Source organism: Penicillium cinerascens (assembly GCF_028974065.1).
Source record: "Penicillium cinerascens strain IBT 15544 chromosome Unknown contig_16_segment0_segment0, whole genome shotgun sequence".
In the NCBI taxonomy this organism is placed as follows: Eukaryota; Fungi; Ascomycota; class Eurotiomycetes; order Eurotiales; family Aspergillaceae; genus Penicillium; species Penicillium cinerascens.
This window is the reverse complement of record NW_026695286.1, coordinates 1801409-2848859: the sequence shown is the minus strand read 5'-3', so window position 1 is coordinate 2848859 and position 1047451 is coordinate 1801409. Positions and strand designations below refer to the sequence as shown.

Below are 1047451 nucleotides of genomic sequence, written 5' to 3'. Positions count from 1 at the left end.
TGCTCTTCTACTCCTTCTGCCTCCTCTGCCACTGATGCTTCCACTCTCTGTCTTTTCTGCTCTGCTCTCTGCACTGCCGCCCATCTTTGCCGCCACTTCCGCTCTTCACTGGCCAATGTGCCCTTGACCTTGCTGCGCGCTATAAAGTACGTCTCTGCGAACCTCATTTGCTCTCTCTCTCGATTTCCCATGGCTCTTCTTGTAGTGCAATAAGGTGTAGCTTTGTCTTAGGCCGTATGACTGGCCTGCGAATCGAGAGTGGCAACTTCAGTCTTTTGTAAGTGTCTTGCATATATATTTCGGGTAAGCTGCTCACTGCTTTTGAGCATTCACTCCGTCGACTAGAGCAGTATCGGCTCTTCTTGCGCCTATAGTTAGCGATTGAAAGCCATCTATAAGGTTCTAATATATGACATTCCAGATCAATACTGGGCCATCAGTCCAGGCCGAACGTCTAAACCAGGACACTCCTCGGAGTAAATATCCGTGATTTCATTATAGGGATAGGGCATAGTCCAAATGAGGTCGAACCTGAGCCAGTTAGCACATAAACACAACAAGCAAGTTAATAAGCACCGGTACTGGCATGGTCCTCAATACAATGGCGCAGTGTAACAAGTACGCTGATCGCGAACCCGACAGCTCCGACGCAAGTGAACCCAATAGAAAAAAAAAACAATCCCACCTACCGATTTATAGGGTAATCGACCGGATTTTCAGATCCCAGTAACTCCTGGATCTCGTCCATATTCGAGTGTCGCCAGGAAATCAAAATATTACCAGTCCCATCGTATGACCTGATAGCGTCGGCCACGCACTCGGGATCCTTTCGGGTGCAGTGGTCGTCGATTTGGAGGCCGAGGTCGTGTGCCAGAGGAAGAACGGTCATGTAGGGTCGTCGGTGCTCGCCATCTATCGTATTCATATGATCAGTACATGCTCTTGAATTGTTTCGGCCGAAGTTCTCTTGTTTTGCTCGAGGATGCATCAACTCACTCTGCATCACGGGAGGTGCTATAATATGTTGAATGTTATATTCCGAGTCGGCTCCGAACACATCGCGCAGGCATTCAGCTCGTCGCCATCCGTCCGGGGTGAGCCCTTGATCGTTCTTGTCCGCGGGTTTCTCGCCATGTCGGATCATGTAAACAGTCGTGGGACCTCTGGCCGACGCGACGGCGAGCGTGCAAAGGAATAGTAACGCCGAGCACAGTGACATCGTGATCTGAAGCCCCTACGAGGTGGTAGAAAGTAATGAAAATATTCAATGAATTCAATGACAGACGCTGGGTGGGAACTGGAACCTCCAGGCACATTCTTGGCCGATCGGCGCAGTTCCTTCCCTTTATACACGGGCAATCCATTTCTGCACGATTTGGAGGGCTGAGGAAACCAAAGACGCTGCAGAGTGGATTACTCGCCTCGACTCCGGCAATCAATGACCATGGGATGGGACTCTGGGCTGAAAAAGAGAAATATATCGGGCGCCTGCATGAACCAGTGACGAAAGATCGTCCGATAGTCCGTGAAGAGGCCGTGTGATTGGGCCAACGGGGCTTCAGCTGGTCCTGCGATCCACCTGGCCAACCCACCTTGCGTTCGATCACATACCTAAGGTGGGCTGCGTTTCACACTGCAGGTGTGGAACAGTGCTGAAATTTGAGGTTGCGCAGGGGTCTGGGGCGACAGGATTGTTCTACCGGTAAATTTGAAATGTTTATTGCCTACTAGATACTGATCAAGAAGCGAACATATACCCTAAGGTATCTGATGAAACTAACATAGCGTGTAATCACCGCAGTAATGCTGGATCGCCCGGATAAGGTACACAGGTGGGCCAAACGTATAATCTACAGCGAAAGGCGGCACACTATCTATACCGTTGCGGTTGTGAGCTCTAGCAATATCTTTATTCGCCTTGTTTTGTGCTGGAGGGTTTGCCGGGTAAGCTTGCACTTTTTGAGCCAGTCGAACAATCAAAACGGAGAGCTTGTTCTGCTCTGGTAAATGCCCCAATGCAGGATCATAGGAAGTGCTCGAAATGTCAAATACAAGGAACACATGAGTTACCCATCTTTGCTTTGCTAGCAGCCTTGGTTGTAGATGGTGGCTGCCGGTGTACTTCAGTAAATCATTTTCTTTGAGGATCTCGAGAGCTACCGGGAGTAACTCCGAAGCAAACCAAGCCTGCTCCCAATACGCGCTAGAGGTTGAAATAGTAACGAGAACTCGAAGAGGCGTTTGTTCCGTCATTTTAGTGTCTGTGTTCTTCAGCCCAGTCTTCTACGAAGTTTCAGACATCTCACCCTCCATTTCTCGAAATCAATTTTCTCTAGTGTTTCGATTCAATGAAGCCGTGTTGCTGGGGTGGAAGATAGCTCCGGGTAAGATTCGGCTCCGCATTATCCATAGTCGGTGTATTGGAGCGCCGAACCGAGAATGGTAGAACTAATCCAAAGAAGGGGGAAGCCACACGCGCTCGTTTTACTGGTGAAAAAGATCTGAGGGACGAATGTATTGGGCCACAGCCATGGACGGAACCTCGGAACCCGTAGTTAAGCATCTTATGAGCGACCGGGGAGGTCAAGCGCAGCCATCACCGGACCAGTCAGAGTGAAACGAGCAGGGTGTGACAGCCGCGGGCGGCTGACCCTAATATGGTCGCGTGCAAAGTATGGTTCATATGCGCCCGTTGTTCTCACCGGTTTGATTCTGTTGCGAACCACAAGCTGGTGGCTTATTTGATATCGGTTGTTTTGTATGGAATACATAGTCGTATGATCGAATATTATGGTCAAAACTCCCCAAACAGAGAGGATACTCCATGTTGGAAAGACGTTATTAGAAAAGTGACAGTCCTTTATGTGTGGCCACATGACAACCTAGTTGGATCGGCAGACCAGACACATTGGACGTGATGAAGTGCAACTTCCCCGGCTCATTACCAAAGTACATAGCCACGGCATGAAACAAGTCGGAAGTGGGACTAGGCAACCAGAATCTTCGCGTGCCGAGAATGACGAGGTGAATTGGCGGTAGCGGAAATGACAGTCTTGGCGCCTACGTATCGCATCGGTTACCCCTTTCTCCGTAGAACATTCGAAAAATCATGGAAGCCGAAGATCCGTGTTCTATTTTCGGGAGATCGGGGGCGCCGGCGATGGTACGCTAATGTAAGGATGTGCGAGTTACTCAGCCTTGTATGCATAGCCACACGTAGGCCGCCGGGCATAGTGCATACCGGAATAGTCGAAAAGGCAGGCCTGTGGCGGTGCTGTATTACTTCCCCATAATGTACTGTAAGATGAACCAAGCTGACGTTCAGTTCCCTGCGCCTCTCGGCGTTTCGTAAATTCGCGGTGGCCATGTGGGGTGGTTCTGTCAGCCCTGTGGCTCGGAGATCTCACTTATAAAAGGTTCCCCTCTTTCCCCCCTCTATCTCACCATCACTCACCTCACTTTCATCCTTCATCCTTCATCCATCACTCTTCACAACATGTCCGGCTACGACCAATACAACCAGGGCTACGGCCAGCAAGGCTATGGTCAGCAGGGCCAACAGGGCTACGGCCAACAAGGCTATGGTCAGCAGGGCCAGCAGGGCTACGGCCAGCAGGGTTACGGCCAGCCCCAATACGGCGAGCAGCAAGGTTACGGCCAGCAGCAGCATCAGCATCAGCATCAGCAGGGGCAGAGCTCCGGTGACTACTACGGTGGCCAGCAACAGCACGGCCAGGGCCAGTACGGTGGTGGCTACGACCAGCAGCAGCAGCAGCAGTACGGCCAGGACCAGTACCGCCAAGGGTATGTGACTTCCTCACATGCATCTCATCACGTACTGACAATTCATAGTGGCTACGAGCAGCAGCAGGGTGCCCCCGGTGAGGCCCAAGAGGGCGAGCGTGGTCTTGCCGGCGCTCTCGCAGGCGGCGCGGCTGGTGGTTTCGCCGGCCACAAGGCCAACCACGGCTTCCTCGGAACCATCGGTGGAGCCATCATCGGTAGCATCGCCGAGGACGCGCTCAAGAAGCACAAGAACCACGACCAGAGTCCCGGCGGCCCCTCGCCCGGTCCCTACGGCGGCTCTCCCGGTCCTTACGGCCGCCCTCCCTCCAACCAGGGTAGTGGCATGATGGACCAGCTTGGCGGCTTCTTCAAGAAGTAGATGCTTTCCCTCGCTTCTTCGTCTTTTGCTAGCTTCAACGTGATGACCTCGCTATTCTCATGAATTTCCTTTGCTTGTTTTCTTTTCCAGGGAACGGGTTGGCATGCGTGCTTTCGCCGGATTCGCTTTGTGTTGTTTGCTCCTTTGTCATATCTCCAGTGGGGAACATGTGTATCATGACAGTCTTGCATTGATATCAGTGGTCAGCTTATGATTACATCTTTAATCAGAATTGCATCATCAGCCAAAATCTCGGAATGCCTTGCATGTAAAAAAAAAGTAGATTACCGTAGCAAAACAAACATTTCGCCACTCGCGGGGGAAGATCGATGTATGAGTATCCAAAAGGGGAATAGCGCCTTGGCCTCGAATACCATATGGCTCAGGCACCAAGGTGTCGAGGTGTCGAGCGCCAAGCCCGACAAAAGTTCGCGCGGACCATCCTGAATACGCCTTCTGTCCAGGTTTGCGATTCCACGGCCAGTATGATTGTACGGAAATTCGGGTTGCGGCAGAGTGAGTTCTTGCCAATTGGTCATATTTAGTCCCTGAATATGCCCTGCTAACTCCCATTTCTTCCAGGCCGCCAACTCCTCGCCCTGACTCGCCAGACTCCGATCTCCAGACGTTTCCTATCCACTGAATTCGAGACACCGGTAGCAAACCCTGCAACCGAAGTGCAGACTCCCCCTAAAGAGACGATCGTTCCATCAGAGAACCCCCTCCATGAAGTGGTGCAGGCATCAAGGACACAAAAAACCGCAGAGGCGGAAGCCTGGGGACGCTGGGTAGGGCAACGTGAGCAGACCTCCTCTCCCTCCGAAACAAACCAGTCTAACAGAACTCCCCCCTCGTAGGACGCAAGTTCAACCGAATCGGCAGCGAAGTCGAAGAAGCCTATGACCCCGAAATGGTAATCAGGAGCCCGCCCCGTCCATCCGACATCACACTCGAGCTCCTCCTCGCCTCAGGCACACATCTGGGCCACTCGACATCGCGCTGGAACCCACAGAACTCCCGATATATCTTCGGTATCCGCGAGGGCGTGCACATCATCTCCCTGGACGCCACAGCCGCCTACCTGCGCCGCGCAGCCAAGGTCGTTGAGGAAGTCGCCGCACGGGGCGGCATCATCCTGTTCGCGGGAACCCGCAAGGGCCAGAAGCGGGCTGTCGTGCGGGCCGCCGAGCTGGCCAAGGGCTACCATATCTTCGAGCGGTGGATTCCCGGTGCGCTTACGAACGGACAGCAGATTCTGGGACACTGTGAGACGATGGTGGTCAATGCGGTTGATGAGAAGCTGGAGGAGTTCAAGCGAGACCTTGCGGATAGACCGTCCGTGAAGCCTGATCTGGTGGTTTGTTTGAACCCGCTGGAGAATGTGGTCATGTTGCACGAGTGTGGATTGAACAACGTGCCTACTATTGGTATTATTGATACCGACGCAGATCCCACTCGTGTGACTTATCCCATCCCGGCTAATGACGACAGCCTGCGTGCTACGGATCTGATCGTTGGGATTCTGGGCCGTGCTGGTCAGGCTGGTCAGAAGAGACGCCTTGAGGCTGCTCAGGAGGGTAAGACTACCTACAAGCCTATCACGGCCGAGCAGTTGCGTCTGGATCCATTCACCGGTGTGCTGCCTGGTAGTGAGCAGAAGAAGCAGTTTTAAGTGGGCTCTTGGTAGCTTTTGGTCCTTTTGGCTCTCTGGTATCCGTGCGGCTTGCATTCGAAGCGTCGGACTCTGTATTGTATAGATGATTCCAGGTCTTGTGGGTGTTATCACATCATGTACTAACAAGTTGTCTTTGGTATACTCTCAAAATATTTGCATCTACTTTTTCAAGGTTATTTCCGCTCGGTCCTAGGTAGCCCATCCGCAAAGGCATGGCTTCTTGCCCCAGTTGCCAGGTTTCCCGCAGATGCGAGATACCGGAACAAGTTCTTCATGTAGAATATGGTTCCGAGGTTGTTTATAGCAATCAATCACAGTCTATTCATTCATCTATTCAAATTATCCAACTCTATGTTCATAAATGTCCCCGAGCCCAAGGTAACGGCCAGACATCTTCTACAAAGGAAATTCATCACAACCTCTTAGAAACCCAATTCAAGCCTTGACAGTGTACACCATACGGCCGCGGGAGTCAGCCTCCTTGACAGCAACCTCTTGGCCGGAGTTGCTAACCACGCGGCGCTCATCACCGTGGTGCAGAATGATATCAAGCTCCTTCCAAGCGGGCTTGAATCCACTCTGCTCATTACGAGTGAAGTCAACAAGGACCTTCTCGTCGGTGGAGCTGTAGCTAAGAGTGTAGCTGGAGGTGGCAGGCTTCTGGGAGATACCATCGTCCTCATACCATGTAGTCGAGAAGACGTTGCCGTGCGAGGTACCCTGGGGCGGGAAGACCTCGACACCACGGTAGTCATCGAGCTCCTCGACGCCCTGCGAGGCAGCGGTGTCGTCGCCAGGCACACGGGTGTGAACGCTCTTGCCAACGGGGATGACACCACCGATCTTGGCGATGAGAGGAATGCTCTCGCGCCACTCTGAGGAGATCTCAGCCCACTGGCCGGAGGCGAGATAGTTGTAAGGAGCGTTCATGTTCACATAGCCGTAGTCGAACTGATCGCCAGACTTGCGGGGCAAGTAGACGTTGGCCACGGTCACACCGGCCTTGTAAACGCCGCCAACCAGGACGGTGTTACCGAACCAGAACTGCTCATCGCCGGCCTTGAGGGCCTTGGTCCACACCTCGGGATCGGACTCGTAGCTCCAACCGATCCATCGCTGGGGAGGAGTAGCGCTCATGTGGCTCTCCAGGCCCATAGAGTAGATGTAAGGCAACATCTCGTAGCGGCGCTTGATGGCGTCACGGACACGAGGGGTGATCTCGGGATACATGAAGGGCTCGATGACCTCGCCGACCTCATTGTTGTCGGGGGAGGTCTTAAAGCAGTTGATGGCGAAGCGCGAGGAGAGGCAGCCCAGCTGGATCCAGCGAAGGAGTAGCTCGGGTGAAGGCTGGGGTCCTTCGAAACCACCGATATCGTGGCCCTCACACTGCAGAAGAGACATACCAGCATTCAGGGAAAGGGCATTGGAACCCTTCATGCTCTCCCAGCTTGTGACGTTGTCTCCACTCCACGTGCTGGCAGAGTAGCGCATGGTTCCAGCAGTGGCACTGCGAGTGAGAACGAAGGGGCGATACTTGGGCTCCATATCCAGCAGAGCATCGTGGGAAGACTTGCCCATCAGCTCGGTGTGCATGGCACGACCCCAAGATCCGACGGAGTTATCCACGGTCTTCTTCGCATCCACGGAGACCATGGAATCATCCAGAGCCAACTTCCAGTCATCGTTGGGAAGAGTATACTCGTTGTTGTCATTCCACATGCCATCAATACCAACGGCCTTCAAGCTCTGGCAGCCTTTGTACCACCAGTCGAAGGCTTCCTTGGAAGTGAAGTCGATGTGGCAGCCATCACCACCTGTGGCACCGCCTGAACTCCACAGACGCATGTATCCAGGCTCGTTATTCTCCGGATTCTTAAAGAAACCGTTGCAATCAATGAGCTTCTGGAAGTCGGGATGAGAAGCCAACAAAAATGGCTTGATGTTGGTAATCAAGCGAATACCATGCTTGTGCATCTTCTTAATCCATTCCTCCGGATCAGGGAAGCGGTTTCTGTTCCAGGTGAAGACGTTGCGGACCTTGGGTTCAGTTGCGGCTATGGAGTAGCCCGAGCTCATTTGGTGTGCAGAGCAGGGAATGCCGTGTTCTTTCAGCTTCTCGGCAAACTCCAGCAGGGCCAGATGCGCATCATCCAGCATGGTGTACTTGTATCCACCGGAGATATAACCGTAAGCCCATCGAGGCACGCGCAACGGGAAGCCAACAAGCTCAGCGTACTGGTGAACGACTTCCTGGATGTTTTTGCCCACGATCATATACTGCTCGAGACCACCATAGTCCTGGCGGTAGACCTTGAAGTGTCCCCAGAGACCATCAATCTCAGCACCAACAGACCAAGAGCCCCGGCCGTGTGTAGTCGAAAAGAGGGCAACGCATCCTTCCGGGGTGGCCTTGATCAACAGGGGGATATGCTTGTAGAGGGGGTCGGAGTTGTACACGTCGTACCCGAAGCAATCGGTTGCAGAGAGTTGGAAGCTACGACCGCTGAGATCCATCGGGGCACTCTTTTCACCCAGACCAACATGAAGAGCGCTTCGATCATGGGCGGAGTAGCTCGCAACGCCGGTAGAGTCGGCAACATACGAGCGCAGAGGCAGGTCACGGTGCAGGAGCTTCTCGGAGCTAGTCCATGAGAGGGAGACCACGGGAGTGTGTTCCCACTCCACCTTTGCGGTGACACCAGCGATATCGATTGTCTTGGAGGAAGCATCGGTCTTCGCGGAAACATTGGCGTTCTTGAGGTTGGTCTCGGGCTTCTGCACGCTGGGGTAGGGAGGCAGAGGATGTTCGGGGGAGGCAAAAGTCACCCGGAACAGGTTCTGGCGCACAACTTCAAAAGAGAACTCGAAGGGAGTCTTGCTGCTTGCGCTACTCCTCAGATGTACAGAGGCATCTTGTTGCGCAGTTGCGGAGACCTGCTGGTAGCCGCGTGGACAGACTTCTTTTTGGGGCATGATGAATTGTGGCTTTGTTTCGGCCTCACAAAGGAAGATAGGACCAGGAAGCCCGCCCACAAGCTGTATTTGTACCAAACCTTGCCATTGTCGAACCCCGCGGTTGACGCAACATTGCTGGGAATTGTCGCATAGCGTGGGGCATAGGATCGGAGATCGGGGATTATCCCCGATGGCCGAGAAGTCAAGTCTGGGGATGCGTGGGGCCGCGCATACTAACACTATATCGGTAGCGGTCAAAATTAGGTTCCCCCTCTTCGTCTGGTATGAGTCCGGTTTTGACTGCCGAGCGCCGGCCTTGATTCCTCTCCAGCACTCTCAGGCCGCGCTGTACCTCACTCGCCCCCTTGTGGACAGTGATTGATTGGTCCCCTGCATCGGAAGTTGTCCGTTCAAGAAAGGGCAATTGCTGTGCTGGTCCAGGTCGGATGACCATGTGGGTGTGTGGCACGTAAATGGCCTGGCGATTGCGCGGAAGAACAAGCTTGGAAGACCGCGCTGTACTAGTTTGGGCGTTGACTGCGCTCGTCCGGGGAGAAAGATAAACCTGCCTTCCCCACGGGGTGCTAGTCCTATTCTTATCCTCCCGAGTACATGAAATAAGGTACTCCCTCTCCTCTTTGACAAGGTCTCTCTACATCATATTTTATTTCTCTCCACCATCTCGATTATATCTTTCTGCTCGCAAGATTAGCGATGTCGCAGGCTAAGACTTCCCAGCCAAATGATCAGCTGGAACATGTGGAGTCCATCGAGGCCGAGCAGCCTGCAAAGGTGGCCGCTGCCTTGGGCGACACCGGTCCAAAAGAAGACCAGGCTCTTCAGCTGATCGAAGATGCTGGAGGCTCGACAATCTTGACCCCGGAGAACAATGCTCGGGTGCTTCGAAGGATTGACCTGCGCCTGCTCCCCATTCTCCTCTCTATTTACTTCCTTCAACAACTCGACAAATCCACTCTATCTTATGCCTCCGTCTTTGGCCTCGTTGACAAGGCTCATCTGCATGGGTCGATGTACTCCTGGCTGGGCTCGGGGGTTTACGTAGCCCAGCTGGTCTTCCAGCCCCTGGTCTCTTACCTTTTGGTGAAAGTTCCCCTGGGGAAGTTTATGGCAGCATCCGCTCTTCTCTGGGGAATTTCTCTATCCTGCATGACAGCAGCGAACACTTTTCCGGGATTGATGGTGTGCCGTTTGTTACTTGGTATCTTCGAAGCTGGGATTGGTGAGTCGTCTCCTGGGTTGTATGGGAAGACAGCATCTAACGTATAACCAAGCCCCATCATTCATCGCGGTCACCCAGCTTTGGTATCGTCGACGCGAACAGCCCATCAGACTAGGCTCGTGGTATGCAATGAACGGAGTGGTCAACATGGTAAGACTTTGCTCTCGGAAGAACATGCTTGTCAGCAAGTGGCAGTGGCTAATGAGTGCGTTCACGATAGTTTGGAAGTTTGTTCACTTTCGGATTAGGTCACATCCATTCGTCCATCTTCGAACCTTATCAGATCATCTTTCTCTTCTTTGGTTTGGTCACCGTCGGAACATCTGTCGCCGTCTTGTAAGATACCGTCCCGTGGTCTTCCCGTCATTCCATACATACTAAAACACCTTGAACAGCCTGTTCATGCCCGACTCGCCGGTGACTGCCAAGTTCCTTGATGAAGAGGATAAACTCGTGGCCATCGAAAGGTACCTTACCAATTCTCTCGTTTCGATAAGCACCCCGATTCACAATAGACCCGCAGACTGCGCATGAACCAGCAGGGTATCGAAAACCACGAATGGAAATGGGACCACGTGAAGGAAGCGTGTCTGGACCTGAAGTCCTGGCTGTGGTTTGCATTGCTAGTTTCCATCTCGTAAGTATCGTCAATTTCATCAGGCTGCCTAATACTAACAATGGCATAGTATCCCAAGCGGTGGTATTACTACGTTTGGTCCTTTGATCGTCAAATCCTTTGGGTTCAGTGACTTGAATACCATTCTCCTCAACGTCCCCTTTGGCGCCGTCCAGCTCATTGCCACAATGGGCGGTGCCTGGTTGGCCACAGCCTGGAAGATGAAGGGTCCTGTGCTGGCGCTGCTGTGCCTTCCACCGATTGCAGGCTGTATTATGCTGCTGAAGATCCCTCACGATGCTTCCCACAAGGCACCTCTGCTCATTGGATATTATATTGTAAGCGGCATCTCAGCTCTGACCTTTGCAATCGGTGGCTAATTTTCGCTCCAGATCTCTGTCTACCCTGGCATTAGTGTGTACTCATCTCATACTCAGGCTCCGCTTAATACTGACTATTTCTAGCTCCATTGATTTACTCATGGTCTGCCGGTAATACTGCGGGAGAAACAAAGAAGAAGGTGACAACTGGTATCCTGATTGTTGGACAGTGTGTCGGTAATGTATGCAGCCAACCCTTCATCAAAATTGCAGTAGTTGATACTGACGCCTTTGAATAGATTATTGGACCGACTCTCTACACCACGGAGGAGGCGCCTCTGTATCGCCGTGGCCTTACCTCAAAGTGAGCACATAATCCGGTCGCCCTCTATGCCAACGACTGACCACTTACTAGCCTTGCACTATTTTGCGTCTTGGTGGTTCTCATTCTGTAAGATTTCTGATCTAACAAGGTAATACATTATTCTAACCGTTCCTCGCAGGTTGAACATGGCATATCTCTCGTTCCTCAACAAGCAGCACTCGAAGCAACGTGTTGCCCTAGGAAAAAACACGGAGGTGGTTGACCACTCGATGCATGCCGTGGGAGCCATCATCGAAGACAAAGAAGGCGTCCCCGTGCAGCAGCTTGTCAGCGATAACGCCTTTAAGGATCTGACGGACATGAAAAACGAAGATTTTGTATACGTATACTAGGCACAACTGGACTCAGGAAATCAAGATCTGGGAGAACTGTCCGCTTTGCTATTGTCAATTCCAATGAAACTGTCCGTATAAATTAAGTAAAATATTCGCCTTTCCAAGGACCTTAAAAATGAGCAGTCACAGCGTGGGCTCATTCGGTCTCCCTTCACGCGCGTTGACACTGCCCGGGTTTCTGGGGTCCGATGGGCTATTGGCAGCCGGCTCGGGGGAATTGCCGAACCCCGAGCCCCGAACCCCGCGTTTTCCTCCTTGCACGAATCTGGGGTCTGGATATTTTTCGACGCGCATTGCAGAGGCTGATCAGTGCCGTTTCGGAGAAAGAAGATGGAGGCCGACGAGTCCTTGCATGTTATTCCCGCGCCACTCGGAAAAAAGCGCATCCCGGTACGTGTGAGCGGCACTCGGGCCTCTGGCTAGTATGTGATGGATGACTGCTAATATCGGCGCTTTTACTGTTTTAGAAAGCTTGCAGCGCATGTCGGCTATCTAAAGTAAGTGCTTGAACCGTTGTCTCGGGATCGGGTCTCGAGCTGACTTGATTGAAGGTTAGATGTGATGAGGAGAGGCCGTGTGGAAGGTAAGACATACATGAGAGTGTAACCCCATAGTACTGATACAGAATGTTATGAATAGATGCCAGAAACTTGAGAAACAATGTGTCTTCTTTGAGGTTCCCAAAGATCCAGTCTCCGAGTAGGGAAAGGCATCATATTCATGAGCAGCTTATGAAACTAACAAACTTCCAGGAGATTCGAGGGTGTCGAGTCCGAGGTCCGGCATATCAGAACACAACTCCACGAGATTCGTCAGTTGCTAGAACAGAGCCGGTCACACTCAGCAATCCACTCCCAGTCAACCAATTCCCCGCAAGAGCACCGGGATCAGCATCAGGAAGTTCGCCATGGGAGTGCCTGCATTTCATCACGTTCTCAGCATGGTCAAACACAAGAGAACATCAGCGCTCTAACTGTTCCGGATTCTTCGGGTTATGTCAATGGCCAGCAATACCAAAGGTCCTTGCCGGAGCTGTCTCCGAATGGTATTTCGGTGCAGTCGGCCTGTGAGGCGTCTCATGGAGAAACCCACCGGTCTCTCAAACGAAAGCGTTCTTGCTTTGAGATTCAGGGTGAGGCTGTTGCGGATTTCATTGATAAGGGACTAATCACGCCGGAATGCGCATATTCCTGCTTCAATACGTACGTCTCTTCTGCACTACTTGGCTGGGACAGTACCATTTGGCTAATTTGAGATGGATTTAGGTTCTTTCAAGGATGTGTAAGGTTCTTCTTCTTGCTATTTAATCCCGAACTATACTGAAAAACATTGCAACGAACAGGATAGATATATCCCGATATTCGACCCCGAACATGACACATTCGACTCGGTACGATCTCGAAGCAGTATCCTGTTGAACGCGATCTGCACTATAGGCTGTATGGTCGAGACAAGTAAACACAGACAGCACGGCTTATATACACTGCCATACTTACCACTTCTACCAGGAACCGGCGGACCTATGTCCGACATGCTACATGCAGAACTGAAGAAATGGATCAATGTCATAATCCAAAACAAAGGACTAAACTGCCTTGAATCCGTTCAAGCAATGCTCATAATCGCCTGCTACTCAGCCGATCGTCTACTCATTTTATCATTTGCTACTCGAATGGCTCTTGACCTCGGCTTGCACGAGGCTTTTGAGGAACTCACCGAGCGGCTAGCGATGAAGAATGATGAAGAAATATACGGTGCTCCTGAACATGTCTCTGAAAGGGAGCGTGTTTTGATGAGGAAGTCGAGGACTTGGTTTGGGCTTTTGGTTTTGGAGCATATGTAATGTCTCCGGAGGCTGAGGCGATAGTCTGAACTAATGTGGCTTTGCAGATTCCGTGTCGATGGAGGAAAACCACCAGGAATTCGATTGATAGGTAATTCTCGGAGGTGTCGGATCTTGTTAAGTCATCCCGCGTCGACGATTCTGGATCTGCGCCTGTTTTCTCAAGTTGAGGTATATTTTCTTCAGGAGCCCGGCTTTATGATCCTGCACAAAATGCTGACTATCCCCTCAATAGCTTAATATCCTAAGAGGTAGGATGAAATGCTTCGTGGAGTTGAAAACATCAATTTAATACCCTCGCAGCAACAATCAACGATACGTTATTCGTAGGAACAACCTTGGACAGACCTGGGATATCTGACTTTGTTCACGAAATGAAGATTGATCTTGATCTTTGGTTTGAGTACGTATTCCGTTTGACTTATAACACGGTCGACTGACATCATACCAGTGATTGGGTGCGCATCGTTGGTATATCTAAGTCACCGACATTATTGATTGACTTGCTAACATCTCACAGAGGGATCTATTGCTGCACAACAAGAGAAGCCGTTCTTGCTCATTGCTTTACGGGTTCAAAAATGCTGGGCAGAAATGATGCTCAACTGTAAAGCCCTTCGAGCCATGGGCGTCGAGAACGTTGCGTATGCACTCTACCTGGAAGGCCGTCAAGTCTTGATCTAACAGCCGTACTCTTTCAGTACCATGTCCTCCACTGAGCGAAACATTCTCCTTGCCGCTAAATCTAGTGCCCGCAGACACCTACGGCTCATCATCGTCGAGCCAGACTTCTATCTGGCCAAACTCAAATATGCAATGGACTTTGTGTGGGCCAAATGCGCGTTTTCATTCCTGCTGCTTCTCAAGCTCTCAAGACTCCTACCCGAACGAGATGAAGAGTACCAGGAGCTTTTGGAACACGGAAATCGACTAGTCGACGAGCTGAGTAAGGCTGGATCGAATACGAACCAGTCCGGAGCGGGTAATATCTATCTTCAAATCTTGAAGGTCAGCATCGAGAAGTACGGTCGTGCGTTGCGGGAATTACAGCAGCCCAGCCCCAGTGGGTCGACAGCCACATCGCCGTTTTGGGAACTATTCGATGCGCAGGCGGACCTACAATGGTTTGTGCCAGAGCAGTTTGTTTCAGAATGGGATTTCCCGGGTCTGAACTTGTTCTACTTCCCCACTGCATGGCAGGGCTTCTTTGGGGACTTCTCGCTGGCTATGTGAAATGTATAGTAGTCATTAATGTTGAATATCATGAATTGGGGTACATCTATCTCGCTTATACACAGATGCCATAGGTACAGACCCGTTTAACTTCTATATCCTGTTTCAACTTTTGTTCACCCTCAGCCCATCTCCCTGGGCCGGGTGCTGGATATCATAAAGTCCCAAATAAGAAAGCACGTTATATATACCGCAGAAAATAACTCTATCCCATGGCCTTCATGGCAAGCTCGACACTGCGAGGAAGTCAGCAATCAGTCTCAAAAAAAGAAGCCGTGCAGTTGACACTTACACAACGAAAGTACCGGCCGAGACAGGCATAGCTCTCAGCAAGGTAGGACCGATACCCTTCCAGAAGCCACCGAGGCCCTCCACAGCATATGTCTTCTTGAAGCAGTCGCGCATGCTGTTGTATTTCATGTTGGCACCGAATCCATCAGTCTGCATTTTACTCTTGACAACGTCAAACGGGTAGCTGGAGATCCAAAGCGCCTCACCGGCCAGACCACCGTAGGTAGCGACCTTGACAGCGGAGATATCCTCACGCTTGACGTTGTTGCGCTTGGCATCCTGGTTCATCATGTACTCAAAGGCCATGAACCACGATCCGTAGGCGGTGGCCTCACGCAGAACAGTAACGGACTGACCACGGAAGACACCCTTCATGAAGCCCTGGTTTGCGGACAGCTTGCGGATGCAGTCAATGGGGCCCGAGTACAGACGGCCGGCGCCGTGCGGCTGCGCCTGCAGACGGATACGCACGTGCTCGATCGGGTTCGACAGGACCGAGTTGGTAACACCGGCGAACGAACCGGCCATGAAGTACTGTCCGTAGGAGAGAGCTGAATCGGCATACTTTTTCTTGTTCAGGTCCTCGAGGCGACGGCGCGCCTCGTGGAATGCGCCGAACTGGACACTCACCTGCGACTGGGGTTAGAGGGGCATTGGCGCAGAATTGGTCGCATTGGTACTTACACAGGCACCGATACCGATCAACGGGGTCAGAGTTCCCTTGTAGAAGGCGAGGGGACCCTCCTTCTTGAAGATCTGGGTAGCGCCATCCAGGGCACTCTTGTACTGACTGGTGGTCTGCAGGCGGACCTTGACGATGTCTGCGGGGTTTAGTTAGAGGGGCATCATGATAAGCACGTGTGCGCCGATTTCACATACCAAAGGGTTGACCTAGACGAGAATCAGCAAATTGTCATATAGATTGGAACATGTAAAGTAGGGAAAGAAGGATGTGCAATCCTCCGCACAGCGCACATACCCAGCAGAACCTGAGCGATACCGCCAGCGGCGCCCGCAGCCAAATCCTTGACGGTACGCAAGGCGTCAGTGGGATTCTCTAGATCTTCCCAGGTTTGAGGCTCCATAATTGCAGTTGGTCTAGACCAGGATAGTTGACAAGAAGAGGCTTCTCCAGACTCCGGACTTTATACCAGGGACAGCAATCTTATCGCAGATGGCGCCATTCGAGCTCTGATTCGCACGCAGCGCCGACGGGAAACGCGCCTTACCCTCGGGAAACTTACGTAAGCGCCCAGACGGCTATCGCGAAAAGTCGCTGACAATCAACAGTGGAGCTTCAGGCCAATTGCAGGATGCATCGGCGGGCTGTTTTAAGGGTACGGGTGCTTTACTGTGTCGTGTACGTCGGAAAACGCGCTAACCTTCATGTCTAGCTGTCGCGCCGCGTTGATTTATCAACAACTACGCCATCCTCTCCGATCTTAACATGTCCCCGGACCTTTCAATCGTCCGCGATCCGGCTTAATGAATCCAGGAACGACAATGGCGATGGGGCAGCTCCGAAGCCCATGACCCCGAAGTTCGGGGGCTTCGGGAACCGATGGGGCAGCAAACAGGTGCAGAAGCCTACGGGCCTAAGTCCCGCGGAGCAAGCACTGCGTGAATCGATAGTCGAAAGGAACAAGCCGTCTCCTGTACTAGAGCCAGAGCCTCCAAAACAAACGGGATCAAGACAGAGAGTCCCGGGCACAAACCAATACATCGGCGCACGTCGTAATGACCGCGGTGCCACCTACAACCGACCAAAGTCGGGCACGGCAGCGGAGAAATCGGCCCAGGACAAACCTCCGGGCAAAACCAATTGGAAATGTCCCTTGTGCGCCTCGCGTGTTTTTAAGAAGTTCGATCAGTGTCCATCTTGCAAAACCCCTCGACCGGCATATACGGCTCCGCTAAAGACTCCACCTGCAAAGGCTCAAAACCCGAAGGACGGGCGGTACAAGTGGGATTGGAACTGCCCTGGGTGCAAGAAGGTTGTTTTTGGATGGAAGAATAAATGCCCCACCTGTGGTCACGAATCGCCCAAAACGCAAGCGACGCGCGTGCAGTCGATGAACGGGAAACCGGCGGAAGCGGCCAAATACCGAGAATTAGGTCGATCAGTTCTGGCCGACCACGAGGAAACGACTCGCGATGAGCCATCGCAGGATACACGGGGAGATGCCGAGGTGAACCCCCAGGAGAAAACAGAAACGGCAGAAAGGACAGAAAAGGCAGAGAAAGAAAAGAAATCAGAGAAGGATCAGAAGGATCAATGGACCTGGGATATGTCTGCCTTGGAGAAGATGGAAGCGGTGGAAGCCCAAGCCCAAGCAGATCTTCAAAAGAAGCCGAAGCGTCGCGACGACCGCAAGGGACGTCAATCCGGGTCCAAGGACGCTGACTTTGATGCCGATGACCGTAACCGCCGTCGTGACGAGCGCAAGCGCAAGAAGAATGACAGGGCATCCAGGAAGGTGGAAGAGTCAGCTCCAGCACCGCTCTATCTACCCGAATTCATCAGCGTCAGCAATCTGGCAGACGTCATTGGCGTACGACCCGCTCTGTTTGTCGCTCGCATGGAAGACATGGGCTTCGAGAATGTCACCTATGACCATGTGCTGGATGCAGAGACCGCGGGCTTGGTGGCAGCCGAATTCAATTATGAGGCTATCTTCGACCAGGGATCCGAGGATATGAAGGCGGCACCCCTGCCTGAGGATACATCTAACTTGCCATCCCGGCCACCAGTGGTGACTATCATGGGTCACGTTGATCATGGAAAAACCACCATTCTGGATTGGCTGCGCAAGTCATCCGTAGCGGCCGGCGAGCACGGTGGTATCACTCAGCATATTGGTGCCTTCTCCGTGGCGATGCCCTCTGGGAAGATGATTACTTTCCTGGATACTCCTGGTCATTCGGCTTTCCTGGAAATGCGCCGTCGCGGTGCCGATGTTACTGATATTGTGGTGCTTGTGGTGGCCGCTGATGATAGTGTCAAGCCCCAGACTATTGAAGCTATCAAGCACGCCACACAAGCTAATGTTCCGATTATTGTCGCCATCAGCAAGATCGACAAGGAGGGTCGCAACCCGGATAAAGTCAAGCAGGATCTCTCTGTTCACGGCGTTCACGTGGAAGAATATGGCGGTGATGTACAGGCCATTGGCGTGAGTGGCAAGACCGGAGTGGGCATGATTGAACTCGAGGAGGCCATCGGAGCTCTCTCCGAGATGCTTGATCACCGCGCTGACACCGAGTGCAATGCCGAGGGATGGGTCATCGAGGCAACAACCAAGAGCTACGGCCGAGTAGCATCTGCTCTTATCCGTCGCGGTACCTTGCGGCCGGGCGATATCATTGTGGCTGGAACTACCTGGGCTCGTGTGCGTACCCTGCGCAACGAGGCTGGTGTGGCTATCAGCGAAGCTACTCCAGGCATGCCAGTCGAAATCGATGGCTGGAGAGAGCAACCGGCTGCGGGCACTGAGATTCTGCAAGCGCCCACTGAGCAGAAGGCCAAGGACGTTGTGGACTACCGCTTGGAGCGGTCGGAGACCGCAAAGATGGGCGAGGACATGGCTGCCATCAACGAATCACGCCTTGAGAAGCGCAGACTCGAGAACGCGGACGAAGCTGCCGACAAGGTCTCAGAACCTACCGGCCCTAAACCCGTCAACTTTATCATCAAGGCCGATGTTGACGGCTCTGCAGAAGCTGTGCTGAACTCCATCGCCGCCATCGGTACCAATGAGGTGTATGCCAATGTTCTCCGTTCCGGCGTGGGCCCCGTGGGTGAGTTCGATATCGAGCATGCGGCTAGTGCCGACGGTCTCGTCATCTCGTTCAATATGCCCATTGATCCCAATATGTCGCGTATGGCCGAGTCCCAGGGAGTGGAGATTATGGACCACAACATCATCTACAAGCTTATCGACGACGTCAAAGCCGTTCTCAGTGAGCAGCTCCCGCCGACAGTCACTCAGCGTGTGACCGGTGAAGCGGAAGTGCAGCAGGTGTTTGAGATTACCGTCAAGGGACGTGATAAGACCGCCATCGCAGGATGCCGTGTTCGCAACGGTATGATCAACAAGGCTCGGAAGGTCAGAGTGATCCGGGGCAACGAGACGATCTACGATGGTAAGAATACCCGCTCACCCGATACAATGCACATTCAGCTTATACTAATACCCTGTCTAGGCATAATGACCTCTCTTAAGAACGTCAAGAAGGACGTGACTGAAATGCGCAAAGACACCGAGTGCGGCATCGGCTTCGAGGACTGGACCGATTTTGCAGTCGGCGACCACATTCAGTGCTACGAAGAGACCTACGAGAAGCGCTTCCTGTGAGCCGGGTAAGGCTTACGCTGTGGCATTGTCATGCTCTTGTATTTTTAGATTTGATTTTGGCGCTCTCGATCCCCTTTCTTTCCTGGTTTGTATCATATAACTTCCTTCTCATTCTTCTCATTCGACATGGTTTTGCATCATGGGTCGTGGCGTTGATTCATACAAAAATGGGGTTGATATGAGCATACACCGGATGTAATTAGTTGCATTGTCAATGTACAATAGAATTCATTGCTAGCCACTCGTTTTATGTATACTTTGTCTACTTCGCCTTCCACCTCACCCTCCCAACCCACTTTGCCCAATCCTGAACATCCTCCCTCTCACAAATCCGCTCAACAGTAAACCACTCCCTAGCCAGCTCCTCATTACTCGCCATGCGATGCACAAAACTATGACAAGCCCGACAAAGCCACGCAACACTATTCAGCATCCACTCATCATGCCAACCCTTCTTGATTACCTTCGCATGCACACCGCGCGGTATAAGATGGTGATACGAAAGCGGGATCCAGTCACGCTCGCAGATCTCGCACGCATCAGTGCGCGTATTCGACCATGCTGGCGGTCCGCTCGTCACGCTGGTTATGTACTCGGTAAACACGGGCGATAAGAATTCTGGGAAGTCGTCTGCTGCGGGTAGGATTCCGTAGACGGTGAGTGAGTCTGTTACATCGAGTGGGATTACGGTGCAGAGGGTGTCGAGGGTATTGCGGGGGAGTGGAGTGTCCGTGTCAGGTGGGACGTAGAGGGTTGCAAGGTGAGCGTCATGTTGGATTGCGGCATAGGAGAGGGTTTGGAGGTCTCGAGGGAATGAGGCGAAAGTTTCGGATGCGATGAACTGGGTTTGTAGCGAAGTCGAGCGTGTTAGTTATTGTGGCATTATTGACGTCTTTGAATGGGCAGAGGGATGTACATCAATGAACTCGGCCAAGTCCTCTGGGTCAGCTCGCGTGTACACGGTGGCTATTTCCAAGCTCTTCGTCGCATCTTTGCGCCCGTTGCGCTTGGGCTTCTGTCGCCTTTTGGCCGTATTGGGCTTGTCTTCGGAGCGAGCGACAATGGCACTCGAGAGACACTCTCGGAAGACCGCGTAGTTGTCATCGGAGGTCATTGAGGATGCCTAGATTTCATGGTTTTAAAAAACAGCGCTGTACATCATGATGCGCCGGTGGGTCGTGTCTGGCGAGAGTTGGAGAAGTATTGGAGATTCCCCTCGGGTCAACGGCAGATTGACATCATCGGCATTCCACATTCGACCAAAGCTTCTGAGTTTCAGCTTCATTCTAACTCATCCAACAACCATGGCGGACAAAATCGTTGTTGCTTTTGACCTGTACGGCACGTTGCTGTCTACGGAATCCATTGCAAAGAAGCTGGAAACCTTCGTCGGCCCCAAGGCAGAGGCTATCTCCGCGCTCTGGAGACGATACCAGCTTGAGTACACATGGAGACTGAACAGCATGGGTAAGCTATACTGAATAATAACCCAATAGAACATATCTGACAGCGTGCTAGGATGCTGGGAGAACTTTACAAACGTCACGCAGAACTCCCTACGCCATGCCCTCGCGGAACATGGCGAGCAACTCAGTGCGGGGGACGAGGCGAGCCTGATGGAAGCCTACAACAACCTGTCTACATTCCCCGACGTCCAGGTAGCTCTGAACCGAGTGGCAGCCAACTCCGCCATCTTCCCAGTGATCTTCTCAAACGGGGACAATAAAGCGATAGGCATCTCGGTGAGGGACTCGGAAGGCCTGGCTGAACACTCCAGCATCTTTCACCGCGTGATCTCCGCAGAGGACATCAAACGATACAAGCCATCCCCCGAGACCTACAAGCACCTTGCCGATACGGTTGGCAAACAGCCGTCGCAAATGAACCAGATGTGGCTCATCAGCGGCAACCCATTCGACATTATAGGAGCGCGCAATAGTGGCATGAACGCCATCTGGGTCGATCGAGCCAACAAGGGATGGCAAGATAGAGCTGTACCAGATCTACAGCCCACGGCGATCGTGCACAGCCTGGAGCAGATCGTAGAGGAGATCAACCGGGCGTGAAAAACCGTCAAGGAAAAGGGGAAATGTACCGCTGAAAATATTTCCCAACGCTCCACGTATCAAGAAGAGTTAGGGGTAAGCCAGCAAGAAATCAGTCTATCCTTCTCTTTCCCCTCGGAGAACCCATTGTAATGTGGATTCGCGAGTGAATAAAGAAGGAGTTCAGTTTATGTATGAAGAAGAAAGGAAAAGTGTCAGGGCGAAAATTTTGGTAGAAAAGGTAGCCGGAGCTGACTAATTGACACGTGATTCTTATCGATAATTGAGGTTGCCCTTGTACATTACTGGGCTTCGTCCGAGATTCTTTTGCAGCTTCAATCACTTCTTCAGCATGTCGCAGCGTTGGGAGCCCACTCATGCAGCCTGGCTGTACCCTTTTATGGTATTTTTTTATGAACTCGCTGCGTTTCTTCTCACATCGTACTGACCAGGTTTAGGGAATTCACTATTTCGCGACCCATCGGTTCCTCTGGCCCTTGTTCAAGGCTCGCTTACTTCCCATCGTCCTCCTTTCCAGCTTCGTATACTTCCTTCTCTTTTTCTTCACCTACCTACCGCAGGTGGCCTTCCTGTCCATCTTCCAAGGTGCCGGAGCATGGGTCAACGGCGCATTCTTAGTTCTCGGTGAGGGCGCCGCTATAGTTGCTGCCTTGTTCGAGGCCTTCTTCGTGGACGAGACACTGGTGGATATTTTCGATTCGGTTTTGGTAAATGAAGGCCAAGAAGAGCTTGTGACCGCCTCTCGAGTTATCTACCCCGAGGCTGGCGACCCTGCCAGCCGCCTCGGCACTCCGACAACCAGTGCCGTTTATGCGCCGTTTTCGTTTCGGCAAATCGTCGAGTTCATCGTCCTGCTCCCGCTCAACTTCATCCCTGTGGCTGGTACCCCGATGTTCTTGGTTCTGACCGGTTATCGTGCGGGTCCATTCCATCACTGGCGGTATTTCCAGTTGCTGGACTTTACCAAGCAGGAGAGAAAAGCCAGTGTGAGTCGACGACGGCTGCAATATACCACGTAATTATCCACCATATATATACTTTTCGCAAGGCCATCGCACTGACTATAGCAGGTTCGGCACGATTGCCATGATCCTTCAACTCATTCCGCCCTTCTCCATGGTCTTCCTCATGACCACTGCCTCGGGTGCCGCGCTATGGGCAGCAGATCTCGAGCGCAAGCGGCAACTTGCAGATCAGCGACCCAACAGACTGGGTAATGGTTATCAGGACGAATTGACGGTATGATCTATTTCCATGGTTACGAATGTATATGAAACAGCCTCATAATATTGAATCCCTGGACCCCTGATCGGCTCTTCCCCGATACATAGACGGGGTGAACCCACCCCGAGCGTAGAGAAAACCCAATCAAACGGCGCCGCGGCGCAATTAACTTCGTGGTTGAACCTCTCCTGGAATGGGTTGCACGTGACACGTGGCTCGAGGAACTGCAACTTCGCTCCGTACCGTACCGCACTTGAATTGTTCGTGAAGTTTAGAATCAGGGCACTCGAGTGCTTAAGCTGCTTTATCTGGGTATTTAACGTCTAGCGATATTCCAGTGCGACTGCCACTCAGCCCCGCGGCGCGATATCCGTCCTCGGTCCAGACATCCAGCCAGCACACCTCAATCGGTTATCCCGGCAATCCGCGATCTAAGAGACGACCAAAGAACCCTTTGTTCACTCGATCTGCACTTCAACAGCTGCTGCGGGTTACATGAAAAGCTATACGTAGCTGCAAATCGAATCCCACACAACCCTGGACTGAGTGGGTCAGTCAAGGATCCCCGCAGGATGCACTAGACCTTTGCGCCGAAGCAGCCTATACACCTTTCCCGATGACCATGGTTTGACATTTGGAAGCCTGGTCATGTCGACTATTTCAAATTCGTACGAATGGATTCAAAAACGAGACTGCGCAAGGCCTGCGACGCCTGCAGTATTCGGAAGGTGAAGGTTAGTATCCTCGGCTTCCAAGCCTCCTGTGCATGTGCTTATACCAATTGCAAGTGCGATATCAGTGGCCCACCATGCCGATCTTGCGCTACCCTGGATATTCCATGCACGTATGCGAGACCCAGCAGACGCCGGGGGCCTCCCAACCGCCACGCAGAAGCCATAAAGAAGCAAAAGCTGGAAGCTCAACCCGATGCCTCGCTGGCCAGCCCGTCTGAGTATCCACCGGCGAGCACTCCGCAACCATCCGCATTTTTTACCCACTCTCCAACAACGTCTTTTCCGGCTTCGGCGGAAGCCATTTGTTCACTGCACACGGTCCAGTTACTTCTGGACGATTTCTTCACTTATATTCATCCCCTAGTCCCCATTCCCCATGAACCTACTTTCCGCGCTGCTTTTGAACGCCGCGAAGATGCAACTAGCGGCACCTTTCTGGCCCTCTTGGCTTCCATGATTGGATTTCTGGTTGCCTCCTTTCCTCGGAGACCCAAACTACGGCTCAATACTGAGGCTGAACGCTCTGCATTTCCAAACTCCTTAGCATTGGTAAGGCGGTGCCATGATGTTGCCATACAAGCCCGAGGTACTGGGTATCTTGACCGCAACGCGACAGTCTACGATGCGGCCACTAGCTACTTTCTGGGAGTATGCGCCGGCTACATTTATAGTATGCGTCGATGCCGTGTCTACCTGGCGGAATGTCGTACTATGCTGCAGGTGTATGACCTTTGTCGCTCTCCTACCAACATACCTTCTGTACCTGAACTGAATGCCACGAGCCCCATGTCGACCACCTCGGGGATGTCGCTGGATCAGCCGGCCCAGAACCTCACAGAAAACAGTACGGTGGATCTGATAACCCAGGAATTGGGTCGCCGGCTTTTCTATGTCACCTTGGTAGGATATCAGACTCTGCATCAGATAGGTTCTTCAGACATCAAAGTTCATATACCCCCGGAGACTCCAAGTGATCGGTATCCACCGCTCCCGCTCGAAATCGATGACGAGTTCCTCTTCTCAACCCATGTCAGCCCTCAGCCTGCAGAGCGGGTATCGCGGCTTGTCGGATTTAACGCAAACGTGCGAGTCTACAGCTCGAACAGTGCCTTGTTGGCCTGGGAAATTGCATTTGGCAGCGGCCAGATCTTCGATTGGGAGCATCAGCGCTCCTGTCTGGCAGAATGCCTGCAGAAGGCGAAATCTGCTCTTGTGAACGTCCCTGCTGAGCTGTCTCTCTTCCATCCCAAGAAAATATCCTCTGCTGGGTTATCCGGGCTGAACGAGGACGGCTCGATATTTGACTATCCACATGATCACATCCATCAGGAACGGCGCGCAATTCAGTATGAGATCCAGAAGGCCAATATCTATGCCAGTCAGCTCTGTACGAGATCCTACCTTGTTGAGAAATACTGGAGTCTGTTTGAGACGTTCACGAAATATGGCAATTCAGCGAAAATATCTGTCCCGAAGATTCCTACCTCGCACATCAAGACCGAATCCTCATCAGAAGCACCTACTGAGCCCGCCACAGTGGCGTCCGCAGATACAACTTCACAGGCTCTGGCCCATGCACAGACAGACTCCATTGGCCGCGTGATGGCCGAAGAGCGAAAGTTGGTCATTAAGGAATTCTTCATCCTCTTACGCACCGTCAACGAAGTAAACATGGAGCCCAACGGTGCCAGCATTGTATGTCCTGGATCCTCCTCCTCGTGTTATATGGTTAACTAACCCCAAGGCAGACAAACAAAATTCGCCAGGTAGCATCCACCCTCCTCAATCAAACATCAACCACCATTCCAACTGAAGATTTATCCTCAATTACCGCGGCCGGAGAACACGTCCTCACGGCCGCCGAAGCGGAATCCTACCTCTTCGCGTTCATCGACACCCTCATCCGCCTCGAAGGTCACTCTTCCGCGCCCGTAGACCCTGGCAATGGGCCTGGGGGCGTGAGTCCACGCGCCAACGGTCGCGCCATGAGTTATCTAAGTGACTACGAGCGTGACCAGGAGGAGCTGAGCCAGTGGGCTAGCTTGAAGGAGTACCAGCAGAAGTTTGCGGAAGCAGGGGGTGTCTTGTCGGAGTTATAGTCTCTCGTGCTCTAGCATATTCATTCAACTTCATACAAACCATGTGTTAAACTACTAAACTACGTTGAGACAGTGTTTTGGTTTATCAACCATCGGAATGGGATGGTACTACGGTAGTTCCAAGTAGGCATTTAATAAGCCATCTGTGACTAGCTCAGTTACGCAGACCAGAACCAAACCGTACGTAAGTCATATTGTAGTAGCAGAGCTGACAGTACAAACACGGGGAAAGGAAAGAGAAGAGGGAGACCTGAGGAATATATGCCTGGAAGCTGATACTTGAGGCCATGGATGTCTTCAGTGGATATTACCGGTGATTGGTAACACCGTCCTACTAACCACTTTGAGACTGAACATTTACACCTTCCAATTCCTTCAACTCATCTGCAGTTTCTGCAGTGAGCCTATATAATTCGTGTCAAATAAATTCCTCAATAGACGGAGGACGCACATACTGTGGACACATAATAATCAGGGGATTATCTTTGGTCACAATGTGATCTTTCACTCCAGCTGCATCTAATATTCTTAGGGAATGTCAGTTCCTTTTTTAAGATGCAGACACTGCAGGGCTGCTAGAAACATCGAACCTGGGTACTCATATTGTTGATTGTGTACTTTTTGACAGAGATTCAGTGAACGAAGAGAAGTCGGCCAGAGTTGCGATTTAAATACTTTGCGCAGGCCCCGCGCAGGATTTTATGCGCGATTTGACAATTCGCCTAGTCAGAACATTGTGTCGCGGGGTTTGGAACACATTGACGTAGAGATCTACGTAGAGGCGAGAGGATGGCCCCACTCTCCTGGTGGCTGGCTGAAGATTCGCAAGCCGCTTCTTCTTGTGGTGCGATAGGTTGGTTCGATGGTATGCAATGGACTACACTACTGTAGTGTGGGCATACATCCTGTGATTGGGTTGTCATATAGCAGCGGTCAGTGTATCCGACCTTCAGCTGCCACATAACTTTGCACTTGCTTTAGCGTTGTTACGCAAGACACGTCATTATAATTTAAGCTTCCTTATTGCCAGTCAAGTCGATGTAGATAGGTAGAAGGATAAACGTCATTTACCCTGACCCCTCACCGAAGCGATAAGGTATCTTGCATCCTTCCCACGTCATGATACGGGTTACCGCTCATATCCACAAATGATCAAACCCCTAGAGGTCCATCAGCGTAAATGGGCCGTACTGGCTATGGCTAAATGCCCATTAACTAATACGAAGGCTAGGGAGGAAAAGGAAAAAAGAAAGTGGGCGTGGACGACGCAGCCAGATCGCCCTCACCACTTTGAAATACCTATGTATAACATCCCATGGAGGTATACGGTCATTTATGATGGCTAGTGCATTAGGCACGAAAGGATGATATGTTCTAAATCACGATACAGCTAAGGAGGGGTTGATTTTGGAATAACCAACAATGATTAGCATGGGTTCCGGTACGGGCCGAGAACCAAAAGCATGATTAGCTGAGGGGTAAAGTGTTTTTGAAATCCAGTGTCAAATTACAGAACATAGATGACATGCATTAAGTACAAAATTTCAGGAAACATCCACCAGCAAGAAATTAAAGGAGATGCGTGAGCAAGTTAGTGTAGAATTGAAACCGATCCATGGATGCATGTATCTCATCCGGAACAACAAATCGAGCCTCACAGGCCTAAGATGTCGTTACCGTCACAGTCGCAGTCGTCGTCACAGTCTCCATTTCAATGATAGTGATGAAATTTGTCGGCGTAACCGGGATCACAGACAATGCACCCGCCTGAGAGGTTGACGTAGATGTAGACGTCGGCGTCGGTGTGACTGTGATCGTCAGACCAGGAATGGTCACTGTAACGCTCGCTATCGCTGTATTGTGTATGGTGATTGTCACCTCTGTCTCCGTCTCAGCGGGTGTAGGTATGTAGGAGCTACTACTTGTGCTTGTGCGTGCCAGGGTTGGGGTTACAGTCACTGTTGGGCCGGAGATTGTCACCGTCACGCTTTCGGTCGATGTGTCTTGTACGGTCAAGGTTTCAGGTTCGTTGGTTGTAGTTGGGGTTGCAGAGGACGAGGTAGTTAGAGTTGTCTTTTCAATTGTAGTTGGAGTTGAAGCCGAGGTTGAGGTTGAGGTTGTTGATAGGGAAGTGGAAGCGGTAAGCTTCTCAGGGAATGTAGATGTAGGTGTAGAAGTAGGATAGATTGTCTGCGTGGTGTATCCGGATTCACCGCCGCTTGGCACCCAGACAATGATGGACCCTGTGACTGTATTCGACTCTTCTGCTTCTCCCACAGATACCGTTGAAGATGCCGTTGTAGTGGATGCCATGGTTGTGGATGGTGCTGGAGCTGATGAGATAATTTCACTGGCAGTACTGCTCGAGCCCGAGAGGAGGCCAATGATGCCAACGGAGAGGCTTGCTGTCTTTGCAGCTACCGAGCTGGTGGTGATTGAATACACCGGTGATGTAAATGAAGTACCGCGAGACGTTGAAGTGGATTCCTGGAACAGGGAGGAAGTCGTGCTTGCAACATTTGAATGGGCTGCAACCGGGGTTTTGCTATTCGATGCCGAAAAGCCACTTGTGTCTGATGCCGTTGTACTTTGCGGTTGGAGAGGCCCGACTATACCATCAGGGGATGATTTAGCAGAGCTATTAGCCGCGACTTCATAAGTGGAAGTTGTAGATCTTGGCGTGGCTGAGGACGAGACCGTTGGCTTGGAAGATGAACTGCTCGTCTTAGTTATGCTAGACCGAGTGACTAAAGACACAGATGAGGATACAGCACCCCCAGGAGTTTCGGAGAAGGCAGTAATTGATGTTGTCGGTTCAGAACTTGGGGCTGGAGATGGGATAAAGGAGTCGCTGTCGTGGTGAAACGTTGATGGCATAGCCTTGCTGATTGAAGTTGAAGAAAATGGTGCATCCGATGGACTAGGATGTTCAGTCGCAGGCGTAAAGGACGGAGTGATGGCCTGAGGTACAGGTGCTGCGGATGACGGGTACACAACTATTGGCATCGTCCTGTCATCCTTCTGTGTAGAAGACGGTCCATCCTCGGTAACCTGGGTCAAAGATGCAGTGGACGTCAACGTAGAAGATATCTCCACGGGCACCGAAGAAGAAAGCAGCCAAGATGGGGTGACAGGAATGACAGTCAATATCCCACCATCTGGCTCACCAGGCGATGAAGTGATTCCGGCGGGCGCAGCATCGGAGGAGACAGCGACCGAAGTAGAAGCAAAAGAGCGTGCGATCGGACCAGCCGAGCAGATCCATGCAAATGTGAGGACGATAGTAGAGCGATGGAAGAGCATATCTGCTTTCGGCCTTTACCTTGAACTCAGCAACGAACGAGAGGACGATCGCCAGGACAAGACGACTGGGCAAAACGGAAAGGAAAACAGTGGGTCAAACGGGGATTTATGCAGCGCACTCAGTGATTCACAGAGGAAACATTCGAAAGAAGCGCATGGAAGTCGAGAACTCGTGGTGGGATCAATCAACGATAGTATGGTATGGCATATGGCTGGCAGGGTATAAGCAGGGTCAAGGAACGAGCGACAGAAAAGAGTGGCCTGATTCCACAATACAAGTCAAAATGAATGAGGCAACCTGAGACACCGAAATAGAACTAAGGAGAAATAATAAGGAAAGATGCATCTCAAGGGCGCAGTATTGGGCCGGCATCTTATGAAGAATCCGGGTTAATTCGGGCTAGGCCCAGCCCGTTGTTCTGGTAAAAGAAAGAGCAGCCGCCATTGTTAGGGGCGCTTTGTGGGACGGTTTCACTGTAAATATAGAATCTAGCAAATCGTAAGGTGCCTGAATACAGAAAGAAATCGGACTTGTGTTGCAGCAGACGCCAGGCACCGGTTAGCGCCCGTGATTGGTTCATAGTGTCCATTCGGCCTCAGCGCGTAGAATTGTGGAGGCAGATTCGGACTATGAATGTTTCTGAAGAGTTATTAAGTTATTATTACTTGCCATTGTCTTCGTTTCACTCATGCGCCACTTGGGCTCCATTGACTCATTACATGATCTCTGCTCCCCACTGCTCTGCTTTGCTCCAGAGATCTGTCGCAACAACAATACTAGGTCGCCACCGTAAAGCTCCCTCCAATGCCCTCAAACGCTGAGATCTGCCCGAACACACTCTTTGAATTCCCATAGTAGTGCAAGCGATATGTGCCGCTCTGCACGGGGTTTGGGTCATCCACACTATAATAGTCATCCTCGATATTCCACTGGACTGTGACCGTGCTATATCCGAGGATCAGATTGGTTCGTTCCCAGTTGAAAACCAGGTTCCAATCGCGGTCATTGCGCACAACTTCCCATTCCCCGGTGTCGGGATTCTTCATTTCCACCGCTGCGTAGGTCGATTCCAGGCGGAGGTCGTTGCGAGGGTTAGCGCCGACGAACGTTGTGTTGACGGTGTCGCCCGGCTTGTACGGCCCGGTTCCAGGGTTGGCGGTCACGTCTCCGAAGGACTTGCCGAAGGGCGCTTCGTCGTAGACCACCCCTGTGATGAAACTGAGCGAGTTGTTGGTGTTGACGGGCGGGCTGGGGCCAGCGGGGAGATCGGGCAGTTTCGAAATGTCCGAAGCGCTTCCCAGATACGGAAGATAGGTGAGAGTCAGGTTGATGTACGCTGCGAGCTCGTTCGGTCCGTAAAGAGTAGACGCGCCCTCATAGCGCTGGACGCTGTATTCCTCCTCAGTCGCGACGTAGTGGGCATAGCTATTAGACGGTGCTCCCAGCACTACCTGGGGATCTGAGATCCCGAGAGTATTCGTTGCGCCCTTTGCAATTGCCTCCTTCCAGCGCCGTCCGGACATTGTCGTGGCTTCGCTGGTAGAGATGATGATAAACAGTTGTCCAACTCGGAGAACCTGAATATCGACGATGTCGGGGGCCCAGGCATAGGGCTCAGTGAGAGTTCCCACGTCCAAGAGGATGTCTTTGGCTCCTTGGCACTGCTGCTGCTCCTCGCTTGGCTCGTGGATGAATGCCCGCGCTACTTTCCACAGAGGATTATCGGTGGCTGGCGAGGAGATATTCTGGGTGAAGTCAAAAGCACCCGGTCCATCAGTGGTCCCAGCAGCGAATGAGTAGCCCAATGCCGCAGGGCACGTTTTCACTATCGATCCATTGAATGGTGACGGGAAGGTATAGCCATTCATATCATGATAGACATGGAAGGACCTGACATCTGAGCCGCCTGTGATAACGGTCGGGCTGGAATTCATCTGCTCGTAGAGCGTCTTGGCCGCACTGTACTGGCGTTTGCCGATCTCGAAACAACTCTTCGCTCCATTGTCCTTCACACGGAAGAAGGGGCCTCTGCCGTGGCATGCCTCGTTCGTGCCCCCGCAGGTACTGTCGGTATAAGAACACATCTTATTGGATCCATCCTCACACCATGCACCCAGAATGTTTGGGCTCGTGTCTCCGACGTTGGCCTGCGAGAAGCCAATGACCACGTCATCAGCAAACCTCGCATCGCCATCGATACTGCGCTCAAAGAGGTAAGCGGCAACTCCCTTGTTGTCACCGGTAACTAAGGTGTTGTTGTTGTACATGGACGTGCCATGCACGGGGAACCATGTCAACACGGCCGCAGTCTTGTTATCTGAATCACGATCAAATCGCAAAAGGCTCAGCGTCTTGTCAACCTTGGCCGAGTATTGAGCTTTTTCTTCTTCGGGGTTTTGATCGTAAGCATAAGGACTTCGGTTGATGTTCGCATCCTCAAGCTCGATAGTTCCAAAGGACAATCGGCCAGGTGTCAAGCTTTCATGTGCACGCTGGATAGACAAGATGGTGCCATCCACAATAGCTTGGTAGCTCTGCTTGTCAAAGCCTTTGGTGGGGATCTGGGGCAGAAGATAATTCATCCATGCCCCAGGTCCTGAATGGGAGTGGGTTCCCGTCATAGCAACGTTGTGCTCGCCATATCGTGCATAGTCGCCGCCTAGTGCGGCGAGGCCTTGCAAAACTCCATGCCTAACTGCAGTGTCACCCGCAAGGGTGTCGACAACCAGATAGATAAAAGTATCGTCAGGCTTGTTGGGGTCTGCAAAGATGAAGGAGCGAGCGTAGATTCTCTGTCGCAAACCCGTTCCCAGCTGATCAAGGGTGGCATAGCCGTTGAAGTCAACTTCGACCACTGGCCTGATGATATGGTTAACCACGACCGGCTATTTTGTTTACTGCCAACGGAGAACGTACCCAGTTACATCTGCCTTACCGGCACCCACCAGGAACAAGTCATTTTTTGCCGCCGCATTTGCTCGGCTTCTCCACTGGTTGAAGTTTCTACTGAAGGAAGACGGCGGCGTCTCGTCACTGTTGTGCAAGGCGGCGAGCAGTTGCATAAACACGAGCAAGGTCAGGGTGAGTACGCCAAAGGCGACGCCCAGTCGAAGATTAGCCATGTTTATTATGGGAGAGACAAACTATGACATTAGGGTAGCACCCTTTTTAGAAATCCCGAGGCACTAGGCCCTGAAGGCAGGAGACGAGTACTTAACCCTCAGGACAGAGCGCTCATGATCGAGAAGTCAGTAGACAGGGAAGATCATTATCCAACTTGGTAAAAGAAGTAAGCCTCAACCTAGACAAACTCCATCGGGAGGTCGTATCTCTCTAAGCGATGTGTGATGGGAGAGGCAAAGTGCAGCATGCATCCCTGCAGGGTCAGGGATCGTCATGTACCAGCATTCTACAAGCTTGTTTGGGCTTAGACTCGGCTCTGTTTCCCCGCACGGAACTGCAAATGCGCCCGATTACCTTTCCATAGCTCTTTAATGTTGGGTCACAGGTCACACTACGTGAGTTGCCTAGGTTTCTGGTTTTGGCGTCGGAGCCCGCGGCCGTGTCCCTGCTCCCGCCTTTAGGTCACCCGGGATTCGGTCAGGGACTGGTCCCAGGTTGGCAGTGATTATCGTAGTTGCACCTGCATCTTTTAGGGAATAGCTATCGGCTATCATTCGTGCGATATCTCGCGAACTTATGCATGGTCGGCAGATTAGCTGCAGTGGAGCCAACCAGTAGATTTGTACACAAAACGGACCCGCTCTTCCAAATCACATGATAAATGTCTTCACCGCCTTTGCGCGCAGCCTCGTTCGAATATCTTCAGCGTTGGCTATTGACATACTTACTCTATCCTCCAATTCAAAATGTCTCTCATTAACGAATCACACGAATCTTTACCCTGTATGTTTCCGCTTCTTCGATGGATCACTAGCCCCCAACTAACAACTCCACAGACCTTGACGCTGCGCCCTCAGCCTCTGCGCGACAGCACGCCCAGCAGCTCATTAACTCGGAGCTCGTCCCTGAACATGCCACAACTCTGCATCCCTCAATCCCCGCAGCCCCCGAGGCCCGATTCTCTCCTTTGTTCCAACAAGAGCTCTCGCGCAAGGAAGCCGGCGCCCCTCTCACCGGCGGCATCGATCTAACCCGCTACGAAGCACCAGAACCCCCAACCCGCGCCTCCGTCAATGACGCTCCCAACCTGGACGAATGGCGCCGGACTCTGCAAAAAGCTTACGTCTCATCCTCACATCTCACTAAACGCCACGAGAACCTCTCCCTCCTCGAAGAAGGTGGCAGAAATGCTTGGCTGATCGGCAACTCCCAGCTGGAAGATATCCTGCGCGGCATTGAGAAGGAGCTGGCTGAAACGAAGGATTCCGCCGAGGAGGTCAACAAGCAGCGCAAAATTGCCCAAGAAGCTATTCAGGGCGAGGTTGTTAGTCTTGAAGAGACGTGGAAGCGCGGTGTCGGGGCGGTTCTGGACGTCCAGTTGGCGTCGGAGGGACTGCGTCAGCAGATTCTAGAGTTCAGACGCCAGGCTGCACAGCAGCCCCGGTAAAGGTTTTGCTGGTCTGTGTGACCCCTTCGATTTCAGGGGAAAGTCTATTTTTGCTCCAGGATGCATGATTCTGTCAAAGTCTGGCACTGTTGCACCGGGCTATTTTATGGAACTGTGCTCGATCATCTGTTGCATGTGATGAGCTCTGTTCTGCTCTGTTGTGTCCTTTTCCAAAGAAGCCCGAAGCGCTTGCCCGGTCAGGCGCAATCACTCTGCTGTGGTATGTGAAGCAAGGTCCTTACCATTGCCCCATGTTTGGGCTTCAAGGATATTGCTGTCACAACGCTTTGACCGGCGGCCACTTGGCCTGATCCATTAAGTCAGGCAGGCGACAGAATGAGGGCCAGTCCAAATGAGGATGCCTTTCAGATGGCTCTCCCGGTATGCCGTCCTGTTGCCGTCTTTTCGGGCTGTGCTACAATTTATGCCATCCGGGCCTCTTCACGGTCCCCGGCCTACATAGTCTCCAATTCATGATACCCTTTTCAACCCTCACAGCTTCGTTCATATTCATACCCAGCTGCAAGGCTATCTCGTAGTATGATGGATTGTATCCCAAAATCAAATTCATTTTCATGCGCTAGGCGATGCAAGTAATGTCCAAATACAGTTCAGGTCCAACTTATTAGTGAATTTCAAATGACGAGACACCGATCAAGCGAGTCACCCCCCTCAAATCTTCGTCTCTGGCGAAACGAGCTTAACATCGACCCCATCCCCAGTAATCTCTACCGTACTCTTCCCAGCAACATCAACCAGCTTCGCCTCAGCCTTGGCATTCCAATCCAGCAGCTGTTTGCACATGCCCTCGAGTGTAGTAATAGGCGGCTCATAACCCAAACCGCCGTGCTCGGGTGCCTTGCGCGCACGCGAGTCATCCGCAAAGCAGAACACATCGGAGATGGCAAATAGTGACGGTTGCATCTGCGCCAAGTCACCTGTTAATCTGGGAAGCCAGGGGAGATATGTGTGCTGGATGACACAGTAGAGCTCGACAAGGTACGAAACGACCAACAACGGGGCGGGTTGCACAGTTGGGAATGAAACAGGCGTCTTGGACAATGTACTGAGCAAAGTGTAGACGTCGTTGAAAGAGACAGCTGGGTTCGGGTCTGTCACGACAAAGGCCTGGCCTCCGATGTTGGGTAGTGTCGAGCCCGGCTTGCTTTGTTCCAACAGTCGCTGCTCGTACAGGAGGTGTGCGATTGAGACATTCTCTGCGTTCACGAAGCTTTGGATCACCGGCCGAACCCAGGTCGGGCTACCGCCCTTGCGTAGGTACACGCCTGTGATGGTCATTGAGGCGTCGCTGCCGATACCGTAGATGCCATTCGCGGGACGGATACAGCCGGTGCGGAAATTAGAGGTCTGAGAGTCTGCGGAGCGTACGATGGTCTCGGATTCAAGCTTGGTTACAGCGTAGTTGCCAAAGAATTGGTCGTGGTACTGGGGTATTTTTGCGTCGTCGCTGATGACCTGCACGGCGCGGGATGGTAGCTTGCTCCATGGGGCGACCCAGAAGTTCGGCTTGTGCAGAGATATGGAGCCAGATGATGTTGAGACGAAGCAGCTGGCACCGGCTTTTCTGGCTGCGCTCAGGACGTTCTTGGTGCCGTCGATATTGACCTTGCTACAGTACGGCAAGAACATTTTGAGCCGGTCTTGAGGACGGATCGTGGCGGCAGTGTGGAAGACGGTTAAGGGGAGCCTTGCGACAGATTCAGGCCAGGGCTGCTCAAAGGAGGTAGAAACGACCAGCTCATCGGTGATGTTCGTTTTGACGTAGGTCACGCCACGGTCGAGGATGTCTTGAGTAGGCGAGAGAAGATCTAGAATTCGCAGTGAGGCCGGGTCTTCACCTCGCGCAAGCAGATGTGATACAATCCAGCCGCCCACAAGGCCTGTTATTGATCATGTCAGTTGCAGTGGCCTTTTTACCTTCTTCCAGGATTGCTGCAGGGGACAAGACGTACCAGATCCACCGACAACCACATATCGTCGAGACTGCTTCGGCGGAAGATTCTTAGTTGTATCGACCGGGCTTTCCAGACTCTTTTTGTAGGCAGATTCAATTTCATCGACCGTCCAACGACGAGGCGATGCCTTGTGCGCCTCTTCGGGCACACGCTTCATGGCAGAGTTGACATGGTAGAGGTACAGAGCTGCCAGGCCTAGCACGGAGGTGAGGATGATCCACGCCATGGTTGATGTTCGCAAGGATCAACAATGCAGGAAGTGGGGAGAGCTCGCTTCTTGTACAAGGGACAAAAGGTTAGACGGTCACTGCGTTTCAATGTAATAACCCGTGCGCCATGTGAAGTCCAAGCACAAGCCGCAGACTCTGAGGGAGACGTGTCTGAGAGAGAAACAAAGTTCATATTTATTTCGATCAGCTACAGTATTTGTAAATCTTGAAACCAACGCTATATTTGTCACCGATGGAGCTGCAAGCGAGAAACGTGTAGCATCGCTTAGAGAAGAGGCGGGCTCGGTTAGTGTTAAACGAAGCCATTCTGCGCTCTGGTTGGTCAACTTAGTTCAACAGCCCATTTATTCCCGGACATGAGCGTCGAATTGGGAATGAGACAGCGAGCCTGTTCTAGATGTCGAAAGGCTTTCCGCGCTAGACTTTAAAGTCAAGGCCCATAAGAACAGGAGCTCCACCCATGATTTAGTCCCGTCCTTAGCTCTGCGGCGTTCAATGTTTATCTTGTGGGCAGGTGTTCGTTCCCCCCTCGGCGGAAATACTTCCGCACCGAAGAAATAAAATTTTTCTAAGAGCATCGGCCCTACTCCCCTCGGGCTTTCAGAGACGGCCCACAGCACCGTGACAATAATCGGGATGTTTGCTTTCCCGAATCCATGCCCGATCGTGCTTGTATCCGGCTTTTCTCAACGGTAGGTGTTCGCCGTACAACCACACCTCCAGGGCCTATACAGGCATATAACTTCCCAGAGAATTCCGACCCCACGTATTGATGCATACATTGGTCCTGCCAACGAGCAGTGTCGTTGGCTCATGGTCCAGGAAGACCCCCGAGCCCGGGCCTATCGAATCCACTCCAGAGCAACTAGGGGAATCGCCCACTCTCCTCAAGAGAAATAGAGTCATGTACCCACGGGGTCTTCATGTGGAGGACATGGAGATGACACCTTAGCACAAACCGTGAATGGCACTTGGCAATCAACATTAAAAGTTGACTAGGGTGATATAAAGGAAGCATTGCAGATATAAACCAAAGTCATTAGAAGCCTCGGCTTCCTCTCCGAGATACGCATCACCCTTCTCGGCACGCCGTCTTCCTTCACCGTCACAGAGACTTATCGCCTGCCCCACCTGGTCTTCGTTTAAAATTTCATATATGTATGACAGTCTGGGACCGAACTGGTCTGGCACGCTGTTGGGCTTACTGGAGGTGGCTATTGTACCCATTCCGTTTGTGTTTTACAGGTACGGGTACAAGATCCGCATGAAATGTAATCTGATTCAGCGCATGCAGGAGGATAAGAAGAAGCTGGAGGGGAAGAGGGCGCGCAAAGGGCCCAGGCAGGGTGCTACTCCTCCCAATGATGAGCAGAAGCAGAATGAAGCCGAGTGAGAGAGAAGTATTTTTCCCACTGGATTTGTTATGTTTTATTTTTTGTTTGTTCGATTCATCTCTATACCCCATCATCTATGCATTGGTGTTTGAAGATCGGATAAGTTGATCTGGCCGCTGAAAAGTCCTTGCATGAAGCGCTGCATAATGTCTAGTACGCGATTATTACGAATAAACGATATTCAGTTCGAAACGTTCACGATAGACACGAGGATACTGAGTTCAGAAATGCCGATTCAGCAAAATTCCATCATTGCCTTCAGCCCTGATTGTGGATTCGGCGCTCCACGTCTTGCGCATTGCGCAGAATCCGCTCGTACTCTCCCAGAGCAATAGCACCCGCGGAGAAAACCATCACTGCCTCGACGTACACCGGCCGTGGTGAAACCTTGACAGGCAGTGCCTCATTTGACTGCTGTGAACCCTGTTGACTCGAGAAAGACGCATCTGGCGGTGTAGTATCTCGAACATATCCCAATACGTTCAACCATGAGCCTACCCGCAGCTCCTCGGATGTCAGATCTTCGAGGACAGCATTTACATCCACGAAAACCATGCTGGGCTCTTCTTTGCTGCGCGGATAATGGTGTTCCAAGACGAGATGACCAATATTAACGTTGTATTGCCTCACACTGTTGTTGATACATTAGTAAACGGGGCCGTTTGTAGAGTATATGTCTCAGCTGGAATTCCCCAACGCACCAGCCCAAAAAGCGGATCTTAGAATCAGCGGGTAAGCATGGCAGCTCGTGGAGAAATGCGCGACTAGAGGGGCGCGGCCCGCTCATCGCGAGAATGAAGAAAAGCGAATCCAAAGAAGCAGCGAAAGTCGGGATGACGCGGCACGTGACCCCGATAGGCCCGAGTATGTCATAGGCTCAGCGAGGGGAAAGTCTCTCCCCTCCATTTGGCTTCATCCGGTGACTTCAACACACGCTGCGAATTTGCTCTCGCCGCGTCCAAGACACTTTCTGGCTTCTTTCACTGTCTCGCCGATCGCCACGCCCCTCCTTTGGCGATAATCACGTATTTGGGTTTGCCTGGAGCCTATCCACCTCCGTCTGACTCGCCGCTCTATCTACACTGCGACGCCCCCTACCTTTTCATTGACCGTGCTGCCTGATCGCCTCGCCTTCGAATAAGAGTCCCACATACCACAAATCCCGGACATCTTTCTTTCACACGGCCGCCGAAATGTGGTCCTGGTTTGGCGGCGCTGCCGCTCAGAAACGGAAGGATGCCCCTAAGAACGCCATCCTGCTGCTTAGAGAGCAGCTGGATATGTTGCAGAAGCGAGAGAAGCATTTGGAGAACCAGGTTGCGGAGCAGGATGCCGCGGCGCGCAAGCAGGTAAACACAAATAAGAACGGTACGATCACCCCCGCTTCTTACAACTAGGCTGTGTTTGGGCGTCTTATCAACGGAATGGGAATTGAAGTCTAACCCGTTTGTATTCTGTACAGCTGCCAAAGCCGCCCTCCGACGGAAAAAGGTTCACGAAAAGAACCTCGAGCAGACAGCGGCGCAGATCGTTCAGCTCGAGCAACAAATCTACTCCATCGAAGCGGCCAATATCAACCACGAGACCCTGCAGGCGATGAAGCAGGCTGGTGCAGCGATGTCGCAGATCCATGGTGGAATGAGCATCGACAAGGTCGACGAGACTATGTATGTGGCAACAGCCCACGTGTTTCACTATTGGGCTTATGGAGTGCTAACAACTTGCGCAGGGACATACTCCGAGAACAACACCAGCTCAGCGAGGAAATTGGCGCGGCGATTACCAGCGTCCCGCTGGGCGAGCAGCCCGACGAAGACGAGCTGGAACAGGAGTTGGAGGGACTGGAACAGGAGGCTATGGACGAGCGCATGCTCAATACTGGCCCGGTGCCGGTCAATTCGCAGCTGGATCGGTTACCAGAGGCAGGAAAGTCGGAGCGTAAGTCGAACCCCTTCATTCGACCTCGACATACTCAGGACCGTGCTAACAGGCCTCCAGTGGCTGGAAAGACACCCGCAAAGCCTATGGCAGAGGAAGACGACGAGGAAGCCGAGCTGGCCAAGTTGCGCGCCGAAATGGCCATGTAGCACCCACACCCTTGCCCTACTATCTTCGCATATGCAGCTTTTCTTTCCTCGGTTGGCTTCCTGCCTCGCCTACCTTTTGCATTGGACGTTTTTCGCAAGCCCTCTTGTTTTTTTTTTGCCCTATACTCTGGCGCTCCCTCTTCCCCTCCCATTCTCTCTCCCTTCCCATACAACTTCACCCTCGGTGTTTTGACGGCGTGGTTTGACCCGCTCTGTTTGTCTGGGTCATCATAACTTATCTTTCCAAGTATTTTTTTCCACTATTAGTTCAGAATTTCCCTTTGCTTCTTTTGATATTGGATCCGTTCTAGAATACTTTCTTTTGCCGAGGCCGTTTCTGCGTGGTTGTGGAAGCTGTGATCTTAACGATGGTCCTCGAATGAACCAGATTATAATTTTCGCGTGTTCGTCTGTACGGTGGGCAGACAAGTGGTAGAAGAACAGCTTCACAGCCTACGCACGGAGAGTACGGCCAGCCGACTGATCCAAGCATTCCATCTATCTTCAATGTCTTATCAGATGTTCGAGATCATCTCAATTCAAAGGTATCTAGCGTATGCACAAAAGCATTCGACCCTCAGCTTTTCAAAGCCATGTCACAACAACCCCGAGGCAAGGGTTGCAAAACAAAAGAATAAACCATAAATCAGAGCATGAATGAAAAACTCCCATGGCTTTTTGAAACCCACCATGAAACCAACGTCCCAATCCATGCTAACCTGGAAATTTTGTCCGAGTCCCAAAACAGAACCACCCTCATGGATTTAACTCCTATATGGATATTAAAGTGAATAAAAGAACATCTCCATTTATAACCCCCTGTAACCAGTTGGGCAGTGGGAAATCACGGAGCCCACGCATAGCTCTTGAGCGGCCGCGAGCGCGCGCCGTCCTTAGTTTCGGTTGACCACTTGGATTTCCACTCCACCTCGCGCGCGGCTGACTCGATGAGAGCCTCCTTGGCGTCGTCTGGAAGTAGAGCGATGATCTCCGGGGACATGAACTCCGGGTGGGTCGGGTTGGCGATGCTGGCCAGACCATTGGGGTGCAGGTTGCGCAGATCGCCGTCTGGGCCTGGGAGTCCCATGTTTGAGTAGGGTGGCGGGTCGTAGACGATATCTTGGATCACGTAGCGATCGGCGATGTGGGAGGGCACGGGTGGGAAGATGTTTGAGGATCGTTCGTAGACCTGGTCGCCCGGTGTTGCTGGTTCGGTGGTGTTGACATTCGTGCTGGACTCTTTGTTTGAGAGGCTCAGAGAGGACATGTCTGTCATCAGGTCGGCGGGCGGGACACGCTCCCAGCGACAATGGGTCGGTTGCATGATTTGAGGGTAATGCATCGCGTTGGTGTGCACGTCGTAGGTGCCTCCCATGGTGGAACGGCGCAGTTGGGCAAGCTTGGAATTGAAAGAGCTAGAGAGGATGCGTTAGCTTCATACATGATTCGAAACGAAACGGAATCAGAAGCTTACCTAGCCGCACGAGCGTGTTCGAGCATCCAGTTATCATCCGTTACCGGCACGCGCCGTTTTTTAGGGTCCACTGGCTTGCCGCCAGGCATTGGCACCGACGGCGCATTCGTGTGGTAGACACTACTCGCGCCGTGCCATGCCACATACTGGTTACGGTTGTATTCTTCTCCCGGGCCTGGTAGTTTGTCCTCTGGCACAGCAAGTTCACCCTCGACGTCACCGCGCTCGCGAGCAGCCGCCTCGTCGTAGTCATCGACAATCTTCCTGCCTCCAACGATAATCTTTGCTCCAAACTCACGGAACACAGAGCGCGCAGTGACCACACCGATGGCTCGGCCCTTGTAGGAGTGCGGGATCAGATCTCGCTCGATCAGATCACGCTTCGCATCGTCATCGATGATGATCTTGTAGAGCATCTTGTGTTTTTGGAAGAAGAGATACGAGTCACGGAAACCAATGCATCGCGCCGGCTCCGTTGACAGCATGTACAAGCGGTCATCGCGGTTGAGAATCGTGAAGGTGCGGACTCGGTACTCGCGGCCCCCCTTCAGACGACCGTTTTCATCAACCTTGGCGTCACCCTGAGGATTCGGAGGAAGTTGAACTTCATCGCCGATCACATCCATCATGTTTCCTTCCTTGTCCACTGGCACCTGTGTAAGGTGGGATGGGCCACGATTGCGCGCCCAGCGTCCGCCACTTGCAGCAGGTCGACCTCGTCGCCGCTTTACTGGGGTAGTTACTCGAATCGGGGTTTGCGAACCATCCGGCGCATCCCAGTCTGGTGGGCGATTCTTTGGAGGACGACCGATGCGACGTTTGCGCGGGAGAAGGGATGGACGGCCGGGGTTAACGTTGGGCGTATCTCCTTCAAGTACAGTGCTTTCATCTGCTGCGGGTGTCGCGGCGCTCGCTTCGTCTTCGGGTTTGGGTTCGCCTGGAGTCTCTGCTTGCCCCTCCTCAGGCGCGTTCTCGGCTTCGACTTCGGCCTCGGGATCGGCCTCTGGTTCGACGTCTGGGTCATCATCGGGCGAGTCGTGGTCTTCCACCGCAGGGGAGGAAGGTTCAGACGGTGGCACATCAATCATCTCCTCGTCGGAGACGTCCGGAAGTGTAGGGACATTTTCTGGGGATTGTTAATGGCAAGTTCGTTCACAGGGGGATGACTTATGGTCTTTGAACATGGGTTGGAGGTTGGGGAGGTGCATTAAAACATACTCATTGATTTTGCCGCTGCTTGGGCAGCTGCCCTGAGCTTTCGAGGCATAGCGACAATGATAGCGGGGACAAACAATACGTCTTGCAGTCGCGCCGCCAAAGTGAGCTGTTTTGCTCACATCCCAATGGGCGGGAAAACATTTCCCCGATGAATATCACGTGAATGCATGTGACTTTAGGTCACATGATAAGGCATCGACCCTCAGCCTCAGGAACTGATCAAGCCCTGAACCCTATTGTGACGTCATCCTTCATCACACAGGGTGATACCAACTTGGGCAAAACCAACTGAGGTGTTGAGCTCTTGATTCGCAGGCACTGCCCGGGAAATCTAGACCCTCTACCGCCTACTCGGTCGCGCCGGTTGAAATCATGGAAGGGCCATCCGTCTCCATCGGGAGATTGCTACGGGCATTGTGTGTAGTGCGGAGATCCGGACCCGTGGATGGCCGCACGATGAGCTCATTTCGCGTTCCAGAGAATGTTCAAGGCCCAGAGAGGCAGCCCAAAGCACTCACCGGTCCGTTAGCTCACCGTTCTCTCCCGACGTTGGAGTCCTCGCAGTTTAGTTTCGGGATTGAGCTGTGTGACTGGCTCCGTGCGCCCGGATCCATTTCACCGACCTGTACCCGCCCTTATACAACCTTATGGGGTATGTACCATAGCAAGTTTTACCAAGGGCTGTAAGTATACACTTGAATGCCATGTACGTTCCATGGGTATCACATGCGAGGAAGTGCCATCGTCCCGATGGTTTGGCCATCTCACCGGATGTGAGAGGTGTGAGCTTCGGAAGAAACCTGCTTTGATGCAGAAGACCTTGACCGCTTGGACCCTTGTATGTACAGGAAACTGAGGGGTGGCTACAGTATTCCCCCAGAAGGAGTGGCTGTCAAGGATTGACAGCCGATCTTGGGTAACGCGGTTCGCGATTCCAGAAATGTCCGGCTCTTCTTCTCTTGCATCAACGCGCAGTAAAGACCGCGGGAGTGAGTCGGTTCCATGTTGTGCAGGTCGTGGATCAAATTCACAGACCGCAGATGACCTACAAATCAGATATCCGTAGTCCGGTCGCTTTGCCCGATAAGCTGCCACATGCACACTGCACTGGATCATGCAGGCGTCTCTAATGACACCGTCAGCGGGCGGTATCAGGATTGAGGAGAACGGGGCACTCTTCCGATGTAACTTCTACGATCCCGGGCTATATGGGACAGCCTTACGCACAATAGATCCCAGTCATTCACGAACGCCTCTGGATCTCTTTTCCAACGCCATGTCCATCCGTCCTGAAAAAGAGGTGAGGGGCAGTTGCAGATCACCCCCCGCCTCGGGATGGCGTATTCGGGAAGCTCCAGCAGCGTTGCTTTTCTTCTACATTGCCAATCACGTCTACGTCGTAGCAAGCTCGCAGTTATGGCACGTAAATCCATCATGCACGACCACGGCTGTGGATTCCATCAAACCAAAAAGCACCCACGTTGGGCTTGGGGCTCCATGGCTGGCGCCCTATGACGCAAATGGTGGAGATCATTCATAGTTCAGCATACCGCCAGAGCCGAAGCGGCAACAGCGATGGAGTGGGAGCTCCGTGGTATGCAGATGCAAGGGGAGCGGAGAAGCTGGGCCGGGGCATTTCACAAGCTGAAAGCTGCACGATCGCGATCGACTCGTGTAGATCGAACTCGATCTACGTCGTACAGCAGCAAGTTGGGAATAATTCAAGGGGGGCGTCCGGTGCAATGTAATCCGATAAAGATGGAAAAGATAGAGGAGAGAGAGGACAAAACCCCGCCCCTTAAGGAGTGGAGCGGGCGGAGATTCGTGCATTGTACAGTAAGGGTGGACTGATAAGGCGAAAAAAAGCGCAATCCTTCATTTTTCAGTATCAGGAGGCAAATTACCCAAAGGCCGAACTCGAGAGGGCCACATGTCACCCCCTGATCTCAGGAGATGGGAAGGTCGGAAAGGAAAATATGGGAACTAATTAAATTATCGAATATTCTAATTCTAATTAAATAGCGAAAGGAAGTCTATCGGCCAAGAATCCTCGGCCATTCACCGGGGCCCTTCACAACCCGCCGATTTGCCTCGTTTCTTTCCTTCCGTTTCGGATGAATTTGCCTCCCCGTACTTCAAACCCTCCCAAATAACAGGAGGGTCGAGGATAAGAAACAATCTGTAACGACGAGGCGACCCCGTCTCATTCTAAATTTAATCTCACATGCCTCTCAGCTTATGGTCAGCCATTACTTCTTCAGCCCACCCTCTCCGGCACAGCCCCGGGAATGGGATGAATAAACCCTCATTTGGTCCAGGGGAGTTCCTTTTTTTCATCGAGAATTCTCGAATCTCACGCTTTCTATCCTCGCTCGAGTCCTGCCGCGAGTGCTATCATCTGTAACATCACTGGTTGAAGGGCCCGAATCCGATCGGGGTCAACCACAGACGACATCCCGCAAACACCCTTAGCTCATCATCGGGCGGCGTCAAAGTTTCTTTTTTCCTCTTCCTACGTTTCCCCTCCTCGACCTTCAATTTACACACCCCGCTTCCCCTTCTCCTTTTCTCGACTTCCCAGCCTTTTTGGAGTCGCTTTTTTTTACCGGCGGCATCTTGAGTGTTAAATGGAAGCGCAATGGCTGCTGCGCAGAGCGGATCCGAGTTGCACGGCTATCCCGACATGAAGCCGGTCAAGTGAGTCCTTCGTTTCTATTTTTTTTTCGGGGGGTGTGGATAGTCATGAGGGGAAAACTTCATGACGAGGCTCGTCCTCTTACACCGCATTGCATGGAACATTCTTCCCTGCAGGCGCTGTCTCATTATACAAAGCCTTGGTCTACCCACCACCCCGCCACCACCTTGATCTTGCCCGGAACAATCCTCCAACGTTCGAGTAGAGATGGAGCGGGTCTGCTCGCACTCTCACGTCGTTTATAAAAACATCTCTACCGATGCACCGATGCAGTCCCATGGCTAACCCAATATCCATCACATAGCTCCGTCCCTGAAGACGACCAGATCGGGTCGAACGGGTCCACTCCCACGGGCATCGCAACACCTCAACCCGACCCCGCGGACAAGCGTCTGCCTTCCATCATGCACAACTACTTTCAGGTTGGTTCTTTCTCTGGTGATAAAGCGAGTCTGCCGCGGTTCTGGTCATGCCTGTCGAAATCCTCTGTGGACCCTCCATCGGCCGCACCCACCACCCCGGGCTCTTCCTCCGAGTCCTTCGTCATGTTGGAGCGCGAGGAAGAGCCTGAGAAGATGGAAGCACCGCACCCCAACTTGCCCACTCCTCCCCACTCCCTCCTCCAGACCGAATCGGACGAGATGGAACTCGGGACGAGTCTTGATAAGGAGGACGGGGGTTCGATCTTCAACACTTTGAAGAATTATCTCATTCCCCATAACGTCCCCGTCGACTCCCCTTCTCGCCGTCAAACTTCCCTGCCAGTCTCCAGCGTCTCTGACGACCCGGTCCTTGCCACCCATTTCTCCAATCCCACTCTCCCTCCTGCCCCGGATGCGTTACCATCCACCGAGGCTCCCTTATTCGACCACGAAAGGCCGCGTGCTTCAATCTCTTCCGAGAACCTTTCCAAGCTGACTGGAAAGGCACCCAACGCGGTGCCTCTAAAGAATACCCCGCCACTGACTCCCCGGGCTATGTCCAACGAGGAACCTGCCAAGAAAAAGTCCGCCTCCGTCACTTCGGCGCCCCGCGAGCCCGAGGCTGAGCCCGAGGTCGAAGCATCTCAACCAACCCAGGATAGCATGGACAGTTCCACCGACGAAATTACCATGAAGCTCGACGAGGCCTTCCCGCGTGAATCCTCGTCTTCCCCGCAGAACGGACCGCCTGTAGGACCACTTAAGGGAAAACTCTTTGTGAAGATCTCCGAGGCTCGCGGTTTACGTCCCAGTATCGATCCGTATGTCGTGTGCGTTTTTGAGTGGAACGAGTACATCTCCAAGGGTGCCAAGGATGGCGAAGAGGAACAAATACGGCGCCAGATGGATGCCGAGGCCGAGGCCGGTCGGCCGATGGCTATCCCGATGCGGAGTCGCCAAAGCAGTCACAACACCGCCCTGGATGGTGAACTCAAGGGGAGCATGCCCGTGACTGATCCCCACTGGGACCACGAGGCTGTCTTGTAAGTACTCTCGGTGTTGACCACCTGCCCTCGGCGTTTGTTTTTGCTAACACTGTGTCTTCAGTGATGTTCTGGGCGATCAGTCGGAAGTTGATGTCACTGTCTACGATCGCCACAACCAAGAGACTTTCCTGGGTCACGTTCGCCTCGGTATAAACCTGAAGGAGGACCATAGCCGACTGGAAGGATGGTTCCCTCTGGTTGGCCGTGCAGCGGGAGACAGCCAGGTTTCGGGTGAAATTCACCTTCAGATGCGATTTGAAATGACCGATCGCAGACAGGTCGGCCCGAACGACTTTGCGATCCTGAAGCTTATCGGCAAAGGAACCTTCGGTCAGGTCTATCAGGTTATGAAGAAGGACACCGAGCGCATCTACGCCATGAAGGTCTTGTCAAAGAAGGTGATTATCCAAAAGAAGGAGGTGGCACATACTTTGGGCGAGCGCAATATCCTAGTGCGGACCGCTATGACGGCCTCACCGTTCATCGTCGGCCTCAAGTTCTCCTTCCAGACCCCGACCGACCTTATTTTTGTCACGGATTACATGTCCGGTGGTGAATTGTTCTGGCATCTCCAGCGTGAAGGTCGCTTCCAGGAGGCCCGGGCCAAGTTCTACATCGCGGAACTGATCCTGGCACTGCAGCATCTTCATGATCATGACATTGTGTATCGGGATCTCAAGCCGGAGAACATCCTGTTGGATGCCAACGGTCATATTGCGCTCTGTGATTTCGGCCTCTCCAAGGCGAACCTGACACAAAACGACACCACCAACACCTTCTGCGGCACCACCGAGTATCTCGCCCCGGAGGTCCTGCTTGACGAGCAAGGTTACACGAAGATGGTCGATTTCTGGTCTTTGGGTGTTTTGGTCTTCGAGATGTGCTGTGGTTGGAGCCCGTTCTACGCCGAAGATACCCAGCAGATGTACAAAAACATCGCTTTCGGCAAGGTCCGATTCCCCCGTGATGCTCTCAGCACCGAGGGCCGCAACTTCGTGAAGGGTCTGCTCAACCGGAATCCCAAGCACCGGCTGGGAGCCAACGGTGATGCCAAGGAGCTGATGGCGCACCCGTTCTTCCACGACGTCGACTGGGATGCTCTGTGCCGCAAGGAGGTTATTCCCCCCTTCAAGCCGAAACTGCAGTCGGATACAGACACTTCTAATTTCGACCCTGAGTTCACCAATGCACTGGAGAACAACAACTCACTGAACGACCGCGCAGCGGCTCTGGCCAACGGCCTGATGCCTGCTGGTGCCACCCCTCTGTCCCCCGGTATGCAGGCCAACTTTAAGGGGTTCACCTTCGTAAACGAGAGTTCCATCGACCACCACGTGAAGGATCCCGGTGATGAAATGGACGAAGACCCGATCCACGATGAAACCTGGCAGCGCTCCCACCGTTCGCAGAACTCGACCGATCAGCGCATGGGCGGATTCCAGAAGGGAGAGGGTGCGGATTCCGGGATTTTCAACGTTGACGATAATTTTGACATGTGAAACGGTTTCTTTATTTGTCTCATTGATTTGCATGATCATGGAGTCTTGATCTGGCATTGAATCTTGTCCTGTACATGGCCTCGGATGCATCCCTTGGCGGCCCGCAGATATGGGTTTGCTTTTTGTTTTCTGTTCTTCATTTTGTCTGCCCGGGTGGTTCTTATTTGCTTTGTCTGTTTCTGCTCTGCAGAGGATGAACGCCGGCCATCACCACGGTCTTTGTGATTGTGTTTTCACCCCCGCGTTCTGTTCCACAGTTCAGCTACATACCCCGTCTTTCTTCATGTTGGAAGGCCTGCATTTGTGATGGACTCGGCGTGCACACGTTCTGTCCCCTGGCCTTGATCGCCTGATCGCTTTGGCTCGGAGCCGGATCATACACGCTTTTTTTTTGTCCAGCGAGTTAAATTTGTGCCTTTGGTTCTGGTTGGGATTGGATTACATCCGGGTACTCATGTCAGCGTTTTCTGGTCCTATCTATTTCTTTCTAGTCAAGCTCTGTTTTCCCACATTCATAAGACTCCGGCGCAACCGCGTCGCAGCTTTCATCTCCGGTATCATTTCTTAATTCTGTGGGTGGACCCTCTGGGGGTCTCCATGGAAGTCTTCCTAGTCCCTCCGGGTGATGCCATTCGGGAAAGAAGACCCGTGACCAAGTTGCTAGACCTTCGTGGCCAGGTCATCTGGCGAGAAAATCAATTAATGCCTTGGAGCTTTATACTCCTATTTTTTACGGCGTTCAGACGGGCATTCGGGTGAATAGGTGGCGTACGGTGGCGGGGCAAAGAGGGGGTTGATTCTTAGTATAGGTCTTGATTTGAGATTTGATACACAATCTTTTCTCACATTCACGGGCCTTATCTGAACCTATCCAGCAGATTCAACACATGTTTTAAGCCAAGTTCCCCTTCGGGGCTCTCTGGATATATACTTCTCTCCCGAGAGCCAAAATCAGATACTTTCTTAGATCATATCACAGCGGGCCGAATTGTCCTGGAATTTTTCACGAATATTCTATGTATCGTCATGTTAATTCCTATCCACATTTACGTCCTTGATTCGCTCTTTTAGAAACCTTCGAAGAGTCTAGATCGACTAGTTCCAAGGTTGCCGTGGGCATCGGGAACCCATTTCTTGTTCTGGAAAACCCGTCCTCCGACAAGCAAACCAATCGTGGGGCTTCCCCTCCCAACGATCAGAAACGCCATCTCCGGCATATTTTAGAAATAACCTAGCAGCCCCCAACTAAAAATCCTTTAAAATAATAACTAGCTGTCAGATCAAGTGGAAAATCAACCCGCTATGGCAACCCCTACGAGGAAAGAAACCACCAACGCGACATCCTCAAAAGAAACCAAACCTATCATCATTTCTCCATCATATACAACGAACACACCCTCCGAATCCTTCCCGAACATTTCTTACGGCGTCGTGTCATGGCACACGCTCTTCTCACAGCCCCAAACTCCAAACTCAGACCTAAGTGCCGGTATAGCAGTATGCCCCCCGAAAAACGGACATCTATGCGCCCACCGCCATGAACAGGCTGAAATCTACTATATCATTGAAGGAGAAGGAGAAGTCACGATTGATGGAGTAAAGAGCCAGGTCACGCAGGGGAGTTCGGTGTTTATTCCCTCTCATGCAGAGCATGGGATTGCGAACACGGGGTCTGGAGACCTGAGATGGTTTTATGTATTTCCGACGGCTGCGTTTGGGGATGTGGTTTATCGGTTTACGAAGGACGAGCCCGTTGGGGTGCAGCTTGGAATTTGGGATTGATGGCCAACGTGCTGCATGCATAATGATCAAGACAGTGAATATTTTGGATTGTTGATCTCAATTGACTAATTTAATGTACAGGTCCCTGCTCTTTGTCAGGCAGGCCTGCTCTAGGGACTTTATATTTTTGAATATTGCATCGTCGAGGTTTCTGCAAGATGCCATGTGCTGCTTGAGGGTACAGGGTGGCCGAAACTGTACCTGCCTTTTACCCTTTTCCGCCACGAAGTTCTATTTAGTCAGAATTTCACAGTGATACTTGAGGAGAAGCGAGACGAAGAGGAAGATCTTGATAGATAGGCTGACTGCTGTGGATATGGACAACTGCCCCATGAAGTACAGCACTTGCAGACAAGATCGACAGCTCGTGGAAGCGGACCTGAACTAGCCTCATGCAGAACCCTTGGAACCGCAGCGGGCTCATCGCGGCATCAGCACGCGGAAGTGGGGCCTGACGAATCCCTAATCTCAGATGGTGACGCCGGCAGAATGGCAACGTCACAGTGCAGGAGCCATGAGCACCAGGTAAAGGACGACGGTGGTTGCCAAGCGGAGAACCTGCCTTGTAGAGTGGTTTGACCGGACCAATCTACGGGCGCAGATCTTGATTGATCTCGGGGTGAGTTTGCCAGAGGGCCATCATGTTTTTGAGACCCGGTGGCAAAGCTATCCTGGAGTCGGAAATACTCCAAACCATTTGGAATTGATCGTAGAACGGGTTGTGGCAGTTCCCGGTGGTTCCTGGTAGGCGGTCGAATCGGAGCTGATCACCGTGGGCCCTGGATTTTTTGATTCCATCCGTTGTCAGGCTGTAGATCGTGTCTCACCGGGTGGCTGGGTGAAACCGAGCACGTTGCATCCTCAAAATGTACACCCTGCCAAGGCCGGTGATATACTCCGTACTACTGTATATTCCCAGAGGACTAATTGACGATCGTAAGAAAAGGAAGACGAACAGTGAAAAGGGGCAGACCCGCCATGGCCCACTTGGTTCAGGTACACTATGCCCGGCCCGGTCTAGCGCTGCAGCTCACGAACCGCTTTCTCACCACGCAGGGCCGTTCGCGTGACTGGAGGCGAAGCGTTCCCTTGCAGTTCCTGGTGTCCGGGCGGTCCAATAGTAAATGCCATCCGCAGTGAACTCGGGCTATTATAGGCGAAACCAGGTACCACGGCCATGGCGTGCCGCGACGACCATGACTCGACAAAACCCAGACGGGGAATAGCTCGGCGGATCCCGGCTGCATCGGGCATAGAACAATGGGGAACAGGTAGCGCAACCCCTGAACCGCCCCTGTCAAAGTTCTCCGTAGAACACATGCCTTATGTGGGGGTCGATCGCCATCTCTTTCCGGACCCTCATGAGAGTACAAGCGGCACGGCCTTTCTCTGGATGCTATTCTCTTCATGAACTTCCTCTGCGACTATTTACATTCTCATCATCTCCAGCTCTCCATCAGCAAGTGACATCCACTGGAATTTCCGTTTGCCGATCCTCAGGTGCATTACAACACGACCTCGTTTTTCTTTGGGCTGTGTACCCCCCCCCCCTACATTCCTGCCCCTCCGCCTTCTGTCCACCTTATTTTCCCCCTATACATCGCGCGACATCTCCGATGCTAGGCGAGCAACTTCACGATGAGTGTTGTTGCCAGTAGACCGGAGAGCCCTGCTGCGCCCTACGCCATACCCGGATCCAATTGCAGAGAATTTGCCGTGACCGTTCAGCCCGCATCGCGCACCTCCTCCATTTCCTCGTACCGAACGAACTACAGCGCGTCCACCGCCCCGACTGCATACTCGCCTTCCTCGCCGGCCTCCTCCTATCGCCAATTCGATTCGTTCGGCTCCATTGAAAAGCCTGTTGAACCCGTGCAGCGCCGACTACCCCAGGAGGTCTACGATGTTATCCTGAACCACCTAGAAACTTTGCACAAAGCACCGCACCAGACGGGTTGCACGACCTGTTTTCAACGCGACCTCCATGCCTTGTCCCTAACATGTCGGTCTTGGGAGAAGGCTGTTCGAGGACGACTGTAAGTCCCGAGCGTATCATCTGCCACGGCATCATTTACTCATGCAATATCTTTTAGTTACACCAAGATACACATCGTCGGGATTGATTCTCCGGCTCAACTAAAGAAATACCGTCTGAAGAGAGGCAGCCGCTTGAAGCTGCTACGACGCAGTCTGCGCGAACGGAAATTGCTAGCCAACCTCGTCCGCGAACTCAGGGTTCCCCAGTTGGACTTGCTCTTCACAACGACAAAGCAAAGCGCGCAATGGGAGGAATATCGCGACTTGGTCGCGTCCGTGGTCATGGTTTGCCCGAACCTGGAGCGCCTGTTGGGCCTGTCCATCCCTTATCATCACGAGTTTGACCGCCTTACACACGCGCTGTCAACTCGCAAGCGCTTGAAGGAACATACTTGGGTTCTGGGTGAGGCCGCAGAAGTTTCGGAGGTATCGCCTCGTAGCACCTCCTGTCCCGGAAGCCTGGGACCCTCCCAGATGTTTGAGTTCTTGAATTATCATGTGTCGTGGACGAACCTGGAGACCCTGATGCTTTATGGCTTGAATGGGAACGGAGCTCTGGAACCGAGTGTTTGCCTGCGCATGTTTGGTCTCTTGCCCTCCTTGCGACACTTGTGCATCTCTTCCTTCAACGAGGACGCGTTTGCGGACAGCACCTTGTTATGTCTGCCACAGCTGGAGTCTTTGAGATTGGAAAATCTGCCCGGTGTCACCGAGACTGGTCTCACACAATACACCTCGCGCCCCGAGTCTCGGTCACTCAAGTCACTCGCCCTGGTGGAGCAGAACATTGGGTCTTTGCTGGTCATTTCCAAGGTTCTCTCCTCACTTAGACAGCTTGAGCGTTTCAAGTTCGTGCAGGCAGAGAAATGTCCGATCATGCCAGATCAGGACATGATCCTTCAACCGATCTTGGCATCATCGAGCCTCAAGTTCCTCCATTGGGATGTGGCCTGTCCCGATCCCGGCACGGCGCTCACCCAGCTCAACAGTCTTCCTTTCCAGAAATCCCCGAAACTCACCGATACTCCCAACTCTCACCTCGCCCAAAGCATCCTGTCTGCTGGATTCCCTTGCCTCGAAACACTCCGCGCCCCTAACGACGTGGAACCTCCGGGTGCCCTGCAGGCAATTTGTCGACCTATCCTCAACGGCCAGGCTTTACTCAAGCCAGATCGGTACAGCCTGCCTCGCAGCTCACACGGCTCCGTCAGCACTCGGCCGCTTGCCCTGCCCGCAGGAAACAACCTGACTTCCTCTCGAATTCGTGCACAGACTTTTATCGATATGGCTATCAAAGACACGGAGAACGGCATGCCCGTGTTAATCCAGGATTACTCTGACAGTTATGTGCCTGACCATGCCCCGGCCGTTGAAGAAGAGCCCGAGCCCGAGGTTGATGACTACGGCATTTGGGCTGCATCTGAGCGATATAAGAACGAGCCACCCGAGCACGACGGTCCCAAGACTGTATACAAATTCCGGATGCCTGCTTTCATGGGCCGTTCCGGCCTCAGAGACCCTGCCACTGGAGCATCAATTCCCCGATTCCTCCTCCGTCCAGACATCTCCGGGCAAGAATCAGACGGTGGCTTGGTTGGGTGGAAGCATCTCCTTGCATCTAATCAGTCACTTTCGTATGCTGCCGGAATGGGCGTACATTGCTTCGACAGCAAAGCCAAAGCCATGCCCGATGCACCACCACCGCCACCCATTGAGGAAGTGGCTTCGCCGTCGTCTACTACGTCGCGATTCGGCTGGGGCAGCTTGAGCGGTCGGTCCAACACGGGCTGTCCGCCCACCCCCATAACACCAATCACACCCCTGAGCAACGTCTCAAACCATGCATTGCCCTGGGAGAAAGATACTTGCACCGGATCCTGGAACCACAAGATGGGCCGGGACTGGTGGTTCCACATGGAACGGGATCGCCCGGGAAACACAGAGCTTATCGACGTGAAGCAGCTCTTCTAACACGTCCAATCTTTCTACTCTCCTCTTGTCTCTATTACCACGCCATATACCCCGCACTTGTTCGACTCTTACGGTGCTCTGATTTTTGCTCTCTCCTTCTACGATACCATGCGCCTGGTCGCAACAGCCGGCGTTTGGTTCTAATTAGCACGACAGGCTCTATCCGGATTCACGCACTATCTCGGTCCTTTCCTTTCATTGTGTTCTTGTATATGATACCCGTGTTGGCGGGATTTTTGGTCTTTGCGTCGCTTATGTTTTCATGACTTGTTTGGCGCACAGGTATTCGGGTGGCTTGTGTTTGTTTCGTGTATCTGTGTCCGTTGACCTCCGATTTGTACAAACCTTGTACCACCACTGTACAGCACTTTTGTATTTAGTACCGATAATTCATGTTATATATTCGATCAAGCTTGCAATCTTCATCGTTAGTGCAGTAATTGACCCGTCCGTGTCTCTAGTCTTCTCTTCTTTCATTTCTCAGAGCCTTTTCTTGGCTCTGGAATGTGACATTCCACTTTGCAAAGGCGGAACATGTCTTTCGAAGTAAAGAATGGCGTATCATATAAAGCACAGCGAATAACAAATGACATGTATACCTCAGTTATGGGCTCTTTGTTAATATGACTCATCCGGGGTTTTCATCGGCCCGATAAGCGAATTGGGAACTGATAAGGATCGCTGCCCCTCGAAAATATCTCTCCACCCCCACCATTGCGCGTTGCGAGCTTGAGATTGAACAATCATGGATCCGGCAAAGCCCACTGAGCTGCCCGAGCGGCCTAAGGAGGCCGCCCCCGCAGATGCTGCCGCCGCCGAAGCAGGTCCGTCCAAGAAGGCTCTGAAGAAACTCCAGAAGGAGAAAGAGAAGGCCGAGAAGAGGGCCCGAGAAGGGCCTAAGGTCAAGGCCCCCAAGGAGAAGGCCCCTAAAGCTTCCAATGAGCCCCCTGCGCCCCGTGACCCCGACGCCATGTTCAAGGTCGGCTTCCTGAACGACGTTTACCAGGAGAGACCCATCTCCGAGGCCCATCCCAAGATCCGCACCCGTTTCCCGCCCGAGCCCAACGGTTTTCTTCACATCGGACACAGCAAGGCCATTGCTGTTAACTTTGGCTTCGCACGCTACCACGGAGGCGAGTGTATCCTCCGTTTCGACGACACGAACCCCGCCGGCGAGGAGGAGCGATACTATAACGCCATTCGCGACATTGTGGCCTGGCTCGGCTTCAAGCCCGTGCGGGAGACAAATGCCAGTGACAACTTTGAGCGTCTCTATGAACTCGCCGAGGAGCTTATCAAGCGCGATGGTGCTTATGTCTGTCACTGCACCAAGGCCGAGGTCAAGGCTCAGCGTGGTGAGGGGGAGGGTGGCCAGCGTGGCGGTCAGCGCTTTGCTTGCAGCCACCGCACGCGACCCATTGAGGAGTCTCTCACGGAGTTCCGCGCTATGCGTGATGGCAAGTACAAAGCCGGAGAGGCTGCTCTGCGCATGAAACAGGACCTGGAGGACCCCAACCCCCAGATGTGGGATTTGTTCGCATGGCGCATCCCGGAGAGCGACAAGGAGCATCACCATGCCAAGGGCCTAAAATGCTTCCCAACTTACGATTTCGCGCATTGCTTGTGTGATAGCATCGAGGGGATCACTCACTCGCTTTGCACAACTGAGTTTGAGCTCTCGCGTGTCTCTTACGAATGGCTTAACGACAAGCTTGACGTCTACCGTCCTATGCAGCGTGAATACGGCCGTCTCAACATCACCGGAACCGTTCTCTCCAAGCGCAAGATCATCCAATTGGTTAAGGAGGGCCATGTCCGTGACTGGGACGATCCTCGCCTGTATACCCTCATCGCCCTGCGTCGCCGTGGTGTTCCCCCAGGTGCCATCCTCTCCTTCGTCAATGAGCTCGGAGTCACCAAGGCCGTGACAAACGTGCAGATGCACAGATTCGATCAGAGCGTCCGCCAGTACTTGGAAACCACCGTTCCTCGCCTGATGGTCGTCCTCGAGCCTCTCAAGGTAGTCATCGACGACCTGGCCGATGACCACTTGGAAATGTGCGACGTGCCCTTCTCCAAGGACCCAGCCTTCGGAACCCACAACGTACCCTTCACCAAGACCGTCTACATCGAGCGATCCGACTTCCGCGAAGTCGACTCCGCCGACTACTTCCGCCTCGCCCCCGGCAAAACCGTCGGCCTCCTGAAGGCCCCCTACCCCATCACCGCCACAACCTTCGAAAAAGACTCCAACGGCGTCGTCACCGTCGTGCACGCCAAATACGAAAAGCCCGCTGAAGGCCAAGCCGCTGTCCGGCCCAAGACCTTCATCCACTGGGTCGCCGAGTCCCCTGCGCACAACAGCCCCATCCGTGCCGAGGTCCGCGCCTTTAGCCCGCTCTTCAAGTCCGAGGATCCCTCCGCGCACCCGGACGGGTTCCTCGCTGACATCGATCCCGAGTCCGAGCAAATCTACCACGGTGCTATGATTGAGACTGGCTTTAAAGATATTAGCAAGTCCGCGCCGTGGCCGAAGGCTGCTGCCGAGGGCGATGTGAAGAACAACAAGCACTCCATTCGCTTCCAGGGTATGCGGTCTGCGTACTTTGCGGTCGATAGGGAGTCGTCGGATGATCTTTCAAAGGTCATCCTTAACCGCATTGTTACTCTTAAGGATACTCAGGGTAAGAACTAAACGCGATTTGTAGGGGCTGAGGGTTTGCAGAGATTAGGTTCTTGGGGTGTGGATTTAGGGGGTGTTTTATATGGATTCATGACCATTGCATTTTGTTCGTTTCAGCTTTTTAGGTTTCGGAAAATGGAGAGATATACACACATCAGATATATAGCCGATAATTTCTAGCCAAGGTCTCGTGTGGACGTCTTGTTCTTTCTACATTTCGGTTTATGAGAAGAGGTTCTAGGGTATGTGGGTTTGATAAACCATTTCCGGGATTTGGGCATGGATTACTGCATTCGCTACCTATTAGGGCATACCTACCTATACTCCAAAAAGGGACTCTCGCAAGTCATCGCCTAGGTTGTACATAAAGGTGATCTACATTCCAAGCATAAAGGGAATTCTTTGACATCGCCAGTCTAAGATCATCATGTTATTTAGTTTACCTAAGTAGAGGCCCCCGCCCGCATGCATAGCGAATTACCGGCCCATTCAAGCCGCAGAAGCGTACATACATGACCGAGACACGGATAGAGGAACATAATAAGAAGCGAGAAAGGAGAAAGGAGAACAGGCAAGGCGCAATGCCCCAAGGACACACCCTAGACATAGATACCCATGTTGGTATCCTTCTTCTTGGCCTGGACTTCGGCGATAGCATCGACGTAGTTCTCATGGCCAACCTTAGTCATTCCCTTCCGCAGGGCAATCATACCCGCCTCAACACAGACAGCCTTGAGCTGCGCACCACCGAACTCATCCGTCGACCGGGCCAACTCCGCCCAGTTGACGCTGTCCTCAACCGACATCTTACGCGAGTGGATTTGCAAGATGTTGGCACGAGCTTCCTCGTTGGGCAGAGGGAACTCGATCTTGCGGTCCAGACGACCGGAACGCAACAGAGCCGGGTCCAGCACGTCGACACGATTAGTCGCGGCCAGGACCTTGATACGGTCGTCAGAGGCGAACCCGTCCAGCTGGTTCAGAAGCTCCAGCATCGTTCGCTGCACTTCACGGTCACCGGACTTCTCGGAGTCGAATCGCTTTGTGCCGACGGCATCCAGCTCGTCGATGAAGATGATTGAGGGGGCCTTCTCCTTTGCCAAGGCGAAGCAGTCGCGCACCAGCTTGGCGCCGTCACCGATGAACATCTGCACCAGTTGGGGACCGGCGAGCTTGAGGAAAGTTGCGTTTGTCTCGGCGGCGCAGGCTCGCGCCAGGAGTGTTTTACCGGTTCCGGGGGGTCCGTACATCAGAGCACCTGCAAGTTGGAAGTAGATTTTGTTAGTTCGCAAGATAAAACCCAAAGTTAAAAGTGGTTAGGGAGAGGCTGAACGCACCCTTCGGCGCCTTGATGCCAATTTTCTTGAACCGGTCGGCCTCCTTCATGGGCCATACGATAGCCTCGACAATTTCCTCGATCTGCTTGTCCAGACCACCAATATCCGTGTACTTCTCCGTTGGCTTCTCGTCGACCTCCATCGCCTTCACGCGGTTGTCATACTCCGCCGGTAGTGTGTCCAGGATGAGATATGAGTCCTTATTGACACCGATCAGGTCACCGGGCTTCAGCTTCTCGTGGTCGACGAGACCGATCAGCGGAAGGAAGATGGTTTGCCGGGTCGAGGTCTTGATGACGGCCGATTTGCCCACACGGGTGGCATCCAGGTCAATATTGGCCCCTTCCTCTGCAGCTTCGGCCTCCACGTCGAGGTCCAGGAGCTCGACCACATTTCCAACGAGGTATGGTAGTTGTCTATTAAAAGGCGGATCAATGTTAGTATGGATGGACTGCGGAGTTTGTTTGGCTGGAGGTCTTTGAAGCTCCGCGGAGCCCGGTATGGAGCTTGGGTTGGAAGACCCGCCCGGGCATCATTGGAATCGTACCTGTTGTTCTCGATCTTTTCTTGATTATCTTTGACCTTTTCTCTCATCGTGCTTTGCTCGTGTGTCAACCGTTGGAACTCGCTCTTCATGATCCGCATCTCGTTCTCCAGCATCCGCCGTCGCTTGACGATGTCTGCTGTGCTTGAGTGCAAAATTTCCTCATCCAAGAGCTCTTCCTCATCTTCCTTCTTCTCGGCGTCTTTCATCTCGGCGTCATCGTCGCCGGGCTTCTTGCCGTCGTCATCGCCCTGGTCTTGCTTCTTGTCTCTGGTCTCACGCTCCAGGTCGTCGAGGTCCTCGAGGGTCGACATGATGGGCGGGAATTCGAGTCGGAAGTGACGATCGGATAAAATTAGATAGAACCTAGTGAGAAACGGATGGCCGGTTCGGAGAGGGTGGGTGGAGGTGAAGGGATCGCAGAAGGTTGGAGAAGAGCTGTCGGTGGCCGAGCTCCATCAACGTCAGCCGTCACGTGATGCTATCAATAGTGTATTCTACGTCTAAACTCCATTTTAGATACAGTTCTAGGTACATCACCCTGCTGTTGAGAAAGGCATCTTGGAACAACCAATTTCCATCCTTGACCTAGTAGATGGAGTTTGGGTTGCTACTCGAGTGCGCATCATACATGTTTCCAAGGTTGTTCAACACCTTCTCCCGCCCATATTTAAGGAGACGGAATCGCGAAACAAAATCGTCATTGTTGACTTTTCGACGTTGTCAGTAAGTCTATAACAAGCCATTGCATCAAAAGAAAACTGTGGATGCCAGAGTCGATACGTACCGTAACCACCACACATCCTTCTCTTTCCAGTGAACTCAGAGCGGCCATGCAGCATTCGCCAGTTATCAAAGACTAGAAGTTCGGTAGGTTAGCTTTATGAGGAACCTATAGTTGATACTAACTCACTCAAGGCCGTTCCAGGTTCGAGTTGGGTCCATATTTGGCGACTGTGGTCATTCAAAATCTCATTGTAGCGTGCAGCCGCCTCGTACCACAATTTCTGGTGAGGCAATTCCCAGTCACTCTTTGGTGCCCGGTCATAATTGTTCCAGCGGATTTGGTAAACCGTGTTCATGTCCGGATGAACTGAAAGCACAGGGGCCTGGGCAGAAGGCTGGATGCAGACATCTTCGTTCCCGCTTGCGTGCCAAGGGTGCCTGTAATGAGTCAAAGCCTGATAAAGATCCGGCTCGGTTTGGCGTAGTGTGCGAGCAGCTGAGTACCCATCAACCAGTAGACTGGCTCCCCCGTGCCCATCTGTATGGGACAGAAGGTGGAAGAGCTGAAGTCGTGCAGGGTCCGTGAAATAGGTGTTGTCAGTATGGCCGCCCAAGAACTCGTTGGTATATGCCGTATCCTTGAAGGTGAGATCTGCAGTAAAATCCCAGAAGCCGCCTGTAAAGGAGCTATTAGCAATGTCAAAACAGAGATGATGTAGTCAATTCAAAATACCATAGTGCGTGTGGCGGATAAACGCAATTCTCTCGATCAAGGTCTTGGTTGACTCGGGGTCGACGGGAACGCCCTTGATAAAACAGAATCCCCATTTCCACTGGCAACCGTCAGTTAGTATACCTTGTTGCTTCACGGCGTAAAATGACTAGTTCTTGGGAACTTACGATCTCCTCCAGCCACTGGAGCACAGATTCATCTTTTGACATCACATCTTCGTATAAAACCGTGGGATAACCTTCCCCCTTTTGGGGGATATAGGCACTATGATCTCTACAAGTACAAATCAGAAAAATTCAAGCCACATCCATGGCATTATGGCCTTACCTGGGTTTTGGTGGGGAGTCAGTCTTTTTCAAATCTCGCGCGCCTAAAGTCACGTTTTGCTGGTGTGAGAGGAGCCAGTCCCACGGATAGATGCTTTCATGGCCATCAGACCCTATATCTGCGTCAGTCTCAACATTTCTCGGGGGTGGGATCGGCTCGGATGATCACATTTGATTTTCACATCTTTTTCGGCGGTTTCGACTTCACGAGCAGTGACGTCTGCAGGAACCTAGAACCATGAGCCCGTGAAGCTAGAATGATCTGGCAAACAATATACCTTGAAAGTATCAACGATTCTCTGCTTCGTGTCTGGATGAATGCATGTGGAGCATTGACAGTTTTCTCTGGTTGTTTGCGCTTCGTCAGTTGGAGTCCCTGCTAAAAGTCCTGCTTCTAGATACATACCTTAGGAAGAACGGCCCACTGTACATTCAAGTCAGCCAAAGTTAAACTCCAAAAAGAATTTTGCTTGTTCTGGATGACTGACAACTGCAAAAAGGGCGCATTGTCACGCCCTAAGCCGCCTTTGATGACCACGTATCCATGCGACCGAGACAATTCGGCCTTCTGCTCGTCATTTTCGTTGGCAAAGGTGTTGACAGAAGAATTTTCTATTGGATCTTCTGGCTTCAGCGGCAAATAAAATTTCCGTGTGTTGGATATCGCGCGCATGCCAGCAGTAGACCGCCAGCCCAACGCTCCGCCTTTAGGGAAAGAAGCTGCATATCGAGAAGCAATTGTCTGCTACAGCACCATGCCGGGGTATAAATAGTAAGCCGTCGAGCCCTAGCTAAAATATAGATCACTCGCATGCATGACCTACCAATTGGCTGCAGTTGGATGCATACGACCGTGCAAGGTGGGATCTGGTTGGTATATTAGCCTCGGTGTCGCGATTACGGGTCAGTAATGTATCATACCTGACATTGCTCCGCAGAGAAGTCACCCTAAACATTGCAAAGTTACTCACACTCATTTGAAAAGGTTCAGCCTACGCTTCCTGGTGTTTGAAGGTGGATTGACAGACATGTGATGTGAATCCGGGGAGCGGCCGCAGCCGAGATAGTCACGTGCTCTTTCTGGGGTGTATAATTTCAAAGGGCATAATTAACTCAAGTCCAAAGTTTGTAAATAAACAGCCGTGCAAAAGGATTGATCGCGATGAAAGTTGTCCATTCGCTACAAATGTCGGGTATTCATTCTCGGCCATTTTTGGAGTAACCGAACTAAATACTACATGTATATACAACCAACGATTCCTCCCAATATTCAAAATCAGCTAAATATTTAGAGCTTGCTCTTTGCTCCGGCCACCTTGAGCAGAGCCCGACCGTTGCTCAAAACAACTTTGCCAGTCTGGTTCTTAGTGACAAAGCGGACCTCCTCGAAACCATCCGCCTGAGCATTGCCCATCCGCCAAATCTCGGTGGTGAGCTGGTCACCCGGCCGCACGGGCGAAGCAAAGCGGGCTTGGAATTCCTTCATGTTAGCGGGGTCGCTGCCACCAAGCTCCCGCAGGATACCATGGGCAGTACAGTTCCAGCTGAACAGGCCGTGGATGATGGTTCCGCCGAAGCCCATCTTCTTGCCGGGCTCGGGGGTGGCGTGCAAAGGGTTGTAGTCGCCGTTCAGGCTAAATTTCAAACAGTCAGCATGCTTCACGAATCGAGGAAAGAGTGCCCGGTCATACCGGTACAAGTGGGCAGTCTCCATGTTGGTCTGAACAACGTGAATAGCATCGGGGCTCTTGCCCTCGGGAGGAGGGAAGTTAACAGTAGAAGGACCTATACCGGCGGTTTAGTTAATTTGCAATACCTTAACGACATTTGAGACTCACCTTTAGGGCCACCCCAGTTACCCTGGCCGACCAAGAAGCCGCTGCTCAGAACCTTGGAATACACCTCACCGCTCTCCTTATCAACGATTGACTGTTCAGTCTCAATGACAGTGCCGGGCTTGCCCTTGTCGTAGACACCGATGACCTTGTTGCGCAACTCGAACTTGCGGCCCGCGCTGGTCGGAGGGAGCGGCTTCAGGACGGTAATCTTGCGCTGGCCATCAACGCTGTGGCGGTAATCCAATTCGGGAACACCGGGAATGTGAACCGCCTTCTGGCGCGCATAGAAATCAATCACTTCCTGATCGGTGAGTTTGAAGGCTAGTCAATCGAGTCCATGTCAGTGCTCGGCTACAAATGGATATTTCCGTGCCATGCTACATACGGAGGATCACGGGGTAGGTGGGGAAGACTGAGAAGTTCGGGTGCAGCTCCTGAGTAGAATTGTTAGGCTTGCCGACTAGGGCTTCATCGGGCCTTGGAGCTTACGTAGAGGAAGTGCAACTCGTCGACCTTGACGCCGATGCTGTTCGCGAACAGCAGGACGTCTCGCTTCTGCCAGGACACCTGTTGGGCAGGGAATTCGTGGCCAGCTCCGGGGGCAGACATTTTGAAGGATTATATGCAATTATACCAGAGAAATTCAGAGGGAAATGCAGAAACAAAAGAGGGAGGAGAAATGCGCGGAGAAGAAGCTAAAGTAGAACCGAACAATTGCGGGGCGGCTCTGGGCCGAGGATCTGATAATGATTTCTTACCGTCTTAGCCGACGACAACGCCATGGCCTTGCCTTGAATCTGTTATTTTCTGCTCTGCGATCTACACATTAATTTACGATTTGATTTGACAGTTGAACCAAGTTGTAGACATAAGAAGCGTCGGAGTTGCTAGACTAAGCATCGACTCGGGGTATATCTACTTGGAAATCGAGGAGCTTCATAATCATCTCTCCGTATCGCGCCATGTAGTAATGCCTTTTCCCTGCCACCCAATAAACAACAATATTAACGCCGAAAGAAATCGAGGCCGGAGAGATCTTCAATCGCCCTGTGCAAATCCATACGGGCCCATGCTATGCTGCATTGCATTTGGAGATGAGCCACTTTCTCGAACAAAAGACGCGGAATATCGAATAAGTCATATTACGAAGAATGAGTCGTAAATCCCATGATTAGCAAGATCAGCACATGCGGTAGGAGCAACCACCCTCGGCGAAGCGAGTGGGGTCGTTGGTCTCGAACTTGTACGAAAGGTTGATGTCCAGGTCGCGCTTGTTCTTGTCGTTGGGACGGTTCTCGAGCCAGCCGGAGACCTTCTCCCCCTCCTCGATAGTAAGAACATCACGCAGGTAGAAGACAGTCTGTTTCCAGTGGGTGTACTTGGCGTGAGGACCGGTGGAGAAGTGGATGGGCTTGTGGCAGGCGCTGAACTCGATGTCGAACCAGGAAATCAGGGCGTGGATGAAGTCGCTGCGACGCGCGGTGAGCTCGTAGGGAACCTTGAAGGCAAGGTCGGCCGCGGTGACGGTGTTGAGATCGAAGGTGATGATGGGGCAAGGATCGGTGACGAGAGCCTTCATCTCGACAGTGTCGACGAGAGGCTCGGTGAGCGCGATCTCCTTCATGGGGCTGTAGTCGAAACCGTAGACGTTGTCCCAGACTTTAAAATAATTAGCGCCAAGCAGGGAGGCCGCAAATTCGAGTTCTTTGCTTACATCCGATCTTGTCATCCTTGTACTCGCCGTCTTCAATGGCAGCCACGTACATAGTGGCCTTGTCGGGGAAGATCAGACCGCCGGGGTTGAGGTAGGTGTCACGGGCGTAGAGGACGGTGTCAAGCATGGACTCATAGAGAAGGAAGTAGCCCATCCACTCGGAGATGATGATATCGACCTTGGGGAAGGGAAGGTGAACCTCCTCCATCTTGCCCTGAAGGAGAGTGATCTTGTCGGTCAGGCCGTTGGCGGCGACAATTTCCTTGGCCTTTTCGATGATGGAGGACATATCGACACCAATAACATGCTTGGCACCAGCGCGAGCAGCGAACCTGATCAATTTTATCAATGGCCGATCATCAGTATATTTTTGCTTGTAGGCACATACATGCTCAGAATACCGGTACCGCAGCCAACGTCAAGGACAACCTTGTCCTTGAAGATGTGGCGGTTTTGGTAGATGGAATCGCGGTAGGAACGGGTACGGACATCATCTTTCTGTAAAGAAAGAAATAATCAGTCAGGATATCGTTCCGCGCATCGAGTCTCGTAAGAGCGGACTTACCAGCATCTCCTCGTGGATCCCTGCGTGGCAAAGAAAACTCGTTAGTCAAAGAAAACCTCAGCCTGAACGGCGTAATCGATATTATTTACCGTGGTGATCGTAGCTATTAATCAATTAGCGATCGGCCGGCGACAACGTTATAATAGGAGCAACTCATCAGGAATTCTTACCTCGTGAAGTAGCGCACCTCGGAATGCTCCATGCCAACCATGCGATCAGCGCTGCTGGAGATAACGCCAGTAGGCTCGGGGGTTCCGGATCCTTCCATCTTGTCGAGACAAATAATATGGAATGAAGAATATGAAAATGGAAAGGGGAGGACTAGAGGGAAAAAAGGATCAGACGAAAGACCTAAGGAGTTTGCCCGCAACTTTTTTTTCGAGTCCTCAAGCGCCAAGCTTCAACTCCAATTCCCTGCCCGCACTAAGCCCATTTGGGTAATAACGTGATACAGCAAGCCCTGATTCCCGTAGGGCTAACCTATAGTCTGTATACATAGCTGCGGTTAAGCAAGTTACCTTACGATACCGTCAATCGAATAATGAAATGAATCTTATAAGCTAAAAGATATTATCTTTGTGAGTTTAGAGAGCTGGAGTTTAACGAGACTTTGGTCTCGCGAGTGCAGCTTGTTAAGGATTGTAGAAAGAACCATTGAAAGTAAGAGGTATGCGGTGGTCATGTACAGAGAGAGACATAGCCAAAGAATCCAATTCAACGGGTATTTGTTCAGGAACTAGTGTAGAATAATGACTGCATTAAACAACAACAAGCATGAGATCTACAGTCCATGGTTCATCACTCGGGAGATGAGCTGTCAACAACTGCTGCCAAGACCCGCGAGAGCCTCGCAATGCGGCCCGGAGCTCCGCCAACTTTCCTCCTGCTTCCCACCCCCGAAGTTGATCACCATGAACCTGGGCGCCTATAGAGTGAGCTCCACCACTCTCCTAGCCCTCATTTTTCTGGCCCTCTTTATTGGCCACACCGCTGCCTCCTTGGGAGACCACCTCCCGGACTTCAAAGAATGTGTCCAGGTAAGCTTTCCCCAGGTTCAGGAGACCCTGTGGCACGTGTCTAACAACAACAGGTCTGTAAAACCGAGAACTGCCAGGGCGGCAATTCGGTGCTACGTACGTCTCCCCATCATTGCCCTTCAATATTCCCTTCTGACCTCGTCCAGCTCTGCACCACCGTCTGTTGCTATGGACCTGCCCAGCCGAGTGCGACTATACCTGCCAACATGTCATTACCGACCGCCGAGTCTCGCGTGACCCTCCGATGCTGAACCCAGTCGTTCAGTTCCACGGCAAATGGCCCTTCCGAAGAATCCTGGGGATGCAAGAGCCCTTTTCAGTTCTCTTTTCCTTCTTCAACTTCGCGGCCCATTGGCATGGCATGTCCCGAATCCAGGAGTCGATCCCTGCCTGGCACTCCCTCCGGAAATACTACATGACCTTCGGATATATCGGATTGGCCAGCTGGACATTCAGCATGATCTTCCACACCAGGGATTTCGGTATAACCGAGAAGCTGGATTATTGGGCGGCTGGGGCCAGCGTCCTGTACGGCCTGTACCTGTCCGTGGTCCGCATTCTGCGCCTGGACTTGGAAAACCCCCAGTACCGCCCCACCTTGCGTCGTCTGTGGACGGGTATCTGTATTACGCTCTACGCGCTGCATGTTAGCTATCTCACTTTCTGGTCGTGGGATTACACGTACAACATGGCCGCCAACGTCGCAGTGGGCATCATCCAAAACCTGATGTGGACGGTATTCAGTATTTTCCGGTACCAGAAATATCTCAAATCGTGGACGGCTTGGCCCGGAATGATCGTTGCGTGGATCATCCTGGCCATGAGTCTGGAGTTGCTCGACTTCCCGCCGTGGCATGGCTTGATTGATGCGCACAGCCTGTGGCATCTGGGCACTGTCGTCCCCACCGCTTGGTGGTACTCGTGAGTCTTCTCGCCGTGCGCTGTCCGTTCCCCGTTCTCATTACTAATGGATTGGTAGGTTCCTCATCAAGGATGCGCAGGATGATATCGCAGGCAACCGGCTCAAGGCCTAGGAAATGGGGTGGGAACCATATATAGCCAAATATGCCGAGGGCATCATGTGCGATCATATCAGAACATGTACTATGTACAGCAGTAGAGGGTCCCGGTGACCCTGTTGCTAATAATAAAATAATATCTGAACATCTCCCCACCTTTGTTTATCCGCCACAATTTCCACGACCGGCAATGCGGGTGGAGCCGTAATGCCACGTCTCGCTACCGCTTCCCAGCAGCTGTTTCCTTGCTTTTCCCCGCCGCGCAGCTCACCGCTAGGGTCGTCGCAATAAACTCGTCTCACCCGACCAAGCCCCTCGTCCCTTTTTCTGTTTCAAGTACTCCTCTCTCCCTCCCCAACTCACTCACGGAGATTCTTCTTCGAGCGCCTGTCCGGTCTCGACATTCCTCTGCTATTCTCATTTGATCGCAGCAAATTCGCGCCACAATGGCGTCTCCCGCGGTTAAGAAAGCAATCTCCGAGGCTGCGCTGCAGTACCAAAAGCCCGAGGGCAAGGTGTTCGAGTATGGCACCGCAGGGGTAAGTCGCGCTACCGTGAGGAATCCACTTCCGAGCTCTGGCTAACTAAACTCTTTGCGCTTGTAGTTCCGCATGAAGGCGTAAGTTTCCTTAACCAGGATCAGCCCCGCATCCCCGCGATCGTCCCTTTGTTGACGTGGGCTTTCTCTAACGTTGGGTGAGCAGTGATCTTCTCAACACTGTCGTTTTCGCTGTCGGTCTGCTTGCCGGTCTGCGCTCGAAGAAGCTCAGCGGACAATGGATTGGTGTTATGGTGACTGCCAGCCATAACCCTGCCGAGGACAATGGAGTTAAGCTGGTTGACCCGATGGTGAGTAAATAATTGAGCCCTCCACGCCACGACTCATAGGTCACTTTTCTGACATGGAATCATTAGGGCGAGATGCTTGAAGTAAGACTAATCCACGAATACCCGATCGAATTGAATCCCCAATCTTACATTCCGATCTAGGCTGAGTGGGAGGCGTACGCAACCAAGCTAGCCAATGCCCCTCTGGAGTCCATTGCCGATGTTTACGATGAGTTGGCCAAGGAGATCGATGTCAAGATGACCAATCCCGCTCGCGTCGTCTTTGCTCGTGACACCCGTGCCTCTGGCTCCCGTCTGGTGGGCGTGCTCAACGCCGCGCTTACGGCCACCGAGGTTGAGTTCATCGACTTCAAGTACATGACTACTCCTCAACTTCACTACGTTGTGCGCTGCAAGAACACTCTCGGAACACAATATGAGTATGGTGAGCCCAGTGAGAAGGGATACTACGAGAAACTTGCACAGTCCTTCCAGAAGGTCATGCGAGGAGTCAAGGTTCAGGGTAACTTGACTGTTGACTGCGCCAATGGCGTCGGAGGTCCCAAATTGAGGGAGCTCATGAAGTTCCTTTCTGGAATCGATATCAAGGTTGTCAATGACGATGTCATCAACCCCGACAGCCTGAACTTCGACGTGAGTTATCCTCTGCGCTCGTCTGTCGCTACCGCATATGATTGACTTTTCTCCAGTGTGGTGCCGACTACGTCAAGACCAAGCAGCGCGCTCCGCCCTCTTCCAAGGCTGGCGCTCTTGATCGCTGCGCCTCCCTGGACGGTGATGCCGACCGTCTGGTTTATTACTTCCAGGACGAGAGCAACGTGTTCCGTCTTCTGGACGGTGACCGCATTGCCACTCTCGCCGCCTCTTTCATTGGAGACCTTGCTCGCAACGCTGGCATTGCCCAGAAGCTCAAGATTGGCGTTGTCCAGACCGCCTACGCCAATGGCGCAAGTACTGACTACATTGAAAAGGTGCTCAAGCTCCCCATCATCTGCACCAACACCGGTGTGAAGCACCTCCACCACGCCGCTCTCCGCTTCGACGTCGGCGTCTACTTTGAAGCTAACGGCCACGGCACCGTAACCTTCTCGGAGAATGCTATGAAGACTATCAAGAACACCGAGCCCCAGTCGCCGGCTCAGCAGCATGCCCTGGAGTGCCTCCAGGCCCTGACCGATCTGATCAACCAGGCTGTCGGCGATGCTCTCTCCGACATGCTTCTCGTCGAGGCCATCCTTGCCCACAAGGGCTGGTCTCCTAAGGAGTGGCTGGGCACCTACACCGATCTACCCTCCCGCCTTGTGCGCGTCGAGGTCAAGGACCGCTCTATCTTCAAGGCCTACGATGCTGAGCGCAAGCTGGAGTCTCCTGCCGGCCTCCAAGCCCAGATTGAGTCCCTGATGTCTCGATACAACAAGGGCCGCAGCTTCGCTCGTGCCAGTGGTACCGAAGATGCCGTCCGTGTCTATGCTGAGGCCGCTAGCCGGTCCGAAGCGGACGACCTGGCTACCCGTGTTGCCAACGCTGTTAGCGAGGCGGGTGTCGATGCCCAGTAGGCCTGGACGGCCCTGGGATGACGTCCATTGGTCTCGGTGCACCACATCGACCCAATGGAATGCCACCAAAAATATCACGACAGATAAAATTCGATATTATTTGATGCAGTAATGAAATTATTATCACTATCTTACTCTCGTCGAGCTTGAGCTCGGAATACATTACACATTTTTTTTCCAAGTAGACAACTTTTTATGCTTCTATCCCAAAACAAAGGACATTAATTCATATACAGTGAAGAGCCAAGCAGCTCCGATGGGCCAGCCCGTTAGCCCTCCTCCTGATCCATCTGGTCGCGGCCACGCTTGCCTTTGCCGAACTTGTTGCCTCTCGTTCCCTTCTTTTCGTCGTAGGCCTTCATCTCCATAATTGACTGGCGCTGTGCCTCGCCAACCCGCTCAGCAAGCACCATGACCTCGTCCTTGGTGGCATCGAACTCCGGAAGCTGCTTGCCCAACGCGGTCTCGATACGTTGCCAGATCTCCACATCGTACTGCGTCACAAAGCTGACTGCAACACCACTCTTGCCTGCACGTGCCGTACGACCGACACGGTGAATGTAGGTCTTGCTGTCAGTGGGAAGGTCGAAATTAAGAACGACATCGACGGACGGAATATCCAGACCACGAGCAGCGACATCTGTAGCGACGAGAATGTCTCTGCTGCGAGAGCGGAACTTGCCCAAAGCTCCCAGGCGCGAAGACTGAGAAAGTTGGCCGTGGAGCGGGATAGCGCCAAATCCGAGAGTGCGCAGGAGGAAAGCAACACGCTGAGTCTCGTGCACGGTGCGCGTGAAGACAATAGCAGATTGGCCGACAAACTCGTTGAGCAGATAGACAAGGTAGATATCCTTGTGCTTGTGAGGACGGAGGAGGAAGTATTGTTGCAGAGTCGAGACGGTCTGGTACTTCGACGAAACAGACACGCGCATCGGGTTCGACAAGGAAGCACGCTGCAGCGACTCAACCTTGGAGCTGAGTGTAGCGGAGAACAAGAAAGTACGACGCTCACGGGGAAGCACCTTGAGGATTTTGTCGAGGATCGGACCGAAGTCCATGTCCAACAGTCTGTCTGCCTCGTCCATGACCAGATACTTCATACCACGGAGGGAAAAGCCCTTGGTGTTCTCGAGGTGGTCGAGCAATCGACCCGGGGTGGCGACGATGATGTGCGGTTTCTTGCCCAGGGCGATAGATTGCGGCACCATATCCATTCCTCCCACGATGACAGCGGTGCGAACTCCGATAGTTGAACCGAGAGTTTCGAATGAGAGCGAGATCTGGTAGGCCAGTTCACGGGTTGGGGCGAGGATCAGGCCGAAGAGGGGCTGAGGCTTATCCATAAGAGCTGGATGACCAATGGGTTAGACCAATTTTTATACTCGTGGGATAATTGGGGAGAATCTTACCCTGCAAGATGGGCAGAGCAAAAGCTGCTGTCTTTCCACTACCCGTCTCGGCAAGACCGATCAGATCGCGGCCCTGCAAAGCCAACGGGATGGATTCAGCCTGAATGGGCGTGGGTGCCTTGTAACCCATGGTTTCACAGGCCTCGCAGAGAGAATCGATAATTCCGAGTTCTTTGAACGACTTGGGAGCGGCAGTAGCTGTAGACTCGGCGCTGGGGTCGGCTTCATCAGGATTGGGCGAGTCGCCCCCGGCCTGGGAATGTGTAGAACTGGCATCGCTATCTTCTGCAGGCGCCTGCGCCTCGTCGGCAACCTTGCGCTTCTTGACTGGAGGCATTTTTGGTGGATTTATCAAACTCGAAAAAAGTTGCGGTGCTCGCGATCTCGAAATAATTTAAGGTGGGTCCGCATCATCGTTGATCCGCACGGTCTCCGCCTGGATTTTTTGGAGACAAAAAAACTTCGGTTTCAACTCATCGAGCTTGATTAAATCCACCCTTTTTTTATACAGTCTTTTACTTTGCATATCTCGCAATGGCAAAGGCACGTGTCAAGAAGCGCACCCATCTGCGCGCGCAGAATGCTTCTGCTGCGTCCAAGGGCAGCGGTGCTATCCAGAGCAAGGCGCCCAAGTCCATGGTCATTCGTGTTGGTGCTTCTCAGGTCGGTACCAGCGTCAGCCAGCTCGTCAAAGATGTTCGTCATATGATGGAGCCCGATACGGCTGTGCGATTGAAGGTATGCCACCAATTTCATCCTGTTTAACGAGCTCTATCTAATTCTATGCCCAGGAACGCCAATCCAACCGACTGCGGGACTATACCGTGATGGCCGGACCGCTCGGTGTCACGCATCTGATGCTTTTCTCCAAGTCAAACACGGGAAACACCAATATGCGACTCGCTGTCACGCCTCGCGGCCCGACCCTCTACTTCAAGGTTGAGCAATATTCTCTTTGCAAAGACGTTGAGCGCTCTCAAAAGCGCCCGCGGAGCGGTGGACAGGACCACAAGACACCGCCGCTGCTGGTTATGAACAACTTCAACTCGCCCGATGCCACCGAGGATTCCAAAGTGCCGAAGCGACTCGAGACTCTTACCACCACTATCTTCCAATCCCTCTTCCCTCCGATCAACCCCCAAGCTACACCGCTCTCCTCCATTCGTCGTGTCATGCTCCTGAACCGAGAACCGGCCAAGTCTGAAAACGACGACTCGTACGTTATTAGCCTCCGACACTACGCTATTGTCACAAAGAAGACCGGGTTGTCAAAACGGATCCGTCGCTTGGACCCCAAGGAGATCCGCAACAGGGATAAGAAGGCTGCCGTCCCAAACCTTGGCAAGCTTGAAGATGCTGCCGACTACCTCCTTGACCCGTCTGCCGCTGGTTACACATCTGCCAGTGAGACCGAATTGGACACCGATGCCGAGGTGGAGGTTGCAGAGAGCACGACCCGAAAAGTCCTGAACAAGCGTGAAGCCCAGCGCCAAAAGGCCGGCGATAACGCTGAGAAGAAGCCTTCTACTCCCGGTGTTGAGAAGCGAGCTGTCAAGTTGGTTGAACTCGGACCCCGCCTGAAGCTTCGTCTAATGAAGGTCGAGGACGGCGTCTGTGATGGCAGAGTTATGTGGCATGACTTCATCACAAAGAGTGAGAAGGAGATTAGGGCGCTAGACCAGAACTGGGCTGTGAAGAGAAAGGAGAAGGCGGCGCGCAAGAAGCAGCAGAGGGAGAACATCGAAAAGAAGAAGAAGGATAAGGCGAAGGCCAAGGCCAATGGCGAGAATGTGGAGGATGATGACGAGGATGTTGATATGGACGAGGACGAGTGGTTCAGTGACGAAGATGCCGAGGGCGCTGAGGACTCGGATGAGATGGAGGAGTAAGGAGGTATCTCGAATTTCTACTTTATACCCTCGGTGGTTTCAACTGTACATTTTCATGGAGTATGTGAAGAAAAGTTTCGGAATAGGAAAACCTGCATGGCGCTTTCGTCTTGATTTTAGATCCTCATTAATGGCATGACTTGATATCGTTTTTTTTTTTTTGTTTATTTCTTGAGCTTCTCCTCGACCAGACGACCGACCATCTTCTCGAGAATAGCGAAATCACCTCCCGATGTACCGGCGAAGTAACCCTGCACGCTCTTCTCCACGTACTTGCCCACAATGTCAATTTCCACGTTGACATACTCGCCAGCCTTCTTGGCAGCCGTAACGACCTTCTCCTGTGTATAGGCAATGAGCATCACCTCCCAGAACCCATCCTCGCCGTCCACAACCTTGGTAACAGTCAGACTGGCACCGTCCAGCGTCACGTAGCCCTTTTCGACAACATAACGCAGCACGTCTTTGTCGCGCGGCTGCAGGCGGAAGACTAGCGAGTTCCCGTCCGGCGTGACAGACAGAATCTTCGCGACGGTATCGACATGGCCCTGCACGAAATGTCCGCCCATCCGGGTATCCGCAGAGACTGCGCGTTCGAGGTTCACGAAAGAACCGGTCTGCAAATCGCCGAGATTCGTGCGGCGCAGCGTTTCCGGCGCGACGCCGACCTTGAACCAGGTTTTGTCGAATGCCGTGACCGTGAGGCAGGTTCCTTTATTCCGATTGAGCTTGAGAGAACATTTCGGGGGTGTTTAGCTGGGATGTATACCATTGACAGCGATGCTATCGCCCAGGTGCGCATCGGAGAGGATCTCCTCGCAGTCTGAGATGGTGAGTGATGTACCCCCACCCCCGCTCGACGAGGTATCGAGGGGCTCCAGGGCCGTGACGGCTGGTGGAAAGGAACTGTTAGTCTCGATATATGATGATCGTCGTGAAACACTCACTCCCAATGGTCTCGACAAGTCCAGTAAACATAGCTGCGGGTGTGACTGATCTACAGAGAGGCAAAGTTGGGGTCGGTCAACCTCGGTCTCGGCGCCCGCTCCGAGCGGTGTCGGCGTTTTGGCGGAGTTTCGATCTATTCCAGCGCCTTCTTAACCTTCCCCGGACTCGCGCTTTTCTGTTTGTCTGTTTTCAACGGTGCCGGCCACTCGAGAATTCAATATGACGGTTGCGCTCAGATTCCAGGCTATTGCTCGGCGGACGCGTCCTATCTGGCCTCGCAATGCCTTGCACATGTCGCCCTGGCGGAGCTTCTCCAGCTCTACGTTGAGGTTGAATGACACGCTGCCGTTGTTTGGGATTCGTGTTTTGGATATGACAAGAGTTCTTGCTGGGGTGAGCTAAAGCGCATGTTGCTTTCCTTCCAAATTTATACTAATTGATCTGATTCACAGCCATATTGCACTCAGATCTTGGGTGATTTGGGGTATGTGGAGCAATTGGAGCCCATATTGGGCCCTTTCCCTATTCAATTGGAAATTTCCAGCGTATATTAACATGATTATAATAGAGCCGATGTTATCAAGGTTGAACACCCCGTGCGCGGTGATGATACTCGTGCCTGGGGCCCGCCATATGCGAAGTACGAGGATGATTCGTCCAAGAAGGGCCCCGGCGAGAGTGCATATTACCTCGCAGTAAGAAAATTTGAAGGATAAAAGATCTGCTGCAGATACTGACTGATTGAAAAGGTCAATCGCAACAAAAAATCTCTTGGGTTATCCTTCCAGCACAAGTCAGGCGTTGAGATCCTGCACAAACTTGCCAAGGAATGCGATGTCCTGGTCGAGAACTACCTCCCCGGTGGCCTTAAGAAGTATGGAATGGACTACGAGACTCTGAAAGAGATCAATCCCAAGTTGATCTACGCCAGTATCACTGGCTACGGTCAAACAGGCCCGTACAGCAACCGAGCTGGCTACGATGTCATGGTGGAAGCAGAAATGGGATTAATGCATATCACCGGCGCGCGAGATGGAGCGCCAGTGAAAGTGGGCGTTGCAGTCACCGATCTAACCACCGGCCTCTACACCTCGAATGCGATTATGGCCGCTTTGCTTGCCCGAGCGCGGACTGGCAAGGGCCAGCATATCGATGCCTGTCTCAGTGACTGCCAGGTTGCTACCCTGTCGAACCTGGCCTCCTCTGCGCTCATCAGTGGCCAAAAGGATTCCGGTCGTTGGGGCACTGCTCACCGTAAGTGACCAAGCTTTCGAATCTCTGGCAAAGTTTAACATTATCTAGCTTCAATTGTACCATACCGGAGCTACAAGACTTTCGACGGCGACATTCTTTTCGGCGGCGGTAACGATCGTCTGTTCGGTGTGCTGAGCGATCGACTCGGATTCCCCGAGTGGAAGACCGATCCTCGCTTCATCACCAACAGTGATCGTGTGAAGCACCGCGCGGATATTGATGGATTGATTGAGAATATCACACAGCAAAAGACCACGCAGGAGTGGCTGGAGATCTTTGAAGGGAGTGGAATGCCTTATGCGGCTGTCAATGACATCCAGGGAACGTTGAACCACGAGCACGGTAGGTCTTCTTGCAAGTTCTTTGTTCGACTTGTACTGATTCCCATCAATAGTCAAAGCACGAGGAATGATCACCGAGGTCGAGCACCCTGACTGCGGCCCGATCAAGCTGGTTAACACGCCCATCAAGTACTCTGAAGCAACACCTGGGGTGCGCATGCCTCCTCCCACGCTCGGCCAGCACACCGACGAAATCCTGGGAAGCATGCTGGATTATGGAGAGGCGGATATTGCCAAGCTCAAGGAACAAGGTGTGGTATCATAGAGAGCGGACATACCTTTCAGACGAGTCTATACCTCCAAGCCATCTACACAGTTGTACATAATGCATGATCAATTGCAATTTTTGAATTCCCCCGTGAAGCACCTCGATAGAGTCGATAATTTCTTTAATAATGCATTGAAGCCTGGTATATGTACGGTAGGTATTATTCACAGTTTCATTTTCACCGCATCATAGCTTAGCCTCCGGCGAATTGAGTAGCTTCTGCAGTCCGCTCCGCACGTTACTTGCCATGCCGTCCTTTCCGACGCGCATAGTTTCCCGCAAAACGAAGACGTGCGTGTATGTTCCAACCATCTTAACATTCTCCTCGCCCTTTCGGAACACGCCGATCTCCCATGTGACACTCGACGAACCCAGCTTGGCCACGCGCAAGCCCACCTCCAGGATATCCGGGAACGCAACGGAGGCAAAGAAGTCACAATGCGTGGAGACAATGAGCCCGATCTGGTCCGTACCGGCTGACAAGTTGGAGGGTTGGCCTTCGGAGCTCTTGGGGGTAGGGTTGTTGACGCTGAAGGGGTTCATGCCGCAATGCTCGATGAGATAGGAATTGGCGATCGTGTCAAAGAGGGCCGTGTAGACGGTGTTGTTCAGATGGGCGTACATGTCATTGTCGAACCTACGTAGTAGAGTTAGTTTCATTCCGGCGTTGTACTTTGGGTCACTGCGTTGTACCATCTTGTCTGATGCAGCTGGTGGTAGCCGTAGTTGCTACGCTTGCGAAGCTTCTTGGATTCGTATTCTTGAGGCGCCATGGTCAAACGAGTCACGAGTGCTAAAAGGTGTCAAGTAGAAATCCTCGGACGAGGACCAGAAGAACCGTTGCCCGCATCGCGTCTCCACACCCGATGAACCGAGGTCTATGGGTGATTAGGTAAGCTGGCGATGCACATTCACCTGAAAGGTGAATCGAAATAGATCGAGGACAATCTCAATCCGAGACCGAAATATGATCGAAAAGAAGACCAGGCCACCTGGGGGAACGTGGGGGAGGATCCACCGCGGCGAACGGTGCCTGAGCTTATCGCCAATCGCCAATTCTCCAATTTTTTTTCCCGCCCAAACTTTTGCCCGCCACATTCGTTTTCAACGATTCTTTAAACCTTCCCCCTGGCTCCCTCACCTCGAATAACGGCATATCTTCTACGGCGCGGCAAACTGCCCCTGCCACCGCCGCCCCCAATGTCCGTCGTCACCTACAAGCCTCCCCCTCCCGATCCCGTTAAACCACCTCCCGATGTTGTCGTGACTCCCTGTGACCCTTGGCCTGCGCCTTACTACATGGAGGGTGGCCTTCGCCGCGTCAAGCCGTATCACTATACCTATAACACCAACTGCAAGGAGAGATGGCGGGGCAGGAATTTGGAGGAAATTTTCCTTTCGGAATTCCGTGACCGAAAACCGGACTACTACAAATGGGCCCTCGATCAGGGCCTCGTTGCCGTCAACGGGAAGCCTGCTGGTCGGGACACCGTGATCAAGAACGGACAGGTGGTTTCGCATACTCTTCATCGCCACGAGCCCCCGGTGACCGGCATGCCTATTGGTATCATCCACGAAAGCGATGATTTGATCGTCATCGACAAGCCGGCCGGCGTTCCTGTCCATTCCGCCGGCCGCTACCACTACAACTCGGTTGTGGAGATTCTGCGCGCCGAACGTGGCCATGGCTTTGTGCCGAGACCGTGCAACCGGTTGGACCGTTTGACTTCCGGCATCATGTTCATTGGAAAGGACCCCAAGGGCGCCGAGAGAATGGCAGAGCAACTGAAGGCCCGAACTGTCCAGAAAGAATACCTGGCCCGCGTCAAGGGCAAATTTCCCGATGGCATCGTCGTTTGCGACCAGCCGATCATGCAGGTCAGCCCTAAACTGGGTCTGAATCGTGTGCGGGCTACCGGCAAGACAGCCACCACCAAGTTCCGCCGTCTGGCTTACTATCCTCCTGAAGCATCGGTGGCCTCGGCGAAAGAGCATGAGTCTGGTCGTGCTGCCACTCCACCTCCGGCCGTCTCCAATGAGGACGAGGGGTACAGCATTGTGCACTGCTTCCCCCTCACAGGCCGGACGCACCAGATCCGAGTACACCTTCAGTTCCTGGGTCATCCGATTAGCAACGACCCCATCTATTCCAACCGCCGTGTTTTCGGGCCGGAGCTGGCGCGAAATGAAGACCACGGAGAGCGCGATGATGAAATCATGGAGCGCCTCCACCGGATGGGCAAGACTGAGATTGCAGACACGCACACGTACCGCAATCACTTCACCGCCGCTCCGAACGTCCCGGTGGACACTGATCCGTCCATTGTAGCGAGTATCATGTCTCGCGAACAGCAAGCTGCCGCGGAGGACTATGAGAAGCGCAAGGGCGAGCGTCTGTCTGGCGAGTTATGCGATGTCTGTGGCACAGAGCTGTACTCAGACCCAGGTGTCCATGAACTGGGTATCTTCTTGCATGCCGTCGCCTATGCTGACCGTGATGGCGATTGGGGATACCGTAGCCCCATGCCTCATTGGGCCAAGCCTCCACCTGGCATGGACGGACCTCGCGAAGTCCCTGACTGGGTTCCTGGCGAGGAAACTATTATCGGCCATGGAACAGTCCCTGAGCTTGGTGATGATGACATGGCTACCGGTGACAAGAGACCCGGCATGAACGGTACTGTCCTCGTAGAGGGCGTTGGCCTAGTCAACCTCGATGACCCGAGACATGGCCTGAATGGAGCCTCAGCTGGTGAATTGCCCCAATCTGAATCATCTGCTGCGCCTTAGAGTTGGGGCCGCTTTGCCTCTTCTCATATCGTTGTTGGTTGCTGCCTTTTTGGATTTTACGATATCATATCGTTGGCTTGCATCAAGAAGATAGATACCCTCCATAAAGTGAACATCAAAAATCGGATTCGAGCATAGCATTTCATATACATAAAATTTCGTTTATCATACTCTTATTATTTGTTCATAGAGTCTGGGTGCCTTTACGTTGACGCTAAAATCATAACCCACAGAGGGAATTCAAATTCATCGGGCGCTAAAGGTCGATATTTTCCGGGACCTTAGTTCACATAATCGCATGGCGTAGAGAAGGGCATCATTTGCTAATCTTCGCACCTAGAATCTAGATATAGCAAGTGACGAAGGAGATTAATCACCTCGTCGGTCTTTTTCAAGGACGCAAAGGTTTTGTTTTCCTGGGCAATGTGTGGCCATCCTTCAGGTGGGGGATAGAGGATATCGGCTTACTCTATGTAAGAGAGAGTAGCGAGGAATTGGTAGACCTGTCACGGCGGTAATAACCTCTTCGCGCTTATAAGTTGACGGGTTTTCAAGCTGAGGGTTCGGGGGCAACTGCATGGCTGTAGAGATCGTCGGGTCGAAGATGAACTTATTTCAAGCAAGTTGCTAACGTCCTCTGCTTGGTGTCTTCCATAATCTCACCGATCTGAAGGACAATGCCCATGCCTGAAATCATGTGCCATAATGTGTGACAATGGAAGAGCCATAGCCCATCATTTGCCAACGGAAAGCGCAGCACAACGTACCCATTTCTTGGGATATACACGGTGTCTTTCCGGAGGGGATTGACTGTGTTTATTGATCCACCAAGGGGGGCACTCGCCGGATCAAAAGGATTGTATGTTCCAGGGAAACCTAGTTGAGTCTGTTGGAATTGTGAGACCACGTAAAAGTCATATCCATGCTGGTTCGGGCGATTCCCGGTTTAGTTAGCAAATGCCTGTAAGCGTGCGTTTAACAGAGGCCTAGCCAGTACGTACCAAGTGGAATACATGCCCCTGATGATCGGGATTATTCACCACAAGCTCCATCCATTTACCCTCCCCAGACTGGTAGTGCGGAACGTCTAGAGCCCAGACTGGACCGGGCTGCTTCGTTACACGATTCCATTCACTCTGGTCCAGAGCAAGAAGTGGCGGTGCTCTGGGATCAGCCACGACCCAGGTGGTACGATTCACAGAACCGACTGGTCGAAGGCCACTAGCCGACCGGATTGACATCGATGTGTACAGAACCGACGTCTCTGAAGGTTTCTTGGCAACATAATCCGCGACCACACTGCCTGAGAGTTGTGCCAAGTTGAATTTTGGGACAGGTTGATTGTTATCGCTCCGCGGTTCATCTTTTCGGAGTTCGTCGCCTTTATCTCGCCATATAACAGGGAACGATTGCTGAGGCGTAAGGGCAAAATTCGTCAAGTGAAAGTTTCTGGCCTAGAGATGAGTTTGTCTGCTTTTCTGACGATATAGGGCTCCTGGAATGTGCGGACGTACTCCAAATCCAGACCGATTGTCAGGCTCAGTTCAGCTTTTGATTGCTGTATCATTTCAGACTTGCGCCCACCAGGTGCTGTTGCTGATCCTGTAGGGCGTTCGACAAGGATGTCTACTCGCTCTCCAGCATACAAAAGGCCGATCGACGTCGTGCTTGGGGTGTTTGATGCTACCGTACTTCCCCCATCGACCGCAATGACCGTCATGGGCGCCTGTCCAAGCGAGAATGAGAATCCGGCAGAAGCTCTAGGCGTAAGAAGTACGCAAAGTTAGTGTGAGCCTTTCTTTGTAAATCATGCTGCCAGTGGGACATAGGATAACCAGAAGCAAAGATGAGAGATTAGATGACTAACCCCGTATTTACAACGCGTAATATGACGCTATTGCTCTCTGCAAAAGTCACGGCCGGCTTCTCACTCGGGCTGCATTCCACTGGATGCGCCCTAACAGCCATTGAGCAATTGTAAGAGCCTTTGCCGTTAATGAGAAGTGAATCAGGTGCAGGCTACCCATGGTATTAGTATGCAGTACTAATGGAGGAAAGGAAAAGATTCCTCTTCGTATCCCATACCTCGTAACCGAAGTGGCCCGGCTCCTGATACCACCCAAAAACAGCACCTGCTGGCTGATGATACCAGTCTCCTATAAGAAGCAGATGTTCTGGATGTTGCCCGTATACTGAGAGTTCTTGACTGGTCCTGCTAACGGGCTCATGTACCACAAGCCCGCCGTACAGCCCATCAGCACGCTGTCCACCGGAGTGGGCATGATACCTGCGCATCTATTAGCTGCTGGTCTTTCAGTCTGGCCAAGCCATGGGAGCCGCGTGAGAAAGAATAGGCTACATGCCAGAATGTGCCGAATTGGCTGTCATCGATGCGAAACCGATACGTGTAACTCTCAGATGGGCCAATTGCACATTGACTCACGCCAACCACCCCATCCATCTCGTTGGCATCTTCTCGCAATGAAGTTGCCCAGTCAGCTTTGATAGTGTACTCAAGGACCGCATACTGGAATATAGACTTGCTTACCTTTCATGTATAATCCGTGCCAATGGATGGAAATGCCTTCTTCCTCGGCAACACCATTGTAGACATCAATTATAAGTTCATCACCTGACCGTGTCTCAATTGTAGGGCCAGGGAATTGTCCTAGACTTCTGGTAAGTGTTCTGACGGTGAAAGCAGTGTATGGCAAACTGTGGGCCTATAGAACGTTTCATGTTCAGTTATATTTTGCAACCACTTACCATTGATAAGATAAACCGGTTTCATAACCCCATCTGGTGCTCGCGGTTCCAATGTGACGTTCCATTTCAGGTGAATGGAGGTCCGATCGCGGAATTTATGTCGCTCCGGTCGGAGTAATGTAGACGCAATATCCACGTCAGAAGCATTAGGATCCCCAGTGTTATGGTCACCTGTAGGACCGATCCTCGTGTCCTCGTTGACGCCAGAATCAGGGTGAAGATGATCTAGCGACACACCTCCGGCTGCGAATATAGGAGTATGATAATTGAAATAGTGATAAACGAGGTTGACGTAAATACCGCCGACGGCAGCGAGCAGCACAGCGCTGCAAATAAGAATGGGCCACCGCCCATGTCTGTCCGATTTCATTGCCGGCTTCAAGAGTGTCGGAAGCACTTCTGGGTTAAGATTCATTCTCATGCTTTTTGTCAATCTGCCACTCATGTACGAGTGCTGACTAAACCGGGGATTTCGCTGTGTTCCTGTCCGTCTCATGCTTTTCCCGCCGGTCCGAGCGCGCCGGTTCCAGAGTTCCCAGCCCACGTGGAGGAGATAGACCCCTCGGTAACAGGTTCGAGAGAGTGGACTAATGCAGGAAGTAATTAAATGCTCCACAATTATCACTGACTAACGTGCGCGCAAGTGTCACGATGCGCCAGTCGCATCACACCAGCGCAACCCGGGGACGAATTGGGTTTCGTGTATGGATTGGCTGGACCTCCTGCAGAATGATCAAGCTTTTAAATTTATGCTACGCTAAGTTCGGAAAATGCAACATACAATACTTGTGCACGTACGCGAACCTCATTTCGGGGAAGATCCGTTTCGAGATCATAGCGGTGGCGTCCGGTGAATGTATATATATTTAAGTAGACGGCGAAATGCACATTGTGGGATCGTTGTTTTAAGTATTTCCCAAGCTTTCAGGATGCGTACCGCCAACTCCTGCCTGGTAGTTGTGGCTGCGGCCACCGCCGTGTCGGCCGCATCTCTTAAGGATGTCAAGCACCTTGTCTTCTTCATGCAGGAAAACAGAGCGTTTGACCATGTAAGTGAGCTCCTTTTGATTTTGCCCGCTGTACGGTCCGCCATTAATACGAGCGCCTCTACGGTTATAGTATTTCGGCACAATGGCCGGTGTACGCGGTTTCGCCGATCCCAATGTGCCAATCACAGAAAATGGCTACACGACCTTCCAGCAGTAAGTATCCCCTGACGATGTATACACTGGGATGTAACAACTAACGTTGAATTTTGCCACGATTCCCAGGCCCGTCAATCCGCCCGTGAACGGCAGCTCCATCCTACAGCCTTGGTATATAAACTATGCTGGTGGCATATACCCCGATGCAACGATGTGCATGGATGCCGGTAGCAATGGCTGGGTTGCCATGCACGAGGCCTGGTCTAATGGCGCTTACAACAACTGGGCCAATGCCGATTCCCTATATAGCATGGCTTACTTTACTCGCAAGGAAATACCCACCCATTTCGACATCATGGACAGCTTTACTATCCTGGACATGAGCCACCAGAGCATCCTGGGACCGACTGACCCGAACCGTTGTATGTGGCTGACCGGCTCAGTCAACTCGCCTGGGTCGCCGTCGAACCCGAACAGCGACGGTGGAGCCATGCTGGACAACACTGCCACGCCAGGTGAGTCAACCCTGCAAAAATCAGAACGGAAAGATGGAAAGTCTTGGAAATTATGAACTCCCGGGGGACTAAGTCTGTTGCTCTTGTTTGCTAGGCTGTGATATTACATCCCCAGTCAAGGCCAACTGCTTCCCCTTCACGTGGAAGACATTCCCCGAGTATCTCCAGGACGCCGGTGTCTCGTGGCAATTGTACCAAGACGAGGACAACTTCGAGGACAATCCACTTGCATACTTTGAGCAGTACCAGAAGGCAGCAAATGGCTCTGCACTTCGGGAGAAAGGAGACTCATACCTCGGTCTGCAGGCGTTCTACAAGGCGGCTGCTGAGGGCACTCTGCCGTCGATCAGCTACATTGTTGGTCCTCAAGAGTTGTCCGAGCACCCTCCTAACCGTCCCGTGGATGGTGGCTGGCTCCAGCAGCAGGTTGTAAATGCCGTGGTAGACAGCCCTCTCTACAACGAGACCGTTTTAGTCATCAGCTACGATGGTAAGACAATCTCATACTATCCCACAGACCCCCCAACTTGTCAGGTGAGGTGCTGATACTATCTTATAGAGCAGGGAGGCTGGTTCGACCATGTGCCGCCTGTCGTTGCCCCGAAAGGAACTCCTGGTGAATGGCTTATTGACCCGTACTCGTCCTCTGACCACGATAACTACACTGCTCTCGGTCCCGGTAAGTCAACTATACGATGTGCTGCCTTTTCTTCATCACCTCTTTCCTGTTACCAGCCGTTTTTCAGAGACAGGCAGTTCAGCCCGAAAAATACATCAAGTCTTCGCAATGCCAGTTCGGGCTAGGTAGCTAATGACCACTTAGGTCCCCGTGTTCCGCGTGTCATCGTGTCGCCGTATACCGCTGGTGGTAACGTCTTCACTGAGTTAACCGACCACACCTCCGAGATTATGTTTGCCGAGGCGTGGGCAGCTGCTCATGGCTACAAGGGTGTTTACAGCCAGGAGATCACACCGTGGCGTCGCGCCACCATGTCCAACCTGGTGAACGCCTTTGATTTCGAGAACGTAAGTACAATGTTTACTCATAGATAATGTTTCTTATTCGGCCACAAGGCAGTTGCTAGGCGCTTTTTATGGTGTTGTTGTCCATGCTGATGATGCAACAGCCCAACTTCGCCAATCCCTCTATTAATCAGGCCACCAAGCCACCCATGCTCCCCAACGAGCCCTCTGACTATAGTGGAGATATTGCTGAGCTTGGATCTCTAACTGGACCTTGGGCCCAGCCATCGCTGTGCTTGTCTGAGTACCCCGACAATCAGCCAGCCGTTCCTTTCGGGTCGGCAAACGCCAACCAGAACATGAGCCTCCTTGTCGAGGAGGGCTTCAAGCAGGTTCGCGGTCAGCTGTCTGAGGGTCGCTACTTGGTTTTCGAGATCTCCGGGTTTGCCCTGACAAATGTCCGTGGCAAGATCGTCGACCTGTCGCCCGCCACTGCCGCTCACGAGGACATCCGCCAGCGCTGGGTCATCCACGCTGCTGATGACGCTCCTATTCCCACCAGTTTCTACATCCAGTCTGCGCTGGACAAGACCTACCTCGGTGCCGACCCACTGGGCTCGCTTGTCAAGAATGTCAAGGACGCACAGGCCTTCACCTTCGAGTACCAGCCCAATGGTGCCACCTATACCGTACAGCTTAGTGGCCAAAGCAACAGATGGGTCAGTTTCCTCGAGGTCAATTCGTCCCTCGCCTGGAAGGATGCCGGTGCTGGCAATTTCAAAATTTTCAGTGTTGCCTATCACTAAGGTAGTCGCAATGTCGCGGCAAGAAATGATCACTTTTGTTAGCAAGTGATGCATTACCTTGGATATGATAGCAAACCGAGGTGGCGGGCTAAGCCCATAGGTGGAGATGTGCAGTTTGGAACGATCTAGTGTGTCTCGGCGATCCGCTGAATGCCAGTACATTGACGATGATACACGAGTATTAGAGGGACGCCTTCGAGGCCTTTATTGTAGGATGTTTCCTTACGCCCTGGTGTTGATTTTCTCCATCAAAATCGAGGTAGTAATTTATCACCTTTTGTATTGTGCTTCGGAGTGGCCTATGCCTCCATGGCCCACTCACTAGTGACCTGCGTTTAAGAGTTCGATCCAATTCTAAGTTTGTAGACATGCCACGAGTGAGCCGAGCCTGAACACCTTCACAAAAGAGGCGGCAGCTAGAAGAGGAAACCCCGGCTGGCAGGAAAAATCCGGTACGTATAGGTGCGCATAAGCACCTCATTGACGCAATAAATAACTAAATGCCAGTGGGGAATTCATCCCTAAACGATATCACCAGCAGTCAAACCTGTAGAACTGAGATTTGGAGTCGCACCTGGTGTATTGTCGGTGCTTAGGATCGGACTAGGTAGGAGTATTCGATGGCTAGTTATGATTTCCTTTAAGTTATTAGCACTGGATCGCGTACTGGTTGTTCTACACTAACACCACCAAGGCCAATAAGCGCAATCCTCGACCTAGGACCAGGCTTTTATCGCGAATCTGATTGAGCAGTGTGTCGCGACTGACAAAGTCTGGATCGCGCGGGAATGGGACAGTCGTCAAAGGACTGGGCGGGGTTCCGGCCGCTCTAGGGTAGGAAGCCGTGGTTAGTTAATCGATTCTGACCTTGTTCGGTTCCGTTCTAAACTAGCTAATGCTCTGAAACAATAAAAAAAGGAAAGGCAGGTACAAGAAGTTAACGGGATGGGGTCGGATTTTTTGGGTCTACCCACGGGTAGGAGCGAGGTCTATTAAGACCTCCTTTTTGGTGCGTTTACTACCTCGGGTAGTAAGGCCATAGCCATGATCTCGCGCGAAGGCATTCACTGCAGAGATTCCGAGCTCTGGGGTGTCGTAATATGTGCTCTCAGGCGCGGGCTCGACCGCTAGAAACTAACCTGATTTAGTGCTATCACCTCCCAAGATTGGTGCCGAGTTCCACTACTGTACGCCACATCATTTCCAATATAGGAACGCTAAGGCTTTTCAGCAGCCACTGAACTCGTACTAGCCTGTTAGGCACTAGCCTGTTAGGCACTAGCCTGTTAGGCACTAGACGCGAAGCTTTTGGAATTGATAACGCCTTACGAGCGCTTTCCTCTCTTTCTCCTGCTTTGGAATCCTGCTTTATCTTCTCCGCCTGTAACGCGAGACTCAATTGCTTGTTTCTTTTCTTTCGAAAAACAGAGAAATGAGAAACGCTTTGGCCATTTTGGCAACCTTGGTGATCCCTACTCTGGGCAATCTGAATCTTCATCAGAGAGACAGACCTGCAGTGGTCAGTCTTGATATCAAGCGAAATGACGTGGCAGTATCCAGCTCTGTGGCTCAGGATCGCGCGAGGAGAAAGCGAGACAAGACAACCAGCGTTGCCCTAGATACTGACGGTAGTCTCTACTACTGCAATATCACACTGGGAACCCCTGGGCAGCCCCTACGCCTGGCCATCGATACCTCGAGCGCAGATACGTGGGTGAGTGCACCCAGCGGCTGTGTAAATTCTCGTTGCAGATCCTACGGCACTTACAAAGCAAATGAATCTTCAACATACTCCTTTATGTCAAGGGGTTTTTTGACTATTGGGTATCTTCAAGCGGGTGATGCCGAGGGCGACTACGCTGCAGACACCCTGTCTATCGGAGGAGCAAGTCTGGAAAACTTTCAATTCGGTATTAACGAAGATGGACTTGTCTACAGTATGTCAGTTCAACGTACCAGCCCTGACTTTTACTCACTAACCACAATAATTCGTGTAGATACCGCCGGTAGACTTGGACTTTCATATACATACACAGAGGGCCAAACTTCAGAGCCAAACGGGATAATCTATCCTAATTTACCTCTGGTAATGGTTAACAGTGGCCTGATCCAGTCTGCTGCTTTTAGCATTTGGCTAAACGACCTTGATACAAATGAAGGCTCAATCCTATTTGGCGGTGTCGACACGGATAAATACCATGGCACGCTGCAGACAATACCAAATTTGCAGATCAACAATGATGGAGTAACTGTGAGGGGGGACTTGTCGAGTGGCAATTTTACATCGAACTCACTGGCCTAACTATTACCAACTCCTTGGAAACCAAATCAATCTCATCTGAGCTCCCTATTGGAGTTGTGCTCGACACTGCCAGCTCTATGACCTATCTCCCAAATGAGATGATCTTCGACATCTACAACGAGCTAGGAGTCGCGTGGAACCACACACAGGAAATTGGGTTCCTGCCATGTACCATGGCTGAGAAACACATGAATATCTCCTTCACTTTCACTTCCCCAACTATCAACGTGGGGATCAAGGAATTCGTGCTTGACAAGGGAGATTACAACAGTAGCAAGTATGGGTGTATCTTCGGGATTCTGCCATCAAACATCACTGCCGAGAACATTCTAGGAGATACATTCCTGCGTAGCGCTTACGTGGTTTATGACATTGCGAATGGCGAAGTTTCTCTTGCGAACACCAATTTCAATTCGACGACGAGCAATATCCTCGAGATCGGCATAGGCAGGAATGCTGTGCCAGGGGCTACAGCTGTCTCCGATACGGTTACTGTGTGGCCTACTACCACATCTACTAGCCGCACCCATACTGCTAACGTGGCTACGACGACTAGCAACCCAGCTATTGCTAGAGCGACCAGTATATCTCAGCATATGGCCTTGGGCTTAGCGGGCGCAGCCTTGCTAGCGCTGTGATGTGATTATAATTTATGATCAAATAAGAGATAAGTGACAGATCCAAATATACTACCTATTTTGTGTACATGTTACATCTAAAGAGAAAAAGATACACAGATATTTGTGCTATCGGATGGCTAAGCGTTTCTAATAATTAAGGCACATACATGAACGGTAAACCGTGGTAAGAAAACTTTGAAAAGAGGTGCTAGATATGAGAATGAAGGACACGGGAAAATAGTGGGAATTCAAAGAATATCAAACACCAACATCTCAAACCACTTGGTTATGTCGAGTCCAGAAGGAGTAATTTTTGCCTGAACCCGGATTCTTTCAATGAGTCCGTCCACGCCATATCCTCCTGCTCCAGCAGAGCTTTGGTGGAGAGCGCGGCAGCGAGGGACTTCCTCATGCGATTGTGGACTTGAGGATTGCGCTCACTCCCTACGCACAGCGAGTTGAATCCCGAGCCGTAGATATCGTAGAACTCGCTTTTGACTAGAGGCGCCTTCTTTGGTTGGTATATTGCCTTCCAAGACTCGACTGATGCAAAGGATAGTTCATTGGGAGAGATTCGGACGACGTCGCCTATTTCTTAGTTAAGAAATTGAATGGATTACTGGTGCGTGGTCTTACCGTGGTGTTTGTGCTGGTTGTCCACCGCACGGTGAAATGGACCGTTTGTTGTGTACCATATTCGCCACAACTTGAACGAGATATTGTCAATATATGAAAATGAACATGGTTTTATCAAGAGGGCCATTCTCACAAAGGATGCTCTCGCCCACCCAGCAAGGGCGCGGAAATGGAGCCAGAGGATGAAAGAAGACATTGTAGGTAATCAGGCCTATCCAATAAATTCCTATCTTTTCCCATTGATCAGTATTCATACCGCTATCAAAAGGGCCTCGGGGTATTACTGCAATTCCCAAGCTAAACAAAATCACCCCGGCTTTCTGGCAGATTCTGCAGTACCGAATCCAGAACGTTGGTCTGCATGATGCGCAATTTTAGAAACTATGTTATGTTCAGATCTTTACTAAGAGACTCAAATTTGTTATATGTCATGGAGGGTTTACTTCATAGGGCACAGTGCGGGGGTGCTAGAATGGGTAAGCCAGGATAATCGCCGGCTTCCAGATTGGGGATGTACCGAGCGATATAATTCCGGGGCCAATAATTGCATCCTATGTAACAGGTAGCGCATGCAATGGCGAAAGCCCAGGAGTTGGTAACCCTAGAAATGGACACCACTTGACGTGCAAATCTTCTTTTAAAATCCCATATCCCAGTTATCACCAAGGTCGGCCACGAAGGAAGGCTGCATTATTAAATCAGGATGAAGCATCCAAATCTCCGCAGCAGGCTCAAAGTCAAGGCTTGTCTCTGTCAAAGTGACTGATAACCCGGATCCCATTTGTGCAGAGTTATGTTCCATCAAATTCGCCTTTGACGATGATGGTCCATTTGTCTCAAGTCCACCATTGCCCGGCGCCGGTGGTAGGCCATGATCAGAAATATCTTGCTGTGCAGAACTGGCTCGAGTCCTAGGGTCAAGGATAATAGTGCCAAAGTAAGGAATATCAACCTTGATATGGCTGGGTTGTTCTTCTCCATTAGATTGACCTTCGGGAGAGACAGGCTGTATTGGACTCTTCCCCATCGCGACTCGTCTCAGTGTCTGTAAAACACTGAGACCGCGAGTTGCAACTTTATCAGGAGTGCTTCCTTTTGTCAATCCTTCCAGAATCTGCATGACTCGTCCAATAGCCTCAAGGTCGTCTGGGGACTGATTTGTTCGACCATTTGGTCCCAGTACATTTATCATAAGCGTTACTGCAGCAGTGAACGCCTGGAAATCGAGGGATTTGCAGCAGAAGCTGTCTGCAGTGAGGCGTCGGATTGCGGTGTAGCTAGTGATCATGTGTCTGGAGGCTTGAAGACAGCTCTGTCGACTATAGTCATAACGGCCGTGGCTGCCTGTCTCCAAGAGAAAAGGGAGGTGTAGCCACGCCATAAGCTGGTAGTACCATAGCTGGGTCATGAGTATGGCATAGGATTGGGCTCTTTCCGCAGATTTGCCAGGTGTGGAAAGTGTATATTCTTCTACCATTGGAGGATCGATCGTCCCCAGCTCTGAATCAATGGTTTGGGTCATTCGCACCATAATTGGGGTGACGGTTGGAAAGTTCTGATTTCGCTCGATTATTGACCCGGCCACTCGGCAAAGAAGGTCCATGGAAGACGAATTCGGCACATCACTTAGGTTAGCTTCTTGCCGCTCCAATACCGCATCGCCAATGCCATGGTACATTCCGAGCATGAGCGAAAGATATCGGTCTGCATAGATGATGTGCTTCCAGATACTCTTGGCGCGATGCAGAGATTTGCTATTCGCTGAACCGGCTGGCAACGGACGATGGAGCCCGATGATCTGAGCGACATCTAGAGCACGACGATAGGATAGCCATGCACTCCTTAGCTTCCCATCATTATTGTAAAAGATCCCTTGAAGAACCAAACACTCAAGCCCGTTGATGTTACTAACCATGGCTTCGTCGGAGCAGACAGATGTGACAACTAGGCTGATGTACTGCTCGATGAGCTTGGTTGGATGGCAGGGAAGTTCCCAAAAACTCGTGTCATAGTTAGGTGGAAGTTGTTGCAGACTAATCGCGGTCCACATGAGAGCGGTAGCTATCACAGCCGGGTGGCTATTTGAAAGGTCCGCCACTGGGATAGAAAGCAATGACGTATCGTAGTCTTGGAAGCACTGCGCGCGGAGTAGCCACCAGCAACTGTTGGCCTCTGCTAGCTTTTCCAATATGTCTTGGGAAGGCAATGCTACGAAAAGGGTGCGGCTCAGTCTTTTCCAGTCCCGATTTGCCGCCCAATCCAAGGACATGTTAGGCACTGTGGTTTCATCTTGTCGTCGAAAACCTAGCTATACGATATTCAGCTCAGTGAAATGTATAGAGAGTACATAGATCGTACCACCTCATTGTCAAAAAGAGATAAGACTGGGGCATTTTCGTGAGCAGGAGTTGCAGCCGTCGGACTTGAAACAGGGCTATCATTGTCACCCGCGGCTCGGGGAAACGACTGATCTGTATCGCCATAGTAACGCTGCAGAAACCTCTCCAAGAGCGATTCCACTCGAGCCAATCGGTCATTCAAAGATGCACGATCTGATTCGCGGGGATTTTCAGGTTTCGGCAAATCCTGGGTGCGACAGAGCAAACCCCGAACCAGACACTCTCTGCAGCTACGGTCACCATCAGAAGCAAAATGACAGCGCACCTTGCGGTGTTTACCTGGATTGAGGTAAGCTGAGTGTCTGATTAAATGGCTAATTTTCACATACATTCCCAGCAACTGCGGGTCCCCTTGCGGATCTTCTTTCGGGGAGGCTGCTGATCTTCGGATAAAGGCATGATGATGATAGTGTGGCTGCAGCTACATGGATTCATACCACAATAAGACAGGTACTGAAGAGGCTCAAGCTCTCGTGTCCATGGATGGTCGTTCCGGCTATTCGGCGGAAGAGATGTGCTAGGGTTGAGATTGTAGCCCCCAAATCGTTTGTAAGCGAACCTCAGGGGTTGTTGCTCCGTCCGCCGGCTCGGCGGAAGAAGAAAGCGATCTGCATCAGCAACCAAAAGAAAAAAGACATAAAGAAAGAAAGAAACCCAGTTCTCCTTTCTAGATTTTTGAAGATGGATAGACTATTCCATGAATTTCCAATCTCTAGGTCCTGAGAGCAGCAAGTCTAATAACATTGGGGCACATGGCGCCGTCAGCTGCAATATCCACAACCTCCACCATTCTAGACGAGTCTGATCAACAAAAAGTTCCAGAGGTAGCCAAGGGGCAAATTGAGATGTCCGAGAAAAATGAGGACCCGGCGTCGCCTGCAGACACAGGCTCGAACGGAGTCACACTACTCATGACGGTCGTGGCTTTGGCGCTAAGCATGTTCCTCGTAAAGATACCCCGAACTCTTCATTGCTTTCGGCTGCTAACTGATCGTTGTACTCAACAGGTTTCACTTGACATGGTAATTTTTCGATCCTGCTATGCAACCATGTTTTACTAAATCAATTGCAATCCTGAACAATTGATTCCTCACTTAGACCATCGTCGCAACGGCTATCCCGAGTATTACAAGCGATTTCGGTGGCATCGAGCTTGTGGGCTGGTACGGATCGGCATTTTTTATCACTCTGGGAGGATTCCAAGCTACCTGGGGCAAGACATATAAATACTTTCCGCTCAAGTTTTCATTTCTCTTCTCGATCATTCTCTTCGAGCTCGGGAGCTTGGTTTGTGGTGAGTGCATTCTATACAAAAAAGACGCGAATCCCTAATGGGTTGTATAGGAATCGCACCCAGTAGTCTGGCATTAATTGTCGGACGAGCGATCACAGGCATTGGAGGCGCCGGGATTTCCTCTGGTGCATTCACCATCATTGCTTTATCTGCACCTCCAAAACAACGACCAGTGTACATTGGAATTCTGGGAGCCTCCTATGGAGTCGCGGCTGCTATCGGCCCTCTAATCGGTGGCGCTTTTACTAGCAACGTTACATGGCGATGGTGCTTCTACATCAACCTTCCCATCGGTGGGGTTGCCGGATTGATCATTCTCTTCTTCTACCGACCCCCTTCCCCATCGCATTTCCTTCAGGAGCCTTTGCGAGAGAAGCTTCTACAATTGGACCTTCCTGGCACTGCACTTCTCATCGGTGCCATGATTTGTTATGTTTTTGCTCTTCAGTGGGGAGGAATCACACGTCCCTGGAGTGACTCCGCTGTGGTAGGGACTTTGATAGGGTTTGGGGTCCTATTAATCACCTACGCTGTCGTGCAGTGGGTGCAAAAGGAACGTGCAGCAATGATCGGTCGCCTTTTCAAATGGAACGTGGTGATCTCAATGATCTATATTGATTTACTAGCGGGGACGTTCTTTTTGCTGGTCTACTATTTGCCTGTTTATTTCCAGGTTGTGTCCGGTGTCTCCGCAGCTGAAAGCGGAATCCGGAACCTTCCGTTGATTCTGGCGCAGAGTGTGGCCACTGTTTCGTCAGGGATTGCCCTGAGTAAGGTGGCATATCCTCAACCTTTCCTTCTAGCTGGTGCAGCGCTCACGGCCATTGGATCCGGTTTGTTATACACACTGAACATCAATTCCGGTGCCAGCAAATGGATTGGGTATCAAATATTAGCCGGCCTCGGTATTGGATGGTGTTTCCAGGTACCGGTTGTGACTGCGCAGTCTGCAGTACCCCCAGAAGACTTGCCTTCTACAACAGCCATGGTTTTAAGTAAGTGCAATTCCATCGTTTTTTTTCCAAACGCATGATTATTGACTCCTTGAAGCTGTTCAAACTATCGGAGGCTCGGTTTTCGTATCTGCTGGCCAGTCTGTCCTCGATAACGTACTTCTAAAAATGCTACGCAAATCCCCCGGCATTGACGCCACAAAAGTGGTCATGACTGGTGCGACTGACTTGCGCAAAACCTTTGATTTGACACAGATACCGGCAATCCTAGGAGCATACATGAAGGGCATTCAGGCAGCCTTTCTAATTGCAATTGTCGCATCTAGTCTGGCCACCGTGGTTAGTCTGGGGAGTCGATGGAGAAAACTTGCTAGTGCTAGTGCAACAGCGGCTGCATAATTGACTCAACCAATAACTATGAAGATGTCCATTCATCAGACCAGCCCATACGACATGGACCATCGATGCCAAAAACGCCTAGGGAAAACAAGCAATGTGATTCCATCTTTTATCATTAAATATGTAGTGAGAGAGAAAGAGAGAGTTGCATTGAATATAGCTCCCGTCTGCGGGGCTCTTCCCGGGTCGCCAACGGCCGTGAGGCCGGAAAATGACTAGCTTTACATTGTTCTTAAGCCCGTAGTTTCCGCCAGTTGCCCGCCTATGTTATGCCACATTTAGGTCCGTTTATGCTTAGCCTTCCGTTCATTCTAAATTCTGTTCATCCTAGTAGCCCTGTTGCCAAACTTAATCAGTCGTCCGTCTCCGCCTCTATAGGCGCTTCGTGCGGCCCGTTTGCTACTTATATCCCTCCCCGTAACTCGCATTAGCATTTTAGTGTCCGTGAAAGTTGATGGATAGTGGTTCGTGGAGAGGCCGCGAGTTTGGGCAAGGTCTACTACCGCTGGGCGGTTGGTTACCACCTTAGCAACAAAGGATGGTGTTTATAGATGTTACTGGCTTAATAGTAGTGGATAGTACGAACTCATTGCCCTTGCTTTCCTCGCACAGGCTACTATAATTTAGCCGACACAAACGTACAGTCACAGAGGTTGAAAACGAAATAGTAAAATCTGAACTAATGAGCAAAATATCAAAATCTGTGACGTCCCTCAACATTGAACGTTAAGATTGCCATTCATCTCGCGGATACACTCATCGCAACCCTAAGTGCTAGTCCTGACACTAGTAGTCTGTTTTATTGCGCAAATGTCTGGTTTAACCATGATGCCATTGCTTGGAATTGCGCCCCGGGTGGAAATTTCCAGAGAAAGTCCGTGATCGGCTCGACGTGGAACTCTCTAGGAACGAGGCTAATGCTCACCTCGGAATGTTCAGCCTATTATTATAGCAAAAGGTTAGACAACACAGGGAAGATAACAGAGGGTGACTATACCTTGAGCTTCTTTGCAAAAGCTACGATTGAATCCAAAAGCACTTCGTCCCCTCCCACTCCAACAAAGATCCTCGCAACAGGAAGGTCCTTCCACCAGCCCGTTGGCGCCTGCGTAGGGTGACTATACTCATCTGATGTAAAATCGCCCATGACTGCTTGCGCCCAGCGGCCAAGGGATTTTGCCGATATGACATCTCGAGCTGCATTCTCTTTGTAGCTCTCGAAATGAGTCCGGAAATCAATCCAGGGAGACAGCAGCATCGCGCCACCGAGCTTTTCACTGAGCGACAAGGCGGCCACGCTACCTTCAAGTTTAGGATGAGCGAGATGCGACAAAACCGCTAGAGCAAGATGGGCGCCCGAAGAATCGCCTTGGAGTAAGATGTCGGATGGTCGTTTCCCCAACGTCTCGATGGCATATCGTAAAAGGGAAACAGCCTGCTCTAATTGGCGGGGCCATTGAGCACCAGGGGCCAGATCATAGATAAGGAAGAGCACGCCTATATCTTTGCCGTGGTTCTTGAGGTCGGTGGAGAGGGCCTCGACATGGCTGAAGTGGTTTGGTAGTGCGGGGATGCAGTAGCCACCGCCGGGAACATAGATGATGAGTTTATCAGCCTCTGGGTTGCCAAGCCAGAATGCTTGGGTGCCATCTAGAAGCTTCAGAATGTTGGGTATGCCCTTGTGTTGTTGCATGTGGTCTTCGTAAGATTTTAGGACAGAGTCGGCTGGAAGGACATATCTGTAGGTAGACTGGTCATTGTTTGCATCTTAAACTGAGATGAATTTGCCTAAAAGCAGAATAAAACTCACTGGATCTGCTCTACAGAAAGATTGTCGATGAGTGTGCGCACTGAAGAGATTGCTACATGTTTGAAAGCTGTGGCACCTCCCTCCTGGCCTCTCAAAGGCGCGGTGACAGTAGACCAGACCCCAGAGCCAACTAGATGGAAAAGAAGTCTTCATGAGGAAATATGTTCGTTCGCGTGTTGAATTGGGGAATGATTGACGACCTACGGGACCTGGCCACTGCATACCCTAGTCCCAACCACATGCCCGCCATGGGAGCGATTGCTTGTCGGCTAGCGTCAAAGAAAAGTCAGAGCAATATTTATCTACTTGGAATAATCAGGGGGGAAAAAATGAAAACGAAGAAGATTGTGCAAAAACTTGAGTGTAATAAGGGGGAAGGCCCTGGTTGACGTCGTAGAATATCCGAACGTTCGGCGGAAGCGGTAGGTTGGGTCTAATTTAAATGCCCTGCCCATCCCTACCTTAGCCTCTAACTTAGTTCGAGCGTCTGAGCGCATGGAGGCCAGTACATAGACAAGGAACTTAGTCTTGGCCATATCTCCTCTGGGAATGGTAGGCATTTAGCGGCCCGGAGCTCCGCCGAATCGGAGGACTTTCGATCGCGGTGCAAATCGATTATTTAGACAAGGCCTGCACCCAAAAAGCATTTAGTACGCCTGCGGTTCATTGTTGGTGATTATTACTGATTGGCATGATGACACCAAAGTGGTCTCCTAGTTGTTCTTGCGTTGGCCCTCCTTTCCTCGCCTCGCAGCTACTGTTCTCCAGCACATGTGATTAGTGCTTTGACCCAGACATACAGGCTTTGGACGGCCTGGACTTAAACCTGTTGTACTAGACTCGGTTGAAACCTTCAGCTATTGATATATGCACATCTCAAACTATGGCAGTAGCTGATGCTACACGGATCCATACTATAAATCAGCGATTTCCAGGACCAGAAGCATGCCTGTTGGATGCGGGTCAAGTGTCAACCAAATCGAACATGGCAAAACGGGACCTCACTTTTCAAACCATGAACACATATTGACATTGATTAATAAGATAAATGCAGTAAATGCAAGTGGGGAGACTAGCAGGAGGGGCTACAGAGGCTAGGCGCACCAAGCATGCAGCGTGAGATAACAAAGAAAGCTCAAATTCAAAGTGCATTTTGGCGAGTATGAGGGACATTTCGACCATAGCAAAGCTGGATAACTGTCATTAGCACCCTGGTACTGGAAACCCCTGTCATTGGAGAAGAATAAGCTTACTTACGTCCTAGGCATCCCCTAGGCCCTAAAGAGAAAGGCTGACTAACTTCTCTATTATTGGTGCATTCAAAATCCAACCAGCGCTCTGGCTTGAACTCGAAGGGATCATGAAAATAGCGTGGGTCGTGCGTGACTGACCACGCAGATGTATATTCTTCGACCTATGGGAGCAAATTAAATGAGCCACATTCGATGTTGGAGATAGAAAGCAAGGTATACATCTCCTGGAACGTAGGTCCCACTAACCACGATGCCTTCTTGAGGCGGAGTATTGCGAGGGAACCCTTGAGAACCCGGAGGGTAGATTCGTAAACTTTTAGATATCACTGCCTGTGGAACAGGGCGGTCTTTGTCCCGCGGGGGAATTTTTGGTCTAGTGGATTTTTCAGACATAATAGCATTGCTTGAGTGATATGTGAGTTGATGTTTGAAGGATGATGGAATGAGAAATTTGAGACTTACGTCTGGTCTGAGTAGATTTGAGGGTGTTTAGTGGCGGTAAATAACCTCGCTGAATGTGAGGGAAGTAACAAGAAGGAGATATTGGTTCGACGTCACTCCTCGCATACGTTAATAAAAGCTGGAGAGGTGTTGAGAAGATTAAGTTGGATTGGTCGGGAAGTGAGAGTAGATAAAATATAGGTTGTCAGCGAGTTTTGTTCACACTCTCACTTTTTGTATGCGAACAGCAGCAAAAAGTGAGAGAAAATGCCCTCGAAGTGAATACAAACTAAGCGGTTCGAAGGAAATGCAAAGAGACTTTAGTGGAGTTTCGGAATGTTTTCAGGAGCTATAGTTGGTTCGCGGGGATATCCTTTCTTTGTGTTCATCCCATACGCGGTTCATCAGCCTCTACAGTATATAAATTATCCAATCAGAAATCTTTTATGCCACCTTAACCCGGGTGGACTGTTGTTCTGGGGGCGGTGAGAGCGGGCTCGTTAGAAAAAAAAGTTGCTTGTAAACCGCCTCAATATCTGCGTGCGCCGATTCGAGGTAGCAAGCAACTTTGTTCCGAGATAAGAGAGAGAAATGGGCTGCAGTGATCTGGTCTGAAAAGCGACTGATTACTCCTACGTCAATAGTCATGGTAATTGCAAAGCGTTGGTAGCGTTAATCTCGGATACATCGGTGTATCTCGCGCGGATCTCATCCAGGAGTTTTCGTATACCTTCGGGGTAGATAGAAGATGGTACATGGTTGCGGCCAGGAAGGTAGCTACCGTCTCGCCCCCAGCATTTCTAATGATATGTCAGTGATTTTTCTTGTTGTCTCACTTAAGATCGGTTATATAAACATGCACTAGAGTCGATGCATGAGCCGTAAGCTCCTCCAATTCCATTTCCTGGCTCAGCACCTTGGAAATAAGCCGCGACATGAAATCTGCACGAGGTGATTTGCTCTCTAACCGGCGCGTCACTTTCTCGCTACTATAATTAGTATGCCTGTTGCGGATGCGGACTGTTTAAGTGTGGTAAAAGCGTCCTCCCAATGGCTGCAATAAGCGGATACCGTCGCAAGTTATCCAGAATTGTAATGAAATAGAGATGCTCCTCAATCATATCGGACCAAAAGTGGGTCTTTCCTATCAAATCAATCAACACTCCCCAGTCTGATGTATTTAGTCTTACAAAATGTTGTTCCCCTAAAATATATTACATAGACACTTTGTTGAGATCGTATGTAGTCGGGAAGGCAAACAAGACTAGTCATAAGGCGGGACTTGCCCCCGCGTTGGGCCCGACTACCGTATCTAGAAAACGTTATACCCTGCATGAGACGTTCCTTGGAATTTGCATCGTAATTATCCGAGAGGCGGAGCGACTTGGCAAGCAAATGGCAGTCTGACCGCGGTATCGAAGACATTGCGCCCAGTCTCGGCAGTGGCGAAAGACGGCGGAATTTGGGGTCGACTGCAAACTCGCATAAGCGATTGGTAGAACTTCTATGAGACAGGTACGATATCGTGGGGGCCATAATTATCACGAGGCATAAGATGAGGTCATGGTGGATTAATTCCCGAACCCTATATTGTCTTTTACATTCTACCTGACGTTAGCGAGACCTTGAATTATGTATTTCACACGAAAGTGCTACAGTATACACACTACACTGCTACCTGTATGCCCCTCTTTGGCTGCTGTCCACCTGAGGTCCCAAGCCAGAGGGCTTCTTTTCCCGTGACTCGTAAACGTTATCCAAGATTGAGTATGCAACATGACTCTAAGGCACCCCCTCTCAAAGCTGCATTTCATCCATGATATGACCGAGAGCCAGTCTCTCAGGCCGCAGAAGGATCTAACACCACTGATGTTGGAAGCACTCTGCAACATCTGCTCAAAAAGCCCGGTCTCGACTAGGGAGAAGGCTAGCCCCTTTCAAACTTTCTAGCAATCAGTTGCAGCCGGCTCATATACATCATAAAGTGTCTTCTCGAACTCGCGAATAAATCCCGGTGTCACACCTTGTTCGTGGACAACCATTATCTGAGAGCCGTAAAATCCACAAATCCCAGCCTTCCGGTCAATCCACTATCTCAATTGTCAGTAGATATCAGTTGAGAAGGCAACACAATAGGAAGTACCCAATAACAGCGCGTGGCGCCTTGCCAAGTTATGCTGCCAGCCTTTCTACCGCCTAACAGATCTCTTTGGTTCACAATCCCGGCAAGACAATGGTCAACTTCCATACCGATGGGAGCCAAATCACCGAAGTTATCTTTGAGATGTTCGGGATTAGTCCGGAAATATCGAAATTCCTCTGTTTTAGGCAGGCTGTAATTGAACATGAGGTCGGTTGTCTCAGGACGAAGTAATTTTCCGTCGTTACGGAGCAAAGATGAGAGAAGCTTCAGGAAGTCTGCACCAGAAGTATATAGGTTGGAACCGCCCTTGTCGACTTTGGGATCGATTGGATATACGCTCTCGGCCGGCTGGACAGTGCCTTCGGGGCCTCGAGATGTCATCTGAATAAGGTTGGCAGCAACATGTGGATTGTCTAAGAGACGGTACGTCGTGTGAGTCATTCCGAGCCGCTTGAATATGTTCTCTTGACAGTATTGCTCGAGAGTCATGTTTGTGACTCGCTCAACCTAACAGCGGTTAGGTGGTGATCTAGCAAACAGTCGGCGGTAAAGAAACTCACAATTTGGCCAGCCCAATCGGTACTCTGTCCGTACTTCCAACTTGTCCCTGGTTCAAAGAAAAGGGGTTCAACTGACTGCCATTTCAATTATTATTTAGAGGAAAGAGTAGGGAACACAGGTGAAAATCAATGACATACCAGACTGCCCATGACCTGCCGAACCTCCTCTAATGCCTTTGCTTTGATTTCAGGGTCATTATTCATGAAATATCGTAAAAGCACGGTTCCTCTGCTATCGCCAAGTACAGTGTAGTATTTCATTAACTTTTCGTCGTCCAAGCTGGCGATCCCGGAAGTGTGGGATAATAGCTGCCTAAAGATCGGTTAGAAACCCACGACTCCTTCGTCAGTATAGTGCAGGCAACGAAGGTGAGGTATTACCTCAACGTGATTCGATTCTGCGCTGGAACCAAGACAGGCTTCTCTCTGTGTTCTTCGCCTCCAAATCCCACGAGGATTTGCGGATGTTTCCATTCGGGTAAAAATTTGGTAATGTCATCATCTAGATCTACCAAGCCACGCTCAACCACTTGCATCGCCGCCACAGACGTGACCAACTTCGTGGCAGAGGCGAGACAGAACGTTGTGTCAGACGAGACTGGGGGGAGTCTTCTTCTAAACGACTTTTGCCGAACGTTTTGAAGTACTCCAAGGAACCTTTGATTCGACTAGTCAGCTATTTAACTATTGCTAGTAGTGGGCGGTGGTGGAGGTGGAGGTGGTGATGAGAGAGAGTGAGAATATACTCACCATCGCGACTGGCCGCAGCAAGGACGGTTCCTGGCAGCTTTCCAGTCGTAGTGGCTCGTTCGAACTTTTCCTCGAGAGCCTGCATTTTGTGAAGGAATAGAAATTGGTTTACAAGAGGATTATAAGAAGAGGTTACTATTTAGATTAGGTGAGTGATGGTGACAGGATTCGAGATTAGCGTGGGGCCATCACTAGAAATAAAAAGTCGTCGAGAAGCTTGGGGGTGGGGAGCAAGATCTCCAGGACTGAGAACCCTTGTTTGGCCTGTTTGTATAAACAGAGAATTCTACGTGATTCTATGAGCCTTTACCGTATTATAACAATGTCTCATCTTGCACAATCTGCCGATACGGCCGGTTCGTGAGTTGACATGTGGCATCGCCATTGAAATTACCGCTAGGCCTAATAGTTGACATGTGGCGTCGCCATTGAAATCCGGTCGTGGGTGCAGTGGGACCCGCAGTGGGACCTGCGGGGGATCCTGGAAACTAGCCAACGCTTCCGCGGATCGTTGGGGGACGTATAAAATGGACATTCGATCCGATCAGGCACTATCCACATATTCCTCATGCCTACTCAATTTCAAGTCACCCGGGAGTCGCCAGACCACAATTATTACGTGGTCACTGACGACGACCAAGGCGGCCAGCATCAATTCTACATAGAAAACGCCCCGTATGCTACGCAAAAGTCGGACCTCACATTCTATGATGGTGCCGACAGTGATGGCCCTGTTATCGGCCTCTCCAAGTTCCTTCGCGGCTCAGCGGATTGCGATGTCACATTAGTCGACGAGCAACTAAAGGAGGACTGGGTATGCGTGATGAAGAAAGGATTCATGTCTATGAAATACACCTTTCAGATACCAGTCCGAGGGGAATTAGGCAGTTTTGCATGGAAGAAAACACGTTCAATAGGTAGCGGCTCCACTTCACACGGAAACATGAAGCTAGTCGACGAGCAGAGTCAAGATGTTGTTGCGGTCTTCTCATCAGATCGTTTTTCCTTGGTTACTGGTCGTCTCGATATGCGTGAAGATTACGGTGATTCATTTGATCGATGGGCACTTGTTACTGGAATTGCTGTGCGAGAAAGCCAACGGCGCCAGAATGTTAGATCTATGAGAGCTAAGGAAAACGTGTACTCTATGGGAGGGTCTGGTGGCGGCGTAGGCTTGGCTGGGGGCGGCAAAGGGATGGCTGGTGGGGGCGCCTAGTCGGAATAACCTTGCCCTCTTCTATACGTTGTGAGATACCATGACACTTTAACTGGAATGAATTTGAAAATATTGTACTGTCTTACTCAAACCCGGCTGTGTGTTGAAGGAAATAAATAACAAAAAAGAAATAGTCATCCGTCATCAGCATTACGATCCTCGTCCTCAGTTGTTCGAGGAGTTGCGAGATGTGCAGTAATTGAGTATAATGTGGCAGCTGTTCGGCAGATAAGTAGAACCACACTTCCTCACACCCGTCTCATGACTGACTTGAGAGAGAAACTAATTTCATACTATATTCCTGAAGGAGACATTTTCATCCCGATTTCCCTACCAGCTCGACGATCATCTGAGCCGCCGACTCAAAATCAGCATCTACAGTCACATTATCCAAACCCGATGTTTCGATCCACGATAGAAGTTAGCCCCTATAATATTGAATAGAACACGCCCCAATTTACACTTACCAATTTCAGCGCCTGTGGACAATTCGTACCCTGGAGACGAACTACAACTGGGACCTTGAAGCCGCCCATTGCAGCAGCGGCGGCAACAATAGACTCGGCGATCATATCACAGCGCACGATTCCTCGCACTCGATTAGCGGAGGTTCTGTAAAGTCAGATAAAATGGATACTCACCCCCATAAATATTCACAAGGATCCCCTTAATCCGCAAATCGTCGTTAAGGATCTCGAAAGCCTTACTCAATGTCTCCTTGGTCGCTCCTCCACCGACATCGAGAAAGTTAGCGCATTTCCCACCGTACAAACTAATCAGATCATTGGTCGCCATAGCGAGACCGGCCCCATTGACCACATTTCCGATATTGCCGTCCAGTCTAACATAAGACAGGCCAAGCTTGGAAGCTTGATACTCGACCTCTTCCTCGGGAGACCGTTCTTCAAGACTGAAAAGTTCCTCCTGTCGGAATCGAGCGGCATTGTCAAAACTGAATTTAGCGTCGAGACAAATGAATTTCCCATCGTAAGTGCGAACGAGGGGGTTAAGTTCAAGAAGCGTGGCGTCTTTCTCTCGGAAGAGCTTGATCATCTGGTGGAGGATGTCGTTGACGACGACCATCTCTTTATCGGAGAAACCGAGCTGTGCTTGAATATAGGATATTATCTCGGTGGTGAGTCCAGTTGGTAGATGGAACCAAAACTTTTGCAATTTGTCGATGTTGGACTCGATGTTGGTGCCTCCGACATCTGATATCAGGAGAACTGGCATGTCCCGATCGCGATCAAAGGTTAGAGCAAGATAAAATTCATCGACGACATCAACCGCCTTGTATATGTATAACTTCTTCACAAGTAGGCCACCCGGTGGGGTTTGGTTTGTCGTTAGATGGTAACCGAGCATTTTGGAGGCATTGTCGTATGCCTCGCTGGGCCTACGACAGTCGCTAAGCATTGGACACTTTCTCCTTGGGCTTGGGCTCACCAAGTAACAATTCGAACTCCTCCTTTTCCATCGCTGTCGTACTTTCCCTTGCCCCGTCCACCAGCGAGGACTTGAGCCTTCAGAACTGACGGCGCACCTGCTTGATGTAAGCAAACACGACCAGATGGACAACGCAAGTATATAATTAAGAGGCTAAACTCACTTATATCGGCCACCACATCCCGAGCATCCTCCGGGGTCGTGACAACGACGCCATTGGGCACGGGTATATGAAACTGGCGAAAGTAAGCCAAGGAATCGAGTAGCAGAGTGAAGCTTAACCCACATCTCTGAGAAGTTTGTGCGACTGGTACTCCAGAAGATTCAAGTGTCGCACTTGCGTTTTGAAAGGGCCATGAGGCTATACGCCAATCAGTCTTGCGTGTCCCTATAATTGGTGGGGGATATCTAGTACCGCCTGGAAGAGACGCGAAAGTGCACGTCGGCCGATCATCTGGATGCTCACGACTGGAATTTGGTACTTCTCTCAGACGAATCTTTCTTCGAAGTCCATGTCAGGATGCGTAGTGAGGTTACTACGATGACATCAACATAAATGGTCATTTGGCTCATTTTGAGTTTGGGGTGAAGCGGAGACCCAAACTCGGAGGGGAATTTGGCTCAACCACGATCTTCGAAATGTCAGTCGCCACATAGGCAGAATGATGGAAATCTGTTTCCCGAGGGTTCCTCAACCCAGACTCTGGGTCGCTTTATGTGGTTTCTGCCCCTTCCAACTCGAGGAGGGTCCACATTGATGCCACAAAACTCAACAACTAAAATGTAATTCGCTATCGAGCGATGTGGGTAGTGTCATGAAATCCAACCCCCAGGAAGCTGAAGCTGGCTCATCATACTCTTCCAAGTTTGGGCTTTCAATGTGCCTTTTGAAGTAGTCCTGAAAGATTCTTGCGACCGAAAAATGGTGTGCTGGAAGTGACGGCGTCAATGTTCACAACAGAACGTGGAGCGATGGAATAACAGATATCAGCCCTCTTCGGGAAAATGCGGAATATATATGAGTATCGAAGGATCAAAAGCAGCTGCACTTTCATGCACCATGATCTCAAACAATGTGATATGCATTCCAGGCTCGGTGGAAAACCTGCCGCTGCAAGCCCCTGTATGACCCGCAAAATAACGGCCAGGTATACATGTCAGTTCAACCCCCTATTGTTCAAAACGTAATCCATTCAAAAATTGAGCGCAAACTCTGTCATGGTCCAGTGAATTCAGGAACCCACGCGTTCACGACCCGCTCCAGCGTTAAGGTTCACGCCCTGTCCCAGCCATCCTCGGTTAATAGTCACGCACGAATAAAAACAGGAACGTGCTAACTGCTGCAAAAGAAGTTCAGCTACTGCATGGTTGAGGGGTAGATCGTCCAATCTAGCCCACACGATCTGAAATTCGCACCCTCGGCTCCACTTGCTAGCGATTCTGCAGCTGAATACAATACTTTAGCTCGGGGGATCGTGGAGTAGCGCGATCGTACTTTGGTCACTTTTCGACATGAGATCCAATCGCGTTTGGCTATTTTCAAGTGGCGGTGTGGCAGACACCCCTTTGGGATAGGTGGACGTTTATAGTTTTACTTTTGACTAATGCCGAGCGGAAGGGAGATGGAATTGCCGCGGATAAGGGAACCGGATTCTTGCCATGTCCCTCGATTCACAGTCGCGTCTGCCTCCATTGCCTTATAAGTACTGCGGGACCGTTGGATGACTTTGATCCCGATTGCTAAATCCCCCCCGCCGTTCGTTGGGAGTCTTCATTTGTCCCTTTATGATGCGATTCTTCTCTGGCTCGGGGACTACAGTTCCTGCTCCCTTGGCTCCGCACAAGGAAGACACATTGCGGTCGTGGAACAAGCTCAATTCGGTTATCCAAAAGGGCTGCGTTGATTTGGATGGAGAAGCCCTCGATATCGCGAGTGTGGCGGCAGTTGCTCGGTATTGTCAACGTTCACTCAAACCACAGAATCATAGCTGACGATTCCGATCCAAGTGATGGCTGCGGCGCCCAAATATCCAACGAACCCTGGGTAGCCCAAAAAGTGCTCGCGGGCGTTCAGACCCTGAATGAATACCTAGCCAAAGGATATTCTATCTATGGTAAGGTACAGAGGGAAACCTGATTGAGCCAAGCAAACCAACACGTTCTCTAGGGGTCAACACCGGCTTTGGAGGTAGTGCAGACACCCGGACAACGCACACTGTACGGCTACAAGAGGCACTTCTCCAGCTTACCCAAGCAGGCATCTTGACGAGCAGTGACTGTGCCCCCCGAGTGGGAGATTATAATCTGGGTTCCCACGCCATGCCAGTGGCATGGGTACGAGCCACCATGCTCGTGCGATGTAACCACCTCCTGAGAGGCCACTCGGGCGTGCGACTGGAGATCATTGAGGCGATGTTGAAATTGCTGCGAGAGGGCTTCACACCGCTTGTGCCACTGCGAGGCTCCATCTCGGCTTCGGGTGACTTGATGCCCCTTTCATACTTGGTTGCGGTCTTGGAAGGGAACCCGGACGTCAAGGTTCACTGGGATTCGAAGCCGGAGACCAAGGTTGTATCGACGACCACTGCTCTGGAGATGACTGGCATTAAGCCTTTCGTTCTGGGTCCGAAGGAGGGACTGGGTCTTGTGAATGGAGCAGCTGCCTCTGCGGCTGTTGCATCTTTGGCGGCGCATGAAGCGAGTCAGCTGGTTATCCTGGCTCAATCACTCACTGCAATGACGTGCGAGGCCATGATGGGGAATGCAGAGAACTATCACGAGTTCCCTGCCCGAATCCGCCCTCACCCTGGCCAGATTGAAGTCGCTGGCAACATCCGCAAGGGCCTAGAGGGTTCGAAACTTGTTGAAACCTCCGATAAAAAGGATCGCTTCCGTCCGGGACTCATTCAGGATCGGTATGCTCTCCGTGGTGCATCACAGTGGCTTGGGCCGGTAGTGGAAGACCTCGGATTGGCCGTGCAGCAGCTCACCACCGAACTCAATTCCACGCAGGACAACCCGGTCATCGATTCCGATACCCAAGAGGTATACTCCTGCTCCAATTTCCAGGCAGCTTCTGTCTCGGTGGCCATGGGAAAGGTACGCGAGGGCCTGCAGATGGTTGGCAAGCTCTTGTTCAGCTACTCGTCGGAGCTTATCAACCCCGATCTAAGCAAGGGTCTCCCGCCCAACCTGGCGGCTGATGATCCTAGCTTGTCATTCACGATGAAGGGTGTTGATATCTCCATGGCTTCGTATATGTCGGAGCTTGGGTTCTTGGCCAATTCGGTGACGTCGCATGTCCAGTCTGCTGAGATGCATAACCAGCCGATCAATTCGCTTGCTCTTATCTCTGCTCGCTATACTTTGCAGGCCGTGGAGCTTGTTTCAATGATGAGTGCAGCTCTTCTGTACGTGGTCTGTCAAGCTCTGGATCTGCGGCTGCTGCATGAGACTTTCCTGAATAAACTGGACGGCGTGGTACAGTCGACGTTGCCAGAATTATTGGATTCGTCAGACAAGGAGACTATGATAAAGCTTCAAACCGGTATCAGCAAAGCAATCCGAGGATCATGGAAAGGATCCTCACGAGAAGACCTGTCCCTCCGGATCCAAGGATTGTCAACAGCCATGGCCCCGGTCCTATTGACACAAGCCAAGAGTCTGAACGTCGAAGATCCTATTGCAAAGATCGAATCAGTGCAGCAGCGTATCTGCCAGGAAGCACAGTCGCTCTATGAGGAGACACGTAGTCGGACGTTGTCGGGGGAGCTGAATGCTGAATCATCGCTCGGTTCTTCTTCCAAGTCTCTCTATCGCTTTGTGCGACGTGATCTGAATGTGCCGTTTCACTGTGGTCTTTTGGAGCATCCTACCATCGACAGTAAGATCGCGGGTGTGCCACAGCGCCCGCGGAAGACAATCGGGTCGTGGATTTCAATCATCTATGAGGCCATTCGTGACGGCAGGATTCGAAGCCCTCTGAGTTGAGGGCTGACAGTGACCTTTTTGGATTCACGCGACAAGCATGCACGTGGACTAGATAGATCTCATAGATCGTTAATGGCTTTCCTTTTTGATCGGGTATTCAAAGTCTCCCAAGGTTGATGTATAGACGAAATCAAGATCGATTGCAGATTTCTGTATATACCTGCAAGTTTCAAATTACCTATAGATGCACCGAATATAATACTTAAAGCAAACCAACCCAATCCTGTAAAACTCCCCAACATAGTACCATGCGCCCCATCCCAATGAATATGTGTAGCCCAAAAAAACATATAAAAAAGAAATGTATACACGAGAGCCAACCTCGTTACTTGGTTATGAACTTCGGCTTGCCACAACTACCTCTCCGTTTTATAGCGTCGTCGACTCGCCACAGCATCGTTCCTGATGCGACACCCGGCTTGGGCAGACCGCGGAGGGCCCATCCGGATGTTGAGCAGCGACCTTGCTTGTCAATGCGGTATTGCAAGCAATTTGAAGACCGGGCGCAGTGCTCGGCACATTCGTACATGGAAGCAGGCGTGGACGGGCCCCGGTAGTCGGCATTATTGTCGCCGTCGGGGGCATTGTTGTCCCAGTTATCGAGGCGGTTTGTGAGCATCGGGCGGATAAAGTATTGGAAAATGTCGCCGTACGTGAGAACGGTTCGGTTTTCCTAGAAATTTCGAGAAATGTAAGCAACCAGCACACCGACAAAAGATAAAGTCCAAGACAAAGAAATTGCGGGTTCTCACATTTGAGAACCACTCCTGATCAAACTTCCACATCTGGTCGACGTCGGCGGGCGTCATGTGGTGGAATGTAAAAGGAGGATAGCACCATTGCGGCCTGCCGAACCCCTCGCCGAGAGCATCCTGCTCCCAGACAGACTGGGTGGTAACATGTGGCCAGGACCAGGTCAATCCAATGCCTGCTTCGGCTAGAGCCATCCCCAGCACGCAGTCGCCCGCCCATTGGTTGTTGGTAATCTCGTTCCACTCATCCGCATGCTCGGCATAGAAATCCGCGAAGGCATGCATGGCCGCATTGGAGATTACGAAGCCGGACCCGCCGTGTGCAAAGGTATGATCCCCGATCATCATCTGATTACCGAGATACAGTTTGTCGTTGGAGTCGAAGTTCTCCAGCCAGGCAAGTAGATTCGGCCAGATCGGGTAAGTGTCGGCTTCGAGGAAGACATACCACTTGACATCGGGCCGATGGGCCCGGGCCTCGTGGATCATCGGCAGGAACTTCCACTTGTCTAGCTTCCAACCCGGGTTGTCCATCATGCCGGCCGCGCTATTGGCGACCTTTGTATGATCCTCGCTCGTCAGAGCTTGACGCCCACCTTGTCGGGCGCGGTTGTACAGAGCAAAGTCGTCGTTCGAATACAAAGTTTGAGAGACATTGCGGAAGACGTCCAGCGTGCGCAGGCCGTCAATGTCTTCCTCAAAGTCGGAGACGATGAGCTTGTTCGGGATGCATCGTAGCGTTGTGCGGATATGCACGGGGACCTTGTGTTGAGATTCCGTGATTCCGGTCTTAACTACGACCAGAACATCTTCAATGCCTGGTAGCTGGCGACATGACGGTGACGATTTCGGGTCGGGCGGAACTTCGGCTTCGTTTTCGTTCGGAAAAGAGGCGGGCTGGAGTACAACCCGTGTATCGCCAAAGCGGGCATTTAAATGCAAGAACAGGATTAGAAGAGCCAGTGGTATGAGGACGGGCACCCAACGCCCATAGCGAGCGGGGAGGGTGGCCATCGTGCGGGGAGAGGACGGGAGGGGGAAAACGGGAGACTCAAAGCCCCATCACGGTGGCGGTCGATATTTCTGAATCAAAGGAATTGACAAAGCCGGGATCCGAAGGACCCTTTTAAGTCTGGCAGTCCGCGCATTCGGGGTACTGGTTTTGCGGAGCTGATCTTTGGCGCGACTGCCTACGCTACGCTCGGTTCAGTAATGATAGCTGGGGTCAATGAATCCGGTTTCTCTCTGCTCCGGTAGCTTCGGGTGAACAGAGAATCCACGGTAGCTGTTTGGCATTGTGCAGATTGGGTAATTGCCATTGCAACCGTCTCGTGTGTATGTTCGGAGAGCAGTCTGGCTCCTTCAATTCTCTTCCGCGTTACATAGGCCGCGCCACGAGGGCCCCCTGCATGTGGGTCTGGCGATCAGTAATCGTCATTGCTGAGTAGCATTCAGGGTCAGATTGACTGGTTGGCTGGTTGGTTGGGACCAATTCCGGCACTTACAGTTAAAGAGGCGGATGTGATTACGATAAGAGGGAGCCGTTTCGGGACTACACTGGTCACGCGCGCCGGCGACCGTCTTCGACCAGGTACAACGGTTACGGCTTAGAATTTATTGAGATGTCCAAAACATCCAGAAAGGGATTTTTGAATTTTTGTTGTCATTTCAGAGAAATTTCTCTTGCTCCGCCCGGTGAATTGACCAGACGTAAGCCGTACATGGCATGCCATGCACTATCCTTGAAATTCGTTATCGCCAGAGTGATAGTATCACGACCGTACAAAAACCCCGACCCTCTCGTGCTCCTGCGAGTACCACACCGAAAAAATGAAACAGAACTTTTGGGTTCATTCCATTTAGGCCTCGGTGGTGACACGGCCCTTGGGGTTGGTGACCTTGACACCGAGAGCCTTGGCCTTGGCGAGGATGTCGACACGCTTGCGGGAGGAGACAGCGTGGCCAATCCTATATCGCGGTTAGTTTTTATTCCATGGATAATATCGTAGGCGAAACGTACTCAGCAGCGTAGGTACGGTTGTGCATCAGGAGGAGCTCAACGTCCTTGGGGTTGTGGACGAGGAAAGCCTTGTGGCCGGAGGGCATCATGTGACGGGTCTTCTTGTTGCTACCGTAACCGATCTATTCCCGGCAGGTTAGCGACGGTCGAGCATTATCTTCATTTGGGGGGGGAGAGGCGTACGGAGGGCATGGCAATCTGGCCCTTGAAGCGGCGGCGGACACAGTTGTCAATACCCTTGGGCTTGCGCCACGAAGGGTCAACGCGCATGAACCGGTCAGACTGGTGACGGTTGAAGCGGTTGGTGCCTATTGCAGTTAATGTCAGTCCTTCAATTCTGTGTCCTGTGTGTCGTCGTGGTTTTTTCAAGGTCCGTGGATAAAATCGCCCGTCAACTGCAAAGAATGTGTCGCCTGTCCAAACCCTTCCAAATCATTGTCGACTTCCTCCTCTTCCTCCTCCGGGCTTTTCATCCAATTCGCGGGTCGAAGGGCGATGCTATCCAGGCTGGAAATGGGGACGGTCGGGGATCGGGAACATACGCTTCTTCACGATGGGGATGTGCTTCTTTGCGGCGACCATCTGGAAGGAAAACTGTCAGTATGCCGTTTGAGGAGAGCGGAGGGACGATAACGGGACTTACTTTGGCGGTGTTGTAGGGTCTCGCCGGGCGTTCGAGAGTTGTCGAGTCGGACTGAAATCAATCTCGAAAACTTCACACTGACGCGGACGAGTGGGCGGTCCACACTAGTGCGCTTCGAGCGTTCTAAGCGAACGGGAGTGTGCTTATGTCATCGTAGGGCTCTAGTGGATTATGCCCTGCCAAGCCTTCCTATTCGGGATGCCATTCAAGTATATCCTGAAAGCATGGGTGTCATTCGACTTTTTATCTGCTAAACATAACAATTTACACCTGCAGTTGGAGGTTCACTCTTTCACCTTGTCGCTCGCCACTCTTCAGCATCTGCTCCAACATTTCCAAATCCGCCAGTGCAGCCTCAGGCGACTGCCTCTTCTCAACCGGGGATCCATTAACAATGGCTGTCGCGAAATCAGCGACTTCGGGGCCAACTCCATTGCCATCAAACTCAACGTGGTAAGCTTTGCCATCAACTGTCACATCGTCACCTTTCAAAGTCACCACGCCCTTGTCGCAGGCAAACTCGAAAGTGCTGTCTTTGAACGGCGATCCCCACGACAAGGAAATGATACCTGTAGCACCAGATCCGGTTTGAACGACGGCGTCCACCGTGTCAACCGGTGGTAGGTATGCTTGCTGCAGTTGAGACTGGGCTGACAATGCAGTTATATGCTCTGAGCCCAGGATCAGGCGCAGGCCAGCAGTCATATGCACTCCACCGTCCAGGAGGAAGCCTCCTTGATACCCAGGCGTTTTACGCCAAGCAGTTTCTTTGGGTAAGATGTAAGCATATACGCAACAAAAGGTTAGTGTAGAGGACTTACGGTAGTATTTATTATCCTCCTTCACCAAGTTCTGGACATTTACCCGAAAGTGCTTGACCTTGCCCATCTTTCGCACCTGCTCAGCCGTAAACAGGAACTTGGTCATGTATCGGTAGTTCTCGCCCACGGCCCAGAATGTCTTCCTGGGGTCAATATTGGCCCCGTACCACTGCAGGAGTTCCTGGGCTGTGGCAACGTCCTTGGCGATGGGCTTCTCGGACAGGACATGCTTGCCAGCCAGAAGGGCTCTCTTGATGAATTCGGGTTGAACCAGAATGGGGAGACTACTGGCTGTTAGCTTGTCTAGTTTCGATCTCTTCAGAAATGTCAACATGGATGACGTACGCGATGATGACGGCGTCAATTTCTGAACGGGCCAGTAGATCATCAAAAGACTTGCCAGCTCCCGCGTCTTCGGAGTAGAGATCAACCCCGGACCTGCCTTCCGCAAGCGACTGTGCCGACTTGAGGGAACGCGAGTAGATGGCCTTGAGCTGGAAGTTTGCAGCAGCTTGAACAGCAGGCTATACAGAGTGTCAGCTATGTCGGGAATTACGGGCATATTCCGCATACCAGATGCTGCTCTTTGGCAAAAAGGCCTGACGACCGTTAGTTGAGGTTGTCCACGACGATGTACAGAAGATGCTCACCACTTCCGATAATTGCTACGCCGATAGGCATAGTTCAACTGGTTCTGGGAGCTGATAATGGAATAGAAGAGATTCGAATTGACGAGAGATCCAAGATTGTTCTATGAGATGTCATGCAGGGACTGCCCTAGAGAGGTGGGGTACTTAAAGAGCCCACCGGGAACCCGTGTGTCCACCTCGAGGGACCTGGGAAGGTCCAACCTGCTCCCGACCATCGCGAGTCCCGGCCGTTGTGAGCTCACCCATAGAAGGATTTGTTTTTCGAAAGTGAATGAACTCATCCATTTCGCTACTTGAGTCCATTGTTCAGAAGGTGGAGATCTGGGGCTCTTCATTGCCCCAAGTCATATCGGTTCCAATGTTACTTCCAAGTCTGAAGTCTAGACCATCAGAACTACGATCCTGAGTGAGCCGGTCTCGGTTTCCTAGTTTTCTATACTCAGATGTTGATCTGATTCCTGGTGGGAGTCACATCTCCTTCATGCCTCGGGCTACCGATTCACAGGCGTGGTGATCATGCATGACGCAAGACCTACAGCGAGCTCGTGATCTGTAAGCAATATATATCTCCAGGCTTGGATGGCCTTTCTACCAACAGGGCCGTCTTCCCAACCCCACAATTCTATGAATGCATCAAGATCTACCAGCGAAAGCAATGAACAATACCGCAGGAATCTTCTCGTGTTCTTGGAAATGGAAAGCTTCCCGGCTCCAGAACCAGGCCAGAGCCTCGAACGATTAACTGCCAATAACAAAACAAGCACACGAAACACCGTCCACCGTCAGTGGACAATCCCACAACCCACATGAAGCGCCAACCAAAAACCAGAATGCAAGCCGGGAATCGTAAAATGAAGCCCTGCCAAATCCAAGACGCCCAATCCCATACCGATCGTGAAGAGTCCAATCATAGCAGTCATAAAGCAGCAAAGCAAGCACAGGGAAAAAGCCAAAATCACTTATTGACCAAAGCCCGCAGCCTGTCAACCCGAGCCATCGCCTTCTCCAACCGCTCAAGTCGGCTCCGCTTCTCAATATCCCTCCGCTCCAGAACGGCAACCCGTTCTTCCAACTTAGCGCGGGCTTTACGCTCCTGCGCCACCATTTCATTCGCCTGGCTGAACAGCTGCACCGTCAACTCTTCCAACTCCGTGTTCGACTGTGTAAGCTGCGCCTCGGCCGCCTTGCGCAGACCCTGCTCGCGGTTCAGCGCATCTTGCAGCTCGGAGGTGTTGTCACTGCTAGCCGGGGATGACACTTGCGGGAGGGGGATGGTCGGTGCGGTCGGGGTGGTCGGGACCGGTGCGCTGGTTGGTGTGGCGCTGCCGCGGCGGTAGGGAAGCAAGGAGGTGAGGGTTGCGAGACGGCTCTGCGGCGCTTGCGGAAATATATGCGCCGTCGTCTCTGGGCATACAGGGATCGGGGCTTGGGTGGGTGACAGTGCCCTGTCGCCGTGAGACGATGACGGTGGTTGGGAGGAGCTGCTTCGGGGTGGTGAGGCGTAGGCGGCGTGCGCTGAGCGTAGTCGGTGGATTTCTTCTTCGTAATCGGCGAGTTTGCCGGCTACATGGAGAGACAGAGACCGTTAGCGGAGGAGTTCCAGATGCAAGTAGAGACGTGGACTGGATAGAGTCCCGGTAGTTGTCTCGAGCACGAGAGATGCGCTCGAACAGCATCAAGACGGCGTGATGCACACTTACTAGTAAGCGCCGCGCGCTCGTTCAACTCCTGGACATGCCCCTCCAGCTCCAGGATCCGTTGCTGCACCTCGGAGGGATCATTACAGGCACCGCTGCCTCCACAGGCCGGACACTGCTTTCCGGAGGTCGAGGCATTCGTCATAGCAGAGGGCGATCCGACAAGCATGGTGGTCGTGAGCGTGGTGGTCGTAGCCGACATGACAACATGGGGAGATTACCCCGACTTTCAGCAAAGTAGATAAACCGAGGTAGCGACCAGGGAGAGAACACAAACACACAAACACCTCGTTGGACAAGACGCAAGCAGCCAGAAGACAAGCGGTCAGGACCAGACGATCGTGAAACACGACTCATTTCCAGTGCCGGGCGAGTCTTTGAAGGGGGTTCATCAACTCCATACCTGCGCCACCTGTTTATTTTGTCCAATGGGCTGGACCGGCTATACGTGTCTCAGGCACAATCCAATTTTTCTTCTTCTCTTACTTTCTGGACTAAATCTATTCTCTCGTCTTTGCTCGTAGACTTCAATCAAAATTCCAAGTATCGAGTTCTGGTATACTGGTGAATCCGGTGAATCCGGTGAATACCCCCCAGTGGAACACCCCGTGGCTTCGGACATTCACCTGTCACAAGATGCACCTCATTTTGGTGCTCGTGGACGTTGAGACTATTCCGAATTTGAACATCGCTGGGTCGCTAGTGCCATCCTATTTATAACGCCCTTGCTGGGCGAGCCACTTATCGACCAATTGTCTCTTTACGGGGTCGTGTATCCCTTGGAGAACGGTATCAATTATTGATGCGCGGAGAACGCAAAGTTCAATAGTTTCCTCATGCCCCCCTGTCTTCTTTCCTGCCAAAAACGAAAAAGAGATTGACCCGCACGAGGACAGTGGGGCTAGCATGTGGTCCAGTGCTTGACTCCACAGCGGAAAAGAGGTAGGGCAAGGACCCCGTCCGGGGTGCATACTAGTACTATATTGTCTCTACGGTCTCCGCTTGTGAAAGGCAACTGTGTCAATGAAGACTGCATTTCAATCTAAAATAGAAGGGCATGACAGTGGCTCCAGCGTTCCTCATGGCAGAATGAAGTGGCCGTAATTAGAGGCACAAGGCTATGGCAGGTAGAGAGATGGAGAAGAGAACTTGAAGGGAACATAGAGATTCATTGTCATCACAGATGCGTGATCATGGAAAATGCTCATGGTGGACTACCTCGTCTCTCATAGACTCGTTCGTATTCGCATCGCTGGTCTTAGGGACTGGAAAGGCGAGGCTTGCGGATGAGGGACATGAGTCCACACTCCAACGCCCAATCTGGCCCCAAGGACGGCAGACAAGGGACAAAAACAAGATCACCCAGGGACGATCAGAAGGACGGATGAAAGTAAAGGAAAGGAGAAACGGGTAATCTTCATTTCGCATCGGCTGTAATGATCATGGACAAATCACTGTAATCACGCATGGGAATAGAAGCTAGGTAGCAACAACAAGCAAGACATAAGGTAAACCGCGGAAGGAAACTTTTCAGACTGCCAAATCATCAGGAGCGAGGACTAGATGTGTATCGAAAATCTAGCCCGGAGAGAAAGGGGAAAGATCATGAGAACAGAGACAAAAGAGGAGTGAAGATGATGGAAAGGTCGGATAGAACAACTACCACAAGCCGCACTCGGCGTGCAGTGCAGATGCAAGATTATGACCCCAGGCCGACACCGAGAGGGAGGTAGAGCGAGGTCTTTTCCAGAAAGAGTGTGTCGGGATCAATGTGCGACATTGCATGCATTGTCGGACTCATCTGCGCATCAGAGGCCGCAGGTCGGGCGAGAGCGGTGGTTGTTTTGAGGGTATCGAGGGATCTATGCACGACCGGCCTGGCCACGACGGTTGTTGCGCTGCTTCGTACCAACGGTGCTCCATCCGTCGTTATCTTCGGTGGGAGCGGGAGCCTCCGCGGTTCTCCAGTTGCCGTTAGCGGACTCCTTCTTCTGGGCCTCCTCGGCAGCCGGGGTAGCGGCGGCGGTCTCCTCGACGGTCTCCTCGTCAGCAGGCATGCCGCTCTCATCACCACCAGCCCGTCGCAGAATCTCAAAGTTCTTGGCTCCCTGGGGAGTATCGACGCCGTCCTTGTTCGAATCGGTACCGGGGGTCTTTTGCTTAGCCTTCTCGGCCTTCTCGGCCTTGACCTTCTCATCACTCTCCTTCTTTTGACGGATGGCAAGCTGACGCTTCTGCTCCACCTCACGCTCACGAGTAGCAGTGTCGATCGGGCGAGCCGCACCAAAGGGGCTAGCCTTCGAATCACCACCCGAGGCGGGGCCGGTAGGCGCATCCGCAACGGTGCGTTTGGCCAGGTTCAGCTTCGGGCGAGTAGCAGGGGCGGCGGGAGAGGGAGGGTTGCTGGGCTCGGCAGCCTGGTCGGGGCGCATTCTAGCGCGCCACTGGTTGTCCATATCAGCAGCGGTAGGAGCGGGAGGAGCGCGCTCCGGGCGCGGGGGACGAGATCCATCATCCTGCGAACGACCCTCACCCCAAGCGGGCGAGCTTCGGCGGAAGCCAGATCCAGGGCCATCGTTGTCACGAGGACGGCCACCCTCACGCACAGGGCCAGCGGAAGGAGAAAGAGGGCCCTTGCGTTCCCAGTTGCTGAAGTCACGGAACTTGCCGTCACCCTCGAAGTTGCTGCGACGGCCACCGCGGTCGCTTCCGGCATCAGAAGCGGCATCCATGTTACGGCCAAAGCTGGACCGCTCGGGCATACGGCGCTCAGGCGGGCCAGGAAGGGGTCCACGGCGGGTCCAGTCGACATCACGGGCTTCAAAGCGCGATTCCTTGGCTATTATTCCATTAGTTCTGAAACCGTTTGGGAAACGAATCCACGGGGGACTCACGAGGCTCTGCGACACTGGTGCGGATGGTGCGTCCCTGGAGGGAAGTGCCAGACAGATCCAGGGCCTTCTGCAGGCCTTCGACGGTCTCGAACTCAACGTAACCGAAACCCTTAGGGGCCTTGGTCATCTTGTCCTCCACAATTCGGACATTGGTCACACCGCATCCAGAGAACAGGTCGGAGATGTCGTCGGCGGTCGCATCGAAGGACAGGTTGCCGACGTGGCAAGTGAACGGAGGCTCGGTGGGGAGGTCGAGGGGCTCGCGAATGGAATATCCACCACGCTCAATACGGTCTAAGTCGCATATGTCAGATTTCAATTGTCCCTTCCACACAATAACCATATCTCCATTTAGGGTTTGAGGATCACCATACCGGAGAAACCACCGCTGCCGCCGAAGCCCATGCCACCAGAGGGGCGGCCGGCACCAAAGCTGGAAGTCGCGGGGGCTGTTCAGCACATCAGTAAGTCGTTCGAGACACGAATCGGGGAGCATGTAATCCGGTGGGCAAGACATACCGGCTATACAGATTGTCAGCATACGGTCAACAAGGTCATGGCGGGGAATCCTGCAACTTACACGGGAGGGGCATGTCCTCCATCTCATCGGCCCAAGAGCCAAGGCCTTCCCTCAGTCAGCATTAAGAATATTCTAGGGCCTGTAAATTTCCGTTATACTCACTCTCATCAGCCAAGAAGTTCCCGAGGGACATCTTCTGGGCCTTGGATTTAGCGGGCGCTGGTGGGGGAAAATCGTCAGCTGTGCTCAACCACCACAAATGCGCCGATCGGCGAGGATTTGCTGCTCGCAACAGCACTCGGCCATTCGACCAAAGAAGGGAAGGAGGGCTTCACGAACCCATGATTGCGGTAAAAAGAGGTCAAGAAACGCGCCAGCGAACTTGTGCGCGCTTCTCACACAGAAGGGTTTGGAGAAAGAAGAGAAGAGGAAAAAAATTCGGAGACGCCCGGGGAGAAGTCCAGGAGCCGTGCAAGGTGGAAGAAAATAATCAGAGGGTCGTTCCAGTCAAGTGTCAGGATAACAGTCCACCGTGGAAAAGTTGGTCAGAGGGGAAGTCGGCAATCGGGGACTGCACCAAGCGGCCTTAGTTAATCCGTGATAATTTTTAGTTGGGCGCGCTAGTCCAATCAGAGCGCCTGCCCTGCATACGGGAGAACGTCCCCTGTACAGACCCGTGAGAAATGTGTTCCTGTAATGACTTTCTTCTTTTCGATTCCTTCTCTGCCATTCTGTTCCCTCTTGGGGGGAATTGATAGGGAGTTCTTTGTTCGCGATGCGGTCTGGGCGCTGAGCCCACCTGGTACTCTCGAGGTTGAATCTGAGCTGAGCTACTTTCCTGCCTTTTGCATCCGTCGGCTCTGTTAGCCTGTTAGACTTCATAATGAAATTTCTTTCAAGCCTGGTGGCCATCTCCCCCTATAGATGATACTTGGAACATTGAAATCTTTCCGATGTTTTCATTCTGATCAATATTTTGGTCGACTTTTGCTTTGCGACTGTGCCGAGCCCTCCGGATATATATTCAGGGAGGGCTTTCTTAGTCAATTTCTCTGCACACCAACCACCAAAATCCAGCAATTACCACGAGTAAAATGACATAAATACTACAAGTGAGCACTTTGGATCACCACTAGGCCAAAATAACCAATAAACAGGAAATGACTAGAGGAAAATAACAATCCCTCGTGACCGAGTCCCATTACATAACCACAGGACACGTGACTGGTATCTGCCATCAATTTATCGATCGCCTCGCTCTTCATTCTTCGATGGATCAGGGAATGCTCATGCTTCTCTCAGATCGTTCGCAACATGAGCGGCCAAAATAATCCCGATGCTGGCTTCCAAAAGGAGTCATTACTGGCTGCTGCCAAAGTGGGAGGCCTGAGTGGTTAGTCCGTCTTTCCCAGCCTGGGGACACTTTCAGGAACACGACGATCTCTAATTAACTCACAGGAACTGCGGGCTTGATTTATGGAGGAGCTGCTGGTGTGATCAGGTCCCCCAATCCAGTGGTACACTCACTGTCGTGCGGTATTCACTGGTTTGCATGCGGTTCAGCCTTTTGGTGTATGTCTTGGACATCTCTCTGTTATTGGCCCAACAGACTAACTGTGCATTGCATCTAGGGCTGCGAAGCAACATCATCAAGCTTCATTTTCAAGATAAGACCTCTCCTCAAGAGCGGGCATATGTCAGTGCCCTCTGCGGTGGCATATCTGGTGGGGTGGTAACGAGGCTTATGGGTACCGTTCCTCCCTAAATCATTCTCGATGCAGAGCAGCTAATCTTGTCCCAAGGAGGCCGCCTGGTGCCTGGTTTCGTCATTTTCTCACTACTCGGCTACTGTGGTCAAAGTGCCTTCAACAGGGTTGATACATGGCAGATGGAAAAGGCCCAGAACCCGGGCAAGCCTTTTTTACAGCGGATGGCTGAATCTAAATGGATCCCACTCCGACACCTGTCAGACGAAGAATACCGGGGCATCCTCAGCGAGAAGCTGCTGAGCATTGAGGCTGAAATTGCTCTCCTTGATGAAAAGATCGAGGAGCTAGAGAAGACCCGGCCCGTGCCTCACACCCCTAACACCCCTGTCAAATAACGGGTGGTTTAATGCCCTACCCACCACGGCCCCAGTGCAACTCTGCCCCCCGACGGGTTGGGTAATAGACGGAAGCCTGGGTGGCAGCGCACGGACAACGTCGTGCATTGCCAGAGCCTTTTTGACCCAGATGTGTCAGCCTGCGACCCTCCGTAAAAAAGAGAACTTATCGCGCACACGTGCACGTGTCAACGGTGGAATTTCTGTACAAATCCGTGATACCAACCCATGTATTTCTACCAAATCTGAACAATGTTTATACCGTAAATCTGTCAATCCACTCCACCGAACTATCGGTGCATAAATAGGGGGCCGAATCAGCAAGCGCCGATCGCAGGTAAGGAAAAAAAAAGCCCCACGGTGGTTCTGTACCGTGAAATCATCAGGAGTCGCAACACGAGACCTATGCGTGAAATAGGAAGGACAAGACAATTAAGCGAGTATAAATGCAGCCAGTGACAGGGATGAACATCCTAGAAAGTAGAAAAAGAACATGAAATGTGAAGACAGTAGATAAGAAAGTGACGAATGGAGAAAAAAGCCGGTTTGGAAGATTAGCGTTCCGCTCGCAGGTGGGTGTGTTCTTCCGGCGCGTCCGAACCATGAATCTGTCTTTCTCCAGACTCAACGTCGTGAACTTGACAGCTCCGACATGCTTCACCTGCACCCTTGTCCCTTTCACTGTGGTGTGTGCGGTCCGTCTTGCTGTTGACATTGCTAGCGAATCTGGGGTTTCGTGGAATTTCTTCCACGTCAACCGTTCGCTTCCCCCCAAAAGGCAGTCAAAAGATAGGATCGACAACGGGAAGCTCACCCAGCAGCAAGCCGACACAATTGAACCAGACCGTGCGACACTCGATGTCTTGTGAGGTGCTGCTTCTTTTAGCTCGATAGATCAGCCCCTGCTGATCGCGATTCGCGATGACCCTCTTCAACCCGACCTCCATCCTCGTGGGATTCCTCCTGCTCTACCTCTCGTCCTTCTTCGTCTTCGCCATCGTTCGCATTGCAACCGGAATCTCGATTCAGCGCATCGGATACTTCTCCCTCCGCCGAATCGCTTACTCCCCGAAGGAAGGTCTACATATCGAAATCCGCGGTCTCGGTTTCTCGATACATCCGCCATCCTTTGCGCAGCCGACATGGATCAGTGTTCGGTTGACGGACTTGAAGGTGACGCTAGACACGGCCGTCCTGTCCAAAGGGAAGCCCGAGCCATCTCGAGATTTGTTAGGATCACCCGTGCCAGGCAGCCCTTCCCCCGAGGACAAAGCAGCCCCCGATTGGTCCACTCCGCGGAGCAAAACATGGAGGACATTGACGCGCATAAAGGAGCGCCTCAAGAGCCTCCATAGACAGATTAATTGGCTTGCTCTGGTTGACCTCAACGCAGTCAACACCACCATCGTCTTCCCCGATGCCGGCCAGATCCAGGTTGGATCGCTCTCGTTAACCGTGGACACCCGGAGTAAAATGGTGGAACGTGGCAAGCTCTTTCGTCGCAAGAAAGATATGTCCCGTGAACAGCGTCCGGCTGAATGGATTATGAACGTACAAAATGTCCTACTTGCCGTCGACGGTCGCGACCCAATTGAGATTCTGGATCACGTTGGTGTGAACCTCCACGGATTGCTCTACAAAGATTTGGAAGGCCTCCGGGATGCTTCGGTGGCGCTCAAAATCGGACGTCTCCATGTTCCATACGATGATATCCGCTTGCTGTTGCGACGAATCAAATCGTTCCAGAAGCCGACAGAAAAAGAACCTGCGATCCCCGAGACGGACGACGAGATGTCATTTGCGGACTTCGTGGAGGAACTTGACAAGCCTGGCAGCCGAGATGATACGATTGTCCAAACAGTGGCAGATTCGAAGGAGTTCGCCAGCTCTCTCCTTCGCGGTATACAAGAGATCCAAGTCGCCTTGAGTTTCTTTCGCCTCTCCCGTGGTCTCGAATCCCTTTCTGCTGGTCAGAATCCCGTTTATCTGAATGTCGTATCACATGAGATCGGTGTCGATCTTCACCGAATGGACCAGAAGAGCCCGGAGCATCGCATGTACTTCCAGCGGAACGACATTGCGCACCAAGCACTGCTCGCTGCAATTTCCCTTTCGGTCAGCTTGGGTGATGACTCGGGCGAGACTGACAATATTCTCTACATCCCCATGGCTACGACAACAATCAAAACCACACTACCCTCGAAAACTGTGAGCGCGTTTGAAGATGAGAACCCGGAAGAGCGCAACTCCAATGTTCTCTTTGCCAACCTAGTTATCACGTCACCTTCTCTGGACATGCAACCCCAGCATGTCTCTCGATTCTTGAAATTGGCACAGGCGCGAGCGTCTTATCCTAGGTCAAAGAAGCGGGACAACCACCAACTGATTTCTCGTTTGCTACCAAAGGCAAGCATCAAGCTATCCGTCCATGAACCTGTGGTTCGATTTGTCTTGCCCATCGAAAAAGAGTCTGGCAAACCCGACGATTACAATCTCCTGATTTCGTCCATCTCTTCCATTTCGCTTGACATCGAATCTTCGCATTCCATCGAGGGAGGTGCACACTATTCTCTGTCGTCTGTCTATCGGGTGACATCACACAAATTCTACTACCAGACACCTGCTGGTAACAAGCATAATCTGCTGACCACTGAAAGCATGGAGCTCAAGGCCCATCTTAATGCAAGTCCGGAACTGTGTGTCATTGCCTCAGGAAGCTTGAACGAGTGCTCCATACACATGATCAATAGTGAAGTCAATCGGGGGATCCGCCAAGTCTTTGAACAATTCCGGACACACCTGCAACCACAGAAACGGGCTGCAATGCCCTTTGAACGCAAGACAAGCCCATTGCGGCGAATTCCACCGTGGCTACTTCAGTTTTCATTCGAGGCCACAGGCTTTAGCTTGGAAGTCGCTGGTGTCGATAATACCGTGTCCGAAATTTCCCGTGGTGTCTCCTTGCAACTGCAATCTTGGACAGCCGAATACAAAGCCCAGAAAACCGAGCACGCTGCTGGCAGCATCGTCCGGCGACGTACCTCCAGTCATTCCACGATCGGCGACGAATCTCCATTTAGGTTCACCCCAACGTCACCTCCGAAAAACATCAAGCGTGGCGCCACAGATGGCCGACGTCTGGCACTCCATGCACGTGGATTTGATGGATTCGTTATCGAATCGGATGATTATCTTGAGCCCGAGCCATTCTTCTCGCTTCCTCGGTTTGAAATCGCATTGAGCACACAGAGCGATCGGATGGGACCGGTCCTTCATGTCAACTCTGTTTTTAAAGGCATATATCTTCAATACTCGCTCTATCGCTTCTATTGTTTGGGCGTTGCGACTTCGGTGATTCAAGATGTCATCACGCCTCTGCCTCGGAACACCCCGCAACCTACAGGAAAACAGAAAGGTGCCCCGAGCATATCGTTGCCGCCACCGCCGCCATCATCCCACTCCTCCCAGAAGGGTGAGCTAGTCACTTTCGATGCCAAGGCGACAGTCGTTCAACTCAAGGCGTACCTTCCAAATGACCCTCCAATGATGTTACAGATCTATGGGTTAGCTGGTGGCTCCCAACGTCTTTCCACGCCGCATGTCAAGGCTAACCTTGTTCGTCTACACGCCGAGGCGCCCAAGCTCAAGGGAGTATGGGCAAGAATTGGAAGCATGAACAACGTACGGCTCGATTTCCGCAAGATGAGAATGAAGCAGTCCGGCCAGTTCACCGAAGAGAGATCCATTGACTTGGCCGCCGACTTCATTCGGCTGGGTGTTCCTCACCATATGGTGATGCACCGAATCTTTGATAATCTGATTAATACTTCCAAGTCATTCAAACAGCTGCATCACCGCTTCAAGAACCGGTGCAGAGATTTCGTGTCTGTTCGCGCACCTGAGGGGCCGAAGAAGGTGCCCAGAATCTCCATTCGCAGCAAGGCTCTCCTCTTCGAAATGGAGGATGATGCCTTCGAATGGAAGCTGGGTTGCATCTACCGGACCGGCTTGGTTGAGCAGACCCAGCGCCTTGCTCGTGAAGAAGCCTTCTTGTTGAAGGCGCACAAGGTTAGGGAAACGGATCAAAAGCGTGCTTCATCAAGGCTGCGGGCCAAGTCAAGCAATCGAACGCTGCGCAGTGAGCGAACCAGTCAAGACACTCGGAGGAGTAGGAGTGCGGATTCGCGACCAAGACAAGAAGAACAGCAGCAGCAGCAGCAGCCGAAGCAGCATGGCCGGGGTCGAAAGTTCCGCTATGATACCGAAGGTGCGACCTGTCTGTCTTCAGAATACAAGATCTCCACAGACGCGGCATGGAACCGTCTGCAGCAGTATAATGCGCAGGTTTGGAAGGAGAAGATTGATGCTGCACTCAGGTTTCAGGGAACTTCTATCAAGGAGGTGCGCAACTTGTTTTCTGGTGCTGATGAGCCGCCGGACGACGCGAAAGAGACCGAGACCATTCTTGCTATTCCGAATAGGCCGGGTTTGATGTCAGTACTCATTAGCGACGTGAACCTTATTATCGACAAGCCCTCGTTTCCCATGGACGAACTTCCCACATTCCTTAATCGCATCGGGAAGGGAATGCCCATGGATATGCAGTATGGCTTGCTTATTCCAATGAGCTTCAATCTTGAAATGGGTGAAGCTCGTGTCAACCTGCGGGATTATCCTCTGGACCTGCTGCATATTCCAGCTCTGCGCCCTGGCCAGTCTCCAAGGCTTCCCAGCTGGTCATTACGGACAAACTTTGTCATCGCAGAAGAATTCAGAGACCATGAATCTGCAAGAGAAGTGGACGTGGAACTTGTTCCTTCAACCGAATTACCCGACAAGTCTCACACTGATCCTTTCCATATCAAGGTCTGGCGATCTGTGACGCCGGTGAAGACGTATTCGGATCCTACCTTTGAGATCAACACAAGCTTGCCAACAAGTATTTCATGGGGCGTCTCGTATCAGCCCGTGATTCAGGACATGATGAAAATCATCGAAGGTTTCACCAAACCCGAAATTGATCCTTCCGAACGGGTTGGCTTCTGGGATAAGATTCGTCTGAGCTTCCACTCCCGGATCAGGGTTCTCTGGAAGGAGGACGGTGACGTTCATCTGCGTCTCAAAGGTTCTCGCGATCCGTATGTGGTGACAGGATTCGGAAGCGGCTTTGTCATGTGTTGGAGAAGAGATGTCAAGTGGGAAATTCACACCAGCGATGATCCAATGGAGTTCATGAGTGTGACGAGTGGCGAATATGTGCTCGCAATCCCTGATTACAGCGCAGAGGCTCGATGGGCCAATGAGTCGACAACAGAAGACTTGGACAATAGCTCAGCATCCAGCGAGCAAAAGAATGCGGCCCACTTCAAGAAGGTTGTCATGAAGCTTTCAGGTGACGTGAAGTGGGCAACTGGGTTGGTGTTTGAGCGTGACGTTGACGACGATTCACGCACCTTCTCATTCAGACCGCACTACGATGTGGTTCTCAAGAACCCCAAGTTTGTCGACCCAGCCAAGCGCACCAATTACGATGCATTCCGTGGATTCCGCAGTGACCATATTCACCTGTCTGTTTCAGTCATTGCGCCTCAATGTAGAAATTGGGCCGTTGATGACATCCAACCATCTTCAAGCTACAATACAGTCCATCTTACTCCTCGCTTCTTTACCCACTTCTTCAACTGGTGGTCGCTCTTCTCTGGCATCATGTCTCTCCCTGTTCGCCAGGGTCCGCTGTTTCCGGGTATCACTAAGACGAGCAAGAAATTTAATCGGCATTTGGCAACTGTTAAATACAAGCTTCTTCTTGCGCCCTTGTTTGTCGCCCATATCTACAAGCACAAGGACCGTGAAGACTACTCTGAGAACGCTGTGACAGCGACCGGTCTCAAGGTCCGCCTGGATTCTTTGAAGCTCGACATTCATCAGCGACGTGAACTAGTCAGGACTCACAACCGTGGCCGTACCAAGCAGACCCAGACAACCGCGATGCGCATGAATCAGGCTTTGATTGATTTGCAATCGGCCGACTTCCGGGCTGTTTCCGCTACCATTGAAGGTACCACAGCCGAGGATATTGAGAATAATAGAAATGATATCATCTCGACTTTCCAGAGCCCACTGCCATCTGTTGATCTCTCTCGATTCACCATTCCCGACCAAAATTTGGACTGGATCGACATGGATGATTTCGTGGAACCCGACTGGATTCTTCCCCAAGAGTCAAACCCGAAAACTCAAATTCTCCCGCTTGCCTTCACTCCTCGGTTCACCTACTTTCGCCAAACAGACCATGGTGATATCGGACCGGAACAGACTGGCTATAGTACCTTTGGGGACGAGCCTACTCACGAATGTGTCATGTCCGAGACCCACGATCCTCGCCGCGTACAGATCGAATTGACCAAGGATCGCCTCGCAACTGTTGAAGGTCAAATTCGCAACTTTGAACGTACTATTGGTGAACAGCAACTTAGACTGATGAAGGACGTGGATCATGACCCGGCTCTGAAAGAACAACATGAGGTGTACCTTCGTCAATCGGAATCTCTCACGAGACGGCGGAAGTTCTTGATCTCCACTCTTAACCGACTTGAGAGGCATTTGGCACGCGATGAACGAACGCCGCATCCCAACAACCTTGGCGGCGACCGTCCGGCTCCTAGCAATGCTTCCTCTCGAACGGGTTTAGATGGGGAGGATGGCCGAACTTCTGGAATTGACGACCTTTATTCCTCGGCCGCTGATGATTTCTCCAGCGAATTCAACAATCGTTTCATGATCCACAATGTGCAATTGAAGTGGAACAACTCCCTCCGAAACATCATTCTGCGGTACAGTCATCAGGTTAGCCAGCGACGTGGTTTCGTTTACTACATGTCTCGACGAGCAGTGAAATTCATTCTGGACATCGTGGAAGAACAAAATAAGAACAAGCGGAAGCAACCCAAGATGTCCAAGACACAGACTCGCAGTGACAATGATGACGAGGATGTGGAAGATCGCATTGAGCAGCTGCTCAATGACGCCAAGCGCTATGTGAATGCCGAGGAGAACGAACCGTCGGACTCGAACACTCAATCACCCGAAAACTCGGACGTTTCCAGTGAAAATATCGCCCCCGAGTTCACGCCGCAGAACAGCTACTACTTGCGACTCATTGCTCCTCAGATCCAACTTATGAGCGAGAAGAACCGCAGATCCGTGTTACTGGTGGCTGCCAAAGGCATGGAACTTAAGGTTGTCTCCATCATGGACAAAGAGCGTGTCTCGGACGATGTTAGCGGCTTGGTGCAGCGCCGGTTCTCTCTCGAAATGGACGGTGCTCAGTTCTTTGTTGCCACGCAGAAAAACCTCATGGCCAATCTGCAATTGTACGCAGGCAACAAGTACGGCAATGCGCCTGGATCCGCTTGGCCTCCTTGGTTGACCCTTGAAGCGATGTTTGACTTTGAGCTGAATCCGTTCGGATTCTCTCGCATCGTGCAAAAGACCTCCGCCAGCCTTCGCTACGACAAGTATAACAACCTTCGCTTGAAGTACAATGAGGAGGTTGCTAAGGGTCACCAGGGACCACACCCTGGAGGCGACGAAACCCGCATGGATCAGATTAGTGTTGATTTCCCTCACTTCCGCGCGATTTGTGACTCGGCAGAGTACTATTCCCTGTACATTATTGTCTTGGATCTTATGCTCTATAGCGAACCACTCGAAAAGGTCCGCAATGAGCGCCTGGAAAAGATCATGCTCACCTCCGACTTTAGCGACCTACGTGGTGCCCCAGAAGCTGTGTTTAAGCTACAAGCGCGCATCCGTCAACTCGAAGAGATCAAAGAATACTTCCAGATCAATGCCAAGTACCTGGATAAGCAGGGCTGGGACGACCGATTGGCTCTCGAGCGCGATCTGTCTCAGTGCGAGGACGAGTTGTTCTTCATGATGAAGGCGATTACCACCTCCCAACGCCGCGCTGACCCTAGTGCTTCTACGAATGGCGTCTTGCGCTGGAGCATCTCTGCGAGCGAGGTTGTCTGGCATCTAATGATAGAAGCGTCGGCGCCACTGGTTGAGTTTCAACTTAAGAATGCTCAGTTTGAACGCACAGACAATACTGACGGTTCCAACCACAACCTGGTGGCCATTGAACGTATTAATGGCTTGAATCTTCTTCCCGAGGCTATCTATCCCCAGATCATCTCGCCGTATGAAGACCAGCCGCGGCCCTTGGATGACTTCATGTTGCGAGTAAAGTGGCACATGCTTGAAGCTGTTGCTGGCATCCCTGTCGTTGACAACTTTGAAGTGTCGCTGTTCCCACTCAAAATCCAGCTGGAACGTGAACTGGGCCAAAGGCTCTTCGAATACATCTTCCCAAACATGGGCTCTGGCGCATTTGAAAGTGGCGGTTTCTCGCCCTTCATGATCAAGAACATGAAGCCGCTTGAGGCTTCAGACGCAGAGGACGGTGATGATGATGACTCGAACAATCCGTCGCGGGCTCGGTCCATGACTACTACCGACGATGACAGTGTGCTGATGGATGACATGCAAGCTTCCCAGGGCCCTGGTTCCATTGAGTTGAGATTGCAGCCGACTTTATCGCTCTCTGAAGAGGGCAGGACCAGTCGACGCTCGAGTCAAGTCAAGGGACTTGCAATGACGCCCATTCAAAGAAGCCACACCTCTCGGCTGGGAGTCTCGGACAGCGCTCGACAACAGCCCCGTCCAGCAACTACCGGTGGCCTGTCAAAGAAGAAATCCGCCGACAGTATCCGCATGCTGGCAAAACAGCCTACGGAGAGATCCTTGTCAGCTCACAGCACGAGCGCCGGCGAAGAGAAGAAAAAGTTTGCTCTGAGCAAGGGCTCCAGGCGTGGTAAATCCAAGGAGCCTACAGACGACCTGTCGCAGATGATGTCCCGAGCCTCGAACTACATGACCCTGGCACGAGTCAAGGTTCATGACGTGGTCCTCTGTATGAGCTACAAAGGCAAAGGTGAACACAATCTGGAAGACCTGCACGACTTCGTCTTCCGCCTGCCAGTCCTCGAATATAGCAACAAGACATGGTCGAATCTAGACCTTGCCCTGCGTCTCAAAAAGGATGTGATCAAGGCGCTCATCTCGCACGCGCCTGCTATTCTCGGAAACAAGTTCTCGCACCATCGCCCTACCAAGCAACAACAGAGAAAGTTCCGCGAGCTTGCGTCGTCGTCGCAACTCCTTCCCAACTCCAGCAATCTTCAGAATCCCAAACAGAGCAAAGCCTTGAGTCTGACGAGCTACGACTCGAATAGCGAATACTCGCCGGCACCGTCGCGAAAGTCCCTGCAGTCGAATGCTTCGCCGTTGGCGAGGTCAACGTCTCTGAACTCGGATTCTCGTGACCCGGAAGATCCAGATCCTCGGGGTGATTCTCGGTCTGCCGGTGAAGTGGATGTAGATTCTCGCTGGGAGGTTAGTTCCCTACTGTTACTTTATTGCTACCATGCTAAATCATTATACAGGAGTCACGCCGCTTTGTCAATACCAATGCTCCCATCCGACCCATGACTTCCGGCCAGACAATGACTACGGTCCAAGCCAACGGGACTGAGCAAGACGACAGGTAAATATCATCTACGTTCCAACCATCCGCCCATATGCTAACATTCCTCCCCCAGCAATAAAAGGACAATCCGCAGCTTCGGCCGCAGACTGATATCTCGGAAGTGATCACCTTCCACACAATTCACCGCACCCAAATCCTCATTTACCCCATTTCAGTCCTTCCATCCTCGATTTGTAACAACCCCTGTGACCTTCATCCTCGGGTCACACTCTCTGTAAAGCACCCCCTTTGTGATTTGTCTCTAGGCCCCGTGACTTCTCCGAGATACCCTCCATGTGCCAGCGGGTCCGTATATAGGCGTTGAAATCTGTGATATTTTTTAATACTCGGATCTTGTGAGGATGGGAAGAGAGATACCCGTGTCTCGGTTCGATCTCCATATATAGAGGGAGTGGCGACATCTTTTTTCTCTGATTTAACACTTTAAAATATTTTTTTTTCTCTGTCTTGACGAAGTGGCTTCTCTTTGATTTATTTTATCTTCTTTGTACACTTACGTGGCTGTTTTCAATGTCTGTTAGATACAAAAGCACTCGGGGTTCAAGGTTAAGATGCCCCAGGTGAGTGGACCAGTGTTTACCGAGCTAGTAAATGTCGGAGACATCGGCGCCGTCCTCGCCGACTGTACAGAGAAACCTTGAGGATCCAACATCCGCTGAGTCAGCTGTGATGCGATGGCATTTCCCATGCGGAGTTCCTTTCCAATTTGATCTGGTTTACAGTCGAACTAGACATTAGATAGCTTGACCATGAGAACCATTCAGCGCTCATTCACGCTACATATCTAATGCCAAGGGCTATCTCATAGCTGACGACAGTTATGCGCACAAACCCAAAACCGAGCGAACCGGCGATCGGCATTTGAACTTGTGGCTGGGATCGGCGCCCGGGAGTTCTACGTCCCAATCCCGATTTCCTGTTTTCTGATGTTTTACCCGGGGCATTGGCATTATTGGAGAAAGGACAAAGCGTTTCGTCTATCTGTCACAAAATATGTACAGTCTGAGTGCAGTCTGGCATGAGTTCTTTTATGCACACCTTGTATTTATCCAAACTCACCAACACCCGTATGGAATGCCAATGTTTGATGCGGCCGGATATAGTAGGCAGTGCACGTCAGCCAGATCACGTCACCGCGTCTTCAAGACAGACCAGAGAGCGTGGGAATGGCTGAGCAATGCCGAGAAATAGATTACCTTGGCAATATCGAGGAGGAATAGAAGCGAGTAATAGTGAAACAAATAACTACAACAGAGCAAGTTGAGGTGATGACATCATGGGGAATACCTTACGTCAGGTACTTGCGACCACGCCCAATTTGTCTGGTCATGGAAGTACCCGTACACTCCGTCGTTTCCGGCCGACCCAAAAAAAACTAGATTTAGACTCCCTTATCGCCTCTTCTCCTCCTATTCTTTTACTCCAAGTCTGGTTGGCAGACCCCTAGTTCCCTGTCAAACCCAACATGTCCTGATCCCCCGACCGCGCGCGTGTCTGTGATCCTTGAAATAAACAGACCTATTCCACCCCTATTCCCACTCGAACCGACCCGTCGCCACGCTGATGGAAGAAGGAACCGGCCCTCTGCCATCCGAGCCCCCTCCGCTCCCTTATTCGCTGCACACGCGAAAGAAGGCCATCGCGATCTTCTGGACCATTTTTGTCGTCGATACTCTGGGCCAGCCCCTGATCCTGTACTGGGTGCTATGGTATTGCACCGATCTATCGCATAACTTGGGTACGTTGAGCCTCTGGGATTCTAGGTTCAATTACTGATCTAGTCAAGTCTTTTCGATCGTGACGGCGTGCTTGGGGGGTGTCTCAGTCTTTGAATACTTCTTCCGTCTACACAACCTCTTCCGCAAAAATTCTCGCGCCCGGCCATTGAATGCAAGGAAATCATGGGTAAGACGCGATTCCTCAAGCAATACATGATCGCCTTGCTGACTGGTGCTAGCTGGACTTTTTCCACATCAACTTTACTATCGTCTGGCTCATTCTGGCCGTCGAGCTCATTGTGTAAGCTCGGGTGCAATCCTTTCCAGCTGTGGAATTACGCTAACTAGAGTACAGTGGAACGGTTCCTGCAGAGCCCTATGTACGCCTCGTCGCTATGGTCCTCCCGACCGTCATGTTCTACTTCGGCATCGTCCATCTCTCCCTCGACATTCTGCGCATGGCCAGCTTCAAAGCGCCCTTCCGAATATCCTCAACACCCAAAGGCTCCGTCATGCCGACCGCGCTGTATGCGCTCATCGAAGATGTAGTCGCAGTCGACGGTGGAGGCGGTCAGATCTACCGGTACGCGCTGCGCACACGATACCTGTCCAGCCCCTACTTCCGGCGGATGCTCTTCGAGATGAACTGCTTCTGGAGTGGAGGATCGATCATTTTCGCCGCTGCCATTACGGTCGTGATTTTTACCGTCTCGGAGCCGGTGGCCTTTACGGTGAGTAACGTTGCCTGTTCATACCAGGACCTGAATCAGACTGACGTCATACCCATAGCTCGGCTGGACTCTCCCTTTCGCCTGGGCCGGTGTCTGGACGTTGATCACCATCCCTTGGGTCCAGAGTGATCTTCGCCGTGAGAAGGAGGCCTGGGCTGAGAACCGCGGCCAGGGCGGTATTCTCTGGGTTGACGATATTTCTGCGCCCACTGCTCGCACCCGTTTTGCGTCCGTACAAGAACGCTTTATGCCATGGGGGGGTCGCGACAAACAGAGCGCAGCGTCCTCTCCCTCCGTCAATGGCTCGGATGGCCCCTCGCACTGCCCTGATGCGGCCAACGGCGTTACCAACAATGTTTCTCAGAACGTCGAGAACATGCCCGATGGTGTTGACGGCGACCACAAAGAAAAGACAGAGGAGACCGGCGACTTGGAAGCCAAGTAGAAGTAATCTGTAACAGTTATGACTTGATGATATTTTGTCGACTTTGCCGAACGGATTTGCAGATTTCATTTGGGTTGCATTTAGATTTCGGTTTGGCATTGGCGGACTTATGCTTTTGGTTCTCAGCTGTGTTAAAGTATATAGATACCCTCTGATCTAGCAAGCGTGATTCTATACCTTTCCCAAGGTTCACATCCCAAGTAATCCAAAACAATCCATTCCACGCACCGTGCAAATGACTTGGATTCTTTAGAAGTTTTCTACATCGCTGGCTCTTTAATAACAGCAATTACTGAGAATCGTACCGACCCTGGTCTGTTTGGTAACAGTGGCGTCAACGCAAGCCTATTTGCCATTGCTTTTCGACGAGCTGAACTACCAGTTCTAGTAACTATTTTATTTGCTTATAGGTTTTCCTATTACAGGCAACCAGAGAAGCATTTTGTTTGCTTAGGGGCGTGCAGAAAAGACATTGACGCCCGATTTCCAAGGCATGGAAGCGGACAATCACACGTGACTCACGCGCCGAAAACCGAATTCAAGTGACGCGAGTTCGAAGCACACTTTTCACTTTTTAAATTCCATCCCTCTCTGACATCTTCATGCTCTAAACATCCCCCTTTACCTTTTCCTCCAATTTCATACCATTATGGGCTAGCCATGGCGCCCAGTCTACAGGAACTGATAGATTTCCTGCTCAACGAGGTCGCGCTTTGCGGCAACCAAGGTGCGTGCTCTATACCTGCACTCTAGAGCCTCTCAGACCCACTTTACTCAGCACGATGTATACCCGCCGTGCATGTATGTGCCTGGCCATTTTTTGTGTGCAAAAACGGGTAGATGCTCGGGATTTGGCGATGCTTTTGTCTTAATCTCCTGAATAATCACTGATCATTTAGCAGGCACGACCTTGCCGGAGGTCCTCAAGTCTATTGACACTTTCTACCAGACTCACTCCAAGAGTGCCTCTCAGCTGCAACAGACTGTTGATCGTCTCTTCAAAGTAAAGGTCTGGTCATGGCTGACGCGCAATCCTGAGGTGTCTGTGGGAAAGAACGGTGAATGGAATCGACTCAGCCTCGATGAAGCGGAAGAGCTTGACAGCCAGTTTAACCAAAATTCCCAGGCGAGCACCGAAGCGGAAAAATCTGATCAGCCCCAAGATGAAGCCCCTCCTGGATCGGCTTCGCAGCTCCGGATCTTTGTGTCCACCGAGAGAATGTGGGTTGCGATTGCCGGCCATGAGCCTGATGACAACAAGGTCCCACCTTCAGAGTTCGTCTTGCTCTCTATCATTGCTTCGTACGGCCATGCTGGCGTCGCGCAAACAGAGTTGGTGAAACTCAGTGGCCAAGACAAACGATCTGTTCCCAAACGAACCGATGCATTGGTACGTAAGGGATACATCGAGAAGCGCGCAATCCAAATCAAAGCAGCACGAACCAGTCTCTGCACTCTTCGTCGATTTTCGCAGTCTGCAATCGGCGAAGCGAGCGATTCAAAGTCCCAGGGGACCCATGATCGACCCATGATCGACTTTGCCGCGTTCATCAGCAGCCTGTTTGAGATTCTCAAGAAATATGGCATCATCACACGCAATGACCTCAAGAAACAGCTCGGTTTCAATGATAATTGGCGATGGAGAATTCTTTCTCGTGCCCTTCGGAAGTTTGAGCGCATTGGGGTTATCAAGCGCGTGAGGGCACAGTCCCAGTACGATCGGCTACACCCATGTGTCATGCTGGTCCGTGAACCTACGGAGAGGGACATGGAGAAGTTCCATGAGTATACCCGGAACGACCTGATCAAAGACGACGGTGATGGAGCGGAGGTGGACGACGAAATGGAAATGGATGATACCGGGCAGAGAAGATCCTCAGGCGCAGATGAAGACGATGTGGTTGTGAAACAAGAGGACAATGTGCTGGAGGCTGGACGAACAGTACCGTCCTGGACGCCGGATCGTATTACGGGCAACCAGCTCTTTGACATCATTGACAGAGCTGGAACGACCGGAATAGCCAATGTGGTATGTTTGAAGCTACCTTCTCGGAGCCGTCATGATAACTGACCGTACCAAGAATATCAACCGGATCTTATTCGGGTCATTCTACCGCAGACCCTCCGAAAGTATTTTGCATCGTTTGACCGACTGCTGGCAACTCTCTCAGCCACTTCATATTCGGCATTTGGCAATTGTGCGAGATACAGCCATCGACAAAACTGTGTTCTACTACATCCACTATTCTGCCAGGAATTTTGCGAAAATAGTCGAGGCCGGTGATTCCTCGTGGGAAGCTGTTGAGTTTGCGGGCAAGACTGGCAAAGCAAACAAGGCCCAACTTCCACCTCCTGACGCTAAGCCACAACTCGACCAATACGGACTCCCTTCAGGCCCACCTTCCCAGCCCTTGGTGAAGAATGGCACGGCCAGTTTGTTCGAATGTGTCGCTGCGTGCAGACCATCAAATTACCTGCTTTCGAGCGCCGATCCCAAGGCAGTCCAGATGACAGACGGCACTTTTGGTATGATCTCTTGTCCGCTTTTCAATCCACAATTGAAACTTGTTTAAAACTATATCACTAACCGAACAAAACAGCTGTCCAAAAAGGCCCGGGACAAATTCTATTTGGAACCCCGATGCAATCACCCGTCCCAACTAAAAGTACTGGTCGCCCTAAAGGGTCTTTGAACCGAGCAACCGTGATGAAAATGGCTAGAAATACCCCTCAAACTTCGAATTCGCGAGTCATTGAGGAACCCCCCGAGGCCCTGGAATTCACACCCTCCAGGACGGTTAAAAGCAAACAGAGGCAAATGGATGGCCTATCTAGGAAAGAGAGATTCGAAGCCAGGGGCATGGATGAAACGTGGACTGAGTACAATGTTTTGCTCATCGACCGTCCCACTGCAGGTGTTTATATTACGCCTCAGGGCAAGAGGAGGCCGGCAGGAAAGAGACAAGGTCGTCCGAAACAAAGCCGGATTGCAGTTTTCAAATCTGACAAATTGGCCTCTTTTCCATGGTTTGTCCAGGATGCCAACGACTCGGATGCCGAGGGGACCGGTCTGAGTGTTCCAGGGTCCGTTGCCCATGAAATTACTCCTTTGACACCCACCCCTTCAACCACAAGGCGGTCTAAGCGACCCAAGGGTGTTTTGGATCAGATCGATTCCCCTACTCCAACCGAGGCGAGCGATTCAACATTTTATCGGGGAAGGAACATCAAACGACCCCGTATTGATACTGATAAAGCTGACCAGACCAAATCTGGTGACGCTGAAGACTCGCCACAGATCGTGCAGTCAACAGCACAAGCAAAAACAGTTTCGACAAATAGTCGAGCCAAGAGTGCTGCTGTACACCCGCTGAGTATTGAAGTGGATCAAGGAAAAACGCCGAAAAGACGCCGACTTGAATCTCCAGATCACGTTAACAACAAGGATTCATCGTCGGTACAACCCAATGGTTCCGTCAGCCAGTCAATCAAGGCTTCACAGCCAACGATTTCATCCAAGGAGATGTCCCCGTCTGTTGCGTCAGACTCGCCAAAGAATGCAAAAAGGCATGCGGCGGCCGACAGAGGCGGTTCTATTTCCATCATTCGGCGGAAGATCATCATGGAGATCGTGGAAAAGGCCGGTGGCGCCTACCCATCTGGAAACGAGATTTGGTATCCGTTTGTGACTTTCTGGATGAAATACAACCGCAAAGAGAGGCCGGACATGCGGACTATCAAAACATCGATCAAGAACATCGTTGATTCCGGCAAGCTTCGCCAATTGACTTTCAGTGGCAGAGATCTTAAAGGGGTGATGGTTACAAGAACCATCTTGGCGAAGCCTGATATTTCTCCAAACGATCCGTTGGTCAAGGGCATGCAGCAGCAAGTACTGGCCACAGACCCCCGCGAGCCGAGGATCTCCTATTCTCCTCACGTGGATGTGGACCCCATCTTGATCAGGCAAAACGTGCCTATCACCCAGAGGTTCAAACTGCCTGTTGTGGCCAATACGACTGTTCATTTGCACCATAAACCTGCATTCGCTGTCAATGAAGAGAAGAGGCAAGAGCGCCAGGTCAACAGAGCGCTTATGAGACAATTGGAGGGCGAGATCGATACCAGAAATTCTAAGACCAAGCGCCTCTTGACAACTCAACGTCGGCCAGCGGAAGGAGATTCTTCGGGCACTATTCATACATCGATTGCTCGACCTGCTCCACGGCCGAGAGGAAGACCCAGGATCGAACGACCGGTGAAGATCGTATCTGCCATTGGATCTACCAACTTGTTGATGAACCCGGGTCAGATGTTCTATCCGCAAAGTGGCACTTTTACCACAGGAGCTCGACTTGCCAGAGGTCGACAGACGAAGGACAAGCTGCCTATGCTACCACTTGAAGTTGAGAACTCTGTCCAGCACCTGACACAACTGGCGCGCCAGACAGAAGACCCATCGAGCACATCGGACAAGATCCTTAAGTGGGAGCTTAATCATGGGGAGTTCTTCGATGCCATTCTTGAACACCACCCATATGTCGACCAGGCCCTTGATCAAAATACGTTCCACGCAGCCCCAATCGAGGGGAATATTCGCTTCGACATCGACCAGCCGGTCAGGGTACCTTCAGGACTTCGTCCGCCCAATCAAACCCGAAAGGCCCGCCGATCATCACAGTTTGTACCGAGACAACGTCGCCTGGATGCAGTGGACACCTCGCTGGAGGCGCGCAAAGAAACCCAGCGAGATGGCTTGAAGCCGCCGCTTCGGCGCCAGCGACTCACTACCACAATCTCTGACACGATGTATCGGAAGATCATGGCAGCCATTGTCGTTGTCCGGGTGCTGGCCGGTGGATGGGAGGCCAGAGTGATTGATTGGGAACTTGTGTCGGCAGCATTTCCTTCTGAAGACCCAAATTTCATACACGATCGAGCGAAGTCAATTCTCAGCAGGAATCGACTGCAGATCCTCAAGATGCAGCGTGATTTCCAAGAACGATTCCTCGAGGCATACAAGAAGGGACGGGTCCCGAAAATCGACTATTCGAACCTCGAAAAGTACAACTGGCCGGCAGTCGTCGAGTGGGCGAATATCGAACTCGACGTCACCACATCTGAGAGGGCTCCCTCTCTCCCGGCGACCCGCGAACAGTTCGATAGCATCTTCGAACTTCGCGAAGATCCCGTTACCAACGGTGATGAGCTGTTTGGAACCACGTCGATGATCACCACGACCCACAAGCGCACTCTCACAACCCGTGTGCCGTTCGCCGTTCCCATGGACACCGGAAAAGCCGCACCAGCAGGACCACGAAAGGCCGAGATCGCTCGCCTGGAAGTCGCCAAGTCATGGGTTCGTGCGAACATCGTCACACCGGAACTAGCATATCGACCAGAAGAAGCGAGAAAGACCCTGAGTCGCTTCGGTGCGCCCCTGGTCGAGTCCGCTACTCAGTGTCTGTTGACAGACCGAATCATCGGCATGGGCAACCGGGGCCGTATCGTACCAGGTCGCAACTACGATATCACCGATCACCTCCTGCAGCAGATCAACCGCAAGCGCACGATCGAATGCACTATTCTACGTCGCGCAGTTCATTACAAAACAACCGTTCTAGACCCGCAGTTCCAAAGTGGAGGCAGCCTCGAGGTCAATTACGCTGCGGACGATGGTGACATCCTCACGCTGATTAACCTCGCCGCTGCTGGCCGTCTCACTCTCAAGCCACGCGACGCCCCGAAGGCCAAGTTCGGGCTGACCACTGGCGGGTATCTTACAAGACAAATTGACAGGTCTAAACTCCGCTTCTCCATTGATATCTACCCGACCACTTCATACGTCTACGGGAACCCGCTCCAGGAACGGATTGAATCCATAGGTCCTCCGCCACCGCCAGCATTCCAAGAAGACGGCACTGCGCCGAAGGTCCCCTTCTGGTTCGACATTCACGGGGGCCTCATCCGGCCCATCTGGGAAATGGCCATTGCCTCCGTCATTGGCTGCGTTGCCATTCGTGAGGGTGTAAGTGCGCAGACCATCAGCGGAATGATCAAACCTGCTCTAGGCGCCTGGGAGATCGAGTTACTGCTGGGTTGGCTGGCCGACGTGGGCGTGGTAACTCGAGAGGAAACCGGGGGCTACACGGGCTGGAAGGTACGCGAGTTCTGGTGGATGATTCTGACTTGAGCAGTTCCGTGCTCTTCAAGGTAGCATTAACTTGCTTTTCATGTATGAATAAAGATTCTATATCACGTATATTCAAGTTTTACTCCATGTACTCTGTGAGGTATCTAGGGTCAGAGCATAACTCGTATATCAGTTCCCATTAACGCCGCGCTGTAACCTATGAATCCGGATGATGCTAATGAAAGTGTTTATAGTTCGTCGGCGTCGGTCACTCGCCGCAGAACCAGGATGACGAGGGCGATAACCACGCCCACGATAGCGCGGTCCAGCCACGGGCTACTGGCCGGCTCAGTAGTTGGAGCAGGAATGGTTGGTGTTGGTCGAGGACGCGTGGCCACTGGAGCTGGAGCTGGAGCTGTGGCCGGCGCGGAAGGCTGCGAATGTGATTGTGGCGACTGAACAGGCGCAGGCGCAGGAACAGGGGCCGGTGCAGAGGCCGGCTCTGCAGGTGGTGACGGGGCCGGGGCATTCGAAAACTGTATAGCCTCACCCCGGTTCTCTTTGTCCCCATTCTCCTCACCCTTCGCGCCCTCGACATCAACCTCAACACCCTTCATCGCACACATCTCCCAAAGCTCCCTCATAGCCCCCTCATTCTCAACCCCACACTCACGACACATCCACCCTCTGGACAAACGCGCATACTCCCTCCTCAGCGTCTCACTCCCCTCCATCCCGCCAACCTGCCCCTTACTCTCCGACCCGAAAATCTCACTCCGGATGGCCAGTAGCGCAGTGCGTACCCCCCAAGCCGGCTGCCACGTTTCCTCGTGATGGCCCGAGATGCTAAGACATATCTCGCGATTGACTTCGAAGCGGGCGGAGGGCGTGAGGAAGCGGAAGGACGGTGGACGTAATGGATATGTCGGTGGGAAGGTGATGCGGCCGTGGTATAAGCCGCCGGCGTAGGGGCTTGGGCTGGGTGGCCCGGCGAGGGTGAAGTGCCAGTCGTGGAGGTTGGATTCGTCGACTGGGCCGGCGGTGAAGTACGGGCTTGGGTTTTTGTGGAGGTCTGTTGATTCTTTGAGTAGACGGCGCGTTGATGGGGAGGTCATTTTGATTGTGGTGGGAAGTTGGTGAGGTGGTGGATTGGAGGTTCAGATTAGATCGACTGCGGGAGGAGTGGAGTACTGGATCCTTGGAACACGCGGGATCCTCGTTTAGTTCCATCTTGTACTCCGCAGCACCATAATCATTATCATGGCTTCAATATACATTTAATTGAGCATGCTAGTCGTACAAGTATGTGCCAACCTGGCCCCTCGGCGAATCGCCTTCAAACGCCGATCTATGTATGCAAGGAAAATACGGGTTTCAATCCCAATCACGCCATTCATCCGTCTCTTTGCGTCTCTGGCGCCGTCCACTCTCGGGATCCAGCAAGCCACTGGTCTCGGGTTCGTCTTCGAAATCACTGTCCCCAGGACGCGGCCGTGGTGACGCGGGCGCCAACGTCTGCATAGATACACTGGTCGGCGGGCGCTCGGGGGTGTGGGCATCCTGCCGTCTATTCGGCGTCCAGGTGGGTTGCGCGCTCACGGTGCCTGCACCGCCGATCCAGTGGCGCGAGTTATCCTGGTTGCGCTGGTACAGGTCCCGGTAGTACTGTTGCTCGTTGTTCGCATCTTGCTCGCGGCGCTGACGCATTCGATCGCGAGTTTCGAGAAACTTTGTGCTGGGCTCCCAGCGCCAGCCATCGCCGGTGGTATTACAGACAGGGAGAGCCCAGAGAAGTGGGCGGTCGCCGAAGAGGTGGGTGAGGTTGCGCCGCCAGCCGAGATCGAATGCGTTGGGCATCTTCTCGCTGTCTTCCTCGTTGAGGTATTCTTGGTATCGTTCGCGTTCGCGTTGTCGTTCCATCTCGGCGTAGGATCGAGAGAGTGCCTGCTGCGCGGGCGTAAGGTTCTGATTATCACCGAGTGTTGGTCCGTGGCTGGGCGGGTAAGGTGCCGGAGAGAGGCGGTCCTCGCCCTCCTCGACGCGAGTAACACCGGGGATAGCATTCGCATGTGCATCTATAATTTGGTTTCCATATTCGTGTAGTCGGTGGCTCAGACTCTCCTGATTCAGGTCCCCGGAGTGGCCATTGAGCGGTTGTTGCTCGAATCGTCGATCGAGGGCTTTACGTAGCGGCGAAACATACCGCGTCTTCTCCAGGCATTCAATGGTCGTCGTGCCGCGCACGGCGAGACTGATATGCCACGCCGTAAAGCCTGTCAATACCAGTCCGATGATACCGTCCAGGATGGCCAGAAGGACCACGTTCACGGGCAGGTATGTGTCCATATATCGTGTGTCGTTGAGGACCTCTGTCCACGTCCACGTAGCTGCGACCGCAAAATCCACCCAGCAAAAAAGACATGTATAGATCAAGAACAGCAGAAACGCCTTGTAGTTATGTAGTCCGACACATGTCGCGAGCCAGGGGCAGTGGTGGTCCATTTTCAGCACGCACCGTTTGCATGTCGAGCAGTGGTGCGCGCGGTCCGGCTTCGGTAACTGACATTTCTTGCAGTACCGCGATGAGCCCGTCGAGCTGACCGTGTACGATGTGAACTCGGGTAATTCGGATTCGGTGACTGGCAGTGCGCTGTAGTTGTGCCGCTGATTGCCGCGGCCCGAGGACAATGGGGAACCGGGGTCCGTGAAGACGGCGATGGTATAAGAAACGTTGAGAAGACCGTAAAGGACGACTCCCAGGATCGTGCTGGGGATACCTGCGCGTTACGCATTCGGCATTAGTGATCCGATCTCCACGGGGTATCTACACCCTCCCTACCTATCCAGTCATTTCTCGAGTCCTTCAGTCCGATACTAGCTTCGACGTAGACAGCCCACGTCGTTAAACCGTAGACAAATACCAGAGGGAAGCAGCTCGCCGCAGCACAGCAGTACCGCTCACAGCGGAGCGCCCAGGCGCGTGGGCTTCGTTTCGGCCAGGAAGGCGATGTGGGGGTTGAGGAGGCCAGGGTGGCCATGATAGATGCTCGATGGCACAGGGTGGGTGAGGGGCATCGAGATAATTTTTGGTTTTCACAGAAAGCGCCGCATCGCCGAGGAGATGGAATTCCGGTGTCGTCTGTAGACTGCGTAAGCGGAGGTCCTGACTCAGCCACACCGTCTCAGCCACTTTATTTTTAGAGCCTCGTTGGGTCGCAACTAGCATGCATTCTATGTAGCGATGCATTATGTTGCACAATTTCGTGTTTACCATGAACGGTGATTTTTGTTGTGGCTGGATCTTTGGTGAACATTTTCATACCTGAAAAGGCAAAGGAATACTCCAAAGGAAAGGAAGTATCAAATAGCTCAGTAGTTCTGGATCACGTATCCAAGCCGCAACGGGTACCTTTGACCGAATTCAGTCCGGTGATATCCAAATTAACACTTATCAACAGAGACATTGAAGAACATGGAATGTTATTTGCTTCAGAACACAGAAAAATATCAATTTCATTTGAGTTAATGGCCAGATAAAGAGAGGTATTAGGATTGAGAGCCATATCTGGGAACGACCGACCATGATTCCCCCCTGAATACCAGGTCACCGTTCAATCTTAGTTGCTCGGGATCCATGTATATACTCATGCCAATCGTTTCACTTCGTACACGAAACACGCGTAGAACCATGTAGACCTCGGAATGGTTTTCATTGTTGTGCACTGCCCGCATCTACATTGAATTAGCGCAAACAGGCCGGTGGCTTTCTGATATACTTACTCGCCTGTATTGATACTTGCTCATGCAGAATGGAGTCTCAAGCGGCCCTGTAGTCGTCTTGACTTCAATAAAATACTTCGGTCGCGCATTGTGCCATCTACTGGGATCAAGATACCCATTTTCCACAAGCAAGGCCGTCAGGTCGCCCTCGGTATCATTGTAAACGAGATCTGCCGTTTCCCTTCCATTCCAGGGATCCATGTTCTCATAGTAGGGGTGGACATTGACATATTTTCGAATTGTGCTTTGCCAGTTATGACGCCCCCAGCCTCTTAAACCCGGGCGAAGAGCTGAAAGAAGTTCGAAGGCCTATTTGGCGCTGGTTAGTTGCCTCAGACACAGGCGAAGGGGAAATAGGAACTCACGTATAGCTCGCCTGCGGCACCAATCTTCTCATCCCGTATACGCTGACTATCCGACCGAAACGCATTTTGAACATCAGGCCCATCGAACCCAGCGAACCGCATGCCACTATCTTCTCTAAGTAGGGCCTCACTGAGACCACTCATATCATAAGTTCCAATCGAGGGGAAAGAACCCTCTCTCGCCGCTCCTATTACTTGGCTGAGAAGTGTGCAATAACCCATATCCCCTTCTGAAAGACCTCCAGATAGTGGAGTCCTGGGATGTGAGGGGGTGTTTGTAGGAGAGGTTGGGAAATAGGACGATTCAGGATCGATGTCGTTACTCGACCTAGATGGAGTATACAGAGGTTCTGCAGAGATTTCACTGGTCGATATGTGAGGCGTGACGGGCCGCTACACTGACTCGTCGTCGTCGTCGTCGTCGTCGTCGTCGTCGTCGTCGTCGTCGTCGTCGTCGTCGTCGTCATCGTCTTCTATGGGATCTTCATTTGGTAGCTCAATTTCAATGATACCGTGGTGATCAAGAACTAGATCCATGACTGAGGGATCACTACTCAAAAGTGCAGTGACTGCAGCCAGCAAAGTGCTGTCAACTTTGTCTTGGATATGCGTGATAGCATCTCGCATTAGCCAGTCTGTGAACTGCTTAGGCAAAAGGGAACTGAAGCAGAGTTCTTGTTTCTTTTTGTTCACAGGAACGTAGATTGTAATCCTCGTCTGCTGTTCTCTAATATGCAAGCCACCGGTTGGTTCTGTTACCTCTGTTACATTTCCATCTTGGGAAATGCTCAAGACCGACGTGATCCCGTCGGTCATTTCGATGTTGGCTGTACGAAGCATTTCGTAAAGCCTAGTCGGATCGGTTTGGTACCGAGGGCTGTTGAAAGTCGCTGCAACACTACAGAATTAGCTGTCATCAGCACGCATCTTATAGAAATAATTGACTGAAAGCACTTACCGGAGAAGACCATACGCTACCCGTTTCAAGTCTCGATCACGCCTGGGGATGAGTGGCCGTGTCTCCCCAGAGACGGATGTGAATTCTCTGATCGCAACAGACAAGTAGTGATGGCCAAGTCTAGCCCACTCAAAAAAATTTCTCAGATGTCTAATATATTTGAGGCTGTAATCGAGCAACTTGATGCGGTGCTGAAACTTTTTGGTCCAATAGTCTCGATCTCCGATGGCAAAATCTGCACTTGCAGTAACCAGAGATTTTGTACCATCGGGGTTGATGACAGGAAGCACACAGGCTTGCTTCAAAGCATCTGGATCGATATCGCTAGGTTCTGTTTGGAGAAGCGCGTTGAGGGACCAAATCTTAGCTTTGACATCATTTATCGAGGCCTGTGGACCTGCCTCGAGTAGTTCATCATAGACCATTTGCAACGTTAGCGTTTTCACGCCAAGGGTCTCTATGAAAAACTTCTCTAGGTCTTCGTAATTTTCATTGAGCGTCACCTTTCCTCGGATCTCTGTCGTGCTGGACCACAAACAATCCGAGCTCTTATACCAACCAGCCTTCCCGTCGGTAACCACAAAGATAAGCTCCTTCTGTTGAAATGCATTTCTGACGTGAAGAGGTCAGTGATTGCAAGTTAAGCCCGGAATCATGACCCCAAACTTACCTCACATCCTCCCCAAAAACAATCAGATTGCTTATCCATTCGTATACTGCCATGTGACGATCCAAATCTTCACAACCATCATCCCTCATTGCCTCGAGCTCAATTACCAAGTCCTTCCATGAGACGCTTTTTATTGACAATGTTTGTCGAATGAAACGCGAAAGGTGTTCCAGTTGATCCTCGTCAGCCAGTCGTGAGTAGCTATACTTCAGGCAACACGTTGACCGCATGCCTGGCGGACCATCCCATCGGCAGGATTCTAGATCAAACCATTCAGGAGCGTAGTTTTCAGGCTCCCCAAGGTGCGGAATGAAAACTAGACTGTTCTCTTGGATGAATTCCCTGTGGATTGTCAGCAGATGGTTTCTAGCTGTTCAAGCCTGGATCTCGAACCTGACGCGTCTTCTTTCGGCCCGCTGATCCTCGGCACCGAGACACTTTGAGTCAAGTGAGACGTAGAGGTCCAAGATACGCCTTGGGTTGCTGAGTGGAAATGTATCAGAATCATTGGAGTCAGACTGGTGAATCCGCCGCAATATCTCAAGAAGAAAATTCAGGTCATCATCTTTTCCAACAGAAAAGGCAGTGTGGAGAAAAATCCATTGCGAGCCAAGTTCTTCCAAGGCGGCTACTTCATCAATCTTCAAGAAGGCAAATGGTTCATATTCTTCCATGAAGCGTGCGCATACTTGCTGGAGACTCGGTAAAGGAAGAAAGGTTTGGTCAAGGTCAGTTGCCGTAATATCTGCCATACAAAATTTGCTGGCCTCTGTATCTTTGATGGTTTTCACGAGGTCATCATTCTCGCTGATCCTTTTGCCTTCGTATTCCCAGAGATACTTTAGAAGACCAAGAAACTTCTCTGGACGGTGCTCCGAGACATACTTACAAGCCTCTGACATCGTCTTCCCATCACGGGAAAAGAGGCTGAGTCTTTCCTTCACAAGAACGAATTTCCGAAGCCACTCTCTCCATGATGAATGCCGTAGGCTGGGAGCGATAGGGGCATTTTCGAGATACGTTGGGTGAAGCAGGAGTGTTTGAAAGCCAGGAGCGCTGTCCGTTGGAAGAAGAAGTTCTTCTGGCCCATAAGAATGACCGGCGCGTAGGTAGAAGTCTTCTCGATGCGGGTACCCTATATGACCGCCCTCGCTGTAGATATATATGCCCTTGAAACTTGTCTCAGTACCATCCGGCGGTTGAGTTAGATATAAATAGTGCAAATGAGCTTTTGAATCTCCCCTGCTAACTCGACAATGCCCCGAACTGTAGCTTCTGAATATCGAAGCGCGCACATCTGCGATTGATGGCTCAGTGATTTCAAGATGTTCGAAAAGTAATTTTCTGTCTTTGTTGGCAACTGCTGATGGCTTCAGGACTTTAATATCCACTTCCGGCGGGACAGAAATTCCTCTTGTGGTAGGCAAATATACGGACATGCTGCTAGCAGACACCCATTCGCCACTTCTGAGAGGTAGGAGACCGAGGCTTCTGATCCTTTCTTTTGGAGGGAGTAGCAACATCCTCGCGAGTTTGGAGTGCCATTCTGCACTGGGATAATCAGACCTCATTCTCGAGCCCGGACTCTCGAGATCGTCTCGAAGCATATTGACCACCAGATTTATATGCATTCTTCCAAGCCCGAAGTCTTTCAATAAGTTTGTACAGACAGGGGAGTATCTGCTTGAAAGGAATGGATTCAACGTATAATCATTGAGAAGAGGATTATCCTCGTCATCCATAAACCCCTTGACGAGAATAACAACATCATTGATCTTCCGCAAGTTGCCTCCATGTCGGGCTTTCAGGATAGGAGTTTCGCGAATTAGTGATTTGATCTCTTCACACATGACGGACCAAAATTTATTTGTGTCATCCTTTACTGGAGGAAGGAACTCTGGCCAAGAATAACATAGGTCTGGATCCTCACAAAACTCCGAGACTGCTTTCAGAAATGCTTTAGCAACCCAGCCTCGGAGCTCTCTGTTTCGTCTCGAGTTCGTAATATCCTGTCTGTTCGCACTAGTGTCAAAGTCCGAGTGTATCAAGAACTGTGGTGAAGATTAGTAAACCCACATGTAACTCCTCGAAGGGTCATGCGAACCTTGAAACTGGACTCTCTGATTGGAAGAAATGCGAAAATATCTTGCTGCTCTAACAATGGCCTGTTTAGCTTCGTGAGAGGGAAGGCGAGGACAATCTCTGCCTTTGAAAACGCCTGTGTTGTTTCCTCTGTGTCGGGATGATCGCGATTGTTGCTTTTTGGAAGATCTGTTGCCATCTGTCTGGTGACATGGTAATGCTTCCATTCAACAGTGGTCTGGCCATTCTCGTCCGTCATTTCAGTTTCGAGGGAGTAGCGGGAGTTACGAGCACCTCCAGCTCGAAATTCTCTAGAGCTTTGTAAAACTCCGTGGTTGTCGTAGAATGCCACTCGAATCTCTTTCAATTTTTGCAGAAAAAGCAGGCATGTCTGCTGAAGATCATTCAGCTGCTTGAACACCATATCACGAAGGAATTTGATTTCCTGTGGATCTCCTTCCTCGTGCAAGTAAAGTGTCATTCGGGTCAAGGCATTGGGTAGCACATCACTAGTGTCTTCCCACACTGGCAGAACCATCCCGAGACCTAGGTCGCCCCTCTTGTGCTGGAAAAAGAACGAGAAATGGCCGGACTGGATGTGGACCTTCCATGCAGCGATGAAAACAGATTTAAATCCGATTCCCTTAGCCCCAATATATCCGTGTGAGGCTGACTTGGTGCTCTCCCCGACTGTGCAAATGGCGGAAAGGTCTCTTGCTGTAAATCCATCCTCGTTGCATTCGACAACGATACGATCCGGATAAACCTCAAAGGAGATAAAGGGAGATTCGCCTTGCGTGTTGGCGTGCGTGAAGCGATTATCGTCCGCATTTTGAAGAAGCTCAAAAATGAACCGGGCGTCGCTAGCATATATATGTTTGGCAAGACTAGAGAAGACAAATTAGGACGATTTTGGTACTTGAAAGTATTCTTCGAGACAAAGTTCTGACGTCTTAATTGCATGGGCAGCTTTTTTGTCCTTGGCACGCATGCTCTCTTCCACGGCGACCCGGACGTCGGGTTCCATTCGATCCATGATATCTTTTTCAATATATCCATATTCCTTGGCGATACCCATAACGGCATTTTTGGCATCTTCCTTGTTCTTCATTTTGCTTGGGGGAGGGTGGACGGGGCGGGAGAGTGTGCACGTTTGGGCAATTTGAAGTGATTCGAGGAAGGGTAAGCCGAGCTCGAAGGCCAACGATAGTGAGGGGAAATTCTTCGCGATGCTACTAGGCCAGGGACGAAGGCCAAGCTGAACCCCTCAAATTGTACTTTGTGCTCTGTTGTCATATGCGCGTTAGCTGGCGAGTTATACCACTGCATTCCTGATATCGCCCCCACTCCCCATGCAATTCCTTTTTTTGGCACGCAGGGGTGCAAATTGGGAGTTGAATTTGGATTGAAAGAACGAACTCGTAATGTTCAAGCGCGAATGTTAGCCGTTCGTTGACACCGCAAGGTAGGCAGTTAGTGGACCCATCCTATGATCGTGGTATGAATCACATGGCCAAAGCGAGATTCCTTTGAACTTCGCAACCGTAACGCTCTAGTCCTGATATTAAACTCCCTGGAGTGGATTGAACGGAAGATAGTTGATGGCAGAGCTCTGTCAAGACAGGATTTTGGCTCTCAGTACATTTGATAGCTTCAAGAAGGGCCAGAGCTTGCCGTTGCGCATATTTAGCAGCAATGGAAGCGGGGATAGGTTCAGATGTCTGCATCCGATAAACTATTAGTATTTCTAGACAGAGAACCAGCTCAGACCGTACTTACCCTCGCTGTCCAAAGAAGCTTTCTACGGGCAATAACGTTAGAATTAAAAGTATCGTCAGTCTAACAAAATTTACTCGGATTTTATATCATGCCCAGTGAACACGAACGCAAGGCAGCAACTTAGGGGGCATTGATTGTATCAAGCTCCCAGGATCTTGAGCTGCTTCTTTATTTTTCTGCTAATTTTATCGGCCCGGAATGAACTGTAGTCTTCTTAGTATACAACGGGGCTAGTAGTTGAAACACTCCTAGGAGCACAGAGCCGGAATTAGAAATTGATTGGCCGAATGCACAGATCCTATTGAGCGATTACTGCCTTGGCAGAAGCCAGATGACCACGATTGATGGTCACATTGATGATGTCCGTCCTTTGTTGTTGGAGCAACTGTGCAAGCTAGCGTGGAAAATCTGCACGTGAACGGGGCTAGCGTGTTGCATTTTATTGAGGTAGGTATCACTCAAGCTCTCAGGCTAGGTTCAGTGATTGAATCAGGACGCTCAGGTCAGGCTCAATTCTACTCAGCGACCAAAAGTGGCAAGGGGTGAGCACTAAAATGGAAAGGGAAAGCCAAGAGTTGCCAGACATTATCCGGTACGTATGTATTGAGATAGATAGCAGCAAAGCTGGATGTACATGTCCGATTAAAGCGTTCTATTTACAGATGCCCCATACCTAGGCTGTCGCTTCGAATGACCCAAGACGCCAAATGAACAAAGACAAAAGCGAGGCAGCTTAGTCGCTGCTGCCACCGCTTTTGATGGTATCCTGATTGCACCAGCCATTGACAGGCTAAAATAACAGTTAGCAATTATTCAAAAAAGCCCCGGGGATAGAAACTTACCAGACAACTTAAGCGGTAGCACCAGGAGCATCTTGGCGAGGGGTATTTGTAGAAATCGACAATCAACATAATAAATGCAACGAGCACGGCGACCAGGGCGCCCGTGCGAACCAGCCACCAGGCCCACCACAGAGGCTTGCGGCCCTTGAGAAAGCGGAGCGGGCTCTTGGAATCGGCATTATCATCGGATGACGAAACAATGCCCTTCCTCCCTTTGAAGAAGTCCGTGAAGTTGGTCGTCTTCCGGTTCTCGGCGGCGGGGGCAGCCTGGCCGGCACCGCCAGACATGGCGACGTATGGCTGGCGTGCCAGCCCGATTCGTTCCCGCAGAGCGTTCGGGGAGCGCATGATAGAAAGTCCAATAGCCAGACCCATGATGAACCCGCCAATGTGGGCGAAGTTATCCAGACCTGGAAGCAGGCCGAGAACAAAGGAGACGACCACACCCAGAATCATGATGAGCAACTCTACCCACGGAGATTCACGCTGTGGCCAGTCATAAAACAGGTCCAGCAGGTAAAGAGCCAGAATACCGTACAGGGCGCCCGAGCAGCCGTCACTAGGCTGGAGTTGTGTGGCGAAGTTTCCACCAAAGACGAACCCGAAGATGCCACTGGCCATATAAGTCAGGGTATACCGCCAAATTCCAATCATTCGCTCCATATCTGCACCCATAGTCATCTGCACCAGCAGGTTAAATCCGATGTGGATGAAACCAGCGTGCAAGAATATAGGGGTAATGAACCGCCACCACTGGTTCGGCGAAGGACTGTCATCCAGCGAGCCACCCACTTTGGGGTTGGGCACTCCGCCCATCCCGCAGGACTCCGACAATGTGCATTCGGATGCAGAGGTAGTAGTGTTAGGGCATGGCAAGTAGACGGGCACGGTGTTGTTCTGAAGGTTCGGAATACTCTTCATACATGGGTCATATCGTGCACCCATGTAAATCTGCACGTATGGCGAAGGGCCGATCATGGGATTAAACATGGGCTTAGTCTCAATAAGTGAACCTGTCAATTGAGCTGGAAAGAAAAAAAAAAAGTGTCAGTTTAGCCTCCCAACATTGTGTGAAGCCTGCAACACTCACCACTCTTCACTAGTTCCACGATAAAGACGATAACCTGAATCGCCGTCAGGGTGTAAGTCACCCAGGCCGGCTTCTTCTGAAAGAAGCCGGGCTTTTTTCTGTTTGGACGTGGCCGACGGTCCTCCACGGCCCCTGGTGAGGGCGGGTACTCAGTCTGCTGGTGCATCCATTCAGGATTGTTCCCATACTGGGTCTGTGCCTTCAACGGAATGTTCTCTGAATAATTGTCGCCGTCTGTAACACGCCCAACTGCCGGATAGGCACCATTTTCTGATTGCAAAGATTGTTGACTCTCACGGCTGTGATAGGGGGCGGAGGGGTCGGTGTGGTTGTAATTGCTCGTGGCGTAGCCGTAGCCTGGGGCGACATGGAGACGGTCCCCCGAATGACCTGCGACCTGATCATAGCTCGGAGGGTTAGGGATGTTCGAGTGGTAATACTCGTTGGCGGCCATGGTGGGCAGCAGGCAGCCGAGGTTGCGGGAAGCCTGATCGGGGGTCGTAAATTCGTGAAGAAACGCGCTTTAGTGAAAGACAAACAAAGCGAGAGATGGGAAACCCTATAAGCGATTGTAAAAGGGAAAACAGATGAAGAGAGAGTGTGTGGTGTAAACGAGAAGATGAAGTTGAAAGAAAGGCAGTCTAATTACCGGGGAAGTTATTTTTGGGCGGCGATCAACACAGCCGCGCGGCGACCTTGCGTGTGCGTGGTTCGTTCGATCTCATCTTGGCAAGTTCCACTCTCCAGTCTTGACTCCTCGCCATCCCCAAGCCACTTCTAGGCCACCTCGAGGCCTGCTACGCCCAAATCCCACCTCGTAGGCTCGTTTCTCAGCCCTCGTGCCATGTTCACGCCACGTCCACGCCATGGCAGTGTATGGGAGCGCGGACTTGGCTCAGCCATCGTCCTATAGCGATGACTATGGGTACTTTCAGCTACTTCTAGATAATCCGAGATACTTTCAAGTAGTCGTCAAGTGGGATTCAAGTAACATAGAGATTGACATTAATAATTAATATGAATCGCAATAAGATCACGATGCTGTCCGGTCCCCGCAGCCTGAGAGCACGAATCTCCCTTCTCGCTGGTGCCCAAGGGCTCGTGGTGCCCAAGGGCTCGTGGTGCCCAAGGGCTCGTGGTGCTCGAGTTGGTCTCGTCGACCGCCAGACAATGTTGGCGGTGCGCGTCATTATAGTCTATAGCGCGACGTATCGCGAAACGAACGTGGTATATGGTTCTCTCCAAACGCCCGACGCGTACACTCACCTCGGAGTGAAGAATGAAAGCCAAGCATAAAACAGGAAAACATGGAAACATGGAAATCCACGAAACAATGCAGTGCGCAATGCGACCGGTCGGTCCGCTAAGCAAGGGTCCAGAGCAGAGATTCTCGAAGAGCTATACTCTTAGATGTAGTATGGATACTACGAGCCAGTACTCCCGGTGCGTTGTCGTCACGACAGGGCACTCTCAGCCGTAGGTGAGCTGTAATTGCCGTACTGGTCAGGGATACCCAGCGCGGTTCCCACTGCCTGGCCGTTGTGGCCCGTCAGCAGCCATACGAAGCTGCCAGCCTTGTTATAGAGCAAAGACGGAAAGTAGAGAAGTGCCCAGAGGAATAGACCCACGACGATCAAGACGAAGGTATTCGCAACGAGCTTCTCGCCGGGCGTCAGCACATACAGCCCGAAGGTAACCTCGTAGCGGTAGTACTTGAGCCGTACGCGATCGAAGACGTGCCGGAACGGGTTGCGAGGTTCATTACGCTCATTACGCCGGGGCGCGCTCAAGTTCATGCTCGAGGAGTATTTACTGATGAGCTCGTCCACGGCTGCCGGTGCGCGCGACATGTGAGAGGTAGCTGGGGTATAAAAGGATTGCATTTCGGTCGCCATTGTGATTGGGGCGTCGCGAAGATCTCGTCTATCGTACGCCGGGGGGGGGGGGGGGGGGGGGGTTATATCGACGGCTTTTTTTGTTTTTCGAGTTTCAATAAAGAGCGTCGCGTATGGATGTGATCCCCATGTGAAGAAGCTGAGCCGATTTGGAAGATCGACGGCGCTTTAGTTCTGGAAGCAGGCGGAAAGGCACAGGCCGCGCGAATCGGGGTCCGAAGGGGTCAGGCAGGAGTCAGGAACCCAAGAAGATAGATATAACGGAGGTAGAGGAGTAAATGACTTTAGAGGCAGAAGGCTACGACCGAGAGGTTTTTAAGAGGAAAAGACCGGAAGGGGGGAAACAAGGAAATAAACGGCTGAAGGTTTGGATCGGATTGTCCGGCTCGCTCAGTGCTCTCATCTTTACGTAGTCGGGCAACCACCTTTGGCTACCTGCCCATGCAGGACATCCTTACGACACTAGCTACTCCTAGTTGAATCGTGCTGTATCCATAGCCGTATCGCGGTACAAGGACGACGATTGGCAGCCCAAAGGGGGCATAACAACATGCGATACTGGCTCGGGGTATACTTCCTTTAAGGCTGAAGGGCGATCGGCGGCCACCCAAGAAATTGCCAGGAACAACCGTGGTCTACGCACTGCTCTACCCGAGCCCAGTCCAACGAGCCTAGACCTGCTAGTGTGGTACTGCTCCGTACTATTTGTTGCTGGTCATCGTGTCATACGTGTAGAATATCCCGCGGTCAATATAAATACTCGTTTCATGTGTAATTGATTTAAGAAATTCCCTTGGCGCCACACGAACGGCGGCTGACAGGTGATGTCACCTTCACTTCAACTTCCCCGCGCCGACCTCAACCCTCGATACCCTCCACACCCGCCAACCATGAATCCCGAAGATCCGCTAGTGCAGGCATTACCGCCGGCCACTGACTATCTCACCTATCTTACCCTCCTCGAGTACCAGTTGACTCCCCAACGCCTCCCACTGCTCCACCAGCTGTTGCAAGATGAGCGCCTCACTACCAACATCGGCTGGGACCTCATCAAGCTGCTTCTGCCCATGCTCCCCGCATCCACTGAATGTCTGCAGGATGTGGCCCGGCTCGGCAACCCGCGTGAGGTCATCCTGCGGGTGTCCGAAGCCTTGATGCAGCTCCAGCCCGAGGAAGACGACGACGACGACGACGAAGCCACGGATGGCTCGTTACCCAAACATATACTGCAGTTCAACTGTCTCTTGGCCATGCTGTCCTTGCTTCATGGCCGAATTCAAACCAAAGCTCCAAGCCGCTTCATTGCGACTTCGCTCCATGCCGCACTCGAGGCATATACAGCCATGCCCTGTGACGAGACTACTCTGGCCCTGCTCGAGTTCCTCCGCGATGTTTCTCCCAGCAAGCGACCGGCCCCACCCCCGCGAGCCTCAAGTGAGTCGAGCGTATTGCGAACTGTGGAAATTTCTGCTCCAGATCCCGAAGCGGAAGTACCGTCGCCGTCACTGTCGGCAAACAACGAGAGCCTTTTGGTCAGGAAATTCATCCAATTCGGTTTGTTGGAGTTACTCAAGTCCTATCTCTTGAATTTCTCGGGCCCAATGGATCCCGGCATGTCCTGGACCGTTCGCATGCAAGAGCATCTGCATCCATCTCTGCGGTTGCCGGAACAGTCGCAGACACAGGCATACTCAACCACCAAGGAACTGAGAGAACGGGACATGCTCATGGGCAATATTGTGGTATGTCACCAGTTGCGTTCATGCCTTCCGTGGTATTTGCTGATCCCTGTTATTATTTAGGCATTATCACGAGATGTTGGGATGGATAGTACTGAACTCTTGTCAATCGTTTCCCGCTCCCCCCAGGAGCACCCGCCTCCGCTGGACTTCGAAGAGCCTCCAAAATTCCCGGACGAAATTCCACTGGAGCGCCACGGCTCACTGTTACTTCTTGCAGCCCGTGCCGCGGGCTTTACCCTCTTTACATCTGGCCTTCAGATGCCACCGCTCTCCGTCTTCCCAGATATATCAGCGATCTTCGCGAACTTCCTCGGTCACTCCGAAAATGTGGATGAAGTAGCTTATGGCCAGCCGCATGCGCTGCTCGACTCCTTGCTGGCTCTCACTGTGCACGCCATGCAAAATCCCATTGTCACACCATCCAGCGAGACAGAGTTCAAAGACTTCGCCATTGCCTTGACTGCATGCACAGCGCGCCAGACACATGGTATTGTCCGCCAGATCCCAGCGACCGTCGTTCACAGTCATCCGTCTTCCGCCACACGATTTAAACTTATCCACTCCATCTTGGAAGAAATGAGTTTGATGTCTATCCGGGACAGCGCTATTGCGTGGTTGAGAGAGGAAATCATCGGTCACGAATCAGCAGATACCGTCTTCCACGACCCGCTTCATTTTTGGGTTCTATTCCAGCCCCTCTTCGGCCCGGTCAAAACAGCTACCTCTGCGAATCTACTGGACAGTTGGATGCGTCTCACTCAAACCGAGGGCCCGGCTTTGCACTCCGCATTGAACCTCTACTATCTACTCCTTTCGTCTTCTTCTCTAAGGGATACCCTGCAACTGGAAAAGACCGTGGCCACCTTCCGTAGCCAAGTCCTCTCCCCCCCTCCGGGAGTTGTTTCGTGCCATTGAATCCGATCTTACTGCCAAAGGTGGCGATGGACTCATCGAATCTGCTGTTGGCAAGGAGATGTGTCAGGTGGGCAATGCTCGGTCTGTAGGATTGATTGGTCTCACGCTGGATCAAATTGAAGAGGCGGTTCACGATGCCTATGGGACCGATGACTCGGATTTGAAGGCGTTTACGCAAGAAGAAGAGACACGAGTGTCTGAGATTCGGAAAGGGATGGAGGGATGGAACTAGGCCCTACAAGCCAGTTTCAGCAGGTGATACCAGCTTTTGTAGATCTAGTATATAGTTGGGGTGCTGACTCGTCGAATCGTACATATCACATTTACTTTTACTGGAAATCTCCAAAAGAAGTAGTTCCCTTTCCTTTGCAAAGTTAATTTCTCATCAAGTCTACACGTCGCAAATTCTACAAGAGCAAAAAGGGATTCGGAGGCATTCTGGGTTCTATTCAGCTGCCACGACCAACAAATAAACAGTCCCGAATCAAAAGACATCCCGCACAAGACAACAAACCAGAACCGTCACCACAAAAGGTCAAGCATGCACCGACAACCCGTACCACACGGGTACATTTTTTTGAATTTTTAGCAACCATTTCTCGAACAGCAGAAAGAAAAAAACAGAACCGCCTCCCTTCTTCTAGATATCTCGCTCCCTCGTCCACAACAAGATCAGCAAACGCCGCATCGTACACCGCCGATATCATATCACCCACTCGCCTAAGGCAAGATGGGAAGATGAACACTCGACGAAGAAACAATGTAGCAACCGAGCCGAAAAGAAAGAAGGAACTGGACGAATCCGCCAAAGCAAAAGTGTGTCGCTGGTCGTGTTTCGAAAAATGGTCATTTTGTAAGGTTGTTGGTGCTTCTCAGCCTCGTGTAGTGAAAAGTCGAATCATTGAAGTTTGATTGTCAACCACGCTGGCTGGCGAACAAAGTCAGATCATGGTGGTGTGGGATGGTTCGATTCGGGGGCGTGTATGTAAGAATTTACATAACAACGCAACCACCACCGGGGGCAGCTGGTGCTGTGTTAGTAGAAGGTTCAATGCGGTTGGAGAAGAAGAAGCTTACCCTTGACAACAGCGGTGTTCTGGAACTCCATTAGGAAGATTGGGTGGTTTGCTTGAAAAGCGAAAGTTGGTTTGAGATGAGTAGATTGGTTATGAGTTTGTGAGCGGATGAGGAGGAGAGAGTTGTATCTGGACCGAGTGGGATGGGTCTTTATATGAATCGTTGTCTGGGATGGAGTTGAGGTTTCCAGGTAGTTATACCGGTGGCGTTACTGAGATTGATTGAAATGCATTGAGATTCCAGGTTTGATTGTTGTTAACGGAGATGGAGTTATTGGGATGATGATATTGTTGTGATGTATTGTGGCGTTCCTTGATATTGTCCCGCGGGAGAGAGATTGAAGCATGGCGGCCTTGATAACAAGTTGGCATAGTCTATCAGTCAGCAAGGGCAGTTCAAGGACATTGGCAAGGGCCGTTGGAAAGCTGTTTGCTAACCGGCTGGAGTGACAGGACGCGGCGTGTGATGAGAGCCCCGAATCTTCCTCGTGGACATGTTGATATTGTCGTTTGCAGGGACAATATTAACGGAGATCTGAGGCCTAATCAAAGATCTCTTTCAGGCGAGGAAGCCACGAGACAGGAGTGGGGGGCCCGAGGTGCCTTCGGTGCAAGTGTCTAGTACACGCGTGTAGGCTCGGACGAAGCGCTGCCAGGAGCTGTCGGCAGTCAATCGAGTAAACAATACCAAGTGGACCCCCGGAAAAGTCCAAACAAACTTAGGAGCTGACAGGGGAAGTTGATTCCGGAAGTTGATCTTTGTCGCAAAACAAAGAGCCGCCCTTTGACACATTCTTAGTATTGTTCGAGGAACAATACCAACGGCAAAATGGGGGTTCAACATTCCGAGTCTCGTAAAATAACACGAATCTGCATTTTATTCGTGTTTTCCTCGCCTTCAGATATTGGCAAACTTTGATTTGATCTAGTGAATCATTACAACTAGTATCTGAGGACCTGTGAAATCGACGCCGAAAATGACCGCTTTCGACGCTAGAACGTCCGCCTTTCCACCCGTAACTTTGGATGGGGGCTGTACCATAACGTATTGGATTCCTAGAAGGTCGGAACTCGTTAAGCAAACGGCCACTATAAGCGTTGTTTTCGGTATATTAAATCAACTAGCCGCTTCACTGATAGTAGGTGCTTGGTCGTTTCCAAGGGACTGCGTAGCAAGTAGGATTTTGTCTTCCTGCTCAACCGGCTTTTGATTCGGTGGCATGGTGGGCGGTGGAAAATAGTATGTCATTTATTCATTCCGCGGACTTTTCACGACCGTGAGTCGTATGCAGCCCATATCTGGTGAGGATGGGGTAACTTGATGTGGAAGACGTGGGCCCTCGGCAATAAGCTCTAGACCTGGGGCGCAGTCTTGCGGGAATAAAAAGGAATTTGCGGATTTAAGACCTTTTGTTTCACGCTCGATCTTGAAGAGACATGCCAAGAGGAAAAAGGAGGAAGTAAGGTGAAGAGAGTTTGTACAAGTCCGTTCGTGCTCGTTCTCGTAATGGTTCGTACCTCCACGTATAGAAATGGTTACGATTGGCGTCTGAAAGTGGGCCTTTGGATCGGCTCCACACGAGCTTGTAACATGGAGTCTCCGGAACCCTTTTAGCCGGAAGAACCACATCGATCGCGCCAGTCACAAACTTGCGATCTGCCAAGCATTGACTCCATATATGTACTCAGGGCACGAATGGGGTATAATGTCTAATAAAACCTGATTTAAGTCTTGTTTGGACTGTCCCGAAATTGCCATTGTGTAGGCGCTGACTGACCCTTGCGCATAATATTCAAGGAAGATCGACAGGAACATGGCTCGCGCATATCCCAAATTGGAGATAACATTCTAAATGTGGAGAAGAAAAGGGGAACATAGAGTTTTTTCTGGCAGATGCAGGTACCCTCCTCGGAATTGCGAGCTACAGAGCACTGCCGTTCTGCACCTTTTGCTGAGCTTGGCCCAGAGTATAAAGTAGCTGGTGTTTCCTTGTCCTCAAAATGTTTATCTTCATCAATATTCTCACTTTAGTCATTCTTTAAAATGAAGTTCTCCTCTGTGGCTATTGCTGGCGCGGCTATGGGCCTTGCCCACGCTACTCCTCTCGTTGAGCGTGCGCAAATCACCGATGCCGATATCCTCAACTATGCCTTAACCCTGGAGCACCTTGAAGCCGCTTTCTACCAGGAGGGCCTCAAGAACTATACCCACGCCGACTTTCAGAAGGCCGGCCTGCAGGACCCTTTCTACGCCAACCTCAAGGAGACCGCCAGTGACGAGCAGGACCACGTCCAGTTCTTGACCAAGGCTCTGACGGCCGCCGGCGCAAAGCCCGTCGAGGCCTGCACCTATGTCTTCCCTTCCACCGACGTCAAATCGTTCCTTGCACTCGGTAGTATCCTGGAAGGAGTAGGAGTCAGCGCCTACCTTGGTGCAGCTGCCAGCATCATGGACAAGACTTACCTCACTGCCGCTGGTAGCATCTTGACCGTTGAAGCCCGCCACAGCGCCTATCTGCGTACCGCGCTTGGCGAGGCCCCGGCCCCTCAGCCCTTCGACGACCCCCTCGACTTCGATGAGGTTTATACCCTCGCCTCGGCCTTTATTGCCTCGTGCCCCGAGAGCAACGGCAAGCTGCCGGTCAAGGCCTTCCCCGCCTTGACTATGCCCTCTATGGCTCCCGTCATGACCGGCTCCAAGGTCGACCTAGTGGTTGCCAGTGGCATGACCAAAGACACTTCGGATATCTACGCCGCTTTCATCACTGTCACTGGACCCGTCTGGGCTCCCCTTGAGTCCACTGGTGATGGCAAGTTCAGTGTCACTGTTCCGGAGGGTGTTGCTGGCCAGAGCTATGTAGTCCTGACCAAGGGCAACAAGCAGGCTACGGATGACAACATCGTCGCCGGTCCCGCCATCGTCGAGGTAAGTTAGAGAACATCTGAAACGTATCAGAATACTCAACTCTAACCTTTTCCAGGTTGGCGAGCCCAATGGACCCATGGGAATGGGTTCGAAGTGCAGCGGATCTTCTGGCCCGAAGGCCTCCATGTCCGGCTGGTCCTCGATGTCCATGCCTATGCCCACCGGCTCTAAGACCGGTATGGCTTCTTCGTCCGCCTCTGCTTCGTCCACCCCTGTCTTCAACGGTGCGAGTGGAAAGAGCGTGAGCGTTTTCGCCAGTGCCCTTGGGGCTGTGGCTGCCGTCGCTGCTTTTTTGCAGTAAATTGACATTATCTTCTATCGAGCCATCGGCACGACAGATCCAGCAATGGATCTAATCTTGTATCGTATATATTATTATTTCAATACAATTCATTTTTGAAATAGAGCTCAGCTAGAAGACTATCATCTAGGGATCGAGAGATTTTTTCAGTTAAAGGCAGTGACAATAATTCCGACTCATACTATGCCCAGGGTTAGGAGATATTTTAATGGCCCCGTTCTTTCCAGAGGACGCGGCCCTGATAAGAATAGCCGAGGTCATAATTTGTAAGTGGAAATGGTGAAGAAATGCAAATCAGAACGTATAAGTAGATTTGAGAGGGTGCGCATTCAAATGTCCGGCAGTTATCAGGGGCCGCACTTCATAAGTTAATACAAAATAGCGTCGTTTCAATTATCTCAACCATTCGCCTCGACTCATGTTCGATTTCAAAACCCAAGGCCAAAGTGCGAATGCTGAGTGGGTTCTCGAGTCAACGTATTGACCAGATCAACGGGTTGCAGATGCGTGGAAATTTTCATTGGTGGAGCTAGATACTAGATTGCCCTCTGATGGGAATGAGGAAATCACGATGATTATGCATCCCCCCTGGGATATCCACAGAGGACATGACTTGCCATGAAAACGCTGAACGGCTCAAATTTGCACTAATGAAGGACGCTTTACTTCGAGACGAATTGGCTACGCAAGAAGTAGTTCTGTGTTTTGAAATGGAAGCAGCTGGACTGATAAATCAATTCCCTTGCATTGTCATTCGAGGTATCTGTGACTACGCCGACACACTTAAGAATGATACTTGGCAAGGGCACGCCGCAATTTTGGAAACGATCTCTAAAAAGACGTTCGAAAGGTACTTGTGGGAATTATTTACCGGGATTTCTGATAACACGAAAATTGCTTGGTTTCAACTTGGATACAACATGCAATCACGCAAAATACAGATAACTGTCATATCATCATCATATGCACGATGCCCTTCCCGCTCAGGTGTAAATGGGCTCGGTCAGGTCATTCAGTGTCAATCCCTCTTTCGCAATATCCTCCTCAATCAGGAACATCAGAGGCATCTCAACCAGAGTACCCTTAACTTGGCTAAGTAGATCCTTGACCTGCTTCGCGCCTTCAGCACCAGGTGCAAAGTCATCGCGCACTACATGCCCCCACTGGAAACGAGCAGGTTGGCCATACCCATCCTTGCACTCGGCCTCCTTGTCCGCATTGCGGAAGTAGTACTCGTAGAACTCCTTGTAGGTAGCCCAGTTGCGCACGCAATCATCAGGGACGGCATGGAACACCTTGCGGAAGACCTCGGTGTTAGTGTGGGCTCGGGAGTTCCACAGGCTTTGCATGGTGTCTGAGAGGGGATCGGCGACGATCTTGCTCTCTGGACAGTCGAAATCGAACTGGTTTGGGACGCCGACGGGCTCGGAATTCGCGTCGGGGTGCTGGTAGTCCTGCGGAGGCAGAAGACCCAGGTGCTTCCGGAACAGTTCACGACGCAGAGAGCTGGCGAAGCGGCTGGCGGTCCAGGGCTGGCCGTTCATACTAGACTGCACCGGGGTAAAGTCTTCGATGACGACTGCGATTTCGGAGTCGTGGTAACCTAGCTGCGAGCGATCGTTCAGGTTTGCGGAGCCGCAAATGACGATGCGGTCGTCGGCGATCATCACCTACGATCGTTAGAACAAAGAAGAATCATGGGGGTTACTTGTTAACACATACCTTGGAGTGCACATAGAGCTCCTCGCTCACAAAAGCGTCAATTTCAGCATCGGGGTGTCCATCCCACGGCACATTGCGAATATCCTCTCCGCCCAACATATAGCACGAGCTGACACTATCCCATCGACCAGAAGATTTACCACCCTGAACATGTTGAGCAGCCTGCTGGTACTGCTGGAATGGAGCAGAAGTATCGAAAGCGCTTCGAGTACTACTCGGGGGACAACCACCAGAGCCAACAGTGTTGTAGTCATACTGTTTGCGAGCATCCTCATAGTTGACACCACTCTGCTGTTCAACGGCAGCCATCAGACCAGCATTGTTGATCCGGTCATAGTTGCGAAGGTTGTAGAAACGGATATAGTCCATGGGGTTGAAGCCCTCCTTGGCAATCAGCTCCATGATACTGTTTCCCCCGCGGTTGATCGAGTTGTACTGGAACTCCATGATAGCCCGGGTCCCCAGAGACTCGTCGTCTCTCAGATCTCCGGCGAAGCAGGGCACAGAAGGAATCACCACGATGATTTTGTACTTTTGGCCGGCCCGAGCAGCCCGCAGGATGCGCTCCACAATGGCGGCACCGATCTTGTTTCTCACCGGATGCTGAGATTCACCAGTGGAGGTGATAAAGAACTGGTTCTCGATGTACACAAAGTGCTGACTGTTCTTGATCACAGCGGCGTAAGCATCGGCAATGGAGTGTTCCAGAGGGCTTCCGTTGCTCCATTTAGCGCAACTGCGCACGATTTGACAGGACATGTTACCACGACCCTGAGAGGTAGGTCGTCCGTACGTTGTCAATTTATCCTGATATTGATGGATTTGGCCAGCCAGCTGACCACGAAGCTGATTTCCGTACTGCGAGAACTCCTCGCGGAAGCGACGTGGTGCGAATCCACGTTCGCCTTCATATTCATTATCACCCATTCCACGGGTACTAGAGTGAGATGTTTCCTGGCCCGGCGGGGGCGGGTAGTATGGTGCTTGACCCTGAGACTGACCCTGATGCGCAGAGCTGGCGGAAGACTGGGTTGGGGGCGCGTAGTAGGGGGTTTGTCCCTGTTGCTGGGGCTGGTAGTATGCATTTGAGGGTGACTGGCTTGGAGGAGGTCCTGCAGGAGGCGGCGGGAAGGAATTGCCAGTGTAGGTGTACTGCTGCTGCGGGTTCTGACCAGCCGAAGATTGGCTCGCAGGGGGTGCGTAGGTTTGACTACCGCCTGCTTGGGAGGACTGGTAAGATGAAGCAGGCTGCTGTTGATGTTGTTGATACTGTTGCGCCTGCGGGCTACCAGAGTTCTGACTGGGAGGTGGTGGGTAGGTTTGCGCGCCACCAGGTTGATAGGCCTGGTAAGATGGAGTGGGTGTTTGTTGCTGTTGTTGTTGCTGGTGCTGCTGCGGCGGGGTCGTAGACGCCTGCCCTGGAGGCGGTGGGTAGGTGGAAGCTCCTCCTTGTTGCTGCGATTGATATTGCAGGGTCGGGTTCTGCTGTTGTTGCGGACTAGCATTACCCGAAGGATACGGAGTGGACTGATGCTGGTTGCCATGCTGGCCGCCAAAGGAGGTCGGCCTTCCGTAAAGTGCAAGTCTGGCATACCTCGACTCATTTCGAACCTTGTACTTGGAATCATAGATGAAGTTCCATCGCTCAACAAAGTGACGACGCAGGTCCTCCAGAACAGCACCGTGCAGACTAATAGAGATATCAGACCAACCCATTCTGGACATACTCTTTCGGTCCAGCTGGTTCTGTTCCCAGTGAGAAACATCATGGAAATCGAGAACTCGCGAGTTATTGTAGTCTTGGCCTGGGAAGACGATCTCATTGATATTCTCGGGATGCACATCGGCAATCGCGTGCTGATGGGTATCCCAGCGACCGAAGCACAGGTCCAATCCACCCATGAAAGCAATCTGTCCATCAATCAAGCATAGCTTTTCGTGGTGGGCCCAGTACAGAATGACATCGTCGTCAATTCCATACAAGCCTTTCAGGGCATCCTTGGACATCTTTGTTAGACTAGCCGAGTCGAGCGACATGTGGCGGAGAGACGTCGTGATATCCGACTCGAGCTCCTGGCGATCAGGCAAATGATCGGGGTGTCGGAAAACGGCAATATTGGGATGAAGGTTCTCGAGGGCATGCTTGGTGTGGGAGGAAGACAGAGTCAAGGCCTGAGTAACCTCCTTGTAGACGATAATATTGACACGCACGCCACGCTGGGCCGCTGCCTGCAGCATTCGATCCAGACGATACTGTTCATTTTTGGCTGGAGGCCTTCTCAAGTACAGCTCGGGAGAGATCCACCCTACGGAAAATAAAGATCAGATAAACATTCCACGGATCGATCCGAGGGAGCCGAAACTTACAGTCCAAAATCCAGATGGATTCGCGCGCATTCTCCAGAGCTTTGGACACGGCCCAGAAATAACTGCAGCCATCCACATACCATTTCACATCATTGTGTTCGCGCGAAGGAGCAAAGCTGCCGAAGCGGTGCTCGGTGGTGGGCTTGCTGGCGCCATACTGGGCGTAGGCCTGTGGATCAATGGCGGTACCAACCTTCTGAGCGAACTCGTTACCAATCTCGGTGACGGTACCTTGGATCTTGTCCAGGAACCCGCCCAGCTTGTCTTTTTTCGGTGGGTTTTCTTGGTATTGGGGTTGCTGCTGATATTGCTGCTGGTACTGCTGCGTGGCCCCGCCGGAGCTCTGGCTGCTGTATCCATAGGGGTTCTGGTTTGGGTTCTGGTGCCGTCAGTTTAAATGTTTAGACGAGAGGCAGGAGTGATAAATATACCCCCTGTCCCTGATAGGCGGCCTGGTTGGGAGCTTGACCGGACGGCTGTGAGGAGCTGTGGGTCTTGTAGGTGTCACGGAGCTTCTTGAAGGTGTCGCCGAATCCTCGGCTTCCGTCACCCGAGCCTCGTTCGGACTCATAGTAGCGGCCATAGGCCAAATCATCTTCTTGTCGAGACATCTTGCGAGGGTAAGATGAAGAGGAAAGAGAAATAAGGTCACCCGACGGATGCCTAGGTGAGAGTGGGGGGTTGATTTAACAGCTCCGGTCCCCCCGCTACCCAGCCACGTCTCCATCGTGGCTGTGTTTCTAACACGGTGGACTCTGAGCTGAATCTCGTATTATGAAACATACTTTACTTTGTATTTCTATCTGATGCAACTGGTATGTCCGGTCGATACAAACAAAGGTTCATAGTATCGTTTGCAAAGGCCGTGGATATCCGTGGATCGGCACTCCACGCCAGCCCGTGCATCCACTAACAGGCGACAGCTCACCTTATCGATCCGCCATTGCTTGTGAGACTTCGGTATCGAGGGCAATAGACATGCTTTAAAACAAACAGCCGTGATAAGGGGAATATACTTGGCCTGGTTCACCTTAACGTTGGGTCTGGGTCACTGTTTATCAAGACTGGGCGAAAGTTGACTGTGACTGAGTTCGCGGACATTTGGTGAAATAATCTTCATCTTATTTCAACGATCATGTGGTCATTGGGTTGGGAGAGCGTTGGTTCATGTATTTAGCCCAAGGGTAAATAAACATTTTGAAACTCAGATGACTTCCACGAGACACCGCTTTCCCGCGATCACCACTCTGCCCTGGAATGTACAACGGTCGCATGAAGCCCGAAACAATAGGCTTGAGAGTCATTAGAAATACAGGCTTTCCGCTTGTCTATTTATTCATGTTGTCTTGGTTGAGTTTCCAACCATTACGACGAGCCCTAGAGGGTTGTGTTGTGGCCAAGCGTTCGTGGTGATAAGATAACATTTCTTCGAGAAATCGCGTTGATGGATTCCGGAGTGAGCTGTTTGATCAGAAGAAAATTAAATAGTTTATAGAAGGACTAAAACAACAACAGTACGTTCCAGAGCTACCTAAGCGTACGAGAGAGCCTTGGAAGAGCGCTGCAGGATCCCCCGCACCTCCTTAGGTAAGTGTGAGATCAGCCCGCAAGTATAAAACGGACCCGACATCACCTTATCACTCACCCCACTATCTGATCTCTGCCTCCACCGTCACCATGTCTATCGCCACTCTCGATGTATCTCTTCCAATTGCCCTCGCCTGATCCAGCGCTGACCTCCACCAGACCTCCCAGCACCCCAACCTCCCCGCAGCATCGCAGGCCCTGTTCCACGCCAAGGCCCGCCAGCGACTGAGCTTCGAGCAGATCGCCACACACATCGGCCGCAATGAGGTCGCCACCGCAGCCATATTCTACGGCCAGGCCATGGCTTCCGCAGAGGACATCCACAAGCTGTCCGACCTGCTCATGATTAACCACTCGCAGCTGGAGATGCAGCTCAGTGGTTTCCCCGATCGCGGCAAGTCGGTTGAGATGCCGCCCAAGGAGCCTTTGATCTACCGTCTCTATGAGATTGTGCAGAACTATGGATATGCTTACAAGGCTATCCTCAATGAGAAGTTCGGGGATGGTATCATGAGTGCTATTTCCTTCTCGACCAGTGTCGAGAAAGAGGTAGATGCCGATGGGAACAACTGGGCTGTTATCACGCTGCGCGGCAAGTGGTGAGTCTGCGCAGAGGTTCAAACTGGAAGCTACGTACTGACATTAGCAGGCTGCCCTTCTCTCGGTTCTGAGATGGAATGTAATCCACGGCCCTCGTTACTTTACCACAACTACTTGGGTATTTTGAGTTACTTTCAATGCTACTTTGTTCTACATAAGCTGTGGCTCTACTTAAACCAGCCTGGTAGAATGGGTATTATAAGCCGATGGCTAGCTAGATAACAAGGAGAACTGAGCATCCAAAACTGCAATACTGGAGAAACTCGTATAACTATGTCCCTCCAACAAGAATCTCGCAGGATCCAAGTTGTAACTGTTTCAGAGGAGTGGGTCTTGGGTTTGACTACGCTATGACCTTCGGGAATGGCTGCAAGGAATGATGATGGGTGGAGTCAGGAATTGAATTAGTGTATGCAAAGATAGAAGTATTCGAGGACGTACAAACGGCTCGTTATCTCGCCTGTACGGGCGCTCACTTCATACTCGGTCGTTATTTCTACGAAGGTACTTCATCCCAGGAGAAAAGGATAATATTTGCTCAGCTAAAAAAAGGGTATTGATCCTACGGGCCCCGACTCCGTGAATGAGGGGGAAGACGCCCGCAAGGAAACAGCCAAGAAAGGCATAATCAAAACATGGGGCATCTCGAATGGAAACGTAACGGAAGAAAAAAGCACGAAAAGAACGACTAGGTCCCCCTCCCCACATGACAAAGCATCCGAGCGAGTTCCACCGGTCTAGGTATGTATTAAGGAAACTGGCAGTGCGAAGGTATCATCACCACCAGCGGCGAATTTCGTGCACGAGGGGATGTTCAAGGACGAGCCGCTTAGCAGCAGTCCTCACAGCACTCGAAGCACATAAGGCCGGCACAGCTACGTTGATGTCAATATGGGTTTGAATCAGGCGATTTGATGTCGAAATTTACTTACAGGCCGCAGCAGACGTCACCGGCACCACCACCGCGCAGCTTCATCATGTTCTCCTGGGAGTTCTGGAGTAAAGAGTCAGTACAAAGAGATCGGACCCAAGAACCGGGGACGTACGGGCTGCTCAGTGACGACGCGCTCGGTGGAGGGAGCATCGGGGCTGGTGGGCTGCTGGTTCTGGACCGAGGCAGTGGCGCCGTCCCAGGCGGGAGCAGACTCCTGCTTGGAGGAGAACCAGGAAGAGATGTTGCCGAACATTTTGAGTTGTTTAAAGATCCTTTGGAGAGGATGGAAGATTTGATAGGCAGGAGGGGCAGGTGATGTGGATGGAAAGAGGGAAGGAGGGGTGCGGTTCCTTTAATACTCCCGGGACTCTCTCACTACGAAGAACCCTGGTCCCTGGGTGATACAAGTGCTAAATCCACACTCGGTTAGATCGGGGGCCTAGCGTCGTCACGTCGTCACGGAAGACCGTAATCGGGCCCATGGGCCTCCACTAGTCGCCCTAAGCCCTGCCACGTTGGAACTGGGCCAGTCATGTCGGGCCCAACGCGGGCGACATGGCTGCCTGAGAGTTCGTATGATTTCGATTTAATAACGCAGATACTTCCCAGCTTGTGGGAAATTACGGGATCTAGCTCGACGGGCCACAGTTGAAATGGGGCCCCTGAAAATCGCGGGTGCCTAGACACGCAAATTCGCGGGTGAGTTGAAACCCACCGATTGACCCCAGTCTTGAAGCGCTAAGCTTCGACAAGCTTCGTCATTCGTGTACATCCCTTCCTATTTTTAGTCTCTCGTGCCGTGGCTCAGCTTTCTCAACTACCGTGGCGGCGTGGCGCAGGCTTCCTCGGTGGCAATGGACGGCGATGCCGGTGCATGTGTTCCCAGCCTTGTTCATTATTTTCAAAGTTGGACCAAAGATCTAGTTTCATGTGTTTCTGAAACGTGGATGGTCACATGACTTGCACCATTGGCGGCTCCTGCCGCCCGTAAAATGTCCCTCCGTTTGGAATCCCGCGCATCAAGACGATCGATAGCGGCAATCACCAGCAGCCATGGCCACCCCCTCGGAAACCCAGGCCCAGCGCGAACGCGACTACGAGCGCTTCAAGAACTACACCACCATCGGCTTCCTCGTCGCATCACCTATCATCATCGCCCTCCCCCCGCGCAGACTCGACCTGAACACCGTTGCGCTTGCCAGTGCCTTCGCCATCTCCGCCAACCACATTACGCGCGAACGGACAGGGCGCAGTATCGTCGACCGCATCGAGTCGCGAATCTCAACACGCCCGGCTCTCCTGCGCGACCTACCTTCCGATCGCGCCGAGGAAATTCAAACTCGGCTGAGAGCTGCCCGGGAGGCGCAAATACGCGACGCTGCGGGTGAGGAATTGGAGAAACTCAAGGCGCGCCAGAGTCAGGAGAAGGGTGTTGTCGACCGTGTATGGATGGGTGGGGAATCGGCGGGTTGGAAGGAGCGCAGGCTTCGGGAGGAGCAGAAGGCTATCGAGGAGGGGAAAGGGTATGGTGATTTGATCATGGACCATATCTGGGATGTCTGGAACTGGGGGCGCAAAACTGAGGAGGACGATGATGAGTGAGGGCCTGCATTTTCCAGTTGCCTCTTTGCCAGCACCGAGTTCGTCTTCAGAGTTGCTGGGTTTCCGCCCTGATATTCGCTCTCGACTACTTTCGCCATCTGCTTCGCTGCACATAATTGTCATATCTACAGCTCCACATATGTATCACCACCTCAGATTAGCATTGGGATCAGGCGTTTGCATATAATTATTTCTATCAATATATCCTCTGCTCTTGGAGCATCTGGGTGTTGAAATTCCCTTTTGAGTCAATCAACTCTACCACCGTTAGTTTTCATCGTCTAAGGTTGAGCCACATGTCCTTCGATGTAGATACTTCGGGAAAATGGTTGGTGTGTTTTGTTGAAAAAAAGTAAAAATACAAAAGAAGTCGCGGGGGTATTCGAACGCGTGCCGTCATGAACACGTAATAAAGCAGACATGGGGCTTGCACCTCAACGAAGCTTGAGGAAAGAAAAAAAAACTGGTAGCTTCTCTTTGATTGAGCGTGTCATCCTTAGTGCAGGGGCCATGCTAATCTTCTCTGTATATTTTCATTTGACCAAATGTCCCGAAGGACATCAGGATAGGCCTTGATTTGAGTTATAACCGAAGAGGGTGGCAGTATTCCACCGCTTTCCAGGATGAGTTCACTTGCCCCTCCAAATGAGCGGTGAGCGGTGAGAGGTGTTGCATACGCACGCTTTTTGCGAAGAAATCTGCTACTCAGAGGAGAACCTGTAGATCAGGCAAGGAAAAATTGGTCCAGACTGAGGAGGTGAGAGAGAAAGATCGAATTGAAACAGGAACTGATTTGGCTGAAATGAGGGGTCGGTTCGCTTAGCGCATGTGTGGGAGTGCCCCTGCTGCCCCACGCAGAACCTTGGAAAGAACTGGGGCTGTCCATCCGTTTACTTGGGTATATGTTATGTGCCACTCCAGTGCACTCGAGTCAAAGCAGAAGATAACAAGAAAATTTGCCGGGTTGAGAGACGGAATATTAGACTACTAGTGTGGGTAGTGAGGCTAGGGAAGGTAATACCTAACTATATACATCTCTACGAGTCTACAGACCTTGAATACCAGATCGGATTGAAGAAAATACCCGGTTTCAAATCATGCAGTTCGTGGTAATACATGAAAGGAAATGCTCAAGGTACACACTATGTTCCTTGCAGACAGATATTAAAACAAATTTGCCCAATCATCCTGATGTTTGTCAGGTCGCAGCCCGGGGCTACGATATCAAGCAGTCACCTCAGGGGTCATGGCTCCCCCATCAATGCCGCCGGAACAATGATCGAGATGAAAGTTTTCAATCCGTTTCAAAACACAATGTAAATGCACGATAAGAAATGATCTCAATCACGCCGAAGAAGTACATTTTGCAGAACAATTCAGAACGTGGGCGCCAGTGTAGATCATAATTTCCATCCCCTCATTTGAGCCGTGGGTCTGCGACGAATGCCACGGGGCCAGGGGAAACATCCTCGCGGCTCTTGGGCTTTGGCGCGCGAGGTAAAAAACCTGGTCAGGACAGGTACTGAATACATTCTTCCCCGTACAATTCAAGGTCAACAATGAAGATGTAACCGCGCGAACGGCTGAGGTGTTGACGTGTCGCTGCTGATGGGTATTAAATGAGAGCAGTACACAAAGTAGTGGTGACTGAGGCTTTTGAGTGATGACCGTCAGGCGTCGAAGATGGTTCAGCCCCAGGTGGTGATGGATTCGAGTAGGCTTTGCGTGATTTTGGCCATCTCGACAGTGCCTTCGGTCACTATTTGGACGATGTCGGTTTCAGGTGCGTCTTCAATGATGACGTCCCCGTCACAGTCGTAGTACATGCCATCAGGGCCCAGGATCGGAACAAAAGGCTCAATGGGTTCCTCGAATAGTTCAAGATCGTCAGTAAAGCTGTAATCTGATGTCTCTGGGATCGGCAGCGGTGGTAGAAGTGGTAGTTGCATTGGCGTTGGGTGGATTTGATTGTTACAACGATTGCGGCCACCACGACGTCGGCGATTGGGGCCTTGCTTGAGGCCATCAAATTGCTGGTCGTTTTGATGGCTGGAGGCTTTATAGCCGTATTGACGAGGACCTTGTTGGCTTTGAGCGTGTTGGTTTGGACGGTACTCGCGGGGTCCATAGTGTTGACCAGGGGGGTGGTTTTGGTTGTAGCCCTGGTCCTGGCCGTGGTATGAACGAGGTCCCGAGGGGGGTACTCGTCTGTGGAAGTTATTACCAGGCCGGTAACTCTATTAAACTGTTAGCTTCATTCATATTTTTAGAAGGCGTCATTTACTTCATCGGCATTGCCGGATCGAGGGAATCGAGGCAGTCCAGCTGCCTGGTTCCCGTTGGAGTGGAAATTCCGCCCACCCTGGTAATGGTAACCAGGGTTGCGATTGTTGGAATTGGCGTTGCCATTGTTTTTGTGGTTTTTGTGGTTGTGATGGCTGCCGTGGTTGTTTTTGTTTGGATTTTGGTTGGTACAGTTGCGGGAGTTGTACCGCATGCCGGGCTCGCCTCCAGGTCCGTTGGTGGAATAATTTGGTCGATATCCGACTTGTTGATTGAAAGGACCGTCCGCACGGGGTTTATATTGTTCCCGGCGCCCGCCGAAAGATGGACCAACCATCTTGTCTTGGTAACGGGTGAAGTGCGTGGAGGTTGAAAGTAGAGCTGGGCGGAAGTAACAGTAGAAGATGACCACTCAGGTTATGTGGGAGAGGTGGAAGAAGAAAGAGAAAAAGAGGGCGGAGGTGGAAAGCAGGGGCTTTTAGTAGACACCCTTTTGCACCCTGCGGCCTCCGCGTTCGAATTGGGATGCGACGTCCCAGGGAGTATAAGTCGCTTTCGCGCCGGCAAAGTGGACGTGGATGATCTGTGCAGGAACCACGGATACGTAACGGGACCCGGAACTGCATCAAGGCCGGAGATGGCTTAGTTCAGGGGAGAGAAAAGCATATCAGCTCCGAAGCCCTACTTGGACGGCCGCAATCAAGCTTGTACAGTACTCGCCCGTTCTGCGGATCTCGGAGGTGTTCAAAGGCCCGTGAAACGTCGTCGGGCTCGCTCCCGCAACTTGAACAGGCAGCGGATGGCAGAAATGACGGTGCTTTGATGTTAGTAGAAAGAGGCTCTGCTGATTAGCACTGGATGACGGAAGGTCAGTACGCTGTCTATCGAGACTGGGTTATGAATACATTGCGGAGGAGAAGACAATGTCATAGCTCGCAAGTTAATGCTATTTTGTATCTAGACAGTAGGACTGCAGTGCAGCATGACCGATTTTAAGGCGATCGCAATCAAAGAAGTGCCAGCCCTTTGACACCTCTTGAGCACACCCTGAAACCCCTCTTTCGAACTCGATTGGTCCAGCATCGGTAAAGCTGTCTTCAACGAGGACCCATAGAGATAAATATAGCCGCGCTTTGATCTGAGAACAGACCCGCCAACAAACAGGGATAAAGGCGGAGAAAAAAATAGGGGTCTTATGATTGTGCCGTCATATGTGAGATGGGCCAATGAACAAAGCCAAGGCAAAGGCATAGAGGATGATGGCAGTGTGTTGTGAGCCTTTGTCGATCAGGGGCGAGGTTTTCTTTGTTTCCTTATTTTCAAACCCGCATTCGCCTGCGTCGTTATCTCGCTATCTCGCTTCGAGTCATGTCCCGTCCTGGCGCGCTTCTTGCGGTGCGTAAAGTTGCCCGGAGACGAGCTCTCATTGGATAGCAAGCTTTCTCGTTTGCGCTTCTCGGGCTTGGCGTCGTCTTTTCTTCGGCGTCGTTCTTCTTTGATTCGAAGTCGGCGCTGGACTTCCTCCGAGATATCTTCTGTGTCGAGAGAGTCGGAGGCATGGGGGGAGTCCTCAGCCGCCGGGTGCGAAGCGAGGTCGCGCTTTCGTTTCGAAGCGCGGTCTTCCAAAGTATCTGATTTTGTGTTTATTTCTGACTCCGTAGATGTGATATCTCTCTCCTTCTCAATTCTTGATCGCTTCCTCCGGCTGGTAGGGTCTGCATCTGTAGACTGTGAGGTGGGTGTCTGGCGAGCATTCATCTTGGACGCCGATGAAGAGGCGAAGTGAAACGGATTCGCGGGGGATTTCCCTGTATCAGGCGTTAAAATCATTTGACCGTACAAGCCGTGGAAGAGCCGGCGTGAGAGATCTCTAGGAGAATTCCGATAAACGTACTGGCCAACTAGTGAGTATTGTTAGTCGCAATAGCTCAAACCAAGCGAGCCTCTAGGGGAGTGACAAACCATTTGCTTCCGGACCACCTTGAACTGGTTCATTGTCTGGAGCGTCTTATTCACCATCGAGGAGACCACGCGAAAGGCCTCTCCGTCCTGTGCAACATGCCCTTTCACCGAGTCCAGCATTTCGAGATGGGTCGAGAGAACGCTTTCGTGGCGCGAGAATATCTAAGCAGCAAGACAAGACGTCAGTAAAGCTTGTTTCCAGCAATGAGAGGTAAGTAGTGACCCTCGCTGGCATTGTTTGCGGCGCCATTTTCCCACGCGACGGAAATTTGGGAATGACGACATACCTCTTCCCAAGGAATTGGGACAGCGTTGGCCTGCAAGTCACTGACGGTTGGATATGGCTGACCATGGCCAGTCGTATTGGTGTACATGTTTGCGCTCATGTCGTGAGGCCTCGAGAGCTGCGTCAAAGGATGTCGAGGAGCTCGCCGCAGAGATCGGCGGAGACGGAGCTTCTCCGCGCCAAGAGTCCGGCGATCGATTTAGAGTGCGACTTGCTAGTTGAACTACAGTTGGTTTCGATAGATGATAAATGGAACTTATTGTCCCAAAGAAGATGCTTCTGAATTATTGTGTACAGCCGAGCCCTTAACTCCATCCATAAACACCGATAACCCTTGCTATGGCGCAGTAAAAATTCTCGGCCACCCTGGGGCAGCATCACACAATGAAATACATTAATCACCACGCACCGGCATCGAAGTCAAACCGGCCAAGTTCCTTCTGTGAGTCCTCGACATCCTTCTTCGCTTTCATCCGCATATAGAAGATAGGGCAGTCGCGTGACGAGCAAATGACTTCACAGTGAAGACTGCCTTGGCAGCGCTGACACTGAGTCCAGAGTCGCCCGAATCGAACTTCGAGATCAGAAGTCTTGGTCAAAGCCTTTGTATAGAGCTCACCGAGACGAGGGCGGCAGTTTTGACAAACGGCACCATCCTGCTCCTCCTTGCCTGAGAGAGGCTTCTTGCAGCCCATGCAGGTCTGGGTCTTCTTGGTGAATTTCATCAACCCGCCCAGACTTGGTGCTGCAACGGAGATGGACCGAGTGTGTTCACCGGTCAACAGTTGGTTGGCCTTCTTCTCACCCAGAATGGGCTCGAAGATACGACCAAGCGGGTTCGCAAGCTGGTTGTCCAGGTAGTACTTGGTATCGACGGGAATGTTGTTTTCCAAGACGTAGATGGGATCCTCGGCCCTCTCGTAGCCCTTTGAGTTGGCTGCGCCCTTGATCATGACATAGGCCACACGGTCACCTAGAGCAGGCGCAGAACCCGCGTCACGTTTGGTCATGCGCTTCGCCAGCTCGACGTGTGCTTGCTTGGCAGCGTACTCCTTCTGAGAGAGGGCCTTGGTGATGACCAGCTTCGACATATCGACTTTGTTCTGGAGAAGATCGGAAATGGTCGACTTGACATAGCTGTGTTGAAATTTTAGCAGTTGCATCAAAGAATCAAAGAGTCATTTGCTTACTCCTGAGCACCATCGAGATCTCTCTCGATGAGAATCTTGTTCAACACAGTTTCGATAACATTTTGGACAAGCAAACAGTTATCACGACGCACGGTCTCAATACCCTTGGTGTCCATCTTGTCGTGCTTTTTAGTGTTGGTCCAGTAAAGACCGGCATACCGCTTCTTGTTGATTAGCAGATAAGGGAAGTACACCTTTTCGAACTCCAGCTTGATGGGTTTGATGAACTTGGACGAGACGAATTCTGCAGCCTCCTCACCGAGTTTCATCGCGTCTGCCAATTCAGACACTCCAAATTTGACCATGACCGAATCGGTATCACCGTAAATGACCTCGGCATCGTGAGAGTAGCCGTTGGCGATGGTATAGCGAGATTCCACCTCCTGTTTGGTTTTCTCGATCATCTGACGACCATAACTGGTTGTACTACTGGCAATGGGAAGACAAGGCAGCTTTCCGACAGTAGCACCCGTCAGACCGTATACACTGTTTGCGCTGATCTTCAAGGCAAGTTGACGACCGTTCAGTACAGCCTTTTTGAAGGGATCCGTCTCAGTGCCCAGTTCCTTCTTCGCGCGCTTTCGTGCACTCAAAAGCTCCTCAAGAATCTGAGACAAGAGACCCTTACGGACTTTGGCGGTGCAGAACATGTCTCCATTTGGCGTCACGATGTAATCCTCATCCTTCTTGAGACCGAGTTTCTCAACACTGCTCTTATTGAGGAGGGTGGTGTAGCAGAGGTTGTGTGCTTGGATAATGGAGGGATAGAGCGATGCAAAATCGAGTGTCGCTATTGGCACACCATAGTATCCTCGCTTCGGTTCAATTACGGTCGCGCCTTCATAGTCCTGCTCGTCTTGCGACTTGGAGTTGGGAATGACAAGTTGTTCTTCCCGCGCTTTTCGGAACAGCTGACTGACGAACTTCACTTGTTGGCCGCGAGAGAGCAGGAACATGAATGGAACACCCGTAACTCTTGCCATCTCAGTGTAGTTGACCAGACACATCAGTTTGTCCATCAATCGTTGTGGCAGATAGGCGTCCTTTAAGCAGTATACCGCCAATCGACGACGAGAGTCCGGTGTACCGTTGAACAGTTCAGTGATCATTGTGTGGTGAACGTCTTCCTTCTGCTCGCCCAAAAACTCGTAGGAGACGGAGTTTAAAGTGTAACTTCGAAGTTGATAATCCCGCTGCACCAATTGGAGAAGATCAAGCTGGATTCGGCCATTGGTGTTTGTCGCCTTCGTCTCTCGGTTACCCATCTGTTTGCTAGAGAAATTGGCCTCCTTGGCCTCCGTTTTGGTCGCCCGCAATCGTGTCCAGTAGGGAAAGCTGGTACATTTTAAATGTTTTGCCCGGTCCAAAAGGTACGGAAAGTCGAAGTTCGCAATGTTGTACCCGATGATCACATCCGGATCGACCTTCTGCACAAACTCTTTCCAGGCCATGAGCATCCTCTCCTCCTTGTCGAATTCCAAAATCTGTGTGTTGACAATAAGACTGGTGGTATCAAGGCAGAACACATTTCGAACGAAGGGCTTGCTGTCTCCGTATCGAGTCACGACATTGGCGATCTGAATTACGGGGTCAATGTTAGGTTCGGGGAAAATACCCTGTCGTCCAGCGCACTCGATATCGAAAGACAGGACACGAAGAGGCGCCATCTTGGCCCATTCACCGTTGGGCGCGTGGGCGATCATGTCACGGTAGTCCACGATAGCCTCCAATTGACAAGTTGAATGTTTTTCGTCTTCTGGGATGAGCTGATATTTCCCTGCCTTGGCTTCGACCCATGACATGCCGTGGAGACCAGTGTCGATCATAAATCTCAGCAGATATTGGATATTGTCGAACGTGAGGATTCCACTGTCCGAGTTGCCCCATAGACCTTTGTAGTTCATAGTAGCACTACCAGTTTCCAGAGCGCTACGCAGTCTGGCAATGAACTTTGGGTCGGTGACAGTTATCTTGAGGTACCAGCTCTTCTTATTACCCTGGAATCCGTAGATATTCTCCCGCAATGTGACTTCCACGCGTTGGATGACCGGGGCATTCTGTGCCAGTTTGGTCTCGAGGAAAGCTTTGTATGGCTGGCAATCTTCCTTGGTGAAGCCGACGGGGGCAGCGATGTAAAGGTAATGTTGGAATCCGGTGACGTGAAGCAGGACCGATTGACCGGCCTGTTACAACTGTTAGATCTAATGGAACTTGGGGCAAATTCGGCATCAATATGAAATACCTCCGTGACACCGAAGAGTCGGACAGCCATCCTGTCTCCCGCCATCCGACCTTCCTCCGCGTCAATCTGCTGGAAACAAATGTTCTCCGCCACTGGGTCAAATGGTCCAAGAGGAGGACGTTCCCATTGCTGGTCCTTCTCGGCGTTGCTTCGTTTGAGATCATTGATATCCTGGGTCATCTTCTCGAGAACCTCTTCCTCGAATGTGCTCTTTTGCGGCTGACTTGAGCCGAAACCTTTGCGTTGGACATTTTGTGTAGGTGGCTTGAGCTGTCCACTGGTCTCATTGTCAAGCTTGCGCTTCTTCATCGCGTTGGGAGACGCGAAAGAGTTGCGTGCGTTACTGGTGGTGTCGCCCAATACTCGCTTCTGCGGCATGATAGCTTCAGGCATGATGGCAACTCAGGGTGTACGAGTACACCGTCGAGAAGCCGTGGGGAATAATGCTGAAGTAAGTGGGAGGAGAATGTGTTGAGCGGGCAACAACTCGAGTCGTGTCGCAAGTCGCGCCTTCGACGTGACGCTCTTAACGCGTGGTCGGTCACATGGCGATAAGGGATAAGCCCATCAGTATGAATTGGCAGTACTTTGGATTGGCACCTGAGAACTATCCGGTATGAAGTAGGTCATAATCCAATCCGTTTCTAAATACTCCGATCCAATACAATTCTATCGATCTCGTACTCTCATGCTCATTCAAGTCCATCAATATCTCGGTGTAGATGCCCCGGCGGCAGCGGCCGGGAAGACTTAGTCGTTCTGCCGGCAGAAAATGATGACTCGTCGCTTTTGCCCCTTCGCCTTGGCATCGCCCTTCTGTGATTTCAGTTGTTGTCAGATTTCCGAGTGTTGTCTATTTTATCCTTTGATCTTCATTATACGTCAGGTTTGTGTTTGATATCGTTGTTTGTTTTACAGTGGGTTCAAACGAACAGCCCGCCTCACACGCCCTGTCGGAGACAGTTGGAATCTGATGGAATCTTTCAGTCAATCATCACCTGTCTTGGCTCAGGACATGTTTACAGCTGGCTTCATTCGACGTTAATCTACTGTGTCAACTTCAAACTTCAAGACACTTCCCATTGAAGGTCGCGTGTTGCTTATTCATCGGTGCCGACCTAGCCATTTGTCTTCACGCCCTCCAAATCTATATACCCTATCAAGCTCGCACAGAAACATTTTTGATCTGCCCAACTTCCTGGGCAAAGCCTTCTAAAGGTCTCATTGTTTCGTTACTCCCATGGTTCTCGTTTCCATGGCGCAGGCGTGATTTTGACTCAGGTCTCCTTCTCTCGCTGGCCCACCGAAACCAATGACTATCAGCATGTCAATGTTCAGATCAGCCGCCGATATCTCCTCTTCTGATCAGGAGTCAGGATCCGATCCAGATGATTATCGTGACGCCCCGTCACCAATTCCCAGAAGTGAGACAAGCCCCGGGTCTCGACGCGCTAGCAGGGACCGATCCTCCCAGAAATTTGAATCTTCTAGCAGTGTCGATGCCTCAATTTCGCTCGACGATCTGTCCTTGTCACAGGATGCTCTAGATGTAAAAGTCGAGCGACATGGAAATATGATGACCGCCGCCCTGTTGGAGTTTTATTGCCAAACCAGAGCAGCAGAGATTCTCAATGCCCAGCAAGGGTCTAACAGGAGATTTACCCGGCAATCCCCCGAGGCCCAGTACTTAGGCAAGAAATTGTACAAGTACAAATCCCAATTCCTCTCCTCCCATGGCGTTCTGACGGATGGCATCGACAAAGAAGAGCTTGGCGCCACGAGACAGACCTATCGCGATAACCTTGACTTCCTCGGCCGCTCCGCACTCGAAGAAATAAAATTCCATGAGCATCAAGCGCGTTCTCCAATTGAAGGCACCGAGGAGATGGCGTTGGTGCCGAGACACCAGCACGGAATCAATCTCTTAGAGAAAGGCGTTCAGTTCTGGAGCGGCGACAGAGATCAACTTCCTTCAATTGGCAAGGTTGATGTACTGGATGGAATCCCCACTGGAGCGAGAAGCTTGCCTCAGCCCTCCAGGCCCCTCTTCGGCAGCTCTCCGGTGAGCATGCCGCTTTTCAATCAGCCTGCCGCCTCGTCTTTGAACCTGATGTCGCGTTATGCGGTCGAGTTCAGTGAGCTCAAAGTTATCGGGCGAGGATCGTTTGGTGAGGTGTACCATGTCACGAATCATATTGATGGGCAGGACTATGCCGTCAAGAAAATCCCTCTTAGCCAACGACGCCTTGATCAGTTGCAATACGGTGGACAGAATCAGCTGGAGACCATTATGAAGGAAATTCGTACCCTTGCCCGCCTCGAGCATACCAATATTGTGCGATATTACGGTGCATGGGTGGAGCAGGCACAAGTCGACCTCTCCAAGTACCACATGGAAGACATTAATAAGGGACTCAACAATGACAAGCGAGTACCATTCGAACAGCCGACTCAGAGTTACGAGCATTCACATAGTGATGTGTTTGGACAAGGCTCTAACGAGCCTAGCATGGGCATCGTGTTTGAACACTCCGAGAACTCAGTCATGGAATCACATTCAAGCTCTGTGCCCGGCTCTGTCCCTGATGAATTCGGTTTCCACAACAGGATACACCGTCTAGACAGCCATGCGACCTCGTCCTCTCGCCGTTCAAAAAAGAGCTCCGGCTCGGTTCTAGAGGATGACGATGATATCGAGTCCATTCCCCGCAACTTTCACAACCCTTCGCATGGCCAAACATCCACCTTTGGGGAAACAGACGACATTTTCTCCGACGGTTTCAGCCAGGACCAGTCGAGGCTGCAGGTGCAATGCCGCTTCAAACCCAATAATCAGCCACCGCCAGCTGTCATTCTTCACATTCAAATGTCGCTCCACCCGATCTCTCTCAACTCCTATCTCCATCCTCAAGCTGCATCCAGTCCCGTCGGTGATATTCCCGCGAGACGCCATTGCTTCCACATGATGCCTTCTCTAAAACTGATGCTGGATATTGTTTCCGGTGTCGAGTATCTCCACGGAAAAGGAATTGTCCACCGAGATTTGAAGCCAGCAAATATCTTCTTGTCTTTGCCTGAGAATAGCGACCGGAATACCTGCGGTGCATGTGGCTCCGGATCAAGTTCCACAACACAATTTTGTCGCCCCCGGATCGGAGACTTTGGTCTCGTTGCTGATATCTCACATCTTGACGGGGCCGCGGCCGATAGCGCCGTGACCCCGTTTCGCGATGGCCCTAAGATTCAACGCGTCGTGGGAACCGAGTTTTATCGGCCACCAGCCGTTAGTGATCCATCAAGTCCAGCCTCGGACTATTTTGAGGAGTATAAAATTGACGAGAAGTTGGACGTCTACGCGCTGGGTGTTATCCTGTTTGAACTTGTCTACCGACTGAACACGAAGATGGAGCGCCAAATGGTTCTGAACGAACTGACTCGCGGAACCATCTGCTTTCCTGATGATTTTGCAGCAAAGATAGACTGCGGCGAGACGCAGTTGGATACGGGTGACACGGTAGCCGCCGTCTTGATGAGCTGCATCCGAGGCATGTTGACGCCTCAGTCGCAAAGGCGGTGGAGCTGCCAGGAAGTCAAAGACCACCTGCGCAAGACTCAGAAGGCCTTGAAACGGCTGCAGCCGCGGAATTAAGTGGAAAGTGTAATGTTTCATAATTAGAGCGCGTATATACCCAACATAAAAAATGCATACTCTTCTCTCACGGCAAGTGATCGACATCTTCACATCTTCGGGCCTCGGTCTGGTGGGTCTTCACGCGCAGCCGAGTCTCTCTTCCCCGCATTCAAATACCATAACTCTCCGATTGACAATGTAAAACAATTTGGAATTTCTTTGCTGCTTGAATTCCAGAAAACAACTCATTCCAAAATGGCGCATTCTCTCCGTGCCCCGACGGCGCCATACAGTGAGCCTCTCCTGCCGCAGCTCGACGTGCGCAATCCCTATTACACCGACCTGCATCACAACCTGCGCGCCTGGGTCCGCGACTATGTAGAAACATCCATTGCGCCGTATGCTCAGGAATGGGAGGCCGCAGGGCAAGTCCCCGAATCCGTGCGACGACGTCATTGCGAGCTCGGCTTCGGCATCGTCCATCCCCTCACCACCGACGAGAATGCGGCCGGTCTAGCGCTACCCGGTAATGTGCCTCGTGAGAAATGGGACACTTGGTGCTCGCTTATTGTGGGCGACGAGCTCACGCGCGTCGGGTACGTCGGTGTGGTTTGGGGCCTGGGCGGTGGCAATGGAATCGGATGTCCGCCCATCGCCAAGTTCGGCACGCCGGAGCAGCAGAAGCGCTGGTTACCAGGTGTTGCGAAGGGTGATATTAGATTTTGTTTGGGGATCACGGAGCCAGATGGTAAGATAACTGCTATCCATTTTTGGGTGAGACGAGCTAATATTCTTGTGGCCTACTATAGCTGGTTCTGATGTTGCCAATATTAAGACCACTGCCAAGCGCGAGGGCGATCATTACATTGTCAATGGTGCGAAGAAATGGATTACCAATGGTCTCTGGGCGGACTATTGTACCGCTGCAGTGCGAACGGGTGGCCCAGGGAGAACGGGCATCAGCTTGCTGGTTATTCCCTTGGCGGCCAAGGGTGTTACTCGCCGGCGGATGTTCAACTCGGGAGTGAATGCCAGTGGTATGTATACAGCGAGAACTGTAAGATTCTTCAAGCTAACACGGCGACAGGATCAACCTTCATTGAACTGGACGAGGTCCGCGTCCCCGTCGAGAACCGGATCGGAGAAGAGAACAAGGGATTCCCACTGATCATGTCTAGTAAGTTCAGTCGGGTAAATTACTAGGGAAGATTCTGACTGTGTGATCAAGACTTCAACCCGGAGCGTCTGGCCCTAGCATGTGCCTCCCTGCGGTTGGCCCGTGTCTGCGCTGAAGATGCCTTCAACTACGCGATCCAACGGGAGACCTTTGGCTCGCCCCTGATCCAAAAGCAGGCAATTCAATCCAAGATATTCAAGTTTGGCTTGATGATTGAACCCGCCTACGCATTCATGGAACAACTTGTCAACATTCTCGAGCTCACTAAAGACCGACCCATGGACGATGTCAAGATCGGCGGTATGACCGCGCTGCTCAAGGTGATGTCTACCCGAGCCTTGGAAAAGAGTGTTCGAGAGGCACAGCAAATTCTCGGAGGTGCGGGATACAACAAGGCCGGGAAGGGGGCACGCATTGAGCAGATCAGTCGTGATGCTCGGGTGCACGTCGTTGGAGGTGGGAGTGAGGAGATTATGATGGGCCTTGCGCTCCAAGAAGAGACCAAGGCACTTAAGACGCGGCGACAGGTGCTCGAGAAGAGACAGTCAAAGGTGTGAAATTGCATGGTTGAACTTCTTCTCATGAACTTGAGAACATTTCTATTGTACATATGTCTTACCCTCGGGTACAGAAAATGAAATAATTCTATGGATAGACATGCTACTGTATGGGCACGGAGAAGTAGGACCAAGGATGCTACTATGCAATAGCTGTCAATAGAGGCTGTGGAGCAGGTGAAACTATTGCGGAGATGCCGTTTGAAGTCATCGCGAGTTCTCGCGGGTCCCGGTTCATGTGTACATACATGCCTCCCGAGGTTCGGGAGGACGTCCCAAAACCGTCGATGACGGAAAATAAAACATTGGCAGAGGCGGGTTCAACTCCAGGATGACATTTTTTTCTCTTTCTTTCTCTTTTTCGGTTTCCATTCTCGTTCTTTCCTCTTTTCGTCCACGGGTCGGAAGAGGAGGCGTGATGGAAGAGCATCAGAAGGAGACATGCTTTGAGGAGTGTTCAAGACCAGGAGATTCTCAACAGGGCGGTCTACAAGGAATATAGGCGATAATTGAAGATTCGATTGAAACGTCTCTGAACTCCTGGCGAAGCTTGTTACCGCTGCCAAGAGATAACATCGCGCGTGCGGGGAATCGAAGTGGCCCGCCTCGACGATCAGACTAATACCGGCTAGGCATACTTATTCGAGCATATCACTATGATGATCCTCAAGGAAACCATTCAATACCCCTGGCAAAACTTCGGTCTCCGAAGTTTATCCGGGCTACGCGACGTCGCAATTTTCGATGCGGGGAATGTAGCGCCTTAGGTTCCCGACGAAGAAGTTGATCTCGTGCGCTACAAGGCATAAATAAGAGGGCGAAGTCCGGTTGTTCCAGGCTTTTTGAGCCTCCGAGATCGCTTATTTACTTGCAGAGCCCATCTTTCCTCGGCTACTTGAAACATGGGTCCCGGAAAGATCGCGACACTTCTCGGCACGGCTGCTGTTGCCGCGGCCTCATACAGCAATCGACCTGGCTATACTGGGAGATTCACTTTTGCTGCCCCATATGACCAGTCATTCCTGGAAGGCTACTCAATCTTGAAGCACATTGGTGGCCTTGGACCTTATAGCAATCGCATGTCATATGGCATTGGACGGGATCCTCCCGAGTCCTGCGCTGTAGACCAGGTCATCATGATCAAACGTCATGGCGAGCGGTACCCGCAAGGAAGCGACAGTAAGTATATTGAAGCTGTCCTGGAAAAGCTTTATGGCTTTGATGTGGAGAACTGGAAAGGAGATCTTACCTTCCTGAACTGGTGGCAGTACTATGTGGACGATGAGGGTCTCTATGGGCTTGAGACCGATAGCGGCCCCTACAACGGGCTTCTGACCTCGTATAAACATGGTGCCGAGTATCGTGTGCGTTATGGTCACCTGTGGGATCAGGGCTCCGGCAAGACCGTTCCGATGTGGACGAGTGAATTCGAGCGTGTCGTGCAGACTGCTCGCAAATTCGGTGAAGGTTTCTTTGGATGGAATTATACCGACTCCGTCGCCCTGAACGTTATTTCGGAGAGCAAAAAGATGGGCGCCAATAGCCTCACACCTGAGTGTCCTGGAGATAACGACAGAAAGACATGCGACAACCTTAGCCAGGACCTCCCAGCATTTCGCGTCGCTGCTGAGAGGTTCAACAAGCAGAACCCGGGCCTCGATTTGAACTCAACCGACGTGTTCCAGCTAATGTGTACGTTCAGTGAAGTGTATCGTCGCATATTCAGCACTAACAGTGTTTAGTTATCTCTGCTTTTGAGCTCAACGTTCGTGGGAACTCTGACTGGACTAATGCTTTCACACTCGACGAGTGGAAATGGTTCGGATACACCCAAGACCTGCAGTACTACTACTGCGCTGGGTAGGAAACCCACGATCTAGTTGTTTATGGTACATTTTCTAATATATAGTCAGACCTGGAGACCCCTACTATAAGGCCGTTGGGTCAGTTTACGCGAATGCCTCCCTGACCTTGCTGAACCAGGGACCGGAAGAAGCTGGCTCAATGTATTTCAACTTGTGAGTAGCACCTACCACCGATATCGCTCAAATCGCGGTCATGACACCGCACTAACTTCAAATGTCAGTGCTCACGACACAAATATTACCCCCATTCTGGCCGCCTTGGGCATCGCCTCACCAAATGAGGATTTGCCTCTTGACAAGATCCCGTTCCCGTCTTCATACGAGAGCGGCAACATAATCCCTATGGGCGGCCACTTGACCCTTGAAAGGATGAGCTGCAATGCGACAGCTGCCACGGAGAAGGGTACTTATGTACGCGTTGTGCTCAATGAGGCTGTCGTCCCTTTCACGTCGTGCCAGGAGGGTCCCGGTTTCTCCTGCTCGCTTGCCAACTACACCAACATGGTCAGCAAAATGCTCCCTGATTTCGCGTCTGAGTGCAAGATCAAGAGTTCTGTGCCGCAGCACCTCTCCTTCTGGTGGGATTACAACACCACTTCGACCTACAACCACCAGACTGCGAGGTATATTCCTTTCCAAGGTGATAGCTTTGTGTAGGTAGAGCACCTGGGCATTGCACGGTACAACCTTGGGTAGCTCTAACAACCAAATGCTACCCTATTTTCAATCGCAATGAGCAGCTCTAGTATGCGAATCTTGTTGAGTAGGAGTAGCATTTTTCCTTCGAGAGCGATAAACTTGCGATATATTCACTCCAATCTCCAAGTGATGATCGATCGTATAAAAGCATAGGCATTAAAATTCCTAAATGAGCTCCTTAATAAGACCAAGAATTTTACAAGGCTTAATCGCGTATCAAACTATTGAATCACTGAGAAACCGCGATACAGGAGGCGGGTGTATAAAAAAATATGATTCCTCAGGCAGAAACAAAGGAGTCCCGGCGACGTCACGGATGTGGGGAAAGCTCTCATCACACGCTCCTCCAGCAACAACGCATGCCCGGGGCCTCAGTGCCCTCCATGGAGAGCTTTGACGACGTCACCCTGATTGGCACGGTCTCCGATCCTTCCCCTTTCGATGAACCTCCCCGTTCCAGCAATGACGCGAAGACAAGGAAACCTTCCGCTGGGCAGTCTGCGGAATCGAACACTCAAGCTTCGAACCCTTTGGACGCAGGCCGTGCCTCTCAAGGCAGCACTGAGATAGCTCACGATACCGCACTGGCTTCGGTGTTCTCACCGGAAGAAGACGATGAAGAGCCTCACGTCGCGACGTCCTTTGAGCGAGAGTCGTCACCCGTCTTCGCGCAGAAACACCGCTCCGGGGTAGATACAGAGGATGAGGGAATTAATCGGATACACAAGTTCACTCTTTACGAAACTGCAACTCGATTCTACATGGTCGGCATCAATCTCGCAGAGACACGGTTCCGGATCCTCAAGATCGATCGCACCTCGGAGTCGGGCGAGCTGAGCATAACGGAGGATGACATGATCTATACCAAGAGAGAGATGGTGCATCTCCTCGACGCCATCGATGATGGAAATAAGAGTTCTGGTGGGTTGAGATTGAAATGCAGTGCGTGGGCGTTGCTGGGCTTTATCCGATTCACGGGCGCCTACTATATGCTCTTGGCCACAAAGAGGAGCCAGGTGGCGATGCTCGGCGGCCACAATATCTATCAAATCGACGGAACGGAGCTGGTCCCCTTGACCACGGCGGAATCCGTGCGACTGAAGTCGGAAAAGCAATCAGAAGAAGAGAGGTACAAGGCGATCTTGAACAACCTTGACTTGACCCGGTCCTTCTACTTCAGCTATTCCTACGATATTACTCGGACGCTACAACATAACATCTGTCGGGAACGAAAGGCACATCAGGATGAAGGGCGTCGGAGTCAGCAGTCCGCGGATTACAATACGATGTTTATTTGGAACAATCATTTGCTTGCTCCAGCCCTCGGTGCTCTCAAGAATCCCTTTGAATGGTGTCTTCCCGTCATCCATGGGTATGTTGACCAGTCGAAGATGAGTGTTTTTGGACGCTTGGTCTACATTTGCGTTATTGCTAGACGGTCTAGGTTCTTCGCAGGAGCTCGCTTTCTCAAGCGGGGTGCGAATGATATGGGGTATGTGGCAAACGACGTCGAGTCGGAGCAAATCGTTTGTGAGCAGACCACAACGTCTTTCCATTCTGCTGGGCCGAAATTGTACGCGAACCCGAATTACACTTCATATGTGCAACATCGGGGCAGCATTCCCCTGTACTGGACTCAGGAAAGTACTGGGGTGTCACCCAAGCCGGGTATTGAGCTCAATCTTGTCGATCCGTTCTACTCGGCGGCCGCACTGCATTTTGATAATCTTTTCGAGAGATATGGGACGCCAATCTACATTTTGAACCTCGTCAAGTCACGCGAGCGGACGCCACGGGAGTCGAAGCTCCTGAAAGAGTTCACCAACGCCGTCGACTACTTGAATCAGTTCCTCCCCCCAGACAAGAAGCTCATATACAAAGCCTGGGACATGAGTCGGGCTTCGAAAGGACGGGATCAAGATGATGTTATTGTAACGTTGGAGGGGATCGCCGGCGATATAATACCGAAGACTGGATTCTTCAAGAATGGCCAGGATATCGAGTCCGGATTGCAGCTTCAGAACGGCGTCGCGCGAACGAATTGTATTGACTGTCTTGACCGTACAAATGCGGCGCAATTTGTCATCGGCAAAAAAGCACTCGGCCACCAGCTTCATGCCCTTGGTGTTATCGAAGGCACGACTGTTGAATACGATACCGATGCTGTCAACCTGTTCAACGACATGTGGCAAGACCATGGTGACACCATTGCCATCCAGTATGGAGGCTCCCATCTAGTCAATACTATGGCCACATACCGCAAGATCAATCAATGGAGTAGTCACTCGCGTGACATGGTCGAGAGTTTCAAGCGATACTACAACAATTCTTTCCTTGATGCTCAACGTCAGGAGGCGTACAACCTCTTCCTTGGCAACTACATATTCTCACAGGGTGCTCCCATGCTTTGGGATCTTTCTACCGACTACTACCTGCACCATACTAATCCCAAGTCCCACCTGCAGAAGAAAAAGCCACACTACATCCATTGGTATACGCCAGAGAACTTGAAAGAACGAGAAGCGCCGCCTCTTCCAGTCAGTCCCAAGGAGTCACTCTCACATTTCGATGACTACTGGTTGGAGTACTATCGTCCACTTGCCCTCTCCACACTCTCTAAAGTCTTCTCCTACAAGATGAAGTCTACCATCCCCTACTTTCCATTTCGCCCTGGGCAAACGCCTCCCGATTTTAGTCCATTCGTTCGTCGCATCTCGCCAGACCAAATGCAGCGTCATCAACCCCCCCAGCGGAGTGTGAAGATCCAGGAACCTTCTGAGAGCCGCGTCCGCTACGCCCCCTCTACCCCAACTATTCCAGAAATTCCTAGCAACTGGTCCCATCAGCCACCATCCTCCTCCAAGCAAGCCCCTTCATCCGGTATCATCAAAGAGCCAGCTTTTGAATTGTACCAAGGTTCCCACATCCCTCCGATCAATCCACCAACCTCTTCATCTACCCCGAGCAAAGCACAAATCGCTCAGTGGACACTCGGTCAGTTGGTGACCGACTCACTGAACCCCTCTGTCACCGCCAATGAGGCGGAGGAGTATGAGATGTACATCAACCACCCTCTCAAAGTTCCCCTCGTCGTCACATCCGAAGATGAAATTTCAGCTGCCTCGCTCCGAGAGCACGGGCCGAGCGAGGACATGGTTATATATGCCAATAACTGTAACGTGGAAGAATCAGTTCTCGAAGCTAGAGCTGAGGGAAACATTGTTGATTACGCCGAGTTCCTGAATGTGTCGGAGGAGGGACTAACCGTCGTGAACGAGGACTACGAGAAGAAGAGATACAAACGATACCGCCAATGGCTACGGGGAAAGAGCCTGTTCAAGCAACGGGTTGACGTGTAATGACCCTACCATATCGAATTTTTTGATCTAGCATATCCTGTTTGAGACTAATACCCAAATGCATTCTGATCTTTGGATACAAATTATGTTTGAACCTTCTATTCTTCTATTTCAGCAGCAAATCGCACATCACTAAGCTGTGCAAGTGCCAACTATTTCTAATAGACGCAGATTTTGTCGCCCTCAAGGTGTAAGATCAGCGAACAAAAGACCCTTCAATTCCGCATCGGCAGCAACAAGCTCGTTCAACTCTTTGTCCATGTCATCTTTCGCAGCCAACTGATCTGCGTCCGGGACACCTTCAATCACAGCCGGATGTTGGAGAACATGTTTCAACAATTGCACTGCGGCCTGCAGCTGGCGCTTCAATTCCGCAAGTTCGGTGGCAGTTGACTTATTTGTCTTCTCCTTACTTTCAGCAGCAATATGCAGCCAGCATGCCGTCAGTCCTGCGAACATCTCACCGCGCCATCTCCAGATCCGGGGATGGGCGTTCAAGATCACCGCTTTGGCTGTTGAGACCGAGGAAAGCAGAAGCGGGAGATGAGCAGTACCGAAAGGGTTTGAGAGCGTGGTGTAAAGAACGGGGACAATTTCTTGGAGGTACTTGGTAGTATGGATACCGAGTTCCTTCACGAAGATACAGATCCAGTCCAGAAGAAATGCAGACAGCCGTGGGTGTGGGAATGAAGCGGAGGTAGCCCCGGAAGCGGGTGTAGAAGAGCTGATATGGTGGAAAGAAGAGATGAGGTTTGACCGGAGAATCTTCGTGAGGCTGGTGGTGTATTCTCCCTCTTCCTTGTTCCGGGATGGTTGATTCTTGGAAGTTTGGTAGGCTGTCTTGAAGAGCGCAAGGAGTGCTGGATAAGCTGCTCCTAGTATTTTGAGAGAGCTCTCCTCGGGAGTGATGCTTGGTAGGGAGAGGAGACACGGGGTAATTGCGTCTCGGAAGACGGAGGCGAGGTTTGTCCGCACAAGGATGTCAGAGCCACTCTCTTGAATCACTTTTAGAATCTGAATGAGTAAATTCAAGCCTTTAGTTTTGAAGTGGAGGCTGCTGTCGTCTATCATGGCTAAGATGGCGGGCACCAGGAGGGGGAAGTGAGCCTCGAGCTCGGCCTTGTCAGTGGGCTATGTGGCTGTTAGCATTCCATCAGATCTAGTATTCTCCACACATACATTGTATTTCGAGATGATCCAGGATAGGACAGTCGCAGCATAGATATCGGTGTTTTTCCAAGGTCTGGTGCTATCATCCAAACTGCTCCCATCAAAACGAGTCGGCGGCACGGGATGGAAATTCTTGCGGCCTTCGCTCGTGATAGCAGGATTCTTCGTCTTAGAAAACAGAGGCCTGATCTTCTCTCTGAGGACACGCTCAATGATGGGCCACGGCTTGTATTGGCAAGTCACGTTGAGATGCATCTCCGCCTCCATAAGGGAGTCCTCCGTGGTCCACGGATCTTGCTTGGAGGTAAAGCTAGCCACAGCCAAAATGACATCTGGCGAGCTAGCTACGGAACGGTCTCGAAGTCCTGGCAACGGTTTTCCGAGCTCTAGAATGAGCCGTATCGCCAGTTCTGATCTGAGGCGGGACTCCTCTTGGGCCCTTTTGATTTCTGCCGAGAAATCAGCCGAGTTCGCGTGTTCGATGTCAATTCATACATACCATCGGTGATGTCTGCATTGTCATCATAGTCTACTGCGAATGCAGAGGATGGTAGCGCGAGGCTACTTGCCCATCCGAACAAGTTGGAAACGGCCTCGACCTCGTTTCCTTCCAGCTGCTTGGGACCTCCATCATTTGGGAGCAGGGGGTCCCAGGATGTCAGGAACTCAATTGCCGTAAAGAGGCTCTCACAAATCTAGCTTGTTAGTTCGTGCCCTGGCAACCGGCAATCTAGTACACAGGTAGACTCACGTTCAGATTGGTACTATTATCGTGGGCCGAGACGTTCTGCCACAGCTGGTGGAGATCATTCTTTGCAGCGGCAGCAAAACCTGCGGGCAGATAAGTTGGAAGGTTCCCAGGATCGCGTTGAAGGGCCTCGCGGGCCTCTTTTCGCAGTTTATCCATGGTGGGTTCTACAGTATGGAGGAAAGTGTGGCTGGAGCGAAGTTTAATTGATTTTCCAAGTTGCTGATTCAGTTTCCCGCGTCACTTGATCTTCACAACCCCAACTCTGCGCGACGCGACGAAAGCATCTCCAACGCCATCTCTTGGGTCGTGTCGGGGTGCAGCAACTGCCATTCAATGACCATCGTAGTCGCCCTGCTCATCCAGGGCCCCTTATTTGCGCCCAGGCTCTTCATGACGTCGCTCCCGTTTACAATGGGCTTCAGCTCATATACATCTTCTAGGCCCATTTCTACAATATACGCAAGGAACCGGTCGTACTCTTGGACCACTGTAAATAGTAAGTAGTGATCAATTTTGTTCAATGGAGTATTCTCACCTTCAGCGAAGTCGCGCCCTTGCATGACTTCTTGGAGCATGGCCAAGACTGAACACAGCTTCCAATCCTTGCCCCAAGTCCGAATTTGCAATCCGACTTTCTTTCGGATCTCTGCGGGTGTGCCGGTGAGCCTTTCCGGGCTTTTTGCGAATAGGTCGGACTTGCAATCGATGATGTCTCTGTAGTATGCGGCGCCGTCGCGGAGAAGGTTGAGGGTTTTGTTATCGGAACGGAGGCTTTCTCTGGCAACCTCGACTGCTCGTTCAGGAAAAGACTTATTTTTGCTGTCCCTTCCTGCTCGCTTTGGTACGGAGCACCAGGGAGCGAATGTCGCGATAATCCAAGCATAGTAGGCGCTGGTGGCATCACGCACAAGAATCTGGCGGAGGCGCTCTGTCGCGGCATGGATCTCTGTCCCAACCTCAGAAGGCGGGTGTAAGAACCGCGCCAGCGCGTTGTAGGCAATGGACCAGGTTGAAGTATCGACAGTGACTTCATCTCGGTGATTGGCGAAGATGGTAGGGTAGAGGCCGAGTCGATCGATAAAATGCAGGGCACCGCGGGGATCAGGGCCTGTGCCAAAAGCTTGTTAGGAATATATAGTTTAAAGAGTCTCGGTGTACTCACCACGCAGCATCTTTTCCAATTCGGCCCAAACACGCTCTTTGCTGATCTTGAGCTTCAATGCTACGCCGATATCCTCATTTTGCATTGCACTTTCCGTTTCCGACTCAATTTGGTATCCGAGCCTGCTTGCGAACCGAATCAAGCGAAGCACGCGAAGGGGATCATCCTTGAAGGTTTGGTATGGTTCCAATGGGGTGCGAATGATCTTCTTTTTCATATCGTCCAAACCGCGCTGCGTGAGATCCTCCAACCGGGACTCGTTCAGATTGTAAAAAAGTGCATTGATTGTAGCATCTCGCCGCACCGCGTCCTCGACCGCTGTTCCGAATTCCATTTGTGGGTTCCGGCTGTCTTCTGAATACGTCTCCTTGCGCAAGTTGACCAGATCGATATCCATGCCGAAAATCTTCGTTGTCACCGTTTCCAGGTGCTTGGACTTCTCCGGGTTTGCCTCAATCTTGTGTAGGCTTACAATCGAGTCTTTCTCTCCATTTGGTAAAGCTTGTTTGTACTTTTCGAGGTTGTTTGGTTTATCGAGATACTCTTTAAGCTGATTGCCAAACTGGTATCCAGTCATATTGCTGATCCCCACGTCGATGTCGTGACTGTCAACACCGAGGAGCTTGTCACGAACCCACCCACCGGTGAATCGCAAAACGGTCTCGGGGCGATTCGATCCATTGCTATTTTGGTCCTTTTCGTGTATGTATTGTGCGACGTCTAGAAGGAGTGTTCGAAGGGTACTCTCAATCGGCGTGAGCTGGATCTTGGGGTGAGCGTGTTCCATTGCTTCTTGAGACCTACCCCATGGAGGGGAGGTACAAATACGTCGCCTTTTGGTCGCTCGTTCTGAGAAGTCCGAATCGGATTCAGAGCCACGCATGGAAGGGCGCCAGGTAGCTTGGAAGGGACGGAGGGGAGGGTTGGAGAGGGGTGTTTGAAGGGTCGGTCTCGATTGAAGGCGGGCAAGTGGGAAGGTGGAGTAAGGGCGACAGACCTCAAGTATAAACTCAAGAGTGCGCAGTTTGGGCATTGAATGCAGCCATGAAGGAAATTGGTTGAGTCATAAGGAAGCAAAGTCAAGTCAAGTACAATGGAGAAAAGTGAGTAATCGCCGATAAGCCTCACGTGGTTGCATCATCGCGTTCTCAAATGCGCCCGAGGTACGGAGTACGTGTAATCTACAATTCCAGTCTACGTTGACAGCTTTGCCCAATTCTGCACGAACGGCGCCCACTCGCATATACTTGTGACTTACTCTCTGGCGCGTTGTGCCTTCGTCTCTGTTTATCGGCCCGAATCGAACTTGGCTTCCATTACCCAACAAACCTTCGAACCACGCCCAACCCTATCAGCACGGCCTTCGAATCCTTCCTGCCCTGCGCCTCCCAGTCGATGGGGCCTGGCAATTCGTTTCACTAGCTATAGGTTTGCAGAAAGCAGTCGGTTTCCATGACATCGCCCGGAGATGGCACTCCGGTGAAACCTCCGCCGTCCTTCTCCCCCGGCCCAGCGCGAGCCACATCCAAGTCCCGATACCCGGATGGACAAGAGGTCACGCACTCGATAGACGCCGAGCTGGCGGAGGCTCGGTCACCGTCGTCTCCGACACCTCTGTCGGCCACGACCGCTGAGCTGCCAATCCGGTCAGCGTCGCCGCATGCCCGCTCTGTCAGATCGTCCACCCCGCAATTAGCTCGCTCGTCGCTTGGGTCGCCCTTTGATGGACGTTTTGATGGCTCGGAGGATATCAGATCGTTAATAATACGCGCCTTCTCACCTACTGTCACCGTTCACGCTTCCGAGGACACCGATGAATTGGTTAGGAATAAGGGGTTCAGAGGGGGCTTTTGCGAGTTGATTCGACCTTTTGGGGAAACTGTGCCAGGCAAGGTCATCATTCGCGATAGTGTTGGCTCAAGTCGTGCCTGGGAGGATTACGGGGTGCGCTTCGTGGATCTCAAAGGGTTTGGGCGGAGTCCTCCTGGTCGAGATTCCGCACGAGACTCACCCTTGGCGCAGATTGAGGAGGTACTGGAGAAACAATTGAATTCTGCAGAAGGACCAATCGGCAGCTCTGTGCCATCCAAAGACGTGTTGGGATTCCCTGCCACGACACCATTGTGCAAGCTGTTCCTGCGGCAGCTTCTGTCCTCTACCTCTGCTGCGCCTCACGAGACATTCGGCCACCCTGTGGCTAGCGTGATTACTATCAGCTCGCGCAACCCAGCGCCCTTGGAGACACTCAGACAGCTCTACGCTGAGAGTAATACAGGTGACAAACGCTTGCCTGAGTGGGTTAACCAGGAATACCTTCGATATTACGTCTTGATACACGACGAAGAGCGCGATGATATCACGGAGTCCACCAAACTGTATGATCAGATGAAGCGGCATTTCGGCTTACATTGTCATCTCTTGAGACTCCGAAGTAGCCAATGTGTCGTGACGGATGATGACAGTGTCCAAGTGCCACAATGCGAATGGTTGTCCCCCCAAAGAACGGTTATCCGGGGTAGGTGAAGCAGGTATGTCCAGCCCACTCAAAGTAACCATAACCAAGCTCTAATTCCCAACCAGAGACATTAGTGGACCTTGGTACAGATGATACTCCCTACCTCTTCGATTCTGATGCGACCGCGATCAGGTCCTTCATTCGTGAACTCATTGTACAGTCCGTGATTCCTTTCATGGAGAACCGAGTAGCCGTCTGGAACGACCAAGTAGCATCTCGAAGGCGAGGCATAAGTGGCCGCTTCATGTCCATGTCCCGACGATGGGCCGGTTTTGGCTCAGGTTCGCGATCGGGTATTGGGGGATCATCGGGTAGTGGAAGTGGGAACTACGATTCGGACCAACATTTCTATAGCCCGGATTCCCCAGAGGCTATCCTGCGAAAGATGGCTGATTTTGCGGTCATGCTCCGTGATTGGAAGCTGTCTGCTTCGACTTATGAAATGATCCGATCCGACTTTGGCAATGACAAAGCGTGGAAGTATCACGCTGCGGCCCACGAAATGTGTGCAGTGAGCACACTGCTGAACCCCATGGCAATGTCAGCCAAAATCAAGCTCGAGAGTGTTGACCAGATGTTTGAGACTGCCTGTTACTCCTATCTCACACGATGCTCTGACCCGACTCACGCGCTACGGTGTCTCGCCCTGGCCGTCGAGCTTCTCAAGTCTCGGGGTGGATCTGCCACCGAGAGTGCCGCCAGGTGGGCTATGCGGGTCATGGACTTCGGCCTGGTCGGCTCGGTCGGTCAAATCCTCTTCATGGAGCGGGTGGCAGCTTGCTACGCATCCAAAACTCCTGCCGGCGGAGCCAAATGGGGAGCGCGTCGCCGCAAAGCCGGCATGTGGAGTCTGTTTGCTGCCGACCAATGGCTCAAACTCGGGAAGCCCAACCTGGCATCAGCCTGCGTCGAGGAAGCCGAGCGTCTATATGGCGAGGTGCTTGAGACCGACGGTATCTTCCCGATGCCCGAGATGCAAACCTTCGTCGACAACTTGCGGCATGCAGTGAAGGTCGAGTATCTCGAGGCAAGAGGCTTCGATGCACGCGATGAGCCGGCCACAGAAGACCCGCTTGACACCGAGGAGACCAGCGAGAAGCTCGAAAAAATCGATAAGCGTAACCATCGTCGCTCTCTTATCGGACTTCCTGGGCAACTGGATGCAGGAAACCTCAAAATGACCGCAACGGTGAGGGACTCTGAGAACTCGCCTAACGATGACTTTGAACGAGCCTAGGCCATGACATTAATATCTCATCCCATCATAGCATATAAGAATAGAGATTCGATTCTTTTGTGCTTTGCAATTGACCACGTAGATAGATCTCTCCGAGAAAATCCTTCTTCCTTAAGTTTTACGTGCACCCAGACTATACACCTATTTTAAAAATCCTTGTAAATATCCTCGTCCACGGCCGAGTATATAACCAAATTGTGGTTCTTATCGGTCACCTGTTCTTATCGATAAAGCTTCCATGTGGTGTTGACTCCGGTGCATCCACCTCCCTCTTTCTTCTTAAACCTCGCCAGCCATGAGCGAACTCCTCACTTACATCCTCAACAACGAGGATACCTTCCGAAGGTACGTTGTCCTCGATACGCAAAGATTATACCGTCAGCTACCTTGAATCTAGCTAAGCTGACTTGTCTGAACCCCGACAGAAACCGCCTCCCCTCCCTCTACTCCGATTTCGCCCTCCAGAAGAAGACAAACCCGGATGGATACGCCGTCAATGTCGCTGCTTGGGAGCAGGCCCTGAACCACGCCGCTAAGCGCGGGTATACCTCGTCACGCGGCGTGCGCGTGCGTTCGGGGTCCTCGGCGTCGCAAAGGAACGCGGCTCCCAGTCGAAAGAAGACAGACCACCTTATTCTTCGTACTGATGAGTCCTTACTACGAGATTTGGAGCTTCCTGAGTGGGGAAGGCCGGTGGCGCTTGGTGCTGTTTTTGTATGTTCATGCAAGGTGCGGATCTTTCGAGGGTGGATCCATGGCTAATGCGGGCTGCAGATGGAAGCAATGAACAAACGAACTATGATTCCACTGCCGGTATACAAGACTGACCCTGGGTGTCTACGAAGGAGCCAGTGGAAACTTATTGACACCAGCGTGTTGAGCCCGTGGAATGTCATGAGCTGGGGCGCGCGGCAGCTGAAAGGCATTGTGGTGGGGACCGACGACTCTGCGCCGAAGATCCAAGTTCAGGAATTGGTGCTGGTCGAGAATCTGCAGGTGGGTTGTAATTCTTTCATTAATGGGCTTTTTCTAATTATTGGCTTCGATCCATAGGAAGCGGCAGATTTGGCTGTTAAAAAGGCCACTGGTGGCACTTCATCCAAGTTGGATCTGATATACTCGAAAGAAAGCTTCGTCGAGGCATTCGCCACCATACTCCACGATGCTACGGAACTTTCAGATTCGGATTTTGATGTTCTTTTGGTCTATCTATCCCGCGACCGCGGCGCCATTGCGTATGATGGCAAGGTAAATGTGGAATCTACATACCAGGTCTCTATCGATACTGATCAGAGATCACCAGACAATCAAATTCAAATCTGCGGATGAGCCTCCGCAGATCACCCAACAGGACGCGACTATCGCGTCTATAAAAACTCTTGTATCGACAATCTCGAAGCAGGTCTCGAACCTGGAAGCGAAGATTGAGGGGTTGAATGCAGCTGCAAAGGCAGCACTCGCTAACAAGAACCGTATTTCGGCGCTAGCTGCAATCAAATCTAAAAAGATGGTCGAGCATAACCTCCAGCAGCGACTGAATACCTTGACACAGCTCGAGGAGGTCTACTCAAGGATCGAACAGGCCGCCGGTCAGGTAGAAATCGTGAAAGTCATGGAAGCCAGTACCGGCGTTCTTCGCGGACTGCATGCGCAGACAGGCGGTGCGGAGCGGGTTGAAGATGTTGTGGAAGAGCTGCGCGAAGAGATGTCTAAGGTTGACGAGATTGGCGGTATCATGAATGAAGCTGCGCCAGTCATTGATGAGGGTGAGATCGATGACGAGCTCCAGGCTCTGGAGAGGAGTGACCAGAAGACGAAAGAGGATGCGGAAGCAGAGGAAACAAGGAAGAAGCTTGCGGAGCTCGACAGTATCAAGCAGGCCTCAAACGAGGCAGCTCGTCAGGCACAGGCGGGAAAGGATGTCGACGCCGAACTGGCAGAGAGCATCGGCAGGCTCTCCAACATGTCGGTTGAGGGTCAGCTGCCAGCAGAATAGTATTCATCAACAAGACTTTTCTTCGAGAGCCTATACTCGGGTTGCTGTCAATTTGCAACGAGCCATGGATGTCAGTCACGCAGGCGCAGGGTTCATGCCATGTGGCTCAAGGCCCATCCGAATCGATCACAACAGGATCACCATTCCCCATTGGGATCTCGATAGGTCCAGCCGGTGCCGGCACATTGTCCTCTGAAGCTGCTAAAGCTCCAGGGATGGTGGACCTTATTTGAGCATCACTCTTCTTACGCGCATTTGCGATTAGACGCTTGAAATCATCATCGTGACTTGAAGACCACTTCTCTCTGTCAAAATCCTTGCGTGTAATCTCATCCGCAGCCGATGCGAATGGTGTTTGCGCCCCTCCTTGTGTCTTCTCCCAGATCTTAAGCTCATTCAGAAGCTCCCTTTTTGGTTTGGGGTTCCGTGAGTCGCAGTTGGCGTTCCAAAGATTCATCCACTCAGTATGACGTCGCTGCAAGAGCGCCCTCGATCCCCAGTCCGGGATGCCTAGCTCTCGAAACTTTTTTTTCAATTGGCCATCTTTCAACAAAGAGTAATTTATGGCAGGGAGTCTTTCGGGTGGGTCAATGAAATTCTGGGTGGCGTGTCGTTGGGGTTGTAAAGATCTATGACAGCATTGAATCAGACTTGATACCATTAGATTCCCATGCGCTTGTTTCACGTACCCAAAGGTTGCCGGTTTAGCTGGACTTGGAGCTTTTTGTCCGGTACAGACATCAAGGTGGGTGAACATCACCGCTTCTTTCATCCTACGACCACATCCGAGAGGACAACTGAAAAGTCCATCCTCTGCGATCACATTAGATATGCCATGGCAGACAAGAACGAAACTAACCTGGAACAAAATCCTCGTCATCATCCTGGCTATCCTCAATAACCTCCGGCTCCTCCTCTTGCATCGCCACTTCCACTTTCACGCCGCGTGATCTAGTGCGCATTCGCTGCGAACCTGGATCCGCTGCTTCGGCCTCCTCGTCTTGGTCCAAAAAGCCAACCCTTCGCTTCTTGGGCGCGGGCTGTTGAATATCGTCTCCTCCATTCGTAAGGCGTGCCGCTTCCTTCCGTGCAAGCGAGAGCATGGGTTCACGCGCGTTCTGGAACTGCTCCACCAATTCCTGCACGATCCAGTTCCGCCGTAGCTTCAGTTCTTGGTCCTGGAGGCGGCATGTAGGACACCTGCCCTCGTTACTGAGGCATCGACGAATGCATAGTGAGCAAAATGTATGTGAGCAAGAAGTGAGAACAGGATTATCGAAGAAGTCCTTGCAGATTTGGCATCGTAGAGAGTTCTCCAGCGGCGCAAGTAGTAAAAGTGGCGTATTTAGCCAATCCGTGGAGTCGGGGATATCAAATGGCTCCGCCATAGGGGTAGCCGAAGAAACCTGCGGGCGCAGGCACAGGCGAATTCGGTGCGATAGTGACAGAAGATCAGTCGCGTGAAGCTGAAGAAGAAGATAGGTGGAGTTGGCGCAGTGCCAAGACCCGCTGACTGATACGCGTTAAGTGGTTTGGCACGCGTCGTCCAACTTACAGCTCTAGACATCATGGACTCCAAGATGTATCTTGCTGAGCAGGTGCTCAATGAGCAGCGTACGGTATGAAAAATGCTGAGTAGTTCTTTGCGACAGCCACTGATCTATTCCAGATCACCTACCGGGCCTTGGGCCGCGCGCTGAAGGTCCATGCCAACCGCGCCAAACAGTGTGTCATCCAGTGCTTCTGGATAAGGGACCAGCTAATGAACTTTGACTGCAGGTTGCTATTTGAATTCCACAGCAAGGAAAACGCGAAAAAGCCCCAGAGTGTTCACGCTACCTACGTCATCTCGGGAATCCAGAAACCTCCAGAGCCGCCTGCGACGAACGGTCATGCGAAGGACGACGAAGATGAGGTCATGCAGAGCAGTCCCTACTTGCCCAGCTCGATGCCAAATCAGGACGCCCCCTCCGACTCGTTGCGTATTGCCTCGATCATACTAGCCCGGGAAGAGGATCTGGAGGGTAGGCATTGTCTATCCGTTTGTGCGCCGATCGTTCCGCTGATACTTTGGGCCATTGAATAGATGCAAAAGCTACATTCCAGTCAATTTCAACGATCCACGTCTATAGCGTTCAACCGACAGCTCTCCAGGACCTCAATGTTTTGACGGATGTGTGTCGGGAAGTCGCTACTGCATACGCGCAGGACGACCCGTTAGAGGGCGGAAAGGACTGGGGCATGATCCAAAATCGCAACGTCAAGGTAGGATTTTCTTTAAATTCCGTTATACTATCAAAGTCTCACAACGGCGATAGCGGAGAACGGGAGCTCGTCCGCCGCCACCGCCAACTGCTTCGGCGCCTAAGACCAAGACCGAATCCACAGTCCCTGCCAAACGTCCCTTCGAGAAATCTGCGCCTGCAGGCAAAACTGAAAACAAGCCCGAGGAAACGAAATCTCAGTCATCCTCGGCCGCGAACTCTCAAACGTCCTCAAAGCCTGCTGCAAAGCCAGCTCCCAAGCGCGAGAAGAGCAATCTGTTCAGCTCATTCGCCAAGGCTAAGCCAAAGCAGAAGACATCAACTCCTGCCGAGTCGGTAAGTCTATCATGGTCAGTTCTACATGGAGGTCAAACCATTAATCCCGGAATAAAGGCGACGCCAAGCGGTGCGGAAGATGGTAAGTTATCTCAATACGAAACTCAACTCGTTAGCTCACGGCCCGCAGTTGTACTGGATGACGCCTCGGAAGAGGAGGCCGAAGAGCTCTTCCCAAATAGCGCCGACACAGCCGCGGCAGCAGCCACCCGCGAAAGCAAAAAAGAGCGAGAAGAGAAGCTCAAGGCCATGATGGAAGATGACGACGCAGACGGTAGGACCCCGGGACCTAAAATACACGGCCGAAGACCCATCGCTCACGGCATTACAGATGAGGAAATGCCCGATGCCGACGAAGAGCCGGTGCGTGAGCCGACTCCCATCGAGCAACCACCGCCTTCCAAGCCGGCAGAGCTCAAAGAGGAGGTGACTGTGCAAGGCGGCCGCCGACGAGGCAAGCGTCAAGTCATGAAGAAGAGGACGGTCAAGGATGAGGAGGGATACTTGGGTAAGAAGCAGTTGACCTCGAATCACTCAATTATACTAACTACGCACAGTCACTCGAGAGGAAGCAACGTGGGAGTCCTTCTCCGAGGATGAGCCGGCGCCCAAGAAGAAGCCGGCCGTCAATGTGGCCAAGGGCAAGGGAGCTAAACCCGGACAGGGGAATATCATGTCGTTCTTCGGCAAGAAGTAGTAGCATTACCTCTCGGGGCAATTAATATGAAGTCGCATTGAATTAGCCCGAATGCAGATAAACTACTGTAGTCGTACCTGGATGTAATGTAAACACCGCCGATCACCTCTCCGCAGTCTCCGCAGTTGCGGAGTCGAGTGCAACCAAAGCGAACACAGATGTTGGCCGATGTCACCTTGCGCCCCCTATCTCGCCGGTCATCAATCAAGATTACTCCCGGTATATCGTGGAGTGTATCTTGTGCTCCACGTTCCGAGATTGAGGAATGTGCGCCCCTGTTGGGTTGCGGGCTGGCGATCGACACTAGCTATGCTCCCCTCTTATTTACCCCGACTTTCCCTTCGTGCTTTTGCCCATCATTTCGCCCATCATGCCTCTCTCCACACTGTTCGTGGGTTCCCTGTTGGCCCTTCAGGCCGGTGCTATGCCTGGACGCGACAATGCTGCCGTCCTGCGCCGAGCCTGCCCTGACTACACTTCCTACTCCCAGACACCACAGTAAGTGGTCCCGGCACTAGAATCGCGAATAGCTTTACTCACTTCTTTCAGCGGCCCTTATAGTGGCGGTCCCCTGAACCTTCCCTTCCAGCGTCCTGCGCCAGCATGCCGGACATTCTCGTCCTCCTCCGTCGAGAAGGTCATTGACGATATGACTTCGCGTCTTGTTGACAAGGACCTTGCTCAGCTTTTCCGTAATGCCTTCCCCAACACTCTGGACACCACAATCCGCTGGCATCAGAATGGCACCAGCTCAGCGTCCAAGAGACAAAGCAAGCGGGATACCGCCGTGTGGACTGGCGCGCAGACATTCATCGTGACTGGCGACATCGATGCGGAGTGGCTGCGTGACTCGACCAACCAGCTTACCAACTACCAGAAGCTGGCCACCGATGACAAGAGCCTGTATACGCTCATTCTCGGCACCATTGCGACTCAGTCCGAGTACGTCATCCAGTCGCCTTACTGCAATGCCTACCAGCCACCGTCCGTCAGTGGCATCCAGCCCGAGAAAAACACCGAGGTTGATACCGTTCACCCCGGGTATGAGAAATCCTTTGTGTACGAGTGCAAGTACGAACTCGACTCGCTCGCCCATTTCCTGAAGCTGGGTATCGAGTTCCACGAGAACACCGGCTCGACCGAGTTCCTGACCGACCGTTGGTTCAAGGCCCTTCAGACGCTCCTTGACACCATTGACGCGCAGTCGCAGCCGACTTTTAACTCCGAGAACCAGTTTGTCCCCAACCAGTATACCTTCCAGCGTGAAACCACTATTGGCACCGAGACTCTGAACCTGGGCGGTATCGGCAACCCGCTCAACAGTGGCACCGGTCTCATTCGTAGCGCTTTCCGCCCTAGCGACGACGCCACGATTCTGGGATATTTCATCCCGGCTAATGCCATGATGTCGGTTGAGCTTCAAAAGATCGCCAAGGTTCTCAAGAAGGCTGGTGGCCACGACGACCTGGCCGACGAGCTGGAGCAGCGTGGTAAGAAGCTTGCCGCGGCAGTGCGCGAGCACGGTATCTTCAACCATGCCAAATACGGCGATGTCTACGCCTACGAGGTTGACGGCTATGGCTCGCGCATCTTCATGGACGATGCCAACATCCCCTCGCTCCTGTCTCTGCCCTACCTGGGCTTCCTCGATGCGAGCGACAAGACCTACCAAAACACTCGTAAGATGATCACCGACAAGTCCGGTAACCCTTACTATCTCGAGGGACCCGACTTCCACGGCATCGGCGGTCCTCACAGTAAGTGATCCGTGTCAACTGTACAGTGGCAATTTACTAACGAAAACAGTCGGTCTCGAGAACGCCTGGCCCATGTCCCTTCTTGTGCAAGCTCAAACTTCCGACAACGACACCGAGATCATGGAGTGCATCAACCTGGTCCGCGACTCGAGTCTGCTCGGCCTCGTGCACGAGTCTATCAACGTCACCAACATCAAGCAGTATACTCGCCCTTGGTTCGCCTGGGCCAACTCCGTGTTTTCCGAGACTCTTCTCAAAGTTGCGGAGGAGCGCCCGCACTTGATCTTTGGCGAGGATGCGAAGCCGTATAGTATTTAAAAGAGCCGTTGACCCCCCCCCCCCCCTTGGGAATGTATTATTATCGAGAAGAATATATATTTATCTTTGTAAAGTGAGAATTGTTTGGAGCCGCAAGAGGATGGAGGTGGGTCGTATCGGTGATTGGACCACTCTAAAATAGGGTGCGGGCGCCCGTTTTCCCGTTCGGGTCAGCCCTTCCCTTCCCCACCGTCCAAGCTTCCGTGCCGCCAACTCCGATCGGATGGAGATCTGTTGTTCGAACATCCCAAACAGGTCCGTCTCTCGTGATTGTCCACTTCCGGATACCCTCGCATGCTGCACCACATCTGAGTGGTCACATCTTGCAGCCCTATACCGGGGACGTGGTGTGCCTGCAGGGTCTTACCTTCTTCAGCTGGGTCTAGAACCATCCCGGTTTCACTATCTTTGGTTCCAGGAGCACTTAACAAGGGAGAGTGCATACTGAAACAACGTCATTCTAGCCAAACATGTTGTCCCTTGGGGGGATTTTTTATGGTTACAGTTGAAACCCAAGCACGTGGTAACCAGCTCGGGCCAAGGCTCAAGTGGGAGAACAAGAATCCTTGGAAAGTTGAATAGGGCCAATGGAGTATTTTTGGGCACAAACCGCGTGGCCTCAAGAGATAGGAGATCGCCAATGCTCATCCCTAGCCCCGGATTCCCCACCCGAAAGGTTATCATCATGCATGTGAAGTAGCTGTTGCCTGCAGGAAATCCGGAATAGTCACGATCTTTACCAAAGTACCATCTCTACCATAGGAACGTTAATCCAGGGGGATTCCATGACGTTTGGGCGGCTGGGCAACGCTGAGGCTCCCAGCACAGGCCACATTCTTTTGGTTTGACTCAAGGCTGGTTCTCCGGATCGGGATCTCTATGCTGCAAGGTAGAGCTGCTACTTAACGACGACCCTGATCGACCCTATTTATTCGATATTCCTCTTTCTTTCCTATCCATGGATCCTACCTACAGCTTAACCACAGCCTCAAACTTATTGGGGGAACTTGGAACTTACTAGCATATCAATCCGTTCAATAATCCACCATGGCCACTTCTCTACATACTATCAACCCTGATGAAGCAAACACTGAATCCGATCTGGCAGGCTGGGACACTGATCATCCGTTGTGTCCTTGGGTACCCACTCATCATCCACCTGCCGCTTCGTTTGCGAGCCAGAGTAGTTCTTCTCCTTATTTGCAGTACTCCGCCATACAACTCTCCCCAGAGCTTGGACCAGGCACCTTGATGACCCCTCCCTCCACACAGCTCGATACTACGAGTATCTCTTGGTTTGACGGCTCAGGTTCGAGTCAGTGCTCCACCAGCAATACCAGCGGCACAGGAGACTTCCCTTGGATGAACCTGATGGGCAGTCCTGAGCTCGACGCTTCCGGTTCCGCTTCGACTTCTGTACAGCCTCGTGGTACGGATATCAGGTGTTGCAAGCACCACTTTCGTACACAAGAGAAGTCTTCCCACAACGAGCCGCAGCCTCCCAGCACAGAGTATGTTCCTCGCCTATAGATCTTTGGCACCGTGCACGTCTCATTATGACTTTCACTCCAGATTGAAGCACTACGGTCGATTCAAATGCCACTGGGAAGGCTGCTCATACCCGGGTAGTTTCTCGCGTGAAACCTGCCTGTGGCGACATATCAAGTCCACACATGTATCTCCAGACGAGTTTAAATGTCCTGATTCCCAGTGCAATAAAACATTTGGTCGCAAGGATCGATTTCAGAGCCACATGCGATTAGCTCATACGAGCCATGGAAAGGGGGGTTTTTGCTCTTCCTGTCGGTCTTGATACACTTGGCAGCATCATCTTTCCTTGGCCCTGTCATGCTTTCATCCGATCATGGTTATTTTCCGTTGGAGTTTGTCAAGACATGATATCTCTTTTTCTGCCAAGTCAAGTTCCATTTCCACTCTGGTCTAGAACATTAACTGATATAAATTTGATTTTCTTCTCTCACTATAGCCGCTTTTACCTTGCCTCGAGGGGATTGCGTAAGGCAAACTATTATCCGCAGGTGCCATCGGCGCCATCCTTGGTTGGTTTAGGAATTGATCGGGTCTTTCGATTGACCCGGGCAAGTGCTTTCAATACGAACCTGATGAAGAGAGTGCATAAAAAGCATAATACATTGACTGGCAGCTGGCATAATTACACAAGTTACTTGGCTCGTGGCGAAGGAGTGTCACGATAGGCTGGAGGCAAAACTCCCGCCAGTGCAGCCTTGATCTGAAGCGCCAGAGTGCGCGAGTGCCATCGGTGTTGTTGAGTATAGCCGCCCATCACCCAGAAATTATCAAGGCGCAAATGACGCTTCCACATACCGCGAATCTCACCTTCGTCGTCAATTCCCCAAGTCGCGTCGACACGCTCGGCGAGTTCGTGGGGGCCGAGCAGGTGCTTGCTTTCACACATGGTCTTCACACCATTTGCAGTTCCATTCAACTCAGAGGGGCTACCACCGAGAATCTCCGCTGCGGTGCTGCACAGATTACCGTCAGAGAATCCAGTGCACCACACGATAGCATCTGCGTCGACAGTGCTCCCGTCCGAGAATCGAAGACCGGTCGCAGTATACGCGACAGGCTCGACTCCCGCCTTCATACCAGCCTTGCCTTCCACAAGCAGCTTGGTACCACCCACGTCGACGTAGTGCCCACCGGCCTTCTCGAGCAAGTTATGCATCAAGGCCGAGGTGGGGTGACTACTATCAAGAACGGGGAATCCGGCTGCCTCCAGAGCCTCATACCGCTTCGGCTCCTTGGATGCGAACATCGCGAATAGCCCGCGGGCGAGCTGGCCATCTACACTTGCCGGTAATGTCAAGAAAAGATTGTCAGCTGCCTCGACGCCAAAGTCGTATGCTCCCAGACTCATCTTGTCGCAGACATAGTCGACGGGGATGATGTATGTGGGAGAGCGGACATTCATTGTCGGTTGAAGACCGGCAGCGTGGCAGTCCTCGAGCACGTCGAAGGCTGTGTTGGCGGATCCTATCACGAGGACAGACTAAGTCATGATAAGCACTCCAGGCATCTCCAATTCCATCGTGTGCTTGCCTACCTTGGCACCCTTCTCCACCAGTTGTTTTGCATTCAGATATTGTGCCGAGTGGACACTGATTCCCTGGTATAGATCTCTGTCTGCGATCTGTGGCATATTGGGCTTCTGCGATCCAATACCAGTTGCCAAGACGAGATGCTTCGAGACTGCAGTACGCTGACCAGCGGGCGTTTGGAGTTTGATCCGCCATCTTTCCGTGGACGGGTCATAGCGCGTTGACTGGATCTTCGCCGAGTTGATAATGTTGAGGTTGAAGGTCTCGATATATCGTACAACCTGTGACGCAAGCTCACGTCGGGAAAGAAGGTGAGGTGTTTGGAGTTCCTTGTCATAGCCTGGTTAAATAGGAGTCAATACATCTTATCACCAGGTATATAGGTTGCAACCACTTACACATGAATGGCAGTTCACAGAAGGATGTCGGGATATGGAAGCGCATGCAATCGTACCGAAGCGCCCAGTTGTCACCCGGCTTGGGATTTCGCTCGGCCATAACACTATCAACACCGAGGGCCTTCAGCCTAGCTGACAGGGCAGCGGCACTACAGATTCCAGCGTGTTAGCAAGCCGCTTCTTTGGGCAGTTTGGATGTGCAATTTACGCGTTACCGCCTCCGATGATGAAGACATCGGTCTCGAAATCGAGATCATCGAATCGTCTTGCTGCAGCCTGAAGCAGACTTTCATCCTCAGCCTGGAGATCCAGACCCTCCAGTCTAGTACTCAGAATCCAGATCTTCCACTCAATTGTCTCCATGCCCTGGAGCTCGGTCTTAACAGGCAAGAAGAGGATCTTGCCTCGGCAAGTGGCGCCAGGCGATTCAGTTCGAAACACGATCGGGCAGTCAATGAATTGCTATGCGAAATACATTGTAAGTCTGTGTTCTATTGCGTGTCCATGCGGCATTCTCTTACAAGAACCGGGGTAGCTGGGAGAAACAGAGCTGCACCGTCAACAGCAATTCCTTTCGAGATACTTCTCAGCTTTTCCGTCTCTAGGAGGCTTGCTGCAATTACTCCTGGAGTCTTGAAAGTGCGCAAATGGTACGTCAGTGCGAGCTGGTCTTTCCAGAATGCTTGATCAGCATAGAAGCAGGCCTCGAGAGAGGCAGCATCATTATTAGCCAACGCAGCATTGAAGCGGTCCAATACAATATTCGCTTGCTTAGTCGCCGCATCGCCGGCCAAAGACTCCGAGTCAACCAACCCCGGGACCAGTGTGGGGAGCGGGTGTTCGTCCATCATCCTCCGCAAGTCCGCTCGCCGGGGGTACTCTTGCGAGTGCGCGTCGCCGTCTGGTACTTTGTGTCAGTCTTCACCATGCTGCATACTCTCTTTACAACATGCTGGTTAACTTACTAATAGCCATGATTCGCTATGTGAAAGGGTGGCAGATCCAGCGGAGTGGGATTTGAAGAGAAAGGAGCCATGAGCCCGTTCGCATTTCCCCCCCCCCCCCCTCAGATCAGGATGGTCAAAACTTCGTCCTTAGACTACGGCCACATAGAGACTAGCACGTCTCGCGGAAGTGTTTACGAAGCTCTATACCCGTTCGGCCTAGTACGACAACAGCACGTGTTTTGGAACCCTCTAGTGGGATTTTTGCCAAAGATCGGCGGGGCCTCGACTGGCCTCTATTTCCTTCGCGGCCTCTAATGAACTCAGAAAAAAAAAAGTAACAAAGTACGGAGTATTAGTGCCTCGTAATAGCGCCCCCCACCTGGCGGTGAGGGTGCGCTGCCCCGGTAGGCCCAAATTTTCCATTATCCATCGTTTTTCGTCATAACCAGCCCGAAATTCCAGAATCTTGTGTAATCGAGGCCAGCGAAGCCGCCTATGCCCAAAAAAAGCCGAATTTGTCGAAGATCGTCAAGGAATATGGAGTACTCCGTATTACGTGCTGCGGGGACGCGTCCGACGGGGTAAATTGGCTCGCACTGCCTAGAAACCGGTTAATAAGGCTCTTCAAGACTATCAGGAGGAAGCTTTGACTCACTGGATATATAATATATATAATCGCTATCTTCTAGTGACGCCTGCGCTAGTAGAGGAGATAGCGAATCTCTCGCTAAAGCGTATAGGTGTTAAACGCGAGCTAGGCAGTATGTAGGTGTATCGCTTTATTAAACGACTTCCTTAAGGCCTTAATCTTACCTCGGTAAAGTAGAGAACGAAGGAGTATAAGCGGATCTAGGTAGAGAATAGCGGAATACTAGAACTCTAGTATTCTTAATAGGGGAACGTCGTTAAAGATATAGCGCTACAGTTAGTATATAATATCGATGAATATAGCTGTCGGGATTGGTAGTATAGAAAATAAGAGAGATAAATAAATGCCTGAGGGTTCCTATGGGGCAGGGCAGTCCTTAGGACAAATATTTGTCGAGAGAAATACTACCTCCCATAGAGGTCGGCTACTACTGCGGCGTAGTAGCTTACCCCAGGAAGATGGATAAAGATAAAGATGAAGGGTCTCTTTGGTCTGCCTTTATGAGAGAAAGGTAGTAAGAGAATAATTTAGATGAAAGCTCTTGTTTTATTCAGTCTGGTTTTTAGGCCATATTTATAGATAAAATATTCAGTTCATCTGGAATGAGTGTGCTGATTACCCAAGGTAAGTATGCTGTTTGCCCGAGGTAATTATGCCGTAAACGTGCTGTTTGCTCGAGGTAAACGTGCTATATCCAAGGCTATAGATAGGATAGGCCTAATAACCTCGGTTAGGTAGGCAAATGGAAAGAGAAAGATAGTAAAGGCCGAAGCGAGAGCAAAGTGAGAGATAAATGAGAGATAATTGGAAGGTCAGATAAAGGCAGTGAGAAATGGCAGAACGGGAACTTCAGCGGGAACTTCCATGTTGAATTGGAAGCTCTGGAAATCTGCATTTATAAATGCAGACACCTAAAATCCTGACAGGAACGGACACTATCACCGCTACCTATATCCTTAAGCGTTAAGAATATACCCCTAAAGAGCATCTAGGCTCTTGAAAAGAACTATAGGAAGCTATCGAAGATAGAAAACCTCACCCTAAAGCAACGGCGAGGCCTAATACGTATCTTCCAACATAATAAGGTCATCGCGGAATAAGTAGCTCTCTCGAACGACATAATTAGCTAAATAATAGCCGCTCGCGCCCCTCTACGACGGAATTATACTAAGCGATATATTAAACTACTTAGATATACTAGTATCCTCAGCGTTCGCGATGCTAACCGGTTAATTATAGATAGGAAGGCAAAAGAGGCTATCTAGGAGAAGAAGCGGCTGGATAAACTATATACGAAGGTCTATAGTAAACCGCCACTAAAATAGCCTACCTAGAAGCGTGAGGCATCTATAGAAGCAGCGAGGGCAAGAGAAGAAGCAGGCGACCTTTTTTACCTAGATCCGAATCCAGCGCGATGATAATTAGCTGAATAGCATGGAATTGGGCCTACCGCTGAAAATGGGCCTACCGGTGCAGCGCACCCTCACCAGGAGGTGGGGGGGCGCTTACGTAGGCACTGATACCTTTTTAAGGTTTCTATGTACACCCCAAATTCCCGCATTTAATCAAATTGACTTTTAGCCTCTCAAGGCGTAGTTTTATCCGAGCCAATGAAACAGCCACGAAGTCATTGTGGAAACTCCGAAATTAGCAACGGTATTTGTGACATCTGACAGGTCACAAGAAATGGGACGGGATGTTTCGACACCTGTATTGTTGAGACGCATTCGAAGCTGTCCGCTGTCAAACGCGGGTATCGCACGGTGCCCTCACGAGCCATGGTTTCGGCTGTCGGAGGTTAAGTTGTAGAAACACGCAATCTCTCAACTTTATAATAGCGACAGCGTCGATAATTCAAGCCCCTCTCGTCATTTTGGCCCTCACAGCTGCCAAACCAGCTTAACTTCCCGCTCCCCGTCCCCGTGCGGAGGGCGTAGGTGCGGGACGCGCCATCCGGTGTCCCCTAGCCACATTAGTGGACAATGGCGTGGTTGACAGATCCACTCGTGCACGACCGAGACCTATCTAGTTCCTGGGATCGTCTTATCACTCAAACAAGCAATCGGTACTCTGCAGAAAGGACTAGTCCAATCCCACAACCCAATCCCTTGGGTATCACGAGCGCGTGGTCATGAAGTACCTTGATCGTCGTCAGGGGCTTTTTCGAGATGTCGAAATATGATGATTTCCTGTTGTCATCGTACATATAAGTTGACAGCTCTTTCTCGCTCGTGGCCACCGGTTTCGTTTTATAACGTGCTGATTCCCAGCCCTTTGCTCCTCTACGGGCTTTGGATATCAACATGTCGCCGGAAGCCCTAGCTGAGCTGCTGGCTGCGCCAGCTCTTCAAGCGCCGGAGGGAGTCACACCAAATTTCGACAATCCTCCCAATAAAAATGGTTTGGCCTGGTTTGTGACAACACTCTGCATGGTTGTGGCGACCATGTGTCTCTTTCTTCGCATAACTGTGCGTCTCTGGCTGGAGAAGAAGCTTCGTGTTGAAGAATGTAAGTTGACATCCATCCCACTTCATCTTCGTGCCGTTGATATATAGCTAACTCTAATTCTTCCCAGTCATGGTCATTCTTGCATACGTATGTTGTGTTGTCTCTTTTATTCCCTTTTTGCCCAATGTGGACTTCTCCTCACACTTTTCAGGGCGCCTACTGGGGCACGGCCTATGCAGGCTACGGTTTGATCTATACCCCGGGCTACTTCGTGCACACTTGGAATCTTCATAACGAGGATCTGATACGACCCCTCTACGTGAGTCCCACCCGTTCGCTCGGGTTCGATCACACCAGAAATATCCAGTGGCTAATCACCCTACCAGCTGATCCTCATCTACGGTTGCTGTTACTCAGCCACTCTGCCGTTGATCAAAACAGCCATCCTGATGGACTGGTGTAGAATATTTGTCCCCATCGAGAGATCTAGAAGTCTGTTCTGGGCCGGTTGTATGATTGTCATATCTGTTCAGTGGCTTTGGGGGCTCCTTTGCATTATCCTTCTGAATACGCAGTGCCGCCCACACGAGGCCATCTGGAAATTCTACCTTCCGAGCAAATGCTACTCACTGCCAAAGGTCATGCTCACGTCGGCAAGCGTTCAGGTCGTCTCGGACATTGCAATGCTCCTGCTGCCTCAGCGAACCATTTGGGGCTTACAAATGAACTGGCAAAAAAAGATCGGTGTCTCCGTAATCTTCGGCGTTGGTTTTCTGTTAGTTCTCTCTCCACGCATTGTCTTTCATTCTACGCTAACATCGGCACAGTGCCTCGGTGGCAGCATGCTTCCGACTAGCCCATACGGTCGCCTTCGCCCAGGATTCTGACAGCATGTACCTCATCGGCCCACTTCTATTCTGGGCCTGCGCCGAAATGACCTGCGGATTCTTCATCTTCAGCGTACCCTGCCTCTCCAAACTCATCATGGAATCCGGCCTTTCACGCAAGGTGAAGAACTCTCTCGGCTTCGGCACGAGGTCCAGCGAGCCTTCCAATGAGAACTTGGGCTCTGGTCCCCGACGCGGATCGCGTGCGATTTCTAAGCCCTCGATCTCCAAGGCTTGGATGACTACTGACTCAACCTGGTCTAAGATTGAGGAGCGCAGTATTGCCCTGCAAGACGCTGGATCGGAGTCGCAGACGCATCTGCATACCGCTGTTTAATCCAATTATTGGAAGGCCGCTTTGCAGATGATGCGCACGATGGATTTCTCCGTCACTAACGACTCTCACTCTGGCAGTGATTGTTAGGATCTTCTTACTCGTGATACCCAGACAATCTTCAAAATGTGATCTTAGTCAATTTACATTTCCTTAAACGGCTTCCCAGTTATCTTGTTTAATCCTTTGTCACGACATCCTTCTCGGGTCTCTTTATATTCGTTGAACGAACAATCTATCTACTATTTTGAATGTAGCCTATGTTGGTATTCCCTAGTGGCCGTCAGGCACCGTCAAAGGTTAGGGTTAAGCTTCCGGAATGGATCACTTTCTGGGGTTGGATATCTATGTATATAGGTACAGTGTGTATATGCATGATCAAATCAAAACTCGTCGCAAGCCCTCAGTTCCTCCGAGGACTCTCCTGCCAGTAACAGGGCATCTTCCTTTTCCACTCTCCCATTTCCCACCTCGCTTGCGAGAGCTTTTCTCTTCGTTATCACCCGAGGACTTCTTCGCTGCCTCATCATCATCACCAGTAATCTCCTCTTCCCAGGGTGCACCCGCACCCTCGCCGTTCATGAAATCCAGCTGGCGTTGGTGTTCACCGTTAAGCCAGTGGAAAATGCACACGTAGCAGAAGACGTATCCTGTCTGGCAGGCCGTCGGATTGGCGAGTGTGTTTAAGCAGACAGGGCAAATGTTGGCACTGGAGGTGTCGCCGGGTGGTAATGGAACGGTGAAGATAGGGAGATATGAGGTAGCGGAGATAGGCGGTTGGTGTCGGCGAGGTGGCTTGAGGGCGGATTTGAGATCGCCAGTCTTCTTTTCCTGTTCTGCTTGCTTCTTTTCCTTTTCTTCTTGGCCGGACTTCTTTCGCTCAGCCGGGTTGGTAAGCCCCGAGACTACCGGGGCAGGCAAATCAAGGACTTCGGTTGCTTTGCGGGCCAATTGCCGCGAGAAGTCACTTGCATGCCACCACTCCAGGAACTTCAGCGCGAAGATTGAGGCAGGGAGGAAGTAACGCAGAGAAGTCAGAAGCTGGGTGTGGAGATTCTGGGGGCTCAGAAGGCCAAGCAAGCCAGATCCAGGGCGCTGAGACCGGCCACCGCCAGGTGCGGGTTTGGGGTCCAGCACTTCGGCAATGGCACGGTGATCTGCGCCTCCCAGGCGACGGATGCGCGTGCCAATGAGCCAGAGGAATGGTGAGGAGTATTTGGTATTATCGAAAAGGTAGGCGAGGTTGAACGCCAAGATAGAGAAATAGTACGCCGCATTTACAGACGGGTATATATTTCGCAAGAACCACTTGTAGTAGTGGAAGATGCGCTGACGTACTGTTGGGTTGTGCGGTAGGTCTTCACTGGGGTTATATCGCGGCCCGCCACCCAAGGCTAGTGCCGCCTGCGGCGCAGCGTGAATGTCGTATCCCTCATCGAGCTTGCGTTTCAAGTACGGTATGCCAACCATGACGAGCAGATTCTTCCACACGTCGGCCGAGTGCAGCTTGAGGGCTTCGCGCACGGGGGCTTCGGCGCCGACCTGGGCGCGAGGGATCTCTCCATTCTTGGTGCGGAGAACGCGCTCGCGCTTGAGAGAATAGAAGTTCTCTGTGAATGATCCACCGAAAGTGCGCAGGTAGTACCGCTCGACAACTAGGGAGAGGAGCGCGTAGACCTCGTCGTAGGAGTTGAGAACCCGGAGAAGGTACCGCGGGTGGCGATGTGTCGCGACCGCGAGGAGATAGCGGAGAGACGGTGGAAGGAGATCGGATAGTTGCTGTTCAGCGAGGAGTTCTGTCCGGCGAGGTCTTTGTTAGCGACTCCGCATGTGTGCAAGTTCCCCGTGTCCGGGGTGACGTTCCCCGCGAGGGTGGCACTTACCGAAGAGTGATGGCTTGAACTCATCAAACTCCTGTTGAAGACTAGGAAGGTACTCCATTGTGAGGAGTACCGGTCATCCTCGACAGCCCTTGACAATGGTGGATGGTTGATGGTTGGGAGTCGGGAAGTCGAAGAGGCGGAGAGTGTGGAGCTGTCGCCGGATCCAGGGATCGTCAGCCGAGGCCCAAAATCCAACGCCGAGCGCTTTGCCTTACGCAGACATTTGACAGTATGATCTTTTATACAGAATTGACGTTCGTTCTTTTGGTACACGCTATGTGCTAAAGTATTATACACCGTTTGTTTCCATTTACCAGGCGTCATCATGTGCCGCCTCCTGCGCCAGCGCGCTCTGGCATCGAGTCCAAACCTCCGCAAAATAGCTTGGAGAGGCGTCCTCTGCGCGGTTGTGAATGTCAGGGTCTGCCACCAGGAGGCAGTGCATCAACGAGTTCACAAGGGGCCCTTGAAGTACAATCGGGCTTTGTTCCCGGGCCATCATGGGCACCCACGCCGAGAGGCAGTCTCGCGCCTGTCGCTCCTCGCCCAAATCCGCGTGCAGCTGGAATAGCTGGACATAGTCCTCTCGTGTCCGTTGAGCCCCTTTCAGAGGTAATTGTCGCCACAGGCGCCAGAATCCGTCGTAATCCTCGCATCGAAACTGGGTCACCATGAGCTTACGAGCTTCAGGTGCATCAAAGGGAACGTCCGCGGCCGCAACAATCTTCGATAGCCGGTCCAGCTTCTGTCGCTGAGATTGAGACCACCGTTTAACATTCGCCGATCGTGGAACGGACTCATCGGGGGATGGTTCTGAAGACGGCAGAGTAGGGATGTCAACGACTTGGTAAAGCATGTTGAACAATTTGTAATTGAGAATCGGGACGCCGCGAAGACTCAGACGATCCAGAACCTGCAAAGCCAGCTCCATGTCCGATTCTGGGAGGTACGGCGCAGGTCGCTGAACGTTCTCTACTCTTGGAGTCAGAAGAGCGGCAAGAATCTCAAAGGCGAGTTCGTCTGGAAGGTCATGGCCATCGTTCAAAAGGTCGGAGAACGAGCTGAAAAGTGCTTCCTTGCTATACGCGGGATGTTGCCGAGAAACCGCGATTGAAAACAGATTCAAACGCAGATGGGAAATCGCCGGTTCAGCCATGCTCGGTGGCAGACTGGCATACAGGAGCTGCAGAAAAAGTGTGGAGTTTTGATCCTCGGGGCCAGTTCCCAGTTCACTCCGTGCGCTCTCATGAGAGAGCCCGACCAGCAATTTAACTAGAGTTTCTGTACTCAGACCCTTGCCACGTGCCTTCTGAGTAGCGGATGTAGCAGCCAAGGCATCTGATAAGCTCAGTCCGCTGGAATTGGTGCTGTGCTTCGCATCATGTCGAGCAGAATGAAGGCGCCGCTTCTGACCTCCCGGACCAAAAGGAGAATCGCTGGTTGCCGGAGATCGAGAAGCAGCAACGGAATTATTCTGTTCATCTTGAAGTCTTTTCTTTTCGGCCCGCTCCATAGTCTTCTGCCAGAGACCCTCGAGATCGACATCGGCCCGCTTCTCTTCCGTGAAGATCTGGACCACGACGCTGGTGCCGGCGTCGACTTGACCAAATCCTTCGAAACCCAGTTCGCTGAGCTCGGCCTTCGGAGTATCCTTGTCTACCACACCCGTATTCACGCAAATCCAGCCGGTGGTAATCCCATCGTCTTTCTCGTCGATGAACGCGCCGGCAGCGCTGGCAGCACGCGCGCGCTTGGCTTTGCGACGAAGCTTGATCTTCAGCTCGTTGCGTCCCAATAAACCGTCCGCGTAGGGAGTGAGCTTGTATTTGCTTCGTAACCACCGGCAAAGGCGATCAGCGGAAACATTCAAATGTTTCACACTGCGCGCTGTGCCAATGATCATGATGACATTGGCTCCCAGAGCGGCAGGAATGTCGAGACCACGTAAGTCGTAAAGCTTCAGACTATCCAGGCCAAGATCCTTGTATGTATAGTCGAGGAGGGTGGTGAGCATTTCCGGTGAGTTTTCCGGTATCTCCGGGATGTGATCTCCAGAGACCGAGCGAGTTTCGGTAGCGAGTGGTTCTTCCTGAAGATACCAGGGCACGTGAGATGATGCTGTCGTATTTTTCTCCATCTCAGCAGACCTTTCCTCCGCAGGCGACTCATTGACCTCAGGGTGTTGCGAGATAGGGGGACGATCAGACCGCAACGGGCCTATCGCAGAGAAAGTTCGCGAGTTGAAAGCAGGTCGAAGGGCAGAGGTATATCGCGGCATAGGCACGCCGGATACAGCGAGAAATGACCTGAGTACTTCATGGCGACATGATTGGCACGCAGCCCCTCTTAATAAAGCCCTCATGGCGGTGCGAAGATAGATAGATGCTGAGCTCAAAAACCGGCGAAGCGCGCGATATGATATCGGCGGTGCAAACACTGCAAAGGGATGAGTCAGCTGCAAAAAAGATTCACGGCGGGGCAAAAGTTACAAATCGAACTTCTTCTCTCACAGGCTCGTGAAGTCTTCTTGCTTTTTTCGACGTCTAGTCATTTGGATCCTCGTTCAGGATGTCGATGGATCTGGATGCCCCCGTCTATATGACGGGCATGCAGCAGGACGAGCCCATCATTGCGACGTAAGTTCTTATCGCGGGACTTTTATTACTTGAGATTTTGACTCGATACTAACATGAGAGCAGTATTTTGTGCTGTAATTGTGGTGCTCCCATCGATGGAACCACCTCCGCTGGAGCACTTTGCCACGACTGCGTGAGGCTCACCATCGACGTTTCTCAAGGCATTCAGCGCGAAGCCACCCTCCACATGTGCAGAGACTGCGAGCGATGGCTGCAGCCCCCCAACAGCTGGGTCGTTGCCAACCTCGAATCGAAGGAGCTCCTCGCTATTTGTCTGCGCAAGCTCACCGGCCTCAACAAAGTCCGCATTATCGACGCCAGTTTTATCTGGACCGAACCCCACTCTCGCCGTGTCAAGGTCAAGATCACAATCCAACAGGAAGCCTTTGAGGGTACCATCGTCCAGCAAACATTTGAAGTGGTCTTTGTCGTGGCCAATCAGCAATGCACGGACTGCCAGACCAGCTTCACGCACCACGCGTTTAGAGCTACTATTCAGCTCCGGCAGAAAGTACCGCACAAGAGGACATTCCTGTACCTCGAGCAACTCATCCTGAAAAATGGCGCGCACAAGGATACACTCAACATCAAAGAAGTCAAGGATGGTCTCGACTTTTACTATGCCCACCGGAACCAGGCCGAGAAGATGCTGGACTTCTTGTGCAGTGTTGCTCCCTGTCGATACACCAAGAGTAGCACGTTGATCTCGCAAGATACACACTCAGGGTATGTTCTATCCTTTAAATAAGTTGCTTGTCCGCGCTAACAAACTTCTCTAGGACAAAGTCGTACAAGTTCAGCTTTTCCGTCGAGTTGGTCCCTATTGTAAAAGATGATCTCGTGGCGTACGTTTTTCCTCCGTCTTTACGAAACTTTCATTCTCTCCCGTTCACCACACTGACCAAATCATAGCCTTCCCATCAAGCTAGCCCGCCAGATAGGCAATATCTCGCCCCTGGCCATTTGCCACCGTGTCGGCACAGCTGTCAACGTTATGGACCCTCAGACCCTCCAAACGGCCGAGGTCCCCACCGGTACATACTGGCGCTCGCCGTTTAGGTCTCTGGCGGACGTGACCGAGCTAAAGGAGTTCATCGTCATGGACATTGAGCCCGTTGGCAAGTCCAACGGCCGGTACCATCTGGCTGAAGCTACTGTTGCTCGTGCCTCTGACCTTGGCTCTAACGACAAGACATACTTCACACGCACCCACCTCGGCGCTATCCTGCACGTCGGTGACTCCGTTCTCGGCTACCACCTGACAGACACCAACTTCAACGACCCCAACTTTGATGCCATTGAATCCAGCAATCAGTACAGAGACGCGATTCCAGACGTGGTCTTGATTAAGAAACACTATGCGCGCAAGAAGAAGCCGAAGAACCGTGCCTGGCGCCTTCGCCGTATGGCCCGCGAGCACGAGGAAGAGGCTCTGGCTGCCGGCTCCGGTGCTGCTCAAAGCCGGAAGCAGGAGCAGGAGCAGGAGCGCCTCGAAGCCGACTTTGAGATGTTCTTGCGCGATGTCGAGGAGGATCAGGAACTGCGGAGCACGCTGGATCTGTACAAGAACCGGAATAAGGTGCAGCAGCCCGTTGGTGATGAGATGATGGACGAGGATAGCGACAGTGACGATGAGGTGCCGAAAATCAACATGGACGAGCTGCTTGATGACTTTGATGAGTTGAACATGAACGACCAATGAGCTTTCTGCGACTGCGACTGCGACTGATGTTGATACCGATATCTTTGATGATCATGGCTGGCGTTTATCTACACACTCTTGTTTTTACATGGGATCTACAATAAAAAGTTCTGAAATAGATACATGTGTATAGCATGAATCGGATGCAAATATTTTCATCGTTATGGATATCAAAAGTAACAGTATGTTTCGAATAGGTAATTCATACAAGCTGAGAAGTCCCCAGGGAACAGGAAATCAAAAGATCTTCCCTAGCACCCTCTTCGCATCATCTCCAAGCCCACTCTGATCCTTCTGCTTAACAACGTCGTTCTGCACAAAGCGTCTCCGCACCGGCGCAGGCTTCTCAATCCTCTTCGCCTTTGCAGCATCCTCAGCTCCAGCACGATCTGCTTCAGCCAACCTCCTCCTCTTTTCCTCATTCTTCCTAGCCATACCATCTGCAACTCTTCCGGCTTCAACACCGGCCATGAAGACCTTCTCCTCTTTCTTAGCACGCGCATCCTCGATCCGCTGCTTGGCCTCCCTCTCCGAGCGTTCTCTCTGCACCTGCTCCATAAGGTCCGCCCATTTAAAGCCACGTAAATACTTCATATTCCAAACATCGTCATGGTACCATCCACCCTTCCGGCCGCCGACGATGTGCGCATTCAACGTCTCGGCGCAGATCTTGGCGGTTTTTTTCTGAGTCGCGGTGTCAGTTTGGCGCATAGAGGAGGTCCGGGGCAGCACATACCTTCTCGAACTCTATCCAACCGTCAGTGAAGATCTTGCGCTTATTAGACTTGGCTCTCTTGGGACCGGAGTTGCTAGGCACTAGTGGCGAGAGGAAGATTTTGGTAATAGGGCCGAAACCTCGCGCCTCAATCATACCCTTTAATGCGAAGGGTTTAAGATAGGGCGGAAGAGAGGAGAGATAGACGACACCAGTCTTGTTCTTCTTGGATTCCTTGAGCGGTTTGGTAGAGAGTAGTTTGGCGGGCTTCGTAGGTTTCGTCGTGTCGAGGAGTGCGCCTCCCTCTTCGTCTTCGTCTTCGTCGTTTTGGTCCTCGTCGTCAGACGCGGGCTGATTGTCCTTCGATTGTTTGCCCCTCTTTCCCTTGACTTCTGTGCGATCCTCCTCGTCCGCTGACTCGTCCTCGTCAGACTCGAGACCGAAAAAGTCCTGCGTGTCCGCGGTCCGTCTCCGCTTCACGGCTCTGCCTTTGCTCTTGGCGACATTCTCTTCGGAATCATAGCCGCGGTCGCTGGCCGATTCTTCGTCACTCGGTGCAGTATCGAGGAATTCGTTGTGCTTGCGAGTCGTCATATTGTAGTGGTGGGACTGAAGTAAAGCGCTGGTGAAGAAGTCGGAAGTCTCCAACTTTTTTTTGCGGCGAACTGAGTGGTCCGTGCGGCGCTCCGGGCCCCGACCATCAACGGCTGCACGCAATCAAGGGCCGAGAAATTGTCAGTAGGCGTGAATAAACGTCTTCCTAGGCAATTTTTAAGGTCTTTCTAGACATTTTTTTCTAATTGGTTTTTAAGAAGGTCAAAGTAGGTAGGTGGACAGACTACTTACAATATCTCCTTAGTCCACTGGTACGTACGACATAGACAGTAGAGAATAGGTAGGCCTCGATGAGTTTGAAAAAAATGAAATATATGTTCGTCTTCGGTGTATATCAACTAGGCCGTAATGGCCCTTCTATCGCTGAAAAAAAAAAGAGCCCAGATAGTGATCCACGCAACGCCAAGGGGAATCAAAAGATGCCGAGACGCATCGGCCAACCAAAATGGTCTATCGCCAATCATATGCAGCTACTAGAGACGGGACGTAAGAAAATAGAAACGAAGAAGCCATATCAGCAGGTCTAAATGCCCAAAGACCACTTCAACCGCTCATAAACAAAGAAACTGGTAGCCACCATGGGCACCACCTTCATGTACCCAATGGTCAAGCCAACCCAGAAACCGCGGAATCCTCTCTCGAGCCAAATTTTACGGCCCGTTTCTAATAATCCGAGACGGCGGCCGTCACCAACTGCGCCGCCGACTTGCATTCGGCGTCGGATCACTTCAAGTGGGTATGAGGATGTTTGGGAGACCAGGCCGGCGAGTGCACCGGAAGACAGCTCTGCGGCCGCAGTGAGCTGGGGGTGTCGAGAACCCTTCTTCGGTTTGGACTCCGAGTCTGGGATTGTAGTGTACTGTGCGACAGAGGGGTGGCGCAGCCAGTCGCCTACTGTGTCGTGGGTGAGGAAAGACATGCCGGCATAGGGAAGCATGCCGAGGATGGTGGGGCCGAATCCGCGGTAAAAGTTGGCGAAGCCCGAGCGAGGCACGGCCTGGTTCACAGTTGAAGAAATGGTTCCGGCGGCGGCAACGCTGGTCGAGGCGGAATGGGACGCTGCTGCGGCTGTTGAGGGAGGGGTGATTCGTTCATTGTAGATCTGGCGGCAAATGTCCTTCAAAGAGGATCGCGATGTTCTTTTGGTCTCGAAGGCCAATCGCACTCGTACAAGCTCGAGCGGATATGTGAAAAATACAGATGTGATGCCGGCCATGCTGCCGGATACTAAGCGGCGGACGGAGGTCTCTTGGTCAGGGGACGAGATCATGACGGCGCGGATCTGCTCGTAGGCGAGGAATTTGATGGCGGCGTAGGGGAAGATACGGAGGAGAGTGGCCGAGTGGCCTTTGAACAGGCCTGAAGCACCTTCATAGCGCTTGATGTCGCGGATGGCGGCCGCGAGGCCTGCCCAGCTACCGGTGTACTTGGCAAATTGGGGATTGGATGCCTGGAAGAGGATTTTGACGCGATCGAGGGGTGCAACAACTGTTTTTGCCTGCGTTCACATTCCATCAGTACAAATTTCATAGTCTGTCAATGACTTCGCACTTACCGCACAACCTGCCAATCCACCCGCTAAACCGCTCCGCAACACATAGTCTAGGCTGCGAGTCTTGACTGCTTTGTTCGTCCCGCTACCCTTTTGCTCTTCTGTGCTGCCACCGGTACTCATTTGTCCGCCCGCGCCACTCGCAATGGGCCCCGATGATCGTGGATGAGCGAGGCCACTCATCTGAGGGATAGATTGCCGACTGAAGTCGGATGTGTTTTGGTTGAGAGGTTGCGTAACAGGTCTCTGCTCATGTTCTGGAAATCCAGTCGACATGGGAAGCGGCGAAGACGCTGTGTGCGGCCGAGGCGCACCGGGAGGGTCTGGGGAAGAACGGTATCCTCCCTCGTGATCACTCGGCGATAATCTGGAAGAAAAGTTTCGGGCTACCGGAGGCTCGTCGGCACCTTAGGCAGGCTGCGCAGGGGTGTCTCCGGTAATGTATAGCGATTCCTCAAGGGATCAGTGAGTATTTCTATAAAGATCGGCTTGTGTCGAGAGGCAAAAGAGTGTGTTGTGTGTTTTAATCGCAACTTTGATCTGACGTCGATTTGCCCGACACTCGGCGTAAGAGCTGACATGCCGATACCAGCCGCACCCCGCGTGTAGCCGCGGGATTACGGTACGGATACCAGGATGCGGGCCGGGGTGGCGGGTAATTTCGAAGTTACTGGAACGAGTCCCGAGAAGCCGAATTGTCAGCCTTTATACATACTTCCGTAGAAGGCCGTAATGTTCTATGTGCCATTTCTATTCCCGTAAAATGAAAGCAGTAAACCACCCCGACTCCTCCCGTGCAAAACGAACTGTATACAGAAAATAATTCGCGTAGAAATAGTACAATCAGATTCGTGGTCGCGTGATGGCCTTTTGGTTCATCCCCGTCCGCGCCGTGATCCGCGGCGAGTCAATGGCTTACCGCGGGTCGCCTTGTTCTCGCGCACATCAGGGACGGAGGAAGCCCGCTTGCGTTTGAGAGGTCGGTCAGGGTCCACGTGAAGGTGTCCAAGCTCGGTGAGGGCAGTCGTGTTCTTCCAGCGCAGACAGCGGAGACGGTGCTCGTTGGTGTCCACGTAGGTCTTGGTGCGGGTGGTGACACGCTTGGTCGGCATCTCCTCGGACTCGGCCCTCTCGCGAGTCTCGTTCAGGTATTCTTGGCGATTCTGCATGTATTTGGTGATGACCTCTCGCTGGCTCATGAGCTCCTTGAGCAGCTTGCATTCGCGGTTACCGCGCGGGTCGAGCCACTCGATGAGCTGCTCGATCATTTCGGGATCCTCATAGTAGGCCCATTCCCGGGCATTGGTGACGTGTGTAGGGCCTTCTTCGAGGCTTCTGCGCTCCGCGGGTGTAGTCTGGAAATGCCTGTGGTACTGCTTGCGCTGTTCGTCGGTCAGATCAATGAAGCCAGAGACCTCCATTTCGTCCGGACCCTGGACCCAGAGGCGGCCGTTGGCGTACTTCGCCTCAGCTGTGGAGCTGGTAGGCATTCCCTCATAGGGCATCGCATTACGCTCAAACCACCAATACCGGTTGCAGAAACGGTCTAAGCCGAGACATTTCGTCCGAGGGCAGTCGGCCTCCCGCAGGTCGTTTTCACATATTTCGATCTTCGCTTCGAACTCCTTGATCAGGCTCTTTTGTTCCTCGATCTTCTTCAGGACCTTTTGGTACGCCTTGGAGCCCTTGGGCTGCTTGGCCAGCTGCTCCTTGCGTTCCCGCTCCACCTCTTGCTTCCGCTTCCGCTCCAGAGCACGATCAACTCCACCACGTAGTGCTCGCGGCCGAGGAGTATCCTCGTCCTCGGTGTCGATGGGGATCTCGGAGTCACCTTCGATGCCGGTCACCTTGGAGTCATCCAAGCCCTCCTCAAGCTCGGGTATGGGCGTCGGCGACTTTGCAGCGCCCTTTTCAGGCTCTGGGGCAAGCGCCTTACGGTCTTGATGCAGCAGGCGGAGTTCACCAAGTCTGGTTATAGATGTTAGCACGGGTACATTGAAAGAAAGAAACAAATCGACTTACGCTGCCTTGCGCGCCTTCTGGTGTTCAATCTTCTCCTTGCGGAACTCGGTCATCTGATTGCTGCATTCCTCCAGGTAGTTCCGAATAGCTTTGGTCTCCAAGCTCAACATGCAGATCATCTGAAGAGCCTTGACTCGCAAGTTGATATCGAGGGTGCGGTACTGCTCGCGTGCAGTCTTCTGAGTTGGGGGCATGTCAAGAGGGGCGAGATGCTGCAGGATGTCGTTGCAAGTCTTTTCTGACCGAGGACGGAAAGACAGCTGATGCAAGAGACCGATCATGACCAACTCCCAGCCACCATTGCGGAAGTCTCGCCGGCGAAGACGCTCAATCCAGCCGACTTTCTCGAACATCTCCTCGGCGCGATGGATCCGCTCGTCCTCGGGTTCTTCTTCTTGGATGTTTGATTTGATCTCATCCGCCTCTTTTTTGGCCAAGCTGCCTCGGGTGGTCATTCTTGTTGCCTTGGGTGCCGGCTCTTCATCGCCCTCTTCCTCCTGCTCTTCCTTTTCCTCTTCCTCTTCCTCTTCAGACTCATCAGATTCTTCGACGGGAAAATCGGGGAGAGAGACTTGAATGGCACCGCCGTCTTTGCCTTCAGCATTCACAAGCTTCTTCAGAACGGCACAATGGATTTCCACGAATAGCTCGCAGTCAACCTCCTCTGATGAATAGCGCATTGCCTGGAGGAAATCATCAAAGGTAAATGAGTCAAGCTTGAAAACCTCGCAGTACACATTGAGAGTATCCCAGGTTTCCAGAAGCAATCCGACGGAATCCGGTTCCAAGTTATCTGGCAGAAGGTCTTCGGTGTCGTCGTCGTCCGATTCGCCCAGCTTCACAAACTTCAAGGTGGGACGAGGCTTCCGTTCATGGATAGGAGCGAGCTCCAGATCCTCCATAGGGTACCGAATAGGAGGAGGCGAAGGCGGTCGTGATTCGTTCTTGACAACGACTGATGGCGGATGCATTTTCTTGTCACCGACCAGCGGTGGCTTGGACGGACGGAGAGGGTTGTTAGGCGGAAGGAATGAAGGGTTGCCGTTAAGAGATCGCTGGTACTCCTGGTACTGCGCTTCACGGGTCTTTGCCATTTCCTGCGCAGACATTTTGGACTTTTGGCCCTTCACTGCGGGCTTCAGCTCAGGCAACTGTTGTGAAGAGAAAATGCCAAAGAAACCTTCTTCGCCCGCCTTCTTCATGGCTCTCTTCTCAGCAATCTTGGCGCCGTACTGCAGGTGCTTCGGGACCTCTGTGGAGATTTTGTACTCCTCGGCGATTGATGCCTTCACCAACCAGGGTGCGCCAGTCCACGCCTCTCGAGTAACGTTATTCTTGATGAAGCCGCGAAGCATCAATTTGGTGAAAGCCTTTCGGTCGCGCGTGATGTGGTTTTGGTCCAAAAGGGCTTCCTCATTTGGTCGGTCTGAAACCTTGACTAGGTACCGAGCAAATGCCGGAGTCTTGATGGTACCATCAGCGTAGAGTTGTTCGGCAAAATTAGCCTTGTCTCTGATGGTCCCGTGAAGTCTGCTGTTATCTTCTAGCAAAATAAGAACAGCTTCGCCCGGGTAGAAGTCGGACTTGAATTCCTGGTTATTGTCAGCATCAATTAAACGCGTGTCAGTGCCGATGCAGGCTTCTCACTTCGTATATTTCATCCACTGTGAAAAAAAGCATTGTCAGCCGAGTCCCGCCGATAATCTGGAGAGGAGAGAACATACCCAAGTTATCGACCCGCGAAACCGTCGAGAACTGGATTCGGCGTAAGATCGGTTCCTTCAAAGCTTCGGGGAAACTGTTGTTGACCTCGCGTGATTCCTCCGTCTAATTCATTCATGAGCTTATGTCCAATCCTCGATCCCGCAGTGGCGACATACCTCACTCCGGAGTGCCTCGAAAAAGTTCATGCCCGAATGGCCGGTGATCTCGCAGATGAATCGGCGTTGCTTGTAAAAGTCCATTCGCTGGAGGTACGGGTCATAGCTCGTGAAGACCTCGCTGGTCTCCGGGATAACCCAGACCTAGGATGGGTATTAACCAAAGGTTCGCTTCTCAGCGCGGATTGTAGACGACATACCTCGGAGCTATCATCTTCAATGACGGGTTGTGGAAGGTATATAACGGGTTTTCTTTTGAACAGGACCTGGTTGAGAGAATTGTTGGCCATAGTTCCCCTGCCACGAGCATGATTCCACCTTCGGTGGCCTCCACGGCCAAATCTCCGGCGGGAATGAGTGTCGCATACCATTATTCTCTATGGATGCTGGGGGCACGCGCCAGTCCACCAGAGACTACCGCGGGCGATATCGAACATGAAACGACTAGAGCACACACGATTTGAATTAGCCAAAGTAGTTCATGTGTAAAATTATCGGGCCATGGGCATGTCGGGTCACAAATGAGCGGAGAGAAGGGGAATACACGTAGGAGATGCTCAATAATCGACCGAACGGGGTTTTGGAATGGTCAACCGAAGAGGTCGTGATCAAAGCGACCGGAACCGGACACGACATGGAGGAAGCAGGAGTGGTGGAATCGGAGTCGCGGGCTTACCGGGTAAACGCGTCCAAAATAGACGGGGATCGCAAACAATTCCGAAGATTCCAAGGAGGGAGATAGATGGTGGATGGTGGATGGTGGACGCGCAAGTCGCGTTGGGGTGCAGAAGAAGGTGACAGGGGAGAGAAACAGAGAAGGTAAAGTCAGAAAGCAGAAGCGGTAGATCAACCGCGAGCCGGAGCGGGACGCTGATTGGCGGAGAGGAGGAGCAGCGGGAGTCGCTGCCCCAGTCGAACTTGGTCGCTTTCTCCCTCGCGACCCTCCTCGCCCTGCCCGGTGCTGCTCTCGCCCTGCCTTCCCCACTGCCGCCACCAACACCCGATGTGTTTGCACTCGTTCGATTCCTTGCGATGTGGAGAATTCACGGGTTTTATTTTCTAGCTCTTTGATTTCCAACCCCGACCGTTCTGCCCAACTATCAAGTCCTCTCCCCGGGTGGAGTGCACTCACCCGATGTCAATTTGCAACAATCACCCCCAAGAGAATCGGAAATTTAGCTATTGATCCACCACCATTTTTGTAACTGGTAACACTATCTCACAGCACCTCCATTCATGCCCTCTTTTCATTCTATGACGTTATTGGCACCTTTCACGAAGGATATCCCGTTCAGGAAAGGATTCATTTTCTCAAGCCAAGCATTGCTATTTACCCACCGCTATAATATCTTCAATCAAGATGTATCTTTTCTGAAAACATTGAGAAGCTTGCTGTCATTGGTATTTTACTTGATGAACCGGAATGGTGCATCACCGGCACCGGCCGTCCGGGAATGAAAAGCATCCCGGATATGCATCACAGCTAGGGGTCTGTTTACGGAGACAACTAAACTCAGTCGGAGTCATCGCTCCATAGGGTCTTTCCGCCGAATTGAAGCAGTCATGCTTTAACCAATCCAACTCCCCATTTTCAGCTCTTTCTGAATCCGGCCGCCCGGAACTGAGGCCATCAGTCAAGCTCCATCTATAACACGAATTGACACGCACCTCCCCTGCTTGTCTACTTATGCATTTTGTTTATCAATGGTCTAGGTCTTACCGGGTAAACCAAGTTATCACTAGTAAGGAATCGGATCAGACTGATCAGTTTCATCGCGATCTAGTAATCGAAATGGAGGCCAATTAGCCCCCCGTACAGAGATAAAAGGCACTTTCGTACCCATGTAACAAAGGCTCCAAGTTCATTCGCACGGTTTAATGTATTCAAGCTTTAGCTATTCTGGTGCAATCTTAGTCTGGGCATATGACTACATTTCTTTCGCGTTGAGCTCACCAACGGCTACCAGAATCGTTTGATATAGGGTCCCTGCCCAAGAATTACGGTCAATTCAATCCCTGTTTGTATTCCATAGCCTTACGTCGTAGCCTGTGTGTCATTACAAGTATCGCTGGGTCCCTTCTTAGCTTCGTTAGGAAATGCCACTGTGCATGGGAAAATCTAGCGCTAGAGTGGGAGACGAGAGACCTGTGCACGAGAGCTTGTATGTTGGAAAGCATGATGGTGATTACAACTTAATCGTGATGCCAATTATTAGCCTTGTAGCCTTGGAGTGATTCGAAAGTTTCAACCATTAACACGTTCTGATCGAATCGTGTCTCCTTCTCGTCAGCCGCAAATATATAATCTACGGTCGGATCTAGGTTCCACCACGATAGATGATCCTCAAAATGAGCAAAAGAATAATTCAAATATCAGTCAAGCCTAGTAATTTGCAAAACTTCAGAATACCCACCCAAATCAGTGTTACGCACGATTCGTAACGAGTCCGCATCTCGCAGACGGCATGCTGCATGGATTCACGGGTGGCGCTAACTGCCTTTGGACGCAGGCCGCAATAGACTTCTGTGGTCTGGTGGGTCTGGCCCACGTGGAATGCAAACCCGTGCAAACAGATTACATCACCGCATTACAGTTGAAGAATGGGGAGTATTGGAGGGATTAATTGAATCACACTTGACTTTTAACTATTAGCTAATTTATAATATTGAGCAAACATTCTATGCGGTGAAGTATACCACCATGAAGCCAATCCAGCTGCCGACTACCCCTAATGCTGAGTAACTGCTCATGAACATCAAGGGCAAGAACTGAAGCCGTTCCCATCCGAAGATGAGATAGTGTCCCAGTGAGCAGTACACAATCAAGGGGATGGAAATGGTCAGGTATAGCAGGGACAGCCGGTCAAACACAAAGATCCGCGGCCGTTCTGGCACTGGTGCGACACGGTCGAATACAAAGAGGAACAGAACCAGCCAGAAGATCGTATACACGGTCTTGAGAGGGAACTCGGCCGCTGTGAATAGGAGTGGAAACAGCGAGACATGGCCTGCCACTGCGAGCGGTCGGAATGCGCTGAAGTAGCGGCGGTCCTTGAGTGCTATCAGACTGAATGGAATGATGATCAAGAGCACTGCCTTTTCGTGCACGTGCCAGCCGAAGAGGAAGGATGCGTAGCCGCAGAGTGTAACTGCACCAACGAAGGTGTCCCAGTCGGGGCGGAGCCACAGCTTTACCAAGGGAACCTGGATGGATGTTAGAGAGGCCCATTGAAGATTGTGAGATGTATACATACCAGCTGGAAGACCAAGGTCAGCAAGAACGTGTGTTCCTTGGTAACTTCGGGGAGAATTGCAAATGAAGTGTCTCCCACCAGGCCGCGAGTGACGCTGGTGAGCGCATCTTGGTTCACGGGCAGTCCCAGGCGAGGAGCAACTATAAAGCAAATCAGCAACCCCACAAGTCCGCTCCAGCAATTGATTACTTACGTGGAATCAGAGCTCGATCGGTAAATGAGTACATAGCCCAAATGTTAGGCGCCCAGTACGCGTGGCATAGGCCCCGCGAGAAAGGGAAGAGCCGGTCCTTCAGCTGAAGCAGCTGGCCCCAATGTACGAAAGGTCCAAATGCAATCGCAAAAATGCCAACCACACACACTCCAAGCTTGAAGATATTTCCAAAGCGCGGCCGGAGGACGTTCTTGGGGTCGAGACAGTAGGCGCGCAACAGGTAGACGAACCAGGCGAGAGAGAGATAGAGGTAGATGTGCTTGAAGCAAAGTAGCGCGGCAAATGCAATTCCACTGTAGAGGAGGGTCGACTGCTCGCGAGCGAGAACAATGGATAGAATCAGGATTCCGTACATGAACCCATTGTATTGGAAGTGGATGTGGTCGATGATGAAGAGACCGGGCGAGAGGAGGATAGAGAGACTGGCGACATGGGCGGCCTGCTTATTTGGAAGGGGAACATACTTGACAAATCTGAGCCCATCAACAGTCAGCCTCGCTCATTGTACCACGGGGGAAGGTGTCTTACCGGCTCAGCGCGAAGACAAGGACTAGCTCGGTCAGGATGACTGTGGCTCTCTGGAAGTAGACAGTTTGCCATGAATCATAACCCAAGTTCTTCACAACCAGCATCGCAGGGTCAATATATGCAGCCGCTTGCGACATTAGCCATTCGAAGGCCGCGAAGAACGGGGGGTAGTCGAGGGTCCATTCCGAGGTTTTCTAGACGACTTTTAGAACCCAAGATGTGATCCTAGGATGTCCAGCGAACTAACCTCATAATACCACTCCTGAACTGGTAGCGAATTAGTTATGGCAAGCCAGTTGCGATGCACCTCGAAGTCGGTCGATTTGCTGTAAACGGCGAGACATGATCAGCACCCACCAACTGTGTGGGAGGACGGAAACTCACTATGCAGGGAACAGTAGCACCTTAAGAGCTCCCGCAGCGATAGCGCACTGCGCCAATGACGGGTAAAGCTCAGCCATTGGAGCAGCAGGGCATTCCCGAGGAAGTCGAGATCGAAGAAGGGTGGAGCTCCTCCGCAAAATACGGGTCACGTGCGTGGGGAGACTTGTCGGAGCGAATACAGCAGTGGAGGGAGACCGGACATATGGATTATCCGATGAATGATCATGTAATCAAACATGTACAAATTGCCTGATCCAGCCCCGCATGTTTAAAGAGATCTTTAGAAAGATACCTTGAAAAATGGAATCAAGAGACGCTTAGAAAGACCCTGAGAAATCCTAGTCTAGGCATATTTGAAGAGGTTCCTTGCAAGATATCTTGATGACGAAGACCGGAGAAAATAGCTGGTTTGAGAAACTTCCGGAGGATCAGGTTCCCGTACTCCCGTGACCCGGCGTCAGGCTGCAAGGCACACAGGAGAAGGCCAGGTATCAACAGCACTACCTTCCGCATGGACTTCTCGGACGTCGGCGTCCGACACACAATTCTCAACAGTGTTCAGTTGCACCACTTCATTGACGTTTCTCCTTCTGCCGCTGCCATCGCCAAGGAGGCTCGCCTGTGTGTCATTGCCATTGTCGTCGGGTGGATCACGACTCGCGTTGTTGCTAGTCTTTGCGAAACCTCTTGGAGATCGTGCGACTGCAAATCCCGTCCTTTCGAAAGAGACTCGAAAAACGATTGATTCATACCAGTTGTGTTGATTAGACTTACGAATTGTCCACGTTGCATTGAAGGGGCTTCTTTGACGCCTTTGTTATTGCCCGCTATACTCTCTAGGAGATTTTACTTTATCTGCCACAATGAGAACGTTCTCTTCCATTGCCCTGCTCGCCATTGGCGCTGCTGCCCAGGTGATTGAGAGCCAGAGCTTCGGCTACGGTAAAACGTACGCATTGAGCCCTGTCGCATGCCCTCCTTCCCATGCCGTCTTTAACTAACATGATCTGATGGTCAGGATATCTCCGAGCCGAGACTCGATTCCGGGATGGAAAATTGGCGGAGAGGGCCATGAGCCTACTCTTGTGAGTTCCCTACCTCTTTGATTATGGCATGTCTAACACAGAAGCTAGCTCTCCGACAAGCTCATCTTAACACCCCCTTACCCCGGAAACACACGAGGATCCGCCTGGACACAAAGCCCGTACGTCGCCCTTTTGATTCTCGTCAGTGACAACTGCTGAAGAACATACAGTGCCTCCCAACAAGAATGGTCCGCAGAATTTCAATTCCGAGCTAGTGGCCCGGAGAGAGCTGGTGGTATTCTCCAGTTATGGTATGCCAAGGACGGCCAGGCCCGAGTTGGAACCTCGAGCATCTACACCGTGGGCCAATTCGACGGCCTTGCCCTGGTTATTGATACGCATGGTGGACGCGGTGGAAGTGTTCGCGGATTCTTGAACGACGGAACAACCGACTACAAGAGTCACCGTAGCGTCGACAGCCTCGCCTTCGGTCATTGCGACTATGCCTACCGCAACCTAGGCCGGCCCTCTGTGTTGAAGCTGAAGCACACCAACTCGCTCCTCGAGGTGACCGTGGACGACAAGGTCTGCTTCTCAACCAACAAGGTACGCCGTAACCTCCAAATAGCGCCATTGACAGCCACTAACTCCGATCAGGTCGCTCTGCCCGCTGGCAACACATTCGGTATCACAGCCGCCACCCCTGAAAACCCCGATTCCTTCGAGATCTTCAAGTTCGCCTTAGAATCTGCCTCTGGCCAAGGTGCTCCCTCGTATCAGAACAGCGCTCCCCAGCAGCAGCAGCAGCAGCAGCAGCAGCAGCAGCAGCCAGTCCAGAACCAGCCACCCCAGGCCAACTCTCCTCCAGTTGCCTCCTCTGGCAACACCGTTCTCGATGCCGGCATCGCCGCGCAGTTCGTTGATCTGGGCGGTCGCCTCCAGCTTACCAACAAGGCCACCAACACCATCCTCCAGGACATGAGAAACCAGGCCGCCAAGAGCGAGTCTCGGCATGCGGAACTGCAGCAGAACCTGGCGACGAAGAGCGATGTTGCCGCTGTCGAAGCTCGCCTCCAGCGCATTGAAACCCTGCTCCAAAGCGTCCAGCGTGATGTGCAGGGACGTGATTACAGCGGCAGTTTCAGCCAGCTCCACGATACCCTGCGGTCATCGCATCTCAGCTTGACTGAGAGCCTGCAGGGCCACCTGCTGAGCGGTATGTCTTCCTTTACTCCAAAAGTATGAAAGATTTGAAATATACTGATATTCTTTATAGCCATCACTGCCTCCACTCCTCGCATGGGCTTCTTCATCTTCCTGGTCATCGCCTTCCAGGTTCTCCTCGCAGGCTCCTACATCATCTACAAGCGCCGCCGTGCCAACATGCCCAAGAAATTCCTCTAAACCATATGCCTGCGGGTATACCGGAGCGTGATAATCCTGTTCTTGCGTGTTTTATTACCTTGATATGTCCAGCCTTCATGTAGAGTACGAAATGAATTGTTGTTCTTACGGTCTCAACCCTCCTACAAGAGTACCTACCCTACAGTAGATGAGAATGATAGAAATGGAAAGTATCCATTGACGGCTATGCTAATCGTACAAATTGATTCTTCGAGTTCTGAATGCGCCGTTCCATGCTCGCGTGTTAATTCGCAGTCCCCAGAGACGGAAAATGCAGATCAGAAAAAAAAGGGATAAAACAACCTGGACCCTGAAAACATATTCCTAGTCAGACAACTCGAAGAATCCAAAAAGGAAAAGTTAGATCGTCGACCGCGGTTTGCGGTCGCAGAACGAATAGCCTGTGAGCCAGACTCGAAAATCATCCCTCAGATTGAAAAAAAAAAAACGCCACTGTCCACTGCGGAAACGCAATTCTTTGTACTGTGCTGATGCAGATGGTATGCTGAAAATGACGAGAAAGGTGGTGGGAATTATGCTTGCGTATTGTGTGTGCGGGGTGCCATTTGCGCCCCTTCGAATGTGTCCGAGTTTGCCGACTACATGTCACGAATTGATTCAGCTCCGTTTCACAAATAGATTAATCTGAGTCGGTGTGCTGGCGCTTCTGCACCGGCTCCTGGTGTTTATTGGCAGGTTCTTCGGACTCATCGCGAGATCGCTTTTTGAAGGTAAGGGACGTCTGCTTGAGGGTAGACGCCCGAGATCGGGGAAGAAGTTCCCCATCGGAAAGGCCGGACTTGGAATTTTGGCGCGACCGGGTAGCTGCCTTGGGAGTTGCAGAGGTACGGCGGGACCGGGGAAGAGATTTAGGACGAGGGGCCAAAGCAGGAATTTCATCCGGACGAGATTCAGTCTCGGCGGCAGCAATGGTAGCGGCGGCGGTTGCATCACCAGACGGAAAGTCGGTAGTCACAGTTTGAGTAGCGGTCTGAGATACCTCTTGAGCAATGGGCTCATCGGATTTGGTGGCAGTTGCAGAATCCTGAGGCGAAATGGTGGCGGAGGTCTCGCCGACCGGGGGAATAGAAATGGGACCTCCAAGAGCGAGGCCAAGAAGGGAGGTGGCAGCGTCGAACTGCTCCTCCGGAACGTGGCCTGTGCGCATGCTTTCAATAGCCTCGGTGATTTGATGCTGGAGCTGAACAGGGAATCTAGTCTCGTTGCTCGGGACGCCCACGGCGGACAGATGCTCCATCGTCAGCTGCTTGGCGACTGTGATGGCTGTGTTGGCAACGTTGGTAAAATACTCTCGCTCGCGGCGATAGCTGTTGTCGCGCACAGCAGAAACAAAGTCCATGACGAGATCGCCAGCAGGAAGACGGGCTCGCTTCTCGCGCCAGTCCTCGTCGAAAGTGGTCTCCCGGAAGTCATCAGTGGTAAGGACGTCAACATCAACGGTAACGCAAGTCTTGGGACGGCGCACACGGCGCTCTTGCAGACGGCCATCAACCATTTTTGAGACGATCATCTCATCAGATCGAACATGGTTGGGGCACATCCAGCCTTTGAAAGGGTCAGGGGGGTTGGCACGGGGAGGGTCCAGACAATCTAGATGGAAGCGGCTAGGGCAGTAGTCACATTTGATAATGGGACGCACATTCTCGCTGGAAAGACCACACTTGGAGCAGAGAATGACATGGCCATTTTCCATTAGCCGCAGCAGATTGGGATCGTTGTACGCCGGGACACCCGTCGAACGCTTCGGTGCTTTAGTCAGCCGCGGCAGGTGGGGGACACTCTCGTAGAAGCGCTCATTCCTGAGGCTGTGCGGTTGGCTCGCGTCCCCTTGGATCTTTTCACCGACGCCGGCAAAGTATTCTTTGATTTCCTTGGGCGCGTTATACTCGGTTTTCTTCTTGTACTTGCCCTTCTGGATCATCTCCGTGGCGCAGAAGTGGACTACGCAGCTCACGCAGTGCCACTCGCCCTTAGGCGGATTTTTGGGATCCATGGCGGGCTTGACACATCGGAAATGAAAGGCATTGGAACAAGTATCGCAGCAAAGCAAGTTACCGCCTCGGTCACACTTGGAACAGTTATCGCTGTTCTCGGGTGGCTCACTGTAGAGCGTTAGCATCAAAACATCAGTAGCAAAATCAGGACGATCACATACACTTCCTCAGGCATCAGTCGGCGTGCGTAACCGGCAGTCCAGTTGTTAACTCGGACGGAGTAGCATGAGTTGGAGGCGTCGGAGTCAAGGGCGTGATCCACAGAGAGCGACCGAGCTCGGCCGTCCCATCCTACACGTCTATCTTTGTCCTCCTGGAGCTGCTTGCCTTTCTCCTTCTGCCTTTGTCGTTCTTTGATGGTTCGCTGAGTGCGAGGTGCCGAGGTAGGAGGGGCCATGGTGGGCACTTCAATTTCATCGGTAGCAATGCCTGCGGCGGGAAGAGAGTGACGTCGTCGCTCGCGGGCTGGGCGACCCGTCGTGTAAGGCTGTTCGATGTTGTTGGGTTCGCCTCGCTTGGGACGGACAGAGCTGCTCTTAGGGGCGACTTCGTCGGCTTCAGCCGGGGCGTCCTTTGAAAGACGAGTTCGCTTATTCTGTAGATTTTCTTCAAGAGAAGGATCTGCTTCCCACTCGCGACGACGCTTGAACGAGTTTTCGTTGACGCGGCACGGCTTCTTGGGCCTTTTGAGAGGAGCAGTGTTGGTCTTGCCGTTGACAAAAGCCTCTTCGAGCTTCGGCCCAGTGGTGTCACGGTATATGTCCGCAACCTTGAAAGGGGTCTGGCCAAGAGGCTCAGCCTCGAGTGACTTGGCGGATGAAAGATCCGAGTCACTGTTCTGGCGTGTTAGAGTTCTGGCGCGAGCTGCAGAGTACGACTCGTACCACTCGTTTGCATCATCGACAGAGTGGCGCAGCATCGTCTTCAGCGCGAGTACAAGATTGTGGTCAGTGTTGCTGCAGCCGATGTTGTGAATCAGCGACAGTTTGAAGTCGTCGCCAGAGACATCCGACCAGTAGTAGACAAGACTCAAAGCAACCTCGTCGTCGCTGCGATTGGAAGCCTGGGAAACGGCAAGTTCCACAACGTGTTTGAGTGACTGGACATCATACTTGCCGGACGTTGGAGTAGGAAGGGAGTTGAGCACAGCGACAAAGTCACGATCCATGGTCTTCCCGTTTTTGGGAGCCATGCCGTCTGCAACGGCGGTGGCAGGAGGAGACTGGGTTTGGTGCAAGGGGGTGTCGGTGTCGGTGTCTGGTGCGGTAAGATGAGTTTCAGGAGCAGTCAGGACCGGGTCAGTCAAGAGTTCATCCACCGGGGTATCAAGAGGTGTGTGTTCAGGAGAATAAGAAGGATGGAGAGATTGGGGATGGGAGTCGAGAGCTTCAGAAATTGGGGTCGCAAGATTGGTAGTGAGAGCGTCCTCGTCAATGTCCCCATTGAGTAGTGTGTCCTCAATAGAACCCCCGATTGTCTCCTCGCCAATGCATTCAATAGACTCATTTAAGGCAACCGGTCTCTCAATCCCGCTCATAACTTCGTCGGCGTCATGTGCTTCCATTGTTCCCTCCTCTGCCACCGGCGTGATAGGAATCCCCGTAATGGGACCATCACCTTCGCGCATCGCCAACTTGGCGCGTTTGAGAACATGTTTTGGAGGAGGCGTCAGACCAACGCTTTTGTACTCCGCAGGCGACGGATACTGCCCGATCGGCTTCATTGTCCGGAGATATCTGTTCTCTTTCGAGCTAATGGAATCGGCATCTGCCCAGGTTGGGCGCGCGCGTTCCGCGGTAGATTCTTCCCATTCACAGATGTCGGATAGCAGCGAGGTAGACTTAGTCGTGGGCGCATTGCCCGGTTCGGACGAATTTGCGCGTGTTTGACGCGGGTTGTTTTCTTGGAGCTTTCGAGGCGCGGGTTCGTCTGCGGGTTGAGAAATAGCCCGGCGGCCCTGGGATCGGAGCCAACGCTTGCTGACCGCCCTGGACTGTAGGGTTAGCGCCATGCGGATCGCTGCCCTAACGCGATCTATACAAAACTTGCTGGGTTGCACGAGTTTTCACATGAATAACTGGCTTTTCATGGACTATGGAGGTGTCCCTGTGCTTTTTGATAGTTATTAGATGATAGATATAGGAAGAAATGATGGGAAATGGTGTGCTTAGATTGTTCTGGGTCTGGGCACCAAGGAAACTATAGTCACTCCCGCAGACCCGAGGAACATAGGGTAGGCTGTACATACCTTTGTTGAATGTGAAAAAAAAATTCATTAGATCAGATGAGTCGGCACACGATTGATGTAAGTATGTCAGCTGCATGGTAGGCAGAAGAGAAGGTAGAGAAGTGAGAGTAAAGCAAGCAGGTAGCCAGGAACAACGGCTACTCAGTCTGGTGAAAAGCTATTCACGCTATTAATTAACTGTCTCACCTTGAATTTATTGTTAAATGAGTATTGAGTGTATGTCTAATTTGCTTGATGCTATTGTTGACCCGTTCTGCCTAACCAAAGTCCCTTTACCAAGCGGCCAAGGTCAAAGCATTCTGAAGACAAAACCGCATCTAGTCAGACGTCAATCACTCGGGCAGCGCAGATACGCATAACTACCTAGGTACCTTACTAGCAATAAATTCTTTGAGACCAATACGCATTACTCTCAGGTGCTGTGGCTCTACAGTTTCAAGGTGTCACTGAAATTTGGGGCTGACAATGTCTCCATTTGGCTCATAACTTTCAGCTGCGCTGCTAATTACATGAATAGCATACCAGAAAGCCCTCAAGTGCCCTGGCTTGCACTTCAACATTGACTCGGTCAATATATACCGAAATCTTCACTGAGCGCCATCGCCAGCCATTGTTCATACGCACCACTCATTCAACACCTATTTCCTGTTTCATTGCTGAGAAAGGCGTAGGCCCGATGGGGAACTTGGTCATTGGATATCTTTTTTTTTGTTGATTTGCAAATCGAATGAGGTTTCCAACACTAGATCGGAGTGTATTGCACAGGAAAGACAACGCTAGTGTCAATGCATTTACTCTTCACCGGCAGCCTTCTTCTTCTTGTTGTTCTTGCTCTTCTTGTTACCGGTCGAGCGGGCCAAGGGCTGCTCGAGGATCTTAAGGATCTCCTCATCCTCAATCTTCTTGTCAGACTTGAACTGGGTGAGATCGATGGCGGCGGGGGCAGCAAGCTTGGTGATACCATTTTTGGTGATGGCTATCGGAAATTAGATATGTGTCTGGTCTTTTTATGGAATCTCAACTTACCGATGGTGGTCAGCAGACGGGAGACCGGGGAGTTGCTGGCATCACCGGCGGGCTCGTATGCGCGCAGGACACCGTTGCGAACGCACTCAACAACACCGACCTTGGCGGCCTTCTCGTCCTCAAGCTGGCGCAAGCTGAAGGGGAAAGTACCGAACTTCTTGACAACCTCGGAGAGAGTCTGGCGGGAGCTGGGGCGCTTGAGGATGTAAGTGGTAGTGGTGCGGCGGTGCAGGGTAGTACGGTGGTCAAGAGACTTGACCTTGCCGTTGCCCAAGCTGAGGCCAACCTCAACACCCCAAACCTCACCAACCTCGGGAACACCTTCACCACGGGTACCGTCGCCGGGGTTCAGGATGATCTTCTTGTTACCCTCGATATCGTTGCGGGCAAACAACCAGCTGGTGGTGTTCTCGACGACGTTGCAGTCATATGCCTTGGCGATCTTCTCCAGGTAGGAGGACATCTGGGCTTGGGAAGGAGCCTTCTGGGCGGAGGCCTTCTTCTTCTCCTCCTCGGTGCCCTGGGCCAAAAGACCCGGCGGAACCATGAGGCGCAACATGACCTCGTTGGCGTAGTGGGTTGCAAGGATCAGATCGGCCTCGCGGCCGGTGACAACTTCCTTGGCGGAGTCCTTCTTGGCAATGACAACCATGTCACAGACGATGGTTCCGAATCCATCGATCTGAGCACCCAGCTGGATCTTGGCGACCTCGCCGGCCTTCAGGGTAGTCTCGGCCTCGGCGGCATCGGACACAAGAGGAGTGTAGGGAGTCACATAGGAGCTAGGAGAGACAGTGGTGGGGTGGGCAATACCTTTACATCGACGAATTAGTTCTGCATCGTTTGATCTTCGATGATGGAAGTAGACCAACCCTTGGCAATCTTCTTGCCCTTGTAGACCTTGGCAATTTCCTCGTCGAGGAGCTTGTCACCCTTTTCACAGATCTCGACGATCTTCTCGCCCTCCAGGCACAGAGCTATAGAGAGATATTAGAACATTAGAACGCATGGCACGAAGAGCAGAGGGGTGCGCAACGCACCAGAGACGGCCTCGAGCACTTTGTGCGAAATCTGGGCAGCGGTCTTGTACTTGGTCAAGGTGTCAGGGTTGTTGAGGGTGTAGTCTAAGCAGAGCCAAGGTAGTTAGTTCCGAGATGAACTTAGGTGGTTTGTTTGTAAGGACCTCCCAGCGAAGCTCACGCCATTGACCGACAACGCCCACAAACGTCAGAGCTTTCGCGGGAGCACCACAGCAGGTCTACATACCAACCTCGGGCACTTGGGTCTCCGCCATTGTGGAATGAATTGACCTCGCGATGGAGCGAGGAAAAGATAATGCAGGTGGTTTTCGGCAATAGATCCTAGGGAACCTGTGAAGAATGGATCGAGAGCAGGTCGTGTGCAGCGAACGAGAGAGCGTTTAGCGGTGGTGGGGGGGGCACCCGCCATGGCCTTAATTGTCAGGCGACGGACGGCTAGGGTTACGAGCGGCAAAGACGTCATTCGTTGACCTTGTCGACTCCGTCCAGGAGCATGGATGTGACTAAGGTTTTCGTTGTAACCCCGCATACGATGCTCATCCACTCCGTTTATTCGTGACCTTCGTGCTGACGATTCTGTTCAAGGCCTCGTGAACTCCAGGGCTTGCAGGGATCTTCTTGGCTTCTCAAACCGCTACCCCTCCCCAGCTTCTCCTTCGGGTTGGATTTCCTTTTTTCATTTTGCCTTACATTCGTTTCTCAAAGTGTTGATCTCTCATTTTAGTTTTATTTTCACGTACTTGGGGTACAAAATGAGATCCACACCAGAGCTCCCGATCCGCGTATTAACCCATAACATCCGATATGCAACGACTTCTCCCTTCAAAGGAGAACGGCCGTGGGCTGAGCGCAGGCAATTGTTACTGAATGAACTCGGATATCATGCTCGCCATTGTAAAGAGACATTCATTTGTCTGCAGGAAGTTCTTCACCAACAGCTCGAAGATATCCGAGCAGGATTGAATCCCACAACGGGCTCTTCAACTCAAGAATATGCATATATTGGTGTCGGTCGAGACGACGGCCACCAGGCCGGTGAATACTCCCCGATCTTCTATCGCCCTTCGGTCTGGGATTTGCTGCATTGGGAGACAGTCTGGTTGTCCGAGACGCCTTCCAAGCCTTCGAAGAGCTGGGATGCGGCCTCTACCCGCATCGTCACGATCGGTGTATTCACTCACCGAACTACCGGTGACACGGTTCTTGCCATGAACACGCATTTGGATGACCAGGGATCTCGCTCCCGGCTCGAAGCTGCTCGCATTATTCGCGCCAAAATTCAGGAGTACCAGCACGGACAATACGGCGGCTTCATTTCGGGCACCTTCTTGACAGGTGATCTGAACAGTCAGGAAGACCAGGAGGCTTATTCTGATCTCATTGGATCTGGAGACTTGCGTGACACCTTCAAACTGCTCGACGCCTCGCGGCGGTATGGCAACATCATAACCGCGACTGGGTTTGGGTATGAAGAAGAATCGCCATCACGCATTGACTACGTTCTACTGGCTACTAAGGGAAATCAGACGTGGCGAGTGGACGGCTATTCTGTGATGCCAAACCGGTTTGACGATGCAGTGTTTAACTCAGACCATCGCGCTGTTGTTGCAGACCTCACTCTGGTGGGCTAGCATGGAGTCGAGACCCCTAATGTTCACTTTTAGCACATGAATAAAATACCACTGCATACGTACCTAGATACCTGACAATCAACGTTGGAGGTAGCATTTGCTCCCTTCGCTAATAACGGCTACACATGTATTGTCGCCCTGTTGGATCTATATTTCTCTCGTGGACTTTCAAGGTCCTCGAGGCCTGTTGCTCGAGAATGATAAGCTGACACTAAATCACCGATTTCATTGACAATTCGTTGAAGACGACTTGAAAGATGTCTTAGGTTTACTGGAAGAGGCTTCCATATTGACCACCAATGAGCTCAATCGCCAGACTAAGTGTCAAGATGCAACTTCCAACGCGTTGAGTGACACCGGGAGCTGCCTGAGTCTGCCTGAGTCTGCCTGAGTAACAAGGCAGCAATAACAACCTCCTGGAGATCACATGACTCACAGCATGCCGTCGAATCAGCCCTGGCGCCAGTGTCTTCGCCGACAGAAAGTAAGAAAGTAGCAATGACAACTTCATGATTCCTCCTCACATAGCTCCCTCTCTTAATTAGTAGTCCCTAAAAATCGTGGGCGTAGAAGGGGCGCCGAGGCTGTCCTTGCTTTTGCCCGGGAGCGGACATCTCGTAATCCTCCCAATCTCCTTTGAACTTCTCACACACCCGCGCGCCCTGAGGAACCGCGACCAGCCTCAGCTTTCGCGCAAACACAACCCCCGGGAACACCCCGACTTTGTCTCTCGTTCTCTGCGCTCTTTAAGCAGGTGGCCAACTAACCCCCAATACTCGTCGGGATCTGGTGCTGGTCTGCCTATCCGACAGCGCGATCCGCCTCCTCCCCCTTTGACTCCGGTATGTCATTACTTCCCCAGGATTGCACCGTGGTCGCTGCTTTCCAATTCCACCATCCTCCGATTTGAGCTTCCCGTACAGCTTCTCTTTGCCATTTTGACGTGTCTGGGACATGCGCCCGTCACGGACGTTCAACGACTCGCCCGCACCGGACGTCTTATGCTGCGCGGTCGCGGCGGGATGGAGGATCAATGCTTGAATTCTAAGTATCCTTTACTGACATTAATGGAATCGGGCGCAGGTTATACTCAACGATGCTTTTCTAAATACCATAACTCTACCCCGATCGCGTTGAGTACCGCTACCTATCGATTATCAAGCCAACGACACCGAATCAAACACCCGCTCGACCATGCCATCCCCTGAATTGGTACATGACTTGCTACCATCAGAGCAGTCTCCAGAAGACTCCCAGTCAGGCGGACAGAACGGCTCGACCGCGTCAGATACGGCAGGTGTAGACTCCTTTGAAACCGCTTCGACGGCCGATACTATTTCAGAAGGAAAGCAGAACGCAAAGGCTAAGCTGGCAGCCTCAGGGATGTCGGAATCCAACGACCCCAATGGCACGCCCCATTCCAATGGCACGAATGGCTCTGCGCAAAGCAGGAAGCGATCCCGCGACGGGTCAGTGATTCTGGCCTCCGATGTATCGGGAACAATGGCTGTCCGCACGCGCGAGACACCAGTTGATAAAATCCTGCTGGAGCAATATGTGAACCGCGAATTCGACTATGCGGCCGCGGCCGCTTGGCACAATCCAAGCCAGGAAATTCAGCAACAGAAGCAGTCAGAACGCGACTTTTATCTGCGATTACGGCGCGAGTACTCAGCCAATCCAGCTGTGCTGTATGGGATGGGCTACGAAGGGTTTGGAAACCCACGGACGGATAGGGGAAATCAAATCCCTCAGCTGTTGTACCCATCCAACCGACGTCGGCCTGGAAACCGAAAGACACGAGAATTACGAGTGTCCCGTCGGGATTTAAAAGTGCAGAGTGAGCAGATCGAAGACCTTGTGCCTATTCGGCTCGACATCGACTACGAGAAGATCAAGATCCGTGATACTTTCACCTGGAACCTTCATGATCGCGTCGTGTCTCCGGATCTATTTGCTGAGAAGCTCGTCGAAGATCTTGGTCTCCCATTGGAGACATCTGGTCACCTCATTCGTGAGATCTCCAAGAACATTCAAGACCAGATCGTGGATTATTACCCTCAGATCTACATGCACGAGGAGCCACTCGACCCTCATCTGCCGTATTCCGCTTATCGGAACGAGGAGATGCGCATTCTGATCAAGTTGAACATCACAATCGGACAGCACACCCTCATCGATCAGTTCGAATGGGACATCAACGACCCACAGAACTCGCCCGAGGAGTTCGCTCTGCGCATGACGAATGACCTCTCCCTCTCGGGTGAATTCACCACCGCTATCGCCCACTCCATCCGTGAACAGTCCCAGATGTTCACCAAGTCTCTTTACATTGTCGCTCATCCCTTCGACGGTCGCCCCATCGAAGATCCCGACCTCAGCGCTTCTTTCCTCCCTACTCCCGTATCATCCGCCTTCCGACCTTACCAGTCGGCCAAGGAGCACACGCCATATCTTTACGAACTGAACGAAGCAGACCTCGAGCGAACTGAGATATCAATTTCTCGAGATCTACGTCGCCAGAAGCGATCTATCAACCGGCGCGGTGGTCCCGCTCTACCGGACCTCAAGGACCGTCAACGTACCATCCGGACCTTGGCCCTATCATCTGTCATTCCCAACTCGGCCGCTACCATGGAGGAGAGCAACGTGATCAAACGTTCCGGTTCCAGTCGCCGCCGTGGAATGGCAACACGTGGCGACGAAGAATCAGATGAATTTGATAGTGACGATTCATCTGTTGGGTCTCCAGCCATCGGGCCGCATCTCGCCCAGGGAACCGCCCGCACAAGAGGCATGCGAGGCGCTGCAACGGCTGCTCATGCAGCCCTACGTGCTAGTCTGGGACACTCCGCCACTCCAGAGCCGGTCATTCATGAGCCCCGAATGTCTTCTCGGCGGCAAACGTACCGAGAAGAAAGCGTGGAGGAGCCCGAAAAGCTGATCGTGCGGTTAAAGCTTTCTCGAGACAAACTTGTCGCTCTTAGAAATGGACAGCGCATCGTCGGCGCCCACCAATCCTCCGTCCATGCAGCCGCGAACGCCATGGCACCACCGTCTGCCCAGTCTCGGCAAGCACACCACCCTCGACTTCAACAAACCGGAGCCGTGGACGCACCGAACCCGCCCCAGGCTGGGGTCCCAGGTGTGAGTAGATATTGAAAAAGAGAATCCTCGGATTTTTTGGTCCCTGGCTGACCGTGTGCGCATTCCAGCCCCCACCACCGACCTGGCTCCAGGCCGGCCTCAATAAATTGAAAGAATCCCATCCCAATGATTCATTCGAAGGAGTGATGCGCTATTCCGCCGTGGATATCGATACCCTCGCACCCGTGGCCAACACCAACACCCTGTCATCCGGCCAGAAGATCAAATACCAATACCTCCCTCGCATCCGCTGTCATGACTGCCCCGGCAAACTCTACACCCCCGGACCGGGCATGACCGTCGACAATTTCGAAGTCCATCTCCGCAACCGACAGCACAAGGAGCGCGTTGAGGAACGCATCGTGAAGACGGGTGGTATCCCCATTCCCTCCAGCGGCCACAGTGCTAGCGCTAGCCCAGCACCTGGCGCAGTGACTTCGGCGAGCGCGAGTCCTGCGATCCGCACAACCCCTTCCCCTGCCACAGGGCCGCAAACATAGTCAAAAATTTCCTTGATGAAGTGATGGCAAAGGCGTCTCGTGTGTGCGACCTTCTGACTCGCCCTCTTTTCAATCGCCTGTATTCTTCATTGTTGTCTTACACATTTGATCAATTCCCTCGATTTCTAGTTCTAAGAACGCATTTTCAGCCCCTTTTCTATGTTGTTGGTGTATAGGATCTGTTCTCAAGTCTGCAGCGGCAGAGCGAATTGATTAGTGATTTCTTGTCTTTCAACAGCGCTGATATCTCTGCATCATGGTATTTCTTATATTTTTGCTTGGTGTGTAGTCTCATGAGTCAAGTCGCCCCGCTGCCCCGAGCGACCCGAAGCTATAGTTCCCGTCAAAAATATTCGTTCGGCCGAATTTGATTTTGTTGGGCGCATACATCTCTCCAATAGCTAAGGAATCATGACAACATAACCATATAAATGTTCAATTCAACTTGAGTACATACAATCAATTCAATATGAAAGCTTGTCTTTTGGGAGCGGCCTTTGCGTCCCCAGAAGACAGATCTAGTCGGTATCCTTGCAATGCCAACAGTAGTCCAACTTGACTGTGCAACCATTTGAAAGTTCAGAGGAACCACACCTCTCGATCCTGTCATTGTCGAAGATTCCCGCAAACCTAGAAGACTTGTTAGTATGCAGTCAATGGGTTTGGTACGTAATCATTTACAAGATTTGAAGTTCCTTTCCGCTTAATTCAGGCACGTAATTGTCCTTCTTGGACTATGTGTATTTGGCTGTGCAGCCCATGTCCCTCGAGATCTCGTCATACCTCGCTGTTTCCCCCGTGTAGACCATCCCATTGTCGTATCTTTCCCAAGCGCTTTTGCAGGCATCTTTCCACTGTTCACCTTCACAAATACCAGTGCTGCATATCGAGGAACCCTTAGGCTCCAGCAAGTCTGGCTTGGCATAGCAGCTGTGCTCGTGTCAGTGGTAGGGTCACCGGCTGGATATGTCTGTGTCAGCTCTGTCCCAGGGACATCGTAGTATTTGATGGTCTGGATGGGCCAAATCACGAATTCATCATTCGTATAAGAGGAGGTGACAGGTCCAAGCGTTTCTGCTGGGGAATTGTCCTTGGTCGTTGTCTTAATGTCGGTGGTGCTCGAAGTCGTTTTGAGCAGTTTAATGTATCCACACCAGTCGGATTTTGCAACGCCTGTTAGAGTCGGGTTGTAAGTCTCAGTGGTTCCAGACGTGCAAATGCACGAAGTGGGACCCGCAGGACTTTCACTGGAAGCACTGTGTCAGACAAAGCATGTCCCGTTTCTTGAAGACAGGGCTCTTCTTACCTCCGACGGCATAGAGAGCTCTCTGATGTCTCGGTGGCGGTGGAGAACGTGCTCGACTGAGTTGTGGTTGGGTGTAGTGGTCTTTGGCTCGGTGGTAGTAGTTGTCTGTGGTGTCTGTGCCAGACTGGTAAACCGTCAAACACAAGCGCAAATTCTCGGTGGACGTAGAAGTTGCAGTTGTTGATGAGGATGTCTTAGTGATAGATGTTGTCTTCTCGGTTGAAGTTGTTTTCTCACTTGAGCCTGAACCAGTTGATTTTTCTGACGAGTCATTTGTCTTGTCAGGATCGCCATCTTCAGGCTCTTCCGGCGTTTCACTTGAAGTTTAGAGCCCGATATGTACTGTGCCGGTATTTCGCTGGAAGAATTTGTCGGAATGATGTGAATTGGGGCTGCGCTTTTACAGTCCCACTTTCAAATGTGAGAAATTAGTGAATATAGCCGCATTAGACCTTAAAATGATAGTTCTCTTCAATTGGTTTATATTTCACCCGTGGATCAGTTGGAGTGGTTGTTAGCTTCTGGAAGGTTGCCAACACCCGATCTCAATTTCGATCCGTACGCCAACTATGTCTCGTGTCAATTATCGAAGAGTTGATTATATCATCAGGTCGCGTGGTCTAATGGTTATGATTTCTCGCTCACATCTCATGTGAACTGAGTTCGGTACTTCCGAGAAGGTTCCCGGTTCGATCCCGGGCGCGACCATTTTTTTGCATCTAGTCTGTATCGTTCATGGTCAAAGGCTCTTCTATGTAAGCAATAGCAATCCAATTGGGAGGAATACCCTGTTTTGGATTAGGTCTTTTGGTTATGTCTTTTATGTACCTATAGGTAGGACTAGAAGGGCTTTGAAGAAGAGTCACCAAGTTCTTTCTCAATTGAAACATGTATTTCTATCAATAGCTACTGTCAAGTAAAGGTCCACCTAGAAACTCAGTCAAAGCATACGATCAGAGGGTCATGGTCAATAGCATTAAGTATCCAGTAAACAATCTGTGGAATATCTGGTACGCAGGAGGTCGTCAATCTCAACTGCCCTCGGCACATAATGTAGAGTGACTCAAAAAGAAACAAAACGCCAACTAGGTCCCGCATGGGACAAATATCCTATGTACGTAGGTGAAGAGGAGACCATCAAGTTTACGAGATGAAGGTCGACTCGGAGAACATGAAGCCCTCCTCGACGGTCTCCGTGCCACCAATGTTCAACTTCAGCTTGAGCTTCTCCTGAGGAGAGTACTGTAGAAAGATATCAATATCTGAAAAATAAGTTATAAAGCAAGGGACGACTTACCTGGAAGATGTACGGTCTGGTACCAGCAACACTGCCAGCAATGGTCTTGATGAAGCCGGGGACCTCACCCATCACGTCGACGCGGTCCAGACGCTTGCCGAGGGGACCGTCAACCTCGGCGGAAACTGCCTGTCCGTCGGACGTCTTGCCGTTCCAGGTCCACTTGATGGAGGTGGGCTCGGGCCACTGGCTCTCAGGGTCCTGCTCCGAAGCAGTGTGGGTGACAGTGTTGTCGGCACCGGCGTAGATGATCTCACCGTCCTTGACGATACCACCGACGTTAACCTTAGTGGAGCCGTAGGAGGGGGGAGTGGTGAACTCCATCATGATAGCGGAGAAAGTAGGGCCCTGGAAGTTGATGAAGTTCCAACGGGCAGCTATGTCCTCATTAGCAAGTGCTTTCAGCTATTATGAGGATGTTGGGAGGTAATTCTTACCAGCATGGTGGGGCTTCATGCCCTGCAAAGCGGAGATAAAGACTCCGCGGCCGGTTAGGTTATAGGTCTTCTCCTTGGTGGTGATGGAGCCCTCGACGGCGCAGCGGGGCCAGAAACCGTGGAACATGGAGCCCCAGGGGTTCTTGGGGTCGGTGCCGAAGTAGGAGGTACCGTCCTTGCCAACGACGAAACCGGGAGCCTGACGGGTGAGCTTGAGGTCCACGATGCTGTCGGGGTTGACGGTGGACTTGATGTGGTATGCGTCGCCCTCCTCGTTGAGAGTGATGGTCAAGTTATCGGCGCCGAAGGAGTGCATGCCCTCGTCAAACATGAAGTTGGACAAGGGGTTGGTGTTCCAGACGTGAGGGCCATCGCCCTTGAGGTTGAAGATCTTCGTGTTGAAGTGGGCGGTGGTATGGATACCACTATCGTTCAAAAGAGTTATGTCAGCGCAGTCCGTGAAAATACCCCGCTATTGGGTCACAGATATATAGTGCCGTCGAAGGAATGCTCACGCAATGTTGCTGTAAATGACCTGGACCATGACCAAATCGCCGCTGTCGGCTATGATGTAGAAGGTAGCAGTCTCCACATTGGTATACTGGTAGGCCTTCCATCGCAAATTCTCTTTGGTCAGAACGGTGTAGGGAGTCTCGGCGGCCTGCTGGGCGACGGACTGGATGGCCTCGGGGCCATAGATGGGTTCTTGCGTGCCCACGGCCGCGGACAGGCTGTGGATCTGGTATTAGCTACCACCGCATACATAACGGAGGAGTGGAGCGTACGTCGACTTAAGCCAGTTCATGATGATTTGCAAGGATGGGCTGGAGTAGAAAAATAGAAAAGGGAGGTGAAGAAACAGGGAGATCGACACGCGGGGCCCGAGTTAGTTCGGATGCGAATGGGAACCCGCCGGGTGATCTGATCAACGAAAAAGAGCAGCGTCGAATCACGACAGAAACGACAAGAATCCGTAGAAACCCTTGATAGAATGTCTATTGCTGAACTCGGCCAAGTAGACGAAGTTGAAAGATACGATGACGTTGGGTGACTCTCCAACAGCTCGCTTGGGCCTCCAGCCAATCAGGGGCCGATCCGCGATCCCGAAAAAGTTCCGTCTTCAGTTTGTTTCTTCCCGTTGCGTCCACCTCAACTCCATCTCACCACCATGGCTAAGAACGTGTTGGCCAAGGACCAGTTCGTCAAGCTGATTGTCGGCGCCGGCCAGGCATCGCCCAGTCCGCCCGTGGGTCCGGCCCTGGGTAGTAAGGGTGTCAAGAGCATGGACTTTTGCAAGGTGAGCGCTTTCAGCCTTTCAGCTTCGAGTCGGTCGCATCTAATAGCCCATTGAAGGAATTCAACGCCCGCACGGCTCATATCAACCCCGGCGTCCCCATTCCGGCACGCGTCACCGTCCGCCCCGATCGGTCCTTCACCTTCGATCTCCGCACCCCGACCACCACCTACCTCCTCCTCAATGCCGCCAACGTGGAGCCTCGGAAGAACCGTTTGCGCGGTGCCATGAACCCCGGCCACGAGATCTGCGGTAAGATCTCGCTCAAGCACGTCTATGAAATCGCCCAGATCAAGCACACCGAGACCCGGTTATCGGGATTGAGCCTGCAGGGGTTGTGCAAGAGTATCATGTCGCAGGCCAAGTCCATTGGCATCCAGGTTGTCCCGTGATTGTCCATAACGGGTCGCGACTTTGCGTTTCACTCATTCGGTCCTCTCGAGGACGGACGTGTGAGGGGATGTGTTTTGATATTGGCTTGTTTTACTGGCGTTTTTCTATGTGGAGAAAAAACGGGAATCTCTCCCTACTGTACAATATATACCCGATCATCTCATGCATGCTGTTAGAGCGATGTGTGCATAGCAATCCAAAGGGCCTTTTTTTTATGGTTGTGATTACAATGAGCACGGTGATGACTATCTCCATATCTGATCGGAGACCAGCATGGAAGGGCCTGCTGATCGAAGGCCCCTTGGAGAACGAAGAATGTCCTACACTCTCTCGCCGTGCGGGCAAACCAAATCTTCGAGAGGGGAAGTCCTCGTATCTAAGTGTACCTGAATGGCGGGGAAAGTACCGTTACGAGTCCCGGGTAGGAAGGTATAGCGCCGGGGAGCTGTCCTACCCAGTTGCATACGGTATGTAATGCAACAAACGGCCTGTCAAAATCTCGCCGGCTTGGTGGTATGAAAATCCAAGAAATGACGACACACAAGTTCATGGATGATCCCTTGGCAGGTATGGGCATGTGGGTGTCTTGGGAGGAATAGATGGTGATCAGAGAGATCAGGGAGATCTCCGTGGAGAAGGGGTCCATCCGTTAACCGGTGAGAGGGAAAAGAGGGGGGATTCGGGATTTATGCAAGCATGACCTTGGGAATCATGCATGAAGCACTCCGCCAGGCTTGAAGAGGCAAAATTCCAGAGTGTCAGGGAAGATGAGGCAGCGTGTTAGAAAGTCCCTGGCTGTTCGCGGAGGACCGGGACGTCGGCACGAGCTGATATGCGGCATCCTCGATATCGACATCATAGGCCCATCCCGCCGACATGACCCCTCCGTCCGCGCTCTTCCGACGGTCACGGCGAGAGCTGGAAACCAGTCATGAGGGCATCCGCCCAGTACTGTAGTTGTCAATAATGGCTCAAATAGAAAAGTAGCTAGAGCCGCAAGAACCGCACGTAACAAGAAGCACGAGCAAGACCGGGAGACAGACAAGCACAGGCAGTCCCCCGCCACCCGCAACTGGTTTTGTCTTCAGGCCCAGACCCCGAACTCTCCCCTCTCCTCTACCGTGATCTGGGTTTTACTACTCTACTTTACTTTACTTTTATCTCCAACCCCTCCTCACCTCTCCCCTCCTCCCCAGATTCTATTCTGGTTCTTCTTGACGTTCCCGCCTCGCCCGTTGCGGACGTTCGGCTTATCGCACGGATTCGGCGCCGAAAAGTTAAGGGAAAAGATTTGCCTCACCCACGTAATCGACATCTTCTCGCCCTCAATCACCGGACTCTCCTTCCTTGACAACTACAAGGCTTGCGCGTGCGCGAGAGAAGAGAGGGCTACGACCCCAGTAATTCTTCGCACATCCGGACCGTGAAAGGCATGCGGCCCGCTCGGTCTTGAGTTGGCGTCGAATGAGTATGACGTCTGAAACGGCCGATTCGACCCCAACCGCCAACTCCGTGGATTCAGGTATGTCTTGGCTTGTCTGTCACTTCCCTTTGGGTGCTGAATCCCTTGCCTGACTATGCATGCTCCACGTAATAGGTTCCCAGTTAATGCAAAATCCCGCCAAGATGTCCGCCCAGGCCTCGGGCGCCGATGACTCCAATGCCAAGTCAAGATCTCAGCCCGGTCAAGTCCGCTTCTCGTCCGTCACGCATGAGATCGAACCTTCTTTGCAGTCGCCCGAGCCGGAAAAAGCCCAGGCCGACACGCCCAAGAAGACGACCGACGAGGAGTTGCGTTCGCTCGCTAGGAGCCTGCAGAGTTCCCAGCTTCAGGAGTCTCGACTGCGCAACTTCTCCTTCGACCCAATGTCTCTTCCCACATCACGAGTAAGTCTACGTTCTTCTCAAATCTCTATTTCAGCTTTGCCGGGGAGCTTGAGCGGATCACCTGGAGTTTGTGGTGGTCGCCCAATGGCGACCGGGCTTCCTGCACGCCCGTTAGTGGAGAAAACGGCCATGCTGACTGGAACTCATCACCGCACAGGTTGGATCACGAGAGTCGAGTGATCGGAGTCAACGAGATGGCAACAGCTCATATGTGACCTCTCCCCACGCATCTCCCCCCGTCTCCGCAGTACAGTCACCTCCTCTGACCCCCGCCGTCACCCATTCCCGCGAAGGTCGATCCAGCGAGAGCACGGCTTCACTGAATGCCGTGGGCCGAGCCAATGCTCAGGCATCGGCTATTACTCCTGAAACATCGCCTCCCGTCATATCCAGTGAAAATAATGGCACCCAACGAAGTGCCCCAACTTCGCGCCCCTCCTCCACCGAACAATTGTCCGCAAAGCAAAGCGGTTCATCCGAACCTCCTGCGCAAGTCTCCAATGTGCCACGACACCGAGCTCAATTCTTCATTGGGACCGACGCCACCAGCTCTCAAGAAGAGAGCCCTCCTGCAACCCCGAGGGAATCGTACACGCCACCGGGTACCATCACACCAATCGGCGAACCCAACGACCCATACGCCCGCAGCAGGCGGCAGCCACAATCGAAGAACTTGGGGCAACTGGACGCACGGTTTATCTTTGGAAGCCGTGATTCAAAGCGGTCGTTTCGGCCTGGAACACCTCGGTCGGCCAGCGCAAGTGATGTCTCCAAATCGGGCGACAAGAAAGGCATATTTGGAAACAGCAAGAAGGAACACCACGAGCAGAAGAGTGGACATGGCCACCACCATCACGGCTCCATGTCCGAGCTGAAGCGGTTCTTCAAGATGGGCCACCGGGGCAAGCGACCGGAGTCGCCGACTTCCGCGGGCAAACGATCGAGCCGAGGATCGGGCAAGAGTACTTCATACCAGATGGCCACCGAAAACGTGCCTTTCGCTGATGACCACGGGTTGAACTCCAAATATGGCAAGCTGGGGCGGGTCCTCGGATCTGGAGCAGGTGGCTCGGTTCGACTTTTGAAGCGAAACAGCGACGGGGTTACCTTTGCAGTGAAGCAATTCCGTGATCGCCATAGCTGGGAAAGCTTGAAGGAATATTCCAAGAAGGTGACGGCTGAGTTCTGCATTGGCTCCACCTTGCACCATGGCAACATCATTGAGACCCTAGATATCATCCAGGAAGGAAGCCGCTGGTACGAGGTGATGGAATATGCGCCATTTGACCTCTTCGCAATTGTCATGACCGGCAAGATGAGCAAGGAGGAGATTGCCTGTTCCTTTAAGCAGATCCTCAGTGGCGTGGCATATCTCCACGGTATGGGATTGGCCCATCGAGACTTGAAGTTGGACAATGTCGTGGTAAACGACCACGGCATCATGAAGCTAATCGACTTTGGAAGTGCGGTCGTGTTCCGCTATCCCTTTGAGGACGACATTGTTCCTGCTTCAGGTATGTACCATGCACTCTGCAGGCGCATTTGAAAACCTTCTGACCATATAAACAGGCATTGTCGGCTCCGATCCATACCTTGCGCCTGAGGTGTACGACGAGAAGAAATACGACCCTCGCCCCACTGATGTTTGGTCGCTGGCGATCATCTTCTGCTGTATGACTCTGCGCCGCTTCCCGTGGAAGCAGCCCCGCACCACGGACAACTCGTACCGGCTGTTCGTTGCTACCCCGACTCCTGGCACTCCGGTCCCGGATGCCAATCCTCGGAGGGATCAAAGCCGGCCCAAGTTAAGCACCGATATTCCACCCACCGTCCATGAACAGAAGCAGCTGCCCCCTACTTCCGCGCCAGCCCCCGAAGCTGCTAAGTCGCCCGCAAAACTTGAGCCGCCTGCGCCGGAGCAGAACGGCTCAAAGGATGGCGATTCTCCAACCACACCGACCTCTCCAACCGAAGCTGCGAAGAAGTCCAACACTCAGACCAGCACCAACCACGAAAAGCCCACCCGCACGACCAGCAAAGAGGCCCCTCCTCTCCCGCCAGGCTCTCAACCGCAACCAAAACAGGAGGTCATCAAAGGCCCTTGGCGACTTCTCCGCATCTTGCCGCGGGAAAGTCGCTTTATCATTGGTCGTATGCTGAAGGTCAACCCGAAAGAGCGAGCAACCCTCGACGAGGTTATGTCGGATGAATGGGTGCGCAACATCGTTGCGTGTGAGCAGCTGGGCACCGGCGAAATCATTAACGCCGAGGGCCACACACATGTCCTCGAGCCTCCGTCGCACAGTCCTCCCGTGGCCAGCAAAGGCAACAAGGCGAAATGATTCATCTTCCGTGTATCAATTTTTATTTCTTGTGTTCATAATTCCCTCCGCGGCCTGACCAATGGTTCCGCAACTCGTCTTTTATCTCTTTTCCCTCCTTGCCCATTTTCTTTCCATCCGCGCTTTTCGACCCGTCTAGATGATTTGTGTGTTCTCTGGGAATTGTTCCGTGTGATGTTTTCCGGCGTTATGAAGAGCCTCGAGTCGAGAAGGAAATCAAGGCCCTTCCGTTCAGTGTTAGATGTTTCTGCTAGAAGTGGAATTGGTTTAGCAGGGGTGGTTCTCGAGCGGAGCGTTCGTTATTGCCCTCGGGGCATCATAGTAGATACTTCTAAATACATATAAGCTTTTCCCCGGACTCGCACTTTATTGTAGGTCTTCTATCTTCAGCGTTCATCGAGGATCGACCTGACGTAAGGCCCGAATCGGCGATATCGGAATGGCCTGACCGCGGAGCAAAACTTCGGAACTTGGATCTGCGGCGGAGCTCGGTTTATCGCGGCGCTTTCGCTCCTCCGGTCTTCCAACCAGTGTTCCAGAACTGCAGCAATTGCTTCGCCAGGTCCATTGAATACACAGCATGCTCTTGCGGTAGAACGCCCTACATCTCCCGACTCATTCCATCATGAGCCAGCAACCCGACGGAGAGCCATTGGTCTCCTCCCTCTGGACGAGGTCTCTCCTGGTACGAAAACCGCAACTACAATCACCTTCTTCAGCTTTATACTAACCAAGATACCAATTCCAGTCCGGCGCTGTCGCAGGCCTAACCGTCGACTGCTCTCTCTACCCCCTCGACACCATCAAAACCCGCCTCCAAAAGGCACGCGACCCCACCGCACCCCAAGCAACCCGGGTCTCTCTGCGCCAAACAGTCCGTGGAATCTACGCCGGTCTCCCCTCCGTCCTCTTCGGCTCCGCTCCCTCCGCCGCATCCTTCTTCATCGTCTACGACGGCGTCAAGCGCCAGCTCCTTCCCCCGACCACAGGCTCGGCACCCTCCGAAGCACCCTCCCGCGCCCATGTCTTCTTCACACACTCCGTTGCCTCCTCACTGGGTGAGATCGCCGCTTGCGCTGTGCGCGTGCCGACCGAGGTCGTCAAGCAGCGTGCTCAGGCTGGCCTATTCGGTGGCTCGACTCTGCTTGCCTTGAAAGATATCTTATCTTTACGACATGCCGCGCCTCCTCCTTCTCCAACTGCGGGGACAAATGCAACCGGAGCTGCTACCGCCGCGGCCCCTGTGAATCGGGGCTATGGCCAGGTATTCCGCGAACTGTACCGCGGTGCCGGTATCACGATCGCGCGCGAGATCCCCTTTACCGTGCTCCAGTTCACCATGTGGGAGTCTATGAAGGAAGGATATGCCCAACGCTACCTCCGGAAAACAGATGTTGGGTCTGGAGCGGTCATTCAGGAGCAGATCCCCGCTTCGACGAGTGCCATGTTTGGTAGCGTTGCGGGTTCTATTGCAGCCGGCCTGACTACCCCCTTGGATGTTATCAAGACCCGCGTTATGTTGGCCCGTCGTAGCGATGGTGCCGGGTCTCCGGTTCGTGTTAAGGAGATCGTGCGGGGAATTGCGCAGGAGGGATTGGGTGCCTTCTGGCGTGGAATTGGGCCGCGTGTGGCATGGATTGGTATTGGTGGTGCTGTCTTCTTGGGCAGTTATCAGTGGGCGTGGAATACGTTGGAGAATAACCAGCGAGCGGAGGACGAGTGAACTCATCTTATGGGATATACTATTGTACATTATCATTGGCTCTATAGAGGTCCTGAATATGACGGGAGAATACATCTATTTCGATCTTTCGTCATTATGTTTCGATATTGAGCATCCAGCTCAATCTTTGCGTTTGTTCCGCGGTAAGAAGCTTGCACGGGGCACGTATCGCATGCCATTTACCCGTGCACTGTCTAAAAGATACTCGGGCTTTTGATTGGGGAAAAACGCCGTGGAAGAATTCTGCTTATCGATGTCCATCGAATCTTCGCATCGAATCCTAATGAAGCGCGTAGAAGAGTCAATATGCAACGATGACCGGTATAACATACGAAGAGAATAAAGAGTGATGAATATTACCTTGACTAGGAAGACATTGGAAAATAATGCCCGGACCAAGGCCGAATGTTGCGGCATGGCGTCGCCAAAACCATCCATCCGATGGGGACGGTGCCCCTGGCGGATCCCCAGCTTCCCCTCATTTAGCCACTTTCCCCTCTCTCTTACTTCATTGCGCCATTCCTCAGTTCAAGCTGGCAACGTGCATGGAGTGTTTTGTTGTTGGTGACGTCGTCCTCCCCCACCGAAAACGTGTGATCGGCCCTCGATTGAGGCAGATAAGCTCCGCATCTCCTCCGCAATTCCCTCTCCCACACCCCCCAACCTGCATGTATGGCACGGAAACTGAGTCACCAGAGGGTCGCCTATGGTTTGTTCCTCATTCCGATGCTGGCCATGGTTTCCCATGCTAACCATTTCCTCCAGTACTTCCTCTGCCTGATGCCCCAGGCGGGCATCGGCTGGGGGTCAATGGCCTGACCGTTGACCGTCAGAACTCCATCCTGTAAGTCTGCTGACGACAATGCGAAGTAATACGCTTCCAGGGAGACATATGACCTCCATAATGCGATTGTTGTTTCTCTCGATGCCGTTCTCTCTTCGCGTTGTTCTCACAGCCTCTAATGTGACGTCTATTCCCCAGGTACTCTGCCGGCCGCGACGGTGTCATCTGTTCGTGGGATCTCGACTGCCCTCTGGCCTCGCTCCAATCCGAAAACCCATTTTCTGCTTCCAATCGAAAACCGGGCCCGACACAATTCAAAACCCAGGTCCAGGCTCACAGCCACTGGATTAACGACATCGTCCTAACTCAGGGTAATTCCGCTCTCGTATCCGCATCATCCGACACGACTGTGCGTCTCTGGCGCCCGCACTCGGAGTCTACCGAGGTCCCCGAGCGCATCGGCAAGCATACCGACTATGTCAAGGCGCTAGCTAGTCCAGATGCCCAAGCTAGCTGGGTTGCGTCCGGTGGCCTTGATCATAAGCTCTACCTGTGGGATCTGAATGGCGGTGGTGAAATATTGAATATCGATGCCAGCGGTGATGATACGGCCGAGAAAGGCTCCGTCTACGCGCTGGGTGCAGTCTCGTCGGTGCTCGCCAGCGGGGGGCCGGAGAATGTCGTGCGCGTATGGGACCCCAGGTCAGGGAAACTAGTCACCAAGTTCGTCGGTCACACCGATAATGTTCGCGATATCCTGATCAACCAGTCTGGGGATACCATCATGACGGCCTCTTCAGACCAGACTATCAAAATTTGGTCACTGACGGCAGGCCGTTGCATGAACACTCTGACCATGCACAATGACAGCGTGTGGTCTCTCTATTCCGACCACCCAGATCTTTCGGTCTTCTACTCTAGTGATCGATCTGGCATGGTGGCTAAAACTGACACACGAGGCTCGCCCGACATCGAACAGGGCACTTGTGTTGCAGCGCTGCAAGAACATGAAGGTGTTGTAAAGGTGGTTGCTACTGATGACTTTATCTGGACAGCTACGCCTAAGTCGAGCATTAATCGATGGAGAAATGTTGACACTACGCTGGGTTTCGAGTCGCTGCCTGAACCTGGACGAACTATCGACTCCACTGCTGCGCCAGAGAAGTCTTCCGACCAAGAGCCCAAGAAAATTCCTCCCAATGCCGCATTACAACTGTCTACTGCATCCACATTGCTCGGCAAACCGTCGCCTTCGGGTGGGCAATCGCCCGAGCCAGATATGGAGAATGATCTTGGTCTCACAATTCCTGTCCATTCGCTGCCGGAGGAGTCTATTGAGGGCCAGCATGGCCTCATCAAATGTTTAATGTTGAATGATCGAAAGCGAACTCTCACTCAAGATTCGGCTGGAGAGGTTGTCTTGTGGGACCTGCTTAAAGTAAGTCGAAACACCGCCATGAAATCGTAACAAGCAAGAAATAACATGAAATACAGTGTGTTCCCGTACAAAACTTTGGCAAACGTCATATCGATGATGTCGCTGATGAACTCAACACCGTCGAGAGCATTTCTCACTGGTGCACAATTGACGTCCGAACAGGAAGACTTTCCGTCATATTGGAGCCCAATCGTTGCTTTGACGCCGAGGTCTATGCGGACGAGGCTGGGCTATCAGAAACTGATCTCTCGCAATTCCGAGAAGACCAACGAAGTATGTTTTCTTTTTCTTTCCATAAGCAAGTTCCCGTTGTTCAGGCCACTTACACCTCATAGTCAATCTCGGCAAATGGATTCTGCGCTGGCTTTTCGCCCCAATTGTGGACGAGGAGATCCGACGAGACAACGAGTACCGTGAGTCTGCTGTTGCCAAAGCGGAAGAGCTTGCTAGGCTCAATCCTACCATGGGTACATCTGCTCCTACCGATGATATTCCTCGTAGTATGGGCATTCCCATATCGCGTGGTATGCATAGTATGGACTTCCCTGGGAGCCCGAATATGTCTGGATTCGGTATCAACGTTGGTACGCCCTATTCGGCCAACTATTTCAGCACTTCCATGCAGAGCACTTCCCCTTTTCCAGCCCTTGATGTTGATACCCCCGGATCCATGAATCGGACTATGGATGCCGTGCCGGGTTCATTCTCGGATAAAAGCGACTACTTCTCGTCAATGCCAATGCCCCCACCTCAGGGGCCGTCTCTGATTTCTCAGCTTGATACCGACAAGACTCCCATGTCACCTGAGGTGAACATGAACTCCGTGGTACCGCAATCACCAGCAGAGCCTGACAAAGAGGAACGCAAGAAGGGCAGTTCTTTGTTTGGGAAAAAATTCCGTATGGATTTCCCCAAGAAGCTAACACGCACTTCCACGGACACCAAGCCTCAGATCCTAGAAGAAAAGATCGAAGAGTCGGAGATTTCCTCCATCAAGGAAGAGAAGACGTACGAGGCGAACATCAGCGGTGTGATCGATCGAATCCGCAATGACTACGAGGAGTTCCTGTCTTCAAATCCTAGTCAGGACTTGGTAACATCCATCACCCCGAGTGAAGAGAATGAAACTCCTCGGCTTAATATCCCTCCGCGAACAGCGGTTTTCATCCAAGAAGAAACGGGTGACACTGCCGTGGCTTCTGATCTCTACCGCGGTAGCGTAGGACGCATTGGTCAAGAAATTGAGCGGCTCGAGAAGGCAATTCCCCATTGGCTGGGTGAACTGCTCCTAAAGGTCAATTGTTCTTCTAACGAACTTTGAAGTTCCAAGCTGACTCTCTTTTCAGAATCAAATTCCATTTAAGGAGCATGTCAAGATCGCTTTTATCCTAAAGCCCTACGATGATTCCCTGCCACCAGTTGTGAAGCCTGAACTGTAAGTGCTCCATTACTTGTCGAGTGGCCTGGTACTGTGTTGAGACTAATTCGCCACAGACCGACTGCCAATGGTGGACCCCCAAGCAACGTGAATGGCAACAACAACAGCTCTCGACTTAACGCCAACCGTATGCTTCGGGTCAAAAAGGTCCTAGCTTACGTGGCTGAGCGCATCGATCCTGCTAACCCTGACGAGCCTGAAGCGGAAGCTATGCAGCCGGAGGAGTACCTTGACCTATATTGCCAGAAACAGGTAAAGTCATTCCAATTCATAGTTGCGCTTTGCTCCTGCTAACTTGATTATTTCAGCTTTGCCCGCCGAACATGACTCTGGCCACGATCCGGACGTGCCTCTGGCGCACCTCTGGTGATATGATTCTCTACTACCGAGCGAATGGGAAGAAGGAAATCCGGCCTCCTCCGTCGCTAACTGGTAATGACGAGAATCATCTGACCGCTGGCGAACCTGGCTCTCTTAACGGTGCCCTTAACGGCGCCCTTAACGGCGCCCTTAACGGCGAAAACATGGCACCCCCAGGTAGTATCCATTCAATGACCAACTCTGGGTCCGTAGCCGGCTCAGTCACTACCTAGAGAGTTACTCCATTTGTTTCTTCCTGTGATATTACTTGAGTTTGACATTTTTGATGCGTGTGGCTTTTTGATTGCTAGTGATGATCTATATGGCCATTTTCTTCTGGGAGTCATGGGCCTGGGTACATACGGAGACGCTCTATGATTCCCCCTTGGCTGATATCTATGCTCCATATATTTCTTCGTTTCCTTGGTGCCAGCGCATGCACTGCATTGGCGGGCGCTTCTAGCCCCGTGGTCAGAGCGTACATTTGTATGTAGAACCGAGATACCTGTTGCATATTTGTTCCCCGCAGTATCGCACCACTCCTACGTAGCTTGAGGCATCTACAATACCAACCATATTTAGAAGCTCAAACACCGAGGCTGCGGTGGAACTTAACTTGGCACCAACGCTCGACAAACACTGAATATAGACTGATAGGATACATTCTACAGTACTCGCCTTGACAAAATTACCATGCGGTACAGGGTTTCGTCTCCGTCAAAATGAGGTACAACCAATAAGGGACGAGTATGCAGACTGTTCGTATCCTCGATTCAATACATTCGAAACCGGGGCCGAAAGTTTCCATGGTTGTATCTACCTCGGGAACCTGATACGACCAGTCAGCTGTAAAACCCAGCCCCAAACCCCAAATGCAAGTCTCACTCACCGTATAAAGATCAGGCATCCGCTCTTACACGACCCCTCATTTATCGACCTTCATTCTCTACCCCGACATGACAGTCACCAACCACATCGTCAAACGGACAGATTATGTCTACAATCTCGGCAACTTTGGCCGGCCCATAACAACCATCAGCACCCAGGCCCAGATTTGGTTCAATCGCGGTTTAACTTGGGCCTACACCTTCAACCACAAAGAGGCAGCAGCCTGCTTTGAACAGGCAATTGCCCACGATGATTCCTGTGCCATGGCATATTGGGGCTTGGCCTATGCCCTTGGCCCCAACTACAACCACCCGTGGGAGTTCTTCGGCCGTAATTTGGAAGATGTCGCCCGACGCACTTACAACGCCGTCCAGAAGGCCAAGGCCCTCGCTGCAACCGCTACACCAGTGGAGCAAGCTCTCATCACTGCCATTCAAGCTCGCTTCCAAGGCGACAAGCCCGCCACGATGGAACAGTACAGAGCCCATAACCGGGCGTATGCTGACGCGATGGAGGTTGCTTATCGCGAATTTGACGATGACCTGGATATAATGACTCTCTACGCAGACTCGATGATGAGTCTCTCAGCCTGGAAATTATGGGACCTTGTCACTGGAAAGCCCAAAGAAGGAACACGCACTTTGGAAGCCAAGGAGGTGCTGGAGAAAGCTCTCCGCAATAAAGATGCCTATCAGCACCCTGGCCTGCTGCACATGTACATCCATCTTATCGAAATGTCACCCACGCCAGAATTAGGTTTGGTTCCGGCAGACAGTCTGCGTTATTTGGTTCCAGATTCCGGACATTCATGCCACATGGCCTCGCATCTGGATGTTCAGGTGGGGGATTATCGTGCCGCCGTCCTCGCCAATCAACTCGCGACCATCGCAGATGAGAAGTTTTTGAAGCTCGAAGGTCCCTTCAATTTTTATACAAACTACCGCATGCACAATTACCACACCCTTATCTACGCAGCCATGTTCGCCGGCCAGAAGGCCGTCGCCCTCGATGCCGTCAACCGCATGGAAGCTACCTTGCCGAAAGAGTTCATCGCCCAGATACCAGATTTCCTCGAGGTATACATGTCCGTTCGTTCCCACGTCATGGTTCGCTTTGGAATGTGGGAAGAAATCATCACATGCCCGCTTCCCGACGATCCCGTACTGTATTGTGTCACAACCGCAATGGCGCACTACTCCAAAGGTGTTGCTTATGCAGCAACTGGGAACATCGCCGGGGCCGAGCACCAGCGGGAACTTTACCTAGAGGCTGCAAAGCACGTCCCGGAATCACGGCTCGATTTCCCGAATAAGTGTGTCGATATCCTGGGCGTGGGATCTGCCATGTTAGACGGCGAGATCCAGTACCGTCGCGGAAACTACGATAAGGCATTCGAGCACCTCCGCCGAGCCATCGAATTGGACGATGGCTTAGGATACGGTGAGCCGTGGAGCTGGATGCAGCCTTCTCGCCATGCGTACGCTGCGCTTTTACTCGAGCAAGGCCATGTCGAGGAGGCGGCGGCTGTTTATCGCGCGGATCTGGGCCTTGATGACTCTGTTATTCGTGCACGCCATCATCCGAATAACGTGTGGGCTTTGCAGGGTTATCATGAATGTTTGGTGCGATTGGGTCGCACGGATGAGGCCAGGGTTATTGAGCCGCAGTTGAAGGTTGCTGTTGCGGTGGCAGATGTGCCGGTCACGTCGTCTTGTTTCTGTCGGACTGATACTTCGCAGGTACCGGATATGGAGAATGTTTGCTCTAAGAGAACATGTTTGTAAACCCAGGCGGTTTTCGTTCCAAGATGATTACGAGCACTCAATATTCTGGCAAAACGTCCTTGGTACGTTTAGGAACTGCTGTCCAGAAGAACAGCCTAGTTTTAGATAAGAACAGATCTATCATAAACCCGCGCGCTACCTTGAGTAGCTTCCCGGTGTAGTGAATGTGCACAATAACCACCCTATGCAAGTCCGACAGTACACCATGACGAGTACTCTTTTTCAGTGCCCTAGGGACTCCTTTGGTTTATGTCGGGCCCGATGCTATATCTCCACCGCAGTGTTAGATAGATACCAGACGGAGTGTAAAGAGGCCTCTAGCGAACCGTAATCGAAAACCTTGGAATTCAAGGTGTCCATGTTGCTATGAAGTTTTTTCAATTGCTTCCCTCGGAGAAAGTTGCACGTTTGATAGATCATTCCATGGGGCTGGATCCCAGAAACGCCATGCTGAGCTCGATATACTTTTTTTAATTTTATATTTGCGGTGATACCTCTCTTGTTTGAAAATATCTTATCCATTTGATCATTGCGCAGGATCAAAGGCCGAGTGGGTAGTTAAACGGGTGGCGATTGGTCCGATCAAACGCCGAATTTAACTAAATGTGGCTTCTTGCGGGGACGTCATGATCTTTAACCCCCGTCCTTCTGCAACTACAAGCATCTTACTCTCATTATAATAAGTTTTGGTTCATTATTGGTTCAATCTAATCTCAATCTAGTCTTCGCCCGAAACCAAATCTCTCAGTGGGTTTCGACTCTTCAAGTAGGTGGTCACACTTTATTCGAGAAACTTAGCCTCCACACCAAAAGGAGCAAGGAATGCCACGAATATCGAAGCCCCCTGTCAAGGCCGCCTGTCTTTCATGGTGAACAAATTCTCGTTGCCGATTGTCTAACAGACACTAATTGTGCTTTTTCAGTCGATCTACAAAGACTCGTTGTGACGGACAGCAGCCCTGCAGGCCTGTAAGTGGACGATTATCCACAACTACGAATAGTCAGGCTAATTATATACCTGGTCCTAGTGTTCCAACAAGGATAGGGGTTGTACGTATCAGCCCAGTCGCCGAGGCGGCCCCCGAAGAGGAATTCGCTATGCCGAAGCACAGCGACACCGCGCTGATCATGGCGATCCACGGCCTCAATGCAGCCCGTCAGATTTCACTGACAACCTCGGTGAGGCTTACTGCAAAACAATATCAAATATTGTATCTAACTATGGAAAGATTCCTTTTTGGATGATATGATCGGCCTAGTATCTCCATTTGCAGGTGTCCACAACCTCGATCTTGCTCCAGATTCTCTTCCCGATGAAAGTGAATCTCGTCAGCCTTGGGGCCAGCTCACGCCCAGCACAGATGGCCCCTTTGCATCTGTCTCCATTCCTGACTCGGAGCCTTCGGCTGTTCGGGCTTATCTATGCGAAGAGGACATGTAAGGAGCCAAACCATGGAATTTGAGCCCCAAACATATGCTAATGGCCGAAAAAGTACCAATGCCTACTATATCTACATCCACCCATATCTTCCATTACTGCCACCTTCGCCTACATCACAGTATCAAGACCAGCCCAGTCTAACTCGACTACCAAATGAGACCGCAGAACCAACGAGGGCCGATTTGCCCTATTGGCCAAAGTCTTCCCTGGGTCTCGCGCTGTCAGCATTACTCGTGCTGATACCGTCTTCGCAAGACGCATCCCCAATGTCAGACATGAGCATTTTTGCTCGGCGATCATATGCACAACTATTTGCCCAGGCCGCACTGGCGAGTGTGGAAAGAGATACCGATGACCTAGGACCTGGATTGAATTTTGCTACCCCTAGGGCTGGAATGTCTGAACATAAGTCTCCACTGCATCCCCAGGTACCCTCTAAGCTGGATCCAATCTTAGCTATAGTGGTACTTGCCATATACGAGTACTGTCAGCGAGGAAATGTGTCCCGAATGCGTTCCCGGATCAACCAGGCCGTCACCGCCGCGATGGATATTTCTCTTCACGCTTTAGGACCCACAGAGTCAGCGCACTCGGAGGCGCAAAGACGGACGTGGTGGATTACGGTGAGTCAACTGCGTGACTATGTATTCGTGATCATTGTTGCTAACCTATTCGCCAGATGTTCATAGCTTACCTATCATCAAATCTTCATCTTACAGTATGCTTGTCATTCCTACTTCAATTGTCGTCTTCCACTGACGGTTTAAATATAGCCGCCTGTCATCACTTTGGATGATCCACGAATCACAACTCCTTATCCACAATTTGATGTGGACTTAGAGGTATCCCACGAGTCTCTAAATCCATAATGCTCAAGATGTGCTAATGTGTCTCAAGCCTTGGGAATTCCTGATGCAATCACAGAAGAATCTCTTCGCATCAAATCGAATGATCAACAACATCGAGCGTATGGATGAGGCGGCACAACCAGATCGTAGCGACCAAATCAAGAAACTAGATTTCCAGATTTCCATTTTGATGACTGAATCAGATCGCAGTCTCCGAGTAACATTTGGTCAAGAAGGCGAAGCACCAATTGCCGAAAATATATGGAGACTGGGTCGGATTATCACCTATACGTGAGCTCCCTTCGAAAAGAAACCTACGTAACATACTAATGGCCTCGCAGTGCTCGATGTCGACTTCACCGTTTCAGGGCATTCATGAACATTCCGCTTTTTCTGGATAAATACTGTCATCTTCCCTCCATAAACAACGACGTCTCCAACTCCACGCCTTCACCAACATGGGTGGCGGATCGTGAATCCTCATTCCCATTCACCGAACAAGAATCCTCCAACATCTGCCTCAAGGCATCTCTGGTGGTTGCAACGGCTTTTCGCAATTTGACATACCCAGATCCCCAGAGACAGTCTTACGAGGGAGGTCCTCTGACAGGACGGTCGATGCCAATATCTGGGGGATCTCCACGCAGATATCCCCACACCATCCCGTTCTTCGCTTGCTGTGCGATGCAGAACTGCTATGCTCTTTTGATGCTCTTTCACAAAGTGCGCGCGTGTCTAGCGACGGATCGTCTGGCAACCTGCTATCATCTTCTTAATAAACCCGAGCCTGCAACCGAGGCCTCGGATGCGGAGCGTTTGACTGAAGAACTTCGGCATGGGGTGGAATTTCTTGGGGTTTCGATGAAATCAGACATTATTTTCGAGGGCGTTGGAGGTATGGGACGCGAGATTGAACATGCGTATCTGGCTGCATTTCCGGATGCTGCCGAGTTCTGAAGCGAATGTTGCTTCTGGTTGTCCATGGCCATGTCACGATGGATGTTCCATTTCAATCACGACCTCATAAAGTATATTCTGAATTGTGTCAGGTCTACTTTATTTGAATAAATGCTTGTTTACGGGGATCAACGAGTCCTGGCCCGTCAGTATTCGCTGAACATTCTTCATCGAGATTCTCTCGAATCCAATCCGAGTCTCGGCAGCGCTTCCAGCCGTGTGGGCAGTCAACCTAGAAGACAAATACGATTAGCATCCCATCATAAAACATCGGGAAGACCCATACGTAACGTTTCTCATCTTTACCAGCCCCTTGTTCACATGAGGCTCATTTTCATGAACATCCAAACTAACAACAGACAAGTGTCCCGAGTTTAAAGCATCCACCAACGCAGCTTCATTGAGACGCTCCCAGCCTGGAAACGAGAGACATTCGGTGCTTTGCAATACGTGCTGGTCTGCACGGGAGCTTCCATCAGCCACTGGATAAGGCGGCTGGAAGAGATCGATGCCATCTTCTATAAGACCAGTCCGATTGTTGCAGGTACCGAGTGGGCAAAGAAGGGCAAGTTTGAAACTGACCACCTGGATCAGATGGTAGACAACATTGAGAGTGCAGTGCAAAGGCTGAGACAAATTACGTTGAGGACCTTTCTACGGCGTAGCTAGACTGTGTTTGATAAAGGCTGCCACTTGAGCTCCGAACAAATGGATTTGATATTTCTGTCCATGACCTTATCAACTTGTAAATTCACCCTTTGAAATCCAATTCTTCTCGAAAACTGAAATCTTTTCCCGTGCAGATCTTATTGATTGCTAGAATCAATTAGCATTCTAGCCTTTGGACCCACCAAGAAAGCACTTACAAGGGAATAACCTCGACGGATTGAAAGTCCTGTCCCTGAGTATAGCAGCCATTGCCACCACTCTGATGGAAAACGTCGCAAGCGTAGCCGCTCGAGCCTATGAAGTGAAGGTCATCGGCCATGTTCTCGACAAGGATGGAGCCCACGGGCTCGGGCAGCGAGATGCAGCCAATGGTGGTAGTCAGAGAGATATCCCAGCCTGTAGAGTGAGTACACTTGTCATCGCTGAAAGTAGTGATGTTCCAGGCAGCCGCCATGGAGACGGAGCCGGCGACGAGAAAGGCGAGGGAGAATTTCATTGTGAAAAATGATGGGATGATGTGGTTCAAATAGTCCGATTCCAAGGTTTTTTGATTATTCTGGGCGGGGTAGATGTCCCTTCTTATACCTTTCCGTTATCTCCAATGGGAATACAGCGGACCTATGTTTGCCAGATGAGCTGAGCTCACCTCTCAGGCGTCCATATGTCCAAGATTGACTTCCTATCCCCATCTCGAAAAAAAAAGAACAGACCTGTCAAGATACAAGTAATCCCCGAAGTTGCAAAGGCTACTACGTAGATCGAGGCGAAGTACCGTGTCTAAGACATTGGTATTATTTTTAGGCCCGGGCAGCCTGAAACGCAAGGGCTTATGTCGGTCAGAACCAGCACAGGCCAATGGGTGGCAGGGTGCTTTGAATCACTCAAGACACTGACGTATACAGCGTTCACCTTGGGCTGCAGTGATGCTCATATCGAGCTAAGCCATAATTGGTTTACACTGTTTTCAATTTGGGATTTTATGTCGCGGGGGTGAATGTGGTGATTTTAAAATGCGAATAGCTGGCTTCGAACCGCGGACGTGAAATGGCGGACGGAAGGTCAATGCACCCGCGAATGGAGAGAAGTCAATGTGAAGGGGCCAACCTTCTCCCGCAGGTATCACAACCTCCATGGCTCCGCGGATTGGCATTTCGGTGTCCCAATTCGCCGAGCAGCTCTACCGGGCATGGATGACTCCGCGAGGGGTCACCTATGCAGCGGACCGGAGAGTATTGAACCATGACCTAGTGACGCTGCCATGGAAAATCGGTATGATTGCCCTCCATCTAGATCGATCAAAGCTAATTGGGTCAGGTCTCGCCATCAGCGGCGGTGCCGATTCCATGGCCCTCGCGTACCTGTGCAAGCAGTTAGAACAAACGGCTGACCCCGGAGTGGTCTCCTTTACAGCTTTCGTGGTGGATCATCGAGCTCGCCCGGAGAGCAGCCAAGAGGCCAACACGGTGGCCGGCTGGCTACGAGATATGGGTATGTCCTTCATTGAATTTTCAATGCTATCTCTTCCTCGACTAACACTACTTAGGTATCAAAACAAAGATTCTTGAGCTGGACTGGTCTTCCACTTCTGCACGCTCACACTCAAAGGGGGCAAACGCCGATCCTGTGAAGATGCCATTTGCGTTTGAAACCAGTGCTCGTAAGCTGCGGTATCAGGCCCTCGGTAAAGCTTGCCTACAGGATGACATCAAGACCCTCTTGCTTGGTCACCATAGGGATGATAATGTTGAAACAGTCATCTGGAGACTCTGTACTGGAGCTCGTGGGACTGGTCTTGGGGGAATCTCCGAGGTATCGCGAATTCCCGAATGCTACGGCCTTTGGGGGATTGCCGAGGGTTGTTCCCATGCAGAACTCCTTGGAACACGAAGCAGCGACGCTCTTCCGGTACGGGTTAGTATTGAAGAGAAGAACAGAGGTAAAATCGAATTCCACTCTCCATCAAAACCACCGGACGCTCGGAATCCGCTTCCTGGGCGCCATACTAAAAATCATCCACCATGGATCTCTTTACAACCGCCATTGACCTCTTCACCACTTTTGACGGCAACTGGGGGCATTTTTCTTTGTCGACCACTTCTTTCTTTCCCCAAGACTCGGCTAGTCGACACCTGCATAGAGAACAAGGTTCCCTTCGTGTCCGATCCGACTAATTTCGACCCTACCCTCACAACCCGCAACACTATCCGACACCTGCTCTCTAAGAATGCCTTGCCCCGCGCATTTCAATCCGCATCTATCCTTTCTCTCATCGAGGCGGGCCAACATACTCTCAAAAGAACAGAAGATCTTTCTAACGAAGTGCTCGCATCACGATGTCGTCTCCTCAACCTCAATCTCAAAACGGGAAGTATGGCCATTGAATTCAAGGACGCACCTGGATCAACAGATACCGCGCGGGATGAAGATTCCAACCCCGTTGGATCCCGGATACTTTCAACTGCCATGCGCCGTGTGACGGACTTGATCGCCCCTTGCTCTGCAAACCATTATCCCTTGAGCCATTATGAGCCATTTGTGTCCAAAATTTATCCTGATGTCAGGGGCGCCGAGTCTCGAGCCAAGTACCTCAAAGACAGAAAGCCCTTCGTGGCGGGAGGTGTGTTGTTTTGCCCCCTCAAACCGCAATCCAAGTTGGACCCTACGGACCCAACCACGCCCGCAGCCTTGGTTTCCATACCTGGCAAAAATACCTGGCAACTCTCCCGCGCACCATATATGCGGAAACGGTTACCCAAAACTCAATTTGAGCCGGATACTTGGACACTATGGGATGATCGTCATTGGTTGCGGTTCACCATGGTACCCGACTCTGAACTCAATGGCCCTGAGTACCGCAGCTTAAAACCGCCTTCTCTCGTTGTTCGTCCTTTCGAACGCTCTGATCTCGAGAGGATCCGCTACGAAGACGGAACGCTAGCGGGAAAGTACGGCAGAGTAGCTCCTAAAGCCAGCTATGTCTGGAAATGGGTTCAGGAAATACTTGCGTTGGAGGCTTCTGGTCCAGTCCGGGAAACCGTTCCCGTGCTGACATTGAAGGAATCGAGTCCATCTGGAAATGTGGAGACTCCTGAGCAGCTATTATTGCTACCAACTATCGGCATGTGTCTATCCGGCATGAAACGTGGGCCGGCCTTTAATGAGATGAACATCTATTGGAATGGGTTTTGGTGGAAAATGACATGGGATTGGAATTACAAAATGATTGACACCGATGCAGTGCGCCTGATGGGCGGACCAGATGTGAGTGATAAGCCTACTGGGTATGGTACAGAAGTCTAGACAACATAAGAAGCGCTGCAAAGTCGATCTCCGGAGCTATGCATGACCCAAAACCATTTGTCCGTGGGGTCTGGAATGTGACAAGGAAATGGACTCAATGAATACAGTGTAGAAAAGACCCCTTGTACATGCAAATAGAGGATAGACAAAGGAAAGAAAGTTTGTGGTATCACGGAAGAAGAATGAAAAGACAGGTGATGGTGGTACGTGACGGGCGAAAAAAGGGAATGTGGCGGCTGCGTTTAGTGTCGATCATAGCTCGCTCGCCTTCAAAAGAGCAACAGCAGCCTGCTGGGCTCGGAGGCCTCCGGCCTCTCTCTTCAGTCGAAAGTTTTCTTTCTTGAGGCGACCAATTTCTTCCAGCGCATTGGACAGCTGAGACTTCAGGGCGTCTTCAGCGCTCCCAGATCGAACATCCCGGGAGATCTTGCTGAGCTCGGAGTTGAATCGATCATAGAGAGCTTCATTTTCGGCACTGGCTTCTCGGTATAGCTCATCCAGCTTCTTGACCCGCTTCTCACTCAGGACCAAAGAGGACTCTAAGTCTCTCTCCAATGCTGATGTTCGTCCATTGCATTCTCCGGAGAGTTGGTCGAAACGCGCTTCAAGAGTCCGCATGCGAGCTTCAAGGGAAGCACTTGCGCCCGAAGAGATATCAGCGCCTGGAGAACCCATGGCCGGCTCCACGCCGGATTGCTTGCTTGGCGTGAGTCTCAGAGCATGTAATTCGTCACCGATAGCCCTAAGCTCGTCTCGTATACCAAGCTGAGCGGTAGCTTGAGACCTCTTCTCGTTATAAACACGCTCACGAAGCTATTCAAGACAATTTAGCTTTCATTCCAACCCACCTTCATTGAGGAAGACTAACCTTTTGTGGACTTTGCATCCGCAGTTTCTGCGGCTTTTGAGGCGAAGAGGACTGGGGCCGTTTGCTATCCGTGCTGTTGACTGTTGATCGCTCTCGGAGGCCCACGGTCCGCTGAGGAATGCTGGTAGCGCGAGATCGCCTTTTATTTTCCTGGTTTGGTGATTCCGGAATGTGTGGCTTGTTCTTGGCTGCACGATCCGCCTGTGGTACCTTGGGATCAATATTTTCCTTTCTACTCGGAGTGGAAGGCCGTGGAGGTGACATCCTTCGAATAGGAGACCCCAGGCGAATGGAAGAGTACGCTTTCGCGGGCGATGTGCTCCTGCTAGGTGAAGCAGTTTGATAACTGCTTTGCGGCCTTGGTTGGCTGGTTGGCGTTGTTACTTCCGCGCGTGGGATATTAGATGGAGTCACCGGTCGCAACGGATGGGTTGGGGAGACTTCAGATGCATCAGACAGGGCTGTTGGAGGGCGTAAGTCTGACAGCGAGCTTCTGCGCTTTCTGCGGAACTTGACTACCCCATCCTGTGAGATTTCAGGGACAGACGACAGGGACTGCGGCTGACCATAGCCAGTTCCCGGCCGTGAGATCTGTTCCTCGGATGAAAATCCGTAGGGGCGATCGCGTGAGGCAGGTCGAAAAAAGCCTAGGCGAGAGTCCACATCGGTGGACTTGGAACGTGTCAAATGTCCCCTGGGGGTGGTAGGCTCTGAATCCGTAGGACTCTGTCGCTTGCTAAGAGTTCGCAGGATTGATGCGACCTTGCTCTCTCCTTCGCTCCTCTGACTCTCCTTATGGAGGCCAAACCCGAAGCGCTTTCGGAATGATGAACTATTTGAGCCCATTGACCCAGTGTTTGCTTGTGAGGTCTTGCCCTGATCACAACCCAGAGTTCCCTCGACTGAGGCGCCACCGGGGATAAATTCTTCGAAGAGATTGTCAAAGTCATCGACTAGTCGGTCCAAGAGCGAAACGTGTTGGACGGGATCTCCTTCCTCCGTGAGAACCTCGGCGAAAGCCATGGTCAAGGCTCCCCTATCCCCGTCATTACCAGAGGCGTCAAGCAACTCGGCAAGCAATCGAATGATGGCGGCCAGAGCACGGCGATTCTGCGGGCTGATGTCCACCAAGAACTTCTTAAATTGCTCATCAAAGTCCCGAGGGAACATGGTGTCAAACTGACTCTGTAGTAACTTCAACGACGACACTGCCAAGACGGGACCCATGCTCATCTTCCAGGCATTTTTCATGAAGGTCTCGAAGGCGACAAACAAAGTGTCAACAGGCACCTCCGCGGCAGACTGAAGCTTGCTTGGGTCTTCCAGCAGGACATTGTAAAGCTCATTAACTGGGACACGATCCGCGTAGTCTCGAGCCCGGAGCATACGACCAAGAATGTTCCCGCTTCGAGATTGTAAGGAAAGCACGTAGGCTGCAAACGTTTGTTCCAGGGATCCAAGCTGGCTATCGGGTCCCTTGAGGGCGGTCACTCCAGCTCCTGGTGCTTTGCTCGGGCTTTCTTCTTTTTCTTTTTCTTTGCTGGGAAATGTAGATGGCAAAGTATTGGATCTGGCATGCTGGGGTCTAGGAGGTGGCATCTTCGGGAATTCACCCAGCAGAGATGCTGAATTCGGTGTCTTCAAGGTCGGGACATTGTCGCGACTACCTCCCAGAAGGTTGGATATCAACTTGGTAGGCGAAGGCGGACGGAAGCCGCGTGAAGACTTGACTTGCAAAATTAAATTAGTCGTAATGGAACGAAGGATTTCGAAATTTGAATGAACCAGAGGTCTCATCACTTTTGGATTTCGAGGGCTGTGCAGAGACGAGAGTAGGCTTTGCAGACGTCGTGACATGGTCGGGATGAAGTTATCCACAGTGACAAAGTCCGTGTATGGGCCACCAACGACAGAATCAATATCCATTCTGTACTGGTCACCGTTAGGCGGAGAGATCGAAATAATCATTTCCAAATCGGTGCTTTGGAGCATCTGGGTGCACTTTGCCTTGGGAGTGTCGAAGAGTAATCGAATTGGGGACGCCTGGGCTTCATTGATTGCAGCGCCTTGGCCATCCTCACACACGCAGGCTAAAATATTTGCATTGCCTGTTGGTGCAGGAGGGCTACGGAGGGTCCATTTGCCTCCCTCTCGCTCTTGCTCTGGAAACCTGCCCTCGATCTTCGCTTTGGTGACTTCTTCAATGAGACGGCTGGCTCTTCCTTCGTACATCGCAGTCAGCTCTAAAGCAAGGAGATCATGCTCGCCATCCATAGAACTAGATTTGGGCTTGTATGAGGCGGGTACAATGAACAACAACCGGCCAGAGGCTGACTGCATGCAACGAATAGCGTGAAGCTCCAGGACCTGTACAACCTTGAGTTCCGATGCCGGTAGGGACATGGACGTATCGTTGGTTGAGGAAGCTGCATTATCGATATCGGCCAACACTGCGCGCGCAGTGGCTCGGCTTTCGAGAGGCTTTGCGAGCAGTACCAGACAGTTCTTGTAAAGAAGCATAATTCCCGCGGCCGAGCCTGGGGCCTGTATATCTACTTGATAAGGTGGTGCAATCTCGTTGACATCGACGGCTGTGATCAAACGACCATCAGGGAACTTATTCGCCGGCCATCCATCCACGAGCTCTCTCAATCGTTTGAGACTTTGTGCATGTGCGGATGGAGAAGAATTGTCTAGAGCACAGATGTCCTTAACAATGTCCCGAGCTTTCAGAAGCGGTCGCACAGCTGGGTGTACCAGGGGCAAGCTTCCAGTCATGGTATCAATCAACAAACTGTAACGAGGAAGTCGCTGAACAGGTTCCATCAGCAAAGATCTTAACCTCTGCTCTCCGGTCTCATACACCCGCTTTGAGAAGCTGGAGCCTTTGTCTTTCATGAACGAATTGAGCGTCTGCGTAAATCCAGTGTGGGCACGCATATAGTTCGCATAGGGCTGCGAGAATTGTGGAAGCCAGTCGAGCAACGCCCTCGCAAACGTCACAGCACCAAGTGAATCCCGATTCTCTCTCCGATGATGGCCGGACCCTGGGAGTTCAGTGTCTTGACTGATATCTTCGATGGCATCCTTTTCGGTCTCGTCAAGCACTTGTCGAATGACATCTAGAAAACCAAGATTGACTTCCAGGATTTCGTTCAAGCACGGTGGAAAGAGGGCAGCCAACGATGCTTCATCAGGGCTGGTACTGGAGGCGCCCTTGACTTGAGCTTTTTGCCGGAATTCATCTGCCACTTCGTGTACAAGAGAATACAGTTTAGCAACGTATCTCTCTTCTGTGTCAACAAGCTCACACATGGTGAGACGAAGAGCTTCTTTCTGACTTCGCGTGAAGACTCTCGATTTGCTGACATTGGTCGGTTGTGAAGGCGCACGTTTGAGTCGTGAGGTTGGCAAAAACATCGGGTCGCCAAAAGCAGATATGAGGGGTGTGTAGGGGCCATATTCGAGGGATTGAGTTTCCTCGATGTCGGATCCCGCACTGCTGCGCCGCTCGGGCTTTTGAATAGTGCCTGCAGGCAAGACGACGTCGATATCGGTCCAGGAAACTCTGCGATCCTGGTAAGCACTGCGAATGTCGCGCACAATCTCTGTTGAATCTTCCACCCTTATCATGCGATTGGCCAAATCAGCGGCATGGACGGCATCAAACGGTTTCAGAATCTTGCCACCTTGTCTGGCAGCACGGGTCGTCTCTGTCAGACAGTGTTTGAGCGGGTCCGACAACTCGGTGAAGTATTTTAGCATGCTGACAGCAAGCCCACGGGCCACTTCGTCGCCTTGTTTATCGCGGGGTAGATGATTGACTGCGGCATACACCGAAGCAGCTGGGGATATCGTGAAGCGCGGGTAGCTCTGAAAGCCAGCGGGTGTGAATATATGCGCCTGAATGCGCGAGCTGCTTATGGTGGCATTTACAGTCGCAACGGGGCCGTAGAAGACGAGAATTGAGGAGAGATACTGATCGACGGTATGGTAGAGACTGAGATATTCCAAAGGAAGGTCCGACAACGAGGTGCCCGCAGGCGCTGTTGCGTTGACTGCCATGGCGCAAACGCACTTGCGGCAAGTGTGCGCTTCGTGGGAAGGCGTGATCGCGTGGATTGGGTTCGCCGAAGTTGAGAGACGGCAGGATCGACACGGCGACAACGAAGCGCACAGTTTCAAGGAAAGGTTCTAGTCGCGGTGAGAGGATGTCAACAACCCATGTGAGGGGAAGTTGCGGTGGACTGATAGAGGTCGCAACGCTCGTGGGCCCCCTCCATGGAACTGTGTCGGCGGCAGCGCTCAATCGACGAGCGGACACATGGAGCGGGGAATACGAGGCAAACAGAGGGATCTTGGAGGCGTGAGGAGAGAATGTTTTGGCGCGCGGGGGATAAATGATACCGCAGCGATAGCGCGATAACTGGGGCCTGGTCTTAGCGCCAGCGGCTCATCGGAGGATCTTTGTTTACGTTTGTCGGGCCAACGCGGGTCACCTCGTCTACCCTGCAAGGCTCAGATCTGACAAGTCACATTCGCTCGCTTCGAAATGTACTCTATCGTGTGAACAGGTACCTACCCTCTAGCTCTCTCCATAGAGTTTACCGTCTTCGTGGTAGGGAGCCGATCATTTATTCATCCCACGAGATCGACAATCAGTACAGGACAGGGTTCACCAGATCTCCGAATTTTTAAGCATAATGTCAGATCTCGAGAATGGGTCAAACAAAGGCATAGTTTGAAGTCGCAGACATGGGAACAATGCAATTATCTACCTAACGAGGTCGGTGGTTGGCCTGTCTTGGTTGACGACTCCGAAAGCAGATGTATATAAACAAAAGGTCTCGGATATAGCAACGCAATACTACATCGTCCTATAGCTAGCTAGGCACACTTGAGTCTACAAGTGATTCAATATTCCATCTAATGATGGATTTATTTTCAGCTTTATCGAGTATTATATACCTACTACTGCATACACAGCTCAATAATGTACTTATCTAGCGCCTGGGCGAGTCAGGATCAACGCTGCACATAATTTAGTGTTGTAACCATATTTCGAGTATTAAATCATATTAGGTGTGACAATACCGTATATTACGTATATTACGTATTGACCCCCTGACGAAGGCGGTGACCAAGCGGGGAACACGCTAAGCCGCAAGAGGCAAGTAGCAGCCATCGAGAGACCAGCTGTTTGTTCACGAGTTCACGGTGACACCACAGAGCGCATCTCCCGCTCGAGATGCTCGATTCCACCATGTCCGATCCTCTCCCCATAGCCATCGACCCCGTGGCTCTCGTGACCACAGAATGCATTACGGTCACCTCGTCCATGCGAAAGCATGCCCGTTGGGCGCACTCCTCCGTCTCCGCCATCCTGGGCGGCAATGGAGGGTCTCGTGTCTATGAGCGGGATACATCTGCGCCGCCTAGCCCGCGCAAGAGCAGTCAATCGTCCCGTGTCGATGACGACCATGCCCTGGCAAACCGATGGGGCCTGCGAGGGAAGAAGGGCAAGAGCATGCAGGACAACCCGTTGATATCGGCCTTCACCCGTCTGCGGAGTGACCTCAATGGCTGCAAAGACATCCGTTCCTTCGATACGCCGGCCCTACTCCATCCATTCCTGCAGGTCATCCGTTCCTCCTCGACCTCCGCCGTCATTACCTCTCTCGCCTTGGTCGCCATCACTAAGTTCTTTTCATACAACATCATCAATCGAAACTCGCCGCGGCTCCCAATGGCTATGCAGCTGCTCTCTGCAGCAATTACGCATTGTCGGTTCGAGGCGAGCGACTCTTCAGCGGACGAGATCGTGCTTCTGAGGATTCTGAAGTTGATGGAGGGCATGCTCTCTCGGCCGGAAGGAGAGCTGCTGGGTGATGAGAGCGTCTGTGAGATGATGGAAACGGGATTGAGCATGTGCTGTCAAGGCCGCCTGTCGGAGGTGTTGCGCAGATCCGCAGAGATGGCTATGGTCAACATGTGCCAAGTCATTTTCATGCGCCTGTCGCACCTCGATCAAGAGGTCTCACTAGGACCGGCTTCGTTTGCGGACGAAAATGTCAAGTCCGAAGCAACGAAATTGAAGATGGATCCTTCTGTCAATGGCGATACTGTGACATCGCAACACCAGTCCGCCATGAGCTCCGATACAGCAGCCGCCGAACGGGCCAGCACCAGTCGAGAAGGGTCTCCCGAGCAGCCGGGGAGCGCAACCGCTGCGGCTGCACCTCCAAACCCGGATGATGACACTGAGACCGAGATTAAACCGTATTCTTTGCCGTCTATCAGAGAACTGTTCCGTGTATTGATCGATCTTCTGGATCCTCACAATCGACAACATACAGATACCATGCGAGTGATGGCTCTCCGAATCATTGATGTCGCCTTGGAAGTGGCTGGTCCCTCTATCGCTCGACACCCTAGCTTGGCTGTTTTGGCCAGAGATGATCTCTGCCGATATCTCTTCCAGTTGGTCCGATCGGAGCAATTGCCCATTCTCACCGGATCTCTGAGAGTTGCGGGTACTTTGCTCTCGACGTGTCGTTCTGTGTTGAAGCTTCAGCAAGAACTCTATCTTTCATATTTAGTGGCATGCCTCCACCCCCGCGTGGAAATTCCCCGTGAGGCTGGCATCGATCCATCACTGTACGAGGGGGTCCCCCAAGCACCCAAGCTTGTGAAGCAACCATTATCTCAGACGAACAGTGGCAGATCCACCCCAGTTCCGGTGAAAGACCGACAAAAGCTAGGTCTTGAGGGCGGCTCACGAAAGCCCGAGGCACGGGAAGCAATGGTTGAGAGCATAGGTGTCTTGTCGCGCATCCCTAGCTTCATGACGGAGCTCTTTGTCAACTACGACTGTGAAGTTGACCGGGGAGATCTGTGTGAGGATATGATCGGGTTACTCTCCCGAAACGCTTTCCCGGATTCTGCCACATGGAGCACTACAAACGTGCCCCCACTGTGCTTGGATGCTCTGCTGGGCTATGTGCAATTTATTTATGATCGTTTGGACGATGAGCCTGTTCAAGGAGATTATCCCCCACAAGAACTTCTTCGCAGTCAACGGAAAACAAAGAAGATCATCATCAAAGGAGCACAGCTGTTCAATGAGAACCCGAAGAAGGGCATTGCCTATCTTGCAGAGCATGGTATTATTGAAGACCCCAAAAACCCAGTGCTAGTCGCCCGATTCTTGAAAGGGTCGGCGCGTCTGTCAAAGAAAGTGCTTGGTGAATTCATCTCCAAACGTGACAATGAGGAGTTGCTGGGTGCATTTATCGACCTCCTTGATTTCTCGGGGACGAATGTGGTCGAAGCTCTACGAGAGCTGCTGAGTTCATTCCGACTGCCCGGCGAATCGCCGCTTATTGAACGAATCGTGACAACCTTCTCCGAGCATTACACGGAAAAGGCAAAGCCAGAACTCATCGCTGATAAAGACTCGCTATATGTATTGACATACGCCATCATCATGCTCGTAAGATTTCCCCATCTTGGGCAATGGGATCAGGGAAGCTAACACCCATCTAGAACACAGATCTATTTAATCCCAGCGTCAAGCCACAAAGCCGCATGTCATTCCCTGCTTTTGCAAGGAATTTGCGGGGTGTCAATGGCGGTGGTGATTTCACGGAAGAGTTTCTCCAGGAGATTTACGATTCTATTTCAGCGGTAAGGATTGTCTGTGTGGTTGGATATTGGGATTAACAGCTGACTCGTACCCAGAATGAGATCATATTGCCGGAAGAACATGACAACAAGCATGGCTTCGACTACGCCTGGAAAGAAATGCTTCTCAAGTCATCCGGAGCTGGCGAGATGGTTGTGGGCGAAACCAACGTTTATGATGCGGAGATGTTCAAAGCTACTTGGAAACCTGTGGTCGCAACTCTGTCTTATGTTTTCATGTCTGCCTCAGATGACGCAGTCTATTCCCGCGTGGTCAATGGCTTCGACCAGTGTGCCCAGATTGCTGCTCGTTACGGCTTGACGGAGGCATTCGACCGCATCGTCTCTTCCCTTGCATCCATCAGCACCTTGGCGACAACCAAGCCTCCAAGTACAGCACTCAACACGGAGGTCCAGGTGGGCAAAAAGAGCGTTATGGTGAGTGAACTTGCTGTGAAGTTTGGAAGGGATTTCCGAGCACAGCTTGCTACCGTGGTGCTCTTCCGAGTCCTGGCGGGCAATGAATCCACGCCCAAGCAAAGCTGGGAGCATATCGTTCGCATTCTCAGTAATTTATTCATCAATTCTCTGATTCCGCCGCTGGATTCAAAGATCACGGCCGAGCTTGACATCTCCCCAATCCCGCTGCAGCCTCCGTCGCAGGTTGTGGATCGGGATAGAATTGGCAACGAAAGTGGACTGTTGTCTGCATTCACGTCTTACCTGTCGAGCTATGCTGCTGATGACCCCCCTGAGCCTTCCGACGAAGAGCTGGACAACACGCTGTGCACAGTGGACTGCGTGACCGCGTGCTCGATCCCCGAAATTTTGAATAACATTAAGTAAGTTCTCAATACTTTTCGACGTTTCCGATTCAATTATTGACCAGTCTGAAGATCGCTCCCTCTTTCGTCTCTCGAAATGCTTGTTGGAGCTCTGTTGTCTCAGCTCCCCGAAGAGAATGTTCCGGCAGTCATTGTTGTGAAGCCAGAGCGGCCAAGCCCTGTTTCGAGAAGCCCCAATCCTCGTATTGACCCCAACCAGCCCAAATATGATCCGTCGATGATCTTTGCTTTGGAGTTGGCAACTGTCCTCACTCTTCGCGATGAGAAGACCCTGAGTGCTCTTGGCGAGATGCTGGCGACTACTCTTCAAACCATGGTGCGCGATGCAAAGAATCTTCATCCGCTGAGCGTATCTCGCATCGTCTCGTATCTACTCAATCTTCTGCGACTCAGCCACGTAAGTTCTCTCGAAAGCAGAACGTCTCCAATCCATTACAGCTAACAAAATTTACAGGACCAGGATTTCATGCGAGTACCAGTCGTGCTGCACGCTATCTCTGGATACGACCAAGATATCCTGGAGATGGTTGCTGCGCCTATAGTGAAGGGCCTTGCCCGTTGTGTTGCACACACGGGTCGCCTAAGGAACGAGATCACCATCTCCCCAGACTTCTGGTCAATCTTGCAGAGGCTGCACCAGCATGAAGAGGCCGCACCGATGGTGTTCGAGCTGCTTCAAAGCATCGCTGAATCTATGCCTGACATTGTGACACCCGATAACTACGAATCTGCTGTGACCCTCGCGAATGACTTCGTCAGTGCTGCACACGTGGGGTCTATTAACGAACGCCAAAGAGATATACAGGCTCGGCGGACCAAGGGCGTCAAGCCCCCCAAACCTACCGAGAACCCAGTCGTCACTCGTGGCATCAAGGCTATTGGACTGATCTATCATCTGACTGGACGGGTCCCCATGTTGATCAAGCAGTCTCATCTCGAGGAACGTGAAGCTTGGGCTGCCTATTGGTCTCCCATTTTCCAATCCTTAACCAGCCAATGTGTCAATCCCTGCCGGGACATTCGACACCACGCAATCTCCACCCTGCAACGATCTCTCCTGTCCGCTGATCTTGTGTCCAGCGATGACAAGGAATGGTCCACCATCTTCGATGAAGTGCTGTTCCCTCTCGTCCTGCGTCTTCTCAAGCCGGAGGTCTACCACTCTGACCCTAATGGCATGGGCGAAACCCGTGTTCAGGCCGCGACATTGGTCTGCAAGATCTTCCTGCGGTTCTTGGACCAGCTTCCCAATCGCGAGGGTATGCTCCCTCTCTGGCTCAAGATTCTGGATATCCTAGACCGCATGATGAACTGTGGCCAGACCGACAGCCTGGAGGAAGCGATCCCCGAGAGTTTGAAGAACATTCTTCTAGTCATGGCTGACGGCGGCTACCTCGTGCCACCATCCCAGGATCCCAGCAAAGAAGAAATGTGGAATGAAACTCGCAAACGTCTTGGCCGCTTCCTGCCAGACCTCTTTGTCGAGATTTTCCCCGAGGCAGGCCAGGAAACAGAGAAGTCGCAGCCAGCCTCTGCTATCAACTCTCCTGCCCAGCCGGCCAGCGATGCGGGCAAGAAGAGCGAGGAGACAGAGGCCCCGCCTAATGGCATCGCGGAAGACGGAGACACCAGCCTTGCCGAGAGCCAAGCAGCTTCTCAGGAAGAGGCTTCTTCGTAGGAGCCAAGTCAACTACCGGTGTGCTTCGGTCTACTTTCCTCCGCCCTTTTGCATTTACATACAGAATAGCGTGGGGTGCAGGCTTGGTTTTATTCCCCCATCATTGTCTCTTGTCCAATGTTCATGTAGATAATGATCTTTCCATTGATGCTATGTCATAATAAAAGATATTTCCAATTTGGTGTTTGAGCATTGAAATAATCGAACCGAAAGCTTCATTCGTGTAGAGCAATTACCACGGATCCAACTTTAATGATTCCCATCAAAGTTACTCTGGAATATCTACACCAGAGACTTCCTTGCAAATCCTTAACAATTCCTCCTGCTTGCTTACATTATCAGCCCCAGGATGCGGCGACTCCTCGCCGCTTGTCGTGAAGAAAGCTCCACTCTTCAGGCTAGCCAACTTCCCTTGGCCAACAGCCCATTCAGAAAGCGCCTTAGTCGGCTTATCCAACCCCCCAGGAGCCATCGAACCTCCCATCTTCGTCCTGACCCAGCCAGGATGCATGCTGACCACCTGAATCTCCTCACCCCACCGTCGAGCAAACGCCTTGGCTAGCATAGTATCATGCAACTTGCTATCACTGTAAGAATGCGACTGCGTAATATTCCGCAGGTTCTCATCACCGCCGTAGTGACTATCCGAGCTCATATAAAGAAGGCGCGATGTAGGCCTCTTCATTAGACAGGTAAGGATGTATGGTGCAAGAGTGTTGACGGCGAATACAGCCGAGATCGTATCCGCTGTGATTTCCCGGCTGGATGTGCCACCGTAGCCAATTCCTGCGTTGTGAATAACTGTATCAAAGGCGCCGGGGCCCAGGGAATTGGCTTCTTCGGCGAGTTTCTTGGTTTCGGAGATCGAGCGCAGGTCTCCGACTAGTACGGCTTCGGCCTTCGGGACGGCTTTGTGGGCTGAGGCTGCGCGGTCTGCGTTTCGTGCGTGCAGGACCACGGAGTGGCCCTGTTCAGCAAGGACTTTGGCTGCAGCTTGGCCGATGCCGTCGCTGGAACCAGTGATGAAGATACGAGCCATGGTCGAGATAGATGTTTGGTGAAGTTCTTCTGATTTGGTGATGGTCTATTCTCTTAATTGAGAGGGCGTACGAGATTTAATATCATCGGCCTACTTCCGATGATATCATAACGAACTTGATTGCATGCAGGGGTGAATATCTGGCCTGGTGCTGTATGACGTCAAGGAAACATCAAACTAGAACACATCCAGGTGGAATCATCCAAGCAAAACCGGTCATTCTCTATCGTAGTAGTAGTACCTAGGCACATAGATTCCAGCATTCAATGGGCAATTTGCCACAGTCCAGCGTCGGCGGTTTTCTCAAGCAACAGATCTACTATCGACAACAACTCCATAAATAGCAACAAGAAGACTCGACATATTCCAATACGAAGTGATTTAAGTATACAACAAAAGAATGCCTTAACAACGGCAGGTATCGCAGACAATGGAACAATGGAATGATAGATTTCATTCTCGAGCGAGGTTGGCTCGAAGCAAAGAAGAGAGCAGTCGAAATCAGACAGGAAGATGCAGCAGATGCAGCAGACAACACCAGAAAAAAGGAGACGGTGACATCTATCGCAATGGTACTGTAACTAGAGGAGAAAAGAAAAGATAACAGGCAGGCAGATTCGAATAAGGAGATCCAAAAGGAGCGGTCAGTCGAGCACGGCCATTCAGTGTTTGTTCCTTTCGTGTTCATCATGGGAAACCAACGCGTCTTACTCGGCATCCATGTCGGCGTCGAGGTCGATAGCATCCGGGTTGGCAGGGGCTGCTGGAGCTTCGCCCGTAGGCTTGGGCCGATTGCCACCCTCTGGGCCGCTGCTGGCAGCGACGAAGCCCACAGGCGCACGGGCTTGGCGTTCGAGAGCGGCCATCGCATCGGCGCGGTCTGCATCTTCCTCGCCGTCCTGGCCCTCGCCGTCCTGGGGACGCTGTTGGCTGCGAGCAATGGCCTGTGATGCAATGAAGTTGACATCGGTGCTGTGAGATAGTTAGCAAATTGTTTGTAAGGTGGCGAAGAAAGGTAATCATACTTGTATTGGGCCTGGACACTTCTCTTGATGCGCAGCATCTCCTTGAATGTGTCCTCGTTTCCGTGCTGAACCTCGAAAGACTCCCACTTCGACCAGAAAGGAGCGTTGGTCCGAGGGTCGCAGAACTGGGAAGCGTGGCCATAGATGGCACGGGCACGGTCGATCTCGCCGAGGCGGCGCTCCATCTCGGCGAATTTGAGACACATTTCCTTGGCCTCCTGGTCCGGCAGAGCGGCGATGGCCCGCTCGTAGATCGGTCTGGTGGAGGTGAGACCGAAGTTCGAGGCGGACTTGGTGATGTAGAATTCAAACATCTCAAACCGGTCCTCGTCAGAAACGGACCGAGTTGCACGCTCGTAAATGCGCATTGCATGTCGTGCCAGACCTCGTTCCTCTTCCAAATTGCCATACATCAAGTATAGAGGCTTGGCAAACTTCGGCGGGCAGCCGTCCAAGGCTTGTTCAAAGAGATCACGCAGTCTCTCAATGCCGATCTTACGATCAACCGCCTTGGTCAAATAGAGGTTCCAAAGCTCAAAAGCAACGGGATAGCTGAACAGATCCAAGCCGCGCTCGTATACCTTGAAGGAGTCTTCAAAGTAGTTGTTCTCTTCCAAAAGGTTTGCGAAGTTGACGACAGTCTGGGGCGTCGCGATGCGCAGCTCGAAAATCCGTTCATAGACCTTTCGTGTCTCCTCCAGGGAGGCAACACTCTCTACGAGATCCACATAGAAACTCCATAGCTTCCAGCTCTTGTGCACACGCTGCTGGGGTGACAGGTCCTCGTCGAAATAATCCACGGTGGACTTCTTGGGTGCTTGAGTCGCCTTGGCCATAATACCAACGGCCTGGTCAAAATTCTCAGCACGAAGCTCCATCTCCGCCCATTCGCACCAGGTCTCGGCAAGCTCAGCAACTGACTTGAAAGGAACCTTCACGGCCTTATCGAAAATGACTCTTGCGGTTTCCAAGTCTCCACCGTTCTCGTAGAGCTTGGCGTAGTTAACCCACAGCTCAGAGAACTTACCGTGGGCTTTCTTAGGGCTGATCGCCGCAATGGCAGCCGTGTAGGTATTGACAGCCTCCTGCTTGTTGTCTCCCCACAGGGCCACTCTCTTCTCCCATTCAATCACGTTATGAGGGTTCTGTCGCAACAAAACGTCATTAACTAGGAACGGTCGTCGGTCCATCAACTGCTCGAAGCGCAGCATGCGCAGATCGAGGTCAAAATCGGCATCTTCGTCAAGTTTGCCTTTCTCTGATCGGACAGCCGCGGCCTCCATCAGACTGCCAATGATCGACTCTTCAAACTCGACATAGGAGTCGAAGATAAGAGTGAAATCACGGACCGTCATGACAGTCATGATTCCCTCCTCAAAGACATCTCTCGCCTTCTCGAAGTTACCCTTTGTGATCCAGTAGGTCGCCAAGCCGGTCCAGAGTTTTCCACGCTGGTCTGCGAATCGATCGATACCGCTTCGCAGAATGGCATCGACATCAATTCCCACCTGAGGACCGGTCTCAATCTTCTTAGCTTTTGAAACTAAGAGATCGACCATCTCAGTCCACAGCTGGAAATTGCTCTTTCCATTCTTAGACTGGAACCGCGAGTTGTCAAGGATGTCCATGTACACCTTGACAGCCTCCGTATACTGTCCCATCTCCACCAGGAGTTCAATATACTCCTCCGCATTCTCCGGGTGAATCTGCATATACCGGGCCCAGATCTTGACGGCAGTTTGTCCCGATGCAGATCGCGCAAAGCTCTTGTAGAGTCTCCAGATTCGGTTGTGCTGGGTCACTGGCAGGGCCCGCAGGGCGCGATCGAAAGTTCGTCGAGTCTGAGTCACTAGCGGTTGCTGGAGCAGGAAAGACAGGTACATCTCCCAGATGCGAGGCATCTTGTTCAGAAGAATCAGAGCTCGTTCGAAGAGGGCATTGACCTTCAGGTATTCAGCGCGGTAGACCGTGGGGTTGCGCCCTTTCAGGTGCTTTGTTCGGAACTCCAGGTACTATCGTAGGTGTCAGTCAGTTAGCCACTCATGCACAACAATCTCCAGAGGGAGGATCTCACCATCTTCCACAATTTGTACGACCGTGGTAATTGTCGGCATGCGCGCTCCATGATCTGCAGAAATTGAACGTCAGTGACTGGTCTTGCGCTCGAGAGGTCATAGAGGTTTGTAGGCATACAAAGGCTTGTTCATAGAGGGTGCCATGCTGCTGCTTCCATTCGATGTAGGCAAGCCATGGCTTGACACTACCCGCATCGCGGAGCAAATCTTGTTCGTACACGGTATCCTGATCAGTCTGTTGGAGGAACGTCAGCGCATGTGGAAGCGGAAGGTCTCAATGGGCGCTTACGATCAGGTAGAAGTCCGGCCGGGACGCAGACGTTCGGTCCATCTGTGCGTGCTGCCGGTTTGATCTCGGGGGCAGGAGCGTCCCTGGCATTGCGCCACTCGGTTCGAGCGGGATCGAATCGCACGGATCAACAGAACAGCATAGGATGTTGGCGCGGGCAAATGACACAGGCGCGCGAAGAATGAATCTGGCGACGAAGTCGTATGTCCATCACGTGACCATGTCCGTGGCCATATCGAGTGGGCGGTGGAGCTTTACTTATCGGCGTCATATCAATGTGGCATCTGAGCTGCTCGTCTACGCCTGGAACTTTGAGCTGCCGTCATGTCGGGTGCTGTGGTGAGTATATCCTATCGGTTACACCGACAGATCCTAATCATGTCTCTCTATAGGGCCGAGAGCCAGTCTTCCCGACTCGTCAGTCGCTGGGATTGATGAAGAGCAAGCTGAAGGGGGCTGAAATCGGGCACAGCTTGTTGAAGCGAAAGAGTGAAGCCTTGACAAAGTAAGTCGTCTGCATCTTCTTTCCTTTTGTGAGCTTTTTTGACCATTTACTTTCGCAAATAGACGTTTCCGAGGTATGATTCTACAACGACTCGAGATCGGATCCCCGCACTCTCCACGGAAGCTAACCACGGCGGACAGAAATCACACGGCGCATCGATGAGGCCAAGCAGAAGATGGGACGGGTTATGCAGATTGCAGCCTTCTCACTTGCCGAAGTGAGCTACGCTGTCGGCGGGGACATTGGATACCAGATTCAGGAGTCTGCCAAACAGGCGCGTTTCCGTGTGCGAGCCAAGCAGGAGAATGTTTCGGGTGTCTTCCTTCCTCAATTCGAGAGCTACACAGAAGAAGGTGTCAACGACTTCGGCTTGACCGGTCTTGGAAAGGGAGGACAGCAAATCCAACGCTGCCGAGAGACATACGCGCGGGCCGTGGAGACCTTGGTGGAGCTGGCTAGTCTGCAGGTATGAATGCCGGAGTAATATGCGTTGGGAGTCTCACTAATCTCCTTCAGACTGCATTTTTGATTCTGGATGAGGTGATCAAGGTTGTCAACCGAAGAGGTAAGCACGGTCTTTCTAGATTTGCTATCGTGTATACTTGCTAACATGTATCATCCAGTGAACGCCATGTAAGCTATACATCTGTTAACAGTGACAAAGCTTTATTCTAACATTTCCTTCAGCGAGCACGTTATCATCCCTCGAACTGAAAATACCATCAAATGTATCTACCACTCTCTGATTTCCATCAACATCGCACATGCTAATAAAAATGCAGACATCAACTCCGAACTCGACGAGCTCGACCGTGAGGAGTTTTACCGCCTCAAGAAGGTCTCTGGCAAGAAACAGAGAGACGTCGCCCAGGCAGATGCCGAGATTCTTGCAGCCCGACAAAAGGCAGCGGAGAAGGAAGCGGAGAACGACGCTCCAGCTACTGCGGCTCCATCTACGGAAGAGACCGAGGCACCTGATGTTTTGGGAGAGCAGGAAGACACCGATGTCATCTTCTAGGGAATCTTTTTCACCATTGTGTTTATTTGGGACAAGCGTCCTCTGCATATGTTTAACATCTGTATCATTTTCCATCAAGTGTTCTTCGTACCCCGACCTCATGCACATGTGGCTTAGATGGGAGTATATACAACCGTACTAGACAATGTCCTAATTCTATCTAGATAGATCAAGGTGTATCGACGAGAGTATCTTCACGAGGTCATATTGCAAATACGTAAGTGAGCTAGAACCCTTCCAAACGCCAAAAGAACAAGACAGGGATATTTTGGAGCCGCGAGAACCACAGCGGTCTTTATTGACGCTGGAACGTAACACGAATCGGCTTGCCCTGCTCTCCCATGGGCATTCCTGCTGTAGCTTCCTTCGCACTGATAGCGCCTGACTCGTTCTCGTACTCGACGAATGCAATGCCCTTTCGGCCAGGCACCAATCTGACTTCTTGGAACCCGTCGAAACGCCCGAAGACCGCAGTGAGACCCTCCTGGCTGGCGTCCTCGGGCAGCTCCCGCAAGAACAAAATCTTGTTGGGCGGTAGATACTCGTCCGGAACGACAGCAGTTGTAGCACCGGAAGTGGGCTTGAGGCCGGCACCCTTGGTGGTCTTTGCTGGGCGTGCGGTGTCGGGAGCAGCGGCGGGGCGCTTGAGTTTCTTCTGGGCTTCGAGGGCGTCGTGGGCTTGTTGTCGCTCTGCGAAAAGAATTGAGTAGTCAGTAAGATACACTCCTGACATAGGTTGTGCGACAGGGGAGAATGAGTTCGCTGTAGCCCACCTTTCTCAGCTAACCGCTTCCGCTTGTGAGCCTCCAGCTCCTCCGAGCCACCTTCGCGGAGAACAGTAGCATCACTCCTGGTCTTCGCATAGTCCAGAACCATAGGCTTGTCAAAGAGCTCGAAGCCATTCACCTCGTCAATAGCGCGGGTTGCGGCCTCAACGCTGTCAAAGACGATGAACGCCTGGCCCTTAGCCTTCAAGTTGGTCTTTGCGACGATCTCGAGCACATTGCCGAACTCGGAGAAGATCTCTTCCAGCGCGACCTTGAGCTGCTCAACCTTGATTCTCTCCTCTAAATTCTTGACCTGTGGGTTTGAAAAAGCATCACCGTTAGTCGGCCGTCGCGAGCATTATTGCGGGCAAGAGGGGAGGGACAGGATGCGTACGTAGACACTGCGAGGTCAAATTAGCGGATTAGCTGAGAAAAGATCGGGAAGTTAAACACGTACGTGGAATTCGGAGGAACACCAGCCGATACACCTGCGGCTGCCATGGTTGCGACTGTTGCAGCTCCGGGAGCCAGCTGGAGACGAGGTTGAGCTCTGGTTTTGATCAAAGCCCTGAGATCTGTTGAAGAAGCATACTTACCATTAATCAGGCATGAACTAGCATCATTGGTCTAGTGGTAGAATTCGTCGTTGCCATCGACGAGGCCCGTGTTCGATTCACGGATGATGCAAAGTAAATTTTTTTTTGTTTTTTTTTTTTTATTTCCATTCCGTGAACCTTTTTTCTTACCTGAATACTTTTTCGTTGGACGTTATTGAAAGGGAGCTTTGCATTCTTTTGAAACAAAAGCTCCCGCATTTATCATTGTCAATCTGTTCAGAAGTTATATTGTATTTTCTTCTCTACAATCCAAACTTCACTGCCGCACTTGACCATCTACTTAACAGCCAGCGCACTTCTCACACTTTCCATCTTTTCCTTTAACTGTATGGGCTGTGCGGACCAATCATCATACTTAACTAAGTCTGACTCTGTCACGGCAAACAGGTGCTCTGCAGCACTGGCTCGAACCTGGCAAATCAATTAGCGAACCTTCATTGCAAAGAATATTTGACACAAACATACTTTCGGGAAAGGATGTATCAAAAACCCAGTCATCTTCTTCAAAACACCATTGCGTAAAGGCTCAAGTCTCGCTACAGACGCATAAACCTTGATGGCTGCTTCCAAGCGGGCAATATTCGACGACCGGAAATGTGCTAGCTGGACCACGACAAAAGCATTGCGGAAAGCCGGGTCTAAATCATCTCCAATAACGGCATAGCTGTCTATCAGGAATGCAAGGAACTCAATGGTGGGAATGGCGTAACGGTCGTCTTGCATGTTGTCATTCAGAATTCTCGACAATACTCGTAGCATATCAACCAAGAGGACCTGGCGTTGGAAAGCTTCACGAGAGTTGATGAACTGGATCAAAGCAGAACGAGATGCTCGAACGAGACCCTCGGTGCCTGCAACTGCAGAGGTTGCCAGTCCCTGTAACAATGGCAGACGCAACCATTGGACGTCGTAGAGGGTCAGCAATTGGTCAAAGTATTCTTTCGACGAAACATGGCTGAAATGATCGTATCTCCTGCTCTTATTAGTACTGGCTGGACAGATATGAGCACGGATCAAATACCTTTCCAATGCAACTGAGAGCCCTGCCGATTCCCAGAAGCTTTGTAGATAGAGCCATGCTTGTAGCCTGACTTTGTCCAGCTTTTCAGACGCGAGGCGACAAAGACAGCCGACTAAATCTTGGACCATTGTTGAACGCGATTGGGGCCTGGACTCCTGCTTCAAAATGATACCTGCAGCCACAATTGCTTCCACTCGGATGAGAGATCCGATGTCGCCTCGTCTGTCTGTGGTGTAGTCGTTGAGGAAATCAATTATACTATTAGCCAATGTGGCTGTGGCAACTGAGGGGTGTTTAGTCCTGGTCGATCCATAATTAAAAGATAGAAGAGGACATACTTGTGTATGGTAAAATTTTGGTAGCCAAGCATTTTACTGCGGCTACTCGTTTTTCAATCAACTCCTCTTTTCCTGCACACCGAAGCACTTCCGTAATGATACTGTCTTGTAGATAATCGCACCCTTGGAATTGATTGAAGACCGCACCGAGAGCCAAAATCTGACCACGGCCACTTGGCAGCCTCGACGAAGTGTGGAGATGAGAGAACCATGCATCCACTATCCCCTGCTGCTTGAGCGGCGTCAGGAGCGGAAAAAGCGTGGATAAAGCGTCCGACGATGTTTCGATCGAAATATCATCACTCCGAGAAACACACAGCGAAAGAACACGTAAGACTCGATCGAGCACTGCATCCGAGGGCCGGTCAAGGTCGACTGAGACCGTTGATCTAGAAAGCGATGCAATCAGACAGGAGGATGCCTCTGCTGTCAATTCAGGGCGGGAATTCCGGAAAGTCAAGTCATTGTCGGTAGGGCCAGATGGAGACTCAAAGATGCCCCATATTTTGGCCACCTGGGAAGAGACTTCCTTCCCTTCAGGTGTATCTCTCTTCTCCGGCGATAGTTCCAGCTCTCGGATATAAGCATCCACTGTAGCTGCAATAGACAGGAGACAACCGTGTCGCGACTCCACGTCACTTCGAGGGATACATGGAAGCCTATGCAAAAGCCGTTGCAACACTACGGTCATCGTCTTGAGACCTTCTTGTGCGCTCAATGATCCCATTGATTTTGCTGCTTGTCTTCTAGATTCGGCGTCGGGAGAACCGATTCCTCGCCAGTTCATCAGAGCATCCACAAGTGGACTCCAGTACATTGAATTCAGAGAAGCTGTTGCTTTCGCCACGTCAATCATAGCGCGTGAGCGTCGTGCAACAGCATGGTAGTCCACGACCTGCACCAGAGGAATACCTTCGGTGATGGTGTTGGGGTGACGGCCAATCAATTCTTGTAAGGCGGCAGAAGCCCCTCGTCGAATGTTTCCAGAGGGATCTACACAAGCCGAACAGACGAGCTCAACGGCCAACTTCTGTAGAACATCCACCTCACTCATCCCAGAAAGTGAAGGTATGATCTGCGCGGGCAATGCCTGCAGTTCTGAAGTTGCATACTTCCGAGATAAGGCCCAGATGCCGAAGCATGCAGCGTCTCGCACACCAGTTCCCACAGAACTGCCAGTGAATGACCTTTGCTCAAAACAGAGGCCCAGCACAAGAGAATGAAGAATATCAGGAAGTTGCTGGAGTGGAGGCGCGCGGCGGAAAAGGAGATGCGACAGTGTAAGAATCAGACCATGCCATCGTTGTGCATCAACGGCACTGAGGTTGCGCTTGAAAGATTTGATGCCTGTTTTCAGTGCCTCGAATGGTGTCACCAAAGAGCCGTCTTCTTTTTCATAGAGTATGTTTTCTCCGAGCGAGCCAATGACAGCCTCGATAACCTCAGCTCCCATGTCCAGATCCAACTTCAATGTGATCACACTGAGAGCTTTGCTCGCAGCAAGTCGCACAGGTGTATCCTTGTCCGCCAATGAGACGAGGAAATGATCAATTGCATCTTCTAGAATGCTCGTTAACTGATCATCGGTCATGACGCTATCTTCCCGCTCGCTAAGTGATAAGGCCATGACTGTGATATTGCGAAGGATCTTGACCACGGTCTTTCTAGCCAAGGCAGAGGCCTGGATAATGGAGGACACTTCCGATTGTCCCTGGGAAACCTTGAGGGTTTGAACGAAGACGCTTCCAAGCAAAGGAGCGAAATCCTCAATCTGGCCCGACCCAGCTAGACGGGCAATAAAAGAAAGGATGCCGATACACGAGTAGACAGACGGCACTTCCGTGTTAGCAGCGGGTTGGATTGTAGCGAAGGCCCATTCCGTCAAGCCCGTGAGAAGTCCGAGCTTTTGCATGTCTCCCCGCAAGACGAGTCGTGCCAAAAGAGCAGTTGCTGCTTCACGCTCCTTGCCAGAGGCATTTATGTAATGCAACGCCAGGGAAAGAAGCGACCTCGCAACCATTGGAGTCTGTGAAGAAAGCTCACCAAGTTGTTTCAGGTTTTTGTAGGGAACTGGAATGTCATCAGATGATAGCGAAGACAGGTCAAAGGGCGCGAAAAGGAGATGCGACAGCCAAACTAGCATCACATAACGCTCTTCCCACTGCAGCGTCTGGGGCTCAACTTCCGCCAGATCCTCTGCTGTGTCGGACGTGCTAACTGAGTCCCATTCAATGAAAGCACGTAGCATCGAATCAAGGTACTTGGGTTCGTTGTTCAAGAACCGACTGATCACCTTGACACCTCGGACTTTGCAGAAAGTATAGAGTAATCTGCAGATGGCTCTTGGGAGGGGATAAAGAGCAGCGCCTTGTGGGTTCCTCGCTGCCTTCGAAGTATACTGGCCACGGTGCTTCAGCAAGTAAGCCAGAAACGCATCCACTAAAGGAGGCAGAAGCTGGTGCAGATGCGGGTCTAGCAGCTGGGGCCATTCTTGAAAAGGTTCGAGCTGTGATATTCCATTAGTTCTGAATGGCAAATTGTATATGGCAGGCTCGGTGAGAAATTGGTGATCTTACAAGGCTGACAAGCTTCTCTGTCTTGCCTACTGGCGCCCATTTGCGTGGGGTACAGAGAGGGGTTCCATGTTGGGCTCTCCACAGCAGCGACGGCAGCTTTGCTGAGAACTCCGTAACTAGATCACTGGATGCTCGCTGGAGTTTTAAATCCCGGTCTTCGGCTGCATCCATCGCGGAGACTTGGAGTGTGGCAGCTGTTGACACTCGAAAGATCGTGAAAAGCGTCAATGGCGGGTCGGGTCATGTGACACCAATAGAGAACGAAACTGATTCAAAAACAGCAGACATATGGGTGTCGAATTCTCTTTCTCTGAAGTTTGTATATACAGTAATAGAATGATCAATGTTTTTCACAGGTTTTAATAAGTGAAACCTTGCGGTGACATTTTGCAGGTAAACCCCCGGCACCTACCTATCAGTTGAAACTCGAGAGATATACGTCGAGCCCCGGAGAAATAGATAAAGAAAGCGTAAGGATGAGTAGTTTCTGAAATTATCATCTTTATTGCAAATATCGATGAGATGAATATTCGAGATCCGAGGTTCGCAATCTCATCTTCTAAGATATCGTGGATTGAAAAATAGATAGAAAAATAGATATCGAATTTATTCGCGATATTATAAATCTTCATCATCAGTGCCATCATCGGGATGACGAAAGCGAGGAAGATGAGGACCCGAGTACTCATCAGCAAGTCGTGCCAGACTTTTTCTCATACTGATCACCGCAATTGCAATGGCGAGAGAGTTCCACACGTCCTGATCAGTCTCCGACATGTCAAACTGACCGAGGTACTTCACTCGACTGTTGGCTTTTTCGCTCCAAACGACAGAGTTGGGATCTGTGTTAAGGGAGACGATGGTCATGATAGGTCCACATAAAAGGAAGCCAACTAATGTAGGCCAGTATCTGATGTGTTCGCTGTCTGTTGGCTGTTCAGTGTGGGTCAAGTTCCTTACTTTATTTTAAAGGCTTACCAAAGTAAAAGTCGCTGTGTAATTTCTGATGGCGTTCGGCCAAGCGCTCCATCTTATTTGAGAGGCCGGTGACGGCAGAAAGGGCAGTCTGACCGGATCTCTGGGTGTAGATTACATGGACAGAAAGTGCCTTGGGAGCGATTTTCAAGCCCGCGTCGTTGATAGCCCAGCGTATGTACTTCTTGATGAATCTTTGGATCACCACCTGAGGCTTCAAGGTGAGCAATCTGCAGTCTCGGACGAAACCACCGACTTCGAGAAGCTCTCGGAAGGCTTTGATTGCCGCAAAATCGGTACCTTTCTGTGTTTTGAAAGCCAATCTGGCTTCTTGATAGTCGCTGTTGTCTGGAACGGCGAACAATGATTCCGGTAGCGTGCTGAAATCCCTTGACCAGGTAAAAGACATCACTGGTTTTATTCCGCGGAGGGCGAGCCCAAGATACAAGTTCTTTTCCTCTTCGGACATGTTGCTATCCACTGGAACTTTCACTGCTGTAGCCAATCGTCCGGCTTTCTCTCTGGTGAGAAATTCCTCAATATCCTCACGGTCAAGGGTTGTGATTTCATTCTCTTCCCCTGAACTAGAGCCGCCGTGGATAGAGGGATTCTCGACGTAGCAATCCTCTTCCGAGGGATCCTCTCTGTTTCTCTTATTGGCTCGACCTTTCGCTTTCGGAATGGGAGTCTGCGATTTGGGGGTCCCTGACTTAGTGCTCTTATCAATATGGTTGTTCTTTGTGGAAATGAGCGATTTGCGATTGCTCTTTGATCGACCAAAGTGGGGGTTGATGTTTTCCTCCTCATCTTCGATCAGGTGGTCGACTGCGGGTCTTTGACTCTTCTTGGGATCGGGTGAAGTGCGAATTGTTGCTGTTGAATTGGCAGTAAACTCGTGGACTTGTCCTTGTTCAGGTGGAGGTGATGATGTAGGAATCATAGCTTGCTTTTTCTTTTCTTCACTTTTAATGCTGTTCTGCTTCTCAACCTTCACACGCTTTGGTGCAGCCTGAGTATCGAAGTCATCGTCAACTGGAGAATCTCGCTTTTGGCGTGGCATTGGCTCGACAATCACAGGGAAAGTTTCTGCGAAGGTAGTGATTCAATGCGGGGTGTGCAAATGGACAAGATTTGACGGCCGAAATTGTCAAACTCGATACCTTCGAAGCAGCAGCTGTTGGGGAGTCGGACGTTGAAGCTGGCAGTATGAAGCTGGCAGTATGGCGTTGGCAAGAGGCCTTGAAAAGATAAACACAGTCTGGTTCGCAGGAGAATTCAGTGAAGGTAGAGAGGATGGGGAATCTCTGGGAGAGACATCAAGAGACGAGAGCAGCCATGCGATTGCGAGTGGAGGAGGCTGGAGGGAAACAAGGACAAAGGAGTGATCGCAGTCACTTTACAAAGAACTCGGGGAAGAGACCACTCGACATGGAGGTAAAGGAGAGGACTTCGAGGGAGTCAAGTCCTCGCTTGGACTCGATGTGAAAAGGTTCGAATGTGTGATGGTAGGTTCAATGAAAGAAACCTGTAGACAAAGAGAAAGTTTAAAATAGACGTGAAAGAACAGAAAGTTTGGATGACAACAACCGAGGGGAATATACGAGAGGAAACGTTCAAGAGAGGCATCCGATGGTGTTTCCATGTTCTACGTGTAAATAAGTGACGATGTCGTGGACTTCCGGTTAGGATGGTCACTAGGGGCAGTATACCATAAACTCAGTGCCACATATTACAAGGGATCGTAGCGCAGGATGTTAATAGTTCGTATTTGCATCTCCTGATCACAGTCATTGAATCTCATCCTCTTACTCCAGCAACACGGCTGCAAAACGCAGCCCAAAGGCGTACCGCCGAGCCCCCTCAAGAATGCACGTCTCTCATAAACCCTCGAAACCATCATCCCTCATTCAATACTTTTTCTTGTAAACACCTCATCCCCGTTCATGCGATCGTAATCCATCCTGCCCACAGTTGCCCGAGAACCCATCTTCGAGCATCCATGACCCGGCATGGCGTGGAACAGTCAAGAGAAAACCCGCGAGCAATGGAAAAATCAAACAATTTAGATACGCAAAAAGAATACAAAAGCAGAAAGCAACGATGTTGCTCCATTCCTCACGTCACTCGGCGAACGAAGCATGCTTAGCGAAGCGATTTGTAGCTGGCATCCACGCCAGCTTGCAACCAAACAAAACTGCGATGGGTATGTAAAGCAATTTGAAAGAGAAAGCGGGAAACACCTGGAGCTTACGCGAGTTCGACCGTGGGGAAATCAGACCCCGGTGTGAGTCGATAGCGAGTCGTTTCACAGCCGGGCAGCGGCAGGTGCAGGTGCTCAAGCAAGAAAAATCGTTTTATACATCCCAAAATCAAGCGAAGTCGGCAGTGTACGAGAAGCCGCGGAATTCTTCCTGCATGGCCTGTGAGAGCACTAGAGGGAAACAAAGTTAGTAAAGTATATTGAAACCGGGTGCTCAATGAATTCATACCGGATTGAACGGGCGTCAAGACAGGAGTGACGCTGGTGAACTCCTGGTCGAAATTGCTGGTATCGGTCGGGCTGCTAATAGTGGGGATAAATGGCGGAGGAACGCGCTTGTGGTAAATGTCGTCCCAGTTGATGTTGCGGAAGAAAGCGTGCGACATCACCTCTTGGGCATCGGTAGGGCCGGAACCAAGACGCAGCTCAGGCTCGCGAGTCAGCAGCTTCTGCAGGATGGAAACTGAGTCGCGAGGCATGTGGATGGGGTAGAGAGGCTCATCGGCAAGGATAGCATCGTAAATTTCATCCTCATCTTCACCACGGAAAGGAGACTGCTGCAGAAGCATCTGGTAGATAAGGACACCGAAGGCCCACCAGTCAACTGCGCGGCCATACTTCTTATCAAGCAGAATCTGAATAAGGAGTGAGTACGTTGCATTTAAAGTAGTTGAAGTTTCAACAGGGAAGCTTTACCTCAGGTGCCATAAATTCGGGAGTACCACAGAATGTGCTGGTGGTGCAGCCGTACCACATGTTCTCTTTGCAGAGACCGTAATCGGCGATCTTGATGTGCCCGTCGAGGGTCAAGAGGATGTTGTCAAGCTTCAGATCACGGTAGATGACACCGTTCTCATGGAAATACTTGAGAGCCAAGCAGACCTCCGCAGCATAGAACCTGATAATTCAATTCAATATCCAGCCCCCAAAATAATGAAGAAAACCTGTCAGACTTACTGTGCCCTCTTCAAACCGAACTGGCCGCGCTGAATGTGCAGCATCAGATCACCACCACTGATATACTCCATGACAAAGTAAACACGAGTCTCCGTCTGGAAACACGCGTGCAAATTGAGCAAGAATGGGTGACGCTCCTTGTTGGCGATCAGGAAAACACGCTTCTCGGACTTGGTGCTCTCCACTTCGTCATTTTCGATGATGAATTCCTTCTTCAGCACCTTGATGGCATAGAGCTTGCGAGTGCTCTTGGTCTCAGCCAGCATGACTTTTCCGAAATTACCCTTACCGAGAACAGCGAGGAAGTTGAAGTGATCTAATCCAATGCGCGTCTTGGCAGGCGCCTCCTCCTTAACGGGCACTGCGACCTGTTGCGGCATGGTCTGCATCTGCTGCTGCTGGGGCGGAGGCATCCCGTAATGTGCGGGTGGTCCAACCGGCTGCTGCTGCATTGCCTGAGGCGGAGGAGGTTTCTGGAAATTAGCGTAGACGGATGGGTCATAGTGGGCATGAGAAGGAGGAGGCTGTTGATGCTGCACAGGAGGACGGGTCATTTCCGCTAGAAGACGAATGTTAGCACCAGGAAGAGCTGGATGACAAAAAATACATACCTGGCGTCTGCTGTGTAGGGCTACGCAAGCCGGTCGCCGCTGCAGCGGCCGCAGCCGCGGGCCCTGGAGGCGATTTCGGTGACAATGGATGGCGTTGAGCAGCCTGTGAAGCAGCCGTTGGTGACTGTGGAGTCATGAAGGAGTTAGTCGCAGCGCTTACCGCTTCTGCGGAGGGTTGTCTGGGAAGTGCCCCGTAGGGGCCCTCGGTGGGTTTCTGGGGGTAGGAGAGGGCGGCATTGTCTTGAGGGGGTTGCGGCGGACCGCCTGGTCGAAGGGTACGGCCGCTAAGACCGGAACTAACAGATGTTGACTTGTTATGATTCTTTGCGCGAATCAAGGTCTCCAGGATCTGGTTCGCCGCTTCCATCGACATGCCACAGAAATCAGGCACAAGGTGCGTGCAATGAGCGTGACACGTAAGGGCACATTCTGAATAAAAAAGAAGGATCAGTATGGTTAAGATAGCAAAATGAAATCCTGTCGAAATGCTTACCGGTACATCGCTTGGCATTTTTGCGTCCAAAGGGAAGCAGGTAACCGCAGTGGCAGCACCAGTTGGCGGAGATATTGGAGAAGCCCTCGAAACGGTGAGGGATGCGGTGGTTGATCTTCTCCTCGTCGGGGTCGGTCTCGTAGTTCGCCTTGCTGATGCACTTCGTGACGACCTTCTGGTAGCACTTGCGGTGACAGGTATACTTGCAGTCCGCACACTGCATGCCCGCAGCGTACTTGAGGAACTCTCCGCACAGCGCGCAGCGCATGATGTTGTAGAACTGCTGGGTAACGAATTTGTGGCCCTGCTTTTCGTGAACCTCTTCCTTCTTCTGGCGCACGGCACCCTGGCGGTTGAGACCGATATCGAAAGGCCGACGGTCTTTGAGTTGCTTGGCTTTAATGGGATGTTAGCATGTTTCATGATACATTTGTGGAAATCATTCGCAATTTACCAAAGCTCATTGACAGATGAATACGGCCAAATGGCTCCAGGGCAAACCATGAATCGATCATCACAGTTGGGGGGATATTCGCATTATCGCCTCCCTGCTGTCCTGTAGCAGGACCCATTCCTCCATAGCTGGCGCCGTGGGAGGAGCCCTGGGGTGATCCAGGGTGGTCGGATCGATTACCGCCGGAGTTCTCCATTTTGTCGGCAGACACCCAACCAGAGGCATTCAACTCCGTCTCAATCTTCTTGCGACGCATCTCTTCTGCAATATCGGAGATGCGCACCCACAGCATACCAATGGGGGTCGGACGGTCTCCAGACTTATCGTAGACCGTAAGCTCGATCTCGTTCGCTTTATCGATGTCGATGGAGAATGCCTCGTCCAGCCATTTGTCGACCCGAGTCGCTTTCGTCCTCGCCTTGATTGTATCTTCCACCTTGACAATGACATATGTTTCTGGGCCGCGGGAGAATCGGGAGCTGGCGGCATGATCCACATCCTTCACCGCATGAATTCGCATTGTAAGAAGACCGGTCAACGGCTTGCGCATGTTGGGACTGCTTAGACTCTCATCTGTATTACGATCAGTTTCCGCGGAATTAAACCCGACCGTCATAAAAGGCGTTCCGACGTACCATCTGGAGCATCGGAAGATTCAATATCAACATGGAGATCCTCGTATCGCTTCAGAGCCTGCTTCAGCAGCTGAATCTTCTGGTTACTCTCGATGCGACGGCCCTCTGCATCGGCGCGGCTCTTCCGATCACCCTCATCCTGGTACAAGCGGACCATCTTCTCGATACCTGCCTTGTATTGTTTCTCCACACTCAACTTGAACTCCAGCTGGGACAGCATGAGCTGGATTTTCGGGCCGAGATACTGAGTGTCATATTTGATAAGATCTGAGACATTTTTGTCAGTCAGCATTCCAAAGACTCAAATTCTCCGTTATCCAAAGCGATACAGTCACAATTGGGAAGATGTGATCAACCGAACGTACCGAGCTTGGTGTAGTTTGGCCGCGCCTTGGGAATCGGGGCGTACGGGCGGGGGTCGGGGAATGGAGCGCCCGAAGGCATCGAGCCGGTGCCTCCCTGAGCATATCCGTGGGCGTCGCCGTCGCCATCGCCAAAGTACCCGGCATAGTCCTTGGGCGGGGGAGGGGGTCCAGAGCCTGGCGCGTGACGCTGGCTTTGGGGTGAGCCACCGTCGTCGGGCATGTAACGGATCTGGAGCTCTCGCATTTTCTCCTCGAGGTAAGCGATATTTTTGCGGCCATCGCGGATGTTGGCGTCGACACGTTGTTGCACGAGAGGATTGTCGGTAGACTGCCGCATATTACTAGCGGCGGCGATGAGGGCCTTCTCCCGCTCGATTTTGCGGTAGACCGAGGCGATAACCTCGTCGCCTTCCATGATGGGCAGGCAGGTCGGGGTTGGGGGGGGAGGGGGTGGTGGACAAGATAAGACGGGGTGGTGGAGGAGGAGGAAAGGGTTTCGCGGGGCTCTTGTTGACAGGGGGGGCAACGGTAAGGATAATGCCACTTCGGAAAATGCGAGGCGATCAGGCCCGACACAAAGCCCAGAGAGAGATAAGCACGGGAATTAGGACAGTGTCTGTGGCAAAATAGTGCACACAATGACATCCACACGTAAGGCTAGCCCACTAACCCAAGCCCAAGAGTCTGCTCCGAGACATTGGCATTTAATGATCTCATTCTCTACGTCCAGCGGGGGCCTAATTAGCGTGTCTTGGTGATACATGGGACGATACAAGCTGGGCAAGTCACCGCTCTAGTGCGACCACACTCTCCTTACGTGGAGGGGCTGAGTTGCTAAACGCCTCCGTTACATCGCACACATTCTTCCCATAGCGTGACTTGTCCACCGGTCTTTGTAGCCACGGCTTCAAAGCTTGTCGTGTGGGCACGTGTCTAGAAACCTTTGGAAAATAGAGGGCCGGTTAATGCCCCGATTAAGGTTAAAAGGCCTTAAGTGAGGGGAAATTTGGGCAAATGGCAGATATTTCCCCGTAACGGGGAGAGTACCACCCCGACAAGTTTGATATGTACGCAATGCACTGCAAATCCAACCTTTTGATCCAGATAGCCGAAGTGAGCAGCCCAAGTACACAGGCCCAATCTCACAGTCAGCCCACAAACACTGCCCTTTTCCAATCCCTGCTCGGGTGTGCCGTATCGGGAAATACATCAATTTTACTCCGATCTCTTCGAGATCTTCGGCAGCAACAGCCAACTAGTCGCCATCACTCCGTACAAACCGATACAGATCGGGTGCAGCACCATCGTCCCCACGCTCTGGGCAAGAATACCGGTGAAAAATGGGCTCACGGCACCGCCGCTGCTGCCCAGGGCACTAATAAAGCTCAGACTGGAAATATGCATGCTGCGTGGCAGCAATTTTGTGAAGACAGCCGTGGCGGACGGGAACACAGGACCCAGCAGAAGACCCAAGATTCCTACCGACACTGCTTCTCCGATGACATTTGGCACGAGCCATGTCAGTAACTGGAAGGCTACGGCACCCGCCACCATTGCAATCACGGCGATCTTATGACCTATCTTGGCTGCAGGGTACACCAGCAGGAATCGACCGGCGGTGATGCCAGCCCAGAAACCTGCACTCACGTATCCGACTCGAGAAGGGTCTCCATGCCGGTAGCTGATCAGGAAGGAGACAACCCAGCCAGATATGGAGACCTCTGCACCCTGGTAGGCGAAGATGAACAGGGCACCGAGGAGTGTGGTACGGTTCCGGATGGCCTTCTTGACAAGCTGAGCCCGGGTCGGAGTTTCGCCCCCGGGACGCGAAGCAGTAGGCTGCAGCGCTCTCTGCGGCTCCGCCGACGTATCCTTCTCATAATTGGAAAATGCCCACGTGGAGTAACCCAAGTTGACGAGAGAGAAAGCCAGAGTGATTGAATAGAAAAAGGACCAACGGATCCCATTGGAAGCCATCGCAGTTGCAAATAACGGGGCCACTGTACCGCCTATACCGTAACCGCCAGAGAAACAGCCCAGGGCCGTGGTGGAATTGGCCAAGTTGGCACAGTACACATTGCTGAGGGCTAGGCTAAGCGCAATGCCAAAGCCGAGCGGGAAGAAGCAGACAACAACGACAGCAAACGGGGGCTGGCAGATGATAACGATGTAGCTGATGGCCAGAAGAGACATGGCAAATGTATAGCTCTTGGACCGGCCCAATTTATTTTCGATGGCATGCGTGACTGGTGCTGCAGAGATAAATCCCAAGGCATTGGTCACGAAGATGAGTGAGACGACGGAATAACCGATGCCGTAATGCTTCTCGATATACGGGATCAAGGCACCGGGGGCACTATCATTCATGCCGTTCCCGAAGTTGATCAGACAGCAGCTCAGCAGCCGCCATTTGGTCTTCGAGGACGTCGAGGTGCGGTCTGCGGCCCATTCTGCGGCTTCGTCTTCATTGGCATCTGGTGAGTGATTCTCCAGTACGCTGGGTGTGGGCGATGGTGAACCGGTAGGCGGTTGTGCTGCCGGTTCAGGAGGCAGGTGAGATGACCTTTGTAGCGAAATTTCATCCAATTCGTAATCCGACGGACGCCGTGCAATGCCTTGATTGTTCTTTTGTACTGCAGGTGGCGGGCTGGAGACATGAGGCGAGCTTTCGATTTCTACGAAAGCCCCCAAACTCGAGGGCGCCATTGTGAAGGTTTCAAGCAAATCAAAATAATACAGAAAGTGGCTACATGAAGGAAAAGTGTAGGTCCAGTGAACCCCCCTCCACTCGGATTGATAATCAGACCATGCCCAGTATCGGATGATTGCCGTATTTGGAGGGTTACCGCCTACCAACCGGCTACTCAATGAACCCCGGGTACTCTGGCAATTACAGTGAAAGGGGTCGTAGCGTAAGTATTGGGGGAGGCAACTGGAGGCTTTTGTCATCAACTGCGGTGGACGCGGAAATCAATGCGGAGAGAGCCCCCGCCAGATAAGCTGGAAATTTTCCCCCCGCTACACAAACTACCTTGCGAGCCATTGCTTCTCTACCAATTCTCTTTTTTCCTTTTTTTCTGTTACAGACATTCAATCAATTATTGAATTGAAGATGGCCCCTCCTCGCCGCAAGGTCCTGGCTACGGCCGAAGAAACCATGTTCCCGCCGGACGAGCTCGCCGACACCCACCAGATCGCACGCGCAATCAAGGCCACCGGCAATAACATTTACCTCATTGAGCTGCCCGACAAGAAGCAGATGCTGGTCGAACTGCCTGCCCGCTTCCGGTCGACTTTCTGGATCAAGCGCGGTTCCTTCGTCCTGGTCGACACGTCGACTCAGGAGGAGCGGGATAACAAGATTGGCGGGGAGATTATCAACATCGTGCGGGACGAGAAGGCCTGGAGGAAGGCTTCTTTCTGGTATGACACCGCGAAGAACGCTTTTGCGAATCCAATTGATCGGTGTGCTAATTTATGTTTACTCACAGGCCCAAGGAATTCCCCAAGCAGTCAGTGGCCGTCGCCGACTCCGACAGTGACGAGGAAGAATCTCGGGTGGGCAGAATGCCCTCCTCAGATGAATCTGACGCCTGAATGAATCATTTTCAATCAAACTCGAGCTAAACCACGTCACCCTTTATTGTGGGCGTGCTGTCCTGCCCCCAGCGGCCCTTCCACGCCCGGTGTCGACTTTATTGAGCCCGAACCAGATACCAGCGACCTGCAGGATGAGAGCAGAGATTACAGCCTTTGAACTGGGGCCGGTGCTGGGGAAAGCATTCCAAGCCCACTCCTGCATCGCCCAAGCGCTCAAGATGAGAAATGGGTGGACGCGACCAAGCCAGAGGAGAACCGGGGTGACCAACGCCAGATAGGCGTAGAACTGGTAGTGCAACGATCTTGCGCACATTAAGCCAACGACCAGCGAGCTCAGTATCGAGGCCAAGATGTAGCTTTTCGAAAGGGTCACTGTGTCCTGGCGACCTCGGATGACGTTTTGGAGGAATCGGAACATGTTGGTTCCTGACGGTTTCACCCAGACGGCAGCGAAGATAGCAAGTAGAGAGACGTGCAATACTAGTAGAGACAAGGAGAATTCTCTGGAGAGGAACGTTTTTTCCCCTATAAATCGCCAATTCACCGTCCATTTAAACAAAAACTGTCGAGACAGCTCAAAGGACTTAGAAACGTAGCCAATCGGGTTGGTTTGGAGGAAAGGCAGGGCAAGCAAGACCTGGAGTTTCATATCGTTAGTGCTCAGACGAAAACATGGCAGGCAGCCCAGTCAAAGCTAGAAGCAGGGTCTTACTTGGATGAGTATGGCCATAAGACCAAGCCCGACACTTTGCGCCAATCCCACACTCAGTAGCAGGATGATGGCAATAGCCGGCGCGAGCAATACCAGGGTCATTTTGATACCGACGCCAAAGGACCACGCCGCGACACCCGCAGTCCATTTGCGCTTCATGAATAGATAAATCGCGACCCACATAACAAAAGTCGCAACGCCATCATTGAACATGCGCAGCATATAGATGCTATGAAGACGCTTGGACAAGACCAGAAGCGGGAAGAGGTACGGAGGAGCTCCAACCTGCCTATAACAAGCCATAGCGACAATCAGGGTGGCCAGGTAGAGGGCGGCAAAGAGTATTTGGCCGAGGAGGATATCGCGTCCTTCATCGGTGATGTGGTAGAGAAAGGTGTAGACGTAGACGTGCGCGGCGGGGTAGACGAGGGGACCGGTCGAACCCTTGATGGAAGGATAGTCGCGTTCGCCGGAGATATACAGTGAGACCTGCTGCATGTAGGTCGACCAGTCAATCTCGGTGTCTGCGTGAGATGCGATTAGCTCGGGCTTGTCCAGACGTGGCGGGACGCGGGCTCACAGGAGATCTTCCAGATTACCAGGGCGCAGAGGACTGCGTCGCCCAGGATGAGGAGGGGAGCGATCCATTGCGTGTGCCGTGGATCGGTCAGCACGTTGCGTATGAAGGCTAACCATGCCATTGCGGCGCGGAGTGTTGACGGGGAAGATCAAGGTGGCCTGAGGAGCCGCTTTAGTGTTTTAAGTACGACGCGCAGGGACGCCGGCCTACTCGACAATTCTGAAGTAATTGTATGTTTTGTTGACGATTGGTCTTGGTTATTGTAATAATTTCCTTTATATACATTTATACACGATAAGAACCTGGGGTTCGCGGTGACACGTCTAGCACGCCAATCCAAGCGTCCCAACAACCACTGTATCCGACTCAACCCACCCACATTGCCAATTCCATGGTATCATTAAACAAGAGAAGAAAGAAGACATGCAATAACAGATGAGAACACAGAAGAAACGGATCCTGTCATCTAGACATTATCGGCCTCCATCGGACGGTCCCACCGTCTGGGGTTGCTCGCTCCCACGCGCATTGCGGAATCCCAGCAACTCGCCGATCACGCCCTTTGGTTTTGGTACAGGGCACTCGTGGCCAACATGTGCAAGCTTCTCAGCTTCCTCCTCCATTTGGAAGAAGGTAGACACTTCCTCGTCCATGGCCCCGGAAGGCGTCGGGTGGCCGGGTCGAGGCGCATCTGCGCCCAGCTCGAGGTCTTTCCTCCTGCGGCGTCGGATTCGTGGTACTTGTTGTCCGTCGGCTGTGATCATCATCTCTGAGTCGGCGAGGGTACGTCGCGGGGCCGGACAGGGGAAGACATGCGGCATGCCGACCACCAGCAGCGAAGCTAGCAGGGTGCCGGCGAACAGGCCGGTTGTTGACCGCGACCGGGGATGAAGGTGCGGCGGCATTGTGACGATATGTAGGATTCGTAGAGAGTCGAGGAGGTCGAGTAGTCGATACGAATTGAAGGGTGGGCGTGGCCGGCTTCGTTCCTTTTTTTACCTGGCCATCGGAAGGCTCAGTACGGGCGGACCGGGAGGCAGAGAAGGTGGATCAGGAGGTCGATTGAGTCAATCCCAATGCCCCTCTTCAATCGAAAAGATCCGAGTAGCAGGGGAGAATCCGGGGAAGAAGGAAAGTCGCGGGAGGTGGAAGGTCGAAGGTTGAAGGTTGAAGGTTCTGGTGCCATCCGATCTTCTAATCTTATCTGTCTCCCGCATGATTGGATGTTGGCTCGCTCAGAGCCATCGGCGCCTTCACTCCGCCTTTTTTCCGTCTCGCGTGCTCTTCGTGTCTTTGCTTGTTCGCAACGATGAGTTTATATTTCTCGCAAACTGTCTTGACCATCTGATTCTTGTCCCCGTCTCCCTGGGGGGACTCTCTCTCCCACCACCTCCCCCTTCTCCCTCCAACCCACCATTCAACTCCTCATCCAGCATCATGAGCGACCTCGACCGGTACTGCGCTTGTCCTCTGAACTGCTATTGCACGTTCCGTCACTAACATGCTATCTCCTACAGGGCGATCGAGCAGCTGCGGGCCTGCCGCCTGATCCCCGAATCCCAAGTGCGCGAACTGTGCTACAAGGCGCGTGAGCTCTTGATCGAAGAGGGCAATGTCGTGTCTGTCGACGCGCCGGTCACCATCTGCGGCGATATCCATGGCCAATTTCATGACCTGATGGAATTATTCCGCGTCGGTGGCGATGTTCCCGACACCAATTACCTGTTCATGGGCGATTTCGTTGACCGCGGGTTCTATTCGCTTGAATCCTTCCTCCTCCTTCTTTGTCTCAAAGTGCGCTATCCCGATCGCATCACCCTCATTCGCGGCAACCACGAGTCGCGACAGATCACGACCGTCTACGGATTCTACGATGAGTGCATTCGCAAGTATGGCAGCGCCAATGTCTGGCGGTACTGCTGCGAAGTGTTCGATTACCTGGCGTTGGGGGCGATCGTACTCGGCGCCAGCTCGGGTCTCGAACCGACCACGTCCTACACTAATGATACAACGCAATCAACCATGCCGATTGATGATGGCGAGCTGGAAACCGAAGTTCTGAATTCGCAAGGCGAGGTCACCTTCAGCACATACCGCCCGCGACAGCGCTCCTCCTCCGATACATCCACAGACTCGCGGGCTATATCGCCACCACGAGACATATCTGCCCCACCCGGGCAGGCCACTCCATCTCGTACGGGTGCACCCGGCACAGGCGCTAGTGGGGATGGCAACGGCAGCGCCCAAACCAGTCGCACGGGCGCCGTGCTCTGTGTGCACGGTGGATTGTCACCACTCATAGATTCAGTGGACAAAATTCGACTGATTGATCGCAAGCAAGAAGTCCCCCATGAAGGCGCCATGTGCGACCTTCTCTGGTCTGACCCCGACGAGATTGAAGGATGGGGTCTAAGCCCTCGAGGCGCTGGCTTCCTCTTCGGTAGCGACATTGTCAAACAGTTCAACCACCTCAACGGACTGTCTCTGGTTGCGCGTGCGCATCAGCTCGTCATGGAAGGTTATAAAGAAATGTTCGACGGCGGCATCGTCACGGTGTGGTCTGCCCCGAACTATTGCTACCGATGTGGCAACGTTGCTGCGATCCTGGAGTTGGGTGAAGATGCCAGCAATGGCGGCACTGTGGCACGCAGTAATGGAGAGTATGGTCGGAGCAACGGCGTTGTGGACGCCAATACAGTCGTCAGTCCTGGGAGAAGATACCGTGTCTTTGAGGCCGCGGCCCAGGATACAAGGGGCATGCCTGCAAAGAAGCCCGTCGCTGATTATTTCCTGGTAAGTGACATACCGCGGTGTACTACTTTTGACAGGATATCAACTAACTGTATTTCAGTGATACCACCCACTGCATGCCTTTCTGTCTCGTCTATACGGTTCTTGAAGCCTTTGATTGGCCCAGCATTTCGTGTCTTGGTGTTTTTGTATTTGCTGCGAATTTAATGATCATTGATGATGGATATTTTACTTGATATTTCTCACTTCCAAACTTTCTCTGTAATAATGTTGATAGTAACACTAGCTCCAGCTTCTGGCGTCTATCCATACTTTGCAAGCCACAAGTGTAATCTCGGCCATGCAACCCAAATTCTCAATATGCTCTCACGGCAAACTCTTAATGGGGAATTTGAAATCTTGGGCTGCGTCTTCATGTCAGTAGTGTTCAAAGCGTCCAAAGACAGAAAGAAGATCCTTACGCTTCGCCAACTTCAGGTTTGATATCTCCGGAGGGCCGGCTTCTCCCTCCTCGACAGTCCGCCACTTCCAAAGCGAGATAAACCTATCAGGAACTCGCTCCAGTTGGTTTTTGATTTGTTGTAGTGGCCCAATTCGACGGAAGTTCCGTCCTAGACGGTAAATTTCGTTTTCTTTTTTCCTGTTCAACCCTAGGTAGCACAAGGATCTACTTTAACCCCGTTAGCCATGGCAATAGATGTCTTTCCTTCAACACCGAATCATGGCAGATTGATGCTACAAAGGTTTCTGTAAGATAAAGCTTCGGGTCCTTTCCGACACTTTCAAAGCCCGGGACCATCCCGTGGAATAACATTCAAGAACAAACAATGACGTGGCGATGGACCTATGCCGGCTGGGGTATATATAGAAGTGGGGATTGCCCATGTGCCGTATATCCGGGGTTTGACGATGCTGATACTTTTTTTTAACTGTTGTGGTACTCTTGGCTTTCTGGCATTTCCGAAAAGATACCATCTCCAATATGGCCGATGAGGCGGCCGACTGGCTGCAGGATAAGGTGATGGGATGGATACCCGCGCCTCCAACCAACAAAATTGATACACACCATCACTATGTGCCCTCTTTCTACCGCAATGGTTTGGCTTCTCCGATCAAGCGAACGTTTTCTATACACTCTCGCTAATTTGGTCTGTAGCTGTTGAAGAAGCAGGAGGTGAGAAACCTGCGCCAATATCAATTAAACAGGCTAACATGATCCAGGTGATGCCAGTGGCTGGCCTACTCCATCCTGGACTCCTATGTGGTCTAGGTTACTTATGAGACGACTCGGCGTGAAAACTGCGATACTCTCTGTGACGGCTCCGGGCGCTTTTATCCTTGAAGGATCGGCCTCGTTCGACTTAGCGCGACGATTAAATGAATATGGAGCCCAACTGCGCAATGAGGAGCCCCAACGCTTCGGTTTTTTCGCCTCGCTCCCAAGTCTTCTCGACACTGAAGCTGCGCTAGCTGAGATTACCTACGCGCTCGATACGTTGCATGCGGATGGAGTCACGCTCTTCACCCGCTATGGGTCGGGTAATACATATCTCGGACATCCCCCCTGGAGCCAATTTGGGCAGAGCTTAATCGCCGTAAATGCGTTGTTTTCATACATCCCACGCACCCAGTCGATACAACGCCCGGGAACCCTCTACTCCCGCAGCCTGCTATCGACTATCCACATGAGACGACGCGCACTGCCATGGATATGATTTTACAAGGTACGCGTCGCAAATTTCCGGACACCAAGGTTATTTTGTCCCATGCAGGCGGCGCCTTGCCATATCTGATAACACGAGTGGCTACACTTATGCGCAAAGCGCCAGACTTTGTAGCCGCACACCGCATGGGAACAACGCATGCGCAGGTGATGGAGGATTTCCGCAGCTTTCATTTCGATTTGGCATTATCTTCCACGCCTGGCGTGCTTGATCTAGCGCTTAAGATGATTCCGCATGACCATATCCTATATGGGGTGGGTTTTCAATAAGATATTATTTCTTAAAGAACAAGTAACTGACAGTCTTGACATAGAGTGACTTCCCATACGCCCCAATCACGGCTTATCCTGCATTTTTGGAAGATTTGGAGCGGTATGAGATGAGTCAAAAGCTGCGGGATCGCATCAATTACGTGAATGCACTGCAATTGATTCCACGGTTACGAGATAAATCCAAATGCTAAATCTTTGCGTACTTTACAGCTTCCGTACACTAATGCGAAGAAGCGCCGGTCCACCGTTGGGCGCAGATGGCTGTCCAAATCCTAGATACTCACAGCATAAATCTGAAGTTATATATCACTCTGAGGATGTAGAATACACCCCGGCGTATGTGAAACTGTGAGCTAGCTATACTTGGAATGATCAAGTTTTAATACGTAGTGTATCATCTTGGTGTGCTTCGACTAGTCGGGACTCAGGTAGTATTACATCGGGCACTGTCACTTCAATGCTGACCCATTCAGTGAGTCCGCCAAGGACGAGATTTTTATTAAATACGGTGACCATATTCAGGTCTCTTATTTCAAATATCCATCTGACAACTGGTCCTCGCTCGATCAAGAAAACCGTTTTTGTTAAGTTGTTAAAAAGTAAACAAGAGGCTGTCTGGCAGCACTAAGACACTGACCAACAAAGTTAGATACATATCATTGGGTACAATTAAGCGCCGAGTTACTTTGGCCCCAATTTAGAGGGCTGGGGCCGTGAGGTTGATTTGGCCCCCAATCGATAGGTCGCTCAGGGGTAGAATTTTTATTTCTATTTGCATAGTGTCTCTCCACTCAAGATTTATTATCATTTTAATCAATACCAAGACAACTGAAGAAATGGTTCGTGTAGCCATCGTTCAACCTGCACTCCGACTCCTTATCCTACAGTCAGCTTTGCTTGCTGTGGCCCAGGCGCGAACATGTTATCTCACGAACGGGAAGGAAGTTGACTCGAGCTTTCAACCATGCTTTCCCGACCAGGATGAAAGCTTCTGCTGCTCCATCGCAAAAGAAAATGATGTAGCCAACGATATATGTCTCACCGGAGGAGTTTGCTATGTCCAGGATCCTTATTACAGGGGCCTTTTGAGACAGGGAGCCTGTACCGACTCGACGTGGAAAAGTGGTCAGTGTCCTAGTCTCAGCCATGCAGGTGAGTCTAGACCTAAAATAGTCAATTGCAATGCATCTCATCAACTCGCTACCGACATTCAATCTCGTTAACCCTAACTCAATATACAGCCTCCAATGCTACACTATACGTTATACCCTGTCCTCTCCAGGGCCGCGGGTTCTGGTGCGCCAGCAACGGAACTGACTGCTGCCACAATGCTGCCAGACTAGACATGGGACAGATGGTGAATGTGACCGTCACATCATTATCGGGATCAATCTCCTCCTACTCTTCCCCATCTGCCACCTCATCAACTTCTTCACCAAGCGATACTGCAGCTTCTTCGCCAAGCGATACTACAGCTTCTTCACCAAGCGATACTACAGCTTCTTCGCAATCAGCCGCTTGCACCTCAGAAATCAACTGCCCCAACCCTAAGAAAAACACAGCTGTCGCAGCCGGTGTGGGCGCAGGATTGGGCGTATGTCTTCTGATTGCATTGATTACACTTCTCATGCAACGACGAATTTACACGAAGAACATGCGAAATAAAGAGGCGATGATCAATGCATTAAATTCAGCAGGTGCACAGCCACATAAGGATGGCCCAGTCGATACTGAGATGAGAAAGAGGACTGTCCCAGTGGAGTTGGGGCCCCCGGACGCGTGGATCCATGAGGTTCATGGGAATCATTCGTAGGCATGGACGAGAATGGACAGCGCGTTCCGGGTAGATTCAAGGGCCCAGTTTATCGACGATTGGTAGGTATCTTTCATCTAAGATTTGTGTTGCCGGAGCTTTTAGCTGGAAATATGGTGATATAACGTAATGAAATGCAATTGTATGATAGATTTATCTCACTACAACTCCATTTCCACCCCCTCAACTCAGACCCAGGAACCATAGAAACCGACAAGATCTAAATTTAAAGGGTCCACTTAGTAAATTTAGCCAATGTGACAAGACGCACCTACTCCTGGATATCAGTCAAACCCTCGACTGCTGGTATCATGAAAAGCAAATATGAAAAAGCAAAAAAATAATAGGTCCTGTGCTAGCCTGAATGACACATGTCCAAGAAAAAGAAATAGCCTATCACCTAAAGACAGGCTGGATGTATATGTGAATCAAGTATGTGCAGCATCATTGCCACTGACCATCGAAGCCGGGAGTCCCATGGCTTTCCGCCGGTGAGCTCATATTCGGAATCTCGATACCCACCCGCGGCTGATACTCGGAAACAGATCCAGGACTCGGATGCTGACCCATCGGCATGAAATGGCCGCGGTTATTCTCATACTGGAGATTTGGGTTGGAGATATCCGGACTCCACGGCCCGCCCCAAGTCTCCATGCCCAAGCCCAACGCCGCGGCATTCCGGCTCCACCAGTCTTGGCTCTGCTCGACTAGGTTCTCCGCGCCGAATCCGCTGACGGGTGACGCCGGTGATCTTGTGGGTGTGCTGTGGGGCGCGACTGGGACACCGGATGTATTATACCAGGCATTTGGACTCGGATGGGCCGATGGGCCTGAGGATGCAAGTGATGGCATCTGGTATTGACCTTGCGACATTGGTCGGAGATATGTAGGCTCCGGTGGTGCAAGGTCAGGGCTTGGTACTGTTTGATGCGGGGTGGCATGCATCGGTGCCATGGACGTAGTCATTGTAGCTATAGGGGGGTATTGAGGGCCCATCGATACGCCCATCGTGGGGAAGGCGTTGGCGGGTATGGGTTCTGCGCGCTGACTGGGAGGAGTTGGATTTGCAGAAGGGGAAAACCGGCTTGGACTCGTGACGGTGGATTGCAAGGCTGAGTGTGTAACTGGAGAGTCGGTAGAAGCGGAGGGAGATGTCGCTTGATCCCAAGAACCCCATGAGCCCCATTTTGTATGGGTGCGCTCGAAGAGAGACCTGGCTTCAGGAGGCAGTTCGACCTGCCACTTGTTGGCAGAGATGTCGAGTATGCGCAATGTTCGACGAGCACAAAGCCAGCCTTCAGCCATTTCTTCGAGGTTCCTGAGGCCGTGGATCACATCTCGTTGCGCGTTTTTCTCCGGCAGGTTCAAAAGGTGGATAGTGCAGGCAGTGTGAGCGATATAGACGACGATATTACAGATCTGTTTGAGACCGTAGGTGCGTTTGTACATCCGCATCAGTTTTGATATCGCCGATGCAGCCTGGGTGCATATCTTGCGAGGTGAAACGTGTGGAGGGAGTGGAGTGTTGGTTTTGGTGTACTTTAAGAACGGCCGGTATAGGTGGACGAGAAGGAGTTGGTTAAACATGCTGTGACAAATATCAGTTTCTATTGGCAAAGATATTCTTTCGGGGCCACTTACTGCATGACAAGGACCTGGGGAAGCTGTCCTTCCTTGGGTTCGAGCTCACTGGGAAGTTCTTTTTTCCATGCTTCAAGGCGTGTGTGGACGTCGCTAAGCTTCTTCAGCTCTGACTGCTTCTGCTGCGATTTTTCCAATTCCGCCGGATGATAGAAGAACACGAGAAGATCACTGCTTATCTCGCACAATTTTGAAACCTGCAGTGCAACAGCTCTGGTTCGCGAAGGCTGCACATAATCGTGGTCTACACCCTTATCACTGTATGGCGACCAGGCTTCTATTTCTTCCTTCGGTAAAACATCGAATTTAGGCACGTTTGTATTAGATGAAGACAATTGAGGCTGGCGGCCGAGGTAATTTGACCAGCACCTGTTTCGTCAGCAAAATATTTATCAGCGCAAATCACAGGCGCACATACTTGTCAATCAGGTAGCATCCCCAGAATGTGATGCGGCGGGCATCTATTTCCTCATCGCCGAGGTTGTGCGCACCGAGATTTGCAGCATCAACGTTCAACCCAAGATCAAAGGCCATGCGGAAGCTAAGGCCGCTATAAACCCAGCCCTTGCCCTCGCGACCGCAGCCTGCTTCACGCACAGACATGAGTGCAAAGGCCTGGACTGTGCAAAGCTTCGCATTCTCATGTTCGTCGTTTTCCAAGACTAGCCGCTTGGCCTCTTTGAAGAAATGATCACCGGCCGTCGCGGGATTTTGGGGGTCTGCAAAGACTCCCTGCAGCGAGCTGAAGTGACAACCGAGGGCGAGCATCGAGTTAACCAGCAAGGGTGAGCAATACACGCTTGATATACCTCGGGTGTAGTCTCGATAGAACAACTCTTTGGCCAGGATGGTGAAGAATGGATAATGCCAGGTGAAGTACATTGTTATGAGATGGCTGATCAGTGAAGCATCTGCTGTGACTTGTGTCCATCGCGTCACGGGATGCGCATCACCGCCAGGACTCAACGGGAGACCATCGGCCATTGAAGCAGACTCGTGTAGTTCTGAGCCCGGTGGGAGGAAAATAAGATTTGACGTGCCCCCAATAAATTTGCGAGAGCCGTCCAGCATGAGCTCGCTCATCTTGCCTGAGAGTTCGGTCTCGAACTGATCCACCGATTCAGCGCTCTCATCGCTCGCTTGCTCCCCGGTCCGCGAGGCTGCATATAAGAGGCCTTCTTGACGGGCAACGACTGACTTTGCGACATCTTCAAGGTCGTCGCATGAGCGGATTTGGCGTACCAGGTCAATGGCATCGTCTTCGTCATAATTTAATATTGCTTGGATCAAAGTCTGCAGGGTGATATGCTTGGTTCTCAAGGTATCACTATCTTTCTTATACACACCCTTACGGCGATGGTCTGAATTTGGGTCATATATGCCTATAGTCCGAGTCAGTAGATGAAATCAAAGTTTCGAAGCAAATGTACGAACATGGCGTATGGTAAACCGAGGAACAGGCAGCACAGCTAGGTAGATTCCCATCGCACTACCGGAAATATCCAATTATCAGAGGCGCCACTCTCAATCACGGGGTAGCATGTTTACCTTGGATTTCCTTCTGCGACAGGCGATGCAGGCCGTGCTGACGCAGCGTCTTTTGGGTCCCGAAGGAGCACCACGTTCCGCCATGGTGGACAACTTCTATAGGTGGGACTCAGGATTCGAATTTGCGGAACGTCATCCCGTGCTCCAGCGTGGCTGTTGGTCAATGGTCCCGTTCAGATTAAGATCGGTGCATAACATATCCATCGTCCAAAGCGCTAGTGAAGAAACATCCGGTTCTTTCCCGTCGCGGAGTCACACTCGCACTTACGAGTTTAGATCCAAATCCACGTAGACGGCGGACAGGTCTGGGTGCAAGCAGACCTTACGCAGATGAACCACTCAATATGCAGTCGGATCTATACACGGCACCGCAAACAGTGTACGCGGATGAATCCTCGACCCCGCGGGATGACCCACCGTGCGAGCGGGGAGGGTCTAGGGCGGTGCAGAACTCCCACACCACAGCAATCCGGCAGCGATTGAGGATACTTCCAAGATGATTGGACACAGGAGTGAAGATAGATGAGGTTTATCACCAGCTCCTGGATGGCTATCCTCCTCGTCCGGGGGCTGTGCGCGCGACGGCGATAAGATGCTGACTCATCGCCGACGAACCATCAGACCACGTGCTCTCACCGGCCCCGGGACACAGTGAGGCGCCGAGGCATCTACTCCATCATCTAGGTGCGACTAATTTCTAAACAGAGTGCGAGTGCTGATGCGTACGACTCAAAGAGTACAAACAAGTGGTGAGGTAGTTGATGCCCTAGACATAGTTTCACCTCAGCCGCAGTAAGCGAGTGGTCTTCCTCGTGACCGCCAGAACCCGTGTTGTGCGAGCAAAAAAAACCCCAAAAAAAAAGAAAACAACGCCCAACGGGGCGTATTGAAACAAACACCAAAACAAAGGAAAAGGGAGTGGGCTATATACACCGCCAGTCAGTTGGGCAGCTCCACCCGCCACGTCGTCTTTTCGTCTTTACCTTTTCAGTCTTCTGCAGCCACCCGTCTCCCGACTGGTCCGTCTCGATCGGCCCCCGGTGGATTCCGATTCTGGATCTATCATTACTCCGTGGCGTGCTTTGACGGTGAAGGAAAAAAAGTAGTGGAATTTTTTTCAGACAAGCTTAGGGTTTTCGCTATCTCCCGTTTAACTGGAGTCTATTTGCTTTATTTTTTCTGGAGTAGATTGGCTACAACGGCGTTGTGTCTATCTGCAGGGACCGCACTTATCCCAACCTTAAACAGCGCACCCGTCGTGGCTTGCCAACGCACCATTACAAACCATTTGGGTCAAGATAGGGCACCGTTCGTAAATGAAAACTATACCTTGTGTGTGCTCGAGACCAAAAATCAAAAATAAAATTCAAGGGTCACCGATAAAAGGGGGGAGCGGGATGTGCAGGGATCCTCTCCCCAGGCTTCCGAATCCCAGGACCCGCGGACTCCACCGGCAGAACATTCCATGTCACATTCGATTGTTCTTTTTCGGTCTTTTGTTCGTCACGAACAATAAAATACCGGACACCGGCATGTCTTTGTTCCCCGCTTCTCGTCTGCGCCAATCGCCTGCGCCATCTCAAGTGATTACCGTCACACGCGTACCTGCCCAATACGCTTATCACACGCTGAGATCACCACTTTCTTATCTCGCTGTGGTTCGCCCTACTCCATCCCTTCCTGTTTCAACTCTTTACTCTTTCACCCTTCTCTTCCCTCCCAGCCTTTCGACTTCTGCGACCCTCGACTACTGGAAGTGCCGTGCATCTACCCGAGCACTTTTCAGCTTCGCTCGTCGCTCCCCTTGCATCCCTCGCTGGTCCCTCGCTGGCCACTCGTCCAATCGGATCCCCCAGTCATCCGATTCACCCATCTCCCGTTGCAGAGGAACGGGAGGCTCCCATTACAATTCTCCCCATCCATGTATCTCGCCCAGACTCTCGACCAGAGTGCCTCATCCGGCCTAGGCCTCACTTGGATCCTTCTTGGCATGATCCTATAAAATGATGGTTCCGAGAGCCTTTATGTTCAGCTCGGCACCGCCCCAGAAGACAATGGCGCTTTACGGGATGAGCGAGCAGAACTTGGAGAGCCGGCTTGCCCTCTCTCCTTCCAACAATGCTGCCAACCTGGAGTTGAAACATGCCGCCCCGGTAGTTATTCCACCAAAACGTGGCTCACGTACCCCGATGCGTCGAGAAACACGCTCGCGCACTCCCTTCAAGATCTCTGAATCCTCTCGCCGTTCATCTTCCTCCTCGTCCAATGATCGCCCCCAGCGTCCATCAGTGGCCTCAATACTGGACGCTACTGAAATTCGCGTTCCACGACGAAGTTGGTCCACTAGGAGGCCTCGAAAGCTCCCCCGGGGAAACCATGTTGAGGAATTCAGCCGGATGATGCAGGAAGGGCTCAAGTCCAAAGAAGATGATCTGCTGGGCGGTGCTGGCAACTCGCCTTTGGATATTCTTCTCAGTCCACCTGATGAAGATGACAAATATCCTGCGGGGAACGAATCCGAACTGGATACTTCCTTCTCGGCCCGGTCGATTTCGAGTGACTCGGTGCCATCTCTTGATCATGATTTAAATTCCCCTCCCAGTCTCCAGCTACCGCCGACCCCCGGCAGCCAAAGAAGCTCTTCTGAGCGACGGCTCCGATACTCCCCTTCCGAAGACTGCGCCTACGATCATCCTCTTTTAGAGACGGCGATCGAGGAAGGCGAGCTTGTCGATCTAGAAAGCTATGAGGAACCGATAATGCGTGACGCCGCGTCTACGAAGCAGTCTGCATCAACTCGGTCCTTTCCTCGGCTTCGATCTTCCTTCAAATCCAACCTCACTGCATCCCTACGGGCCATTAAATCCGCTGCTCAGTCTGTCTCGACCTTTGCGACACCTTCGGTCCAGCCGGAAGATTTCCTGACGCGGTCTTTGTTCACAATTGCCCCGGAGTTGACGGATGATCGTCGCCCCCCGCCTATGCAAACCCCACCATCCCCAGCCTTGCGACGTTATCTCAACCCTACTCCGATGTCTCCGGCGGACATGTGTGTGTACCATGATCACCCGCACGAAACTGCCGAGTCGGTGCGTGCCTGTCCTGTGTCCATCCAGATGCAGACCTATCGCCGGTCCCGCGGCCGTGGCCACCGGCGCAATCATTTCCACGTTGTCGCCCCGAAGAATCGCGACCATTACTACACGTATGATCCGGAGCTTCCGCCAATGTCACGCCAACGGGAACCTCGCGAGAACAGCGACTTTCTCCGTATGGTCGTTCTGGAGATGAACATGCGACGCAGTGGCAAACTTCGCGAAGATATTCCCACACGGGCTCGCATCATGCTTGCTCCGCGCAAGAGTAATCCTTATCGCCTGTCGGGTGACTACGAAGACGGCGACGATGATGACACGGTGCCTTCCCGTTGGGTGGGCATCTCGGCTTAAACAGCCGCTCCTCATTGGGTATGTCGGCTTTGAAAGCCGGACCCCGGGATGTGGCTGACCAGCGCAGAGCGCAGTCAGCCCCTCAGTACATATTTATCATTTTTTAAGACCCTTTTATCATACTAGCGCGGCGTTGGACTAGGATTCAAGTGTCCTGGCCGACACCCCTTTCTTTTGTGAACGAACCTTCAATTCTCGACAACCTACTTTGCTTCCCTTGTTGAAACTTCAAGATATCCATCCAATCAAACAACCTTTATTATACTTCAATACTTGATACTGTCGCACTAGTAATACTGTACTGTTTTGCAATATCGAAGCAAATTAAATTCCCCGCTGCGGCGTGATATCATCCCGCAGCCATGAGATCATCCCGAATGATTTGCCTTCAGCGGCTGTATTCGATGAGGCAGGTACTGTCTTCCCATCATCACGAGATCCAGTGTCAACTTTATTATCTCTTAGCCTAGATGACTCTCGGAGAAATGAGAATTGTCTGCGAATGCGGGGGACGAGGTGCTAGATCTCTGAATCTCCAGTCTCACAAGTCTCTGTAGGCGCCCGCATTCTTGTAATCACCCACCTATTTCAAATATCGTAGGCACCGCAGCGGCACCTTCTTTGCTGGCAACTGGCCTAGAGCTCTTGAATACTTCTTTTTGGGGGTCGGTCTTTTCTACCTCTAAATTTTGTCAACATACCCACGCCCGTGGTGCTGCAACATCATATTAAAACCTATCGAATCGATCAAGTCCTATAATATTTTGTAAAGTAGCCCCTTGGCTTAATTGAACTGTCTATGAAATCAATCTTAGAAGAACATTAAAATATAGAAAGATGTAAAGAAAAAACACAAAAAAAGAGCGACACGGGGATCGAACCCGTAATTTTCAGAGCCGAAATCTGACGCCTTACCATTAGGCCAGCCGCCCACTGATTATTAAAGATAAGAACAAAAAATTGACATATCACCAGCTATAACTCATCCTAATTAACATCTACATGTCTATCCATCAATTCATTTATTCTAACATACGAGGGCAGAAAAATAGAAACCTATTACTCTCTTGAACCGAAATAAAGCGCCTTGCCATTATGTGAGCTGCCCCACTGACTATGACTAAGCACCCTTTAAGGTACCTGATCCGTGGGAACTTTGTAGAAGAAGCGCGAGAGGATATTAAATCAAAAAGAGGTAGGCTAGACGTGTTAGATTTATATCGCTATTAATGGACTACCCGAATTGCCTTAAATTAAAGCGCTGGTGAATTGGTTAGTGTCCGGGGAATTTAGATTGAGGGCCCTGCTCGAGATATATAGCGGTCGCGGGCAGGTCAACCATCAAGGAGGAAAAATAGTGCCCTCTACAATTTTTTGGATCATTGTGTTCACCAGAAGATTTTTTCTTCTTTTTCGAATTACCATACTGAAGTGCATAATGGGGGCAACAAGCATGGCGGAAGAGCAGGTGTCTTGAGCTTCCCACTCACATTGTGATGGGAGGACGGGAGAGCCGTAAAGCATACGTCCAACCACTACACATCGAGCCGCCATAGGCGTTCATCGAGAAGTGAGAAGGAGCAGCCAAACGGCTCAATCAATTCATTAATTAAATTGTCAATATAAAGGACGGCAGACGTCTGATTATCTACACCGATAGAAGCGACCAAAAGAAACTGATCGGAGCCGGGGCATGGTTGTATGAACCGGATAAGGAGCTTCTGTTTAAGATAGGCACCGCACAGACAGCACTATCGTAGTATACGCAGCCCCGATATCACGAGGAGCTGGAGCACGAGGTCCTGGAAACCAACGGGATGTTGAAGACCAGAGCAAAAAGCGAAGAAAGAGGAGGCATAGATGGATGAAGGAAGGAATGAAGAACAGGGATGGCTTGGTGGAGGAAGAGGTTGTGGTGTCTCAAAGACCCAACCGAGAAAGAGCTATTGGCAACCAGTCAAGCCCTACATTGGAGCGAACCATAGTCCTAAGGCCCTAAGAAAGCTGACAACCACCTATCGGAAGACCCGCATCCTCGTATTGCGGCTTTGACGAAAACTTTTAGATATAGGGACACGTAAAGCGTGTTCACGCGAGGAAATGCAAACTTCATTGAAAAAGCGAGGTGTAGAGGCTTAAAAATTGAGGTCCTCCTGATTGTATTCAATTGCCAAGATGAGGAACTGCTGTATGCCGACCAAGGCTGCGCCAAGCTACTGCGCCATATGGGATGGAGATGGAAACTGATTTATATATAGTTATGGATGCAGTTACTGCGACTACAAAGAGCTGCTTTTTTTTGTCCTAGATAAAATATGATGATCACACTTGTATCTCAGTCCAGAGTTTCAAGTGCCGAGGTGATACGCAGGCTACAGCTACGACAACTACATATATCCATGTCCGTGTAGGTAGGGTGTATCACTTTTTGAAAACGAACCTGGCGCCTCATCTAGACCTTTTTTCCGCCTCGTTACCCTTCGTGATGTTAAGTTGCGCTTGTAGCGCGCATTTTCGGAACTGTTATGATGCTTTGGCGAAGCCTAGCATAGCCGCCACAGTTCTAGTCTGCACGACGCTATCAAGTTTGCGTTTTCTACCTTCTTTCGAGCCCCCAAGACTTGGCGCACCGCTAAGGCGTATTTTGCTCCGCGGGTATTTTAATCTCAGACAGTCTACCAGAACGCAAGTAATATTTTCCTGGATGCCACACATGCAATGGTAGCTGTCTTCGGCTCGGTGGTTTTGGTGTGCATGAATAACCAGTCGTGACGTGTGGAGTCGCGGGGAAATAGGCACGCTCGGTTCGTAGGCAAAACGCCGCCCAAATTTCCTGTGTAGGTATTTGGTAATTGGATGCTGATATTTGGAGGTAACCGCCCTTTGTAGACGATGGAGATTACGAAAAATCATTTGAAAACAATAACTCGATTAGAACTCTCTGTAGTATTTCAAGTCTCACGTGGCCTCCACTATAGCTGAGAATCATTCAAGAAACAATCTGCTTCAAGGTACCAGAGTCCGTGTCATAAACCCACCCAGTCACTCGAATTTTAGGCATCATCAGTGGATGGTTTCGAAAGAATTCCACATCCTCCGCGGCAGATTTGTCCAAATCAGTGATAGGGAACACCTCAAATGCGTCGACATCTTTTGACTCCGTAATCCCGAGATTTTGCTTGATAGCGTGACGGGCGACATTCGCGTCAACACCCAGAAGACCGCACTTGGTGTGCTTGATAATGTAAATATCCTCGGCACCGAGGATATGGGTTGTCAAAAGCGCTGAGCGAGCCGCCTCTCCAGCATAGGCGCCAGCATTTCGAATAATCGTAGCTTCGCCGAGTTTAAAGCCACAAAAGGAAATAGGATCAATTCGACAATCCATGCAAGTCACTGTTTAATGATTAGAAAAACACTAAACCCAAATTTTCCACCATTCCGAAGACAGGATCAATGCTCACCAATCACGACCTTGGAGGCTGGATGTATATCAAGACCATCACCTCTAAATTTATCAACATACTGTTGATTGTTGAGAAGCACACGTTTGTCTATGGTTGAAGCCATGGATGATGGAGCAATCTGCGATCGAGCCACTGATTCAAAAAGGAAAATTGAAAAGCAGACCGATAGTCAAATGGAAAGAGGCCTTTGAACTAGTCAAAATGTTTAATGTAAGTTAGATAAGGATGATGCTAACAGCATCCTGACGTAGGAAAACTTCACTATTTATGTCTCTCGAAATTCTGCCTACCCTGTTGAAGTGCTATCCAAAAGCCTATGAAAACATCTTACGTCACCTCTGACAAATCAATCCATACGAATAGGGATCCTAAATCAAACAACATATGCTAGCGGTAGGTCTCGTCATTGAATAAACTTGAGGATAGCCGCTCCAGAGCGCCTGTAGTCAGTTCCCCATATGCAGTTTGCGGACTAGCGTGCGGATTAGTGTGCGGACTAATACGGGGTATGCAGATTGGTGCGGACTAGCGTGCGGACTAGCGTGCAGTTAATGTGCGGATTAGTGTGCGGACTACGGTATGCGGGAGCTTGGTGGTAACGTCTTCGGCCAGCACCTGAGGCCAGGTATCATCAGGAGCATTTGTCAGAAGCTAGCAATTTCTAATGCTTCCATGCGTCATTTAATTCAGGTCTGAGGATGGCTTCGGTGAGATTCTTGGCCCTTCCAAGTTTCTAGGCTACCCAAGCTATATAAACTTGGCGGACAACCCCAAATCAATTACAATCAAAACGTCTTCCGCCATTGCTTCAAAGCCAATTGTCTGGAGAACCTGCTTAGTTGAAGACAAAAAGGAACCGTTTGCTTTCCGTTGCTCTCTCGATACTTTTCCCTCATGATGGCTCTGATCCAACCTCCTCAGCTCAAGAGAGCCCATCTACCCAAAAGTGGCGTTCGCATGTTCTACCGTGAACTGGGCAGAGAAATCGGTCGCAAAACGATTCTTCTACTTCACGGCTTTCCATCGTCGTCCCATCACTATAGGAATCTACTTCCCATCCTCGCCAAAGAGTATCATGTCATTGCTCCGGACTTCCCAGGCTTCGGCTTCACGGAAGTGCCCGAAGGTTTCAAATATTCGTTCCAGTCACTCACCGACACGCTCGCCGAGTTTTTGGATAAGATATCTTTGACGAAATTCTCTATGTACCTCTTTGACTACGGTGCTCCCATAGGCCTTCGCCTGGCCTTGCAACGTCCAAGTGCCGTCGAAGCCATCATTTCGCAAAATGGCAACGCCTACGCTGAAGGGTTCGGTGATGTCTGGGGCCCCATTCAGGACTTCTGGAAAAGCGAAAACTCCGTGGAAGACCGCACAAAAATATCGAACGCTATGTTGACGTTCGACATGGTCAAGTTTCAGTACATCGATGGAACACCCACCGCTAGCGACATTGCACCAGAGTCATATGCTTTGGACTACGCTCTCCTAGAGCGTCCTGGGAACAAAGATATCCAAATTGATCTTTTTATGGATTATCAAAATAATGTTGCCTTGTATGAAAAGTTCCAGGAGTACTTCCGCTCTTCCCAAGTGCCACTCCTGGCTGTCTGGGGCAAAAACGATGTTTTCTTCGTCCCGGCGGGCGCTGAGGCTTTCAAGAAAGATCTGCCTGGTGCGCAGATAAGTCTCATTGATGCCGGTCACTTTGCCTCTGAGAGTCATCCTCAAGAAATTGCGGACCAGATATTATCTTTCTTGAGGTGAAAATGAATGTCAAAGCGGACTACATATCGACTGAACGTTCGTTTGTGTAGATTAATTTTCAAGTATATTCAATGAAATTCAGGCGCTTCATGAGAGACTCCAATGCACGCACTATTAGTAAATAGTGACCGTCAAGGTGCTACACAAAAGTGATTCTTGTTAATGTAACGCATGTTTTTAGACATGATCTCGAAACCGTGGTGAAGCCTCTGCATTGACTTTTGAGAAAATAACGATATTACCTCTTACCGTTCCTCCAACACCCTCGGCAGAGCTGGCGCGCCCCAAAATGTGTACGGGATATATTTGCATCGAATACCTGGGTCAGGGTTTTTTGGGGCTACTTGACTGACTTTTGCCACGCTAAATTCCATACAAATCATAATTCGCTTCACTTAAGTAGCGACCGTGACAGAATATTCACCAGGAGCGATGATTGGATCTTTGAGTATTGAGGCGCTCGTTGCATTGATGGGATTAATTTTGAATCATACTGAGTACTTCACGTTATATATGTATGAAAGGTACCCCAGCCTAGAAATGAGGGGCTTGGCAGACAGGAATTTGGAAGTTCAATGTAAAGAAATAAACACCGGGTCCTGCAATCTGTCCTTACTTCTCGTGGTAAACAAATTTTTGCATGGGTTCATATTAGGGTCCCTATAATGGGATAGAGTTCTTCTTTCGGACCGCTGTGACCGAGTAACATTTGTGCTGTTTCACCCTACCACTTTCTCTCCAACCTCTTTAACCGGTGATCGTGTCTGGTAACAATGAAAGTCGTTGATACACAATGAACAGTGGATGTTGAGACATCATAGAGACAATGGCTTATAGAACACGGTTGAGAGAGCATTGAGCGTTAAGGTTCAGGTTAACCAAGCCAGACTTTCAGAGCTCTTGTTAGTCCAATTTCCATAAACTTCAAGCAGCAGAACATGTATCATACCTGTTGAATATCCCCTTCTTCGCAACAGTAAACGTCTCCAGCTGAGCAGCTTTCGCCGAGTGCCCCTTCCAAGACGTTTCCCAAAGTGACAAGACCAGCATTGCCTTCTCCTTGACAGACCACAGTTTGTTTACTACCACAGACATTCCCAGTTTCCTGGTGGCCACCACATGTAGCACAAGGTTTGCTAGGAAGGGCCAAAACAACCGCAGCAAAAGAGAGAAGAATCGCAAAAGCCTTCATGATGGAGGATAAATAGCACAAGTCAGATTGAAGACCACAGGAAGTTTGAAGAGATAGGAGTCAGGAACGTTTTGACTGAGATTGGGTTAGAGCAATGATGTGGGTGATCATAAGAACTTATGGCCAGGAGGCGGATAGGAAAGTGCAACAAGCCGGAATTTGCGGCGTTAGGAATGCCACTTACTACGTCAACAGCAATGTGGTTGCTAATAGAGTAACCGGCCCCCTCGATAAGTGCGGATCGGCATTTTGTAGTCACTAAAGCACACTTTGCAACCCTATACCAAAGTAAGCCATTACGCGGCGGATGCCAGGTAAGGAGGCAGGAGAAGAATAGGAGGAGTAAGTCCATCAAGCTCTGGAGAATGCACAATTTACAGGTTGAATTCGTTTGAGTAATTTAAGAGTCTATCCTATTCTCCAATATCAATAATATTCATCATATTCCATAATTGCCAAAGATCGGCTGGCCGCTCGAAACTCCACCATTTTATTTAATCCGTCCTCATATTAAAGCGACACAGCTTATATGACTTTCCAGGGAATACAGGGGATAACCTTCACGATGAAAATGAGCATTGACACTACCTATGATTCCAATACTGATGATGGCATAGAGTCTCATCGAAGCATTCTTCAGCAACATTGTTAATAGGACGGTCACCAAGCTCGGTATGCCTGTGCAACGTTGGAATGGTACATATAATTCAAGATGCTCTTTTCAAGCGACAGGAATGTCAGTCCTATCTTTTGTTCATCAGGTCTCATTCAACCAATCATTACCTTTACTTCATTGGGAAAGATTTAATTCAAATCCTCTAAGGTTGGTCATACGTATTGCTTTACTGTCTCGCACTTCTGACATCGAAAGGAAGAATCAAAGTGTGTCATGGAGACTGGATGAATCTCGCCCACAGATGAGATTATCAAGCAAGTGTCCTTGGTCATGTAGCCGAACCCCCTACAAATAGCTTTTGCTTAGGATCTCATTGATCACCCTAATGCTCTACCGCCGGCCACTCCGACACATACATAGTAACACCGACTGCCGGCGCTGTGGTATGTCGCTGAGATACGGTTAGTGCGTGGATAAAATAGGTGAGTGGTGTAGAGAGGGCGGCGTGTGAATGGAAGTACTGTGTTCCGAAACTTTTGGAACGCCACTACAGAACTGTTTTGAAAATGAGGCGGTTCACGTGACCAACCCGCATGAGCTTTTTTAAATCCCCGCCAGCGACCGCGGTTATCCACTACATCCACTACAAGACTGTTCTCTTCTCAAGCCTCAGAGAGCTAGATATTCTGATAGCAAAACCGAAGGCTTTTATGGTTGCCCGTTTAGATTAAATGGACCGAAGTTTGCAGGAAACTTGTCCTCCGCGCAACGCATGCAAAGCATGTACTCGTGGGAAGAGAAAGTGTAATAGAGCTTTGCCGAGCTGCATCTCTTGTGCACGGTAAGTCTGGTCAATAAGATCTACAGCCGCCTTATATGTCTCGATAGGTTTACTCAAAAAATACTAGTCTTCGCCGGATTTGCACTTATGACGAGAATCCATTAAGCGGCTCAGTGCAGCCTGTTCGTGATTCTTTGAGTCTTCCTCCACAGGTATTTATGTGGTTTAAGGCATTTCATGGTATCCTTCTAATTTGTCTGCCATCAGGTACCCTACTCACCTGGTACTGACAGCCGGTTTCCCACGCAAGCATTGCGCATCCTCGGCTCTCTCGAACAAACCAAAAGCATGGCTCGTAAATACTTCGACTCGACCCATCATAAACTGCCGATAATGTCCGAAACAAATTTCTTCGAGCGCTTGCCAGTCTCTTACTCTGGAGACGCAAGCTTCATTTCACTATGCTTCTCGATGCATCTGATACAGTCTCTGCCCTCATCATCCCTGAGCAGCATGGTATCCTCTCTCTATGCAATTGCAAAGCTCGGTATCAGCTCATTGGAGACAGCAGGATGTTATAACTTGGTTACTGTTCAGAGTATGCTTCTTATAACTCTTTATGAAGCAAGTCATGGAATATATCCGGCAGCAGCTATCTCGATGGCATCTTGTGCGCGGGCAGCCCGCAATCTCGGTTTCCAGCGAGTCAGTATTGAACAACCTAATACATACAAATGGTCCACCATGGAGCAAAGAGTGACACTGTGGGCGATTCACAACCTGGATAGGTAAGTCTTGAACACGCAATTTGTGGGTTGGCCTTTGGCCTTGTCTATTTGGGCTCACTAACCGATAGGTATCTAAATCTCTGTAATGGTGATGCCATTTTCAACACCGAAGATGTTGGCAGAGATGATCCATTGCCGAATGATGAGATGCATTACACTTTGGATGTAAGCCCTTGACCACTTTCCCAGATAATGCCAACTTTGTGAGAAGGGTGAATGTACTCTTTGCTGACTAGCTGAAAGTTGTTGACGGATAGTATCAATCCGAACATTTCCAGCCCTCTCCCCCCTTTCAGAGTGAGCCACTTTGTTAGGGAATGCCAAGTGTCACATCTGGTTGGGAGGGTTGTTCAACACATTTTTAGTCCTATCTCCGACAGCAGCTTTCATGGAGAAGAGGCAGCGCAACTCGAACGCACGTTGTTGCCATTGCTGCAAATCTTGGCAGAAGAAGAAGTTCAGTTCACAAACTACTGTGGAGCTCTAGCGATGTGTTTCAGGTGAATATTTACAGGCCCATATTTGCTCAGCCCAATCTAACAGATTACTTCTTATACTAGCTCCCTTGTTACACTTTACGCACGCCCATCAAACTATCCAGAGATCCGATCTCTCAATACAAATGGCACATCATTCGCGTTGGAACAACTATCTACGAAAATGGTGGAGCTGTCAGATCATATGCTTAGCATCGCCCAAGACGAAAGTCAGCGACTTTCCTTGTCCCCTTTTGTCCCATACGCTTTATATCAGGCTGCGGTTATTCAATTGCGATTATGGGAACAGAATGGCAAACCAAAGCATAACGAAAATTTACAACTAATGGTGAGGCTCCTCAATTGCTTTAGTAAAAGGTGGTCTATAGCAGGTGAGTAAGCCTTTCGGCACATCCCAGCCAGAGGGATTTTAAAGCCAAGACAGTGTATCACTAATATTGGAACTTGAACACTTAGGAAAGCATCTAGCGGCGCTGTCTTCTCCCGAACCACCCTTGACCCTTCCGCCGCAGGGTTATTTCATCAGTGAAACTCGAACCTCCAATGCAACGTAGAAGATAGAAGGGTGACTCGGTTCAAACTTCACTCCGGCCACGTCGTATCGCATGATCCAGACTGTGGTGCATCACTTTTGTCAAGGAGCAGCACCCAGGTGGAGCCCTCGGAGACCTGATTTTCGTGCATGCCGAGGTATTGCACAACCGCAAGAGATTATGGCACGTACTCCCGTGATTACTTTTCAATATAATCTACACCTCTCTACCACCTAACTGAATCAATTGATTCAGTCAGAGATACAGTACCTTAGTGGCCCTTGAGCTATTACAACATCGGTTCATTTGTTACTGTCAGCCGAACAGGGATAGAGATAATTTTTCTTTGCAATAGGTAACTACATTGCATCAGTGTGTACTTTATCTGATTTCGAATGTCGAATCACGTTGTAAAAAAATGAGAGCTGTAGAGAAATATCCGGAGCTGGGATCATAACGTGCGCAAATTGATCGGCGACTAGTCAGTGGCTCATCGACTGATCTATAACAGATGGATAATCTAGGCTATGCAACCTGTTCAACTAGGAACAATAACTACTTCCAGTGGTAGATCCCCGTAGACCGAACCATCATCGAGACACTGAGAACCCTGTAACAGTCATGTTAGACAACTTGACGTAGACCACAACAAAGAATCGTACACAAAGGGAGACGGTGAAACTTACTTTCCTCATCCAAGAGCGTCCCATTCTTCCAGCTTTCTTGAACCCAGTCCAACGAGACGAGATGTGGAATTTTCTTCCCCGCCCTAGTAGCCAGCGATTTTCGCAGGGAAATGATATCCTCTCGCGACATTGTTGCCGGGTTGACTATGACATGAGTAACGTCCGGACTTTTGAGCGAAGTCGCGATGTTGGCGGATGCAAATCGGGCGGTGTTACGTGCCACGCATATAGGAGTATGATCCATCTCGGGTTTAGAGGATGCACCGTCTCCGTTTGCAGAAGGAGTTTGTGTAGAGAAGTAAAACCTTAGGCCGCGGAAGAGCCAGCCACAGGGCGCAGTGTATCCCGAGTCGATCTTTGCTTGGATGTGAGACTCGACTTTGTGGAGGGTGTGCGGGTCGAGAGAATGGTTGCTTTGCTTTTTGTTGATTTCCATTTGCTTTAGGATCTATTGCCTGGTCAGTATCTTCCTTATTGGTAATGAATTTGCATACACGTACTTCTTTGAGCTCATCGACGTTTGTGTCGCGAGCGTAGCTGTCGTTGAAGGGATCAACATTGATGTTGATTTCTTCATCTCGATCCTCCATGATGAAGAACATGTGCCTACACGAGAGGATCCACTTGTCAGTCCAACTCTTGTAAATCGTGTGATGAGAAATTACCTGGGCTCGAAGGGGAGAAGCAGATCGGGCAATCCTACATCCTTCTCGTTCTGCTTGACGCAGTCCATCAACCAGGATGGTTTCACAATGTTGAAGTTCGCGCTTTTCAGCAGTGAAGCCACCTTGACGGTCCCTATTACACCGTTAGCTTAGCCTTTATCCGGTGACATGGAGTACGTACTTCGCTCGGCGATACAAATAGTGTCTGGGACAGCGGTGTTTGTTTGGTAGATTCTGCCCCCATTGGCTTTCACCAGCTGCTCGAGCTCTCCCTTTGATTTCTTCTCGGGGTAGCTTGCATCAGTCATAATAACTGAAACTCTGTTAGCAATGTCATAGTGGGAAATGGGCATGACAGCATGTACAGAAATTGAGCTGGTCAAAAATATGGCCGGAGGGTCCAAGGTACTGGGCATTTTCCTTCTCGTCATACCCGGCAATCGTCAACGCCTTCTTCACAGCCCTTTTGACACGCTTCCTCCTGGAGTTATCCACGTTAAACTCCTTTTCCCGATGCTCTTGCTCCACATTGGACTTGAGATCCAGGAACTCTTGAATCGACAACGCGCTCTTCCAGTTCTTATCTTTACGAAGCTTCTTGAACCGCGGAAACCGCAGCGTCTGGCCCATGCGGAACATGTCGCTCACTCCCACGGAGGCTGCCTTCACGCAGATAACAACGGAGTCAGATGGTTTGATCCACATGTCAGGCTTTTCGTGCTGAGCGTCTCCGCCGGAAAGCTCGATAAACTCAGTGGGCGGCTTCTTTGAATCCCATTTCATCCACTTGCCATCTGTGTGGTGGCGAATTTCTTGATAGTCGGCCGCGGTAAAGCCACCACCGACCTTGCAAAATGACCAGCATTTCTCCGGTTGGGAGGAGTTGGGATTATCAACGCGCAATCCACATAGGAAGCTCCCCAAGTTACCTCCTCGATGGCCCTGTCCATAATATCCACCCACAATGACTAGATCAAGCGACTCGCCAAACTCGGTCATGTACTCAGGCTTGACTTTCATCCAGTCGTCGTGGCGTTCATTCAGTCGGTATTGGGATCGCGGGTTCTTCAGCACAAGACCCTCCGAGGCTTCGGCAACAACATTGCGCAAGCACGTCTCGACTTCTGTAGTCGTGGTCGCCTCTTGATACGGGTGAATCTCGAAGCGTCGGTGGACTGGGCGGAGAATCCTTTGCAATGCTTTGCGGCGATCGCGAAGAGTATACTTCGTGATATCTTTCCCATTCAGGTAGAGAATATCAAAGACGCGGAACATCGGCCTGGGGCCATTTGTAAAAGGATTTCGCTGCTCGGCCAATGCCGCGGTTTTGAGCGTACCAAAGGCGACGGGGGCGTCCTGCTCAGGATCCCAGGTGACCATCTCGCCATCCAGTATGACACTCTGCACCTCGTTCACGAATGCATCTTTCAAATGTCTGGTCAAAGCCCCATTCTCATCATAGATCCCATTTCCATAGAGATAAGTGTACTCCTTTGCTTTGCGGGACCAAGAGGCAAACCTCCGACCCCCTGCAACAGAATCGTCGGGGGCCATGTGGAGCTGCATGCGCTCGCCGTCCAGTTTCTCTTCGATCCAAAACACCGGGTCCTCTTCCGTAGGCTGCATTCGCGAAACCATTCTGTCGAAAGAGTGCATCTGAAACTGAGCCAGCTGAGGCTGGAAGCACTGCATTAGTGCTATACCACGGTCCTCTGCCTCGAGTCGGATATTGGGATCATGGAGCTCCCAGCACACGCGCCGGAGACTGCTGGAAATGCTGTATAGATTCTCGGCATCTGGATGCCAGACATGAAACATCGTGCGCTCCGTAGCCCCAACCTTCATCTGGCGCAGGATAATGCGGATGAGCCACATAAATTCCTCCGGGTTCATGCGCCGGTAGAACTCGGCCATAATAGGGATCTGCTCGTCTTCCTTCGAGGTAGCGGCGAGCTTGTCCAACTTCTCGTTAACCTCCTCGATGGACATATCGCCCGGCTCTGTCCGCATCGGTCTTTTAGACAGGATGTCATAGCACCTTCCCGCAAAGTCTCCTGCCATGCGCGTCGATGACTGGCCCGGAAGCTTCCAGTTCAAGAGATTGTAGCCATCCTCTGATTCCTTATTGATCTTCATGATTTTCACCAGCATCTTTCCAATGACCTTTTCCTTCATGCCGTACATAGGTCGGTCCCTGTCCTTGTCTGGAAGGATGAGCCGAAAAGCTGGGTAAATGTCGTTGCCGACCTCTTTGCGCCATCGCGAGATGAAACGTGCGATAACATCGCGACGGAGCTCGTACGGGCTTTGGTGTGTCGCGCTTTTGTTACTGGATCCGACCTTGCGCTTTGCAGGTGCAGTAGTCGCAGGTTTCTTCTTGATCTGGCTGAGAGGGTGGAACAAATTCAGGTACAGCTCGTGGAATGGAAGCGTGGGGGCGGTGTTATGGGGGCGGTTCGGATATCTTTATTTCGTGGGGATCAGCATACTCAGAGCTGAAGAGAGACCAGAATCATTACTTCTCATCCAGATCCTCCTCCACATTTCGTGGTTCGGGCACGATCTCGTCGGAATCCATGGCGAGTCGAGCTCCAAGAGAGTGGAAGGTTCCCCGGATGATTTTAGGCAACGATAAGATAGCGCACATGTGACATCACGCCGAAGTATACACCAGGAAATAATGATGCATTTGAAGACTAATGTACAATTCAGGGGTATTTTGAAAAAAAAAAAAAAAAGAGAATAAAACAGTGAGATCAAGATCCACCCATGCTGGCATTATGATTGTGCTCAGTGCTTGGTTGTCGCGCCATCACATCAGCCAGACGCGTCAATATCACAATGAATCTCTTCGAGACGCCCCACGCCGTCAGACTAGTCAGAATTTCACAGCCGACACGAAGCATCCTCTCTGGTCCTTCAGGTGCGCAGATGTTGCCAACTCCAGTGACATTGCCTCGCATAGAATGACCTTTCCGGACAAAAAGCTGCACCAGCTCATCATCGCATGGCCGATCCAAATGGACAAAACTCGGCTCTTCCGAAAGCTCTATTCCGGACACTTGCAGATGCGGAATAGAGTCCTGGGTTGCATGAGCATGACATGAGCCATATGCCCATAGTGTCAGCACAGCAAGAAAAACGGCGACTGGTTCGTGGAATGCACTCATGGAGTATCGCCGAACGTGCCAGAGAGTGGCACCGGCATGAATGATTGAAAGGCGAGCCTTATATTGGTCATGCTTAACCCAACGCCAGATGTACTGCCACTCAATTGCCTGGTGTCGCTTGCTCCACCGCAACTGGTCTGTTGCCAAAGATGTTGCAAGCGAGCGGATTTCACGAAACGGCGCGAGTAGAACGAGTCGTGCTGCATGAAGATGAAGAACAGTAGGGTGCTCCATTCCGGCGGCCTTGGCCACAGTGCTATTCGCGGTCCAGTGCAAAATATCCAGACAATCACACGTGCTGTTGCGCCATTTGGAATAGGATGGGATCCCCGGAAGCCATACCGGGCCGGGGGGAACGGCGGTCTCTCGTGATTGCCTTTTGGCAGTTGGGTTCCAGAAAGACAAGGGTCGGCGGAAGTAATCACCGACTTCCCACATGCGGTGATAAAGGGCGTGAAGGAGAAGGATATGACTGAATTCTCCGATCCCGGAAACAAGCTTCTTCTCTATGTACAATATGTGCACGGTATCGTATAATGAGTCGTTAACTAAGAGGGTCAGCATTTCTTCCTGGGTAGGCAATCGACATGAATGGTACCGGTTGTATTATCCCACCGGTGCCTCCAAGCCTCGGCAGAACCAATCTGCCATAGCTTCTCATGGGCAGGCAGTGAAGCTTGCCCATCATCAAGGGATAAAAGCGGCCGGTCTTCGAAATAGTATGCAAGTGTGCAGTCCAGGAGCTTCAAGTAAGACATAGTCAGTTGAAGTCGCACATTTTCCAAGGGAGGAGTGTATACCCAAATACAGTAGCCCGTTCGCCGCCGAGTTTCATCTTGCGCCCATTTTACCCACATGACTTCAGATGAAGTACTGGATATATCCGTATGCGATGAGGAGAGGAGCTTTTCGTGGCTTGCAAATGTCACAAGATCTTTGAACATTTTTAAAGCCGATAGCTTATCTTGCTCGCTACCACTGTGAAGGAGCCCAATGCAATTGAGTAGCATTGCTTGCATCAAGTGAAGTGACACACGTTCCATGTCAGATTTCTCTTTCTATCGAAGAGCATTTGTTAGTATGTAGAGCCAAGTGAGTAGGGGAAAACGTTTACCTCGACGTATAGAGCTCGTCGTATCATCTCATGAAAGGCATTCCCACATTGGTCTGCTTCGTATATACTTGAAGTACGGCAGCCGATTGCCATTATTGCCAATACCAACAGCCAATGGCACCGGTTCAGGTCGAAGGTAGGTTGGTGGATTATGGGATAAACATCGTGAAATGAATCAAAGTAGGATGCAAGATAACCTGTACAGTTCTCTGCAGTCGGAAAATAATCCGATTCAAACACCTCGAAAAATGAATTTTCGGTGCGGCAAAGCAGCAAGAAGTTGCGGTAAAGCTCTTGATGGGTGTTTGTGTCAATGGGTCGCACGGACTTGGCCACTTCTGCATTGTTGACACTTATCTCGTGAGTACTTGGAAATCCATGGCGACGCACATTGTCTTCAGCGATTGATTGCCCGGATAGAGCCATTGCCTTGACTGCATTTGGCCATGGGACATGTTTCTTTCTGTAGCTCGGAAGACGGGCTCCGCCGCCATCAACGTAATAGTCGGATGACCTCTTTGAAGAATCCATCGATTCGGAATATGGAGATGCTTCGCTGCCAACTTTTGAATACCTCCTGGGGCTTCCCATGTCGGTTCCCAGCGAAATATTTCCGGAAGGGGTATGGGAGAAGTTTTCGGCCATTGAAGGGCTAATTTGTTCAGTGTTGGTGACAGGTGGATACCATGCCATGCGGGTTGGATAGGAATCTGAAACGGCAGACTGAGGTTGTTGCGAAGGAACTCCAGACAGCTGGGTCGGTCCATTAGATGCACTGGCGAAGAGCTCGTTGGGGAGCCAGTTTATGGTAGAAAGCATAGATTGATCGAACAATGAGGAATCAAATTCCAGTGTCATCTGCGCATTCCCGCTTATGTCCATTTCTATATCAGCAACCGAGTTTGTCAGGTCCGGTTGAAGATCCCTCCCGTTGGGGCTGAGGCCAGAGGTCGGATCAACCGAGAACATCTCCGGCACATCAGGAGTCGCCATTTCATTAGGTGGATGTTGACTGGTATCGTTTGGATACACAGCTGATGACAGTCGCGTCGAAGGGAGTTGATTCGACGATGGCAAGTATAACGGGGGGTTAGAAGCCCCCGCAATAGGTGCTCTTCCATCGGACGAAATACTTTCTCTGTGGGTATCCATTCGACTTGAGAAGGTATTTACCGAAGCGTTCGGCGAAGTTACGCCATGAATGTTATTCACGGAAAACTCGGCCATTTGGCTAGATGATCCGTGTTCAATTTCCATCGACTCAGCTTCATCACCGTTGAGTCGGTTAGAAGATGGTAAAGGGGTCTGTGGCTCATGCTCCAGCATATCCAATCCAGACACTCCTTTGGAAGCGCCATTTCGGACTTTTCCCCTCGACCGTCTTTCCGTAGGATACTGGCATTCGAGCAAACGGTTATCGCAACGTCCGCATGGAGTACCACCGCTGCATCGCACTCTCGCCGTGGCGCAGCTAAAGCATGCGCGAAATGTCTTGACGGTGATGCGGTGGGCACGATCCTTGCCGCCTTCGCCTCCGGTGGTATGGTGACTTAGTTCGTGCCGGTGGAGGGTATCACTGTGCAATGTCGCTACATGTTAGCCACGGTCAACTCGTCCCAGATGGCGCACCAGCATACGTTCGTGAAAAATGTCGGCCACACTGAGCGCATTCGAAGGGTTTCTCCTTCGTGTGACTGCGCAGATGGCGCTTCAGGTGCTCCGGTCGCCGAAAAATGCTGCTACAGACAGAGCATCGAACATGGCCCGAGGGCGAGTCTCGGTTGTCCCCAGGCTGATGAGCGCCTTGTCCCCGATCTGCGCGCGAATCCATATCGTGCATTGCAGTCTCAGGACGCGCATTGTCGTTCTCCGAGAGCATGCCGACGGGAGTATATCGAGGCTATGTGCATCTCCAGGCTCGATAAGCGTCAGTAGTTTCATAGAAACTGGGGGATCGGGGGGTCGGGGGATCGCATGGTATAAATTGGCTGAAATAGTTAGATCGGCCCGCCACATGCGGGGAGAAAGGGACACGCACGGCGATTGGTCTTCGATTTAAACGGGCTCGGTTAATTTTGAATCTGGGTTGAGCTCGGGTACGATGGTTAAGATACATTCCCTATTTATACGGGCTCTGCCAGTTTCTCATCGGCCTCATGCCAGCGAGCAGAGGGTACTTCCGTTGCCAGGCCCGTAGGTACGCTGTTACTTCTGGTGCCGAAGTACCTCGAGCTCCGGCCGGTACGTGGACGTTGAGTGCACGGGCGCCCGGTGGGCCTGTCGTGCTTTTTTATCCTCAGCTCAGCCCCAAGATTGTTGCAGTTCATCTGCAACCTTCTTCAACTTAACTGGCGCAATCCAACGCTGGTGATCGATTTCATGAATGGCGAGATCGCCGCGACCCAGCGGTTGGCTTCCGCGTCCCGAGATAACTCCGCCTTACAAGGTGCAACCATCGCCTTCAACCAACATCCGCGAAGCGCGCCACATGTGAACCCCCAGCTCTCTGCTGCAGCCGCCGCCGCAGTGGCCAGCTCGATGAACCGCAATGCAGGAGCTAGACGCCCGACCGTGGGATCTGAGTCGGAACACGAAGTCCCCTCCGTGAAGGAGATGGTAGGGAGGCTGAACGCCAACCAGCTCTCCGCACCCAACATATCGAATCGTGGACGATCACCGGTCCCGACCCTATCACCACCTCCAGAACAGATCGCCGCACGTCTTGCCGCCTCCAGATCACCTTCTAGAAAACCAGAACCGGCAATCGATGCTGCCAGACTCGGTGCCATGCGAAGCGTCAGCAGGATGCAGTCCCAAGCTTCGACCGAGCGACGCGAGCTGCGCTCTCCCACCCCCATCCGCCCCTTGCCCGTCAGAGATAGCCCGGTGGATAAAATGCTTCTGGATGACGACCCGCGCTTTGAGCCAGAGCCCACGGGTGTGCGCATCTCAACCCGGCCATCCAGAGCCGGGAGTCTTCGTGACCAGGCCCCGAGTCCCCATCCCTCCATAAGCTCTCGAATATCCTCAATACCACCCGATGAGCTGAAGCCGAAGCTTCCCCCACGGTCTACAGGCCCCTCACAGGGTACTTCAAGAAAAGCGCTTCCCCCCGCGACCCCGTTACGCACATCAACACCCAGCATGGCATCAATATCGGGTCGATCTCATACCAGCAGCTCAAGCACCATGGACGAAACCGAAGCCCTCTCTAATGCAATTGTGGCCTCCTCCCTCGCATCCGCACGGGCATCCCCCGTGACAAAAGTACCCCCACCACCTCCACGACGACGACGGGCCCGCTCCCGTTCGATCCTGCATTTAGCACATTCACCAAAAAGTGATCTATCACGTACGCCAAGCCCGCCCAAGGGAATGCCGATGACGCTTCGAGGCATGCCAAAGGCCGACGATACGGATGCAGGCCACCGGCACCGGCTGCTCAAGAAGCATCCGCACAAACATCATGAAGGAGATCGTAAACGATGGAGGCAGGAAGTCACGGAGAAGGAGCGCAAGCGTTACGAAGGCGTGTGGGCATCTAACAAGGGGCTACTCATCCCTCCCGGACGAGGCGATCCGAATGGGGCCGGGAGATGGCCGCCGCCATCAGAGATGGTGCTTAACCTAGTGGTCCGTGAAATTTGGTCCCGCAGCCGGCTACCAACCGCAGTGCTGGAGCAAGTGTGGGATCTTGTGGATCAGCAGCAGATCGGACTTCTGACGAAAGAGGAATTCGTGGTTGGAATGTGGCTGATCGACCAGAAGTTAAAGGGCCACAAACTTCCAGTCAAAGTCCCCGACAGCGTCTGGGACAGCGTGCGGTATGTCTCGGGCATCAAGCTTTCGACGGTGGGCAGGATGCAGTAAGCATGTGTACAGGTCATGATGCATGAATAGATGGTGTGTAGTTGATGTTCAGCGTAGGGCCTCCGTGTGTTCGCTTCCGTGGGGCTCTATGTAAATCGAAGCCGGAAAAGTATATACTGGAAGTGTATTTTATTAGAAACTACAGTATGCATGAACATTTTCAAATCGAAAGCTCTCATATTTTCTCATACTTTGAACCCGATGCGCTCATATCTCGGCATTTACATCCCTCTCCTTCGGGGCCCACTTCCGCTAGAACAACGGCCACACCCGGGGACTTCGGGAAACCCCCGGCCTGATCTGCAAGGTTCGATGCTCTGATCATCTCTAGCACTTCCGAGGTTGCTTACTGGCGCTATATCCGCAGCTAAACACCAACCCAAAATCCACAGGTGAGGCGAATTGCCCCACGTGACCCCGAACGAGTACTTCGCAACCTGCGCAGTCCTCTTTCACGAGAGCACAGATATTCCGGGGTACTCTAGGGTTGAGCTAGCGCAATAGGTTACATCCCTAGCAGAGAAGGTTCCCCATCTCCGTCATACCCTTTCCATTCCTTGCGGTGAGCACGAGGCGGGACCCCCGATGGTGACAAATTGCGGACGTCTATGAAACTGCGAGCAAACCCCGAAACTCCACGCTCGGGATTTGCGCCTGAGAACGATCAATCGGCATTCTTTCTATATCACGGCTCCTCACCTCCACAATTCAACCACTAAGCATCGACTTAAATTTCGTAACCGGAGTGAAAAGAAGTATCGAACGAAAAAAAAAGGTTTTCCGGGAAGTCTCCATGCCTTTTTAAGATCCCGGCGTGATTCGCCATGGCCGAACCTTTTCAGGACTTTGCGGCCGAGCGGCCGATGCGCAAGAAATTTGCCAAACCCCCGGTCAAAGTAGCTTGTTTGCCCTGGTGCGCCTTCCTCGATCTTTTCGTGGCGTCCCCCGCTAATCTCCTGCTAGTCGCGCTTCGAGAACTCGATGTGGCGGGCAAGAGCCCTGTTCCAACGTACGTGCCCTTGTGGTTGATTCGGTCCGCATTCGATGCGTACATACTAATTTGTCTAGTGTATCTCCAAAGGCCGAAAGTGCTCGTACTTGCCCAGCAAACGAGGTGGGCCTCGTAAGAAGAAGCAGAAGGCATCGCCGTCGCCCGAGGACTCGCCGGAGGACGCCCAGTATGCCGTTGTGCCCGAGTTTGAAGAGCGTATGTACTGGCCTGTTGAGATTCCCTGATGCTCATGTCCCTAATGTCTCCTTAGCGGCTGGCATGTTCAGCCAGATCGATGTGCTCTCTGCACCAGGTGCCGGTTTACGCCATCTGGATTTCACAATGCCTTCCATGTTCCAGTCCTACTTGGGTGACGAGAACCCGTCTTCGGTTCAGATGGAACCCGGGCCTTCATCCTTGAATACACAGCAGTGCTTCGTGAGAACTTATGGAAGCGAGGCGGAGATGTCAGTACCGTATTCCCAAAGGCCTTGCATTGCCATCTAACGCAACATCCAGTCTCAATGCCTACTACGACTTTATTCATTCATACTTTCCCCTTTTACCGCCACGAACATCACCTCCGTGTCGAGATCGCCCACTGCACTGCCCGATCTCATGTTCCAACCCGTCCGCGGAACCCTTGATGATGTACCGACCTCGTTCGCCTTTGAGTCTCGCGGTGGCCGCTGTGCTAGCGCTGATTCCGCATCCCGCTGACACCGAGCCGACATCCCCAATGTCCATCTTACAGCGAAGGACGTACGCGCATGCGTTTGCGCAGCTGGCTAATTCCATCATCGAGGCGGAATGCGATCTTGAGCTGTCAACGACCGATCCCGGTCAGGCATTATCAAACCCGCGACCTCCGATCAGCCGGGACAGACTTCATGCTCGGGTTCCAGAGGATCTGGAGACTCTTCTTGCTTTACTAATTCTTTCGGTATACGAGTATGCTCAGCGAGGCAACCTGCTCAAGATGAGATATCGTGCCGGCCAAGCCTTGGCTCTAGCTCTGGACAAATCGCTTCATGCGCACGTGGAGGAGAATGAATTCTCCGAAGCCCGACGAAGAGCATGGTGGATGACGGTTTGTTGCCCTTCCCCTCTGACTTGGATTGCTTCTTACCCTGGCTCTAGTACTATTGCGTTTTACAAGGCTCAATCGTGAGCACAACTGTAAGCGCTCTTGGAGTGAGACCTTGGATCAAAGGTGTGCTAACATGACATTAGCCGCCCACGATTGTTATTAATGACCCTCAATTCACAACACCATACCCACACTTTTCTTCAGATTCGGAGGTCAGTATCCCGAAACGGTGCCCGGTATTGCCGTCAGTCAGTCTAATCAAGGAACTGACATCTATTCCAGGGCTGGTCTGTTTTAATACAAGCTCAGCAAGTTTTGGTATCAGCAACGCAGTTCATCGATGATCTGAACAAGTCCCTCTCGTCGCAATCGGGTATGCAATACATGTACGGACGAATGCAACAGCTCGACTCCTGGACCAACGCCGTGCTCGCGCAGGCAGAAGTTCTCCCCATCGCCTCGCTTGACACCGACTTTGGCGACCAACACGAAACCATCACCGCCCTTTGTATACGTTCAATTTCCCGCATCAAATTGTCCAGGTAGGCATAGACCAACCACATCGACTTCAGCCTCCATCTAATAATGTTCCAGTGCACAAATCAAAATACACCGCTTTAGAGCATTTAGCGACATCCCCCTTTTCATTAAAAGACACTGCGACCTAACAGCCGCAAACCCAAACCACCCCCCAATCGACCTCAACAAACTCTCCATCTCAGGATCAGGAATCCACAATGTCTCCTGTCCATGCAGTAACCTCAACCCATTTCAACGCTCCGCCTCCACCGAATACATGACCCCATCCGACTCCTCCACCACCTCGGACACCCACCCCTACATCCCACAGTACCCCTTCGCATCCGGATTCCCATACAGCTCGCAGCACTCTGCGAAAATCTGTTTCAACGCTGCAATCGTCATTTCCCGCGTGTTCGAAACTCTGCCATACCCGCACCCGCTTTATAGCAATCAGGAGCAGCACCAAAGTCGTCCGCTACCTCGGACTATGCCTTCATTTGCATGCTGTCTAATGCAGAGTAGTTACGCGATGTTCATGATTTTTTACAAAGCCCGCGTGGCGAAGCAATTCTCACTCGACTGGGAGAACGATCTTACGGGCGACTCAATAGACCGGCTCTTTGGGGAGATACGTCAGGGACTGCAGCGGATTATCGGGGTGCTGTCGAACTACTCGCTTGCTTTTGAGGCGTTGGATGGGATGAGAGGTAATATCCCCTTTTCAATATCCTAGTTATTGGCGATTACTGACAATCCCAGATGAAATCCAAGGTGCATTTCACGCGGCGTTCCCCGCATCTGTTTAATTGAAGCCCTATTTTCCCAGCGCATCTTGCATTTTCTGCGACACACTCGCCCCCCCCCCTTCTCCTCTACTACCGACATCATAAATTATTCATCACATTCCAAGGGGTTTGGTTTTATGGTTATGATGCATGTAATTAAGGTATATCGGAAAGTTCTATTTAATACCCAAATGAAAGGGACCTTTTCTCATCTTTAAGAAGACAAAAGATGTTATTATCAAAAAATGTGCAAGGAATTGTATGTTTCCTCTAATGGAGTCGCTAAAGGGACGCTAAAACGAGGGTAATGCAGAAATGTGAGGAACTATAGCTTTGACCGGATTCCCTCAAGTCGGAACTTGACATCCTTCAAGACCTTGCTTGACGGCTTCCAGTCATCGAACTGGCGCAGGAGCTCCATCATTTCTTCTTGTAGCTCGCGCCGCACATGTTCTTCTTCCAAAAGGCCACGCATGGCGAACGGCAGGATATATGGGTTGGGGATGGCCGGGCCGGACCTTTTGATGTGTAGGCTGGCGTCTGGGACAGTGGAGGTTTCCTGGGCAAATTGGATGGCCATGCTAGTAGAAGAAAAAAAAGTTAGGACAATAGCTATCAGAAGTGACGGATCACACATACTAGTACACGGCTTCGTCATCGTACAGACGGGAATGTCCCTCCCCGGTGTAGAGACTGCCAGCCAATGGACTGCTGAGTTCGCGAATAAGCCCATGATCTTGGACCCCAAGGTTTCGAAGCTTGAGAGCGAATCCAACAAGATGCGAGAGGCTAAGAGATAGAATCAGCATGGAGCCGCCCTTGGCTTTCCGCGGTGAATGGACTCACAAGCTCGGAGCGTGAACTCTGCCGTCTACGAAAACGGACCGGTAGATATATGGGTGGGATATTGGAGAGAATAGGGCAGACTGTCAAATTTGTTTAGCGAAATTGGTTCATCATGGTGAATGGCAGGCGAACAAACCTCAAGTGAGACCAATTGATCATCGATACTTCCAACATATGATATGCGAACACCAAAGTTAAGACAACATTTCAATGCAGCCTCGTAGTCTTTGGAGACTTTGCTGAAAGGTAGCTCAAATTCAAAGAGCTCACCAGCTGATCCGCTGATCCATCTAGATCGATATGCGGAGAAGGGGCCCATATTCACACCTGCCATGGCACAGATGCCCACACGCGAGGCGTTGATGCAGCCAAAGGATATCAACTTTGCAACCAGCATGATTGAGACTGGCACGCCTTGACTGTGACAAGCAAGCATGATAAAATCAGCCTTTCGAATCTCTTCCATCCAGTTGAGAAGTAGCTTCCATAGCAGGTCCACTCGTTCGGAGATGCGACCTTCTCCTTCCAATGCAATCTTTTCAATGTCACAAGAGTAGCCATGATCAGCCGTATATTTTCGAATAGACTCCGCGGCCATATTTGAAAATCGAATGGATGTACCCGTAGGCTGACCCAACACGCTCCGGATCAGAGGCGCGGGGAAATAGCCATGAACGCCAATGGCCAAGGCTCGCTTGATACGAGGAGGTTCTTTGACTCGCAACACATGCTTGTGTTCCGGGCCTTTGGTGTAATGAAGGAATCGACCAAGAGATTGCAAAATGGTTGGCGATTCTTCTAAATTATACGTGTCTTCGAAGCGTGGAAGCACTTGGTTGGGGAGGATTTTCTGTAGTTGCTTTGAAGCAGTGACGTCGGCTGGTCGAGGCTCGGCAAGTGGTGCGGATGCAGAGGTTGCTTCCATAGCAGAGACAGACCCATCTTTAGCACTCTTGTCCTTGAGCGGCTTGACATTGACACTGCTTTTCTTGGTAATGTTGACATTGGTTTCCGGGTCCGGCTCAAGCGATGTCTCCCGTGGCGGGGAGTTTTGATCGATTGTCGCTTCGACTCCTTCAACATGCTGTGGTTTCTGAACAGACGGGTCTTTCGAATCTTTAGACCAGAATGACCACCCAAAGGATCTTGTGTTTTCAGCAGGAGGCTTTGGCGGATCAGCTGCCTCTTCATGTTCTTCTTCCGGATCTTTAGGTGACATATTCACGTCTTCATTCACCGATATTTGGGGCTCTGCCGGAGAGGCTTTGCTCGGTTCCACCGTAGCCTGCTCTCCCTGCTTACTCGATGAGGCCGATCCGTACCACATCTGCAGCCAAGAACGCTTCTGGGCGGTGGAAGCAGTCTCGGTTATAGTATTGGCCTGTAGTGAAACCTGATCTGGCTGTTGTACCTGTTGGTCCTCCGGCGCGGGCGAGTCTTGAGTGGTTGGCTGTGTGTCGGTCTGCTTCGTAGTCTGGTCCTGGTCAGACTGTGTTTCTGCCGTCTCTGCAGACTCCGGGCCAGCGCTCTTTTCGGTATTGCCTGCCCTGTGTAGCCAAGAAAACCACCCGCCAGATGCCTCAGTATGATCTGCTTGTGACGTGTTGGGATCGGTGCCAGCGTTATTAGAGACGGGCTCTTGTGCTTCTGCTGGTTTCTCTACGGGCTTTAAGGGTTCTTCTTCAGTAGTCTCTTTGTCGGGCGTTGACGTTCCTGTAGCTGCCGGAGCTTCAAGCTTATCCAAAGCCGTTGTGGAGGCCGATGCGTCCGACACAATGTTGACCCTGGTCGTAGTCGCATCGGCGGGCAGTGATCGAGTTGACGCCCCTGCCTTTCGGGTCAGTTGAATAGACGGATGTATCTGTTTGGAGGTATCGAGGAGAGAGGCGGAGGTGCCCGCGACGCTGGAGGCTACGTTTTGAGCGACGGATATGCTCTCACGGGCAACCTCGGTAACTGGAGCCGCCTTGGACACCCGCGAGATGGCCGACCAATTTCCAGGGTACCAGGTCTATAGAAGGGACCACCAGTGGTTAGTGACAGATCAAGAATGAGCTTTTCGAGCATCTAGACTTACGGCGGGCCCTTGAGACTTGGAGCCCGAGCGATCTCGGGCAGCATTGTTCGGAGACGCGGGGGACGGTGAGTCCTCGCCAGGGCTGGGCTTCACTCTCTTGCGAGATCTCTTTGGTGTCATGGACGCGAGGATAGTCTCATTAAGTCCCATCAACCAAAACACAACCACCGATATGAAATGATCTAGAAAGTTAACAAGCGCCACGAGCCAGGATGGCTGATATCATGTCACATGGTCTTGGGTGCCTGGTGATTGCGACTGTCGCCTGAGGCCACAACACGGCAACACTCCAGGGCGGTGAGCGATAAGTCGACTTTTTTTTTCTGCGGTGCCGCTGGGATCGAAGGGTATACAACCTCTATCACTCATTTTTTCCCCTCTTGCATTCAGGGCAATAAGGTCTTTGAAAAGACCGCCCGTGATTCAAAATGGCGATCCAGAAAAAGGTATGTCTGTTCGCGCATGTTCCACGTCGGCCTTTGTATTGACTCTCCCAAGCACGGAAAAGGTCGTTTGGATAAATGGTATCGGCTTGCGAAGGAGAAGGGCTACCGAGCCCGTGCTGCTTTCAAGTTGATTCAGCTGAATAAGAAGTATGGGTTCTTGGAGAAGAGCAAAGTTCTTCTTGACCTATGTGCGGCACCTGGTGTAAGTTTTCCTTACAAATCTTCTCTTCCGCAGAAATCGTTTCTAACAACCGCCTAGTCATGGTGTCAAGTCGCTGCGGAATGCATGCCCGCGCAGAGTCTCATTATCGGTGTCGATCTCGCCCCGATTAAACCCATCCCTCGAGCAATTACTTTCCAGAGCGACATCACTACCGAGAAGTGTCGTGCTACAATTCGAGGCCACCTCAAACACTGGAAGGCTGACACCGTTCTTCACGATGGTGCGCCCAATGTCGGTACAGCCTGGGTTCAGGATGCCTTCTCGCAAGCAGAACTGGTCCTTCAGTCTCTGAAGCTGGCAACGGAGTTCTTGGCGGAGGGTGGAAATTTCGTCACAAAGGTCTTCCGGTCTAAGGATTACAACCCTCTTCTGTGGGTGTTCAAGCAGCTGTTCACATCCGTGGAGGCGACCAAGCCCCCTTCGTCGCGCAATGTGTCTGCCGAAATTTTCGTCGTCTGCCGTGGATTTAAGGCCCCCAAGCGCCTCGACCCGAAATTCCTCGACCCCAAGCATGTCTTTGCTGAACTTTCAGCACCCACTCCCAACAATGAAGCGAAGGTTTTCAACCCAGAGAAGAAGAAGCGCAAGCGTGAAGGTTACGAGGAGGGAGACTATACCCAATTCAAGGAAATCCCGGTGTCCGAATTCATCAATACTACAGACCCCATCGCCATTCTGGGTCAATACAATAAACTCAGTTTCGTGGAACCACCCAGTGGAGACCTCGCTTTGTCCACAGTGAACCGACTTGAGGAAACTACGGACGAGATCAAAACCTGCTGCGAGGATCTGAAGATTCTTGGTAAGAAGGAATTCCGCAACTTGCTGCGATGGCGCCTGAGGGTTCGCGAGAAGTTCGGCCTCGTCGTGAAGAAAAAGCAGGACCAGGACCAGGAAGAGTCCGAGGAAGTGGCCGAGATTGCCCCGATGGATGAGGAATTGGCGATTCAGGAACAGCTGCTGAAGATGCGCGAGAAGGAAAGCACCCGTGACAAGAAAGAGCGCCGCAAGGAGAACGAGAAGAAGCGAAAGGAGATTGTCCGCATGCAGATGCATATGACCACCCCCATGGATATCGGCATGGAGCAGCATGGACCCGGAGGCGACGATACCACATTCTCTCTTAAACGGGTGGATCGGGCAAATGCTAGAGATGCGGTTGTAAACGCCCGTGATCTGCCAGCTGAGAGCGACAACGAGTCTGAGTCTGAGTCCGAGTCAGAAGATGACGACGAGGATGGCGATCGCCTGGAGCGGGAACTCGACTCCATGTACGAGCATTACCAAGAGCGCATGGAGGACAGGGACTCAAAACTGCGCGCAAAGAAGGCTCGTAAGGAATACGAGTCCGAGGCATGGGAGGGTTTCTCCGACGAGAACAAGAGCGATGATGAGGACGAAGAGGATGAGGATTCCAAGACTGCCGCTTCTGCAGTCCGGGCACCTCAGTCTGGTAGCCTCTCCAACAACGCTGCTATGTTCTTCGACCAAGATATCTTCCAAGGGGTAGACGAAGACGAGGAGGAGGATGAGGACGATGATGAGGAAGAGGAAGAAGACGAGGATGAGGACGAGGAGGAAGACAGCGACATCGAGATGGATGAAGAAGAGGTTCCCGCTCCTACGCCGAAGCAAAAGAACAAGAAGGAGAACAAGAAAGAAGCAAAGAAGCAGGAGTCGGAATGGGTTGACTCTGACGAAGAGCCCGAGGAGCAAGACCCTCGAAAGCCCAACGGCCAGCTTGGTAAGTCTCACTCTACTGTGAATGATTAAGAGGGTTATTCTAACATCAACGCAGACATCGATATCATCACCGCGGAGGCCATGGCTTTGGCTCAGCAGATGGCTAGTGGCGAGAAGAAAACCTCAGACGTTGTTGACGATGGCTGGAACCGCTATTCGTTCCGTGACGTGGATGGCATGCCGGATTGGTTCATGGATGACGAGAACCAGCACAGCAAGATCCAGCGCCCGATCACCAAGGCCGCCGCGGCTGCCATCAAGGAGAAGATGCGTGCTATCAATGCCCGTCCGATCAAGAAGGTGATGGAGGCCAAGGGCCGCAAGAAGTTCAAGGCGGCACAGAAGCTGGAGAAGCTGCGCAAGAAGTCTGCTCTGCTGGCCGATGACGAGGCACTCAGTGAGCGGGACAAGTCCCAGGCCATCACCAAGCTGATGAGTAAGGCTACGAAGAAGAAGCCCAAGCAGCAAGTCAAGCTGGTGGTTGCCCGGGGTGCCAACCGTGGTATCTCCGGTCGTCCCAAGGGTGTCAAGGGCAAGTACAAGATTGTGGATTCGCGTATGAAGAAGGATATCCGGGCCCAGAAGAGACTGGCGAAGAAGAAAAAGGCGTAAATGTACCATTGTGGATAGAGAGCATTACATAGTCAATCGAGGGAGATACCCACGCTACTAAAAGCCAACCTGCACCTGTAGACCTCCAGTGCTCCTAACGTGCACGACGTTTTTACGTAGAGTTCGCCAAGAACCACGCGGGACCACCGCCGCGGGCGCGGGTTCCTAAAGTTCCCCGAGTGGCGGCTTATTGATAGTTCCTCTTTTCTTCTTCCTTCCTCTCCAACTCTCCGAGCCCTGGGGGTTTGTTTATATACTTGGCTCTGTTTCATGTTCTTTCGGTGCATGTTTTAATTCTTCATTTTCTTGTCTATATCACTATCCTACCTCTTCCCCACTACTCCCTCATGGGCTTTTTCGACCACCTCCAAAAAGGAGGGGCCTTCTCTCTGCAGCCACAGAAGACTCAGATCCGCAAAGTCGTTCAAAAAGCCCCGGCTGCCCCGACACGGTCGACAACACAAATTCCGAACTCGCGGACCCCTCGAGTCCAGTCGTCGTCGGAACGGAGCCGCAAGACGCACGCGCTCAAAGCCCGATCAGTCTCGAGTGACGCGGATGCTCGCCCCTCCAAGCGACTCACCCCTCCTAATCGCATACGGAAGCGACTGACCCCGGAGACTCGGCTTTCAAGCGACGACGATGCCAGCGACAGCGATACCTCGTTCGAAGTGCGCAAGCGTGCACGCACGAGCGCCAGCGCGGAACCCGATCCCGATAGACGGATTCGCTCGGTGAAGGCATTTTCTGATGAAGGGACTCGGCCGTTTAAGATGGTGCATGCTGTGGATATCACGTCACGTCAGAAAGCAGGGAAATTTAAGCCGGCCTTTGGCGTCGAGGGCAAGCCTACGGAGATCCTCTTGCAGTATCCTAGTGCTTCGCAAAAAGAGCGGTATGCGCCTCTGGTGGTTAATATGACTTGGAAGGAGTTTTGCTGATTCCTGCGACTAGATTCGACTCCATGATACCAAAAGACAACGAGGACTTCCGGCCCATCGACGACATCGTTCAGGTTATCGAGACCGTCTCCGACAATTACATACCGGCTGAAGAGGCGGATGAGTTCAATAACGAGACCAGTGGGATCAGACGGCGACTGCGTCGTGCTTTGGCTGTGACATCGGAGAGCCAGTTCCGCGAGGCCGTCGAGGATTACAACAAGGCGATTCAGCGGTTGAGAGAGAGCGGTAGCCTTGCGAAGCATCTAGACACAACACAGCTCATCAGTTTACCTTGGGTCGAACGAATTCTGACCCAAATCTATGCGCGAACGGTGTCACCCCGAGTTGAATCTCTCCGACAGTACGAGAACGGCACGGACAACGTGTACGGTGAACTTCTCCCCAGATTCATCAGCAATATCTTCAAGGAGACCAAGTTGAAGTCAGGTCAGGTCTTCGTTGATCTCGGCTCGGGCGTGGGCAACGTTGTTCTTCAAGCAGCGCTTGAAGTTGGCTGCGAGAGTTGGGGTTGCGAGATGATGAACAATGCGTGCGATCTCGCCGAGCTGCAGCAATCCGAGTTCAAAGCCCGCTGCCGTCTCTGGGGAATCGCACCGGGCAAGACGCATCTAGTGCGCGGCGACTTCCTGGAACAGGAGAGTATCGTCAACGTGTTGAAGCGAGCAGACGTGGTGCTTATCAACAACCAAGCTTTTACACCCCAGCTTAACAACGAGCTGATCAATCACTTCCTCGACATGAAAGAAGGTTGCAAGATAGTTTCTCTCAAGTCGTTTGTCCCGGCCGGCCACAAGATCCAGTCGCGCAATCTCAACTCCCCGATCAACCTCCTCAAGGTCCAGCAGAAGAACTACTGGTCAAACAGTGTCAGCTGGACCGATGTCGGCGGCACCTACTTCATTGCCACCAAGGACAGCTCTCGACTGAAGAGATTCATGGAGAACTCGCTCTAGACATCGACAGATCATTTTAGGATTGAAAGTTGGGTAAATTCGCCTTTTTTTGGTTTGTGTACATTTTCATGTTTCCTGTTGGATATATCCCCGGTTTATATGTATGATACCAATTCGACTTGTACAAAGACAGTCTGATCTATGAGCTAAATCTTCCTGTTTATCTGGTCAATATGCATATAGAGTGTGGCATCTAGAATTTGTCAAGCATCGGTTGAGAAGAGCCATAAATTTCAAGAGAACTTCGAGGCATCGTTCATGGCATCAGCTTCCTGGCCCATCCGTGCCATCCAGCGGTCAACTAGCTCCTTATTCTCACGTTGAAGTTTGCTTGACTTCTCATCGGCCATATTGAGCTGCAGATTGAGTGTCGCTATCTCGTCTTGGAAATCCTGTTGTAAAATGGTCAGATCATGTCAATCACGGTTCCCATCCGAGCCAATAGAACACCCCTTCGGTGGAATCTGTGACATGTAAAAACTGCCTACCTCCAATAACTTGGCTTTCTGTCGGAGCTCTTCATCTCTATCTTTCAGGCGCAACTGTAAATTTGTTCTTTCGTGGTCCAGAGCGTTGAGTCGCCGGCTATCTTGGGCATTTTTTTTGCGCAGTTTTTCGTACTCCGTGTTCACTCTGTCCAAACGGCCTTGTAGTTCTGAGCGAGATCGCTGTGCCTCTGACAAGTCTGCTCGGGTAGTGATTAAAAGGTCGGTCGCAGAAGATCCCTCGGTCGGCTGTTTCTTGGATGTCGCTACCGGAGGCGAAGCAGTACGAGCTTCATGGCCAGAGGGCCTCAGTTGACCTGGGCCGGCGCTGGAATCCAAGGGGGTGGTGAGCTGCGCAGTGCGATCTGCGAGCCGAGAATCTATGGAGTAGTCAGTAACAAGTAGACTGACGGGGTGGAAGGACGATTCAGAGAACGAACAGGCATCGTAGAGTGCAGAGTTGGCCTTTTCCCTTTGGTCCCGCACTGCAAGGGCAGCCAGATACTCCTCTCTCCATTGGGCCATCAGCCGAGAAGGATAGATCGGGAAACGGGGAATGTGTCGAATGCGATGATGTCGACGCTATCTGTTATCAGCCTCCACCGCCCCCCTCGACCGCCCGGCCATGCATCATCACCCGCTGCAACCCAACTCCAACTCTCTTGCGATCTTCACTCTCCTCAGCCCCTTCAGGCTTTCCGAATAGCTCTAATTTGCCTCTGAGCCTATATCTGTTGGTTTTATTTCACTCTTTTCAAGGGTTCCCAGTCACACCGTTGCCATGGCGTCACGGAAGAAGGTCCTCCTCAAGGTACGATCTCCGCAGCAGCTCCGGCACGCGATAGTCTGCTACGACTCTTTGCTAACATGTCGTCTTTCTGCTCTAGGTGATCATTCTCGGTGACAGCGGTGTCGGAAAGACCAGTTTGATGAACCAATATGTGCGTCCTTTTCCCTCTCGACCCATTTAGCTAGCGCCCGTCCACAGTTTCCCATTTTCACAGCGCTAACGTATCGCTCTTTCGGTTCATTAGGTCAACAAGAAGTTCAGTGGAAGCTACAAGGCCACTATTGGAGCTGATTTCCTGACCAAAGAAGTCCTCGTCGATGACCGACTAGTGACCATGCAGGTAACGGCCGCTCCGCTATCCGACGAAGATTGATCTTTCAACTAACTTTCCACAAATAGATTTGGGACACTGCCGGCCAAGAGCGGTTTCAATCATTGGGCGTTGCCTTCTACCGGGGAGCCGACTGCTGTGTCCTGGTCTACGACGTCAACAACTCCAAGAGTTTCGAGGCACTCGACAGCTGGCGGGACGAGTTCCTGATCCAGGCTAGCCCTCGTGATCCCGAAAATTTCCCATTTGTAAGCCCCCGGATCTTAGCAACACCGATTGACGGCTTTCGTGGCCTACAAAACCCCGATACTGATGGACATGCAGGTGGTGATCGGCAATAAGATCGACGTGGAGGAGAACAAGCGCATGATTTCCGGGAAACGGGCCATGACATTCTGTCAGTCCAAGGGCAACATTCCCTACTTTGAGACCAGTGCCAAGGAGGCCGTCAACGTTGAGCAGGCTTTCGAAGGTGAGGCCACCGCAACATTACCATGAATCATGTTCATTATGCTAACCCACACTAGTCATTGCCCGGAGTGCCCTCGCACAGGAAGAGGCCGAGGAGTTCAGTGGCGAATTCAGTGACCCGATCAACATCCATCTGGACAATGAGCGCGATGGCTGTGCCTGTTGATACCCTTGCCCGATACTCATGACGTTTCAGCGATATCCTCTTTTCTCTGTTTCCTTTTTATGTCATACCGTTGCTGGTGCTTCTCGGTTTCCGAAGGTTTCCGCTTGTAGAGAAGGTCATTGGTATGTTTGGACGTGTTTTTGTCCTGTAGATGCTCTCGGCTTGCAGTTATGAAGAAACTGGGTTGGACTCGAGCGCGATGGATTGCTCGGCCCTGCCTTGTTAATGGGCATGTGATCTCTAGGTCTACTGCAATACGATCGTTTCCAGTATTAAGTCCACTCGGGTGCTATTTTCTACTTTTTTCTACATGTATTTTTTGAATTTCATCTGTAGTCTTGAAAATGTCTCGTACACTTCAATATACAACGTTGCGCTATGAGGAATCATGTGTGAATTTCTCCGGCGGAAGAACCGCCGATAGAACCCTCACATCCTTATCGTCCATCCCAATCCGGGCTTGGCGTGTCCCCCCCACGCTCTTCCTGCTGGACAGGGAGTTTTCTCAAGTCCTCAGACTCACCTGACTCTCTTTCCGGGGTGCTGACCGATGTTCGTGACCTGCACCTCTTGTGCTACCTTGCCGACCCGGCATGCCCCCATCTGAGCCGCCCCTCTCAATCACTCGTGTGTCAGACACACTTCAAGCCTGCGACCATGGCAACTGCCGCCAACGCTCCTAGCCCGAAAGTCCTGGGCGTAGCCCGACGGACTCTGGGTATCGGTCTGCTCCTGGTCGTGGTGTTCCTGTGGACGGCCTCAAATTTCCTAGGAAGCGTACGTTCAACCTTCTCCAGGGCCACTTGGACTTGCGATGCACCGGATACTAACAGCGAGACACTATACAGACCATCTTCGCGGATAAAACTTATCCCAAGCCCTTCTTTGTGACCTACATCAACACCTCGTTCTTTACCATGCCCCTGGTTACCATTCTTATCAGCCGCACCTGGGGACTCTGGCGCACCAATAGAATTTCCCGAGTGAACTCATTCCGGAGTCTACTGCACCATTTGGATTCGGATAATCCCAAACATGGGGAGGAACATGACTACCTGCGCGCTGGGTCTCTCGACTATGAACCTGGTGGTGACGATACCGCGCGGGATTTGCGGCCGAAATCGGATGACGGCAAGCTCGGATTGAAAGCGACGGCCAAACTGAGCTTCCAGTTTTGTTTACTTTGGGTATGTACTCTTGGGTTTATAGAGAAAAAGGATATGCTAACTAGTCACAGTTTATTGTATGTCTTATTTGCCAATATCGCCTGCACTGAGCTCTGGTCGAATCTAACGTGATGTTGAACAGGCGAACTACTTTGCCCTGGCATGTCTGCAATTCACGACCGTGGGAAGCACGACCATTTTGACTTCCACCAGCGGTAAGAGCCCTCCGATAATGTAGAGCAATGGTGCCTGATAGCTGATAATTACGCAGGTGTCTGGACCTTAGTCTTCGGAGCCTTTATCGGAGTCGAGAAATTCACCGTCCGCAAATTCCTCGGCGTCGTAGCATCTCTAATTGGAATCATCCTGATCTCGCGCGTGGACCTCTCAAAATCAGACGATACCGCAACCCCAGATGGTAGCGAGAGCTCATTCCCGCACAAGACGACCGCGGAGATTGCACTCGGCGACGCCATGGCAGCGTTCAGCGCCATCATGTACGGCGTCTACACGATTGTGATGAAGAAGCAGGTGGGCGACGAGTCGAAGGTGAACATGCAACTGTTCTTCGGTCTTGTCGGCTTTTTCAATCTCGTGATGCTGTGGCCCGGTTTCTTTATTCTGCACTGGACGGGCGTCGAAAGTTTCTCGCTGCCTGAAACAAAGCGGATCTGGACTATTATCTTGGTATGAGATTCCTCGTGATTGTTTTGCCTTGGGTAAATCTGGCATCAAAACTGACTCTTTCTAGGTCAACTCTGTCTCCTCGTTCCTCTCTGATATAGCCTGGGCCTACGCCATGCTCCTGACAACCCCACTCGTCGTGACCGTCGGTCTCAGCTTGACCATCCCATTGTCCTTGGTCGGCCAGATAGTACTACAATCACAGTACGCCAGTCCACTATACTGGGTCGGTGCTGCGATCGTGTTCCTTTCTTTCCTGGTTGTCAACCACGAAAGCAAGACTCAAGAAGATGACGCTTCAGCTGATATAGCCCGGGCATCATCTGGCGAGTATGAAAGCATTCCTCGCGATGAAGTGAGGTAGATGTGTATTTTATTTCCTCTAGATACTGTCTTCTGCAGCGCATCTGTACATTTGTTATTCCTATTTCTCCGGAATCGTTTCGCACTGTTCTGGTGCCACCGTAGATTGATTTCGAGTTAGCGTGTTCAGAGACAACTGCGTCTGTACATGGCATTTTATGCAGCGAATGTTCAGAGTTATTATGAAGCTCTTAAATTGACTTCGACTTCTTTTGTATTTCAAGGAGCCACTGATTTATAATTAGGTGGGTACCCAAATATCAACGAGAGATAAGGACATCGCTATAAATCCAACAGATTATGAGAGCATCAAAACCACTTGCCTCGGATCTTCAATCAATTAATAGACCAATGAAAATTAGTAGGTGTCAAGTAGATAAGGACAACATAAGGGAAGTGAGGAAAGAATGCAGAAAAAAGAGCCACCCCTATGAACAGTGCAAAAGATTCAACGCCTGTCAGCTCCCTCGACGCTATGAATCAGACCTGGGTATATTCAGTTGAACGATGTAAATGAAATGTTAGAAAGACAGGACTAGGCCAGCGGCCGGATATCAGGTAAAGCGGCAGGAGAAAGACAGGGTAAGTGGAACCACGGTCGGTAGAGATGGTGAAATGCAAAGGGAAAAGAACGAGTATACCCAAGCAGATATGCAATGCCTACGTCGCGACAGCCGGGGTGGCACCGAGTTTCTTGCGGAAGACAATGACGCTCTTCAACGCGCCCAGCCAGCGCGCCAGGGACTCTTCATCTGGAGCACAGAGCCGATACGTTTTCTCTTCGGCGATGATCTGCAGACAAAAGGTCTTGGACCGCGACATGGGGTCGACCTCGGCGGCATCAATCACCTGTGACATGGATATGATCTTGAGCGCCAAGTACTCCTGCTCGTCCTTGTAGAAGGCCAGACTCTTGGGCCGTAGCACCACCCAGAGCCGCTTCCATTGCCGCACGGTTCCTTTGATCCGCAGCCCCTGCAGGTATCCCTGGCACACTACGCGTTCCGGATCGCGCAGGATACCGAGTTCGGAGTATTTGCTCGTGTCCCGTGGTAAGGTTGGTAAGGACGTGGGTTTGTCTTCCGGGGCGGAAAGGGATAAGGTGTGGATAGATGGCATGGAGCGCAGGTAGCTGCTCCGGGTGGGCGGCGATCCGTCTGAAAGCTCCGAGTAAGAAGTGATTTCGTTTCCCGAGTAATCCTGAATGTAGGAGGGTTTGCGGGCAGACGGGCCTGGGGACAGTGCTCGGCCGAGTTCGGGCGAGCTGGCACGGCCGGCGACATCAAAATCAGAGTGGTCGGTCGTGTCTTCGATAAGCTGTTTATGGATTGCGGGGCACTCGCGTCTCCTGGACAGGGCCATGAAGGCCACCTCGTCCTCGTTGCCGGGAACTTCGGCGCGAATGCGATCGATCCAGTCATCGGCGTCGCGTTCGGACAGAACCTCGAAACGATAGTTCTTGGATGGCGTGAAGACACCGAAGACGTGCTGGCGATTGGAACGGGGAGACTTGACCGGCGCGACGGCCGTCACTTCGGAGAGGCTGATGGAGATGCGGATACGGGTAGCCTCCTCGTCCTTGTAGACGGAGAGAAGGTTGGGGCGCAGGACGAGGTAGGCGGGTTTCCAAGAGGCGCGGAAGACATGCTTGTGCTTGACGCGACGGCAAACCTTTCCGGACTTCAAGACGCGGTCGAATTCGAAGCTACCGTTCTCGTTGACGGGTGAGAAAGTACCCAGGTTGACATGGCCGTTGCGGGAGGGCGGCGCGCGGAAATGGACGGCGTGGTTGGGCACTTGAATGGCGGGGGATCTGCTGCTCTGTCCCTCCGACGACGAGGGACGAGCCAGTACCTGATTCATGGTGGCCGTGCAGACATGTACAAAGGAGAGAAGAGAAGAGGTCTAGATCAAGGTTTCCAGGAAAAGGGGGTAACCCCCGCGACGTTCTGCAGTTCGACGATCGTTGCCCATCGACGAAGTCGGAGAGGCCCGAGAGAAATAGCCTTTAGGGGATGACCCGGTCAGAGGCGAGGGTCACATTATAATATATTGGGCTGATGTCAAACTGAGGGCGGGAACGAGTCATTCTAGGATCCGTTTCAAGGTTGACCACGGATGAAGTCAGCGGTCCAGTGATTGTACTTATACTCCAGAGCTAGACTAGGTACCTATTTGGCTGCCTAAGTACTCAGCCTCGACCTTTGCTATACACAGTACGGAGTATATCGACATCAAAATACCAAGACATACCGGGTCCTTCGAGTAAGCAGGCACACGAACAGAGTCCGGGTCCGGGTCCAGACCCGCCTCCCTTCCGTCTTTAGGCCACATCGCCCGTAGTGAGTGGAGCCGCAGATTGGCTGGACCTTGGTACTGTACTTATTTTTCCGTGCTGGCGAATATGCACGGAGAGGTACTGGTACTTTGCTCATTTCAATTTTATTTGATTTCGAGCTGCTTCTGTTGCTGTACTGTCCGCGTATATCGCCGCCATTGGCTCCGGTCGCACTCGGCATAATGGCCGAGACGTCGCCGACGCCCTGGACCCTCGATCGACAGACGCTAGTTCCAGGTGCGCGACGCACACGAGCCGCCTTGCAGCGAGGTACTCTGTGGTACACATGTACGGAGTACCTGAGATCTATCGACGAGCCCCTATAAGTACCTCTAAGTACCTGGATACATAGGAACCAGGTACTGAGTAATATTTGCCATCTTCGTTGCCACGAGAAGAACCTGTGGACCAAGATCGCCTGGATCGTCACCTAGATACCATCTACACGACCCGTTTATAGACTAAGCTTCGAGAAAAAAAAAAGCCAAGTCTGTCGTAGGTCGGATGTACCTACATCTACCGCGCACCGCGTGGGTATCACAGCGCTATGCAGGGGAAGTCCACGACGGTTGACACCAACACCGACTACCTTGAGAAGAACATGAAACTAGACCGAACGGGACCAAGTCAACTGTACGGCCAAAATCGAAAAAAAGAAAACCACCCCAGAAAATCTCCTATCCAAGTAAAATACACGCGGATAACAAGGCTAATACGCTCACTCATCGTTTCAACCCTGAACCGAGGGGCGAGGTCTGAAATTAACGGTTTCGGTGTGACGGGCCACAAACGCTTGCGCCTCCCTGGTCTTGGCAGACCCTTCTCCCATCCCCATCTCCCTTTCCCTTCTCTTTCCACTCTTATTTGGCCCCCTCGACCTTCCCATATTCATGTCCTCTAACCCCTTATTTTCCTCATCGTTTACCTCCTTTGCGTTGCTCCCGACGTCCTCCTCTCCATCTTGGGTCTGAGAAGGTTAGTTGGGGGAAGGAGAAAGGAGGCATTCCTCCGGCCACTCGTTTTGTCTTGTGAGATCTGATCGTCACTTCCGAAAAAAAGGTACCCGTTCACTCCGGTACTCTTCCTCGTCCCCTCGTCGTCGCTCGACCCGTCGACAAGTCACGCCCCTCCCCCCCCCTGATCACCGTTTGGGGTCGATAACGCCTGGTTCCGGCTCTGCTGCTTGGGTCCCGTTGACTTGGCCACCGTGGGTCTTCGACGCGTGCCCCCATCGCAGCCATGAGCTTCATTCAGCGCATCACCAAACGGCTGCCCAGTGCGCCTAGCCTCCCCTTAGAAGATGTCTCCCGCGAAAAGGGCCACGGCTCGCCGCGGTTCGCCTTCTTCCGTCGGCGCATTCGGTTGAAGGGCAATTCTTCCATTTCTATACCCCTGGGATTTGTTTTACTATTTCCATGCCTTGTAATTGTCTTCATTCTACTTCTTTTCGTCCGACATCCTTCGTCTCCCGGGGGCATCCTAATTCCAGCGGGCACTCCGCCCTCCATTCGGTTCGTGTCACCTCCCGGTTCCCCCCCCAACGTTGCAATAGCTAACCCCTGCCGCCTCCGATATAGCAAAATCAGCGAAAAGCATGACAAAGTCTTTGCCACCGGCTGTATGCCTATCGATCACGCAGAAATCGCAAAGGCCCCTCGCGCCAACGCCGCTTTCGTCGTTCTCGCGAGAAACAAGGAGCTGGACGGTGTCATTCAGTCCCTCAAGTCGATCGAGCGACACTTCAACCGCTGGTATCACTACCCCTACGTCTTCCTTAACGATGGAGACTTCGACGAGGACTTCCGGGCCACCGTGAAGAACTACACCAGCGCTCCTGTGGAGTTCGGCAAGATCGATAACTCCATGTGGGGTTTCCCCGACTGGGTTGACCACGAGGTTGCCAAGGAAGGTATTCGGAAACAAGGTGATGCTGCTATCATGTATGGTGGTATGGAGAGCTATCACCACATGTGCCGCTTTTACTCGGGGTAAGTGGCCCCGCTTAACCGTCGCGGTACATTCAATACTGACGCAGATAACCAGACACTTCTACAAGCACCCTCTCCTGATGAAATATGAATGGTACTGGCGCCTGGAGCCCGAGATCAAGTACTTCTGTGATATCACATAGTAAGCCCATCCTATCTGTCCTGCGACCCGTCCAGTCACTTACACGAAGCAGTGATCCCTTCATCAAGATGATTGAGGCGAACAAGACATACGGTTTCACCATTGCTGTCAAGGAACTTCGCGAGACAGTTCCCAACATTTTCCGCTATGCCTCAGCCTATAAGCGCAAGAACAACCTGCCTTCCAAGGGTCTGTGGGAGATGTTCCTTGAGCGCCCAGAGGAGACCACCCCGCCAGAGGGAGAGAAGAAGCAGGAGAAACTCCCCGAGGAGATTCTACAGTCTGAAATTGGCGACAACGGTCTCGATGATATTGACCCGGAAGCCATGGAGGGCGAAAGTTACAACATGTGTCACTTCTGGAGTAACTTCGAGATTGCGCGCCTAGATTGGTTCCGCAGTAAGGAGTACGAAGATTTCTTCCAAATGATGGATCGCAGTGGTGGGTTCTGGAATGAACGTTGGGGTGACGCACCTATTCATTCCCTCGCGGCCGGTGCTCTTCTCGGTGTCAAGGACATCCACTACTTCCGTGATTTCGGTTACCGACACACCACGATCCAACATTGCCCAGCCAACGCTCCCGCACGGCAATTACCGCGTGAGCCCTACCTTGAAAAGACCACCGACGACGAGAAGAAGCGGATTGAAGAAGACGAGTATTGGGCTACGTCGGACCCGGTCAAGGAGAACGGAGTTGGATGCCGATGCCGCTGTGACACCGACATTGTCGATGTCGAAGGCAAGCAGGGCAGCTGCTTGCCCGAATGGGTTGAGGTCGCTGGTGGTTGGGCCTCGCCGTAAAGCCATCATAAACGCCTCGGCCATTTCTATGCATCGTTTCATTACCTGCTTCCACATGCTTTCCATTCGGCTTCGAGCATCACCTGGGCTTGTCCCTTGGGAGTTTTCTGCTGAAGCCTGCGTGTTATGTTGGCCGGGGTTTCTTTTTAGGCGGCGTTCAACGGATCTGTCGGTTTTTCTACTTGGAAGATGGCGTGACCATGTCTATCATCCATGTTGACATATTCATCTAGCGTGTTGTCCACGTCACTGGGATTGGCAGTGTACTGTTTTTGGTTGTTCGACGGAGGGAGGCCGTCGTCTGGTCCTTCGTGGCCGTCGATACCACGCGATCATAACGCCCGTTCGCCAATGGTTATATATCCTGCCCTCTCGCGCTGGCAGCCCGTCCTCTTTTTTCCAAGCCTTTCTCCAACGCACTCCTCTCCGGAGGGTTGCCAGAGGAATCAGTTTTTCTCCGTTACATGGACATACAGTCTGTGCTTCAGTGATGCGGAAGGTGGGGGGTATGGGGTTGGATGTTCCCGGAAAGCATGATGGCAACAATCCTGTCGTCCTGCGATTTTGTGTTTTGTTTCAGGTTACTTTCCTATTTGTCACCACTACCATTTGTTTCTTCGTCTCTTCCCAGCCTCCGCCGACCCTTCCACCCGTGGTCCCGTCTTCGAGCATGCATCCATGAAATGTACATATCTCGTCTCCCTCCCCCAAACGTCCTTGTCCCCGTGGCATATCCCACGAGTCTCCCCTTTCGCATTGTTTCCAAATCTCGCAAATACCAGATTTGATCATGGCTGTCTATAGAGTATGGAATAATTACCCGGTGGTTTACGCAGCGAATGAGATCAGTATAATGCACTCATCCGAGGTTTTCTTTTCATTTGATATAGGTGTAGATTGCTCGCCCTTGTGCAGATTATCACAACTGGACTGGGGTCATCCATCGGCAATTGAATACGCGTATTTTGATCCACTTGAGAGCCAAGGCGGTTAAAGTGCTTAGCATGCGAGCACAGACTTTCCCCTCTCTCCACAACGAACTAGAGAGTGGGCCCTGGATACCGTTTGCCGTGAGATAAGACCTGTCGCCTTGTTGAGCCTGTCGATCTGGATTATCAATTGACATGGAAGACGCGTCACGAAGGCAAGAGGAAACTCGGCTAGCGGGTGGCCAATTCAAAACCAATTGTGATTCGCTAGTAGTAATTCATGTTGCTTCTGATAGACACCGATGCGACATTTGCTATCAGGCCTACGCAGCGTTGGAGGGGAAGGTGACATTCAGGAGGGGAAGTTGTGGGGTGAGGGGGTAAATATAACGGGCAATATGCCGGTAAACAACCCCCCTTTCTACAGTTAGAACACTGCCCCCACGTTTCCTGAAGATGTGGCTGTTCTTGTTCCTGGGTCTAGCTGCGGCCTTTAACAATCCTCCTGGCGTGGACATTTGGTGCGGCAAGGCCTACCAATCGACGTATGTGATTCTAATTCATTCGGGGACCGAGTTAACCGTCTCTAGCAATGCCTCGTTCGAGCCCGGAGGCTGGTTGGATAGTCCAGCTCGATCTGCTGTGCCTCTTCTAGATCTGAAAGTCCGCCCGCGCATGAATCTGTATGCTCCCGGCGATGACAAGGGGTCTTTTATTGTTGATGCGGAGATCTCATACATCCACGGTGAACCCTTGGAGACCGAAGGCCATGGGTGCCAGGGTCTCCATATTGAAATCTCCGTAGAGGGAGCTCAATTGCACCTGAAGCACTCGGTAACTGTCAATACATCATCAAATGAGCTGGAGTTTCCCCTACAGGGACTTGCTCCACGATTTGAGCCCTACCGTGTAAACCTCAAAGCCAATCGCCAAGATGGTAGTCGCGTCTACACTGCAACCACGGAACTCTACCGTTTACCAGAGCGGACAGACGGCGGTAGCATAACGAAGCTGGACAGTCTCTACGGCGGGCTTCTGGTCCAGGATTCCACCAAGGATTCGTCATGGAGTTCTTTACTACCATACTCCTACTACGTCAGCTGGGACGGCTGGCTCGAGAAGTCCCTGAGCAACGTACAAAGGTTCAAAGACCAAGGCTACAATATCATCCACGTTGTACCCAACGCAGGACTCGCCAATGAAGCCTTCAACTTCACCGAATTCGATACATTCCTGGACAAGTGCGACGAAATCGGACTGTGGGTGATGTACGACATGCGTTGGACCTACCAGAACCTCAGCTCAGTCCGGTACCAAGTCGATCTACTTAAAACACACAAAAGCATGCTCCTCTGGTACACAGGTGACGAACCTGATGGTCACGGCGACCCACTGAATGCGACCAAGATTACCTACGACCTGATCAAATCGCTGGACCCATGGCATCCCGTTTCTCTGTGCCTGAACTGCTACAACTTCTACTATGAAGAGTATTCCTCTGGAGCCGATATTGTCCTGTCAGATGTATACCCCATCGCCGTCAACACGAGTTGGTCCACGGTCTATGACACGGTCTGCAACACCACGTATGGCTGCTGTGGCTGCGATGACTGCCATGGGGACATGGAGGATATCTCGACTAGGCTGGATATCTGGACTGAATATCAATCCTGGCTTGGGAGAGGACCGAAGACCTTTTGGGGCGTGCCAATGGCATTTGGGAATCAGTCCTACTGGACCAGGTTTCCCACTGCGGCGGAGGAGGTGACCATGACCATGCTGAATTTGAATCACAATGCCAAGGGGATCGTGATGTGGGATTACCCGACTAGCAGTGAGCTTTCTAACATCACGAGTAAGCTGAGTCGGGTGCTTGCAAGTGACGAGGTTGCTCGGTTCTTGCTGGGTGCTTCTACAGTTCCTCTGTCGGTGACGGGGCATTCCAAAATGGATGTTTCTGGTTGGAAAGTTGGGAACAGGATGTTGATCAGTATTCTGTCACTACAGACACCTTCGTGGTCATCGTCTGTATCGATTGAGTTACCTGCTGGTGCTTGTGCTGTTAAGGAAGTGCTCTGGGGGTCTGGAGAGTGGGAATTGGACGCAGGTGGACTTGTCAAAAAGGGGGGACATGCACTAGAGACGGATATTATCGTTGTCGAGTTTGATAGGTAGGTGATTTAGAGCATAAAAAAGAAGGATGGCGGAAATTGCACACATCGTTATGATGCACAGAGCAATCCCATTAGACCACTTCGAGACCACCGAGTAGCAAGAAGCCCACATCGTATCATTTGATCTATATTGAAAATACATAGAAACAAATCTGGCGTAAGGAATCGTCATAGAAGTCCTGTAAGCAGAAATTGACCAGGCCTCTCTGATATATGGAACCTTGATCACTTGGTCCCAAAAGTCCCGCTGATTGAACCATTATTCACACCAACCTGAGAGCCATAATTTTGATTTCCGAATGTGATATGATTATGCTGATCTCCATCCTTCACCATCTCCGCTATCGTCGCTACCTTCTCCACCTGCTGGGGCACAATCCGATGTAAAAGATCTTTGGCATAAGCTGCTGCAACCAGTGCCGCGTACCCCTGCCAGTTTTTGTTCTTATGCGAGTCGGCATAGTCGCAGATGCCGCGGATCACAAGACAAGGAAAGTGGTTCATCAGTCCAGCCGCTTCCATTTCAAAACACAGAACATCTGCTTGCGCAGCCAATCTGTCTCGAAGCAAAGCATCCTTCATAAGCTGGTTGGCTGAGGCAATCAGGCCGTAATGAATCGCAGGATTGTCATCATCTTCGGCGCGTGGAGATCGCGAAATAATGCAAGATGGATCGTCACCGCAATTCAAAGCGCAAGATAACTCACTGTCTGTGGGATGGACAATCTGGCTTCGGTATAGTCGATCACTATTTAGATCTGGGCGCTGATACTTTTTCCGCAGCCGTGGCTTGTTCCTAAGGATCTGGTTGACCGCTTCGTCGAGTTGATGGCCTTCGCCCTCATACTGCGCTTTGAGGCCATTTACTGCTGCGCGTAGAATGGTAGGTGGCTGGTCTAGAAAGCCCGTGGTCTGGAACCTTTGGCCCTGTATCGTCTTGCCAAAGTCATACTGAAGGACACCGCTCTGGCCATTGCCAGGAATGCTGACCACAATATCTCCAAGACGGATATCGTGTTTTTGGCTGGGCACTCCTCCGCCGATACCGACCATGAGGCCGATGCGAATATTCGGAAAACTATGCATCATGTTTTCTGCCACCCGAGCTGCCGAGGACGTGCCATATTCTCCCATAGGCAAGACGGAGATGACCACGTTATGTTTCCAAATTCTACCCAAAGTGTAGTCGTTCTTGTTGTGCGGTGACACATATGCAGGACCGTCATGCTTTTCGTCGAGGAAGGCTTGGGCGGCAACATATTCGGCGGTAATGGCGCAGATCCAACCGATAGTGTAGTCCTCCGGGTTGGACATGACGAGAACACAACAGGGAATAATAGACACGCCGAAGTCGGCACACAGTTAATCGGGTATATGGCGGGGGTGAGATTCCAAGTGTAATAAGGGAAGGAGGGGAAAAGCCATCGGCATTCAGCCTCATTCGCTTTCGGCTAGTTACGTTTCAACCCCTGTCTGCTAACGGGTTCTAGGAATCTAGTAAAACCTGTGACTCTAATAAGAAATCCTAAGACTTTCTAGATATATAATGATTAAGATTCTTATTTGAAGGTACTGAAGTAATTCACAAATACTAAAAATTCCTATACAGCATTAGGATATGTGGAGATTCTTATTGATTCAAGATAAAACTAAACAAGCGCAAAAAGCTAGCGAAATAGTGGGTTTTCGTAATCGGTTCTCTGACAGAAAACCGGGAAAGGCCAGGTGGACCTACTCCTCACTAGGCTGCCGGGGGAGGCTCTGGTTCTCGGTCTCCTTGTCCGTAGCCTGCTGCACAATCTTTACTTCCTCCTCCTCGGAGCTGAGACCCGAACGCCGAAATACATTTGGGCAGAACGTTGCAAGGCTATTGAATATGAGATCTGTCGTGTATAGAATGACTCTGGAAATACTCCAAGAGTATAACCGATGTCAACATGCCAAGCCCCACGATCGGGCGGAGATCGGTGGGGCAAAGTGGAGTGGGCCTCTTATCGGCGACGTAATTATTGTCGGAGCATCACTGATGACCGTTGACCGTGAGCCGTGGAAATAAGAACACGAACGGCTTAGAACAAAGGTACGTGCCTACAGACGGTCAGTTGTACCTTCGTATGGGAAGGACCGTGTAAGTTGTACCGAACCCCGCCATCCTTCTCTCATATGCTTATCAACTCCAACGGTCAAAGTGCATCCACGGCTTCCAAGGGTTCCCCTCTTTCCCAAAGGTGCCCCGTCTCTGCCCAACTTGACTACCTGAACTTGCACCCTCATCAAACCCGCACTTGCCCTGAGTCAGACACCACCTGACGAGCGACTCCATCGGACCCACCGGGGCACATGCCTGCATCCCGGTCATCTCCAACGTATGCTACACCTTCCTTTTCTGCCCCTCTCTTCCTTTGAGATAACCCTCACCTTATGTTCTTCTCGGAAATATGGCTGATGCTTTTGAGTCGCCCAGGCGACCAAAGAGCGCCTACACGGCTTCCCATCTTCAGTATCCGACCCTGCCGCCGCTCACGGCCTCTGTAGAGGAGTGGTTATCCCACTCTCGGCCCGCCAACAACATGACCTCCGATCGACCCTCCGACTCTCATGCCAAGTCCTTGAGTGACAGCTGGGCTACCCTCAGCGTATCCGATATACATTCAGAGGATGGAACTCGCTCCGAACAAACTGATACCGGGTCGCTGATCGACCAAACCACCCCCGATGATGTCGCCAGTCTCGACGAACGATACAGCGGCAGCGAGGCCGATGGGCCTGATGAAGAAGATCGCCATGACCAGGAAGATGAGGAGGCATCCCGGGGTGAGACGCAGAGCACTGCGGGGTCTCAACTGTTCCCCAAGCTCTATACTCATGTTGCGGGGGCGATCGATGATAGCGGACTCACTACCAGACCTCGTCAGTCATCCGAGTCGATCGAGTTCCCTGAGCCTGAGAAGTGGCCCGAGTCAGAGCGAGTCGAGTTCAAGCATACGACCCGCATCTTCGACGACAAAATGGCCTCGGAATTGAAGAGCCGACTGTCGACCATGTTGCTGCCGTCGAACACGGCCGACTCCATTCTAATGGCCACGGTCCAACAAACCATGACCAAATACAGCCTGGATCTCGACAAACCTTTCCGCGTGTTGTATATTGGCCAGCCTGAGTACCGGAATATCATTCTTGACAAGATCGGTGACGTTCTGGTATCAAGCTCATCTACCGGATCGCAGGCCAGCTCTGCTGAGTCTTCTCGGTATCATGTTGTGCCGACATCTTTTGGAGCTGGTGCCGTGCCCAACTTTGCCGAGTTGCTCCCGATCCATGTTCAACTTGTGGTGGACGAGTGCACGGAAGCTACCGTGGATGCCCAGAAGGATCAGCCGAGTACGTTGCATTTGACGTTCAAAAATCGGCCATCCTGTCGCTCATGGTGGAACGGAGATAAATATTGTGTTTCATCGGCATCGGAATGGACTCTTCCAGACATGGCGATCATATTTGTGTCCGGTCATGATGATGCTGCCGTCGTGCAAACCCAACGGCTCGCTCATACCTTTTTGGAGCGACATGGAATACCCGCAATGGTGATTTCTGAGGAGCCAATGTGGGAGCTGGCAGGTGATCCCATCCCGTTGAACCACAGCAGCCTTCACATGTGTCTGGAGTCTCGAAACTCCCAGACCGGGGAAACGGTACTCCTACGACGTTACCCAATCGACTTGGAGACTTTCGAGAGCATTACTCCTAGCCAACTCAATAGAAACTTGGCTTCACTTATGGAGCTCTATCCCAGCAAAGTGCACAAGACCACCCCCGATATTCCAGACCTGGCTCAACGTTGCTCGCTTACCGACCCTGAAAAGTATCCGTTGAACTGGATTCCTCCGTCATATGCCACCAGGGCCTGGGATCTTGCCCCAATGCTGCGTCTTATCACGTTGACCCTCATTTCGGCCATCGCCCTTTCAATCGGTTATGCAGCTGTCAAAACGGTGGTTCTTGTCCTTACCCAGTACATCGCCGGATCCGCTCTGTCTCAGATGTCCTCCCCTTCAGTTGCGCCCATTCCGACGACTGCAATGACTTTGGAAGGCGTGAGACAGACCGCACTGTCTGTTCGGCCATACGGCCAAGTGGGACTGGTACAAAGTCAGATTTCTGATTGTTCTATTGTGGACCGGGTGACCGGACCTACCATTGAAAGCTCTTCTAAATCGGATATCTTTGAAATTCAAGTCGTTGGGGACTGCCATGTGGTGATTAAGCCTCCTCGAAACCTTGCATCTCCCAAGAAGCAGGCACGATTCAATGTCAGCGTTCATCGATATGATCAAGCTCTTCCCTATGAGTTGTCTCGGCTGTTTGATGACGTCTACTCGCTGAGATTGGATCGAGAGGAAGCGTATGGTCTGGTCAACGTTACAGTCGTTGGCAAGTCCAAGGCCCCCATCAACCAGACCACAGTGGTTGACTTCGGGACTCCGTGGTTGAAGATTGCCAACTGGAGACGCGCAGCCCGGGTGGTCTCTTCACAAGTGACGAAAGACTTGCAAGTTGCTCGAACCGGCCTGGCTGATGTCTACGGCCGACTTTCCACCGACCTGACTGACATCTACGGTCAACTTTCCACCGACCTTCAGGTCATTGCTGGAGACGTAGTAAAGAGATCTCACGATTTGCGGCATAACGCCGAGCGTCTCCGCCTCGACGGCCTCCATGCTCGAGACAGCGTTCTGTCACGTTCGAAACAGCTTTCGGCCCTTGCCAGCAATGCCATCCAACGATTCCGCAGCATCTCTTCTGTCCTGCACAGTCGCTCAACTCGTGTCAACGAGGAGGCCAAGGGGTTTATCAGTGGCGCCTGGAGGCTTCTGGAGAAGTCCGCTGCGAAGATCAATGTTCGGTCCATGATGGATCGAGCTCAAGCACGCGCACGCCAGGTTGCGGGATTCCAGTTTAGAAACCCTGACTGCTCAGGTGATAGCTCAAAGTGCTGAACGGGCGTTTTTTTCTTTCTAAGTTGCTTATTGACGATTTGATCTTGGCTAATGATGGTGGGGCTGTTTTTGTTTACGGCGATTAGGCTGGGGGAACGGGTCTGGTACTAGGCTATGGGGTTCACACGAATACCTCACCTCGGCGCAATGCAATTCAATTGAGATTAATGGGAATTTATCCCCAGATACGTAGTTTACAGGTCATATCGAACACCGCGAAGTAAATAGAAAGAAAAAGGGGAATTCGCCCCTCGCGTTCAAAGTCCGCCCAAGGCGGTGACGGTTCTGCCCACGCGCACCCAAACCATTAATTTTTCCCCCTCATTGTCCTCCCTGATCAACAAACCCAATTCTTCCCCTGATTTCTACCTTGATCTCGGTGTCTACCATTCCTCCCGACCCTTCTTTCCATTTTTGTCTTTGATAAAAAGCTCCATCTACGACCCGCCATGTCTGACGCCACGGAGACCAAGGCCGACCCCACCACTCAGGCTCCTGAGGAGCAGAAGCCTGAGACCGCCACCACCGGCGAGAGCGAGAAGACCGTGACCGAGGTTGCTGCCGAGAAGGCCAAGGAGGCTGCTGACACCGCCAAGGACGCAGCTTCTAAGACCTCCGACACCGTTTTCTCTATGTTCGGAGGCGGCCCCAAGAAGGAGAAGAAGGAGGAGACCGAGGAGGGTGCGGACGAGCCCTCCGGCTCTTCTAAGGCCCAGAAGGAGAGCGAGGTGAGTTTTAACCCATATCCGCCATGATGGTGGTGCGGGGCTACAGCTCAGACGTGTCTGGTGTGATCAACATATCGCGGGGGCGGGGTTTGTTTTTCTGGTCCCTGCATATATCGTGTGGTCACTCAATAGCCAACCTATAGCCCACCCACACCGTTCGCCGTGGCATTTTGAGATGATCTTGTGCAGATTACTTACATTCGCATGTTTTTAGAACCCCGAGGATGAGGCCCCCGAGTCCCCCGACGTTCACTTCGAGCCCGTCATCCGCCTGACCGAGAAGGTGGAGACCAAGACCAACGAGGAGCTCGAGGAGCAGGTGTTCAAGATGCGCGCCAAGCTGTTCAAGTTTGACCGTGAGAGCAAGGAGTGGAAGGAGCGCGGTACCGGTGACGTCCGCCTCTTGAAGCACAAGGAGAACGAGAAGACCCGCCTGGTCATGCGCCGGGATAAGACCCTCAAGGTCTGCGCCAACCACTACAGTAAGTTAAGCCCATGAACTTTTTTTCTCTCTCTTTGGAGGGTATGTTGCTAATTGAATTTCCAGTCGTCCCCGACATGAAGTTGAGCCCCAACGTCGGCAGTGACCGCTCCTGGGTCTGGAACGCCGCCGCCGATGTCAGCGAGGGTGAGCCCGAGGCTCAGACCCTGGCTATCCGTTTTGCCAACAGCGAGAGTGAGTGTATCTGTATAACCCTTGTATTGCATGAAACTTTTTACTGACTAGCTCCAGACGCCAACCTCTTCAAGGATGCCTTCGAGAAGGCCCAGCAGGAGAACGAGAAGCTTTTCGGTGCCGGTGAGCAGTAAATCTGCCACTCATCTGAAATAAGCCTCGCCCCAATTCTCCGCACCAAGACTTGAGGACTCACAACCGTGATGCACTTGTCGCCAGCCGTCTTCCGAGGACCAGGAGCTCGCTCTGAACCCCCTTGCCATCTACCCCTTCGACAACACAACAACTACTACTATGTCTTTCACACCATATCCCCATTTTACCCATCCCCCTTCCCCCGATGACGCGATGAGTGAGGCAGCAGTGATGATGATGCTGTTTTGCACAGCCATCGTGATGTGATTATGAAATGGAGGGCAGTTCCAAGTCCCACAATCGGCAGTAGATAGAAACTTTCCCTTCGAATATACACCCTGCACATCACACATGATCTCCGAGGAGTGTCTTTGGATGTACGTAGGCCATTGTAGCCATTGTAAAAGGTATACCGAGGTAACTCGCCAACGAGGAAGCTCATCTTTTCCACAGAAAATAGGTTCAAGATTGTACCAAAATCGTAGTAGAGGCCAAATACTTAATGAAGGCCCAATTAGACACGGCGAGGGCTAAGTGAGAGATACTGGGGTTGTTGGTGGTCAATGGGCGGCTTGTTCTGCTTTGGCTCCCCGACCTCATTCCTCCCCACTCCCACCTGCGTCCCTTTCTTCCTTCCCTTCAATGCTTGGCAGCTTCTCCAACATAGACACTGAAATCCGAATTTGGCCATTCTGGGATCGATGCTCCAAGTGATCATCAACTGAAAAACGAAGCTTGCATTCCGAGTCCTCACCGCGAACTTCGCGCGAATTGCTTGGGAACCATCCTATCCTCCGCGCATACCCCTCTGCCCCGACACCCTCTCGATAGAGCTTTAACAGAAGGACTCTATTCGCTCTTTCGAAATGCCTGACGTGAGTATTCGTCCGAATTCTGATTGCCCACTTGGCGCGTGCCACGGCCTGTTGTGGAAGCTTGTGCGGAATTGCTGGCGCCCGGCGCTCTTCGCACTCTCTTCGCACCGGGCTGTCGATCGCGACTCTTCGCTGTCGTTTCTCTTCAACGCTCTATCACGGCTTGAGCTAATGTTTCCTTCGCGGTCCAGGTCAAGCGCAATGTCCGTCTTGTGACGCAGCAGCACATTATGTACGTGATCGACCTTTCCCTCCTTCCGCGCCCTGAAAACGATGAATCATCCATGCTTTCGAACACCGCCTTGGATACTGGGGAAAGAGTAAAGTGAAACGCGCTCGATAGGCGATGGTGGAGCGCGCTTCATTCGTCCTTCGCCTTGGATCTCAAATCACAACATGCACACACGCGAGAGAGGCTTGGTGCCCAGGCTGACGGAGGAATTGTTATAACAGTGACAAGCCCTCTGAGGTTGAGGGCTTCCCTCAACGAGAGTGGTCTATTGAGGTTTATGTCGCCAACGAGAAGGGTGATCTGGTGCCTGCCAACCTCTTCGACAAGGTCACCTACCACCTCCATCCCAGCTTCGGCTCCCGCGCTGTCCAGAGTAAGTCTGATGTGATTCTCAACTCAATGCTGCGCCCTGCAGCACCCGGTTTGAAGAAGATTAGCTGATGAGTGGATCTGAATCGTAGCCTTCACGAAGCCGCCCTTCCGCATCTCAGAAGAAGGATGGGGTGAGTTTGACATGCAGATCGAGTTCACTGCGGATAAAGCCCACTTCATTCAGCATGACTTGAATTTTGCCCAGGAGCGCTATGAGTCTAAGCACGTCCTTGTAAGACCGCACCTTCCATATCTTGTGGCTTGAGTTGTATCTGACCGGTGATGCGCACTGTGACAGACTTTCAAGAACCCCAAGCCTGCTTTCCTTGAGAGATTGCGTGAGACAGGTCCCGTTCCCGGCGATGAGAACGGCATGAAGGTCAAGCGTGGCGCGACTGGTGAAGAGAGCGCCAAGAAGAAGAAGCGCACTGACAAGAACGTATGTGTCGTTTTACCTTGGTTCGAGAATTGAAACTGACCGACTTCTCAGGTTGATATGGACAAGTTGGCCGAAGGCCTGCAAAAACTCAACGAGGACGACCTGTTGATGGTCGTGCAGATGGTGCATGATAACAAGTCATCGGATTCTTACACCAAGAACGACGTCGAGCGTGAGTACTCTCCATCTCTGACACCACACACTCTTTCGTGTCGAGACTTACTAACACACACCGACAGAGGGCGAGTTCCACGTCGACCTCTACACTCTCCCAGACACCCTGATCAAGATGCTTTGGGACTTCACAGCAGAGCGCGGCTTCCTCTAAGCAACTTGGGAAGCATCTGGTTCTAGTTTCCTTCTCCCTCATCTGCAGAAATGCGGCTACAGACCCCTGGCCTGTCTATGCTTTTTTTTTTTCCTGATGTTTTGATGTTTTGATCCTGGGGAGTTAGCGGCCCTCAGAGGAACTTGGCTGGGACTTTTCTTTCTGCCTCTCTCTCCTTCCTCGTAGATCTGATACCGAATTTCAATCAGCTTTTGCACCGGAGATGGCATTTTGTGTTTATGAAAAGCAACGCACATTTCTCAACTTTCCACGTCTTAAGGACCGATAGAGGATGATCCCTCGAGCGTTGTCACCAGCACCTATTTCAATAGATGGGGAACAACTCCCTCTTGCCCCTCGCAGGGTACCGTAGTGTACGGCAGTCTCTTGGATGCTCCGTGCGTATGTATTTACATGTGCCCGCGGTCTAAAATGGCATTTCGAACACCCATGGACTATTGAATGGGCCTGGTCTACCGTTACGAAGAGAATCAAAGTAATTGAGAGAGAAAAAAAACAACAACATGGGATATCTCAACTAAAAACCAAGATAAAGACTAAGAGTAATAAAAAGTCCGACCAGCCAGACACGGCCGTGCATCAGCAGACCGAAGAAAGGAAGCGCAATAACCAACAGACAAGGAAAAGCAGGCCAGGCACGACCAAGTATAGAGAGAGAGACCCCCAACCCATGAAAAAAACAGAGCCCAACCCATGATCCAGAAGCCCCCCCCCTTCCACGGTCTATGTAAATCCAACGCCAGCAATCCGTCTTTTTTCGTTTGGCCATTATAATAAGGAAATTATTCAAGGAAATGATCAGTGGGGGACGTATCAGGGAATGTAGAGGTAAGAAGACATGTCAGAAAGGAAATGAAAGGTGGGTGAATGGATGGAGCCAAACACGTGTATGCGAGGGATTTTCTCGCATGTCCGATGCATTATTATGTTTAGAGCACGCGGTTTCTGAGTTGAGGTTAATATAGAGTCACTCGTGATGGGGGGGGGGTTGGTAGGCATACAGCTTCAACAGATCCTCCAAGCTATCGGCGCTGCAGCTGCGGCCTTTGGGGATGTTGCGGATGACGTCCACAATGGTAGTGAAGACGTCGCCGTTGCGATAAGCCAGCAGGGCGGGCGCCTTGATGTGGTCCATCTCGGCAATGTCCTGGTGCAGCTTAACGAAGCGGGTACCGGGTTGGCGACGGGCAATAGTGACGAGACATTCCTCGACGATGGCACTGTCATTGGACTAGAAAGAAGTCAGATTGGGATGAAAGCACTTTCCGATCATGACGGTACTTACCTGCGGGTCGTAAACGCAGACCACCACCACGGTATCGGGCGTCACCTTCTCAATGGCATCGAGGTACCCCGCGGCATCGACGGTCTCCACCGCACCCCAGCGTCTGCCACGAGGCGAGGGGCGCCGCATGCCGCGGTGCTGAAGCTCCTGCATGCGCGAGGTGCGCCACTTGTGCAAGAATCGCTCCTCGTCATCTTCACTGCCGGACGAGCTGTCTGCCGGCTTGGGAGGTGTCTCGTCGCGCGTGGACCTGCCAAACGAACCATTACCGTCGAAGCCGGCGGCGCTGAGCAGAGTCCTTCGGAAGGACTTCTTGCGGGCACGCTCAAAGGCCTGGGCGTCGGCGATGACACCCTTGGGACCGGTATTGGCGTCGAAGACGGTGTTGGGGATGTGGTAGTTGTTCGAGCGGGAGGAGAGCATGTTGCCGTCGGCGTCCTCGTCGTCGGAGTCGAGGACGCGGCGCTGGCGCAGATTGCGGGGCGGGGAGGAGTCGTTGTCGTCGGAGAAGTGCGGGCTGGAATCGCGGTCTTCGGGGTGCGAGGTGGCTTTGTCACGATTGTTGTTCACCAGCTGATTGAATTCTTCCTGGGCGGACATCGTGAAAAGAGAAAAGCGGGCGTCGGGCTGGGGTGGAGATGGGATTTAAAGTGGAGGGAATGCTGGGGTCGCGTGAGGCCACAAGAGTGAGGTGAGAGTACGGGATCGAACAGTTTCAGTGAACCCCCTGAAGCCAAGAGGACGCCGGAGATGGGGCTGAGCAAGGAAGAGATCGACGTGAAACTGGCAAAGCCCCTTTTCAGCGGTTTCAGGTTTCAGGCTTCAGGCTTCGAGAATCTCGGTTGGACCCACCGAAGCGCTGAGGAAGGTTCGTCCGGAAGGATTCCGTGCTCGACTTCTACGCTCCTGTGGAATTCGGCGTATTCCAGTTTTCCAGTCTAGATCTAGATGCTCGGGTGCCTCGCTCTTGTGGTATCCAGGCATTCTACACTGCCCGCTTCACGTCGGAGGGCAAACTCAACATTGTACATTTAAAGTATAGATCACCACGTGGACGGGGATCGAGCGCCCAATACGAGAATGAACATGTCGAATCCGCTACAATTAGACTCGCGGCCTGAGTCCAGGCCTGTTTCAGCACCCACTACCCAACCAGGCACCGGGCCCCCCTGTAATGAGTGGCTTGAATCTGCGACCCAAAGACCGGGGTGACGAAAATCATCCTCACGAATCACCCTCCGACACCCCGGCTCCCCCGTCCATTGGCTATCACCAGATGCGTGTTTGACCTACCGGGGACCGGGCTCAGCCTCTCGAGCTGGCCCTTGGACTATTTTCGGCTCCGAAGGAACAGGAACCGCGTTAATACGGCAAATACGATGGCTCAAAAGTTGGCCTTCGCATCTTGGCGGGTTCTTATCTTTGCCGTCTCTGCCGTCTCTGCCATGCTCACCGTTCGTGCTCAAGGTAGAGCGCGTTTCGGGATTCTTATTTGTGACGGTCGTTCCCCCGGCCCTGTACCGTGATCAGTTGCCTGGTTGCGCCCTTCGTGGGCCCAATCCTACCGGGTCTTGCCTTCTATCTCGATCCACAGGCTGGATCGGGGATGCCTACGGATAGTCTCCGATGCCAGTTCCGCTGACCAGGGAAGCGTGACGTGGATCAGCTACATCGGTCACCTTCTAGTGGCTGCCGCGGTCCAGACGCAAGGCTTATGGTGTCGTGGCAGATGTACTGACAACCTCGGAAGACAGGCACCCGGGCTGGCATCGCGTCGAGTACAGTCAATGGGCTGGAATCAGGGCATCTACATCCACGTCTGAGCCTACGTCTACATTTACATCTTCAGGCAGCTGAACCGGAGACCTTGTAAGAATGCCCTATGTCTGACGCAACACGCCATGCTCGCAGACGCCCTCGTCGCGACCCAAGTCCATACAGAAGGAACACAGAGTGAAATCACAAATGGAAATTGGAACTCAAAACAGGATCGGATCCGGAACCCACGAGAGATTCTGCCACAAAAAAAGACACAATAGGTACAGGCACACTCTTTCTTTCGGGGCAGGGAAATAATAACGGTAAAGAGAAAAAAGGATGACGCAAAGACGCAGAAGATAAAAAAAAGAAGTCAAGCGATAGATCGTGGCCAATCCAAACTAACCGGTCCTTTCCTTTCCGCCAGAAAATACATGCTGAGACCGATGCAGGAGAGGCAATTCAGAACGAAGAGGGGGTAATAGAAAAAGGGAAAAGGGGAAGAAAAAAAAAGGTCAGGGAGGAAGAAAGATAAAGGCATCATCCAGTAGGGGGAACGGGACCGAGAGTCTGGAAGCAGTGATGCAACCATAAACCTCGCTCTCTCGTATCCGAACATTTGTGTCGTCGCTTTCGTTTCTGCCCGGCATCGCGCTCACCTCCACCACACTTTCACTTGCGACGAACCGATGTCTGCGCCGTTATTATCGCGAGAACCTGGGAGTTCCCCGGTAACTGATTATTATGGTACAATGGCGGAGATTCGACCCATCGAACCAAAGAACATTTCGAATAAGAGCATTGCAAATGATCGACACGGGGTATCTTGCGTTTGTTTTCTGTTTTTAGGATTACCAGGCCCAGACCTTGAGCTGTTGAGGGAAGCGCAATTAGTAGGTGATCAGGAACCGGCTCATCACAGACACTTACCAAAGAGTCCCAAGATCCAGTGCACAGACTGATACCGTCGTTGCTCACACCCAGGCAGCTCACACGGTTGTCGTGGCCGCTCAGCGAACCAATCTTGTCGCCGCGCAGAACATCCCAAACCTATCTCCCGGTCAATTCACATCTCGGTCGTCAGGGGGCGGACATGTACATACCTTGCACTCGAAATCGTCGTAACCAGCAAACAGTAACCGGCCGGAGACGGAAAAGGCGACGGAAGTGATGCCGCACAGAACTTGGTCGCTCTGCAAACCGATTAGCTTTGTTCAGGCGCACACGTGGTTAACAAGACGAACCTGGTAGATGTTGAGCTCGCGGTCGGCACGGATATCGAACAGACGGCAGGAAGTGTCGTCGGAACCGGTACCGAAGGCGTTTCCGTCGGGGAAGAACTGGATGGCGTTGATGTCGGATTCGTGGCCGGCGAAAGTCTGCACGGCCTTGCCGGTACGAACATCCCACAGCTTGGCGAAGGCATCGCAAGCACCGGAAACGAAGATGTTTTGGTTGGTCGGGTTGATGCTGATCGACATCACATCGCCCAGGTGGTCGGCAAACTCGGTAACCTTGGATCCCGACTCGATATCCCACAGCATACAGGTCATGTCGCCGGAGGAGGTAATGATGCGGCGGTCATTGAGGAAGCGGCAGCAGGAGAGGTAGCCTGAGTGGCCGGAGAGCTCGCGCGCGACACGGGTGGGACCTTCGCGTGACGACAGGTTGTAGATGGAACAAATGTTGTCCAGACCACCGCAGGCAACGTAGTTTCCGCTCGGCGCATAGGCACAGGTCATGACCCAGGAGGATCGCAGAGGGATGGCGTGAACTTTGTTGGTGGTGTAGGCATCCCAGATGATGAGCTTTCCGTCCTGCGAAGCCGAAACGAGATGGCGGCGGTCGGTCGACCAGTGCATGGCGTAGATCTTCGCAAGATGGCCCTTCAGCGTCCGGCGCGGTTTCATGCCAATTCGGGGGAGGGCGTCTGTCTGGTTCTGCGCAACCTGGCGAACTGTAGACAAGAGGTCAGCAATGTTTCCCGGGTAGTCTCTTCAATGGGGGCCGAATGGCCAATCCGGAAGACCGTTCCGGCATCAGAAGGAGCTAAGAGAATCGTACGGGAGGTATCGGCCAGTTCATCCTTGCGACGCTTGATCTTGTCCTTCAAACCCTCAGCTTCGCGCCTGGCCGCGGTAATCTTGGCCTGCATCTGTTCGCCGGTCATGTCGGCCATTTTGCCGGACAAGGGCCCCTGAAAGCAACTGTATTAAAATGGGAGGGGTTGGAAGATGTCAACCTAAGGGTGGTTGACAAGTCGAGAAGGGGACTGAGGTAGGAGGGGGAAGGTTGAGGCGAGGGGGTTGAAAGTGGAGCGAAAGAGGACAGAGAGGCGGAAGCGACCGAGTGAGGTCTTCACGCTGTGATCATAATACAGTGTAAAATAATCTTAGCAAGGGGGGGAGAGGATTCTGTACGAGTCCACGGCGCGAATTGGGGGAAAAAGGAAGAGGGATTCGATCGAAGGTTCTGAACAGGGGGTGAGCGAGTCGAGCGTGTATTACCGGCTGCTAGTGGTAACTTGATGACATTGCCCTGTTTTTTCGACCTGCGCACACGTTCATCTTTCGGTCTACGTGAACTATGAGGAGAAGACTCTCGCTACCTAATGAATTATCAGACTTGGCCATGATCATTATTTCGTTTCGTCCCCTAGATCGATCGGCTGACCGTCGTCGGTCGAGAATACGGCGTCAATACACGTCCAGGGGGGAAAGAGGGGCCATTCCTCCCGGGTACCTGAGCATCGTTTCTTATTGTGCAATGTGCAAGGTATCATTGGACTAATTCGCACCGTAGTGACTTGCATTCGATTCCTTCTCCAGGGCTTGATGACTCTGTAGGTATCGTTACTCGTACAGATGGGAGAATACCCTCCTGAACCGAATATTTCACCGTGGCGCTGGGGATCGGCCTAGCGCGACCCGTCGACGACTTCAAACTGAAAAACGAGCCCCGGGCAAAATAAAGGGGATGAAAAATACCAACACTAATAGAGGCTTCATAGATGTAACGTACCATAGGTATTGCGGAGTAATAAAAATGGACGGAACGATGGGGCAGGCACTCTCCTATTACTGAGTGTAGACCAAGGCAAACCCCCTGTCCTCTTCACGTCACGTAGTGCTTTATACTCACAGTAGTTTAGCCGCCTCTGTCATCTTATCCATCCCTCTCTGATTGGGGCCTCCCTGGCATCATGGTCCGCAACGGAGATCATAACCCGACAAAGGGGGAAACGGTGTCGGGGTCATCCAAACCGGTAGACGCCAACGCAGAGATTGGCCTTCTCTCGGCTTCGTCCCTATTTCAACTATCCATCTCCGTACTAGGTATACACCTAGGGATACCTAGGTAGCCGGGTACATAGGTACGGTCCTCAGTGCGAACTCGGTACACACCGTACGCTCAGCTCCTGCTGTACTCCGTACCACCCCGCCGTACGGGCCCAAGCTCTGGTTCACCAAAACCACCGAGCCCAGGTGCTAACTAGAGACCCCACCGCGCTGACTAATCCGCGTCTCCCCGAGCCACTCTAGAGGTATCGTATGTATCTTCACGTCAGGAGAGCCTCCCTGAGAGTTCCGAAGTCAAGTAATCTGCGGCACTCTGGCTCCGGCGCCCGTACTGGCGGGTCCCGCCCGTTGGATCGTGCGTTACTTCATTTCCAGAAATTGGCTGAATGGGCTCGTTTCCGCGAATATGAAGACCGGTCCCCTGTTCTCCACTGCGCGTAAGACAATCTCTGATCGCCCCCTTTTTCCTTGCCGGGCTCAACCCGACAATGATGGTTCTCGGCGCGTCGGTCACGGTTGATCATGATTTGCTGTTGCGGACTACGTCGGGTTCCGTGGGGGACTCCGGTGTTGTGGTTTTTCCCTTCTGGATGCTGCATATGCGCTTCTGGAATACCATCCTGGGGCGCCTTCCCTGTCAGCAGAGCACGACCGGGTTCACGCGCGGCGTCGGATTTCATGCATCTCCTTTTCGACGGCCCACTGGATTTTCAACGTGCCGAGCTCTCTCTCTCCACCGTGATCCACCCCGGAGGATCTACAGTGAGGCCCTGAAAATACATACTGCTGAAATCGGATGAGAACATCCGATCGTTATTTCGCGTATGACGGTGTACGTCTGCGCGCGTCCACATAATGCCAGGCCCGATGAGGCTGCCTCGTTCGGCTGAGGCTGAGTCAAGTGCCGAAGTGAATGCCCGGTGCGACCTGGACCAGGCCATTCAAATTTGCTGAGAGTCTCATATTCAACGTCAGCCGAACGCATTGCAGCCCCGATTTCAATGAACTCGTCGGGCCGATTATCTTGAATACTTTCAAGCGTGAAGCCCTGCCGTACCTACGGAAGCCCTGGGCATGTATTTGACTCGGGCTGTCTGCACTCGAGACGAGGGGGTCAGGATGACTCTTTCATTATTAATGTCTTCCTTGTGTACTTCGTTGCTGCACAGGGATATGGTTCTAGACCCCCCTATTCTAAACCCGGGTAGCGGGAGCAGCAGGAGTATCCTCGGCTCTAATTCACTGTGTGTCCGTGTACTCGTAGTTCGACCCAGACCATATGCACTTGACAATGGCTCCGTGACTATGTCTATCAAACTATTTCGTGCAGTTTGCCCACAGGGTATCCCACAACCCGTCTTCAGGGCAGACGTGGATCTCGGGAACGGGTCCCGTTCTAGCCCTGGAGGAGGCCACTATTGATTTAGTCTCTACCTTGGAGGTCCCCTGAGGCATCGCTTCGATAAAGACAATGCTCAGGGTGGTGCCAACATCTCATCGACATTCGGCATTGTATCGAATTACCGTAGCCTAGGTAAGGTAGTGTGAAATGGATATCAAAACATTGCCATAGATCCATAGGCAGTATCAAAGTGGATAGTAAGTTTCAAAGGGAAAAGAGGCAGATAAAAAGATCGGACAAAGTCGAGGTGGGATGGAAGATGGGATGATACGTGATTCAACCTCAAATGTGATAGAAGACAAGGCTAGTTGATTCTTCACATCTGCGCGCTCGGCCCTTTTGCGCCAGTCCCTCAGTCGGGAACTCCGCTACCGATGCCGCCACGAGGGTTCTCGGAAGAGCCATGCAGAGTGGCAGCGCCGGACACATCAACGATCGGGGATTCTAGACACTCGACAATAAGAACAGCGTCAACCGTGATCAGTATTGAATCTCTACACATTTCTCATCTTCACCGCAGCGTGCCACATCGACTTAAAATAGAGCGAGGTCTGTTCAGGGTGGCGGGAGCCAATCCTCGGGCGGGTACCGTAATATTAAGGAGGCACCTGACGCCTCTCCGCTTTCGCCCTCAAAGGCTTTTCATCCTCTCCTCCTCGCCATCCCCATCGTGCCTCGCCCTCGTTGCACTCACCTTCATCTCTGTTTTCTCTCGTTCTTCCTCCCCGGGGTGTTTATATTCCACCTACCACCGGCTCCCTCTTATAACGCACGCCCCAAGTCCAGCCTCCCTTTCGCCTCTCCCGATTCCCCCGTGGAGTCAGTCATCACCACAACCAGCCACTCATCCATCGGGCGTCCCTTATTCCCCGATCCGGGTGTCCCTGATGTCTCTGGCTTGAACTCGACTGAGTTTGTGACGTTTCTTTAATCTCGTCACCGTGGGCGCTATCCCCGCCGGTAGGGGGCTGAAATCCCACCGTATAGGCATCGTCAAGGTCCTCATCATCTGGTCCTTTGTTTCTTCTCGACCTGGATGCCATTCCGTCCTTTACGCTTTTATCGTTTTTAGTATCTTGACTGCGTGATCGCTATATCTCATTCACCATGCGGGAAGTCAATTTCAGCATCCCTAATGTGAACAAGGCCTCGGTCAACATCACAACCACCCTCTATGACAGACGAGCCCTTGACTGCACATCAACCTTGCCCCTGATAAACTCGCTCAATCACCTTGCATACCTCACGACCTCGTCCGCCCGGATTCGGGACATCCTCACCGTCGATGGCGGCATCGAAAGGCTCGTGTGCATCCTGAAGGAGGGCAGGAGCAAGGATTTGATGGAAATGTGGAAATGGAGTCTCGCCTTCCAGTGTGTCGTCAACATCGGTGTTCGTGGCTCGGAAAGTGTGCGGACTAGAGTGGTGGAAGCCGACATGGTCCCTGTGATCGCCACCATCCTCGACAACTACATCAAGGTAGTGGACAAGGTCCGCGCCCGTGGTGAGGCTGAGCCTCACAAGCACTCGTCCAGCCGCCAGGCGGGTAAATCGAGTGCATCGACTCGCGAGGTCGCTGGACGCACCCCCGTTCCCGAGTCCACCGCCCACGCCGAATCACGCTCCTCCCGCCGACAGGCCCCTCCTCCGAGTATCGAAATCCCGCAACCCACCTACTACCAGGAAACTCAACCGACCGACTCCGATGCGATGGATATCACCTCTCCTCCTCGTGCCCCCATGACCTCGCCGCCCGAACGAAGGACCTTCCGACCGGAGGCTCACTCTCATCGGTCTCATGAGGGCCGGTACTCCCGTACAAGCCATCGATTGCGCACGATGCAACCCCTCGCCACCGCTGTCGTTCCCATAGATGGCACCGAAGGGTTCGGTCTGCGACCTGTCCGCGATGCGGAACGCCTTCCTAGCATGCTTCCCGGACTACAGACTGGCATCATCTCTCAACCCGACTCCCCAACCACCCCAAGTGGCCCTCTTCAGCCTCAATCTCGAAGCGTCCCCCCACCTCCTCCGCCTGTCAGACATCGCCCTGCCATTCGGCAGCAGCTTTCTGCCTCCGGCGAGTCGGATGACGCCAATGGTGAAGACTCAACCATGGGAGATGATACCGTCCTGGGTCAGACCGACGAGCCCATCGTTGGTCTCCCAAACCGGATGGAGATTGACGGCGTCGATGAGCAACAGACCGCAATGATTGACGATGTCTCCACTACACACGGTCTGACAGTGACCGATCCTTCTGAGGAGGGCCAGGAAGCCGAGACATTCAATATTGCGCACCGCTCTGCCGTTGACGGCAGCATCATCAACAACAATACCACGCAGACCGCCGGTGGCTTGGGTCTTTCCCCAACTCAAGCCCCAAACAATCCTAACTCTCCTACTCTCGCACCCAGCCCCTACGCCATGTACCTCCGCGACCGAAACATGCCCGTCTCTCAAAACGTCTTGACGACCATGCCTCGCGACGAAGATGTGTTGATGTCGTTGCAACTTTTGGCCTATGTGTCTAAGTACTGCAATCTTCGATCATACTTCCAACGCTCGCACCTGGTCCCCAAGCTCAAGATCGATCGCGAGCTGCACCTCTTAGATGAGAACGCCGATCCGTCTTCTCCAGTCGAGATGCCTGAGGATGAAGACGAGTATCTGCTTCCCGACGATGTCAACATCTTCCCCCTGGTGGAGAAGTTCACCGTTCGACACCACTCGAAGGATATGCAGTACTGGGCATGCGTGGTCATGCGAAATCTCTGCCGCAAGGATGAGTCACGAGGTGGCATCCGTCAATGTGCCTACTACAAGTGTGGCAAGTGGGAGGAGTTCCAGCGACAGTTTGCCAAGTGTCGGCGCTGCCGCCGCACCAAATACTGCAGCAAAGACTGCCAGAAGGCCGCCTGGGTGTACCATCGCCACTGGTGTCACACGACCCCTTGATACGACCCGACGACTTCCAAGGTGTTTCCATTTCTGATTTCCATGCATACTGGCTCGCATAGCGTCATATTCCGTCACCCTTCTACCCTACATTTTGTTCCAAAGTCTTACGTCTCACTCGCGCATGGCATTGCAAAATCTGGCGGCGTTTCCAATTCGGCCTCCCGAAAGATACCTTTTTACATGCTGTCTGGCTTCTTCCTCTTCTCGCGCGCATATCTTTTTTTATCGCCCCCTTCAGTTTCCTCGTTGGTCCATTCTTCATATCGGGCCTATTGGCTGTGGGCCGTCTTACTCTAAACTCACATAGTGTCTTCAGCCGTCATGAGTGTACATCTCCTTTTCCTCATCTTCATGTGTTGGATTCCCTTTACGTCTTTGATCTTCTATTCCCCTCGGAACCGCAATGCTCTTCTCATACCTAATCGCGCTTTGTCACGAGTTTCCTATGTCCTTAGATGGACAACATCACATTCCGACCGTCCACCGGTCTCTGCCAGCATTCTCCTTTCTTCGATCCCATCTACGATGCTGATTTACGTCCCGGAGGATTCGTCTCTTTATTGTCTGCACTTTGCCGCCACGGCACCGGCGTTTTTCTTCCACTCATTAGCACCGTCGTTTCATCATGAATGAACCCATTTGCATCTGAACGTTGATACTAAGTAATTACTCCTTCGTAAATCCGTACGTCGCCGCCAGCCGCGACTCCAAATGCTCCTGCGCAGTCAACGGTCTCTTCCCCGGCTCCAAAGAGCCCGCACCGCCACCAAACCCAACCACGCCAACTCCACCGCTCCGCTCCCGATGCTCCGTCACAACCTTACTAGGAACGGGCACCAGCTCCGTCGAATCCACCGGGTGGCAGAAGTACACAAGCGTATACCGATCCTGAGGATTCGGGCTCCGCTGCTCCGCCAACGGAAACACAACCCGATGCACAGTCGACTTGAGCAGTCCATCAGTCCAATAACTCAACAGGTCACCGATATTTACCAGGATAGGTGGGAACGGGAACGCATCGGGCTGTGGACCTGGTACGATAGGAACCGGCGCCCAGGATCCTTCCGGAGTCAAGATCTCCAGTCCCGGCTGTCCGGGTCGCTGGAAGAGCAACGTGATGCTGCCGTAGTCGGAGTGTGCGCCGGCTCGCACGTCCTTGTCGTGCTTGTAGGATGCTGTTGCTGGTGAAAAGATCGATGGATAGTACAAGTATCGCAAGATGCTGCCTGTTGGGCCCTTGCTGGGGTCGTGGCGGGTGGTGAAGAAGTCGGAGGGCATCTCCAGGCCAAGAGCGAGTAGGTTCAGGACCCGAGTGCAGGTCTTGTTGCACAGCTTTGCGAAGTCATGGATCTCGGACTCGTGCGGGACTAGTGATGCCGGTAGTGGTTGTTGGGCTTTGCCATCTTTGAAGTCGCCGAAGTTCATGGCTCTGCGAGAGGTCAGTTAGGGTTGGTTCAGGTGATGCTACTGGGTATGTACTCTTTAAAGTCTCCGGTCTGGGATACTATGTTAGTTCAGGAGTATAGATGAGGGTATAGCTCTTGACGTACCCGCTGGTGCTCAGGATCGAGTGTCTCCGTATGCATCCCGGACCACCCCCGGTTCTATAAACGTGAGTCAATATGAGCTGGAGCCGTGGAAAATGCACCGGGCCGCGGCCACTAACATTGGGCGTGATGCGACATGGCTCCTTCTCCGCAGCGGGAGATGCGAAGAACTTCTTCGACTATAGCGACAGTCAGAAACTGTGTCTTGACGAAATGCAGCGTACATACCAAGCCGAACCCACGATCCACATCCTCAACGGTAAAGTCGGAGCCCTTGCTATTCACATAGAGGAAACCATACTTTGCAGCAGCATCCAGCATCGCCTTGCCTACGGCAGGGTCATGTGGATCGGAAATGTCAATAACAGGGAGTTCAATCGGGGCCGTAACGTCGGACATTTTGAGAGCGGGTGAATCCAAGAACAGATGTGGAGGCGGAAGAGACATATATACTTGGGACGCTAGGAACATGGCTCGGGCCTATCGCGTATCTGGCATATCTAACTAATCCACGAATGTCATTATCAGACCCGCGTTCCATGGACCCCGCTCACAGGCGACTTCCGACCAGCAGAATTGTTCCCCGCGATGCTGCGTTCATGGCTCTCCGGGCGACTTTGATCCCCCGAGCATCCGATAAGTCATAACCTTGGAACAACCGAAATAATTGGCCATGTATTTGGCATTAAAAGCATAGAGTTTATTATACAATGGGACCGAGCACATTTGAATTTGGAACGAGGCTCTTAGTAGCTCTATCAATATACCTGGGTGTTCTAGACCCTTCAGGCAACTCCTGCGATCCGCACGAGTCGACCAGTTAATCTCAGCTCTGCGTTTTGGAACATAGGCTAGAACTAAGTTAGTGACAAAATACAAAACGGAGTTTGCAAAATAAGGTAGACTAGAATTGACCAAAGATAGGTGCATCCGTTAAGCGCTGTGCTGCATTGAAGGGGTTCGCTGCCCAGAAAAAACAAAGGCCAGCTGCAACTCCGCTTTCCTCCCCTCGTCATTTCGCAACATCGCGAACCTGCCCTCAAGACATTCCTCTCATCCCACCCACTCCCCCCCCTCCTTTTTTTGGGCCTCAATGCTCGGCAGATAGCCGCGCTCTTTGCCCAGCTTCACCATGCCCAGTAAGAATTCCCGTCCCTGCTGTGCGCTTACCCTAATGCCCTCCTCTCTAGTCCGTCCGTTTGACGATTGGGTCAATGGCCGTCGCCAGTCCCTCCCCCTCTCCGCCTTGAAGGGCGCGGTCGTCGGTATCGATGCATCGCACTATATTTCCCAGCACCTGACCAACCAGTCCACCCGCGAGGCCCTGTTGGGCGCTCTCGGTGGCTTCCCATTCGCCCTGAAGAACAACATCGAGAAGGAGCTCCAGACCTTCAAGAACCTGGGGGTTGGCTGTGTCTTCGTCTTTAATGGCCTTGACTTCGGTAAGAAGGAACACCGCACGAACACTTCGCCCGCGTCGGTGCGCTCCTTCGAGCAGGCCTGGGAGCTCTATGATCAGCAGCAAGCCGACCAGGTTGTCGATGCCTTCAGCAATGCCGGTATGCCCACTTTCTATACTCTTCAGTTCTCGCATCTCTGGGCGACCTGCATCCCCAGTGTCAGATCCTATCAGGTGCTTTCGCCAATCTCACCACTAATCGCTGACCAAGCCCTCACCTCAGGGACCCCACCCCCGGAAACCCTCTACAAGTTCCTGCAGCGGATCCTGAACGAGAACCGTGTCTCCTTTATGGTGGCGCCGTATAGCGCAGCTGCTCAGGTAAACATCCAACAAGAATTATGTCGTTTGGGAGACACTGATAACTAACAACCCGTGCTCGAACAGCTTGCCTATCTTCACCGTGGCACCAACCCCGTGATCGATGCCGTTTATGGACCTTCCGAGATCCTTATGTTTGACCTGGATAAGCTGGTGACCAAGATTGAGACCGAGCCCGCCCAGTTTTTCTGGATCAACAAGCAGACCTGCCAAGAAGAGCTGGGACGTCTGTCCAATGACCAATTCTTAGACTTCTGCTTGCTTCTGGGCTCTCCGTTCCTGCGCCCCTGCCCACTTTTTGAAAACCCCGGATTCCCCGGCAAACTTCCTGCCATTCGCGATGCTCTCCCTATGTTCAACGCAGCCGGACGGAACGCCTTGACCTTGTGTGCTCAGTTCGAAGACGACCGTCGCATGCAGGAGTTCCAGTACACAGACCGCTACAAGCGCGCATGGATGATTGTGAAGCACCATGTCTACGTGGATATCGACGGCCGGGTTGCCCCCATGGATCCCGAATCCACTTCTTCAGATATGCATGAGCTCATCGGCCAGCGGCTGCCGGAAGAACTCTACTTCTATCTGTCCAAGGGAATCCTGGGCCCGGAAGTACCAAACACCTTGACGTCGGGTGAAGTGCGCATTGATCTGCCGCTGGGCACAGAAGACACTGAAGTTTACCGTCAGCTTGTGGGGGATGACCTTACTCCAATCCGCACACAGTCAATCTGCCTGCTGGCAAACTGTCTCCACCGATTCTACCAGACCAAAGTGATTAAAATTCAACCATGGTTTGATGACAACTCCGAGCGGACGATCAACCTCAAGAATCTCCCTTCGGTCAAGGATACCATTTCATCCTGGAAAGTTTCCGGAGACCAATTCCCCGAGAGTGTCAAGAAACTGCAGGCTCCTCGCGGGTCATTCAAGTTTGCCATTCAGAGCTTAAGCAATTCGGACTTTGCGTCGAAGACATTTGCTACTAAAGAGATGCCTGTATGTTGAACTGATCTTTTCCACTTGCACAGCTAACAGTTCCATAGATCTTGTCAGCACAAGAAGACATTCTGTCCAACGTAATGTGGCGATTCTTGCAACTGCGCGGATATGTCGATGATAAGCACAAGCTCACTGCCTGGGGCAAGTGTCTGGAATCAGCACTCTCGGTTGTGGACCCTGCGGGTAATCTTGAAGAAGCTGTTTTTATTGCTGTCGAGATGCTTCGCATGGACCTTCTCAACACCACGCACTGGTTCGCACACGTATCGGGAGGACCGATGAGGGGATCGGGTAGGTCCTTTCCGGATGATCTCTGCATATAGTGGACAGGCTAACACCAAATATTTAGAGGAGGACAAGACTTTCAACATGCTGGTCTCCCGGGTTGCTTGCATTGCCAAGCTGCAGCATAAGGCAATTGGATATTCTGGCCCCCTGAGCCGGCAGCTGCTGTGCTACCGCTCTCTGGTTTCCGAAGTACGATCCGCGCTGAGGAATCTGGTTGAAGTGGTGCTGGCCAGCCTGCTGCTTAGCGGCGATGCCGAACGGGACCGTAAGGACTGGCCGGAGCTGGGAATTAAGTACGTTCTTCCTTGTACTGCTCAAAGAGTGTCTCCTCTTCTAACCCCATACTTCAGGCTACCATTTGTTGATGATAATGATTGCGGTCTTGGCATCGCTGTACGCACTTACTTGGATGACCTCCCCCTGCAAGCAAACCCCACCTCACCCGAGGCTCGGGCAGAGGTCAAGTCAAAGGGCAAAGAATGGTTCCAACACAGCGAGAGCTTTACTGGAAACCTGGATCTGGCATTCAAGCTCTGGGATGCGGTATGTACCTGTCCTCTGCGGCAGACGGAGCTTAGAGCTTGGCTAATAACTTTGCACAGGTCTACAAGGGAACACAGCATGCCGGCAAGGAGATTAAGGATGCGAAGCTGTGGGACGATGCGAACAAGTGGTTGTCGGAGCGACGGTAAAAGAAGCAAAGCTCTATATCGACGAGAGGATTTCCGGCTTATAATGTACGCGGGTCGCATCTGAGCTTCATGCCTCCCAACGATCGATTTGCATGAATTATCCTGGAATTTGATGGCGGACCACTACTGTATTACTATCTAGTAAGAAAGAAAAAAGGATAAAAGGCCTCACCGTGGAACCGGGGACACGTAAAGAGATGTAGTACTTGAACACATGGGGCCGCGGATGATCTGCGGAGCTGATGGAGCGGAGGCACCAAGTGGCCTCTTGGGTTGTTTTGTCATCATCCCCGAGACGCCAATTGCAGCCCCAATTCCCTCCTGGAAGTTGATCCAACCTTCACATCTTCCCCTATACCAACACTCACAATGGTTCGTCTAAGCTACCTGCTGGCGAGCACCCTCACCGTGCTCAGCGGCTTTGCCGACGCTAGCTCCGCTGTCAAAGACCTCATCCCTAAGAACTTCGACAACGTTGTCCTGAATTCCGGCAAGCCCGCTCTTGTTGAATTCTTCGCCCCCTGGTGTGGCCACTGCAAGACCCTCGCCCCCATCTACGAGGAGCTCGCCTCTGCCTTTGCTTTCGCCGAGGATAAGGTTACCATCGGCAAGGTCGACGCTGACGCGAACCGCGACCTGGGCAAGCGCTTCGCCATTCAGGGCTTCCCTACCGTTAAGTGGTTCGATGGAAAGAGCGACACGCCTGAGGAATATAAGGGTGGTCGTGATCTGGAGAGCTTGTCTGCCTTCATCACCGAGAAGACTGGCATCAAGCCTCGCGGTGCGCAGAAGGAGCCCAGCAGGGTTGAGTTCCTGAATGACGCCACTTTCAAGACTACCGTTGGTGGTGACAAGGATGTCCTGGTTGCGTTCACTGCACCGTGGTGCGGTCGTAAGTTGTCATGTCTTGATTCGTCTCATTCGCGTTCGTTCTAACCGTATCCCTCTTATCACAGACTGCAAGACCCTCGCCCCCATCTGGGAAACCCTCGCCAATGACTTTGCCCTCGAGAACAACATCGTGATCGCCAAGGTTGACGCCGAGGCTGAGAACGCCCGCGCCCTGGCCAAAGAGCAGGGCGTCACCGGTTACCCGACTATCAAGTTCTTCGCCAAGGGCTCGACCGAGGCCGAGGCGTACGCTGGTGCCCGCTCCGAGGAGGCATTCGTCGAGTTCCTGAACAGCAAGACCGGATCCAGCCGCTCCGTTGGCGGCGGTCTGAACAGCAAAGCTGGCACCGTTGAGGCGCTGGACAAGCTGGTTGCCGAGTACGCGCCCGCGCAGAAGTTCGAAAAGCTCGCTGCCGAGATCAAGAAGGTTGCCAAGGGCCTGCAGGACAAGTACGCTCAGTACTATATCAAGGTTGCTACCAAGCTGAGCGAGAACGGCGAGTACGCTTCCAAGGAGCTGGCTCGTCTCGTCAAGATTCTGAAGAAGGGCGGTTCCGCCCCCGAGAAGATTGACGACTTTGTCTCGCGGAGCAACATCCTGCGTGGCTTTGTTGGTGAGGACCAGCAGGCTGGTAAGGATGAGCTCTAAGCTCGTTTTTATCTTTTGCTTAATCAAGCGGATTGGGTCTTGGGGGGAAAGCTGCATGGAAGGCCAACCTCCATACCCACCTGATGAATATTCGATTTGGATGGCTAGAAGAACATTGGCTTGATGCTGTATTGTATGAATTGAGAAATCCAGAACAACAATCTGGGTCTCACTACTTTTTTCTGCTGAGGCCCGTGTCTGTATATGAAAAATGGTTATAAATTCGAAAATTGTTCTGCAAAGGCTGTCTTGTATAAACGTAGGGTATCTTCATTAAAGCATAAACAAAAAAGCTGCAGGCCAAGCTCAAACGGTTGAGTGATAGGAGATGTAGAGTCGGAATCGGCCACGGAACCATGAGATCCAAACATAGCGCTCAATTATCGCTCTGCACCAAGTAACGCCATATGCAACACGTCTTCTCGGATCACAAACAGGGCGGCTCCTATTTAGTTGGTGTCACAGAGGCCGAGTCACCTCCGGAGGAAACTAAAGAAGCCTCCAGTTCGTCCAGTCGGCGGGTCATGTCGTCCACTGCGAAAGAGTCAGTCTTGAGTCGTGCATAAACGAGAGCAGCTGGGGCGCCAGTTGAATGGGAGTGAACGCACATTTCCCAAACACCTCTTTCGAGACATTGTCGAACTTGCTTTGGAGTTGGTCGAGGAGCTCGTCGACGGCCGCGGTGAGTTGGCCTTGGGCATCGGAGTTCTGCGGTGGATTAGCGGGGGAACCGACGTTGTGCTTGCAAAGTAGGCAATTACCGGCTGTGACAAGAAGGACTCCCCAGCAGGGGCCTTTTCGGCAGCAGATTCCTCAGCCATGGTGGTACTGGTGATGTTTACTGGACTCGTGGAGGCGGAGGAGCAGAGTAGGGCAGCCCGATAAGCCCGGATCATCTGTATTTCCAGGCCCGACGCGCGCTAACCACTTGTAGCGCCTTATCGCTGACGCTAACCGTATCGGGCCTGGTCCGAGTTCAAAAAAATCCCGTAGCATTGCCAGCTGCTTTTTCACCGTCATTCTCCAACCTCAATTCCCCGCAGATCAGACACGATGGTCAAACGAAGCAAACTCCTTCAGGCTCTCGATGCCCACAAGGGCCGGGACTACGATGCTGAGAAGCAGAAGAAGCAGGTCAAGGCCGCTGAGAAGCGCAAAGGCGTGAAGAAGGGCCCGGCCGGCGCAGAGGCCGCCAAGCAGGTTGAGGAGGAGGACGAGGAGGTTGCTAGCTCCGAAGCTGAGGAGAATGAGGAGCAGGTACAGGAGGACGACGAAGCCGAGGATGTTGTTGACGACGAGGAAGACGAGGACGAGGAGGAAGAGGAAGAAGATATCCCGCTTTCAGACCTCGAAGACGACGAGCGTGAGGATATCGTCCCGCACCAGCGTCTCACCATCAACAACTCTGCCGCCATTACCTCCTCCCTCAAGCGCATCTCCTTCATCACCTCCCAGACCCCATTCTCCGAGCACAACTCCTTAGTCTCGCAAGAGCCTATCGAGGTTGAAGACCCCAACGATGACTTGAACCGCGAATTGGCCTTCTACAAGGTCTGCCAGGCTGCCGCTATCTCGGCCCGCGGCCTGTTGAAGAAGGAGGGTATCTCCTTCACCCGCCCCGGGGACTACTTCGCGGAGATGGTCAAGAACGACGAGCACATGGACAAGATCAAGAAGAAGCTGTATGACGAGGCTGCTGGCAAGAAGGCCGCCGCTGAGGCACGCCGCCAGCGTGATCTGAAGAAGTTCGGCAAGCAGGTGCAGGTCGCCAAGCTGCAGCAGAGAGCCAAGGAGAAGCGCGAGACTCTTGATAAGATCACTGCCTTGAAGAAGAGTATGTTGACGTCCTTTGTTGATGATTCTTGGACAAACTTGCTAACGATATGTTCCACAGAGCGCAAGGCTGACACTTCTGCCCCCACCGATGACGCCAATGACCTCTTCGATGTTGCCATCGAGGATACTGACAAGCCCGATCGCAAGCGCGGCCGTGGTGCCGGTGATGGCCCCAACAACAAGCGCCAGAAGAGAGATCAGAAGTTCGGCTTCGGTGGCAAGAAGCGCTTCTCGAAAAGCGGCGACGCTGCCTCCAGTGGTGACATGCGCAGCTTTTCTCAGAAGAAGATGAAGGCCGGCGGAGCCAAGCGGCCCGGCAAGAGCAAGCGCGCCGCCAAGGGCCGACTGTAAAGCCGTGAGAAGGATCCGGGTCGGTGGTGAAGGCGCATGAGGTGCAAAAAAAATTTCGAAGGGTGGTACATTCACCGTTGCTTTCTGTAATAACTAGAATCTTTACCCTGCATTTGCACATGGTCAATCGAGTTTCCTTTTTATGACAACAGATTCCGTATCTGCTATGCTATAGCGATGTCCGCTCGACACTTAAGTGGTGGTATATACAGAGGGCTAAAACCTTACGTCTTGAAAACATTTGAATCAGCGGAAAATATTCAGATAATCATGAACCAAATATTTTCCAATTCGTATCTTCAAATTGTTAAGTACTTGGAATAGAAACTTTTATACAATTATAACCGTTTCGCTCGGATACATCTATTGTTGAGCTTCCGCGGCTTGAGCCTCTGCCTTGGTAGCCCTCTTGTTCTCCCACTCCTCAAGGAACTTCTGCACCTTTGGGCCCCAAACCTCTTCGCCCGCTTCCAGATCTTTATACTCCAGGATCTTGTCGGGTTGGAGTACAAAGTCAGCTTGGCGACTCCGCACAAGCTCACTCATCAGGCCACAGCTGCCAACGGCTTTGCCTAAATCGTGCGCCAGCGAGCGGACGTAGAAACCGGAAGTGACAGTCATACTAATCTTCACGGCTGCCGGCTGGGGTCGCGGCTGCTCGACATGTGTGGTGGGAGCCTCTTCTGTGGCCGGCTCCGGGGCGATAGGTTCAGGTGCCACTGCTTGCGCCGCACCGTCCTCGGAAACTTTTTGCTTTTTGCCCGCTTCTTGATCTTCCTCTTGGGTGGGATTTGCAGGAGGGGGCGACTTGCGCTTGTTGGATGACTCATGGCCGGCAGATTCACCTTCTGAAGCCGCAGGCAATGATTCCTTGTCCAGAAGCTGCTCGCAAACAATCTTCTCATCACCAGTCATCTCTTCCTCGGGCCACTTGAATTCGTGAGTTCCAGGCTCGTACCATTCCACAACATCCATGCTCACGACCTCCACCGGTCTCTCCTTGATCTCGACCGGCGGCATTTTGCCTTCACGCGCGTATTCATAGAAATGCTTTCCCTGCACTCGCAGTGCCGAAAAGATAGGAGGTCGCTGCATAATCTTTCCACGGAATTGCTCCAGTGCCTTCTCGACAGCCTCGCGCGTAACATGCTCGTACGGGGCCCGGCGCACGATCTTCCCCAGTCGATCGTAGGTATCTGTCTCGGCACCGAAGAGGACAATTGTTTCGTAGGACTTGGTACATGTCAGGAAGTCCTGCAGTGACTTTGTGCCTTTGCCCACACCGGCGACGAGCACTCCCGTCGCAAGCGGATCCAATGTTCCGCCATGTCCCAGCTTAACTTCGCATCGCTTGGGATGACGGCGGCGCTTTTTCTGGAACTTGCTCTCACGATCCCGGCGGGCTTTCTCCTCATCAAGCCATGGCTTGAAGGTCTTGGAGGGGTTGAAATGCTTCTGCAAGGTGCGAATCACATCGGCGGAGGTGACGCCTTGCGGCTTGTGAACGGCTGTGAAGTCAGTGATGCGTCTCAGTGGAAACCAAGAGTAGACATACCGAAGACGCCCTCGACGATCTTTTCGCCCGACATAGAAGTGCGAAAAAGTCGAAAGCCTCGCGGAAATGGCATCTGTTGCACGGTTGGAGAAGAGAAAAAGCCCGAGGACGTAATTTATGGGGATCGCGGGTACCGATAAGGTACCGGTAACTTTACCGGACATCGATGGGACCCTTCAATGTTGTTGCGAGATTCCAACTCACTGCTCTTGTCTCTTTCCTTCCATGCCACCTCGACTTCGACTTCGTTCATTCGCGGTTGCACCTCTCCTTCCCTTTAACCCACCATGCCGCGCGCGCAACCATGACAGCCCGCGAAGAAACCGTCCTGCCTCCCATCGATCCCTCCATCACCGATGAGAATGATTGGTGGGAGTTCGATTTGACCGACGTGAAGGTCTTGCGACCCGGCAAGATGCTCTACGCGAATGTCCTCGACGCCTCCGAAGATAATCCGGTGCAAGTGATTGGATGTCTGGAGCTCAAGAAACACCAGGAACATCTCGGTGCGTCCTCGATTACCCGTGACGCTTATCGTACGCGTCTATCAAGCTTGCTGTTGCTCACTTATCGCATTCTCTCTAGCTCTCGATCCGGACTCCCCTTCGAAGCGCATTATCATCGACGATGTCACACACTATGCTTATGGTCAGACGGAGGATCGCAGTGTCGAGATCTGGGTTGCTGGCAAGGCCGGCTGGTACCTCATCTCGCCTGCTAAAGGCTATCTGCCGACGTTCAATCGCATGGTCCAGGCAGTTGACATGCTGTATTTCCTGATTGACAGGCACAAGCAAGGGAAAAAGCAGATCAATCCCACATTCAAGAACCTTTGTCGACAGGTGAGCTCTGAGCTTCTCCACCCGCAACCTTCAAGCTAAACTCCGAACAGTACGTCTTCCACACACACGGTGATTGCGAAATCTGGGAACAGTCGGCCGAAGTGTTTGCAGAACATGCGCCTTTCTTACTCCGATGCATGATTGAAGATGAAGATGAAGATGTGGACTGGAAACAAACCAATGTGTTTGTTCACTTACGTCGCCAATTCCCCGTGAGTCGCCCATTATGCTCTGTTGACACTAATATCTTCTGTTGATACTGACTCATATCTATGTAGGACGAGTACCGGAAGCTTGTGGATCAGCAATCACCCAATCCCGATGACCATGAAGACGAAGAGATGCCCTTGGTGTCCACTCCTCGACACGACCCGGGTGCAATTTCTAAATCACAGGCTGATGCCGTCTACCAGCTAATCCACGAGTTAAAAGACGAGGGACATCTGGCAAAGCGCCGGCTGAACTTTGATCTTGTGATAGAACGCCTGTCCACTCGGTATTCACTCATCAAGGACGATGCCCGCCAGATCATCGACGCCAGATCGAGTGCCGTGCTGGAGAAGCTGGATGAAGAAGACCAGGAAGGAGAGACAAGGTTCAAGTGGTCTCGCTATGTCATCCACCGAGAACTCTCAGAAGCTGCCTCGAAACACACGTCTCTACCACCCTCCCTCCTAACACCCCTACCTCTACTGGATGATTCCAGCGATGAAGAGCTGGGTCGGACTCAAAAGTCCGTTCTTCGGCCCAAAAATGCCTCTGTCTCAAATAAGGTCATGGGCAAACGACATCGTAGCACAACTGCGAATCAGCAGAACGTTGAGTCCGACGACGATGACGAAGATGATGACGATACCCGAATGGAGGACATCGATACACCCAGCAAGAGCCGCGGGCATGAGCTCATTCGCACACCTCTTGCATCTGAAAAAGCCCGACCCAAACCCGACTTCAAAAATACCAATACCCGGTCTGCTGCTGCCTCTCTGTTGAAGAGCGTACTCTCAGCCGAACCAGCACACACACACGCAACCACAGCCCCCAGCACAGGCCAGTGGACCTCAGAGGTCAGCATAGTAAATGCGCCTGATGAGTCTGAGACTTGGGCATGCCGAATGCCCGGATGCGCCACAGTCCTCACTAGCAAGGGACTCGAGCGCAGGAAGCAGATTGAGGACCACGCCGGGGAGCATGATTGGGAGGTGCAGATGCGAGTCGAGCTCGTTGAAACCGAGCGACGCATGCACTCAACCATGCCCGTGAGCAACCTCATGAAATACTTAGTCGGTCAGCATCTGCAGCAGAAGCGGACCGCCTTCCCCGAGCTGTATCCCGTCAAGAACGAGAATGGAAACGCGGTCGAACCGGAAGATGTGATGGCAATGCTCACCCCAAAAAAGCCACGTTCTGCGGAAACGCAGGACCAGGTGAATGGACACACTACGTGAGATGAACGAGCCCTTTCACGATCACGATGCGTGGAATCGGACGACGACATACGATCATGGCGCTCGAGAGCTGGCTTCGACCCCTTGAATAGGTACGCCGTTGAAGACCCAGATATGGACGGCTTAGATATAATGCTGGCTTCAGAGACACCAATCTGTACATTTGCTAGAATGCAGATCTTGCTTCTCTCGAAACTTTAGCCCTTTCTTCCTTGCTGGTCAGCCCAGCAGACCGCATCAAAACAGTACACTCTGTAGACAGATCCAAATAAGAATGAAGCATTCGAGAGATTGAATAGCACAGGAAATCTATATCAATATACACCACAGTCTCACGGAGAGCCTCCCAGTAACCAACGTACAAATCCAATCCAATGGCCACCGTCATCCACATAACGGCCATCAATCGTGGGAACTTTACACATTAATACTCAACGTCCCATTCCAAACACACCGCTCCTTAACCCCCTGCACCGGATTCTGCAAACAGATCCAGTCTGGATTTCTCCTGTACGCCGTAACAACGGACGAGCCCTGCGCAGACCCATTAACCTGTTGCACCACCAGAGTAAAATTCTCGATATTGCCGATGCCATAGCGGAAGCCGAATTCAAATTGTCCGCGTAGACACTTTCGTGGTGCGAGGCCTGGCTGGTTAATACTGCTGGTGTTCCTGTATGGGGTTAGAAGGTACACACTTGTATATGTTTAAACAGAGTGCTCCAGGGCGAGAATATGCTTACCAGGAAACGTTGCAGTCATCGGTTACGTCGGTGCTAGGGTCGTGGACCGTGAAATGGAGCGTGCTGAGGGTTATGTTGGAGTATTGGTTTGCTGAGAGGCCTTGGATTTCGAGGGGCTGTGCTCTTCTGTGGGATGAGGCGAGAGCGCTTGCGATTGATAAGAACTGAATAATACCAAGGAACTTCATTGTGAAGTGAAGATGAAGATTGAGGAAGTGGAACTAGAAAGGTTGGAAGGAGATTTGAAAATGCAGTCAATAACGACCCGTTGGTTTCTATTCAACTCTGGAAGAAAGAGATATCACGCCATCTTTATACTCGGCCAGATGCATAAACTCTTTGCCTTGCCTGTGTTCCCTCGCATCCTACTTCCCTTGTTTTGTACTTGTACGTATTGGTGACGCAGCCCGGCAGCCTTCCACCCGGGCAGCCCTTTCCGAGCCGATACCGATAATTCGGGGAAGCCTATCCCGGACTTACGTGTGTGACATTGGGTGTTAACGTTCCATGTTACGGTGGACGGAATGCTGCCTCCGCTGAAAGAAACAGAGTCTAAACTTGGAACGTGGCATGGTTTGTGGGACAGATAAATGCGCATCCGCCCGCGCTCATGGGTTGGAGTCGGATTGCTTGTCCTCTTAGTCTTTGTGTGACTTTTTCTGCTTGCTTTTGCTACTTAGGTTTGTTGCTGCGATGTGTTGTTTTACCCTTGTGCTTGTTTGCGGGTGGTGTGGTATACTCTCAAGTTTGTAGGTTGATGAGTGTCACTCCGTGCGCAATAGAACGTCTCTAGAGCCATGAATGACAGGGTCATTGCAGGACTCGGGAGTTTACCTGATAGACTTACGAGAGTTGTATCGGTAATTACTAGTACTGGGTCTCATTTTAGAATAGTGCATAGCCTTATGTACAACACCAAGCCGCATGATGTTCCTGTTGCAACAGAACTACCCGAGACATCCATCGGTGATCCCGTTCAAATGCATTCAGAAATTGAGGCCGAAGAAAGAAAGAAGTTGATAAGACAAACTCCTGGGCCTCAAAAGAGGCGGATGCAAGATAGATATCGGTCTATCTTCGTTCACCTGTACATGGGAGAAGTTCGAAGGAAAGAGCTTTTTGACTTGAAGGAGGGGTATAACCACGGAACATGCCACATATATCACGCATTTAGACACGAATTGAGGGAAAGAGATAAGGTCAAAGGACGAGAGTAAGAAGAGAGATAGGAAAGGAACCGATAAGGTGGGAAATGGAAGGAAAGGAAGACGCAAGGTCTAGCTGGTAATGATCAAGGGGTTATGAGATGATGGACACAGACGCGGATGAGCTGCGCTGATAGATGTGGCTCAAAATGTAAAGTTGGAAAAAAGAAGAATGAAGCAAAAGATAGCCAGTGGAGGAAGGAGTCCTGTTCAGGCGTTGATGAAAGGTCTATTGCTGATGCGCGCCGTGAGCATCGATAAGGGCTGTATCATTGGATTAGCATGGATCCCATAGAGCAAAGATTCGAGCAAGACTTACTCTGAAGGGCAGACAACTGTCCCTGCCGTGACTCACAAGCGCACTGAAGGGTGCTGCCGTCTAAAAAGTCCAGCAAGATACTGTTAGGCAGCTCCTGCATGTCCTCGTCGGGGAGGCAGGGGGTCCGGAACTCGGAGAGATGGTAGCGCTTGGTCATGTTACGAGCACTTGCATCAGTGGTACCGGGCGTGAGAACCACGTACCCATTCTCATCGATCCGCATGAATCGGCGCTTCCAAAGGAGTGTATCGGGGAATTGTACATTGACTTCGCCGATGTCAATAGGCTCCGAGACACGAGAGCGTGACAATGATCGCGAGATGGTTGGAGTATCCATCGGATTGGCGTCCTCCTCTTTCACCGGTGGGCTGAGAGCGCCAATGATGCTGCGACGCGAATTGGTTGTCATAGATGACATGCGGCGCATGAGACGGGAGGCACGGGAAGCCTTCTTCTCCTCGGGAGAGGGCGAGCTCGCCTGGGCGTTCTCATCGGCCTTGGAACGCGAAGACAACGAGAGGCGGCTTCCAGGGCGAGACGCCGATGCAGTCGGTAGGCTTGATCCAGCGGATGATATAGACATGCTGCGGGTCCCCGAACGACTGGTGGATTCGACCGATTCGCTGGTAGGCAGGGGTTCCTCGCTCGAGCCGTGCTGCACGGTCAATGGGCTAGGCTGAAGATTAAGAATGTCGGACTCGGTAGGTTCGAGGCCATTAGACCCCGGAGAAACACCCGTATCGCGAATAATACGGGCCGTTACCGAGATGGAGCTGGTGCGGCGAGCATTGGGACTGGAACGCGACTCAGGACGGCTCAAGCTTGGTGCGCGGCAGAAGCTCTCAGGACTTCCATAAGAAACAGATGCACGCTTGCGAAGACTATCAAAGGAAGATGAGGCAGAGGGCCCCCCCACAGGATGGGTGCCGCTTTGAGGAGTGCCTTCTCGACTCTGGAACTTTTCCAAAGCCTTAATACGGCTCGAGATACCGGAAGAAACATTGACCTTCTTGGCCACAAGCAATGGGGTCGGAGGCCCGTTGTCAGGGTACGAGCTTGACACAGATCTACCCACTGCAAATGCCTGCATGGGAGATGAAGATGCCAGCGAATGCGAGCTTGAGACAGCGCGTGAGCCTCCCCAGGGCTGATCACCGGGGGACTTGACCGAGACTGGTCTGGCCTCCTGGACAGTAGCCGATCTCAGCTCTTCCATGAATGAATCGTCGGAAAGGAGATTGTCGTCGTCTGAGTACTCCGGAGTGGGAACTTGAATCGGTTCCAAGTGGATCTTCCGTCGTTGGTCCAAGGGAACAAGGTTAGCTATCTCGACAGGCGGTTCCTCGGGAACCCCTTCATCCGCCGGAACTGGGTCAATCGAAACGGAGAAGGGTGCGACCGACGGCTCAATCTCGGGGCTAGGGGGAGCGTTCGCAGGCGGCGTGTTCGGATGAGTAAACTCAGGGGCCTTTGCCGGACCAGCGTCTACAGATCGGGCCTCCAATGGCTCGCTCTTGAGCGATGGAATATCAGATTGATGTAAAGAAGAAGCATCCTGGGGCTCTGGGGCAGTGGCTGAGGTTTCTGTCAACTCCCTGTCGAGTGGAACCTCGAGAACGGCGCTAGGTGGGACTAGGTCATCCTTAGTTTCATTTGGGACAGGAATTGCGGAGTCGGCATCCTCGGCGCGTGTTTCATCTTCAGAGACAGTCTGCGGCGTCTTAGGCTGAATCGTTTCCAGGATCGTTTCTTCGTGACCGGTGGAGAATTTAGTACCCGCACTAAGATCGGGGGTATTTGAGGACGATCTGCCCTCGAAACCAGACACGTCCACTTCCGCAGGGGGCTCTATCTTAAACACCGTGGCAGGAAGAGTTTCTTCCTCCTGGGCCTCGGTTTGAGGCTCTGGTGCAGCAGGAGTATCGTCATTGAGTGACGCGGGAGCTGGCACTGCCGGCTTAGCGGGTTTCTCATCTTGATCATCTTGTGTCTTTTGCGGCTCCGGCTTTTCCTGCTCGGGCAGCAAGTTGATATTTTCTTTGTTCTCCTCCTGGTGCTTTGCAATATCGTCCTCTGCTTTCGGCTCTTCTTCAATACTCTGCTTCTTCTTGGTCTCCTCCGCCCGTTTCGCCATTTGTTTCTTCCTCTGCTGCAGCGCTTTCATCAACCGCTCTTTCTCGGGAGTCAACCCTGACGAGGTAGACAACGCACCCAATGACTTGGCACCGGGAGATAACGGCGGTCTAGAAATGGGAATGTTCGGGGGAGGAACGAGAAGCGGTGGGATCGGGGGTGCTCGGCTGATCGGTTTGGACGCAAAAGAGCTTCCTTGTGATCGGGGACGAGGGACTTCGACGTTGGACCTTCGTAGCGAAGACGAGCGCATTCCCGAAGGCAGAGAAGCAACAGGACGTTGATCGGAGTTTCGTGAAGACCCCGAGGTACGAGGCCGTCCACTCGAGTCGACGGACGGACGAGGTCCCAATTTGACCTTGGGCTGAATACCGGCAGCTCGTTCCAGATCTCGCAAAGAAGGCCGCGCAGACTGGGTCGACATTCGGGCTTCTTCTGATGGTCGAGGGAACTCATCCAAGATGTTGCGGTACTTGAAACGTCCCGAGCTGGAGTCGGGGGATTTGGGAGACATTGTGCTGGTCTGGGATTCGCTGGGACTAATGGACGGCGGACTACCAATGGATGGTGCTCGGGAACTGGCTCGAGAGGGCGGGGGTCGGAGGTCAGGCGAGGAGTTTTCTTCAGGTGAAACGGTGGGAGGCACAATGGTAGCCTCTGACTTGAGGCTACCCGATCTTTGTTTCGTCTGGGTACTCGGCGGGTGAGGGTGTTCCTGTTCCTTTGTTTCTTCCTTTGTACCATTTTCCTCGGCGTCCTCGGTAATTTCCATCAGTCGACGGCGGCGCAGAGAGCTCGACGAGGACGTGATCGATCCGGATGCCGTGTGTAGGAGACATGCGGACGATAGAGCGCTTTCGTTGAGCTCGGATGCCAGGGATAGGGCGAGCACGGTGTCATTCGGGGTGAACTTGTCGAGGACGGACTGAAATTGAACGTTGCTTCGAGCTTCGACAATTGAAGACCCCCTGTCAGCGGTCGAGTCCCGATCATGTGGAACACTCGCAGTACATACCTTGGATCAGCCGCGACAGCCCCTCGGGCATGTATCTCAGGATGACCTTCCTCCGTCGATACTGCAGAAAGCCGTAGAGCGGCGACGTCTCCTCGTAATTTTCGATGGCATTGCGCACCTCGGGCACCCCGCCGGTGCCTCGATCGAGCAGAGCTACCTCATCCCTTGCGGTGTAGTGCAGAAGAATCCTGGGAGCATGTCAGCGAGACGGTCTCGCGGGGTACACTCGCGGTCGCCCTAAAGGGGGACGAGACTCACCATCCGCCCGCGTCAGCAAGTGCACTCTGGTAGGCTTCGACCACGGCGGGATTATCTAGCCCATTGAGAGACATGGCGCGCACGGCATGGAGAAGGGCCGGGGAGAGGGACCTAGGTGAATTGCAGGTAAGGAAGCAGGGAGGGGGTAAGGTGATCTGGACACCGGGTCGGTAGAACGACCGAGCGTAGAGATGGAGCCCGGTAGGGACCAAGATCTCGAGATCGCGATTTGTTTTGACAAAAGGATGGATAGAGTCTAATAGGTCGCAGGGACGAACCTCTGGCTCAGGGGCACCCGCTTCCATTCGTTGGAGGACTCCACTCGCGGCTATCCCAATTTAAGCCGAGCATCTGAAACGCTGGCTCGGAGTCAGTGCTCTTTATAGCATAGGACCACCGACTGAGAAAGCCACAAGTACGAGGTCACACCCTTCTCCAACTCACATACTTCGACGCGGCTATCTTATCTAGGTATATGGTACCTGAGGAATGTAGTGATATCACCGGCCTCGGCTCGAGCCATTGACGTGCGTGTACGCGGAGAGGTCTGCAGGTGACCAATGTAGAATACTACCGGCTATCCAAGAATGGCCGAGTACGTCCTGTTCCAAGTTTGCAGACGAGATCGGAATCCCAAAGCCGTGTACCGAATATCTTCAATTCCGACAACTGTGCCGCCGGTCCCCGGCCGAGACGCTGGACACTCGGCGACCCCCGAAGGCGGGGACCCCAGCACTGGACATTTATACCGTAGTCATTCCCTGGAATCTGCGACTTGGAACCTGACTCAAAAGCACCATGTCCGATCTTCCAAGCCTCTCGTCACTGCCCCACCAGCCCCAGGAAACCCAGCTGCGGGTGCTGGACACCCTGTTCGAGCCATCGCCCGAGCTGCATCAGTTGATGGTTCCCGTCCTCGCCGGCCAGAGCTTCTCCTCCTACGCCTCGCTCATCGACGCCGTCGGCGGTCGCATGTCCGCCCTCTCCGCAGTCAATTCGCCCACCGACCGGAATGTGCTGTTCGGCATCCTGGGGTCGCATCCCCGGCTCGGTCGGGCCCCCGCCAACCCCGAACATCTCAGCGAGTTGAGCAAGAAGGAGCAGGCGCAATTGAACGAGGGTGCAGAGGAACAGGCCGAAAAGCTGCGCGAGTTGAATGCCGAGTACGAGGCCAAGTTCCCCGGACTGCGATTTGTGTAAGACCCTAAATGAGGATCCCCCACGTCTATCCTTTCTCTTTTCTGACTCTTATCGGGACGATAGCTCGTTCGTCAACGGCCGCAGCCGAGATGTCATCATGGCCGAAATGCGCCAGCGCATTGATCGGGCAGACGGCGAGCGCGAAATCGCCGAGACTATTCAGGTGCGTACGACGATTCGAATGCGATCTCTTCCTGACTGACTTGACTCAATTCCAAGGCGATGTGTGACATTGCCAAGGACCGCGCACGCAAACTGCAGGCGAACCTTTAACGAACACAAGGACCCATGTATATACCCAGACCCTGTAGAAAGTTTCGACCGCGATAATGGGATTTCTTAGCGACGCTTGATGGCGATAAACGGTCCTATAGTAAAGAGGCCAGAGAAGGGTCTGCTCCACTCGTAAAGTCCGGGCCCCGATTTGATGTCATCTACTCCGGCCGTTGCCGCTCCATTCCTTTCGGTCCTTTTTTCTTCCCTTTTCTTTCTGATATGGCGCAACTATTCTGATACTCGTTTCTCATTATCACATCTGTTTTTCCGTAAATAACTTCATGCGACTTGGGCGCGCGCGACATGGAAGTCAGAGAATTGCCACGGGCGTCGACTTCCCCCGCGATTACCCACGAAACTAAACTTGCGCCGCCCAGATCCTCCACGCTTCCAGCTGGTATGTGGAAACATTGCGATTCGGCCTGGTTGTTCTGGCGATCACGAGCGCACGGCTCCGCGGCCCCAGCGCATAAAAAACAATTCTGATAAATGATAGGTTCGGCCATATCAGATGCTGCATCAGGCTCCAGCAACAGCCAGCAGGATGACCAACGGAATACTCACCGGCTCTCACCCATTGGCGGGCCTCTCGTCAGAAACTCTACGCACGAAACCCGTGCCGAGGCCAGCGCCATCGATCCACTCTCACAGGTAAGCTTGCACTTGATGTCTGGATTGGTTAATGCGGGGTACGAGGGCGTGTTTGCGGCGGAGATCACGGTATCATGATTCCATGGATGGAGACTGACCTGTATGTGTAGCACATTATCCAACGCACGAATACCCAAAAGTCGATTCCCCTCAAGTTACTGGGTCGAGCATCGTACGAGGCCGAAGCGGGCAGCTCGGAGGGTCCATGGGACCAGAGTACGGCTCGGGGCGATGCATCACCAAACTCAAAAGGTCCTAGAGAAAAGAAGTATGTGCTTTGTCCTGTCCCTCACGTTGGTCCATTATAAAATCCTCGGACTCCGTCATCTATGAACGCCCGGCTGACTCTTTCTTCCTTCCTGCAGAAAGGCTGTTTCTTTCCTCAGTCGCATTATTGGAACCAAGAAAAAGGACGCCCTCTCTGATGTAGAAGATGAACTTTCAGATGCAGAGTCTAGCCGCATGTCTGTCGATACCTCACATCCGATAGGTTTCATTCCTCGACATCCTGCGCCATCCCGGTACTTGCGGATCCGGGCGCATCACAAGAAAGAGAAGAAGTTTCACCGCGTATTCCTGGCCCAGACATTGGAGGGTACAGCCCCATCGACAAAGGCTGAGCGACGGGCGTCGACCTCAACCAATATCAAGAATGGAGAGACAACGGGGAGAGCTGTTTGGACCGTCGAGTTCTCCAAGGACGGCAGATATTTAGCAGCCGCTGGCCAGGATAGGAAGGTTAGAGTTTGGAAAACCATCACGACACCCGAAGAACGAGAGGCGGCGATGCGGAACGAAGCAGCCGCGCCGAAAGAGGATCAAGAGACTCCGAGCCTAAAGGCTCCCGTGTTCGGACCGAAGCCCGTCCAGGTCTTTGAAGGTCACACGGGTAGTATTTTGGACTTGAGCTGGAGTAAAGTATACATTCCAAGGGTATACTTCAACCGAACATTTGCTAACCGCTGGAGCAGAACAACTTCATTCTTTCCTCTTCCATGGACAAAACGGTTCGACTATGGCACGCAAGTCGACCGGAATGTTTATGCTGCTTTCAGCACGGTGATTTTGTAACTTCGATTCAATTCCACCCCAAGGATGATCGATTCTTCCTCGCCGGGTCACTCGATACGAAGCTGCGCTTGTGGAGCATCCCGGACAAAAGCGTTGCGTACGTGACGACCCTACCCGACATGATCACTGCCGTTGGCTTCACGCCGGATGGCCGATATTCGATGGCTGGGTGTTTGAACGGTCTGCTTAATATTTACGATACCGAGGGTCTCAAAACTTCTGGGCAGATCCATGTTCGATCGGCCCGTGGACGCAATTCCAAAGGCAACAAGATCACCGGGATCGACACAATGATGGTCGCGCAGGATGACCCCAACGGCGATATCAAACTGCTGGTCACCACCAACGATTCTCGTATTCGACTCTACGACTTCAAGGAACGCACCTTGGAAGCCAAGTTCCGCGGAAATGAGAACACCTGTAGCCAGATTAGGGCGACTTTTACCGACGACGGCAAGCATGTCATCTGTGGCAGTGAGGATCGCAAAGCATACGTATGGCCAATCGGCCCCGTTGAAAGAGACGCAGAGAAACGAGCGGTGGAGGTTTTTGAAACGCAGGGAGCCATTGTGACGGTGGCTATCACGGCGCCGACGGCGACCAAGCAGGCGTTGGGACTGTCAGATGATCCAATCTATGATATCTGCAACCCGCCGCCCGTCGCTCTCGTGAGTCCAGATCAGTCCAGAAAGAAAGCAGACTCTGCGCGGGATACGGTCAGCCTTCACAAGCGATCCGCATCGGCACCGCGCATGTCTATCGTCAGCAGAATGGCACAAGAATCCCCGACATATCTGTCTCGCTCGACGCATCCCGATGGAAACATCATCGTCATCGCCGACTACTCCGGAAATATCAAGATTTTTCGACAGGATTGTGCATATCAAAAACGGAAGTATGAGAATTGGACTGAAAGCTCGAACTTCACGCGGCGGATTCTTCGACGCTCCAACTCCGGGCGCCGTAGCATCGCCTCCTCAACCGGGAAGGACTCAGGGTTAAAGACACCGTCCGAACGAATTATCTCGTGGCGCAACTCAGTCATCCGCCATGGACGCAGTAGTACCGAAGGCTCCCGCGCTGGACTCAAAAGTCGCAGTCCATCTCCTCAACACAGACCGACCCCAACAGTCCGAGTCTCCTCGTCCCGACCATCAAGTCTGGGTCCCAATGAATCTTTATCCGCCGTTACAACTTCTCCACCATCGGCTTCACATCGGACTCCGGTGGACAACCGCTACTCCGGCGAGAAATCCAGACAGCAGAATGACCCTGACCTACCGGTCGATCACTCAGACCCACGGACGCTGCCTGCATCGTCAGCTGATCTTGTAGCCGCCGGAAAGGACAAAGAAAACCCTCTGTGGTTGCAGGGAGATCATAGCTATGTGTACTGGAACAAGATTACGCACGATGCTATGGCGATGAAATCGCGCAAGTCGAATGATCTCCTCAGCCCCAATCGCATCCCGTCCCATGATCGCAGACTGAGTACGACTGGTAGTGTGCTCAGCAGTGACTATGGCTCGTCAACTGGTGGGTCGGGTGATGACGCTATCCTCAAGTGCAATAATTGCAGTGGAACAAATTTCCGTGGTGTTAAGGGGCGAGACGGTAAGCAGAAATTGATCTGTGCCCAGTGTAATCAAACGGTTGAGTAGATGTTTCTTTTTTTCTGATGTACAATGATTTATGGTCTCATGATTTTGGGTGGTTTTTTGCACATTTTTTGGAGCTTTGGTTTTGGTGGTGTCAAACTGTGGCATACTTGGTTCTTGGGCTTCTGCATCTGGAAATGGTGTTGGCCATGGCAGAAGGATGTATTTTCAACATCGAACAGGACTTTCTGCTCGACTATGTACTATATTTGGATACAAAGATATGGAATGAAAATGCAGACGTGCAAATACTTGTTGAATTGAACAATTGAAAACGCTACGTAAGTTGTGTTGTCTAGATCTACAAAACCCGGATGCGAGTGGCCGGTGCCAAGACATGGAAAAAGTCCGGCGTTGATAACTGCGATCTTCGCACCCCGGACTTCCTTAACCGCCACCTACCTCGCCAATTTCTCAGCAAGTCCAACGAGACCGACATAAATCTTTGGTCTCTTCTTCATCATCGACACCCGCCCGAACAGACCACCACTACGCAGAATTCCATCCACACCACCCCGCGCTCGGACTCAACACCTATCACAAAAGCGAGACTGGCTCTCGCCCACCACGATGCCCTACCTCACCACCTCCCAGGAATACCTGGAGCAATCCGCCCTCCTCCTCGAAGCGTACCCTGACTCGGTAAGCCCAAGCCCAATGCCCGCCTCCAATCCCAACAGCACAATCCAAACCCACCGCCACACCCCTCCCCGCTACATAACCCCGATCAGGACGCAGACTAACAAGCCAACCAGCGCATCACAACAAAATACAGCTTCCCAAGCGAACGCCCCTCAGAAAAGGCGCACCGCGCCAAGTCCGCCGCCCGCAAAGGCGACGCAACCACAGAGACCAGCACAGCGCCCGTCGCAGCGCTAGAGCTAAAGACATTCAATGCCGAAGCAGGCATCTGCCTGAAGTACCGCACGAACAAGGCTGCCGAGGTCAGCCGGCTGATGACCGGGCTGGGGAAGCTTGCTAGTGGGGCGGACGTGGCTAGTTTGGGGGTGTCGGGGACTGCGGATGTGGAGATGGTTGATGCGCCTGCTGTCGAGGAGGTGAGTAAGGGGCAACCGCAGGGGCAGCAAGCACAAGGAGGGAAGGGGAAGAAGAAGGGTGGGAAGGGGAAGCGATGAGGAGTGCTTAATGGTTGGGTTTCTGGGCTAAGAATCTCGGTAAAGACTTTATTCATAGATGGCTGTGCCATGGACAGTGGAAATGCATTTGGCTGTGGGTTGAAGTGCCAAAGTTAGAAGAAAGACATGATTACCTTACAGCTGCATAAAATAGGAACTATGTTACGAAGACACGGTGAAGCCAAAGGGAGCATTATACACTAAGCAAGTGATTTTAACATCTAAATACACATATCCGCCATCCATCCCATATCAGACACCATGGCATGAGTCTAGGACAGACCAAGAAGGGAAGAAAAGAACGCCAAGCCCATGCGTAGCCTTGAAAAGATCCGTCAATCAATAAAAGCACAAAAAGAAAAAGAACAGCGTGATATCATGTGGAAAACGGCGTGAGGCGAGCCCCACAGCTCAGGGTATAAAACAAATGGGGGAGAGGGGAGGGAAGAGACGGTAACAGCTTAGAAGTCCTCGTCGAAGTTGAGGCCGTCGTTGCCAGAGCTCTGCTCGCCATCGGTGCTGGTCTCCTTCTTGGTGGAGGCCATGACACCGGCCTTCTGGTAGTCACCGACACGCTTCTCGAAGAAGTTGGTCTTGCCAGCCAGGGAGATGGACTCCATGAAGTCGAAGGGGTTGGTAGCGTTGTAGTATTTCTTGTTGCCGAGAGCGACCAGGAGGCGGTCGGCGACGAACTCAATGTACTGGCACATCAGCTTGGCGTTCATTCCGAGGAGAGCGCAGGGCAGAGCGTCAGACAAGAACTCCTGCTCAATGCCGACGGCCTCGATGATGATGTCCTCGACCATCTGGGGGCTGGGGCGGTTGTTAAGGTGAGAGAATAGCAAGCAGGCGAAGTCAGTGTGCATGCCCTCGTCACGCGAGATCAGCTCGTTGGAGAAGGTCAGGCCAGGCATCAAGCCACGCTTCTTGAGCCAGAAGATAGAGGCAAAGGAACCAGAGAAGAAGATACCCTCAACGCAAGCGAAGGCAACCAGACGCTGAGCGAAGGTAGAGTCGCGGTCATTAATCCACCTGATGGCCCACTCGGCCTTTTTGGCAATGCAGGGAACTAGGGAAGCTATGTCAGTCCGTGTGTCAATGAGACCAAGTGTGGGGAAACATACTGGTGTCAATAGCGTCGAAGAGATAGGCGCGCTGCTTGGGCTCCTTGATGTAGGTGTCAATGAGCAGAGAGTAGGTCTCGGAGTGGATGTTCTCCATCATGATCTGGAAGCCGTAGAAGCAGCGGGCCTCGGGGACCTGGACCTCTCCACTGAAACGCTCAACCAGGTTCTCGTTGACAATGCCATCGGAGGCAGCGAAGAAGGCAAGGACGTGGGAGATGAAGTAGCGCTCGTCATCATTCAGGCGGTTGTGCCAGTCGTGCAGATCCTTGGACAGATCAATCTCTTCGGCGGTCCAGAAGGACGCCTCGGCCTTCTTGTACATTTGCCAGATCTGTCAATGCAGAGAAGCCATTGTTAGCCATGTGCTCTCCAGATGGATGAATGCGTGGGTGCTTAGCGTCCACGCCACTTTACGCGTGCACACGGACGCGTCGGCGACGTGACTAACCTCGTGGTACTTGATGGGGAACAAGACGAAACGGTGGGGGTTCTCCTGGAGGAGGGGCTCGTTGGCCTCGGCCTCCTTGATACCAGGAGCGACCTTGGGGACCTCAACGATCTTGTCGCCCATCTTGTCGACAGTCGCGTCGGTGGGCTTGAAAGACGCGACGTTTTCCTTGCCGGCGGACTCGAAATCGAGCTTCTTAACGGGTGAGTCGCTCATCTTGAGGTTCTCGAGGGAGGAAGCAGCCTATAGATGGGTACGAGTCAGTGATATGTTTCTTCACGACGCGTCTGGCGCGTGAGGCGACAGTCGTGACATCACGTACCTGCTTCGAGGGGGTGACTTGGGCGGCCATTAAGAAGTGTGTTTGAGGACTGATGGCAGAGGACAATTGCAAGACAGTCACAGAGAAAAACAAAATGTCAAGAGGCTTGAAGGGGAAGAAGGAATGTGGGAGCTGGGAGGGAAGAAGAATCGATTAAGTAGTTGGCGGGCGTGAATCTTTTAGCGCGGTCACTGGCCACGTGACCGCGCGACGGGTTTTAGTCAGGACGCAAGGCGCGTCGTCTCAAAGGGGAAGTCGCGGGCTTGGAATTCTCATGCCACTGGATTTCCAGCAACGTCCGACGCTAGGGCAGTCGATCCATGGCCGTGCCTGCGGTAGGCCCCTCGACGGGCATTCGACAGGGCCTGGTCCCCTAGGCCTCCAGTATGCAGGTCCTTAACTATCGATTATGGGGCGATTTCCCCATCTTAGATTCTACTACCTTACTTACGAGCATTTGGCCAGCTACCTAGGGTATATGTCTTGTATGGCGAGCTCGAAGATTCAAAATGAAAGCAATGAAACAGATCAACAACACGCGCTTTGACAGACGCGTCCGAGCCCCGAGTTTTCAGCCCGACGTAATGGGGATCCACTGCCGAGCTGAATCACGATCAGATAAGCCCGCAGACGATCATGCACTACGCGCCTGTGGACGCGTTAAGGGCCACAACCCGGACTTACGGATCCAATTGGCAATCTAGACCGGTTCGAGCACCAGTCAGACTGGGTTGCCAGGATTGAGCTCCAGTCGTGTTTTTGCTCCAAACCGACTCGCTTGCCCTGACGTGATTTTCGCCCCCAGCCCCCTTCACCGCGCGCAATCTTCAATTAAGCGTAGGAGCTGCAGCATTATAGAGATAGGCCGACTCCAGAGCGGTCGGCATGCATAATATAGGCGACTAGTGATCGGAGATTCAGGGACAGATGTCAAGGCTCTAGAAGGAATGAAGGAGCTCGACGCCCCGTTCGGAAGGTTCAGGGAGTGGATCCCAACAGCCTCGCGTCGGAGAATGTGCCGATCCTCTCAACCCGCGTGCTGGATCTTGCTTTAGGCAGACGTCTCGATGGAGACCGGGTTTCAGAGAGTCTGGGCGTGTTTTATCCCTGAGTTCCCAGCACGCGTCTCCACCCGCCAGCTTGAGTGCTCGGGCAACCCTGCATATTCGCGTCTCGGATTTTGGATCCTCGCCGAGATCGCAATCACGCTACATTCTGGCACATTTATCCCATTGGCGTGGCAAATGACAGAAATTACTTCTTATCAAGGAGAATTTTGAACAGTGTGAGGGTGACCCGGCAGTCATTCCCCGGGATAATATGAAACTATCGCGCACACCTTCAAGTTCGCTCCAGCTCTACATTACTAGCTCCGTTATACTTTGGTCTTTCGAACAAGGGCAGACGGGCCTTACGTATCTCTCTCCATGCGCTTCGAATGGAGTAGGAGAATCCGGCCCAGTTTTATTCCCCACACGCGCGTCAGGAGCGTATAGTATGCACATGGGTTAATTTGGTGTTTCATTCACACAACTTGGGGTCTAGTCAGATAAATTTCGACGCAAGTATGGCTCACGTTTCGCAATAACATGGCAACGATTCTTTTTTGGAATTATGAATTGCCATTTTTATCTCAGTCGGGCGATAGAGAATAGAGCAGTCAGAAGAGAAAGAACACAAGGGCCGAAAGAAATGAGTACAGATGCCCTAGATCGCTACAGTTCTAGGGCAATACAAACGATCAAGACGAAGCACCCAACAGCAAAAATATCGCTGATGAGAATTGACACACAGGCACAGACCTACGTTCACGAACGAGGATGACGAAGGGAGCTTCTGAGGTAGGCTAAGAAATTCTCATAGGTGAACGTAGATGATGAAAGGCTCAGATAACCAGCGAGCTCTCGCACGGTGGCCAGTGGAATGGGCTTGATCGAGAGGCACGGAACCTGCATAGCGCAAAGGAAGTGGGCAAGGATATTCGCGAAACGGGTGTCTCCGAGCTTGCCAACTTTCTGCTGGGCATCATTCAAAGTTTCCATAAACTGAAGGATTCGCATACCACCCCGTCCGTCAAGGGATCTCTGCTTAGAATAGAGCATCGTGGAACCTCCTGATGAATCAGGAAAAAAGACGGCAAGCTCGCGACGATGAACGATAGCCTTTCCGACGGCCTGAAACGCAGACTGCTCAGGTCCGGGTTTCACCCGGCACATAATTTCAGCAAACAACACAAGCCAGTCGTCATAGGGGCGGTAATGACGAATCCTGTTCAAGTCGTAGCGGGTGGTTATCAACTGGACCGGGAGCGGATTGAACGGTCTCTGGAGGCGAGGGTCAAAGGACCAAGTATCAAGTCTTGGGTGTGATGACCAGGAATCGGCTTGCCATGGCAAATTCAGCAGCGCAGCGTGGTTCGGGATACGAGAAACGGGGGCATGGCTACAGTCAATATCCACGATGGGGTTGACAGCGGTGACACGAAAACCGGGAATGGTCCGCATGACTTGGACTCGCGGAGTGTAAGCGTCAGTGAGCTCGAGAACTTTCTCATCCCAGCCGCGTGTAAAGTCGGTATGGGCATTGAGCTCAGTGACCTGTTGATTCCATTGGATGTTGGCAGAGCGGCCGTAGTCCAATCGCAGAAACTCCACATACTGGCGTCCCTGATAGTCCGAGGGAAGGAGGATGATGCCTGCATAGAAGGCGGGCTCAAGTTCCGAGGAAGGCGTCGGTTTGATTATCCAGCCATGGCGTGTCCCCAAGTCTTCACCGCACAAGATGATTGACCGCCTCCAGACAGCAATCCAAAGCAAGCCATATGCCTGCACGATGACAGGTTCTCCGCATGGCTTCCGACTCACTCGAATGTTTCCACACCAGTCAAAGTCAACGGGATAGCGGCTGGAACGCTCTGACACAGACAGGGTCTTCAGTGCCAGGTAGACGCCGAGGTCGGGCAGACGTGCTTGTGCTGGAAAAGGCCATCTCATAAACTCTTCTGTTTGCGTATGACTGAAGGTACGGATTCTGCCAAAATCAGCGATAGGATACTGTTCCACCAGGCGAGCCAGGGTGCTGGCACTAATTGTTGGATCTGGAATGAAGCTGGATGAATCGCCATCCCATGCTGAGAGACGCCCACAGGGCCAGAGGTCCATGTTGACTGAAATACGTCCTGGCAATACTGTGAGCTTGTTGTTTGGTCCAGATGCGCCGAGAGGGAAGAGCACTTAGAGAAACCAGGACGGAACTGGCCAGTTCTCCAAAGTGAGAAAATATGAGCGTACCTGAATTTGTTGATGATATGTGAAGGCGAAAAGGATGACCATGCGTGGAAACGAGTGTACAAAGAAGCCTAGGAGGAGAAGGTCAAAGTATTGTCCACGGGTATAAAGAGCTTAGGCGCATGAAAGATGAAGGACAAAAAGTAAACACCGAGTGTCAAGAGTGAGAAAGCTTTGGAACGTCTCCAGTGTTTACGCGCAGGATTGAAAGTTGGACTCAAACTTGACTCTCTCTTAGATATCATGTGCTTATAGTAGAGGAGGCAGAATTTATATTACCTAGAACGAGGAAGAAGTCTTCAAAGACAGTGCTTGAAGAACTTCATGACTATCATGGCAGCACATGCGTTGCTGCAGCACTGTGAAGCGGAGGTGCAAGTAGAACCGGCTGAATTGACATTTTAAATCAGCCATGAATTATGAGAAAGCCATTTCAAGGTGGAGAGCAATCAAAGTTTAGCGAGAATAACAGATTTCCACAGCAGCGCTTTTCCATAAGGTGGCTGTTATCAACGACATCGGAGGTCAACTAGCAGCGTAACTGCGTTGGCGAAAGCCACGAGGCCAGCAGTAGGGACCAGATTGAAGACCTTCATGGCAAATGTTGATCAAACTGTGAGTTTACTGAATTTGAGTTTGAATAAAGATAATGACAATGAGAACAAAGAGAAGTGGGCCTGTCTATATATTTGGTCTCGTCGCAGCTCTCACCTGGGCCTTGCAAGATTCCAAGCTTTATTTGGCCGATACACCACCGCATGCATCCGAGATCGGCCAAATACCATGATTCAACATAGATTACGAGTTTTTCCGATTGTATGTAAAAGTAGAAGTCAGCACTAAAGAACGGGACATGACCCAAGTCCATGGACCAGGAAAATCGAGGGTATATTATTATTTTGAACTTTTCGTGGATAACCCAGAGCGGAAATCAATCTACACTGCAAGGTGTGTGTGTGCGTGTGAGAAAATAGATAAACACAAAGAGGGAAACAGAGACTTCTGGGTGGTGATGGCCTTGATTGGGGAAATCTAGAAGATGGTGAGGAACCTGACGAAACGAGGTACACCAAAACTAAGAAAGATACAACCGAAGAATGCAGAAATACCTTCGACAAGTCTATGGTTACCACAGTATCTTAGAAAATCACACCGTGGACCTGTTGGATCTTCTTGAGGTTGATATCCTTGATCACGAAAGTCCAGATGATTCCCAGACCCATGACGCCCAATCCAGCAGAAAGCATTCTCACCTGGGCGTAGGAGTAAGCATTCTGGATAGCGAGTCTTGCAGCACTTCCGACGGGGTAACTGAGCTGCTCTGTGATTTCCTCGTAGATGTTATCGATGTTGGGCATGGCAGACTCCGGGAGATTTCGTTGCAGAGCCGGGTAGAATGTGTTTGTCCAGATCGCCGTGGAGATGGTGATACCGGCCGAGTCACCGATGGTGCCAACAACATTCAGCAAAGCAAGTGCAGCAGCGACATGTTGATGGTCCACAGCGGCCAAGATGGAGATCTGCTCGACAATGATGAAGACCGAGCCACCCATGGAGATGAAAATTTGACACATGACTTGATAGCCAATGTTCTGATCGGGACGGCGGAAGTAGATCATCAAGCCCTGGGCAAAGATATACAGGGGCACGGAGATGTACAGGAGCCACCTGAAACGGCCAGTCTTACGAATCGCCCAACCGACAATCAGGAGAAGAACACCAGAGACCACGTCGAAGGTGTTGACAACGTATCCGGAAGTGGCAATGGTCAAATTATTGACCACCTGCAGGAAGTTCTGGAAGTAGAGACTCCAACAGTAGTTGGAGAGCTGGTAGGTCGCATCCAGAAGACAGGCACCAATGACGGTCCGGTTTGTGAGGAAGGCAATGCTGAGCAAAGGCTTAGGGGCGATGAATTGCTCGTAGAGGGCAAAGATGAAGAGCATCGAGAATCCGACCACAATCATAGCGATGATATAACCCGTACCCCAGCCGTTCGGAGCTTGACTTGCGATGTCAAATGGCAGCTCGAACAAGAGGAGCCCAGCAGTAAATAAGAAGACACCGATGACTATTGGATACGAAGGTCAGCATTTCCTCTTTCGCGCGGGATTATATAGTTCAAGCCATCGGAAGACTTACAATCGAACTCGAGAGTCCAATGCACAATGCTTTGGATGAGAGTCCGCCCGCTTGGCTCCCTGACAATAAGGCCGTTCTTCTTGGCCTGGTCAAGGTTATATTTCAGGACGAAGAACAACGGAGCAGCAACGAAGGGGAAGATGATTGCCCAGCAACCGTAACCCCATCGCCAGCTGATGTCGTAGTAGAACTCGTTTGCGACCTTGGGGCCGGCAAATGCGGTGATAATATACGGTGAGGATGTGAAGGCGTAGGCCAATCCTCGGTTCTTCAGTTGGGACAGATCGGCGGTGATAACATCGACACAATATTCCATGCCGGTGAAGCCCATATTGTAGAAGACGTTGCCAGCGCAGTAGATGGCAAAGCTGTCGCAAGATGCCATGAGAATCAAACCGACAGTGGCGCAGACCACCATCAGGGCAAATCCTTGGGCACGGCCCCAAGTGTCCATGACCTTGGCCATCGGAATGAAACAGGCAGCCGAGAAAGCATCGGATAGTTGAGTGGGAAGATTGGACAGTGAGTGTAGCTTGAAAGAACTCGCGACGTAGCTAGACAAGCTGCCGTTGACCGACGAGACGAAAGCATAGACGAAGTAGAGGAACCAGATGCTAACAAGGCATTGTGTTAGCTAACTTGATGGAACAGCCCGGCACCCAGAAATTGACATACTTGATGAAAACTGCGATCAAGGCTCCCTTTGACCAATTCGTCGCAAGGGCTTCCATATCCTTTACACCGGTTTGAAGCTCATCATATGGCACACCGGGCAGTTCAGCACCATTGTTCGCAACGGGCGCTTCGGGGTCCATGGGAGCTGTCTGATTTTCTCTATCGTGGATCTTTTCCGGCTCAACGGTAGTTCTGGCGACATCGTTGTCGACCGAGCTGCTGATAGACTCGTCCTGGTCGACCTTGACACGACGGAAGACCGCTCGGCCTCTTCGAATCAAAGGGCGAATCCCCATGATGATTGACTATGAGGTTGAAGGATTGAAAGTTGAACTCAAACAAGCAAAGATAGCCAGGGAAACCTGTGCCCTTATAGAACGGAAGGACCGAAGTCGGGTGTCTTGGGCCAAAAATCGAAAAAAAGCATACGCCGCACAGACATGCGGACCAAAACGGGGAGTTTGGCTTGGACTCGTCTTTGATTTGCTTGTTTCACCAAAAGGAAAATCTTTTCTCTTGTAAGATGCGCTGGCCAAGGTGGGCAAATCCACCGGAGCTCCACTGGGGGTGGAGGATGACTAGGAGAAAACCGGCTAGGCCGATGGCTCGATCTAATCAGATGTTCTATGTGATCTTATCTAGCGAGAATCGAGTGTGTTCTATGCCTAATACAGGATGGTGTGTCGGTACTTCATCCACATCAAGCTTCGTATTCGTCCCTTTCAAGCTTCTCTTGGCGGCCGGGAAATAACCTGTGGAGCTTGTCCGCCACAAGAAATGGAATTTTCTCGGCTCTCGCGCAAAAAACGCAGGGATATCGCGCCGAGAGAAAAAATAACAAAATAAAAACTGGGAATTATCGGATCTTGTTCAGCCTCCAGGACCACTTTCGGGTCAAAGCAGCCGGCTTTGATCAGCCCAGATCAGCTCCGAGAGATCCGTTCGGAATCACCCGTTGTGGTTACCTAACTCATTACGACACATAACGTTTTCTAAAAACCTCTAGGGCTAGAGTTACGTACTTCCCTGATGTACCCTCGAGATGCCCGGACTTTTTAGGGCTCGCTCTGATGGTCCGTGATTGCTGAGGTAAACTCGGAAACATACCACACCGTATTCAATACGATACATACGGCTCGTACTTTACCACCCACCGTTATACACACGTGGCTTGAAATGTCGTCGTGCCGGTGGAGGTCCTATATTATCTGATCCGAGATCCATCATCAACCTTGGAACGCCGGATATCAGATAAGCTTTCATCCCACTGAACTCTAATGGGGCTGTTGGTGGTCGGAGAGCTGGCAATGGAACAAGGGATACCGCAAAAAGAACTCAGGACAAATCAGTGTAGGGGTGCAGTCACCAAAGACTGAGCATGTGCGGAGAGATCTTGGGGCATTTCAGTTTCTCGGACTGGCAACCAGAAAGGGCAGGTACCCAATCCACCGCAGCGACACACCGAAACATCTGATAATGAAACCGCCCCACACAACCTCATCCACGGGGACGCCACAAAAACTCTACTTAGGTACGTGCTCGGGTACGCCTGGACAAGGGGATCTGATTAAATTTGATGAAAATTTTCTTTTATGGAAACCCGTGCATAGTCATCCGCTCACAGCTTGGAATTGATCCAATTTGGTGCTCGTTTCTCCACAAACGCTTGGATACCTTCGGCGAAATTGCGACCAGCGACCAATCGAGGATACCATGCATCCGCTAGCGTCGATACGGCATCTTCCACGCTGCCTGATTCCCAGCTAAGTCGAATCCCTTCCCGGCCGACAATGAGAGCGTCGGGGCTGTTTTGGCACATTGCTTGAGCAACCTGTAGAGCGGCCTGCGCAACATCATCCGGCGAATCCACCACTCGAGAGACGAGTCCCCATTCATACAGAGTCTGGGCGCTCACGTTCCTTCCCGTTAGTACAAGATCCGTGGTACGATGTAGCCCAATCGTTTGAGTTAGCCGTGGAAGGCATCCTGCCACCGGCACGATCCCGCGCTTGATTTCGGGAAGAGAGAAGATTGCGGACGAGGATGCTATTACGAGATCGCAATTCGCCACCATCTCAAATCCGCCGCCCATGCAAATGCCATTGACGGCTGCGATAATCGGCTTCTTACCCCTCCGGCGGGGTAGTCCGGCAAGGCCCGGTGCTGACATGTCGTTGACGATGCCGGATTTGTTCATCTCATTCCACTCTGTTCGTATAGACACTCGTCAGTTATAGTACTCAAAAACCGGAACTATAACTAGACATGGAGCTTGAGGTGAGGCATACCGTGAAGATCAGCACCAGTACAGAAAGCTCTTCCGGAGCCAGTAATGATCCCAACCCATAGGCTTTCATCCTGATCGAAGAGTTCCCAGATCTCTTGGATCTCTCGGCTGGTAGCTTTGGTGATGGAATTGAGTTTTTCTGTCCGTGTCAAAGTCACCTGGACAACTCGCTCGTGGGGAAAGGAGACATTAAAGTGCTGGAAGTTCTGGGGTCTAGATCGTAGAGACATGGTGGGTTCGGCAGGCAGCCACGCGAGGAAGGTGCAATATGGACTAGGGATTGGGCAGATAATTGCAGTGTCTTATATCCTGTAGGGCAATTGAGGATTCATTTTTCGGAAATACGTATCGTATTCACGGGTTTCTCCAACCTCGCCCTGTAATGTCGGTATGACTGGGGTATTTCTTCATCCTCGGCTCAGAGGCCCCGCTTATAAAATAGGACCTTGACCCACCCTAGCCTTTTTGGTTCCTTCGCTTGTCGAAAAATCTTACGACGCCAGTTCTTGGACGGAATGATCGTAAACGGATCGGAGGTACCGTTGATGGCACACTGTTGGTCCATCTAGGCAGCAGATACCGAGACTGGTCCTTTACTCGTCGCCACATAATCTGAGACAAGAAGCTATAATAGATTAGGGTCCATTCCCTTGCACCTTGTCACCACTTCTTCAGTAACCTTCTTTCCCCGGCCGTCTGTGGCTCCCTGTATTAACTACTTTTTGAAGCTGCAGAAGCTGCTTTTTACCTATTTCCTCAAACAACGCACGTTGCTACACTTCACAATGCCTTCTACACCTGCACAGAAATATCCTCCGGTCAAGCTACCGCACCCATTTCTGACTGCGTACCGAGTGCAGGCCGCTGCCGAGACTACTCCATCCAAGCTGGTCTTGACATTGGAGAGCCAGCCGTCAGAAGGATCGCCGTTGCCCCAATCCCTTCACTCCGATTTGCTATCGTGGTTCGACTTATCTTTGCCGGCCAAAGATACTTGCCCACCGGAATCTGATAACACTCCTTGGGCACGAGCGTGCCGAAGCCCGTCGACTGTATTCCAGTGGGGTAACAACACTACTCCTTCCCTGGGCCAGATCTGGAATGTGGTCCATGCGATCTACCTCGCTCATCCGACATATGAGTATTTCAGACTTACCCTGAGCGGCGCGGACAAGGATGTCATCAGGCAGGAGCTCCTCGTTACTGGCCTAGGCATTGAGCACCCGAGGCCCTGGGATTCGAAGCTGAAGGCGACTTGGGAAACCGAGGAAATTTTGATTCTTCGCAATGCCTTCTGGCAGGGTGCGGCCTCCCCAACAGGCCCGCGCCCAATCTGGGTTGTTGGAGATGGTACAGATGGCTCTCTGCGGCAATCTTTGGCACAGTACCCGATCATGCCGGAGAATTATCAGATCACAAATAACTTCCCCGAGGAGCGCGTATATACGCGGCATCCGACTCGCCGGCCCAAGCCACATGCTGGATCGATCGCCTACAGTCGTTACATCCCCGAGATCAACGAGCACTTTTCCCTCGAGGTGGTAAACTGGCAGAATGAGGAGCACCTGAAGCTTTTCAACACATGGCAAAACGATCCTCGTGTTGCCAAGGGATGGAACGAAACCGGCACTCTAGACCAGCACCAGGAGTACCTCCGCAAACTGCACTTTAACCCCCACGTCCTTTGCTTATTCGGACGCTTCGATAACAACCGCTTCTCTTATTACGAGCTATACTGGGCAAAGGTAAATTCCAGCTGAGGTTTTCCGCCATCTCGTATTGATTCGTGCTGACACCGCAGGTTTAGGAGGATCACTATGGGGCCCATTATGATGCTCACGACTACGACCGCGGCCGTCACTCGCTCGTTGGGGACGCGTCATTCCGGGGAGCGCACCGGGTCAACGCATGGTACTCCAGCTGCATACACTATTGTTTCCTGGATGATCCACGAACAATCAATGTGGTGGGCGAGCCCAAAGCCACCGGCGCCACCATCCTTTCCTACGAAAACTCCCAGGGTCTCACAATTGGCAAATACGTCGATCTGGGCCACAAGCGCTCGGTTCACTCAGTCTGCAGCCGAGAGAAATGGTTCCAGCTGTGCCCACTCTTCTGGGACGGACGAGAGCGGCCCTTGGAGTCCGCGGACCGCGCAGCTTGGAACGCTAAGCTCTGAAGCTCATGAAGGGCTTCATCCTTTGTACTACGATACGGCTAAAACATATACCTGGGTAGCCGCGGGAATGCAAAATAGATCGTGAATATAAGGTATCACACCTTCTTCCTCGTTAATTCAACAAAATGGAGCCTTCGGATATAACGGGAGCAGAGTGAGCAGAACTCGTCATTCAAGGCCAAGACCATTCCACTTGGACCATGGGAGGGGGTTGAACATCATTACCCTGTTTCGTTATACGGTTCTGCGCTCGGTTCCGAATGGACTCGGATGGGAGTGGGACCTCGGAGAATTTCCTGGTCGACAACTAGCTACCAGAAGAATTAATTGCTGCGCATGGGCCTCCTGCGGAGTCTAATGATTTCGAGTGAATGGGAAGCGGGGCCACTTAGACATCATTGTAACCCCGGTACCCCTGTTCAAAGTTATCTGATCCGTTTCCCATCCGCCAAGAAGAATTTGTCTCGTGTCTATCCATAGTAAAGCCGCGTAACGCCGTTCTTACTGGAGGGGAAAACTTTTATCTGAACTCCGAGGCTCCATATTAACATATTAATTGGCTGGGAATGCATAGGACGCTGGCATCGTAACAACTGACGGCGGAAAATACCGCCGACGGGGTTGCAGCGCGTCCTTTTGTGGATACGCCTTTTTTACTTTCCTTGGCCTCGCATTACCCAAGAATCCTTGTTGCGATGCGTCGAGGAAATTGCCCGATTTGCTTTAGCCGTGTTTACGGTTCTGTGTACTGTGGATTTACGTATGTTTCGTACTTCCGTACAATACGCCACACGTTCGTAATAGGGTAATTTAGGGTTCCGCAGTGGGAAATCAGATAAGTTCGGTCTCCTGAATGATTCACTTTTTCTTCAAGCGAGTGGGGGCTTTTTATCTGATTCGGAATTCCAAGACTTCAGATCAAAGCGATGTCGGCAGATTCCTAGACCGTTCTTGGCTATTTCCAGGGGCATCTTGAATTTTTCTTCCTGCAGACTGCACATATTAACTTTGTCAGTTTCAACCTTTCGGCCCCCATAGCCGTTGACCAGACTTCCCGAAGCTCTGGCAATATAGGGACGCATTTTCTGAGGCAAGACAGCCTCTGTCCCCTAGCGCAGCGCTATCGAGAAGCTAGTCCGTGACCGGCAAACCGGCCCCGGGGTTTTCGCAACTCTAGGCTGTGACATCCACAAGGTTCCGACATCCTCAGTCACCATGGCCATCTTCAAGAAGCTTGCGGGCTATCCCCGCTTGCTCTTGGCTGCCAATCCGTCAAAAAGCGACATTTGCATGCTAGTATGTGGTATCGCGTGCTCAATCGCATCTGGAGTCCCATTTCCTCTTATTGGAATTATTTTCGGTCAACTTCTGAACGATTTCAACTCCGTGACATGCAATGACGACAGATCCTCGAGCTCCGACGCTGGCTATCAGTCAAGCATCGACCATGAGATCCTCCTTATCTTCTATCTTGCCATTGCTCAATTCGTTTTGATCTACGCCCACTTAACATGCTGGACCATGTACGGCGCTCGACTCTCACAGAGACTGCGCGAGAAGTATTTGTCAAACTTGCTCCGACAGGAACCATCACACTTTGACGAGCTACCTCCTGGTGAGGTCGCCTCCCGACTTAGCAGCGATATCCAGACAATTCGATCCGGTACATCTGAGAAAGCGGGTATCGTTCTGTCCAGCTTTTCTTTCTTCGTCACTGCATATATCGTGGCTTTCATCAAGGATTGGGAGCTTGCGACCATTCTGATTTCCCTGATCCCGGCCTATTTTATCATGTCATTTGTCGGAAGCCACTATATTGAGAAATATTCTGGACTCATGTCAGACTATGCCGCTTCGGCTGCATCGATCGCTTCCGAGGGTCTTAACAACATTGTCGTCGTGCAAGCCTTTGGGGCAAATGCTCGCTTGGAGGATAAGTTTTCTGGTGCCCTCAAGTTGTCGGAACATGAAGGCTTGAAGAAGGCCACCGCGGTTGGCATCCAATCTGGTATCCTATACTTCATCGCTTATGGAGCAAACGGTCTGGCATTCTGGCAGGGAAGTCAGAAGGTAGCCGATGCCGTGCAAAATGGTACAGCTGGTGTCACTGTTGGTGCTGTGTTCACTGTCATCTTCGTTTTGATTGAAGGTATGTCTGGCTGAGCTCTTTAAATCCCATACTTCCACTAACACAACGACAGCCACTTTGACATTGAGTCAAGTCGCACCGTTTATCCATTTATTTATGCAAGCTACTGCCTCCTACGATAAATTGCGCGAAGATCTCGATCGGGAGTCCCTGATTGATGGTACCACTACATCTGGTCTTCGCCTCACAGAAGCAGAGGGTGGCTTTGAGTTCCATAATGTTTCGTTCGCTTATGCCTCGAGACCGGAAATTACCGTTCTGGATAAGATCAATTTGAGCCTGCCCGCCAAGAAGCATACTGCTCTTGTTGGTCTTTCTGGAAGTGGCAAGTCAACAGTTGCTAGTCTGGTCACGAGACTGTACGATCCGACAGATGGTCAGATTACTTTTGATGGGCGTGAGCTCCGTGATATCAACGTCCGTGACTTGAGAGGCTTCCTCAGTCTTGTGCAGCAAGAGCCTTCTTTGCTTGACCGTTCACTGCTGGAGAACATTGCCCATGGTTTGATCAACTCGAGCAAGGCTAGTCACGCACATCTGAAGGAGACCCTCCTGGGTACTGAACTCGAGGAATTGGCGAGAGAACTGACAGAAGGCAAGGATCTTATGGCTGCGGCGGAAGCCCGTGGTCCGATTATGCTCGAAATTGTCAATCTGGTTCAACATGCTGCCAGACTCGCAGATGCCGACGGATTCATCGTTAAGCTGCAGCATGGATATGGTACGAGCGTTGGCTCGAGTGGACGTTTGATCAGCGGTGGCCAGAAGCAGCGTGTGTCGCTTGCTCGTGCTCTTGTGAAAGATCCCGCGGTTCTCATTCTGGATGAGGCCACTGCTTCTCTGGATTCTCGAAGTGAACAGCGTATTCAAAAGGCTATCAACAACATCACAAGTGGACGTACTGTCGTCACCATTGCTCATCGTCTATCGACCATCACGAACGCGGATAACATCGTTGTCATGCACAAGGGCAACATCCTGGAGCAGGGAGATCATTCTACATTGATGGCCAAAGACGGCTCATACGCCGACCTGGTCAAGTTGCAAACTCTTGGATCTGCGCCTGGAAAGAATGATACCGCGTCCAGCAAAGACAGCATCACCAAGTCTGACCAGGCCTCTCTGACTGATACCGACATGGAGAAGGCCAGCTTTTCTAACGACAACAACCTTGGAAAGGCCGAAGAAACCCAAATCTCCACAACCGAACACCCTGCTTCCGAGGAAACCCCCGAAGAGGAAGATGAACCCGAAACCCCCAAGAAGTCTCTGTGGGCACTTGCAAAGGGATATGCACCAGCTCTGCGCCCACACCTGGTCATGGTTTTCCTCGCGCTACTCGGTGCAGCTATCGTCGGAGGTGCATTCTCTGGAGAAGCCGTGATTTTCGGAAACACTGTTGGAAGTTTGAATCCCTGCAAGGGCGCCGCTAGCATTCGCAGCCGTGGTGACTTTTTTGGTTTGATGTTCTTTGTTCTCGCAATCATCGAATTCTTTGCCAATATCGCCAGCTGGGCTGGATTTGGCTGGGTCTCTGAGAAGGTCGTGTACTCGGCTCGAGTTCTGTCCTTCCGTGCGCTGTTTGAGCAGGATCTTCAGTGGCATCAGTCGAAGAACCGGACTCCGGCTCTACTTCTTTCTTACATCACCCGTGATGGTAATGCTCTTGCTGGGCTGAGTGGATCTATCATTGGCTCGCTGTTCTCTATTAGCGTCAACCTCATCGCCGCGATTATCTTGACACATATTATTGCTTGGAAGATTGCCTTGGTTTGCTTGTCTCTAGTCCCGCTGCTCCTTGGAGCTGGTTTGATGGAGCTCATGGTTCTCGGAAAGTTTGAGGAAAAGCACGAAACAGCATACACCAAGTCCGTGGACATTGGCACTGAAGCGATCAAGTCTATCAAAACGATTGCATCGCTGTCGTTGGAAGAGGAGACCCTCATCACCTACCGGCGATCCTTGAAGGGCCCTCGCCAGGAGACGCTGAAAGTCACTGTGCAAGCAAGTCTCTGGCAGGCTATCACCTATTTCCTGGGTAACTGTGTGAACGCACTGGCGTACTGGTGGGGAGCCAAGCAGATCATAAACGGCAGCTATACTCAGACTCAATTCCTGATTGTGGTGTTCTCCCTTCTTGTCAGTGCGCTTCTGTGGAGTCAAATGTTTGCCCTGGCGCCTGAGCTCTCCAGTGCCAGAAACGCAATGGCCAGAATCTTGGGTTTGATCGAAATTGGATCCGATGGAATGCACGGCCATGTCACTAGTCGCTCATTCAAGGGGTCCTCGGCAGAGAAAGATGTCGAGGCCACCAGCGAGCCCAAGCCCGCTTTGTCCGGCAACACTGCGTCTAGCGTCCAGTTCCGTGATGTCCAATTCTCATACCCTGCTCGCCCTGATATTAAGGTGTTGACCGGATTGACCCTTGATATCAAGCCAGGAAAGTTCTGCGCCCTTGTTGGCCCCAGTGGCGCTGGTAAATCGACAATCATCTCCCTCGTCGAGCGCCTATACAAACCAGAGAGCGGCTCGATCATCATCGATGGTGTCGATGTCACGAAGCACCGCGACGTGGCCTTCCGTGACTCGATCGCCTTGGTGCCCCAAGAGAGTGTTCTCTTTGAGGGAAGCGTGAGGTTCAACATCGGCCTCGGGGCTAAGCCAGGCCACGAAGCGAGCCAGGAGGAGATCGAAGAGGCCTGCAAGCTTGCCAACATCCACGATGTCATTGCCGGATTGCCTGATGGCTACGACACTATGTGCGGTCCTAATGGAAGCCAGTTCTCTGGAGGTCAGAAGCAACGTTTGTCGATTGCTCGGGCACTTGTTCGGCAGCCCAAGCTCTTGATTCTCGACGAGTCAACTAGTGCTCTGGACGCCGAGTCAGAGAAGTTGTTGCAGGATGGTCTTGAGAAGGCTGCTCGTGGCATTACGGTCGTCGCTATTGCTCATCGCTTGCATACCATCAGAAAGGCGGACACCATCTTCTTGATCGAAGCTGGCAAGTGTGTCGATTCAGGTTCCCACGAAGAGTTGTTAGACAGGTCCGATAGCTATCGCGCAAATGTCATGCACCAGACGGTGGCGACCTGATAAAAATTGTTTATAGATTTTTATTTTTGGCTTTATATCCATATTTAATTCAAAATTAGATTCCCATTTTGACACTGTTCAAACCTATACACATAGTAGTGCGTTTTTGAAACTTGGGTCCGATTTTAATCTTTGAATGCAGATGTCGCGAAGCCCATGTTTTCCACACATCAAAACATAGCTGCTGGGGCTATCTCAGCAGGAAAAGGTATCTAAGTAGATAAAAAAAATCTGAAACGTGACTGAAGAGCAAATAGGTATCAATATGAATAGTAATATCAAAATAATCTATAACTGAAAACATGTCGCACTAGCTAAGTAGGATGGCAAGGAAGCCCCTTTCCTCCCCAACTTCTCGTTGAGGTATGTAGAAGCTAACTCGCTCATTTCACCATTTAAAAGAACTGGCCGCTCAACAAAGTACCTCCATGGTACGTCGAAAGCTCCTCAACAATGGCAGCTAGCTCATCAAGAACGGAGCCCGCGAAAGCCGAGTCTCTTTCACTTCCAACAACACCAACATGCATCTTCTCATCCTTGACGAAAGAAACAACCTTGAAGGGATACGGAGAGTCACCATGCGGGCTCGAAATATCCACCTTGCAGGATCCACCAGCAAAACACATGGTATCGAAATCATCCCAGTCCTGGTGGTGAACAAGAGAGTCGAAGTAGGCCGCCTCTGACGGCCACTGTGTGCACTGGCTGGAAATCTTCTTGAAACCGAGGAAGTCATAAGAAGCAGATTGGGCGCTCTGTTTCTGGACAAATTTCAAGAGATCAATGCCTCTCCACTGGCTCTGGAAGGGAACTCGGATCGGAGTCAGCTGGTAGCATGGACCCATGATATTCTCCGCATTTGGAAGATTGGACATGCGGCCTGAAGTGACGCTGCCGAATGTCACATCCGGCTTCTGGAGACGGCGAGCCAGGAGGAGTGCCCATGCCGCGGAGAGAATATTTGCGATGGTGATTTCTTCCAGGGGCCGGAAGTTGTCGACAACCTTTGTCTGGAATGTTCCCTTGTCCCCAGGTTGAGTTGTTGTTCCCGGGAGAACTGACAGAGATGAGCCATCCAGGAGATTGCGCCAGTAAGTGACTGCTTTGGTCTGGACGCTTTCGTCGGCAGCCCAAGCCACGTATGAGGAGAAAGGTTCGAAGTCGGCAACCTTTCCTCCAGTGTACAGGGTCTCTAGGTCCTGCAACAACCTGGGAAGAGACATTCCGTCGTACTGAGCGTGAGATAGACCCAAAACAAGACATTCCCGGTCATTCTCGTCCTCGATATGGTGCATTTTGAGGAAAGGTGATCCGAGACGGAAGTCTGATTCTGTCTCCTTTGCGCAGAGCTCGGTGACGAACTGTTCGAGATCCTTGTCCGCGGTATGCATGGCCACGGGAACATCTAAATCACTCAAGACAACTTGAAAGAAGGTCGAGTCGTCCTCGATAAATACGGTGCGCAGAATATCGTGAGTTTTGACGAGATCGCTACATGCACGGAGCAGCTGCTTGCGATAGATGCCCTTGTTGAAGTACAATATCGTGTATTGCACGGCCGAACGGGGTGCCTGGATGGTTCCTTTGACATCGACGGCCTGAGAATCTGTCGCCAGACACACATCTTGAATAGACCAGGACGGATTTCCAAGCTTTGGCACAACAATCTCGGACAAAAATTGCTCTTTGTTGAGTGAGCCCAGAGTGGATAATGGCTTGTAAGTTTCGGTCTTTGCCGCAGCCGTTTGACCGACCTTCAAAACCCGTGCTGCATCACCCAGGCGCATGTGCTGGAAAATATCGGCGACTGACAAGGTGTGTCCCTGTGATCGGAGAGTGGAGGCGAGCTTCATTGCGAGAACAGAGTCACCACCCAGTCGGAAAAAGTTGTCATCGACATCAATTTGATCAAGGCCGAGTCCAAGGATCTTGGCCCAAGCAGCTTGGAGAATGCTTTCCGAAGCAGATAAGCTAGCCTGTGTAGAGATCTTCTTCCATGCATCTTTGAAGCCCTCCCTAAGCTCCCCGAGAAGCCTCTGGGGAACTTTGGAGGCAATCTGACTCAACTGGTTGTGGTCAATCTGTCCCTTTGAAGTTGGCATCTCCGCAACCACAACGTATGCAGAAGGGACCATGTGAGAAGGAAGATCGTCGTGAATAAACTTGTCGAGCTTCTTGATAGCCGTTGCAAGACTAATAGGAATGGCTGAGCAGATAGTTGCTTCGAAGCTTTGGTGGGAGTCTGACTCGTCAGAAATATCTTGATCGGCCGACATGACATGAACACTCTCTTCCTTGGAATATTGTTTCTCAATGAAGATAATCAGTTCTGGGTCGGACGAGAACTTGGAAATGGTAGCAGCAGCACGAGTAGATGCCGGGAGGTGTCGTGCAAACTGTTTTTCAAATTCTGTCATATCCACTGCATGTCCTTGAACGGGGACAATGTTCTCCTTACGGCCGAGGAATATCAGACTGCCGTCTTCTTGCAACTGAACAATATCGCCTGTCGATTGGACTTTTCCAAAGCGGCCAGCAACTTCGGAGCTTCCGGATGCAAGCCAAATGGGAGACTCAATAGTCTCACCCAAATGCCTTTGAGCACTTTCAAGCCAAAGCTCACCGGCACAACCGATGGGTAACAGCAATCCGGGATTCCGTGGATCACACACCCAAGGCACCATTGCCTTAGGATATATTGAACCCTGCTTGGTGGTCGCGTTAGCACGAAGCTTTCCGGATACTTCATCTAGAGACAAAGGCGGGAGCTCGTTCAATCGCCAAATCTGATTCAGCTCCACCTCCGGTAGACAGGATATCTGGTCAATTCCTCTAGCCATGTCCTTGTTTAACTGCAGGAGAGCCATCTCCAACTGAACAAGGATGCGCTTCATCTGAGGCTCTTTGATCAAGCCAGTGTCAAAGCTTGCACAGACTCTGAAACCTCCCTTCCGGATCCCGCATGCCAGCATGAGAGGGTATGGATTGAAATGGAGAGCCTCGCGCGCAGGATCTCCCTGCTGGAAACCAAGCTCGCTGACCTCATACTCTGGTTCAGGTTGGATAACCAAGCCCGTACCTGCCTCACATGCGTGCTGAGCATCTCGGCTGACCTTTCGAATGAACTGCATTCCCATGTGTTGGTAAGGCGTGCGAGCCAAGATGGTCTGTTGCACGCTCTGGAGGTAGGACTTAACGGAGCTCTTTCGATTGACATGGATACGAATAGGGATGGTTGCATTCAGCGGGCCGAGGACATTCTCAACACCAGGCAGCTGGACGTCACGACCTGTAAGTGTTTCGCCAAAGACAACATCGTCGCTTCCGATGTATTGAGATGCCACAAGGGCCCATGCACCTCTGATCAATGTGGCCAGAGTAAAGGGAGATACAGCAGCCATCTCGAATGGAATATGATGCTCAGCAAATCCACTTGGGGTTGGCAAGTAGTCTCGGTACGGCAGGCGAGGGAACTGAGGTCCAACGGCACCCTTCAACTCTCGACGCCAGAACTCTTGCATGGCGACTTCGTCCGTGTCACGGAAAAACTTGACAAAGTCTCTCATCTGTGTCTGCGTCTCGATGGTCTGACCATTCAATGAGTTTTGGACCTTTTCAAGGATCAATGGCTCCGACCATCCGTCATAAACAACGTGGTGAATGGTCCAGACCATGTATTGCTTGCCGTCAGTTAAATCATTGACAATTGCGTAACGAGCGAGGCTCTCGCCAAGATGCATCTTTTCATTGCGGTCGTTTTCTAAGTACTGGGCCAAATCAGAGGAATGTCTCCAAGAGATAGACTCCTTCAAGACCACTTGCTGGAGACCTGGTTCTTGAAGCTGAGCCACGCGAGTGCGCAATATAGGGCTTGCCGCAACGACATCCGCCCATGCCTTTTTCCAGGCGTCGATGTTGATATGCGATGGAATAAGGGAAATCCGCTGGGCAACGTAGCCTTGAACGGACTTGAGCGAAAAGGTAAACAGAGACTCCTGCGTAGGCGTGCAAGGATATATATCTTCGACGGCTGACGGGTCCGCTCCACAAATTTGCGAAGCTTCGAGACAGGCGCTCTTAACGGACTGAGAAATCATGGAGAATGCTGCTGTCTCGGTCGGTGCCTCTGAATCAATAGTGCGAACAACTTCAGCCATCGCCGAGAGTGTGGGATTTCCAAAGGTGCCGGTGACGGAGAGATCAAGCCCTTGAGCTCTGCAGACAGACACCAGTTTCATTGCTCCCAAGGAGTCACCGCCGAGGGCGAAGAAGTTGCCTTCGGGGCGAATTGACTCGGGGTCAATTTTCAATATCTCACTCCAGGCCTGTCGCAGTCGCAGCTCAAGTTCGTTCAGTGGCCGGGAAGTATCGTTTGTCGTCCCTTGATCCAACTGTCGCAGATCAACGGTAGTTCCGAGTTGCCGAAGGCGCTTGCGATCGGTCTTGCCTGAAATGAGAGTCGGCATATAATTCACTGGAATATACGCGGCGGGAACCATGTATCGCGGCAAAACTTTGGCAATTTCTGCGTCGGCCTCGGATAGTGTGTCACGGAGCTCATCCATTGGGACAGAAACAAGTTCCGTATTTACATCTTCCTTCATAGACTGAGATGCAACAAACGCCACCAATGTAGCCTGCCCTCCACACCCCTGAGGCGAAATTACCTCTGCGATCACGGTGATACCAGATGGCAGTCGGCCCTGAAGCTGGCTCTCGATTTCGCCCAGCTCAACGCGTTGTCCACGAAGCTTGACTTGGGTATCTTTTCTGCCAGCAAACACAATGCCTGCTGAACCATCAGGATCATATTTTCCAAGGTCACCGGTTTTGTAGAGACGGCCCCGGCGACCAGGGTAGCCCTTGTGGCCTGCAACAAGCCATGATGGGTCTTCGATGAAGGCCGCAGCGGTCTTCTCAGGGTCGTTCAGGTACCCCTGTCCGACAATGGGGCCCTCAACAAGCAATTCGCCAACAGCACCAACTGGCATAAGTCGTTCGTGGTCATTGGGATCGACAATCCAGATGGAGGCACCGTTGCCTTCACCAATAGAGACATAGTTTCTTCCAGTAGCAGCGCTACTGTTGACATTGCATCCGATAGTGCACTCGCAAGGACCATAGCCAATGATAATTCTAGTGTCCTGGCCCCAGATCGTAACGTCTCTTGCCGAGGCCGCTTCACCTCCAAGACCAAGGCCTTCGAGGGATGAAATAACATCCGGCTCCAGGATACGGGCTACCGAAGGGGTGATGCCAGCATAGTTGATCTTCATTTTGCGAATCACTTCATTGATGTCGTTGAGTCGGTCTTCGTCGGAAGGAATACACAGACAGCCACCGTTAGCCAAAGTCAAAAGCATGCTGTCAATGCTAACGTCGAAAGCGTAGGACGCAAAATCGAGGACGCGGGAGTTCTCATTATATCCAACTGCCTTTGCTCGAGGGAAGGCACTGCTCGTATAAGTTCCGTGGGAGATCTTGACTCCCTTGGGATTACCCGTGCTGCCAGATGTGAAGATAAGGTACATCAACGTAGTTGACGGGACAGTTGGGAGTTCAGGCAGAGCTTCCGAGGTTGAGAGGTGCGCGTATGCGTCTTCCTCTACAACGAAATGCTTTCCTTTTGGCAAAATCTCCATCGAAAGATCATATTGCATGCGAGATGATAGCATTGTCTTCGAGCCGACTTGCTTTGCCATATTCTGGAGACGCGCCAGCGGGAGCGTCGGGTCCATCATGACGAGGGTTCCTCCTGCTTTCATCACCGCAAGCACGGCAACAATCGTCCATCGTGATTTCTCGAAGCACACCGGGATAAAGTCACGCAGTGCGACACCCGAATCTTGAAGTGATTTTGCTAAGAATGAAGAGTAGCGGTTGATTTGGCCGTAGGTCAAGCTGCCATCCCACGATGAAATGGCCTCTTTCTCGGGAAATTTTTGTGCCACTCCTGAAAACACTTCGTGCATACAAAAGTCATGGTATGGAGGTAATTCGTAATTCAGGCCCCAGAGATGGTCCAAATCATGTTCGCTCGGGCGAATACTGTCTTCGACGGGGGCATCGGAGTTCGAAATATAGGCCTTGACAGTATCGACCAGTGTTTCGATGTGGCGCCTTACTGTATAAGGCAAAATATTGTTGCTCTGCCATACTGGTCGAATTTTGAGACGGTCTTGATTGAAGCAAATTTCGAGATGCAGAACGCCCTTTCATCTACTGTCAGGTATTTGTAGGGTCGAATGGGTGGGCAGAGGGACAATATACTCACTTCGTCCTTGGGCTCAGATGTCTGCGACAGAGAGCTGGTGCTCAAGATGAGCGAGGAAGGAGAACGCGGTCTCGATGTGACCTTTTCAATCTGGCGGGAAATTGCGGTCGCAACGTCTCTGATATTACTTTGTAGATTTGGCATTACTTGATCTGAGAACAGACTGTTCACTGGCTCCAGCTTAACTCCATCTTCTTGACCTTTATAAGTCCAGTCGAAGGAAACGCGCCCGTCTTCCTGGATGCGCAAAAGAACGAGGAGCCAGGATGCCAGCACAATCACCTCTCTCATGCCCGTCGATGTGGGCGTCTCAGAAGCGAAACCTGCGACTTCGAAAGACCGAAATCCGTCGCGATCCGCCTTGGTAGGATTGACCAGAGAGACATTGCTCTCGGTAATGCCATTCACGCTCTCAGCAGATATGAATCCCATCCTGACCACGGCCCGGCTGGGGATCTGGCGCGCTTCGATATCGAGAGGGAAGGTTGGATTACCGTGGGATTCAATGTGGCGTTGCACGAGCTAGAGCTACCTAGCTTACGAGGTAGGGTTTACGTTATATAGCCAAAATTAAATCCCCACAGGTGGGCTTACCGCGAGGCGACAGGAATTACATGGCCAGTGGTATAGTTTAAGCCGAGATCGGCAGTTGGGGTTCCTGTTTGGGCTATTACATGTACGGTAATTACCACAGTACTCTGACGGTGAAATTCACGTTTCGTGTTTCTTTGGAAGGCCCGCCCAATGTTTCGGATTTGACCCAGGCGTTGGCGACATTGCGCTAGATCTCCGGAGAGTGACCAGGTCTGTCAGCCGAGACCTCCACAACCAAAACTAGAAATGGATCAGCATCTCCAATAGGCAGTAAGTGCCGACCTTACGAGTGGCTTAGTCCAATCAATAACCCACTGCAGGACCTTGCGGTGATGGGAGATTGCGTGTGATGAAATGCGAGTCTAAGCGAGATCGTACAATATGGCCGGCCCCGCTTGTGGCCGGCCCCGCTTGTGGCTGCCAAGGTTTACAGGGCCGGATGAGGTCGGAACAGCAAGCAGGTTGATTTTGTTTTGGTTGTCCACCGATACGTAGTGACGTGCATAGGGATAGATCGACAGCAAATAATGAGAGCTGCAAGGCTGATTAGAACCCTGAGAGATCGACGTATTCCATAGCCGCTTCCATGTGGTCACTATTTCTGACATATGCTGTAGTGTTGTGGGTGTTACGCGAAGAAGTATTTTCCTGAGACGTTCGCGGGTAATCTAATCAGATTTTTCACACGGACGGCTCATCTAATCAGATTCCCGCCTCGGAACATGTACAGCCACCAAACATCTAATCAGATCCGCCTATCGCAACGCCTGCTGCCCACCCAACCGTAACGTAACACTGCCGAGAATTTTTTCGGGCTGGATCATATTCAGCTCCACCGGTACGTCTTGGGCAAAACGGCATGATGTTTTTGAACATTGGCCTCGTTTCCAGTTCCACGGTTTGCCCGATGGGTCGTGCCAGTTCGGTTTCATCACACCCGGACCACATTATCGTAGCCCACGTCAAAACGTAACCCCGTCCCGACGGACGGACTCGCACTGCCGTGCAGAAAAGCAATGAAAGGCCTATGGGCCCGATTACGGACTTTCCATTGGTTGTTTAGCTTGGCCCTTAGCCACTTTGTACATAAGCCAATGCCTGACAGGAATGCCCCCTCGCTTCCTTGACTATTCCCTAAAGAATCTCCCGTCATCACTCCAACTATCCCAACATGTACTCCAAGTTCTGGCCTAAGGGAGGACTCCCCGGTATCCTGCATCATTACGTACGTTTTTGTCTTCCGTGGAGGACTTAATTGGTGCGGGGAAACTAACAATCGACGCGACTAGACCGAAACCCTTGTCACATTCGAATACACCTCCAGCACTGTTAGTCAACCTCACAGCCTTGTTTTCGTCGGCGGCTTAGGCGATGGCCTCGCGACGACGTCCTACATGGCAGACCTTGCCCGCGCCCTGCAGTCAACAGAATGGTCGCTTTTCACCCTGAACCTCACATCCTCCTACCAATCATGGGGTCTGGGTCACCTCGACCGGGACACCGATGAGATCGCACAATGTATTCGATATATCAAAGATTACAAGGGAGACAAGTTCGGAAATGGAAAAGTCGTCCTCATGGGCCATTCGACCGGAAGTCAATGCGTGGTGCACTACCTCTCTCGTCCGAACCCCCACACAGCCACGGCATCCTTTGATTCTGCGCTTCAACATGTTGAGCGACCGGCACTTGATGGCGCCATCATGCAGGCGCCAGTCTCTGACAGGGAGGCGATTCAGTGGGTCTTGAAGTGGGGTTGGGCTGGTAAGTCGCCAGAAGAGATCCGGCCAATTTATGACCAGGCGCTCGCGTTGGCCAAGGAAGCTGCTCAGAAGGAATCAAAATACGATACCTTGCTGCCTTTGTGGATGACATCGACTATTTGCTATCCGTCCAATACTCCGATTAGTGCGCGGAGATTCTTGAGCCTTGTCAGCCCCGAGAGTCCCCAATCACCCGGGGAGGATGACCTGTTCAGCCACGACCTGGGTGATGAGCAGCTGAGCAAGACCTTTGGGTTGATTAAGCAAGGGGGTCTGCTGAGACACAAGTTGATGGTCCTGTTCTCTGGTGCTGACCAGGCAGTTCCTGATTGGGTTGATAAGGAGGGCTTGTTGGCAAAGTGGAAAATGGCCACGAACCAGGAAGGGTCCCAAATCTGGGATGATGATCACAGTGCTGTTATCCCAAATGCTTCTCACGCCCTGAGTAACGATGATCAGGCTGAGCCGCGGAAGTTCTTGGTTGGCAAAGTTCTTGGATACCTGCAGGCTGCAGAGAGGGTCTAAATATCACTAGAAGAAACTAATAGAATACAAATAGTGTATAGATACGATATGGATCTGCTGAGTAGCTTCCACTTTTTGAGTATCGCATAAAAACACTTAAAGTTGATATCGAAAATGTTCTACAGCCTTGAACGCCTCCTTGTTCCCGCGAGATTACGACTCTCGTAACATATTTTTTTAACATGATCTGTAGCTTCGTCTATTGCCGAGTACCCTCCCGCAGCTGTAACCTTGGAAAGGCACCGACCGACAGCGAGGATCCAGGACGTATGTACACAAACGCATCTAAAATAACGGGGCCAACAATCCCCGAGAACGCCAAATCTATATCCAAAACCGGTATCACAAGAAGTCTGATGCCAGGGCTCGCAGCTCGGCACATGTAAGTAAGAAACCGCAGAATGAAAAATGGTAGCCTTGAGATGCAATGAGATGGCAGACATCAGCGGAAATGCAGGTGCATACAGCTCAGGTGTTTTAACCCCGCTATCTAAAGCTTTTCGCGGAATGAGTCAGGCAGGACCCGGTCTTCGACGCGGCGCATCAGCTTGTTCGTCTGTTCGGCCAAGCTGAGAGTCAAGATCTAAGAGGGTATTAGCACATTTTCAGTATCGTAGTATATATAGATCAAACTCACGGTGTGGGGCAAGATTCTGGCCAGGTGGGCAAAGAAACCCTTATAGATAGCCAGGAATCCTTCGGTGCGGACGGTCTTAAGTAGGCAGTCAAATACGCCCTGGTACAGGTTACCAGTCTGGTTGTACATGCGAGCCATGATAGTGTCTAGATAGTAGGTTAGCAACTCAAACATCATCCCTTGGTCTGGGGCTTAGTATCATACCAGGAGGGTGCATGAAGCAGCATACGACGAAACCAGAGCATGCACTACTGGCAAGGTGCAGGGCAGGTCCTTCTTGCATGCCAAGGTGCTTGGTCAGGCGGCGCTTAGCAAAGAAGTATGTAGGAAGCTGGACAGCACTGCCGAAACTCGTGCGAATCATAGCTGCGCCGACACCTCGGTACACGCCTTTGACACCTTCACTGTTGTAGATCTTGCTCAGGCCGTCAAACGAATTCTTGTAATGGTGCTGAGTACCGACAGGGAGGAAAGGCGAGTAAGATTGCAGGCGTGTCTTCACTAGGAAGAAGGGCGAGCCTGCCGCGGCACCGATAACTCCGGAGGCGGCACCGGCAAATACGTTGGCGCCAAGGGACTGGATCTTTGGGTCGCTGTAAATGGCATTGGTGACGGTAGAGCGGATCGGCTCGTAGAATCCAAGACGGCAACCATTGAGCAGAACCTGGTAGATGTACTAAAAATCACGCGTATTAGTTTGGGTCTAGATAGCAGTCCTCGCAGTAGGAATTAGAAACGTACGGCAGAACCAATGCCTCGAAATAGGCCTTTGGGGCCTTCATTCTGCAGAATAACCTTGACGCCGTGTAAGACGCCTCGGTATTTCTTCGTCACGTCACCCTTCGCTTGCAATTCACCCTGCAATTGTAACCTTAGGGTATGTCAGCATAACATTCCCGGCTAAGCGACACGGATTCCGATCTCACCGAATCTTGACTGTCTCGAAACTGTGGGTGACGGTGACAGCACCGCATGCTGCGATGCCTCCGGCGATGAACGCACTATTGCAGAAGAGACACGGTTAGCGCAAGGACGTTCATATATGCGCAGAGCCTAGGGAAGTCCTACCCAGTTGTTGTAGACATGGCGACTGGTCTGAAGGCTGGGTTTGCAGGAGGATGGAAGAGCCGAGGAAATTCCTCGGGGATCGGAGAGCAATCGGAGTGGCGGCAAAGGGTAATGGGAAAGCGCAGGTCGCTACAAAATAGCAGGTGAGAATCGCTGGGCTCTGCTAGCCAACAACAGGCTTCCGAGGGCACAGGGCACGTAAGGTAGAAGGTCGGATCCCCAAGTTCGGCGTCCGGGGTGAGATGGTCAAGGCTGAGATGCTCATCAAAAGCTTACCTGCGGTTAGCCATGGCCGAAACGCGGAGACCGCGATTGGCCAATGGCGCCTGATGAACTCCGAGTACCGGGGGCGGTGAAGCGGATTCACTTTTTGCCGACGCGAAAAAAGAAGGCGCGTGGGGAGCTCCGAATTGGGAAGGCACGCAAGCTCACCTTTAAACACGGGCGTCGTCGGCCTTCTTTCGTCTATCCTTTCTCCCTCCACCGTCTACTCGCGTGCAATTGGACCTCGATAATGGCAGAGGGCCAGCAGTCAACACCGGTCCCTCAGCCGTCGGGCCAAGCTACTCAACTGCCCCAGAAGCTGCCGGACATTATTCGCAGTTATCGCCCCTGCAAGGTACAGAACGCGCAAAACACTTTTAATGGCCACATGCTTACTTTCTGATGGTAGTCCTTCCGCGCCTCGAAGGCAGACAATTCCAATTACGTGACCTCCCTAGACTTCGACGACCAGGGCGACTATCTAGTCGCCGCCGGCGACGACGAGACGATCCAGGTCTTCGATATCAAGGAGGGCAAGCTCACCAAATCTGTACCCAGCAAGAAGTATGGCGTGCATCTGGCCAGATTCACTCATCACTCTCGCCAGGTCCTGCACGCCAGTACCAAAGTAGACCGTACGTCCCATTAACCCGGATCGATTCAAGACGCGAGACTGATCAGCACAGATTCCTTGCGATTACTTGACCTCCATAATGAAGGATACGTACGGTATTTTACGGGACATACAGACAAAGTCACTTGCCTGGCAGTCTCTCCAGGGAGCGACTCCTTCATCTCATGCTCCAAGGACGACACCATCACGCTCTGGGACCTCGGCTCCCGCAATCCCCAGGGCAAATTGAAACTTGCGACTCCGTACCTCGTGGCGTATGATCCTTCGGCTTCAGTCATTGCCATTGCTTCACAGTCTACTTCCTCCATCCTCCTCTACGATGTCCGCAACTACGACAAGCCCCCGTTCTCGACCTTTGACCTTGCTCCTTTTGAAGAACTGTACACACCATCCAGTCGAGGACGCGCCTGGACTAAACTCGAGTTCTCCAACGATGGAAAGTATTTGATGGTTGGCACAGACTACCACGGACACTATATCCTGGATGCCTTTGAGGGTACTGTGAAGGCCTTCTTGACTGGGAAGGGTGGATCCCCCGGCCGGGCTGCCCCAGTGTCCTCGACGGGCAAGCCTTTGGGACAGGGTGACGCATCTTTCACGCCAGATGGACGCTATGTCATTGGTGGTAATGGAGACGAACCCGATGTTTTGGTGTGGGACCTGCAACAGGAGCGGGAAGCAAATAACATGTTGCCCCCCATGTGCAGGTTACCATACCGAGGACGGACTGCCATCATCGATTACAACCCCCGATACAATATGATCGCTAGTGCCGACAAGGAAACAGTCTTCTGGCAACCCGAAGAGCCACCTCGACCGTCTGATAAATAGACAGTGAGCCGCGTCGGTCTTCAACTCTTTATGATTTCTATGACTAGCAATTCACACGAGCACATCTAGCTACATGCATTGGCAAATCTCGCATTTTCATTATTGGCGATCTTTGTCTTTCCCCACTAAGCTTCGGGCTGTGTCGCAAATCCAGACAAAGGGACCTTCACTGTTATCATCGCCTTGGCGACTATTCTCAATCGTCATCTCGATCTGTTTATCGATCGTTCGATTGCTTGATATAGTGGTCATCCCAGTTGCCCATCCATACATGAAAACGCTGTGGTTGATATCCGACAAGCCTTCCGCAACCTTTTCCGCCACAGAAGGAAGTTTCCCTTGTGCTTTCGCAGCGTCGATCACCGATTGTGCCTCAACTATCTTGAGTGGGATCTTCCAGTCTTTTGGAACAGGGTAATCGGACATTTCTGCGAATTTTTGGATGAGAGACTCGCGGTCTAACTGGTCATATGGAGCATGGCCCATCATGATCTTCATTCGAGTCTGCTCCGTCTTCGTTCCAATGGTGTCGACGATCTCACGCATGCGCGTGGCAGCCTCTTCGGTGCTCAGCAGCTCGCGGTCTCCCATGGCAGCCCAGAGCTCAGTTGGAAGCAGCGGTTTTTCCTTTTCGACCTCTATCTGGCGAATGATAGCTCTATGGAAACTCGGCGATGGGGGCATATCCTTGACGTGGGATAGATCAGACACCATGGCGAGAAGCAGGGTGCAATCGACATTGAGGGTGGGAGTAAAGTTTTTGAAAGGCTGGGGCAGCAGGTGTGCCAGGTTTGTGGCGCTCACATTGGACAGGCCGCCCTGGCACTCGACCTTGATACCATAGCTGCGCATTTCCTTGAGGATATCATCAATTTCAGGAACATCTCCTTCCATGATCTTGGGTAGAATGATTCGTAGCCGAGGATGTCTATACCGGACCCGCGTACCATCAGCGGCCTTCCTCAAGTCCCGAGCCAACTTGATAAGCTCTGGCTCATCGTCATCATCATTTTCGTCATCCTCGCCGTCGAAGTTCCGCAAAATAGTCCGTTTTACCGGCTCTTCAACTTCATCGGATAGACAATCATCATCACTATCTCGCTCCCATCCTTTCTTCGCCATATCAAACAACAACCTGCTCTCCGAAATTGTGGACACCTTCACCCACTCCTCCCCATCACCGGCAACAATATCCACAAACACACTCTTGCGCTTGTCCTTGTTCGGCTGTTTCTCCCATCCCCCACTACCATTTTTCCTCTTGCCAGCATCGCGTGTCGTCTCACACGACTTGACCTCACCCTCCCAATAAAACCGTTTCCCCAACGCCACCAAGCCCGAGCACGACGTCTTAGCAATGTTCCACACTGCTTGGTAGAACGGCAAATTGGACGACCGCATCGCATGCAACAGTCGTTTCTCAAGCTCGGGATCAGTCTGATCTGCCGACGCAGGTATATTGTTCTGCATGCGCTGCTCCAGCTTCTGCAGCATCTTCAATTCCGAGTTCACATTCGACCGGAATTGGCGCACCTCCACCAGCTGCGGATTTCGTAGCGAGCCTTTCAGCAGGGTTTGTAACTCGTCAATCTCGGAGAGGAGTGAACTGCATTGCTGGAGCAGGGTTGCTGAGACTTGTGTGCTTGGGACTAGGGGCGTGGCGGTGGCTGCATCGTGGTGGGAGGCAGTTGCGGGGTGATTGGGGTCGTGTGCCATTGTAGTCTCCGGTCGAGTGAGGGAGGGGGCGCATTCATACGCGGTTTTCCGTTAATTTGGATGGAGACTGCATGTCCATGTGAGTTGGGGCGCTCAATTTGCCAGGTTGGTGCTTTTTTTGTGTTTGTGCCGGTTCCTGGATCCTGTGGTGCCTGCCCGGTAAAGTATATTCTGCCAGTTTTATCAGGTTGGGAACACTCCTGAGGTTGAATCGGTATGCAGAATCAATATTTTTCAAAATTAATTTGAAGATCTGTCGCGAGAGAGTAATGGAATAAATATGGCGGAGACGAGGCTCTGTATGAGTCAAAGTCCGCGGGCCTCGATCAGCTTCTGCGGGGCCTGGCCGAACCCGACTTAAGAGGTAGCACACCTGAGCACTCTTCGAATTGCTGGTTCTACTAAGGGTGGTTTGCAGTCCGAGTATTTTTAAATCAAATTTCATTGTGATTTGCAAATGTAGCTAGGACAACTCGCAGTCGTTGCGCGGCACGCGATTTAGAAGATACTTTAGGGTCAAGGTACAAGCCAAAATACCATCACATAGATAAGAAAAGAAAACCAACGCCATGACATGCTTGTGATCCTCGAGTTGAGCTTCGAACAGATACGAGGCCGTCATTCAACTCAAATAAATCAGTCGATTCTTCACTAATGAGATGAATCGCCTGCCGGGACCATTTGAACGGGCCCATTTTATGCCGAACGTGTGCTTCGATAAATCCCTTACTGGGTAAGCCTTTGTCTCTCGCTGGAGTTGCGAGGAGACTCGTCGTCGTCGGACCACTTGTCCCCATCCTCGCCCACGGCGAAAATGGTCTCCTCATCCAGAGAAGGGCGCTCACGCTGGCCCGAGTTCACCGGCTTGGGAGGAACGGGCGACAGGTCGCGGCGGTTCGAGCTACCGGGGTACTCTGGAGGTGCCTCCAAGGGGTCTTCCTCATCCAGACCGCTGCCAAAGGAGCGGATCTCGAAGCCGTCGTCATCTTGAGCAAGCTGTGAGTATTGTCAGCATCTAAAGCTAGGATATTCCAATGAGGAAATGCGTCTCCTACCTCATCACTCATGGCGAAGCGTCGGTTGTTGGCTGTTGGTCGCCAAAGGTAAGCCACAAAGATAATGTCAAACATGTAAACTAGATTGAGCCATCCATCAAGGACAAACCACCGAGCCTTCCAGTGCTCTGGCACGAAGCTGGCGTCGCTGTGGCCAGCGAAGGCGAACGAGTTGATAAAGAAGAAGCCGAAAATCACAATGATGCTGCCGAGGATGCACCACCAGAGCTTCTTATACATGAGCGCCTTGGTCTTCTGCTTCCGATCAATCAGATCCTTCATGGTAGCATTGAGCGAGTTCAGCGTCCACACGTAGAAGGCCGTCAGGGTTCCGGCGAGAGGAAGAACAATTAGGAGCACCAGGGGACCGGCACTGTCCGGAGTGATTGAAAGACTGGCGATAGAGTAGACGACCGCAAAGATGAAGTGCGCAATGGCCAGGATGCGGACGTAGACCATTGTCCGACCAAGGGAGGGCTTGACAACACCATAGCCCATGCACACTATGAGCAGGAGGAAGAAAGAGAAAGCATTGCGGCCTGCATTGAGAATCGCAACGATGACCATTAATGCCTTGCCCATGCCATTCAGTCCATGACGGTTTTGGTAATCTGTAAAGGGTTTGGTCAGATATGATAGGGGGAAGGGAGTTTGCGTGGGCGCACCATAGAATCCCCATGTCATCAGCTGCTCAACAACCAAGAAGACGACAATGGCAGTGATGTAGTTTTGGACAGGCACTGCTGATTGTTAGCGTCCTGTAGGATAGCAAAAAGTTGCTGCCTTACAGATATCGAAGCGGTTTTGGAAGTAGAGGAATGCCCAGAAGCTGTGTCAATGTCAGCGCTTGTTTCAACAAAGCAACAAGGGGTTTGCGTTCGAACGGTACGTACCATCCAATGACAGCATAAACAATGGTCAGGCCTCCGTAGAACGGAAGTTTGGCAATTTGGGCAGCGGGAAGCTCGCCGTACGAGTTACGGAAAGTCACCACAGCCCCGTAATCCTCTCCGGAGTATGGGTAGGTGCTGACACAGTAAAAACCGGTCTTCCGGACGGAGTATTTGATGGCGTCCGGGTTGTTGAGGTGGACAGCGGTAGAGAGGATGGCGTTCTGGGAAACATCGGTCGCGTTCTTGGTCAGGAGGAAGGCGCCAATCTGGTCTTCTGTGCAAAGCTTCGCATCGACGTTGGCTGCATCGCAGATGGTTTCCTTGATCTGATGTTCCTGTCAGTCGCGACATCTCTAAGGCTGCGGCTTGTTGGACGAAAGGGAAATACCTCATCGCCATTGTTCCGGTACTCGCCAATCAAGTCCTCGTCGTTCCATTCAAATATAATCAAGCTGGCGAGAGGGTCGCCCGCTGGTACGTTGGACTTGGTAAACTTCACCAAGATAAAGGGGTCGACGCTCCCTCCCCAAGCTTTGCGGCTGTACATCCCTGAGCATCGTTGATTGTGCGCTCCATCGGATTTCTAGGGGACATACGTCAGGATTTTGCAACGGAGATACACACATGGGATGCGATTCATAAAGAGAACGAAAACTTACTATTTCCACCTCATTGGCAAGGACATGGCCTGCTAGCAGGGCCGTAAGGCCTAGCGTCCGGAGCCAGCTCTTCATCACGTTGACGCAGAAGCAGGAGAGGCTCCAGGGTTCTCAAAGGCAATGCGATTAAAAGGTACACCGCATGAAAGGGCGATAGAAAGGCGAAAAGGAAGCGAGCTGCCGAAGCTCCGGAACCGTCGAAGCTCTCAATGCGTGGCCCTGAGAACCGGGGAAGCCGCGTGGGCCATTATCTAAGCCGTTCGGGGCCGCCACTTTTTTTCTCTTGTACTTGATCGCCAACCAACGATATTTCAAATATTCACCCAAAATGCCGGCGAAGGAGTTGACTCGTCCTTGTATGGACTGCAAAGATGCCGAAGCAGTTCTAACAACCCGAAAGAGGTCGCTGTGCAGGTATGCACTCTCAAATCCACTCCCACTTGCCTTTGCTAATGCCCCTCCAGTCATTGTTTCAAATTATTTATTGCACACAAGACCTTTCGGCGCATGGATCACCATAAAGCGCCACCGAAGAAGCAAAAGGATTACGTTCCATCGAAGCTGCTTCTACCCTTGTCTCTCGGCGTCTCGTCCTCGGTCCTCTTGCATATCCTAGACGGGCAACTCCAGCGTCAAATTGCCAATATACATGGCCGAGTAGCCTATCAGCTCCATGTCCTTGTCATCGAGCCCTCGACTATCTCGCCAGGCAACTTGTCATATGACTCAAACTTTGAAGAACTCCAAAGAAAGTTTCCGACGCACGCCTTTACTCGACTGCCGTTCCACAGTGTCTTCGAATACGTCCCCGAAATGAAGGACCTCATAAATGAATACGCGGGGACTCAGTTTGCCGATGATAGCTCTCGGTCGGATAAGGATCGCCTAGCTGCTTTCCGCGCCTGTGTTGCCACTGCGACGTCCAAAGATGACCTGGACAATGTCCTACTGACCAGGCTGGTTGTCGCGTTCGCGAAGCAAGCTGGCTGCGAGACTATTCTATGGGGTGACTCGGACACCCGCCTTGCAGCGAAAACACTCGCGGGTGCTGCGAAGGGCCGCGGTGCGTCGCTGACCTGGCAGGTGTCCGATGGTATGTCTCCATGGGGTGTGCAATTCGAGTTCCCCCTCCGTGATATCAACAAGCCTGAACTGCATCAATTTGCGAGTGTCTGCTCGGAGCTTGCAAATATTGTCGTCCCTGATCAGCCAATTTCGGAGAATACGCTCACGAAGAACTTGTCCATTGATGAGCTGATGATGCGCTACGTCGAGACTCAGGGCGCGAAATACCCCGGTGTCATTGCGAATGTGTCAAGAACTGCAAACAAGCTCCAGCCCGCCGGGTCTGATGATTGCGCTGAATGCGCACTGTGTGGGAGCCTTGTGAGCAATGTCAAAGGCAACACTGGAATTACTGTCTCCAGTCAATTTGGTGAAAGCCAAGGCTCTCGGTTCTGCTACGGATGCTCGAGGTCTCGTCCTGAAGTTCGTTCCTAATTAAACAGCTATGGAAATATGTGAGATAAATTTGGTCCTAAAGAATTGGGGCATTTGCAAAGCACAACACATAACCGTTATCAACAAACCGGAAGGGGTATCTGAAATCATACTCTCGACTTCTCCATATCTCATCTGCCTCGTTCCAAGTCCTCCTCTGGATGTCTAGCCCCTCCGAACCATCTGGAAAAGCCACGGTTGGGCCGAGGCTGTTGCTGGATCCCAGTGGGATCTCCTTGTCGGCCGCCTGATGCTGCGTGTTCCGGATATTCCGGAGGCGAACTGCTGACAACACCGCTTTCCTGCTTATCCCACTCGTCTGGAAGACTGTGATCGACAGTGTCCTCCTGGATCTCCTGGACGCGACCTTGTGTTGATGGTTGTTTGGGCTGTCTCTTGACGAGCTTTGCACCCTTCTCGCGAAGATGCTTCTCAAGAATGACCGCGTTTCTGGTGTTGCATTTGTACACTGCATCCGCAAGGTCGCCGATGAAGGGAACAAGACCAATCACAAAGTCGATGAGGACATTGATCATCATCATCATGCGCAGGTGCGATGGGAGTCCACCTTCGATCTCTTGACAATTTCTCACGACCATCATGGCAAGTGCAGCGTCGCCGGCATCACCAATGCTATGATCAGACCTATTAGCTTGGGAATCAGCAAATTGAAGGAGAAGCAGTACTCACAATGGGACGAGACCAATCACACTGCCCCAACCAAAGCGGATACCGCACAAGTTGAAAAGGGCGTAATCGAGTTGGTAAGCTCTGCGCTTAACTCGAGTGAGGATTTTCGCATCGTGTTCTGACACCCCCGGTGGAACGGCCTTGCGACGCTTGGTTGTTTTCTTGCCGAAGGCACGGCCGAGGCGTGAAGCTGGTACTTGTTCGAAGTACGGGTCCTAGATAGCAATCTTTTGGTTAGCTATTAGAGCTCAATGCCCAATACTTTTCTAGACCGCTTACCTCAGTTCCAAAGTGGTTCCTGGCAGATTCGGCCAGCATGCGCTTGCCGACCAGAGATACCAGAGCTTGCGACATTTTGAGTGTAGCGAGCTGTAGCGACCGGAGCAAATGTCACGATAGTTGGAGAAAGAGTGGGAGGAGTCCCCTAGGACGGTCTGAGAAAGATATACCTTGGACAGTGGTGCAAGGGATGAAAATAGAACAGTAGCAGGGCAGCCCTGGTTAGGTGGCGTTAAGTGTTTCACGAAACGCCCACTTGACAAGAGCAAAGAAAGAATATAGGTTCAGGGGAGGAGATGCGAAACAAGTGAACGAAGGGTCGGTTCCACGTCATATGGAGCGGGCTTTGTTTGCGCGCTAAATCCTGAAAATGGCTGTCGATCGTGGCGGTGCACCGCCACACCGCCACACCCGCACCATGCGCCACGACTGACTAAGCCGATCGTGGAGTGACTCGGTCCAACTTGTCTTCATCTTGGAGCTCTCCCCGATTGGCACCTTCTCTCCCTCTCCACCCTCCCACGTTCCTACTGGTCCTTCGTTGTGCCTACCACCTTGGCACCTTCTCGCCTTATTCCTTACCACCTACGCCAGTGCACCTTTAAACCTTCCACCTGTTCCCGCTCCCCCTCAGTGGAGTCCTGTCGCATCCGCGGCCCAACAAGCACCTGATTTCGGCAGCCTGTGCTGAGATGCTAAGCTTAGTTGATCAACATGACCGAATCAAAGATGCAGCTAGAAGACTGTTCGTGTTCTTGGTGACAGTTGATATTTCATGACTGACTTGAGGCCGTTGGGCCGCAACAGGGCTGGATGATCTATGTGTCCGCTTCATCATTAACCTACCTCGCGAAGAGCTCGAATCCGTAGAGCGCATTTGCTTCCAAGTAGAAGAAGCACAATGGTTCTACGAAGACTTCATTCGCCCGCTCGACCCCGCCCTGCCTTCCTTGACGCTTAAGGCTTTCGCCTTGCGCATCTTCCAGCATTGCCCTCTCATGTCGCAATGGTCCCATTACCACCACATGACTGCGTTCTCTGAGTTCCTGGCTTACAAAACCCGAGTCCCCGTTCGTGGTGCCATCATGCTGAACCAAGAGATGGACGAGGTGGTTCTGGTCAAGGGCTGGAAGAAAGGTGCCAACTGGAGCTTTCCCCGTGGCAAGATCAACAAAGGTGAACCCGATTTGGATTGTGCGATTCGTGAAGTTTATGAGGAAACCGGCTTCGATGTTCGTGAGGCAGGCTTGGTCAAGAACGACGACAATGTCAAGTATATCGAGATTACGATGAGAGAGCAGCACATGCGACTCTACGTCTTCCCAGGTGTGCCCAAGGATACTTGTTTTGAACCTCGCACCCGCAAGGAAATCAGCAAAATCGAGTGGTATAAGCTCTCGGAACTTCCTACGTTGAAGAAGAGTAAGCAGCACGACGAGGGACTAGCGGTTGCCAATGCCAACAAATTCTACATGGTTGCTCCGTTCTTGAACCCTCTGAAGAAGTGGATTTCGCAACAGAAGAAGATGGCCCTTAAGAACCAGGTTGGCATAAACCCAATTGAGGGTTACGCTTCGATGGATGAGAATGGACAGCAAGCCGGCGGCACCCCGACCATGCACGTGGCTATTCCAAGTGATCTTCCAGAAGTGACATCGACCCCCGATGCTTCTTCTCACCTCAAGCAGCTTCTGAATATTGGAGCTATGCCGGTCGCCATGCAAACCCAGCAGCCTGTGCAGCCACCCGCAGTCGACAAGACCAAGTCCGACGCACTACTTGGCTTGTTGAGGAGTGGCTCGCAAGATGTAGTTCCTCAGCTTCAGAACCAGGCCCTGCCTTTCTCAAATTCTACACATCCCGGCCCACCATCTGTTGCGCAACCAGCTCACTTGGCACCGAATTTCTTCCCTGGATTCCCTCAGCAACAGCAGCATATGACCTCGTCCAATTTCATGCAGCAAACATCTACAGTTTTGCCTCAAGGACAACCGCAGTCGAATGGAGGACCTGCCATTAACCCTGCCCAGCATGTTTCTAGTCAGAGGCTACCCCCTATGGTTCAACACGAGCTTTCTGGATCTGCTATACCTCGATTTTCTCAAACACTCGGGCCCCACTTCTACAACAATCCACTTCAGTCGTCGCCTTCACATTTTGCGCCGCCGAGGCAGGTTGCTCCATTCCAGGCGACCGGAGATCCTCAGTTTTCTCAATCAACTCAGCCATCTCAAGTTTCAGGGGCTAGAGTACCACCGGCGAGCAAGTTGCCACCGCCAAAGCTTACTAGCCAGTCTCAGGCGCTTCTTGATGTCTTCAAAGGCAATGCATTGAACACCGCAAAGAGCCCTCATGCTACCCCATTGAGCATCCCCGGGCAAGGGCAACATCAGGTTCGCAAGACATCCCAGCACCAAGAAGGTCTTTTGGATTTATTCAAAGGTCCGCGTGCTATGCCGGTAGAGCTGGGAGGACACCCGGTATCATCTGCCCTGCCGGCCGAGAAGCAAATTCTTCAACGGCCATCACCACGCCCTGATCCTAATTTGCAGCGCGGAAACAACGCCTTGAGGACTGCAGTTGGACCGACTCAGACATCGGCCACTGTTTCTGGCCCTATGGGTATGCCACAGCTCGATCCAGTGTCCAAACAGTCACCCAAGAAGGGGACGAATGGGTCAAACAGAAGGAATAATTCAGCTCGGCGGGAACCCTCTCAGCCACAGCAGCTGTCGTCCCCTATTACCATTTTGCCGAGGCCACAGGCGGACAAGCGAGATACATCTACTTCGGTGCCCCGAGCACCTGTTCACCAGGTACCGTCTCAGCCTCACCCTCAAGCTCGAGCTCCCCGAACCGAGGCCCCTGAACCCGTGAAGCCATTCCAACCCCAAATCCTCCGCCGCTCCGAGAAAGTCGAATATGAGGATTTCCTGATGAATTCATCGAAGATGGAAATCACGGGCAACAAACCAAGTTTGGGTGGCTTGCAGACAAACATGTCGGAGTTGGCGCCTGAAACTAGATTTGATCGTCGCCCCAGTCAGAATTTGGCGCAAAAAGATGCACTTCTCGCGCTATTTGGCAAGGCCGCATCTCCGTCTCCCACATCGGCCATTCAGCTCGATTCTCGGTCTGCAAATCAGCACCCTTCTACTGTTTCCGGCCTGGTCAGCCCACTCTCATCCTTCCACTTGCCTAGCAGTGGAGGCTCCCTTTCCCGCCATGGCACCCCTGCTGTCTTTGAAGGGGACATGAATCCCCCCACATCGAATCACATTGCATCACCTAGCAACAAGGAGTTTTTGCTTGGGTACTTGCAAGGAGTTGCCAAAGGCAATAAATAATTGATATTTTGCCATCATTCCTTTCGGGCAGACATCAATTCTGTCAGCTGAAAGGCGAGCGTGTTTATTCTAGAACATAATCGAAACCAAGCATGTATTCGCTGTATATCCACCTTGCCAAAGTAGTCCCGTTCGAACTAGAGCTCGTAGTTCATATTCTGCCACTACACACCGCCTAACGTCATCGTCGGCGAAGAGAAATACACCGACTCACATTGGTTGTTTCTTCGCCCGCCCTCAACCATGATGCGCCCTCGCCTTTCAGTTTGTAGTCGCTGCCTAGCGCGCAGCAGACTATTTTCTACAACAGCGCCCCAGGCAGAGCAGCGCCAAAATTCGTTCGCCCCGCCACAGACCGGATACGCCCGCCTCACGAACCGCGGCCTCATCTCCATCACTGGCATAGACAGCGCAACCTTCCTCCAAGGCCTCATTACCCAGAATATGCTGGTCACAAATGACCCAAGCAAAAGTATCCGACACACGGGCTCGTACACAGCCTTCCTCAATTCGCAGGGCCGAGTGTTGAACGACGCCTTCATCTACCCTCTCCCGAACTCCGATGGAAATGACCTCGAACGGGAATGGCTGGTTGAAGTGGACAAGAACGAGGTGCCAAGCTTGCTGAAGCATCTCAAGAAGCACAAGCTGCGCGCGAAGCTGAAGCTCCGCGCTCTCGAGGACGGCGAGCGGACCATATGGTCCTCTTGGAAGAATCACGCTGAGCCCCGCTGGGCTGCATACAATTTGGAAACCGATACAGCGTCACCATTCTCCACGTCCTCGAGTATTGTGGGGTGCATTGATTCCCGCGCCCCGGGCTTCGGATCTCGAATTATAACTCCCGGCCAGGAAGACCTGCGCAGCCATTTGCCCGACGAATCACAAGTGGCTGGATCGGAGGTGGAATTGGGTTCATACACTGTGCGCCGATTCCTCCACGGTGTGGCAGAGGGCCAGACTGAAATCACCCGGGAGTCGGCGCTGCCAATGGAATGCAACATGGACATGGCGCGGGGCATCGATTTCCGCAAGGGCTGCTACGTGGGCCAGGAGCTGACAATCCGCACGCACCATACCGGCGTGGTCCGCAAGCGCATCTTGCCTGTGCAACTTTACACTGAGGATCCACCTTCGGAAAGCGGCCCTACATACGATCCCTCAGCTGAGCTGCCTTTGCCGCCCAGCGGATCAAATATCAACAAGGCTGGCGGCCGTCGTGGCCGCAGTGCCGGCAAGTTCCTTAATGGTATTGGAAACATCGGTCTGGCACAGTGTCGCTTGGAAATTATGACAGACATTGCTCTTACGAGCGAAGGAACCCAGTATACACCGGGGACCGAGTTCAAGGTCTCGTGGACGACGGAGACTGAGCAGCCCGCGGAAGTCAAATTGAAGGCCTTCGTTCCGTCTTGGACGAGAGACTTTATATCCACTGGCGGAGCACGCAAGCCCGCACCGCAGGCCACAGACGGTGTACGCGCACGCGGGTTCGTTGAGCAGTTGGAAGAGGAAGAGGCGCAGCGACGGACCGAGTAGACTATCAGTTTACTATGCCCTCATACCGAGGTGTACCATATATAACGGCTTTAAAGTAAATAGCATATGTATCTTTATTCACTCACCATTCTAAAACCACCATTTTCCGACTAGGTCAAATGCATAGAAGATGATGGTACATGTACATGTGAAACAACTCCTTCTATTCATGCTAAACAGTGCCCAAAGGGCTGGGGTATCTCTAATATAGGAAATGTAAAAAGACGCTCAAGTCATACTTCAGGAGCCGTTGGCCTTGGCCTCTGCAGCATCGGCAGCCTCGTCCTCCCTCGCAAGCTGTTCTTCAAGGGCTTTGCGCTCTTCCTTTTCACGCTGCACAGCTCTCAAACGCATAAGCGTCTCTTCCTCGAAGCTAGGCGTACTGCCAGCTGCTGGTTTGAACGACGATGCCTTGGGAGCATTCATGGAAGCCGCAGCAGAAGCAAACGAGCCGAACGTCGGGGCCTTGCCATCTTTCGGGACCGGATTCGATCCGGGAAAGGTGAATGATGGAGTTGTGGACGGCGCCGACTTGTTTGTGGATGATGGCTGTTCGGATGCCGTCGTTTTGTCGTTGCTGGTGGCGAACTTCAGATCGGGCCCGTTGCCAAATGCCCATGAGACAGACTCAACAAGAGCCCAGTCGCCCTCGGCCCGGCCGATCTTCTGCTTGCTGTCCAGTACAGCTGCGTGGGCATGGACGATTGAGGCAAAAACAACGAGACCAGTGCCGAGGGTGACTTTGCCCTTCTTCCCCTCGATACGCACTCGTTTATCCTTGAGCATGACGGTGTTCTCGACCTTTCCAAATGGCGCAAGCAGGGATTTCAGCCAGTCTGCGTCCACATCAAGCCCACGGCCTTCACGAACCCAGCGCACCTTGATCGACCGATCTTCCTCCGAGACACTGCCCTCTTGAGATCGGCCAACTCGCTGAGCAGGCTGATCCACTGGCTGTGCTTCCTCTTCCACCTTCTGCGCCTGTTTATTCTCCTCGTCCATCTCACGCTGCCTCTTCTCCTGCATCGCGACGCGTCGGCGGCGCACATCTTCCTGGATCTGCTCGATTTTTCGCTGCAGCTCTGCCTCCGCCGCATCGTCCGCAGTGCTCGACCACGGTCGTTTGATGCCCTGCGGCCCCCTCTCTCGAAGCTGCAGCAGCACGCTCGCCAGCTTCTAAATCTTCGCGCATCTTCCGCTCCGCAGCATCCATCATGTCCCGCTCGCGCTGCTTGCGCAAGCGCGCCTCGCGCGCATTGTCGTAGAGCTGCCGCACCGACGGGTCGGAGAGCACATCGTTGGCGATCTGGAGGAGGTGGAACTTTTCGAAATCTGCCTGTGTAGGGTTGGAGATTTTGTCGGGGTGGTACTTCAATGCCGTTCGTCGGTAGGCGCGACGGATTTCGGACTCGCTGGCGGCTGAGGAGAGGTCTAGCAGCGCGTAGAAGTCTTGGCTGGAGGCGGCATGCGCCTTGAGGTCTTCAGACATCTTGAACGGAGCGCAGATGCAGCACCTGGCCGAGACGATGAGACTTCCGTAGAGGTTGGAAGATGTTCGAGGCTCGGGGAAATTCTGAATCGGGGAAAGTTGGAGCGCCACCGCCCGAGCTTTGGTGGCCTACTCCATTCACTCGGCCCCGTCGCAAGGTTTGATAAGGTCTTTTTAGTTAAGATTTTATTTGTCTTATTTTCTACTCGTCTACGTTTTCGGATGTATGATGTGTTTAACGTACAAAAAAGATGAGAAAAAGTGTCTTTCCAGGATTATATTGGAATATTGCCGCGATTGTTCTAATCCCAATAAGGATTCTTGTTGATTTACCATGAGTTGAAGTGTTAGTTAGGAGAATCCCCAAACTTTTACGTAACCCATATTCATTGCTCTTCACAGAGTGCAATCGTGGAGTTAAATGTGTTAATTCAAGAGGTGCAACTACAATGGCAAGGCTGACCTCGATCACAGGCACGTGTGCATCGAGACATCTTCCCCAACCTTTTACTCAACTGCTCTACAACACCCAATGGCGTCAACGATGAGAAGTGCGGACGTTGTTGAGCCAGGAAGGTCACAGTTGGCCCTTGCCTTGGCAATCGTCAAGCAGAAGCCTCCGACAGAAGGTGTCAAGGGTAAGAATCGATTCTCGAGCTCATGTTTCACCCCGGCAAATAGACATTCTAACAGTCAACTCAGAGCATCTTTTGAAGATCCGGAATTTCATTAAAAGACGAAAAGAGTCGGACATCATCGCAGACGGAAAATTCTTTGACAGCGTCTGCTTTTGGCAAAAGGCGTACGAGGAATCACAAGAAGAGCAAACAAAGCTCCTCAACACCATCTACGAGTTGGAGCAACGTAACCAGACTCTTCTTTCCAAAGTGAACAAAGAATTTCCAGGACACGAGAGCAAGAATCGAACTTCGACAAAGCGAAAGGTTAGCGGTACCGGCCTCACTCTAGATGGCTCAGAAGCAGGGAAGAAAACATCGCGAACCCGACCTACAAAGCATAAATCAGAGGTGATGGACGACGAAATTGAACGTGAGTGAGGCTATTGATATACTTGAAAACGTTCCTGTTGTTAATCAAGTGCCAGCGCCGTCACTTATGAGACCATTGTACGCGCTCCAGCGCGCCCTGCAAAGAAGACGCAGTCCCAATTCTCTGGCAGTTGATGCTGTTGTATTGTGCAAGGCAGCCGAATGGGAGCTGTTGAGTGCTATTCAGCGGGATAATGAAGGGCCACCTCGAACCGGACACGCATCAAACCAGAAAGTGAGAGAGCCTGGCTTGCTCGTCGTCATTCGAGGCGTGGAAGTATCCTTTGATCTAGTGCACAGATCCCTCAAAACCATATCGAGTGCAAAGAACGGAAGTCAATGCATGGGCCAGATTACCTACTATCTGGTGTGCTTGTTCGAGTCTACCCTGACTGCCCTCACTCAGCATTGTACCGCCGTGCATGAACAGACAACACCCGACCAGAGCCAAAGAATGAGTCTCAAAACAGAGGCATATGGGAATCTTACTGATCTACTATCCACAATGATGCTTTCTCTTGACCCAAGTCGACAAGAGGATCAAGAGGTCATGGAGGGCTTCTTTTTCGTTACCCTTGACAGAGTTGGAAAGATGCTTGCCCTTTTCGTGTTCAGCAATCTGCATTTGCCAACCGACGTCTGCCCAAAGCTTAGGCCCCCAGATGGACTAGCAGCAATGATCCGGGAGGGCGTGTCGCCCCAAGAAATCCAACTCGAAGCGAAATACCTCATGATATTTCTAGACAACGTCCTGGGCCCCGATTCTCCTCTGAATTCTTCTCACTCGTCGATACAGTCTCAATTTGTTCGGAAAATGAAGAATCGTCTACAAAAGACTTTGCTGCAGACAGTGTTCGGCGCCGATGACCCATTATTCCTGGACGGATTGGTACGCCCCGTGACACCGCCTCCTCAGAACCGTGACGCTTGTCATGTGGACCAGCCGGAGTTTCCAGAGTGGTTTACACAGGAGCTATGGAGACTGGTTGGTTGGGACATGTTGAGTTCGACTCTTCGTTCCCGTTGAAGGAGCCTATTTTTCTTCCTTTCCTATCTATATACACGGAAGGTTCATTTTCTGAAGTTCGAAAACCTGGAGTTTTGATTTTGAGTTATGTTTATGTATGCTATGACTGTATGTGATATAATATCTCTGAGTACCTAGAGAATGGGATCAGGCAGAAGTTCGGCGGCCCTTCTTAGTTTAGGTTCAAAATACGAGCGGCATTCCCACCTAGGACTGCAGCCACGGATTCTTTGTCTTCACCGAATGAATCTTGAATGGCCTTGTAGTTCGTCGTGACGCTGGCCCATTGTTTATCCTCCGCATTCAGCGGAGGGAAGAAGGGATGATCGGTACCTATCAATGACTTAGTTCAATCTAGAGCATTATCAAGGACTCAAGCGGCAATTTTCGTCTTACCAAACATTAGTCGATCCGTACTCCCCCCAGCAGCCGCGACAGCCGCCTTCAGGCCGGCAGTGCCATATACCACCGCGTCAAGGTAGATATTGGTTTGCAAAACATCCCAGACACTTCGCTGCGGACCAGGCGTAGAGCCACCATTCGCGACGAAATGCCGCTCATGCATGATGCAGCTCTCAATGCGCCCGGCCAAAAATGGGAGGGTACCACCCGAGTGAGCCAGCAGGATGCTCAGCTTGGGAAAGCGGTCGAAGACACCGGAGAGCAGCATCCGAGTTACGGAAATGGTTGTCTCAAGTGGGAAACCCAGCGCTAGGGGAAGGACATGTCCGTAACGATTTGTTGTCTCGGTGCCACCGAAGGCCTCGTCAGGCAGGCCGTAGTGCGGGTGTAGAAACATCATCTGCTGCGTTTCCTCGAGCGCGGCCCAAATTGGATCTAAAGTAGGGTCATCCAGACCATTACCTAGCCCAGAAGTGCCCATAATCACGCCGCGGATATGGGAAAGGGTCTTGATTCTGTTGATCTCGTCGGTGATCACCTCTGGAGTAGGGGCGCTTAATGGCAATGTACCAAAAGCGAAGATCTTCTTTTGCGAGGAAGACGTGTCTTTGTTTACCTGTGCACAAGTAGACTCCAGATCATCGTTGATTCGCTTCGCCCATTCTTGAGCCTCGTTTGGGGCGAGGAAGTCCAGCCATGGATTCGCAAGGGAGATCACGCTGCAGTCGATGCCATGCTGCTGCATAAATGCAAGCTTGACATTGATATCGTAGTAGGATGAATCCACTGGACGGCCTCGCTCATTGATCGGAATGGAGGGGTCGTCGTCGGACGACAAGATGATTAGACGGGGCGTTGCACTGCCGGCGGGATCATGGACGTAAGGTACGGTCTTACGCGCACGAAGCATCGCCATGTACGCTGGAGGGTATACATGGGTGTGGATATCAACTACGAGAGGAGGCGACATGATGAAGGGGTTGAGCAAGGGTGAAAGGGGAAGAAAGGTACGAAAGTCGTGAGGGAGATAAGACCTGCAGATGCGGGGATCTCCAGGTACCTGACTCGGGGGCAAATGGCCCCTTATCAACGCCAAGTTGCTAGTGCTCCTGGAACTGGAGCTACTTAGATTTATAATGGATTTCAGTCATTGAGATTCATGAGACCATAATCTTGTGTTATCACGCTCCTCCATTCTGCAGTATGTATGATAACAGAACTAATCACAGGAATCAGTACCCCGCATTTCAAATCAACACACCCAATAGGTGTTTGTACATACATATTGACATGCTTGGATCCAAATTTAGAGACCAACGCCAGCCAATGTAATGGGCTGCTTGTTGGTGAAGTTGGGGATATCGCCAAAGACTTTGGCGGTGTCCGCATCCTTCAGGGCATTCTGCATAGACTCCTCGCTCTCCCACACCAGCTGGGCCGCGATCAGGTATTTGGACGGAGAGCCATCGATGGCCTTGGTGTATTCAATGACGTTCCAGCTGGTCAATCCGTGCTTCTTCCAGGTGCTCTCAACGAGGGGCATGTGGGATTTCATGTAGTAGTCGCGGTCGAAGTGGATATCGTCCTCGTTGGGGTACATAACAGCAGCGTGGTAAGGCATGGCGATGGTAGCAACGAGTCTTTGGAAGTGTGCAAATATATTTTGGAAGAGGGGAAACCGTTGGGACTGGGAATTGTCTGGCGAGATCAACAGCTTATTAATTCATGCCGCCGAGGTCCGCGGTGGGGCGTTTATCGAGTCTCGGGCTCCCGTCATATTGTATGTCGTGTTTGGCTTTCCGAATTCCAAGATGTTTTGCAAGGAGGTGATTTTGGCAACCGACTTTTCCAATGGTGCTTTTCTCTGTAACATAGCTAACGGTATCAATGCCGCCTTGAAAGCGATCGGCTCCCGTGATGTACTCTCCTAGGAACGGGATTCAATGGGGACAAGTGCGAACCCGAAATATTTTTATTGTCGAATAAGTGAGATTAATTCTGCGAAGCGAAGAGAAACGTAAATCGGGCATAGTATGTGAACAAATCCAGCGAATACAAAAATAATCGGCACCGTCACAAAAAAAAGGCGAGCATCTCAAGAGTTCATTTGCGCATTAGAATCCTCCTACTCCCCGAACCCGCTTTACGGCACCAACGACGCCCTTTGCCCAACTGAACCGTCCCGGGTCTGTACCTACGGACCCCGGAGGAATTTCACCGGTTTCCGAATCATGCCAACAGCCATCCTTACTACTCGCAGCACCATACTTTGCGGTATTCTGATTTCGTTCGATCGCACTCAGCCATTCCCTACAGATCAGTGGTGAATCAAGTAGGACATTGATCTCTTGACTGTGGAAGAAGGATTGGGTATCAAGATTGCCGTTGCCTATGAAGAGAGCCTTTAGTGAGGGGGGACATTCAGAAGCACGTCTAGACTTACCCTGAATCGCTATCTGCTCGTCAGCAATCATCAGCTTAATATGACAGCTGCGCTTCTTGAATGAATTGTGGATGGGTCGAGTTTGGTCTTTGCCGACATAGTAGTGAATCTGGAGCCGAGCCTTTTCTTCCTCAGACTCGAGTGAGCTGTAGAGTCTATTCGCAATCATCTCGTTCGTTCCGTTCTGGAATGGCAGCAACTCGCCAGCGTCGTTGTAACCAAGACATAGATAGGCGGTAATGGTCACACCACGGCGAATAGCCTCAAGCATAGGCTCCAGGAGTGGCTCTGCATTCATGTTGGGCGTCTGAATGAAAATGGTTCGTTTTGCATTCTTGATAGCTGCGAGCCATGCGGCATTCTGAGGGGTGTGAACGCTGCTGTGATTTGGAGCTGCACATTCAAAAAGTCAGCTAGCCGTTCATTGCGATCGCACCTCGTTCAATTGCAGAGCAAGCCACTCACCGCCATAGGGCTCCCGATTGACTACTGCCATGGGTACAAGATCGTGACGAGGCAGCACAATGTATGGAGTCATCCTGGGGTCTTGATCAGAGTCTGGCGCATCACCAACTGTATCAGGTTGAATAGTCGTGTCTGTTGACAACGTTAGTGGATTGAACAGACAAGCAGCATATTCAGAAACATACTCAAATGACGGGTGACAGCATGAGTTGAAGTCTCTTCCCCGCGAGGAATAATGCCGCTGTTGACTCGCTGTGCTTCATTTTCGTAGGTGGTGTCGTAATGCTCGTCCTTTGTGGTATGTTCAGGCAGGACTGACAGACCCTGAGACGCATCCTCAGAAACTGAAGTCGTCTCCTTTGACTCGTAAAAAGGTATTTGAAGAGTCTCGGCGGGAGTGTTCAACAAAGGCAATGGGGGATCGAGAGACTTGCCCCATGAAAGCAATGCGCTGTCATAGAAGCCATCGACGATAGGACCTTCAATATGAGATAGCATCTCAAGGTTGTCGTTGTCCTGGATATTGCTGCTTTGCAACAGAGCTATCTTCCGATCAATCACAGTGAATTTGGAATGGAATGTCCCAAAGACAGGTCGGTGAAAGTTGATCACTTGAAGATCAACGTTTGGAATTTCGCTAGGATGTGGAAGTTTGACTTTTTCGCCGGTGTATTGATCCTCATGGACAGTCAACCGATTCTCCAAGACCTGGGAGCAGCCATCAGTCTCGCGGATACTGAAACCAAGGATTAACCAAGCAACAAACCTGACGGGGGTCCCCACGATCATACACCATCTTCATGATCACCTTCCTGCCTTGTTCTCTAGCTCTCTTGGACAACTCGCGAATCGCATTTGTGACCAACGTCGCTGCATCCGAGTGGACCCAGAAATTAGTTCCCAGGAAAATCTCGTGTTCAGCTCGCACAATGCAGTTGGCTAGATGGCGGCAAAGGTCCGGTAATGGTGCAACAATGGTCAGAGGAACGACACCTCTGCTGCCGATTACAGGGGGCGAGACAACTCCTGCAATGGGGTTCTTTTCTAAGGAACAGAGCACGTCGTGATAAATCTGGTTCCGGTGTGAGTTGGTCCAGACTGCCCAATTTGAAGTAGATGTCTGACCTGGAGGAATAGCTCGCTTGGTTCTGACGATCCCCAATTCCCGCAAGCATGCGCTCTCTGCAGTTCATTCTTCTCTTGGAATTCTTCCTTTGAGAGTCCTTTTGAATTACCCTTTGCGTGGTGCGATACAGGACTCTGCTTTTCGTAAAGCTTCTTGAAGACCGCTCCCGGAGTTTGAGACGGGTCCTGTGCCAATTCGGAAGTCACCGTCTGCGACTGTTGGCACAGTGCGTATACATCCCACGGGACCATGATGCAGCGGCTGCGATTAGAGCTTAGCGGTTGATGATTTGAATAAAATGCTACCAGCAGTGAGTGAAGCCAGATAGATTCACTCGAGAAGTTGGAAGAAGTGAGTGTATATTCAGCTTAGCAGAAGGGCGGTATGGTCCAATAAGGGGCCACTTAAGTGCACCATGGTTAAGGGCTACCGATGACGTCGGAAAGCCGGTTCCACATCCTCGCAAATAGAAAGTTGGGGAAATGCCTTAGAACAACCTTCGTAAGACGAGCAGATCAATCAACTGGGTCCGTTTAATTGTGGCTGCCTAAGCGTCATAAGGCGGTTCCTTGTTCAATTTTAAGTGGGCCGACGTCATCAGCATGGGGACTGTCCACCCCTAACCTTACACCAACTTCTACAATATGTACATACAGGCGGTCGGTCCCTATGGACCATTCACCAAACATCCTAGCTGTACCAGGGGTGCAGAGAAAACCTATAGAGGAAATTCCTTGCGGTTTGATGAGCAAGAGCGGTGATGCCTTGGTGGGGTAAACCCCCACGTACGTCAATCAACGCCCTAGCTTCGTTTTCGCCTTAAAATAGCAGGGTATGACGTTGAAGCACTAGCCGACGAAGCTTAGCAAGGCTTGGTTGATTCAGTGTCCCTAAGCAAGAGGGGCCAAGCAATACTTGACAGAGAAAAATACCAGCGGGGTGGGCCATGAAATGGTTATTTTTAGCGATGGCTGAAACGGCATGGCCGATAGCCGCCACTCCAGGGAGAAGGCATTTATTCGCGACTGCATTTATGCACAATGGAAGCAAAAATGAGCATGGCAAAGAAAGGGAGCTATTTTCGCAGAATTGATAAGGCTCTAAGTTCGTTTTTGTGCAGTCGTACACCCATGTACACACACGAATATATATAGCTGTGGTAGCCTCCATATCGCTCAGCGATGGGCTCGCGGTAAACGATTTCAAACACACGCACACTGTACATGGATCTCTTGTGGTTACAAGCAAGGGCACCCCTGTACGAGATGTTGAGGATAAGTCTAAGACAATCCACGGCACCTACATGTAGGCTTTTTGCCGTAGAGGGATTTCCAACACGAGACACGCTCTTCCTACAGATTGCCAGATTCAGGGATGTACTGTAGTAGTAGTGAGAAGTTGTATTCACCGCTGATTGGTCGTCACGTATCGTACTCCCACAACTTCTGTCGGCCTGATATCGGCCTGGCCGATCAGGTATTCTGCTTAATCGGCCTCCTATGATAGATACATGCTTGCTCGCTTCTCGAGATCTTCTTTCTATGAAACTTTCGCTCGCTCCTTGCCTCAATTGGCCCAGTTCAGGTCCTCATAGTGCTGCATATAGGCTATAGTTGCATTCAAGGTTGTTGTATCATCGTACTACAAAGTAAGAACCTCAAGAATGAACAGACTTATGTAGGTAGTCCGGTTTGAACGTCGATATCATAGTAAAATGTAGGTTGTGTTCATTCTGTCGTGGCTAAATTACGCTAAAGAAAGCTAAGTTCTAAACAATTATCAAGCACAACGCTTAAAAACAATGCAGGGGCAAGTCTATATCACAAACGGACTTTATACCCTTTCCGTCCACCAGCTCTCTAGACAGCAATCGTCGGAGCAAAGTTGCTGGTCAGGCCGTCCGTCAAATCGTCCTTCTCTGTGCTGTAGGCGTCCATGCCTGTGCGGAAAGCGACGGTGTCTTGGCTAGCGGTGTTGTTCCTGGGAATACGTTCCTGAGCGGGCCAGATCTCGTGGCCGACGGCCTCTTCCTTCTTGTGGTGCTCCATAACGACCTCGCGCACGGTCTTCTGGAAGTGGAGAGGACCCTTCTCCATCTCGGGGTGAAGCTGGCCGTTGACGAAGACACCGGCGTTGAGATTCTTCTGGGAGTGAATGCAGAGGTACTTGTCCTCGGACATGATTCGCTTGTACATATCACTGATGAGATTGAAGGCCTCGTCGCTAGCGTCTTTGTGGCGGTAGACCTCGTAGCGCATCACACACTTCTTGGGACCGAGAGGAGTGAATCGCTGCATGAAGAAGAAGTTGGGACTGAGAGAGGGTTAGCTATTTTCCAAGCCTAGTAAGGATTGGTGTACTCACGAGATGTTGAAAGAGGCGTTGGGCCAGAAGTAGGTGGTGGCAATTCGGAAGCCCTTGTCGATCTGATCTTGTCGCGGGGCACCGTAGTGCTGAATGTGGCCGTCCTTGGTCTGGACGTAGTAGGAGTTCAGGTCGGCAATTGTGGGGATATCGGGGTGGGCAACTTGGCAGTGATAGCATTCGTTGTAGTTGTCGGCCAAAATCTTCCAATTGAACTCGCCCTCCATGTCCCAGGTGTGGTCAAAGTTGTATTCCTCGAAGTTGTAGTGGACGAATCGGGGCTGCTCATCTACACCCTCAAAGTCGTCCTTCCAGGCAACCTCGGGAGTCTCGCTGGTGTCCAAGTTGACCCATACGAAACCGTTTCGGTCAATGTGAATGTGAACGGGGTATAAATCGTCATTATGGAAACCAGAGATGTTTCCTTGTTGATCCTTGATGATAACGAATTCGTATCCAGCAGCGTCATACAGAACCCAGTCACCAGGGTTGGCGATGCGGTGCTTGTGTGTTGTGAGAAGCCACTTGCGAGAGAAGATCGATCGTCGCTCAAGCTCGTACATGTCCTGGGAGGTATACCAGGAGGCAGGCAGGGCACGGACAGGCTTCTTGTCGTCCTTCGCCTCAACGGCGGCGGCGGCGGTGGCAGAAGTGCCAAAGAAATTCCTCAAGAAGGACATTGTGAATCCAAAGAACCAAATATAATGTCTTTGTAAGAACGGGAGGGTTAATACTCTGAAGACTGATTGCTTTGGAGCTGTTATCTACACTTCTACTCGAAGACGACTGCTCTTTTTAATAGCCATGGCGACCACCACCTTGACACGGAGCATCGAACGCCCCATCCGACCCATTGCCCGGTAAATGGCCTTTCACATCCGATGCCGATGACATATTTGGATACTCATCGCAATCAGGTGGCCAATTTCAACGGGCGTGATATCTGGGGACCGATCACCTGACCGGGAGGTACACAACCGGCCCGAATGGCTTAAAGGCAATTGACTACCCCCTGCCATAAAGCGCAGTCGAGTCCTGGCCAGTCTTGCTTGTGGCAAGACAGGCAGCTATCAGGCCACCGACCACCCAGCCCCAAGGAACCTCCAGAGTTCTTTGTGAATCTAGAACCCGAGACAGACCCGCCCCCGGTTCGGGTCAAAACCGTCCCACCCCCGGGCTTATAGGTTTTCCATAAATGGAAAAGTTTATCGTAATTCACCAATCTGGCGAATCTCAATCGGATGTTCGGGCAATGAACCCGATGACGCTTCTGATAAGCAGTACGGATGATAAGACATCCACCCAATGGCAATGACTATAGGTCCCATATCCGACAACGCCCAAGACATAAAAAGAGTCATGAGAAGAATAAAATATGGAGAGTTTACAAAAGCCATGGCTCTATGTGCTTGCAGGGTATTTTTCTGGGTGGCACAGCCGATATCTTTCGACGCTGTTGCAACGAAATCAGACAGGGGACTACGGGGTTCTCCTCGACTGAAATGTCACTACATTTCTTGGTTCATTGATCTAGAGAAACTCTGAAGCGTTCGGAACTATACTCCCGAACTGATAGCTGTTCCGCCATAACCAGATGTACAGAGCAGCAAGTAAACGTAGTGATCAATAGACTTTGACAACCCGCCAGTTTAAAAATGGGCAAAGGGTCACATGAGGTGCCAACGACAGATCAAAGGGCTCGATGGCTTACTACGAGCCAATCAGTCAACTGTGTAAGCCCTCGGGCTCCATACTTTGAGGTCACATATTTCACGTGGATGAGCTGAAGAAGAGAGCATCAACGAGCCGAGAACGAAGGACCGTATCCTCGTAACGACCCTGACCACTATATTCCTGGGCCTTCTCTTGAACTCGCGAACAGTAGTTCCCTTCAGGCATAAATTTCATTTTGTTTCAGCTTGCTTGATAGTTAAATCACTCAAAGGCAAAGTTTGTGGCCGACATGCTATCACATGCATGGATTATTTAACCCGATCGGTGCTAGGCTGCTAGAGAAAGGGCTATGACAGGCGCATGGAAGCTCCGGGAGCTCCGTTGCAGGGCAAACCAGCTGGCTGTTATGATCTCGGGAGTCATCGGAAATGCTAGCCGTCCATAGCGCCAGTAAGGCTCACGGCTCACGGCTCTCGGTTCACGGTTCACGGCTCACGGTTCAAGGTGGCCTTATATTCCTTCCCTAAAATTAGTCTGCCTCACACCTTACCTTCGTCGCTGGAATTAGAATAATCGGCCGGACACCTGGTCATGCGTGAAACAACACACCATCAGGTAAATAGTAAGTGACCTGTCTTCGCATTGTTGTTCAGCTAGATCTTTTTTTTTTTTTTTTTTTTTTGAATTTCAGGTTTCAAGACACACAATAACGCGGGGACTTCAAGACCACCGCCACAGCTGGATATAGCAAGGAAATCAAAGAAAGACCAAGGTTTTGGCATACTGTGTCTGTAAAGCAGAGAAAAAGGAAAAGGATAATCAAAAGTGATCGTTGGATAACCAAAACCAAGTAAAAACCGACCAAAGAAAAAGGTTGAGCTCCTGCCGTGACCACATTGTCATACCGATAGAAGGGAGGTCAAGTTGGGACTCCTATTGTATTAACTCATCTTGATGGTGAGACGGACCTTTCGGATGTCTCAATTACTTTTGATCTTGTCAAGAAAAGCCCTCGTTGAAACGTGTCTTGGAAGTGTGCCGTTTTTCTTCGTAATGGATTTCTTGGTGATCCACGAGAACTAATTCTTTTCAGAACAGCTATAAACTGTATCCGACAAGTAGAAGCGCACGAGAAGAGGTGATTTATTGTTAGAAAAGGAGGATTTACAACTAATCCAGATTCGTACTAGGGCAGGGTGAGCTCGGAGACGGGCCGAGAAACCGTGGGGTGTCAACGGGGAATTTGTTTTCGAATTCTACAGTGTCAATTATCACTGGTTCTTGTAAATATCATGGAATGACATCGTCTTCTTTCGTATCGAACTGAGTGTCACTATGGAGGAATACCTCTTGGCTTCTTTCTCACATGAGGCACCGAGGTCTGAGCCGGCGCTTATCTCCCACCCTTATCTATCTACTCTGCTTCCCCTCTGCTTCCCCTCTTCTACCCCAGCCTTTCGCCTCTTCACACTTCGTTCGACCATCGACGTTACTGTGGTTACCCTGGAGAGATATTTGGAAGCGCTATCATTGACAGCATTTGTGGTGGACTTTGTGCAGCATGGCAAACGCAGCTCAAGAACTCCACCCATCCACCACCGCTGTGGAGAAGGACGACCTGGTGATACCGGTGAGTCCCCAGCCCCACTCCTCGTCAGATGATTTCTATCGATCGCGACTGATTCAAAAATTGCATAGATTATTGATTTCGGTCCATTCTTCTCCGGAACACCATCCGATAAGCATGCCGTCGCACTCTCTATTACCGATGCATTCAAGACATCCGGGTTTCTATACCTAAAAGCACATGGCATCCCACCCTCCGTAGTGTCCCGTGTGTTCGCCTCCTCAGCTAGCTTCTTCGGAAGACCCCAGAGTCAGAAGGACAGCTTAGGTTGGACGACCCCACGGTCGAACCGTGGTTATGTGGCTGTCGGGCGGGAGAAGCTAGCTACTCTCGACGAGACGGAAGAGATCGACACTCGGCGGGGCTCTATACCCGATCTCAAAGAGACCATGGAAATTGGCCGCGAGGGCATCGATGGCCTGCCAAACCAATGGCCAGATCATATCGATGACGAAGGCAAGGATTTCAAAGAGACCATGCTCTCATTTTTTGAGTTGTGCAAGAACTTGCACCGACAAATTATGAGCGCAATCGCCCTGGGCATGAATCTGCCGGAGCACTTTTTTGACGAATTCGTGAATGAAGGAGACAACAACCTGCGTCTGCTACACTACCCTCCTGTACGAAAACAAGCCTTCCAAAATAACCCGAATCAGGTTCGTGCCGGGGAACACAGTGACTATGGGTCCATTACGTTGCTTTTCCAAGATCAGCACGGCGGGCTGCAGGTGCGCACCCCCAAAGGAACGTTCGTGGATGCGACACCTATCGCCGACACTATTGTTGTCAATGCTGGAGACCTGCTGGCGCGTTGGTCCAACGACACCATTAAAAGTACTCGTCACCGAGTCATCGAGCCTCCCAGGCCAGCGGGCCAGGACTCTGAGAATGACCCATCGGAAACATACCCGGCACGATACAGTATCGCATACTTCTGCAATCCCAATAACAACAAGGTGATCGAGGCGCTGCCGGGGACTTGGGGAGATGATATCCAGGTGACCAAGAAATACGCGGAGATCACCGCTGGAGACTACTTGGTTCAACGCTTGACTGCAACCATTTGATCGACAAATTGTCATTTTTCACAGCAGTTTTTGAGCTACTGATACTCACCTCCATCACCACCAGCCGATCACTCGTTTTTGAATTGCATAGTTAGCTTTCTGCATCTGAGGAATATGTCTTGGTTGTTATTTCAACAATCTATCTGTATCTATGTCGTTCGAGATCAACGGTTTATACCTACAAGCTTGTTGAAAGTCCATCTTGTAGTTTCTCAATAAGTGGCCGGCACCGATGCAGTACGGCCACCATCGGTAAGCATCATGGCACCATTGATATAGCCACCAGAGGCACTGGACATCCAGATGATCAGACCAGCAAAGTCTTCCTCACTTCCGCTACGAGTCAGGGGAATCAAAGAGGCCGGGTGTGAGCCATCCGAGACCCCGCCGCCCGCGACTCCTCCGTCCTTGAAGATCTGGTCGGCCATGTCGGAATGATACAATCCAGGGGCGATGCCATTGACACGGATGTGGTAGGGTAAAAGATTGGTCGACAATGCCTTGACCAGATGGGTCACGGCAGCCTTAGACACGTTATAGGCATAACTGAAAGGCACCTTGCGGTTGAAGCCCGCAATGGAGCTTGTGATAATCACCTGAGCAGTCGGTGCAGACATGACGCCAACTTGCGCAGCAGGCCGTCTCTTGTTGGCGGCCTCAAGAAGGGGCAGAAACGCCAAAGCAGTGTAGTATGCTCCCGTCACATTCACATCCATGACCTTGGTGAACTCCTCCATCGGGATGGAAAACAACGCGTCGCGGACCTCGGATAGAGACGGTACGGATCCGTCCGACTTCGGAGTCTCGCGCATCTTCGGACCCATGATGCCACTGTTGGCGAACAGGATATCCACATGGGTTGTATGTGCCGCGACGGCGGAGTACGCTGACTCCAGGGACTCTTTCGAAGTTACGTCGCATTGAACCGGGATGACGATACCGGACGGCGCCTGGGTGGCAGTTTCGCGAAGGGCGTCTTCACGGCGGCCGAGGACGAAGACTTTGGAGGCACCGTTGATGGCCAGGGCGCGGGCCATGATGCGGCCCAGTCCTGAGTTTCACATTTAGCCGCAGTTCACGCGAGCGATGGGTCTTCATGCTTACCGCTGCCTCCACCGGTGATCACCGCGACCCGGCCCTGAACCGAGAACAAATTTGAGGCCTGAAGGTTCGACATAATGTGCTAGTTGAGTGGCGTGTGAATATTACAACGAGCAGTGAGAAAATGAGAGGCGTGGATGAGAACTCTTCCCCGCAACCGTGATATCGTCATTCATCACCCCCACACTTGATCGGCGCTTTGACGGTGGATACCCCATTGTCCTCCCCCTTCACCGTCTTTATGAACTGAATCAACGCTGTTATTTTCAGAAGCGGACCAATTGCAGCAGATTTCTCGTGAGAACGGCCAACTCCGCATGTTCCAAACATTCCATGTGTTTTTGCGTCCGAAGCTCTGAGTATCATGCATCGGCCAGAAATCCGAACGAGGGAGAAGAATTGGGGGAATCCCGATGTCAAGATACCCCAATTCCCGTGTCCTTGCTGTGGGCCTCGGGTCTCACGCCGACCACAACTGAAATCCCATTGGCTCTTTGCCGCTTCATCTCATCCTTGCTCATGGAATCATCATTTGTTCATGGGCGATGGCGGAGAGGATTCCCTTCTCAAATGTCATGGTCTTTCCGTTACGAACCGTGGGTGATATCCCACGTACCTGCAATGACCCACGTTTAACGAGAGGAGTGAAAACAATTGTTCAGCGTAAAGAAGACATTGTATCGAGGCAGATCGTACGACGAATTTGTGTGACGACAAGACGATCTCGGTTCTTGATCGGCAAGCCTATCGATACGCAGCGATCTACTTGATAGCGCGAGAGCGGCTCCACACCACGATCAGTAGGCTCGGTCCATTCAATATCCGAGCCCTGAAACAGGCTTCTTCAACAATATCCGCAAGGTTCCGCAAGAACCAGGGCCTATTCTTCTCACGCCATGCTCGAAGGTGCCGTCTAAGCGGAGGAAATGCATGACAGTATTGCGGGCACTCCAACCTCATTGACCAATGGCGCAAATGACGTCTTCTGCAAGTATTGAAGATCGATGGAAGAACTCAAGGGAAAAAGCTTCCTGGAGCTGCCCACGCCGTCCCTTTTGCCGTATCGGAATGCCGTCCGCGCTAGCGTTGTTGATGACCGGAGCCTGACCTCAATCATCACCGTTGCTCACCTTCGCCATGGCGGAAGTCGCGCGACGCATTCGGCATTTCGAAATGCCGCTGGCTTCATGAAGATCGCCGTGATGCATCAATCGGCCGAATCGAGCTCACGCCATGCTGTGCCGTCCTTGAAACAGTGGATTCTTGCTGTTTCCATGCTCTAGGAGCTGTTTCGAGAATTTCGATTGGGCCTCGAAACCGGCTTGACTGGATCGATGAAGACTTGCGTCAGTCCTTGATTCGGTCATGCGTGACGAGCACTGACGTCTGGAACTACATATATGCTCTAGATAATTGTCGCGCTTGTCCAGGAAATTATGACTTTTACATTCTCCCTCTCTCTTGCCTTCCATTCTATAGCCAGAGGAGCTTTAAAGAGAGGATAACTGTGCAACTTCGTGGTGATGATGTGGGAAAGTCTCTTGATGCTGAGCGCGTTGGGCTCGCTGCCTTTCATCTCTGCATCTCCATTGGAGGTCCGCCAGGACTCGCCCTCGATGTCGATGTCGGTGACTACTATTTTCGGACCACCCACTCATAGCTTTCACACTTCCCAGCCACATACTCCGTTCTCTGGAACCCCATCGACTACTGGAGCTCTGACTGCCACCTCGATCGGAAAGGGTATTACCGAGGCAGCCAGCATTGCTCCGGCGGAAACCACCTACCATGGTGATGGCAAGCTTCACAATCCTGAACCTGCTCCGTACGTTCCAGCGGGAGGAGTCGGCACCAATGGATCGATCCCTGTTTATAATGCCAAGAGCGACTTCGACTACGAATCTTTGGTATGTATCTTGTTACAGTTCGTGCCCTATGATGCTGTCGATATTGACTATTACCGCTAGGCTCTTGCTCTGTACCAGGAATGGATTGAGCTGGACCTGTTCAATGATGGCCTGAGACGCTTTTCGGCCGAGGACTTCACGGCGGCCGGTCTTAACCAAGCTGACCGTGAACTCATTGCATTCATGGCTCAGCAAGAGGTTGGACACGCGACCCTGATTAGTAACATGCTCGGTGCCCAGGCCCCTCAGCAGTGCCAGTACAACTACCCTTACACCAATGTTCGGGAGTACCTCGACTTTTGTCAGAAGTTGACCCGCTTCGGCGAGTCCGGTGTGTATGGCTTCCTGTCTCACTTGAATTCGCGGGAGGCTGCTACCCTCCTCACTCAATCTATCACCACGGAGGCACGTCAGCAGATGATCTTCCGTCAGTTCGAGGGTCTCTTCCCCATGCCTGTGTGGTTTGAGGTCGGTGTGCCGCAGTCCTGGGCATGGACTCTACTGGCTCCGTATATCAGCTCGTGCCCTAGCAACCAGACTCGACTGGTGTGGCAGAACTTCCCTGGTCTGACAATCCTCAACCAGCCTAGCCTTTTCACAGGTGGTAATAGCAGCAATGCCACCGCCTCTGCTATGAACAACACCCTGGGAGCTGGCACGAATGTCGCAAAGTTCAGTTCGGGCTCGGGTTCAGACTCTTCCGGTGTGAACGGCACCTACGGATCTCTTGTCACCCCCCAAAACTACACTCGTCTCTCGTTCCCCGGCCGTCAGGTTGCACTGCAGTGGGACAACCCAGGCCAGCTGGTCGGCCCCAACAACAGCTATGTGACATCGACTTCGGCCGGTAGCCCCAAGTACGTTGCATGGGTATCGCAGTTGAACGTGACCTACACGCCTTTGAATGTTTCCGGTAACCGTGGCTCCACTATCCAGCCCGACATGGAGACTTACGAAGGCGACCCGGCTATCAATGGCACCATGTTCATCGCCATCACCGACTCCAACCCATTCTTGACCCCGTTCAACATTAGCATGATCAACCCGCATGTCGTTGCTGGTCCTGCGTTGTACCAGGCTGGATAAAGCGGTCCGAGAGTTGGACAAGATTAGATAGACAAGATTAGAAAAGGAAGGAGAAGTTTCTGGTGCAGGTGAAATTTAATGAGAGCCTGGAGATATAGCGTGGAATAAGAACACGGATTGTTGTCTTTTTTTCGAGTAAATGATGATCTTGATGTTTACCTACTTAGTTCTGTAGCGCGGATTCCGACCCGCTGAACCTTAATCCCGACTTATCGCCGAGACCCTGGTCCGCAGCTTTTTGCTATCCGCCAGCTCATCCACATCCCCAATCCGCCGCCTGCCCCATCCCGGGTACTCCAAACATGGATGCTCCTCGAAATCGAAAGCAGCGCCGTGCTGCCGCTGCAGCTTCCACGGCCCCCGAACTCGAGATTCCCCTCGCAACCCCACCACGCGGCCAGCCTCCAAAGAAGACCGGCGAGCGAACATTATACGACATCATCGCGGAGCGTCAGAATGAGCTCTTGGGGCAACAAGCTGTCTCCCAGGCTGCATTGGACGCGACAATTGACAAAGCACAGTCCTCACAACCAAAGGGGACGCGGTTCGTGACCGTCGACGCGTCCGGGCAAGTCGTGGACGCCGGTGAAATCGACCAAGTCCCAATGAACATGGGCTCACGAAAGATCCCCAAGGAAGCCACACAATTGGCAGAAGACGAACCAAACAGACCACTTCCTCCATTCATCGACACAGTTCTTCTCTCCATGCCCCTGACAACCCTTCACCTCACTCTCGCCTATCTCGCCGCCCACCAATATGCCGAGTCTATCGACCTCCCACGCCTCCTCAAAGAATCAATCACAATCACGTTCCCACTTTTAACATTCCTAATCCACTTCGCCCACGGCCACATCGTCAGATTCAGACTAAGCGGAAATCTAAGCTTCCTCGCCCCGCAGCCCGTCGCCATCCTCCCGCTCACTCGCGACAAGTTCACATTCTCGTTTCTCCGCCGCCTAGTCTTCCCGCCCAGTCTCCGGACAATCGTGTTCCTTCCGCCGGCGTTGTTGCTCGGTGCTCACCTTATCGCCATCACGAATGGAGAACCGTATTACGCCGTTATGAAGAAGGCGCCAGCCTTTGGGACGATGTGGATTTGGTGCATTTTGGAGATGTCGTTCGGGCCCGCTGTTATTGGGGCTTTGGGCCCGTTGGCTTGGGGGGTTTGGTGGATGGGGTATGGCATTTTCTAAGTATTTGTTTCTCGAATACAAGACATGTTCTTGCCATTTTGAAAAGCCAAACTTTATCACCCATCTATTGGATACAGTGAAAATTTTAGAAGAGAGAGAGGTGTGTTTATTCCATAATATGTGTACAAAATTTGCCCATTGACTATGCCGCAAAGTTGGAGGTCCAACACTCAGAAATAATGTCCCCGTACTTTCGCATCAGTGATTGAAAAGCAACGCCAGCCGTCTGAGACCCGCCAACGGTTGCATCCAGAGAAAGAAGTCCTTTCATTAGGACGTCAATTTGATGTGCCCATACCTCTCGGTCAGGACCCCACGCAGTGCCAGCTGCTTCGTCATCGTAGGATTCAAAAATATTCAATTGAATAGCGTGTTCCACAGCTTTTTCCAAGGCAGTAGCCATTAAACTCGGAGTAACATGGTAGGCGATGAGAGGGACCTGGGCACTTAACCCATTTTGAAGGTTGAATGCCTCGTCGATGGGCAAGTGGTGTACACACTCGATGGTTTGAGCAATAGATGCCGTTGCATCATGTCGATAGGCTTGCATTTTGGAAACAACGTCTGAGATAGAGTTGTCCGCAAGAGGTTGGAGTACTTCGGCGAAAATGAGGACACCAAGGTCCCAGAAGGCCATAAGAGAAACTGCCAGTTGCTGTTATTGAAAGAATATAATAGAGTCAAAAGTAAAGCTACTTACCTGAAGCAATCCTCGATGAAATAGAAAGGCTGTGGAACTTTTCTCTGCAGCTGTTCAGAAATTGCCTAAAAGCCTCATCAAATTTTCCAATGGCGGCCAGCGTTTCGATAATTGACTCGAAAATGTCCGAGTTGGGATCAAAGTTGCTATCGGGTAGTTTATGCAGAGAGATTTTCACTTTGATAATCTGTCTCCAAATGCTAAATGCCTCTGCAGATGCCTTTCGACAGATGATTGGAACGCTCAAGTCTAGCTCTCTGAGATTGTCATAAATGGGATGCGTTGGAGTCGAGCCGTCGCTTGTAAATGCTACTTAATGTCAGTTTTCCCTTGTTGCTGTAAGCTATCATGGAATTTCGTGGAGCCAATTTACCATTTGAATGAACAAAAGGGTCGGGCAGTTTGCATTGGTGATCGCCAAGGAGGGCGGCTCCAGTATCACGAAGGTACCCGCACCAGCGGACAAGACTCAAACTGGCTTCTGTGAGGGCTGCATACTTCGAAAAAGGCCCCAGTGTTGTACAATATTGCTTCACAAGCCCGTCCAGATCACGAAGCTTTTGCAAACCCGTATCAAGAAATTTATGAGCTATAGCATGTGACTGGGCCGATTTTGGAATAACGATGCCGTTGAACATCAGGCACGCAAAGACGACGCGGAACGAGCGAACAGAGTGAGCGTCATTGATTGATGACCGTGCTCGAAACCATGCATCAGTGTAAACATCTAACGACGTATTCCTTGCTGCTTGTGCTCCATCCGAGCTGCCGTTTGGTAACCACTGCAGCGCAAATGCTCGGAACGTTGAATTCAAGGCTGCATCCGACTTCATTCGCTCAGCTGGGCTCAATCGGTTGCCGTAGAAGTCACCAAAATGATCCAAGAAACGAGCACATCCCAGCAGCGTCATCTTGAAGTCGTCATCCGGCGTAGGAATAATTGCATGCGTCATTGCTTCTCCCGAGTCTTGATTATAGTCCACTGAAGCATTAGCGGACATCTGTGGTGACAAAATCGGAGATTCCACGATTGTTCCATCCGTCAAGGCATTCATAACTGCGGGCAATGATTTCTGGGAGCTCTCTGGGCTGCTATTTTCTATCTGATAGCGACTCCCCGTCGCGTATAGATTGCAATCGTAGTCAAGAAATCTGGTCGCAGAACCTGTCACGATAGTATCGAATATCCGAATAAGACGTTCATCTAAGATCCCGGCATTCATTTTCGAGTTTAATAGGTAGACCGGACTGTGTATGGTGCTCCCGAAGATAGCATCTGCTCTGTATGAAAATGACTGCTTCGCGTGCGAGCGATCTGGCAGAAGAGAAATTCGACGTTCATTCCCGGCTTCGGATGTTGCCGATGATCCTGAACGATATACCGTATGTTGAGTTGTACTGGTTTCGCCGGTAAAGGGAGAGACGAAACTGTCGCCGAAGCAATTGTCGATATCCAGGTTGAGCCATGAACCAAGTTCGTCTTGCCCGTCCATGGAGCCAGCTTGAGGTGTGTACTCCAGAAGATCCGCAAAAGTATCGGATGTTGCTTTTTGTAAATATGTATCATTTTGATCCGCAATTTGATTGGATCTTGGCGGATTACGCCGTTGTCTCTTTCTGGGCCTCGAGCTCTGCTGGGATGCAGCAAAGTCGAAGGTGCATGTATGACCTAGACGTCTGCAATGTGTGCAGGCGCCACTTGCATCCCGTAAACCATCTTGTGGGAAGAAGCAACGTCGCTTGGAGCGTCGGCAAGGGTCGCAGCTGGAGTTCTGTCGCCGCTGTGGCTGCGGGGAGGACCTCAACACCACTTCAGCAGTGAGGTGGCTGGACATCAGATACCATCGGACCACGCCAGCTCAGGGCAACTGATTCAAGGAATGTGTGGATTTAGAGGCGTTTGATATGTGTCTTGTTCTGGAATGCTCGGGACTTGTAGAAATACTTGGGCTGCGTCGGAAGTCTCGCCAGATTACAGGTCACTACACCTAGGCCGAAAGCTCGCTACACCTAGCCCCACTTTTCTTTTCTGAGCTCACTGCACCCATCTCGCATTCCTACTTACTAATCATTGTATGCCATGGTAACAAGGTATTTTACCTACATACTGTATTTGTTTTGGCTTGTTTTCTATTCCTCACTATCACTACTATCACTATGGCGAATAGTAATCAACCTATCTGGAAGGACTATAAGTATCGGATGATCCATGATCTTATACGTTTTGACCCTACACCTGAACCGACCGACGACGCCTTTGAATTCGGGGAGCAGGGTGATCTCCAAGATCGTCACGCATCGATTCCAGACCCAAACGACGTAAATATATATCTGCATTGACAACATACAACTCTTCACCAACTAGTTTCTAACTATTTCTCTAGCACCTTGACCCTCTTCCAATGCCCTTAATAGATCGATTAATATATGCTATATCAGCAGCATTTATTGAGCATATGGCCTTGCTACCTAAGTATCCACAAACGCATAACGCTGGGTACGTATACGTGGTGAACCTCGAAAATATTAAGCCCCACTAGGCGAAAGACACACTTAAATCGGTAGGGGTCGCCTTTAAACTAGTTATTAACTAGTTACTAACTAGATAGCTAGTATAGATCCAGTACTCATTTAAAGGCAAAGGTGCAACATTAAACGTTTTTAATATATATCTTAGCTACCTAATAGAGAAAAAACGATATATATACTCTAGTATTAAGCGCTACGAGTTCCTTAACCTAGAGCTTACTAGAATAGGTCATCTTTACGTGGATAAGGCGCTTTTCACTAAGATCGCTTAAGCTAGGCGACGGATAGAGTATACTAAGGATTTTAGGCTACTTTAGCGCGTAAGTATAGCGTAGGTAAACTAATTAAGAACTAGTTAAAGACTAGTTCTACGCTATAATCGATATTACTAATACTTTACTAGTCTATACTATATAATCTAGGGGAAGTTTACTACAGAGAGAGCTTATAAAGCGTAAACTAAAAGTTATCGGCCTACCTTTAGTATATACGATAAGTAGGTAAGCTCGCTCATTTTACGAATACTAATACTAAACTATTTATTAACTAGTTACTAGAATATTAGTAGTGTTACTAGCTATTATATTAGGTATTTCAACGTAACCTAGGAGAATCATAAAAAGCATTTCCATCAGTCTCTAGTTACGAAAGAGAACTCGATAGATATACCGCTTCTTAAGAGTCTCTTAAGTACCACCTTTAAAGCAAGCTCGAAAATATACGGTGTTATCGAGCTATAGAACTCTTAAAGGACAAGATACGGCAAGAACTAGTTATCAACTACTATATAGCTAGTTTCTAACTAGTAATAGGAATAATCCATCCTTAGGGCTAAGGCTCTATCCAAGATCATAGCACGTACAACGTCGTTTTCTATACCTTTATTCTATACGATATAAGGTCTCACCTATATACTATCTTCTACTTACGTAGGGTCTATAATCATCCACCGCCACCACCTACGAAAGCTCTATAGTTAATTACAAGCGAAGTTCTTAATATTATTTATAGGAATATAAACCTAGACCTAACACTAAGTGAGTATAATAAAATATAACTAGTTAATAACTAGTTATTAACTAAATTTTAAGGCACATTTCTTCGAAGTCCTACGCTCCGCGAATTCTGCGAGAAAAAGCAATATCTTACGCTATCTTAGATTTACTCTAGCTTCGCTAAAAGTGATAAAATTGCAGCTATAATTTAGAAACAGCGAGCGTTACACTACCTATTAGGAAAAAATCTAGCTAGTGTCCGTTATTAAGTTCGAGTTAATCCAGCATTAAAGGTATAGTATTAACTAATTTACTACTAGATTGAAACTAGTTTCTAACTAGTTCTACTTAGCAATACGTCCGCGAAACCTACCACACTACCTATAAGATATATATCTTTTATACATTCTATATATAGATGGTATTTCTCGCATCTCTTAACGCTATTAAAGTTAATATATCTTATAAATAAGTGAAAGGGGTGATAAACGAGGTCATTTTTGCTACGATACTACTAGACTATAGAAAGAGTACGTAAAAGTCTATTTAACTAGTCTTTAATTACTTATTAACTAGTTCTCTAGTTATAACACTATTCCGTGTCTTCACGGACTAGGAAAACCCTACGGTATATAAGTTCATCTTTCAACGAGTGTTTAAACTAGTATCCTAGGCTATTCAAAGACCCATTAAGTTCTTTTCCATTCATAGTGAAGGTATCAAGGCTATAGTTAGTGATATATATCTAAATTAGATATATAGTGAGTTATTATTCTAACTAGTTATAAATTACTCTCTAACTAGTTATAACTAATTAAGGTTTAGGAGATTTCCTCTAAGACCAAGACCCCTATAGACGTCCTCGAAACTAGTAGCTAACTTATATTATAATATTCTATACTATCCATTTTATACGAACGGTAGTCAAGATATACCCTAATAGGCTAAATGGCTCTTATATTAATGCCCGCCGACGCTTAACTAATCTACTTTCCTATTAATCCTTAAGCGATTATCACACGTTGCTTAACTTAATTATAGGTAAGTAAAAATATTAACTAGTTAAATACTAGTTACTAACTAGTTATCTAGACCACGACCTAAACCTACGAGGCTAGGTTCAGTATAAGAGACATCCAGTAATTACTGCTAGTTTATATTAGGCTTACTTAGGTATAAACCCTAAATTCTTTTAGAGATTTCGGCCTTATATAAATGCTATTAAGCAAAGCTATTAGAAATCGTACTTTCTCGGGGTTTACGATACTCTTTTAGGTGCAGTGATAAAGTAAGTTCAATATAACTAGTTAGAAACTAGCCTCTAACTAGTTATAAGGTCACGATTCCTTAATCAGCGAGACATTAATCAATTCTCTATTCAAGAGAGATTTAGTATCTATTATAGCTATCACGCTAATAATATAGAGACTCGTTTTAGTAATAGTATACAGCGCGAAGAGCGGAAAAGACTAAAAGCGAAAAAAGAGCAGAACGATCGAGACAAAGCGCAAAAGGACCAAGATAATATCGACGATTAGATTCTCTAGGAGGCCTCCTCTTTAGGTTTTATCGTTAGTCGGTATAGGTCAAAGACACCGAGAGGGTTAAGATCTAGAGTATCTACGCTAAATCGCTCTCAAAGTCGTTCTCAGTACGTGCCCTTAACTAGTTACCTACTAGTTGCTAACTAATTTATAGAACCCCCGCAAGCCCTAAGCCAAGCGGATTCAATCCCCGTCGCACTGCTACGGTAAATGCGTCTAATAACGATCAATATACTGAGCTTAAAAGCCTTGAGCTTAAGCGAAGGCACCAAGAGATAGAGGATGATATAGAGGAACGGCGATTAAGGAGGGAAAAGTTGGAATTAGAAAATCAGAAACTGAAAGTAGAGCTAGAGCTTTTAAAGAGTGGTAGAGAACTAGTTAATAACTAGTCTATTGTCTTAGTTGTCTCTCGGAATCACATTGCATAGTGAAATAATGTAAAGGGTAAGGTATAGTAAATTGAAGAAAAAATTAGTGGATAGAGAATGTAAGGTAATGTAAGGCGAAAAGCTTTGCAACAGAAAGTGAAATTTTGTTTGTAGGTGTTTGCATACCGTCACGTGCCTAGGTGCAGCGACCTCCGACCCTAGGTGCACTGACCTGTAGTCACAAGTCTCGCGGGTATTCATCATTGGTGCCTTGTTGCCTGATTATTTAGCACACTCGTTTCTCAGGCGCCGTCCCAGTTCTAACTAACCATTTAGTTACTCTATTTACACCAGCTCGGGCACTCTGACAGATCGATTAACGGTTAACTTCATTGGCTGAGTGCTAAACATGCAGATGTATGCTCAAGTGGGTTAAATAATCGATCACTCTATCTACACTTTGTATTCTAGCCCAATCGACCTTCCATCGACCTCGTTTAGTTTAAGTTTCGTAATATCAAAGTCATGCAGAAGTCGCACCTAAAAGACTTAGTACCTTCAAGTTCACAAAAGGCCGGTCAGCTTACATTGACGGGGGTGATCGGTGGATAGCCCTCCTCCGGAAGACGGATGAAGCAACTGCTTCCACACTCGCTGCAGAATTGGTGCTTCACCTTACGCTCAGCAAAGCGATAATCCTTCAACACATCCTCTCCCTTTTCAATCTTAAAGTCTTTGGTGAACGGGTACACGAGCAAGTAGCCGTTTTTCGTGCAGATGGAGCAGTTGCAGTTATTGGTTGGGTACTCGTTCAGGGGCGGGGATAGCGTGAAGGTAAACCGCACAGCTCCGCAATGACAATTGCCGGAGTGGGAGCTGCTCTCGCCAGTTGGAGTTGGTGGAAATGGCATACTGGATCCGGATGGGACTCTTCTTGCGCACAAGGTACTTGCTGAGGGTTCAAGGCCTTTTTAAGGGACGCGCTTACGCCAAGCCTGGTCATTCAACGGCGCACATGTGCCCCGCGCGAGGCTGGCGGTCGAAACCGACTTCTTCCAATCGGTGCTTTTACACCCGCTATTTATGGCCGACAGCCTTGCGTCCGATGGCTCACCGTGAGTCTTAGTGGGCCAGAAATTTGGGAAGCCTGATGTGATTGGTTTTGAAACATGATGGAACGCGTGATCTATGGATCTAGAAGTCGAGATTCTCAAACGAACGATGTACACAAATGCCATTCCTCTAAACATCTTCTCCTGCCGCGCGACGAACACAACCGACGATGAAGTCTGGGTTACTCAGGAATGGCGAGTGGCCCTCATCGCATCGTTCAACGGTGAAAGCCCCCTCCCCTTGGGAGATCATTCTCTCCTGGTAGGAGACCGGTAAAGCCAAATCATTCCGGGTGACGATGTATGTGCTAGGGATTTCATGGAAGGCTGTATAGGTGACGGGCACCGTCAAAGGTCCCGCGGGGAATGAACCGAGCAGTTCGACCGCTTCATCGACGTCTTTAGGATCGCACCGATTGTAGAAGATATCACGGATGCCAACTTTGTCAAGCAGCATTGCTCCGTCCTGGAGACGGTCAGCTTCCACTGTCATCCAACATCTTTGCGAAAATTGCCAATAAACCTACCTCTGTAAACTTCATTGCCCCATACTTCTTCTGCAATTCCTGGCGGTGTCGCTCAATCTCCTCTTCCTCGGGAGTCACTGGCGTGATCTGGGCCACGTGTGTCTTGCCTTCAGGCAGTGCCATTGCGCACATGTAGACCAGTCTAACGACGCCATTCTTCAAACCTTCCTTTTCGCGGGCCTTCTTGCCCAGTCCCTTGACAGCCTCAGACATGGAAATGCCACCAAACGAGTGGGCGAGTGTAAGGACGTCCTGCCCAGCATCAAGGTATTCCACAATCACTTTGCGAATTGCTTGCGCATCTTGTTCCCAGGTTTGGTGAGGCGGGCTAGAATCAACAGATGGAAGTGTCACGCCGACAGCCTCATAGTCGAGTTTGGTGAGTCTGTCAATAAGATGTTGGAAGTGCTTGGGGCGATGCCAAGCGCCGGGCACGATAACGATCACTGGCTTGGCCATCTGGATGTTCACAAAGGAATATAGGATGTGACACTTGTGAGAGATTGAGTGTTATTAGAATACAAAAAGAAAAAGAAAAAGAAAAAGAAACGAAGCCCATTTAAATACTTGGGCGGCTCCGTCCACAGTTCCTGAATTAATCCGCTCTCATTGGCCAATGCCAGCATCGGCTCCGACGCCATCGGTTCCGCCGCGCAGGTCCACCTCCATCGATCTATGACATTCGTTTTGCGAAGACAAGGTCTGAGCATGTGAAATAAAAGGAGATAGTCAAGGAAAATATGCCTCTGGCCATGCATAGTTGTCGCACTTGAAACAGCGAGTCTTTTCACAGTCAAAGACCAACCAGTTCATTCAAAATGGCGGCAGGTTCAAGCCCAACCCCTCGACTGTCAATTTGAAGGAGTCATTCCTTGAGGAACTTTCCGCAACGTCCATGTCAAGCTTACCGCGCTCGCAATCCTCCACATCAATCTCGTGGATTAAGAGTCCGTCCTTCTCAGGAGCCTCATTGACCCCTGATGCGTCAAGAGGATCATCATGAGATGTTTCCCAGAATGGACCCGCGAGGACTTCACCCAGAGGACCAACAATGCAAGATCATCCTCGAGAAGTGTACTTCTTTCCTTCCTCTGTATATGTGTCAGCTATCACAGTTCATAGGATCATCCAATAAAAATTATTTTCGGAGCTTCGTACCTTCAGACACACTCTCACCATGATGAGTGATCCAAGCGGGAAGTTCAATGTATTACACACTGGTTGGCTGACAATACAAACGTACGGCCCTCTCCACCGATAGTCCGCCTGAGAGGCAGCCAAGTGTCTCGACTCTCCGCAGTGGATGTAAGATAGATGTTCACATTTCGCGAATACAGACTGTGCTGGAGCAGGGGCATGAAGTTCTCCCAACAGATAGCAGCAGCAATGGTGAGCTTGACACCATCAATCTCGGTGGTTACAGCCTGGAGACTGGACGGTGAGCCCTGGCCCCAAATAAGACGCTCAAATGCAGCCTGTGTCGGTTTTTAAGATTTAGCAAGCCCTGTTGAACGCGTGTTTTAGGGCAAACACATGACTTGCCGGCATGGCCTTCCATCTCTTTCCAAGAACACCAGACGACGGGTCGACGTAAATAGCGGAGCAGTACAAAGTATCGCTGGCCTTCTCAATCAACACGGTAACGATGAAAACACCCGTTTCTCGAGAAACCTGTTCGAGAAACTCTCTTGTGCCATCGCCACGACAATCAGATCCCTTAGCCACTGGAAGCGTGCGGTCAATCCAGTCATCACCAGCTCCGGCAGGCGTATCGCCGAGATCCACCGCCGACTTGAAGTACTGCAGGAATTGTTCCCGGCCATGGGGAGTGCGGGCGCCCACTGCAGTTCCACAATCACAAGTACGAGGGTATCCACCAAGATAGGTCTCTGGTAATAGCAGAAGCTTTACACCTTGGGAAGCGGCATGTTGGGTAACTTGCTTGAGTGCGGCGAGGGTGGACTCCACGGAGGAGCGAGTCCGCTTTTGTGCCACGGCAGCCTTTAACTTCTGGGTCATTTCATTTAGGGTTGAACATTCGAGAGATGGTTAAAGTCATGCAATATTGGATCATGGTGAGCGAAGACGAAGGGTGCGTATTTCATCGCACAATTTTACAAAGCCTAAGCCGTCAGATTAGACAATTTGCAAGGTTCTACTATTCCAACACACCTGAGAGGTAACGATGTCGTTCTGAGATACTCGAGGCTTTAGAAGTAGACTGACAGAGTGGACCTAAATCATTCTTACGTTAGTTTCGTGCGGCAGCCTATAAGCCTTCTGACGAGCCATTATCACGATGAAGTCCTTCCATCTGTCCCACCGGCCGGTGGTTGATCTTAAATGCTTGCGAGTCCTCCATGCCTTATACCATCCGGAAAAGATGTCGACGTGTAGGAACGGGTGTCGCGGGTTGACCCTTTCCAAGTAGATTTGGACGAGCGTATCTTCAACATGAGAATGAAGATCAATCTGGTGACTGGGATGGAGGACCGTTTCTGAGATTGGAAAAGACACATTGCTCTCGTGCCTCGCATCACTCCGCTGAGGAGCGATGCCACAGGGGGTTTTATTGGTAAGTGTAGCCAATACACCGATCAAGAGACCTGAATGACTGTAGTGGTTCTAAATGAATTGGCGAGGTATTTGAAGCTATGCCATGGAGTGGTGAGGGAAAGGCGATGGCCGCCACTTCACACGTAGGGACGATGAGAGACTGTGTATCCAGAACCTCAGAGGCTCTTTGGTCGCCATGAGATGTGTCTTCTTGCTCGGAATGAGCCTGCTCCAATACGTCATCAGAGTCCAGGGCCGAATCATTATGCAAATGATGATTTCTCGGTTCACATGCCACTCGAGACTCGAGATCTGCGATCTTCTTCTGCAGAGATCGAATATACCTACCAATAGAAATTAACAAAAAAGCGTGAAGAAAAAGTAGATTACCCACTCGGGGTTCACCTGAGATTTACGCGTGATACACTCAGTTGCAACACATTCTATCGATGTCGTGAGTTGATGTATCATATGCAAGCATGGTGGATCGATGCACCTTTAACCGCACTAGTACAATTATCGCATGGTCTTTTGTCACTGCACTGGAAGGATCTGAGCTCTTGCAATTAAACTCCCCAAAAATTAGATGGGCTTACCCTCTGTTTTCGTGAGCGGCATCTTCGACAGGCCAATACTTTTTGCCTCTTTGCCGGGGAAGCGGTACTTTCTGTCGAGTGCATGGTGCATGAGTCTTCGGACTTTCAGGTCCGACATCGGGTAGAAATGTGCGATCTATACCCGGTCGTGCGTGTGACCTTACAACCATCGTCGTCTGGACCAGTGCTGACCTATTGTACCGAGATGTCGGGATTCCCCGGATATAATTTATCTGTTATGAGCATTCTATTCTACATAAACGAGAGCATTGTAACACAATGGGTTTGTATGCGCATAAATTTCTCTGAGGCCTCCACGGACGCGTCGGAGAGGAGCCAAAGGCCATCTTACCCATTGTCTTCGCCATTGGGGTGCCATAGCTTCCAACTCTGATTTAACTGAATATCTTAGAAGAATTTTCCTATTGCTATATTACAGTTTGAGGGGGGAAGCACGCTGGAGAAAAGAACAGTAAACCCCACATGGAAAGCCTTTGGTAACGAGTCCAGGGCGGCCTACTTCCTCCAACCGAAGAGCACCACAGGGTGGCGTTTGCGATTACCTTCCTTAGCTTGTCAGCATACTCTATTCCGGAGTTTCCCCTCAATTGGCACATCTAGAATGAAGAAATTTTCCAAAAAGTATGCAAGTACTCCGAATCACTTTGGAGAACATCTCCACGGGAAAAGCCAAAACGACTTGGCGCTAAGAAAAACAAAATTTAAATTTTAGAAAAAGCCTTGATTAGAGTGCTTCTAGCCACGAATAGAGTTTAACCAAGACCGTCGGTGAGAATGCGGTGAGAGCAAAGGCAAGTACAGGAAACCCCGCTCCCCGTCTGGCAGCAAGGTCCAAAACCCAGATCGGCCCACAGTTCATGCGTTCTTACCCCTCTTCAAGGCCTCGGGCCTCAGGCTGGATGCCCACGCGAGACGCCCCGCCCGTCCCAGCGCCTAAGGATTCCGAAGCTGCAGGCGACTGCATTAGCTCAAAATTGGGACGGCAGGGCCGGCAGTTCTCTGGGTGTGGAGAGGGCTGGGCAAATTCCATGGGTCCCAGCCGCTGATCGCTGAGACTCGGCGGTAGACCGACACTTGACACCTGTCAACTTATGAGCCCTTGTTATTTTTGCCGACTGCGACTTGCTTTTGCCCTATAATGGGATCGATCCTCTGTTAATTTCCCGCGAGTGAGTGCATAAGCGAGGAACGAGCCCGGGCCGAGCCAGTGATCGAACAGGGTGCAGGGATGAACAATCCTGGTCGCACGGAAGGCCCATAGCGGGGCCAATAACCGGCTTCTTGGAATGCGTGGGAAGGTCCGGGGGCTATGCAGGTCCATTCACGAATAGTATAGTACCTGCGCGGACAGTCGGTGTACATGACAAATCCTTTTTTAAAAAAAAATAGAAAAGAAAAAAACTTTTTTAACGTAAAACAAACAAATTAATGTCAACTCGATCTTCGATTTGCCCGGAGATGAAACTTGCCGAGGTCGAATTGGGAATGATATAATGGACAAAATTATCAAGGCTCGCTTTGGGGAAACAAAAAAGGTCATATATTCGTGAATTCCAGACTTGCCTTCGCATAATGTGCAATGTGAAGGGCCTATGTGCATATGGGGTATGAGCCGTATCGAATAATCATAAAAAAAAATCAAAATCGCAGAATTGCCTCTCATGCCGGTTGTCGAAGTAGAGGTAGAGGAAGTGATGGAAAGATGCCGGTCGAGACCAAATTAAACGATTCGTAAGCGTAGCGCGCGAATGCGCCGAGGCATACCACGACCCCAAAACGCCATGTATACCTGAAAAGAACGCCGAAACCCTTCTACCCAAAATGTCCTGATAAGCCTCCCGAATATCAAAAAAGGAAAAAAAAAACTCCTGAGGGTGCGGCTCATACTGTGACTCGGCCCTCGGGCGCGACTCCCAGTGGGACGTCGGCACTAGACGGGAGGGATCGTCCCGGGTGACTCTTTCCTTCCAGTCCGGATAAAAGCGACGCGACCATTTCTCGGTAGGAGTTCATCTGTGATAGCTTGAAGCGTTGGATCTTGCCGCTGGCGGTTCGTGGGATTTCTTCGACGAAGAGGATGCCGCCGTCGATGGCTTTGTAACTTGCGAGGCGTTGGCGGGCGTATTTGTAAACTTCGTCGGCCGTAACTCGGGGAACTGTGTTATCGCGGGAGCGCACGATGAATGCGCGGGGCACTTCGCCGGTGCCGTCCTTCAGGTTCATACCAGTAACGGCAGCATCGCTGATTCCAGGGTGTTGGAGCAACACGGCCTCGATTTCAGCGGGTGCGACCTGCCATCTGTAGAGATGTTAGAGTGAGGCTTGATGATTCAACCAAGTTGACTGGAAAAGTGAGATACGTACCCTCGTACTTTGATGAGTTCCTTGGTCCGTCCTACAATGAAATAAAAGCCGTTCTTCACATAAGCGACATCACCGGTTCGGAACCATCCTTGTGCATCCTTGGCGTCATTGCGGCCCTTGTATGCCATGAGCAGACCGGGACCACGCACGTACATCTCGCCTGCACGCTCGTCATTTTGGACGACCTTGCCCTCGTGGTCAACCAGGCGAACCTCGTATCCCTTCAGACAAGTACCGATACTGCCGGGGTTCCCGCGTTGGCCATATCGAGTCTGGAAGATGACCCCCACCTCGGTCATGCCCCACAGTTGGCAAGCATACGCCATGGGCGAAAGCCGCTCCCGAAATTGAGTGAGGGACATGCCATCGATGGGAGCCCCAGCCACACCCACATAGCGCAACGACGTCAGATACTCCGCAACCGGCAGAGCACATCGGTTAATGGAGTGAATAATAGCCGGCACCAGGTAGGTCTCGGAGATCTGGAACTGGTGGATCGTAGCCAAAAATTGGGTGATTTCGAAGCGCTCCAGCACAAACAATGGGTGGCCATAGCGCACTGGGAACAAGTGGGTCCAAAGAGCACCGAAAAGATGAAACATGGGCAGCGACATCAGTCGGCTAGTTGGGTACGGCACATCGTAATGGATCGTGCGGTGGTGCGACACGATCGCATGGTGGGACAGAATAGCTGCCTTGGGCAGACCGCCGGTACCACTAGTCGAGAACATGGCCGCGGGAGTATTTTGTGCCATCACCGGGTCGGTGAACATGAGCCAGTCACTTTCACCATAGCAGAGCAGGTGAGCCAGGTTCAGCTGCGTATCTCCCAGAGTGAGGAACTCCGCTCCGGCCGGGAACCCTAGTTCGTACCACAGGAAAAGCTGGGCGCAGTAGTCAATTGCCCGCTCATCTACAAGGCACACCTGGCCCGGATGTATACCCCGGGCAGTGGCAACCTCCAACACCGTCGGCAATGCATCTCGGGTTGTAAGGATCATTTTGGGCTCGGCGAGCCCAACGATATGATCCAATTCCTGCGGGTGGCTCTTCGGGTTGGAGCCCATGTACACGCCGCCAGCGCCGATAATACCAAAGAAGAGGGCAGGGTATAGGATCTATGAAACCAGTCCGCGTCAGCATTTCCGAATTATTTCGGGCCAGTCCGAATCGATGGGGACCAACTGACACTGTTCCCCAAATGCACCAGCACGCAATCCCCTTGCTGGATATTATTCGCCTTGAAGCCTGCGATCAGAGTCCGGACTAATTGCCGGAACTGGGCGGCTGTGAATGAACGCGAGGGATCTTCGGCATCGATAAACAGTGGTTGATATTGATTGTACGGTGTCGGCCCGCAAAAGGTGAAGGTCAACAAGTCGGTGTACAGATCTTCATCGTGGAGGAGAGGGTCTATGGTGCTGGGCACCGTCATGGATGGATTCCAAGATCCCATGGTAGGGACGTGGGAGCAAAATGGGATAAAAAGCCGTATAGAAGTATGGAACGGAAGAGTTAAGGGCAGTATAGGTGATGGAAGGGGAAGGATCGGGTCAAGGGAGAACGAGATCCCTGCGCCGAGGGTGTTATATAGGGAAATTGGAGGGGAGTCCGTTTTATCATTCTACGCTGAAACCCCATCTAGACAATTTGAATTCCTGAAGCACGATGCGAGCTGATTTGGAATACCTGCTTAGGTAACGGCGCTAGGCCAGGCTCCACTGTTCCTTTCAATCAGCCCGATTGGCACCGATAACACCGGAAATGGCAATATCTGATCTATGGATCTAGACGTCGACAAAAGCACCTTTTCATCCAGTTTCCAAACCCCGGTGATCCGCAAGCAGATTGCAGTCCAAGTGCATGTGTCATGGACGGCATGACGTGGTGATAGAGAGAAGTGGTTCACGGACGCGCTCCATCGAACCGGTTCAAGAGCAAAAAAGCGCTAAAATACTAGCGTCGAATGCGGGGAACAACTAGCGGCAACCTCTTCGATGATTGATCACAGCTCAACCACAAGCTCGGATCACAACGACGGCCATCAATCACGGTGAATCGGATCGACACCTGATCGCCTACGCTCTTCTCCATAACCTAATCCCCATTTTTGTGGCGAATCATTACCGCTTCTCTACTGAAGTAAATCAACCGTCGATCTCGATGTGTCGGTGACCAGCCCCAATTGGTCCCAACACTTTACGTTGGATCTCCACGAGCTGAGATCTCCGAACAAGGGATGTTCTGACCGGTGGCTCCCGCTCAATTTGATGATGTAGACGTGCTAACCACGGTCGACGCTCGTCCCTCATCCGCCAATCGCCTGTCAATTGTCTCCCCCCGGATGCCCCAAGCTTGTCACGCCTGCCTGATGTCCCGTCATGACAGCCATTCCCCTCTTTTGATCATGGCTCCGATCTCCGACGGTCTCACCCGCTCCCTTCCAATTGAGCTTGCTGCATATCCCGGCCAGCATGTCCCGGACTGGCGGGGCACGATAAACCACTCATCGACCTACCCACCCTCCCTCGTTGCCGTGTGACACCCCCGATTCCTGTCGCGCGCGGACGAGCCAGCCAGCCCTAGATCTCGATCGACCAGTGCCAACTAGACGCCACGCACATTCAGTACCATTCCCTCTGTTCTGGGCGCTGATGTAGAGACTGCAGCCGGCTCCACTCTTTTCCTCGGGGTTCACGCACCCCTCTCCATGAGTGTAAAATACACTGCTTCTGGAGGCGCCCCATACCCCACCGCAAGTAATGATCGGCTGCACAGTGCTGAAAAAAAAAATATGAAATAAAAAATAAAGAAATTAAAGAAAACGAGCACACACAGAGAGCGCAGGAACAGGAGCTGCAAGGTAAAATCGCCGCCACATTCAGGTACACCTCCCATTGTTCTTCGTCGGTGGCGCTTTTCCAGCTGCTGGCTCGGTATTGTTTGTCTCCGGTTCAGTTGTCGGTGACATCCTTTTGGCTCCGATGGCCCGGTATTGGAAGTCTCTAGTCCCCATTAGTGTGCATCGTTGGGTTCCATGTAACCAGCCTCGGTCGATCTCCTCCGGCCACGCTTCCCTGCAAGATGGCCCGATAGGAAGCCTGGTCCTAGTGGCGACTTGCAGTGGCATGGTCGAGAAAATATTCCTCGGGTCGCTGGCCGCGGTCGACGATCGTTTGGAGCTGGCCCGGTGATTGGGTTACAGGTCAACGAACGACTTCCCGGTCTATCCCGTCTCCATGAATCGGTGTGCCCACCTGTCCACCGCATGCGCTATCTGTTACCGCGGCTTTGTGGCCCCATTGAGTCTCCATTCGGGCGCCATGGCCCTTTGAGGACGGCCATTCGGAGCTGAAAGTAAGGGTGGAGGAGGTCGAGCCGGTGATCTCATTGGCAACGATTGCCTCTCGCTAGACTTCCGGGATTCTGGCCCGCCATGGTAGTGTCATTCACCCCTCAAAACTTTAGTTGAGAAAACGGGTCTTCAGGTAGCCAAAGGAAACGGGCAACAGCCAAGCTGTGACCGGCCAAAATGCTTTCCGCTTTGGGCAGTGTGATGAGAGCCGTGGTGCGCGAATTCGGAAAGAGTTCCTGCGGTGGAATCAAGAAAGTGGCAGGGAAGGAGTAACGAGTCAGATCAAAGTCAGATCCATGGTGGAGACACAATGGACCGAACGGGGAGCCCGTGCTTGGTGGTTGGAGATGCCTTCGTCCTCGTCACTCAAAACCACATGCCTGGCCCCATGAAGCTCTCTATCCCGGTCAGGTTCCCAACCTACTTTGCCCGTTCAGTCCTCTTTTGAACTCTCCTCCTGCAAGACCATCAACCATGTCGGTCTCGGAGAAAGATCCTATAACCAAATCCGCGTCCGTAACCCATACCAATATGGTCTCTCACTCTCACAAGCCCAGCGAGGCTACCCTCGTCGATGGCGAAACTTCCATTGAGAGAATACTCAAGCCAGCTCCTGTGGCACGAGTGGTCTCTCACTCTGCAAGGCCAAGTGAAGTTACTCTCATCGATGGCGAATTCCCATTTTTGTTCGAAAAGACGGTGGCGGAGAAGACATCGCCCGGTCTCGACTATCACGGACAGGTCGACCTCGAGGCCCAAACGCCTCTACCAGAGCCCAAGCGATTAGCTTGGCTGCGGTATGCCATCATGACCATTTATAGACGGCTGTTTAGTCTTGTTTTCCTGGCCAACGTTGGCGTATTTGTGTATGTGATGGTCTCCAACCGCAAGCTCACTGCTTTGGTAAATGCGACTGCCGCCAATCTGCTGGCTTGCGGTCTGGCCCGCCAGCCTCTTGTGGTGAACACGATCTTCCGAGTCGTACTCTCAGTGCCAAGGTCAGCACCGTACGCTCTGCGCAAATGGTTGTCCAAGGTGTATCACTATGGTGGCGTGCATAGCGGCTGCGGTATCACGGCCCTGGTGTGGTACATTGGCTTTGTCGGTCTGATGTCGCAACAGTACTGGTCACCGTCAGCTGCCATCAAATTCTCAGCCGCGCCCGTCACCGTCGCTTACATCATTCTTGTTCTGTTGATGACGATCGCCGTTGTGGCACACCCCACGTTCCGCATGAAGTGGCATGATTATTTCGAACTCACCCACCGTTTTCTCGGGTGGCTTGTCATTGGACTGTTTGTAGTTCTTTTGATGCTCTTTGCCCATGAGATCAGCCGAGCAGAGAACCAATCGTTGGGTCGCTTCATCGTCGAGCTTCCAGCCTTTTGGTTTTTGATGGTCACGGTTGCGGCCATTGTTCACCCGTGGTTGCTGCTGCGGAAAGTCGCGGTGCGGGCCGAGACCCTTTCGACCCACGCGGTACGCCTGCATTTCGACCACACCACCACCACCTTTGGCAAGGGCATCTCCCTGTCGAAGCACCCGCTGCGAGACTGGCATGGATTTGCCACTTTCCCCGACCCTACTCCGGCGGGTGAGAATGGAAAGCCAACGTTCTCGTGTTTGATATCCAAGGCCGGCGACTGGACCACCGAGATAATCAAGAACCCTCCCACACATGTGTATAAGCGTGGAGTGCTGATCTATGGCTTCGCATATGCCATGAGGGTCTTCAAGCGCGTGGTCGTGGTCACGACGGGGTCAGGCATCGGGCCATGTCTCTCGTTCTTGGGCGACGACAACCGACCAGCCCTCCGCGTTCTCTGGCAGACGCGGGCGCCGCTCAAGACATACGGTCAGGGTGTGTTAGACCTCGTGCACCGGATGGATGCCAACCCAATCATCATGGACACCAACCTGATGGGACGCGTCGACATGGTGCCCATCGTGCAGCGGCAGGTCCAGGAGTTCGATGCGGAAGCGGTGTGCGTGATAAGTAACCCTGTGCTGACAGCGAGGATTGTGTATGAGCTCGAGTCACGAGGGATCCCGGCGTTTGGTCCGATTTTCGATTCCTGATTTCTTTGCTCCCGCTTGCTTCCATCTGTGCATTTTTAGCCATAGATCCTTTTCTAGCGTTCTGGAGTACGTGTTTGTGTATATACCTTGATACCAGATTTGGGCGATGCTTGTTCTTTAGATTTCACCTCGGGAGTTCAGTCAAAAAGTTCGTTTCAGGGGCTCATGCCTTTTTCGTTGTTCAGGGGTTTCAAGGTTAGAGGGTTGCTGTTTCCACATAAAGTCTAAAGGGATTTGGAATACGCCCGAGGGCGCTAAGGCAACCCTCGTGCTCGTTAGGCAACCAATGCAAACAAAGAGAGACCCGCAAATCAACGCAGGATATGTGATGCTCCGTACATAGAATTCCAAATCAATCGGGTCCACCCTTGGTGGGGTTGCTCTATCATTGGTCGCGGGCAAGCGCCCAGGAGGTACATTTGTATCAGAGTATAAAGAAGGCGTCGTAATGGACGTTGGCGGGGTTCCATCGTGGAGTTTGTGGTTTGTGGGAAGAAATAGTAAGAAACACGCAAAAGCCTTGTGGTCAGCCTTACCATCATAATCTCCCAAGCTAGGTAGGGATCTATTGTCGTTGGCCCCGAGGGCCACCCTTGGTCATCCGAGGTCTGCCGATTGGTTTTTACCCAACTATTGTCCGTATGGACAGGAAGATGCAAGCAGCCTGCTGGTTGCCTATTTGTGGGTACTTTGCATAAATGGTTGCCTCACGAATAGTTGAGAGGAAACATACTGAGGCGGGGTTCTTCACGTCCAAGGTGTTGGTGGGGGGGACAACCAGTTGTTGGGTTATATGCCGATTCCATTTATACATAGTAAATTGCCGGTATTGACACCCCATACATGACATAACCCCTTTATAATATTGAATTTTCTAGGAACGGACCCACGTTTTTGGTTTTTCCTATATAAAACGACCATTTCCTACATTTTCAGACTCCTTGTCTCTGCCCTTCTCAGTGTTATCTCCTGTTGGATTTTCACTCATTGTGGTAGTTTGCGCTCTTTCTGTTGAAGTTTGAGAAAGCCAAGTACTAGCTGAGGGTTGTAGATTGCTCGTAAGGTTAGGGCGGACGGGTAGTCGTGACGCTACGTAATCGGTTACTTGAGTCCCTGTCAGGACTTTAATCAGGAAAACTATTTGTCCGGAACGGCGAATAGTGACCGAACTCTCTGGCAGACACATCAGGCCTCCGAATGTCGATGCTCTGTCTCCTGACACCCTAGTCGAACACAATTATGAATACCAGGGGTATATAATAAAGATAACTTCTTCTGCCTCGCCTCAACTACAACCTCCTGCTTCATCCCTAATCCATATCAATGAACATAGCAACCTATGCCCACCATGGCTACCAATGACCTCGCATACTCTGTTGATCAAGAAATTGCTGAATTCTTCGAGAAGAATGCAGCGACTCGCTCAGCCTGTGACAATTTTGCGAGGGAGCAGAGATTGCGCCATTTGGCTTGAACCTTTACTCTCACCAGCGACTGATAAGTAAAATCCATCTCAGGAATGGCTGGGTCCGGCATGACGATTATGTCACTTTGGAGGATATATTTTGGACCACGTTCAGCAAGGAAGCTGGAGGGTTGGGAAATGAGACAATCAGAGCCATCAAAGTAGCAAGAATTGTGGGACTACTGCTATCGCGTGGCTTCCCAAGTCGTCTCGCGTATATGCCGGAGCCAGTACCTATTCAGGACGATGCAAGTGGAGCATATAACATGCGTGATCTGGATGGGCTGTTAATTAATCCAGCTACAAGGTTTACGGATTTAGGATAGACTATGGGTACCAGGATAGAAAAAATGGGGATAAGAGATCCAATGACCAATAAAGGAGGTCAATGCCAGAACAAATTCAAGAACACCGGCCACAGCGAGAGCGGCTTGAAGATCGTCGACATTTTCCAATTTAGCAAGAGGCTTCTCCGCATTTCAGATAGAAAGGATGCCGGTAGACGATAAAATGGGATTCATACAGAGCACCGCTCGTGCGGAAATCCTGGATCTCCAAAGCCGTCTCGAGTCCAGGAAGAACGGGATATATAGCAACTAGAGCCGCCATTCTGCGTAGTAGTCTTGCCGAGCGGTGTTACGATAAAGATATATAAGGCACCAAAGAGGAAATGGTCTGGAGAATACGGAAATTAAGAAAACGATATGAGAATCCCGGCCGTATTTATGCTCTTGGCAAAGCAAACATGGCACCTGACCCACGAGCTAGCCTCAAAATGCGGCTCTGTGCACTATCACACTTGCTGACGTAGTTTCTAGCTCGCAGCTTAAAGTTACATTTTTTGTGATAACTTGTGCACTAGCGTGCGTTCATCCGCTTCCCCCGAGAACTCATGCATGTCCAATCACCACTTGGACGTGTGAGCCCGAATTTTTCATTCCGGGGCCGCTGCGCAATATCATTCGTTGAGGGCCAGAACCAGGGCTAGAAAATGGCAGCATACACGTAGTTTAGTGCGTCAAAGCCAATTTACTTGAAGAGGGGAACCCTGCCACTGATAGCCATTTACCGGGTCTGTGCATCTTGGCATAATATCATAAGAGCAAGGGCCTTCCAAGGGAGGAAAAGGACAAAGAGATGGGTTCCATTTTACGGTCAGGGGGTTCTTAGGCAAAACACCTAATTTTCGAGCAACATTGACCACAGCGGGGTACATAGCGCGCCTCCATTGAATGGAACTGTGTTGGTCCCGTATGGCCACACCGTGAAAGCACACGCACTATTCACTGGGCATTTTACCAGGATTCGGAGGAAACCTTGAGTATAAAATTTGAATCATTAACTCTCCCGTCTCTTCATTGCTTTTCAATTAAGTGATGGCCATCTTCAGTTTCTCTCGTGTGTCGCAGATATATCCTGATGTACCTTTAGTGTTTCCCTGCGTATTTTGCATTCGATTACCTATGGACAATGCAGTTTACATGTCCAATTTTTAATGACGACGTACTAGCTGCTTCAGATTTCCATTTTTCAAAATTCTTTTCACCTGCACAATGACAGCATTGAATGTTATAGTCTCATAATTTCCTCTACATATACGGCATACTTCAAATGTCCTAAGGTCCAACTGGTACAAATCCGCAAACCAATGCTCTCTAAATACCCGCGCACCGGAAGGTCCATATATTTTCACATTATGCATGGTTTGAAAAACCTGCAAGATATGCATTCTCGGATTATTCCCGTTGATGCCTGCGTTGTACATATTTCGATATCCGGTCCGCGGCCTGACCTTCCAAATGTGGCTTAGCCCGCGGAGCCCCGTGGCACGGCCGAAGTATATGAAGCGAACATTTCCACCCCGAAATAACATCCATACCACGTTCAAATCATTCAAGTCATTTCTTAATCAAGAGAAACATGCCCGAGGATCGAAAGGTGAGAAAGTTTTCCAGCGTCGTCATCAAATCCCATGCTAAGCAATCCCCAGGCAATCATCATTGGGGCCGGGCCCGCAGGCCTCGCGGCGGCTCTGCGTCTCCACCAACAAACAGACATAAAATGCACGGTGTACGAGCTGCGCCCCGAGCCCACGACGCTGGGTGGGGCCGTTGGAATCCTGCCTAACGGTCTGCGCCTGCTGCACCGACTGGGTGTTTACGACGCAGCCGTAGCCCGGGGATATAGCGGTCGCAATCTGACACTCCACTCGGTGCAAGGTCATGTCATTGGCTCAATGGATCACGTTGGCTGGGCGCGCGAGCGGACTGGATTTGGGTATCTGCGGATCAAGAGAGCGGCTTTGCAGGATGTCCTCCTCCAGGCAACGACTAAGGCGGGCATTCCTGTTCGCTTTGGAAAACGGTTGACCACGATCGACGATAGTGTTGATGGGGTCAAGGTTACTTTTTCTGATGGCTCGGTTGATTCTGCTGACCTCCTGATCGGCTGTGATGGCATTCACTCCAATGTTCGGCGCTCGTATATCGACCCGACGCAGACATCGGAGTACTCGGGCTTGTCCGGGATAATGTCGATTGTTCCGGCGGAGGTTGTCTCAGCTGAGGTCATGGATCAAATCTCGGGCCTTGAAGCTACCTTCACGGAGGAAGGGATGCTGGCCATGAACCCATGCACGGCGTCCAAAGACGAGTTATTCTGGTTCTTTACCAAGGAGGTCCCGCTCCCCGAGTCTGGTGATAGCCGTGATGGATGGGAAGTGCATGGAAAAGAAGAGGTGGAAGGTTTCAAGACCATGATACTCGGCGTCTTGAAAAATACAGAAGGTGAGTGGGGAAACGCGCTGAAAAAAGTCATCAGCAACACCTCTGTTGTCAAGTTCTACCCCATCTATCGCCTTCCCCTGGGCAAGGCATGGTCCAAAGGCCGGTGTGTCTTGGCTGGTGATGCGGCGCACGCGATGTCGCCGCATGCTGGACAGGGTGTTTCCATGGCACTCGAAGATGTGTTCCTGCTCTCTCGTCTACTCGAGGATCGCACACGCCCTCTGGGCGAGGTCTTTGAGAAATACGACGCCATTCGCAGACCTCGTGTAAATGAGATCTTCAAAATGGCTGCAGATAATGGTGAGATGAGGAAAAGGATTACCCCTTGGCGGCTTTGGTTCAGGGAGATTACGATAACATTGGGAATGAACATGTCGTGGGCCCTGGGACTGGACAAGAAGGGAATGAGACAAGGGCACTTGACTTACGACATTGACGAGGCGGAGCTGTGATGACTGGGTTGGTGTTTTGTACATTTTGTAATATCGTCATCTCGTTGGATTTGCATTTTTAGAGACTTGGTGATTTCAATCTCCCTTCAGTGTACGATTCCACGCACGTCTAAATTCAATGTAAACCGGGATATCTAATCGATGCCATTGCAAGATTCAGCACACGTTATTCAGCAAAGCAATAACCCGTCACAATGGGAAATTTGAAATTCATACACAAGGCGATGTGGGCCACTCGTGAGTCAAAGTCAGCAGATTTAAATGTTGAACATAATCTAGGGCGATCCATTCAGCTACACGTGTAGCCTTTGTAGTTTACTGGGATTCCCAGCACCAGTAACATATCTACTATACTATTTTGGAGGATGCTCCACTTAAAACAATTCCTTGGTCCCCTTCAAGTCCTATAGTTCAACGCGGGGTAGGTCTCAAACGTTCAATTAAGCCCCGTTATCAGTGCTATACTTGGTCCGTGCTTGGGATCATTCACTATCTATGCGAGGTTATCTTGGCGACGGGGAAGCTAAACGGCGATAAGGTTGTGGCTGGCCAATTGCTTTTTCTTGTATTTTCCCTCGCCCGTGGGGGTAGGGATCAGCAACGATGAGGCTGCTTCCAAGGTTGTATCCTAGCTCGCATGAGTGGAGTATGAAGGCCCATAAACAACATGATTGTTAAGTTGATTCAAGGTCTACGGTTTAAAAGTGAAGTGAAGGATGGATATTGGTAGTTATTGCATTAAATATCAGATAAAAGTAGAGATTCCCTTCCTCGACGGAATCAATCAAATTTCTAGAACAGAAGGGGGAATAAGCAACCGAAAGTATGCATAGGAGGAGAAAAGAAATATCCACAGTTGAAGCGAATGATGGGTATAATGCAAAGGACGGAACGAAGCCGTCCGTCCAAGCGAAGAGAAATGCGACTAAGCCGGGTATTCTGTTTCTTTCGCCTTCAGCCATGAAGGTCTTTTCATTTCCGTCCAGGTATCACGAACGCCGCTGAGAAATCAAGGAGTTGGAGGTTTCATGAATCATTATCCTCCGGAAGGTGATTATCGTTAAATGTTGAATAACTGAGAAATGACGGGAAGGGAATCTTTCTTTGGGTCGTGGGGATCGTAAAGTCATGTTGGAACGATGAATTTCAGACCAGCAAGAGGAAAGTCTATTGGCGCGATGAATCGACAGACGGGGCGCGCGAGGGCACGCGAGAGGCGGGTTCGGAGGCAGGAGGGGTGTGGTCGGTGACCAGGTCGTCGACTGTGAAGCGGACACGTCCGCGAGAGGAGGACGGGGCGGAGGAGTGAGTCGAGTCACTATCCAGACGCAGCGAGTCCAGTCGATCCAGCTCGTCGTACTCTGGCAGAGGCAGTGGGGAGCCCTGGTAGTCTTCAATGACGCTGTGGGAGTCGTCGTCGGGCCTAGTGTAACCGGGCGGGCTGGCGGGGACATCCTCGTAGACCGGGGGCATCTCCTCGTCCCAGCTGATGCCGAGACCGCCACGTTCCGTAACATGGAGGTTGAACTGCATACGGAGCACGCGGGCGGCACCAGTAGGAGTGATCAGGCGAGTATTGCGGTTGGGGCAGAACTCCTCAGCCACAATGAGCTCGATAACGAGGTTGTGCTTGACCTCGAGGCCACCGGGGGCCTCCATGTCGCACACCGGGTTGGTGGTCGGGTTGATGCTGGCTTCGAACTGCATGCCGATTTCTCCGCCCGCGGTGTCAAAGTCGGTCTTCCAGCCGGTCTTCTCTTCGTTGTGGCCGATTATGCGGGTCTCCTGGTGGAGGACCCCCTTGTTCTCGCCGCCGATCTTGTGACTGTGCTTCTGGCAGGCGGTCGAGACGATCTTCTGGTGCTCTTCGATGCGCCACATCATCTTGCGCAGACGCCAGCGGGTCTGGGTCTCGTCACCCTTGTCCACCACGCCGCTCAGGGTCATCTCCACGGGGAACTTGCCAATGGGGTGGACCACCGAGGGAAGCACGATACGGCCAGTCAGGTTGGTGGGAGGGAAGATGCGAATAGACGACTTGTCATTTCCGGGAAGCAGAGCGCGGCGGATGTTCAGAGGTAGTTTGATGCTGAATTCTTCGCCGGCAGTGCTCTGGGCGTGGGCGAGCAGGAAGTACTCAATCTTGCCCAGGGCACCATCACACGAGGCAGGCGAGTTGCCGGGGAAGAGATAGCTGAAGGGGAAGTCGTGATCTCCTTGATGGAGCTTGAGATTCTCGGTCAGGAAGTTCCAGCGAGCGAGCTCGTCGGTGCGAGTGGCGCAGTTGGCGCAGTGGTTGGAAACGGGCTTTTTGGTGCTCGTCTTGCACACAAGGCGCACGTCGAACTGGTTCAGGGTCACCTCGTTTGCTAATTCGGAGACGGCAATGCGCAAGCGGCCCGAGAACAAAGCACCGGTGGAGGTGGAGGGGTTGCCATAGCAGACCAGAGGAGGCGATTCCACCAGAACGTCGAGCTTGGCAGAAGGCGGAGACAGCTCTTCCTTGCTGAGGCGCTCCTTGGAGCGGCCGGCGCGAGCCAGGCTGCGGCGCTTTTCTTTGTCCTTGCTGTGGTCCCGGTGGGGGTGGATCAAGTGGTCCATGGAGAATGACAGGCGGCGCTCCGGGGAGCGGGCACGATCCGGAGTGCCATGCGCAGACTTCTTGCCCATGGTATGTGGAATCTCGTTGACGGATGTCGTGGAGGAGGAGTTGGAGTGAACTGGGGTGGAGGCGAGCGAGGAGTGCAGAGAGCCAGAGCCCCGAACAAAGTTGGGGATCAGACGGCCCGGCATCTTGTGGTGTGGTGGATCAGTGTGAGGCAGTGACAGCTGAGTGATGTAAGAGAGAGTCAAGAAGCAGTGCGGTGCTGGTATAATAAAGCAAAAGAACCAACGATCCGGACATACTATGAGGCTAAAGTTGGAGGGGTCAAAGAAACAGTCAGGAGCGACGTCCCTTATGAACCCCCCATTCATGTGGCACAAGCCAAAACGGGGCCCGAATCCGTGGAAAACTCCTAAAAACTAAGAAAATTTCTGTCGGATGGTGTCCACCCAGTCCCAAAGCAAGCCAGGTACGGCCCCGCCATTCGCTGTTCTAGACACGGGTACTAAAAAAAATGGAAAAAATGCTAAAATCGGGTGGAGCCTCGCGAGAGCGTCATGGTGGATCCGGACGGTACCGGTACAGATCACTTACACGGAAATACACCACCCCAAGGTCCTTGGATAATTATAGATCTTTGTTTTCTGGTGAGGCCGTCTGTCTCGGGATTGTCTCTCAGCTCTACGGAATGTCTCTCCGTCCGACTGTGTGTCTCGATTGCCTCTGGCATATCTCGATACCCGTGTTAGACCACGGCATTTCGGCACCGGCACGGGCCCCGAGAACCGACAGGATCTCGACCGGCCACACGTAGGGACGAATGGACACGAATGCTCTCGAAGGAACACGAATGGGGGCATGGATCGGGGATCGCCTGACGCAACACAGATGTGTTCCCCACATCCAAGGATTGAATGTGGGCATCATCTTGCGATCATACCATCGAGACCGTGCGCAACCCTGGGAAATGAGTCACGGTCGGCTACATCTCGGTCGGATGAGGGTGGATGAGGGTGCGATCTGCTCTCGTATGTTCGGCCTTCGCATGTGCGTGTTGGCGGGGTACAGCCGAGAATTTGTCGGCCTACAGTACGGAGTAACAAGGCAACTATCAGGTACGGAGTCATGTCCGGTCATGTGAGCCTCTTCCCCGGCCTGGTGTGCCGTTTAGCCTGCCGGAGGTGACTTGGCATGCTACGGTCGGCACTGTGATCGGACAAGGCTAGCCGCCAGAGAGCGCCGGAGTACGCCAGCGGGCGACAGTCCCGGCGTCCACAAAGAGAAGGCATCAGCTGCCACACGAGTCATCACGTGGCGCAAACAGCGGGACCCGATCGGGCTGTGTTTGGTACGGTACAGGGAGAATACAGCGGGTATACGGCAGAGTACAATACCGAAATCAGTTAGTGGCAGATCTTTTCTCTGCCGCTTTTCCGCTTCGGGCAACAAAAACGCGTGCAAAGACCCTGCGAGCTCCACTTCGAAAATTTTGCTCGCCGGCTTCGTTTGCAGCCCATTGTCCCGTTTTGGGTTAACCGACAAAGTCTCTCATGACCCCGCAAAAGCAGTGCGGGGCATAGCAGCCTCGCGATGAAGTGTTATCCCCCGGCCTGTGTAGACGGACACAAATCGTAGAAGATTCATATCCACCAAATGATTCTAGCCCCGGGAGCTGTCAAGATATGCTCCGTGCTCGTCCCAGATGCATCTAGCGAATCATCAAACCTCCTGCTCCTACTAATTACCTAACAGTTTCCGCTCATCGGGGGCACTAGGTACTTCGATCCAGGTACCTAAACCTACATGCAGCTGTCGCATCTCATCGCGTGGTCCATGCACTGCATTCCATCCCATCCCTGCAGCCATGCACCTATGCAGAACCCGTTTTGAAGAAACTCCCCGGCCTGCTGTCTTGGGCTCGTGCACCCCTTGACTCATCTACTCCGCGGAGCAACCATCAAGCATCCTGCGGTGAAGGTCCCCCCGATCACGCCATGATGGGAAACAGCCCCGGCTTGTCGTATGGAGTGCCGCCCGACCCCCGACCCTTTCGACGCGATCTGTCGATCCCCGTGGCCCCTCTCTAGTGTTTCACTGCCGCGTACAATAGCCGGTTATGGACGCAAAAGAGAGACCTACAGTAGCTGCAATTCCACTCAAACCCACGCTCCTAGAATGTACAGTAGAGACCGGAGGTTATACACTCGAGATCGGGCACCGCGGCCAATAGACGGCCGAGCGGCACGTCGGGCGGACTCTGACGAGCGTCCTGATTCGGGTCGATCTCGGAAAACGCCTCCGATCAGACCTGACTCATCTTCTCTATTTACTTGCTAGATTGGTCTCGCGTCATCTTCCCAGAACTGTGATCATCGAGCGCGCCATTCTACAATAGTGGAGTCTAATTAATTTCTCAAATCACGCCTTCACTCACACGGCTCATCACCTGCTGAAAATTCGCGGAAACCGCCCGAGTCCCCCCTCGGAGGTGAGCAGAAATTTTCCGTGCTACGCCGGGTAAACCCACCCTCAAAGTTTATACTCGGGCCGGGGCAACGTGATGCTTAAAATCAATGCCACTGGGGCCCGGCTCTGCCACACTCGTCCCTAGTTCATCCTGTAAAAAGAGCTGACCGCTACGAAAGTGGGCTGTCCACCCGCGATGAGGCCGCCCCGACCATTGAGCAGCGCCGCCAAGCTCCGCTCGGCGATTTCGTTTTTTCACTTGTCCGTCGGGAAACCTCAAGGGCTTCGTGATGGTTTCAAGACCCCGGGCCGGTTGGAGTCTGGTCGGTTTACCGTGTGGAGTTGCGCTGTATTTGATTCGGGATCATCATCGTAGGCGGGTATGTACTGGATTCTAGACTTCCGTCTTGCGTAGCTCTTAGGTCATTCGTGTACTTTAGTATTTCCTGTAGGTAATCGATGGATTTCACCTCTCCAAGTCGCTGCTCATACGGTTGACTTGTAAAGGGTAATCGGCAGAGTTTCAATTGCTTCGTTAACTGGATTCTCCACTTGACTGTCGCGTCGCGCCGGACGGTGTTCCATACAACTCTGGCGATTCGACCGATTTGGAAGGTACTTCCGAATGCAGCAAATATGAGCTCGACATTGGTGGTGTCCTCGGACGGCCTACCTTGACCTACCGAAAATGGTTTCTGAGCCTAATGCGGTCACACAAGTGTAGTCAATCCATTGAGTGCCTTGATAGTTGGGAGATACTCCCAAGGTACCCCAAGCAGAGGACCACCGGGCAATGAGATCTTTGTTTTCCGTTGCAAAAAAAACACTCCGCCCATACAATCTAGTTTCCAGGCCATCTAGTTGAGTATTGATAAGTCTACACCTTTAAGCTGTTCTTCAAGCCAGCATCCTAGCGACCTATCAGGCTCTTTTCAAAGGTCATGGGTCTGTCGATATGAAAACAAATTGACATCACATCATTCTAGATACAGATACAATCAGAAAGGAAAAAGTATGACATTATTAACTTTTAAACAATAGCAGAGATAGCCAACATCTTGGAACTAAGTCAAAGCAAAGTCGCAATGCTTGAACCCCCTGGCACGTGACTCCGGGGGATCGCCCGGCACATAATCTCAAATCCGAGCTTCCCCTTTTCCGGAGGAGCTTCCTGCCACCGTGTCTTTTTTCTATGATCTTCAGATAGTCACGGTCATGGGTCTGGTGTCTGTTTAACTAACATCCAGCTTCTAGTCCCCTGTTCCTGGCCCTTCCGACCCCGGCGCGTCCACCCAAAGCCGAAGTGGGATGACCGCGCATTCCCCACCGTGCCATGTCTTGACTTTCTGCACGATCTGATCCACAATTGACGCCTGTAGAGCCTACCCAAACGCTATTGTCGAAAGATAGCTTCCGCGTGAACTTGAGCTGGAGACTAGAGGAGCTCCAGCATTGAACTCGAACGGCATTGACAAGCCTTATCTCGATTTCGAACATCCACCATGCTTTCCAATTTGACTGCCCTTGTGGTAGCCATTGGCGCAGTAATCGCCTTCTGGACCATCTCCTCGACCTCCAACTCACCTTTTACCGGTTCTTTCCCTCGACTCGTCAACAAACGCATCTGTCTACTCATCGCCCACCCGGATGACGAGGCCATGTTCTTTGCACCGACGGTGCTTGCGCTCACCCGACCGGAGCTAGGAAACCACCTGAAGATCCTCTGTTTCAGTACCGGTACGTCGCAATTGAACCCGAGGAAGGTGTTTTGGTCGACGGCATTGATCTCAATCGAAAACCAATGTCTTTCGCAAGCACCACCGAAACTCCGAAACAAAAGCTAACAATACAACCCTCCTCCCCAGGCGATGCAGACGGCCTCGGCGAAACCCGCAAAAAAGAACTCCAAAAAAGCGCCCTACAACTCGGCGTTCGCGACGAAGCTGACGTCTTCGTCGTCGACGACCCAGCCCGCTTCCCAGACGGCATGAAAGAGTACTGGAAAGAAGAAGAAATCACCTCCCTCCTCGCCTCTGCCTTCGCACCCGACCTCGCCGCAAGCCTGAAAGGCAAGAAAGCCGACCCCAAAAAAGCCCCTACAGCCACCATCGACGTCATCCTCACCTTCGACAAGCACGGCGTCAGCAACCACCCCAACCACCGCTCCCTATACCACGGTGCCGTGCATTTCCTGCGCACGCTGATGAAAGATAAAGCCGGGTTCGCGAGCCCCGTTACCCTGTATACACTGACTTCGCTTCCGATTTGGCGCAAGTATGTGGGTGTTCTTGATGCGCCGCTTTCCATGCTGCAGGGTGCTTGGGGTAATGTTTGGACTGGGTTGACTGGGACGAAAAAGAAGAAGGCCGACGATGGTCCGGTGCGCTTGCTTTTCGTGAGTTCGATTGGGGAGTGGATAACTGCTCAGTCGGCTATGGTGAAAGGCCATCAGAGTCAAATGGTTTGGTTCCGTTGGGGGTGGATTACTATCGGTCGGTATATGACTGTTAATGACCTGAAGCGGGAGAAGGTCTAGGCCACTTTTGCGGTCTGGCCGAGCCGGTGGTATCATTTGGATATGAATGATCCATTGTATTGGACCATAATGTTTCCATGTCTTTCCATGTATATGACTTGACAGATGACACCTACAGTGTAGCTCATGTGTACACAATTCTTACAAGATCTTTTTTTTTCAGCAATAAAGTGAACATACTTTGCATCTACTCCAATTTTGATTTGGACCATGTCATACAGTTTTCATTACACGCTTCGAAGTATGTGTATCTCAAACAGATGCAAATGCCCTCAGACAAACAAAGAAGGTGCAAATCAACATCGATATCAGGGGTATCATATGAACCGACAAAACAGTAATGCTTAACCGCTTGCAGCTCGCATGATTTCAAATCCAGGACTTGTCATCCAAGAGGAAGATTCCCCGCTCGTTAGACTTCAGCAACCCCAATGCAGCAAGCCTTCCAAAAAATCCCCCATGAGGATTACTCGCCGTAGACTGCGGATGCTCCTCAGGATACTCGACCCAATTACCGCGCAACTTCTCCAGCATGTCCAAAAACTCGGGTGAATTAGGCCGCTGGAAATTGAAAAGCCGATCCAGTGGCGCGAGCTTCGTATCCAGCCACGGATACCGATTCAACAGGTCATTCCATTTCCCGTCCTGGGTCCAGGCGACGTGCTCAATGGGGTGGAACAACGTTTGATGATCATTCATTCGTCGGACGGGGATATGCAAGTCGCCACACCAGTGCCGGTCTTTGAACCCCGTGCGCCCTTGCATATCCACGGACCCGGTGTTTTCGTCGTAGAAGATGCGTTTCCGGGCCGGAAGGAAGTCACACCACTCTTCTAGCATCCTAGGGCGTTCTTGATAGAACCAGTCCTTGTCGGGTGTGTCTTTCCAGTGGGGGACTCGGACGGTTACCCATAATGCGCGCCGGAGGAGGTATACTTGTTGGTAGACTTCTAGACGGAGGATGTCATAGGATTGGATTGCTTCGGCGAGGATGGGTGATTGGAAGAGCGACGGGTCACAAGGAGATCCCTGTCGCATCTGTTTCTGGCTGGTTTCGAGAAGTGGCACTAGACATCTGAGTACGAGGGCGCGTGCTTTCTCCTCCTTTTGTCGGGTTTCGCTCAGGAATTTGTATGCTTCATCTAGGTGGGTCTTGCAGTCTTCCAAAGAGCCCATGTCGATGCCGATGTTAATCATGAAGCGCCGCATTTGTACAGTTGGCTGGACGTTGAAAGGCTCGGAAGTCATTGTTTCGAATATTGATTGTACCAGCTGCATCGAAACCGGTCCCACGGCATTGGCCTGTTGTTCGTCCTCGGTCTGCGTGGTTCTGATTCTGCACTGCACGTACGCCCGTTCGAATAATTCGTGCCAGATTCGATGCGGAATTGGGATATTGTAAGAGGCGGAGATGAACTCGATGGTCCGGACAGCGCCAGGAATATCATTGTTGGTACCGAAACCATGGGCAATCGCAAAGAGCAGATTCTCGGTTGGATAAAGCGCAGACCATGGCTCATACGGCGTCGGCGCCGGTATTTTTGAGTTATCTGGCTCTTGTTTGAGAACATCCACTTGGATATTCCAGACAGTCGACAAAACGTGCCTAATGCCCGGGCCATGACCAACGCGAGCAGATGCAAGCATGACGTTGATGTAGCTGCGTTCATCGGCGGGATGCCCGTTATCGAGCATTTCGCGAAACAGATTCATCACCGTTTTTCGCACACTCTGTTGGCCGGTACCATACCCTTGCCAACCAATATTGCGATCCGTCACCTGGCGCCGCTTGTAGTAGCTACGAGGAAGAGCTCGCAGCCGATATGCTTCTTGGCCAGTATAACAGTGGTCCCAGACGAGCGCTTCCATGTAATGGTTGTAGCATCGCCCGTCTGGAATGACACCACTGTCCTTCATGGATCTCCAAATATCATTTGCAAGCGGCCCATTCCCCATGGACCGCGCGCAGTCCAAGAGGTGTGTGAATTCCGCGAGGTCTAAGGAGTAGCCTCCGGATGTTCGATAGCTGGTAATCGTGAGGAGATTTTTAACAAAACCATCAAAGACCTCTTCTATCCGCTTCACACCGTTTAATAGAGTGGACCAGGAGTGTAGGGGATGGTGGAGATTGCGGAAAGGCTCCACAAAATAGGTGGGGGACAGTCGGTGGAGAGCCTCGAGGAAAATGTTCTGGTGTAAGGAACCGACCAGACCCGCCGACCGTGGGTCAGTCATTGCTGTCATCACTTGGTCTGGCTGGCCATCTTGAAGCACTTGGAAGAACTTGTTTGCGTATTCTGCTTCCGCCTCCGGTGAATCCCAGGTTGGACGGACCGCGGCGTGTTGATGGCGTTCTGTCTCAATCCACTCCGGACGTGTCGCGTTGGCGCTGGAATGTCTGCCTGTTGTAGTAAACTCGTGGAAAGAGTTGCGTCGTTGAGGCTGACACCTCTTGCGGGGCTGAGGGCCACCTAATTGACGGATGTGTGATCGAGTAGAGGATGAGATTTGTCTGTGACCGGTAAGACCGGGAACCAGGAGGTTCTGGTGGTTGTAGAAGCATTGCTCCGGCCCGGCCGGTCGCGAATGAAACCAGTGAGAGGAGAACGTCTCACCAGCAAGAGAGATTCTCCGCATGATGGAGGGAGGGAACAAGAGTGAAACGGAAAGATGCGAAGAGGAAAATGGACAGGGGCAGATGAGGGGAGGGGGTGCATCGACCCCTGCCGTACTAGGTACTTCGGGCTGCATTGTTTCGTGAGGGGCCGCTCGGCGACGGTCAGACCTTCCCCAGGGTAGCAGTGACTTGCAGAAGTCCAGGTTACTGGGGACTAGATTCTGGATGCTTTTCTAATATTTTAATTTGATATTGTGATAGCTCTCTTGGATGGTCTCCGTCCAGTACTCCGTTTGAGTAGATTTACACGTCGTAGAGTATACATCTGACAAGTGGAGGTGCGGGTAACCCCATCTTTTGATCCATCGTGACCCCCAGTTTCGACACCTTCTTCCTCAGGCAGAAACTGGGGTATCGGTGCTGACTCATCTTCTATGCGCTAGACCCAATCGAGCAACCGTCAGAGCTCGCGCTGATTTCGTTCCGCCCGCGTCTGCTGTGACCGAATCGACATCGTGATTCCATACCTCCACTATTCAAGATGGCCGATACCGAGGATGCAGGCGCATCCGTCTCAGAGCCTTTGGATCTCGTGCGCCTCTCACTCGACGAGATTGTTTTCGTGAAGCTGCGCGGCGACCGTGAACTCAAGGGCCGCCTCCACGTGAGCCCATCCTGTCATGCAATTGCTTGACCAGCCCGCTGACTGTGACGACTCCCTAGGCATATGATAGCCACTGCAACCTTGTCCTCGGTGATGTGGAAGAGACCATCTACGTGGTAGAGGAGGATGAGAATGAGGAGGAGACCACAAGGGTAAGGGTTTCCAGGCGTTTTCAGCGTCGGTACGCTAACCAGGGATGTGTGCGAACAGACAATTAAGAAGCAGGAAGAGATGCTTTTTGTGCGAGGTTAGTCATGACTCAGTCAGCTCCACGGGATTTGAACATGTTCTCTGATGCTTCCCAGGCGATTCCGTCGTTTTGATCTCCCCCCAGGCCTAATCGGCCCACGAATTGATAGAGGAACCGGCGTCTGGCGAGCAGCTACAGTTGGGGAGGCAAAATACGATACCATCCAAATACCAGTCGCATAGATATGAGACCATGAAATGGCGATGAACCAAGGCTTTTGTCCCGTAGCCCCTCCATACCAGAGCCACCAGGCTGATATCCTGGGACCCCACTGTTAGTCACAGTTCTTCCGGCTATTTCTAGAGCGAGATAGTCGTGGCGCAGCATGATCGGGGCAGATGGTCGCGGATGAGCGCAGCGTAGTTATGACTCAAGCGAGTGACTCGACCTCGAGCTAAGGTTATCGATAAAGCTGCCCCGGTCTGCTCTTCTTGTACTTCCTCAGACCAAATTCCAACTTCTCTTTTTCACATCAATCCCTGTCTTTCTATCGTACTGACAGAGTAAAGACATGATCACTCGAATATAGGTTTGAATTGCGCCGCAGCTTAGGCGATCCAATCTACCTCCATCCGTAACGTCACTACCCCCAAGAACGCGATTCACCGCACCTCTCGAACCTCCCACCTCACCGAAACATGCCGAACACCACAAGATTAAACGCAGAAGAGAGGAAACGAGGCGAGATCGTATGTTTTCATTGCGCGGGATGTCTTCCCTCACTCACCTGTCCCCCAGGCTCTCAGCGAGTTCGCCGAGTACGCGGATAAGCAGCAGGCCCAGCGCCCCGCCTACGCCGCGCCCCGCGATAGCGGGTACTCTGCCGGCACTGCTGAAGTGTCGCGGGATGTCGAGGATCACGCAGAGCTCGAAATACTCGACTCGCTCGGCCTGTCCGATACCCCGCGCACGGTCAAGTTAAAGGACCTCCTGCTCGGTACGGGAGATGCCTCCGAGGACGGCCTAAAGGAGCTGGGTGAAACAATACAACTACGAATTGATGAAGGCCACGGAGAGACTCTATTCGATCTTGGACTCGAGGATGGTGGAGACTCAATGGGCTTCGACATTCCCCAATGGGAAACAGCACTCAAGCGGCTGACCGAGGCGGCTGAGAGCCTTCCGGCACATTGCCGTATCCTTATGACCTACAATGTGGGCGGCGAGAAAGAGTCACCGGTGACAAATGATCGAATAGCTGGCGCCTGGGGTAAAATCCTGATCCGCCAAGATGCTGCCAATGTGGAGGAAGTTGGGGAGGTCCGCATTGCAGTCGTGGGCAACGTCGACGCGGGGAAGAGTACCATGCTCGGAGTCCTGGTAAAAGGCGGACTTGATGATGGCCGTGGTCGTGCCAGAGTCAACCTATTCCGCCACAAGCACGAGATCGAGAGCGGCCGTACCAGCTCCGTGGGCATGGAAATCATGGGCTTCGACAGCCACGGCGAGATCGTCACCAATGCCCAAGGACGGAAACTCTCCTGGGAGGAGATTGGGAAACGCTCAGCGAAAGTGATTTCCTTCTCCGATCTGGCAGGCCATGAGCGCTACCTGCGCACCACCGTCTTCGGTATGCTGAGCAGCAGCCCTAACTACTGCCTACTGATGGTGGCTGCCAACAATGGGCTGATTGGTATGAGCCGTGAGCATCTGGGAATTGCCTTGGCTCTGAATGTGCCAGTCATGGTGATTGTCACCAAGATCGACATATGTCCGCCTCAGATTCTCCAGGAGACCCTGTCCCAGCTGGCCAAGATTCTCAAGTCGCCTGGTGCGCGGAAGATTCCTATCTTCGTAAAGGACATGGAGGAAACTATCAACACCGCCACCCAGTTCGTCAGCCAGCGGATATGTCCCATTTTCCAGGTGTCCAACGTCACCGGCGAGAACCTGGAGCTCGTCCGGACATTTTTGAATATTCTGCCCCACCGCGGACATTACGATCAGGACGGGCCTTTTGAATTCCTTATCAACGACACCTTCTCCGTCCCGCACGTGGGCACGGTAGTATCGGGCGTGGTCAAGTCGGGCGTCATTCACGCAGGCGACTCGGTAGTCGTTGGCCCCGACTCCCTGGGACAATTCACGACTACGACCATCAAATCTATCGAGAGGAAACGAATCCAGGTGAATGCCTGCTCCGCGGGACAGTCTGGGTCCTTTGCACTGAAGCGTGTGCGTCGCAAAGAAGTGCGCAAGGGCATGGTTGTCCTGAGGAAGATGGATACTCCTCCCAAGGTGTACCGGGAATTTGTCGCAGAAGGTAAGTCTCATTTCTATATACAGGGATAAACGTTGTTGACATGGATTCAGTCTTGATTCTGTCGCATGCAACCACAATCAAGCCTAGATATCAGGCCATGCTCCACGTGGGGGCCGTCAGCCAAACCTGTGCGGTCATCGACATAGACCGCCCATTCATTCGAACCGGCGATCGGGCCCTTGTAGCCTTCCGGTTCATCCAACGCCCCGAGTTCCTGGCACCGGGCGACCGAGTACTCTTCCGTGAGGGCAAGACAAAGGGACTTGGAATCGTGAAAAGCATTGGCTACGACCCCGCACACCCCCTGAGCAATGCCACACAAGCCGACACGACGAGATAAACCTGGTTGTTTCTATTTATTACACTTTCTACTTCGGTCCAGCCACAGCGCACGTGACATGACGTCAGATGATGCCATGATCGGCGGTCCCACGTTGACGCCGATCGTGCAGTTATCAACCATTCAGCTCCAATGATTCCAATACACCGCTGTGATCGTGATGCCATGTGTTCCCTGGGGATTCCACTGACGTAGTGAATCGGCCGGGTTTAAGAAGCTCGAGCTCGGAGCCTCCGTAGAAGTTATTCTCAGTATTTTTGTTCACCCATTTAGTACAACTTTGACTATCTTGACCCAAGGATCCTCCTATCTCCCTCCAGATCCTGACCTCATCGATTCTATTTACCCTTCCCCGCTCTTTGATTGCTCCCTACAGCATACCTTGCCCCTCACCCCCTCATACCACCGACCATTATCGTATTGTCAGAAAACATGGAGGCAGTCAACAAAGTGATCAACTCGGCCTCGCACGCCATCTGGGGTGACACTGATGTCCAATCACAGACAGCCCAGGAATCGCACGAGGAGCCCATCTCCGGTGTGCAGGGCAAAGGCGCCGCCAACGACCCATACGACGCCGGCAACCGAGACGGTAAGTCCATCTTTAAATCCTACCCCGTGCAGCACACCATCTGCTCCGGAATTTCTGCATAAGTACCTGGCTTCGAGGCCACGGGCTGTATGGATGCCTGTACCATGAGCGCAACGAGCTGACGAGTCTCGGATTCCCCAGAACAACCCGACGCCCCTGCCTCAGAGGCCAATACCGCACCACAGGAACCTAGGCTGGACAGCCAGCCCTCTACCACCGCTACTGCAGACAAGCCCTCTACCACCGATACTGCAGACAAGCCCTCTACCACCGATACTGCAGACAAGCCCTCTACCACCGATACTGCAGACAAGCCCTCTACCACCGCTACTTCGGACATGGCCTCCACCACCGCTGCGGGATCGTCTTCGAATACTGCTGCCGGCTCATCCTCCAAGGCTACCGAAGATACTAGCTCCGGGGCCAAGGATGACGATAAGGAGCAGCGCGATACCGATAACACTGAGAGCGACGAGAATACTAAGAAACAGATGGACCAGGGCCGTCGCGGGACAGCTGTGATCATGGAGGATCACGGTGTTAGCAAGGAGGCGCTGAAGGGACCTCAGGGACCGGCGCCGCACACGGCCGATGAGTTTGAGAAGGAGGGCAAGGCGGGTAAGAAGGACGAGAAGGATGCACAGGCTGATGAGTCGAGTAAGTCTTCCTTTTTGAATATCCGGTTCTAGGCAGCGCTAATAATAACGAAGAGGGCGGGTCCGGTAACTCGTCAAAGGACAGCGATAATAAGTCCTCTGGAAGCAATGGAAAGCAAGGTGCCATGTCGAAGATGAAGGAAGGCCTGAAGAAGGTTGCTCACCCGCGTCATGGTAAGCAGTCTAGCGAGTAGGGACGTCTTCGCATAATTCGATAGCTGCTTTGATTTGTATCAAGATGGGCTTTTGTTATTTCACTTATGATTGATGTTCAATTCCCACTCGGTTTCAATTTGCAATGTATAAACTAGTACCCAACGGAAGTTTTGTTTACACTTGTGTATTGTCGATAATTCGCTTCTATTGTTGTCACCGTGGTCGACAGTAGTGAAGAATCAAGATGTCCCATGTAGGTCTGAAAAATGAATAAAAATGCAGTATGTATATCCAGCGCCAGGGTCGTGCTAAATCCAACAGATGACGGGGTATCAACCAAAACCATGACAGCCCACCCAGGTCCAAAACCCACATGTTCTTACTCGAAGAGCATCTTCAACTCCGCAATTCTGTCCTTTTTCTTATCTTCTTCCGATTCATCGCCACCAACGCGTAGTCCGAGCGAGCCTGCGATATTCATTTTGCGCTCCTGGATGCGAAGCATTCGACCTTCGATGGAGTCCTTCACCACAAATCTCGTCACTTGAACATCGCGCAATTGGCCCATTCGGTGGACACGGTCAATTGCCTGGGCTTCTATGGCAAAACTCCACCACGGGTCCATGAGGAAGACGTTGCTTGCTGTCGTGAGGTTGAGACCAACGCCGCCTGCGCGGAGGGATATGAGGAGAACAGTGGGCCGTGGCTCGATGGTCTTTGAAAAGGGCGGGCCATTCCTCGTCTGTCTTTCGTCCTCGTCATCGATTATGTCGTCGGCATATGTATCTTCGGTCTTCGCGAACTCCGCAAGAACGGCAGCGCGTGCCTTTTGAGGCATCGAGCCATCGAGGCGGAGGTGGGTAATACCCACTTTGGTCAACTGGGGGCCGATGAGGTCGAGGAAAGAGGTAAATTGAGAGAAGACAACTGTTTTGGTCCCAGGCGGGACGCGAGACAGACCATGTATGAGCGCGTGGATCTTTGCAGAGGTGTGTGCCGATGGGGATAAAGGATTGATGCGACGTAGAGAGATACGCGGCGCCGGTTGCAAGCTGCTCGGTGTATCGCCTGGTGTCTCCTCAACGGGGGTGTGCGTCATCGGGTGCTTAACGACTTCGAATATGTCCTTGGCATCCACAGGGGCACGACACGAAAAGCATCGAGGCTGATTACCCTTGTTGATGTGGTGCCGAACAAAGTCGTCGAGACATTTCTTGCACGCACTGTGCCAACACGCTGTCACTGCGGGATCGATCATCGGCTCTTCGCAGCAAATAGGACACTCTCCGCTGGACTCGGTCTGTATTTGTCGAAGGGCATGAGCAGTGAATTTAACAGACCGGTCCTCTGTCTCTGCATTCTCATTTCCGGCAGTGAACTGATTAATGAGATCTTGGAGGTCCATGTCGTCCTTCATTTCGTTGACTGCGTCGAGGGCAGCCGCCGCAGTCTCTTCGTCTGCAACTATCTCTTTCTTGCGGGTGAGAATCGGATGGCAGCATGTCTGCCGAAGCCGCAGAAGTTGCGCAAAGATGGTGGAGTATGACGAAAGAAGGGTGCCCGCTTCGACATTGTCATTGTAGGTTCTCTTTGCCCGGGTATAGATGCAGTCGTAGATTTCTCGCTCTTGGTCGGAGAGTTCGACCTCTTCGATAGTAACGGTTCGTTTTGGCAATGGTACCAGGGGCTGACCATCTGGAGTTTTCATTGTTTTGGTTCTTCGGAGTACAAGAGGCTCCAAAACACTCTGCACCACATTGAGAGCGCGGACGAATTCTTTCGACTCGAAGGGCACCGTGATGAAAGTCTTCCAGAAAGAGAAGTTACTCCATGGCTCAACCTTCAAGAAGCGCACCAAGCTGAACAGATCTTCCAGTCGGTTGACAATGGGTGTGCCCGTGAGAACCCACCGATGCTGCGCCTTCAATTCGTAGCAGGCTCTCGCGGACTTTGAACGACGGTTTTTGATCAGATGCGCCTCATCGAGGATTATGCGAAAGAAATCAACGGAGAATAACCCGTTATGGTTTGCCATTACGGACGACTGGGTAAGTTGGCGAAACTCCGATAGTACAACACCGTAGCTGGTCACAATGACATTGGGTGCCGTTGAATATTTTGCCTCGCAGCATATGTCCCGAAGATTTACTGCCTTGTCAGCACCATAGTACAGGAGAGTTCGCATCGTCCCGGGTTGCGATGCTTTCAATGCCTCGCTCTCCCATTGCGAGAGCAATGACGTTGGGGCGACAACCAGTGTGGTATACGGAGCAGGAACGATGCCAGCAGCGTTGGGAAGTCTAGTGAGGTCGTTGACAGAACTGATTCCACTGGACACGTTGGGATTCGGCTCGGTCTTGTGAGAGTGTACCAGACTGAGCATCTCGATTGTCTTTCCCAGTCCCATCTCATCCGCCAGGATACCGCCCAAGCAATGTTGCTCTTGAGCGGGAAAGTCGACACTCAGGTCACCGGAATACGGGTTGACATAGAAGTGGTCAATTCCCTCCACGATTGGTAAATCCTTATCGTCAACGTCCTTGGTTGGCCAGTTATACTCCTCCCAGAGCGGATGCATCGAGCGCTCTCGAGCTTGTTCCTTGTCCTTCTCTTTCGAAAGCATCCAATGTAGAGCTTGTTTTTGATACTTTCGAAGGTCCATAGTAAACGTAGAAGGTGGCTGGGCCTCGGGCATATTGAAGTCAAAGGATTGCGCTTTGCGATACAGTGTATCCAGTTGATCTTCTTCGAGTTCAGCCCCTTCATCTTCGGAGGAGTCGTCATTCTGATCTTTGTTCGGGTCTTTGTTCGAGTCTTTGGTGAGTTTCGTCTTCTCCTTTTTTACGCCGTCGTACTGCTCGGCCATCTCGGCAGCTCGGAGCAGCCCGTCTTTCTTGTGCTTTTCGGTAGTCGGGTTGAGGGAAGTTGGTTGGAGGCCAATTTCGTGGAAAAGCTTCACAAGAGCAACCTGCCGAAGCCTGAGGCTTTTCTCCTCCATGCTTTCCTTTTCCTCGAATAGACCTGTTGACCTGTTGTCATCCCCGGCCGCTTCGATAAAGGCGCCATGCTGAAAGGCTTCCCGCCTGAACAAGCATCGTAGCTGCAGGTAGATGGTATCGTTGACTCGAACCCTGTCGGGAATATACACACAGACACCCTCAAACTCACATATTTTCTGATCAATCAAAGTCGATACCCATCCAGCAATATCATGCGGAAGCCGTCCGATTTCCTGCCCTGCAGAGTTTGTGAATCGTGTCAGGACGTCACTCTTGTTGTTGGTGAACATCTTTCCGTTCCGACCGCGCTTCGTGACTGGCTGTGACCTGGCACGTTCGATCTTGACAGGGTCTCCATGCTTCAATAATGCTGGTCCACTCCGCGTTGCCCATGCTCCCACGCCAAACGCTCCGATATATCTCGAGGACGATTGTTTTCGCAGGAGAGTCTGTTGTTCGACCGGTGTGCTTTCATTGACTGCACGGGAGGGGGCGACGGACGCTTCTTCGCCTGCTTCAGTTTTGGCCGATAGGCTTGATTGAAAGGGAGGTGGATTCGGCCGAAATGCGGTCTTTGCTGGCTTTTTCCATGACCCATCAAAGTAAATGTTGACGGCTCGTTCAACGCTGTTTGAAGCGGCAGTCTGAATCGCTTTGAGAGAATCAAGAGGTAGCTGCGCTCCGATTATACCTGTAAATAGCTCCACATCGAAGCCGTTCAAGTTTGGAAGTTGGGTTGTCGTATCGGGGATTCCTCGCTGGGCCGTTTCATTTTGGGGCGAGGTCGTCGCTGGAGCCTCCGATGGACCAGCGTCTATGCTTTCCGTCGTCAAGAAAGGTTGTTTAGGCCCGAATGGGGTGTCTCGAGGTGTCTGGATATCCTCAAGGGGAGGAGTCTCCGGGACATTGCCATCGTCATTGGGAGCGTGTTCCTCCAAGCGCGGGCAGTGACGAGGTAACGACGCGTCGAGAGTCCCCGCATTCGAATTGGATAAAGAAGCAGGATCTTCGGCAAAGAACCGTTGTCGCTTGGCTGGTCTCTGATCCAGATCCTCGTTCATCCTCGTGGTTGCGACATGGGGTTCGAGTGAAGTGAAAGAAAAGTGAGTTGGGAAGACGCGCCGGGAAACGCGAAATCACGCGGCTCGACGTCAGCGATCAGAAAAAAAGTTCGAATAATATTGCAGTCAACCGTTGAGCTTTTTAGATCAGTCTAAGTTTAATTAACCGGTAGTCTTTAGCCTTGCAGTCATATTGTCAGATATCTTGCAACTATCCAGTCCTGAGTGGCCTTTGTTCATTGCGCTGACACACCATAGGCCGTGGGCCAATGCAATTAAGTGGATTACATCCGCGCTTAACTGGAACTTGCCTTCCTCCACATCCTTCACCTCCCTCATGTCCTTCCTCAAAGAGGCCGCTCGTCCATGCCGGGCATCGACAGCATGGCGCTTATATTCGCGGCAATTCCAGTATCAGAAAAGGCTCTTCAGCCGAAGTCGACCCTTTGCCTCCCCCGTCTCCGCCGAAGAAGTCAACGGCGCACATAAATACTGTATCGATCTACTCTCGTACGCCTCCCTGTCTTCTACTACATATCAATTCACTCGAATATATCCAATCAGTATGACTGCGCGACAGACACTGACCATGTACTCGACAGGAAATATGACCGACCCTCCTACACGCTGAGCACCTTCATCCCACCCCACGCAAGATCCTTCTACATCGCCCTGCGCGCATTGAACGTCTCCCTTTCCTTAATCCCGGACACAATCTCCTCCCCCACAATCGGGCTAATGCGCCTACAATTTTGGCGCGACGCCGTAACGAAAATCCTCGCTGGCTCGCCGCCAAAGGAACCCGTGGCACTCCTTCTCGCCTCCGCCATCTCCGAGCTCAACGAGCGCACACAAGGCCGGGCCAGGATAAGCAAGGGCTGGCTTACCCGGATGATTAGTGCGAGAGAACAGACGCTCACAAATGACCCGTACCCGAATATCGCCGCCCTCGAATCCTACGCTGAAAATACCTACTCCACCCTCATGTACTTGACTTTGTCAGCGCTGCCGATGGCATCGGTCACGGCGGATCATGTGGCTTCTCATATTGGAAAGGCAGCGGGAATTGCGGCTGTGCTGCGTGGATTGCCGCTTGTTGCGTTTCCTGCGCCGGCAGCTAAGTCGCCCAGCGGGAGCTCGGTGAGTGCTGGTCCCAAGCAGGGTGCCGTTATGCTGCCTCTGGATATCATGGCGCAGACTGGGGTCAAGGAGGAAGAGGTTCTGCGGCGCGGAGCCGATGCTGAGGGTTTACGAGATGCGGTTTTCACTGTAGCTACGCGGGCCAGTGATCATTTGATTACTGTGGAGCAGATGTTGAGCAATCTTCGGGCTGGCAAAGATGTCGGGCATGATTTTGAGCATGAGGGTGAAGAGGGTCATGAATATGGACATGATGTCCTGGGTGGCGCCCAGACCCGCGAGTCGCCTGTTGATGAAATCAATCGAGCCTTTGGTGTCTTCATGCCGGCGGTGTCTACTCGCCTGTGGCTCGATCGCCTGCAGCAGTACGATTTTGATGTCTTCCGTCCGGAGCTACTGCGGTCGGATTGGAAGTTCCCATGGAAGGCTTACATGGCTTTCAATCGGAAGAGTATTTGAAAAATGACAGGAGGCCGTGTATGATAAACTGTACTATATAGATGCAAGACCCCATGATGGCTGGTCGAATAATGTACAAAAAAGCAATGTTCGCACTCTAAAAAGTCGTTGTATGAGAGGTTCGTAGTACACAGAGGTCTCATCAAGTAACCTTTCTTTCTCGTCTTTGCTTTCTCGAGCTAGTAATAAGGCGTCTCTGGGCAAGCATGACTGCGTAACGTTGGATTTTATCACGCCTGAGATTGAATTGTTAGCACGGTCCGGTTTGAGCTGGACGGATTTTAGGGACTCACATTAACAAGAGAGTGGTCACTACCACAAATGGAACTGCAATCTTCCAGAAGTACCTGAAAATGGGTTAGTATCTAATCAGCGGTAGAGGTCAAGATATTGGGCAGACATACGCATCGCTATGGTCGATACCAGCAAAATCTTTGAAGTTCATTCCGAAATAACCCTGGTGCTCTCGTTAGAAGCCGTGAGACAATACGACAAGGTTTCTGCATACCGTCAAGAACGTCATCGGGAGATAGAGACAGGTGACAATCGTCAGTTGCTTCATACTCTCGTTCTGATAGGCACCTAACGTGATGGTCAGCTGTGTATCATCAGGGGACTTTTGGTGCACCCACCAATAGTGTTGAAAATGAGATCAATCATGTTATCCGCGGCACGTCGCATCTGATCGTACCCTTCCACAATAGTAATACAATGATCCAGGACATCACCCAGATACGTATGGCACATGGTACTGATGGTGACGCCGGAGCCTCCAATGCTCTTCAGATTAGGTGTAGCAGTTCCAATGTGTGGCCCCAATTCGAAATATCCCCCTGGGGAAGGTGGGCTGAATGCACCATTTCGTAATGTCCCGAAACCAGGTGCGCCAACGGGAGCGGATCGGTGGTCGCGAAGAGCATTAATTACAGCCACCATCGGCTGCATGGAATTGCGAAGGACCGCAATTTCCGAGGTCAGGATATACAGGCTCTTCGATTGATCAATATTCGGATCCGTCAAGACCCCCAGCTCGAGGTCTCCAATGGCGTCTTGGTAGGCCATGGTGACAGGAATCGCAAGATCAATGACGGCGTCTATAATAGCTTGCAGGAGCATACTGGCATCGCATGACTGACGAAGAATAGTCTCGGGTGAGCTCAGGCGCCGCACAATTGGTGCCTCTATGTCGTCTGCGCTGGTCTCGAAGAAAGATGTGACGGTGTTGTCGGCATGAAGGAAAATTGAGACCTGCTCCAGAGTAACACAAAGTCCTTTGGCTGCGAGTGAGGCATGGCGTTCCATGAACTCGATCCGATCCTCGTTCGGTCCACCGCGATATCGCTGGAGAGTTCGAGCCGTGGCTCCTGCTGCATTGGCCACATTTCCAAATTGAGAGGCCCGATTTGATGAAGGCGCGCCTGGGCCAGGGCGGACGCTCGCTCCCATCGTGGCCTTTTCCTCTTGTGGCCGACTTGACGATTTGGAACGGAAAATATCCTTCATTGCCTCCCAGATGATATGCCGCTTGGTGGGTCGTTTCAAAGATACCGAGCTTTTTTCACTGACCACCGAACTCTTTCTATCCATGTCGAAAATGGCGGGCCCATCTCCATCTTCGGAGTCGGAGTCGCTGTCCTCCTGTTGCAGTTTCACTAGTTTTTGCAAGGTCAAAACGATAAAGGCGTGGTCTGAATACCAGTCGGCCTTGGTGCGGTTCGTTGTGTGGACCACGTCCTCGATTGCCAGACGGTGTAACCTCTTGTGGTTTCCCAGAATCTTGATCACATCCCAACTTAACCCATTCACGTTGATCCATCGGCACTGTACCCAGGATTCTCGCTCTCGTGACAAGAACTGTTCAAGGGTGTTGTTATCGAGTTCGTATTGACGCATTTCGTTCTGCGAGAAGTCCACTACTGTGATCTCGCATTGTCGCTGCAGGTCGCCGGGAACGTTCGACGTCCATTCGGAGCTGAATGGGGGAAGAGGTTTGGTTGGGTCAATGCCGGGTTCTGTACCGGGCTGCCAGTGAGGTTCGTGGGCAAAGCCTTCCGGGCGGTAGGAGCGAGCGGTGTTCGAACGTCGTCGTGTGCGACGTTTGGCGGTATCGCTGGAGTTGACTCTTGCTGCAGTGGTGAACGCGTCGATGGCGGATCCTTCTCGCTGTCTCGGGGAGGCTGCAGAGGCGGGTGAGAGGCCTCCGGCCTCGAGGTCTGGGCCTTGATTTGAATCGGACCGAATCGCGTCACGCTGCGCGTAGTCCATCGAGTGGATGCTCATCCTGGAGATTAAGCGGCTGCGGGCGGCGTCGAATGTTGGCTGGGCGGCGTACGATCATTGACGATGCAAAACGGTCACCAGGAATAAATAAAATCAAGTAACAAAATTATTTTAAGGCCCATGTGCATAGCGGGTAATATCAAGCGAAGTGCTGATCACAGCAACACTCCGACATGATGCAGGGAAATGGCTTCAAGGGGTGATCGTCAACGCTCCAATCAATGGGGAAAACCGCGAAGAGAAACTTGGAAGACCAAGTCTGCAAGGGGGAGGGACGGGAAAAAGAAAGTCAATATAGACGAGGAAAAGTCGAGGGGCAGTGGCGGACCTAGAAATGCGGGCGCACGTGGCATTGCTTGTCCCAACAAGGCCAACAATATCTGCGTTATATAAAGAAAGCTGAAGTACTTTTGGCCAATAGGGGTCACGGCGGAGGATCTCCGCATATGTCATTTTCTGTCATTTCCTGCCAAGTCTTGGACTTGTTCTGACCCCGGGTCTCCACCGCTTCTGCCTGCCACCTTCCGCGCGATAAGCGGGTCAACACATCTTCAGTGCCCGCCGTAACAGGTTTGGCGTACTTGAACACACGGGGCGTCGGTCGCCCGATACGACAGCCCAGGCCTCGCTCATATCACAACAATTCATCATGACCCATGGACTGGATCTTGCGCTGAAGAGAACTCGAGAAAGTACATCCAAAGTACGAACTGGGTGCAGCACCTGCAAAGCTCGTCGAGTGAAATGCGATGAAGCCAAACCTATCTGTCAACGTTGCGCCGTTGGAGGTCGAAAATGCGAGTACAACGCACGTGCAGCACCCCCACCTCGAAACGTGATCACGGTATATCTGCCTCCTGCGGAAAGTCAGCCGGTATTCTTCGTAAATGACCGCGGCCTCGACTTCTTCCACCAGAATCTTGCTGCGAAGTTGGACGGACAATTTGATTCGAAGTTCTGGAGCAAGCTTGTTTTGCAACTATCACACTCCGAACCGTCAATTCGACATGCCATATCAGCCATCAGCGTCATTTATCAAGACGTCGAAAAATCGTCTTTACGGCATCCGGCAGGCTATGTTAATGCCAATCCCGAGGCTCAACGGGAGTGGAATACAGCAGCGAGGAGCCTATCAGCTCGAATTCAAGCGCATCCCAACTCAAACTTGGTACCTTTGGTCTGCTGCCTTTTGTTCACGTGTATCGATTTCCTCAGGGGCAATGTTGAATCGTCTTGGCTTCACGTTCAGAGTGGATTCAATATTCTAGCCGCGCTCCGTCGCAACAGCGATGCAGCCCCGCATCTAGGGTCCAATCCCTCGTCCAACGATCTTAAAGCCATCGAAGATCACATCCTTCCGGTGTTCTCACGTCTGAGTGTACTCTGTTCTCTCGCTGGCAGAATAACGCCACCAATATACGGTCCTACGGCTAAAGAAGACTCTCCTCAGGAAGACCTTATGGATTCTAGACGACGACTCTTCGAGATTTCAGATAAATGCATCCGATTCATTCATGAAGCCCTTCCTAAGGCAGCTATGTCCCAAATTGACGTCGACGACCTCGTTGAACAGATTAGACTTCAAACAAGGCTAGACGCATGGTGCGACCAGCTAGACGAACTTCTTGAACGAATGCAGGCTGCCGGCAACCCGGCGAAACAGGACGCGCTCAATATACTTTTGGTGCATTACAAAGTCATCTACATCTGGATACGCGTCTGCACCGCAGCCGAGGAAACGGCCACAGACTTTTACCACACCGCCTTTGAAGAGCTTGTGCATTATGCGGAACAAATCGCCAAGCCAGGCGTGGGAATGGCAACACCGCAACCGCTGTCTTTCGACCTGCAAATCCTGGGGCCTCTGTACTATACCGCACTGAAATGCCGTTATCCCGCAATACGAAGACGCGCGCTGCAAATGCTGCAATTTGCGCCTCGGCGGGAAGGGCTCTGGAATGCACATTACGCCTACGTAACGGCCAAAAGAGTGATCGAGCTGGAAGAAAGGCATCTCAACGGGCAAGAGTTGCCGGACGAGACTGCGAGAGTGCATGGTCTCCCCCTACCAGATGATGAGTCACAGATCGACAACCTGGGTGAGATGCCTTTTGACTTTCCAAAGTTTGACGACAGCATCGTGCCCAGCCCGGCTTATCGAGGTATGCTTGAAGCTGTGTTCCAGACAAAGCCGTGGGGGCTATTGGGAGAGTGGCAGACAATCACGGAGTATATCAAGCTATGAGGCAGTGGGCATCTGTTGTTAGCTGTTCTGGAAGTAAAAGCGCCATCTATGATATGGCTCCAGGGTTTTTCAGCCAAGACTCCTGCTGTCAATCCAGCGATGGCATTGCCGGCAAGAGTGGGTAGATATTCCACCTGAGCGCACCCGAGGGGACGTTTCCCCACGGTACAGCTGTCAATGCTTTGGAAAGAACAAGGTTCTGACATCTTGGCTGTAAATTCGACAAGATGGGAGTTAAATTTTGGAGCCAGGAAGAAGAAAAAAGAGTGAGAGGCTCGTGGTTATAATATTTTGCACAATAAGATTTGATGGATTGATCTGCGCCGATCACCATGGAGCACTCCCGCTCGTACATCCTCTCCACTACTCGCAGCCTTGACATCGACTTTCAGGATCTGCATGCCTTTGTCACGACGTCCGTCCGAAAGGGGTTAGATATTTACGAGACTGTCGAGACCCGCAGGACATGATTCGCCCACCTTAAAGGGTCTCGACCCACGTAGCCCAGAGCAGTTAAGCCTGTTTACCCGACGACCCTTGATTGGCGCACCGGCGATCATCTCGTAGCCGTCTAACTACAAAAGAGAGTGCGCCTTCAAACATGCATTTAGGCAGCGAGGATTGAATTTATCTATTTAGTCTTCTTCGCCGTGTTCCGCAGTTCTTCAGTTTTTTCGGCATACCCATCACCTCCCGAGTCCGACCACAGATCCCTTTACAAACCCCGTGCGCTGTAGGCGTTCGTTAGCAAAACTGGGACTACCTGCGCTATACAACACTAGGCATCATCATTTCCGAGGAATTTAATTGCACGAAAGACGGCCGTGCCCTCTTTTAACAGCAATTTTGGACTTCCCCGCGCTCTCTTCGCTAAACGACAACGTCGGTCGAGGGATCGCTTCACATCATGGCCACGACCATGGCGGCAAATAGACCGGTTCACTTTGCCCTGCGAGCACTGCAGCTCATTTTTGCCATAATAGTCATAGGAACAGACGGCTACGGTATGGAGAACTAATGTATCCCACTTTGTCAACGCACCGTTGAGTCTGACTTCAACTCCTAGCTATCCATGTGTTTCGCGGCCACGAGGTCTACGAACAATTCGTGTACGGCAACTTCTACGATTACTACGGCGTCCCTGATGCGTGGGGCTTCTTAATGTTCTGTGCTGGGTGGACATTTCTGGGCGTCATCTTCCTCCTCATTGCTGGAAACAGGTTCGCGGATCATAGATTGATTGGCTACATTCGTGTCGCCGTCGAGGCTGTGGCTCTTCTCTCATGGACTGCTGGTTTCATTGCCTCGGCGATCAACATAGGGACCAATGCATGTCCGGCACAAGAGAACCACTGTCGGGCGATCACGGCGGCGACAGTCTTTGGGGCGCTGGAAATGCTGCTATTCGTTATTACCACAACCCTGACCTTCAAGCTCGTCTTCAACGGCACTCGTGGGCGAAAGACTTCCAAGACCAGTTCCGATATACCTATTTGATCAGCAGCATAGGACCTTCGTGGACATCGGAATCATGTAACGCGCTACGGACTCTTGGAATTCTCGTCGTCGTCTTTTGAGGAAAGGTTTTTGCAATGGTTTATGCCTGGGTGGTACAGTCAACTTGCAGTTAGTGCACGCCCATATATTGCACACTTCGGGTTTATGCACACATTTTCCATGTTTATACCGAGTTTTCGGCTAATTCCCATATAATTAATTTCACTTATTGTACAATCACTTATTACCCACCCATTTTCCTCTCTCAGATCGCAGCATTCCTCCTCCGAGCACCCGGAGTAACCTCAGGGGAAAAAATCAAATATATCCCCCTTTCGCCCAAAGTTCCTATCTCGAAGCATCCAAAGCTTGGTATATCAGATGCACAGAAGCAGGAACTTGGTATCTATACATCTGAAAATCTTTTGACGACGGGGAGAACGGTCGATGAAGCTGCTCACTTGTTCATTCTGTTGGAAAACACCTGCTGAGTGCAACTTCTGGCAGAGGCTGCTGCTGCCTCGGGAATTGAGAAGCATTTTGTCCCGGACAAGGAGGCAGGTTATAAATACAAACACTCGACGCCTGAAGCTACAATAAGAGCCATGACAGAGGATCTCCGCATACGTCATTTCCTGCTAATTGTTGAACTTGTTCTGACACCAGTCAGGTCTCCACCAGTGCTTCTGCCTGCCACATTCCGGGCGATAATTGGGTCAACACATCCTCAACCAAAGCGACTGGTTTAGCTGGACAACCGGAACGCATGCGTCGAAATATCTCCAGGCTCTTGGAACATAGTTCCAACAAGGTAGCTCTTTCTTCTCCGGAGCTGTCAAAAATACTTGTGATGACCACAAGCATGGCAGCGAGGACTCGATGAGAGTAGCATGTCCACTGATTTTCGGGGTACTCCAGTAATTTGTGAACAAGCAGAATGGTTTCACGGGCAGCACCGATACAGACACCCTTGGCCATGGCAGACGAGTAGAATGGCGTGGAGAAGCTTGCATATGCAAAGAAAGGTCGGTGCATGACGAGCATCACATGATTGAACCCTATCAGAATGTGAGACCCCTTCAATTATGACAATGGTAAAGAGTGACTGACTTAGTTCAATATCACAGCACTGATGCTGCACCCAAGAGACCTGGCCCCGCGCTTGGAAGCCTTCGGCGGTTGTAGTATCTTTGGGAGCTAAATGTGCAGGAAGCTCTCCTCTCCAAGTCATGAGTTCAGCTTGGAGGTTCATCATTCGGCCCACAAAGGACTGTAGGGCAGCTGTCCTCTCGCTAATATTCGATGCCAAGTCGATGACTTTGCGAGCGATTCTCGCGAATTTGGCCATTACGACGATGAATGTGACCTTACTGGCCATTTCTGCCTTGGGATCCTGCTTTTTGATAAGCGAGGGTTGCTTTTCTCTCACTCGAACAGACTCACTGGATTTTCTAGAGGATAAGACGCTTTGGCATCGGTCTCGCGAATACTGAGCGGTCTCCCGTACTCAAGACATAGATCCGATTCCAGGCTATAAATAGTCCACCAGGTTCTGAATGCCGCTTCGCGATCAATGAAAGGCCGCTCGGGTGGATTGATGTTGTCGTTGATTCCAATGGAATAGGCCATTCGAATCGCGATTCCTAGGTAGTTATATGCTACTAAAGGGATGTTAGCCGGGAAGTTGACACCTCAATGACAATCATACAGTTAGGATCAGCCCGTCGGTGAGCATAAATAGCCTTTGAGTGGTCAGCTTGTTTTGAAAAATAGGACTCAGAATGATCATCATACCATGAGCATAGCAGCCTGTACTAATTCCAAGCAATTCTCTCCAAACAAGTGACCTAGAAGACCCTGCGCCTTGGCAAAATATTTGGTAGCCCACTCTGGACCGCTGCGGTCAGTCTCTGAGTAAAGAGCACCCAAGGCTAGAACAGAATAGATGAGACACTGGCGTTGACGGGATCGAGGGTTCTGTGATTCGGAAAGTGATGCATTCCCAGGGTTCGAAAACCGATAGTAGGCAGACTGGAAAGCTGGATCATCCAGTACCGGGATAATATCAGAGATCTTGTCAAAAAAGCAGTCTATATGCGTCTTTGCCAGGCTTTCCTTGAAGGTCCATCCACTCGTGCTAGTCATGTCACTCGAGGAGTAGATGTCTTCCGGGGAGTGCCCAGCCCCTTTTCGTCTTTTTGGGGGCCTTTCGCGGCCACCATCGAAGTTCGCTGCGCGAGAGATGTGGGGATCTTGTGATCGCAGGATGTTAAATGTCGATGTGGGACCGTAAAATGCCAAAGACCCAGTGCTATCTTCAAACACATCCACTCCAGCCTGACCCAGGGTCGATCTCGGCGTGGTATCTTTTCAGAGTGTTAGCTTCGAATTTCAGACTTAGAAGTCAATACACGCACCTGCTGAGTTTGTAGAAACTCTAGGCTGATAGGTTCTTTCCCCAAAGACTGCACGCTCTAACTCCAACACCCTGGCGTTGATGATATCGAGCCCACTAGATCCCAATTAGTTCATGAAAACGACTTCCTCTGTCACCTACCTAGTCACTCTGTGAGCCGCTGTAGATGGATCATAGGAGCACTGAGCCTTGCTTCTCTCGCAAGTTTGACATGGCAGGAGTCCATCACACTTGATTCATGGATAGATATGAGTACTCGTGGTCCGGTACGGCATTTCTCATGAGCACTTGACCTTTGGGCGACTTACTTTTAATTTTCGAGCTCGACAGGGGCCACAGGCCTCTGTGGTCTTCCTACGAGCCCCAACTGGCGCATGAGGCCCTTGGCTCGGCGATCCCGACATGTTGTTTGTCGGCTTCTAGTGGATGTTTAGGCTAAGTCCACCCAAGCGCGCCTCCATTAGTCATACATTCTGGTGGTTCGGGATTTCCCCGAGATGAACTTGGGGATCCACGAATAATCCATAGCCTGAAACCTTTCCAAGTTTGCTAGGTTGTCAAAATCACAGGAAAATTAAAAGGTTCCAATTAATATGTTGCAGTGATGATTTAATTTAAGAATCGATCGTCTATTGTTCGGTGTTGTCAGAACTGTACCAAGTCTTTCACCTGCACCACTTGCCCTGTACGAATTGCCTTATTTGCTGCAATCCCCGTTAAAATGGACATAGCCCCATCAACATGTGATGCAGCGCGATTCAGTCTGTCTGGCACAGGAGCTCCAAAGAGATCGTTGAGTAGCACGGGATCTCCACCGCCATGGCCACCTTCTCCCTCAACAACCGGCACCTCATAAGGTGGCGCAAACATAGGATGTACCGTAATTTTCGTGTGTGCCACGGCGCCTTCCTTCCCCTGTTCTCCACCTGCATTGACATATGATTCCTCGAGTACATCCATCTCCAGTCGACCACCGGTGCCATTAAAACAGACCCGGAATCCTTCCCAAGGGCAGTAGGCGACCAAGCTGTATGTCAAGATTGCACCGGACTGATAGCTCACCAGCGCACCCATTGTGTCTTCGATGTTAATGCCATCCCCAAAAACGCTCTGGTCACGGTAGTAGCCATCTTCATGCTCCGCGTCGAGATACATGGCCTTAAGCTGTGTGTGTTCTTCCATGTGTAGAGCAAACGGATCGTTGGCGGCGGCGGGACTGCCATGGGCTCGGGAATAGAACTTGGTCTCGCCACGAAGTTCAGCATTCTCTTTACCATAGAACTTCAAGTCACCCTGTGCAAATACAGTAGTGGGCTTGCTACCCAGCCAGAAGTTGACCAAGTCAAAGTGATGAGTGGACTTGTGAACGAGCAATCCGCCACTGTTGCGTTTATCCCGATGCCAACGGCGGAAGTAGTCCGCGCCGTGTCTGGTGTTGAGCATCCATTCAAAATGAACAGAGGTAACTTTGCCAATGGCACCGTCCATCAGAAGTTCACGGACTTTAGTGTTGTGGGGTGCGTATCGGTAGTTGAAAGCGACGCGTAATTGACGATTGGTGGCCTTTACGACATCAAGGATCGTTTGGCATTTCTGTTCATCCACTGTCATCGGCTTTTCACTGAGCACATTGCAGCCAAGTTCCATAGCCCGGACGATGTAGGTGTGATGTGCTCGATCAATCGTAGTCACGATTATGGTGTCGGGCTTCGTTTCCTCAACCATACGATCGAAGTCGGCGGCTTTGTATGTTGGCAGTTGCGACATTCCTAGCTTTTGTACTCGGCCATTGGCGACATCCATCCGCGTCTGGTTTGTGTCGCAAAAGGCGACAAGAGTAGCGGTATCTTTGAAATCGCGGACTATGGCACTGTAAAAGAAGGCGGCGCGGCCTCCGGTGCCTACGACGGCGTATCTTGTTGGAGCCATATCAATAAATACTGCCAAAATAATTGGACAGCCACAAAGAAGCCAAAACGAAAGAGAGTATTGTGTGTCTGGATATTCAATCAAGAAGAAGTGGACAAGGTTCTTTGAATCTATCTTTTGTTTGCTGATCAGCGAGTTAACCCCTCACCAACCAAAAAGAGACCTCCCCGGCGAGAACGCCGGGGAGGTCTCTGCAGCTTCCAAGATTGAGTTTTTCCGTCAATAGAAAAGCTTGGTCTCGTGCTGAGGCCCCCAGAGGGTGCTTACCCCACGCGAATCTATGTAAAGAGCATCCCTATCCCCATCTCACTACCGTTTTAAACCCCCTCTTTGAAGGCATGCTGGGGACTGCGGGTCATTGTGACCCGAGACTGCCGCCCAGTTGAAGCTGTCGGTGAGTTTCCTTCCGGATGTTTTGTCAAGACGGGGCCCTTCCAACTGTTGGGGTTAACGAAAACACCCATGAGCACTAGGCTGATCCATAGTAACCTTAGGAAATATACCACCGCCTACTCTCATTTTAAGAAGTCCCAAAGTACATACCTGTAAGATATCTATGTCTAAGATTCCTGATATTTATTTGCAATCATTTGCAATCATTTGTAACAATTCTATTTTGGCTAAGATAGGTATTTGCCAATGTTGGCAAGGTTAAAGATCGCAGAGACACCGTAGCGAGCAGTCTCATTCGTGCTTACCCATCGAGCCTCCTCGCCGTTACTGAAATAATCCGGAGGCGACGTCTGCAATATACTCCAATCTTGTCGTACCGTGTAACCATCTGTATTAAAGAATTGGTCCCAAGCGGTATGTGCAAGGTGCTCATCATTTGACTCAACTGCTGCAAAAGCAGTAAGAGTTGAATGGCTCTGTCTCCATATTGCATGAGAAGGGAATTCGAAGCCGAATTCTTCGCGTTGTACCTTCGGACCGCCGTTGTATGCCCGGCAATAAGCTAACCACACTTTCATGAATTTCTCCATCATTAAAGGATACTCTTTCCACGCATAGTGGAATAATTCAGCGAGGATTTCGGGGAAGCCAAACAGCATAGAAAGGTGTGAGATTGCCCATTCTGGCGTTGGAGGAGGACATTCTCGTACTTCACCACTGGTTGGATTAAACAGAATGGCATTGTTTCCAATCCCATGTTTCAGGCCCGCAATTCCGTCTAGAAGGTTGATGAGAAGGTCTTTGCATTGCTCCCAGCCCTCACTCCGACCTTCCCACGCTGTTAACCAGGCCGCAATAAGAGGGCCGCAATCCAGACCGATGTTCGTCATCGCGAAACCTTCAGGAATTCCTGCATGTTGCTGCACCTTGCGATGAGAATCCAGTACCAAGAGGGAGTGTTGACAGCCTTGAAGCTCAGAAATTAAGTCTCCAGTGTGTTCGTCTCCGGTGAGATAAAAGTAGATACGACGGTAGAGAACATTGGAGATTCGAAGCTGCTTGGAACTGTCGCTGAAATGCTGAACACCATGCCGGGTCCCAAATCCTTTAAATCTTCCAATGTGATATACATCCACGTCACCGGTATGTCTCGTCATGGCTTCGGCCATCTTGAATACATCTGCCCGTTCAGTGTGTAGAAAATAGAGCCAAAGCCAAAGGTCTGTAGATAATTCGCAGTTGTCCCATGCAAAACCACCAACATCGTATCTCCATGCATGTCGATAGGAATCGTACGTGTGTTGAACATCCCCATGGTCCCAGAATCCGTACCATCGATTCTGTTCAACCTGATCATGGTAATAGTTGAATAGCAGGTCCAGGTTCTTCTCAATATCAGCTGCCTTGGAAGTTGAACCAAGGGTTTTAGTCTGGAAATCAGGAGCCCAACATCCGTGAAAGGCATTCGCGGCGTGCATATGCGCTGAAGTTGCAACCAGGCGTGGCGGATCGCGAACGAGTGACGAGAAGGCACTGAGCTCCTGGTTGGAAGGGGTCTGGCGAAATGGCTTCAAATAGAGTTGATTTGTTCTTCCGATACCGTTTGCTGTCACAAACGCGGGTTCAAAATCCTCGTATGTCACGTTCAGAGCCTTTAATTGCTTTGGGTAGGTGTCCAAGCCAAGGCCATCGTGGTAAGGTGCCGTTTCCAATGGCTCGGCTAAAGGTGAGTATAGCCATACAGTTATAATACCGGCCTCCGAGGTCATGTTGTCCAGGTCGATCTGGGTTGGATAGCGCTCCCAAAAGTCGGACATGCCAACTGCCAGTCCACCATGCTGGGCAGATCCGACGTACGCAGTTCCATCTGCCCGCCCACCACCGATGACTTTGACCCAGGAGCAACCTGGCTTGGTTCGTTTCTTGATGGTGAAGCCATCAGAAGAGAGCTGAGAAAGCGAGTAAGAGTCCCACGAAGGAATGTAGGATAGACCCTCGGCCAGATTTATTCTCGTCCACTCCTCCTCTCGTAGAGTGACAATCCGTCCTGCCGTTTGATAGATTCTGTTTTGCACTGTTGGGCCATACCTTAATCCAGATAAACCTTTCACCTCCTCTTTCAGAACACCTCCCTCTGACCCGCCAAGACAAATATGTCGGTTGTAGAGCTCTGTGTGCTCTAGCGGAATGGCGAATCGCAGACCGAGCGAGGTGAGTGGCTCATGGGGGTCCAGGTCATGTACAAACGAGTGGATTATTTTCACGGACGGCGAGTCTGAATGCACATAGAATCGCACATGAAAAGGAAGACGGTTTTCAGATTTCCCTGCATCCACAGCCCCAGTAACCTTAACAACGACCCTGCTGAATGTTTGATTCTCGATTTCCACGGCCTTGACACGGGTTTTGTGTTCAGTTCCATTGATGGATGCAACGATTGTGGCAGCGGAGCAAACAGTATTTCCATCAATCTCCAGTCTTTCAAGCAATGACGAACTTCCCGTCGGCCCGAATCTGAGATTTAATCCTTGCCGTGAAGAGACTGAAAGGGAAGCGCCAACACTCTGGACTCTAACTCCCGTTGGCCTTCCCTGCCTGGGAATGGCTTTGACCACATATTCCTTGCTGTGCCCGATATCGCCGCTGATTGAGTGAGCCGTACATTTGAGAGAGCCATCAGCCCAATATGCAAGTTCACGCGAGTCAATAGGCCATTCCCCGTGGTCGCCCTCGATAACAAAGGCCTGGCCTGGCTGATGCACTCCCCGTGGCCATGGCATCCCAAAGGAAACACCATCCGACGGGACGTGGGGGCCATTCCCACTAAGCCAGCGCAGATTCCTCTTCATTTTGCCAAGACGAATTGCAATCTTTGAGTGGTCGGACCTCCAAGTTTGGGCAGGCAATACGGGACAAGAAAGCCAAGCGGTGGCAGGGGACAGATGACCTTGGCGGGGTGTTGAACCCGCTCAAAGGTCGATAGTTATACGCGGTGCATCACGCCATGGAGGAGCGGAGTTCAAAGCGAAAGTCAGCCATCACTACAATTCCACCAACAAAAAGCCTCCATTTTTCGCCAACTACCAAGTACACGAACGCATGGGCTTCTCCCCGCAGTCTCTGCCCGTTCATATAGCTATGGCTCGGCCTATTCAATCCCGGATCAGCATGGAGATATCCTTCTTTCGGCGCCTCACTGGCTCGCAGTTCCGGTTGAATTGCGGAGACAGACCAATCCGTTGTTAACCACAGAAAGTTTATCCCCACATTCTGGGGAAGCGGAGCTCCTGTGGGACCGATACAAAGGGGAATCCAAGTGCTCAGCTTCCACACAATGAAGCTTGGTGGATAAACCCATAGCCCTAACGCCTTTGTCAATTTCATCTGTTTTCTCGTCCATTCAAAGGTCTATCACAAGATGGCGGAGCACCAAGAAGATATCGCCGACCGCACGACCACAACGGTAGTCGGCGAGAAGGGTGAAGAGCAGTATGTTTCAGGAAGCGATATTTTGAAAGGTGCCCAAAGAGCCACCAAGGAGGAACATGAAATGAGTTTGCGTGAAGGTATCCGCAAATATCCCAGAGCAGTGTTCTGGTCCATTTGGTTCAGCTCGGCCCTGATTATGGAGGGATTAGACCACGCGTTCGTCAGTGGATTCTTCGCTTTTCCCGCCTTCCAAAAACGATACGGAGAGCTTCAGAGTGATGGATCATACCAGGTACCAGCCAACCTTCAGTCGGCCGTGGGCAATGGAGTCAATGCCGGCGAGATTATTGGTTTACTCCTCAATGGAATTTTGGCGGACGCCATCGGATATCGCTATGTTATGATAGGCTGTCTCTTTCTCATGATGGCTTTCGTTTTCCTGCAATTCTTCGCCACAAGCATCTACATGTACTTGGGAGCTGAAATTCTCCTGGGGATTCCGTGGGGTGTCTTCCAGACCCTGACGACTACATACGCTGCCGAGGTCTGCCCGAACGTTCTGCGTCCTTATCTCACTATGCTGGTATCTTTGTGTTGGAGTATTGGCTATCTGCTCGGTACCGGTGTTCTTCGTGCCTTTTTGTCATCGGATGGCCAGTGGGCCTATCGAATTCCATTTGCCTTGCAGTGGGCACTACCAATTCCTCTCGCCATCGGTATTTTCCTTGCACCAGAATCACCATGGTGGCTTGTCCGCAAAGGGCGCATTTCAGATACTGCAAAGGTGCTGCAACGATTACGGTCCAAGGATAGCTCCGAAGATGAGATTGCCGACACCGTCGCCATGATGGAGCAAACAGTCAAGATTGAGAACGAGATGAAAACCTCCAGCAGCTACTGGGACTTGTTCAAAGGCGTCAACCTGCGTCGAACAGAGATTGCTGTTTTCACCTACCTTATCCAGGAACTTTGTGCTCCTCTCGTTGCCTTCATCGTTTATTTTCTGGAGCAAGCGGGTCTTCCATCAGCAGCTTCGTTCGACTTCGGTATGGGGGAGTATGCACTGGCAGTCGTTGGTGTTTTTGTCGCTTGGTACTTGGTTCCCAAAGTAGGTCGTCGCACTTTGTTGCTCAACGGCACGGCATTCATGACTGTCACGACATTTATCATTGGCTTTATGGGAATCCCAAGTATAGCCACGCATCCAAACATTGGATACGGAATTGGTAGCATACTGTTGGTTGAATATTTTGTCTTCTTCATCACAATCGGTCCAATCATCTACACTATCGTCACCGAGATCCCTTCAAACTATCTTCGCAACAAAAGCGTTGTGCTCGCTCGCGCAGTTTACAACGTGGCCGTTCTCGTGTATGGTCAACTGGTCCCGCATATGATGCAAAAGGAGTCTTGGAACTGGGGAGCCAAGTCTGGTTTCTTCTATGGCGGTATTATGGGGCTAGGTCTGATCTGGGCATACTTCCGTCTTCCTGAGACCAAGAACCGGACCTTTGCTGAAATGGATATTTTGTTCAAGAATGAGGTAAAGGCTCGCGATTTTGAAAAGGCCAAGGTTGATATTGGCACTGAGTCTGTTTTCCCAGAATGAAATTCCTATTTTATCCTTCATGGTGGAGCTTGCAAACTAAATTAGTTTCTTTATACCTTGCAATTAACTCTATCCCAACACTGTCTTGTCATTTCCTACAAAGTAGCACTAATTCACTCGGGTCTTTTTCTCCCCTACGACAGGAAGGCACTAGGAATCTTGCCAATTTTCTCAACCGCCGACCTGATTGCGCCGGTGATTGCAAATTGGCTAGGAACTCCGTCCACTCGGTGAGTCGAATTGATGTTCTTGACCAGAACAATCTGGTAGCACGTTGCACTCCCTTGGCGGGAAACAATGGTAGACCAAGAGAGGAAAATCTCCCAGATCTACGAGCTTGTTAGGACTATATCATTAAATCATTGAATAAGGTCATGCTTACCCGATACCACTTTGCTCCATACTTCGCTTCCACATTCTCCCGATTGGCGAACCAATTACGATACCACCGCCACAACGTTGCCGAATAGTGCACTCCAACAGTGTCGACGCTTTTGATTTCAAAACCAGCTCCTTCGAGCTGATCAACAACCCATCCGAGGGGCGTACTTGCATCGGCGCCTGGGAAAACATATTTGTTCATGAACAACCCCCAGATAAGATCCTCGTATTGCCAGTATTTCCGAAGCCCAGAATACTGCAAATAGAAAACTCCATCATCGTCCAGCATATCATGAACCTGTTTTATAAATCCACGGAAGTGACGAACACCAACGTGTTCTGACATCTCGAGGCTCGTTATCTTTTTGTAACCCCCGGAATTCGTGGGGAATCCCGATAGTCCATGCGAAAGATTCGACTTTGGGATTGCGGAATTCCAGCACTTTCAAGGGAAGAATTCCCCCATTTGGTCTGGTTGCGACCCAGTGTAACCCCAGTGACATGTGCCTTGTAATGAACGCTCGCAAAGGTTGCCAAGGTTCCCCAGCCACACCCAATATCCAGCATAGTATCACCTGGCTGCAGATCGATCTTCTCGCATACTACCGTCAACTTATTGTCCTGTAGCTGCTCCAGAGATTCTTCTTTGGTGACATCGCCGATCAGTCCGGAGGTGTATATCATGCGAGGACCTAAGAACCATGCGTAAAAGTCGTCGCCGCGATCATAGGTGCCGCTGACCTGCTCCTCGTCTGTACTTAATCAGCCATATGAATTTACCTTGGCCTTGATGATGTGGCAGAGACCAAATCAAGATCGATACATACCTTGTGAGCGAGAGTGCACGATTAGTTCCGGGACAAATCCAAACAGAAAGTGCTTAAAAACTCCCCAGGAGAAGCTGAAGTTTGCCCAATCGTGCCGGTACTCCAGATTCTCCAGACAATCCCCATTTTTGAACATCACATCGCCCCGAAAGTACTTTTCATAAAATACCTCAATAGGAATCTTTCTCTTGCCCCGATATTTCGCTCGATCTCCATCCGTGCGAAAATTGAGATAATATTCCACTGGCCGACCTGGGAACCTTGCCTTTTCATTCATGCGTGGGGACGTGGAAGAAAAGGTGGTCCAGAATGCCATGAGTATCGGGATAGCGGTACATGTTGCCACGAGTATGAAGTAGAGGCCGCCACCCAGTTGAAAAGATATGAGCCATGGAATGGATATCAGCAGGAAAAAGAGTAGGGCATTGGACCACGAATTGTTACCGGCGCCGTCCGCGGGTAGAGGGGCATTCTTGATTGCAGGGGACTGTGGTTTTGCATAACTCGTTAGAATGCTCTCAGTTGCAGTTAAAACCGGACTAAGGAATTTCTCACGGTGGTTGTTCGAACTCCGTAGTTTTCCTTGGGTGAGCTCTGTGAAGCTTCCGGGGTCACGATGAAGTCGAAGAAAGGAGGGGACTCGGGATGTTTCTGAGGCATCATGAAGGGACGAGCTAGCGATTCGGTAGCTTAACTTAACCTTTGTAGAGATATGAGATTTTCACCACCATATGGAGCAACCTCGAGTGAAGGCTGATATTTATATGTGGGGGAAAAATCCCAGCCATTGTGCATCATTCGGGAATGATCCACTTAGCATGTGTGAAAAAATGGGAGTTCATCTTCAATGTTTCAAGTTTATGTGGACCGAGTCTGGGAAGCTGCATAGATGAGAGGATATCGAGGAAGCTCTCGAAGGACGTGCATCTCTGTTTCCCGACTGGGATAGAGACGCTATACCGAAAAAGGAGAGCCGACCTTATCTGTGGGTCCATGCACTGGCGAAGCATGGGTCCTGGCAATTCCGACATTGCCATCTTCCTTCTCGTCGTCTCGCCTCTCCACCGCACAAGGAATGGCTGGAGACTACAATGCATGGGGTGCTAGATTTTAAAACCGCTCATGACGAGGGATGCTTCCGTCTTTACACCAGAAGTTCCAAGAGAACGAAATCCGGATGCCTGAGCTGTCGCACACGCCATACAAAATGCGATGAGCAGAAGCCTATTTGTGGCGGATGTGTGCGAAATCATTTACTTTGTTCTTGGCCCGGCCCAGCAAGGACGATCGACTACATTCCATCGGGCTCCGTGGGAGCCGATCACGCAAACCGTGCTCGGCGCGTCACCCCGTCATGTCAGCTCCTGTTCTCTAGTCCGATCTATGCACCCTCACATTGGCCTCGACTCCAGGGGAGACCAGATGAGCAGAGACTTCTCCATCATTACATTGAAAGATCTGTGAAACGACTCGTGGTGAAGAATGGTCCGAGAAACCCGTTCGTCGCGTACTTGTTACCGCTGGCTCACCAACATGACGGATTTCTCAATGTTGCCCTTGCCATAAGTGCTTCACATCTGTCTTATGATGATCCACAATCACATACTATAGCTCTTTCACACTATGGGATCGTACTGCGAGCAGTGAAATACATGATTACGGAATTTGGGAATGGGCTGAGAAGGGACCCGCTGGAGATCGTCATATTGCTCTTAGTTCTTTGTAATTACGAGGTATAGTTATTTTGGGTCATCCTCAATACTCCATTAGTGCATCTCGCTGACATCAGGATAAACTGCTTTAGGTCATCGACGGAAACATGGAAGGCGCAGTGATGCGACACATGTTGCCATGCTCCACTCTGTTGGTCTCGCACAACAACCTTCTGACCACGGTCGATGAACATTGCGCATGCTTTATCGCAGAACAATATATGTTCATTCATGTCGTGAACCACTACTTCGGACTTGATTCCAATGGCTCGACGAGTCATTTCCTGGATCTGTCGTCATACTACCATGATCGATCTTCCTCCTGTGCACATGCCTTATTCGAAATGATCCCACGGATTGCTACTTTTGCGAGAAGAGCTACTGAGACTTACCCCAGGCATCTCGACCCGGGTATTATCGAGGAGTTTCACACTATTGAGCAAGAAATCTTGTCATGGGAGGTGCCAGAACCAGTGGATACCAGAACGTATGCCTGGCCAGCACCGGACAAAGATGAAATAACGGCAGCCCTTTTCACACAAATGGCGCTCATTATCACTCTTCAATGTGCCCTCAACGGCCCTGGAATCCCCAAACCATACATTAAGAGGCAAGTTGACGCTAGCTTATGCGAAGCGAACCTGCTCTTGAAACAAATATCATCATCCAGTATGGCATGGGCAATGTTACTCTGGCCTCTTGCCCATATTGGGTCGTGTATTACATCTCAAACGGAGCAGGAAGATTATGTATCGATGATTCTCGGCATCGAGGACAAAGTTCGTGGCTGCGCCGTTTCCATCTCAGTCTTGGTCAGATTGTGGGAAGCCGCCCGGGAAGATGAAAGATATTATGGCCCTTTTGGGATCCAAGAGTTCATGAAGAGAGAACAAATCACGCCGTGTATGGGATAGCATCTATACCTATCTTCCAACTATTTTTTTTCTTTCACTGGAACTCTTCTTTTAGCGCCTCTCCAATCCCTCTCCCCGATTCCATGAGATCATCCGAGGGAGAACATCTTGTTTCCGGCACTTCACCCGTCGACCAGAAATAGGTTCCTGGTAAGAGGAACACATTTTTCCGAACAACAGAGTCGAAAACAGCTTGCTGGATTTCCTGGTGACCAGCGCCAGCCTGGCACAGCAGATTCAGGGTATTTAGTCGGGCCGATCGGTTATAGACTTAAAGCTACAAACTGAATATCGTATCGACGCCATTTTTGGATTATTTTGCGTAAGAATGCTAAGATATCGTAAGTAGATCAACCTGGCTACTCGATTTTCAGAGCTCATAAAACCATGAGAGGATTCTCCGACATCGCAGGCGCGTGAAGAACCGATGGCAAAGCCAATCCCACAGGAAGAGCCAATCGCGGAGATCCCGAACTTCAACAGAGCACGAGGTTCCACAGCAGGATGCGGGGAGCGGGGAAGGAAATGGTTGGTTCACGGGGATCCCGGCTCTATTCCCATCTACTCCTCCCTCGAGCTCGCCTGTTTTAAACGTTCCTGTGCCTCATTTCCATTTCCTCATTTATCTTTCCTCGTTTCATTATCACTGTGAATTTAGCCTCAAGATGACTCGAAAAAATGGTGAAAGGTCTGCCAAGCGAGCCCGCTACGAGGACGAGGTAACGAAGAATGGCGAATTGACCTCGGCAGCCGAAGCCTTTTTTGAAGCCTTGGGTAATTCATCTCCTGGAAGTGTTAATATTCTATCTAATGGGAATTCTAGCTGAGGCCGGGGTCACTCACTGCTTTGTCAATCTGTATGTTCCCCTTGAACAACCAGATGGTCTGTCTAACGGAACGAAGTGGAAGCGACCACCCTGCCATGCTCGAAGCCATGGTTAAGGCGAAGCAAGGTCTGTTGTTCAAAATCTCTTATATTGACTGATGCTTATCATCATCTAGGAAAGTTGGACAAATTCCCCAATATCATCACTTGTCCCTCGGAGCTAGTTGCCCTGTCGGCAGCGTTGGGGTACGCTCAGGTCACCGGCATCCCGGTATGATGATCGCGGCTGAAGTGCGTCGTATTATACTGAATCAAGTCTAGCAATGTGTTCTGGTCCACGTAGACTGTGGTACCCTGGCTATGGGCCAATCGATACACAACGCTTCTATTAGCAGAGTGCCCGTTCTATGCTTTGCCGGCCTTAGTCCCTTCACTCAAAGAGGAGAGCTTCTGGGATCGAGAACCGAGTACGAAAACCAATATAGGAGCCAAAACCAGTACTGACAATGGCAGGTTCATTCATTGGCTTCAAGATGTGCCTGACCAGGCTGCGATTCTCCGTCAATATTGCAGATATTCCGGGGAAGTCAAAAGCGGCCGCAATATCAAACAACTAGTTAATCGCGCTCTGGAACTTACCATGTCTGACCCCAAAGGACCAGCATACCTCATGGCTGCGCGAGAGGTTCTTGAAGAGGTAGGTAGTGACCACCACTTGCGAGACTGTCCTGACAAGCCGTTTGTTCTAGAAAGTGGAAAGAAAGTGGCTCGAAGAAGAACTTCTGAGCCCAATGGCACCAAGTGCGTTGCCCGAGCCAGGTAAGCCTTATATGCTCCTCTGGTCACCTCTCAATGGCACTGACATAAACAGAGGTTGAATTGATCGCAAAAGCTCTCATGAGCGCAAAGAGACCACTCGTCATCACTGGTTATCTCGGTCGAAATCTGCAAGCTCCAGCTTTACTAGAAGAACTTGGTGACAAACTACCCATCAGCGTCGTGGAAATGGTTGGATCCGATGTTTGTATCCGTAGTGACCATGAAGCTTATCGAGGTGTCACCGTCACTACCCATCCGGATGTCCTGGAGGCCGATGTAATCCTCGTTATGGACTGTGACGTACCTTGGATCCCAACTGCAGGTGAACCTAAAAAGGGTATGATTCCTTGCTTGTGCCTTTGTAGTATCTGCTGACAATTCAGGAACGAAAATCTTCCATCTCGATGTCGATCCGCTGAAGCAGCAAATGCCACGTACGCGACGCGATCAAATAACACTCGAATACTCTGCTAATTAAGAAACAGTTTTCTCCATTAAAGCCATCCGGAGACTGAAAGTGAATTGCGGAATTGCACTGAAACAACTGAACACCTACTTGGATAGCCAGAATGTCGACAAGAGCCACTACACTTCAGAATTTGACGCACGCACAGCTCGCCATGCAAGCTGGCGACAGAGTCTGCAGAGCCTCGAGTCGCCTCCAGATGGAGACATCGTGACCGTTCCATATCTCACCTCCAGACTCAGACAATTTGTCCCAGAAAACACTACCTTTGTGTTGGAGGCAGTGACCAACGCGGGGCATCTCATTCACCATCTCAATCTGACCAAGGTACGTAATCTATCCGCCAAGGAATGAATGTATTGCATTACTGATTGGAGATGGCAGCCTGGTACTCTATTTGGCAGCGGTGCAGGGGGTCTAGGCTGGGGAGGCGGTGCAGCCTTGGGGGTGAAGCTTGCGAAGCCTGACTCCTTTATTTGCGCAATGTGAGCCAGATACCTATCTCGTAGTATCTCATTTCGGGATGCTAATGAATTATAGCGTGGGAGATGGAACATATCTCTTCTCTCAGATGGAAAGCGTCTACTGGATTGCCAGACGATATGACATTCCATTTTTGCTCGTTGTCTTGAATAATGGAGGCTGGAATGCACCCAAGGTGTCAGCCCTGCTTGTCCATAAAGATGGGCTCTCGTCCAAAGCTAACAGGCGCGGTAAGTGGGATAATTTCTTTTGGTTAGCGAGGAACCAAGGGCTGAGAAAATTTAACATCAGATCTCAATATCTCGTTCGAGCCCTCTCCGGATTACCCAGGTATTGCAAGGGCAGCTGGCAGTGCATGGGGGGCGACGGTCATGCAGCAGAGTGAAGTTGATTCAACTATCAAAGAGGCAACGCGAGTTGTCCAGGGTGGGAGATGCGCTGTCATCGAGGTCGCGTAAGTGAAAATCAACATCTCAGTGGCATTGTGCTAATTCTTACAGGGTTCCATCGATTTGGAAAGAGGTTTGAGAGCCAGCTTCTTATTTGAGATTTTCAACGCTCAATTGTTTAGTAGCAGTGCAGTGCAGTTCTATAGTACGATCAAAATGTCAAGCTTTCTTACATTCACTAGTGCCTTGCCAGTAACAAGCCAGGAATATCAAGTCAGATGTTTGGAGTACATTTGATGTTTGTACACTATAATCACAGTGGCCACTTCGACGCCGTCCCAATGCTCTACCATGATCAATCCTCATAAGACATACAGCCGCCCGATTATTCGAACAAGATAACGAGAAAATTAAATACAGAGAATAGAAGACAGTCAAGGAGAAATGCGAAGCAAGTGAGGGAGGTAGAGGTAAAGCTCTTCAAGTTAAGCCCGAGCAGAAGGTCGTGGCTTCCAAGAGGCACGGTTGTAGAGGCCTGCTTGTGGTTGTTTGTTTCCACTGGAAGCAGGGCGAAGTGGGGTTCGGAAGTCAGGGTAAAGTCCAGATTCCATGTCCATGAGAACTGCCCGTTGGGGCTCTGCAGATGCCCAGCCTGTAGATTTACGCGGCGATTTGGTTGGGGCGGAACGTGATGGAGAAGGCTTGGAGGCAGTGACGGATTGAGTCTTCTCTTTAATGATTTCTCGAAGCTCTTTGTCGTCTTTTGTGATCTGGGCCTTGATGAAAGCTGGGTCATTGGATGCTTGAAGAGTAGACATGACCGACTCCCGCGGAGTGTATGAGTATTTTTCCGGGGTTGGTTGAGAAGTGGGTACAATGGAGGGATCCAGGAAAGCTTTTTGATCCATATCGAGTAGCTTGGAAATATCCAAGGTCTCGCCATGTGGGATTTTGTGAGGATGCGAAGGGGTGACACAGTCCATGTCGACCTCCTTTCGAAGAACGTGGTCGATGTCAACGGCCGAGAAGTAGGCGCATGATTGAGGGAGGTCATCAATGCCCACTTGCTGCGAGAAGATGGCCCGTGTCCAGACATTGGCAATCTGCAGAGCCAGCGCCGCACGGTACTTGTCCTCGTCCTTCACCAGATATCGGATTTCATCGTGGACTGTGATGGCCAGTCGAGCGTGGATGTTGAATCGCCGGATGAGATAATCCATGCTAACAATCAGCAGATGGAGATAATCGACACCCGATGATTGGATAGCCCAATTGATACGAGACGTCATGAAGCTGCCCTTGTTGATGAATCGCCTCATGAGCGCCTCGGTAATTCCAGCACCGAGCGCTGGGGTTCTGGGTCTTTCCTGGTCTGCAAACTCTTCCAGCTTATTGAAGACAAAGGATTCCGTGCCACCACGCCAGAAAGGTGTCTCGCTCAGAAGACGACGGGAGGTGCGCGTACCCTTGGTCTCCTTGTAGAGGTTGGCAGCGGTCTGCTGGGTTTGCTTCTCGGTCAAGGACGGGTTGAATTGCCGAAGAAGAGTAGCGGCGAACCTGACACCAGCTCCATAGATACGGCCGTAGTTGAACACCTTGGCATCGTTGCGGGAAATGCCCAGAATCTGCGCACTTCGGGAATGCAAGTCAGTTCCTTCGGCTTTGGAGCCTTCCAAGGTCATGAAGCCAATCGCATTTCCTCCGTGGATTTGGAAGGGAGCGTCTCCGACAAGACTGGCGATCCACAGCTCCTGAGAGTCCACATCAGCGCCCACGAACGCGTAACCTGGGGGCGCCTTAATCATGGCCTTCAGCTCGGAGCCAACGCGGTTCGATTTCGCATTGCTCGCAGTGAGCCATGTGTTCTCCACGGCACGTCGGGTGATAGTCCCCATGGGAATGACCTGCGGCAAGATAAAGCCCACCCGGTTCTTGGACTCTTCATTTACCCGGCCGCCTTTTTGAACCTGGTCCTCGTACACAACCATTTGGCTCCTAATGCGATCTCTTGCACTGATCCAATAGGAGCAGGAGGCGTTCATATCCAACGCTTCCTTGGCGAGTTCGAATTGAGATGACAAGATTCCGCGCTCAAAGTACCCCATGTAACCCTTGCCTAGAGGGTTGGTGCACCTGGCTTGGGGACCATCTTTGTGCGGGATTTTGAAGTATGTATTCTTCCGGTCATTCTGAAGCTGCTCGTTCTTCTCTTCGGTCATGTCGCAGAGAACCACTGGTTGATTCTCAAATTGATGGACCTGGTCACGGGGAACCCGAAAAGTCCATCCATACTTATCAGACCAAATGAGAGGATGCCCAGCCCATGATAGCTTCAGCAGAATGGGCGCAATCCGAGTGCGCACAGTGAGGTTGATGTCCGAGTTACTCGTGGGGAAGAGATCCTTGTACCATTTTGGCATGCCAGGTTTCTTTTGTCGAGCTGCGGGGCGTGGAGGGTCTCCCTTCTTCTTTCCTTTCACCATTTTTACTTCTTGGCCAGTCCAGTCCAGCTGCTGTAGCCAAGGGTCGTTTTCGTAGACCTCCGGTTGCTCCTTCACTTGCAAAGCTTCATTGCATAATTCAACTAACTTCCGTTGCACGTCATCAAGTCGTTTATGGTAGGTTTCCTCAGCATTGGCAAGGTACTCCTGCCAAGTCTGATTGACAGGGAGGATGACAGAGGATAGATGTCGGAGAGCACCAAAGCTGACGGGGTGCGGACAGGTCTCGAGGAAGTTGGGAAAGACTTTTCGGTAGACTCGGTGCGTAATGGAAACATCAGCAGCACAGTAGTCGAGAAGCTCATCGAGTTTCGTCAAAAGGGTCTCCCGATCAAGTTCGCCAAAGAAATCTCTCTGTGCCTTGTCAATTGTGACATCGCAGTGAAATTTGGCCACGTCTCGCAAAGAGTTCACAGAGCTCCGTCCTACCCATAGCTCTTCCTCTTCTTCCCTCAGCGTGTTGCTCTCGAGCAGCGAAGCCAGTTCCACGGAATTATGCTCATTTGCAATCTTATCCCGGAGATCCTTGTTCTTTTTGTGGCGCATCCAAGTCGGTCTTTGCTGTGAGCACATGCCGTTCACAGCCACATGAAGAGACATTGTATCCACAAAAAAGTTGCGAGTCTGTTGCATATCGTACTCCTCCAGCACTCGAGCCCGATCGTATCCTATGTTATGACCAACAATGATGCGTGGTTGAGAGGGGTCTCCCAACGGTACAAGGTGACATTGCTCTTTTGATTCCCCCAGGAGCCAAGGAGATATCCACGCATACCACGCAGTTGGACTCACTGCGCAAGCCATAACCGCAAATGGATGTTCCTTGTACATCACCTCGGTGTCAAAGGTGAGCATCTCCTCATTAGGAGCGTCCACTGGCTCCGAGTTGCCATCGGGAGAGTATTTGGTCCATCCACTGCGTCTAACCCATTTGCGCGGTTTGGTCGGACAGGTGACTGCAGCATATGACTTGGCGTAAGTCAGGTACGGCTCGGACGCATCCATTCCAAGCTTGTAGAAATGTTCGTCTAATGTCTTTCCCTGAAGCGGTGGCAGGTCGAACGCAATCGGGTCGGCACCACTTTGGGATTTCCCAAGGAGATCGTGTCGGGCGAGATGGTCTCGTGACAGGGCAACAAGCTCCGGATCGGGGGTCCGGGTCTTGTCCGGGAAGACTTGCGGATGAACATAGTCGCTAAGCTGCTGGACTCCGATGTCGTTGAACCTGGAGGAGGCAGGAACTGTTTGGAATTAGTATATGCATATTGTCTTTTGTGACAGAGTAATGTGGCGTAAAACAAACCTGAAAGAGATCGTTTGGGAGCGGCTTCATTGTTGACAGCTGTTGAGTAGCATTGTGTCCGTCCAGTCACGGGAAATTGCCATGGTTGCGCGTGCACGAGAAGTGCTGGTCGTAGGCACAGGCGCGCCGACCTCACGACACCCCTGGAATAAGGAGTGCAGGAGGATTTCCACGATAGCATCATATATTCAAGAATTTGCGCGGGCTCAGGTCATGGTAGCGCATGCGATCGCAGCCAGACAGGGGCTGCGCACTTTGAACGGATAACGCGAAGGGGAGTGATAATCGTAGGAGCAATTTCCATATCATTGCCTATCGCATCTGAGCGTCATGTCGGCTTCGGAATATATGTGCTGCCGGGTGATTCAGACCGCCTTCCGTAAAGGGTTGCTTATCGGTGGCAATCAATCTATCCCACCTTGGCCTCTTACGCCGTTCACTTTCTCATCATTTGCATTCTCTAGGTCGGGTTTTTAGGCGGTTGCATTGTCTTATAAATATATACGACTTCTTTCGTCGCCACTCGAAGACCCCACGTGAAACCTGGCGGGCCAGAGTACAAAAGCCTGCACCTTTCTCCTCCACGAACCCCGCAAGTTATGCGCCTGTTCAACGCCGAACTCTGATTCCCTACATACCTGAGAACCCCTTGATCCTAGCATGAGTCGCAGGCTTTCAGTCGTCGATCTCACCTCTGCGCAAGCGAGTTCTGATCACCGCTCTTCTACCTCTTCTCCCCCCGATCAACCGTCGACACTAGATCGGGCGGGGAGCCAAACCACGCCCCGCGGGATTAAGCGTCGACGTGAAAACGATGGCTTCTGGAGCCCCAACTCTTCAGATAGTTCTGAAGAGGTAGAGCAGGAAGAGGAGGCTATTGAGTCCATTGATCTCACTGAACCTGAGACTTCACTCCAAAAAGCGCTTGCGAAACAACAGGAGGATGCGATCAAGGCCCAGCAGTCAGCAGAAGGGGAGAGAAGCGGATCCGTTCTCAGCGCATACAAGTGTCCTGTGTGCATGGACACGCCGGAGGATGCAACCAGCACTGCGTGTGGTAAGTTTTACCACAAGTGGCAACCCATGCCTCTCACTCATTGAGCTTTCTCTAACCAAACACATATCTATAGGCCACCTCTTCTGCCATCGCTGCATCGTTGAATACCTGAACTCGGCCGACCAACGATTAGACTCGAGCAAACAAACCCGGGGTACATGTCCAATATGCCGAAAGGTTATTACAAAGGTTGACAAGAGCGGGCCCAAGAGGAGTCTTATTCCCTTAGAACTCAAGTTGACAACAAAGAAGCGAAGTTTGGTCCCGCCTTCTCAGGCGTGAACTGTCTTTGCATATCCCCGTTATTTGAGCACGGCACAGCGGAGCATAGAAAGGATGGCGTTCACATTGCATTGGGGTGGTCCTCCTGGGATGATTTATTTTCTATAATGCTTATCTTACGAATGAGATGATTAATATTTGAATATTGCATTGCTCAGGCGCACCTGGCTTTTTTTTATGTGTTATACATGCCATTCACACGCCGTGTTTCTTCTCCGGTCGGGGGTCGAGTGTATTCCGCCGGCCGAGACCACTGCCAACACCTCCTCGGACCATGGCGTCGCCTTTCTTTCCCAGAACAACTTCAAGAGCCTGTGTCAGGGCATTGGAGTCATATTGCGTGCCGAGAACGACTTCCTTGTCGCCATCCATGGCAGTAATCTTCCGACCATACAAGCGAAGGGTTTCAATGCCCATCTCTGCCAACCGGTCCCGATCCACATGAGGAGTGCCAGGCCCGTCAAGGTGCAAAACATGAGTCACGTATGCAGTATAAGGAATAGACGTATGGGGTCGGAGAGTCTCTGGTGAAGACGGCGAGGTGGATGAGCCGTGGTGATGGGTGGTTCTGCGATGACGACGTCCACGGCTTTCCTCTCCGGCGCGGGCGATCGCTTCGACAAAGTCAGATGCAGAGAACGGCTCGGACGGAGGGCCAGTCTCGCGATCCAATGATCCATTGAGAATAAGGATTTTGTGGCGTGCGGGGCTTCTCATAATGCTCTTGCCGACACCGCGGAGGATAATTGCAGGGAGGATGGAGGTATAGAGAGAGCCGATGCTGTAGATAATAGCCTGGGCATCGTCCAGTGCTTCTAGCACGCGTGGATTGGCGGCGGGCCTGATTTCCTGACCGTAGGGATTAATGTACCATATGCGATCAATCCGGCTGGGCAGATCTTCATTCTTGGTTTTATTAAAGGATATATTCTTGTTGTGGAGTGTGGCGAGAGAACCGGGAAGATGGTCCTCCTCATATGAGACCGCATCCGACTGATCAGATGGGTCTGTATCGTCCAAGTCATCCCCGTCAGCAAGCAGTAAGCTGGGGCGTCTAGCCCGGGAGCCGCAGTCCGGTTGCAGCGCCGTAACTTCGCTGGGATGAGAGATGCTGTTCTGGCCGACAATGACGGTTCCGTCGGCGAGAGTGGCGGAGATGTGATGAGAGAAATTAGAGTTGATTGCTGGGACAACGCGCACGATATCTGACTGTACGCCGCAAATGCTGCCAAGCAGATAGACGGCGCTCTCAAAGGACCCGCTGAAGAGTCGCGCGCCCGTCAAAAATAGGTTTCCCACGCTGGCAGAGGTGAAGTCAAACGTTGATGACGGTGGCCGAGCGCGTTTCAAGATCTCCAAGTTGAGCATGTTAAAGAAAGATCGGATCAACTCCTTTTTGGCCGGGACAATGGACCTCCAAAGGTCAGAGGTTCCGTCCACAATGGACTGCCATTCATGCGATGCCGTTGCCACATCAGCGGGTAGGCGGTGGTTGAATAGAGTCTTGATCGCCGTGCGCTCTGAGTTGACGGGCGAGTCAGGAATCAACCGGACCAGTCGACCTATCGCGACAGTCAGCATTGTGTCATTATTGAGGAAGGGACTCGCTCACTTCGAATATCGCCGATTCCAGGGCCCCCGAAGATTCTAATCAGTTCTGAGGAAGAACCTCCATTGTCGCTAATAGGGATGATATAGCTGAGCAGACAATTTTTGCTTTCTCGCAAGGCGTCGAACACATCGACGAGGTTGTTGGCGGCGCTTCCACCGGAGATGACCACGATCCCCCTGTTGGGTGTCGTCTCCATGATGGGAGATGACTGTCGCAATCACAATGCGTTTGTGCGGCTAACTTCCAGGTGGCAGATTTATTCGTTGAAGCGGTTTTAAAGGTCAAGGATGTTTTTCGCGATTGGATGTCGGGCCGCACCCGCCACAACGAAAGCCTGGAAATGCCACGAATCACGAATAACAAAAACTGAGCGCAGAAACACGCACTGCCAGGCAACCTTTGAAAGGTCAGTAATACCTAGCGGGGACGGTCTCTTGGCAGATCAAAAATAGAACTGAGACATAACGGGCTGTTCAAGAGAGGAACTGCCAATCCCTAGATCGCATATCTCGACGACTCGAAAGTACGTTGGGAGCAAAAAGCAAAATTCTGCGCGGGAAGCAACCGTTTAGATAGATAACTAACATCCCTATGTTCTTCAAATACACCTAACAGTGACTAGAATGAGTTACACATCCTCACCCCCTCCGTACCAAAGACGTCCCCTCCGAATTACCAAGCCCTTATCCTGCCCAACGACCCATTCACCTGCTTCAGGATTGGTACCATCAGGTTGAGGCCAATAGACGCTTTTCAACTTTTCGTTGATGCCACCAATCTTATCAACTAGCAACTTCACGCGCGAATGGTCAAGCTGCCCTGGGTGTGTCCCGTTTACAAGGAACCCTTCGTGCGTGATGAAGCGTGCGATAGTGACATGTGCCGAAGGAACACTATAACGTGAAGCCACGGGAACATTGGTTTGCCGAACCATGTCAAATATATCTCGACGGAGATGATGATATGTGTAGTTATCGTTATGACCTTCGGATCGTTCTGCTGAGCATTCGCCTGCGGCGGGAACAAAACTAAGTGCCAGTGCAGCGGAGTCGAAGCTCACCATTGGCTTCAGAAGGCGTGTCTTATGAGCAATTGCATGTTCTAAAATCTGCGCCGGGGTGATATTTGTGGAAGACTGGAGGATTTGAATGAGATCTTCGATCTGCGTTTCGGTCAAAGAATGTGCCACTTCTAAGACTGTTATGTGCTGGTTTTCAGGAGGCATAAACCAAAGTGCTGTTGGCAATTCGGTGAGCAGATTGATGGTATGTAACCTTCTTCAAACTTACATGGAGCAGCATCCTTCAATTCGCTTTGCACAAATGATATCAGATCGCGGATATGAGAAGGGGGCCTGGCCCAAATGACAAGGCAGTTCCGGGGATCGAGAAATCCTTCTTCTTTCCCAGGGCCGTCTAGTCGCATAAGAATCTCGTCTAAAGTCCAACCGGAAAAGTCTTCCGCTAGGATCTTCTCGCGCTGCTGCTTATTTCGACAGGTTCGGTGTTTCTCGTAGCGCAATTGCAACAGACCCTTTCCGAGAAAAGACGGGATTAAATCTTAGTATTATGAAGCCTTAAATTTTCAGAATCATCGGTTCACCTACCGGATCGTCATTTGAATCTGCAATCAAACCCTGGAAGGGGTTATCTTCTGATATCAAGGTTAGAGACATGGTAACTGGCGCAAAGGCAAATCCGAATGCTTCATGTATAGCCTGAAAGCCTTGATGGAGCTTAGTTTGTGTTATACTTCTTGTGTCAAGCCCAATTTCCCGGTACAAAATAAGGGTGACGCGTGTTCCCGGACCGCAGCACCTGTCAATTCTCGGAGAGGAGCCAAATTTGCTTTAGTTGGCCCCACTTTCACGAGACCGACGGCGCCGGTGTCCCTTGAAGGGCTGCGGAAGTATACACATATCCGGTAGTTCAGGGATATTGTAAGTTGTCTCCCCGCGGTTTGAGTTCTTGGGGCTGAGATATGTAGTTGACATGATACGGGCTGTCGCCAGATTCTCCTGGTATGTCGAGATATCATTCGGTATAAATCATCAATACAAGTAATATAATTGGAACTACATTTCGGGGTATTTTGCCTGGATAGTCCTTCCTAGAAAACAGTTGAACGGTTGTGTGGCACGCAATCCTCCCTTATGTACATTGATGCAAGACAAACTCGACGAAAAAGAAAAAGTAGAATACCACTATGCATAGGATGCCCAGCCTGTAACAATGTTAGCCTGCTAGCACGTTTGACAATTGATCGAGGACACATACCACAATAAAGAACAGCAAGATTCTTCTCATCAGTCGCCTGCTGAATTAACTCATTGACAGTAGCAGTGACACTCAGAGTCTTGCTCAACTTCTTGGCCACCACCGTCAAAGCTCGATCGGCCTCACTGGGTTCGTTCGTCGAGGATTTATCTGCCGCTCCAGGCAAAACTGGTGGACCATCGCTCGTTTCCTGGTTATCCTGCATCTTCTTCATTCGCAAGGGAGAAACAGTCCAGCTGTACAGCGGATCGTAACGGAGCACATCGAGGATGGTCATAATACTGTATGACTCTTGTCGGAGTGCCTCCAGTGTGAACTCACAACAGCGACGGAACACGCCCTCGGTCTTCGTAATGCCGAATCCATCAACCAAGTCTCGTGTGAGGCGGAACGGCACCACTTCTGGAACCGGTAAGATTCGGCCCTGCTCAAAGGCAACACCCAGATCGATATGGACGACTTCTCCTGTCCTCTCGTCCAGCAAGATATTGTGTCCATGTCGATCACCCAAGCCGAGGACGTGGCCGAGAATGGAGATAGCAGCAGTACTGCGGGTGTACGACAGCCTCTTACTGAACCAATCATCCGGGTTGTTGAACTTCTCCATGAAAAAGTACTTCATCACCGGGTGGAAATGCTCGGTCACCTGGCGATAGGTCCTCACTCGTTGTTCAAATGATCTGGTCTGGACATCTGCAATGTTTTTTCGGCAGGCATTGGGCTTCATATCTTTAGGAAAATACCGCTGATGTGCCGGCATGAGGTAGTCATGGAGTGGAATGGTGTTTGGAACGAATTCAATGATTCCTGCGTTGAGTGTCAAGGGGAGAACCTTGTACGTTCTGATCCCCAGGTTTCGTTGACGAGTGGGCTGATGGTCTTTGAGAAGACTGCTGACTTGCTCAAAGACTTGTTCCATGATTGCGTCCTGACGCAAATCATCATTTCCTCCCTTGTACTATAAACGTGTGAGCGTAGCTTCATTTCCACCAAGGTAGAATATCTTACCAGCTGCTTATAACGCTCGCCATTGGTGGCAATGCAAGTCACAATTTTGGGAGCGCTGACACCTGATGCGATTGTGAACTCGGAATTGAACCTTTGGATCGAGGGGACCTCGCTATAGTCGCGGTCGACACGCAAGTCGATTTTCATTGTGGGCGGAGGAAGCTTGTAAGTCTCCACGTCTTTCGCAAGTCGATCTCCCGTGGAGAGCTTCCTCAGAGGAATCTTGGCGCCTGTCTTGTACTTGCTGTCCGGCTTATCGATTGCGAAGCGGACATAAGTGATGTTCATATTGTGAACAGCAATCCAAGTAGTCCCTATGGCCTTGTCGCTCTTCAACCGGTCGACGAGCTTGTTAGCAGCTCGGAATCGAGAATGAGAGGATGGATCTTTGCCTCCTTTGGACTTGCTGCTGGCAAAGATTTGATACATGCCATGGAATGGATGCTCTGCACAGATTTTGAACACCAATCCCGTAAGTAAAGACTGGAAATCGTCGGAGACGTCGAGTAGACGTGAGGAAAGTTGGTTCATCAGGGGCGCAAATTTCCGACTTGGGACATCATTGAGATATCGCTTGACAGCTGCGTTTGCAGTATCGCTGTCTGATTTATCAAGCCAAAGCGCGCAGAATCGGAGAGCATCATTGTTGTAAGCATCGCTCTCTCTCAGGGCCAGGAGATAGTTTTCAAGGCTCTGTTGTAGGAAGGCTTCTCGGCTCCGAAGTAAACGCTGGTATTCACGGTCGTCAAGGTCAAACCACTGTTTGGACTTTGCTCGGAAGATCTTCAAAGATTCTCTTTCTCGGCCTTCGGCAGTCTTCATCATATCTTCTAGGCCTTTCATTTCTTTCTCCTTGCGGTCTCGAAGCTGTTCAACACGTTTGAAGTCCTCGAGCCCGTCGGGATTTAGGAGCTGCTGGTCACAGAATGTGGCAAACCCGTGATAGACCCTTCCGGCCTCTTCTCCCTTTGAAGCCCCTTTCAGTTCCTTGACAGCTGGATACAGATATTCTTGAAGAATCGATTCGGGTTTCTCTAGGCGGGCTTCGGCCACATGGTCACCCTAAAGAACCAGTTGTTAGCTGCTGTAGACGAATTTTAGTATTTGACTCACCAAGGTAACAAGTAGCTCAGCGCGGCTGATTGGAATTGCTTGCTTGTGTAAGTCACCTTGTCCTTTCAAGTGCTGCAGCATCCGAATCGATGCGGTCATTTCGCCTTGATCCCAGAGAACATTCGCAAGATCAAACTTCGCAGCCCCTTCAATATTCATGCCTAGCTCCGCGCAGGGTTCAGCGAGCTTGGAGAGAGTGATTGCAGATTTGAGCGATGCCTGAGAGACACCATGATTTCTCGTGATCTCCAGCGATTGTCGAAAGACATTTGCTTCAAGCAGTCGCGATTCACTCGAGCTCAGGCTCGCCTTCGATTTGAGGAAGTCATGCTTTCTGATAGATGAAAACAGAGCCTCGTGCCAGCTCAGGATTTCACCAACCTCATGATAACTAATTCAATCAATGTCTGTATCAGACGATCAAGGTGGGTGACTGGTACGTACCTTTCCGTTTTTAACCAGCTGCTCCTTGCCATTATACTTCTCCATCCTTCCTGGATTGCTTCGGACGATGATGATTGGAGAACATCACTTATTTCGGTCATGATTCCTAAGGCCCGCATCGAAGCCCGCAACTTTATTGCCGATTGGCCGGTTTCGACAAGATTATCGAGGGTGCTTAGCAAGCAATCATTGATACAGCACGCAACCTCCGGCAGAGACGATGATGTATCGAAGCTTTGGAAAACACGGAAGACAGTCGCCGATGGCGAGGAATCCAATGGTGATACGGGAACATCCCATTTTTGAAGACTAGTTGCTGCTTGCAACGTGCTATCGATGGAAAAGGGTGCTTGTGTTTCACTTGAGGTTCCCAAGGCGGACAGCATCGTATTGGCAATTCCTTGCAAATTGGTCGCATTCAGAGCTTTCAGAACTCCATGAGGGTTCGCTCTTTCAGACATCTGAACCTCGCTATCATACTGTGCGCTCTGAAAGAGAAGATTCTTGAAACCAGAGCTCTCGTACTCCAGTCTTTCCATTATCGTGGTCAAAGACGAACTTTGTTGAATGCCGTAAAATAGATCCAGGTCATCGATGTTTTTAAATACGTCGTGAAGTAGCCCAATGGGTGGCTCGTATTTGGCAACAGATGAGCGGCGAGATCCTGAAATGACCCTGGAGGCCTGTATCTCGAGAAAGAGAAGCGAGGTTTTCTGTAAACCACAGTGATGTGCAGCTGCAGCTGCCTCGCCGAAGTCGAGGTCGAGCCATTGGTCACGTTCCACCATTGTCGATTCCTCGACCATGGGCTGGTTACGCAGGTACAAGATGCAGTTGATAACAAGACGAGCATGCGGAATCGTTTTTGCACTGACCTCTGACAGGATTTGCCTGAAGATGTCGGAAATAGATTGTCGAATCTGGCCTCTTTGGCCACCTTCCACCAGCAATGAATCGTGAACTATGTAAGGCAGCAATTGTACTGCCAAGTCCGGACTTGCGACAAGGACTTTGCGCAATGCACCAAGAACAGGATCATCCAATGTGGTATTTGACAAAAGCAGAGAGACATTACGCGCCCATTCGGTGACATGCAAGTCAGCAGCATCAGTCTCAGCTTTGTTGGACAATTCAAGTTCGGTCGCCGAAATTGGAAATTGGGGACATGCATACGGACTCCAGATGAAAGCCGGTACCAGGGTTTCGGGAATGACCTCGGCGCATCCTTGAACTTCTGGAAAATTGGTAATATTACTGAGAATGACCTGCAGAGTGCGTTCAATGAGGCCAATCTCAATATGATCTTGAATTTGCAATTTCCCGCAGAGCACTTGCAGGATTTTGGACTTGGAGAAACAAAACGCATCATACGGGGCAATGGAGGTCGGACTGTTGAACAATGAGAGGTCTTGCTCTCGAAGCAAACTTTCGTTTACCTTGCCAGAGGCCGCAAAAGAGCGCCCAATGACTCTAGCAGCCCATAATCGGTACTCGGGTCCGCCATTGAACTTGTGCAGTGTACGCCATAACGAAACAATGTGAGGATTTGGGTCAAGAGCATTGTCGGTGGATCTGGTGCCTTCATCAGCTATCTGTTTGAACTCGGGACACAATAGCGAGAGCACGAGATCCGCTATCGGCTTTTGGAGCAAAGAGATTTCGGCGTCCTGGTCTTTAAGCACTTCGAAAACCAGGTCCTTCTCGCTTGGCCTGCTTGTTGACCGACTAGGTGCTGACAATTGTTGAGCCAGGTACAACATTCGAGAGTAGGGTTCCTGAATATTCTCGTTCCAATCCGAGTTGCGACACTTTTCGGCAAATTGCCAGAGCCACTGGTGAAAGTTTTCAGCGTTCGTAAGAGCCGACTTGAACTGGCTCTGCTGTGTTGTGCTTTCCAGCGAGGACGAAAAAGGCTTGCGGAGGGTCAACAATGTCGAGACACAAATTCCCGCCACAAAATCAGGCTTGTCCACCAAGTATTCTTTTCCAGCTTCCAGCAAGTACCAGAAAATTCCTACGGCATCTTCCAAGCAGTGGACATCACTCAGGAATGGCCGGAGGGCATGAAGCAGCATTTCGAAGGGATAGCCTTCGAGGATCACAGGACCACACAAACAGACAAGAATTCTGATTTTCCGAATAACAGAACAGGTATGAAGAGATCCAAGGGCGGGATGTATTGTCTCTAACAGCGACCGACAGATAAATGAGGCTAGTGCTGCAGTCCATATCGATTCCAGTTCAAATCCGACTCGTTTGCAAAGAAAGTCGAGCTCATCCAGGAGGTAGCGAGCTCGAAAAGAGGGCTGTTGATTCGCGGGTAGGGAAATTTGAGCAGCGCTTTTGTCCACAATTTTGTTCTGGATGTCAAGGGCATACTGGAAGCTTGGTCGCTTTGAAAAGGCCCGTTCAACCTGATCATAACGATCCAGCGACTTGAAGAAGGTGGCGATGATTTCAGGAAAGTGCCTGTCAATCTTTTTCATGAACCCGTCGGTACCAAGTAGCTTTCTCATTCGAACCTCCACGCCCTTAGGCTGGCTGCCGGGCTCAGGTGGAGTGGTAATGTCCCGTGCGATACAATAGGCCTCGGCTCTATGGAAAGAGCTTTCCAGGAGTTCGGCGTAGGGAATGCCGAGATAGCTTGCAAGCTCTTGCAATTCCGATTCCTTACCACGCATCATCATCTGCCCAACAGCCTCATCCCTCACGTCAAGCAGTAGTTCTTTGAGGCTCCCGTATTCAAAGATACTGAATGGCATGGAAATCACTGCTTGTGTTTCCATCCAGGTGTAGAGTATTTGAGACGCGAAAAGCCGGAATAGTTCTCTTGCATCGCGCAAGCCCAGTGTCCTCGATACCGACTTCATGCATTTTTGCGCGTATTCGAGAGAGGCTGGTACCTGAGCGGGTGTCTCAAACATGTGGTAAATGCATCTGCGAAGTAGAGTGTGCCAGTCAGAAGCCAATCGGGATAAGACAAAAAGGCGAAGCGCAATGCCTTCAACCCAATCTGGATCTCTAGGCAAGCTTCCTAGCACATCGTCAAAGATAGCGTCATGGTCCTTGAGCAGGAACCGCTCGAACAAAAAAGGTATGAACCTTGCAACACTAAACTTGACCTGGACATCGCCTGCCTGGAGAATAGTGAAGAGGCTTGTACGGGGTGATGGAAGTGATTGTTCGCTGCCGTATGAAGGGCGAGCATCAAGCACAGCTTGGATGAGCTCGGATAAGACAATATAAACCTTCGGCGAGGCTCTCTTTCTAGCCAAGAGGGCCTCCATAAACCAGCTGTACAGGTCCATGGCTGATTCACTCAATGTTTCATTCTGTTCATCTGTCCAGGATGCAACAAAACTGGACATCATACTGATGCAGATGCCGTGAGCAGCCTCACACCGTTCCATTTCATATGACTGGAGACACTTTTCTCCCAGGTCCTCCAGAACACGAAGCAGTTCGTTCCGATTCATTTTTGAGACAATGCGGTAGACCTCAGGTAATACACGTTGAGCTGATAAGAGATCTGCTTCATCCAAACTCGTCAGGTACTCAATGAGATCCGATGAACGGTTTTCCAAAGGGCCAGTTTCCGTCTGTACCTTTAACAGGATGGAGAGCTGAACAGTCACACACCGCTGGAAAGTGGCGATGTCTCGAAATAGTGCGAGTGACTCCCGATTCAGAGATAGGATACCTTGATCGGTCGATAACTGGTCTCCCTGGGCTGTCAGCCGGTCATCCAAATCCATAAGGTCATGCATGGTGGTGCGGTCTTCTTTGGAACCCTGGCGGAACATCTCGAGTACTTTAGCAAGAGGAGTCACGACCGATGAAATGCCAATCCAGGCGATAGAGCAATTACTTGGCCCCGAAGGAATAAATGGCAATATCGTCTCAAGGCAAGGTTGTAATGAGTTTAATCCGTGAGCCGCGAAGAACTCACAGATGCCATTCCACATGGAATGACAGTTCTTGTGGATTTCTTGCATTCGTGATTCCAGTTGCTGGGGAAGACATGCCCCAAAAAGAGCGGACACGGTACAAAAGGATGTGAGTATTTGCAGAATATCTGCAGTAATATGAAGCGATCTGTCTTCCGTCAATGTCTTCCATGTTTGAAGGAACACCTCAGACTTTGATCGTAAGAGTTCTAGGATCACCAAATCATCGGCGTCCTGTCGTGCTGATGGCTCTAGGGTCCATGAACTGTCCCGACTCCATGGGTCGGAGTTGCGAATATCACACCCGATGTTGAATAGGTACTCCAGAAGTTCTTGATTTTCATGAAAGAAAAACCATGCCCTTCCTACTGGTCCCGTAGGCCCTGTCTCCTGAAGGCAAGGAGGCTTGAAAGGTCGATTGGTGCAAGCCATGAAAAGGTTGAGCAATTCGAATGGGCGGGCAAACATAGCGACTTGAGCTGTTTGAATGCGGTCGGTGACTGAGCCTGCAAACTCTACCTTTAGTAATCAGAAGCATGGAATGAGAGATGTTCGAAGAGCCTACCAATAGTCCACGCTTCTCTCAGCCAACTACAGATGTGCTTCGAAGCATTTTGTGCTGGGCCGGGACTTATTTGTGTTCTCTTCCGTGCTATTAATGCCCAAAGACCCAGAGATGCATCTGAAATGGCTGAGGGACCGTTTAGATTCGCGGAAAACAGCATAGAGCGTATGGTCTCCGTCGCAGTAGAATACTCCAGCAGGTCAGATTCTATTATGGTGCCCATGAGCTTGCAGGCAGCTCTAGATGTGACAAAGGAAGAGAAGGCTCGAGCTGTGAGGTCCACAGCTCGTGACCAATGCCTTTTGAACGGAAAGGCTCTCGAGTCAGGCCCTGTTGCGATGCTAACCCCCTATCGATTAGGTTGAGTCGAGGATTAGGAATACAATTTACTAACCTTGCCAGCGCAATCATTGTCCAGGAGGAAATGGCGCCATTTTCATCGATGATGTTAGGTATCAGTCGCTGGAGGAAAGATTCCTTTCTATCTGCGTCCATCGTGCGTTCAAGAAAAGGAACAAGTTGCAGGGCGCAAATCCTCCGTGCACCTGTTGCTGAAACTGCATCTCGAAAAATGTCGTCGATGCCGGAATTCAAGCGTTGCCGTTTCCCCGAGGTCTCTCGAAGGGGATTCCGACCTGTTGGATTAGCTGAGATGTCTTCCGACTGCTGTAACAGGTTTGCAATGACCCAAATCAGAGACCATTTGTGTTCTGACCGAGAGCTTCCCAAGCGAGGTCCATATAGCGGCCGATTCTTCTTGTCTGTCGCGTCATAGAAGACCACATCATCAACCTGCATCAACTCTTTCTCGGGACGTCTCACATATTCGGAGTGAAGGGAGTCGACAAGTCCCTCGATAGAGGGCTCCAGCGACGCGGACAGATCATTCCGAGTTGCATCGGTCAAGACCACTGTGCAGTGCATCAAAGTAACAAGTAACTCGTCCTTCAGGTTTTGGAGCTTAGTGGCCCACAGGCGTCGAATTACTGGGACAAGGCGCAAAAGAGCTGATCGAACCACTTCAGACTGATCAAACAACACTTTCGAAACGACTGTATTGATGCTACTGAATGCAAGCTGGTGTGCATTCCCCGCAACCCTTGACGAGGATTTGACAAACTCCACAAGCCCATGAAGGATATTTTCGGCTGCAACCTGAACCGGAGCACTGGGGCTTGCGGTCAGAACATGAATACATACTACAGCCTCTCCGATGGCATTTTTATCGCCCACATATTTTTCTCTGGAAGCTGGAGCAGGAGTCATCCTTGACGGGGTTGAGCGGCCATCGCTAGCATCCAGTAGGTCTTCACCGGCAGACCGATTTCCGCTGCGGATGCTGGGTTGACTCTCGTCGCTTTCCTGGAGGTTTAATGCGGTAAGACAGAACTCGATGAGTTTCTCCCATTCTCCATCTCCAAGGTGCTCAGTGTGGGGTGGGTAGCGAAGAAGAGATGTTAGGCATTTGGTGTAGTCCACGCTTAGGAGCTCCCAGAGGCCTTCTCCAGGGATTGGTATGGTCTCGGTGACATGGTCAATGATGAGACGGACGGTTTTGGTCCTGATACTCCGCAGGAAGATGTCGACCGCAATCCGAACCACCGACGCGCATGTTGACAGCCGTGTGGTAGAAGGGCTCTTGGAGTTCGATCGTTGGGCTCGGGTGTAGACTGATTTTTCCGAAGCGACCAGCCGGAAGAGGGATTCGAAAATTTTGTGGCAGGCTTTATCATTGAGATCTAAACTAGAATGATCCCGTCAGACGTTAGCTGTTGGTTGATGATCATCTGCGCGGCGAAGCTCTTACAGTTTGGAGCTCCGTTTGTTCTGATGTAGAATATGTTTTAGGTCTAATGTGTCCGTTTAGCACTTGCCTATCAAGTAGGACATGTCCAACCAACCTGCTAGCCCATCAGTTCGATCCTTTTGCCTATCCGAGGCCAGAAGCCCGAGTGCTCGGTCCAGAAAGATCTCCCCCATTATGGTGAGCGAAGCGAAAGCTCTCGTCAAGCTTCCACGACGACGACAGCGCGACCATCCAGGCGTAAGCTCGGACTTCAATCAGCCATACTGGGATTGACAAATTCGCGCCTTGACCATTGTTGACGCAGTTGTTTTGTGGAGCGGCAGTATTGCCGAGAAGATGACCGCCCGGAATTTTGATCGCGCTCCGCCTTTCTGGGACAAACAGAGCTCTGAGCTTCCTTTCCCACCTCCCTCACCCCGCGCCGACATGGCAGAGCTCCACGATAACCTAGCAGGCCTGCGTGGTCTGTATCAGGATCTCTCTGCCATTACGGACTCTCCCTTTCCGAGTATCGAGCGGCTTCGTTTCGAATTGGAGACCCATATTCACGACTTCCGAAAACTCCTAGACAAATCCCCCAAGGCCAACGACAGTCGCCAGAATGTGCTCTCAGGTTTGTATCTATCAAGGCTTTCGTTGCGTTCTACTTTGCGCAAAGATAACATGCTGACCTAGGACGCATGTAGGAAGGATTACGGTCGAGGACGTCGAATATGAGATCAACCAGGATTTCCAGCAGGGCGCGTTGCAGCTGGCCGATGCACTAAATCTCAACGAATTGGATGCTGCAGCAATGTTCCTTGCCGCTCAAGAATATTCGCAGGTGTTGGACAGACCTCCTGTGATAACCGCCATCATGCGATTCCACGAGCGCCGCCATTTCCTTCTCGAGTGTTTACGCCTTATTTTCCGTGAGTCTTACGAAATCGAACGCGAAGATACCCAACGCCTCATGCTAGAAGCCCTCGCCCTTATTCTGGAAATTAAAGACAGCCCTTTGCGAAACGCATCGGAGTTCGCGAGGAAAGGCCTGAAATCAATGGAGGAGATCGAGAAATGGCTGTCGCTTCTTGGCGACCAGGTTCAAAAAGCTTCAATCGTTGGTGCAGAAGGAGACCGTGACATCATGGAGGCCATCGAATACCAACGTCACAGTCTGCAACAACAGCATGAGTCTCTTGCTGCCATTCTTTTCTACATGTTCAAGGGCACGTACACAAGTCAGGAGGACTTCCGCGTGCTCATCACTCAGTTGAAAAAGCTGGAGCGCTTTGACGGGTTGTTGGTACACTATCTTCCCATCACAATTGCATCCTTTGTTCAGCACGGTTCTCCGGAGGGCAATGGTTCGCAGAAGGATGCGAGGGACCTGAATTCCGTCATCACCGCCGGCAAAGATGGTCAAACTTGGAAGCTGCCAACTTTTCATGCTGCCATCATTGCTCTGTGGTTATCAGTATACAGCGGATTCTACTTCGATGACAGTCCAATTATGGGTGTCGATCTTGAGAAAGAGGCTGACGAACGGACGAAATCATTCATGACTGCCCTTGATGACGGCGCCCTTGACTTCATGCTCGCTGTTTGCTCTTGTGTCAACAGCGAGGAGTGGGCTGATCCCGCACGCAGTGAGCTTGTCGCGCTTCTGCTGAGGGAGAGCATCATCACGCTACCCGAGGTCAACTCATGCGCTATTTACATGAAGGAGCTTTTGATGGAAAATTTCGAGGTCTTCGTGGAGTCATGCATTGCGAACATGCCCGACGCAGTTCGGAAGCTGAAGTCCGAAGAGGACACTCAGCGATTGGAACAAATCACTGCTCTCAGAGATGGTTTGACAGCCAACGTTCACCGTGGCTTAGTGGAAGCTCGAACTCATCTGGAGTCCCTCTTGATGATCATTTCGTTCGCTTTTGAGCGTCGACAAGAAGCTGCTCAGGAATTTTGGGCCGATCCTGATGGAAACCTTTACGGATTCCTTCAGTGGGCTTCTAAGCGTCAAACTGTTCCTCGAGTCAGTGCCTTCTGTGAGATGCTCTGCTCAATCTCAGAGGGTGAAGAAAACGCTGCAGCTGCAAACAGATTCTTGTCAGAAGAAGACAAATTCATGGGCTCCAAGCTGAAGCGTTCCACGACAATGAACTGGACACAGATGTTTGCCGAATTGAAATTGTATGCGGGTCGCGTTACTGCTGAGAAAACGGCCCCCAGCAGTACTTCTCAAGGAATGATGCGCACTCGAAAGCCAGAGCCCGTGGATATGAGCGAACCAGAAAGTCCGGTCATGTTGACTTGCTATCTTCGCCTCATGGGACACCTCTGCAAACAAAGTGGCGCCATTCGGGAATGGATGTTGCAGAATGAATCTTTCAAGGTCGTTGAAAACCTCTTGACATTGTGCAAAGGGCCGATACCCACTCATCTGCGAGCCACCACGTTTGTCACGCTTTCAGCCTTGGTGACCGACAAGACCGCCGCTCATGGAAACGATATGTGGAATTTCCTTGACCAATACCTGTCTGGTGCACTGGCTCCTGTTCATAGCAATAACAAAGCACCTCCCCCCCAGCAAATGGTGTGGCATGAGCAGCAAACTCTGCAGAAGATCGGCGAGACTTTTGACCAAACCAATGCGTTCATTCTTCTGGTCAATGAACTGATCATACCCGCTTCCGATATCGCGGGCAACAACTTGGCTCTACCATTCCCAGAGACCTTGGGAGCAACATATCGTATGCCCGGAATCGAGCCTTATGTTGACTTCGTTTTGGGTCACGCTTTGTCTCGCAAGGTGCAGGAACTTAATGACTATCAATCCCGCCGTCTGGCTTACAACTGTTTGGAATTTGTTGTAACGAGCTTGAAAAGCTTCAGTGAAGATCTTGTCACTGTATTTAGCCAGCCTTCCCTTGCCGAATCCTCGCCAGCTGCGTCCGTCTTCGTCACCTACGTTCGTCTCCATGCATTTGCTCGTGTGATGGAGTGGCTCTTCAACGAAGATGTCTTGAAGGCGCTGTTTGCAATCAGCCAGCAGGATATCGCCGAGGTTGCTCAAGCAGCGTCCGACTCTGTTCTGGTCCTGACCTTGCTTCGCAGCATTGAAGTAATGAACCTGGTCATGGATCTCCAGTCGACATATTTCAACGTTGTCAAGCCTTTGATTAAAGCCCATGCCGGACCCAACAGAACTAACGTTGCAAACTCGTCACTGGCTTCTTTTGAAGACAGTGTGCTGAACAACCTAACACTAGTGCCCGCTCTTTGTTTGTACTGCGGTACAGGTCACGAGCAACTGACCGTCACCTCCATGGCTTTGCTGGAGAAGCTTACGAGTTCTCACAAGTTGAACAAAATGTCATCGCCAGAATTGCTCAAATGGCAATCTTCAAACAAAATAGTTGAGGTTCTTGCTAGTGAGGTGGATGTTGACAGTGTTTCCCGTTCACTTGTCTCTCAAATGGATCCAGACCCGAGAGAGTTGGAGTACGGTGCTGAAGCAGCAGGTTACGTTATTCGAGAAAGCCTTCTGGCTCTCCTGAACAGCTGCCTGTCGATGATCACAGACCGTCCTACTGTGGCCCATCTCCTCCTCGGCTTCAGTTGTGTGGGCAATATCCTCGATGTTCCATCCGAGGGCTTGTTCGCAAATCAGATGTCTTTGCTGCATGCCATTATTGGGTTTTTGCAGAAATATCCTGATGAGGTGGATGGCAGCATCACATCGTGGACGGTGCACCTCAAACGCATGGCTTTCGAGGTTCTGAAGCATCTTTGGTCCTCAAAGCTGGCAACTTATTTCACTCTTGGGGAAATGCGTGCTCAGGGTTTCCTCATGAATATGTTTGCAGTACAGCCCATTGTCGGACCGAATACCGCCTGGAGTGGCCTGTCAATTGTAATGGACGAGTTCTGGTTCTCTGATGCTACCTCCGCATTGGCAGAGTTCCTCCTCTACCGCAGTCATCTATTTGCGTACGCTGCGACTGAGATCCGCTCAGCAGCCAAGATCGGCTCTCCAACGCTTCAGACGGAAGTTCTGTCGACCTTGCTCGGAAATTCCATCCAGAACAACGGAGAATCCATCAACAATCCGTCTGTGTTTGACCTGTTCGATTTCGCGGATCTAGATGTATGTCGCGAAATCCCTATGCCTGAACTTGTGTTACTGGATCAAATCGCTGTTGAGGCATGTGCCAAGGAAGCAGGTGATTCGTTGATTCTCTACAATATTCCCGAGGTCGATGAGTTGATTAAGATCCGGAGACAAGAGCTGGCGGCCAATGGCCCGCTCCGCCCTCAAGACGAAGAGGTGTTCCTGGGAGAGGCAGACAGTTTGAAGGTAACCCTTATCGCAACAAATCAAAGCCGCCAAATTCAACGCAACCGGTACCTCGCCCTCCGATCCTGGGCCGAGCTCATCACGACAATCATCGCCTGTTCCATCATCGATGACGCAAGCAGACCGACCTTCATCCTCCACGCCATTCAAATGGTTCTCCCCAAACTCGAAGCTGCAATTGAGAATGACTCGCCAGAAGCTATCGAATTGGCACGGTTGGCCGAAACATTGGTTGGCAAGCTGGCATCTGACATCTCTACAGCCCCTGCTTCTCGAAGTGGAGATGTCATTGATGAGAAACTCCATCAACTTTTCCAAGTCTCTTCTCGTGGAATCACGCTGTCGACAGGCAACGTGTCATTGAGAGAAATTCTCTATAGCATTTGCTCTCTTTATGTCACTCGCATCACATCGTCGGATGAGACTCACGATGGCCTGCGACGTCATAGCCAACAAGTGGTCAAGGCATCTGGGCCTGGCCTTATTGAGATCATCTGCGACGATGCCTACACTGGTCAAGAAACGTGTCGGGCTGCAGCTCTGCTCCTGCTGAACTGCCTTGCTATTCTCGACAGCCGGACTGACTGTGTTCTGGCTGAGTCGATTTCACAGTCCAATTATCTCAGTCTGTTCTTGGATGCCGTCAGATCACTACCCCTTGAGTTGCGGAATGCCGAAGCAGCGGGTATGTTACGGGCTCTATTACATACGATTTGAGCATTACTAATTCATACTCTGTCCAGACACCGTCGTTCTGTTGGCATACTACGAGTCTCTGTTGGCTCTTCTCCAACAGCTTTGTCATACTAAAAATGGAGCCATCTCAGTCCTCAAGTCTGGTCTCTTCGATTCAGTTCGCGACTCGCAGCTTTTCGCTGCCGATCCGGATATTGGCATTGGTCTGTACACCCTGTTTGCTCTAATATTGCTACAACACATTTACTGACATGAACAGACATTGACAACCCCGATGCCCTACGAAAGTATTACGATCTTCTCCTGTCCGTGATCCGCGTCATCGTCTCGGCAGTCTTCTCCCGCGGGGTCCACAATGAACAAATTAAGGCTCAGACGGTGGCTTTTATCGCTGAGAACCGCTCATGCATGGTGGGAGTCTTCAAGCGATTCGCAAAGATTGGAGGTGGCGCCGCCGCCGATCATCAACGTACTCTTTGTGAACTCGTCAAGTCGTTCATGGCTCTTGTGGCTGCCACCGATTACCTAGAGGTTGGTTTATCCTACGGTCCTTATAAGGTTGTGTCTCGCTAACTTTGACATAGTTCGAGGATCAGGAAGTGCAACAAAGCACTCGGCCCACGCTATTTTCATGAACTTTTGGATTCGGGGTTGACTAGGCGGCATGGCGTGTAACATAGATGCGGAGTGTAGGCTTCTTTCAGGAGGTTGAGCGATTTTCAGTCTCTTTCCATACATGCATCCCAGGTTAAACTATAACCTTGCAATTTTCAATGTTTTAAACACTTTTCAATCAGGTAATAGAGTAAGATTCCAACGTGTTAAAGATCCCGAGGTCGGCATAGAACAGTGGAAGAAACTAGCTACAGAGGTCCATGGGTGTACGGGAAATCCTCTCGTAAACCTTTTGAAGGTACCTGGGTACCTACCCTATGAATCGGCGGTATTAGTATCCTATATCTAACCTTGGATGGTTTGCGGGTATTCTCATGGAAAAGTGGATACATTCCTTGATTTATATCTGTACAAAGGTATTTAAGAGGTCCTTAATGTTGAGATTGCTAATGCGTAAGGTGAACGACTGGATATATATATCGTCAGCTGAAGCTATTCTTGGTATATTTCACCAGGGCCCTCCCCGGTCATACCGGACTCTTCAGCTGGCCAATTTGAGCTCTGAAATTTAACTAGATAGTCCATCAATGATATGAACTAGAGAATCGAAAGAATAACGAGCATAGACCGCGGTTACAGCATATCAGCGTAATTCGTGAAGATCCGGAGCTCCTATCTTATCGCCGTGCGGAGCCAAGTTCGAAGGGAGACCAACGTCAATTCCCCTCAACAACACCCGAACTCCGCACTCCTCCCCCCGCCCTGGTGGTGATGCTCGATCGATCTTTCCGATATCTCACTTGCTAAGAGCTCCTCAACTAGTGTCGGACTGAACCGGGTAGATGCAGCAGCACTCGAGCGGCGACACCGAGAGGAGCGGTAAGCGCAAATCGATCGGCAAGAGGAAGCTTTCTGATCAAGGAGAGCCATCGCAGCCGCAGTCACAGAGGACCATCTCTGATGTTCTGTCGAAGAAACGCTCTCAGGATAATCTGCCGCCACTCGCCTCCTCGACTTCCAAACGCTCCCGTTACTCCCACTCTCCCACTCGCTCCTCTTCCGCTCACCCAGTCTCTCCCACCAAGATGTATAACTTCTCCGGTTCGCCACCCAAGAATGGCGCTGCCTTCGGTCGAAGCGCACCTGCTTTGAATCCCCCGTCAGTCAAGTCGCAGGCGTTGAACGTGAACGCGCGACAAAACAACTTCAGTCCCCATGCCGGTGCGAAGAAGCTTGTTGTCAAGAACCTGCGCACCGGACCTCGGGTCACCCAGGAGCCGTATTTTGACAAGACCTGGGCGCAACTCAACGCAGCCTTGTCAGCTATCTTCGATGGTAGGAAGCCGGATGTTTCGTTGGAGGAGCTGTACAAGGGGGCCGAGAACATCTGTCGGCAAGAGCGGGCCGCCTTGCTGGCCAAGAAAGTCCAGGAAAGGTGCAAAGATTACGTGGCTGGAACACTACGCGACAACCTGGTGACAAGAGCCGGCGGTGGGACCAACGTCGATACATTGCGGGCAGTGATCGAAGCATGGTCGGCGTGGCATTCACGACTGGTAAGTGGCTGGCATGTATCGAAGACATTGCTCAGGAACTAACGGGTCGACAGGTTACTATTCGCTGGGTGTTCTATTATCTGGACCAGTCCTTCCTCTTGCATTCCAAGGAATTCCCAGTGATCCAGGAAATGGGATTAATTCAATTCCGTTCCTACATATTCGCCGACCGGAGTCTCAAGCCCAAGGTATTACAAGGTGCTTGCGACCTCATCACTGCGGATCGAGTAGTAGAAGGCTGTGGAATACCTGACCCGGCTTTACTACGAGCGTCCGTCGATCTTTTCCACAATCTCGATGTCTACAACAGTGATTTCGAGCCGTTATTTATCAATGAAACTGAAAGGTTCGTTGCTTCATGGGCTCAGCGGGAGGTTGCGGGGTATCTGGCTTCATATGTTGAAAATAGCCACGGTTTGATCGAGCGTGAACTCGAGCGCTGTGCGCTGTTTTCTCTCAACCAAAGCACGAAGCAGAAGTTATCCGAACTTTTGGATCGGGTTCTGATCTCGGAGCAGGAGGATGCTCTTCTTGCAAAGAGTGACGTCCTTGGCTTGATGAGATCGAGTAATAAGTCTGCCTTGAAGCAACTCTACACTCTCCTCAACCGAAAGGGCCTTACCAACAAATTGAAACCGGCTTTCAATAGTTTCATCGTCGAAGAAGGCTCTAGTATCGTGTTTGACGAAGCTAACGAACCGGAAATGGTCGTGCGCTTACTCCAATTCAAACAGGAGCTCGATGCTACTTGGGCGAGTGCGTTTAATCGGGATGACGATCTCAGCCACGCTCTTCGTGAAGCTTTTGCCCAGTTTATGAATCTCGGCAAGAAGACCGAATCTACTGGTGGCACGGACAACCCTAAGACCGGCGAGATGATAGCCAAGCACGTTGACCGACTACTCAAGGGCGGATTGAAGGCAACTGGGGCCGCCGGGCAGGAGGATGTTACCATGGCGGATGAAGATGCCGAGATTAACCGACAGCTTGATCAAGTTCTGGATCTATTCCGGTTCGTGCAAGGAAAGGCAGTGTTCGAAGCGTTCTACAAGAACGACCTCGCTCGGCGTTTGTTGATGGGCAAAAGCGCGAATGACGACGCCGAGAAGAGCATGCTCGTTCGACTCAAGAAAGGTTAGTATATAGTCATACCCCGCATCGTTGCTATAATTCTAACCATGTCCCAGAATGCGGCTCAAGTTTCACGCATAACCTGGAATCAATGTTCAAGGACATGGATGTGGCGCGCGATGAGATGAGAGCCTACAACGAGGATAAGAGTGCCAGAGGTCGTTCGTCCGTGGATTTGAACGTCAGCGTGATTTCTGCTTCCGCGTGGCCGTCATACCCTGATGTTCAGGTGACAATCCCACGAGTCGTCGCATCGGCGATTAGTGACTTTGAGAACTTCTACCACAAAAAGCACACGGGTCGCAAGCTGCAATGGAAGCACCAGTTGGCGCATTGTCAACTGCGGGCTCGCTTCCCCAAGGAGGCCGTCCCGAAGGACCTGGTCGTCAGTTCCTTCCAGGCGATCGTGCTTCTGCTATTCAATGACGTTGCCGAGGGCGAGAGCTTGAGCTATGCAGATTTACAGAAAGCGACTGGACTTTGTAAGTTTTCTCCGTCTGCTTCAAACCAACGCGAACTGACGTTTTCTACAGCGGATCCGGAGTTGAAGCGAACTCTGCAATCGCTCGCCTGTGCCAAATACCGAGTTCTGACCAAGAACCCCAAGGGCAAGGAAGTCAGCACAACAGACCAGTTCTCGTGGAATGCAGGGTTCACCGACTTCAAGCGACGCATCAAAATTAACCAGATTCAGCTGAAGGAGACCAAGGAGGAGAACAAGACCACGCACGAGCGGGTCGCGGCAGACCGGCACTACGAGACGCAGGCGGCCATTGTGCGGATTATGAAGAGCCGCAAGACGATCAAGCACGCCGAGCTGATGGCGGAGGTGATCGAGGCCACCCGGCACCGCGGCACCCTCCAGCCCGCCGAGATCAAGACCAATATCGAGAAGTATGTCTCCGATTTTCCCGTTTCCCGAGCTTTTTCACTGACTTTGTTCGACCTCAGATTGATCGAGAAGGACTACATGGAACGAGCCGAGGGCAACCAATACAGCTATGTTGCATAGACTTGGTGTATTTAGCAGTTTGCATCCACCGATTCGAGAATTCCCGCAGTAGTTGCCGTCACAGCCCACCCTCAATTGGAATATGCTTTCTATCTTTCAGCCCGTGTCTTTCTAAAACAACGCTCTAACCCGGGGCATGCGAGGAATGATTGACCGCGTGCCCGATTAATCGCCACTGCGGAGCTACTGTGTATATGATTCTGCGCCGTGAACCCCCACACCCCGATCTGACAGCGGATCCATCGGGCCCCATAAAATCCGGAGCCCGCCTTTTCTGATGGTCCCATGATGCCTCCGCTTTGACCAGAAGCCTGCCCCAGTCGTACAGCTCCATTTTGGAGATATTTGTAGTCCAAAATTTAGGCTTCGGGGTTCTAGCTATGTTGCTTGTTCTGCGCACCCGATAGGTGGTAGCATGACGGTAATGGGATTAAAGTGATGGTCGGTGCACGGAACCCCCGGGGGGTGGCGTTCGAAACAATTGGCACAGCCATACTGAATGTCGCATTCGGGGATGAGAATCCAAGTAAAACCGTGACTCGGTGGAGAGTGAACCAAAGTAAAGTGACTTATCCCGTGAATGGCGGGCGGTGTGTTGCCACTCGGGCGATAAAGGACGGGGGTTCCACGACGTGCCTGGCGGGATTTCCGCACAAGGTAATCCGAACGCCTCCCGTTCCAGACCAACGAGGAAGCAGTACGATGGGGAATTGTGGTTCATGTGAGCAACAGAAACGCAATTGTGGGTTCGTGACAGAATCTGTGACTTTGGAGGGATTATAAAGTGGGAGAGCTCCCTTCTAGCTCCTAGCGTTCTGTACTCTTTTCTTCTGCTGTATACTCGGCGGGTTTATACTCCTCAACAGCTCTCCCTGTGAGTCTCATCTTACCTTCCCCCGGTGCTACCGAGTCCTTCGGTACGACCGAATTAGTGCCCATGCTACTCTACGGCACCAATTCCAATCGCCTATGGAAGGAAACATCCCAATGGTCCTCAACTAACGAAAGCCCCAGCCTGCGTCAACCCCCCACTTTTTCCCCGCCCCGCCCTCTCAAGTACATCCGCAGCTCGCCACCTTGCTCAAAGCGTATTCCAGGTTTCTCCGGGCTTGTTGAACCGTGGGCGTCACTTTTGGGAAGATCCGACGGGTTCTACATATACAACGAAATTTCGCAGCTAATTTTCCGTACTGAACAAAATCCCCAACAACCTTCACCATGCAGAGTATGTGATCCATCGGAAGACCAACCTCGGAATGTCAATGAAGAGCAGCATGCTAACTTTCACTAGCCAAGCACTTCTTCACCGATCCGACCCATTTGGTCATGACCGCCCTTAACTCCATCACTCTTACCAACCCGTCCCTTGCATTCGACGCCGAGCACAAGATCGTTTTCCGCCGTCCAGATGCGCCCCGCAAGGCCAATAAGGTCTCCATCGTCACCGGTGGTGGATCGGGCCACGAACCCGCATTTGCCGGCTACGTTGGCCAGGGTCTCTGCGATGCTGCTGTCGCCGGTACCGTCTTCGCTTCTCCCTCCGCGGAGCAGATCCGCAGAGCTGCAATTGATCGGGTCCCCACCGAGGCCGGTGTTCTGATCATCCCCAACAACTATACGGGCGATGTGCTCAACTTCGGTATGGCCACGGAGAAGTCCCGTGCTGCGGGCATTCGCACGGAGTTTTTTGCGATCAATGACGACGTGAGCGTTGGTCGTAAGAAGAGCGGCAAGGTTGGCCGTCGTGGTCTGAGTGGTGGTGTGCTTATTTTGAAATCAATTGGTGCTTTGGCTGAAGCTGGGTAAGTCGTGTGCGATGTATGACTTTTTTTTCTGAATGTCCAGTCCTAATGGGATCGTTTAGAGGCTCTTTGGATGAGGTCTATGCTCTTGCTCAGTTGGTCAATGACAACATGCTCACCATTGGCTCCTCTCTGGAACACGTCCATATTCCCGGCCGTGGAGTGCCCGAAGATACGATCCCACCCGGCCAGATCGAGGTCGGCATGGGCATTCACAACGAGCCCGGTTCCCACCGTGACAAGGCGGACCTGATTCCGGTGATCTCGACTATGCTGAGCCAGATGCTTGACGAGACCGACCCTGACCGCGCTTATGTATCCCGCAAGTCTGGAGATGATTTCGTCCTGTTGATCAACAACCTCGGTGGTGTCAGCCCGCTCGAGTTGTCTGGTATCCTTGACGAAGTCCACCGCCAGCTTGTCCGTGACTACAAGATCAAGCCCGTCCGCGTGATCCAGGGGACTTTCTTGACCAGTCTGAACGGCCTGGGCTTCAGCATCTCGCTTCTGCGCCTGGCTGACACCGGCCTCGGTGCTGGCAAGTCTATGCTCGAGCTTATCGATGCTCCCGCTGAGGCTCTGGGCTGGTCTGCCCCGATCCCCACATCGGTCTGGGAGAACCGGATCGACACCTACCCAAAGGTCCAGGACTCCAACTTGGCTGAAAGTGCCCCCAGCAACGTGAAGCGTATGTCTCCTCCCACAATTCAAATCGGTATCCTAAACTAACATTGTAATAGTGGACCCTGCTGTGATCAAGACGGTTCTCGGAGCCGGCCTGGCACGCGTGATCAAGGCCGAGCCCGAAGTGACTCGCTTCGACACGATCGTGGGCGACGGCGACTGCGGTGTGGGTCTGAAGCGTGGAGCCGAAGCCATTCAGGCTCTGCTGGAGAAGCCTTTGAGCGACGATGCCGTCAATACAGTGAACCAAATCGTGACGGTCGTGGAGAACGTGATGGACGGCACTTCGGGCGCGATCTACGCGATCTTCCTGAACGCGCTGGCCCACGGACTTCGCGAGCAGGACACGGGTTCAGTCCTCCAGGCCTCGACCGAGGTCTGGGCCAAGGCCCTGAAACACTCCGTCACTGCCCTGGGCAAGTACACGCCTGCCAAGCCCGGCGACCGGACTCTCATGGATGCGCTTGTGCCGTTCTGCGATACTCTCCTTGAGACACACGATATCCGCGTTGCGGCGGCTGCTGCTCAGCAGGGCACTGAGTCGACGAAGAGCATGAAGGCTAGTCTCGGTCGCTCCGTGTATGTTGGCGGAGAGTCGGAGTGGATCGGTAAGGTGCCGGATCCCGGTGCTTATGGTCTCACGGAGTTCTTGACTGGAATTGCCGAGTCTGCGTAAGGACTGGGTCTTCTTCTCTTGCTCTCTTCGTATGAATAACTAGCGTGATACCTGACCTCGCGGGTAGATGCTCGGTGGTCTTGTCTTTATATAATTTGATGATGATGACAACACTAAAGATCGATTATCTTTGACCAGGTGAAAATAAATGTAATGGATTAGATTGAGGTTGGTACTAGATGCATCTTACATTTTGGCGAGCACACCCCGACGACACAACAATACCTTCACACCGTGTACCCAGACACAACTACAAGATACATCCAGACAAGATACTACGCAAAAAATAGAACTCAACGTTATATGATCTCCCGAAAAATCCATTGCTAACCACTCTGCTCCAAGGTAAGACGCCACCCGACGCTCGTCAAAAGAGCAAACTCATTGACCTAAACTGAAACGCCGGAACAAATCTTTTTTATCGTCCACCAGAACGACGAGACAAACAAGGTAGAAGATCAACGCACTCTCAGGTCACCGTTGCATACGAATGCTACCTCACAGGAACAAGGGTTGAGTACCCCGCGGCGGTGACGAGCAGAAGCAAGGGCGAGACATATCGTGGAGCAGAAATCAAAAAAAGGGTATCGAGATCGATTACATGATGAATTTTTCGTCCCACCGGTATTTCAGCGGGTACGATTTGCCATGCAAGCAGGAGAGATCACCATCCCGTAGATTCAAAATCCGGGATACCAGGAAAGTGCCACCTGGGCGGGATGGGCGTGCGCAAGATAGAGAGTGCGGTAAGAGCGCTCAGCTGAGCAGAACGAGGATAACGGAGTCGCCGCGCAGGAACCTAAATACGATCAAAAAGTCAGTCTGATAGAATCACACAAAATCGAGAACCACCAGATGTGTGGTATCGATAGCAGATAGCAGATAGCAGCGGAAGCCCGAACGTACATCTTGCTCACGAAGCGATCCTTGTTCACACCCTTGCCCTTGCTACCCTTGGGCTTCTCAGTCCACATCTCCTTCACATTCTCGAGAACCATGTTGCAGTGTCGGTCAAAGGCCTTGACTCGAGCCAGAAGCTTGCGGTTGTTGCGGCAGGAGATCAGGACCTGGGTGTGGGTGCGGGTGGCGGTCTGAAGGAGGGACAGCGGGCCGGCGGTGAGCTCGTGCTCCTCGACTTGAGCGACCTCATATTCCCTGTGATGCGGGATGCGCGATTAGTTTTATGCTTCCTGTAGGGTTCTTGGTGGCATGCATAAGGAATGTTGTGGATTGTAAGTTGGAGATGCGGGTTTTTTTTGGTTGGTTTCAAAAGCCCCGCACTTCCAGGCAGAAACTTGACAGGCAGGGGATAATGATATTTATTCGAACGACCGGGGAATTCGGGTTGTTCGGGATGGGGGAATGGGGTTGACATACGTGAGCTCACTCTTCGGCTTGTTGAGCAGGTCTCTGTTGGACTTGGGTCAGCTGAGGGAACTTTATGGGAGCGGATGAGTCATTGACGCATTGACGACGTACTGAATCTTGGGGTCCGGAGCTGTCGACATGATGGGCGAGAGTTGAGGATATAAAAGGGCCGTGATGGCCCGCCGAGCTTCGACGTCGCGCGAAGTTCGATGGATCACGTGAGTTGAAAATTTGGTGCCTTAGAAATCGGGACAGGAAGTGGAGCCGTCACGCCTCACGTCGCGTACACGCTTGTTTGGTGATCGTCGATAGCTTCACGCTCGCGCATGCAAGGCTTCTTCTTAAACTCCCCAACCTCCTCCCCTCCTCCTACCCTCCTGCAGCTGCAGCTTTCGTCCCTATTTTGAATCATCTTACTCTTTTTAGTCAATTCTAGGGTATGAAGCCGTCTATCTTTTCTCCCTTGTGAAGAACCACGTCAATTGCCCGGCTAACATTCCAGTCCTGCAGACCCTGCTCCCCCACGCTGCTGCATAATCTACCCATTCTCCTGGCCGACCAGATATTTCACCGATATGCTTGGCTGGTAGATCGGCTTCGTTGCTACCTCACCCCTGCCGAATGCTACGTGAAGTGCATCCAAGTCGATTTGGTTCCTGGTCCTGCCGGATTCAAGATCCACTCTTCCTCCCTTCGGACCGCCATCCTTGCCTCCTTATACACTCGACCACTTCCACCGATTCCCTCTTCTTTTCATTTATTTATCGAATTTGGCGATTCGTCATTTCCCGTGCATGACGGTCAACCGAAGCGTGATTGGAGATGGAATCTCAGGACGGAATCACCGTCCGCCCTATGAGGCGTATGGATCTTTCTAGTGTCTGGTACTAGAATCAAGGCTAAACCGATTCATCGTACAGTGAAAGTGCTATACACATTCGACAACGAAAATAAGACAAATTGTCTCGCTCGCTGGCCTCATGTTCTCGATATCCAGACTGCCTATCTCGATGAGCAAACACCCGTCGGGGTGATCGAATTGAAGACATGTATCCAGGCAATCGTTTCCGCCAGGTTTGAACCCTTTCCCTGCTCTATCAACCATCCATTGAATGCTCATTCTTCTTTTTAGTCCTGAACTGGTGGCGCAGTTGGGGAGGGATTACACGGTATACGCTTACGACTACTCGGAATACGAAACCCCCCTAGTTGGACAGGGAATGTTATCATGGGTCCTCGCTTCTGCCTCGCCGACACCAGAGGCTCCAGCTCACCAGTCCAAGACAATGGTTACTGGTCGTGTGTGCAAAACCCCGCTCGGTCTTTTCTCGAGGGGTGCCCAGGAGATATTGGAGGTTAAACTGCGGCTAGTTCCTGTGCCAACCGTCATGCAAAGCGAATATCTTGACAGCATGCAAAAATACCGGGAGCTGAGCAATGTCATTCCTCACGACTTTGACGCTCAAACGTGGAGCAACTTTGTACGCCAAAATCCCGCTCTCCTGGAGGCCGCTCGACAGCAGGACCAAATTCCTTCGATGATGACCCAGTCCGGAATTGAGCGATTCCACCAGCTTTTGAGCGAAGGGGCCACTCCACGGGAATTTTCCAACTATCCTACTGAATCCATTCGTTCCTCTTCGCCTACACATTCATTCGGTCCTCCCAGTCGAATGTCAACCCCCGCTGGAACTCGTCCCTCAGGTCAACATCAGCAGCCCCAGTCCAAGCAAAACTTTTGCCATAGTGATATGATCCGCCCCTCATCTAGTGCGTCCATGCGAGACAGTGATTTCCCACATCAAGTTTTTAACACTCGGCCTCGACGGGATTCTGTGCAGTCTGGATATGGCAGTGGTGCCGAGGATCTCGTGGAACCCCAGCCTCGGAAGAGAGCCAAGCTTGTCCAAGCGGGCTGGCCAGGAAAGTCAGATATGAACATCGAGCGGCAACCCAGCTCGCTTCGAGTGGCAGCCAGCACTGCCGCCTCAGTTCGAATCCACCGCCCGACTCCCGTCAACCCTGCCATTGCTGCTGAGCATTCCAATGAGGAACCTATTCGCCCACCAACTCCCATCTCTAGGCCTGGAGATCTACCGCGTCGGGCACGAATCCCATCTAGCTTGCTACGAGAATCTTCGATCAACAGTGCCGCTTCATACACATCACCATACTATAACAGTGATGATATGCTCGCGACAGACCAGACTCCCAACTCTCCTGAGGACTCTCGCTACCAAGGTCTCTTCGAGCCTCCATTCACCATGCCATCATCCCCTCCTATTTTGGATGGTCACCGATTCGCACAAAGGTCTAGCCCGGTTCTGCCTCCTATCTCTTTGGACACCGACTCGGGTTTCATGAGTGGCGGTTTCGAGGACCTCATGGATGATGGTGCCCCTACCCCTGTGGAGGAGAGCCGCAGAAATGAGGCGCGCGAAGTCACTGCAGAGAAGCGTTCCCGCCCCGTTCGACCTGCTGTTCAAGCCGGCTCTCCTGCCAGTGCCATTGGGCTCATGTCAGAGAACGCTAATGAGCCAATTGTGATGAACGATGGCCCGGCAGACCATAACTCGAGAAAGCCACCAACTCGTCCGGCCACATCTGCTGGGTCGAGACCGTCTTCGCGTGCTGGCGTTCGGTTGGCCCCGAAGCCATTGGCACCGGCACCAATTTCACAGAGCGATATTGTGCAGTTGATGAGTTCGATCCCTGCCAGTGATCCCGCCGCTCCTACACAGCCCCCTCCTCTTCATCACTCACATACATGGACTGGGCCAATGAGTGATTTTACTTTCGTTGAAACCCCGAAGCCTTCAACTGAGATTGGTAAGCCTCGAAGTGGAACAGGTGCGAAAAGATCCAGACAAGTGCAGGATCGCTTGGAGCAAGCCATCAAGGCTGGCGAAGTCCCTCCTTACTGTGAGAATTGCGGCTCCGTTGAAACCCCGACATGGCGTCGAGCCTGGTCGATGGAAGTTTGCGGCGGTGAGCAACTTGCAAATGACATGATGACGGGTTTCAATATGTTATTCTGGGAACCTCAGGAACGGAATTTCCAGGGTGAAGTCGTCCGATTCAAGATTGTCAAGAAGAGTCTGGCCGATGAAGACAAAGGTTGGACACAGGACCTGCTTTGTAACCCCTGCGGGCTATGGCTTCACAAGTTCAAGCAGATGCGCCCCGAAAATAAGTGGAATAAGGCGCCTGCGGACAAGACTGGCAACAACAAGAAGAAGCGCTCTTCAAGAAACCGCAAGCAGAGTGGTGGCCCACTTTCCAAGCCTACTACCCGGGCTCGCAGTAATGGCCCGCCTACTTCCACTGCGGCATCCTCTCCGGCTCCTACTGAGGCCTCCTCTGTACAACCGGACGAAGGGACTACTCCCCGAGCGGAAAACGAGCGGGACTATGCAGGAGAACATCCCAACAAGAAGCGTCGGGCAAACAGCGCAGAGCCCCCGCGGTCTTCAGAAACTGCGAAGCAGCGTTGGCAGGAGCAGGATGCTATGGAAGCTCTTCGCCAAGCCATCCAGTCGAGTCCAGCCAGGAATATGCAAAATCGAGCCATCCCTACACCCGAGGACAAAACCCACCTTACTCCTAAGCCTGTACGACGGGCTCTTTTCCCTGCTTCACAAAACGATGGTCCGTTGAAAGAGCTGGATGCCTCGTTCGTGAACAGCTGCTCTCCTCGGCGCAGCCCCCGCATTGCTTCGCGTGGAGATAAGCCACCCCGGGAAGAGAAGGAAAAGGAGAACCAGGATCCCACTCCTCGTAATGACATCGATGGCCTCTTCGAGAGTCCCTCTATGGACTTTGATATGCCTGTCAGCCCGACCCCTCGCCGCCGGAACCACCGCACCAATGCTGTGCACGAGCGTCGCCACTCACTGCCTTGCAACTCGCCTACCGCTAACCGACGCAAGGAGGTCGGTTCAACCATGAATCCGAGCCCGACCCGGCTCACTGCGGAGCGCCTGCAGCGTATCCAGGAGGGTCAGGAGCGGAGCACTCCACAGCAACATCGTTCACCTAACAAGCATGGCATGCCTACGCTTGCGGATCAGGGTCTGCACTCGGAAGCCTTCGAATCCCTCGATGGCATGATCCTCGACATCTTCGACGATGCTCCTGGCCAGTCCGACTTCGACTTGCAGAACGCCAAGCTGGATGAGAACTGGGCTGACTGGCTTCCATCGGACTACGTCTCTCCTTCCGGGTCGGAAGATGACCCTGGCCCTTCGGAAGACCTGATCAACGCAATCCTATCCGATCATACCGTCATGAAAGACAACCTCCATAATTCCCAATTCCACCTCTTCAACTTCGGTGGTTCGGAAATGCCCGACTCGGGCTTCTTCAGCTCCGATGCTCTCCACACTGACCACGTGGGTCAGGCTTCAAAGGTCCAGCCTGCCAACCAGCAGGCAAACGGGCAACAGTCTGCCTCTCCTACCGCGTGAGGGTATGTCTGATACCAATTTTCATTTCTCTGTCTTTTTTTCCTGTTTCATTTTGAGCGACGGCGTCTCGGCTGGGTGGCTTGATTGATTTATTGCATCCCGACCTCATTCTGGAGGCGGCTTTATGCTCCTATCTGATGATATCTTTGCTCGGGTTTCTATGATGAACAGAATTGTTGTAACAGACTTCTCCACATTCGTTATACCATCTATGTGCATGCCTTCGTTGCTCCGCTCATATGGTTGTTGCTGTCACCGAGCCCACTTATGATAAAATGACAGACGAAACAAAAATTCAAAAAATTCTTAATTCAAAAACATCATTCCAAAGTAAATAAAGAGGTGCAGACCGTGCACAACGCGTGCGACCACTCAGGTTTACATTATTCTTCGCGTTCTGAATATATGTGAGGAAAACATTAGAATGGGGTATACTTTGCTGGAACAGATAGGGTTGGACGAACGATTGGTGTTTACTGGGGATAAATGGCCCGTCGTCCCGAGCTAGTGAGGACAGGATTCACAAATAGCCGTGTAACTGAGGCTGCCTAGCTGGTTTTCACAATTGGGTCATGAATAAAAACCATGGAATGCTCACGCATGGAGTGGTATAACTCTAACACCGACGAGCTTTGATCATAACATCGTGTGAAGTATGCAAATCTGGTACAAAAAAAGACACTCTGATACCTCCAGCGCATCCTGTTAACCAGAAATGTCCCTCGTACTCCCCTTGCGACTCTTTCGTGAACGTCGAGGTCAAAACCAGGGCCTAGTTGCCGCGCTTGTAGTGAACCACGTGAAACAAAAATTAGAAACCCTTCCCGAGTGTCTCAGAAGGTCCACCATGAGGCGGTACAGGAATAGCAGAGTTCCATCAGAGAAGTATGCGCATGTAAATTCGTCCCCGTTCCCGTGGGTATCAATTACCCGGCACAATTACTCGGCATCGTAGAAAATACTCTTGAAACGGTGCGTAGCCTCGACGACCTGCTCGTAGATCTTGTAGTCTAGATTTGACAAGATACGTGTTAGCAATATTGTACACCAGAAAATCATCAAGAACAATAAAACTCACCACAATCGGCGGGGTTGCCCCAGTCCGTTGTTCCAAGTACCCGAATACCAAGACCCTAGCACCATTATCAGCTAATTGTTCGAGCAATAAAGACCAATCCACACCCCGCGTTCCGGGCTAGCATCTTCATGGTCTGTCATAACAAAAAGAAAATAAGGAATACTCGAATACATACCTGTCCACCCTCAAGATCAGCAACCTTCCCCACAACTTCAACAAGCTTCCCCATTTGCAGATGCGAGTCCGGCTTGAGAATCAGTGTCACATCGCCATTAGTACCACATGCGATTGTCGCTGTGTCACCACGGAGCGCGGTCACGGTGCCCAAAATGCGGACCGTGTGTGTTGAGCGCGGGCCGGAGCTCGAGGGGTGGAAGGCGTTCAGGTGGGCGGGGAGGATGCGGGGGGTCTGGAGAGACATTTCGGTTGATTTTTGTTCTTTGATCGAGTTCAGGCCCGTGGGAAAGGTTTGTTCAAAGGGCTGCTTGAAGTGTCTGAGTGGGCTGTGTTGACTTGGAGATGCTTGAAGGCTTCTTGGGTCGACGCGGTGCGCGGGACGCGTGGTCACGTGATTCTCTCAAAAAGAGCTTAAATGATCGAGGTGGCAGCGTATTCTGCTGGATCTGATTAGGCAGTTGTTGAACTGTAAGATGACTCGCATTTGATTGAGAATTAAATCGATTCATTACTAACGGTCTCACCTACGCCTAGCCCAAAAACGAAAGGTGCTACTTCTTATACAACGCGCTCCAGTATATTATCACGTGACACTATCAATTTCAACCCGGAGCTCTGCTTGCTACGTCAACGCCTCAAGCTCCAAGCCAGTGACCCCCAGAAACCAGATTGATGGGCACGGCGCATTATACTTGAGCGATCACTCTAATAAGCCCGACGACACACCTCCAACCAATTCCAACAAGAATCAGTGAATACTACGAAAATGCCTCCTCCACTCCCCTCCCACCACCGGGGAATGACCGCGAACCCGCTCAAGCCCGTGGGTCGCTACCGACCTGGAAAGCCAGTCGCAGAAGAGCCTTCATCATCAGAAGAGGAAGAGGAAGAGGACATCGAAGCACAAAAAGAACAAGAACGGCGCCGACAAGCTGAGGCGCAGCGCCGAAGACAGGCGCCCAAGGCGAGCTCATTCCCCGCGGCTGCAGCTCGCAAAATTCAGGAAGAGTCGGATGAGGACGAGGAAGGATTTGAAACCGAAGACGACGAAGATGAACCAGCGCCAGCACTTAAAGCGACATCTGCGCAGCCTCGGCCGGATGAATTAGAACCTACCGCACAAAAGTCTGCTCCGGTAGCAGCGCCGGAAGAAAGCGAAGAAGAAAGCGAGGAAGAGAGTTCAGAAGAGGAGAGCAGCTCTGAGGACGAGGCGCCTCGGAGGATGTTGATACGGCCTACCTTTATTAAGAAAGATAAGAGAGGCAATGGTGCGCAAGGCGAAGGCCAGACCAAAGACGCAGCTGGTATTACCGACTCGGCAGCGGAGGACGAAGCGCGCCGCGCGCAAAGACAAGAGAAAGCAGACCAGCTAGTACGGGACCAGCTCGAGAAAGAGGCAATTGCACGCTCAGCCGGGAACCGAGCCTGGGACGACGACGAACTGGTGGAAGCAAATGAGGAAGCCGAAATCGACGACCGCGATGGCATAGACCCGGACGCCGAGTACGCAGCCTGGAAGCTGCGCGAGCTAAAGCGGGTTAAGCGCGAGCGCGAAGCCATCGAAGAAGCCGAGAAGGAGCGCGAAGAGATCGAGCGCCGCCGCAACTTGACTGCGGAGGAGCGAGACCGCGAAGATCGCGAGTTCATTGCGAAACAGAAGGAGGAACGCGAGGCCACGCGCGGTCAGACCGGGTTCATGCAGCGCTACTTCCACAAGGGAGCTTTCTTCCGCGACGACTTGGAGCGCGAGGGACTGGATCAGCGCAATTTGATGGGCCGGCAGTTTGTGGATGAGAGTTCGCGCGAGACGCTGCCTCAGTACATGCAGGTCCGTGATATGACCAAGCTCGGCAAGAAGGGTCGCACTCGCTATCGGGATCTTAAGACGGAGGATACGGGTCGCTTCGGTGAAGGATATGAGAATCGGCGGCGTGATAATGCTCTGCCGGTGGGCATTACAGATGAGCGGTTCATGCCTGACAGGAGGGATGATAAGCCTCAGGGTCCTACGGGAGCCAATGCCAGTGCTGTTCAACCAAGACGGAGATCGAGGTCTCGCTCTCCACGACGAGATTGGCACGACGAGCGGAGTCGATCAAGAGAGCGTCGGAAACGCAGCCCTTCACCCTACGAAGACCGGGACAAGCGCCGACGGGTGGACAGTTCATGAACAGCCTTATGACCGAAGCACTGCTTTCATTTTACTTCTTCTTGGCGTTGGCGCGGAGTTGGAAAAATTTGCATGGGTGTATTCAATTCTATGTGATACACTGGCATTTCGAGCAACCGATACTCCCTCATCTAGACCTGTATGGAATATAGCATCCCCCTCACCTGGAGGGCGTGTAATTGTTGACGTGAAAGTGATATCTGCGTATCCCAAAGGGGAATTTGTACATAGAAATTCATAGGACTGGGACATAGGACTAGGATTGGATTTGATATCCTGGGCTCGAATTGCCCTCATGCATGACTTCGTAAAACAACCCAGCCGGGATGGAATATGTCGGCGCACAAGCCGCAAGCTCCCAGGAGCCCTTGAGTAACGGGCACGCTTCTCAGCGCGAGCCGTGAGATTTGCTTGACTAGCAAGTCTAGACTCAACCGCGGGGTGAATGATCGCAATTGGATCTTACTTTATTTGACGCCGTTCCGCTCGAGCACCTTCTCACGTTCCATCACGCTATCTCCAAACCGAACAAGGAATACAGTGCGGCTGGGCCACATCTCCGTGGGCTGGTTATGAGCCGAGACCTTGGCCTCGAAGCCGCACCCGTCGCACACGCCCTCGATAATACCCGCCACGAAGGCGGCGCAGTTGAGCATGTTCATCTCGCGCGGCACGCTGATATATGTGTTGACGAGGGGGTCATTGTCGGTGATCATGTATTCATTGGGGGTATCCGGCGACACGGAGTGCTCAAGGGCATCGGCGGAGCGCTGGAAGAGGAGGCGCCAGAGCGGGCCATGGATAAGGTGGAGGAGGGTGATGATGCGCAGGGGCCGGTTTGGCGGGGATGACGAGGTCGAAGAGCTGGAAAGGGCTGAGGAGGAGGTGGACGTGGAGCGGTAGAAGAGGAGGTCGAGGAGGCGTAGGCCTAGGGGATACCCTTGTTCGTTTAATCTGGATTGTGGTCTGTTAGTATGCTTGGACTTGGATTGGCAGTTGAGGATGTCGTACCGTTTTTCCAGGTCTTGTATCCCTGTTACGCGCCGCTGGGCATATGTGACCATCTCTCCAAATAGGTAGGCGAAGCTCGCTCGGCTGGACTCTGCATTGCGGCTCCGGTTCAGATGTCGGTCGTAGATGGTCTTGCGATTGGAGGGCACTCGGAGACCCTGTGTTGGCTGAGGCGTCGGCAGCTGTTGCGGGGCCTGTTGTCTATCAGTGGTGCTCGATTGAAGCGTGCCTGCGTTGCTGGTAGACATCATTGAGGAGTGCCTGGGCGGCGCGGCCATGATGTTTGGGTGGAGGGGGGTGGTGGATGTTTGCCGGGATTGAACCAGGAGAGGGAAGGAGAGTCGAGGGGTCCGGGCAAAGCGATAGTCGACTTCAGAAAATCATGGTCCTGTAGTTGGCGAACTTTCTAAGCTGTGGTGGTGATGAGGAGTTGGAGATGTTCAAAGGTGAGCTGTGGATGCGATCTACGGTGGAGCACATCGCCCGCAAGTGCAGTCTAAGAGAAATGGAAATTTCTACTCGGATGTTTTACAGATTATAATAGAGGGTGAAGATATTGCAGATATACTCATCTTCATTATATGATCTAAATAGATGTATACTGCTGCCCACCCCGACGCACCAGTCTCCTCGAGAGACACCGTAGGCCCGACAGGCAAGTTTCCCACGGGCCGACGACAAATCCGCAGAGGTAAGTGAGGCGAGGAGAGCACACCATACGATGTGGACAGAGGCAGTCGAGAGCGTCGAGAGTATCGAAGACAATGAAAGAGTCCCAAGTCCTGTTCTGAAACCATGCGACGTTAGCAAGGTTCTTCACCAATTGGCAATCAAAGTCATAAAAAAATAAGACCAGCGAAATAATCAGACATCCAAGGAAGATATTGCGCACAGTGCCATCTTGATTGGGTTCAAGCGATGACTAGCGTGGAAACTGCGAATGTAGGAAAAATTTTCATCATAAAAGGGCCACGGCCTTTCGCTGGTGCAGGAAGAAAAAAAAAAAGTCTGGGACTTACCAAGTTAGTGAAAATAAGAAAACGAAGTAGAGATGAAGATTGTGCACTTCATCCCACTGGGTTGCGAGAGAGCAGCATCAAACTTCTCGAAGCCCGGGTGGGTGAAGAGAATGAGAAGTGGAAGAGAAAAAAATTTCGGGGCGGGCGGGTTTTTATAGGCGGCCAGAGCTGCCCGGGAAACAGACCCAGACCCATACGAAGCTTCTAGCGATTATCCACTTGGAAAATTTGAGTAGACTAGCATGAGCTCTGGACTGGATTGTAAACAATTGGAATTTATTCAGAAGCATTGAGCTAGTGTAGCCAACGTAGAGATGGCCTAGAACTATCAGCTTAGCCTCTGCTACGGCACGATTCTGTCGTCAATCAAACTCAATCTCGAGACTTGATTGCTGTGAAAGACTGAGACGTTCAAATAATAATAGTAGCTTGCTATTTGCGTATGAGCCTTGTATGTACTCTCGACCTCGGCCATCCAGTGGCCGTTGCATCCAACCGAAAAGAATCAGAAAAATTTTCATACGTTAAACTGTGTCGCAGTGCGCTCCAATAAGTCTGTCCATCTACTTGAACGCTTTTTGCTTTGTGCGCGAATTCCAGTTCAAGGTCTTGGAGATGCTGTGCACCCAGTCCTCGCTGCGTCGCCCCTGAGGCAGAACATTGGCGAAGGGGTATCGCGACGCCGACACGGTCACGTAATCACCGGGGTGCAGTTCAACTCTGCAATCGAAGTTAGTTCTTGTCGAAATGATCGATATCTGCGTTTCAGGGGAATAATTACCTCTCGCGGCCATCAAAACTAGCCCATGAACTCGTTCGCGCATCGTAGGGTACTCCCATACGTAGCACGATGGTGTCGGGAAGAATAATCGGGCGGAATGACAGAGTGTGCGCGCAAATAGCGGTTACAAGGATAACAGGGTTCTCGGGGTGCGACAGGGATCCGCCAGCGGCGAGGTTGTACGCCGTCGAGCCCGTCGGGGTCGCAATGCAGATGCCGTCGGCAAGCAGGGTGGTGAAATGCTCATCGTCGCCAAACAGCTCGATTTGAGACATGGCTGGCGGGGAAGTTAGATATGTATATGCAGGAAATCAATGGCAGGCACGTACTGGGGTTTGGTCCACGGTCGAGAACTACATCATTCAGGATCTCGTACACTCGATCCGGGGTATGCGTCAATGTGTCTTCCCCTTCTTCTCCAATCAGTTCTTCCACCAGGTCCCGTCTGGTAAGTGACCGTGCATGCGGGTCTTTCAACCGCGCTTTGCTTCTCATGATGGTGCATTCAAATCGTAATCGTAAGCTGACGGTAACGCCCTCTCGGAATGCATTTTCCAGGATCTTTTGATGGTCTGAGAAATCGAAGTTTGTCAGGAATCCTAAGGAGCCTAGAGCAAAGGAAAGGACGGGCGGCACGATACGCTGGAATAGCCAGCTGGTGTAGAGAACTGTTCCGTCGCCGCCGAGAGTGACGACAAAATCGAACAGGTGCGGCTGCTCTTGCGCAAGTTTCGCATCCCAGAACTTCAGTCGGCCCTGGGCAGATGGCTCCTCCTGCAGCAGCTGCAATGCTCCAAAGTCCGGATGTGTTTCCATGCGCCGCTCCACGTAGACAACGTATGGCGTATCACGATCCTTAGAAATCAGCCATCTCGTGACCTTGCGTGTCAAGCTCACGAGAGATTCGTCGTATGCCTTGCTCACGACAAAGACATTCTTAACAGTGAGCTTGAGCTTGACACTGCCCAGTTTCTTGGACAACTTGCGCACGTTCCAAGCCATGTCCGACAGCTGCCGCTTGGTCAAGTGTCGCGACTGGATGATTGATGGCACGGGTTTCAAGATCTTGTTGTCGCCGTCGACCACCGACACCACATTGTCCTCGTCCAGGGTCTTTGCGTCGACGGTAGGTACATCTTCCTCGCTGAGGGGGCGGATCACGTCATTCGGGTCGTTAAGCTTGGTCAAGGGTGTTACCCATTCACCAGCAATCAGAGAATGGACGTAACAGGCCGTGGTCTTGTCATGAGGTTCCAAATGAGGTCGGACTCGGGGTTTCTCCATTGTAACGAGCGAGGACTTGCGGCGATGGTTCGCGTCCGGATAGAACACGACCTGGATGGTAGCTATCTTTAGTTGGGGCTCATAAACCACCAGATGTATTGGAAGGTCCTACCTCTAGCTGGTTTTGCGTCTCGTTATCGCTGGCACCTCCGTGGCTCTATTAAATATGATCAGTCTCGGCACGATAACCCCGCGTTGTCGATACACATACGTCGTCCACGGCAACCGAGGATGTCTTCCGGTGGCCTTCGTCCATCGCGCACAGAATCTGGACTTCTTTGTTCCTCAATCAAACGGTCATGACCGGTGTTGTGTTGTAATTCCGACCTGGCCGTAGTGTGGTGGATTGCAAATGGCGTGCTGGTGGGAGAAGTGGGTATGACGTCGGTCCGCTCATTGCTGGCGCTCTCGATTCCTTATCTTTCATTCTCCGTACTGTAAATATGTACTTTCTTCGAATTGCATACCCGACTGATCCTCTGTTTCAGGGATCCCAAGAGATCTTTGTCTTGGCTGGCTCCACCTTTTAACTTTGGGTGTAATTGGAATTTTAGTGTTCAACGAAGATCCCCCGCAAGGGAGAGGATCCCTGGACTTGTGTCTGTATTTTGCTAAAAACTACATCGAATTCTTCATCTCTCTCAGAGCAGCCATCACATCTACCGGTTCGGTCTTGCCGGTGAACTTCTGGATCTCGGGGTCCTGTATTTATTGGATCAGCATTTGGGGATAGGGAAACATGACCGGCTGATACCTACATGAACGCGCATGAAGACATTGTGGAGCTAGAGTTTTGTTTTAGTCTCTGCCCGCCTGATAATCATCATGTTGGACATACCTTCTCATCACCGATGGTGAATTTGCCTTGCGTCTGCTTATTGGCCTCGGCGAAAGCCTGAAGCTTCTTGATCGGCTCCGTCTGGGATACATGAATGCAGAACTTGACATTTGCCTTGGTGTATTCGTGGCCGGGCTTTAAGAGTGTTAGTTAAATCCTGGCAGATAAAGTAAGACGCAACGTACGTAAACCTTGGTGTCATCTGGCAAGGATGCCAGCGTCTCATTCAACGCCTTGTGCATCTCTGCGGCATCGCCCTCGAAGAAACGGCCACAGCCTACTGGGTTGATTAGATCAGTTCGCAAACTGTCGGGGCAAGAAGGACTGCAAGTTTAGCTCTCAAACATACCGCCAATGAACAGGGTATCACCAGTGAAGACCATGCGCTGATCTCCATCTTGCATAAAGTAGCAGATGCTGTCTTGAGTGTGGCATGGGGTATGCAAAGCCTTGACGGAAATACGGTCTCCGATCATGAATTCCTCACCGTGTGCCGGGGTCTTGGTAACGCACTGGCTTTCCTTGCCTCCGATGACCGGAAGCTTACCGAATTGCTTCAACTACGAGGAGTCAGTACGGGGTGCATTCTTCCACGCTACGAGAAGACGCTTACCATTTCCTCGTTGCCTCCGGCATGATCCCAGTGGCTGGCCCGGAATATCAGCGCCGTACATTCTCGCCCTAACTGGGCACATCCGAGCACTTACTGGTGAGTGTTGACAATTGCTGTCAGGTCAATCTTTCCAGCATTAATCTGAGACTTCAACTCGGGAGCGACTCTGGTCACGCTTAGCACCTGATAACGAATGATCCAACGCAAAGCACTTACTCCGGGGGGTTGGCAGGGTCAATAATCACCGACTTCTTAGTCGGCTCATCCGTAACGAGGTAGGCATAGTTATTGCCCTTCCCCGTCCCTAGCCACCAAACAAGGTAAGCCGGTCACATCCTCTATTGTTATCTGCATATGCAGCCCCGGCAGGTCCACTTACACATGGGAATTGATTGAACATGCATGGCTCGGATGTTTTGGGCGCGAAGCTGACGAGAACCAAGGGACCGAATTGTTCTGGTAAAAATCATCACAGGACAGAGTGAAGACCCAATGCGGGGAGACAGCTGTGTATAACTAACTAACCAGCAGCGGCAGCTCGCGCCGGATTACATATCAAACGTCATGCGGAACATTGGTTTTCCCGGTCCCCTTAGTAATGTCGTGTCTCATTGGATGCACTCTAAATAGCTTACAGATTGTTTCATTGAAATGCAATTTTTCTTTAATGTGCTGCCGGCAGCACGGTGTCTACAATGGTATATTACAGATGTTTAGATAGAAGCAATGCCCAAGGGGCGACTGTCCCAGGTCTCAACGGGCCCCCATCCACGTTCCCGTAGTTTCCGATCGGCATCAGACAGGTTGGCAGTGCCATTCTGAGATGTTCCCTTCTTCGACCGTTTCTGAGCAACAGGCTGTGCTCTAGGGGGCGTGTTCTTCGATGGCTCCTCTTCCCGTAATCTAGCACCTAGCATCTTGGCCCAGTGGTTGGGGTTTTCACTGCAGGCAGTGAGGATGTAGTTGCGAGGACAGAATGGCCGCAGCATCTCCCACTCTGGTGATGTCAATAGATGGAGAAGCCAGAGAAATAGTGCTTCAGCCTGTGCGCTCTCTGGGAAATCGCTGGCGACATTGAAGACCAAGTTGTGTACCAGCTCCTCGGCCAGGTAGACCACGACGGAAAGATGGCTCTCTGCAACCTTCTGCAAGACGACATCCCAGGTATCGAATGTCTCATCCAGAGACTCCCCAAGTCTGCGAAGGAATATTAGTATTTTGGATTTGCGAGTTTGTTCGAATTGAACTTACTTTCGCGCAGGATCAATCAACGCAGACCCCTCTAGTAGAACAGCAGGCAAGGACCGAACGCCTTGACTCGACGCATCACAGAGGGAAATAAGCTGAGCCGCAACAGAGACCTCATGATCTCTCTTCCGCTTCTTCGAAGGTGGCACGGAGCCATACCCGGTTGAGAATTGTTGCAAAACGTCGCGGAAGGCTTTCTTCACCGACTCGCTGTCATCATGCTCAATAGCAGGGACATCACCCAGGTCATCAACTCCGACCCAGTAGTTATCCCAGAGCCATTCCAGGGACCGCTGCGAGGCCTTGCGCAACACAACCAGCGAGGGTGGCTCGCGGTGAGTGGCCTCGTGGCGCAATTCGACAAAGGACGCAGGTAACCCCAGGTCGACTGCACGCTGGAACATGGTCTTGCGCTGGCCATGGATTTTCGAGTCGACAAGACCCGTTACAAAGCTGTGGTACTCGGTCAGTTGAAAGTCAGATAGCTTGCGAGATATCCGGGGCGATGTGTCCTTCGCCCCAGAAACAATAAAATCCAGAAGCAATGCAGAAGACTGGAGAAAGAGAATCATACCGGCAAAAAGCAGCCGAGTAAGTGGCCCGGATAGAAAAGATGGAGTTTCTCTGCGCATCGTCGTGCAGAATCGCGTTCGTCAACAACGCAGTCGCCTCGACATGGTGCGGGAGATTTCCGCGCAACTTCCACGCTTCTACCTGTTCTATTTATTAGAATCATTGAAGCCAATACTGAAAGGTTATAATACCGTAGCGCAGGCATGGGAGCGCATGTCCGGGCCATCATACGAAGGCAGCGGATAAAACTCGCTCCGCACATCGAGCAACTGCGACTTGCTCTTCCAAGGCGTGAAAATGAGCTTGGACATTTCCACGAGAGTCTAGGAATATAATGCTGGTTATTTGGGCCGCAAGCGCCGCGTTAAATCAGTATCTGACCGGAGGAAGATTTTCGGGTGATTGTTGATCCATTGGGCTGGTTTTTCCGTGAAAGTAATCCCGCAGCCAATCAGGTCGGAGCTTTGTTTACCACGGTAAATTTAGAAATAGAAGTCTACAAATCTGGAAGCGAGATTCAAATCTAGCTGATCTGATTGTTGATTGTGTGTATCTAATGCTATGCTAATAATTTCAGGCTGCTTTGAGTCATGCCTCAGAAGCGATCTGATCCCAGGGTATCCGTTCGTGTTTCCAACTCCAATTCAAAAATCAAAACTCCATGCTATGCAGCTGTAAATTCGGGAGGAAAAAAAGAAAAGAAATCAAGTGAGTGGATTAGATCCAACCATATCCGTAGTTCATGCATGGCTGGTTGAGGCTGGCGAAGGGCTGCGCTGCAGTCATCGCTTGCTGGTCGAGGTCGTCGTGGTCAAAAAAGAAAGACCTGTGAAGAAGGTTCATAGCGTGCTTGGATGGCTGCTTGGGAGCGGAGAAATTGGAGGCATGCGAAACGGGCGCCATTTCTTGGGGGGCGCTCAATTGAAATTGTTCGTTGACATCGGCTCCATCGGCGGAACCATTGTCCTTTTCATCGTCGGATGGCGAAAATGTCTCCTCGAGCTTGAGGCCCTTTCCAAGGGATCCTTGCCGGGCTTGAATCCGCGAGCCATCAGGTTGGCTGTACAGTCCCATTCCGACAAGCTCCTCTTCAGCCTTATCTTTCTTCTGCTCTTGGGGGGCCCGGATAGTCAAATTGCTGGATGGGGAGAAAGTCGGGAGTTGAAGGGCCGCTCAGCTCGCCCGGTGAAGGCACACTGGCGTAGCTAGGACAAGTTGTCTCCGCAGGAGGAATGTTTGCCATGGATAGCATATCCAGCGACCAGCCATCAGATGTAGTCTGGGTCATGTTGGACATATCCATGTTGGTTGCGGCGACATCCCATGCCATGGGCTCGACCTGCGAGCCGGGCATTGATAGTGCTGCTGTCTGCTGCGAGAGAGGCATGGGATTGTGCATCTCGGGATACAAGGAAAGATAGCCAGGCGAACAAGTCGGGCCAGCTGAGACGGGATAAGACATCATGTTGTCGTTGGTGTAAACCGGATAGCCATCCATTGATTGATCGGGGAAGGCGCCCATGGGAGCATAGTTCTCCGAGGCATAGTTAGGGCCACATGTCGGATTTGAAAGACCTCGAGCCCTGACCGAGGATGGATGCCAGCTGATCGGTCGTGAGTTCCGGGCGGCGGAGGCGAGCATAGCAGCCTCCCAAGAAGACCAGTACTGATTCGATGAGCCATTCATGGCACTTTGGGCGACGGTTGTCCTTCTCCTGGCCATCGACGACGAGGGGCTGTTTCCGGCACTACGGGGCTTCATGACACGAGTGTGTCGGGGCCGAGGGAAAGCACGGGCCCAATCTTGCATATTCATGTTGGTGGGTTGGCTATAAACATCTTCCGGTAACCATTGAGCGCCAGCTGAAGAGGCGGGTTGTTGATAGCAGTAATCGGCCATCAAAATGGAGTAGAGCACCTTACGAATAAGGTCAAGTTGAGTGGACTTTGCTAGGTCAGCGAGATGCAGATGATGTCAAGGGGAGGAAGACCGACAGAAAAGTGGGGGAAGGAGTGACGGAGTAGATATAGTTTCGAAGAGAAAGGCCGATGTTCCCGCAAAGGAACAGCAGCAGGGTGACGAGATGTTTGATATCCAGGGTCACCGGGCAGGGCGCCAACGTTATAAGGGAATCCAGGGAGCCTGGCGATCTACCACCCGCCCCAGCTCCACGATCCCACCGCGCATGCTAAGGATGACACGACGTTGACACTAGTAAAGAGAACCAAATAAAAGAATGGTGAATCACCGGTCGGTCCCACCGTTTCGGCCAGGACCCAGAAGGGTACAGGGGAATCTTCCGGAGTACAGGCCACGATGATCAGACCTATACGTCGTAGCGCGTCGGATGGAGACATGGAACATGCTTTTGGAGGCGAACATGGGGAAAGACGGTGCTCCACCGTTGGGTCCGACCGAATGGACGTGGATCCTCACACGGGCCCGGTCTGGGGCTACACTTCCGTTTTTTCCCTTTTCTTTTTTTCTTTTTTCTTTTTTTAATTTCCATGCGTACAAGTACGGAGTACATGACATGGTTTCGGATACAAGTGGCCTGGTCATTGGCCCAGCTAGGGTTGTTCCTTGTGCGCCCCCTTCTATAACCGACTGACTAACGGGCCCCAAGAGTCCCAAGAGTCAGGAACCTTGGCCCTTTAATCGTCCGCGGAATGCGATTCAATTTTGATCACCGGCCCTCACTTCCTGCTTGGGTGATATGCCCGCCCTGGCTGGTTTTTTTGATTCTTCGGTTTCATGGCGACGATCAGCCGTGCAATAAGAATGCAGGCATTTTTGTATTTTTATCGATTTCTTTGTTCGGAGGCCCTTGTTTTAGTTTGACGGGACCCGGTTTACGGTTACGCAAGGGAATGTGATGGGGCTCGAGATCGACTTTCCACACTTTTCCTCCCACGTCGTCTCTCGGTTCTCTTCTCGGATTAGGCACCTGGCAACAAAGTAACGGGTGGAGCTCCAAGACTGCCATTGTCGCGGCCTTCCCAAGCGGTCTAGACAATTTTGATTAGAGACCGTGCATACCCGGTGACGTTTCTATTCTCCGTTGCATGCGCCCTCCTCCATCCGGAGTACATGATGCAGAAGATGCATCATCGCCACCGATCTTTATTATTTGTCGCTAGTTTTTCTTCCGATGAGCCCCCCTCCCATCTCGGCTCTTGATTGGGCCAATCAAGAGCCCCCGGATGAACCGACTGGAACTATGTTCCGTAGGCAGCCTGCATTGCGCACTTTGCATGGCGCATTTCTGATCTGATCGAGATCAACACAGCAGCCACTCCGGTCATTCTCTAGTATCACCTGAGCTACGTGGGCTGCGTTACCCGAGGAGGCGGTGGATCTGTTTCATCGTCAAAGACCGGTAGGCCGTGTACCGTCACCGAGGGTTCGTGTTTAAAATGACCTGGGCGGGAAGCTCGGCAAGCCAACGTGGAGCTTCATATTAATCTGCTTACCGTCCTCTGTATCTGGATAATCTTTGTCTCTGACTTTAGAGTTCACCCGGCAAACACGGATTTAAATGTGACCAGTCCCCTGCGCCGTCACCCGACAGCGTAGAAATTACGGAGTACGGAGCATCTACCTGGACGTCTCCTATTCGGGAACCAAGGAGATGAAAGTCACCAATTCCCAGTGGGTTGGCCACTAACGTGGAGCTAAAGACGGGAGTTCAATAGATATGGCCCGCGTGGTCTGTGGGCAGATGGAAAAAATAAAATACCAATAAAAGTGGCGCCCGATCAGGAAACGGGCGGTAGAGCCACCATTCACAACGTGGCCGGGCGGATCTGATCGTGCTTAGCGCTCTGCCAAAAACCCAGCCCTGTCTCGACCGGGGGGTGTCCTTGGGGTCGGGCCCGCCGGAAGAACAGGCTTGACTCTGTTTTTTTTTCATAATGCACAAGTCATAGCCAATAGTAAATATCAGACACCTACGCCGGGATACTTTGTCTCCTCGCAGAGCACATCGTACGGAATTGGGATGCCTGGAACAGCTCAGGGGACCCGGACCAATGTCTACATCATTACACCGATCCAAGACCTTCCGGTCTGTTACTCGGAACCCATTTGCAGGGCCCCACTTCCTGCACAGCAGGGGCCACTTTGCAAAGTGAAAAATTGGAAACCATATTAATCACCCATTTCCAGAAGCTCAGGGGGCCACGGAGCACATAGTACTTCCAGTTTCCCCTGCCATCAATGTGGATCTTGACGGTGACACAGTGAAAATTTGCCGATCTCTGGAGTATGTGAGCTCACCGGCTCCGATGTCACCATGTGTACTCCATAGGGTTGTCGGCTGTTCTCTCCCCGGACGAATCTTTCTTAGCCTCACCGTTGCATGGTAGTACAAACGGTGAGCTAAGAAGCCAGAGCTAAGAGCGCCCAACTACCACGGTGTTAGAACTAAGATCCTCGACTACAGTGTACGAGAAAGGAAACCAGTGACGGTCGCTCTCCGAGACCCGTTCCCAGATGGACGGATCAGCCCCCTTTTGTTGCGAGCCTCTTTTTGCGGTGCGCCCACCCCACCGGACGCGAAGTTCCTGAACCCCATTTCCCAAAAGGGCGCCGGGCGGAGCTGATCCAGCCTTCCCTGGACTTCCAGACGTTTCACTCGGCCTTCCTGATTGCCCGGATCCCTTCTTGGCTCCCAGCCCCATTGAATGCAGCGGGAGCAACTGCGGGCCCATCCAATTTGGCTTGCCTTAGCGGCATGTCATCACTTCTTACGGTGTAGTTACGGAGTAGCATCGGTCTCGGATCCTGGACTTGGCCCCCCTCATGATAGTCCATGATAATCTATAGCCGTGCGCGCCATGATATAAAGGTGGAGGTTACAAGATGGTGGGAGGGGCATACTATTCTTTGCCTCGGTCGGATTCCCCCTAGTCGCTTGGAATGGCCCCCCCCCTTCTTCCCGTTAGGTCTTGACTCGGACGATCTGAGGTAATCCCAACAAGGATTCAGTTATCCTCCGAGTGTCTTTGCGCCCCCCCCCTTAACGGTGTACCGTAGGAGGGTGCCGCCCCCCCCCCCCCTTGGTGGAAACTTGTCTCTGAACACAAAGTACAAAGTAAATGCCGGAGAAAAGTAGACTGAAACCATCGAGCCTGCCGTTCCCCGGCTGCACCGGGGCAATGATTTTCTGGATTTTTCACAATCGAACCATTCATTCCCAGTGCAGACCCTCTATAACGGTGTGACACGGCGTACTCTAATAGACACGTACACTACAAGAGGCTTGCAGGTGCCAATGAGGGTGAGGCAGCCTCAGCGTCGTCATAGCTCTATAGAGTTCCAAAACTCTCGATTTCGCCCGTGCTCTGCGTCGGGCACAGTCCGGGCTTCCTGCAAGCGGCCGTCTTCAGGAGTCGAGTACTGAGTTACCAAAGTCCTGTTGGGTCCTGACCAGAGGTGCGACGCCACTTAAGGCCCAGGTGCAAGTGGGTCGAGGGAGGCGAGCAATTTTGGGGAAAGAGTCATACACACGACGCCTGGTGGCGGAGCAACCATGTAGCCTCTAGGCAGAGGCAAGTAAGAGCACGTCAGAAGAGAGGGGAAGCGGTCAGGAGGAGAACGAGGAGAACGAGGGGCTTGGGAACAAGGAACAGGGGACCACCGCCAATTAGAAAGCATGGAGTACCCCCCCCCCGGTAGCTGCATGTTGAGGCGCGGGCCTCTCACAGTTGCTCAATCTAGCTGCAACAGCGCTTCGGACCCCCATGTTTCTCCCGTTGCTTAACCGCTATTTTGGAGTTCTGGCCCATACACCGTCACCTGCTGAACATTCCCGGTTCCCTCCTGCAGGGGCCGATCCTGTAGGGCATCGGAGCACACTGTGACACTCAGACATACCTTCCCACAGCCTCCACCCAGCTACTTCCCCAAAAGGACGATCAGTGCAGCTTGGAGCAAGGGTATCTGCGGTAATGCAGTGAGATGGCACACCTTCCCGCAAGGCATCTGATAATCGGCAATTGTCATGCGTGTGATGGAGAATTCGGAATTTTGACTTTGATGTATACTACGACTCCGGTAACGCATCCGGCCTGCTTACAGGGTTACTTGCGCTTGAGTCAGCTGCGGGTGATGTTTCCAACACTCGACGCTCATAGGCAGGATCCAAGTGAATACCCAGTCAACACTATCGAAAACGTGAATGCCTGTTCAAGGTTCGGCGGTCTTTGGATATATCCTTTACCCCCTGCACCTACACCGGTACGACGCCCCGACTAGTCAGCGCGGATGTCCCACATCAACCACGTACGCCCTGTGGCAACCAAGGTTGGAAGTAGTGTATATGCCTCAAACGAGAATCTATGTATACATTGGTTCCGCTGGAACCAATGAAGATCACCTCGGGGCACGCTCGCGCCAGTCAATCACAGCCGAATACGCAAACGATCATCAACTCTGCAGCGAATTCCAGGTGGAAACACGCTCCCGAGACTCCCACCCACGACTCCACCCTGCCCATCACTTGCCTCCTTTGCCCGCCAGATGGGTATAAACCCCCTACCGCTGAACTCCGTCCTTTCCGTCCCCGCTCCCAGCATCAGAGATCAAGCCCCCTCGTGCCACTCTTGCCGACTATACTTTGGGCCGCGATGACGATGCGCCCGGTCGAATTTTTTTCACCTGTAGAATGAACTTTGTAGATCTTTGGTGGAGTGTCTTTGAAAGTCTCTTTTTTGCGGTGCTTACTCCGTGCACGCACCGCTTTTTTGGCCTCACGGGGGCGTAGTGCGTCCGTAGTGTCCAGTAGTCTACTCCGTACTGCGAGATCGGCCGCATCGGTTGGTTAGTTGATTTTCCCTGCAGCTCTATCGGCCGATCGTTGGGTCATGTGCTTCTCCAAGGTTGTGGCTTCTGAACTTTCTCTCCGTGGGTAGCCCGTTCGAGTTCCGTTTAGTAGAGTTTTTACTTGCCTTGGGGCTAGGCCGTTTAGTCCACAGGTAGCGTGGAAGAGATTTCGGTGGGGTTTCGTGTCATGTTTCCCGAAATGTGTCAAGGTTGGAGGGGTTCCACGGGTTCTACAACCCCAACCACGGCTCTATGGAGTATACAAGGCGCTTGTTATTAACGCGATAAAATGTCCGGTGACAGGCCACGACAGCAGTCAATATCGTAACCCGTTTCTATAATCAGTCAAAAGCACCTTTATGTACTTAGTTGCAAACGCTCTGATTAACTCTTCTCAAATGCTCCCAATTCCAGGTTTCTCCTCGTGGGAGACTTTTCTCCGTATATGCTAGCAGTGTTCCTGCAGTTGGTGGAACCGTTTTCATTCAGCACGCCGAAAGCCTCCTTCTCTATCTGATATCTATCTGCTGCTGCTCAGACTGTCGCTCGCCAATTTCCAGCGATCACCCATCAATTATAGTGGAAATCTGTCAACCTCAAAGTTGAATATCATGACCCGGTTTGATTGGCAGCATATGGCAATACCACTGGGTGTGGTATTACAATGAGTGTTCAATTTCGGCCTGAGTTCATTGGGTAGCCAAAGCACATTCTGCCCTTTCCACTGTATCCATTGTCCGTTCTCACTCAGGCTGTAGTGATGTAGAGGTTCTGGGGTGTCAAGGTCTGAAAAGTCCGACGTGTCCCACGGCATGAATTTTGCGTCAGCCAATATCATTTTATCGCGAGGATCAAACGACTTGAGCCCGTCGTGAGGCCCAGAACTTGCGAGTAAATTGCCACTGCTGGTCTCCCAGATCTTGACCATCCCATCCCATGCTGCAGTGGCGAAATATGTGCCGTGACGAGAGAAAGCGATGAGCGTGATCATATCTTCGTGACCTTCGAAATTCTGAAGGTGTTTTCCGTTGCGGGAATCCCATATCTCGATAGTGCCATCATCGAAGCCTGATGCTCCCTTCTCATTCGAGCAAGCGAAAGTCCGAATATTTGTATCTCGCTTGAAAGTATCCAGGGGGCCGTTATCCCCGTTCGGCCTCCAGATTCGAATAGTATCGTCTATTGATGCCGAGGCGATGAGGCCATCATCCCAAATGGCAACAGAGGAGATGGATTGACCGTGGCCCTCCAAGGTCTCTATGCAACTGCCGTTGTCAAAGTCCCAAACCTTGACAGTATGGTCTTCTGACCCTGAGATGATGCGCCTGTCGTCCTTTGATATGGTGACTGAGGCAACCTCCCCAAGATGACTTTTCAAGGTCCGGGGTTGGCCACCGTCAAGCCCGCAAATGAATATGGTTCCATCAGAAGATCCGCATATAACATTGGACTTATCGTGCATGACAGCAATTGACCAAATTACCCAATCTGGGCCGCCTTCAAGTAACGTGGTGTAGCTCCCATCCTCTAAGTCCCAGACCCTGACAGTCGAATCATATGAAGCGGATACAATATGTGTGCTGTCATACAAGAAGGCGACAGATGTCACACAGTCGGTATGACCTTGGAGCGTTTTCACGCAGCGTCCGATGTCGCAATCCCAGACTTTTATCGTCTTGTCGACAGATCCCGATACAATCTGGCTGCTATCGTGTGAAAATGCGAGGGATTCGACAAGCTTCGAATGGCCTTCGAGCCTCTTTAAACATTCTCCCGTTTCGATGTGCCATATCTCAATCCGTCCAAACTCCATCCCTATCGCAAGATACTGATCATCATGAGAGAAAGCGACGCTTGCGACCCATGCAAGAGGACACCAGGTGTCTTGACAGCTACCGGAGTTGGATTGCCATATCTTCACGGTTCCATCCGAACTGCCTGATGCAATCAATCGGCCACCATTGGAGAAGGCGACTGCGTGCACACTGTTCCTATGGCCGTACAGCGTCTGCATGCAAGCGCCCCATGTCGCCTGGACGGCTGGTTTGGTACTGATCCAGTCTATTGTGTTATTCCTTTCAAAGAGATTCCGCAACAAGCTCTCTGTGGGAGCGAACATGAGAGCAGAGGAATATATTTGCAAAGGATATTCCTCGATGACAAACCTGTAAGACAGGATAAACCGATAGGAATCTTGAACTAAGCGGAAAAGTTGCAAATTGGGAAATTCATCCTGGTCTGATCAGCGAAAAAAATATACATATACCGTGTCTGGCAAATTACTGACCTTGAGTAGTTCCATGAGTTTCAAGGTTGAAAATATACCAGCCGAAATTTCTTCCAGAAGAGAGAGGGCCTCGAGCCAGTGAAGAAAATGCTCCTTCCAGAATTGATGAATTGCACCATCGTCAAACAGGCTTGTTTTCTCGGGACTGGATCCCATGCTGCAGGTATGCTCGATCCAGTAAAGACAAGCGTATCGAAGAGAGCCGAGTGGCTTCGAGTCCAAAGTTTCGATCTCCGAGGGTTGTGAGTCGGGACGTGGCAAACCACAGATGTTCCTTCGTAGCTTGCCAGGGCTGTTCATAAGTTCGAGCGACTTCGAAATCATAATATGATGCCCTTCGATGTAACCTCCAGGGTAGAAGCTCGGGATATCTTGAATGATTGGATCCTGGACAAGGTACTCCTTGGCGGTTGTATGAACAAAATGTACAAAGCCATTGCTTTCTTTCACTGCGAGGAGACCGCATGATCTCACCGTATGCTTCAGACCGTCCATTGCGGACAATTCAGCAAATGTTTCCAGGTCCGAAAGGTGGAGAGAGCCGTATGCGGTGGCCATCATCAGGAGTACTCGCCTATACATGGCAGCATCAGGGACATCTCCCAAGCGAGCCAACATTCTTTCATAAACTTTATCCAGGCCGGAAGGAAAATGCTTCACTCGCTCGCGTGCCGCACTGGCCGGATAGCTTTTGAGATCTTTGACCACCAAGGCCACCCACAAAAAAGTTCCATCCGCCTTGTCTTGGAGCTGCGATTTCAAATATTTTTTCAATCCATCGTCGCCGTAAAACTTTTCCTCAAGTCTCTCCGCTTCTTCGGGATCAAGTGCCTCTTGATAGAACTCGATAAGCTCAGACACTTTACGATCAATGTAGATATCAATAGCCGTCTCCACTGATCCAGCGTACTTTGAATCCTCAAGTCTTATTTGAACGGCCGCAGACTGCTTGCGCATCTCTGCATCAATAACAGTCTCGTTCCGACTGGAAACCAACCACTTGATTTGACTCGTCTTCTTCAGTGTTTCGGAAATCAGACGTAAAAGCTCCCGGAGTCCTGGTTTCTGACGTCGACATTCATCTAGGCCATCAATGACGAGATATGTTCTTCCCAACTTGGGATCATCGATGATCGAAATAAAAAGATCCTTCAGTTTGTCAAAAGCCTGTCTGTCGCCGAAGCTTTTTGGGCCCTGATCGTCGAATCGGTCAAGGTGGCGTATGAGGGATCTGTTCTGGTGCAAGAGCATCCAGATAAGTCCTTTCAAGACTGCAGCTGCCGTGTCCTGCCTCTCGTCGGTTGCCCGACAAAAGAAGTAGGATAACGCAATATCATCAAAGGACGTCTTTTGATGAGCAGTCAACTCCTTCACGATAGAAATAAGCAGCATTGTCTTTCCCTTCCCGGGATCGCCTCTCACCCATAGGAGCTTCTTCATATTGTCACGATTCCAGTCGTTGAATTCCTGGTATTCGTCGCTGTTGAGGACCCACTTGCAAGTGTCCGGAAGTAGTTTATCTTCGAGCTGAAGGTCCTCAATTTCGGCAGCCATGTCAATGTCGAAAAGCTGCTGTATACGCTTATGCTCCGCTTCGGAAGCCTGAAGATCGCGCATGTCTTTCAGATGAATATTTGTCTGCGTGGAGTTGAATTGGCCCAATGTATCCTTGACGGAATCCACGGCCTTTTTCACCTCGTCCAGAGCCCCAGTCCAATCGTCAAGCTTCAGCAGGTCCCTCGCTATATGCAAAGCAAGGTTTCGGTAGTGTGCGCAGACGGTCTTGATAATATACCCGAGCAGGACCTTATAAAGATCGAGGATCTGTTCAGCCAATTGCCCGCGCAGCTTTCCAAAATGCTCTTCCTCGTCAGGCGATTGTCGATAAAGGACACTCGTGAGACTAGAATACCACTTCATGTTCCGAACAACAATGACGATTCCTTCTCGACTCGAGGCCATCTCACTGGATGGATTCAAAAAAATCTGTAGTATGTTAGGATAATCATTATGTGCTAATCATGCCAGGATCTGAACTGACCTGTAACGCAACGCAGATACCACTCCAAGCAGCGGCAGCTACAGGAACAGCTTTGAGGCCGAGGTCTAATGCGTCCTTCAAAGAGAGAACAATGTTGATGGCATCGCCCAGACCACTTTCAACTTCGCTCAGCTTGGCAGTCTTTTTTAGGCCATTATCAAGCAGTGTGTTCATTTGAACTTGTCGTTCTGTTTGGCCCTTCTGGCTTCCATCCTTCCTGCTGCCATTCTCATCGACGACCTCGGAGCTAAGCTCCAGTGACAAAATTGCCTCATAGGCCTCGATCAACTTGGAGCTAGATTCAGCCTCTTTGAGATCATCGTAGGCTCGGTCCCAAAGCTCATTCGGTGGAATGTCAATCGCGGGCTTTTTCGGCTGTGGGGGCGGAGGGGTGAGGGGAGTGATGGTGGTGTCTCCTCCACTCCGCGGAACGCGGATTGTGCTTGTGGCCTCTTTCTTATGCCTCCGAAATGGAAACCGAAATTGCTTATCTTTCTTCTGGGACTCTTTTTGGAACATATTTATGGGTACAAATTGGAGGAATTCCATCGATAGAGGCAAAGACACGGTTGGGGCAATTATGTATTTTAGCCCGGCTGACCCGGCGCTTAATTCGCGGTTATAGATACATACAGACAAGCGCCTCATTAAATCCTGCATTCATACAGGGTGCTAGGGGGGTTCTAGAGATGAAAACGATTGTATTGCGGTGGTGATATATAAAGACAAAATCATGACGCTCTTCAAAATACAACTCCAAGCCCCAATCCAACGAGAGCCAACCAGCTACCAGCTGCCTTCCCAGGTGCAGCCCCATTGGACGGCTTCGCCGTCTCTTCAGCCTTATTCATGGTCGTAGTGGGGTTATCACCAAGGACGGAGACATCTGTTGGGATTACTGTCGTGGTTTGAGGGCCGGGGGTAGTCCAGGTGGCGGGCACGTCCGTAATACCCTTATCGTAGTGGTTCGCCGTGGCACAGTCCTTTTCACTCGCCAGCTGGGCAGACCATGCAGCTGGGACATTGGGGCAATTGACGTAGCAGCTATTTGATCCAATTAGTATTCAGTTGGGAGAAGTATGTATATGGAGTTGAAATAAGGGTTGAAGAGGGTGTAGTATAGTCAGGTATACTCACTTGGCGATATTTGCTTGACCCGAGCACTTGCAGTCCCAGTTATCGTTGGAACAACTGTCCAGTCCTAGTTTCATAGCCGCGACGCATGAATCGACAATTCTATAGATGGTAAGGAAATGATTCTTATCGTGGAAGATTCAGGTGCCTTACTTTTGATCAGCGCACATCCCATTGATCACCGCACTTGAGGAGGGTGTGGGTGCTAGATTCTGAGCAGCGACCAAGCTGACCGACGCAGCGAGCAGAAAAGGAAGCTTAGCATTGGAGAGCATTTGGACGTTATGAAAATGGCCAGCTTAATGGGTTCAAAGTTGGCACAATGTGAATGACATGCGCCCTAAAACGCAATAAAGATCGAAGAAGCAAGAAGAAGATTCAATTTGGATAAGAAGACAAGAATATATGTGGCGGGTCCAGACAATCAGAGCTTGAAGGTTACATCTATCTAGAGATAAAAGGGTACCTTGAGAGGGGTCCAAGGTTCGGGTTCCTCTTCTAGGTGAGCCGTTTCTATTCCGGGCACCACAATGGCAGGAGCGGGCTTACAAGGGCGATGTCACCGGGACAAAAGTACCCGGGGCTTTCAAATCGAGGGATTAGTACCTGGGTACCATAGATGGTTGAACGTTGATCCAAGGTTGACCACGTTTATGATGAGTAAGTTAGCTGTGTGAGTCCGGAAACGGACATGGATCAAGTCAACTATACAATTGAGAACCTTGGCGTGTGTGAGTAAGTATATAGTATAGGTCAGTAACGCATCGAATGGTAGACACTAAATGAGAAGTCATTCCAGCTTGAATGATCTTTCTTCGTATTCATGCCTTTCGTGAGCTGCAGTATGAGTAGATGGTGAGGCAATTGTTCTAGATTGTAAGGTCTCTCCGGGGTCGCATTCCAACGGGAGTGGTTACATTCCTCGGATGATTCCACTGCATCGGTCGACCAATGACGAAAACCCATGGCCGCTTCAGGAACGTGAAGCCTTATCTCGCTCTTATCCTCGATAAAGACTTAAATCGAGACGGGTACCTGCACGGGGATTTTCCGCCATCTCGAAACCTTGGATCAATCAATTCCATGGCCGAACAAAATCCCAATGGTTGGACACCCTTTATTTCCACAGATAGATCTCCGCAGCAAGAATAGAGAGACATACTGAAGTGATTTAAGAAAACCGTCATGTATATACAATCATTGTGACGTCAATGGCCATGGATGTTGGAACTCAAGAAACTTGAACACAGGCGTGATCTCAATACACAGCATACACTCTCTAGTCAACAACTCCTCTGTTTGAATACTCGCATCCAGCGAAAATTTCATAACCAAGAGAAGCATCACCTACAACATTTCCAAATGTCAACGAGCGCAAAAGGCCCAGAATCCGGAGATGGCGGGATTCCCGGTGATCCTCGTACGGCGAAGAGCAAATTTCTTGAGACCGGCGCGTCAATGATCCAAGACTTTACCCCAGTCAAGCAGATATGCGCTCATCTGAATGCATTCCATGTCTACGCCGACGACCCAACTCGATGCGTCGAGGCCAACCATTACTGTACGCATTTAACAGAGGGTATGTAGAAATCACTTCCTAATTTAGTAACTGCCACACGAACAATCCCGCTAATTAAATATCACAATAGATGTCCGACAATGCCTGATCTACGACTCCCCCAAGTCCAACGCTCGTTTGATCGGCGTCGAGTACATGGTCTCTCCACGCATATTCGCAACTCTTCCACAAGAAGAGCGCAAGCTATGGCATACACATGAGTTCGAAGTCAAGAGCGGCATGCTCATCATGCCAGTCCCGGCAGGTGTACCCGACGCCGCATGGGAGGCCGCTGAGACAGCTGAGATGAGGGATATTGTTCCGATATATGGAAAGACCTATCATTTCTGGCAGGTAGACCGTGGAGATCCAGTGCCAATGGGACCGCCGCAGTTGATGGGTAGCTTCACGACAGCTGAAAGTGTGAAGTTGGCGCATAAGGGGGGCTTGGATGGATTACTTAAAGATCGGAATGAGAGATTCGGCGTGGATCATCATCAGAAGGCCAAGAAGCGAGAGGATATTCCAGCGGTTGAGATACATCCTGGTAAGTGCCTTTACTACGTGAACTGAGACTTTGGACTGAGCTGACCACATGGCCGTTGATAGATGCCCTGCCATGATGAAGTAGCATGTCAAAGACCATCTACAGCACTACATGGATCATATTGATAAAATGAAGGAGAAGTTTCAAATCAAATATTCTTTCAATTGCAATATCTATCTTTACGGAATTTCTCCCCACTACACCAGCCTCAAAAGCCCAGTCCCATAATTAAATGGGGTCAAGATTGAGACCAGATGGGGGACCGGCCTGGGAGAAGGCCCAGACCGGTGATATTAATCTTGCTTCACTGTCCACACTTGCTCGTCCTGGTGTTGAATTTCGGCGACGGCAAGCTCTAGCAATTTTAGAAGCGAATGATCCCAACAGTTATAAGCTGCGGAAAGATGTAGGCTATGCCAATTGGCATAGGAATACGATGCCGCGGGGTCCTCAAACATTGCCGTTGAAACCGCTGGTGCTGCAGGATCAGACACCCACACATTAATGGGCGATCAAGCTGACCAGCAGTGACATTGCAAATGGAATTGGAATCCCGCAGTGATTGCGTCAAGAAAGAGGGTTGTTGACTTCGATGCGCATTGGGAGAGAAAAAGGAAAGGAAAGAAAAGAAAAACGATTTTTAAACGGGCCGTGGGTCACATGACATCGGCGATAATCGATAGATACCAACTCTTCGAAGCTCGAGACATGCCTTTAACGTACTCTCCATGGACCATTTTTTGCGATCAGCGCTGAGGGTCAAGCCGGGCACTGTTGCCCGGTATGCCCTCAATGGCACCGGCCTGTTCTGCGCCATCACGTTGTTCTGGGAGCACGTCGCGACCGTACAGCTCAGCGAGGGCCCTTCGATGTACCCGACCTTCAACCCGCGGGGCGACTGGCTCCTGATCTCGCGACTCCACAGCAACGGCAAAGGAATTCAAATCGGCGACGTGGTGCGGTTCAATCACCCGACATTCCTCGGTGTACACGGAGCCAAGCGGGTATTGGGTATGCCCGGGGATTTTGTTTGTCGCGACCAGCCGTTCAGTCAGGAAGCTGGGAAACAACCGGATATGATTCAGGTGTGTATCTGTCTTGGACCCTGCGTTGGATACAATTGCTAATTCTGCGACTAGGTCCCCGAAGGTCACGTATTCTTAGTCGGCGACAACCTTCCCTGGTCGAGAGATTCGCGAAATTACGGTCCGGTGCCTCTGGGACTTATCAATGGCAAGATTGTCGCACGAGTCTGGCCGCCGTCGAAAATGGAATGGGTGAAGAACACTTTGCAGCCGGCACAACTGGACTAGGTCCGTTACGGGAGATTCGGGGAATCTGCGATCATACGAGCATCTAAACGGAGTTTGGGATCTTGAACGGAGTTTTATCTGCTGTGCATATTCATACATATTCAATTGTACAATACAAATCTATACTCGAAGGAAACGTGGGAGAGTATCTACCGGAAAGAAGAGGGGTTTCTCCGCTTGTAGGGAAGAGGCTCGACCTTCTTCCGGCGCAGCTCCACGTCCGCTTCGCTGAATCCAATCTGCTTCATGACCTCCAATGTGGACTCGTCCCACTGGGTACGGAACAGGTGAGCACCGATAGCCTTCAGGTGATACCTGGCCTGCAGGGTGCGGAGGAGCGTGCTGGCTCGGTCAGTCTCCTTAGCCTTCATGGCCGCAAAGTCAAGCGGCTGGGAGTCCTTCTGCTCCATGATGAAGAGAGAGAGGCGGTGGTAAGGGCTGCCCTTCTGGGCAACGGGAGGAAGCCAGGAGAAGACAACCTGAGAGTCGGTTGAAAGCTGAGAGAGATCGACCTTGGTGTTGACGGCCGAAATAGGCACGTTGACGGCCAGGTAGTGCATCTTATAGTCGAAGCTGTCCGCCTCGACATTAGGAACATCGGGATCGACAACAGCAATGGTGACCAATTTTTCTCCGCGCTCAAACAGCTGCACATCCAGCTTCGGCGCGCTAGTGCTATTCTTCGCCTCAACAAAATCTCCGGGCTGAACTTGACGACTGTTGAAGTACAGCTTGGTATCCACGATAGGCTCGCAGTGAGGCAGGACGTCAGGAACCACATTCATTTGTGTGATACGCTGCACCAGGATCTTGCGACGGTACTCGCGCCACTTGCGGTCAGCTAGGAAGCGATAGATGGGCTTGCTCATGTCGCCTATGAGACAAAATGTTAGCGTTGAATCCTCAAACTATCACCCGGCTTAGAAGTTGAAAATACCTTGACCATCTTCAAACTTTCGCTTGACTAATGGGTCGTTGATGTCGGCGTGAATCTTGAGGCGCTCTAAATGCAATTGCATCGATCGCAGTCGGGACTTCTGCGACTGCTCATTTCCAGCCTCTTCAGGGGATAAAGCCTCCAGCCGGGCAATCTTTTGCCTCATCTTCTCAATTTCTTCCAGCTTCTCTACCCGGTCGGCAAGTAGAACCTGTCGCGCTTCCTGGAAACATTGGTAGGGCAGTTGCTCGAAGGGGAGGTTGGCAGAGCCCTGCAGTGCAGCACGACGACGACGAGATCCGATGGGAGCGGTTCCCTGTCGCATCAACCGTCTCTCCAGACGGGGACTTGAGACGAGTGACGGATCGGGGGACTTGTGGAATGGTTGGCTCTGGTCTGGCTGGGCTTCTCCGGCCGCGGCCGTCGAGTGGAAGCCGCGTGTAGGGAGCTGGATGACCGGAAGGCTTCTAGTGTACGTGTTGCGAAGGCATTGGAGCAGCGGCTTGGATGCCCGCTCACAATGAGCCATGTTGAACGATTTCCGGGGGATTGAGTTGGGGTGGACGGTCGAAAGTGATGTTGTTGTCCTCGGGGGAACTTTTTCTGCTCGAAGCCAAGACTTTTGCTAGCGCCCACCGCCTCCCCGGAATCAACTTTTACTCTTCCCATTTCAACGCCAGCACATCATATCAAAAGCACTCGACCTACGCATTGCAGTGCTTATTTAAAATGCCTGGAAGTGAGACTCTCCGGGCGCTGAGACTGCTCTCGCGTAGCTCAGGAGGACTCCTGTCGGGCTCAGAAAAGGTCACGGTACGAACCTTTCGTCTTCTGCTTGATTCGTGTCAAGCCCCAGTGACAAAGACATAATCACTGACGATCTACCAATACAGCAACGATGCCTTGCACGCTCAATGGCAACTGAGGCTCAAGCCACCACCACCTCCTCCCCGGACATCACGCGATCAGCGCCCGCGCCATGGGATGCCCCCGTCACAGTCATGACCTACCAATTCCCTACGATGGAACCTGCTCGTCTCGTGCAATACTCGCCGAAACACCTGCAAATGCCTCTGCGAAGGGACCTCCTCCACCGCGCAATCGTATACGAGGGTGACATGACCCGGCAAGGAACGGCCAGCACGAAGTGGAGGGATGACGTGCACGGTAGCCACCGGAAGCTCTATGCGCAGAAGGGCTCCGGCCGTGCTCGTGCTGGTGACAAGCAATCGCCAGTTCGAAGGGGTGGTGGTGTTGCTCACGGTCCTCATCCTCGCGACTTTTCGACCGACCTGCCCAAGAAGATCTACGACCAAGCCTGGCGCATTGCCCTCAGCTACCGGTACCAGCGCGGTGAATTGATCGTCATCGATAATCAAATTTCGCTTCCTTCTGAATCGACGCCGTTCCTGTTCGAGAACATTCTTCACCAGAACGGATGGGATACCAAGAAGGGTCGGTCGACCTTCATCACGGAGAATGTCGACGTGGAGCTGTTTGACAAGGTGGAGAAGATGAGCCGATACGCGACGATCATGGACCGTAGCGACGTGGATGTGAAGAACCTGCTGGAGACTCAGAGGTTGATTATCGAAAGAGTTGCGCTGAACCGGATCCTGAACCACCACTCACGGGATCTGAAGAGCCGACCTGCGAAGGCGACTTACTAAACGGACTCAGGAGCCAAGCGTGTGTGCATTGATATCTCTTTCTTCGTTGTATTCTGGCCAATTGTACAAATAGAACATGATCTACCCCTTTGACTTCTCATATGCCTGGTCCGCAGGCCTAATAGATGTAAATCACCCAATGTCCTCCTAGAGATGCTAGCGCAATTCTTTCACGAGAGAGTAAAGAATTGTACGACGGCTTTTTACGTAAACCCCGGCTGATCCCATTGTGATCTCCCTGTTTCAAGGACAGCTGGTTATCGTCGGGCGGAGAAGCTGCGGCGCCCCTCGGACCGGAGAAAATCCAGCAAACTCCCGAGGTCGACCGTCAAGCGGAGAAGAACATCTGATTGTCCTTTCGAATCCTGTTTCCCCTCATTCCTTTTCCTCCACCCGTCTTCATGTTGCTGCGGCACTCATTTTCACGATTACCTTCGCCGCCGAGCTGGATCTCGCGCTTCCCTTCGCCAGCCATGCCTCTGCGCGCCAAAGTGACCAACCCTGCGTTCCGCGCAACTGCTTCGGTATGATAGCATAGGAGAAGAGAAAAGCTCGGGGAGATGCTAATATTTGTTAGATGTCTACCTCTCCTGAAATCCCCAAAGAGCTCCCCGGCGACGAGCCCGACGACGTCCTGTTCGAATCCATCTACGGTCTTCGCAGCGTTGAGCTTAACCGCCCCAAGAAGCTTAACTCCCTCAATGGCTCGATGGCACGAAAAATATTTCCCCGCTTGAAGGTCAGTTTATGCGAGACGCTAAGTTAGAGCAGGATACTAAAGGTTGGAAACAGGAATGGGAAAAATCCCATCTCGCAAATATGGTTCTTATTTCTGGCGCCGGCGAGAAGGCTCTTTGTGCTGGAGGTGATGTCGCCGCTCTGGCACTACAGAACGAGCAGGGACCGGAGGGACAGCGCGCATCGACAGACTTCTTCGGACTTGAATACCGTCTCGACCACATGATCGCTACATACTCGAAGCCCGTTATTTCTTTCATGGACGGAATCACCATGGGCGGCGGCGTTGGACTCAGCATGCACGCTCCCTTCCGAATTGCGACCGAGAAGACCGTTTTCGCCATGCCCGAGACTACCATCGGTTTCTTCCCCGATGTGGGCGGCTCGTTCTTCCTGCCCCGATTGGATGGCGAGATTGGCACGTACCTGGCCCTGACTTCGGAGCGTTTGAACGGTGTCCAGGCTCTGTATTCCGGCATTGCTACCCACTACCTGCACTCGAGTGTGCTCGCCAACGTTACCCAGCGTCTGTCGGAGCTGGTGTTCCCCGACCACGTCGATCTCCCCGAGCGTCTCGACACAGTGAACAAGACAATGGCCGAGTACTCGCTCGGTCTGCCTTCTCTCAAGGAGGAGCCCATTCTGTTGGCAGGTGCTCTGCGTACCGCCATTGACCGCTGCTTCCAGTTTAATACCGTGGAGGAGATCTTCCAGGCTCTGGAGACCGAGGCCCAGAACGAGCAATCCAACCACAAGGAGTGGGCCAAGAAGACCCTGGAGACTCTTTCGATCCGTTCTCCTACCTCGCTCAAGGTGACTCTGCGCCAGCTGCGTCTCGGCAAGAAGTGGAGCATCTCAGAGACATTCCAACGCGAGCATGAGATCTCTGCCAACTTCATGCGCCACCCCGACTTCGTGGAAGGTGTCAAGGCCCGTCTGATGTCCAAGCCCCCTCGCCAGGCTGAGTGGCAGCCCGCTACTCTGGCGGAGGTCTCTCAGGAGGCCGTTGATAAGTTCTTCACCATTCCCGAGGGTGAGACCCGTCTCCCGCTCGTGAGCAACAAGGACTACACCCGCTACCCGCACGAGCGATTTGCCCTCCCCTCGGAGAGCGAGATTGAGAAGTTTGTGCGCGAGCAGGGCGAGTCGAGCCAGCAGGTCATTAAGGAGTTCGCCCGACGGTCGAACCAGAAGGAGGGTGTCCAGGAGAAGGTTGCCGAGGTCTTGAGCAGACGGACACAGAACACCGCCGAGGGCTATCGGTGGGTATAAAGAGTGAGCTTTAGCAATATACATGTAATTTCTTATTGTCCCAATGGTACTTGCCGTCCATATGTACTAGAATTCACCCCGACTTACTGAGGCCGCATGAGTCTTCCAGATAGACATTGCTAGAAGAATGCTCGCTAAAGATAAAACGCTAAATCAAGGTTCATATGTACAAGGTTCAGATCATTTCAAATCATGACAAAGAAGTCGGAGAAGAGTTCTCGCCGCACACATCGTGAGTCTGCCCATGTGCGTGACGCATCTTGTCGCCGCGTCATCTCCTCTAACAATAGTAAGACCTTATTGGCAGCCGGGTGACGGGAGATTAATGTAGCAGGATCAGTATTTTCAGCAGCTGCCATGCGCTGCATCTCCTGTACAATCCACTGACGTTGTTCGGGCGAGCCTTCTAAGCCCGCAACGAAGAGAGGCCATAGAAAGCTAACGGGGAGATGACTTGCCCCTGCACCGGCAGACTCCACGCCGGCTAGTTGAATGATCTGGTCGACAGCCCCATTGACACGATCTGTGCGTGGATAGATAGCAAATGCGACGCGGTGAAGGTAGATGAAATTGGCAAGAAAATTGGCCACGTATTGCCTGAACGTGCGACATACTTCGATGGCCACAGGTGCACAGAGAGTGTCGGTTAGGGCTTCTGGTTGTTCATATACGTCAATCACAGAGGGCCGTCGGTGCCATAATGCTTCGAGATCTGCACCAACTTTGTGTGCTATCTGGAGAACCTCGAACTCGTCGCTGAGTGTTCCGCGGCTGCGGTGGTGTAAGTCAATGCAGACTATGCGCCGCACAACTTGCTGCGCCTGCACGAAGAAGCGGAAAGCTGGGCCCACGATCGCTTCGTAAACTAGGTAGCTAGGACTGCGGAATGGGTCTTCCGTCTCATCATCCTCTGTTGAAGATGTTCGAGACGACTGAGGTCCCTGTGTCTCTGAGGGGTTGGACGTCAAGGGCTTATTGTTCGATATATTGCCCAATTCAGTCAGTGGGTCACCGTCACGACCTGCAATCAATGATTTGACATCAAGAAGAGAAATCCATGCCACTAATACATGTCCAAGCCCAGTCCAATTTCGAGTGCGGTCGTTGAACCTTTGCAGTAGGAGGTATGACGAATGGAGATAGGATGTGCCGGGAGAAGACAGTTCGGGAGAGGAGTAGATCTAGATTGAATTCTTGTGAGCTGACAGCCATCCAAAACGGAACAAATCAAACTTACCTCGGATAACATTAAGAAAAACACAGCTGCAAATACCGTGACCAGTTTTGAGTCAGACACGTCACCGAGGAGACATGCCTGCATCTCCGAGCTTGCAACTCGGTAGTATGTGGGTGCCCAGCGCCAGCGTTTCCCTCTAGCAGAGCTTTGTGAACATCTGAATAGCAGTACAACGCATTCAGAAGGGGACTAAAGTCCCGCGCACGAGCCAGCACCGATGGCCGAACATATTTCCACTCCATCGACACTGGTCCGAAAATGGCTGCCGGGGGATCGATGGCTAGAAAATGCTGAAGCAGCTGCTCTTCGTACGTGGTGCTACCCGGATCAGACCAACTCCCACGTGTAGTCGCTGCATCTGATGCACTTCCAATCGACATCCCATCCACTATCGACGACGACCCATCAGGACTGAGTGGCGTGCGTCTTTCGGCAATAAGTTGTCCATCGTCTGTCATACTTCCAGCCATGCCTGCAGATAATGACTGCGCGGATAAACCGGTGGTGAATTCCGACAGCCCGCTGGTCAAATCGAGATGCTTCTGCTCCAATTCCGATGTAATGCCTCCCATAAATCCAAGCATGTCAAACGTTCCTCCTAATTCCGCCGGGTATGACTCTGTATCGCGGGACAGTCGTCGGATCGGTGTTGTCGGTGCCGGGATGGTGCGATGTTGATCGTCCGAGCGAAGCACAGTACCGAAGAAGTTAAGGAATGGCGAGCGCTGCGAAGCGCCTGCCACGGCAGCAGCCGCCGATACAGGACCTAGGGCGGGCGTGGGAGCCGTCTGTGTGACTCGATGCGCATGCGCTGCGGTCAAGTCAACAGACCGGCGGGACGAGGCCCACGATCCGAGGGCGATGGGGGGTTTGTAGATACAACGCAGACGCAATCGGTCACAGTTGGCGCAGCTCGGCTTTGCTTCGTCGCAGCGTACTTTTCGAGCCCTGCATGTCAAGCAGCCGGTGCGGCGGCGTGGGCCTGATCGGCCTGATCCCCGGGCTTTGGGCACCTGTAAGCGCAGCGCATCCGTTAGTCCGGGCGCGTAGGATGTGTTGGGCGATCGTTCTGCAGATAGCTCCATGATCTGGTCCCTGAGATGGACCATGAGCCTTGGGGCATAGTCAACGCTCGGCGCGATATCGGTGCGTGGCAGACTTCCCCGCAATTGCGGCCCACGAGTTACAATAGTGGAGAAGAGCTCGGGGTTCGTTCGCCCGGATCTTACGCGATGATTTCGGGTAGACCTAGCGTTTGGTTTGTTCTCCTTATGCATAAAGCTCAGACTCCACGTGGGTGATCATGTACCTGGCCCTGAACGTGGGATTTCTACCGCCGAAATAAGAAGATATTTTAAGGGGGCCCTAATGAGGTGATATCTATCTGTTCGGGAGTTTTGAGAAAGACGTTTAAAGAGATACCTAGGAGGAGATTTGGAAGGACTAAGAGAATAAAGTATTCATGCCCATTTGCAATATCCGGCTGTATCTTGACAACTATCTATCATAGGTAGTTTCCCTGCCCACTAAATGGTTCCAGGTCGTTTCTTCACGGCGAATGTAATAGGTCGAGTTCCACCGAACCGTATAAGTCGAGGCATTGGGCCGGTTCGCTTTTCTTGCACAAGCTGATCGAATATCTTCTCAACAGTCAAAGTTGGTAAGTTTTACCCTTGGAATTTTCTAGCAACGCCTCCGAATTTCTGCGTGAACGACAGGGTTCCACGGCGGCCGCGAGTATTTTCGCGTGGGCTGCAAGCAGTCAACACCATGGTCGACCGCTGACCAGCGCCCCGTACTGCCCCCGAAAAGCAGCAATCGAGGAAATCGAAAGCGTCGATACTGCATAGCTGGGCTTGGTCAGAGAAGAGCTGGCTCTTAGCTTCACTCTATAGGAAAGACTGAGATCCATTGTGAAACCTCAATTCGTCGTTGCCCTTTTGGTGTTTATCGAGTGTGCTATGTCCAGAGTATGCGAAAATAAGGAGGGCTCTGTGGGGATCTTGAAGGTCTCGTGGTGAATCGGGAATTTGCCAAAGTTCAGTAAATGAGCGAATCTTCTTGCTCGCGATCCATTCTGGGTCTTTCTCATCTTTTTTGATCTTGAGAATTTCAGATGGTTTGAAATACATCCTCAAAGGTGGCGGTTAGGGACTGAGCGTCTTCGGCGGCTCCAGTGTTATCAGTCTCTAAGTAGACGATGATCGCATACTGCTTCTCATAGCGCACGCCTCTAGCTCTGGCGGCTTTTTAGAGTTTAGCTTTCACGGTTAGTAATGCGATTTTAAATCTGATGAAAGCGAATCTCCGGAATAAGGAGATATTAGGGACACTATAGTGAGACTTGATAGTGGAAGGAGGAATATAAAACTTATAGCGAGTTGATTACAACACCCGCGGCTTATCCGAGATTGAAACTGACGTGAGAATAGCTCTTATCTTTCTCCGATATAGATCCACGACATGGCAGAAATCATTCACTTGTGATACCAGAGTACTCGTGTCTTTCCACTCATACTTGCTCAACAGATGCGCTCAACAAGATACCTCGAAAGACAATGCAAATACGTTTGTGAACTAGAACACTTTTTCTCAATGAATAAAAGGAGATTTATCGGAAAGATATGAAGCCGATACTAGAGAGCCGACGATACTATGCTAATTCCTCCTCAGTCTTTCCTCTTCATTGTCAGCGTTATTGTTACGGAACAGTCAACTCGAAGCGACTCCCAACATTAACTGGACCAACTCGTTCACGGACAAACTTGTCATGTATGACTGGCTCGTGATTTCCTTCCAATATACGGCCCTTAATATCTCGATGATATACCTGGCATTCACTATGGAGTAAATCTACGCGACCAGCAGCTCCATCTGCCAAGAGGTCGAATAAGAATTGCCGATGTTCTTTGCGAACTTGCTTCTCAAAATCCTCAGTCCAAACCTCGTCAAGGTAAAGTGAATGGTAACCAATGTGAATCGCGAGGTGGTCTCGTAAGTCGTCGCTGTCCTTTGGCAGATCCATCCACTTCTCAACAATGCAATCAAAATATTCATGAAGAGATGGTACAAGTTCTTGAAGCCCGGTAACGGAATCTGGAAGTGGATAATTCCAGTCTGACGCCGAAAGGAGAACCACACCAGTGAGCACGGTATCATCGGCCTCCACAAGCCCCAATCCATCCGAAGAGGATAGGGACGATGTTCGCGTAGTCTTATCGGCTAGAACTGAGGGAACTAGACGAGACACTCGATGACTCAGCTCGGGTATGTGTGCAAAGCGCGGGTTTGGCGTGCTAAGGCTATAACCTTGGTTGATCAAACTTTGCGAAGCCTCATTTGGGTTGGACACAAGGATGAAGAGATCGAAGACCACGGTCGGAACACCATAGAAAGAGAGGACATCTTCCCCCCAGATTTTGCAGGGTATTCTAGCCTGGAGAAGCAAATCACATGGTTCAAAGCGAGGATCTACCTGGGACCCCTTGATTTCAGCGATCTTCCCAACGACGGGTTGCATGGCCTGATGTCTTGTACCAAGACGTTTTAAAGACAGCAATAACGACTGAACCATTCGGGGCCAGCGTGGCATTATGAAAGCGAAATTATGGGCAGAGACAATAGCTGTGCCCAAATAGCTGTGCCCCGATACAGCCCGCTTGGCCTCCTTGGTAAAGTCGGCTTCCTTGCAGTTCAAGCCTTCCTCATAGATAATTGAGGGATGCGGTGAGATTCAGAGATAGCAAAGCGCGATAATATATCTCTTGTAACGAAAGTAATGACTTATTTCTAGCGCCTGCGGATACTTGCCCGTCCAGGATTTATTGGCTGTTGACGAGGTTACAACTGGCGACCCGGCGCTAAATCATTGACAGGCCCCGACGGCAATTGGCGGCCCATAACACCAGCGATACCCCCGCCCCCTCTTTTTTTTTTAGCACAGAAAGGAAAAGGTGGTATACCGGCACTACACTAACAAACATCCTACTCCCGAATCTAAACTCAGACATTTAGCATAGCTCTAACCATCTCACTTTTTCATCATCATTATATTATTCTGAGTCGGAGAAGACTGAATTGCTTTAAGGAGTATGTCTTGATTACTATGTGACGGCATATAAGAGCACCAAACCAGAAGTTGAAACACTAACTTGAACCGGAAATTCAAAGGTCCTTGCTTTACATTAAAAGTTGAAATTCACGACCCGAATCTCAGCCCAGACCTCATCTCTCATCATATCGCCCCCGGTGCCATCGGTTCGGGTCAAAGTTAGCCTTCAGTCAGTACTCATGGCTCCCCTTGAGGCAGAGTAAGTGCCCTCCAACACAAACCCCCTGGCCTTAACATGAGTATTATCGGTCAATGAGAGTAGTACTGTAAGACCCGAGGCTAACAAAGACTGCCATCAGCTTCCCCGTAATCCGCGCCTGCATTTTCGACATGGACGGGCTTCTCATCAACACCGAAGACTTAATCACTCTATCCACGAACCAATTACTTGAAAAGTATGGAAGGCCTGCCTTCACTCGTTCGATTCGAGCCCAGCTCATGGGCGTCCCAGACTCGACCAACGGCGACGTGTTCCACAACTGGGCCAAGTTACCCATCTCCCGCGAGCAATTCGCCCGTGAATCATCTGAACAAATGCGACTGCATTTTCCGAATTGCAAGCCGTTGCCTGGCGCGGAAAAGCTTTTGCTGAACCTCAGCCGCGCACGTAGTGCTTCTTCCGGGGACAGAATTGAGCTGGCATTGGCATCTAGCACCAAGAGCCATAGCTATGAATTGAAAACTTCAGGGCCGGAAACGAAACGACTTCTTAACTTCTTTCAATCCAACAGGAGGGTCCTGGGTGATGATCCACGAGTGCGACAGGGTCGAGGGAAGCCAGCGCCTGACATATATTTAGTCGCGTTGCAGTCCTTAAACTCGGCGGCAGGTTCTGGCAAAAAGGCCATCCTGCCGAACGAATGTTTGGTCTTCGAAGATAGTGTGGCTGGGGTAGAGGCTGGAAGACGGGCTGGTATGAGGGTTGTTTGGGTACCGCATCCAGATGTGGCGGTCGAGTATCAAGCTAAGCAGAAGGATGTGCTTGCTGGGAGGTCGGGAATCACTGAGGTCGGAGAAGACTGGCAGCTAGGAGAGATCGATGACGGCTGGGCTGAAATGATACCGAATCTGGAGCACTTCAATTACAACAAGTACGGCATCATGGTGCCGTCCTAGCTATCTTGATGGAACAATTCCAATTCAAAGTGGTCTTAAAAAGGGTAACCTATACTCGACTTATCTGACGGTTCATCTTCTTTCTGATCTTGTTCGAAGTGGTAATACTTTCCATAAAGTGCCTAGAGAGCTCTTGCACTTGGTACCAGGAAGCCTTCTTCCATTTTTACCACGCCGTAAATTGAGAGTCGAGTCTAGGAAGGTGATTGAGCGCCTTTTGTGGCATCAGCAACTACCTGGACCGATCAGAATGGTCTGCCCTCAGATTATCTTGTCGCTCCCTGTGCGAAACCTCATCGGAGGCGTTTGCACGTCGTTTTCTTAGAAGCATCTGCTTCATTGCCACGAGTGAAGGTCTTCGGCAGCTGGAAATGTTGGTTCAAAGCAATACGGTTATAACACACGTCCGGGGACTGTGGATGATACCGACCCTCTTTGAAGGTGATCACGACATGAATCAATTCTGTTTTAGACGGTCACGATACTCAAAGCCTTCAAATCAATCGAACCGGGCAAGTGAGGATTTACCAGCTCGATATGATATCTATCAAGCGATAGTAGCTGACCATCTCGCTCTCGTCAAATCGGATGCCTTCGCTACCAGGCTGCACAAATGCCTTGTATCCTTCAAGAAGCTCAACTCTGTTGGGTTAAAGCATTATACCACAGGCTTTTTACTTGACAAAAGGCAAGCCGAGTTCGATTGTCTCGGTTTAAAGGACTTGCGGAATAAGATCGACTTTGTATCCCACCCCTCAAGTCTTTGTCATCTGCAATGGAGTCAAGTGGCCAGCATCAATTCCTTGAGCATGTCAGGAATCTTTCAAGGTCTCGACGGATCCAATCAAAGAATAAAATCTCTTCATACGTGCAGCGCCAACTTCTGTGGCTCGATATCTCCCGAGATTTCTCTCGCGCAAGAGCAATTTGATTCGCTTTTACGATGCTTGGGAGAATTGGAATTTCTCCACGTTTGTATTTACTATAGTAAAAAGGAGTCAGGTTGCACCTCAAGCTCCAACACCTGGCTTGATATTTTGGTTGCGGTTTCACCCAATTTGAAAATCCTGGAGTTCTCACAATGGTGTGAAGATGAACGTGGCATGGACCAATCCTGCTTTTCAGAGCTCTCTTGAAGTATCAAATTCACCCGACTCAAGGAGCTTCGTCTCCATTGGATTCAGGTCCGGTATGAATCTCTAAAATCATTCATTACCGCTGCGAAGGGGACCTTGAAAGCCTTGACCTTCGAATTGGTCACTCTGCAAGACGACAGCACTCCGTCGACTGGCTCAAATCCCACCTCCTGGAAAAGGATTTGGGACTTCCTTGCAAACGAATTATCATTGAAGAAATTCTTCATGGCCAATATTGGCTATGAAGGGTTGAAGGTGTTGATCGGAGGGCCCGATGGCTCGGTCGAGCCGACATACTCCGTTAGTTTCGATGCACAAGTTGCCGACATTTGCTTCAGTGAATGGATTGGGCGGCTCAACCCCGTCAGGCTTGACAGGCATTACGATATCTCTGTACGAAAATACCCAGGTAAGTGGCTCATTGTGTTTTAAGTTATTTGAGGTTGTCCAACTCACATTATTAGCCTGGTTACCGGGAATTGATCCGAAATTCAAGCACCCCCCACTCCTGATGTGCTTGAGAGGCAGCGTCAACCGCTTTGGCTGGGATCAAACAGGGTCAGAGGCATTTGATGTGTTATATACAGAGGAACGAGCCACTTACTCTCAGACTGGGCACTGAGCATGTGTGTATTCCTGTGCAGGGTGGAGTACTTGGTTAGATCAAGACCACGTAGATGTAGGTCAAGCAGAGTCCTATGAAATAATTCTCTATGGCCGCCCTTGCTAGTAGTAACGAAATATCTCAGATTACTCGCATTCAGACTCTAGAATTGGCACATATTGTAAGCGGAAACGCATAGTCTGCAGGCTAATTGGCGTACAGTCATAAACCAAGGCCCATCAAGCCCGAAGACGGTTAGTCACATGCGCCTAGGAAAATCTCCGTAACAAGGTATTCAAGTTCTATTTTCTCATGATATCATAATATTTGAAAGGTATCATCACATCCCAATGTTAACAAACCGAGCAGCCATGGCAAATCTAAAACGGCCTCTCAGTACGCTGGAAGCGCGGCGGTTGGCGCGTGAATTTCTCAGGCACATCACGAGCACCATCCTTCCAGTAATCAAACTCCATCCAAGCATTCTCGGGCATCTGCGCCTCGGTAGCTTCCAAGAAATCACCAAGATCGGGGCATAGAGGAATAACGCCGGTCTCGAGAACATACTGATCCCAGAGCTTGAGCAGGCGCTTGAGATGGTCCGGGTGGGCATCGGCCAGATCGTGTACCTCGCCGGGATCCTTGACCAAGTTGTAAAGCTGCCACTTCTCGGGGCCCTTGGGCTTGGGGATGAAGACGATCTTCCAGTCGCCGCATCGCAGGGCCGCACGGCCGCAGGTTTCCCAGCCTTGGATGAAGTCTTTCGGATGAATGCGCTCGGCCTCGCCGGTGGCCCAGGGTTGGAAGCTGACACCGCGCATGGAGACGATTTCACGGCCCTGGTAGCTGGGTGCGGGGTGTTTGACGCCGGCCATGTCCAGAATGGAAGGAGCCAGATCCATGACGGTGGCGAATTGGTCGGTGATCCCACCAGCTGCGGCGGTTGCGTCGCCGGGCTTCAGGTTCATGTTCTTGGGGAAGCGGCAGGTGAAGGGGACTCGGACGCCGCCTTCGGTGGTGTAGGCCTTGTATAGACGGGAGGGAGCGGTAGCGGCCTGCGCCCAGCGCGGACCGTACCAAATGAATGAGTTTCCGGCGCCCAGATTCTCCAAGCTATTGTCGTAGTACTTCTGCAGGTGGGGCATTACACCGTTCTGCACCATGGGATATGCCTCGTAGGCGGCGCCCTCGGCACCGTTGTCGGACATGAAGCAGACGAATGTGTTGTCCAGCTCGTCGATCGATCGCAGGTACTCGACCACTTTGCCGACGTTGTAGTCAATGCACTCGACCATGCCGGCGAAGACCTCCATAGCGGTAGAAGACTTCTTCTTCTCCTCGGGGGTGAATTCATCCCACGGCTTCACTTCCTCGGCGTTCACATCGTGGGGCTCAACATCCTCGCTGATCATGCCCAGCTCCTTCAGGCGCTGCAGACGCTTCTGGCGCAGGACATCGGGGCCCTCATCATAGACGCCACGATAGTGGTCAATGTACTCCCGCGGAGCCTGGAGAGGCCAGTGAGGGGCAGTGAAGGGTAGATACCCAAAGAAGGGGCGGTCTCCTTTACCATCAGGACCATCACTACCGCCGCTCTCCTTCCACTCCTTCAGATAATCGATCATCTTATCACCATATCCATCAGACGAGTACCAGCCCTCGGGGAGCTTGCGCACATACTCGCCATCTTCCATGTGTAGAGCAATGTAAGAAGCCTCAATGAAGGTGGGGATCTGGTCCTTGTCACGCAGCTCGGGCTCGTAGGCGTAGTGATTGGAGCAGGCGGGCAAGTGGGCAAACGAGCGCTCAAAGCCACGCTTGTGAGGCGATCGTTCCGGCGTCAACCCCAAGTGCCATTTGCCGGACATCACGGTGTGGTAGCCAGCATCGCGCAGCACCTCGGGCAGGGCGACCACGCGCTCGTTCAGGTATCCCTCGTAACCTGGCATACCGCGCTGGGGAGCTGTGCTCATGGCAGAGCCCTTGGGTCCGTTCTGGCCAGAGATGTTGGTCCATTCGATCAGATTACCCAGGCCGGCGATGTGGTGGTCCGTGCCGGTCATGATCATGGCGCGGGTGGGCCTGGATGGGAATTATCTGGTCAGCTCGAAGTTCCAAACTCGTTTCAGCAAGCATAACTCACGAGCATGCTGCCGCCGCGTGGAAGTCTGTGAATCTCAAGCCCTCCTTGGCGATGTTGTCAATGTTGGGCGTGCGGATTTCGCCGCCGAAGCAGCCCACATCGGAGAACCCGAGGTCATCGGCCACGATAACGAGGAAGTTAGGGCGTTTGGCCATGATCAAGAGAATGGATAGAAAAAGGAGGATAGAAACAGGAGGATGAGCAAGGGGAACAAAAAGAGGGTAGCTGCACGCGCAAGGGCTCTTATATTCCCCGCCAGATCAATATCGGAGTTACGCCGGTTCCTTGCAACAGCTACGCCATCGCGGCACCTCATTTCGTTCTCGGGTGGAGTGAATCGCGAGTCGGCAGTCGGCTACTCTACAGCCGAACCAAGGAGATATTACAAATGGGCCTCAATACTTTTTTCTCTTGGTCCTTCTAAATGTCCTCCTGGTAATTTTTTTAAACGTCTTTCTAGACATCTTTTGACAGTAATTTCCAAGATACCTTTCTAAACGTCTTTTTCAAACCTCCCGGGCAGATAGTTATGACCGCCCAATTAGGCCCACTTAAAATACCTCCTTGGCCTGGCTGTATAGCGGCACCTATTCCCAAGTGGGTAAAGATGAGACAGCAGACGCCGATGGAGACCGCGCCATGTGGATTCAGAGGGTCATGTAATCGGCTGTAATATTACATGCGGGGAAGCTGTTGCTGCGCACATCCACTGCCGGTATTGACGTTCTAGCGTGTACGGACCCCTCAGCTGATCGCGGGAGCCCTGGAATTCCATGGACCAAGGCACGCGATCATTGTAAAGTCCGGCCGATCGGATTCCCCGTTCACAATGACACATATCGGGTCTATGTTTCAAGTCCCAGACTGTATCTGCATTGATGAATGACAACATGGCGTGATCTCCCCACTCACTTGCGCGTCGGCTGTCGGCTGTCCATGACATAATACACGCTGATCCGGAGAATCAAGCAGTCTAACCAGCCAGAAGCAGCGCGAGCCGGTCGTTTGTAGCCGCGACTACCATTCATTTCATTCCTGAGCTGAGCTAGCTTGTCTTCTTTCTCCAACTATGCCTGACCATGTGAGCGCTTCTATATCAAGAACCTCCACCCTCGCCCCGTCTTCTGAATCCATTGTCTCTTCCTGGCGGGCCCACTTCCAGAACTGGTGGAACCATACCTCGACATCTACATACTCCCAGCTCCCTCAGAACCACCTTGACGAAGATCAATTGAATCAGTTAGACCCTGCTATGGAGGCATTATGCCTCTCCAAGGCCCGATGGCGCACGTACTGGCTAGCCGCTGTGCTATGCTGCGGTGGTGCTTTGTTCGGTTATGATTCGGGTGTTATTGGTATGCCCCCCTTTCTATGCATCAACCGGCTCCGTTCTAACGCAGCCAAGGCGGAGTTCTCACTTTCAAGTCCTTCCAATCATCTTTTGCTTTCAGCGGCGCGGACGAGACCAGCGTGAGCTCTATCGCAGTGGGCATCCAACAAGCCGGCGCCCTCGCCGGCTGTTTCATTATCTGGCCGGTGACAAATCGCTGGGGCCGCAAGATCGCAATGATGGCCTGCTCTGTGGTATTTTGCATCGGCGTTGCGCTGGAGATTATCGACGCCCACTCCCTACCACTCTTCTATGTCGGGCGCGTGGTATGCGGTCTGGGTGTCGGTGGCTCAGCCACCGTCATTCCAATCTACATGTCAGAGATGAGCCCTAAAGAAATCCGCGGTCGGTTAGGTAGTTGTTACCAGCTCACCTACACCATCGGCATCCTTGTTTCATACTGGATCGACTACGGCGTCAAAGCCATGCCCTCCACCGCCGCTCAGTGGCAGATCCCAATCGGCCTGCAACTCGTCCCAGGCGCCCTAATGGGCATAGGCATGTTTTCACTCGACGAAAGTGTCCGCTGGCTTCTAGCGCACGGCAAAACCGAGGAAGCATGGCGCAGTCTAGTCTGGATCCGAGCCGGTGACGGCCCCGCTGTGAGCGACGAGTTTGCCGAGATGCGCCGCGGCCTGGAAGAAGAGCGCCACGCAACGGCGGGCTTCCGGCCTCGCGAGCTGCTCGAGTGGCCTAACCTGCACCGCCTGCTTATCGGCGGTGGCCTTTTCCTGGCACAGCAATCGACGGGCTCGACGGCACTGGCTTACTTCGGCCCGCAGTTCTTTTCGCTGCTCGTCGGCCCGGGTGACCAGAATCTGCTGCTGACGGGTATCTTTGGCGCTATCAAGGTGGCGGCTTGTCTTATCTTTGTGCTCTTTATGTCCGACCGGTTCGGGCGCCGCCCGGTGCTGGCTGCCGGAGCGTCCTTTATGGCGGTGTGTATGATTGCTACTGCGGGCGTGGTGAAGAATTACCCACCGGAGAACGGTGTTGTTAGCTCGGCCGGTATTGCCACCGTTGCGCTGATTTATCTCGATATCATCGCGTACAATTTCAGTTGGGGCCCGCTGCCGTGGCCGTGCACGAGTGAGATCTTCCCGACCCGAATCCGTGAGCCGGGTGTTGCGTTCGGCGTTGGCTCACAGTGGCTTTTCAACTTTATCTGGAGTTTCTCGACTCCTTACATCATGGCCGGTATAGGCTGGGGCACTTTCCTGCTGTTTGGAGTGCTGGACATTCTCATTGTCGCATTTACGTTCTTCTGTCTCAAGGAGACAGCTGGCAAGACGCTCGAGGAGATCAACGATATGTTCGACGGCATAGATCCAGATGCTGAACATGGCTGGAAGGGAGACTTGGACGAGACCAGAGGCCGGAACGAGCAAGAGCAGTATCTGGACCGCACGGAGACTGCAGACGCTGGAGACACTGCAGACACCTCCAATAAGCGTGCCACTCACCTCGAGGAGGCATCCGCTGGCCAGAGTTGACTCCGTGGTATAGATTAAAGACTACATTGTACAAAGAATTGTGGTGTATAAAGGGATATTCTACGTATAGATAAAACAAGAGTCTGAGCATGAATGCACAGCATAATCATGTCATTCATTGCCGAACAAGGTACAGAACCCCGTCCATGTAAATTGTAAAGAAGCCTCCTAAAGAAAGCAAAACAACTAACCTCCCGATGGGGGGTCTCACGCATGGAAGCAAATAAAGAGAGAAAGACGGACAAGCCAGGCTAGCCTATTGACCTTTAATTGCCACGCTCGTCAACAACTCCAAACGCCCTCCAGCTGTTTCAGACTGGATCGCAAGAAAAGTGCAATAAAACGAAAGATCTGATCCAGGGTAAGCCTTTTTGTGGTCGCATGTTCCGCATTCATTATCATATTAAACGTTGATCAGGTCGTCAAAGGTGTCGTCTGCCAAAAAGGTGTAGGAGGACTCGGTAACAAGCGATGCCTCTGAATCGCGGCGAAGCTGCTGCTCAAAGGCCTCTGCTGCGGCTACGGCGGCCGGTTCCAACTGCAGCGGATCATCGAATCCGAAAGAAAGAGTCGAAGTTGAGGTTGTCTGGCCCGTGACCGTAGGCTTGGTAGGCGTAGGTGTAGGAGCTTGAGGCGGCGACACGGGTACGTGCTCAACGATATTGATCGGTGGGTCCACTGGAGCTGGGGCCGGGCCGTCGATGTCGGTGATCTTCTTCACCATCTGCGCGAGGTGAAGCTTGATGGGCTCGTCACCGCACTGAGCATGTTTCAGCACCTCGTTCTTGAGGCTCAGGATCTGCGAGCGCAGGCTAGCTATCTCTCCCTGAAGCCGCTCCTTCTTCTCCGACTGTTCCTTGTAGCGATACTCCAGCTTCTGTGTATGTTCCTTCTTTTTCTGTCGGCATTTGCTCGCCGCCAGTCGGTTGCGCTCCAGGAACTTGGCCCGTTTAGCCCGCTCTTGAGGGGGGCTGTCATCCAGATCCGGGCTCAGACTGTCCGCTACAACTTTGGACTCCCGCAGCCGGCGGCGTGTGCTGGCACTCTCGAGTTCCGGGCTGGATGACTCGCGGGTATGATGATCATCGTAGGGCGGCGGCGTGGGTTGGCCATTGCGGACCTGGGCGTTCTTGAGATCTCGTTCCAGCGTCGAGTTGGCAAAGGCCGCGGCGTCTGCTTTGGCGTCCCAGCCTCCCATCCCCATTGTTGGTGAGATAGGACTCAGACCCCAGAATTGTGGCTCGTCTTCTGTAATTGGCAAATCCAGAAAGTCGCCCGAGAAAGCGTTTGGCGCAGTGAAAGGTGATGGCCCGACGGTGCTGCCGGAGTCGGGAAGGTGGAGGCTGCTAGGCAGAGGATTCAAGTTCACAGTTGACATACCAGTGTTTCAATTCGGGAAGGTGCACAGTCGCAAGCTCGGTGGGAGTTGCCGTTTGTTTTGTATTGAGTAGCTGCTCTTTCACTGTCGTTGTCTCGTACAGGCGAGGGAAACAAGGTGGTCAGGTCAGGTACAGAATAGTAGGCCCATCACCCCCAATCAAAGTCTCAGGCGTCAGGACCAGACTTTGGCTCGGGGTTTAGGCAAAAGAGGAAGTGAACCACGGTCGTCGACCCGGCCGGTGCCTGAAGAAGCGTAGGCCCAGGTGTCTGTCGAATGGTTGGAGCCACGGTCGGACAGAACTTCCAACGGTCCAGCAGATCCGAGCGAATCCGCGGGCAGAACGCGTTGGAATACGGTGAGGGGGTGGGACAGAGCCAGGATGGGTGAGGAGTTGCACAGGATGAATGGGATTGTGCATACAAGGAGACAAGCGCAGCAGGTACCGTGGTCGACCATCGACTCCAGCACCAGGGCATGCGGCCCTCTATTGCAGAGCTAGGGTCTTGACATCACTGAAGGAAAAGACAATAAACAGTCGGGATCTCAAGCCGCCCAGTCACGAAAGGCGGGTCTAGACGGGAATCTAAACAGGGTTTGAGTTGGAAAGTGGAGCCCTAAGTATACAGTTTCTTAGAGCTTGAGCTTTCCTAGCTCTATACTCGTCCTAGCTATGGCTAATTACCCCCCAATAGGAATCAATGCCCCCGTATAATCCCTACAGTCATAAACAGTGGGAATCAATGCTGAATCCCCGACACGCTCGCCCATTCGCGCAACTTGCGGCTTACGCCGTGCCAGTGTTCAAGTAGCAGCCCCGCCACGCGCTGCTCCTCGACCTCTCGTTCCACTTTGTCCTGCCCGACACTACCTCGACCGCCTGTTCCGATCAACAGCGGACCGAACACCCGGGCCAGCCTGTCGGCATCTGTCAAGCTTGCCACCGGTCGGAGGGCATTCCCGGAAAGTTCCCGCTGTTCGATGCGCTGCATCTCCTGCAACATGCCCGTGAGCAGTCCAAAAATTGCGCAGATAAGCGCACACTGCATCTCGTTGGTCAATGCGATAATGGCGAGCGTGATAAGGCGGACTCGGGAAGGCGCAGGAGTTTCGGAATAATAAATGGCTTTCAGAGCCTCCCAAAGACGAGTAGAGCCGAGAATGCCACCTGGCAGTCCTGCTAGCAAGGCCTTGAGTACCCAGCCCACGCTGAGCACGATCCCCGGCTGTGGGTTGGTCTCCGAGTGAGGCATGGCGACCACACGCATTGTTAGGGCGATTCTGGGGTCATCTTTCTCTGCCGACAAGACCTGACTGGCAAACTGGTCGTACAGGCTGGTGGCAGCCTTGATTTCGCCCGGCTCGATGAAAAGGCCGGCGGTACTGGCACCTGCAGGAACCCGGGATCAGTTGGCTATGCCATGACGTAGACCAGTAGTTCACTTACCGTGTTTTCTCAAGTACATCACACTCGCCACGATACAGGCGGGTAGCTGCAGCGGAGAGGGTGCCAGGTCCGCGGGCAAGACGATGAAACTATGCCCTCCCAGGCGTGAGAGGGTCTCGACCGATCTGCCTTGAAGGGAACTCATGGGAGCCGGCCGGCGCCCGAGACTGGCAAAGGTCTTTGTTCGTCGCAGCTTAGGAGTCGACGGCTGGGAATCGATTTCCAGAGCCATGTTGGACTGCACTGGGCGAACTCGATAGAGCAATCGGTGTCGCCGGGACGATTTTTCTCCAACATTTGGCTTCTCGTCAGCTGTAGAGACTGGTCAAACGTGGCTCATAACAACAATGTTGGAAACACTTACATCCAGTGGTAGTAGCATCATAAACAGGGATGGAAAGCGGGAGGTTCAACTTCGCGGCCAGCACATTGAATGCCACGGTCGCCTTGGATGGGTCAAGCCGGCTCAGACGACTGCTCCGACTGGACTGGCTGTTAGAGGAAATATTGCTATGTGTCGAAACATGACGTGAGCTGATATGCGACTTGGAGTATGGATGCAAAGTGCTCTCGGGATTCTTGCGTTCCAGTTGTTCCTGCGAAGCCTCGGACTGTCTATTCTCCTGCTTCTCGCTATACTTGGCGGATGCGCGAGTCGGGCGTGGTATCTCCGAGGCCTTGCCATCAGAGAAAGGATCCGATGGCTCGAGAGGATGATCCGACTCATGAGAAAAGTTCATTATGCTGGCAAGCCAGCCCTCATTCAATTCCTGGAGGGGCATCGGTATACGTTGGGATGGGTGTCGACAAACGGTCACAGCCGTGTCCTTGGATTCATGAGAGCAAGCTGTCTGGGCACTGACATTGCGATTCTGCTCCAAACCCTCTTGATCAACAATGGATGCAATCGGAAGGTTAACGTCTCTCTTGACAGGGTCAAGGGTCACCTGAGGATATTTGGGGTCGTCAGGTTCAGTCTGTTGAAGAGCATCCTTCAAAGACATCACAGAAGACCGATCCTGGGACTTGCTTCCGCGCAGGCGAGCTACAAAGTCCCTCAGACGCTTCGAGCCATGCGGAGACCGAGGAGCTTCGCTGGAAGCACCGCGATTACGAGCAGATCCTGAGCTGGTGGAAATTCGCTTTTCGTGCTGAGTCTGGACTGGCGGAGTATCGTCGTCAGGCAGTGTCTCCGATGCGTTCCCCGCAGTGGAACTATTCGCCTCTCTGTGGTCAATCAGGTCCCACTCTGGATCGTCAGTGGCACTCAAGATCGGTTCAGACGGGCTCGGCACCACAGATCTTCGAGATCGACGCAGCCGGGGCCAGGTGCGACGGGTCGGATGGGAAGGCCGGTTGTGTCTGGCCGGACGGAAGAGAGCCTGAAAAAACGGCATGACGGTCATGAGTAAAAATGAAGACACAATATAGTCTCAGGGCAAATCATCGCAGAAGCAGAAACACGGAGGACTCGAGCAACTTGCATGGGAAATGGGAAAGCGTGTTGGAAGAGGGAAGCTGCGGTCTACGCGCAGCTTCCACGTTGGCGCATTTGAAGTTCGTCGAAGCAGAACGATTCCTAAAGCTGGCCAAAACCACTTGAAAGAATGTCTAAAAGCATCGAAGTGGAATAGAGTGTCAAAGAAATCTATTTGTGCCATTCCAGCGCCCAAGAAATAAAGCAGAGGGGGCTTCAGAGGCCTTGTTATTACCTTTGTACAATCATCAACAGCCCACAAAGTAAAAGCAGAGACCGCTGTGGGTGAACAAGAACAAGAAATGGAAACAAACGCCGTTGTGATGCAAATTTCGGGGGATATGTATAGCGACAGAAGACTCCAAGCAGGACTCGGTCATACTTCGTCATTTGCGCTGTGGACCACCCAGTCCGACCTATACACAATGCTCACGCGGTGCGCTCATTCGTCGTTTTCTCCCTCAAGGAGGATGTAGTGGAGAATGTCACTCAGGGTGAGGACGCCCTTGAGCTTAAAGTATTCATCCACAACTACCAAACGGTGGACGCGAGATTTGCGAATGGTGTCGAAGATGGTGTCCAATCCGTCGTTCAGCGAGCAGGTGTAGATGCCAGGGAACTCCTACGATTATGGTTAGCTAACCGTGTTCCAGTAAAGTTGCTGCTAATTCGGGCTTACTGGCGAACGCTTCTTGAGCACTTCTCCAACCGTGAGACTCAAATCATCGTAGACTCCGCCCCGAATCAGGGCAATGACATCGACCGACTCGAACACATTGTACACAACGCCTATAATGGTTGAACGTTAGTATCAACTCCGGTAATTAGGTGGCAGAGCATTTTGGCATACCCTCGGAATTCAAGATCGGGACGCTGGATATACTGCGCTCGACCAGAATGTGAATCACGTCGATGACGGGCGTATCCATGGACGCCGTGGCGATATTGTCGTATGTTCCTATCAACAGCTCACCCAGCGGGCGGCGCAGCTTCTGCGTATCGCTCACATTGACGGCGACGAACTTCAGAATGCGGTACTGCGTAATCACACTAAGGACATGGGACCGATCGGTCTGGCTATCGTTCGTAACGAGAGGGATTCTGCGCGCGCGGGACTCGAGCATGCGACGACAGGCTTCGTACAGGGGTCGCTCGGGATCAATGGAGATGGTCTCGGGCGGCGCTACACCCAAGGCTTTCTCAACTTCTGTTCACGTTCCGAAGCTCGGGTCAGCATTGAGCCGCTTCCGCAGGGCAATGGAAGAGACGGGACGCACCACGAAGGCTGTCTAGCCGGAATTGGTCGATCTGATCAAGGGCGGCGGGGTTCTGGAAATAGTATTGGATGACGTTGATGTAGTCGGAAGTGGTCAGAAGACCCGCGAATTTGGACGCTTTGGAGTCCCACAACGGGGCTGAAACGATGCCTGTACTTCCCGATTGCCCAGTCAGCGGATGGTCTCTGCGTTCGCGACGGGAGTCATGCCATTTTGGATGAGAATATTCAAGCTTTCCTTGACTGAAAGGGAGGTGTCGAAGATGATGAGTCGGAAACTGAGGGGGAGGACGTCGTAACTAGTGCGGACCTTCAGGAAGTTGCGAATGGCACGCTGTGGTGATGCTGAGTTAGTCAAGATTTGGATATGAGCCACGAGCTAGGACTTCCGAGACCCTGTGGAGGGTTCCTGACCCCCTTCCCCAGTCAGATCTTAAAAAGATGGCAGTCCAAGCGCGCGGGGCGGTCAAGCAGCACAAAGAGCAAACTCACGAGGCCCTGTCGCTCTTCCCGATCGATTGGTCTCTCGGATTGGGAGGTCATTGGAGGGCGAAGGTATGTGGATGGCTGCACGAAAGGCGCGTGACCGAGGGAGGTGCAAGACCCGAGAAGGTGAGGCCCGTTGTCCGCCTTCGTCATGTCGTGGTGGGGGGATGTCATTGTGGAGTCCGGAATGGGTGAGCATCTAGTGACGACCCGACATGGTCCTTTTGCTTCGTGTACGGAGTCCTCCTGCGCTATATATCTCCCTTCGATTGGACTTTGGAAAGGATGCCAATCATGGCATCTCCGCCCCTCTCTTCCCCCACCTTCGACTGGGCCAGTGCTGCCCCCGCCCGAATTCTAAGGCAGCGTCTACACTTCCTCAGGTTTGGACTCGATTTGACTCCTACAAGTGAGTTGTATAACCCGTATGAACTGGGACCTTCAATACAGTCATCTTGATTAAAATTATCAATCCTAATCCCATGTTCCTCAAACGCCACCGTAACTCGCTAAATGCAAGGTATCATCACGCGAAACAACCTTTGCTTTCTTCCAAACAGCAAATCGTAAATAGCCGCCGTAGAACCCTTCGAGTGGAAGGTAAAATGAAAACGCCTTGCCAGCCCTATAAACATTCAAAGATGTCCGTGTAGTCGGACCCGATAGAGGCAGGTGATATTCGAGCCCCAATTCGACTTAACCCTGAAAACCACCTTGTCCACGCGGATAGTCGGGATATCAACGACGGCATTGAGCGCGAAACGCTGAATATTGTTCTCCTTATGGATGTCGTACTCTATCTTTCCGACGCGGTAGAAGTTTGAGCCGAGGGCTGGATCGTCTGAATAGGTACTTTCTGGCTCGAAGGCATTCGAGACGCGTAGGGAGCTCATGAGCACGTCGTGCAGTGATTTCTCGCCGGGAATACTGTAGCCGCCGAGACCTTCTTCGCGTGCAGGTCGGGGATCGATCGGACGGGGGTTCTTTTTCGCAGACCAGGGCCACCAAGACCCTTTAGTGTCATCTTCCGAGACCAACGGAACGACGCGGAAACGCGCCCACATTTCAATTTCCTTTGGTGCTGTGCCTGGGTCGAGTGTTGTGCCGGCGGGGACGTGTTCGACGACTACCTCTTCGGGGACGATGTCACGGCCAAGCAAGACCGATAGCTGGGATACTCCTTTGCGAGGAACACTGCACCAGCAATCTCCTGGTTCGTCCCAGGGTGATAGGGCAGCCACAGGGGGTAGAGGGCCCCGTCCGAAGTTGGGTCCTATGCGGAACATCCTCATCACGACACGGGTGAGATATGGATGGCTTTTGTCTGCCGTGGGGGCAGTATTGTACGGGTCGACAATAGCTCCGAGGGCTGGGGATAAGAAGTTGATTTTTGGAGGCTGCCTTGATCCCACGACAACCGGAACATTGACGTCGGTAGGATGAGGGGCGTTGGCGTGTTCTGATCGAACGCTGCTCAACTCGCGTGAGAGGCTCGACATTTGGGAGTTCATTTTCGAAACCTGATTTGTAAAGCCGTGGAAGATTTCGGATTCGGTGATGTTTGGGGGTATCATCATTGGGGGTTCGCCGAAAGAAACGGATGAGCGAATTCTCGCTATAACACCACCCGGAAGCGCAGCCAGAAGGCCCCCTTGGAGTGCAAATGCAAGACTCAAGGAGAGCAACAAGACGAGACCAGCTCGAATCCAGTTGGTGCGCTTTGGTTCTGGGAGCTGGTCATCGCGAGTCTTTGGTCTGGTTGATGGGATCCATTGTCGGAATAGACTCTCTTTAGGCGATTTCGGCGATTTCGGCTCAGAGATGGCTTCGGTAGATTGAGAACGTCGGAAGATTGAAGGAATAATCGTCCGTACCGGTGCGGTCCACGCGCTGGAAACTGGCTCCGCCTCATCCCGCTCTTCTTCTTCCAACTCCTCTTCCTCTTCTTCTGAAGACGGCTCTTCCTCCTCTTCGATTGTTTCTTGGGTCATAGCAAGGCCAGAAGGTCGACGGGGAGGTTTAGTGATATTGCGGCCGTGGCGTTCGCCACGGTATTTGCTCGGTCGTGTTCGTTGCAGATCATCCTCGTGAATGTCACGTTCCAGGTCCCAGGACACTTCAGATGCATTATCTACCGAACTTTCACGATCAAGGCTGCTCCTAGCAGAAGCGTCATTGCGGCGGTCACCAGCACGTTGGAGGGGTGACGGATATAACGGTTCGTTTGACATGACTGATAAGCGGCGCTGACGAGGAGGCTCGTCGTCAGAGCTTGAATCTGTAGAGACTGTATTTCGAATAGGAGGTGAAGGCGTAGGTGATGCAGCTCCGTCGAGATCTTGCTGGAGTTGTGTTTGATCAGGAGTGGGCTCCCTTTTGGTCCGCCGGAGAATTGAACGCGTCTGGACTTTGTCTTTTTGCTTCCTTGGCGAGTCTCGATTTTGCGCAATCTCGATACCTGCCTCAATTCTTTTGGCAATACGCCCCGGACTGATGTTCGGGTTCACTGGAGTCCGAGTGGGCAAAGCTGATGTTGTTTGAGCGCCATAATTCCAGGAGTTTGCAATTGGAACAGCCGGCAAGACAACAGCCGATGAATTACCAAGTAATGTGTCGAGCTCGTCTTCCGAAGAGGCATAAGCATACCCCTTGCCGAGTTTGGTAGCTGCGCCCTTGGGAGGCATCTGTGAGCGTCAGTATTGGTACTGCTGATTCCTCTCACTTCACGCGTAAGGTCATTATGCCAACGTATAGAAACTCCAAGCAAAAAGGAAATACACAATGAGACGGAATGGTTTCAGGAGTCAATGAGCAGTTAATGAGGCCATGAGGCAATAAGAAAATCGATCAGAGTGATTGATGTTCCCAGCAACCCCAGGATGGCGGGAGGTTGGAAGGCAAGAATGTTGGATGGGGGATACAGGGCTTATTAGGATGGCAACGCGCGAGAGGTACACCAGGCAATTGACAGGTGTATCAAAGCTCAAAGCAAAGCAGTGTGTTGGGACAGTTCGGGGATCGTAGACGAAACGACAGAAAATCAACACTTACACCAAGCTGTCGCAGAGAGTCGATCCTTGAAACAGGCCACCCTGGTCACCAGAAGCAAGTCTCCTCTCACGAAGACAGGGTGAACGAAGGTTTCAGAACTGCGATCACATTAGATACAGTTTAAACAACAATTTGAATGCATTAACGGATAGCGACGAGGTATAAGTCGACCCAGGGGACCGGCAACGGGGGTGGTCCTGGCAAGGAATCGCGAGAATCCCCAGGGCTGACCGCGACATACCGTGGTAATGACTTACAATCGAAGCAGAAGAAGGCGTGAGTTCAGATGGAAGTGAGATCGAATCAATCGCGATCCCCGGACTTCAAAGTGTCGAGACGCGCAGACGCGTGAAACGTGACGAGCGAAAAAGATGTGGAGCCGGCAACGATCGTCGCGAATCAGAGCCGCTTGTATATGGTCAACCTTCAACCTACGACTTGCACCTCTGATGTAGTCTAGAGAGGGATGGAGATGAAATTAAGTGCTTCCAGCTGCAATGGTCATGTTGTGAAGAAATTTAGAGAGTCAGGTCTTGACGTTCGGGGTTGAAGTCTTTTTATCGCTTTGTCCCCAGTCCGTCCAAGGCTTCTACTGTGTATTCTTTGTCGCTTTGTCGGGTTTCCTCGATTTTCATTTCCGGCTATTTTTATCTCTCTTTAGAATCATCGACAAATGCACTTTGGGTGCTCTTTGGCAGCGAATGAAATACCTGAACAATGCTGAGTTACATACAAGAATCGCGATATCAAGGTCCGGCCACTCTGTTCAAGCCAGCGTGCTACATCCAGCTCTCTAGACAGGGGATGAAATACTATACATCGAGCACGGGTGAGGGGGAAATGAGGCGGGAGTCCGAAGCAAGGATGTACTGTGGGCGGGGGGATAGAAGTTATATCGAGCTTAACACGTCCAGGCGGCCAGGGTGCCGTCCTTGCGGCCTTCCACGAGATATCCGTCCTTGAGACGCACACGCTCGACCGTCGCGGGGAATGGACCCGTCTCATCGATGCCAACGCCGGGACCACAATCCCAGTGGTGGGCGTCCGCCTTGTCGTAGACCTTGACCACGTTCTCGCCGGCGGCAGCAACAATACGCTTGGAATCGAACATCATGCTAGTGATCGGCTTGTCGTAGGCATAGGCATCGTAGATAGAGCCCATGCGCAGGTCCCAGATCCGGATACTGCGGTCAAGACTGCCTGTTACCAGGTGCATGTCATCGAACTGCAGGCAGGTGACGGGCCCAGTGTGGCCCACAAGACTGCGGTGAACCTGACCGCTGCGAAGATCCCACAAGCGGACCATGCCATCAGCGGTTCCGCACGCGAGGGCAGCGTCAAAGCATTGGATAGCGCCAACGAAGTCGGCAGATGCGTCGGGAAGTCGACCCGACGGACGCCAAGTCCCATCGGTGGTCGTTGAAGACGAGGCTTGGGTCGCGGCCCATAAAATATCGAGTGTCTGAACACATCGTCCCTTGACCAAATCCCATTGTCGCAGCGTCTTGTCCGCGGAGCCTGAGATAAGCGTGTTGCCCTTGAAGTGGAGGGCAGTGACTTCGTCAACGTGCGCATCCAGGGTGAACACATGGCAGTCCTCCAGATTGGAAGAAGGTGGCACCGGCGAAGAGTGCTCTAATGTATCCTCCCGTTCACCACGCTCGTGCTTATTCAAGCGGCCATCGCGAGTTGCGGGTCGAGCACGACTCAAATCCCACAGCCTCACGGAAGCATCCATAGATCCCGTTGCCACAATGTTATCTTCCACTTGCAAACACCGGACTGAGGCATGGTGTCCTTCAAGCAATCCAGAGCATCGACCGACGTTCATGTCCCATACTCGCACTGTGTCGTCCAACGCGGCGCTGACCATGGTGCCAAACGGAAAGTCGAAGTCAATCGCGGTGACCATATCGGTGTGCGCTTCAATTTCCTTGATCAATGACCCCGGGGCGAAATGTTCGTGTAAAATCGGCATGGAACGTTTCCCTAAAGTCCATTGTAAGCGATCATCCGCGGCCTGCAAATGTCAACGATTTCATACGTATAGATCGATGTCGTAAGCTCTTCGGCGACGGGGTCGGCAACTTCTCGTATATCGATTCCGACATAAACGATGCATCCATAGCAGGGTCGGCTGAGGAGGTGGCCGAACTCTCCGGGGCTTCTGAAGACTTGGGTGTCTCGTCCGCAGCAGATGTGTCAGGTGTCTCCTCCGGTTGTAGGTCTTCAAGCTTGTTATCGAGTTCCGTTACTGTATCGCGGAAGTCAGAGGGGCTGGTCTCTTGTCAATGACGCGTCTGGCAGGGTAACCTACGATCGTGCTCCAAGGCGGCTTCGTCCATCTCCAAGCCCGCTAGTCGATCAAGGACAATTTGGCGCATCTTGTGCAAATTCGCAATCTTGTTATCAATCTCGTGAATCTCGGCGCTGCACATGTTTTTGCGGATGCCCATCATATCAAGCCGCCGGCTCAATGATTTCCGCTCCTCCTTTAGCCCGGCCGGTCCAGCTGTCAAGACTCCGGCCTTCTCGCCGTCCTTTAGTAACTTTCCGCCTTTGGAGGTGCGTCGCCGGTGTTTTTTATGGCCATGTTCTTCTTCGGGTACGGAGGCCTGGAAGCCTTGGAATAGGGAGTAGGAGCTGTTATCTTCGGGAAGGTCGGCGAGGAGGGCGTCAGGGAGAGAGGAAATGGCACGAGACTTGATTTCGGTAGTTGACAATTTGGACCGCATCAGATCGGTCGGGGTTGTCTGCGTTAGGGAAAACACCTTGCGCTGCGCCGTCGGCCGGCGCAGTTCGCGGTGGATGTCATTCAGAGCATTCTGATAGTGGGTAGTCTGGCTCTGGTCGGGCGGTCCCATCAAGTGTCCAGCCGTTGATGTGACCGTTCTGCCGAATGCCTCTAGGTGACGAGTCTATATAAGAACGTGTTAGCCGGCGGCGTTGAGGGGCATGTCGCGGGCAGCGAAAAAAGCTTACGGTGATGCCGGTGCCCAGCAAGCCTTCGCCCTCGGCGTAATCCGACAGACCGGAGGGCGAATCATCGCGACGGTGATTCTCCATAGCCTGGAGATGTCTTGGGGGGTTCAACCAAGACCCATATGTTGGAGAAAAGGGAGCTCGGTAGAAGGTTGCGGAGAGATAATCGTCATGTGTTACACGCGATGATTTACCGCGTTCCGCGGGTACGGGCGTACGGTACTTTGCCAAGGTTACGGTCTGAGACCGGTCTCGCCTTCAATTGACAAGTCATTTTTTTCCTACTTTATGAGATATCAATCGACTAGCGACATGCAAGGTGTCTTCGCTCTTTGTACATTCTACCTTGCCGATACTCGAGCGTCTCCAATGATCCAGCAGGGAGCTCGGTACTGGTCAAGTACCGAGTACACGTTATACTGCACGGATGATTATCTATATCGTAACTAGGTCTGTTACGTGCAAGGAAAGAAAGAGATCGCCTCAAGTGGAGAAAAAGGAAATACAAGTGCCACCAAAAAAATTGCTTGCTGGCGTACAACATAAATAGGGCCCCAAGGCTTGGCCGAGAAGGTGATCCCGATATCGCAGACCCGTTACTTCTCTTTCTCCAACTTCACCACCCACCGCGCCATGGACTCAGCCATTGATCTATCCGATGCCTCCAAGGCATTGGACCTCGCCAATATCCGCTTCCAGCTGATGTGAGCTTCCTCCAGTCTCCAATCCTTGAGGCGACAATTTCTTCCTTCGTTATGCCCCGCGCCCCGCTATACAGTCACACCGCAAGAGAGTAGAGCTCTGCGCACTCAAACCAAACATCTCCATAAGAACTGCTGCTAATATCCCAAACCTGCAGCCGGTTAGAGGACACAATCACTTTTCACCTGATCGAACGCGTCCAATTTCCACTCAACAAGACCATCTACGTGCCCGGCGGTGTCACCATTCCCTCCAGCCAGCTCAGTCTGGCCGACTACCTCCTTCGTGAACAAGAGCGACTGCAGTCGCGTGTGCGCCGCTATGAATCCCCCGACGAATACCCCTTCTTCCCCGACGTGCTCGAGAAGCCGATCCTGCAGCCGCTGCAGTACCCGCGCATCTTGCACGCCAACGACGTTAATGTCAACGATGTGATCAAGCAGCGCTACATCAACGAGATCCTGCCTGCCGTCTGCCCCCAGTTTGGTCGTGAGGACCGTGGCGAGACGCAGGAGAACTACGGTTCGGCGGCGACGTGCGATGTTGCTTGCTTGCAGGCGCTATCGCGGCGGATTCACTTCGGCAAGTTTGTTGCTGAGTCGAAGTTCCAGAAGGATCCTGAGACTTTTGTCCGTTTGATTCGTGCTGGTGACCGTGAGGGCATTGATGCTGCTATTACGGATGCGAAGGTTGAGCAGAAGGTTCTGGAGCGCTTGGGTCTGAAAGCTAAGACTTACGGCACCGATCCTGCTTTCCCTGAGGAGAAGGGCCAGAAGATCAATATCGATGCCGTGGTGGCCATGTACAAGGTAAGAAATGACTATTTGAGGGTTGGATCTTTCGAGCTAGCAACTGACACGCCGGCTACAGGAATGCGTCATCCCTCTGACCAAGGTCGTCGAGGTCGAATACCTCATGCAGCGCCTCAAGGGCACCCAATGGGAGTAAAAAGCGGATTTATCATGAAGTTATGAACTTTGGTTCTTTTGGGGATCTATAGAATCATGCCGCTGGAGGGTAGTGAAGCAAGAAAACAAAAGAAACCAACATATATAAAATGATTCTCGTAAACGGGACATGAAATGAAACGACAATTGTTATCCCTTCACTGCGGGTTCAAGTACTCTGTAACCGCCTTGACAGCAGCCTCGAACTTGGATCCATCGATCAAGGTCAAGCTACCATTGGTGCGGATGCCCACTTCCTGGAACGCGCGCTTGGAGTCGGAGTGGCCGTCATCCTGCTGGTGCGTGTACTCAATGGGAGCGGTGCACATCGCATGCCTCTGGAGCACCTCGTCCTCCGGGTGGAAGAAGAATTGTTGGGACTTCTCGCCAGCCTTCTTCTTTTTCTTCTGTGGCCGCGACTCCTCGAGGTCGAGCTTGGACTCGATTTCCTCGTAGTTCTTGGAGATGATGAGGTAGTGCGAGAAGTTGTATGGCTCCTTGTCCTGGATGGCCCAGGCGATCTCCTCCTGCAGCATGTTGTACATGGGCGGCACGACCTCAGAAGGCATGTTGATCACACGCTCGGTCAAGATCAGGCCGATCGGGGGCACTGGAGTCTGGGAGATGAGCTCGTTGAGGGCGGAGAGGGAGGGGTTGGCGGCGGCTTTGCTCTTGATGTACTTGATCAGGTCCTGGATGACGGGTTTATCCTGGGAGAGTTGTCAGTTTTAGGCAATTGAAATGGTGGAGTTCAGGAGGATTCACCCTGTGCTCCTGGAGGTTCAACACGGTCAGGAAAGCATACGGATCCGACTCGTTGCCGTCGGTCTTGACGGTCGAGCCGAGCGTCGGTTGCGACAGAATTAGGTCGGCCAGAGCGGACATATCGAATATCTGAGCATCATTGTCGAACAACTGGCGAAGGAGGTTCTTGAGGCCGTGGAAATCGACTGCAGGCTGCGGGTCGAACCATTCGAAGTCGACATTGACCATTTCAACGTCCTGGAACGGGTTAAAAGATGTATGGCAGAGTGCGGCGCAGGACTACTCACGTCGTCGGAATCCTCGTCCTCTTGGCCCTTGGTGCCACCCATGGGCACATCGCCGAGATCTTGCTTTCGTTTTCCCATGATTTACTGATTCCTGGTGTCCTTGGATGGGCGGAGCGAAAGGATGGTTTTGACCTTGCTCCGCCCCTCGGCCGCTTTCGAACTTTTTTCCTTATCGCTTGTTATCGGCACGATCTATGATGCCCGGCCCCTGCTTCTATTGAGCTTCCGATTCCTGAACCAATAGTCTAAAATATGCGGTTTCTTGGAAAACTGAAGCTGCTCTAAGTTCTTGAGATAGCTACAATCTTAATACAGTGCGCATCATCTGGCAAATTTCGCGGTCAAGCCCGTTTAAACTGAATATATATCCGTTCTGGTAACGCGACGGAAGGTACATTTCTACTTACGGCAAAAATGGATTCAATAATAATAGGAACTGAGTATCGCGTGCAGGAAACTTTCCTTGTAAATGTCATGTGCTATATGCAATGCTAAACGCTACCAAGATAAATGCTAGACATCATACTCCACCTGTTCAACAGTGGGCACCTTATTCAACTGAACATCGAAGAACTGCGCCACAAGCTTCACACAGTCCCAAATCACTTGCACCTCCTCTTTAGGAACACCCAAACGCCTCGTTCCACGAATATGCCAGTGCGTCTCATTAGGCAGATTCTGGCTCATGATACCGGGAAGAACAACGAGCTGAGTGTCCACATCATCCAACACCTGACGATCCGACAGGAACAGCCCGTAAGTAATCTCCTCCGACAACCAAGAGAAATCTTTATGCGCAGCAAACAAATTCAAGGTACCGCTGGTGTTGCGCGCGTACAGCTTCTGCATCCATGCCGTGCCGCGGTCATGGTTGGCTTGGTCGCATTGCCAGCCCTCACGCGTGGAGGTGTAATCCTTGTCCTCGTCGCGCTCGACCTTGCCGATGGACAAGATGGCTTCAATGGGCTTGCAGACGCCGACAATTGGGACGGCTTTGATGAGTGCCTCGCGCAGCCGGCGAACTAGCGCTTGGCGGGCGGGCGCGGTTGAGTAATCGGGTTGGCTGCAGAGATGCAAATATAGCTGGTCTGCGCGCTCCGGGTCTGGGCTTGCGGCTAGGGTGGCCGTGGCGAGAATGTACCATTTGTCGCTGCCCAGGGTCGTGGTTTTGAAGCGGTTCTCCAGCTCCGTGAATAGTTGCTGGAAGCGGGGCTGCACTTCCGTCGTGGGGGCGGGAGCACTCATTGTGCTGTAGGGTACGGATGGTATATGGCGGACGGGGTCGATGGGTTGGAGACCTGATTTCCTACTGAATTGAGGATTCCTGACCAGGAACGCAGGGGCAACGTCAATCGACAGCAGTGTGCATAATCGTAATCGACTCCGATGACCGGAGTGGGTCGTACGCAAGAATGCTATCGTGCGCATTTTGAGGGAAAATGATGTTTCGAACCCGTTCGAAACCAATTGCGACATCCGCTGCTATATTGGAATAGCATCGAACAAGAAGGAAGTAGAAACTAGTTGACTCGAATGTCTACACCTACTCCACGGTTGATTGTCACCGTAGCCCTCAATGCGGCCAAGTACTCGACCCATGCAGGTCAAACCACGAATGCTTCAACCACAAACAGTTAGTTAAGAAGAGAATAAGAATGGACTCTGTTATATCCATTGTACAAAAATCCAATTCATTGACCAACAAATTAAGTGGCTGTCACCGATAAAATGCCCTTGAGTCGAGTGGAGTATAGAAAGTGGAGCGCAGATGCAAGCATCGAAGAAGACCGGGCATCAACGATGTCACTGCACCCAAACTACCTTGATTGCAAGAACGCCCTGACGCAAACCGAGAAAAAAAAAGGTCAAAAAGTGCACACGACCAGCCTTGAGCCGCGAGAATCAATTCACCGAGTCTGGGTCTCGACCCACAGTATGATCTCACTGACTTCAGAGTGACATCACCGGCAATCCATCCATCAAGTTCGTCGAGTATAAGTTGGAGCTCTTCCAGTGCTTCAATCGAAAAACATAACCACTTTCCACCTCAAAATTCCAACAACTCTCTTCTCCAAATACCTCAATTCCTCTATACACAATGTCTCACAGCGCCGCCCAGTCTAACGTCGGCTCCCGCGCCATCTATGAGGCCGGTGACCAGCGCAATGCGTCCCGGTCCGAGAACCAGGCCACTGCCTACCAGGAGGGCATGCAGGGCAGCCACAAGAACCTCGACTCCAAGGACGAGCGCTCCATCGCCAACAGGCTTGCCTCCCAGGGACGCAAGGATGACCCCTCCCACCACCACAACAACGAACATAACCCCGAGGCCGAGCTCAGCAAGCAGGACCCGACCAAGCCTGTATGATAACTTCTAACTTAGCTACCTTTTGGTCATTCGCTAATATGCCCTCTGAACAGGCCAAGATGCACGGCAACGCTCCCTCCAAGGGTGCCCAGATCGACGCAGAGCTCCAGGCTGAAGACGAGCAGCGCCTGCGCGAGAAGGGTATCAAGAAATAAATTGATCACGATGTTATGAAAATTTCATAATACCCACCCCGTTTGGCATGCCTGGTCGAATCTCGACCAGAAAGGCGTTTGGGGAAGTTATTCATGTACGATATAACGATTTGCACCTCGCTTCGAAAATAGAGGTCTTGAATGAAATGATTCAACTTCAAGTTGCTATCCGTAAATTGTAGAATGATGGATTTTGTGTTGTCATCCCTTATTCTATATTATATGCATTGTGTGCGACAAACACCCGAGAGGTCGAGAGATCTAATATACAGGATGGGCCCAGGCCGTTTATGTGCAGTGCCTTAAGGGCTGCCATGAAAAGAGGCCGGCATTGATTGGAGGAATGGGGTGGTATCTCCTCTATACCGGCCGAGCGATGTGGCGACTGCCCGAGAAAAGCAAAGCTGTTCAGGCGTCAAAACCCAGGCCAATCGTGGTCACATTTGGTGGCTTTGCTGGGACCGAGCACTTCAGCTCGTGTCTAGGGATACCTGGCAATCGACGTGCGGTGACTCGAAGTGCAGGAGGATGATAATCGAGCTTTGAGCTCAACCGTCTTGGGTAAACTTCAGGGCGTTGTCGTGCGGCTCGGCGAAAACGTTATTCCAGTAGTCCTCGACTTTCTGACAAAGGCCTGCTTTGTTTTTCCACGATTCAAAGACTGTTTCGTATTTGCAAGTGACCCATTTGATCTCCTCCCAGAAAGCTTTCTCCACATCAAATCCGAACCGTTCGAGTACGTCGGGGGGACCTGACCATGCCCGCACATCCGTGCCATTCTCGTCAATTGTGGGAGTCGTCTCCCATCCCGTACCGAAAACGTTGTCTCCCGGGTTGAATTTCGGAAAGTTCGCATGGATAAAGAAGACGGGCGGAGCGGGCGCCACGGCTGGGTCATTCACCCTCCATTTGCCTTGTGAGGTCAGGGCGTAGTCTTCCCGTGGATCCGCTTGGGCCATAGCCGACCCCGAACTTTTATGCTCATCGAAATGCCCAATTGGTCGCACCGTCTCACTCACGGTATAGAACGGAGCTTTGAGTGCCGAGGCAGCGGCGACGAAAGTCTCCTTGTCCCCTTCTCCAGGACCTCCTTGGGTCAGCAGTCGGAAGTATTGTGAAGGACCGTAGAAGTTATAATAGGCTGCGAGTAAGAGAGGCAGGAAATGTGTTTTCTTAGACACGAGAATCACACCGGCCTCTGTTGACTGACGGGCCGTCATAGGTGGAACCGGTTGCTTCGAAATCTGGTAATATAGAGGAGATGCGGAGGAGAACCAGAAATCTGGCCAGGTAACTAGGCCAGTTGATTTGTATGGTTCCGAGTCGAGGAGATCCTCCGGTTTACCTAACGGGAAACAATCCGCATCCATCCAAATAACTTCTTCGAAAGAGGAGAAGAGGATAGCGAATATCTTGAGCTGATAGTGCTCGATAGCCTCCTTGCCCACGATGTCACCCATCACTAAGCACCGCGCATTCATATCCGGAAGTACCTCATTACAGATATGCTTCTCGTATTCACCCATGTCTTTCATATATACTTCGACGGGAAGCGTGGACCCAGCGCGGCGAAGCATGCGTAATGAGTTGATAAAGACTGGCATGTACGTCGAACCGGCGGTGGATACGATTCCTCGCGTGCCTGGGGTATGGCTATGGACCGGTTTCAAATCTCGTCCCGGTTTGCTGATCTCCTTCACAAATTGGTCATGCGCCCCTTCCAATAACCACAGACACTCCTCGGTCAACTTGGATAGATCGGGCCGTGGTATACCCTCATTGGGATCGAAATGAACCGCGGGCACATTGCCCTTGTTCGCCGGGGGAGGACATTTGGGCTCATAACGACTGAGGAGAGGGTGGAAGGTTTTCCAAAAGTCCTTTTGACGTTCGATGATGGGGACCTCGAAGGCCGTACTGGGTACGACAGAGACGGTGGATGAGGCGGTGGTCGGAGTCCAGTAAAGATAGACCGTGCAGACGAGGAGAGTGGCTAGCATGGCAAGGAAGACGGACCTCGCCCGGCCGGGCCTAAACAAACCCATATCTGAAGGCGGCCGCGGCCGAGGCCTGATAGTGGGTGGGTGTGGCTGATTTTGGGCGTCACGCAGCCGATGCAAACACGGAGGTGCAGGGGGATTGGTTTGGGCGAGCTGAGGGCGCACGGGCGCCGATCGACGATGTCGGGAGTTAGGCAAGGCAATTGGGACTGTTGGGGTTGGAATGTAGAGGTCCAGTCGGAAAGCGAAGGGAAGAAGGCACTAGACAGGGGTAGTGGCAAGTGGAAGGATGGAGATGAAGTTGGGGGAAGAAAGGCGGTCCCGGGTTGGCCTTGGCGATGCTCTCTCTAATCATCCCGACTTGCGTGCTACGAGACACGCAATGGCCTGAGAGGGACGCGGGCATCCAGGCGGCCATGTTTTAAGTATAACTCCTTGAGCTGCGAAGGCGACCCCAACGAAACCCAGGCATTTAACTACTGCAAACCTAATACACGTTCAACCTCGGCATCATTTGATCTTCATTAAGAGAACGTCTCCCACGATACTCCGCAGGAGGCCCGCATGAACTAGCGATTTGCCGCAACGATAGAACCCCCGTAGAATGTCACCATTTCCGGCTAGGAGGAACCAGTCGATCCTGGATCAAGGATCACCGAGTGGAGACCTGAGCCATTTCTCACGGCGCCCCGTCGAGAGTTCTCGTAGGCGACGACTAAGGCGCGGATCATCCTCCACCGGGAAGATCCCATATCCACCCCCCAACTCTTCCCTTTTCCCTCCCTTCTACTGTATATACCTCCTCCCCCTCGGCCCTACCTCATGGCAGATTGAACCTGCTCCGCTCCTCCATCCTCCGCCCGCCGCCTTCCGCCCTCCGGTGAACCGTATCGAGTCCCGCCGTTTCAGGCCCACTTTATCCCGTGCCCCGACTTCTCACTGCCAGATCCTCACCCGCACTGGTCGACACTTTCGTTCCCTGTGGCCAACGAAGGCCTCCCTGAAATCTACCCCATGGGACCCCTGCTAGGTGTCTGCCGCGATACTCGCTCGTAATGTCCGAGAATCCAACTCGCCCGGTGCGGGAGCCGGTGCGGGAGCCGGCCAAAAGCAAATCAAGCAAATCCCGCAAAACCGACCCGAATGCGCCGATTCGGAAACGGCGCAAGAGAACGGTGGTGAGCGGTGCTCCAGATGACTGCTTCACATGCTCTAAGCGAGGAGCTCGATGTGATCGACGACGCCCGTACTGCTCCCAGTGCCTCGAACTCGGCCGCGAATGCTCCGGGTACAAGACAACTCTTACGTGGGGGGTAGGAGTCGCCAGTAGAGGCAAGCTGCGGGGCCAGAAGCTCCCCGTCATGGATGAAGCGGCGAGCGAGTCCTCTGCGAAACCTTCCAAAGCACAGCAATCGACGCCTCTCAGCAGCCAGAGTCAAGCCCAATATTCGTCACAATCGTCCTCGACCACCCCACCGGCGGCAACGACAACTGGAATGGGCTTCTCTTCATTTGATGCAGGAACCTTCCACTCGTTTGACTCTGATTCTCGCCGTCCGTCAGCTGCGTCGAATGTGCCCGATGTGTCAAATGGAATGGCGTGGACAATGGACATGCCGGATCCCCAGTCGTGGTCCAGCATATCTGCAGCGCCTCCTCAGATATCCGGGCTTCCATTACCGACTCGACCGGCGGTGACGAGTCGTTCGAGCCCCAGCATATCTTCCGAGGTAACCCTTGCTTATGCACCCACTTTAAGTCCCGACACTAGTTTCGCTATACCATCTTGGCCCGTTGCGAGGAACTGGGCGGGCTCAAACACGACGTCCCCGCAAGACGCAGATGAGGAAATTGACAGAAACAACCCACAATATTCAATGCTGTGGGATGCAAGTCATTCGCCCTCGTATTCCCAGCTACTTCTGGCAAGATCCGTAGGGCGCACACCTCGCCTGCGGTACCTCATCAGTTATTTCGCCGAAGTCATTGCCCCTATGATCGTTGCTTTTGATACCCCGACAAACCCTTTTCGCACTCATGTTCTTCGCCTGGCTCAAGGTAGCGATGCCCTTCAAGAGGCAATTGCGACCTTGGCCACGAGCAATCTGCGACAGCGGCGAGAAAAGAATCACATGTCCACTGAGAGAACCCTCCCGGCACGTATGTCATCCTTGGCGCATCGTGCCCTTACCGACGAGGTGTTCCAAGATACATACGGGATCTCGATGGTAGAGGGTTATGCGCGGGAAGAAAATCACCACCGCGGAATGGCCGTGAAGGCCTTGAATGCCGACTTGGCAGACCCCCATCGCAGACTATCAGACTCGGTATTAGCCACACTGCTGATCCTTTGCTTATTTCATGGCTGCGACACCGGTGTTGCTGAGTTTCAAACACAGTTTGCCGGCGTCACCAGGCTCCTCGCAATTCGTATGCGGCATTCTCCCGTTCTGACAGATGACCTCAAGTGGTTCATTCGCATGTTCTCATGGTTTGACACGCTTACTGCAACCACAAATGACCGTGATGTACAGCTTCGCGGCAGGTGCCTGGAAATCAGCTCGACCACCGATGGCGAATGGGGGTTGGAGAACTTGGCTGGCTGCGATGGACGTCTCTTCAAGATGATCTCTCAGTTGGGCCGTTTGAACCTGCTCAGCCAGGACCAGAAGCCTAATGAGTCTCGGCCAGCCGATGTGACCATTCCTACCGCCTCACTACCTCCCTCCATGATCTTCCCCGGCTGGGATAGCGTCCCTTCAGCTGCTGAACCAGGAGCCACGGCGGGCGGTTATGGATTTTCCATGCCCACTCCACCCCAAAGCAGTGACCAGGCCCGAAAGCCTTCGTCTCCTGCTTTCTGGACCGAATGGCACTCATTACGGCAACGCCTCGAATCCTGGCGATTCGATCCACCATCTGCGCCACCCGCTGAGGCCTCGTTCCCCTCGCCGCCTCTGTCCGCTTCCACCTTGTCTTTCAATCCTTCCAACTTTACACCGACTCCTCCTACCCCACCCTCATACCAGGTGGCTAGCGAGAATCTTCAGGATGTCTACCAGATCTCTGAATGCTTCCGCCACGCGGCGCTACTTTACTGCGAACGACTCGCCGAGCCAAGTCTCCCGTCGCAACATCCTCGCATCCAACACCTCGTCCTTCTTGCCATGCACTGCCTCTGTGCTGTGCAGTCGGATGTGTACCTTCTCTGGCCGCTGTTCATCGTGGGTTCGGAATGTGTTCAAGAAGACCACCGTTCCGTCATTCGAAATCGTTGTAAGGATATTTCAAAAGACTCTGGATTCGTGAACAACATCTCTTGTCTGGAACTGCTGGAAAAGATATGGGAAGAACATTCTGATGAATCTTCATACCCTGTCTATCCATCCGAATTGGGACCTCCGCCTCCGCTGGATGGAAGTGGGGCACCCGTTACTTCTCAAGCGTTCCGCTGGTCTCGCGTCATGCAAGCCAAACGGGGTGATGGGGAGTACATGGTGGCATAAGTATTGTCTCGCCTCCTACTTTGATTAATACTTCAAGAATTACCACATGACTGACTACATACGGTGATTAATTTCGTTTTTGGCATCTATTTTGGCGGGTGGACGGGCTTTTTGACTATTGGCGACTTGGATCCCTGCTCATTTGGCGGATATGATACCATTCTTTGCGTCTCTATATTTTTTTGTTGATAGAATCTGCCCATGGTTCTCGTTAGTCACACAGGTGTGAAATGACCCGGGGGTTGCATTGTATATACACCTCACACTATACTCCTACCTCGGCCCAATCACTCATTGACCGGCTGGGCAATGGCCCGGCTTTTCTTTATGCGAGACTACCCTATAATTAAAAGACCAATAAGGCTTTCCAACGCAGGTTCTGCATTATTAATCCTCTATCAAGATGCGACTTAGTGGAGCACACATCGAACCTCCGGGCCGTGGCGGAACGTGGAAGTTATTACCGGCCACTCAAAGAGAAACGTCACAGCCACTCCACTTCACATGTAGCGCCAAAACAAGATCTAGCCCCTGAACAGATGGAAATGCATCAGCCCCTATTTGCAAGCATGGGCAGTAGGGCTCAGGGCAAGGGCAGCCATTGAACACTATGTGATCAGTGCGCGCACAACGCACAGCATCCAGGAAATCACAAGAATCCAAAATCCCAAAAAATGAGAAATATCACAAAAAAAAAAAGAGACTGGCCAGACCTTTGAGATGCGTCTTGACATCCCTAGGAGCAGGGCCACCCCGCAGGTTGTTTTGAAGCTCAGATCGAGCAAGGGGTAAATGATTCATCAGATCTCGCGCCAAACACCGATTCATCTATTTGCTATTGGACTAGGGGACAAAAATCTTCGTTTAATTAAACCAATGACTAACTTCCACCGTCTGAATCATAATAAAACCTTGAAAAATACAGGGAATCTTGAGAACAGACCGCAAGGACCATGCTCTTGTATTCGCACGCCTCCCCCTGAAAAGCAGAACTCAAATATGAAATATGCCAATGTACCAAGCCCGTTAGAATGTACACAAATACCCCAATTCTGTACGCTTACGCACAGAAAGTAGATCATAACTAGAGCAAGCTTGGAACATAGCAGTTTGTGCTCCTACAGGGCCGAGAGAGGCTGGGCCATGATATGCGCTCCATGCATCCAGCTCCCCGTTGGCGACCCACTTTGCAAGGTTCGGAGCCCCCCCCCCCTGTGTGCTGCGGCTTTCCTGTTGGCCCTAAATCCTTTCTTTTTTTTTTTTTTTTCCCAAAAGGCAACTGCACCTACCTCGGCTGTGCCCCAGCTGAGGCTCTCAGCTTATATCCGGGAGGCGAACAATAAAAATAGGACATGCCTGCTTTGTCAGAGTCGCAGAATCGTAGAGTCGTAGCTGTAATGTCATGGAGTAAGGCTGATATGACAGAGTCGGTCTATATCAGAAGATGCAAGACCTATATTAGACGATGCAAGACACCAAAATCTATGAACGCCATGTGCGACGCTGAACGATCGGCGGTGCATACTGGTGGCGCAGGACTGACCGGGCGCGAAGGGGCTTTCTCGAAGGGTGTTGACTCATCTACAACCAACCATTGTCATACGCCCTTGAATCAAGGATGAGCTCTGGAATTCTCGATTTATGCTCTGTAAGGACGCGCACCAGGTGTTTTTTTTGTTTATTCTATCCCTGCGGTTGGTGCGTGAGCGTAGCGGCGTGCTGAGCGCGTTGTGGTATTTGCGGTCAGCAGAGTCTGGTTTCTCCCTATACAGTGCGATTGTATGGGGCTATTGGCTTAGGAGTTTCAGCAGATCCCGTTACTGAGGAGTGGATTGGACGCCGTAACCTGCTGGGGCGAGTGGGTTCTATGGAGCCTGTCTCCTTCGCCATTTTAGGGCTCAGCTACGGTCGCACCGGATATTTTTCACGAACAATATTGATTCATGTTGGTGGCCGTTGCAATTTGATTAGCTTGAAGGTACTCCGTAGTGCCTCCATTTTCATTCCTTCTCATCGAGTAGATACTGGCACAGCTGTACCTATCTCCTACACAGGCGAGATTCGTGGTCAAGTACCCCACAAAGGCAAAGATTTTACGGTATTCAGCAATCTCGGCACTCATAGGACTGGCGGAGGATGCAAGTTGCGGTCTGCAAAGCTCGTCTGCCTGGCTCCGTTTTGGCCCAATACGGCGGTTGCTGCCCAGCGACGCAGCGGTAAAGCCCATGCGTGGTCCGTGATGTTGCCCAACGAGCCGGATACCGTCCATGTAGATAGCAGAGCCTGATGGAGACTTTGTTCTAGTTCTATTTCTTGCCATGGCAACACAGGTGGGTTGGCCTTTTGGATGGAGGTCTGTGGAGTCGAACCGCTGGACGAGACGGGATCATCCGTCGTAAAGTCCGGCGCAGCGATCGAATACCCGCGAGCCAACCATGGAACCGGACACTGGCATTATCACCGATACTTTGAGCCGTAGACTACATAGTAGGGAGCCAATATCGCAATGGGATCTCATTACCGAAAGGAGAGTGTGGGTGCATTGTCACCCGCGTGTTCATCCAGATGAACTGTACAAAGGGAAACGAGGCAGCCCTAATTCTCGAAGCCTGGCACATGGCGGCCCATCCAACGGAGGCTTGACACGCTGCGCCGATGCCGTGATCTTGTTCGCAAGTCAAAATCCCGGCCTCTTCAACCAGTAGCAGTCCAACTTGCACCAAACGTACTGATGGTGGCGACATCAGCCGTTCACACCCTTCTACGATAGACGAGTCATGGACGTTATCAAGAGTCATACGAACCAACGGCTACCTGAGTGTTGCAAAAGCAGTTGTCGCCCGAAACCGAGGGGCCTGTCAGGTAGTGGCAGATAGTGCAGTAGTCAAGAGGGTCTCCATCCGGACTAGTATGAGGGGTAAGAGCTGGTGGAGGTACTTTGTACATTTAGCATTTTTAAGTCGATAGAGACAGTCATGCTGTATTCATTTTTCAAACAACATCACTCAGAACTTGACTCGTAGCTGACACACAGCGTCCAAGTACAGAGACAGAGACAGAACCCTCGGCATGGATCTATAACAGAGGATAGACGGAGTATGTATAAAGAGTGAAATCCGCATACACGTAACAAACCCACACAAACGCCACGCTCCACCGCGCCAACTCGCACGCGCGCATATCCGTGATTGGGCGCGGTCCCATCTTCTTTTCCCTTTGATCTTGGGTTGAAAATTTCCCATCTCCACCCTCGCCCTTCGGCTCCATACAAACCCCCCTGGGTCCTATTCTCTCTTCTTCCACTATTTGGACTTCTTGCAAAGAGTCCTAACCCGGGATCTTCTTCACCTCTCTGGCATCGCCAAAACCCCCCTTTTTCGGGCTACCGAATACCGACGTTCAAATGCACTCTCAGCACATTCAGTGTCAACCCTCCTCTCTCCGATCGGAAACCGTACCACGGTGACGGTCCTACTCGACCTCTTTTTGACCTCCAGTTTGCTCTGTCGGCGTCTCTTTTTTCTTGGCTATTGCGCACGATATCCTGTATAATATACTCGGGTCTTTTGTTTTCATCTGTTTAGTTGTCTCTTACTACCTGTGATCTCTGGACGTCTTCCCAAGCTTCCAGTTGCCATCGGCTCATGCTCCCTCGATAATGTATCATTACTCCAGTCCACCACCGGGGTGGTCGACCTACGACTACAGTCAGTCGCCACCCACCTCGCCTCACTACGCCTACTACGCCTCTCAGTACGCCAACGCATACGCATCGCCTCGCGGCACGCGACGACACACCCGCAAGGCCAGCTACACGGCCACCAAAGACCCCAGCTATTACTCGGGGCACTCGCAACCTTACTACGAGGCGACGCCAGAATATGGCATGCCGCGCAAGCACGATCATGTAAGTGCTTCTTTCGCGGGCTCGCCCAAACACCGTCGCACCCATACGACCGGTCATCCTGCGGGGGGTGGCCTCGGCACCGGTACCGGCACCGGATTCAGCTCGCAATGGCAGCACCAGCCCATCTTCGTAGATGTGGTTGACGATGCATTCGATGTTCCGCGCTACGCTTCGCGCGAGCAGCCCCGACCTCGCCCAGGCCGTCCCCCGGCTTCGACTCCCAAACGAGATGGCCCCCCAGGCCACCGTCGCGCCGCTTCGACCTCTCATCGCAAATCAAATCCACCCGCTGATTCTCACTTTTACTTCAATCAGGTTCCTAACAACGAGGACATCGAATCAGCCCGTCGCTCCCATGCTCGTCGCCAGTCCACTTCCACTCGCACTCCGAACAAGCCCAAGCCCGCTCCCGCCTCCAAGCCGCCACCCGTCGCCACCGAGGATGATGCCGAGCGCGCCGGAATCCCACCCGGCTACTCGATCAAGAACTGGGACCCTACCGAGGCCCCCATCATTCTCCTCGGCAGTGTATTCGACGCCAACTCTCTCGGCAAGTGGATCTACGACTGGACGGTTTTCCACCATGGCGCATCGACACCCATGGCCGATGTGGCAGGCGACTTGTGGCTTCTGCTGATCAAACTCGCGGGCAAAGTAAAGCGAGCCGATGAATGTCTTCCGCGCATCCAGCGCCAGGAAGCGGCAGAAGTGGTTGAAGACTTCCTGGAAAGCGGTGATCGACTGTGGACGCGGTTCAAGAAGCTTCTCAAAGCATGTGAGATGTTCATGTGGAAGGCTGCCAAGCGGGAAGGTGGCAAGGGCCCGGTTTCCATGGGCCGCAATGCAGGCTGTGAATTTGTCGACTCGATATTCGGCCGCGACCGGGAGCTTGAGAACACGGAGAAGCTGATGAACAGTATCCGGCTGTGGAATATGCGGTTCGACGCCAACTGTGAAGACATCCTTCGCCGACCGTCTGCCAAATAGACGGTTACATACAACAAGAAAAGAAAAGAAAAGAAAAGGGAAGAATTGATATTTCACACCGAGAGGAACCATCCCGACAGAGATTATACGTTTGATTTTTGTTTTATACCGGGAGCATTTTGATATGCATTTGCCGCGCGTTGGGTTTGGCTTCGGCTGGCTTTACTCGCTACACGGGTGCTCTGCTTGTTTTGGATTCCCATGTCGTTTTTGTTCCGTCCCACATGTGCGGACACCCCCAAAAGAATATTGGTTTCGGCGCTTCTTTTTTTACTCTGATTTCGTTTCCATCTCGGGGCGGCGTCTTCTCTATTTCCTGGCGTCCTCGGCTTTGATGCCTCGGCTGTCGAGTTATGTCCTTTCATGCGTCGTTGATGTTTGTGTCATTCTGCTTCGATGATACCATCCTGCGATTACTTATATTACTTTTTCCTTCGTCGTCTCCTATTGTTGATTCCCTGCTTTGATTGCCGAGCACTTGTGCTACCTGTTCTGTCTTGATTTTAGTGTTGGGTCTTGAGGAGGAACCGGGTTGTAGATAGAACCACGACCTCAGCGGTTGATAGAACCACATGTTACACTCGTTAATCTTTCAAGCCTGTAGTACTTACTGTCTTCTCCACCGGAGGAAGCAATACATCTCGTATCGTCATTATTTCCACGTAGACCCAACATCCCCGCCGTACCGTAGTTACCCAGATAGGCAGTGATGTGAGAGTAGCAAGGGTGCGGCGCGTAGCGCTGCACAGTACCTACGTCCGCGTTCTAGATCATCCTTCCCTGTACGCCCGAAAGCAGGTACCTCGCTGCAATGACGCCAAAGGCTGATGTCATCAACCAATGCGTTCATGTCAAGAGGTGCCAACGGCCAATGCGTGCATGTATGCAGGTGATGATGCTTGCCACTGGCTCTAGCTTGCTCCCGAGCGGTTGGTGGGTTGGTGTGGACTCCTGTGTGCCCCGTGTGGCGACCCTATCACGACGAGCGGGGTGATCCTAGTGTGTCACATAGGGCGGGGTGCTCTTGCAGCTTACTTGGCGCAGTGTCAAATGCAACTCTGTACACGTTGGCGACTGTGCGCGTGTTGGCCATGTGGCTTGTATTAGCGCTTAGTGTGGTTGCCCTATGCATGTTCGTTCATTGGAGGTTTGCCTTGCGGGGTTATCGTTGGTTGGAGCTTGGAAGCTGCTAACTATACCTATTGTCACGCAATCGAGATAGCTAGAGGTGCAAGTCTTTCGTAATTAAAAGAGGTTTTTATCAACAAGATCGATTATTTGTTTCAACATTACGTCTTGCCCAGTAATCTATGGGCTTTGTTCCAATGCTATCCGTCTCTCTACGCTGTCATCATTAGTAGGATCAGTGCTCATCTTTCGGGCAGAGTTGGTCAAAAAATAAAATAAGAAAAAGAAAAACCAGACCTGCAAGCGCTAAAGGAAAATCCTTGGCAATTATATCTAACGTTGGACAATCGATTCTTGGCTCTAGTGGGGATGTCTAGCAACAGTAACTCTAAATTGTAAGCCGTTAGAGCTCTGGTCTAACGCTTACCTGGACTACTCCGATCTTCATATACTGATACCCCCCAAAACCCATCATCTTTCTGCATACTTTGCCATGTTTACAATTTGCCAAATTGTGTCCCATGGACTCGAGTGGGGGAGGTCACGGGACCATGGGCACAGATCCAAAGCCAAAGTTTCTTCATATGCTCGTTGACATCATCTGCAGAACAATGTGATTTGACGCGTGATCCGGAGACCATCGTAATTCCCTGCCTCTTCTCCCTGCCCAAGGATCTAAATATCATTCCGAAGATCCACGCTCCTTCTCGACGCATTTTCTGCAACCCGCTCGTGTAATATTGCGATCTGCCGAGTACTGGGGACCAACCGGGTTACTAGGGATGAATCCTCGCGCGTCTCCACCGGGATCAAATTGAAACTTGAGTTTTCCTTCGCTTCCCCCTTTCAACCTCAACTTCCTGCAGCGTCCGACATAGCGTCCCTCGGTCCCTGGGATCCCTAGCGCTTCCCTGCTCCCTCCGATTCACGGACATGGTCCGGCCGCACGAACGATGCAGAATGGATCTCCTCCGCACCAGACCCACGTGGACGGCCGCAGCACGACCGTCCATATGGGACCGTTTCAAGAGCCATTTTCATATGAGACCCCCGGAAGACGATGAACCCCAGTCTTGGTGGATCGCTTCGACTGCCATCCCGCTGGTGGCGGCTGCTGCCGGGCCGCTGGCTAATGTTATGTCGATTGTCGCGCTAGTCATGCCTTGGAGAAGCAAGATAATTGCAGATGAAGTGGGACCAGGTGGGAATATCATGCAAGAAGGATATCCTGATCCTCACTGGTATGGATCTTCAAATCAACCAGAAATACTGTGGTCATTCCTGACTGTGTCGATAGGATCACTGCGCTGAACGCCGTTTCGCTATTCTGCGGTGTAGTTGGGAATCTCTTCTTACTTTTTAACTTCACTACTATTGTTCGCTACATCATAGCGTTGCCGGTGACCATCGTTTTGTGGTTCCTTGCTACTGGGATTGTGAGTGAAGAGTCATGCACCTCTTAACTTGACCTAACAGCCGTCTATAGTTGTGCGGCCTCACCGCGTCACTATCAATATACAACCCACCCATTGGACCGACCGATATCTACTCGCAAGCCTACTGGAGTGCTGTCATCGCGGCCATCATCTACTTCATTTTGGCCTTTCTTTTGATGATCAACATGTTCGGGTACTTTTTGGGAAGATACCCGCAGCATTTCTCTCTAACAGACGACCAACGGACTCTCATCTTACAAATGACTGCTTTTGTGATCTGGCTGCTCGTTGGCGCTGCCATTTTCCAAAGGGTGCTAGGGATCTCATTTGCAGATGCGTTATACTTTTCCGACGTCACAGTATTAACCTTAGGCTTCGGCGATGTGACTGCCCATACGCCTGTTGGGAGGGGTCTGATCTGGCCATACGCGGTGATTGGTATTATTCAACTGGGCTTGGTGGTTGGGAGTATTCATCGATTCGCGCGGGAAGTCCATTATGACAACGTCGTCCGAAAACATATCGAACAAAAGCGACAGTCTACCTTTGATCGAACTCTTACCTTGGACGACCCCCATGAACCCCCGGAAGCAACACCTGCGCGAGGAAATGGAGTTGTTCCGCCGGAGGATACCTATCATCAGCACCATCGACATCAGCCAATCCGCCACACTATCCACGCCTTTGCTAATAACCGCCGACCTAAACTCCTGGTGATGAGAGAAGAAAAGGACCGGTTTGATGCCATGCGCGCAATCCAGCATGAGACCATACGGTTCCGTCGCTGGAATGATCTGGTTATCAGTATTATCGCGTTTGGCATTGTGTGGAGTTGTGGAGCTGTCGTGTTCTGGCGACTGGAGCACGACATGACCTACTTCGATGGTCTCTACTTTTGTTTCTGCTCCCTGCTCACCATCGGCTACGGCGACATCACACCAAAAACGAATGCGGGACGACCTTTCTTCATCATGTGGTCCCTCATTGCAATCCCAACGATGACAATGCTCATTTCGCAAATGAGTGATACGATTGTTGCCGGCATCAAGCAGTCCACGGAAAAGTTCGCCGATTATACTGTCATGCCTCAGTCTAAATCATACCGGTCTTGTCTGTCTCATTTCCCGCCTCTCCTGCGGATGCTAGAACGTCACGAGGAGAAACAGCGGGTGAAGAGTGGGTTCCCAATCGGCGCCCTAGCGGAGGATGTCGAAGATCCAGAGAATGAGTCATCATCAGCTCAGGGTGCCGAGAAAACGGCACCGCCTCGCAGACATTCGAATGAGGAGCATCCGATCAGAACAATCGAAGAACTCGCCCTGGAATCGAATCCTTCACCCTTCGAACTGGCACAACAGCTCGTGTTTGCCATCCGACGCACCACACAGGATGCGCGTGAGGGTAAAAAGAAGCGATACAGTTACGAAGAATGGGTCGAATACACGCGCTTGATCCAGTTCACCGACCCGAAATCACGACCAACCTCTTCGACCATTGGAACCCAACGTACTGGAGACTATAGTATTTCGGTCGACGAGGATGAGTTTGGCGTCTTGAACTGGGATTGGATCGGTGAGAACAGCCCCATGCTAGCGCACAAAACTGAACCGGAGTGGATATTGGACCGGCTCTGTGAGAGCTTAATTCGCTACGTGAGTACGCAGGAGCAGGCTCGAGCTGCTCAGGATCAGTCTGATGACCAGGTTGAAGAGCCGACGTTGCAGAAGCAGAGGGATCTTGGTATCGATGAGACTTGAACATATTGGAAGCATACTAGGATTGCGTGCGCGTTTGCTTTGTGAAATACCCCTCCACATTTGATGTACAGTACATATTTTGCTCCAAAATGCCTATAAGCTAACTTTGGAAACGACATCTGGAGGACACTCAAGTGCTTGCTTCTTGAAGTTTAACGCTTTTTTGCATCACTCCAAACATTTTTTTCATCATCACTTGGCCCATGGAGACCCATGAAATAGAGCTGACCTTTGTCTGCTCGCTCGCGATTTCCTTTTTATTCGTTTCATCGCTGGCGCCTAGCCAGGTAACCCAATTTCACATTCCAATACTGCGATATGGTTAGCGTATTGTGTAGGTTTTCATGCGTAAGAGGCGGTGCACCGGCTCCACTTAACCCCAAGTCAGCTACATCCCTGAGCCTCGCCGACTCGGACATATTTCAACCTCTCCGTGTACCAAGACATAGGCCTGCTTCTCAGAGAGAAAGCCAACACAATGACATCAAAAATCCCAGAATTTCGCCTCATGTGCCAGGACTCTGCCTTCATAACCGCTTTCGATGAAGCCCTGAGCAACCTCTGGCCCGACTACGCACCGAACAAAATCAAAATCACCAGTTTCAACGAGCGCCTAAACAGCCTCCCACCTTCCATAAAATTCGACCTGGTCGTCTCCCCGGCAAACTCTTATGGCCGTCTAGACGGCGGTTTTGACCACGCTATTTCGAGGACATTCAGCCCGCAAGATGATTACCACGCCATAACCCGCGCGGCACAGCTAGTCCTCTACGACAAGTGGAGAGGCTTTGCCCCACCCGGTACATGCACCTTAGTTGAGTTCCCAGAGAACCTGAAGAATAACGATCGGGGCTGCAAATGGGTAGCGCTGTGTCCGACGATGCGAGAACCAGAGAATGCTAATTGGAACCGCGAGGTGGTGTATGAGTGTGTCTGGAGCCTGCTGTGCCAAGTGGAGGGTTACAATCGCAGATCCTCAGAACAGATTCGAACGGTTCTTATGGCGCCGTTAGCAGCCGGTATCGGGAAAGTGAGTAAGGAGCGCTGGGCGGCTCAGACTGTTACGGCGATGAGGCATTTTGTTGAAGCGGTTGAGAGGCCTGAAAAATGGAGTTCTTTGCAGTGGGATAGTATTGAGAAGATTTGTGATGAAGTTTCTGAGACTTGGAAGGATAATTAGAGTGTCAATGGGCTTGATTTGGATGGTCTTTTCATGATCAAATGGTGAACTTTTAGTTGTGATAGGTACATTGCCTCTTGTTTCCTAATAGAACTGTTTAACCAGCCCGGAGCTTGGGAAAAGAGAGACTTAAGCCCAAAAAGCTGGCAATAGCACGGGCAATTCGGGATTCCAAGACTTCCGGGCCTTCAGCCACATCAAAAGACCTCTAGCGCGTTAAATCGTTCTGTAAGAGTCACTTTTCCGCGTCCTCCTAGCCCGCCAAGGCCTGGGCACAGGGAATTAGTTCATTAATCCCTGTCACCGCCGGATCACGAAGTCGGAGCCCGTGGAAAGCCCGAATGCAAGTAAGACGGTCTGGCCCCAAGTCCCTGACAATCCCCGAATGGACCGCTAAGTTTCCATTTCTCCTCCCAAAGCACGGCCTCCCTCTTTTCTCTCTGCACCCACATCGGTCAATACTTCCCCACCATATCGATCGAACAATCTACATTCAAAATGTCGGGTCTCATGCCCGATGTGCACGACTCTGCGGATATCCCCGCAGAGCCTCATCTACAGTCACGGTTGGTGTTGGCTTCTCAAGCTCATAACAAGAGCGATAATGCTGATAACGGCGCCTTTCTTTGTTTGCCGAAAACAGAACAGGTTTCAAGTCTTGATTCTAAGTTCGAAGACCATCCGGTACTCCATGCCAGTCGCAGTATTCCTACCTCCTCGAACGACGACGACGGTCGCGTGGCCACCGAGGATGAAGTGCGTGATCTCCTCCATGTCGTTGACAAAATTCCCGGTCGGGTATGGGTAGCATGTATTGCGGGTATCCTGGAACGCTTTGTCTGGTACGGGGCGACCGCTCCTCTACGTGCGTGGTATACTCCCTATTGATAACGTTGCCTGGCTGATTGTATTCACAGAGAACTACCTGCAAAATGCACCCGGGGGTGAGGTTCCCGGAGCACTGGGATTGCACCAGGCCACTGCATCGAACATTGTAAACGCACTCTTCATTGCGTCATATATCACGCCTGTGCCTGCTGCCGTTGTTGCCGACAGCTGGCTGGGCCGCTACAAGACCATGATATACTCTGCTATGTACCACGAACCCCGTATCCTACCCACTTGGCTTGTTTGGTGGCTAACTCTATAGCAGCATCGAGGCAATCGGCGCATCAATTATATTTGGGACGTCCCTGCCCGTCGCCATTCATGAGGGAGCTGCTTTGGGCGGAGTAATCGCTGCCTGTATCCTGATGGCCCTTGGATCAGGGGCATTCAATGCTACCGTGGTCCCATTCATTGGTGAGCTGATTCCCTAGCATCGGACGTACCAGTCCAAAGACTGATCTCGATTAGCCGACCAATATGACGAGGAGGAGTTTCGGATTGGGATAGAAAAGGGAAAGAGGGTTGTAACTAGCCGGGAGTTGACCATTACCTATATTTACAACGTCTATTACTGGTGAGCTGATCGATCCCCTTTTGTTGCCGCGCAACTAACTCCCAAACAGGACTATCAATATTGTGGGGTTTGCGGCCGATTCTACGCCGTTGTTGGAACGGTATGTTGGCTTTTGGGTCGCGTACTTGATTCCATGCTGCGCTATGTGGTTAGCCTTGATCCCGATTCTCCTTGGGCGCAAGCATTTTGGTAAGTGTATATTGTCAGGCCTAGAAATCCATATACTAACACGAAGATACAATAGTCCGGGCTGCGCCAACGAGCAATATCATGTCCCAAGCATGCACTGCCTTGCGATACGGGATCGCCGGTGGCTTCAAGATGGATACTGCAAAGCCGGATGCTCAGCTTTATCGACACGGTCGTCAGGTTCCCTGGACAGATTCATTCATTGAAGACATCAAGTTAAGTCTTCTAACTTGCCGAGTATTGTAAGTTGATACACTTCCTAGTATACAATCAAAGCTGACACATACACAGGCTTCTGTTCCCGATCCACTGGCTCTGCTATAACCAGACTTTCAACAATTTGATTTCTCAGGCTGGGCAGATGGTCACTTACGGTATTCCGAACGACATGATGAAGATTGCTGGGGCCATTTCGGGAATCATTGTTGCGCCGATCATCCAGAAGGGACTCTATCCTTTCCTCACAAAGAGACGAGTCTCATTTGGACCGATCGCACGCATGACAGTGGGATTCCTTATGCTGACGCTCGCTATGGCTTATACCACGGTGGTTCAGAAGCTTATTTACCAGGCTGGGCCATGCTATGATACCCCCCTCGCATGTGCTGCTGCCAATGATCGCACAATTCCTAACCAGGTATCGGTATTTCTCCAAATCCCCATCTATTTCGGTGGAGCGTTGGCGGAGGTTTTCTGCTTTACTACGGGAACCGAGTATGCTTATAATCAGGCCCCGAAAAGTATGAAAACACTGGTTCAAGCAATCTGGCTCGCCATGGGTGGGCTTGGCGCCTGTCTAGCCCTGGCCTTCACCCCGCTCACTAAAGATCCCCATATGGTCACGATGTATGCCATTCTGACCGGGCTTCTGGGTGGGGCGAGCTTCTTGCTGTGGATTCTATTCCGGGGCCTGGACAAGGTGAAGGTCAAGGAAGACGTTGAGTAAGGGAACTTCTTCGGCTCATGTATGGAGGAGAAGTCGATGCGTTGTTGATAGACATCCACGGGAGGAAGGGGATTTCAAAATGGGCTGTGTGGGATGTGAGGGAACGGAGGGACTTTGGGGGTTTTCGAGATTGATTTGGTGATTTGAATTTAAACAGAATGAGAGAATGAGAACAAATGCTTGAAGTTCGAATAGAGTCTTGATCGAGTCTTGAATGGTCAGTTCGTCTACCATAGGGTCATCTCTGATACCTCGCGCCATACCAACCTCCCCTTGGCGACCGCTAGTTGTTCTAGAACACCACCAACCCAAGGAGACCGATGCAAAGAGGTATTCTTGACTATACCGAGGAAACTGATGGACCTTCTGAAGGTGCCATTTTCACTTGTGTTGTCACCTCGCCCATCGGCAGACCCCTTCGTACATCCAGTACCAGGCTTTGACTACCCGAAGTTCTTCACGATGCTATCGAACCGACCGATCACTCTTTCAGGACGCCTAAATCCTTCCTTAGCGTGTTCTAGTGGACTGTCATATCCAACAGAGCTGAGAACCCCCACGGATCAGCAAGCTTCGACAGTGGAGTCAAGGGATTTGGGACGATTCTGCGATGCAGAAGACTTAAGACATGGCCGAGGGCAACTTCGAGAGCATCCCCGCCGAGTTTACACTTGAATGCCACCCGTTGAAGCGAGCCACAGAGACGATGCGCCTGTTATTGTTTCCAATAAAAGATAGAGCCATGTGGACTAGGACTGGTAGCTTATCGAAAGCTTTGCACAGCCTCTATGATGGATTCATTGGCGCATTTGAAGTAGCTATCTCCCAGGAGCAAAACCGAGCATTATTAGAATGGCGTCGGGAGTGTGTTAATTATACAACTGTGTCCAAAAGCAACGTATAGTGTGTACAGGGTCACCTATACCCTCTAGTCTTACGATCCCCATTTGGGTATCCCGGGAGTATATCACGGAGTAGACGGAAGCGTCACTGAGCGATTTAACAACATCCGCGGTCTTCCGCCACTAAATTCTCCAGGGTTTGTTGACTACGAATCCAATGACAGGGCATCACTTATTAAGGACCGAACGCAAAATGTACGTGGCGAACATCACCTCATAGTGCTTGTCGGGACAACCACGGATTCAAGTTTGGCTACCCAACCATCGATCAAACCACTCCGCCCAGCCAATTGCCCTTAGGCCAATCCCAGAACAAACAAGATTTGGTGGCACCGAAGAGCTCACACAAATGGGTTGTGCGGAGAAGCGACCACGGTGATGGTAAATGTTGTCGTCACCATCGAATCATCACCGCCACCTTCCCCAGCTCATAAATATGGAGATTGGGCACATGCCCATTTGTGTGTTGTCTGAACTTGACAATAATAATTACTGACACACAACCACACTTGGTACGCCGTCTTCTCTTCATCCTTTCTGACCTTGCTGGAAGTATGAGAAGGGAGGAGGACGCTAGCGAAGTGGAGTGACGAGCTCGTGCTAACCATAACAGCCACAAGTATTCATTATGCCTACCTCGAAGAACCTTTCACAGAGCCAGGATCCGAAGTCCACCAGATCACAGGGATCACAGACCCAGGACGCGAGCCAGAAGTCTCAAGAAAGCAGCTGGTCGCCCAACCAGCTACTGGCTACCCACATGGACGCGGCCGGCCACCCTGTGCCCGACCCCGTTATCGATAGCGGCAAGGGTAAGCAGTCGAAGGAGTTCGACGACGACGCCGACGTCTTCGATGCCATGACGGCGGACTTTGACTAAGGAATGCTATTTCAAATGAGACAGTTGCCAGATTGCAGTTCAAAAAAAATTATCAAATGAAATGAATTGACTGTGCAATAAGTGGAGACTTCCAGTACAAAGTTCATAGATTTAGTTCGTTGGAGTAGAGCTAGTCTAGTGCTGCTGTCATTGCCCTGGCAACGACCAACACACCGCGCTGCAGCTAATGGAGCGACCAAAGCACTGCATAGTCTCTTCGATCCGAATAATCGCTTTCTTTGCTATTTTCTTTGTTCCATTCCATCCTTTGCCTTGCATTGCACGAAATGCCCGCGTGGTAAAACTCGTGGCCGAGTCTGTTTACATCCAGCGATTCCCCGCGGGGACGAACACATTGAACCGCCCAACTTGAAACTTGAACTTCAAGGTAACAACGCGCAACAGTACCGGCCCCCATCCCATTCCACTCCTTATCTTTTCCTTGTGTCAACAAATTCAACCCAATCCCCTTTTCCTGTGTTTTATTCGATTCAGTGCATGTACAATCATCTCCTTCTTCGACGACGCGAGGCCGTCAACGCTTGTGTGCAGCTATTGAGGGACCACAGCAGGGAAATGGCGCTGGACTCGCGCTTCTTTCGACACATCGGCCAGAGCACCGGGCCTGGTTCGATCTCTTCTGCGACCTCTTCCGAATCCTCCGCCATGACCGGCATCACCTCCCCCAGCGTGGTCTCGACCTCGGCCTCCACCGCCACCTTTGTATCTACAGCCTCCAGTCCATCACTTCGCGCTCGCGAAAGCGTGTCAGTACCTGTGAACCGAGATGGAGCCGCGAGCCCGTCACCAGGCGGCAATGTGCGCGTCGTGGTGCGCGTTCGCAAGTTCCTCCCCAGAGGTACGTGCAGAGGGAGCTGCGGAAGAGGTATCGGGTCTGCATCTAACGTCCTGTCACAGAGATCGAACGCAACGCAGAATGTCTCATCGCGATGGACCCGCACACTCAAATGACGCAGCTGAAAGCACCGAAGCGCAGTGCAGGCGATCTGGGGAAACCGAAATCACAAGCCCGTGGCAAAGTCCTCGACGACAAGTCATTCACATTCGATAACTCCTTCTGGTCGCACGACGACGAGGATGGACACTATGCCCACCAGGAGGATGTATACAACTGCCTGGGCGAGGAGTTCCTCGACCACAACTTTGAGGGGTACCACACCTGTATCTTTGCCTATGGACAGACCGGTTCTGGTAAGAGTTACACCATGATGGGCACTCCGGAACAACCGGGCTTGATTCCCCGTACCTGCGAGGATCTTTTCCAGCGCATTGAGACCTCGCCATCTCCCGACATCAGCTACAACGTCCGAGTATCGTATTTCGAGGTATACAACGAACATGTACGAGATCTCTTGGTGCCACGCACGGATCCTCCACATTATCTCCGAATTCGCGAGTCTCCATCGGAAGGTCCCTATGTCAAAGACTTGACAGAGGTAACTGCCAGGAACTACACGGAGCTGATGAAGTTTATGCGGAAGGGTGATGTTTCCCGGACCACCGCTAGCACGAAGATGAATGATACTTCGTCTCGATCTCATGCCGTTTTTACGATCACGTTGAAACAGATTCATCACGATCTTTCTACAGATGAGACAACGGAGCGCACTGCTCGCATTCGGTTGGTCGACCTCGCGGGTTCGGAGCGCGCCAAATCTACCGAAGCAACAGGTGCCCGGCTCCGTGAAGGTTCAAATATTAACAAGTCGCTCACTACGCTCGGTCGAGTCATCGCGGCTTTGGCAGACCCGAAGAAGGGCCGTGGTGGAAGAAAGGGCAAAGAGCTGGTACCGTACCGCGATTCGATCCTTACGTGGCTCTTGAAAGACAGTCTTGGTGGAAACTCGAAGACAGCAATGATTGCATGCATTTCACCAGCGGACTACGAAGAAACTCTCTCAACACTACGATATGCCGACCAGGCCAAGCGCATCCGCACTCGTGCTCGTGTCAACCAAGATCATGTATCTGCAGCCGAGCGTGACGCGCAAATCGCAGAAATGGCGGAGACCATCCGCACTTTGCAACTCAGCGTGAGCCAGGCGACAGTCCACCAGCGCGCAAGTGAAGCTCAAGATGAGAAGTTGGATGAGTACCAGCAAAAGGTCGAAAAGATGCAGCGACTCATGGAAGAGACCAAAATGGTCAGCGAGTGCAAGATCCGTCAGCTACAGACGGAGAATGAGGCTCTGCGTATGCACTTGAAGCTCGCCCTGGAGAGTATCAGGAACCCCATTCCATCCATCACCATCGAGAAGCGACAGCCCAGCATGGCCTCATTAGCAGACGAGAAAATGTCCCCTGATCATGACCAGGAAAACCGCGAGGGTTCAACCGTTGATCCCACCGACTCCGAAGCGGACGTTTGGGAAGACGATGAGGCCATTACCGACGAAGACGACGAGAATGACGAGGACGACGAGGTACATCATCTGATGCAAGCTCGCATGCAAGATCTTCTCGGCGACCTGAGTGTCTTCAAGCGCAAGCTGGCAACAGATCACGAACGATTCCGCCCTAACGAGCAACCGAGGACGCGAAAACGACGAGCTCTTGGAACAATTGCTGGCAATGTACGCTAGTGCCTGTGGATTCATTCATTTCTGTTTTGTGATGATTGGCGTATAAACCCGGTGTTGGCGGCGGAGTCTTTGTTTCAGCCCTTTGCTTGGACTGAGGCCTCGTTTTCGGACAGAAGCCTAGAATCGACCGCGTGCGGATCATCCCTGTCTCTTATTTTGTCTATTTCTATGATAGCGCGATTACCCCCCCTGCGATGAATTATGAAAAACTTTACGAGTTCATATTTTGAAGGCGATGGTTGTCTGTCCCCGCTCGTGTCTGGCCTGTAAAAGGGTAGGCACGGTAATTTCCGAAATCACTTTTACCTCCGTACTCTTCCAACTTGATTCCCGGGAAACACATGCGAAATCTTCATTTTTCAGCTTTGCGTAGGCGTGGGGACGGTGCTCGACCTTGATGATTGGGCTCAACCTGGATTTGTCCTGCCTCAACGTTAGTGCTTACATTTCACTCTCGTGCAGTCCGAACGAGCGTAAACGATATAACCTCCCTCCTTCCCTTCTTCAGAGGTAAAATATCTTCCTAAACACAAACTTCATATCCATAGCTCCAAATCCGATTACCAGAATGGTGTATACCCTTTACGAAGGCTTTGTTCTCCAGACAAAGCGGGCTTTAACCACACTTTCGCATATTCTTCACAAAGCCGAGGAGCAGCCCAACGCTTCCAGTCTTCCGTCCTGTCGACTCCACGACGGCATGAAATCACTCAGCTATCAAGTGTTCGCGGCAACCACGCAAGCATCGCTAGCTTTAGCTAAGCTTACCGCCGAATCAGTTCCAACCGAAGACACGAGTAAGGAGGTTGTCTATACATATGCGGAAATGTACGCTCGCATCGACAAAGCGCTCCTGGCCCTCGACGCGGTTGACAAAGACGTGATCCTCGAACACTGCGAGACTGTCACGCCCGTGCTTCTGGGAGAGAATATACTACCTCTGTCTGGGATTACATACGCGTGCATTATGCAGGCTAACATCTTCTTTCATGTATCCACTTCCTATGGCATCTTGCGCAAGGAAGGCGTGCTTCTAGGCAAGGTGGATTATATTTTACCTTTTGTAACTTCCTGAGGCTTAGCGTTAATCAAGGGTTTGACTTGAAAAAAATTGCACAGAACCACCAGTCCTCTTCGCGTTTGTAGCTTCTGCGTAGTGCTGTTGATCCTATCAGGACCCGCACATTTCGGATTTATTTTCCGGGGATCAAGTCGAAGAGTGGAGAGGTAAAACAGATTTCCAATATTACTGTACCTTCAGGTACCCTTTTAGGGGCCGGACACGAGCAGGGGCAGACAACACTGTACATAGTATGTTCTTTCACCATGTAAGACGGAGCAGATCCAATGGAATCTCTAGGACGTCGCCTCGTAGCCGGAGAACTCAGAGACATCTCGCAAAGGCGTAAGTTGTTTCAAGCCAGTCAATATACCTGGATTTTGTGTTCCAAATTGTCCCCATATACAATGTTCTTTACGATGGTCTTGCAGCGACTCAGGTTAGGGCTGTGGGACTTGGTGGGCCGCTTATGGCATCACTTTTTCCGTGAGTCAACCCTCCCTCCCCACCAAGCGTTTGAAGATCCAGCAAGCCCCTCGCACCCCGAGATTGAGTCATCCAAAATGACCGACCCCGTTGCCTCGGCGCCGACCCAATCGCCTGCGGCCGCTGCGCCTGCCCCGGCACCATCCCAGCCCGCGATGCAGCCTTCCTCGCAGCAAAACCTCCCCATCCGCGACTCCAAGCCCGCGAAAGTCCCCGCACAGAAGGACAAGCAACAAAAGGGCAAGGATGCCGCGCCTGCCGCTGCCGCTGTCGGCGCTGATGCGCCCACTGATGGTGGAACCAAAGCACTCACACCCGCGGAATTGAAGAAGAAGGCCAAGGAAGAGAAAGCTGCTCGCCGCGCAAAGGAAAAACTTGAAAGAGAGCAGGGCGGAGCTGGTGCTGCTGGCGGTTCAGCTCCTGGTGGTGGTCAAGGTCGTCCTCCGGCTACACCGAAGAAGGACGCTGCTGGTGGAGGCGCATCGCAGAAGGGCCAGAAGGCTCCTCCGCCGCGCCGCGGATCAGGACCCGGAACCGTCACTCAGACGCCCGCCGTCGAGCAGAAGAAAAAGAAGGATGATAAGAAGGTCGCTGTCTTCGGACATTTATATGGCCAACAACGGCGGACTACTATCGCTGGCGCTGGTAAAGAAGTGCACCCTGCAGTCCTGGCATTGGGGTTGCAGTTGAGGGACTACGTCGTCTGCGGCAGTAGTGCGCGATGCGTCGCGACTCTGCTGGCCTTCAAGCGGGTGAGTTTTGTGCATATCATACATACTGTCTGGCGGTGCATACTGATTTGGAGTTATTCAGGTCATCGAATCCTACGACACACCTCCGAACAACTCGTTGTCGCGCCACTTGACCACCGTCCTCTCGCATCAGATCACATATCTCTCCACTTGTCGACCACTCTCCATTAGCCAGGGTAACGCGATTCGTCAGTTGAAGCTGACCATTTCCTCTATCGACCCATCAACCCCCGAAGCCTCGGCCAAGGCAACCCTGTGCGAGTTTATTGATGGATATATCCGGGAGAAGATTACCCTTGCCGACCAGGTTATCGCCCGCAGCGCGGCACAGAAGATTCAGGATGGCGATGTGATCGTGACATTCGCCGGCAGCTCGATCGTCAAGCAGACTCTCCTGCAGGCACACAGCGAAGGAAAGCGCTTCCGAGTATCAATCATCGACTCACGCCCGCTCTTCGAGGGCAAGAACCTGGCTCGCGCACTGGCAAATGCCGGGCTCGATGTGCAGTATTCGCTCATGCACGGTGTCAGCCACGCCATGAAGGATGCAACCAAGGTCTTCCTCGGTGCACACGCCATGATGAGTAACGGGCGTTTGTACTCGCGCGTCGGAACCGCTTTAGTAGCCATGTCCGCCAAGGAACGCGCAGGAGGCGTCGAAGTCCCCGTCATCGTATGCTGCGAGACAGTCAAATTCACCGACCGCGTGGCTCTCGACAGCATTGTGGTCAATGAAATCGCCGACGCCGACGAGCTGATCTCCAACCAGCTACCGCAACAGGTGACCGGCCTCGCTGACCCAGCTGCATTCACTGCTGCACCCGTCGACCCTAAAAAGGGCGGCAAGCCTGCCCCCAAAGAACCTACACCCGCTCCCTCTGCTTCCTCCCGTGCCCCATCCACTTCACCTCTCACCGAGTGGAAGGATACGTCCAACCTGCAGCTGCTGAACATTATGTACGATGTCACGCCTGCAGAATATGTGGACATGGTTGTGACGGAAATGGGCAGCTTGCCGCCCAGTGCTGTCCCTATCGTGCATCGGATGAGCACGAACATGTGAGATATGAATTGTTGTTTCTTTTAGCATACTGCAAAAGTTGAGGGTACCTTGACTTCTTTACATCAGGGACCATTTTTTATTCTTATGAGTCTTTCTTCGAAGGGGTATGTTTTGTTAGAGAATTTATCTTCAGATTTGCATTTGATCTGTCTCCTGGGATGTCTTTGATATGTAGGAAGCGGAGGTTATCTACAAAAACCTGAAGCATACCTGAGCACCAAATTCAAGTTAAAACAAGACAGAGAAGTCTTTCATAATGCGCACCCACTTCTTTTATACCATCCTTCAATCCTTTTGTTACATGACTACTTCCGCCAGTGGCCCGGTTGCTTTTTCTCATCTCCATAATAGTTAAGCATCCAAGGAGGCCGAAGATAGGAAGCACGCCAGACATCCATATGAGCCCACTCAGACCGGTCATACGTATCAACGTATTCGAAGACAGACATGTACATCCATCCAACATCCTCCTCACTCTCTTCCGTTGTCCCATCGTGCCAGTCGGGGTCAATTTTGTAATTCCTCTCCTCGGGACTCAAATCGCCCCATTGCTTGTACAGAATTTTAACGACGGGCATATCCATATGGACCAAAGACTCCAAACAGATATCATCAACAAATAGGGCGAAGTTAAACCGTGCTCCAAAAGCGTGTTCAGGCCCAGGAATTTCATTTTCTCTCTCCGAATGCCATCTAATTAGCCTTTGTAGTGTTTCAGGCGTGTCAACAACTTTTGGCAGTTGTTCCGCCACCCAATCATTAAAATGATCGCGCACCTCATGCGAAGTCACGCCTTTGAACTTCGCTGGCTCGTCATGAATCACGAGATCATGGGCCTCTAGGAGCTCTGTTCTTTCTTCTCCAGGTGGCAAGCAAAGTTCCAATGATTCTTGCACTTCTTGCTGAATGAGCTGGAGCATTTTATGCCACGCAGCATCGTCTTTGAATGAGCATCGATAAATGCAAAAGCCCCATGGAAGATTTGGCTTTCTCTGGAAAGTCTCCGATCGTGTCATTCGGATCCCTTCAAGTGGGATATCCCTTCCTGATGGTCCCATGGTTGACATTTTGCGGAGAATTTGACATGGCTGGCGGATGATTTGACATGGCTGGCGGATGATTTGACATGGCTGGCGGATGATTTGACATGGCTGGCGGATGATTTGACATGGCTGGCGGCGGAACCAAGTAATGGCTCGCGGTTTAAAGAGCAGCATTTCAGCGGGAGATCATATCAAGGAAAATGGTCGCTTTACCCTCGCTTTTGCTCGAGTGACTGGATAGGGGTGGGAAATGCCTCAATGCTAATTATTTCCGCAGAGAAATCATAGGATTTCATACTAAAGCCACACCATGCCCCTTAGTAGTGCCGGCTAACGTCCGTTCCTAGTGGATAAGACGAGAAATGAAACATCAAGGCTTGGGCCCCACTATAAATCAGTAGTTCAATCGAATGGGGCAGGGTCTAAAGCTAAATCCCTACCATAGTGAAACATGTTCAATCCAAAATAGGGGACCGACTCCATGGAAATTAAATCCCTCGGCCGACCTGTTCTTGCATATCCACTCAAGATCCTACGGCCCGGATCGGGCCCGACGAAGGATCCGAGTCGGTTAGTTCCGGATTTACAATCAGATCCACTTCAGGGAAGAGGGTCTTTTAATTTGTTCAATTCCTACGTGCATCAATTAGTCTGCCAAGCAACTCCACGCTTCGGCTCATTCCTTTGCTCTAAAGATGGTATGATTGCCTAAAAAGCCTGCCGGCATCAGCGTGAAATTACTATGTGGGGCTTCTGAAGTTTTAATCGGGATTAAGGACTGAATACGGACGAGTATTCACGAGATGGAAAACGAAAAGAAATACTAGAGAGACAACCAAAAGAAGTTAGGTGAAAAATCAAAAGGAGAAGGCAGAAAAATACACACTTCATATGGTTGTTAAATGATTGCTGTCGCTGAATTATCCCACCTTTTTCCTTAGGACTTTCACAATTTCACCAAACCCCTTTGTCTCTATTCTATTCTTCCTCAGGAGCAACAATGGCGAAGTGTCTGACAATAGTCGGCGCCCTGCTGATGGTCACTCAGGCACAGCAATTTGATGGCTATGTCTTCCCCTACGATAATTTGGGATTGAGTGATCCTTGCGTTGCCGCTCTCAATATTACCCTCCCATGCCCCGCCTGGGTTGCCCGTTATACCGGACTTGAGTATGTTGGATACTGGCTTCTACCTGAGAATGTCTAAACTGATATGAGATAGAGACTCGAGCTTTGAGGTTCTTCCCGCTGAGCAACTGACAGAGTTATGCGAAAGCAACTGCCGACTCAATATGCAACGGGTTCGGCAAATGATCAAAGATTCATGCACTACTGATGACGTTGTCATGCCCTTTGGATCAATCGCCTATCCTGGTAAGTATCTCCCGTCAATGAGACTCATCATTTTCAACTCTAATATAGGATAGCAACGTTCATGATCGACCGCTACATTTATTCGGCTGGGCTCTCTTGCCTTACTGACCCGTGAGTAGCGAGTAAGTTGCAGAAGACAACATTTACTAATAGTACCAGGTCTACCAATGAATATTGCGATACAATCGTCAGTTCTTGGATGTCCAATGGATCCACATACTCTTCAGCTCAGAATTGCTCCGCCTGCGAATTAAGTATTCAGAAGTTTCAGCTCGAGTCACCTTTTGGATACGATGACGAGGCTGCTAATTACTTTGCTTCGCTCACTTCTAGCTGTGGTGCCACTGGTTATGATTTTGCCACTCCCACGGCATATGCACTAAACGCAACTTCAACGGGGACTGGGTCAACTGCGAGTGCTACTTTTTCACCACCCTGTTCAGGTTTCCATACAGTTAAAGAAGATGAGTCTTGTGTGACAATTTCAGAGGCCAATAGCGTATCGACATACAGCCTCATTACAACTAATGCCCTTGATATGGCTTGCAATTTACTTTCGGAGGGCAGAAACCTTTGTCTCCCCAGCACTTGCACAACTCATCAGCTTGAATTTGGTGAAACATGCGACTCGCTTACTAGCAGTCTAGGCATTACAATGGCTCAACTACTGGCTTGGAATCCGATGATAAACACAGGCTGCTCAAACCTCGCCTCGTGGAGAGGATGGTACATCTGTGCCAGGTATGATGATTATTCGAAACCACTTTCTCGCAACTGGATTTCCTCATTACCTTCTATGTTTCCAATTTCCCAAGTCATGTTTGAGTTATAGCTAATCCGGGATCAACAAGTTCTCCATATGGTACGATCACTGTGAACGCAGGGACCGCTGTCACGACAGCTGCACCAGTTCCAACCGATGCTCAGCCACAAACGAGCACTGACTGTGGGAACTGGCATAAAGTACCTGAATATTCAAAGCCCTTTGATCAGGAGAAACTCTAACATCTGTATAGGTCATAACTGACGAGGATTGCTCTACTATTTCGCTGAAGTACACGATATCCTTGAGCGACTTCTACTTCCTCAATCCTCAAGTAGACTCAAGTTGTTCCAACCTTTGGGCCAACACTTCATACTGCGTGAAAGCTGTCGGAAATATCGCCACCTACTCAGGTTATCCAGTGACGACGGCAAGTTACACATTCACTAAGCTACCCTCAACCACATACACTCCAACTCCTGTTGCCACTGCCTCACTGCAGCCGACTGCTTCCGGTACTATCGCGGACTGCTCATTATATCAAAATGCCTTCGGCAGTAATGTAGCTAATGTGACTTCTTTAAATGCCTGTTATATCTGGGCTGTCGTCGCTGGTGTTGCTGTTGATGATCTGTTGAGATGGAACCCGAGTCTCTCACCTGAAAACTGTGTCTTCGAATCTGAGTACAGCTACTGCATTATTTCGGGGGAGACAACGAGTAAGTCCGCTTTTTGACTGAAAATCGTTCATTATTAAGCTCATACATACAACAGCTTCAACACTGCCGCATGAGTACTGTTTCGCTCCAAACACCAGCATCATTGCGTCGACTTCAGCCCAACCCGCGGACTGCAATTGTTACATTCAGATTAGAGAGGCAGATAAGAGTAAGGTCATTCTATTCTTCAAATTCGAAGAAGGCGTGCTGATTGTGCTAGATGTATTCAACTGCACAATGTTCCCCTCACGTTTCAACGTGGACATGGCAGATGTGATTGCTCTCAACCCCTGGATCGGCGCGGACTGCGATGGAGTATGGGACGCTTTATCAAGTGATGGATACGAACAGATATGTGTAGAAGGCAACTCGATGCCGTCTCACTCATCTAGTTTCTCTACCTCCGGTTCGTCTACTACAGCTACAGCCACCGGCCCTACTGTCACTTCGACAGCTACCTTCCCAAGCCTCCCAGCTATTTCCCAGCTCCCTAAATGCGGTGTAAGTCTTCTGCCAAGTTCTCGCAAGGGTATAGCTACTAATAATTATACCTTAAGCAAAACTGCTTTGACAACATGCTGTCCAAATACTCCTCTCTTGGATGCAGTACCTCAGATCCATCTTGCCTGTGCAGAAATATAAATTTCTACTACGGTATTCGAGACTGCTCTAACGCGGCCTGTGGGACTGAAGTTGCCAGTACTATCCTTAGCTTTGAAAGCGACTACTGTCACTCCGCCATTGCGGCGCATACTACATATCCCACTACCGCCCCGGTCGAGACCACGCGCACAACCACCACATCATCACCAGCTACTACTACTGGACCAACCGCTATTACGGACTTGCCTACTTGCGGTCAAACTTGTTTTAACAACATGCTGGCCAAATATGCCTCCCTGGGATGTAGTGGTCCAGACCCATCCTGCCTGTGTCAGAATATAAACTTCTACTACGGCATTCGTGATTGTGCTAACGCTGCTTGTGGAAGTGACGATGCTAGCACTGTGGTCGCATTCGAAAGGCTTTATTGTGCCTCCGCTAAGCAGGCAATTAGGGTGATATCGCCAGTCAAATATGCTTCCATTTCGTGTTTGGATAGCTTAGAAATTGAGATTGATTCAGCCAGGACACTGATCGCTATTAAATCCTGACTATGAGGGTACAATATTCCAATCAAAGCGAACGCCGTGAAAAACTGATTTATCTGGTTCAAATATGCTATTGAGCATGGAGACGCTGCTGCCACTAGGAGATCTGGGAGATGGCCATATGTCTTTGACAGCTTCAACCAGAAATTCCAGGACCACCAGCATAGTGGACACCAGGCAATACAGGGTAACTTTTATCGCTATGCCAAAAAGGAACGGCTCCCGGTTTCTCGAAAACAACGCGGCTTCCGAAAAAGAAAGCCAGAGCGGCAAGAAATTTCCCATCTGAGCAACACGGAATTTGTCAAGTATTTCACAAATGTTTTGGTATCCATGGATGCAGAAAGATTACAAGATAGCGGTATAATAATATGATCGGACTTTTGAACGAGCATTGGTGCTGGATCATGGTCCTTTCATGCGAGAAACCAAGAGACTTCTTTCAACATAATGACATATTTGATTGTAAGCTATTTTAAAAAAAACATCCATCCAGCTTAAAGAGACGACGATACCGTAAGACAGACACTGGAGGCCATAAAAAGGTGATATGAACATGTTAGAGCTGGTGAAAGGTTGATTGTAAACGGCAGACCTGTGAAATGCCTGTTCCAGTTAGTGTTGCCCTTTCAGGTTTAGTGCCCCAACGCGCCGTCACGTAAACCTCCTCTCAGACCGCCCGACATATAGACCCGACCTGGCCCTCTGACTTCTCTACTTCTTTGACGACTATTTTGACCGAATCCATGCAGATGTGGTTCTCATTAACACCGAATTCTATGCTTGTGCCCATTGTACATATGAGCTTATGCCCTACTGCGCCAACAATTGATTGGGCGTGACAGGGACCTTGGCCGATTTTAGGTCCCAGTCGCTTGCATGAGATATTTCGCCAAGTCGAGAGTAACACGACAAACTTCTAAACTATTTTACTTATCTTACATAATCCATTTCACCGACGCGACTGAAGCGCGTTAGGGGGCAATATAAAGTCCAGATCATTACCTACCTCCCGCGTTAGTTCTTTCTCTTGGGGAAGCTATGGCTATGCGTTTATTCGGAGCAACTCCTCATATTCTCTACTCATGCACAATCATCCCCTATACAAGACTGATCCTCGCACGCCCTGTTTCGACGTTCCAGAAAATGCCTGAGCCTTGTGATTTGTTCGAGTGCACGTCTGGGCGATGGATGTATGTTGCAGGCTTACACAAGTGATTCATATTAAACTGCTCCGCTGATATGATCATAGCTATAATGAGAATTTGAGACAACGTGAGAGAAGACGAGTTTTCAACATCTCTGAACTTAAGCGCCTTGCTGCCCTAGCTGTTCAGCAGAAAGAAGCCGATGTGATCGAATTCAAAAAACTTGCCGAGGGGGGTTTCAATCGAAGTTTTCTGATCACCATGAGAGATGGCTACCAACTCGTTGCACGAATTCCATATCCGGCTACCGAACCAAAATCCTTAGTGGTCGCGAGTGAAGTCGCAACGTTGGATTTTCTCCATGCTCATGGTATCCCAGTACTGAAGGTTTTTGGCTACTCTGCCGTTGCAGATAATAGGGCGGGTACAGAGTACATTCTCATGGAGTATGTCCAAGGAAAAAATCTAGGAGATGTGTGGTATACCTTGTCTGAACGTGAAAGAAGAGAATTGGTTGAAAGAATCGTGCAGCTAGAGTCTCGTTTATTCAGCTTGCGGTTTCCGGCAAGTGGAAGTCTCTATTACTGCAGTGATTTGCCAGATAACTACTCCCGTGTCATTGTTCCAAGCCCAGGATCGACCCAACGCTTCTGCATCGGTCCTGATACTTCGCTACGGTTGTGGTATGGCAAAAGACTCAACTTGTCGGTTGAGCGCGGACCTTGTGAGTGCCTTTCGGGTGAAAATCGGGACGTGGAAGAGACTTCGATAATTAACTTTCTGAAGACCGAGATTCCTTGGCAGTTCTTACTGCCGGTGCCAAAAAGGAGATTGCCTATCTTGAGAAATTCGGGCGACCTGTCCAGCTATTCCAGCGTCTTCGCCGAGAGGTATACAACTACCAGCCTCAGTCACACTTGGAACATGCTGTGGCTCTAGAGAAATACCTTCAGATTGCACCTTACCTTATACCACATGACTGCCCGGCCCTTCATCGCCCAGCCATACGGCACCCCGATCTTCAACCCAACAACATATTGATCACTGATGACCTAGAAATCAGAGGTCTAATTGATTGGCAACACAGTACGATTTTGCCATTATTTTTGCAGTGTGGTATTCCTGAGAGCCTACAGAATTATGGTGACGAGATCTCGGAATCAATGCAATTTCCGACTTTGCCGAACAATTTCGATGAACTGGAAGAAATAGAGCAATTCAAGCAAGCCGAACTCCTGCGCAGGCGACAGCTCCACTATTTTTATGTCAAACTGACAGCAGAAAGAAATCCTGAACATTACAAGGCCCTGACCCTTCATTTCAGCACCTTAAGGCAGCGGCTTTTCCATCATGCAAGTGACCCTTGGGAGGGTGACAATATCACGTTGACAGCCGATTTAATTACACTGTCTAGGAAGTGGACAGACTTCGCTCGAGATGCGAAAACACCTTGTCCAATTTCTTTTTCAGACGACGAGTTGACGGAATGTTCACGGCTGGAACGCGCACAGTCTGAATCAGACGAACAATTCCGGGCTTGTCAGGAAGCGATTGGGGTTGGGCATGAGGGCTGGGTGCCCCTAGAAAACTACGATGAGGCGAAAAGAAGCGAAAGAAAACTGAAAGCAGACACTCTCGATGCTGCCGAAACAGAAGAGGAGAGAACAAGAATCCAAGAAAACTGGATTTTCGACGACTTTTGCGAGGAAGAATACATGTGAAAAATACGGCTTTGTCGCTGTTTATGCAGTCAATAATGCAGAGATGAGGTCACAAGAATATCAAGGGTCATTGTGGTAAAGAACACAACACGTGCGATATACAAGCTTCTTAGGTTACATCAGTAGACCAATGGCACTTCCTATGATTGTTTCCCTCAGGAGAACTGATGTTTTCCTAAACGTCGTACTCCAGTACACCTTTATGGACCCTGAACTCTTAAGGTGCGGGCACAAGGAAAACCTTGTTGATAAAGACGGCTTGAATTCATTCTTATTCAGATCATGTTGATGTGTCGAATTAACTTTACCGGTAATAACCATACAACAGTTTTACCAACATACCGCAGATTATCCCGGCCCCTTCTCGACCTGAAACCATTTCTTTCTTGCGACGCGGGCAACGTCGTCCCTTCCCTTGAATGAGAAAAATAAGGAGCGATTACAGCAAATTCAAGCTCCTAGCTTCCACGTGAGACGGAGTAGGGAAATTCCATGCCTAGAGAGGGTAGACTATTACAATGGACGATTACCAGAGACTCGTCGTGGCTCAATTCTTCGAGCCAATGCCAAACCTCTCCCAGAAATCGTGTCACCAGTTCGTCTTGCACCATATTGCCCCTATACTTCTTCCCAACGCTACCGGCAAGGTCGATGTTCAACCTAGCCCTTTCCAGGGGAGGATGAGCTACACCGCTATATTACATACTCATTCCAGGAGCGCTGATCATCGCATTGCCGTCCAGTTTCGAAGCGACAAGCAAGACCTTTTCGGAGTCAACGAAGCTAGCCGCATCCGTGGACCTATTGTACCCCTGGTAACATACCAGGGCATGTGCGAAGGGCTGTTTGTGTATGCATCGCCTTTTGCAGAAGGGATACCGTATATCAGTGTCTTGATGTCTTCTGAGGACTTTCAACTGCCGCTCCAGAGGAAGATGGTGACTCTTATGGACCTTGCAGACCTCATTACTCGGGGAGCAGAGCGACCACTACTATACTCAACACTACTGTATCCGACCTCACTTCTACTCTTGAGGGAATTCGTCATACGGTCAATAATTACATTTTCCGACACGCAACCCTCAAGAACAGTATTTCTACTTGTATCAGCAAGCTTCTACCACGGTTACGCGATCTTGCTGCCCTCCCCGTCACCCTTACCCACCAGGATCTCACCCCATTCAATTACCTTATCGATGACTCTACGGGCCGGGTTCAAGCTGTACTAGACTGGGATGGTGCTCTATACCTCCCAGTTGGGTCGAATTTTCATTTTATGGATAGCCTTTTCGGGTTCATGACCCTGAGTGGCTGGCAAGACACGGAGGATCGCCAGGAACTCGAGACAGCGTTTTACGATCGGGCTCTGACTAGTCTTGCTGCGCAGGGATTTGGGGGAATAACAAAAGAGCAACTGGAATCGCAGAAGGCGATCGGGATGTTGCTGTATAGTGTGGAGCGGCTTCTCAAGTTTAAAGACGAACGATCCGAGCACTATCTAGATGGATATCTTGGCGGGTTATCTCTCATGAACGGGTTCATGTTCTCGCATTAGCTCAGTATGTGGACGGGACCTTGATGCGTGGGGGCTTCAGACTGCGGGTGACAATTGTCAGGCGACTGTAAAGGTCCCCGCTGATGCGAAGTCGAGCCAGAAGATCTCGATTATTTTACGAGGGACTGATCATGGTCATTTCCCGTTGATTCGCTGTGGCGGAACTTTATTGAGGTTGTAGGATCTGTATAGTGGACTCGATTCTTAATTGGATCCCCTGGGTGTTTCTTTGCTGACCTGGTGACAGTATATTGTCGATTCATGGGTCCTTTAATATTGGCCACGATGAAGTGTGAGATACTCTCACTAGATAGGTATTCTATTAAACTTTTGATTCTACTGTTCATATTCCCAGGCAAATGCAAGGGTATCACTTCTCCGACACGATGGTATCGTTTGACTAATGCCCAATCCGTGAGGATTTTATAACGCGTTTACGTCCACTCCGATCCGAATCAAGGCCTCAAGCACAAGATCATTCCCTCTCTCCGCAGCAATGTGTCACGGGCCCATCCCAGTTTGATCCTTCAGTGTCGGGTTCGCCCCATTTTCAATCAGCAATTGGACTGGTGACAACGAGCTACATCTCGCCCGCCCTCTGGGCACTCGACGACCAAGCCAAGTCCGCAGGTATAACCGTCCTCAACGAGATCGGTCTCGACCCTGGCATCGACCACCTTTACGCCGTAAAGACGATTGACGAGATCCACAAAGCAGGCGGACAAGTAAAAGCCTTCACAGGCTACTGTGGTGCTCTCCCTGCACCAGAGAACTCCGACAATCCACTGGATTACAAATTTTCCCGGAGTCCTCGGGGGGTCTCGTTGCCCTTCTCAACTTCGCACAATGGTACCGCGATAACGCTATTGGCTGATCGATTGATGGTAGTCCGTAAAAGCTTTAATGAAATGGTTACGAGCACTAACTACTGCAAATACTAGAATAATTGTATAGAAATTGCCCAGATCACTGCTTAAAGCTTTACAAACCCCTCTGGGAGCTCTTTCTGTCCAAACCACGCCTCGGCAGTCTGTGCAAAGAGTCGTGGTGCCTGACGATTCCAGGGGTGCCGCATACTCAAGTGCGTATATGCAACAGTCTCCTCGTTCAACTCTCTCCCTATCTGCATCAACTTGACGGCATCATGCGGGTGATCACTGGTGGGAATGAATCCGCCTTTCCCAGCTGCAACAATAAGGGTGCGCGCGCGCCATGGCGATGGCCACTGAGTCGGCGTTTCTGGCGAAACAATTTGCCGACATAAGTCGAGTGTGCAGATATTGGTATCAGTGCGAGGCAGATCTGTGCCGTCCATTGCCCAGCGGATCAGGACACGCGGAAGACAGTTTTCCACGCGAGACACGGTCCATGCTGCGTACGGCACATAAGGTGTGAGCGGTGTTCGGGGGAAGATCTCAAAGCCAGAGACGAAGACGGAGTTGATCACATCGGGATCTGTGGAGGCCAGACGGATAGCTATCTTGGCACCTAGACTGTGGCCGATGACATGAGCCGAACCGTTGATGGCGTGGGTGCGGATAAGGTCAGCGATGAGGCGAGCCGATAGATCTACCGAAAATGGGGTGATCGCTTGGGATTTACCATGGCCTGGAAGATCTGGGACCAGGAGGTGGTAAGAGCTGGGGAGGTACGGGATGACGAGATCCCAGTTGAGGCCGGAAGCGAAGGCGCCATGAATCAGCACAACGGTGGCGTGGCCTACCTGATTATACGTGGTGTAGTGCAGCTTGGGGTGAGTGGCATCGTCAATAGGGAGAGACATTGATGCTGTTGGAGCTGCTGGAGGACGATACTATACACCGGATATACAGCTTGATGGTGGGACCGAGAACCCGATTTCGGCCCCACGGTACCCACTTTAATCAAGATCAGGACGTAAACTCCGAAATACATAGCCAAAAAAGTTGATGTCCTCTAAGCTTCGAGCATTGGCACTAAACCATTGGCTGTAACGTTCTCCAAAGTTCGAATATATCTTCAGTGAAAATAGTTTCACGTTTCATGGTGGCGTTGATATGGCGCCAAGTGATTCAGAACTAATAAGGTAGGAATAAATGAGCATCTGAGCCTGATTTCCCGGAATACCGCTCATTTCTTCCTTGCGACACGCTTGCTAATTCGGGTCAATAGTAAGATACTATCATCGCAGTCCCTTATTATCATAAAATAGGAACGCCTCTCATATTGTCCGGCTCTTCCTTCCCCGATCCAAGTTGTTTCATAACGCGTCGCTCAAGAAGCCCATTGTTCACCTCGTGGACTCGACCAACATACCTGCTATACCGAGTCACGGTGTGTAAACTACCAGCGTCCTCAGTTATATCGTAATCAGTTCCCAGATACCCCACCGTCATTGATATCTTAATATTCACTCCCGTGGATACAACACATTGCCATATATGTCGTAGGGATTCAGGCGGTGTACCGCGCTTTGTTTATTCTGCCGCCGATAACGAGCTTCAGCTCCACGACTCCTCCAACCAACTTTAAACCGCTTTCTGAACTTTCTCCGCTAACAGAAACCTCCATATCTCAAATATCAAGAGGATCCAATCCTCCAAATCAAAAATGGTACCCTCCAGCCTAACCACCCCCCATATAATCAAAACAACGCACGCTCACAATCTCTCCAGAGCAAAGACTCTTCCGCAACCCATCTACACATGCACCAACCCAGGCTAGCAGACTTCTTCGAAGAATTCACGCGCCCCCACACCTCCTCCGCCGCCACGGACAACCCCCAAGCCCTAAACCAAACAACAGGCTCAAACGCTATAACCTACGGCTCATCCTCACCCGCCTCAATCCCCTCTTTCTTACCCATCGAAGATATCTACGTCGCCCCGCAACACCAGCCTCCAAACCCAGAAGACGAAGATGATGTTGTGCCGGACCAGCATGCTGCGTTTGGGATTACGCGCGCTATGGAGCGCAGACGGGATGCTGTTTGGAGGGATTTGGGCCTTGAGGCACTTGTGAGTGGACAGGGACATGGTGGGAGTGCGATGGCTGCTGCTGGCCCTAGTGTTGGGGCGGGGTCGGGGCCTGGGGCTACGCTTAGGGGAAGTGCGGGTGGTGCGGCTTCGGCAGCGGCGCCTGCTGTTCGGGTGAGGAGTGCTGGAAGGAAGATGGGTGGACGTAGGGTTGTTTGTTTGCGCTAGGGGTGTTAAAACGAGGTTTCGTGTGGTTGGATTCTGACTATGGGTCGTTTGCATTACGGGAGTATTGGTTACATGGCGTGGGAATGATACCCACTGGGCTGTGGCTGTTTAGCACGATTATGTGTTTTTTCTTCATTGATTCATTTCGTTGGTATAGCCTTTCGAGAACTATGGAATCCTGCCTTGGCGGATCTTCGATTTCCACCTGTAATGCGCCTCAAACGCCGAGCAAGTAAATGTGACATGATTGTACAACGTGCTGTACCCTAGATCCTGATGATGTCCACCCGGGCTCGCTCGTAGAGCTTGTGGTCAAGCTGCTTCTGCTCGCGCTCCTCGTCTGTAATATTCCGCTGGTGGATAGCCATTTGGGCATAGGTACCTGCGGCGCGGCGCTTGGACAGAGTACCGGGGTTGATGACAAGGACACTGTCCACGACCTGGAATTACAGATGTAATTAGTATATCAAGGACAACAAGACCATGCAGAAAAACTGAGGTTCGGCTTTTTTACCTTGACAAATGGCGGAAGCATACTGGGCACGATCAGCACGTCGGGGCGCACGTTCCACCACTCGCCCAGCTTCATATAAGGCAGATCTAGCATTGCGCCCGTCGCTGGGCCGGACTCGGGACCGGGCTTGGGAAGATTGGCGCGTCCGGTGGGAGGAAACAGAGGGAAGAAGTGGCGCTGCTCAACGAGGTACTTGGGCAGTCGAGAGAGCAAGTTGCCCTCGGTGGGCCTGCCGTGAAGGACCTCCTCGCGGCGGAGTTCGGAAAGTACATCATGGGAGCACATGCCAACAACAGCCTCATTGAAGGACAATGTTACGGGATTGGAAACCATGCGGACTTGTTTCGGCAGACCAAGCTCCTTCTTAGGAAGTTGTTCTTGCGGCCATGAAACGTGCCGACTCAAAGCGTCACGCACGGATGGCAAAATCACAATTGTGATACTGGGAACTGCTGCTGCGAGGCGGGATAGCGGCGCCGAGATACAGTGTCGGAAGACTGTGGTAAGTGTTGCGGTGTCCGGGTCGAGTCCTTTGATATCTGGCAAGTCAAAGTCCCCAGATGCAAGCAGGGGATGCTCGATGTCTAGGAACGGACCGAGCAGAACGAGACCGTCAGCGTAATTGTCTGCCGCTTTCTGGCACAGTTCCTGCAGAGGTTCAAAGTCCAAGTTATCATCCGCTGTGAACGGACCGGCTGCAACCATGACATTGAGAGGGGGGTTGGCGTCTCCATTGTTGAGACGTTCGTTTATATTATCGAGAGCCACCGCCGAAGATGCAGCAGGAGGCAGGAGAGGAATTGGGAGGATCTCCTTAACTGTGAAATAATCTCCAGAGGGATTGATTCCTCGCAGAGCGACGATTTGGCCCGGAAAGAAATTTAAGCCCGGAACGGAGTCGACTTTCAAAGGGACTCGTCTTCCAGCCCCAGTTCGGCGTGAAGTCTCGAGAACCAGAGAGGCCGGGTTCAGCTTTCCTTCCAAGGAATCTGAAGCAAGCCGTCCAACGGCAATGATTTCACTTGTACTTTGAGTGGCTGCGCTGCCGAAGGTGAGCTCGTCCGAGTCGTAGTGTTTCTGAAAGATAGCAGCAAATTCATCGATCCGATCATCCAGGATCTCCGAAGCTTCTGAAAGTCGCATTCCCATAGGTTTGTAGCCGAACTTCTTGAGATCCGTATTGGCCGTGGGCTTGATGCGCGCTTCGGAAAAGGGTGCCATCGGGGTCTCTGGCAGCGACAAGTGGGAATTGAGCGATTCAATTGTTTGACCGGCATTCTGTCGCTCAGAGAATGAAACAGATCTGTCATCCATGTCAGCGTTCCATGATCAGTTGCCGCGTTTTTGTCCGAGACGGTAAGCGTATCACATACTGTGTGCCGCCAGGAGTTCCACCATTTGCCATTGAAGCAGGTCCTTTTGCCATAGGAGATCCATTCTGCTCAAGTCGTCCCATTTTTGGCGTGGCGGGCGAGGAGAAGTTGTTCTTGCGTTTGACGGAGCCAGTAACGGTGTGCAAAGGCCGACCATTCGAGGTATTGGGTGTCAATCCGTCCAACCTGGGAAGTATATACAATCAGCCCGGTGATTTAAAGGATCCAATTTATCCGTCCTTACATTCCGAATACATCAGCGCTCGCTGCAGCACGTGGGGTTGCGTTGACAGCGTTCCTCTTCTCCGTCTGTCGGCCAGCTTTGCCACGAGTTTCGCGCTCAAGTGCTTCTTGCACATCTTGCTTGAAGCCGCGCACGGTGTCCATGTCCAATTTCACTTCCTCGCCCATCTTGATGCTGTAAGACTCCCATTTGTAGAAAAGTTCCTCCGCGGTGATCGAGTGGACCCGCAAGATAGATTGTAGTTCGGCGAGAACATCCTTGGGCAGGCCGTCGGGGTAAGATGCGGTAAAGAGCTCGTTGAGCTCCGCCGTGGCGTCCATTATGGCGATGTTGAAGGAAAGGTGAACAGTCGATTGTCGAACTGCGAACTGCGAACTCCGCAAAGACGCGCAAGACGCGTGGGACGTGTAGCTGACTCAGCGCCCAGAAAAGTAATATCGGTTTCCCAAGTTGGAAGGCGGGTCTCGTCGATCGTCAATTGACTTCTGATTTCTCCTGGAACCCCCGTGCATTGAGTATTCCTGACACCATGACGGCCAATGACTCTGCCCAAGTCGCTTCAGCGGTGCCTTCAACCGACAATGGTGAGGCCGTGAAACTCGAGACTGCTCCCTCCTCGATCTCCGAGCAAGACCAGACATATCCAACCTCCGCCGCGGACGGTCTTATCCAGAAGCCATTCCCTAGGCCGCTGGAGGACGCAAAGCCCGAGAAGCCCGCCGAACTCAAGGCGGACCAACAATCCAAATACGAGTCTGTCCTTAAGACCGTATCTTCATGGACAGCTCTCCCCACCACGTCCGAGCGAAATGCCCCCACGGCCCCTATTACTGACGATGAGCGCATGTGGTTAACTCGCGAGTGTCTTCTCCGCTACCTCCGCGCATCAAAGTGGAATGTTGCCCAGGCCGAACAGCGGCTCCAGGCCACCCTTACCTGGCGCCGAGAATACGGCATGGAGAAGTTGACACCCGATTACATCTCGATCGAGAACGAGACTGGAAAACAAGTTATCTTGGGCTTCGACATCCACGGCCGGCCATGTCTGTACCTGATTCCTTCAAACCAAAACACTGAGAAGAGCGAGCGCCAGATTCAGCACCTCGTTTTCATGCTTGAGCGGGTCATTGACCTGATGGGCCCCGATCAGGAGACGCTGGCGCTGCTCGTCGACTTTAGCTCGACCAAGTCGGGCCAGAGCGCGTCCATTGGACAGGCAAAGGAGACGTTGAACATTTTGCAAAACCATTACCCGGAGCGGTTGGGACGTGCTCTTGTGCTCAATGGTAAGTGAATCGCGACTGTGGTTTGTCATGGCTTCCTAACTCTTTTTCTGTTCTTAGTGCCTTGGATCATCTCAGGCTTCTTCAAGTTGATCACACCGTTCATCGACCCCCAGACTCGTCAGAAGTTGAAGTTCAACGAGGACCTGTGCCAACATGTTCCGCCCAGCCAACTCATGAAGTCTGTGGGTGGTGACGTTGAGTTCCGCTACGACCACTCCATCTACTGGCCCGCTCTGAACAAATTGGCCGAACAGCGTCGTGAGCTGATTCGCGAGCGTTGGATCCAAGGTGGCAAGCAGATCGGCGAGTTCGAGAACTACCTCAAGGGAGAGGACATCCCAAGCGTGTCTCAAAGCCAGGGATCCGCAAGCGAACAGGCGTAAAATCAATGCCGTGCCCAGGTCCCCTTTTTGACAACGTTGATATTCCCACTGTCGTTTCTTTAGCATTTCGGCTCATATATACACCATCCTTTTTTGCGTGAACCCACTTACTTGGACTAGAATTTGGCGTGATTTACATACAGATGGGTCTGCAAATTTTTAATAGAATTGGACAGGCATATGCAGATATTTCACTGATAGAATACAAAGATCATCTTGAATTGACGGGGAAGACGCCAAAACCATAAAAAGAGTGAAAGGGGTGCAATAGGAAATGTATCCGCATAATCTCACTGGTCCCTAGCAACCTCGGGTCCGGCACCAGACTCCAAGTTATCATAACCATCTATCCGCTTATCTTCTTTGGGGACTTTAGTGACCCAGTGAGTATAGTGTGTTCATTATGAGGTTCTAATGTCGTGTAGTGGATTACTCGCCGGAGGCAAGGACATTTGAGAAAAACCGACGTCAGAAATGGTATCAACGGGGGGGGGAGCTGAGAGTTGAATTTCAAGGGCAGGTCATAAACGGAGATAACATTGCAAAAGTATACAGATTGAGATTTCCACTTTTTCCCATGTTTTCAAGTCCCGACGAAAATTAAGCTTAAAAAAGCAGCATTGGGAACCCTCTATCTGAAACGGGTTCACGAACTGTCGGAGCCGAGCTGCCACGCAGCTTGAAAACGGCGCTTCGGGCAAGTATCGGCTTTCGGACCCAGGCCGTGCACCCCGTTAGTGGGGACATCAAAACATGAAACAAGCCGTGGGCCTCTGATCATCGCGGCTGCTTCGAAAACGGTTCACCAGAGAGTGGACCGAGTGTGGGCGAGCTGAAGTGGAGTATCGCGTCATGGCATAGGATGCTCGAGGCAGCATATGAGGTTATGGAGGAGTGAGCCGAGCTGGGAATTTGTAGTTCATAGAGTATGCAGCAATCAAAGGTCTATATCGGTGGTAGGTACGAATACGGGAAGAGCCACAGGTGGGAGCTGAAAACTTTACGTCCAGTAGAGTTTCTAACTTTTGTGCCCACTCTCGCTCGAGCCAAGGGCCTAGAGCTTGTTTTTGGGAAATGAAGACGCGCAGAATTGGGATCATTAACCGAATTCGATCTCGCCGTGGCTTCGTGGCCCTGAAGAACTCGCACGAGACTTGGGATGCGGCATCCACCAGGTCGATTGTGATAGGCTGATACGGAATTATACCTGTCTGTTTACATCTACGGAGTATCACGCATGGACTCACGTTCCTCCGGGTTTATTCCACCGGTCTACCGGGACGATCACGGCCTGAACTTCATGGCCCATGGCCGTGAACCGGATCGTGCGGAGGCACACAGTCTGAGGATCGCAGTTTGCAAAGTAAGGAGTATTTCCATTTTGGGCGGAACGTTCTGGCCCGGCCACGTGGGACAATTACTCTATTACTGTAGGGGGGGGCCGAGGGACCCCTTTTTGATGTACGACGAGTCTAGGCCAAATCGATATCCTCAAGACAGTGACACAAGCAGAGAGTCCTGCTATCTGTCCTCCGGTTGCCTTCTCGAGTGTGGGTCTCAGGAGCAATTGCCAGATTGGACAGACTGGCCCGTCCCTGGCTGGCCGGGTGTCTGAATCGGCCAGCGGGCAGCGATCGACATCCGGAAGCCTGCGGTCAGCCTGGTTGACTTTGGACCTGGAGACTCCAACCCAACGGACGGGGTACTTCGTAGCGGAGATCAGAATTCCATCTGACCGATCCACTCTGATACCCCAAAGGAGGAGAACCTTGACACGAACGGTTGGAACGCGTGGATACCCCGGAATCGATATTGTCCGAGTTGGCTTCTTCAGGGCGAGGAACAGGAGGAACCGTGGAACGCGGGTCCGTTTCAGGCACCAAAGACAACAAGTCTCGGTGCTAGCCTCCGGACCGCGACAGTACGGAGTAGTTTAAGCAACGAAAGGCCCCTGGGCCCCCTCGCTTGGCCCATGGCCCCATTCAGGCCCCACTGCAGCCAACGCGCACCTTTGTGCTCCTTCATCTTAATCGATACTAAACCTTTCCCAGATTAGGGTGCACGGCCTCTACTCCAGACGTCTCCCTTTTTCCAACGTTTCCTCCCCTGCTTTCTTTTTTTTGTTGACCCATCCATTGATACTGTCGGGGAGTCTGCAATCTCTACAGGTACGTCGTTTCTTGTCCGTCGTGTTGTGTGGTGTTGAGCTGCCTGCTTGGGGATCGCTCCACCGGTCCAAAAAAATTTAAGGGGCCGACGAAACTGACCGTCGCGCTCTCCACATTCTAGACAATTGCCCGGTCCTCGTCACACATGCGATTCTCGACTATCCCTCGATACCCCTTCTGATAATCAACGTTTCTTTGCTTTCCCACCCGGCGTGGTTTCTCCAAGGGAGATGACCGTCTCACCGCCAGCGTCGCCAACGGGCCATGCCCCGCGACCCATCAGCGCGGTGATGCGCACGCCGCGCAGCAATAGTCGCATGAGTATGAGCAGCAGACAGGGTGGAAGTCGAGCCTCTGACGATGATGGAAAAACCGCGGTCAAAGTCGGTACGTGACCGTTCCTGTTTCCAATACACCCGGACCGGTTGCCATGCGCGCACGCCGCACCGGCACTGTCTGGCCAAGAGCCGGCGATAAAGATACCCCCAGAAGACGGATTTCTGACTGCGCAATAGCTGTTCGAGTGCGACCACCGCTGAAGCCCACCGACCCCGGATACGAGTTGATTCCCCAACGATTCCAGCGATCCATGGTTCACGTTACGGCTTCGACCAGCTTGGCCGTGGACGTCCCGCAGGGCCGCAAGCTGTTTGTTTTCGATCGTGTCTTCCCCGAGACGGTTGATCAGGATGGTGTCTGGGACTATTTGAATGATAGCGTCAACTCCTTCGTCCAAGGATACAATGTTTCGATTCTGGCGTATGGCCAGTCTGGCGCTGGAAAATCGTACACCATGGGCACATCCGGGCCCAGCGAGCAAGGCCATTCGGAGGCAATGGGTGAGTTTACCATTGGATATCTAGAGGGATGTGGGCTAATCGCAATGCACAATGTCTAGGCATCATCCCCCGCGCTGCACAGGCCTTGTTCGATAAGCTCGACGGCTCGAAACACAATCGCAACGGATCCACGACCGGTCTCCGAACACCCCAGAGATACTCGATGAGCTCTGCAGCAAGCCTCGGCAAACAAAGCCCGGAGAAGAATTGGCAAATGAAGGCGACCTATGTCGAGGTAGGGACTGGTCTCAAATCGCAGGCGTGACGGAAGATCTAACATTCCTCCAGATCTACAATGAACAGCTTCGGGATTTGCTGCTTCCTGACTCGACACCCGTCGGTGATCGCAGCACCGTCACTATCCGCGAAGACGCCAAGGGACGCATTCTTCTGACTGGTCTGCACCAAGTCAGTATCAACTCCTTTGAAGACCTGATTGGGGCTCTGAACTTTGGTTCCGCTATTCGTCAAACCGATTCCACCGCCATTAATGCCAAGTCCTCTCGTTCCCACGCCGTCTTCAGCTTGAACCTCGTCCAGCGCAAATCTTCCGGCCAACCGACGTCTCCCAAAGAAAAGCGCATGTCCATGCCCGTGGACCCATTCTCTAGCGGCGACTCCATTACCGTTGATAGCAAGCTGCACTTTGTGGATTTGGCAGGTAGCGAACGTATGAAAAACACCGGTGCCTCGGGTGAACGTGCGCGGGAGGGTATCTCCATCAATGCCGGTCTCGCCGCCCTCGGCAAAGTCATTTCGCAGCTCTCGTCTCGCCAGTCCGGCTCTCACGTTTCCTACCGCGACTCAAAACTCACCCGTCTGCTCCAGGATTCTCTGGGCGGTAATGCAATTACATATATGATTGCCTGTGTAACCCCCGCTGAGTTCCACTTGAGCGAGACTCTCAATACAGTTCAGTACGCCCAGCGAGCCAGAGCTATCCAGAGTAAGCCTCGAATCCAGCAAGTGGCAGACGAAGGCGACAAGCAAGCTTTGATTGAACGATTGAAGGCCGAGGTGGCCTTCCTCCGCCAGCAGATCCGCAACACCGAAGGTTCGGACCGTCGAGACGCGGCATCCACAGAGCGCAGCGAGCGCAAGAATGAACGCGAAATCCAGCTGCAAAACCAGCTGCTGGACGTCCAAGAGAGCTACAACGCTCTCAGCCAGCGTCACACGAAACTCATTTCGCACCTGGCCAACGATGCGGAGGCTACTAAGGGCGAGACCGACGATCCAGCTTCCGAGTTGGCCGAGAGTTCCATCGAGCGAATGCAGCGATCCAAGTCGTTCGCCGAGTCCGTGGAACTGGTGGTTCTTGAATATGAAAAGACAATTCAAAGCCTGGAGACTTCACTGTCTGACACTCGGTCTTCTCTGGCAACCACAGAAAGCACCCTTTTGGAGCGTGAAACCAAGTGCACTTACGTCGAGACCGTCAACCAGCAACTCCAGTCTCGCGTGCAGAAGCTTTTGGCTCGGGATACCAGCAATGAGACCTACCTGCATGAGCTAGAGTCGAAGCTCGACGGTGCCACTACCGGCGAGGAGAAGCATGCGGCCATTGTGGCCGAGCTGCGCAAGGAGCTTAGCCGTGCCCGTGAAAATGAGACGAGCTGCGAGGAATACATTTCCACATTGGAAGATCGACTCGCCGAGTCTGACCAGGACATGGAGCTAATGCAGCGTGAAGTGATTCGCCTGGAGCATGTTATTCAGCGCCAACGGGGCCTCGGAACCATTGATCACTTGCTACACGACCTTGACCAGCGTCGTCAAAATGGCGAGAACCATGACGGCACTAACGGAATCGACTCGTCCTATTCTCCCACGCCCATTAAGCCTTCGCAGTTCCACCGTCACACTCCCTCTTTGGACGTCCTCAACGAAGCAGCCGAGACCGCCATTCCCGAATCGGACGAAGATCTGGGAGAACCAATTCCAGAAGAGGATGATGAAGAGGTCGCGGAGGCCGAGAAGACCGCTGATGTGCCTGGTGATGATTTGCAGGTGCTGGAGACTGTGACCAACAAGCTGGAGGCTCGACGCTCCGAAGCTATGTATGAGGAGCCCCTTACCAGCCCGGCCCAGTCCAAGTTTGTTGCCGACAAGCTCGAGACAGTTACTCAAGAGCTGTTTGACCTGCGTCTTAACCACGAGTCTACTCTGAACGACTACGAGACGCTCGAGTCCAAGTATGAAGAAGCGTTGAAGGCTCTGGCTGAGCTCCGCCGGGACAAGCTCGATGAAGCTCGTCACCCCGCTCCAGATGCCCAGAACAGCGCTTCTCGCCCCGTCTCTTTTTTAGACGACAGGAGCGCTCCGAACTCGAACTCTGGAGCACAACACTCATTCTCGCAGTCGCTCTCCTCGGAATTGTCCTCGGCCGGGGAATCAGTTGCATTGCACGAGTCCTCTGAAATCAAGCCAGAGACCCCTATTACCACTGTCGCTTCCTCCACTCCCATCCAGTCTGACGAGGATGCCGAGAAGATGCGCAAGGCCCTTGCTGAGCACCAGGAAAGTGCCGAAATCATGACCCAGAAATATGCCGAGCTTCAAGCCGAGCACGAGGCGATCCTTGGAATTGTTGAGAAGCTGAAGGCCGAGGCCGAGGCTCAGCGCACCAGGACTAGCTCCCCCACCACCCCCGGTTTCAAGATGATTCGCCGCATGACAAGCCAAAATCTCCTGTCTGGCGTTGACCGTGCTCACCGGTCGCTCACCGCGCTGCGGACAATTGCGACTGAGGAGCTTGCGAGCCGGCCCGAGATTCTTCAGACCTTTGAGGTCCATCTCGACGCCACCATGCACGAATTGGCAACCCGCATGGAGCGCCTCCAGTCCATGGAAGCTGAGAACCAAAGTGTGAAGAAGGAGATGGAAATGAAGGCCACCATTATCTCTGGACTCACCCGCGAACGATCCAGCATGCAGGGAGCCTCGTCTATGGACATGGCTATGGTATCTCAACTCCGTGACCAGGTTGTGGGCCAGGAAATCCAGATCAACGAGTTACGGGAAGCCCACGAGGCTCGTGAGAACCAACTCTTGGCTGCCATTGAGAACCTCAATAGCCTTCTGAAGACCCAGGAGATCGCGACCAAGGCTATGGATGCCGGTGCCGAGGAGCAGGATAAGAAGATCAATGCTCTGGAGGGCGAACTCAACGAGTGGAAGAGCAAGCACCATACTGCTCTAGAGTCCGTGCAGTCATCGGAGAAACAACTTACCACAACCCTCGTTGAGCTTGAAAGCGCGCTTGCGTCTGTGGAGGCTATGCGCGCAGAGCGGGCTAACTCGGGTGATACCTCTAACGATAAGGAAGCCGCTGCACAGGCTCTCGAGAGCGAACGTGCCAAGCAGCAGGAGCTTGTTGATGGTCTGAAGAAGGATATTGATGAGCACAAGACCACCATTGCTACTCAACTGGCGACTATTGCTGGCCTGGAGAAGTCTCATTCGGATGCTCAAGAGCAGCTATCTGCACAGCTTGCTTCCAAGGACGTTGGCGGTGACTCCGCTGACACCCACAGCGCACGTATCGCCGAACTCGAGCAGGAGATCTCGACTAACAAGGCTGCCATTGATGCACACAAGACAAACCTGGGTTCGCTACAGGAGACCCATACGCGGGAGCTGGCTGAGCTGGAGGAGCGCACCAAGGCTGCTCTTCAAGCCGAGCACGAGTCCCGTCTTTCTGAGAAAGATGCCGAGCATGCCAAGTCGATGGCGACTCTGCAGAAGGACATTACCGAGTCTCGTGATGAATTAGTGAAGCTGCTCAAGGCAGTTTCGACTCTCTTGAACTCGGATGTGACTGCCGAGACGATGGCAGACCAGATCCAGGATGTTTTGGCCCAGAAGCAGCACTTCTCCGAGAAGTATGCGGAACTGATGGACACCAACGAGGATCTGCGTAAACAGCTCGACAGCGCCAACGTCGAGGAATTGGCGAAAAAGAGTTCCGTCCAGGAAGCCAAGGTAAATGAGCTGGCTCTCTTGGTTGCCACCCTGGAGGATGCTCTTCGCCAGAAGGACGAGCAGGTGAAGAAGAAGGAGACTTTGGTTGAGGAGATCACCGCCGAGAAGGAGAAGAGTGTGCGCCTGGTGGAGGAGCTCGAGGAACAAATTACCAACAGCTTCGACCAGCACCACAACCGCTTGTCTGTTATCCAGCAAGAACGTGACCAAGCTCTGGAGGATGCAAAGGCCAGAATTGTTGTTCTTGAGTCGGACATCGAGACCTACCAGATGCGGATTGAGCAGCTCGAGGTATGTTTTACTGGCTCATTGGGACTCTGAACAATCGCTAACTTTCAAACAGCTTCAACTCAAGAACGGAACCCAAGATGGCTCGCACGATCGCAGCAGCTCGATGACATCGAACCTCCGCAAGAGCTCATCTGCCGCATCTCTACCCTCGCCGCCTCCGGCCATTCCCCTTCCTCCTCTCCCAACCATCGCTCAAAGCAATGGCTCCAGCAGCGTGTCCCCACCCAGCTCTCGCCACGCTAGTAAGGAGCTGGTGAACATCCAGCTAGTTGAAGATCAAGAAGCCCGCATCCGGACTATCGAGAAGCACTTGTATGCCGAGAAGCAGCTGACTGCTACCCTCGAAGAGGCACTCGGCGACCTGGAAGCCCAGAGCAGCAAGGTCAAGTCCGACTGCGAGTCCTGGAAGAAGAAGGCGTGGCAATTCGAGGACGAGCTGTCCACTCTTCGCAAGGAGCGCAACTCCGCCCGTCTTTCTCTCCAAGTCGTTGAGGAGGAGCGCAGTGCTCGCCGCGAAGCCGAAGCCGCTCGTGCCCAGCTGGAGGAACGGATGAACGCCCTCAACAAGAAAAAGAAGAAGAGCACGCTTAACTGCTTCTAATCTTGTGCTGTTCCACACCTCGCCTCACCCCACAAAAAACGTGTTGTGATTTACACCTGTCGCTACCGTTTCCCCCCAATATGTACATTCTTGTCCGTTAATGTTTTTCCTCTACTTGTTTCATACCCTTTTTCTTTTCTTTTGATTCACGCCCATACACTACCCCGAATTCCTGTATTATGACGTCTCTCACTCTTACCCCGCTGTCGATTCTTCGATACCTCTTCTGCCTTTTCTCCACTTGTGCTACGGGCGTCCCTCTATGCACATTTGTTTGTTCTTTTTACATATTCTTTGGTTTATTTTCTTGCCACCGCACGATCAAACCCTTTTATGACCGGTAGATTCAAAACCTCGCTTGGAATCTCCATTGTACATTTTCCCTTGGCTGTCTCTAGATTGGTGCAAATTTCTACCCATTTGGAAGTCCTTGGTTTCTTCCCATTCTATTCTCTCGTTTGATATTTGACCGCAATCCTGGGGCATTTTCCGCCTTGCAGAACAGTGGGTCCGGTCGACCTGGATCCTTACATGCTCAAGGATCTGTACAAATCTATTGATACGGAAATTGGATTGAATTTTGATAGTGATATATACTGCGTAAGACAATGTTGAACATCCCTTGCGCTATGGTGTATCAAAGCTTCCATGTCAATGTCTGTCCTGTCGCACCGGTAATTCTCACCCAGAGCGTTGCCATGCTAGCTGCGAAAAGCAGCACTCCCACAGTGATTGTGACTCTCTCGTAGTTGAATGGAGCGGACAGCGCTGACTGTCCTGGCAGCAGCAACCCGGTCAATGGGGTTCCCAAGAAAGCCCCCATGCCTCGAATGAGATAAAGAGCCCCGTTCACCGAAGTGAAATGCTGGACCCCAAACAACTCGATCAGACTCGCAGGGAATAATGAAATATAAGCGCTGCCAAAGCACCCGTACAAGATCGTAAACATAATAAACAATGCATCGGCAGAGGTCTGCGAGACACTGCCTCCCGCAAAGGTCGCCGGCAACCAGAATGCAAAGACGGCAACAGAACTCATGATAGTCGTCAGTAACAACACGTTCAACCGACCAAACTTATCCGCTGTATACCCAATCACAATACGCGAAACAAAGTTCGACGCATTGCTAATAGTAATAAAGTTATCGCCCATACTATCACTATACCCAAGCGACCTCGCAAACGCCGCATAGAAGAACAACGGCGTCGAATATCCCGCAGATTGCAGGAAACAGCCCAACGCCTGCGCAACAAACTTCCTCGACTTAGCAACTTGCCAATTCACAAGCGGAACCTTAAGCCACCCCGTGGACCTCGACAATCCCGCCATCTGGCCGCGCACCTTTGCCTTGAAATTCGGCTCCCAGCGCAACGTGAAGCCCGCCAGCGGCACAAACAAAATCACCAAGCAGCCCGAGATCCGCAAAGCATTGCGGAACCCGAGGTGCGAGGTAATCGCCCGTAACACAGGTGGCCAGATCATACTTCCGCACGCAGACCCCGAAATCACAATCCCCATCGCCAGTCCGCGTCGCTTGTCGAACCACGTCGGCGCGACGGACATCGTCGGTACATAGGCCATGCATGTCCCCATGCCGACGAGGACGCCCTGCGTGAGTGCGAATTCCCATACGTGCTCGCTTAGACTGGCGAGGATACAGCCGAGTCCGAAGACGACGCCGCCGGCCATGATTACGGGCTGGGGGCTGTATAGCTTTGCCCAGGTCATCACGAAGGGACCGCCCATGGACATGATTGCGATGGATAATGTGCCGATGAGACTGATTACTGAAGTTGAGGTCCCTGTGAATGGGGTGTTGGGTTCTTTGGCCATTTGTTCGTAGATGGCTTGGTACACCCCGTAGGCGAAGATGATGGCGCATGTCATGAACATGGTTATGAAGCCTGCGGCGACGATCATCACCTGGCGGCTGCATCGGGTTATTAGTCTGTGTTTGTGTTTGGGGTATAGTTGCGAGGCTTGGTGATGCATTGGGGAGCCGTGCTGACCTTTGACTTACAGTTTGGTTGGTTTTGGGAGCTCATCTTCTGATGGCGGTGCCTGGGCGACCTCGCGTTCGCCGGGTTGGCTGCTTTCTGGATACTTTTCTTCCTCTCCCATTATTTTGTGCTGAGAGGGCTGAACAAGAGAGAGAAGAGATAGAGTCCTCTTGGCAGGGAAGAAAACACACGGTGCGGCGTCCTTCCCGTGCCCCGGGGGAGCCGAGTGGGTTGTCTAGTTCCCCACTGCTTTTATCAGATCGAGTGGCCCGGGATTCCCAGTCAAGAGCTGCATGGTGGACATTGTTATATGTTTTTTTTTTCGTTCTATCCTGAAGATACAAAGGCTTCGGTCCGTTTGTCCTCTCTCCTCATTCTATGCATATATCTTCGGAAATCGTGCCGATGCGATTGAAAGAATCCGGTACAAGGAATATCCACCGGCAGATGCGCGGGTGCTGCTATCCGAGTTGAATAAGCAGTGATAACAGGACAACAAACAAATAGAAACAAGGCGCGTCACAGGTATAATGCTTTCAAGTAAAATATGGATTTATAGACAATTATCAATTCTATAGGGCCAAACAATCAAGACATTCTTATACGGTCGTCATGTGATGACGTACCCCCACGTGTCTTCATCGCATCGTCAACAACTGGGTCTCAACTCCCCATCCACCATGTCGGGTCTCGCGCCCTCCAATGTGATCATTATCCACCCCGATCTGGGCATCGGTGGTGCAGAGCGACTGATAATTGACGTCGCATTGGCCCTGCAGAACCGCGGCCACCGCGTGACGATCTACACCTCCCACCGCGACAAGGCGCACTGTTTCGACGAGGCCCGCGATGGTACACTGGACGTTCGTGTTCGCGGGAACACCATCTTCCCTGCCCATATATTCGGCCGATTGCACATCCTCATGGCATCGCTACGCCAGCTGCATTTAACTGCATCGCTACTGACAGAGCTTGGGTCGCGCGATCAACCGAGCCAGTCTTCTGAGAAGGATCAGAGCGGCAATGCGGAGGAAATCCGAGACGATATCTTCATTGTCGACCAGCTGCCCGCTTGCGTACCCATCCTCAAGACCTTCGGTCAGCCCCGCAAATCTCGAACCCAACGAATCCTATTCTACTGCCACTTCCCCGACCAATTGCTCGCGCGCCGCAATGAAGGCGGCTCTCTCCTCCGGCTTGCTAAGCTGCTATACCGATACCCGTTTGATTGGTTTGAGGGCTGGGCAATGAGTGCGTCGGATCGCGTGGTTGCGAACTCGAATTTCTCGCGAGGCGTCGTGCGCTCGGTGTTTGGGACTGAGAAACTCGGCGATGTGGAGGTTGTCTACCCGTGTGTCGACACAAACACTGGACTTGCGGCACCAGAAACTAAAGCAGCGGATGCCCTTTGGGGTGGGAAGAAGATCTTGTTGAGTGTCAATCGCTTCGAACGGAAGAAGGATATGGCATTGGCGATTCGCGCGTATAATGGGTTGGGCGCAAGAAAGAGGAAAGGGACGCGGTTGGTGATCGCTGGTAAGTGATTTGTGCTGGACTGTTATTTTTTCTATAATTTCTGACTGAGATTTGCACAGGCGGTTATGACAACCGAGTACAAGAAAACGTTCAATATCACCAGGAACTCGATGACCTTGCCAAAAGCTTCGGTCTTGAGACTGCAACCGCGAAGACGGTTGTATCGGCGCTTTCCATTCCCGATAGCATTGATGTCCTCTTCCTCCTCTCCGTTCCAACTACCTTCAAGAATACCCTCCTGGCACAGTCCAAGCTCCTTCTTTACACCCCGATTAATGAACATTTCGGGATCGTGCCCGTCGAGGCAATGCTTGCAGGCCTTCCTGTTCTAGCGTCAAATACCGGTGGTCCATTGGAAACGATTGTCGAAGGTGAAACGGGCTGGCTCCGTGACGCACACGCGGTTGACGAGTGGACGGCGGTTATGGATAAGGTGCTATACGGAATGAGCCAAACGGACATTGAACGGATGGCTGCGGCCGGCAAGGCAAGAGCGGAGCATGAATTCTCGCTCACTGCGATGGGTGACAGACTGGAGGAGGAAATCTTGACCATGTTGACAGTCGAGAGACGTCCCTTCCATGGCTGGCAACAGGTGTTGGCCATGTTGGCTCTTGCTGGGGCCTTCCTAGCAGTAATTACGGCACTCTTACTCCGTATGATGTAATTTAGATTGAAATCAACAATACCCTCTTGATTATCTCTCATTCCACTTCAATTTGTTTGTAGATCGCGATAACGGTCACCTGACTTCGTGACGCCGCGTTCCTCCCCGCGTCGCATCGTGCCTCCGCCATCTCACCTGGGGCAAGATGCCCGATGTCATTGACCTGATCTCTTCGGATCCTCCGCTGCCAGACAAGCCACGGTTGCAACCACAGCTGCAACCGGTGCGGCAGCCGTCGCGTCCGATCCCCACGCGACAGCCGTCCAATTTGGGACTGATTTCGTCAGATTCAATTGACGTCTCGCTTTTCAATCACGATGATACCTTCGACGAGCCTGCGAGGAAACGAAGGCGCAGTGATGAGAATCGTTCGCCTCTCAGACAGACAACTACATCATGCCAAACAACACTCCCGGAGCGGCGTTCGTCGTGGCTATTCTCGGACGATGACTTTGGCCTCCCACCTTCAAACCCCGCAGTGCTGAAACGACAAGAACGCGACGTGGAAGAATCAGACCCGATTTTCTTCACTTCATCGGCACCGCAACCTGTATCTAAGCCCGGGCCGCCTGCACCACGAAAACCAAATCACGAGCCTTACGACGTGATTGCGCTTGATGACGATGACGACGCTTTCTTGAAACCCCCGGGAAAGAATTCGAACACAAGCAAGCCTAGAAAGAATCAGGACACAATAGAGGAGTTCAGCGATCCGTTCTCACTTCCTGGATTTACAGACTTTCTTGATGACCAGCCGGAGGCGCCAGTCTCCAATTCCGTGTTTTCTAGCAAGACTGCCGAGCTACTCTCCAGCCTCAAAGTGAATACTACACAGTCTAAACCAAAAACCACATCCAACCCACAGAAGCAAAAAGGCGGTGCAGTGGGAGGTATGTCACTTTCTGATCTATCTGACGGCGACGAACTGGAGGAACCTGTGGAGCCACGACGAGCGCCAGCAAAGAAATCAAGCAAGCTTCCACCCGAAGAGAAAGAGGCCAGGGCAAAGGTGCGAGCTGAAGCCAAGGTGCAAAAGGAGTTGGAACGGGAATTGGAGAAGAAGCGAAAGCAGAAGCTCAAAGAAGAAAAAGCAAAGGAGAAGCAATTGGCGGCAGACATTTCGGAGGTCAACAAGGCCAAAGTGGACAAGAAAGATTCTACACCGGAAATGATCGTCGATATGGCCAGTTCTATGGAGGAGAGCAGCGTGGGCAACCAGACCGTCGAGTTCATGAAACGGCTGGGAGTTGATCATAATTTCGTCTCGGCGCCGATCTCTAATGTGGTCAAATGGCGCCGAAAAAGGAATGCCAGATACAACGAAGCCGCAGGCCACTGGGAGCCGTGCGCATTCCACATCCAGGAAGAGAAGCATGTCTTGTGTTTGGTCCCTGCACAAGACTTTGTTGATATGGTTATTCCAGCACCGGACGGCGAGGAAAGGGAGTCACTAGAACTCCATGTTCTCCGGCTCAAAAGCGTTTATCTAAATTATACGGTCATCTACTTGATTGAAGGCCTGACAGCTTGGATGCGCAAAAACCGAAACTCTCGAAACAGGGCATACCAGGCTGAGGTTCTGAGACAATATGAGCAACCTCCTAGTAGCGAAGGATCCGGTACAGCCCGTGGTCGCAGCAGGAAGACCAAGAATAAACCGGAGACTACTCCACCCGTCGACGATGATACGATCGAAGACGCCCTTCTCGCCCTGCAAGTGACACACGGGTGTCTTATCCACCACAGCAATGCGGCACCCGAGTCAGCAGAGTGGATCAAGAACTTCACGGAACACATTTCCACGATTCCATACCGACGCCAACGCATGGAAGGCAACGATGCCGCATTCTGCATGGATGTGGGACAGGTCAAATCTGGCGAGGACAAACTCGACACTTTCGTCAAGATGCTCCAGGAAGTCAACCGTGTGACTGCTTCGATGGCGTACGGTATTACAAACCAATATCCCAGCGTTACTGATTTGGTCAGGGGCATGCGTATGCATGGACCCACAATGCTGGAAGATGTCAAGGTACGCGTGTTATCTCCTTGTCAATCTCGGCCCGCTCGTTTCCTCTACCGTCTTTGAATACGGCTAACAATGCCGAACTAGAAATCCGCGAATAAAAATGGCGCACTAACTGACTCGCGCGTTGGCCCCGCAGCCAGTAAGCGCTTGTACAAAGTGTTTACAGGATTGGACCCGACATCCACTGATGTCTAGCTTTGGGGTTGAGCTATTTGTTCAATTATCTTTGGCTTTTGGTACCTATTGGTGCATAGCAATGGAAGTACATTTCGAACCCCGAATGCTCCCGTTAATTCTCATTGGCACAAGACCACTACGTCTCCGCTGGACTTGTGCGCGCTAGAAATCTTGGAATGTCGTAAATCTGTTGCCTGCCTCCCTGGCATTGAGTGTGGAGCCAACTGAAGGGTCGGCACTTCAACCAGAGTGGGATCTGCCGAGCCCCCGAGCAAAGCTTACCCGAAGCTTGGCCACCGTAGGGCTGAAGGGTGTGTAAAGCCCTCTGTAAAATTTCACCGGTATACGGCGAGTATTGCAGTGGATCTGAGGGAGCTAACCCTAGGCGGACTCGATTACAGAGTTCCCCTGTTCCGCGATCGGCTGAGCTTTTTATCTCATCATATCTGATTGCCATCCGGATCAGATTTGATTGATAAGTCGCGCAGGGACCCTTGCCATTCACCTTCCAAGACTCTTCGGTGCGAGAATGGCACCCAGCCGCTGGAATATCAGCCCGATGCTGATGTTCTCGGTCGGTGTTTTGGTCTTGTCGGCTTTTAACTATGGTTTCAGTGATCAGGCTTTTGCTTCGTGTCAGGCGATGGACTCGTTTACTCGCCAGTTCGGTGTTTATAGTGAGAAAACGCACAAGTATAAGCTGGAGCCGCTATTCAAGTCCCTTTATAACAGTTTGAAGGCTGGAGGACAGATTCTTGGTTTGTTCCGCCTGTTCCTTTCTCATACATTGTGTGCTCATTGTTCCGTCTTCTCCTCAGGTGTCTTTCTCGGTGGCTATGTGAGCAATACATACGGACGTCGGATGTGCATCTTCGCCATGAGTGTATATGCGCTCGGCAGTACATCCGTCGTAATTAGCTCTAAGACAGTAGCCCAAATTCAAGCTGCCAGAGCCCTTCACTGTGAGCTCCATGCTTCTCCCAGCCTTGGAACAGTCCCGGATGGCTAACACCCCTGGCCTCAGATATCTACCTCGGTATGCAAATGGCCGTCATCCCAACAACCCTATCCGAACTCGCACCCGCCAAAATCCGTGGTGGAATGGGAGTTCTATACTGGCTGAGCATCAAAGTCGGAGGCCTCGTCGTGACATCCATCACCCGCGGAACCGAAAACATCAAATCCAACGCTGCATGGCAGATCCCATTTGGTCTGATTCTCATCATTCCTTTCACCGTGTGCTGTTTGGTATGGTTCTCCGTCGAATCTCCGAGATGGTTCCTTCTCCGCGATCGGCGCAAGGAAGCATTCGAGGCTGTCAGACGGCTCAAGTCAAAGGATACGTCCGACGAGGAGCTGCATGAAGAATTTGAGATTATTTGCGAAAAGGTTGCTCTGCAGCTCCAGAAGCGAAGCTTCAAAGATCTATTCACCAAGGAGAACCGACAGCGTACGTTTGTCATTGCTGCTTGCAATTTCTTCCAGCAAGCTACTGGTCAAGCGTTCGCGTCGCAGTACGGAACTCTGTTCGTGAAGCAGTTGAATTCCGTCAATCCATTTAGCGTATCACTGGGTACAAATGCGGTCGATATTGGAGCAATTGCTACTTCAGGATTGCTCATTGACCAAGTTGGGCGCAGGTCAGTCTATCTCAAAACTATAATTGTTCCTTTTCTTTTGATGCAGCTTGAAACTAATTTCATACAGGATGATGTTCCACGTCAGCTCAACCATGCAAACGACCTTTTTGATGACCATGGGCGCTCTTGGAACGGCAGATCCAAGCAACCTCGCAGCCAAAAAAGGCATCGTGGCCATGTTGGTATTATACAGCTTCAGTTGGTCTCTCGGCTGGGCGCCCCTTGTATACGTGCTCGGTGCAGAGCTCCCCTTGTCACCTTTGCGAGAAATGACACTACAAATTGCTTATACGGTTAAGTTGCTTACCGAGTACGTTTCGATTTCCCTGGATCTTGTTTGAACTGAATACTAAGTGGTGATAGATTTGCCGTGACTTTCTCCTACCCATACATGGAAACTGCCGATACACCAGGTCATGTCTATCTAGGTGGTAAACTCGGATTCATCTACGGCTCCATCTCGGTTGTGGCTATTGTCTTTGGGTTCTTGTTCATTCCCGAGACCAAACGCTTGGAGCTGGAGGATATCGATCAGCAGTTTGCTGTTTCGGAGGAAGATGATATCAAAAAGGTTGAGGATCAATCGTATACGGGGCGGACTATCTCTACTAAGGTTCCTAAATAAACACAAGCCCAAAGTCGACGTGCGCGGCTGTTCATACTGGCCCTGGAAGCAAAATAGGCTACTTGGTAAATAATATAGTAGTTCGATGTGTTTGAAGGGAAGTTTGGTAAGTCAGAATCCGCCTAGTTTTGTTCCAGTACCAAGTGTAGTGTCATGTTACCTTAAGAACGTGGCAGTCCTTCTAGAGCCTCGTTCCTCGTGATAATCTGTGTAGCAATATGATTCCCTTCAATTTAACATGCAGTAGGGGTTTTCTCTATCTCTCTTTGATTAGGATATGATTCGTTATATGTGGATCTTTGTGGACATCGCAAAAAGAACTAATATCTTGAAAATGGTCTCTATTGGCTAATTATACGTCTAGCCGGGGGAACGCTTAAGCGCCGAAACAAATATCGTGATGCAAATGGCCATATCGTGGTGGTCCTCGACTAGACGACAACACCGCGTTTCTTCCAACCTCTCCAGGCAGCTAACCAAACCACAAGAGCCACCCAAACACTGATAGTGCAGCCCACCGCCCAGTACCCATAGCACTTCCAACCATAGCACTGCCCATCAGGCGAACCGATCGCATCCAGGGCATTCTGGTAAGAACGGGAGTAGACAACGCCCCAGAGCGCGGCGCCGAGGGCTGGCATCATGGCGACTATGCCCCAATTCGTGGCGAAGTTCTCCACACCCCATACGACGGAGATGAGGATCGGTGTTAGTGAGAATGCACTGCCGTAGCCGAATCCAACTAGTGCGGTGGTGACATGGAAGACCGGTGGGTGGTCTATTGGGAGGGGGGATGAGAGTAGAAGGTATCCGATGGAAAGAAGGAGTGCGGATGGAAGTAGAAAGGTCATCCTAGAAAGCGTGAGACCGCCTGTTTCAGACGGGCCGAAGCGATGTCGGCTGTGCTCTGGGATCGGTGGGAAAAGATGTGTTGCTGGAGGTGCAAAGAAATCAGAAAGAGATCCCGTGAGGAGCCGGGCGATGGTCGAGGTCAAGGCAATTGTGGTAACATGAGTGGATGGGAGACCGGCCGGCGGAGGAGCAAGAGGAGAATAGAATCGGGGAGTGAGAGTCGGGATGATAGTGCCGAGCTGCTTGTGATTAGATATCAAGCATAACAAGTACGATGAAAAGACTCACGTTGTTGATGTACGACTCTCCCGGCCCAGTGACCAAGAAGAAGCCAGCAGCCAGCCACCACATCGTCGGATCCTGGAGGAAAACCCGCGTTTCATAGTTGAGGAGCCAGTTCTTCTTCCGACGTTCCTCTTCCTGGCGCTCCTTCTCACGCCTCTGCTCTTCCCGCTCCTGATCCGAAAGAGTCACCGACTCTTCATCATCGTCAGAGCCAAAGGTGCCATATTCGAGCACGGCCCTTATATCACTGCGTGGACGGAAGAAATCGCTCTCTTCGAGCAATCCACTGCGCTCCAGTTCTTCAACTGTCTCATCAATGTATTTCTCTTCCTCGTCGTCAACAATGCGCAGAGCGAATGTACCGATTATTCCAATGGCCAGAAGCAGCAGCCCCAGGAAAAGGAAGTATCGGAACACATCCACATCACCACGGCTGCCATCGGGATTACGCTCACACAGCACGTAAGTTCCCAGCTGACTCTGCCACATGCCACTCAGGCCGAATGCCGCAATGGGAACAGCAAGCATGATACCCTTGTGTTTCCCCCGGCCATAGTTCTTTGCGCATGTTGCCACGGCAGACAAATACATGCAGCTGGTGCCCATTCCGACCAAGATGAAGGCCACTATCATGACCCAGAATGGCCATCCGGTGCCACCAACATCCTCGGGTGGGCCGCTCTTGTATGTAAAGGCAGCGAGGAGATACCCCAGTCCAAATAAGATCGCCGACCCTAACGACAACGGCGACGGGCTGTATCGATCGCAAAGGTACCCAAACAATGGCACGAGCAGATACATTGCAACCTCCGCCGCAATGGACACCGCGTTAACTTGCAGTTGAGTGTAGCGAAGCCGGGTAAGCAGCAGATGCCCGTATAAGGAGAACGCGGTGATACTTCCAGCACCAAGACTACAAGCCGAACGTCAGCGTCGGGGATACCTATAGCATATGACCGGGCAACCATACCAAGTAACCACGCCCCAGACAAAGCTCACCACCCGAACCACCTCCCTGTGTATCTTCTGTCGATCACGCTCGACAATACCCTCCACCACATCGTTCAGCAGTCCATCGTCGGCATTACGGCTTCCGCTGTCGACCGAAAGGCGCGAGTGACTTGATTCCGGTTGTGATCGAGGATACGGTGTTGAATGCCCAGTGTGCCCTTCCGTATCACCATCTTGAAGCAGTGGCCGGTTCGCATCGAAGTCGCGCTTGTCGATCGGCGGGTCCCTATGGCCGTGGGAGCTCGTCATCGTGCTCGCCGCACGAATGGCTCGAATTTGGAACGGAAGTTCGTGAGATGAATGAAGAACGTGAAATTCGGTAGGTTTGTGACGGTGTTATATCAGGGCGGTCCGTCCAGCAGCCCCACCGGTATGTCTGCGAGGTCCTTTGCGGAGAAGGAATGGTTGGCCGTGTCAGCTGGGTGGATCAGTTGCTGTGTTGTCGCGTCTCCACCCTACGTCATTGGATTGCAACATAAGCTCTTTACGGGGTTGAGAGCTATTCGCAATGACTCCTGACGATAAAGGTAGTTGTACAGCTCATCCGCGATGACGCGAGAGGAGCTGGGGTTGGACTTATCGGAGGACACGTGACATCAAACGAGGCTTTACACAGGGAGATACGGAAGAGCTTAGGATAAAGGTAGATTCTTGTCTAATCGGAAATAGATCATATACAATACACAGAGCTTCGACCCAGGTGAACACGGGTCCGAAAGCCCAGAGATCCCGATTGGAGGGGTATTATCAATAAAACAAGACCGAGAAGTGAAACATGAGTGAAAAGAGGTAGACGGGGAATCAAGGGTTGCTTAATTCATACATGCCATCCAAGTGGAAAGGGGAATGAAATGAGAAGCACAAAATCAGCCGGGCTCTAAATGCATCCAGGCATTGGCAAGGGTCATTAAAGCATCCGTGGAGATCATAAGTCGTACTTCCCTAGGGAAGCTCGGCGCGAAAACAAATCAAGGCGCATAATGATAAGATAAACTCCGTCTATCCCCGAACATCCTGGTGTTGGAAATCAAGCCGAAATAAGGAGAAGAAAGATATAGAGAAGGAAAGAGGAAAAGGAGGATTGACAGATGAAGCACCTCAGAAGCTGACTTCACCCGCGTCGCTGTCCATTACACTCTCGTCCCAATATTGGTCTGAGGGCGTTTCGCGAACAGCAGGCTGTGACCCCAACGCGATGGCCTCGCCCTCGCCACGCTCGATGAACTCGTCTTGGGCAGCTTCTCGCATGATGCGTTGGAAATACATCCGTAGGGTGCGAAGGCCTCGGAGGTACCCGCGATCAATGTCCTGCGGATGGTGGGGCGGACAGGGCGTGTCCGGAGGTAATTCATCCTCGCCTGTCACACAATTGGCGAAGTCGACAATCTTCAGCTGAACATCAATGTTGTTGTGCCCATCTTCAGAGGCTCGTCGTCGTAGGTCGGGCCGTTCGTTAGTGGGACGACTAGGCGTTGAGGGAGGGGTTGCCTGCTCTCCGTCATACAGAATCAAAAGGCTACTAGCATAGAGACGGTATCGGTCCAGCTTTCGGATCATGTGTTCCAGCAGCGAGATTTTCTCCAAAATGACGGGGATTTTCTTAGCCACGCTGGTGTAGCTAACGCCATCGTAGAGGAAGCGAGTGAGTGCATCCTGGAATTCACGACCGGATTTTAGGTCTCGTCCAAAGTACTTGTCCTCGAAGATGTATTCCTGCTTTTTGACATTCCAGGCTTGCATACCACAAAGGCGAACACCCAGTTGTTGGGATGTGGTCGACTGGCACTTTCTCCTTTGCGATTTTTTCTTTTTCTCGCTCGCCTCAATGCCGTATTGACGAGTGCCCATCTTGAGATCGAGGACGCATGGCTTGTTCATGCCAGCCGTGAGATCTTCCAGTAGGAGGAAAAACTGAACTCGATCATCTTTTCGCAATTGCGCCTCCTTGGGATTGCTTGGCAATTCAGAACTGGCGTCGTCCTTCGCCCTTGCACGCGAGGCGTCCAAAAGTTTTCTACTAGGGGTTCCAGCTTCAATGTCATAGGGCCCAATGGTAGAGGCGCTTTCCGAGACTGTGGAAATGGAGGACGAAGAATTGACTTTGGGGATGGAGTTCTCAGGCATAGATGCATCGCCTTCCATTGAGAAGATTTCATCCTCTCTATCCCCACCGTAACCTTCGTCGTCGAAAAACAGGAGCTCGCCATCATTGCGGGAGTTGATACTTCCACGTCTTTGCAGGCCACCTCCTGAGTGCCGCCGCCTCATCTGGCCACGATGAAGAGAGGTTGCTCGATCTGGCTGCTCCTCGGTCTGAACCTTTTCGAGACGGTTACGATTGTCCTCAAAAGCGGTGGAGGCCGATGACGAAAGTGTTGGGCCTTCCGGATTGGACCGCGCGATCTCCTTGGCAGGGGTTCTCAAAGTCTCGATCTTACCCAGTGACGACGGGCGACTATTAGCTGCGTGCTCTTCTGACAAGTTTCCACGCTGACGAGGAATATCTGAGCTGGCTCTCGGTAGATGAAGGGGGCCACGGGCGTGTCGCCGATGATGGTGAATGGCTGGCGGGCTGAAGACTTCCCGGAGCACCTGTTCCTGGAGTTTCCTGTTGACTGTAGTCGCACCCCAGATCTTTGTGCGTTTCTTCAGTGATGTGGAATCGGAGTCCGCTGCTACATGATCGAGACCGTCAGCCGAGCGGGGCCGGCCCATCACGCTGTCATCTGCAAGACGCGGTCGTTGAGGACGAGTGAATAGATCGGCGGGGATGATATGACGGTTGTTCTCGAGAATGACTTTGGGAATTACCCCAGTAACTTGACTCTGACTGACGATTCGCTGGGGTTCCGGAGCTTCCAGCGTATGGGAATTAATTGCCGAAGATCCGTTAGTCTGACTTGCATTGAGAATGCTTCCGTTTGAACGGTCGGTATTGGCTCTGAGGCGTTTCGAGGTCTTCGAAAAAGTCACGTTCAAAACGCCGATGTATCTGTGACAAGTTAGATCATCAAACAATATCGGACCCTCTTCGGGGAATAACGCTAAACGCATTGATGCCAGGTGACGATCTTGCCACACTACCATCATGATGGGGTAAAGCATACCTGGGAAGGAACACTAGCATATCAGGATGCCTTTTTTCAATGCGCTCGTAGAATTCATTCTCCCGATTGTTGAGCTGCTTGCACACTGCCCGTCGCGAGAAGCGGAAAACAGTGGTATGACCCCCAACCTGATGCCTGTACGGCTTCAGTTCCACGGCTCCAAGAGGCCCTGCGGGTTTCGACTTGCGTCTCAAAGGGAACCGGGATCGTTGCGTGGGCGTGGCGGTCGGCGTTACCTCGAGGTCGTCGGTGAGGCTAGATTCATCATGCATTGATTGAGAACTCTCGTCCGCGGAGACAATTTCAGACTCTCCAGTGGAATCATAACTGTGTTCGGAAACCGTACTCAAGGACTTCTCTGGCAGGCCTTCTGCCGGAGACCGAAGATCCGGAAGCTCGCCGGAGAGGATCTTACTTTCATTTTTAGATCGAAAGGATATATCCACATGGCCGACTTCCTGCTCCGCAGACTCTCTACGATCTTGGGGCACTAGCATCAGTTCATTGCCTTTCTCTGCAGCGGAAATTTGAAGTGTTTCCACACTACCCGAGTCCGCCAGTAATTGCTCGGAAAGATCAACCCCTTCCGGAACTGTGCGCTTATGAGGGAAATAAACAGCAGAGGAGATTTGCTCGTTCTCCTCTTCCTCTTCGAATTGGGCGGATTCCCGACGCTCTCCTTCCTCGAAAGAGCTCAGTGAATCAGCAAAGTGTTCGACATGAGGTTCTCTTTGGAAGTAATCGCGACTGCGCTCCGAATACTGGGTCGGGATGCTTTTGGAGAAGGAGGATCCGCGGCCGCCACCCGGAGTCAGATGAAAATTGCGGATCTCCTCGAGGAGACCGCGTGGCAGCGCTTGTGGACGCCGCTGGCGGCCATCCTCCTGGTCGGCTTGTTGAGACGTGTTCATCGACGTCGCTGACTCGGGTGACGGACCATGGTCCAATGAAGGGAGAGAAATACTTTTGCGGAGTATCCCGTCCTCCTCTGCTAGGGTATGAAGTTTCGGGTTTTCGGGCTCCATGGTGTGATCCCTCAGATCAAATGGCTCATCTTGCTGCTTAGTGCGGTCGTCCCATCGTTTACGGTCGGGCGACGTCGTGTTTTCTTTAAACAAGCCAAGGTAATGGCTAGACTTGCGGCTGCGCACGTTAGAGGCAGGCTCCGCGTTGGCAAGGTTTGCCTCAATTGCGCTATCCACTCGCCCACGGCGACCCCTGGTTGAGCTCTCTTCGAGAGGAATACCTCGAGAGGAGTCTGCAAACGAAGTATGAGGTGCGATCTCCGAACTAACCATCGGCCGGTCCTGGCCGGACGACGAGGGCGTTAAGGACCGGGGGTGGTGAGATGCATCGTCTATCAAAGACGGAAGAAGACTGCGTTCAGCCAAAGTGTCTTGAGAGCTGCCAGCTTTCGTACCTGTTTCATCCGAAGGCCCAATGTGCACAGACGGAGTGATTGTCTCCCCCTGCTGATCTTTCACGTGGTCCGAAGAAGAGATGGACGAGCGCAGTAGAGACGAGCGGGGGGCATTGGTGTGAGAAAACAGAGGCGAGGAGCGCAATGGGAGATGTCTGCGGACGTCAACTTCCATGTGGGAAGGATCGACGTGGGAGCGGTGGGGGGAGACCTTGGATATAGGACTTGGGGACCCAGGTGTATCATCCAGGCCGGGGATGGCATTCACCGGGCGCTCATGATCCGAGGCCCTTTCGGGGGGCAATTGTGGGGTATTGGCGCCGCTATCCGAAGGGAGATAATGTGTCGCGAAGATACTGTCTCTCTCGGACAATTGTGGGCTATGGATGGATTCAGGGCGGGATAATTTCTCCAAAGGAATCGTGGAGGTCCTATTTAGGGCGAAAGCAGATACGGGCTGGGACCATTGACGGACCGTTGGGGATTCAGCACGCGATGGAGAAAGCACCCCTTGAGCCCCCTGGGACCGGTGGTCCTGCGACAAGTGGTGACGTGGGTTGCTCTGGGAGAGCTCTGCCTCCTCGGAGCAATCATGATGGACGGGCGTAGCAGGTGTCACCAGGGGGTCATGTAAAGTGTCTTCGGGAGCGTGCGGCGGGTTTGACATGGAGAGGACATTGGTCAGGGTTGCCCGGATCGGAAAGGTATGGAAGCGGGAACAAGGCGGGGTGCTGGTTGGATATGAGGGATAAAATTGGGACGCCGGCAGATGGACGTGGACGAGACAGATGAGAGGCTGGCGTCACGAATCTGAATAGAGACGAGTTAGTGGGAGGAAGACGACAGGGGAAGGAGATATCTCGAGCACGTTGGGCGAGGGAGGAATCTTACAGGTAGAGAGCAGACCGCAAATCGGTCAGAAAGCCGGGATCAGGAAAAGGCTGAGACGCTGGGGGAGAGAGATAAAGGATCGAGAGAACCTAAACGGAGTCGGGACGGTAGCACAAGTGACGCCGATCGCCCGTCACCGCCTGGAAGTGGATCGTTTCCGATCTCAAATTCTTGATGATAAAGAGTGGAGAGCAAGAGGAGTAAAGTGGGAGATGGGAAACGGGGAATGGGAAGTGGGAAATGGGAAATGGAGCAGACCGATGGATGAAGTCACCGGGCTGTTCCTTTCTGTCTGTCCTTGGCTGACTCCCGTCAAGACTTCCTTTTATGCTTCTTACCTACACCTCTGCCCGGTGCAGCATCCGCAGTTATCTTCAGTATCTTCCAACTCACCCACTCTCTTTCCATGCCAAATCCTGCAAACCTTGACCTGGGATCCCTGCATACGGCCAAGGATGTCCTGCAGTCCCTTGAATAGGGCTCCAGGCTTGAGGCTCCGGGCTCCAGGCTTGAATATGACCTCGACAGAACAAGCCAGCTGATCTCAATCCAGGAACCGGAGATCTCGGAATGCAGCAGAATAGGCGTTCGATTTTACACTTGCAGCTCTCGCATTCACCCCCATCTCCGAAACCTGTGGGGCAAGGGATAACAAGGTTCTCGGGTCGATCAGGCGATTCTTGGAACGGGCTTTGTTCACGCCTCTGCCAATCATCGTGTCCGTTGGAGGTGGCGTGGTACCACGATGGTCGGCCATAGGTGCCAACCGTGCCAACCGTGCCATTTCTCTGTGACCCGAGTCGATCCTCCGTCTGCGATTGGGGAGAAGCCCCCCTAGAAACATTCTCGACTCTCCTGACAGCCACAAGTATTCGGCTTCTACATGGTCCGTATAAGCTACCTCGTACAGTGCCATAGGATCCAGTAGCAGTTCTAAGATCAACTGTTTATTTTCTTATCGGTCGCTGGTGCCTAACAATCGACAGGGTTTGCAGTATTAATGCCTAGGTGATACGTCGAAACCAAGAGATTCGGCGGTCGGGCCTGATCAAACATTTGGAGCTTGGCCTCGGTTTTTCATGGAGTTCACAGGTTCCCCCAGTATTATCCAGGCAGCTGAGCTGCTCACGAAAGTAAAGAGGGTCCGCCACCATACCTGAGACACGGTTAACGGTTTGATCGCTGTGCGTCAAGGGCGCGTGATCTAGTATTGAGTTTGTACGTCAAGAAAACGTTACACGAGCATTCACCCTATATACACCCTTAGCCAGGAACAGGATACCGAGGGCACGCTTCTCAAAATTGAGTCAATCCATCCAGGGGTCGGGTTGGAAATGCAAAAAATTGAAGCGCTTCACCGACTCCTCAAGTTGCCCGCCTGTTCCGGAAATCCACCCACCGGAAAGCCGACTGTACTTTTTGCAAAGAGGTTTGGTGTTATGTTTGGAGCAACCGATAGTTAATCAAGGATGACATATCCGGAGAGATAACTAAGTCAGTTATACCAGTCAACACACCTACCATGGTGATAAAATCCTTTTGAACCGGACCGGGCTCGGAGTAGCAGAGGCCCGCTGCGGTGATTGACCCATGTCAAGAACCAACGCAATTTAAAGTGAGAAATAAACTAGAAGTTTGAACCCCGCACTGGAATATCTATGCCAATCTCGATCCTTTGAATCTGGATTAACAAGTCCTGTAACTGACATTCAAAACCTTTACTTCTCATAGTCGACGACACAATCCAAGCTGTGTATCTCTACGGCCCACTATACAGGGCGCTTTCCAGCGGAGCGAGACCAACACCTACGTAACTAATTATCTCCCAAGCCCTACATTACGGATCCAGCAGTCACGGGCTACCGAGTGACAACGCTCCTTAGTGCGCCCAGCTAAAGTGTGATGAGAGGGACCACGGCGCCCAACGGGAGGAGCCGGGCGGGTCCCAGCCCAACCAGAGCGAACAGCCATGTGAAGCAGATGCATTAGTGTACCCGGACCACGCTAAACAACCAAGTTCATAATGAACCTCGAGCTCTCAAGCCACTCATATCGTCCATTCCCCGCGTAGCTCTGACCTAGCCCCCCCCTCAGACAGTCTGTATCTCCACTTCGGTGGTTTAGCATCCTCCGTGTCTCCCCCGTCACGCGCGTTTCCCACCAAACACTTCCTATGGAATTAGACTCGTTCCATTCACGCTGTCGAGCTGCTGTCGCATATCGCCTACAAGCGGACCGACGGATGATCTGTTAGCCGAGCGTGTGCCGCCCAAATTAGGCTCCAGGGGCGAGCTCTTGCGATGCAGGTCACAGCGACAAACTCCCTAGCCACCTATTTCCTTTCTCACCCAGGGGCTGAGGCTTGACTGGACAGTATACATAATTCTGGCTCTTCAGCTGCACCTGAGGTCTTTGAAGCTCAAGGGGGCAATATAGAGAGTGGCGCATCGCTATCGCCGGCATCAAAATGAGTCGCCCACTACATCTGGACACGCACGTGGGACATGATCGGAGATACTCGTTCATGGAAACTCCTCTTGAGATGCATTCCACCGCGCAGTTTCCAGAGTCAAATTCCCCTCCGTCAGTACCCACAATGTCGAGTTCAGCTCAACAACCGGCGATAGAACCACCCAGCGAACAGCTTGAACAGTCAGCCCACCGCTTTGCTTCAAATGAAAAAGAACGACATCTACAAGAGGAGGGTATTATTCCCACATACTCAAACTATCCACCGCCAGACCAGCATCCTGCTCACTATGCACCATATGCCGAACCTCCTCAACATCCCCAACCTGTTCAATCGCCGCTATACTCGTACAGCCCCCGCAGCCAACCCCCAAATTCACCAGGGCCCTTACCAGTAAAAATGAACCCCGAAGCCCCCCAAAGAAGCGAAACCTTTTCTGTCGCCCCCGATGCAAATCCACTCCAGTCGCCGAAATTGCCATACTTCCCACCTCCCACCGCCGCACCGGCTTCGCAAGCGCCCACGGTCGAAGACTTGAGCTCGTACCATCAGCCCGGACAGATAATGCACCCGAATCAAGAGGTACAAGGTGGGACCTGGAGTCACGGGCTTTGCGAATGCTCGAACATTGGAACGTGTTGTCTAGGTGCAATCTGCCCGTGCATTCTATACGGCAAGACGCAATACCGGCTATCAATGAAATCGCAAAAGGGGGACCCGACCAATATGCTGGGGTACGAGATTTGTAATGGATCTTGCACTTGCATGGCTCTGTTGTGCGGGTGTCAATGTAAGTTCACCCATGTATGGATTACGAGATGCCGCGGAATGCTGAACTTTTGCAATAGGGCTACTGGCTACCATCCAGCACACTCGAACGAGAAAGGCATATGATATCAAGGGTAATATTGCATCCGATTATGTTCGGGCGACCTGCTGTACTTGTTGCACTTTGATTCAAGATGAGAAGGAAATTCAGAAGCGAGAAGAGCTGCGGGCCCGAGCGACGCTGGAGCGAGGTGCAACCCTCCTCTCTCCATACACGGCCCCAGGGCCCATGACGTATTCCCCGCCACCGGGGAGGTGAACGTTTACTGTCTTCTCATGGCGTCTATGCAGCATTTTATATCTACAATAATTTTACTTTTAAAATTTCCATCGTTTATCCGTGGACCTTGGGGTTCTATCCATGCTATATAGATCGAGATGTGTATGGAGTGTGAGCACGCTCGAATGGCTGCTCAGGTGCAATACAAACATCTTTGGGACACTCATACTGATTGTGACTAGGCCCAAGCCGTGGCGTGTTTAAACTGACTAAGGCTCACGAAATAGGGTGACTGTCTTGGTCGTGGGGGGCTGAGATATTTTCTAGCTCCGCTGTGGCTTTCGATGACAGGCCAAAATCTTCATGAAGGGTGAATCAACCGCTAATGGCAGCCTCACATATCAGAAATCCATAGCTTAAAAAGGTACATCTCGAACTTCAACCCCCTCGGTTCTAGGTAATTCTGTGTGTCCTTGACAACTATGCATACAGATCGCGTGGCCAAGTACGATACCTGCATATTCCATGCACGAATATCCCGATCGGTTGCAGGCGACAATTCTGATAGTTCTAATGTGGCGACATGACAAGGTTAGCAGTCCAAATCTCGAAAATGCTAAACCGCGTTCCGGGTTGTTGGGAGTATGAAGCGTACCACTGCACCTGGATGATTGGCACTCAACTTGAAACTTATGATGTCAAATAGCCTTGTAGAATTGCCTGGTTCAGATTGAAATTTTAAATTCAATAGCCATATCGTGAAAAAAGATACTGCGAGGGTCCTGGTTCTCAACTTCCACAGTAAAGGGAGACCTGTATATTAGAGGCCTGAGAGATTCTCGTTCTCGTTCTCGTAATTTCCTAAAAAGTGGGAACTTCCATGAGAAACTCCAGCATCACATTCACTACATTACGGCGCAATATTAAATAGAAAATGGGTCCGTTGACGCGTGGCCACTTCCAGGATGGAGTCGCTAGCAGTGATCCAAATCCACCCTCGCCGTGGGAGCTGCTTCGACAGTTATCCGACTGAACTCTTTAATGTATCAGGAAGAAGTAGCTCGCGCTGCGCCTATGCGATCGCACGATCGCATGATCGGGCGAACCGGGGTGGCGGGTTCTTCACGATCAAACCTGCCACGGCTGTGTTCCGAGCGACAGGTCGATCTTTGCGCGAGGATTCGGACACACTACCGATATCCACCACCCCCACAAGTTGCTATTGGGCATTAGCCACTATGTATGAGGTCATGTAGGAAGCTCGATAGTCACGGCAAGTGATGTGTCTCGTTCAATCTGCCTGAACAACGCCTGTGGGTCCCGGGATCTTTCCCCCAGAACTTCGGGACTTGGTTCAGGGCTCGTTTACGCCGCCGTACCGGGTCGGGTGGGGGACCTTTTGTCCCATCAGCGCCCGGGCTCGAGCCAAGCTACAGATCTCTGGCTCTGATCTCGCATTGCATGTAAGGGTGCATTACGTCTATACTCCATCCAAGGTGGCACTCCGATCGAATGATGTACTCGAAGAATCACGTCACTGGTCGTCAAGGCAGATAAATGTGAGCCATGTTCACCCTGTGCGAAAATACTTTTTTGATGGCATCAAGTTCTTCGAATATATTGAGGTCTTCTATTCCGTGAGACTCTTCGAAAATTTACATTCATCAATATTCGAGGAGCTCTGAGACACAATCGTGCGTAGCGTTGCATTGCCAATACTGCACTTGTATCAACATGTCGATCATCTCACAGAGCAAGACCGGCTATGACCATGACAACTTGCGCCATGTGGTCATCACTTCAACCTGCTTTGCTTTCATTTTGTCTACGACCGCAGTAGGCTTCCGAATTATCTCCAGAAAGATCAATGGAAACGGTCTCTACCTGGATGACTTGCTCATCATCTCGGCGCTGGTAGGGTTTTGTATCTTCTCGGATGATATGGATTCATGCTAATAGTAATAAAGATTTTCGAGTATGGGATTACAATAGCTGGAATTGTTTGTACGTATGCCGAACGAACAATGGATGGACAGCAACCTAATATCGAACAGTGCTCTACAATGGACTTGGAACCCACATCGCCTACGTGAAGCCCGAGCAGCTCGTCGTATACCTGAAGGTACAAGCTCTTCAATCACATCTCCAGTGGAAAATTGACTGACACTTTGATAGACACTGTTCACCGGATCCATCCTCTACACTTGCTGCATCGCCTCGGTCAAATTGTCCATTCTCATGCTCTACCGCCGGATCTTCCCTACGAAGCAGATGAAGATCGGTGTCAACATCGTGTCCATGATTGTTATTCTGTGGGCCGCTTGTGGCATTCTCACTGGCTGCTTTACCTGCATTCCCACGGAGAAGCTGTGGTATCCCGAATTGCCCGGTGGATGCATGGATCTCTCCAAGTTCTACTACGGACTTCAGGTTCCCAACATCGCGACTGACGCTATCATTCTGTTCATGCCCATGCATGTCGTCTGGGGTCTGCCAATTTCTCGTACCCAGAAATTTGGTCTTTCGGCCATCTTCATTCTGGGTTTCCTGTTTGTCACGCGCCCTTTATTTGTTCGACATGAACTGACAAAACATAGAACTTTGGTCTTCGATATCGTCCGCCTGGTCGCTCTCATCGACTTGTCCACCGCTGGCAACGACATTACCTGTATGATCACAGTTTCCGAAAACCTTATAACAAGATTCTAACATTTTGCAGACAACCAAGTCAACTCGAGTGTGTGGACCTGCATTGAGCCAGCCGTGGGTATCGTCGCGGCCTGTCTATCGAACATGCGTCCTCTGTTCAAAATCGTGCATACCAAGCTGTGGTCGCGCATCGGCTCTACCGCGGGCAGTAGCCAGCAGGAGATCATCAGTGCAAACGGCGAAAAGGGATGGACTCGCAACACTCCAAGCCTCACCAACACCATCAACGACACAACGCACTCCGAGTCCCCTGCTCGCTCTCCTTCCGTCTAAGAGCCATGCGTCTCCAAATAATTGTCGAGCCATTTCTGTACATCTTCTGCGTCCCTCTCTATCCAGCGTATCTTGATTTGGATCTCATCAAGACTGTTCCTCAAAGCATTGTTAAATCCTTTCGTCTTGCTCTTTTCGAAAAACTCCTCAACATTCCGCCGCTGTTCTTCTGTTGTGAGACCCTTCGTACACAAGGAAATGACCGTAGAGAGGATCAGAAGGCCTGAAGACAGCCGCCTCTTAATAATGGACCAGTTTTCAGTGATCCAATGCCATAGTGCTGCAATCCCGTTTGGATGCGTTCCCAAATTGGTCATCGGAGCTTGAATGTCCTGCAGGCGCACCTGATCGCCCAGCAACATTGCTGTCGTGCGTTGGACGAGCGCTGGACTACGCGCGTGACCCAGAGCTGCAAGCGCTGTGATGCGTTCATTGCTGTCCTCCGTGGTGCGATATATGTCTAGCACAGCATTATACTCCTCCGTGGAGCCAAATTTCAGAACAGAGCCAAAGACCGCCGCGCGCAAGTCGGGATGGATTGCAGATCTGTCACCGGCGCGAAACTGCGCAAACATCTCAAATGCCGCTTTTTGAGCCTCTTTATCCCCAATGAGCGCCAACCTGCTAAACAATAAAATATTTAATCTCCGTAAACCGTAGCTCTCGCTCGCGTTTACTGCCCAACGGAGCTTATGCGCCTTAGAATTGATAAGTTGGCGTTCACAAGACTGTAAGGCCTCTTGTGTTTCCGGGATATGTATCCAAGCAGCAGAAATAGCAACCATAGTAGCAATCATTTGTTTCCAGACGATATACTCGGACTACGTATTGAGTGTCTCAAGTAGAGACAAGATCTCAGACGTCCGTTGGTACCCTGTAGCCGTCAAAGCAGCAGCGTCCGCAACGAGACCCACGCGATCTTCAACAGTCAAAAAGCCTTGAACGGCAGCTTCGCCCAGCTTTTTCAGCCTCTCGGGTGAATACGCTGTGCGATAGAAGCCGGTGTGGTTTGCATTGATCTTGAAGAAATCCAAGCTCGCTAAGGTAAATGTACCTTCCCGGGTCGTAAGCATGGCATCCATGTTAACTCCAGCTGCGGATCGTAGGCCTAAAGAAAGAGAATATATAGACTCATCTTCACTGGGTAGAAGATCTGCTGTCATCATGAAGCGGGTTTGTCGGATATGAATTGTGTTGTTTATTGCGTCTTCGGTGACAAGAAGCAAGGGAAATCCCACCTCTTTTGTCCAGGTGTGCATCAATCGACCAACATCTTGTCCACTCGTCTCCGTTAGCGCTGACCAAAGGTCGTCGGTTTTTGCATTCTCATATTTGTACTTGCGGATGTATGCTCTTACTCCTTGCAGAAAGACATCCTGACCTAGAGCTCCCGCGATCATTTGAAGCACGCAGGCTCCTTTAGAATAGGAAATGTCGTCAAATATCTGTCCGATTTCATCGTCCCCGTGGATAGGAACTTGAATGGGATGTGAACTACGCATCCCGTCTAGCTGCAGCCCGTGCTGCAGGCTTTCCGCGGTATATATCTGCCAGATGCCCCATTCTGGATAAAAAGCATCGCAAGCAAACCAGGCCATCCAAGTTGCGAACCCCTCATTGAGCCAGAGGTCTAAAAGTTAGCGATATTCACTTAAGATATTCAAATCAAATCTGAAATTTCATACCATTCCAAAACTCCATAGTGACCAAATTTCCGAACCACTGGTGTGCCAGTTCATGCTGCACGAGCTTGACGTTGCGTTGTAGTGTTGACACTGAGGTTTCGGAAATCTCGAACAGGAGGTCTCGCTCACGGTAGAAAACCAGACCCCAGTTTTCCATTGCGCCGATAAAGTCCGGCACTGCGACAATGTCCATTTTGGGCAACGGGAAAGGGGTGCCAAAATGCTCATCGTAGAAAGCGAGCGTTCGCGCCGTCAGCTCCAGCGAAAACTTCCCCAGTCGGTCGATTTCAGTACCTGCAGCAGCAAAAAGACGAATAGGGACGCGATAGATGTCTGTCTGAAGGACGACTAGCTCACCGACCACGACCGCAACGACATAAGTTGACATAGGGGGCGTAGTGTTGAAGGCAGTTTCCTTTTTTCCCTGCTTGAATTGCTTTCTCTGATTTAATGTTCATATTACTCAGGCAGACCAAATGACTCGCGGTAATCAAAGTGATTGCAAAAGTTGCTTTGAGTGCTGGCTCGTCGAAGCAGGGAAACACATGCCGTGCGTCAGTGGGCTCCATTTGGGTGACGGCTAGGTGGTGCGCCTGGCCATCTTTATCCTTGAAAACTGATCGATAGAATCCGGCCATATCGGTGTTGAGAACTCCGGCGAAACTGAACGAAAGCATAACAGTCTCACCGGCTCGTAGAGAATTTTGTAACTGAAGGGTTAAGGTGTCTTTACCTTTTCCCCTAATAAGATTCTTCTCAGGAATCTCAAAGCCGGAGATACGCGCATTGTGGATCACCAAGTTGCCAGCGTGAAGAGTGACCGAGTTTGTGATTTTAAGCACATGAATCCTGAGACCGTTAGATCAGATATTTTGCCCTCTTGAGAGCCATACCCGATTTCCACACCCCCACGGAAGTTGAACCTTTCCAGGTCTGGCTCTAGCGTGAGGTTGTAATGAAACGGCCGGACATCCGCAGGCAAACGGCCAGGTTTTGAGTTGGCCATGGGACAATTCTTGGTAGTCTGTACGGAATGTTTGTGCGTAGTGAAAAATATAAAGAGGATTTAGAGTCGTTTTGATCTACAGCGAGTAAATTAACCATATCAAAATTGGAGTATCATATAATGGAAATTTTGGGGTCATGACGCGTCAAACTGTGGCACTGGCTATTTAAGTAGTCCAAGGAAATTCTATGGACATCAATCATTCTAAAAAAAGCCCACGCTTAGATGCTTCTGACTTAAGTGGCTGTTTAAGGCGCTGAAATGAAGTGCTGGGAATCCTTGTCCCTGTTACATTGGATTGAGATTATTGGGGATCTTTACCTAAAGTGATTGCGTTATTTCGTAATGCATTCATAATCACATATCGGATTATAGATCGTACAAACATCCGCCGCAATGACCTACATAAAACTTGAAACTTTTTCCCCCTAGTTTTTCTCGTAACTCTCAGCTACTAGGTCGCTACCTGTCGTTTGGCGTCCAGGTTGATTCTGATTGATAGATTTTGAAAGCGACGACATTGACATTGTGTAGACGGTGCTACTTTCGAAGTGTTTTCCTCCCCATGCGGGGGATATAGTACATGACCACACTTGTGTCGGCAAAAACTAAATAAGTAGTCCGGTACTGCTCCGGCTGGTTAGAGCTAATCTAAATTAATGTTTATCTGAGCTAAGACTGTGATGGCAAAGCCTTGAGCCCCTACATGGTTCAGCGAAAAGGTGGATATTATGGAAAGTCAGACTGTCGCGTCCAGTCGACACCGTCGGCGGACCGACGGTCAGCCGATCTCCCGGAATGGCGTACTTTACAGTACCTTGCATAATCGGAGTGCCCGACGACTAAAAGTCAAAGCTAAGGAGGTCAAAGCTAAAAATGCAGATAGGCAGCAGCTATCTTGCAGCCAATAACACCTTGTTGTCAGTGAGGCTCTTACGGCTGTAGGGCGCCAGGAAGGGCTCGGCATCATATGCATGTCTAGACGCATTCGCCTCCTCCCAAGTAGGAATGAAATCATCCACACGAAGGCCAGACTGCTATTGTCAGAATCTTTAGGAAAGTGGTTTACTATAGTGTCTCTAAATTCAAGGAAGACTGAAATTCTTTTGTCAATCCACCGACATGGCGCCTTATACAGTCATGAGACCCGGCATTACTTTGCCACCCGAGTCATCCTTTCAGATAGCTCTTGGAATATGGAATTTTGTCACACAACAAATTCGCAAGCTCCAAGATACAGGGGTGGATAACACTGGACAAAGTGACTCTGCCTCAACCTTTCACCCAACAGTCCCCCCATCTGATGGAACCCCCACCAACCAGCTCATATGCTTTTCAACTAGCTCTGAGACCATTTGTGACAAAGTGGACACCGAGTTGTGGAGAAAAGCCCCTCCAGTCCTAGTCTTTTCAAATACATGAAAACGATCGTATACGAATCCACTATCTTTTACACGTAGAGATAAATTGTTGTCACCTTTTTTGTTCTCACTGAATATCTTGGTACGGACAATTCAAGAGCACACCAGTGGATACTGAGCTAAGGTAGGCATTACCAATCATGTTCACTGGGCTCTAATGACCTAGTAAGACTGTATCTTAAAGCCAGCCAAACTACAGGCCACGGATCCACCTATAGTATAGACGCTCTTAGCGTAGCTTACTCAGGGTTAAATCCTCAATCCGAAATTTCCTCCACTTTCAAACGTGAAGCTTTCCGCTCTACCTGAACCCACCGACAAGTATCCTGTAGCTAATCTAGAACCTCCCAAGCCGACTAAGTGGTCACTAAATTGGCCACTGTAGAGATCAACTTCCTATGGATTCACATCGAGATCTGCGCCTCCTTCAATATCAGTTGCGTTGAGTGGCGCAGACCAAACTGATTTGGCTAGTAGCGGGCTCGAAATAATAACTCCGGACAACATCATTCTGAACTAGTTGGCGAAGAAGAGGTCTCAAAGTATTGAAGCCTTCCAAGCTCAAAGGCGCTATAACAAGCGTTTCGTTCTCTCTAGGCTATTGGCTTGTTAGTTCCTCTGCGGCGAAGGCAACTTATGGGGGTTTCATACCTCGAGAAGCCGGCCTTGTGGTATAGTCTCTGAAGTTTCTGCTGACATGCTTACAATCACAGCAATATAAGCACTTTAAATATTATTGAGATGTTGTCATGCTAAGTTCATAGAGAGTCGCACTCTGGGATATGATGACACTAGCTAGTGTGGTGCATGTGACGTCAGCCGCGTCATTTTGTTGACCGATAAAGCATAAGCCCGTCCATAAGCATAATCCCGTCCATAAGCATAATCCCGTCCATAAGCGTGAGCCCGTCCATGAGGTATCTTCTAGTGAGGAGATCAAAAGTGGGGTTTGATCAGTTGACTGGCTTGTAAGATCATTAGGCTCGACTCATATGTGTATCCTCCCCTAGTATGTATATGTTCTATCCTAGGAGTAGTGCGCACAGAAGGACTATATAGGGATCTTATTAGGCCAATTAAATCGAAGAAAGCTCCTAGGATCAATATAGCTAGAAGCTCTTGAGTGTACATACTTTGTCCAGTTTGCGCCCGACTTAGCATCAGCGCTAGATAATCACGATCGACGGTTATTTTGATGATGTCTGTCTTTTGTTGATAGAGCAACTATATAAGCTAGCGTGTTGGATTTTATTGAGTTGGGAATCACTCGGTCTGCTCTTAAGCTAGGCATACATAGTGAACGAATCAGGACACCTAGGGTAGGCTCAGTGAGTGGTGAGGAACTCAGGCTGCTCAGGGGCGTGCTCAATTTTACTCGGTCAGGAGAAAGCGGCGAGGGGGGGAGCACTAAAACGGGAAAGAGAAAGCCCACAGTTGCCAGACATTATCGGAGCAGATGCAGATAAGAGCATCGACGATCATGTCGACGCCATCCCGTTGACCCAATCAAAAGACGTATTGGGAAGAATCAGGCAGGCCCCTCATGCCAGCGTGATCAGAGCCCCCGCCTTCCTGCCACATGATAGATAGACATGCGCAATGACGCGGGAAGCCCTGAGAACGGTCATTGCGGGGATTTAAGGATTCAACAAGGGGTATTTAGAACTTTTCACCGGCCTCGTCGAGGGTTACACAAAGCGTTTCGCCATGCGTGGACTCGATGATAGCACCGAGGTTCTCAAACGTGTTGGCCAGACTGCTGGAGAGCAGGTGAAACATGGCTGGGCCGCCTTTGTTAATTTCGCGGCTCGGGACAACGTTCTCGAGGTTGCGCTTGGTTTGATGTTAGATGTTCCTCTCGCCTGCGACGGGATGTGAAAACTAACAGCATGCGCTTCAGTATTGCTAATGCGTTCACCAAAGTCGTTACCTCGTTCGTCTCGGATGTGGCTCTGCCGGTCGTCTCGCTGCTGCCATTTTTGAACCGCAATATGGACCAGAAATTCGCTATTCTCTCAAGTGGTCCTAACTATGTGAAGGGTGAAGGGTACAATACCATCAAGCAGGCCAGAGATGACGGCGCACTCGTTCTGGCATACGGGTTTGTTAATTTATTCTTTTCTGACTGTCGAGATGTATAACTTTCTAATGCGACTCTCAGTATGTTCGTCGAGAACTTTCTCAACTTCCTTGGTGTCAGCCTCACATTGTTTGCGGTCGCGCATATGTACATGTTTGTTTCTCACAACAAGATCATCAAGCCGACTGTTAGATGCAAATACTGCAGGAAATTTATTAGCGCTGAGGTAAGATGCTTCCAATCTTGAATCCCGGAGGTTATTAATCAGTAGTAGGCGAGGCGCTGTAACAATTGCTCGAGTTGGCAGGATGGACGGGAAGATTTGCCTGGAGAAGAGGATGACGAGGGAATAGAGGGAGATATTTGATTGATTCTAGACTTTGCCCTTTACATGAAGCATGTTAAACCGAGTACAACTGAGATTATTTCAATCTTCAAATTTTACTCAATCGTCCACCTTCAGTATACCGAAGAAAAGCAGAGCAAATATCTCCCACTTTTGCGGTACCGGCCAGCGCCATGGTACGACTGAGCTCCCGTTCGAGGATATTCATTACAGCTTCCACACCTTCTCTGCCATTGAAGGCGAGACCCCACAGAGCCGGTCGTCCAACCAACACGAAATCTGCCCCGAGTGCTAATGCTTTGAAGACGTCGCTTCCACGGCGTATTCCTCCGTCAAGAATTATTGGGATTTTGCCCTTTGCGACGTCGACTATTCCCGGGAGTGCTTGAATGGTGGAAGGGACACCATCAAGTTGACGGCCACCGTGATTTGACACTATGATAGCATCGGTACCACATTCCACAGCGAGCTGCGCGTCTTCAGGCGCCATAATACCTTTTAAAATGATTTTCATGTCTGTCGTCTGTCGCAAAAACTTGATGGTTGAGCTCCACGTCAGGGAAGCACTGTTTGCTGTGCTCCCGGCCGCTTGCATGAGGTCATTTGCTTGTTTGGCGGTGCGTGCATCCATGATCTCCCGATTAAATGATGGCTTGCGTGATCCCTTAGCACCATTCTTCTGAATATTGGCCAGGTGAAGGCCTTCAGGAAGGATTAATGGGGTCTGGCGCTCATTAATGCGGTTACCGAGGACCGGCGTGTCCACTGTTAGAACCAGGGCTTCATATCCCGCCTCTATTGATTTAAAAATCAGCCTCCCTGCTTCGCTATGTATAGGCCCACAATGTCACTTACCTTCCGCCCTCTTGATCAATGGCACACTGAGGTCGAGGTCGGACGCAAGATATATTTGGAACCAGAAAGGTGCGGCAGTCTCCTTTCCAATCTGGTGCCGGGCAGACATTACGTCCTCTAGGGATGTTGTCGAATTTGAAGACAGAGTTAGATTGATCCCCATAGAAGCTGCCGCACGTGCAACATCTAGTTCACCCTCTGGACTTGCCAATCGTTGCATAGCACTAGGTGCTACGCCGACTGGGAAGGGAAATCGATAGCCGAACAGCTCTGTGGAAGTGTCGACCTGAGATACATCTCGAAGGACACGAGGAAGGACCAAAATACTGGAAGCACATAAGCGGCCGAATCTTTGAAACGATGGAGATAGAAAAACCCCACCGATCGAAATCTGCCTGGTTTCTTTCCAGTGTAGTTTGATCATCTGCGCCACAGGAGTAATAGTTGTAGACATTGTCCGAAAGCTTTTGTCGGGCAATGGCTTCTATCTGGCTAATAGTGATGGGGTCACTTGTCAGAATATCGCCCGCCATGGTCTGGGCTGAGACTCTCTTCCAATTTTTGAAATATACTGTCCCCAGGATTACAGAGAGGTTAAAGGAAGAGTTTTGGACATTGAAGTGATTTATTAGCTCGGGGGCGGATATTAATCCGCTTTTTCACAACCCTCGGCATTATACGGCGATTCATACTTTCCTGTTTGAGAAAAAAGTGGCCCCTATGTCCGAGCCACAAGACATGTATTTTATCTAACTTGATTTCTCTTGTCGAAATAAGGTAACTAAAGTCAACGTCAATGGTCACGTGGGCTTCCATTTTCCGAAGCTTCCGACCCCGCCCCTCCCAACCTTGGAGTATCTTGTTGATGAGTCCTTCTTTGAATATAGATTCTGTTGCTTCTCATTTCTGTATTGGGCTTCCTTGATCTATCGGAGACTACGAAATCATGTCGATCACTCACATTGTTCTCTTCCAGTTTAAAGCTGGCACTGAGCCTGAAGTTGTCAAAGACGTATGACAATTGAACCGATGTACACGCCCTAGAAGCTAACAATTATTTACTGGAAGACGTGTGATCGTATGCTCGCCTTGAGAGACAACTGTTTGCACCCGACCTCCCAGAAACCATACATCAAGACATCGTCCGGCGGTGCAGACAACTCACCTGAAGGTATTCAGGTAGGTAACATCGCTTATCCGTGCGAGGCTGTTGAAAACTTTTATTCTTCATGGGGGACTGACTGGTACAAAAATTCTCTATTCTCAGAACGGCATTACTCATGCTTTTGTCGTGGAGTTCGCGAGCGCGGAAGACCGGGATTACTACGTCCATAAGGATCCGGTTCACCAGGCATTTGTTCGGAGTTTGGATGGAGTGATTGAAAAGGCACAAGCCGTTGACTATACACCTGGGGTTTATTAGCTATGCCCTGTCAACATTTGACTTTGTGGCACGGCGGAAAAGCTGGGCATTTGGCTCTTGGCACGCGGGGCTTGTGTCTCATCGACTCGACATCGCCCCAGAAAATGCATTGCCGTGACGTAACTAGACTAGAATGATGCGGAGAATTGACGATTGCTGCCTTGAATGATGATCAACGGAAATCGGACTGTAAGACAAAGCCGACCAACGCAGGTGTATCAATTAGCGGAGAGCCCCGAGGGTAACTACCTGGGTAGTTATAAGTAATGCCCAGGACATCCTGATATCCTGTTTTTACCAAGCTCGCTATCTGTTCAAACTATCAAGGGAAGGCACATCGACAACTTAAAAATATTTGCATATCAGAATGCGCTCAGCACTTCTCATTTCCACTCTTGCTCTCGCATCGTACGTCGTGGCGGGTGATGTTGACGCCAACGATGTACCGTCGCAGTGCAAGGATGTGTGCGCCCCAGTTGTCAGCTTGACTGCCTCCTGCGACAAGAAGACCAATGATGACGATACTGCCGAGCTGAACTGCATCTGCAAGGACCCCCGGGCCCCCAAGAGTCTACCGCTTTGTGATGCTTGCCTTACTCAGTATGGTAAGGATGGACGGGACAATGGTTTGTTTATCACCGTGCTCGCCCAGGTAATAGGATCTGGCTCACTGAATCCGAGTAGATGCCAATGACCTCGTTCAATCGTGCTCGTTCACCACAACCACATATACATCTACTGCCTCACCTTCGGGAACATCTGGTTCTTCTGCCAACACTACCCACGGGTTTGAGGATATGACAACCACGGCTGGGAGTGGAACATCCTCCACGGGAAGTACTAGGACCTCAACTTCCACTCCAACCTCAAATGCAGCTTCCAAGCCTATGAGCCCAGGCAATAGCATTTTTGAAACCGCTTTTGTTGGCTTGATTGTGGTTCTGGGAGTGTAGGATTTGTTCAGAGGCTCTTTTCTGTTCCTCGATGGATACTTGTACTTTAGTATTATCATCTCTCCCAATATCATCTCTCTGATTTTGAATAAATTTCTTTCGTTTCTCGACAGGTTAGGAGCTTCTCTGCCTGCCGCTGTTGACTCCTCGCCGTCTCACAATATCGACTCAATTGTAATCAATCTCGCCCCTATTTCTTCCTACCTGTAGCCTCCTCCATCTGGGCTTAGAAGTGGGCAATTTTGCAGGCATTGAAACCAACACAGTGAAATTACACCTAGGCAAATTCAAATACAGAAGTGCTACTCGTCGCGTCGACTGTGATAAAACATAGTTATCGCGATCAAAAAGGTAATAATTCAAACGTTCCATTGTATTCAAAATTTGGGAATTTATCAAACTCATCGCTCAAAGGTATCCTGCCAATTTCTCATTTCTCATGTCAAAATCAAAACTATTAAAAGGCCCCGCGCTGGGTACCGGTGGTGGGATTGCCAAGATTAGAGTCCACACGAGGATCAAGCTTGTTCGCAAGGTTTGAGCTGTGCGGTCCCACGGTAGCGCCAGTAGTAGCTCCCGTAGTAGCTCCCGTAGTAGCTCCCGTAGTAGCTCCAGTAGCAGTTCCAACGGTAGGGTTGTTGTAGCTGCTACCAGCCAGGCCTTGCTGACGAGCTCGGTTATCCATGTCGGAATCGACACGAGGATCAAGCTTGTTCGCTAGGTTTGAGCTGTGCGGGCCCACGGTAGCTCCGGTAGCTCCGGTAGCTCCTCCAGTAGTGGTTCCAACACGAGGCTCAACGTGACTGGTAGTGGTAATCGTCTGGGGAACTGCAGATCCGTAGCCAACGTGGCTGGTAGTGGTGGTCGTCTGAGGGACTGTAGTTCCAAGGCCAGCGTCCCTGGGGGGGACGGCGTGCTGTTGGCCAGTGGTAAGATGATCGTGTGCGCGATTGTCTTGAAGAAGTTAGGTACTATCATATCTATTGATGAAGAGAAGACGTACCTCTGTCACTGTCCACTCGCGGGTCGGCCTTGTTGGCGATGGCAGAGCTGTGTGGGCCGGCGGCACCTCCCATGGCCTCGTGGCGAACACGGTTGTCTGTTGATTTAGATGATCAGTATTATGTATGTCTTGCAAAATAGCAACACATACCTTGGTCGCTATCGACCCTGGGGTCCAGCTTGTTGAGAATGTTGGAGTCGTGGGGTCCATGGTTCGTGGAGCGGGCCGACTCTTGGGGGTGGCCCATCAGGGCTTCTTCAGCCTTTTTCATAAGACCCATGTTGATAAGAGGTACTTGAAGCTTCAATATAGGTTGATTTGCAGGATATTGGAGTGTAGATGATGGGAAATGATGGGAAATAATGGGTGGTATCTCAGAGGTTTTTATAACCTCCTAGGGCGAGTCAAACCCATTTAGAGTCAAAATAACGGCACACGCATGACGTCGACTTCTGCAGAAACGACGTAGTCGTTATGCAGTAAAAGACCACTGAGCTATCAGTTGTGGTATGTTTGTTGATCTTAGTACCTGAACGTCGGCCAAATTGCGTCAGGGTACTTTTGCCACCCCAGAGTTGTACCACGGCACAAAACAGGTCCACATCCATGCATCCCTGTCTTCCATACGAAGCCACCCACGCCAGGCAGAAGCCACTCTTAAATTATACTTTATTGGAATGCTGTCAATATTTCATCATTATTCCAATTAAGATGTTCACTGTCAGACGATTTCCTTGCCTTTGACGGCAAAGCTACCCCAGCCAGGATTACCAGTCACTCGGAGTTGAAACATACCGTACCGGACATAGATATTCAACCTTTGGTATTGAACCCCTATATAATGTGAAACATCACGAGCCAAAAAAGCCACACAGTTGGCCACATCAAAGGCATCGCCCATGAGAACCTTGCAGCACACTATGATCGGTGAACTTGTGTTTATCTTGATCCTCCGCTGATTCGTTATCCCCAAGCTTCTCCAGCAGCGGCGTATACATCATCCCTGGTGCGACCAAATTCACATGAATGCCTTTATTTATCCGCGTACCTAATCCCAGTGACCTTTGAAAACTTTAATAACTGCGGCCTTGGTAGATGGGTAAGTCACTTGAGGCTTGCCCAGGTATCTCATGCCGGCAATGGACGCGTGGTTGAAAATAGATCTTGATCCTTGTTTTTCCATGATCGACAGTACTGCGTTACAGCCAAAAAAGAACCTTTTAAGGTTGAGGCGAATATGTACGTCACAGGCCTCCTGTCACATGGTGGCTGGATCGTCGATCTTTGCTGGATCGTCAATCCTTGTACCCCCACGTCGTTGATGAGAATGTCAATGCGGTCGTCCCTCTCAACGGTGCGGTTGACAGTTCGCCACATATCAGCTTGGCTGATTGCGTCTGCCTTGGATTGCATCACAGATTTCTCCACCGGGCTTGGATTCGGGATGCTGTTTGTCGTGCTGCTTCTAGGTTTACGTCCCAAGCGATGACCTCGTGCTGGACGTGAAGAACCTTGCTGATTGCACCTCGATGGCCCCGAACATTGACTTGGGTTCACGAATTGTTCTGTTCCCAGTACCAAGATAGCTTGGCCTTTCAGGCTGGGTATAGAGCGAAGGTTTCCCTGGGTCAGCAGATGTCAGCAACAGCCCAGATGCTGCTTTTGAATCACAATTTCACGCTACTCGATTGGCCATCTTGGTGAATTTCGAATATAAAGATGAGAGTGATGATAATTTAGCTTACTCTTTATAGAGAATCCGAGATGATGGAACAGAGGGCAAGGTAACTGACAATTCGAAGACGCCGTAATCGGGCATACTCCGCACGATCATACAGCCGGACTTTTACGAGTCTCTATTAGGGATAATTCGTGTCGAATCCTGCTGCCTTTGTCTTGAAGGCCGAATTCGGGAATCTGATGGACTTTAGTTACGCGAAAAGCTCGGGTTTATTAATTGGATCATGTCCATTGGCTATCTCAAGACTCCCAGGCAAATGAAGACACAATCATTAGAACATTGACAAAAGACAGCCTGCAGTATTGTTGGATGCTCGCCTTGATCCCTTTTGGACCTTTCTCTATACCCTCCAAATGTACATGCAAATCCTCCAACAAGAAAAACAATCCTTTCTATAGAAGCAATTAAGAAAAAAAGAATAAAAATGACTGCAGACAACTATCACCTTGTCTGAGCCAGCACAATAGATGCTATTGTGCAGAATAGCCTGCAGGTGCTACACGCTCGGTGGCAGCTGAAGCCAAGGTGGCCCTCAGGTGGTCAGCTTGGTGGCCGAAGGGGCTCCGGTGTACAGGATCAACAGAATGATGGTCAAAGCACCACCGATCATGACAGCCTTAGCCTGAGCGGGGTTGTTCCGGCGGTACTCGCCGACCTGGAGCTTGATGTCGGTGGCAAGAGTCTGCATCTTCTCGGCGCCGAGCTTGTAGTAAACAAGGCCGACAAGAGCAATGGAGTAGCCGAAGAACTGCTGGGCAGTGACGGGATCGTGGAAGATCATCATGGAGGCGCAAACCAGAAGGATATCCTTCAGGATACCAGCCATGGTAAGGACGACAGCGGAGGTCTTGCCAATCAGGAGCACAACGGAGGCGTTGAGCAGGAAAGCGACCAGGGCATTGGCAATAAGAGTCATGATACCAAGAGAGTAAATGTCGTTCATAGTCATACGGGGAAGATCGGTGAAGAGGGTGACAACGCCGTTGGTGACGGCGCAGGCGGGGGCGTAGTAATACAGCGAGACAAGGGGGTCCATCTTGAACTCGGCGGAGCTAAGGAGACGCTGGACCATGACAAGACGGAGAGCCTCGAAGATGATACCGCCAACCTGGATGAGGAAACCAAGCATGTCGAACTTGATCTCGCCGAAGGAGGCGATCACGACACCGAGGACAATGATGGCCACATTGCCAAGGGTCTTGTAGTTGGGCGGGGCAATACCGAAGGCCCAAGTAGCAAAGAGGGTGACAACGGCGTTGGTGGCCTAGAGAAAATAAAATTGTTGGTCGCTTGCTTTACTCGCAGCCGAGGACATTGGATGCTTACCTTCAGCATCTGAATGAAGGAGACACTCAGATAGAGGTAGGCCAGGTTACCGCAGATCAGAGACAAGCTGAACATGATACCGATGGGGACAATAGCACGACTGTTCGAAGGATCCATCAATTAGCCCATTTCATACAATATACTGTATTCCGTCCAACACTCACGTATAGGTGGCCGGGTTCATCGGGACCTTGTGGCGAGAGTCCAGAATGGTGGTGCAGCGAGCCAGGATCTGGGTCATCGCGGTAGCGAAAACCATGTGCCATGTCGTGAGGAACAGCGCTGCAAAGTCAACGTTAGCAATTGGTGGTTTTCGAGTCGCGGAAGAACAAGTATCAGTCGCAGGCTGGATGGGAACTCACGGAAGTCTAGAAGCGATTGTTAGTTTCGGATTTCTTCACGCCAATTGAGGTACCGGGGAATCGACTTACTGAACTTGGCGGACGCAAGAACCCACTTGTTGAACAGAATAACGCTGGAACTCAGAGTAATCCACAGACTGTGGCCGTTAGGATGGAGATTCGAGATTCGAGATAGGGGAGGACGAACGCAATGTAGAATGCGGGGTGAAGACCGGTGTTGGCGGGAGCGGCGGGAGCACCGCTCTCGAGCTTGCGTTCATCTTGCGAAGAGCGACCGTTTGCCATGGTTGTAGAGTAAGAACCGTAAAAGAGTGACTATGGGTGAGGTGTGGTGGTGGTGAAGGGAAAAAAAGCGAAACGGGGGCAATTAGGGGCTCGACGATCGTGGGGCGGTGACCGACCACACGGCGCGTTGATTGGCGGTGAGCGGCGGGTGAAGGGGGGCGGCCTGGGAAAAAGTCCACGCGTCGACGTGTACTTTGCAGTGGATCCTGGTGGTTTCAGGTTTATCCTTTTATCTGCTCGCAGGGTCCATCGACATTGGGTTCAGGGTCTCGCCACCCCTATTCGGTGGCTCCGGTTCCACTCCCGGCTTTCTTTTCCACCGAGTTCCCAAGTCTCCAGCCTCTAGGAAGTCGGAGATTGTCAATTGGCAGCATCCCTTATTGCTGATCAGCGAAACCCCCCTAATTGCGCATTAGATCGAGCCAGCACTCGGGGGATCTTGCTGCTGAATCTCAACCAGATTTCCATCAGGGTCTTCAATCATAAGAAACATTTCCAGGCCAATTAAGCTCTGAGCAGCAACGAGAGCCGTCTTCGCCGCAATGTGCTCCCCGGCAAATTCGCCAATACCAAAGGCGTTCTGAACCGGTCCCGTAAATGCGGTGATCGATTCTTTGACTCTCTTAAGAATCGTGACGCCCTTGCCTTCCAGGTAGGTTTGGGCTTTCTCGACATCGAGCACAATCAGACCAACGTGGCCAAATGTGTTGGTGCGCTTGGTGGATGCGACAAGATGATCGTCCGACACCTTGAATTGCACCAACTCAATGAGCCCGTACAGGTTATTCTTGTCCCGTGCGAGCTCTGCGCGCTCTGGAAGCCAGTGCCGTTACGACCGCCCTGCGTATATCCCATGTAGTTCACGGTATACTCGGGTGTAACGTGCGCGTCAAAGATGTGGCGCATGCCTAGGATATCCCCGTAGAAGTGCTTCATGGCGCCGAGGTTCGTGGTGAGAAGACCGAAATGATTAATAGCGTAGCCGAGAGTGGCTGATGCGGCAGGGCCGTCATTGCTAATCACGGAATGGATTGTCGGAGCTTCCAGTGTTGGATCTGGAAGAGCAGGAATGGGCGTAATGGAGAGAGCCAACGACGGCAAAGCATTGAAGGAGCTTATTGAAATGTTTCATAGTGAGAGTAAACCGCAAGCTATAGCCACTGAACGTTCACGGTTGTTTCATATCTATAAGTACTTGCTGAGAAACTTGGGGGCTCCTTTTATATCTCCCGCAACTCGTTGAACATGAACTGACCATTGCGCCTGGTTAGGCCACCCATGCTTGGCCCTGTACAAAGGCTCGTATCCGATCCTTGGCTGAAGAATCTTATGTATCCCGGGTCTCCAAGACAAATTAGAAGACAAGGATAATATGCAGAGAGTAAACAAAAAAGTTGGCCCCCATCCCATGGATCTAACCTTGTTCAGTAGATTTTGCGCGCTCTGCCTCATTGGCTTACTGAACACCTCAGAGCTGCAGAGCTGCCAAGTCCGGCGATACACGAAATTTGTGGCGTATGATTTTCAAAGCTCGAGTCACGAACATAAATTCGGCTTCTGGGTAGTATGCACAATAACGATTGACTGAAGTTGATCGAGATCGCGTGTGATATCACATGTATACGCCATCCGGCTAATGCACTATGCAAGGTCTAGAATCACGGAGAAGAGAGAATCAACCTTGACCATGCTGTGGAGTGGTAGAGGTTCATCAAATTGACGGTTGGACGTGGCCGGTGTTGTTTCAAGAAAGCCGGCAGATCCACAATCGCGCCCTACACCGACGCAAGGTCGCGTCAACCGGCAAAACATAGCCATGCGACATTTACCCCTTGATTTGCCGGATAAATCTAGGGAAATATTTCGTTGTGGTTATTAATTGCATATTCCGGTGATGGAACCAAAGGGTTTTGTGCAACGCCTTCTGCTTGGCTTCGTATCGTGAGTCTCAGGCACGTCATAGTGATTGCAAATTACACTAATAGTTACTAAAATTGCTGAATCACCTGATACTTCTACTTTTTGTGTGCCTATAGCTGTGGCTTAATTATTTACTGAATGCTTAAAGGACTCGAAATGATAAATCGAACAAATTCAACAATCTCAAACAAAAATCTAGAGACACATGTGTCGGCTATGAAGGCTAAATGGTCTCGACTGATTAGTTCGCTCAAGTTTGAAGTATTCTAAGGATGCATAGCGAAGTTCAATCAACTTTTTATGAAAAATGGTTTGTCTAATAATAATAGGGCATTGATCACTTATAAAACATGGCGCAATCGGCACCTAGGGAACAAAAATATATTTTTTACTCTTCAAGCCCGCCCACTGCTAAAGAGATCTTTTGCATACATACTTCTTCTTCATGATATATTCATAACATGGAATCTTAACTTCCGCCGAATAGTTTTGAAGATGTTCAATATGGCATCTGCCGTTTCATGATATTGAGCCCATGGTTCGATGGATTGAATCGCCTTACCAAGCAGCTCATCAAAATCCGGAACAAGAGCCGTAAGTGAGGGGGTGCCTTTGGCAATTGCAAGGACAAATATTGCCGCAAGTAGCCTATAGCAATCATTTAGCACAGGGATCCAAGCAGTATGATGTCGAGCATCGGGAAGGCCTACGCTTGCAGTCTAAGCCAAATGGAATGAGTCCGCCTGTGTAGGAGATGAACTGTCCCGAGAACGAAATTTCGACAGCTGTCCACGCAAATTTCACAGTTATCCATGAGATACTTCGTCAACTGGACGTCTTTTGATTGAGCAGCAAATACAAGACACGGTCGGCCGAGAATGTGTCTTGCAGCATAGTATCGCGAGCGAAGCTGGCCGTCTTGCAAATCTCGGAGGTTTGGGTCCTGGAGATTGGGTTTTATGGACTCGGGTAATGAATCAAACCAGGTTTTTAGTTGTCGGCTAAGCTCAATATTGAGGGCCTCCAGAGAAACAACCGAGGGTGGATTGTTTGGTTTTGACGAGAGAGGTCCATCCGTTTCGGGTTTGTTTGCATACATGGTGTTGTGAATGCGGTTTAAAAGTTTCCGAATAGAGCACATGGCGAGGAATATGAGACCGTTACGGTCGGTTGGGTTGGTGAATTCGGGAAACGGGAGTCCTTCCACCAGAATCTCAATCCCACTTCGAGGGAAATGGAACTCGGCCAGGTCATCGCTGCTCATTTCAATACTTAGAAGGATGGATATAAAAGACGTATTGGGGCTAAGCCTACCATTCTAGGACATAACAGCTCCAAGCTATTCGAATCAACATATCATGTTGCTCTTGCGGTATAGTTCTGTCCTGCAGGCTAGGACAATCAGTAGACTGAGAGACGGGGGATGGAAACAGGAATAGCTACTAGGAGAACATCAACTGCACTCCAGTGGATGCTGTGTGAATCATTTTCCAAGCCTCGAGGGGCCTTCCTCTGTAACGAAAGTATATCGAGCTCAAGAAATACGCCATGGGAACTCTTATGTCACGCGAGAATAGTGTCAAGCCCTCGGTAGTCAGGAGTCGGTGTGCATGAGCGAAGTATTCTGAGCCATTGCCATCCGGTTGTGATTCCGTATCATAGACCTCGGTAGTATTTGAGGAGATCTCTCCCAGAGCTAGGATAATGAGACAAAGCGCATCGGAACTACTTTTGCCCTCACTTGTTCGGAGGAAAGTCTCAAACATATCATGGAATGGCTCGTGCTCGATAATTGGAAACTGCGAGTGAACATGAGTGCGAAAGCTGGAGACCAGAAAGTCTGTACTTTCAGGACGAGCGTTCAGTCTCTCAAGGAGGGACGAGTATGAAACTCGCGGCACCAAAGGCTGTAGGCTGCGCTCTGACTCGAGGAACAAGAAGAAATCTTGCGAATAGTCGCCGATCAAACTTCTAATTCTTTCAAGACCCAAAAGGCTTCCTGTTGGTGTTTGATGACCCAAAGGGATAAGAAGTGGATCATCGTTGTATTGGTATCTCATCCGAGAGTCAATTGATGTTGACATATCACCCGCGAGGGAGCTATAGATCAGTGAAGTATGAGAAACATTGTTACCGCGCAAATTTTCAGAAGTACTCGAGTTAAAGGGAGACGGGCAATTCTTATCCTTTTCCTCGATTGACAGAAGGCGATTGGACAAGGCTGATATGACAGTCGTCTGGTGCTGTATAAGACTTTCCAAGCGGTCCAGACGCAGCACTAGCTCTGCCGGGATATCTGCCTCTGACCTAACACTCACAATGAGTAACTCTAAATCAGAGGAGGATCGCTTGGTGTGGTACTTCTCATTTGAGTTCTCCTGATATACACATCGGGCCCCGGATCCAGCGCAGAACCCACATGCCGGTCTCTGTCCATCACACTTGCGTTTTCTGGAACCAATTAGTTCGAACCGTAGCTCTCAGTCCCCAAACACAGACCTACCGATGCCTGCAGAAGGTGCATGCAACTAGAGCACGCTTTCGAGGAAAATCCATCTGTTTGGGCTGAACCGTAGAGAGAAAGCCACACGTCGCGCGGGGGAGTGGGGCTATGGTTGCAGCCTTTAATAATCAACGATAGGTCAACGACTTCACCGTTCTACGCTATACAGGAGCAGTTCATTTTGCAGATTGGCATCGATTCTATTCTCAGTTGAATTTCAGTATGGCTTGACTCCGGCGAGTCGGAGCAGACGATCAGTGTGTTCCGGTTTCTCCAGAGGCTTGGATCGATTACGCGGGTCCACAGTGCCATCAGGAAGATACACTACCTTGTTGCGAATGGCGATATTGTCGTGTGCCCAGTGGGTTGTGGCTCGGAATGTTTCAAATGCCTCCTTCTTCCGCTCAATGGACTCTGTCGAGGCCAGACTCGCAGGGGAATAGGATGCGTAGATCACAGTCCGGATCGTATTGCTCTTCACCGTAGGCTCACCACCCCAGTGAGCGGTTCGTGAGTCCCACAGGATTAAATCTCCCGGCTCGGCTAATACTTTCACGGGTTTCATATCCCGGTCTTCGAGCCATTTCATTTCCTCCTCGCTAAAGAAGCGGATGTCTTTCTTCTCCCAGGTCGATGGATCGGTCTGCGTATCAAAGAACTCCTCATTCACGGTGTTCGATCTCGGCAGAACAATGAGTGATCCGTCTTCGGGGCCGGCGTGACTGAGGTTGATGATTCCCTGCACGCAATGGAGACCACGGCGCAGAGGCGACTGGTCTACGTGAGGCCACCGCTTCTGCGCCGGCTTATCCTGCCGGTTTGGCAGGGTGACATTCAATGCATCGAAGGAGACCAGTAGTTCGTCGGTGCCCCAAATCTTGGCGAACGCGTCCAGGATCTTCGGTTCCATGCGAGCTTCCCACATGAATCTCTCGTGCACAACCGAATACCCATTAAAGGTATTGATTTTGCTCTGTACAGGCAGGTTTTCGGCTTTCCAGGTTGAAGGGTCGTCGAAGTCGAGTGGGGTGCCAAATGACTTGAGCCAGTCCAGCGCCTTCTGCTGGTAATATTTGGCTTTCTCCGGATCGATGGCGTTTTTGATGACCGCGAATCCTTGAGATTGAAGATCGTCACGAAAGTCTCCGTATGGACCTGCAAGACTTTTTCATTTCAGTTGATGTTGAGCCTGCCTTGGGGCGCGAGTCTTTACCTGAATGATGTCCGGTTGAATTCCAGGGTCTCAGTGACGGCGGCCATGTTGTCTATTCCAAGTCTTATAGAAGATACGATTTTGCAAGGTTCTGGAACGATTGAAATCGTTTGAGATACTTCCCAAGGATGAAGGGGAACAGCAATCCTTATACCTTTGCGAGAAACCCCCCACGGACCCACCGAGCGGATCGGCGGGCCATCGTCCCGCTACCATGTGCATCGAATCGATACGCCGTCAACCTCGTGCTGAAGTCAATTCTGGATCAGCACTTCCAGTCGACGAAAAGATACATTAATGACATTAAGTCCTGACAAAAATAACAGAACCACCTGTATTCCGCTGCCAATACAGACAGACGCACAACTCCCGCTAATCAATATGTATACCGAAATAATCCACCATCCCACAAACTCCCTTTATATTGCTGTAACTTAAGGACGGTACTTCAATGTCTAGTGATTGATAGTAACGGGGGAAGGCAAAAGATGCTCAGATTTCTTGCGCATCCAGTGCCCAGATCTCCCAGTGTTGCAGGACTTCCCAACCAACTCGCCGCATGTCTCGTCTCATGACTTGGCCGTCGTCAGTCATTGTGCGAGGGAAACATCCGCGTTTAGGGAAATTCGGTGAGGGATGATTGGCGTCCTCTCGGAGATCAAGGGGGGCTTGTCGTACACCGCTCTCGTCATCATCGTCGCCCCGGGTGCGTTTCCCCAAGGTTGAAAACGGGTTTGATGGTGCTGTCCAAGACTTTGACGTGAGAGCAGCGTCAGGGATATTTGGAGGGAGACTGGGAGACGTCGGGTTAGAGGCAGTTGGCTGTTTTGGCGAGCGGTTCTCAGCACCGGCGCCGTTGGTCCCATTGGTAGGATTTTCTTCTTCGGTCTCGGTTGAAAGGTCAACAGCCGGTGACTGCACGACAGACTCATCGCGCGATAGAATAGGAGCTTTGTAGAAATCACGCAACTCGAAGGCTTTCCAGCCCATCCCGACAATTTTGACGTTTCCAAAGACGTTCTTATCTGCGAGGTCGTAACTCATCATGTATGTAAGCAGCTCGTCGTCCAATTCAACCAAATCAGCCAGGCTACGTGATTTGAGCAACGCATCCTCGATTGCTTTGGTCCATCCAATAGATCCTTCTGTGGAGCCGAGATCCTTGTTGACTCTGGGCGGATTTTCCGAAGACGCTGCCGATTGTCCTCGAGATGCGCCATTACTTGTCGAGCTGTTTTGGGGTGGTGGGGAGCCCGCTGGTATCAGAAGCCGAAGGGCCACCAGCTTCCGAAGGAATGGGACTAGCATCCCAAGGGATTCCATGCTTGAGAACTCCGTTGCGAGGGCCAATTGTTCCAGATTCGGACAGCTATGGACCAGGCGTGCGATCATGGCAGTGGACAGAGGCCATTTAGAGGATAAAAGCAGATGGCGTAAAGTCGCACCGTGGTTGGTCGCGATATTCGCCAAGTAACTATCCCGTACATTTAACGCGATGTTCAGCAGGCTGGCCGGTGATGCCGCTGTGGCTGGAGAGGGAGAGTTGACCGTTATTCCATTTGGATAATCTGAGGCGGGAGATGTAAGCGCAGATGAGTTTGACCCTGGAGTCGGCCGAAGGGAATTGAGATAATCGGAGGAATCGGCGGTGACGTTGACGAAGTATAAACGCTGAAGGCCCTTGAAGTTCCCAAGGAATTCCGAGTTGCGCTTCGAAATCGTATCCATTCGGATCGACTTGATTCTGAGCTTTTTATTCGGTACCACGGTAGGCCAGCTGTTGTCAACAAATGTGTTGACCAAACCGAGGCTGTCCGTCCCGCTCAGAAACACGACGTCTTCGACAGTGGTAGGATCGAATGCGATATTGAAATCCTCACTGTGGAATGCGTACATATTCTGGAAGCACAGTTTCTTGACCGGAAGAGGTTGTTTGGAGGCAATACATTTCCGGAAATAATCGTGGAGGCAGACACTGGGCTCCTGTGCGTTTCGCATGCGCGGTGACCAGTGGAGCTTTAGTTCACGGAGCTTTCTACTCTTCAACAACATGGTCGCAATATCATCGGGATAGCAGAGAGGGTCGATATCGGTGATTTTTAGGGATCGTAGGTGCGGCATGCCCGGAAGCACGAACGTGGGCTGTGGATGACGGGTGGACGGAAATCGGATCGTTAAAGAGGTGAGTTTGGGCAGCTGCGTTAACCCCGAATACACCGTCTCCAGCATTTTAGTGTTGAGTTCCCAGCTGAAGCTTTCCAGGTTTGTCATGCGATCCACCGCTGCCCGAACCGCAATGTTCAGCAACATCGACGAGTCCGGTACGCGACCAACTTGCGCATGTTCCTCCAGTTCGCGTTCCTTCCAACCACCGCGCAGGGTTATTGATCGCACGAGGGTCGCATAAGACCGAGTTATGACCGCGTTGAGCCCCATTGTAAAGGGGCTCGCACTGCCGATTCCTTCGGGTTGCTCGCCACGATAACGGATTCTGTCGTAAGAGGTGAGGGTCAAGCTATTATATAGCTGCGGAAGCGCCATATAATTGAGAACGCGACATGTTCGGCACAGTCGGGCAAGATCGCCGGTGTCGTCGACCTGCAGAATCAAAGTGTCAGTTATGTTGCGGCTTTCACGTGGTGGTGGAAGCGGACGTTTGAGACAATCTGCGCGATCAAGTTGAGCGGCAGGACCATTAGCGAAGCACCACCGGGCCGATCGGTGGTGATGCCGGCCTCAAACATGTTCTGGTTGATGGCCACCATGATGTGGCATCACGATCCACCGCATGGAAAAGTGGGAGTGTGGAACATGGGGAAGATACGAATCTCGGAGCCAAAAGCTCCCGAGAACGAGCGGAGAGTAGCGGCGTCTCCACTCGAACCAGTCACAGCCCGTTTCGATACTACAATTCAATACAACTTCAATCTACGGGCTCGTGCATGGCAGAATTTTATGCTGTAGTACATACACGTGGTGCTTGAATGAATCCGAAATAGCCATCGTCCGGTTTGATTTCACAAGTACAACCACGAGAAAGAGCGGTGGCGGCGCCTGTACGTACAGGTTTCTGGCATCAACCACATCCCTGCTCGTCCGTGATCAGGTGCAGAATCCAATGGAACGTTTTGAATAGATCGTTGATTGCAATATTAGGTACAAAAACAAGTCCATGCAAAAATAAAATAGATCCCAGGGTATCTACGTGGCATATATCCCAATGTGCTATCCAAAAACCCCGAATCCATCCAATAAAAACCCACAATAAAAGACTCCCCTCCCCATCCCATATATGACTCGCTGTTTTAGAAACAAAAACACTACTATATGCTAATCGCGAATCAGGAGGAGCCGATCCCGCGACCCGCTTGCTGATGCGTGACGTTGGTCTCGGTTTGCTCTTGCGTATCGGCTTGGGTGAGGCCGGCATCGTTCCTCTCTTCTGAGAAGGTCGTCTCCGGCCGGCTAACTTGATCGCCGGCGGGTGTGCAGTCTTCACGAGCCTGGCTTATATCCTCGTCGATCAGCGCGGCCGCTTCGGGATCATATCGCAGAACGTAGTCGCTGTCGCCGTTCTCCATGTCCGCGTCCGTCCAGGGAGCAGAGGCCTGCGGCTGGGACGGAATGACCAGCAATGGCAGATCGGAGCGGCCATGTCGGGGCTCGTGCGACGGAGACGGCTCGTGCGATGAGGACGGCTCGAGCAGGTGGTTCTGGGGAGACCAGGTATGCTGGCCGCGGCGTCGAGCGGGGATGACAGTGACAGGCAAGGGAGCGTCGGGATTCTGCGGGCCGGAGCCCGAGTGTCCTTTACGGTTGAGGGAAAAGAAGCTGTTTCTTGCCTGCGCAAGCTGGGCACCAATGTACTCGTCGGGCGTGCCGACTGAGCTTCCGGGTGTTGGCTCTTCGACGGCTTGGGCAAAGGCCACTTCTCGGGGTAGCGAGCCACGTCTCCGCTTGAAATGATTGATAAGATTGCGCCATCTTGGATCGGCGTGAACAATCTGTGGTGACTGTTCTCTGACATCTTGGGTAGAGGGATTGTCCTCGACGTCGCGTGCTTGGCCCCCCTCAATCTCCATTTCCTTGGCCTCTTCGATCTCCTCATCCTCTTCTTCCATGTGAGGCATCGCCACGGGTGGTGTGGGGCTAGCAACTGGATGGTAGCGGACATTATATACGGTACTCGCAGCACTTGTGGTGTCGGTCCGGCTGACTGGTGTCATAGCATTGGGGGGTGGTGTAGGTCGAGGGTTGTTCGGATCCCGAGGAGCGGCAGGATTGTTAGAATCTTGCGCCAGGGGATGGGTGCCCCCGTTTCGGTTTCCACGGATGCCTACACGGGTTCGTAGAGGACGATGAGCCAGTCCCATCATTCCTACCCAGCCCGAAGCTTCACCGCTTCCACCATCTTTGTCGTTTCCTTTAGGCGGATAGCGAGGCCAATCGACCTCCTCGGACGGAGTAACGTCGAGCATCTCATCGCCGTCAAAGACCTCTCTTCCAAGGATTCCATCTTTCGTTTCGTCGCGTTCTAGCGCTTCTATGCGCTCCACCCATTCCCACACCACCACACTGGCAGCGGCAGATCCAACCCATCGGATGTAGGTACCCCAGCCAGCGATTTCAGGGCGGGCGATATCAGTAACAAAAAAGACAACAGGTATCAATATCGCGCATAGTGACAAAAGAGCGACAAAGCAGATGTTGCGCATCTTGGGGTGAAAGAAGGCATAGCGATGTTTCGAAATCGAGTAAAAGATAACCCAGGCGGCGTATAAAAGATTGAGCGCCAGCTCAAATAAGTAGCTGAGTGCAGGAATCGCGTCATCGTAAAGTCTGGGGCGTGGCGATTTATTCTTGACGTAGAAATTCTCCAAGATACTGAAAGTCGTATCTAGCACAATCAGCGCAAACCCAGCCCATTTGATCATCACTTTCTCCTTGTGTCGTGGAAAGAGTCGAATCAAGGTCTGCACTTGCGCCAGCCAGAGAAATGTACTTGATATCACGCGAACAGTACGGATCTCCGTCCCGTCGATGACTTCTTCGGACAGCGCCTCGGCATCCGAGTATCCGTATTCGTATTGCATCCTGGCAACTTTGAAAGAATCCACCGTGGCAATCGTCAGTGAGATTGCAACGAGTGTCGCCGCTACTTTCTGCAGCCATGGCCGACCTCCGACTCCGACGACCGAGGAGTTCCCACTGTATGACCTACTCATCATGCCATGTCTTCCTAGGAAGTTTGCGCCGCCGCCGGGGCCACCGATAAAGAAGGTTCGGGGGGTGATAAGGAGAATGATGACGAGGACGTAGCTGACCACGGTTGCGCAGCCGATGGCGTATAGCTGGGGGGTGACGGAGGAGTAGAAGGGGTCGCGAGTGTCGAGCACTGCAGATACATGGGTGTAATCCGCAGGGTTGCCAGTGCATACAGGTTCAAACACGGCATTATCGGTCAGGGTAACGGCGTAGGAATCGTTGACATGTATAACTCCTGCGACAGGCCGCAAAAACGGGAATCAGTACGGAGCGTGGCAAACCGGGACGGAGATCTTGAGAATGAGAATCAACATCGGAACATACCAGCACTGGGTAGCATGAACGGGGTGCACCCGGACGAGTACGTCTTGGTCGAGGTCGTCGTCGGGTTCGCCCAGATCTGGCGGGGAGTCACAAGGGGAGCATCTTCCATGATCAGGCACTGCAGACGGCTCGAGTGGCCGGTCGTTGTAGTTCATGCAACAATGAAACAGTCCACCAGTCCCCCTCCGAGTTCTCTTCACACTATCTCGGGGGCGACCACTCAAACAGCCATTCTCAGATGGCTAGAAGCCGCGTGGACGGAGCCGATCCGAAAGGAGGCGGGATCGCAGGGGCGAGATGGCGGTGACGAGGCGACGAGGCGATAGTCGAGCTATGTTCTTCGTTATTCCGTGGTGTGAATGATGACCGTAACAGAAGTAGATAGACTCTAGACCCAAGACACCTGGAACAGAAGATGAAAAGGGTCAGGAAGAGTCTGGAGTTTGGCGGGTCGAGAAGATCCGCCATCGGTGTATGATCCACACGGGCATTCTTCACCCCACATGGAGGCTCATCATCAGCCGAGTACGCATTCTTTGCGCTAATTTCTCGTCCCGCGGTGATTATGGGAACGATGCCACGGTGACCAGGTGCCTAGGGCCAGTAAATTTCTCAGATGTACCTAGACACATCAATTGACTGAGCTTCGCGTCTATTTGGCGTTTTTGCCATGCCAAGAAGGCCTAGACGCCATGCTTGACGCCAAAGAAATGGAACTCAAGAGACGAAGCTACGTGCTCTAGGGGCATAAAGGACCCGAAATCACCAGGGTAATGTCCAAGCCCTAGATACCCCGGGACTATGAGGTATGCACCATAGTCTCTCATCTAGATATTTCAGTAGATCGGTTTTCTACACCCATTTCAAAGTCTTTCGAGAGAGCTCTTCTAGGAACCCCGCCCTTTCGGAGTTGCCCCAAGAGCCATCCTACTGAATATGACTTCTACAACTCATCTACAAGGAAACAAAGGATTTCTGCCAATGCGTTGTATATTATGTGCTGCACGCATTCCATAAGACACATGTACAAGCCCAGTCGCGTCTTGCAAGACTGGAGCTGCGGTCAAATATTGAACCAAAATCCTCCGAAACGAATCCAAGCTAGCCAGCTAGCCAGCTCCCAGCTCCCATCCACTCATATACATGAATTTCCCATCTGCACCATAGCATCAAGCACTTTGGCAAATGGGAAAGACGCTCTGCTTAAGGAACGAATGACTTAAGTCTGAGGAGCGAAACCAAGGCGAGGGCCGTTGGAGTCGAAGACAGCATACTGGCTCTTGAGGAAGATGTCGCCGAAGATGGAGTAGCTCATACCAGAGTTGCTCTGAATGCCGCCGAAGCAGGCGGAGCTACCCTGGCCAACGGGCGAGAAGTTGATCAGGTCGCCGGAGACGACGGCGTCGTAGCTGCCAATGGTGACGACGAAGTCGGGCAGCTTGGCGGAGCATGGAACGGTGTAGCCACCGGCGGACGCGTCCTGGGTGGCACCGGAGATCTGCTTGTAGTAGGCGGAGACAACGTCATCGGGGAGCAGCAACAGGGTGGTACCGGTGTCAGCAATGCCCCTGATGGAGCCGCCGGAGGCGCTGCCGGCCTTGTAGCCATCCGCGGTGAACATCCAGAAGCCCTCGGAGTTGTCGACGGGGGCGTAGGCGATCGAACCGGTGTACTTGGACTTGTCGACGAAGCCGAAGTCGAAGGCGCCGGGGGCGTTGTGCTTCAGGGTGACAGCGAACAGAGGCGAGTCGAGCTGCGACTTGACAGTGTCAAAGAAAGTGGTCTGACGCTGGGGCTTGACGGTGTTGAGCGAGCTGAAGGCCAGGCCCAGCAGACCGTCGCTCTTCTTGTCATCAATGAACTGCTGGCTGATCTGCTCGGCAGCCTCGACGGCCTGGCCGGTGGCCTTGATGCCGCCGACAGTAACAGTGTCCTTGTAGACATTACCGCTAGCAGAGCTCGAATCACCGTACTCGATCTGCCAGGTGGCGCCGGCAATCTTGGAGCCGTTGCCGCTGGGCTTGTAGATGGCGTGGCCAGCCTGCTCGGAAGCGGGCAGCTCAGAAGAGAAGACCCAACTATGGATTGTCAGATGCAGATCATTTTTGATAAGAGATCCCTCATGGGTAAAACTTACAGATCAGCCGAACCAGTGTCAAAGTCCAGGTTCATAGTAGTACCCCCGACGTTGACGGGAGTCAGGTACTCCTCGTCGCCGTTCTCAGGAGTAGTGACGGCCGAACCACTCTCGGCAGCAGCCTTGACGCTGGCAGGAACGGAAGCACCGTACTTGCTCAGAGCGCTGGCGTACATGCCGGGCAAATTGAGCGTCTTAGTGGTAGAGGCAGGCCGAGCCAGCTGGTTGACGGTGAAGCTGCTCTTGCGAGCACCGCCCATCGGCACAGCCGACGCGACGGAGAGACCGGCCAGGACGACCGTGATCTTGCTGAAGACAACCATGCTGGAACCAAGAGAGTAAAGAATGACTCTTAAAAGAATGAATGGGTAGATGAGAGCTGTGTGGATTGGAATAATCCAAGAACATGCCGGAGACGAAGGCTTCTTTATAGCCCGAACGTGGATTGTTTTGCGATGGAGCCGGGTCTACATGGACCAAGCTAAGCATCAAAGACGGCACCTATCGCAACATCCCGGAGAAGGAGTTGTTTCTCATCCGGGAAGCCCATGGTGCCGATCCAGCACCCGGCAGGGACTCGGGCACATAAACTTCGAGATCGTCACGGACTCCATCGGCCAGACAGAACGGCACAACGGACGCCGCCAAGATTGGAGCCTAGAAGAAGCGGGCCAAAGAGAACATTGAACGGTGTTTCGTACAGTCCAGGGGCTGCGGACGGGTCTGATAGCTCTGGTCAGGCATGGAAGGCGGGGCGCGATGTGCCATGACGGTGACGAGCGAGGCCACGGAGGCTTGGTTGTGACAAGCTATCATCGTTCCAGAGCGGAGAAATCCGGCCAAGGCGTCCACACGAACATTGGACAATTGATACCCATTCGGCGGAGCCCCGACGATCACCATTCGGCCGGAGGGTCAGGGGCTTGTTTATGTGGGGATTAGAGTCCGGGAGATATGAAGACGAGGCAAGATGTTTTGATTGAAAGGTTTGATCATTTGATCAAGGGACAGCGACTGGCGAACTGCATCGAAGGACGTTGAAGCGATCGAGAAAGCCCTGACGATCTTCGCCCGTTATCTGGAGAGAAGGGCCAATCACTGCCGAAAAAAGCAAACCGTAGACTTTCGCCTCCAATCAAGGTCACATCGTGCCTCGCGCTCATCGTGGGAACGGCAATCCGTCGCTGTCATTGGAGTGTGGAGTCCCCTGGTGAGCCGGTCGTTTTGAAATGAGTGCCGGCTCGTCTACAGTTATGTCGCTCCAGGTGCTTCGTCCACTCCAGCATCGGAGCTTTGACCCCAACCCCGGTAATTGGGTCCACGGTGATTATTGTCAGGTCTTCTCCGTCCCGCTTTCTCGCAATGCGAAACGTCGGAGTCCGCGATCTGATCGGCCCTGCACGTCTGGACTCTGTGCGTGCTACCGAGATATTTCCATTTGTTCATGGAGGATGTGACATTGGTCTGTGGTTCGTGGTCCACCTCCTGCCCTGGTTGATGTACGGGGTCCGGCTGTCAGATCTTTCCAGGCTTCCGCGATACCCTTGGTCGGGTAATGAACTAGTCACATCATGCTCTCGGATAGATCGATGAGACAAGCCTCGTGCAGAGACTACTGCATGAATCGCTGTCGTGCGACTCGTGTCGCTGCGGTGAAATGAAAAAGACCCTATACATCAATCCTTCGAATCCATCAGACCCCTCGCTGTCACTGCACTGCGGTTTCATAGATACAAAGTTCAATTTGTACGTTTCAAAATATATCAACGTCATTTACTTGTAGCATTGAAGCACTTACGTACACCCTTGTCTGCAAGCCACCCAAAGGTAGCCGGGAGGCTTAACGGGACTGCTCATTCAATGTACCTCACGCCAGTTGAGCCCATCATGGCTCCATCGTCGTCATAGCTCCGATATCGAAGACATGCAGAGCCAAGCCACCCGAACGCCTCAATCGACAAGGCTGAAGCCTAAACTGAATGCCAAATATGTGAAAGATCTACGCGGCCACCGGTGAATGCGATGAAACCAAGGTTCCGCCCTCACGAGACCGACGGAGACCGGTCGGATACCTTTAATCTCGAAGGAATGCAGCCTGACCGCAGATGTAATTGAGACCCACCTTTTACCTACCAACCGACCGCCTGTCTACCTAAACAACCGATATGGTGGTCCGAGAGGTCCTAGTGGCCGGATGTACAGAAGCTAGATAAAGTGCAAAAGCAGAACATGTCATCTAAAAACGGAAAAATAGAAAAAGCAGGAGACCAAGTCTTCCGAATTTGTTTCAACCAAAGTACTAACGCCTAATGACCGCCCACGTACGCTCAATCACAAAAAAAGACGCCAAGCAGGAAGTCCCGCAGGGGTATATAGTTTAAACGGGTGAAAGGGGCAAGTGGGAAAAAAAGTACGCGTCACATCGTAGGCATCGCCAAGATAGGCCGAGTTTACAGGAACTGGGAGGTGAGTGCCCCGCCCCCAGACTCGCCCTCGCCGTTGGCGTTGCCGTCATAGCCCTCATTCAGGAGCACCTCTAGCATGTCAAACTCGCCCAGCATCGGTCCAGTTCCACCCAGGCCCTGGTCAACAACCCCGGTGGAGCTGTTGAAGAATTGATCCAGCGGCAGCGCAAACCAGTCTGGCAACCCGCCGGATGTTGCGTTCGCTCCGTTGCTGTCCCCGACGGTGTGGGGGACGACGTGACTCGGCGAGGATCGTTCCATCTCGTTGGCAGGCATGGCCGAGTTCGAGTCATAGTAGTTGTAATACACCGACGGAGGCGGCGGCATGAACGATACACCCAAGTTGGACGAGTTTATCGGCTGGGCGGGAATGTTGGCCAAAGGATCGTGGGCTGATCCGATCGGTCCTGGCGGATTCCCGTTGCTTTCCAAATACCCCAGTCCACCTCCGCTTGGAGTTGCATCTTGGCTCTGAGTCGATGACCAGGGTGCGTGCGGGCCGTCTCGACGACCTGACACGTTATCGCGCGGCGGAGAATGGGCTCGTGAAGCCGGCGCTGACCCGCGATCGGCACCTTCTCCGTCCCCTCCGCGGTCATGCGGTGCGAAACGCAGGAATCGTGTGCGGATGCTGCTTGTGAGCAGCTCCAGCAATCGAGCAACGGTGTTACTGATGTGCACGTCATCGACAACGAAGGTCCGCAGTGCCTCCACTGTCCGGTCCTGTAGGTCTAGAGAGACCCGCACGTCGTCTTCACGAGCACCGAGGGTGAAAGTCTATCAAGTGGAGTCAGTCAAAAAGGTCTTGCCATTTGATATATTGAAAACCTACTTTCAGGATGAAAATCATGCCCGAGAGGATACGGAAGAAGGTCCGAATGGGTGCATGCTTGAGACGGCCTCCGGGAACGAGTCCCTCCAGAACTGTCTGCAGGATTCGCCGCGAGGAATCCACAACTTCTTGGATATAGTGCTCGTTGACGCGATAGAGCTCCATCAGTGTCCGGAACCACCCGCTGCTGCCAGAGGTTGGTCCCGAGCCTGACCCTCCGGGCTGCACCTGGGCAGACTCACTGGACATTGTTGTCCAACGGTCGACGACCGCTTGGAGAGCAAGAGAATTGACGTAGAGCCCTGTATTGAATTAGTTGATACCACACCTATGTGGTTGAACCATTGGTTGACTCACGTGTGTACTCGTATTCGATCATCAGGATGTTTCGCATGGCCGGAGTAACTGTAATCTGTCAGTCTGCAGCCGAAGTGCTATACCAAGTCCCAAACTCACGGTTAACGCGATCCAAGTGCTGTCTGAACGCTCGCAGCTGAGGCTGGAACCAGTCGATTCGCTCCCGGTATCGTCCGCTCCTAATCAACTCCGAAGTTTGCTCGCTCGAGGCAAATAGCTGGTGATTGGCATCATACACAATCTGCGATATTTCCATCCAGCAATCTTGCATCTGGTCAAGATCCGGGCTGTCACTCTTGGCGTCAGCTGATGTTGGGGGAAGATCTTGACCCCATTCTGGCAGGGGAAGCATTGATGGGATTCCAAGCCGACCACTGCTGTGCGTAATGAAAACAAGAATCAATCGACGCAGCCGGCGCTTCCTTATCTGCTCAGGGAGTGTTTCCAGTGCACCTTTCGACTCGCTCTTGTGATCGAAAACGCCAAGCTCAAATGCCAGAGCTTGTGCAGTGCTCAAGAGCATCCACGACATCCGGTCTGATCGCCAGGCAGGCTCCAGCCATTTTTGAAAAGCGACTCGACCTTCGGCAGAGCTATTCTGTCCCTTGTTACCGATCTGTTCACTTTCGGTGTCAATATCCTTGTCGGCACGACTTTGGCTTTGGGCCTCCCTATCTAGAAGCGTGTTTTCGTCATCACCAGGGGGGAAGTGAAGATTCCGTGGGTGCCAATCGGTTAGAATCAACAACGCTTCCACAGTACCCAAAGCTCTCAAGTTTCCTTTAGCATTTGGCCTGCCTGAGTTTGATCCAAGATCGAGGCCGCGAGGCCGGCCGATACCCGGGCCTCCAGCATCGAATTTCTCCTGGCCCCAGAAGAGGCGCTCGATCATGCCGCGCAAGTATGACCAGAGGCGGTCGTGGATGTAGAATGCTCTTGTACTAGCACCATCACCCTTGGGTTTTAGATGCCGAGAAGCAATTGTGAGAATGGTCACAGCAAGTACCGGTTCCTCGGTAAGTAGCGTCCGATGTGTAGAAGGATGAGAATAGTCCGGGGTCACCACAGGGCTCATCGGTGCGAGGTTCTCATAATAGTATGCCACATACTCCATGCCCTCTTCCACCGTCATCCAGCCAGCGCGGACGAATCGCAACCGTGACCATGCTCGAATAGCGTCGATGTATCCCGGGTCTTGAAGGTTCGTCGGTTCCTCTTGGTGGCCATTATTATCGGAGACCTGAGGATCCACAATACCGGGGCCACCACCTTGGTAGTATGCATTTCCAGCCATGGACATGGCCGACCGAGGAGTTCGTGTAAGGGATCCGCTCAGGTTCCCTGGGGAGTTGCCATGCGCCAGAGGCGAAGGGCCTGAATTGAAGGAGGAAACGGATTGACGTGTAGCGAAGCGATTCAAATCCTCGGTCCGCCCCGCCGCTTCAGAGAGAAGATGTAAAGCGTCGTGGGTATTGGTAATAGCAGGTGACAACAGCTCCACGGCAGTCCGGTTCATCATGGGCTGTCCGCCGTACCCAGGCACAGAAGTGCGATCCCCTATTGGATATGTCGGCAGGGAGGGATTCCTTGATTCTAAAAACTGCCTTGCTGGGGAAGCAAGCGGCGCACTTGGAGTATATCGTTGGCTGGCTGGAGCTGGAGCCGGTGCCGGTGCCGCCTCGGACCATCTCTGGCGAGCACGAAAGGCTTCGGTATCGAGCGGCGGTTCTGATTGAGGGAAGGGTGACCCCTCAGGTAGTTCCTTTTTCGTAGGTGTCTCTCCGGTCATCATCCGCTTGTCGCGGCGGAGAACATCAGCGGCCTCAGCATCCTCGGCGGCTTCGGAGGCCTTGCGCTTGCGCCTGGTGGCCGAAAATTCACATAGTTTACTCTCACGTCGACATCGCACGCAGGGCGGGGGACGAGGATTATCGACACCTGGGGGACAGTGAACAGTCAGCTACATTTTGTAGGGAGGGGGAGGGGGATCGCCGTACTGCCTAGATCACATTTCACCTTTCGTTTGCGACACGGATCGCATGCCTGATAGCCGCGTCTATGCTGCGGGGCAGGCGACAGTGACTTGCCGGAATCTTGGCCCGTGCTATTGGTGTCCTGGCCCATGGTGAAAAAGCACCTCTCGGTAGGTGGAGAGCGTGACGCTGGGGAAGCCGATGCAAAGCGAAGATAAGCTGGAAGGCGGTGGGGGGCGAGCTTATATGAGCGCCGGCGGATTGGGCGACTCGGGAAAAAGCAAAGAGCCCTGGCGGGTTAGAGGAACGACGAAGGAAAAATTATCAAAAGAAAATTACATAAAAATCAAAATTAGACCTGAAAATTCTATCATGAAAGTGTCCCGTGGAGCCAACGTCGAGTCTCAGAGGCCTCGGCCAGCCATCAATTTCGATTGTATAATGGAATACGCCTTGCGGGGTAGCAAAAACTGTAAGAGTTACATCGCTCACGCTTTATGAATTCGCTTATGCCCGTTCATGCTGGGAAGCTAAATAACCTATAGAGCTAATAAATCATAAACTAATAGCGCATCACCAGATATTCGTGATGTCATACCTAAGTATTCTGTTGATTTGGTTCGATGTAAGACTTCGGATTCGTGGTGTATCAAGGGGCCAATTTCTACAGCCGGACCAAGAAGATATTGTAAGTGGGCCTAATTAGACGGTAATAACTGCCCGTCCGGGAGTTTTGAAGAGGACGTTTAGAAAGATACCTTGGAAAATGGAATCAAAAGATATTTAGAAATCCGTTTACAGAAATACCCGGGAGGAGATTTAGAAGCACTAAGCGGATAAAGTATTGAGGCCCATTCGCAATATCTCCTTTGGTCCGGCTGTAACGTGAAACAGCCGCCCGGGGAACAGCCTTCGTGGATAACCCTATCAAAGCCATAGGAAGCTTGAAACACGACATTTAATAGGTACATAGATTCATCAAATCTTCAATTAACTTCAATGGCAAGAAACCACATTCGCTCATGCAATTTACTGTGCTATGTACGCCTTTTGATGTACACAATGCATTCGCCCTGGAGCCAAAGCCATAGAATGCGATCAAAACAAATAAATAAAAAGAATTATCCATGTAATTGACGGAGGTTATGCCACACGGGGCGAGGGCGGCTGATTTGCCGTCTTGGGGGCGCCGTTCACGGCATGTCCATTAATCCTAGAAATCACGTCCCAAGCCTTGTGAGGATGCACCAACTCGCCAGAGGCAGCGCTGTCCATACTACCGCGTCGAGACAAATTGGGTGTCAACCGGCCAGAAAGAAGTCCCCGAATGCCTCCAGCCTTCCGTGCCGGAATCGCAGACACGCCAGCGGTGAGTATGTAAAGGAGGTATTTGAGGTTGGGGAGGGTGTGACGAATATCCAGACCGCGGGTGCCTGTCTTGTTGAGAAGGAACTCGATGTCTTTATTTAGAAGGAAGACACCGTACTCGAAGCGATAGTTCACGCTGCCCGGGTACAAGGGGAAAGTGCGCTGTGGAAGGTCCTGGGACACGGGGTCCTGGATCAAGGAGGTCGACTGGTTTGGGTTGATTGGGTAAGGGATGGCCACCGACATGTAGAAAGATAGCAGGTATACAAGATGAGCGGTGTATCCCAGTGCTGCTGCAACCACTTCGCGGTCGGTGTCTTCGAAGTTTGAGTTGGGGAGCGGCAGTCCAGAGATGGTAAAAGCAAGTGACTTGTCGGGAATTGGTTCAATGGGGTAGATGAGCGACAAATCTTCCGCAATACGACTTATCTGGCCCTTTGTATCTTCCGAATTCCGGTGGAGCAATTTCTCACAGGAGACCAACTTCTCTTGAGCATCCGGGAGATGGCCTTGGGCCTTTTCCTGCGTGAGCCGACCTAGCTCCATGGCTTCTTTGCGAGCTTTAATACTGGCAGCAAGTTCCTCTTTTCGCTTTGTGCTGGCTCTGATTTGCTTTCTCTCGGCCAACACAGCATGTTTGATAGATGAAAGGCGGTCTTCCGCTTGGGCAGCATTGCTCTCGGTCTCCAGGGCGCCTTCGTTACTTTTCAGAATGTCTCCAATCTGCGTTTCCAATCTCTCCCGAGTTGCTAGGGCATCCTGGATACACTCATCCAGATTGGCCAACCGCATCAATGCATCATAGGAAGAGGTAGGTAGCGTGGTTCCATCAGGATTCGCCCGCTGTCTTGCGCCATTGAGGAATGGCTCAACCGGGGGAAGGTCTGTCAGATTCGTGTAAACCCCGTCAGGGAAATGAAACAAGATACAATTGGTTGGAAGTGGTTGATGGAAGTTCTCAATCGTCTTCCCCAAGAACTGGAGCGATCGTAGGTTCAATTGTAACTCAACGAGCAGCTCATATTCAGGTAAATTCTCCGTCTTTGCCCAGAGCTTGACGGTCAATGTGTCCCTTCGGGAGACCAAAGGTCCAGAGGAATTCAAGTCAAACGATCGGAAATTAGGATTGGTTGCCTTGTCGACCACTTCGCTAATGTAGATTGGTTCATCGATACCCTGGCAATGAATTGAGAAAAAAGTATCCGCCATGCGGTTTTTAGTAATATCCTCCAGTCTGATCTGTCTTGTTCGAGGGTTGGGATCGTTCCAAAACATAGTACTTCGGCGTCGCAACTGGTACCTGTCGGGCTTCTTGTCTGCATGATTCTCTTGACTTGCGCGCGACTTGAGGTCTGTAAAAGACCGCGAGGGATGTATCGAGTGATTCTCATTCTGTGCTAGAATCTTCGAGGGCGACTTCAAGGTATTGGGGATATCGTCGTCATCAATCGTCTTGCCACGACCTCGCGTTGGGGGTGGAGTGACCACGAGGTTACGAACGGAAATGCCATGAAGATGTCGAAGCTTGCGGTTCTAAAGCTTGTCAGTATTGTGTTGCACGCCCTAAACATTGATCTTACCGATGCATAGAGCCACGGCCGCTCCCTGCGCGAACCGGCGTCATGTTCTGTGGCTGCGTCCATGCCGCCTGCGCCGTCCATCGCGAGTATCGAGTCGGCCAGGGAGGGGCGGGAGTTAACGCAGCTGCACGGCTATCTGATCCGAGCAGTCATTATTCGCAAAGAAAGCGAATCAAAAGAGACAAAGGACCTGCGCGTCAGCAATGGCAGAAGCAAAGCGATAAGACGATGCGGAGAGCAGGCGGCGCCAAGACCACGGCCGCCCCGTCAAAAAATCGACCTCCGATCCTCACTTCCTACGATCCCCGTCAACACCGACGAACAGCAACCCCCCGAGTCAATGCGAGAGATCTCACCGGGACCGCTCAGTTTATTCATTCTCCGGTGATCGCACACAGCCACTGGCCGCAATGGCCTCCTCCAGCGCGGCGTCAAAGCCGATCCAGAAGATCCTAGACTCAACTAAAATCGCGTCCTTGTTGAAATTCGTACGCAAGCCACCGGTTGACCCGAAGCAACCAATTCAAGGAAAGCCACGAGAGACGACCTCGAATGCATTCAAGGAGCACATCAAGCGGGAGAGCGTGCGGCTTCAGAAGGCGCTGAATTCGATCTCCCACGGCAAGCATATCTTCGTCTATCACAATGTCCGCACCAAGCAGGTGGTCTACTCCTTAACTCGGTATTTGGAGGTGAGTCTTTTAATTGTTTCCTTTCTCAGAGGCTTTCTTGCGGTATCAGCCGAAGCGTCCACCTGCTACAAGCGGATCTCGTTCGACAATCTGGCCAATGTCTAACAACCATCACAGAAGAACAACCTCCTCCGCCAGATGGTCTACCATGGCAAGAAGACCGTTCCTGCCGATCTGCGCCGAGACATGTGGATTCCATACTACTCCGTTCACTTCGGCGATGCGCGCCTCGGCCTACGAGCCTACCAACTGCTCCGCGAATTCTCGATGCAGCGACAATTTTCTCCCCCGGCCGAGATGATCACAGTGACAAAAGAGTACCTGGCACTGAAGCGACCGAAGAACCCGGTAGAGGCGGAGGAGTTCGATGAACTGAACAAGAAGCGGATCGGCAAGCCGATGCAAAAGAAGGAGCGTGCCCGGGTTCTCATGGACCAAAAGGCTACCTCCGTGGCGGACATTGCTGCTGTCCTAGCCATCCAACAAGAGGAAATCCAGAACGGGCTCCTGGAGGATGACTACAAGCGAGGATACCTGACCAAGAAGGCTCGCCAACGCCGCCGCGAGGCCCTTGAGCGCGAGAACGAGCAGGCTATTAAGAACATGGCTCGGATCGGGGCGCTCGAGAAGCAGCTGAGTGAGCAGGACCGGACCGGAGTGCAGGTCAAGATTGGCGAGGAGGATGGTGCATACCCCGAGAACGTCGAGTCCGTCAAGCTTCTCTGGCGGGATGCGCACGATGCGCACTATGCCGAGTCGTGGCCCAGCAATGTCGAGCACGGCGAGCTGGAGATCAAGCGCAGTGCTATCATTGGCCGGGAGCGACACCTGGATGGCACCGATGAGGTTGTTACGGAGCATGAGTTCAATGAGCGGAAGGAGTAAGCGGTCATCGTCTTGATGGTGTCGCTTCTGCTTTTTTCCCAGCCTTGTCTCTTTCTTCGCCCGCATTGAGCGATTGTGCAATTGTTGATATCCCATACCTCCTTCCATCCTTTGGACTCAGGCGATGGGTGATTGTGTAATTTTTTTTTCCCTTTTGATAGGTTTTGCCCCAGCTACTGGAACCACTTGCATAAATTGTATTTTTAGACAATTCTTCACTATAGTGAAAAACAAAGATAGTCCAAAGTCTCCGACTCCCAGTATGATATTCTACGAGAGTAACCCTTATTCATCACGCATGTCGCAGTCAAAACGTTGCCCGTCTCAATTTACATTGTGAACAAAAGCCATACATACACGAGGTCACAAGTCATCGAGAAGTGATATTCAAGAACAAAATAGAATGACAAGATAAAAAGGTCTTAGTCTCATGAACCCAGGACGGGCAAAAGTTCCAAATAGATAGGAAAGATGCCGATAGCAAGGACACTGCGACAGCCTGGTCCAATTTCCTTGTTGGCGGCAACACGAGTGAAATAAAAAACAGGGGAAGGGGTGCAAATCATAATTGACGCCGATGTGCAATGTAAGGCAACAGGAGCAGAACAATAGAAGAAACCTCCGAACCCAACGTCGGCCACGTTGCTCTTTGGAGTATCAACGGCGAGTAACGGAGAACAAAAAAAGTATGTGCACGTTCTATCTGCTTGCTGCTCCTGCAAAATCCGAGGCATGCCGTTTCAGAATATGGCTTGGGGCAATCAGCGAGTCTCCCGGCCTTCTGGCGGGTTCAGGATGTCCACCGAGGGCAAATGGCTAGGGTCGTCGATAGCTATCTCCGGCCCCGCTTCTTGATCGCTGTTCGCCATCTTTTCGAGGATTGCTTCATTGGCTTGTTCGGCTGACTCTGGGTCGTCGGCTATCCCTGCGCTGGCTATGCTTTTCCTGGCGCCCTCCACAATCTTGTCGGCTTCACTGACGCCGTGGGGAACATTGACGGGATCACCATCGACACCAATTGGCTCAGCCCTGCTGGTGACGACGTCCTTGACCCGGTTTGAATCGAGGCGGATGACCATACATGAAAGGTTATCGGTGCTGAACCGCGCGAGAGCATGATCCACGAGGATCTTGGAGGCGTTCTGAGCGTCTTGCACATTGCGTATAAGATCGACGGCCTCTTGGTCACTGCAGACATCCCATAACTAAAAGAAAGTATTAGCCATTACGAACACAACCAGAGGATAGAAACAGATGAAAACTTACCCCATCGCAAGCCAGAATAATAAATTCATCTGCATCAGGCTGGATAACCGTCTCGGTTGTATAAGGATGCCCGGTCACCAGGTCCTTGAGATAGGCATCACCCAAAGCTCGGGTGACAGCTAGCACTCCGTTAACACGGTTGTTGAGGATGAGACCTCCAGCGTTGGAAATTCTCTTCCCTTCATTCTCGTCACTGCCCTTGTGGTCGTACGATAGACGAAGAGCTTTCCCGTTACGACACAAGACGATGCGAGCATCACCAACATTTGCCGTGTACAGGACACGTTGACGAGCGGCCTTTTCTTGCAACTGGGGGAGGGATCCACCGGATGGAGCTCCTTGGGTCGGTGTCTCAGTGGTCTCGGAATTGGTCGCAGCCGCAGCTGCAGGGGCCAAAGCAGCGGATCCAGTGGCTGAACTTGAGCTGGGGATACGGTCTTCCCAACGAAGCACGGCAGTCACGGCTGTACACCCGCTGTTCTTGAGAGGCAACTTCTCCAACTGCTGGTCGACGCTGGTAAATGTCTGGTCAAGAAGCTCGGGCACGGGCGTGTTGGGGCTTCTCCGCATGATCTCTTCAAGAATCAAATGCAGCTTCTTCCCGCACCACTCGGCTGCAAATGTGCCAGCATGCCCATCGAAAATCGCAAAGTATCCGTTGTCTGTTTCCACCACATTTTTCGAATCCTCGGAGCCCTCACTCGCGGCGCCAGGGGGTTCGTTGCCGTTTATATCCGGCGGTGCATTCGGGGCCGGAGTACCTAAAAAGTTGTACAAGTAGGAATGTGTATCCTCCATTGTGCGGCGACATTTTCGGTTCTTGTCTTCTGTGACACCGACGCGGAAAGACGAGCGCGCCGTAGGTGCGGATTCACCGGCAGAGTTGTTGAACGACCCTTGAGGGACGCTGAGGGCCGGATCCATCTTCCCCAGTTTCTCGAGCGGACTCTCCGAGATCGACGGGCTGGTGCTGAACGAAGAAGATTCCCGACCACCGTTCAAACTAAGGGAATTCTTGGCGTTACTGAAGAAGGTCGCCGCTTTCGTAACGGTGCTACTCCTGCGTTTCTTATCGCTGGCAGGGCTTTGGTCTTCACTCTGACGACGAAAGAATCCAGCGCCGGGCGGGGAAAACCTCTTGTCGCGAGGACTAGCGTTTTCGGGCTGAAGGCTCAAGGAACTCGTGTCGATTCCGGCAACGGGGGGAGAAGAGTCGATTCTGTCTTTGGGTGGGCTCGAGGAGCCACTGAACATTCTGTTCAGCAACCCACCCTGAGAAGAAAAGCTGCGGCGCTGTTTACCTGCCAGCTTGATTGTATCCCTGACGGACGGGGGCGATTCGAGGTGGGAGGTTGGTGGGGGTGAGGGCGGATGGCGATACGGCGGACTGACGTATGGTCGGCCGATCGGACGATAGAGGTGAAGGGCTATACGGTCACAGGCATTAACGTCGATCTGAATTTGAGCACAGAGTCATGCAAAGCTGATGGTGTAGTGAAAGAGTGAAAGAGGCAACGCAAGACACATAATCAATGGGGGGAGCTGGGGGCAAAGAGGGGAAGTTCCCTCAGCTTCGCGGAAGCGAGCGCTTAGGGATAAACAGTCCATTGAGATGAGATAGAGCTATGCTGGGGCAAGATGAAGCTATCCAGATGCACAGACGCACTCCGTCACCTTCTCATAGAAGGAGAGCGAGACTCATGCTTATGGCCCAACCCCCGAGCGGAACCCCCGGAGAACAATGCATATTGTGGCGAGTGCTGCAAGTCAAGCTTACCGTGATGGACAAAGAGTGTACTGAGGTACTTGAAGTAGGCAGAATTGCGTGAGGGTGCACAGAGATGAGTTGGGGTGATGATATCCGGAAGAGGAAACTGGGTTGACTCCGCCCCGTTGCGTACGAGACTCGAGGCGGAGGAGCCAAGAACGGAGTGGGCGAGTGGGCCTCGGGGGCGACTATCCTAGGCGCTTGTAACTGGTGGTCAACTCCTCCGTACTCCGTAGGTATCGGAGTATTCGACTACATGTATTTGACTGCCATTGTTGCAAGGGGCTCGCGCTGACTCTGATCTGCCGATCCCCGCTGACCTTGGAACTACAAAAAAAAAAAAGAACGTTCGTCATCATTTTTGGGCTCCGCAAACTACCTCAACTTGGGTATGACCTCACCTTTTGCACTAAACTCCACCCAAAATAATTAAAAATCATGTACATTTACCCGTGTAAAACCGGACCTCGAGAGTGAAACTATGGAAATGAGGCTACCAGGAGCTAAAGTCTCCGAAGCCCCCAGTACCCTTAGCCTTCTTGCGAGCAGGCTCGGGTTCAGGCTCGTCCACAAATTCCATGATCTCGTCTTCTTCACGATCGGCCAGCGCAGCTTTTAGGTATTTGCCAACACCGATGGATTCACCGTCCGTGTTTGCACCGTGTCCACGGACGCGCTTCCCGGTCCAGGTGACCCGATCGTCGTCCATGCGACGAGACGCCTCGCTATCGTCGACCGTTGAGGCCGCCGGATCCTGTGTGTCCTCTGCGCGTTTCTGCTTGAGAAAATCCTCGAAGGGATCGACAAACACCGTGACATCCTTGATGCGGATCTCGGGGGTAGGTCGATTAGTTGATGATTCAACGGGGTTGGTTTCCAGCCTGTTGAGTGTGGCGGATGAAGGAGTCGGGTCGTCGATGAGTCGCCCAAAGACCGTGTGTTTTCGGTCGAGATGAGGTAAAGCTCGGTAGGCGAAGAAGCTAGTAACGCACTCGTTAGCTAGATGGTAACTCGAGCTGGGTAGTTTCTCAACTCACAATTGACTGCTGTTCGTGTTCTTTCCCTTGTTGGCCATGCTCAGCGTGCCTCGCGCGTCGTGCTTCAGGGGTCCTTCAAACTCGTCGGCAAAGTACTTGCCCCAAACACTCTCGCCACCTCGTCCGGTGCCGGTGGGATCACCGCCTTGGATCATGAATCCTTTGATATTGCGATGGAAGGTGACATCTTTGTAGTATCCCTTCTTGGCAAGCTGGATGAAATTCCACACGGCCTTGGGTGCATATTCGGGATATAGCTCCACGTTCAGGTGCCCGCCAGTGGTATCGATCCGCGCGTAGCCTTTGCCCTTGACCCTACCCCGTTTGAGCATATACTCCTCCTCGGATAGGAGTGCCAATTCTGCCGATGTATGAGGTGTCAATCCTGTGCTGGTGAATGAGGCGGCAGCCTTGCCCGTCGTGAATCGTGCAGCGTTATAGGGTGTAGGCTTCCCCGGCTGGGCCTGTCCCGATTTGGAGGTAGCTGAGCCCGAGCCAGACTTGGAAACCGCTTTAGAGCCAGCAGGGCCAGCCTGCTGCTGTGCGCGCTCCGCACGTGCTTTGGCCACTGCCTCCTTCGCCTTTAAGATCTTGGCCGAACTCCCCAGCGCATTCGTATTAACACTGCCCGACGCCTGGTTTTCCTCCAGAATCTCGGTTTCTCCTTCCTTCAAGTAATTGAACGAACTGAGGTTGCGAGACTCGATATTCTGCGGGTCCTGCAGGGTAATGATATCCTTGCGGCTGAACTCCTCGTCAGTGACGAGATCGCGCCAGAGCTTCCCCTTGATGTTTAGCCGATCAACCGTATCCCACGAGAACACATTTCCCGTATTGCGCAGAGCGACAATGTGTGTATTATCCGTCAAGACCTTGTAGGTAACCGGGTCGACGTAATCGCCCTCCTCGTTCTTCGCGATGGTGAGCTTGATCAAGTCGGAGCTTTTCAGCGGCGACCCATCCACCGGATTCGTCCCATGCTTCTTAATCCACGGCAGGATGTTTGTGAGATCGAAGATAGTTCCCGTGGGTGTGCAGACCGGATGCGCAAATGGCTGAAGGGAGAGGGAGCAGAAATTGAATGGCAAGCGTTTGAATGCCGCGTGAGGGCCTCCATTTCTGGCCCTGGCAACGCCAGCGCCCGCGCTGGCTGAGAATGCATCTTCAGATGCCCACTCGGAGTGGGTGATCTATTAACGCGAGTGTTAGCGGATATCCAATATGCGACGGAGCGGGAGGTGGGCAACTGAGAGGGATCGCATACGTAAAGCTTGTCCGTTCCTATTTCAGGGATTGTCAGTCTCTATTCCCTACAAATAGAGGTTTCAGGACCTACCTTTACCCATGGTGCGCGAAGCTCAAGCTTTTGTCGACTCTCTTTTTTCGACTCGAAAGTCCGCGAGAATGACGCAGGGTGTTCTAGCCCTTTCGGGACTAGCTCATTATGCCTGGACACCTGAAAATATGGACGTCTCATAGTTAGTCGGGACGCGATGTTCTCCCCCAAGCTTGATCAAGCAGAAATGCCATCGTCCTCCTCAGAAGAAACCTCTCTCTTCCTCGTACACGACGGCATTTCTTTCCCGTACGTCGTCTTCATTATCCCTGATACTAGGTATTGGCGAATGGATAAGCGAATGTTCAAAAGGCTGCCTATATATCTATATCTCTGCCAATATCTGCCGGGTTATTTTTATAGATGTCTTGCTAGATGTTCTCATAAAAGTCCAATTGGAAGGTTATACTAAGGCTCATTGTGGTTGAAGTGGCATACAGTACTTAGGATCTCCCATCTACTAGACGGCCGTAGTGCACGAAAAGCTAACGCCTAAGTGGTCTCTCCGCCAGCCTAAAGTAATGGAATCGGCCTCAAGACTATTCCAAGGCTCCCGAGGTCCCATGCTCGAGTTATGATATTATACGCACGAGTGTACAAATGGTTAGGGAGTTAAATTCGGTGGATTAACCCTGGTGGGAATTGAACGCCTGGGATCGCTAGAGATATATGTACATGATTTTCCCTTCCTTAAAGAACATCTAGGAGAAACGCCGGATGGGCCACGAGCCGCGCTCGGTATCCCCTGATCCCGAAACAAACGCCTTGTATGAATTCATAACGAGAGCGGATGGAGAATCCACTCAAGAAGCCAGGGTCTGGAGCCGCAGAGGTACCACCCATCTGTTCCCGAAATCGATCCCATGGCGTCTTCTGGTTCCATACTTCCGCCATACGATCTGTGGGATGCCAATATCGGCTACGGTGACGTTCCAGGTAAGCCCCTCGCCGGCGAGTAGGGCGTTCAGAATACCGGTCTTCGGGGCGCCAAGACACACCACGGATGAGGTGTTGATGCACAGTCGGCCCCCATCAACAATAGCCGCCTCGCCTGTAACCAGATGTTAGTTAATTATGGAAAAAGAAAGCTCAATGAGAAGACATACCACTCGAAGCTGACATCCCCGACGGAACGTCAACCGAGAGCACATGGACATTGCTCCGGTTCACCCATGAGATCATTTCAAAGGCAACGGCTTGGTCGTCAGTGCGAAGGTCGTCGAAGGCGACGTGCATGCCAAACAAGGCGTCAATCACCAGATCAGGAGCCAACTCAGCTGTAGAAAGACGAGCTGAGAGATCCTCCCACTTGAGAACGCGTCCTCCAATCTTCCGGAAGATCTCCAGTTGCTTGCGACAGTTCTCCAGCAGCTCAGCTTCGTGCTCTAACCCGAGCACACAGACGGTGACACGGTGGCCACGGTTACGCAGGTGGCGCGCTGCCGAAATAGCACGAGCCCCAGTGCGGTGGTTGCCAGTGATAATCAGGATGGTGGGCGCAGCCGCATCGTCAGAAAGGAGGCCAACAGCTGCTTCTGCGATGCCTCGGCCTGCATTCTCAGTAATGATGTCTTCGCTCAAGCCGAACTCGGCTACTGCGATCTGCTCGACCTCGAGTGTTTGGAGTGGGCTCACGGTCGGGCAGCTACGGTTGGTAGTTGACAGTCGCAGAGATGCACTCGATACACTGGGGCCGATCATAGGCGAAACAGATGATCTGCCGGGCCGAGGACTTGTAGTACGAGATGTGTTCAGCTGAGTGCGGCCTATCGCAGTGATCTGTGGCATGGTGGCCTGTCCCAGAACTGCGCTGCCCTTGCGAGATGTCTGAATGCGCGTCGATGCTCTCGATCGCTCACGCCCGGAGATGTTCTCGCTGCTGAGTCTGGTATCGCTGAAGACAGCATCGTCGCCGAAATCGCTGTTCTGCGGACTGTCGAGCACGTTCTCGGTCCAGTGAAGGTTCTTTCCACCATTAGTTCCCGGCTTGACCTTTCGGTTGAAGCTGACAAGGCGAGCCTCATCAGCCGTCGTGTCATCGTTTCGTATCTCCTCAAACACGCGTCGCTTGTCGAACTTGGACAGATTACTTTGGAAATCAAATTCTCCCAGTTCCTGAATGTCCGTTGCATCCTCCGTAGCCCATCCACTGGGGTCTTCCTCATAAGCACGGCGGGTCTTCTTCTTGCGAAGCTTTGCGCCGGGCTGCATCTTGTGTTCGGGGGAGGCTAGGTTCACCGGGACGGCGGGCTCGACGAATGCAGTCTGGCGCCAGCCTTTGCTCTTCGGGTTGGTGCTGGCGGCGGCACTATGTTTGCTCGTGAATCCATCATCGTTGGCTCGTCGGCTTCGGCGCGATGGCTGCTTGGTTGGGGTCAAGTTCTCCTGGAGTTCCTTCACCTGCGAGGTTCCGTGTATGCCAGCTCTTCCACTATCCACATTCAACTCAAGGTCACTGAATGGTTCAGTCAAGGAGGCAGCGAGTGGCGGGGCATGCTGAGTCTGCGGCCTGGGAGCAGGTGCCTTGGCGACTTCGGAAGGGGGTTTGGAATAGCTCAGAATCGCCGGGTCGACAAACTGCTGCTGGGTAGGAGGGGCATTGGATTGATGAGAACGCTGTACTGGAGCATCTTGCATCTGCTGATGCTGCGGGGGAGGTTTGTTGGTCGATTCCAGAGAGAGGTCGATAATCGAGGAGGCGTCCAGGGAGTAGTGGGGGAGGCGCTGACCGTTCCACAGGAGTGTGACTAGAAGAAATACGGTCAATCGGTCAGCAGGGTCCAAGAAACTTATCATTTCTGGTGTCATACCATTGTGAAGCAATAGGTTTTGTCCAATCACATCAGCAACCTGGCCTTGGAGCTTCCCACCTGGCGGTGTTCGAAGGCTCACAAGCACGTTGTACCCAATGAACTCGGAAGCCATGTTCACTGGATCTCACGCGTAATCTGGGATACCAGAAGCATTGGAGAGAGTAATTGATACGATGTGCAGACGGGGGTAAGCAGAGGACAAAACCTGCAGATGAAAAAGAAAGCTCAGGCAGCTTCGAGGGCAGTGTCACGTGTTGTTATCGATAAGCAGTGTGGGGGATGAGCGCGTGTATCTGAGTAAAACACGCAAACCACGCGTTTGAGGCTGTTTGCCTGTGCCGGTGTGAGGATGTAAGACGAGCCGGTATTAATGATTAATCGGTCTACACCCATCGACATCTATATTGGAACCTGGAATATTGCGCTAACAAGAGGGAGAGAAGACAAGAAATGGTAATTCTGGGGATATCTCTATATTGAATCGAGACATAGATAACATAAAAGCCCCAACCAAATCGGTACAATGAGTATTGCGCTTCTATAGACCATCACACCTATATAGCATTTATGAACTCATCAAGTCCATTTTCAAACCCACTGCCGGTTTTCTTGGGCTTGATGACTTGGTTGATGGACACCAAGTTATTATAGAAATCGACAACCTTAGGGTGAACCATAACCTTTCGAGGCTCGAAACGAGTAACTTGTAGTCCGGCCTGAGAGGTTGCCCGACTCAGAGCCACATAGGCCTGACCCTTCTCGAAAACTCGACCCAAGTCGACCTTAACTCGCTGGAGAGTCTGACCTTGGGCCTTGTGGATCGAAAGGGCCCACGCCAGAATCAATGGCACTTGTTGACGTTGCGCTTGAACTTCTCCGTTGGGAAGCTCAATTTTCCAAGCCTCGGGTTGACAAAGTAGATGTCTTTCGGTGCCATCGGGCTGCACAAAGCATACCAGCGGCCATTTTCGCGTCACGGTAACTCCGCCTTCCTTGTGTGCCATGGGCTTGAGCTTCTTCCTTGCACGAGCGAGACCTTCATCGTCACTTGCATTGCCATCACCTCCGGCAAAGTCCCCTTCGTTGTCTCGATAATAGTCAAAGGTCGATTCGTCCATAAAGGCAACTACTCGTCCAATAGATCCGTTGACAAGGCTGTCCTCCATGTTTTTGATAAGCATCACTTGGGCGCCTTTTTTGAGGTGAATAGTTTGCGGGGCCATGCAGTTAGACAGGAGTTTCTCGCGATGTTGGACGTCCTGGATGGTGCCAGAATCCACAGCGTTAAATGTCATGAGCTCGCCAGAGAGTCTATGCATCCGCTGAGAATTTGCGTTCTCAACCTCAGAACGCGTAGGGAACCTTCGTAAAATTAGCATGTGTACAGAAATTAGTCAAAGGGAAAGATGTCGTACAATTCAGTTGCATCAAGCGAGTCATGGAAGTTGAGCGGCCTGGAGAGCTTCCTGAACGCATCGATTGTCGACGGGCTAATGTTGCCCAGTCGCATCTCATTAAGCATCGCCGCAAACTCAGGATCACGTTGACGGAATACATGGGTCAGAAGGATGGTGTGCTGGATACAAGTATTCCAGGAAGCCGCGGAGAACGCAAACTTTGCCTCGCGGTTGCTTCCATCCGGCACCGGTGGCAATTGGAAGAAGTCACCAGTCACAACGAGTTGAATGCCTCCAAATGGACGCCCGTTGTTGCGAATGCGCCGGGCAATTTCCTCGAGTTTATCAAAAAGGTCCCCATCAACCATCGACACTTCATCAACGACGAGAACCTTGGTGCGTAGCCAGCGGTTTCGTGCTTTTTGGTTCTTCTTAATCTATTGATTGTCAGAATTTGGGCCTTTCTAGCCGAATAGAGGTGACGCACCTTCTTAACCAATTCAGGCACGGCCTCTTTGCCCAGTCCAATGCCGGCGAAGCTGTGAAGAGTGACACCCTCGATGTTACAAGCTGCGAGGCCTGTGGATGCCGTCACCGCTACTCGATCTGGCTCTCGCTTGTATTTTCTGCGCAAGTGTTTGATGATCTCTCGCATGAGGACGGACTTTCCAGTACCTGCCGATCCAGTGAAGAAGATACTCTTTCCACGTTCAACAACGGCATCGAGAACAGCCTTTTGTTCATCGCTCAGGAATATGCCGGCAACCTTTTCCTCGCTCTGGGGTTGTGGGACTTCCTCGCCTTTTTGATTCTTCTTGTATTCCCGCCTCAATTCTTTCTGCTCTTCCTTGATCGCGCTCGCACTCTTGTTCCAAGGTTCTGACGGCTTTGTACGCTTCGGTGTCACAAATCTGGGAAGTTCCTTCTTTTCTTGATCGGGTTCTTCCTTGGCTTCCTTCAGCCATGGCAGAGTGCGCGGTCTGGGAGGCGGCTGGAAGTGAGAAGGTGGGGAGGAGGACCACGGGATTTGGATGCTGCTTGAAGGCGCGGCACGTTCCTGCGAGGCAGGTGGCAATTCCGGATATGTTATATTTGACTGCGGCTGGCTTCCATTAAGAGGCGCCGCATTATTATCGTTCGAGCTTGTAAGGTCGATGGTGGGATAAGTCACAATGTCCGGCTTCGTAGGTTTACTGACGGCCGGCGCGGTAAACGGAAGAGGTTCATCGATATCAAGGTCGAGGTCATCATCAAAGTCGTTTTCGTCAAAGTAAACAGAGCTGTGGAGGGAACCGAGTGAGGACTCCCCGCCATTGTGCATCTCTATCTTGCGCTTGACGCCGGAGGATTGGGGAGGAGGTGGTGAAGGCTTGGAGGTCACAATTGTGTTTGCGCGCAGGAAATTAGACTGAAGAGGTTTATGAACCCCTCCAGGATGGTCCTTAACGGCCTTTTTGAACATTGCGGGTTCCAGGGCAGGGCGTAATGTGGACGAACACGCGGACGGCGAGCCTGTCCGGGAGCAATTCAGCGAGAGAGACTGAAAACTTCGTAGACGCCGTATCCTGGGCCTGGCTACATGCATAAACGAAAACGCTAAGACCCGACAAGTGTTGTTGCAGGATGCCAATGCGGATTCAAGGTGACTTGATTCTCGGAACGCGTGACAGACGCGCCCGCCGTGACGGATAATTTCTTGTTGCCTGATTCCCCAGGCTTCAACAAGCGTACAAAACCAACGGTCTTATCTTATCGTGCAGCACGTGACTTTGCATTATCGCGACGCGCGGGACTCGACTGACATTCAGATCTAATTTCCCCCAATACTCGGCGCTAGGGCTCCCTGCTAGAGACGCCATTGAAACTTGAGCGGGGTCCCTACAGATCATGCAGAATGGCAGGGACAATGGCTTCCGGCAAGTCGACCAATATACCCATCTTTCAAATCGCGACCCAATTTCTAACCGGCGGAGTTATAGACAAGGAGCACCCGCTCGAAGGCGCAGTCATTTGCTTCACGTCGGTCCCACTAGAGCAAAGGGTATGTCTCGTGTTAACGATCTGGTCTTTTCCGCCGTCATGGACGCAGACTAATGCGCAAATCTCCTATACAGACTCAACTCATCAGAATTGCAAAGGAAATGGGCGCATCTGAACGACCCGACTTAACATCGGACGTGACCCATCTACTTGTCGGGGCGACGGACTCCCCAAAATATAAGTTTGTGGCCCGCGAGCGGAACGATGTGGCCGTTTTGAAGCCAGAATGGATCGAAGCCGTACGACAATCATGGATGCAGGGAGAGGACACCGACATTCGGGCGTTGGAGGAAGAATATAAAGTACCCGCATTCTTCGGTCTCACGATCTGTATTACCGGATTCTCCGATAGTGAGTCCTCAGAACTTCCACGACGAATGGGTAGACAAAGCTGACATTCATCCCAGTGGCCTTTCGGACCAATATGCATGACAGCGCCGTACAAAATGGAGCCGAATTCCGCAAAGACCTGACCAAAAGCGTCACACATCTTATCGCACGAAACACGGAGGGTGAAAAATACAGATTCGCAACGCAATGGAATATCAAGGTTGTGACGGTCAAGTGGTTCCATGACTGTCTCGAGCGCGGAATGACCCTCGATGAAGAAAAATACCACCCAATGCTGCCACTGGAAGAGCAAGGCGTGGGGGCATGGAATCGATCTTTCCCGCCGGCGAAGGCACAGGCGGGGAAAGAAAGGTCTTCTGCCAAGGATAGTTTGTCAAATCCACGGCCTAGGAAGAAGTTGCGCCGAACTGCAAGTACCAAGTTGGTGGGTCAGAACGAGAATATTTGGGGAGACATCATGGGCGCGGGCTTTGCAAATACCGAGACGACGGGATCAGGAAGCGGCCAGACAGGAGAACTCGAGGCCGAGAAGCCTAAACCTTTCATTCAAGCCGCAAAATCGTTTGCGAGTGAGACAACCTTCAACGAAACCATGGACAATCGTCAGCAGCCGGAGACACATTCGAAGGTACCGGAAGGTTTTCTCGATGGGTCCTATTTCTTCATCCACGGGTTTTCCTCTAAGCAGGTGAGTGGTAATCATTTTGATTTGTCGTGCAGATGACTTACATCCGCCAGATGGGCGTATTGCGGCATCATCTTCAATTCAACGGAGCTCAGTGTGTGGAATCATTGAGCGAGTTCTCTCGCCCGAGCATACCAAAAACTGGCCAAGGACTGTACATCATTGTACCCTACAAAACCCCCAGATCAGAGATCCCATCGACCGACGACCTGGCTTTTGAGTGTGAAGTTGTAACCGACATGTGGCTAGAAAGGTGCCTTGATGCCAGAGCACTGGTCCCGCCAGAATCACATGTTGCGAGCACACCGTTTCCGAAATTTCCTCTCCCAGGTAAGTTATTACCAGCTAGGAAACGTCGACTTGAGTCTAATCGCTCTAGGGTTCACGGGCATGCGGATATGCTCTACTGGCTTTGCGCGTATCGACCTCCTGCACCTCTCCAAGCTTGTTGAATTGATGGGGGCTTCATATGATGAATATCTTACATCCAACGCCTCCGTATTAATATGCAACGACCCCCAATCTGCTAGTCATGATAAACTACGACACACATATGAATGGGGAATTCCAGCAGTATCTGCCGACTGGCTGTGGATCTCCATTCAATCTGGTCAGAAGAAACCATTTGAGCCTTATACCGTCCGAAGACAGAGAGCTCAAACCAATGGCAGCATTTCAAAACCAGGCGCCAAGGAAAGGCAGTCACATCTCATAGGCAAACCGCGGGACGAACATTCTAGAGCATCAACGGAATCTTTTCAGAGGGAGACAACCGATAAGCTCGTACCAGCAAAAAACAGCAACACTCGAATGATGCCTATCATTGGCGACGGATTCTCTAAAGAAGAGGATCCCTATAAAGCACCCTATGAAGCACCCAAACCCTCAGTACCAGAATCACGGTCTCCCTCGCTGGACAGGCCAGCAGACAATCCGCTATCCGAAGACCAGACTTCCAATCAACCGGCACCAGACGAGGCGACTCCGGCCGCCCCATCCGCGCTGGACACGGCACTCAAAGGACTTCTACAGCAAGCACAAGCCGCTAAAACGCGACAGCAAAGCGAGAACGTCTCTACCAACGAAAACGACAGCTACCCACCTCGAAGGAAACGCAAGCCCCTCTTAGGCCGCGCACCATCTCATCCTTCCGCAAGACCAGAGGCCATAGTCAATCCCTCTCGCGCCAGCTCAATCGACACACTCAACGACGACGGCCTAGGCAGCGCCCTAGAAAGCGCCAACCCGAGCCGCGATAACTCACTATCCCGCACCAACAGCCGCAACGACCAAAGCCTCTCGTCCTTTTTTAGCGGCGGGAAATTCGACTTCCTGACCGACCGACTCCCAGCCCCGATTGACGGCGAAGATGAAGAGAATCAGGAACCTCAAATGACCCAGCTGGACTACGAGGATGCCGATGCGGCGGCTATGAGAGCGGAGTTTCTGCGGGATGCTGGCAAGGATGTTGGGAAGCTTAAGAAGCCTGACACTCTACTTGGTCAGGTTCGTGAGTTGGAGGATATTGGGTGGGGGTCTGGGCGGAGGACGAGGAAGCAGCCTCCTAAACTCGATGATGAGTGATGCTCTTTCTCCGCTTTTCTGATTCGCGGGTGGTGTTAAAAAAGGTTGGTATTATGGCTTTGCATTGCGAATGGCGCTCCTTTCACTGCATGGAGTTCGGGTGACAGATATGATTCACTTTTAACATCCCATGCTAGAAAAATAATACATGTCCACCAGACTCAGGCGGTTTTGTAGACTTATATAGCCATCCGTGATTGTATTCAGAGAAAGATGGGACAAATGTAACCTACCCCAAGCCTTGATTTTACTGATCCTCCTAGAAAATGATTGGACCAGCAGGAACGAAGAGACCAGAGGAGCTATGATTGCAGAAAGAATCACGCTGTCAATTCAGATGGGAATATTGGGCTAAAACTTGAAATGACCTCCGATGCACACCGACACGCCATGAAAAAGAGACACAAAAAAAGAGCAAGACTGTATGTACTTGTACTGCCTTTTTCTGAGATGCAGTGACGGCATCAGCACGAAAAAATACCACAAAAGAAAAGGGATATCGAGAATGAGGAAGGACAGAGAAGAAAACCTGTACTCGCTCGTAGAAATCGGGGATATGAGGCTTGAAATTGGAGCGGGGATTAAGGAACCAGCAGCAAAAAGTATCGTGGTCAACGGATGCACGGTCATGCTCACGCCTCGAGAGCGCCCATGCCACCGGGTAGCGGAGCGTCAAGGTCGAGACCTTCCACAGTCTGTCGGTTCTCACTACTATCACGGATCAGGTTTGCGAAGTACTTGGTGGCGACTTCGCTTTCCTGCTTCACCTTGCTGACCTCCTGCTTGCGTCTAGCGAGATCCTCAATGTCTTGGGCCATGGTGGCCTGCAGATTAGTTGCGGGCAGACGGAGAATGCGACGAACCTCACCCGAAATGCGGTTCGCATTCGAGTGGACGTAGTCCATGTCGGCGAGGGTAGCCGCGATCTTCTTAGACAAACGAGGAGGCAAGGTGCTCGGGATAGCGGACAGTACATAGGCCGTTGTCAAAAGGGCTGTTCAGACGAGTTAGCGTGATTGTACAGACAGATAGAAGGCCTAGAAACTTACCCGCAGCAAGGATACCCGGGAGGAACATCCGACGCATGTTGTTTGGACCGACAACCTTGACAGCACTGAGTGCGCTATCCACCCAGCTAAAGCCACCGAAGGCTCTGCCACCAAGAACAGTAACGGCGGTCATCGCCACACCAGTTCCTGCCATCTTCTCCTGGCGCTCCCAGAGACCAGCAATATCAAAGAAGTCCCAGAGTTCGACCTCGGTATGGACTTGCCGACCAGTCAAGTGACGACGACCGCGACGGAACATCAGGTCTGCTCGGAAATTGAGCGCGGAGAATTTGTCCTCGCCCACATGCAAGAGACCGATGTTTTGGATGAAGCCGACTCCCTTGACAGTCTTCTCTCGGGCATAATCTTCGCAGCCCGTGACGGCCGAAGAAATTTGATCCAGCATTGCGAGCTTGAGGTCCTCGGCGTATTGGAACACCGAGAAAAGACCAGGATAGTCAACGCCAAGGTCTGCCTCGGAGACCCGGGCAATGGTATCGTTCAAAGTGGATCGGGTGTGGTTGTACACATCCTCACATGATTCATCGATGGCCTTGTCAACGCCCTCTGCAAGCTCGCCCTTTTTCTTCTTGCCATTCTCATATGCAGGCTCAATCTCCGACAGTTCGTCCATCACACGTTTGAGCTCCGACTGAGCGACATCACGATTGACCGTTGCAAGCGAGTTGAGATCAGCAAGCAGGTTCAGAAGGTAGGTTCGTGCAGGCGCAAGCTTGGACCGGGATCGTTTCTCGAGAACAAAGCGTCGTAAAGCGCTTTCCAAGTTTTCAAAGTCCTGGATCTTTTCCTTCTCTTTGCCTTTGCCCTTATCCTTGGATTCACCCTTGTCATCCGCGTCGTCTCCATCATCGTGAGGATCGCCTCCACCACCACCACCCCCAGACCCAGAGCTAGACTGTGACACAGGCACGGGAGGGGCAACCGGAATAGCGTTGCTCGACACAAAATGTACAAGTTCATCGGCCTCCTTGTATGTACGAGGACTAAGCTTGCCCACTTGATCGAGAATCAGACGCTCACAACGTTGCTTGTCCCGGATCTGATCGAAGCCGTTCACCACCATGAAAATGTAAGCTTTCTCATGTGCAGCGTTTAAAATGAACTCCTTCGCCGAAAGGGTGAAGTGGTTGGCGGCAGACACGACGAAGACGACAACATCGATTTCCTCCTGTCTAGCGAAGACGGCCGTCGTTTTCAAAGAGTCCGAGTTCAAACCAGGCGCATCGATCAAGGCAATATCCACCACACCATTGTTGAGGAGAGATTCGTCAATAGATCGCACATCCTTCACGTAAACCTTGCATTGCATGTACTTGGAGTTGTCGACCACGATGTTCTCAAGTTCGGACAGAGCGTAAACGTCGTACGTGCTTTCGTCGTTGCGGCTGTACTGGACATCTTTGTGCACCGCATGTACCTCTTCAATTCCGCAATTCTCCCGGGCGTCAAGCACCTCGCAGAAAAGGCTGGTGCAGGGCTGTTGATCCTCGGGCAAGATCTTCCGTCGAAGAAGAGCATTGCAAAATGTTGATTTTCCGGCATTTAGATCTCCAGTAACCAATACCTTGCTTGACGTATCCTCGATCCGATCTCGCAGGGAAAGAAGATGCTTGACGCTTTGGCTGATCTTCCCATCCAGCAGTGACGCAATCGAGGCTTTCTCCAACGAGTGTACCAGCTCGGCCTGGGACAGCGCACCCAGTTTCAGATCCAGCTTCAGAATAGAAAATTCTTGGGCGATTTGAGGAGTCATCAATCGAGGTTCAGGCGTTGCGCGGCGCTCGGCAGAGGCACTAGATTCTCCGAAATCCTCTCCGCCCGTTGTAGTCGCCGCCCGTTTCAGCAATCCAGGCCGAGGAGGAGTCGATGGTCTGCTGCCACCCTTTCCAGCATCCGAGTAGGTGTGCTGGAGAGCCGGCCGATCCGCAGACGAAGGAGCAGCGTTCTGTACCGAAGGGTAGTGAGCGGGCCATTGGCGATTCATGTCCTGCAGCTCCTTCAACGTATCGATCGTCCGGGAGATGGCGCGGCCAAGTTTGGTCCGATTCGAGTTGCTAGAAGGGCAGCTGTTAGAATTTTGAAAAAGCCACAGGATATTTTGAGCATTTCACATACTAAAGAAGTTGGTGAACATGGTTCGCAACAATTTGTTTCTCATGTTCCGCTAGAGCGTGAAAAATTTCATTAGCCAAGCTGTATATGATAGAGCCATCGTATCACCATCTGTTCGAGTCACTCACCAGCAGGATTCCACTCGCCGGGTCGCGTCGGAGTATGTACGGGAGTCGGTCGGTCCTCCATCAGTCCTGCACGCCAAGCGGCACTCGAATCGCCCGCCATGGCGCTATCGCCCGCGATGCTGCCTCCGTATCCTGAGTCCTGATTTAGCGACGTCATCAAGGCCGTGGCGCTTTCCGAGGTTGAGCCATTGCCCACAGTCATATAGGCTGGCGGGGGTTGGAAGAAAGGGTTCCGTTCTTCATCTTCGCCGGGAAACCGAGAAGAGCCGGCTCTCGAAGAGCCGTCACCGGGGAAATATTCCTGACTCATAGCGAAGTTTAGGGAGCCATGCGAGAGGATGTTTGTTTGGAAGTTGGATGGGGAGATTTCTAAACTTCGGTGACGTTGGGGCTCAAAGGGGTTTAGACCCGGCATGTGACCAGGTACGGTTACCGTTATCTTACGTCCCGCTTGATGTCACTGTCCTGCGAGTGAAGCTCCAGAGGCTCTATTATTGGCATATTGCATATTACAACCATGAATGTGAGTTGTCTTCAACCTATCCATGGCCTGTTATTGATGTGTCTCTCAGATCGTCGAATGGGCGTTCGGCAAGCGCATGACGCCCGCAGAGCGTCTGCGCAAGCACCAGCGGGCCCTGGATCGAACGCAACGTGAGCTGGATCGAGAGCGCGTGAAGTTGGAGAACCAGGAGAAGAAACTGGTACAGGATATCAAAAAGAGCGCCAAGAACGGCCAGATTGGAGCTTGCAAGATCCAGGCCAAGGATCTGGTGCGGACACGAAGGTCAGTCTACACGCCTGCGCTCCTTGTCGACCTTGGCTGATTGTAACGACACGACAGATACATTCAGAAGTTCTACCAGATGCGCACACAATTACAAGCCATCTCGCTTCGCATTCAGGTACGAGAGAGGCTATCATGCCAACCCCCGCCCCCACTTCTACAGATGCTTACCGTTATTTTCCGAACAGACCGTCCGCAGCAACGAGCAGATGATGCAGTCGATGAAAGGCGCAACTATGCTTCTTGGTAGCATGAACCGACAAATGAACCTTCCCGCCCTTCAGCGCATTGCGATGGAATTCGAAAGAGAAAATGAAGTTATGGACGAACGGCAAGAGATGATGGACGACGCAATCGACGAAGCTACGGGAATAGAAGGCGAAGAGGAAGAAGGGGAGGACATCGTTAAGGAGGTGCTCGATGAAATCGGTGTCGACCTGGGCCAGTCGGTTCGTTTCTCTACGCGTACCAGGAAATGTGTATCATTTGCTGACCGACCTTATAGCTGGGTGAAACACCTTCGGACATACAACAAGCAGAGGCTGTCGGCAAAACTCCTGTTGCGCAAGCCGTTGGCGGCGGCAGTGGAGGCGGAGGAGGCGCCGGTGATGCCGGCGACGATGACCTCCAAGCAAGGCTGGACAGCCTTCGACGATGACGACCTATCTTTTCTTTGCGTTCATATTCTACGCTGTTCATTACGAGGCTCCGCAGTCGGATTGAGTTTTTGGTATCAGCCTCATTTTTCATAGTTGCCTTTCATTCCAAGGTGTTAGCGTGTACTGCAGTTGGAAGCATTGCTGCCTTCAATATACCTCCGCGACATAGATGTGGCAACGCGTCAAGTTGAAGGCCTAGTCTTCAATTGAGCTCGTCTATCAATGAGACCATGTCTATTATTGCAATGAGAACTAGAACGATAAAATCTGAAACAAGTCAATGGATGCTTGCTTTTGTTGCCAACTATCCGTCTGAAATGCCTTGGAATAACGCCGCCTCCAGAGCGGGTTGTCCTCATATACCCACTTCCTGATGCATGGAAATTTTGGCAACTCCGTAAGATTTGACCCCTCACTCGGGTGCTTGCTGAACATAGCTTGCAAAACGTCAAATGTGGTTTCGACCGGAGGAAGGCCCTAACTGTCCGATTTGCCCGGCGCTCATCATCGTGGTGTGTGTTTCTACCTTGACGGCATAATGTAAAAGTTCGTTCGGATCAACATCGGGTGGACTTTGTTTACATGCAAGGAAAGCTTTAGCATAGGCTGTATTTGTTTAGCATATTTCAGAATCAATAAGGACAGAGAGGAATGAATAACTTTCATCCTGTACCTAGTGTTCCATAGATCTCCATGGACCGGACAAGGCTCTCATATATTTGCCGCGTATATTCAGTCTCGATTGGAATCACAAAATTCATCAAATTTGAGTCTATTTGAGTCAGGAAACCGAGTCTAAATACTGGGGGCTAGCAAGGAGAGAGTACAAGACAGCCATGTCTTCACTGAATGAAAAACACAAGACGTCGCCAGAGAAATTAACAATGGGTTTAAAAGGCGATTCAAGGAATAAAATTCCCTGTACAAAAGCCTAGTTCGAAGACAAAGAGCTCTTTGCCCCTTGAACCATTTAGACAAAATGGAAAGATCGAGGATTGTTTGGATTCTAGAGAACAGCAGAGCCGCATGTCGGGGCTGATGTTCTTGGCAAAACCCTGGACAGATTCGGTTTCTCCTCACTTAACCGACGAACAGATAAACACCAACCCGCGAAAACACCGCACAAGGAGATAAAATTAGAATCTACTCGAAGCCCAGGTGAAATACCAAGTCCCCGCTTCATGTTGAGGCTCATGCTGATTCTCACTGTAATCTTGCCGTAACTGCACGCAAAGATTGATTAGTGGAACCTACTGGCCCGGATTTGCAACGAGAGGTCAAAGCAGATAAGATGAGCGGTTACAGGATGAGGCTGTTGTAGCGCCCTGTTTCTTTGAGGCTGACGTGGAGCGGAACGAGCGCAAGATGCATGATCACCACAAACCCCCAAAATTAAAACTGCATTGGTGACAAATAAAGTAGAAGCCTACCCAAAAGAACGTGGCTTTATGCAACGTGACTCGGAAATCCACTGCCGGAATGCACGTTATTGGCGGTTGGCTTCACCCGGGTTAACCAGTATGTTTAATGGAAGTGCAGCTGAGAAGAGGATCTTAGCACGAGGCCAAGAGCCAGGATCCAACTGGACCAATAATTACACGAACTAGCTATCCTAGGTAGCAATGGCCTGCAGATATGAACCTTTGTTCACCCGGGCACTTCCTGGTCATGGAATTGTATAAAAGATGGGGGAAAGACAGTTACTTGGGCCTCTACAATCTAAAGGACTTTCAGATCTCCACTTTGGCAATTTATGTGCTCTACAGTGGCGTCATCTCTTCTTCTGGAACCATGACTACCTTTCACCTGGACAATGATACTGCAAATGACGGTCAAGAGAGCCATCCCGACTCCGGCCAGGCTCAGTCTGCGCAAGCATCGCCCCAGATTCGAGCCAATACTGTCCACTTCGACCATCCTGACGACTCCTGTTCAACGCCAACTTTGGATTCCGTTTCCGAAGCACCAAATGCAACAGTCTATGAAGGCTACAAGTTCTTCAAAGCTGATCCTATGCCGGGCCAAAAGGCAACTTGGACTCGGGTGGAGCGTACTCAAATGCACCTTAACCAAAGTGAGTTTTACAAGATGGTCCGGAAACGAGCAAACAAGGTGTCTGCAGCGCAGCAGTATCAAAACCTTTCAAACACTCGTCGTGCTCATGTCAACCAGCTGATCCATGAGCAACGGCGGAATGATCCCAACGTTGAGTGGAGCTGTGTTTACGCCAAGGAGCGCGACCGACCTTCCAAGGCCCGCAACGCTCTCCGCGATGACTACGAGACAGTCTCCATGGACATTATCCTTATGAAGAGGCCCATGAAGACGAAGACCTACCCAAGAACACCGATGGGTGATTTGGTGGACCTTGGGATTCCTTTCCGTCTTGATGGGAATGAAGTACAAAAGACGGCTAATTCGAGCTGCGAAGCCATGCCTAAAGAACGACTCCCGGAGCTGGCTGCATCCGGCTGTCATTCTCTGCCTCCTAATCCATGGTCTCAGAAAGACTGGCCTCGCGTCCCGGGTCAAACAAAGGGACCGACTCGAGTGGTTCAAGGCCCGCTCCCTCGCCCTGTTTCGCTCACCACTCCTTTTACTAGGCTTGACTTGGGTCAGACCACTAGTGATCAGGATGGAGGCTGGTCATCCGAAGCTTCCAGCGGGAAGGACGACGAGTCTATGATATTTGATCATTCTCAATCTGACGTGAGCTCCATGATTGAGGACGAAGGTAGTATGGATTGTGAATGCGAGGAGCCTCAAACTGCACAAGAGAATACCTACCAACAGCGGTCTCGCAGCCCGACTCACCGTAACGGCGGCTATGGCTTTCACTACCGCAAGAAGTCGAGAGGCCTTAATATGGAGAGGAAGGAAAGATATAATTCTTGGAGGCACTACCACATCGACATGATGGGTGCCAAAAATATTTTGCCGGCCAAGCGGGCCCGGGGCTCTGGAGCAGGAAACGTAGATCCTAAGGTCTGGGAGAAGAGATATCGGTTTCATCGAATGGATGGTGAGGAGTTGCGCAGTCGGCTTCTTGACTGTGAGGCGCGGATTGAGCAGTGGGAAAGAGCATTTGAGCATCAAACACGGACACTGAAGCAAATTATTGAAGAATCACGACAGCTGCAGCGGTCCCGATCTTTCTGGGACTTCTCTCGGATACCCCACTACGGATTTGAGTGCCCGAAGGGTGGGAATACTGAATAGTTAACCACTTCACTCCTTTTGACACTTTCCGTTTGTTTGGATTGTGTTTTGGGAGCAGCACGAGAGGCTATGAGGATCGAGAGACTTGAATTTTATATGGAGAATCTGTGGTGATCTGGAATAGTCATGGGAGGAAATTGTGCTGGAGAGGAAACAGAGTTGTGTCTCCATATCGCCTTTACGCAAATCCTGAAACAGTGATCTGCTACGCAGAAATATGATGCACCCGATGGATAGGGAATTCTCGGCCCGATGCCATAGAGCATCCTTGATAGTTGGGAGCTAGATAGGATCTTTAGTACATACACAAATGGGTTCGAATGTAGTATCATATTCGTTCAGCAAGAATATACTCAGTCTCAGATCCTAGTTTATTTACAAGCTTTACATGAAAGGAACTCTAACGTGGAAGTTGTATACCGGTGGATCCGATTCGGTTATGTCATGGATGCCCGGTGAGGCACCGATCGCCGGGAGTGAAGATGCCCCTCCATTTCTCTTCTCCGCTCGCTTCTTTCTCCATACACATCCCAACTCTCTTCTATTTCTTCAAATCAAGTCATATCAAAACAATCATTCACCATGCCTCGCCAATTCTTCGTCGGTGGTAACTTCAAGATGTACGTGCCATCTCTCCCCAGCTACCCCGCGGTTTTCAGAGCCTCTCCATCCCACCCGAGCAACGTTATCTACCAGAACAACCACAATTGACCAGCAACACAGGAACGGTGTTCAGGAGAGCATCACCAACATCGTGAACAACCTCAACTCCGCCAAGCTCGACTCCAACACCGAGGTCGTCATCTCCCCCCCCGCCGTTTACCTCGCCCTCACCCGCAGCTTGGCCGACCCCAAGATTGGCGTTGCCGCCCAGAACGTCTATGACAAGCCCAATGGCGCTTTCACCGGTGAAATCAGCGTTGAGCATCTCCGTGACACCAAGGTTGACTGGGCTGTCATCGGCCACAGCGAGCGCCGTGTTATCCTGAAGGAGTGCGATGATGTATGTGTCCCGCTATCCGCAAAACGAGCCGAGAGCTTCGGCACCTACACCCAGAATTCGGCCAGACTAACAAACTCCGCAGTTCATTGCCCGCAAGGTCAAGGCCGCCATCGAGGGTGGCCTTTCGGTCATCTTCTGCGTTGGTGAGACTCTGGAGGTACGTCATTCTACTTCGGTTACCCGTTTTTTTTGCGTCCCGGTGTGGGTCATCGGGATAGGCATTGACAAAGGTCCTCCGCTTACACCCGACTTTTTACAACTATAGGAGCGTGAGGCCAACAAGACCATCGAGGTCGTCACCCGCCAGCTCAACGCTGCCGCTAAGGAGCTGAGCAAGGAGCAGTGGGCCAAGGTTGTTATTGCCTACGAGCCCGTCTGGTAAGACCTCGCTGCCCACAGCATATACGTGAGCTTAATGCTAACCGCTTCCCAGGGCTATCGGTACCGGCAAGGTCGCCACCACTGAGCAGGCCCAGGAGGTCCACGCCGCTATCCGCAAGTGGCTCGGCGAGGCCATCTCCCCTCAGGCCAAGGAAGACGTCCGTATCATCTACGGTGGCTCCGTCAGCGAGAAGAACTGCCGCGAGCTCGCCAAGCAGCCCGATGTTGACGGCTTCCTTGTTGGCGGTGCCAGCTTGAAGCCTGCCTGTAAGTTGATGTGCCTAAACCCTCTCCTGAGCCGTGATGCTAATCCAGTTTGCAGTCGTCGACATCATCAACGCACGCATCTAAGGTGTTTTGTAGATAATTTGATACTCCGTGCCAACCAAAGGTTGTGCACCGTGAATGTGAGGCTTAATTTGGTAGGCCAAGAGCTAAAAAAGAGCTTTCAACGTGAGATATGTTGTCATGAGAATATATGTACAATGTGCGAACCGCCAGTATTTCCGGGTTTGCGGCGTATTAAACATGAAGTATATAAAGTAGATGTTGGCCAAACAGCAGTCAAAAGGTGTAGTACACCAGAAGAAAACCAAGAAGAAACGTGAAATGATCAGAACAACATCACTCATGAAGAGTACATCACAGACACTCCAACCCCGCGCCAGTACGACGTGCCAGGCCCGCCGCCTCCACTCTGCGACGACCCACACCCCGAGGCAGCGGAGGATACACTGGGTGACAGCGAAAACGAACCAGGGCCCAGCCCGACACCCGCGCTAACCAGGAGCTCCTTGACTCGGCCCTCCCAGAGCAGACGGACATTCCAGGATTGGTCGATGCGGAGCTTGATCACGGAGTCGTCGGCCTCGCTGTCATCCGCATGCGATCTGACAGCGGACTCGGGTTGAACCGGGTCAGAGAGGAGTGGAGAAGAAGGCGGAGATCCTGGCAGAGAGGCGGAGAAATCATACATGCGCATTTTGCGGCGTGCCCATTCAAGATCGTCGTCGCTGGACGGGGTTTTTGATTTCCTGCGCCAGAGCTCACAGCCGGCAACCATCTCACTCTCCCAGCTGTAGACGTTGAAGCCGAATCGGGAGCTGAAAGCGAGGTTGGGTGATGCACGGAGGGAGTATGTTGTTGATAGAGAGCCGGTGATGGGTGTGAGTGTCAGGGTCAACGTGTAGGGGAAAGTAGAAATGGGGGCGGGGTAGTTGGATGAAGAGGATGTTGTCGAAGGCACTTGAGTTGCTGCTGGAAGTGTGGTGAAACGCAACCCTGTCGACATGCCAATCAATGAGGAAATAGGCGAGTAGTATGCCTCCGCGCCGGCCGACAGCAGTGACAATGCAGGCGGGGCATTAGCTGGAGTGTAGCGAGGATCAGGGCCAAAATTCCAGAGTCCGCGCCAGCCAAAAAGTGCATTGTCGGTACTGAATAGATATTCATTGCAGTATTTGCCCGTATCATGGGAAAGCTGGGTTAGCATGGAAGCCTGCGGCGCGGAGTTTGACATGGGCGGTCCTTGGGTGGAACAGACCGCCAGAGACAGTTGCATGGTCGGAGAAATCCTGCGTAGGAACAGCGCATACAGCGTAGTGGGTGATGGGAGATGCAAAGAGGCATGTAGAAGAGTCGCTTTACGCTGCGCAGCCTCCGTAGTCTGATCCCCATCTTTGCTCTTTGGTAATCCCGGGCGCAAACCATTCTTGATCCCAGGGATGCTCACGCTGTCCAGCAGAGAATCCAATCCCCATGATTGCACAGGAGCAGATGGCGCTTGCACTTGGCGATATCCGGGCGAGATCTTTCGAAGAGGAATCAAGGCGCTCCGGCTGGGCGTGTTGTGGAAGGGCACCGTGCTGAAGAGGTATGATACTGATCCATCAAGCAGTCCTACCGTGCCGAGAGTGTAGCTGGTTGCAAAATGTGGCGTAGAGAGCGAGGCAACACGGACGCGCAATCGCTCAGGAGTCGAAAAGTCCAAAATCGCTGTATTCAAAGCAAGTCAATTGAAGTCCACGGCGCATCCCTGAATTGTCAACTTACACTGCGTGGTAGTCGTCAAGCAGGAGTATGAATTGTCGCGGTTCCAGCTGGTAGCCTCAGCAAAGGCCAGCTGGATATAATCCATGAAATCCAGCATTGTCCCGTCGAGGCGGAGTCAAACGCAGCGACATGCGAGAAGCCAAGTCCAGTCCAGTCGCAGCTGCTTGCCCCATCGGGGTTAGTGGGGGTCGGATAAGCCCGGGGCAACTGTTGATCCGGTTATCAGCGAAAAAAATGCCACACTCGGTCCCCGTCTCTATCGAACAGACTTTAACAAACAACATCAATTCTCCATCAATCTCAAAATGCCTCGTTCAAAGCGTGCGCGCGTCGTCCACGAGTCCAAGACTACCAAGAAGGACCACAAGGAACAGACCCGCCGTCTGTATGCCAACATCCGGGAATGTCTTGAAGAATATGATACCATGTTTGTCTTTGCGGTGGACAACATGCGGAACACATATCTGAAGGATGTGCGCACCGAATTCGCCGACAGCCGGTATGTGGACTGTTACCAGTAGGATACTGTATATCAACTAATTCGAATCCAGTGTTTTCTTCGGCAAGACCAAGGTCATGGCCGTCGCTCTCGGCAGCAACCCCGAAACCGAAGCCGCTCCCAACGTGCACCGTCTCACACCCTACCTGGCCGGTGCCGTCGGTCTTCTGTTCACCTCTCGCCCCGCTGAATCCGTCATCAACTACTTCGAGAACTTCCGCCCCATGGATTTCGCCCGTGCCGGCACTGAGGCCACCCGCTCGTTCATGATCCCCAACGGCCTGGTCTACTCCCGGGCCGGCGAGATCGCCACTGAGCAGGATGAGCCCATCAGCCACACCATGGAGCCTGCGCTGCGCAAGCTCGGTGTCCCCACCCGTCTGGTGAAGGGCAAAGTTATGCTCGAGCTCACCGAGGACCAGGAGGGTTATCAGGTGTGCAAGGAGGGCGAGACGCTGGACTCCCGGCAAACTACCCTCATGAAGATGTTCGGTGTGACCTCTTCTGAGTTCAAGGTTGATCTCAAAGCCCAATGGTCCCGGAGTACCGGCGAGATCAAGATCCTTGAGCAGAACGGAATGGAGGTTGATGCATAGATGCGCATGATCTCGAATATTGTGCCTTTATGTCCTTCGACTTCTGTTGTCGACCAAAAAAGATTCCTATGGGCATTCTTATGGAGTTTGGGGCGGCGCTTTTTTTTTTTTTTTTTTTTTTTTCCATTTTCAGATATATTGAAAGAATATTCTTTTTTCACCATTTTGTCCACCGTGAAGACCCGTGGTGTCCTCCGATTGATGTCAGTGATGATAGATACCAGATTGGATAAAAAGTCTACTATAAAACATTTCCTACTATGTAAATGGGCTCAATTCTCAACTACCTAGCAAGATGCCTGCTTTTAGTTATTGCACTGGCCCTTACCTGGTCTTACCTGAGAGTCATATGCCATTGATTTCCATCGCCTGAACTCCTAGGAATATTTGAGAGACTAAGAATACATACTTACCCCCCGAAGCGAAAACGAAGTCCCAGTGGGACGAAGACATTGGAAGACATGAAAAGAAATGAAAGGGGGAGAACCTTGCAAACCCTCGATAGACCAGACGTGAGAAACAAAACCACTCCATGATTTCGGGCCACCCGGCAATCGTTTGCAAAGCCCGGAGCCAGCAAGTGTGTCCGAAAACACATACGCCAGGCATCAAAAGGAGTGCATGCCGATGTGAGCCGGAGTCCTGCTCTGCCGTCTCGGATCATTTCTCCATATGCACAGTCTCTCGTCTTACCCCCTTACCCTTGCGAAGAAGGGGACGCGCGAAAGACAAAGGGATACCCACCAGCAGAATGACGCTGAGAAGAGAAAGGGTGAGTATCCATGGGGAGAACATTTAGTATCGTCGGCGGGAGCGCGGGTCGTCGAAACCAGCATCATCCTCACGGTGTCGCTTGCGTCCATGGTCCTCTCGGCCGCCATACCTATCACGGTCTCGGTCGCCACGGAAGCGGTCTCCACCGCGGTCATCACGGCGGTCACGTTCACGATAGCGGTCGCCATCGCGGTCTCGGTCACGGTCATCGCGGCGGTCACGGTCTGCGTAGCTGTCGCGGGGGCGGACGGGCTCGCGGTTGCTGCCGGTAACACCACGATCGAATCGGTCTCCGCCGAAGCCACCACCACCACCACCACCTCCTCCTCTAAACCCACCACGTCCACCGCCCGGTCCGGAAGGTGCGTTCGGGGGTGCCTGTCCACCAAAGCCGTTGCGGCCTCCTTGGTAGCCGATTCCTCCACGAGGTCCACCGAATCGATCACCGCGGCCTCCACGGCCTCGGCCGCCGCCGAAACCTCCTCCTCCTCCTCTCCACCCACCACCGAAACCACCAGGTCCAGAGGGTGCGTTAAATCCGGGGCCCATGGGGCGCGAGGGCATGGCCTTGGTGTATCCACGGCCTCCGAGGCCACCACCAAGACGGCGAGGCTTCCAGCCCTTGGTAGTACGGCCACGTTCGACGTCGACCAGGACTCGGCGGTCCTTAATGCGGATTCCATCTGTCTCCTTGTATGCGGCTAATGTCGAGGGACACTGTGTTAGCTATGACTTCTCTTACCAAGGTTTCAGTTTCTGCATTGCAAGAAATGCAAGCAGAGCTCGGCTGGTGATGATACCTTTCATGTCCTTTTCACGCTCATAAACAACGAATGCATAGCCTCGATTGGGCTTCTTCGCCTTCTCAGATACCGTGTCCATGACGATTCGAATCTGAGTGGGAGAAAATGTCAGCTAGCGTAAAAAGGTGAAGCGTCGAATCAAGAGAGCTGTACACGTTCAATGGGGCCAAAGCGGCCAAACTCGCGCTCCAGATCGGCTTCTTTGGCATCGTAACTGAGTCTCGCGACGAAAAGTGTTCTGTACGGGTCACCCCGAGCTTGCGGATCCTTCTCGGGGTCGTCTGTTACGAACAGTGCGCATTAGCAAGGTGAATTCCGGACAAAGGAGATAGATGGGAAAGGCCGAAGGTGGGGATGGTACATACAAGTCTTTACACCTTCTTCCAGCTTTCGATGCTGGAGCTCGCTCTTCTCCAGCTTCTGGCGCCATTTGCGCTGAATCCAGCACTCAGTCGCGTTGTACGGATGCTCTTCTTCGAACGTCGGCTGTTCCTCCTTTGCACGAGCGAGGTATGCAGCGACACCAGAGATTGTGCTTTTCTTGCAATCATCCGGAGCACGCGTGGTCGGAGGTAGGTAGCGAAGAGGAGGGCGAGGCTGGAAAAGCGCCAGCAGGGGAGGGGGGAGCTTGTCCGTCATGATGGCCTCCTCTGGAGAGTGAGCCCAGCAAGGTCGAGGATGTCGAACAAGTTATGTCAGGGCGATAGTCTGGAAGTGGAACCCCAAGAGACGTAGCGAATGCGACTTAAGTCGCTGCACGGGATAGGCACGGCCTCAGGCGCCATAGCCGACATTGGCGCGTGTTCACCGCCCACCTCACCGCTCAGGGATTTTGTGGGTGCAGAAAACAGGCAATTTGAAAATCTCACCGCTCGCCTCACCGCTCCTGATCAGGTGATATGGGAAAAAGGGAAAGTTCGAGATGGGCAGAACACTGAACAATCACAACTGCAGCAATGCCTGTGAAAGGAATCAGGACTGTCACCGCCGCCAGGGTACGTGCTTACACAATTGCCTTGAGGAAATGAGATCAGACAAAGATACTTGATTGCCTCCTTCGAAACGATTCGCTGACTCCACCATAGAATGGCGTCGGTGCCTTCATCCTCCAATGCAAACGTCTTGATTTCCACTACTGCAATTTCGGTGGTAGCTCGCGCGGCATGCTGTGAGTGAACTACTTGAAATAATAATCCCAGCATTGGTGCTAACTTGATGAAATCCAGCGCCTTCCTAACCCAGACCCTTCCCGCATTCGCCCGCGAAAACCCGCAGATCGAGATCCGCGTTTCCCCCCGACACCAGAAGCACCCCGTCATCAAGGGCCAATACATCAACGGTCGTGAGAAGTCCATCTGCGTGCGCAACCTTGAGCCGGAAGATATCTTGAAGAAGGCTATGATTCTCAAGGATGCCAGCGGTGACAAGTTGAAGCGGACCAAGAAGCCTATTACCAGTTTGAACGAGAGTGTTCGCGGTATCTGGTCTCCATACCACGGAGATCTACGCGGTGTTTAAAGCGATCTACATTAGTAGATCTGGCGTTTTTGATGGGAGTTCCCGGTGGTTGTGTCCATGCAATTGATGGACCTCTACCGTTGCATTCTACTGTATTATTGAAACGGTCTGATTCTCCTTTCTTTGTTCATTTGCTTGCCTTGTTACTTTTTGGAGACCCGTGCTAGGCTCTGCCTCATACACCCGGTTATACATCGCAGAGCCATGTCATTATATCAATCTGAATGAAATTCAAATTTACAATCATATTCTCGACCTAGAAGGCTAGGTCTTTCCGAAATCAGGGCTAGAAGGATGTGGAAAGGCCTGCGAGAGACCTGATCGAGGCTTGATATAGCTTAAGATAGACTTGTGATATTTCAGAAAAGGCTATGAAGATTTAACCAAAAATAACCAAACAAAAAGACAATCGAATATAACGCCTGTGTCCATGCCGGTAGGGTATCGAAGAGAGAGAAAGTGCAAGTGCCAACCGAAAACACCGCCATCATGCAAGTGAGTGATTCTCGAAGTCATGGACATCATCACAGGTAGAGGTGGAACATGGCAGTGGGCGCGCTGACATGTTTTCCACAGTCCACAACCTGGCATTTTGAGAAGGGCTTTGTCTTTTGAGGTCCTTGGGCCTTTTTAGCTTTTGACAGAGACCTGTTTTCTGCGCATTCGCCACAATAGACCTATACAATGTTAGCAAAAGAAAAAAGTATTGTCTGGCACAAGTTGATAACGAACATGCCCACAAGGTTTTGCAACCCAGATTTCTTGCCTCTTTCCTTCTCCGGTACCCAGCTCCCAGGAGCAGTTGGGACACACTGCAATGTCATCATCGCCCAGGGTACGTGTAAATCCTTCAGGTGCTGGGCTTGGAGCCTTGTAAACCTCACGCTGAGGTCTCGCTTCTTGTGGGGTAGAGGGTCGCATGGCAAATGAAGAGTATTCATAGTCCAAGATACCAGGGCTGTTAAGCACAGATCCATCTCCGGAGAAGATCATAGTGTCGTGAAACCCATGGAGGTGATGTCTTCCAGCTCTTGTTTGGAGAAAAGGTACAGATGAAAGCATACGTCTGTCCTCGTGGTCTTGTCGAGCACGAAAGCCGCGTGTAAGGGTGCTGGAGAGCATCGCGAAGGGATCCCAGTTTCCTCGAGGCGGTGCTGGTGGTCGAGGCCGTGTAGTGGCCCGGACAAATTGAACCTCTGGACTGCTAGATGGTCCTTCACCAGGGTCATCATCCGGCTCTCCTTCAAGGTCCACGACATCTGCCAAAATGTTCCTCCCGAACCGCGGCGGTCTCGAGGTACTTAAAGTTCGGCTGTCCGAGGTACGATCATGTGTACGTTGTGGGGGTGTCTCGGGCTCATTGGTCAAGTCAATCACATCTTCTTCCTGCGAAGATGTGGCAGCGGGTCGTCGAAAATCGAATCCATCACGAGGAGTTCTCATGGGTGGCAACCGAGCGGGACGGGAGCCGCCCGCTTCGGGGAGTGGAGGGTGAAAGTGACGGTGCCAGGAAGTATGGCTCCCCTCACTAGACTCTTGTGACATCTGGCGGTGGGTTCGCTGTGAGAAAAGGAAGATGTGTTAGTCAAGACGTTCATTCATAAAACCGGTGGCCCCCGCGCTTGCACAGGAACAACGTAGCACACCTTGGACCTGGCGCCCATAAACAGGACGCCGGGCTCATCACTCATAGCAGTGAGTCCAAGAGAAGACCGGGAACAGGGCACAGGATTATAAGGGAATATATCACGCCATGAAGTGGGCAAGGGAAGAGTAGGTTCAAAGACCGACATGATGACCGGCCCGAGTCCTAAGGCGGTGTGATTCTGCCCGAGGCGGTCAGCTTTTACTCGTGCGGAATTGAGGCGGTCAGCACTGAAGTATGGTGGGAAGAGAAACTTAGGAAGTACTGTGAAAGTGGGGTGTGTTAGGCATTTAAGATCCAGGGTATGGAAACGACAAAATGGAAAAGGGAGATGAGAAAGTTTGAAGAGGTGAGTACAAACGCAGTGTTGCGATGACTCAGGTTCATAGACAAATAATTGTCGATTTTGGTTGCATCAAGAGCTGTTGTGAACGGAATACAAACACCATTTGAAACTCAGATATCCAGCTCTAAAATTACATGTTTTGCCCTAATTATCATGACTGCGCCAGAACCGTAACAACACCTGCATCGTTCAAGGAGACAATGCTTTGGGCTGCAGAGCCAAATGCCACGGCAACAGCCGGGACAGCACTCCGCAATGGCTCAGACCACTGCTTCGCTGATTTGTTGAATTGCTGGACAGTGATTCCGCTGGGGCCACCGGTCAACAGGAACTGCCCGGTGTAGTCCCAGAAGATGGAGTTGACCTGGCTGCCGGTGTCCAGCACCTTGGTTTCCTTAGAACTGCGCAGGTCCCAGATCGAGACGGTGGTGGACTGTGCAGCCACCGATGCCAGGAAAGTACCGTTCTCGGAGAAATAGAGGCCCTTGACGGGGCCCGACATCGCAAAGTCGGCAGCGGCAGCACCGGTCTTGACATCGAAGATCTTGATTTGTCCGTTGGCGGCGCCAGCAGCCAGCAGGTGACCATCTGGGTGGATGTGTACGGACAACAAAGCTAGACAGGTATTATTAGCATACTGCTCATGAGAACCATAGGTTTTGGTGCACTTACCGGCATCAGTGAAAATCTGGGTAATGACGGCGCTGGTGGACAGGTCGTAAAGCACGTAGCTCTTGTCAACACCGACGGAGGCAACAATATCGCCCGTCGCGTGGACTGCAAGGGCTGTAACTTCACCAGCGTGCGAGGCAAAGCTTGCCACCTCGTTACCATTCTCAAACACCTTCACCGATCCAGAAGCCGAACCAACAACTGCCTTGTTACCAGCCCAAGTGGCATCGGTCACAGGACCATCGGTCTTGAAAGTCTGGACCACAGTTTTCTGGGAGAGAGAATAGACACCGACTATGCCATCGACACCGCCAACAAGAGCCAGCTCGCCAGTGGAGTTGACCGACAAGGCACGGCTACCGGGGTAAAGAGGTTCGGAGCTCTCGAGAGGCTTGTATGTGGAGATGGAGTCACTAGTAGCCCATCCTTCGGGAACGGCGCGCTTGCGTCGGGTCTTTGAAAGACTAGATGAAAAGAGTCAGCCGAAAAGAAACAAACCATTATAGAGGAGTCCGCATACCTAGCCTGTGTGTTCTCGATTCGCTCCAATACTGCCGGAGGCAGGCCCTCGGAATCCACCTGCATAGCTTCACCAGCACCGGCTGACCGGCTGGCACCAACAGTCACCTTTGAAAGCGCATCCCGGGCCTCATCTCTCTCCTTAGTGACTCGTGCGATCACGCGCACGGCGGCATCATGCTGGTAGAGCGCCGCGCTCAGCTCACGCCGTGTCTGCGCCAAGTTCTGTTGAAGAGTATATGTCTCGAGAGCAAGCGCATCCCACTCTTCCTGGAAGACACTGAGAAGCGAGGGGATGGAGGTTAGAGTAGGAGGGCGAGGCCGGACAACGCGCGGGGACTTGATATCGATCAGATCGTCGGTAGTCAGCTCTTCGCCGTTGACCGGATCTTTGCCGTTTTCGGCAATGTATGCTTCAATGAGGCGCTTCTCGAAGACACTGCCTGCTCGGATGTTAGATGGGTGCTGTGCGCAAAAGGCGGCTGGGGGAGACCTACCGCTCTTGGACGAGACGACTGGCACTTGAGGTGCCTCTCCGGAAACTGTAAAAGGAAACGTCAGTAAACCGACCTGCAAATTGCGACCGGAGTACGATTGCGTCTCGAACACTTACTTGCGCAAAGCATGGCTAATTGGAATGGATGGAGGGAGGTGGATGGAGAAGACCAGACGCGAAGAGCGGCTCCTTGGGACTTTTCGATGTGTCCCGTTTCGGTTTAGCGCGGGAACTGTTCGCAGTCCAGCTGTCGCTCGACTTCCTTCAACCTGCCCTTGGACTGTGAATTTCCTTCCTCGGGTCTCAATGGCCAACTCTTGGTTGTCTACAATTTGCTCGCCGTGAAGGTACAGCATGAACTTGACTTGATACAGCTAAAGCGGCGAATCCCACTCAGCGTCCGACCATGTCGAAGAACCCAAAGCTTGCCTACGGTATGCCATGACTTTGCTTTCTACCAATCTTTTCTCATCGGATTTATAGATGCGAAGGAGCCCGCTTTTCTTCAGAAGCTCCGGGGCCAATATGGAAACACCTCCGGTCGCCTGGAGCGACCTGCCATGCGACCTCGAAAAGCCAGGGATAACGATGAAGACGACGCACCCGTCTATGTCGATGAAGAAAGCAACGAGGTGATCTCCAAAGAGGATTATCAGGCTTTGGTCGGGGAGACTGCGAGCCAGCAAGACGGGGCCTCCACGGATCAAGGTGTGGAAGGAGAGGACAAGACACAACCACCAAAAGAACCCACCGCGAAACAAAGCAATCTTACCGAGGTCGGTGGACAGAAGAAGCGAAAACAGGCCAAAGTCGTGGGCGAGGATAAACCAGAAGCAGAGGTAGCAAAGGAGTCTGAGGAAAAGCCCAAGGCTCCAGCTTCTCGAAAGCCCAAGAAGGCCAAGAAGATCAAGCTCTCATTTGACGAAGAGTAACAACTAGTTTATCAAGCATGCTACAAAGGACCTAAGAACACGGGTTCTGACTTGACTCGGAGCATATCCGAGTATAGCATCGAACTTGATTCATTATGAGTCAAATGCGACCGGGAAAGTGTACAGCGCTAACCCCGCGAATAAAAAAAGAATTCATAGTATATAACAATGAAAGTATTAAAACATTCCACCCCGTCAATAAGTTTTTATAAATACCCAGTGACGTAGTGTGAAGGGCGATATCGTAGCGGCGGAGGGCGCGGTTTGTATTCTCCAATTTCTCAGCAACTTTTTTTTCTCGGGCCAGAGAATCCGACTACTCTCCACCACCACACCCGTCGCTGCAACTTGGAAACCCGGGAAGTGGTCAGCGCCAGTTCAAAATGCCCGTGGTTAATGTCGACGAGCTAGTCCGCCTGCAGCGGAAGCCAGAGGACATTCGAAATGTGAGTGCTGCCCCTCCATCCCATTTCTGATGTCAGGCATATACTAACCCTAGGACTAGATCTGCATTCTCGCCCACGTTGTGAGTATATAACAATGTTCTCCGGAAATGGCGTCGATCTCTAACTCTGTTTCTTTCGTTTGATTTAGGATCATGGGAAGACATCTTTGACGGATAGTCTTATAGCCACAAATGGCATCATCTCACCCAAGCTGGCGGGCAAGATCCGCTATCTGGACTCTCGTCCAGATGAGCAGCTCCGAGGTATCACTATGGAATCCTCGGCCATCTCGCTGTTTTTCTCGATGCTTCGGCGTTCCAGCCCCGACGCCGCTCCTGTGCCCAAGGAGTATCTAATCAACCTGATCGACTCGCCGGGGCATATTGACTTCAGTAGCGAGGTTTCCACGGCGTCCCGTCTCTGCGATGGTGCAGTCGTCCTGGTTGATGCTGTGGAGGGTGTCTGCTCCCAGACCGTGACTGTGTTGCGACAGACCTGGGTCGAGCAACTGAAGCCGATTCTCGTCATTAACAAGATGGATCGGTTAATCACGGAACTCATGATGAGCCCGAGCGAGGCCTTTTCGCACCTTAGCAGACTGCTCGAACAGATCAATGCCGTTATCGGGAGCTTCTACCAGGGCGAGCGTATGGAAGAGGATCTGCAGTGGCGTGAGCGCATGGAAGACCGTGTCAATACCTTAACCGCAAAGGACAACAAGTCCAAAAAGCAAATCGTGGATGATGAGTCGGCGAGCATCACTGAAGCCACCGAGTTCGAGGAGCGCGATGATGAGGATCTCTATTTCGCACCTGAGAAGAATAACGTCATCTTCGGCAGTGCGGTTGACGGCTGGGCCTTCACGATCAGGCAATTTGCTGCCATCTACGAGAAGAAACTTGGGATTAAACGGACTGTCCTGGAAAAGGTCCTCTGGGGTGACTTCTATCTGGACCCCAAGACAAAGCGTGTCCTGGGTCAAAAGCATCTCAAGGGCCGGGCCTTGAAACCCATGTTTGTGCAGCTTGTTCTTGACAGTATTTGGGCTGCATACGAAGCCACCACTGGCGGTGGAAAGGGCAAAGGGTAAGCTCGAAATCAAAGCCGCCATCGTGAGTATTTGCGACTGACTCTTTAACAGGGATCCAGTGTTGCTGGAGAAGATTACCAAGTCATTAAACATCAACATCCCGCCTTATGTCCTGCGTTCGCGCGACCCCAAGAACATCATGACCACTCTATTCTCACAATGGCTGCCTCTGTCGACTGCTGTCCTGGTATCGGTAATCGAATATCTCCCGAGCCCTTCGTCCGCGCAAGCCACTCGACTCCCGGGCTTGATTAAAGATTCACCCGGCGCAGACCATATCTCTGAAGATATCAAACAGGCCATGGTTAACTTCAAAACCGGACCTGAAGAGCCCGTTGTTGCATACGTCAGTAAGATGGTTGCTATTCCGGAGAGTGAGCTGTCCTCAAGCAAGAAACGAAGTGGTACTACTATGACTGCGGATGAGGCTCGAGAGATTGCCCGCCGCAAGCGAGAGGAGATCGCGAAGATGCAGGCGGAGGCTGGTGGAGGTCCGGGCAACGATTCCTTCGAGCGGATGACGTCTGCTTTCGAGAATGCTTCCTTGATTACAGAGACAGAGGAGCCAGAAGAAGTGGGAGAGAAGGAGGATCCAGAGCATCTCATCGGCTTCGCTCGACTCTATTCGGGAACACTTAATGTCGGAGACTCGATCTATGTTCTACCACCCAAATTCTCGCCTGCAAACCCGCACGCGAGCCCTGAGCCGAAGAAGGTCACAGTCACAGATCTGTACCTAATGATGGGCAGGAGTCTCGAGCCACTCCAGTCGGTGCCGGCAGGTGTCGTGTTTGGAATTGGTGGTCTAGCAGGCTATGTGCTCAAAACGGGTACGCTCTGCAGCCAGCTTGAAGGCAGTATCAACTTGGCTGGTGTGTCATTGAGCACCCCACCAATTGTCCGTGTTGCCCTGGAGCCAGTCAATCCGGCAGATCTGGGTAAGATGATTACCGGTCTGCGCCTTCTGGAACAGAGTGATCCTTGTGCGCTATACGAACAACTCCCCAGTGGTGAGCATGTTATCCTTACAGCAGGTGAATTGCACTTGGAGCGCTGTGTGAAGGATCTTCGTGAGCGGTTTGCTCGGTGTGATATTCAAACTGGCGAGGCCATCGTCCCGTACCGTGAGACTATTGTCAATGCCCCCGAGATGGCACCGCCTAAGAACCCCGAATTCGGCCGTGGAAGTGTCGTATCTGTCTCCCCCTCAAAGCAAATGACCGTTCGCCTACGTGTCGTGCCGCTTCCTGAAGCTGTGACGGATTTCCTCTCCAAGCAAGTTGGAACTATCAAACGCCTTCAGTCAGAGAAGCACACTGCGGCCGAGGCGGTGTCAGATTCCGAAGTTATTCAACAAGTTGAATCGGCTGATGCCGGTGCTACTGGCGAGGCCCGCGAGGTCAATATCTTGTCCTTGAAGGAGTTCCGCGACGAACTAGACAAGGTTTTCGAAGAGGAGGTCCAGGGTGACAAGGAGCTGTGGAAGAACGTCGTCGAAAAAATCATTAGCTTCGGACCTCGGAGAACTGGACCCAACATTTTGGTGGATGCTACAACGGTCAACACCTGCGAGAAATTGTGAGCACTCCCCAGCCACCACGAGACCTTGGACCTCGAACTAACAAATACTGCGCCAGCTTGCTCGACGACCCCAAACAACCCAACCCCCATGACCAACAGGCCCTTTTGGTCCGCGACTTGTGCGACAAGATCGCGTATGCCTTCCAGCTGGCAACAGGCCAGGGACCTCTATGCCAGGAACCAATGCAAGGCATCGCCGTCTTCCTCGAAGATCTCACCGTGCACGCCAGCTCAAACGACGAGCTCGATATGGGCAGATTGACCGGCGACGCAATCAGACTCGTCCGCGAAGGCATCTCGCAGGGCTTCTTAGACTGGAGTCCTCGAATCATGCTTGCCATGTACAGTTGCGAGATCCAAGCAACCAGTAAGACCAACCCTCAAGCCCTCCACCTCCATAAACCTGACCATAATCTAACACACTGTCCAAACAGCCGAAGTCCTAGGCCGCGTCTACGGCGTAATCACCCGCCGCCGCGGTCGCATTCTTTCCGAGGTAATGAAAGAAGGCACGCCTTTCTTCACCATCCTAGCCCTTCTCCCCGTGGCGGAGTCCTTCGGATTCGCCGAAGAGATCCGCAAGCGGACCTCCGGCGCTGCGCAACCGCAGCTGATCTTTGCGGGCTTTGAAGCGCTCGACGAGGACCCGTTCTGGGTTCCCGCTACAGAAGAGGAGCTGGAGGATCTTGGTGAGCTTGCGGATCGGGAGAACGTGGCGAAGCGGTATATGGATGCGGTGCGCAAACGGAAGGGACTTGTTGTGCAGGGGCGCAAGTTGATTGATGCGGAGAAGCAGAAGACGTTGAAGAGGTAGGTGTAGATGGTACTTGCTATGTATTGAGGATATAAAAAATGGGATTTCATTGTATTCAATATTTTATGAGTGCTGCTTGGCTGTAACCCCCTTGAGATAACTTTTCTTCTGGTCATAGGTTAAACGGACAAGAAATATGAGTCAGGAGGGTACGCAGAGATGAGAAATCTGCTGCGTCCATTCATCTTCCTCTCTTGACAAACACAGTCCGACATTGATAGGTCTCGACCGTGTATACTAAGGAGGTTGGGTTGGTAACACTACGAGATGCAGAGATGCATTGTCCAGGCGAAGCAGACTAGATATTGCCTGTTGCATGGTGAAATACGCGAAGGGAATGGAACAATAGACGAGAAAGTAGGTCCTGGACCTGTTTCATTCATCAGTCGGTGGGTATCACATAATTTTGGTGGGGACTGGTTTGAGTTCCCACGCGCGAAGTTGGCTAACTTGCGTTGCCGGTTGCAGGGAGGTAGGACGCAGCACTGGCCGATCTGGAGGGTTGGTTGTCTGGAATGGACGTGCCCCTCATAGAAGCCTCATATCTTTCCCAGGAGAGGAACCTTGCCAAGTTATTTCAACTTGATGGAGGTTCAAGTTTGGCGGTGTTTTGTGTCCTATGCTGCAATGCGGGGATGCTTGGTGTGCCTGGGGAACGAAGGGGTTCCTCTGTTCAGTCACAGCCCAGACATTTTGAAATGAGAGGCTGTCGATAGCATCAAATTACTCAATGACCATGTTGTAATGGAGACCAAGAGTTCGGTAATAAAAGGCAACAAGCCCCTCAAAACGGGCGAGCAACCTTTCTTTGTTCACCGGCACCGGTGACAGGGTCCCTCATCTCCTTCCAACTGATGGGGAACATCATGTTTCCAGCATCGCTGCGAGCCATCACCACACCCAGGTCGTTGCGGGCAGTGGTGATGTAGTAGAAACTCTGGTCACCAAGGGAGATGACCGAGCCGCGAACGATATCGCCGACGCGGAACATCTCATCCATGACAACGCGGTCCTTCTCGACAGCACGTACATCTTCCTTGCGGATCAGCGCCTGGAAGCGTAGCTCGTCAGTGTTGCTGTGGTTCTCCGGGTTGGCGGCGGATGTCAGGATGGAGGCGACGTTATCGTTATCTGAAGCGAGTTTCGAGGGATCTGGGTTTGCTGCGGAGGCGTCGTCAAGCACAACGAGAATGGAGACTGCGGCTTGTCGCTTTTGAACTCGGGTGACACGGGCCAGGACGATGGAGTCCACTGCGGGCAAGGTGTTGTATCTGGGCCTTGACTTCGTGGTAGAGGCTGAGGTTTTCGACGGAGCTGCGCCTATCTGATTCGCGCCAGGAATCACCCGCGAGACTCGCAGGGTTGACTTTGTTTGGGTCTTGGGTTGAGCGGGATCGACGATGACGGGACCAGCGATGGAGGCATAGATGTTGGATTGCTGCACGTGTGTTCCAGGTCCGGCAGAGTACGTGGCTACAGAGCCCAGGCGTTGGCCAGGGACGGCCACAGGCGGAAGAGAGGTTGCCATTGTGTAAAGCCCTCGAGGGCAAAGAATTGGAAAAGTTGATGGTTGACAGATAATCGATTTTTCTGCCGGGGGAGAGCTATGGCCGGCCCGGAAGTAGGTTTCCCCGCCCCTCTGTATGTGCTACGAGCTCACGAAAAGTTCCCATGGCACGAATTAATTATGAAAGGCCCATATCTAGCTTGAATACACGGTGTATGCGTAGAAACATGGAAGAGACAGCGGAACCAGCCCAGAAATAGCGTGGACATGGAAGAAACGGGGAAAACGCGAAAGGCCCTGACCACTCCATATGCCTGCTGACCAAAAAACCGAATTCGGTGGATTGAATGCCCATACTAACACCCAAGGGAAGAAAAAGAGGGAATCAACAAGAGCGGAGTCGCCAAAAGAGGTACGAAAGGACTGAAAAGTGGGTTGCCGCGCACGTCAAAAAATCAGGAGGCTTTACGTTTCGACCAGGGTCTGCTTGGGACCAGCTCCCAGCAACTCCAGGCATCGCCGTGCAAGAGCGATGACTTCACCCTCGCCGTCGTCCGCATCCTCCTCATCGGACTCGATGTTCTTGTCGGAGATTGATTTCACCATCTGTACAATATCGTCGGACTTGGAGATGTAGCCGATGAGCTTCTGGTCTTCCGACTCGAGCAGTTGGAGAAGAGTCCAGATGGCAATGTGCTGGAAGGTCGGATCTCCGCTGGCAAGGAAACGCTGGAGATAACCGTGAATGCCGCCGTTCGGGTCTGCCCAGTCGCGCACAAAGATCGAGTAGTCTCCCACTATACCCATGTTAGTGGTTGATTCAGCAGGGTCTAGATGTATGGGGAGGTGGAGAAAGCATCAATGTATGTACCTTTGGAAGACAGGTTGCCCAGGGCAGCCGCGCTGTTCCCTTGCACCTCGATACTCTCCGAGTTGGTCAGCGGTATCAAAACGTCGAAGACGCCGAGATTGAGAAGATGAGATTTGAGATCATCGCTGAGAGCCAGTACAGCGATGGCAGCGGTCATTTCGGATTGGACGGTCAGTGGGACCCGGAGAACGAGATCCTTGCACTTCTGAACTGCGCCGGCCTGTAGGACGAGTTCTTTGTTACGATCAGAGCTAGCCGCAAGGTTGCGGAGCGTGGAGATGGCATGGCATTGAATCTCTTCGTTGTCAGTTGAACCCAGCAGATCCACAAGAGGCTTCAGGAAGCCGGCTTCGATGATCGGGGATTCGTTGAGAGGATGAATAGAAATGTTGCGAATACAGGCAACGGCGGAGAGTATAAGAGGAAGATAGGACGACTGGAGCAGTCGCAACAACGGAGAAAGTCCCTTCGCTCGGACAATCTCCAGCTGGTATTTCTCGTCGGAGGCAAGATTGCGCAGAGCGAGCGCCGCTTGGCACTGGACCTTGGGTGTGGAAGAATCCATGAGATGGACCAAAGACTGGACCAGCCGACCCTCTGTTTGAGCGAGCCGTTTGCGATTGGTCGAGTCGACGGCGATGTTGCTGAGAGCAGTTGTGCAGTAATATTGGACGTCAACATCGGGCGACGAGAGGAGTTGGACGAGAACGGGAATGGCACCGGCGTTAACGAGTTGCTGTCGGTTGTCGTCTGATTGTCCAGTTAGCCTTGTATTCCTACCACTGCCTCCGGACCCAAAGCTACTCACCAGAATGTGTCATGTTGAGCAGTGCACCGGTCGCATTACGCTGCACACGCATATCCTTCGACTTTGCCAGGCGGATCAGAGGACCCAGCGCTCCCGAGCGAGCAATCTTGGCCTTGTTCTCCTCGTGCGTGGCCAGATTGGTTATACAGCCGACCGCATTACATTGCACTTCCACATTCGGCGACATCATCTGGCGGATCAGAGGGGCCAGCCCTCCGAGGGCGACGATCAGAACTTTGTTTTCAGCTATATCGAGTCAGCGGTCGGGACGGGCCATGGAAGCTTCCACGGTGCATACCATTTACAGCCAGATTGCCAAGCGCGGCGCTGGCGGCTCGTTGGACTTCGATATCAGAGCTCTGGAGCAGGAAGAGGATGGGCTCTAAGGTGTCTCGGTCGACTTCGCGCACATCTGTAGGTAAGACGTCAGGGATTGCATTCCCTCCATTGATAGCGTCGCACGCACCTCGTTCTGTGATTTCAGCGAATGTCAAGCTCGCGCTGCGTTGTAGGTCGACGTTATCGGAATAAACGAGAGTGCTCAGAGCTCGTAGCGGCTCTCCGGCGAAAAAGTCGGTTTCGTTGCGCTGGACAGGGGGGTTAGCAATGAGTGGCGTAACGAGACCGAATAGGCCGACCGGGGGAGTTTGAAATCTCAAACTAAGACGTACGTTTTCAAGATAGCTGAGCAGGTCTGAGACAGCTTCCCGTTCATTATCGGCCAAGGTGGCTTCGTAGATGCCATCTCGAGACCGGCCGCCGCCCAAGCAGTCCGAGATATGACACCATTGGTCGACGGCCGATAGGCACGACCGACAGGTGGTCACGATTCCACTCATGCCTCCTCAACAGACCCGCATCAGAGCACTACCAGCAATCGAGACACGAAGAGGGTGGGGGTTGGGGAGGGCAAATTCCGCGGGGAGGTGAAAGCGGCCAAAGGTGGAGGCTGGAGACCGTTGCATATAACCGTGTCCAAGGTTCTGGGATGGGAACACAGAAAAAGGCGGCGCGTGATAGGGAGGTCAAAGGGTGGAGCTTCAGTTGACACCGACTCCAGGGGTGGGAGGTCGAGGAAGGAGGGGAGGTGGAAGAGAGAAAGAGGTTGCAGGAGCTCACTAGTTAGTCTCCAGTCTCCAGTCTCCTTCCCCCTCCGGTCTTTTCTGCCTCCACTGATAACAGATTCAAAGATGAACAGAAAATTAATACTAATTAACCAAATAGCCTTGGCCACGATCACAGTACAGACATGTGGTTTGACCACTCTACCAGTCTACCTTTTATTTCTCTACTGCGACGATGCTAGAGGCTGAAGCTTGCACGTCACATCATGCCGAGAGCTGCCACCAATCCGATCGCCGGATGCACTTGGGCACCGCATTTGCACTTGACACTTCTATGCACGATCAGCGCCATGCAACTATAGTTACCCGGGCAGCAGCTATCGGAATATAGCAAAAACTGTGTATATGTGCCACGCCCAAGACTCCAGGGCTTTCACATTCTTCCAGTCGGGTCCGTGCCCGAAATCCAATGAGGTCAACGCCTTGTGATTAGGACGTTGCAGCAGTGCAGCTGATCAATGGGATGATCTGGCCGCGTGAAGAACTGCATATACAAAATCACATGGAGCGTCGGCTAATCCTACGCAGGCAACGCATGGCTCCAAGTGGAGGCTAATTTCCCCGCAAAAGGCAATGATGACAAGGCAAGATCCCGCATAACCATTTGATGCGGATGTTGTCACTATCGCGCTCTTCACCTAGTTTCTCTAGTCCTCGGCCTAGCGAGGATTGCCTGGATCTCGTTGGTCGCTTAATTTCAGCCCACGACAAGCCCGCCTGGTGTAGAATCTTAGATGGGAATGACAAGGGAAGGCTGGTTCTCTGGTTCTCTGGTTCTCTGTTCCATTAAACTCGGTCACATCATACCTTTCTGGATTCCTGCTCTCCGGTATTCTGTCTCTCCTCCCGTTTTGGCCTTGGCTCCCGCTCTTTGTTTCCTTCAATCATCAATCATGTCTTGGTGAAGCCCTCGCCTTTTAGCCCAGTCGCAGATTGCAGACTGCAGATCCCACATCCCAGACCCAAATCGCAGCCCCAGATCGCAGACCCGGATCCCAGGCCCTAGAATCTACCCACCGCCCGCGATCCTCCCTTTGAGATTCGAGATCCCAGGCCAACTGGTCCTGGGTAGAAAGATTGTTTCTTTGCCCGTCGCGCGTGCAGACTGCACGAAGAACTGAGCCCCATGTCGACCTCAACTGCCACCGCCTCCGCCTCGCTTTCCGACCCTCCTCGCCCGGGGCGTCTTCGCCGCTTCAGTCAGCTACGAGCCTACACCCAAAATCTCTCCCACTCCTCCCCCAGTGGTCAGCGCTCCCGCCCCAGTTTGAGTAGCCGAGTGCCGTGGTTGTCGCCAACGACACCGTCCGGCTCTGTTTCTCCATCTTCTTCAACGCAAGTGGGGAACTCCACTCCTCCATGCCCCGAAACTGATCAACCGACACTGTCTCGCTACACCTCTGCGCCCACCTCCAGCTCCCACGATCTCGTCGACAGCCAGATCTCGTTTACTGAATCATCGCGATCGACACCTCCCGACGAGCCGAGCCTGACAACTCATGCCATGGCGCGGCTGAGGAGTGCATCCGCTGTGCAAGGTCGCCCCCCGCGAAATTTGGGTCAAACCGCCATCCCAGATGCGCCCACGTCGTCACCCGAACCGGTTGCTGCGGTGAGCGACACTCCAGTACTGACGGACACGACCCCGGCGGAGAACCAGTCCTCACCATCAAAACCTCCACAGAAGGCGACCATTAGGTTTTTCCCCTATCAGGACTCTTACCAGAGTTCTCGACCTTCGTTGCCATTCATTCCCATTTCGCGCACACTTCCCTCCGAAAGCTGCGTCATTCGGGTCGGTCGATACTCGGAGCGCGATGGGATTCCCAACCCCAATCCCTCCGAACCCTCTGATTCCCCCGTGGGCTTCAAGTCAAAGGTGGTGAGTCGAAAGCACTGCGAGTTCATGTACATCAATGGTCAGTGGCACATAAAGGATGTGGGCAGCTCGTCGGGCACGTTCCTGAACCACATGCGCTTGAGCCAGCCGAACATGGTGTCTCGCCTGTATTCCATCAAGGATGGCGATATTGTACAACTAGGCATTGATTTCCGGGGAGGAGAGGAGATGATCTTCCGATGTGTGCGAATTCGTATCGAGTGCAATCGGGCCTGGCAAAAGCAGCAAAACGAGTTTAAGTATGCAGTCTCACACATCGTGTTTGATGCCTTGGCTAACGTCATCATAGTAAAAACACCGAAAGCCTGATCAAAAACCTGGGCAAAGGGGAAACCGCCGATTATTCTGGCTGTCGCGAATGTTCTATCTGTCTTGGTTCCGTCTTGGTTCGTCGTTCCTTTTCATACTCGCTGTTTCACGTCGCTAACTGTGTCGCAGCGGCCCTACCAGTGTCTGTTCATGGCAGCTTGTGCCCATGTCTGGCACTACAAATGCATCAGTCGCTTGTTGCACTCGCCAGATTACCCCATGTTCCAGTGTCCTAACTGCCGGGCGTTCACTGATTTGAGTGCTGAAGTCGATGACTCGAATGATCACGAAGAGGGAAGCGTCCAAGAAGAGCCTGCGCATGCAGGGGAAGACAACGAGGCCGCAACGCGCTCGGAGACGCAATCACTCGCAAGTGTACAACAAAATGGAGACCAAGAGACACAGAATCAATTAGAACCCCATCCTGAAGAACCGGATCTGGTCACCGATGTTGAGAATCTGCATCTGCAGGATGAACAGGCCCCCGATGCGGACACGGAGGATACTGGAGGCTCCGATTCCCCCGCTCCAAATGCGAGCAACGACGACCTTTCTCGCAGTGCCACCGCGAACATTCCAGGTTGGCAATCGACTCTACCTCTTAATGTCCCTACTAGTCGACATGCCCACCTCCGGGCCGACACGCCTGTTCGCTCGGAGACGTCGGATGATAACCCGCTAACTCCGCGAAATGACTCGGGTCCCCTGGCCTTTGACGGCCGAGCGGGAATGCCATAATCTGTCATCGTGGAGTATATACGCCTACAGATGATATTGGGACCATCTACAGAAACATTGCGTGAATTGACTGTCATGGCTCCATTGAGCGAGCCTCACCACATTTTGCATCTTACATCTTACCATTTTCATATTTCTCGTTTCCGGCTGCAATCTTCCTCCATGATTGAAGCCCATCTGAGCTCACATCCGCTGCATTTCTCCATAGCGTTCATATGTCCAATTTGATTTTCTAGGTGCTCATGGCAAAACCGGCGTTTCCTTGTTGACACTCCACCCTCCCATCGTTTAATATACCCGCTTATCATCACGGGCTTTAGTTCAGGATGATGAAAGGGAGGAGGAAGGTGTATGTAGATCCCGAATTTCTAAAATTTTACCATATCTAGGAATATGACAAGCTTGGAACTCAAATCAAGGTTATAGATTAAGTGGTGCTCATATTCCTTCTAGAGAGGGTGGCTGCTCTGCGCCATAATGATAGTAGTGACCATAAAGACTAGAAACAGACCAAAACAAATACAGGGTAGTAGTAAAACACTTGATTAACATGGCATAACATGATTCGTAGCCGCAAGTGCAGGCTAGGTGCATTGACCTGTGATCTGATAGTCTTCCCCGGATGGTTGTCGCTGCCAAGCTGCAACATGCTTTTCGTCTCCAACTGCCGAATCGTGCTATCCATATCTCTACGCTTTGGCTGTTTCCCGTTCCCTGGTTTACTCGCCTTGGGTTCCAAGCTGAAATGCAACTTTCAATCGAAGCGATCTGGGATAACAAAGCACTTGTGATGGAACTCCTCAAGTGCCCCCCTGTCCCTTCTGTCCGACGATCGATCTTCGAGCCGGCAGCGCAATTCATTGACCCTGCTTTCGGGTTTGCCATGTAAGTTTTCCGTTTCCGACGCGCCCTTTTCTTGAGCGGAGGCGAGGCTAACACCTGTTTACGTAGGGACTGGGTATACTTCTACTTCTCGGTCTTCAAGCCTTTTGATGTGCAGGGATTCGTGACCTCGTATTTCGGACTGGCTTTCTGGGCAGTTATGTTCGTGTTTTGGAAGGTGTATCATCGTACGAAATTCGTCATTTCGACCGAAGCGGACTTGTATTCTGGAAAGGCTGAAGTTGACGAGGAATGCAAATTCTGGGAAGATGGTGGATGGGAGGAGAGGAGGAAGGCTGAGCTGATGCAAATGTACTGAAGGCGCCGAGCTTGGGAGAAAATGTGGTGAAAGCAAGATGCATAGTCCTGCCCAGGAGATCGTATATCTGGCATCCTTGGAGTTCTGTCGAATCGATATATTGTGAATCTGATCTAAGATGGTTCACGTAGCTACACGTGTAGGCTTCTTAGCCTAGTGAGATTTCAATGTTCCCTAACAAATCTGTGTTTCCTCAATATGAGAGGTGTCGACTTCTCCATCGTTTGGAGTCTGGTCACTTACCACTCACCGTGCGACCAATCTGCCGGCATGTTGGATGGGCCAGCTTGTAGCGGTTGAATCTTCTTGTACCTATTAAATGGGAATATACCGTTGTCGGCAAATGCATCCGTGATAACCTGAGGCTTCAATGTTTCCTCACGGACGGGAGCGAATTCGGCGATGAAGTCTGTTTTCTCGTCATCGGCGTCGTCAGGCGGGGTCCGGTAATATTTTCGCTTCCAATAGTCCTTGTAACTTTGGAAAGGTTTGACGTCGAAGGGTTGCATCAGATGTCCTATGTTCGGCGGAAAACAGAATGGGATGATCAGGTGTTTCTCGCGAAATTGGAGGAAATTGAAGGTCAGATTTTGAGGTTGACCTCTAAAGAGTACGAGCCGAGGTTGACCATCTGCGGCGCGATCTTTGGTTTGGTGATGGAAAAATTGGATCCATTCCCATGCAGCCTTCTCAGTGATTCGACCGTTCGGAGTATGATTGAACGTAGTCCCGCTGGGAAGTCCACTAGCCGCCGACCACTCGTCGAGAATACGGTCGCTTTGAATAACGACATATGGAGCTGCTACCCACCCGTCCGCGGCGATGCATTCCATCGTGGTTGTCCATTCACAATAGGTTCTATTCGAGCGGATACAAGGCACTGGCTCAGTGTTGCTGGCAAGGACCATGACCGGCTTGTTTCCCCGGCCGATTTGGAAAACAGTTTCGTCGAAATTATAGATGTTTGATGGAGAAATCCCGGCAATCAAAGCCTCCAAACGGTCAAACCAATGCTGCAAAATCGCCAAATCTGATGGTTCGAGACGTCTCTTCTTGGAAGAACGCGATTTAAACGGTTTCAAGTCATCTGGTAGGCGTTTGATGAAGTGATTAACCCAAGTCTGGCTGATCTTGGTGTCGTTCCCGTCACGATTCAGAATTTGGCTCGCGCTTGTTGTGATTTGAGATGCCGTAGGTAGAGAAAATAGCTCTTTTACCTGCCGAATCCACTGAATCAAGAGTCCCTCTTGTGCATCATCAAGTGTCTTGGAACCAGCCACACGCGCTGGGGGGGCCGGATGGCAGTTCAGTTGGTGCGGTTGATTATGATCACCAGGGGCGTTCATCTTGTGTTCCAACGCGGCGAATGCTCGGGGATGCGTCAAGGCCGTTGGCTGACGAGCGGGTTTGAAAACGCGTCCATTGGTGGGATTGTTACCTCTAGGCATGGTGGTATGGGAAAGATGTTGTTCGTGAAAATGATAAACAATCACGACGCGTCCCGATGTCTCCTAAGGGCGGTGTGGATGATCAACCTTAGGCAACATCCGCTCGGTGTCGGGTGGAGTGTAGACGATATAGAGTACAGCAACTTATTGGCGATGTCACCGTGCAGGAAGAGTGACCATAGCGTCCGCCGCCCATCACACGGACCAATCTTGAGAAACCTGTCAAAGTTGCTTCCCCGCGACTTTCCAGGTTGATCATCCGTTGGGTAAACCGTTACGTCGTAACCTTGACACAGCGGTGTTTACTGTACCCCGGCGTCGATCTACTGGGATCGTTATTGCCAACCCACGCGATGCCGCTGAACTTCAGCGAGCCGCCGACCCCGACTCTGAGTCGCCAAAACACCTCTTTGGTCGGGAATCACCACCAGCGACGAACCACACACCCTCACCTGCTGTCATCACGTCGAAAGCCAAGAAGGTGAGCTCTTACTACAGCTGGAGTACAATCAAGGTGTCTGACACGGTTTGTAGATGGCCACTGGTATTTCGCTTCATCAAGGGAGCAATCCACGTGGAGATATTGCTACCCGTGTTTCTGCATGCCGTGTTTACGGCCTTTGTCGTATACCTCGACACTTATGCCTTTGATACCGTCGGAATACCCTCTAGCATCGTAGGTCTTTCCCAAATCCTTTTCAAGGGCCTACCTAATTACCTCCAACCAGATCCCATCACTATCCATCGTCGTAGGCTTGATCCTCGTCTTCAGGAACCAGACCTCCTACAATCGGTTCTGGGATGGGCGCAATGGCATGAGCTCAATGAACACTTGTGTTCGCAACTTAACACGCACAATCCTTACCAACAGCTACAGCTCGACGCGCGGCCCGCCTACGCCAGCCGAGCGTGAAGATATCGAGCGCACTATTCGGATCATGATGGCCATTCCGTACGCTGTCAAGAATCACTTGCGCGCTGAATGGGGTGCCGCCTGGGAATTGGGTAGCGTGTTTGGAAATGACTTGGGCGAGCGTGGCTCTGCGGCTTATAATCCCGACTATGCGGGCCTACTCCCAGCCGGATTGGAGGGACACGAGGACGAGGGACTTGGTCTGCCGTATCAGTTAACTTTCTTCGTGGACGGGTTCATCAAACGTGGCGAGGATCGCGGCTGGTTTAATGCGCCTGGTGCAAGCCAGATGCAGGCGCAGCTCAATGCTCTTCTGGATGCGTATGGCAGGATGGAGACTATCAAGTTGACACCCATGCCAGTAGCTCATCTGTGAGTTCCAATATCTCAATTTTTGAATTTCAAGGATGTGATGCTAATAACGAACTCTAGAATTCACCAGAAGCAGGTTCTCGCCTTGTTTGGATGCGTTCTTCCATTCGCTATGGTCGACGAGATGGGCTGGTGGGCTATTCCCATCGTCAGCCTGGTTATCTTTACCCTCTACGGTATTGAAGGCATTGGCTCCCAACTGGAAGATCCATTTGGCTACGACCGGAATGATATCAAAATGGATGCTCTTGTCGGCGATTCTAAGATGGAGATCGATACCGTTTTGACCGAGTGGCGCAATCACTCCAAGGCAATGGATGGTTTCCGTGAAGGGCAGATCCATGGAGATCGGTGTCAGGAGAAAAAGTACACCCCTCCTGATCTGTTCCTCAAGCTCAGAACGAGACCGAGAACCTCGAATTGAGAACTGGTTTTGCCGACTTGGCCTGCTTGCTCTTCTGTATGGATAGCGTTTTAAAGATAGCCTCATGGATATTATCAGGAGTGCCTATGGAAAATAGGCACTTGCCTTTAAGAGGCAATTGACATTGAATTCATTGAGGATATTCTAATTGTTTTGGAAAACTCGAGACCTGCTAGCGCTTAAATAGTTTCTGTCCTTATATTGGAGGCTCCAATGCCAGGACGCCATCCAATATTGAGTCGGGCGTAACATCGACCAGAACAGAAGAGACAGCTTCTAGTCCACTTCCGTATTGCAGGCTTCGATCATCATCAGGAGTCGCAACGACAATGCGGTGGCGAAACACTTTCCTCGCAGCCAAAGCTACAATCGATGGCGTGAGATAGTCAATCCCATGCAGGGGCGCAAGAAACCTGGCAACGGTCAACAACCTGAGAATTTTGTGAAATGGGAAACGGCTAATCCTGGCTTACTGGGCAAATCGAGCGAAGTCGTTGTTCGCCTTAGCAGATACCCCGCCAGCAACTGCACGACTGAGCCGTAGGAAAACAACGATATCTTGGATATACCGAACCACCTCCGCACTGCTTGTTACAGAGTCGCTCGCTTCTCGAAGCTTATCTATTGCCTGCACAAAATAATGAGTTAACCGGATACAACTGAAGTCAGAGTGGAAATGCGTACCAGGCGATCGACTTTGGCGCTTGTCTTTTCAAAGGTCTTTGGTGAGTGAATGACAGAAGACGCAGATATTTGACCGTCCGATAGCCAGTCATTCTCCTCGAGATATACGTAGCCATCGGCGGGGTCGTGGTAATGTGAGATCAATAGATGTTCACTCTGTACCGATTAAGTTAGAAAAGGCCCCAGGAGGGGTGGAAGCCACGAGGGTACTGACCAAATGTGTCTTTAGTCGTGGTCGAAGCTGATCAGTCTCTCGCACCACGAGAGGAATGAAAAGAAAGTCTGTAGGAGCATTCAGGATGCCTATTTCAGTTACCAACTTCTTAGTTCGCATTAACTGAAGTGACTATTAGCGTTCTGATAACCAAATATCGGAATAGGATGCTTACCTGTAAAGTCTGGACTTGGACGTCCTCGTCAACCAGGTTGAAATTTTGGGCGATGACAATGTTGACCACATTGGTATCATCAGGCAATGAGCTCGGGATCGGTGACCTGCTGCGATCTCGAGGAGTCATAGGCGATGAGAGATTACTGGACTTCTTTGATCAGTTCCGATTTGTGTAAGTAGGATTTTCTTTCAAATACATACTGAGGCGGTCTTCAACCGGAAATATGATGGACGGTCTTGATGTTTCCGAGCATCTGCCGTGAGGATCTCATTGTGAATGTCCTCAATGGATGTTGTCTCACAACAATCCAGAATGGAATAAGACAAGTCAAAGGCATTTGAGCAGACCTATCCATCATGTAAGTTGGAGCCATCATTCGAAAGCCTTGAAGCTTTTTCCATACCAAGGCTAGCTCTTTGGCAAGATCGTGGATGCCGTCTCTCGTGGTTTCGATCAAACAGTGTTCACGCGCGACAAGACACAGGAACAGGGCCACTTCGAGGTCAGAGAGCTGTCGCACGGTATCCTCCAGGCTGAAATCATCCATTCTGGTACGCCATATGTCATTGATTTCCTGGGGTGAGACAAGGCCGAGGTAAGGTTGGATGGAGGGGGGTGCCGGACAATCGAGATGGATGATTGATGCCTTGATGCCTGTCGATGGAGGCACGAACTGTGCTAAATTAGGACTAGCGTGCATCCCATAGCAGGCCGCGGAACTGCACCGCCGCCCATCATCAACCACAACACGGGGCATGGGTTGATGGTCTCTTCAGAGCCATCGTCCGTGACAAAAAACTGCCCATTAATGGCTCCCTCAAACCCTCTTGCCAACTGGGAAAAGGTCGGCGACAGTTTCTATCGCAAAATCCCCGTGTATGACGCCATCTTCGGTGAGGACGTGGAGCTTGAGAACTACATCGTTGCGGGCGCGCCCTACGGAGGTGCTATCGGTATGTTTCAATTTGATCCGAGTATTGAGTCTAAGCTAAACGGAAGTGTTCCGCAGCTCTCTATCGTGATGAGAGCAAACCGTTCAGGTTGCGGGATTCGCAAAGCTCCCGGTCTAGCATTGAGATCTATTCTTGCTCGGGGAAGCACATTAATACCATCAATGTGTGCCAATTTTGCTTTGATTTGATGGTATTCAGGTATGCTAATCTAATTACAGTGGGAGCAAGCTACTATCCGCGGGCTCGGCTGGTCCGACAAAGAAGAGCTCCTGGTTGTTTCCGAGGACGGCACCGTCCGCCGCTATTTCGGCCTAGACGGCGAGTTTACTTCATTCTCTCTTGGAAACGTGAGTTTTATCTCTATCTTTATGGGCTGGCTGAGGCATTCCGAGTTGACAACATGCAGGGCGCCGAAGAATACGGCGTGAGAGCCTGCCAATTCTGGACTTCCGGCCTTGTGGCATTGCTCTCTAACAATCAGCTGATTGCTGTTTCCAAGTATGACGAGCCTCGACCCAGACTCCTCGCACCTTGCCCAGAAGGCGAGGTGTCATCGTGGTCCTTGATTCCACCTGCGCACACGCTTTCGCGGTCAGTGGAGGTTCTACTGGCCGTTGATAAGACGGTCTTTTTGGTCGACGCCACGGAAGCGGAGGATAAGATCTTACAAGATGGTCCATTCAAGCACGTTAGCGTGTCACCGACTGGGCGCTTCGTCGCACTGTTTACTGGGGAGGGGAAGTTATGGGTTGTCAGCATTGACTTTCAGAGTAAACTCAGCGAGTACGACTCAAAGTCTCGTGTGGCTCCCAGCTCGGTGAACTGGTGCGGTGACGACGCAGTCATTCTGGCTTGGGAAGATGAGATTCATCTCGTCGGACCCAGCGGTTCGGCATCAAAGTATTATTATGATGGCCGTGTGCACGTTATTTCCGAGTTAGACGGGGTCCGTCTCGTCACTAACGATACGTGCGAGTTCTTGCACAAGGTCACCGGTATGTTGCGCAACGAAGCGATGGATTGGGCAGGCGCTAATCCAATCCAGACGTGACGCAAGAAATATTCCGAGTGGGCTCTTCATCCCCTGCCTCGGTGCTTCTCGATTCCGTGGACCAGCTAGAGAAGAAGTCACCAAAAGCCGACGAGAACATTCAGCGGATTCGCTCGAGCCTCCCCGCCGCAGTAGATGCGTGTATTAAAGCAGCTGGCTATGAGTTCGATGTCTACTGGCAGAAGCGGCTACTGAAAGCCGCGTCCTTTGGGAAATCAGTGCTTGAACTCTACAACAGTGATGAATTTGTGGAAATGACTGAAAAGCTCCGAGTCCTCACAGCAGCCAGAGATTATCAAGTCGGCTTACCTATTTCATATGAGCAATATCTCCGCCTGACACCAGAGGGACTCATCGAACGTCTTATCAGCCGTCATGAATATCTTCTTGCGATCCGGGTATCCGAGTATCTCCAGATTCCTGCGGACCGAATCTATGTTCGTTGGGCCAGTCAGAAAGTCCGGGTTTCCACGGTAGACGATGAAGCCGTGTGCAAGCTGATTGTACAAAGGCTGGAGGGGAAGCCAGGCATCTCCTTCGAAATTATTGCCCAGACAGCTTATGATGAGGGACGATCGTACTTGGCTACCCAGCTGTTGAACCATGAACCACGAGCTGGGAAACAAGTGCCCCTATTACTGAACATGGAAGAGGACGAAATGGCTCTTGACAAGGCAATTGAAAGTGGTGACGACGATCTTGTGAACTATGTGCTCCTCCACCTAAAGGGCAAGCTTCCTCTGGCTAGCTTCTTCCGCATGATAAACACTCGTCCTATGGCATCCGCTTTAGTCGAGACAGATGCACGAGGCCAAGATACGGAACTACTGAAGGATCTTTACTACCAAGACGATCGGCCTATTGAGGGCTCGAATGTCTTGCTGTCGGAAGCTACAAAAGAAACGGACCTGCAGCGCAAGACAGAGAAGCTCCACCTCGCCGCCCGCCTGCTGTCAGACTCCAAAGACCCGACGGTTATGTTACACCAGAAGTTGGTGTCCGAGGCTTCCCAACTGCTCAAAGCCCAGGAGACACTCGACAAAGATCTTGCCGACCACAACGAATTCCTCGGCCTCAGTCTGAACGAGACGATATACAGACTTATTCGAGCAGGCTACGGGAAACGAGCGCACAAGATGCAAGCTGAATTCAAGATGCCTGAAAAGACCTACTGGTGGCTGAGACTCAGAGCCTTGGTGGCTAAACGCGATTGGGGTGAGCTGGAAGAACTTGGCAAGAATAAGAAGTCCCCAATCGGATGGGAGGTAAGATTTCTAATCTTATTTGTTTGCACATATGCTGACATACAAACGAAGGCTTTCTATAACGAGGTCCTGGGCGCCGGAAACACAAAGCTTGCCTCCATATTCGTCCCGAAATGCACAAACCTGCCCGTCGCGGACCGAATTGAAATGTGGGTGAAATGTGGAATGATCGTCAAGGCGGGCGAAGAGGCGCAAAAGGCCAAAGACGTGAACACCCTTGAACTCCTCCGAAGCAAAGCGTCCGGTCCCGCAATCACCGAAATCGAGCGCATGATCAACCAACTCAGGCCGAGAAAATAGTTTCCAGTCATCACTCATATCGAGAGGCCATGTCCTCAGGTGATCTCATCATCTTCGTCAAGCAGCGCAGGGTCGCTCGCAGCCGGGGTCTCCGCCACATTTGCAGATGCGAAAGGATTTGGTTTGGTCTTGGGTTTCTCGGGATTTTCGGCCATGGCATCGTCATCGTCATCGTCATCGTCTCCCGCATCGTCTTGTTGGAGAGCTGCAAATGCGGTCGATTTCCGGTTGAGTTCTTCCCATTCGCCCTAATGTGAAACATTTTGGTTAGCACGTAATACCACAAGTAGACCTGCGGCTCATAGCAAATAAAAATACATACCCTCCGATCTTTGACAGTCTTTTGTCGGCTCGCACTTCTGACCTTTTTGATTTCCATCTGGTCCAAGACCGCCTCAGCTCTATCCATGCCCTTCTGCTGTCTCAAACGCTGTGCCCTTGTCAACTTCTTCTGCTTCTGCTTCTTCTGGATACCAGAATTCCTGCGATCGGACAAGACGGAGGGACGTTTAACGTTTGGAGATTCAGCTCGGGGCAAAGAGGTCAAGGACTTGTCCACGTCCAAGCTGGGGGACGCTGCCCGGCGTGCTGCACGGGAGTTATCCGTCTTAGCTGGTGAATTGTCAGTAAATACATGTAGAAACAGGAATTTGAGACTCACGCTTGTTCTTCGCCATGGTGGGATTTGTTCTGAAAGAGAGTGAAACTTTGTGTGGAGACACTGCTATCGATAAAAAAAGTTTGCGGTGGGCGCGATGGACCTACAGCGCAGCTCCAGATCAACTGAAAGATTGTATACAAAGTCTCCTTCTCCACCTTCTTCCACCCACTGTGATCCGTGATCATACCACACGGCCCATGCTTTACAGGTCTTCCTGCTGCTGCGGCTCTCTTATTTCCCTCCTTACGCCATGAATGCTCGCAGAGAGGGACCTGACATCTTCTCCAACGGCCCCATCCATTACGCAAGCCGAAGCACCCACGATGAAACTACTCTCACGGGCCTGTTAAACAATCAAACATTCGCCTGTGCCCTCGTCGCCGTTTTCTCTATCTATTTGTTTCTGGATCACTTTGGTTTCGCCCCGGTTTCGCTGATCCGTCTCCTCTGGAACATCCTCGTCTACCTCACACCCTCTCGACTCGTCGTCGCGTTAGATTCCCGCATGTCGTACTCGGACCCCTCCGCCCCGAGCCCTTCACAGATGACCTTTCACCTGAAACATGAGGCGATGCAGCGTATCTTCGGGCTCGACAACAACTCCTTCCCGTTCTTTCCTCGATCACGATCCCTTTCAGGTCTTGGGAGCGCCCTCCTCGGCAATAACAAGGATGCCGTACCTTCCGGGTTGGGAAACTGGGACAACTCTTGCTATCAGAACAGCATCATTCAGGGACTCGCCTCGCTAAAGTCCCTTTCCGCCTTTCTAGGTCAAAATGTTGATGCGCTGGGGGAAAAGGGCTCGTTCTCGACACACCAGGCGCTGAAGGGTATTATCGACCTGCTCAACAGTGCATCAAACTACGGAGGCAAGCACTGGATTCCCGCGGACCTCAAATCTATGAGCAGCTGGCAGCAACAGGATGCGCAGGAGTACTTCTCGAAAGTGGTGGATCAAATCGACATCGAAATCCAACAAGCTTCCAGGGGAGAGACAAAAAACGTGGGGCTCAAAATGACCGGCCCAGAGGAGAATATTCTCCGAGATATTGTCCAGAATGCAGCGCCAGCGGATGAAAACATAGAGACCCCCGTCATCGAGAAATCGTCATTGCGCAACCCTCTTGAGGGCTTGCTCGCCCAGCGAGTGGGGTGCATGAGGTGTGGGTGGACAGAAGGGTTGTCGCTTATCCCGTTTAACTGCCTTACCGTGCCCCTTGGAGGCAAGTTTGAATATGACGTGCGCGAGTGTCTGGATCAATATATGACCTTGGAGCCCATCGAGGGTGTGGAGTGTGCCAAGTGCACATTACTGAGGGCACACGAACAACTGAAAAGCCTTCTTGGCGATCTCTCGGAAGACGAAGATCTAATCGATCGGTCACAATCGCCAGGCTTGTCAGAGGCTGTTCGAACTTCTGCGGAGGCCAGGCTTGCGGCCGTGAAGGCGGCCTTGGAGGAGGATGATTTTGCAGAAAAGACTTTGGCCGATAAATGCCACATTCCTTCCAAAAACCGAGTCACTACCACCAAATCACGACAGGCCGTTATTGCGCGGGCTCCCCAGTGTCTCGCAGTTCACATCAACCGCAGTCTCTTCGATGAGATGACAGGCATGTTGAAAAAGAACCAGGCCGCAGTCAAATTCCCCAAGATTCTGGATCTGAATGACTGGTGCCTCGGGACTCGGATTGCCGAGAAGTCCGGGGACGCGATCGAGCGATGGGTGACCAACCCTTCCGAGACAATGCTACCTCGCCCAGGCGAGTCTGTCCGTCTTCCCTGCAGGCAGTACGAACTGCGAGCCATTATCACACACTACGGTCGACATGAAAATGGGCATTATATCTGCTATCGCAAATACCCTACTGCAGAGTTTCCTGCTCCTGTCCCTGACGAGGTTCTGCAGGCCGAGGGGGACAAGGAAAAACCCGAGCGGTGGTATCGTCTCAGCGACGACGACGTGCAGATGGTTAGTGAAGGCAATGTCATGTCACAGGGTGGAGCTTTTATGCTCTTCTACGAAGCCATCGACATCCAACTATCGGCTCAACCCGAGGAGCCCATGAAGTCGGGATCTTCGCAGTGCGCTCACGTCGAGTCAGTTTCCAATTATACCATGTCCGAGGACATGTCGACTACTTCTAGCCCCACGGATCCTGAGTCCAGCACTTCTCGCGCAACCAGTGTTTCGACTCCAGACCGCAACTCACTGCCTATTGAGGATATGAAGGCTCCTGTCCCGTCACTTAAGATATCCAACGCAGTTGATATCAACACCCAGGATTCCGGCGACACACTTGGGTCGCCGTATGCTATTCCTGCATCATGACCTGATGGTTCAACCTTCCATGTTTGTTATTTATTTTCATGTCAGCGAAACATCGCCGCATATTTTGGCAACTGCATCACAATGATACCCGAGGCACATTCTATCTGGGGCGTTCGTATGGGATATCGGAATTGAATGTACCTTACACACGTGTATTTTTACGGACGATTTATTTGGCAGAATTGACTTCATTCGGGCTTTTCCATACTCGGAACTTGACTTTTTTTACTTTCAACACGTACGCACTTCAATGTCCTAAGGACTGACTACCAGGACCTTCAATCCTTTCGTTTAAACATCACCTCCATCATGGCCCTCTGATCGCACTTATCTGCTTTTTCCCCTTGTCTTACGAAACCTGCTTCACCTCCCCTTGCTACCCACCATCTCGCTCCTCTTACCCTTGGTCTTCAAACTTTTTGTTGTCGCTTTGCCCATCTTATCTACCGCCTCTACCATTGATCTGTCTACAGCGGTCTAAGAGGATCTGCCTGCCAGTGGCTCCTGAGACGACTGTCCTCGAATCCTGTTCCACGCACCTCTGCTTCTCTTTCTATATTCCCTTCCACCTTACACCACCGTTCATCATCACCTTCTAATCGTGATTCCTACCCACACCTTGTCCCATACCAGGTTCCATTCTCCAACTTTCTCTTTTCACTTTGCCGACATAGCTCCCGAGTTCAACTCTCTCCTGTTTTCTCTAACCCTATCGACTCTATCCTATCTGGCACTCCCTCGCCTTCCCACTCCGGAAAGCTCTATTGATATTCCGCACTCACATCATTACGCTCTCTTGCCCAACCCCGTTTTGTCATCTCCGTCATTTTTCATATATCCGTCACCTTTACCAAAAAAACCTACAAAGTTGGTTAGGACCTGGCCCTAGACAGCTTCCACGGCACCTGTTCACGAATCTTCCTCTACACATCCCTCCTGCCATCTTCACTTCGTCACTTTTTCCCTCCCTCCTCACAACCTCAACCTTGCCCCATCGGGGACTACATTGTCTCCTCGCTCCAGTGAGTTCCATTTATACTTATTTTTGGCTCATATCTTCCGTTACCTTGCAACAATTCCCTACCTGATTCATCTTCACTTTGAACTATTCCTCTTTTCGATCATATCCCACTACACAGATTTCTTTTTTATTTCATGCCCCGCTACTCCCAACTAAACATCGTTTTGCCCCTCTGCCCTCTCATCAATCTTTCTCTCTCTCTCTGTTCTTTTACTTACATCAATTGCTACTAGTCACCACGATGGAAGACAAAATCGTCGTCAAGGTCCTGGAGACCGAAAACAATGAAGACTTGAGCAATTCTTTTGAAGGGCCCAAGTGTCAGCTACCTGTCTTCGCGGATTCTCAAAACGAGGATCGAAAAATTGCAGTGGAAATCGAGCCATCCACTGCGAAAGTGAAAACTGAGTTACCGGCTTTGACTGTTCAGTTGCCCTCTCAGGGCCACGATTCGGATATTTTCTGCCCTCAGCATGAATTCTTGGAGGATGATCCAGACGATGAGGGTGCGGCTCGTGACCTGGATTCCAATGATCACGGCAATGGCTCTGATCCTGAATGGGAGGATATATATGGATCCAGAGCATCTAATGATGACGATTCTGACGGTTCCTCTGGCGAGAAAATCTACCAAAGGTCAGTTGCTCAAATGCACAGCTTTTTGATGATGACAATGCACCCTAATACTAGATTTAGCGATAACGAGCGACCCCGGAGTCTCAAGGCCCCCATGCCTGGAAGGATGGTTTCTGTTACAATCCCCAAAAATGAGACTGTTTTGGAAAAGGACGCATCACAAGTTCCAACTTCCGTCGAACAGGCAACTCATAATGCCAAGCCGCGATCTTCCCGACGAGGTATAAAGAGCCTCCCAGAACCAGAAAAGGATATCGAAGTCTCTAAAGAAGACATGACTCGATCTATGGAACGGGGACTGCGCAAATTGGTCGGGCACACCGCGCTCACGAACGAGCTTTATCCACAGTCCGACACCAGCGACGGTAATAGCCCGGAATCACCTCCCAAAGGCAAGCCTCGTAAGGCTACCCACGAAGAGCCGACGCAAGCGATTGAAAATTTGCTTGCAAGGGTATCAGTTGTTACAGGTGCCCAAAAGAACGCAGCAAAACCTGCAATCCCAACCTCTTTGCAGACGGACAAGTTGAAAGCCCTCAAAGAGATCGCTAAAATTATTATGGACGAGGATCCAACAACTGACAAGCGTGAGATCTCGAGGGACTGGAGGTCTTTGCTTGCAGCTTCCAAGCTATTTCAAAATAAGCCGCACATGGACGGAGTCAGAGGATGGAAAATGGTGGGCATGAAGCAGAATATTTTGCATCACCAGGTGAGGCTAAGCCCATCTTGGAAAATTATGGCTGTTAACTTCTCAATAGCTCGATGGAGCAGGATGGATGGTGAGTACCAACTTCGAAAGCGTGAAACCTTGGGAGCAGAAATTTGATAATCACAGTGCAAGCGAGAGAAGGCCGGCACCATCCCACGTGGTGGGATGTTATGCGATGTTATGGGTCTCGGAAAGTCGTTCACCACCCTTTCATGCATCCTCGATGGAAGGTACAAGGTTCCGGATGGGCGAATGGCCCCTACTCTGATCATTGTCCCATCGAGCGCCCGTCCTCATTGGTAAGTGGGCAATGGAACATCTAAAGGATCGCAGCATTGGCTTACTTAACAAGGCATCGCCAAATTTCTGATGGTTTCAACGTGAATGTGTTTGGGGCCGTCTGTGCTTGGACGTCTGACACAGAGAGGACTTACACGAGCAACATTAACGGCCTGAAACAGTTCGGTATTGTGTGAGTGGTAATATCAAAGCTGCCCTGGACGCTCTAATTTATATACTCGACAGGCTGGCCACGCACGAGGATGTGCGCCTGTCATATCCATCGTTGGGCTTGCCCGGAGTGCTCCAGAGTGATGAAGAAAAGGCGCAATGGTGGACGACATCGTTCGAGGGGCAAGTGGGACTGCTGCACAGAGTCAAATGGCACCGAATCGTTGTCGACGGTAAAACTTATCAGTCGCTCTGCTTATGTCAATTTTTACATGCTAAATACCTTTGACAGAGGGTCATGAGATTCGAAACACCGATACACAGCTTTCGTTGGCTGTCCGAACTCTCACTGGAGATCGCAAATGGATCGTAACCGGCACGCCGATTTTCAAGTAAGCTCCTTAATTTGATCCTTGGATCTATTGCTGACTTCTCTAGTCGGAAAGAGGACTTCTACGCATATTTCAATTTTCTTGGTGTGCCGAATTGCGAGTTCTACAGGAACTTCTATCATAGTTTCTGCAAGGTACGTATCGACAGGGTTCCTCTATCGTTGGGAATTGGCTTCATTAGGTCTTCCCTGTTTACATATTCTACTATCATACGTCTATCAACACACACTGACTGGGTATATTACAAGCAGGGGGGCGAGGCAGCTACACAGCGTCTCGTTGATGTATTGAAGCCATTACTCCACCGCAAGACGTATGAAAGCACATACTTCGGCCGTCCGATCATTCCACTGCGCCACATCAAGGAGTCAGAGAAGGTAGCTGAGTTTTCCAACGTTGAAAAGGTCATCTATGACGAAATTCTCAACATGGGCATTGAAGAATACAACGGCAAGTCGAAGATCCACGCGTACGGGTTCGAGTCCATACTGACATATTTCAGCGCTTTCCGAGTCTCCCCACAAGCAGAAAGATTGCATCCTTCTTGTCATCACCAGACTTCGCCAGTTCTCCAACCATTTCCTTGTTGCTCAGGCCGTGATGAAACCTCTGGTGGACGCAATTGGCCAGGCCTTGAAAGGTCCGACTGCTGAAAAAGAAGGCTTTTGGGATCGCAATTCGATCGAGATCTGGCGCTTCATTGAGCTTCTGGCGAGTGGAAAATCCCCCACGGCAGTTTCTCTAGAGGCTTTTCCTAACAGCATAGCCGAGCTCGAGCCGCCCGAGAATCGCATTAACTTGAAGCATGCTTGCATAGAGCGAGCGCGGAACTTCGCCGCTGAAGAGAACTGGGCCGAATACGATTCACTTACCTCTGGAGAATGCAGCGGATGCCATGCAAAGCTCAAGCTCGCTCAAGTATTTCTCGTTACTTCGTGCCATCTTTACTGCAAAGATTGTTACAAAAGTCTTCCTGGTCATGATGGTATCTCCGGCTCACAAGGGAAAATCTGCCAGAAGTGCAAAAAGGAGATTACCAATGCTGCCAACTTCCACCCACCAGAAGCTTTCCTTCTGGCTGGAGCGCCCTCCACATCGTTTATGTGCCCTGGAAACAAGCGAAAACGAGCTACCACACGCAAGGTCTCCACGAAAAAAGCCCCAAAGACTGAAAGGACCATCAACCAAAATGAGCGAATTGACGCATCACCTGGTCTTGAAAGATCACCCATTGAAGACTGGATTCCATTTTTAAGGGAATACCATGTCGGTGCCAATTGGCTGGGTTCCAAAATGACAGCGGTCCGGGACATCGTTCGAGAATGGCTACTGGAAGATAAGGACAACAAGATTGTCATCTTCACTCATTTTGTCGACTCCCAGCGCATACTTGAGATGGTATGTGAGGAGGAAAAATGGCACTATGCCAAGGTAATTATCCTCCGAGATACCGTGATCGCCTTTGTTCAGTGTTGATTCTTTACAGATTTCGGGTAAAATGGGCGTCATGGACAGAGACGATCAAATCCAGGAATTTCAGCATAACAAGAAATTCCAGATTATACTCTCCACTTACGGCACGGGAGGAGCTTCCATTGATCTCACGGCGGCGAATAAATGCATCCTGGTGGATGGGTGGTGGAACATGGCCCGTGACGACCAAGTAAGTCATGGGATGGTCATCATCACAATTCTAAATATTTCTTCCAGGCCTGCTTCCGCCTGTTCCGCATCGGCCAGGTACGCGATGTAGAGTTCCTAAGGATCATTGCCGACGGTACGCTCGATGGCCAACGGTCCATCGACAGACAAATGTATCGGATGCAACAATCAAAAATGAAGGCAATCCACGGTATCCTGGGCCCATCGGCATTTAACAACAAAAGTGCCGCCGAAAGCTTCCTCCAGAATTGGGGGACACTTGTGAAGGATGGATTGGGCCATATCACACTCATCAGGCGTCGCAACTTGACCACTCTGAAGGAAGAGGGTACGGGGACCGAAAAAGCTAAGTGAAGGGGACTCGAGAGAGATGATGATCCAAAATTGATTTCTAAAGAGCTTCCAAGTTTTTTTCGCGTTGTTTTTCGTTATGGTTTTCTGCACATTGCTTTTATGGTGTGCTTTGCACCGACTGATCGTTCTGGTTTCGAAGTCCCTACGCGTGCGTTTTCAATTCAAAAAAGGTCGGAAGAAGGGTGAAAAAAATGGCTTTTGATTCGGACAGTCGTTAATAGTTTGCAAATATGTTTTAATAATTTTCCTTTGCGGGAAGATATCCAAAAAAGGTTCTGGAATGCGCTTTCCATAGACTGTAATTCAAGTTGATATTCTTGCACACGAGCAAGCGTGGGCCGACGCGAGATTGACACATTGCCAAGAGAGAAGGGTCGGGTCCATGCACATTTCTATGCGGGTATCCGACGCCGGAGACACTTGGGTACCACAGATCTTCGAAAATGTCGAAGACAAACGAGACAAAATGCACAGACGCGGCATCGACATATTCCGGGCTCCCCTCGCGTTATGGAAATTGATCCGAGGATAGTTGGTATGATTGATTCCCGAACGACTTTGCATTTGTGGTCGATTTCTAGGCGTTATCGCCCATCGACTCCACAATATATGCATCAAACCCTAAAGAATTACCCGCTAAAGTGACTCCTTCCCATAGAGGTAAAGTTTAAGTAAAATAGACAAGATCCTGCGTTCGTGATCACAAAACGTCCTTTTGTCTCCCGCCTCTCGCCAGTCGGATCTGCCCTTTACATCCGCGTGGGGCAACGCCACGGTACGTTTGAAAACCAAACATCCCAATGTCCGTTATGCCAACGGCCCCAATCGCCGCTTAGGACGCAGCCCACGACCGTCCCATTTCAGCCCAGCTAACAGCAGGCCGAATCTCCCCTCTCAACAACCTCACAATGGATGATGAAAGGATTGCAGTGGTTTGTGACCCTATCGCAGTCTTTCAAGCTTTTCTAACATTCGAAATTCAGGACCCGGACCTCCATAGGCCTAATGACCCCGACTATCCCGATGACTGGCAGTCGTAGGTTGCCCTTAACTTCTTAACCGTGTTTCTTCGACCATTATATTTTTTTATAGGACCGTGTTGACTCTTTCAGGGAAACAACTTCCATCGGCTCCTCGATCTATAAGGGTATGATGGAAAATGGCCGTCGGCAAGTTTTATTTGTGTCGCTTGGCGAGAATGCGAGGCTAAATTCACACGATACAGATACCAGTCACTGCGCAATGAAGAATATTGGTATGTGAAATCATGCATATCAAGATCCTTGACCGCCATCTTACTTGCGTTTTATCTGCAGTGTTCCTGCCGACGATCAGCAGTTCGAGGCTTATGAAGCTGGGTATGCTATCCCCGTTTATACTTGCCTTGCAGGTTATTGACCATGTCAGACACCTGTTAGCCCTCATATTGGAGGCTAATACAGATAACCCCCTCTTCCGATCACCGGTGGGCAACAACCCCAAGCATATCCTTGATTTGGGAACTGGAAAGGGTAATTGGGCCATGTACGTCAATCCCAAAGTTCTTTGGAGATTGTTTTGTGACTTACAATCACAGCGATGTGGCGGACATGTTTCCCAATGGTAAGTTCAGTTCTGTCGCCTTTCCCAAGACATGGCTAAAATACCCCAGCCACGGTTCGCGGGGTGGATTTGTTCCCGCCGCCTGTTTCATGGATGCCACCCAACTGTGTGCTAGAGGTCGATGATGCACTTCGGGAATGGACTTGGAGGGAGCCATTTGACCTCATCCATATGCGCATCATGACCGCGTCGTGGACCGATTCAGAATGGGACCGGATCTATCAACAATGCTACAAGTGAGTCCGAAGATTTTACTTTATTGTAGCTTACAGAATCCTAATACTGGTCTGTACTAGCAACCTGCAGCCAGGCGGATGGATCGAACAACTAGAAGCCATACCTCCCGTCGAGTGTGACGATGGCAGCTTGCCATCGGATAGCATCCTCAACACCTGGGGCCCATACACTATGGATTGCGCCAGAAAGGCAGGTCGAGAACTGAACGCCATGGACATCATGACCGAGAAGATCCGCCAAGCTGGTTTCGTGGACATTCATGTAAAGGAATATAAGTGGCCTATTGGCCCGTGGGCCCGAGACCAACAGTTTAAGGAGGCCGGCATGGTTCAGCTCCACCATTGGTTGTCTGGTATGGACGGTTGGTGCATGTGGCTGCTCACCAAGTTTGGATCGCCGCAGCCGTGGACTAAAGAGGAGGTTCAGATCTATGTGGCTAAGTTGCGTAAGGATATCAAGAATCCGCGCTATCACACTTATCAAAAAGCGTAAGTGGTACTGTACCCTGGATTGAAGAAACTATTGACTGACTGAGTTCCGGTAGGAAACGCGTGTGGGCACGTAAACCGTTCCCGGACGAGATATCTAAGGTGCACATAAAGAAGGAGGATATCGAGTGATTTAGGAGATCGTTATGATCTTGCCATATGAAGTAAATGATTGTTGTACAGTTCCTCCCGTTGACATCGATTGTAACCATCACTCCACTAGTCTTTGTTTCTTCATGACTGTACATATCCTGTAAGCTATACCTTTTTTTGAATGGACGTTGCTCCATATTATATCTGGAGATTGATGCTTGACAAAGGAATTATCCGGCTCACTATTGATAGATTGAAACTACAAGTACGTAGGCACAGGTGGCATTGTTTCGTAATTGTTGATCATACAACTGGAAGTATTGAAACGAGAAAGTCATGATATTGTATTAGTCATTACCAGTTTCTTTGCACAATATCCCGGCCCATTTCAAGTCAGCTAGTCCTCCTCCATGGGCTGGTGGTGGCGGTCTCGGTGATCCTGGTACTCGGTGATACGTCGCGGTTCAAAAAAGACATTATTCTGACCTTGAGCATTCAGCACAGGAAATTGACGGCCGTAAATGTATCTGTCTTCGGCACCTCCCATGAAGACATTTCTCAGCTCCTGGAGCTCTCGAATTTGGGTCGTTGCCAGGGAATCATCCCACTCATCCTGTTCGTCTTCATCGTGCATCATCACTCGCATTTGAGATCTAACAGTTCTCTCGGTGACAATGGGATGGGCACGGCTGAAGCTATCGCCAGCATTCCGGCCTACTGGCATATCGACCAGTGCAGGACCGAAAGGAGATTCGATGGGCAAGCCAAAGACATCGTGTGGGCCAACCTGGACTCGTGTCCAGTCGATGCGACCCCTTCCAGACTCGCTCCCGTCCGAGGTGTCGTAGTCTGATACAGTGGCAAAGATGTTTTCTTTCTCTTCTCCAGCATCATGATATGCCAAGGGAGTGTGTTGAAGTGGAGACGGGCGATATGTCGGATCTTCCCAGATTGCAAAATCCGGTTCCACCGGGTTATGAAACGCCCACACTCTGGGCCCGTTGTGTTCAGGTGTGGTTGGAAGACTTAGGAAAGGGCCTTGTGGGTCATTAAGGTCTCTCGCTGGACTAGGTGGCTCCGGGAACCATTCTTGTATTTGACTTGTGCTCAAAATCTCAGTGGTTGCTTCGCTTTCGTCTGTGTTCCAAATGAATCAGTCAGGGTTGGATAGCCAGAAGCCAGAATTGCGTTGCAGCAGACACACTTTCGTTCATGGAGGAAGGCAGAAGGCGCAGGGAATCGGCCAGGAACCACCTGAATGGAGACGAATCCTGTCCGGAATGAGATCGCAAAGTCATCTGGTGTCGCGTTGGGGTTCTCTCCCGGGCTACACGTGTCGGGGAGCCGGAGTCGTGGATACTAATCCTTGCAGCCTGTATGCATCTCGAGGTCAGCAACATGCAGTTTGGAGGCAGCTTGAGCGGTCTGTTTAGCACATACACCGCGTTCAATATTGACGGTCATGGCCCAATCACCACCCGTCATGTTGATGTCGGAGAAGGGGGCGATCTTTTTGCCTGTGTGGTGTATGGATGGGGGAAAGTAAGAACAGATGAAAGTTTGTTGAGAGATAACTCGGGCTGGCAGCTCAAATCAAAGGAACACTTGGGTTGAGCTAACAAAATTGTGGGTTGAAGGCCATTTCACATTATGCAAAGCTCTGTTGAGTAACCTGGGCATGGACAGCGACTACTCACATCAAATCAATCCAATTCAATAGAAAAATCTAACCGTGCCTTTTTCTAAATACAGAGCCGAAGTAAACATGAGATTGAAGTGTAATTGGAGCAATGTTTCGTCCTTTGGCAGCTATACAGTGGCCAATACCTCTGCACGCGAGTCGGCCACACCAAAACACATAGTAAATGAGATAAATTGCAGCTTCATATTTCAACAACCATCACTTATTTAGAAACGAAGTTATGGTTCAACCCTCTATGTATCAAAATGCCCTAGGATCAATCATGAAGATATTGTACTAAGAAATATGTATTCCGAGCTAATTTGTCTAGATTACATCGTATTTACGGTAACGCAACCAAAAGATCGTGAGATAACGGCAAAACTGATATGTACTCATAACGGGATAAAAGCATAGACGGTGTCAATATGCTATGTATTATTTTACTGTTATATGTAATATGGGGCTGTACAGTGTGATTGCCGGCTTGGGCATTACGTTATCGTGCCTTGTTTGGATGGTGCCCCCCGTAATCACCCCACTTTTCGCGTGAGATCCGAACAACTGTCCCGCCCACGTGACAGGGGCGGTAAACTTTAAAAAGTCTCCGGCAGAGTTTGGATCACGTGGAGCGGCTTAGCCCAGTAGCAAATCTGAGACATGTCAACTCCGCCATGTCAAATCTCACTGCTTGACTCAAAGGCGATATATCACCAGAAACGACAAGTTGGAAGAGGTCCAGCGGCCCAGGAACCGTCCGACCAGCCCCGATGATCCCCCGACTCCCTTTGCTGACGGGCCTGTAAAAATGGTCGAGTCTGAGAACGGGTCGGGGAGCAGCGGCATTGCACTGGGGCGGAATCGGCATTGGATGCCGACTTCTTTGCGGCGCCCTTTCCTTTTCACCGTGGCTGCTTTCCTTCTATTGATGGGCGTATCAATCGAACTTCTCCGACAATACTCCAATCGTCACCATGGACTCATCCATCTCAAATCATATGAGGATCTCGGAAGGCTCACTTCAGGGGTGTACACTTATGTACCAACAGCCTTTGCCGTTCTAGTAGTAGCATTATGGAATATTTGCACCCTCGATGTTTTGCGCTTGGAGCCGTTCTTCCAGCTCGCCAACCCTCGAGGGGCCCCCGGGACCGTGCTGTTCACCAATTACTCCTTCTTCTATGGCATTGTGACTCCCATCATGGCAGCACGTAACCGCCACTGGATTGTGGCATGTGTCTCAACAATTGCTCTGGTTCTGCGAATGATGTTGCCTTCCCTACTGTCCGGCCTCGTGTACCTGGACGAGCCGACTATGGTCGTCGTGAGACATCTCAATACGTGGCCCAGTCTAGTGAACTTGGAAACACAGAGCTCCTGGCTAAACAATGCGGCATCTCATTCCAGGAACAGAACTGATATCTTCGAAGAGACCTTTTTTTTCTACCAAACGCCCGATTACGCTCTGCCGCCCATCTCAAGGCCGGTGCACGCTAATCGCGGAGCCTCGACCTGGGAGCTCACTCAAAATGTCCACTGGGCCAATTTGAGCTGCGTGGAGGTTTCTGTGGATGATATCATTCCCACCAAGTGGATTGGATCCAACTCCACTGGCACAGCCTTGGCATGGGATATTCGCAATGTTCTATTCCAGAATGCTTCGGATACCAGTGCAGACTCCAACTGTCAGATTGATATCACCCTGAATAGTACCTACCCAACGGGGAATGGGTTGTCCCAAATACGACATTGGGAGCCTCTCAATCCTAATCCCAACGCCGAAGACACGGCTACCTTGAACCGTACTGGGTGCGAGTCATTTTCGTTGATGGGACTCACCATTGATGTTGATGCCACATCAAAAGATTTAGCTTCGAAAGCCACGGTCTTCGGGTGCACCGCCGCATACTGGCGCGCAGAGGCGGATATAACTCTACCGACAAACTCCTCCATTGCCGATGTTACGAATGTCTCGAACATGACGACTACTTTAACCCCTGCGGACCTCAGTATTTCAAGCTTCCAGAATCTGCTTTTCACAAAATACCTTCAAATCGATCTGACGCTGTGGAACAACGGGCTCTCGATCAGCTTAGCTGGTTCCACAGGTGTGAATCGTACACTGATCCGCAGCGACCCTAATCGCATAAATATTACTCAATATGAGCAAGCTGTCGCTCAGCTCTGGAATCGACAGTTTGTTGGCTCGATGAACAAATTCTTCAACACAACGACGGGTCCAACGCGAGTCCAAGCCAAACAGAGTACCGACACAATAATCTATAGTGTCGCATCTCATTCCGCTCTTGTCGCAGAAGGTCTTCTCCTGTCAGCCTTTCTGCTGCTTCTAGTGATGGCCTTAATATACCCACTCCGACCTAATTTCCTCCTATCCGATCCCGGCTCTATTGCGGCGCAATGCGCCCTTATCACAGACACGTTTTCCTCACTCAACCGATTGATGCATTCCGATGTGGACTACTACCGGGCCACGCCTCGGCAGCTTCGTCGATTTGCTCGCACGCTACGGTGTATATGGGTTGACGGGCCTGATGGGAAACGCATAGACATAATCCCCCGAGAGGGACATACAGCAGCACCGAACCCCGGAGCATCTCGCGCACGGCGCAGAGCACGTCTCAATGCCCGGCCACATTTCTTAACGCCACCATGGTTTTTGGTTGAATGTGTGCTGATGGCAGGAGTGCTGGGTGCGTTTGGAGTATCGTTCCAATTCATTCGCTTGGACAAGTTTGATACTTCCGACTCAGCCGGAACAATGACTGTCGCGCTCTTCTTAATATACGGCCCCACTGTCATCGCCTCCATGATCAGCTCCCTCTTTGTCTCTGTCCACCGCCATATAGGTAACATGGAGCCTTGGGTTCAGCTGCAAGAAGGGATGGCCCTAGCCAAACATTCTCTGACGGTGAAATATGGCTCTCATACGCCTGTGACCGCTTGGAAACAGTTTCGTGAAAACAGGCCCCCTCTTTTGGTCGCGCTCTCCGCGGTCTGTATCCTAGACTTTGTCTTAACAATCGTCAGCAGTGGCTTGTTCGAGCCATCTGTCGACCGTTGGACAGAGCACACGGATGTCATTGCCGCGCAATATAACGACTCTCGTTTCTTCAATCCTGAAGTCCGGGCAGTGTTCAACGGCTATAGTCTAATCTCAGATGGCTTGTTCACTGGTAATTCTTTACTATCATGGAATACTGCCAGCTTCTCATTCTACCCACTTGGAATTAACGATCCAGATGCACAATACAATGACTGGACGATGTATACGGCCCGTACGCGTGGGATTGGAGTCGAGCTTCAGTGTGGAGAGGTTTCTCCCAGCCAGTCCCGATACGACAGTCTCTCAGACTCTTCATACTGGACCTACACTCCATTTGAAGCTGCCACGGGCACGAACTGTACCGCGGAAATGCAACGACCAACTGAGAACACCCAGTCCGGGTCCCTTTATTTCAGTGCATCCATGAATACGAGTCTTGCATGTCAGACATCCTTTGTGGTGAGCCGCTACGGCGACATAAATGGCACAAACATCATATATGGAGCCGAAACAAACTCAAGCGTCTTCCATTGCAGTCCTAAAGTTATTATCGAGGATTTCGAGATGGAGTTCGACCCCAACGGGCTGGTCTTTGGCTACCAGCCAATACCGGGGAGCTCCGTTACAAGCGGCCCAATGTTCCAAAATGTTTCCAGCGGCCTTGTGCTGTTCAACCAGGCCTTCATACGACATGGTGAAGTCGATCAATCCTGGCCTGCCCTCTTGACAACGCAAGTCTACGATAGGCTCATTGCCAACCATACATCCCATAACCACACCTGGTCTAATCACAAATTCCGACACCACTCTCATCCTCATCCCAACACCGAAGCTCAAGAACAAGCTCTTTTAATCCACACCCTTCAAACCGTCTACCGAGCAACTTTCACAACCTACACCACCCTCCAGCGCGACCTCTACCTCTCGCCTCTTGCCCTTTCCCAAAACGCAAACACAACCATCCCCAGCACTGTGATGTCGGCAGTGTGGGATATTACACCTTCCAACACCACAATCGTCATAATCATCATTCTCCTCTCCATCGATCTCTTCGTTCTAGTAGGAGTCTTCTGGCTGCGCCACAAACACTACGCCGGCGCACCTGTCCCGCATTCAATCGGATCTTTGGTCCCCTGGGTTGCGCACAGCCGTATGCTGAATGATATTCGGGGCACAGGTAACTGGAGTGAACAGAAACGGAAAGAGCACCTTGAGCGGCTAGGGTACCGGTACCGGTTTGGGGAGTGGGGCGGTGCCGATGGACCGGTGGCGCTCGACTATGACGAGAAGCCCTTAATTGAAGAGGAGCGGCATGAGATGGATGAAATAGAATTGACTAGGTCGATCAAGAGGGAGGAATCTGGAACGGATCCGCCCGAGGAGCCGCATGATCGTGAATAATTCTGCACATATCTCGCTTACATAAAACCTGGCTTTTTCTTCAGGACATATTCTCATTGCTTGGTACATAATAATATGATGGTTTCTGTTTGGGTCTTGCATTTGTCACTGTATAACAAAGAAACCATAAACTGCTACCCCTTACAGGATGTAATCTTCTGGACGGTAAGTATTGGAGAGCAGACATTTGGACCATAAAGTCGGAACTTGAACAGCCTCTCAAGAAGTATGACATGATTATATGATCATGAGTCCAACTGGTGCCCGGATGACACCCATAGCCAACAGATAATTATCAGGGATGTGCGAGGTTTTGAGCATACTTTGCTTTCAGAATCCATAGATGGGAGAACGTGCCCTGGACAATGCGAGTGCATGTCTAGGCTTTGAAGGTCTTCTGCTACTACACACACAAATTACGGTGTACAAGTTTCCTATAAAGTTTTACCACGACGAATCTCAAGAATTGGGGTCTTGTGATGAACCGTACTCAACTGGAATGGTACCTAATTAGAGCGTAGCGCAGGACCCCAGTTCACAGTTGCTTTACCATGTTAAGCTCTACCGAATACAAAATGACGACCAAGCAATAGATAGATTGTAGCTAGCTGTCCAGCCATCTAGAAAGGAAGAACCTACCGACAGATAGCAAACCCAGACCTCTTCCACCATAGATACATGGGCAACCTAACTACCACCCGATCAATCATAATTCCCCAGAGGCCACCGGAAGACTTGGACACCGGCACCGGAGAAACAGCACACGAAAATCAGCTCGAGAGTTCGGACACCAGAAAGAGAAAGCCCGGAAGTATTCAGCAATAACACAGGGCAAGCCTTGGCTGGGAAACCAAAGGCTAAGCCGGGAATGGTAAGAGAAGCCTCGTGGGCATCACGGTACCAAATGGGCATCAGCAAATACAGCATGAAAAGAACGGAAGAAAAAGGAAGAAAAGTAAATAAGAACCGGGTGCTTTGATCTCTCGAGAAGATGCAACGTTGCCGTGTAACCAGGTACGGCTTCCCATTGAGACTCGGCTGGATCTTGCGCCGCATACTCGCTTCACATTTTGCACGACTAAATCACAAATCACGATAAGCAGGAAAATGTCGAGCGGGTAGGACGAGACGGCAAGAGCCAACCTCCATGAAGTCTCATTCAACGGAATTGAGGCGGGCCAACCATGCCCCCGCGGCCGTCGCCTCCGTTAGACTGGCCGAACATCTCCAACAAGTGCCGGGATGAAGGGGGAGGTCCCTGGGGTCCAGGGTTGCCAGGTCCAAATGGTCCTTGGCCTCCAGGGCCAAGTCCCATCATGGCTTCCGGGTTGGGCGGCATGGGAGGGAAGCCCGGAGGTGGAGGAGCGCCCATGAATCCGGGCGGGGGCATCATACCCGGCGGGGGCCCACGAGGGAAGGTCTGTCGCTCGTTGAGTGGAGGTACATTTCCGGGCATCGGCATCATGCCTGGTGGGAAATTGGGGTTCATGCCACGGCCAGGGGTGGGGATTCCAGGCGGATGACCCATCGGGCTCAGTCCATTGCCTTGCTGAGGCGGAGGCTGGCCGGTCCATCCAGGAGGCGGCAAGTGTTCAAGCCCTGGGGGTCGCTGGAGAGGCATAGGAGGCTGATTAGGACCCTGTGAATGGCGAGAGCCACCGGGGGTAATAGGTCCCTGGGGTCCAGGGGGAAAGGGTACATCATCAAAGTATCCCATGGGAGGCCCATTGGGGGCTCGTCGGCGAAGCTGCTCGCTGTCAGGCCGCTGCATATTGGCGATGGCGGGGTCGTCCAGAAAGTTCGGAGTCTTCTGGGGACCAACCAGCCCAGGAGGAGGGCGAGGCATCATTTCAGGCATCAGACCTGGAGGGGGAGCGACGGCAGCATTCGGAGACTGCTGGGCTAGGTTGCCCGAGGGGCCTGGTCCGACGCGGACTTGTTGCATGAGTCGGAGCAAATGCTCTCTCTCACGGGCCTGGGGCTCTTTCCCTGCAAGGTGGGCAAGAGGGTTCTCGTGCACGGGACTTGCGTAGTCCTGGCGAGGATAAGACTCTCTGGCAGGGGATGATATATTCCGAGACTGCTCAGCATGCACCATCGAAGTTGGCCGCGACTGCTGGGACGAATTGGTCTGGTTGGGAGTGCCACTGTTAGATCGACCGCCGCCAGCACCGAGCATCGCAATGATGCGGTCAAAGCCTTCCCGGTCTGGGTTGGAGGAAGCGCCTCCAGCGAAGGCCATAGGAATCGCAGGAGACTCGGGAGCCTTTGAAGGACTCTCCGGCGGCGGACTGAACAGTCCGGCAAAGCGAGATGACTTGCTGGGCTTGCCAGCAAAGACTTGATTCTTCGCGGCCGATTCGACGGGAATCGGGGTTGCAACATCTTGGGCAGGCGGCTTCTCTCCGCCCAGCATGCCGAAGAAGCGGTCCATGGAATTATCCGCCATGAATGGAGCAGCGGAGTGGCCGCTTCGTTCATTGCTGAAGACCGACCCGTCGGTGTGGTGAGGCTCGGGCTCCTGCGCAGCAGTGTATGATTCGGCGGGCACATCTCTCTTCTCCTCCTGCGCCGGGGCTTGAGCAGCGCCAGAGCCCGCCTTCATGCGCTCTTTCCAGCGCTGGAAATCCTCCTGCGTGTGTGCTCGTCGTGGCTCATCTCGTTCGTTACTATCCAGCCATTCGGGCTCTTGATCGAACTTAGCACCGCGGTTCCACTCGCGGTCTGCACCGTGTCGGTCACGGCGCCATTCTCGGTTGCGTAGTGGTTTATCATCATCGGCATCAGGGCCGTCGGCAGTGTTCTCGTTACGGAACCAGCTACCTTCGAATTTAGAGCGTCCCGGCTGGCCGTCCTTCTTTGGTGGGAAGCGGCCATCTTTGTCTCGGTTTCCTCGCTCATCGTTGGTGTCGCGCGGGGTTTCTCTGTTATCCCATCGGTCAAATTCTCCGTTGCGTCGGGGTTTGCGCTCTTGGTCGTCGGGACCAAAAGTGCGGCGGGGCCGTCCAGCATTCCAATCCTCCTTATCTCCACGGCGGCCGTTCAGACCTCCCGGTCTTCCATCGCTCTCCACAGGATCTCGGTCCTTGAAAAGGCGGTCTCTGAAGGCGAATCGATCAATCTTGTCATCTGGGTTGCCCGATCGCACTGGCCGATCTGTCATGTCGAGCGATCCCTTGCTACCCATTCTAGATGACGCAAAGACATTCTTGGGCGAGGTAAGGAGAACATCCTCTGTCAATTCAACGTCAGATCAGCGAATTTTTATAAGGGGAGGTGGATAAGAGTAGCCCGTGGAACAGGATGTAGGGAACAGGCATACCTGAATTGGAGCCCCGTGAGATATGGCGAGGTTCGAAAAAGCTAGGTCTTCTGTTTGAAGTGGTTTCAGATGGGTTATTCGGGTCACGAGTAGTTTGTTGTTTGCGCTGGGTGGTTGGGTCGGGTTGAGGCCTGGAGGAGAGGCGCCTGGGTCAGTCTTGGAGTGGGCGTGCGGGATACCAGCTGGGGGAGAAATAGAAGGAACATACATCCATTCCTCAATGGGGGGTAGGCCAGGAGGTTTTGCGACGAGAGGCGATGAGCGCAGCCATAACAGCTCATCGATCTTGTACCGTCGCGCCATAACGGCCTCTGGGAGTGTGCGATCTTGGTCCACAAGACTTATGATCGTCTCATTGGTTCAGAGGGGTGTAAAAAGGAGACGGCGGGTGGGAACGGTCGGAAGAACAGTGTCAAGCGTTGGGGAAAGTAAAGGTCGTGGGGTTCGTGGAGGAAGACGGTCGGAAAAAGAAGTCGCTAGGTGAGGAGAAGCAGTAAGCCACCTTGTGGCGAGGTTCAAGGCGGAGTCGGGGGTCGGTGAGAACTCCACCAGGAGATGCTCCTAGTCAATAGAAACGAGCGAGCAAGCTTTACAGTGTGAATGAAGTGGGTTATATATTGCGTAGGAGCTCGGGTGTTGAGGGAGATCAATAATGTCGAATGTGAGTTTTCTCCAAAGCTGCGCCTAAAAGGGAAACCTTGGATCCCGCCAGTTGCCTCGAGGCACCTTGCAGCATGCAGTAGAGTTCCTCGCGCTTGTTTGGAATGTTGTTCCAGTGTTGCCTGGCAGGCGTCAGATTATCCAAATCGTAAATATTGAATAGTGCTCGCTATGAGGAGACATGATACCTAGAGAATAGGTAGCCCCGGTGCCATTCGCTCATGGTAAAAGTATATATCGCGACCCTCAACCTTCCAAGACTGGAAGCACGCGACTGAGGTTGCAAGATTCTAAATTTGTATCCATAATATATTGATTATTTCAAGGGCTCTAGAATAAAGTATGATACACGAGTCTATCTCATGCCTGTGTAATCTTCTCAATCGTAGACTCAAGGGTGCCGTTACTCCAAGCATCGACCCGCTCGCGATCGGACGTTTCGTAGAGGGTCCGGGCCAAAGCCGAGAGCAGGGCAGCCTCCTTTCCGTCAGCTTCGGCGATCTGAAGCTGGATCCAACTGATGACGGCCGCACGAGTGATCAGGGTTGTGCTGCCGCCGACCTGCGCTGCCCGGTAGATGACATGCAAAATCTTACGCTGGCTCGCGGAACCCAGGCTTGGGGATTGGTAAAGAGAGAGGATGCGCTCGAAGACGTTTGCGCGACGGTAAATCTCCATATCCTAGAAATATTGTCAGTGCCGTTATTTCTTTGGGCTTCTGCGGGAAACGTGTGAGCTTACAGCCTTGCTACGAAGACTTTTCACGAATAGTCCTAGCAGCCAGTCGATCTCGTCGAAATACCCATCATCAAGCTCGGGCTCGTGCAAGAAGATCTTGTCGATCCAGTAGGACGGGATCTTCTCCAATTCCCAGACTGGGGCCTTTTGCAAGAACTTGTTGACCTTGCCATACACCTTGTGTAGGGGGTTTATCAGGACTGATAGGCAGTTGGAGGCACATTCACCAATGATCCACGGAACGGGCTTGTCGAGGCCAATACCGTTGACTGTTTCCAGCAGTTCGCCTGTGAGCGTATACACGCAGCGCCATTCAGTATATTTAGATTCCTGGGTTCGTTAGTGGGGGACTCGAGAATCAATCAATATTTGAAGCTCACCTTCAGCTTTGCCATGAACCGTGCAAGATTGGCAAATGCCTGTCGTCGAACTTCCTCATGCTCAGAACACAGGCATAGCATCAGCTCAGCAATGTGGCCTTGTTCCACTGCTTCCTCTTCATCCACTCGTTCCCACTTGTGCAATGCGTTGTGCGTTGTGGCTTCGGTAGGTAGGAAGCCAAAGATCTCATCGAGGTCCACCTCTGCGTTGACGGACGAAGCTACCTGGGTCGGCGCAGAATCAATGTCCATCTTGTCATCATCGTCTGCATCTTCTGACTCCTTGAGACATTTCTTGAACTGAGACCGGGGCTTCTTGGCCTCGGTGGCCTCGATCAAAGCATCGCGAGCAGCCTTTAGTGCACTTTCACTCTCGCCGCCCTGCTTCAATTGTCCGAAGAGCTTAGCAATCCACGATCCAACGGCAATTTCGGTCGTTTCATCTCCTGCCTTGATGACGAAAGGCCACTGCTCGACTATCGCCGCAACGAGGGGGCTCAAATTGTTGGCAGCATCTTCGGATAGAGACTCAAGCAGGTCCACATAGTGAACAGGCTTCTTGGCAACCCGAGACACGCAATTGTCGAAGAAAATCAATTGCTTATGGAGGGTTCCGGCCTCGGAATCTTCGAGGCTTGACAAGAGAGAATTGAATGACCGCGGCGAGTTCCGAAGAACAAAGCTCTCCGCAAGGACAGTTCTCAGAAGGATAGAGATGCGGCGTGAGGAATCCTTGTCTGAGGTCTCCACAAGGACTTTGAGAATCGATGTAAAAGGAGAATATTGCATGGAAGCTAAGGAAATGTTAATCTTCGAATATCGACCAGCGGGAGTTTTCTGCGCTTACCTGGCTTTTGCCACCAACGCATGGAAGCAGACTGCTGTGCGATTTGCAGGACGCTCTGCAACTGGCTCAAAAGAAGCTCGGAATCTTCAGAGCTGACTTCCGGCTCTTCCAATCGCTTGAGCACGTCCACCAAAACCAGCGAAACATCGAAGGTTTCCTCCAACGCAATGTCGGGCATCACTTCATAGTAGCAGGTCAATAATTCCGCAACGGCGTCTTGCTGCTGCATATCCTCTTTGGCTGTTCGCCGGAAAAGAAGAATCACATCCTTCACGGCGGGGCACCGGCGAGAAAACTCAGCGAGCAGTTTGGAGGAGGCCTGGTTCCAGAACAATTGGGCGTGTCCATGTTCAGCTCGGAAGATCTTCAGAACGGAGCGCAATTTGTTGAACGCAAGTGTCAAGATACGCACAGCGAAGAGAGTGATAATCTCCGCATTCTGGTTCAAGCACCGAGCCATGACCTTCTGGCTCATGGGACGGGGGAGGATGTTTTCAATGACGATCGAGACTGGCGGCGGCAGAATGGGCTGTCTTTCTCTCCAGCCACAGTTTGTAGGGACAGGCAGCTGAACAGTGGAGAAGAGCAAGGCGGATTCAGCCATCCACGAAGGGGTTGCTTTAGGATCCGCGGTGAACATGGTCTTCTTGGAGTAGAAGTCGGCGATCAACTCCGGCGCCGCCTTGAAGATTGTCACCAGCAGTTCAATCTGCAGACTATCCACGTCGGGACGAAGACATTGGATAAGGTATGAAAGAGAGTTGTTTCGGACAGGAACAGATTCCCGGTACTTGTCAACATAGACAGGTGAGTCGAGACCCAACTCAATGCAGCCGTCGTCCTCGACGGGGAGGGTTTCGGGATCGGTTCCGACCGGATACCAGCCTGTCTCAGGAAGAAGAACGCCAAGACCCGCAGTCTTGCAGATAGTCATCAAAAGTTTGTGTATCTCATTCGCAATCGAGATGTTTTCCGGATTGGGCTCTTCTGATTCGCGATCATAGCCATAGAGCGTCACCAGCTTCTCCAGGTTGAACCGATTGAAAAACTTGCTCTTCGATTTGCGCGACAGCGAGGCGTCTTGCACGATGTCCTTCTCAATAGCCCTGATAATTTCCAGGGCAACATGCCGGGAGTCTTTCCGAATGTAGTCGAGGAACGCTCGGGTGAGCTTGTGTTGCTCAATGATGTCGCTCTTCTCGAGCTCATGTTGAACCCTTAAATTCGCAAGCAGATACCGCTGGGCGTTTCTTCGCAAAGTCGACTTTTGAGTTTCGTCCTCCGAGGTCTCAAGCTGGGCCTTGTTAGGCGTCAAAAAGACTTCAAGGCGCTTGAAGGTGATGTAACGGCGGTTGTAGAGTTGCCTGGCAACAGCACCTCCATCAAATGTAACGATCTCCGTAAGAAGACGAAGGCAAGGCGAGATGAGGTGCTCTTTAGACTTGGTGGCTGTAAGGCCACGGTTGAAGAGTCTCAGTTGGTCCTTCTGCAGCAAATGCTTGCACAGCGCCAGTCCGAACTCCCGGAACTCAAGCTCGCGGGAGATGGTCTTAAGGAAGATGGCAAGAACCGAGGGAACGTTGGTCAGCAGAGAGTCATGGTTGCTGCTGTCGCCCAGGCTCCAGGTCTGGATGAGGTCTGGAAAGCAGACGGAATCTTCCTCCTCTTTGCCCGGGGAGATTTGCTTATCGCAATAGCCTTTCAAGACTTGGAGCTTCTGGGCCTTTTCATTCTCCTTCTCAGGGTCGTGAATAGAATTCAAAAACTCCTTAAATTTGATTATTCCTTTTCCACCTTCGTCAGCTTCAGTGGTCGTAAACCGTTGAACGAAAACTTACCTTGCTTAGCGGCCGGAGGATTCTGCTGGAAAGCGAGCAGGTTGCGCAGCTGGGAGGGGTTTTTAATTGTTGCCTCGCTGTTCTCCTGAGAGTCCTCGTCAAGCTTTCTTCGTTTCGCACGAAAAGGATGCTCTGTGACGTGCGACATCCTGATGGTTGCGACAATGTTATTTTTTTTCGAGTCTTCGATGCACGGGTTCCGATGCCTTCGAGATTTCGCACCCGTTGATTGGCCACTGTGGACCCACTGTCGACTTTTAACTAACGCGTCTGTCGCGACTTTCTTCGGTTCGCAATGACTTGCTGGTTGTGAGTAGGGATTTAATAGAAACTACGTACGCGTCCAATTGGTAAGCCTACATATCCGGTTCATGATTAAATGCAAATAATGGCTATTTCCATTCAAACGTCAGTCCATTTTCATTCATCAAGCTTGGAGAAAAGTACACTATGGTGAATATACGACGTATAGAACATGCAAAAAAGTATTGGTATCCTTGAAAGCAACAACAAATCAACCCCAAGTTCCTCCACCACCACCTCTGCCTTGGCGACGCTGGGCAGAGAGACGCCAATCGTCCTCGCCAGCAAACCGATTGTGAAGAGGCTGGATACGCTCGGCTTTCTTGCGCTTCGACAAGCGATCCGTGGGTGCCACCTTGAAGAAAGTCGGGGCTGCCTCCACGAGCCACTTCGGCTCGATCGAAGTGGTGCAATGCATATACTCCTTGGTGGTGAGCACTAGGGTATGATAGATGACATGCTCGGCCGGTTTCCCGAACAGTGCAGAACTAGGGTGCATGTAAACAGGCGTGCCTTCCACCAGCGTCTTGTATCCTTCTTGAGGGTCCTTGCGAGCCGCATTCCGGAAGAAACCGGTGCAGAGTGCCTGTCGCACTTTGGTAGTGTTCCGTCCACACGAGATAATCTTGTGGCGATATCGGTCCATGATGCCGAGCAGCTGATTGCGTACATCCTTCGCGCGGCCGATTGCTCGGACCTGGATGAAGTTTTCGTAGCACCAGGCGTTATTGAACTTGGAATTCTTCCAGCCGTTGTAGACATTCAATAAGGTTAGATGATCGCCGCATGGGTCGTGGAACTTGGCCTTCTTCTGGTCGGCCTGTTGCTGCTTTTCCTTTGGACGGTAGAATACTGATTGAATCGAAAGCATAGCGACGATGCTGAGCATCTCATCAGAACAGCCCATGTCGACAGAGGCAATAAGCACCTTCGCAAGGGCGGGTTCCATAGGGAAATCGGCCATCTTGCGGCCGAGACGGGTCAGTAAACCTTCGTCATCCAAAGCTGACAGGGCATACAACTCCTCGAGAGCGGTCAACATGGTATTAGTGGGTGGCGGATCCATGAAATCGAAGTGAAGAAGATCATTAATACCCATTGCCTTGAGCATAAGAATGGTATGCGATAGGTTCTGACGCTGGATTTCAGGAATGGTCGTGGGGAGCATCTCGGATTGGTAGGCAGCCTCCGTGTACAGTCGGAAACATTTTCCAGGGCCGGTTCTTCCTGCACGGCCAGCTCGCTGCTTGGCTTGTGCCTGGGAAATGGGTGTCACCACAAGCGAGTCCATACCGAGCTTCGGGTCATAGGCATTCTGCTTCACAAAGCCGGGATCAATGACATAATAAATGTTGTCGATGGTAATCGAGGTCTCGGCAATGTTGGTTGCAATGACAACTTTGCGGCCACCAGGCGGGGCAGGTTCGAAAATTCGACTTTGCACCTCACTAGGTAACGCGGAGTAGACAGGAAGGATGACCAGCTCGGGGACTGTAGAACCCAATGCCTTCATCCGCTCGAACAATATCTCACAGGCAGTATCAATCTCTTCTTGGCCCGTAAGGAAGAGAAGGATATCACCAGCTGGTTCAGTCAAGTGGATTTGCATGACAGTAATAAGAGCAGCATCTAGGTAGTCAGACTCTGGCTCCTTTGAATACATCATCTCAACAGGGAATGTTCGTCCAGGAATTGAGAAGATAGGGCAACCATGGAAGTATTCGGAAAACTTCTCGGCATCCAAAGTAGCCGATGTAATAATCAAGCGGAGGTCGGGCCTTCGCTTGATGGTCTTTTTCAACAAGCCGAACAATATATCCGTGGCAATTGTTCGCTCGTGCGCTTCGTCTAGCATAATCACAGAATACCTCTTGAGATCTGGGTCGAGCAGAATTTCTCGCTGAAGCATTCCATCTGTCATGTACTTGATCTTGGTCTCCGGACTCGTGCAGTCTTCGAAACGGATTGTGTATCCAACCTCCGCTCCCAGTCTGCAGCCTACCTCCTCGGACACACGTTTTGCCACGGACATGGCAGCGACACGACGAGGCTGAGTGCAACCGATGATACCATTGTTTCCGTATCCAGCCTCAGCTAAGTACTGCGTCAACTGCGTGGTCTTTCCTGAGCCAGTATCTCCAACCACAATCATCAGCTGGTTCTCCTTTACGGCATCGAGCAGCTGTTTGCGGAATTTGTACACTGGCAGACTTTCACGTTGCTGTTTGATGCTCATGTCGGTCCGCTTGCCAAAGGACTGGTTCTTGCCCATGGTGACTCTCTTCCACTCTGGTACCGCATCATCCTGTTTCGGTTGCTGTGTGCTACGCAGATCCGCAGCAAACTTGCGATCCTCCGGTGCAACCATGGGATCCTGCCACTGTGCATTGAGGTCGACCTCGGCGGCCCGTTCGGCAGCCTTGTCCTGTGCCTCTTGTTGCTTCAATTCGCGTCTCTCCTTGGCAAGGTTGGTGCCTGACATAGCAGCACGGTTCATTGAGCCATCAGGAGCCTTGACGACACGGATAGGAGAGAGTTCGAGTGACTGCTTTGTCTGGCCGGCCAGGAAAGGAGGTTCTTCGTCCTTAACTTCAATATCGACATCTTCCTCCTCTTCAAACGTTCCCTCGCCGGTGAGCGTGGCGTGGTACTCCTCGTCGAGATCGGGGTAGTCGGCGGCGGATGCGACACCAGAAGCAATGAGCTGTCTGATCTCCCATCGTTCAGGCGAAGTAAGACGTTTGCGGCTCTTCATCGGCCGTCCATTTGATTCTTCAATAACGGGCACATCTGAACTGAGATTGCCGTATCGGTCGTTTCCTGATGCTCCATCGAGGCGTTCCATGTTCGCGCCTGAAGCCAGTCGCTTTTGGGGAACAATATCCATTCCTGTAACCTGATCGACCTCCTTCATTGACAGTCCAATACGGCTGCCCTGGATGCTGACAACCTTGACCTTGACGGGCTGTCCACGAGACACAAGGTCACCTGGGTGATTCACCCGCACGCCCTCTTGCATCGCAGAAACGTGGACGAGGCCGTCGACCTTCCCTTGAACCCCCTGCAGATTCACAAAGGCACCAAAATCCTTCACGCCCGTTACACGCCCCTCGTAAATCTTGTATAAAATTGGCTGATCGTCCAGTTCGATTGGTGGCGGTCGTCGGAAGTATTCCTCGTCATCATCACGGTCACGGTCACGGTCCCGACGTCTCCGACGGTCGTTGTGGACGTTGCGATGGCCGTCTTCCCGCTTGCCGTGTCTGCCAATGGATCTTCTAAACTCGTCCACGAGGTCGTCATCCTTGCTATGGCGATGGGCGCTCCCTGATCTTGATCTCGACCGATATTTGTCTCTGTGTCGGCGTCCGCGGTTGTGATCGTCGTACTCGGGGCTGCGACTCCGTTTCCTGCTGCTGCGCTCATCTCTTGGAGCGGGTGCGTTGTCGTCTTTCGCCTTCCCAGCGAGGCCCTCCAACATGGCGAAAGTATCGTCCATGGCGCCTGCTCGTGCGTCGGTCTCGTTTGCGGCCTGGCGATCGAGGTAGTCGTTCTCCTCCCAGCGCTTCTCCCTATCTGGAACTGCCAGTCCCTTGAACACTCGTGACTTTCTCTCCAGAGCATCCAGCTCATTCATCAAGTCATTTTCTCCGGGGCCCGAGTCGCCATTCTGCGTTTTCTTTGACTTGTACTTTGGGTGCATTGTAAGGACAAGGCGATCAATACTCTCCATCAAGCTTTGCGGGAACTCAGCCCCCATCTCGTCGAGTCCCTTTTTGAATTCGGGAAAGTGGCCGCTGCATTTCAGGTGTTGGTCGATCACGAATTCGGCCAGAGTCTTGTCGTTAATGCCTAGGTAGTTCTGGAGCTCGTTTGTCACTCGCGACACGAGCGAAAACAGCTCCAGCGACTCCAGGTCATCCATCCTGGCGACAGATGAAAAGAGCGACGACCGAGGGAAACAAGAGGCGCGAGCGAAGTGATGTCTGAGCGAGGGCGCAAAATACCTGCGAACGAGGCCGACCTCAGCGAAGCAAAGTGAAGGCGGAAAATCAGTCCGGCCGAAGTCGCCACCGATAAGAGATAAGCCCAAGTATAAATTGTCAACTACCCTAAGATACAGAGACTTTTTGATTTAGCCCGTTAAAGTGGTTTGCTTTTATATAACTAATATACACATATGTTATTACACTGTTATTACACAGTAGAGGTCTGCCCCTTTTGTAACTGCTTCGGCCTGGGGACGGAGCTCTTCAAAGAGCTCTCTTCCTCCAAATAGAACTCATCATAGTCGGTGTCTGAGCTTTCTGAAGTCTCTCCTTCTGTCAGATCAGCCTCGGATAGTGTACTCGGCATCTCCGAAGAGCCTTCTTCCGCTTGGCTTCTTTGCACTTCCCCTTCTCTTCCATCAGACTCGCCATCATCATCAAAGTCGACTTTTCCTTGCTCGAGGAGCTGCTTCTGCAGGGCAATTTGGCGCCGCAGAGAAGCATCCTTGCGCAGCTTCTTGTTAGCAGAGAACTCGGTCAATGCCCGAATCATTCTCTCCTCCACAAGCTCCTTGACATGCGCGGCGAGAGTCCGGTCCGTGAACACACCACCGAAGCGGAAGCCCAGCCATGAGTAGAGAATAATGGCTTTGTGCAGGTCCTCCAATTGGCGCAGATATTCCTTGTTTCCGGAAACAGGTTCTTGTAACACCTCCAAGTTAAGAGTAGGAATATCCAACAATCGTCCGCGTGAGTTCTCGGCCACGCATTCAGCAAATGCGCAGATGGCGTCATACCCATTGGGGTTTCTTGTGTCCATGGGGGCGGCCATGAGTGTCAATTGCTGCTGAAGCCGTAGGCCAGCCACGTTGTCAATGATTTCAGCATTGTTGAGCAAATCCTGCGCGTCACACATAAAGAAAAGGGGGCTGAGCTCGGCGAGTTCCCCAACGCGCCTGACCAGATACTCGAATGGAGTAGATCTCGGGAAGTAGGTGGCAAACTTCTTGTACGTAGCATCCGGGGGTATGATACCAGCAGCACGGAGTGGAGCGGGTTCCATACTCATGGCCCGTTGAATATAGGGCAAGTCGACTTCTTCAAGAGATGTGACCAGGCCTACGTTGGCTCCGTCTTCCGTGTCGTTCGTGGCACCGGCTGGACGATACCGGCCCGCACGTCCACCAATCTGCTTGATCTCTGGGACAGAAAGTCTTTGCAGACCACCAGGCATACGTTTGATCAAAGTCTCGAAGATGACACGTTTGCAGCTCCTGTTGCAAGTCAGTTGAGTTTCAGGGGCGAGATAGATCGCAATACTCACAGGTTCAATCCCATGCCAATCGCGTCGCTTGCGACGAGGAAATCATAGTCATTGTCCGGATCATTAAACAAATTAGCCTGTTGAGTGCGGATCTCAGCCGGCAGGCCACCGTAAACAATGGCTGCTCGTCTTCCAGTTATTCTTTCGATGTCGGCCTTCAAGGCGTGAATTCCAACTCGGGAGAACGACACCAGGCAATCGCCCTTGCGGAGGTTGTTTAAATTCCCTCTTAAACTATGCGGCATGACTTCCAAAGCGTTCAGTCGCTGGTAGCGGTGGATTTCCAAATTGTCCCCTGTGAGCGCACAGAGCTCCCGAATCAACGGCACTGCACGCGTTTCACCGCAGAGATGCAACTCCTTGACTTGAGCTCCAAGTACAGCTCGCGTCCACGCCCATCCTCGTCTCGGATTCGCAATCATCTGGATCTCATCGATGACCCCCACATCGAACTCTTGTCCTAGGCTGACCATTTCCACCGTGTTGCTCATGACGCGGGGCACCTGGCCATCCTCGGGAACCTTGACCTCGTCACCGGTCACCAGGCTGCATGGAACACCACTCGACTTGAAACGATGATACACCTCCTGTGCAAGCAGTCTCAACGGCCCCGCGTAGAACCCCGATTTGCTTGCTTCCAGTCGCTTCAGAGCGTGGTATGTCTTTCCGGAATTCGTGGGGCCGACATGAAGATGAACTGTCCGTTGGATAGAGCGTGCGTTGGGGTACCATTCGGCCGGATAGCGGAGGTCGGCCCATTTCTTCTGTGACTCGAGGTTCGGAGTCGAGTAATTCTTCGTGGTACGATCGGCATAGTTGAGATATTCCAGCTCGTTTCGCAAACCCTGCACTCCCGAAGCAAGAAAAGCCCTTTGTAGAGAACTCTTGACCTGGCGTAACGAACCCGAATCCGCTTTCGTCTCATCCATCCGACAGGCATTCAACACCCGGCGTTCGATATGCTTCCACCCTTCGGACATCTCTCCAGACTTGAGGAGTTTTTGCCTCACATCGTTTACTGCGGCTTCCACCAATGCAATAAAGTCTGCAACACGCTGTCTGCTGGGTCTCAAGGAGCCATTGCGGGGAGGTTTCGGGGTATCATCAGGCTTGACCTTCGGCTCCTTGCCCTTTTTCTCTCGTTTTGATCGCTGGAGGGTAGAAGACGTTGTGAAATGCCGCTCGGATGGTGCACCTATTGGGCTGTACAGTCTTTGGAAGCGTAGAAGGGGAGCGACAGCGGTGCAATGCTGCTCAGCAGGCCGAATGGGAATGCATGATCGCAATGTGCAGAAAAGCGAGCGGCTGCCTCCGCCGGCCCATGATTGCATTCCGCCCAAGGCCCAGCAGTCAAGAAGTGAAACAAGGTAGGTTGACTAAATGAAAGAAGTGAGAGAGCGCGAAACGAAGGGATGGTTTCAGGACGGTTTCGAGAAAAAGTTGCTTATCGGTCAATGAACGTTCCCTGGCGCGCCACCGGGAGATCCACTTGCATCCTGTCGAAGCTCAAATGGTGGGGAAACGCTTTCTCCTTCATACCTCATACGGGCCACCTGACTCAACTTTCTTCTCGTCTTGTCTCTCCTCTGGTTGATTTCTTCTTTCTCGTGAAAACTCCGCTGCTTCCGCCTCTGTCCCCCGGCCCCGTGGCCCGCCACCATGGGCTCCTCAATAATCAACATCCAACGCGACAGTACGTGGCGCATCGGTGCCGGACCCTTTTAGGAGTGGATTGGCTGACATTTTACCCTCGCTCACAGTTATCCTCAATACAATCCGACATGCTGGCGGTAACGAGGTGGGTTGCGCCCCCGGTCCCTCTCGGCGGCGGGCACTGACGATAGCTCCCCCTGTACAGTGGAAAGTCTTGGTGGTGGACGAACAGAGCAGGAAATTGATCAATTCCGCCATGAAAGAAGAAGAGATCCTCAACTTGAATGTCTCCAGTGAGCTCTTCTCCGGGCCACGGGCACTGGACAGCCTGCTAACAATCACTGTCACCCCGCAGATGTCGAACAGATCGAGCAGCGACGGATGTCCAATCCGGATATGGACGCTCTATATATTCTCTCGCCGGAGTCATGGATCGTCGACTGTCTGATGGCTGACTTTGAAGTCGGACGGTACAGGAAGGCAATCTTGGTTTGGACCTCTTGTCAGTGGCGGCTACACCCTGGGCCTTGGTGGAGCGGTTAGGCTGACGGTTACTAGTCCTCGACCAGCAGCAGCGTGCACGGATTGACCGATCTCAAATGGCACGCGAACGCATCGCGGACTTCAGGATTATGAACATTAACTTCTACCCCAGAGAGTCACGCGTGGTTACTTTCCGTGATCCATGGAGCTTCCCGGTTCTCTTCCATCCAGGCTGCAACCATCTAATCAAGAAGCATCTTCAAGATCTTGCCCAAAAGGTATGCTATCTTGTCTATTCATGCCTCTCGTGGAATTCAGAGTTAACTATTGTCCAAGGTTGTCTCACTCTGTGCCAGTTTGGGCGAATATCCCGTCATCCGATATTACCGGCCGCGATCCCCAACCCATGAAGCCGGTGTCCTCTCCTCCCATCTGGCACGATTTATCCAATCCGAGCTAGACCAATTCGCACAATTTCAGCGGGACTTCCCACCTCCGTCCAACCGCCCTCGGGGAGTATTGTTTGTGGTGGACCGTTCTATGGATATATTCGCGCCTCTTCTCCATGAATTTACATATCAGGCCATGGTGCATGATCTACTACCAATCAAGGATGGAGATAAGGTCACCTACAAGACGAGGGTCAACGAGGGTAAACCGAATGAGGAGGTGAAGGATATGGAGCTGGGCGAGCATGACAAGATTTGGGTGGACTACCGACATATGCATATGAAAGATGTGCTTGGTAAATTGGCTGATGATTTTGCCAAATTTAGAAAAGCAAACTCCCAGTTTGCTGATGAGTAAGAGAACCTGTTCATCATTAATCACAACAGGCCTAGCTAACGTTGTTACTCGCAGCAACGACAAAACCAACGTTAACACGATCAAGGACATGCTGGCAGGTCTGACCGAGTTCACAGAGGGTAAAGATGCATACACACTGCACTTAAACATGGCAGAGGAATGCATGAAGCTCTTCCAAACTCGCAAGCTGTTGGAAGTGAGCTCTATTGAGCAATCGTTCGCCACGGGCCTCGATGAGAACTACAAGAAAGCCAAGAACCTGGCCGCCCAGCTGGTCCAGTTGCTTGACGATGAGTCCGTCTTGCCTCAAGACCGTCTTCGACTACTACTCCTGTACATCCTGTACCGTGGAGGCTTGCTAGGCGGTGACATTCGCAAACTCATGTCCCACGCACAACTCCCTGGACAAGACGGGAATGTCATTGCCAATCTTGACCTTCTCGGTGCGCGGGTAGAGAAGCCTCTAAAGGACGAAAAGCCCCCAGTGAAACCGCTTTTCAACAAGAAAGCTCCAGCCCCCGAGACCGAGGAGCTCAGTCTCTCCCGATACGACATTGGTCTGAAACAGATGCTGGAGGAACAAATCCGGGGCACCCTGGACCCGACAGTCTTCCCATTCACCAGGCCTCATACCGAAACTGACGGCGGAATGGCTGCCCAAGAGATGATCACGCAGCAGGCATCTCTGCGCAGCGCCAAACCCACCTGGGCACGCACTCGATCCACCGACCAGCCAAAGCAGCGCCTGATCGTCTTCATGGCTGGAGGCGCCACTCCCTCCGAGGCGCGTACCTGCTATGAAATCTCCCAGAGTTACGGCCGCGACGTCTTCCTGGCCACAACTCACATGACGACTCCCGGACTCTTTATGCGCCAACTTGGCGACCTCAGCATTGACAAGCGCCGTCTGGATATCCCGGCCGAGCGACCTAAGCCCAGTGCTCCGGCACATCTATTCGAGCGTGAAGCGCCACCTGCTCCCACCCCTCAGCCACAGAAGAAGCCCATTTCCACAGCACACTTGAACCCACCCGCGCCTCCAGAGGCACTAATGGCCAACATGAACTTGGGGTCGAACGGCTCGAACCCGGCGTTGGCGTCGTCGGGAGGGAAGTTGCTCAAGAAAGACAAGGAGAAGAAGGACAAGGACAAGAAAGATAAGGAAAAGAAGTACCGGTTCTTCAAGTAGAGGTCAACCACATGCCTCTTTCATTTCCTTGTCTCCTGTGCAATGTATCTATCTCCATTCAGCGCCGTTGTGATACCATTTTTTTCATTATCTTGATCTTGGTCAGTTCGGTTCCGGGCATTTCTTATGGCTGCTGGGTTTCTCTACGTTTGGGAGCGGAAGATCATAGTACAGAGGACTTGCGAATAACGTACTGCACAGAAATAAAATCCATATCTTGCTCTTCATGTATGTTGGGTATCTCGTAAAAGCACGCTAATCGCTAGGTCTAAAAATAATCAAGCATCTTCGCCGAGATACTTCAGCACTTCATCGTTCTGGAAAAACATGTTCCTCAACTTGTCACCCCGCTTCCTCGCCTCGTCGGCGCCTTTTCGTGCTTGCTTCGCATTCAGCTTCTGTACTTTCTTCGGTGGTGGCGGTGGGGCCGGTAATCGATCTCCGTCTTTGTCTAGCCCTGACCCTAACCCGGCTTTGTCATTTTTGATCCGGCCTTTGAGTGGTTCTCGAATGCCTTCTCTGCCAGGTGCACCGAGACCAAGCCGGCTGTCTGGGTCCCAGCCGTAGGTGGATAGGTATCGCAGACCTGTGCGGGCGCGGTCAAGGTGTGATGGGGGATGGGAATGGTTCAGGCAGACTTGGTGTGCAAGAGAGGCCTCGTGTGGACGTGTTGCTGGCGTATCTGAGTCGATGCCTGGTTCGGAGAGTGGGAGATTGCATATCTCGCAGTTATTGCTTGGAGGTGGAGGGATTGCTTCGGATGTAGGTGGTGCAGACTGTGTCGTACGAGGAGGCGGCGACCGCTCCCTTGAAGTACTGGTCGATGTACTCGAACCATCTCTCTTGGCGTCTGTCTTGAGAACAATTGAGAGGTAGGTGTTCGCGATACTCGTACTGGGAGTAGAAGACGGTCTGGCGGTCGTCCTCAACTCATGTTCCGTGGAGCGCACAAAAGGCACACGTTTTCGACGGATGCCAGCGCCAAAGACACGCTGGTCTTCCAACGGCAGGAAATAGTCCTCGTCGTCCGACATCGTTGCCAAGTGGAGGGTAAAAAGAGACGTGCGGAAGATGTGGTGGCAATCGGCGATAAGATAACGCGATAGCCCTTTGGAACAGCTCGACTTCTTTCCCTTCTTGTCCCCAATTCGCCCCCCCTCACACAATGCCCATCCCAATTATCATCAAGGGATTCCAGGAGGGCGTTGAGGCCATCCCATTCGCATGGCCGGTGCTTCGTGTCGCACCATGGCTTCTCATCGTCGCCGCACTGAAGTACTACTTCGGCGGAGCCCGGAACACCTCCGAGCGGCTGATGCATTCCAAAGTGGTGATGGTGACGGTGCGTTAATCTCTCCTCTGATCAAGTATCAATACTGACTCCCTACAGGGCGGCACATCGGGCATTGGATCGCAAGTAGTCCAAGAACTCGCCGCTCGCGGCGCCCAAGTCATCCTTCTCAGCAAACAACCACCCTCCGACCTCTTCCTCGTCGAGTACATTGACGACCTCCGCCGCACCACAAAAAACAACCTCATCTACGCCGAACAAGTAGACCTAACATCCCTGCATTCAGTGCGCACCTTCGCCACCAAATGGATCGACAATGCCCCTCCCCGCCGCCTCGACGCCGTCATCATGTGTGGCGGCATCGCTCTCCCATCCAACGCACGCACCACGACACCCGACGGCATCGACGAGGAATGGCAGGTCAACTACCTCGCCAACTTCCACCTGCTAAGCATTTTGAGTCCCGCACTCCGTGTACAACCCGCACACCGCGACGTGCGAGTCATTTTCACGACGTGTTCCAGCTACATCGGAGCCAAATTCGACCTTGATACGGTAAAGAGAGGGCTCGCTACGTCGAAGAAGAAGAAGAATGCCGCACAGACGAAGAATATCTACGCCATGAGCAAATTCGCTCTCATGGTCTTTGCCCAGTCCTTCCAGCGCCATCTGACCGCTTATCAACGGCCGGACGGACTACCAAACTGCGCGCGCGTCATCGTCGTCGACCCCGGTACCTCCCGAACACCTGGGACCCGGCGCTGGCTGACAGGCGGATCGCTGTGGGGATTACTCCTGTACCTTCTCACGTGGCCGATCTGGTGGCTGGTTCTGAAATCGCCTCAGCAGGGTGCGCAGAGTATCTTGTACGCGGCGATGGAGGGGAACTACGGGCGGGGTCAGGGTGGGTGGATGATCAAGGAGTGCCGTGAGGTGGACTATGCGCGGCAGGATGTGCGGGATGAGGACGTTGGGAAGAGGCTTTGGGAGTTTAGTGAGAAGCAGGTTGAGGAGGCGGAGAAGGAGGGGGCTGTGAAGAGGGCGTTGGAGAAGAAGGAGAAGGAGACCGAAAAAGAGAAGAAGGAGAGGAAGGAGACTTCTTCTGAGAAGACGCAGAGTGCTGGGTCGAGGAGAAATCGGAAGAATAAGGCATAGATTAGATGTGGTTGGGTTTATAGAGTCGTTACGATCCTCGCATGGCACCTGGGCAGTTTTATAGATACTTCACCTCTTATGGACATCATTCGTGTAGGTAGCTAGCCATTGAGATGGTCTGTTTACGCTCGTACGACCGTGTATAAAAGTTCAAAATCCATGAGAAAGGAAATTCGTCTCAAATGTATACTACCAATAAATAATCTATGTCCACAATCCCCAAACCTTTTAATCTCAGCCAGTCAGGTCAAAAGCAAAATTTACTTCTTCAGCTGAGCCAGTAGCTCCGCCGGGGGCTGCTGGCGGTAGCCCTCGGGGTTGTTCTCAGTCCAGAGCCAGAGGTCCTCGCAGGCCTGCTCGAGGGTACGCTTGGGGGTCCAGCCGAGCTCCTTGGTGGCACGGGTAGCGTTGGCAGTCAGGTTGAGAACGTCACCGGCACGGCGGGGAGCAACCTCGTAGGGGAGGTCGCGGCCGACAGCGGCGCTGAAGGCGCGGATCATCTCGTAGACGGTGCTGCCCTTGCCGGTACCCAGGTTCCAGGCGCGGACACCGGGGTTATTGGCGCGCAGGTAGTTCAGAGCCTTCAAGTGACCGTCGGCCAGGTCGAGGATGTGGATGTAGTCACGGATGGCGGTGCCATCGTGGGAGGCGTAGTCTGTTGGTAGTTAGTTTGGGGGAGGTTCTTGGCGATTTGGGTGATAATGGGAAACATACCGTCACCGAAGACCATCAGCTTCTCGCGCTTGCCGGTGGCGACCTGGGCAAGCAGAGGAAGCAGGTTGTAGGGGACACCCTGGGGGTCCTCACCCATGATGCCGGAGGGGTGGGCACCAGCGGGGTTGAAGTAACGGAGCAGGGCACCGTTCCACTTCTTGGCCTCGGCCTCGTTACCGGCCTTGATGGCGTTGTTGCGCTGAGCGTTGATCACGTCGGTGATGGCGGTCTCAACGGCGAACTTGGTGTTGCCGTAGGGGTTGGTGGGGCCCAGAGGGCACTCCTCGGGGATGGGGATCATGTTGGGGAAGCGGGTGGCATCGCCGTAGACAGTAGCGGAGCTGGAGAAAACAATGTTGGTTACGTTGTGGCGGACCATCGAGCGCAGAAGGTTGATGGTGCCGTAGACGTTGACCATGTAGTAGTCCAGGGGCTTCTCGCCGGACTCGCCGACAGCCTAATCAATACAACGTCAGCACCTCCATCAATCGCGCAGGGAAATCAAAAAAAGCCATACCTTGAGGGCAGCGAAGTGGATAACGCTGTCAATGTCGGGGTGAGCCTCGAACACCTTGTCGAAGTCCTTCTCGTTGGTGACATCGAGCTGAACGAACTCGGCCTTCTTGCCGCAGATCATTTCAATGCGGTTCAGAGCCTCGACTGAGGAGTTGTACAGGTTGTCAGCAACGACGACCTTGTAGCCAGCCTCCAGCAGAGCGAGGGTGGTGAACGAGCCAATGTAGCCCGTGCCACTGCGGGTGAGGTTAGTGTCGGGATCACAATGGCATAGGAGCTTTTTAACTTGGGAGACTTACCCAGCAACAAGAACAGAACCGGCAGACATGATTGCGATAAATCAAAGAATTGAGGGAGAGTGAATTGGGGAATTGGAGGGGAAGAGAAATGGAAGGAGGGGCAGCATTTAAGGGGAAATTCAAGGTGGGGGGAGAGACCGGCCGCTCTCGTCGTTTATCCTTCTTCCCCATTACGCGGCACTGCCCGTTGCGTCGGCCATTTATGTTGGACATCCCCGTTGCACCCGACCCGTTGGACATTGTACGATGGAATTGGGCTCTTGAATACCTTCTCTTTTGCGATTGCTGTCCAGTCTATTCAATTGGCCCTGTGAGTGCCCGGTTGTGCTGACCGGCTTGTTTCCTCCGCGTAGATCGATGATCGTCCCTGGCGGTGTACGAGTCGGCACGAAAATAACCAGGGACGAACGGGCAGCGCACAGATAAGCGCATAATTATCCGCCTGCACTTGGCCCCGGGTTACTCGTGAGATGCTTTTGGATTTTGACCACTTTTCGCCAGACGGGCTCTCAACCCGTCCATCAAGACGAAACCCCCGGTTCATCTCAGCGGCGGGTCCGAGTCCACTCTGTTGCGTCGAATTAGAAGCTCGGCCTGGCCCATCGCCCCGGCTCAGGGTCCAATGTCGGGCTTCCACTGCCGATGCGGTGATGTGATGTGGCTTCAACGTGTACATTCAACGATACTAAACGAGAAGATATGTGAACATCGGATACTACCTCCTCTTCATCCAGCTGCAAAAATAATCATCATAAACTAGAAACGGCCTATCCATATCTCTGGTCGTGAGCAAAACAGAACGACGATGAAATTGGTATGGGGAGAAATAATGAACAAATGCTCCAAGGGCGGATTACATTGTGTGCCCTGTAGAAACTTTTGGCTCCTGTCGGTGTCTTCCAGCTCTGCGTGGAGCGCCCCCCAAACACAGCCCCGAAGGGCACGCCAGCATGCGTTTCTGCAAACTGCGCGGTGCATTCGATATCAATGCAATTAATGCCTCAAAGGATCAAGAGCCCCGGTCGAGTACCCGGCCCGGCTCGGGTTCATTCACGGAGCGGCGGGCATTCGTGAGCCGGATCAATGTGCCAATGAGCACGTAATATCAGACATCAAAAAACCATGGACGGTTCTGCAGATTTAACCAAGCAGCTCCACGTCCAATCCGATGGCCCGCATGAACAGGTTGACGTTGCCCAGTCGCTGGCTGGACATGTCTGCAGGGAGGCTCTTGCTATAGCCGACGGTTTCCATCACGCGGTCCCTGAGGAGAAGAGTTAGCACGTTTAATTCTAGAAAACGACGGAGGTTGGAACTTACTTGACAGCAATCACCAGACGCTGCTGCTGTTCGGGGCTAGCGCCAATACCTACGGCGGCAAGGAACTGCCACACGTACATGTCATCACCCGAGTTGATCGAGCCGGGGAAGATGTCGGCCAAGACGGGCTCCAGAGTGTCGAAGAGCACGTTGAACTTCTCAACCCACTGCTGCCAGTCACGCTCGGGGGCCTGGCCAGCCTCCTTGACAAGCTCGGCACGACTCAGGAGCATGGTCAGAATGCCCAGTCCGACCTTGGTACGGGCGACACTCTGCACGTGGGTCTGCGCAATGACCAGGCCCAGGAGACCGATGATAATGTTGAAGGGTGCCTCATTCACATACTGCAACAAGCTGGGCATGACGGCCAGCGAGAACAGGTCAATAGCTTCCCGAACGGCCAAGGAGGGCTGGGCTTCACCGGGGATGGACTGTGCGAGACGCACCACGTCCAAGCTGTCCAGGTGCACGACGATCATGGTAAGGATAGTCACACGCTGTTCCTGGTCGATGTGGCGGAAGATGCGCGGGATGGCTTTCTTGCCCTTGGGGTGGGACAGGAAGGCGATGAAGGGGTGTGGTGTGGTCGAGTTGGGAACGATCGGCTCCATAACCTTGAGCGCTTTCCAGAGCTTCTGATTAAGCGACTGGAGCTTCTGTCGCCATTCCATATGTTCCTGGATCGCGTCCGCGTCGCCCTCCTCCGGTGGTGGCGGCATCGTGCGCTCCATGTCCTCCATGGACATCAGGGCACTGTATACACGCTCGATGTTTGTGAGAATGGATTTGCGGTCGCTCAGGCTCAGGTCCGATTGCACCTTCTTCGGACGAGGCCCTTCCGAGCTGTCGGGTCGCTTGATGTTGAGCATAGGCTTCGGCGCCTTGGCGTTGCTGAACGAGATCTTGCCCAGGCTACCCTCAATAATGAGTTGCTTGTTCTTGGGTTTGGCCTTGGCGGCCTCGACAGCACGCTGAACCTGCTGCTGCATCCGCTGCATGTGGTTGTCCGCGCCCTGGAGGGGGTGCCGGTGTCGATTCCCACCGAGACGATTTCCGGTCTGGAGCAAGTACGTCTGGGCGAAGTGGCCGAGGGGCTGGTGGGGGTGCTGGCGGGGCGCTCCCCGAATCTGGCTGTAGACCTGATAGTAGAAGTCCTCCGCCAACACAGCCTCCGGATCGGAGTCTGCCACGTTACCGGCCGCGGCCACCAATTGCTGCAGCTGAATGCGTGTGATAAAGTTCTTGTCCTGGGGCGTCATCAAGCCATTGCCCCGTGAGAGGAGGAAGATTTTGTGGTTGCGCTTGGCCCGCTTCGCGTCCTCAACCAGGTAAGTATTGCGTTGCTCCTCGGTCAGGTGCATGAGCTGTTGCGGGTTGGTGATTACCGGCAGGCCATTGTTCGGAGCGCGGCTGCTCGGTGGCGGTGGCGGCTGCTGTTGCATATTCTGCGGTCGTTGCCCCTGAGGCGGGCCGGCATGACGAGGGCCCTGGGGTGGCATGTTCTGCGGAGGAAGATTATTCTGCAAGAATGGGGCACCAGGGGGCATAGCAGGACCAGGCCCGCCATATAGCTCCGGCATCCCCGGGGGTGGATGTGGCATGCCGCCTTTCTCAAGCTGCGCCTGCAACTCCGGGGGCAGTTGGGGGAAGCCATCAGGAAGCGTCGGGAAATGTTGAGGATGGCGTTGATACAGGTCGGCCATGGACTGGGGGATCTGCTGTGGGGGCAATCCTCCAATAGGCTGGCCGCGGTGGCGCATCTGTGCCTCGATGGCCTCGACTTCCTCCAAGCTCATTATCTTCCGACTCGGTGCCGGGGCCGGGGCTGGAGCGGGGGTCGGTTCAGCCTTCTGAGTCCAGACGCTCGATTTGGCTTGCAGGTCGGGGATATATCCAGGTTCAGAATACTTCTCGTAGCCCGTGCGCCTAGAAGTCGACTCCGCGGGGACTGCTGTGGCCGGAGCAGCTCTCTGGGCAGGTGCCGGTGCGGCCTGGGGGTTTTGCAAGCTGTAGCGAACCTGCTCCTCTCCAATGACATCAGCCACACCAGCAGTCCTTCCAAAGAAATCGAAGTCTCTGCCGACGGGTGCGGTCTCTCCACCGCCGCCGAAGGTGTCATCGTTGAACTCGTCCTGATCGTCATCGAGCTGGTCGCCAAGGCCGTCGTAGGTATCCTCGAAGTCAACGCTAGGTGAATTATCAGCACGTCATTCAAGTGCCATCATCAATTTTGAAGGGGAGAGCTCACGCGTCACCATCCACGAACTTATCAGCCAAAGCGACTTGCGCGAAGGGATCCGAGTTCTCGAAGAAACCCTTGGGAGCTCCAGGGCCGCGGCCGCGATCCCTGGGCAGGGTGGTATCGAAGCCAAAGAAAGACATGCCTCTTTGGTCGAATAGAGGGGAAGGGAGGAATGGGGAGTAAAGTGGAAGGATGGTGGGGGGGATGAGGAGCGAGTCGGATGGAGCGAACGAAGTTCTGGAGTGTGTCGGCCTCAGGCACGAACACACCATGCCAAGTGTTGATCCAATGCGTGCACTCTTTGGATTGTGAGTCAACTCCACGAGGGGACATCTGAAACAAATGTCATATCAATTTGACCTGTCCGGTGATTTCTATACATCGCCAACATTTTAATTCTTCGGTGTTGATCGCCACTACACTGTGTCCAAAAAGCCAAGACATCTGAGGTACTACCAATGGGGCATTGACGACACCTGTAATCTCCCTTTTGATCTCCTCGATCGACACGGCAGGGAATAGACCTTTGCATCATCGCTCAAATCACGAAATCTGAGAGGCCAACCTTGGAGACACTCGAGAATTTCTCTCACCAAGTTCCCCTGAGAATTCGGAGAAGTCTCGAACCAGTGAAACGCACGGCTGAAAGCGGTTGTCGCCATTGTCTTGCGTGGCTTTCAGTCCCTTCTTTTTCCCTCCACTTCTCATCCTCAACGGTCTTTTTTCTCATTTTCGCGGATGTCTTTCTCGCTATAACGTGGACTGGCCTCAATCCTGCAGGTTTTTTTTAACCCCTGTCGCTCGCTAGCCCCGCCTCATAAGCAATAACTTTCTCCCACCCGCCACGATGTCCTCCGCGCGATATACCCGCTATCTGGTGGTCGCCCTCGTGGTAAGGCTTGACTTCTTCTGGGGATCGTTTTTCGACTCTCCGGTGATCGCGACACCGCTAACAACCTCCAGGGCCTGACCTTTTTCTACTTCATCTCCCGATCCTCCCTCCAGATCCCCAGCACCGCCTCATTCCCCAATCCTTCTCCCTCATACGAAGACTTCAAGGCGCAAAAGCTACAGTCTTCCGGAAATAATAGTAGCGAGCGGGTGAATGCCACTTTTGTCACCCTCGCCCGCAACAGCGATATCTGGGAAATCGCCAAGTCCATCCGCACGGTGGAAGACCGATTCAACCGCAACTACAACTACGACTGGGTATTCCTGAACGACGCCGACTTTGACGATGATTTTAAGAAGCTTACTACGTCACTGGTGTCTGGCACCACCCACTACGGCCGGATTCCCAAGGCCCATTGGTCCTACCCCGAGTGGATCGACGAGGACAAGGCGAAGGAAGCGCGCGATGAGATGGATCGCAAGAAGATCATCTACGGAGGCTCCGAGAGTTATCGCCACATGTGCCGCTACGAGTCTGGATTCTTCTTCCGTCATCCGCTGATGTTGAACTACGAGTACTACTGGCGTGTCGAGCCCAGCATCGAGCTTTTCTGTGATATCGGCACTGATCCCTTCCGCTTCATGAAGGAAAACGACAAGAAATACAGCTTCGTCATCAGTCTGTACGAGTACTACGAGACTATACCTACGCTGTGGGATAGTGTGAAGAAGTTCATGAGCAACCACCCCGAGCACATCCCCAAAGGAAACGCTATGGACTTCATCAGCGAGGACGGTGGCGAGTCCTACAACAAGTGCCACTTCGTATGTGCCCATCAAAATCTTCACACAATTATTCAGAGAACTAACTTTCTCCCAGTGGTCCAACTTTGAGATTGGCAGCCTGGAATGGTTGCGCTCCAAGGAGTACATCGACTACTTCTCTTCCCTGGACCAGGATGGCGGTTTCTTCTACGAGCGCTGGGGTGACGCACCCGTCCACTCCATTGCCGCTGCCATCTTGCTGAAGAAGGAGCAAATCCACTTCTTCAACGAGATTGCCTACTACCACGTGCCATTCACACACTGCCCGACCGACGAGCAGACGAGGCTGGACCTCCGTTGCCACTGCCAGCCGGACGAGAACTTCGACTGGAAGGGCTATTCTTGTAAGTTTACAAAACATCTTGCCCTAAAAATGCATCTTCTAATCTTGCATCAGGCACCAATCGATGGTTCAAAGTGAACGACATGGAGAAGCCCTACGGCTGGGATCAGAACGATTGACTTCTTGCGCTCGGACAATTTGGCATCATTCTGCTTTTTGTTGGCGTAGTCGTCCTGCTCGTGAGCCAAAGTGTTCGGGCCTATCTATTCCTCCGGATATACTTCGTCATCAACTATCTAGTTGATCTTGGGAGCCGTTTCCGCGGCGGTCACAGGTACCGCTCAGTGAGGGAAAAGTGAGTTCTTCATTCCATCTATTTTGGGTTAAGAACAGTCCCTTTCATGATGTGTCAAGTTCCAAAAACACTTGACTTCTTTTTAATTTATTTTTTTTTACGGTTCATTCTCCATACGCGGCAAATTGACCTTTGATGCCTGCCTTGTTTTACTATGTCGATTCGCCAGCGTTTCTATTCATTGCCCGCTGAGAAATGTTGGTTGCATGGTTTATCGGAGTACAAGAGAATCACGACGAGCAGCTATTTTGTTCTATCTCTATTTTCCAAGCACGATGAATGCTTTTGGCTACTTTTTCTCTAGAAGAAAGGCAAAGAAATTTCAAAAAATAAGTTTTAGCCAAAGCAGGGTAGCCAGTTGATTTCGTAATGGTACATGCAATTCCAATAAATGAGAATGTCGCCCATATTGCACAAATACAAAGTAAGAAAAGAAAAAGATAAAGTATGCCTTGTACACTCAGCCCCTCGGCCTCGAGGCGGACTCAACAACGCCGGCCTCAATACATCCACTCTTCATCAAACCAATTCAGTTTGATTGGACTTAGTTACCCTTGGGCTTCTTCGTTCCGTACTTTGAGCGGGAGGTAACACGGCTTCCAACACCACCCTAAACACAGATTAGCAAATGGCCTCAAAACAGACAGTTCGGAAAAGTCCCTGAACATACCAAATCCATCGCACCACGAACCAAGTGGTACTTGACACCAGGACAATCCTGAGCTCTGCCACCACGCACCTGAACCACACTATGCTGCTGAATATTGTGGCCCTCGCCGGGAATGATGGTGGTAACGACCTTGCCCGAACTCAAGCGCACACGAGCAATCTTGCGCTCGCCAGAGTTAGGCTTCTTGGGCTTTGTGATACCGGTCTTGAGACACACGCCCTTCAGCGACGGGTGGTCCTTCAGCGCTGGAGACCGGCCACGCCGCGCGCGCTGGCCCTGGCGGCAGCCGCGTCGAACTTGGTTGTAGGTTGCGCGAATTATGGGGGAACTGGAGAATTGCCGGGACAGGGCGGAGAGGGTGAATGGGGTTTGCGTGCGGAAGACGGGCTTGAAGGTGAAGCGGCTTGGAGTCGGGGTTTGGCGGGTTAGGGTGGACGTCGTCAGGGTGCGGAGGGGGGTTGATGTTGTTGCTGGACGGTGAACGAGGGTCCGCAGGGCCCGGAGGGTCAGGGGCGTCATTAATTGGTGCATTGTGGTATTTCTTCTTGAGGAGTTATCGAGGTGTTGGATGGAGAGACGCGGATTAGAATTGATCTTGTCATGTGATCTGCACATGCGGTGACTGTGGTCTACCGAAGGAGCTGGACGCGCTGCTCTCTCTGCCTGACGCTGTCCTCCGCATTTCGGTCATCATCCTCGTTCCTTCTTGTATCTTCTTCTCTTTCGCAGCTGCTCTTGCTTCCGACGATCACTCGTACTCTGCCAAATTGAATACAAGAGCCCGCCTTCATACCGTCATAATGGTACGTTATCAAGCTACGGACCTTGACCTCACCCTCCAGTCAAACCATCTCCGAGTCAATCCGGAATCCCATCTGTCCAATTTCATCCTATACTAGAGCCTAGCTCCAGCTCGCTATCCTCTTACCATTCAGTCTTCGTTCAATTCCACTAACGGCCCCAGTCTCTCCGCATCGCTCCCCCATCTGGTAACCCCAGCTCAACCACCAACACCACCGCCCGCCAAACACAGCTCTCAAAGGGCGCCCCCTCAGCGCCCGGTCTCCCCGATACCCTCCGTAACAAGATCACCCTCCCCGCCACCGCAACGGCCTCATCTACCAACATCCCAGCCTTGAATGACATCCCCTCCTCGACGCACCCGCTGGAGGCTCGCCTGCTCGCTTGGCGCGCAACCCAAGATGCAATGAAGATGGAGTCCCTACGTCGGGCATACGGCATTGCCGAGCCCGTCCGCCGTGGCATGGAGCTGAAGATTGTCCGTGATGGCACATTCCGACCCGCCGTGCTGGGCGGCATGAAGGGTGGCAATGTCCACGAGGATATTCTTGTGCTTGGAGGTCGCGATTCGGAGGTCAGCTGGGAGGATATCTTCCCCGGTATGTCATATCTTTTTCTACGCTGCTGGCTCGGTTATTTGGATGTGAGCTGACTTTATCTTTCTTCAGGCGACGAGTTCCGGGAACCGCCTACCTTCCACGACGAGATGGAGAAGAGGCTGAAGATGGACTTCTAAGTGATGAATCTCGTTCGATGTTTGAATTGCTCGTTTTTCTCTTTTTCCCTCGGTCGACATGTGCAACTAGTCTCCTTTCCGCATTTCCTCTATTCCTCACGTCCGATCTCATGTCAACGATAGAGAGATAGATACCAGATCAGCTGCATCGGTCTTCTGTTTGCATCTGTTCATGGCAGAAGCCCACGATGCAGCTGGTCCAATCTCTTCTTCCAATCCATTACTAGACTCCACGTATCGAATAGTATGAAAGATACCCGATACCTGTCAAGACTAAACCCTTCCAAACTCAAAAACTGCGGTCAGAATCAAATATTGGGTTGTATAATAAAGAAGTCTCCAAATAAAGGATAAGAGTAAAAAGCATGTACACTACAAAACAGACCGGCAACCAAACAAGAGACAAATATAAAAAAGTGCGAAAATTGTAGATACACAAGTTCTGAGGCAAGCCATACAGAGAATAGACATTCGAGGAAGAGGGAGAACCAAAAGAAAAGGGATCGGATGGGTATATAGATATCAGAAGGGAGAGGCGGACAAAGAGGCGGGTCGAGATAGAAGGAAACAAGCAGAGATGGCGACACAGGTTAAATAAACAGTCGTGATATCAATGGGTCGAGAGAAAGAAATGAAACGTCCAAACGCCGCTGCCGGAGCGCATGTTCAACAATCAGGAGTCAGGTTTGGCTGCCCTGGGGTAAGGTGATCCTGCATCCAGGCAGGCTTGGTCGAGTAGCCGCGATGTCAGATGGTGGAAGGTGGGGGGTAGATCGTAGAGTAGAAGTGTAATGTCAAGGCTCGAGGTTAGGCTCGCAAGGCGTGAAGGGAACGGTCTGAGGGTCTTGTCGCGGATTCTCGGGTACTTTGGGGGAAACGCTTATAGAATGATGCAGCGACAGCCGGGACTGCGCTCACCGGCTTCGCGTCCTTGGTTGAACTGTGTCTTGGCTCCCTTTGCGTCCTCTTCATCTACCACTTCTTGTGGTTTCACAGTCATATGTACAACGTTGGGAGATTCTCGGCTGAATCTTGAGTCTGTTTTGTTTCGTTAGTACGGGGTGGCGACAAGGGGTTCTTGAGATCATGCAGAACGTACCAGACAGAGGCGACTTGTCATCAAGCAATTTTCCGAAGGAAATCAAACGAATTGAACTCGGAGACGAAGGACGGGTTTCCCAGTCTAAAAGATGACAAGAGGGGATTAGATATCAACTCGCAGCTTGCTCCATAGCTTGCAAGATGTAGACTTACCAGATCGCCACTCTCGCCAGATCAATTCCTTCAATGTATAAACGCTCATGGCAAACGGATCGTAATTCTCGACGTTGACCGACCGCTTCCGCAAGTACTTCCCGTCGATGGTGAACGGATGCCGCGCCCCGGTCGTCAAGAGCAACGTAATAGCCAGCGAAGGCCCGGCGTCCTCAACCTCCTTCCCCTCAAGGTCTGACTGCTCCTCCGAGAGTTCAGCGACCGTCTTGGGTTCTTCGGTATCCATCGAAGGCGGGTCGGTATTCTGGGGCTGCGCGACAACGGGAGTGGAATCGTTCTGGGGAGTAATGGAGGAGCTAGTCGTTGCTGTCACGAGGGCGGCGTTTTCGCCACCGTTTGCGGGGTGGTTCGCGGCACCGACTGGCTGGGCGTTGTCCGATGGGACAGAGGCGGTGTTATCAGATACAGATTCTGAGCTGGCCGGAACGGTCGAGAGTTGTGCGGGTGTTGGTTGCGCAGTCTGGGGAGAACTCGTGGGCCCCGACTCGTGCTCTTTGGACTCGAGCACCCCGGACTCGGCGTTGTCGGTAGAAGACATCTTTGTTGATGCCCCGTTGGCAGGTGGCAATTGACTGACGCCCCTGGGATGGGAACTGGGTATGCTGTCACCGGGGATGGGGCGTTCACAAGATGGGAAGGTGTAGAGAGAGGAGTTGGTCGATCTCGGCTCAGATGTGAGGAGTCAACTACCCGGGGCGCGCGCGGTAGTCTTTCGCTAGCGCGCCGAAGAAGGATGAACTGCGCAGAAAACAGGACAGGGCAATGTAAGAACAAACGAAAGATACGAAAGATCCTAACGAGGCGAGGAGAAAGAGATGCAGCAAAAGTCGGAAAATGAAGGGAAGAAGGAAAGGAGAGATCGGCATGTCAAAAGGTCGCAACGTGAAACTGACAAACAGGCTTGAGAAAAATCCCGCTTCGCCACAAAACTAATTCACAAAATTAATTCACAGGCATACGATAAACTGCTTAATTAGAGCTAGAATCTATTTACTCTATTCTAATTAATTAATGATAGGGGAGATAAAGAAGATCCGGGGAAACCGAGCAAGAACTAGACTCCCAAACCCAGATTGTTTGGCATTCCGCTCAGCCATACCAGAACACGGATCAAGCATTTCATGTCCCAAACTTTCAATTAATTATAATCATTCGATAGGTGAACAGTGTTTCCCGTTCCGTCCCATGCTACCTAGGCTCGTGGAAGCCGAGACCGTGCCCCGATTTGGCCCCCCCGGCCAAATCAGAACACCGACAAACAACTCTCGGTCGCACACTGTGATAGTGTTCAGGTGCCTTATGAGATGAATGGGCTCGTTTATGGCCTAGAACCGGGCTGCATATGCAGGGAAGGTGGAGTGTTGGTAAAAAATGCAGAGGACCGGCTAGGAATACATCGAAAGATGGCCGCACGAGTCTCCTGGATCGTCTGTCACGGTCTCAAAGGCTTGATAAATGCCCGAAAATTTATTGATGATTGAAAGTTGATTTGGCTCCCTACATCATACGGCCAAATGCACTGACAGGAAGGAAAGGAGAGGATAACTATTTGTTACGAACTTGCGATAAGCATCGGACATTAGCGTTCTGGGAATTAGAGCCTGCAAGTCTTATGGCGGGTTCATATGATTATATCAGTCATCTGCACTATGATGGCTTTGCTCAAGATATGTCTATTGAGATACAGGGGTATCCATAGGATCGATGCTCGGTAGAGACGGCAGATATTAATAGATCCGGCCCGTCGGCGTTCAAGCCCGTATTAACAGACTCCGAGAAGGCTCGGCTTCTCAGTCAAGTGAGATATCGGGTTCGTCAATGTTTCAGGGTCTGGGACGCGATTCGTGCGGTTCTTTGGCAGACGGGCCGGAGGCGCAAGGAAGGCGGGGTCCAGAATTCGAGACATGTCGACTTCAAGCTTGGCGGTACGAGTGGCTGTTTTTAGCCAGGATGAGTACTTCCTGATCTAAATCCAGGCGGCATATTGCTCCAGAATCTCGTTCTTCACCCCCTCTGACCCGTGCCGCACACCCAGAAGTCGTACGTTGCCGATCTTCCCTCCGAAGTCATCTTTCACGGCACTCTCGTAGTTGGTGAAACGTTCATTTAGTCGTGCAATGACGGTGGGATCGTCCCGAATAAGTAGCACAATAGCATCGTAGCCACCAGCACCGGGCACCACGCCGCCAATGACACCATCAATCTCGGAGAGGTTGTCCAGCAGCTCTGTCTGCACGCTCGGCTCGATGGGCACACCCGTCCGGCGGGTCATGGTGCGAATAAGGTGGCGTGTACGGCCGATGAGAGTGCGGACATCTGAGAACTCGCCATCTGTATTGGCATCTGGGTGCTGCGCCAGACGCTTAAGCTCCTGTCGTAGCCGTTCGTTGTTGTTTTGCAGGCTGGCCCAGAGAATGTCGGCCTCCTTCTGGTTCTCGCTTCTCCATTGAAGGACCTTCTTGACCATCGAGGGAGTCTGCGAGCCACATTCAACGTCGCACAGGACCATCTGCATCCCACGCGGGAGCTGCATGCCGAAATCGACACATTCGGTATCCCACGGGTGTTCTTGGTCGGCATCCTCAACGACGGCAAACAACCGTTCCTCAAAACCAGGCGTTCCTACGTCACCAACAGATTCCAGGATAGCAGGCGAGAATCGCTTATACAAGCATGATCCGTACACGGCGGCAGCCACGTCGAATCCAGATCCAACCTTACCCTGCGCTGCGCAGTGGGCAGCTTGAGCCAGGTTGTGGAGCTTGTCACGGCCAGCACCAAGGTCGTCCGCTTGCATGGTACGATGGATGACCAGAGATGAAACTAAGGCAGTGACTAGAGCGGCGGATGAACCAAGTCCAGTCTTGTGGGCTTCCTGGAGAGTAACACCGAAATTGACGAATCGTCCACCACGCCCTTGAGATGCAGGGCCTCTTGAGGCTGCTGTCTCAGAGTAGTAGTCGTTGTCAGCCAGGATGGTGACTGAGAGGGAACCAAAATCCTTCGAGTCAGCAACGTAGCTAATGTATGTTAATGCGTAGCTCAGCGAGGTCTCGACGAAAGGGTTCCGGGGACTGCATTTCTGCTGATTAGTTTCCTTTCAGATATATCATTGGGAAGAGAAGCGCACCCATCTCCTTTTTGAACCACCTTAACTCCGCCGCCATTCTCACACCGCTGGATTCCGTATTCCCAGATCGCATCAACGAATTGCGGCGAACGTACAACGACGGTATCATCGGTCTCCTTATCCTCGCCCTCTGGTTGAGTCGGCTGGGTTTCCCCACTCAAGGCAGATTTAGCATCACTTGACCCAGAAGGTCCACGGCGGTGACCCCTTCTGAGCTGTTGAACAACAACATGGATGCGCGCATCGAGGGCGAAAACGGTACCCGTATAGCTGCGATCGAGAACGAGGTAGCCACCGGTCAGGAGGACCTTGCCAGGAGCGGACAGCGCCGTCACGGAAGACGGTTGAGGGGACATGAATATCGATCGTGGGTTTGTGGAGGGAAGGCGGGGAGAGATTGGGATATTTATCAAGGTGAGCCCCGCGGGGTCGAGTCAAGGCGGGAGGTGCGATGGCTCGGGTAGGTGGAATAGGATGAATGCGGGGAGCGTAGTCAAGACTGCGAAGGCGTGCGCATGCAGCGTTGGAGGGTGTCGAGGGAACGGGCAGAGGGCGGGCATCGTCGGCCGAAGCGTGTATCCAATTTTCCTAAAGGGGGCTAACGTGCCGAGCCCATCGTTGCACCGCATGCCCTAAAGCACCGTCATCTGCAAGTGATGGTCTGGATTTGCTCGGGTAACAATATACTGGACCTTGATTTGTTCGCTGTTTGGCGTAGTTGGTTCCATCCGGTTTTATTGCATGTTAGGCACTAGGAGAGCCTGCCGCACACAGATCGAGAACCATAACATCTACGACCCGATCGGTGATCTCGATATGTTTCTAGTTTTTAGATGAATGTCAACCCATGTTAACCTCACCAACATACTTATGAACAAACATACCAAAAAAAGTTCATCGGAACTTGAAAAATGTCCTATGCCCACGGGCATGACTTCTTTACTCAGGCATCCTATGCTCGGGTTTAACTCAAGGTGGGAAACAAGGGCACAAAAGGCACTCTTTCCGAATATTTAAGTAGAGGATGCGAAAATTGATTTCCACTCTACAATATTAGATTGATTACCTCAACGATAACGAACTGGGATGTCGCCTTGTAGCACAACCCCTAAGACTAGGACGGCGACAACGGTGGAAATATATCAAGTTATCCCGCAAGAGTGTACTGATTAAGTGGCACACTTAGAGCCATGGGTTTTCTAGCAACGGTCTAGAATTCTGGTCAGAACCAATTCGGCCATTGGCAAGAGTCATGACTTCAAGGTTCCTCGTTTAGCAACGGTTAATACGAGAGCGAAGAAGGTTCAATGGGGCGGAATTTGATTATGGTTGAGAGAACAGTTAAGGCCTGCAGATCACATCAAGTTGGTTGTGTAGTGTAATGGTCATCACTGCGGATTCTGATTCCGCCGATCCCGGTTCGATCCCGGGCACGACCTTCCAATGTTTCATTTTTTGAACCTTTGAAGACTATCGCAAGATAATATACAATTTTTCTAGCTTTTCTGAACAATTGATGGCCTGGTTTTATCCATATAATCAACCGTTTTTTTGCTGGTCGAACGATCGGCACATAAGGTTTAGAGCCGCAACTAAACTTACGGATCTAGCACACCGAACTTTGGAAGTCTATTTTAATCGTCATGCATTCGTTACGGCAGAACTAATTATCATTAAAATCATCAATGCTATACGAAATTATATGCAATTCTGCTGACATTGATATTCCAAATGAAAAACTCCAGACACTGTTTCAACAATAAAGATCAAGATCGCGGAAACCCAAACAAAGCAGCCGTGAACTCCCGAGTCCTCTAAGGTTTCAATTACTATATAGGGTATTTGTATTGTCTGACCGACACTGTCGGTCTGAAGTTGCAAATGCGCGCAGGATGGGCGGAGTCGTCGATGAGTCTTTTGCGACGATTTCGCCATGCCATTTCTCCCTAGCTCACACACCTCTTCATTTGAAAGGCGGCATCAAAAGGGAATAACCTGCTCACAAATTATGCGCTGGGCTTCTGTGCAATGATGCTATAGCTTGTGGTGGCCAGGCGCATGTTATCCATCTTGACGAACGCTTGACCGTCCAGGCACAGGCGGTTGATCAAGGTCTTGAAGTGACGGGGCAGGACGTGCAGTTTGACGAGGGCGAGGATGACCTGGCGCAGGGTGCGGAAGTAAAGGTCGACGGTGTCGATCAGGGGAGCCTGCAAGCCGTCGATACTGGCATTCTCGGAGAGTACGATCTCGAAGCCGCAGTCGGTCAGCGCCTTCTCCAAACTCTCCTGGGTGGGGGTGCCGACGGCACCGATCAACGGCTTGACGCGACGCATGAGCTCGGCATGTTCGGGGTTTGTAGGCTCATAAGCGGGCAGGCTGATCCAGTCCAGCAGCGAGATCTTAGCGCCGGGCTTGACCACCCGGAAAACCTCACTGAACAGAGCGGGGAGGTCCTTGCATAGACTCAGGGCTTGGATCTGATAGAAGGCGTCGAAGCTCTCGTTGGCGAACGGAAGTGGGAGGTTGTTGAAATCTTGGACGACGAAGCTGTTCTGGAGGCCGCGCTCTTCGTTGAAGGTCTTCGCTTGGGCGATCTGATTGGGGTCGATGTTGAGGCCGGTGACTTGGGCGCCCGAGTATTGCGCCATGTGAGCCGCTACTCGCCCGCGACCGCAGCCGAGATCCAGAACCTTATCCCCAGCAGAGAGACCAATGTTTTGAGCAATTGATCGCTCGTAGAGGATCTGATTCTCCAGGACACTGGCCTTGCGACTCATCCATGGGGGAATGTACATTTTTTCGACGTCACCGAGGGCGCACAGGTGGTTCAACACTCCGTAGTATGATTTCAAACAGTCGCCGACCTTCTCCTGATAGTTAGGGCCTAACACCTTGGTCATTTGCTGCTCGTCGGACCAATCAAGGTTGTAAATGACGTATGACGCCATAAAGTCGTCGACCTCCTTGGGCGTCAAATTGGCAAGGTATCGGAAGGAGGTCCAGAAACTCTTCCACCTCTTCGGGGATGCAGAGTTGTCGAGATCCTTTCCATTCTTTCCCAGCGCCGTCGCAAACAGCTTCTGCTTCTGCTCCGCAATCTCATCGAGGGAGCTGTCACTTTCAGAGCCGCGTCCAGTGCGCCCAGGATGGTGTGGCGTCTCCACCAGCGTTTGTGAGACCATTATGACGCGAGAAAGCTTCAGAACAGAGCTATGTATCTGAGGAAACTATGGGGAGGGTATTTGTAGGAGGAAAGAAGCTGCGAGGAGAGATGCAAATGCTGTGTATGCGCCGTTTCCCACCGCAACAGGCGGACTCAGCTGCAATTTATAAGCAGCGCGCTACGAGATTCCTTTTACTCCCCGATCCCTAAAGATCATTCGCCAAGACGAGCCCATGAGCGGTCAAGTAGCCACATTAGTGGATTGTCACCACGCCTGAAAGCTCATTCCGGGTAGCTCGGCAGTCGCGCCGAATGGTAGATGCCCGAACGAGGTAAAACCGCACTTCCCTTTGCCATCCGGATAACCAGAGATACTCTCTTGAAGGTTCCCATCAGCTTCATACTCTACGCAACCCGGTGGTCATTTCCGGTGGAGCGTTCTACGAGTACGACGCGGTCAGGTACGGATGACGCGGGAAAGGGTCCTGCAAGGAAATGAGTATCGTCATGGGGGCGACGATCTAGACCCACTTTTCTTACTTCCTTTTTGACGATGAATACTCTTTCTCGACTGTAGGATACACGTGGTAATATTAATTCATGGTGCACTGGCACATCATCATACATGAGACCGCGGAGTGAAATGCAACATTTAAACGCCGGGCCCCTGCGGTGCTCCGGGGATCTACCTACTACACTTCTTACATTAGTTCACTGACAAATGAAGCTCTAACCCCTCTTCGTTTGAGTCACATTCGATCCCCGTGTCTGGAAGCGAATTATTAATTGTGGCGTTTTCCCCCTGTATAGTTTGATACCACGGAGCGATTCTAGAGCGGGAAGAGCGCTGGAAGTATCGGAAGCTGCTTCGAGAAGTTTTAATTTCTTGATTTAAAAAATAGAAAAAAAAAATTAAAAATTACCTCTAACCCCAAAATAGTCTATGTGGCCATGGCTCCGGGAGTGGGCCATGGGTCGGCTTTCGGAGCGAACTATCACGATACTGTAGAGTCTGGACTGAGTACGGATAATGCGTGAGGGACTTTGCCTTTTGAGTCCATTCGGTACTAGTCACCAGGGGACCCACGGACCCACTTATAGATCCCGTCAGAACGGTAGGGCACTTTGGCCCGAAACTCGGAGCCCGACGACTTCCCGTATATCCGGGACCGGTCACGTGTATACCTAAACGAGTATCATTCTCCTACATATTAGTCGCTAGGGCGCCTTGGTAGTGGTTTTAAATGACCGGCGCCGAAGACGATTCGGATATCGGCGGAGCGTGCTGTGTCGTCGGAGATACTTGGCAATGCTTCCTTAGGATCAGTGTAACTCCGCTGCTATTAATTTGAACCACCTAGCTGGTTCGGTGCTGCTAATTTACACCGACACGCAGTGGTACGTGTTAAAGGTAACAATGTGGTGATTCGTACGGAGTGCGAGTGGATCAAGACAGACTCGGGTTTTGTACTCGGTCGAATTGATTTCCAGGAGAAAAGTTGTAACTCGGCGTTACTAATCGCCGGGTAAGATCAGCGATGTTGGTTCGACATCACCGGTGATGCAAGCCACGGCGCGCGGGGTGGAGTCCAGGCCGGACGGTCCACAAAAAATTCGAACCTGCATATCAGTACTCTATCAGTACTCTGTGCACCAAGCGATGATGAAATTCTGGAGGGGCCTTTTTCCCGGTAGGGCCTCGTGCGGGTACCCACTGAGGTACCCGAGGCATAACGTTCTATATAAATCGACCTGAGTCATACCATTTCCAGCACATGGAGAATCTTTTGGGCCAGAGAGACCCGCGGGATTTTCCAGCTCGACATAGCCCTCATCTACGACGGAGGTAATAATCGGATGGCGGCCGTTGAGACCCTTTGATTTATAGGTCCAAAAAAAATGCCCCCTTGGCAGGCACGGACCTGCATTTGGAACCGACACCAGAACCGGATTTACATCGCATGAATGGCCATCGAACAGCGAGTGATCGTCGACAGAGACTCGTACAGGACCTTGAGTCATTCCCGCGTTTTGGGAATTGGAACGCACTGTTCCGAAGGATTCAACACACCGTGCAGGATGACCTTATCGAAACGGGAATCTGATAACGAGCGAACCAAACAAGTGAATGAGAGAGAACGGTAGTACATAATGGGTGCCACCGCCCGGGGGATCTCAGCGGAGACCTTGCGGGAAAGTTGGGAGGGGTGCGATTTGTTTCGCGAAGCCCGCCCCTCCCCCGCGATGATCGGGTTGAGAGGCGTGGCCCAAGTGCAGACACGGGACATGGATATCGATCGACGTGTATCCGAGCATCCTGTTTTTGTCTATTACGGCAGGCCCTGTTCTGACGTCAGATAGTCAATCCTTGTACTTTGCGTTTCGCTTCGTGTTCGAGTGGATATCGTGAAAAGTACATGTACGGTACTCTTTGCGGGATCCTGAGGGCTGCCACAAGGAAAATATCCGTGGTCATGTCTGCATTTTAGGGAATCCGCATATAGCATCGGCGGTCACCGTGATCACTGATCTCTCCGCATGGGCTTCGGTAAGACTCGAATTATCCAGCACTGACATCAGAAGCCTCATCCTTGGCGGATATTGACCAAGGGTCGAACCTGGAATCCCATTGCGGTCACGTGATAATAATAAGCTGCCTGAGGCCACAAACACCGCCCGTCCTTGGCACGCTTCGTCCATTTCAACGTCTCTTGGCAATCATCGACTACATCTACACGTCTTATCCCTACTCTCATACTCTCTCGATAACTTTCGTGAGAATAATGTCACATTTCGACCAACTTGGGAGAAACAACCTTTAGAAAGGTTGGGATTAGATCTCCCACGAATGCTGACACCAAGGAAACCCTAGAATGCTACGACCCTCGTATTTCCTCGGAGTCAAGAGTCAACCTCCGGATCGCCGTTATCCCCTTGATCCCTTATCCCCGTCGGGCAAACCGGGAGGCCGAATGCCGCCCGGGGAAGTTCAGCGCAGGCTCCGAGAAGAAAAAGAACCGGAAGGACGGTGACTCATCCAGGAACCCACCAGGGGAGTCGCGCTATTATTGGCTGAAAGTCTACGTCTTCCGGTTTTTCACATAAGCGGCCTGCTGACCTGTTGACATCTGGCGTACTGAGTACTTTGCCCTGCGAGCACAATGTACTCGTCTCGTGGTATACTGTACTTCAGAAAAATGTTGACGTGTTTGAATCTTGGTATACGATAGACCCAGGAAACAGGCTAGATGATAGCAAGTAGCGAAAGTCGGGGGCATTTTACCTATGAATCGAAGGTACCACGTATATCGAGAGGATTCCCCGGAGAGGATCGGCCCTAGACACTCCTGGCCCACTGTGCGACTCCATCTCCTTCTGGAAACCCGGCATATTTTTTTTAGCCTCTCCCTTTTTACTTAGGCTCCCTCTTTCCCTGCCATTTTATTCCCCATCGCCACCAGGACCTGTCCGTACACGGGTCTTAATTCTACAACCCTTTCCTTCCTACCTTTGCCCCAGCGCGTTCATTGGCGGCTCGGTCGTCCAATGAACCTGCACTTAAATTACTATTCTGAGTGCAAGGTGTGTCTCGACTCCGCGATCTGCACGCGTTCTCTGGTTCTCTGGTCCTAACATTGAAACAGCATTGCCTCTTCACTCTGAAGAGGTCCCCCGCTAGATAAATGGTTTTTAAACCGTTCACCCATCTCGCGCGCCAGAGTTTCACCAAAGCCTTCACCCATGGCTATGCTCAGTCGGTAGTTGCGGCGTCGCAGTCCTCATACGCGTCGTCCACCACCTTAAATTCCCTCGCTACCCAACCCGCCAAGTTCTCTCGCACACAACTCCAGAATGCTTTTAACGCGTCCAGCTCCTCCGGCGCCGGCGCCAAAGCGAGTCAGGGCGGCTCAGGCTCTGGGGATTTCGGTTTAGCTGCTTATTACGCTGCCTGGCAGCACGCCCAGCAGACTGGCGATGACAGTGACTGGCGCTCGGTTCATTTCAAGCGCCGTATCGGATGGAAACCTTCCGCCGAGGATGTCGAGGGCAAAGAGGAACGGGCCCGTTCGCCCGAAACCGTGCCGCCCCATCTGACCAAGGCCGCTGTGCACGAGGATGTCAGCGCTCAGGTTGAGGAGGCCGTCGCCCGAGAGATCCAGATCCAGGAGGAACAAGCACAGGCGGAGGAAGCGTCGGAGGCAATCGAGACCGCCGCCGAGTCTGAAGATGCGCTTGTGGCCGAGGCTATATCCGACGAGACCAAGGCCGCCTCGGAACGCATTGTCCAGCTGGCCACTTCGAAGAACTATGCCGCGATCCCTGCAGCCTTTCAATCATTGCTCAAGGATGGAATGACCCCGACTGTCGATGCGTACAATGCCCTCCTCGTCGCCGCCATCCAGCTCAACCCCGATCCCGCCCAGGCCATTCCCAAGGCCCTCGATGTCTACTCTGATATGCTTCGTCGTAGGGTAATTCCCGATGAAGATACTTACCAAACCCTCGTCCAGCTGCTTGTGACCCAGGCGCATGAGATCATCAAGGCCAAAGAGGTGCTCGAACGGCAACGTGTCCGCTATGGCGGTATGGAGGAGCCTGGCAAGTTTATGCTTCAGTCCAGTGAACTGGAGCGCGATATTCTTGCCGAGGACCACTCCTTGTCTATCGCTGTCAAGCTTTTCAATACTGCCACGACCCGTCACTCCCGACTCGTGTTCCCGCTCGACCTCTACCGCAATCTCATCATTGCCTGTGCCCGCGAGGGTTTGGTGGAGGACATGATCCGTATCTACTCCCACATGGAACAGCAAAAGGTTACTCCCCATGCGACTATCTTCCCGTGCATGATTGATGCCTTTGCTAGTACCGGTGACCTCAAGAGCGCCGTGGAATGCTACAACGAGTATCGCACCCTTGCGGTTTCGGACGACAATGGAGTATTCACTATTGTCAAGCGCCTGGACGGTGAGGTGTACGCTGCTCTGATCCGTGCCTACTTGTCCTGTGGCAGACAAGAGGGTGCTCAGGGCTTCCTTGACCGAATTCGCTCCTCGTTTGACGATGTCACCGAGAACCGCGAGGGCCGGTGGGCTGCAGTGGAAGAAGTGATCGTGCAGGATGCCCTCGTGCAACACTCATTGAATGTCGGCGAGCACAGCAAGGCCCTAGAGCTAGCCAAGGCCCAATTACATGATGAGGCTCGGGACCATGCCATCTCCCGAATCTGCATTGCCGCGGCTGATGCCGGCGATCTTACGACTGCCTCCGAGGCATATGACCGCCTGTCCACCAACCCTGATGTTCGACAGAACCCCGCCATCTCACTTCTCGCTCTTCAAATTCGTCGGGGCAACGTTTCGGCGGCCCGCTCCCTGTGGATTATGCTGACCACCGTGGGTCAGGCAACCCCGGATCTGATCCAGCCGACCACCATGTACGCGGTTGCGCTACTCAAGAGTGGCCAGGTTGAGGAGGGCCTGCACGAGGCGCGCAACATGTTTGCCCGTATTCGCAACGCCTCTGCCGACCAGGTCACTGTCCCTACCACCGCACGTGAGCAAGTCACCGAGTCCCTCCACCTCTTTGGTCGCGTCCTTGTGCAGACGGCCGCTGTTCTCTCGCCTTCTTCCTCCATGACTCTTCTGTGGTCTATGATTGAGAACGGCGGTCTGGTGTCCCCCCTGGCCGAACATGCCGTCGCCAGCCTCGGACCCGTGGGCATCTCTCAGCTGAACCCCACCGACCTCACCCTGGCCCTCCAGGTCCAGGCTGGTATGATGGCCAATAACAGTGCGATGATTTTCGATGTCGCTCACCTTGTCCGCTTCGCACACATGCTCGAAGTCGCGCTGTCAACTTCTCTCCCGCTGGATACGTACACGACTCACCTGGTCGATCAGGCTGTCGCCAACCTCTTCGCCAGTCGCCCTGATGTCGTCAAGAGATGGCAGGACCACCTGGAGGCGTCTACTCAGGCTTCTTTCCTGTCTGAACGCCACAGCCCCGTTTCCATGGCCGAGACCTCCATCACGACCCCGTCTTCAAGCCCCGACTCCTTCGACCCTTATGCCCAGGCCACCGACTTCCGAGGGTCTGCTATTATCGCTGATGAGCTCGAGAAGACCGCCGGCCGGGCAGAGACTCACCTCAACGAGGCTTTGATCCGGCTCAAGAACATGCGTCGCATTGGTCGTCACCCTCGCTACATCACGTACGCGAAGCTGATCACTGCCGCCGCCAAGGCCAACCGCATGGAGCTGGTCAACGAGATCCACAACATGGCGCGCGCCGACGTCCCTCTCAACCCGGCTTACAATGCTGTCAAGTACGGTTGGGTTTCAATCCTCGATGCCATGGTCTCTGCGTGCCTCACTCTCGGTGACCGTCGACTGGCTGGCCAATTCCACCAGGAGCTGCTCGGCCTGGGCTCTGCGCCCTCCGCGAACACCTTTGGTCTGTACATCACCACGTTGAAGGAATCGACCAAGACCTTTGACGAGGCCACTGAGGCTTTGAAGATTTTCCACCGCGCAGTTGCTGAGGGTGTCGAGCCCACTTCGTTCCTGTACAATGCTCTGATCGGTAAACTGGGCAAGGCTCGTCGTATCGATGACTGCCTCGCCTACTTTGCCGAGATGCGTGCCAACAACGTGCGTCCGACTAGCGTCACTTACGGAACCATCGTCAACGCGCTCTGCCGAGTCAGTGACGAGCGCTTCGCCGAGGAGATGTTTGAGGAGATGGAGTCCATGCCTAACTACAAGCCGCGTCCCGCTCCCTACAACTCTATGATCCAATACTTCCTGAACACCAAGGGCGATCGCAGCAAGGTTCTCGCTTACTATGAGCGCATGCAGGTCCGCCACATCAAGCCCACCATGCACACCTACAAGCTGCTCATTGACGCGCACGCCTCGCTCGAGCCCATGGACATGGAAGCCGCCGAGAAGGTTCTCGAGTCCATGCAGGCAGCCGGCCAGCAGCCCGATGCCGTGCACTACGCCTCCCTTGTCCACGCCAAGGGCTGTGTCCAGCACGACCTACCTGCCGCCCGCAAGGTCTTCGACTCCGTCGTCTCTGATCGCCGCGTGCGCCTGCAACCCTGCCTCTACCAGGCCCTCTTCGAAGCGATGGTGGCCAACAACCGCGTCGCTGACACCGAGGAAATCGTCAAAGACATGCTGCAGCGCAACGTCGAGATGACCGCCTACATCGCTAACACGCTGATTCACGGCTGGGCCGTCGAGGGCAATGTCTCCAAGGCCAAGACCATCTACGACAGCATCGGCATCTCCAAGCGCGAGCCCAGCACATACGAGGCCATGACCCGCGCCTTCCTGGGTGCCGACGACCGCACAGCTGCCGCCGGCATCGTCCAGGAGATGATGTCCCGTGGCTACCCCTCCGCCGTGGCCAGCAAGATCATCGATCTCGTCAGCACTCCTACCTCCATCTAATTTGCTATTTCGTGTTGATTTTTTTTCCTGGCTACCGTCTACCAGGGTTTCTTTACCCCCTTTAATCTTTTCGATTGATAAAAACCCTACATTCACCTTGTCAGGGCTGGATCCCTTCGGTGTGGGCTTCGGTTCGGCGCATGTAGGGGTGGCGGTGGTTGGATAACAGATTTGCAATTTTCGGATGTTTTTTTTTTTTTTTTTTGATATCATGGCATTCAGCGAGACCGGCGTTGAAAAATGGTGGGGAGTTTTTTTCTTTTATGTATACCATGTTTGTGATATGATGTTCATAGACCCATCTCAACTCTGCATGGCGCTTCCATACGCCCAACGAAATACAAAAAAAGTGATTGAGCATTTTGGTTCCTGTAAACTGGTACTTTGAGACTCTAGAAATGGGAAGCTCGCTTCCAAGACTTGTTCCTGGTTATACGAGTCCTGGAGTTGCAACCGGGCCCGTTTTCTTTGGAATCACACGCGCTGCCGCCGCGAGAACAAGTTCCACTAAACCTGGCGTTTTTCTTTATGCAGTTCAGGACCAAGGACTCCCATTGTTTATCAAGTATCTCGACATGGGATCTAGACCGTAAGGAGACAGCTAAAAAACCTTGACCGACGCACTAAGTATGTAACGCAAGGGTTCCACCACGAGGATCTAGATTCGTGCCAACATGAAAGCATGATCGCAGGACGGTCGAGACATTCTGATCTATATGCGGAGACTTCCTAGGAGAATCTGTCGGGGGAATCTGGTGAATTGAGTCTCTCAATCCGGAAGTGAATGAAATCCAAACTCCCTTCCTGGACAACTAACATTCGTCTTCAACGCTTTAGATCGTAGATTAAGGGTACATTTCATTAAGTGCGATTTCTTTTGAAGTCAAGAGATTCCTCATATGAAGCATCTCCCTATACAATGTGATTATGTACAGAGCTGGTGCCTTCATAGCGTCAAGTGTGATGGCGTGGTATTTCCTTCCTCGGATGCTAATGATCTTAGTAAGGAGTGCTAGGGAACCCTTGGTCGTAAGTATTGATGGCGACCTTGAATAGTTCGTCTACCTACTTGCCGTTTTTCATGATATCAGCCTGGCAAGATGGAACAAGGCCAAGCACGTTGGAGTAGTATGTCTATAAAACTGGTGAGTGTCCTTGGAGTTAGGCATTTCACTTTGGAAAACATACGTCACTGATAGAAGAATCGGAGCGCAGCATTTCAAGAACTGGTAAGGCGGAAGCGAACGACTTAAAAATTGCTTCCTTGTCGATGATAGTTGCTAGAAAGTTCTTCTCGACCTCCGAGTACTATGTATACTGTTAGGCGATCCGGTGATATAATTATAAATAGCGGCTACTCACGGAGATAAAGGCATTGCAGACCTCGGGCTCACTGCTAGGTTCAATGCCGTCGGGAGAGGACTGAACCTGCTCGTTCTTAAGATCCAGGAGGCCCCGGTAATCGGAGAAGAAGAGCTAGGCGGGATCAGTATTATATCTTTAGAGACGAGGCACCGGAATAGGGAAGCTAACGCTGGCTTTTGAAGGGTAGGTAGTGAGCTCGATACTCTCTGCCACTTTCCTGACATCCAAGACTTTAGTAGTGACCTTGTAGATACCGGCAGCGACGGTAGCGCCCTTGGAAGCGGCGAGGGCCGGGGATGCGGCCAGGAGGGCAACAAGTGTAGAGAGCTTGAACTGCATATTGATAAAGTGGAAGTGGTTCCAAAAGACTCTTGTTTTGGGCGGGTACAATACTTATAGTACGCGTTGATCGCGGCGTACACGATTTCGGTCATGACACAGGACATAGTCATAGGACACTACGGGGCCATTGTATTTCCCGGCTGAACCCACTTGGTGAAATAGCGGCATGGATACATAGCTCTATGTGCTAGGTAGGGGGGTGGGCAAAGCTGAGAGATCGACAGTTGACCCTTGACCACCACGGGCCTGCTTCAGGGGTCTGTTGTTGCCAAAGCGACGATCATGTCAGCTCTTGATCTCGATAAAGTTGTCGATCGCTAGATTCAGGTCCCAGTGCCGATCGAAGTACGGCCCGAGGTTCTCCGTCTTTCAGCTTTGGGGGATCAATTGCCTCATGTCGTTAGGGCTGGGTGGGCTGCGCTCCACCAGGAACACTCGATCTATTGAAGCCACAGCTCTATTCATCGGCATCAATTTGGTCCGCTACCATGAAAAGCAGCTCTCGTTCTTTGCAGATCCCTCTGTTTTGTCATTTGTTTGGGAAGGGCAATTACTGCCAATGTAGCTGGTACGGAATTCCACCTAGTCTTCCTAGCCCTATATCTACCGAGTGTTGCCCCGTCGGCATCCTGTCCTCTACATCTCGATATAATCATATATCAAAATGCAGTTCACTCTCGCGTCTACCATCCTTCTGGCCGGCGTGGCCTCGGCCAGGATGACTTCTTCGGCCACCTACACTCCTAATACTTCTACAGTGGCCATTCCTTCTATCTCTGTTCCTCCGAGCTCCGTCCTGCAGAGCCATCTGTCTTCAATTCCCACCTCCTCCTATGCCTCTATCTCGGCTGCCGACTCCTCTGCCGCCGCTAGCGCCGTGAATCCCGAGGACTACGACTGCGTCTACCGCGGCTGGGGCTGTGACTGGATCAAGTCCGAATACGGCTACGGCTCCGACTACTGCGGTGTCTCTCCCTACAAGGCCGGTCAGCAGCTGTCGGACGGCAACCAGATCGTTGCTGTCTCCTCCGACGGCTCCGGCGACTGCGCTTCCAAAGCCGGCACTCAGTGCTGCAAAGTCCTGGCTGACTCGCCCTGCAAGCGTGGCGAGAAGTACCTTGAGTGCTCGAAGCCTTAAACGGCATGTCTCCTTCAACTATGGATATCAATAACTCCAAGGTTGCTAATTAATCTATAGGTTGAGTTCACGGCGTATAGACGCTTGAAGAATCATGAAAAGGTCCCTAGGGACCCTGTACAGTGACAACTTGCATTAGATAAATGGCATTTCCAAATATATGACAAGCCGAATGTGATGGTAGACGTGACGACCTTGGAAGTATGGCATGACGTCGGGTGCATCCGTAACATTCCACGATTTCCAGTTCCAAGATCTGGAGCTCCGCCTTTTCACCTCGTGCAGTGTGTGACTTTGGCTTTTCACCTCAATTTTCTAGGCCACCACTACTGAGGTTTACCTTGGTATTGCCGTTGACTTGTTAAGTGATACGAGACACATTTCATGCTGTCTCGTCTCTCTACGCCCATCGCCTTTGACTTGTTTCTCCGCATTGGCATCACAGCTTCCCGCCAACCCCGCTCACGACATTTGCATTCGTCCACACCACGACTCGTCCACAACTCGAACATGTCACAGAACGTCGAGGCGGGTGCTCAGTCACGGCGCCCGAAGAAGCTTATCTGTACGCAAGAACCTACCGTTACCACCCGCCCGTCCGCACAATGCGCCGCACCGCGGGGAACCCAAAAAGAGCTCCAAGCTAACCTCCATGTCGCTTAACAGTTGCACCCGGCGACATTGAAGCTATATCCGACTCTCCGGAGCCACCAGCGCATGCACAATCCGCCGTGCCATCCCACCTCGGCCCCGAAGCCCTCCGCTCCCAGACTTCGACGCCCAACTCTACCTCCGAAAGTCAACTCATGTCGCACCCCGCGCGAGCCCACCAGTTCGTGACCAACCCGCCTCTTACAATCTCCCAAATGCATGGCACCAATCCGCTGCACCAATTCAATACTTGGTTCCACGACCCTCGACTAACGCCCAGCTCGTCGCCTGAGACCTGCACGCTTGCTACAGCCGAGCTCCCTTCCGGCCGCGTTAGTGCGCGTGTCCTCTACCTCAAGGAGTTAGATGAGCACGGATGGGTGGTCTACAGTAACTGGGGTAGCCGGGAAGGTAAAGGCCGGCAGGTCTGGGGCCCGGATGCCAACACAGATACGATCGGATCTATACCCCCACCAGGGGACCTTCCTCAACAGGGCAACAAATGGGGCGCTCTGACATTCCTCTGGGCATCCGTGGAACGCCAGGTCCGTATCGAAGGCATGCTGGAGCCGCTGAGTCGCGAGGAGAGTGAACCATACTGGCGTACGCGCGAACGCGGCAGTCAGATCGGCGCCTGGGCCAGCTGGCAGAGCCGGGTGCTGTGGTCTGGGGAGCCATTGCAGCTCGCTGAGAATCAGCGTCGCAAGAGCGTGGCTAAGTTGCAGGGCAACGTTCCGGCCGACATCGACGAGACGGATATCAATGACGGCCGCGCCCTGCTTGAGGAGCGGGTTAAGGACATGGAGCAGCGCTTTGCCGGGGTTGAGAATATTCCTCTTCCGCCTTTCTGGGGCGGCGTGCGCCTTGTGCCGGAGTCTGTTGAGTTCTGGCAGGGTCGGAAGAGTCGATTGCATGATCGGTTCCGTTATGTGCGGGTTGAGGGATCCGGTGTTGGCGGTGATGCACAGTGGCGTGTGCAGAGGCTTTCTCCATGAGCTTTCCTTCCTTGAGACTAGAAATTCTAGATGTATACACGAACATATTGGTCCACTTCCGTAGTTCGGTTTTGATACTTCGATAACGTCGATCACTATCTTATCGGGTCTTGGCATTTTGACCTCCCTTCTCGCGCTGTGGGTTCAGATCCCTGCATTTTATACAATAGTCCAGCTCCATCCTTCATTCATTTATCATCTTCGTACATAAAACACCCACAATGGCTCCTCAGCCGGCACAAAAGTCTACCACCTCCCCCTGGATAGTCCTCGCCGTGGCGAGCGGCGCATTCGCTGCACTGAACGGGGTCTTCGCAAAGCTGTAAGTTGAACCTATCACCATGGAGAACCTATACCTGCAAATGAGATTCACCAATTCACACATTCGGTAGCACAACGGATAACAACACAACCGCCTTTGCGCAGTCCCTCGCGCACTTCTTCGGCTTGGACTCCTCGCCGTTCCTAGAGCTCATGGTCCGCGGTGTACGTCTCCCGCTATTATCTTGTTACTAGAGCTTTGATACATGAGTTCTGTGGAAGTAGGTGTTATGTTATACTGACCCTTTCTACCAGGCTTGTCTGGGCCTCAACGTCGTCTGCAACATCATCATGTGGGCTCTCTTCACCCGTGCCTTGACGGCCGGCCCGTCTACCGTGAAGGTGTCAATTACCAACACCGCATCGAACTTCCTGGCTACCGCCTTGCTAGGCATGATCGTGTTCCGCGAGGCTGTTGGTGGGCTTTGGTGGCTTGGAGCTGCGATGATGGGGGCGGGTTGTATTTTGGTTGGGATGCGCGAGGGGGGGCATAGAGGGAGCTTAATACCTGAAATGTGAACATAGCTAAACGGATCTCTATCAAAAAAGACTAATGAGACACAAATCCCTGGATTGATCAACAACCAAATGCTTTACATGTTCACAACTCCTCTATCAACCTATATCCACAGAGTTATTACAAACTAGCGACCGGGCCGCTCCTCTCTCTCCTCTAATTCCACAAGCCCGTCATCTTCCGTGCCATCCAAGATCGCCGACTCTGATGGTGCAGGCCGGTGTCTCTCTTGCAATCGCACAGACCGATTGGGTCCAATTTTCCCAGACACATAGCCAGCAACAGTCTGGATGAGTCGCCATAAACGGTCCTCCAGTGTCTCTGGCGCAGGGCTGCTGAGATGCCCGCCCAATGGAGCAGAGGCAAACTCAGACGAGCTCGTCGCAGCTAGGGCTTGCTCTTCCGCCTCAACCTTGAACTGGTACTTCAAGCAGTCCTTGACGGTGACTAGGCCGGTCAGGCGGCCGCGGTGTTCGACAAGGATAACGCGCGGGCCCATCTTCTTGAAGATCTCCATCACGGTCTCGAGCGGGAGGCGCGGGTGTACGGTCAGCGGCGTGTGGTCAATGTATCGTGAGAAATCGACGACTGCGGCACCAACGCTGTCCTGAATGCTGTCGAAGGTCTCGGCGGTGCGCGGCTGGGAGACGGATGCTCGTCGGGCGACGGCTGCTTCGGCTGCTTCGGCTGCTTCCTTGGTGAAAACACACCGTGCGCGTGGTGAGACAAGTCCGTCGCTGCGTGCACGATCAATAGCGTATCGTAGCTCGGTACGGCCAATATAGCCGACCAATGTCTTGGTATTCCGGTCTTCGACGATCGGGAAACCCTGGAACTTGTTGTCGCTCAGCAGGTGCTCTGCCTCGCGTACTGGGAAGTCTGAGGCGGGCAGGGTGAGCGGGTCCGTAGTCATGGCGTGCGAGACTGGGACGTTGAAGACATGGTCTTCCTTGTTGTCCAGGAATGGGAAGCCGTTGAACCAGATCATTCGATCCGCGATACCGCCGTTGCCGAAGCGGTCTCCAACGGCTTTGGTTACGCCGACCACGATCTAGGGAGGTCAAATTAGCTGATTCAAGCTGATGACAAGCGCTTGAGAAGACATACCATGGTCGGGAGAATATAGGTCAGGGCTCCTGTCAGCTCGAACATGATAATTGTCACGGAAATGGTGATGTGCATGATTCCACTGAGGGCTGCGCCAGCGCCCAGGAAGGCGTATGTGCCTGGAGTGATGCAGGGAACATCCGGCTTGCATGACGCAAAGAATGCGGCATTGGGGAAGGATTCATGTAGTGCCTGCACCATGATTCCTACCATGCGGCCAAATGACGCACCGATGGCCATCGATGGGACGAAAATGCCGGCTGGTACTTTGCACCCGTAGGAGATAATGACCAGCCCGGTGCGCAGAATGGTAGCAATAGCCAGCGAAAATACCATCGACCAGCGATTCTGGGCTCTGTAAATGACAATGTCAGTTATCTGATAGACTGGGGGAATGGGGATGTCCATACTCGCAGAGCCCATCATAGTCATGTCCCCCTCCACATTCGCGGAAGAGAATCTCCATCATCTCCGTCATGTTGATCCTCAAAAACATATTTGGATAACAGAGGACTGCAGTAAGGGCAGCAAGAACCACAGATTCGGTGATAGGCCATTGAGACAGGTACTTCTTGCGGAATGCGGCCATTCGAAGATTCCATTTGATCACGAATGCACCGTAGAGACCGCCAAATACACCCAGAAATACAAAAAAGATCAGCTCGAAAAAATGCCATGTGCGATCATATTGGACTTGGAACATGACCAGCTGGCCAGTTCTAAATGGGTTCAACCCCTGACGAAAATCAGCATAGTTCATCGAAAAGATCGATGAGAAAACTTACAGCTAGTACACTGGTCGCGACCAGGGCACAGAAGTAGCTACGCCAGAGAGTCTTGAGCGGGAAGTAACTGGCCATTTCCTGTTGCTATCAGCATCTGCTTGTCACGGAGCTATTCTCGAACGTACCTCTAATGAGAAAAGAACACCACCAATTGGACTGCCAAAAGCAACAGCCACACCCGCGGCCGCCGACGCGGTCAGGATTTCCCTCGTTTTCGACGCACTCTGCTTGTATTTGCCAAAGAATCGAGAGATCACGTTGCCCGTGCAAACAGCGAAATGAACACTAGGCCCTTCTTTACCAACGGATAGGCCAGAAGCAATAGCCAATGGTAAAGCAATCGACTTGATGAGAAGGGTCCAGCCTCCCAAGAAACCTTTCATGACGAAGCCCGCAATGATACATTTGATTTCTGAGATACCGGAACCTGCGGCATATGGCGCAAAAGACTTGACAAGAACCGCTGCAACGAAAGAAAGTAACACCTAGTCAAATGTCAGCTCGCAAAAGCCTCGGGTGGGCGCGGAATGGAGTCTTACAGCGAAAAAGAAGTACACTACATAGTTGACCGGCCAGAAGCCAGTCCAGTGTTTCCACTCGGGGCATCCTGTCAAGTAATGTCAGCTTTGTTCAAACCGTCTCCAATGCAGTTCACATACCTCCTTCAGCCCCCCAGCAGCAAAACTGTTCGTTCAGATAGAATGCAGTGGTACAGTGGCCCAGCTTGATATCTGACAACCACTCGGTAATGATATTCAAAAGAGCCGAATTGAGTCCAATTGCCATTCCGACAAGTGTGACCACCAGCCAGGCCTGTCCGGCATCGTAAGACTCGCGCATTTTGCGTCGCCAGCCAAAGACACCCTCCTGATCCCAAAATCCCCCGCCACCCCGCCGCTTGGCGCGGCGAGCGCTCTGTTCATATACCGCATCCTGCACCCAATCTATGGTAGTGAAATCCTCATAGCGCTTGATTTCGCTGATTTCCTCTGTGATTGCGGTGGGTTGGACATCGGGAGCCGGCTCGGGATCGATAGGAGAGGACACAGAGCGACCGGACAATCTGCGGAAATCTCGACGTTCGTTTAGGATTGACGGCGACCGCAAGGCCGAAGAGGAGCGATTCGAGGTCATAACATCGACCGGTGCGGTGGAACCAGCATAGTCGGATTCGAGCTATGACGAGGCTATTCCACCGCGACAGGAAGGTCGCAGAAGCGCTGCTGGAGAATATACAGCTCAGACCGGAAAGCCTTGACTGCACTCAATTCAGCGCTCAAATAGATCCCTAGCTCGCAGAACACACTTGGGCGTAGTCGAGCAATTTCGATGGGAATGGAGGTCGAGGTTACGACGAGTCCGCGCCAAGTATCGATAACGGAGCTGCTGAGATAACCTTGGAACGCGGCGCACGCGCGTGGTCTTGCCCTCTGCACTTTACACGCCACACTCGCACTCCCTTCTGCTGCAAATATACACGCCCGCCACTGCGAAAGAGGACCATTGTCCCTTCTAGTCATCTTCAACTCCACGGACAATTTACAAACATCCCACCATGGCGTCGAAGAACACGGGCGAGCCCGATGAGATCACCGGCCAGAGCGCCCTTCCCAGTGCGTATAGGATCCCAAAGAGACGAGACGAGAGACTAACAGGCTCCTAGTTTCTCGAATCAAGAAGATCATTCAACTCGACGAAGATATCGTACAATGCTCCAACAATTCGACGTTTGTCATTGCTATGGCTACCGTGCGCAACCCCCTCAGCCACGAACCCTATGTCTCTCGGACACTTACTGACACCTTTCTCAGGAAATGTTCATTCAGAACCTCGCCGAACAAGCGTATAACGTGGTCAAATCAGAGCGCAAGCCGCGAAAGACCGTCCAATACAAGGATCTGGGTGGGTAGTGACCAGCAACACGACAAGAGCGACATGCTAACGTGCAACAGCTACGGCGGTTTCGCACATTGATAATCTCGAGTTCCTCTCCGATGTGATCCCCAAGACTACGACATATAAACAATTCAAAGAGAAGAAGGCAAAGGACGCAGCCAAGTCGGCCGAGATGGAAAAGGGTCAGCGCACACTGAATGGAAATGGTGTACCTGCTGGCAATACGAACGGTGCTCCAGCTGAAACGATTCCCCGGGCGGAAGAGCCAACGACATCGTCACCATCGGTTCCTCGCACACCCGTGGTGCCCGTGAGTGCGCTGATCACAGACCGGACGATCGAGCCCTCGGTCCGCCACGACCCGGATGTTGAAATGCAGGATTAGGTGTGGGAGTCATGACTGTTCTTCGTTTTTCATTTTGCATTTGGAGTTTCATGGGATTCCGGGGTTGCTTCTTGGCCCGGTGGTTTATAGTCCGCATCGGGCACGGGGGAGGGGACACAGTCCAACTTACGATACCAATGACATTTAGTGTCACAAATTAAAATAGAGGCCAATTGAATCGAACGGAATGACAACGCATGAGAAAATAACAATAGAAGAGACACGAGTTGATAAATGAAGATCAAGTTATACCGCCCGGGACCCGCTCAGCCAATGACAGGCCCCGTGATTCCGATCGCTAGCGAAAGCTCTGGCTCCGACTTCGACTTCCGACTTCATCCACCTCCCTCCCTCACTCCCTCCTTCCCCACGCAATTGCGGTCAACAACCCCGTCCGTGTGGTCAATCGCCTCACCATGTCGCTCTCCGCCGCTTCCAGCACTTTGCTGCGCACTTGCGCCCGCCAGCAGCTGCCTACCGCCCGCGCCGCCGTCACCTCCTGCCAGCAGACGAGGGGAGTCGCCGATGCTAAGGCTTCCTTCGAGAGCCCCTTCGCCACTGCCAACGAGCGTGGCTCGACCTTGAAGATCCCCAACTTCAGCAAATACCAGTCCAGCAAGTCCCCTCGGTCCAACCAGGTCTTCTCTTACTTCATGGCCGGCACCATGGGTCTGGCTACCGCCGTCGGTGCCAAGGCTACTGTCCAGGGTACGTTCTCTCTTTTTGGTCCCTTTGTCCTTTTGAGATGATATGGGGGAAATATCCGGTGGAATTGGATGGATCCCGATAATAATAGCACGCGACAAGGATTACCGAGACTGACCGTGTGATTTCCCCTACAGACTTCCTGGTCAACATGTCCGCCTCCGCCGATGTCCTGGCCCAGGCCAAGGTTGAGATTGCTCTCGGTGCCATCCCTGAGGGCAAGAACGTACGTGAACTCGCCCTCGTTTCTCCCCGAAATACCCTAACACATCCCCAAACAGGTCATCATCAAGTGGCGTGGCAAGCCCGTCTTCATCCGTCACCGTACCCAGGATGAGATCAACGAGGCCCGTGACACAAAGTGGGAGAGCCTGCGTGACCCCCAGTCCGACGATGAGCGTGTTCAGAAGCCCGAGTGGCTGGTCATGCTGGGTGTCTGCACCCATCTGGGTTGTGTGCCCATCGGCGAGGCCGGTGACTACGGCGGCTGGTTCTGCCCTTGCCACGGTTCTCACTACGATATCTCCGGCCGTATCCGCAAGGGTCCTGCTCCTCTGAACCTCGAGGTTCCCGCGTACCAGTTCCCCGAGGAGGAGGTCCTCGTCATCGGTTAAGCGATCCCTCAAAATATCCCATACACTTTTCGACCGGGTTGGTCCTGCCGTGCGCAGGGCTTTGTTTCGTTTAGACCGAGGGTGAAGAGGGTTGAGGGGGACGTGTCCGTGTATGTGTTTGTGTGATCTTTTTCCGTTTTAGACAGAGCGGCTGTGTGTCTTGCCAAGATTAAGAGACCGTGTTTTAATATGGACAAAAAATGAGCCTCTTTTTTTACCCCTTTTTGTGTCCTCGGTCTCGAGTCGCTGCTCGATGGATGTTCAGTCTCTTCTGGTTCTTGGTTTGACTGTTCAACCTGCACAGCGTCTCCTTGAGTACATACTTGTGTTCTATATTGCCAGTGTATTGCCTAGTCATGAAATTTCCTTTGTTATACATTGCGTCTTTCCTAAAAGATCGAAACTCAAGTCTACGTAGGTCACTTTGATACGGGCATACTCGGCCTCTATGCATCCCTTTATGTACGAGTTTTGTAGAAAACTTTCAATATATTGGTACAAGGGTCCGAAACCCAACTATGTCTATTCATCTGTACAGATGTGGTCCCCAAGGACGAATGTATGAGACAAATCTGGCAATGCTAAGGGACCAGAAGGAGGAAAATATGAACACGCTCTTCTGTAAATAACCAAGCCAGGGCTCTTTACCGAGGCTTTACCAAAGCAATCAAGAGACCCATAATGGCCGCGCCGGCTGCAGCGCTCTGAACGGCAACCACAGTGAGATCGTGTTGAGAAATAGTAACACTGCGCAGGCTGAGGAGCTCCTCGGAGACCTGCCGCCAGTATTCGAGAGACAGTGGTGAAGTGGAGATGTCAGATAGGCGGGAATAGAGAGATGGGGAGACACTGGCGCTAGTGGTGGCTGAAGGTGAAGTAACACTCTCCTCTGCAACAGGGACTACAGCAGGGACTGTAGCAGGGACACCAACACCACCAGCAGATTCAGTGGAAGAAGTCTCAAGCGTCGAATCAATGACCTCGGGAAGAATCGGGGCCAAGACGGCTGCAGGAACATTGCCCTGGAGAGCAACTTGGTTCAAAGTCTTCTCCTTCTCCAAAGCCTCAACGACCTTATCCTCGAATCCCTTGACCAGCCGGCGCCGGCGCCAGGGCTCAACAGCAATCTGGAAGACCAGGAAGAGGAGGACGTTCACGCCCATCAGGCCCCAGGTACCCCAAGTCGACATGCGGCGGATCTTGTCCGACCACACCTGCTCTTCATGGTAGCGCGAGAGAATGCTCTTGCTCAGCGACGCAGCCGCTTCCTCAGCCTCACGTTCAGCCCGGGACAATGCCTCCTGAGTCTCTACCTCGGCGACCTCATTGGTATGGTCGTTACGGTAGAGTAGCGTAAACCGCTCCAGGTCGGCTGGAGACCAGGCGTGCTTGCGCTGCAGGAGCTCGTTTACTTCGCGCTGTGACGTCGAGCGACGGTTGATCGCGGATGTGTAATCTTCCTTGGCTTGGCGTACGTGTGCGCGAGCTATGCGGAGTCGGTCCTCTGGGTAGGTCGAAAATTAGTATCAAGCCTGGGTGTACTAGCAGGGCGGACGTACCTTGGATGTGAATGTCTTTCTTCAGAGCCTCGATCCCAGAGTACCCCGTAAGATCGTTTAAACGTTGGCCAGCCACAAAAACGTTGGACTGCAAATTGTCCATCATCGTGCTGAATTGCTTCGACATTTGAGACCGTCGGCTTTCCAGGTACGACGGTAGGCCTCCGCGCCGTGCGCCCTCGGCATTGGCGTTCTGCTCCTCTCTCCGTGCCTGCTCTTCCTGGTCCAGCGGTGCCTTCTCGCTTGCATCCAGTTGCGGCCCCCGGCTCACCCCATCCTTCTCCGTAGTATCTCCAGCCCGAGCAGCCCCCGCATCCACCTCCGGGATGACGATCGCTTCTGGTGCCTCCCGAACAGCCTTGATCAGTCTTTCTGCATCGTTGCTAGCCTTGTCTTTATCATCGGGCAGGTATGTGTAGGGTTGCCGGCGGAATTGGCATTGTAGGCAGACTGAGAAGGTCCGCGACGGCCGAACGGGAGAGGCACTCGCAGTTGTCGGGCGGAATGGAGCTCGCACCGGTCTGGAGGTGGTTCGTGTGATTTGTATGCTGGACCGAAGCGATTGCCGGAACAACAATTGCATGGACTGCATGGCCGGGTCGAGAGCCTAGAGCCGGTGGGAGTACCCAGGTGGTGGTTGGGTGCGAGAATGCCGGCTCGGAAGAGGATTATCTCGGAGCGGGTTCGGTCTACCGCTTATCAGATGTGTATACGTTGTGTTCTACTTCAGTTGCTCTACACAAGGCGGCCTTTTTTTAGAAGCATTTTTCTATATAAGTCAGTAGCTCATTTCTAAGCTTTGCATGAATCCCAAACTAGCGTCTACGCGGTTTACGGCTTTATAAAGTTGTATCTTGAGTGTCTTACCCCTTTAGTCCTCGATATATAATGGACCTCGGGACCATTTATAACTTCCATGGCAACAAAATGGATATTCTGGGCAAACACGTAAAACACCTATCCTGCTTGGAAGGCAACCAGTAAACATTCTACGCGATTTTTTGAAGCGACACGGTGCGACGAATGGCCAGGCAGAGTTATTGTAACTTGCTATACAGTCATAAGAAAACCCCGTCGGCATATTTTCAATTTCATCCAAGATTCTCAGCTCGAGCTTGCTTTGAAGTCCTTTATTTCCCCTTATCTTTTACCACAGAATGAAAAGCACTCCAGCTCTCCTCAAGTGCTGGTTGTCCCCAATCTTTCATCCATTCTGAATGTAATGCCTGTTGTGCCGTCGCCCTTTCTCTCGGCCGGAACTTTAGCATCGGGAGGAGCATCGCCTCAAACGCCCTCTTCTCTTCCTCCGTCACGATCTCCAGGTCCGCCTCGGCTCGAGGCTCCTGTATGCAATAGTCAAACCTCAGGTCCCAGGTCCTGCGCACGCTATCGTGGCCCCTAGACGTCTCTGGCTTCAAGTCCAATTCTCCCTCTTCGTTAAACCATTCCAGTCTTCTGTCCCACTTTTCCCACCACTCGTGAGGTAATATGCCAAGAACTTCGACCTGCTCCGCGGTGACTCGATCAGCAGCTGGGCGAAAAGCGTCAAACAAAGGTCGCTGGCCAAAAATCTCCCAAATAGTGCAGGCAAGTGTCCAAATGTCCGAGGCAAAGGAAAGTGGCTCATCAGAGAACCGGGCCTCAGGTGGCTGAATAAGAGGAAGAGTTTTCGAAGAAAACCTGGACGTCTTATTAGGATTGAAAGATTCTCCAAAATCGCTAAGGACGACCCTCTCCTCTCCAAAAGCAATATCATCGCTGCGAACGCCAAACCAACCGGGAATGAAGACATGTGTAGGTATTCCATGTGACAGTGGCATACCATCAAGACGAATAACCGGCTCTGGCTCTGGCTCTCCAAATTTATCGTATAGTTCTGACGCGGAATAACGATCGATCGATTCAGGGAACTGGACCAGAATGTTGCCTAAATGAAGGTCTTAGAAGAAATGAGATCAGCTAGGCAATTCAGCTGAATTCACTATAAACATCACATACCGCCGTGTATAATGTCTTCGCTGTGTAGGAACGCCACCCCACGAATGAGCTGAGCGATAATTGACTGCGCGACCTTTGGCCGGAAAAGACCGAATGTCGAAGCCTCTCTAGCATCGAACAAACTCATCTGTGCTGGCGGAGTGACGATACACCTATGCTTCCCATTCGGGCCTGTAATCCAGAATTCATCGGTCAAGGGCGGAATAATTTCTCTTCCCGGTCTAGACGGTGAGCTCCCAAGAGTGTGTATAAGACTAGCCTCAGGTGTGGAAGGACTAGCATCAGCGGTAATGGCTTTCACTGCCACGTATCTAGCCCTTCGTAGGTCACGGGCTAGCCATATAGTCGAGTATCCTCCGTATCCAAGCTTGTCAACCAGTCGATATCGGCCGTCGTCTAAGTAGTCCCCGATATTTAAAGGATGATATCCTCCAGGACAATATCTGTCTAGGTCTTCGACGTATTCAATAAACTTGTACGGAGTCTTGCCAGGTTTCGTGATCGATGGCCGAGATCCGCTGAATCCATTTGTATTCAAGCTCATTTCACCTGCTTTCAGGGAGATGCAGCTGGACATCGATGGCGTATTTCGGACATGGGACTGGTTTAAGATGAAGCTGCATACTTGCCGAGGGATTCGTCGGGTATTGATGCAAGTATGTGCGAACATCTGCGGAGGCAACATTCAGCACAGCGACCAGTCGCGCGTCGCGCAGGTGTCACTCCAAGTCCAACCAATCATGCATGCCTAAGGTGTCAAATGGCGTGTTCCCATTCCTTTTCTTGAGATAAACGATGATCTCAAGCATTCGCTTCTACTTCACTATAAAAACTTATTGTTCGGTCTGAACTCATAGTTCGTGGATTCTGTGGCCTATCGATCATCATCTGAAGTGCAATCGCGTAAGCGCCCGCTGACAAGTTACTACACAGAGAGTGTGTAGGTGGGGACACCAGTTTCCGGAAGTACTGTAATGTGCACTCTAATAGAATCTCAATTCTAACCGGTAGATTCAATATCAAGCCTTACCGTCCATTTTACGTGCGGAACGATAGACTATAAATTATAAATTCCACTGGTATTATTCGATTGAAGAATTCAAGTCGCTCTCCAGCCCAGTGAGACGTTTAAAGCACCATCTTCTAGAAAGCAGTAGGCGTGAATCTCGCGAAATCAGAGCTATTTCCTATATTCAAGGCGCAAAGCACAAGACGAAAGCCTGAAAGAAAGGAAGCCAACTACGGAGAGGCGTATTGATAACACAATGAGTCAAACAACAAAAAAACATTCCTTCGTCAACGTCATAAGAGGCTTGTGTGCAGGATTCATATACGGTAGGCTCATGCAAATGAGCAGGGCAGACAAGGTCGAGTAATAGACAGTGAAGACCGTATCTCTTCTCAATCTTGGGTCTGCACCTTGTTGTCACCCTTCACAGCCTCGGCGTAAGTTGGCGGTGCGTGGCTGCTGCCACCAGTACCTTCCGGGTGGCTGGATGCATCCGGCCGAGCAGATGGTTGCTGATTGACGGTGCCGTATCCGCGCTGGGTGGGATTCTGGGGAGGCTGGCGTGAGACATAGTAGTAGGTCACGCGACCGTTCTCGAGGTCGCGACGCTGGCTGGAGCCACCGGGGATAGGCTCGTAGGCCACATCGTCATAGTCCATGTCCGGGTATTTGAGGATGATGTACCATGCGTGGATGAGGCCGGGGATGTAGCCGAGTAGCGAGAGGGCGATGTTGATGATGGAGTCGGCAGAGCAAATTCCCGCTTTGATCCAGACTGCGTGCAATATTGGTTAGCGTTTTGATCCCTTGGGATTGTCATGCTATCGTATGTAAACAGATAGCGGCGAGTGAGGGTTACCGGCGATGGGCGGGAAGAAGACGGCCAGCACGGCCAAGAAGATATCGGAGCTACACATGGCTCCAGGGAGGGGGAGTGTGCTCTATCACTTGCAGAGATGCGAGGACTGGATCAAGGACGAAAATCAGAGATCAAAGTGAAAGCTTATCGCAGGCGGGATGTTGACGTGCAGAAGATGCCTTGGACGAGTCTCACATTCCATGCCCGCGATGGAAGCCTGGGATCAGATGACGTTGATCACATGACCTGTGATCCGTGGATCGCGAACCGCGAACCTGAGGCATCTATACTTCCGGCCTAACTAACTAACTAACTAGCTGACGGCATAATTGAAATACATAATCAACATGCATGTAGACTGGGCACCGACTACTCCATACAGGTACCGCGGACTGCATGTTCTTGCGTGGGATGATCGACTATACGTGCCAAGGTTCTAGCCGGCACCAAGCGGGGGTGGACTCCCAGCAGGGGTCTTCACAGCAGTTTGGTACACTCCACCCTCGATATCTATTGCACTGTCCACCTAGGGGAGTCCCTCACAGAGGATAGCTCACATACCGAACCATGTACGCAGTACGCACAACACTTGCATCATGCAAGGCCGGAAGATTACGACTCGAGAAAATTTGCGAAACGGGCGGGTGATAGCGATCGCCGGTGCTGGGGTCCGCAGCTCGCGCTATGAGTGGAGGAAGAGTCACGCCAGGAACAGGTCGGGAATAGACCGCCTGGACAGGGACGGCACACCCCGAGCTACGCGACTTAAGTCCAATTGGGGCCTGGCTGGCCGTTGCCATTTAGGAAGCTCCGGCCCAAAATAGGATACGCAGGGTATGCAGTAAACAGTACGGAGTAGACGAGCGATACGATGGGCCTGCGCCCCCTATTATGGTACCTTTGTCGACCCTGAGAAGGTAAAACTCGTTACGCAGAAACCCCAACGTCCAGCCCTCCAACCTTCGGCAGTTCCAGCGTTCGTCTTAGTACGCTAAGACCCCCGTTTCAGTCCAGTTCGTTTCCCCCTAAATCCCAAGTCCCAGGCACTTGCGCCCAGACCACCTTTCTCATCTCTCAAATCGACTCGTCTCTTCTTCTCCTCTTTGCTCGATTGGTCATCGCTTGCCCATTCCTTCGATTTCGATTCCCTCGTTCGATTCCCTCGAGAGCGCCTCCGAGGCCTTGATCTTTCCTTCCTTGCGGGTCCACGGCCTTTGTCCGCCCCAGTCACTCATTTCTTATCTTTTGCAACTTTCTTTTCACAACACAAGCCTGAGGCACTTTTGGTTTGACCTGGGGTCAACCTTCTCGACGTTGAAAACTGCTGGAGAAATTGCGCAGTGATGCGTTTCGTGTAATTCCCGAAGCTTCTTGATCTCAGTTGCGACGCATCCCGCGGCAAACATTCCTCGGAGATATCTCGAGATGTCCGACGCGTGTCTTTCTCTGTCGGGCTCCAGCGCCTGCCCCGCGTGGAGTAGCGCCTCAGTATCAATCAATTCAAGTCAATACGGGGACTTGTGAGTGGCACTCGGCATAGGACGGGCGTGGGTGAAATTACTGACACAATCGGGCAGTCCATGGCTGAAAAACGTTTCCAATCTCACATCGTTTGACCAATCCCTCCAACACTACGTCCAGGACACCTATGTCACCGCCAAGTAAGTTGCCGCAGTCATGGGAGGTTACGCGTGGACAAACTGACTCAGACGCTTAGATATGTCGACCTTTTGGGATGCGTGGGCTACAATTCCAGCGCATTGAACGACTACTATGCCCAATACACCACTAGCGTTATTTGCAATGGCCTCATTCAGAGTTCCAAGGTCTCGTGCGATTTGTCCGACAATGACTCGGAGCCCCTATGCGCAGAGACGTGTGCGCTTTTCGCGACCAGTGAACAGGAGATAATGATCAACAAAAATCTTTGCCCCAGCACCGACAAGAAATACATAGACCAAATTAGGTCCGACTTCACGATCTGCTCCAACCCTACGGGATCGCTGACTGGGGGATGTGTCGATGGGTCCGCCAACGAGCCAAACAACTGTGGCTTCTCATCAAACACAATCGGTCTCTGCACCTACTGTGCGTCCAGCTCACCCAACTCGACTGACACCTGCTGCATGAGCTCCAACGCGTCCAGTCGCTGCACCGGCGTCAGTATCCCCGCCTCCACTGTAACTCTGCAGCCGATCGTGACCACCACCGCGGCAGCCGGCGCCGGCGCCGGTGCCGGTCATCACGGCTTGTCAGGGGGTGCAATTGCAGGTATTGTAATCGGATCTGTGGTCGGAGCTGCCATCTTGGCTGCCCTGGCCGTTCTACTCTTCCTCTGTGGTCGCAGACGCCGCCAGTCCCAGGCCGATGCAGGACTCAACCAACCGAACCCGCAGCGGAAAGGGGCTTCTCCACCTATGCAACAGGTGGACAGCCCGTCAACACCCACTAATAATCTCAATATTGTTCCCGGTGGCCGCGTCGCACGAATGTCTGCCCTGCGCGAGATGCCCAGCTCGTCCCCGGCCTACTCGCGAACTTCAGCTGCGATGTTTGGCGGGGCCAAGTATGCTGGCGACTCGTCTGATTCAGAAGCAATGGGTGCCAGCCCCGGAGCCATGTCCAGAAGGATACCTCCTGTGACCGGAAAGCGCCATGGCTCACTTTCGAGTGGCTCTGCTCTGGCTGGACTGGAGAGTGACAGCTCACCCCTCTCGGGCGGTACCGCAAATCAATATTCCTCCCCCGAAGGATTCACCAGTGGCCAATCGGAGCAGATGTCCTATTTCCGCGACTACTACTCCCAAGATGATATTCACCCCGGTGATAAGGTGGCTGCTCTCTGGGCTTATTCTCCCCGAGCGGGTGACGAGTTCGAGCTGGATCGCGGTGAGATGCTAAAGGTGATTGGTATCTGGGATGACGGCTGGGCGACGGGTGTCCGTCTTCACGAACGGGCTGAGGACTACGACATCCATCGCGAGCAGCGCGATAGTGGTGTCTCCAACGGCTCGCACAGACCTAGCCCGTCTCCCGTGCCTTCGGGCGAGATAAAAGCATTCCCCCTGGTCTGCATTTGTCTTCCGCAGCATTGGCGGAAGATTATCGACGGTGGAGTGCAAGAGGAAGATGAGAATTGAGCACGACGGAGAAATTCCCCTATTTCATGCGAATTGACGCCCTGACGACAGCTTGTGCAGCATTCTCTTTCGTCTTGCCAGTTTCGCGAGGAGTTCAACCTGTGCTTTTTCTTTTTACTCTTCGGCTGGCCGCTCCTCGGCAACCTTTTTGAGGTTCTCCTGATATGTTCTTTTTTTTATTGTATTCTATATACCCCCATTACAAGGTGATCGACCTTCTCGTCAAATTCCTTTTTTTTCTTCCATCCTTTTCATTTCTGTGAAACTGGACGCTGGCGCGACGGGTTCAGACGAGCAAGCCATTGTCATCCGAAGCTAGCCTTGGACCTCGTTCCGTCTTTGTTATGTACACGGTATACCCGGCCGTTGAGCTCTCCACGGTCCTGATGATTCCGCCCCTCAGGGGAATTGGTCTGTTTGAAGATATCGGACATATAATGCAAGCATTAATGTATGTATATAACTAGACTCGAATCTTATTTTGCAGAAAAGTTGGCTTGCAGAGTTTCCGGTCGTCACGGCCCGCTCGCTCGCTCCCCACCTTCTCAGTAGTTCTTACCCGGCTCGGCTTTAAGCTACTGTGGTACAGAAACCCGGAAAACGATTTCGCCATATATTTTACTAATCCACACCCCTCCGCCCACATTCCGTGCTAGCATAGATAATGACGCCTTTCCCCCCCCTTCTCTGGTTTGATCCCTTTCGAATTCCCTCCCTGACCAGAACAACCATGTCCCAGCCCAAGATCACCCTCTACACCAACCGCGGCTGCCCATGGGCACACCGCGCCCACATCGCGCTCAAGGAATCCGGCCTGAACTATGAAGAAGTCACCATCGACCTGAAAACTCCCCGCGAGCCTTGGTACTTGGAAGTCAACCCGGTAAGTAGCATTGCCAAGTGTATCAAGCCCCGGTTACGAGCACATCACTAACACCTACATCATACAGCGCGGCTTGGTCCCTAGTCTCTCGTATAACGGAAACATCATCACCGAGTCTGGCATCGTCGCCCAATTCATTGCCGATGCCCACCCATCCCACCTCCTGCCGCCGTCCGGTCCCGTTGAAAACGCTCTGTATAGAGCCCGACTCGCATTCTTCGTCGATGCCTTCTTCAGCAAGGTCGTCCCGCACTTCTTCGCCAGTGTCAAATCGGCCTCGGAGGAGGAGCGCGATGCTGCCGCGGAGGCGTTGGCCGCTGCTGTCGTGAAGGAGGTCGAGCCTCTGTTGGCGGAGATTGAGGGCAAGGGTCCTTTCTTTGGGGGTAGTGAGAAGTTGACTTTGGCTGAGGTATGTCTCATGTTTTCCTTTCTCATGTTTTGTTTTAATATGGGTTTTTGTATTGACTGGAACAGGTCCAATCGGGCTCTTTCTTGCTGCGTATCCTTGGCTTCAGCAAGCCCGAGCACGGTCTGGTTAGCGCTAAGCTGCCTGCTCTGCTGGAGAAGGCTCCAAGATTCAAGCGTTGGGCAGAGGCTACTATCAATCATGAGAGTGTTAACTTTATTTGGGATGAGAAGCCGGTTGCGGACCATATGAGGGCTAAGTGGGCGCCTAAACCTTAGGTTACTACGTTTTCAACAGGCAGAGTCGTTTGCGGGATCAGATGCTCAATTTGAATGAGAATATGGGTATTTTGAATTGAATTTACTTCTCAATTGCAAGAATAAAAAAGGGTATAAACAAAGATCAGGCATCAAATTGGTGGGCCTAACAGAAGCCCGGAGGGGCAGTGACGTGTCGGCGGACTGACAGTCCCATGGTTAAGGCCGAATCCAAATTTAGTCTGCTGGCGTCAGTTTAGGTACCTGGGCATCCAGCTACTTGGGCATTCCAAACAGCCCTGGAGCCTCAAAGCAAACCCCGTAGGCTGCCGTACATGTCATGCAGGCCCCATTAATTCTATGCCGGTGGTGCGATCTCCAACAACGGTTCTGCGGAGTCGTGGTGGGCCAGATTTGAGTATTTCTAGGCTACCAGCACCACATATAGACGCCTCGAGGGAAAAAGGTGATATCTAAGCGATTTAAGAAAGCACGCAAGTCACGATAACGTATAAAAAAAATCAGCCGAGACAGTGCCAGCCTGCATTGTTTACTACCCATAGTGGTCCGGCATCACGTGCAGCACCCCCCACCATCGCAACACCTGGGCAACGACCCCTCCGCCTCCTCCCCATCACTTCTCATCATTGTCCCCTCTCCTGTGTACTTGCTTCTCTGTAAGTTGCCCACTGACTACCACGGTCGGAATTGCTCGGCAGAGGCACCCGCACCACGTGGCCACCTGATTCTGCGAATTCCGCCACTGACATCTTGTGCCAGCCCAGGCGACCGGTCGTCCTTTTTTGATTTCTCTCATCTCCACAAGCAATCATGTCGGTACGTATATACCGAATTATTTTTATAAATTGTCGCAAAATACTAACTTTGTGTTTTGTACAGCTCGCATCTGGGTACGACCAATCCCCCTGAACCCTCTTACCCCCTCCAGACTTCGGTGTTGATAAGTCGATATACAGTGTTCAGGTTCAGGATGAGTGCATCACTGCATTCAACGAGTTCCGTCTGAGCCACGGCAAGACCAAGTTCATTATCTACAAGATCTCCGACGACAAGAAGAGCGTCGTCGTCGACGAGGTTGGCCATGACCAGGACTACGAAGCCTTCCGCAGCAAGCTCGAGGCTGCCAAAAACGCCAACGGCTCCCCCATGCCGCGGTTCGCTGTCTACGACGTCGAGTACGACCTCGGTAGCGGTGAGGGCAAGCGGTGCGTGTTTCCCGAGCGCCTAGATCGCAGTGTCTAGGTGTTCCCCGTAGCTGATAGGATGTGTTCCCACTGACTGTACTCGAAATTACAGGAGCAAGATCATCTTCATCTCCTGGGTTCCCAGCGAGACTCCCACTCTGGTATGTTTTGTATCGGACCTGTGTTACGAGAGCATCGCTAACCCATTTACAGTGGTCCATGATCTACGCTAGCACCCGCGAGCCCCTGAAGAGCGCCCTCAACGTCTCCACCTCCCTCCACGCCGACGACAAGTCCGACATTGAGTGGAAGCATGTTCTGAACGAGGCCAGCGGTGGCAAGGCTGGCAAATAGATTGACGGCGCCGGCTGGAACCGGGCCTTGCGATAGAGGTTCTACCTCGAATGCGCCACGGCACGATCCTTCACCTTCTCCCCGTTCTCCTCGTTTTTCTTCCTAGTTGCAATGCAAAACTGCTACGACTTGACCGTTTTTCTCTCGTGTGATCAGTGGTATCATGACCTGCAGGCATTCGGGGTTGCCGGTACTGAATTTCTGCTGCCTACTGGATAGATTACGGCATGAAAAGAAATCTGATATTGAATATTGTTTACTATTTCCAGTAAAGTAAAAAAGACAGTACATCAAGCGTTCTTATCGTATGTCTCGTAGTGGTACGGAGAGGCTCTGGGCGTGTGAACGGGCGCACACGTGGGGTATGGGAGTTACATAGTACTACTCACACGGGTGACAATAGATAAGTCAGGTCTCCATGCCAATAGAAAACGTGCTAGATCGAGGCTACAGATACGTATCGTATGACATACCGGAACCTGCTGAGAATGATGATGCATCTCACTGGCAGCCGGGTTGGCCCGCGCACAGCCAATCAGAGGGCCGCCAAACCCAGTTCAGACGCTAGTCCGGATCCTCGACTTCCACCTCAAACCACAAGATTCACTTCTTCTCCATCACGTCCTACCCCCTCCACTCTCTCCTCCCCCAGACCGAGTCCGTCCGTGGTCCCAGACTCTACTGGCCCCGGCCACCTCATTTTAATACCCAATTGACTCGTTCTCGACGTGGTGCTGCCACCTCCCTCCTGCCGCACAATGTTTCTTCGCTCCGTCGCTCGCGCTGTGCCTCGCACCCCGGCCGCCACCCGCGCTGGTCCCATTGCCTCTGTGAATGCCCTGCAGACTCGCTTTGCCTCCGAACATGCCATCTCGAACCCTACCCTCGCCGGTATCGAGAAGCGCTGGGAGGGCATGCCTCCTCAGGAGCAGGCCGAGCTGTGGATGCAGCTCCGCGATCGCATGAAGGTTGACTGGCACCAGATGACCCTCCACGAGAAGAAGGCCGGTACGTACTTTCCATTGGGCAATTGGTCTCGTTGGCGGAGGTCGATTTCGTCGTACCCTGCATCTTCCGAGGGTGAAATTTGAGCCATCTCAAAAATCGACCCGGGACCTCAACTCTTTCCTTGTTCGGGTTGCTAACATCCTTTTTCGCCCTCTACAGCCTACTGGATCGCCTTCGGCCCCCACGGCCCCCGTGCCCAGGCACCCAAGGGTGAGGGCTGGAAGATCTTCTTCAAGGTGACCCAGCTCACCCTCGCCTCCGTCGGTGTCTTCTACCTTATCCACTTCTTCGGCAAGCCCATGCCCAAGACCATGTCCAAGGAGTGGCAGGAGGCCTCCAACGAATATGCCAAGGTAAGCACGCTCCTCAATTCGTGACCGCGATGTTTTGATATCGCCGCGACCGCGACCGCAGCGTCCATATATCGGGTGCTTACAAGCTTTACTCCTACAGGCCGAGAAGATCAACCCCATCCACGGCGTCAGCAAGCCCGACTACGAGGGCCAGGGCTTCGTCCAGAGCCCCCCCGCCGAGAAACAATAGATGGGCTAGATGCCTGGAGGATGAACAGAGTGCAGATATCGGCGCCGGGCGGGGCTGGGATTCGATTGTCGCACGTCCATCAGAGAGCCCTGAGGGTTTATACCCGGGGCATGATTCTACTGACACGAGCGCTCTCTGCTCGCATGATGGGCCCCCGGCCGGTGCCGGTGTGAGCTGTTGTTCACCGTTTCTGTCTTTTTGGTCGACAAGCATTCGAAAATGCGTGTATCCCGTACTGTGCTATAATCAATGTATCTCTTTTGTAGCCATAGAGAAATATGTTGTGTTCCATTCTTGTTGTCGTAGGTGGCCCATGTGTCCTGTGTCTGTGTCCTGCATATGGCGTGGAGCGTCCGGAGGGATTCGGAACCTGCAGCGCCGGTGCGGAGAACCCCTGTCCAAATGAGCCGTGTCGACACTGGCATCGCAACGTGTTAACTTCGATTGACGATGTGTATAGATAATTCTATGTATATCCGGGTACATTTTTTTACAGGGCTATGGAGCTTGTGGGAAGTGTGTGGGAGCTCCCAAACTTCCAGGGCGCTCATACCAGACCGTGGATGGGCGGTTTGGGGGCTCCCGAGCAACACGTCAGAGATTTCCGCCGGGGGCAGCTCAGGTCCGCTGCAGCTTGGAAGCAGCACCACACCTCCCATGAGAGGCCAATGGGTGTAATAAGTGACTATGTATATGTTTCGAAGACGATAGATGCGATTTAGTCTTTTTCGAGGTATGCTCTGTCGAGGTATTGAGTTAGCCTGCATCCGGGCGCCAAGCGGGCCGGTGAGGGTGTCCAAAATGTCCCTAGCAACGGGGGGCAACGGCACCAGGCCGCCACCACGATGAGATGGGGGTCATCAGTAAGGGCACAGAGGGTAGAATGTCAAGGAATAGATCTGGAAAATCGAAATCATCGATCAAAAGTAAACGATGTTCACGAAAACACCGGTCGGTTCATCACGGGACCATCGGCAAAACCGCCCCGGAAAGGCTAAGTCCGCCCAGTTCCCGTGCAAAGAGTCCACCAACCTCTTCTTCCTCCTTCTTCCCTCTTTTCCTCCCCCCATCCAAAACCCTTGTCCCCTACCACCTCGCTCTTCAACACCGTCATCATGTTCAAGAGGTATGCCTCATATTACTGACCTTCCTATCCCATCCTTTTTCCATTTTTTATCTAGGCCTCTCCTCTGACTCGTTTTTCACACAGCGGTCTCGCCCGGACCTTCGGGAGGGCTGCTTTTGCCCGGCCGACCCCCGTCGCCCGCGCTTTCCAGCCTCTCCGCTCCAATGCTCTGCCTGCCCTGTCTGCCCGTCTCGCCAGCACCGACGCCCTTCAGTCTGGCAAGGTTCACCAGGTCATTGGTGCCGTCGTTGACGGTACGTGTTCCGATCACCTCCCTGGCGACGGATACTGGGGGACGCGAAAATCTTTTTCCTGGACCCCAATCCATCTCCAAAGCCATCGCAATCGATCTCAATCCTATCTCCTGAACGATATCTGACTTGCTATTCGCCGCATTATAGTGAAGTTCGACACCGACAAGCTCCCTGCCATTCTGAACGCCATTGTGACCGAGAACAACGGCCAGAAGCTCGTGCTCGAGGTTGCCGTACGTGCTCTCTGATTGGACGCCCCAGCTTCACCCGACCTTGCCAAGCTAACCCGATCCTTTAGCAACATCTGGGTGAGAATGTCATCCGTACTATTGCCATGGACGGTAAGCTACCCTTCCCCTCTGTTGTGTTGTTGAGCCACCGTGTCGTCGTCCCCCTTTCGGTGAAAGGGGACCCACACCCCGTTCGGCCCGACAACCTCACCACATCACCTTGCTAACATTGTTGCTTTCATAGGTACCGAGGGTCTGTCCCGTGGTGTTGCCGCTCACGACACTGGTGCCCCCATCAAGGTTCCCGTCGGTGCCGGCACCCTGGGCCGTATCATCAACGTCACTGGTGACCCCATTGACGAGCGTGGCCCCATCAAGGCTACTCAGTACAAGCCCATCCACGCTGAGCCCCCGCTCTTCGTTGACCAGTCCACCTCCGCCGAGATTCTCGTCACCGGTATCAAGGTTGTCGATCTCCTCGCCCCTTACGCCCGTGGTGGTAAGATTGGTCTGTTCGGTGGTGCCGGTGTCGGTAAGACCGTGTTCATTCAGGAGTTGATTGTGAGTTTCCTTCCACCGGTCGTTGTCGAATCCCCTCAACTAACTTCAATCTCCAGAACAACATTGCCAAGGCCCACGGTGGTTACTCCGTTTTCTGTGGTGTCGGTGAGCGTACCCGTGAGGGTAACGATCTGTACCACGAGATGCAGGAGACTGGTGTCATCCAGCTTGACGGTGACTCCAAGGTGTCTCTGGTCTTTGGTCAGATGAACGAGCCCCCGGGTGCCCGTGCCCGTGTCGCCCTGACCGGTCTGACCATTGCCGAGTACTTCCGTGACGACGAGGGTCAGGATGTGCTGCTCTTCATTGACAACATTTTCCGTTTCACCCAGGCCGGTTCCGAGGTGTCTGCCCTGCTGGGTCGTATCCCCTCCGCTGTCGGTTACCAGCCCACTCTGGCCGTCGACATGGGTGGTATGCAGGAGCGTATCACCACCACCCACAAGGGTTCCATTACCTCCGTCCAGGCCGTCTACGTGCCCGCTGACGATCTGACTGATCCTGCCCCCGCCACCACCTTCGCTCACTTGGACGCCACCACTGTCCTGTCTCGTGGTATCTCCGAGTTGGGTATCTACCCCGCCGTCGACCCCCTGGACTCCAAGTCCCGTATGCTCGACCCCCGTATCATCGGTGACGAGCACTACAACACCGCCAGCCGTGTCCAGCAGATGCTCCAGGAGTACAAGTCCCTCCAGGATATCATTGCCATTCTGGGTATGGACGAGCTGTCCGAGTCTGACAAGCTCACCGTCGAGCGTGCCCGTAAGCTCCAGCGTTTCCTGTCCCAGCCCTTCGCTGTCGCCCAGGTCTTCACTGGTATCGAGGGTCGCCTTGTCGACCTGAAGGACACCATCCGCTCCTTCAAGGCCATCATCAACGGTGAGGCTGACGACCTTCCCGAGAACGCCTTCTACATGGTTGGCGACATCGAGTCTGCTCGCGCCAAGGGTGAGAAGATTCTGGCTGAGCTCGAGGGTTCGTCCTAGATGTAATTTTGTCATTTGCTAGCTAGCGGCGTCCCCTCTGTTCAACTATTTCACGCCCACCATTTTTTCTCTTTGCCCCCTCATATTGGTCGTTACTTTTCTTGTGGTCTGGAATATTTTCCCTTGTTCGAACTTTGGTCCTGTGCTGCCCCCCACTCCGACGTCACTTTCCCTTTCCGATTGCGTGTATAGTACTCGATCTCAAAGCGAAAAGAAAAGAAAGGGAATTTGATTGTCATGTCTTTCCTGTTTCCTGACGTCTTGTGTGGGGGTGGTGTGCGCTCGATTCATGTTCGATCTAGGTTTCTTTCTGGAAACAGAGTGAGAGGCTGACGGATGACCGGACTCACGGGAGTTAGGAGGACCGATCTGGGGGTGAGAGGAGGATATGGGAGACATGGTGAAGTGGAAGGGGACGAACATGTCTAACTGAGCGAGTTGATGAGATTTCTTGGTCTTTTTAAAGCCCGGCTGGACACCCCTGGCTGGCGCGTGTTTCATTATTGTGTATTTAGAGTTGAAAACCCATAGCCCTGAAGGCAACCCTAAATATTCTTGGTCAATCGGATTTCCTTTGTATTCATCTTGTTTCAAGTCTTTTACATGTCCTATGGTAGATTCTCGTTTTGAATTGTAGCTTCACGTCTTGGATGGGGACTACAACCGTTAGAGCACGCATGCTTATATCTGGTTGAGGTTTACTTTTTGCTACCTGCCAGCTATCTCAGCCAGGGCATTTGATAAACGAGGTAGAATGGAATGAATGGCCTACATCAACATCCAGTCTACGTCGACGCAGGCGGATCTCAATGGAAGTATAGTAGGATTATCAGTACTGGCTAAACGCAATCTGGATCAAACTATGCAGTGTTCCTTCGTGTATTGTTGAATCACAAAGCCCGGATATCTATCCCATAAGAGCCTTTACAGAGTCTGCTCTAGAGCAAGGACCTAAATCAACCAGATTAGCCGTATTCCGAATTCACAAGGGAAACTAAACTCACCAAAGCAGTCCTCGTGGGAAGATAAACTTGCACAAAGTTACCCCGTCCGTTCCACGGCATATCAGACGTGAAGAACCTCGTATCCTTGACATTACGCCCAAGACCCCCAAACGCCGGGTCATCCGAGTCAAGGACGATTCGGTAAGTGCCGGGGACATCAACGCCAACACGATAGTCCGTGAAGCTGTTAGTAGGATGGAAATTGAAGATCCACAACAATCCCGCGCGCTCAAAGACGACGACCTTGTCGCCCTCATGCTTGAGACTGATATAAGCCTGCGGCGCGTGCAGCCAGCCGTACTTCTGTTCTGTCAGCTGCATCGCACGGTCGAAGTCGTTCAGGAAATGGTAGCGGAGCAGGTTGTCGTCGGTGAGGTTGAGCTGGCGTCTAGCGTACCAGAATGAGTTGCCGTTGCCTTCGCGGGGGAAGTCTAGCCATTCCGGGTGCCCGAATTCGTTGCCTTCGAAGTTCAGGTAGCCTTCGCCTCCCAGGCCGTGGGTTATCAGGCGGATCATTTTGTGCATTGCCATGCCGCGCTCGATGACGGGTGTGAATTCGGTGAGCACGGACATGTGTGTGTACATTTCCTTGTCGCAGAGCCACATCATTAGGGTCTTGTCGCCCACCAATCTGTTGGGAAGGTTAGAGGTGGTGGATCATCGGGAGGAACGTTGGACTTACGCTTGATCGTGGCTCTCGGCATAGGCAATGGTCTTTTCACCGTGACGTCGGTTCGTCAGCGTGTGGGTTAGGTTGCCCATGTCCCAATCGCCGTCGGCCTTCTCTTTCAAAAGCTTGATGTACATGTCTGGGACGGCCATGGCGAGGCGGTAGTCGAAGCCGATGCCGCCAAGGGCATGGGGGATGCACAGGGCTGGCATCCCCGATACATCCTCTGCTACCGTGATACAGTCGGGGTAGAGCTTGTGCAGCATTTCGTTGGCGAGGGTCAGGTATGTGACGCCCTCTTCGTCGACACTAGGACCGAAGTACTCATGGTATCCGCCGGAGAAGCCACTATATGGAATGGTTAACAGAGGGAAATGGTGACGAGAAGTAGATTAACGTACGTTCCAATACCATGGTGACTGTAGAGCATGCTGGTGACACCGTCAAAGCGGAAGCCATCAAACTGGTACTCCTCCATCCAGAATCGAAGGTTACTCAGGAGGAAGCGCAGCACTTCATGGTTGCCATAGTTGAACAGCCGGCTGTCCCATAGCTCATGGCGACCCTTGGCACCCTCATGGAAATAGAGGTGGTCGGAGCCATCGAACATGTTAATTCCATCCTGCACGTTCTTCGAAGCATGGCTGTGCACGACGTCCAGCAGAACGACCAAGCCCAGGCTGTGGGCAGTGTCCATTAGCTCTTTCAGATCCTCGGGGGTTCCGTAGCGACTGCTGGCAGCGAAGAAGTTGTTCACCTGGTAGCCGAAACTGGCATAGTAAGCATGCTCCATGACGGCCATGAGCTGGATAGCATTGTAGCCCAGGTACTTAATGCGAGGCAGCATATTCTTTGTGAACTCCTTGTAGGTCGCGACTCTCGTCTCGGGAGACGAGATACCAACGTGAGCCTCGTAGATTCGCAGACTCTCGGGCTTCTTGGGCCGCGGGTGCTGGAACTGGTATCGCTCGTTGGCGGGCGGATTCCAGAAAACCGCATCGTATATGGGCGAGACGTTGAGGTCCTGAACGACACGTTTGATCCATGCTGGGATGCGATAGATGCGCTCGGTGCTGGGGAGGACCATTGTGATCTGTTGTCAAATTAGTAATTGGTGACTTGTTGCAGGCCTCGAGTGTCTTGCCTTGATCTTGCTATCGTGCGGAATCGCCGGGGCGCCATTTTGCGCAGAGACTGTGACTTCCCACACGCCGAAGGGATTTTTCTTCATTTGGTTTGCATTGACATCCCAGTTGTCTGCCAGTCTCAGTAATGTGATTCTCGGGCTGTTGAATGGCATGGCACATACTAAAGTCGCCGACCAGCGACGCTTCCACAGCATTGGGTGCCCACTCGCGGTAGGTGATATCGCCATTGGGCTGGGCAATCAGGCCGAAGGATTCATAACCCTGTGAGAGTGATGTTGATTAGGATCTTTTCGCCACCCAGGTGGGTAGGTCCCCGCGATAGCTTGGGAGCTTGGAAATTCATCCTACCTTGCTGAACTTGTCCAGTCCACCCTCCGACTCGTTGATGGCATTGGCCCATTTCTTGACCAAGCTGTAGCGGTGCTTCAGCACGTCTCGATGAGGTTCCAGCCATGGGTCGAGCTTGAGCACACCTGGGTTGCATTAGCAGAGCTCTTGCCGCAGCGGTTAGATCATGTACCTGTGCCATCAGCGGGGCTAGAATCGATAGCTTCTTGAATGGAAGCCATTTTGGAAATAGATGAAGAGAAGAGAAGGGGAAACCCCTCTCGAAACGTTTATCGCGGGCAGACTCAGATCCCGGAGTGATTGGCTTAAGCTGTGATGGCGAGGTGGGGGGATGCGGGGAGCTCGGGCCTCCGCGTTCTGGACTTCCCTGTTTTGGGCTGCGAGCTCAACGGATTCTCGTCCATTCACCGGGTGGATTCTATCTCGGTCTCTAGGGCTGTGTACAGACTGCCCAGGTGCTATCCCGGTGCCACGCCGGGCCGTGTGCTTGGGCGAGGGCATGTTCTGAAAACGTCGATCCGAGTCTCGCCGTTCCTGGCCTGGCGTACCACCTCGATGCAGTCGACGGGCCGCCTCACAGACCCTCATCATGCTAGTTGCATCTCGGTAAAAACTCAGTTCGTCATGTTCTCTGAGAGTTAATCGATCACTCTATAAATAGACGGATCTCATCAATGTATTCAAACGCGACCAGCGGGCATTCTATGCTACCAACTAATCCACGCCGTCGTGTTGCCCGGGTGTGTTGTTTAATACATGGGCATATGAACATATACAAGGAAATGAAGAAAACTGCAGCTTCTACTCCGACGCAGGACTCGGCGGCAGCTCGCCGCTTGTCCAATTGACCGCGGTTGGCCCCAGCTCAAACTCTAGCGTTCCTCCTTTCGCAAAGACGTCATCCCAAGTCAGCCAGTTCCGCTCCCAGGCCTGGCCGTTGACCTTGAGACTTTGCACGTAGATGTTCGTATCACCATTTCCATCGCCTCCAGTGGACGTGATATGCAGTGTCTTGCCATCGCCCAGGTCAATGGTCATCGATTCGAACCAAGGCGAATGGATCAGGAATGTCGTCTGCCCGGTGATCGGATACAGACCGATCATGTTCCAAAGCAGCCAGGTTTGCATGGCTCCGGCATCGCTGTTGCCCGGTAGACCGGTCACCCCGGTCGAATAGTCGCTCTTGGCGACTTTGCGGGACTGCGACACCGACAGGTCCTGTCGGTCGATGAAGTGGTACAGATAGGGGAGGTTGAACATTCTGTAATGCACAACGCATGTCAGCAAAGCCCAGCGAATAAGGCACAACAAACTCACGGCTCGTTGGTGGGATCGAAGATAGTTCCGCTCGATCCACTCGCGCCCTCGGTGAACATGGTATTCAGCCGGTTCAGGACCGTTTCGGTACCTCCCATCATCTTGATCATCTCCTGCATATCATGCACATCCGCGAAGGAATACGCCCAGGCACTGGCTTCGTAGTAGGGGTCCATCCAGTAGCCGCCGGCATTCAAGGTATCCACGTTGATGAAGCCGGTGCTGTTGCGAGGTACCACAAATCCGGAGAACCCAAGCGAAGTTTGGTCCGGGTTCCAATGGTTGCGCCAGTTGCGCGAGCGGTTGAGGTATTTCCGTGCATCATCATCTTTCCCCAGCCCTGAAGCCACTTGGTACAACCCGAAGTCATTGTATGCATACTCAACGGCCCGACTGACTGCGCGGGTAAAGGTCGGTGTGATGTAGCCCAGGCTGAGCCAGTCAGGGAGTGCTCCTCGACCTTCATGAGTTGAAGAGTCCGGGGCCATTGGATCAACAGGGTAGTTGGGGGGTGTCACTTCTGCGTCTTTGACCATGGCTTTGTATCCGTCTTCCCAGTTGACGGCGCCGCGAACGCCCTTGACGTAAGCATCTGCGAGGACGTTGTCGGCATTGGAGCCGCCCTGCGTGCGGCCGTTGTAGTTTGATGACCGCGCATCAGGCAGGTAGCCGTCGAATCTCCAGATGTCGATTAGTGACCGGATCTGCTCTTCATAAGCTGTTGGTTGTAGGATTTGCATGAGAGAAGTGGAGCAGCGGAACAAGTCCTGTATGGAATTAGTATTTGAGGACTGAAGACAGTCGGCAAGACTTACCCAGAAAGTAAAGATATCCTGATAGTAGGGCTCGGATGATGTCCAGCCCGGGTTTTCACCGGTTTGGTTGGTTGGAATCAGATGCATAAAGTACAGCGAGGTATACAATAGACTCAGGCTGGTGTCGTTGGTGTTGGTCGTGACGATCTTAGACAAAACCTCGGTGTTCCAGTCTGAGACAGCGCCGTCAACGACAGATTCAAAGCTAGTACCAGCTGGAATCTCGCTATTCACATTGTCGCAGGCCTGCTTCGTGGAGATCCAAGAAATTCCTACGCGAGAAATGACTTCACTGTCGCTGAACGAGAAAAGTCCGCCCACTCGAGTGGAACCGGATGAAGACGACACAAAACCACTGGGCTGTTCAACACTCTTGGCTGCACCAGTTGCACTGTACGTCTTGTTGCTTGTTGCAGACGAATTGAAGTACCCGCCTGTTCGAGTGTTAGAGACCGCATCATTTAGCTGGAAACGGGACTTACAGAAATAGATTGTCCAATCTGGGGCTTCATTCCATCCATTGTCATACACCCCAGAGCCTTCATAGTGACCGTCCGCAAGGATTAAAAGGTCACCGCCCATATAGTTTTGGCCAAGACCCTGGCCACGGAACGAAGGCAATACGTGCGAGACATCCACCAGCACGTTACCCTGGGACCCCGAAGGGAAATTGTAACGATAGATACCAGCTCGAGCCGAAGCACTCAGCTCGACTTCAACACCGTCCCCTGTCTGGGCTTTGTAGTACCCAATAGAGCCTTCGTCGGCCACTTTTCGAGACACGGTGATATTGGACAAGGGATCACTGATGTTGCCGACCAGTGGCAGCTGTGAGACGGTGCCATACTTGGGCGCTCCGCCGGTGCCTTGTTCATGCATCATACTGAAGCCGGAGAAGGCTCCGTTGGAAAGATAGCCTGAATAAGAATCCGTGCCGGACTGCAGCAGATCCGGGCCCAGCTTGACCATCCCGAAGGGCCTTGCGACCCCGGGGAAATCATTCCCCCCGTTTTGGGTTCCCATGCTTGACGATATCAGTCATCTTCCATACGAGATTTGAGAGAACTTACAAGACATCGACATGCTTGGTAAAGTCCTCTGCCGCAGACACTACCAGTAGAGATAGGCTCGTCAACGTTCTTGAGTATCTCATAGTGAGTGTTGCTCAACGGTCTGTTAGAAAAAAAATGATCCAACCCCCAATACGTGGGAACTGTCGGGGATAAGCCTGCCCTTGATATCCTCCATACTAGTACTGTTAATCAGGTTACATCTTAGCTTGCTGTAGTCTTTGTAACTAGAATTAGTTAGGATCGGCAACGCTACCAGATTTTCATATGTATACAGACTGTACGGTTAGTCTATAAGACCCGTGCCCCGCTACCATTTAATCTGGGGGTCCGGCCCAAATACGCAATTAATGGAATGACAGATCCTGAGAATCCATGTGCTCGACGCACATGACGCATGATTCGGGGCATAAGGCACCGAGAGTTTTCGATACACCAAGTCGCGCCCATCAAAACAAGCAAGCTTTCTTAAAACCCCATATCTCAACCAAAAATACGTTCCTGACTGGATGTTGGTGGAATGTTGTCCCAAGGGGGAAATACATGGAATGCTCTTGTGGCCAAATCAGGAGCTCCCCTGGATTCACATGGGGTAAGCAGGAGGCAGTCCACGTGCGGTCCTGGCTGGCCAAGGCCTCAGGTGGTATGTCATGCTCTGAATCATACTATCAGGGGAACTATGTCAAGGTAGTCCATAACTTATGCAGAGACTAGGGGCATGTCAAGATTAGATGAGCGGGTGAGCAAACAGTGAGACTCGGGCGTTGGGCTGGGGGAGGTGTGAATCGGTTCAACTAGCGGAGAGTTGATCTTCATACTAAGCTTCGCTGGTGGTTCCATCTATCTTCCACTATGTACTGAATACTCGAACAATGTCAAAATGTCTGAGCGAGATCCTCACATTTCTGATAGTTTCATTAAAAATGAGGATCGCAACTATGCACGTTGAAGCCTGACTCCGGAGCACAATCACTGCCCTGGTAGTCAGGCACCAACCTGCCGAATCAGGAATAGCGGCCGTATCGGCGATCGTCACTTTACCACCAGATTCTCAAAAGGAACAAAACATTGAGTCCCAACATGCCATGAGCCTCGAGGTCGATCAAGATCACTAGCAGGATGGTGCGGCACCGTCCAAAGCCCCATATCACCTGGTGGATGCGAGTCCGTCGATTCTTCTACGATCTCGAGTCACCTCTTCGACTTCGAACCAGCCTTATCCGTCTTGGCCATCGACATAAGTACCCTGTCTTCGCCCTGCTCCGCCTCTTCTGGCCATTCCCAACATGGCACTTCCCCGTCCCTGACCAGGTACCTTTGAAAACTATGGTGAATAATGTTCCGCTTCTGGACGCTCGTGCAGCCTCTACCGACTTGGCCAACATGAGTTCCGTCCCTCTATGGCGCGCCAGAGATACCCCACTTCGAGCCTTATACCGCATATACGAAGCAATGGTTGCACGCGAGCCTTATGCTATCGGCCCACAGGTGGAATACTTCTTCTACCAGAACCAGAAGTCATGGAAAGTCAGCCGCATCCCGGACCCGTGCGATTGCGATCCCGTACGATATGCCATTCTCGCGTGTGTCGCCGAGGAACTAGCGAGGGCATTCAATTGGCGCATGAGCGTGGGCATGAGGCGGGACAAGCGCAAGCATATTTATCGCAAGACCTTTGAGGAGCCGCTTCCGCCATTCGTGGCGGAAACTGCCCCCAGATGGACCTGGCACGTGCCTGCATTCGATGTTGAGTCAATTGCAGACCTGCCGGAAAACTTGCGAGATGTACAGGGAAGACTTGTACTCGAGGAAGGCGGGGAAAATCCTTCATTTGCAGAGAGGAATATTGTGGCCAACACTGGTCACTTTTACACAGTGTGAATGACCAGATACTCCCATGCGCAGATCTAGTCAAAAGCCTCTTCGCTATGCTGCTCCCGATATGCCGCAGCGATCTCATTCATCGTCGTATTATCCGGCGGCATCTCGAAAGAACAGATATTCAGCGTCCGGATGTGTTCCCTGCTCAGCGGGCTTTCATTCTGTGTCCTCAAATGCTTCAAAATCGCGACCACGTCGACGATATCCGACCCGCGCTTGACGTGTCTCCTGCTATTATGAATGCGCCTCAGCTTCCGTTCCAGGGCATATTCCAGTGGAACGGCCAGCACCCGTAGATTGGTCCCTTCCCAGAGAACGATATTCTGCTCCTCTGCCATCTCGAATAAGTCTTCCCTGGACTGTTCGGGGATGAAAAATGCCATGTCATCATTGACCCAGTCTTCGGTAAACCCGAGCTGATTCGCCGTGCGTACCATTGCCTTCTGCAGCGGCCGCTTGACGTCGTTATCGCTCGCCCACTGGGGTTCGAGAAGATAGTCCAGATCGCTTGTACTGTCTCGGTTGTGGAAGTAGTTGGTCGCCAGGAATCCTCCCGTGGAGATTAGTGTGATGGGCGCGAAGGCTATTAGCCAGTCATCCTTGCCCATCTCCTCGTCCAGAACCTCGAGCCCTAGTGAGAATGCGCTTGTTAGCGCTCACACAAACCAACGTCGGAGGGGGCTATCTCGGTACCTCGCTTGAAATCATCAGCACTAAAGCGCCTTTTCACCCTTTCCATGCCTCTGCGGCTCTGTAATGGGGTTTGGATGGACGAGGGAATTACGGCGGGGGGTTGACGATAAAAACGTCGGAAACTGATAGAAACCAGAGGAACCATCCTACATCATCCGATGTGTTGGAATACAAGTTCAAGGTCCCGTCAGCCGACGACTTTCGGATGTTCTAGGCTTCTTCAGCTACAAGAGGCTACCCCGCCCCATTCCTGTAATTTCTGCAACCCGCTAGAATAAGCATTTAGTGGCTGACGGCATGTTAACTTGTACTGGATAAGTGTGCTTGCTAGAGTGTTTATTTGCCATCTACGTCAGGATGAGTCGGACTCGTTTCGCCCCCCTGAACAGTAAACAAGTCTCGGTCAGATAAATTCAAGATATCACGCATGAAAGCCTTTTGTATTCACGAACCGACCTCGTTAATCTTCCAACTTGGAAACAGTCGGATCCCAAGCCACAGGACTATACTCATCCGTCTCCAGGCCCTTAACCTCCTCATCCGTCAACTTAAAATCGAACACATCGGCATTAGCTACAATGCGCGAGGGAGTAACACTCTTCGGCAACGGAATGAACCCCTTGTCCAAACTCCACCGAATAAGCACCTGGGCCTCCGTCTTGCCATACTTTTTTACCAACTTCTGAAGCTCGGGCTCGTCCCAGCGATTACCACGGACAATCGGACAGTAAGCTTGAACAGCGATTCCGCGTTGCGTGCACCAGTCGACGATATCCTTGCGCGGTAGCCATGGATGGAGTTCAACTTGTTGAATACTCACGATGCCGCCTTTACCCTTGCCGCGCTCGGCTTCGAGCTCGGCGATGTGGCGCTCGAGTTCGTTGAGGTGATGGACGCCGTAGTTGCTGATGCCGATTGAGCGGACTTTGCCGGCTTCGACGGCTTCGACTAGCTGTGGGACGATTAGCGAATCTCTCGCAGTGAAGGAGTCGCCGGACTTACGGCTTTCCATGCACCCTTGCGGTTCTCGGAACCGCCCATTGGCTTATGCAGGAGCATCAGGTCGATATAGTCCAGTTTGGACAGAGTCAAGCTCTTATCGACCTGTGCCTTGGCACCCTCATAGCTGATGTCGAAGACTTTGGATGTGAAGAAGATCTGGCCTCGGGGGATTCCAGACGCGCGGATGGCATTTCCGCAGCCTTCTTCGTTGCGGTACACCGCCGCGGAGTCGATCTGTGCTTGGTGTTAACCGGAATAGCTCCGGCCTAACAGAGGAGTACATACATGGCGATAGCCGGCCTTGAAAGCATCGAGACAGCATCTCTCCGTCTCTTCTGGAGGACTGCGCGAGACTGTTAGATCTAGTGGGTCCAGAAAGGGGATGTAGGCGGGGGCGTTACGTCTTGTAGACCTGGGATTTGTTAGCTCGGTGTCGATAAGGGATATTGACGGAGAGTACATACTCCAAAGCCCAAGCGGGGAATCTCGTAGCCGCTGGCAAGCTTAATCGTTGAAGTGATTGTGGTAGCCATTCTTCTCATCGTACGGGTGGTTGTTCCTGCGGTATGTCGGCTCGAGTGGTAGTTACCGTTTATAACGCAGCTGGCTTACACATCACGGCCTTATCGGCGATAACTGTGCTGCGTCCGTTTAACTCCTTATACCTTCCCTGGATACCTATCATCTATCTTGAATTTGTAATTTGATGTAGAGGATGTGGATCTCATTTCGGTCATTTCTAGGAGCCCCGAAAATTCGGCCTAGGGGACGTCTCCTTCCGGTAAGTCCGAGCCCAGAAAGTTAGGCCTAGGGGACGTCTCATTCCGGTAAGCCTGACCCCCCATTTTGTGACCGAGTCTAATCAAAGAGGGTACAATAGAGCTTTTTCTGGGTGCGTGGTAGGGATCAGTATCCAGACCCGACTGGAATGATTGCGATGAAATCATCGTCCAACAGGTCTTGCAATGGGATTTTGTCTAGTATAATGATGAAGTGCTGCCTGTCGCCGTGTTCTGTAAACTCGGTCGATTTTTACCTTGCCTCCATTCCCAGTCGTTGGTGCATCGGGTGAGTTTCTACAAAGATGAGTGCTGTTCTTGGTCATTTATCTAGAGAAGTCTTTGTCGGTCGCCATAGCAGATGGCACTTTGTCGCTATCGTGTCGTTAGAGCGAAACCATCATTCGACCAAGACGGGTATTAACGAGCCCAGGCGCTCAAAAGTTGAAATGTCTGTCTCTCGAATGAATCAAAGAATGGAAAAAGTGGAAATTTGCACTGACAAGTTCCCGTGTCAATCACAGATAGTGACTGGGAGACGTCAAAAGCCGTCCGGAACCATCTTCACCCCTCTCAAGAGTGGACCACGCGGCTCTAAGCTTCCGTAACACAGGCAATTGGATCCAGCATGTAGCTACAGCCTTGTGCATGCATCCAGAATACTATTAATAGTTCAGGGGGCCAAGTGAGCCGCGGGTACCTAAAGCAGTATGGCGTGAGAATAACGCCTTCGTTTCGTGGCTTTTCTCTCGGCTGGACCGACTTTATCTGAGCCCCCGTATTGTAAAAACTTAACCTGACTTAAATCCGCGTAGGGCGGTACTAGAATCAGCCGCACACCAGCATGATAGGTCGTGGTTGGCATGCGAATTAGATTAGACCACAGGCCCTGTGGGTCCGTAAGCTGAAGGGCTGAAGGGCTGAAGAGTTGCGATGCCCAGTTTCCACCGCTGGTAGGGGGTACTCCCCGAATTGAGTTGCTTCACGAGCCTTGGCGAGGCGAGGGTCAAGCCCTGGAAATTAGCTGTTAGCTTCTTCTCAATCGGTCAACTTCGATTAGATTATTTAGCTTCGCTACCAAGCCCGAAGCTATACCTGTAGTACAGTCTTGGCACGAACCGAGCCACAGCCAGTGCATAGTCTCCTCTCACGGACAGCTGTCCAACGAGGCTGCGCCACGAGTTGGAGAAATAAGCGATGATCCTTGAATTAGCAGATGTCTCAGGGTTGAAGACGAGCTGTATCATTGGGGGTTCAGCTTGAACGGCACGTCGAAATCCACACGGAGTCCCCACGGAATACGAGATAGGGCAGTGCACTACTCACGGACGCCTGTACAGCTAGATTTGAAGGGGCATCAGCCTTGGCGATCGAATTGGGTTGCCTTAAAACCCGCTCATGATAAAATGTAGACCGCCCCATCTCGCGATCAAATTAAAATTTCGCCCCCTCGCTTCTCCCCAGTGTTTTCGCGACCTGCCCTTTGTTACATCCCCGTTACCCCCCGGATTGCGAGAACAAACACTCACCATGGCCGAGCACAACCAGACCAATAACCAGTACAATGCTCAACCCCGCGACAGCGAAGGTGAGTCACCGCAATTCTTCGAGTCTCCGAATTACCATTAAGTCAAAGCTAGGTCTCATTCCTCTCACAGCACCTCCATACCCGGGCACCAGCCCCGTGAGCCCCATCACCGGCTCAGAGAGCATCCAGCCACCTCCCTCCGAAGCCACGGGCGCTCACTCCGAGAAGCCTCCGATGCAAGGCGACTATGATGCACCCACCCCCGTCCACACCGACGAATCTGCCAGGGGATATCAGGGACAGCCGCACCCCGATCAGATCAATGGACCCGCTGGCCAGTATCCGGTGAACTCGCCGTCGGATGTCAAGGCGTACCCTGGTCAACCAACTCCCCAGTTTCAACAACAGCAGCCCGGACAGCCGGGCGCGTACTATACACCCCATGGCCAGCAGACCGGCTATGCCACGGCTACCCCTTTGCACGCGCTTTTATCAGTACCGTGTCCGGTGGATTGTCCATGCTGCGGAAAACGCGAAATGACGAGAGTTGAGTCGGTTAGTGGAACGACGACGCAGTGAGTTGAATTCCTTTTTTTAATGCAAAACGCGATCGACTTGTCGATTGCGCCGGTCGATCAAATGAGTTGTACGATACTAACGTCTTCATAGTGGTTGGGCTGCTGTCCTCTGCTGCTGCTGCTGTCTCGGATGCATTCCTTACTTGATGTCCTCGCTCAAGGATGTCGACCACTACTGCGGTCAATGTAGTGCTAAGCTCGCGACTTGGCACAACAGCGGGCGTGTCGAGGTGCTGCAGACCGGACAAAGGCAATAATTGCGTGGTTAGGTGTTGGGGTTGGGTAGGGAAAAGGGGAGCGCGGGGGTTGTTTTCGCATGTCTTTGCCTTTCTGGCCGCAGTGTTTTGAAGTGATACCACTTGGTTTTATGATCACGGCGTAATCTTTCCGCTCCGGGGATGGGTTGTGCCCATGCATAAGTCCATTTTTTTTTTTTACACAGTCATACTACGGTCTATGGCTTACGAATAATAAAAGTGTTGATCCAGAACTGGTCATTTTCTAAAAGAACGGAAGATAACTGGTTTGATTAAGCTCGAAGCAGCAAATGAGATGCCGAGACGAGCCTCGTATTTGGGTTTGGCTGCAGGTCCGATGATGCGGTCATTCACCCGCCCAATTGTATCCGACCGCGAACGACCTCCGTGTACTTCCCGCAAAGAAAAAAGAGGAAGCAATTCAAGAACATCCCTCACCATGTTCAGGTTCATCTTTACGGCAACAGCCGTCATCACCGGCTCTTCAGCCATCTACTTGTACATTTTCCACCAAAAGCTATCCGCGCGTGTCCAGCACCGATCGCACTGCGGGAAGCTCGCGGAATCACCCAAACCATGTGAAATCGAGTCAATCCCCGACACTGTATACACAGACCAATACCATGCACTCTATGACCGGTCTTCAAAACCAGTCCCGCGCTACCTGCTGCCCGCATGCATCCCGACAGATGTCCTCTTCACCAAACTGGTTCGCCGCAATATGACGGTTTTTTCTCATTTCCCGCAGGCTCTGATGATGCGAATGGTCTGCAAGACTGCGGAGGAGCGACGAAGCTTCAAGGCGTCACAAATCTCAACCTTGGATTTTAATAAGGGAGATTTGGTCTGTGGTATGTATCGTGTCGTTGCGCGCAGCAAGAATAAGGTGGAGTTTGAGATGACGATGAAGAATATGGAGTTTGTTAATGGGAGGCTTGCTATTAGCTTCCAGGAGAGGGATGGGGATTTGGTCTTTTCTAGTGAGACGATTATGTGGCGAAGGGCCGATGAGATGAGGACTATGCCGCTTGAGAAGAGGGTGGTGCGTTGGATGCATGAGACTGCGGCTTGGTGGTTGATAGATTCGGGTACGAAGTATTTGATGGATCTGGAGGGCTGATATAGGTAGTTTTGTCTTTTTTTTTTTTTTTTTTTTTTTTTTTTTGAAATCGCCTCTCTTCTTGTCGACTGGACTGAATTCTTTGTTAATGCAGGTTTAAGCCTGCTATACTCTCTGTACTTTTTAGACGTTTGTCAATACCATTTGATCAAATTACAACAAAATATTCATATAACCGGCTGAGACACTGTCGAAAGTTGTTCTGCCCGTCATTGTTCCCATCATATCCACAAAAGATGAAAAGAATGCCAAAGAACATACACAATGGCCCTTTCTAATGCATTTGAGATCTTCTTTGATAAGAGTCTCTCACACCCCTTGATAGCGCTCTTATCACATCATAAACTCCCTTATTTAAACTGTCAGAGAATTCGAAAAAACAGAACCATCATCACTCCCCATCTCCACCATGTGTAAGTACACCTACCACCACTACCCGTTTTGCGGGCACATCTCCAACTGGACTGTGGTCAGTTGTCTAGAATTCACAAGCGAACTTCGTGCACTTGCCTTTACGGGCCAGGTCCTGTCTTGCGACAGAACCAAGATCAAACACATTATCAACCAAACAGCAAAACAGGATCTCTGTGCCCAGTGCGATATCGAATGGTGCGAGGCTATGACCAGCAACGACATGGACGCCTTGCTGGACAATAAGTACCGCGTTATCGAGGGCCTAGACGCAGCCAGGCCCGTTCTTGAATTTTCTGTCCGCATGAACCGTGACACGAACAGCGACAGAGCTGAGTCTTCCTCACCCAGTGTTGATATTATCATCGGTACCAGTGAGCAGTTTGATGTGTCTACAGATATCGGCCACGATTCAAACTCCCATGACTCCTCCCGCCCCCGCCCAAGAAGAGGCATGAGTCACCGTGGATCTGCCTCCTCATCTCTGAGCATTGAAAGTGGTGATTTCACTCTTTCCATAACTTACAAGAGCACAGATACGGATCCTTGGGATTGCAATTCGGAGTCTCAGCCATGTTCCGATTCGCAGCGACATAGACATATACGCATTCAATACCGAAAGCCGAAAGTTGATCGCATGAGGTTCGGGGAGTATTCCTCGTCAGAGTACTCTCCTCGGGTGGACTTGGCTTGCCCGCCTACCCAAACGCCAGGGAGCAGTTCGAGCAGTATTACAGATTACTCGGGAGAAAGCTCCATATTTGGATCCGAGAGCAGCCCCAGCCTACCCGATTTGTCACTTCTAAACATCCAGGGTAGCTTCAATGCTGATCATGAACGAGGTCATTCAGAGAGCTCTCCGTTTTCAGCTGGTTCGGATACGAGTGCTTCCTTCGAGCATTTTTAATCAACAAAGGGACATTCTGGGATGCCATTTTGACGCGGCGGTCCTGAACAATCGCGGCATCGCCTCATTGCTGCTGCTTCGGTAAAAGAGAGACCTGCGACCTCGGTCTTCGGTGCCACTTCCGCGTTAGCCATTTTGTTTAGTTTTGAACCTTGATCGTTGATTTCTTATCCATAGCTGGACCGAGATATTGTTTTTCCTGTTCCTTGTTCACTCGTTTAGACATTTCTTGATAAAAAACAATTGAAGCCGATTCCTTGAAACTACTATGCTATTTTCTCATTCCATTACAAACCGTGCAAGCGGATAATATCATCCACGTTCGCAGATACTCCAGGAAGCAAGTCAATTTAGCCGAAACGTTAACTGAAGCCATGGCGCCGGCTCGGGGAGTGACGAGGCCCAGCTCGGGTGAGTCGGACTTGGCCCGAGCATCCCACTCGCGCATTTCCCCAGATAAGCCCCTCCGACCCCCACGTTTCGCTGTAAATTCCGTGCTCCAAGTTATACTTATTCCTGGTTTTCTGCTTGTCGATATCCCCAGCTCTGTACATTCATTCGTCTCTTCATCATGTCTAAACCGTCTGTCGGCTTCGTCGGCCTCGGAGCCATGGGCTTCGGCATGGCTACCCATCTTGTGAAGGAAGGATACCCTGTCCACGGCTTCGATGTCTTTCCCGCCTCGGTCGACCGCTTTGAGGCTGCTGGTGGTATCCCGGCGTCCTCGCTGAAAGACTCTGCCAGCGAGAAGCAGTACTATGTCTGCATGGTGGCATCAGCGCCCCAGGCGCAATCCGTTCTTTTCGGCGAGGACGGCATTGTTTCTGGTAAGTTCTAGTTAATTCAACATTTTTAAAGACATGGATCTAACCCGATTATAGTCCTTCCCAAAAACGCAACCCTGCTCCTCTGCTCCACCGTCCCAGCTTCCTACGCTCAGTCCGTAGCCGCAGAGCTGCAGTCGCGTGGTCGCGGCGATATCCAATTCATCGATGCCCCCGTCTCCGGCGGCGCCAAGCGCGCTGCTGATGGTACATTGTCTATCATGGCTGGCGCGCCAGAAGCTGCGCTGGAGAGCGGCCGGTTCCTGCTCGAGGCCATGTCCGATTCGAACAAGCTTTACTTAGTACCCGGTGGAATTGGTGCTGGTAGCAATATGAAGATGGTGCACCAGGTTTTGGCCGGTATTCACATTCTGGGTGCTAGTGAGGCAATGGGTTTCGCTGCGCAGCTGGGTTTGGATGCGAAGAAAACTGCCGAGGCTATCAAGTCTTCAGACGCGTGGTCATGGATGCATGAGAACCGTCTGCAACGTATGCTGGAGGAGGATTGGCATCCCGGTGCTAGTGCTTTGACTATTATCTTGAAGGATGTGGTAAGTAAAAGAGAGAAGCTTTTGATACAGGACGGAATGGCTAACGAGAATGAAATAGGGTATCATCACTACCTCTGCCCGCCAGAACCAGTTCCCGACTCCTCTGTGCTCCACAGCCGAGCAAGTATACCTGTCTGCTCTGCTGCAAGGATACGGTGCAGTCGACGACTCCTCTATGGTCCGCCAGTACTACCCCGCGGCAATCACAAAGGTCTCAAACACCAAGTCTGCCGAGGAGACCGCCGAGGCACAACAGCTCGTCCTGGACCTGATGCAGCTAACCAACCTCGTTGCTGCCGCCGAAGCTATCGCTTTCGCTGGTTATCTCAATGTCGATCTGAAGCAATTCTTCACTCTTGTCAGCGATGCCGCCGGCGCAAGTCGCCAATTCATGACCAAGGGACTGGAGATGATCGATGGTCGCATTGGTCAGAATTCAGAGTCTGTTAACGATGTAATTACTCGCTTGGAGAAGGCTGTGCAGACGGCGCGGGACTTGCATTGCCCGTTGCATCTGGGCAACGCCGCGATGAATGTTTTGTTCTTGGCGAAAAAGGCTGGATTCGGTGCCGAGGGAAGCACCAGTGTTATTAAAGTATTTGGAAACTAGTTTATAAATCCAATAGTCCTGCGTATTTTCATTGTTGATTCGTGATTTCTATCAATTCAATCTCTGTCTACTCGTACCCACTCTCAATTCGATGTTACCATTTTGAACCATTCTGTCCTTAGACACCACGATTAATTCGCGCAATGCTCTGCAGAAGACCACAAGGTAATAGTTTAGCTCAATTTCCAAATTTACGGCCGAGAGACTGCGAATTCCTATCCCGCGGGTATCAACTTCCGCCGGAAGTCAATTAGACGTCATTGGACCCTCTCGGACCATCTCCGAATAATCGGACAACATGCGACCTGATCGCAACAATCGGACAAGACAACTAGCGCCTACATAGCAGCCCAGGAGGAATAAAAGACTTTAACTCCACAGTATCCTACCTTTCAATTACCCCTCTCTTCTTTAAACACCAAAAAACCACAATGTCACTCACAGACAACCGCGCCCTGCGCATCCTCGACCATGCCGCCGAGAACCACTACGGCGTGCCCGCCATGTGCTGCTACAACGTGGAAGGCATCCTAGCCACCGTCCGCGCAGCCGAAGCCAAACGCTCACCCGCCATGATCCTCCTCTTCCCGTGGGCCGTGCACTACGCCGACGGAATCCTCGTGCACGCTGCCGCGGAAGCCGCCCGCAACGCCTCGGTGCCTGTAACGGTGCACATGGACCACGCGCAAACGCCCGAGATCATCCGGCGGGCCGCAGATCTAGGCGGTTTCGACAGTATCATGGTCGACATGTCGCACTACGAGAAGGCGGAGAACCTTGCCCTGACGCGCGAGCTGGTGGAATACTGCCACGCGCGGGGTATCGCCACGGAAGCGGAGCCTGGGCGCATCGAGGGAGGAGAGGACGGAGTTGCTGATACGGCTGATTTGGAGGGGTTGTTGACGACCCCCGAGGAGAGTCAGGAGTTTGTTGATACGGGGATTGACTGGTTGGCGCCTGCTTTTGGAAACGTGCATGGCGAGTACGGGCCGAGAGGTATTCAGCTTGAGTATGAGAGGCTGCAGTCGATTAATGAGACTATTGGAGGCAAGGTGCGGCTTGTGCTGCATGGTGCTGATCCTTTTACGAAGGAGATTTTCCAGAAGTGCATTGATTGCGGCGTATCGAAGATCAATATCAACAAGGTGTTGAATAATGAGTATATCAAGGTGCAGCAGGAGAAGGCGGGTAAGGTTCCGCTTACTACTTTGCTGGAGGAGGCTACGAATGCTATGCAGAAGGCCGTGGAGGGGTGCATGGATCGGCTGAACTCTACTGGAAGATACCCTTGAAGAAGGATTTGATGTGGCACTTGTATTTTTTGAGACTCTTTAAGCTGGATACATTCAATTATAGATTCATAACATGGTCCAAACTCCAACGCCGTTTCAATTAAAAAGATTCTTGGATATCAATGAGGCCCAAAGAAAAAGCAATTGCTCCCAACCCAACCCCTTGTTGAGTATACTGTACTATATAGATGCTCAATTGATGATCGACATGCTAGTTGTGGCTGATCTGAAATATTCAGGCGCCACCAAAGAGAGGGCCGAGCATGGAACCAAGGATGGGCACATCTTCAACTACCTTGTCCAGACCGAGGAAGCTGAGACCGGACGGAGTGGCGCTGGCAGAGGGAGTAGCAGAGCTCGAGGGAGTAGTGTCGAGCTTGGCGACGGAAGAGAGGTGACCCTCGTGAACACCAACAGAGTGCGTGGGGCGGTGGGTAGGCTTGGGAGAGGCCTTGGAAATGAAGCTACTGATCGCCGAAGTGGGGGTCGGGCGAATGTTGGAGCTCGATGTATCCTTGGAACTGGAGGGAGCCCTGAAACTGGTCTTGGAACTGGAAGGAGCCTTAGAGCTTGAAGGAGCCTTAGAGCTTGAAGTAGCCTTGGAACTGGAAGGAGCCCTGAAACTGGCCTTGGAACTGGAAGGAGCCTTAGAGCTTGAAGTAGCCTTGGAACTGGAAGGAGCCTTAGAGCTTGAAGGAGCCTTAGAGCTTGAAGTAGCCTTGGAACTGGAAGGAGCCTTAGAGCTTGAAGGAGCCTTAGAGCTTGAAGTAGCCTTGGAACTGGAAGCAACCTTGGAAGGAATCATAGGGCTCCCGGGCTCAGGCTTGGAAGAGGGGTTGGCGATGTGGGAAGCTGGTTTAGGTGTCACAGCAACGGGAGCCTTGAGAGTGGGCTCGGGAGCAGCCTCAGAAGTAGGAACAGTCTCAGAATTAGGAACAGTCTCAGAGGTAGGAGCAGCCTCAGAGGTAGGAACGGCCTCAGACGTAGGAACAGCCTCAGCAACTGCGGCAGAAGCAAAGTTAGGCTTAGCCTTGTGAGAGGGCTTGGGCGCTGGAGCCACAGGAGCGGCCGGGATAGCAGGAATGGGGTCCTTGGGCACTGGGTCGTTGGCGACAGGGTCCGACAAAGGAGCATTCTGCTCCACCTTAGGCTTAGTCTGGACCTTGGGGACAGGAGGCTGAGGCTTAGGTGCCGGAGGAGCCTGTTGCATCTGAGGAGCAATATACTGGGGCGGGATATTGCTGGTAGGCTGAGGTGTGTTATAAGAACCGGCCTGAGCAGACTCGACGGCGTCCATGGCAGCCAAGTAGGCCGGGACCGGGTTGCTCATGCCATCATCATCTTCGGTAAGACTGGAACTGCCCGAAGGGAAGAACGGAAAGGTGCCAGAGAAAGGATCGCTGTCGGACTTGGGGAATGAGGGTGCGGCAGCCGCGGCGATGGCGAACACCACGAAAGAAAGATACGCCGTGTGCATCGTGTACTGGCCTCTGTCGGAAATGAAAGTAACGGGTCGGAAACAGACTTTGAAATGGCGTCGGGGTAAAGGGGTGTGTAGGCTTTTTATGTAGAGAAAACTGGGGTTATTGATCTACACTCTGTTGTGGTGTCAATACCGCGTCCTCCATGCCACACGCGCGGATGAGGATCAGCGCTGGAGTGGATGACGAGGTTGCATAGCATAAGGGGTTTGCCCTAGGCCGTGGTATGGAAGAGATACAGCCAGGGCACATAATTGGATTCCCTTACTATGTCCTCAAATCACGGTTGGCTCCTGTGGAATGATCGCCGGCAAATATACCTAGTAAAGCCGGGGGTTGGAACAAGCGCTCTAAACATCGTTTATCGCTTTGTGGGTAAAAGCACGCAAAGGTGTCTGCTCATAATTTATCTTTCAATTGCAACATAGGAAGACGCATAAAGCTTGGCTAGACTTGGGTTTTAGCGGCTGCATGAACCCTGCAGGTCAAACTACTGTTTCAAACTTGTGTCTCGTGGGGATCCTGCTCATCGCATGATTTATGGGTTTCATGAAACGCGGCTTGGAAATCGGTTGTGCCTTTCACGTCCCTTGAGAGTAACACCCTTTCTACTCCCTTTGGTGATAGCTTACTCATCTCCAAACATTTTATTCCATGTAGGGGCATTCAGGAACGCAGTAGCCCATTCCACTGGCAACTCTAACTATCCCTTGCGGATCGAACACCCGAGCGTTGGACCCGCCATCAATCACATTTTGAGCTTTGGCTGCCCCAATAATTTTCACGCGTCCTGTGCTCAAACATAAGGTTTTATGCTTTGATCGACAAGCTAAAGTGCTTCACATTTTTGCTCTGCTCCAGGTACAATCGGGTGTAACAACCCGGCCACCCTTGATTTGGCCATCTCAAGTTGACAGACTGTCTGATGCATGCCAGGAGCACTTTCAAACTTTTTTGGCCTGATGATTGAGATTGAATCTACAAATCTGGTCGGATATGGTGTTTCAAGTGCCCTGGGACCAAAGACACTTGCCTGAGTAGTCCGCAGACAACGGCGTTAGTTTGAGTGTGTAGATCTTCAAGCCCCGAGATAATTGAATTCGTATAAAGCGTATGGATATAATGATTGGCCTAATTATTAATCATGTGAAAATGGATTAATTTTTGTCAGGCAGACTTTGGGAATATGTGGTTCACTCTTTGCCGATAGGACTGAGTTGACTTCCAAGATTATACCATGGTTGACACTACCCGTGGACACCAAGTGGACTTTTTGCCGTAAGAACTCATTTTAGAATATGGAATTCTAATTAGAGAACACTTGTGAAGTTCATAGAATAAAGAAACTCATGTTTGATTTTGAAGAATATTTTGATATCCTGGAGGGAATGAATCTTCTCATATATATATCCACTTGTGTTAGCAGTCTGCCTTCGAATGTTGGAAGTTTCCAAGCTTATGTATTTACCCCAAGGATACTTCTTTCGTTTACCTAGGCATACTGCATGATTAGAAATGTCTTTCTTTTAACATTATGCTCATGTATCATAATTGTCACTTCATAGTGTGCTTTGTTCATATGGTAGAAAATGCTCTCAATGTACTTGTTGAAAAATGTTAAGTATTTGAGGAGGAGAGAAGAGTTACATTCTTCACCTCGCTTCTAGGAAGGTATTTGAACGGATTACCGGCAACTTCTCAAGGTGTAAAAATATGAATAAGTAGACCCGGCGACCGATGGCAACTTTTAGACGGGTGATCTGACCGCCAAGCGTGAGAACCCGACCGCCCGCACCACTAACTGTCTTCAATCCTTGATTGATCACTCGTCGGTGACGCCAGATGATGCCGGACTGTTTATTTCCACCTTATCTAACGACACGATCCTGCTCCATGACAAAGCCGAAACTTTCAACCGAAACTTTCAATCGTCCATCGTAGGTGGGCCACGTACTGGGCTGCGCCTAACCTCATCGCATGGATATAAAACAGTCCCAAAAATTGGCAACCAGCCCCATCAGTACAAGGTCCCTTAGGAAGATAAGAATGGTGACTACAGAGCCATCAGGTAAGTTAGGACGTACTGATTCCTCGAATGGTCCAGACATAAAGTCGACATAATGCGCTGTCAGCTGATTGCGTGCCTTCCACCCTTGACTTGTTTTAGTCCAGGAACACGGCGGTTACACTATTGGCAAAAAAGCAAAAGAGAAGGCCAACCCTAACGGAGAGTGTATTGCCTGATAGAAAATGACTGATCTATCAAGACACGCGGCCACTTCGTAGTTACATATAATCAATGGCCCAAGGTAGACACCAATACTGGCAACTGCATGACTCTCTAATGCCAATAGCCATCTGGAAGTATTGCGTAATAATAGACAAAATTTAAACAAGCAAGATATCGACAGCCTCCTATATTGCGACAAGTCTGTGTAGACTTACATCGAGACGAGCCACTCTAAAGTTAACGCTCCTATCAAGAGCGTTCGCTCAATGCGTAGAGAGTTGCGCCAGCCGAGCAGCCTTAACATCATCTGACCATTTTTGAGCTTCTTTCTGAAGTAGAGGATCCGCACGAACAAGTGATAGCTTAGCCTGAAAATATTCTGGGCTAAAGGAATAAGTTTCGGTGCTTGGAATCTTCTCTGAGATTCCACCGAAGTTGTCGAAATAGTCGCTAGTCAATTTTATAACGGGGTTGCCCTCCTCGCTAACTAGCCACGTTTCACCATCCTCGTCAGGGTTATAGCTGCAAATGTATTCGATAGCAATCATCTCAGCTTCACTTGCATCTCCAGTATCAATGGCATACTTGTTGAACTCAGTGTTGGTGGTAGGGTCAAGGAATGTAGGGTTGGCAGGATTTTGAGGCTTTGGAGACAGTATCACACTTGTTTTTTTGTATACAAGTGCACGACAAGCCATCGCAAGGAGGAAGAGGATGATACAAATGATAAAAGATATATCACGTTGATTCAAAAAGATAAGGTTTAGTAAGAAGTCCACAGCAGTCCTGGTGCTTTTTATATTCAAAGTTTGTTGTCTGCCTCGTAGCCTCTCGGCTTAGTTTAGCTCTATTGATTTCTAGGTGGCGTCGATGCGTAGGGTTACACTCGCTAGGCGAAATACTAGCGTCCTCGGGTATGCAGCGGAGAAAAAAGCTTCTAGTTTTTGAAAAGGATGTGCTTACAGCACACCAAATCTCAGGCACTATCACTTTATAACGGCACTACGAAGGGATTAAAGGTCAAAGAAAGGCACAAAATGCGAAAATGGAGGGGACGACAATTGGCGGCCACGTACGCGAAACTACCCCGGGGCTGCGCAGGTGATGGCGCAGTCACTGCGGCGCAGGATCTGATCCCGGTCCACCTGAGGCCCTCGAGGCAGGGGGAAGGAGCGGGGGCTGGGGGCCGACAAGCAGGGTGTTCTGTGGCCCTTACATTCTCCTACGCAGCTTGGGCAGAACAGAGAAACGTGCTTGTGGTCATCCCCAGCGGATGACAAATGGGGAATGCGGTGATGGGGCAGTGACCCCAAAGCAGTCTTCCTTAGGTGCTGTCGGGCAGTGAAACGGAGCCATCTACTCACCGCATGTGAGTCACGGCGACGAGCGGTGGGATTCACATCCTGGCTGATCGAAGCCGTTGCGTTCCGGACATCGTTGCCCGCAACCAGCCGCGATAGTTTATGGGTCCAGAGAAGCACTACAGTGGACGGTAATCCCGCGGTATCCTCCTCTCCAAGCACGGCCGTCAGAAGGACACGAGCGCAGTCGGTCTCGTACATGGGTACCCTCAACGGGATCGACCGGCTTGCGCTGCGAGGCGAAACGTGTTCCCGGAAGGCTAATACAGCCACTATCGTGCTACAGGCTGTCATCGAGGAGTAGCGTGATCACCGATTTCCATGGTGGGGTCCGCTATACAATGTGATATCCGGAGACAAGCTGCTCCTTGGCCGACGGACTCAGTGCTTAGGGCTTACTTGTATCGCAATGAAAAGATATCCGTCACGCAGGTTTGAATTGCGCTCTTGGAGGTTGACTCGTGCGATTTTTTTGGACCGGCCTTTGGACGCAACAGCGCGGCTGATGCCGATTTCGTCGCTTGAATAGCGAATTCGTCCCACAGAATGACATCGCGTCACCCACATCCAACAACTTGTAACCCATCCTCGATAAAGTGACACCTTGATGACGCGTACTGCTGACAAGGGGAGCAGTGTTTACTGAGGTTGAGAGGTGGGGTAAACTCACATTCCAGAAGCGGGCGGCTGAACTCTACGCTCCTAACCACCCTGAACATACCATGTTCCTCTCCACTTGGGCATTCTGTGCGTATGTAGAAAGTGGAATAATCGAATTGAAAATTCAAATCGCAAATAGAAACGTGCCGGGTATCTCATCACATACGCACTCCATATTCCCACATGAATCCGAGTCCAGATAGCTAAGAACCTCCTTTCAGACTTGATCAGAGAGAAAAGATTACCACGGGTCATTCCTTCACAATGGCCTCGACCTTGGCCTTGACATTGAAGCAGCCTTCTTTCGGGTAGCCGATTCCCAGCTCCCGGTAGACAGCGATGTTATCAATCGTGGTCTCGTGAAGAACGAAATCGAAGCGACGCATGATGTGGGCCAGGCACATGTAAATCTCGGCGTAGGCGAGGCTCGTATCCGTTAGTACAAGAATTTAATCATCAAATGCGAAAAGACATCTCGGGTTTGTTAACAAAGCCTCAACCCACAAGGTAAACATTCAACTTGGACAAGAAATGCACACTCACTTCATTCCCAGACATTGTCTGCTTCCCTTGGTGAACGCGACGATGAATCGACTGAGGTACTCGCCGTTTTCTGCGGCGCGGACCCATCGTTCTGGGTCGAATTTCTCTGGCTCGGGGAACAAGGTCGAGTCCATGTGCACAAAGTAGTTTGACTGGCTGATCGGAGTCTGGAGCGAGTTAGTATTGCAAACATCGAACGATACTTGTAGTAGCAATCGGGAAGAAATGTATAATTACACCCGCTGGGATGACCCAATTCTTGTAGAGCATTGGCTCGTTGGGCGAAACGCGAGCTAGACGTGCGGTCATGCCGTGACTCAAGCGAAGGCCCTCGTTGACAACTCCCGTCTACGATTCGAGCTAATATTAGGAGTTGGTTTCCCCGATAAGAAAATCGATAGCATCATTGAAACTTACGAGATAAGGGAGCTGCTCAAGTTGAGTCCACGAGGCCTTCGAGGTAGGCGTCTCCAGAATAGTCCGCAGCTCCTCGCGCAACTTGGTTGCGATGTCCTTGTTGTTAATGAGATGGAACATAGACATAGATATAGCGCGTGCAGTAGTCTCCGTGCCAGCACCCAGTAACAAAGCGGACTCATCCTCCAAACGATTCAAGGTTTTTTCCTCGGGCGGAACGTGAGGACTAACCAGAGCATCGAAGATAGAACCCATTTCCTTGAAGTCCATATCCGTCTGCCTCTTCTGTAGAGTCTCACTAGCCTGCTGACGAAGTTTAGCCTTGAAACTAAACAAGTCCGCCATACTGGGCTGCAACCAACCCACCAAGGCTGGCGGGGCTGCACGGAGGATAGTGATGAGAATCGGGAAGAAGCGATTGATGTGAAACATGCACATCAGTCCATTCACAGCATCGACGAGGTCATTGCTACTCGCGCTCTTCGTGTCATCCAAATATCCATAGCTCCAGCCGTAGCAATAGTGCGTGATCACGTCAGTAGTCAGGGCAGCAAAGTCCATCAGTAGATTGAGGACTGTATCCTGGTGGTAGGCGTCTTCAAAGCGGGCGATTAGCTTGTCGACCTTTTCATTGATCATGGGGGTGAGATCCATGACGGAGCGTTTGGAGAAGTAGTTGGCCACGATGCTGCGACGCAGACGGTGGTGGTCATGGTTGACGGTTCCAACGAGGGAGTAGGGAGCGCCGAAGGCCATGGCGTACTTTGGATCTTTGGCACGTTTACGGAAGCCTGGGGCGTGGATCTCTTCGTAGTAGTAGGGATCTTTGATGTGGAGTTCCCTGGGACTGATGCGCACTATGGGACCTAAAGGATTGTTAGTAGAGGTATTGGCACCCAGGAGCTTGGACCGGGCTCCTGGTGAAGCAATGGGTATGCTCACCGTACTTCTCATGCATGCGCTCAACTTCCCAGATATACATGCCACTCTTGACGACATCGTAGTAGAACTCGTAGAGGAAAGTAGCGGCGGCGAGCTTGGGTCCGGGGAATCCGGCCAACGGATGAGCGCACAAACGATAGATTACTACACGCAGGCCGAAGAACACGAAGAGTGTCAGGACTGCCAGAGCAGCGTAAAGTAGAATAGATTCCATTTTAAGGATAGGATACAGCGCGGGAATCCGGAGGGTCAGATCGAGCTCATATCACGATAATGGAGTAATTAAGAAAAAGAAAACACGAGAAAAACAAGAGACGAGAGGGGCAAGCAACGCACTATTTGAGAAAAGGGCAGCTGGGGACCGGGGTTCTCAAAACCGCGGCCGAAGCTCCTCCTTGAATGGGTTGAATGGTATTGCCAGGGCTGACATGCTATAGAACCAGGAACTATAATGTTTCCCACCAGCTCTCCCGCATGGCGCCAACCGCGCTCGGACAGAGGTCCCGAAGCCACCTCTTAACGACGCTCGCTACACCAGTGGAATTTTTCCCCGGATGGGGCCCCGGGGGGTTTGTTGGATGCCACCCATGGTCCGAGGACGTGATAACTAAGGACAATGTACAGCATGCATCAGATCCGATCCACAGACAAGCACGTCCGTGCTTATCCCGTGTCAAATGATCGTGCAGCCCCGTGGTTGTTGGTTGGCGGTTTATGGGCGACTTGGAAACTCAGTGCGTAGAAAAAGCAAATACCAACCAAGGACATCGGTGTCATGGACTATCGTGAGATATTGCCGTACATTGTATTAGTCGGGGCTGCGCTAATGACCGATGATGTAAGCGTGAACGGACCATTTTGGGTGATCGAGTCGAGTTGGGGAAAACAAATAACCGAGTTTTGATCCGCATATTCTAATGTCCGCACACTTGGTGAAGGTTTTGGGGTGGTTCAAGTGAGTTCGGTCAATATGATCAAGGGATGATCAAACGATTTATAGAAGAGCCTTGGGAACTCCAACATATGCCACCTGGCATGGAAGATGGAGACAATTCTCCCCTAATAGCGAGGCATATAGCCGAATAAGTTTTAGATTCCAGTTTGAATATTTCAATCAATTGGACCACCAGTACATTCCTGTAAAGAAACAAATGTCCACAATTTACACCTATGAAAACATCCGTGATAGGGTCGGAAAAAAAAAGTAAAGTTAAAAAAACAGAAGAAAAGCGGCTGGCAAGACATTGGAAAGGAAAAAAAGATCCCAACTCCGTTTTTATATCCCCGTTTATGCGGCCAGCATCTTCTTGGTCTCGGCGATGGCGAGACCGGGGTTCAGACCCTTGGGGCAGGTCCGTGTGCAGTTGAGAATGGTGTGGCAGCGGTAGACGCTCATGCTGTTGTCGAGAGCGGCCTTGCGCTCGGCGGTGCGCTCATCACGCGAGTCAGCCAACCAGCGGTACGACTGGAGGAGAATAGCGGGGCCCAGGTACTCCTCGCTGTTCCACCAGTATGAAGGGCAGGAGGTGGAGCAGCAGGCGCAGAGAATGCACTCGTACAGGCCGTCGAGCTTCTTGCGGTCCTCGGGACTTTGGCGGTTTTCAAGACCCTAAAAGGTGTTAGACTGGGCGCATATGTATTAAACATGGCAGAGGGACTCACGTCTTCTGTGGGGGTATCACGCTGGAGGTAGGGCTTGATCGACTTGTATTGCTTGTAGAAGAGGGTCAAATCGGGAACGAGGTCCTTGACGACGTAGGTGTGAGGCAGGGGGTAGATGCGAGACTCCTTGGCGGTGTCGGTGGGGATACGGCCTGGACCGAGTCAGTACAATGCTCGGAGGTGCATTTTGCGGAATGGTGAGGGAACATACACAAGCAGGCCAGGGTGTTGACACCGTCAATGTTCATGGCGCAGGAACCGCAAATACCCTCACGGCAGGATCGGCGGAAGGTCAGGGTCGGGTCAATCTCGTTCTTTATCCGGATAAGAGCGTCCAGCATCATGGGACCGGTCTTGTTGAGGTCCAGCTGGTAGCTCTCCATGTTGGGCTTCTCGCTCGGCTTGTCCGGGTTCCAGCGGTAGACCTTGAAAGTCTTCATGTTGGGGTTCTCGGAGGGGATGGGGTCGACATTCTTGGGAGTCGACTCGACAGTCGCATAGGAGCGAGCAAAGGTGGCGGGGCGGAACAGGGGCCGCGACGCAGCGAACAATCGCGACGTGGAGCGGAGGGAGGCCATGGTGTATTAAAGGCGAATTTAAAAAATCCGGGGCTGACGACAAAATTGAGGTGAAGGCTGTACGGACAGCAAGGTATGAGAGAGGAGATGGACCAAAAGGTAGAGAGACGGTCAAAACAAGCCGGAGCACCACAAGCACAGATGGCGACAAAATGAAGTCAAGGAGCAACTTCACTTGGTAACCTCGGGTTTGAGCGTCGGCAACGTGCTGAGTCAGGGGCTACCCACCAATCACCGCCGTGTTAATTCGGCTCCGATTGTCAGCATCGGGCGGACACGGTTTGCCTCAGACGGTCGAGTGCCGTTCAAAGGCCGGTGCTGTCCCCAAAGTTCACTATAAACGGAGGGTGTGGTACTAAAAACATCAGACGTACATTTAATATTGGATTGTCAAATCTAACATGATCACACCACGCCCAAATTTGACGATAGACCAACAATGGCGATGTTCGCCTCAGGCTGCAAGGCACCCACTTCCGAATCGGTTGCCGAGACCACGGCTCCGCTGCGCCGACCCAGTGGCCTCGGTGTTGTTGACACCTTACACCGCACTCACATGCAACAACTGAAACACCCGCTATTAACAGATGCTGATAACTAATCGCGATTGATAGTTATAGCTCTGGTGCCACTCATAGTCTCCATTTCCCCTTCAAAAATCCCCGGATCATCCCCGGGACGTCACCGGCTCCTTGCCCAGCACCTCGGCCGTGAGCAGATCAACCGTCCCGGCATTACCCCGGGCAATTGCCTCGTAGCATGTAAAAAAGTTGTGAGAGAATGCCTCCGGTTTCCCTCCTTCGTCCTTGATGCCCTTCAATTGCATGAATGGGTCAGGAGAAATGAGCTTGACCTGTACCTCTCGGCCCGTGGTCTCGTTGATGACACCCGCGATCTCGGCAGTCTCCTTTGCAGCCAGGAGAACTATTTCCTTGTCATGACCACCGAAGATCATCAGTCAAGCCGTTGCCTCTCCTAGCTCTGCATGCAAAGTGAAGGCTATGGGCCCATCGGGTGGCAGATATACGGTGGAAATGCTCGGGTACTTTCCAATGAAGACCGGGAAAGCCTCAGTGTATATGTCTTCACGAATGAATATGAAATTGGTACCGGTGTGATGAGGGTTGCTGGCGGATGTATTGAACAGTTGCTATACCCCATGTTTACTGTCGCAGCATCTCCTCGGTCAGCAAATGAGTCTGCTGCTAGCCATCCCAAACGGGGAGCCTTATTCTTAAATGCTATAGATTAAGTTTAAGCTGGATTAGCAACACTGAAATTATAATGTCAGATTGTGATGACCGAGTTTGCCTGCGTGTGCTACGTGCCGCACCCATGTAAGTAAAGAGATGAAGAGACTGCACGAAACACTTGGAAATTCATCAGCTAAATCTGGCTGGACTTGACATAAGTGCCACCAACAATCTCCACGACGTCATCATCTTATAACGCTCTGAAGACTATTATTTATTAAATTCTGATGTATCTATCGTAGCAACACCCTAAGCAGCCCGCGAAGAAGGCCGCGACAAGCTCTCCAGCGAAGGCGTCCTCCCATCCACCCTTGTAATATTAACCTCATTTGTCACCTTAATACCAGGCACCGTAGACGAAACAATCGACCCATTCGCATCTCTCGTCACAGAGACCTCAGAAGGCATCATCTCGTAATCATCATGGCCGCGCTTAGACCAGTTTAACAGCCGCTTGTCGTCGCGAGCATTCGAGCCCAAAGCGCTCACCGGGTTGGAATGGCTGCGCAATCTACCTGCAGATCGCGATCGCGTATGGCTAGAGGTGTACTCTGTCAGGTGAGAGAAGAGGTTTCCAAAGACGGGTTTCAGGGCGGGGACGGAGAGTGCGATCAAGGTTCCTGCGATCTCGGCGTTTTCGATGCATAGCATTGGATTGTAGGCCCAGCTGCCGTCGGAGGCCCATTGGCCTCGTATGACGAGCCAGACGCGGACGGCGGAGATGATGATCACGCTTTTGGGTGTTAGTTTGGCCCTGAGGGAGGGGGAAATTCAGACTTACAATACACCGGGGAACATGACCAGCGAGAGTTTGATCTTCTTTTCCATAGAGACGTGAAGCTGCCTGATGAGGATGGCGGGGATGATGAACATCATCACGTCACAAGCAAGAGAAAGCCCCGAGTTGACGGAATAGACCAAGCCCCACGGAAGACACGTATAGGTAATGGGTTCACTCAGCCATTCATATGGCCACAGACCGGTAACAGGTTTGCAGTGGAAGATCAAAAGGAAAAGCTGCGGGAGGTAGGCGGCAAGGAGGAACGGCGCAGCTGTTAGGATGGCAATGTGGAGTTTGCCGGCGCGTGCTGTGAGCCGGAAGTAAAAGGCGAGACCGGAAAGTCGACAAAAGAAAAGGGCTGTTGTATAGAGAACGTGTGCGACGAAATCGAGGACTTCAGTTTCGCGCACAGTTGTCATAGATAGGACGTATTGGATGTATTCAATGTGGCGGCCGCTTCCGAGGTCGATGAGGACGATGGACAGGGCAACGAATGCGATGTAGATCAGCTATTGTTTGGCTATGATTAGCTTGATCCCGGGTTTAGAGATGTCTTCCAAGTTTTATAGCATATAGCTGTTTATTCAGCTCGGAGGAATTTATCGGGACATACCATTGTCAAGGTCGCCAATGCATCATCAATGCCAATCTTTTTGACAAGGAATAACCGTGCATAGAGACGAATGATCATCACCACGCCCGTCAAACAGACCAGAAACACAATGCCCACAATGGCCGAATGATCGCGCGACTGAGCAAGGTACGACAGGGAGACATCGCCGGGAATTCTCCGCGCTGCCTTTGCAGCGAGGATATCGTCGGGAATCGTCATAGCAGGTCAATTGAAAGAAAGGAATGATACTCAAGGAAACATGGCAAGTCTGGTCAAAATTCACACAACGGACGCAAAACGAGAAACTTTGGCTATAACGAACGAACAACGGGCGAGAACAATATTCCGAGAAAGAAAGCGGACGCAGAAGCGGGTCAGGATGTTCAATAAATCCAAGTCATATCCATTCGCGCAGCCAACGGGAATCGTGTACCGCCGACAATCACCCGGTCCCAAGATGGTGAACGAAACAGTGGAGTCCATATTGACTTTTCGTACTGAAACTCAATGGGTGCAAATACGGGAATCCTCTCATATGCTGAGGCGATGTTTCATGATTCCGAATCAAAGATCTGTCGGCAGCAATTCAACGGGTCTTGATAACATCGTTCCAGAGTGAAAGATGACGAATACAGTCTATTCAGACATGGTACGATGCTTTCTCAGTGACCTCGCTGTGGTCGAAAGTTTGTAAATATCTTGGCAATTCGTATATAGAGCAGCTCCATCAAGCTACATAGCCTATCAATCATTTCCAATGCGTAATTGTGGACCCGCTCGTGTTACCAACGTCGCGAGATAAAGGACCTCGAGGGTTAACGGGCCGGGATGGGCCACTCAACGTGCAGTGGTGGGTCCAGATCGATGCTAACCGATCGTGGAAAACCGGGCGAGATCCGGCCCCATGCACTACACGAGCCCTGCAGATCCTGAAGGATTCATTGCGCTCTTTAGGCAGGAGGTTAAATTTTTCGCCCTTCTGATCGCGCTAGTCGTTCGATTGATAATGGCTCGGAGTCGAAAATTCGCTCCCACAGGTGCTGAATGAAGCTTCTGAAAGGTAGAAAGACGTTTGCGGGCCGTTTTGACAAGTGCGTTATACGGTAGCCTCGTGAGTGTTTCGCTCACGTTCACATACTGCTACTGTTGGCGTTTTGTCTGCGATTTCGGCGATTGTGGACCTGCAAATTCCTGGCTTAGTCAGGGGTGTTTATGTCCCCGTAGCCCCATACTTTGTCTCAGACGAAGGTATATGATATCCGGCTTTCCCTGGAAGATCGTCTCTGCCACATGGTTTTTTGGTGGGGTTCATTTTGATCTCGGTTTCACATCATGTCGCCCTTGTTGCAGACCATCGTGAGTGGCTTGGCGCTGGTCGGTTCGGCCATTGCCTCTGGCCATGGCCAGGAAGTCGATACTCTCGTTGCTTCCCAGGTCCTCAACGATCCCTATGCCTTTGACTTCCCTCGCCTGGGCGCCCCTGGCGCCTCGTTGTTCCCCATGCGTGACTGCCACGGTTTCAAGCTGGAGGAGGCCAGTGTCGATGAGATTCAGGAGCGCTTGAGCAATGGATCTTTGAACAGCGTTAAGCTGTTGGAATGCTACCTTGACCGCATCCACCAGACCCAGCCTTACCTCAAGTAAGTTCCAAATGGACCAAGATCGTACTGTTCGACTGCTGACAGATTTTTAGTGCCATCCTGCAATTCAACCCGGATGCTTTCACTATTGCCCAGAAGCTGGATGAGGAGCGTGCTCAGGGTAAGGTTCGTGGTCCTCTCCATGGTATTCCTTTCATTGTCAAGGACAATATTGCCAGCAAGGACCGCATGGAGACCACTGCCGGCTGCTGGGCTTTGCTGGGTAACGTTGTGCCCCGCGATTCTCACGTCGTGCACGGTCTTCGTAAGGCCGGAGCTTTGCTCCTAGGCAAGGGTGCTTTGAGTGAGTGGGCCGACATGCGCTCGAACAACTACTCCGAGGGCTTCAGCGGCCGTGGCGGTCAGTGCCGCAGTGCCTACAACTTCACCGTTAACCCCGGTGGTAGCAGCACTGGTCCCGGTGTTGCCGTCGGTGCTAACCTGATCCCCATTGCCATCGGTACCGAGACCGACGGCAGCGTTATCAACCCTGCCCAGAGAAATGCTATCGTTGGAATCAAGCCTACTGTTGGTCTGACCTCTCGTTCCGGCGTCATCCCCGAGTCTCTGCACCAGGACACCATTGGCACCTTCGGCAAGACCGTCCGCGATGCCGTTTACACCCTTGATGCCATCTACGGCGTGGATCCCCGCGATAACTACACCCTTGCTCAGGAGGGTTACACCCCCAAAGGTGGTTACGCCCAGTTCCTCACCAACAAGGACGCTCTCAAGGGTGCCGTGTTCGGTCTGCCCTGGGAGTCTTTCTGGGCTCTTGGTGACGCCGACCAGATTGCTCAGCTGCAGGAGCTTCTGACCTTGATCAAGTCTGCCGGTGCTACCATCGTCAACGGCACCGAGCTTCCTCACTACAAGACAATTGTCTCTCCCGATGGATGGAACTGGGATTATGGCACCACTCGCGGTTACACCAACGAATCGGAGTACTCCTACATCAAGGTTGACTTCTATAACAACCTGCGCGACTACCTCGCCGAGGTCAACAACACCAACATCAAGACCGTCGAAGATCTTGTGCAGTACAACATCGACAACTTCGGTTCGGAGGGTGGTCTCCCCGGCATCCACCCTGCCTTCGGCTCCGGCCAGGACGGCCTCATTGCCTCCATGGAGAGCAAGGGCATCATGAACGAGACCTACTTCTCAGCTCTGGAGTTCTGCCAGCGGACTACTCGCGAGGAAGGCATTGACGCCGCTCTGAAGTACAAGAACCGCACTCTGGACGGCCTCCTCGTGCCTCCGGATGTTGCTCAGAGCATCCAGAGCGCTGCCCAGGCCGGCTACCCCGTTGTCACCGTACCGGCCGGTACCAATGATGTGTCTGGCATGCCGTACGGCCTCGCGATCATGAACACTGCCTTCTCCGAGCCCACCCTCATCAAGTACGCCAGCGCTATCGAGGACCTCCAGAAGACCTCCGGTACCAAGTGGCAACGTACTCTTCCTGAGTGGCGTGGCTACCTGGAGCGCAACCTGCCCGTGATCATGTAAAATGGGCCGAGAGGTGCGCTAAAAAATGGCGGCGGTTTGTATCTAGCTGTACAACATGCATCATAAAATAGATAGAGCCATTCCATGGGATGTTACTAATAGATTATACCTATTGTGAGCATTCGCATCATGCCATCGTCCTTGTCATTTGTTTTTCTTGTCTGCTATCGGTTCCACAGCAATAAACGGATACTGAGCACTATATCAGATCACGCTATACCGAATATCAACTTGCCACACTGGGTGGCCGAGGCCGAAATCGGAGGAAAGGGCCAGAAAAGGCACTCTGCCGCGGAAGCTGTGGAGGCTGACGAGAATTCAAGTCTAGAAATTTCGACACCTCACTATGGAGCCAGATAACAAAGCTGTTGGCACTAACATGCACTAACACTAAATGGGCAAGTCTCACAGCGATCGTTGATACTCCGAAAGAGCACCAAACCGTGTTCAAGGGTGGTCTGAGATCATTGAAGCAAAAGTGCCGACTTTGGTGATCTACAAACTCTACTTCCTTGAGGATTCTCCGATGTTTAGACTGCAACTACAACCCCGTGCCAAGACGGAGAATTTCGTTTTCCATTACACCAGACACCCCAGTCACAAGTGAAACACAAGAATCCGGATAAACTTCGGTGAAAATGATATGGCACCGTTTTCGAAATTAAAGTGAGGGCCGGACTACTTCGGAGCACCCCTCATCCGAGTAAAGCGTCCGGCCGGCAATAAAGAACCATATGGAGCACGCTACTGAATGCAGAATTGTGGGGCGTAGGAGATACGAAGGTGAAACATATTCGACTACCGAACTGATCCTCCAACCTCAAGCCACTTTCACGGGCCTGCACCTTAATCAATTTTTAGTTTGTGGAATAATTCGCCCGCGCGTTAAATTCGACACTCATTGTGGCTCGCCCAATTCTACCTCGGGACATGTCCTAGGCCCCCTTCTACTCCACACGCACTGTGGACATACTCCCTTTCCTCCGAGGTTGCGTACCGACGTTAGCCCCAGAGACGGCGGTATCACTATGGCGCCCCGGTGGCAGCTGGGATTCGAAACAGCCGACTATCTATCTGTTCAAAGGGCCGGAGCCAAAAACATTTCTATTATGCTTCGCTGTGGGCTTTATCATATAAGATGTCGAGTGTGCCCGTTACTGGATCTTTCACACCCTGCTCTTCATACTCTCCCGGTATCTGTTACTCGCTATGAAGTATACCGCTCTTTTCGCATCTTTTGCTGCCCACGCTGCTGCCGTCAGTGTCTCGGGTGCCGCTGAGGGTTTCGCCAAGGGCGTTACTGGTGGTGGCTCTGCTACTGCTGTCTACCCCAGCAGCAACGACGAGCTAGTCTCGTACCTTGGTGATAGCGAGGCTCGTGTGATTGTCCTGTCCAAGACCTTCGACTTCCGCGGCACTGAGGGTACTACCACCTCCACGGGTTGCGCTCCTTGGGGTACTGCCTCCGGTTGTCAGGTTGCCATCAACCAGAATGACTGGTGCACCAACTACGAGCCGCAAGCGCCCTCCGTCTCCGTTACCTAGTGCGTATTGTACCAGATTATACCAAAGAACCCAAATTGACTGTCGATAGTGACAAAGCCGGTATTTTGGGTATCACCGTCACCTCTGATAAGACTATCATTGGAGAGGGCTCCAAGGGCACCATCATGGGCAAGGGCCTTCGTATCGTCAGCGGCGTCAGCGGCGCCAGCAACATTATCATCCAGTATGTATACAACAACCCAATTACATATAGGGATCCTTCTAACATCGCCACAGGAACATTGCCATCACCGATATCAACCCCGAGTACGTCTGGGGTGGTGACGCCATCACCATCAACGACTCCGACATGGTCTGGATTGACCACGTTACTGTATGCAGCCCTCATCTTTTTCATTGACCAAGAGCCCTCCTGACACTACATCCCAGACTGCTCGCATCGGTCGTCAGCACATTGTCCTGGGCACCGAGGCCTCCAAGCGCGTGACCATCTCCAACAGCTACATCAACGGCTACTCCACCTGGTCCGCCACATGTAACACCTACCACTACTGGGCAATCTACCTCGACGGATCCAACGACCTGGTGACCCTGAAGGGTAACTACATCTACCATACCAGCGGCCGCAGCCCCAAGATCCAGGGTAACACTGTCCTGCACGCTGTAAGCCCCCCTCTCTCCCATTCCCAGAGAACCATACCCCTAATTGTCACTAGGTCAACAACTACTGGTACGACAACACGGGCCATGCCTTTGAGATCGGTAGCGGCGGCTACGTCTTGGCTGAAGGGAACGTCTTCCAGAACATCGACACCATCGTCGAGGCTCCCATCGATGGGGCTCTCTTCACTGCCCCCTCCGCCGCCGAGAACAAGGTGTGCAGCACCTACCTTGGCTGTGTCTGCCAGGTCAACGGATTCGGTAGCTCTGGTACCTTCTCGCAGAGCGATACTGGCTTCTTGTCTAACTTTGAGGGCAAGAACATTGCTACTGCTTCTGCTTACACTTCCGTTGTCTCGACTGTTAACGCCAATGCTGGACAGGGTAAAGTGTAAGCGAGGTGTATGGAAGCGAAAGCGCTGAAGGGTGCTTTCATAGTGTAGGATTATGGGTTTGATTGATTAGTTAGGAAATGGGTGATTATATTTCTGACGCATTGTTCTACTTAGTAGTTCGCAGTTTACAACCGTAAGTCTTCATTGGAGAGAATATAAATAGGTACAGTGTGCTTGATTCGTTACAGTCATTAGAGAGTCACCTCTAAAAATATCATGCCGCGATTCCAATGCCGACCTTGGGAAAGTTCAGTTAACGATAATGAGTCCAGGTCCGGCGAGGGTCCATTTGGCCACGGTACTTGCGTCCCCAAAGGGTCCGTCACTTTTCGTAACAGCCGCAATCGTAAACCCATTCATCTCATTTTCCTCATACGGGAAGAGGGCCTCGGCCCGGACTTGACCACCATCCCGCGAGACAACTTGCAGAGGCTCGACAATCGGCAGATTCTGCTGGTTGATATAAGTCATCCACAACTGGTGACCAGTCTCATTGCCGGTATCCATAAATGAGAAAGTGAGCTTCTCGCTTCTCGGGCCCGGAGGTGTGATAACATTCAAAGTCTCAAAAGTGCGCAGTGGGATCTCGAAGATATTGGGACAAGTGCCGGGAACAGTGAAGGCCTGAATCGCAGTAAAGGCGAAGTTGAGGTCGCTGGTTGTCAGGAACGGTAGCTCGCTAGGGGCCTTGTCCTGCAGAACTCGGAACCATCCCTGTTGTTCTCCTTCTTGGCCGATGATGGAAGAGATCTCCCGCGCAAGATCCACGTCTCTGCCCAGCGCGAATCTTTCAACGGCGTCTTGTAAAGTGCCCAGGACGAGGTCAGTGAATGTTGAGGCGAGTGCGATGGCGGTATCGAAATCTTGGACAGGGAATTTGTATTGGCAAGGCTCAACAGGCTTCACGCCGAAGTGGCTCAGAGCGTCGTTGGCTCTGATCGCATGGAGTTCCTCTTGCTAGAGAACGAAGACCGAGTCAGTGACTTAAAAAAAAAAAACAAACCCAAAAACAAAAAACAAAAAGCAAAAAGACAAAAAAAACAACCATGATCCACAAAACTTACAGCGAGAATGACCTTCAACCAGGAGAGAGTTTTGGTGCGAACGTCCTCATCGGTGAACCGATAACCATCCACGTTCTCAGTGATATTTGAGATGAGCTCGTTGAAGAAAGCCACCTCGAAGAGTTCATTGAATGCGATCAACTTGAGGTTGATGATTCCCATGTTGCTGATCACAGGGGGTGGGGGGCCGTTGGGCAGGGTTCCGTGAGCATTTTGTTCGATTATCTTCAGTTCACTGGGACTTGGAGATGGAAGTCCGTCAGGCAGCCCCTGGGTTGCATCTGGAGCCTTTGCCGTCGGAGCAGCGATGAGAAGTGGGACCGCGCTCAAGAGAGCGATGGCAGATAAGAAGAAGCGCATGTTTGGAGTAGCCAATGTTGCAAGTGTTGTAGTAAAGTTGGTGTGTAAGGAGAGACACTGGTAGCAATGGAGTGTATTTAAGTACGGGAAGTGAGACAACGAAAGGTCTGAGACAATGAGTTGAAAGGGTCGAAGGATCGACACAGCCCCGGAAGCGCAGGCGTGAAGCTGTGCCTGGGAAGGCGCGACTCATTTTTGCGTGTTTTCCGAATCGGGAAAAAGGTAGTGGGGATTGCGATGGTTCGAGATGTGCTACATTAGGAATACGGGCTAAATTTAGTGCGACTTAGGCAAGGCTTAGCTGTTCGGAAAAGCGGTGCCTGGCCTAATCACTGGCTGCATGACGCTCGGACACGTGAAATAAGCAGCTCTTGACGTTGGTCCACAGCGCGGCAGTGCAACGGTTTACATTCAAGCCTCAATCTTCTAACGTAGAGGAGAATAAGAAGAGCCCAAACACTATGAAAGAATACGAGGGCTGGAGTCTCTTTTCGAGCCTGAGTAAGACATGTTATTTTAACTAGGGCTGCGGCTGCGGCTGTTGCTGTGGCTGCGGCTGTCGTGCCCGAGATGAAATAGGAAGATCACTTGATTGAAAACCACCATAGGCATCAGCACTAGAGTGATATACAAGCCGAAAAAGCCCTCCAGTAAGCCTTGAAAATTGGCAATCTACCTAGCCAGGCCTCGTGTTCTCCATGCGACTTTTCTCGTCGACAAGGATTTCCCTTTCCACTTTGTGCGGGTCCACGTGTGCAACGACGGCGCTGTCGCCGTCAAAGATCTTGACCAGTTCCTCGAGAGTCGGGCCTCTAGTTTCCATATAAAAGTAGTACACAAAGAGAAGCTCAATGAAAATCCAAATCTATTCGCAAGTACATTAGCGTACGGCACAAACAATATACCTTTGCAGGACATTGCTTACCGTGTAGATCAGCGATAGGTTCCAGTGATGAGGAAGCTTTTCCCATGCAATAGGGTTGGTACAACTAAGACGGTCAGTATGCAATTAGTCTAGTAGCCTGCAAATTGCTTACTTCCCAAGAACTAGGGAGGCCTGAACGGTCAAGTTCATGATCATAATGCCCTTGGCACGCAGCCTGTACGGGAGAATTTCGAGCGAATAGGCGACCAGGAGACCCGACCATGCGATCGCGTAAAAGGCGGAGAAAAGCCAGACAAATACGACCTGGGGATGGCTCGAGGTCTTCACCTCTTGGGTTCTCTCGTATACCGAGGAAGTTACGGTCCACGCTAAGAACATGAGGACCATTCCTACACGGAGTTCAGTGTGTGACAAGAGACACCCTACAAGATCGTAGCACTTACCAACAGTTGATATCAAGAAAAGAGGTCTTCTCCCGACGCGATCAACGAAGAAAGCACTGCTGACGCTGACAACCAGACTCAATAGGGTTTGTCCGCCATTAAGCTAATACCAATCAGTAAAGAGAGGAGTTCGTGGATAGGAAGCGACTGACCGGAATTTTCTTATTTTGCTCGGTAATACCCATACTGTTATAGATCAAGCTGGTGTAGTTGCTGAACAAAGCATTGCCACTGTACTGCGAGAAGATGCCCAATGAAACCAAAATCGCCAGTCGGTACCGATTACCCGGAGTTTTCATGAAGTCGAGGTAACTGCCGTTCTCCTGGTACTGCATTTCCATGCGGATAGTCTCTTTGATCTCGCGATACTCGAATTGGACGGTCGCGTTGTTCTCGTCGCCATTTCCGTGGTAGTAGGCGAGGGTGCTGAGAGCTTCGGCGTATCGCTCTTTTGACACGAGCCAACGGGGAGATTCTGGGACCCCTTGAGTACTGTTAGATAGGCACGATGGGCATAGTAGAGGATATTGAGAATTTACACCAGATGAGGGTGATCTGGATCACGGCCGGGAAAACCTGGAGAAGAGTCAAGCTCCTCCATGACCAGTCACTATGAATGTACAATGTGCCCCAGGCAATCCATGCAACAACTGGTCTCGTCAGAGCCGGATCGATGCACCATATCCGAACGACTCACCCAATGCACCCAAATACCACAGACAGTTGTAGATGGCGGTAACCTTGCCGCGGTGTTGAGGGTGGCAGATCTCGGTGAGGAGGACAGGAGAGGCCATCTGAGCCAGACTGTTGCCAAATCCAAGGAAGAGGCGACCGGCCACATACACTAGAGTGGGAACAAGTTTAGAATTTTCCTGTCGTTTGAAGTGGACAGTCATACTTCCGTAGTTCTTGCAGAATGCACCAAGGAACCCACCGAGGATCATAAGAGGGCACCCGATAATAATGGGAGTCTTGCGACCCCATCGATCAGCCATGAACGGGCTATTCGTATTGCATTAGCAAAGCACTCCTAATAGAACCCCTATCCACTTACACGAATGGAAAACTGACGAGACCGCCGATTTGGTAGATGGCATTCATTAAACCCAGCTTTGAGCCGGTCGGGGTTCCGAAATAGGTCTGCCAGGCGTCCATATTCTGGGAGGTATTGAGCATCATTCTGATTTCAGATATCAATATCGACAACTAGTCTTCTTGGCTTTGAATACTCACCCATCGTAACCGGTGGTCGCAGATGCGAGACAAAGGACGGATGCCCAGAAGTAGAGCCGTCGCAGTCCAGGTTCGCGCCACCATTTGACCTCCTCCAACTGGGGAGACTCATCTTGGGCAAATTTCACCTCCGACTTGAGAAACGCCGCTCCGACAGCAGGAGGCATATTGTTTGCGTGATGTACCCCAAGTTAGCCACAATCCCGAGTAAGAAGGTACTGCCTTGAGCGTATATAGACTAATGGTCAAGACCAAGGAATACTGGAAAGGAGACCAACCCGAGGGAGATAGCTAATTTTAAGCAGTTGCATTTGCCATCACAAATGCTTAGGAATGATATTAACCGGCTAAATACCTCGTGGCGTTCGAGACAGGGGTGGTTCTACCATAGCTTTTGGCTCGAGACCACAAAGGAATTTGAGGGTCTCCTGAGAGACACTAGGGAGTAGAATCTCTGTATCGTGGTTTTATACAGTGATTGTTGCATATATGCACTAGTTTAGCGTACTGTCAGCAGTCCAGCCTTGCCCCATGGGGTTGGGTTAGCGTGTACCAGATAAGCCCTGTGTCTGGAATTCCATGCCGCGGCCGGGGCCTGGCCTTTGGTCGTTTCCTCTGCTTAATAAATGGCAAGAAGGGAATTGCGCTATACTGCATGTGTCATGCGGTTTGCCCTCTGCCCGACGAGTCTAGTCCCTCGATGCCGTGACTATCAGTCCTCCCCCCAACGCTTCACTCTGACCGGTTGTGCGGGCCGCAACCTACAATACGATCAAGCTGGAGCCTTGCCGGATGAGTATTTCCCATTTTCTTCTTGGCTGAGAAAGTCAAACTTGTTCATAAATGATGAAAAGCTCGTGTTGGACGTTCTTGTGTGGTGGAATTTTGGGTTACTGGACTTGTCTGAAGACAAAGCATCCAATCTCTACCTAATCTCAGAGTCCGAGATGGATGGTCCGTTTCCAAATAAAAGACGCTCAGCCGTGGATTAACTTGTGTCAGATGAACGGCAAGAACCAAGACAAGTTGTGTTTTGCGGAAAGAGGGGGTGGGCCTTTCCTTCCCTGTGAATACGGTGATTTAGCCGGAATATCAACCTGGCGGCCTGGATGGTTCTCGCATCGTTTTCATTTTCATCAATCCTTGACCTTGGTTTACCTCGATCATTCTTCGATCATTCAGCACCTTATAGATCGTGAACCAGCGGGTGCTTTGTCACCTCAATCCGCGGGACGACATCAACCTGTGGATCTCGCATGTCGCCCTAGTTTACATATTCCCAATCCTCAGACAAGATGGCACACCAAGACTACAAGCTCACGCAGGAGCAGGTCGACCACTTCATGCGCCATGGATTCATCCGACTTACCGACTGCTTCTCCCGGGCAAAAGCTGCTGAGTGGACCGCCGACGTATGGACGCGACTCGGCTACTCGCCTACAGACAAGTCAACATGGGCTGCTGAACGCATTCACATGCCCGACCACAAGGAAGAGCCAGTTAGGACTTTTGCACCCAAAGCATGGGCCGCCATCTGTGGGCTTCTCGGCGGCGAGGACCGCCTGATGGCCCACTCGGCTACCTGGAACGACGCGTTCATCGTTAATCTCGGCACGGCTGAGTCGGAAGGAAAGGTACCCAAGCCGACCGAACTGGACGGGTGGCATGTTGACGGCGACTTTTTTATCCATTTCCTTGATTCGCCTGAGCAGGGGTTGCTCGTCATCCCCCTGTTTACCGACATCCAGGATCATGCGGGTGGCACCATGGTCTGCTCGGACGCGATCAAAGTGGTGGCTCAGTACCTGGTAAGTGAGCTTGGTATTTCAATTTGCGTGTTGTGTCTAACTCCGTTGATAGTATGATCATCCCGAGGGTGTATCGCCGTACATGGTTCCCCGAGGCAGTAACCTGGATCCCGACAAGCTTGACTTCTACGATTCTGTCGTACAAAACTGTCATGAGTTTCACGAGATGACGGGCAATGTGGGAGATGTGATCCTTCTCCATCCACTCATGGTACACTCGGCTTCGGTAAACAGTTTGAGAATTCCGCGCATCATCACGAACCCTCCTGTTTCACTGAACGAGCCTTTCAACCTTGATCGCAATGACCCAAGCCAGTACAGCATTGTCGAAAGGAAGACCCTCCACGATCTCGACAAAGATCGATTGAATGGGTGGAAGATCAAGGGTGGAAGAGAATCCGTGAAGCCTGACCGGCTGAAAACTCAAGAGGAAATGAAAGAGCAGGAACTGAACCGGCTCAAGACGCCCCCAAGCAAGCCTGAGCCTGGTAAGCTGGCGAGACGGCGCGATCAATGCTCTCTGATGTGAGACTTGGACCCTGAGGGTGTTCTTTTTTAGCCTAAATACCCTGCATTGTCTTACGGTGCTTTGTATTCTTATGTCTGAACGGGCCTTGAGTCCTTTGCCCTTTTCATTCGCTTCTGTTGTCTACCCACTGAAATGTCTAACTGTCTAACGGTCTGCGGTTGGGACAGCTGTTGGGACGGCCAAGAAAAAAAATCCATTCGCTTATATTTGATCATATCTTACTGCCTTTTCGTCCACAAATAGGCAGACGAAAGGCCACCTATAGCAGCGACGCCTGTGACTACCTCCCACACGACTGATAAGGCCAGTGCAGAAGCATCCTGAACCGCTTCTCTCTGGCCCTCCGCCATCCTCACCTGATCCATCAGGATCACATACCCTCTGGCGGTGTTGATGAGATCGTACCTCAGACCAATACTCTGAAGTTCATAGCCGAAGCGGTTCAGAAAAATGACCCCACCGACTGGAATGGCGAGCGCCATTCCCCATGAACGCATAAAGTTTGAGATGGTGGTCGGGTTGGTTGGCAAAGTAGTACCTTCGGCCTTGGGGATATTGTGAATGCGAATATTGTAGCTTGACAGCAAAAGGCCATGGGCCAGTCCAATCGAGAGGAATAAGAAGACCCATCCAACTGTGGGAGTCTTGCTATCGAGGAGAATGGAGCAACCTGACGCAAGAACCATGAGAAGCCAGCCCCCGGAAATTATCCACTTGGTACACTGCGACTCTCGCGCCAGGATAATGCCAACCAGTGCGGCTGGTACGATTGCGAGACCGGCGATGGCGAATAGAGAGAGGCCAGAGAGGGTAGTGCTGAAGTACTTGGTGGACATGAAATAAAAGGTGAAGAACTGTAGCTGGCAGTAGACCTGGAAAGAAGATTAGCGTATTTCTTTCTGGTCAATATCATCATCCAACTCACCACAAAGCCATGGAGGAAACAGCCCACGTATGTCATCACCGTAGCCCGAGTCTGAAACACGCGCAACCCAAACTGCGGATGCAAAGCCCAAGTTGACTCGTAAAACACCATTGCAATAATAATCGCCACCCCAACAACAATAGGCACCAGCGTCTGCCATTCACTCCATCGATATAAACTGCCACCCCAGTTCAAACCAACAAGAATAGTACCCGGACCCAGAAAAGCCATTGCGGCACCAGACCAGTCCAGAATCCGCAACTTTCGAAGCGGAATATTCTTCGATACTCGCAAATCAACAGCAAACGGAATAACAAGCAAACTCAACGCACAGAAAATAAAGTTAAAATAAAACGCCCATGTCCAATGCGCAAAATCAACAAACAGTCCACCAACGATCGGCCCAAGGGTCGTCCCGATCAGCCTCGTGAGTAAGATATAGCACGAATACCGCGAGTGGATAGACTCGGGTGCCGATTCCGCCATTATCACAAGACAGAGACTCATGGCACCCCCTCCACCGATACCTTGGATCAAGCGACCGACGATTAGTTCAGTCAGACTCATTGATCCGCTGCATATTCCCGTGCCGATAGTGGTGCACACGACGGCGACGATCCAGACGGGGCCGTGGCTGAAGACCTCGCACATCATTGTGAAGAAGAGTTGGCTTCCGGCGCTGAAGACGAGGTAGGCGGTGTTTACCCACAGGGTGCTGGCTAGTGGTTCGTCGAATATGTTTGCTAGTTCCTGTATAGAGTGTTAGGTTTTGCATCGGTGGGCTTGTGTTGATATGATCGGCAACATACAGGAAGGACGGGTATCAAAACAGCGGCGTCGAACGCATCCATCATCGCCAGGATGACAATACAGATGAAAACCAACCAGTCGCGCATACCGGGCCGCCATTGTTGCTCATCGGGAGATAAATCGCTCTCGAAAAGCTGGATGGTACTTTCTTGTGCTGGATTCGGGTCTCCATCATCGACGCTGTCGACGCTCGTTCGCGGATCGAGGGATGATTTCGGCTCGATGGCGAATGTGTCTGCGAGAACTGTTGAGCGTCCCATTTGCGGGTGTGAGCTTTATTGCTCGAACTTGTGAGGGTGTCGCGTGTATGTAGGTTATCGTTGAGTGTCTGTACAAACTCGTGCGGGCGTTAGGTTGGGTGTTGGCGGGAGATCATGAGCGAATGCCGGATATATGCCATTGGAGGTCTACATCCTATAGGGGTTTGGTAGGGCTTCGTCATTATTGTTCTCGGGAAGGGAGCGCGTGCGCCTTGAAGGAGTACGTGCTGAATTCCACAGGGCCAAGGGATGCCCGCTACAACAAGGGGGGCGGCCCACAACCTTGGAACAAGGGATTAGGGTACTACGAGGGCTGAATATTCCGAACCATTAGACTAGATTTAACCTTTGAGATTCCTTGGTTTTTAAATGTTGGATCTCTGGGGACCAAAGTTAAAAACACAGCGGAGTTGAGAGAGCTGAATAGCATCAAATTATGCCAACGACAACCCCACCACATCATTGCGCAAATGATTTACCTGGTAATGGCCCGGGGTCTCTCAATCTTGATTCAAGTGGCATCTGAAATTAAAGAGATAAAAGCCGACAGGGGCAGAGGGGCTTGATTTTGTAGGGTTGGTTGGAAGGAGCAACCTCGCCTTGGAATTATCCATCCTTCCCCAGATGCGACTTTGAAGATCACTGGAATGCTATGACGTATTTGATCCTTTTTTAGCCTTGCATTCAACTTTATTGACTGACATCTGTTTCGTCACGACCATTAAATCCTAATGGCCAGTGCTGTGATTTGACACTTGCGCATTGGCGTTGGGTGATTGCTTAGTTCGGGGGCGTGATCCATGTGGAGCTGTTCATCATTCAACGAAGTCCAGCTAGGGCATACACTCACGGACGTTAGCTTTCTGACTCTTAGTCGCAAGTCCAAAAGCTGCTCACTTCATTTTGAATTCCTGCAATTCCTCGGACCTAGGATGATCTGACATCCAGTTTCCCCAGAACCAAGTCCACAGCTACATTGCTTTTCAAACGACACAAGGCTGATATGGGGCCGTTTCTTTGATAAGTAGACTGCCATGTGGTATACAAGCTCGTCTTATCTCAGCTGACCCGTTATGGCAAGATGTGGCTATCCTAAATACTCTGGGAAGGGCATGTATTGGCCGAAACGATCACATTCGTCAACGGTAGACTCACTAATGACTGGTTGCAATTCGCAAGATGAAATTTCCAAGCCCACGTGGCACTAATTCCATGTTCGTCAGAAATGCTTATTCCTCTTATTTTTGGGGGCAAAAACATCATTAGCGTGACGTTCTGTGGAGCGCGAACGACTGTGTGGAGTAGAGATGGCATCGTTGCTCACTCTGCCTCCGAGCACCGGCAACGAAAATATTTGAGTACTATAAGTTATCCTTTCACATGATAAGTCCGCTTCACGTATGGAAGTCACCCACTCCCCGGAAGTTGTCCGCTGCAGTGTTTATGGCCCCCAACTTGGTGCCACTCCGCCGGCCCCCCGGGGCCACAGAGCGGCGTTTATCATGTGTTCTAGTGAAGGCTAATTCCTGGCGTCGTGTTAGGCATTATCGGTGTTTGAAACCATTTGGCAGGATGGTCATGGAGAGGCAAAAAGCACCGTGAATTATCTGGTAGGTCGTCAGGGGTTTTCTTATCCTGTAGGGATCTCGATTAATCATCAAGGTTTCGTCGGGCAATATGGGCTAAGCAAATCAGAGCAAGGATGAAACAGACCAAAGCTTGGGCTATAATTGGCGACTGTATTTGTGGAGTAAGTTTTTAGCGTCGAGACTGATACCTGTTTGGGTTCCTGAATGGAGGCTTAGCGGTCTTGGCGGCTTACTGTCAAGGTACTAAAGCGATCAAAATCTGCAGACTAAAAGAATCGACTTGAATTCTAGTTCCTCGAGGTATGATGCGAATATGCACACTGAGAAAAGAAGTCGGCGCAAACCAATAAAGTCTTGTCTTGAATGTAATCGCAGAAAGCAGAAAGTACTAACCTTTCTTCTTTGCCTCAAGAGAAGACAATGCTAACGCAATCTAAAGTGTAACCGGCAGAAACCATGCAATCATTGCATTGGCCGTGGGGTACAACTTCTCTGCGTCTATTCTGTGATCCATCCCCATGAACGCAGCCGCTATCCGAGAGAAGAAAGAAGGAGCTCCACAAAGGCTCTCAGTGAAAAAGAAACGTCAACAACCCTTTCCCCATACGAGTCCGACATTGATCAGATGGAGTTGGATGGATTTGATCCTCTAGAATACAAATCGCCTGGGTCAAGCAGTATCTCTCCGCATGCGCCTCCAGATTTGTTCGTGGCCCATCGGTCTCTCTTCTCGCCCGCCTACTGACAGAGATACAAAAGATACCATTCTCAACCTTTGAAAGTGATGAGTAGGAAAAACTCCTCACATTCTGGATCAAGGCCACGAGAACGGTGGCCCGACAGATCCGTGACCGACTTCCTTGTGGGAATGTTCCTTCAAGATATCAATCGAATTTATGAAACAATCTACCCTCCATCCTTCCAGCCCAGATACGCTTCGTGGTGGATAGCCCAGGAGAACATTGATTACGCAGGTGACACTATTCAGGACGAATACATTGACTTTAGGCTACTGGTTCTTCGAGTCTGTCTTCTCAGCATCCAATCCCTCTCGCATGCGAAGCTCCCAACTACAGGGATTTTGTCACGTCCCGAGGCTATGGAACAGTTGTATTCGTCTCTGGCGGACAAACTCGAAAAATTTCGGTCACCGGAGAAAATGCCTTCGATAGAGACCGTTCAACATAAGATTTTGCATGTGGGTTATCTCAAAAATTACGGGAAGATTAGGGAAAGCTGGTCTGTTCTAAACACGGCTGTCAAGGATGCGCATGAGATGGGGTTGTATCTTAAAGATCCGGGGATTCCTATCAGCGAGTTGGATATGGAACTACGAAGGCGAACCTTTTGGAACTTATACGTCTGGGATAGGTATGAACAAATTATCCAATGAGGATCTGGAAACATAGCTTACCCTTCAACGCAGGTTCATGTGCACATTCTTCGGTTACTGGCCCCTGATCCCAGAAGGATACTTCGACATAGAGCCTCCGTACGACAACCTCCAGGCTCTCACAACAAGCCCTTACGTTCTCACTCCGTTTACCGACCGAGTCTTTCATATCAAATTGGCCCGATATTTGACAGCGTTCATGAGCCCGCCATCTTGGAAACGCGACCAGCAAGACCCAGCAGTCGTGTCGATATTCGCACAGTGCTTCCATCAAGTCATCGTCGACCAATTACCTCCTCCATTTTCTCTCGAGAGTCCCGATAATTCCTGGGATGCTGTGGAATCTGCGCTTATTCTGAAGAGAGAGATTCTCAGTCTTTTCATCTACACCACCAGGGCGTCGCTATATAGATCTTTCATGGACCCTTGCAAGACCCTCCACCGGGTCCAGGGTGTACGATCAAAGCACGGACCTGATCTTCTCGCGCTTTCTCACCGCCGGGCTCTGATGGATACGACATGCAAGATGCTTTCATGTATTACCCGACTATACGCGTTCACAGGAAGCGAAGGATTATCTGCCGAGAGGTTGCTCTTGCTGCCAATTTGTCTCGTTGACACCTTGGCCAGTCTCGTTGTTTGTCTACTGTCCATCCAGGCAGATGAGAGGAGGCTTTCGATGGAAGGAATACAGACCATCACAGACTCGGACCTGCAACGTAGCTACCAAGCTTTCTTCGATGGTTTCGGTCTCCTCTATCGGCAGGCTCCACATTATAGCTTCGCCAAAAGAGGCGTCAGTGTTCTAGAGGGTCTACATGGGATCCTACGCGGCGGTCTGAATGGAACTGATCTGTTCGAGGATAGTCTTACTGGCACAGCTATGACGGGATCCTTCTCGAGTGGTCAAACGCACCCGACAGGATATTTCCAACTTGAACAGGCGCTCATGTCTTTACATGCCAATGGTGGTGGTAGTGGTGGTGAGATTCAGGGTTGCACCTCTTTGGCACTTCCCGAATGGTTGCCATCATTTCTGGAGTCGCCGACTCGAAGCTGGTTGTTCTATGGCCAGGCTATTTTGGGGGGTGTCTTGGCTTAAACCTTGGAACCCGGGCGTCTTCCTTTGAGATAAGGGAGAGAGTCGCAACTGTACATTATGGTGGATGGGCCATCGCAATTAGCGGATTTGATGATCATCGATGAAAATAGAACCAACCATGCGATGTGCCTCATGATCGGTAGATCATTATGATAACCCCAACTGTATGATAGTGCCGGCTAAATGCACGGTGGACGGAATGGCCCGCCAACCTGCCACACTCAGCTTGGGGGGCGATACAGGTGAGGCGGCCGTGTCGATCTCCTGCTCTTCTGGGGAAGCACGACAGTTGCCTTCCTTGGCTCTCATCACCCTGCTTGGTTAGCCCGGTATTCCTGGCATATAAACAAGACTTTTGAGGATTGAGGTTGATGAACCAAAACTTGCGGGTTTGTCTTCTTTTGCTTGAGGGCTACTGTTAACTATGTAGCTTGTTAGTCAGTTAGCAGTGTGTGTCTCGTGCCTGATTTCCGAGGCCAACAGTCCTAGGATCCTCGAAAATAGATGAGACAAAATCTGGATAGAGGAAACATTTCCTGTTTCTACCTGCATGTAATGTAGAGATGTACGGAGCACAAATGTACCTATGTACCTAGCGTATATCCAATGATCGCAAAGATAACGAGAGAATAAAGTTCTGGACGCGACGCTTTCAGTAGGTACTTTTGCGCGGCCAGGGAGGTCTTCGACGTCATTCGGGCCGTGCGGGAAAAAAGAGTGAAACCTTCACCTTGTCTCAAGCCTTATCGCTTTTTCTTGGATCGCCCCCCTCCATAAACTTTGCTTTTTATGTCCTGTGTCCGTGCTGAGTGTGAGTGAGAGGCGCTTTTGGGCTTCTTCTTCTTCTTCCCCGCTCTTCGTTGCTGCGTGTTGGCGCGCCTTCCTGGAGACTTGACCCTGAATTCAAAACATTGAACTGAAACCCTCACGTCCCGCCCCTCCATGGCATCCACGCTGCCATTGTTGCTTCTTGAGTTTCAGCATAGCCGTCGCTTGGCCTCCGCCAACAATCACCGGCATTGACCGGCGTGCGCGGACGATGCGCCCTGGGCTGGCTAAACCGGGCGCGCTCCCACTCCTGGCCCTGATTGTGTTCTCGCTGCTCACTCTGGTGCCATCACTGTCGAGTATATACAACATTAAGTTAGCGGATTTTGCGTCCTACACCAACGGAGCTCGTCGTATGTCCATTGGCTCGATCCTTGAGGAATGTTGGAATGTTGAGCTAACACATGGTCCCTTCTTTAGAAGTCCCTCTCATCCAGAATAACGCTGCCGACCTTGTCTCGGAAACACATCCAGTCGATCCTCGCAGGCCATGGATCCTGGCTGCGCAGTATCGGCCTCGTGGGAACCGCCCGTCGCGGTCGTCACGGACGGGCCACAGCGCGCCGACCTTTCCCAGCGAGATTGCCCCTGTCAAAAATGAAAGTCGCGTTTCGCACAGTGCCGAGTCCTCGTTCATGTTCAGTCGAAGGGCTCATGCATTTCGAACGTATTTCATTCAGCAATTAGACGACTATCAATTCCTCACCCCCTTTACCAACCGGAACTACGCCACCGCAAACGCGAACCTCCCCCCTACTCTAGCGCCGTCGAACATTAATCCCTCGCCAACCTCGGACCACGACAAAATCTTCGAACACACCCAACAATTGAGTAATGGATTGACCGCGTTAAAAGACGATTCGGGACTTCATCTCCCTTCCTTGCGCAACAAGTGGCAGCAGGCCTGCCGTTCCGCAACTGGCCTTTCCTCAAAAGTATCGCCGTATAATTCCGCCCTCCATTCACTGATCCGAAGTGGATCAAAATACCTCGAATCGATGTTCTCGGGCAATGCATCTCCGAATCCTGCAACATCGCAAACCGACAACGATCGCGCTCTCCCAGTCCCAACACAAATATCAGAAAAAATCCCAGGTGGCCAGGCCACCGACGCTGCTAGCCACCATTCGCGGGAGCTACGAGGTAGCTGCATGGCTGTGGTGATCGGGCTGGTTGTAGGGATAATGTGGTTCTAGATGTATCATTCCTCCGGGGTATGATCTTGGAGTTGCAGATTTTGGCCGGTTGGTGTCGTATACGGCTTGTTAATGGCACTGGCACAAGCCGTTTATGTCATCTGATGTCTGTAATGAGTTTTCTTATTGTCTTATCTTGACATGTGTGGATGGACCTTGTATGGATGGCGCGGGTTAGCCTCCAGTGGATTCTTAATATTGACATTTACTTACTACATGCACCTCCCTTGTAAATATTGCGCGGCACTCAGGGAACATTTGAATAAAAGACCACATGCAATAGAGCACGAGTTGATACATTGCCATCTATACGAAGGAGGAGCTGAAGTAAACAATCCGTGCGCTATCAACGAGGTCCCCATGAACCGAACACAAAAGAAAGATCAGAATCGAAATGACGGACATGATGAGAACCAACATAGCCTACGCTGCCATTACCCGCAGCTCATACCGAGTCAGAAAAAATCACCGAGCTATCCTCACTCGTAAGAAGATCATGGAGAACCTTACCCCAACGAAGAGCTTTCTTGGTAAGCCGGCCAGGATGGTAAGAAACCAATATCAGCATGGACAAGAACATAAGAAACTCATCAAAGAATAGATATACGCCTCCTTCGTATTAACGGGAGAAGATCACTCCTGGTAGGACGACTTTCTTGGCAATGTCCACGATATTCGCATCTCAAGTGACTTGTACACCCTCGCCACCTAGTCGTGTGCAGAAACACGTAGGGGCTAGTTACCCTATGTGATCGACGACTCCTGTGATGACTACTTTATGAGAATCCTAGGTGCTTGGAATGATAGATTTGCGTTTATCACACTGGATCTGCATTCGGTCTTTTCGTGCCCGAGCAGAGTTCCGTTATTGAATCCAGTCTGCAAGTATACGATTGTCAATAAAAATTTTGTTTTTAATTATAAATCCATTAAATGATCCAACTCATGTCTTCAACTCCCGCCAATTATGCCCAATAAGCCCCGCCACATCCACAGCAACAGGCCTCCCCAACCGACGCGCAACATAGTGCAGTGCGCCATCAAGCTCATTCGTAACCGCACCGGTGGTAATAACTCTCACTCCAAACTCATTTATCCCAGCATCGCAATACGGAACAGGGACAGATGGGTTCTCGGGAAGAATCTTTGTACCTTTTGAATCCGGCGTTCTTGTCGTATACTCCTCGCACGCCGTTTGAAGACCCTTGGTCGCAAGGCGATGTGTTATTGCCGTGAGACCATCCAGGACACCTGCGGCTGCGAGAAAGTATCCTCCTATACAGACAGACATGATCGTCCGCGCTTTGGCGGGTGGATGTTGTGGTTTGGCGAAGTTTGCGACGAGTTCGAGAAGAAGTTCCAATAGTTGTGGATTCTCCGGTTGGATATAGGGGAGGATATTTCGGGATCTTGAACCGGGGACTATGAGAATGTCATATTCTGAGAGGTGTTTGTGTGCTTCCGAGAATGATATTGTTCGCTTGACGACTATGTTTTCTTGGGATGTTGTTCATTCTTCCTTGGCTGTGATCGTGATTGAAAAGTCGCAGTTAGAGAAGATTGATATTGGCCCGGTGGTGTCGAGGGTATTGAACGCCGGGAAGATAACTACGAGCGCCGACCCACGCATTTCAGAGTTGAGCGTACTTTTGTCGGTGGTTGATTTGGGAGAATGACAGGCAATATTGCAAGTTGAGGACTAGCTTAAGACATGGACGGTGACATCATCAATGAATGCTATAGCAGCGTCTTTCCCGAATCTCGTCGATGATCCTACAAGGCCGAGAGGTACAAACGGCCCATTCTTAACCCCCTCTCGGTTATTTTATGGCGCTGTGGCGATAGTCCGGCTAAAGCCCGCAGACATCTTGTACGAGCCCCACATCAGGTTGCTGCCGATTGTGGGGAAGTTCATCTTTGGAACTCGAATAAGAGCAAGTGTCAAAATGTTGCTAACCGTAAATAGTATAGTGCGCTTCAAAGTAGGATTTGAGAAATGATCAAAATAAAGTGTCGAATCTAATTTCGAGTTATCCTATAGTGAAATACATGCATACGATTTAGTGGCTTGAAGCCGATTCTCCCTGAGCCACCAATCATCTTATTTACTGTAACTGTATGACAAAGGCGTAAATATTCAGGTCATTACCCGTTGCGCTGCTATTATCGAAAGGAAATTTGTTTGAAAATTCATAATTGATTGGAGATATCAATCTTCGTAAGTTAACTTGGATATAGGGTCATCGCATATTTATGTCCTCAGCCGACCATTTTGCTTTACAGACGGGGAGCAGGGCGGCCGACGACGCAAGAGTAGGTCACGTCGAAGCGGTCGAGGTTCATCACCTTGTCCCAGGCGGCAACAAAGTCGCGAACGAACTTCGACTGGCCATCGGAGCTACCGTAAAGCTCAGCAAGAGCACGCAGCTCGGAGTGGTGGCCGAAGATCAGATCCACACGAGACGCAGACCACTTCTTGGCACCGGTTTTGTGATCGACACCCTCGAAGTACTCGTTGCTGGCATCGGTAGGCTTCCAGTCGGTGTTCATGTCCAGAAGGTTGACGAAGAAGTCGTTGGTCAGCTGGCCGGGGCGCTGAGTCAAGACACCGACGTTGGAGCGGTCCCAGTTGGCGTTCAGGGTGCGCAGACCACCAACGAGGACGGTCATCTCGGGAGCGGTAAGAGTCAGGAGCTGAGCGCGGTCAACCAAGTACTGCTCGCTGCGGACACGCTTGCTGGACTTGCCGTAGTTGCGGAAGCCGTCAGCGTAGGGCTCGAGGTGGGTGAAAGACTCGATGTCGGTCTGCTCCTGGGTGGCGTCGGTGCGGCCGGGGGTGAAGGGGACGGGGATACCGGCAGCCTTCTCCAGGGCGGCGCAACCGGCCAGAACGATGAGGTCGGCCAGCGACACACGCTTGTTCCCGGTCTGGGAGTTGTTGTACCGGCGCTGGACATCCTCCAGGACCTTCAGGACCTCGCGGAGCTGAGTGGGGTTGTTGACCTCCCACTTGCTCTGGGGCTCAAGGCGGATGCGGGCACCGTTGGCGCCACCACGCTTGTCACCACCACGGAAGGTAGAGGCCGAAGCCCAGGCAGTGGCAATGAACTTGGAGGGCTCAACGCTGGAAGCCAAAATGTCGCGCTTCAGCTCAGCAGCATCCTCATGGTTGATCAGAGGGTGGGAGAGAGACGGAACGGGGTCCTCCCATATAAGGACCTCTTTGGGGACTTCAGGGCCGATCCAGCGGACGCGAGGACCCATGTCACGGTGCAGCAGCTTGAACCAAGCACGAGAGAAAGCGTCCGCGAGCTGGTCGGGGTTGGCGAGGAAGCGGCGGGCAATCTTCTCGTAGGTGGGGTCGAAGCGCAGAGAAAGATCGGTAGTCAGCATGCGAGGCTTCTGCTTCTTGCTGGGGTCGTGGGCATCGGGGATGATATCGTCGGCATTCTTAGCAGTCCACTGGTTGGCACCGGCGGGAGACTTGGTGAGCTCCCAATCATACTTGAAGAGGTACTCGAGGAATTGGTTGCTCCACTTGGTGGGAGTCTTGGTCCAAGTCACCTCCAGGCCGGAGGTGATGGTGTCGGGGCCCTTGCCAGACTGATGCGCGTTTTTCCAGCCGAGACCCTGCTGGTGGATATCAGCGCCCTCGGGCTCAGCAGCGACATTCGAGGCGGGGGCAGCGCCGTGGGTCTTGCCGAAGGTGTGACCACCGGCAATCAAAGCGACGGTCTCCTCGTCGTTCATGGCCATGCGGCCGAAGGTAATGCGGATATCACGGGCGGCAGCAACGGGGTCAGGCTCGCCATTGGGGCCCTCGGGGTTGACGTAGATCAAACCCATGACGACGGCGGCCAGAGGGTCCTCAAGATCGCGAGTCTTGATGTCGCTCTGCTTGGCCTCTTGCTCCTTGCTCTCGGGCAGGTAGCGAACATTGTTGCCGAACCACTCGGTCTCACCACCCCAGTAGACCGACTCGTCGGCCTCCCAGGTGTCAGGGCGGCCACCGGCAAAGCCGAAGGTCTTGAAACCCATGGACTCAAGGGCAACATTACCGGTCAGGAGGAGCAGATCAGCCCAGGAGATCTTGTCACCGTACTTCTGCTTGATGGGCCACAACAGGCGGCGAGCCTTGTCGAGACTGACATTGTCGGGCCAGCTGTTGAGGGGTGCAAATCGCTGCTGACCCTGGCCACCACCGCCACGGCCGTCGTAGACGCGGTAAGTACCCGCGCTGTGCCACGCCATACGGATAAACAGACCGCCGTAGTGGCCGAAATCAGCGGGCCACCAGTCCTGAGAGTCGGTCATCAGGTTGTGCAGGTCCTTCTTGAGAGCGTAGTAGTCAAGGGTCTTGAAGGCAGAGGCATAGTCGAAGTCCTTGTTCATGGGGTTGGTAGCCTCGGTATGTTGGCGCAAAATGTTCAACTTGAGGCTGTTGGGCCACCAGTCGCGGTTGCGAGTACCACCACCGGCCACATTGGCCGAGGTGTTGTGAACGGGACATCCACTCATGATTGCTATGGATGGAAGGAATGGGGAGGAGAGAGGAAGAAATTTGGGGGACGAAAAAGGGTTGGAGGGCACCCCGCACTTTTAAAAGGCACGAAGGAACGAATGGCGGGAAACATATTACCTAGGAACGAAGCTCCTCGGGAAATGCGAGTTTGTCATCCCTAAGTGGCTAGACCTGTCGAGCCATTGATGATTCCTAAGCTACGCCGTTCTATTGGGCCAGACCGCCGTCAAGGGAATGTGGAGAGGCGGGGGATTTAGAAACCGAATGCAGATGCGGGGGCGTTGCGAATCAGCGTTGACGGCGACCCCCGTGTGTCCTCTTATTTGTGAAATACCTCTTTCTCTCCGTGCTATCCCGATTCCCCGGGGGGATTACAGTGCTCGAGCCGAGTACCTCGCTTCTGCTAGAGCGAATACAGAAACACAGGGAACCCGCTAGAACCGCGCTATGATGCTGTTCGAGCTTTGGGCTCTACTGTACATGTATTCGAAGGTTCAAGCTTAATCAGGCGAATCACAAACCACATTTGTTTCTTATTCTAACAGCTCCATGCGGGGGTGACTTATCGTACTTATGAATGCAGCCATTATCAATCTATGCCATTAATTAATGATCATCTGACTGAGCAGAGTTTGTCAGTCCCAAGGTCCAGACAACGGAACTCGCCGTTAAGTGGTTGCTGCCACGGGTGTATGACGTCAGCGTCTTGAATCGATGGGTCGGAGAATATCGAAGCATATCTACTCAGTTGTTGCGTGCAATCAGTCCCAAAGATGCTCTTAATTTGATCGTAAAAATACCATATTTCCCCTGTCTGGCATTCCGAGGCTGCGTTGCAGTACCAAGCTCCAATTCGGGCAGTTCGGGTCCCCACTGGAATCTTTCCGTAAATCCTTCACCTTTTAGGCAGTCCGTTCCGACGGCCGGTGTTGCCGGCGTGCCGGGTGGGTCACATGACCCATCCGAATATTTTACCAATCTATGAAAACTAACTAGGCTCGCTGAATCTCTCGGTTTTGATCGGCACCGCGTTAGCTCCTAAATTGAAGTTCAATTGTTGCCGATGATCAAATTGGGCGAACAGGAAACCGAACACGGACGTGCGATTGTCAATTTGGAATGAATACATCGTGAAAGCTTTGCCCTGAGCATGGGAAAATCATTCCGTGGATGATCGTCAGAAACTAATCAACCTCGTCCTCTTTCTCCTTCCCTTTAGAATTCGATTCGATCAGGAATCCACAAAGCAATGCCATACATGCAAATGCTACCGCCAACCTAAATGCTCCATGCAGGGCATTCAAATAGCAATCATCTGTCAGTTTACAGCTAGACCCACTTTCCCGTTCAAACTTGTTCAGTTCACCATAGAAAATGGCACTTGCAACAGACAATCCCACTGTCGAACCGACCGATCGAAAGGCATATAGGGCGGACGTGCCCGTGGCGTGTGATTGGTGCGGCACAACATGCAGCATAGCAAGAATTAACACTGTCATTGCGCCACCAATTCCAACACCCTTACAGAGCAGATACAGCTCCGGGACGAACCAAGGACTATCTCTCTCGATGAAGGCAAATCCGAGCGTGGCAATGACCATGGACAGCGGGGTGATATACAGGAAACTTCCGTATTTTCCCGTTACTCGAATAATGAGGCCGATCAGGAATGATCCCACCCCGGATCCTATCGAGTACGGTAGAATCCGGAGCCCGACCTCACTAGGCGTGTGGCCCAGCATTTGAAAGTATAGCGGCACGTAGTAAAGGAGAATATAAACCGACGATGACATGAACCACGCAGTCAGACATGTGGCAACGACACTGCGTCGACGGAAGAGCGACAGAGGAATGATAGGCTCTTTCGCCCAATGCCACTCAATGAAAAGAAAGAGTGCAAAGCAGGCGGCCCCGAGAGGAATTGTGATGAAAAATTGAAGAGTCACAATTTGATCGCCCTCGTGGTTCAATCCGACCAGAAGCAGTACCAAAGACGTAACCAGGGTGACACAGCCGGCAAAATCAACCCGACTGAGCATTTCAAGAAAACCCTGTTCCCTCTCCATGCCGCTCGGAAGAAATATGGCAACCAGCACGCACGACACGAGGGAGATCGGGGCGATTCCAATAAATGCCCACCGCCAGCCAAACGCATCATTGACGGCACCTCCAACCACTGCACCTAGACTGATTCCGAGCGTAAACATCACTGCTGACGTCCCCTGCCAAGTGCCGCGGCGCTTGAGGGGGATATGATCCGAGGCAATAAAGGTAGCGATCGAAATGCAGCCACCTCCTCCAATACCAGCGAGAACTCGAGCCAAAATGAGAACAGCCTTCGAGCGGGCGAGGCCGCAGATGAGGTTCCCGATCGTAAACATGCATGTCGCGAAGCAGAAGCTGACCTTTCGGCCGAAAATGTCACTCAATTTTCCGCTGAGTGGTTGCGTAGCCGTGAGGCCGATCAAATACCCGGAGCCGAGCCATGAGATGATCGTAAGGGAGTCGAACTCGTGGGCAATCGTCGAAGAAAGTGTCGCGGTGATGGTCGTATCTGCAGCCGCGAGGAACGTAGCGATCCAAGTGGAAACGATAGCGGCCACGACATTCGACTTGATAGAAACATCCGGTCGGTTAAGAAGAGGAGTCTCTTCTGTGTCCATGACGGGATGGCTAGCGGATGGCCAGTGATGGAATGTGTTCAAGGTCGCACATGGGCGCGGGGCAAGCCTTTCGAACTTTAAGGGAGCTGAAGACGGAGTCCGGGGGGGATCTACGTAAGGGGCGATGAACCATGATCGGCGATTCATCACATTGCATACATGTAACACACCGCAGGTCTCGGCCAATAGCCACTCATCCGACGTGCTCTTTTCCGTTTTTGCTTTTTCGTAAGGAATCGTATGCAGAAGTTCTCCGTTCACTATGGAATATTCTGCACTTGGTAAATTGCTTTTTTTCTCGATCGCAACCGATCTGCTGAGCAGCGGCTGAAGATGCCAAAACACTAGTTCATGAAGTGAAGATCGCCAACCCACAGCTGAGAATGGCGTACATGGTGATTAGAGTCATCCATAAGAGCTAGCATGGATGGACACAGCATCGCATACACGAGGCAAGGGTCAGACAATCTTAGAATCTGAGACTTTTTTCGTGGCCCTTCTGAATGGTGACATGAGACTAACTTGATTTGGTTAGCTTCGAGTCAATATGGAGCTCAACGCGGTACAAGATTCGCTGAACTGTCGGAGTCTTCGAGAGATCTAAACAATTGAAATTCCACAACTCATGTTGTATGAGATGGGATGAGATTGTAAAAAGTATCCCGGATAGACCAAGGCAAGGTAATGTTTTGATTGTTTCGAAATGAAGGCATTGGGGGATTACCAGATGATTGACTGCCTAGCAATATTCCAGGGTCATAATTAAGGCCGACAGACGGGGTGATGACAAGGTTCTAACCGTCTTGGGAAATGCATCGCCTCTACGGAACTAATATTGATGGTTCTTCCTACTTCCATCGGAGTTATGGCTTCTTTACTTCCATGAAAACATGATCATTGCAGGTATTAGAAAAGGTATAAAAGGGAGGATACTTCTCTGCCCTTGACTCCATCACAGATCCAATCCTTCTGGACTATTCTCTTCATTGAACTTTCTTCGAAATGTCCATGCAAATCCTTCGCTCTGAGGTTGTCCTGGAAAAGTACGGCAAAGCCCTTGCCGGAAAGACAGGTATTCTGACACGACTCCACGATCCCGATTTCAGTCACCAAGCTAACATCTTCAAAGTCTTGATCACAGGTGTATCCGATGAATCCATCGCCGGCGAGCTCGCCGTCCAGATTTCCGCCGTCAATCCCAAGCTTCTCATCCTGAGTGCCCGAGCCGAGTCGAAGGTCACACCGATCATCAACAAGATCAAAGAGAGCAAGCCTAATGTCGCCACCCGCTTCCTTAACATGGAGCTTGGTGATATGGGTGCCATCCGCAAAGGCGTTGAAAATGATCTCGCCGACATCCCGAAGATTGACCATGTGGTGTGCGTGGCTGCAGTGATGGCTTGCCCTTATGCAAAGACCAAGGATGGATTCGAGTCGCAGTTTGGTGTCAACTATCTTGCAAACTTCTTGCTAGTCAGGCTTCTTCTGCCAAAGGTCCAAGCTGCCGGCCCTTCGTCCTCTGTTATCATTGTGGCGAGCTCTGTTGTCCGGAGGGGAAAGCTTAATTTCGATGATATTGGCTTTAGTGTGAGTATTGTCAATCCTTTGACTCCGAGCACTCATCTGACGCTCGCTAGAATGGCGAAACTTACGAAGGCTGGGCCGCTTATGGTCAGTCCAACGTTGCGAGAGTGATGTTTGCCAAAAAGCTCGGCGAGAAGCTCAAGAGCAAGGGCATTCGCGTCTTCAGCATCGATCCTGGCGGTATGGATTTTCCAATACTTTTTGAATAAACTAAGCTGACTTGGACGCCATAGCTGTGAGGACTGGCCTGCAAAAGCATGTCTCACCTGATTTCCGAGCACAGGTTGAGGAGTGGAGGAAGACTGATAAAGGTACGTGTGGTCCACCTTTTCTCCTGGCTAAACTGTTCCTCACGTTTAGACAGCCATGACCGATGTGGATGGAAACAAGTATGATATTCCTCCATGGACCACTCGCTCCGAGGGCGCAGCCACTATGATTACTGGAATGATTGATCCCACTATTGCCGGTAAGTATCTCGTATCTCTTTCTTTGGAATCGGTTAGGATTCTATACTGACACCTTATCTAAGACTTTACCGGTTCATTCTTGAAGCAAAACGCCGTGGCGAACGAAGAGCTGCACAGCCAAATTCGTGACGAACAGAACTGGACTAGGCTTTGGGAATTGAGTGAAGCTTTCATTGGCGAGATTTATCCGCTATGATGCTATCGAAAAATGGTGGTGACTAAATCCAGCTCGTGATCAATCCTTGATCTCTTCAACACAGGAATCTCTCAGATCCGGCAATCTCAATTGCTTCTCTCCTCTTTTCCTCCTCCAATAATTTGTAGACTTCAAAAGCTCAGGGCACCCTCTTAAAAACCTGCCCCACTTGTTGAACACTCGTTCTGAAACTTCGTATGCCGACGGATCCCATGCCTCGCCCCATACTAACAGCCCGACCTCCGGCGAAGGTCCGCATATCCCGTATAAGTCCCCGCAGAGTTGATCCTCGTCGTACTCATCAATCTGTAGCAACAGTGCATCGCGGAGCGAGGGGACGGGTATGAGATCAATCCAAGGGTGATGGACGATGCTCCTCTGCGTGCCGCTCGGCTCCAAGCTCGGTGGCAACCGCAAGGTGACTGGCCCAGCGATGTTGAAATATGAGGCGATATCTTCACTGAGGATATCCCATGTCAGGCCCATGGTAGTCGCATTTTCAAAGGTTGCACGCATTATGTTGAACTGGGCCACCGGTAAGAGAAGATCTGGCGATTGCACCTTGTTGGCGGCTCCGGCGGCTACTTTCGCTTTCAGTTGAGCCCAATATTTCTCGCGTATCATTTGATTAGAGACACCCTTATAAGCTTTGCCATAATTTTGTATCGGGCTTGGTTGTTCAAGCTGTGTTGAACTTGCGACAGTCGTGCCTTTATGCTCAGGTGAGGCACAGACGGGTTCGGTGTAGATGATCCAACGCCTTTCTCGGGTTCTGCCCTGCTTTTCAGCTTGAAGGGCTTTCCTTTTTCCTGAGAGTCTGAGGTTAGTATTTGATTCAGAGAGCGTGGCTGAATGGAAAAGTGCCGCTTACGACTAGCCCGTTGGTTGACGCGATTTTGATGTCTCCGTCTTGATGCGGCATCTTGTTTAGAAAGTTCCATCGCTCTCCTTGTTGCATCATCTGACTGTTGATTCCTGGTGTCGGTATCCATTATGGGAATTCCAGGGTCAACGGATGAGAGTGCGAAGGTCAAGGTGGAAAATCGTGGTAGAGATAGGATTTCACGGAATTAAGGAACTAAACACCGGCTCGCGCAACCCACGGTTTGGCGCCCCATACAAGAGAGCCGAAAAAGGTGATCAAGTGCTTAATTTATAGTGCTTACTACCTCTACATCTCTAATTAACTTAATCACGTATGACCAACACTCCACCGATATGTTTTGATAAGTCATAAACAGCGCCTTACCAGCAGGTCATGAAACAAAATCCTCTATTCCGGTACCTCGCCATGTGCCAATGCCTCTAGGCTCACCTAGAAACATATTCGCGTATTCGATGAACCATAAAAAGTAAAAGAAAATTGCAAGTCCAGATTGAGAGCCTTCCAAGCTTGCAATGCCCGGAAGGCCCGCTGGCCGAGTCAAAGAACGAGAAAAGTTGCCCGCGTTCTCGAAGAGGTTCATCCTAGATTCTTTAGACTCTTCAACGCGGAGGAAAAGGAACAGAAAGCCCTTTGTGAATCATTGCACGAGAAGGTTCCAGATAACGCGGTACATTGGGCCGCTATGCCAGCGATACTGGTCTCCGGAACACAATATGCAAGTTCAGTCACATGTTCAACCCCCTCCGGTCGTATGTTTGCGTCTCTCCATCTTTGCTTTTCAACGCGATTTTACAACGGCGTTGAGGAGTTATTTGGAAAGTCAATTTTTCAAGTTCTGAGTTGCTTTTTTGGGCCCTCGGCGAGTCCACAGTTTGAATCCTTTACTTCCACGGCGTGGTCTCTTTATGATACCTGCAAAATTTATGCCCAATGTCCATGTATCAGAACCTCGAAGATGCAATATGTCTTATGGCATTAACCCCCTACCGTCTACCAAGCCTGGAAGAATCGACACGAGATACGGAAACCACAGAGAATGATAAAGTGTCACTTTCGGATTCCAACGACGAAGAATATAACGACCTAGAAGATCCAACGGTGTTGGGCACCGATCCAGAACACGAAAAATACGGCATCGACCTAAAGAATCAATTCCTCGACCGGTTTGCCGAAACATTAGCTCGTTTCAAGACCGACCCTAAAACCAAGACAAGGAATGATGCGAAACATGTGTCCGCAACTATGATGGTCTGCCATGAAGCCGAGAAGCACGTCAAGATATTCTGCGCTAAGAATGAGGGGCTTGAGGAGGAAGATGAGGGCTTTTTATCTAGATGGAAGTTACGAATGGAAACTATCGCGAGGAAAGGTTCGTTCGATTTTTAATAAGTGCATTAACATGTGCTTGTGTTTGTTACTGAGGTCTAGCTAGGGCATGCCTCAGACGAGGATACGTCTGCCATGTTCAACCTCGTCGCAGATCATCAATGGCCGCGGATCACGTCCTATCTTGAGTCGTTGAAGCGGGTTTTCCGATCTCACACAAACTCGGCACAAGTTACGGGTACGCCGAAAGTCTCTCTAGTAACAGAGCAACTTTCGACCATTCCATCCTTGCAGAGTCGGGAGTGGCAGGACGACAATGGATTTCTATTTGTCATACCTCTAGACTACGCTGTACAAGCAAATCGTTCCGTCCCCGCGGATGAGTTGGCCAATGTGAGATCAGACGCTGCTTGCACTGGTGAGACACTTTGTGAAATCCAAGGCCGTGTATCCGAGGTTTTCGAAAAAATTTGTCGCCTCTGTCAGCCTGATACTAAATTACAAGACAAGACAACTCTACTGAAGGAAGTCATGAGTAACATATTTGATCTCTGGAGAGAACCCCGGGCTCGATTCATGCTCAAGGCAGCCCTAAAAAGAGATTTTACACGGCAGAAAGAGAGACACATTACTTTTTCTTGCCAGGGTTTGCTACGCTGCATATACTTTTGTCGAGATTGCGAAAGGCCATCGAGTCTTTCGCTCTATTGAGATCGTGTCTGTTTCGCACAGCGGAAACCAACGCCGGGATATGAAACCACAGCGGCATGCAGTCGAAGACGAATACAAAAGTCTCCTAGGCATCATCAAAACTCTAGGTATCATTTTCCACCCTAGTTAGACAAATTATCTTGTACAGAATGCGGCTCTGTTCCCGAAGTTCTGCAGAGAGAAACGAAAGAAAGAGTTTTATCACGCAGAAACTCAGCTCCTAGCTTACTTCGAGTACTCAATGTCGCCAGAAGATAGAAACCAGTCACACAAATACATCGGATGTAGTAGGCGCTGCTGTTTGCTATGTTATGCACTAGTCCGTGCTCATGAGCATTTTGGCGTTCGGGGAACACATGGGACATTGCTACATAGATGGAACGTGCCCATGCCCTCTCCGACAGGGAAACGCGGCTCATCGACGCAACTCCATTTGGCCATGGACCGTTTACTCCTGGAATTGAAAGAATCTCTCCAGACTTTGTTCAATAGTCCACCGATGAAGCAAAATGACTTAAGGGCACAGTCCTCCCATGCACTGTCTTCGACGGGGGCCATATGGCAGCGAAACCCCGAATACCGTGATACGTCTTATCGAGGCTTCCAGTATGTTGATCGGCCAGGATTTATGTATATACAAAATGGTTTGCTAATCCTCTTACAGGCATTTAATGATGATGCCGACGGTCTTCAACAACGGCTTGCTTATTGTACCAATTCATAATAAGCCGGGGTACGTATGTATCTCGGGGGCCCACTTTGGTCTTCGATCGATGGAGGTGACCTTGGCAGAAGCCGAACGCCTTAAAGATAAGGATATCCGTTCCATGTTCAAGCTTGAATCCCCGAGCAAAATGCCTCTCCGACGCTTCTCCCATTCACACAAATGCAAGTTGTGTGGCCAATCATGTGGATTTCGTTGCTCGGCCTGTCGTATGAATTATTGCTCGAGAAGATGTCAATCAAAAGACTGGTTTGTACATGTCTTCGTCTGCTGTATCAAGAATCGACCCAATGACGTGGACTATCTCACAATTCTGACCAGGCAATGGCTTGTCGTGCAGCAGGACTTGATCTCCCGAGCTCATTTCTTAACAGCTCTCTTTCGAGACGATCATCTCTGCAAGAGTTTTGGATTTAACAATTGCTTGCAAGAAATAGAAGTCGCCAATCTTTTCTGCATCTATAACAGTTTGACGCGCGGATTTTCGCCAAAGATGCTTCAAAGTCTTCTCGAGCACCATACCCTAGGCATATTTACTGAGCATTGGATCCAGTCTCAAATGGCTCAGACTAACGCCGAAGAATGCGGCTGCTTTCCGTGGTTTCTCAGTCGGTGTCAATCACGCTTCTTCAACATCCCCAATCATGATGGACAGTACCTTTACCAGCATTGGGCCATACACGAGCTGGAGAGAAAGTTTTCCATTGATGATAACAGTGTTCTGTCTAGATCAGAACTTATTGTTGGGTCTTTATATAAGATTCTTCTCCGAGACTTCAACAATGTTCCCAATACAGGTGACCCAGAGTGGATCAGATTCGGCTTCTGTTATTGCACAAGCAGGACCCAGAAGAAACTCCTTGCAAATGCTTACACCCAGCTTGCCACCCATGCATCGCTCAACCAAATAGCAACAGCATGGGAGTCAAATAAATTACTTGATCTCATGGCGACTAAAGGAATTGCAACATTATCTCTCCGCGTCGACGGAATCTACCCCCGTCAACCTTCGCCAGAAACAATCGGAATCTACCGCCTCATGTCAGAAGTCTCGCACGGTCTCAGCGGCTGTCCAAATTGCTCATGCAGGAACGCTGCATGCGGGTTCCATTCAAAAGACGAGCCTTTACTCTGCAACGAATCTGAGGTTGAGTACGGGTTCCATTCAACCAATACATGGGAGCGCTGGCGACTGTTGAACTTCTATTCCGATCTCTTCGCAAATCCGAAGTTTAACCCACAGAAGATGCAGGAAGCAAGGCGACATCCAGATGTACAGACACTCGAAACGTACATCGAATCCTTGGTTCCAGGGTTTCGCCGCGTAATTTCGAATGAACACCTGACGGATGGAATGTTTCCCAAACTTAACAGTCGATTGAAATTCCGGGGCGATTATCCGTCTTGCCAATGCTTCATTCATAATCTTCCCGATTCTGAAGGACTCGATTATCGGGTCGCTGCAGAGATTGATTTCATTCGCGAGCAATATGAGGAGAGAAATGGAGAAAAGAGTTCCGAATAACGCGGGAGTGATCATGTATCGGGATTGGCCGCTCTCCTTTTCTTTCCAGCTGCAACTTCCTCCGCGATTCCTCAAGAAATTGAACATTCGTCTTTCAAGGTGACCAGCGTAGAGCCTTTCATCGCATAGGCGCGGCGTATCTCATGACATGGAGCACACGCGATGTCCATGCCTTGCTGGGAACATGCTAGCCAAGACTTCCAACTGGCACCCGAAGTCTGTTGTAGACCCAAGTGTCCAATGTAGGATGATAGGTTCGCAGTCCGTTGTCCATAGTCGATCCGTAATCCCGTGAAAATGGCTGATACGGTCACATACGGCTTATTTCTCTGCCTCGTCCACCAATTGCTCGACCTCCTGCTCGGTCATTCGGTGGAAGAGCTTCCTCGCATCGGAGAGGGTGGCCTCCTTGGGAAGACCACCGTTCACAGACTGAACATGAACCACAGGCACATCAAAATCGTAGACGTCCTTCCATTGCTTGTTCCCGGCATCATCAATGTTCTTCTCGACGTATTCAAAGGGTCGGCGTTTGTTTAATTGGACGACGGTGTGCTTGGCGGTATCGCACAGGCCGCAGCCAGCGCGAGTAAAAAGAGTCACGCGAGCTTGACCGAACAGGGCGCGCGTAGGAAACATGGCAATTGACCGTTGAAAGTTGGATGTTGAACGTTTGCGGTTGACGGTTGACGGAAGAAGCTCGGGATCAATACAGCGGTCAGACCGAGTTCTCCGCGATGGAACCTTCGAGCTTCCCATCGGCTAAACCGCGTTAGGTAACCTGGGCCAGGTCAATTGAGACTCTCTTCTCCCCGCGATTTTCAGTTATACTTTGCTCGTTACACACCATGGCCGACAAATGTGTTCACAAGGGATGTGGGAAGACCTTTTCCGACCCGGAGGAAGAGTGCGTGTATCATCCGGGCCCCCCAGTGTTCCACGAAGGCCAGAAAGGTAAGTACCTTGGTTGCTGGAGCTATTCCCTATCCGTTTCTTTCTCCATGTCTGCATTCTACCGTGCATCGCTGCGATAGCTGCAGTAATCGCTACATTTGACCCGAGGCTAACTGCCGCAGGCTGGAAATGCTGCAAGCCCCGCGTCTTGACCTTTGAGGAATTCCTCGCCATCCCACCATGCACCACCGGCAAGCACTCGACCGTCGACGACACGCCTGCTCCCGAGCCGCCCAAGGTCGCAGAGCCTCCTCCTGAGCCTTCCCCCGTTCAGACCAAGCTGCCCGAGCGCTCCGCCATCTCCCCCGCCATCCCGCCTCCTACACCCCCCGCGGCCCCGACACCGGAGCCCGACTCGGATGATCCTGATCTGGAGATCCCCGCCAATGCCACATGCCGTCGAAAGGGATGCGGTGCTACGTATACCGGATCGACCGCGCGGGATGAGGAGAAGTGCACGCACCATCCAGGCCACCCAGTGTTCCACGAGGGGAGCAAAGGATGGTCTTGCTGCAAGCGACGAGTGCTCGAGTTTGACCAGTTCTTGAAGATTCCTGGCTGCACAGAGAAGACCAGGCACATGTTCGTTGACAAGGCCAAGGCACCGGGCGAGGAGAAGGTTGACTCGGTCAGGTAGGTTGACAAACAGGACCCTGCCCACTAGACATTAAAGACTGACATGGATGTCCTCTCCAGGAATGATTTCTACCAGACTACATCCTCCGTGAACGTTTCTCTCTACCTGAAGAAGATCGACAAGGAGCGCGCTCGCGTGGATCTTTCCACCAATTCGATCACCTTTGACCTTCCCACCTCCGACAACAAGCGCTTCCAGGATACATACAAGCTCTTCGCCCCGATCGACGCGGATAAGTCATCGTTCCGCGTGCTGGGCACTAAGCTGGAGCTGACCCTGGTCAAGGCGGACGGCACCAGCTGGCCGGTTTTGCGCAGCGATGACAAGTGGTCTGGCGAGCGCATCCAGATTGGAAATGCTGGACGGGCATGATTGGGCATATAGATGAGAGGAGAGCATAAAAAACAGGTTGCGTGATTTGATTTTTGATCGCCGCTATGAGTACCACGAAGAGGTAGCCAGCGCTACCTGCAACGAGACAGATGTTTTGCAATGCAGAAAATGAATCGACGATTCGAGTCCGAGAGCGAGTTAGGTTGGACTCCAGTACACTCAAGTATAGGATCCGCGAAGCTTATTTACTCGTAGGCCGTGAATTAGCCGTACAGTATACTTGCTTCCCTGGCAAGTCGACAGACATTGAAGCCAATTACGAATACTCGAATCGCTTACGCAGACCAAGCCATAGAAAGCCCAATCCACACCAATTGAGGTTTGGAAAAGGAATATACCGCCCCCTCCACAGCTAGAGCGCATGGAGCTCCCGTGAGGGAACCCTAGCACAGCCATATTTGGAAGGGAAAAAGAGAGACGTTTTTTTCTCCGGAGCCGGGAACGGAAGAAAACCCATAGAGGAATAACCCTGGATAACCCTCAGCAAGCCATAAATATGGAGCCCCGTGATAAAAATTTACATATGGTATGTAAACCTCTACTGATGATGAAGAAAAGAAAAAGAAAGATTGGGATTTCGCGGCCGGTATTTATGCCAAAAAAAATCGACCAGCGCTAGGTCTGATTGGGTGCGGAAGAACCATTTGGCCGACACGCGACAGCACGTGACTTGTCATGACTAACGGAAATCCGAAAACGGACATAGGGCAAGCGGCAGGGCAAGTGGAACCATGTGATACATTGTCTCACATGTGAAGGCCCCGCGTGTGGAGACGGGATTGAAAGAAAGTCGAAAGTCGCAGCGGTGAACGTTTAGCTGTACATCAGTACTGTACTACTTAGACTACCGACGTAGCACTCAATTGACCTACAGTATACCGGTACTATATAGACCGAAGAACGGACTCTACATACTATATCTATTGTTTCCCAACTTTTCATTGTCCGTAGTAGTACCCGTGGCAACAACGCTCGCGAAGGTTCCCCTGGGTGGCGTCTTCCAATCGGGGAGCGGGAGCACGAGACCATTTGGCTTCCACCCCTCTTTGTCTCATTCTTCCTTTAGCCTTTGCCCTCTCGAGCCCGCAATTTATAGCTTTTGCCCCATGCGACCACTTGCCCCATAGGTGCCTCGTCCCTGGTCCGTTCTGTCCTATTTCTTCCCCCTGTCCCCCCCCTCCTCCTGTTACCCTGCAGATCTCCCGAAATCTCCAGGCTCCAAGAATTTTTGTTGAGGCTCGAATTAACTGTCTTGAATGCCAGACTAGCATTGCTTAGTCCCCAACGCTCCCTCAAATTAAAAACTCTTCAAATCTGCCATTTTCGCATTGTCGCATCCCTTTTCTTCTCCTATTCTTCCCATCATGGGTTCCTACGAGACCGCGAACGGCGCCAGCGCCCTGCGATACATCCCGCTCTCCTACAGCCCGGCCGACTCCCAGTCGACTGCTCTCCGCCTCATTCTGAGCCTTTTCCCGGACTGGGAGGGCGCTGGCAACAAGATCGAGTTCGTCCGCTTCACCGACGGCATCACCAACACGGTTCGTCCGCCCACTTGCGCGGTCACTCCCACTGAACTGCGAGCCCCTCTTCGGACCTGTTGACTAACGTGCCTGTACAGCTCCTGAAGATTATCAACCGCAAGGCCGGCTTGACGGAGGAACAAATAGACAATGAGGCCGTACTCATGCGCGCGTACGGGAACGGCACTGAGATCCTCATAGACCGTGAAAGTACGGAGCCCCTGGGCCTTTTCCTGGCCCTTAAACCCCCTCCCACCACCCCATATTCATCTGGGTTCCCTCTTGCCTTTGCTGTCGATTACGACGTTTGCTAAAGTAGACCTGCGCCATTACAGGAGAAACTACGTCCCACGCCCTCCTCGCCGCCCGCGGCCTCGCTCCTCCTCTCCTCGCTCGTTTCAACAACGGCCTTCTCTACCGGTTTATCCGTGGTAAGCCCTGTGGGCACCAGGATCTGGTTAGACCACCTATTTTCCGCGGGGTTGCCCGCAAGTTGGCTCAGTGGCACGCTGTCCTTCCCAGCAACGCCAGCAGCTCTACACCCTCTGAGGAGGCCTCGATTGTAGCCAACGGGACAGACTCGGAGAAGTACGATCTCGACGTCATCCAACCGCGGCGCGGAGGCCCCTCCATGTGGGCAGTGCTTCAGAAATGGATTCTGGCCTTGCCAGTGGCCACACCGGAGCAGCGATCTCGGCGACTAAGCCTGCAGCAGGAACTGCAGTGGGTCGTGGGCCAGCTCGACGATGGGACAGGCATCGGTGAAGACGGGGTACGCCACCAATCCCATACCCACTGGATAACTTGATTAACGTTTTGCCGGCAGCTTGTTTTCTCGCACTGCGATCTCCTGTGTGCCAATGTGATCATCCTTCCTGATGACGGCAAGCCGTCGGACGAGATTGCGCCCGTCAACTTCATCGACTACGAGTATGCAGTCCCCGCTCCGGCGGCGTTCGATATCGCCAATCACTTGGCTGAGTGGATCGGCTACGAATGCGACTACAACATGACACCCACGCAATCGGTGCGTCGCCAGTTCTTGACCGAGTATACCAAGAGCTACGTCCAGCAACGTGGGTTGGATCCGTCTTCAGAGTCCGAGATCGTCGACCGATTATATCACGATGTCGATCGTTTCCGCGGTATCCCCGGTCTGTACTGGTAAGTTGTGCCGTTATTTGCAATTACCCCCTACCAAACACAGAATGACTAACGTGATACAATTGCAGGGGTGTGTGGGCACTCATTCAAGCCCAGATTTCCCGAATTGACTTTGACTACGCCAGCTACGCCGAGCTGCGCTTGGGCGAGTACTGGGCCTGGAAGCGCGAAGTCGACGGCAGCCGGGAAAAGTCCGGCGAGGAGAAGCCTCTTCGCGAGCAGCGCTGGTCTCAAGAGGCATGAAAATGCCCCTAAAGGAGCTCCACTCCACGCAGCATTCGAATTCACATCTTGACGCTTTTTCGCGCTTTTTTTCGCTCTTCTCCTCCTGGAATAACGTCACAAGGCCCACATCGTCTCTTCCCAACGTCTGCGTTGGCGCGGGTCTGACGCGCACGGGTATTTGCAGCTGGGCCACCCCAGACATTTGCAGTTGGGCCATCCCGGGCAATTCAACAGTCTCGGATCAAGTTGAAATTGAAAGGGGAAACACGTGCGTGGAGTGGAGCTGGTAAACTTTATAGGCATCTCGTGCATAGTCGACGTCATCTTTTCATTGGGAATCTTCAACAGGTGTTTGGATCAAAATGTGGCTTTAATTCTCTCGCTTCTGGCATGCACATAGCTTTTTGGAGGATGCAATGTTTTCTCCGATATTTATTCAGCAATTCCATCGGCCACTGGCTAGCTATTTAATTCATAATGTGTTTTGCATACCGTGTAGGGTTTGTATGTGTAGTGTCTAGTGTCTAGTGTCTGTGCCCAGGAACAAGGCTGCTCTTGGGTCGCTTCCCGCCACGACTTGTACTTCTTGGCTTACACCCCTGCAGCCCCCACTCCGTATGCACGATGATCCGAACACGATAATCAAACCGCCGATCATTACGGCAATCGATATCATAAGGCGATTCCCCTCGGACACCTAGGTTATTTCCTCTGCCAGGCGGGGCTTTCCTATTTTAGCTGCCGCCACCTTTATGAAGGCACTCAGAGTCAGGCTCGGGCTCAGTGAGCTGCTCATCGTCATCACGTGATATATTGGTAGGATCCATTGAGCGCTCAGTGAAGTGCTCAGTGAGTGGTCAGTGCTAGTTAACTAGTGATTGGCTGCTCACTGATTGCTCACTGATTACACAGAGATTGATTAGAGGCATCAATCGAGCACTCGGTCCACGCTTAGTCTATACCCAAAAGGGGACTCGGTCCTATAATAGTGTTTATTTGTGAATTACTTTCTGACGGCCTAATCAGCTTCAATTTCGTGAGGTGGTTTATACACCTTCACACTGCTAACCGTGGCCCTCCCAAAACACGCGATAGAGCGGGATAACGCCAAAATAGAAGGCACGGTTTTTATCTATCATGCAGTGACGCAAGAGGAATATTCCTTTTCTCGTTTTATCTACGCCTGCCTTTACGTAGACCCGTAGGTTTTCCTTCGTGTTTTATTTCCATCTTAGGGCTGCTCTAGGTATTTTCTCATCTTAGTCATAGGTCGAAAGCTCTGATTTGCTCAATAAGATAGGCTCGCTAAAGAGACGCACTAAAAGCTATTAGAAAGGATCGAGGGCAGCAAAATAGAGCTAGGCTATTCAACTCCAGATTATACACTTATTAAAAAGTTCCTTCGCTGGTATAGTCATTTTGCGCGAGGTAAAAAAAGTAAGGACGTGGTGTAGAAAGGAAAGAGTTCAGACTACTAAAACGGAGTTGCCATAATGATTGCCCAAGGGGATCAGAGGTTGTTTGTGAAAATGATGTATTTGGATGTTTCTTTGATTCTCTCTTCCAAGGGTACATCCAAATGTTGCGTATAAGATGGTATCATCAATTATTCGTGCTCGGATAGCCGAAACAGCTGGCTATACTTCGCAACCTCACGTCAATGGTGCCGGCTCTTCCACGTATTGTCCATTTCGATGTGAAACCCTAGAAAGTTGAAGCCAAAAGTCAGCCTATTGAACATAAAAGACACTCTATATTGAGTGGGGGTGCTTGAAGAAAAGTAGTAATTTCAGTTACCTCCGAATGTTGCCCGCACCGCCAATACCAAAGCTCATATATCGCCCTTGGTCCTCCGTCGGACCACATCCTTGTGATCGCGATCTCATGTTGGCTTGAGGCAATGACAAATATTTCCCACTGAAAACAGCATCAGGAAGTAGTCTTCTTCTGTCTTCCCTGCCAATTTCTCCATCAAGGTCGGTACCTCGGAGCCTGAACCAGCGGGGACGTTTCCAGAATCTAAACATTCTGACACCATGCTAGTCTCAAACAAATCTCTCATGTGATCTAGCGAGCCTATTTTTCCTTAGTCCTGCCAAGCCAATGGGTCCTGTACTTACCTCGTGTTGAATCACCTGGATCATGAGCCTTTCTTGGCAGGTGGGGATCTGGTGCACACAATTTAGACAGAAAACGAAGCCCAGAGTCGCTTGGCATTACCCCAGATTAATATTGACCCACCACTTTATCTACAGTCCTTCGTTTCCTTATCATATTTCTCGTTGGTATGTATGAGCGACTTTATTTCGCGGGTTCGTTCTTTCAATTTAGCAGGTGATGGATGGCAGCCCAGCCACAATACCAGTCAATTACCATCATCTGATCCATTTTTGTTGCATTTTGGAACTGAGGTAATGTGGGAAACAAAAAACATACGTACAAAACACAAACATCCGGAAGATAAGACGATGGAAGTTGATTGATCCATTGCGGACGGGGAGTGGGTGGCGTAATCGCAGCGAATTAGGACTAAGCGATACGGGATTGCAATCCGCCATTATCGGCGTCATCATTCAGCCCCCTTGAGATTATACGGCAGATTTGACCCATTAACGCAGGATCCGAGAGACTTGTCTCCACATCTGGGGAGTTAAGCTTTCTGACAAGCTCGCGAGGGAAGTGGCGGGGGATAACTGGGGCAGGACTGATACGGCTATGCCCGAAATATCAAGTTATAAGAAACGAGAACCAAATTAAGCACTGCTTTGATAAAGATAGCAAACCCGTTGACGAATCATTATTCTCTTGATCGGAATTTTCGTGTGTCATGGTGTGATTATTGTTATCGGATCCGTACAGGTGACCATTTTTATTTGGTTTGAAGACATAGTTTCGTCTTATCTCTCAATCCCTTCTGTGATGGTATGATGTATATAGGTTTACAATCAGGGGCTTGCAATGTGATTTGGAAGGTGCAAAACTTCGATTAAACGACTCCTTCTGATCTAGACCATGTCAAAAGTTGGCAGGGCTGAGACTTGACTTTCAAACTTCCCAGTAGCTCCCGCAGCACACCCCCTTTTTGGTACTTATACATACAGCCGACTTGTCTGCACTGAGCAATACATTCTACCCGCGTGGATCATTTCAGGACAGTCATTCTATATATCACCTTCTGGACTACTGTTTCTCGGGTCCTCGACAATGTCTGCCACGGCGTTAACCAATCCAGCTCCAGAGTAAGTCCTGACCTATGTAAGCTTTAACTGCTTATACGTGACTTTATTGATAATCATACAGCTGGCTCAACAAGGGAGACCAGGCCTGGCAGTTAACGGCTGGTACCCTGGTTGCTCTTCAGTCGATTCCGGGACTTGCGATTCTCTATGCAGGGTTTGTCAAGAAGTAGGCGTTCTTGTGCCAAGCTTCACTATCACGAACTAATAACATTCAATCTACATAGGAAATGGGCCATCAACTCCGCATTCATGGTACACTCGTTATTCAAAAAATTTCAATTGATAATACCCTTCTAATCAAGCCCAGGTATTCTACGCTTTCTCCGCTACACTTGTGTGCTGGGTTATTTGGGCATACAAAATGGCTTTTGGCGAGCAATGGGGCAACTTCCCTTTGCTTGGAGCACCCGGTCCCGTCCTGACGATGAAACAAAACCTGGCTCAAGCAACTTTACCATCCGCAGATGTCGCGCCGAATTTCAACTTGTCAACTATGATCTACTTCCAGTTCGTCTTCGCGGCTATCACAGTCATCATCCTGGGAGGAGCTCTGTTAGGCCGAATGAATCTTTTGGCATGGATGTTGTTTGTGCCCCTCTGGATCACATTCAGTTATACTGTTGGGGCGTTCAGGTCTGTCGTTTAGCACATGGTACAACTTATGGAATGTGTTAACTGATGACACGTGCAGTCTTTGGGGCGGGGGGTTTCTCAGCCAGATGGGTGTCCTGGACTATTCAGGCGGATATGTCATTCACTTGAGCTCTGGTACTGCTGGTAAGTCAGGAAATGTCTGCGATACCTTTAAAATGTTTTTCTTTTCCAACACAACGTGTTTTATAGGGTTTACTGCTGCATTCTGGTTAGGTCCACGCTTGCAACGCGATAAGGACTCCTTCTACCCCAACAACATTCTTCTCATGCTGGTCGGCGCGGGCATCCTCTGGGTATGCTGGAATGGTTTCAATGGAGGCGACCCATATGCGGCAAGCCCTGATGCCGGCGTTGCCGTTCTCAACACCAATATTTGTACCGCCATGAGTCTGCTCGTTTGGATGATGCTGGACTACATCTTTCTCAAGAAGCCATCCGTCATAGGTGCCGTTCAGGGCGAGATCACTGGCCTTGTGGCAATCACTCCCGCTGCTGGCTTCGTCGCAGGCTGGGGAGCCATCATCATTGGAATTTGCTCAGGTTCGATTCCTTGGATATCGATGAACGTCTTAGGAAGGATGAAATGGATGCAAAAGGTCGATGACGTTAGTAAGTAATCCAAAGCTGACATGCCCCTGAATGAGCCAACTGACGCTTTTCTTTCCAGTGGGAGTTGTTCATACTCACATGGTCGCCGGCTTCCTGGGTGGTTTCCTCACGGGTATCTTTGCTACTATTGATGGATGTGCAGCGTTTGGTCTTACAAATCCCGGTGGCGCGATCGAAGGTAACGGGAAACAAGTATGGCTGCAAATTGTGGGTGCCTTATTCATCATTGGCCTCAATATGTTCATGACGACATTGATCTGCGTTTTCATTCAATATGTCTTACGCATACCGTTGCGTATGAATGAACAACAACTGCTTGTTGGTGATGATGCAATCCATGGTGAAGAGGCCTATGCATTGTTCTTCGAGGGTGAGAGGAGCCATCTCAGCCTTAATGCTAACGCGCTGGAGAGTGGCCACATCATCGAAAGTCAAAGTATGGCAAACGCAGAGGGTAGTGGTCATGGGACTCCTTCAGAATCTACCACAAATGGGATAAAGAAGGACTGAGTGAAGGGGGCCGAGCTGGCAGGTCACAGGATATAGCTAATTTCAATGCGCAAGTACAGAAATATAAAACTATACAAAAGCCAAAGTATCGTAGTGGTCGTCGGGAGTCTCTCGATCGGGTGTGGGCGGCTCCCCACTCTATTCATACATCTTCAGGGTAGTTCATCACCGAAGACTACCTAAAGACTGAAGCTCGTAGGTAAAAGGGTGTTTTGTACATTTGAGGCAGAGGTTTTCTTAGCGAGGGTAAGGTTAAATAGCAGCGCTATAGGTATGGGCAACAAGCCAATCGTTTCTGGATTTCGTGGATCTACGCCCGTGTCGTCGGAGGCACAGATCTCGGTAATTGTGGGCTCGGGGTCCTGGAACCACGGTTTGTGGAGTATACTTGCGTTTGGTAAACTGTACGACGGGTGTTAAGCGTTGTTTGATTATTGGCTAACTTCCTCAAGCGATGAAAGTATGAATCCCTTAAAGTGGACAGAGGTTATTTCATTGAGATGGTTGAAATCTCTAAACAGTTTAGTATGTGTTCAAGAACTAAATTCACATGCCAACACTCGCATTCGATCAGACCCCTCAATTCCCAAACGTCCGTTATGCATGGGTATCAGGAGGCGGAAGAATTCGAATACTGATCGTGTTCTGTTTTCCTCGTCTTTAACTTCCCATAAATGTTCATCTGTCTCTCTAACTTCCGTAAACACATAGCCAGACGAGTAAAACACTTGCCTGTTATTGTTTTTGAGGCATGAATCACTCCCTCCATCAGTCCCGCTGAGACCGATTTCACCCGATCCAGGGGCATGCACTCGATGAAGGCGCTGATCTATGAACCATAATGTTCGACCCGAATCATCATGTAGCACATGTATCATATCGACGAGTGTTGACGGGATAAACCCAATCCATCGGTGGTCGAATGTGATTGCAATATCTAAACCAAGGAAACTTGGATAGGGCTCATATCGACACCTATAGTTAATGAGAAACCTATCACCCGCATAATGGTAGAACCACTCCACAGATACTGGGTCCAGCCCCACGAGATGAACTAGATCTTTGTCCGGGGATATCGTTACATGATGAGGTTTTCCATCGCCGTCAATGTAGGAAGCCGTATGCGAGACTCCTGACTGGCCGGTATAGTCGCCGCGGGCCGCCAGTCGAGTAGGGCACTCTGGATTCGGAAGATCTGACCACCATTCATTCTTGCGGTAGTGCCGTTCAAGAGCCCGTCGTGACTGCTGACAAGCCATCCAAAGTCCGCTGTCCAGACTGTAGGCTGACATATTTGAGCCTCGGACTGGATCATTGCGGGGTACTGCTAGCCCAAAATTCTGGCCCAAATAACCGCCAGGTTCGAATCTCAGAAAGTCTGCACGGATTTGGTCTGCGCCATTTGGCTTGTCGAAATAGTGGTCGACAACAATAAATTCATGTACGTGCCGGTTGCCTGGAAGGGGGCGAATGGCGAGATCCCATATGTGGTCTTGGATCTCCGTCGGTAGGTTCCGAAATAGGTGAAAGCTCATGCATTTCGCTCCACCCGAGTTCAAACTGGACATATTGAATATGACAGGTTGCTAGTAACGTGGTTGAAATTTAGCCTGCAGGTTTACTGACTTGCGTTTACGCGAGCCTTGTGGCGAACATCGAAATTAATGCAAATACCCCGCTAACAAACACAAGCTTTCATGGATGACATCAATTTGAATGTCTTTCAATTTAGATCTCTTCAAGATCATGAACCACACTCTATACATATGTTCTAAAGCAAATATGGGCAATAAACTGTATAGTTCCTTGGTTCTGGAAAGTAAGATAGAATTGCTATCAAAGTTGGTAAACATCTCTATAATCCATAGGCTAAAAACGCTCCTTCCCGGCGAGGGCGGGAGGGAAGAGTTAGGATGTTGTTATCCCTCGATTAATAAGATATGATAGAATATAATTATTTTTAAAAAATTGCTATAGAACGCGTGGTGAAGGGGGGCGATGATAGTGAAAGACGAGGGAAATCGGAACGTAAATGAGGAAATACGACCTCTAAAATAGTAGAGGACATGGTCCCCGATGCGAAAGTGAATTAAGCGAAAAAAGAGAAGTATTATTGGCCATACTCATAAAGGTGATAAATAGGCATTTACCGAGCCATTATAGTCATATAAACCAGATCCATCGAGGATATCTATGCCAGGAAGGCGAAGCAGTCCCTATTCTCGTTGATACTACTACAATATGACAGCCGTCTGTTCTGGATTTGGGTCTGCGTAACTGAGCTCGTATATAAGTCATATGGTAAATTTGAACAGTTTAGTGCTTTCGACAAATGACATGGCTCTGTGCCATGTATGCAAATTTCCAACATACTGTCTATATCATCAAGATTCGTGAGACATAAGATATATACAGAACAGTTTATAGATAGTAAAGCTTTCTTGCTTTCCTTCCATGTCTCTTTAGAGACGGTGCTGTACAGGAGAGGAGGGCTCTGCAATTGAGACAGTGCTCTTCGGGACTTGGCTATCCCATTGCAATACACGGGCCATCTTATGATAGGACGCAATACCTCTGCGGGCATGGTTGGCGGGAGTAAAAGGATCGGGGTTCGCCAGGGTACGGCTGAAGAGCTCAAGTGAGACCCAACCGCGGAAGCCGAGGTCATCAAAGAAGACACGAGCGATGTCCAGAATAGGCAGGTAGCCGCCACGGTTCTCCTCGAAAGGGAAGAGACGGGCATTACGCGACCAGTTCATACGGACAGGCTGGCCCTCGACGTGGAAGGGGTGCTTCTCGTCAAGGGGGGCAGAAAGACGCTCGCCGTCAACGAGCTGGACGTAGAAAATCTTGGCGGGATCGATTTTGGCAGTCCGCAGGCGCTCCAGCGAGGCCGCGAGGTCTGCAGCAGCATTCGGGGTACAACCAGAAGGCGAGGCGGGGTCGGCATACACACGACCAGCGATGTTAAATGAGTCCAAGCAGAGACCAAAGTTGGGGCGGTCGACGTGCCGGACAATTTCCCACGACGCCTCCCAAGTGTCAATGTGGTTACCCCAGCAGAGAGCCTCATACACGAAACGGAAACCAGCACCAGCGCCGAGATCAGCAAGGCGCTGGAGGTCCTGCACGATGACGGTACGATCGCCCGTCGTGCAAGGAGCCCCGGTCTTGGGGTCTGCGCCCAGGAAATTCGATGGTACCTGGATGAGATCTGTGGCTAGCGCCCGCGCCAGCTTGAACCATTCCGGAAGTTTCTCATTCAAGAGACGGTCAGATTCGGCCCGGTCGAGCAGCCCCTCGTACATGGAGAATGGCTGCAGGCAGATAATGGTCATTCCGAGCCGCTCGCACAGCCGTCGCACTTGTCTGGCGGCTTCCAAGTGGTCGCCGTTAAATGTGCGCTGAGCATAACAGTCTAGGTCATCGTAGAAGAGCTCGATGCCCTCGAACCCATGGGCTGCGGCCTGCATCAGTTTGCCAGGCAGGTCGTGAATCCATGGCCGGCCCAGAGACATGGACGCGATGCCAGGGCGGTTGATAACCATTTTTGCGGATATGTATTAAATCGAAAATGTAGTATATTTTGAGGTAGAAAGGGCCGAAAATGTTCCTTGAATAATGGATTTGCCCGAGGATGTGGCGCGGTGGGAGTGAGAAGTGTAGAACAAATGCAAAATGGTAAAGATACAGATTGAACAGACAAGGGCAAGCCTGCTAACCCGGGATTAATTTCTTGAACGATAATAAGCTGCGAGAAAACATTATCCCCCGAAACCCCAAACATGTTCACGCTCTTCGCCTTCAGTGACGATAATGGTCACCTGATCGGGTAAGCGTTTGGCTGCTCTTCGTTTACCCGGTCCACTTCCTCCACTCGATACATCTGCTTCACCCGCGGCCCTGAAGAGTCCATTTCCCCGGCTCTTTTAATAATCATAATACCAATGACGACTCGGGTATAACCTTAATTATTTTGAATGTCATTGGGTCCTGCCAAGACCCTGAAGCCTGAGGAACCAGCCATGTCTTGCCAATTCAGGGTCCCCGGGGCCGACTACTAAAACACGCCCACCGTGAAACCCTAGATATTCATTGCGAAATTTGTAACACTTTCAACTGTGGCAACCTGGCAAACATACCTCTACGACCACCGCAATGTCTCTCAAAGTTGCCATTGTCGGCGCAGGGCTCATTGGTCCCCGCCATGCCCAGTCCGTGATCTCCAATCCATCCGCAGAGCTGGTAGGACTCGTGGACCCAGTACCAACAGGCGAAGCCACAGCCGTCAAGCTCAATACCAGCTACTTCCCATCCGTGGCAGCTTTACTAGCCTCGTCAAACAAACCCGACGCAGCAATCGTGTGCACACCAAACCACACGCACGTCCCTGTCGCCAAGGAGCTCCTAGCTGGAGGAGTCCACGTTCTCCTCGAGAAGCCAGTTAGCGATACCCTTGAAACAGGCCTCTCGCTATTGGAATTCTCCAAAGCCCCAGAACAAGCCCACCTCAAGCTACTAATCGGCCACCATCGCCGCTTCAACCCCTACGTCCGGGCGACCAAGTCCGTTCTAGACTCGGGATCCCTGGGCCGTCCGATTGCTGTCAATGGCCTCTGGACCCTATGCAAGCCAGATACATACTTTGCGCCACCCGGCGATTGGCGCGCATCTCGGGCCCGCGGTGGCGGCGTTATACCGATCAACCTTGTCCACGATATTGACCTGATGCACCATCTCTTCGGCCCGATTGTGCGGGTGCAGGCCGAGCGCACACTCCCCCAACGTCCGAGCCCTCCTCATGATGCCGATGAAGGCGCCGCTCTTACTCTGAGATTTGCCGCTGGCGTCGTCGGTACTTTCCTCGTCTGCGATGCCACACCGTCGCCTCATAATTTCGAGGCTGGAACGGGCGAAAATCCTATAATTCCCCGCTCGCCGACTGGGGATGGATCGGACTTTTATCGTATTTTCGGCTCCGAAGCTTCGCTCAGTGTCCCGGATTTGACTCGCTGGAGTTATGATGGACGCCCGGAGAAGAGCTGGTCGCATCCCCTGACTGTGCATAAAGTTGAACTACCTGACGAGTCTGCTCCTTTTGATCTGCAGCTAGCTCACTTCGTTGATGTTATTCGTGGAAACGCGACGCCCAGCTGCTCTGGTGAAGAGGGTCTGCGTGCCCTTGTTGTCTGTGAGGCTGTTCAGAAGGCTATGCAGACTGGTCAGCCTGTGGATATTGATGTGGATCTGTTGAACCTATAGGTGCCTTTTTGAGCTAAAGCTCTTTGATCTTTCCGACTGCAAAGTGGTTGAAAGGGGCTGTACATATCTCACCTTAGCAGTTGCGTCAACCTTCGAATACGACACCTTGTACACTTATCCCCGTGGCTCGAAATCGCACTACGCGCTACCTTACTAGGGGAATTGTTTGGAGAAATTTTAAATCGTGGACATTCAAGTCTATATCAGTTGCCGGGATACACCCGGCCTATATTTAACCAGCGGACACGGCTCCACAGTACCGTGACTGAAAAACAAAAGACAGCATACAAATTTTACAAAACCGATACATCATGCGAACTTGGCGGTATATTCGACCTGCTCGGTATCAAACTTACTAGCCGCAAGGCCGGACTCCTCAATATCATGACGGAAGCGCTCCTCCTCCTCGCGCAACTTCGCAACCATGGCGGGGTGTGCACGCCACACTGGCTTAATCTCGAAGAGCTGGTCCATGCTCTCGAGCGGCAAACCCTTGGTCTCAGGGATGAGGAAGAAGACGAAGAAAATGGAGCAGATCATCAACGACGCGAAGAAGAAATACACGCCGTATCCCATGGTCGTGAACATCTGAGGCGTGAACCTAGAGATGAGGAAGTTCCACAGCCAGTTTGAGGCGGCGGCGCAACCCTGCGCCAGAGAACGCATGTTGGGGTCGAACATTTCCTGTGGGGTCCGTTAGCTTTGCGTTTCGCTTATTGTTGCCTTGGACTGAGGCCAAAGAAGTAGCGATGTATACTCACCGAGTTGAGGACCCAAGGGGTTCCGTTCCAGGTGGGGGGTATAGAAGACGGTCCACAGATAGAAGAAGAAAATGGCTGCGACACCGCCGCCTTCCAAGGAGGACTTCGGGTTTTCCTCGGGCTTCGCGATCTTGATGTATGCTCCGACAATCCACAGGCAGACGGAGCCGCCTGCGGCACCGATGAGCAGCAAGTTTCGTCGTCCGACGCGGTCGATCAGCCACAGGAGCCATACGAAGGTGACGACGGTCTTGACTACGCCGAAAATACCGGTTGTCAGCAAACTAGTGTTGGCGCCAGTGATACCAATGCTCTGTCGATGTTGTTAGCGTTTTGTCCCCGGAGAAGATGACTGTTCCGATAACTCACCTTGAATACGGTCGGGGAATAGTAGTTGATCGCATTGATTCCAGAGCCGTTCTGCCAGAAGAACATCGCGCTACCTAGGAACAGGCGCCACATGACACGCTTGTCAGTGCCGGCGGCCTTGAACGGCTTCCAGAATCCGAGACCGATGGTCGCGCGCTGCTCCTCCAAGGCTTGGTCAATGGCTCCGATCTCCTCGATCATATAAATGTCGGTCTGATCCAGTTGGCGCATCCAGCAGAGGTTCTTGATAGCTTCCTCGCGGCGACCTCGTCCGAACAACCAACGAGGCGACTCCTTGATGAAGATGCATCCGAAAATAAGCAAGCCAGCTGGGATCAGCTGGACTGCGAATGGGATCAACCATTGCTTGTGGCTCGGGGCCATAGTGGAGTCAACACCGTACTGTAGCTATTGCGTTAGCATCATGAGTCATATAGACTGCGAGGGTAGGTGACTTACGTTAATCCAGAAGCCCACGAGGCCACCAATCTGCCAGCCAAGCTCGTATACACCGACCAAGCGGCCTCTGATACTAGGTGGTGCTAGTTCGGATATGTAGATGGGAGTCAGATTGGAGCCCGCGCCGACACCCAGGCCAGCCAAGACACGACCTCCGTAGATCAAACCCAGACCTCGTTCACCGTTGGCACCAAGCATGAGGCCTGCGCCGAGGATGAAAACGAAAGCAGAAACCATCAAGCCAATCCTCCGGCCCCAGAAGTGACCAACCGGGTACGCAAAGAAGGCACCGAAGAAGGCACCAGCCTGGTAGAGGGAAACGATATTGGCGCTGACCAGGTTCTTAGCAGTGGTGTCCATGGTGTCGAATTGGAACTCGCTCTTGAACGAGTCCAGAGCCAGGGTCGTGCCGATGAAGGCACTATCATAGCCGATCATGCAGGAGGTGCAGGAGGCCACGGCTGCTAGGAGGTATATTCTCCAATTGTAGACGGCCTTGGGCGTCGGCCGGTCCTCGACCAGCTTGAGGATAGACATGGTGGTGAGGATATAGAGAATAGAACAAAATCGAGAAGAGAACTAGGTGATCGCACTCGACCTGCCACCTCCAATGCAAAGCAATGGAAAGAGGTAGTCAGATCTTCCTCGAAGGGATATTCACCACGGTGTGGCGAAGGTGCAAGTACGTTGGGCTTGGGGTAGAAGTAGCTGAAGCAAAGAGCCAAGCTCCGGCAAAACGGTGAAAAATCTCGTCAGTCGCAAGGACTGTGCGCAAAGGATAAGAGCTTGGCCCCAGGAGAAGGAAGGAATGGCGAACTCTATTTTCTTTTCATCCAGGACTTGGGAGGCTTGTGCCCGGACCGAATGCTGAAAGAGAGGTATTGGAAGGCTCTGGTTGGACCAATTCAGGATTGTGGGGATGCCGATGCCGCTGTGCGAGAGAGATGATATAGTGTACCCCGGAAGCCAACCGGACGCATATTCCCGTTCGCGGAAGTCTAGCATAGCAAAACCACTCTTTCTAATTCCGTAGATTCTGGGCGAGTCCCGTCTCGAGAACAGCCAATGTGAATGTTGAGTGGTGGCGGGAAAAAGTGATCCCCCGGCTGGTGTCGCCAAATTGCGCAGGTCTTCCGGCCACTCGCTAGGAATATCAATACATCTGGGCCGTACTGTACTTCATCGGCCATGGTAACACCGAGTGTGTTATTGATCATTGCAAACTCTGCTGCAAAGTGAACGGAGATTCCCCGTGGGGGAGGACAAGGCGGTTGTGGGTGGGTGGGTCGGGCAAAACATTCTGCCCCGGGTAGATGCATGGCGAGCGTCCGCTGGTGTACAGGCAGTGAGTGATAGCAGAGCTTCAGGTGGCTTGATTCATAAAAGACATTTGGTACGATGCGATTAGAAACAGGTCGAATGATAATGGGTGGGCTGACCGAGGATAACGTTGAGCATGAGTACAGTCGTGGCGAGGGGATAGCACTGGGAGGAAAGCGTTTCTCCGCCCCCGGCGGCTCTATGCTTACGACGTCAAAATTCCCGAATATAGCTTCATAGGCTCCCGTGCGTCCCCATGGTCTTCTTCTCCTATATCCCCTCTTCCCGGCACGGTTTGTCCAATTATTCATACACAAATAAAGAATAGAATCATGGCCGCGCCTCAAGTCACAACCTCCACGCCCACCCGGCCCGAGGAGCCCATCACCATCCCCGAACACCTCGACGGCGTGGCCTACCTCTACGGCCACCCGCTACTGAATTCCCTCTCGCCACCCCTCCACCAGACTGTCTTCAATGCATTGGGCCTCAACTGGACGCAGATCCCCCTGTCCAGCGTGACGGGCACATCGGCAACCTACCCGCCACCGTACACACAGTCACCCCCCATTGAGAAATACCTGGCCTCAATCAGGTCCAACCCCAAGTTCGTCGGCTCGTCCGTGACAATGCCGCACAAGGTCGCCATCATGCCCCACCTGGATGATTTGACCGAGCACGCCCAGCAAGCAGGCGCCTGCAATACCATCTTCCGGCGCCAGAACCCTATTACCGGCGAAACCCAGTACGTTGGAACCAACACTGACTGCGACGGTATCCGCGAAGCCCTCACACAGAACGCTCCGGACCCTTCGCGCTTCCGCGGCCGGCCGGCGCTCATCATCGGCGGCGGTGGCACCGCCCGCACTGCCATCTACGTGATGCGCCGCTGGCTCGGCTCTAGCCGTATCTACATCGTCAACCGTGACGTCAGCGAAGTCGCTACCATCATGGAAGAAGACCGTCGCCGTAACCCGGATCCCACTGCCCAAGCTCCCCTGATCCACGTCACCTCCCCCGAGGAGGCTGCCCGTCTCGAGGCCCCTGCCGCTATCGTCTCCGGCATCCCCAATTACCCGCCCAGGACCCCCGAAGAGCTCAACTCCCGCTCCATCATCCAGTCCTTCCTAGGCACTGCGGCTGATGCGTCTAAGCAGCAGGGTGTCATCCTGGAGATGTGTTACCACCCCGTCCCCTGGACCGAGATCGCTCAACTGGCCTCGACCGGCGGCTGGAAGGTGATTCTGGGTTCGGAGGCGCTGATCTGGCAGGGCCTGGAGCAGGCACGCTTGTGGACTGGCAGAGACATTGTCAACACACCCGGTGTTGTGCAGCAGGTTAAGGACATTGTGTCGAAGTCGATTGCCGAGCGGTCGTCTAACAAGTCTAGCCTGTGATGTTTCTTTTTCTTTTCTTCTCTGTGTTGTATTTTAAAGATTGTAACAAGGGGTTTACATTCTTGCATTAGATGATTGGCGTCAATTATGGAATACACAATGTTATCTACGGGGACGTCTGACTGCATATGATGATTATATTTCCAAATTTCTTTCCAAGGTTCTTTACATATAGACTCAAATTCCGTAAGATTATAATCATTTTACGCGCCGGGTCGCGAGTATTCCAACTGACGGACCCGCCGCCAGACCTCACGGACAGTGCGTTCCTGCGACTGGCGGCCAGTCTCGGTGGCCGATGGCCCAGCAGGTCTGTAGTCGAGTCAGTTGGGATAATCCTGCAAGTATACAAACGTAAACTTACCTAATAGCCAGATACAACCGGCTTCCAAGACAGACATCTTCAATTTCAGCTGTATCAATGTTCTCAGGCGGATTAGCAGTCGTCACGAGTCCTCCAGCCTCGAGAAGAATAGCGACACCAGCAGCAACATCCCTATAACAGCGTCAGCAACACAAACTCGCACAGTCCACAAAGCACTTACCACTCCCAGCAACCACCCTCCCACCAAATATCAAATGATCCCATAGCCGTATATGCCAGATCCAGCGTCGCACTCCCCAAGCTCCGCACACCGTGCACCATACCACCCTTCCCACCACGTGAGCCCAATTCCGAAGCCAGATTCACGAAACTCTCAATCTTGCGCGACAGATTCCCATCAGGAATATCCCTGCGGTCCTTTCCCCACTCACAAGAAAAGATACATTGCGCCGGCGCATTAGGCGGCATGGGCGGGATAGACGGGTTGCGGATAAGCGGAAGCCGACGCGACTCATTGAGCCAGGCGCCGCGGCCGCTGCAGGCGGAGAAGAGTTGGTCTTGGAAGGGCTGGTAGATGATGCCGATGACGGGACGATGCTGCACGATGAAACCAATGGAGACGCAGAACATTGGGAAGAGATGCGTGTAGTTGACCGTTCCTGGGAGGTATTAGAAAAGAGTGTACGGGAGTCTAGGGGTGAACATACCGTCCAGTGGATCGATGCACCACGTCGGTTGCTCGTCAATTAGGTAGTCGCGTGATTGACCCTTTGCGTAGGTCTCTTCACCGAGGAATCTGGGGTTGTCAGCGAGGTGGTCGTTTCGCTGGGAGGGGTCGGACGAACTTGTGGGTTGGGTATTTCTTTTTAAGGGCATTTGAAATGAACTGTTCAACATCTGGTGGATATTGGTCAGCATCTGGATAGATCATGTCTGGTCTATTCCTCGCTGCTCACCCTCGTCTGTCTGGGTCACAATGTCCACTGAGTTGTCCTTCTCCTCGAACTTCTGTGAGTGGCCCTCGCTGCCGGAGATGCGCTGGTCCACACGCTCCATCAAGATCTTGCCCGCCTTGCGACCGAGATCTACGGCGAAGGCGTAGATCTCGTCGAGCTCTTCTTGCGAGAGATGTCCCGCTGCCATGATGAGCGATGTAGAGGAGGCGCTTTCGGCGGAATACAGGTGCTGTGTGGGTATGGGACGACTATGTGAGGTTCGTCGAGGGTATTTTTGAGGGGTTTTAGATCAAGCTGGGGTGTTGACTGGGTGTTTGAGTCACTCGTCCGGCGAAAAAAAGGTCGAGGGAACCACCGCTAACCGATTTGCCTCATCGGGTTTCCCCACTTGCGGTGGAACCGAACATTGATATGCAAGACGCTCCATGATGCTAGCCGCTGACGGTGAAACTCATGGTTTTTGTGCAGTGTATATACAGGTGTATTGGATAGATTTTATTGGGAGCCCCTTGGGAGAGAATGGCCTTGGGCATTGGAAATCAGATATCACCAATCGCGCGATACCCCATACCACGACCGACTGTGCACTGCGACGTAACTAAAGCCTCACACCACTCCCTCGATTCAACGGAATACAACGGAATACCTGACTAACAAAATCCAGATAATACGAGAGTACCAAGGGAAATTGCACTGGCAAAACGCATCCAATATCCCACCATCCGCCATACCCAGAAATATTCCGCAACCCCCACCCGGCAAAGCGCTCAGCCGCCGAGGGTCAAAAATGCGGGGATGAGAGCGCGCGCATCACAACGCGATATTTCCTCGACGTGACTATACATTTCATACCACATTTTAAAGCGTTAAGTCTGACAAACATTCTCGTCCCAATCAATCCCAAAATAAAAACCAAAATGGGCAAATCAATCCTCCTCATCAATGGCCCCAACCTCAACCTCCTGGGCACCCGTGAACCCCACATCTACGGCAGCACAACCCTCTCCGACGTCGAAACCAACTGCCGCGCCGTGGCCGCAAGCCACAACTGCTCCTTCGATGCCTTCCAGTCAAACCACGAAGGCGCAATCGTCGACCGCATCCAGGCAGCACGCGGCCGCGTCGACGGCATTGTGATCAACCCCGGCGCCTACACGCACACCTCTGTGGCTATCCGCGATGCGCTGCTTGGTGTTAGCATTCCATTTATCGAGCTGCATGTGAGCAATGTTCATGCTCGGGAGCCTTGGAGACACCACTCGTATTTCAGTGATAAGGCGGCGGGTATTATTGTTGGTCTTGGTGTGCATGGGTATAAGGTTGCTATCGAGCATGTGGCTTTGAATTTCAAAGAGTTGGAGAAGGATAGCAAGGCTGCTTTGTAAACCCCCTAACCCTTCCTAATTTAGAAGGGGGTTGCTGGCATGGACGATGAAGTTGTTTCTTGTATATAGTTCGTGCATACTTACTCGCCATAGAAAAGAAATTGATTAGGATTTGCATCATACCCGAAAACCAATGCCGCAAGCTTTCTTTTGCGAAAAGATAGGGATCTTATACTTATTTCTGATTATTTTTCTCGTGGTTTAGTAAAAATGAAAAGAATTGCAAAAATAGAAAGAAAGGACTATGAGGTCCTGCCCGGGTTCGAACCGGGGCTTTCGGAAGGTGTGACCCGATAAGGTATGTCAAAATCCGACTTCCTGACCACTAGAACACAGGACCAAAGATTGGTTTTCCTGGCCTTAAACACTTCCGCTATCACCTAAGCTGCTCGCCAAAATTGGGAATTATGCCTTTGCTACGGGTGCCTTTCAAACTGCGTTTTTGACTTCAAGCACTTGAGTGCCCTATCTTAGTTCACCTATTGACCTCTTGAGAAAACACCCGATCGCGAAGCCTCAAATGCTCACCGATCATATTCACTGAGGTGAACTTTATCCAATCCTAACCCTTGGCTGGGATGGGACATCTGGAAACTGGGCATCTATATATTATACTTTTAGGCTTTTGCCGTAGCGGGATTTTCCAACTTGGTAGCATAAATAGATATGTTCCTTGATGGCCCTGATTCAACCCAATTATGAACAATGCCTTTGGCGGGGTTGACGGGTCCCTCCAGGAAGTCCACGCTAGTTGGATCATCCCGTACAAAAGAGGGGGTGAAAGCCTAGAACCATCCGAGAAAAAAAAGGTCCGCTTCTCATCTCAGGCCTTAGTGGTAATGTTCAGTATTCAGCTTTTAGGCGATTCACGGCACCTGAATTAAGGCTTTCTATCGTAACGGGGTTCTCCGATGGGCTGGAATGAGAAACTGGTCATCGATATATCGTCACCCAACGGGCAATATGGTCGGATGAATGTGCCACTTACTAGTGCCACTAAAAAATTGTCCTAGTCCACCAATCCGGCTAAAACGTGGTATACATCTCATTTCCCTTTCAGCCCGTCTTTCTCAATCTTTGTCAACAGAAGTTCCGGATCATTATTGCTCGGTCCCCTCCCCCCCCCCCCTTCGGGAAGCTGCGGTCTCCGGAAAATCGGTGTGTGAGTTACGGAGTACCCGCTGACATCTCCCTCCATTTGGCTGCTTTCACCCCTGAAAATTTGTCGTATGTTCGATTTCGTTGCTATTTATCAAAGTTATCCCAATAATAGAGGAACATGTCCAGTACTTTAACCAGGATATATGTTCGAAATTGCTTACTTCTCAATTAGCCCGAACAGCAGATCTCTTTCTCCCCGAAGACCACCCCATCAGCTCGTTTCCTTTTCTCTGTCCCATTCATCAACGATGCTTTCCCTGGCGTTCATTGTCCTCAGCCTAGGAACTGCCTTGCCACTGGCAGCTGCCACCGGCTTGCCGGACGTACTTCACCGAGATGTTGTGGTTATCGGCGGAGGTGCTTCTGGTGCCTACGCTGCTGTCCGCCTGCGCGATGACTTTAATAAGAGTATCGCCCTAATTGAGAAGCGGGATAGACTGGTACGTCCCAATCACTTAATCCCACGGGCTCTCTCTTTGGCTATAAAATTTAGGCTAGAACGGTACTGGCAGCAGGTGCTAACGTAATATCGATATGCAGGGTGGTATGGTCAACACCTATGTTGATGAGAAGACTGGCGCCACCTATGACTATGGTGTACAGAGCTTCCTCAACGTTAGCAAAGCCGCGGAATTCTTTGCTCGGTTCAATATCTCAATTGGCAGCGGCTCAACTAGCCCCTCCTTAATCACCGAGTACATTGACTTCAACACAGGCAAGAAGGTTGATTTTACGCCCCCTTCATCCTCGAAGCAGCTTGCTGCCATCGCCAAGTTCCTCAAAGTGATCGAGCCGTGGGAGTCGATGCTGAGCCCCGGCTACTGGAACTTCCCCCAGACCAACAACATCCCCGAGGATTTCCTTATTCCCTTTGGGGAATTCTTGACCAAGTATGGCCTCGAAGACGGTGCGCCTCTTATATACTCAACCACAGGCCTTGGAGTGGGTAACATGAGTGAAGTCGCGACCATGTTTGCACTCCAGAGCTTCGGCTGGGATATGGCGCGCGGCATGACAGGCAAAATGGGCTTGTTTTCGCCTACTTCTGGTGGCAATCAGGCTCTCTACAATGCCATTGCTAAGAATCTGGGTGACGACGTGCTGTATTCGAGCACTGTCATTGACAGCCGCCGCACAGAATTCGGCGTCTCCCTCGCCGTCCGCAATCATAAAACCAATAAGGTCACCCGTATCATCGCTCGCCGGCTCTTAGTTGCTATCGAGCCCACTGAGGTCAACATGAAGCCCTTGGATCTCAGCCCCTCAGAGTGGAACACACTATCCAAGTTCACGTACTCCAACGAATTCACCGGTCTGGTCGACAACGCCGTCTTTAACACTAGCTATTACTACTTCAACCTACCCTCCACCGCCGCTCCAAATCACTACCTCGTCTTCCAAGACGAGCCAATGGTAGCAAGCTTCCAATACACCGGCCTCGAGCACCTGTTCCGCGTGATGATTATCGGTAATACCACTTCCACCGCAGACGAAGCCAAGGTCCTGGCCCAGAACAGCTTCAACACCTTGTTAAAGTCTGGTCGGTTGTCCAAGTCCATCCGAGACCAGAAGCTTAGCTGGGCCGCCTTCTCTATGCATGGACCTATGCATGCCCGTGTATCTGTCGACCAAGTTAAATGCGGCTTCTTCCAGGATCTGTACAAGCTGCAGGGTGCTCGCTCCACGTGGTGGACAGGTGGTGCTTTTTCGGCAAACTTTCAGACACAGCTATGGCAATTTGACGATGGTCTGATTCCTAAGATCCTCGAGGGCCTTTGAACAAGCATTGTCGTTTTTGAACCGGGTGTATTAGAATGCGATAGGTTCGATAAATCCGTGGGGTTTGGTCTCTGGCTTCCAGTTCGACTCTGTAACCCAGCCTCGGCAGTTTTATCGTATATATGAACTTTATTGATCATGAATTGCTGTCCAGTCGAGTTTTGTGCAGTCGAATTTCTCGTAGGAACCTAGGACAACGTAAATTAATCCATTATATTGGAGTTTGAAAAAGATTTCAGAACCATAAAATCAGAGGCAAATGTTTAAAGTATACCCAACAGGGTTTGAGATGTTTTAAATCGAGCCTTGAAGGTCGAGTCCACCTCTAAAGTACGATATGATGAATTCCTCAACATGAACCTTGAAGTCTGTCGGTTTGTCCAATGCGAACCATTTTTTAAAGGCCGCGGTTAACAGTAGGTGAAGTGAATACATTATGATATCAATCCGGGATACTTTTTTAGGAACTAATTATGGTATCACATGATGTGACATCCATGAGTGCCAGTGCGTATCTCAATCACCACCCATTCGAGCATATGCATGTAGGCGTATAAGACTCAAACCTCCAGACAAAACCGTTCAGGGAGAGGAACCGACCCGCGGCTAGCAACCTCACGAAACAGAAGCTCAACTGATTTTACAGCAATATCCAACTGCTGGCCTCATCTTTTCGGTGCCCCTGATCAAACATGCGGCTGCGACTCTCTCCGCACGGCAGAAGGGTCTTCAGGCATTTGCTGAGATTGTGCGAGAAGGAAGGGTTCGATTTGACTCGAGAAGGAGAAGACTTCCGGAACACCCGAGTCGGAGACAAAGCCGAGGTTCTGCATAAACTCGGATGAATTGTCGGCCCTAGAAGTTTGGGTTAGATGATGGATTCGACAAAGGAGGAAGATGTACTCACTTTTCACCACCGTCCAACGACGCCAGCTCGTCGAACAAGGCATCCAGGTCCGGGGCAATCCGCTGGTGCCGCCGCGATGGCCCATAACCGTCCATGTCGACGAAGGTACGGAGGCTAAGAGAAGGGTCGTGATATGTCGCGTGATATGGCCCACCAGGAAAGGAGGGGTGAAGATCGGGAAGCATGCCAGGCGCGTTGTGGGATTTGGAGGGGGCGGATAGTGATTGATGGAGACCGCTTGGGAAACCGCTATCTACTTGTCCTGGCTGTGCTGACACTTCGGAGGCACCGCCTACGGTGGTCAGGGATGGTGTGGGTGTTTGCAATAAGGAAGAACCATCGTCGACGTTGGGAGCGGCTCTGAGCCAAGGTGTGGAAAGGAAAGGGTCGGATGTTGATGGATGCGAAGCATTCGAAGCATGGCCTTCTGGCGGAGGTCGAGAATCGGCTCTTTCTGGTAGCAAATGGTGCATTGCCGGGTCTTCAGCTGCAGTCATATTCGGCGGGTGTAATGATACCGCAGGTGCGGTCGTCCCGACGTTACTTTGGAACGTATCTTGTAATGTATTTGGCCGATCCGGCATCAACCAAAGCTGCCCAAGATGGGATGAGAACGACTGGATCTTGTTCAGGATGCCCAGCTCCATGTCTGATATCGAATCTCGCGATGTTAACCGCGGTAGGCAATATTTCAGCATCATTCCAAATATCGGAACAGTCGCAGCGAAGCTATAAGTCTCCATGTACGTCTGAACAAGCTGCAAAAGGCGTTTTGAGCTTTCAATAGCGCGTGTTTTGTGTAGCATTTCGGGGGGAATCCGGTCGGTTTCACGGGCTGCAATCTGCAGACTTAACGTAGAGGCAATGCCTTGATACGTCATCTCAAGTCCGAAAATATGGGGCGAGCCAAGCTTGACGGGACGGCTTTGAAAGTCGACTCGATAGCTCCTTGGAAGGGAGGAAGCCCAGTGTTGTAACTGTAGCTCCAATGACTCCAGCTGTGACTGAGAAACGGTTGGATTTTGCTTGAGGATGCAAAGATCGTTCAAAATTGAAACCAGGGACACAAGACGGTTGAAGGTGCTAAGCGCGTGAAGCGGCCCACGTTGCATGGAAGCGCGGGAGGACTGCGTTGGCCGTAGCCCAGTCCGGTCTTCCCACGGATGCCACTCCTCTAGCCCATCTTCATTGATGGACCCTACCCTGGACAAATCATCCTTTCGAAGCGATGGACATTGTGAGGACTGCTCAGCGATGAGAGTTTCTAGGACAAAGCATCCCAAGAAGACATGCTTGGCTCGTCCCAGCTGTTTGTCTTGCTCGGGAAACCTCGATGACGTTGTCGAGAAAGACGGTTGGTCAAGGCCCAAGGTTAAAGCAACCCGCACAGCATGGCCGACAAGCATCCAAGCTGCAGTCCATTCTTGCTGGCCAAATTTAATCAGAGACAGGATCAACAAAGCTTGGACATGTCCGACTTCATACGGGCCAATCTCAGAGGGAATTAAATTTCGGGCGGTATTGTATAGTTGTAACGGGTTCACCTGGTTGGATTGGCTGTCCATGCTCCCAGAGGAGGCGATGGAAGCGTCTTGAAGAGAGGCGAGAGTCAATACAGCCCACAAGGCGGCGTGGTCCCCAGAACCGTGTGCGCTGCGAGACATATACACATCGCCCTCGGTGTATTGAAATGCTGTTCGGAGTATATCATGTTTCTCGATGATGGGAAACCAGCATTGCGTATATGAGAAATAGATGTCGAGAAGGGGCCATGCATTATAGGGGAGTTGAAGGGGAGAGCTGGTTGAGATCATTCCGGGGTCGTTGAAGGCAATGGCGAGGGAGGAGGATTCAAATTCATCCGAGGTTGATGTCTGAACACCGCATTCTTTGGTGCGGTACCCAGAAGGCTTTGAATCAAAGCCGATCATCGATGCGTGGGATGGTGATAAGCCCGCCGTTAGGGGCGTTTCACGCTGCTCCAATCCTTCCGGGATCTGCCATTGCCGGGCTTCGGAGGAAGCAAGAATGCCATCAATATCAAGTGGTGTATCACTGTCACTATATGCTTGGAAAAGGCGCTCCCTCTCCTCCTCGGGCTGCTCCAGCACTGCCAAGATCCGCTCGATATCTCTCAAGACCGTGCTGTTTTTGAAGGAAGACATCAGTGTATCCGATACTTCGGCTTCCTTCCCCATCGTGGCCAAGTGACTCGGAAGATTGATAGATCTGATCAAGGCACGCATCACATCTTCGCTACCTTGAATCTTCTGGAAGACTAGCCCCCACAGCAATTCGAGCGATCGAATGTAGCCGGTCGGGAGGCCACGCTTCTTGGGGTTAGCCTTGTACGTACAGGGCCGGCTCAGTGATGCACATGTCGAACACACTGGTTGGACCCCGTCGCACTTGTCTTTCTTGGAGCGACAGCTGTCGCAGGCTCGGGAAACGCGCTGTCGCTTGGGCTGGGCCGCCAGATCGTCCTGCGGATTGGATCTGCCATCGTCGTCCGGATCGGTCCATCGACGCTTCGATTTTCCGCCTGCCCGGGGGCCTTGGCGAGACTCGGAGCTCATGTTACTTCAATCGATGATCCACTTGGCGGTTCGACGCGCATGTTCCTGCAACGCGGTTGTATGACGGGAGTTGAACCTTTTGCCGACAGCGGCAGCGCAGATACAAACGGCGTTCTACGCCATGAATGTCCACCCCCACAGCAGAGAAGGACCGTGCGGGCGATAGATGAGATGAATAGGGTGTCGGGTGAACAAAGAAATGCGAAGGCTGCGCAAACGAGATCGCCAGGTTGCTAGGTCGTTAAGCGAACAGGATTCACGTTCCGGGGAAAGGATAACGGATACCCGCCAGCGGTGAGCCGCTCGTCGTAAGGCAAAAGGTAATATGGGGTCGACAACGAACACACCACTACGGCCCAATTGATGGACAGTTAGATTCAAAGGAACTATCGCGTGAGATGATCTCCGAGCTCTCGAGTATAATTTACTCTTACGTCTTGCTCACACCTGCGAATTGGTGCATAGACGCATTGGTACCCCGCGGGGAAAACCGCATTGCCGGCTGAGCGCTTGCCCGCCCTTGTAACTTTACGGTGACCCGTCTGACAGAAACTTTTGCCGTCTCCCCGCAAATCCGAGATCCCTCCGCCTTCGTTAGCTTCTTTTGAGTCGAACCTTGTTTCGAGATCCCAAATCCCACGCCCCAATTTCAGCCTGCTCTTGTGGCTATGGGATTTCAGTCCACGTCCTTCTAGCCTTTGCGACACCATGTCCATCCTGGTGCGGCCGCCCAAGCGCAAATTGGACGCCGAAGCCGACGAGGGGTCTCGGAAGCATAGCTCCGGTGCGTCGTGGTCCCCCGGGGCTTCGTTCACTCCCTGTTTCGCGCCGATCCAGTGAGCAGAGGGAAGCAGGAGATTCACATATCTCGTCAGCGTCATTGCGCGATCTGCACTCCAACCGCGCATCACCGGTCCTTTACGACAACGGACCTTTACACACTTCACGCAAGTTCAGTCCCAAGGCCTCCGTTGTCCTCATCGGAATTCGAGGGACTGGAAAATCTAGTTTGGCAGTGATTCTGGCCGCGACATCGGGCCGGCGTCTCATCGATGCTGATCGGCACTTCCATCAAATGACCGGCTGTTCGCGTGCCGCTTTCAAGAAGGACAATGACCATGCGGTGTACCGACAACAGGAGGCGCGAATCTTCGAGTCCATGCTTTCTGACCACCAGGAAGAATGTGTGATTGCGTGCGGCGCTGGGTCCATGGAGCGCAGTGGCCAGCAACTACTCCGGGAATTCGCGCAGACACATCCTGTTATCCACATCACCCGAGATCCCGAGAGCATTCAATCATACCTCAAAGCTTGGGATACGCAAAAAGTGCGCCACTTTCTAGAGCTATCCGGACCCATCTATCGAAGTTGTTCGAACCTGGAATTCTTTAACCTCTCCGAGGCCGCCAACCGCGAATCCATTCACAAGGATAGCCATGAGCCGTCGCCCGGGCCCAAGGACCAGAGAGCTCAAACCCCCACACCTTTCCTGACACTGAAGCGAGTCCAGCGGGATTTCCTGAAGTTCATTGCTTTTGTGATCGGCGATAGTATCGAACTGAGCCGTCAACATGCTTCATTTCCATTATCGTTCCTGCCGGTGGAAACTAGACGGTATACGTCGGCGGTATCGGTCCCATTCTCTGTGCTTTGCGAAAGAGAACTTGATATCGAGGAGCTAGAGTTTACTGTCGATGCATTCGAATTGAGGATTGATGTGGCCAGCCCTCCAGATATGGAGGCTGACTCCAACCTGGTCGATCGCATCAGCGAGGTCGTGTCCATTCTTCGGCGCAACATCATTGTGCCTTTGATGTACCATGTCGAAAGTTACATCATACCTCGAGGGTCTCGCTCGCCCGTTCCGGCCTCGCGGACTCCTGACGAATCCTACTTGAACCTGGTCCGACACGGATTGCGATTTGCCCCCAGTTTCCTCACCGTGGACCTGTCCCGTGATGATAGTGTATTATCTCAAGTTGTCAGTGCCAGAGGTACAACCAAGATTATTGGCCACTTTGAAGCATTCCATCCCCTCCCTGGCGGCTGGGACGGAGACGAGTACATGAAGCTATACGAGCGTGCAAAGAGGCTCGGATGTAATGTGGTGCGATTCTGCCAGCCTGCAGAGACATTGGAGGATAATATGGCGGTGCAACGGTTCCGACACCGCATCGAAAGTCTTCCAGCTCCTCAATTGCCTCTGATCGCTTACAACACCGGGCCTCTCGGACGTATGTCGCGCTGCCTCAACCCTATCTTGACTCCTGTCACACATCCTTCCCTCATCACCGAAAGCTCAACTCAATTAGTCCCATCCATCACCGCCCGCGATGCCCAACAAGCCCTTTACAGCACTTTTGCTTTGGACCCGATGCAGTTCTTTGTATTCGGTGCCAATGTCACGCACAGCATGTCTCCTGCCATGCACAACACTGCTTTCAAGCTATGCGGAATGCCCCACCATTACTCCATCTACGAATCACCTACTCTCCGTGGCCTTAATGACCTCGTCGAAAACCAGTTCTTCGGCGGGTCCAGTGTCAGTCTTCCCTACAAGACCGAAGTCATCCCTCTCCTCCACTCCATGTCTCCTCACGCCCGGGCGATTGGCGCTGTCAACACTCTAATTCCCATCCGGAACAACGAGGACTCCGATGATCCCCGTCTCTCCCAACAATCATCTGTCTTCCTCCAGAAGAGCCGGGCCGGGCCGATCAAGGGCATCCACGGCGACAACACTGATTGGATTGGAATCTGCAATTGTATTCGCCGGGGTCTGTCGCCCGCAAATGCAGTCCGCCCTTCAACCACCGGCCTCGTCATCGGGTCTGGTGGTATGGCTCGTGCCGCCGTCTACTCGATGATTCACCTGGGCGTGCAAAACGTCTTCGTCTACAATCGAACTCTGGCAAATGCCGAAAAGCTGGCCCACCATTACAACCGGCAAGACTTCTTCGCCAGCGAACGAATAGGCGCCGATGGGCGCCCGAAAGTCAGCACACTGAGCTCACTTGACGAGCCATGGCCGGCGGAGTACAAGCAACCGACCATCATAGTATCGGGTATTCCAGCTCACGGTATTGGCGGTGCCCCAGCGCCCAATTTCCACATGCCTACACAGTGGCTGGAAAGCCCGACTGGAGGCGTAGTTGTCGATGTAAGTCCTATCTTGGCAGTCGATTCAAGTCAGCTTCTTTAGCTAACATACCTTGCAGCTTGAATACAAACCTCTCAACACACCCCTCATGAAACAAATTCGTGCCCTATCCCACCGGGGCTGGGTCGCTCTCGACGGCCTGGACGTTCTACCCGAGCAAGGATTTGCTCAGTTCGAGCTCTTCACAGGCCGCCGCGCCCCACGTCGCCTCATGAGGAAGATCGTCCTCCAGGAATACGAGGATGATGAGGGACACGACGGCAGTGGCATTCGCGACAGATTGCAGAATCTGGACGGTCAGCCTACTTGAGCGCACCGTGGGAGCATGTCACTACAGCGTTTCAGGCTACGGTTGTTAGCCCCGCAAGAGATCTGCAGCCAAGCTCAGGTGGCGGGAATAGTGCGGGATGGGCTCCTGTCGTAGGCTATTTTGAGAGCGGGTGGTCCGTGAAATCCCAAGTTGAACCGCAATGCCCGCGTCCAATCCTTGGGGCATGATTCAGTTATACGAATAAGCCCCCCTTGCGAAACCAGAATCCTTCCGCAGGCCATAACATGAAAGGTCGGAGGAATAGTTGCCGAGGGCGCGCTGCGCTGAGCTCTACATGTTTTAAAAATGTAGATATTTACGAATTGAATGTACGATTGAATGTCTAATGTCAGTCTCTGCATCATAAGCATCCGGTAGTCCCGAACAAAATCCAAATCTCAATATCCTATGCGGCTCCAGTGTCGCGTGTGGAGTCCTTCCCACAGAAACCTATTCGAAATATTCGAGTTTGTAGCCCACGACCTGACGATCTGATGAGCCAAACCCCTAAACATTGCGATAGCTTCTGAATTCAAATACATTGCCCGCACTGGAACAGGGCGTGTTTCAAAGTACCGACCCTGGAGTTGGCGTGAAGGGTGTGGGCTGCTCAGCCGAAGATCTACACTTCACTCTTCGAACAAGGCCATGAAACAAGGCTCCACAACCAAACGGGAGGGTGGCATCTATAATCTCTCTCTTCTGATGTCTGGCCGAGTCGCTCGACGCAAAGACCAGGCCAGGTTATTGGCTGCAGCTTCCAGGGAAGGTTCTGGAGCTGGAAGTGCTTGAAACATCGGAGAACCTAGGCGGGGCGCATTAGGAGTATATACCATGGAGCTAGAAGAGCATTCAAGAAAAAGGCCAGAAGAATATGGTCCAGCGTTCCTGGGCTGATTCGGTCGCCGACGAACCTCGAGTGGGTTCCGATCTGGAGATCTCAGCAACTTGCAACGTGCAGGGGTCACGTACCACAAGCCAAGCACCCGGGATGGTTTCTAGACCAGAGACACCGGATCCACGTGATACGACAGGCGTTTCAGGGTGTTGAAACAACGCGGCCTGAGCTGAGTTGGCTTTCCGGGGTCGTATTCTGTGGGCATCTCTTTGGCCGAGTAGGTTAAAGCAGGTCAAAGCAAGTCAGAGCAAGCCAAAGCAGGTAGCGCGGGGTCCGAACTCCCGCGATCTTCAGTAAGGTAGGTGACGGCTGATCAGTGCTGACCACGAGAGACCAAATGTCACTTTCAGGGGGAGGGGGAGGCTGTTGCAGCCTCCGCGAATGACGAACGGGTCGCGAGCCGCTGTTTGAGACAGACGAGCCGTTCCATGGGCGCCGATGGGGCCCGGCATTCTTTTTTCTCGTGACATAGACCAGGAGTTGAAATGCCGTGGACTTCAGGTCCTCACAGGAATTGTAGAGGCATTGTGCACACTCCACAGATAATCCCAGGGATCGTCTGTCGTAATTGAAACAACCCAAGGGGCAGTGAAGATCTGATTGGGCCCACCGTGCTCATGGGCAGCAGTGCGGCCCGCATGTTCTGGGCGTCAGGTCGGAGTATCCACGTAGGCTGTAGGACCAAAGTGGGTGAAAGTGTGTGATGCGAGAAAGAGAAAGTAAATGAAGGGTGAATCGCACGTCGAAAGTCGAAAAGTGTAGTGACTTTCCCGTTCCACACTTGGCTGCCACTTCATCTCGGCCTCCTTTCCTCCTCCCCTCCACCCCCCTACCTCACGACACCTCATTTCTTTTTTTTTAGTTCTTCTTCTTCTTTTCTTTTTTTCGCACCGTTCGACTTCACGATCAATTCCATCTACATTGCCGCCAATTTTCGATTTCTTCTCGACCATCTCCAAATCGTCCCTCCAAACAATCGCCCGCGAGGGGCAAGCTCCCCAGTTTACTCGCCTGGAGCGCTTGTCACAACACCCGCGCCTATCTACCTGAAACACCCTGTAACACCCTGTAGTACTGTGAACTGGAGCAGTCTGGTATGTGGCATTCCTTTCTACTATGAGACTACCCTCTCCGGTTATTTCATCCGGTACCATTAAGCCCTCAGCCCTCAGGCCAGCTGTCCGTGGCTTGGGACACCAGGGCTTGTCTTACGCTTAAACCAAATGGTGATTTCTTGTGTTGGCTAATGCCTCAGCAGTCCTGCATCAGCCACTTTCGTCTTTCTTTCTGCCCCCCTTGTCGCATCCCCTCTCCGATCCCGCCCAACCATCCACGGCTCTGCCGCAACCTGGTGTCGCTCTGTCTCTACTGAATCGCAAACGCATGTCCGCGCAACTCGTGTACTCCTTCGCGCGACTTTGAATCGCTTACAACTTTTCTGATTTGCGGAGCGCGCTTGCTTCCCCGCCGCTCAACGGATACCGTGACGAGGAGGTGATCTACTTGAGGTTTCACAATGGAGTCCCCGGCTCTACACCCGGAGTCTCCTATGGAGCAGGAGGACATTCCTTACCCGTGTATGGGTTGTGGGGAGATCCTGGAGGAAGGGAAAGCTTTCGAGCTCTGTAAGTTCCTCACACTGGTCACGATGTACCTGTGCTAACCCCTCGAAAGCTGGACAGAGATGGCATATCGACTGTTTCCGGTGCAGCACTTGCAATTGTCTCTTAGACTCCGATGCCCACCTCCTACTGCTCGGCGACGGTTCCCTGATTTGCAGTTCATGCACCTACAGCTGCAACTCGTGCGGCAATAAGATCGAGGACTTGGCTATTTTGACCGGTGACCAGGCGTTCTGCGCACAGTGCTTCCGGTGTCGAAACTGCAAGAGAAAAATCGAGAATCTACGCTATGCGCGCACGTCGCAGGGAATATTCTGTATGGACTGTCATGAGTCCTTGATGCAACGACGACGGAAGAAAAAGGCAACTGCTGCGGCCCGCAGGCCGGGGGCAAAACTAGACAAATCTCTGCCGTCGTTGCCCCCGAGTATGGAGGAAACCATGTCTATCGAGGAGTCTCCAAGTGAGGCGTACACGGAGGCCGCCGATATTCAGATAGCTGGGCCGGATGGTTCTGCAGACCGTTCGGAAAGCTCTCCTTCACGACAGCCCGCCGCAGGTAAGGAAGTCGCGACCCATTCACGTAATTAAAGACTGACCGTGATTTCCAGACAATCTTCTTCTTCCTTCTAGTACCTACCGAAGCAGCCGTCATATGGGTTCACAACGTGACAACAGCAGCAATAATAACAATGAAGCTGACGGGGGTGGGGAATTCTTGATTCCTCTCGCTTTTGATCCTTCTGAAAGCCAGCGATCGTCTTCGCACAGGCAATCACAAATCATTCAGGACCCTCGCGAGTACTTCAACCAGGCCCCGTCTGGCGATTCCTCACTCCGAACCTCTCGTGACGGCCGGGATTATTCCATGGAACCTCCGTCTCGTACTTCGTCCGAGAATCCCTCCCCGCACATTGCATACCAAGAGAAAGGATACGAACGTGGCGACGCGGACTCTTACCGACGTGATATGGACAGCAATGGACCGACCAAGCCATTCGCGCCTGGTGTTGAGTCCAGGCTTGGAAAGACCGAATCAGCCCGCAGTTCTAGGTCTGATCTGCCATTGGCACTGAGGGAAACAAGCGCCTTCTCGGGTGCGACCAGTCCCGAAAGTAGCAGGTCCAAGGAGACTGCCAACGATATCACACGATCGAGGCCACTGGAGAGTGTCACATCGGTCCACCCACGCCCTTCAAACGAACTGCACCGACTTCACGAGCATGGTTCTGTGGAGTCTTCACGTTCTCAGCAGTCTTCCTACCCACCAAAGCGAGGCGACTCGCTTGAGAGCAAGCTCCATTCGATCCCACGGAAAGATATTGGCACATCGCCAAGTTCCTCCGTCTACGGAGGCTCTCCCAGGCTGCCCGACACTGGTTTCGAGCAGCCGAGGCAGCATCTCACGTCTCTCGATACACGAGATCGCGCACACTCACCGTCCATCCCGCAGTACAAGGGTGGTAGTGAGTTCTCTGCCGATGAGGACTTGGCTCGTCTTATGAGTGATGATGGCCAGACTAGCGATTCTTTCTTACGACGTATGTCAAGCTCCGTGCGCCACGGCCGAAGCTATAGCGAGAAAAGTATTCGAACTGGAAAAGAAGGCAAAACCCCCAGATCTCCTGGAAGCATCACGGGCACGGACATTGCCAGTCCCACTGCCAGTATATCTCAAGCTGAGGAGATTGCTTGGCTTCGCGCTGAACTGCGCAAAGAACGCCAGCGTATGGCAGAAATGGAAGGTACTCTTCGTGCCACCGTGGATGTTAAGCAGGTCAACACCGAGCTCTCCGAAAAACGTTCTACAATGGTTGTGCTCGATGCGAAGAGAGAGATTGTTTTGCGAGAGCTCACCGTGCTCACCAAACATCTGGAGGCAGAGAAGCGTGGTGCAGCTGGTGGACCCCTGGATCTTGGAAAGCTTTCCAATCATGTCTTGCGAGAGCTTGCGGAATCTATTCAGAAGCTGAAGGAGTCCTATGCGCCTCAAATTGAGGAGCTCATTCAGCAGCGCAATGATCTGTCCGCGGAGGTTGCTAACATGACCAATCAGAAGGAGAAGACGTTCCAGGAATTCGAACAATTGTCATCGAAGAATGCCCAATTGGCCGAGCTGAACAACCAATTGGTGCACCAGATACAGGAACTGTACAAGGCCAGCTCGGATGGCCAGCGTGGTACAAATGGCCTTGGAATCGCTCAGCACAAGGAGAAGTCCATGTCATCCGTGGAGACCTTGAGATCTACAGCCCACGACTTCCCGCCGTCGATCTCCCATGCTCACATCGCGGACGATTCCGAAACTACCACAGCCACGGCCACCGTTGTCCCTGGGCCTCAGGTTGTCAGCATCCGCAAGGGACAGCCTCGCAAGTTCAACTGGAAGAAGGGTGGTCAGAACGTCGCAAAGGGTGTGAAGGGTCTCAAGGGAGCCTTCATGTCCAGCGAAACCGAGGCTGGCGGTGGTCTGCCCCGTTCGCAGACTCAAGACCCAAGTCGCCAGGGCTTCGGGTTCTTTGGAAATCAGAGGAACAAGCAGGGAGGCAAGATGTCGCAGGCCGACAGTGTGCCGGCATTGGCTGAAGCTGCAGGCGGTGGTAAGTCTTTCATTTACTGTGCTCCCTCAGGCCGCAACCAACTGACCATTCCGTTAGGACTATTTGGTACCGAACTCGAGGCCCGTATGGAACACGAGAAGAGTATTATTCCAGCCATCGTCACCCGATGTATCCAAGAAGTTGAACTTCGCGGCATGGATATGGAAGGTATCTACCGCAAGTCAGGTGCCGCCTCGGCGATCCAGGGTATTCGTGACGGCTTCGAGCGCTCGCCGTTCGATTATGACATTTCGGATCCCGACCTCGATATTCACGCCGTCACTTCTGCTCTGAAGCAGTATTTCCGCAAGCTTCCTACTCCTTTAATTACTTTCGAAGTCTACGAGACAATCATCGATTCTGCACAAGTCCCCAGCGTGTCGGGGCGGGTGGAGCTTCTTCAGAGGAACCTGGGAGAATTGCCACGTGTGCATCGCGATGTCCTTGAATTCCTTATTTTCCACCTCAAGCGTGTTGTTGAACGTCAGGATGAGAACCTAATGACTAGCCAAAATGTCGCAGTCGTGTTCGCTCCGACCATCATGCGGCCTGAGAGCTTGGCCCGCGAGATGACGGACGTGCAGAAAAAGAACGACGTCCTCAAGTTCCTGGTGGAGAACTGTCAGGATATTTTCATGGGCATGCAAGGCTAGACTCGGCCTCAATACGGCAGTTCATCCTTTTTATTTTCTGCTATCTATTTTTAACCTTCCTGTTCGGCGCTCTACTTGTACAGATACCAACCCTTTTCTGTGGTCATTTGTCCTGCGTTCTTCCCTCTTCTCATGCCCTCTCCTCTACCCTCTTATCACGATCAGCGCTGCAAGCTCGATACAGATACCCTGTCACGTCGTCATTTCCCCCTTTGTCGCTGATTCTCCCTACATATTCCGCAGGTTCGAAGCTAGTCATTCCCTCGGATCCCTGCGCTCTCGCTCACCAGCGCCTTGCCGGTGTCCAGTGGGGATCAAAATATTTCTTTTCTGTATGGATGGCTGTTTGTTTCTTGTTTGAGTTTCCTGTGTTGAGCGAGCATTGGATCGAGTCTCTAGCGTTATGCATCTTCACCGCGGTCGACTAACGACCTGTGTAGAATGAGTGCGCTTGTCTCCGATACGTTAGATTATGATAACGTTTAATTTCTACAGCCCTAATGTCAATAGTCGACCATAATGTACTTCGGTGTAGTTCCAGTTCTAGACGTGTATTGTTAGTGTCCCGCGCCAATCATCGCCGACCGCCTACGACATCGTCTCAGCTCCCGAGCTCCGCTTAATTGACCACCTCACGTCTGCCCGCCTCCAGGGCTCCTTGTCATACATCATGTCCAAGCCAAGCCAATACCTCCTCCTCTCCCTGCCCTCCTCCATCGTCCCCTCGCACCACCGCGACGACGCCCTCGAGGCCGTATCCACCACAGTCTCCCCCGACAATGGCTCCGTGGCCTCCTTCCCGATCCCCGAGTTCAAGATCGGCACACTAGATGCGCTCGTCCAGCAGGCTGACGAGCTGGCCAAGCTCGAAGGCCAGTGCCAGACTGTCGTTGGCAAGGTCGGCGATGCGTTGAAGAATATCCTCGAGGGAGACGAGGCGCAGATTGAGCGCATGAAGGTCGTCAATGATAGTATGCTTCCCCGCTACGGTCAGTCGAGATGGGATGTGTGTTCTGACGCTTTGCAGAGCCGGTTGATCAGTATCTCCGCACCTTCCAGTGGAATAAGGTCAAATACCGTGCGGACAAGTCGCTCTCGGAGTTGATTGATCTTCTGCAGAAGGTGGGTTCTCATCAAACACCGTGATGAATTGCTAGAGGATGGAATTGCTGATGGCTTTAAACAGGAGGGTGCCAGTATCGACAATGATATCCGTTTCAAGTACTCGCAATATAACCAGGTTAAGAACACGCTGGCGACCCTGCAACGGAAACAAACGTGTGTACCCCTCCTACTCCGCGATACAATACCAACTGACACTGTATAGGGGAAACCTCTCTACAAAATCGCTCGTCTCAATCGTGGACCCCCGCTCCATCGTCCAAGACTCCGAGTTTATCGAAACACACCTCGTCGCCGTCCCGTCGCAGCAAGTAAAGGACTTCCTCAAGACCTACGAAACCGTCGCGCCGATGGTAGTCCCCCGCTCAGCCCAATTGGTCGCCGAGGACAGCGAATTTTCGCTGTACGCCGTGACGACGTTCAAGAAGCACAGCGCGGAGTTCGTGCACAAGGCCCGCGAGCAGAAGTGGATCCCGCGCGATTTCAAGTACGTTGAGGGTGGTAAGGAGGAGGAAGCGAAAGAGGTTGAGCGTGTTGGTGGCGATGAGCGTAAGCTTTGGGGTGAGACGCTACGTCTGGGTCGGACGGCTTGGAGTGAGGCTGTAATGGTCTGGATTCATGTCCTGGTCTTGCGCGTGTTTGTTGAAACGGTGCTGCGGTATGGGTTGCCTTTGGACTTTGTCTGTGCCTTGATCCGGGTATGTTTCATCCTATGGGGACTTGCATTATGTTGCTAACTGATTTATTGCAGGCTCCCACTACCAAGCAAGCGGACCGCGCTAAGAAGAACCTTGAGGATAAGTACTCCTACTTGGCCGGTAATGCCTTTGGTCGTGACAAGAAGGGTCGTGTCAAGCGCGATGACCCTAGTGAAATGCACGCTGGTGGCGAGGGAAGTGTGGAGTACACACCGTACGTGTTCTACGAATTCGAATTCAACTAAGACGTTGCTGGGGTAGTTTGCACGACTTTGCGTACATATATACCAAGCCCAGGGAACATCGATCACAAACTAACATTGGATTTTGTTGAACATCGTTCCTTGCCCAGGTGGTTTCTACTGAATACACTCTATTCCTCGTCTTATACTCAAGAAGGTGCCCAATATCAAAGCGATCTATATTTATCCGGATATATACAGCGCCTTGTCTGCGTGTAATCAAGACACAAAACTCATCTTCAGATCTACACCGCTATACAACGACATTTTCCATTTCACATCAAAACCATAAACTCTTTACTCCTTCTTAGCAGGCAGGTAGCCCTGGGAGTCAAGGTAAGCAATAATCTGCTTAACGGCATCCTTGATAGGCAGATCCACGTTCTTAAGGTAGACCTCGGGCTTCTCAGGCGCCTCGTAGGGAGCCGAGATACCGGTGAACTCCTTGATAATACCCTCACGAGCCTTCTTGTACAGACCCTTAGGGTCACGCTGCTCGGCAACCTCAACGGGGACATCAACGTGCACCTCAACGAAGGGGAGACCGGTGTTCTCGCCGGGAGGGGGGATCTCGTGCAGCTTGCGGGCAGTGTCGCGGTCCTTGCGGTATGGCGAGATGAACGAGGTAATGGCGATGGAGCACGAGTCGGCGAACAGCTTGGCGACCTCTGCGATGCGGCGGATGTTCTCGTTGCGGTCGGCTTCGCTGAAGCCAAGGTCCTTGTTCAGGCCGAAGCGGATGTTGTCGCCGTCCAGACGGTAGGCGTGCACGCCGCGGTCGTGCAGCAGCTGGCGCTCGAGTTCGACGGCAATAGTGGACTTGCCAGAGGCGGAGAGACCGGTCAGCCAGATCGTCAGACCCTGCTGGTTGCGCAGGGTGCTGCGCTCGGTCTTGGTCAGGGCGGGTGCGTGGAAGGTGATGTTGCTGCTGCGGGGTTAGTCATTGTGTCTTTCTTGAGTCTTCGCGACCGTTCTCATGCAAGGGGAGGAATGTGAGGGCTCAATTGGACATACGTGGCCATTTTGACGGTGTGTGTGTGAGGAGATGGAAAAGGAGCAGGAAGGAGGGGCAAAGAGACAGTGAAATGGGCCGCGTAAGAGCGGAAACGAGCGCTGATCGCGGGGTCTGCGTTTCTTGGCGGCCCGTTCGTATAGCGGTTTCACCTTAACTCTATACGAGGCTACTCTACTCTGCTAGCAAACCGGGTATGTAGAACACAGGAAATGCAATTGGTGCTATGTCTAGGCTATTACAGAGGCCGGGGAAATGTACATCCCATCTAAACAGTATAAAAAATAAGATTCCCATTCGCCAGGAACCAGGAACCAGGAACGTAAGAGATTTTCACTCCGTCACGCCACGGTACAAGTTTGACATTGCCTGGAAAATTCGATTAGCCACGTCGCCATTTGCCAGAACACATTAATTTCACTTACAGCAGCCTGCCTGGGCTCGATAAACAAGGCCTTGGCCTCAACCAGCACCACGGGCTCCTTACCGTCCTCCGGGAGAGTCTCGATGCGCCCCTCGACCCACGCCTTCCGACCCTCCACCCTGACGGTCTCGGCCCGGAGAGCGACGTAGGAGTCCGCCATAGCCGGAGCGCGATAATCAATATTCAAGTTGGCTGTAACGCCGACCTTATTCGGCAGCGCGGGGAAACAGCAACGCGCCAGACCCTCGTCCAGCAATGTAGCCAGCAAACCCCCGTGGATGATACCAATGTGGCCGCACATATCCGAGCCCAGGTACATGAGCGAGACCATGCTCTTGCCACCCTTCTCGCTGAAGACCAGCGGCGGCACGACAATCTTGTTAGGTCCTGACAATGTACCCGCTGTCAGACTGCGCGGGCGCAGAGTCTCGGGGATCTTAAGGTGCGGGCGCGCTTCCTTGAAGTCCGGGTTGGCACGCAGCTTCTCGGCTTCGGGGTGGTTGCGGAGGTGTTGCTCGATCTCCGCGGCCCGCGCGTCTGCGGGCATGTATGCGGAGAGGGTCTCCTCGTCGGTTAAAACTGCGGCGGACATGATTCGTGAGACGGTGAGCTGGGTTTGGTAGACAAGGCCTAGGGTAAACGCGAGGACTGCGATTGAGGTGAAGCCTGCGATGCGGCGGAGGCGCGACCGCGGAGGGGGAGGCGGGTGAACGGAAGGGTTTGATTCTGCGATTACCGACGCGTTAGATACGGCGCATTCTTCGGGATCGATGTCGAGGACAGCAAGGTGTCGAGGACCGAGGGGTGGTCCATGGCTTACCGGTAGAGTAGAGTCGGGGAGTTCGCCGGGGGTGAATGAAAGGAGACCCTGATCGGGGAGTACGTGAAAGAAGCCGTAAAGGAGTGGGATTGAGACGGGGAGTGAGGTCGGAAACGAGAGAAAAAGTCGGTCGGAGCATTTTCCAAGACTAAGACCGAACTCCGCGAGTCTCGAAGGCGAACTGTTGGGAAGGCAAGTGGTTGAAGAGTGGATGCTCCGAGTCAAACGGGAAGAGTTACCTCGGCCCGTTTTCACATCTAAGAATAACCAACTACCAACGCTCGATCATCCGCGCCGGTTTTACTGCCGACTTGGAGACGGTGTTGGTTGAGGGCGACCCGGCTTGTCGACCACGTAGATGCAGCCGAGGTTGGCCAGTTAATCCATCGATCTATCGGCCACATTCCGATGGGATCTTCCCGATCAACTGAGTTCCGCGGAATCCGAGAACTGCATGATCAGCCACGGCATCAACACCATCGCTAGGAACCCGAACCAGTCCGACTCCCTCCCGTTGAGATCCTTGGGCAATTTGTTGCCGAGCCTTTTGAGGTCCACGGCCCGGCAGTCCTGGAAATAGGGTTTGCCATCCACGACCTCTATTGCGTAGACTCCGATCAAGGGCGGGAGGGCTCCAGCTATCGAAGAGAGGGAGTTTCCCCGTTGCGTCCTGTGGTTTGTTTTGGCCGTGAAAGGCTGCCTCGGTTCCAAATTTCTGGAGTTTCTTGACAGCTTTCTTCACTGGGGTCTTGTTAGGCGCCTTGGTTGACTGGTTGACTTCTTACCCTTTTGCCACTGTAAACTAGCGCCCAGAGAATGTCTCCACATTTTTCTGACAAGAGAAAAAGAGGACTTCTCATGTATCCATCATTTTCTATACATTCTACTCCTCAGCCTTGGAATTTATGTGAGGGCGAGGCTTTTGACGAGGAATGTCAAAGACCTTCAAATCTTCCGGGCGTGCCTGGCCCGGAAGAAGCACACCGGAACCGTATCTCAAGGAAATGACAAGGAATTGCGATTCTGCTCAAAGGAAGACTATCTTTGAGTAGTTCGAGAAAGGAAGGGTTCTTCAGTCGTCAAAAGGTGCAGCTATAAAACTGAACAACCACGGATTAAGTATGTAGCTGACGAGACATTGTTCTCCCGAGGTCTGAATGAATATAGTTGACCATCGGTGACAGTTCATGTACGTTGATAACACTGAATCAACGCCATCCCTCTAATTAGACTTACAGAGGACACGAGGTTACTCAGTTTAGCTTGTTTACTTTCGGATCTAATGTCATTGAAAGAGGACATTAGAGAGCGAGTATCCTAAATTCACGTAAATTCGATGCTGACATCTCATAACACAAACATTTCCCAGTCACGTTGAATAGCATATCCCCGTACGACGACCTTCAAGTAGAAGAGTAAAAGAAAGGGCCAGATATGAGACAGTGGCTTGGTAATGCAGGATGCATGTACGCTGCAATGAAGGGATATTTGAACCGACTCGGGAATAGTGCTACAATCCTGTCGGCAACCCCTCCCATCCAACTACCTCCAACTCCATGGTTATCGAACTTGCGCGCATTGCCATAGATCATTGCGGATCCCCTTTATCGGGCAATTACTTTCTGCAATGCACCGAGTGATCACGATTTAGCCTTCGCCACCAAAGGCCCGAGCAAATTGGCCCAGATATGTATGGACGACCCCTCAATCATGCGACCTCTGCTTCACACCATCACACGAGACTGGACTACCTAACGTTGCAAATTGCAAAAGGACTAACCGCACTAGTAGTTTTTATGAGCGCACGATGCAACGCAGCGACGCGGGGTGAAGATCGACAGGGGGCAATGGACGCATGCCGGACCGGACAGGCACGTCGCGCCCGCAGGGGCCGGGGAATCTAAATACCAGACTGAATCCCGATTTTCTCGCGATGGTTTTCTTCACGCCCGGCGATCATGTTACGCCATTTGCTTTTGCCGCTCGTTCTCGCCAGTAGGCGAGCGCTGGTTGATGCCGCGCTCCCCGCGCCGCCGGGGGACTATGATGTATTGCAGTATATAGATCCGCTGATCGGCAGCGCCAACGGAGGTATGGAGAATTCCACGTCGCCTCGTGCTCATCAACGTTAACTCCGATTACAGGCAATGTCTTCGCGGGTGCGTCTCTGCCGTATGGCATGGCCAAGGCTGTTGCCGATACCGATTCCGAGAACAACCAGGGCGGTTTCGCCTATGATGGCAGTAATGTGACTGGCTTCTCGAGCATGCATGATTCTGGCACTGGCGGAAATCCCTCGCTCGGGAATTTCCCTCTCTTTCCATATGCGCAATGCGCCGGCGATGATGTGGATGGTTGTGTTTTTCCGAAGAAGTCGCGGAAGACGAAGTATATGCCTGATTCTGTCGAGTCCAGCCCGGGCTACTTTGCTCTGACGCTAGCTTCTGGCGTACGTGTTGATATGACTACTGCTCAGCATACTTCGCTTTTCCGCTTCCAATTTCCCCCTGGCAGCAACCCGCTGATTCTGTTGGATCTCTCGGATCTATCCGACTCGCGCCAAAATAATGCGACGATCTCGATCAACGAGTCTAACGGGCGCATGATGGGCAGTGCCAAGTTTTTGCCTAGCTTTGGCAGTGGAGAATACGACCTTCACTTTTGCGCCGACTTCCATAGCTCTGCCTCGTTGCGCGACAGCGGTATCTTTGTTGATGCTCGAGCTAGTACTGGTGTTCACGACTTGAAGATCTCGCGCAGCATTAATGGCTATCCCCTGCCGGTGAGTAACGCCGGATCCCTCATTTTCACTTTCTTTGTAAGCTGACCGGTATAGGGCGGTGGTTTTGTCCGTTTCAAAACTCCCGCAGATGGTGTCATCCAAGCTCGTGTTGGGTTGAGTTTCATCAGCCCCGAGCAGGCTTGTTCCAATGCTGAATCGGAGATTGCCAACTTTGATTTTGAATCCATCCGCAAAGCTGCAGTCGCGCAATGGACCGAGAAAATGCGTCCGATCCGTGTCTCGCGCAACGGTGTCAAGCCGTCTGTCCTCACCAACTTCTACAGTGGTATCTACCGGACAATGATTAATCCCCAGAACTACACTGGCGAGAACCCGCTGTGGACGAGCTCAGAGCCGTATTTCGATTCTTTCTACTGGTTTGTCTCGAGCTTGCTGGACATTATAGGCTCTTGCTGATCATCGCCAGTATCTGGGATTTGTTCCGTTCGCAATTTCCCTTCCTGATAATCTTCGACCCTAGATCAGCGGCTCAGATGATACGCTCTCTGATTGATACTCAGCGTCATCTTGGGTGGCTGCCTGACTGCCGCATGTCGCTGTGCAAAGGTGCGCAATTCTTCCTTATCACCAATGAGGATGAAACCCCCAATTAATTGCCTTCCACTCAGGTTACACGCAAGGTGGATCGAACGCTGACAATGTCTTTGCTGATGCCTACGTCAAAGGCATCAGGGAGGGTATTGACTGGGACGCAGGGTACGCAGCCGTCCAGAAAGATGCAGACGTGGAGCCCTTTGACTGGTCTAATGAGGGCCGTGGCGGCCTGCAAAGCTGGAAGAAACTCAACTATGTCCCAGTTGAAGATTTTGACTATATCGGCTTCGGAACTATGACTCGCAGTATCTCACGCACTCTCGAATATGCCTACAACAACTTTGCTATTTCCCAAATTGCTTCTCGGATGAACAAAACTGCCGATACTGCGCGATATGAAGAGGAGTCACGATACTGGAAAAATCTATTCCGAAAGGACCAGGAATCATATATGAATGGCACTAATACTGGGTTCACTGGATTCTTCCAGCCCAAGTACCTCAACGGAACCTGGGGGTATCAGGATCCTCTCAAATGCTCGAACATTGATACCAGTGGAAGTATCTGTTCCCTTCAAAACAACGCAGCCGAGACTTTCGAGTCAAGCATCTGGGAGTATCAATTGTATGCCGTCCTCCATTCCCTGCGTTATCCATACGCTAATACCTTCGTTGCAGCTTCGTACCCCACGACATGGCCGCTCTCATCTCCATTCTCGGAGGGCCTTCCAGCTTCGTCAGACGCCTCGACTACCTCCACGATCAGAAGATCACCTACATTGGTAACGAGCCCGCCTTCCTAACAGTCTTCCAATACCACTACGCCGGCCGCCCAGCCAAATCCACCGCTCGGGTTCGCACTTACATCCCCGAATACTTCGCTCCAACCCCCGCAGGTCTACCCGGCAACGATGACTCCGGCGCGATGGGTTCTTTCGTCGCCATGTCAATGATGGGTCTTTTCCCCAACCCAGGCCAAAGCGTCTATCTCATCACCGTGCCTTATTTCGAGTCCGTCAGCATCGTCTCACCCCTCACCGGCAAGACCGCCACCGTGCGTGTGATCAACTGGGACAAGTTCAACTCCCTCAACAACACCGGTGGCACTGGCTTCATCCAGTCTGCAACATTGAACGGCCGGCCGTACACAAAGAACTGGTTGTCCCACGATTTCTTCACTGAGGGTAAGGATCTGGTTCTGGTTCTTGGCAGTCATGAGAGTGCGTGGGGCACTAAGCCTGGGGATCTACCGCCTTCTCTGTCTGACTCCTCTGATATCCTGGCCCGTGGAATGGACGATGCTTTGGTGGACCTAGAGCAGCCTGCTCCTCTGGCCGCGGGCGCTCAGCACTACGTTGGAAATGGGAGAAGCGCTGGTTACCATGCTCGGTTCGCGAAGCAGTCTCACTGGCAGAAGGGTTGGTAGTATTACCATTTCTTCCACTCTGGATTAGTAGCTGGAACACAATGCATGTAATTAATGCATCAAATTTCTAAGATTTATATACGACGTACCTTGTACACGAAAGATATATACATACAACCTTTCATTAACGATTAACAATGGCTGAGCCCTAAAATGGCTAAGGATACCGACTTACGATTAGGGGATTTTTCCTACTGGTGATTCTGACCTCCAGCTGCTGCTGCTTCCGTTTGAGGCGTGCCTAGGCAAAAGTGACCAGTCCCAATTCGGGAGATTACTGCTTCATACATGGCTAGTTATGTAGGTGCTGATACCGTTGGAGTTGAGCAAATGTGGAATTGCTTTTCGCTCTATACTACCTGTTGAAGTAGAACAATCATAAAGAAACATGCCAGGTCGCAAAAAAAGATATTTATGTACAGGGCAACCGACGTAAATCACATCACACCATGAAAATACCAGACGAAAACACAAAGAGACACAGGTCCAGCCTAAGAAGGACGGTGGAACTTGCTCTCAACCCAAGGCATACCGACAACACTGGCCTTGAGAACCTTCTTGCGCACCTGCACTCCAAGCTGAGTACCCTTCTTGTGCAGCCCGTTCTTCACATACGCCATGGCGATGTTCTGGCCGCCGAGCGAAGGGCTAGGAAGACCGGAGGTGACGACGCCGACTTGAACGGGGTTAGCCGGGTCGGCTAGGTCGACGACGACTGCACCCTCACGGGCAGGCGGGCCCTTCTCCACGGAGAGACCGATGCGGCGCTGAGTGAGAGACTTGGGGCTGGCGAGCTGGGAGAGGATGACAGAGGCGCCGTTGAAGTTGGCGGTCGCGGGGTCACGGCGGTCACGGCCGACGACCCAGCCCAGAGCGGCGTCGGGGGGAGTCTGCGCGGTTGAGATGTCATGGCCGTAGAGACACATGCCGGCTTCGAGGCGGAGGGAGTCGCGGGCAGCGAGACCGGCGAGGCGGACGGTGTCCTTGTCAGTTAGGAAGAGGTTGACGACCTGCTCCGGCAGGTTGGGGGCACCGGAGGTCGGGATGGAGATCTCGAAGCCGTCTTCACCGGTGTAGCCGGTTCGAGAGATCAGGAGGGGGTGGGGGGTGGCGCTGCCGTCGGGCAGGGTGAGGTAGAGCTCGCGGCAGTTGCCGAAGTAGAGGGTGCTCAGGTCGGTGGAGGCGGCTGAGGAGGCGTTGATGAGAGGCTGCAGGACGGAAGCGGCCTTGGGACCCTGCAGCGCGACCAGCGCGCGGTCCTCAAGGATGTCCCACTTGATGCTGTCGGCGCCGTGCTCGGCGCGGTAGGCTTCGATCTCGGCTTGCAGGAAGGCCAGGTCCTCGGTGCGGCGGCCGGCATTGGTGACGAAGTAGAAGCTATCTTCGCCGCGGCGGGTGATGACGGTGTCGTCGACGATGCCGCCGGTGCCAACTTCTAGAAGGCAGGACAGGGTGGAGGTGTTGGGGGCAAGCTTATCCAGCGAGGAGGGAGTGACCTTCATCAACAGATTCATGGCGCCAGGTCCGCTAAGGTGGTGCTGAACCCTGTATAGAACTGGATTAGCCTCCTGTGGTTTTAATTGGAAGCCTGAAGAGGAATTGAACTTACATATGGCTCACATCGAACAGACTGGCCTTCTCACGAGTCCACATGTGGCTTTCCACATGGCTCAGGTCGGCATACTGCAGCGGCATAGAGTATCCGGCAAAGGGCACCATCTTAGCGCCGTGCGCCTCGTGCAGGTCATACAGCTGCGTTTTGGCCAGGGGCTCACTGGAGCTCGAGGCATAACGCACAGCCTGGGTCTTGACCTGAGGAACCGCCACGCGCGCGGTGAGTCTGGCGCTGGGAGTCCGGGGAGCTGCCCGCACGGCGGAGGAGAGCTCCCGCCGCAGCAGTGTGGAGCCGATAGAAGCGCGGGGAGCGTGCAGAGCAGAAGACCTGGCGGCGACGAGGTCGACACCCTTTCGGAAAGTACGAGCGCTGGCCATGACGATTCAACAAAAGGGGAATTTGATTGACAAGTGAAGAAGCGAGGGAAGAGGAAGAAAAAGGCCGTGAGAAGTTGTGTCTACTCCGCCGTCGGAGAACCACAGCGGAAAAGTCACGTGCTGATAGGGTGACCTCGGCGGGGAAAGTCAATTCCGCATTGAGACAGCTTACCCTACGAGGGAAAGATGCAGGAAGTAATTTGTGGCTGGAATGACAGCAGGCGAGAGCATCAAAGAGCCCCGCTGATCATCCGGATCCAATTTGGCACCGCGGATTATGTGCACGACATGCTGGAGCGGCGCGGAAAAGAGTAAGTCCCAACATCCCCGTCCCCGCAAAAGTATAAAACATGAACACGGTGATATCCCAGAACAAATATCCAACAAAGAAAACCACTTGCAGAATATCACGCGAATCCAAAAACCAAAGTAACTGGCCGCCTGTCTCGGTCATCACGTCATGAAACCTCTCCACAGCCGATATTTACCGGCGGTCAAAATGACCAAATATAGTATGTGAAAAGGAGATGCAAAAAAAAAAGAAAAAAGACAGCGCGCAACGTTTACAGCGCATTACTGGCACAAGTGAAGACGCCGCCGACAGTACCCTCACGGTACATTTCAACGACGGACATGATAGATGCCTGCAGAATGTAAGTAAAAGAGCGGAAAGACCGAAGGGAGAAGATCAAACTCACGTAGGTACCGGGACCCAAGAAGAAAATACCTATGAAGATCAAGCTGACGTTGAAGATGAAACCCAACCAGCCCCGAATGCCACGCTCCATGAAAAAGTAAGGGCCGTGGTCGGCCGAGCGCATGCGGATATAAGCAACACCCCAGAAAATGAAACCAAAGAAGGAATCAAACAAGGAGCTCATAATCGACAGCAGACTCGAGAAGAAGGGAATCACTTCGGCAATAACCCAGGCAGAAACCCACAGACAGGCAAGGATTCCGACCCAGGCGGCCCAACCGACGACGGTGTTGTTGCCCTTGTGGCGGGTTCCCTCGAACAGGCGGAAGAAGATGAAGCGGGCGGAGACGGAGGCATACAGAACTCCGAGGAAGATGATTGTCGGAATCATGAAGGAGAACGAAACCTTCTTGAATAGCTCGTCGGACATGTTGGCAAATGCGGGCGAGGAGCTCATGTACTCATTGCCGGTGTATACGTAGATGATAGAGCCGACCAGGCCGAAGACGATGACCTCGGCAATGGTAACAACGGTGACAGACTTCCAGAAGTCGCGCGGCTCTTTCATCTCGGCAATGAAACTGGGCAGGGTAATCTGGCCGATGAACGTGTAGCTGATGTTCAGGAAGGCATTGAGTCCCGTGACGAACGTCGTGCCGGGAAGAGGGATCGTGCGGAAAGTCGGCTCGCCTTTGCCAGGGTATCCGGCCGGGTGAGGCTCAATGGCGACGAAGATGGTCGCCATCATGACGGAAACAAAGGTGAAGAAGGCCGAGAAAGTGGCGATCTTGGCCAGGGTGTTGAATGTGCGCGGGAGGGAGCAGAGGAAGGAAACCATCGCAATGATCAGCGAAAAGACGACTGTGCAGACTGCTCCGTTGGACATGGTGTTGAGATACTCCGAGCCGACCACACAGTGCAGGCCCTGAATGAAGGTGTTGTTCAACAGGAACATGACGGCGGTTGCCCACCACGCGATCTTGGAGTCCCAGAACAGATATTGGCCGATATCACACACATCGCGGACCTCGGGGTGTCGCAGACAGAACCGCCTATCACCGAATTAGCGCGATCGTCGACGAGTCAGAAAAGGACATACCAGATAGTCAAGGAAGTGTAAAGCACCACACCGGCCACGGAACAGGTCAGAATTAGACCGGGAACGAGACCCAGCACGGAGTACGACCAGGGGAAGGACATGATAGCCAGACAAATGTACTCGGAGAAAAGCAGAGCCGCAGTCTATACAACAACGATTAGTCCCCACCCAATTCAAAGTACCAAGGGCAAAATGAAATCTACCTTTTGCCAACTGCAAGTGCGATACTTGATGGTATTTTCCGACTCCATTTCGATCTGGCGACCGATACTCTCAGTCGTCGAGGAGGAGTCGACCGCCGTGACATGGTGATGCGACAGACGGCGCTGGCCCTCGGCATCGAAGTCCTTGAGCTTGGGTTCCTCCAGCTTATCACTCTTGTCGCTGAGGTCGCTCATATCGGCGGTGCGATCATGGTCCCAGGGGCCAGCAGCAAGTGCTGCGTCGTTAGGCCGAGCCATTTTAATCTTAAGGAGCGGGAGAACCGTGCTTGACGGTACTCGGCGGAGTCGAGAGAGGCGTTGGTGACCTTCGAATACATAAAACTGCAGATATGGGGCGATACTTCCATACAACCGGGGCTGCTGGGCTTGGGGCAATCGAAGTCGAGATTATCGATTTCTTTTTTCTTGTCGCGGGGGGTTTTGCGTGGTCGCTGGGGGCTCTGGTACAAGGCGAGGCTGCGGGCGATTAGGGCACGGGATCTACAACGAAGATCCGGGGCAGCGAGCTCCCAGTAGAGTTGGCGCAGAGGGGGTGCGAGAGTGTTGAAAGGAAGAGGAAAAGAGAACCGAAAGAAAAGGAAACCGGTTCAGAAAAAAAGAAAAGCGGAAAAAAGAAGGCCAAGGGACGATGGTATCCTAGGTATCCTAAATGGTATACAGGATACCAGCGGCGAGGGAGGTCCACTACGATCGCAGCGTTGACGATCGAAAGCGCCGTAATTATGGTTCCGCGCAGGTTATGCGGATTCCCCACTCTCGCGCCCTGGGTTCCAAATGGAAAAAACCTGTCGATCTCATCATTGGAGCCTCTACGTAGGTGGCATGACGTGACGAGAGGTCGCCGAAATGGGGGTATCGGGGTATCCACGACGTTCCCAGGGCGTTCGGGAGAGGCGCTATGCCCGCCCTGACAGCGTGCTTTGCCCTGATCCTGGGTTCGGGGTTGAGATACGGAGTAGGGAATACCGTCTGTGCACCGGTGCATAGATAAGGAGCGGCGACTCCGAAATTACCTACACACGAGCACCTTACCACACCTCATCGGGGAGAGGCAGCGAACTCGACAGGATCGGATCCCATCTCCCATGAAGCTACGACCTGCCGGATGCGGACCCCACCAGAGCCCCGCAAGCGGCCGGTGGCTAATCAGTGGGCGTGGAGGATCGGAACCCATGCATCAGCCACCCCCGAAAACATGGATGGCTGCACGCCGTGATTTTTCCCTTGCCCTGATTTGACCGCTACCAGTCCCTAGCCGAATGCGGTGGCCACGATGGGGCCCGGGGGAGCATCTGAGGGTCGTAATATGCTCGGGGGCTTGGGGGGCTTGGGGGGCTTGGACTCTGTATCTAGGACCAGTGCGTAAGCTCTGATTAGTGTATCGATGAACAGAGTTCGCAGTAATCTGATGCGAGATTAGCCAGTTTCGGTTGAATTCATCAGACTCGAAATTCGAAATACGAAACTCGAAACTCGGTAATGCGAATACCCGGGCCACGTGTTGCCGAGTTCGTCGCCCTGCGAGGCATTCTGGCAGTATGCTCACGGTTTTCTTCGGTATTTTATGTATTCAATGCATTTGGGGAATTCTAGAATCCAATGTAAAGTCATCGACTCGAATCAATAAACAAAAAGATCCCACGGCGATACTACGTGACGGTATTAATCGCGGACGCCCAATTTAGTGTTCCGCCCGCTATCGAGCCTCCCGCTCTTGCGTGCTCCTCCTCCCCGATGGCCTCATGCGGGAACCACCCACTTTCTCTATCTTTTCTGCCCTACTCAGCAATCAACGGCGCCTAGAACGCCTCCGAATACTTTATTTATTCGTCGGAAAAGTGACTGCGTGACTGCGTGACGGCGTCTCTGTTCTAGAATCCGTTCCTGCGCCGGGTTGCTCTGTTGTTGCGAGATGGCCTCTTACCCAGTACGACAGTGATCGGCTAGACCCGCGTTAAGATTGCGGTTTCGAGTAACACATGGGATTGGTTCTTGATGCCGCTTTTGATATGTGACAATAATACACGGGGATACTTTCGTCCGAACTCCTGCAACAATACCAAAGTGTATGTCCAGACATGGAATAGAAATAGAAACAATACAAGATAACTCCCTCTACATGCCTTCGTCCTCGTCGCCCAACAGCGCCGCGTAATCGTCCGCAGAGGCAAATGTCGGCAGGTGCTTGAGCTTGCGGCGCTTCTTGCGCTCCGAAGCCGATGCCGACGGCGCCGTCTCGGCCGGAGGCAACTCCACGCCACCCAGCTCCATGTCCGACGGCAGATCGTCATCGCTGTCGAGGAAGGCCTCGTCGTCGGAGACGTCCATGTCGAAGACGTCCTCGTCATCCTCGGGCTCTTCCTTCTTGGCGGACTTCTTGCCCTTCTTCGCGGGAGCAGGTGCGGCCTCCTCGTCGTCGAATCCGTCAAAGTCGGCCTCCTCCATCTCTTCGTCGGATGGCACGTCGGACTCGTCGTTGAAGATGACCTCATCGTCACCGGCCGCCTCGCCTTCACCCTCCTCATCGGAGTAGGCAGACTCCAGATCGTCCAGATCGAGGTCATCGTCGCTCTCGTCGTCGGCCTCCAGATCTGGCTTAGAGTCGACTAGCGCCTTCCAGATCTCATCCTCGTCCTCGCTGATACCATCGATATCATCGATATCCTCCTCGTCGCGTTCAACGGGGTCAACGGCACTCTTGCCCTTCTTGGCTTTGACCTTGTCCTTGTTAACGCGGTTGAAGTACTGGTGGAAGAAGACGTCCTCCGCGGCCACATCCGCGGCCTTCTTCTTCCAGAAGTTCTCCGAGTTCAGTGGCACGGCATGCGGCGCCGACTTGTTGGCCTCTACTAGTCGGTCGGCAACATCGCCACCGGCCAGGGGCTGCATGATCGAGGCACCGCGAGAAGCAGCGCCAGCCTTGGGGGTGCGGTACACGAAGCGGTCCAGGAAGTGAGTGAGCGTGTGGATAGTCAGGTCGGGCTTGCCACTCATGGGCCGGTGCTCGAGTAGATTCGCGGCATTGACGGACACGGAGGGATGGAAGTGAGAAGTGTAAGGGAGCAATTCCCAGAGACAGGTCTTGTCGGCATTGCTGTGCTCCGGGTCGCGCTTACGAGGATCGTATCCGTTGCTCTGCTTCTTGGCCGCGACCGGTGTTGGCTGCGGCTGCTCCTCGTCATCCTCATCGGGAACATCTCGGAAGACCTCTTCACCATCGCTCTCGTTATCCTCGGGCTGATCGAACAGAGAAGAAAGGCCAGTAAAGGTCTTCTCGAGCTCACGGATCAGGTAGAAAACACCGCAAACGAAAGATGGCTGGTGCATTCCGAGCACCTGGACAATGCGCTTGACGAATGCTTTCACCCGGCGGATGTTCAAGTCGTTCTTGAGAGCCTTGAATAGGAGGTTCAGGTAGAGTGACTGCTTCGAGGAGGTAGCAACGCGAGGGTCCAGAAGGGACTCGTACAGAGTCCGGTAGAAGCGGTCGCTGGCAATCTGGTGCGAGGCAGTAAGCTGCTGGATCAGCATCAGAGCCTGAATGCTGGTATTGAAGTTTGACGAGTGCGTAATGTGGAAAAGCGTGTCGATGTGCTTCGTGAGGCTATAATGCAAGTTAGTAGATTACATAGCTGAATATAGTTGTAAGCACGTACCGGTCGGAGTCTGCGTCAGTGAAAGGGTGAGCGCGGTTGACACCAGTCAAGACACCCGAAGTCAACTTCTCGCGCATCTCGTCGGTTTGGGCCTCGCCCTTGGTCTCATCATTGCCCTTGCCCTTGCCCTTGGCGCCCTTGCCATGCTTGGCCTTGGCCGCCTGCTTGGTGGGCTTCAAGAAGGTAACGAAGAGGGAGAAGTAAATGTCCAGCAATTGGTCAGCAACCTTTGGCTCCTTGGTACTGAGAACCGTCTGGTTCAGAGTAATGATGGCGTAGTATTTGGCATGCTGGCTCTGGCCGGGACGGAACAGCAGCTCCTCAACGCCCTTGATGATGAGGGGCTTCATGAGCGGGTGTTGCTGCTCCAGCTGTAACAGCAGATACGAAGCTCGAGAAGCAATTTTCTTGCCGGGGTCTCCAAGCTTGTTCACAAGAAGACGCAGCAGGTTGGCTTCTTGCTCCGGCTTCTCTTTGAGGAGCTCGTACACGTAACTGACGGCACGGGATCGAGAGAATTCGATCTCGTCATTGCACCAGATCTCCAGGATCTTAAGCATCTCGAAGAATTGTTCTTTCAAGTAGTCCTCGAAGGCCCAGACCACCAGGTGGCTCTTCTGCAAGCCACCAGGAAGCGGGTCCCGCTCTGTCCATCGCCCACCAGCGCCTTGGAATGCTGCAACGAGACCGGGCTGGTTGGCAAACGACTTCAGTCGCCGATCGCTGGGCAGCAGAGTACCCTGCGCAAACATATCCTTCAAAGAACGCAACACCTCAACCGCTTGCGCACGGCTACGCTTCTTTCCGAGACCAATGAGGTTCTGCAGAGAGAGCGTGTTGTGCAGCGGCGACTCTTGCACGGCGAGGGTTAGAGCGGAGATCTTATCACTCAGGGTACCGGAGGCCATGATGGTCGTATAGAACTTGTGTGACGAGGAGGCAGAGGCCTGCTGGGCTTCCGCATACTGGTCTGTCTCTTCTTGGAGGAAGGTGTTGGCGACTTCATGGATGCGCTCGACCAAGTGACGAGGAAGGGCATTCATTTGCTTCGCGCTATTCAGCGGGGGAAGAGGGATGTTATACCAGTCGGACCGGGGAAGGCAGGTCTGCGAAACCGGGGTTAGCATAAATCAGCCAAGATAGCATAAGGTTAGGACTTACGAGCTTCGCAAATTCCTTGGGCACGACAATTTCGGGTTCCTTCGTCTTGGTCGGTTTGACCTGAGTTGTTTCCTCAATGTCAAACTCCTCGGGCTCGCTGGCATCTTCACTGTCCGCCTGTGCAATTTCGTCCTCTTCCTCTTCCTCGACTTCAGCTTCAGCTTCAGCCTCTGCTTCTTCCTCCTCAACCTCATCGTCCTCTAGATCGTCGGGAACGACATGACCGGAAGCCTCCAGCATTTTTGAAAGCTCCTTCCGCAAGTCCTCGTCGCCTCCTTTCTTCCCTTGAGATGGCGCACCCTCGACCTCGGACTCCGAGTCGACACCATCGAGAAGATCCAGATCTTCCTCGGTGCCGCCCAGCGCCAAAATCTCCTCGCGCAGCTTATCGTTGTTGCTGCTTTTCTTGGCACCCTCAGGTTTACCCTGCTTCTTCTTATCTCCCTTCTGCTCCTCCCGAGCAATCACTTCACCATTGCGATCCCGCTTCTTGCCTTGAGCAGAGCCTTGGTTCTTGCCGGTTTTGGGGGCGGCATCCTTCTTGGGCGTCTCAATCGATGGCTGGGGCTTGTTGTCCTTCTTCGATTTTCCCTTACCAGAGCTCTGATTGTTCAACCGTTGCTCGATTTTCTGTCGTAGGCCAGCGAAGGCGCCGTCTGCGAACTGGGGGATTTCGGCAGGCTGGGATTCTGTGGCGGAGGCACCTCCCTTCTGGAGGTCCTCATTAGTGCCAGAGGAGTGCTTTTCTTTCCCTTTGGCCATTGTTGGCGTTGTTGGAAAGCAGGTATGTTTTTTGCGCGGAGAGAAAATTGGACGGAGAAATCTTTTGCGGCGGGCCAGTTATCAGACGCTCGGACCAACGCGATAAGCAATATCCCAAGGGCGACCGCGACGATTTCTCGAGATTCGCATTCGACATCTGCCTGTAGCAATTCTTTAGATTTTCTTTGTGAGAATTTCTCCTCGATGATCTCCGGGATGCGTCCAGTGTCCGGTCGCACTTCGGGGAGGCGGCTGGCCCTGGGGCTTCGCATTCAGCGCTGCGGACTTCATGTACGCGACCCCGGAAAGCTTGACATGAATTCCATTGCAGGTGCTGATTGATCGCAGGTTGATGGTCGAAATCGAGTTTCAAATTTCTGGATACCCACTGCTGGTAAAGCTAAAAAGACAGGGGATAATGGTGCGCCCGTTGCAATCGAGAGATTGACCAAACGCTAACAAGTACCAGAGGATGCCAATGATCTCCTGGTTCGAGGCGGATTCCTTCGCCAGGCCTATTCTGGTGTCTTCCATTTACTTCCTCTGGGGCTGCGAGTGCAAGACAAGCTAGAGGGACTTATTGACAAGTATATGCGTGGATTGGGTAAGATCGAACATGCGATCATATTCCTTTCATAGAATCTAATGATTGCCCAGGCGCGTCCAAGGTCTCTCTGTCCTCAATATCATCACAGGAGCTCTGGGAGAAGTCCGGGCGACTCACCGAGGGCTCCGAGGTTTTTCGATTCCACGATCGTAAAGACACTCGTTTTCTTCTCGCTCCTACCCATGAAGAAGAAATCACTACACTAGTCGGAAGTCTCACAACGTCGTACAAGAGTCTTCCTTTGCGGGTGTATCAAATCAGTGAGCCACATTCAGCCCGCTTTTCTATTCATCACTGACCATTTACAGCGAGAAAGTATCGCGATGAGCCGCGGCCGCGGCAAGGCCTTCTTCGTGGCCGAGAATTTGTCATGAAAGACCTCTATACGTTTGATTACAATGTCGAGGAAGCACTCAAGACCTACAAGTCCGTGAAACATGCCTACACGCAGCTGTTTGATGAGCTCAAGATTCCCTATCTTGTTGCCGCCGCAGATTCTGGAAACATGGGCGGTAGTCTCAGCCACGAGTTTCATTTCGTCAGCAACAAGGGCGAAGATCGCATAATAAGTTGCTCAAATTGTGATCACGTGTACAACGAGGAGCTTGCAGATGGCAAGACACACATCTTCCACGAGTCTGCTGGCCAGAGCACTACGCCGGGCTTCCAGACAGAAGATGCGCCTGCAGAAGGGGGCGCAACGATATCAAATGGCATGTGGATGGCCATTTCACATGACGCAAGTACTCTTCTCCGGGGCTGGTACCCCAAGTATTCCATGCAGAATGGTGCAACAGAGCCCGTCGAAAGGCAGGTCAATTCGCACGCCGTCAAGGCCATCGCTACCGCAGCTAGTGTGGATCTCGACTTGAGCGTTGAGAATCCATTGGTAAAGTGGACCGCACATGTCAAATCGGGTGCTTCTACGCAAAAGCCCCGTGTTTTGGATCTCTATGACTCCCAAGTACGGGTCTACCAGCGTCCACCGCTAAGTGATTTACTGGAGGAAGTTGGCTGCACCGCTGCAGATATCGAGTATTCGATGCTGGACCGGTTCCCTGGTACCGAGAACAAGCTCAGCCTTGTACGCGTCCACGATGGAGACCGATGCTCAAACTGCACGGATGGACATTTGACGAGTAACCCTGCTGTCGAGCTTGGCCACACCTTCCACTTGGGCACACGGTATAGTGAGGTGCTCAATGCCTCTGTATCTGTCAGCCCCGCAGCGCTAAGTGGATCTTCTGCATCTAACACACAATCTACGAAAGAGCAAATTGTGCCGATGCAAATGGGCTGCCATGGAATTGGCGTCTCCCGCTTGATCTCGGCTGTGGCAAACCGCTTAGTAGATGCTAGCGGGTTGAACTGGCCTCGCGCAATTGCTCCCTACGAGGTTCTAGTTGTTGCTGGGAAGGGTCTAGACTCTGTTGCTGAACAGGTCTATGATAACCTCGCATCTAGCTCAAAGCCGGTGGACACCCTCTTGGATGACCGTGACAAGGGAATGGGCTGGAAACTAGGCGACGCAGATCTTATTGGGTACCCGGTCATCGTGGTTGTCGGCAACGGCTGGAAGAACAAGCAAACACTGGAAGTCCAGTGCCGACGTCTGGGCGTGTGCCAGGACGTGTCTTTGGATCAGTTACCTTCGTTTGTCGAAGGTCTTCTCTCGCAGCTGTGAGAGTGTAAGTATTCGCGTGTAACATTTAGCATAGTCGAGCCATGTACATTATTATCCCGTCTAACTATTTCCATAGTTCAGTTCCTGATGTTTGTGGAGCGTAGAAAATAAGTGCGTGTGCATACTCTTCTTCCACCGTCAATTGGCGGGACACCGCACTATTCGCACAACTGCCACGCCCTTCCACCCGACACTTTTCCAAGCTCAAACCAACCCCACCTGCGCCATACCGCGAGTCCCTGCAGACTCGACGTCAATCTACCTCTTGACCCTCTACCCGACGGTCCTCCATTCCCACAAAACACCACAATGGCCGACTCGTCAAGCTCCGGTGGAGCTCCCCCGGGCTCAGGTACGTTCCTCACCCCGCCAACAATGCCGCAATGCCCACCAAATTACCATCGCAATCCCAACTAACTCATGAAATAATCAAGTCAATCTGGCCACGCTCTCCGTCCCTCAGCTCCGCGCTCTCCAAACCCGCCTCACCACAGAGCTGGAGCACCTCACCACCTCACACGCCAAACTGCGCGCGGCGCAGTCCAAGTTCCGCGACTGTGTGCGCTCGATCAACGACGGCGTGACTGGATCCAAGGAGAAGGGTACCGAGGGCCGTGATGAGATCCTGGTTCCCTTGACCAGCTCGCTGTATGTGAAGGGTCGGTTGACGGATCGGGAGAAGGTGCTTGTCGATGTGGGGACGGGATTTTATGTTGAGAAGGTATGTTGACGGTTGCATTGAAGTGGATGCGAGACGGGAATTGGATCGGATGCTGATTTCTATACCGAGCAGACACACGACAAGGCTGTTGCTTTCTATGACGATAAGGTCAAGGGCTTGGATTCCAACTTGCAGGAGCTGGAGAAGGTTGTTTCGAATAAGAGCTCGCAGTTGCGGGTTGTGGAGGAGGGTGAGTTGTTCATCTAGTCCCTAGTTATTGCATGTGCCTTTTACTGACTATTCGCAGTCCTTAGACAGAAGATGCTTGCCGGCGAAGGTGCGCCGACTCAGGCTGCTGCGGCAGGTTAGATACCGATACACTATTTACGAGGACATGGCTATGAGAAGCCTGAAAATAAAAGAACCTTCTATTTTTAAATTCTGGAGCATATTACTTTCCATCGAACAACAAACTAAACTCGCGGCTAAGATGTCGGCAACGCGAGTGATCTTGCACTTTTACGTACCTTTCTTCCCCACAACTACCCGTTTCTCATCCAAATACCCCCCCATTGTCTTCCCGGGGTAGGGATCATTGTGTTTTGAAAAGCTGTAGGTGATTCGGTGCCATGTAGGGAAGATTCATCTCTTCACTTTAGAAAAGCACGCCGAGGTCGACGTTGCAATGCCTTTCCATTTTCCTCTCGACTCCGGCATCCGGGGTGAACCCAAATAACGTATAGCAGGTAGGGTCAATCTCATGCAGAGAAACAAAAGGTTTCCCGGAATTTACCAGTTCGAGGAGATTGTCAGCCTTGCTGCATCGATCGAGGAGCTCTTCCCAGTCCGGTTTCAATCTAGTTAGAATCAGCAACTGGTGGGCTACGGTATCATAGTGAGCCAAACAACATACCGGGGAACCAGATGCCCTTGAGCCCGCTCATCGTGAAATATCTCGCTGACATTTTCGAGGTTAGTAAATATCAGCCAATGTCCTGCAACAAACTAATAAGATGCAACTGTCTCTGGCCTAGTGGCGAACCGTACATAAACAGAGTATTCACACAGATATCCTTCGTGCTTACACAGCTCGCCATTAAGGCACGTGCGCCGGTCGATGTCGGTTTATCGTAATTGATCACCCGGGCAACTATTTATTTGAAGATTATCACCAATTACTGCGCGAGAAATTCTCAATTTACCCGATGGATTGTTCATCTGTTTGTGAAGCTATATAAATGCCGGACGCTGATTGGCGTCTCTAAATCGGGCGCTAAACTCGAAATGGAGTAAAGTGGACAACGCGTGCCCGAATTCGTTGCGACGCGAGCCCTTTCAACTTCGACAATTGCCCTGCCGCCCAGCTCCTAGCTATACAGCAAGGCCATATACAAAATGGCTGCGGGCTCCGATTCCGACTCCGATCCCAATCCTCAGCATACCCGCAATGTTCGAAAGCGCGCCCAGCAATGGGTGACCAAAGGGGCTCTGGTCCGTGAAGACTCCGACGACGAACTCGGTGACGAAGACCACCCGTGGGACTGGATCTATGCACCGGAGCCAGAGACTACAGATGAAGCTGAAGCCAATGGTGCCAGCCCTACCAAATCAAGCCGCCGCCGCCGCTCCTCTCGACCTGCCAGGAAAGGACCGACGATTGTGGGCGCCCGCATGGGCACTTTCGAGTGCCATCTTGGCCAGGTAGTACTCTTGAAATCGCCAGAACCGGGTAAGGACTGGGTTGGGATCATTACGGAGTTCGTGGAGGAAGAGGACGAAGACGAGGAAGACCAAATGATCAAGTCCGCCAACATCATGTGGTTCGCATCCCCGGATGAGTTCTTGTCGACTAGGAACAAGCGCAGGGCAGATGCACTGCCGAATGAGCAGTATCTGACCGCGGACTTCAATACCAACCCTCTTACTTCAATCAATGGCAAGGCTGTTGTGATGTCCAAGGATGTCTTCTTTGGGAAATACCCGAACGGCACTCCTCCTAAGGACAAAACCGAACTGGCCGAGTACAACAAGTGCATCGTTTGCCGTAGAGGTGTGAGTCAGGCGCAGGGTAGATATACGGACGAATTTGTCTGGGAGGAGGTGTATCAGGAAGACAAAATCTTCGATCTTATCAACCTGATCAAGGACGGGCTCAAAGCAGCCAAGAAGCGCAAGGTCGCGGATGACGATGTAAGTGATACATTTGGTTAGCAGACCGTGACGAAGGTATACTAACTGCATCTGCCTCTTAGTACGTCGACGCCAAGGAGGAGAGTGAGGCTCCGACCACTCCTAGAAAAAGGCAACGATTGGCAGGCAATGCGACACCCAAGTCACAGCGCAAGAAGCCCTTGACGACACCCACCCATAAGAGGTATGAAGCTGTGGCCCACTGAAAGTACTTTAGTCCAAGAACATGCTAAAAAAAGCCCTAGGATCGTGGTGAAGAAGCCTCTTGAATTTACGCCGCTTGGCACTCGTGTCCTCTCTCCAAACCACTTTGCCTCACCATATCGCCAAGCACGTAACCTACTGCATGTGTCAACGGTGCCGGATTCCCTTCCTTGTCGGAAAACCGAGTTCAATTCAGTCTACAATCATCTTAGTGCGGCTATCATGGAAGGCACTGGGGCCTGTATCTATATCTCAGGCACACCGGGTACCGGCAAGACCGCAACCGTGCGTGAAGTGGTGGCCCAGCTCAACGGTGCCGTTATGGCTGAGGAAATGGATGACTTCATCTTCGTTGAAATTAACGGCATGAAAGTCACCGACCCTCATCAATCCTACTCCCTCCTTTGGGAGGCCTTGAAAGGAGACCGAGTCTCTCCTTCTCATGCCCTTGACCTCCTGGAGCGAGAGTTCTCCAACCCTTCGCCTCGCCGGGTCTCGTGCGTCGTGCTCATGGATGAGTTGGACCAGCTGGTCACCAAGAACCAGTCCGTCATGTACAACTTCTTCAATTGGCCCGCCCTTCGACACTCACGCCTCATCGTTCTGGCTGTCGCCAACACTATGGATCTTCCCGAGCGAACACTTAGCAACAAGATCTCCAGCCGTCTCGGTTTAACTCGTATCACGTTCCCTGGTTACCGCCACAATGATCTGATGGAGATCATCAGCACACGTCTGGCCAACGTCCCCGGCAATATCGTGGACCCAGACGCCATCCAGTTCGCGAGCCGCAAAGTCGCCGCCGTCAGTGGTGACGCCCGTCGTGCACTAGACATCTGTCGCCGCGCCGTTGAAATTGCTGAACAAGACGCAGACGAAGCTGCCAACACCACCCTGGCTGCAATTGATGAAAACGAGGAACCACCCACTCCCAGTAAAACACCTGCACGGCGCAATAAAATGCTCACCGACAAGGGACAAGAAGACGCTCCTGCTTCGAAACCTCTAACAGGCAAAGGACAAACCGGGCGTGTCACAATCGCTACCATCAAACAAGCCATCCAGGAGGCCACATCCACTCCACTACAACAATCCCTCCGCTGCCTCCCTCTTTCAGGAAAGCTCTTCCTGGCCGCCCTTCTCGCCCGTGTCGGCCGTACCGGTATCACCGAGTCAACATTCGGCGATGTCCTCGACGAGGCACGTCGCATCGCTGACGCAGCCGTCGCCCTGGCCGGAACCACTGGGGCCGGCGTCAAGGACTTCCTTCTTGGCGGAGGTGCGAGCGCAAGGGTGCGTGCATTGGGCTTTGCCGCTATGGAGCTGATGAACTCTGGCGTCCTGGCTCTGGAGCAGGGCTCTGGCTCGAAGAGCGTGCTAGGCGGTTCTACGATTCCTGCTCGGGGTGATCGCAGTAGCAAGGTTCGACTGAGGGTTTCTCCGGAGGATGTAAGGTCTGCTTTCCGGGAGGATGTTGATGCTAAGGGCTTTGGTCTCGGTACTGAACAGTGAGTTCCTGCTGGCTGGCTGTGCATTTCCGGAGTTTCTTTTCTGCATTTTGTATTTTTGTCTGCATCCATAGTCTACATTGCATGTGATACCCTTTTGGTGGTTGGTTCTCTATATCACTGTAAGCGCACATTTATTGTACTTTTAGAACGCCGTCACGTCCACGTAGCTATGAAACCATACTGAACTCTTATATAGTTGTACAGACGATGTGATTCTTTTTGAAAGAGATAGCCCCTTTTGTTCAGGGAATACCACTCTCCCAATACCCTTGAACTCTGAACTCCGTATGGTGCCACAAAAGATAATTAATCAAACAGGAAGAAGGGTATTCAAGACTCAGAACAGAAGACAGATATGCAAGGCCGCAGCCAATCCTCTAGTACCGCTGTCTGCCCAGGGTAGGAGCCCAAGTAAGAGGGTGAGTCTCAGGCGTGGCATCCTCATCCGGCTTCCACACCTTGATAGTCTTATCGGCCTCACCAGTAATCAGACGTAGACCAGTACGGTCGAAAGTTGAGGCCATGATACCAGCCTCGGCCTCGAGGGAACCAGGCTGGGCCATGGTGTCGATGGACTGGAACTGATGGCCGGTCTTCCAGTCCCAGAACGACATGGAGCCGTTGTCGCCACCGGAGAACAAGACGTTGTCCGAGTTGACGGAAAGGGAGTTGATGACGGCATTCTGGCCGTCGAAGTTCTGCATGAAGTCGCCCTCGGGGCACTTCCATTGCTTGATGCTGCCCGTGCTGGCACTGGCGAAGGTGAATTCGCGCGGGTGGGTAGCGAGGGCGCGCACGCCCTTCTTGTGGTGTGTCAGGACTCCCATGGACTTGCCCGCGGCCAAATCCCAGAGCCGCACTGTGGCATCCAGAGAACCGGAGATGACCTGCGGGTCGGCTTCCTGGCACTTGATGTCGGCAACAGTACCCTTGTGTCCGGCCAAGACGTGGACGTTACTCCGTGTGCGCATGTCCCATACTCGGCATACACCGTCACGACCACCGGTAACCAACAGATCGAGGTGAGGGTGCAAGGCCAGGGTGTATACACCACTCAAATGGCCGTGGTAGTGCCGAATAACCTTGTTCGTCTCCAAATCCCAGCACTTGACCATCTTGTCCTCTCCGCACGAAAACAGGTACGGATGCCGCGGCGAAACCGCGAGGCCACGCACGGTAGAGATATGACCAGTGAGAGTAAGACGCAATCCGCCCGTCGCCATATCCCAGATCTTGATTGTCCGATCTCCCGCACCACTAGCAAACCACTTGTTATTTGGCTCGACAGCCAGAGCTCGCACCCAACCCAAGTGACCCGAGATCACACGCATTAACTTCCATGGCGCGTGCCAATCAGGTCGCTGTTGCTTAGTCGCAGACGGTCTTTGGATCAAACTCTTAGGCTGGTCTTCGGCGGCCGCGCCTGAATTCATACCCGCCGGCCTCTTAACGAGAGCCATAGACGCACCGCTTCGGTCCCCAGAAGTCTGCGACTGCTGCGACTGGATCTTGGGCCGTTTTGTGCGCCCTGCGGCGGCCTTGGCCTGCTTTTCTGCCAGTACTGGAGGCAATTCCTTCACATGTTCATATTCAGCTTTCCGTCGATAGGACACGCCGATCGAGCCGTCTGCGAGAGTCGAGGGGGTGACCATCAAGTATTCAGTGCCGAAGAGGTCGGCAGTCCGCTTCGCGGACGTGCGAACCGCCTCATCGGCGGTCAGTGATTGGGAGTAGTCCATCGCGATTCTGTAATTGGAGGATATGGAGGAGGAGATGCGGCGTGGAGAGGGAGCTAGAAAGATTCAAAGATCGAAGCGTAAAGGCGGAGCCTCGACGGTGGTGCGCGCGGTAGAAAACCCTGCGCAGGGGATCAGCGGTGGATATCGTGCCGTGCGGTGAGTTCAGCACATCCGATTTCGACCAGTCCTCTTTAAAAAAGAAAAGGCGACCCTGGCGTTGGTGAATGAAGAAGTGGTGGAGTTCCGAAGAACGAATCTCTGATGGAAGTTCGGTTAGCGGCCTGAGGTGTCCGCGTCAGGTGTCGACCGCCTACTTATCGCAGCTCTTATCGTTTATCTCCTCGTCGAAGTCATTCCTCTCAACGCGATGGACCCCAACTACAGCGCTAAATTCCCTCTTCATGAGGCTGCTCGTGAGGGCAGGAGTGAGTATATACCCAAGATACGGATATTTAATTATGCTAAACATGTATAATAGCTCAAATCGCAGAATCTCTTCTTAACGTGAGTGATATCTAGAGCTCCGAGCTGCCCCGCAAAACCCACCACGTATTTCCCGTTGAGCTCGAGGTCTTCCATGGATGGTCAGATGAATTTGCAGAGACTAATCGCACTTATAGGCCAATCCAAAGTCCGCCTTTGTCAAAGATGATGATGAGCGCTTGCCAATCCACTGGGCTGTGGCCTACAACCGATTACCTATTGTGGAGATGCTAGTTGGCATCAAGAATTTTGATCCCGATGTCGAAGTACGTGATGGATGTCCTATATCATCCCATTTGGCCAGGCATTCCTCGGATATTAACTGAGGCGTGAATTTAGGACGGGTCAAACTGGACACCGCTTATGATCGCGGCCAGTCTCAAAGCCGCCGAGGGTGACAAAATCATCGACCTACTTCTACGCAAAGGAGCCGATGTCAGTGTGAAGAGTTCATCAGGGCAGGTACGCTTATTCGGCAACATGCTAGAGCAATATATCTCCAAGATACTGACACCTTGCTAGAACGCTTTGCACTTTGCAAGTTCCAAGGCCAATCTTTCCACGGTACGAACTTTGCTCGCCAATAAATGCAGCGCCCGTATCAAGGATATTCGCGGTCAGCTTCCACTTCACCGAGCTGCAGCAGTCGGCTCTGCTCCTATCATCAAGATTCTTCTAGAAGAAGGCAAAAGCCCCGTCAATGCGACCGACAACGACGGTCTCACGGCGCTGCATCATGCTATTTCCGAGGGACACGGTGACGCCGCCATCCTACTGCTCAAGTCCGGAGCAGATGCAGAAAAGAGGGATGCAGAGGGGAGATTGGCGATCGCTCTGGTGCCAGATGACAAGGTCAGTGGTTACTCGTGTCCTGATGTAGTGTGCGCGTTGCTAACTCTCAACCTTTATCTCCACAGGTCAAGCAGTATATCCTACAAACAGCAGAAAGAGAAGGAATTGAGCTTCCATAATTTGAGCTGTACATTACTATCCGCACGTGTCCGTTGTGTAGACTATACATAGTGCGCATCATTTGGGCCTCGGCGGCCCGGTGTCCCCGCACCTTCGCCTCCGCACTGCCGAAGTTTAATAGGAGTAACCGGGAATTCCCCTTTGTCTTCGTGTAATACAGGCTGGAAGATTGTGGGCTTCTACTTGGGTATTTCGTTAATTCACCCAGCTGGCTTTATCAGCGAGAGGAAATATAAATTGGCCCCAAAAAATGTACCACTATCTCTGGCCGAGACCGGTACATTTGTGCACTCTTGCATGCCTAGTAACCATGTGATCCAACCTGCAAGTAACGTCTCCTTCGTAGCAGAGAAATGAGGGGTCTCGGTAAAACGAAGGGGGTCGAATTGCCATTTAAGCCGATGGCTGGAAGACAGAGTCGGTGATCGACGCCTGGGAAACTTGCCTCTTTCACCTCCCGAGTGCCTCAATTATAATTCTAGCCCGCTATCGCTACTGGAGACAGAATGCCCGCTTCATACAGCACACGTCTTCCGGTGGGAAACAAAGACTTCACCAATGCGACGGTGGTCATCATTGGAGCCGGGATATCTGGCAAGTACCCAAGACGATGGTCAAGTACAATCTAACGGCTAACGCAATATAAGGGTTGTGCATGGCTATCGATTTGATCAAGCGAAACAAATGCCGCAATTTCGTCATCCTGGAGAAGAGTAGTAGTGTGGGTGGAACGTGGAATGATAACAAATACCCTGGCTGTTGTTGCGATGGTATGGGCGCCATGCCTTTCATTTCGTTCATCCGAGGCACGAACTAACGGAAATCAGTCTGGAGCTCTCTGTACAGCTATTCCTTCGAACAGAATCCCGGATGGTCACGAGAGTATCCCGGACAGGAGGAGATCCATGTAAGGCAAGAAACACCCCGAGCGCAACCCGGACTAACATTTCCTGTTCAGGCCTATCTCATCCGCGTCGCGCAGAAATGGGGACTCTACAACCATATCCGATTCAACTCAACGGTGGAAGAGGCGCTCTGGGATGATACCGAATCAAAATGGAAAGTCAGCGTGAAGGTATCAGGAGCCAAGGATAGCGAATATGGAGACTCTTACATCATAAACTCGGACTTCTTGATCTCCGCCGTCGGACAGCTCAACTTGCCCCGTGAGCCGGATATTCCAGGACTGAAGGATTTCCGAGGCAAAATGATGCATTCGGCTCGATGGGACTGGGGCTACGATCTTGCAGGGAAACGAATTGCAGTTATTGGAAATGGTACGGATATCCAACAACGGATCAAAATAACATACTAAAGTTGAATATAGGAGCGACGGCCGCCCAAATCATTCCAGAAATCGCCCCAGAAGCATCTCATCTGACCGTCTTCCAGCGTACACCCAATTGGCTCATCCCCCGTCAAGATGTCCCAGTTTCCACCCTGCAAAAGGCTCTACTCACCTACGTTCCACCCTTCCGCTGGCGCAAACGTGCACTACAAATGGAGTTCCGCGAGTCCTTCCACGCCGCCATCTTCGACGGTAACTCCGACTTTGCGCAGTTGGTCCGCGATTGGTGCACGGGCATGATGCAGAGCCAACTACCGCATAAGCCTGAGCTATGGAATACCCTGACTCCCGAATATTCTCCCGGATGCAAGCGAGTCATCATTTGCGATGATTATTATCCCGCTCTCGGACGCGATAACGTCGATTTGGAAACAGGTGCTATCACTCGTAATACGGAGAAGGGAATTGAAATTGAAGGCAAAGGCGAACAGGAATATGACCTGATCGTGTTGGCGACCGGGTTCAAGACGGTCGACTTTATGTATCCTATCCAGGTCTATGGTGCAAATGGGCGGTCTCTGGGAGATATTTGGAAGAATGGGGCTCAAGCCTACCTCGGTATGACTATTGAGGATTTGCCTAACTTCGGCATGTTTTATGGACCCAATACCAACCTGGGTGAGATTATCCTCTGACACTGCTACCGGTATTAGTTCTGCTAACCCCGAGTAACAGGACACAACTCCATCATCCTCATGATCGAGGCCGAGTCCCGCTACCTCAATGCCATGGTCGGCGAAGTGATCCGCGCTCGGCAGCAAGGCAAGACACTAACGTTCAAGCCAACACGGAGCGCCATGAAGGAATACAATGATAGAATTCAGGCCCTCCTGAGGGCCAGCAGCTTTGCGGACCCCAACTGCAACAGTTGGTACAAGACGGATGATGGCCTTATTACCAATAACTGGTCTGGAACCGTTATCAGCTATCAGAACGAGCTATCGAAGGTGGAATGGCAGGATTATATTGCCGAAGGTTCTGGGAGCAATCTTGTGAAGAAAAAGCCTACACAGCTAGGGCGTGTTCGGGAGGAGACACTGATCAGTGATACTTCGCTTCTGGTTGGGACTATTGGGGTTCTTGCTGTGGCCGGGGGCTATTTTGCTCGATCTAAGCTGGCTAAGGCGCGTTGAGTATAAATCTGGTGAAACGCTCTGTAAATCGTTTGTTGGGACAACTTTGGAAATAATATTTGCTGCCTATAATCACTCTCGATCAAATCCGGAATATCACAGCTCCAGCCGTTCCCTATATCCAGACGAGAGATGTGACTCGTGTTGTATCTCCTGAAGATGAGCGCGGTAGGGCGTATCATCTTGGATCCAAACCGGTCTACTACTTCCAAGGCCACGGCCCTGAGCATCCAACGCCTCGACCCCAATCGAGAATCTCTTAATTGTTTTAGCAGGTATCCCAAGATTCTTTTCAAACCGTGTCTCAAAACTAGACCTAGTCTGTGCCCCAAGCGCAACACCTTCCTTGGCGTCGTTATCGAAAAGATAAAACAACCAGGTCCTGGTTTCCGTGTCTCCGTTCCAAGACACCCACACGGTTACTGTCCCCTTTCCATCACTGAGAGCCAGAACAGCAGGCTCTTCGTTCGAAACCGCAGTCCAATTTGATCGGAACCCTCGATAACTCTGCACATGCTTGTTCGGATACGAGTCAAGATACGCATGGAACAACACAGTCCCATCATCCGCAAACTCCGTTACAGCACCCGCCTGGCCCCAGTTCACAAACTTGTTTCCACTGGGCAGGAACTGGAAATTTCCTTGCGAATGCGCACTCAATCCATCTGGAGCTGGATAAGTGTGAATCTCCGCGGCTGTCCCAGCGGTATGGTTTAACTCGACATATCGAGCCCTTGAGAAGGGATTAATGGGGTCGAGGGGTGAAGTAATGGCTGCATTATCGAAGAATGAGATCCTCTCAATAGATCCATCTGCGGACCGGTACCGGAACCGGGCGTCGTGCTGATATGCGAACTGCACGCTGGGCGGGATATCGAAATCGGACCCGTGGGTACCGCCAAGCTGCCAGATGATCTCGCCATCCGTGCCGTTGATTTTGAAGATGGCAGCGTAGTGGCGGGCTGAGATCAGGTAGTTTCCTTCGTCGTCTTTGTCCACGCTGTTTATGTGGAAATAGTTCCATGCGTCGAGTGAGCTGCGGCCGGAGAAGATGCCTTCTTTTTCAAGAGGGACTGCGCTGTCTGCGATAAATGTGAGATATTGGTGCTTTGAATTGGATGATTGAACTCACATTTTGGGGTGATGTGTTCGAGACTGTACCACTCAAAGAGCAGCTCTCCGGTATGAATATCAAGTTCTATCCCAGGTCAGCTTTCAACGTGGAATAAGTACCGACCCGAGGGGTCATGACCCACCTTGAAACCCATTATTCACAATCCACTGCTGGCCCTCATCTCCTCCATAACGGCTTAAGTCCGCAGGGACCGACACCGGAGCTTCAATCAAAACCGTTTCCCCATCCACCACATTAAACTCATGCGTTGACACCAACCGATGCGATGCCGCCCGAACGACACTGACAGTCTGATACTTATCATTGACAATGACATGATTCCCATACATCCTTCCACGGAAAGCATCAAGCGACCCTTGGAAAGCGTGCAGCACAGGCTTTCCATCAATCTCAGTCGGGCCAAAGTCAGCCACGTAGCCGGCTAAATACCCGAGGCCAGACCAGACAAGCTCTCCATCGTCGCGAAAGATGTATGGTCCGGGCTGTTCAGGTCCTACACTCCCTTCAACGAACCCGGCAGTCGGCGCCACGAATATGTAGCCTGGTTCGGTGCGTGGAGAGGCTGGGACTGTGATGTTGAGTCGGGGTGGGGATAGGTCTGGGCGGGATAGGTATTGCCAATCTGCTGATGTGCATTGTAGGATAGCACTCAGCCAGAGAATGTGCTTGGTTCTCATTGCAGTTTAATCAATTAAGCAGCGGACGGTGATGGGGAAGAAGAGGGGGGATTGGAAGTGAAATTCAACGGGTCTAAGGTTTAACGCGAATACGATGATGGGCAAGTTCACACGAACGAAGCCATAGGTGGGCTATCTTGCAACATCTGCACCTCAATCCATCGTCCCGCTTATCTGTGGTAAGAAAGTGCAAGGCTGTAGTTGAAATGAACATTTCCCCGGTGCGGAGTAGATCCGGAAGACGTGACGTACCCCTCAGTGACACCAACCGCGCTGTAATAACATCATAGCACCATCGGTCTGGACCATCCATCTTTTTATATCACTCAAATTCTGCAAGCTATTGTCAACTTCTCTATGCAATATTATGGAATACAGTAGAGTAGATGCATCTCCACGTCCGCATCCCGGTGAAGTCATTGGGCAGCTTATCATTTACTTATACTACTAATAAGATAGGGTTTTGGTAATTGTATGATAAACTTCATAATCTCTATTGAAGTGATGATAAATGTATTCCAGAGCGCTTGTCATGTCGAACCCGCCCGCCCAGATGCTAGAAGACTCCGTGACCGAAGAAGAATATGCTAAAATAACGCCGAAAAGTAATGCATACAAAATGCAACATGCACATGATCTAAAATTCCATCTCGTCATCATCCCAGCCGAGCTGTTCATAGATCGACTTGGACTGCGACTTCTCTGGCGTCACGGGGATAACAGGGGCAAGTCCCTTCACTGGACTTCTCTTCACGGGACTCTCCGTGACCGGAGTTCCCATAACAGCCACCGGAGAGCGCGCCCCGGACTGGTTGGTATCTTGGACCTGCACATTCATGTCCCATGCTACAGAAAATGGGGCGGGAATGGAATCGACGCCACGCTGTCTTGGGGGCGTTTCCATTATTGATGCGCTGGCGCCTTGGAGAGATTTGCTGAGATCTTGCGAACAGCCATTAGTGGAAGGTGGAATGATCTTCTGGCGTGATGATACTGGGGTGGACGGTGCCATTGGTTCAGTGGTGGGATCGGTAGTAGAGCGAGGTGCAGGGAGGTTGGGGACTCGGAAGAGGCCTCTTCCTTTGCTCGATGAAGGCCGGCGGTCACTCGATACATCGGTACTTCGTTGTTCATCGAAAAAAAAGCTTGGAAGGCCGAGAGGGCGTTTCTTGGATCGATCCAAGCTCTGTCGGTGGCTCTTTTCGCTTCTTTGGACTTGAGTTTGTGGGGCGACGAGGGCTGAACGGGTTGGAATCCGGGCCAGAGAAGGAAATCGTTCGCCGAATCGAAGATGAGGAAGGGATCATGACGGGTGATTCGGCAAGGGAACGGTATTCCATCTCCCCAGCAAATGAGCGTGAAGGAGCGAGACTGCGAGGGAGCGGTGGCATCCCGACAATGTCTTTTCTGCGATTGCCGCGGGGTGTAGCCATAACCTGCACGCCCTCACCCATCGGGTTACGGACAGGATTCTTTGACTTTCGCGAGCTGCCTCCGCCGGTGGACCGCTTGACTGATTCATCGGCGATCTCATTGGAAACCAGCTCCCTATTTGGCTTCCGGAGAGCTTGAATAGCAGCATCAAGCTCTTTCTTCTGGTCGACCAACATCTGCACTTTGCGCAACTTGGTTTCGTGCTGCCTGGCAACCGCATTAAGGTCAACCTCGCGGTTATCGACTCGTTTTGCCTGCTGGATACCTCCTCTGACACTACCACCAAAGACAGTGGGCAGCAAAGGCTCCATGGAATCTCGTTTGATATCACGCTTTGATGGTGCCGTGTTGGACCGATGGAGTGACGGATGCCGATTTTGAGACGCAGCAGCAGTCCTCTCATCTGTCAGCACTCGCTGCAGCGAGCGTCTGGGCTTTTGTGCTGGTGCTTGTCGCTTGACTTCTGATCCAGGCTCCGGGCGGTCCTTTTTGCTTGAAGATTGGGTCCTCTTGCCAGCCGGTGAAATACCACCAGAAACGCCGAATTTGCGGGTGATGAGCTTGCATTTGTCAGGAAGCCGTGCCGCATAGAATGGGACAACCACTTCAGTGCAAAAGTCGCGCACCGCATCGCTCTCAACCTTCTTTCCGGACATGTGACTGTCGTTGAAAGATGAAGCCTTTGCCGAGTCGGCCGCAGAAGACTCCTCTAGACTGACGGCATGCCAGATGCACAATCTGTCTAGATGGAGTTCAAGAAGTACGTTTAGATCTTGAGGTTTTTTGGTTCTGGGCTTTTTGGGCGAATTCTTCTCTTCATCGAGGATTTTCTCGTTGGGTTTGTTTTTTCCCTCGGTCGAAGTCGATTCCAAAGCGATGACTTCCAGGATCAAAAGAATTTGCAGTTGAGTCTCACGCAATCGAAGATCTGAGATGTGCTTTTTGGTCTCCGTTTCACGAGAGGTCTCCGGTGCAGATGACTCCATGCTCCGATCCTTCCACCACTTGCGAATGAAACCATCTTCCTCGGGATATAGACCATTCTTTCCAAGCTTCTTCTTTTTGCTCTTGCGTTTCTTGGTACCTTCCTCCCCGTCAGAAGGAGTCAATAGTGCATCGCGGACAGATGTTGGGAGAGTTTCTCGGTATTTAAGGTCCATCTTCTTTGCAGCCAAGATGGCTTCTCTGTAGAATTCAATGAGCTCCGGTAGACTTTGGGACTGTTCAGGGCCAGCATTTTGAAGAGCTGTACGGCAGCGTGTCAATGGACCTTTGGCAAAGTAGGCCAGGGATGTCTGTAAACAGAGTTAGGACAAGTTCCCGCCAATTAAAGCGCATTATCTTCACCTTTGATGCGTAGAGAGCTTGCAGATAGTGATCTTTCATCCCATTGAGTAACTCTTCAGGCGACTGCTTCGTATTCACCGCGTTGGATTCGACGCCATCAACATCCATGGCATCTCCACCAACAGCCTGCGAGTCGGGTAGTCCGAAGGCAGCCTCCGGAGCTCTTGCAGCCGGTGCAAGTGTCTGACCACGATGCTCAAGGACATCCATAAACGTAGGCTCATCCTGGCCCCCATCCGCCTCCGACTGCCCAAATACGACGGCCACCTGCAAGCCTGCAAAGTCCTCGCCCAACCCCAGATCAGAAGACGGCTCTTCAATATGCGCAGCCTGCCACCAGTTCAGAGCATCTGGAACAGTACAAGTCTTCTCGTCGGCCCCGATATCCATCGCAGCATCTTGAGGTGCGTGCCATCCCTTGGTGGCAACGACCACATCACCCTCATGCACCCATCTCGCAAGCCTTGACAGTGAGTAGATACCCCGCTTGACTCGCTCAATCACATACAGCCTACCATTGACAGCAAGCCGTACCGCCAGCACCGTCGGCTCTGCACAAGCGCGCAAGTCATTTTCCAAGGCGGGTATATCTGCAGCGAATAAGCCACTCGCTTGGGCGTCCGAGCGCGACCATGGCGCATCCTCAAGCCATGAGAGTGGGAATCGAGAGCGGGGAAGCGCGGCGATGGGGTCGAGGACGAGTGGTTCGTCTGATAATGAAGCAGCGTGGGCCTGGAAAAGACGGTCGTGTTAGCCAGCGTGGGTGGAGTGAGCCTGCAACAAGGCATAACGCACTCTGATGACAATCGATGTCATAGAAAGCTGTCCAGCAGCGGTGCCAGGGTCGAATTTGCGCTTCTTTGACGGCGGTGCCGCCTCGTGTAGTTTGTTTAGCGTGGATGAACTGAGGGGATCGAGGGCGCTAGGAAAGGCTTGCGCGGTCATGGTCGTGTTTATGAAGGTGGGAGGAGATCGCGAGTCGGATGCTTGGCGAATCTGGCGTCACGCGTCGTGGTCTACGCGCTCCGCTCCCCACTTTCACCACTATACTGAACACTTCACGCTGTCCACGAGTTGTCTCTGAGCTATCCAACCCCATTTCACATTGGGTTACTCTATAATAAATACTTGCCATGCCTAGGTAATTAGGCGGGTGTTACATGGAAACTGTATTATTTAAGAAATCGCTAGGACCGTGGACCACGACGGCATATAGTCAGAACAGGGAAAACCTCCTTCAGTGGATAACCTCGGACTTTAGCAACCACCTAGGAGAAGCTAAGGCCCGAAAATCTCGCCACGAAAACAAACAGCGTTCCGCATAACTGCGCTTGGCACATACCAATTTCGCCGACACTGCGCCGGACCCGCAGGCCAGACGGAGATCAGATCGCCGGGTTTCCTTTCGAGTTAAGAGACCGCTTCAAGCATTCAATCAGATAAAGAATCCACCTTGTCGGGCCATGAGGCATTTCTGGTTGTGTTTTACTTGATTGGAGCAGTTGGAGGGACTTGGCATCGTGCGTCCACCTCAGCCTAGGTTAGGCTCTCGGGAATTGTCCGTTATCTGATCCGTAGCTCCACTAGGTTGGTTGTTAGGGTTGAGCATGGTCTTGATCCAGCTTGTCTCGGTTTTCTTGGCCCTCTTCTAGAAAACGTGCAGAGTGTGTCCACAGGAATAGCAATCCATAAGTAGCCGTAAGATTCTCCCAGTGCCTGCAAATCTTTTGATCTAAAGCTCTCGATCTTATTTTGACGCCATGGCGGCCAAGGATATTGCTACCAAGTCTACTCTTGGGGAGGTTTCAGAACCTACAGAGGACAAGCAGTGGACCAACTTGGACGTAGCTTCGTCTAATTCCAATGATGGCAAAACGCCGCCTCCATTGGCTGCCAAATTATTTGCCGTAGCTCTGATTGCATGTATCAGTTTTGGATCGCATTGGAGTTCTGGCGTCACCGGTGCTATGAAGAGTACCATTAAAAAGGTAACGCAAGCAATACATCAAATCAATCGGCCATTTTACTTACTCTTGTGCAGAAAATGGACATCAACAACGTTCAATTTTCCCTCTTGGAAGCCAGCGAAGATTTCATGGCCACCGTCCTGATGCTGCCTAGTGGTTTGGTGACAGATCGTGTTGGAGGTGCCGGTACGTTCTATCTCCGTCTACTATCCGCAGGACAACATCTGACAATCGCGCAGAGATGATTGTCTATGAAAATATCGTTTATACCATCGGTTCAATCTTGGTCGCTGCCGCAACGACAGTGCGGTCATTCAATTTCATGATCGGAGGCAGAATCATCCTTGCCTTTGGGGACATCGCTACACAAATGGCCCAGTACAAGATGTTTTCTTCGTGGTTCGCCCCTAGCAATGGATTTGCATCTACACTAGCCTTTGAGCTGGCTATTGGCAAGGTATGATATTCAAGATACGATGACCTGGAACATCGCTGATTGGGAGAAGGTTGGCGGCTTCATTGGGAAGTCCACAGCCAATATCATTGCCAAGGTCAGTGGCACTCAAGCTCTATTTAAAATAAATATTGACAGTCCTAGAATACTGGCAACTTCGCCTGGGTCTTTTGGACAGCCGTCTTCATGAACCTTTTCACCAATGCGGGAACGGCGATCTTCTGGTTCTTCAACAAATACTGTGATCGGCACTACAGTGGATGGCGCGACATCGCAACCAAAGAGCAACTCACGGAGAAGAACAAGAAATTCGAGTTCAAGAAGGTGTTCCAACTGCCGTGGACCTTTTGGGCAATTCTCGCCTTTTCTCTGTTCCAAACTAGCGCCGCTCTCACATTTAGTCAGAATGCGACGGAGCTCGCTGAGCAACGTTTCAATGTTGACTCTATCACGGCGGGATGGTATAGTTCTATGTCGCAGTATACAGGTATGTCCTGATGATCTCGAGTGCTCGTTCAATCATTGACCTGTTAGGTTGTCTTCTGGTCCCCATCCTGGGCGTCTTTATTGATATCCTTGGACATCGGGCATCTATTCTCTTCATCTGCGGTTTCGGTATGCTGCTTAGCATGGCTTTGGTCAACTTTGCCCCCTCCAAGGGCGGTACGGGAGCATCTTTCGGTATCTATGCGGTTGCTTCTGCGCTGGGGCCGACTACGCTCATTGATGGTATACGCACGACTCTTTGGCATCAGTCGGTCTTTGGATCTGCCTTTTCTTTGAAAATGACCATGAACAACGCGTGAGTAGATCTTCTGCAAGATATGGAGTACCCATTAACCAAAAACCAGAATGAGCATTATCATTCGCATCATTACCGGAGCCCTGCAAGATGCAGACAACAATGTATACCGCCGCGTAGTGCAGGTCTATCTCTTCTTGTCGGCGGCATCGACGGTTGTTGGGGCAGCAATTTTGATCGGCACCTATGTGACACCGTACCTGGCGCCCTTGCAGTGGACTCGGCATAAACGATTGACGATTGGGGCAGATATCATTGCTTCTAACGAGGAGCGGAGCTTTTTGACGAATGCTCGGCGGACACGGCAGATTTCGGTGGGATGCTTCGGGGCGCTGTTGCTATTGACTGTGGGCGGATGGGCGGCGTATATCTGGGGCGCCGTCACTGGCCATAATTCATAGATCATTAAGCGGCCTTGGAGGCTAGAAGATTTCGGATATGCCCAGCGACAGTTTAATGGACTGAGTTTGAAGATTGCCGGACAATTAGACTAAGCACCTCATTCTACATGACTACTACATTTAACAAGAAGTGAATTCACCAGTAAATCGTTGAAATGGTATTGTATTATTGTATGCTAATGTTTAGATTAGCTGACCGGCGCAGCTTCGAGGATCCGACACAGTCGAATCTCTCGTCAGCCCGCTTTCCCCTAGGACCCGAGCCAAAAAAAAAATAACAGGCTGCGGGGGGAGGGTGAGGTGTAGGTGGATGGTTGTTGAAGACTTTCGCTCCGCAAATAAACGCCAAAAGTATCCCGTTCCCAGCCGATGAAAGTGGTATCATGTTGAATTTTGTCTTCGCCGTTAGGCCCTCTTCGTGGGCGACCATGCAAGATAATGAAACAAAGAAGATTGACTCCAGAAGATCGGAAATCAACTTTTGTAGAAAAGATTTTTGCCGTTTTTTATGTCTATGCACGTGCTTTGAGTTGTTGAAAACAAAGCATACTCATCACAGTCGTCATAACGTCTCCGGGGTGATCGGAGGGATCCGTTTAGAGCTTGAGGGTCTTGGGCTTCTCCCAGCTGAAGCTCTGGTTGGTGAAGTGACCGTTCTTGGCAGTCTGAGCGTAGATGGGTTTGGCCAGGTCGAGGTCCTTGACGATCACACCGGGGCGGAGATCGAAGTTGTTGCGGATGATCTGCACCAACTCGTCGGAGGTCTTGGAGGAAGTACCGTAGGTCTCAACGAAGATGGACAGGGGCTCGGCAACACCGATGGCGTAAGACAGCTGGACGAGCGCACGGCGGGCCAGCTTGGCGTTAACCAAGGACTTCGCGATCCAGCGCGCAACGTAGGCGGCCGAGCGGTCGACCTTGGAGTAGTCCTTTCCGGAGAAAGCACCACCACCGTGAGCACCCCAGCCACCGTAGGTGTCGACGATGATCTTACGGCCGGTCAGACCGGCGTCACCCTGAGGACCGCCGATGACGAAGCGGCCGGAGGGCTGCATGTGGTAGACGGTGCGGTCATCGAGCAGGTTGGCGGGGATGACCTTCTTGACAATCTTCTCCTTGAGGACAGCACGGAGCTCCTCAGTGGAGACGTCCTCGGTGTGCTGGGCAGAGATGACGACGGTGTCGACGCGCAGAGGCTTGACGGCACCGTTGTCGTGGGCGTACTCAATGGTGACCTGAGTCTTGGTGTCGGGGAGCAACCAGGGGATGGAGCCGTCATTACGGGCAGCCTTCATGGCAGCGTTGAGCTTGTGGGAGAAGAGGATGGTGAGGGGGAGGAGCTCAGGGGTCTCGTCGGTGGCATAGCCGAACATGATACCCTGGTCACCGGCACCGAGCTTCTCGAGAGCCTCCTCGTAGTGGAGACCCTGAGCAATATCGGGCGACTGCTGCTCGATGGCAACGAGGATGTTACAGGTCTTGTAGTCGAAGCCCTTCTCGGAGGCATCGTAGCCGATGTCCTTGATGGCACCGCGGATGATCTTCTGGTAGTCCAGGTTGGCCTTGGTGGTGATCTCACCGAAGACCATAATCATACCTGAAGGGAAATGTCAGATTTTGGCATGTGAGACGAGGCTCGGGGATCAACATACCGGTCTTGGTGGCGGTCTCACAAGCGACCTTGGAGAGGGGGTCCTCAGCCAGGCAGGCATCGAGAATGGCATCGGACACCTGGTCACTTTGGGGGTTGTCAGAAGTGTGCAAAGAATTTATCAGGGGGGCGAAAAAAACTCACGCAATCTTATCGGGGTGACCCTCACCGACGGACTCGGAGGTGAAAAGGAAAGTGCCGGGTTGCGAACCGTTTGCGAGAGAACCCATTGTGAAGGATGTGTGGAATTGAAGACTTGGGAAAAAGTCAAGAGGATGAGGATAAAAGAGGGAGGATGGGAGGGGAAAAGAAAAGGATAGGGAAGAGGGGAAAATTTGGTGGGGCTTTTCAGCCGGTCCAATAATTGCACCCACCGCAGGAACGCGGCCTGCAAAAGTGCAGAGGACACTTTTGCGGATGGCGCCATCCGGGCGGTGGCCCGTGGCAGTACCGCCGGCAAGTGCGAATTCTCAGTAACCGACGATAAGCTGATACTGGCGAGCTTTTCTAGCAATTCTAGGACTCGACAGTACTCCTCTGCAGCCATGTCCAAGTTCGGTCTTCTGGTCATGGGCCCGGCGGGGGCCGGAAAGACCACTTTCAGCAACTCTTTGATCCAGCATCTGCAAAATACTCGCCGCAGCTGCTTTTACGTCAATCTCGATCCTGCCGCCGAGCAGTTCTCCTACCAACCCGATCTCGATATCCGCGAGCTGATCACCCTGGAAGATGTCATGGAAGAGTTGGGCCTTGGCCCTAATGGTGGCCTGATCTACTGCTTCGAATTTCTGCTACAGAACCTCGAGTTCCTCTCCGAAGCTCTTGATCCATTGAGCGAAGAATACCTCATTATTTTCGACATGCCCGGCCAGATCGAGCTCTACACACACATCCCGCTACTTCCGTCATTAACACAATTCCTTTCCCGCCAGGGTCCCTTGAACATCAACCTATGCGCGGCCTACCTGCTCGAAAGCACCTTCGTGATCGACAAAGCCAAATTTTTCGCGGGCACGCTCAGCGCCATGTCTGCCATGCTGATGCTGGAGATCCCACACGTGAACATCCTCAGCAAGATGGATCAGGTGCGTGATATGGTCACGCGACGGGAACTCAGGCGATTTGCGAATGTGGACGTTCAGTTGTTGCAAAACGACGAAGACGATCCCGAAGCGCGCGCCAACCCGATGGCGCCGGATGCCTTGATGAGTGGCGGCTCTTTCAAACAGCTCAATCGGGCTGTGGCACAGTTGATCGATGATTTCAGCATGGTCTCTTTCCTGCAGCTGGATGTCCAGGATGAGGACAGCGTTTCCGCCATTCTGAGCCACATCGATGACGCTATCCAGTATCACGAAGCCCAGGAGCCACGGGAACCCAAGGATGAGCAGGAGGTGAACTACGAGGATTGAAGCAAGCACTGTCCCTAGCAGCCGCTCAAAATCGACATCTACAAACACCACCGACTCGCTATTCGGCCCGCGGACCCGGCCTTACGACTCCCACGTCAAACGCCAACGAAATCATCGAATGCCGGACCTCTCAATACATTGACTGCAATTGCCATACTAAGAAAAGCGCGCTTATGGAAGCAACTCCAACCGTCGGGAATCTTACATACATGAACACCCACACTCAGCCGTGACCGAAAAACTCCGCCCGAGCATCGTATTGCAGAATGTCCGAGCCTCAACACGAAACTCCGAGGCCCGCAACAAAACTCCTATGCAGAAAAAAGAACCCACTCCAATAATACGCCCATGATTAATGACATTGTGCACAAATTCCGTTCCAGACCCTAGTCCGTAAATCCAAAGCATCGTGCCCCAGTATCACATCCCCCATAAACTCAAGCAAAATCCAGGCCCGGGTCTTTACCACCGACTATACCCCTTCTTCGCCCCAGCACCATTCCACCCACTTTCACTCCCATTATTGGTAGCGCGCGCCTGGAAATCCTCCACAAACCCCTGCACAACCCCCCAAAGCCAGCCCAAATCCCTGCCCGCATTCTCGACCCCGACGCGATAAACGTACAATCCCATCCCAAGCAACGAGCCCCAGAAAACAAGTCTAAAGGCCAGCATGACCCAGAACATGATCACGCGACGCGCGTAGTCCAGCACCTTGAGCGAGATGAAGAGGATAATCGCCAAGATGAGGAGTTGCACGAGGTCCGGCATCGCGCTCGTTGTTGATGAGGTTAGGAGGGTGGAGAGTGGGGTGATTATGTAGGGCTGGATGTAGGTTTCTCGGAGATTACTTAGGTGGGTCGTTACTTGATCTTGTGTTTTGGTGGTAATGTAGGTTACTGTCGGGTGGGTGAGGAGGGTTTGGAGGTTTTCTGTTAGTTTGAGGTGTTAGTAAGTGGTGGAAATGGGCTTGGGTTGGTGTAGTGCTTACCTGGGAGCATGTCCATGGTTGAGATTTGAGCTTTTGAATCCACTGAGTGCTGGTTGGTTGGAGGAGAGAAAGGTGGTCTGGTGTGCCCAGCTGTTGTTTGTAGGAGACGAGGTATCTTTAGGCTTGGATTGTTTGAAAGCGGTTTGGTTTGGGGGCGAAGGTGGGAACCACTAATAAATCTGCAGTCGCCTGCCTTTCAGGAAGTGGTATACGCAAGAAAGGAGTAGTCAAACGTGAATCAGCACTCGAGTGAAGGGAGTGCGACGAGGGTGGAAGTGGCCAGCGCAAGATAAGAGGTGCAAAGCATACAAACAACGCGGGCGCGATCTCAGATCGCGATCAGCTATTAACCTTGATTCTAGTTTAATAAATTCACGATTCGATGATCGATTCATAATGTTCGGAGTGAAATGACATCCTCGTCACAGGACTGTAAAGTCGGTTATTTACCAATAAACAATAAGGTGATATGATATATATACAGGCTGACCAGTGAAACACAACCAAACCTGCGCTTCATACGGCCAGCGCGATGCCACGCGGACAGGCACAGCGGTCCAAAATATTCCTCAAAAATAAAACTCCAAGTCCAAACTCCAAGACAAATCCCGTACTCGTACAGAGTCGATGAGTCCTGATGCAGATGCAGATGCAGATGGCGGGGTGGTATATGTGAACAAAATCCAAAAAAAAATTAAAAATTAGCGCGAGATTCTTAGAATTAGGCCATCAGGGATCGGAGCGTATCTCGCTCGGCCTGAATGTCCGCCTGAAGACGACGGGTTTCACGAAGGGCTTCGTCTCTGTGGAAATCGGGTTAGTGCCCGCCTGAAACACGATCTGTCACTTCTTCTCGTAGAAAAACTTACCTATCAGATTGTAGTTGGGCTACGTCAACCTGCGCGCGGTTCATCCTTCCCACACATTCTTCCATCTCCATGTCTGCGTCTCGGAGAAGCTTCTCCAGGTCCTTGACTCGCTTTTCCAAGACTTCGGCTTGGACGACGTCGGTCAGCGGCACGCCGTCTCCGCTGGTAGTCTTGTCGATGCGCGGCGAGCGCGAATCGAATGGTGTATTCGCTGGCCGTGGGGAGACGCCGACGGGTGTGCGAACCCCGTTCTTCATGCGCACCAGCTGGGCGTTGTGGCTTTCCTTCATCTGGCGGATCTCCTCTTCGTGCTTGCCCATTTCTTCTTCGGAATGGTGCTGAGCGATCAGGAGAGAATCTTCCATCTCCTTCATTCGGTTTTGCAGCAAGTTGATGCGCTCGATCGAAATGCGCTGGTCCCTCTCGCCCTTGTCGATGGCGTTCGCGAGGCGACTACGCAGGGAGCTGTTCTTGGACAGCCGTTGCTGCACATTGCCACCTAGCATCTCTACTCGGCCGATGGAGTCGGCGAGGTCGCCTGATTGCTCTGCGACCTCGGCCTGTTGCCGCTCTGCCAGCAATTGACGGTAGGCCGACTCCAAGGACGATGATGTGGCCATGACTTCGGCAAAGCTTTCTTGGTCTGCTTCTAGTCCTTCGGGGATGTTGGTGTCGTGCTCCTGCAAAAGCACGCGGAGGGAGCTAGTCTCTTGCTCGGCACGGTCCAGATCCATCTTCAGACCTGCCAAGTTCTTCTCGCACTGCCACTTGCCATCCAACGCATCTTCCGCGCGCATGCGGAGATGGTTGACGTCGTCACGGAGGGCCCGGACCTCACGTTCATACCCAAGTTTCCGAGGAAGACCGGCCTCCTGGGCTCGCGCAAGCTCCATTTGCATAAGCCTGGCTCGCTTTTCAAAGTCGCGCGCCTGGTAAGCGTGGCGATCGAGAAGGCTTCTTAATGTCCGGTGGAGGGCATCTCGCTGAAGTTCGATGTCCTTCACCTTGTCGACCAGCGATTCGTGGCTCTCTCGTTTCTGTCCACCAGATACCGAGTTCGATCGAGATAGGCCACCGGCAGGCTTGCGGGCAAGGGAATTCGACCGTGAGAGACCAAACACGGAGTTTCGCTTGGCTGGCATGCCATCCTCCTCTGCGATAGAAGCGAAACGTCCACCCTGCAACTGGGCCAAAGAGGCATTCTCGATCTTGAGAGCTTCGATCTCTTCAACCAGACGCTGCGTTTCCGCCGGGAGGGTTTTCCCTTCCTTGAAAATGTCTCGTTCGTTCCGCAGCTGTTCTAATTCCACGCGCATGGCCGTGAGTAAATCTTCGAAATTATCTTTTGATTGCCGCTCCTCGAGCAGTTTTCGTCGGGTATCCTCGAGGGCAATTTCAAGCTCCCTGGTTTTGGACGAGAGATCGGACAAATCCACTCTATCGCGTCGAAGCTAATCGGGCAAATACGTCAGCAACCTCCCAACAGATCATCGCGTCCAATTGTCCTACCTGCTGGACCTGGTTCTCCAAGATTTGAACATGCGACTCGGACGCCGTTCGTTGCATGCGCTCTTCCTGCAGCTTCTGCGACAATTCCACCTTTAATTGAGCACGTTCTTGCTCCGCCGCTCGTTTAATCTTCTCAATATCTTCTGCTCGACTTTCAGGGGCATATCGGACGGAACTCGTGCCTGAATCGGAGAAATAATCACTTGTCCGCCGGTTTACATCAGGCCCTTCTTGCTGAAGACGCTCGATCAGATCCTCGAGCTCCATCTCACGGCGGATGGAACCCGCCAATTCGGAGCTGATTTCTCGTAATTCATTTTCCAAGTCGGCCATCTTGGACGCAAATATAGTGTCGGGTACACTGGCTAGTGAGGGAGTCCGCTGCGGGAGACCACCAGGAGCCCTTGTGTCATAAGGAGACGGGGGTTTTATAGGTACATTATGTAGGGGAGGCATTGGGGATGGCATAGGTGAACGACCAATATCGGAGATCTCGGTGCTTGAAGACTCGCCGCCAGGAGAAGTGGCCGTGTTGCCTGCGTTCCCTTTCCAACCGAAGAAAGAGCTGATCTTATTCGCAGGTGTTTTTGGTTGTCGAGGGTCGCTGCTCATCGACATCGACCGTTGATCAATGTCAATATGTAAGGGTGGTGGCCGGCTGACAGGCGGGTGCAAAGCCATACTCGTCGCACGTCGTTGGGCTGGAGGAGGGGATCTAAGGATCGGGATGAACGGCTCGCTGACTAGACGATTGTGCAGCGGGGTTCCGATTCCATTCGAGAACTGGTGTTCGTAATCGTCGTCAAAATAGTCAGCACCCTCTTCCGAGTCGTCGTCGTCTTCAACCACGGACTTCAGGTACGCGGAGGAGGCGGCGGTATCGATGCGGAGAGGCTTCGCCGGAGCTCGAGCTCGAGAATATCTGGGGAAGCGCGACACAGGTAAGCGACAATGGGTCTTCCAGATGTTGGGGAGGCGGGATATCATGTGTAGGCCATATCAACAAGCCTCCGTCCGTTTGTTCAAGGACGGAGAGAGCAGAGAGGCGCGCCGATCAGGGGGCGGTTTGAAGAGGGTCCTCCATGGAAGACGTACCTATTGGAATTCCTTGGCGCCGATATAAAGGAGTGTCCATCCACCGAAGGGGAGGGAGACCTGGACGCAGGAGGAGGAATGGAAGCGTGTTTCTCACCCTCGTCAGAAAAGGGAGAAGGGGGATAGTAATCAGGGTCGACCGTCAGCGGATTGGTATGCTGCGGCAGAGGTTTCCTTCGAAGTTGAGACGAGGGCGGGGAAGGATGATTGTAGTCAAGAGCGGGAGGACCGCCGGAAGGAATGGAAGCCATGAGACACCCTGGTCGTATCAAAAATAAGCCATCGATCGGCAGTCGCTCATTCCGCCGCGGGTAGAGGGATGGCACGCGCCAGTTCTGAGGACCAAAGGGGAAAGGATTAGGAGGTGAGTGACAATCAGGGACTCTGGGCAAAGAAAGAAAAGGAGAAAGTCAGGTACGACTGGGCCCGGGCGATTGGCGCAAAACCGCCCGTGGTTCCAGAGACCGCGCATTAGCGCTGTCTGGGACGAGTAAGCGTGATGGCACCGGTGGAGATGCGGGACCTGCAGCTGCTTGGATTCCATTGGCACCCCAATACAAAGTGTGAAGTTGATAGCGCCGCCAAGGAACGCTCTGGCCCCGATGTGATCGACAATCTTGAACGTGTGGACTCTTGGCCGTTCTATCTGTGTTTCGCGTACCGAAGTGCCTGAAGGAATTATCCAGCGGTCAAATGGTAGAATAACGGCGCTTCGTAGATAGGCCGGGACTTGACGACCGGAATAGAACAGTGTTTCAATAGCACAGTGCAAAAGACATCCCCCTTGAGTCGTGAATCGAAGTTTGGGACCGGACCCGCTAGCGCCTGGTTTTCAGGGGTTGGCCCCCTTGTACTTGCAGGTACCTCTACATACACATTTGTATAGCACGATACTCGAGTTGACCCTTTCATGCTAGGTTTGCTCATGCAAGGCCTTTCTTAAACTATGAACGGACATATAAACCATATGTCATCGGTATGAGCTTCCTATCTCTTCGCATCATGTATACGTACTCTCATGTGTTCGAGGCCGGTACCCACCATTACTCAGGAATATTGGAATCGCCACGCCATGCTCAATCTCGCGTCGTTCGATCTTCGGTTGTAGATGAAGGGGCTCTCCCGTGGATCGCGCAGACCGGTGGAGATCGCCCCCTTTTCCGCTCAACTCGGCCCGTCCAGGCTTCTGGACCTTCCCCCAGAGAACGTGCGCTGCTAAACTGCTATAGTACTGTGCAGTAGCCCCCCTGTCGTGCCGTGTGCAACGTCAATCACACTCGGACGTCTGGCCGAAATCTCGGGCCAACGCGTGGGCGGCGTACGTTACTTGCTGAGGCTTGGCGCTTCCTGCTTACCTCTTCGTCGCGTCCCGACGGCTCAGCACTGGCCAATGTGCTTGTACAGTGATACCCTACCGTATTCTCTACCCTGGGGGGGCTGAACCTTGTCGTGCCATTCGATGCCATGGACGAACACCCTCAGCGTCAGTGGCGAAAACCATATTCCTCATCTGGAAAACCCGTGATAACCCCTAAACGAGAACCAAAGAACCGCGTTGCCATGAACGATTAACTTCGGGCCCAGACTTTCCAGCCCCGGGAACCAAACACTCAATTTTAAGACATGGGGTATTACGTGCATACATCAAACAGCCGCACCCGTGCATTAATTGCATGTCTCGGGGGCTGTGAGACCCCAAGAACCCAGCAACGTCCGAGTCTGGAACCGTAGACCGGCTCGACTTTGTTTCTCCTTTTCGATCGGGGGATCCACTTTGGCCTGACAGCTCCAGATTTGGTCTTAGAATAGCAAAGACGACCGCGTTACACCCACTTCCCGGTTTGTTTGAGGAATAAATAGCAGTCGCGACATCGGGTGGCTTGGGCTATTGTCGCACCATGCGTATTACTGGCGCCATGAGTATTGAGGGCCCGTAGGGCTGCTCCATAGAATCCACTCGCGAATCCCGCTAGTCGCTCGACAAACAATTCTTGCAGGCTTCACTTGCAGTGAGACGCTTAGAAACGGCATTCAAATACTCCACGGTGCCGTAGAGATGCTGTTCATTTTTCAGCCCTGAGCGTTTGAGCGGTTGGCATATGGAACTCGCTCTCCGGGCCTCAGGAGTGATATATGTGTATCGTGTAGGCCGATCTCGAAACCTTGTTTCCACGTCGGACTCTTGGAACTATTTACGGCTTTCCAAGGTGGGCAACGAGAATATCCCTTGGCAAGAATGCTGATCAAGTCAATCAGTCAAACCACGAGCTCTGAGGCCAAATCCAGATCCAAGAGATAGAGTCGGCGATTCTACAGAGATTAGTGGAGTTTACGCCGCTGGATGTGTTGCTCTGACCAGGTGGATGAGAGTACCACGGTGAGTGGATAGTCACTTGGTGGACCTTGTAATTCTGAAGACAGTCGGGTTTCCTCAGAGACATCTTCGGAAGAACTCTTCTCGTTCTGCACTGCTGAATACCTGCCCAGGCAACCCCAAGAAGTCCCGGCTTTGCCTACCTTTTTTCATTTGTTTAAACACCAAATCAGTATCTACGATTTGCTTTGGCCAAATTCAATTCATTTCCGTATGATCAAATCAAAAAGTGGTCATTGACCCTCGAAATTTCCAAAGGCCTCCCAAAATAAACCGCAAAGAATCAAAAAAGAGTCGTGTGTAGTACACTTCGGTCTCTCAGGACAAACTCAGTTCTTTGATTCCGACCCTTTCTCTTTCTTCCCTTCTTTCTTGGCTTCCTTCTTGTCCTTGATGTCCTTCTTCTCTTCCTCCTTGCCCTTGTTTCGCAGCCTGGTCTGCCAACAGCCCATCTGAGATGGCTCAGGCTCGGGTTTGAACTTACCATCCCCTTTCAGGAACTGCAAGAGCAGACCAAGTTAGTCCCTCAGCTTCTCAGTGTAGGCACATTCTTTCATACGTACCGACCTGCGGGGGGTCTGGTCAGACATCGTGGATGACGTTGCTCACTTTCGAGAAAGAGACAGAACTTGGGTCGGATGTGAGCTGCAGGATTTGTAGAGGAGATGGAGATAACGTACTGGTTGATGTTTGAAGCGGTTGATTGAGCGATGATGAAGTCGGACGATCAAAGGATATTCCGAGGAATGGAAGTCGGTTTGCGATGGTTGCGTTGAATGAGAAGATATTGGCCATATTATATGGCATGTCTGGAAAATTCCAGGGCACGTTTCATCACTGAATAACCTCACTCAGTAGAGGCTGCCTCCATGCCTACTTTCTATCAAGATTCTGTCTGTTGCCTGGCCATCTGACCACCATCTTCTAGCTAGGAAATGGGACCGGGGAATTGCACTTGCACATGAGGACAACCAAGAGCTGGTGCAGCACAGGCCGCCATCTGGTGGAAACTCGGCGAATTCAGTGTGTTGATGTGTTTTAATTACTTGGCGATTTCTCTTAGATCAAAATATACAATATTCGGTTACAATATGTACTCCAGGATATCCTCCATAACAGCGCCTGCAGCATGATAAAATGACAAAATGAAATAAAAAAATGTTGGGCAAACATGGGCAAGTCAATCTTGGAACGCCAATCATCACAAATCATGCATATCGAGACTTCCCCCTCGAGATCTAATAAGGGATGAAGTCAAAGTTCATTCGATCTGGGAAAAAAGTTAGCAACACGTTGGAAGAGTAGAGAGAGACCGGTGAAATAAATACCAAGGAAATGGCTCCAATCTTCTTCCTCACTGAGCTGATTAGACCAATACTGCTCGAGGAATTTCAGGGACTGCAACACATTGGGTACTCGAATAGTGTCGTGTAACGACGCAAGTAGTTGTCGCACTGTGTCGCGATCTTCTCCCAGCGCTTCACAGCCCGCGATAAAGAGCGGCGTGGTCAGCATCACCCACGGGCTGAGGCCAGATGACGGCCCAATTTGTGCCGTACACTCAAGGATCCGCTGAACAGACTGCTGTACTTCATCCGACGCCGTCGGGATCCTGCGCAGACGTCTGTTAATCTGGATCAGAGCACTGTGTTGGAAAGCCTCGTTGCAGAGTGACAATTGCTGCACGCTCTCCGCCGGCAGTCCTTCAGCGACGCCTGGGTATAGTGACGGCTCAGAACTAGCACCTCGGTCCATAAGATGCCGAACCGAAGACTCTAGCGTCGCCGCTTCGTCTTCCACGTTACTTTCGACCTCACCCTCGATAAACCCCTGCGGATCCTTCTCAGCCTGGTGATTTTGCCAAGCAGCGGCACCAATTTGTCGGAAAACCGCAGCAAGATCAACCGTGAATCCCCAATAATCATCCAAATAATCAGGCAACCCCCGCTGGCACGCCAAATCCGACGGCGCAAACTCAGAGGTATTACCAATAGGCGGCCCATTCCCCGTCAACGCCGTAAGAGACACAATAGACCAATACCAGCGATCCAAGTACCTGCGAAAACCACTCTCAGATCGAAGCGAGTCCTCACCCGCCGCATCCGAAGTCTTCATCAACGCCCTCGCTCCCTCGATATGCGCTCGCCATGAGTTCGGATTGATCGCTCCCGAGTGGATCTCCGCCAGACAAAGTGTCCGCGCAGTCGCCACCAACGCCTCCGAGCCCTTCGATGAGGGATTCTGGAGTTCCTGTCGGAAGTGTTCCAGACTTAGTGCCATCAGCCGTGCGATATCGGGTGCTGTTTTGACGCTCTCGGACTGGTTATGTAGGGCTTGTATGTGAATTGCGGAGAGGGCGGTAGTGGCATATAACAAGGATGGAGTCTGTAGAGCCATGGGCACTATCATGCGGCAGATATCTTGCTGCATGCCGGAGTGGCAGGCGGTGATCTGGGAGGCATCGTTGATAAAATGGTGTAGCAGCGCCTTTTGATCGTTGGAGAGCGATGAGAAGGGATCGACAGGCTTCGCCAAGATCAGGCTAGAGCTGGACTGAGTCTGAGCGAGGGCCTGAGCCTGAGCCTGAGCCTGAGCCGCCTTGGACTTGGACTTGGTGGTGTAGATGAATTCGCCGGGTGAGTATTCTGATGGTATCAGCGCAAGTCTCCTAGTCTCCTGGAACAATTAAGCGTGCCATACCCAATCTCTGCATGTTCGAGCCCACGCAGGCCCCGAATCGCGATCGCGAAAACGCCCGCCCACCCCACTGCAGCTGCATCGCATATTTGCACTCCACGTTCGCGGTCTGGCAGCGCCCGCACGTCGGTCTCTGCTCGTCACATTTTTGGCGCCGCGCTTTACATCTTGTGCAGCCGGTGAAGGATCTCGACATGGGTGCTGGATGTGTTGGGTGTGGAGAGGTGAGTGTCCCGCAGAGAATAATTTCTGCGGGGAAAATCCACGATCTCCGACTTCCCGCGTGGCGAATGACTAGACCAGGGTTCCGGCGGTCGAGTTGGGATCGAGGGGTTTATCGGCTGGCAGGAAAAGGAGGGTTTGATAACGATTGAAAGTCTAACTCTGTTTTCCCCATGTAACCATGGCTATCGAGATTTTTTGGATCGAGGACGCTGTAGGTTGCGTTGTTAGCGGCTCCTATGGATCCACCGATCGGCGGGTTTTATCTGTGCTGAATTCGACCCAGTTGATATTGTGTACTTGGTTTGTAGAGTCTCTAGATTATTCTGCCGATGCAACTGACCCGGGAGAATAGACAGATATGCGCTATGGCAGAAATACACACGTGCCAACAGAAGTATATGTTCATCCCGTAGGGAATCCTCGAAATTCAAAAGCAAGAAACCCCTCATTTGTCGAAGGTATATCGGAGCCACTCGCCCACGGCCCTCAAACTCTCCCATCGCACCGTCTCGTCCTTGTCAGCCATCAGCTCCATCACTCGCGTCTTCAGGCCGATCCGCTCTAGTTGCGTGCGCCGTTCTGGGAGTTCCTTCACGAGATGCCCCACATCGTTACAGGCAATGGCCAGAACCTGCTTGTCGTTGTCCCAGCTCTTCGACAAGATTTCTGCAAGCTTCTTGGGTAGCGCGCCGTTGGACTCATCCAAGATCCGGCGAGCATTGTCCTTCCAAAAGGTCGGGTTCTTGTGAGGGGGGGACCAGCGCAAATGACCAGATTGGACCTCCGCGGCGTACTCGTCGAATGTTGTCTGGGTCTTGGTGTACTCTTCCAGCATGGTAGACAGGGCGTTTAGGTCTTCAAGAAGGTCGGGGTCGGTCAGGTGGCGACCAGCCAAGTTGGTAAGGAGTGCGGGCAGACGGACAAACACAGCCACAGGGAGCAAGGTTGTCCGGTTACTCGAAAAGAGGTTATACAGGGTTGAGAGGAGCAGTCGAGTGGTCTTCTCCTTCGGCGAGAGGCGGAGGAGTTGGGTGTAGAGTTGGATAATCTCATAGTTCCTAGGCGTGGTCAGCGGCGGGGGTTAGTGTTGATTAGGCGCATAAAACTTACTCTTGCAGCTCTTCGCCAACAAGTGCACTCTCAAATGTAAGCTGCCACACTACAAGAAGCACCCGGTAGAGCAGCTGAAGGCCAACACCGCCGGCAAGCCCAGGCTCACTGCCACGTGTGTTGCTTCCCGGTGTACCACTATTCTCTTTAACTCCCGCAGCAGCACGCAGAGTATCAATCAAAGGGTCCAAGGTTTCCTTGCGGTGGTTCCAGAAGATCTCGCGAGAGCGTGTCTTCCTAAGGAGCTCCGAGAATCCCTGGACTCCAATGTCCTGGAGTCCACTATCATGGTTCTTGGTCAGGGTGGAGAGGTACGTATACAGCTGTGGGAGGGCTTCATCGTCACGGGGGGCGGGTTTGGAGGACGAGACGAGACTGTGCGACACAAGTAAAGTGAGGAAAGTTGATGTGAGCAGCGGGATGGGGTCTTCGGCGTTCGTGGAGTGGTGCAGGAACGGCAGGAACGGCTTGTACGGCTCAGGGTGCGAAACGAGGGAGTCGGCGAGAGAGGGAACATCTAGCATCATGTGTTAGTTACTTCAGAGCATAATGCGCTGTGCAGGCAGCGAGACGTACCCTGAATCAAGTCCGATGCCAGTACCAAGATGTATTGCACGATATCGGTCCTCCGAGAGGCCGACTCCAAGACACTCTTTCCGTGCGAGCCACCAGCCAGCAGGCTTGTGTAACCCGGAAGGTCTGCCTCTATTGTCTGAATGCGCTGCTCCTTGCGCACCTTGTCCACAGCCTTGATCTTCTTGAGGTGGTCATCGGTGATGTTGCCCGCGCGGACAGCGCCCTCCCACGGAATTGGCCGAGCGCGGATGTTGTTCTGCAGCGAGCTGAGGTAGGTTGGTGGCTCCAACGACATGGTGATCGGACAAGACCCCGGGCCAGAGAAACAGGATCCGTTGGAAGGTGGAAGGTCGAGAAGGGAGGCGGAGCCTATGGAGCTTGGGGATGACGGAAGCACCGCCAAGACCCGCGTTGGTTCCCAACGCATGCAGTTTCATCTAAAGCCTCTGTCCTCGTCATTTCTCCCCTATTCTCTTGTACGCTCTGTCGTGTCCTACGGGTGTCTCCCTCACTGCGGTCCTCTCTCTTACACTCCTTCAGGCCTGATTTCTTGTGCGACGTCCGTTTTGCAACGTGTTGTTGCCTTCAATACAACGTAAACGTCCAGTCCTACAGTCCTTCGTTCCCGGCCTCGTTTCTGCCGTTCCCTCTTGTCTGGTGCGAAGTGAGTCTCCTTTACTCAATCGCACATTGTTCGAGTCGAACACAACCCAAGTCTTGTCCGAGCGCGGCCCCCACCGACCCCATGCAAACTTAACACCGGGCATTTGCTGCCTAGTCTTCGAGTCGTACTTTCCATCCAGCATATTCGTCATCATGGCGCAGAATTCGCAGGCGCAAAAGAAATGGGGCGTGGGCAACTTTTTCCAGCAAGCAGTGGCGGGCGTCGAATCGCGTCTAGACAATATTCTGTTAGATGAGGAGGAAAGACAGAAAGCGGCGAACGCGAAGTCTGGAGAGGCTGCGAGTACCGGTGCACCAGTAACCAGGTCTCCTGCTGGCTGTATGTAAATTGTATCGAACACTTGCCGTCTTGGAAACTACTAACGCTATTCCCAGCAATTTCTCGCAGCGCATCAACTGCGCGCAGGAATGACCGTCTCCAAGAACGCCTGGCGCGGGCCATGGTCAAACAAAACGCCCCGAATCGGAACTCGGAAACTTCGCCAAGTCGTGTTTCTTCCCCCGCGGCCAGCCCGCGACCAAGTAGTGATGCACGATCCAGCATGGATATCGATTCCAGTATTGCATCCTCTGCGCCCGTTACCGACACCTTTAAGTCTCCTCCGCTGCAAGAAGAAGACACTGCAACGGAGGTTACAGCGCCAAGAGCAAGCCAAGACTCTGGTGTTTCTACCAGGCAATCGGTAGATTTAAGTGCCACAGAATCTATACCCAGGGCGTCCGGCGATGTGAGTGAGCGGGTTGCGGAGCCGGATAGTTATAGCCAGGATCCAACAGATTTCCAACCAAATGAGGTGCACAGTGCCCGTACATCGGTTGAAAGCCCACGGCCGAGCGTCGATGTACCTTCAGAGGCTCCAGAAGGTGATGACAACGCGGCGGACTCTCAGCGGCAGGAGGAAATCCATGGATATATTGAACGAATCGATGCACTTCAGTCGAAGCTCAAGTATCTTGCCAAGGAGGCAGCTGAATCAGCCAAGAACGCCGCAGCTTCTGCTTCCCCGGGAAGTACCAAAAAACAACTGCTAGAAAAAGATGAGAAGATTGCACTGCTTCTTGAGGAGGGCCAGAAGCTGTCCAAGTCAGAGATGGACCATCGTACCGCTCTCAAGAAGCTTCGACAGCAGCTTTCCGAGAACATCAAGGCTCAGAATGAAATGAAGAAAAAGACCGAGAAGTTGGAGAGAGATCTACACAGCTCCGAGGCTAGAGCGAAACGAGCTGAAGCCGCAGCTCAACGAGCGAACGAATCCTTGTCTTCCCAGACAAAAGTGGCCAAGGACCTTGAAGCTGTGACGAACGAGCGCAACGCGCTCACTCAAACGGTGCAGGAAATGAAGGGTCAACTGAGCCGAGCCGTTGCACGTGCCGAAGCCGCCGAGTCCAAGGCTACGTCTGATGCATTGGAAAGAGAGAGAAGCAGAGCCAATGACTTGGAAGAAGAGCTTTCCACTCTCAAGATTGAGCGGGACATCCGCCACGACAAGTCGAAGAAAGAGATCAGCGAGTTGAAGGAGAAGATTGATCAGGAGAAAGAAAGGGCGCGCATGCTCGAGGCCGAATTGAAGGGCGAGCAGTCCGTTCTGGAAAGCAAGATGGAGAGCCTCCGTTCTCGTGCAGAAGAAGCTTCATCTGGAGCAACAGGGGAGACCCAGGCCAAACTTCTGCGGCAGATCGAGACCCTTCAGACCCAGTATTCTGTTGCCAGCGAGAATTGGCACGCCTTGGAAGGTTCTCTCCTTGCCCGCTTGGCCAACGTGGAGAAGGAACGAGATGATGTGAGCCGCAGAGAAGCCGATTTGCGCAAGAAGATTCGAGAGCTGGTGAGATTTTTGCAGCAACGCCTTCATTCGTGGAAGTCTTGACTAACACGGTTTTTATAGAACCTCAAAACCAAGAAATTGGAAGAAGATGTCGAGAATGCCAAAGAATCCGAGCGGGATTATGAGAGCAAACTCGAAGAGCGCATGCAAGAGTTGCAAAAGATGCAACAGAAGGTCGACAAAGCAACCGACGACCTCACTGTAGCTCAAAAGGACGCGGCTGAGCAGAAGAAAGTTGCCGACGCAACATGGGCGCAAAAGCTGGAGGAAGAGCGCGCCAAATGGCGCGACCAGGTCAACAGTTTGCAACAACCCCGAGCCGTGTCACCCGTTCCGTCTACTCGCCGGTCGAGCAATCTCGATGCTATCCCATCTGGTCTCTTGGACTATCGTCCCAGCAGCCGTCGCTCATCCACCCTGCCCTCCGCTTCGCCTGATATCGGCACGCCGCCGCGCCAGAACTCCTACCCAACATCGATCAACCCGGGAACACTTTCTCCTCCTCCAATCCACACAGGAACTCCATCAATGATTTTGGAGGCTCCTTCCATTAACTTTGAGCCGGATGATTTCGACCCTGGCACTCCCGCTACTCCATCTGCATACGGTGGCACCCAGGCTGCCGGATCCCGTGGCATCAACGACATCATTTCCGAGTCGACTGTCGGCGCCGGCCCGTCCGTGCAGCTAGTGGAGCGCATGAGTGCTACAGTCCGCCGATTGGAAAGTGAGCGCGCCGGGTCCAAGGACGAACTTGCGCGCGTCACAAGTCAGCGCGATGAGGCTAGGCAACAAGTCGTTGACCTCATGCGCGAGCTCGAGGAAAAGAAAGCTTCCGATTCTCGTGTGCAGGAGCTTGAGGATAGACTGACTGATATCGACCAGCGGTATCAAACAACTCTTGAGATGCTTGGTGAAAAGAGTGAGCAGGTAGAGGAACTGCAGGCCGACATTGCTGATCTGAAGAAGATCTACCGCGAGTTGGTTGATAGCACGATGAAATGAGGTGGAGAAACGTAGTGCTTTGCTGTTCTGACTCTCAACCACCTGAACTTTGTACATAGATAATTCATTTGCACACATAAATCAATTGCATTAGTTTTTCATGACTACAATGTGTCTTTGTCGGCTGTAAAGGACAAAGTCGAACACCTTTCGTTTAGTCTTGAGCTCTGTCCTATTTTCCTTCCCACCCATTGGGACAAGACAAAGCACGGAAATCTCGAACAAGGGTTTGCCATTTTGGGGAGTTTTTCAAGGAGTTTCCGCTTCTTCAGACAGCGGAGCTACCGGCTCCTATGCTTTTAGGTGGATTTATGGCAAGGCACTGAACATGGCAGGCATGCTTCCCTAGACGCTCCAGAAACTCGGTATTCTACAGAGCATGGCATGCGTGGTGGATTACGAGTGGGAGATTGCGGTCATAGAGGCCATCCCCAACTTCCCAATTTACACTCCACAAACACCCCCCTGGAAAAAATTAATAGGGTGCATCGATTCATTCACTTCGGCAAAGCTTGGACTAAACCGATTGGGACTGGCACGTCCTCAAATTGTATAATTAGATGCGCGTGCGCAAACTTGTTTTGCTTTCTTTTTAGCGAAGAAACGTTAATATACATAAACTTTTGTCTTCGCAACATCATATCAAAGGAATCTTCCTATGGCAATTCAGACACAGTCTTCGTCAGGAAGCTCTTTCACACTATTTTTGGAAGAGGAAACAATATTCGATGAACCCATGCAGTGATCTTCGCCCGGTTCCAACCCATGGCGACGATGAAAATGAAAGCGACCGCGGCCACAACAATGCCAGCGATCACCCCGCTGGATAGCCATTGCAACTAGTATTATGTGTGGAGAACGACGTGGGGATGAAGATGGACTAGTTGTCACAGTTGTCGCGGTCGTTGTGGTCGCTCCGGTGTTTGGCCCTGTAAAGTCTGCTCGTGGTGATGAGGACGATTCCGCAATAATGCCACATATTTAGAGACTATATATCTTCCAATGTGCTGGATTGCTAGGACTACTCATGTGCTCTAGCCGCTGATAGAAGTCGGCCTCATCCAGCGTTTCTGAGGGATCAACAGAGCCAACCTCGGAAATAACGATAGTCGGGCTATCGGGTCGGAGCGGGCTGAGTGGGGTACTTTGGCAATCGATCGGCATCGGTTCGATTAAACAGATCAAGCTTCCAAATGTTTGGCCCCGAGCGCCGTTCTTCGGGTCCGAGAATCCTGCTTCCCTCAGAACCAGGACTTGTCGCTCTTTTTACCAATGTGACATTAGGCGCGGAGCTTATGAAACAAACCTCGTAAGAAGTTCTCACTCTTTTCTCAAATGTCAACCCGCTTTCCGCGGCCGGCTCGATCGAGCCAATCTATCCACATGGGTAACCACCCAGGTGTTGTCGTCGAATGTGTGATTGGCTTGAATACGGTCGGCAAGCGATCTATCTATTCAGTTGATTAATAGAGATATTATTGTGGCCATAGCTCTCAGGAGTATCACCTCTTATATGCTCCAGGAATACCCCGTCGTCCGTGTAGAGGAGACACTGCACAATGAAGGCGCAGGTTGCTTGTTGGGAGAAAGTTTTATAGATCTTAAATTCGTTATAAAATTGCTGTCTCGCACAATCCCCGGTGTGTGGAACTTTGACCACAATACTGCGTCGGCCTGGTTAATGAAGGACATGCCTCCAACCGCAATCAGGTGCATATTCTGGAATTGGCTTCAATCTCCATGGGGTCTGAGGTTCGCAAACGTGGTAATATAAAGACTATGCGGTTCTTTGGAAGACCGAGCAAATAGTGAGGAAAAGATCAGAATTAGCGAGAGGTGGGATGGAAGGGGCTATAAACGCCTTTGTGTAACTAACGTGGTCCGTAACCAGGGGGCCTCCCAACCACTTTTCCTCTATATATTGACACTTTTATCAACCAGAACGCCTTTATATTGATCAATCTTTAACTTTACATGTATTCCTCTTGTGTCCGATCTGTCCGCAATTTATACATTGAGGTGGACGCCGCATCTTTAGTGCTTGCGTACCCTGCGCTGGTGGCACTCATGGCTGGTTCTCGTTTGTCTTCCCTTGGAGTCAGAATGCAACCTTGAAAGCCACTATTTTGGCTAAAATTGCCAGGCTTGATACTTTCAACCAGACTCGTAAACAGACCTTTTGCTAATTACGTCATTATTGGGCCGCATATAACTTCCGTTGGTTGAACCGTACATTATAGAAATACAAACAGAGGCTCGGAGAGACTGGGGACTGAAGAGCTTCCCAACATTACCTACTAGGGCACTGGTCTATAGATGGAGAGAAAGAGAACGGATTCTGACTAATTTACGACAGATGGAATCCCCGGATGCTTCTGGGTAGCGTGCATCCTTGAGCTGCGACTTTCTATGTCTTCCACTTCACTCTTACTGTTTTTCCTTTCTCCCTCGTGGAAGATATTCTAGTTGCAAGCTACTGCTGAATCCACATCTCTATTGCTCTGGTTCTCGTCAATGTACTTGTGCGTATGTGACGTAAGTAAATGTGAAAGGTCACAATTGGACCGTCGCAGTTTATGATTTAAAAGCAAGTTCACATACCCTTCGGTCAAGGATTGATGCCGATGACTCGTACCATGTCAAAGTTATGGGGTCTCATCCCGCCAATAGACGAGTAAATGCTCAGAGAGTACAGATAATCGGTGTCGGGATTCCCGATCAAGCAATTCCTGTCAAGTAGATCAACCTTTTGTCGAGAAAGGAGAAACCGAGATCGGAAACATAACATCTACGTAAAGTGACTTTCAACTTGCCACAGTAGAAGCTGAAGTATCAAGATCGCGGGTGAGATACCAGCCAATTAGATGCTTCCATTGATCAAGCTAGTGTAAGCAATCCCTCGGCGACCGTGTTGGCAAGAAAGAACATCCGGCAACTATGATTTCAAATGTACGACATAGCTGCAGACAAACATGGCCATCCATTTCCTGTCGGCATGTCTCTTACAGTACTGTGATATGGAGTCCAGTGGCAATGGCACTGTTTTCGTCCGATTCCATCTCCCCAAGAAAGCCCCAATGACGTAGTACAGCAATGTGAGGTGTCATCCTCAATTCCTTCTCGGTATACCCTATTGCTCGCCCGTGTACTACTTTACTGTAGTAACTAGTACATAGAAGCCCTTCTTCTCGGGCGATATCGCCTCGGCATGATAACCGACGATCGGCGGTCTTTCGGCCCTGACAATCCCGTGTACCCGGACCCGACATTCGCCATTACATATTGGCAATATTAATTTTGGACTAAGGCAGCCGGGTAATTGAGTCCTAGGACTCTCATTTGCTGCACGCCTCGTCCCTTAGGTTCCGACTTCGACTGTTTTCGAGATCGTCAACAACGCACACTTTGCGGGCTGCAAAGTGGACCCTGGCCACACCGACACGCGCCTCTCATGTGACCGGCCCCGTTCTGAGTCACTGAAGGGCAAGTTAGCCGAGTTGTGGATTGATGGAAAGTACGGTAGAAGGGGCAAATTGTTAATTATGGATTTAGTGCTAAAATAAGTGCAATGAAAATAATTGATTACAATGGAATCGGAATTTGCCAGCAAAAAATCTTTTGGTTTGTGGATTAATATTGAGTATGTGGCTATGTACAGAACACATTCTTCTATGTCGTAAAGTCGTCGTGGCATCATTATTCATTATATCGGGTAGGAGAGAGCGAGAGAGATTGTAGTGTCGGAGAGGAAGAGTAGATGGGTGGCAATAGGAGTTGGAGTCGGAATAGGTGGCGTGATTGAGGTCGAGAGCCAGCTTAAGCGGCAATGGGAGTAACCGAGACGCAGCAGAAGTTCTTGGAATCCATGGCAAGGATTTCCGTCTCGGTGACTTGAGCAGCGTTCATTTCCTGTTCCGAGGGTATCCCGGTGACAGGACCATTGACGAACTTTGGTGATTCCTCTTGCTTCTCGTCCTCGGCCTCGTCTTCTTCATCGGTCTCTTCAAACTCGAATGAACTGATGCGGGACTTCATATCATTCTCGGTCCATAATACTGAGCCGCAGTGTAGGCGGAAGTGTGCCACGCAGCGACGGAGACTGGGGTCGGGAGCGGTAGCTTCACGCGCCAACTTCTCTTTCGAGATGACGGTGAGCTTGTATGGAAGAGCGTTGCGGTTCGCCATTGGGGGCCAGCGTTTGTTGGCGTTCTTTTGAAAAGGTACAGAGTGTGATGGCTTCGGCGACTTGGGAGTGACAATGCTCACGGCAGTTGTCATAACGATCCGTCCGATGTGGCGGACGTATATCGGGTAGTTTTTATAGTTGATATTTGGTCAGAGTAGAATCGATCCAGGTCTCTTGAGGGGACCGAAATATTTAAATAGGCGTAGGTGGAACCGAAGACTCGAAAGAGCAGAGCCGAAAAAAAAGGGCGAGGGTCGGAGTGGAATCTTATACGGTCTGATCTGCAGCATATGGGGAACCTGGCCCCTGCGCCCTAAAAGTCTTCCGGGTCAGCAGGACAGGTGCGCCAACGCCGGAGCAACGAATCTAGGCCTACCGGCTCGGTCCAGCCCTGTCTTGGTCCCCTTTCTTTGTCCTTAGCTCGCCAACTCACCCTGTCGCTTCTTCCTTGATTTCGATGAATCTAGATTCGTGGCTTGAACCTATTCTTTCCAACTTCTCGCTAGGAATTTCCTCCCCCCATCAGAAATTGAGATTTTTCATTTCTTGACTCACAGTAGGATATGTGGGACGGCGGGTATTCGGAATCCCTCATGCGGTGGCCACAGCGAACTAAGTGGAGATGCCGATTTCGTGATCTGTTGGTGTTCGAATTTTTTTTCTGTGGAGACCCTGCTCCATACCTTATCTTGCTTACATAGAAACGTCGCTCGGGGTAACTCACGATCTCCACGGATTACCGGTTACGGAAGTCCGAAGCCCCTCAACTTCGTGCCGAGTCTTGCATGCGGCATTGAACCCGCCGACAACGGCCAGCGCTAAGAGTTGACGATTTGAAATCGCTTCATTGCTTCTCCAGACCGTCATCACTATAGTTCTTAATCCTCACTAAAACTCTGCCAGTTCATGTTGATTTCAATTCAAGTACCGTGGTTTCTTCCCGGTGCCGTGACTCAGCAACCCTTAATTGGGACCCGTGGAGCATTCCCAAGGGTTCTCGAAGAACATCACCTACTCCTTTGAGCTCTCCCGTACGGAGTACGTACTTCGAAGTTCCACTTCACTACAGTGCGCCCCGAGGAACTTTCTCCGGGCTTCCGTGCCATGGCACAGCTACTGTATATTTCCGCAAGCCCCGGCGACCCATATTATTTCGGAGCAAATATCTTCCCCTTTCGCCACCGGCTGTTTCTCACCCAATGTGTGTCCTCCCGACATTCGGGTACCCTTTTTTGAGGTCGAAGTTCCCCACTTCACGATGTCTGCAAGCAGAATGAACTTGATCACGTGTGGGATTGATGTGAGAACACTCTGAAACGATCCGATGCGCCCCGACAAGTGACGCGTTCGGGCGTGGCATTCGAATGCTTTGGATGGCCTTTGCTTTCCCTCGGCAATCCCTCCATCGAGATCGATCACATAGCCGACCAGCGAAGAATGTGATCATGATCGTGACCTGTACGGGTGTCTTTGCCGGAAAAATGGGCCAATGCTGGCGCCTGAAGGCATGGGCATCAATTACGAAAGAACCGGGAACTGCAGACTTGTCAGAGTGTCAACGCCTTTGCTTCAATGATCAGACCGGTATCTCTCACTTTTTGTCTTATCAACAGGCTTCATCTCAACGTTATTGACGGCTGGTACTGCTTTTCCTCGGCCAATATTGCTGATATGAACCTTGCCAACGCCAAATGTGAAAGATCTCAGTCTGGTCAATCGCTATGCAAAGATGACACGCTGCTACATAGACACTAACAGTATCCTTCAATGTCTCTGCTTCGACTTTGAGCGTTTCCATTTGGCCTCCGCAGCACGACGTTGCACCATTGCGTCGAGTGCTATCATTCCAGAAGTCTGGTGACTTCTAGTCGGTCGCAACGATTTACCAAAATACTATCCCTTTCACCATCAGCCTATGAATATTAATCACGAATACCACGGTCGCCTCCGGTGTCAGAAATCAATGAATTTATTGGTTCATACCGGGCAATCGAGACATATACTGGTAGGTGCTTATATGCAAGGTGAGTGGTGAAAACCTACATTATCTTGCCTGGAAATCAGTTGGAAAATGGTTGGAAAAGATCAACCTCGTCAACTTGGACGTTTACTCTCTTCAATGCTTGCTTTTCCTTAAAAAAGGGCCTAATGGAGAGGGGCTATTCCAGATGGCGGAGTGTCCAGCATGGTCTTGGTCAACTTCTGCCCTGGTGGCAATCAAGTATTGTCGATCTACTCAGCAGGTGTCGCAAGAGTTAATATCATGGCCAGGTCAAAAACCAACTCTGTTGGTCAGTGTGGGTGACCGTGCCGATATTCTACGTGAAGATCCTAGAATTTTAATGCCCTGGTACAGGCGGGGATTCAACTACGCATGTTGA

The 1047451-nt window shown here is 51.7% G+C and overlaps 425 protein-coding genes across 425 annotated transcripts; 208 read left to right on the top strand and 217 right to left on the bottom strand.

The window, feature by feature from the left end:
- Positions 1-422: 422 nt before the first annotated feature.
- N7498_001062 (putative phosphoglycerate mutase family protein) lies at positions 423-1219 on the bottom strand (the record flags this gene model as incomplete). The annotated part of the gene is made up of 3 exons (XM_058448125.1): positions 423-531; positions 690-912; positions 997-1219. The coding sequence occupies 3 exons, from the start codon at positions 1217-1219 to the stop codon at positions 423-425; spliced, it is 555 nt and encodes a 184-aa protein (XP_058313536.1).
- A 2277-nt stretch (positions 1220-3496) lies between these two features.
- On the top strand, positions 3497-4165 carry hel10 (putative high expression lethality protein Hel10; the record flags this gene model as incomplete). Its single annotated transcript, XM_058448124.1, has 2 exons — positions 3497-3804; positions 3853-4165. 2 exons carry the CDS (start codon positions 3497-3499, stop codon positions 4163-4165), a joined length of 621 nt encoding a protein of 206 aa, XP_058313535.1.
- A 377-nt stretch (positions 4166-4542) lies between these two features.
- Positions 4543-5837, top strand: N7498_001060 (mitochondrial 37S ribosomal protein uS2m; the record flags this gene model as incomplete). Its single annotated transcript, XM_058448123.1, has 3 exons — positions 4543-4681; positions 4748-4963; positions 5023-5837. The coding sequence occupies 3 exons, from the start codon at positions 4543-4545 to the stop codon at positions 5835-5837; spliced, it is 1170 nt and encodes a 389-aa protein (XP_058313534.1).
- A 438-nt stretch (positions 5838-6275) lies between these two features.
- Positions 6276-8816, bottom strand: N7498_001059 (putative alpha-glucosidase; the record flags this gene model as incomplete). Its single annotated transcript, XM_058448122.1, has 1 exon — positions 6276-8816. One exon carries the CDS (start codon positions 8814-8816, stop codon positions 6276-6278), a length of 2541 nt encoding a protein of 846 aa, XP_058313533.1.
- Positions 8817-9512: 696 nt separating this feature from the next.
- N7498_001058 (uncharacterized protein) lies at positions 9513-11691 on the top strand (the record flags this gene model as incomplete). Its single annotated transcript, XM_058448121.1, has 11 exons — positions 9513-10038; positions 10091-10188; positions 10259-10374; positions 10434-10505; positions 10562-10675; positions 10725-10992; positions 11047-11068; positions 11119-11216; positions 11274-11338; positions 11390-11425; positions 11478-11691. The coding sequence occupies 11 exons, from the start codon at positions 9513-9515 to the stop codon at positions 11689-11691; spliced, it is 1629 nt and encodes a 542-aa protein (XP_058313532.1).
- Positions 11692-13911: 2220 nt separating this feature from the next.
- N7498_001057 (uncharacterized protein) lies at positions 13912-14770 on the top strand (the record flags this gene model as incomplete). The annotated part of the gene is made up of 4 exons (XM_058448120.1): positions 13912-13940; positions 13989-14008; positions 14058-14181; positions 14239-14770. 4 exons carry the CDS (start codon positions 13912-13914, stop codon positions 14768-14770), a joined length of 705 nt encoding a protein of 234 aa, XP_058313531.1.
- Positions 14771-14975: 205 nt separating this feature from the next.
- N7498_001056 (uncharacterized protein) lies at positions 14976-16146 on the bottom strand (the record flags this gene model as incomplete). The annotated part of the gene is made up of 5 exons (XM_058448119.1): positions 14976-15006; positions 15063-15691; positions 15746-15882; positions 15941-15952; positions 16041-16146. The coding sequence occupies 5 exons, from the start codon at positions 16144-16146 to the stop codon at positions 14976-14978; spliced, it is 915 nt and encodes a 304-aa protein (XP_058313530.1).
- Positions 16147-16590: 444 nt separating this feature from the next.
- Positions 16591-19416, top strand: N7498_001055 (translation initiation factor 2; the record flags this gene model as incomplete). The annotated part of the gene is made up of 2 exons (XM_058448118.1): positions 16591-19204; positions 19265-19416. 2 exons carry the CDS (start codon positions 16591-16593, stop codon positions 19414-19416), a joined length of 2766 nt encoding a protein of 921 aa, XP_058313529.1.
- Positions 19417-19678: 262 nt separating this feature from the next.
- On the bottom strand, positions 19679-20530 carry N7498_001054 (HNH endonuclease; the record flags this gene model as incomplete). Its single annotated transcript, XM_058448117.1, has 2 exons — positions 19679-20257; positions 20333-20530. The coding sequence occupies 2 exons, from the start codon at positions 20528-20530 to the stop codon at positions 19679-19681; spliced, it is 777 nt and encodes a 258-aa protein (XP_058313528.1).
- Positions 20531-20720: 190 nt separating this feature from the next.
- On the top strand, positions 20721-21482 carry N7498_001053 (haloacid dehalogenase, type II; the record flags this gene model as incomplete). Its single annotated transcript, XM_058448116.1, has 2 exons — positions 20721-20883; positions 20935-21482. The coding sequence occupies 2 exons, from the start codon at positions 20721-20723 to the stop codon at positions 21480-21482; spliced, it is 711 nt and encodes a 236-aa protein (XP_058313527.1).
- A 331-nt stretch (positions 21483-21813) lies between these two features.
- N7498_001052 (EI24 domain-containing protein) lies at positions 21814-22727 on the top strand (the record flags this gene model as incomplete). Its single annotated transcript, XM_058448115.1, has 3 exons — positions 21814-21864; positions 21920-22497; positions 22553-22727. The coding sequence occupies 3 exons, from the start codon at positions 21814-21816 to the stop codon at positions 22725-22727; spliced, it is 804 nt and encodes a 267-aa protein (XP_058313526.1).
- A 1517-nt stretch (positions 22728-24244) lies between these two features.
- Positions 24245-25539, top strand: N7498_001051 (uncharacterized protein; the record flags this gene model as incomplete). The annotated part of the gene is made up of 2 exons (XM_058448114.1): positions 24245-25135; positions 25189-25539. The coding sequence occupies 2 exons, from the start codon at positions 24245-24247 to the stop codon at positions 25537-25539; spliced, it is 1242 nt and encodes a 413-aa protein (XP_058313525.1).
- Positions 25540-27201: 1662 nt separating this feature from the next.
- Positions 27202-27852, bottom strand: N7498_001050 (uncharacterized protein; the record flags this gene model as incomplete). The annotated part of the gene is made up of 1 exon (XM_058448113.1): positions 27202-27852. One exon carries the CDS (start codon positions 27850-27852, stop codon positions 27202-27204), a length of 651 nt encoding a protein of 216 aa, XP_058313524.1.
- A 1767-nt stretch (positions 27853-29619) lies between these two features.
- N7498_001049 (neutral/alkaline ceramidase) lies at positions 29620-31965 on the bottom strand (the record flags this gene model as incomplete). The annotated part of the gene is made up of 2 exons (XM_058448112.1): positions 29620-31702; positions 31760-31965. 2 exons carry the CDS (start codon positions 31963-31965, stop codon positions 29620-29622), a joined length of 2289 nt encoding a protein of 762 aa, XP_058313523.1.
- A 747-nt stretch (positions 31966-32712) lies between these two features.
- On the top strand, positions 32713-33413 carry N7498_001048 (pre-mRNA-splicing factor SPF27 family protein; the record flags this gene model as incomplete). Its single annotated transcript, XM_058448111.1, has 2 exons — positions 32713-32749; positions 32803-33413. The coding sequence occupies 2 exons, from the start codon at positions 32713-32715 to the stop codon at positions 33411-33413; spliced, it is 648 nt and encodes a 215-aa protein (XP_058313522.1).
- A 672-nt stretch (positions 33414-34085) lies between these two features.
- On the bottom strand, positions 34086-35615 carry N7498_001047 (putative 3-beta hydroxysteroid dehydrogenase/isomerase family protein; the record flags this gene model as incomplete). Its single annotated transcript, XM_058448110.1, has 2 exons — positions 34086-35314; positions 35387-35615. 2 exons carry the CDS (start codon positions 35613-35615, stop codon positions 34086-34088), a joined length of 1458 nt encoding a protein of 485 aa, XP_058313521.1.
- Positions 35616-36775: 1160 nt separating this feature from the next.
- N7498_001046 (Citrinin biosynthesis cluster MFS transporter mrr1) lies at positions 36776-37012 on the top strand (the record flags this gene model as incomplete). Its single annotated transcript, XM_058448109.1, has 1 exon — positions 36776-37012. One exon carries the CDS (start codon positions 36776-36778, stop codon positions 37010-37012), a length of 237 nt encoding a protein of 78 aa, XP_058313520.1.
- A 259-nt stretch (positions 37013-37271) lies between these two features.
- Positions 37272-37800, bottom strand: N7498_001045 (nuclear telomere cap complex subunit Ten1; the record flags this gene model as incomplete). The annotated part of the gene is made up of 2 exons (XM_058448108.1): positions 37272-37644; positions 37715-37800. 2 exons carry the CDS (start codon positions 37798-37800, stop codon positions 37272-37274), a joined length of 459 nt encoding a protein of 152 aa, XP_058313519.1.
- A 386-nt stretch (positions 37801-38186) lies between these two features.
- N7498_001044 (ESCRT-III subunit protein SNF7) lies at positions 38187-39157 on the top strand. The gene is made up of 4 exons (XM_058448107.1): positions 38187-38381; positions 38476-38680; positions 38743-38951; positions 39012-39157. The coding sequence occupies exons 1-4, from the start codon at positions 38207-38209 to the stop codon at positions 39098-39100; spliced, it is 678 nt and encodes a 225-aa protein (XP_058313518.1). The 5' UTR covers positions 38187-38206; the 3' UTR covers positions 39101-39157.
- A 787-nt stretch (positions 39158-39944) lies between these two features.
- On the bottom strand, positions 39945-41841 carry N7498_001043 (chromatin structure-remodeling complex subunit RSC7; the record flags this gene model as incomplete). Its single annotated transcript, XM_058448106.1, has 3 exons — positions 39945-40515; positions 40575-41700; positions 41793-41841. 3 exons carry the CDS (start codon positions 41839-41841, stop codon positions 39945-39947), a joined length of 1746 nt encoding a protein of 581 aa, XP_058313517.1.
- A 2512-nt stretch (positions 41842-44353) lies between these two features.
- On the top strand, positions 44354-47454 carry schA (serine/threonine protein kinase SCH9; the record flags this gene model as incomplete). The annotated part of the gene is made up of 3 exons (XM_058448105.1): positions 44354-44489; positions 44792-45952; positions 46017-47454. Exons 1-3 carry the CDS (start codon positions 44431-44433, stop codon positions 47452-47454), a joined length of 2658 nt encoding a protein of 885 aa, XP_058313516.1. The 5' UTR covers positions 44354-44430.
- Positions 47455-48756: 1302 nt separating this feature from the next.
- On the top strand, positions 48757-49236 carry N7498_001041 (cupin domain-containing protein; the record flags this gene model as incomplete). Its single annotated transcript, XM_058448104.1, has 1 exon — positions 48757-49236. One exon carries the CDS (start codon positions 48757-48759, stop codon positions 49234-49236), a length of 480 nt encoding a protein of 159 aa, XP_058313515.1.
- A 1638-nt stretch (positions 49237-50874) lies between these two features.
- N7498_001040 (uncharacterized protein) lies at positions 50875-53244 on the top strand (the record flags this gene model as incomplete). Its single annotated transcript, XM_058448103.1, has 2 exons — positions 50875-51272; positions 51330-53244. The coding sequence occupies 2 exons, from the start codon at positions 50875-50877 to the stop codon at positions 53242-53244; spliced, it is 2313 nt and encodes a 770-aa protein (XP_058313514.1).
- Positions 53245-53989: 745 nt separating this feature from the next.
- On the top strand, positions 53990-55939 carry N7498_001039 (glutamine--tRNA ligase; the record flags this gene model as incomplete). Its single annotated transcript, XM_058448102.1, has 1 exon — positions 53990-55939. The coding sequence occupies one exon, from the start codon at positions 53990-53992 to the stop codon at positions 55937-55939; it is 1950 nt and encodes a 649-aa protein (XP_058313513.1).
- Positions 55940-56526: 587 nt separating this feature from the next.
- On the bottom strand, positions 56527-58122 carry N7498_001038 (proteasome regulatory particle base subunit RPT5; the record flags this gene model as incomplete). The annotated part of the gene is made up of 3 exons (XM_058448101.1): positions 56527-57185; positions 57265-57680; positions 57812-58122. The coding sequence occupies 3 exons, from the start codon at positions 58120-58122 to the stop codon at positions 56527-56529; spliced, it is 1386 nt and encodes a 461-aa protein (XP_058313512.1).
- A 274-nt stretch (positions 58123-58396) lies between these two features.
- On the bottom strand, positions 58397-59476 carry N7498_001037 (putative trimethyllysine dioxygenase TmlH; the record flags this gene model as incomplete). The annotated part of the gene is made up of 5 exons (XM_058448100.1): positions 58397-58518; positions 58596-58667; positions 58722-59210; positions 59268-59367; positions 59435-59476. The coding sequence occupies 5 exons, from the start codon at positions 59474-59476 to the stop codon at positions 58397-58399; spliced, it is 825 nt and encodes a 274-aa protein (XP_058313511.1).
- A 1405-nt stretch (positions 59477-60881) lies between these two features.
- Positions 60882-62040, bottom strand: N7498_001036 (putative peroxisomal dehydratase; the record flags this gene model as incomplete). Its single annotated transcript, XM_058448099.1, has 5 exons — positions 60882-61227; positions 61285-61378; positions 61432-61752; positions 61817-61865; positions 61921-62040. The coding sequence occupies 5 exons, from the start codon at positions 62038-62040 to the stop codon at positions 60882-60884; spliced, it is 930 nt and encodes a 309-aa protein (XP_058313510.1).
- A 571-nt stretch (positions 62041-62611) lies between these two features.
- rmtA (protein-arginine omega-N methyltransferase HMT1) lies at positions 62612-63978 on the bottom strand (the record flags this gene model as incomplete). Its single annotated transcript, XM_058448098.1, has 6 exons — positions 62612-63090; positions 63146-63477; positions 63534-63643; positions 63711-63730; positions 63800-63813; positions 63881-63978. 6 exons carry the CDS (start codon positions 63976-63978, stop codon positions 62612-62614), a joined length of 1053 nt encoding a protein of 350 aa, XP_058313509.1.
- Positions 63979-64621: 643 nt separating this feature from the next.
- N7498_001034 (PGAP3/PER1 family protein) lies at positions 64622-65781 on the top strand (the record flags this gene model as incomplete). The annotated part of the gene is made up of 4 exons (XM_058448097.1): positions 64622-64747; positions 64801-64843; positions 64894-65668; positions 65727-65781. The coding sequence occupies 4 exons, from the start codon at positions 64622-64624 to the stop codon at positions 65779-65781; spliced, it is 999 nt and encodes a 332-aa protein (XP_058313508.1).
- A 431-nt stretch (positions 65782-66212) lies between these two features.
- On the top strand, positions 66213-68171 carry agm1 (phosphoacetylglucosamine mutase PCM1; the record flags this gene model as incomplete). The annotated part of the gene is made up of 6 exons (XM_058448096.1): positions 66213-66305; positions 66372-66385; positions 66471-66615; positions 66682-66696; positions 66757-67248; positions 67305-68171. 6 exons carry the CDS (start codon positions 66213-66215, stop codon positions 68169-68171), a joined length of 1626 nt encoding a protein of 541 aa, XP_058313507.1.
- A 269-nt stretch (positions 68172-68440) lies between these two features.
- Positions 68441-69917, bottom strand: rrp3 (RNA-dependent ATPase RRP3; the record flags this gene model as incomplete). Its single annotated transcript, XM_058448095.1, has 2 exons — positions 68441-69519; positions 69581-69917. 2 exons carry the CDS (start codon positions 69915-69917, stop codon positions 68441-68443), a joined length of 1416 nt encoding a protein of 471 aa, XP_058313506.1.
- A 197-nt stretch (positions 69918-70114) lies between these two features.
- N7498_001031 (Brix domain-containing protein) lies at positions 70115-71469 on the top strand (the record flags this gene model as incomplete). The annotated part of the gene is made up of 2 exons (XM_058448094.1): positions 70115-70318; positions 70372-71469. The coding sequence occupies 2 exons, from the start codon at positions 70115-70117 to the stop codon at positions 71467-71469; spliced, it is 1302 nt and encodes a 433-aa protein (XP_058313505.1).
- A 164-nt stretch (positions 71470-71633) lies between these two features.
- Positions 71634-72447, bottom strand: N7498_001030 (riboflavin synthase; the record flags this gene model as incomplete). The annotated part of the gene is made up of 3 exons (XM_058448093.1): positions 71634-72181; positions 72239-72361; positions 72417-72447. 3 exons carry the CDS (start codon positions 72445-72447, stop codon positions 71634-71636), a joined length of 702 nt encoding a protein of 233 aa, XP_058313504.1.
- A 189-nt stretch (positions 72448-72636) lies between these two features.
- Positions 72637-74277, top strand: N7498_001029 (CaiB/BaiF CoA transferase family protein; the record flags this gene model as incomplete). The annotated part of the gene is made up of 6 exons (XM_058448092.1): positions 72637-72810; positions 72870-72901; positions 72986-73112; positions 73167-73671; positions 73720-74013; positions 74066-74277. The coding sequence occupies 6 exons, from the start codon at positions 72637-72639 to the stop codon at positions 74275-74277; spliced, it is 1344 nt and encodes a 447-aa protein (XP_058313503.1).
- A 189-nt stretch (positions 74278-74466) lies between these two features.
- Positions 74467-75053, bottom strand: N7498_001028 (acyl-CoA thioesterase; the record flags this gene model as incomplete). Its single annotated transcript, XM_058448091.1, has 2 exons — positions 74467-74917; positions 74974-75053. The coding sequence occupies 2 exons, from the start codon at positions 75051-75053 to the stop codon at positions 74467-74469; spliced, it is 531 nt and encodes a 176-aa protein (XP_058313502.1).
- A 427-nt stretch (positions 75054-75480) lies between these two features.
- N7498_001027 (Pseudouridine synthase RluC/RluD) lies at positions 75481-77070 on the top strand (the record flags this gene model as incomplete). The annotated part of the gene is made up of 1 exon (XM_058448090.1): positions 75481-77070. The coding sequence occupies one exon, from the start codon at positions 75481-75483 to the stop codon at positions 77068-77070; it is 1590 nt and encodes a 529-aa protein (XP_058313501.1).
- A 610-nt stretch (positions 77071-77680) lies between these two features.
- Positions 77681-80251, bottom strand: N7498_001026 (multicopper oxidase-domain-containing protein; the record flags this gene model as incomplete). The annotated part of the gene is made up of 8 exons (XM_058448089.1): positions 77681-77995; positions 78072-78524; positions 78554-78830; positions 78938-79089; positions 79156-79365; positions 79430-79569; positions 79619-79738; positions 79837-80251. 8 exons carry the CDS (start codon positions 80249-80251, stop codon positions 77681-77683), a joined length of 2082 nt encoding a protein of 693 aa, XP_058313500.1.
- Positions 80252-80765: 514 nt separating this feature from the next.
- N7498_001025 (non-hemolytic phospholipase C precursor) lies at positions 80766-83265 on the top strand (the record flags this gene model as incomplete). The annotated part of the gene is made up of 7 exons (XM_058448088.1): positions 80766-80885; positions 80956-81038; positions 81108-81496; positions 81591-81986; positions 82056-82175; positions 82320-82522; positions 82624-83265. The coding sequence occupies 7 exons, from the start codon at positions 80766-80768 to the stop codon at positions 83263-83265; spliced, it is 1953 nt and encodes a 650-aa protein (XP_058313499.1).
- A 1432-nt stretch (positions 83266-84697) lies between these two features.
- N7498_001024 (pepsin-like aspartic protease) lies at positions 84698-86205 on the top strand (the record flags this gene model as incomplete). Its single annotated transcript, XM_058448087.1, has 4 exons — positions 84698-84975; positions 85018-85202; positions 85263-85516; positions 85609-86205. The coding sequence occupies 4 exons, from the start codon at positions 84698-84700 to the stop codon at positions 86203-86205; spliced, it is 1314 nt and encodes a 437-aa protein (XP_058313498.1).
- Positions 86206-86473: 268 nt separating this feature from the next.
- N7498_001023 (uncharacterized protein) lies at positions 86474-87019 on the bottom strand (the record flags this gene model as incomplete). Its single annotated transcript, XM_058448086.1, has 2 exons — positions 86474-86775; positions 86824-87019. The coding sequence occupies 2 exons, from the start codon at positions 87017-87019 to the stop codon at positions 86474-86476; spliced, it is 498 nt and encodes a 165-aa protein (XP_058313497.1).
- Positions 87020-87460: 441 nt separating this feature from the next.
- N7498_001022 (uncharacterized protein) lies at positions 87461-89621 on the bottom strand (the record flags this gene model as incomplete). The annotated part of the gene is made up of 3 exons (XM_058448085.1): positions 87461-89131; positions 89182-89501; positions 89552-89621. The coding sequence occupies 3 exons, from the start codon at positions 89619-89621 to the stop codon at positions 87461-87463; spliced, it is 2061 nt and encodes a 686-aa protein (XP_058313496.1).
- Positions 89622-89974: 353 nt separating this feature from the next.
- On the top strand, positions 89975-91868 carry N7498_001021 (MDR family MFS transporter; the record flags this gene model as incomplete). Its single annotated transcript, XM_058448084.1, has 5 exons — positions 89975-90169; positions 90230-90244; positions 90321-90516; positions 90567-91511; positions 91567-91868. The coding sequence occupies 5 exons, from the start codon at positions 89975-89977 to the stop codon at positions 91866-91868; spliced, it is 1653 nt and encodes a 550-aa protein (XP_058313495.1).
- Positions 91869-92667: 799 nt separating this feature from the next.
- N7498_001020 (alpha/beta hydrolase) lies at positions 92668-93928 on the bottom strand (the record flags this gene model as incomplete). Its single annotated transcript, XM_058448083.1, has 4 exons — positions 92668-92808; positions 92866-93607; positions 93679-93825; positions 93903-93928. The coding sequence occupies 4 exons, from the start codon at positions 93926-93928 to the stop codon at positions 92668-92670; spliced, it is 1056 nt and encodes a 351-aa protein (XP_058313494.1).
- A 999-nt stretch (positions 93929-94927) lies between these two features.
- On the bottom strand, positions 94928-95324 carry N7498_001019 (uncharacterized protein; the record flags this gene model as incomplete). Its single annotated transcript, XM_058448082.1, has 2 exons — positions 94928-95092; positions 95151-95324. The coding sequence occupies 2 exons, from the start codon at positions 95322-95324 to the stop codon at positions 94928-94930; spliced, it is 339 nt and encodes a 112-aa protein (XP_058313493.1).
- Positions 95325-96009: 685 nt separating this feature from the next.
- Positions 96010-96392, bottom strand: N7498_001018 (uncharacterized protein; the record flags this gene model as incomplete). The annotated part of the gene is made up of 2 exons (XM_058448081.1): positions 96209-96392; positions 96010-96172 (listed from the first exon to the last, which is right to left on the bottom strand). Exons 1-2 carry the CDS (start codon positions 96307-96309, stop codon positions 96010-96012), a joined length of 264 nt encoding a protein of 87 aa, XP_058313492.1. The 5' UTR covers positions 96310-96392.
- A 1075-nt stretch (positions 96393-97467) lies between these two features.
- On the bottom strand, positions 97468-98910 carry N7498_001017 (serine hydrolase domain-containing protein; the record flags this gene model as incomplete). The annotated part of the gene is made up of 5 exons (XM_058448080.1): positions 97468-98022; positions 98076-98150; positions 98214-98388; positions 98457-98673; positions 98826-98910. 5 exons carry the CDS (start codon positions 98908-98910, stop codon positions 97468-97470), a joined length of 1107 nt encoding a protein of 368 aa, XP_058313491.1.
- A 483-nt stretch (positions 98911-99393) lies between these two features.
- N7498_001016 (uncharacterized protein) lies at positions 99394-100041 on the top strand (the record flags this gene model as incomplete). Its single annotated transcript, XM_058448079.1, has 1 exon — positions 99394-100041. One exon carries the CDS (start codon positions 99394-99396, stop codon positions 100039-100041), a length of 648 nt encoding a protein of 215 aa, XP_058313490.1.
- Positions 100042-100357: 316 nt separating this feature from the next.
- Positions 100358-101941, bottom strand: N7498_001015 (succinate--CoA ligase subunit beta; the record flags this gene model as incomplete). Its single annotated transcript, XM_058448078.1, has 7 exons — positions 100358-100402; positions 100509-100630; positions 100683-101437; positions 101488-101584; positions 101651-101723; positions 101774-101848; positions 101903-101941. The coding sequence occupies 7 exons, from the start codon at positions 101939-101941 to the stop codon at positions 100358-100360; spliced, it is 1206 nt and encodes a 401-aa protein (XP_058313489.1).
- A 1334-nt stretch (positions 101942-103275) lies between these two features.
- On the top strand, positions 103276-105477 carry N7498_001014 (aromatic amino acid ammonia-lyase; the record flags this gene model as incomplete). Its single annotated transcript, XM_058448077.1, has 3 exons — positions 103276-103439; positions 103495-103601; positions 103655-105477. 3 exons carry the CDS (start codon positions 103276-103278, stop codon positions 105475-105477), a joined length of 2094 nt encoding a protein of 697 aa, XP_058313488.1.
- A 325-nt stretch (positions 105478-105802) lies between these two features.
- Positions 105803-107243, bottom strand: N7498_001013 (uncharacterized protein; the record flags this gene model as incomplete). Its single annotated transcript, XM_058448076.1, has 2 exons — positions 105803-106150; positions 106230-107243. The coding sequence occupies 2 exons, from the start codon at positions 107241-107243 to the stop codon at positions 105803-105805; spliced, it is 1362 nt and encodes a 453-aa protein (XP_058313487.1).
- Positions 107244-108088: 845 nt separating this feature from the next.
- N7498_001012 (Oxidoreductase N-terminal) lies at positions 108089-110394 on the bottom strand (the record flags this gene model as incomplete). The annotated part of the gene is made up of 10 exons (XM_058448075.1): positions 108089-108197; positions 108250-108371; positions 108433-108557; positions 108792-108831; positions 108893-108943; positions 109163-109659; positions 109714-109997; positions 110059-110237; positions 110287-110312; positions 110364-110394. 10 exons carry the CDS (start codon positions 110392-110394, stop codon positions 108089-108091), a joined length of 1464 nt encoding a protein of 487 aa, XP_058313486.1.
- A 924-nt stretch (positions 110395-111318) lies between these two features.
- On the bottom strand, positions 111319-112229 carry N7498_001011 (uncharacterized protein; the record flags this gene model as incomplete). Its single annotated transcript, XM_058448074.1, has 2 exons — positions 111319-111926; positions 112064-112229. 2 exons carry the CDS (start codon positions 112227-112229, stop codon positions 111319-111321), a joined length of 774 nt encoding a protein of 257 aa, XP_058313485.1.
- Positions 112230-113922: 1693 nt separating this feature from the next.
- On the bottom strand, positions 113923-115667 carry N7498_001010 (translation initiation factor 4B; the record flags this gene model as incomplete). The annotated part of the gene is made up of 4 exons (XM_058448073.1): positions 113923-114899; positions 114955-115248; positions 115329-115403; positions 115637-115667. 4 exons carry the CDS (start codon positions 115665-115667, stop codon positions 113923-113925), a joined length of 1377 nt encoding a protein of 458 aa, XP_058313484.1.
- A 1121-nt stretch (positions 115668-116788) lies between these two features.
- N7498_001009 (uncharacterized protein) lies at positions 116789-117578 on the top strand (the record flags this gene model as incomplete). The annotated part of the gene is made up of 4 exons (XM_058448072.1): positions 116789-116867; positions 116933-117046; positions 117106-117222; positions 117277-117578. 4 exons carry the CDS (start codon positions 116789-116791, stop codon positions 117576-117578), a joined length of 612 nt encoding a protein of 203 aa, XP_058313483.1.
- Positions 117579-118499: 921 nt separating this feature from the next.
- Positions 118500-127292, top strand: N7498_001008 (FMP27 family protein; the record flags this gene model as incomplete). The annotated part of the gene is made up of 3 exons (XM_058448071.1): positions 118500-127034; positions 127085-127185; positions 127241-127292. The coding sequence occupies 3 exons, from the start codon at positions 118500-118502 to the stop codon at positions 127290-127292; spliced, it is 8688 nt and encodes a 2895-aa protein (XP_058313482.1).
- A 1349-nt stretch (positions 127293-128641) lies between these two features.
- On the top strand, positions 128642-130082 carry N7498_001007 (uncharacterized protein; the record flags this gene model as incomplete). The annotated part of the gene is made up of 5 exons (XM_058448070.1): positions 128642-128926; positions 128975-129093; positions 129146-129207; positions 129262-129637; positions 129696-130082. The coding sequence occupies exons 1-5, from the start codon at positions 128752-128754 to the stop codon at positions 130080-130082; spliced, it is 1119 nt and encodes a 372-aa protein (XP_058313481.1). The 5' UTR covers positions 128642-128751.
- A 660-nt stretch (positions 130083-130742) lies between these two features.
- On the top strand, positions 130743-136275 carry N7498_001006 (uncharacterized protein; the record flags this gene model as incomplete). Its single annotated transcript, XM_058448069.1, has 4 exons — positions 130743-130809; positions 130985-132111; positions 132164-132608; positions 132683-136275. 4 exons carry the CDS (start codon positions 130743-130745, stop codon positions 136273-136275), a joined length of 5232 nt encoding a protein of 1743 aa, XP_058313480.1.
- Positions 136276-136463: 188 nt separating this feature from the next.
- Positions 136464-137330, bottom strand: N7498_001005 (ubiquitin-conjugating enzyme E2; the record flags this gene model as incomplete). The annotated part of the gene is made up of 1 exon (XM_058448068.1): positions 136464-137330. The coding sequence occupies one exon, from the start codon at positions 137328-137330 to the stop codon at positions 136464-136466; it is 867 nt and encodes a 288-aa protein (XP_058313479.1).
- Positions 137331-137589: 259 nt separating this feature from the next.
- N7498_001004 (Zinc finger DHHC-type palmitoyltransferase) lies at positions 137590-139253 on the bottom strand (the record flags this gene model as incomplete). Its single annotated transcript, XM_058448067.1, has 2 exons — positions 137590-138992; positions 139055-139253. The coding sequence occupies 2 exons, from the start codon at positions 139251-139253 to the stop codon at positions 137590-137592; spliced, it is 1602 nt and encodes a 533-aa protein (XP_058313478.1).
- Positions 139254-140753: 1500 nt separating this feature from the next.
- On the bottom strand, positions 140754-141200 carry N7498_001003 (uncharacterized protein; the record flags this gene model as incomplete). Its single annotated transcript, XM_058448066.1, has 1 exon — positions 140754-141200. The coding sequence occupies one exon, from the start codon at positions 141198-141200 to the stop codon at positions 140754-140756; it is 447 nt and encodes a 148-aa protein (XP_058313477.1).
- A 5382-nt stretch (positions 141201-146582) lies between these two features.
- Positions 146583-148235, bottom strand: N7498_001002 (rhomboid family membrane protein; the record flags this gene model as incomplete). Its single annotated transcript, XM_058448065.1, has 3 exons — positions 146583-146639; positions 146692-147716; positions 147782-148235. 3 exons carry the CDS (start codon positions 148233-148235, stop codon positions 146583-146585), a joined length of 1536 nt encoding a protein of 511 aa, XP_058313476.1.
- Positions 148236-149235: 1000 nt separating this feature from the next.
- N7498_001001 (serine palmitoyltransferase small subunit family protein) lies at positions 149236-149676 on the bottom strand (the record flags this gene model as incomplete). Its single annotated transcript, XM_058448064.1, has 1 exon — positions 149236-149676. The coding sequence occupies one exon, from the start codon at positions 149674-149676 to the stop codon at positions 149236-149238; it is 441 nt and encodes a 146-aa protein (XP_058313475.1).
- An 890-nt stretch (positions 149677-150566) lies between these two features.
- On the top strand, positions 150567-152565 carry N7498_001000 (uncharacterized protein; the record flags this gene model as incomplete). Its single annotated transcript, XM_058448063.1, has 3 exons — positions 150567-151418; positions 151479-152286; positions 152354-152565. The coding sequence occupies 3 exons, from the start codon at positions 150567-150569 to the stop codon at positions 152563-152565; spliced, it is 1872 nt and encodes a 623-aa protein (XP_058313474.1).
- A 2888-nt stretch (positions 152566-155453) lies between these two features.
- N7498_000999 (ferritin-like domain-containing protein) lies at positions 155454-156636 on the top strand (the record flags this gene model as incomplete). Its single annotated transcript, XM_058448062.1, has 2 exons — positions 155454-156335; positions 156391-156636. 2 exons carry the CDS (start codon positions 155454-155456, stop codon positions 156634-156636), a joined length of 1128 nt encoding a protein of 375 aa, XP_058313473.1.
- A 983-nt stretch (positions 156637-157619) lies between these two features.
- Positions 157620-161336, bottom strand: pld2 (putative phospholipase D (PLD); the record flags this gene model as incomplete). Its single annotated transcript, XM_058448061.1, has 4 exons — positions 157620-158306; positions 158359-160664; positions 160726-161104; positions 161157-161336. The coding sequence occupies 4 exons, from the start codon at positions 161334-161336 to the stop codon at positions 157620-157622; spliced, it is 3552 nt and encodes a 1183-aa protein (XP_058313472.1).
- A 1029-nt stretch (positions 161337-162365) lies between these two features.
- On the top strand, positions 162366-162983 carry cyn1 (putative cyanate hydratase; the record flags this gene model as incomplete). Its single annotated transcript, XM_058448060.1, has 3 exons — positions 162366-162423; positions 162472-162911; positions 162962-162983. Exons 1-3 carry the CDS (start codon positions 162403-162405, stop codon positions 162981-162983), a joined length of 483 nt encoding a protein of 160 aa, XP_058313471.1. The 5' UTR covers positions 162366-162402.
- Positions 162984-163741: 758 nt separating this feature from the next.
- Positions 163742-164099, bottom strand: N7498_000996 (uncharacterized protein; the record flags this gene model as incomplete). Its single annotated transcript, XM_058448059.1, has 3 exons — positions 163742-163787; positions 163845-163906; positions 163959-164099. The coding sequence occupies 3 exons, from the start codon at positions 164097-164099 to the stop codon at positions 163742-163744; spliced, it is 249 nt and encodes an 82-aa protein (XP_058313470.1).
- An 800-nt stretch (positions 164100-164899) lies between these two features.
- On the top strand, positions 164900-165448 carry N7498_000995 (uncharacterized protein; the record flags this gene model as incomplete). The annotated part of the gene is made up of 1 exon (XM_058448058.1): positions 164900-165448. The coding sequence occupies one exon, from the start codon at positions 164900-164902 to the stop codon at positions 165446-165448; it is 549 nt and encodes a 182-aa protein (XP_058313469.1).
- A 1688-nt stretch (positions 165449-167136) lies between these two features.
- Positions 167137-168068, bottom strand: N7498_000994 (uncharacterized protein; the record flags this gene model as incomplete). The annotated part of the gene is made up of 2 exons (XM_058448057.1): positions 167137-167685; positions 167733-168068. 2 exons carry the CDS (start codon positions 168066-168068, stop codon positions 167137-167139), a joined length of 885 nt encoding a protein of 294 aa, XP_058313468.1.
- Positions 168069-168938: 870 nt separating this feature from the next.
- N7498_000993 (uncharacterized protein) lies at positions 168939-170079 on the bottom strand (the record flags this gene model as incomplete). Its single annotated transcript, XM_058448056.1, has 5 exons — positions 168939-169009; positions 169057-169539; positions 169572-169632; positions 169694-169855; positions 169981-170079. 5 exons carry the CDS (start codon positions 170077-170079, stop codon positions 168939-168941), a joined length of 876 nt encoding a protein of 291 aa, XP_058313467.1.
- A 298-nt stretch (positions 170080-170377) lies between these two features.
- Positions 170378-173804, bottom strand: N7498_000992 (DNA-directed DNA polymerase delta POL3; the record flags this gene model as incomplete). Its single annotated transcript, XM_058448055.1, has 3 exons — positions 170378-171116; positions 171170-173352; positions 173412-173804. 3 exons carry the CDS (start codon positions 173802-173804, stop codon positions 170378-170380), a joined length of 3315 nt encoding a protein of 1104 aa, XP_058313466.1.
- Positions 173805-174735: 931 nt separating this feature from the next.
- Positions 174736-177060, top strand: N7498_000991 (putative protein kinase; the record flags this gene model as incomplete). The annotated part of the gene is made up of 1 exon (XM_058448054.1): positions 174736-177060. The coding sequence occupies one exon, from the start codon at positions 174736-174738 to the stop codon at positions 177058-177060; it is 2325 nt and encodes a 774-aa protein (XP_058313465.1).
- A 237-nt stretch (positions 177061-177297) lies between these two features.
- N7498_000990 (acyl-CoA dehydrogenase family protein) lies at positions 177298-178776 on the top strand (the record flags this gene model as incomplete). Its single annotated transcript, XM_058448053.1, has 4 exons — positions 177298-177790; positions 177852-178079; positions 178130-178219; positions 178271-178776. The coding sequence occupies 4 exons, from the start codon at positions 177298-177300 to the stop codon at positions 178774-178776; spliced, it is 1317 nt and encodes a 438-aa protein (XP_058313464.1).
- Positions 178777-179678: 902 nt separating this feature from the next.
- On the top strand, positions 179679-181298 carry N7498_000989 (histidine phosphatase family protein; the record flags this gene model as incomplete). The annotated part of the gene is made up of 4 exons (XM_058448052.1): positions 179679-180468; positions 180519-180636; positions 180690-180794; positions 180863-181298. 4 exons carry the CDS (start codon positions 179679-179681, stop codon positions 181296-181298), a joined length of 1449 nt encoding a protein of 482 aa, XP_058313463.1.
- Positions 181299-181723: 425 nt separating this feature from the next.
- Positions 181724-184699, top strand: N7498_000988 (phosphatidylinositol-3,5-bisphosphate 5-phosphatase; the record flags this gene model as incomplete). Its single annotated transcript, XM_058448051.1, has 1 exon — positions 181724-184699. One exon carries the CDS (start codon positions 181724-181726, stop codon positions 184697-184699), a length of 2976 nt encoding a protein of 991 aa, XP_058313462.1.
- Positions 184700-184882: 183 nt separating this feature from the next.
- Positions 184883-186776, bottom strand: N7498_000987 (Tti2 family protein; the record flags this gene model as incomplete). Its single annotated transcript, XM_058448050.1, has 4 exons — positions 184883-185830; positions 185879-186318; positions 186369-186564; positions 186621-186776. The coding sequence occupies 4 exons, from the start codon at positions 186774-186776 to the stop codon at positions 184883-184885; spliced, it is 1740 nt and encodes a 579-aa protein (XP_058313461.1).
- Positions 186777-186868: 92 nt separating this feature from the next.
- Positions 186869-188815, bottom strand: N7498_000986 (tRNA adenylyltransferase; the record flags this gene model as incomplete). Its single annotated transcript, XM_058448049.1, has 3 exons — positions 186869-187107; positions 187156-187728; positions 187783-188815. 3 exons carry the CDS (start codon positions 188813-188815, stop codon positions 186869-186871), a joined length of 1845 nt encoding a protein of 614 aa, XP_058313460.1.
- A 419-nt stretch (positions 188816-189234) lies between these two features.
- Positions 189235-191534, top strand: N7498_000985 (TRAPP III-specific subunit 85 family protein; the record flags this gene model as incomplete). The annotated part of the gene is made up of 2 exons (XM_058448048.1): positions 189235-190297; positions 190363-191534. 2 exons carry the CDS (start codon positions 189235-189237, stop codon positions 191532-191534), a joined length of 2235 nt encoding a protein of 744 aa, XP_058313459.1.
- A 295-nt stretch (positions 191535-191829) lies between these two features.
- On the top strand, positions 191830-193530 carry N7498_000984 (putative vacuolar sorting protein SNF7 family protein; the record flags this gene model as incomplete). The annotated part of the gene is made up of 5 exons (XM_058448047.1): positions 191830-191879; positions 191960-192248; positions 192309-192530; positions 192588-192782; positions 192838-193530. The coding sequence occupies 5 exons, from the start codon at positions 191830-191832 to the stop codon at positions 193528-193530; spliced, it is 1449 nt and encodes a 482-aa protein (XP_058313458.1).
- A 106-nt stretch (positions 193531-193636) lies between these two features.
- On the bottom strand, positions 193637-194918 carry rad18 (E3 ubiquitin-protein ligase RAD18; the record flags this gene model as incomplete). Its single annotated transcript, XM_058448046.1, has 3 exons — positions 193637-194159; positions 194220-194343; positions 194390-194918. The coding sequence occupies 3 exons, from the start codon at positions 194916-194918 to the stop codon at positions 193637-193639; spliced, it is 1176 nt and encodes a 391-aa protein (XP_058313457.1).
- A 180-nt stretch (positions 194919-195098) lies between these two features.
- On the top strand, positions 195099-196827 carry N7498_000982 (uncharacterized protein; the record flags this gene model as incomplete). Its single annotated transcript, XM_058448045.1, has 9 exons — positions 195099-195149; positions 195200-195255; positions 195310-195554; positions 195617-195795; positions 195849-196130; positions 196188-196212; positions 196261-196404; positions 196462-196638; positions 196688-196827. The coding sequence occupies 9 exons, from the start codon at positions 195099-195101 to the stop codon at positions 196825-196827; spliced, it is 1299 nt and encodes a 432-aa protein (XP_058313456.1).
- A 370-nt stretch (positions 196828-197197) lies between these two features.
- N7498_000981 (glycoside hydrolase family 125 protein) lies at positions 197198-198902 on the top strand (the record flags this gene model as incomplete). The annotated part of the gene is made up of 3 exons (XM_058448044.1): positions 197198-197325; positions 197377-198584; positions 198634-198902. 3 exons carry the CDS (start codon positions 197198-197200, stop codon positions 198900-198902), a joined length of 1605 nt encoding a protein of 534 aa, XP_058313455.1.
- A 1047-nt stretch (positions 198903-199949) lies between these two features.
- N7498_000980 (uncharacterized protein) lies at positions 199950-200432 on the top strand (the record flags this gene model as incomplete). The annotated part of the gene is made up of 1 exon (XM_058448043.1): positions 199950-200432. The coding sequence occupies one exon, from the start codon at positions 199950-199952 to the stop codon at positions 200430-200432; it is 483 nt and encodes a 160-aa protein (XP_058313454.1).
- Positions 200433-201231: 799 nt separating this feature from the next.
- On the top strand, positions 201232-201708 carry N7498_000979 (uncharacterized protein; the record flags this gene model as incomplete). Its single annotated transcript, XM_058448042.1, has 1 exon — positions 201232-201708. One exon carries the CDS (start codon positions 201232-201234, stop codon positions 201706-201708), a length of 477 nt encoding a protein of 158 aa, XP_058313453.1.
- Positions 201709-202575: 867 nt separating this feature from the next.
- Positions 202576-203401, top strand: N7498_000978 (uncharacterized protein; the record flags this gene model as incomplete). The annotated part of the gene is made up of 3 exons (XM_058448041.1): positions 202576-202858; positions 203156-203293; positions 203352-203401. The coding sequence occupies 3 exons, from the start codon at positions 202576-202578 to the stop codon at positions 203399-203401; spliced, it is 471 nt and encodes a 156-aa protein (XP_058313452.1).
- A 2878-nt stretch (positions 203402-206279) lies between these two features.
- On the top strand, positions 206280-207648 carry N7498_000977 (uncharacterized protein; the record flags this gene model as incomplete). Its single annotated transcript, XM_058448040.1, has 5 exons — positions 206280-206484; positions 206552-206571; positions 206636-206743; positions 206811-207199; positions 207252-207648. 5 exons carry the CDS (start codon positions 206280-206282, stop codon positions 207646-207648), a joined length of 1119 nt encoding a protein of 372 aa, XP_058313451.1.
- A 375-nt stretch (positions 207649-208023) lies between these two features.
- pex12 (ubiquitin-protein ligase peroxin 12) lies at positions 208024-209612 on the bottom strand (the record flags this gene model as incomplete). The annotated part of the gene is made up of 2 exons (XM_058448039.1): positions 209529-209612; positions 208024-209441 (listed from the first exon to the last, which is right to left on the bottom strand). The coding sequence occupies exons 1-2, from the start codon at positions 209584-209586 to the stop codon at positions 208024-208026; spliced, it is 1476 nt and encodes a 491-aa protein (XP_058313450.1). The 5' UTR covers positions 209587-209612.
- Positions 209613-209838: 226 nt separating this feature from the next.
- Positions 209839-211806, bottom strand: N7498_000975 (RsfS/YbeB/iojap family protein; the record flags this gene model as incomplete). Its single annotated transcript, XM_058448038.1, has 1 exon — positions 209839-211806. The coding sequence occupies one exon, from the start codon at positions 211804-211806 to the stop codon at positions 209839-209841; it is 1968 nt and encodes a 655-aa protein (XP_058313449.1).
- Positions 211807-212096: 290 nt separating this feature from the next.
- Positions 212097-213866, top strand: N7498_000974 (ribosome-binding protein NMD3; the record flags this gene model as incomplete). The annotated part of the gene is made up of 4 exons (XM_058448037.1): positions 212097-212164; positions 212228-212890; positions 212944-213009; positions 213077-213866. 4 exons carry the CDS (start codon positions 212097-212099, stop codon positions 213864-213866), a joined length of 1587 nt encoding a protein of 528 aa, XP_058313448.1.
- A 237-nt stretch (positions 213867-214103) lies between these two features.
- Positions 214104-215175, bottom strand: N7498_000973 (RNA-binding ATPase activator ESF2; the record flags this gene model as incomplete). Its single annotated transcript, XM_058448036.1, has 2 exons — positions 214104-214550; positions 214603-215175. 2 exons carry the CDS (start codon positions 215173-215175, stop codon positions 214104-214106), a joined length of 1020 nt encoding a protein of 339 aa, XP_058313447.1.
- A 544-nt stretch (positions 215176-215719) lies between these two features.
- Positions 215720-217024, bottom strand: N7498_000972 (coenzyme A transporter; the record flags this gene model as incomplete). The annotated part of the gene is made up of 2 exons (XM_058448035.1): positions 215720-216694; positions 216752-217024. 2 exons carry the CDS (start codon positions 217022-217024, stop codon positions 215720-215722), a joined length of 1248 nt encoding a protein of 415 aa, XP_058313446.1.
- Positions 217025-217623: 599 nt separating this feature from the next.
- Positions 217624-220940, bottom strand: N7498_000971 (uncharacterized protein; the record flags this gene model as incomplete). The annotated part of the gene is made up of 6 exons (XM_058448034.1): positions 217624-218716; positions 218771-220362; positions 220418-220434; positions 220495-220597; positions 220651-220794; positions 220851-220940. 6 exons carry the CDS (start codon positions 220938-220940, stop codon positions 217624-217626), a joined length of 3039 nt encoding a protein of 1012 aa, XP_058313445.1.
- Positions 220941-223329: 2389 nt separating this feature from the next.
- On the bottom strand, positions 223330-225125 carry N7498_000970 (dolichyl-P-Glc:Glc1Man(9)GlcNAc(2)-PP-dolichol alpha-1,3-glucosyltransferase ALG8; the record flags this gene model as incomplete). Its single annotated transcript, XM_058448033.1, has 6 exons — positions 225031-225125; positions 224894-224972; positions 224647-224840; positions 224098-224591; positions 223905-224044; positions 223330-223854 (listed from the first exon to the last, which is right to left on the bottom strand). Exons 1-6 carry the CDS (start codon positions 225105-225107, stop codon positions 223330-223332), a joined length of 1509 nt encoding a protein of 502 aa, XP_058313444.1. The 5' UTR covers positions 225108-225125.
- Positions 225126-225541: 416 nt separating this feature from the next.
- N7498_000969 (uncharacterized protein) lies at positions 225542-227459 on the top strand (the record flags this gene model as incomplete). Its single annotated transcript, XM_058448032.1, has 7 exons — positions 225542-225701; positions 225871-225979; positions 226049-226115; positions 226164-226234; positions 226286-226661; positions 226713-227271; positions 227332-227459. The coding sequence occupies 7 exons, from the start codon at positions 225542-225544 to the stop codon at positions 227457-227459; spliced, it is 1470 nt and encodes a 489-aa protein (XP_058313443.1).
- Positions 227460-228099: 640 nt separating this feature from the next.
- N7498_000968 (putative PHD finger domain protein) lies at positions 228100-231485 on the bottom strand (the record flags this gene model as incomplete). The annotated part of the gene is made up of 2 exons (XM_058448031.1): positions 228100-229582; positions 229636-231485. 2 exons carry the CDS (start codon positions 231483-231485, stop codon positions 228100-228102), a joined length of 3333 nt encoding a protein of 1110 aa, XP_058313442.1.
- Positions 231486-232513: 1028 nt separating this feature from the next.
- On the bottom strand, positions 232514-234042 carry N7498_000967 (curved DNA-binding protein (42 kDa protein); the record flags this gene model as incomplete). The annotated part of the gene is made up of 5 exons (XM_058448030.1): positions 232514-232698; positions 232749-233561; positions 233621-233725; positions 233789-233872; positions 234015-234042. 5 exons carry the CDS (start codon positions 234040-234042, stop codon positions 232514-232516), a joined length of 1215 nt encoding a protein of 404 aa, XP_058313441.1.
- A 498-nt stretch (positions 234043-234540) lies between these two features.
- Positions 234541-235419, top strand: N7498_000966 (endonuclease/exonuclease/phosphatase family protein; the record flags this gene model as incomplete). The annotated part of the gene is made up of 1 exon (XM_058448029.1): positions 234541-235419. One exon carries the CDS (start codon positions 234541-234543, stop codon positions 235417-235419), a length of 879 nt encoding a protein of 292 aa, XP_058313440.1.
- Positions 235420-236613: 1194 nt separating this feature from the next.
- Positions 236614-239066, top strand: N7498_000965 (SWI/SNF chromatin-remodeling complex subunit SNF5; the record flags this gene model as incomplete). The annotated part of the gene is made up of 2 exons (XM_058448028.1): positions 236614-238566; positions 238635-239066. 2 exons carry the CDS (start codon positions 236614-236616, stop codon positions 239064-239066), a joined length of 2385 nt encoding a protein of 794 aa, XP_058313439.1.
- Positions 239067-241515: 2449 nt separating this feature from the next.
- N7498_000964 (survival factor 1 family protein) lies at positions 241516-242911 on the bottom strand (the record flags this gene model as incomplete). The annotated part of the gene is made up of 5 exons (XM_058448027.1): positions 241516-241614; positions 241670-242046; positions 242107-242531; positions 242622-242837; positions 242892-242911. The coding sequence occupies 5 exons, from the start codon at positions 242909-242911 to the stop codon at positions 241516-241518; spliced, it is 1137 nt and encodes a 378-aa protein (XP_058313438.1).
- A 363-nt stretch (positions 242912-243274) lies between these two features.
- Positions 243275-243792, top strand: N7498_000963 (mitochondrial 54S ribosomal protein uL11m; the record flags this gene model as incomplete). The annotated part of the gene is made up of 2 exons (XM_058448026.1): positions 243275-243403; positions 243460-243792. 2 exons carry the CDS (start codon positions 243275-243277, stop codon positions 243790-243792), a joined length of 462 nt encoding a protein of 153 aa, XP_058313437.1.
- Positions 243793-245257: 1465 nt separating this feature from the next.
- N7498_000962 (uncharacterized protein) lies at positions 245258-248022 on the top strand (the record flags this gene model as incomplete). Its single annotated transcript, XM_058448025.1, has 4 exons — positions 245258-245315; positions 245391-245680; positions 245838-247194; positions 247250-248022. The coding sequence occupies 4 exons, from the start codon at positions 245258-245260 to the stop codon at positions 248020-248022; spliced, it is 2478 nt and encodes an 825-aa protein (XP_058313436.1).
- Positions 248023-248647: 625 nt separating this feature from the next.
- On the top strand, positions 248648-249745 carry N7498_000961 (putative mitochondrial carrier protein (Pet8); the record flags this gene model as incomplete). The annotated part of the gene is made up of 2 exons (XM_058448024.1): positions 248648-248707; positions 248771-249745. The coding sequence occupies 2 exons, from the start codon at positions 248648-248650 to the stop codon at positions 249743-249745; spliced, it is 1035 nt and encodes a 344-aa protein (XP_058313435.1).
- Positions 249746-250332: 587 nt separating this feature from the next.
- Positions 250333-253998, top strand: N7498_000960 (WD repeat protein; the record flags this gene model as incomplete). Its single annotated transcript, XM_058448023.1, has 8 exons — positions 250333-250454; positions 250511-250589; positions 250728-251967; positions 252024-252240; positions 252303-253261; positions 253314-253402; positions 253462-253657; positions 253714-253998. The coding sequence occupies exons 1-8, from the start codon at positions 250418-250420 to the stop codon at positions 253996-253998; spliced, it is 3102 nt and encodes a 1033-aa protein (XP_058313434.1). The 5' UTR covers positions 250333-250417.
- A 723-nt stretch (positions 253999-254721) lies between these two features.
- On the top strand, positions 254722-256437 carry N7498_000959 (tetratricopeptide repeat protein; the record flags this gene model as incomplete). The annotated part of the gene is made up of 1 exon (XM_058448022.1): positions 254722-256437. One exon carries the CDS (start codon positions 254722-254724, stop codon positions 256435-256437), a length of 1716 nt encoding a protein of 571 aa, XP_058313433.1.
- Positions 256438-257259: 822 nt separating this feature from the next.
- N7498_000958 (fungal specific transcription factor domain-containing protein) lies at positions 257260-259683 on the top strand (the record flags this gene model as incomplete). The annotated part of the gene is made up of 9 exons (XM_058448021.1): positions 257260-257296; positions 257361-257406; positions 257466-257593; positions 257667-257874; positions 257931-258501; positions 258558-258596; positions 258652-258720; positions 258776-259017; positions 259068-259683. The coding sequence occupies 9 exons, from the start codon at positions 257260-257262 to the stop codon at positions 259681-259683; spliced, it is 1956 nt and encodes a 651-aa protein (XP_058313432.1).
- An 806-nt stretch (positions 259684-260489) lies between these two features.
- N7498_000957 (uncharacterized protein) lies at positions 260490-260848 on the bottom strand (the record flags this gene model as incomplete). The annotated part of the gene is made up of 2 exons (XM_058448020.1): positions 260490-260499; positions 260550-260848. 2 exons carry the CDS (start codon positions 260846-260848, stop codon positions 260490-260492), a joined length of 309 nt encoding a protein of 102 aa, XP_058313431.1.
- A 634-nt stretch (positions 260849-261482) lies between these two features.
- On the top strand, positions 261483-263652 carry N7498_000956 (tRNA lysidine(34) synthetase; the record flags this gene model as incomplete). The annotated part of the gene is made up of 3 exons (XM_058448019.1): positions 261483-261621; positions 261667-261840; positions 261896-263652. The coding sequence occupies 3 exons, from the start codon at positions 261483-261485 to the stop codon at positions 263650-263652; spliced, it is 2070 nt and encodes a 689-aa protein (XP_058313430.1).
- A 252-nt stretch (positions 263653-263904) lies between these two features.
- On the bottom strand, positions 263905-268585 carry N7498_000955 (putative Rho guanyl nucleotide exchange factor; the record flags this gene model as incomplete). Its single annotated transcript, XM_058448018.1, has 2 exons — positions 263905-264465; positions 264521-268585. The coding sequence occupies 2 exons, from the start codon at positions 268583-268585 to the stop codon at positions 263905-263907; spliced, it is 4626 nt and encodes a 1541-aa protein (XP_058313429.1).
- A 1198-nt stretch (positions 268586-269783) lies between these two features.
- N7498_000954 (Sec7 domain-containing protein) lies at positions 269784-274726 on the top strand (the record flags this gene model as incomplete). Its single annotated transcript, XM_058448017.1, has 5 exons — positions 269784-272012; positions 272066-272206; positions 272261-273045; positions 273100-273445; positions 273503-274726. The coding sequence occupies 5 exons, from the start codon at positions 269784-269786 to the stop codon at positions 274724-274726; spliced, it is 4725 nt and encodes a 1574-aa protein (XP_058313428.1).
- Positions 274727-274994: 268 nt separating this feature from the next.
- N7498_000953 (uncharacterized protein) lies at positions 274995-275765 on the bottom strand (the record flags this gene model as incomplete). Its single annotated transcript, XM_058448016.1, has 1 exon — positions 274995-275765. The coding sequence occupies one exon, from the start codon at positions 275763-275765 to the stop codon at positions 274995-274997; it is 771 nt and encodes a 256-aa protein (XP_058313427.1).
- A 707-nt stretch (positions 275766-276472) lies between these two features.
- Positions 276473-279315, bottom strand: N7498_000952 (mRNA splicing protein SYF1; the record flags this gene model as incomplete). Its single annotated transcript, XM_058448015.1, has 5 exons — positions 279155-279315; positions 278984-279100; positions 278865-278918; positions 276791-278802; positions 276473-276737 (listed from the first exon to the last, which is right to left on the bottom strand). The coding sequence occupies exons 1-5, from the start codon at positions 279242-279244 to the stop codon at positions 276473-276475; spliced, it is 2538 nt and encodes an 845-aa protein (XP_058313426.1). The 5' UTR covers positions 279245-279315.
- Positions 279316-279478: 163 nt separating this feature from the next.
- N7498_000951 (H(+)-transporting V1 sector ATPase subunit D) lies at positions 279479-280677 on the top strand (the record flags this gene model as incomplete). Its single annotated transcript, XM_058448014.1, has 8 exons — positions 279479-279493; positions 279547-279659; positions 279722-279732; positions 279800-280125; positions 280176-280224; positions 280283-280292; positions 280347-280387; positions 280442-280677. The coding sequence occupies 8 exons, from the start codon at positions 279479-279481 to the stop codon at positions 280675-280677; spliced, it is 801 nt and encodes a 266-aa protein (XP_058313425.1).
- A 295-nt stretch (positions 280678-280972) lies between these two features.
- On the bottom strand, positions 280973-281945 carry N7498_000950 (U1A/U2B'/SNF family RNA-binding protein; the record flags this gene model as incomplete). The annotated part of the gene is made up of 4 exons (XM_058448013.1): positions 280973-281367; positions 281451-281757; positions 281839-281845; positions 281902-281945. 4 exons carry the CDS (start codon positions 281943-281945, stop codon positions 280973-280975), a joined length of 753 nt encoding a protein of 250 aa, XP_058313424.1.
- Positions 281946-282337: 392 nt separating this feature from the next.
- On the bottom strand, positions 282338-286167 carry N7498_000949 (tubulin-specific chaperone D; the record flags this gene model as incomplete). The annotated part of the gene is made up of 4 exons (XM_058448012.1): positions 282338-282472; positions 282527-283365; positions 283421-285926; positions 285997-286167. 4 exons carry the CDS (start codon positions 286165-286167, stop codon positions 282338-282340), a joined length of 3651 nt encoding a protein of 1216 aa, XP_058313423.1.
- Positions 286168-286614: 447 nt separating this feature from the next.
- N7498_000948 (uncharacterized protein) lies at positions 286615-288031 on the bottom strand (the record flags this gene model as incomplete). The annotated part of the gene is given in 2 exon segments (XM_058448011.1): positions 286615-286955; positions 286975-288031. The coding sequence occupies 2 exon segments, from the start codon at positions 288029-288031 to the stop codon at positions 286615-286617; spliced, it is 1398 nt and encodes a 465-aa protein (XP_058313422.1).
- Positions 288032-289340: 1309 nt separating this feature from the next.
- On the bottom strand, positions 289341-293161 carry pkcA (protein kinase c; the record flags this gene model as incomplete). The annotated part of the gene is made up of 9 exons (XM_058448010.1): positions 289341-289402; positions 289461-289866; positions 289928-290129; positions 290189-290747; positions 290800-291228; positions 291293-291688; positions 291747-292319; positions 292382-292648; positions 292747-293161. 9 exons carry the CDS (start codon positions 293159-293161, stop codon positions 289341-289343), a joined length of 3309 nt encoding a protein of 1102 aa, XP_058313421.1.
- An 800-nt stretch (positions 293162-293961) lies between these two features.
- N7498_000946 (putative MFS efflux transporter) lies at positions 293962-295452 on the bottom strand (the record flags this gene model as incomplete). Its single annotated transcript, XM_058448009.1, has 1 exon — positions 293962-295452. The coding sequence occupies one exon, from the start codon at positions 295450-295452 to the stop codon at positions 293962-293964; it is 1491 nt and encodes a 496-aa protein (XP_058313420.1).
- Positions 295453-295858: 406 nt separating this feature from the next.
- On the top strand, positions 295859-296343 carry N7498_000945 (putative eukaryotic translation initiation factor eIF1a-like protein; the record flags this gene model as incomplete). Its single annotated transcript, XM_058448008.1, has 2 exons — positions 295859-296169; positions 296238-296343. The coding sequence occupies 2 exons, from the start codon at positions 295859-295861 to the stop codon at positions 296341-296343; spliced, it is 417 nt and encodes a 138-aa protein (XP_058313419.1).
- A 43-nt stretch (positions 296344-296386) lies between these two features.
- alg3 (dolichyl-P-Man:Man(5)GlcNAc(2)-PP-dolichol alpha-1,3-mannosyltransferase) lies at positions 296387-297764 on the bottom strand (the record flags this gene model as incomplete). The annotated part of the gene is made up of 3 exons (XM_058448007.1): positions 297639-297764; positions 297059-297582; positions 296387-296983 (listed from the first exon to the last, which is right to left on the bottom strand). Exons 1-3 carry the CDS (start codon positions 297757-297759, stop codon positions 296387-296389), a joined length of 1242 nt encoding a protein of 413 aa, XP_058313418.1. The 5' UTR covers positions 297760-297764.
- A 347-nt stretch (positions 297765-298111) lies between these two features.
- Positions 298112-298543, bottom strand: N7498_000943 (uncharacterized protein; the record flags this gene model as incomplete). Its single annotated transcript, XM_058448006.1, has 1 exon — positions 298112-298543. One exon carries the CDS (start codon positions 298541-298543, stop codon positions 298112-298114), a length of 432 nt encoding a protein of 143 aa, XP_058313417.1.
- A 532-nt stretch (positions 298544-299075) lies between these two features.
- On the top strand, positions 299076-300492 carry N7498_000942 (serine/threonine-protein phosphatase; the record flags this gene model as incomplete). Its single annotated transcript, XM_058448005.1, has 3 exons — positions 299076-299092; positions 299156-300431; positions 300490-300492. The coding sequence occupies 3 exons, from the start codon at positions 299076-299078 to the stop codon at positions 300490-300492; spliced, it is 1296 nt and encodes a 431-aa protein (XP_058313416.1).
- Positions 300493-301371: 879 nt separating this feature from the next.
- Positions 301372-302576, top strand: N7498_000941 (amidohydrolase family protein; the record flags this gene model as incomplete). The annotated part of the gene is made up of 4 exons (XM_058448004.1): positions 301372-301486; positions 301611-301928; positions 301973-302367; positions 302427-302576. 4 exons carry the CDS (start codon positions 301372-301374, stop codon positions 302574-302576), a joined length of 978 nt encoding a protein of 325 aa, XP_058313415.1.
- A 955-nt stretch (positions 302577-303531) lies between these two features.
- On the top strand, positions 303532-304198 carry N7498_000940 (uncharacterized protein; the record flags this gene model as incomplete). Its single annotated transcript, XM_058448003.1, has 2 exons — positions 303532-303537; positions 303668-304198. The coding sequence occupies 2 exons, from the start codon at positions 303532-303534 to the stop codon at positions 304196-304198; spliced, it is 537 nt and encodes a 178-aa protein (XP_058313414.1).
- A 444-nt stretch (positions 304199-304642) lies between these two features.
- On the bottom strand, positions 304643-307471 carry N7498_000939 (putative C6 transcription factor (NirA); the record flags this gene model as incomplete). Its single annotated transcript, XM_058448002.1, has 5 exons — positions 304643-305786; positions 305840-306208; positions 306258-307221; positions 307274-307328; positions 307388-307471. The coding sequence occupies 5 exons, from the start codon at positions 307469-307471 to the stop codon at positions 304643-304645; spliced, it is 2616 nt and encodes an 871-aa protein (XP_058313413.1).
- A 1919-nt stretch (positions 307472-309390) lies between these two features.
- On the top strand, positions 309391-310836 carry N7498_000938 (uncharacterized protein; the record flags this gene model as incomplete). The annotated part of the gene is made up of 1 exon (XM_058448001.1): positions 309391-310836. The coding sequence occupies one exon, from the start codon at positions 309391-309393 to the stop codon at positions 310834-310836; it is 1446 nt and encodes a 481-aa protein (XP_058313412.1).
- A 2989-nt stretch (positions 310837-313825) lies between these two features.
- N7498_000937 (beta-class carbonic anhydrase) lies at positions 313826-314406 on the bottom strand (the record flags this gene model as incomplete). Its single annotated transcript, XM_058448000.1, has 2 exons — positions 313826-314232; positions 314301-314406. 2 exons carry the CDS (start codon positions 314404-314406, stop codon positions 313826-313828), a joined length of 513 nt encoding a protein of 170 aa, XP_058313411.1.
- Positions 314407-315200: 794 nt separating this feature from the next.
- Positions 315201-316070, top strand: N7498_000936 (alpha/beta fold hydrolase; the record flags this gene model as incomplete). Its single annotated transcript, XM_058447999.1, has 1 exon — positions 315201-316070. The coding sequence occupies one exon, from the start codon at positions 315201-315203 to the stop codon at positions 316068-316070; it is 870 nt and encodes a 289-aa protein (XP_058313410.1).
- Positions 316071-316901: 831 nt separating this feature from the next.
- Positions 316902-317262, bottom strand: N7498_000935 (uncharacterized protein; the record flags this gene model as incomplete). The annotated part of the gene is made up of 2 exons (XM_058447998.1): positions 316902-316958; positions 317020-317262. The coding sequence occupies 2 exons, from the start codon at positions 317260-317262 to the stop codon at positions 316902-316904; spliced, it is 300 nt and encodes a 99-aa protein (XP_058313409.1).
- A 3805-nt stretch (positions 317263-321067) lies between these two features.
- On the bottom strand, positions 321068-324406 carry N7498_000934 (DNA ligase (ATP) DNL4; the record flags this gene model as incomplete). Its single annotated transcript, XM_058447997.1, has 7 exons — positions 321068-321087; positions 321164-321611; positions 321664-321769; positions 321829-321961; positions 322010-322141; positions 322194-324292; positions 324348-324406. 7 exons carry the CDS (start codon positions 324404-324406, stop codon positions 321068-321070), a joined length of 2997 nt encoding a protein of 998 aa, XP_058313408.1.
- A 178-nt stretch (positions 324407-324584) lies between these two features.
- On the bottom strand, positions 324585-327991 carry N7498_000933 (uncharacterized protein; the record flags this gene model as incomplete). The annotated part of the gene is made up of 4 exons (XM_058447996.1): positions 324585-325546; positions 325597-326056; positions 326113-327688; positions 327750-327991. The coding sequence occupies 4 exons, from the start codon at positions 327989-327991 to the stop codon at positions 324585-324587; spliced, it is 3240 nt and encodes a 1079-aa protein (XP_058313407.1).
- A 500-nt stretch (positions 327992-328491) lies between these two features.
- irs4 lies at positions 328492-329982 on the top strand (the record flags this gene model as incomplete). The annotated part of the gene is made up of 1 exon (XM_058447995.1): positions 328492-329982. The coding sequence occupies one exon, from the start codon at positions 328492-328494 to the stop codon at positions 329980-329982; it is 1491 nt and encodes a 496-aa protein (XP_058313406.1).
- Positions 329983-330806: 824 nt separating this feature from the next.
- Positions 330807-333391, top strand: N7498_000931 (uncharacterized protein; the record flags this gene model as incomplete). Its single annotated transcript, XM_058447994.1, has 9 exons — positions 330807-330995; positions 331051-331189; positions 331245-331440; positions 331493-332063; positions 332114-332152; positions 332207-332275; positions 332346-332605; positions 332658-333292; positions 333345-333391. The coding sequence occupies 9 exons, from the start codon at positions 330807-330809 to the stop codon at positions 333389-333391; spliced, it is 2145 nt and encodes a 714-aa protein (XP_058313405.1).
- Positions 333392-333695: 304 nt separating this feature from the next.
- N7498_000930 (uncharacterized protein) lies at positions 333696-336413 on the bottom strand (the record flags this gene model as incomplete). The annotated part of the gene is made up of 5 exons (XM_058447993.1): positions 333696-333951; positions 334010-334159; positions 334217-334296; positions 334353-336227; positions 336294-336413. The coding sequence occupies 5 exons, from the start codon at positions 336411-336413 to the stop codon at positions 333696-333698; spliced, it is 2481 nt and encodes an 826-aa protein (XP_058313404.1).
- A 242-nt stretch (positions 336414-336655) lies between these two features.
- spb1 (rRNA methyltransferase spb1) lies at positions 336656-339385 on the top strand. The gene is made up of 4 exons (XM_058447992.1): positions 336656-336739; positions 336792-336941; positions 336999-338706; positions 338761-339385. Exons 1-4 carry the CDS (start codon positions 336722-336724, stop codon positions 339315-339317), a joined length of 2433 nt encoding a protein of 810 aa, XP_058313403.1. The 5' UTR covers positions 336656-336721; the 3' UTR covers positions 339318-339385.
- Positions 339386-339664: 279 nt separating this feature from the next.
- Positions 339665-341235, top strand: dot1 (histone methyltransferase DOT1; the record flags this gene model as incomplete). The annotated part of the gene is made up of 2 exons (XM_058447991.1): positions 339665-340212; positions 340272-341235. 2 exons carry the CDS (start codon positions 339665-339667, stop codon positions 341233-341235), a joined length of 1512 nt encoding a protein of 503 aa, XP_058313402.1.
- A 233-nt stretch (positions 341236-341468) lies between these two features.
- N7498_000927 (ATG16 family protein) lies at positions 341469-342245 on the bottom strand (the record flags this gene model as incomplete). The annotated part of the gene is made up of 3 exons (XM_058447990.1): positions 341469-341627; positions 341724-342100; positions 342161-342245. 3 exons carry the CDS (start codon positions 342243-342245, stop codon positions 341469-341471), a joined length of 621 nt encoding a protein of 206 aa, XP_058313401.1.
- Positions 342246-342439: 194 nt separating this feature from the next.
- Positions 342440-343602, top strand: rab7 (Rab family GTPase YPT7). Its single transcript, XM_058447989.1, has 6 exons — positions 342440-342531; positions 342608-342661; positions 342755-342850; positions 342910-343089; positions 343166-343313; positions 343369-343602. The coding sequence occupies exons 1-6, from the start codon at positions 342502-342504 to the stop codon at positions 343476-343478; spliced, it is 618 nt and encodes a 205-aa protein (XP_058313400.1). The 5' UTR covers positions 342440-342501; the 3' UTR covers positions 343479-343602.
- Positions 343603-344135: 533 nt separating this feature from the next.
- On the top strand, positions 344136-345692 carry N7498_000925 (DMT family transporter; the record flags this gene model as incomplete). The annotated part of the gene is made up of 6 exons (XM_058447988.1): positions 344136-344255; positions 344327-344665; positions 344716-344721; positions 344787-344859; positions 344916-345331; positions 345396-345692. The coding sequence occupies 6 exons, from the start codon at positions 344136-344138 to the stop codon at positions 345690-345692; spliced, it is 1251 nt and encodes a 416-aa protein (XP_058313399.1).
- Positions 345693-346351: 659 nt separating this feature from the next.
- On the bottom strand, positions 346352-347554 carry N7498_000924 (PH domain-containing protein; the record flags this gene model as incomplete). Its single annotated transcript, XM_058447987.1, has 1 exon — positions 346352-347554. One exon carries the CDS (start codon positions 347552-347554, stop codon positions 346352-346354), a length of 1203 nt encoding a protein of 400 aa, XP_058313398.1.
- A 1343-nt stretch (positions 347555-348897) lies between these two features.
- Positions 348898-351354, top strand: N7498_000923 (glycosyltransferase family 15 protein). The gene is made up of 4 exons (XM_058447986.1): positions 348898-349540; positions 349607-350017; positions 350073-350159; positions 350212-351354. Exons 1-4 carry the CDS (start codon positions 349269-349271, stop codon positions 350960-350962), a joined length of 1521 nt encoding a protein of 506 aa, XP_058313397.1. The 5' UTR covers positions 348898-349268; the 3' UTR covers positions 350963-351354.
- Positions 351355-352347: 993 nt separating this feature from the next.
- On the top strand, positions 352348-354163 carry N7498_000922 (uncharacterized protein; the record flags this gene model as incomplete). The annotated part of the gene is made up of 3 exons (XM_058447985.1): positions 352348-352436; positions 352482-354062; positions 354127-354163. 3 exons carry the CDS (start codon positions 352348-352350, stop codon positions 354161-354163), a joined length of 1707 nt encoding a protein of 568 aa, XP_058313396.1.
- A 127-nt stretch (positions 354164-354290) lies between these two features.
- N7498_000921 (5'-methylthioadenosine/S-adenosylhomocysteine nucleosidase family protein) lies at positions 354291-355379 on the bottom strand (the record flags this gene model as incomplete). Its single annotated transcript, XM_058447984.1, has 1 exon — positions 354291-355379. The coding sequence occupies one exon, from the start codon at positions 355377-355379 to the stop codon at positions 354291-354293; it is 1089 nt and encodes a 362-aa protein (XP_058313395.1).
- Positions 355380-356503: 1124 nt separating this feature from the next.
- N7498_000920 (uncharacterized protein) lies at positions 356504-359059 on the top strand (the record flags this gene model as incomplete). Its single annotated transcript, XM_058447983.1, has 1 exon — positions 356504-359059. One exon carries the CDS (start codon positions 356504-356506, stop codon positions 359057-359059), a length of 2556 nt encoding a protein of 851 aa, XP_058313394.1.
- A 331-nt stretch (positions 359060-359390) lies between these two features.
- On the top strand, positions 359391-360719 carry N7498_000919 (Ran GTPase-binding protein YRB1). The gene is made up of 4 exons (XM_058447982.1): positions 359391-359787; positions 360002-360269; positions 360335-360463; positions 360521-360719. The coding sequence occupies exons 1-4, from the start codon at positions 359509-359511 to the stop codon at positions 360595-360597; spliced, it is 753 nt and encodes a 250-aa protein (XP_058313393.1). The 5' UTR covers positions 359391-359508; the 3' UTR covers positions 360598-360719.
- Positions 360720-361464: 745 nt separating this feature from the next.
- Positions 361465-362844, top strand: N7498_000918 (putative transcription initiation factor subunit (TAF30); the record flags this gene model as incomplete). The annotated part of the gene is made up of 7 exons (XM_058447981.1): positions 361465-361473; positions 361665-361705; positions 361927-362078; positions 362167-362309; positions 362376-362516; positions 362568-362688; positions 362756-362844. 7 exons carry the CDS (start codon positions 361465-361467, stop codon positions 362842-362844), a joined length of 696 nt encoding a protein of 231 aa, XP_058313392.1.
- A 950-nt stretch (positions 362845-363794) lies between these two features.
- On the bottom strand, positions 363795-364750 carry N7498_000917 (phosducin family protein; the record flags this gene model as incomplete). The annotated part of the gene is made up of 3 exons (XM_058447980.1): positions 363795-363810; positions 363867-364096; positions 364151-364750. 3 exons carry the CDS (start codon positions 364748-364750, stop codon positions 363795-363797), a joined length of 846 nt encoding a protein of 281 aa, XP_058313391.1.
- Positions 364751-366759: 2009 nt separating this feature from the next.
- On the bottom strand, positions 366760-368087 carry N7498_000916 (WD40 repeat domain-containing protein; the record flags this gene model as incomplete). Its single annotated transcript, XM_058447979.1, has 5 exons — positions 366760-366780; positions 366839-366958; positions 367012-367101; positions 367153-367865; positions 367973-368087. 5 exons carry the CDS (start codon positions 368085-368087, stop codon positions 366760-366762), a joined length of 1059 nt encoding a protein of 352 aa, XP_058313390.1.
- Positions 368088-371716: 3629 nt separating this feature from the next.
- On the top strand, positions 371717-373567 carry samB (MYND-type zinc finger protein MUB1; the record flags this gene model as incomplete). The annotated part of the gene is made up of 1 exon (XM_058447978.1): positions 371717-373567. One exon carries the CDS (start codon positions 371717-371719, stop codon positions 373565-373567), a length of 1851 nt encoding a protein of 616 aa, XP_058313389.1.
- A 669-nt stretch (positions 373568-374236) lies between these two features.
- On the bottom strand, positions 374237-375516 carry N7498_000914 (uncharacterized protein; the record flags this gene model as incomplete). The annotated part of the gene is made up of 5 exons (XM_058447977.1): positions 374237-374999; positions 375050-375066; positions 375121-375174; positions 375237-375296; positions 375346-375516. The coding sequence occupies 5 exons, from the start codon at positions 375514-375516 to the stop codon at positions 374237-374239; spliced, it is 1065 nt and encodes a 354-aa protein (XP_058313388.1).
- Positions 375517-376249: 733 nt separating this feature from the next.
- On the top strand, positions 376250-378876 carry N7498_000913 (MKT1 family protein; the record flags this gene model as incomplete). Its single annotated transcript, XM_058447976.1, has 7 exons — positions 376250-376256; positions 376308-376897; positions 376964-377893; positions 377941-378187; positions 378246-378477; positions 378535-378727; positions 378787-378876. The coding sequence occupies 7 exons, from the start codon at positions 376250-376252 to the stop codon at positions 378874-378876; spliced, it is 2289 nt and encodes a 762-aa protein (XP_058313387.1).
- Positions 378877-379245: 369 nt separating this feature from the next.
- Positions 379246-380416, top strand: N7498_000912 (protein disulfide isomerase family protein; the record flags this gene model as incomplete). Its single annotated transcript, XM_058447975.1, has 2 exons — positions 379246-379768; positions 379833-380416. The coding sequence occupies 2 exons, from the start codon at positions 379246-379248 to the stop codon at positions 380414-380416; spliced, it is 1107 nt and encodes a 368-aa protein (XP_058313386.1).
- A 445-nt stretch (positions 380417-380861) lies between these two features.
- Positions 380862-381237, bottom strand: N7498_000911 (heat shock factor-binding 1 family protein; the record flags this gene model as incomplete). The annotated part of the gene is made up of 3 exons (XM_058447974.1): positions 380862-380950; positions 381025-381124; positions 381178-381237. 3 exons carry the CDS (start codon positions 381235-381237, stop codon positions 380862-380864), a joined length of 249 nt encoding a protein of 82 aa, XP_058313385.1.
- A 232-nt stretch (positions 381238-381469) lies between these two features.
- N7498_000910 (EBP2 family rRNA-processing protein) lies at positions 381470-382603 on the top strand (the record flags this gene model as incomplete). The annotated part of the gene is made up of 2 exons (XM_058447973.1): positions 381470-382250; positions 382311-382603. 2 exons carry the CDS (start codon positions 381470-381472, stop codon positions 382601-382603), a joined length of 1074 nt encoding a protein of 357 aa, XP_058313384.1.
- Positions 382604-382966: 363 nt separating this feature from the next.
- N7498_000909 (pseudouridine synthase PUS4) lies at positions 382967-384236 on the bottom strand (the record flags this gene model as incomplete). Its single annotated transcript, XM_058447972.1, has 2 exons — positions 384159-384236; positions 382967-384111 (listed from the first exon to the last, which is right to left on the bottom strand). The coding sequence occupies exons 1-2, from the start codon at positions 384229-384231 to the stop codon at positions 382967-382969; spliced, it is 1218 nt and encodes a 405-aa protein (XP_058313383.1). The 5' UTR covers positions 384232-384236.
- An 88-nt stretch (positions 384237-384324) lies between these two features.
- Positions 384325-386448, top strand: N7498_000908 (uncharacterized protein; the record flags this gene model as incomplete). Its single annotated transcript, XM_058447971.1, has 4 exons — positions 384325-384694; positions 384744-385000; positions 385051-385212; positions 385279-386448. 4 exons carry the CDS (start codon positions 384325-384327, stop codon positions 386446-386448), a joined length of 1959 nt encoding a protein of 652 aa, XP_058313382.1.
- Positions 386449-386865: 417 nt separating this feature from the next.
- Positions 386866-387379, bottom strand: N7498_000907 (uncharacterized protein; the record flags this gene model as incomplete). Its single annotated transcript, XM_058447970.1, has 2 exons — positions 386866-387121; positions 387192-387379. 2 exons carry the CDS (start codon positions 387377-387379, stop codon positions 386866-386868), a joined length of 444 nt encoding a protein of 147 aa, XP_058313381.1.
- A 1246-nt stretch (positions 387380-388625) lies between these two features.
- N7498_000906 (uncharacterized protein) lies at positions 388626-392311 on the bottom strand (the record flags this gene model as incomplete). The annotated part of the gene is made up of 4 exons (XM_058447969.1): positions 392122-392311; positions 391864-392051; positions 388716-391796; positions 388626-388660 (listed from the first exon to the last, which is right to left on the bottom strand). The coding sequence occupies exons 1-4, from the start codon at positions 392193-392195 to the stop codon at positions 388626-388628; spliced, it is 3378 nt and encodes a 1125-aa protein (XP_058313380.1). The 5' UTR covers positions 392196-392311.
- Positions 392312-392919: 608 nt separating this feature from the next.
- N7498_000905 (2-oxo-4-hydroxy-4-carboxy-5-ureidoimidazoline decarboxylase) lies at positions 392920-393594 on the top strand (the record flags this gene model as incomplete). The annotated part of the gene is made up of 3 exons (XM_058447968.1): positions 392920-393317; positions 393385-393484; positions 393541-393594. 3 exons carry the CDS (start codon positions 392920-392922, stop codon positions 393592-393594), a joined length of 552 nt encoding a protein of 183 aa, XP_058313379.1.
- Positions 393595-394710: 1116 nt separating this feature from the next.
- Positions 394711-396980, top strand: N7498_000904 (WD40 repeat domain-containing protein; the record flags this gene model as incomplete). Its single annotated transcript, XM_058447967.1, has 2 exons — positions 394711-395166; positions 395220-396980. 2 exons carry the CDS (start codon positions 394711-394713, stop codon positions 396978-396980), a joined length of 2217 nt encoding a protein of 738 aa, XP_058313378.1.
- Positions 396981-397445: 465 nt separating this feature from the next.
- N7498_000903 (SRP9/SRP21 family protein) lies at positions 397446-398113 on the top strand (the record flags this gene model as incomplete). The annotated part of the gene is made up of 2 exons (XM_058447966.1): positions 397446-397619; positions 397733-398113. Exons 1-2 carry the CDS (start codon positions 397548-397550, stop codon positions 398111-398113), a joined length of 453 nt encoding a protein of 150 aa, XP_058313377.1. The 5' UTR covers positions 397446-397547.
- A 461-nt stretch (positions 398114-398574) lies between these two features.
- On the bottom strand, positions 398575-400040 carry N7498_000902 (ribonucleotide-diphosphate reductase subunit RNR2; the record flags this gene model as incomplete). The annotated part of the gene is made up of 4 exons (XM_058447965.1): positions 398575-399182; positions 399238-399571; positions 399689-399931; positions 400011-400040. The coding sequence occupies 4 exons, from the start codon at positions 400038-400040 to the stop codon at positions 398575-398577; spliced, it is 1215 nt and encodes a 404-aa protein (XP_058313376.1).
- Positions 400041-401818: 1778 nt separating this feature from the next.
- Positions 401819-403171, bottom strand: N7498_000901 (uncharacterized protein; the record flags this gene model as incomplete). The annotated part of the gene is made up of 1 exon (XM_058447964.1): positions 401819-403171. One exon carries the CDS (start codon positions 403169-403171, stop codon positions 401819-401821), a length of 1353 nt encoding a protein of 450 aa, XP_058313375.1.
- A 1265-nt stretch (positions 403172-404436) lies between these two features.
- mirD (putative MFS siderophore iron transporter) lies at positions 404437-406410 on the bottom strand (the record flags this gene model as incomplete). Its single annotated transcript, XM_058447963.1, has 3 exons — positions 404437-405368; positions 405440-406053; positions 406115-406410. 3 exons carry the CDS (start codon positions 406408-406410, stop codon positions 404437-404439), a joined length of 1842 nt encoding a protein of 613 aa, XP_058313374.1.
- Positions 406411-407732: 1322 nt separating this feature from the next.
- Positions 407733-408631, bottom strand: sidH (enoyl-CoA hydratase/isomerase family protein; the record flags this gene model as incomplete). The annotated part of the gene is made up of 2 exons (XM_058447962.1): positions 407733-408322; positions 408403-408631. 2 exons carry the CDS (start codon positions 408629-408631, stop codon positions 407733-407735), a joined length of 819 nt encoding a protein of 272 aa, XP_058313373.1.
- Positions 408632-409186: 555 nt separating this feature from the next.
- Positions 409187-410580, top strand: N7498_000898 (GNAT family N-acetyltransferase; the record flags this gene model as incomplete). The annotated part of the gene is made up of 2 exons (XM_058447961.1): positions 409187-410146; positions 410209-410580. The coding sequence occupies 2 exons, from the start codon at positions 409187-409189 to the stop codon at positions 410578-410580; spliced, it is 1332 nt and encodes a 443-aa protein (XP_058313372.1).
- Positions 410581-411795: 1215 nt separating this feature from the next.
- Positions 411796-415822, top strand: N7498_000897 (ABC transporter ATP-binding protein; the record flags this gene model as incomplete). The annotated part of the gene is made up of 2 exons (XM_058447960.1): positions 411796-412729; positions 412782-415822. The coding sequence occupies 2 exons, from the start codon at positions 411796-411798 to the stop codon at positions 415820-415822; spliced, it is 3975 nt and encodes a 1324-aa protein (XP_058313371.1).
- Positions 415823-416217: 395 nt separating this feature from the next.
- sidD (nonribosomal peptide synthase SidD) lies at positions 416218-422528 on the bottom strand (the record flags this gene model as incomplete). Its single annotated transcript, XM_058447959.1, has 2 exons — positions 416218-422034; positions 422097-422528. 2 exons carry the CDS (start codon positions 422526-422528, stop codon positions 416218-416220), a joined length of 6249 nt encoding a protein of 2082 aa, XP_058313370.1.
- Positions 422529-423861: 1333 nt separating this feature from the next.
- Positions 423862-424978, top strand: sidJ (putative siderophore biosynthesis lipase/esterase; the record flags this gene model as incomplete). The annotated part of the gene is made up of 2 exons (XM_058447958.1): positions 423862-423915; positions 423980-424978. The coding sequence occupies 2 exons, from the start codon at positions 423862-423864 to the stop codon at positions 424976-424978; spliced, it is 1053 nt and encodes a 350-aa protein (XP_058313369.1).
- A 490-nt stretch (positions 424979-425468) lies between these two features.
- On the bottom strand, positions 425469-426700 carry N7498_000894 (putative mitochondrial oxaloacetate transporter (Oac); the record flags this gene model as incomplete). The annotated part of the gene is made up of 6 exons (XM_058447957.1): positions 425469-425561; positions 425616-425761; positions 425820-426291; positions 426357-426486; positions 426542-426616; positions 426684-426700. The coding sequence occupies 6 exons, from the start codon at positions 426698-426700 to the stop codon at positions 425469-425471; spliced, it is 933 nt and encodes a 310-aa protein (XP_058313368.1).
- Positions 426701-427197: 497 nt separating this feature from the next.
- On the top strand, positions 427198-428412 carry N7498_000893 (WD-repeat containing protein SWD2; the record flags this gene model as incomplete). Its single annotated transcript, XM_058447956.1, has 3 exons — positions 427198-427302; positions 427357-427582; positions 427634-428412. 3 exons carry the CDS (start codon positions 427198-427200, stop codon positions 428410-428412), a joined length of 1110 nt encoding a protein of 369 aa, XP_058313367.1.
- Positions 428413-428511: 99 nt separating this feature from the next.
- Positions 428512-430128, bottom strand: N7498_000892 (uncharacterized protein; the record flags this gene model as incomplete). The annotated part of the gene is made up of 1 exon (XM_058447955.1): positions 428512-430128. One exon carries the CDS (start codon positions 430126-430128, stop codon positions 428512-428514), a length of 1617 nt encoding a protein of 538 aa, XP_058313366.1.
- Positions 430129-430854: 726 nt separating this feature from the next.
- N7498_000891 (uncharacterized protein) lies at positions 430855-432810 on the bottom strand (the record flags this gene model as incomplete). Its single annotated transcript, XM_058447954.1, has 7 exons — positions 430855-431124; positions 431184-431794; positions 431849-431923; positions 431972-432012; positions 432077-432402; positions 432465-432659; positions 432736-432810. 7 exons carry the CDS (start codon positions 432808-432810, stop codon positions 430855-430857), a joined length of 1593 nt encoding a protein of 530 aa, XP_058313365.1.
- A 253-nt stretch (positions 432811-433063) lies between these two features.
- N7498_000890 (uncharacterized protein) lies at positions 433064-434235 on the top strand (the record flags this gene model as incomplete). Its single annotated transcript, XM_058447953.1, has 2 exons — positions 433064-433149; positions 433200-434235. The coding sequence occupies 2 exons, from the start codon at positions 433064-433066 to the stop codon at positions 434233-434235; spliced, it is 1122 nt and encodes a 373-aa protein (XP_058313364.1).
- Positions 434236-434366: 131 nt separating this feature from the next.
- Positions 434367-435279, bottom strand: N7498_000889 (DUF4112 domain-containing protein; the record flags this gene model as incomplete). The annotated part of the gene is made up of 3 exons (XM_058447952.1): positions 434367-434868; positions 434926-435140; positions 435205-435279. 3 exons carry the CDS (start codon positions 435277-435279, stop codon positions 434367-434369), a joined length of 792 nt encoding a protein of 263 aa, XP_058313363.1.
- Positions 435280-435918: 639 nt separating this feature from the next.
- N7498_000888 (decapping enzyme complex catalytic subunit DCP2) lies at positions 435919-438551 on the top strand (the record flags this gene model as incomplete). The annotated part of the gene is made up of 2 exons (XM_058447951.1): positions 435919-435949; positions 436012-438551. The coding sequence occupies 2 exons, from the start codon at positions 435919-435921 to the stop codon at positions 438549-438551; spliced, it is 2571 nt and encodes an 856-aa protein (XP_058313362.1).
- A 246-nt stretch (positions 438552-438797) lies between these two features.
- N7498_000887 (YgfZ/GcvT domain-containing protein) lies at positions 438798-440090 on the top strand (the record flags this gene model as incomplete). The annotated part of the gene is made up of 1 exon (XM_058447950.1): positions 438798-440090. One exon carries the CDS (start codon positions 438798-438800, stop codon positions 440088-440090), a length of 1293 nt encoding a protein of 430 aa, XP_058313361.1.
- Positions 440091-440330: 240 nt separating this feature from the next.
- On the bottom strand, positions 440331-441579 carry N7498_000886 (putative cell cycle control protein (Cwf23); the record flags this gene model as incomplete). Its single annotated transcript, XM_058447949.1, is given in 2 exon segments — positions 440331-441235; positions 441255-441579. 2 exon segments carry the CDS (start codon positions 441577-441579, stop codon positions 440331-440333), a joined length of 1230 nt encoding a protein of 409 aa, XP_058313360.1.
- Positions 441580-442123: 544 nt separating this feature from the next.
- Positions 442124-443655, top strand: N7498_000885 (uncharacterized protein; the record flags this gene model as incomplete). The annotated part of the gene is made up of 3 exons (XM_058447948.1): positions 442124-442217; positions 442282-442629; positions 442685-443655. 3 exons carry the CDS (start codon positions 442124-442126, stop codon positions 443653-443655), a joined length of 1413 nt encoding a protein of 470 aa, XP_058313359.1.
- Positions 443656-443827: 172 nt separating this feature from the next.
- Positions 443828-445027, bottom strand: N7498_000884 (amidohydrolase family protein; the record flags this gene model as incomplete). Its single annotated transcript, XM_058447947.1, has 2 exons — positions 443828-443988; positions 444052-445027. The coding sequence occupies 2 exons, from the start codon at positions 445025-445027 to the stop codon at positions 443828-443830; spliced, it is 1137 nt and encodes a 378-aa protein (XP_058313358.1).
- A 336-nt stretch (positions 445028-445363) lies between these two features.
- N7498_000883 (uncharacterized protein) lies at positions 445364-445678 on the bottom strand (the record flags this gene model as incomplete). The annotated part of the gene is made up of 1 exon (XM_058447946.1): positions 445364-445678. The coding sequence occupies one exon, from the start codon at positions 445676-445678 to the stop codon at positions 445364-445366; it is 315 nt and encodes a 104-aa protein (XP_058313357.1).
- A 493-nt stretch (positions 445679-446171) lies between these two features.
- Positions 446172-448390, bottom strand: N7498_000882 (IQ calmodulin-binding motif protein; the record flags this gene model as incomplete). Its single annotated transcript, XM_058447945.1, has 6 exons — positions 446172-446446; positions 446501-446893; positions 446966-447097; positions 447151-447673; positions 447732-448037; positions 448091-448390. Coding segments are annotated over 6 exons (1929 nt in total), but the record flags the coding sequence as incomplete, so codon positions are not given.
- A 1560-nt stretch (positions 448391-449950) lies between these two features.
- On the bottom strand, positions 449951-451135 carry N7498_000881 (RHO alpha subunit C-terminal catalytic domain-containing protein; the record flags this gene model as incomplete). The annotated part of the gene is made up of 2 exons (XM_058447944.1): positions 449951-450404; positions 450456-451135. The coding sequence occupies 2 exons, from the start codon at positions 451133-451135 to the stop codon at positions 449951-449953; spliced, it is 1134 nt and encodes a 377-aa protein (XP_058313355.1).
- A 2555-nt stretch (positions 451136-453690) lies between these two features.
- N7498_000880 (isopenicillin N synthase family dioxygenase) lies at positions 453691-454823 on the top strand (the record flags this gene model as incomplete). The annotated part of the gene is made up of 2 exons (XM_058447943.1): positions 453691-453759; positions 453828-454823. The coding sequence occupies 2 exons, from the start codon at positions 453691-453693 to the stop codon at positions 454821-454823; spliced, it is 1065 nt and encodes a 354-aa protein (XP_058313354.1).
- Positions 454824-455035: 212 nt separating this feature from the next.
- N7498_000879 (SDR family NAD(P)-dependent oxidoreductase) lies at positions 455036-456000 on the bottom strand (the record flags this gene model as incomplete). Its single annotated transcript, XM_058447942.1, has 2 exons — positions 455036-455874; positions 455928-456000. 2 exons carry the CDS (start codon positions 455998-456000, stop codon positions 455036-455038), a joined length of 912 nt encoding a protein of 303 aa, XP_058313353.1.
- A 1450-nt stretch (positions 456001-457450) lies between these two features.
- N7498_000878 (ferritin-like domain-containing protein) lies at positions 457451-458917 on the top strand (the record flags this gene model as incomplete). Its single annotated transcript, XM_058447941.1, has 2 exons — positions 457451-457831; positions 457892-458917. 2 exons carry the CDS (start codon positions 457451-457453, stop codon positions 458915-458917), a joined length of 1407 nt encoding a protein of 468 aa, XP_058313352.1.
- A 302-nt stretch (positions 458918-459219) lies between these two features.
- N7498_000877 (uncharacterized protein) lies at positions 459220-460113 on the top strand (the record flags this gene model as incomplete). The annotated part of the gene is made up of 1 exon (XM_058447940.1): positions 459220-460113. One exon carries the CDS (start codon positions 459220-459222, stop codon positions 460111-460113), a length of 894 nt encoding a protein of 297 aa, XP_058313351.1.
- Positions 460114-460255: 142 nt separating this feature from the next.
- Positions 460256-468350, bottom strand: N7498_000876 (uncharacterized protein; the record flags this gene model as incomplete). Its single annotated transcript, XM_058447939.1, has 5 exons — positions 460256-460758; positions 460814-461122; positions 461187-462594; positions 467525-467830; positions 467892-468350. 5 exons carry the CDS (start codon positions 468348-468350, stop codon positions 460256-460258), a joined length of 2985 nt encoding a protein of 994 aa, XP_058313350.1.
- A 354-nt stretch (positions 468351-468704) lies between these two features.
- Positions 468705-469910, bottom strand: N7498_000875 (Nitrilase; the record flags this gene model as incomplete). Its single annotated transcript, XM_058447938.1, has 3 exons — positions 468705-468922; positions 469135-469366; positions 469425-469910. The coding sequence occupies 3 exons, from the start codon at positions 469908-469910 to the stop codon at positions 468705-468707; spliced, it is 936 nt and encodes a 311-aa protein (XP_058313349.1).
- Positions 469911-472945: 3035 nt separating this feature from the next.
- On the bottom strand, positions 472946-474884 carry afeA (adenylate-forming enzyme AfeA; the record flags this gene model as incomplete). Its single annotated transcript, XM_058447937.1, has 3 exons — positions 472946-473363; positions 473429-474546; positions 474618-474884. The coding sequence occupies 3 exons, from the start codon at positions 474882-474884 to the stop codon at positions 472946-472948; spliced, it is 1803 nt and encodes a 600-aa protein (XP_058313348.1).
- Positions 474885-477257: 2373 nt separating this feature from the next.
- Positions 477258-478862, top strand: N7498_000873 (integral membrane protein TmpA; the record flags this gene model as incomplete). Its single annotated transcript, XM_058447936.1, has 1 exon — positions 477258-478862. One exon carries the CDS (start codon positions 477258-477260, stop codon positions 478860-478862), a length of 1605 nt encoding a protein of 534 aa, XP_058313347.1.
- Positions 478863-482299: 3437 nt separating this feature from the next.
- N7498_000872 (FAD-dependent oxidoreductase) lies at positions 482300-483565 on the top strand (the record flags this gene model as incomplete). Its single annotated transcript, XM_058447935.1, has 1 exon — positions 482300-483565. The coding sequence occupies one exon, from the start codon at positions 482300-482302 to the stop codon at positions 483563-483565; it is 1266 nt and encodes a 421-aa protein (XP_058313346.1).
- A 1167-nt stretch (positions 483566-484732) lies between these two features.
- N7498_000871 (alpha-arrestin) lies at positions 484733-486358 on the bottom strand (the record flags this gene model as incomplete). The annotated part of the gene is made up of 1 exon (XM_058447934.1): positions 484733-486358. One exon carries the CDS (start codon positions 486356-486358, stop codon positions 484733-484735), a length of 1626 nt encoding a protein of 541 aa, XP_058313345.1.
- A 3780-nt stretch (positions 486359-490138) lies between these two features.
- Positions 490139-491172, top strand: N7498_000870 (PIG-L family deacetylase; the record flags this gene model as incomplete). Its single annotated transcript, XM_058447933.1, has 2 exons — positions 490139-490373; positions 490502-491172. 2 exons carry the CDS (start codon positions 490139-490141, stop codon positions 491170-491172), a joined length of 906 nt encoding a protein of 301 aa, XP_058313344.1.
- A 369-nt stretch (positions 491173-491541) lies between these two features.
- On the bottom strand, positions 491542-493809 carry N7498_000869 (uncharacterized protein; the record flags this gene model as incomplete). The annotated part of the gene is made up of 1 exon (XM_058447932.1): positions 491542-493809. The coding sequence occupies one exon, from the start codon at positions 493807-493809 to the stop codon at positions 491542-491544; it is 2268 nt and encodes a 755-aa protein (XP_058313343.1).
- Positions 493810-494330: 521 nt separating this feature from the next.
- Positions 494331-494793, top strand: N7498_000868 (U4/U6-U5 snRNP complex subunit LSM3; the record flags this gene model as incomplete). The annotated part of the gene is made up of 4 exons (XM_058447931.1): positions 494331-494453; positions 494513-494605; positions 494664-494700; positions 494759-494793. 4 exons carry the CDS (start codon positions 494331-494333, stop codon positions 494791-494793), a joined length of 288 nt encoding a protein of 95 aa, XP_058313342.1.
- Positions 494794-495341: 548 nt separating this feature from the next.
- On the top strand, positions 495342-497306 carry N7498_000867 (putative GTP binding protein (GTPBP1); the record flags this gene model as incomplete). Its single annotated transcript, XM_058447930.1, has 3 exons — positions 495342-495392; positions 495442-496966; positions 497017-497306. The coding sequence occupies 3 exons, from the start codon at positions 495342-495344 to the stop codon at positions 497304-497306; spliced, it is 1866 nt and encodes a 621-aa protein (XP_058313341.1).
- A 405-nt stretch (positions 497307-497711) lies between these two features.
- Positions 497712-498748, top strand: N7498_000866 (uncharacterized protein; the record flags this gene model as incomplete). The annotated part of the gene is made up of 3 exons (XM_058447929.1): positions 497712-497898; positions 498040-498555; positions 498609-498748. The coding sequence occupies exons 1-3, from the start codon at positions 497739-497741 to the stop codon at positions 498746-498748; spliced, it is 816 nt and encodes a 271-aa protein (XP_058313340.1). The 5' UTR covers positions 497712-497738.
- Positions 498749-499089: 341 nt separating this feature from the next.
- Positions 499090-502770, bottom strand: N7498_000865 (DEAD/DEAH box helicase; the record flags this gene model as incomplete). The annotated part of the gene is made up of 1 exon (XM_058447928.1): positions 499090-502770. One exon carries the CDS (start codon positions 502768-502770, stop codon positions 499090-499092), a length of 3681 nt encoding a protein of 1226 aa, XP_058313339.1.
- Positions 502771-503107: 337 nt separating this feature from the next.
- N7498_000864 (uncharacterized protein) lies at positions 503108-504369 on the top strand (the record flags this gene model as incomplete). Its single annotated transcript, XM_058447927.1, has 2 exons — positions 503108-503280; positions 503373-504369. The coding sequence occupies 2 exons, from the start codon at positions 503108-503110 to the stop codon at positions 504367-504369; spliced, it is 1170 nt and encodes a 389-aa protein (XP_058313338.1).
- Positions 504370-504511: 142 nt separating this feature from the next.
- On the bottom strand, positions 504512-506649 carry N7498_000863 (putative CorA family metal ion transporter; the record flags this gene model as incomplete). The annotated part of the gene is made up of 5 exons (XM_058447926.1): positions 504512-504605; positions 504663-504716; positions 504774-504826; positions 504878-504951; positions 505002-506649. The coding sequence occupies 5 exons, from the start codon at positions 506647-506649 to the stop codon at positions 504512-504514; spliced, it is 1923 nt and encodes a 640-aa protein (XP_058313337.1).
- Positions 506650-507298: 649 nt separating this feature from the next.
- N7498_000862 (Zn(II)2Cys6 transcription factor) lies at positions 507299-508894 on the top strand (the record flags this gene model as incomplete). Its single annotated transcript, XM_058447925.1, has 1 exon — positions 507299-508894. The coding sequence occupies one exon, from the start codon at positions 507299-507301 to the stop codon at positions 508892-508894; it is 1596 nt and encodes a 531-aa protein (XP_058313336.1).
- Positions 508895-509801: 907 nt separating this feature from the next.
- N7498_000861 (MARVEL domain-containing protein) lies at positions 509802-510391 on the top strand (the record flags this gene model as incomplete). Its single annotated transcript, XM_058447924.1, has 2 exons — positions 509802-509898; positions 509961-510391. 2 exons carry the CDS (start codon positions 509802-509804, stop codon positions 510389-510391), a joined length of 528 nt encoding a protein of 175 aa, XP_058313335.1.
- A 666-nt stretch (positions 510392-511057) lies between these two features.
- Positions 511058-512536, bottom strand: N7498_000860 (fungal specific transcription factor domain-containing protein; the record flags this gene model as incomplete). The annotated part of the gene is made up of 4 exons (XM_058447923.1): positions 511058-511449; positions 511502-511784; positions 511835-512049; positions 512239-512536. The coding sequence occupies 4 exons, from the start codon at positions 512534-512536 to the stop codon at positions 511058-511060; spliced, it is 1188 nt and encodes a 395-aa protein (XP_058313334.1).
- A 916-nt stretch (positions 512537-513452) lies between these two features.
- N7498_000859 (Gfo/Idh/MocA family protein) lies at positions 513453-514736 on the bottom strand (the record flags this gene model as incomplete). Its single annotated transcript, XM_058447922.1, has 1 exon — positions 513453-514736. The coding sequence occupies one exon, from the start codon at positions 514734-514736 to the stop codon at positions 513453-513455; it is 1284 nt and encodes a 427-aa protein (XP_058313333.1).
- Positions 514737-515356: 620 nt separating this feature from the next.
- Positions 515357-517978, bottom strand: N7498_000858 (polysaccharide lyase family 26 protein; the record flags this gene model as incomplete). Its single annotated transcript, XM_058447921.1, has 1 exon — positions 515357-517978. The coding sequence occupies one exon, from the start codon at positions 517976-517978 to the stop codon at positions 515357-515359; it is 2622 nt and encodes an 873-aa protein (XP_058313332.1).
- Positions 517979-518547: 569 nt separating this feature from the next.
- N7498_000857 (putative MFS alpha-glucoside transporter) lies at positions 518548-520167 on the top strand (the record flags this gene model as incomplete). The annotated part of the gene is made up of 1 exon (XM_058447920.1): positions 518548-520167. The coding sequence occupies one exon, from the start codon at positions 518548-518550 to the stop codon at positions 520165-520167; it is 1620 nt and encodes a 539-aa protein (XP_058313331.1).
- Positions 520168-520301: 134 nt separating this feature from the next.
- On the bottom strand, positions 520302-522038 carry N7498_000856 (S-adenosyl-L-methionine-dependent methyltransferase; the record flags this gene model as incomplete). Its single annotated transcript, XM_058447919.1, has 5 exons — positions 520302-520496; positions 520550-520846; positions 520921-521300; positions 521376-521862; positions 521931-522038. 5 exons carry the CDS (start codon positions 522036-522038, stop codon positions 520302-520304), a joined length of 1467 nt encoding a protein of 488 aa, XP_058313330.1.
- Positions 522039-523194: 1156 nt separating this feature from the next.
- N7498_000855 (transcription factor domain-containing protein) lies at positions 523195-524001 on the top strand (the record flags this gene model as incomplete). Its single annotated transcript, XM_058447918.1, has 1 exon — positions 523195-524001. The coding sequence occupies one exon, from the start codon at positions 523195-523197 to the stop codon at positions 523999-524001; it is 807 nt and encodes a 268-aa protein (XP_058313329.1).
- A 665-nt stretch (positions 524002-524666) lies between these two features.
- On the top strand, positions 524667-527123 carry N7498_000854 (uncharacterized protein; the record flags this gene model as incomplete). The annotated part of the gene is made up of 13 exons (XM_058447917.1): positions 524667-524775; positions 524825-524858; positions 524905-524954; positions 525004-525098; positions 525171-525524; positions 525577-525646; positions 525699-525983; positions 526030-526080; positions 526132-526439; positions 526497-526597; positions 526653-526825; positions 526887-527049; positions 527096-527123. 13 exons carry the CDS (start codon positions 524667-524669, stop codon positions 527121-527123), a joined length of 1821 nt encoding a protein of 606 aa, XP_058313328.1.
- A 346-nt stretch (positions 527124-527469) lies between these two features.
- On the bottom strand, positions 527470-530972 carry N7498_000853 (DNA-directed DNA polymerase gamma MIP1; the record flags this gene model as incomplete). The annotated part of the gene is made up of 2 exons (XM_058447916.1): positions 527470-530726; positions 530789-530972. The coding sequence occupies 2 exons, from the start codon at positions 530970-530972 to the stop codon at positions 527470-527472; spliced, it is 3441 nt and encodes a 1146-aa protein (XP_058313327.1).
- A 476-nt stretch (positions 530973-531448) lies between these two features.
- Positions 531449-532127, top strand: N7498_000852 (uncharacterized protein; the record flags this gene model as incomplete). Its single annotated transcript, XM_058447915.1, has 2 exons — positions 531449-531845; positions 531919-532127. The coding sequence occupies 2 exons, from the start codon at positions 531449-531451 to the stop codon at positions 532125-532127; spliced, it is 606 nt and encodes a 201-aa protein (XP_058313326.1).
- Positions 532128-532322: 195 nt separating this feature from the next.
- On the bottom strand, positions 532323-533935 carry N7498_000851 (gluconeogenesis factor YvcK family protein; the record flags this gene model as incomplete). Its single annotated transcript, XM_058447914.1, has 2 exons — positions 532323-533689; positions 533740-533935. 2 exons carry the CDS (start codon positions 533933-533935, stop codon positions 532323-532325), a joined length of 1563 nt encoding a protein of 520 aa, XP_058313325.1.
- A 432-nt stretch (positions 533936-534367) lies between these two features.
- N7498_000850 (uncharacterized protein) lies at positions 534368-535414 on the bottom strand (the record flags this gene model as incomplete). Its single annotated transcript, XM_058447913.1, has 3 exons — positions 534368-534975; positions 535029-535272; positions 535346-535414. 3 exons carry the CDS (start codon positions 535412-535414, stop codon positions 534368-534370), a joined length of 921 nt encoding a protein of 306 aa, XP_058313324.1.
- A 528-nt stretch (positions 535415-535942) lies between these two features.
- Positions 535943-545072, bottom strand: atmA (DNA-binding protein kinase TEL1; the record flags this gene model as incomplete). The annotated part of the gene is made up of 9 exons (XM_058447912.1): positions 535943-535962; positions 536016-536973; positions 537024-538085; positions 538137-538527; positions 538581-543042; positions 543093-543433; positions 543487-544836; positions 544900-544942; positions 544994-545072. 9 exons carry the CDS (start codon positions 545070-545072, stop codon positions 535943-535945), a joined length of 8706 nt encoding a protein of 2901 aa, XP_058313323.1.
- Positions 545073-545325: 253 nt separating this feature from the next.
- On the top strand, positions 545326-550569 carry N7498_000848 (nuclear pore complex Nup192/Nup205 family protein; the record flags this gene model as incomplete). The annotated part of the gene is made up of 5 exons (XM_058447911.1): positions 545326-545512; positions 545586-549923; positions 549982-550137; positions 550194-550465; positions 550519-550569. The coding sequence occupies 5 exons, from the start codon at positions 545326-545328 to the stop codon at positions 550567-550569; spliced, it is 5004 nt and encodes a 1667-aa protein (XP_058313322.1).
- An 822-nt stretch (positions 550570-551391) lies between these two features.
- Positions 551392-554248, top strand: N7498_000847 (cullin family protein; the record flags this gene model as incomplete). The annotated part of the gene is made up of 5 exons (XM_058447910.1): positions 551392-552105; positions 552159-553239; positions 553293-553718; positions 553770-554130; positions 554188-554248. 5 exons carry the CDS (start codon positions 551392-551394, stop codon positions 554246-554248), a joined length of 2643 nt encoding a protein of 880 aa, XP_058313321.1.
- A 1186-nt stretch (positions 554249-555434) lies between these two features.
- N7498_000846 (uncharacterized protein) lies at positions 555435-557410 on the top strand (the record flags this gene model as incomplete). Its single annotated transcript, XM_058447909.1, has 4 exons — positions 555435-555473; positions 555540-556050; positions 556113-556738; positions 556791-557410. The coding sequence occupies exons 1-4, from the start codon at positions 555467-555469 to the stop codon at positions 557408-557410; spliced, it is 1764 nt and encodes a 587-aa protein (XP_058313320.1). The 5' UTR covers positions 555435-555466.
- A 688-nt stretch (positions 557411-558098) lies between these two features.
- N7498_000845 (mRNA splicing protein SMD2) lies at positions 558099-558941 on the bottom strand. The gene is made up of 4 exons (XM_058447908.1): positions 558890-558941; positions 558788-558820; positions 558317-558565; positions 558099-558209 (listed from the first exon to the last, which is right to left on the bottom strand). The coding sequence occupies exons 1-4, from the start codon at positions 558916-558918 to the stop codon at positions 558167-558169; spliced, it is 354 nt and encodes a 117-aa protein (XP_058313319.1). The 5' UTR covers positions 558919-558941; the 3' UTR covers positions 558099-558166.
- Positions 558942-559508: 567 nt separating this feature from the next.
- Positions 559509-563244, top strand: N7498_000844 (putative GATA transcription factor (Ams2); the record flags this gene model as incomplete). Its single annotated transcript, XM_058447907.1, has 3 exons — positions 559509-559640; positions 559699-559852; positions 559911-563244. Exons 1-3 carry the CDS (start codon positions 559601-559603, stop codon positions 563242-563244), a joined length of 3528 nt encoding a protein of 1175 aa, XP_058313318.1. The 5' UTR covers positions 559509-559600.
- Positions 563245-564136: 892 nt separating this feature from the next.
- Positions 564137-564743, bottom strand: N7498_000843 (putative ssDNA binding protein Ssb3; the record flags this gene model as incomplete). The annotated part of the gene is made up of 3 exons (XM_058447906.1): positions 564137-564254; positions 564323-564377; positions 564498-564743. The coding sequence occupies 3 exons, from the start codon at positions 564741-564743 to the stop codon at positions 564184-564186; spliced, it is 372 nt and encodes a 123-aa protein (XP_058313317.1). The 3' UTR covers positions 564137-564183.
- A 522-nt stretch (positions 564744-565265) lies between these two features.
- Positions 565266-566669, top strand: N7498_000842 (microfibrillar-associated 1 family protein; the record flags this gene model as incomplete). The annotated part of the gene is made up of 1 exon (XM_058447905.1): positions 565266-566669. One exon carries the CDS (start codon positions 565266-565268, stop codon positions 566667-566669), a length of 1404 nt encoding a protein of 467 aa, XP_058313316.1.
- Positions 566670-567078: 409 nt separating this feature from the next.
- Positions 567079-567958, bottom strand: N7498_000841 (trafficking protein particle complex subunit 5; the record flags this gene model as incomplete). The annotated part of the gene is made up of 2 exons (XM_058447904.1): positions 567079-567623; positions 567681-567958. The coding sequence occupies 2 exons, from the start codon at positions 567956-567958 to the stop codon at positions 567137-567139; spliced, it is 765 nt and encodes a 254-aa protein (XP_058313315.1). The 3' UTR covers positions 567079-567136.
- A 1304-nt stretch (positions 567959-569262) lies between these two features.
- On the bottom strand, positions 569263-571020 carry N7498_000840 (putative NAD+ kinase; the record flags this gene model as incomplete). The annotated part of the gene is made up of 5 exons (XM_058447903.1): positions 569263-569419; positions 569481-569757; positions 569810-570815; positions 570877-570921; positions 570976-571020. 5 exons carry the CDS (start codon positions 571018-571020, stop codon positions 569263-569265), a joined length of 1530 nt encoding a protein of 509 aa, XP_058313314.1.
- Positions 571021-571382: 362 nt separating this feature from the next.
- N7498_000839 (hydroxyacylglutathione hydrolase) lies at positions 571383-572619 on the bottom strand (the record flags this gene model as incomplete). The annotated part of the gene is made up of 9 exons (XM_058447902.1): positions 571383-571466; positions 571523-571549; positions 571603-571737; positions 571788-571879; positions 571952-572162; positions 572216-572249; positions 572310-572381; positions 572432-572519; positions 572595-572619. The coding sequence occupies 9 exons, from the start codon at positions 572617-572619 to the stop codon at positions 571383-571385; spliced, it is 768 nt and encodes a 255-aa protein (XP_058313313.1).
- A 309-nt stretch (positions 572620-572928) lies between these two features.
- On the bottom strand, positions 572929-574347 carry N7498_000838 (rRNA-processing protein LAS1; the record flags this gene model as incomplete). The annotated part of the gene is made up of 4 exons (XM_058447901.1): positions 572929-573412; positions 573467-573916; positions 574038-574177; positions 574228-574347. The coding sequence occupies 4 exons, from the start codon at positions 574345-574347 to the stop codon at positions 572929-572931; spliced, it is 1194 nt and encodes a 397-aa protein (XP_058313312.1).
- A 406-nt stretch (positions 574348-574753) lies between these two features.
- N7498_000837 (uncharacterized protein) lies at positions 574754-575852 on the bottom strand (the record flags this gene model as incomplete). Its single annotated transcript, XM_058447900.1, has 2 exons — positions 574754-575148; positions 575234-575852. The coding sequence occupies 2 exons, from the start codon at positions 575850-575852 to the stop codon at positions 574754-574756; spliced, it is 1014 nt and encodes a 337-aa protein (XP_058313311.1).
- A 5584-nt stretch (positions 575853-581436) lies between these two features.
- Positions 581437-585709, bottom strand: N7498_000836 (uncharacterized protein; the record flags this gene model as incomplete). The annotated part of the gene is made up of 3 exons (XM_058447899.1): positions 581437-582894; positions 583129-585135; positions 585191-585709. 3 exons carry the CDS (start codon positions 585707-585709, stop codon positions 581437-581439), a joined length of 3984 nt encoding a protein of 1327 aa, XP_058313310.1.
- A 224-nt stretch (positions 585710-585933) lies between these two features.
- On the bottom strand, positions 585934-586599 carry N7498_000835 (uncharacterized protein; the record flags this gene model as incomplete). The annotated part of the gene is made up of 3 exons (XM_058447898.1): positions 585934-586234; positions 586328-586426; positions 586478-586599. The coding sequence occupies 3 exons, from the start codon at positions 586597-586599 to the stop codon at positions 585934-585936; spliced, it is 522 nt and encodes a 173-aa protein (XP_058313309.1).
- Positions 586600-587686: 1087 nt separating this feature from the next.
- Positions 587687-588505, top strand: N7498_000834 (OBAP family protein; the record flags this gene model as incomplete). Its single annotated transcript, XM_058447897.1, has 3 exons — positions 587687-587903; positions 587974-588429; positions 588492-588505. The coding sequence occupies 3 exons, from the start codon at positions 587687-587689 to the stop codon at positions 588503-588505; spliced, it is 687 nt and encodes a 228-aa protein (XP_058313308.1).
- A 652-nt stretch (positions 588506-589157) lies between these two features.
- Positions 589158-589742, top strand: N7498_000833 (putative mitochondrial inner membrane protease subunit 1; the record flags this gene model as incomplete). Its single annotated transcript, XM_058447896.1, has 2 exons — positions 589158-589514; positions 589569-589742. 2 exons carry the CDS (start codon positions 589158-589160, stop codon positions 589740-589742), a joined length of 531 nt encoding a protein of 176 aa, XP_058313307.1.
- Positions 589743-589873: 131 nt separating this feature from the next.
- N7498_000832 (mitochondrial 54S ribosomal protein mL38) lies at positions 589874-591208 on the bottom strand (the record flags this gene model as incomplete). The annotated part of the gene is made up of 2 exons (XM_058447895.1): positions 589874-590616; positions 590680-591208. The coding sequence occupies 2 exons, from the start codon at positions 591206-591208 to the stop codon at positions 589892-589894; spliced, it is 1254 nt and encodes a 417-aa protein (XP_058313306.1). The 3' UTR covers positions 589874-589891.
- Positions 591209-591408: 200 nt separating this feature from the next.
- N7498_000831 (mitochondrial 54S ribosomal protein uL4m) lies at positions 591409-592349 on the top strand (the record flags this gene model as incomplete). The annotated part of the gene is made up of 2 exons (XM_058447894.1): positions 591409-591492; positions 591573-592349. 2 exons carry the CDS (start codon positions 591409-591411, stop codon positions 592347-592349), a joined length of 861 nt encoding a protein of 286 aa, XP_058313305.1.
- A 337-nt stretch (positions 592350-592686) lies between these two features.
- Positions 592687-594367, top strand: N7498_000830 (mitochondrial 37S ribosomal protein mS47). Its single transcript, XM_058447893.1, has 3 exons — positions 592687-592873; positions 592927-593088; positions 593142-594367. Exons 1-3 carry the CDS (start codon positions 592751-592753, stop codon positions 594357-594359), a joined length of 1503 nt encoding a protein of 500 aa, XP_058313304.1. The 5' UTR covers positions 592687-592750; the 3' UTR covers positions 594360-594367.
- A 177-nt stretch (positions 594368-594544) lies between these two features.
- Positions 594545-596681, bottom strand: N7498_000829 (Zn(II)2Cys6 transcription factor; the record flags this gene model as incomplete). Its single annotated transcript, XM_058447892.1, has 3 exons — positions 594545-595540; positions 595597-595732; positions 595768-596681. The coding sequence occupies 3 exons, from the start codon at positions 596679-596681 to the stop codon at positions 594545-594547; spliced, it is 2046 nt and encodes a 681-aa protein (XP_058313303.1).
- A 1616-nt stretch (positions 596682-598297) lies between these two features.
- On the bottom strand, positions 598298-599116 carry N7498_000828 (uncharacterized protein; the record flags this gene model as incomplete). Its single annotated transcript, XM_058447891.1, has 1 exon — positions 598298-599116. One exon carries the CDS (start codon positions 599114-599116, stop codon positions 598298-598300), a length of 819 nt encoding a protein of 272 aa, XP_058313302.1.
- A 770-nt stretch (positions 599117-599886) lies between these two features.
- On the top strand, positions 599887-600823 carry N7498_000827 (putative HAD superfamily hydrolase; the record flags this gene model as incomplete). Its single annotated transcript, XM_058447890.1, has 2 exons — positions 599887-599906; positions 600007-600823. The coding sequence occupies 2 exons, from the start codon at positions 599887-599889 to the stop codon at positions 600821-600823; spliced, it is 837 nt and encodes a 278-aa protein (XP_058313301.1).
- Positions 600824-602184: 1361 nt separating this feature from the next.
- On the top strand, positions 602185-602581 carry N7498_000826 (uncharacterized protein; the record flags this gene model as incomplete). The annotated part of the gene is made up of 2 exons (XM_058447889.1): positions 602185-602368; positions 602424-602581. 2 exons carry the CDS (start codon positions 602185-602187, stop codon positions 602579-602581), a joined length of 342 nt encoding a protein of 113 aa, XP_058313300.1.
- Positions 602582-602943: 362 nt separating this feature from the next.
- Positions 602944-604861, bottom strand: N7498_000825 (arylsulfatase; the record flags this gene model as incomplete). The annotated part of the gene is made up of 2 exons (XM_058447888.1): positions 602944-604645; positions 604707-604861. 2 exons carry the CDS (start codon positions 604859-604861, stop codon positions 602944-602946), a joined length of 1857 nt encoding a protein of 618 aa, XP_058313299.1.
- Positions 604862-605775: 914 nt separating this feature from the next.
- On the top strand, positions 605776-607589 carry N7498_000824 (sugar porter family MFS transporter; the record flags this gene model as incomplete). Its single annotated transcript, XM_058447887.1, has 2 exons — positions 605776-606061; positions 606112-607589. 2 exons carry the CDS (start codon positions 605776-605778, stop codon positions 607587-607589), a joined length of 1764 nt encoding a protein of 587 aa, XP_058313298.1.
- A 403-nt stretch (positions 607590-607992) lies between these two features.
- On the bottom strand, positions 607993-608967 carry atfB (bZIP transcription factor atfB; the record flags this gene model as incomplete). The annotated part of the gene is made up of 1 exon (XM_058447886.1): positions 607993-608967. The coding sequence occupies one exon, from the start codon at positions 608965-608967 to the stop codon at positions 607993-607995; it is 975 nt and encodes a 324-aa protein (XP_058313297.1).
- Positions 608968-609707: 740 nt separating this feature from the next.
- On the bottom strand, positions 609708-611811 carry N7498_000822 (uncharacterized protein; the record flags this gene model as incomplete). The annotated part of the gene is made up of 3 exons (XM_058447885.1): positions 609708-610357; positions 610415-610726; positions 610779-611811. The coding sequence occupies 3 exons, from the start codon at positions 611809-611811 to the stop codon at positions 609708-609710; spliced, it is 1995 nt and encodes a 664-aa protein (XP_058313296.1).
- A 522-nt stretch (positions 611812-612333) lies between these two features.
- snf4 (AMP-activated serine/threonine-protein kinase regulatory subunit SNF4) lies at positions 612334-613827 on the bottom strand (the record flags this gene model as incomplete). The annotated part of the gene is made up of 6 exons (XM_058447884.1): positions 612334-612513; positions 612571-612680; positions 612742-613098; positions 613169-613318; positions 613378-613501; positions 613660-613827. The coding sequence occupies 6 exons, from the start codon at positions 613825-613827 to the stop codon at positions 612334-612336; spliced, it is 1089 nt and encodes a 362-aa protein (XP_058313295.1).
- A 461-nt stretch (positions 613828-614288) lies between these two features.
- On the bottom strand, positions 614289-616337 carry N7498_000820 (uncharacterized protein; the record flags this gene model as incomplete). Its single annotated transcript, XM_058447883.1, has 1 exon — positions 614289-616337. One exon carries the CDS (start codon positions 616335-616337, stop codon positions 614289-614291), a length of 2049 nt encoding a protein of 682 aa, XP_058313294.1.
- Positions 616338-617605: 1268 nt separating this feature from the next.
- mdv1 (uncharacterized protein) lies at positions 617606-619770 on the bottom strand (the record flags this gene model as incomplete). Its single annotated transcript, XM_058447882.1, has 4 exons — positions 617606-618693; positions 618749-618958; positions 619022-619622; positions 619687-619770. 4 exons carry the CDS (start codon positions 619768-619770, stop codon positions 617606-617608), a joined length of 1983 nt encoding a protein of 660 aa, XP_058313293.1.
- Positions 619771-620319: 549 nt separating this feature from the next.
- N7498_000818 (chorismate mutase ARO7) lies at positions 620320-621336 on the top strand (the record flags this gene model as incomplete). Its single annotated transcript, XM_058447881.1, has 3 exons — positions 620320-620390; positions 620546-621197; positions 621259-621336. The coding sequence occupies 3 exons, from the start codon at positions 620320-620322 to the stop codon at positions 621334-621336; spliced, it is 801 nt and encodes a 266-aa protein (XP_058313292.1).
- A 157-nt stretch (positions 621337-621493) lies between these two features.
- N7498_000817 (protein-transporting protein BCP1) lies at positions 621494-622501 on the bottom strand (the record flags this gene model as incomplete). The annotated part of the gene is made up of 3 exons (XM_058447880.1): positions 622388-622501; positions 622101-622337; positions 621494-622045 (listed from the first exon to the last, which is right to left on the bottom strand). Exons 1-3 carry the CDS (start codon positions 622463-622465, stop codon positions 621494-621496), a joined length of 867 nt encoding a protein of 288 aa, XP_058313291.1. The 5' UTR covers positions 622466-622501.
- A 399-nt stretch (positions 622502-622900) lies between these two features.
- Positions 622901-623632, bottom strand: N7498_000816 (uncharacterized protein; the record flags this gene model as incomplete). Its single annotated transcript, XM_058447879.1, has 1 exon — positions 622901-623632. The coding sequence occupies one exon, from the start codon at positions 623630-623632 to the stop codon at positions 622901-622903; it is 732 nt and encodes a 243-aa protein (XP_058313290.1).
- An 853-nt stretch (positions 623633-624485) lies between these two features.
- Positions 624486-624910, top strand: N7498_000815 (uncharacterized protein; the record flags this gene model as incomplete). The annotated part of the gene is made up of 2 exons (XM_058447878.1): positions 624486-624749; positions 624809-624910. The coding sequence occupies 2 exons, from the start codon at positions 624486-624488 to the stop codon at positions 624908-624910; spliced, it is 366 nt and encodes a 121-aa protein (XP_058313289.1).
- Positions 624911-625458: 548 nt separating this feature from the next.
- On the bottom strand, positions 625459-626955 carry N7498_000814 (alpha-mannosyltransferase; the record flags this gene model as incomplete). The annotated part of the gene is made up of 1 exon (XM_058447877.1): positions 625459-626955. The coding sequence occupies one exon, from the start codon at positions 626953-626955 to the stop codon at positions 625459-625461; it is 1497 nt and encodes a 498-aa protein (XP_058313288.1).
- A 1010-nt stretch (positions 626956-627965) lies between these two features.
- On the top strand, positions 627966-630416 carry N7498_000813 (Zn(II)2Cys6 transcription factor; the record flags this gene model as incomplete). The annotated part of the gene is made up of 1 exon (XM_058447876.1): positions 627966-630416. The coding sequence occupies one exon, from the start codon at positions 627966-627968 to the stop codon at positions 630414-630416; it is 2451 nt and encodes an 816-aa protein (XP_058313287.1).
- Positions 630417-632416: 2000 nt separating this feature from the next.
- Positions 632417-632685, bottom strand: N7498_000812 (uncharacterized protein; the record flags this gene model as incomplete). Its single annotated transcript, XM_058447875.1, is given in 2 exon segments — positions 632417-632449; positions 632467-632685. 2 exon segments carry the CDS (start codon positions 632683-632685, stop codon positions 632417-632419), a joined length of 252 nt encoding a protein of 83 aa, XP_058313286.1.
- A 1389-nt stretch (positions 632686-634074) lies between these two features.
- Positions 634075-635310, top strand: N7498_000811 (uncharacterized protein; the record flags this gene model as incomplete). Its single annotated transcript, XM_058447874.1, has 1 exon — positions 634075-635310. One exon carries the CDS (start codon positions 634075-634077, stop codon positions 635308-635310), a length of 1236 nt encoding a protein of 411 aa, XP_058313285.1.
- A 2061-nt stretch (positions 635311-637371) lies between these two features.
- On the top strand, positions 637372-639631 carry N7498_000810 (potassium channel family protein; the record flags this gene model as incomplete). The annotated part of the gene is made up of 3 exons (XM_058447873.1): positions 637372-637679; positions 637736-637874; positions 637925-639631. 3 exons carry the CDS (start codon positions 637372-637374, stop codon positions 639629-639631), a joined length of 2154 nt encoding a protein of 717 aa, XP_058313284.1.
- A 478-nt stretch (positions 639632-640109) lies between these two features.
- On the top strand, positions 640110-640811 carry N7498_000809 (uncharacterized protein; the record flags this gene model as incomplete). The annotated part of the gene is made up of 1 exon (XM_058447872.1): positions 640110-640811. The coding sequence occupies one exon, from the start codon at positions 640110-640112 to the stop codon at positions 640809-640811; it is 702 nt and encodes a 233-aa protein (XP_058313283.1).
- A 498-nt stretch (positions 640812-641309) lies between these two features.
- N7498_000808 (Proton-dependent oligopeptide transporter family) lies at positions 641310-643408 on the top strand (the record flags this gene model as incomplete). Its single annotated transcript, XM_058447871.1, has 7 exons — positions 641310-641676; positions 641729-641906; positions 641965-642113; positions 642168-642273; positions 642323-642462; positions 642518-642704; positions 642754-643408. The coding sequence occupies 7 exons, from the start codon at positions 641310-641312 to the stop codon at positions 643406-643408; spliced, it is 1782 nt and encodes a 593-aa protein (XP_058313282.1).
- A 1530-nt stretch (positions 643409-644938) lies between these two features.
- N7498_000807 (uncharacterized protein) lies at positions 644939-645190 on the top strand (the record flags this gene model as incomplete). Its single annotated transcript, XM_058447870.1, has 1 exon — positions 644939-645190. The coding sequence occupies one exon, from the start codon at positions 644939-644941 to the stop codon at positions 645188-645190; it is 252 nt and encodes an 83-aa protein (XP_058313281.1).
- Positions 645191-645408: 218 nt separating this feature from the next.
- N7498_000806 (kinesin-3 family protein uncB) lies at positions 645409-647793 on the top strand (the record flags this gene model as incomplete). Its single annotated transcript, XM_058447869.1, has 3 exons — positions 645409-645578; positions 645760-646049; positions 646109-647793. Exons 2-3 carry the CDS (start codon positions 645767-645769, stop codon positions 647791-647793), a joined length of 1968 nt encoding a protein of 655 aa, XP_058313280.1. The 5' UTR covers positions 645409-645578; positions 645760-645766.
- A 568-nt stretch (positions 647794-648361) lies between these two features.
- On the top strand, positions 648362-648868 carry N7498_000805 (DUF1993 domain-containing protein; the record flags this gene model as incomplete). The annotated part of the gene is made up of 1 exon (XM_058447868.1): positions 648362-648868. One exon carries the CDS (start codon positions 648362-648364, stop codon positions 648866-648868), a length of 507 nt encoding a protein of 168 aa, XP_058313279.1.
- Positions 648869-649416: 548 nt separating this feature from the next.
- On the top strand, positions 649417-651154 carry N7498_000804 (translation initiation factor eIF2B subunit delta; the record flags this gene model as incomplete). The annotated part of the gene is made up of 2 exons (XM_058447867.1): positions 649417-650091; positions 650153-651154. 2 exons carry the CDS (start codon positions 649417-649419, stop codon positions 651152-651154), a joined length of 1677 nt encoding a protein of 558 aa, XP_058313278.1.
- Positions 651155-651459: 305 nt separating this feature from the next.
- Positions 651460-652212, bottom strand: N7498_000803 (uncharacterized protein; the record flags this gene model as incomplete). The annotated part of the gene is made up of 1 exon (XM_058447866.1): positions 651460-652212. The coding sequence occupies one exon, from the start codon at positions 652210-652212 to the stop codon at positions 651460-651462; it is 753 nt and encodes a 250-aa protein (XP_058313277.1).
- Positions 652213-653197: 985 nt separating this feature from the next.
- On the top strand, positions 653198-655927 carry N7498_000802 (LysM peptidoglycan-binding domain-containing protein; the record flags this gene model as incomplete). The annotated part of the gene is made up of 8 exons (XM_058447865.1): positions 653198-653367; positions 653420-653571; positions 653625-653682; positions 653731-654312; positions 654423-654534; positions 654588-655053; positions 655109-655554; positions 655775-655927. The coding sequence occupies 8 exons, from the start codon at positions 653198-653200 to the stop codon at positions 655925-655927; spliced, it is 2139 nt and encodes a 712-aa protein (XP_058313276.1).
- Positions 655928-657350: 1423 nt separating this feature from the next.
- Positions 657351-659073, top strand: N7498_000801 (uncharacterized protein; the record flags this gene model as incomplete). Its single annotated transcript, XM_058447864.1, has 4 exons — positions 657351-657397; positions 657457-657798; positions 657943-658076; positions 658139-659073. The coding sequence occupies 4 exons, from the start codon at positions 657351-657353 to the stop codon at positions 659071-659073; spliced, it is 1458 nt and encodes a 485-aa protein (XP_058313275.1).
- Positions 659074-659591: 518 nt separating this feature from the next.
- Positions 659592-660628, top strand: N7498_000800 (uncharacterized protein; the record flags this gene model as incomplete). Its single annotated transcript, XM_058447863.1, has 2 exons — positions 659592-660124; positions 660184-660628. The coding sequence occupies 2 exons, from the start codon at positions 659592-659594 to the stop codon at positions 660626-660628; spliced, it is 978 nt and encodes a 325-aa protein (XP_058313274.1).
- Positions 660629-661601: 973 nt separating this feature from the next.
- N7498_000799 (alpha/beta fold hydrolase) lies at positions 661602-662411 on the bottom strand (the record flags this gene model as incomplete). Its single annotated transcript, XM_058447862.1, has 1 exon — positions 661602-662411. The coding sequence occupies one exon, from the start codon at positions 662409-662411 to the stop codon at positions 661602-661604; it is 810 nt and encodes a 269-aa protein (XP_058313273.1).
- Positions 662412-663217: 806 nt separating this feature from the next.
- On the top strand, positions 663218-663810 carry N7498_000798 (uncharacterized protein; the record flags this gene model as incomplete). The annotated part of the gene is made up of 2 exons (XM_058447861.1): positions 663218-663220; positions 663283-663810. The coding sequence occupies 2 exons, from the start codon at positions 663218-663220 to the stop codon at positions 663808-663810; spliced, it is 531 nt and encodes a 176-aa protein (XP_058313272.1).
- A 266-nt stretch (positions 663811-664076) lies between these two features.
- Positions 664077-666261, bottom strand: N7498_000797 (DNA-directed DNA polymerase alpha subunit POL12; the record flags this gene model as incomplete). The annotated part of the gene is made up of 4 exons (XM_058447860.1): positions 664077-664250; positions 664325-665627; positions 665698-665883; positions 665942-666261. 4 exons carry the CDS (start codon positions 666259-666261, stop codon positions 664077-664079), a joined length of 1983 nt encoding a protein of 660 aa, XP_058313271.1.
- Positions 666262-666470: 209 nt separating this feature from the next.
- N7498_000796 (CRAL/TRIO domain protein) lies at positions 666471-667610 on the top strand (the record flags this gene model as incomplete). Its single annotated transcript, XM_058447859.1, has 2 exons — positions 666471-667227; positions 667285-667610. The coding sequence occupies 2 exons, from the start codon at positions 666471-666473 to the stop codon at positions 667608-667610; spliced, it is 1083 nt and encodes a 360-aa protein (XP_058313270.1).
- A 2383-nt stretch (positions 667611-669993) lies between these two features.
- Positions 669994-675493, top strand: N7498_000795 (uncharacterized protein; the record flags this gene model as incomplete). Its single annotated transcript, XM_058447858.1, has 5 exons — positions 669994-670165; positions 670294-670617; positions 670677-670852; positions 670906-674892; positions 674945-675493. Exons 1-5 carry the CDS (start codon positions 670009-670011, stop codon positions 675491-675493), a joined length of 5193 nt encoding a protein of 1730 aa, XP_058313269.1. The 5' UTR covers positions 669994-670008.
- A 637-nt stretch (positions 675494-676130) lies between these two features.
- On the bottom strand, positions 676131-677615 carry N7498_000794 (uncharacterized protein; the record flags this gene model as incomplete). Its single annotated transcript, XM_058447857.1, has 2 exons — positions 676131-677424; positions 677515-677615. The coding sequence occupies 2 exons, from the start codon at positions 677613-677615 to the stop codon at positions 676131-676133; spliced, it is 1395 nt and encodes a 464-aa protein (XP_058313268.1).
- A 559-nt stretch (positions 677616-678174) lies between these two features.
- On the top strand, positions 678175-679697 carry N7498_000793 (GDP-Man:Man(1)GlcNAc(2)-PP-dolichol alpha-1,3-mannosyltransferase; the record flags this gene model as incomplete). The annotated part of the gene is made up of 2 exons (XM_058447856.1): positions 678175-679030; positions 679090-679697. 2 exons carry the CDS (start codon positions 678175-678177, stop codon positions 679695-679697), a joined length of 1464 nt encoding a protein of 487 aa, XP_058313267.1.
- Positions 679698-679842: 145 nt separating this feature from the next.
- On the top strand, positions 679843-681921 carry N7498_000792 (uncharacterized protein; the record flags this gene model as incomplete). The annotated part of the gene is made up of 2 exons (XM_058447855.1): positions 679843-681729; positions 681811-681921. 2 exons carry the CDS (start codon positions 679843-679845, stop codon positions 681919-681921), a joined length of 1998 nt encoding a protein of 665 aa, XP_058313266.1.
- A 511-nt stretch (positions 681922-682432) lies between these two features.
- N7498_000791 (general substrate transporter) lies at positions 682433-684168 on the top strand (the record flags this gene model as incomplete). Its single annotated transcript, XM_058447854.1, has 4 exons — positions 682433-682865; positions 682928-683543; positions 683611-683853; positions 683907-684168. 4 exons carry the CDS (start codon positions 682433-682435, stop codon positions 684166-684168), a joined length of 1554 nt encoding a protein of 517 aa, XP_058313265.1.
- A 431-nt stretch (positions 684169-684599) lies between these two features.
- Positions 684600-686565, bottom strand: N7498_000790 (MFS transporter; the record flags this gene model as incomplete). Its single annotated transcript, XM_058447853.1, has 3 exons — positions 684600-685259; positions 685309-686218; positions 686276-686565. 3 exons carry the CDS (start codon positions 686563-686565, stop codon positions 684600-684602), a joined length of 1860 nt encoding a protein of 619 aa, XP_058313264.1.
- Positions 686566-687414: 849 nt separating this feature from the next.
- N7498_000789 (inositol polyphosphate kinase KCS1) lies at positions 687415-691510 on the bottom strand (the record flags this gene model as incomplete). The annotated part of the gene is made up of 2 exons (XM_058447852.1): positions 687415-689308; positions 689424-691510. 2 exons carry the CDS (start codon positions 691508-691510, stop codon positions 687415-687417), a joined length of 3981 nt encoding a protein of 1326 aa, XP_058313263.1.
- Positions 691511-694201: 2691 nt separating this feature from the next.
- Positions 694202-695291, top strand: N7498_000788 (DUF614 domain protein; the record flags this gene model as incomplete). The annotated part of the gene is made up of 2 exons (XM_058447851.1): positions 694202-694994; positions 695053-695291. 2 exons carry the CDS (start codon positions 694202-694204, stop codon positions 695289-695291), a joined length of 1032 nt encoding a protein of 343 aa, XP_058313262.1.
- Positions 695292-696986: 1695 nt separating this feature from the next.
- Positions 696987-698234, top strand: N7498_000787 (uncharacterized protein; the record flags this gene model as incomplete). Its single annotated transcript, XM_058447850.1, has 6 exons — positions 696987-697166; positions 697220-697256; positions 697307-697374; positions 697428-697801; positions 697850-697920; positions 697972-698234. 6 exons carry the CDS (start codon positions 696987-696989, stop codon positions 698232-698234), a joined length of 993 nt encoding a protein of 330 aa, XP_058313261.1.
- N7498_000786 (M1 family metallopeptidase) lies at positions 698231-700925 on the bottom strand (the record flags this gene model as incomplete). Its single annotated transcript, XM_058447849.1, has 5 exons — positions 698231-698858; positions 699108-699864; positions 699920-700355; positions 700393-700768; positions 700813-700925. 5 exons carry the CDS (start codon positions 700923-700925, stop codon positions 698231-698233), a joined length of 2310 nt encoding a protein of 769 aa, XP_058313260.1.
- A 3128-nt stretch (positions 700926-704053) lies between these two features.
- N7498_000785 (MscL family protein) lies at positions 704054-704793 on the top strand (the record flags this gene model as incomplete). The annotated part of the gene is made up of 4 exons (XM_058447848.1): positions 704054-704190; positions 704247-704447; positions 704508-704652; positions 704701-704793. 4 exons carry the CDS (start codon positions 704054-704056, stop codon positions 704791-704793), a joined length of 576 nt encoding a protein of 191 aa, XP_058313259.1.
- A 67-nt stretch (positions 704794-704860) lies between these two features.
- Positions 704861-706160, bottom strand: N7498_000784 (alpha-hydroxy acid oxidase; the record flags this gene model as incomplete). The annotated part of the gene is given in 3 exon segments (XM_058447847.1): positions 704861-705567; positions 705628-705953; positions 705964-706160. The coding sequence occupies 3 exon segments, from the start codon at positions 706158-706160 to the stop codon at positions 704861-704863; spliced, it is 1230 nt and encodes a 409-aa protein (XP_058313258.1).
- A 413-nt stretch (positions 706161-706573) lies between these two features.
- Positions 706574-707050, top strand: N7498_000783 (Dabb family protein; the record flags this gene model as incomplete). Its single annotated transcript, XM_058447846.1, has 3 exons — positions 706574-706639; positions 706696-706806; positions 706895-707050. 3 exons carry the CDS (start codon positions 706574-706576, stop codon positions 707048-707050), a joined length of 333 nt encoding a protein of 110 aa, XP_058313257.1.
- Positions 707051-707417: 367 nt separating this feature from the next.
- N7498_000782 (uncharacterized protein) lies at positions 707418-708003 on the top strand (the record flags this gene model as incomplete). Its single annotated transcript, XM_058447845.1, has 2 exons — positions 707418-707676; positions 707735-708003. 2 exons carry the CDS (start codon positions 707418-707420, stop codon positions 708001-708003), a joined length of 528 nt encoding a protein of 175 aa, XP_058313256.1.
- Positions 708004-708460: 457 nt separating this feature from the next.
- N7498_000781 (uncharacterized protein) lies at positions 708461-709286 on the bottom strand (the record flags this gene model as incomplete). Its single annotated transcript, XM_058447844.1, has 3 exons — positions 708461-708957; positions 709007-709102; positions 709157-709286. 3 exons carry the CDS (start codon positions 709284-709286, stop codon positions 708461-708463), a joined length of 723 nt encoding a protein of 240 aa, XP_058313255.1.
- Positions 709287-711279: 1993 nt separating this feature from the next.
- Positions 711280-712720, bottom strand: N7498_000780 (sugar phosphate/phosphate translocator; the record flags this gene model as incomplete). Its single annotated transcript, XM_058447843.1, has 6 exons — positions 711280-712011; positions 712074-712173; positions 712238-712355; positions 712436-712441; positions 712505-712572; positions 712623-712720. 6 exons carry the CDS (start codon positions 712718-712720, stop codon positions 711280-711282), a joined length of 1122 nt encoding a protein of 373 aa, XP_058313254.1.
- A 412-nt stretch (positions 712721-713132) lies between these two features.
- On the bottom strand, positions 713133-714000 carry N7498_000779 (VOC family protein; the record flags this gene model as incomplete). Its single annotated transcript, XM_058447842.1, has 3 exons — positions 713133-713531; positions 713585-713834; positions 713957-714000. The coding sequence occupies 3 exons, from the start codon at positions 713998-714000 to the stop codon at positions 713133-713135; spliced, it is 693 nt and encodes a 230-aa protein (XP_058313253.1).
- A 1083-nt stretch (positions 714001-715083) lies between these two features.
- Positions 715084-717196, bottom strand: N7498_000778 (uncharacterized protein; the record flags this gene model as incomplete). The annotated part of the gene is made up of 5 exons (XM_058447841.1): positions 715084-715288; positions 715351-715911; positions 715955-716032; positions 716084-717091; positions 717144-717196. The coding sequence occupies 5 exons, from the start codon at positions 717194-717196 to the stop codon at positions 715084-715086; spliced, it is 1905 nt and encodes a 634-aa protein (XP_058313252.1).
- A 164-nt stretch (positions 717197-717360) lies between these two features.
- Positions 717361-718403, bottom strand: N7498_000777 (phytanoyl-CoA dioxygenase family protein; the record flags this gene model as incomplete). Its single annotated transcript, XM_058447840.1, has 2 exons — positions 717361-718306; positions 718357-718403. 2 exons carry the CDS (start codon positions 718401-718403, stop codon positions 717361-717363), a joined length of 993 nt encoding a protein of 330 aa, XP_058313251.1.
- Positions 718404-718848: 445 nt separating this feature from the next.
- Positions 718849-721121, bottom strand: N7498_000776 (uncharacterized protein; the record flags this gene model as incomplete). Its single annotated transcript, XM_058447839.1, has 2 exons — positions 718849-720954; positions 721011-721121. The coding sequence occupies 2 exons, from the start codon at positions 721119-721121 to the stop codon at positions 718849-718851; spliced, it is 2217 nt and encodes a 738-aa protein (XP_058313250.1).
- A 576-nt stretch (positions 721122-721697) lies between these two features.
- On the bottom strand, positions 721698-724054 carry N7498_000775 (PalH/RIM21 family protein; the record flags this gene model as incomplete). The annotated part of the gene is made up of 2 exons (XM_058447838.1): positions 721698-723856; positions 723946-724054. The coding sequence occupies 2 exons, from the start codon at positions 724052-724054 to the stop codon at positions 721698-721700; spliced, it is 2268 nt and encodes a 755-aa protein (XP_058313249.1).
- A 1110-nt stretch (positions 724055-725164) lies between these two features.
- N7498_000774 (pepsin-like aspartic protease) lies at positions 725165-726405 on the bottom strand (the record flags this gene model as incomplete). Its single annotated transcript, XM_058447837.1, has 2 exons — positions 725165-726023; positions 726083-726405. The coding sequence occupies 2 exons, from the start codon at positions 726403-726405 to the stop codon at positions 725165-725167; spliced, it is 1182 nt and encodes a 393-aa protein (XP_058313248.1).
- Positions 726406-728532: 2127 nt separating this feature from the next.
- On the bottom strand, positions 728533-731860 carry N7498_000773 (uncharacterized protein; the record flags this gene model as incomplete). The annotated part of the gene is made up of 5 exons (XM_058447836.1): positions 728533-729324; positions 729380-729681; positions 729737-729784; positions 729836-731674; positions 731734-731860. The coding sequence occupies 5 exons, from the start codon at positions 731858-731860 to the stop codon at positions 728533-728535; spliced, it is 3108 nt and encodes a 1035-aa protein (XP_058313247.1).
- A 992-nt stretch (positions 731861-732852) lies between these two features.
- N7498_000772 (putative UV radiation resistance protein (UVRAG)) lies at positions 732853-734738 on the bottom strand (the record flags this gene model as incomplete). The annotated part of the gene is made up of 2 exons (XM_058447835.1): positions 732853-734610; positions 734658-734738. The coding sequence occupies 2 exons, from the start codon at positions 734736-734738 to the stop codon at positions 732853-732855; spliced, it is 1839 nt and encodes a 612-aa protein (XP_058313246.1).
- A 329-nt stretch (positions 734739-735067) lies between these two features.
- Positions 735068-736234, top strand: N7498_000771 (mitochondrial 54S ribosomal protein mL67; the record flags this gene model as incomplete). Its single annotated transcript, XM_058447834.1, has 2 exons — positions 735068-735349; positions 735467-736234. The coding sequence occupies 2 exons, from the start codon at positions 735068-735070 to the stop codon at positions 736232-736234; spliced, it is 1050 nt and encodes a 349-aa protein (XP_058313245.1).
- A 761-nt stretch (positions 736235-736995) lies between these two features.
- Positions 736996-738754, bottom strand: ptcG (type 2C protein phosphatase PTC1; the record flags this gene model as incomplete). Its single annotated transcript, XM_058447833.1, has 2 exons — positions 736996-737439; positions 737501-738754. 2 exons carry the CDS (start codon positions 738752-738754, stop codon positions 736996-736998), a joined length of 1698 nt encoding a protein of 565 aa, XP_058313244.1.
- A 1007-nt stretch (positions 738755-739761) lies between these two features.
- Positions 739762-741651, bottom strand: N7498_000769 (PPIL2 family peptidylprolyl isomerase; the record flags this gene model as incomplete). Its single annotated transcript, XM_058447832.1, has 4 exons — positions 739762-740248; positions 740306-741495; positions 741570-741586; positions 741642-741651. 4 exons carry the CDS (start codon positions 741649-741651, stop codon positions 739762-739764), a joined length of 1704 nt encoding a protein of 567 aa, XP_058313243.1.
- A 680-nt stretch (positions 741652-742331) lies between these two features.
- N7498_000768 (mRNA decapping enhancer EDC3) lies at positions 742332-744566 on the bottom strand (the record flags this gene model as incomplete). The annotated part of the gene is made up of 4 exons (XM_058447831.1): positions 742332-742484; positions 742538-742692; positions 742748-744388; positions 744452-744566. 4 exons carry the CDS (start codon positions 744564-744566, stop codon positions 742332-742334), a joined length of 2064 nt encoding a protein of 687 aa, XP_058313242.1.
- Positions 744567-745008: 442 nt separating this feature from the next.
- Positions 745009-747313, bottom strand: N7498_000767 (DEAD/DEAH box helicase; the record flags this gene model as incomplete). Its single annotated transcript, XM_058447830.1, has 3 exons — positions 745009-745816; positions 745870-746288; positions 746339-747313. The coding sequence occupies 3 exons, from the start codon at positions 747311-747313 to the stop codon at positions 745009-745011; spliced, it is 2202 nt and encodes a 733-aa protein (XP_058313241.1).
- Positions 747314-747757: 444 nt separating this feature from the next.
- N7498_000766 (uncharacterized protein) lies at positions 747758-750511 on the top strand (the record flags this gene model as incomplete). Its single annotated transcript, XM_058447829.1, has 5 exons — positions 747758-747892; positions 747966-748242; positions 748299-748930; positions 748981-749257; positions 749307-750511. 5 exons carry the CDS (start codon positions 747758-747760, stop codon positions 750509-750511), a joined length of 2526 nt encoding a protein of 841 aa, XP_058313240.1.
- Positions 750512-751143: 632 nt separating this feature from the next.
- N7498_000765 (mitofusin) lies at positions 751144-754131 on the bottom strand (the record flags this gene model as incomplete). Its single annotated transcript, XM_058447828.1, has 4 exons — positions 751144-751505; positions 751561-753635; positions 753697-753745; positions 753822-754131. 4 exons carry the CDS (start codon positions 754129-754131, stop codon positions 751144-751146), a joined length of 2796 nt encoding a protein of 931 aa, XP_058313239.1.
- A 160-nt stretch (positions 754132-754291) lies between these two features.
- N7498_000764 (ESCRT-III subunit protein DID4) lies at positions 754292-755266 on the top strand (the record flags this gene model as incomplete). The annotated part of the gene is made up of 5 exons (XM_058447827.1): positions 754292-754344; positions 754394-754608; positions 754666-754726; positions 754797-755057; positions 755114-755266. The coding sequence occupies exons 1-5, from the start codon at positions 754339-754341 to the stop codon at positions 755264-755266; spliced, it is 696 nt and encodes a 231-aa protein (XP_058313238.1). The 5' UTR covers positions 754292-754338.
- A 1792-nt stretch (positions 755267-757058) lies between these two features.
- N7498_000763 (uncharacterized protein) lies at positions 757059-758486 on the top strand (the record flags this gene model as incomplete). Its single annotated transcript, XM_058447826.1, has 1 exon — positions 757059-758486. One exon carries the CDS (start codon positions 757059-757061, stop codon positions 758484-758486), a length of 1428 nt encoding a protein of 475 aa, XP_058313237.1.
- A 582-nt stretch (positions 758487-759068) lies between these two features.
- On the top strand, positions 759069-760221 carry N7498_000762 (triose-phosphate isomerase TPI1; the record flags this gene model as incomplete). Its single annotated transcript, XM_058447825.1, has 6 exons — positions 759069-759106; positions 759210-759489; positions 759572-759646; positions 759755-759867; positions 759923-760137; positions 760193-760221. The coding sequence occupies 6 exons, from the start codon at positions 759069-759071 to the stop codon at positions 760219-760221; spliced, it is 750 nt and encodes a 249-aa protein (XP_058313236.1).
- Positions 760222-760498: 277 nt separating this feature from the next.
- On the bottom strand, positions 760499-762019 carry N7498_000761 (mitochondrial distribution and morphology protein 10; the record flags this gene model as incomplete). Its single annotated transcript, XM_058447824.1, has 2 exons — positions 760499-761865; positions 761923-762019. 2 exons carry the CDS (start codon positions 762017-762019, stop codon positions 760499-760501), a joined length of 1464 nt encoding a protein of 487 aa, XP_058313235.1.
- A 208-nt stretch (positions 762020-762227) lies between these two features.
- N7498_000760 (ribosome assembly factor MRT4) lies at positions 762228-763017 on the top strand (the record flags this gene model as incomplete). Its single annotated transcript, XM_058447823.1, has 2 exons — positions 762228-762421; positions 762474-763017. 2 exons carry the CDS (start codon positions 762228-762230, stop codon positions 763015-763017), a joined length of 738 nt encoding a protein of 245 aa, XP_058313234.1.
- A 795-nt stretch (positions 763018-763812) lies between these two features.
- Positions 763813-765233, bottom strand: N7498_000759 (U1 small nuclear ribonucleoprotein 70 kDa; the record flags this gene model as incomplete). The annotated part of the gene is made up of 4 exons (XM_058447822.1): positions 763813-764492; positions 764592-764685; positions 764748-764875; positions 764960-765233. The coding sequence occupies 4 exons, from the start codon at positions 765231-765233 to the stop codon at positions 763813-763815; spliced, it is 1176 nt and encodes a 391-aa protein (XP_058313233.1).
- Positions 765234-765550: 317 nt separating this feature from the next.
- On the top strand, positions 765551-766112 carry N7498_000758 (mitochondrial 54S ribosomal protein mL43; the record flags this gene model as incomplete). The annotated part of the gene is made up of 3 exons (XM_058447821.1): positions 765551-765589; positions 765680-765762; positions 765821-766112. The coding sequence occupies 3 exons, from the start codon at positions 765551-765553 to the stop codon at positions 766110-766112; spliced, it is 414 nt and encodes a 137-aa protein (XP_058313232.1).
- Positions 766113-766636: 524 nt separating this feature from the next.
- Positions 766637-767905, bottom strand: N7498_000757 (putative RING finger domain protein; the record flags this gene model as incomplete). The annotated part of the gene is made up of 3 exons (XM_058447820.1): positions 766637-766789; positions 766845-767672; positions 767759-767905. The coding sequence occupies 3 exons, from the start codon at positions 767903-767905 to the stop codon at positions 766637-766639; spliced, it is 1128 nt and encodes a 375-aa protein (XP_058313231.1).
- A 349-nt stretch (positions 767906-768254) lies between these two features.
- On the bottom strand, positions 768255-769920 carry N7498_000756 (pre-mRNA-processing factor 19 family protein; the record flags this gene model as incomplete). Its single annotated transcript, XM_058447819.1, has 5 exons — positions 768255-768718; positions 768776-769239; positions 769296-769737; positions 769792-769836; positions 769908-769920. 5 exons carry the CDS (start codon positions 769918-769920, stop codon positions 768255-768257), a joined length of 1428 nt encoding a protein of 475 aa, XP_058313230.1.
- Positions 769921-770196: 276 nt separating this feature from the next.
- On the top strand, positions 770197-770722 carry N7498_000755 (DUF4604 domain-containing protein; the record flags this gene model as incomplete). Its single annotated transcript, XM_058447818.1, has 2 exons — positions 770197-770224; positions 770274-770722. The coding sequence occupies 2 exons, from the start codon at positions 770197-770199 to the stop codon at positions 770720-770722; spliced, it is 477 nt and encodes a 158-aa protein (XP_058313229.1).
- Positions 770723-771105: 383 nt separating this feature from the next.
- Positions 771106-774653, top strand: N7498_000754 (GTPase RIA1; the record flags this gene model as incomplete). The annotated part of the gene is made up of 6 exons (XM_058447817.1): positions 771106-771168; positions 771228-771248; positions 771317-772254; positions 772310-773836; positions 773896-774206; positions 774274-774653. The coding sequence occupies 6 exons, from the start codon at positions 771106-771108 to the stop codon at positions 774651-774653; spliced, it is 3240 nt and encodes a 1079-aa protein (XP_058313228.1).
- Positions 774654-775437: 784 nt separating this feature from the next.
- Positions 775438-776181, bottom strand: N7498_000753 (exosome non-catalytic core subunit CSL4; the record flags this gene model as incomplete). Its single annotated transcript, XM_058447816.1, has 1 exon — positions 775438-776181. One exon carries the CDS (start codon positions 776179-776181, stop codon positions 775438-775440), a length of 744 nt encoding a protein of 247 aa, XP_058313227.1.
- Positions 776182-776625: 444 nt separating this feature from the next.
- Positions 776626-778678, bottom strand: vac8 (protein anchor VAC8; the record flags this gene model as incomplete). The annotated part of the gene is made up of 6 exons (XM_058447815.1): positions 776626-776957; positions 777032-777781; positions 777840-778085; positions 778138-778251; positions 778306-778426; positions 778511-778678. 6 exons carry the CDS (start codon positions 778676-778678, stop codon positions 776626-776628), a joined length of 1731 nt encoding a protein of 576 aa, XP_058313226.1.
- Positions 778679-780089: 1411 nt separating this feature from the next.
- N7498_000751 (FHA domain protein) lies at positions 780090-781910 on the top strand (the record flags this gene model as incomplete). Its single annotated transcript, XM_058447814.1, has 3 exons — positions 780090-781102; positions 781153-781249; positions 781302-781910. The coding sequence occupies 3 exons, from the start codon at positions 780090-780092 to the stop codon at positions 781908-781910; spliced, it is 1719 nt and encodes a 572-aa protein (XP_058313225.1).
- A 745-nt stretch (positions 781911-782655) lies between these two features.
- N7498_000750 (uncharacterized protein) lies at positions 782656-783111 on the top strand (the record flags this gene model as incomplete). The annotated part of the gene is made up of 2 exons (XM_058447813.1): positions 782656-782795; positions 782862-783111. The coding sequence occupies 2 exons, from the start codon at positions 782656-782658 to the stop codon at positions 783109-783111; spliced, it is 390 nt and encodes a 129-aa protein (XP_058313224.1).
- Positions 783112-783350: 239 nt separating this feature from the next.
- N7498_000749 (transposase) lies at positions 783351-784559 on the bottom strand (the record flags this gene model as incomplete). Its single annotated transcript, XM_058447812.1, has 1 exon — positions 783351-784559. One exon carries the CDS (start codon positions 784557-784559, stop codon positions 783351-783353), a length of 1209 nt encoding a protein of 402 aa, XP_058313223.1.
- A 353-nt stretch (positions 784560-784912) lies between these two features.
- Positions 784913-786268, top strand: N7498_000748 (bestrophin family protein; the record flags this gene model as incomplete). Its single annotated transcript, XM_058447811.1, has 4 exons — positions 784913-785040; positions 785094-785235; positions 785288-785844; positions 785905-786268. The coding sequence occupies 4 exons, from the start codon at positions 784913-784915 to the stop codon at positions 786266-786268; spliced, it is 1191 nt and encodes a 396-aa protein (XP_058313222.1).
- A 196-nt stretch (positions 786269-786464) lies between these two features.
- N7498_000747 (uncharacterized protein) lies at positions 786465-787891 on the bottom strand (the record flags this gene model as incomplete). Its single annotated transcript, XM_058447810.1, has 7 exons — positions 786465-786681; positions 786742-786896; positions 786953-787108; positions 787167-787289; positions 787342-787494; positions 787545-787691; positions 787748-787891. The coding sequence occupies 7 exons, from the start codon at positions 787889-787891 to the stop codon at positions 786465-786467; spliced, it is 1095 nt and encodes a 364-aa protein (XP_058313221.1).
- A 261-nt stretch (positions 787892-788152) lies between these two features.
- On the top strand, positions 788153-790913 carry vp16 (tethering complex subunit VPS16; the record flags this gene model as incomplete). The annotated part of the gene is made up of 6 exons (XM_058447809.1): positions 788153-788297; positions 788354-788460; positions 788516-788644; positions 788704-789292; positions 789343-790613; positions 790665-790913. The coding sequence occupies 6 exons, from the start codon at positions 788153-788155 to the stop codon at positions 790911-790913; spliced, it is 2490 nt and encodes an 829-aa protein (XP_058313220.1).
- Positions 790914-790948: 35 nt separating this feature from the next.
- On the bottom strand, positions 790949-791590 carry N7498_000745 (Alb1 domain-containing protein; the record flags this gene model as incomplete). The annotated part of the gene is made up of 3 exons (XM_058447808.1): positions 790949-791161; positions 791236-791525; positions 791575-791590. 3 exons carry the CDS (start codon positions 791588-791590, stop codon positions 790949-790951), a joined length of 519 nt encoding a protein of 172 aa, XP_058313219.1.
- A 234-nt stretch (positions 791591-791824) lies between these two features.
- N7498_000744 (ubiquitin-specific protease UBP1) lies at positions 791825-793906 on the top strand (the record flags this gene model as incomplete). Its single annotated transcript, XM_058447807.1, has 1 exon — positions 791825-793906. The coding sequence occupies one exon, from the start codon at positions 791825-791827 to the stop codon at positions 793904-793906; it is 2082 nt and encodes a 693-aa protein (XP_058313218.1).
- A 1262-nt stretch (positions 793907-795168) lies between these two features.
- Positions 795169-799133, top strand: N7498_000743 (putative SNF2 family helicase; the record flags this gene model as incomplete). Its single annotated transcript, XM_058447806.1, has 12 exons — positions 795169-795563; positions 795624-796275; positions 796325-796345; positions 796402-796574; positions 796628-796747; positions 796801-796958; positions 797018-797117; positions 797164-797251; positions 797369-797586; positions 797675-798548; positions 798604-798780; positions 798828-799133. 12 exons carry the CDS (start codon positions 795169-795171, stop codon positions 799131-799133), a joined length of 3282 nt encoding a protein of 1093 aa, XP_058313217.1.
- Positions 799134-800041: 908 nt separating this feature from the next.
- N7498_000742 (class I SAM-dependent methyltransferase) lies at positions 800042-801592 on the top strand (the record flags this gene model as incomplete). The annotated part of the gene is made up of 10 exons (XM_058447805.1): positions 800042-800065; positions 800117-800169; positions 800246-800302; positions 800359-800388; positions 800450-800491; positions 800541-800657; positions 800710-800735; positions 800785-800971; positions 801032-801460; positions 801517-801592. The coding sequence occupies 10 exons, from the start codon at positions 800042-800044 to the stop codon at positions 801590-801592; spliced, it is 1041 nt and encodes a 346-aa protein (XP_058313216.1).
- A 358-nt stretch (positions 801593-801950) lies between these two features.
- Positions 801951-803038, bottom strand: N7498_000741 (uncharacterized protein; the record flags this gene model as incomplete). The annotated part of the gene is made up of 3 exons (XM_058447804.1): positions 801951-802690; positions 802758-802926; positions 802994-803038. The coding sequence occupies 3 exons, from the start codon at positions 803036-803038 to the stop codon at positions 801951-801953; spliced, it is 954 nt and encodes a 317-aa protein (XP_058313215.1).
- A 1004-nt stretch (positions 803039-804042) lies between these two features.
- N7498_000740 (DUF3433 domain-containing protein) lies at positions 804043-807699 on the top strand (the record flags this gene model as incomplete). Its single annotated transcript, XM_058447803.1, has 1 exon — positions 804043-807699. One exon carries the CDS (start codon positions 804043-804045, stop codon positions 807697-807699), a length of 3657 nt encoding a protein of 1218 aa, XP_058313214.1.
- A 1159-nt stretch (positions 807700-808858) lies between these two features.
- N7498_000739 (uncharacterized protein) lies at positions 808859-811324 on the bottom strand (the record flags this gene model as incomplete). Its single annotated transcript, XM_058447802.1, has 3 exons — positions 808859-810933; positions 811022-811152; positions 811230-811324. 3 exons carry the CDS (start codon positions 811322-811324, stop codon positions 808859-808861), a joined length of 2301 nt encoding a protein of 766 aa, XP_058313213.1.
- Positions 811325-812041: 717 nt separating this feature from the next.
- N7498_000738 (NPA1/URB1 family protein) lies at positions 812042-815632 on the bottom strand (the record flags this gene model as incomplete). The annotated part of the gene is made up of 5 exons (XM_058447801.1): positions 812042-812362; positions 812423-812749; positions 812800-813593; positions 813647-815431; positions 815485-815632. The coding sequence occupies 5 exons, from the start codon at positions 815630-815632 to the stop codon at positions 812042-812044; spliced, it is 3375 nt and encodes a 1124-aa protein (XP_058313212.1).
- A 366-nt stretch (positions 815633-815998) lies between these two features.
- On the bottom strand, positions 815999-819712 carry N7498_000737 (uncharacterized protein; the record flags this gene model as incomplete). The annotated part of the gene is made up of 1 exon (XM_058447800.1): positions 815999-819712. One exon carries the CDS (start codon positions 819710-819712, stop codon positions 815999-816001), a length of 3714 nt encoding a protein of 1237 aa, XP_058313211.1.
- Positions 819713-819984: 272 nt separating this feature from the next.
- N7498_000736 (ATP-dependent RNA helicase SUV3) lies at positions 819985-822431 on the bottom strand (the record flags this gene model as incomplete). The annotated part of the gene is made up of 2 exons (XM_058447799.1): positions 819985-821050; positions 821101-822431. The coding sequence occupies 2 exons, from the start codon at positions 822429-822431 to the stop codon at positions 819985-819987; spliced, it is 2397 nt and encodes a 798-aa protein (XP_058313210.1).
- Positions 822432-822759: 328 nt separating this feature from the next.
- N7498_000735 (Sec1 family protein) lies at positions 822760-825232 on the top strand (the record flags this gene model as incomplete). Its single annotated transcript, XM_058447798.1, has 7 exons — positions 822760-822793; positions 822861-822898; positions 822959-823046; positions 823109-823255; positions 823312-823514; positions 823573-824039; positions 824098-825232. The coding sequence occupies 7 exons, from the start codon at positions 822760-822762 to the stop codon at positions 825230-825232; spliced, it is 2112 nt and encodes a 703-aa protein (XP_058313209.1).
- Positions 825233-825510: 278 nt separating this feature from the next.
- N7498_000734 (putative G-patch domain protein) lies at positions 825511-826266 on the bottom strand (the record flags this gene model as incomplete). The annotated part of the gene is made up of 1 exon (XM_058447797.1): positions 825511-826266. The coding sequence occupies one exon, from the start codon at positions 826264-826266 to the stop codon at positions 825511-825513; it is 756 nt and encodes a 251-aa protein (XP_058313208.1).
- Positions 826267-826397: 131 nt separating this feature from the next.
- N7498_000733 (putative oxidoreductase) lies at positions 826398-827678 on the top strand (the record flags this gene model as incomplete). Its single annotated transcript, XM_058447796.1, has 2 exons — positions 826398-826574; positions 826623-827678. The coding sequence occupies 2 exons, from the start codon at positions 826398-826400 to the stop codon at positions 827676-827678; spliced, it is 1233 nt and encodes a 410-aa protein (XP_058313207.1).
- Positions 827679-827938: 260 nt separating this feature from the next.
- On the bottom strand, positions 827939-829236 carry N7498_000732 (NAD-dependent epimerase/dehydratase family protein; the record flags this gene model as incomplete). The annotated part of the gene is made up of 4 exons (XM_058447795.1): positions 827939-828333; positions 828393-828849; positions 828910-829144; positions 829208-829236. The coding sequence occupies 4 exons, from the start codon at positions 829234-829236 to the stop codon at positions 827939-827941; spliced, it is 1116 nt and encodes a 371-aa protein (XP_058313206.1).
- Positions 829237-830347: 1111 nt separating this feature from the next.
- On the bottom strand, positions 830348-832909 carry N7498_000731 (deadenylation-dependent mRNA-decapping factor PAT1; the record flags this gene model as incomplete). Its single annotated transcript, XM_058447794.1, has 3 exons — positions 830348-830471; positions 830528-832714; positions 832776-832909. The coding sequence occupies 3 exons, from the start codon at positions 832907-832909 to the stop codon at positions 830348-830350; spliced, it is 2445 nt and encodes an 814-aa protein (XP_058313205.1).
- A 707-nt stretch (positions 832910-833616) lies between these two features.
- Positions 833617-834947, top strand: N7498_000730 (glycosyltransferase family 15 protein; the record flags this gene model as incomplete). The annotated part of the gene is made up of 4 exons (XM_058447793.1): positions 833617-833661; positions 833733-834485; positions 834541-834829; positions 834883-834947. 4 exons carry the CDS (start codon positions 833617-833619, stop codon positions 834945-834947), a joined length of 1152 nt encoding a protein of 383 aa, XP_058313204.1.
- Positions 834948-835615: 668 nt separating this feature from the next.
- On the bottom strand, positions 835616-836324 carry N7498_000729 (mitochondrial 37S ribosomal protein uS12m; the record flags this gene model as incomplete). The annotated part of the gene is made up of 2 exons (XM_058447792.1): positions 835616-835733; positions 835794-836324. The coding sequence occupies 2 exons, from the start codon at positions 836322-836324 to the stop codon at positions 835668-835670; spliced, it is 597 nt and encodes a 198-aa protein (XP_058313203.1). The 3' UTR covers positions 835616-835667.
- Positions 836325-836593: 269 nt separating this feature from the next.
- N7498_000728 (proteasome maturation protein) lies at positions 836594-837330 on the top strand (the record flags this gene model as incomplete). The annotated part of the gene is made up of 3 exons (XM_058447791.1): positions 836594-836596; positions 836758-837193; positions 837263-837330. 3 exons carry the CDS (start codon positions 836594-836596, stop codon positions 837328-837330), a joined length of 507 nt encoding a protein of 168 aa, XP_058313202.1.
- An 880-nt stretch (positions 837331-838210) lies between these two features.
- Positions 838211-839143, bottom strand: N7498_000727 (uncharacterized protein; the record flags this gene model as incomplete). Its single annotated transcript, XM_058447790.1, has 3 exons — positions 838211-838368; positions 838430-838513; positions 838585-839143. 3 exons carry the CDS (start codon positions 839141-839143, stop codon positions 838211-838213), a joined length of 801 nt encoding a protein of 266 aa, XP_058313201.1.
- Positions 839144-840571: 1428 nt separating this feature from the next.
- erg8 (phosphomevalonate kinase) lies at positions 840572-842091 on the bottom strand (the record flags this gene model as incomplete). Its single annotated transcript, XM_058447789.1, has 2 exons — positions 840572-841679; positions 841736-842091. 2 exons carry the CDS (start codon positions 842089-842091, stop codon positions 840572-840574), a joined length of 1464 nt encoding a protein of 487 aa, XP_058313200.1.
- A 1650-nt stretch (positions 842092-843741) lies between these two features.
- On the bottom strand, positions 843742-844920 carry N7498_000725 (class I SAM-dependent methyltransferase; the record flags this gene model as incomplete). The annotated part of the gene is made up of 1 exon (XM_058447788.1): positions 843742-844920. The coding sequence occupies one exon, from the start codon at positions 844918-844920 to the stop codon at positions 843742-843744; it is 1179 nt and encodes a 392-aa protein (XP_058313199.1).
- Positions 844921-848584: 3664 nt separating this feature from the next.
- On the top strand, positions 848585-852358 carry N7498_000724 (pentatricopeptide repeat protein; the record flags this gene model as incomplete). Its single annotated transcript, XM_058447787.1, has 1 exon — positions 848585-852358. One exon carries the CDS (start codon positions 848585-848587, stop codon positions 852356-852358), a length of 3774 nt encoding a protein of 1257 aa, XP_058313198.1.
- A 1065-nt stretch (positions 852359-853423) lies between these two features.
- On the bottom strand, positions 853424-854062 carry N7498_000723 (uncharacterized protein; the record flags this gene model as incomplete). The annotated part of the gene is made up of 4 exons (XM_058447786.1): positions 853424-853492; positions 853547-853666; positions 853721-853834; positions 853892-854062. 4 exons carry the CDS (start codon positions 854060-854062, stop codon positions 853424-853426), a joined length of 474 nt encoding a protein of 157 aa, XP_058313197.1.
- A 667-nt stretch (positions 854063-854729) lies between these two features.
- On the top strand, positions 854730-855203 carry N7498_000722 (uncharacterized protein; the record flags this gene model as incomplete). Its single annotated transcript, XM_058447785.1, has 1 exon — positions 854730-855203. One exon carries the CDS (start codon positions 854730-854732, stop codon positions 855201-855203), a length of 474 nt encoding a protein of 157 aa, XP_058313196.1.
- A 384-nt stretch (positions 855204-855587) lies between these two features.
- On the top strand, positions 855588-856849 carry N7498_000721 (pyridoxamine-phosphate oxidase PDX3; the record flags this gene model as incomplete). The annotated part of the gene is made up of 2 exons (XM_058447784.1): positions 855588-855768; positions 855870-856849. 2 exons carry the CDS (start codon positions 855588-855590, stop codon positions 856847-856849), a joined length of 1161 nt encoding a protein of 386 aa, XP_058313195.1.
- Positions 856850-857070: 221 nt separating this feature from the next.
- N7498_000720 (uncharacterized protein) lies at positions 857071-857689 on the top strand (the record flags this gene model as incomplete). Its single annotated transcript, XM_058447783.1, has 3 exons — positions 857071-857171; positions 857242-857335; positions 857426-857689. 3 exons carry the CDS (start codon positions 857071-857073, stop codon positions 857687-857689), a joined length of 459 nt encoding a protein of 152 aa, XP_058313194.1.
- A 125-nt stretch (positions 857690-857814) lies between these two features.
- N7498_000719 (chloride channel protein) lies at positions 857815-860713 on the bottom strand (the record flags this gene model as incomplete). The annotated part of the gene is made up of 7 exons (XM_058447782.1): positions 857815-858738; positions 858795-859149; positions 859205-859530; positions 859580-859657; positions 859705-860064; positions 860119-860186; positions 860239-860713. 7 exons carry the CDS (start codon positions 860711-860713, stop codon positions 857815-857817), a joined length of 2586 nt encoding a protein of 861 aa, XP_058313193.1.
- A 421-nt stretch (positions 860714-861134) lies between these two features.
- On the top strand, positions 861135-861860 carry N7498_000718 (histone-fold domain-containing protein; the record flags this gene model as incomplete). The annotated part of the gene is made up of 4 exons (XM_058447781.1): positions 861135-861192; positions 861243-861328; positions 861391-861481; positions 861532-861860. 4 exons carry the CDS (start codon positions 861135-861137, stop codon positions 861858-861860), a joined length of 564 nt encoding a protein of 187 aa, XP_058313192.1.
- A 416-nt stretch (positions 861861-862276) lies between these two features.
- On the top strand, positions 862277-863179 carry rip1 (ubiquinol--cytochrome-c reductase catalytic subunit RIP1; the record flags this gene model as incomplete). The annotated part of the gene is made up of 3 exons (XM_058447780.1): positions 862277-862568; positions 862703-862791; positions 862847-863179. The coding sequence occupies 3 exons, from the start codon at positions 862277-862279 to the stop codon at positions 863177-863179; spliced, it is 714 nt and encodes a 237-aa protein (XP_058313191.1).
- A 644-nt stretch (positions 863180-863823) lies between these two features.
- On the bottom strand, positions 863824-865330 carry she9 (putative mitochondrion biogenesis protein (She9); the record flags this gene model as incomplete). The annotated part of the gene is made up of 2 exons (XM_058447779.1): positions 863824-864683; positions 864739-865330. The coding sequence occupies 2 exons, from the start codon at positions 865328-865330 to the stop codon at positions 863824-863826; spliced, it is 1452 nt and encodes a 483-aa protein (XP_058313190.1).
- Positions 865331-868137: 2807 nt separating this feature from the next.
- N7498_000715 (putative stress response RCI peptide) lies at positions 868138-868662 on the bottom strand (the record flags this gene model as incomplete). The annotated part of the gene is made up of 2 exons (XM_058447778.1): positions 868138-868520; positions 868605-868662. The coding sequence occupies 2 exons, from the start codon at positions 868660-868662 to the stop codon at positions 868138-868140; spliced, it is 441 nt and encodes a 146-aa protein (XP_058313189.1).
- Positions 868663-869040: 378 nt separating this feature from the next.
- On the bottom strand, positions 869041-869404 carry N7498_000714 (uncharacterized protein; the record flags this gene model as incomplete). Its single annotated transcript, XM_058447777.1, has 2 exons — positions 869041-869122; positions 869166-869404. 2 exons carry the CDS (start codon positions 869402-869404, stop codon positions 869041-869043), a joined length of 321 nt encoding a protein of 106 aa, XP_058313188.1.
- Positions 869405-870029: 625 nt separating this feature from the next.
- On the top strand, positions 870030-871744 carry N7498_000713 (SH3 domain protein; the record flags this gene model as incomplete). Its single annotated transcript, XM_058447776.1, has 3 exons — positions 870030-870124; positions 870182-870265; positions 870322-871744. 3 exons carry the CDS (start codon positions 870030-870032, stop codon positions 871742-871744), a joined length of 1602 nt encoding a protein of 533 aa, XP_058313187.1.
- A 730-nt stretch (positions 871745-872474) lies between these two features.
- N7498_000712 (glutathione S-transferase family protein) lies at positions 872475-873311 on the top strand (the record flags this gene model as incomplete). Its single annotated transcript, XM_058447775.1, has 3 exons — positions 872475-872627; positions 872695-873036; positions 873102-873311. The coding sequence occupies 3 exons, from the start codon at positions 872475-872477 to the stop codon at positions 873309-873311; spliced, it is 705 nt and encodes a 234-aa protein (XP_058313186.1).
- An 810-nt stretch (positions 873312-874121) lies between these two features.
- Positions 874122-874849, top strand: N7498_000711 (actin-binding ADF family protein; the record flags this gene model as incomplete). The annotated part of the gene is made up of 5 exons (XM_058447774.1): positions 874122-874127; positions 874191-874201; positions 874268-874516; positions 874608-874656; positions 874709-874849. The coding sequence occupies 5 exons, from the start codon at positions 874122-874124 to the stop codon at positions 874847-874849; spliced, it is 456 nt and encodes a 151-aa protein (XP_058313185.1).
- Positions 874850-875462: 613 nt separating this feature from the next.
- Positions 875463-876518, top strand: N7498_000710 (cytochrome c oxidase subunit IV family protein). The gene is made up of 3 exons (XM_058447773.1): positions 875463-875857; positions 876017-876210; positions 876311-876518. Exons 1-3 carry the CDS (start codon positions 875608-875610, stop codon positions 876398-876400), a joined length of 534 nt encoding a protein of 177 aa, XP_058313184.1. The 5' UTR covers positions 875463-875607; the 3' UTR covers positions 876401-876518.
- A 997-nt stretch (positions 876519-877515) lies between these two features.
- N7498_000709 (F1F0 ATP synthase subunit beta) lies at positions 877516-879560 on the top strand (the record flags this gene model as incomplete). Its single annotated transcript, XM_058447772.1, has 6 exons — positions 877516-877526; positions 877611-877780; positions 877928-878013; positions 878079-878121; positions 878255-878571; positions 878628-879560. The coding sequence occupies 6 exons, from the start codon at positions 877516-877518 to the stop codon at positions 879558-879560; spliced, it is 1560 nt and encodes a 519-aa protein (XP_058313183.1).
- Positions 879561-880413: 853 nt separating this feature from the next.
- On the bottom strand, positions 880414-882998 carry N7498_000708 (1,4-alpha-glucan branching enzyme GLC3). The gene is made up of 8 exons (XM_058447771.1): positions 882903-882998; positions 882731-882855; positions 882544-882643; positions 882379-882491; positions 881636-882327; positions 881247-881582; positions 880565-881195; positions 880414-880511 (listed from the first exon to the last, which is right to left on the bottom strand). The coding sequence occupies exons 1-8, from the start codon at positions 882949-882951 to the stop codon at positions 880485-880487; spliced, it is 2073 nt and encodes a 690-aa protein (XP_058313182.1). The 5' UTR covers positions 882952-882998; the 3' UTR covers positions 880414-880484.
- Positions 882999-883531: 533 nt separating this feature from the next.
- Positions 883532-886015, bottom strand: N7498_000707 (alpha-1,2-mannosidase family protein; the record flags this gene model as incomplete). Its single annotated transcript, XM_058447770.1, has 5 exons — positions 883532-883991; positions 884048-884814; positions 884863-885296; positions 885345-885886; positions 885933-886015. The coding sequence occupies 5 exons, from the start codon at positions 886013-886015 to the stop codon at positions 883532-883534; spliced, it is 2286 nt and encodes a 761-aa protein (XP_058313181.1).
- Positions 886016-887051: 1036 nt separating this feature from the next.
- On the top strand, positions 887052-887813 carry N7498_000706 (uncharacterized protein; the record flags this gene model as incomplete). The annotated part of the gene is made up of 1 exon (XM_058447769.1): positions 887052-887813. The coding sequence occupies one exon, from the start codon at positions 887052-887054 to the stop codon at positions 887811-887813; it is 762 nt and encodes a 253-aa protein (XP_058313180.1).
- Positions 887814-887839: 26 nt separating this feature from the next.
- Positions 887840-888552, bottom strand: N7498_000705 (uncharacterized protein; the record flags this gene model as incomplete). The annotated part of the gene is made up of 2 exons (XM_058447768.1): positions 887840-888444; positions 888507-888552. The coding sequence occupies 2 exons, from the start codon at positions 888550-888552 to the stop codon at positions 887840-887842; spliced, it is 651 nt and encodes a 216-aa protein (XP_058313179.1).
- A 414-nt stretch (positions 888553-888966) lies between these two features.
- Positions 888967-890041, bottom strand: N7498_000704 (aldo/keto reductase; the record flags this gene model as incomplete). Its single annotated transcript, XM_058447767.1, has 5 exons — positions 888967-889458; positions 889509-889742; positions 889794-889851; positions 889910-889920; positions 889973-890041. 5 exons carry the CDS (start codon positions 890039-890041, stop codon positions 888967-888969), a joined length of 864 nt encoding a protein of 287 aa, XP_058313178.1.
- Positions 890042-891817: 1776 nt separating this feature from the next.
- N7498_000703 (LITAF-like zinc ribbon domain-containing protein) lies at positions 891818-892650 on the top strand (the record flags this gene model as incomplete). The annotated part of the gene is made up of 3 exons (XM_058447766.1): positions 891818-891875; positions 891946-892390; positions 892485-892650. The coding sequence occupies 3 exons, from the start codon at positions 891818-891820 to the stop codon at positions 892648-892650; spliced, it is 669 nt and encodes a 222-aa protein (XP_058313177.1).
- Positions 892651-893089: 439 nt separating this feature from the next.
- Positions 893090-893770, top strand: N7498_000702 (uncharacterized protein; the record flags this gene model as incomplete). The annotated part of the gene is made up of 1 exon (XM_058447765.1): positions 893090-893770. One exon carries the CDS (start codon positions 893090-893092, stop codon positions 893768-893770), a length of 681 nt encoding a protein of 226 aa, XP_058313176.1.
- Positions 893771-894179: 409 nt separating this feature from the next.
- On the top strand, positions 894180-895088 carry N7498_000701 (uncharacterized protein; the record flags this gene model as incomplete). Its single annotated transcript, XM_058447764.1, has 1 exon — positions 894180-895088. The coding sequence occupies one exon, from the start codon at positions 894180-894182 to the stop codon at positions 895086-895088; it is 909 nt and encodes a 302-aa protein (XP_058313175.1).
- A 571-nt stretch (positions 895089-895659) lies between these two features.
- N7498_000700 (NAD(P)-dependent oxidoreductase) lies at positions 895660-897073 on the top strand (the record flags this gene model as incomplete). Its single annotated transcript, XM_058447763.1, has 3 exons — positions 895660-895915; positions 895970-896463; positions 896522-897073. The coding sequence occupies 3 exons, from the start codon at positions 895660-895662 to the stop codon at positions 897071-897073; spliced, it is 1302 nt and encodes a 433-aa protein (XP_058313174.1).
- A 431-nt stretch (positions 897074-897504) lies between these two features.
- On the top strand, positions 897505-898365 carry N7498_000699 (class II fructose-bisphosphate aldolase; the record flags this gene model as incomplete). Its single annotated transcript, XM_058447762.1, has 1 exon — positions 897505-898365. One exon carries the CDS (start codon positions 897505-897507, stop codon positions 898363-898365), a length of 861 nt encoding a protein of 286 aa, XP_058313173.1.
- A 235-nt stretch (positions 898366-898600) lies between these two features.
- Positions 898601-899842, bottom strand: N7498_000698 (uncharacterized protein; the record flags this gene model as incomplete). The annotated part of the gene is made up of 1 exon (XM_058447761.1): positions 898601-899842. One exon carries the CDS (start codon positions 899840-899842, stop codon positions 898601-898603), a length of 1242 nt encoding a protein of 413 aa, XP_058313172.1.
- A 2497-nt stretch (positions 899843-902339) lies between these two features.
- N7498_000697 (uncharacterized protein) lies at positions 902340-903638 on the bottom strand (the record flags this gene model as incomplete). Its single annotated transcript, XM_058447760.1, has 2 exons — positions 902340-902720; positions 903441-903638. The coding sequence occupies 2 exons, from the start codon at positions 903636-903638 to the stop codon at positions 902340-902342; spliced, it is 579 nt and encodes a 192-aa protein (XP_058313171.1).
- Positions 903639-904348: 710 nt separating this feature from the next.
- N7498_000696 (cytochrome P450) lies at positions 904349-906213 on the bottom strand (the record flags this gene model as incomplete). Its single annotated transcript, XM_058447759.1, has 5 exons — positions 904349-904523; positions 904641-904807; positions 904878-904988; positions 905058-905923; positions 906000-906213. The coding sequence occupies 5 exons, from the start codon at positions 906211-906213 to the stop codon at positions 904349-904351; spliced, it is 1533 nt and encodes a 510-aa protein (XP_058313170.1).
- Positions 906214-907034: 821 nt separating this feature from the next.
- Positions 907035-908269, bottom strand: sdh2 (succinate dehydrogenase iron-sulfur protein subunit SDH2). The gene is made up of 3 exons (XM_058447758.1): positions 907873-908269; positions 907662-907813; positions 907035-907608 (listed from the first exon to the last, which is right to left on the bottom strand). Exons 1-3 carry the CDS (start codon positions 908237-908239, stop codon positions 907288-907290), a joined length of 840 nt encoding a protein of 279 aa, XP_058313169.1. The 5' UTR covers positions 908240-908269; the 3' UTR covers positions 907035-907287.
- Positions 908270-908906: 637 nt separating this feature from the next.
- On the bottom strand, positions 908907-909194 carry N7498_000694 (uncharacterized protein; the record flags this gene model as incomplete). Its single annotated transcript, XM_058447757.1, has 1 exon — positions 908907-909194. One exon carries the CDS (start codon positions 909192-909194, stop codon positions 908907-908909), a length of 288 nt encoding a protein of 95 aa, XP_058313168.1.
- Positions 909195-909197: 3 nt separating this feature from the next.
- Positions 909198-909576, bottom strand: N7498_000693 (uncharacterized protein; the record flags this gene model as incomplete). The annotated part of the gene is given in 3 exon segments (XM_058447756.1): positions 909198-909389; positions 909407-909480; positions 909573-909576. 3 exon segments carry the CDS (start codon positions 909574-909576, stop codon positions 909198-909200), a joined length of 270 nt encoding a protein of 89 aa, XP_058313167.1.
- A 165-nt stretch (positions 909577-909741) lies between these two features.
- On the bottom strand, positions 909742-911105 carry N7498_000692 (uncharacterized protein; the record flags this gene model as incomplete). The annotated part of the gene is made up of 3 exons (XM_058447755.1): positions 909742-910225; positions 910274-910782; positions 910887-911105. 3 exons carry the CDS (start codon positions 911103-911105, stop codon positions 909742-909744), a joined length of 1212 nt encoding a protein of 403 aa, XP_058313166.1.
- A 1113-nt stretch (positions 911106-912218) lies between these two features.
- N7498_000691 (putative amidase) lies at positions 912219-914038 on the top strand (the record flags this gene model as incomplete). The annotated part of the gene is made up of 2 exons (XM_058447754.1): positions 912219-912526; positions 912580-914038. 2 exons carry the CDS (start codon positions 912219-912221, stop codon positions 914036-914038), a joined length of 1767 nt encoding a protein of 588 aa, XP_058313165.1.
- A 1209-nt stretch (positions 914039-915247) lies between these two features.
- Positions 915248-916599, top strand: N7498_000690 (polysaccharide lyase family 1 protein; the record flags this gene model as incomplete). The annotated part of the gene is made up of 5 exons (XM_058447753.1): positions 915248-915582; positions 915633-915767; positions 915821-915917; positions 915974-916207; positions 916261-916599. The coding sequence occupies 5 exons, from the start codon at positions 915248-915250 to the stop codon at positions 916597-916599; spliced, it is 1140 nt and encodes a 379-aa protein (XP_058313164.1).
- A 249-nt stretch (positions 916600-916848) lies between these two features.
- Positions 916849-918023, bottom strand: N7498_000689 (putative sexual development protein (LsdA); the record flags this gene model as incomplete). The annotated part of the gene is made up of 2 exons (XM_058447752.1): positions 916849-917556; positions 917664-918023. The coding sequence occupies 2 exons, from the start codon at positions 918021-918023 to the stop codon at positions 916849-916851; spliced, it is 1068 nt and encodes a 355-aa protein (XP_058313163.1).
- Positions 918024-918699: 676 nt separating this feature from the next.
- N7498_000688 (putative MFS hexose transporter) lies at positions 918700-920752 on the bottom strand (the record flags this gene model as incomplete). The annotated part of the gene is made up of 9 exons (XM_058447751.1): positions 918700-918888; positions 918949-919012; positions 919061-919298; positions 919353-919455; positions 919505-919836; positions 919892-920002; positions 920050-920354; positions 920407-920532; positions 920586-920752. 9 exons carry the CDS (start codon positions 920750-920752, stop codon positions 918700-918702), a joined length of 1635 nt encoding a protein of 544 aa, XP_058313162.1.
- A 1128-nt stretch (positions 920753-921880) lies between these two features.
- N7498_000687 (uncharacterized protein) lies at positions 921881-922922 on the top strand (the record flags this gene model as incomplete). Its single annotated transcript, XM_058447750.1, has 2 exons — positions 921881-922393; positions 922446-922922. The coding sequence occupies 2 exons, from the start codon at positions 921881-921883 to the stop codon at positions 922920-922922; spliced, it is 990 nt and encodes a 329-aa protein (XP_058313161.1).
- Positions 922923-923140: 218 nt separating this feature from the next.
- On the bottom strand, positions 923141-924917 carry N7498_000686 (uncharacterized protein; the record flags this gene model as incomplete). The annotated part of the gene is made up of 3 exons (XM_058447749.1): positions 923141-923794; positions 923848-924597; positions 924657-924917. The coding sequence occupies 3 exons, from the start codon at positions 924915-924917 to the stop codon at positions 923141-923143; spliced, it is 1665 nt and encodes a 554-aa protein (XP_058313160.1).
- Positions 924918-927374: 2457 nt separating this feature from the next.
- Positions 927375-929001, top strand: N7498_000685 (fungal specific transcription factor domain-containing protein; the record flags this gene model as incomplete). Its single annotated transcript, XM_058447748.1, has 2 exons — positions 927375-927877; positions 927933-929001. The coding sequence occupies 2 exons, from the start codon at positions 927375-927377 to the stop codon at positions 928999-929001; spliced, it is 1572 nt and encodes a 523-aa protein (XP_058313159.1).
- Positions 929002-930040: 1039 nt separating this feature from the next.
- On the top strand, positions 930041-931025 carry N7498_000684 (uncharacterized protein; the record flags this gene model as incomplete). The annotated part of the gene is made up of 2 exons (XM_058447747.1): positions 930041-930182; positions 930250-931025. The coding sequence occupies 2 exons, from the start codon at positions 930041-930043 to the stop codon at positions 931023-931025; spliced, it is 918 nt and encodes a 305-aa protein (XP_058313158.1).
- A 943-nt stretch (positions 931026-931968) lies between these two features.
- On the bottom strand, positions 931969-932655 carry N7498_000683 (uncharacterized protein; the record flags this gene model as incomplete). The annotated part of the gene is made up of 2 exons (XM_058447746.1): positions 931969-932447; positions 932652-932655. The coding sequence occupies 2 exons, from the start codon at positions 932653-932655 to the stop codon at positions 931969-931971; spliced, it is 483 nt and encodes a 160-aa protein (XP_058313157.1).
- Positions 932656-933302: 647 nt separating this feature from the next.
- Positions 933303-935543, bottom strand: cat2 (bifunctional catalase-peroxidase Cat2; the record flags this gene model as incomplete). The annotated part of the gene is made up of 1 exon (XM_058447745.1): positions 933303-935543. The coding sequence occupies one exon, from the start codon at positions 935541-935543 to the stop codon at positions 933303-933305; it is 2241 nt and encodes a 746-aa protein (XP_058313156.1).
- Positions 935544-936731: 1188 nt separating this feature from the next.
- Positions 936732-938210, bottom strand: N7498_000681 (Major facilitator superfamily domain general substrate transporter; the record flags this gene model as incomplete). The annotated part of the gene is made up of 1 exon (XM_058447744.1): positions 936732-938210. One exon carries the CDS (start codon positions 938208-938210, stop codon positions 936732-936734), a length of 1479 nt encoding a protein of 492 aa, XP_058313155.1.
- Positions 938211-939212: 1002 nt separating this feature from the next.
- On the top strand, positions 939213-940460 carry N7498_000680 (uncharacterized protein; the record flags this gene model as incomplete). Its single annotated transcript, XM_058447743.1, has 5 exons — positions 939213-939797; positions 939848-939974; positions 940028-940105; positions 940159-940263; positions 940327-940460. 5 exons carry the CDS (start codon positions 939213-939215, stop codon positions 940458-940460), a joined length of 1029 nt encoding a protein of 342 aa, XP_058313154.1.
- A 39-nt stretch (positions 940461-940499) lies between these two features.
- Positions 940500-941452, bottom strand: N7498_000679 (DUF3425 domain-containing protein; the record flags this gene model as incomplete). Its single annotated transcript, XM_058447742.1, has 2 exons — positions 940500-941269; positions 941332-941452. The coding sequence occupies 2 exons, from the start codon at positions 941450-941452 to the stop codon at positions 940500-940502; spliced, it is 891 nt and encodes a 296-aa protein (XP_058313153.1).
- An 824-nt stretch (positions 941453-942276) lies between these two features.
- Positions 942277-942732, top strand: N7498_000678 (uncharacterized protein; the record flags this gene model as incomplete). Its single annotated transcript, XM_058447741.1, has 1 exon — positions 942277-942732. The coding sequence occupies one exon, from the start codon at positions 942277-942279 to the stop codon at positions 942730-942732; it is 456 nt and encodes a 151-aa protein (XP_058313152.1).
- A 3221-nt stretch (positions 942733-945953) lies between these two features.
- On the bottom strand, positions 945954-946271 carry N7498_000677 (glutaredoxin family protein; the record flags this gene model as incomplete). The annotated part of the gene is made up of 1 exon (XM_058447740.1): positions 945954-946271. One exon carries the CDS (start codon positions 946269-946271, stop codon positions 945954-945956), a length of 318 nt encoding a protein of 105 aa, XP_058313151.1.
- A 127-nt stretch (positions 946272-946398) lies between these two features.
- On the top strand, positions 946399-947614 carry N7498_000676 (cysteine and histidine-rich domain-containing protein). Its single transcript, XM_058447739.1, has 3 exons — positions 946399-946586; positions 946709-947219; positions 947283-947614. Exons 1-3 carry the CDS (start codon positions 946481-946483, stop codon positions 947593-947595), a joined length of 930 nt encoding a protein of 309 aa, XP_058313150.1. The 5' UTR covers positions 946399-946480; the 3' UTR covers positions 947596-947614.
- A 1366-nt stretch (positions 947615-948980) lies between these two features.
- Positions 948981-950546, top strand: N7498_000675 (putative ethanolamine kinase; the record flags this gene model as incomplete). The annotated part of the gene is made up of 5 exons (XM_058447738.1): positions 948981-949157; positions 949238-949349; positions 949475-949911; positions 949966-950303; positions 950372-950546. The coding sequence occupies 5 exons, from the start codon at positions 948981-948983 to the stop codon at positions 950544-950546; spliced, it is 1239 nt and encodes a 412-aa protein (XP_058313149.1).
- Positions 950547-953732: 3186 nt separating this feature from the next.
- N7498_000674 (ammonium transporter) lies at positions 953733-955540 on the top strand (the record flags this gene model as incomplete). Its single annotated transcript, XM_058447737.1, has 7 exons — positions 953733-953767; positions 953829-953933; positions 953992-954019; positions 954075-954400; positions 954459-954544; positions 954611-955030; positions 955089-955540. 7 exons carry the CDS (start codon positions 953733-953735, stop codon positions 955538-955540), a joined length of 1452 nt encoding a protein of 483 aa, XP_058313148.1.
- A 533-nt stretch (positions 955541-956073) lies between these two features.
- Positions 956074-957108, bottom strand: N7498_000673 (uncharacterized protein; the record flags this gene model as incomplete). Its single annotated transcript, XM_058447736.1, has 1 exon — positions 956074-957108. The coding sequence occupies one exon, from the start codon at positions 957106-957108 to the stop codon at positions 956074-956076; it is 1035 nt and encodes a 344-aa protein (XP_058313147.1).
- An 894-nt stretch (positions 957109-958002) lies between these two features.
- On the bottom strand, positions 958003-959088 carry N7498_000672 (sugar phosphate isomerase/epimerase family protein; the record flags this gene model as incomplete). Its single annotated transcript, XM_058447735.1, has 1 exon — positions 958003-959088. The coding sequence occupies one exon, from the start codon at positions 959086-959088 to the stop codon at positions 958003-958005; it is 1086 nt and encodes a 361-aa protein (XP_058313146.1).
- A 610-nt stretch (positions 959089-959698) lies between these two features.
- On the top strand, positions 959699-960802 carry N7498_000671 (Gfo/Idh/MocA family protein; the record flags this gene model as incomplete). The annotated part of the gene is made up of 1 exon (XM_058447734.1): positions 959699-960802. One exon carries the CDS (start codon positions 959699-959701, stop codon positions 960800-960802), a length of 1104 nt encoding a protein of 367 aa, XP_058313145.1.
- Positions 960803-961111: 309 nt separating this feature from the next.
- On the bottom strand, positions 961112-962928 carry N7498_000670 (sugar porter family MFS transporter; the record flags this gene model as incomplete). Its single annotated transcript, XM_058447733.1, has 4 exons — positions 961112-961486; positions 961613-961876; positions 961933-962334; positions 962392-962928. 4 exons carry the CDS (start codon positions 962926-962928, stop codon positions 961112-961114), a joined length of 1578 nt encoding a protein of 525 aa, XP_058313144.1.
- Positions 962929-964043: 1115 nt separating this feature from the next.
- On the top strand, positions 964044-965108 carry N7498_000669 (shikimate dehydrogenase family protein; the record flags this gene model as incomplete). Its single annotated transcript, XM_058447732.1, has 1 exon — positions 964044-965108. The coding sequence occupies one exon, from the start codon at positions 964044-964046 to the stop codon at positions 965106-965108; it is 1065 nt and encodes a 354-aa protein (XP_058313143.1).
- Positions 965109-965311: 203 nt separating this feature from the next.
- N7498_000668 (inositol monophosphatase family protein) lies at positions 965312-966576 on the bottom strand (the record flags this gene model as incomplete). The annotated part of the gene is made up of 6 exons (XM_058447731.1): positions 965312-965420; positions 965473-965604; positions 965654-966092; positions 966141-966229; positions 966279-966330; positions 966390-966576. 6 exons carry the CDS (start codon positions 966574-966576, stop codon positions 965312-965314), a joined length of 1008 nt encoding a protein of 335 aa, XP_058313142.1.
- Positions 966577-967306: 730 nt separating this feature from the next.
- Positions 967307-967774, top strand: N7498_000667 (type II 3-dehydroquinate dehydratase; the record flags this gene model as incomplete). The annotated part of the gene is made up of 1 exon (XM_058447730.1): positions 967307-967774. The coding sequence occupies one exon, from the start codon at positions 967307-967309 to the stop codon at positions 967772-967774; it is 468 nt and encodes a 155-aa protein (XP_058313141.1).
- Positions 967775-969183: 1409 nt separating this feature from the next.
- N7498_000666 (uncharacterized protein) lies at positions 969184-970714 on the top strand (the record flags this gene model as incomplete). Its single annotated transcript, XM_058447729.1, has 2 exons — positions 969184-969375; positions 969476-970714. 2 exons carry the CDS (start codon positions 969184-969186, stop codon positions 970712-970714), a joined length of 1431 nt encoding a protein of 476 aa, XP_058313140.1.
- Positions 970715-971400: 686 nt separating this feature from the next.
- N7498_000665 (putative C6 transcription factor QutA) lies at positions 971401-974197 on the bottom strand (the record flags this gene model as incomplete). The annotated part of the gene is made up of 2 exons (XM_058447728.1): positions 971401-971569; positions 971622-974197. 2 exons carry the CDS (start codon positions 974195-974197, stop codon positions 971401-971403), a joined length of 2745 nt encoding a protein of 914 aa, XP_058313139.1.
- Positions 974198-974905: 708 nt separating this feature from the next.
- On the top strand, positions 974906-977667 carry N7498_000664 (putative quinate pathway repressor protein QutR; the record flags this gene model as incomplete). The annotated part of the gene is made up of 3 exons (XM_058447727.1): positions 974906-974981; positions 975073-977357; positions 977416-977667. 3 exons carry the CDS (start codon positions 974906-974908, stop codon positions 977665-977667), a joined length of 2613 nt encoding a protein of 870 aa, XP_058313138.1.
- A 2414-nt stretch (positions 977668-980081) lies between these two features.
- On the top strand, positions 980082-983440 carry N7498_000663 (uncharacterized protein; the record flags this gene model as incomplete). The annotated part of the gene is made up of 4 exons (XM_058447726.1): positions 980082-980190; positions 980240-980746; positions 980799-982787; positions 982845-983440. 4 exons carry the CDS (start codon positions 980082-980084, stop codon positions 983438-983440), a joined length of 3201 nt encoding a protein of 1066 aa, XP_058313137.1.
- A 670-nt stretch (positions 983441-984110) lies between these two features.
- Positions 984111-985505, top strand: N7498_000662 (H(+)-transporting V1 sector ATPase subunit C; the record flags this gene model as incomplete). The annotated part of the gene is made up of 5 exons (XM_058447725.1): positions 984111-984411; positions 984468-984562; positions 984627-984718; positions 984768-985260; positions 985314-985505. 5 exons carry the CDS (start codon positions 984111-984113, stop codon positions 985503-985505), a joined length of 1173 nt encoding a protein of 390 aa, XP_058313136.1.
- A 294-nt stretch (positions 985506-985799) lies between these two features.
- Positions 985800-986524, bottom strand: N7498_000661 (adenylyl-sulfate kinase; the record flags this gene model as incomplete). The annotated part of the gene is made up of 2 exons (XM_058447724.1): positions 985800-986427; positions 986517-986524. The coding sequence occupies 2 exons, from the start codon at positions 986522-986524 to the stop codon at positions 985800-985802; spliced, it is 636 nt and encodes a 211-aa protein (XP_058313135.1).
- Positions 986525-986847: 323 nt separating this feature from the next.
- N7498_000660 (PaaI family thioesterase) lies at positions 986848-987897 on the bottom strand (the record flags this gene model as incomplete). The annotated part of the gene is made up of 3 exons (XM_058447723.1): positions 986848-986883; positions 986940-987664; positions 987759-987897. The coding sequence occupies 3 exons, from the start codon at positions 987895-987897 to the stop codon at positions 986848-986850; spliced, it is 900 nt and encodes a 299-aa protein (XP_058313134.1).
- A 1819-nt stretch (positions 987898-989716) lies between these two features.
- On the top strand, positions 989717-992511 carry N7498_000659 (glycoside hydrolase family 92 protein; the record flags this gene model as incomplete). The annotated part of the gene is made up of 6 exons (XM_058447722.1): positions 989717-989849; positions 989903-990540; positions 990595-990917; positions 990968-991107; positions 991170-991719; positions 991773-992511. Coding segments are annotated over 6 exons (2523 nt in total), but the record flags the coding sequence as incomplete, so codon positions are not given.
- A 500-nt stretch (positions 992512-993011) lies between these two features.
- On the bottom strand, positions 993012-994512 carry N7498_000658 (glycine decarboxylase subunit T; the record flags this gene model as incomplete). The annotated part of the gene is made up of 2 exons (XM_058447721.1): positions 993012-994065; positions 994130-994512. The coding sequence occupies 2 exons, from the start codon at positions 994510-994512 to the stop codon at positions 993012-993014; spliced, it is 1437 nt and encodes a 478-aa protein (XP_058313132.1).
- Positions 994513-995075: 563 nt separating this feature from the next.
- N7498_000657 (putative neutral amino acid permease) lies at positions 995076-996769 on the bottom strand (the record flags this gene model as incomplete). The annotated part of the gene is made up of 3 exons (XM_058447720.1): positions 995076-996261; positions 996309-996451; positions 996512-996769. 3 exons carry the CDS (start codon positions 996767-996769, stop codon positions 995076-995078), a joined length of 1587 nt encoding a protein of 528 aa, XP_058313131.1.
- A 1878-nt stretch (positions 996770-998647) lies between these two features.
- N7498_000656 (RNA-binding ribosome biosynthesis protein MAK21) lies at positions 998648-1002111 on the bottom strand (the record flags this gene model as incomplete). Its single annotated transcript, XM_058447719.1, has 3 exons — positions 998648-1000136; positions 1000189-1001294; positions 1001350-1002111. 3 exons carry the CDS (start codon positions 1002109-1002111, stop codon positions 998648-998650), a joined length of 3357 nt encoding a protein of 1118 aa, XP_058313130.1.
- Positions 1002112-1002315: 204 nt separating this feature from the next.
- On the top strand, positions 1002316-1004402 carry N7498_000655 (putative proline--tRNA ligase AIM10; the record flags this gene model as incomplete). Its single annotated transcript, XM_058447718.1, has 5 exons — positions 1002316-1002402; positions 1002460-1002532; positions 1002581-1002715; positions 1002769-1002978; positions 1003027-1004402. 5 exons carry the CDS (start codon positions 1002316-1002318, stop codon positions 1004400-1004402), a joined length of 1881 nt encoding a protein of 626 aa, XP_058313129.1.
- Positions 1004403-1004711: 309 nt separating this feature from the next.
- Positions 1004712-1005432, top strand: N7498_000654 (prefoldin subunit 5; the record flags this gene model as incomplete). Its single annotated transcript, XM_058447717.1, has 4 exons — positions 1004712-1004754; positions 1004837-1005123; positions 1005196-1005313; positions 1005371-1005432. The coding sequence occupies 4 exons, from the start codon at positions 1004712-1004714 to the stop codon at positions 1005430-1005432; spliced, it is 510 nt and encodes a 169-aa protein (XP_058313128.1).
- Positions 1005433-1006458: 1026 nt separating this feature from the next.
- Positions 1006459-1008969, top strand: N7498_000653 (origin recognition complex subunit 1; the record flags this gene model as incomplete). The annotated part of the gene is made up of 3 exons (XM_058447716.1): positions 1006459-1007253; positions 1007316-1007437; positions 1007499-1008969. The coding sequence occupies 3 exons, from the start codon at positions 1006459-1006461 to the stop codon at positions 1008967-1008969; spliced, it is 2388 nt and encodes a 795-aa protein (XP_058313127.1).
- A 376-nt stretch (positions 1008970-1009345) lies between these two features.
- Positions 1009346-1010707, bottom strand: N7498_000652 (WD40 repeat domain-containing protein; the record flags this gene model as incomplete). The annotated part of the gene is made up of 1 exon (XM_058447715.1): positions 1009346-1010707. One exon carries the CDS (start codon positions 1010705-1010707, stop codon positions 1009346-1009348), a length of 1362 nt encoding a protein of 453 aa, XP_058313126.1.
- Positions 1010708-1011074: 367 nt separating this feature from the next.
- On the top strand, positions 1011075-1012229 carry N7498_000651 (ankyrin repeat domain-containing protein; the record flags this gene model as incomplete). Its single annotated transcript, XM_058447714.1, has 6 exons — positions 1011075-1011132; positions 1011186-1011211; positions 1011328-1011456; positions 1011530-1011652; positions 1011713-1012042; positions 1012108-1012229. 6 exons carry the CDS (start codon positions 1011075-1011077, stop codon positions 1012159-1012161), a joined length of 720 nt encoding a protein of 239 aa, XP_058313125.1. The 3' UTR covers positions 1012162-1012229.
- Positions 1012230-1012817: 588 nt separating this feature from the next.
- On the top strand, positions 1012818-1014643 carry N7498_000650 (flavin-containing monooxygenase; the record flags this gene model as incomplete). Its single annotated transcript, XM_058447713.1, has 5 exons — positions 1012818-1012932; positions 1012990-1013069; positions 1013121-1013439; positions 1013490-1014128; positions 1014186-1014643. The coding sequence occupies 5 exons, from the start codon at positions 1012818-1012820 to the stop codon at positions 1014641-1014643; spliced, it is 1611 nt and encodes a 536-aa protein (XP_058313124.1).
- A 96-nt stretch (positions 1014644-1014739) lies between these two features.
- N7498_000649 (arylsulfotransferase family protein) lies at positions 1014740-1016455 on the bottom strand (the record flags this gene model as incomplete). The annotated part of the gene is made up of 3 exons (XM_058447712.1): positions 1014740-1015725; positions 1015776-1015841; positions 1015900-1016455. 3 exons carry the CDS (start codon positions 1016453-1016455, stop codon positions 1014740-1014742), a joined length of 1608 nt encoding a protein of 535 aa, XP_058313123.1.
- Positions 1016456-1017092: 637 nt separating this feature from the next.
- Positions 1017093-1020181, bottom strand: N7498_000648 (uncharacterized protein; the record flags this gene model as incomplete). Its single annotated transcript, XM_058447711.1, is given in 4 exon segments — positions 1017093-1017670; positions 1017690-1019184; positions 1019237-1019968; positions 1020032-1020181. The coding sequence occupies 4 exon segments, from the start codon at positions 1020179-1020181 to the stop codon at positions 1017093-1017095; spliced, it is 2955 nt and encodes a 984-aa protein (XP_058313122.1).
- Positions 1020182-1020996: 815 nt separating this feature from the next.
- Positions 1020997-1022860, top strand: N7498_000647 (putative MFS transporter; the record flags this gene model as incomplete). Its single annotated transcript, XM_058447710.1, has 7 exons — positions 1020997-1021224; positions 1021278-1021389; positions 1021443-1021660; positions 1021710-1021754; positions 1021802-1022144; positions 1022192-1022459; positions 1022509-1022860. The coding sequence occupies 7 exons, from the start codon at positions 1020997-1020999 to the stop codon at positions 1022858-1022860; spliced, it is 1566 nt and encodes a 521-aa protein (XP_058313121.1).
- Positions 1022861-1023456: 596 nt separating this feature from the next.
- Positions 1023457-1024741, bottom strand: N7498_000646 (S-adenosylmethionine synthetase; the record flags this gene model as incomplete). The annotated part of the gene is made up of 3 exons (XM_058447709.1): positions 1023457-1024457; positions 1024513-1024598; positions 1024656-1024741. 3 exons carry the CDS (start codon positions 1024739-1024741, stop codon positions 1023457-1023459), a joined length of 1173 nt encoding a protein of 390 aa, XP_058313120.1.
- A 315-nt stretch (positions 1024742-1025056) lies between these two features.
- Positions 1025057-1025923, top strand: N7498_000645 (putative signal sequence-binding GTPase GPN3; the record flags this gene model as incomplete). Its single annotated transcript, XM_058447708.1, has 1 exon — positions 1025057-1025923. The coding sequence occupies one exon, from the start codon at positions 1025057-1025059 to the stop codon at positions 1025921-1025923; it is 867 nt and encodes a 288-aa protein (XP_058313119.1).
- A 462-nt stretch (positions 1025924-1026385) lies between these two features.
- N7498_000644 (Apq12 family protein) lies at positions 1026386-1026930 on the bottom strand (the record flags this gene model as incomplete). The annotated part of the gene is made up of 2 exons (XM_058447707.1): positions 1026386-1026855; positions 1026915-1026930. 2 exons carry the CDS (start codon positions 1026928-1026930, stop codon positions 1026386-1026388), a joined length of 486 nt encoding a protein of 161 aa, XP_058313118.1.
- A 705-nt stretch (positions 1026931-1027635) lies between these two features.
- N7498_000643 (uncharacterized protein) lies at positions 1027636-1030638 on the bottom strand (the record flags this gene model as incomplete). Its single annotated transcript, XM_058447706.1, has 4 exons — positions 1027636-1027717; positions 1027784-1029234; positions 1029293-1030214; positions 1030388-1030638. The coding sequence occupies 4 exons, from the start codon at positions 1030636-1030638 to the stop codon at positions 1027636-1027638; spliced, it is 2706 nt and encodes a 901-aa protein (XP_058313117.1).
- Positions 1030639-1033090: 2452 nt separating this feature from the next.
- Positions 1033091-1033351, bottom strand: N7498_000642 (uncharacterized protein; the record flags this gene model as incomplete). Its single annotated transcript, XM_058447705.1, has 2 exons — positions 1033091-1033261; positions 1033325-1033351. 2 exons carry the CDS (start codon positions 1033349-1033351, stop codon positions 1033091-1033093), a joined length of 198 nt encoding a protein of 65 aa, XP_058313116.1.
- A 648-nt stretch (positions 1033352-1033999) lies between these two features.
- N7498_000641 (Zn(II)2Cys6 transcription factor) lies at positions 1034000-1035654 on the bottom strand (the record flags this gene model as incomplete). Its single annotated transcript, XM_058447704.1, has 3 exons — positions 1034000-1034031; positions 1034090-1035406; positions 1035462-1035654. The coding sequence occupies 3 exons, from the start codon at positions 1035652-1035654 to the stop codon at positions 1034000-1034002; spliced, it is 1542 nt and encodes a 513-aa protein (XP_058313115.1).
- Positions 1035655-1036128: 474 nt separating this feature from the next.
- N7498_000640 (H(+)-transporting V1 sector ATPase subunit H) lies at positions 1036129-1037664 on the bottom strand (the record flags this gene model as incomplete). Its single annotated transcript, XM_058447703.1, has 3 exons — positions 1036129-1036741; positions 1036794-1037310; positions 1037370-1037664. The coding sequence occupies 3 exons, from the start codon at positions 1037662-1037664 to the stop codon at positions 1036129-1036131; spliced, it is 1425 nt and encodes a 474-aa protein (XP_058313114.1).
- Positions 1037665-1038185: 521 nt separating this feature from the next.
- N7498_000639 (M protein repeat protein) lies at positions 1038186-1040884 on the top strand (the record flags this gene model as incomplete). The annotated part of the gene is made up of 3 exons (XM_058447702.1): positions 1038186-1038372; positions 1038429-1039879; positions 1039940-1040884. 3 exons carry the CDS (start codon positions 1038186-1038188, stop codon positions 1040882-1040884), a joined length of 2583 nt encoding a protein of 860 aa, XP_058313113.1.
- Positions 1040885-1044700: 3816 nt separating this feature from the next.
- Positions 1044701-1045162, bottom strand: N7498_000638 (uncharacterized protein; the record flags this gene model as incomplete). The annotated part of the gene is made up of 1 exon (XM_058447701.1): positions 1044701-1045162. The coding sequence occupies one exon, from the start codon at positions 1045160-1045162 to the stop codon at positions 1044701-1044703; it is 462 nt and encodes a 153-aa protein (XP_058313112.1).
- Positions 1045163-1047451: the final 2289 nt, after the last annotated feature.

What these genes read in the sequence shown, in the direction of transcription:
- N7498_001044 (XM_058448107.1), top strand. Translation starts at nt 38,207, where the DNA reads ATGTGGTCCTGGTTTGGCGGCGCTGCCGCTCAGAAACGGAAGGATGCC. An exon ending in GGTAAACACAAATAAGAACG is followed by an intron (nt 38,382 to 38,475) that starts GTACGATCACCC and finishes TATTCTGTACAG; the next exon opens with CTGCCAAAGCCGCCCTCCGA. An exon ending in AGAGGCAGGAAAGTCGGAGC is followed by an intron (nt 38,952 to 39,011) that starts GTAAGTCGAACC and finishes ACAGGCCTCCAG; the next exon opens with TGGCTGGAAAGACACCCGCA.
- spb1 (XM_058447992.1), top strand. An exon ending in ACCTATGTGCGGCACCTGGT is followed by an intron (nt 336,942 to 336,998) that starts GTAAGTTTTCCT and finishes ACAACCGCCTAG; the next exon opens with TCATGGTGTCAAGTCGCTGC. An exon ending in AAAGCCCAACGGCCAGCTTG is followed by an intron (nt 338,707 to 338,760) that starts GTAAGTCTCACT and finishes ACATCAACGCAG; the next exon opens with ACATCGATATCATCACCGCG.
- rab7 (XM_058447989.1), top strand. Translation starts at nt 342,502, where the DNA reads ATGGCGTCACGGAAGAAGGTCCTCCTCAAG. An exon ending in ACCGACTAGTGACCATGCAG is followed by an intron (nt 342,851 to 342,909) that starts GTAACGGCCGCT and finishes TTCCACAAATAG; the next exon opens with ATTTGGGACACTGCCGGCCA. An exon ending in ATCCCGAAAATTTCCCATTT is followed by an intron (nt 343,090 to 343,165) that starts GTAAGCCCCCGG and finishes ATGGACATGCAG; the next exon opens with GTGGTGATCGGCAATAAGAT.
- N7498_000923 (XM_058447986.1), top strand. Translation starts at nt 349,269, where the DNA reads ATGAGCTTCATTCAGCGCATCACCAAACGGCTGCCCAGTGCGCCTAGC. An exon ending in ATGTGCCGCTTTTACTCGGG is followed by an intron (nt 350,018 to 350,072) that starts GTAAGTGGCCCC and finishes GCAGATAACCAG; the next exon opens with ACACTTCTACAAGCACCCTC. An exon ending in TACTTCTGTGATATCACATA is followed by an intron (nt 350,160 to 350,211) that starts GTAAGCCCATCC and finishes TACACGAAGCAG; the next exon opens with TGATCCCTTCATCAAGATGA.
- N7498_000919 (XM_058447982.1), top strand. Translation starts at nt 359,509, where the DNA reads ATGTCTGACGCCACGGAGACCAAGGCCGACCCCACCACTCAGGCTCCT. An exon ending in AGGCCCAGAAGGAGAGCGAG is followed by an intron (nt 359,788 to 360,001) that starts GTGAGTTTTAAC and finishes GCATGTTTTTAG; the next exon opens with AACCCCGAGGATGAGGCCCC. An exon ending in CCGTTTTGCCAACAGCGAGA is followed by an intron (nt 360,464 to 360,520) that starts GTGAGTGTATCT and finishes GACTAGCTCCAG; the next exon opens with ACGCCAACCTCTTCAAGGAT.
- N7498_000845 (XM_058447908.1), bottom strand. Translation starts at nt 558,918, where the DNA reads ATGTCGACAGCTCCGGACCCCAAGATTCA. An exon ending in AAGCCGAAGAGTGAGCTCAC is followed by an intron (nt 558,566 to 558,787) that starts GTATGTCAACCC and finishes CCCGCATCACAG; the next exon opens with GGAATATGAGGTCGCTCAAG. An exon ending in GATCGCTTCGTGAGCAAGAT is followed by an intron (nt 558,210 to 558,316) that starts GTACGTTCGGGC and finishes GATCGTATTTAG; the next exon opens with GTTCCTGCGCGGCGACTCCG.
- N7498_000830 (XM_058447893.1), top strand. Translation starts at nt 592,751, where the DNA reads ATGTTGCTGCGGCACTCATTTTCACGATTACCTTCGCCGCCGAGCTGG. An exon ending in CGTTCCGCGCAACTGCTTCG is followed by an intron (nt 592,874 to 592,926) that starts GTATGATAGCAT and finishes AATATTTGTTAG; the next exon opens with ATGTCTACCTCTCCTGAAAT. An exon ending in AAATATTTCCCCGCTTGAAG is followed by an intron (nt 593,089 to 593,141) that starts GTCAGTTTATGC and finishes GGTTGGAAACAG; the next exon opens with GAATGGGAAAAATCCCATCT.
- N7498_000710 (XM_058447773.1), top strand. Translation starts at nt 875,608, where the DNA reads ATGTTTCTTCGCTCCGTCGCTCGCGCTGTGCCTCGCACCCCGGCCGCC. An exon ending in CCTCCACGAGAAGAAGGCCG is followed by an intron (nt 875,858 to 876,016) that starts GTACGTACTTTC and finishes CGCCCTCTACAG; the next exon opens with CCTACTGGATCGCCTTCGGC. An exon ending in CCTCCAACGAATATGCCAAG is followed by an intron (nt 876,211 to 876,310) that starts GTAAGCACGCTC and finishes TTACTCCTACAG; the next exon opens with GCCGAGAAGATCAACCCCAT.
- N7498_000708 (XM_058447771.1), bottom strand. Translation starts at nt 882,951, where the DNA reads ATGGCTTCCATTCAAGAAGCTATCGATTCTAGCCCCGCTGATGGCACA. An exon ending in TAGCCCCGCTGATGGCACAG is followed by an intron (nt 882,856 to 882,902) that starts GTACATGATCTA and finishes AATGCAACCCAG; the next exon opens with GTGTGCTCAAGCTCGACCCA. An exon ending in CGCACGATAGCAAGATCAAG is followed by an intron (nt 882,328 to 882,378) that starts GCAAGACACTCG and finishes ATTTGACAACAG; the next exon opens with ATCACAATGGTCCTCCCCAG.
- sdh2 (XM_058447758.1), bottom strand. Translation starts at nt 908,239, where the DNA reads ATGGCCTCCCTCCGCTCCACGTCGCGATTGTTCGCTGCGTCGCGGCCC. An exon ending in CAACACCCTGGCCTGCTTGT is followed by an intron (nt 907,814 to 907,872) that starts GTATGTTCCCTC and finishes GACTCGGTCCAG; the next exon opens with GCCGTATCCCCACCGACACC. An exon ending in GTGATACCCCCACAGAAGAC is followed by an intron (nt 907,609 to 907,661) that starts GTGAGTCCCTCT and finishes AACACCTTTTAG; the next exon opens with GGTCTTGAAAACCGCCAAAG.
- N7498_000676 (XM_058447739.1), top strand. Translation starts at nt 946,481, where the DNA reads ATGGCCGACAAATGTGTTCACAAGGGATGTGGGAAGACCTTTTCCGAC. An exon ending in GTTCCACGAAGGCCAGAAAG is followed by an intron (nt 946,587 to 946,708) that starts GTAAGTACCTTG and finishes TAACTGCCGCAG; the next exon opens with GCTGGAAATGCTGCAAGCCC. An exon ending in GAGAAGGTTGACTCGGTCAG is followed by an intron (nt 947,220 to 947,282) that starts GTAGGTTGACAA and finishes TGTCCTCTCCAG; the next exon opens with GAATGATTTCTACCAGACTA.